At 39.5% G+C, this 1153433-nt stretch overlaps 3 protein-coding genes, 1 long non-coding RNA gene and 2 pseudogenes across 9 annotated transcripts; 4 read left to right on the top strand and 2 right to left on the bottom strand.

Annotated features, from left to right (window-relative positions):
• Positions 1-93509: 93509 nt before the first annotated feature.
• Positions 93510-94031, bottom strand: LOC103222496 (large ribosomal subunit protein eL31-like). The gene has a single exon (XM_038010385.2). The coding sequence runs from the start codon at positions 93987-93989 to the stop codon at positions 93612-93614; it is 378 nt and encodes a 125-aa protein (XP_037866313.2). The 5' UTR covers positions 93990-94031; the 3' UTR covers positions 93510-93611.
• Positions 94032-239373: 145342 nt separating this feature from the next.
• Positions 239374-239922, top strand: LOC103222507 (peptidyl-prolyl cis-trans isomerase A pseudogene; annotated as a pseudogene).
• A 24456-nt stretch (positions 239923-264378) lies between these two features.
• On the top strand, positions 264379-844033 carry MAST4 (microtubule associated serine/threonine kinase family member 4). Of its 6 annotated transcripts, XM_007974205.3 has the most exons (29): positions 264379-265022; positions 432072-432225; positions 460316-460440; positions 571372-571403; positions 727173-727261; positions 762871-762940; positions 768164-768242; positions 772994-773151; positions 775088-775163; positions 776897-777106; positions 782679-782780; positions 786286-786418; positions 791190-791257; positions 793599-793684; positions 802863-803071; positions 804474-804612; positions 806494-806626; positions 807503-807668; positions 809539-809640; positions 815110-815232; positions 815421-815533; positions 817556-817683; positions 818031-818266; positions 822246-822446; positions 825440-825669; positions 826266-826388; positions 834908-835044; positions 837069-837250; positions 837601-844033. In XM_007974205.3, exons 1-29 carry the CDS (start codon positions 264642-264644, stop codon positions 841506-841508), a joined length of 7893 nt encoding a protein of 2630 aa, XP_007972396.3. In that variant the 5' UTR covers positions 264379-264641; the 3' UTR covers positions 841509-844033. The 6 variants fall into 6 exon arrangements, with proteins under 6 accessions (XP_007972396.3, XP_072870819.1, XP_072870820.1 ...); XM_073014718.1 differs by lacking the exon at positions 822246-822446; XM_073014719.1 differs by lacking the exons at positions 264379-265022; positions 432072-432225; positions 460316-460440; positions 571372-571403 and adding exons at positions 629926-630301; positions 634737-634817.
• Positions 297684-297835, top strand: LOC119618360 (U2 spliceosomal RNA; annotated as a pseudogene).
• A 7525-nt stretch (positions 844034-851558) lies between the features above and the next one.
• Positions 851559-874382, bottom strand: CD180 (CD180 molecule). Its single transcript, XM_007974306.3, has 3 exons — positions 871523-874382; positions 859161-859327; positions 851559-857885 (listed from the first exon to the last, which is right to left on the bottom strand). The coding sequence occupies exons 1-3, from the start codon at positions 871610-871612 to the stop codon at positions 856157-856159; spliced, it is 1986 nt and encodes a 661-aa protein (XP_007972497.3). The 5' UTR covers positions 871613-874382; the 3' UTR covers positions 851559-856156.
• A 59907-nt stretch (positions 874383-934289) lies between these two features.
• LOC140711570 (uncharacterized) lies at positions 934290-936518 on the top strand. Its single transcript, XR_012092848.1, has 3 exons — positions 934290-934504; positions 935630-935871; positions 936408-936518. It is a non-coding gene; the product is annotated as an uncharacterized lncRNA (long non-coding RNA).
• Positions 936519-1153433: the final 216915 nt, after the last annotated feature.

Below are 1153433 nucleotides of genomic sequence, written 5' to 3'. Positions count from 1 at the left end.
ATTCTTTGGTGACTTAGACTCCTCATCATCCACCCAGTGTTTTTTCTCTACCAAGAGTCAGTTCATGCTCCCTTAGAATGTCAGCTTCTATGTGGCCCATTTAGCCACTTTGTCTTCTCTCTCTCTCTTTCCTTCCCCTGCTCTCTCTCTATCTCCCTATCAGTTATAGGTTTACCTTTCAGCTTCCCTTAATTAACGCCTCACTCTCTGATATTTCTGAGAAATTTTATTTCGCAGCTTACGCCTTTTATTTATTTATTTTGCATGAGGTTCAAAACATACAAACAAAGCAAAAGACAGAATTCTCCTACGAATTGCTTGTTCATGGGACGGGTGCCTACTTCTACTCTAATCAGTCTGGCTGCAGGTTGTCCATTTACAGAAAGTACTGTGGATGTGACACGGTTTCTACGAAGGTCTTAGGGGTGAAGCAGGCACCAGGACATGTCTAGCATTTACCATTTACTATAAAGTAAATAAAGTTCAAATTGAAAAATAATTAAAAGGATCTAGCTATTCCAGGTGGATTAAAAAATGGCCTCAGATCTTTCCAGATTATCTGAGTTCACCAAGTCATCCAATCCTCAGGGAAATAAAATCAATGAAATCAGATTCTGAAATTCTGAAAAAAAAGAGAAAACGCACAAACTCAAAAAACAAAACAAAACAAAAAACTCTGAAGAGGCAGCTTTGTGCAGTAGAAGGAGTAGTGAATGAGACCCAGAAAACTTGGGTTGGAGTTATCTGTGGCACATTGCATGGGGCATTTTTCTGGGGCTGTAGTAGACACTGTGACCCTGCCCTGATCCCAATCACGGGCCCAGGGACCCATCTCCCAGCTGCTGTGGGCACTGAGATCTAACAGCTCACAGCAGTTCCTTTCTCTGGGAACCATCCACTTCTGATAGCAGCTCCCCACTTTTTGGGGGAAACCCTACAGCCAGAGCCCTTCAGGCCAAGACTGAACTTTCTCGAGGTCATATCCTTAACCAGCACTTGCTTCTTCCTTATGCTGCTTCTCTTACTCCCTCAGATGTTTTTCCTGAAGAACACTCCCTCAATAAATCATGGGCACCCGAATCCCTGTCTCAGGCTCCGCTTTTAGGGAATGTGTGACCTAAGATAGCAACTCAGTTTACTTCTCTGTGGAGTGAAGTGGGAGGCTGGGTTGATTAGCTCTGAGGTCCCTTCCTACTCCGATATTCCTTGGTTCTTTTTTGTGCATTATCTCACTTCTATTTCCAAAATAGACCAAGCTTAGAAGAAAACTGGTGATAGTATTGGAATAGCTGCATTTCCATGTAGATTACTATGTAACTGACATAAGCTAAGGGTGTCTTAGCTAATCAGATCTCAACACTTCCTTCGGTTACCCCTGGCAATGGGATTTGGAAGTGTTGCAGGGGTGACCACTGTGGCATGATTTTTATCAGTGTGCTTTATTATACACACACAAAGTTCCTAGCTTTCTGAACCATGCAGACATTTCAGAGTGCTGAGTTCCTGGAATGTGAACCTATTCAGTCACTTCTATCAGCCTGACTTGGTACTTGTCGACACCTAGGCAGATATTTGGAAGTCTCACATGGTGTTCTTCACATAGAACAATTTGTAAGTCATTTACAGCAATAGGCAGACTGTGTTCCAAGTTATTTGTATCTAAAAAATGTTGGTTGCACATGATTGTATTATTTTCAGTCTTGGCTTGGGTCATGGAAAAACTGAAGATGCATTAGATCATCAAAGTTAATGGCACAAACAACCTTGCAAAAGAAAAGATCTTCTCCCAAATTAAATCTTTTATAATTCCTCTATTGGATGGTTAATTCTAACTGTCCAGTGTCTCCCCTTTTTTTGTCTTTAAAAGTTACCAGCCTGGGCAACATGGTGAAACCCCACTTCAACAAAATATACAAAAAAAATTAGCCGGGGGTGGTGGCACGCGCCTATAGTCCTAGCTACTCAGGAGGCTGAGCCTGGGAGGTCAAGGCTGCAGTGAGCCGTGATCATGCCACTGTACTCCAGCCTGGGCGACAGAATGAGACCCTGTCTCAAAAAAAAAAAAAAAAAAAAGTTAACAGCCTTTGCCAGAACTTTCTCATATGACCATTGCCAAGTAGCCATTAGTGACTTTCATTTAGGAAACCATATTAAATGAACCTACTGAACATGTAGTTCTTGGTGTGGAACTCAAGATCTGACTGCTTTCTCTTCTACTCACTTCACCTTGTTAGCATAACAAGGCACTCAACACTCCTGTGGCTGAATGAGTTTAGCCATCAGTGGGAGACAATTATTCCCAAAGGGTTCTCTGAGTGTTGCTTAGGGAATACTTAGAAATACTTAAGTGCACCCCCAGCAGGGCTCCAAGTCAGCTCACAGTGTTCCTTCCAAACACACAGAGCTAGCTGGGGATCATAGCAACAATGAATTCAGAAGTAAGTGGCTTTCTGCTGTTTGTGTCCCCAGATCTGAACAGTCCCGAGCAGAGACCCCTTAGGGAGCTCCTTCTGCCTTGGGCTTTGCTTTGAGCTCTGAATGGGGTCTATGGTGGGAGAAGAAAGGAGGGTGAAGGATTGGCATCTACTTATGGGCTTTGTACTAAGGGCCCTGCCTTATGCCAAAGGGACTGAAGGAGTGGACTCAGGGCTCCTTTTACTGTATGCTGTGTGTCCTTTTCAGTTCATTTTCCTAAAATCCAGGGCCATCCAGCTTCCAGGGTTCAGGAGAGGAATGGTTCAATGGGGACAGGACTGGGAGACAGAAGACCAGGCTCTAAAGACCATTGTGAGCTTGGCCAAATCAGTTAACCAGCCAGGACTTAGATTTCTTCAACTGAAACAGAAGGGGCCGAGGACAAAATGCCTCTTTCAATCATAGAATCGTGCCATTTTAGACATGGTAAAGTATCAGAAATCATCAAGACCAACCTACCAACCTCCTCAATGATGGATGAAGAAATGGGGTTGGAAGAGTCACTTCTGCACCTGCCAGGTCTGTGCTCAGAGTCACTCAGCACAGGAACTCTAATCACTGTGACTTCTGACTGTGCACCTGCCTGGTTTGGTGCTCACCTCAAGCTTTGATGATGTTGGTGACCCAGAGTCAGTTTCAGGGTTTAGTTTGAAAGTAAACTTTGGGACTCTCTGGACAGTTTCTGGCACCTAATTTGCATGTACTCTTCTATCCAGTGTAGGTAAAGTGGGTGTATAAGGGGAAATTTTAAAAATGTGAGTTATTGTCAATTTCCTTACATATCTGGTGTTGTAATTTGAATGTCTCCTTCAAAATTCGAGTATTGAAATTTAATGGCCAATGTGACAGAATTAAGAGATGAGGCCTTGAAGAAGTGATTAGGTCAGCAGGGCTCCTCCCACATAAATGGGATTAAGGCCGTTTAAAGAGGCCTCACACAGCAGTGTTAGGCTGTCTTGCCCTTCTGCCTTCCACATGGGAGGATGCAGCATTCTTCAGCAACAAGGTACCATCTTGGAAGAAGAGAGATAGGGCCCTCACCAACTGGCACTTTGAACTGGGACTTCCCAGGCTCTAGGACCATGATAAATAAGTTTGTTCTTTATAAGTTATCCAGTTCCAGGTATTTTGTTAAACCAGCACAAAACTGACTAAGACTCCTGAGAAGAAGGTGAGGGGTTCATTGGTACAATACTCGGTTGGGTAGTGGTGGGAGTGGGCACTGGGTGTGTGTCCTACTCAGAGCATAGCACAGTGGAGGTGGAGAGAAGATGAGGAGCATGATGCCTGGTTGGTGATAGAAGGGTATGGGTATTCCTCAGCATACTTCCTGGTGTTACTGATTAAAAGACTATGGACTACTTCCGTATAAGAGCTCAGACCTTGGACAGGTTCACTAATTCAATAAGCAGGGACACTACTGTGAGTTGTTTTCCAGGGCTGAACTGAAAGAACACTTGATTGTCCTACAATGATGGAGTTACAGAGTATGGAGACCCAAGATTAACCTTTCCAAAGCACGCACTGGGAATTACTCTCGGCGTGGCTGTGGAGAAAGGAGAGAAAAACTGAGAAACTCAGAGACAGAGTTTGAAGAGGACTTTGTAAGTGAAGGTTTCTACCATCCCTTGGTAAGTGTGCCACTTTAAGGAAGAAAGGGGCTGGCTCCCATTTGGATCTACACATCCCTGGGGAAGATATCAGAATTTTCTGTTAATAAACTTAGGAGTTTTAAGATCCATAAAGTCTATGTGGGGAATTGAGTTGGTAGCCAAACCCTTGAATTAAAGCTTGATTTCAGAGTCTCAGTAGGTGTGGGTGAGGTGAGGTGAGGATGGCATGGGTGCCTCACCTAAACAAATGAATCATGGAAAATACCTTGAATCACCTAGCCCCACCTTCCTCCCACTGCAGGAATCCCTCACACAACAGCTCAAACATGATCCTGTAGCTTCTGTTTTGGTTCGTCCATTGACAGGAAACTAACAAACCTCTTAACAATGATAGGCTTCAACAACCCACTGTGGGCTGACGTTAATTGTTAGAGGTTGCTTCCTTACATGAAATTAAATATGCCTCCCCTTGGCCATAGTTCTGCTCTCTAGAGCTAAACAATTATACTGACTTTCAACATACTGTCATTCCAAAGAGAGCTATTCATCCCCCACCTTACTCTTCCCACACTGTTTTCTTTTCAGGCTAAATCTCCTCAGTTCATCCCCTCGTTGATCACAGAACACACTTCTAGATGTCTCTGGGCTCCTTTGGATGTCTTCTGATTTGTCAACATGAGCTATGACCTGGCCTCTTTCTTCTCTCTGTAAGCCAAGAGGACCATAGCACTGGGCTTTCCTGCATGTGGCAGTTAGGAGTTTTCTGAGCCTTCTTGAATGATTTTTTTTTTTGGCATTCTAGCCTGCCCTGTGCCTAGTGACCATTTGAGGCTGCCCAAAGGTTGGGGGACTTTGCCCAGGTGGGAATAGTCTGCAAAGCTTCTTTCCCCAAGAAGTATAGGGGAACTAGGTTGGAAAAGCCTTGCCTGTCCTCTTCAGGGATCTGTCTATTCCTTAGAATAGTCTGCTCCTCTCATTTTCTCAAACATCATGGCCCCCCTAAGGTCCAAGGCCACAGCACAGAATTAATTTTAGTCCTAAAGAAGAGTAGATAATGATCTGGCATTTCTGATCTCCATCCATCCATCCATCCATCCATCCATCCATCCATCCATCCTCACATCAATCATTTATCAGCATGCACTGAGCACTGACTTTTTCATAGGCAAGGAACTAGGAGGGGAAACAGGATCTGTGAGATGCAGTTTCCTGCTGAGGAATCTCTCTTCTCTTCTGGAGCCCCACCCCTCTGTAAGTAGTCAGAGACTCAAAGAAGACTTAAGAAGATCCACGAAGATTAAGGCAGAGCCTCAAGAAAGTCACAATCTAAAGTAAGTTTATAATGAAACATTTTAATGAGAGGTGATATGGTTTGGCTGTGTCCTCACTGAAATCTCATCCTGAATTGTAGTTCTCATAATCCCCACATGCCATGGGAGGGACCCAGTGGAAGTTAAGTTAATTGAATCATGGGGGCAGTTACCCCCATGCTGCTGTTCTTGTGATAGTGAGTGAGTTCTCACAAGATCTGATGGTTTTATAAGGGGCTTCCCCCTTCACTGGGCACTCATTCTCTCTCCTGCTGCCCTGTGAAGAAGTGCCTTCACCCATGATTGTAAGTTTCCTGAGGCCTCTCCAGCCATGTGGAACTGTGAATCAATTAAACCTGTTTTCTTTATAAATTACCCAGTCTCAGGTATTTCTTTATAGCAGCATGAGAATGGACTAATACAGTAAATTGGTACTGAGGAAGTGATGCGCTGCTATAAGGACACCCAAAAATGTGGAAATGACTTTGAAACTGGGTAACAGGCAGAGGTTGGAACAGCTTTGAGGGCTCAGAAGAAGACAGGAAGATGTGGGAAAGTTTGGAACTTCCTAGAGACTTGTTGAATGGCTTTGACTAAAATGCTGACAGTGATATGGACAATGAAGTCCAGGTGGAGGTGGTCTCAGATGGAGATGAAGAACTTGTTGGGAACTAGAGCAAAGGTGTCTCTTGCTATGCCTTAGCAACAAGTCTGGTGACATTTTGCCCTGCCCTAGAGATTTGTGAAACTTTGAACTTGAGAGAGATGACATAAGGTAGCGGGGTGGAAGAAATTTCTAAACAGCAAAGCATTCAAGAGGTGACAGAGCATGAGAGTTGGGAAAATTTGCCACCTCATGATGCAATAGAAAAGAAAAACCCATTTTCTGGGGAGAAATTCAAGCCTGCTACAGAAATTTGCATAAGTAACAAGGAGCTAAATATTAATCACCAAGACAATGTGGAAAATATCCCTAGGGAATGTCAGAGACCTTCACGGCAGCCCCTCCCATCACAGGCCCAGAGGCCTAGGAGCTAAAAATGGTTTCCGGTCCCAGGACCCCACTGCTGTGTGCAGCCTAGGGACTTGGTGCCCTCTGTCCCAGCTGCTTCAGCAATGGCTAAAACAGGCCAAGGTACAGCTTGGGCCATGGCTTCAGATGGTTCAAGCCCCAACCATGGCAGCTTCCACATGGTGTTGAGTCTGCAGGTGCACAGAAGTCAAGAATTGAGTTTTAGGAACCTCCATCTAGATTTCAGAGGATGTATGGAAATGCTTGGATGACCAGGCAGCAGTTTGCTGGAGGGGAGAGCCCTCATGGAGAACCTCAGCTATGGCAATGTGGAAGGGAAATGTGGGGTTGAGTCCCCACATGGAGTCCCCACTGGGTCATTGGCTAGTGGATCTGTGAGAAGAAGGCCACTGTCCTCCAGACCCCAGTATGGTAGATCCACCAACTGCTGGCACCATGTTCCTGGAAAAGCTGCAGACACTCAATGCCAGCCTGTGAAAGCAGCCAGGAGGGGGGTGTACCCTGCAAAGCCACGGGGATGGAGCTGCCTAAGGCCATGGGAGCCCACCACGTGGAGCCCACCACGTGGGAGCCCACCATATTTAGAGCATCTACATGACCTGGATGTAAGATATGGAGTCAAAGGAGATTATTTCAGAGCTTTAAGATTTAATTACTGCCTCTTTGGATCTTGGACTTGCATGGGCACTGTAGCCCCTTCATTTTGGCTAATTACTCCCATTTGGAATGGGTGTATTTATCCATGCCTGTACCTCCATTGTATCTAGGAAGTAACTAACTTACTTTTGATTTTACAGGCTCTTAGGTGGAAGGGACTTGCCTCATCTCAGATGAGACTTTGGACTTGGACTTTTAGTTTAATGCTGGAATGAGTTAAGACTTTGAGGGAATGTTGGAAGGGCATAATGATGTTTTGAAATGTGAGGACATGAGATTTGGCAGGGGGATCAGGGGTGGAATGATATGGTTTAGCTGTGTCTCCACCCAAATCTCATCTTGAGTTGTAGTTCCTATAATCCCCATGTGTCATGGGAGGGACCCAGTGGGAGGTGATTAAATCATGGGGTCAGTTACCCCCATGCTGCTGCTCTCATCATAGCGAGTTAGTTCTCATGAGATCTGATGGTTTTATAAGGGGCTTCCCTCTTCACTGGGCACTTATTTTCTCTCCTGTCTTCTTGTGAAGAGGTGTCTTCCACTGTGATTATAAGTTTCCTGAGGCCTCTCCAGTCATGCAGAACTCTGAGTCAATTAAACCTGTTTTCTTTATAAATTAACCAGTCTCAGGTACTTCTTTATAACAGCGTGAGAATGAACTGATACAAGGGGGCGAAAAGGAATATCCCCATTACAGGATATACTAAAGGAGATGTAAGAATCTCAGGCAGTAGTATAGGAAAACTAGGGTGGTAGGAAGAAATAGCAAGCTTAGTTCAAAAAGCATTACTTAGATCACCATTATGCCTTTTGTTTAATTGAAGTCTATATACTTAATTTGCTGAAAATTTATACAACTCTAAAAGAGAGTAGGATGTTTTCATATTTATGACAAAGGGGCATGGATTTTTAAAAACGCCAGGAATCCCTGGCTTGGAGCTTATTGGGAAGGGTTGGGCCCCCTTCCCTCACTGCTTCTGTTCTCCCTTTCTCCTGAGATGGATGTAGCTATTTTTACTCTCACTGCTTATGGCTTACAGTTCACTGATTCTGAAGAATGGGGAATCTTTTCTTGGCACACCCTATAGATCACCTTCTGGGGCATTTTCTACTTCAAGTCTAGCTGCCCATGGTGTGGGGAAGCTGAGGAATAGAAGAGAGGTTAGTCAGCAGGAATTGGCATTTTGTTGCTGTGTCCCCTACCCACTGTCTGGCTTCTCTGCAGGCCTTGCCACTTCTGTGCCTGCAAACACCTTGCTTCCTGGACCACCTCAAACCCTTTCCCTTAGTGAAACTGAGTCCAAGCCAAAGGTGGCAGATAGTCTACCCCCACTGCATACCACTGGGATGGTGCTGACATCCCAGAGGATGGTGCCTGTGGATGCAGAACAGTCAGTAGTAATGAAACTCACAGTTGGCTAGGAACTTATTAATAGCAGGCAGGGTTTGCAGCATCTCATTCAACTGCCTTGCACCAGCTGCTGGAGCCAGAGGTAACACAGCCCTACCTCTACATTCCCATCCCTGCTCCCAGAATTTGCTCTATCTTCCAGGCGAAACTTTCCCAGGTCAAATTGCCCAAAGATTTATCTTATCTAGGTCCTGGGGGACTTTGTTCCTTAAGCGCTATTTGCTCTAGTCAATCACCTATCAGTTCCAGGTGGGGTTTTCCTGTGTATATAGTAGGTGCTCAATAAATGTTTGTTGAATAAAAGATACGTTAGGCTGTTAAAGGAAAGGTGTATTGGGCTGATGGCAGGAATGGTTTTTGCCAGGTAGAATTCTTGAATCTCGGAAATGACTTTCATGGCGGGAAATGTTCCCGTGTGTATTAAGAGTGATGAGCTGGTGTAGTTTTACTACTCAGTTCCCTGCAGAGAAGCTGGCAGATCATGTGCATTAGAAAGTCTGGAGGTTGAGAAGGAGAGCCTAGCGTGCTGAGTGTGTCCACAAAGAGAGATATTAGTGAGGCATCTGGGTCTGACCAGCTCAGGAACCTCGGAGAAGCAGGTGGGCTGCCTCAGGGGAGGTATCTCACCAACAAAGCCCCATCAGTCTCAGTAAGTGGGAGCAGGGCTGGCTCCATAATTTTCAGGGCCCAGTTAAAATGAAAATGCTGAATGCCTTGTTCAAAAATTATAGAATTTCAAGATCATGATGGCAGATTGTTAAACTAATCACAAACTCTTCTAAGTGCAAGGTTTAGTGCAACGGGTCGGGTTACATGGCCCTGGGTGGGAGTCATTGCCTGTCCATATTTCCACTTTAAAGGTAGACCAGTGGTAGCGTTTTGGGAAAGTATTTTCAGTCAGCTCCTCTCTGATGCATTCCCTTTTTACTCTTTCCTTGGCCTATTAGCATGAAGCCCGCTTTGCTCTGGTTGCAAACTCACTGTTTGTTCGGCATTATCTCCTTGCTCTGCTATTAGCAGCTAGCAAGTCTGAGGTCCTCCACGGTGAATAACATTATCTGTAATCCTTTCAGAAATGGTTAGCGGTATTTTTACCTCTATTTTACAAATAAGAAAACATATGGTCAGAGACACAAAGTGATTTGGCAAAGGCCACACAATTTGTAAGTGACAGAACCATGATCAGGATGGCTTCAAAAACCCATAGTCTTTCTATTCCCTACCTGTTCTTTGTGGGTACAATTGTGTCTTAATTTCTGTGTCATCTGCAGGGCCTCACACATAGCAGGCTCTCAATACTTTTTCTTATGGTAAGAGAAGCAGTCAAAGGTGAAACTTGAAAGAGAGATTTAGGGATCTTGACTCCCAGGTAGCACTCTGTTCACCTGACTGGGGTACCATCCTGTCTATTTCTGAGCATCCTAAAATAAAGATAGTTGCTGTATGTTAGGGGTTTCCTGGATTATGGACCTCCATTGATGTTAAGGGTTTCCTTGCTTAGGCTTGATTTGCACATCTTCCTTCCTCTCATAGGCACTGACCTCATTCCAGCCAACCACATTGTCCTGGGTGTGTTCTCTGACTAAATTATCTCCTCTCCTGCCCTGGGGAGCTGGGCTGATCATGCAGAAACTTAAGCAATTTGCTCTACCTTCTTTTCCCAAAGACTCAGCCAGAGCAGGTCCCCACTAGCTAGCTCTTTGCTCCCTTTCCCCCAGGCTTCACCCTGACCCCCTCAGCTTTCCCAAAGCCCTTCCCAAACAGAAAGTAAGTGCAATTGCTATCATCTCTCCAGGAAAGAGAGGAGAGAGCAAGTGAGCACACAAGAAAGGAGACCATTTTTAAAAGATGCCAATGAGTCTACTTCCCATTCTTGCAGGGTAGGAGGAACATGGAGGTGGGCAGTATTCCAGGTAAAGTCATTGTGTGTGGCTATGACTCATTTTATGCCTAATCAGAACCCATTCCAGGTGCCTGCAGGATGTTGGAAGAGCAGGTTTCACCAACATTGTAGATTCATGTAAAATAAAGCTTAATTGCCTTCCTGCTTTCACATGTGCAAGACACACATGTACAAGTGTTTCTTGGCTTATATGTATTAGTCTTTTTCATGCTGCTGGTAAAGACACACCCAAAACTGGGCAATTTACAAAAGAAAGAGATTTAATTGGACTCACAATTCCACGTGGCTGAGGAAGCCTCACAATCATGGCAGAAGGCAAGGAGGAACAAGTCACATCTTACATGGATGGCAGCAGGCAAAGAGACAGAATGAGAGCCAAGCAAAACAGATTTCCCCTTATCAAACCATTAGCTCTTGTAAGACTCATTCACTACCATGAGAACAGTATGGGGGAAACTGCTCCCATGATTCAACCATCTCCCACTGGGTCCCTCCCACAGCACGTGGGAATTCAAGATGAGATTTGGGTGGGGACACAGTCGAACCATATTAGCTTATGAAGGGGTTACATCCTGATAAACCCATCATGAGTTGAAAATATTATAAGTCAAAGTGCAATGAATACACCTAACCTACCAAATATCATAACTTAGCCTTGCCTACTTTATACATTCTGGAAACACTTACATTAGCCTACAGTTGGGCAACATCGTTTAACATAAAACTAATTTTATAATAAAGTGTTGAATATCTCATGTAGTTTATTGAATATCTCCTGAAAGTGAAAAGTAGAATGGTTTTATAGGTACTCAAAGTAGAGTTTCTACTGAACGCATATTGCTTTTGCACCATTGTAAAGTTGAAAAATTGTACATCAAAGCAGCATAAGTCAGACACCTTCTGTACGCTTCACTGTGCTTGACACACCCACTGTGCCATGGACAGGTCATGTGACCCAGAGCCTTTGCCCTGAAAGATTGTCTACCATTCCCTGCAGCCTGGGACCCTTCATTAGAGTGTCTACCATACCCTGCAGCCTGGACCCTTCATTAGAGCCACCTCTCTCTAAATTATTGCTGCCTCGCCTAGATAAAATTCCCCTGAGTCTCTGAGTGTGCCCAATAATTTAAGACTCTCCAATTCAAACTCTTCTCTCATTTTCCTTTGAGTGTGATTAGGTTAGTGCTTTGTGCAGCTTGGGATCTCACTTTGCTGAATTCCTTTTCCACTGGCTTCTGATGAAGAATAAATTGAGAGGGCTGATAGGGATGTTCTGCTGACTCTTGTTGTTTGGGACAAGGGGGTGTGTTGGCAAGTCTCATTTTGAAACTGTCACTTCTTCCAGAATATGCAATAGGACAGATTTTTACATAAATAATGTGGAAAATTGATTGTATGTGCCTGCTGGACCATAGGGAATTTCCCTTTTGGAATCAAAATTTAAGAGATGCAATTCTGAGAACACTGCAGCTAACTGAAACGTCCATTTGGAAGAGCATATTCTCTTGAGTCCTGTGTGAGCCGGTTCAGGTTTCATGCTATTTTGCCCCTCTCTGTTGCTATATTTTGTAACAACAGAGGAAGCGGGGAAAAACCCTGATCTTCTGATGTTTATTTGACTATTGAGGCTAATTGTTCATTTGCTGAAAAAAATAAGAGACCAAGGGTCTCTAAAATACTACATTGTCTGTGTGTGTGTGTGTGCACACATGTGCATATATGAGTATTTTTGCGTGTACATGAGTATATTCTTTGTCCGTGTGTGTTAGAAAGTGAGATGTGAGCATCAAGTTTAAAAATAAAGACAAGAACATTTTATAAAGAATATTCCCCCACCTCTTTTTTTGTCTTTTCTCCCACAAGGCACTGCCTTCCAGCTGTAATTACACCCTGTATTTAACACTTGCGGAGAATCACTTACACATGTCCCTGCATACTCTTGCATCTTCATGTTTATCTTTCAATATATAATTGCGGTAGAAAGACGAAAGGGATGATCAGATTTCAGGAGTAAGAAGCAAGCTGAAATCTGAGATCACAGCTCTTTATAAATGTTTGACTCAGGAAAGAGAATTCTATCTGCCGGACTTGGTGCTCAGACAAAGCCTCAAAACACAGGCAGACCTCCGCAGGCCATTAGAAAAACCACTTCTCTGGAATATGTGTCCGTATAGAGAGGACGAGGAAAAGGTGGTAAAAGCCTGCCTGAGATTGTAGCCACTGGAGACTGCTGATGAAAATTGTGCATAGCTGAAAGAGCAAATCGCTCTAGTTTTTCAGTGATTGCGCTGGATTTTGAAATTAAACCCAGCGGGGCGAACGTACCTGCCCGAGCTTCAAGAGATGTGGCAGGCTGGTGGACTTGTGGGCTTGTGAGCTACGAGCATCTATGTTTCAAGCTGTGGAGCTCTGTGCCTGTCCCGCTGCAGCATCCATGTGACTAGAGTCTCAGGACTGGTGATCTGTTTTTAGCTTACAGTAGTAGGCAGAAAGGAAGCAGATTTTACCTGGAGAGTGTGGTGGGGGAAGCTAAGGGCGGTGGCTTAGGTGGTAAATCACGGTTCCTTCTTTTGTTTTTTTCCACGTCAGGGAGGCTTTAATCCTACTCTTCAGGCTAAGCTTAGGGGTGATTTAAACGGTTCAAAGTAAAGACCAGCGCTCAGAAAGCCTTCAAGATTTCTAATTTGGTTAGAATTTACTTGGTGCTAGGCGGACAGAGGTGCTGGACTGTCTTCTTTTTAGCAAGAGTTAGGTTTTAAAGTCAGCCTGTGGGGTGAAAATTGCAGGTAGTCACAATTAGGCTTGAAAATCCTTTAACAAAGTATCTGTCAAGCTGCTTAGACAGGGGAAGGGTGGGGAAAACTGTGTGGTTGGAGGGGAGTGCCTGTTCTCCCTCTCCTCCAGGCTCACTTGGGGCATTTGCTCTCAGAAAATAGAGTAGGACTGGCAGTATCTAAGTTATTTTTCTCCCAGTCTCATCCAGCCAGCTGGGCATTCTTGAATTTGCTTAAGTTAAATCCATGTAGGATGCAGTTTTAGTGCACCAATGGTGGACCAAAGCGAATGTGCATTTGCCTCATTTGGAAGAGGAGTGGGGTGGGCAGAAAACCTGGGACTTCATATCCTCAGCCTGACCCAGGGACCTCTGGCTTCACTGAGACACATTTTCAGGACCCCTAGCTAACAATTAATAGTTAATATATAATACTGAAAATGTGCCTGACATTGGTGAAAAGCACTTATATATATCAACCCATTTGATACCTATGATAATGCTATAAGACAAAACTTTATTATCCCATTTTACAGATGAGGAAACCACATTTTAGAGCTCATTCACAGTTTTGTGCCTGAAGTAGCCTATGAAGAAGATGAGTGTCAGGAGTGTGTGGGTAGAGGCTGTGGAGAGGAACTGGAAATTTCAGCCTCTTTCTTGGGGTCCAATGGGGATGTTGTAAGTGGGAGGATCTTGCACTGCTCATCCACTGGGGCGTGGTGATGCCAGATTCAGCTGCTTTGCTCTTTGTCTCTGGGCTTTTGCACAGGCTGCTCCCTCTGCCTAGCGTATTTGTTCCCCCAGTTTCACCCCGGTAACTCTTATTCATCTTGTAATTGCGCTGTGGGTTCTTCTGGTCTGCTGACAGACAAAACCAGTTCACCGAAACCATGGTATAGCAGTAAAGAAAGAGTTTCATTGATGTGAGGCCAACCACAGGGGAGACACAGTTATTACTTAAATCAATCTCCCTAAAGGCTCCGAGGCTAGAGGTTTTCAAGGATAGTTTGGTGGGCAAGGGGCTAGGGAATGGGGAATGTTGATTGGTTGGGGATGAAATCATAGGAGTGCGGAAAATGGTCCTTACGCACTGAGCCCCCTCTCGGTGGAGGGGGTCACAAGACCAGTTGAGTCATAAGTTGCTGGTCTAGTTGGAGTCAGCCAGTAGTCAGAAATGCAGAAGTCTAAAAAGACATCTCAAAAAGCCAATCATAGGTTCTACAATAGTTATGTTATCTACAGGAGTGATGGGAAAGTTACAAATCTTGTGACCTCCAGAACAATGGCTAGTGGTCATTTAACTATGCCTACATCTTAGCAGAATTATGGCCTTTCATTAGTTTTACAAAGGCAGTTTAGTTTTGGGAAGGGCTGATATCATTCTTGCTTTAAGGTTAAACTATAAACTAAATTGCTCCCGAAGTTGGTTGGTCAATGCTCTGGAATGACCAAGGAGAGCTTAGAGGTTAGAAGCAAGATGGAGTCAACTATGTCAGATTTCTCCTACTGTCATGATTTTGCAAAGTTAGTTTCAGTCTCTCCTGGGCTCCTGTAGCTGGATTAGTGTCTGCCATGCCCCCTTTCACAACCCTCACTCTGTCTCTTTTACTAGACCAGATCCTTTTAGCCAAGGATAAAGACTTTCCACTGCTGTCTCCTCAGCACTCAGCACAATGCCTGGCTCACTGTAGTACTCGGTGAATGCTTGCTAAATGGATGTTGAGTAAGTAAAGAGAACATAATTTCCTGTCCAATTTCTAAAACACAGACACCTCCCACTTGATATCAGTCATCCCCTCCTAAAATCAGATGTTGGACACAAAAATGCTAACCATAACCTATTTCTTATTATTTGAAATGGGAAAAATTACAAAATGGTACACATCAACCCCCAAATCTTTAGCCAATTTCTGAAAACATAGAAAAATGCCTATATGTAACTAAAAAACTTACATTAGGGTGTAAAATACTTAAAACATTCCTTCATGATCCCAGACCACTAATGTGGTTATTGACAAACAACTGCTTTGAGGGCAGTAAAATCTTCTCTTCCTATGTCATGGCTTTCCTCTCTGGTTTTACTTGCTTCTACAAGTATTTTTTTCCCTATACTTTCTCAAATTTTCGGGACGTTTTACAATACTAAGCAAAAATCAAGGTAAATTATCCAAGTCTGTGGAAATATGTTTGGAGCAAGCATAGCACAGGCAGAGCGTGGCTCGCAGTGAATATGAAATCCTACCAATTGAATATGGAATTTGTCTTGTCTTTTCCATACATTGTTTGGTTAAAAATAATGCCCTAGTATGTATGGGTATGTAAATGTATTTTTTTTTCCTAAAATTCATACATCACCTGAAAAATGTTCTATCATAGCCAGTGCCTTCCTTTCTTCCTTCTGTTTTTCCTTTCTTCTTTCCCTTTTTCCTTCCTTTCTTTTTTCTTTCAAAGTAATTGAGTCCATAAAATTTGGTTATGACCAAGGAAGGGATCAGAATATGCCATATGACATAAAGATTATTTTGAGTAAAAGGCATTTGAGAATCAACAGATGCAGGAAGAGACTTTCTCTGCACTCCCTCATCTGTCTAAAAGCAGAACCTTCCAAAAATTCTGCTATCATAAATCCTGCTTTAAGGAAGTATCGGGGGAAAGCTCCCGTCACCAGAGATGAGAAGTTGACACTGGATGCATAAACACACCTTATTAAAATAAGCCTTATTGTACTATGAGGAATTGATTGATGTGATTGTGGAGGCTGAGAAATCCCATGATCTGCTGTCTGCACGCTGGAGCCTGGGATAACTGGTAGTATAGTTCTAGTCAGAGGCCACGTCATGCCAGACTCCTGTTGACTCCGATAGAAACGGCAACATGTCTGAGAGGCCAAGGAAGAGACCTAGAGACAGAGAACAAGACATAGGGTTTACTGGCATGACTTACATACAGGGATGGTCCAGGGGTGGTGGGCTGGACAGGAGAACCACCATTTGTAAAAAGCATGCAGTTTATATAGCATTTTCACTTAGCACCCTCCACCTAGCCACCTTCACCTAGCAACCTCCATTTAACCCAAAACAAAGGGCCTCAGTTCTTTATACAGCTTGTATTCCAAGGGATAGGCCAGGGGTTCAGATGTCCTTTATACATAAGGAGTGAGTCTTTACATTGAATTCCTTAGCTTGAGACTCTGAACACATATTCTTCTTAGACCGTAGGGTCATTCTTAGGGCATGCTTCCATTGTGGCTATCAGGTCCCTCTGCCGTAAAGCCCAAAGGCCTGAGCACCAGGAGAACTGATGGCTCTAGCCTAAATGTGAAGGCCTGAGAACTAGAGGAGCTGATGGTGTGAGTCCTAGTCTACGGGCAGGAGATGAATATTTAGTTCAAATAGCCAGGTAGAGAGAGTAAATTCTCCTTTCATCTGCCTTTTTGTTTGGTCCAGACCTTCACCAGATTGCAGGGTGCCCACTTCTGTTGGGAAGGACAGTCTGCTTTACTGAGTCCACTGATTCAAATGCTAATCTCATCTGGAAACACCCTCACAGACACACCCAGAAATGACGTGCAACCAATTATCTAGGTACCCTGTGACCCAGTCAAGTTGACACATAAAATTTACCACTTCACTTGCCTTCTGTTGGTTTCTTTATATACTTCTCAGTCATTTCCCACCATTTGTTGTCCCTTGAAACCCTAACCCCTTCTCCTCATTAAAATGGTATATAAGCTCCGAGTTCTAACAGCTTCTTTGAGCCACTTTCTTTGTGATCTCCCAAGTCCATACATGAATAAACACTGTCTTTTGTTTTATTTTCTTTTGCCAGTCTGTCTTTTGTTGGTTTAATTCATAGACCCCCAAATCACTGAACCTAAGAGGACAGAAGAAAAGTTTTTCTTCCCTGATACTTTAAAAAGGTCCACTTATTTCAAAACAGGACAGAGAACTGTCTTTTGTGAAGACTTATGAATGGTGATGCCAACATGGATCACCTGTCAGTTCTTTAAGGGCCAGAGACCTGTCCCTGACTCTGAAGCCCTGGCCCTGAAGTGGGCTTGGATTCCATTTGAGAAATCTGCCTACATGGCTCTTGGCTCCTGTGGCCATTCCTCCATCTCTCTGGTCTATGGAGATGCCCCAAATTCTTGACTCATCAGTGTGATTAAGACACTACATCTTTTGTTATAAAAGCAAATATCTTACAAAAGCAGAGACATTTAATATTGGTTTTTCCCTTCTGTCACATGGTAACAGAACCCCTGAATTTTAGCTGAACATAGAATGAAGACTACATTTTCCAGTCTCCCTGTCAGTTGTTGTGGCCACATGACTGGTTCTCCCCCATGGAATATGAATGGAAGTGATATGTGTCATATCTGGGTTATTGATCTTTTTGGAAGCCTGGGGATCAACAAAGATCCCCAACATTGTCATAAAGTAGTTTTTTTCCATCTAGACCTTGTGCGAATTGCTAGAGCTCAAGATTGCACAGCTCACATTTAGTGAAATCGGGAACATGTTCAGCACAGTCCCTGGCATGAAGGAGAAATTCAACGAATACAAGTGTTGAGTGAATGAATGGGTGAATAAAAGATGTTAGAGATCTAGGTGTTCATGCTGAATGTTGGTCTTCTTTCATTTTTCAGGATGGATGACTTATGAGTCAAAGACAGTCTTAGATCTATTTTCAGTGCCTTCAGGCTGCTGATTGCTGTCACCTGCACCTCTCCATTACCTGTATGAGATCCCTCTAGGTGGTAGCACCCTCCTTATTTTGTGTGCCCACACATGACCCCAATCCTCTCATAGGAGTTTTGCTAATTTGTTGGGGCCTAAAAAGGAACAGACTTGAAACTAAAGCATGTTGTTTTATGGAATTTGCCAATCTGCCTTATATCATAGCTAGTTTCTTTCTTTTAAAAATGTATTCCATGGATTCAAGCATAGATTATCAAATAAAGGAACAGAAACTCACTCCTTGTGTAGCAGGAAGAGGATACAGCGCCTTGGGTATGACAACCTTTTCCCATACAAGGTAAAGTAGAAAGGGCCCATTTGAAGCCTTCCAGAGCTCAGTTACCAAGAAGTGCTGGAGTTCTCAGAGCTTAATTTCCTTGTACCTGGTGTGGCTGCCTTGAACTTTGCTCTCAATTGAATCAGGCCTTAGGGTGCACTAACCCTCCTGCATAATAGATCTAGCCACACAGGGAGGGAGATAAGCCTGATGCTAGCTAACAGAGGCTTTCTAAGCAGCCTATGTCCTTAGCACTGCGCCCTTGGATTTTTATCTTTTTTATTTGGAAAAAACTATCACAAGGACATGGGGCTTAATAGCATTGATTGTCTTGATAGTTTGTTGATTAAGTCCAGGAGATGCTGGCATCTGCAAATACATCTTATTAGGTATGATCAGGCAAGTAAATTGTCCCTGCCATCCAGCATGCTGCAATAATTAACTCTAATACCAACAACTAAAAGTTAATCACAGCAGGTGTAAAGCCAGGCTCTCTTTGTCTGCCTGCAAAACCTGTTTCCCACCATGGCTTCATAAGGTGTTAGCTCTGAGACTTGGAACAGGTTCTTTGTAAAAGAGCCTTACCTTTCTGTAAAGGCATTCCACATAGTATTATTTTAATTTAATTAGGTTTTTAAAAGGTTAACCATGACATTTTAATAGCTTAAGTTTCACATTAATATTCTGAGAACACGGTTTAGGCCAGCCACTTGTGATTCAAAAAGATGTTTTTCCAGAAAATGAATTGACTTTTAGGACAATTACAGAAAAACAGCTTTCATTTGATTAAGATGGGTATCTTGCTATTAAAACATGTTGTTGAAATGAAATGCATATAAGACATTGAAAAACATTAAAACTTTAACTTGATACAATTCATCTTTGAGAGAGGGAGATGGGGCAGTATGTTTATGGAGATTATCTCAAAGGTGGCTAATGTCCTTCAGCAATAGGCAAATTAGTGGACTGTGCTTGTGATGTGCTGTATGTTGTCAACCTAATGTTTTATTTATTTGCCTGAGAGCCACTGTCTTCATTAGGGAGTTTAGAGAGAAAAGCAAGATGCTATTTACTAGCCTGGCAAAGGAATAAGCTCTGTTCATGTTTCTTCTTTTGCTCTCATGGCTAATCATTGTTTTTTAAAAATAGCTATTCAATATGCTAATGGATCCTGTGGAAACAGGAATAAACCATAACTTCCCTATAGAGGGAGGAAGGAGTAATTCAGTCATACATGCACATATGGCTACTATGTGCAAAGCATTGTGCTAGCTTTGGGGGCACAGAGGCGATGAAGCCAGGGGCCTGCCCTCCAGATACTCCTGACGAGCAGGGAGCTGGCATCGATTATACAATTAACCCTCATTATATAGTGTAATAGGTGCTTCTCTTGCCCCAAAGAAACACAGGGGACAAGTAATTAGTTCAGTCTGGTGTGATTGGAGATGGCTGCAAAAAGCAGGGAGGAGCTGGGACTTGAAAGACTACATGATTTTGCCAGAGGTAGACTGTTGCTTAAACCAGTGATTCTCAAAGTCGGTGGAAGGTGTGGTGTGTGTGCTTTTGTGTGTGTGTATGTGTGCGCGCACACAGAGGTGTGTGTTTTAACCAGCTTTCCAGGTGATTCCGATCCTAACTAAAGCTCAGAACATGCTCATTCATGGCTCCTTTGGTCAACTGTGAGACATTTGACTTGACAGAGCTTTGGGATTGATGGGGGTGTGGAGGGATGGGATACCAGGCTATGAAGCTGGAAATGTCAAATGAGGTCAAGTTTGAAGCAAGGGAAGGGAAGATATTAATATTTATATTAGCTATCTGTATGTGGGCCTTTGTAATGATGGTTCTGGTGCCAGGTAACAGGAACCAGCTGGAATGAGCTTAAACAAATAGGGAATTTATGAGAAAGATACCATGATATCTCATTGCTATCCAAGGGAGAACTGAACAACCAGTCCCCAGGAAGATTTTTTTTTTTTCTTTCTCTAGTTCAGTATTACCTTAGGATAGATTTCCAGATATAAGATTACTGTTTCAGAGAGTATGAACAATTCATGGCTCTTGAGGCATGTGGCCAAATAGCTTCTAAAAGTTTGTAGCAGTATACAAGGCCACCAGCATTGAACATAAACACTGGTTTTACCACATCCTTATCAACATTAATTTTATTGTTTCTAATTTGATGGGGGAAATGATACATCATTGTTGCTGTTTCAATTGATTGATGACTAATGAAGTCATTAAAATTGTGATTACTGACCAATTGTGTAGTCTTCCCTTCCTGAAAAGGATTTTTTTTTTTTTTTTTTTTTTTTTTTTTTTTTTTTTTAATGAGGAGAGGACCTACTCTACTCTCCAGGGATTCCGAATAACCATAATTCTAGTGAAATAAAGAGGAAATCATATTGGTTTGGGTGGTTCCAGAGCAATCAGCTTAACGATGGGAGCATCATCATTACTGTCTTCATTAGCAGCTGAAAAAGGCAAGGTGCCAAGAGGACCTGCCCAAATCCCAGCTCTGCTACTTACAGGCCTCGTGATTTGGTGTACGTTTCTGCACTCCTCTGAGCCCCAGTTTCTTCATCTGTAAAATAGGGTTAATCCGTACTACCTACTTATGTGATATTTTGAAGATCAGAATGAGGTCAGATATTTGAAAATGCTTGATAAACTATAAAGAACTATAAAAGTGTAAGCTATTGCTACTGTTATATTGGCTTGTGCAAATGAACAGTCTCCGTGACGTTGCATCAGGTCAGGACTTTTACCTTTGATTGAAAAGTGGAAACTTCAGCCTTTTCACTTCTCACACAAATGGGATTCACTTCATAGATGTAAATTCAGGAAAGATATTTACTGTGTTTGAGATATTTTTACTCCTGCCAGCAGGTGATGGGCTTCACAAATATGTGGAAGGACCTGACATTTCAGACCTTTTGGGTGCACAATTTTCTCCCCCTGTCCCTCCCTCCCTTCCTTCCTTCCATGTGCTGAGCACTGGGAGCAAATAGCAAGCAAGAGGTGAGCCAACCCCCGCTCTCATGGAGCTTATGCACTTATTCAGAAGGACATGCTGCCCAGATATCCCTAGGTTTGGCATAGGTCTTTAGTTGACTGAACAGTGCTTTATAGTTTATGAGGTATGTTTATAGCAATCAATATATTGAGTCTTCCAACTTCATCATGAGGAAGACTAAGAGGCATCATATTTTGGAGTCAGAAAGGTCAAGTGTCTTCCCTAAAATCCCATGGCAGAGTCAGTTGTGGGGCCGGGAACTGTGTCCAGTTCCCTGATGACTAATTTGGTGCCTTTTCCATGACAATACACTCCTCTGTCCTTTTCATTCTCGTACTCGCAAGGGGTTAAACTTAGCCCTGCTTTGATGAGGGAATCAAAATGATGGGATTCCCCTGCAGAATCCTAACTCACCTTAAAACTGGCATGGCTTTTGTGATGTGTGAAATGCTGCTCCAAACATAATTAAGAAAAGAAAGCCTGGCAGCCAGAAATTAAAAAGCTAAAATAAAAGAGATACCGTCTGAAAAGTCCCCACTGACCTAAAAAGCCAGGTAGCGGGTCCGCTGGGGTTGGAGGGGCTGTTGCTGGGAGGTGGCCGTGGCACTGCAGCAACTCAGCTCTGCTCTCTGCTGGAAACATGTCCTACCAGTCAATGGAATTACTGGAGATGCTTCTGAGGGATAAAGGGAGATACGTGAGCCAGATAGAAAGCTTGCAGAAAATTGAACGAAACCAGGAGAAGATGAGATGGGCTAAAAAAAGCAGTTCAGGGAACGTGGGTAAGAGAAGCCTGCATTCCTTAGCCTGTATTCACTGAGGAGGGAGAGAAGAGGTGCAGTCTACGCTACTGGCTGGAGGGGAAGGGTTGGTCTGAGACATGGGCCTGGGAATGGCAGTTTCACTCACTCCTCTGAGTCCTCTGCACATCGTGGCTGTAGAATGATTTTACTCACCTGACAATCTCCTCCACTGGGCTGTGAACCCTTGCAGGGAAGAACTACCGTGTTCAGCTTTTGTGTCCAGCATCTGGTAGGGTGCCCTGGGCATATCCATGCTAGCAAGCTGGCATCACGGGATTGTGCAAAGCAATGTCTGCTAAATTTCTGTTTAATACGTTACAGTTTTCAAGCCTTTGAGATATTTTGAACATGAAATAATAAATGCTACTACCTACCAAGTATTCCCTGACTTAAGTCAGGGCAGGAGCATAGAGCTAGACTTGGGAAATAATTCTGTCCCATGAATCTGCAGGTGAAACATAGATATGAGACAATTACCCTGTAACCCAGGCCGGGGTGATTTTTTAAAGACCCAGATTTCTGGGAAATGGCTTCATTCTCTGCTCTGGTCTCAGAGAAGAATGGTTTGACTGTTGACTTCTGAATCAGATACGAGCTGTACCATCCTGCTTTCCCATGGACAGGAACAGCCTGCTCTCTGGCTTCACCTTCTGAAGGCTGCAATAGAGGAAGGTAATAACGAGCCTCTTTTCTGTACCTGCCTCCCTACTCTCTTGTTGCATCATTTACCTTCTCCAGCCTCATCCATACACGAATGCCTGTAACCAAGACAGCAGCTGCCTGAGTGCCTCCAATTTCTCCAGCTTTTTGGGACCACCTTCCAGTTGACAGTGCAATAGAATGGCTCGAATCTTTTTCTTGGGAAGCCTGATACTCCCTCGATATCTCCAAGAATTATAGATAGTCTTTTGTTGCTTCTCTAGCTCCAAGTCCTTGCTTTTAGTGAATTCTTCATCTTTTCTCCTTGTCTTTCCTCCTGTGTATACTGTCCATTTCTGCATATCATCTCCCCTACAGGGGCACAGCCCCTTCCTTCTCCTTTAATTCTCGGACAACCATACACACAAAGCCATGACCCCTGGCCGAATTTTGAGGTACTGGCTTTAGTGAGTACCATTGATTACATTGTCGTATCACATAACAAATGGTTTTCACAAAGTCAGATTAAAAAAAACAGATATTATTGGAGCTTCCTCATTTTCATTAGCTCTACTAACCACCATGTTGTTTTGGGTCTTCCACTTTCTTTCCTTCTTCACATCTCTTTTTTCCCTCCCCCAGTTGCTTTTCCCTCCCTTGCAGATTACCTTTGGAAACAGACTCAGGAGAAGGAAGGGGAGGAATTGAACTGAGCCAACCCCAGTTATTCTTCTGAAATTCACCAATCATGGGGTACATTTGGGAAAAATAACTTCCAAGAAGAGGGATAAAAACCAACATGGCACGTGTATACATATGTATCAAACCTGCACATTATGCACATGTACCCTAGAACTTAAAGTATTAAAAAAAAAAACAAAAAAAAAACAGGGTGGAGAGAGGCCAGGACAATTCTTCACTGGGAAACTATTCTAAACCTGTTGAAATGTGTTAGTTTGTCATTGTCTATTCTCAGCCCAGCCTGACAAGCTTTCATGTCTAAATGTAAAACAGTAGCCAAAAGGAGACTGTGATTTCCAGTGCTTCACTGCTCAGATAGTTTCATAAAGTGGATTCCTTCTGCACTTTAGCTGCCACTATCACTCTTTAGATGTTAAGTGTCACATGCCAGCCAGCAGGCAGCGCAAACCTTCACTGTTGGCTTTTGTTTTCATTCATTTCATGACAGCTGTCATTTAAAATCAACATTTATTGACCACCTAATAATAGGCCTGGGGTAGGAATGGTGGAATACACACATTTGATTAAGACATGCTCCCAGCCCTCAAGGGAGTCATGCTATAGCAGAAAATAAATGTAAGATTGTGTTATGTCCTCTAAATGGCTTTTGAAAAGATTACCCTACACTACCTGTGAAGTAGGGAAGGCAGATGATGACCTGACTTGAAGAACGACAAAACAGAAACTCAGAGCTAGGAAGTCACTGGTCTAGACTCTCACAGCTAAGAAATGATAGAACCAGAACTAGGACCTGTGGTTTTTGACTTCTGATCTACTCTCCTTCCTTGTATCATAGGTCCACATTGGGTATATCACATTACCAGAAAGAGAAAAAAATGTTCCAAACGTTATTGGATTGGTTCCACATATGGAAGAAGCTTACCAGATCTTGGGAAAAAGAATATGTTGTGGTAGGCAGTAGCTTTCCTCTTCATCTTTTTTCTTAAAAGCCAGTGTCCAAATGCATCAGCCTCCATAAACCACATTGGGATGATTTCCAGGGGAATTGTACTCCAAGGGGTGTTTAGCTTTTTCAGATTAGGTAGGGATAAATTCTTGTTTTATTAAAGTTGTTATCCTATTCATGGGTAGATTTCTAAGCAAATATTACTTATGAGACCTGAATAATTGTTGACACCCCAGAGTTTAATAAACACTTACTGAAGGTACATAATTAGGCAAATTACATGATGAAGTCTATTTCGATATAATTTACTATTTCTTAAAGCTTATTTATCTTCTCCTGGTTAAAGAAAGCACAGTAAGGAAGATGTGAACCATGAGTGTACAAAGTCTGTGAGGTGGTGAAATCCTAGAAAACAGAGAGGCAGAGCAGACAGTAAATCTATTTTCGACATCATCTGAATCAGATTTTCATAGTGAACTGTCATTTTCTTTATGCAAGGCTTTATACATTCCAGAACTGCTGTCAGCCATATTGAAATGTATGTGGACTCTGTCTCCAGAGCCACAAAGCAGAGAAAAGAAGCAAACCTTCATGGCATTACTGAGCTGCTGAACAAACAGCTCTGGAAGACTGCCTGCTTCTGACTTGCTGCCTTATTATTGGGTCAGGTTGATTTGAGGTTTTTGAGTACTTGTAAAACAAAACAACAAAACGAAACAAAACACATTTACCATTTTAATTGTCTCTTTTACTTTACTCTTTCATTAGCACAAACAATTGAGCGTTGGACTATTCTGAGATTTCTGTCTCTGATAGTGTCAAAGTTCTTCTGTAGGACTGTACATAGATTATCCAAACATGTGTAGGTCTTTGCTATGATCACAGAAAAATATATGACGGTTGTGTGTGAGTTGGTGGGAAAAAATTCACGGTGATTTATGTAAATTAATCAACCCCTAGCATGGTTCCTGGCTTGGATGCTTGATAGTACTTATTGACTATAGATAAATACTTATTGACTATTGGGCTATAGACCTCTGATAAATGTAGAATAAATTCTTATCTCTCTCTTGAAACATCACTATGATATTAAACACTTGTCTGCATATGGCTTGTGTGTCTTAAATATGTCTTGTCATATTACTCAGTATTGTTTGATAAATAATTAGGATTGTTTGAGAATAATAATAATCATTACCATCTATTGTTTTGTAGGTATTAGGATCTGTGCTAAGTATTTTGTATATGTTGCTTCATTTCATCTTATTAGAATTCTATAAGGTAGGCATTATTATCCTCAGCTTAAAAAAGAGGAAATCGAGGCTTTTGGTGGAAAAGTTCTTAAGAGAATATATTCAAATGTACCAGTCTTATTGTTTGTAACAAATCCTGTAAGTGTCTTCTTTAAGAAATATTTCTCTACCTTAAGTTCTAAAATATATTCACCTCAATTTTCTTCTAAAAGTTTCAAATTTTTTGGACATATAAGACTTTAATTCATCTGGGGTTGACTTGAACATGTGGGACCTTTGATCTTATTCCATACGGACAATTATTTTATTTCCAGCTCTATTTAGCTAAAAGCTTCTCCTTTCTCTTCTGACATATCTTGCCAGCTCTGACATACAGCAGTGATCCACATGTGCATCCACACAATGAGATATGCTACAGAAGGTCAAAGCAGCCTACATGCAGAGATATGAATGAATCGGTGCAATATGTGATGGACTAATGAGGAGAGGGTATCAAGAACCAAGAAATGTGATGAATCAAATTCTGTCCATCTGAGGTCCTAGGGGAAAAAACACAACCCCAGATTAAAACAAATTAAATGATTTGCCCAGGCTCACTCGACTGGGAAAACAGTAGAGCTTCAAAACTGTAAAACCAGTTCATCTGAGTCCAAACGCCAAGGTTTTCCACCCGACAGTGCAGCACAGTCCATTTTATAACCTTCCTTGAAGAGATAACATCTATACTTCCTACTGGTAAACAGAACACCATGCAGAGTTAGAAGGCTCTAGAAGGTGCCTCCCTCTTGGATCCCTGAGGTCCTTGATCCATTAGCTATCTCCTCTCTCCCCTGCGTCTCCCACCCCCATCTCTTCTAGGCTCCTTTCCACTAACTGATATGCTTGAATTCTTGATTATGCTTGCATATACTTGCATCTTTGCATATACTTGCATCTTGAAGAGAGAAGAACAAACCTTCCTTTGACTGCTTCCCCCTCCCCTCTCAGCACTTGGTATATCTTGTTACATTTCTCACTTGCTTATCCCCCTCTTACACAGAATCCCTGAAGGGCAGAGTCAGCTTTCTTATTCACTGTTGTACATACTACCTAACACAGGACTGGCTTGTAGTAGGCTCTTAATAAATATTTCTCTAATTAATGAATAAAGGTGGTATACTTACATGTTTCGAATCCCCTATTTCTAGTTTTGCCTCATCCTAGACTCTCGAAAGAGTCCTGTTCTGGGACAAGGGAATGTGAAATTGTTCTAGATGGGGAACTGATGATTTAGTAGGCCAGCATTGTGGTCCAGCACACTGCTACCACGTGTTCCAGTTCTAGTAACCACATTATTGCTTCATTCCTGGTCAATAAGCTTCTTAGCTCAGTGCCAGTAAATAGATCCCTGCTCAATACCTCTGGCAGCCCAAAGACATGGTCCTGCAGTGAGTCTTAGTCTTCTTGACTGAGTCCCCTCACCACATGCCCCAACACCGTTTTTCCTCCAGCCTGCAGCCCGTGTACTTCTCCCCAACACACCAACTTCATTCTGCTTTGTGCCTCTTGCAGGGGCCTTCCAGAGAGCTGCCATATCTTATACACCTCCAGAATCCATCTGCTCACTTTTCTTCATGCAAGTGCCCATTCTAACATGTTGCTGAGCCCCAGAAGAATCCAGCCACTGTCCAGGAGGTCCTTAGGATCATTTCAGGCAGAACCACTAAGCCCCAGATTCTTGCTATCCATGAAGGATGGGAAGGTTGTGGGGTGAGTGGTAGGAGTAGGACAGGAAGGCAGAAGGGTAGAAGAAAGGAGAGCCCCAGGAAACTAGTAGTGGTCACAGTCTTGCTGTAGGTCCCACACCCTGTCCGAAGAAGAGACTCTATCACAGGGGGAGTGGGTGGCCCAAGCTGAGGAGGAAGCATATGTTATTTGTCTTCTATTTCCAGTACCTACCTGGTATAAAAAGCCTGACATAAACAGGTAGTCAGCAGATGTTAGTGGAATGGCAGGAACATATTCTATGTGCAGGCCATATCCCTAACACCCTATGTGACTTTGGACTAATCAATTCACCCTGAGCCTCAAATTTCCCATCTGTTAACTATGGATCATCGTGACTCTCATGTCATTTCAAGGGTGAAATTATTTAATGCACTTGGGAATGTGACATCAATAGCCTCCAATATTTGTTCAGCATGTTGCCCTATCAGTAGGAGGTTTTAAATATACGTATTCCAATGTAAGTATATTTATATATTTTAAAATTACATATTCATTCCACTATATATTTACATAATACATATTTTTAAAGGATTATGCAAAAATAAATAGAAGTTCTAATGTATTCTTCTCATAACCTAATGAATGATCTTGTGCACCTCTGGGTTGCATTTATCTTACTTTGGAGATCATGACTTTAAGGTCTGATATACACAAAAGGGGGAAGACAAAATATTAAACTGTTTTTACTCACAACACTTCTGACTCTGAATGCATGGTCTTTTCCAATGCCACTTTAACTCTCAGACAAAAGCTGGGTGTCCTACAACTCAATTCAGTTTTGACATTATCTACCTTGGGTCATCATCGGATTCCACAAATTAAGGATTTAGTCCCACAAGACTGTCCCCACATTCAGATGCCAGTCACAAGTCCCAGGTTGTCACTGGCACTTCTGACCAATTGGCTGTAAATTCAGAGGGTTCACACAATACACTCTGCAGGTTCAATAATTTGCTAGAATGACTCACAGAATTCAGGAAAGCACTTTACTTAGTATTAATGGTTTATTATAAAGGACACGATGCATGAACAGCCAAATGGAAGAGAGGCATCGGCCAAAGTATGGGGGAGGGCATGGGCTTTCCATGCCTCCTCCAGGTATGCCACCCTCCCAGCACCCCCTTGTGTTCACCAAATCCAAAGATCTCCAAACCTATTTGTTTAGAGGGTTTTTTTTTTTTTTAATGGAGGCATGATTGATTAAATCATTGGCCATTGATGATTGAATCCAACTGTATTAGTCCATTCTCATGCTGCTATAAAGGACTGTCCCAGACTGGATAATTTATAAAGGAAAGAGGTTTGTTTAATTGACTCACAGTTCTGCATAACTGGGGAGGCCTCAGGAAACATACAATCATGGTGGAAGGGGAAGCAAACACATCCTTCTTCACATGATGGTAGGAAGAAGTGCAGAACAAAAGGGGGAGAAGCCCCTTATAAAACCATCAGATCTCATGAGAACTCATTCATTATCACGAAAAGAGCAGAGCAGCATGGGGGTAATTGCCCTCATGATTCAATTACTTCCCACTGGGTCACTCCTGTGAGGTATGGCGATTATGGGAATTACAATTCAAGATGAGATTGGGTGGGGAGAGAGCCAAACCATATCACCAATCTCCAGCCCTATCCCCTCTCCTAAGGTCCCCAGGTAGGACTGATAGTTTCAACTGTCTAATCCCATGGTTGATTCCTCTGGCAATCAGCCTTCATCCTGAAGCTATTTAGGGGCCCACCAAGAGTCACTTTATTAGCACAAACTCAGGTACAGTTGAAAGGGGCTTGTTATGACTAACAAAAGATGTTCCTATTACCCCTATCACTAGGAAATTCAGGGTTTTAGAAGCTCTGTGTCAGGAACCTGGGACAAAGACCAAATATTTATTTCTTATTGTATCACAGATGTCTACGGATTGCTGCTCATATTAGCATTTTAGTGACAAAAATGTAATGCCACTAAGGTATTGCTCACTGATATTTTTCTGATCAATAAAGTACATTGTATCAATGGTAAAAATATACACCACTCCCTCCACCCCATAGGATTCAGTAAAGTTACTTTCACATTAAATTTTAAAATGCTGATCATAAACATTTATGTTTTTCCTGAGTTGGCTCTCAGCCAGAAAGGGTTGCTCACTACCAGTTTAATGTCACTGGTAGCCACATGTGTTTCCTGGAAATGTAAATTCTTGCACTTATTAAAGCAAAATTCTCCTTAGGGTACTATAAACAGATGTTGTGGAGGCATTACCCACATCAGCAGAGAAAACTTCCCATTTCTTGCTCCATCAAAGAAGTTACATTGGCGATAAGCTGGGGTTCATTTATTCCTTCACTTAACAAATACTTATGAGTACACAGCACTGGGATAGTCCTTGGAAATAAGAGATTAAACAGGCATGATATGGTCTTTACCCTTGTTAAAAGAAAAACCTTCAGATAAATGTAACAGAGTTTAATTGAGCAAAGATGATTTATGAATTGGGCATTGCCAAACCAGAACAGGTTCAGAGACATTCTGGCATTGCCACGTGGTTGAAGAAGATTATAAACAGAAAAAGGAAAGTGACATATAGAAAACGGAAATGAGGTACATAAACAGCTAAATTGGTTACAGCTTGGTGTTTGCTTATTTGAACATGATTTAAACAGTTGGCCATCTTTGATTGGCCAAAACTAGGTGATTGGTATAAGAGTAGGTTACAGCCTGTTTAAACATCCAGTTGGGTTACAGTTCACTATGTAGGGAGAGACCTTTAGTCTGAAATTAAAATATGTAAGGAGGAAGCTTTAGGTTAAACTTAATTTAACACCTTCAGGGACTTTACACACTGAGGTGAAAGACAACAACATACAAATGAAACAATTACAGATAGAGTTAGTCTATGAAGGAAACACTCTCAGTGCTGAGATAGTGAACTGTGGGGGTAGGCATGGAACCACCTGATGGTCAAGGAAATCTTCCCTGAAGAGGTGACATTTTCAGCCTGATCTGAAGGATGGGAAGCCTTATGAGGAGTATGTAATCAGGCCCTGGGACAGAGTGTTGGAAAGCATGAGGTGGGAGAGGGAAAGGTTGGAGAGTGGTAAGCTAAAGGGAGAGAGGCATAATGCACACTTGAAGAGGAAGATAGAGACCATCCTTGCAGGAAGGCAGGGGCCATATGATGCAGGAAGGCAGAGATCATCCAGACAGGAAGGTAGAGCCATCCATGCAGGAAGTTGGAGATCATCTATGCAGGAAGGTAGAGACCACAGGCAGGAGGGTAGAGACCATCCATGTAGGAAGCCAAAGACCATATGATGCAGGAAGGCAGAGACCATCGAGGCAGGAAGACAGAGACCGTATGATGCAGGAAGGCAGACAATCCACACAGGAAGGCAGAGGCCATCCATTCAGGAAGGTAGAGACCATCCAGGCACAAAAGCAGAGACCATCCATGCAGGAAGCCAAAGACCATATGATGCAGGAAGGCAGAGACCATCCAGGCAGGAAGACTTTACCTTGTTAAGTCATGGTAAGGAATCGTGATTTTTAAGTACAATAAGAGATCATTAAAATGCGGGGAAGGACACTGTTCAGGGAATATGCTGTGAATAATGGGCTGCAAGCCTGGAATTGGGATGGGTGGTTTAGTGGTATAATGGATGTGAATCACACCTCAAGTATGCAGCAGAAATGTAACTCAGAATCTTTTCTCTAAAAATTTAGCTTCCACATTCTTCTGGGTAGTAGAAACTTTATCTAGAGTTTAGCTTGTATAGATTCTAGACAGTTGAAGACAAATGCAGTTACTTCAGTGTTTACTTTATCATTTTAGGGCTTCACTGTTCCTCCTTCTCCTCTTTCCCTGAGGGCTAGTCGGGGTTTTGCGGTTTATTTACACACCCTCAGGGCCCTGGGGAGCTGGATTCTGCTCCAAGGACAGCATCAGGAAGCCCAGCAGCTTCCCTGAGATGAAGTCTCTGTTGGATTTTTATCATATTTTCTTCCTCTTGCCAGGTTCTTGCAAATCATTAGGCCCTAGATTATTGAGACTACCAACTCTATTATGAATTTAAAACTGTCTGCTAAGAAACTCAGTTGAATTTTATCTTTTCTCTGCATTGAGGTAGGTACAAATGCAGGTCACTATGCGACAAACTGCAACAAGGAAAAAACATTGCAAATGATTCCAAATGTTATCTCTGTACACTTTTTTTTTTTTTTTTTCCTGGTGAAGCGTTGAATATTTTCTTATGCTGTCTCCCAGTCAACTGCTCACCTCCCACCTCACTGTCTGGCAGCAGGGAGCTGGGGCAGAAAAATAGCAAATCTATTCTTTTTGTGGATACGTTCTTTTCATGGACATGTTCATGAGGCATCCATTGCATCAGGGAAGATTAGGACATCATAGCAGGGAATGCAAAGAGGAAGAAGCTTCTTTGTTCTGCTTTGAAGCATTAAAATAAGATCTTAAATATCAAAACAATAGCAATGTCTTGAGAGAAAAAGATGCTCTGAACCTCTATGAGCTATGGCCCTGGACTAAACAGTAGGCAAAGATGATGGGTCAGCAGAAGCTTTCTCCACCACTAGAGAGCGGGTAAGGATTTCCCAGGCTACAAGGGCAGAGGCAAAGGGAGGAATGGCACCCAGGCCCCCATCGCAGAAGGTGGAGAGTTGTTGCTTCCAGAAGAGAGTGAGGGAAGGAGCAAAGAGTGAGGCCTGGTTTTCTGTCAGGGGAACTAGTATTCCCCCGTGTGCACCCCTCACACCTTGAAGTACCCGGGGGTGGGGAAAGACAGAATCCAGATGCAGAAAGGAGATCCTCAGGTCAGAGTTAGGCTTCAGTTACAGCTGGGAGGCAGGGCAGGCATTTAGTTAAAAGGGTGAGGGCTGGGGACTTTGTTTTTCCTGGAATGTGAGTTTCAGGAAAGCCTGGGTGTCAGTGTTGTATGAGAAGATCAGGTCAGGAGAAATGAAGTGCATGGTTGGTAGAGAAGACAGATAATCAGAGGGACTTAGGTCTTGGGCAGGAACCAGGGAACAGGACCGGGAGGCTTCATGGGCTTATGTGACCCCAAGGGTTCCACTTCCAGTCACCTGGGAAGGACCTGGGTCTCCAGAGGAGCCTGGTGACTCCTAGCAGCAGCCTCCTGTGACTGAGGGGGCTCACAAACGAGCTTATGGGCTCTAAGATGAGAATAACAGTCATGGGCAATGAGTAGTTCCACATCCTCAGAGTGCCTTGTGCTTTGCCTGGTGCCTACAAGGTACATGGGAAATGGATAATGAGTGAACAAAAATGTGGCTTCCCATTGAATTAGTTTGCTAGGGCTGCCATAACAAAGTACCCCAAACTGGGTGGCCTGAACAACAGAAAGTTATTGTCTCACATTTCTGGAGGCTGGACATCTGAGGTCAAGGTGTTGGTGGGTTGGTTCCTTCTGAGGGCTGTAAGGGAGACACTGTTCCCTGCCTCGCTGCTTAGCTTCTGGTAGGTGGCTGTCACTTTGCGTTTGTTAGCTTGTAGGCACATCACCCCGCTCTCTGCCTTTGTGTTTAGTGCATTCTCTCTGTGTCTCCATCTTCATAAGGTCTCCCACCATATTGGATTGGGAGCCCATCCTGCTCCTGTGAGACCACGTCTTAACAAATTACATCTGCCATGACCCTGTCTGATGGGTCATATTCGGAGGAAGTGAGGGTGAAGACTTCAGCATCTGAGTTTTTGCAGGGACACGATTTAACCTGTGACACTTGTCTTCAGCTCGTTTTCTGCTGTATGGTCTGAACATCATCATTTGAACTACTGCTATCATGTATGGAGTTAGTTTCACACTTCTCATGTGTAAAAATGTAGCTTTTTAAGTTTCCCTTTAGCTTTACTAGATTTCTACCACTAGTCACTATGGTAACTGGTACAGGAAGCCCAGTCTAGTCATGCCCAGGTCAACTCAGTCCAATTCAGTAATTTCTCAATCTGTTTGGGTTTAAGCTCAGTCACATTCAGGTATTTCTCACTCCCCGCCCCCCTCCACTCCTTGGTGGGGCAAGACTGTTCTTCCCTTTGTGGGGACATTACAATGCAGTGGCACTGAGGACATGCTTGGATTGATGGTCCTTTGAGCTGACTTTCATGTTCTGTGTGCTGTCTGGTCTTGATCATCGGCTTCTGGTGAAGACCCCCCACCAGCATTTGCTGAAGCAGGTTGGGCCCACATGTTGGGACCACGCTGCCAGCCATAGCTGCATCTCACACTGACCTCCGCAAGACTCCATCAAGCTCTTTCCCTGGAGCATGGCCAGGATTTGCTCTCCCCACAACTGCTGGGATGTATGGGATCCTGGAAAGGTGCTCTGTAGCCCAGTGTTCTCGACTCTTCAAATGGTAATTGATCCTCTGTGGGTTTATCTGCAGGGCTTTCCAATGTGCCAGAGCTCCAAGTAGAAAGTCACCACCTGCCTCTTTTATTCCTGGATTTCCTGAAACATACTTGAGGGTTCAGCTGTGTGTTTTCACAGGATTCATTGTTTACAGACTGTTATTTCTTAGTCTACCTTTAGTGAGCTGTAAGCCTCCTGTTCACCTTTGCGTCCCCTGTACCCAGCACAGTGTCTGACACGTTGAAAATGTTTATTAAAAATCTGTTGAATGAATGATGCTGGAAAGCTACCTTCTGGAGAGAATATGTGACACCTGCGGTGGATGCTATGTCTTAGAAGTTACAATGGAGTGGATAAATCATGGGCCCTGGAAGCAGAGTGGATCCTCATTCAGATGCCAGCCCTGCCCTCTGCTAGCTGCACCACCTCGGGGAAGTGACTTGAGCTCTCTAAGCCTTAGCTTTCTTATAGATGGGAAACAACTTCATAGGTTGGGATTGGGTGTAAATTATATAATGTATATAAAGTACTTAGCATGCCTCCTGCTGCTTAAATAAGCACACTGTAAAAGGATGCTTTTATTATTACATGACAGTGCTTTCTTTAGCTTCTGGTAACTCCTCAGAGCTTACAGATAAAATGGTTACCATGAACTCCAATGAGAGACCAATGTTGCTTTGCCTTAAGTCCATGCTTGGCTAGTAGTTGAGTTGGGTGGATCAAGCTGAACTCTTGCAGACTCTGGAAAGGAGGAGTGAGAGTAGCCATGGCTGACACCTCCATGTCGGGTCCCTTGAGAGCCATGGCCATCTTGGGTTTGACACTTGCAGGTCAGCCTAAAGGATGCATGATCCTGGCAGCTGCTCATGTGTTCAGAGAGAGGGAGAACAAAGTTGCTATGGTTGAAAAACAAAACCACCTTTTTTTTTTTTTTCTTAGAAGGTATCAGAAGGTGGATCTGGACTTCAAGTTCCAGAAGCATCAGAGATAGACTGGAAGATTCTAGGCTGTTGGGGAGGAAAAAGATGTATTTTCCTGGCAGGAGTTCCTTTTGGGATGTAGGGTATAAACTACTCTATGGTCACATGCTCTTATCACGTAATGAAACAGTGGAATCTCGTTCTCTTCTGTCCATTTTTCTTTTCTTTGCCAACTATGTACAGAAAGGCCTGGGTGGGGTGGGGAGCGATGACATCACTATATTCTGTCTCTAGGTTGAGCAGAAGCCAAGTTGAAGGCTGGCTCCTATTTTCCGCAATTAGGTCTCCCTTCATTGGGGAAATTTTCCAATGTCATTCTATTCTGTGCGCCATGCTTTTATTTTTATGGAGGAAACTGAAAGGAGTCTATCAAGTCTGAAGTGGTAGGTGAGTTGTCATAGAATACTGACCTCCTTGTTTCTGAAATGCACCAGGGGAAAATAAAGCTATTCACAACTGGTACCCACACACCAAAAATCAATCTTATGTTCAGAGTGGAGTTTAATGGAATAAGCAGCTAAACAGAAGGCTGCTTCTGCAGCCAACTCCTGCAACAACTTGCTGCCTCGGTTTCCTTGATTGTAAAATGGGGATGAGAATAACAATCCCAATTAAATTACCGTTAGTTATTTCAACTTCTAATAGCAGTAACTGACAGCATTTTTTCAAGTGTGATGTGCCAGGTGCTGTCCTTCATAGCCATCCTCAGAGGTAGGTTTTATCATTTCCATTTTACAGGTAGAAGAAACTGAAACAAAGGGAAGTTAACGAACCTAAGTTTGCATAGCCAGGAAGTGCAGGACCCGGACTTGGACTCAGGCAGTCTGACCCAGGTCAGCCTGTCCCTAATCATACTTTCATCTGGGCTCAATAATGAAGACCTGCAAAGACTGCTTGCTGGTGAGTAGTATGAGGTCATCTTCTGTAGAAGTGAAATGATACAGGAAAAATGAATTTTCCTAATAAGGGAAGCTTTATTCTAATATTAGCCAGTTGACAAAATATTTTCATGAACATCTCTTTTCATCTTTTTTTTTTTTTTAAGACAGTCTCGCTATGTCGCCTAGGCTGGAGTGCAGTGGCCCAATCTCGACTCACTGCAAGCTCCGCCTCCTGGGTTCATGCCATTTTCCTGCCTCAGCTCCCGAGTAGCTGGGACTACAGGCCCACCACCACCACACCTGGCTAATTTTTTTGTATTTTTAGTAGAGATGGGGTTTCACTGTGTTAGCCAGGATGGTCTCGATCTCCTGACCTTATGATCCTTGGCCTCCCAAAGTGCTGGGATTACAGGTGTCAGCCACTGCACCCGGCCTTTTCCTCTATTCCTAAACAGGGTGTGCAAAAAGTGACATAGCCATTTATACCCTGACGTATGTAACCTATCCTGTGAACCATATATGCCAAACCTGTTCCTATGTCTTGCCGGCACCCCCAGGCACTTCCATTTCCTACTAACCAATGTTAAAAGGGGGGCGGGAAACCCTCAGCGAGTTAAGTTTAGCAGAGTTTAATTGAGAAAAAACCAATTTGCAAATTGGGAAGCTCTCAAAACCAGAACAGGTTCTAAGAACTCTGGCCAGCAACACGGTCAGGCAGTATTTATGGATGGAAAACGGAAGTGAGGTGTACAGCTTAATTGGTTACAGCTTGTGCTTGCCTTATTTGAATCCATTGGTTGCCTGTGAATGACTGAAACTCAGCTGCTGTAATGGGCTGAGACTCAGCTGTTTGTTACAAAAGTATATTCCTAAATTAGGCTTTCAGTTAGTTTCCACACTAAGCCAGGCTGCAGTTCCTTGCTCTTTATGAAGGACCCAATTGCAGAGGCAAGCTCAGGCTAAATTTAGATCAATTTAACATGAAGGAGACAGGTATTGATATTGACCCATTTTTCTGTTTATATAACTGTGGCCCAGAGAGGTTAAACAACTGGCTCTGGGTCACAGAGCCTGGATCGAGCCTAGACTTTCACTTAAGCATTTTGGCTCCAGGGCCCTGTGCTCTTCCTGACCGACATTCTGAATTATGACACTGTGGCGTCTCCATGGCGTTGTAGTGGCAATGACCACCTTTGCTCTTTATTGATCCTTGATCGTTGGCTCTGTGCCAAATACTGTGCTAGAAATGCTAGAATGAGCTTGTCCAACCCATAGCCTGTGGGCCACACGCAGCCTAGGATGGCTTTGAATGTGGCCCAACACAAATTCATAAACTTTCTTAAAACATTATGAGATTTTTTTTTTCTTTTTAGGTCATCAGCTATCATTAGTGTTAGTGTATTTTACGTGTGGTCCAAGACAACTCTTCTTCTTCCAATGTGGCCCAGAGAAGCCAAAAGATTGGACATCCCTGTGCTAGAAGCTCGATGTGCTGCATCTCACTCAACCCATTCCACAATTCCTCTGAATTAGGTACTGCTGTAATCCTGTTTTAGAGCTCAGGGAACAAAGACTTAGAGAAGTTAACTAACTTGCCCAACGGCACATAGCTAATGAGTGGCAGAGTTAAGGTTCAAGTTAATAGACACAGCACCAAAACTTGTGCTCTTTCAACTACGCAACCCTGCTTCTCCATACTGGCCTAAATAAAACAGATGTTCATGATTGCTGGTGATTCACATGAGGTTTGCCCTCCTGGGGGGCTGGGCATAAGCTCCTTTGCTACCTTCTTTCTGCTCAGCTGCGTCTACCTTCTCCAGAGTTCCAAGTCTTGGTCTCTCTCGCTCAGCAGTTCCCTGGCCTGGTGGGATGCATAGAGACTGAGCTGTGCTGGTCAGTGCTGGTTATATCCAGTTCACCCTCAGGCTGAGTCTGTCATTCAGTAATTTTGCAAGATGACCTAAGACCTGGTCCCTATCCCCACCTCTGTTCTTTCATTGGGGCAGCAATTTAGTATTTTTAAAAAATCTGTTGGGAACCATCATTAGATAGTGCAATTCACAGATACACAGGGACCCAGAGTGTAGTCACGTGCTCCTTTGTGCAGTAGCACTAGGGTTATTGTTTCTATGAGGAACGGGGTCAAATTCATGCTAATGGGGGATATGCCTTCTTCATATGGAATCAGACAATGTTGTCTTCATAGAAAAATTAGTCCTCATGCAGCAGGCATAAACCTTTAAGTTTGAATTAGGGTGTTGAAGAATGCAGGCTCATTTGGTCCTGGGAGCCCACCCAGGTCGGGTTCATTGTGAACATGGTCATCCTGGTTCCCATGGTTCTTAGGTGTGGTGATTCTCTGCTGCCTCTGGGCTGTGCTTGACACATAGACAACTTTGGCTTTGATTCTAGTCCAACTTGCCATGATGCACTATGCAGTCATTTTTCTCCGGAGTCTTTTTGCTTTTCCATTGTGGCTGCCAGGACTTGGCTCATTTTTGCTTTTATAACCCACAGAACAATTGATCTCTGTTCCTTCCTTTTCTTCCTTCTTTCTTTGTCCCTCCTTCTCTCCCTCCCTTTCACCCTTTTCTTCCTTCTCTCTTTCCCTTCCACTCTTCAACACAAACCTGAAGGAAAATATCTAAAAATAAGGAAATTCTGATCCCTTTACATTTTTTGTAGAGACCGTATTTATATTTACCAAATATGACTTCTCTATGGGCTTAGGCTTTTAAGACAAAAGGCAGACATATTTGCAGGCCACTTCTGTTCTCTACTCTGCCACATGTTTCCTACTGACTGTGGATGTACTTTGGAGATATTGCAGATTTGGTTCCAGACCGCTGCAATAAGGCAAATATCTCAATACAGGGAGTCACATGATTTATTTTTGCTTTTCCAGTGCATGTAAGTTATGTTTATACTATGCTGTCGTCTATTAAATGTGTAAGAGCATTATGTTTAAAAAACGATGTACATACCTGGATTAAAAAATATTTTGTTGCTAAAAAATACTAACAATCATCTGAACATTCAGCAAGTCACAATCATTTTGCTGGTGGAGGGTTTTGCCTGCTTGTTGATGGCTGCTAACTGATTGGGGTGGTGGTTGCTGAAGGTTGGGTGGCTATGGAAAGTCCTCAAAATAAGACAGTAATGAGATCTGTCATGCTGACTGACTCTCTTTCACAAAAGATTTCTCTGTAGCTTGTGATGTATTTAATAGCATTTTAACCACATAGTAGAACTTCTTTCAAAATTGCAGTCAGTTCTCTCAAATCCTGCCACTGCTTTATCAATTACCTTTAAGTAATATTTGAAAATTTTTGTTGTCATTTCAGCAACATTCACAGCATCTTCAGGAATAGATTTCATCTCAAGAAGCTACTTTCTTTGTTCATCCATAAAAAGCAACTCCTCATCCTTTCAAGTTTGATCATAAGATTGCAATTCATTTTATGGGTCTAATTCTAGTTCTTTTGCTATTTCTACCACATCTTCAGTTATTTCCTCCACTGAGGTTCTGAACCCTTCCAAGTAATCCGTGAGGGTTAGAATCAACTTCTTCCAAACTCCTGTTAATGTTGATATTTTGACTTGTTTTTGTGAATCACAAATGTTCTTTATGGCATGTAGGATGGTGAATCCTTTTCAGAAGGTTTTCAATATACTTTACCCAGATCCACAAGAGGAATCACTATGGCAGCTATGGCCTTACAAAATGTATTTCTTAAATAATAAAACTTGAAAGTCAAAATTACTCCTTGATCCATGGGCTACAGAATGTTATGTTGGCAGGCAAGAAAGCAACATTAATCTCCTTGTACATCTCCATCAGAGCTCTTGCATGACCAGGCGCATTGTCAATGAGAAGCAATATTTTGAAAGGAATCTTTCCATTCTGAGAAATAGGTCTCAACCAGGGGCTTAAAATAGTAAACCATGCTGTAAAGAGAAGTGCTGTCATCCAGGCCTTGTTTTTCTATTTATAGGGCACAGGCAAATTAGATTCAGCATAATTCTTAAGGGCCTTAGGATTTTTAGAATGGTAAATGAGTCTTGGCTTCAACTTGAAGTCACCAGTTGCATAGCCCCTAACAAGAGAGTCAGTTTGTTCTTTGAAGCTCTGAAACCAAGCATTGACTTCACCTCTCTAACTAGGCAAGTCCTAGATGGCATCTTCTTCCAATATAAGGCTGTTTCATCTATATGAAAGATCTGTTGTTTAGGTTAACTACTGTCATCAATAATCTTAGCTAGACCTTCTGGTTAACTCTCTGCAGTTTCTGCATCGGCACTTACTGCCTCACCTTGCACTTTTATGTTGTGGAGACAGCTTCTTTTCTTAAACCTTGTGAATCAATCTCTGCTAGCGTCACACTTTTCTTTTGTAGCTTTCTCACTTTTCTCAGCCTTCATAGAATTGAAGAGTGTTAGGGCCTTGCTCTGGGCGAGGCTTTGGTTTAAGGCAGTGTTGTGGCTGACTTGATCTTCTTTCTAGACCACCTAAACTTTCCCATCTCATCAGTAAGGCTGTTTTGCCTTGTTATCATTTATGTTTTCACTGGAGTCACACTTTTAATTTCCTTCCAGAACTTTTCCTTTGCATTCAAAACTTGGCTGTTTGGCCCAAGATGCCTAGCTTTTTGCTCATCTTAGCTTTCAACATGCCTCCCTCAAGAAGCTTAATCATTTCTAACTTTTGATTTTGATGCCTGTAATCCCAGCACTTTGGGAGGCCAAGGAGAATGGATCACTTGAGGTCAGGAGTTCAAGACCAGCCTGTCCAACATGGTGAATCCCGTCTCTACCAAAAATACAAAAATTAGTCAGGTGTGGTGGTACACGCCTATGGTTCAATTACTTGAACCCAGGAGGTGAAGGTTGCAGTGAGCTGAGATCACACCACTGCACTCCAGCCTGGGCGAGAGACTGAGAATCTCTTTCAAAAAATAAATACATAAGAAAAATAAATAAAGTGAGATATGTGCAACTCTTCCTTTTACTTGAACAATTAGAAGCCATTATAGGATTATTCACTGGCTTAATTTCAGTATTGTTGTGTCTCAGGGAATAGGGAGAGCAGAGGAGAGGGGAGAGAGGGGGGAATTGCCAGTTGGTGGAACAGTCAGAACACAGACAACTACTGAGTAAGTTCACCATCTTCTATCATAGGTACAGTTTGTGGTGCCCCAAAATAATGACAATAGTAACATCAAAGATCGCTGGGCACGGATTACCATTGTGGGAGGGGAAGAAGGTGACAGCGTCCCAGTCACTTCATGAGATTCAGCCAAGACAGTTAGAAGGACCTTGGTTATCTTGGGATGCCAGCAGATGTGGAGGGAATCTACAGACCAGCTGTGGCCAAGAGGATTTCTCATCCCTTCAGACCTCATCAGCACTGAGGTCTGAAAGTACATAGCACCTACCTCCCTCCCATAGGTGGGCAAATAGCCTAAAGGACAGGAGAGAGGGTGTTCCACATTTATTTGTCCAGCCAGATCTGTCAAATAAGCCTATGTGTCAGCCAGGACATTTTTTTTTACATTTTCCTTTTATACAAAAATGAATGAGATAGTTATTGCTCTTGAAAACCTCAAAGTCCAGCATAAGAAACAGAATTTTATGCAGAAAATTATAGTCCTTAGGGCTATGTGCGTGTGTCCATGTGTATGTGTGTGTTGACTATTGTCTTACATTTCTAATGTCTCTGCCCCAGCCTTCTTGAGGATACTGGAAATATTCTGCCCTGCTTGCCACCTCTCACCTCCTCTTTCCTGGAGCACGAGTAGTGATTTTCCTGTTTGCTGGGAAGGGGAGAAATTAACATCCACTGCTCCACATGGGAAAGAAGGACGTGTTAAGTTCAAGGTCCCCATTCTCAAATGGCCCTTTTTCTTTCTCTTTGAAAACAGCTTCCTCTTAGCAGGTACGCACACATGCATTCTCTGTGTGACAAGAGATTTACTCTGTCACGGGAGGCCTGAAGTGCTCCAGCAGCTCTGGGTGGCCAGGTGAATAAGTGAGGACAAAGACAGGATGAGTGTACTGGGGGTGTGTGGCATATTAGGAAGCTTGTTTGGCTGCAGGTGCATCGCTTTTCCACATCCAGCATCATCTGTTATGTAATGAAGCTGATATTGTGAGCTCCATCTCTCAGACTCATGCGCATTTCTCAATTGATTCCAAAAGCACAGGGGAAGGGTGTCATTTGTAGTTTCCCTTAAATCCTATCACAGGATGAGCACGATAACAGAAATATGAACAGAGGGCTATGGGGTCAAAGAGGAGGGAGTACTAGTCAAGAAAGCCTTCACAGAAAAGGTGACAATTGAACTGGGACTTGAATGGAAGGCATTAGCCTGATGTGACCCAGGAGCCTCACAGCCCATCTGATTGTTTTTTGTCCCCACCTCAGCCTTAGTGCAGAGCAGGGGACCCAGCAGGGGCTTCATAGCTGTCTGTGGAATAGAGAGATGTCAACCCCTGGAGAACATTCTCTGAGAGGGATGGAGGAGTCCTGGGAAACATGGGAAGTCCACCCTTCTGTCACACATAACCTACCACCTCCGATGGCCTGAGGGCCATATGAATGGTGCATAGCAAGAAGCACAGGGCCCTGCCCCATGACTGACCTCACAGGAGGATAGCATGCAAAGCTCTGGGTGGACGAAACTCAGAAGGCAGAGACAGCGGGGTGGAGTGTGAGGAAAGTCTAGGACTGAAAGTTCCGAAGTCAAGAAAATGCAGGAGTTTAACATGAAGGGCTTTGAAAGAAGTTGTGTGCTTGGAAGAGAGACCAAGGAGAGCAATTCAGGTGACACGGAGTCAAGATTTTTCTTGATACAGAATGCCAACTTTGTTAGAGGATTTCTCCTGGGAATTGGCGGCGGGTAAAACATTAAAGGACTCAAGGAAAACCCAGTGCACAGACAGACAACTAACTTTCGTGGAAAACCAAGGACTAGAAAATTATTATCGAAAATTTGTTTTCTTGTGGTTAATCATTCCACATTTGAGAGTTGGTGGTTTTGCATGGATGTAATTAGGGATTACATTTTCTAGAGGCCATTTTCCATGTCAAGCTGACAGTGATTTCAAAGACTAGGGAGGATGGAACTTCATGGAGAGAAAAAGAAGTGCCATGCTGACACAGCAAAGGGGATTTGACAAAAGCACCCTCTTGCATCATCAGCTTAAAAGTATCAGTAAACATGAGCTAATTTTTGAAATATAGTTGCAACTCTGTGATAACACACTCTTTGGGATCTCCAAGTGACTTGGCTGTGTGGAACTTTGCTGGTTCAGTCCAAGTTCACCTAATCTCTCTCTCTCCTCCAGTACATACTGGTATTAAAAATAGTCTCTATCCTAACAGGGGAAGAGGACGATAACAATACAGTGTGGCAAGTGTTGCGGAAGGAGTAAGAATAGGATGCTAGAGAAAGGGGGCCTAACCAAGCCCGGAGGAAGGTCACTGAAGGCTTTCAAAGAGGCCACAATGTCTGAGACGAGCTACAAGAGGAGTTACTGAGATTTATTACTTGGTGGTGGCTGTTAAAGTCTTCCTTGGAGCTAATGCTTTGAATCTGCCCTTCTGTTTATGTCACTCCTAGCTCTTGACTTTTGACCACCTGCCTTACACATCTGTTTGGGACTATTAATATCATCAGTATCAGCAGTGTCCCGGCTCCTCTGTACCCACTTCCTCACCCTTGATTGTCTCAGCTGGCCCTCGTGATGCCTGTGTGACAACTGACCATGGGTACCTGGTATGACCCACAGCCTTGTTCCTTTTAGGCCCCTTGTGTATTAATTAGGCTCTCCCAGACTTGAGGACCAAAGCCATGCTCCAGGATCGGAAGGCTATGTGAAAGTCACTGGAATTAAGGGGACAGCAGATGTCTCAGCAGCTGTGCAGTCAAGACTCCTGGAGATCTGGGACATGGTTCTGCAGTGATCAGCTTGGCATTTCCTTATAATAGAGGCTCTGGCTCCTGGCTCCAGTGACTCTCTTGTGCTTGACGCTTAGCCTGTCAGTCTTGGAGCTGTCACTGCCTCTGCTGCTGCTGTTTTCCTCTGCTGTGGCTGTTTTCCCCTGCTCCTTCTTCCCCCCGTCTCTTGCATTTGAGCATCCTCAAGGAATTGCTTCCCCAAATTCTGGGTCTAGTTGGCATCGCTTGAGTAGCAGCTTTTCTTTTCTTTTCTTTTCTTTTTTTGTTATATTATTTTACCAGCGTCTATATTAAAGACACAGAGTAGCAGCTTTTCTTGATACAAATATGACAGTGTATGTGCCAGGAGCCACCCCATGTCCGTTTTCCCTAGAAGGGGACCCGGGGCATGGCAGCATCCTAGGTCTCCACCTAGGACTGTCTGGTCCTGGGGAGGAGTTTCCATTCCTGACAACACCCTTGGTGCCAGAATGTCCAAGTATTCTGATCACAGCTCACAGAGTTTAGCCTGTACTAGGATTTCGACAAGATTCTCTACCTTGCATCCCCAGTCTTGATTTCATCCTCATTGTGACATCATAGCTCACTGCCATGAACATTTTATTAGGTTGGTGCAAAAGTAATTACGGTTTTTGCCATTAAAGGTAAAACCTAATACCTTCTCAAGCTATTATTCTTCTAAAACAACACAATCATGCCTTAGGATGGACCATGAGGGCTACTTTTTTCTAGGCTTGGTGATTGACCAGCCCTGCCTCAAACACTCTCAGACTGCCCATCCATGGCTCAGCTTTGACTCCTCACATGCTCTGGACACTTACTTACTCGCTGGATTTTCACTTCAGCAGACTTCATCTAACTCCTATCACTCTATTTGTTACAGTTCTAGGTTATATTTCTTTTAAAAAATTTGCATCATATCACCAATTTTCATCTTTTTCTTTTTAATTTTTATGAATATTTTACTTTATTTATAGAGACAGAGTCTCACTATGTTGCCCAGGCTGATCTCAAACTCCTGTATGCACATGATCCTCCTGCTTTGGCCTCCCAAAGTGTTGGGATTATAGGCATGAACCACTCTACCCAGATAGTTTTTATATTTTAAAATGGGAAATAGAAAGCCCCAAGCTAAGGGTGTAGCCCCGGGTCTATCCCAGGCATAGGCAAGGTAGGCCAACTCCAAAGAGCCCAGATCCCCCATACAATCCATACGATCTTCCATCCTGTTCCTGGAAAGCCGCCTTCTAGGTTGCAAAGCCAGCCATCTCGGACAGCCACACCACCTGACACTCTTTTGGAAACTCTGCACAGATGAAGAATAAAGATTCCATCCCGAGGGCAATAAGTCCAGCCTCAAAAGTAACTCAGTAGAGCTACTGGATGTGACTGAGTCTTTAAAGGCCATTCAGGGTCTATGCTGAGGTGATTTTTGACCATCATAGGAGGTCTCCAACTTTCTGCTATTGGCCAGGTCTGCAAGCAGCATACACTATGAACTGAAGGGGATATGGCAGTGTTTTTCTAATTTCAGTCTTTCATAGGCTCATCTTCATTATTTTGACTTTACATCACCTAGACTATGATTTATATTTATTATTATGCTATTATTATTAACTTGTTTAAATCTACTGAAACAACTATAAGATAATATTCACTTTAATCTTGTTATAGTAAGTAGTATCTGTGAAATCATATTTTTGATATATTACTTATATTTTTTCTAATTAATATTAAATAAATTCAGAACAATTATAATAAAATATTTGCTTGTGTACACGTTAAGCATTAAATCCTCTTGTATACCTACATGGGGACACATACCACACTTTGTAAAACACAGCCATAGAGGGTCTTTAAGTGACTGGAATGGAACACTTTTTATGTCAGCAGACTCCATTCTATGCAACTGATTCACCTCCACTCGAGAGGACTTCCAGGGGATTCTCCTTGATGCAGCTATTCCTGATGCTTTGTCATTGTGGAAACCAAGGTCACTTTCACCAGGAACTTTAGTTCTTTACATGTGACAGACTTCAAACTCTCTTAGCTCAACAAGTGTTCGCTTGCTCACTATATGCAAGGTGCTATGGATGGAGCATTCACTCATGGCCCTACCTCTAAGCAGCTCCCTTCCTTTGTGACGTTACAAGGAAAGCATATTTCCAGAGGACGATGGCAAAGGAATTCAAGTTCCAGTTACTATGATATGATGCTGTGCCAGAGACCCCACTGAGGAAGTCTGTGACTTAGGCTGGAGGTCTAAAGGGAACCTCTCCCTCCCCTAAAACCCAAACCTTCTGACCACTCTTCAGCCCATCAAAGGATAGAAAATGAAACAGAGCAGAGGAGAGAAGAGGAGAGAGAGATAGATGGCTAGACCTCCTCAGGTCCATTTACATCTGCCACAAGGTCTAGTCATGTCCTAGAATTTCTAGTTCAGAGTCTCCCACCACCATCCCTGCATGGGGAGCAAGAAGAAGGGATGACGGAGAAGCCTATCTGGAGAAAGTGGCATTGAAACAGATCCCTCAAGGGGGGTAATGTTTCCAAATTCATAAGTGGATTTAAAGCCCCCTTTAAGGACAGAAATGTTAGTTCTTTCTGCCATTACCTCTCTGGTCAGCCTCCATTCATCTGGTATCTAAGTAGAAATTAAGTCCATAAATATCCACAACAGATAATTATTATGGTAGGGATCCCTGGAACAATCTCCCCTATGGCCTGGGTAGCTCTATGAAAATGCCACTGTGCAATGAGACTTCCTGTCTTTGGTTACCAGTCTGTCTTGTAGAGTAGGAAAAGTATGTAGCCTTAGATATGACCCTGGTTAATGCAGAATTGGAATACTGCCGTTTGATTTTGTGCCAATGCCATGATAAGCATATTACTGCATGACTGTCTCCTAGCTGTATATGTATGTTTTGTAAGCCTGTATTTGAAAGTGTCTCTCAGCAACAGTCAGGACCGTACTCAGGTGGTCTCATTTGAGGAGAAGCCCAATGCCCATCTCTTGGGGTCAGCTTAAACCAACAGAATCTGTGTTGGGTCCGAGTCACTGCTGTTCCACCTGCTGGGACTCCATGAAATGTTAAGATGGCATCACCTGTTCCTTTCTGCCATCAGAGTGAGCATGACTCTGCCTAGGTGGTAAGAAACCCTGAACTCCTAACATCATCTGGGGACACTTCCTTTTCCTCCCCTCTGGGTCTGGGGAGAATAGGAAGTAGAATGAAAGCTTAATTGGTTTTTTGCCTGCACTGTGAGTCTGGCTCTTTTTGTAAACTTCCATTAGATAGAAGAAAAAGAACCCACTTTATTTCTGCCACAGGAATGAGCAAATTAGTCCTTAAGCAGATGAATGCAACATCGACTCTGTCACCAGCTCACCAGCTGTCTAAAGAGAATGGATGATTCTTTAGACAACAACAACAAACACAGCACTTCATACACTTGTGAGAGACTCAACTGGAAGTTGTCTGCAACCTAGCAATTGCTAAAGGCTACTCCAGACATCTGTCACTTGAAAGAGATAGTCTAAGGGACACACTCCACATCACTTTCACTGAATCCTCTAAGTACCATTTGTATATTAATTCAGGAAGCAGCAAGTGAATGCTTTTGAGGTCCTTAAAGAAAAGCCTAGCAGGAGTTAAGACTGAATATTATGCTTTTGAAAATCTTGAGAGTTGATGGAACAAGGGTCATTTTGCAAGTGCCTTTGTATTTTTTGTATGTTTATTTTTGAAAGTGTTACTGGTTATACGAGTTGTTACATTTCCTAAAATTCATTGATAGGAAAAAAAATCTTTGACCAGATTAATGTATTAATTCTTCCAACAAACCTTCATGGAATGTTTTTTTGTGCACCAGGCTCTGGGCTAGGTATTGGAAAATGGATGAAAAAGTATGTTTTCTTTTATCTGAAATAAGCTCTGGGTAGCCCAAGCTGCATTCGTTTTTGCTATATCTGGCAGGAACACCAAACTAAATTTAGTGTTCAAGTACATTAACTACTACTTCCCATGCACAACTATTTTATTTTTGTCATTAATAAAATGAACTCTTATTTTTCTTATTGAAAAAACTATAATGTAAAGAGTTATTTCCCAATGTAAAGTTTTTATATAGTACAGAAAAGTTTGTCAGCTCTCTCTTCTTTATACATCCTCTAATTGTGCTCCTTAGTGACACCATTAACTGGGTGTCATGCATGAGTCCAGCTGTGAAATACACATACACATTCACTCTCACACACACTTGTGTTTTATGCCAGACGTTTTACACACACACACACACACACACACACACACACACACACACATCCTCCAAGAGAAAGGAGGTTGAAATGGAGTATCCCAGGTGCAGGCAATAAGGAAGTGCATTATTATAAGAGAATTGTAAAAAATAACACAGCCTTCTAAAAGTAAATATGCTTTTTTTTTTTTTTCAGATGGCATCTCGCTCTGTTGCCCAGTCTGGAGTGCAGTGGTGCAAACTCGACTCACTGCAACCTCCACCTCCCTGTTCAAGTGATTCTCCTCCCTCAGCTTCCAGAGTAGCAGGATTACAGGTATCTGCCACCATGCCCAGCTAATTTTTGTATTTTTAGTAGAGATGGGGTTTCACCATGTTGGTCAGGCTGGTCTTGAACTCCTGACCTTGTGATCTGCCCACCTCAGCCTCCCAAAGTGCTGGGATTACAGTGTGAGCCACCACACCCAGCCGTAAATATGCTTTTTATTAGCACCATGTACCAGTAATTCTAAACAATGTCAGGGATAAAATACTCCTCCTTATGAGGTAAACTTCTGTCCCAGTCCCCCTCCCCTGCTGCTAAACCTCTGAACATACACACATTTATACATAGGCAAACACATTTATATAGGCAAATGTATAAAAATATATGTGTGCAACATATCTTTTGTAAAACACAATTGGAATAATATGTATTATTCTTGGAATATTTTTCTATTAATTTATATTGGACTTTTTTCTACATCATTTCTTATATATCAAATTCTTTCTTAATGACTGTCATATGTTCTATCATATGAATGTACCATAAATTTTCTGTCCAAGTCCCCTATGTATATATATATATACTATTACCATGAAAGATAGATGAGTTTTGTTAATCCAGACTGATAGTCTTTTTCTTTTAGTAGGTAAGTTTACCTCATTTACATATTTTTAAATAACAGATGTATCTGTTACATCTAATTTTGTCACACTATTTATTTGGTTACAGTATATTTATATTTTCTGTTTATATTTTTTCCTTACTTTTTTTTTTTTTTTGCTATTTGTTCTGTGCTTTCTATTTCCTTGTCTTCTAATAATATTTGAAATTTTGATATAAACTTCTAATTTTTGTTTTATCAATCTTGGACAGTCTTTATACCACATCATAAAGGAAGAGGAAAATTTATATTTCATATTTTCTTCCAGCTCCTTCCCCTCATCTTACTTTTTATTACTTTTTTATACTACTGAGATTTACAAAGTATACCAAGCTGAGCTCTGGGAGCATTATTATACACTCGGTGGTCACCAACAGTTCTTTCATCCATGACTTTCCCATTCATGACATGACTTTAAACAGTCTTTACTTATCCTTGGGTTGGGTTGGCTAGATTTTGTCATAAAGTGTCTTTTTTTTTTTTTTAAGGACTTGTATATGTGCTATGTTATTAGAATTTTGCATTATTAAAATTATTTTTCTGCTACTTTTAAACGTAAAACGTATGTTTCTTGGGCCACACATTTTTTTCCCCATCAGAATTCTGTAGAAATTGTTTCACCCACTTTTTGCACTGAATGTGGCCATCGAGAAGACTGAGGTCAGGGATTTTCTCTTTTTGGGGAACATGTTTTTAATTTTTGAATGTCTGTAGGACTCTTTCTTTTTTCTTAACTTCAGGGTCCCCACTAAGATAGGGTTCAAACTTGAGACTATATTTTTCCTTGAACAACATTTCTATGTTCTAAAGATTTTAATCAGTAGATTTTTATATTTTTCTGTATTTCAGGTTTTCTTTCTTTTTTTTTTTTTTTGAGACTGAGTCTCACTCTGTCGCCCAGGCTGGAGCGCAGTGGTGCTATCTTGGCTCACTGCAAGCTCTGCCTCCCAGGTTCACGCCATTCTCCTGCTTCAGCCTCCCAAGCAGCTGGGACTACAGGCACCTGCCATCACGCCCGGCTAATTTTTTATTATTTTTTATTATTTTTTTTTAATTTTTAGTAGAGATGGGGTTTCCCTGTGTTAGCCAGGATGGTCTTGATCTCCTGACCTCGTGATCCGCCTGCCTCGGCCTCCCAAAGTGCTGGGATTAGAGGCGTGAGCCACCATGCCCAGCCAATATCTTTGAATATTTGTTCGTTTCTCCACATTAGGAAGATCGTAGACAGGAAGCACATCCTTACACTGACTATATTTTCAGTATCATCTATTCTTCTGGTTACTTCTAATGCAGTATCTTCTCTATAATCTCTTTTCTTATCTGTTCTTTTCCATTTAATTTTGTATGAATTTCTTGAGCTATACCTCCATATTCCTGTTTTCAGTATTATATTTTCTTCTCGCTACCTCTAATGTGATTGATTTTTATTCCTATGTTTGTATTATTTTAAGTTTCTTCCAATACTTCTTCAGTTCATTGTAAAATTTCTTTTTATTCTTTCATCCTGTAATCTTTGATTCTATGGTTTTTCTTCTTTACTTTCCCCAAAGAACCTAAGTTCTGTTTCTTTATAAATAGAGTAAAAGAATATAAAATGTCCTTTTCTGAAATGATTCTTTTTTGGAATAGGGTTTTTTTTTTTTTTTAATCTGCTTTCTTTTTGGTAGGTTTGTTTCTTACTTTTTAGGTACTCTTTTTACATTTTGCATCCTTTGTGCTAATATGTTAAGAGGACAAGTCTTTATGGGAGGATGTGACCAGGGAAAGTCATGGACGTTAATCTGGGAAATGTCTTATCAGAACTCTTTTTAGATGTCTCTTTCTCTACCCTGAGGTCACATATCTCCCCAGTTTTCTGATCTTCCGCAGTTGGGGAGAGCAGATTATCCAGATAGGAGGTCATCACTGCTCTCAATGCAGACTCCAACTTACAACTGATTGCTTAAACCTTCTTTATAATAAAAATTCAAAACTACCAAATGATATAGGTTGAAAAACAAGTCTGTCCCTACACTTAACCCCTTCCCCTGAGGTAACCACTCTTTTAGTTTGTGTGTATTCTTCTGGACAAAGAGTCTATGGATGTACAACTCTATTGTTCAAAGAGTAGCACTGTATATATATGGTTGAGTTTTCTCACTTAACAGTATGTGCTAGCAATTGTTCCATATTAGCATATATGCTATCTGTCCAGTCTTGTTAATGCCACAGGGTATTCTTTTGGACTCACACTCAGGGCTTACTGTGCAAGTTCAGGCGTTCTCGGCCAGCACAAGGTTTCCAAATGATGAGGAGGAAAATCTTCATTTGTTTTAACTTTTTCCATGTATTTTCCCACCTCATGAGAGGCTGGAGTTGCCAGGACCCCCTGGAGGCCTAGTGAGGGCCAAGGGACAGAGCCAGCAGTCCTCTTGTTTGCAGAAGATAAAAGGACAATCAGTAATCCCTGCTCATAACTATGCTTGTCCAAGCTTAAAATGCTAGACTAGGAGAAACTTGATTGTAATAGCTTGATGTAACAGGTATTAAGTGGGAAAGAAGATTATGTAAGTAAATATGTTACTCTAGAGAGTTTTGTTTTCTCTCTAGTTCCCTTTCCTACAAGAGGGGATAAAAACCTCTGGATACCAAAATGTGTTTTGTTTTAGCATGTCAGAAGCTTGGCTTATACAGCTGGCTTCACTCTGTACCTAAAATATTTTTCATGAAAACAATATAGTTATATCTGAAACTGGGACAAAAAACAAGTTAACAATATCAGATTGATTAAACAAATAGATTTAAGAAGGGCTGAGATAAACCATCTGAAGTTTTAACCTCTACAGGAGAGGTTTTTTTTTGTTTGTTTTTTTTTTAGACGGAGTCCTGCTCTGTCACCCAGGCTATAGTGTAGTGGCGTGAACTCGGCTTACTGCAACTTCTGACTCCCAGGTTCAAGCGATCCTCTTGCCTCAGCCTCCCAAATAGCTGGGATTGTGGGTGCGTATCACCATGCCCGGCTAATTTTTTTGTATTTTTTGTAGAGATGGGGTTTCACCATGTTGGCCAGGCTGGTCTTGAACTTCTGACCTCAGGTGATCTGCCCATCTCTGCCATCCAAAGTGCTGGGATTACAAGCATGAGCCACTGTGCCCAACCGGGAGATTTTTAAAGTAAATCTTGGGTCTGATTTCCCAACTTCCATCCATTCATGAGGATAGATAGAAATTTCTCCAGGGGGCAATTTGGAATGCATTTCCTGGTGAGGTGGAACTCTTCTTGTGGTGCTTTCAGCTGCAGGAGAATTCAGTATATTGTCTCCACACAAACCTTCTACATAGCCATTGGTAACTCTTGTTGATCTGTTGGTTGTTGTGAAAATGGAAATATGGTTGGACATTCTTATATAAAAGGATCTTTTGGCTAGGCACAGTGACTCACGCCTGTAATCCCAGCAGTTTGGGAGGCTGAGGCTGGTGGATCACTTGAGATCAGAAGTTCGAGACCAGCCTGGCCAACATGGTGAAACGTCTCTACTAAAATACAAAAATTAGCTGGACACGGTGGCAGGTGCCTGTAATCCTAGCTACTTGGGAGGCTGAGGCAGGAGAATTGCTTGAACCCAGGAGGGAGAGGTTGCAGTGAGCCGAGATTGTGCCACTGCACTCCAGCCTGGGTGACAAAGCGAGACTGTCTCAAAAAATAAAAATAAGAAAAAAAAAACAAAATAAAAAAGGATCTTTTATTTCATGTATAATATGTGCTTTTTAGATTCCTGGCATTGTGCTAAGCATTTTATATGAATTATCTCATTTAACTTTCACAAACAACATGATTAGATAGAGTCAGACACCTGGGATCAAGTTTTGACTCTGCCAGCCCTAATTCTTGGCAAGATTGTTTGACTTCTCTGACTTTCTTTTCACCTGTATAAGGTGGGGCTAGTGATAGCAGTCACCTGGATGGTTGAGAAAATTAAATGAGGTAATGCGTGAAAAGCTGCCAGCAGAGTGAGTGCCTGGCGCCCAGTCAGCACTCATAAAATGTCTTTTTATATTTGTATTATTACTCTTATTACTCCCATTTCATAAATGAAGAAACTGGGGCCCATACAAAGGGTGTCTTTTGCCATGTCACCGAGCCAGTAAAGTGGATCTAGGACCCAGACGCTGGTCTGGTAGAGACTGACCTTTTACAGATGATACTGCCTGTCCTCTTCCACATATCCAACATCACCTCTCTGGGGCTCAAAGCTTTTTGGGGATACCCTGTGCCCTAACAAGACAACATGCATTTGAATCTCCTCATACAATAGATGCATTCTCAAAGACTGTATTCACGTTGAGTCCTGTTTTTCCTTGGCCTTCATTATATGAATACTTTCATGATTGTGCCTTTCTTTCTTGCTCAATATTTTCATTCAAAGACTCATGAACACATTCGAGCCCTAGTTTACTCTCTGGAATCTTAATTATTCTTTCAGAGTTTTTATCTATTTACTGCAGAATTGCCCCTTAGCTAGAGGTATTCATAGGAGGAGCTCAGGAGCCATTTATTCAATGTGACTAAGAGTCTTACATGTGTCCCTCCACCAATTAGTTATTGCATTCCTAAAATGTTTTGCTTAGAACAAAAGATTGTTTTATGTAAGACCAAGTGGGTATTTATGTGAGAGAGTTGTTTTTGTTTTGACTTTTTTGAAGTATGCAACTAATTATATCTGGAGACAAGAAGACAGCTTTTGTTCTTTTAATGTCCTTTTTAGAAGATAACTCTCAAAATAAATGAAAGTATAGCTGATACTCATTATCTATGGGAATTATGTCCTATAAAGTCACTATGAACACAAAATTAGTGAGTACTAAACAAGGGGAAATGCAGGGTTAAATTCCTGAGCGTCTCTGGTCATAACATTTTTTGTCAATCAATCAGTACATAACTCTATTTTAGGGGTGTGTCTGTTTAAAGATATCTTATTTAATATATAGTTGATTCATTAACATTGAACTCATGGCCAATAGCACTAACTCATGCCTGAAGGAAGCTTATCTAACACTGTATTTTCTCCTTAAGGCACATCACAGGCTTGCTGCACTCAGCAACAATAGCACTACATTTGAGGACCATTTTAAACAGAGAAATCACCAACACAAAGCACAAAAATGCAAAAAGTGTTTTTTTCCATGAAGACAAATAGAAAGCAGTGCCAGCATGCCTCTCCCACTATGAAGGGCAGAACAGTGTGAGGAGACTCTCATTGCGAACTTTTGTTCCAAGAATCACCATAGGAACTTACCAGGGAAACCAAAAAAATAAATAGATCCTTTGAAAGAAGTGGCAAACTCCATGAGACAGGCAAAAAACTTCAAGTTCCCAGAGTGGGAGAGGGGAACAGCCTACCTATGATCAAACATCCCCACTGGGGAAATCAAAAAATCTAGATCATGGGAGGAGGTTTTAACCCTACTTAGAGCCAGAACAGATTTGGGGAGCAGCATGATACATAAAAGCAGAAGGAGCAGCAGGAAGATCCTGGTAGGCACTCCCAGTCTCCAGCTTGAGCCCAGGGAAGCCATCCCTGACTGTATCTGACAAGAGTCCATGGGGAAGGCAGCCTTGAACTCAGGGAGGGGTTGCAGGTGAAAGAAACTTCCAAATAAATTTTGTGACATAATTTTGAGTAGGCACAAACTCCCTTGAACAGAGTCTGGGGGACAAGTGGGAAGTGCTGCAGATATGCCTGCAGGAGCTGACAGCCCAGCATTGCAGGCAGAAGGAGAGGGGCATGGCCTAAAAGCCATGAGCTTGCTTTCTCAGTGGGGTAGCTTATGGCGTGGGGTAAGGTGTGAGTTCCATGTGCACAGTCTGCCTGGACCTAAACTTGGTGCCATTAGCAAGGCACTGCAAGAGCAAGACCGGACTCACTGTCTGCATGGCAGCTGGGTGAGGCCTAGAGCTACTGGCTATTCCCCACTCTCCTTGCAAACTCTACTGCACAGCAGAGGCAGTACTCCCCTCTGGGACATAATTCTATTGGCCTGAGAACCACCCCTTCATCCCCCACAGTGGCTGTGGCAGGCCCCACCCAAGGAGAGTCTGAGATCAGACCCACCTAACCCTGCCCCCATCTGATGGTATTTCTCTACCTGCCCTGGTAGGTGAACACAAAAGACATAAACTCATGGGAGCTTTATGGCTCCACTCACTCCCTGAGAAACCAGAAGACCTCCCCTGGCCAACTTAGGGAAAGCTCAAATTCCATTACTACTACTGCAGCTGGTGCTCTCTTGCAAGCGCCACTTCCCTGGCTGGAGGCAAACCAACTCAGGCCATTACAGCAACTCATGATAGAGTAGCCCTGCTCCCAGAAAGGAGAAAACAACAGCTAACACCACTGCCTGGTTAGCCAGCTAACACCCTGGTTAACCAGAGGTCCTGAGTCTGTCCATGTGACAACTTTACTGCCAGCATAACCAGCATTCAAGAAAGCCAGCACACTAAGCCAATCCACAACCGAGGACTCTCACAGAGTCTACATCACTCTCCTGGCACCTCCATCAGAACAGGTGATGGTATCCATGGCTAGGAGACCTGAAGATGGATCACATCACTGGACTCTTTGCACACATTCCCTAGCAACAGCTTGGAGCCTATTAGCCCTTCCCGGGTGGCTCAACCCAGAAGAGCAATAATAATCATTGCAGTCAAGCTGTCAGGAAGCCCCATTCCTAGGAGAAGGAACAGAGCACCACATCAAGGGATCACCCCATGGGACAAAAGACTCTGAACAGCAGGCCTTGAGTCCAGATCTTTCCACTGGTGAGAAGTTTCTCATAACAGAGACACAATGGGAGTGCTGGGCGCACCAGGGGAAAGTCTGCACCTCTCCCCCAACAGGCAGGCAGCCTCTGTGATCATGAAGGGACTTGGAAAAGGAGTCTTTGTTCCCCACTGGCACTCCACTGCAGACACAGCTGGGGTTCCCCCGACAGGAATGCAGCATGGATGCACCTGTAGACAGCCCTCCTGGAAAAATCCAAGGTGAGCACAGTCCCACAGGAGGAGAACCCCACAGATTCAGGCCTGCATGAGCAGCAGAATTATAATTCCTCCCTACTTGGAACATCAACATTCCTATAGATTGAAAAACTCCCTGTCCGATCTGAATAGCCAAAACACTGGAACAGGAGTAAGGTTGTGAGGTGAATAGCTTAACTGTTTGCCTGGCAGGAGAACTGAGGTAGCCCCCACTCTTCACCCTGATAAAACCTCAGCACATCTAATTGAGAGCTCCTCCAGCCACCCTTATCAAGGCTGGGACCTCAGCCCACCATTGGGCGTTATATCTATTTACCTACCTTAGCAATAACTGGTGCCTCCCCAGGTTTACTTCTCCTACTGGCCTGAAGTCTGAATCATCAACTCAGTAAATAAAGTACTGGAGGAAAATTAAATAAACAAAGTGTACACCATGAGAAAAAGATAAGTTTCAAGACATCCCTGCCATTCCAACTCTTCCAAGGAGACAATGAACTTGCCCACACACCAAGAACACAAATACAACAACCAGCACTGGGGAAAGCCAGTGCACCAATACACTCTATAACTAAGGAACTCATACAAAGTCTTTACCCCTACAATCATCAAGAAACAAATTAGGCTAAAATAAACACTAAAGTCTGATCCTCAAGAGGGAAACACAAGAAATAAAAAAACCACACATTCCAATCAAAAATAAATTCAAAAACAACTTGAAGAAATAGTCTACCCAAATGAGAAGGAACCAGAAAAGTAATTCTGGTAATTTGGCAGAAAAGGGCTCTATAACACCCCTAAAATATCACACTAGCTCCCCAGCAATGGATTCAAACCAAGAAGAAATCTCTGACTTGTCAAATAAAAAATTCACAAGGTTGATGATTAAGCTAATCAAGGAGATACCAGAGAAAGGTGAAAACCAGCTTAAAGAAATTAAAAAACAATACAGGATATGGTTGAAAGATTTTCCAGAGAAATAAATATCACAAAGAAAAAACAATCACTATTTCTGGAAATAAGAGACACACTTAGGGAAATACAAACTGCAGTGGAAAGTTTCAACAATAGACTAGAACAAGCGGAAGAAAGAAATTCAGGGTTTGAAGACCAGGCTTTTGAATTAACACAAACAGACAAAGACCGAGAAAAAGAATTTAAGAAATGAGCAGTCTCCAAGAAATATGGGATTATGGTAAATGGCCAAACCTAAGAATAATTTGTGTTCCTGAGGAAGAAGAGAAATCTAAAAGTTTGGAAAACCTATTGAGGGGATAATTGAGGAAAACTTTCCTGGCCTTGCTAGAGATCTAGACATCCAAATACAAGAAGCTCAAAGAATTCCCAGGAAATTCATCACAAAAAGATCATCACCAAACACATAGTTACCTCGGGTTATCTAAAGTCAAGATGAAGCAAAGAATCTTAAGAGGTCTGAGGCAAAAGCATTGGGTAACCTATAAAGAAAAACCTATCAGATCAACAGAAGATTTTGACTGGGGTCCTATCTTTAAACAAAATAATTGTCAGCCAAGAATTTTGTATCCAGCAAAATGAAGCTTCATAAATGAAGAGGAGACAATGTCTTTTTCAGACAAACAAATGCTGAGCGAATATGCCACTACCAAATCAACACTGTAAGAAACGCACTGTAAGAAAGGAGTTCTAAATCTTGAAATAAAACCTTGGAATACACCAAAATAGAACTTTCTTAAAGCATAAATCTCACACGGCCTCTAAAACAGTAGCACAATAAAAAACCAAGGTGTTTAGGCAACAAGTAACATGATGAATAGAACAGTACCTCACATCTCATTACTGACGTTGAATGTAAATGGTGTAAATGCTCCACTTAAAAGATACAGAATGGCAAAAGGAATAAAAATCTACCAAACAAATATCTGCAATCTTCAAGAGATTCACTTAACACGTCAGGACTCACATAAACTTAAGGTAAAGGGGTAGAAAAAGATATTCCATGCAAACAGAAACCAAAAGTGAGCAGAAGTAGCTATACTTATATCAGACAAAACAGACTTTAAAGCAACAACGGTAAAAAAAAAAAAAAAAAAAAGGACATTATATAATGATAAAATGATTAGTCCAACAAGAAGATATTACAAAACTAAATATATATGCACCCAACACTGGAGGTTCCAAATTTATAAAATGATGACTACTAGACCTAAGACAGGAGACAGCAACACAATAATAGTGGAACACTTCAATACTCCACTGACAGCACTTGACAGATCAAGACAGAAAGTCAACAAAGATACAATGGACTTAAACTACACCCTAGAATAAACTTAATGGATATTTACAGAAAATTCTACACAACAACTGTGGAATATACATTCTTTTCACCAGTACATGGAACATCCTCCAAGACAGACCATATGATAGGTCACAAAACAAGTCTCAATAAATTTATGAAAATCAAAATCATATTAAGTATCTTCTCAAACCACAGTGGAATAAAACTGGAAATTAACTCTAAATGGATCCCTTAAAATTACACAAGTACATGGAAATTAAATAATCTGCTCTTGAATGATCTTTGGGTTAACAATGAAATCAAGGTAGAAATTAAAAAATTCTTGAACTGAAGGATAATAGTGACACAACTTATCAAAACCTGTAGGATACCGCAAAAGCAGTGCTAAGAGGAAACTTCATAGCATTAAATGCCTACATTAAAAAGTCTGAAAAAGCACAAATAGACAACCTAATGTCACACCTCAAGGGACTAGAGAAACAAGAACAAACTAAACCCAATCCCAACAGAAGAAAAAATATAACAAAGATTGGAGCAGAACTAAATAAAATTGAAACAAAAAAGTGCAAAAGATAAATGAAACAAAAAACTGATTCTTTGAAAAGATAAATAAAATTGACAGACCATTAGTGAGATTAACCAAGAAGAGAAGAGAGAAGATCCAAATAAGCTCAATTAAAAGGGAAACAGGAGCTATTACAATCAATACTACAGAAATACCAAAGATCAGTCAAGGCTACTATGAATACCTTTATACACACAAGCTAGAAAATCTAGAGGAGATGGATAAATTCCTGGAAATATACTCTGAACAGAACAGTAACAAGTAGTAAGATTGAATCAGTAATAAAAAAAAAATTTGCCAGCAAAAAAAGTTGAAGACCCGATAGATCTACAGCTGAATTCTATCAGACATTCAAAGAAGAATTGGTACCAGTCCTACTGAAACTATTCCAGATGATAGAGAAAGAGGGAATCCTCCCAAAATCATTTTACGAAACCAGCATCATCCTAATACCAAAACCAGAAAAGGACATAACAAAAAAAGAAAACTGTAGACCAATATCCCCGAGGAACATAGATGCAAAAATCTTCCATAAAATACTAGTTAACTGAATCCAACAGCATATCAAAAAGATAACACATCATGATCAACGGGGTTTCATACCAGGGATGCAGGGCTGGTTTAACATACATAAATCAATAAATGTGATACATTGCATAAACAAAGTTAAAAACAAAAATCATATGGTCATTTCAATAGAAGCAGAAAAATCACTTGACAAAATCCAGTATCCCTTTATTATAAAAACTCTCAGCAAAATTGGCATACAAGACATACCTCAAAGTAATAAAAGCCATCTATGACAAACCCACAGCTAACATTATATTGAATGGAGAAAAGTTGAAAGCATTCCCCCTGAGACCTGAAACAAGACAAGGATGCCCACTTTCACCATTCTATTCAATATAATTCTGAAAGTTCTAGCCAGAGCAATCAGACAAAACAAATAAATAAAGGGCATCCAAATTGGAAAAGAAGAAGTCAAACTATTGCTGTTTGCTGATGTGATTGTATACCTAGAAAACCCTAAAGACTCATCCAAAAGGCTCCTAGATATGACAAATGAATTCAGTAAAATCTAAGGATACAAAATCAATATACATAATAAATGAGTAGCACTGCTATACACCGAACAATGCCCAAGCCGAGAATCAAATCAAGAACTCAATCTTTTTTACAACAGCTGCAAACAAACAAACAAACAAAACCAACTTAGGAATGTACTCAACCAAGGAGATGAAAGATGTCTGCAAGGAAAGCTACAAAACACTGCTGAAAGAAATCATAGATGACACAAATGGAAACACATCCCATGTTCATAAGTGGGTAGAATCAATATTGTGAAAATGACGATACTGCCAAAAGCAATCTACAGATTCAATGACACTCCCATTAAAACACCATCATCATTCTTCACAGAACTAGAAAAAAAAATCCTCAAATGTGTATGGAGCAAAAGACAGCCCACATAGCCAATACTAAGTAAAAAGAACAAATCTGGAGGCATCACATTACCCGACTTCAAGTTATACTACAAGCCTATAGTTACCAAAACAACATGGTACTGGTATAAAAATAGGCATGTAGACCAATGGAACAGAATAGGGAACCCAGAAATAAAGCCAAATACTTAACAGCCAACTGATCTTCGACAAAGCAAACAAAAATATAAACTGGGGAAAGGACACTCTATTCAATAAATGGTGCTAGTATAACAGGCAATCCATATGTAGAAGAATGAAACTGGATCCTCATCTCTCACCTTATACAAAAATCAACTCAAGATAGATCAAAGACTTAAATCTAAGACCTGAAAAAATTCTAGAAGATAATTGAAAAATTCTTCTAGACATTGGCTCAGGCAAAGAATTCATGACTAAGAACCCAAAAGCAAATGCAACAATATGAAAATAAATACACGGGACCTAATTAAACTAAAACACTTCTGTGCAGCAAAAAGAACAGTCAGCAGAATAAACAGCAACCCACAGAGTGAGAGAAAATACTCATAAACTATGTGTCCGACGAAGGACTAATATTCAGAATCTTTCAGGAACTCAAACAAATCAGCACGGAAAAAAAAAATCCCATTAAAAAGTGGGCTAAGGACATGAATAGGCAAATTCTCAAAAGAAGATATAAAAACAGCCAACAAACATGAAAAAATGCTCAACATCACTAATTATCAGGGAAATGCAAATTAACATCACAATGAGATACCACCTTACTTCTGCAAGAATGGCCATAATTTTAAAAATCAAAAAATTATAGAATTGATGTGGATGTGGTGAAAAGGGAACTCTTCTACACTGCTGGTGAGAATGCAAACTAGTACAACCACAATGGAAAACAGTATGGAGATTCCTTAAAGAACTAAAAATAGAACTACCATTTGATTCAGCAATCCCACTACTGAGTATCTACCCAGAGGAAAAGAAGTCTTTATATGAAAAAGACACATGCACATGCATGTTTATAGCAGCACAATTCACAGTTGCAAAAATATGGAACCAACTTTAATGCTCATTAACCAAGTGGATAAAGAAAATGTGAGATATACATACACATACACACGTGCGCACGCACACACACACACACACACACACACACACACCATGGAATACTACGCAGCCATAAAACAGAATGAAATAATGGCTGTTGCAGCATATTGGATGGAGTTGGAAGCCATTATTCTGAAGTAACTCAGAAATGGAAAACCAAATATTTTATGTTCTCACTTATAAGTGGGAGTTAAGGTATAAGGATGCAAAGGCATCAGAATTATGTAATAAACTTTGGGGACTTTGGGGAAGGGTAGGAGTGGGGTGAGGGTAGGAGCAGGGTACAATGTACACTGCTTGAGTGATGGGTGCACCAGAATCTCAGTATCACCACTAAAGAACTTATTCATGTAATTGAAAACCACCTGTTCCCCCAAAAGCTATTTAAATAATATTTAAAAACTGTAAAAAAAATGCAAAAAAATGTGGTACCAAACATACTGCAAAAAGAACACTTGTCTACAGTGTGAAAGGAAAATAAGAACTTGAGACCCCAAACTCATGTTGCCAAAGGGAAAAGTTAAGCTCAGAAACTGAGTCATGCAAAAAGACTGCCTTTTTTTGTTGTTCCTAAACAGATGGCTGTAAGATAGACGGCCACACATTTCCCCAGGCAGCCTCCCTCACTCTGACAATGTAAATGAACAGCACATCTTCACAGGTACAGGACAAAGACAAGGCTAGAAATTGTCCCTCTACCTACCCAGGAGACAAGTGCATATTTGACTTCTTCCACTACCCTATGTTTATCTTATCTTATGTAAAATGCACATTCACGAGAATGTGACCACTCACCTCACTACCTTTCTCTTTTTTTTCTTTTCTCTTTCCCCTCCTGCCCATTTTCCCCCCTTTAAATACTGAAACCTTCAAAACCCTCTTTGGAAAAAGTAGGGGCCACAGATCCTACTGTGACTTGTGTCTCTTTTTGCTGGGTGCATCCTTAACCTTGGCAAAATCAACCTCTACATTGATTGAGACCTATCTCAGACGCTTTTTTGGTTTACAACATTATGAGAGTTGAGACAGGAAGGCCTTGTGGATCTCAGCTTGGGACCTGTGCATTGGGTAGCTCAAATTTTTCACTGTTCTGCACATGCCCATGAATGACTGTGAAAGCCCCCAATCTTGATTCTGAGGTCACAAGCAGATTTTAGTAAGTAGGCAAACTGGCAAATTTGGAATCCATCAATGATGTGGATCAACTGTATTTTGCTTTTGAAATATCCCTTTTTGCCCAGCTTTAACTTGTGGACTTTGGTAGATTGATCTCACCAATGGCCTTCATATTGGTCTCCCAGTGTCAGACCCCACCCTGCAACTCTTGGTTCCCTCCCACTTTGATTTCAGGCTTGGATAATAAACCTGGTATGAACAGAAGCTTGAAAAGCACATGTGCATTTTCTCTTTCTCTCATGGACCTCAGCCATCACCACAAGAACATGCTGGGTTCACCTGAAACAAGGGTAAGAGAGACAAATGGAGAGCAGAGTTGTCCCATCCGAGACCTTGTCTTCTAGACAAGACAACAATGAGCAGCCCACTGGCTGCCCATAGAAGAATGAGAGAGCCCAACTGAGATCACTCCAGCCCTGTACTGGATCCAGAGACCACGAGAAATAATCAGTCATTTTTGATTTAAGCTACTACGTATTGGATGGTTTGTTGTACATCAGTAACGAACTGATAGGAGACTTGAGCATGTCTAGTTTCAGTTTAGGGATGTTAGCCTTCAAGATCTTCCAGAAGAGCACCAGGCAGCTATTGATACTACTGCTACAGGTCAATGTCTCTGTCTTTCCATCATGTGGAAGGTGGAAAAGGAGCTCAATCATTTCAACATAGACCAGGGCTGGGGTAGAACTGAGAGTATGGTGTTTCACATCTAGTTTCCCAGGCCTTGATGGGGAGGTGCTTCCTTCCTTCCTTCCTTCCTTCCTTCCTTCCTTCCTTCCTTCCTTCCTTCCTTCCTTCCTTCCTCCCTCCCTCCCTCCCTCCCTCCCTCCCTCCCTCCCTCCTTCTCTCCCTCTCTCCCTCTCTCTCTCTCTCTCTCTCTCTCTCTTTCTCTTTTTTTGATGTAGTCTCACTCTGTCACCCAGGCTGAAGTGCAGTGCTGTGACCTTGGCTCACTGCAACCTCCGCCTCCCCTGTTAAAGCAATTCTCCTGCCTCAGCCCCCTGAGCAGCTGGGACTACAGGTGAACACCACCACGCCCAGCTTGTTTTTGTATTTTTGGTAGAGATGGGGTCAGGCTGGTCTTGAACTCCTGGCTTCAAGTGATCCACTTGCCTTGGCGCCTCCCAAAGTCCTGGGATTACAGGTGTGAACCACCACGCCCTGCTGGTGCTCATTCTTTTAATTGACCTTTATCTTAATTAGAACACAACAAGTTATTTTTTAAAATTCCACTGATAATGGTAGTTATTTTATTTATTTTGCACTGAAAGAAAAATCTCAGGCAGGAAAAAGGAGGGGTGGAGGTGGAAAAAAGGGATGGAAATAGTTTCTCATGTTCCAGCCTCAGAACATGAAGGGAAATTCACAAGGGGTACAATACATCAATAACTACAGTATATTTCTCTAGAAAAGCTGCCGGCCCCAAGGCATAATAAAAGTTACACTTCAGAAGACCATAAACCTTTTAAAAGTCGCATTTTGAATCAAAATAATTTTCTTATAAAATATTCTCAAAATGAGTTGTGAAATATGAACACAAAATGGCTTAGGCTATTTTTATTTCTGGCAATAAAGCTAAAAATTCTTAGAGAAAATGACAGCTACTAGAATGTAATTCTCAGAGTCAATGAGTGAAAATGTGAGTCTGAAATTCACTGAGATTTGATTGAATCGTGGAGTGCACAGTTAGTGAGCAGCAGCAGGCTCTGTGCTAGGCACTGTAGGGCTCACCCATCCAGGCTGTCAGAGAAACCTCAAAATACAGCTGGAGCTCAAAATGAAATTTCAAGGAAACTCATTACTGTTTGATTGCTCTGAATTTATTTTCTGGCAACTGAATTTTAAAAATGAAAAGGTAGATATGAACTAAAGACACAAACTAGAGGTAATTATTTAAAAACAGAAAAAAACCAAACTCACTTAATAAAGAACAGCTTTCAGTGGAACTGAAAATTCTTTAATTAACTGAAAATTACCTTATGAAAATTTATGCAAATATGATACTTTTCAGTTAATGCCAAAAGGATCAGTTCCCTGGCTTATGAATTTTACTATTGAGGTTTTGGGTACAACAAATATTCATATTTTGATGCAGTCCTGTAACAGTATAGGTCCCTGAAGTCAGACTCTCTGGGCTCAAATCTTAACTTTACCATTTATAAAATCTAGATTTTAAGTAAGTTTCTTAACTGCTCTGGGCATCAATTTCCCAATATGTTAAATGGAGATATTAATATCACCTGCTTCATATCTTTGCAATGTGCATTAAATGAGATGATATATGTAAGTGTTCATTCTATGTCAACTATTAATAAGTATACATTAACCGCAACCAAGAACAAGGCCTTTGTCTGACATTTTCCAAATCCATTCTCTGACCCATCCCTAGTGTTGATTCCAGTTCCATCCATGTTAATGCCTTCCTCTTCTTTTCCCCAGTAGTAAATCAATTTCAGGTATTACTATCAGAATCCCACCAGGTACACTTCCCTCCCTAGAATACGTGAAATTGAACACTAGTCCTTCCAGGTTTCGCTGACTACAGCTAAATCAGCTTCTTGGAGTGGGAGACTAGAGGAAAGGGGGACCAATGGTCTCAAGACCGTTCAGAGAACCTGTTCCCAGGCTGCTGCTGAACCCCATAATGCCACTATCCTGTCCTCCCAAACCTTGACCATCTTTTCCTGCCTCAACTTCCCTGCTTATCTGTCTCAACCTAGAAATCCCCCTGGTTGTTGGATCTGCGAATTCCCTGCCCAGGGATGGGCCCTATTGATGACAGTCTCTAAAGCTATTTAAAGTATTTGGTTACATCTTTGTTGGATTTCCATGTGCTGTATTTGAAAGTAACCGAACTTTAATTCTTTACAAATTCGTTCATTCATATTTTTTCTACATTGAAATAATCTACTTGCTTATGGCCCCAAATTTCTGGGGATTTTTCACCCAACCTTAGGAAATCCTGTGCACCTGGTAGACTCTGAGGCCAAAATGTGCCTGAGTAAACTGAATGTACATCCTTGTTCTCCTCCTAACACCTTTTCAAATCTATTTAAGTGCAATTTCAGTCCAGAGCCGCTGGCAACTCCCTGTCGGACTTGCTGAGCCGACCTCCTGATTGACTGTCAATAGATCAATCCTCATCTTGCCTTATTTAATGTATATGCTCTCTTGAGCTCCTGTTACACAAGCAACATAAAGTGTGGGGGGTCACAAGGGGTAAGAAGTAATTTAGAGTTGTAGGATGAGGTACAATTTGGAAAGGCCTGACTTCAGCTGACCCAGCCTCCGGCAATAATTCCACATCGCCATTCACACTGACTGTCATCAATCTTTCCTCTTCCAATTAGCCCCCTTCCCTAAAGAACAGTGACTCACCCACAGTTACACGGCATCCAGTACCAAAGCTAATTAGAAGTTAGGTCTCCAAGCAGTTCCTTCCTTTCCTTACCAAAAATTCCTCGTGTTTTCAGAAACTGGAGTTTAAAACAAAGCAAAACAAAAAATGCTGTGATAGAGGATAATGACGCCCCTTTGTGAAATGGAATCTGTATTTGCATGCCAGCATGTTTGTTTGGGATTAATAAAAGAACAAAGGAAGACTGAGGCAGGCTGTAATATTATTTAAATCATCCTAATAACAATAATGGCTAACATTTATTCAGCATGTACAATAAGCCACACATTGTGGCAAGAGCTTTCCATATTTTATTTCATTTTGACCCCCACCACCCTCACAACAACCCTATTATTCACTTAAAAGACCTATAGTAGTGCTGACCATGCACTTGATAAATAAAGAAGAATACAGATGTGACAGGGATAATATTTTCCAAATATTAAGCCAGTGCATTGAAATTTTTCTCCTCTATAGTCCCTGGTAGCCATTTTCTCCCTTATTTTGTCACTGAGAAAGGGGCAGGATTGTTTGATGTGACATAGGAAAGTCAAGGATAGAAAGAAAGAGGAAGAGGAAATTCTTTTCTCTCCATCCCCGGAGGCTGTGGGAAGAAGAAGGGGATCATATGGGAGAACAAAGTGATAGAAACATGAGGCCTCTGACTGTGCTTCCTCTGGCTGGAGTCCAGGGGGGATGTGTGAATGTGTGTTTGTGGTGGGACGAAGGAACACTGTTAGTTGCGGTAAAACCTGAAATCAGAGGAGAACCTGGTGAGACATCCTGTTTGGGACTCAGGGTGAAAACTGCCTTGCTGAATGAATGACAACCTGAGCAGCCAGGCTGTAAGGCAGAGAGAATGACTGGACCCTGAATGGCATGAAACAGGTCAGCAGCGATGACTGAATAGCTCCCTACTGTTCATGCCTTTGTCTTCTTAAGTAACAGAATCCCAATTTGGGGGTAATCACTGACTCAGTTAAAAGACTACATTTGCCAGTCACCATTGCAGCTGGAGTGGCCATAGAAGTAAGTTACGGACAATGGAATGTAAGCAAAATTTGAGTGGAATTTCTGGGAAGGCCTTTTAAAGGAAGCCAGCCTGGTAGGGAGATCCTTCCCATCCTTATTTCTATTATGTCCTATAAATTTCTATTGCATTATGCCCAGAAAACTGGACATAATGTCTGGAGTGACACCTGCCATCTTGTCCCACCAGTTGATCTTGAGGACAGAAACATGTGCAACAAAGCAAACAAAGAGAAAGCCTGGCTCCATGATGGCTTCATGGACCCACCACACAAACCCTGGATTATCACCCTCTAGATTTTTTAAAGTAAGAGACTTAAGCCTCATGCTTTAACCCGTCACTATTTTATTTTCTTGTTAGGTAGAGCTGAATGTGATCCTAAGAGACAGAGTCTCCTTCGTGTTAGGCTGAAGAGATTGTGGAGCAGGTGGGCACACGGAGGTAAGTTCACAGTGATTGAGCTGAAGTGAAACTGCAGCTAAGGGCTGAGAGGCTGGTTGCTTAATCTGGGGATTGAATGGGAGCCACAGCAGATTCCAGGAATTCACAGTTCCAGCAAGGGCCCGACTGAGGCCAAGTCTGCAGAGAAGGTTCACCAGGCTCTGATTTAGCCAAAGGAATGGACAACATGAGAGACAGACACCACCATTGAATAGCAGTGGCCACCCTGCACCCAGGTGAAGAAGGGGGATCAGACGAGTCAGTAGACAGCACAAGGGTAAACCCGGGTGGATCATATTTCCGCAGAAAGCTCCCCAAAGGCCAGCTGTTACCACGAGAAGGAGAAACAGGAGGGAGAGAAATGGTGAAAGATTTGGTGTTAATCTGAGAGAAACTGAATTAACTAAAGAAACTGCTATAAATGTTGGACTGGGCTTATTCTCACTGGATTGGATTAAATTGGTTTTCTTCCCCTACTATCCAGTTGGCAGTGAAGGGTATGAAAAGGATCAGTTCAGACACAGAAAAAACAAATACTAGATACATTTGTTTTGCAGATCTGAGCATGGTGCCTAAATTGGCTTCACCATGACAAAGGTATTTTTGCCTCCATTTCACAGACGAGGAAACGGAAACCTGGAGTTCGGTAAATTTAAAGTCACACAGCTATTAATCATGCCCATACTTAATATTTCTATGTCTAACAACTTTTAGGTATAGGGGCCCAACCTGCTTCAGTCCAAGAGAAGAAGGATTGGGTAGTTTGCACAGCCAGAGTTTACTTGCTTTGTGTGTTCAGTGTTGGGTAGTGGATTGAATTAGAATTCATTTTCAGTGCCTGTCCAAATTCTAAACTCCTTTCTGCTAGATTATGCAGTATTTAGGAACTCAGTGATCTTGATCTTACTCCAAAATATATCAGCATATGGATATAAACCTATCATTCTTGTCCACTGAGATTGTCAACATATACCTGATTTTTTAAATGAAAGTCAAAAGCCTATAGATCGGCTCTATACATAAAGCAACAAAACTGAGTCTAATAGATTTAAGGGGTACTGATTTATCAGGGTATAGCTAAAAGGAAGTGAGAATGGCAAATCCTAAAACATTGGCCTTGGGTCCTTGAGCAAGTCCCCAGAGCTATGTTTTTCATTTTTCATGCATTTATTCATTCATCAAAATTTTTTTGCCTCCAATAAGCCAGGCACAGATTGAGTGGGGAAGAAAATAACTAGGAATAGCTGGGTAGAGGCTGATGTCTCCATGCTCTATTATCTTTTTATCATTTCTGCAACTTTTCCTACCTCAAATATTCCAATTATTCCAGAAAATTATATTCAAGCCCTCAAAATAGAGAATATCTAAAACACAAAGATCTTGTAAATTAAATGCCTAAGGTAAGAGAAAAGGAGTGAGAAATGAATAAGTAACACCACCCAAAGGGAGGATTGCTCTCACTTAAATTCTAGACTTCAGTTTTACAAGTTATCAGTAATACCTGTATTTATGATTTATATACTTGATTTGTGTATTTATAATTATGATTTATGTATATTTATCTATAAAATGTTAAATTATTAATAGTATGCCCTTTGACCTAACAATCCCAATCCTAGGAATTCTTTTTTTTTTTTTTTTTTTTTTTTTTGGCGATAGAGTCTTGCTCTGTTTCCCAGGCTGGAATGCAGTGGCATGACCTTGGCTCACTGCAACCTCTGCCTCCCAGGTTCAAGTGATTGTCCTGCCTCGGCACCCCGAGTAGCTGTGATTACAGGATTGTGCCACCACATCCGGCTAACTTTTGTACTTTTAGTGGAGATGGGGTTTCATGATTGGTCAGGCTATTGCTGGTCTCAAACTCCTGACCTTGTGATCCATCTGCCTCAGCCTCCCAAAGTGTGGGGATTACAGGAGGAATTCATATTTTATTACTATTATTATTATTATACTTTAAGTTCTGGGGTACATGTGCAGAACGTGCGGTTTGTTACATAGCTATACATGTGCCATGGTGGTTTGCTGCACCCATCAACCTGTCATTTACATTAGGTATTTCTCCTAATGCTATCCCTCCCCTAGCCCCCAACCCCTGACAGGCCCTGATGTGTGATGTTCCCCTCCCTGTGTTCATGTGTTCTCATTGTTCAACTCCCACTTATAAGTGAGAACATGCGGTGTTTGGTTTTCTTTTCCTGTGTTAGTTTGCTGAGAATGATGGTTTACAGCTTCATCCATGTCCCTGCAAAGGACATGAACTCATCCTTTTTATGGCTACATAGTATTCCATGGTGTATATGTGCCACATTTTCTTTATCCAGTCTATCATTGATGGGAATTTGGGTTGGTTCCAAGTCTTTGCTATGGTGAACAGTGCCACAATAAACATACGTGTGCATGTGTCTTTGTAGTAGAATGATCTATAATCCTTTGGGTATACACCCAGTAATGGGACTGCTGAGTCAAATGTTATTTCTAGTTCTAGATGCTTGAGGAATCGCCATACTATCTTCCACAATGGTTGAACTAATTTGCACTCCCACCAACAGTGTAAAAGCATCCCTATTTCTCCACATCCTCTCCAACACCTGTTGTTTCCTGACTTTTTAATGATTGCCATTCTAACTGGTGTGAGATAGTATCTCATTGTGGTTTTGATTTGCATTTCTCTGATGACCAGTGATGATGAGCATTTTTTCATGTGTCTGTTGGCTGCATAAATGTCTTCTTTTGAGAAGTGTCTGTTCATATCCTTCATCCACTTTTTGGTGGGGTTGTTTTTTCTTGTAAATTTGTTTAAGTTCTTTGTAGAATCTGGATATTAGCCATATGTCAGATGGATAGATTGCAAAAATTTTCTCCCATTCTGTAGGTTGCCTGTTCACTCTTGTCGATAGTTTCTTTTGCTGTGCAGAAGCTCTTTAGTTTAATTAGATCCCATTTGTCAATTTTGGCTTTTGTTGCCATTGCTTTTGGTGTATTAGTCATGAAGTCTTTGCCCATGTCTATTTCCTGAATGGTATTGTCTATGTTTTCTTCTAGGATTTTTATGGTTTTAGGTCTAACATTTAAGTCTTTAATCCATCTTGAGTTGATTTTTGTATAAGGTGTAAGGAAGGGATCCAGTTTCAGCTTTCTGCATATGGCTAGCCAATTTTACCAACACCATTTATTAAATAACGGAATCCTTTCCCCATTTCTTGTTTTTGTCAGGTTTGTCAAAGATCAGATGGTTGTAGATGTGTGGTATTATTTCTGAGGCCTCTGTTCTGTTCCATTGGTCTATATATATGTTTCAGTACCAGTACCATGCTATTTTTGTTACTGTAGCCTTGTCGTATAGTTTGAAGTTAGGTAGTGTGATGCCTCTAGCTTTGTTCTTTTTGCTTAGGATTGTCTTACCCATACAGGCTCTTTTTTGGTTCCACATGAAATTTAGAGTAATTTTTTTCCAATTCTGTGAAGAAAGTCAATGTTTGCTTGATAGGGATAGCATTGAATCTATAAATTACTTTGGGCAATCATGATATTGATTCTTCCTATCCATGAGCATGGAGTGTTTTTCCATTTGTTTGTGTCCTCTCTTATTTCCTTGAGCAGTGGTTTGTAGTTCTCTTTAAAGAGGTCCTTCACATTGTTGTATTCCTAGGTATTTTATTCTCTTTGTAGCAATTGTGAATAGGAGTTCACTCATGATTTGGCTGTCTGTCTGCTTTGGTGTATAGGAATTCTTGTGATTTTTGCACATTGATTTTGTATCCTGACAGTTTGCTGAAGTTGCTTATCAGTTTAAGGTGATTTTGGGCTGAGATGATGGGCTTTTCTAAATATACAATTATGTCATCTGCAAACAGAGACAATTTGACTTCCTCTTTTCCTAATTAAATACCTTTTACTTCTTTCTCTTGCTTGATTGCCCTGGCCAGAACTTCCAATACTATGTGGAATAGGAATGGTGAAAGAGGGCATCCTTGTCTTGTGCTAGTTTTCAAAGGGAACACTTCCAGTTTTTGCCTATTCAGTATGATATTGGTTGTGGGTTTGTCATAAATAGCTCTTATTATTTTGAGATATGTTCCATCAACACCTAGTTTATTGAGAGGTTTTAGCATGAAGGGCTGTTGAATTTGTTGAAGGCCTTTTCTGCATCTATTGAGATAATCGTGGTTTTTGTCATTGGTTTTGTTTATGTGATGGGTTACATTTATTGATTTGCATATGTTGAACCAACCTTGTATCTCGGGGATGAAGCCGACTTGATCCTGGTGCATAAGCTTTCTGATGTGCTGCTGGATTTGGTTTGCCAGTATTTTATTGAGGATTTTCACATCAGTGTTCATCAGGGATATTGGTCTGAAATTTTCTTTTATTGTTGTGTATCTGCCAGGTTTTGGTATTAGAATGATGCTGGCCTCATAAAATGAGTTAGGGAGGATTCCCTCTTTTTCCATTGTTTGGAATAATTTCAGAAGGAATGGGACCAGCTCCTCTTTGTACCTCTGGTAGAGTTCAGCTGTAAATTCATCTGGTCCTGGACTTTTTTTTTTGGTTGGTAGGCTATTAATTACTGCCTCAATTTCAGATCTTGTTATTGGTCTATTCAGGGATTTGATTTCTTCCTAGTTTGGTCTTGGGAGGACATATGTGTCCAGGAGTATATCCATTTCTTCTAGATTTTCTAGTTTATTTGCATAGAGGTGTTTATAGTATTCTCTGATGGTAGTTTGTATTTCTGTAGGATTGGTGGTGATATCTGCTTTATCATTTTTTATTGCATCTGTTTGATTCTTCTCTCTTTTCTTCTTTATTAGTCTTGCTAGTGGTCTCTTTTGTTGATCTTTTCAAGAAAACAACTCCTGGAATCATTGAGTTTTTGGAGGGTTTTTCATGTCCCTGTCTCCTTCAGTTCTGCTCTGATCTCAGTTATTTCTTTTCTTCTACTAGCTTTTGAATTTGTTTGCTCTTGCTTCTCTAGTTCTTTTAATTGTGATGTTAGGATGTTGATTTTCAATCTTTCCTGCTTTCTCTTGTGGGCATTTAGTGCTGTAAATTTCCCTTTACACACTGCTTTAAATGTGTCCCAGAGATTCTGGTACATGTGTCTTTGTTTCTCATTGTTTCCAAAGAACATCTTTATTTCTGCCTTAATTTTGTTATTTACCCAGTAGTCATTCAGGAGCAGGTTGTTCAGTTTTCATGTAGTTGTGAGGTTTTGGGTGAGTTTCTTAATCCTGAGTTCTAATTTGATTGCACTGTGATCTGAGAGACTGTTTGTTGTGATTTCCATTCTTTTGCATTTACTGAGGAGTGTTTTACTTCCAATTATGGGGTCAATTTCAGAATAAGTGTGATGTAGTGCTGAGAAGAATGTATATTCTGTTGATTTGGGGTGGAGAGTTCTGTGGATGTCTGTTAGGTCCACTTGGTCTAGAGCTGAGTTCAAGTCCTAGATATCCTTGTTAATTATGTCTCTCGTTGATGTGTCTAATATGGACAGTGGGGTGTTAAATTCTCCCACTATTATTGCATGGGAGTCTAAGTCTCTTTGTAGGTCTCTAAGAACTTGCTTTATGAATCTGGGCACTCCTGTATTGGGTGCATATATATTTAAGATACTTAGATACCTAGCCCTTCTTGTTGCATTGATCCCTTTACCATTATGTAATGGCCTTCTTTGTCTCTTTTGATCTTTGTTGGTCTAAAGTCTGTTTTATCAAAGACTAGGATTGCAGCCCCTGCTTTTTTTTTTTTTCTTTCCATTTGCTTGGTAAATCTTCCTTCATCCTTTTATTTTGAGCCTATGTGTGTCTTTGCACGTGAGATGGGTCCCCTGAATACAGCACACCCATGGGTCTTGACTCTTTATCCAATTTGCCAGTCTGTGTCCTTTAACTGGGGTATTTAGCCCATTTACATTTAAGGTTAATATTGTTATGTGTGAATCTGATCCTGTCATTATGATACTAGCTGGTTATTTTGCCCATTATTTGATGCAGTTTCTTATAGTATCAAGGGTCTTTACAATTTGGTATGTTTTTGCAGTGGCTGGTACCAGTTGTTCCTTCCCCTGTTTAGTGCTTCCTTCAGGAGCTCTTGTAAGTCTGGCCTGGTGGTGACAAAATCTCTCAGCATTTGCTTGTCTGTAAAGGATTTTATTTCTCCTTTGTTTATGAAGTTTAGTTTGGCTGGATATGAAATTCTGGGTTGAAAATTCTTTTCCTTAAGAATGTTGAATATTGGCCCCCACTCTCTTTTGGCTTCTAGGGTTTCTGCTGAGAGATCCACTGTTTGTCTGATGGGCTTCCCTTTGTGGGTAACCCGACCTTTCTCTCTGGCTGCCCTTAACATTTTTTCCTTCATTTCAACCTTGATGAATCTGACAATTACGTGTCTTGGGGTTGTTCTTCTTGAGGAATATGTTTGTGGTGTTCCCTGTATTTCCTGAATTTGAATGTTGGCCTGCCTTGCTAGGGTGGGGAAGTTCTCCTGGATAATATAGTGAACAGGGCCGGGCGCGGTGGCTCAAGCCTGTAATCCCAGCACTTTGGGAGGCCGAGACGGGCGGATCACGAGGTCAGGAGATCGAGACCATCCTGGTTCACACGGTGAAACCCCGTCTCTACTAAAAAATACAAAAAACCAGCCGGGCGAGGTGGCAGGCGCCTGTAGTCCCAGCTACTCGGGAGGCTGAGGCCGGAGAATGGCGTGAACCCGGGAGGCGGAGCTTGCAGTGAGCTGAGATCCGGCCACTGCACTCCAGCCTGGGCGACAGAGCTACACTCCGCCTCAAAAAAAAAAAAAAAAAAAAAAAAATATATATATATATATATAGTGAACAGTGTTTTCCAGCTTGGTTCCATTCTCCCCATCACTTTCAGGTACACCAATCAAACGTAGATTTGGTCTTTTCACATAGACCTATATTTCCTGGAGGCTTTGTTCATTTCTTTTCACTCTTTGTTCTCTAATCTTGTCTTCTCACTTTATTTCATTGAATTGATCTTTAATCTCTGATACCTTTTCTTCTGCTTGGTCGATTTGGCTACTGATACTTGTGTATGCTTCACGAAGTTCTTGTGCTGTGTTTTTCAGCTCTATCAGTTCATTTATGTTCTTCTCTAACCTGGTTATTCTGGTTAGCAATTCCTCTAACCTTTTTTCAGGTTCTCAGCTTCCTTGCATTGGGTTAGAACATGCTCCTTTAGCTGGGAGGAGTTCGTTATTACCCACCTTGTGAAGCCAACTTCTGTCAATTTGTCAAACTCATTCTCCATCCAGTTTTGTTCCCTTGCTGGCAAGGAGTTGTGATCCTTTGGAGGAGGAGAGGCATTCTAGTTTTTGGAATTTTCAGCCTTTTTGTGCTGGTTTCTCCCCATCTTCTTGGATTTATCTGCCTTGGTCTTTGATGTTGGTGACCTTCAGATGGTGTCTCTGAGTGGATGTTCTTTTTGATGATGTTGATACTATTCCTTTCTGTTTATTAGTTTTTCTTGTAACAGGCCCCTCTGCCACAGGTCTGCTGGAGTTTGCTGGAGATACACTCCAGACCCTGTTTGCCTGGGTATCACCAGTGGTGGCTGCGGAACAGCAAAGATTGCTGCCTTTTCCTTCCTCTGGAAGCTTTGTCCCAGAAGGGTACCTGCCAGATGCCAGCGAGAGCTCTCCTGTATGAGGTGTCTGTTGGCCCCTATTGGGAGGCGTCTCCCAGTCAGGATATACGGGAGTCAGGGACCTACTTGAGGAGGCAGCCTGTACCTTATCAGAGCTCAAATGCTGTGCTGGAAGGTCCACTGCTCTCTTTAGAGCTGCCAGGCAGGGTCGTTTAAGTCTGCTGAAGCTGTGCCCACAGCTGCCCCTTCCCCCAGGTGCTCCGTCCCAGGGAGATGGGAGTTTTATCTATAAGTCCCTTACTGCAACTGCTGCCTTTTTTTCAGAGATGCCCTGCCCAGAGAGGAGGAATTTAGAGAGAAAGTCTGCCTTGCTGAGCTGCGGTGGGCTCCGCCCAGTTTGAACTTCCCTGTGGCTTTGTTTACACTGTGAGGGTAAAACCACCTACTCAAGCCTCAGCAATGGCGGACGCCCCTCCTCCGACCAAGCTGGAGCATCCCAGGTCAACCTCAGACCGCTGTGCTAGCAGTGAGAATTTCAAGCCAGTGGATCTGAGCTTGGTGGGCTCTGTGGGGTGGGACCCACTGAGCCAGACACCAGAGGGAATCTCCTGGTCTGCTGGGAATACTGTGGGAAAAGCACAGTATCAATAAGACTGAAGTGGAACTAGAGATCGACTTTTACAGATCTTACATGGAACTATTTTCTCACTTTAAGTGAGAAAATTCAAGGGTCTTCCGTATGTCAATATAATGCTATTATTTGATAATAGCCCATGAGGAGAGAAAATTTATAAAGGAAACAAAAAAAAAAAAAAAAGAAAGAAATGTTTATTTCTTGTTATTAAAAAGCACTTGCCAGATGAAAAACCCTGAATTTGTGCTGTATGCCCTGAATGTGAGTCTAAAAGGCAAATTGGTTCCTTATATTAATATAGATCTCTACAGTCAGCTAAATGTTTTAATGCTTATGATGTGACTGAGATAAGCAGGGGCATAAATCAGGAGTCAGACTGCCTGTGGGTTCCCGCCAGGTACTGTCCTTACTTTTTCTCTGGGTGAAGCAGGAAGGAGTGTTAGGAAAGCAGAAGACAGTTCAGAAGAATCTGGTGGAAACGAAGCAGGGAAGGGCAGTAGAAAGCATGAGACAAGGGCGCTACACACCTTTGTCTCTCCATCTGATCTCTGTCTGGTCTCTCTATCTGATCTTCTCTCAACAGGAACACCTCCCAGTCTGGAGATGCTGCCCCATGGCCCATATTTGGAGCTGATGTGCTGAAGGACAGAGAGGAAGAGAAAGCTGTAGTTCCTCACCAGAGCCAAGCAGCCCGTCTGAGAGGGCGAGTCAATCAGGCATCCCCACAGCCTGTCCCACCAACTTTATGTGCCTGGCATTTAGGATTCATTAATCATTCAGTGGGACAGATTCATCGTAGCCAAACAGCTCTGTGTCACCATTTCCCTTGTGAATAGAATGTGAACATAATTAAATATTTGCAAAAGGTGGGCGACAGATGGGCTGTTTAGAATAGCCTCATTTATGGTCATTAATTCGGACTTTTTGAGACAGAGCACCTGGAATGGTGACGGTCTCCTTCCGGGAAGGAATTGTAAACCCCACACTATCTGGTGTCTGGTTCCACGAGCTTTCCCAGAATCCCAAGCAACTTTCCTACAGTCCTCCGCCCAGGTCCCCAGGTCTCCCCTCCCTAACCCAGATGCCACTATGGATCCTGCTTTCTTTCTCTCCCTGTCTCAGTACACGGGAACTCATCCAATACTGCTCAGGTCCTTCACTGCAGAGGAGCGGTTTTCAGCTCTTGGAGAGCAGACAGTGGGGGAATATGGGCCCTTACCTCTGGTGGCAAGATGCATAGTCACCTCTGCTTTAGCTTCGCCTGTTCCTGAATCTTCTTGCTTTCCTAAGTGTGCTTGGGAGTGAGGTACTACACTACAAATATTGGTATACAGCTCATTTGTGGAAGTAATAAACAGCTCTCATGAGAAGGCTGATATGCATTAGGCTCTGCAGGCATGGAGATGTCCCAGAGTCCTGGAATCTGCATGTCTGAACTGCAAGGGCTGATAGAGGCCTAACTCCACCTTTGGCATGTTTGGGTCCCAAGCTCAAGGGTTGTGAAGTGCTGTCTAAGGATGCACAGCTGGTCCTCAACACAGCTGCTCTGGAAGCCAGTTTGTTCAATTTCAGAGGTGTGCTTAGACACAGTGATTTGATATGTGGGTGGAGTGGGAGGAGGTGAGTTTTCCAAGGAAAAGGGGAGAGTCTACTTTGTGGTTTCTTTTATTCTATGGTAACATTAGAGCCCTGCAGGAGTCAGGCCCAAGGACATTAAATTCCTGCGTTAAACTCTGAAGGCTCATGCATTCCCTCACACTCTCATCCTAAGGCGCCCAGTCTCCTCTAGAACTTCAGCCACAGATGCTCCCATGCCACCCTCCCTGCTTCCCTCATGCATCCAGTCATCCCTCCTGAAGGCCCAGGGCCTCTTTCTCTTCGAAGTCCTCCCAGCAGCACCCCCAGCCTCCACCACTCCTGAGGAGCTTTTTTTTTTTTTTTTTTTCATGGAGTCCTGCTCTGTTGCCCAGGCTAGAGTGCAGTGGGGCAATCTTGGCTCACCGCAACCTCCGCCTCCTGGGATCAAGCGATTCTCCTGCCTCAGCCTCCCAGGTAGCTGGGATTACAGGCGTGTGCCACCACACTGAGCTAATTTTTGTATTTTTAGTCGAGACAGCGTTTCGCCATGTTGGCCAGGCTGGTTTCGAACTCCTGACCTCAGGTGATCCATTCACCTCGGCCTCCCAAAGTGCTGGGATTACAGGCATGAGCCACTGAGGAGCTTTTTATACTCTGATGGAAGTGTTGGTAGATTCCGCGTGTCTGTCCTCTCCTCAACCTGCTTTGAGGAACTTGCGAACCATATTTGAAAAGGACAATGAAGGCTGGTGAAGCACAAGTGCCACGAGCTTCATAGGGTCCTCATGGGGCCTAGAATCCCTGCAAATTTGACCTCCTGCTCCATGGCACATGCTTTTCCTCAGGCTCCAGCAGAGGAAAAGTCATGTGGGTCAGACCCTGCAGCAGGTGGCTCAGGGGAAAGCTTGAGTGGAAACAGGCCAGCTCATGCTCCTGTTCTCTTCTTGATTTGCTGCTTTTCTTCATTGTCCATCTCTGACTTGCAGCCTTTAGCTCCAAGCTGCTTTCTGCTGCACCATCCAGGAGTGTGGCATTAGAGGAGATGGGCTACTGGGAGGTCTAAAGTTCCTACTTCTGCCACTATCAAGTATAGGCCAAAATATTGAGGAAAAACCTAGAATAAGATGAGAGATTTTGGTGAGATGTGGGAAAGAACCTCTTAATCATTCTGGTACCTACAGCCATCAGCACACTCAGAATTTTTGAAACTCTACCCAGAAAGCCTTAAGGATGGCACAGGAGGAATCTGTATCATTTAGTTTAGGTGTGATTCTGTTCTGAGGAGGAAGGATATATTAGAGCTGTGTTTTCCAAACATGGTATTGTATGCATCCAGTGAATCATATATGTATTAGTCTGTTCTCACACTGCTGATAAATACATGCCTGCGACTGGATAATTTACAAAGAAAAAGAGGTTTAATGGACTTACAGTTCCACGTGGCTGGAGAGGCCTCACAATCATGGTGGAAGGCAAAAGGCATGGCTTACATGGTGGCAGGTGAGAGCCAGTGAGAACCAAGTGAAAGGGGAAATCCCTTCTAAAACCATCAGATCTCGTGAGACTTATTCACTACCATGAGAACAGTATGGGGGGAGTTGCCACCATGATGCAATTATCTCTCACCTCGCCCCTCCCATAACACATGGGAATTATGCGAGCTACAATTTAAGATGAGATATGGGTGGGGACACAGCCAAACCATATCAATATACAAAATGTTAGATGGTATGTGGATCAACATTGCTTATTTTAATACTAAATATCCTAATTTTAATTAATTAAATAAATGTCCTAATTTTAATATGTATTAGAAAAAAATATAACTAGCACAACTAAATTCTAATTTTATGGTTATTATAGCCTAGGATGAGGCTAAAGAAAGGTGATTCAATATATAGTTGATTTAGAAAAAAATATTAAATGAATAGAATTATAGGCATGATGCAGAAAAGGCAAAAACCACAGAGGTGGCACACAGAGGGCAGAAGCCAGGGAAATGGTGGACTCCGTGACAGAGCTCCCACCCTGGTTTCTCACTCCCACAACTTTTGTAAGAGTCTCAGCATCGTTTAGATACTGAAGGTCTCCTTCTTTCACCCACTGTCAGTGTTCAAGGCATCGTTGCAGGAGAGATTTCACCTGGCTAATGTGAATTTCAGGTGTTTGGTGAGGAGGCCCCTCAGCCCGACCTGGGTAATGAAGAGCTCTTCTCCCTAGCAGCGGAGGCTGCTCATCATCCGCCATGCAGTGTTGGGTGCATGCCGCCCACTGATGAAGATAGAATGACCAGGCCTGCAGCATTATTAATGCCAGCATTGAATCTTTGAGCATCTGTAAGTGAAACAGTGACATGCCCTTCACTTAAGCCCAGGAGGACAATGAAAGCTAGTGTGCAGCTTGGATGGGAGCCAGAATCAGGCCTGTTGTCAGAGTAAAGAAATTCATTAAAGAAGATCTCATAGCAAGGGCTGAAGAAAGGAAAAAAAGAGGGGGTGGGTGCTGATGGAGAAGCAGCACATTAAAACTTTGTCCCTTGCGACAGGATGCACAAATGTCCCTGCCGCTTGAGGAGATTTATGACACAGAGGCCTGGGAGGGATTTGTGAATGCTGCTGATTACCTAGCCACACATCTGTCAGCCCTCCTACTCCCAAGTCATAGGCCCATTTGCCTTCTAGAATCAGAAGAAAGGGCTATCATGACATCTCTGTACAGACAGTAAGATGGTAGAATTCCCATCAGGAGCGTGTGCACCCAACAAAGAATGAAGGCATCTCAAGTCCAGTACAGATAGTAAAATGGTAGTTTGGGATCCAGACGTTAGTATGCCTGGTACAAGTTTGCAAACTTAAAGGGACAAGGCAAGTCACATAACTTGAAGTGTGCTAGGAGTACAGGTGATAGGAAGTGCCAGAGATCATGCCACTCACCTGGAGGGCTCCGTGCCCCATTTAAAGGGGGCAGCCACTGCTTAGCACCAGCCAATTGTTTCAATAAGGGAATTCAGGTCCTTGTTCCTAGACCTCCTGAGGTTTCAGGAAATCTAGACATAGGTGTTTTTAAAATATATAAAATCTTCCAATTTGAAAACATTTAATTTACAGTTTATTTATTTATTTATTTATTTATTTATTTTGAAATCTTAAAAAAAAGAGAAAATACTAGGTGGATCAAACAAAACACATCCATGGACTGAATTTGGCCTGTGGCCCTCTGTGGTAGGCAGAATAATGGTCACCCGAAGATGGCCACGTCCTAATCCTCAGGATCTGTGGATATGTTATGTTACACGGCAAAGGAAAATTAAGGTTATAGATGGAATTCAGTTGCTAGCCAGCTGACCTTGAGATGGAGAGTTCCCTGGATCACACAGGTGGGCCCCATGTAATCACAAGGATCCTTCAAGTGGATGAGAGAGACAGAAGAATCAGAGACAAAGTGAGTTGATGTGAAGAAGATGCAGTGCAACATTGCTGGCCTTGAAGATGGAAGGGGGCCGTGAGCCAAGGAATGCAGGAAGCACTGGAAGCTGGCAAGGGCAGGGAAACAGATTCTCCCTTCCAGCCTCCAGAGAAGAACACAGCCCTGCCAGCCTCCAGAGAAGAACACAGCCATGTTGACACGTTGATTTTAGCCCAGGAAAACCTGTTTTGGGCTTTTCCACTACAGAACTATAAGGTGATGAGTTTGTGTTGTTTAAGTCACCAAATTTGCATGAATTTGTTATGGCAGCAATAGGAAACTAGTACAGCCTCTATTTTCAAACTCTGATCTAGAGATTGAGGGGGGAATGCTAAATACAGTGAAAACAGAGGAATACTGTAAAACTCTTTTCTATTAATGAGGGATAAATGGAGAGGATAAATGCTAGGCTTGGCAGCTTAAGTTCCTTAGTGGCCATTTTGATTAAAAAATATCTGCCCAGTTAAGCAGATGCATCTGAACTTTTAACTATGAGATACCAAGGCCAATACCAGGGGCAGTTTTTGGATCAATGGCTCAGAGGATCTCTAAGTCAATAGTACCCAGTTTACATTGGCAGAGATCCTTAGTGTTTACCACTATCTGTGAGATGTGCTGCATTTCTCTGCCTCTTCTGTGGTTGGGTTGGGGCCATATGGCCAAAGGGGTGTGGGCAAAAGTGACATAGGCTACTTTGAGGCCTGGTCCTTCAATTATCCCATATGATTTTCTCACTCTTTCCCCTCCATGGTCACCCTAGAGGCCTTGTATTCCAGATGATTAAGCTACAAGATAGAGGAGGGCTGTCCCACCTGTGCCATGAGGAAGAAATATACTTCTGTTTTGTTGAACCACTAAGATTCTGGGACTGTCTGTGGCAACATTATTTACTCATTAGTTACTGAGTGTACAAAAGGAACAAAACAAGATGGCAGAGTGGATGTGGAGAGACAAGGGAGTTGAAAACCCAGGAGAGATGTGTAAAATGGTTCAGAGTAGGACTATGTTTTGCCAAGTGTGATCCGTAAACCTCTAATGAAGACTGAACACAGGTAGGTGGCAAACAGAGCATTAAAAAAAGTGCATAGGCATGCATTTATTTGACTATGTGTTCGAAAATATTTTATCCAGTCTATCCACCCTGTAATTTCATAGATATTTTTTGCCTAGGAGTCAACTAGGAGTTTTATATTTTAGATAAAAAAATTATTAAATAAAAATATACAAGTGGTATATAGGTACGGGAGAAAAATGTGAAGGTGGCATTTGAATAACTGAAATTTGGGGACGATGGGAGTAGGCATAGGAAAATAAAGGTGGGTTGCAGTATATCACTGGACAGAAAAGACAGCCACCATGGCTTTTCTATAGGTCAAACACATTTTTTAGCTCTAAAATTCTAGGACTTAAAGGAGACCTAAAACTACCAGCTCCTTGTTGCCTTTAAAATCATGTCCAACTTCTTACGCCTGGCATTCAAGACATTCTAGATATCTGAAATCTAACAATAGCTTAATTTGCCAGTTTAATTTCTACTGATCTGTGTACATGATTTTACCACCGAATTCCACCCAACTTGTAAGGCACAGCTCAAATCCCATGTCTTCCATGAAGCTTTATGGTATTGCCCCCAAATAAAAGTGATTTCACCCTCTTTAAAAGTCTTAGGGCACCTATTCCTGGTACCACTCAGATATTTGGTCTTTAAGTAGAGTTACTTGGGTAAGCGTCTTGCCTTCCCATTTAAATTTTAAGCTCCTGAACAAGATTAATTTCATTAAATTTTTCATACTTTCTGATAATTTTTAGGAACATCAACATATTCGTTGTTACTTTTTGTTGTTAAAACATCTGTTTCTCATGCTTCAGAGCTTTTCAAAACACAAGCCAAGAATTGCTAGATACAGCAGAATTGAGCTCTCCTATGACATAAAGGTAATTTATTAAGCTTTATGTTTGAAGAAATTTCTAGGCTTTAATGAAGATGGCTGTTGGGAATGTCACGAGTTTTGCTGTTCTGTAGTTTATTAAAATGGTCAGACTGTTGGTGAAATGTTTTCAGGCAAGGTGTTCAAAATAATAGCAACTGCTCGAACAAATAGACCTCAAGTTTAAATAACAGAATTTTATTTCTCACTTATCTAATAGTCAAAGCAAGTCAACTTTCCTTGACTGACTGGAATGTGGTCGTCCAGGAACCAAGGTTCCTTCTGTCTCATGGAAGATAATGGCTTAGCCATTCTCTAAGACTTTGTCATGTGTATCCAGCTGGCAAAGATAAAACAGAATGTCAGGAGATGACAACAGGATTGCAACTCACAGCCCATGGGTGAAAACTAGTTACATGGCCACAGCTAGATGCTATAGGGATAGGAAATGTAATCCCTGGGTGCTTTTTTTTTTTTATCACAATTTTAAATTTTGCACGCTCTCTAGTTCATAGTTAAGAATGAGAACAGCCCACCAGCTGTCTTCCAGGTTTACCCACCACTTAATTTGACTTACAAAGAAATGTGGAGGGGTTTGGGAAATAATTGGAGCAACAGAGGAAAACACGGTAGAATAAGATGACCTGAGAACCAGGTGAAACATAAACAAAGCCCACCTGGAGCCTTAAATTGCTCTATTAATATTTTTAGGAGATGAAGAAAGCTCAGGTACTGGAGCGCAGGTATGCTGAGTTCTGGAATGGGAGAAGCACGGAGGGAGTGTGGCTTCTTTAATCTGTGTGTTTCTAAGAAGATTTATTTTGGGATTCCCATCAAGTGGAGGAGTAGAGTTGCCAGGCACTTCCATCTGGACAGCTTGCCAGCATATGCTGCTTCTGTGATTGTAACTACTGGATACGGGAGAGAAGAGCAAATAGCACTGGCACTCAGGTAGAACACTATTTTCTTTCATTGCATTTTCACCTGTTCTTTTATTTGAACTTTAAAATAATTTGGTGTAATAGGGAATGTTACCATTTAACAGATTAGAAAAGTGAGGCATGGAAATGACCCAAGACCTCTCAATGTCTGAGTCAGGACTAGACCCTAAATTTCCCAACTCTATGTTCAAGGCCAATTCTATTACAACACAGTCTACTCTCTGGGAAATAGTTGGTTTAGGCAAACATGAGAAATAAGTCAATTCTGTTCTCCAATCTTCCAGATTTTCTCTTCTATATGCTTTTGCTGTCTCAAAGATCAGTTCCCTAGTTTTAGTCAACACTTGCTCTTATTCCTTTGGTTGTGCTAACTTGTCCCTCTCCTATGGCCATTGGCTTTTTTTCCTAGGCTAAATTTAAAGAGATGTGCCTCTATGAGTGGGCCTCCTGTGGGAGGATCTTGGGAGCATGAGGGCCTGTTCCAGCACCTGTGAAATGTAATTAGACAATCACATGCTCCATAAAGCCAGTTCTGCCTTCAGCCAGCATTGTCAGAACCATTACTTCTTGCCAAAGTATAAATCGCACAAGTCAAATTTTATAGCTGTGAAGAATTTTAGAAATCAGCCAGTCTAGTCATTTATGTTTTGGCAATAAATATATGAGTACTTGAAAAGACATTCAATTCCACTAGTGATCAGAACAATGCAATTAAAATGAGAAGATAGTTTTTCCCTGTCAGATTGGCAAAACCAAAAATTTATCCAGTGTTAGAAGGGGTTTGGGAAAATTGGCTTTCTTTTTATGTTGTTTTATGTGTAGATTAGTACATTGTTTTGGGGGGGTGGTACTTTGACACATTTCAAAGCAAAAATTTAAATATCGGTGGACATAGCAATTTTACAGCCAAGAATCCCTATACCTACGGAGGTGCATAAAGTTATTTATGTTCATAAATAATTGTGGTTAATTATAATGAAAAAATGGAGAAAACCTAAATGTATTTCAATAGAGGAAGGGTTAAATTAATTATGGAATGTTCATATTGCCATACTGTGAAATTTTGTGAAATTATTGAAAAGAATGAGTTAAAAATGTAAAATGGTACAATTGCTTTGGAAAACACTTGGCAGTTCCTCAAAAAGTTAAAGAGTTACCATATGACTCAGCAGAATATACCCAAGAGTACTGAAACCATATGCCCACATAAAAACTTGTGCATGAATATTCACACAGCATTATTCATAATAGCCAACAAATAGAAACAACCCAAATGTCCATCAATTGATGAATGAATAAGGAAATGTGGTATATTCATAAAAAGACATATTATTTAGCCATAAGAATAAGTATTGATGTATGCTACAATGTAGATCAACCTTGAAAATAGTAAAGAAACCAGGAACAAAAGGCCACATATTGTATGATTCTATTTATTTGAAATGTCTAGAAGAGGCAAATCCATAGAGACAAAACATAGATTGATAGGTTCAAGGGACTGGGGAGAGGAAGAGAATGAGGAGTGACTGCTAATTGGTATAGGGTTTCTTTTGATGATGATTAAAATATTCTGGAATTAGATAGTGGTAATGTTTGTACAACTTTGTGAACAATATACTAAAAACTAATGAACTATATACTTTAAAAGGGCAAATTTTATGGTATTTGAATTATATGAATCTCAATAAAAAAGAATGAATTAGATTTAGTTGTCTCAAATTGAGAGATGTCTCTGGTCCATTGTAGGGTTAAGGAACAAGTTGTGGAACGGTATATAGCCTATTCTTATAACATAACAAAACAAACTATATCAGTCATGATCCAACCAGAAAAATAGAAAACCCTCTAAATACTTAAAACAGAGGAAATTTAATTCAGGGAATTGATTGAAAAGGTAAAATGTATCCTACAAACTTAGGAGATAATATTATCAGAGCCCAGATGCTGAGGTCGCTTATCGTAAGCAGGAACCACGGAGTGTCTTTCCGATGGGAGCTGAAGCCACAGAAAAATTGCAGCTACTGCCAGAGATGCCACAACAACCAGTGCGATGGGGAGAAAGACGTTTGGCTTCTCTATTCTTCCCACCCTCCAGTCTTACCCTACACCCCACCTCTGCCTCCCTGCCACACACGCATACACACACACACATTGGTCATATCTACTTGGAAGCCAGAGGGAAAGAGAACTTGAGAAAGCAGTTCCCAGAATAGAGAAAATGTGGACCAGAGCATGGATATAAAAACAAACAGGCAGTTGCCCTACATGATCAACCCCTTTTGCAACCTGGCATTCATTCTTATTGGCCGAACAAGAGGCATTTGTCCTACAAATCAAAATGTTCTCACTCTCTCCCAACAAGGGGAGACCCAAGGTCCCACTAGTTTTCATATCCATTTCAAGCGCATGATTTCCAAGTGAAATTATCCTTCCCAAAGGTCTGGATGCTGTTTCTCTTAGTCTAGATGCCTGTTGACATAGCTGTAAAGTTAAATATCACCAACAATCATCATTAAAAAAGGGAAAAGGAAAGTAAAAGGAAATAATTGAATAATATAAACCTAACAAAAATATTTATAGCTGCTAGAGTCCTCATTTCTGTAATTGGTCATGAGACAACAGTTAATTTTTATAACTTCCTCTTTCTGTCACCCATTCTCTGTCACCTTGCCCTTACTCAGCACTCTACCTGGTTGGGGTCCTTGACATGGTGGGGCAACTGAAAACACAATTCCTAGAGGCTCCGAGTCTTTAGTGGCCATACCTTTGTTGGATTGTTGTAGTCTTCTATTGATCTTTACTTGGAAGTAATAAGAGGCATCTCAGCGTATCTTCTGGCTCCAGTGATGGCCTCTTTACCTCCATTGTGTAGTAGCAACCCAATTTCCCCCCTGTTAATTTAAATCGACTCCATTTTCTGTGTTTTGGTGCAGTGACATGAGGAAATCCAAATAGCTAGATGGCAGTTTCCCCTTCCACTTCCTGTTGAAGCAGTCCTCACCTGGAGACAACTCCAAGATTGCAGGAACAGGAAGCAAATCTCTAAGAGTAGGTATAATAGTTAATGGGGTCAGTTCTCCTTCCTTGGTTCCCAGACTCATGTGTTCTAGCTACAGAAGAAAGATTACCAACGATTTGTTGCAATTAAAAGCATGTATTGCATTCTATAGCATGGTACCAAACCTCACAGGGTGTTGTCTTTCATCTCGCACTGTAACTGAGTCTGCCATGAGCCATTTCATCAGGCCAGCTGCTTCTGGGCAATTGAGGAATATGGTAAGGCTGGTAAATTCCATGAGTATGAAGCCATTGCTGTACTTCCTTCACTATAAAGTGTATTACTTGCTCAGAATGTTACATGAGATACCATGATGATAAATGAAGAACTCCCTAAGACAGTTCCCTAAGAACTCCATGGACAGTGGAGCTGACAGAGGAATGCAGAGCTCGTTATCCCAGGGAAGTTTTGGCATCCTGATGTAATTGAATGTAGGCAGTTGAATCCAAGTTTCAGTCAACCAATCAAGAAAACTGTGGAAACTGTTTCCAGCTGCATGAGCTAGAACATTGTTTGGAATCTTGAGTAAGTGAATCCTTATTGATAAATTCAGCCTCATCTCATGTTATTTTCTATTCTTGGACTCTCATCCTTCCAATTTACTTGCACAGCTGTTCTCCAGGTTCCTGCTCATATGAATTAGCATGGTCCTACATTTCCTTTGGTGCATCAAATATTTTTTCCCAGAACGGATCTTGCTATTCTTCCCTGAGAGTACAGTGGTATCTAATTCTATTTGTGCATCCAGAGCAATGAGAACTCATAGGAGTAGGTCTGGAGGAGAATAATATCCCATTGTAGGAAGCTACCTGAGATATGATCATTACATTAGAGACTTTAAACAAGGGAAGGCTAGCTTCCACAGACAGGAGAAGTCAGTCTGGCTCCACAAAAAGGGGGCCAAGAGGGATTTGTCAGTTCAAGCTTCTAAACATTGGCAAACTACCCAAATGTCCTCTCAAGACTCGAGATCCCATGTCTTCTCAACTAATGTCCTAATATTAGCCTATGAGACATAGCTAGGTTTTGTGTTAGTTCACATTGTAATTTGCAACATACACAATTAGATTTTGGGCCAAATCTTCAGCTTTCCACTCAGTGGTTACTAGAAACAAGAGATTATTTTAAGGATGCTAAAGAAGCCCATTGGTTCTGTACCTGTGCCTGAGTTGATAGTTTCTTTTCTGTAAGTGTTTGGCACCTTTAGAAGCAGGAGCCCACCCAACAGCTTATACCCATTGAATGAACAAGTTACAGTTGTTGTTTAATGAAAAGGACATGCTCTGAGAAATGTGTCCTTAGGTGTACTTTCACAAACTTAGATCTTATGGCCAACTGCTCCAACCACCATGGTATATGAGGTCTGTTGTTGACACAAACATTGTTATGTAGCACATGACTATATTTGCTCTTCCAAAGCCCTGTCTTAACTGGCACATTATCCTAATCAACCTTTAGGTGACAATTTAAGTAAATGTGTTGCCACTGCCTGCCACATTTTACTTCCATTTGCAAGGAGGTAATCATTATATTTATGCTCTACCAGGTGAGCAACCCAAACCAGAATTTGTCTCTTCCTCTATCTTCCCCTTCTCTCCTCATCCCTCCTTCTTTTCCTCCTCCCCCTCCTCCCCCTCCTTCTTTTTCCTCTTCCTCCTCTTTCTTCTCTTCCTCTTCTCTTGTTTCCTCTTCCTCTTCCTCCTCTTCTTTCAATAGTTTTTGGGGGAACAGGTGGTGTTTGCTTAATGGATAAGTTCTTTAGGTGTGATTTCTGAGACTTTGATGCACCCGTCACTCAAGCAGTGTACACTGCACCCTGTGTATTACTTTATGCCCCACCCCCTTCCACCCTTCCTCCCAAGTCTCCAGAGTCCATAATATTATTCTTATGCCTTTGCATCCTTATAGCTTATGAGAATATACGATGTTTGGTTTTCCATTCCTGAGTTACTGCACTTAGAATAATGGTCTCCAGCTCCATCCAGATTGATGTGAAGGCCATTATATCATTTCTTTTTATGGCTGAGTAGTATCCCATGATATGTGTGTGTGTGTGTGTGTGTGTATATGTGTGTATGTGTATATATATATATCACATTTTCTTTAACCACTTATTGGTTGATGGGCATTTGGGCTGGTTCCATATTTTTGCAATTGTGAATTGTGCTGCTATAAGTATGCATGTACAAGTGTTTTTTCATATAATGACTTATTTTCCTCTGGATAGATACCCAGTGGTGTGATTGCTGGATCAAATGGTATAAATAGTTCTACTTTTAGTTCTTTAAGGAATCTCCATACTATTTTCCATTGTGGTTGTATTAGTTTACATTCCCACCAGCAGTGTAAGAATGTTCCCTTTTCACCACATCCATGCCAATATCTATTATTTTTTATTTTTAAATTATGGCCATTCTTGCAGGAGTAAGGTAGTGTCACGTTGTAGTTTTGATTTGCACTTCCCTGATAATTAGTGATGTTGACTATGTTTTCATATGTTTGTTGGCCATTTATATATCTTCTTTTGAAAGTTGTTTATTCATGTCCTTAGCCCACTTTTTGATGGGATTATTTGTTTTTTCTTGCTGATTTCTTTGAGTTCATTGTAGATTCTGGATATTAGTCCTTTGTTGGATGTATAGATTGCAAAGATTTTCTCTCACTTCCTGGGTAGCCTGTTTACTCTGCTGATTATTTCTTTTGCTGTGTAGAAACCTTTTGGTTAAATTAAGTCCCATCTATTTATTTTTGTTTTTGTTGCATTTGCTTTTGGGTTCTCAGTCATGAACTCTTTGCCTAGGCCAATGTCTATGAGAGATTTTCTAATACTATCTTCTATAATACAATTTTTATGGTTTCAGGTCTTAGATGTAAGTCTTTGATCCATCTTGAGTTGATTTTTGTATAAGGTGAGAGATGAGGATCCAGTTTCATTCTTCTACATGTGGTGTGCCAATTATCCCAGCACCATTTGTTGAATAGGGTATCCTTTCCCCACTTTATGCTTTTGTTTGCTTTGGTCAGAGATCAGTTGGCTGTATTTGGCTTTATTTCTGGGTTCTCTGTTCTGTTCCATTGGTCTATGTGCATGTTTTTATACCAGTTCCATGCTGTTTTGCTAACTATAGACTTGTAATATAGTTGGAGGTTAGGTAATGTGATGTCTCCAGATTTGCTCTTTTTGCTTAGTCTTGGTTTGGCTATATAGGCTCTTTTTTTGTTCCATATAAATTTTAGAATTTTTTTTTTTTAGTTCTGTGAAAAATGATGATGGTATTTTGATGAGAATTGCATTAAGTTTATAGATTGCTTTTGACAGTATGGTCATTTTCACAATGTTGATTCTACCCATCCATGAGCATAGGATGTGTTTCCATTTGTTTGTGTCATCTATGATTTCTTTTAGCAGTTTTTTGTAGATTTGCTTGTAGGGATCTTTCACCTCTTTGGTTAGGTATGTTCCTAACTATTTTATTTTATTTTTTGCAGCTGTTGTAAAAGAGGTTGAATTCTTGATTTGATTCTCAGCCTGATTGCTGTTGGTGTATAGCTGTGCTACTGATTTGTGTATATTGATTTTGTATCCTGAAACTTTACTGAAGAATTTGTTTCTTAATTGAGAATCTGTTTCTTAAAACTTGTGCAAGAACTATATCATCCAGCAAAGTAGAAACTTTTCTGGTGTTTAAAACAGAGTGAATCTGCAATAAGGTGAATACACTTAACATTACTGTACACTTAGAAATGGAGAAGATGGTAAATTTTATGTTATGTGTCTTTTAATCACAATTTTAAAAACTAGTGTGAGTCTAGTATACAGAATTGGTTTCATTCATGAGTAGGAAGTGAAAGAAGCAAAAAGGAGAGAAACCGTCTAGCGATTAGCGGGAAACCACTCCTGTCCCTCTACTGGAGGGACGGAGGGAGGGGATCATGTTTCTGGACCTTCAAATCAAGGTCATCCTCTGGGAGGTGGAACCTGGTGGGCCTGTCATATGGGTTCTGAAGCTGAGGAAGAGGTGCCAGAGAAAGCAGAGAGAAGCTCTTCCTCCCTCCTACCCTCCAATCTTGTGTCAGTGCCTTCCATTGGCAGAGCTGGCCAAGAGCCCATACAAAAGCAGAGCGGGAGAAGAGCAATGAGTCACTTGACCTGTATGTTAATCTCTTTGTAGATAGATATAAATGCATAGAAGTAGTCTCCAACAACAAACTTGTGAAAAATAATACATATAATATTCACTAACAATAGTGTATTACTAGCCACTGCAGAGACAACCTATAGTCCCTGCCCACAAGAAAATTATCATTTGGGTTAGGGGTTGAGGGAAGAAACAGAGTTATGAAAAAATATAACACAAATAGGTTTTTGAGGTATATACAGCATTGAAAGAGCACAGTGAAGAGAACTGTGCTCTCTTGGGGGTTAGGGGTCATCAATGAACACATCATAGAGTGAGTAAATTCTGACTGGGCTTCAAGGCCTGAATAAGAAGTTTCCAGGCAGAAAAGGGGAGAAGATATATTCCAGGCAAAGGAATCATCATGATCGTGTGCAACTAAACAGTTGTATAAAGATTGAACTGAGTTATTATTGACTAGCTATTCTAAGTATGAGGCTCTATCTTTGATTAAATATATTGTATTAATTTCATCAGATTTCTTTTTTGATTTTGGAATTATCTTTTGTTCTCCAGTCTCAGACATTTTCAAAGGTCCTTAAAAATCCAATGGACTATAGCACTACGCCTGTGGTGTCTAATGGTTAAAACAGCCCTATCTGGCCCCAAAGAGAAGAAGCTATAACCATGTCAACAGGCTGTTCCATTCTTCTGTGCCAGGACATGTGGCAGCCCAGTACCTAAGAGGGCATGCAAAAGGCCATCTTCCTGCCTCTGCTGATCTTCCACAGACTCCTCTGTAGCCCATCTCAGGCCCTTTTCAGGCTGCACACATAAAGCAGAGGCCCCAGGAACTATGCCTTGTATTTTGGAAGACAGGATGGTCAGTAACCAAAAATGACTGCTAAGCAGTCAACTGATCCCATGCATGACCCACTTCACTTCTCCACCTGCACATTGGAAAGCTCCAGGCAACTGCTGGTGATATCAGGGGTAAAGCAGGGAGCAAAGGGTCCTAGCCCTTCCATTTACAAGTTGACACATGCACACACTCCCAAAGAATGTTTTATCCAATCTGTGTGTTATAGACTGAATCATGTCACCTACAAATGTGTATGTTGAAGTCTTAACCTATAATGTGACTATATTTGAAGACAGGGCCTATAAGGAAGTAATAAAGGTTAAGTCATAATGGTGGGGCTTTAATGTGATAAACTGGTTTCCTTATAAGAAGAGGAAGAGACACCAGATCTCTAAACCTCTTCCCTGTACCGGCATAAAGAAGATGCCATATAAGGGCACAGTGAGAAGGTGGCCAACTACAAGCCAAGAAACAAAGCCTTGCCAGAAGTCAACCCTGACAGCAGCACTGCCCAGTCAGTGTTGGTTGTTATGGCAGCCTGAGCTGACTAATACACTGTTCTTTAGATGTAAGTGATGTATTCCAAATGACATATAAAGTCCAAAGGGTGTTAGGGAATTGGAAGTCGGATCTGTAAACCTTGCAACCTATTATAGTCTTTCTAGTTTCTAGGGGTGATCATGAGACAGAAAATAGGAAAAATAAAACAAAAAAGACAAATTACTGTAAATGAAAATCACAAAACTCATAGGAATCAAATGCTAAAAAAAGAGTACCATGAACAATTAGGAAAAAATTCACCTAAAAATTAATTTTATAAAACAATCTTACAAGCTATTTATAATAATGCTTAAAATATTCAAAGAGCTAAATTTAAAAAGAATCCATAATACAACATAAAACTGTGAAACAGCAACAACAAAGGAGAAATGAAACAATAAGTGAAGATGAGAAAAGATTAAATTAGAATATTGGAAATAAAAAAATGTGATAATTGAACATTTAAAACCCAATAGATAAGATAAACTTTAGGCTGGTCACAATCAAAGATGGAATTAATGGATGAGAATGTAGTATTGATATGAGGATGCAACATAGAGATTGAAGACAATTTTTTTTAAAACCTGAAAGCACATTTAGGAGACAAAATAGATACATTAAGAAACTGTAACAGATATCTAAATAGGGTTTCCAGAAGAAGAAAGGAATAACAAAGAACCATCTTTGAAAATAAAATAGCTGAGGATATTCCTGAATTGAAGAAAGACATGGTTTTGATTGAAGGTGCACCCTGAGATACAAATAGGATAAATAAAAGTAAGCCAACACTGAGACACATTATGGTGAAACTAAAAAGTACCAAGAATAAAGCCAAAAATGCTCTTACAAGTGACCAGAAAGAAAAGACACTTTATCTACAAGGAGAAACCAGTAAGACTGACAGCAGACTTCTCATCAGCAACAATATATGCCAGAAGACAGCAGATTAGTTTCCTGAAAGCACAGGGAGGAATTAACAGTCAACTTAATATTTTACAGTCATTTAAACTATTATTCAAGAGTGAGAGAAAAATAATAAAATTGTTAGAAACTCTGCATCTAAAAGAGTTTTACCATTCTCAGAAATAAATCATTACTTTTTTTTTTGTGAGACAGGATCTCACTGTCATTCAGGCTAGATTGCAGTGGCATGATCTATAGTTCACTGCAGCCTTGATCTCCCAGGCTCAAGTGATCCTCCCACCTCAGCCTCCCCAGTAGCTGGGACTACAAGCACGTACCACCAGGCCTAGCTAACTTTTCTGATTTTTTAGTAGATATGAGGTCTTGCTATATTGCCCAGGCTGGTCTCGAACTCCTGAGCTCAAGCAATCCTACCTCCTCAGCTTCCCAAAGTGCTGAGATTACAGGCATGAACCAAAGTACCCTGCTAAAAAAAAAAACAAAAAACAAACAAACAAACAAACAAACTTCTTTAAGATGAAAGCAAGCCCAGAGAAAAGGCTGAATTACAGTAAACAATTGTGTACATACAAATAAATGTCTATTTTAGAATTTTTTAAAAAAATTTATTTTCTTATTTCAATAAGTTTTTGGGGGAACAAGTGGTATTTGGTTTCAATAATAAGTTATTTAGTGGTGGTTTCTGAGATGTTGGTGCACCCATCACCCAAGCAGTGCACACAGTATCCAACGTGTAGTCTTTTCTTTTTTCAATTTTATAACTTTATTTGATGTATTTGACGATCAGCGATTAGTTCTCATCCACGTTGACTCTCTGTAGATTTTTGAAAGTGGTAACAGGTACATAGGTAACAAAAGTATAGAGCTTATTTGGTGAATCTTCATCCTCATTACGTTTTCTGGACAGTCGCACATGGATTTGATGTGGGACGTTCCTTATTCCTTTGGCCCAGACAGGTTTGTTGAGTCTGGTATCAATGCACACACCTGGAGTTCCCATCTCCTTCATGGCAAATTTCCAAATCTCTTTGAATGCCCCAGGGGCACGCTTCTTGAAGCCCGCTCCATGGATGCACTTGTGAATGCTGATGGTGTATTCTTGGGTCACCACCTCGTTGATGGCAGAATGGCCCTTTTTCTTTTTGCCACCCTTCTTTGCGGGAGCCATTCTGCCAGGTCCAAGTTGGAAAAGCCCAGTGTGTAGTCTTTTTATCCCTTGCCATCCCCCACCCTTTCCCCCGAGTCTCCGAAGTCCAAAGTATATGTACCATTCTTTGCCTTTGTGTCTCATAGCTTAGCTCCCACATATGAGTGAGAACATACGATGTTTGGTTTTCCATTCCTGAGTTATTTCACCTAGAATAATAGTCTCCAGTTCCATCCAGGTTGCTGTGAATGTCATTATTTCATTCCTTTTTATGGCTGAGTAGTATTCCATGTTACATATATACCACATTGTCTTTATCCACTCATTGATTGATGGGCATTTGGGCTGGTTCCATATTTTTGCAATTGCAAATTTGTATGTCCACAATTGTTTCTTGTAGCTCTTTATTTCTTTTTATGCACACAATTTATTACCACTGAGACGATTCTTTCATAACAAGATGGTTCTTTCTTTTAAAAAGTTGGTAAATTTAACAATTTGTTTAAAAATAATTAAAATTTTTGGGTGTGTTGAAAATTTGAGGGTTAAAAAAGGATAAATAACCAGATGGGGAAAGGGGGTAGTCATTGTTTAGTTAAAATGCACTGAGTCCTTCTCATGTTCTAGAGGAGGATAGAAATAATGAACAAATTTAGACTTTGTGAGAAAATTCATGGCTAAACGTTTATGTTAAAAATTTAAAGATAACTGCCAAAGAACATAAACACAATTTATAGATTGCAAGCCAGCTGAGGCAGGCAAAGCAGAAATATAGACAAATGTTATCAATCCAACAGAAGGCAGTAAAGGGGATAGGAAATAAAGATAAAGGATGGTAAGCAGAAACACAAAATGTAGTGGCAAAAATAACTCCAACTCTGTCAGTGACCAGAATAAATGTAAGGAGATTAAATTCACCTATTAAAAGATAGATTATCTGATTGGATTTTAGAAAGAGAAAGACACGTTATATGCTGCACACAAGAACTACACTTGAACAAAGGCTGAAAAGAAAGCATGGGAAAAGATATGGCAGGCAGAAACTACGCAGAAGAAAGCTGGGATTTCAGACTAACATGAATTTAAGGTAGAAAGCAGATGATTCTAAAATCTCAGATTTTCTCTTTGATTTTTCTTGAGGATTCCACCATGACCTACTGCATATCTATTCAGGGTCTCACAGTTATCTCCAACTCAGTTTTGCAAAACTGACATCATTTTCATTTCTAGACTGTCTCTGAAGCAATTATGGGCCCTACTCTCCACATAGTTGCCCAGGTACCTTTGGTCCTCAGGCCTGCCACTTTTTTCATGGTCTTGCATTGATTATTAGGGCAACAGAAATATAGACTGTATTTCTCACCAGGGCCCAGAGGCTTCCTGGAAAAGGCATGAACTCATGTCTTTGAGGAGAGTGCCCCACTGGAGTGCCCAGAGCAGAAGCAGTTGGCCCCTTGCAGGCAGATGCAGTCAGCAGCAAGAAATTGGGACTGAACTTTCCTGTCAAAATTGGGTCCTGTCACCCCTGTCTTCTTCATCTGATCCAGCTCTCTCCAAGAGGGAGCAGAGTGAAGCAGTAATGCTGACAAAGCCAACAGTAGAAAAGAAAGCTCTGCTGAGTGATGAGAAGTAGCTTAAGGGGGACAGAGGCTGGGAGAACAGCGAGTACTGTAAGGGTAGTGGGTGGGTGGTAGGGAAGGAAACTGCCGGATACAGACCCACCACTGTCAGTGTGTCAAATCCTAGCCCATCTGCACGCCTGCCTCAGAGAAGACAGGAAGGGGGAAGCGGGGGCAGGAAGTGTGGAAGCCTCAGAATATTTTGGCCCTGCTTGTATTTGACTATGTCAGTTCCAAGATGTTCACCTCAATCTGGCAGTCGACAGTGTCTTTTACAGCAACACAAATCAAATATTCTATTGGGTCAATGCAGAGCAGTCATTAAGTGACCCACCTCGGGGAACTGGATGCATCATTGTCGTCAAACTGGTACTTTGCTGTCAAGCAGGCACACGTCCGACCGCTAAGGCATGGTTATTTCATGACCCAGACTCGACCACGGGGACAGTAGCTGCAGCACCCTTGTAAACCCCAGGCTTCATTCGGCATATATCAGCATTCTGCCTTAATTGAATTACGTAAATATTCATTTTTTAAAATGCAACAATGAGGCAATTCCTTAAACAGAATACATGCATTTTTGGTGGCTGTTTCTCTTCTGTACTTAAGGGGTCAAAGGCAAGCCAACCCTCAAATAGTTTGCAATGCTGGGAGTGGCCAGAACATAGAAAAGTGTCTGAAGAGCAGGGAGGAAGCCCCTCACTTTGACAGGCCTGTAGGATTCCCCCAAGGGCTTAATTACTCTGCTGTCATGATCCTCTATTGCTGGCCAGAGACTGAGGCGTGAACAGACACTTGCACAGTCCGAACACAAGCCTTCCCATCCTGGCCCCCGTTTGAAGGGGAAGCAGTCAGGGCCCTGGGCTCCAGGAAGACCAGAGGAGGTAGGGCCCTGCCTCCTCCAAGCCCCCAGTGATGGGCCACTGAGGCCTGCCCATCTGCCACACTGACTTGGTTTTAATGAAAACTGTCCATGTGCTGCTACTCACTCCTAATTATCTGTGCTCTGGCCTGGCTGGCTGACGTGTTTATTTTGTGGCTGCCAGACTGGTGGAGATGATTCTTTCATAAAGAATCACACCGCTTTCAAGTTGAGTTTTCTTTTTGCCCATCATTTGTTTTTGCAAACATTTCAGGATTAATTGAACACTGTTCCCCCTTCCAACCAAAACACATGCTCGCCTTCCCTGCACAATATGGCCATCTTGGCATTTGATCATCTCTGCACACTTTCATTTCTGAGTCCCCAGTGCTGACAAAAGACCAGTCTCAAGTAACCCCAGGCCGCTGCGTGGGAGAAAATTGAGTTTCATTTCAGATTAGCCTCTTCAGTTTCTGTCTCTGAAAAGCTCATTTTCTATAAATCTAGGTTTGGATATCTTCAGGCTCACCTTGAGCATGCAGCTGCATATCTTTTGCTCGTCTTTTTAATTATCACTATGGGTTTGGAAGCTTCTACAATATGTCATGTTTTGAGTAAGGGAAAAAGGAAGAAGAGTTAGCTCGGGGCAGACATTAGAAAGTGTCAAATAAAAAGTGTTCTTCTCTAACATAATTTCACTATTAAGACATCACTGAAAAAAAGTAGCTAGAGATTAAAATGACTGTCTCCTTTATTTCTACTATTGCACACCTCATTTTGTAAAACAAAACCAAAAAACTTTATCAACCTCATTATCACCCCTTCTCTCTTTCTAGTGTTGCTTAATCCCACTCGCACAGAAGAATCATCCGGGTGTTTTAAAATGTACCAATGTGTGGTAGACAGAATAATGGCCTTCCAAAGATGTTCCCATTCTGACCTCCAGGACCCACTACCTTCCATGTGATTAAATTAAGCATCTTAGGTGGGAATATTATCCTGAATTATCCAGGTGGGCTCCAAAAGTAATCACAAATGTTCTTAAAAATAGAAAAAGGAAGTAGAAGAAGAGAGTCAGAGTGAGATGTCACCATGGAAAAAAGGCACAAAGAGATGCAACTTTGTTGGCTTTGAAGATGGAAGAAGGAGGTCTTTGGAGGTTTGAAAGGGCAAAGAGATCAGGCACAGTGGCTCACGCCTATAATCCCAGCACTTTGGGAGGCAGAGGTGGGAGGGTCACTTGAGGCCAGGAGTTTGAGACCAGCCTGGGCCACATATGGAGACCCCTTCTCTACAAAAATTAAAAACATTACTTGGGTGTGGTGGCATGCACCTGTAGTCCCAGCTACTCGGGCGGGGGTGCAGGGCTGAGGTGGGAGGATGGGAGGATTGCTTGAGGGTAGGAGATTGAGGCTGCAGTGAGCCATGATCATGTCACTCCAGCAGCTTGGGTGATGAAGTGAGACCATGTACAAAAAACAAAAAAGGCAAGGAAACAGATTCTTAGAGTCTCTGGAAAGGTCTGTAGCCCTTCTGACTTACTGAATTTAGCCCAGTGAGACCTGTGTTGAACTTGTGACTTAGAGAATTGGAAGATAATAAAATTGCATTGTGCTAAGCCACTAAGTTTGTGGTAATTCATTTCAGCAACTATAGGAAACTAATACATTATATACATTTTCTCTAGACTACCTAAGCAGCAGGACTGGGTGCCACTGGGTTGCACTGTTTCCTCCCTGCTCCTCAGCCCCTTATAATCTGCTGCTGGGACCCCAAACACCTCCGAAGCTCTTCTCACACACTAGTTGCCTCCTTGCTGACAAATCCCCTGGAAACTTCTCCCTTCTTACTTTACTTAACACTGGACACTTGACCATTTCCCCATCCTGAAGCAGTCCCCTGCTTCAGCTTCCCAGACACCGTGCATCTACCGTTTCCTTGGCCGCTCTTGTCATCCTTGTGATTCTCTGGCTGCTGCTTTTCCTTGGACCAATACTTAAGTGTCGATGCTGGGAAGGCTGCACGTTAGGGTCTGTTCTCTTCTCACTCTGTATACTCTTCCCAGGATGTTTCATCTATCCCTTTGGCTTCTATGTAGTGATGGAGACCTACCCTAAATATTTTGCTCTGATCTCTTTCCTGCCTTTCACAGCCATATATTCAACCATCTATCTCAAGCCCAGTATGTCTAATGCTGAACCCATTTTCTCTACCATAATTTCCTTCCTCTGTCTATGATGTTGTTATCCATGTGGCAACTCAAGCCAGAAACCTGGAAAGCATCCTGTCTCCTTCCACTCCCTTGCCTGTTCCTCACTCAAATCTGATGAATCCCTTCTCTCCATCCACTCACTACCATCTTGGTTCAGGCTACCTTCATCTCTACCTGAATTATTGCAAGAGCCAAAGCCATCACTCAAAGACAGAAATGCCATGACTCTATATAAAACACTTTAACATCTCTCTCATTCCTTAGATGATGAGCTTTTCACTTGTCTTCAAGTCATAGTGGCACTTTGCTCCTATTTTCCTGTCCTGTGGCACCTCCTCCCATGCTGGCCTCTATCCTCACCCCACCCTCTCTCCAAACTCTATGCCCAGGCCATTATGAACCACCGTACTTTAGTCATCTGAATTCACTATGCTTCCTCTTACCTCAGGCTTTGTACATGCCAGTCTCTCTTCCTAAACATATTCTTGTCCCACTCTGGGACTAGTTAAGTCATCCCAGGCATTGATCATAACCTAACTGCTGCATGGACTTTTGTCATTTTTTTTTAGCTGCTTAGCATCCATTCATCCTTCCTTCAATATCGTGATTTCCTCCTGGAGAACTAACCATTTTTTCCTTTGCGTCCCCTTGGTTGAATGGTAAATCCATGTGTCAGGCCCCTGTTGCAGAAGCTAAAGGGTGTAAACTCATTTCTCTTGTGGCCCTGGTACAAGGAGGTGGATGAGCTGTGACCTAAATTGGTCAATTAGATGCTTTCCTCCAGGACTTTGAATCTTATACAAATAGCATAAGGATGAATGAAATTGAAATCCCTCCACATTAGTGGCAGGGCTCTGACCAGATTGTTCTGGCTCAGAGATACTCCCTGGGTTCCTGCTTCCTAACCCTTCAAGGCTGCTTTTCTTTCTGCCCTTTATAAGCCTGTTTCTCCAGATTTTCTGTTTGTACTCAGTATCCTTCCATTAAATTCTTTTATATTTAAGTTAGGAAAACTTGGTTTCTGTTAGCTCTTTAATTGTATTTTCTCTGGCTTCGTAGCCTGGATTAAAAACCTCTCCTGTGGGCTTATCCTTCTCAAGGTAGTTATTTTTATTTATTTATTTATTTTTATGGCGACAGAGTCTCACTCTGTCACCCAGGCTGGAGTGCAATGGTGCGGTCTCAGCTCACTGCAACCTCTGCCTCCTGGGTTCAAGCAATTCTCCTACCTCAGCCTCCCCAGTAGCTGGGACTATAGGCACATGCCACCACGCCTAGCTAATTTTTTGTATTTTAGTAGAGATAGGGTTTCACCATGTTGCCCAGGTTGGTCTCAACCTCCTAAGCTCAGGCAATCCTCCTGCCTCAGCCTCCCAAAGTGCTAGGATTACAGGCATGAGCCACTGCACCCAACCCTCATGGTAGACATTACAGTGCATTAAAATGGCACTTACTTCTCTTTCTCTCCCACTAGACATAAACTTTTTGAGAGCAGGGACAATACCCTGTTTGTTATTGTATGTCCGGTGCCAAGGACTGTGACTAAGATATAGTAAGCATTCAACAAGCCTTTGAGAACAGTGTGAATGCAGTTTCATCCTTTGATGTGCACAGAATAAATGCAGAAAAGGCTCATAGCTATTGGTTCCAATGTTTCCAAACAAGCTATTGCCAGCTTATTTACATTATTGCCAAAAGTTTTCATTAAGGCTTCCTCTGCCCATGGGCAAACTGTGTAGACAATTGTGCAAAGTGTAAAGCAAACCAAATCAAACCCAAACTGAAAATATCAAAATAGAAACTTCCACTTCAAGGAAAGTGAGTAGACATACTTTTCCCTATTCCAACCCCTAAATGCAGCAAAACTTCCTGGATGTATATAAAACAAACATAAGAAGATTCTGAAAGATGGAGAGAAGGCAGACCAATGAGGGACTTCAGAACTCAGGCAGTGATGTGGTGGTGAGTTCCCTGAGTTTTCTTTTTGCTTCATATGTCTCAGACTCAGAGTGGAAGAAGCTAGCAACCTAGAAACACTAATGTACACTAATGTATAGACAGAAAGAACTCCAGCAAAAACCTGTTCTGTATAAGTAAAGGACTAAAAAAGGGATAGCCTAGCAATAGCTGCCCTATTCCAGTCAAACACCATAGAAAACTATGGCCCCATCCCAACCAACACTAGAGAAAGTTGAAGGGGGAGCCTAGGATGTCAAGAGGTACCCAACTTCACTCCTGCTAGGGTGGTGTCAGAGAAGGCTGAGTGGGGAGCCAGGACTTTCATCCCCGATGGGTGGTAACAAGCACCTTCTTTTCTCCACGTGGTATTAATGGGAACTACCCAGGGAATCCGGACTTTCATCTCCACATGACTGTAACAAGGTGTGTATTTCCCCTTCCAGCTGGGGAGGATTTGTGGAGGCCTACTGGGGATGCGGAATTCCCATCCCACCTAACAATAATGAGTGGCTCCCTTCTCCAACCAAATGGAGCCTGTATGGAGAACACAGACTTAAACGCCCACTTGGAATTAATAGAGTGATGCCCTTTTGTACCCTGCCAGAGTGGTGTTAGAGCAAGCCAACTAAAACAAGGCTTAAATAAGATCCCAAACCACAGTACATATTGTCTAAACTCTCTAGGTTTTTTTGTTTATTTGTTTGTTTGAGATGGAATTTTGGTCTTGTTGCCCAGGCTAAAGTGCAATGGTGTGATCTCAGCTCACTGCAACCTCCACTCCCAGGAGCCTGCCTCAGCCTCCCAGGTAGCTGGGATTACAGGCATGCACCACCACATGCGGCTAATTTTGTATTTTTAGTAGAGATGGGCTTTCTCCATGTTGGTCAGCCTGGTCTTGAACTCCCGACCTCAGGTGATCCGCCCACCTCGGCCTCCCAAAATGCTGGGATTACAGGCGTAAGCCACCACACCCAGCCAAAATATCTAGGTTTTAATAGAGAAAAAATAGATTTTTAAGTAGAAATTTTATTAAATTTATTAAAAATAGATTTTTAATAGATTATCACAAGAACCAGTGAGATCTGAAATAAAGTAAGAAACACAATCATCAAGATGACACAGTTGTTAGAATTATATGACAAAGATTTTAAAGGAGATATCATAAAAATGCCTCAACTATCAATTACAAATGCACATGAAACAGATGAAAAAACAAAACATCTCATTAAAGAAAAATAAAACCTCAGCAAAGAAAGAGAATCTATAAAGAAGAACTAAATGGAAATTTTAGAAGTCAAAAGTATAATAACCAAAATGAAAAGCTCAGTTGATGGACTAAACAGCAGAATAAAGAGGAGAGAGGAAAGAGTCAGTAAATTGACATTAATAGGAATATCCACTTTTTAAGAATTGATGCAAAATAGATGTACGTACGTAGTTTCAGGGTACAAGTGATGATATGCTACACTCATATAATTTGTAAGGATCAATTCAGTGCACTTAGGATATCCATCTCCTTAAGTATTTGTCTTTTCTTTATACTGGAACCATTTAAATTTTTCTCTTATAGCTATTTTGAAATATACAATAGATTAGTGTAAACTATAGTCATCCTCTTTAGGACAGACCTTAAGAAGCAAAGTAAATCTTTGCCTTAGAAGCTGAACTAATAATTACCATCCAAAGAAGGTGTATTAGTCCATTCTCACACTGCTATAAAGAACCACCTGAGACTGGGTAACTTATGAAGAAAAGAAGTTTAATTGACTCACAGTTCTGCAGGCTGCATAGGAAGCATGGCTGGGAGGCCTCAGGAAACTTACAATCATGGTGGAAGATGAAGGGGAAGCAAGCACATCTTACTGTGGAGGAGCAGGAGAGACAGAGCTAAGGGAGAAGTACCACACCCTTATAAATCATCAGATTTTGTGAGAACTTACTCACTATCATGAGAGCAGCAAGGGGGAAATCTGCCCCCATAATCCAATCACCTCTCACAAGATCCCTCCCCCAACATTGGGAATTACAATTCAACATGAGACTGGGGGGGACACAGAGCCACACCATATCAGAAGGTGAGACAGTATTTGCAGTCTGAACCTAACCAGATTGATGACCTGCTAAAATAACAACAGCAGCAGCAAAATCAACACGCTACAAAGGATTTTAACTGGAATGAAAGTCTACACTAGAAAACATCACATTGTCAGGATGCAATCCCGAATTACTCAATAAACAAAGAACCCAGAAACGTGACCAATTCTCAAGGGAAAAAACAATCAATAAATGCCAACCCATGTAAAACAGACATTCGATTTATCAGACATTGAAGTATGAGTATGCTGTAATGAGGGAACATAAACATGCCTGAAATGAGAGGAAAGACAGACATCCTCAGCAGAGAAAGAGAAACTATTAAAAGAGCAAAATTGGATATTTTCAAACTGAAATTAAAAATGCACTGGATTGGCTCAGTAATAAAATGGAGAGTATAGAAAAGTCAGTTAGTGGGAAGCTAAATCTACAGAAATTATCCAATCTAAATGACAGAGGAAAAAATTGTTCTCTTCAGTTCATTAAAATGTGTATGACTACTGAAAGGAAAAACTATAATGTTGTCCGGTGGGATTTTCAACATATGCATATATAATACATATGTATATAATACATATGACAACTATGATATAAAGGTCAGCGCTGGAGGCTAAAAGGATCTGTGTGGTTTTAAGACACCTACATTTTACTTGATGTAAAATATTAATTTAAAATAGAGTGTGACAAGTCAGGCAGGTATGTTGTAATTCCCAGAGGAACCACTAAAAAATAATAATTTAGAGATATATGCAAAATGCCAATAAATGAATTAAAGTGAAATTTAAACTAAAACATTTAAATTAAACTAAACTCAAATAACCCCATAGAAGGCAGGAATGAAGAAAAAGAGGAATAAAAACAGATGACCTACACAGAAAACAAATAATAAAATGAAGACCTAAATCCAACCATATCAAAAGTTAAATGAAGTATAAATGTAAGCACACCAAGAAATTCACTTTAAGTATAAAGGCATAAACTAAGAAGATAGTAAAAGATGCATCAAACAATAATAGAAGGCTCAAGTGGCTATATTAATATTAGACAAAGCAGACTTGGAAATGGAATATTACCACCAGTAAAGGGGGGGCATTAAATAATGAAAAAGGTATATAAGGAGATATAACACTTCCAAATATATATTCAGGAGTTGTATTAATAGTTTGATTTAAAAAAACTAGTTGATTTTATATATATATATGTGTGTGTGTGTGTGTGTGTGTGTGTGTGTGTGTATATATATATATTTTCTTTTTCTTTTTTTGAGATGGAGTCTCACTCTGTTGCCCAGGCTGGAGTGCAATGGCATGAACTTGGCTCACTGCAACCTCCGCCTCCTGGATCCAAGACACTCTCCTGCCTCAGTCTCCCAAGTAGCTGGGACTACAGGTGCATGCCACTACACCCAGCTCATTTTTGTATTTTTAGTAGAGAATACAAAATACAGGTTTCAACTTGTTGACCAGGCTGGTCTTGAACTCTTGACCTCAAGTGATCTGCCTGCCTAGACCTCCCAAAGTGTGGGATTACAGGCGTGAGTCACTGAGTCTGGCCTGATTAGAACTTTTAACAGCTTATCTTGGCATTGTAGGCAGAGTCTAAAAAGAATGAGCGTAGTCTTTACTGGAAATTTAAAAATAGTAATTATGGTATGCCATCAGTTGTTTCCCAGTCTGTGAAACATCCTGTGGAAGAGCTTGTTCTGCCATCATACAGGGTAGGAATCTTGAGCCAATGTAGCAAATGGTTTCTGATAGGCTGACTCCTCATTTCTTACCCTAACAGGTGTGAGTGTTTGACACTATAACTTTGACCTGGCATGAGTAATCGTAAATGATCCCACATGCTAACAATATTCTACTTATTGCCCTCAGTCCTAGTTTGCAGAATGCTTTCTACCTACCAATTTACTGAAGGAGATACTGCTGGAAACCAAAGCCATGGCCTTGGAGATTCTCTCATCTCCCAGCTTGCCTGGCCCCCTCCTTCTTGATGGCAGGAGACCGTGATGGGTGTGTCTGGCCTGACCTGTCACTAGCACGTGTTTCTTGAGTGTTCTTCTTTCCTGGGGTGGAGAGTCATGATCTGATTCTGATTCTTTCTATATTTTCTCACAAGGTAAGGGAGAGATTATGGGCCAGCCTATCTACTGGCTTTTGACCCCTTTGCCAATTGTTCTTCAAGTCACAGTATAGAATCTACCAAGGGAAGTCAGGAATCAAAAAGATGTTGGTGGATTGCTGCAATTAAATAAAACCATGAGGGAATTATAAGAAATAAATATCAAGTCCAGGTTTATGTTTATTCTTTTCTTATCTTTTTTTCTTCCACCCCAAAGATATTATAGGTTTATGTTTAGAAGATCAATTTCATTATAATCAGCATATAGGAGGCCACTGTAAGAAACCTTGAGAAAATTGGTAGCAAGGTCACCAAGAGTGAAGCTAGCAAAAATCAACTTTAAATGGATGAGGACAAAGAACACACACATACCAACACACACACATAAACCTATGGACTATTCTCAGTCATGACGATCATTGCCACAACCCTCAATAAAATGTGTGCAAACAGATAGCATATTAAAAGATTAATATTACATGACCAAAGGAATTTATTCCATGAATGTAAGGGTGTTTCAATATTTGTATGTTTATTAATATATTTCACATTAATGGATTCAAATATTATAGAAAGATTTCCATCAATTTTTAAAGAAAAATTCAACATCTATTCTTGATTTTTTAAAAAAGTGTGAATAAAATGGGATTTAATAGATATTACTCTGTTATGCAAAACCCAGTATTATGCCTGTCAGGAAAAGGTAGAAGCATTCCCATTAAAATTCGGAACAAGGAAAGAACACATCATCACTAGTGTAATTTATCACGGCCTGGTGGAGTTTTTCAGCACAATTAGAGAAGAGAAAGAAATGGATGGTTCAAAAGTGGGGATATAGGACATAAGTTATAATTATTAGCAGATTTATTTGCCTCAAAAAATCCAAGAGACAATATTGAAATACTGTTATAGTCCGGGAATGTAGCAAGGTAACTGAATAAAGGTAGTGTATGGAAATCAATAGCCTTCATATATGCAAATTATAATCAATAAGAACAAGAGGCCCCCAAGGGCAAATGCCAAATACGTGAAATACTTAAGAATAAACAAGAAATGTACAAGGTTTATAGAATGAAAACTTTAAATACTAATGAGGATCACAAAAGGACACTTGAACAAATAACATACTAAACTGATAGAAAATTATATCATTATAAAGATATTAATTCTCTTTAAGTTAAACTAAATTTATAACATACTGTCAATAAAATACAAACTGCAGTTTTTTTTTGGAACTAGACAAGCTAATTCTAAAACTTATATGGCCCTGATTGCTTAACCGATAAGGCTTTAGCCTCCTAAAATTTATATGGAAAAAATAAACAATCCAGGAAAACTAGGAAAGTTATGAAAAAAAAATGAGGGAACTGTTTCTACTAGATATGAAAACATAATATTCAAAACAATGCAACACTGAATGTTAAGTAGATAAGTATACTAATGGAAAAAGATTAGAAAGTCTAGGAATAGATCCTCAAGCATTGAGGAATTTATTTTGTGATTTTCAAAGCAGTGGGTGAGCTGATTATATGTTGGCATTTACCCCCATTCCCAACCTTCCATGCTGCCCTCTGTCACAAATATGCTGGCTGGAAGCCACATTTCTGGATTTTCTTGTCAGCTGCCTATGGTAAGGTTCTGCAACTGAGGGGCACTCACTGGTTGGGATTGAGGAACAAGAGGTGAGACGGAGCCATTTTTCTGCTTCTGGTGCCTCTTCTGGCCACAGGAGTAGCATCCACAGCAGGTAGCTGGGGCTCCACCAGCATTAGTAAGAATGGTGGTAGTTTGAGCAGCATCCTTAGAAAGTAAGTTCCTGGACTGGGTTCCTGGTCAATGTCTACGGGAATGTTCCAAAAAAGCAATGACCCTGCAGCCAGCAGCTCAGCAGTGAAAATAAACTGCTGGTTTCCAGCCTGGGGTCACTAGCAGCATCATGATCACAGACTGATATCCCTTTCACCTGTTGCTTCTTTAGCCCTTCCAATTCTTTGTCACAAATGGTTTGCATTAATTTATTCTCTGCTGGGAATATCTAGAGTACTTCCACATTTCCTAATAGGGCACTAGCTGATCAAAGGAGAACATAGCAATTATTCAACAAATGATATTGGTGAAACTAGGTAGAGTAACTCCTCACTTAACATTTTCTGTAGCAGGGGTCCCCAACCCCTGCTATCAGTCTGTGGTCTGTTAGGAACCAGGCCACATAGCAGGAGATGAGTGGCGGGTGAGCATTACGGCCTAAGCTCCACCTCCTGTCAGATCAGCTGCAGCATTAGATTCTCACAGGACCGTGAACCCTGTTGTGAACTGCATATGCGAGGGATCTAGGTTGCATACTCCTTATGAGAATCTAATGCCTGATAATCTGAGGCGGACGAGTTTCATGTTTAAACCATCCCCCGCCACCCTGGTCCATGGAAAAATTGTCTTTCATGAAACTGGTCCCTGGTGCCAATAAAATTGGGGGACTGCTGGTCTATAGGTAATTGGAAACTGGACACATAAGGAAACTAACTTTACCATAGGCTAATTAGGAGAAACAAGAACTGAGTTCCTATGGCATATTTCTGGCACAAAAAAATCACCAAACTTCTAAATAAATATCCCCAACAGTTCTAATCTTAAACACTGAAATAAGTATGAGCTATACAAACATTTAAGAAAGATTAATAAAAGCCGGTAAATGACTAGCCAATTTGTGGTGAGTCAGTGAGTAATGGCAGGTGTAGTGGTGGTGGGTTAAATGAAGGAATAAATGTTTGCAAAGTGAAAATTGTGAGGAGCACCTCTTACCACTAGGCAATTCAAAAGTGTGGTAGGCTTGCTGAGCAGTCGTAAGTGTGGTAGGCTTGCTGAGTGCTTTTGTACCTCATCGTTTATTGTTGTGCATTTGCGTGATTATTGAATATTTTATGAATTTTTTACTTTACAATAATCTGTATTCATTCATTCCTTCTCCAGCCTGCTTATTTCAGTTCAAGGTCAGGGTGTCCAGAGCCTATCTTGGCATCTCAGGGCATAAGAGGGGAACCAACTTTGGATAGGACGTCATCCCATCACAAGGCACACTCCCACGCACTCAGTCTTGCTCACACTGGGACAATTTAGACACGCCAATAAACCTAAGGTGTATATCTTTGGGATGTGGGTAGAAACTAAAGTACCTGGAGAAAGCCATGCAGATGTGGGGAGAATGTGTGAAATCCACATAGAGAGTGGCTCTGGCTGGAAAGCAATTTATTTTTCTCAGCAATGTTATGAAGAAATCGTGAACTAAACAATGTTATTCAAGGATCTGCAGTCAACTTCTGGAACTAAAAAAAAATTTGATTCTTTACCCCACAGCTTATACCAAAATGTATTTTAGGTGAATCAAAGATTTGAGTATAAAAAAATACACCACAAAAATATAGAAGAAAACAGACCAGGCGCAGCAGTTCAGGCCTGTAATCCCAGCACTTTGGGAGGCCAACAAGGTAGGATCACTTGAGCCCAAGAGTTTGAGACCACTCTGGGCAACACAGTGAGACCTGTCTCCACAAAAATTACAAAATTGGCTGAACGTGGTGGTAAGCAACTGTAGTCCCAGCTACTCAGGAGGCTGAAGTGGGAGGATTCCTTCAGTCTCAGCTACTCAGGAGGCTGAAGTGGGAGGATTGCCGTGAGCCATGATTATGCCACTACACTGCAGTCTGGGTGATAAAGCAAGACCTTGTTCCCCCAACAAAAAAGAAAACTTGCACACACACACACACACACGCATGGATGTGTATATATATGAACACATGGCAGATTGTTAACCATATGCTCAGGGAGCTGAAGGTATTTCTTTTTTTTGAGATGGAGTTTTTCTCTTGTTGCCAAGGCTGGAGTGCAATGACACAATCTTGGCTCACTGCAACCTCTGCCTCCCGGGATCAAGTGATTCTCCTGCCTCTGCCTCCCCAGTAGCTGGGATTGCAGGCATGCACCACCACATCCAGCTAATTTTGCATTTTCAGTAGAGATGGGGTTTCACCATGTTGGTCAGGCTGCTTTTGAACTCCTGACCTCAGGTGATCCGCCCGCCTCGGCCTCCCAAAATGCTGGGACTACAGGTGTGAGCCACCGCACCTGGCCCTAAAGGTCTTTCTAAGATGCTCCAAATAATATAAACATCTGAAAATTTAATTTCATAAGAAAGTTGGCATGAAAAAAATTCCACCACAGAGGAAGTTAACAGACAAACAGGGAAAATATTTGCAATGCATATCCACAGACAAACCTCAAAATCCCAATAGAAAAATCAACAAAGGTAATGGACAGCCAGTTTACAAAAAGGAAATATGAATGGTTTTCTTTTTCTTAAAAAAATATTAGAATTAATGAATGAAGTCATCCACTCCTGAGCTTTTCTTTGTTGGGAATTTTTAAATTAATGATTCGATCTCCTTACTCATTATTGATCTGTTCAGATTTTCTGTTTATTCATGATTCAGTGTTGGTAGGTTGTATGTATCTAGAAATTTATCTGCTGCTTCCAGGTTATCCAATTTGTTGTGATATCATTTTCCGTACTACTCTCTTATGATCCTTTTCATTTCTGTGACATCAGTTGTAAGGTCTCCTCTTTCGTTTCTGGTTTTATTAACTTGAGTTGTCTCCCTCTTTTTCTTAATCTAGCTAAAGATTAGTCAATTTTGTTTGACTCATCTTGGAAGGTGTTGGATGTCTATTACCTTGATCGTGGTGATGAGATCATGGGTTTTTGCATATGTTCTAACTCATCAAATTGTACACATTAAATATGTGCAGTTTTTATATATCAATTATACCTCAATAAAGCTGTTTAAAAAACTCACAATAAGGAAACTGCACATTAAAATCACAATAGATACCATTTCCACCTGTCATAGTGGCAAAGATAAAAACAAGTTTGATAACTCACTGTGGCAGTTTTAAAATATATCTACACATTCTTTGGTACCCCTTTCCTTTAAGAGGTAGAGCTTAATTTGCCTCCCTGTGAATGTGGTTGGACTCAGCGACTCACATCTAATGAATAAAACATAGCAGACATGGTGGTTTGTGGCTTCTGAGACTGTCATGAAAAGCACAGCTATATCCTACTTGCTCTCAGTTTTGGATCACTCTCTCTGGGAAAGGCCAATCGCTGTCAGGAGGACACTCAGGAAGTCCTGCAGAGAAGTCCACATTGCAAGGAACTGAGGCTTTCTGCCAGTAGTCATTTGAGTGAGACGTGTTGGAACTGGATCCTCCCACTCTGGATGACTGCAGCGCTGTCCAACCTCATAAGAGTCAGCGAGGCAGAACCACCCAACTAAGTTCCTTTAAATTCCTGACTCACAGAAACAGAGATGAGATACTACATGCTATTTTAAGCTATTAAGCATTGTGGTAATTTTTTTTTCTCTGTGGCCCAGGATGGAGTACAGTGATCTCGGCTCGCTGCAACCTCCACCTCCTGGGTTCAAGCAATCCTCCCCTTTCAGCCTCCCAAGTAGCTGGGAGCACAGGCACAAGCCACTACATCCAGCTGATTTTTTGTGTTTTTGTAGAGATGGGGGTTTCACCATGTTGCCCAAGCTGGTCTCAAACTCTGGGCTCAAGCGATCGCCCACCTTGGCCTCCCAGAGTACTGGGATTATAGGCAGAGCCAGTGTGCATAGCCTATTGTTACTTTTTACACAGCAGTAGATACCTAATGAACTCTTTCTGTAGTGGGGTGTGTGGGAATAGGCACCCTCATAAATTGCTAGTAAAAATGTAAATCAGATCAATGCTATAGAGACATATTAGACAATACCTGTTACACTAAAAATATAATTCCACATTTAGGAATTGCTTCATTAATATTTCACACCTGTGCAAGTATATCATCCAAAAATACACTTGCACAGGTGTGAAATATTAATTAAACATTGTTATTTATTGTAGCAGTCTTTGTAATGACCAAAGACTGAAAACAATCTAAATGTGTATCATTACTAGGACTAGTTAAATAAATATGGTACATCTATATGATGAAATTCTACGCAGCTATTACAGATAATAATGTAATTCTATAAACAAAGATTCAAAAACAAAGAATAATGTAATTCTATAAACCATGTGCCCAGTATACTACCATTATATTATACAAAAGAAAAGACTGTGTATAGATTATCTTTGGATAGATACACAAGAGACTGATAGTGGAAAATATGGGACTCAGGAGTGGGAGAGAACTTTTCACTGTATATCTTTTTTTGATACTTTTTGGAAGACAATTATTTTATTATGTGTGTATATTAACTATTCCAAAAATGAAAGAATTAGAAAACTAAAATAGATGAAAAGTCACTCATATTAAAGAGTGTTTATAATGTGTTGCCTGGAAAGCATTCTACTACAATCACGATAGCTAGGAGAATATCTTCACGCATGGAATATAACTTAAGAAAGTTATGACCTAAGCCATTGTATTTTCTTCTGTCTAGAGGAAGAATAGATTTATAGGTGGTAGATGGTCTGCTTAGAGTCTAAATAAAGAGAAATCCAATAGGAAGGATTTGTTGGTGTTTACACAGACCATGGGAGAAAGGCAGTATTTAGCAGATGTAAGTACTTTAATACTAGGGCAGTATACTTTATGTGATTCAAGAACATTCTGGTTTTTGTTTAGGTTCTGTGCTCAGTAAACTTTTAATTACTAATTGTTTCCCTAGGTTTGTTTTTTTTTTTTTTTTTTTTTTTTTTTTTAATACAAGCGATCTGCTTAATATTAGACACAAGTATCAGTCACTGCAAAAATACAGATCTCATTACAAATTTTTAAAAGGCATTTTCCTTTATACATCAATCTTTTGGAGTTGGATTTGTGTGAATCAGGCCAAAGAGCCAGAACAGCAATGACTGGTGTAATATGATGGAGTTTCTAGACACATAAAACTTAGGAGGAGAATCCACTCAGATTCCATCTCCCTCTGAGGCCTAGTGGAGTAGCCAGCCAATCTCTCTTGGAGAGTTTACTCTCAACTTCTAAAATGCAATAAGCATAATAGAGCACAAAGGAGAGCATGCTGAATGCAGTTCATCTGAAAAATCCCCATGTGGTTTGATGATGTGATCCAGCAAAGAAGGCTGATGAAAGCTCAAGACTCATCATTACATAGGGACCACATAATTGAAAATCATCATTTCACCGGGTTCTTTGTCTATTTGGAAAATCTTTGACCTTTATAATTTGAGAGGGGTGTAACCTAAGATCCTTACTAATTTCCAGAGTTTCTGATACCATTATAGGACATCATTGGCACTATGAAACACATGCATAATAGTAGTCAAATTAAGATTTGGATATGGGGAAGTCAGCTAGGCTCACTCACTAGCTGGATGATTTAAATGACTTAACTGTTACACTAACCTGGTAGCATCAGGTTTTGTTTTGTTTGTTTGTTCCATAACCATAAATGACTACATTGGATAGGCCTTTAGAATCACTCACAAATAAGTGAAACTACAAATGTTAACTTGGTGATTGTCAAAAGCCAACTCTACTGAACCTAGCTCTGGGCACCTCACTGAAAGGAATCATTGACTAGCTTGAGAGGTTGAGCAGGGGAATATTTGTGTTTCCCTATACATTATCCATTCACTTACTCATTTGTTTAACTTATATTTATTGAACATCTCTTTGCCAAGAGCTATAGTATGTTTTTGGTAATCTGCTACTAGAAACAGCAGAGGGAACTTCAGATGCATGGCCAAAAAGAAGATTTAAAGGGGACATGACAGCTGTTTTCAATCATGTGAAGAGGGAGAAGGCTTATCTATGTTTTTCCAGAGGACACAATTAGGGAAAGTGAGTAGCAGCGATAAGAGGAGTCAGACTTGGGCATAAATTGCAGAAGAATATTTGCCTTTGTGAGCTGACCAACAATGGAATCCACTGCGTTGCAAAACCATCTTTAGGCAGGTCAAGAAAACTGCCAAAGCACAGATAAGGAAGATGGGGCCCAGAAAGATTTAGTGACCTGGACAAGGGCACATGGCCAGTGAATGGAGGGCCTGGCTTGGAACCCAGAATGCAAGGCAGTCCAGGTCATTCAACCCTTGGCAGGTAATGATTTTAACTTTTGCTTTTTCAACCACAAAGCTTCATGATGGATTGTAATTTTGATGAAGTACATGCTCCAAGGCGAATGTGTGGGAGTGAGTCCCTGAGCTAGCAAGTAAATACCCACATCTCAAACAGACTTTGAATTTCCATACATGTGGAATACACAATAATTCTTGTGATGTATAATAATTTCCTTTTGCTTCATTATGAAAAACAGTTAATGCTTATGGTAATGAACAAAAAGTAAAGGAAACTAAGAAAGTGAAGGTTCTTACCAGAAATATGAAGGTTTGCATTAATTAGAGTGGCATGTTAAATTCAATGATGATATGCCTCTGTGAGGTGCAATTGTTTCATTGAATGTTCCATAGTCTTGGCTATCTGCCACAGGAGTACTTGAAGTGTTCAAGGCAATGATCAAGAAGAAAAACAGTATTCTGTACTCATTCCATTGTTTTCCACAAGTTCACTTGTTCTTCTGCTCTAAATAATCTGAACACTAGTTGTAGGGAAAGAGAAAAGATCCCTAATCAATTCTTACGGAGTGTGGGGAGGTATTGTACACAGGTGTCTCGTGACATGTGGCTTCCCTGCAGGTCCACGCAACCCATGAAAGTCCCTGGCTCCTCTGACTTGTCAGATGTTCCAGGTTGGTGTGACTCCAAATACAGTCTCAAGGACAGACACCAAGTCCAAGATGTTTCTGCCTTTCCCTTTAAGGAATAGGCCTATTCTTGTCAGCTCTAGGCCTGAAGGCATTGTTTCAGAGTCAATCACTTTAAACATTTCCCCCAGGACAGCAGAGGCAATTCAAGCTTAAACACTGAAGCCATAGCAGGACTTTTTCTGGAACTTCCCAGCCCTCCATGTTTCCCTAACATAGTAGTTCTCAGAGAGTAGGCTACAGATCACCACCACCAGCAGCAGCATTAGGGAACTTGTTAGAAATGCAAATTTTCAATCCCCACCCCTGAGGCACTGCATCATAAACTCTAGGGGAGGCCTCAGCGAGCTGTGTTTTAATAAGCCCTCCTAGTGATACTGATGCAAGCTGGAATTGGAGAGCTGCTAGAAGACCTTCAGGAGTAGAAAGAGTGACTTGGGTTTAATGGTTGGTTTGATGTCCAATTTTGGTCAGCCAGCTTTTTCTCCCCCAAAGGAGTACACATGGAAGCCAAAAATGATCTGAACATCTCTGTGTGCATCAAGAATCTATAGGGTTTGTCTGGGATTTCCCAGAACACAGGGCAGTAAGTAGATAATGCTGTTAGATGCCTTCTCTTTGGCTCCCTGTGGTCCTGCCAAGGTTTACGTGGCACCCATAATTTTCATCAATGGAAATAGAGATGTCAGCACACACATGATGAACCACGAAGAGTGATCCAGCTTGTATAAGCTGTGCCGAGACCCCCAAACCAGCTGCTTTTTGTATATTTCTACCTACAAAGCTGTCAATGCAGCAATTTTGCCAGCTCCAATTTTACATGAGAAAGCCAAAACTCAACCATTTATATGATTCATATCTTTTATTACCAGAACCTTACCAAATTAAATGCTCAATAACTAAAATAATAAATTCTCTGCCTCTCTGTACATTGTTCACCTAGCAAATACTTCAATCTCCACCATTTCCCTCCTCCCTTCCTCACTTGGTCCTTGTTTTTCTTCTTTATGGCAGGCTGTGTTTATGTGACAGCTGGTTTACATTGATATAAACATGGACCCCACTCCAACTGAATAAATGTCAAGAGAACAGTGGGAAGCCTATTTCTTCCTGTTACATTCTATCCCTGCTATCAATGTGTGTGCCCGCTAATGACAAGCAACATTTGCAGAGGCCACACCTGGAAGGTTGTCCACATTCCAAGAAGATACCAGGGATAAGAGAGGTCTGAGTTATAAACCCAGAGTGGACTTTCCTCAGCAATACTTGGTCACACCTGCTCCCTGTGTGTATTGTCAGTGTGTTTACCAAGGCCAAGGTAAAAAGCCAGAGACTGCTGAGAGGGGAGGAGACGTGGAGGAATAGGGTGGTGGAAGGGAAAGACCTGAACTCGCATCAGCAACCCTGAAGCAATGTCTCCATAATTCAGTGGTTTGTGATTTGGAGAGAGATCACTAACACTTCTGGATTTTTTAAACAAAAAACATGACACTGGTCTGAAGTGTCATATTTCCAGGTGGTGCTCTGGTGAGCAGAGGGTTAACTGTTTAATAAAGTCTTTCTCTTTTCATTGAAGGCAGTTGATTTCAGACTTTAACCCTGAAATATCTGCTTTTTTCCCTGTGATCTGGAGGAAAGAAAGAGGGAAGGAAGGGGGAAAATACTATGATTAAGATATTCATATTCATATTCAGTTTTATATTCTCTCTCAAAGAGAGTCCTGAACACATATTCTCACTGAAAAATTAACACTAAAACCTTGAGGTGTGGTTGCCTCCAGCTGGCAAGGGCTCGGGAGGCTCTCCTGTGGATTTCCTCTCAATTCCTGGCTGGAGGGCCTGGGGCCAAATAAGGAACCAGTCCTTGTTCCACGGCTTAAGTGATGCCTGTTGACAGCCTGTGTGACATAAATTTTGGGTTTGTGGATGAAAACGGGCCTCTTCCTATAAACCTCTCCCTGGTATTTAAAGAAATGGCGATCTGTTATGAATAGACCAATCTGGGTTGGCCTTTACCTGGGTGGCAGAATTCATTTTCTAGTGTACTTGCTTTTTTTTTTTAACCAAACTCCATGTGCTAAATAAAGGTCAGTGGAACAGTAGGCAGCCTGTTTCATCCTATTATGTCTCTGTCTTGCTACAAACCAGTTTAGCCTCCAAACCTTCCTGACAATACGAGGCTTTAAGGGTGGTGCTGCCACAGAACTCTGCATGGCAGGGCTGTCCTGCTGTTCTATTAAGAGTCAAGTTCCTGAACAGCATCAGGATCCTGTGGAAGCTGGGGTGGGTGAGATTGCAGCTAAACTGTGGGGCAGGGTCTGACTCAAGCTCTTGGAGGGTCTTGTGCCCCCACAGGCATCCCCAACATGGAAACCTCCCCCCTAAACAAAATTCTGGGGCTGGGGGTTGTGGGTTGGCAGGGGGTTGTTTGGGAGAAAAGATCCAGTACATGGTTAATGTAAAGATGGTACATAGGTTATGAAATGGAGGGCATTCCTAAAGAAATCGGGGCCCCAGAGCAAATCAGTTTGCTATTTCCCCAAACAGTTTACCACATACAATTAATTACATTACAGTGAATTATAGGAGCCCTGAAGGTAGCATACATAGAGCACATGCTATGTGCCTAGGCATTGTTCATAATACACATGCGAATTGTCTCTCCTGTCCTTAATACCATGGATTCTCTCATCTGATCCTCTTAATAATCCTCTCATGCAGACACTCTTATTGTCCCCAAATTCACAGATGAGTGAATGAAGTTTAAGTAATGTGCCTGGGTCACACGAGTAATTTAAGTGGAAAACCAGGGGATTCTAAATCAGGTGCTGTAAACCTAGCCTTTATGCTTAACCACTGTTAAGAATGAGTCTCAAACTTTAATGGGCAACGAATCATCCAGATATCTTGTTAATAGCAGAAATGGATTCCTAAGGTCTGAGGTAGGACCTGGGATTGTGCATTTCTATCAGGCTCTCAGGAGCTGCTGGTGCTGCTAAGCTGCTCTAGGCTTCTGGCCACCTCTGGGTAGGAGGAAAACAATTGGCCCAAGGGCCCGGGGCCTGGTCTCCTCTCTCAGAGCAGTGTGTTTCCCATTGCATCGCTTGTCCTCCCCTTCCTGAAACCCAGGAAGGAGACAGGGAAAGGAACATCTGGAGTTTTCACTGTGACACTTACTCCTAGGCTTGGGAGAAGGCTCTGCATCCACGGCCATGCATCCCACCCTCTTCCTGTCTTCATGACCCTAGAAGCCAGAGTGTCCAGCAGCAAGAGCATCAAAGCTGTACCACATAAGGCTGTTGATTTCCCAGCCCCAACCCCTACCCTTGTCTCTGTTCTGATCATTTAAACTACATCTTACAGCCACAAGAAAACATTTTTGTGCATTTCCCTTTTGTACTACTAGTCTAATGAAAACCACCCTGGATTAGAAGGCAGGAGCTTGAGTTCCATCCCTAGTTCACATCATTTTTTGCTCAGAGGCTAGAAGCTTAACCTTTCCAGGCCTTTGTTTTCTCTATTTTTAAATGGAGCTAGTAAAACTCATATGGCTTGGGTCTGTGACCCCACCCAAATCTCATGTCAAATTGTAATCCTCAATGTTGGAGATAGGGCCTGGTGGGAAGTGATTGAATCATGAGAGTGGATTATCCTTTTGGTGCTGTTCTCATAATAGAGAGTGAGTTATCGCGAGATCTGATTGTTTAAAAGTGTGTAGCACCTCCCTGCTCTCTTTCTTCTGCTCTGGCCATGTGAAGACATTCTGCTTCCTCTTTACCTTCTGCCATGATTGTAAGTTTCTTGAGGCCTCCCCAGCCATGCTTCCTGTACAGCCTGCAGAAGCATGAGCCAATTAAATCTCTTTTCTTTATAAATTACCCAGTTTCAGGTAGTTCTTTACAGCAGTGTGAGAATGGACTAATACAAAAACTAATCCCCAATGTGTGGCCTAGGGATACTCTAAGGACTAAGAAACCTGCATTTATGAAACAATTTGAACTTCCTTGGAAATAAGTACTCATTATGGAAATGCGTAAATAATAATACAGGTATCGCCAAAGTCTATGAATGCCTTCTGTGGCATTCAGCAACTTATTAGTCTTGATGAACAGTTCTCCTTCTGTTTGGTGTTAAAAACCTCTACTCATCACAGCGTTTCCCTGAAGTATTCAAAGGAAGTGGCTTGCTTGAAATTCACATTTGATTTCATCATCAGTCAAATCCCACTGAAGTGCCAGGATACTACATTTCTAGAGACTGAATTCCCTATCGTCAACTCAAGCTGTAGTATCAGTGAGTGGCCGGGCTTCTGTACACAAACAGGCAAAAACAGGACAATTCCGTCAGCTGTACTAGAAGCAGACACCCTGCAATGGAACCCAAACTGCTTCTTTGTTTCCCTAAAAATAGCCAGTCATTTGGTGAGTTCCAGACAGGTTCATATTCCCATCGCCAGTTTGGGGGAGGTGGGGCTGGATTCGTTGGAACAGCAAGAAAAAATTTTCCCAGCATTCTGGGAAGGAATGTAGGCTGAAGAATGTGTGTGACAGGCACTTTCAATCCCTATCCAAAGTTCCAGTTCTCACTTTCTCTACAATGTGCGGGAAAATTGTTTTTGTCTTAGGGAACGATTGCTTTATTCAGAAAAGGAGACATTCACCTGGAGCATTGTCTGCCTGGGAGTTGGGCAATCACATTGTTGAGACGGTGATTTCTCTTGTACATGGAATGTCTTAACAGTCTTTCTATGACTTCATTACAAAGTCATGTTTTTATTTCCCCTGTCTCTTGGCATACAGCATAGAGTTCTCCTCTCTTTCCCATTTGATTTTCATTTGTTCTCCTGCCGAATGCATTGCAAAGTGAAGGGTTCACATTGCTGGTGACAAGGCTGTGGAATCAGAAATCATTGATAAGCATGGGGCAGGGCTGCACAAATCTAAATACACTAAGAGACCTGAAGGGTTGGTTGGTTTGTTTCCTGCCACACAGATTATCTTTCAATTTCATGTGAAGAGATGAAATGGTATGTGTTTACAATTCACCAAAGGCCCCTCAATCCAATCAGTCACCCCTCACAGACCATCCCCTAAAGGCTGCTCTGGTCTGCTTCTCTCATTTGTTGTTTTAGTTCTGCCCACCTTTTCTAGGTTTCCTCTATTTCTTCTTCACTCCACTTCCCCTCTTTTTCTCCTTTTAAGTCTTTACTTTGTGTCTGGGGCAGTCTCCTACTTTCCTCCCCACCTCACTTAAGACTGAAGTCAAGATGTTCTCCTCTAGTAAATCTGACCACTAGTCAGATTTATATCTAGATGTAATCCACTATGCAATCCCAGCATGCCCATCTTAATTTTCCTTTCCCCTCTAGTTTCTGATTATCTTTAAAAAAAAAAGTCAGAATTGACTATTACCTCTCTTGATAGGTGTGAATCCAATATAGTGTTCCAAATATGAAAATATGCCTCTTTTCTATAATGCCAGCACTCTGAGAGACTAAGGCAGGTGGATTCCTTGAGCCTAGAATTTCAAGACCAGCCTGGGCAACATAGTGAGACCCTGTTTCTACAAAAATACTAGAATTAGCTGGGCATGATAGTGTGTGTCTGTGGTGCCAACTACTTGGGAGGCTAAGGTGGAATGAGCTGTGATTGCGCCCGTGCACTCCAGCCTGGGTGACCTGTCTTAAAAAACAGGGGTGAGGGGATGGAGAAAGAAAATACGCTTCCAGTTGTTGTGAAAACAAAACCAATTCCTTATAATGTACACAAGTATCCCCTGCACCCAGGTTGTGTTTTGGTTCTGTCTAAATTGACCAGTGCTGTCTTCTACCAAGTTCCCTTTTTGCCCTCTCCAGAGAGCAACACACTTAAGGGCCCAGGATTTATTTCAAAGTTCAAGTTGCCCCATCCTTTATGGGCAGCCAGAATCGGACTCTTTCTGGTGTAGCTTTCTCAAGTTGCTGGCTACTGCAGGGGAGCATGGGTTTCACCACCCGCTTCTTTTTTTTTTTTTTTTTTTTTTTGAGACGGAGTCTCGCTCTGTCGCCCAGGCTGGAGTGCAGTGGCCGGATCTCAGCTCACTGCAAGCTCCGCCTTCCGGGTTCCGGCCATTCTCCTGCCTCAGCCTCCCGAGTAGCTGGGACTACAGGCGCCCGCCACCTCGCCCGGCTAGATTTTTGTATTTTTTAGTAGAGACGGGGTTTCACCGTGTTAGCCAGGATGGTCTTGATCTCCTGACCTCGTGATCCGCCCGTCTCGGCCTCCCAAAGTGCTGGGATTACAGGCTTGAGCCACCGCGCCCGGCCCACCACCCGCTTCTTGATGACTGTTTGACCTTGAGCTGAATATCCCCATCTGCAAAATAGGAATGATAGTATATACCATGTGGGATTGTTGTTAAGGCTAAGATAAAATAATTTATGTAAAATATTTAGCATGGAGTCTGGCATATCTTAATGGAAACAAAAATTTGTTCTTTCGTTTGTCAAATACCTACAAAGCATGGAAAGAAGTTCCATCCATGACATGAAAATGCCTTTGCCCACTCTTCCCCACCACGCAGAGACCCTCCTCACTCTATAGGGAATGATTTCGATTCACAAATCAATTCTCCCTTCTCCACTCTTAACTTTCATTTTTGGCCCTGGAGGCCAATATGTTCCAGTATCCCAGCTAGAGCTGGCTATGACTCTATACCAGGGAAGAACCATAATAATCATTGTTGTTATGAGATGGACAAAAGTCCCCTCCTGACTTTTGGGGAAGACTTTGTCTATATGGCTTTGGAATGCTCTGTTTCTACGTTTCCACCCACAAAGAGTTAGCTGACATAAAGCATACAAAATAGTTTTCATTTCCTTCACATTAAAAGATCTTCTCTCACTTATCCAACTCAGGGCATTTGGTAAAGTATATTTTTAAGAAAACTTTTCCAACAGTGGAGACAGCTGCTGGAAAGTTTTCTTTTTTTTTCCCCCATCCTAACAAAAACACTGAGGACGCTGCCCTGGTCTCTCATGTATGTGTTCTTGCTGGTAATATACTTTGGAGGCACTGTTTTACTTTCATTTTAAGTGCTTTGGACTTTAGGGAATTGAGTTCTGTTTTGTTTTGATTTGTTTTAGTTTAGATGTGTGTGTGTATTTGGCGGGGGGTGGGGAGGGGGTATTTCATTGCCTGCCAGCCAACCTGTCCTCTTCCCACTTTCTCACCTTTACTCTTTTGTATCTATCTTTTCTTAAGGCTTCTTTTCCCAAAATGAATGATATCTATATGCTTCTCAAACACTCAGTAAGACTCAGCCCCTATCAAACTCTAGAACATCCTTCTTGGTAATTTAATATAAGAATGCAGAGAGTATGGTCTCACATCGTGAGCCCTGTCCAAGTTCTAAATCAGTTAATTCAATGGTCAATATACTGACCACATGCAGGTCAATTGCTCCATGATCACTAGCCCTTGATGTGATTTGATTTACCTAGATTGACCATTTTGGCTCAACAACTTAATTGTTCTACAATTTAATATATTGTTTTTCTGTTATTAATTATAACTGTGGAAATAGCCAATTAGAGAAGAAAACTATTGAATAGGGATACCAGAAGGACACTTCTAAATCTCTCTGTCAAAATCACTTTCAGCTGGAACAAGTATACACTAAGGCTCTGAACAAAATTCCTGGGCCGATCACTTTTGATTGATTTGACTGCTTAATTTAGTCAAAATACCTACCAATTTGATCAGGTGGCCAATTTGACTGATAATGTATATCTGACACTGCATGTACCCAACAGTGCATTCAAAATGGTCTCTATAGCAACTGTTTTCATTTATTCATTTACTCATTAATCCAATATGTATTTATCAAGCATCCTACTATATTCTAGGGGTTCTGAAAACTGGGGCTACAATAAGAAACAAAATAGTCCTTGCCCTCATGGAGTTATGTTCTAGTGGGGAAATAGACCATAATCAGGAGAGCAAATAATCCTTATAGTAATTTTATTAATTTTTAACTAATTCATTATTTATTTTTGAGTCAGGGTATTGCTTTGTTGCCCAGGGTTGAGTGCAGTGGCACCATCACAGCTCAATGCAGCCTCAACTTCCTGGGCTCCAGAAATTCTTCCACCTCAGCCTCCCAAGTAGCTGGGACTGGAAGTACAGGCCACCACGCCTGGCTAATTTTTACATTTTCTGTAGAGACAGGGTCTTACTATGTTGCCAGGCTGGTCTCAAACTCCTGGGCTCAAGCAAGCGATTCTCCTGCCTTAACCTCCCGAAGTGCTAGGATTGCAGGTGTGAGTCACCACACTCAGCCCATATAGTGATTTTAACAGAGAGAGGTGCTCTAAAGAAAAAGAAGGCAAAGGGTTGGAGAACAATAAAGAAGATCATTTTATATTAAGTGATGACAGTGAGCCAGTCTGCAAAATTGACATTTGAGTCAGTATGGCAAACCCACTATGTTGATCTCTTCCTGTCTGTCTACCCATTCTCTTCTGGGAGAAAACCTGGAAAATTTTAGTTTTAAATCAATTTCCCTAATATCTACAAAAATTACTTCTCAACTGGCACATCATGGCTCTTTCTAGAGCTTTCATTTCTGCAGGTTTTACAAATTGTAGAAGATAGTGTAGATGAGCAGATTTTTCTGAAAGCCACAGTTTATGATCTCTTCTTTGTCCATTCAAACATTTCTTCTCTAATTTTTGCTTTCATTTGTGATTTAAGAGCCTTTATCTTTCCACAAAATAACAGATATTTAAACAGAACTTAAGCAAGTGCTCAGACAAAAGTCCATTTCAGTATGTAGGGATGAAACAATTATACCACAAATAAAGCGTCTCTTCCTTAACAATCCTACTTCTTAAATAACATTTTAGTCAAATCTCAAAAACCTTATTCCAAAAAAGAAAATGTCTTTGAAATTCCTGTAGTTCCAACCATGAAATGTGTCTGTTGTGAGTTTTTGGTTTCCTGTCAAAGGTGTTTTCTTCCTTACTGAAATCATCTAAATAAAGTATCTGAAGCAACTAGGATTTGTCCAGAGTTTGTTTAGTTGAACTGAGAGGCTAATTGGATTTAGGAGTTTTTCCAAGGGGAGACCATGGTTTCATGAATGAATCATTGCCTACCCATGTGGATTCAATATGTATAAAGGAGAAAGATGCAGTTCTGTGCATTTGTGGAAGCAGATACTCCCAGGGCCATTCTTCAGAAATAATAATAACTAGCATTTATTAGTGCTCTCTAAGTGCCAGGTATTGTTCTAAAACTTTTAAAAACTTATTTTTCCAACTCTTTGATTATCTTCATTTTATAGATAAGGAAACTGAGACACAGAGAAGTTTAGGAACCATTCCAAGATCACACAGCTAGAATGGGCAGAACCAGGAATAAAACGTTAAGTTGACCGTATCTGGAACTCACCCTCTTTACCTCTCCTTATGCAACCTCTCAGTGGCAATCAGTGGGAGTTGCATATGCAACCAGTGTATACAAGTGTGACATCATGAGTTGCTAATGTCCTGGCATCCTTCCTGGTTAGTTGGTGGCCCATTCTGATTGGTAGGTACCCATGCCATACTGATTGCTAAAAATTTTGATTCATGGCAGCTTTAATCCACTTCCCACATCTCCAAGCTCTGGCTCTATGTCCTATATCTCATTTGCTGCAGAAGCCAACAGGGTATCAATTTTGCTGCTCAATTGTAGCAGAAATACAGTACAGAAACTGAAAGTGTTCTTTGTATTCTTTAAAGATCTGCTGTTTCAACTTATTCATTTGATACATGAGGAAACTGGGGCTCAAAGGTGAGAAGTCCCCAGATGCACTCAGGTCTGTCTTTGGTCTAGAACCCAGGTTTCCTAATCACTAGACATCCTACTGTATACACCTTCTCTTTCCCCTCAACTCCTTCCATGAATTGTGGCCTCAGAAAAGCTCAAAGCATAGACAGAGATTAGGCAGGGAGTTCAAGAAGGATAAAGAAAGGTGGAGAAGGAAAGTAACATACTTGTGACATAATATCCCATTAAAGCGTTTTGAGATATTGCCAAAATGATTGATTGCCATGCAACTTCTCTACCTGGTCCTGCTGATCACTCCTCTCTGGTCTCCTGTGTGGCTTCATTACTCCTCCCCCAATATATAATATTGGTGCTCTCCAGGGGTCTCTTTCAAAGAATGCATTCAAGCCTATTCTCCTGGCCAACTTTTAACTGATATCACTTTATTTACCAATGACACATCAATGATTTATATATATATTTCTAGGCTCCTCTCAAGATATTTCAAGCTTTCTATGGCCTCAATGGCTCCAGCTCAACACATCAAAAAATAAAACCTATTATTTCCTCCCCAATCTAATCTTCCTCCAATATATCTCCTCCATGACCCCTGTCTTGGTTACCACTAACACCATGAACCTGGCATTTGAAACACTATTGCTCCCTAACTCACCTTCTATTAATTGTCAAGACCTATTGATTATACTGATGAAATCTCTCAAATCTATCTTCTTTCACCCATACATTAATACAGACCTCCTTATCTTTCTCCTGTATTGAAAAACAATGTTAAATTAAGTCTAATATACATATACATTTAGTATACAAATAATTGTACACCTGAACATACCCATATGACCAACACGCAGAATCAAGAAGCATAGTATTACCTGAACTACATCAAAGTCCTACCTTCTCAAAGACTGGTGGCTGAAATTCTCCTGCTGATGTTTGTTCATTTTCAGGTTCTAATTGTTACCAAAATTCAGATATCCAAGGTGGAGTAGTATTTCCAGCTATCATCGGTTAATGTATAGCTAAGGGTGTGAACGATTTAAGAGCACAGTTAATAAATACAAGGAGAAAGAGCATGGGCCACTGGGGAACTGAGAGACAGAAATTTACCCAAGGGTTACAGAATTTTGCAAGAAGTGGTTGGAGATGCTGATCTACACTACCAAAGACAAAACACCTGCCTGACTGTTTCACTGAGCACAGGCTCCTGTGGTAATGAAATAGGGTAATGATATCCCCTTGCCCCCAAATGTTCTGTTCATTATTTGGATTCAGCGATTTGTTGTAGAACTTGAAGGAGTCACAAATAATAACAGCAGAAATAAAAGTGAGGGTGAAACTCCTGAGGCCTTTGAAGTTACAGTAGGTGAGACCTGAGGCCTTCGAAGTCAGAGTAGGTAAGACCAAATAATTGAAAATCCATTTATGAGAGTTTACCTAACTCATGTTATATCAGTTTCATTCTCTGCCTCACGATAGATCAAAGTAAAATTCTCTGTGTTGAACTGCATTTCAGGGAAGATCTTAAACAGTACATTACTTATCTGTAATTTGGTCCACAGGAAGGAGCACCTTGCAGTAAGGCTTGTATAGATAGCTTTCTTGTTCCTTTTCTGCAGGGCCTCTTTCTCTAACCTTAAGATTGCAATTTTACCCTCAACTATATGCTTTTGGCGACTACTGCTACAATCCTACCTATTTAAATAGCTATTTGTGTAGAAAAACTCTTTAGTTTTCTTTATAGTCATTAAAAGAACACTCAGATTTATTTTTGATGACTTGAATATCGATTAATATTACTGGTTAAAGATTTTGAAAAAAGGGTCTTCTTTAGGCTGGCTCTCATGCCAGGAAGAATTGATACATGCCATGGAGTTATGTCAGAATAATTTTTAAGCCCAATTGAATAGTGAGAAAAAATTTTCAAATGCAATTGAGTTTCTCCCAACTCTATCAGACACTATTCAATTGCCCCCGAAGATATAAACAGGCAACTCAATTCCTTTTGATTTCTTCAGAAATGACGGGATGGCTGCTGAGTAATTCAACTGATTCTCACCTTCTCAAGCAGAACTCAGTTATATTTAAAAAAAAAATGAAGGACATGTGGTTAAAGGGATACTTAGTGGATGCCAGTTAACGATTAATCAGATGCCTCTTTGCCCTGCAAAAGTTGGGCTATAGTGATGAAAAGAAATACTTAGGATATAGTAGCACTCATATACCACACATTTTTTCCTTCATTAAGCAGTCTATGCAGTGCCAGGCACTGTGCTAGGTGCTAAGGCTCTAGAGGCCAGGTAGAAAGACTACAGTCATTTATATCTCCAGCTCTGTTCTCCTTTTTCTGGTGACAGTCTCTGATTTGGGGATGGGGAATCCACCCTCCATGCTGAACCTGTGCAATCTAAAGACTTTTATCCCAAAATTTAGGGGTAGAACGTGTGATCTTGGCTTAAGCCAATTACTGCATTACATTCCTCTGGCCACAATAATTGATTTAAGAGATGCCACATAGCTTAAACTGGTCTAATCAGAGTGAACCTCAGACTTTTAGGAGAGCTTTTCACAACAAATCTTGCTCTTTCTGCTACCTGAAAGAATGCTTGCTCTTTTTTCCACCTGAAAGTTGTTGGCCAATAAGTTCATTTCACCAGCAGAAAGAGAGAGCTCAAAGAAGTCAGGGCCCATCATGGAACTTAAGCATTAAGCCACCGCAGCAGAAGGCTCAGCTAAGAGATGGTGAAAAGTGGTTACAGTGAATTATTTGAGCTCAGAATTTAATTGTAGTGGAAGCTAATCCTAAACCCCTATACTTTGTAGCCCCATATCCAACTTTTTGGGTAAGAGATCAGCATGAATTGCTCAGTGGATCTAGACAGAAAAAAAAAGCCTGAGCTGAGTCTATCTTCAATCTGTATTAACTTAGGATCAAGAAAACTGAGGTTGGTAGAAAGGGAGCAATAGAAATATAATAATGTTTATGGGGGGCAAAGGAGTGGTTGGATTCTTTCCTTCCCTTTATATGCTATTCATCTTCTGGATGATACTGACTCAACTGAATGAAAAGTGAAAAAAACAGTTAAGATTTCTAAATGTGTGACTGTAAGTAACCAGTACAGTACCCGGCTTTTTAGTGAATTGATTTGCTGTCTGAGTGACCTGGGCAAATCAAGGACAAACAGCCTTAATATAAGCCTTTAGAGTATAAAATACATTGAAAGTAACCAACAACTCTGAAAGATCTTAATGTGACACTATGGAATGAAGTGGAGATCCCCCTAGTTTACTCAAAATGCATAGTCTTCTGTGAAATACAAACTGAAGCAGAAGAATGGAGGGCTTGATTACTGAGAACAGCCTGGAGAGGCAGTGGGTAGTGGCTGACTCTTAGATGCAATTTGAGGGACACAAAGAAAGTCACTTCTCTGACCTCATGATTTTGTTAGGAATTTGGGTTCATTTAATATAACAGGAGAAATGTACTGCCTAATAACAATCTAAGAGGAGGCATGAAATCACGTAGCCACATCATATGGCTTCAAATGCTGCTAGATCATGTATGTGGCAATGACAGCTGCTATCCCTTGTATATAAATTTTAACATTGTCATCATCACTTTCATCATGATGGCAAATATGAGAAAAATGGGGCATGGGCACTCAACTTCTAGCTTCCTATCTGGTATGCCTTCCTATTCGTCAGAGACTGGAGAGCTAAAAGAAGCATTTGCTAAACACCCTTGCAGCTAGAGTTCTTGATGACATTAGGTTTCTTTAACTAGATTCACCCAAAGGAGATTTGAAAGGCAGAAGTGAGGCATTGGACATCTTTCTACTGTTTTTGCAATATTTTTCTGGCAAGCACACTTGCGAAGGTGCTTCATAGCACCTTCTGTGGAGGATTTTCTGCAGCAGGATTTCAGTGTCCAGTCACTGATTTCATGGGCATCAAGAGGTGAGGTGTGGAGCACACTTTTTTTTTTTTTTTTTTTTTTTTTTTTTTTTTTTTTTTGCCAGTGCACATCTAGCAGGCAAGGGTGTAATCTTGGAGCTTCCAGTTGCAGCATCAGTAACGTCCTGATCCCTGGATCACAGCAAGGATACCATTGGGAAGTTAGCAATTCTAGTGGGAACCTAATGAGTAGCTACTTTCCTGCTTGAGGCCAAGGTAGCAGTTCCCCCTGATGACCAGTTATGTAGGGTTGTTCTTCGAGGCCCAATCTAGCTCCCTATTCTAGCCTTTCTCATGAATTTGCAAGTACCCATGACTCTCTACTAAATCTGCTTTAGTAGATTTAAGGTAACTATAGTTACCTTAAGTGAATGCTGATCGACACAATCACCATGATTCAAAAGATACACATTGAAAAGGTAGAAAATAGTGGGCAGGTGGTGAGAGGAAGAGAATACACAAAGTGACTGAGTTTTGTGCTCAAACTTAGTACAGTGAGGAGAAATAATTAAAATCAGGAAATCTTCAAGCAAAAAAGAAAAATGAAGTTAGATCCCAACCTCACAGCATACACAGAAATTTATTTATTTATTTATTTATTTTTATTTTTTGAGGTGGAGTCTTGCTGTGTTGCCCAGGCTGGAGTGCAGTGGCACAATCTCGGTTCACTGCAACCTCCACCCCTCCAGGTTCAAGCAATTCTCTACCTCAGCCTCTGGAGTAGCTGGGATCACAGGAGCGTGCCACCATTCCCAGCTAATTTTTTAGCATACACAGAAATTAACTCAAAATCTATCAAGACATTAATGTAAGACTAAAATTGTAAAACTCTTAGAGGAAAACAGAGGGGTAAAGTGTCACAGTATTGGATTTGGCAATGATTTTTTCTTGGATATGACACCAAAGAAAGGCAACAATAGAAAAACTAAGTAAGTTGGACTTCATCAAAATTTAAAACTTGTGCATCAAAGGACAATGCCAACAGACTGAAAAGGCAACTCACAGGCTGGCAGAAAATATCTTCAAGTCATATATGTGATAGGGTTTAATATCTATAATATGTATTTTTAAAACTCCTACAATTCAACAACAAAAATAAACAACCTGATTCAAAAATGGGTAAGGAACTTGAACAGAGATTTCTTCAAAGAAGATATACAAATGTCCAATAAGCACATGAAAAGATGCTCCATGTCACTAGTTCATTGAGGAAATGCAATGTGAACCATAAGGAAATATCACTTCACACACATTATGATGACTATTATAAAAAGCCATCATAATCAGAATAAATCTGATTATTTGAAACCAAATAATCAGAAAATAACAAGTGTTGGTGAGGTTATGGAGAAATTGGAACACTTGTGTACTATTGGTGAGAATGTGAAGTGGTTCAGCCCCTGTGGAAAATGATATGTTGGTTCCTCAAAAAATTAAAAATAGAAATCACAATATGATCCAGCAATTCCACTTCTGGGTATATATCCAAAAGAAACGAAAGCAGGGTCTTGAACACATATTTGTATGCCCATGTTCATTGCAACATTATTCAAAATAGCTAAACGGTGGAAGCAATTCAAGGATTCTTCAGGGGATAAATGTATAAACAAACTGTGATGTATACATGCTATGGAATATTACTCAGCCTTAAAAAGAAAGGAAATTCTGGCCGGGTGCAGTGGTTCATGCCTGTAATCCCAGCACTTTGGGAGGCCAAGGTGGGCAGATCATGAGGTCAGAAGATTGAGACCATCCTGGCCAACATGGTGAAACCCCATCTCTACTAAAAATACAAAAATTAACTGGGCGTGGTGGCACACACCTGTAGTCCCAGCTACTTGGGAGACTGAGGCAGTCTGAGAATCACTTGAACCCATGAGGCAGAGGTTTCAGTGAGCCGAGATCACACTACTGCAATCCAGCCTGGGGACAGAGTGAGACGCCATCTCAAAAAAAAAAAAAAAAAAAAAAGGAAATTCTAACTTGTGCTACAACATGGAAGAATCTTGAAGACATTGTACTAGGTGAAATAAGCCAGGATAAATTACATGCTTCCACTTTTATGAGGTATCTGGAGAAGTCAAATTCATAGAGGCAGAAAGTAGAATGGAGTGTGAACCCCAAATATCTGAGACAGGTCTCAGTTAATTTAGAAAGTTTATTTTGCCAAGGTTGAGGATGCACTCCCAGGACACAGCCTTAGGAGGAGGTCCTGATGACACATGCCCAAGGTAGTCAGAGCACAGTGGTTTTATACATTTTAAAGAGACATGAGACATCAATCAACATATGTAAGATGAACATTGGTTTGATCCAGAAAGGCGGGACCACTGGAAGCAAAGGTGGGAAAACTTGAAGCAGGGAGGAGGCTTCTAGGTCATAAGTAGATAAGAGATGAATGCTTGCATTCATTTGAATTTCTGATTAGCCTCTCCAAAGGAGGCAATCAGATATGCATTTATCTTAGTGAGCAAGGGGTGACTGAATAGAATGCGAGGTAGGTTTGCCTTAAGCAGTTCCCAGCTTGACTTTTCCCTTTAGCTTAATGATTTTGGGGCCCCAATATTTATTTTCCTTGCACATTTCCCCCTTTTTCTTTTTAAAGATCTTTTGAAGAAAGCATTTTAGAATAAAATGAGTCTCTGGTCCCAGGTTTAGTCTGATCTGTCTTGGCTAGAATGGTTTATTCCTAAACAGTAGGTCCTGAGTTATAAGGAAACTTCATTTTTAGCAGGTTGTGAAGTCTCATGTCCTGTGAAGAGAAAATAGGGGGAGGAAGGGAGAAGAACAATAACAGACAAAAGAACAATCCTGGAAAATCAATAGGCCACATTACTCTGAAATCCACACATCAGCAGGAAAGTATGAAAATTGCAGTTCTGTTCTTTTCTTTTTTTTCTTTCTTTTCTTTCTTTTGTTTTTGTTTTTGTTTTGTTTTGTTTTGTTTTGTTTGTTTTGAGACAGAGTCTCACTCTGTCACCTAGGCTGGAGTGCAGTAGCACAATCTGGGCTCACTGCAACCTCCGCTTCCCAGGTTCAAGCGATTCTTCTGTCTCAGCCTGCTGAGTAGCTAGATTACAGGCACACACCACCACACCCGGCTAATTTTTGTATTTTTAGTAGAGACGGAGTTTCACCATGTTGGTCAGACGGTCTCAAACTCCTGATCTTGTGATCCACCCACTTCAGCCTTCCAAAGTGCTGGGATTACAGGCATGAGCCACTGCACCCAGACAGGTTCCTGTTATTTTTTTCTTAAGTTTGAGTTGTCTAGTTTCAGTTCCCAGAGCTTTACAAAAGCACAGCTTAGTTTTCAGTGACTCCAAATTAGGAAAAATGGAGGAAAAGGAAGGAAAAAAATTGAAAACATTATTTTGAAGCCTTGTAGCAAAAAAAAATTAGAATTTGGTCCAAACTGTAGAAAATAATAAAAATGGAAAAACATTAGGCAAGACTAGTATCTAATTTTTCTCTTTCCAGTTTACCATTTTTATTAAAAACAAATCATGGTAAGACTGATTTGCTTTATTATACTTGGCCTGATTATATATGGTGTAGAAAGAATAATTATTTTTTACATGGGCTTTTAAATTGTCTTTGATGGAACTTTGTTCCACAGAAGGAATCTCAGATAAGACATTTTTAAAGCTGAGCCCAGCCATGGATTTTTACCATCAAATACCTGTGAGTTGGGTGAATTCTTCTCCTCTTGAGGCTCCAGGATAAACATGGGGGCTCCTGGGCCTGTCAGAAAGTGGCATTCTTTACTTACCACAGGTCAGGAACCCTGCATAGGAGCTGTATAGACAAGATATGAGGCCAGTTTTCCCAAGGGACTTTTATTGGCTCCATAAATCAAGTTTGATTCTTTAAAGGAAAGCACACCATTCCAGTCAAAGCCTTGGTAAAATAACCAGTCTCTCCAGTTGTGCCCTGTTATAAGGAAAACAGATTCTTATTGCACTTACGCAAATAACTATATTGCCATAAGTTAAGAATATTCACAAATAGTTTCCAAATTCTAGAGAAATCAGGTACAAAGGAACAAATATGTTCTAATTTTTGTTCATAGCATTTGTTCATTCTGAATCATAGCATACTGAATAGCTCAAAAGAAACGTTTCCTTGACTCTGAATAAACAAAACAAAGGATCAGCAACGTTTTAAGCAAAAAGTCAAAAAGATTACTTCAGTCTTCTACTAGTTCAGTCCCTGTAGTTAGTTCCTGTTCTGCTTGATAATCATGAATATTTAGTTCTCCATGAACCCTCAAAGTTTTTCTTTTATTCTGATGTCATAATCTACAAAGTTTTCAAAAACTTATATTCAAGAGCACCTGTTAGAGTTTTATAGCAGATTATAAAACAACCTTCTAAAGAGGACCAAAACAAGATAACAATTGTCTGTGAATGGCAAAAACTTTTAGGGCAGCCATAATCAAAGACATGATTGAAAACTAAATTTGTTACCTCAGTGGCACACAATAATTTAACATAACAATTATAATTATTACTGATAATGTACACTAAGTCATACCAGAATTATAGGAGTCTGCCATAATTTCAGAATGCATACAAATAACATATTTATATAAATATAGCTCAAAGAAAACAAACACCACTTCATATCTGACAATGTTTCCTGTGTAATTTTTATACCAAATAAGCCAAATTATATCATTTTTGGACTCTAGGAAACCTAAAATCTTAAAGGATTAAGTCCATCAGAAAAAGACAATTTATAATTTAATTTTGGAAAGTTTGTCAAATATCAAAGGTTTAAAACACTTGATATTACAGGTCATTGTAAAATAAGTCATTCATTTGAACAAAGTAATAATGCAAGGATTTCAAAAAACGGATGAAAACCTTAATTCTTTGAGAGAGGAGACTTAATTTTCCAAACAATAAGCCCTAATAAAACAGCATGAATCCAAATTAAATTTGTTTTTCAAAAATTTATAAATAATGTATAAAATTTTAATCTTGATCATAAGATATAACTTCCATAAGCCTTTTATAACCATTATACACTTGATTAAGGAGTCAGCTAATGCTTCAAGAAAACCTTGTTAATCTGACACAGAGATCCATATGCTGGTCTTGCATCAGTGTGCCTTTGATATTAATGATTAATTTATAGAGAAACTGAACTTATTTTATCTCTCAAAATTGGTCCTTACAACTGCACATGCCCACCTCTTCTGTGATAGTCCCTGGGCCTTGAGGAGTTGAATAGCTTTAATTTCTGGCCCTATGTCTTAGGAATGCAGTTTATTTTGACTGGCATTCTTCTACCAGGCCTGAAGATGAGACTTTAGTTGCTGTCAGTGTTTAAAATTTAGCAGGACTTGGTGTCCTTTTTAGACCTAGGAGTCAAAACCCTGTAACTCAATGTCACAAGTACTTTAAAAGCACATACAGAAAGATACACAGATGTAATAATCTTAACTTAAAAAAAAATTTTAATACCAGTTTTTTCCCTAAGCAAACCAAAACTTAATAATAATGGCATAGGAATTGTTACAATAAACTGTAAAATCTGTTAGTTATCAAAAGGCAAAAGGAAAGATCTGGACTGCACAGAATATTATGTTGGAAGAAAACAATTCCTTTAGACCTTTAAGAAAACATTATTAGCATTAGGTCACTACAAACAGAACTCGAGGACAGAACTTATACGAGCTGAAAGTGAGTTGAAGGAGAATGTCACTATTTCACACCCTTTAAAAGGAGAGAAAAGCCAGATATGGTGACTCATGAGTGTAATCCAAGCACTTTGGGAGGCTAAGGCAGGTGTATCACTTGAGGTCAGGAGTTTGAGACCAGCCTGGCCAATGTGGTGAAACACCATCTCTACTAAAAATACAAAAATTAGCCTGGCATGGTAGTGCACACCTGTAGTCCCAGCTACTTGGGAGGCTGAGGCAGGAGAATTGCTTGAACCTGGGAGGCAGAGATTGCAGTGAACCAAGTTCATGCTACTGCACTCCAGCCTGGGTGAAAGAACTAGAGATGGTCTCAAAAAAAAAAAAAAAAGGAGAGAGAAAACCAAAATAGTTGAACTTTAGGTTTAAAAAAATTAAAATCTCACATAATTTATTAAGAATAAATCAAGCCCTTAAGAAAATTTCATTGTTCTAACCAAATATTTAGTGTTTAAGTGTTTTTTTACATCATGCCCAGTCTCTAGAAAGACCATTATAATTTCCCTTTAATTATAGACAACATGACCTTATAAAAGTTTTTAAAATAAATCTTACTGTTCTTCTTATTGTGACTTATACAGACCATGCACGATATGCTTGGACTTTCTAGTTTGTCCTCAATATTTCTCTTCCTTAAACAACCAGTCATTTTATTCTAAGACTAAATTTACCATACAAAATTCTTTCTCTATAAAGTTATTTCTCTTAAGCTTCTTACAAAAAAAAAATCTTTATTTTTATAACTTTCTTTACATCTGTCATATTTCCTGGTTCCTTTTACCTCATTTTATACATAACCTTTAAATAAGCTTTGAATTAGATAAAAATTGTTCACCTTTTTAAAAAGGAAGCACATTTTTTGAAAGAATGGTTTCCTACAAATACATTTGTATTGGAAAATACCCAAATAATGAAATATCTATTATTTATTTATTTATTTTTGAGATGGAGTCTTGCTCTGTCACCCAGGTTAGAGTGCAGTGGCACAATCTCAGCTCACTTCAACCTCCATCTCCTGGGTTCAAGTGATTCTCCTGCCTCAGCCTTCAGAGTAACTGGGATTACAGGCATGTACCACCATGCTCCACTAATTTTTGTATTTTTAGTAGAGGAGGGTTTTTGCAATGTTGGCCAGGCTGGTCTCGAATGCCTGACCTCATTCGATCACCTTGGCCACCCACCTTGGCCTCCCACAGTGTTGGGATTACAAGTGTGAGCCACTGCACCCAACCTGAAATATCTATTATTTAATTTAATATAACTTTAGATTCTAAATTATGAGTTTGTCTACAAATATTTATCCAATTACATTTACCCAATTATTTTATTTTGATCATTTACCTAGATTATTTATGAAAACTGTGATTGTCATTATATAAAGTTATGGAACCACTATTGCAAAATTATAACTGAGACAATGAAAAAGATCTGATCTAACTGATTCCATCTTGCTTTTAACCTCCGAACTCTCCTTGTTCATTCCTGGGTGTAGGCCAGACTAACTTTGGGAGGAACTTAGTTTGTACTTTAGCTTTTTTATGGTTTTTTAAACCATATACCAAATTTTGACACCTTATACTGTTTGGCAGGGATAAGTATGAAACTACTTAAGTAATAAATGCAAACAAAAATATATACTGGCAATTCTTAAGACATTTCTAATATTATTATACTTTACCAATGATTTTTAAAATAGCTTGTTTATTAAAAATTGTACTTAAGTTACATAAACTTGAAAAAGCATTTGGCTACTTTTTCTATTTTCCTGATAATAATTAGAGCTCTTTTATATATTTTCAGTAGTGAAATATTGTGTACACAACACATAAACACATAGACGTATTAGGCATGCCAATAGAAGTACATGTTATAGATTCATAAAAACCTTTTTGCCCAACTTATACTTTCAAATTCTTGTTAACCTGTTTCAATAGGTAACCTGTATCCATTCTTGATAACCCTAGGCAGTTGTCAGCTAAATAGTTTTAAATTTGCATATTAAAGGAAACAACTCAGGTGAAAATAAAATAGTAAGATTTACATCACAAGGTATGGAGAGAAAATGTCTGGTGTGCTAGAGAGAAATGAAAATGGATTTAATTGCCAATAAAACATAAAATTACATGCATTATAAAGGCCTTTTAAATACACACACACACACACACACACACACACACACACACACACCCTATAGCTTTTACTTCAGAACTTTAGCCATGAGATAAATACAAATTCACTGGCTTGCAAACCCAAAAAACTATTGGATCCAAACTGGTTTTTTATCATAATAGAAAAATAACAGCAGATTTAAAGCAGGCAGAAAAGAAAATAGAGAAAAAGGAGAACTTAGGAACTCTATAGTTTGCAGGTTGACCTTAGGGTTCTTTTTCTTTAATGTAAATGTGCACAAAGACAATATTACTTCCATTTTACATAAACTCTGGCAAGTAGAGGTGCCATAAAACCTACAGAGTGTTCACAAGAGGGTCATTCTTCTTGTTTTCTCCTCATTCTTAGATTATTTGTTTCACACTGTTTTTTTTCTTAAGAGAAAAAACTGAGCTGTAGCCTAGGGTTTTTGTGTGGTGGATTGATGTGTACTACTTGTAAACAGACCTCCACAGTGTGTCACCAGTGAGTTGTTTCTGCCTTCTTATGTATCTCAGTTTCTCTCTCCAGAGGCAGGTGATCAGCCCTTATATGCATTTCCTAGATGAGGTTTTTTTTTTTTTTAAATTATTTTTTGTTGGGGATTACCCTTCAGGGCTGCTGCATGTTGCAGGGAGTCAAACCCACAGACACTCCCATGAGGACCCTGATCACCCAGGGTGCCTTTCAGCTGGGAGGAGGAAAATGCCCTTTCTCTTCAGAGCTGAGAAAATTCAGTCTCTCATTTACCTACGGAAAGAACAGTTCAGTTCCTCACACAAATGTGCACAGACAAGCTGAATTGAGATTATTTTTGGGACAAAAAGCAAATAGAGAAGACCCTTTAGGATGCATCATCAAACTAGAATAAGGATCTTTAAAAAATAACTTCCTAGGAGGAAGAAAAACAACAGCCAAGACTACTTCCTGTAAACTATGCTCAGCCACCCCTACTTTGTAGCTCTTGTTCACCATTACACATGCCAAGGTCAAATCCTCTCACAGTACGAGGTAATCTCTGGTATCCCCAAAGCCAAAGAGGTCAGGTCATGCAACACAGGAAAACAGAGCTTTAGACCTAAGAAGAATCTGTCCATGACTCTTGAAACTCCACAAAGGAAATAGAACACCCCAAAAGGGGTGAGTGGCACCTTTGTTTGGAATTCTTTAAAGAAGTTCAAGTCATTAGAAGCCTTCTCTAGATTTTTGGTACTATAGATGGCAAAAGAGGGGAAGGACATACAGGGTGGAAGAAAACAAATGAAAGAACATTTTTTTTTTGAAGACAGGAAGGCAAACACAGAAACCAAGTGCATGTTTTTTGGGGTTTTTTGAGTATCCCCCCTTTGCAACTGGGAGGAATTTTAGCTAAATTAGAGAGGCTTTGTTAAACTGTAATTTGGAATTCTCACTTGGATTTGACCAAGTCAGGTAGAGTTGGTCAAATCTGATGGGAGAAAGACCAGAACAAACAACAACAACAAAAACCCCCAACAATATGATCACTGAGCGCTCTAATGGTAAGGAGAAATTAAGACCAGCTGGTTGTTAAACTTTAGCCAAGACAAAACCCCAATTCTGCTACTTACCTAAGGATGGGTCTCAGGCTGAAGACTGCCCTCTACCATCCTAGAAGCAGGAAAAAACACAAACTTGTCCTCTCTGCTGGGAGCGAGCTCAAACTTGATAAAGAAGTTACCTGCCTTCCATCATCATGGAAACCAGAAATGTTGCCTTCCTTGTTGGAAGCAAGTAAAACTCAAAAAAAGATGGGGTTGGGGGAGTTATACAGCAAAATAAACTTTAGATCTTGACCAAATTTTGGGAGATCAGGGATTCTCTGGAGGGTGTGCTCCCAGATCTCAGCAAATTGTCCTATTGGCTTGAGCCATAAAGTTAGCTCAGGCTAGTGCCAAGCACCAATAGGAGATTTGTCAGAATCCCTTCATAGTTACCAAAAATGTGAACCCCGAGTATCTGAGACAGGTCTCAGTTAATTTAGAAAGTTTATTTTGCCAAGGTTGAGGACACATGCCTGTGACAGAGCCTCAGGAAGTCCTGATGACATGTGCCCAAAATGGTCAGAGCATAGTTTGGTTTTATACATTTTGGGGAGCCATGAGACATCAATCAACATATGTAAAATGAACATTGATTAGGTCCTGAAAGGTGGGACCACTCAAAGCTAAGGCGGGATGATTTGAAGCAGGGAGAGGACTTCCAGGTCATAGATAGATATGATAAGATGGTTGCATTCTTTTGAGTTTCTGATTAGCCTCTCCAAAGGAGGCAATCAGATATGCATTTTTTTTCTTTTGAGATGGAGTCTTGCTCTGCCATCCAGGCTGTAGTGCAGTGGCGCAATCTTGGCTCACTGCAACCTCTGCCTTCCAGGTTCAAGCAATTCTCCTGCCTCAGCCTCCCGAGTAGCTGGGATTACAGGCAACCACCACCATGCCTGGCTAATTTTTGTTTTTGTTTTTGTTTTTGAGTAGAGATGGGGTTTCATCATGTTGGTCAGGCTGGTGTTGAACTCCTGACCTCGTGATCTGCCTGCCTCAGCCTCCCAAAGTGCTGGGATTACAGGCGTGAGTATCTCAGTTGAGAAAGGGGTGAGTTTGAATAGAATGAGAGGCAGGTTTGCCCTGAACAGTTCCCTGCTTGACTTTTCCCTTTAGCTTAGTGATTTTGGGGCCCCAAGATTGATTTTCCTTTCATAGGTGGTTGCTGAGTGGGAAGCAGATGGGAAGTAATTGTTTAATAGGTACAAAGTTTTAGTTGGAGAAGATGAAAAAATTTTGGAGATGAATGGTGGTGATGGTTTCATGACAATGTGAATATACTGAATGTCACAGAACTGTACCCTTAAATTGTTAAAATGGTAAATTATAGTTATGCATCTTTTACCACCATTTCAAGAAAACAAGAGGAAAAATCTAGGCATTAGGTTTTCATTACGAAATACTAAAAAAGGCCTTGGTAGGAAGTGGAGAAAGAAAGAATTAAGAGACAAAATACAAAATAATGGGAGAGAAGTTCTTGGGTAGCTTGGACAACAGATTTCATTATTTGAGAGTCACCTATCTCTAAACTTTTACAAGAGCGATACATAAATATATTTCAGTTAGTATTATTATTTTTTAAATGAGAAGTAATATACATTTGTATAATGTTGATGTATGTTACACTAAAGACAGAATTTCATGGATCCCATATGTCCCTGTTTAGATCTCAGACAATTCTCCAGTAGGACATTTTAATCTATTTACAATGTAAAATAATACTGATAATAATATAATTTGAGAATTGGCATGGAGTAATTGTCCAGGTTAACTTGTAATAGTACACCATGTATTTGCTCTAACTCTTCTGTGTGACATCATAGTGAAGACTTGATTCAATTATGGAAGATAATCTGTTGGGAAGAAGTGCCAATGACGTTTTTAAAAGAAGCTCTAGTCCTGGAATACTTCGATTTCAAAGTAATTAATTCCAGGGGGGACCTTTCTGAGATGAAGTAGTGAGGTTAGTTGGCTATGAGAGCTTTCGTAGTCATGAAGAAAAAAGGAAGCACAATTCTTTTGTTAAATTAGCATTGCATCACGAAAAAGATCTAAAAAATGATTGATTGCAAATATAATGTAGGGAATAGAAGCATCTGGTTCAGGCATAAATAATGAGGCTCTTCAACATATGGCACTAATTTGCGTTTAAGCCTCTGTAATCTCACCTTTTCAAATTGCTATGCCTTTCTCAAGATAGGCTGCTCTGGGTATCAATGTGGAGCAGATAGCACAGGGGAGAGCAAGTGTTTTCCTGGCCTGTCTCTGTGAGGAAGAGGTGTTCAGTATTAATAAAGGGCTTGGAGCAAATGTGTGTCTCTGCCTTCAATTCAGCCACAATCACAGCTGAGACCCAAGAATGAAATGGCATTAAGTCCAGTCAGAAGGCTTTAAAGGTTTCAATTCTCCCTGTTTCTAATGCAAAACTGAGAACCCAGCTTTGGCAAAGCACAAAAAGATAACTTGTTTTTTTTGTTTTTTAAGTCCTGCATCTCCATACCAAAGAGAGGTAGACTACATTTAGAGTCTAACTTTAACAAAACCAGAGAGGACTAAACAGCCCCTTCAAAGTTGGTGGCACCAAATGGATCTTCCTTTTCTTGTCCCTTGAAGAAGAGTTGCAGCAACTTTCCTTCCAACTGTAGTGTGTCTGCCTTTAGGCTTTCTTAACCTCCAGGCAGTCACACAAACGCTGGACACTGGGCGTCTGCAGTCTGCTTCTAACAACTCACAGAATAAGAAACTGGGAAAAAATACATTTGCAGAGAGGACTGTAGATGCCCAGTGTTTCTGAGGTCATATAGGGTAATGTTTCCTTTGAATTTAACTATTGAGAAAAATGTCTCTTTGGGAGACATTTCTCCTCGGGTAATGCCACATTTAGGCCTAGCGTCCCTTGATTTTCTGAGGAAAGGGTTCTAACCCATGACAGGGTCCTGCCTGCTTCACTCTGAACCTGACCCTGACTCAAGGCAGCTCGGTTACTCAACCAGCTGCAGTTATGATCTTTGGCATCATAATGCAGGTTACGTCCTTTTTCTAATCTTTGGGAACAAGTCCTGTTCTTATAAACAACCATCCTGTCTTCTCATAGGAGAAACTGTGCAACTTTTCATGACACTTTCTCATAAATCTAATTTTTAAATTGATTTTTTTAAAAAATAATTTTAAAAAGTTGTTCTCTGAGCTGACTGGCTGTCTGTCTCCCTCTGGTCCGCCCCCTACCACTCCTGAGAAGGAGTCTCACACAAAGTCCCAAGTGCCCAGGGCTAAAAATGAAGATTTACTAACTCTAAACCTTTTCGTATAGATTATCTCTAATGGTTAAGATAAATATTTGTCTTTTCATTTTTTACTTCATTGCTGACACACTTGAATTTTCCTGACAGTAGAACGCCAAGTCTTATCTCTTATCTCTTTGTTGGGGCAGTAGCTTTTGTTTTATGTTCTGTTCCAGGGAAACACAAGCAACTGATTTTGTAGAATTTTTCTCCCTCAGAAATGATTCATGTAATTGAGGGTTTTGAGGCCATGTAGACATAGCATATGCTTTCTCCACTTTTCTAATACTTGAAAAACCTCATATTGGTGTCCGATAAATTTTTAATTACTGATTTTAGCTTAGATTTTCAAACTGGAAAGCTCTTCTCATATTCTAAAGTTATCTCTCAAAAATTTATAATCTTTGCTGGGTGTGGTGGCTCATGCCTGTAATCCCAGCACTTTGGGGGGCCGAGGTGGGCAGATCACCTGAGGTCAGGAGTTCAAGACCAGCCTGGCGAACATAATGAAATCCCATCTCTACTAAAAATGCAAAAAATTTAGCTGGCTGTGGTGGTGGGCCCCTGTAATCCCAGCTACTCCAGACCTCAGGCATGAGAATTGCTTGAACCTGGGAGGTGGAGGTTACAGTGAGCCAAGATCACACCACTGTACTCCAGCCTGGGTGACAGAGCAAGACTCCATCTCAAAAAAAAAAAAGGTTTATTATCTCCATGAAAATCTATCAACTGAATTCAACTGAATAGTAGATGAAAATAAAAGTTTTGGATCCATAATAATTCCCTGCTACAGTAAATACAAATGACCAACTGAAATATAAACAAACAACACCCTCTTGTCCAATTTATTTTTTCCTGTATATGTGATGGCTGCTAAACATGTTCATTTCCCCAGTAAACTGCTCTTCTTAAAGAGCATATCCCAATAGACTGGGGGAGGGGATAATTTAGAGGACACAAGATGAATGAAGGTGTATCTGTGTTAAACTCCATGTGATTACTCCTATTCTGGAAACTGAATTATATTTACCCAAATTACAAAAATTGATTATTTGCACACATTTCTGGCAAAACTTTGGAAATGTCAAATTATACCAGTTAGGACTTTCAGATTATAGGTTGAAAGCATGGTCAAATGTATTTGGTAAACATAACAGCTACTTGTTGTCTCTGTGACAGCAAAAGCTCTGGAAAAATCTGCAACTGGTAAGGCGATGAAAGGCTCTGGGCACTTGGTGCTTTCTCGAATGGAGCTGTGGCTCTGTACAGCAGCACTTCAGAAAGCCAGAAGCAGCTGTCAGCTTGGGCAGGCTGGAAAAGTACATGATATCAGATCAGTCTGAGCTTCTCTCATTATTATGCTTGAAAACTAAGCTCTGATTTTTTCTTATCTTGCCCAAATTCCTATCTAAGGGGTCTGGGGAGTCACGCACTACAAACCATAAATTCTCATCAGATGGGTTTTATGAATCCTACACATTGTGACTTACTTTCCAATCTGACTCTGGCATAATATTATGTGACAAAGAAGAAAATCAAAATATTTTACCCCAAAACATGTTTCTTTGCCATACTTTGAAATGACCCTGCAAAACCGTCCTTTGTGGAGAAAAATTTGCATCTGTAAAAACTTCTATTAAGATAGTTAGATCTTTTTCTTCCAGGTCCTCCCAGTCCTGAAGAGATTAACTGAGAGTCTATCACCTTTTAAAGATCTGAATAGGACACATGTGTCATCTGTTGTCTCTAAAGGCAGCCACTACGAGACTTCAAAAGAACCTGGGTCTCCACAATCTCACAATCTTTTATTTCAACCAGAACATTTCCTTTCTATTGATCCCAAGTCTTTTTTTTTTTTTTTTTTTTTTTTTTGAGATAGAGTCTCACTCTTGCCCAGGCTGGAGTGCAGTGGGGTGATCTTGGCTCACTGCAACCTCTGCCTCCCAGGCTCAAGCAATTCTCCTGCCTCAGCCTCCTGAGTAGCTGGGATTACAGGTGTGCACCATCACACCCGGCTAATTTTTTTTTTTTTTTTTTTTTTTTGTATTTTTAGTAGAGATGGGGGTCTCACCATGTTGGCTAGCCTGGTCTTGAACTCCTGACCTCAGGTGATCCACTTGCCTCAGCCTCTCAAAGTGCTGGGATTACAGGCGTGAGCCACCCTGCCCAGCCCATCCCTGGTCTTTAGAAAATTCAACCAATTGTCAATCAGTCAACCAGAAAATGTTTACATTTACCTATAGCCTGGAAGCCCCACCTCTATTGACCAAACTAATGTATATCTTAAATGTATTTGATTGATGTCCCATGCCACTCTAAAATGTATAAAATCAAGCTGCACCCCAGCCACCTTGGGAACATGTTCTCAGGATCTCCTAAGGGCTATGTCATGGGCCATAGTCTTCATATCTGGCTCAGAATAAATCTCTTCAAATATTTCACAGCATTTGACTCTTCATCGACATGCTTCATCTAGGTGCTAAATCTGATTAAATCTAATGAAACTTAAAAAAAAAATCCACCTCTATGTTTTAACAGGAGTTATTAGCCATAGCAAAAGTAGTTACTCATGTAAAATTTTGGGAGACTTTGCATGTTTACTATAAGATTGAGAAAGTGAGTCTGCTTTTGCAAGCTTTTTAATTCTTTTTCTATTTATTTTCTTCTTCACTTTATTATAGAAAGAAGAGGCACTATGCCAGAAGTTTGCTAATGTGAGCAATATCTAGGCATAGTTTGTATATGGGAAATATAGGTAATTAAATGAAAACATTACTTTTATAAATACTCAGTAACAAATGAATCCCATGGGAAACTTCTGCTTTGTTTGTTCCCTTCTAAATTCACTTTTTGCTTTCCTGCCCCTTTTCCATTTGTCCCAGCTTGTACTTTCTCCCTGTCTTTACCTGTTAATATTACACAATATTATTACAGCACAAAACACCATCCTTTATGAGGCAAGATATGATCTCCACTTTTGACCTTCGTGCAACTTAATTTCTGTGCCACGCACTTGACACTTAACCTGAGAAATGGCTTGCATTAGCGTTAACACAACAAAGGTCTTGATTTGACTGGGGCAGTCCAGATTTACCTCAGTTCCTGGCATCCCTTCTTATTTACCATTTGCCCTCAATTTTTTTTTTAAGAAAGATTTACTAATAATGTCATTAAAATGTGCCAGGTTGGGTTTCATAGATCTCTACTTTGCACTACCACTTTATGCCACAATGTCATCTAGCAGTTTGGGGGATTCACACACTGAACAGAGGTCTCGCTTGAACATGTAGTTAATTAAAAAGATGACTAGGGGTAGTCTCTCTCTTTCCCCAACATTTAAAAAGAATTTTTTAAATTATACTTTAAGTTCTAGGGTACATGTGCACAATGTGCAGGTTTATTGCATATGTATACATGTGCCATGTTGGTTTGCTGCACCCATTAACTTGTCATTTACATTAGGTATTTCTCCTAATGCTATCCCTTCCCCATCCCCCCACCCCACAATAAGCCCCAGTGTGTGATGTTCCTCACCCTATGTCCAAGTGTTCTCATTGTTCAATTCTCACCTATGAGCAAGAACATGTGATGTTTGGTCTTCTATCCTTGCAATAGTTTGCTCAGAATGATGGTTTCCAGCTTCATCCATGTCCTTACAAAGGGCATGAACTCATCCTTTTTTATGGCTGCATAGTATTCCATAGTGTGTATGTGCCACATTTTCTTAATCCAGTGTATCACTGATGGACATTTGGGTTTGTTCCAAGTCTTTGGTATTGTGAAGAGTGCTGCAGTAAACATTATGTGTTTATTACATGTGTCTTTATAGTAGAATGATTTATAATCCTTTGAGTATATACTCAGTAATGGGATCACTAGGTCAAATGGTGTTTCTTTTTTTGTTGTTTTGTTTTGTTTTTTGAGACGGAGGCTCGCTCTGTTGCCCAGGCTGGAGTGCAGTGGTGTGATCTCCACTCACTGCAAGCTCCGTCTCCCAGGTTCACGCCATTCTCCTGCCTCAGCCTCCCATGTAGCTGGGATTACAGGCACCCGCCACCGCACCTGGCTAATTTTTGTATTTTTAGTAGAGATGGGGTTTCACCATGTTAGCCAGGGTGGTCTTGATCTCCTGACCTCGTGATCCACCCGTCTCGGCCTCCCAAAGTGCTGGGATTACAGGCGTGAGCCATCATGCCCGGCCAAATGGTATTTCTAGTTCTAAATCCTTGAGGAATCACCACACTGTCTTCCACAATGGTTGAACTAGTTTACACTCCCACCAACAGTGTAAAAGCGTTCCTATTTCTCCACATCCTCTCCAGCACCTGTTGTTTCCTGACTTTTTAATGATTGACATTCTAACTGGTGTGAGATGGTATCTTATTGTGGTTTTGATTTGCATTTCTCTGATGACCAGTGATGATGAGCATTTTTTCATGTGTCTGTTGGCTGCATAAGTGTCTTCTTTTGAGAAGTGTCTGTTCATATCCTTTGCCCACTTTTTGATGGGGTTGTTTGATTTTTTTTCTTGTAAATTTGTTTAAGATCTTTGTAGATTCTGGATATCAACCCTTTGTCAGATGGGTAGATTGCAAATATTTTCTCCCATTCTGTAGGTTTCCTGTTCACTCTGATGGTAGTTTCTTTTGCTGTGCAGAGGTTCTTTAGTTTAATTAGATCCCATTTGTCAATTTTGGCTTTTGTTGCCATTGCTCTTGGTGTTTTAGTCATGAAGTCCTTGCCCATGTCTGTGTCCTGAATGGTATTGCCTAGGTTTTCTTCTAGAGTTTTTATGGTTTTAGATCTAACATTTAAGTCTTTAATCTATCTTGAATTAATTTTTGTATAAGGTATAAGGAAGGGATCCCGTTTTAGCTTTCTACGTATGACTAGCCAGTTTTCCCAGCACCATTTATTAAATAGGGAATCTTTCCCCATTTCTTGTTTTTGTCAGGTTCGTCAAAGATCAGATGGTTGTAGATGTGTGGTGTAATTTTCTGAGGCCTCTATTCTGTTCCATTGGTCTATATCTCTGTTTTGGTACCAGTACCATGCTGTTTTGGTTACTGTAGCCTTGTAGTATAGTTTGAAATCAGGTAGCATGATGCCTCCAGCTTTGTTCTTTTGGCTTAGGATTGTCTTGGCAATGTGGGCTCTTTTTTGGTTCCATATGAACTTTAAAGTAGTTTTTCCAATTTTGTGAAGAAAGTCATTGGTAGTCTGATGGGGATGGCATTGAATCTATAAATTACCTTGGGCAGTATGGCCATTTTCACAATATTGATTCTTCCTACCCATGAGCGTGGAATGTTCTTCCATTTGTTTGTGTCCTCTTTTATTTCATTGAGCAGTGGTTTGTAGTTCTCCTTGAAGAGATCCTTCACTTCCCTTGTAAGTTGGATTCCTAGGTATTTTATTCTCTTTCTAGCAATAGTGAATGTGAGTTCACTCATGATTTGGCTTTCTGTTTGTCTGTTATTGGTGTATAGGAATGCTCGTGATTTTCGCACATTGATTTTGTATCCTGAGACCAAGATGGCTGAATAGGAACAGCTCTGGTCTGCAACTCCCAGTGTGATCAACGCAGAAGACGGGTGATTTCTGCATTTTCAACTGAGGTACCTGGTTCATCTCATTGGGACTGGTTGGACAGTGGGTGCAGCTCACGGAGGGCAAGCTGAAGCAGGGCGGGGCATTGCCTCACCCAGGAAGCACAAGTGGTCCTGGGATTTCCCTTTCCTAGCCAAGGGAAGCCATGACAGACTGTACCAGGAAAATTGGGACGCTGCCCCCTAAATACTGTGGTTTTCCAGCACTCTTAGCAAACGGCACACCAGGAGATTATTTCCCCAACATTTTTAAGATGTAGTGTCAACTAACATTTTCCTTTCAAGGACAGCTGGCAGGACACTCACTGATAATAGCAAGTGCTTGAAATGCAGGCAATGGAGGACAGCCTGCTCCTGCCAGCCTCAGGTGGTGGTGGGAGGAACTGACATTGTCACTCCAGCTGGACACTTGGGTGCTCCAGCTGCACAGTCTTAACGCCCATCGTGCACAGAGAGAAGGTTGTTGAAATGCTCTTGCTGGAGCGGATGTCTCCTTTACCATATGGTGCACACAAGTATTGATTTATTTTATTGTTTGGTAATACTTTTTTATTTCACAAAAAGCCCTATCATCAGCATGAGCTTTATTATTATTATTAAGATAAAACCCATAAACAAAAAACACCCACTATTTTAACCAATTTGAAATGTAAAACTCAGTAGTTTTATAGTGTAGCTGCAACTTTATGTAACCACCACCACTGTCTAATTTCACATTTCCATCATGCCAAAAAAAAGAAAAAAAGAAGCCTTGTACCTGTTAACAGTCACTCCCCACCTCCCTCTTCACCTGTTCTCTAACAATCACCAGTCTCTTTTCTGTCTCTAGGGACTTGATTATTCTGGATATTCCATAGAAATAGAATAACAAAATATGCAGCCTTTTGTGTCTGGCTTCTTTCACTTAGCATAATGTTTTCCAGGTTCATCCATGTTGTAGCATATACTAATACTTCGTCCCTTATTATGGTTGAATAATATTCCCCCATATGGTTATATCACATTTTGTTTATCCGCTCATCAATGAGTGAACATTTATGTTATTTCTACTTTTTTACTATTATGAATAATGCATCTATGAACATTTGTGTATCCAACATGTTTTCCATTCTGTTGAGTAGATACCTAGGAATGGAATTATTGAATCATAGGGTAACCATGTCTAACTTTTTGAGAAACTACAGAAGTGTTTTCCAAAGGGGATATACCATTTTATATTCCTACCAGGAATGGAATGTATGAGGATTCCAATGTCTGTACATCCATGTCAATACTTGTTAATGTCTGCCTATTTGATTATAGCCATCCTAGTGGGTGTGAAGTGATATCTCATTTGGCTTTGATTTAAATTTACTTAATGACAAATGATGCTAAAAATCTTTTCATGTGCATGTTGAACATTTGTGTATCTTCTTTGGAGAAATGTTCATTCAAATCCCTTGCCCATTTTTTAACTTAGGTGGCTTGTCTTTTTATTATTTAATTGTAAGATGTCATTATATGTTTGGATCATAGATGCTTATCAGATATATGATTTGCAAATAATTTCTCCCACCAGTGGGCTGTCTTTTCATTCTCTTGATAGTTTTTTTTTTTTTTTTTGAAGTACAAATGCTCTTGATTTTGATGAAGTCCAATTTGCCTATTTTCTCTTTTGTTGTTTGTGATTTTGGTGTCATATTTCAGAAATACTTGCTTAATTCAAGGTCATTAAGACTCATACCCATGTTTTCTTCTAAGGGTCTTACAGTTTTATCTTTTACATTTAGGTTTTTTTTTTTTTTTTGTCCTTTTTGAGTTAATGTTTCTATGTGTGTCAAGTAAGTGTCCAAATGTATTCTTTTCTTATGGATATTCAGTTGTTCCAGCATCATTTGTTGAAAAGACTATTCTTCCTCCAATGAATGGTCTTGGCATCCACAGTTATAGGATATTGCTGAACTCTCAATTCTATTCCATTAATCTACGTATCTGTCTATCTTTATGCCAGTAGTACACTGTTTTGAATACTGTAACTTTGTAGTAAGTTTTGAAATCAGGAAGTATGAATCCTCTGATTTTGCTCCTCTTTTTCATAACTGTTTTTGGGTATTCAAGGTCCCTACTTTGCCTTAGCTTAATGTTCAGTTAGTGATTAAATAAAGATTGCTTTCAATGCCTGGAACCAAAAAATAATTCCCAATCTTTTCAGAGGGGCTCTGTTTGTGTGTCAGGTTTGCCTTCAATACAGCCAGGATGTTTACTCCCCTGCTTTAGTCTGTACTTCCCACTTCTACAGAGGTCTTTCCTGGGCACGGATGTAACTCTGGGCATACATGTAATCTGCTAGATTCCTAGGATTATGTCAGAGCTTTTCAAAGACCTTATTCCCTAAAGCATCTCACTCCCAACACTTTTCTCTCAAGTATTTTGGTTCATCTATTATTTGCTCCGGCTGTTATTAATATGTATTGCATCAGCAGGGACTGAAACATTTGCCCATGAATGTTTTTGATAAAAGCTTTCTGCTCTTGTATCAGCTTTATCACAAGGGGAGTATCAGTCAGATGAGATCAAGGTAAGCCATTTGAGCAGGTCTTCCAGGGAGCCAAGAGACAGATTAACTAAGGACAATTTGCAGATGGTGTGTGTTCTGCATGCTCCTTTCCTGGTAAGGTACAGGGAATGTAAGCTATTACTATTAAGGCTACCGTTGAGATGGGGAATGGAGGATTGGACTAGGGTAGGGGAACATACCACAAAACTTACTGAGATCCAGCTCATTTTTCTTGAATAAGTCCTCTCTGTGTTGCTGCAAGCTTTTAGTTAGTTTTCAAAGTTCCAAAAAATTTGTGATAGTTTTTCCCAGTTTTTTTCCATTGCTTTTATGGGGGAATGGGTTTTGCGAGTTCCTTATCCGTCATTAATTTTCTCTCAGCAACGAGCTTTTCAAGAACACATGTTGAATAAAAAAATTAAGAACTGAATTTTAACTTCTCAAGAAAATAAATGGTAGATGTATAATCCCAGCAAAAAACAATTCATTTTTACCAGTCACCATAGAGGTAGTAATGACATTCCTGACCACTTGAATGCAGGAGATACAAATTTGCTGAAGAATTATCAAGATCTACTTTAAAAGTAGGTATTCTATGAAAACTGTATCTGAGACAATTTCACATGTATAGCTGCAGAAGTTTATTTACATATCACAATCTGAAATACAACTTTTTAAAAATAAAATGATTGCTATTCTAAATTAACTTCTCTCATTTTGACTGCTAAGTTCTCTTGTGTATGTACAAAAAATAGAATGATAACTGTCAATGTGTTGGGTCCATTAGCAAAAGAAGAAACTTACAAACAGACAACTGAGGTGTGTTTTATATTTGTGACATCAGACGCATCAGAGAGAAAAATCAGTCAAATTGATACAAATGGTGGTTCTTTTTTTCATTAAATTCATGGAGTCAAAGTAAATCTTTTGAAAGTTCATTGCATTGAATTTGAAATGTTTGACATCAATGTAGATTTTTTTTGTAAATACAGTTCAAAAGTTTAACACTGAAAATAAAATAATTTGTTTTTATAGTGTTAATGTCAATACAAATTTTGGTAGAATACAGACAGCACTGCAGCAATAGCAATGTTCTTACTAAATTAGGAAACAGAGCAGAAATGTATTCAAAATTGGTTGTGTGCAAACACAATTGATAATTTTGTGTTCAAACAAGCTGCAGTTTTCTACCAATCAAAATAGAAGTTTTAGTTATCAAGATTTACAAATATTTTTATACATGCACAGAGTAACAGAACTGTGAAATTTTCTGACAAAGCTGATGCTGAATACAGAAAAATAGTTCAATTTGGTTGTAAAATATTTTCTCTCTTCATTGTCCTTCATCAGTTGGAATTTAGAAAATGTTGTGCCTTTGGAGAACTACTTTGTAAATTTACCTAAGTGACCTAACATGGTAGTATGTTATTTTGTAAATAAGTCCTTCAAATTTTGACTGCATTTTGTTCAAAAGCTAGCATCTACTAATACACAGAAGCAACATCCTTGACAAATTTTATCCTATAAAATTAATTGCCAAAGAAAATTAGTCTGAATAGAGACAGAAAGGCAGTGCTTATGAAAATACTGAACTCAAATATTTATACATTTTAATTTTTAAAGGTAGAATTGAGGCTATCCTCCATTTAGTAGAATTTAATCTGAGCTTCCTGTGTACCTCAGCTCCTGTAAGAGTGTATTTTCCAATCTAAAATATTGTAGCTGGGCCAGGTGTGGTGGCTCACACCTACAATCCCAGCACTTTGGGAGACCAAGGCTGGTAGATGACTTGAGCCCAGGAGTTCAAGACCAGCCTGGGCAACATGGCAAAACCGTGTCTTTACTAAAAATACAAAAATTAGCCAGGCATGGTGGCACATGCCTGTAGTCCCAGCTACTTGGGAGGCTGAAGTGGGAGGATCACTTAAGACTGGGAGGTTGAGGCTACAGTGAATTGTGATCATGCCACTGCACTCCAGACTGGGTGACAGAGAGTGATCCTGTCTAAAAAAAAGAAACAGAAAAAATATATATATAGTCTACCTAGAGACTTCAGTTTAAGATATCAACAATATCAAATTTAGTAATTATAAATGCAACTTTGAAAATATTAGAATAAATTTTATGAAAAATAAGGAAAAATCATACAAAATATACTTCAAAAAGTATATGGGTCAGAAAAATAACAATTATATACCATTAGAAAACAGATAGAAATTTGAAAATTAATTAAAATACATGAATATGTTCCAGGAATCATTATTCTGTTGTTTAATGTTCAAATAATCAATATAAGAAACTTTTGAAAATTTCACTTTAATATACATGGACATGTAACTTTGTGAATATATTCATTTAAATTTTCTAGAAAGTTTTTATATTTGAAAATAGTTTGAAAGAATAGTTTTGTTGATCCAGTTATATCATGATACCAATTTGTTAGTTAATAAGAAAAAGTCGGTAAAAATTATGTAACTGTAGATATTCTTAGTGCCTTTTTACTCTCAATGATATCCTGATTTGGATGATAAATTACCCTAGTTATAATTATTTGTCATGTACTCAGAATGTCTGGACTTCTGGGTAATAGCAATAAATTGATATTAAGTTCTCTCTCTTATAAAGCCCACCAAAATGACTTAAGGGAATAAATGCTTTAAGTCCATAAAGCCAAAGAGTAGAGGCATGGAAACAAAGAATGCAAAATGGCAAAAACTGCTGTCAGATTTAAGGCAGATGGATGGGGGTAACTTATTAAACAGAGCCTCTGGCTTCAACCCACCTTTGTGCCTACAGAGGGGAAAGCCCATCACTCGAAAAACCCCAACAACTTCAGGATATGTAGAAAAGCATGGGTGAGGCATGAGGGTGAAAACCAGGGGTGTTACTGAGATAGCCTGGGTGATGTAGATTACCAGCCTTTCTCAACTGGGGATTCTGCAGAGGATTAAACCTTGCAGAAAATGCTTTGGGTTACTAATCTCTCAATTCTCCCAAGGATGGCACAAACTTACTGCCACTCTCCATGTATAGGAGAGAAGTTTATTCATTCCCTATAATGGATGCCTTAACACATCAGAGCTGAATCCTCTTGCAGCACCCCAGCTTAGAAGGACCAGTTGGAACCTTCAGGGCCACCTGCCACTCTGAGTAGATACTGTTGAAAACACTGAATTCTGAAGGCCTTGGGCCCCTTCCTCCACCTTGCTTCCTGAATGCCAGCAACAGGATTTATACTCTGCTGCAGCAGATTAAAAGATTCTTCCCTGAGAAGATTGAAGAACTACAGAGAAAAGACCTACAAATGCTGATAGTGAAACCCTCCGGTTGACAAGCCCTGCCCAGATTCCAAGTTTTCAATAAACATTTTAGAGTCTCCCCCTTACATATGAGCATCAACAGATTGCCAGAGGTTTGAAGGAGCCATGGGTGTGAAAGACAAAGGCCATTATCAGCAAATAGAAGAAAATAAATTCCGAGGCAGCAGAGACAATGAGAAATTGCAAGTTTTAAAGTAATTGTTAACTAAAAGCCTCAGAGATACACTGCATCCATGAAACAAAAAGAGTCAGAAATGTGTTGGATATAAACATTTCTGAAGAACCCTTTGAAGATAAAGTTGAGGAAATCTGCTAGAAAACAATAGGAAAAAAAGGAAAATAGGAGAAAAAAAGAAGAAAATTAGAGAATGAATTGAGGATCTAAAAAGAATTTTAGAACTAAGACATAAAATGGAGAGGAAAGTATAAGATCCCCTAGACTGAAGGACTCACATCTCCAGACATAGAAGGTTCTATCAAGTTCCCTGCACAAATAATAATTTCAAAAAGATCCATATTAATGCATGTTAAAGAGGGAATAACACAGGTCACATACAAAGGATGAGGAATCAGCCAGGCATGTGGCTAATACCTGTACTCCCAGCACTTTGGGAGGCCACGGCAGAAGGATTGCTTGAGCCCAGGAGTTTGAGACCACCCTGTGCAACATGGCAAGACCCCATCTCTATACAAAATTTCAAAATTAGTTGGGCATGGTAACATGTGCCTGTAGTACCAGCTACTTGAGAGGATGAGGTGTGAGGATCACTTGAGCCTGAGAGGTTGAAGTCGCAGTGAGCTATGATTTCCCCACTGCCCTTCAGCCTGAGCAACAGAGAGGCTATCTCAAAAAAAAAAAGGAGGGGGGAAGGGGAATCAAAGTGACAACAGGCATCTCATTGGCACCACAGAAAGCTTGAAGGCAAGGGAGCAAGGCCTTCAACGTCTGAGAAAAAGATTTTATGTTTAGTTTCTATAGGGGAGCCAAACATAGTATTATTCTAATCTCCTTGGCTATTGTTTTAAGCCACTATTAACCTCTTGCTCATCAAGTTGCTTATTTACTTCTCAGGGCTAGCAGGTATCTGGAGTTTCCCTTGAAAGAACCCAAGATTTTCCCTTATTTCCATGCTTGGGTGGCCTGCAGGCCCCTAAGAGGCATCCCTGCTCCATCTTAACTCCCAACCTAAAATTCTTAACCCAGATAAATTATCAATAAAATATGAGGGAAGAATAAAAACATTTTCAGACACTTACCTCCCATGCATCCTTAAAGAGTAGCTAGAAGATGTTATTTAGCAAAACAAAATGAGACGAAATAGTTCCCTTGACCCCTTTGCAGGACTCATGAAGGGATGGCTCACTTGCTCAGCCCACAGTGCTCAAGCCCCTTGCAGGAAGAGAAGCATGCAGGTGAGCAGGTGCAGGAGCTGGGGTGAGTGCCTTTGGGAACTAGCAAGGACAAACACTGTACTGGTCTGTGGCAGTGTCTAGGGATTGCCCGAGACCTCTAAAGTCCCAGAGGGCATGTGTTACAGTGTGTTCTCTTGGCTTTGCTGTCCAAGGATGGCTTACATGTTAAACAGCTCAGTGGAGAGTCAGTGTGACAGCCTCTTGCACCCGCACCTGGGTCCTTATCCCGTGCCCAAGAAGAAGGAGGTCATATGGACTTGAAGGATGATGAATGTGGCGATTTTATTGAGCAGGGGAAGTGACTTTCAGCAGGTGGGGAGCTGGAAAGGGGATGGAGTGGGAAGGCGGTCTTCTCCTGACCATAGTCTTTGACCATACTACTTCCCCAATCATAGTTTCTGATATCCAGCTGCTTCTTCTCCTCTCAATGGTCAGATGCTTCCCTCTTCTGTGTGTATGTCCTTCTCTGCCACGCTGCTCTTCTCCTCTGCCAGCGGAGCTTAGGGTTTTTATGGGCAGACCAAAAGGCAACATTTGGGTGGGAAAACAGAAATGTGAAGTTCTCATTTAGGGCCATGAGTTCAGGCTTGAGGGCAGAGCCCTTGCCAGGGACCCTGCCCTCTTCTAATCCTTCTACTCAGTATTTCCCTGCCTCCTGTCTGTATCAAAGGGACTAAATCAAGAAAAGAAGAGTCAAGATATCCAGAAATGAAAATCCAAAATCACTGAAGTCCCAGGATACTTGTGTACAGCAGCCTGGGTGTCAGTCAGCTCCCAATGGGACAGAAGGATCAGGGATGCCAGGAGGGAGGTCTCCAGGAATGAATTACGACCAATAGATGATGTAATAAGTCTGACTAATGAAAAGTAGCGTCAAGGGCAGTTTTATAGAGCTGTTGGAACTGTAGGAAGAATCAGCAAAAGGCACACAGAAAATTAAGCAAATGAGAAAACAATAAGATTAAAGAAAGAAAATCATAAACATTACTTGGCTTAGCAATACACAACATTTATTCAACCATAATTGTATACACCTTAGTATTAAGTAAACTAAAAATTGCGATTTAATAACTTTGGGAGATTGACAGTAGAGGAACCAAAGTTATAAATGAATCTGTTTGTAAAAAACACTTTCAACAAAACTTTACCAGGCTCCTGTTGTGTGTCCAGCTTTGTGCTAGGCTGAGAGAGCAAGGTGATGAAGATGCGTCTGTAAGGATTGCACAGATGATGGAGATTGCAAATTAATTTGTGTTAATAAGTTGTTTCCAGCAAATTCCCTGAGGCCTTGGTTACAGGTGTGCCCATTCCTTTCTGAAAGCTCGAATCCTTTGAATGGATGGCAATTTACAGTTGAAAAAGGATTCTTAAGTTATCAATATTTTCACTGCAGGGACCTTTTCATTGTGAGCTTTCGGTACATTTAGTATTTATTTACACACAGTTAAGTGTTGTATAAAGTTAGAGACAGGCTGCAATCCTAAATTTCCCTTCCCAACCAGGTAGAGTGTTACATCCTTGGATCTCAAATATACTCAAGAAATTGCATAACTTTCTCCTCACTACTCAATTTATCTCTTGGCAGGGGACTAAGCTCCGCTAGGCTTGCCCATTTCCTTGGGCCTCTATGAGTAGTATAGTTCCCTGAGGATTCATTGTATTATGGAACACTTATATGATTCACTTGATTCAGAAACAGGATGATTATCCTGCTTTAACATATCATTGGGAGGAGGTCTGGCAAGGTCTGGCAAGGTCTGAAGGTGAACAACCTCTTTGACAAGAAAGGAGGGCATTTCCTGATAGAAAAATGTGATTTAAAAAAAATTAAGCCATTGGACCTCTCCATCAGAAAATGAAATCTTGAATCTTTGAAATCTCTATCCAATAGAATGTTCTGTGATATGGGAATATTCTGTGCTGTCTAATACCTTAGCCCCTATGGAACTGGATTTGTGTGACTATATAGCACATTGGACCATGAGGATATTTAGTTTTTAAAATGTGGTTAGTGAGAACAAGAAACAGAAGTTTTAATTTCATTTAACTTTAATTAATTTTATAATTATATGGCCACATGTGGCCAGTAGCTACCATGTGGGACAATGCAGGTCTAGAGAGAAGCTGTGTTAGCTGGTTCAATAAGTCACTAGAAAATTTTTTAGGATTTTCTGAACCTCTTATTTTCTCTTATTTAGGAACTAATAATAAGAACCTAGAACTATAAGGGCCTGATTGATTATTTTAGAGAGAATGTAAAAAGGGAGAAGTAGAGATATGTTTAGGGAATAAAATAATGCAAGGTGGAGGCTGAGGTAGCAGCTAGACATAAGAAAGACAAAAGTACTGTCTTTGAAAGATGAGAGTGATGGGGTAGGTGAGGGAAGGAAAGGGAGGGAGGTTGAGGGGAGAGAGGAAAGAGAAAGGAAAGAAGAAAAGAAGAAAAGAAGGAATGGAAGGAAGGAAGGAGGGAAGAAAGGAAGGAAGGAAGGACCCAATGGTCTTTCCTTGCCTGCTGCCTAGACAGAGACAATTTATCAAGACAAGGAAATTGCAGTAGAGAAAGAGTTTAATTTATGCAGAGCTGACTGTAGGGGAGACCATGGTTTTATTGTTACCCACTCAAATCAGTCTCTCCAATAATTCAGGGATCAGGGTTTTTAAGGACAATTTGGTGAGTAGGGGCCAGTGAGTCAGGAGTACTGATTGGTTGAGTTGGAGATGAAGTCATGGGAGCTGAAGCTGTCTCCTTGCACTGAGTCAGTTCCTGAGTGAGGGCCCACAAGACCAGATGAGCCAGTTCATCCATCTGGGTGGTGTCAACTGATCCACTGGGCCTGCAAAATATCTAAGCACTCATCTTAGATTTTTCAATAGTGATGTTATCCCCAGGAGCCTCCAGCTACATGACTCCTAAACTATAACTTCTAATCTTGTAGCTAATTTGTTAGACCTACAAAGGCAGTCTAATCCTCAGGCAGGAAGGGGGTTTGTGTTGGGAAAGGGCTGTTACCATCTTTGTTTCAAAGTTAAAGTATAAACTAAATTTCTCCCCAAGTTAGTTTGGCCTGTGCACATGAATGAACAAGGACATCATGGAGGTTAGAAGCAAGATGGAGTTGGTTAGGTCAGATCTCTTTCACTGTAATAATTTTCTCAGTTATAATTTTTGCAAACACAGTTTCAGAATGAAGGAAGGAACCAAGGAAGAAAGCTTAGAAAACACATCATTGATGAATAACTGAGCCTGGGGGCTACTGGCAGCTAGGAGAACCCAGCCTACTGACAGATCACACTACAAATAGTGTGAACTCAATTTTTTTATTCATCTTATCAAATTAGCCACTCATTTATCTAAGTAATGTCTTCCAGTTTAAACATTTACATTGCCATGAATAAATGAAAATGTATTTCACCTTGGTTAGCATAATCAAAGCTCTAATTTTCTTTAAAATTAATAGATGAAGTCCAATATATACATTTACTAATTAGCTATTTGAACACCATGTGCACAATGGTACATGTACACAAGCACACACTGATAATCTTACCTTACCTTATTTCCGTAAATTACCTAAATCCTTCCTTAATTTATTGACTGAAGAAATATGAGCAAAGAGCCCAAGGAATTTCCTGTCATTTCTCTAGAATGCATTATGTCTTCTCCTCAGCTTGGCAATAAGGGGCCCTAACCTGAAATGTACAACTTGAAAATTTTTCACACACACATACACACGCATGCACGCATGTGTGCTGCTTAGTTTTTAAATAAGTCTTTGGGTAAATGAATAGATGACCAGAATCATCTGGGAGCTTACATTCTATCAGAAGAAATAGCAAGTTTCTTTGGTCCAGATTTGGTCCAATGCCTTTTGTCTTCAGAAAAGTATTAAAATTTATCCTAAATTATCATAGATCTGTAAATCTAGGCTCCAAAAGATACTCCCTTTGGAAAGTTAAATGTAATAAAATTTTAAATAATTCAAGTTTGGCTCACAACATTATTACCAGGGCTCACTGCCTCAGAGAAACAATTACTCCATCAAAGGAGGTTGTGGGAAGAATTAGTTAAAACTCTGTAGGTTGATGAAAAAGAATTGATTCAATGGTGTTTATTTATAAAGAACACAAATATCTGTATCAATACTGGAAGTAATATGCTTAATTATATTTAGAACTATATACTGGGTTCTAAAACACTTTTTGACTTCTTTCAAAAGTCAAGACTTGCTCAACAAGTCTTTATTTAAAGAGCTTAAGAGATTGGCAGGGCAGCCAATTTCAGCAGATTAGTGGGGAAAGAAACAGAGCACTGTTCAGGAAAAGAAAAAACAGACATTTTGGATAAAATACTCTTCAGAGAGGCTGAAATGTTAGCACCTTTTCTTTCTCAGCTTCTTCAGTTCTTACACTAGAAAAGTATAAGGGTACAGATACATTTACAGTGACATGCATTTGTCAATCAGTGACATTTATTGGGTCTGCCCTCTGTAGAAACATGAACTGACATAGAGTGAGGGATTTAAAAGAACTGCAAGACCAGATCTTCCTCTCAAGAAATTGCACCTGAAAATAAATGAAAAGCATATTCATAGAATAACACAGCAAGAGCATATGAATAGAGTAAAATCTCTAGGTACATAATTAATGAAGGCTCATTGAGTAGAGGAATTAAGAGAATTGAGTCAAGTTAATCAGGAAAAGTTCTCAAGGAGTGATTTTAAAGCCAGATTTGAAAGGTGAGAAAGAGTTTAATGGAATGGGATGAGAGGATACATCCCTCATTGCTTGCCTATCCCCACTTACCGATGAGTGTAATTTGGGGCTTGTGCAGTCAGTGTCATTCTTCATGTTGGCTAATGGTGTGACTGAAGCAAGGCAGCGTTGCACTGAAAATGCTGCTCAAATGCCATGTTACAAGGCAGGCAGGGGACAGGTTGGTATTCTATGATCCTCCTCTCTGAATGGCAACTTCCAAGCTAACCTCAGATCAAAAGAAATATCAAGAGTACAGAGGCTTCTTAAGAAGAGGTAACTGAGGTCAGGAAAGCATGCTGCCCATTTTGAAACAAAAGAGTTGCTAAGCAGAGCTGACTGGAGGCACCATGAAGGAAGGAGGGCCCATAAGGAAGTGCGCCCCCTGTGGACCACGGGGGTGGCAATAGAGCGAAAGGAAGCCCAGGTGTTCCCTACAAGTAGGGAGGAAGTGTGTTGCTAACTACCAGGTGCCAAATACCTGCTTCTGCTCAGGTAAGGTGATTGCCCTCTCAAGGAGCAGGAATGGGCTTGGGGCGGTGGGCGGCAGGAAAGGTTTTGAGTTTAGGCGCTTATGATACAGTGTAGCAAATGTTATCCTAGAGGGGAGTGAGAACACAGTTAGGACCCAGAGACATGTGTTGCCTGGGAGATGTCTGAAGACCACCGAGCTTGTGAGTGACATTTGATTTTTGAATCAGGCTGTGAAGACTCAGTAGTCATTTTCTAGGTAAAGAAGGTGGGGAGGTCATTTCAGGCAGGGGAACAAGCTGGTAAGAAAACATAGAAGCATGAAAGGGATGTTTCATGTTTAAGCTATACATTTATTTTGTGAGATTTTTCTGCGTCTAAAAAGGCACAGTCTGTACCTTGGAGGAAAGACCCCTACCTTCTGGGCAAGGGAGAGATAAGGAAGAAATGTTGGTCAGCACACTTGTGGAAAGCCAAGCAGTCTCATGAATCCGGCTGCTCATTTGTAGGAAATCCCAAAGTCAGAAGAACACGTTGGACGGCACCATCAGGGAGCTGTCAGCAAAATCCAGACTGTGGCAACTCAACCGACCCCACTTGTGCTGTAAGGCAAAGAAAAGGACTGTAGAGGTGTCTGTAGGTCAGAAGAGATTTAAAACACATTAGTGAAAAACTGGGCCAGACAGAACTATAGTTTGTGTCACTTGGTGAAAAGGAAAAACATAAAGGAACACAAGAAAGACTTCTATAGGGGAATTTGGGACCAGGGCACGTGATGGGATTTTTCCAGTGACTGGAAAGTTCTTTTCTTGGTCTGAATGGTGGAATTGTTCATTAAGTTTAACATTTATTTTGTGAGGTTTTCTGTAGAAAAAAATTTTAAATAAAGTTGTAAGTAAAGTTTTTCCAAGGGTGAACTGAGTTCCATGCAGAGATGAGTCTTATTTGTAGTCTTACTTGATGGAGCCAAATCCAGCACCATCTTAATTGAGCCAGAGAAAGCCTGACAGGAAAGATTGAACCTGCTGAAGGCAGCAGAGATCAGCTCTGCCTTACTTTGGCTGTGACAGCACCGATGCTGGAGGCACACTGACCCGCCTGGTAAGCCATCCGCTTCCACACCTGCTTTTCCCAAGGCAGAAGTTTGTATCAAAAAACAGCCAGATAACAAACTATATACATTACCCTAGGTTCTCTTTGCTAGAATGCCGCAGATATTTGATTCCTCCATTTACTGGGTAACTTTTAATTTTAGGTAAGTTGGCTGAAAGCGTATTCATTAACTCTTCAGTTTGCCTTTTAAGATGGAGACCAATGTGGGTCTAAGGCCAAAAAATAAAAATAAAAAATAAAAGCATGTGCATGAAAACCCCCATGCCTTTCTCCCTTACCAATAATCTATGCATTGTGCAGGCCTGGTGTTGACTTTCAGATCACATCTCCCAGTCCCTGAGACAGTCGCACATGTTTGTTTTGTACTAAGGAGCTAAGCATCTCAAACGGTGGGTGTCAGCATTCAGTGTAGACGAGTGCAGCCAGACATTGAGCAGGATAATAATAAAGCAATAAGTAATATGGTTAAACAAATACATTCCCAATTGCCCTTGTCTTCTTCAAACATCTAATGCAGATGTTTCCGTTCTTATTAGCTCAGTGCTTTGGTCTCTCTCTGTTTTTCCCCTGGCATGGTGGAAGTAGTGTGTCTCGAAGAGAGCTTTCATAGAGAGAAGGCTGTTAGCCTCTCTTAAATATAAGCAAGTAAAAGTAACTAAGGACTGTTTGTGTGTATGTGATGCTTTTGATACTGGTCCCTGTAGTCATTCTGACTTGCTCATTTTAATGAGTAAGGTTTGGTCCTTGCTGTCTTCGTATGTATTATTAACTCCACACACAGAGGCAGGGAGGATATGGTGGGAATAACAAATCAAGGATCAGATGCTTCAGGTCAACAGGACATTCACAAACATACACTTTTCAATGTCATGACCAAGGTCAGTTGAAACTGTAACACCACTTGGCAGAGGGAGAAGAGACATAGGAAGAGCCTTCAAAGTTTAGAGGGAATGAACCAGCAAAAGTTAGCCAGCATGTGGTAGTTATTCATATAAGAGAGAGCTCACTTTAAATACTAGTTCTCATGCTTATCTTTTGTACAGAATTTGTGGGAGGCTAAAGCCTCAGCTTCCTGGTATCCTTTTGAAATTAGTTATTCCGGATAGCTGAGCATAATGAATAGCCAGAAATTCATCTAATTAAGCACAAAATATTTTTAAAAGCTTACTGGGTGGAACTTTCTGGAAAATGTTTTATGTACTCTTCTGAATGGCCAATAGAAAGAGTGCACACTTTAAAAAACCAAGAAAGCTGGAATACTTACAGCCCTATTTACTAATTGAATGTCCTTTGGTAAATTAATTATCTTACTGAGCTTCTGTTTCTTAACCCTGTAAAATGGGCATAATTGCATTATATAGTTAAGTATCAAGTAAATATTGGTTAATTGTGAGAACTCTTCGTTACTGACCTCTCTTAGGTTACCAGCCTGGCTCCAGTCTTTCACATTTTAGAAAGACATTGTCAACAGGGCACAGTGGCTCACGCCTCTAACCCCAACACTTTGAGAGGCCAAGGCAGGCGGATTACCTGAGGTCAGGTGTTCGAGAGTAGCCTAGCAACATGGCAAAACCCTGTCTCTTCTAAAAATACAAAAATTAGCCGGACGTAGTGGCAGGCACCTGTAATCCCAACTACTCGGGAGGCTGAGGCAGGAGAATCGCTTGAAGTCGGGAGGCAGAGGCTGCAGTGAGCTGAGATTGCACCACTGGACTCCAGCCTGGGTGACAGATGGAGACCCTGTCTCAAAAACAAAACAAAACAACAACAACAACAACAACAAAAAAGAAAGATATTGTCTGGAAAAACGCTAATGTCTCACCTGGAAGGTCACAGAAAGGGTGGAAGGATACACTTGACGAAGTTGGAAGATTCACGGTTTGAGGGGTTCTGGAAGGAAGTGGGATGTTTGCGTAGAGCTGGTTCTTAGGGCTGAGTACGCAGCGTCTGTGTGATATGGTTGAGAACTGAAAGTTCTCCTGCCATCTAGCTATCATCATAGGATGCCACTTTGGGTGAGACATTAGTCCTCTAGAACATTTTTATTACACAGGGTCTTAGAAGGTGGCAAGACAACACACAGATCCCTCTTCAAGGAAGGTCAGGCTGCCCAACTGCAAGGTGTGTGCTTAGCCACAGCTTCCACTGTTACTTCAGGCTCAGCCTCAGCTTACTGGCCAAGGTCACACTCTTTTTGGAACATCTGCCAGCCAGTGTCTGAGCAAGGGGATGACAGCTGAGGGCACTGAGAACATACTTTTTTCTTCGTGGTTTTCAGCCAGTGATTTTGGAAGACAGTGGTGCTAGGGCCTGGCCATTTTGTCCCAACTTTGGAGCCCTCTACTGGGCAGTAGTTCCCATTGGAATGGCAGAGACTGTCAAGTCTGTATCACCGTCTGGGGTTCTTCCTGCCTGATCTTGTTTTCTCCTCTTTCCTTTCATAGTGTTACTCGTCTCAGCATCTGTCTGCTTCCCAGCACAGAATGGGTCTCACATCAGCTAGGGCGGGGAGGAAGCATTAGCACAGCTTAGACCAGTGAGTCAGGGACCAAGAATGGGGCAGACCTCTGCACAGTTTAAAGAGGACGAAGAAAGTTGTGAGGGCACATTAGGCGAGACTCCAGGCAGCCAGGGGACAGCTACAAGAGTTGGGGTTAGGGAAGAGGGCAGTGCTGTCTTCTTCACGAGATGAGGACCGGACATGGAGGCGGATCCACTCAGGGTCACGGCGATCACCCAGGAACGGGGACAGACACAAGGCAGGCAGGGAAGTTGCTGAACTATGCTTTACACAGGTGATCTTCAGCCTCACAATAACTCTGCCAAGTTCGATACCATAAGAAAAAACGAGACCCAGACAAGTTTGATATTCGTTTAAGCTGGTAAAAGGTGAGAGTCAGCCTGTAGCTCCCTTGAGCTGAGATGCCTCTGGAAAGGAGATGAATATTGCACACTTTTTTGGGTCCACTCAGCATCTTTTGCCTTTGGGAATGGGTGGTATTCATGCCTTTCTCATGGTGAAGGGTGGGAGGGCAGGGAGTGGCAGAACGCACGCTGACCAATCAGATTACTCAAAATCCTTGGACTTAAGTAATGATCTGGGGAGAGTATGTGATCCAAAGGGGCCAATGAATGTATTACCCTGCCTAGGAAATGATTTGCTAGTGCAGGACTGCTAGGTCTAGGGTGTTCTGAAATGTTCTGAAGGGATTTGGGGTGACTTCCTTCAAGGAAGATGTCAACTTAAGTGTAATTACTATGGGTCGGCAGGTACTCTAGAATCTTAGAAAGGGGAGATATAAGGACAAGTTTTAATTGTTCAGTATGTAATATTTAAAAAGGAAGGGCCGGGAGCAGTGGCTCAGGTCTATAATCCCAGCTACTCTGGAGGCTGAGGTGAGAGGATCACTTGAGCCTGTAGGAATTTGAGGCCAGCCTGGGCAACATAGCAAGACCTCCATCTTAAGTAAACAAAATAACTTAAAGGGAGGGTTGTTGAGTATTATTCCAGACTTGTATGTGGAAAATAGATACTGTCTAGGCCTGAAATCCCAGACTCCAATGGCTGGTTTAACACCTGTCCCATCGTCAGGCTCCACTGAGCTGCTGTTTCCTGCCTCACTGGTTTTATGAAACACTTGCATTAGCTGGTGGTTGTGGTTGTTCTATCCTCAGGGAAAGTGCTGTTGCCTCTTCTCTGGTTCTAAGATGATATGTCTGACAGGGTCCTTGAAAGTACCTCTAGCGCTCCTTGTTTCAAAGATTGTGAGTCATATTGTACACAGTTACTCCTCCGCCAACTCTGCCCCCAGGGTTTGGTTTGAGAGACGCATTCAGTGTTCAGCCCATCACCCTCAACCGCTGACTTGCTGGCTTCCCCAGCTCTCTATTTCACTGTCTCTCACCCTCCACCACATCATAGTATTCAACAGCTCATTAATATACATAGTAATTAATTATACATTAATTATTATATGTAATAATAAACAGAGCCAATGGACTTGGCCCTGTTTTAGGTATTGAGGGTACAATGGTGCACAAGACAAAAAAGTATTTGCTGCATTTTATCCTTTATTGTGTGTCATTAATCAGATTTCCAGAACCCTTTTTGAATGAAAAAAATTAAACTCTTGACAAATAGTGGTCTCACAAAGATGCTACCAACTGGTAAAGTCTTTCTGAAATAATTAGCTCTTCCCATTTTCTGATAATTCTGTCTAAATGTGCTTTATATATATTGAGACTATTTGGTTAGATACATACAAATCCAAAATTTTTTACAAAAAATTTTTGGTTAATGTCTTCCAATTATCAGAGCATAATGGCCTGTTTTATGCCTAGTTATTGCCTTAAAGTTTATTTTTTCTGGCAATATTATCACAAATCTCTTTTATTATTCCCTTATAATATCACTGCTATCTCCTTATGTTGAAACATTCTGTGTTGCAAGTTGGAAAAAACTACTTTAAAGTTCATATGGAACCAAAAAAGAGCCCACATTGCCAAGACAATCCTAAGCCAAAAGAACAAAGCTGGAGGCATCATGCTACCTGACTTCAAACTATACTACAAGGCTAAAGTAACCAAAACAGCATGGTACTGGTACCAAAACAGAGATATAGACCAATGGAACAGAACACAGCCCTCAGAAATACTATCACACATCTACAAGCATCTGATCTTTGACAAACCTCACAAAAACAAGAAATGGGGAAAGGATTCCCTATTTAATAAATGGTGCTGGGAAAACTGGCTAGCCATAAGTAGAAAGCTGAAATGGGATCCCTTCCTTACACCTTATACCTTATAAAATTAATTCAAGATGGATTAGAGACTTAAATGTTAGACCTGAAACCATAAAAACTCTAGAAGAAAACCTAGGCAATACCATTCAGGACATAGGCATGGGTAAGGACTTCATGTCTAAAACACCAAAAGCAATGTCAACAAAAGCCAATATTGACAAATGGGATCTAATTAAACTAAAGAACTTCTGCACAGCAAAAGAAACTACCATCAGAGTGAACAGGCAACCTATATAATGGGAGAAAATTTTTGCAATCTACTCATCTGACAAAGGGCTAATATCAAGAACCTACAAAGAACTCAAACAAATTTACAAGAAAAAAAAAAACAACCCCATCAAAAAGTGGGCAAAAGATATGAACAGACACTTCTCAAAAGAAGACATTTATGCAGCCAACAGACACATGAAAAAATGCTCATCATCACTGGCCATCAGAGAAATGCAAATCAAAACCACAATGAGATACCATCTCACACCAGTTAGAATGTCAATCATTAAAAAGTCAGGAAACAACAGGTGCTGGAGAGGATGTGGAGAAATAGGAACACTTTTACACTGTTGGTGGGACTGTAAACCAGTTCAACCATTGTGGAAGACAGTGTGGCGATTCCTCAAGGATCTAGAACTAGAAATACCATTTGACCCAGCCATCCCATTCCTGGGTATATACCCAAAGGGTTATAAATCATGCTGCTATAAAGACACATGCACACGTATGTTTATTGCGGCACTATTCACAATAGCAAAGACTTGGAACCAACCCAAATGTCCATCAATGACAGACTGGATTAAGAAAATGTGGCACATATACACCATGGAATACTATGCAGCCATAAAAAAGGATGAGTTCATTTCCTCTGTAGGGATGTGGATGCAGCTGGAAACCATCATTCTCAGCAGACTATCACAAGAACAGAAAACCAAACACCACATGTTCTCACTCATAGGTGAGAATTCAACAATGAGAACACTTGGACACAGGAAGGGGAGCATCACACACCAGGGCCTGTTGTGGGGTGGGGGAAGGGGTGAGGGATAGCATTAGGAGATATACCTAATGTAAATGACGAGTTAATGGGTGCAGCACACCAACATGGCTCATGTATACTTATGTAACAAACCTGCAGGTTGTGCACATGTACCCTAGAACGTAAGTATAATAAAAAAAAAAAAAATTCTGTGTTTCAGATGTGACTCTTTTAAATAGCTTATAATTTGATTTAGTTTAGTTTAAAAAAAAAAAAAAAACTACACTAAACACGAGAGCCCCGTCTTTTGAAGATGTTGAATTCATCTACATTTGATGCAATTTCTGAGGTATTTGAATTTATTCTGCCTTTTATGTTGTGTTTTCCATGTATCATTGTTTGTATTTCTCTTTTGTTTCCTTTTCTGACTTCTATTAGGTCTAAACGTTTTAAAAAATCAACTTTTAATCCTTTTACTAGTTAGGAAGTTACACCTTTCATTTCTATTTTTGTGAGCTTTTTCTTTAAAAATTTTAACATATACAGCTAACAACAAAATCTAAATTATTGTTACCTAGTGTTTTAGTTCCATCTTATTTTCAAAACCTTCAACATCAGAAATTATTATTAAAGCATATTGAATTTACCCACAGAAAAGAGGTATCTTTACTCAACATTGCACCCAACTTCTTCCTTCTTGGTTAAATTTCCTTTTTTTTCTGAATTACACTTTATACTAGTTCTTTCAGTTGAGGGTATGTGGTTTGTAAACTCTTTCAGTATTTGTCTCAAAATGTCTTTATTTTGGCCTTACTCTTGAATAATAACTTTGCAGTGCATAAAATTGTAAGTTGCCTTTTATTTTCTGTGAAGATTTGATTCCTTTTTTTTTTTTTTTTTTTTCCATCCCTCTATAGATACTCTGTCTTCTCTGGTTGTTTATAAAATTTTTCTCTTGATCTTGGCATGCCGAAGTTTTGCTACAATATGACTCAGTGTGGATTTATTTACATTTACCTTGCTTGGGGCTTGGTATGCTTCTTTAACCTAAAGATCAAGCATGTAAAATTCAGGAAAATTCTCTACCATTTTCTTAAATATTGCTTGTCACTCATTTTCTCTGGACCAGGGGTCAGTAAACTATGACCCACTGGCCAAACCTGTCCACTACTTGTTTTTGCAAATAAAATTTTTCTGGAACGTAGCCACACACATTTATTCATATAATGTTTATGGCTGCTTTTGCCTTACAACTGCAGACTTGAATAGTTTGACAGATTATATGGCCCATGAAGCCTAAAATATTTACTGCTTATTTCTTTACAGAAAAAGTTTGACAACCTCTGCTCTAGACCCTCATTCTGAAACTTCTATCAGACATAAGTGAACTTCATTCTATACTTTGTATCTTCAATCCCTAGTTTTCATTTTTTAATAATTTTATCTCTCTGCGCTGCATTCTCGGTAATTTTCTCTGGAGCATGTTTTAGTTAATCCATTCCTTTAAAATTATGTGTAATCTAATATTTAGTCCATCAAGGGAATTATTTATTCAGTTCTATTTTTTATTTCTGGAAACATTTAAATTAAATTTTAAAATCTGTTTGTTCTTTGCTCATTATGGCATCCATTTTCCACCTCCATTGCCCATTTTGAATGTTTTTAAATTGATTCATCACCTTGAGTTTTTATGGTAGTTAACCTTTTTGTGTCTGCTGGCTCTTGTTATGGTGTGTCATTTCCTTTAGTGGCACATTATTTTTGTTTGTGAGCTCATCTGCAGTGAAGGTTTGATTTTTCTTCCTATAGTATTTTAGTGTGTCCCTGGGTTTTGGACATATCTCACTAGAGAAGGCTTAATTCTGCTTTTTTTCAGATACCTCAGGGAATCAATGTTTACATTAATTTCTTGGCTTAATAACTCCTGCACCTGTGAGCAATGAAAATTTGCCCTGCATGTCGGTACATGGCATAGGCTTGGGATTTGGATTTTTTTTTTAACTGTAGACTTTTATCTCTCTATTCAGACCCCATAATAGAGATAAGCGTCCTGTGCCTTACCATTTACTTTTCTGAGCCTGTGGCAAGAAGTTTGAAGTTTGTTGGGACACCTTTTCATCAAGGAGGCAACTCTTCCAGGATTCCATTTTTGGCTGAAATCTCATTTTCATGATTTTACTTTGAGGAGCACAAGGACACATTTCCTGTTCTCTATTATGACCCCTAGGAATAGTGCCCTATCCAGGTTTGATTCCTGGATTCTATCTTCCACCATGTCCACTCACAAGTATAGCACTCTGGCTTCTGCTCCTCATGATTTCCTTAAAAAACACAAATAAACTCCTAACATATAGTAAAGTTGGCATGTTTGAGGTTAGAGTTCTATGAATTTTAATACATACAAATTTGTGTAATTAGGATACAGAACATTTTCATCATGGCAAATTTCCTCATTGTTTCTTGCAGCTAGAGATTTATTTTAAGTTCAGCATTGTATTCACTTTTTATGTTGTAATTTATGTATTATTTCTATGTATGTGTTTTAGGAATGGGGGCCGGTTAACTCAGTTTGCCATGTTTTCAGGACCACAAGTCGGCCTGTGCCCATTCTAACCAAAACGCTCATGGTAGTCATCAACAAATAATCCAACCATCTCATGTATTATTCAGGGTTCTCCAGAGAAACAGGCCTATAGGATGTGCAAATGAATATATACAAAGACATTTTCTTTAAGAAATTGGCTTATACAATTACAGAGTCTGGTAAGTCCAAAATCTTTAAAGTAGGCTGTCAGATTGGAGACCCAGGAAGGAGCTGATGTTGCAGTTCAAGTCTGAAGGCCATCTGTTTCAGAAGTCTCTTTCCTCAGGGAGGTCGGGCTTTTGTTCTCTTCAGGTCTAAAACTGATGGGATGAGGCCCATTCACGTAAGGCAGGGCAATCTGATTTACTCAAAGTTATCCAATTTAAATGTTAATCTCATCCCAAAACACTGTCGCCCAAACATCCAGAATAATGTTTGATCACATATTAGGCACCAAGGCACAGTCAAGTTGACAGATGAAATTAAGCATCACAACTCTGTCCCTTGTCAACTTGGCACCCATATGCATCTTCTTAAACCATACTTAATCATAAAAATAAAGACAATAACAGGGTCAGATTTCCACCTAACATGATACAACTATCTCTTTTTTTGTTTGTTTTTTGAGATGGAGTCTCACTGTGTTGCCCAGGCTGGAGTGCACTGACACGATCTCGGCTCACTGCAACCTCCACCTAACAGTTGAAGTGATTCTCCTGCCTCAGCCTCCCAGGCAGCTGGAATTACAGGTGCCCACCACCACGCCTGGCTAATTTTTTTTTTGGTATTTTTAGTAGAGGTAGGGTTTCACCATGTTGGCCAGGCTAGTCTTAAACTCCAGACCTCAGGTGATCCTCCTGCCTTGACTTCCCATAGTGCTGGGATTATAGGCGTGAGATACAACTATCTTACATATAAGTGAAAATGTACTACTCCTTTCCCCAGAAGAGGATTCAAAGTCCCTGGGTGTTGCCTACTCCTCTTCTTGATATCTCAGAACTTAAAAACTTTGATAAAGACAAGCTAAATACTATGATATATAACTTATGTTAGGTGATAAAGGGATAAGAGTAGGAAGAAAACAAAGATGTTTGATACACACATACACATATAACAAAATAAGGAAGAAATGCTCATGAGAATGACAGTCCTTATTTCTGTAACGGGTCATGTGGTTGCAGCTGGTATTTATAACTGCCTACTTCCACTACCTATTCCATGTTCCCTTTCTTCTCATCAAGCACCTTAGCCTGTTATAGTTCTTTACCTGAAAACAGGGGGTTGGGGATGACATCCAAATCCTTCATTCCTGAAGAGTCTGGGCCATTCGTAGCCCAGCCCAGATTGGATTATAGTAGTTTTTCTGTTGACTTTAATCACAGCACATTGTAATACCAAGCGATGCCTTAAGGGAATTCCTATATTCTCGATGTACTCTTCATTACCTCCATCATGGGATAGCAGTCTTATTTCTCCCTGGTAGTCCGAATCAACCACCCTAGCCAGTGCAGCAACACCCTTCATTGTCTGTTGATTTAGAGGCATGAGGAGCCCAAAATGGCTGCATGGCAGAATCATTACTGTGATCCTGGTTGAACTAAAACCTCTAGGCTAGCAGAGCATAAGGTCACAGGGACAGAAAACATTTTGCTAGTGAGTCACTAGGAGTAATAATGATGCCACTGCGTTACCATCCCTTGATTCCTGGACTCACGAATCTTGGCTGTGAGTACTATGTATCCAGTAGTACTATATATTGGAAACTGATTCAAAGTGTATACAGCCTTACAGAGAACCTTGCCCCAGTGCTGTAAGGTATTTCCACCTAGATGGCATGAAGCTGTAAGGCCTACCTGTAACAGAGTCTTCAAAAGGCCATACCACTGTTCCAGCAAGCCAGCTTCTTAAGAATGATGGGGGACATGGTAAGACCAGTGAATTCCATGAGCATGGGCCCACTGCCACATTTGATTTGCTGTGAAGTAATTTCCTGGATCAGAAGCAATGCTGTGTGGAATACCATGATGGTGGATAAGGCATTCTCTAAGTTCACAGATGGTAGTTTTGGCAGAAGCATTACATACAGGGAAAGCAAATCTGTATTCATAGTAGTGTCTTTTTATTTTTCCTAGCACATAATGTTCTGGGTCAATCCTCCTTTCTAAAACAGTATACAAACATAAACACAGCTGATTACTTGTTGCAGGTACCATTAAAAAAAAAAAAAAAAACTGGCAGTATGGAAAGCCTATGAAAGAATTAACAGTATTTAAAAACCAGAACAAATTTAATAATGCTTTATATAAATTTGCTGCATCCACAAAAGTATGGAAACATTCACATTCCAGGAATCAACCTGAGTTACAGAAATTAAAACCTCTCCAAATACATCCTCAATTTTCCCTGGTATTAAACACAGCCATCTTCTAGAAAGAAACACTAGTGACCCATATTTTAAACTAAAGCACACACTGCTTTTTGTAAAAAAGCAAAGTCATTTAAAGCAGCTAATTAAAATACCATTTAAGCAATTGCAATGGGTAACAGGATCATAAAATTATTAGCGAAGTAGGAGTTTGTCACTGAAGCTTCCACATGATCTTATAGACTAGAAGTAGACTGGTCAGGCTTCATAGACATCAGCTAAGTGAAGGCACCAAACTCCATTAAGTCCTCAAATTTCAGTGTCTTGTTTTTCTGAGCATCACTAGAACAAGAAAAGAAAAAGCAATGGTAAGAGAAATATACCAAGACCTATGATAGGGATTAGTTTGAAATTTTAGCCATAAAAGCTTAGTGTTGGTTTTTATATATATAAGCCATCTAGGTCAAGTACTTACTGAATACTTATATATGCTTGTGCTTTGCTGGCCATTCTGGGGAAGGATAAAAGAGGTATTAAATGCTATGAGATGCTTCAGCCTAATTGAAAAGACTTGGACAGTTAAAGCTCAGGGCAGTGAGTATGACAGAGTACCAATTAGATGTGAGAAGTAGTGACTGCAGCAGATCTCAGGGAACTGTGAGATGGTGACCAATAGCACCCTAACCTTAGCAGCTATTCACAGCAAGGATGAATTCACGACCACATATAAATTATGTATTGTTTGGTTCTAATTTGGATAAAATACTTTTATAACTTAAACTCCCAGTCATCTGTGTTGCCTGGAACAAGAACTTCCTAGGAGGCCTAGCGATTCTTCCCTGCTTCAATTATAAATTCCATGCCCCATGGAATTCTTATTCTTAAACCTGCAAGGCCTGGCCTAGACACTCCCAGGCAGGTGGTGAACAGTGTGAAAGGACAGGCTAGCAAAGAGCCTCTGCCCTGGGAGCAGCACATATCTTGCTGCAGCCTTCTTGCCAGTGCTATACTCCCTAACTTTGAACTTTCAAAGTCTCTCTGCCTAGATGTTCCAGCTATACCCAATCCTTTTACATTTCCTGTTCTCTGGATGGTACTTGCCTGACTGCTGGGGTTGGCCTCCTGCTTCCAGTTCCATCTATTTCCCTCCATGTCCTTCATGGCTTCTCTGATCTGTCATGCCAGCAGATTGCTCATATTGGTAGAACTCTGATCCCAAACAGCCACTTGGAAACCTGAATTCACTCTACTTTGGATGATTTCACTCTTTTGACTTGGAAGAGGAAGAAAAGCCTTTAAGTGACTGTCCTCAGAGATACTATGTTGGTGTTCTGCTTCCCTTATGCTTTCCATGTGGCTGTGCCTCAGGCTCCCAGCCGCAACCCATTTCTTTTCTCACTTCCACTCTCTCTCCCTGGAAAATCTCATTCCCCTATGCCTGTAAGCTTCATCTTTCCTCTGACGAATTCCCTGTCCCTCCTCCAGGTTTTAGAGTATCTGAGCTGGCCAGGGACCTAAGCCCACAGAGGCTAACTCAAGCACTAAAGTAAATTATCAAAGAGATGTTGTGTAGCTCCCAGAGTTGTTAGAAAAACTGGAGAACAAGACATGGAAAATAGGCTGGAAGAAAGGGGGTAAAGCTAAGCCACAGCATTTGTCCAGGGGGGGGGTCCCAGCTGCCCCAGACACTGGACGCTGCAGTTTGTTCTGCCAGTGTTGCTCCTTGGGAAATGGGTGTTTTTGCCACCTCCAGAATGAATTCTCCACTGAACTTGCTTCTTTGAGCAACTTGCTCCTAATTCAGACTCTCAGATGGGTGCATCTGATTGGCCAAACCTAGATCATGTGTACATATCCTAACTGCAAAGGGGCTAGGAAAACAAAAATCTAACCTTTTAAGACTTTATATTGGGATATGGGCTGTCCCTCATCCGGATGCATTCAGTGGGGAATTTTCCACCTATCCAAAGCAGATGACATTGGGCAATAGAAATAAGTGAGAGAGAAAGGGAAAGCAAAGAATGGAAAGAAAAGGAAAAAAAACAAATGTCCACCACAGAGACATGTTTTCAATTGCCCACTGTACAGCTTTACTAGATCTCCTACAAACACCTCAAACTGTGTGTCCAAAAGCAAACCCTCCATCATTTACCCCCAATGTATTCCTCCTCCTCTCTTTTCTTTCTTGGTATCTGATTGTTTCCTCATTCATCCAGTCACTCAAGCCCCTAAACTCAGTTATTCTGTCTCCCTTCTAATGCCTCTGCTCATCAAATGCTTTGGATTACATATACTTTATGTTTCTAAAATACATTTCTTTTTCTGAAAGGTCACTGCCATTCCTTCAGGTCCGACGCTCATCAATTTTCACCTAGATGAGCACAGGAGCTTCCTACTATTCTCCCAGTCTCTGACATTTCTCCATGGCACTTGTCACAGTTGCCATTGCATTTGTTATGGGATTGTTTAATTGTCTATTACCCATCATCCTCTTGTTCTACTTGATTCTGCCCTCTTAATGCCAACTCTGTGGTTATCTAACAGTAGAACAGTGAGAGAACCATCTCTAAATAAATGGAATCAGGCTTTTTTATTAGAATCTCAGATGACTACCTTCTGCCTTTTCTCACCCTGAGAATTGCGACTATGGAGTCACAATATTCCCCTGTAAACCTGACTCCTAGAAAAAAAGTAAACTGAAAGGAAACAAATGAGAGGCTAAGTACATCAGATTTCTTCTCAGGTCATCCTGAGTTCACTAGACCTGGAATGGAGCATGGTGCTTATTCTCATTGTTGAGTTAGAAGTGTAGTAACTAGTCTGCTAGATGGTGCTCAGTGGGCCACATGTCTTAGTATGTATCCTTTTCTCTTCTCTCCTGCGTTGAACCTGGACTGGACCTGTGACTCTCTTTAACCAACAGAACTTGGCAGAATCTAGTGCTGGTCCTGGAACTAAGTCTTGAGAAGACCTGGAAGCTTCCACTTCTGTGCTTTTGGAAATTCTGAGCTTCCATGTTAGAAGAGTAACTACCCTTCTGGAGATAACACATGGAAAGACCTCATGAAGAGGCCATATGGAAAGGGAGAGGCCTTGTCCAACCATCTCCAACAAGGCCCCAGGCATATGAGAAAGCCAACTGGGACAATGTGGTCCTGTTGAGCCCCCAGATGCCCATAGTCTCAGCTGACAACATGTGGAACAGAAGAACTGCCCAGATGAGCTCAGGCAACCCAGTGAATCATGAGAATAAGGAAATGGTTTTTGTTTAAAGCTTTTGTTTTGAAGTGGTTTCTTATGCAGCAGTAGATATCTGAAACAGGGGGCATTGATTAGGTGTGTGGTCTTCTTTAATTATTCATTTAACTGAACTCCACTTCCAGGCATTTAGTATGTTCTTCTGTGGGTTGATATTAGCTATTGAATGCAAAACCCCTCTAGTTCACAATCAGCACAAGTCTTTGATTTTTTTTAAAAAAAGATGAACTCATTTGATGGCCCTTATCAATATTCGAAGCCCAGAAAAGCACACACATAACAAAACCAGAGCTTCAGGCTATAAATGGAATTGGCTCGATTATTCTTGCTCCTTTCTCCATCAGCCTCAGCATGGCACCATTACCGTGGTCCATGAGATAGCTGTTTAGGGCCCTGAAATAGATTGATCTGAAGTTCCTTTGGCAAGGAATAAAGACAATAATAGGTAGAAGGATGAAGAAGTTTTAATTTAGATAAATTTTACGAAGAAGGAAAATAAAAGAAAGCCACCAAATTGAATAATGTCCATCATGTTTAAAGATGCTAATTCGACCCACTGTCACCAGGGAATGAACCTTATCTTGTGTTGACATTTCCCCTTACATAAAGTAGATTTGTCACTGGGAAGCAGCTGTCTGGCCAGGAACTGTGTCTCCCAGCACCTTCTGCATCTAGGTGTGGCCATATGACTAGTACTTACCAATGGAATGTCAGTGGAAGTGACAGTGTCACAATAAGCCACGGCTTTTAAGAAGTCATTATTTCTTTTCCATGTTCCCTTTCCCATTATGCTGGCTGGATGTAAGTGACATCAAGGCCCTAGGGGATAGCAGAACTCCCAGATGGAAGAAAGCTGGATGTCTGAGTCATGGCAAGGAGAGCCATTCACCAACTAGGAAACCACCTAGAAATATTCCATGGGAGAAATAAACTTTTGTTGTATTTGAGCATTTCAAAATTTGAGGTTTATTTGTTGTAGCAGCTAGCATTTCCCTAATAAATATAGTTGTTCACTTATTTGAAAGTTCACATAGATTTTTTCATAGATGAGATCATTACTAGTTCTGAAATTAGGGGGGAAGTTCATTCATTTTCCTTAGCCTCTATTCTTATGTCTATAAAATGGGGCTAATGCTCTGGATCTCCAAGGATTGTTCTCATACCAAATCAGATACTATAGTATTCGCAATAAATGAGATACTATAGTATACTATAGTATATGCAGTATAGTTTATACTATAATTTATATATAGTATATATAGTCATATATAGTATAGTTTATACTATAATTTATATATACTATAGTATACTATACTATAGTATCTCTTTTATTGAACGTTACCATAAACCAGGCCCTTTATAAAGCACTTTACTTACCTTATCTCATTGAATCATCCCAATAACCCTATGAAGTAATTTCAGTTAGCCTCCATATTTCACACATGAGAAAACAGAAGCTTAGAGAGGTGAAGTACTTGTCCCATGTTACACAGCTAGTCATGGCAAAGCTAGTATTTGAACACAGGCAGCCTGACTTCAGAGGCCACATGCCCAGCACCAGGCCTCTCTGACTAGGACAATATAGAGCACCCAGCATGGAGCCTAATACATAATAAATGAACAATAAACATGAATTTTATTTTCCCTCCACTTTGAAGAAAGAGACAATACAAAACCTAAGTATAAACATACACATTTTTGGTTAAGTGCACAAAATACACACATATGCAAATTTACACAACCTTTGCTTTATTCACACTCATATTCAGCTTTGTATGTTTAAACTAGAGCTAAAACTAGAATTTCCTGGAGTTCATGGACAGTACTGCTGTATAACATATACAGGTCATCCCAACCAAGAAGGTTATTTCGTGCTCATAGCCCAGCTGCAGCTGCATGCTTCAAAGAAGCAGCAAGAACACTGAAGAAATGAATCCCAACATGACGAATGCATTTTAAAGTTGCTTGTGAAACATTCATGTTATTGATCTGCTGGAGGAAAACCGGCAGAAAACCTAGCTCAGGATGGACATTACTGCAGGAAGTGCAATAACGCTGAGTCCCTAAAGTCCTTCTCATTTCATTTAATATACCACATATTTTTTGACGCAAACTAGTTTAAACACCTAGTCTGAAGTATATCTTAGAAATAGACTGAACTTTATAGTTTTGGTCATGCAGCACTTTGTATACCTGAAGTACTTTTTAAAAAATTACAAAACCATAATGGGAATGCTAGTGCTTTCTCTAAAGTCCTATCAACTATTATTAGATTGTTATAGAACCCAAGCTTGGAGTGCTTTTTCAAAGAAGGTGCAGCAATTTTCCCCATTCTAATTGCCATACCAAGAGTAATCTGTCTTCTGGGCTTTGGAGCTGCTGAACCACTTTATTCTTTTGCCTAAAGTTTCATCAAGGCAATATGCTTAATCAATGTTTGCTGATGTTTATGGTCTAATGCCTACTGACAGCAGGTGCAAAAAGAAAAAAAACGCGAAGTGTATCCCCATTTGCATAAAAACCTTCCTTAAATTCACCAGCATGCTGTTTTGCTGTAATTTTAGTAGACAGGTGATTTTTCATGGCACCTTCATGAGTTGCTTTCTCCCCTGTCGCTGGCTCCATTTCTCTACCTGCTGTTCCCAGAAGCTGTGGTCTTATTTACGCCACATGTAGTAGCCCCTTTCACACTATCTACTTGGCTCGTTGATCAACTCTCCTTAGTGCTTGATTTTCATATTCTGGTCCAGGAAATAGACTCTGTCCCTGAGTAACTTAGAAGCTGTTGCTAACTTATGTGTTAAGCCATGCCAAAGGTGGGCTATGGGATTGTACAGGCATATCCCAGAGATAGGCATGTTTGGTTCCAGACCACCACAATAAAGTGAGTCACATGAATATTTTTGTTTCCCAGTGCATAAAAAAATTATGTTTACATTATATTGTAGTTTATTAAGTGTGCAATAGCATTATGTCCAAAAATATATATTTACACCTTAATTTAAAATACTTCATTGATTAAAAAATGCTAACAATCTGAGCCTTCAGGGAATCATAATCTTTTTGCTAGTGCAGGGTCTTGTCTCTATGTTGATGGCTGCTGACTGATCAGGGTGGTGGTTGCTGAAGATTGGCATAGCTGTGCCAATTTCTTAAAATAAGAAGACAATAAAGTTTGCCACACCAGTTGGCTCTTCTTTCCATGAAATATTTCTCAGTAGTATGTGATGCTGTTTGATAACATTTTACCCACAACAGAATTTTTTCAAAACTGGAGTCAATCTCTTCAAACCCTGCCACTGCTTTTTCAACTAAGTTTAGATAATATTCTGAATCCTTTGTTGTCATCTCAACAATGTGCACAGCATCTTCACCAGGAGTAGATTCCATCTCAAGACACCATTTTCTTTGCTCATCCATAAGAAGCAACTCCTCATCTATTGAAGTTTGGTCATGAGATTGCAGCAATTCAGTCACATCTTCAGGATCCTCTTCTCATTCTAGTTCTCTTGCTATTTCCACTGCATCTGCAGTTACTTCCTCCACTGGTCTTGGGCTCCTCACAGTCGTCCACAAGGACAGAAAACAACTTCCAAACTCTTATTAGTGTTGATATTTTGACCTCCTCCCATGAATCATGCATGTTCTTCATGACATCTAGAACTGTGAATCCTTTCCAAAAGGTTTTCAATGTACTTTGCCAAGATTTATCAGTGGGATCACTACCTGTGGAAGCTATAACCTTACAGAATGTATTTCTTAAGTAATAAGACTTGAAAGTTGAAATTTCTCCTTTCAACTGGGCTACAGAACGGTTGCTATGTTGGCAGGCTTGAAAAAAACATTAGTCGCTTTGTACATCTCCATCAGGGCTCTTGGGTGACCAGGTGCATCGTCAATGAGAAGTAATATTTTGAAAGAAATCTTTTTTTCTGAGTACTAGGCTCAACATGGACTTAAAATAGTCAGTAAACCATGCTGTAAACAGATGTGCTGTCATCCAGGCCCTGTTGTTCCATTTATAGGGCACAGGCAGAGTAGATTCAGCATAATTCTTAAGGGCCCTACAATTTTCAGAATGGATTTTCAGAATGGTAAATTGGCTTCAACTTAATGTCACCAGCTGCATTACTCTCTTAACAGGAGAGTAAGCCTGTCCTTTGAAGCCAAGCATTTACTTCTCTCTAGCAATGAAAATTTTCGATGGCATCTTCTTCCATTAAAAGGTTATTTCATTTACACTGAAAATGTGTTTAGCGGTAGCCACCTTCATCAATGATCTCAGCTAGATCTTCTGGATAACTTGCTGCACTTTCTACATCAGCCCTTGTTGCTTTACCTTGCACTTTTATGTTGTGGCCACAGCTTCTTTCCTTAAATCCCTTGAACCAAGCTCAGCTAGCTTCCAACTTTTCCTCTGCAGTTTCCTCACCTCTCTCAGCCTTCATTGAACTGAAGAGTGTTAGGACCTTGCTTGGGTTAGGCTTTGGCTTAATAGAATGTTGTGGTTGGTTTGATCAGGTTTCCAGAGTACTCAAACTTTCTCCATCTCAGCAATAAGCCTGTTTCACTTTCTTATATCGCATGTGTTCACTTTTGACTTCCTTCACGAACTTTTCCTTTGCACTCACAACTTAGCTAACTGGCACGGAGGCCTAGTTTTTGGCCTAGCCCAGCTTGCCACATGCCTTCCTCATCAAGCTTCATTGTTTCTAGCTTTTGATTTAAAGTGACAGATATATGACTCTTCCTTTCACTTGAACACTTAGAGGCCACTTGTAGGGTTGTTACCACTTGTAGGGTTATTAACTGTCCTAATTTTAATATTGCATCTCAGAGAATAGGGAGACTTGAAGAAAGGGGGAGAGATGAGGAAACAGGAGAGAGACAGGGAAGCATACACAGAATTTATCAATTAAATTAGTTCACTCTCTTTGGCGCTTGGTTCAAGGCACTCCAAAAATATTACGACAGTAAAATCAAATGTCCATGATCATAGATCACCATAACACATATAATAACAATGTAAAAATGTGAAATATGCCAAGAACTACCAAAATGTGACACAGACATGAAGTGAGCACATGCTGTTGGAAAAATAGTGCCAACAGCTAGATGCAAGGTTGCCACAAACCTTCAATTTGTTAAAAAAAAAAAAAGCGATATCTGCAAAGTACAATAAAATGAAAATGAAGCACAATAAAACAAGATATGCCTGTATCTTTTCAGAGACCTCAGAATAGCTTCACTGACCCAAACAATCTATTTCCAATGGTATAAGGTGAGAGGGAACTTAGCCTAGGGAAGTCCATTAACCTTAATGATAATCACTTAGTTAATTACCCTTCAATGTGCATCTAACTATAGCCTTTTCCTCATTATTATTATTATTTTTATTTTTGCTGCAGCAAGGGAGATAAGTGGCTCACCTTTCTGCTCTCCATTAGGGAAGGGTACCTGATAAACTGAAGGCAGTGTTCAGCGCTCCAGGCTAAGGTGACAGTTTATTATCCATTTCTGTTAAAGGGGGGAAAAGGAGAAAAGCTTGGCCTCTTAGAAAAACTCTTACTGATTCTCTAGGTTATTAGTGTTTCCATGTCTACTCCTGTCCTGCCAATATGCAGGGTTGCATTGAAGATCATGTAAACTCGAACATCGGTTTTAAACATTAAAGTAGTATTCAAAGTTAAGGCATTACTTTATCATGCTGAACTCTTAAAATTTTGGTAGCACCATGCATTGATAGCAGACTGCTTTGAATCTCAGGGAGCTACAATTAAGGCAGCAAAATAGAACCACAACATTAAATGACTGTTTAGTTCGCTCTTTCTTGAGGAGGGGAAAACACACCAACTTCCTTAAACAGAAGCACTTCACAGACTCCTGAAGACATGATACACATTTGAAAACAACTAAGCTGTGAATGCACCACTGCTTCTCCACCTGTGTGGCTTCTCCATCTATCACACATTATTTCTAAAACACTATAGGAAGATCTTGCTAAATCAGCTTTAAAAAATAATTTATAAAAGAGAAAAAGAGATGGGGGTGGAAACCAAGTCCTTCAGGGGGTTCAAAGACTAGGCGCAGAATGACAAGGAAGAGAGAATTAAACAAAGCCATGCTAGAGAAATCTCAAAACAAGATGCATCAGAACCAATAGAAATTCAAGATCAATTGTGTCAGCAGATCAAAGACAAGACCCAGCGTAGTGAAGAGTATTAACTATCACCAGGGGAGACTCATCCTACTTACTAGAGTGAAACAGACACTTTGTTCCTCTAAGGTGATAAGGCTGGCTTTTGAGTAAAGATCAACCAAACTGAGCAAAGCAGTTACATTTTCCCAGAAGACTGTGGTTAGGAACTGAAGAAAAGGTAAATTCGCTTTATAAAAAGCATTCTAGACAGCTTAGTTACCAGAAAATTTAGAGGCAAGAGTTCAGCCTCCCTGTTAGAGGAGCTATTGTACCTAAACAGGTTCTACATCCCCTTGGCAGGTATTTTGTAGGAAGATTTCCTCTGACTGTGCTTTAGTGAGTAACCCTTGCTGTTTATCTGGCAGGTACGCAAAAAACCTGTTCCTCGATTTTAATTTAGCAGACTTAAATAAATGTATTGTTGGCTAAGAATCAGGAGCATGGCGCGATGGTAGCAGTCAAGGTAGAAAGACTTGGCAGGAGCTACAGGACAGATTTGTCCAGACTCTATTTAGAGACCTGCAGGAGATGGAGAGTGATAGCCTGCCAGTGCTCTGTCTAGCTACCAGGAGTCTGTATTCATCCCAGTACTGGAATACTTAAAACAATGCTTGAAATGAACCATACTGTTCATGCATACCTAGAAAAATAAAAAGGGAACCAAGTATAACTAAAATTGAAGTCTTCTGAATGCCTATCTTTTTGGTTAAGATAAGAAAGAGTGCTCTCTTACCAAGATATGATAAGTACCCATATTCCTGATGGTCCATAGTCAATAGTAAAATAATTCTCAATTCTAAGGAGCAGATGGTGTAAACAGAGATAAAGTATCATGAACGGCAAGTGTGATTAAGCAAATGATTCAAAATGCAACGGAACTGTCATATAGTGGTTATCAATGTTGATATTCACTACATAGCAGTTCCATTAGACGAAGATAGAATAATGGGACAATTTGGCTATTAATTGAATATTTGTGTGGGCTGGGAAATGTTGGGTATTGTGAAGTAAATTATCATTGCCATGTGGTACATGAGAAAATGGAACCACAGAGCAATCAGTTCAGCCGATTTGTTCTAAGGAATGGGTGTCTGGAATGATAATCCAGCTCGGATTTTTTGATTACCTCATTGTAACATAGTGCCTACCACTGCTAAGTCCATGTCAGGAATATTTTTCACAGACACAGCCTCCTAAGTTCATGAGTTCAGGTTGATTTGGAAAATTATCTCTATGAGATTCCAGACAGCTTGTCCTTCCTGATCCTCTCCCCAAATCTCTCAGTTGATAGAGTTTAGGCAGAGGTTGGATGAAAAACCTTAAGATTTCTGATTAAACTTGGCGTTCACCTTAATTTCTTTGGCTTGAATGATCACTTGGAACAATTTCTTTCATAGATTTTGTATTCTACTCAGAGCAAAGCATTTAGCATACCTCTTACCTGTTGAATGAAGATGCCAAAGAGATTAAATGAACTGATAAGCTAATTTACTTACTCTCAAAGTATTAAATCTCCCAGTTGGATTGTGGATGCATCCACTGCTTCTTGAAGTGCTTTATATTTTTGCTCTATATTCTAAGACTATATTATTATAAGTGAACAAACTGAGTGAGCCAGCACCTCTAGACTGTGAACTTCACAAGTGCTTCTCAGTGCCAACTGTGGGACAAGACAGCTAAAGCAGGCTGGAGTTAGGCACTTCCCTTCCCCCAGGTTAACTTCTGATAAAACCCCAGCAGGTTAGAGTCTGGTTAGAGTTTCTCCTCAGAGTAGGCCTTGTTAAGAACAGAGTGCCGGGCGTGGTGGCTCACACCTGTAATCCCAGCACTTTGGGAGGCCGAGGCGGGCAGATCACGAGGTCAGGAGATGGAGACCATCCTGGCTAACACGGTGAAACCCCATCTCTACTAAAAATACAGAAAATTAGCCAGGCGTGGTGGCGGGTGCCTGTAGTCCCAGCTACTTGGGAGGCTGAGGCAGAATGGTGTGAACCCAGGAGGTTGCAATGAGCTGAGATCGCGCCACTGCACTCCAGCCTGGGCGACAGAGCGAGACTCCGTCTCAAAAAAGAAAAAAAAAAAGAAAGAAAGAACAAAAAGAACAGAGTGCTTCTGGCATATTTCCAAAGCGTTCCTTTTCTCCTCCCATCACCAGAAGCGTGAGGGGGATTTTCCTTTGATACTTACTATGAGAACCCGGTCAAGCTCCGGGAGATAAAACGCACAAAAGTATGAGAACTTCTCTAGGACTGGGTCTCTCTGGAATTGTTTTTAACTCTCAGACTTGTCCACACACAGCCTCCAGCTATTTGACAATTACAGTTCAGGATTTCCTAACCCAGGACTGGTTTCTGAGGCAGTTGCCACCAAGTCTTTGCTCTGGTAAGTCTTGAGTACGAACGCACATTTAAAATAATTTTTTCTCTCTGGTGAATGGAATATTTTATCATTATAAAGTATCCCTCTTTATCTCTAATAATGCTTTTGCCTTAAATTTTACCTTTTCTAATGTAGTCACAGTATTTTCATTTTGGTTAGTGTTTGGATGTTATATTTTTGTCCATTGTTTTGCTTTCAATCTTTCTATATGCTGATTTTTTTGTATCTCTTGTAATCATTTTTTTTTTTTTGTAAATTCTAGCTGCTGACCTTTGTCTTTTAATTGAAACATTTGGTTCATTTAATGTAATTGTTGCTGTGTTAGGAATTAAATCTACCATATTATTATATTCTTGTTATTTCCATCTTTCTTGCCATCTTTTAGATTGATTAGAGTAGTTTTTATTATTCCATTTCTCACCCTGCTCCTGGCTTGGTGGTTGTTCTGATTATCTGTTGTTACATAACAAACCACCCCAAAACTTAATAACTTATAGCAACCAGTTTAGTTTGGTCATAATTTTGTAAGTCGGGAACTCAAGGAAGGATTTGGTTGGGCAGGTGATTTCTGATCCACATGGCATGGCTATGGAATGAACTTCTAAGGTGGCTTCTTTATATATATATATATATCATATATTTATCTTTATATATATATACTCATATATCCAGGCCATGGTGCTCTTTGGCCAGTCTCTCACTCCCTACCTTCCACTCACTCCACATTGTGACTCATCTTGTAGAGTCTCCCCATGTGGCTTGTTCTTCTCACTGCACAGTTATTCAAAATACAGTCATCCCTTGGTAGCTATTGGGGATTGTTTCTAGGACCCTCTGCAGATAGCAAAATCCAAGGATGCCTAAGTCCCTTTTATAAAATGACACAGTAGTATATGGATATATCCTAAGCACAACCTATCATATACTTTAAATCATCTCTAGATTATTTATAATACCTAATACCATGTAAATGCTGTGTAAATAGTTGTTATACTGTATTGGGAATAATGAACAAAAAAAGTTTTTACATGTTCAGTACAGGTGCAACAATTTATATTTTTTTCAAATATTTCTGATTTTCAGTTTGTTGAATCCATGGATGTGGACCCCACAGATACAGAGGGCTGACTGTAGCCACATTTACATGAAGGCTGGCTTCCATGAGGCAGAAGCAGAAGCTGTCAGACTAGTTTATGGATTTCTTGGAATTGACACAGCATCACTTTTGTCATACTCTTTGTCATACACTTTGTCACAAAGAAGTGACAGAGCCCACCCAAATTCAGGAGAGTAGAGAAATAGAGTCCATCTCTTTTTAGAAGAGAGGCAAAATCACATTGCCAAAAAACATGTGGGAAGATAGATGTTGCTGTGGCCATACATCTGCCACTGATTATACATATAAAAAATTATACATTTCTAAAATGTTTTTGTTTTGTTTTGTTTTGCTGCTTGCCTAGAGGTGGAAACATATGTATTGATTTATTATGGTTTAGCATACATTAATACTTTACCTCTTACTGGCCAATGAAAAGATCTTAGAACACTTTAATCTCTCCATTCCCACGTTTATGCCATTGTTTTTATGTATTTTAATTCTGCATTTAATTACAATCACACCAGAAATTATTACTGCTGTTTCATACATCAATATTCATTTAGATTTTTCCACATATTTGCCCTTTGGTTGCTTTTCATTCTTTCCTATATTTTTGAGCTTCCAACAGGAATCATTTTCATTGTATGTCCTTTAGTGTTTCTTATAATGTGTGTCTGTCAGTAACAATTTAAGTTTGTATCTTCTTTTTTGTATATTTCACTTTCATTTTTGAAATTCTTTTTACTGATTACAGATTTATATTTTGCAGGTATTTTGAGGATATCATTCTATCATTCTATTGTCTGTTGACAGACTGTTGACTGTCTCTGTAGAGAAGTGTGATGTTAATCTAATTGTTGCTTTGAAGCTCCTTTGGCTGCTTTTAAGATTTTTCTTTCTTTCTCTTCCTTCCTTCCTGATTGTTTGTTTGCTTGCTTGCTTTTAGTAATTTTGCCATTATATGTCTTGTGATTTTATATTGAATTATTCTGCTTGACATTTTTGGAGCTTCTTGAAAAGGCGGCTTCATTATTTTCACTATTTTTTGGAAAAATAACAGCAATTATCTCTTTAAATATGGTTTGTGTCCTTTTCCCCTTATCTTGTCCTCTGGTACTTCCATTACATGTATTTCAGATATTTTTCACTGAACTCCTGTTTATTACACTCTTTCTTATATTTTCTATCCTTATTTGTTTCTGTGTTTCATTCTGGATATATTCTTCTTCCAGTTCATTAATTCCCTTTTCAACTCTATCTAGTGTAAAATTAAGCATGTAATGAGTTTTTAGTTTTAATTATTATATTTTCCCAGTTCTATATTTTACATTTTATTCTTTTAAAATATAGTATCCAGATCCAACATGGGACTATTTATAATGTCTATTATTTCTATTGGTTTTAAATTGCATGTTCTTGTGGTTCATGTGCCTGATTATTTTTTGCCATCTACTAGTGATTATATATTTTAAGATACAGAAATAACTTGAAGTGTAAGAAGATTTACCTTTATTCTTGGAAGGCAACAAGGAACATGGCTATTCCTTAAACTTAATATAGGGATTGATATTATTTAAAGCTAATCTTCAGTCCCAGTAAGGGCCAGATTATTCTAATTTACCTCTGTTTCTAAGTTATAGCTTCTAGGGGTTCCAACAAAAATCATGGAAGTTTATTTGGGACCTTCCTCTTTCATGGGTCCTGGATTCCAATTTTTATTTACTTGATGAGGCTGACAAAAATCTCTGCTTGACTGGGCATGGTGGCTCACACCTGTAATCCCAGCACTTTGAGAGGCCGAGGCTGGTAGATCACCTGAGGTCAGGAGTTCAGGACTAGCCTGGCAAATGTGGTGAAAACCTGTCTCTACTAAAAATACAAAAATTAGCCAGGCTTAGTGGTACACACCTGTAATCCCAGCTACTTGGAAGACTGGGGCAGGAGAACCACTTGAACCTAGGAGGTGGAAGTTGCAGTGAGCCAAGATTGTGCCACTGTACTCCAGCCTGGGCAACAGAGTGAGAAAATATATATATATATGCTTAACTTCTCAGTTTCTCAGATGACTTATTAAATTGTCAGTGCTCCCAGAAGATAAGCAGATTTAAGTGCTGAGCTTACCTCTCTGGTCTTTCTTTCTTCTGTATCTTTGCCTCATAATTTTTCATTGTTTTACTAGTTTCCCTGTATTTTCAATTTTCCTCATTAGAGGAATGTTCCACATTACCCAGTCCAACACTGACAGAAACAGGAAGCCTAGTCTCAAATAATTTAATTATAAAACAAGTTTTAAATTTTACCTAATCCTCATTAGAACTGGGATTGATTCAGAAAAGACTGCCAATATTGAAATACATGCTAGTTTCCAGTTATTTTTTAAACATAATAGAATGTGTGAGGCTTAACTTTTCACAAAATTCAAAGCAATCAAAAAGTGTTAAATAATAAATTGCCCCATTTTAAGTTCTTATACCATTCTCACCTACCCATGTTAAACCTTCCAATTTACATGAAGAAATCACCCTCTATTTCAAAATGAACACTGATGCTTGCAGAGAGAAGCGGAAAATCACTTTCATAATCCAGAAAAGGTCAATTTGGCACCACAAGTGGAAAGGACAATAATTGATAACTGCTTATAATGCTCACAGCCCCAGTGAAAAGAATATCTAAAGAAAAATATTTTATGTAGTTTTAAATACCTATTGAGCAATTCCTGGCTGTAAGAGAGTATGCTAAGTTCTACAGTTGATTCACAAAGGTGAATGAGTCATAGTCTTTCCTGTAGACAAAAGTTTTTCAGAAATTTATAATTATTTATTATTCAAAACAGAGTCCTACTTGATATTAAGATATATAATAAAGGGATAGTACAATACAGAAGTGTGCTGCTTGTCAGGAACAGGCAGATCACCCAATGAAACAAAAGAGAAAGCCCATTGAAAGACTCATAAGTACCTGAAAACTTAGTATATAATGAGGTGACATCCCAAATCAATCTAGAAAGAAGGGTTTAGTCAATAAATTATCCTGGGACAAATGGCTTTCCACCTGAAAAGCTGAAATTGATCTTGGACATCAAATAGAATATATAAACCAAATGTAAAAAGTAAAATCACAAAGTTAATGAAAAAAAAAATGAGAGAGAATGCCTTTGTGACTTAAATTAAGAATCTCTTAAATAAGACTTAAGAAGGCATAAACCCCCCCCCAAAAAATTAATGGGCTTGTATCAATATTAAAGATTTCTGAATAACAATAGAAACCATCAATATAGTTAACAGATGAGTAACCTTCTGCGAAAAGATATTTATGGCATCTAAAATGGACAAAAGGTTAATAAACAGCATATATGAGTAATCCCTTATTCAGGTCTCTACCCAAATATTACCACCTCAGAGAAGACTTCCTTGAGTTTCTGAATACTGCTGCCTCCTTACTGTCTATTCCTTTACCTTACTTTATTTTTCTACATAATACCAGTCAAACCCAACATTATATTATATAATTATTTGTTCATTGTTCTTTCCCTTCCCTAATAAATTCTAAGTTCTATGAGGTCAAGGTTTTTTATCTGTTTTGCTGAATTTATTGTCTTAGCACCTAGAACAATGCCTGACACACAGTATATGCTCAATAAAAATTTGTTAAAAATGAGTGAACAAACTTCTGAAAATGGACAATCCCCCAGAAAAGCATCAAAGGACAAGTATAGACAATTCCAGGAAGGGGAAATCTCAATGGCAAATATATGAGGAGATGGTTAGTCTGACATAAAAAAATGTAAATAAAAAGAAGCTTGAGAAAGCATTCTATGTCCACCAGATGGGCAAAAATTCAAAAGTTAGAAAATAAAAAGGGAAGTGGGCAAGTGGAACCTCCTAAACACTGCTAGTGGGAATGTAAATTGGCACAACCATTCTGGAGAGTCATCTGAAAGCATTCAGTAAAACTAAGTGTTTCCTTATTGCCCCACTCCTGGATGTATAACCAGAATAATTCTCACACTGATCCAAGAGGGGTAATGTATGAAGATGTCTATGGAAACATTGTTTGAGGTAGCAAAACACAGGAAACACTATATGTCCTTTAGTAAAAGACTGAAACAATATAATATGGCAAGTGTATTCAGTGGAATATTATGCATCAGTCAGATGTAACAAATTAAATTTACACATAACACCATGGAAAGAGATTTTCGTTCCTCTTTTCTAATTAAAATAAAGTAATAGAATATTTTAAATACAATGTATTATCTAAAAGCAGGTAGACAAAATACATGGCTCTCTGATGATTACATAATTTTTCTGAGTCTGTGGCTCTTGGTAGGAAAAAGATTCCTTATTTCTCATAAATACTTTTTTTTTTTAAGCAATTTTGGGAGCCTAATATCCACTCATTCTTATCAGTTTGTTTATATTCAGGAGAGTCATTTTCATCTGCAATTTCTGGTCAGTTTTAGAATCTGTTTAATATCTACCTTGGGGAATGAAGGGCTATCCAGTGCTGTTTCTGGATCTTAATTCACATCATAGCTTTGAAATTGAACAAAATTTACTACTTCAAGGTCTCTCCAACTGGGAATGTTAAAATGCAAATTTAGATTCATTAGATCTGGGAGGACCTGAGTTTCCACATTTCTGAAAAGCTCTAAAGTATGGTTAATGCCATGGATTCTCGGACCACACTTTATGGAAGGGGTTGTTCTTAGGGAATCTGAGATCTCACCCAGGGTCCAGGACAATTGCTAGATTTATGTACATTTAGCAGAAGATTGCTGAAGGGGCATCTGGGGAACTGTAATGTATAGCTTGCTCCCCAAAGTCAGACTGGAGGAAGATGAACATGTTACTCTAAAGAGCTCCTGTGTAGGAAGTACTGATGCTGGCTCACACCTGAGCCAACTGTATGCATCTCATCCCAACTCCATGTTTAGTGACATTCTATTGGTATTAATAGCTTGAATTAATATTATTAATATTAATAGCTTGAAATCAGTCTTGGGGTCAGTATTTACACTATGAAGATTGGCAAATGCTACAATTTAGGGCTCTCTCCCCGACCCTGCAGAGAGCCCGTCTGCCAGTCCACCACTCTGACCAGTATTCAATAGGAAGACTACTACAGGTGACCTTGGGGTGGACCCTGAACAGCACAGGTGGGAACTATAATTTCCCACCATGGTTTCTGGTTGGGATAAGAGTCCAATTTTAGAAGAATCAAATAATAACCACCCCGAACGGTGTGATGGAGAAACATACAGAGTTACATGGAAAAATAGAAAATAGGGCTTTAAAAAGAAAGTTCATGCCCTTACATCCATGTTCCTCACTCCAAGCATGTGTAGGCCAACAGTAAAGGAACATTACACTTGCATCAAGGGGTCTGCAGCAGGAGCTGATGAACTCTTAAAAACAAATTTATCATTTCAAGTATTCATACATATTAAAGTCAGGGAGGGAAAATAGAGAAAATATATTATTTAGAACACGAACACTTTCATTAAAGAATTAGTAAGTCTTTAGTGTTAGCGAAGAGCACGGAGGAATCAGTGCAGTAACTGGGGAGTTGAGTTCCTATTAAGAAACTCCTGCTAAGAATTGCTTCAACTTATATTTAATGGCTTTAGACAAATTCTGTGCATTTTGGAGGGCCATATTTTCCTAGTTTGTAAAGTAAGACTAAAAATAGCTTTCACCCATCTCGCCTCCTCACAAGCTCCATAGCATGTTGGGATAATCAATTAGGTTGAAATGAAAGTTAGGAAATATCTGAAAATGACTTTGATTTAGAAAGAAATGCCTATGTACGAGTTATTATTACCTGCAGTCAGAGACTCATGTCTTCCTTGGGTAGATTCAGTCCTAATAAAGCCCAATTGGAAAGTATAGTAAGTACGTAAAAGAAGTAAAAGCTATGGAAAATCTCAGTGAGCCACCGCAGGAATGAGCAAAGAGACTGACTAACATCCCTTATCCCAACAATGTGTTGTCATCATTGTTACACTCCTGTATTACACAAAAAAGTCCTGTATTATAACCACTAGCTGTGTAATTAATGTCTGTTCAGTGGCCAACTCAGGGCTTTCATTGCTTCTTCTAGGCATTTATTAAATTAATATTCGCAAACATTTTTAAGAGGTTGAACTTTGAAATGCCTTTTCAAGGAACCAGTCTTGTCACATGTAATTTATATTCAGATTCAAAATCATACAAAAACAGCAGTTACAAGAGGTATAAAATATAATCTTAAGTTTGCTAAAAAGTAAAATAAATGGTAATCATATGTACCTTCAACAATATGGAAGACTATTTACCAAATTATTTCTATGGCTATATCAGGATGCTAGGATTATGGATGATACTGATTTTCCTTTCTATATTTTGCTTCTTTCTCTAAATTTTTAAAAATAAAGATTTATTATCAGAACAAATACCCACACTCTTTTTGGGGGGAGGGGGGTCAGTTTTCCACGTTTAAGTCTGATACTTTCAACAACATTTTGTAAGACCTCGGATTTATAAGGCAACACCTTCAGAAAGAGTTAGGGTGTGTAATTTGATTGTTCTTCAGTATTACCAGATAATTTTATATCTGGGATATATTTTGAAGCATCAACTAAAGCTTGTAAAGCCCCATAGCTCTACAAGAAGCTTTTGCTTAGCTGATGAATTGACATTTTACAAAAAGCTGATTTGTCGAGTCACAGTTGAAAGTGAAGATTTCCTATGTCACTCTCCAGCACATCTTCTGGTTCGTTCTGCTTCTTTCTGTTCCTAAAATCCTTTAACTTGCACAGGCACGGCTTGCCAGCTGGAACTAGAGTTATGGCAAACTAAGCATTGACATCATCTGGTCAAACACAGAGCCAAGGAAACGAACATGCCTGATATATGTGTATCCTGATTTACTTTGGAACACTATTCTATGGCTCAGAGAAAGTCAGTTGTACTTTTCCGCATTACATCCCAAAACCCACATACCACTGGCCAAAGATGAGAGTGTTACAAATGGTAAGGAAAGACAGGAAAATCCACCGTATCATATGTACTCTGAACTGTCTGATTAGGGAAAGATTATGTCTTTGGTGTTATGTTTAGAATATTTTAACTCCAGAATTTCCATTCTAGACTATGTGACTTCACTTGCTTGTAATTTGTATTTTACAAAAAGAATCTGTAGCCACTTAGGAGACATTATCTCATCAATCCTCCCTATGGTCCTCCGGGAGAGATGGGGTCAGGCATGTTAGGGAAGAGAAAGCAGAAATTAGGCTTTCTCTTAGGAACTCTATTTAGAGGCTTAGACCCCAGTTCAGAAGGGAACGTGAGCTCCTGAGTCCATTGCTGGGGTTCCTGCACCCGGGAACCCCTCAGGGAAGTAGCTGTTTACTTCAGCACACTCCGTCTCTGATCCATACAGTGGATTTAAGGGACCTTCTGGTAAAAGCTCCACTCTTCATCAGTCTCTTTCCCCACAATTTCTTTACCTCCTCAATGTATTCTCAAATCCCTTTTGAATTGAGCTCAAACATATAAACTATTTTGTTTGATCCCCTAGTGTTGACTTGTGATTTTCAGGCTCTTCATTCAAATTGCAAAAAAATAAAAAATGAAGAATAAAAAATATAAATAAATAAATAAATAAATAAATAAATAAATAAATAAAATTGTTTAACACAGGGATGGTATTTTATGATTTCTGCCACTATTCACAGCACCCGCCCAGCACAGCATAACATACACCCTGTCCTCCACCTATCTCATCCTCCACCTTCTCATATCTCCACCTATCTAATCCTTCCCCTTCTCATACCTGTCTCATCCTTCTCTTGTCCTTCACCCAGCATTATTTTCTGATTTGCACTTATTGCTTATTGAGTGTCTTCCCCCACTAAAATGTAACTTCCTTGAGGCAGGGGCTTTCTCTGTTTGGTTCATTGCTGAATCCCCAATGCCTAGCCTAGAATAGGGCCTGGTACCGTGGAGGTCTTCAATAAATATTCACTAAAGGAAAGAACTAATGCTCAAAGGAGGTGTTCAGTAAATGCAGTATGTAGGATGTATATTTTTGTTATAACTGATTGTTGGGAGCTGGTTCTCCAGTTACTCGGCTCTGATGTCTTTATTTTTTTTAATCTTGTTCACAGATTAACAAAGCAAAAGATCACAATTGACAGCTTTGGGGTTTACAGAGATGATGAGCCCATTTTTAATGGAGACTAGATGAAGGAGGGCAGAGGAAAGTCAGCTGAAATTCGTATTTAGAGGAGACACGTTTCCTGGCATTGAAGAAAGCTGTCAGCCCAAACAATTCAGAAAAATGTACCACCTAATAGAGGGGTCAGAGGGAGGTGCTACTGAGATGCAAATAGAGAATCAAGCACTTTGCATTTCCTCACGTTTAAAGAACCTCAGCACAGGCTGCACCTGCAGGATACTTGAGGTGAAGAAACTGGAGTGCAGAGAGATGAATTTACTCATTGTTGCACAGTGACATAACATCGGAGCTGACTTCCAGTCAATGCAGTATACAAAATACTTTCTAGGAAGTATTAATTTAAAAATAAATCTATTGGTATCCCACACCTAAGAAAGCTTCTGTGGTTTCTCTTAATCCAAAAAGTATCTTAGCTAGTTTTACAGAGTCATTGATCATGTAGAATTGAGTGCAGCATTTTGTATAAGCTTCTGGTTGCATCAGCTCAAACTAGGTTATACCTTGGTTTAGGTAAGTGAAGCAAACCTCCTAGGAAGACAAAAGTTCCTAATCTCACAGAACACTTAAGTAGAAGTCAATCTGTTCCAGCAGATACTTCAATTGCCTACAGCCTGTGAGTACACGAATAATCACCACGCAGGAGTGCTCTTCAGGGTCCCAGCTTTGAGCCTCTTCTCAAAAAGCTGAGCAGGGTTGAATCTGTCACTTCCTACCAGGCTGACAGCTTGAGGGCTGCTTACTGACAAGGAGCAGGACGGTAATGCTGTGCAGGTGACCTGCACAAGCCTTGAACTAAGGGTGAATTCTCTATTGAGAGCTCATGGTAATCCTTGTCCTTAGAATGGCTCTCCGACCACCTCTCCTCTTAGGCTGTGCATGTGATCAGAAACCACCGTGAATCCAAGTGGCTTAGAAACAAATTAAAACTTCCTTTCCTACAACTTGAATCAAATTAATACTCTTTGTGGGTAACTGTATTATGGAAATATAGACTTTGACATTATCAGTTCCTTCAGGATAAGACTGCCTAGAAATGTGTCTACCTTGAAATTTGGAACAACAGTTAGCAGCTGGGTACTGCTCACTGTCACCTAAATGTTCTTTGTCTCCTCCACGTATACTCTTGTTATCCATCCTTTTATCTTTATTTCATTTCCCTTCTGCCCTTCCTTTCTCCCTCCCATCCTTACTTTCTCCCTTCCTGCCTCCCTTCTTACCTTTCTTCCTCCCTCCCTCTCTCCCTCATCCTCTTTTTTCTCCTCTCCTCCCCGGATCCTAGGCCTGCCAATGACACTTGCAATCATTGCTTAGTTCTCTCCTGGGCAGGCATGGCTGAAAGAAGTTCCTGAGCCCTTCCCTAGCACAGTTCTCAAGATGTTCTTCAACAGGTAATTTCTTTATTCAAATAAAGAGAATATTTAAGGCTATTGTATCAGTCCCCTATTGCTGCTCTAACCAATTACCATAAACTTGATGGCTTAAAACAATACAAATTGATGATTTTATTTCTGAAAGAAGTCCTAGAAGTCAAGATATCAGCAGGGCTGAGCTCTTTCTGGAGACTCTGTTTCCTTGCTATATTAATCTGTTCTCACATTGCTATAAAGAAATAGCTGAGACTGGGCAATTTATAAAGAAATGAGGTTTAATTGGCTCATGATCCTGCAGGCTGTACAGAAATCATGATGCTGGCATCTGCTCAGTTTCTGGGGGCACCTCAGGAAACTTACAGTCATGACAGAAGGTGAAGGTGGGGCCAGCATTTCACATGGCCAGAGTGGAGGAAAAGAAGATGGGGGAGGTGCTACGGACTTTTAAACAACAAGATCTCCTGAGAACTCACTATCCCGAGAACAGCACTAAGGGGATGATGCTAAATCATTCATGAAGGATCCACCCGCCATGATCCAATCAACTCCTGCCAGTCCCCACCTCCAATGCTGGTGATTACAATTCAACAAGAGATTTGGGTGGTGACAACATCTGAATCATATCACTTACCTTTTTCATCTTCTGGTGGCCATCAGCATTCCTGGCTCATAGTCCCTTCATTCATGTTAAAAGTCAGTGAGGCAGCATCTTCAAACCTCTTCTCTCTCTGGCCTCTGCTTCCATCGTCACATCTCCTCTGACTCTGACCCTCCTGCCTCCTCCTTATAGAGACCACTGTGATTACATTGGGGCCACCCAGATAATCCAGGAAATCTCCTCATCTCAATGCCTTACCTGAATTACACAGGAAAAATCCCTTTTGCCATGCCACGTGGACATTTTTAGGAGCCATTATTCTTGGGTTTGGTTTTTTGGTTTATTTTTCTGAGACAGAGTCTCGCTCTGTCACCCGGGCTGGAATGCAGTGGCACGATCTCGGCTCGCTGCAACTTCCGCCTCCTGAGTTCAAGGGATTCTACTACCTCAGCCTCCTGAGTAGCTATGATTACAGGCACCTGACACCATGCCCAGCTAATTTTTTTTTTTTTTTTTTTTTTTTTTTTTTTTTTTTTTTTGAGACGGAGTCTTTGCTCTGTCGCCCAGGCTGGAGTGCAGTGGCATGAACTCGGCTCACTGCAAGCTCCGCCTCCCGGGTTTACGCCATTCTCCTGCCTCAGCCTCCCGAGTATCTGGGACTACAGGCGCCCGCCACCTCGCCCGGCTAGTTTTTTGTATTTTTTTTTTTAGTAGAGACGGGGTTTCACCAGGTTAGCCAGGATGGTCTCGATCTCCTGACCTCGTGATCCGCCCGTCTCGGCCTCCCAAAGTGCTGGGATTACAGGCTTGAGCCACCGCGCCCGGCCAATTTTTGTGTTTTTAGTAGAAATGGGGTTTCACCACGTTGGCCAAGCTGGTCTCCAACTCCTGACCTCAAGCGATCCTCCCACCTTGGCCTCCCAAAGTGCTGGGATTACAGGCATGAACCACTGCACCCAGCCCATTATTCTTTGTACCACAGCTGTGAAGCCAGTGATCCCAGAAGCAAGTTACTGGCTTGAACATTCTTATTCAAAGAACAATCAGCTTTAGGTCCTCTTGTGGGAATGAGCTCAGTTTCCCAAAACAAAACTAATCAATATACTGGCACGGTCTTGCTTCTGGGTGAATTGTAGTCTAAAAATGATTTGGTTTGGAGAAAGTTGGAGCAGTGGCATGGTCAAGCAGAGCTTCAGCATACACCAGACTCAGGTTTAAAGCCCAGCTGTCACACTTGCTATAGGACCTTGGGTATGTTTGTTTAATTATAAGCAAATGTTTGTTTTCTTAGTTATAAGATGGGATTAATAACTCTTCCCTCATAGGGTTATAGGATTAAATAAAATTATATATATAATAATACTTAATATGATGCCTGGTCCATAGATAATGCTTCATTAGAGTTATTTCTTTTAACTCCTTCCTTAGTGATTAGACTGAAGGTCAAGAATGTCATTACAGTATGGCCAAAAGTAACTAGGTTGAGAGTAGTAAAATAGACATTGAGCAATGATATTTTAAAGTAAACTCAGAGGACACACCCACACAATCCAATGGGGATGGACAAAATCTATTTCTTCTCATCTGGCTTTAGTCTAATTACATTTTATGTGTCTAAATTGAATGAGGCTGTGTAAAGGAAAACCTGACCTGTCTCATGCTTAAGCTTGAAGAATTGTAGAAACCAATTGGAATTTCTGCCATTCCCAAATTTGATTGCAACATATGATCTCAGGATTCAATCAGTCTTTAGGCATCATCCAGAACAATCTTCCAACAACGTCAGCATTCTTTGCTTGTCTTTGCTCAAACATTTTCTACAATGAGAATTTCTCTGCCTTTTGAATCATTGCATTGTTGGCCAGTTCTCACTAGAAAGTTTCTCCTTACTTTTAGCCAAAAAACTAATTTCCTAAAGTTTCTATATTTTGATTCTAATTCTGCCCTCTAAATTTATAAAAACTTAATACAATTTTCATATAACAATTTTTCAGATGTATCCACTCTGACTCTTTTCGTCTCTAAGTTAAAATTCCAAACTTTCTTCAACCATTTGTTATTTACTATTGTTTTCAGGTCTTTCTAAATCTCCTAGCTGCCCTTCTCTTATTGTTCTCTGATTTATCAATGTCCCTCCCAAACTGGGTCACCCAGAGCTAAACAGAGTGTTTAAGATGTGATTATATTCATGCACAGTATGTGAAACATTTGTTTTTTTTGGATCTGGATTATATGTAGATTGATGAATTCTGATTTCATCAGTATCATTCAACTGTCATTTGGCTAATTACAAGCTGATAGTCAATCAAATCCCCAGGTTCTTTGCAAATAAGCATTTGTTTCCCCCATTCTTATCTGTTCAATTGATCTATTATAATGTTTGTTGTACAAAACAGTATTCCAAAATGATAGATAACAAGGAAATAAGTGACCCAGAATCTTACGAACATGACATCAGCAATTTTCAGTTGTCCATGTTCTCACACATATGCTTATATAAATTTTATATAATTTTCATCATAACCTAGATAACATTTCATACCCTCACTTTAAAGTGTAATATATTAACATTTTCCCAAACTACTACACTATTTTTTATAATTATATCTACCCAGGCTGGAGTGCAGTGGCATGCCCATAGCTCATTGCAGCCTTGAACTCTGGGTTCAGGCAATCCTCCCACCTTAGCCTCCTGAGTAGCTAGGACTATAGGTGCATGCCACCATGCCCAGCTAATTTTTTGATGTTTTGAGGAGACAGGGTTTTTTTACTATGTTGCTCAAGCTGGTCTCAAACTCCTGGCCTCAGGCAATCCTCCTGCCTTGGCCTCCCAAAGCACTGAGATTACAGATGTGAGCCATTGCATCTGGCCCTGTAATTATATATTAAAATAGCTGCATTAAATTCCATAGTAAGATGTATCATATTTATCCAACCATTCCCTGTCTCAGAGAGGGAATTGAGGTTGTTCTATCAATTTACATAAAATTTTTTCCTTTGGGGGATTTTAATATGTTCCTTTGAAATTAAATGACTCCTTGGGCCAAAATCATGATTTTGTATTACTCTGTTTTAAATTTCCTCCATTTTAGTTTTATTCCTGGTCCAGATTTCTATGAGATGGCTTCTCGAATCCCCTTCCTCCTTTTCACCTAACATCATCTTTCAATTCAGAACAAATCTAATAGAGAGTAAGTAAAACAAGACCCTGAGACTTTAGGCTTTAATACCCACTTTAATTCCTTCAGGGAGCTCATGACTATCTCATACTCATGTAACAACCTCTATCAGTGTCAGCCTAAGAGCTCCTATTTCAGGGGTAGTTAGGAAAGCCATCCCTATCGCAAACATTCCTTTCAGACTCGCTAGCTGATGCCTGCAATTAGCGGAGGCCAAATTTTGTAAGTTAGTTGGAGGCAGGCTGTGTGTGGCTTTCATGTACTGTATTCTCAATTAGTCATTGGAGGATCTCAGTGAATATTTATTAGTAGAAGGAATGAAAGAATACAGTATAATTAAAGATAAGACTTAACAATTTAAATCAGTCTGGAGAAGATACCACTTCATTCACACTGTTGAGTAAATTGTTGGTATTAGTTTTTTCCCTGGGAACAGGTTTTACTATAAGGAAGAAAGTATAGGAAGCACTCCAGTTCTGCTTGAGAGAAGAAAATGATGGGCTTGGGACACCTAAAAAAAAGTACATTATAATTTTGCCTAGGGCCAGCCTTGTACTTTATAAACCTATCTATTAGTGCTATTACTAACCATAGAGACTTGTAACTTGTAGGACCTGCAGATTCTGCATTATAAAATGTATGAGATGCTTTTGTAGCCTTCTATGTATGATTTCTGACTGGCCTGTTTAACTGGGCTAATGCTATTAACTGAACCTGCCTTTGATGTTACTACAGAAATGTCTGGGGGTGGAGGTAAGACAATGGGTAAAAGTAAAGACTTGACAGTGTGTATGTGTATAGAGCTCTACTACTTCTTGCTAAAGATCCAGCAGGGTGTAGATGGTAGATTGGTATCCTTTCCTGACATTCTTCACTCAAGTCAGGATCTGACCTAGGTAGGAAGAATATTAGGGTGACCAATTGTCTGAATTTGCCCAGGATTCTCCAAGTTTTAATACTGAAAGTTCCACATCCAGGAGCCCCTCAGTCCTGGGATAACGGAGATAATTACCCAGTCCAGGAGCTGTCGGCAGTTTGATTCTCTGAGAATTAAATTGAAAAGGGGCAAAATATCCCCAGATTTTTAGATTGTATGGCCATGCCCCTTGGCATGGTCTATGGAGGGACCATGCTACTGCACATTCACTCATTTTTACTTCCATTCATATTTGCAGGAGTATGTTCACCAAACCATCACTTAGAACTGTGTTCTGAAATTAGAGGACAGCTGATAGGAATATTCTGATGGGTCCAGGGAAGTAAGTATATGTCTGGGAGTGATGCTCTAGTGGGTACCTCAGTGGCACTTTCTGGCCAACCAGAGCAGTAAGAGATAATAGGCCCCTTGAAAAAGAATGGAAAGGCACCAGTTATTTATAATTCGACTTATGATTTGTGTTGATTCATCTTTAGGTTCCAGAATAGAGACACTCTCCAAGTTACTAACTTAGACTTTCAACATTCATATAATTAGTGGGACACTGCTTTTCCTCTTGCCTCAGAACAGCCACACTGCCCCAACATTGGGTCTCATTTATTAGAGCATCACAAGCTGTGCTGGGTTGGAAACATCTCCTGGTGGTGGATTCATTGTCTTTATCCTCTTTTTCTGTTGTCTTTTGTTTTTTGATATCCACAGATTAACTCATTACCTCTTCTATACACACATGTTGTTTTTAACTTTCCCTTCTTCCCCTAATTTTCTAGTCATCTCAGGAAAAATTTTCTTTTGCCATATTATCCTCTTTTTCCTATCCTGTTTGCCTTTTACAAGTATCTACATTCATATGTGTGTGTTTATATGTATGAATATGTGTGTATACACACACAGATATCTATATCCTCGTAGCCTGCTTAGATACACCTGTTTCAAGGAAAAAGGAGGGGCAGAGATTTGAGTTAAATGTATTATAGTAAAAAGCCAGATGTGGTGGCTCACACCTGTAATCTCAGTACTTTGGGAGGCCAAGGCAGGCAGATCACCTGAGGTTAGGAGTTCGAGACCAGCCTAGCCAACATGGTGAAACTCCATCTCTAGTAAAAATACAAAAAATTAGCTGGGCGTGGTGGTGCTCACGTGTAATCCCAGATACTCAGGAGGCTGAGGCAGGAGAATTGCTTGAGGCCAGGAAGTGGAGGTTGCAGTGAGCTGAAATAATGCCACTGTACTCCAGTGTGGGTGACAGAACAAGACTCTGTCTCAAAAAACAAAAAACAAACAAACAAAAAACTGTATTCTATTAAAAGCTCAGGATCTTCAATTTCTAGAGCACTTGGAAGTGCTTGAAAGATTTCTTTCATAATTTTTACAAAAATTTTACAAAAAAAATTATTCGTCGGCTCCTTTGCTTTCTACTAATTTAAGCATCCCTTTCTCATACATGGTATTCAAAATAATAGAAGAAAATAATTTCCTACTTATATTTTCTTGTTTTCTTTTTAGAAAATGATAGCATTGTAGTAGCACCATTTTCTTATTTTTTGTTCTAAATCTAAGGCATATGCATCAATATTAGGTGTTAATTGAGGCTTTATGCAGTATATGAAAATGTAAGCACTATTTTATTAGGAATCATTAGAAACAGAGGGAAAACAGGTGTTGAGGTGGTCTATAGAATGCTTCTAGATGTTTGGGGAAATAACAGGGACAAGCACGTCAGGATTTTGTGCTATGGGCCTTTATTTGTTATGAGACAGGCCTCAGAAGTCTTTACAAAAGAGACCTGCAACCTCAGATGTGCTTGAAAATACAGCAGAGAGTCCCAGTATGTTCCAGCAAGTTTTATTATACTCCAGTGGGTTCCGGCCTGAGACCGTCACTGAGGGTGCTACTAAGAGGGTATCAGTCCTGCGTGAGCAAGAAGTGATCAGAATTGTGGATCTGTCCTGCAAGTGCAACATCTCCTGGCCCATAAGGAAGGAAGGGGCATTTGTCTTGCGCCTCCAGCTGAATCTGCTTTTCTGGGATCCTGACTGATGGAATGAGGAGGGCAGTTCTAGGCCATCTGAGTTCCAAAGACTTAAATTACATTTGTATGCCAGAGACTTCTTGTGTTTTATGAAGGTCTTTTCATTAAATCACATAGCAAACCTGTAAAACACAGCTATTATCACTATTTTATAGATGCTGAGTAATTTGCCCAAGTTAATAGTGTATTTGACTTCTCTCTCTCCCTCAGCTCCAAAGAATCAAAGTCCTGTTGATTTTTCCTTCAATATGCTACGCACACTCATTGCTCCCCTGTCATTGTCACACCATCAAACCTGTTCTCAGCCAGTGTCACTTCATGCCTCCTCCCTGTAATCACCTCCTAACGACTCTCCTCTCTCCAGCCTGCCTTGGCATCAGGACATCCGAATAGCCAAACATTGCTGCGAGGGTTCAATGCTAGAGTCAATGTCATGAAACCGCTTTAGCTATGTCACTTCCCCATTCAAATTGTTCAATGACACCTCCACCCCCATCCCTCTACAGGATAAGGAACAAACTCTTCACCTTGACATCCACCGTCTTCCAGGATATTTCCTCAGCCTACTTTTTCAGCTTTAGTTCCTCTCACCCTGCATGACAGTCAAGCTCTTTGTACCTCAAACAAGTCTTACCCTCTATATCCACACTTCTGCTTATCATGTTTCCCCAGCGGAAATCCCACCTCTCCTTGCAGATATCCTCATGTTTCCCTGAAAAGCCACACTTAGGGTCTATACCACCCCACTGCTATTAATCTGTAGAGCCAGGTGACATCTCTTTCGTTTCTGTTTAATGTTGTTACTTTATCCTTTATGGTTATTAACTTTTCATGAATGTCCTTATTTTTCATGTTTTCTCAGTTATATAGGCAGCTTGGAGGCAAAAACCATGTTTTCAACTATTTTGATGTAGAAAGATAATATCTTGAAATATTAATCTTCGTGCTTTTGTTTTCTTCTTGTCCTTGTGAGTGACTTTCCTCCTTTCAGGCAGAGATGTCCACACTGCCTCAAGCAGAAAGATGCGAGCAAAAGAAAAGCAAGAGATCGTCAATGTTCTTGGTGTGTTTTTTGCTTTTTAAACTTTTTAAAAATTTGTTTAAATTAAACAGATTAAGTGTTTAATCTAACAATTAATTATTAAAAACAGATTAATTGTTTAATCTGTTTATACGGATTGTTTTTTAAGAATTAATGGGGAAAGTATGAGGGTTTACACCATACCCAGAGTACGTACCATAAAAATGGAATGAGAAAGAGGATGTGGCTTTCTAGAGGCCTGCGTATTACTCATGGTGCACTCAGCCAAGGAGACCTCTGTCTGTCTCAAGATTATACTGACACCTATTCAAAATGATCCACAAAGACACCTACTGCTAGTACTATGGTCCAAGACACTCATGACAGCACCAACAACCCTCAAAGACAATGAAGGCTTTGATGCCCTGGGGGTGATGGAAACAGGAAGAAAAAGTCCAGCACTACGACCTGGGTAGGACCTTGTATTCTACTCTCCTTGTATCTGTGGTGTCCCAACCAGTGGTCACTAGCAACATGTGGCTATTGAGTACTTGAAAGGGGACAAGTGTGACTAAGGAACTGAATTAAATAGCCGCGTGTGGCTAATGGCTACTGTATTGGATAGAGAGGCTTTAGAGAGCCTGACCCAGTCTATCTGATTCCAATGACTATCAGCGTCCAGCATAATTCCTGACACATAGTAGTCACTCAGTAAATATGTCTGAAATGAATTGATGATTCACACTACAAATACCAAATACATGTTGACCACTGTTCAAGATGGACGTGAAGCCTGTCAGCTTCAATGTTCTCTATCTACTGCTCTTAGTGTCCCAGATGTCTGTGGATAGAGACAAGGTCACATTAATATTGAAATCACAGCGCTGCGGTAGTTCAGCGTCTCTTCTTGTCTCTGGTATTCTTACATTATTTCTGCTACTACTGCTTTGTAATAGAACACTCTCCAACTGGACATAGCCTCCTTGTCCTGGGAGTCACCCCAAGCCCTCAGATGGCCCAGACTTCAAGAACACCTTCAGCCCAAGGCTGAGCTCCATTTCACTTCCTAGGCCCTGAAGCAGCTGTCTATGTTCCAAGTCTCATTACAGGTTTTACATTTCTTTGTTTCATTTCATTTTGCTTTGCCTTAATGAAGAAATAAACCTTTGAGCTTCTGGCTCACCCCAGTCTTTTGAAGCTCAAAAGCAGTTCATCAAGCCAAAAGACTAGGCTGAATCAAGTAATCAACAAATACTTGTGGGCTCTACCATGCGTAAAACTTCTATTTTTTCAACTGGTAGATACTGAATCCACACCATAACACTTAATATCTAGACATCTTGCCATACTCCTACCTTCCATGTCCCGTTCCTTCATCTTGAAAGCCTGAAACTCCTGTGCATCTCAGTCCTTGGAGATACAGACCCATCCGGGATCACCAGTTACACAAGCAAACAGATGCCAAACCAGATTGGGTTTGGTACTCAGATGAGTACCAGGTGGAAAGAAAAGAAAAGAAAAGAAAAGAAAAGAAAAACACTTGGAAAACCGTTGCCTTAATTATTTGGTGGCTAGCTTTCTGGGAGGGGAAAAAAAAGAAGCATATTTGGATTGGATGTATGATAGCCCTCCAACTTCATCTTAGCTTTCATATGCCCTAAAATATTCCTCAGTAAAGATCTTCCTTGCCTTAATCCAAGAAGACAACAAGTTTGAAATATGAGAATTCTTAATACCTTCATTCTCAGCTCTAAAAAAAAAAATCAGCTCATTTAGGGTTTCTGTAAGCTCTTGGGCAACTTGGTTTGTAGGTGGTAGAAAGCAGTGATTCACTGCTTTCTGTCAAGACATTGTCACTGTCAAGACATTGAATCATTTAAGTAAATCCCACTGTAAAGACTTGACTAATTAGGTGGAGCTCTATCTACCACGTGAGCGCGTAAGAGTCCACTCTCAGATGGAGAGTGTTATTCCAATGATATATCATAAATTACTGCAAAACAATGTAAAACAGAAAACAACTCATTTTCTTTTCATCATTTGGATAAAATTTCCCAGAAGCCATGAAACATTTACTTAGTTCAGTTAATCCATTAACAAATCCAGTTATAATACAGATGTTTTATCCACAGGACAGTCAGCTGGATGAAATGTTCACTATCACCAGATGTTTTGCTGTCAGGAAGATACAGTGTCACTTGAAATGTTTTAAGAACCTGGATTTTTATCTGTATTTAATCACTCTTCTGGTCAATAAATTCTACTTTCAGTGCAACAAAACTTCACTATGGCAATTTAAACTCCTTTCTCCTCATTTCTATCTTGTGTATCAGTAATAAGCAATAGTGTTAATTATCTATCAGTAATTATTCTTAATTTATTTGAAGACAGTCACTCTTTATCTTTTTCATGCAAAATTACCTCCAACCCCTTTTTAAATTTCCCTCATAGATCCTAATTTCAACCCTTAATTTGTTCATAACTGTTCTCTAGGCTCTATTTCTCCCAGGCCCTTCCTTGAAATCTCAGATGCAAATTAGGAATCCCTTGCTCCTAACTGATGTGCCCTCATCACATGGGTCCTGATGTGAGGGCTGCTACTCCAGGCTCTTCAAGGAGCCTCTGGAATTCCTGGATGCCCCAGCCTTGTTCTGCTAAACCTCCCACCCATGATTTGGCAAAACACTGCATCCGCATCTCCTCAGGTTTGAGGAACATGGTGATGTTGCAGGGTTTTGTTTTTAATAGTTAATTTAAAAAATATCAATGAAGTCAAAGAGGCTACTAGTTTTATACAAATTGATTCAGTTCAGAGTTAAGTAAAACTGACGTTGGGTCCAATTAATGAATGCAGCTCTGCTTGGTTCATTTTCATTTGGGGTACACTTTATTTTAAGGTGAGTTTTACATAAATGAAATTTAAGACAGCTCTCATGGCTATGTGATGAAAATAATAATTATCTTTTTAACTATGAGAAACCTAAGCTTTAGGCTACCCCTAGGGAAGAATCAAGCTGTAGATAACAACGGCAGTGTCCTTCATTCTAATCCTCACCTACCCACTTAGTTACTGAAGCCTGAGGCCCTCCAGTCTCCTTTCTTCCAGCAGATTCTCAAATCTCTGGACAGCAGTTACCATTTTTTAAAAAATGATTCTGCTAGTTATGATAGAAGAGGATGAAGTTCTGTCCTCACAAATCACACTTAGATCAGCAATTATCAGCCTTGACTGCTGCGTCAGTTATTGCTGAATAGCAAATTCCCCCACAACTCGGTGGCTTCAATCACCCTTTGTTACCTCACAGGTTTTGTGGGTCAAGAATCTAAGCACAGCTTAGATTGTGGATCCTCTAGCTGTGGGTCTCTCACAAGGCTACAATCACTGAAGACTCTCCACTTCCCAGTTCACTCACATGATTGTTGGCAGAATTTAGTTTCTTGTGGGTTGTTGGTCTGAGGTCTCAGTTCCTACTGATGTTTTGGCTGGAGAGCCCCACTTAGTTCCTTACCGTATGGCCTCTCCATAGAGTACCTTACATCATGGGGGCCAGCTTCAAGGACCAGAAGCAACAGGGCAGGAAACAGTGTCAGCAGGACACAACAGTACCAGTCACATGACCGCTGCAGTCTTTAGAAATGTAATTACAGAAGTGGTATCCCATCGCTGATGCTGATTTCTGTTTGTCAGAAGCAAGTCACTAGGTCCAGCCCACACTCAAAGAGGGGATTACACAAGAGCAAGAAAAACCAGAGTCAGGGACTACCGGGGTTCTGCCTACCACTACTGCACATTAGAATCACGTGGGAGAGGAGCACTTAAACACCCATGCCCATGCTGTACCCTAGACCATTTAAATTAGTTTTTATCCATGAATGAGGTATAACTTAGATATAGTAACAAAAGTATGCAGTTAATTACCACCACAATCATAAAACAGATCATTTCAATAACCCAGATATTTCCCTTGTACGTTTTTTTAGTCAATCCACTTCCCTACTCCAGCCCCTGGTAACCACTGATCTACTTTCAGTCACCACAGTTTTGCCTTTTCTAGAACTTCATAGAAGTAGAATCATATAGTACATAGTCTTTTGTGGTTTTTACTTAAAAGAATGCTTTTGAGATTCATCGATGTGGTTGCCAGTATCAGCACTTTGTTCCTTTTTTGTTGTTGAGTAGTATTTCATTGCATGCATCTATGATCATTTCTTCATCCATAAAATCAGTTGATGGACTTTGGATTGGTGTTTGGCTGTCATAAATAATGCTGCTAGAACATATGAATACAAGTCTTTGTGCGAACATACATTTTTGTTTCTCTTGAATAAATACCTAAGGGTAATTGTGGGTCACATGGTAAGTGTATGTTTAACTTTACACAAAAGTACCGAACTGTTTTCCGAAGTGGCTACTGCATTTTGCATTCTGACCAGTAATGTATGTGAGTTCCAGTTAATCCACACCCTCACCAATACTTGGCAGGCTTTTAAACTTTAGCCATTCTGATGAGTGTGAAATGATATTTCACTGTTGTTTTAATTTGCATTTCCCTAATGACTAATGATATTGAGCATCTTTTCATGTCCTGTTTTTTTTTTTTTTTTTTTTTTTGCAAATATTTTACCCACTCTTAAAAAATTTGGGGTGTTTGTCTTCTTATTATTGAATTGTAAGTGTTCTCTCTATATTATCTGGATACAAGGCATTTAACAGATTTATGTTTAACAAACATGTTTTCCAAGTCTGTGTCTTGCCTTTTCATTTGCAGGACAGTGTCTTTTAAAGCATGGGTCCCCAATCCCCAAGGCCATGCTCCTATCAGGAACCAGGCCACACAGCAGGAGGTGAGCAGCGGGCAGACAAGGGAAGCTTCGTCTATGTTTATACCCGTTCCCCATCACTTGTGTTACCACATTACCGCCTGAGCTCCATCTCCTGTCAGATCAGTGTTGGCGTTAGATTCTCACAGGAGCACAAACCCTATGGTGAACTGTGCATGCGAGGGATCTAGGTTGCATGCTCCTTATGAGAATCTAATGCCTGATGATCTGTTACTGTGTCCCATTGTCCCTAGATGGGACCATCTAGTTTCAGGGAAACAAACTCGGTGGCTCCCACTGATTCTACATTATGGTGAGTTGTATAATTATTTCATTATATATTACAACATAATAATAGAAATGAAGTGCACAATAAATGTACTGCACTTGAATCATCCCAAAATCATCTCCACCATCCCCTCAACCCCCAGTCTGTTTGTCTTCCATGAAACTGGTTCCTGGTGACAAAAAGGTTGGGGATCACTGTTTTAAAGAGCAGTTTTTTATTTTAATGGAGTCAAATTTACTTTTTTTTTTCCCTTATAGTTTGTGCTTTTTGTGTCCTAAGAAATCTTTACCTAATGTGAAGTCACAAATATTTTTCCTATGTTTTCTTTGAGAAGTTTTATAGTTTTAGCTCTTACATTAAGGTTTATGATCCATTCTGAGTTATTTTTTATGGGTGACGTAAGGTAAGGGCCAAGTTACTTTTCTTTCCTTATGAATGTCCAATTGTCCTACATGATTATTTCACTACTGAATTCCTTTTGGTACTTTTACTGAAAACCAGTTGACCGTAACATTAGTGAGTGTATTTATGGACTCTGCTATTATCCATTGATTTAAATGCCTATTCTTATATAAATATCATACTTTCTTATTGTAGCTTTGTAGTAAGTCTTAAAATCAGTTAGTGTAAAGTGTCCAACTTTGATCTTTCTTTACAAAATGTTTCGTCTGGTACAGCCACTTGCATTGCCTTATAAATTTTAGAAAGAGCTTGTGTATTTCTACAAAAAGACTGCTGAGAGTTTGATTGGGAACGCATTGAATCTATAGAGCAATTTGGAAAGAATTGGCATCTTTACAAAATTAAATGTTCTAATGCATAAGCATGGTATACTTCTCCATTTTACATCTTTTTAAATTTCTTGCTGCAATGTTTTACAGTTTTCATTGTACAAATATTATACATATTTTGTTAAATTAATCTGTAAGTCTTTCATCTGTTAGTGCTATTATAAATGCTGTTGGATTTTTTAAGTTTAATTTCCAAATGTTCCTTAATAGTGCTTAGAATTGGCCGGGCGCAGTGGCTCACACCTGTAATCCCAGCACTTCGGGAGGTGGGCAGATCACGAGGTCAAGAGATCGAGACCATCCTGGTTAACATGTTGAAACCCCATTTCCACTAAAAATACGAAAAATTAGCCAGGCATGGTGGCGGATGACTGTAGTCCCAGCTACTGGGGAGGCTGAGGCAGGAGAATGGCATGAACCCGGGAGGCAGAGCTTGCAGTGAGCCAAGATTGTGCCACTGCACTCCAGCCTGGGTGAAAGTGCAAGACTTTGTCTCAAAAAAAAAAAGAAAAAAAATAGTGTTTAGAATTACAATTGATTTTGTATATTAGCTTTATATTCTATAACCTGGTAAAAATCACTTATATTACTAGCTATCCTTTTACATTTTTTAGGACTTTTTACATAGCCCGTTTCACTGCTTCCTTCCTAATGCAAATTTTATTTCTGTCTACTGTCTATTGTAATTTTACTGCTTTCTTTCCAATCTATATGCCCTTTATTTCTTTTCTTGCCTTTCTGCATGATTTTAAGCATGATTTTAGCTGTAGATTTTTTTGTACATGCCCTTTATCAGGCTAAGGAAATTCCTTTCTGTTTCTAGTTGACTGTGAGTTATCATTCTTAGATGCTGGATTATGTCAGATCTTTTCCTGACATCTGTTGAGATCATCATGTGTTTGTTTTTCATTTTGTTTTTAGTTTTGCTAATATTGTGGGTTACGTTAATTGATTTTCAAAGTTAAACTAACCTTGCATTCTTGGAATGATACCCACATGGTCATGATATATTACACATTGTATATATAGCTGGGTTTAATTCACTAAAATCTTATTAAAAATTTATTATTGTTGGACCTTTATTTAAAAGGGATATTAGTTCTGTTTTTTTCCTTTCTTTGAATTTTTTTCTTTTGGTATTAAAATTAAAACAATGCTGACCTCTTAAAATGGAAGTACTTGAATAGAATCAGTATTATTTCTTTCTTAAGTGTTTGGTAGAGTTCATCAATGAAACAGTCTAGGTTTGACATTTTCTTTGTGAGAAGGTCAAATTACAAATTCAGTTACTTTTCTAGATATGAGACTGTTCAAGTGGTCTACCTCTTGGGTGAGCTTTGATTATTTTTATCTTTCAAGGAATTGATCCTACTAATCTAAGTTGTCAAAATTACTGGTAAAAAGTTATTCATAACATTTTCTTATTATCCCTTTAACTTTCACAAGATCACTCTTGATATTGGTAATTTGTGTTATATATTTTTAAAGTAATCAGTCTGGCTAGAGTCTTATCAATTTTATTGATCTTTTTTTTTATTATTATACTTTAAGTTCTAGGGTACATGTGCATAACGTGCAGGTTTGTTACATATGTATACTTGTGCCATGTTGCTGTGCTGCACCCATCAACTCGTCAGCACCCATCAACTCGTCATTTACATCAGGTATAACTCCCAGTGCAATCCCTCCCCCCTCCCCCCTCCCCATGATAGACCCCGGTGTGTGATGTTCCCCTTCCCGAGTCCAAGTGATCTCACTGTTCAATTCCCACCTATGAGTGAGAACATGCGGTGTTTGGTTTTCTGTTCTTGTGATAGTTTGCTGAGAATGATGGTTTCCAGCTGCATCCATGTCCCTACAAAGGACACAAACTCATCCTTTTTTATGGCTGCATAGTATTCCATGGTGTATATATGCCACATTTTCTTAATCCAGTCTGTCACTGATGGACATTTGGGTTGATTCCAAGTCTTTGCTATTGTGAATAGTGCCGCAATAAACATACGTGTGCATGTGTCTTTATAGCAGCATGATTTATAATCCTTTGGGTATATACCCAGTAATGGGATGGCTGGGTCAATTTTATTGATCTTTTCAATAATCACATTTTTGTTTCACTGATTTTTCTCCAGTCTTTTTTCTTTTTGTTTCATTTATTTCTGCTCTTGTCTTTTTATTTCTTTTATTCTACTCATGTTAGTTGCAATTTGCTCTTATTTTTCTTGTTTATTAAGATGACAAGCTTAGATAATTAAACTGAGATCTTTTATCTTTTCTAACATAAGCATTTAATGCTATAAATTCCCTCCAAGGACATTTTAAACTGCATCCCACACATTTTGATATTTTTGTTTTCATTTTTATTCCATTTATTTCTCATTTCTCTTGTAGTTTCTTCTTTGTCCTTATTTGTTATTTAGAACTATTGTATAATTTCCAAATATTTGACCACTTCCCAGACATCTTTTTGATATTCATCTCTAGTTTCATTCTTTTGTGGTCAGAAAACACATGTCATGCGACTTCAGTTTATTAAAGACTTGTTTGGGCTCAGAATATTATCTATTTTGGTGAATTTCAATGTGTGCTTTAAAAATATGTATTCTGCTATTATTGGATGAACTATTAAACATAGTTTCAAACAGAATCAATTATATTAATTGGTTGATGGTGTTGATTAAGTCTTCTATATCTTTGTTATTTCCTGTTTACTTGTTTTACCAATGACTAAGATTAGAATTTTTAAATCTCCAATATAATTTTGGTTGTATCTATTTCTTCTTTTGGTTTTATCAGTTTTATTATACTTCATGTATTTTCAAGGTCTATTATTATATGCATATACCTTTAGGATTTTTATGTCTTTCTGTGAAATACCCTCTCATTACTACGAAACGTATTATTTCTTGCTCTAAAGTAGGACTGTACAATCTTTTGTCTTCCCTAGGCCACAATGGAAGAAGAATTGTCTTGGGCCACATATAAAATACACTAACAGTAACAATAAGTGATGAACTGAAAAAAGAAATAGCAAAAAAAAAAAAAAAATCTCATAATGTTTTAAGAAAGTTTACAAATTTGTGTTGGGTTGCATTCAAAGCCATCCTAGGCTGCATGTGGCCCATAGGCCATGATTTTGACAAGCTTGCTCTAAAGTCTATTTTGCTGATACTAACACAGCTATTCTGGTTTTTTGTACTTAGTGTTTGCATCATAAATATTTTTAATTCTTTTACTCTTAACCTATCTTTGTCTATACATTTAAAGTTAGTTTCTTTTTTTTTTGTAAAGGCATCATACAGTTGGGTCTTGCTCTTACTTTTTCTTAAAATCTCTGCCTTTTAATTAAGGTACTTAGTCTATTTACATTTAATGTAATTATTTCTATGGCTGGGCTTAAATATAATATTTGACTATTTGTTTTATGTTTGTTCTGTCTACTCATTTCTTTTCTATTTCCAGTCTTCTTTTAGAGTAATACTTTTTAAATGATTTCATCTTATTTCTACTCTTGGCTTATTAGTGATACCTGTTTGTTTTATTTATTTTTAATGGTTACTCTAATGTTTACAATATACATTTTTATTTTATCAAAGACCAATGTCAAATAATATTAATATTATACCATTTTACATACAGTTTATGCACCTTGTACCTGTTACTTGCACTTCTGTACTTTCACTGTGTGTAATTGTTGCTATAAATTTTATTTCTTCATATGGTTTGTTTTACATGTTTAGAATATATACTTTTTTACTTTAAGCCATCAATATTTTTTGTATATGATTTTTAAATAGAGATAGAAGCAATATTTTATATTTACTCAAATATTTACCATTTCTGGCTCTCTTTAGTACTTTATGCATTTCCATCTGGTATCATTGAACTTCCTTTAATTTTGCTTATAATTCATGTTGGTTGGTAATGAATTTTGGTTGTTTAAAATATCTGTAGTATGCTTTCAAATTTGAAGATATTTTTATGGCGAAAGATTTTTTTATTTTTATTTAAATTATTTTATTTTTAATTTTTGTGGCTACATAGTAAGTGTATATATTTATGGGGTACATGAGATGTTTCAATATAGGCATACAATGCGTAACAATCACATCATGGAGAATGGGGTATCCATCCCCTCAAGGGTTTGTTCTTTGTGTTACAAACAATCCAATTACATTCTTTTTAGTTATTTTTAAATGTACAATTAAATTATTATCAACTATAGTCACCCTGTTGTGGTATTAAATAGTAGGTCTTATTCATTCATTCTAACTATTTTTTTATACTCATTAACCATCCCCACCTCCCCAGTAAAGATTTTTAGATTGGTATTTTTTTCTTTTCATATGTTAAAGATGGTTTACCATTGTCTTCTGACTTGCATAGTTTCTTGTAAGAAGCTTGATATCATTCTTGTCATTATCCCTTTTTTCATATAATATCTTTCTTCTCCAGCTACTTTTATCAATTGATTTTAGTAATTTAATTTTAATGTGGCAAAGTACAGTTTCTTTATTTCATTCTGCCTGAATTCGTTGAACTTCTTGAATCTGAAAGTTTATAGGTTTTATTAAATTTGGAAAATTTTGACCCCTGTTTAAATGTTTTTTGTTCCCTCCCCTCTTTTTTTCTGAGGCTCTAATTACACATATATTGGCCCACTTGATAGTGTCCCACAGGTCACTATTACCCTCTTCTTAGTTTTTCAGTTGTTTTTCTGTTTCATTTTGGTTATTTCCATTATTATGCTTTCATATTTATTGCTCTTTCCTTTTCAGTGTCTATTTACTATTAATTCTACACAGTGTATTTTTTATTTAAGATGTTAGATTTTTTTCTTCAGTAGTTTATTTGGATCTGTTTTATATAATTATTTTTTTCTCCATGCCATGGTCATGTTTTCCTTTATCTTCTTAAACATATAGAGCATCTTTATAATAGCTACTCTAACTTTTTTTTCAGATTCTTGTCTGCTAGTTCCACCATCTCTGTCATTTCAGACTGCTTCAGTTAACTGAGTTTTCTCATGCATTTAGTTCTTATTTTCCTACTTTATTGTAAGCCTGTTAATTGGTTATTGATTGCTAGATGTTGTGAATTTTACATTGTTGATTACTGGATTTTGTGGTATTCTTTTTAATAGTGTTGGATTTTTGTCCTGGTGTACAACTAATTTACTTGGAATCAGTTGAATCTTTTAAAGACTTCCTTTCAAGTTTTGTTAAATTAAAAGAGTGGCCTTTAGTAGTATGGGGCTAAAGAATATCTGATTCCATCCTACACCTTATAGATTATGATTACTTTCCACTCTTGCTCTGTATAAACTCTGGAAATTGTTCTGCCTAAATATCCTGATGGTTATTTTCCTGACCTCAGGTAGTTTCTGCTCAGACACACACAGATCAGTATGCAGACAAAGACTCAAGAGGACCCCTCTATAGATCTCAAAGCTTTTTCTCTGGGCAACTAGTAATTTGACCAACAATATTTTACTGCCTCAGCCTCCCTGAACTCCTCTTCCTGTATTTTTACCTCAAAGAGACTACTGAACTTTGATTTCCTCATCTCTGAACTTTGCAATCTAAACTGCCTCCTAAGCAATACACTGGTACAATTATTTAGCTGACCTTATTTGTTTACCCTCTGTCAGGAATCACAGTCTCTTGATATCTGCTGTTCAACATCTGTGTAGTAGGCACCTTCTAAGATGGACCCTAATGATCCCAGCTGTTATGGTTTGGCTGTGTGTCCCTACCCAAAACTCATCTCAAATTATGATCCCCACAGATCAAGGGAGGGACCTGTAATCTCCATGTGTTGAGGAATGTTAGTGATTGGATTATGGGGGTAGTTTCCTGCATGCTGTTCTCATGATAGTGAGTGAATTCTCACAAGAACTGATGGTTTTATAAATAGTAGTTTTTCTTGCACACTCACATTCTCTCCTGCCACCATGGGAGAAGTCCCAGCTTGCCTCCCCTTCGCCTTCCACCATTACTGTAAGTTTCCTGAGGCCTCCCCAGCCATGAGGAACTGTGAGTCAACTAAACCTCTTTTCTTTATAAATCACCCAGTCTTGGGTATTTCCTTAGAGCAGTGTGAGAACAGACTAATACACCAGCCTACTGGCATTTGTACTTATATAACCCCCTCCTCTTGAGATCTAGCAACTAACAAATAGAATAAAGCAAGTGTGATAGGATGTTACTTCTATGATTAGGTTACAGAAGGCTATGACTTCTAACTTGCAGCAGACTCATGCTGGCTTTTGATGAGGCAAGCTGCCATGTTGTAGAGATCCAGACGGCAAGGAACTGAGGGTAGCCTTTGGCAAATAGCCAGTGAGTAACAGAGGACCTCAGTCCAATGGCCCACAAGGAACTGAATCCTGCCAACGACCACCTGAGTGAGCTTAGAAATGGATCCTTTTCCAGTTGAGCATTCAGATGAGACCACAGCACTGAATGCCCTGATTGCAGCCTTATGAGAGATCCTGAGCCCAAGGACCCAGTTAAAACATGTCTGGATTCCTGAACCACAAGAATGGTGAGACAAAAAATTGTGTGTTGTTTTAAGCTGCTAAGTTTTGGAGTAACTTTTTACTCAGCAGTGGATAACTAATTCCATCTGAAAATCATTATTTTATATATTCTGTCTGTTTTTGTTCTGTCATTTAAGATATAAGGATAAATGAGGTCTTTCTTACTCTATCTAGGTCGGAAAGAAGTCCCAAACCATTCAAATTAATATATCTAAAGACAGGACCAACATATTAATAGTTTGTAGAGCTTTTCAGATGATTTCAATATACAGTCAACTACAAACGCCACTGTCTTAATTAAATCAGTGACTCATAACCTTTAATGTTTATGTGAATCACCTGGGAATCTTGTTAAACTAAAAATCCTGTAATCCCAGCACTTTGGGAGGCCGAGGTGGACGGATCACCTGAGGTCAGGAGTTTGAGACCAGCCTGACCAACATGGTGAAACCCCGTCTCTACTAAAAGTACAAAATTAGCCAGGTATGGTGACAGGCACCTGTAATCCCAACTACTTATGAGGCTGAGGCAGGAGAATTGCTTGAACCCAGGAGACAGAGGTTGCAGTGAGCCAAGGTTGTGCCATTGCACTCTAGCCTGGGCAACAGGAGTGAAACTCCTTCTCAAAAATAAATAAATAAACAAATAAAAATTAAAAAATCCTGATTCATTAGGTCTGTAATAGGACCTGGGATTTTGCATTTGCAACAAACTCCCAGATCATGCTGATGCTGCTGGTTTGTGGACCACATCTTGAAGAGCAAGGATTTAGAGTATTGAGTGCCTTCTGTTTATTTCATCTGTTGAGAAACTTTAAGTTTCTTAACATCTATACCAAAGGATATTTGAGTAGCTTTACTCTCTAATTCAAAAACACAACTCTCCATTACTGAGTGCCTCATTTATTAAGTTATTAATTCAGAAAATATGTTTTTTTATTTCTTGTTTCACAACCTCTTTGCTAGATGAATGAGACACAGCCCCCTTTCCCTTGTAATCTGCAGCCATTCTTAGCTTAATGGATAAAGCAGACATGTAAGGAAGTACTTTATATAGCAGGCAGATAAGTGCAAAACTAGAAGCACAAACTAATTATGAACTCTGTTAGGATGCAATGATCAGGGAGTCTTCTGAAGAGGTGATGTATAAGTTAGGTTTGGAGATATGAATGGCCTTCCCAATGTGTGAGTTGGAGAGCAATGTTTGAAGAGAGTAAATACTAGGACTTCCAGCTCTGCTTCCTCTCACTGCTGGAGAGCCTTAATCTTGGTGTCTCAGGCCTGGATTTTCAGGCCTCAGGCCCAGATAACTGTTTGCTGTCATGCAAATTGGATTCTTGGTAGTCTTCACTGAGGTCTTAGAACCTGGAGATAGGTATGCAGATTACACCTCACTGTCTTCGCCCTCTGTGTTTAAGCAAACACATTTAAGAGATACTATCTTACTTTTAGTCTCAAGTTGGTTTTGTTATCAAAAAGTTTCAACTGTCAAAAATTAACATTTTTATCTCTACTCTTTTTATCAGAGTGGAGTGTAGGGGCGGGGAGTGGAACAGAGAGACAACGCATGCTTCACATTTATTTTATACTTATCAGTGTTCCTGACTGTTCCTATCAGGAGAAATATATGTTGTGAAACTTCTTTCAATGCCCTTCCAAAATATTTCAGATCAACAAATGCCAGTAATAGATGACCCTAACTATGCAGAAAGCAAAGCAGAAAAGTTTAAGCTTTTCTCTACTGGGACCATAGGTAACTGTTAGCTTCCTTTGTGCAATGTAGGCTTATGAACTGACAATAACCTAGAGTTTTTCCCCTTGAGGTGGAAAAATCAGTCCCTCTGTATCTCTCCACAATTTCTTAATAAAGATTGGAGAGAAGGACAATACTAGATCCTCCCCACAGTTAGAACCTGAGGCCTCTTTGCTGTTACTACACTGAGCCTAAACTAACTCAGTGTAGCTAAGGTAATAAAATGTATAATTTCTAACTATTCTGTGAGGTTTGTGGGCACCTCCCATCTAGACTAGCTTAGCTGAGTCCAGATTATTTGCATTGGCATCACTCATACACGTCTGTATTATTTAGGAATGGCTGGGACAGGGCTTCTGTCTGATAGGTCTTTCATCCTCCAAAAGGCTAGCCCAGGCTTATTCACACAGTGGTGGAAGAATTCCCAGAGAGCAGCAGGAGATGGCAAACGCCAATGTGCAAGCAGTTTTCAAGCTTCTGCTTGCATCGCATTTGCTAATGACCCACTTGCTAAAGCTAGTTACGTGATTACAGATCCAAGTGATGAAATCTACTCCACCTCTTGACGAGAAGGCAGCAAAGTCAAGTCGAAAAGGATATGCATATAAGGAATTGCAGTCCACCATAGGCAGCCACATCTTGCTTCTATTGTCAACATTCAGGTTAAATCATCCCACACATCAGTTATTCCTAGCCAGTCAAGTAAGTACGGGCTGGTCACTAATTGTAACTTTCAGAATTACTTGTTTATTCATCTGCAAGCTTGCCCCACTTCTTATTCATCTCCCACCACACAGCCACTTAAGTGGCTGCTCCTTTGAAATCTCGTCTTGTCTCTTGTCTTGTTCACTCTCACTTGTCTTTTACCCCAAACACCTAGCAACTCTGGCCTCTGCACATGTAGTTTCTTCAGGCTGGAATGTCCTTCTACAGTTTATTCCTCTAGTGAATGCCAATGTGTACGCTAATCCATAACTCAAGTATTACTGCCGTTCAATCCTTTCATGGCCTCCTCAGTTGGATCTAGATAAGCTCTTACACCTGTGCTCTCAGGTCACCTCATGTATAACACTAGGGTTGTACTGTAATATCACATCAAAATCCATTATCACTCCCACTGGTCTATAAATCTCCTAGGTCAAAGAAAGCTTTTGGTCCTTTTCATCTTTCTGTTCCTGGTGCCTAGCCCAGGGTCTGGCTTGCAGTAGATGCCCAGTAATTATTGATTGAGAACATATGGTACATAGTAACTAAGACATAAGTAATGCCATACTCAGGTAGGTTATATGGTCTGGTTGGAAAGACAGTATATTTGCCTGTGAAACATCTGGAGAACAATATAAATTATTTGCTGCAAGAAACAAGAGAGGGAAAAAATATTTCCTGATTCAGTTTCTGGCATCTTATCTACCTTAAGTTCTTCCCTTTCCATCCTATCTTTTTGTTTCTCTCCGCCACGAAATCTAGCCTGTCATCATTTTTCTGCAGCTCCTGTAACAGGCCCTTTGGGTTCCAATCCTGGTCACTTTTGACCTCATACAAGTTACAGGTTATCCTCTGAAAATCTCCTTTTCTTCATCTGTTTTCTGAGGATCTGTGAGGATTAAATAAATCAAGACACCTAAAAGCACTTGGCCCAGTTCTTGATTCACAGGAGTGCTCAGTAAATATTAGTGTTTCTTAAGGTGCACAACATCATTATTGTTGTTACATTTCCAGGTCACTTCTACTGCTTTTGTTCTGTCCCTAGTCATTCCTTTCCTGAGTTATTACAATCACATTCTGGAGACTCTTCCCCCTAACCCATACTGCAACTTTTACCTGTTTGCCTTGTCTAAAAGAAATCTGACGACATCTTTTGCATGCTTCAAAACCTTCCTTGTTTCCCATTGCCTGCAGAATTCAGTTGGAATTCTGGCTAAGGAGGCCAGAACTAGGCTAAGGAGGCCAGAACCTGAAGGGGATGGGTTCCTAGAGCCAGAGCCCCAGGGAGGAGATACTCACCCAACTATCACATCCCTGCTCCAGTGAAAGAGGACTGCCACTCAAGAGGGCTCATTTCTGGAGTGTTTACTGTGTGCCAGGACTGTACTGAACACTGTACCTGCCTGTACCTCCTTTAATCCCCTCAGTACCCCATGATGGCAATGCTATTGCTATCCTCATGTTATAAATGAGGAAACAGGCTCACAGGGCTTAAGTAATTTGCCCAAAGTTGCAGGTAGGGAAAAAAAAAAGGTGCTAGGGTATTTTAAACCCTTGAACTCAACTAGTACTTCTCTTCAATCATCTAAAACCATGTTAGGGTCTATTTATTTTAAGACATTATTAACAAAAAATTGCCTAAAGTAATATTTAGTGCTTAAAAACATCACAAATTCTACCAAAGTGGCAGAGAGGCTTCATTCACTCTTGTTAGCTCATTTAGCACCAAGATTTGCTTAGTTTTATCTTTTGTTCCCATGCCAAACCACAGTTAAATCTTGGTGTTTGGTGGAGGCTTTTCCTGAGCACCACGTTGCTTATAATTTAAATCTCTGTAGAACTGTTTGTGTTCCTGTAGGGAGATCACTTTACCTGGAGATTTCTGTAGTTGGCTCTGGGAATGCTGAGAGTGCGTGCTTCATCCTAAGTATGCGCATACACTGCTTCTCTCTGGCCAAATTGTGCTTACCCATAGCTATGTTGTACCCGGTTTCGTTTCCCCAAGTATGTGGTTTTCTGTCCTCGTCAAAGCCAAGGATGAGTGGAGCAGTGAGTCACATGTGTGATCGTCACTGTTTTCTCTACATTTTATAAGAGAACCCACAGAGACTTACATGTTTCCATTCTTTTACCTGCTCCTTCTTAGATGTAATAAGAGATCAGAGAAAAGTGTTGTGAATCACTTGGCAATGATGAACAATGGCCTACAGCAGAGAAATGAATATGTCAGGTGTGTGGTTTTTCCAAACCTAAAATATTTGCTTTCGATGCACTTAGCAGAGTTTTAATTACAGGGTGTTAAGCCCTTGGAAGTGTCATGGTTACTCAGCACTCAATTCGATGATCCTCTGTAAAATAATAATAGCTTTATTGAGATGCAATTTACATATATTCACAAAGTTGTGTGACCATCACCACTATCTAATTTCGGAACATTCTCGTACTCCAGTAACAAGCTCTGTATTCATCAGCTATCATTTTTATTATTCCCCTCCTCCAACTCCTGGCAACTGTCTACTTTTTGTCTCTATGAATTTGCCCATTCTGGACATTTTATAGAAATAAAATCATACAGCATGTGGTCTTTTGTGATTGGATTCTTTCACTTAGCATAATGAGTTCAAGGTCCATTCATGTTGTAGCACGTATCTGTACTGCATTCCTTTTTATTACCAAATAACATTCCATTGTATGGATATACCACATTTAGTTTATCCTCTCATCAATTAATGGATATCTGGGTTCTTTTCACTTTGGGGATATCATGAGTAATGCTACAGTTAACAATAATGTACAGTTTTCTGTGTGAACATATGCTTTCTGCTGTCTTAGATATAGACCTAGGAATGGAATTGCTGGGTCATATGGCAACTCTGCTTAGCTGTTTGAGAAACTGCCAGACTACTTTCGTAAGTGGCTGCATCATTTTACATTCCCACCAACTGTGTATGAGGGTTCCAATTTCTCCACATTCTTGCTGACATTTATAATTTATTATTTTGATTATAACCACCTAGTGGCTATGAAGTAGCATATCTTTCTGGTTTTAAATTTTTATTTTTTGCAGTGGACTGAATGTTTGTCTCTCCCCTGTCTTTCTCCTCCACCTGCCATGTGAGGAAATCAGGAAGAGGGCTCTCACCAGAACCTCACCATGTTGGCCCCAATCTCAGACTTCCCAGCCTCCAGAACTATGAGAAATAAATGGCTGTTACTTAAACCACTCAGTCTATGTTATTCTTGTTATAGGAGCCCAAACTGACTAAGACATCATGGTAAAATAGACATAAGATAAAATTTATAATTTAACCATTTATAGTGTACAATTCAATGGTATTAAGGGCATTCAAAATGTTGTGCAACCATCACCACTATCCATTTCCAGAACTGTTTCTGTTTCCCAAACAGAAACTGTATACTCAATGAACAATAAATTCCCCGTGTCCTTCTTTCCCCATCGAGGTTTTGACTTGCGTTTTGCTAATGGCTAACGCTATTAAACATCTTTTCATGTGCTTATTGACCATTTATATATATCTTCTTTGGAAATACGTCTGTTCAAATCTTGGCTCACTGCAACCTCCGCCTCCCAGGTTAAAGTGATTCTCCTGCTTCAGCCTCCCAAGTAGCCAGTTTCACAGGCACCCACCAGCACACCCAGCTAATTTTTGTATTTTTAATAAAGACAGGGTTCCACCATTTTGGCCAGGCTGGTCTTGAACTCCTGACCTCAAGTGATCTGCCCACCTCAGCCTCCCAAAGTGCTGGGATTACAGGTGTGAGCCACTTAGCCTGGCCCCTTTGACATTTTTAAATTGGGTCATTTCTCCTTTAATTGTTGAGTTATATATTCTGACTACAAGCCTACTATCAGGTATATTATTTACAAATATTTTCCCTGATTCCACGGTTTCACTTTCTTGGTAAAGAAAGCACAAGTTATTAATTTTGATAAAGTTTCATTTAGCTATTTTTGTTGTTGTTTGCTTGTGCTTTTGGTATCATATCTGACAAGCGATTGTGTAATCCAAGGTCACAAAAATTTACCCCCATATTGTCTCTAAGAGTTTTGTAATTTTACTTCTTATATTTAGCTCTATGACCCATTTTGAGTAATTTTTGTATATGGTGTGATGTAGGGATCCAGCTTTATTTTTGCATGTGAATGTTTAGTTGTCATAGCACCATTTGTTGGAAAGACTATTCTTTCCCCCATTGAATTGTCTGGCACCATGACTACAAATTAATTAACTGCAAATGGACTTTCACGTGTATTCCATTGATCTATATGTCTGTCTTTATGCCAGAACAACACTGGCTTGATTACTGCAGTTTGTAGTAAGTTTTAAAACTGGAAAGTGTGAGTCCTCCGACTTTATTCTTATCTTTCAAGATTGACTTGGCTCTTTTGGGTCTCTTACATTTCCATACGAATTTCATGATCAGCTTGTCAATTTCTGCAAAAAAGCCAGTTGGGATTTTTTGGAGATTGTATTGAATTTATAGATCAGTGTTAGTGGTTTTCACATCTTAATAATGCTATGTCTTCACACCCATGAAGATACTTTTCCATGTATTTAGGTCTTCTTTAGTTTATTTAAACGTTGTTTTATAGTTTTCAGCATATAAGTCTTGCGCTACTTTTGTTAAATTTATTCCTATTTTATTCTTTTGATGCTATTATAACTGTAATTATTTTCTTAATTTCATATTTGGGTTGTTTACTGCTAGAAATACAATTGATTTTTGAATATTGGCGTTCTATCCTGAAATCTTGCCCAAAGTGTTTATTTGTTCTAATAGTGGTTTTTTGTGGAATCTTCAAGATTTTCTAAATATAAGATCATGTAATCTGCCATAGAGATAATTTTACTTCTTCCTGTCCAATTGAAATGCATTTATTTCTTTTATTTTCTTTCTTTCCTTTTCCTTGACTAATTTATTTTGTTTCAGTTTTTTTAGATATGGGGGTCTTATTCTGTTGCTCAGGCTATAGTGCGGTGGAGCCATCGTAGCTCACTGCAGCTTCAAACCTGGGCTCAAGTGATCTTCCCATCTCAGCCTTCTGAGTAGCTGATAGTAGAGGCATGCACCACCATGCCTGGCTAATTTTTTCTCATCTTTATATTTTGTAGAGACAGGGTCTCACTTATGGCTCAGGCTGGTCTTGAACTCTGAGTGTCAAGTGATTCTCCCACCTCAGCTTCCCAAAGTGCTGAGATTACAGGCATGAGCCACTGCAACTGGTCTAGAATTTCTTTTGTCGGAAGAGAAAAAGTCACTTCAGAAGGGCAAGGTCAAGAATGTCTAGGAGCCCAGTATCTTGCAAACAAATCTATTTGTTGATATTTTATTTTCTCATTCCCTGATTAAGAGATCTCTCTTCTCTGATTACCCCATTTAGGAAGGAATGTGTAACTTAAGGCAGAGTACTTCTTTTAAAACATGTTCTTGGACATTACCCAGTGATCCATCAACCAGCATTCAACCAGTTGTCTTTTACCTCCAATCTCCTGTCTTATCCTAAACCACCATGCTGAGCACAAAGGGTAGAAAATATAAAATTTAAACAATAGAAACCAATGAACTTAGGTCGCTATTCATTTGTGTACCCCAACCACCAGATTATGCTTATCAGTTTTTTCTTTTTGGCATCCTCACCCTAGCTTGCGATATCTGATATAGTTTTTTTTCTGTATACTCATCTATGTCGGTGTTGGGAAATAAATGTCCCAACTTTGGAGGCTATGTTTATCATCTGGCCTCTGCTGCACATGTGTTACTTAGTCTCCTTATTACCTGACCAATGTAGAGAATGTAAAGTGTCTTCATAAATCTAAATTTAATTTTCTCTCAGTAAGAACTGAAAAATATGTCTAATTATAAGGATGCTATAGACTACAATAGAAGAATATTCAATTCCTACTAATAACCCTGAGAAGTCTGAAATAATGTGTTATTTTTGGAATTACTATGTTACATTTTAGGCTGGCACAGCTATTTCTCAGGGAAGCGGCTGGAAAATAATAGAAAGAACAGTATGTTATGAGTGCAGTCCTGGGTTCTGGTTCTTCTGCATTTAGCTTGGTGTGTAGCTTTGGCTAAGTTGTCACTTGAGCTCTCTGGGCCTGAAATGAAAAGTTTGAACTACAGAATCCCTCAAGCACTGATATTCCATGATCCTGTGATGTGTATGAGAGGTGCTGTCTGTAAGCCTGGTAAAGCGGGTCTGTATGCAAACCAGTGCAAGAAGGCCATAACTTTCAGGAAGCACACTGCAGAAATGATGTCACCATAGCTACCAGGGCAGCAGGGTCTCTTGAAGAAGGACTGGCATGAGTTTCAATTTCACATCCCAACAAACTAGCTTGCATTGTCTTTCCCTCCAAAGACCACAAAGCAGGAGGAGAAGCATATGACAACATATGGTACTGGAGCATGTATTCTGGATGAGATAATTCTTAAGAACAGAGTTCATCTAAGCAGAAGGCAATGCAAATTCACAATCTCTGAAGATTGTGAGTGTACAGCCTAGGGAGTTTCCTCTTTGATGTTCCTCCCACTCTAGCCTAATGGCCATCCTGAAGTACGGTCAGAGGAAGGTCCGGAAAAGGTCCCCTAGTTATATGCTTGGAACCATTGCTCACCAATATATCACATGTCCTAAATGCCCAAGGTAGAGTCTGTTTACACTTGTTATATTAGTCTATTCTTGCACTGCCATAAATATCTGAGACTGGATAATTTATAAAGAAAAGAGGTTTAATTGGCTCACCGTTCTGCAGGCTCTACAGGAAGCATAGTGGCTTCTGCTTCTGGGGAGGCCTCAGGAAGCTTCCAATCACAGCAGAAGGCAAAGCAGGAATAAGGTGTTTCACATAATGGGAGCAGTGCAAGGGGGCATGGGAGGTGCCACACACTTTTTTTTTTTTTTGAAACAGAGTCTTGCTCTGTCGCCCAGGCTGGAGTGAGTGCAGTGGTGTGATCTTGGCTCACTGCAACCTCCACCTCCCATGTTCAAGTGATTCTCCTGCCTCAGCTTCCTGAGTAGCTGGGATAACAGGCGCATGCCACCATGCCCGGCTAATTTTTGTATTTTCAGTAAAGGCGGGGTTTCACCATGTTGGCCAGGCTGGTCTTGAAATCCTGACCTCAGGTGATCCACCTGCCTCAGCCTCCCAAAGTGCTGGGATTACAGGCGTGAGCCACAGTGCCTGGCTCTTGTGCCACACACTTTTAAACAACCAGAACTCACTCGCTATCACAAGGACGGCACCAACTGGGGGATGCCACTAAACCGTTCATGAGAACTCCACCCCCATGATCCAGTCACCTCCCACCAGGCCCCACCTCTAACACTGGGAACTATAACTCGACATGCAATTTGGTGGGGACACAGATCCGAACCATATCACCTAGTATCCCAGATTATTATTATTATTATTATTATTATTATTATTATTATTTTGAGATGGTGTCTCATGCTGTTGCCCAGGCTGGAGTGCAGTGGCATGATCTCGGCTCACTGCAACCTCTGCCTCCTGGGTTCAAGCCATTCTCCTGCCTCAGCCTCCCAAGTAGCTGGGATTACAGGTACCTACCACCACACCTGGCTAAGTTTTGTATTTTTAGTAACACGGGATTTCACCATGTTGGCCAGGCTAGCCTCAAACTCCTGATCTCAGGTGATCCGCCCATCTTGGCCTCCCAAAATGCTGGGATTACAGGCATGAGCCACTGTGCCCAGCCTCAGATAATTATTAATAGGACCCTTCTCCTCTTTAAAGTCTCCTGTCTTAGACAATAGATTAAATAATCACCATAAGAGCATGCTTATTCCTAGGTCCACCCATTTGTTTTTTTAAGAAATAAAATAAAATATTGTTCAATTAAATCCCTTCACTTGTTTCGTTTTCTAACACTATCAGCTTCCATCTATTGTGTACCTACTTGTAGCATGCTCTGGGCCAAGGTTTTAGACAGGAAATCTTATTCACAGCACCTTAGAGGGTGTCATTAGTCCCCTTTAGATATGAGGAAACTGAGGCTCTGAGAGGAGAAAAATAGCAGATCCAGAATTTGAACCTAGGTCTGTTGGCATCAGAAGCCTTTTGTCATTATGCTGCTCTGTGTTAAAAAAATAAAAGAAAAAAGAAAGAAGAAAAGAAAAGAAAGAAAAGAGAAAAAAGGAAAAAAAAGAGCAAAGTATTTTTAACCTTCAAGAAAGGTATATTGTCTCATTTGTATTTTTAGATTTAGAATGCTGATGAGTGAAGCACTTCAGATCCTGGCATCGACACCCATTGTGTCTTCTCTCTGTTCCTCAGTTTCCTCTTCAAGAATATGGGACTAATAGTAGTTTCTATCTCATGGCAATGTTGTAAGGAGTAAGAGCTAATATACATAGAGTGCTTAGAACAGTGCCTGGTGCACTGCACTCTTCTTAACTGTTAGTGTTATTGTCATCATCACCTCCACCATCATCACGTGATCGTTTATACTTGAACGAGGTGCCCTCACTACGCATGCTTCACTAATCAGCTCCTGCTCTCCGGCACCCTCAGCTCTTCCCAACTGCTGCACCTCAGCACGCCTGCCAGTTTCCACTTACCTCGCCATCTGTCTCTGGTTGTATTGATTCCTCATTAACATCCTTTTTCTGTTATAATTTCAGTAAGTACAAAATATGTAAGAATTTTATGTTTTTACTGCAGAAACATAGTTTTTCTCCTTCTATCTACCACCTGATTCAACCAGCTTTGAAAAACTGCAGGGCTCTGCGGCAATACTTGAAACATTATAACTCGAAGAAGTGAGAAAACGGGGTCTCTGTGACCGCTTCTCAATTTTACGATAATTCACAGTATCACTTCTCCCCCAGTCTCTTTAGCTCTGAAATGGAAAGAACAACATTTAGTTTTGAGATTCTTATGTGGAAGTTATAGTCTTAAGGTAAAGAATTGGTAGGTAACTACTGACTTAGGCATCATAATGGTTGAAAAACATAAAATGTTGAGGATGTCATAGAAAACATATTTTTAAAGTTAAATAAAATCTTTTTCTTATTACTCAAAAGAATAAAATGTTCATTGTTACATCTAATTTTCATGTATGTGTATTTCTAAATCATGTGTATATAAATAAACAAAAATGAGATCAAACTGAAGTACTGTTTTACAGTCTGCTTTTTTCCTGTTACAAAGTACTGTAAAAATCTTTCTATTCTAATAATATTCAGTACTTTTTCAACTATTTTTGGTAGCAGAACTAATTTTCTGAAAGGAACCATTCTGCCTAAGACATAAAATTGAAGCTTTTGAGGTTGAAAAAGGAACGTGAGAGCCAGGGCATCATCCGCTGTGTCTCCCACTGGTTTATTTTTCTTCCCTACCCTTCAGTTGTTGCCCCTGCTATGGTTTGGATATGGGTTGTTTGTCCTCACCAAAGCTCATGTTGAAATTTGATCCCCAGTGTGATGGTGTCAGGAGCCTAGTAGGAGACTCCTGGGGCCTAGTAGGACATGTTTAAGTCGCGAAGGCAGAGCCCTCGTTAATGGGGCTCTTTTGGTAGTGAATGTGTTCTCATTCTAGAGAGACTGGTTTAGTTCAGGGGAATGGATGCCTTGTTATAAAACCAGGAGGCCCTTATGTTTCTCTCTTAACATGTGTCTGCTTCCCCTTGAGCTTCTCCACCATGTTGTAACACAGCATGAAATGCCTGCCAGAAGCCAGGGCCATGACGTTGAACTTCTCAGACTGCAGAACTCTGAGCCAAAAAAACCTCTTTACCTTAGAAATTACCCAGTTTCAGGTGTTCTTTCATTGCAACACAGAATGAACTATGACATCTGAGACACCACCAAAGAACCCTGTGGATCCAAGGATCATTATAGCATGCCCTTATATATGTAATCAGTATCTCTTCATTTAGGTTATTTCCAATTATTTCTGTCATAAACAACACTGCAGTGAACATCCTTTTAGCTAATCTTGGCATGTGTTATTTATTTTTATTTATTTCCTCAGAACACCTTTTTAGAAGCAGAATTTCTGAGTCACAGTACATGTATAAATGTTTAAAAATCAATATTGCAAGAAAAGGTCTTTTTAGAAAGTCTGTACAAATTAACCTACTAACCTCGGGTATTTTCATCACAAAAAAAATCTTGGCCAAATGTTTTGGTTAATGGCAAAACCAGAAAATTCAGAGGAAACACCAGATACCATTAAACAGAGGAAGAGAGACAAGAATCCGTCATTTCACCCTCTCCTTCCCCCCGTACTCCCTCTTTCCCTCAGTCTCCACTTCCCTCCCAAAGGAATTTTGTTCTTTAATGTTTGCAGAGATCTCAAAAGCAAAGGCCCTACCCTCTAAGAGCTTGCATTTTAAGGTTAAAAGATGATAAAATGTGGAGAAAAGCTTGCCCATTCCTATCAACTGGGCTTAGGACAAGTTCTAACATAGAAAACACTCTTGAAGTAGGAATTCAACATGTGCCATGTTGGTGTGCTGCACCCATTAACTCGTCATTTACATTAGGTATATCTCCAGTGCTATCCCTCCCCACTCCACCCTCCCCACAATAGGTCCTGGTGTGTGATGTTCCCCTTCCTGTGTCCAAGTGATCTCATTGTTCAGTTCCCACCTATGAGTGAGAACATGCGGTGTTTGGTTTTCTGTTCCTGCAATAATTTGCTGAGAATGAGCAGCTACATCCACGTCCTTACAAAGGACATGAACTCATCCTTTTTTATGGCTGCATAGTATTCCATGGTGTATATGTGCCACATTTTCTTAATCCAGTCTGTCACTGATGGATATTTGGGTTGATTCCAAGTCTTTGCTATTGTGAATAGTGCCACAATAAACATACGTGTGCATGTGTCTTTACAGCAGCATGATTTATAATCCTTTGGGTATATACCCAGTAATGGGATGGCTGGGTCAACTGGTATTTCTAGTTCTAGATCCTTGAGGAATCGCCACACTGTTTTCCACAATGGTTGAACTAGTTTACAGTCCCACCAACAGTGTAAAAGTGTTCCTATTTCTCCACATCCTCTCCAGCACCTGTTGTTTCCTGATTTTTTAATGATTGCCATTCTAACTGGTGTGAGATGGTATCTCATTGTGGTTTTGATTTGCATTTCTCTGATGGTCAGTGATGAGCATTTTTTCATGTGTCTGTTGGCTGTATGAATGTCTTCTTTTGCGAAATGTCTGTTCATACCCTTTGCCCACTTTTTGATGGAGTTGTTTGTTTTTTTCTTGTAAATTTGCTTGAGTTCTTTGTAGGTTCTGGATATTAGCCCTTTGTCAGATGAGTAGATTGCAAAAATTTTCTCCCATTCTGTAGGTTACCTGTTCACTCTGATGGTAGTTTCTTTTGCTGTGCAGAAGCTCTTTAGTTTAATTAGATCCCATTTGTCAATTTTGGCTTTTGCCATTGCTTTTGGTGTTTTAGACATGAAGTCCTTGCCCATACCTATCTCTTGAATAGTATTACCTAGGTTTTCTTCTACGATTTTTATGGTTTTAGGTCTAACATTTAAGTCTCTAATCCAGCTTGAATTAATTTTCATATAAGGAGTAAGGAAAGCATCCAGTTTCAGCTTTCAACTTATTGCTAGCCAATTTTCCCCACACCATTTATTAAATAGGGAATCCTTTCCCCATTTCTTGTTTTTGTCAGATTTGTCAAAGATCATATGGCTGTAGATGTGTGGTATTATTTCTGAGGACTCTGTTCTGTTCCATTGGTCTATATCTCGGTTTTGGTACGGGTACCGTGCTGTTGTGGTTACCGTAGCCTTGTAGTATAGTTTGAAGTCAGGTAGCATGATGCCTCCAGCTTTGTTCTTTTGGCTTAGGATTGTCTTGGCAATGCGGGGTCTTTGTTGGTTCCATATGAACTTTAAAGCAGTTTTTTCCAATTCTGTGAAGAAAGTCATTGGTAGCTTAATGGGGATGGCATTGAATCTATAATTACCTTGGGCAGTATGGCCATTTTCACAATATTGATTCTTCCTATCCATGAGCATGGTATGTTCTTCCATTTGTTTGTGTCCTCTTTTATTTCACTGAGCAGTGGTTTGTAGTTCTCTTTGAAGAGGTCCTTTACATCCCTTGTAAGTTGGATTCCTAGGTATTTTATTCTCTTTGAAGCAATTGTGAATGGGAGTTCATTCATTATTTGGCTCTCTGTTTGTCTGTTACTGGTGTTTAAGAATGCTTGTGATTTTTGCACATTGATTTTGTATCCTGAGACTTTGCTGAAGTTGCTTATCAGCTTAAGGAGATTTTGGGCTGAGACAATGGGGTTTTCTAAATATACAATCATGTCATCTGCAAACAGGGACAATTTGACTTCTTCTTATCCTAACTGAATACCCTTTATTTCTTTCTCTTGCTTGATTGCCCTAGTCAGAACTTCCAAAACTATGTTGAATAGGAGTGGTGAGAGAGGGCATCCCTGTCTTGTGCCAGTTTCAAAGGGACCGCTTCCAGTTTTTGCCCATTCAGTATGATATTGGCTGTGGGTTTATCATAAATAGCTCTTATTATTTTGAGATACATTCCATCAATACCGAATTTATTGAGCGTTTTTAGCATGAAGGGCTGTTGAATTTTGTCAAAGGCCTTTTCTGCATCTATTGAGATAATCATGTGGTTTTTGTCTTTGGTTCTGTTTATATGCTGGATTACATTTATTGATTTGCATATGTTGAACCAGCCTTGCATCCCAAGGATGAAGCCCACTTGATCATACTGGATAAGCTTTTTGATGTGCTGCTGGATTCGGTTTGCCAGTATTTTATTGAGGATTTTTGCATCGATATCCATCAGGGATATTGGCCTAAAATTCTCTTTTTTTGTTGTGTCTCTGCCAGGCTTTGGTATCAGGATGATGTTGGCCTCATAAAATGAGTTAGGGAGGATTCCCTCTTTTTCTATTGATTGGAATAGTTTCAGAAGGAATGGTACCAGTTCCTCCTTGTACCTCTGGTAGAATTCGGCTGTGAATCCTTCTGGTCCTGGACTTTTTTTGGTTGGTAGGCTATTAAGTATTGCCTCAATTTCACAGCCTGCTATTGGTCTGTTCAGGGATTCAGCTTCTTCCTGATTTAGTCTTGGGAGAGTGTAAGTGTCCAGGAAATTATCCACTTCTTCTGGGTTTTCTAGGTTATTTGCGTAGAGGTGTTTATAGTATTCTCTGATGGTAGTTTGTATTTCTGTGGGGTCGGTGGTGATATCCCCTTTATCATTTTTTATTGCATCTATTTGATTCTTCTCTCTTTTCTTCTTTATTAGTCTTGCTAGCAGTCTATCAATTTTGTTGGTCTTTTCCAAAAACCAGCTCCTAGATTCATTGATTTTTTGGAGGGTTTTTTGTGTCTCTATCTCCTTCAGTTCTGCTCTGATCTTAGTTATTTCTTGCCTTCTGCTAGCTTTTGAATATGTTTTGCTTCTCTAGTTCTTTTAATTGTGATGTTAGGGTGTCAATTTTAGATCTTTCCTGCTTTCTCTTGTGGGCATTTAGTGCTATAAATTTCCCTCTACACACTGCTTCAAATGTGTCCTAGAGATTCTGGTACATTGTGTCTTTGTTCTCATTGGTTTCAAATAACATCTTTATTTCTGCCTTCATTTCATTATGTACCCAGTAGTCATTCAGGAGCAGGTTGTTCAGTTTCCATGTAGTTGAGCGGTTTTGATTGAGTTTCTTAGTCCTGAGTTCTAGTTTGATTGCACTGTGGTCTGAGAGACAGTTTGCTATAAATTCTGTTGTTTTACATTTGCTGAGGAGTGCTTTACTTCCAACTCTGTGGTCAATTTTGAAATAAGTGCAACGTGGTGCTGAGAAGAATGTATATTCTGTTGATTTGGGGTGGAGAGTTCTGTAGATGTCTATTAGGTCCGCTTGATGCAGAGTTGAGTTCAATTCCTGGATATCCTTGTTAACTTCCTGTCTCATTGATCTGTCTGATGTTGACAGCGGGGTGTTAAAGTCTCCCATTATTATTGTATGGGAGTCTAAGTCTCTTTGTAAGTCTCTAAGGACTTGCTTTATGAATCTGGGTGCTCCTGTATTGGGTGCATATATATTTAGGATAGTTAGCTCTTCCTGATGAATTGATGCCTTTACCATATGTAATGGCCTTCTTTGTCTCTTTTGATCTTTGATGGTTTAAAGTCTGTTTTATCAGAGACTAGGATTGCAACCCCTGCTTTTTTTTGTTTTCCATTTGCTTGGTAGATCTTCCTCTATCCTTTTATTTTGAGCCTATGTGTGTCTCTGCATGTGAGATGGGTCTCCTGAATACAGGAAACTGATGGGTCTTGACTCTTCATCCAATTTGCCAGTCTGTGCAGTCTGTGTCTTTTAATTGGACCATTTAGTCCCTTTACATTTAAGGTTAATATTGTTATGTGTGAAGTTGATCCTGTCATTATGATATTAGCTGGTTATTTTGCTCACTAGTTGATGCAGTTTCTTCCTAGCATCAATAGACTTTACATTTTGGCATGTTTTTGCAATGGCTGGTACCGGTTGTTCCTTTCCATGTTTAGGGCTTCCTTTAGGATCTCTTGTAGGGCAGGCCTGGTGGTGACAAAATCTCTAAGTATTTGCTTGTCTGTAAAGGATTTTATTTCTCCTTCACTTATGAAACTTAGTTTGCTGGATATGAAATTCTGGGTTGAAAATTCTTTTCTTTAAGAATGTTGAATATTTGCCCCCACTCTCTTCTGGCTTGTAGAGTTTCTGCCGAGAGATCTGCTGTTAGTCTGATGGGCATCCCTTTGTGGGTAACCCGACCTTTCTCTCTGGCTGACCTTAACATTTTTTCCTTCATTTCAACTTTGGTGAATCTGACAATTATGTGTCTTGGAGTTGCTCTTCTCGAGGAGTATCTTTGTGGTATTCTCTGCATTTCCTGAATTTAAATGTTGGCCTGCCTTACTAGGTTGGGGATATTCTCCTCGATAATATCCTGCAGAGTGTTTTCCAACTGGATTCCATTTTCCCCGTCACTTTCAGGCACCCCAATCAGACGTAGATTTAGTCTTTTCACATAATCCCGTATTTTTTGGAGGCTTTGTTCATTTTGTTTTACTCTTTTTTCTCTACACTTCTCTTCTAGCTTCATTTCTTCATTTCATTCATTTGATCTTTAATCACTGATACTCTTTCTTCCAGTTGATCGAGTTGGTTACCGAAGCTTGTGCATTTGTCACGTAGTTCTCGTGTCATGGTTTTCATCTCTATCAGTCCTTTTAAGGTCTTCTCTGCATTGATTATTCTAGTTATCTGTTCATCCATTCTTTTTTCAAGGTTTTTAGTTTCTTTGCACTGGTTACGTAGTTCCTCCTTTAGCTCTGAGAAGTTTCATCGACTGAAGCCTTCTTCTCTCAACTCGTTAAAGTTATTCTCTGTCCAGCTTTGTTCCGTTGCTGGCGATGAGCTGCATTCCTTTGGAGGGGGAGATGTGCTCTGATTTTTTGAATTTCCAGCTTTTCTGCCCTGCTTTTTCCCAATCTTTGTGGTTTTATCTGCCTTTGGTCTTTGATGATGGTGATGTACTGATGGGGTTTTGGTGTGGGTGTCCTTTCTGTTTGTTAGTTTTCCATCTAACCATCGGGACCCTCATCTATAAGTCTGTTGGAGTTTGCTTGAGGTCCACTCCAGACCCTGTTTGCCTGGGTATCCAGCAGAGGCAGCAGAAGATAGAATATTGCTGAATAGTGAGTGTTGCTGTCTGATTCTTGCTCTGGAAGCTTCATCTCAGGGGTATACCCAGTCGTGTGAGGTGTGAGGTGTGGGTCTGCACCTAGTGGGGGATGTCTCCCAGTTAGGCTACTCAGGGGTCAGGGACCTACTTGAGCAGGCAATCTGTCTGTTCTTAGATCTCAACCTCCGTGCTGGGAGAACCACTGCTCTCTTCAAAGCTCAGTTGAAAATGCAGAAATCACCCATCTTCTGTGTCGCTCATGCTGGAAGCTGGAGGCTGGACCTGTTCCTATGTGGCCATCTTGGGCGCCCCCCCCCCCCTTTTATTTCTTTACTTCCCTAATAAACTTGCTTTCACTTTACTCTATGGACTCGCCCTGAATTCTTTCTTGCATGAGATCCAAGAACCCTCTCTTGGGGTCTGGATGGGGATCCCTTTCCTGTAGTAATTTCTGTTAGGAATCTTGAACGTTACCAAGTACTTCTCTAATTTCATCTTTATGTCTAAGAATTGGGTTGAATTTAAAGTAGTCACTTTAAGGAAGTTAGGAAAAATAAAGAGAAAGATTAGAAGAGAAAAATTTCTCCATTTTAACAATGCGTTTCACTCTCCTAAAATAAAGCATAAATATTAGGGCAAGGTCATTAACCTGGAGGAAGGCCAAGCACTGGGGCAAGGACATGGAAAGTGTGGGAGGAGACAATATGAAATTAAGATTGGTTTAACATATGAAACACCTTCTTATAGTGTCACTGCTAAGTAGCTGGAATGGTTAAGAGCAATCACTCCAAGCCAAGTTCTTGGTTCTTCAGAAGGCTGCCACACTTTTTCCTCTGGATCAAGTCCTTAATTACTTCATTTGTCTGAGATCTCATCGTGGAACTCATTTCTAAATCCATCAGGACCTAGACAGTGTCAGGATGATGTAGCAGTCTTATAAATTTCTTTATATTATCTAGTAATTCTTATTGTACATTAAATGCTTCAGAATGACAGGAAGATGTAACTTATCATTGTGACTGGGAATGACTTTGAAAACATCTTTTTCTCCTTTTAAGAGGAGAAAAGAGCAATAGAAAGAGTCTTTCAAATCTCCAAATTAGTATTTAACTAAGTTAGCATGAAACCTGTTCTCTTTCAAGCCCTTGATTGCTTTATTAGAAGTAATTGCTTATCTCGGTTTAAGAAAATTGATTGAGACAGGTTACTTGCTTTCATGTCTCATTTATATCCACTTTATATTAAGTATTTTGAATGCATATTTAACCCTTAATGTTTTGCAGACTAGACAGTAACCTACAGAAAGAAGAGATATGTTCTTTTAACATCAATATATTACTCTTATTAAAAATATCATTCTCACTAATGTCAAATGGTCTTTTGGTACCTAATGATCTTGACAAGAACAACCATGTGGATTTGGAATCAGGAGAGAATAGGGTCATTTATCTGTCGTGCTGTGGGAGAGACATTTTCTTTTTCAATTTTCTTTCTCCGTTTTCTTATTACAATTACTGTTTGGGTTCATTATGACAACTCCCATCATTATGACTGTTCCAGCTCACAAGCTGGAGAAAGATTAATGGTAGAAGAAAATACAGTCTTTGGCATCAGAGCTACATCTAGCTGTTAATATAACAGAGTAGAAATACATGAAATCCATTTATAAGATTTATGCTTGTGATGGAGAAAGTAGTACAAAGTATAAAATGTTAAGATGTAGAACCTGAAGTGTTGGCAGGTAGCATGTGAATTTCAATCATTTATTCATTCACTCATTCTTTCAACAAATCTTGAGCATTAATTATGTGTGCATCTTGTACACTGAGCTTGAAATAAACTCTAATAAGACCCAGTCTCATAAGGGATGTGGGATGGGAAGTATGAGCACAGTGGCAGTTGGAGATAGAGGGCTTACATCTCTGGTTTTGACCATTCTGAAGACTCGAGTTTTGATTCTGATTATCTGGTGGGAAGCCCTGGCTCTAGGTGTCTATTATAATGACAACTAGTTTGTTTGTTTGTTTGTTTTTTAACACAAAGCTTTGTTGTGAATAACCAAATCTACAAATGAAAACTGTATATTTACTAATTCATTCTATAGTACAGAAACAATAAAAGCTCCACAGTGAGTCAATACAAGCCTGTAATTTCTCCTCACCTAAGAAATTGGTAATTCTTCCTTAACTGTTGTAACAATGAGAAAAGTTTGGTGCAGGCTGGGTTACTTTCTTCCAACATAGTAGTGTATCCATGTTGCTGCCTCCTTTGATGTTTTTAGAGATGCTTTCCTTGTTGCAGGTCCCTTGTAACTAACTTCAGAGAGTTAGACTTTGTTTTTTTAACCTTGGGAAGGTCTGCTGTAGGTCTTGTTTATGGGAGCACTCCAAATGTTCCCTCTGTGGGGTTTTCTTTCTCAGCTCTATAGCTTTGGGTGGGGTGTTCTAAAAACCTTTGAAGCAGAAGAGTCATTTCCTGTTTGGAGGCCTAAGTGTAAAGAAAGCCCTTTGTCATTGCTCAGAAATGGGGAGTCCATGACAATTGTGCAAGAGCATTCAGCACTCTCCCAGGTAGAAATGGGTAGATCGGGTGTTGCCCTTTAATCACTTCTTGCTCAACATCATGTAGGTTACAATCAGCACTGTTCTAGGCACTGGAGATGCAACAAAAGGCAGTGTTCCTATCCCCGAGGAGCTGATGGTCTGGTGAGGCAGTCAGACAGTTATGGAACCATGTGACTAGTGCTATGATAGAGGTATGCAGGCAGGGGGTGGGTGCTATGGGATCGTAGAGAAAGGTTACTTAATCCAGAGAAGTTCAAAGCATTTAAAGTTTTGTTAAGTAGCACAATTTTTTGAAAGTTGATTACTCCAAAATAATCTGGGAACTTTCTCTAAGATATTTCGTAGGTCTATATTAAAATATATACATATATATGTAAATATATTTATAAAATAACGAATAAATTTTGTACTATGTTTGTTATGGTAGCATTTTGTTATTATTCAATTTCATTAACCTTTAAAATGTGAGATATATCAGGAGGCAGTCAGGGAAGTTTTCCTACGAAGGTCTTACCAAAGCTGAGACCGACAGAACAAGTGTCAGTAAGCCAGAGAAAGCCAAGAAGGGGAGAGGGTGTGTTCCGTAAAGGGAAACAGCACATACAAAGACCGGAGAGGTAGGGCGTGGTAATCCCAGCACTTTGGGAGGCCAAGCGGGGTGGATCACCTGAGGTCAGGAGTTTGAGACCAGCTTGGCCAACGTCGTGAAACCCCATCTCTACTAAAAATACAAAAATCAGCTGGCGTGGTGGTGCATGCCTGTAATTCCAGCTACTCAGGAGGCAGAGGCAGGAGAATTACTTGAACCCAGGAGGCGGAGGTTGCAGTGAGCCGAGATGGCGCCACTGCACTCTAGCCTGGGTGACAGAGCAAGACTGCATCTCAAAACAAAACCAAGAAGGCTGAGAGACAAGAAGCAATGGGTTGGGAAAGTTGGGTTAGTTTTTCCCATCCTGCATTGAAGAGGGAAGCCTAGAAGTAGGATGGAAGGGGGTGGAAGAGTAAGCAGGGGTATGACAGTGGAGAACCTTACATGTTCAATAAGGAGTCCAGGCTTTATCCTGAAGTCAATGGAAGAAGAGGGGATAATAAAGGACTTTGAACAGGACTGAGACAAGATTAGATTTTTGGAGGATGAATTGGAAGAAAAAGACTGGAGGCAGGAAGACCAAGGGGATGCTAATGTAATAAACCAGGGAAGAGAAGATGGCAGTGTGAACTTAGGCAAGGGTCATGGAGAACTGAAAGAGATGATGGACTAGATGGTTACTTGGATTGGATTTGGTGACTGGCCAGTGAGGGGATGAGAAAGAGGGGAGAATACTATTCCACCTTGGCCACAGCCTGTGGGTCCAGAATGTTTTGTAGGTAGAAATGAGTTTTAGATATATCAGTCTAATTATACATATTTTTGGTAAATTTGCTGTAGAGACCAAGATAGCTTTTCCTTTCAAATCTCTACTGCATGAAATCACCTTCTAGCTTAGACATCTTAAAATGCAAATCTCAGAAGTCTTACTTCCTCAGGGAGGTACATCTGTTCTTTCTACCAATTGGCGTGGGTTTTGGACCTTGTTATTTTTGAATCAGTTACAGTCTCCCTGCCAGCTGAGGGCACACAACATTTCATTACTGGCAATACTGGAGTCAAGGAGCCCTGCCTATCCTAACTCTAGGTCTGGAGTTAGAACCCATTGAGTCTATGGTAGTTCCTTTTGCTTTTGATATTTAGTTAGTAGGAAAACTGAGAGGATATTGAATTTCATTAACACTTCCTTAGAAACACATTTCCTTAGAAGCATGAATATTGCTTGGATTCTGAACACTTTGAATCTTTACCAGGAGTAGAAACAAAATGCCATGGCAAAAGGGTAGGAGTTGTCTTTGGTTCTCCTTTAGCTCCAGTCCATTTCTTGACATAAGCTACCTCTATCCTTGCAGACCTGCCTCCCATTTGGTATCTATTAACCTTCACTATGCCCTAAACTGCCTTCCCCTCCTCTTTTACTTGACAATTTTACATATTTTGCCTTTCCACATTGAACTATGTGTATCCCCTTCCTCCCTGGCCCTCCCCACCATAATTGTGCTGTTGTATTTCATCCGTAAGACAGGCACTCTGCCCTCTTCCAGCTCTTAAACCTTAGTGTGCTTCAGAATCACTGGAGATGCTTGTTCAACTCCTGGGCCACTCGTCGTGTGTTTCTGAGTCAGGAGAGCTGGGCCAGGGCCTAGGAATCTGCGTTTTAACAGAAGGTACCCTCCCCTGCTCCAGGTAATTCTGACTTGGTAAGGAGACCACTCTTTGAGGAACCCCACACTCTGCTGTAGCAGAACAGCCCTGCTTTTTGGTCAGGAGACCTGGGATTAGTTCCAGTGATGACTCCACCAGTCCTATGGCTTTGGGGAAGTCACTTCAACTCCCTGGGCTTCTATTTCCTCATCTAAATCCTGGAGAAGCAGGGAGATACATTACGCTAGAGACCTCAACTTCCTTCCCTTCTTTCCTGGCTGGCAAACCCCAAATCTGGATGGCTCTACTCTCTGCCTTCTCTTCCCTGCACCCAGGCTACTGAATGTGCTGAGAGAAAGTCACGGGTCAGTGGTGCTGCCCAGATGAGCTTTCAACACCATGCAAAGGATCATGGCCCTCCTCCTGTCAGCAGCCTCTCCCCTGCCTTTCCAAATGCTCTTCTTTCTCCCCAAATGCCAGGCCCAGCCATTCCTCCTGCATCTTAACATGTGAACTTACCTTTCAACCTATACAGAAAGTAGAAGCCACGACAGGAAATCCCTTAACTTCCTACCACCACACCTGCAAATGCAGCGGCTTCCATACCTGTCCTTTCCTGCTTCCTTCTATTGCATTGTCTCTCCTCTGGGATATACCATTTTTATTTCGGATGCTCTGGATCTTGCTCTTTCAGGTTCCTCTGTCTGTCCTGTATCTTCCACCTCTTCCTCTCTTCAGTTATATTCCTACCACCCAGAGATTTGTGCTGTTAACATATTGGTATAATCCTTTCAGGTTTTGTTTTGTTTTTTTTTTAATGTATAAGAGTACATTTTATTATCCCTCATTGGAATTTTTATCAATTAAAGTTCAAAATGAGGCAGGGGGAGCTGAGTTACTATGTTATGGGACTTACAGGAATTGGGCCTCACAATTGTGGGAAGAGAGAAGTGAAGACCCAAGATGAGAAAATTAGAGGAAGACAGCAGTCATTTGTCAGTCATCTGAGAAGCCAGGCGCTCCCTCCTGGATTATCCAGGTGGGCCCAATGTGACAACAAGCATCCTTATAAGAGGGAGGCAGAAGGATGTGACTACAGTAGTAGGAAATGTGATGACGACTGGAGCCACACGAGGGTGGGGGCCTGAGCCAACACATGCAGGTGGCCTCCAGAACTTAGAAAAAGCAAGGGAATGAATTCTCCCCTAGAGCCTCCAGAAGATACCAGCCCTGCTGACACCTTGCCGTTAGCCCAGAGAAACTGATTTCAGACATCCAGACTCCAGAACTGTAAGAAAATAAGTGTGCATTGTTTTAGGCCACCAAGTTTGTGGTCATTTGTTGTAAGAACCCTAGGAAACAAATGCACATATCCAGCCACAAAGGGAGACCACCACGGGAGCATCTCTGGAGACGTCTGTTGAAAGCTGCTGCCTCTGTAGTTATGTGCTCTAAGGATCTGCAGGCATCTGGTGCTGGGCCTGGGACCACTGTTTGTTGGTCAGCAGGGCTAGAAACAAGAAGACCTGGACACAGAGTGGAGGAGAGCTGGACCCCACTAGACACTCCTTTGTCTGTCCTTACTACATCAGACGGAAAATAACTGCAGAAAGCAATGGCCACTTGGTCATCTCTAAATTTCAACAAGCTCCTCTTGAGCCAGCCTTAGCCCATATAGGGAACAGAAGAACTCTGGGACCCACAGCTTCCACCTTAACCAAGTTGACACAGCACATTCCAGCATAGGATCATATGGTTTTATTGGTTTCCCGCCATACTGAACATCATGGCAAGAGCAGTTTACTATGTTGTGGGAGATTCTTCCCAAGTAATTTGGAAGAAATTCTGATGAACCATTATTTATTTAACTTTCCTTCTATTATTAACAACTTAGGATGTTTTCCGTTTGTCTCTGTCACAAACAGTGCTGCAGCAACTCTCTGTTCATACAAACGTTTGTCAGTATCTCTGACATTTCCTGGGAATGGATTCCTAGAAAGGAGATTACTAAATTAAAGGAAGTGAATTTCTACGGCGCTTGACGCTTCCTGCCAAACTGCTTTCCAGAAGTGATGTATCAGGTTTCATTCCTATTAACATTGGGCTCAGGCCAGCATTGAATATTATATTTTAAATCTTTTCAAAGAGGCATTTCTTGACGATCTCTGATACCGGTGATCATTACTGGCTCAGGAATTGGATGTAAAGTAAGCCAGCTGGACTGGTGACACCTTCCCTTTACCTCCGTGGGTTCCTACACCTTCAAAAGCTGCACCCTTGATGAAAGGGGACAACCTGTTCTGGTGAGGAATCTAGCATCTTTCAGTCAAGAACCTGGGGGGAGTATGTTGCTTAAAAATTAAATACATTCTCAGTAAACATGTTATGCACAAGAAAAACTGCTGTTCCTATATCAGAAATATAGAAACAGAAATAGAAAGCAAGTGATTTTCCCAGGTATAGCTAGCAAATCCCTAGCAGGGTCACACTTAGGATTTACTTTCCTGAAATTTTCCATCATGATTTAAAACATTTCAAAGCATCTATATTGTGTCAAAAATTAGATTCTGCATCACACATAGGAAAGCACAATTTTCGGCTTATTGCTTAAATACGAAATCACATTAATTGGCTGTTTCCCATTGCAAATATTTGAATTAATAAGGATCTTTTTATCACACATAATTTTAAATGATCTTTTTGATTTTCAGCTTTGCTGCAACACAGATGGAACTAAAACAAAATTGTATAATGCTGAAGTGACCCAAGGAGAAAACTTCTCACGTAGATAATTTTGTGCAGAGAGTGAGTAAGCAGTCTATGCCACATCTTTCTCCAAATTTATATTTTCCCTGAAATGTAATGGGTAGACAGATAGTCAGTAATTGGTACAGTGAGAAATTAGTTCTGACTTATCTTCTCTCCAAACTGCAAAGTGTATTTTTATATACAATTTCAGAATGATAATAAAATGATCTGGTTTCCATTTATCAAAATGAGCGATGCTGAATGTCTGATGACTGGCTTGCTTTTTGAAATCTTATTTTAGAGTTCTCAGACTGTCTGAGATCTTTGGGAAACTTCTGCATTAAGTGAGCCAATTGGCAAATAAACGTCTACTTACCATGTACAAACTATGCAAGGCTGAGCTACAGGAGATGTGGCAGAGATTATCACTGGTTATCTCAAAATGGTCTCTGAACCAGCAGCATCAGCAGCATCTTGGAACTCATCAGAAATGCCTACCTTACACGTAATGGATCGGAAACTCTGAGGAGAGGCTGGGCAGTTGTGTTTTAACAAGCCCCATGGTGTATGCTAAAGTTTATTTAAGAACTCTGATCCCAAGAAACAACTTAAAACACACACACACACTCACAGGAGTCAGCTCTGGAAAAGAAATATTGTGCCATTAGCATATCAGAAAATTTGAGGAAACCTTGAAAGAGCAAAGTTGATGTGATCACATTGGCAGAGGAAACCATAGCCCAAATAATGCAGAAAAAAATACGTTAGTAAGGGAATGAGAATGTTTTAGGAGGAACTCCAGAATAGGAGAATACTAAAAATGGCAGGCGCAAAAAAAAAAAAAAATTCAAGAAAAATTCCTGGCGGAAGCCGCAGCTGTGAGGAGCCTTGTACTCTCAGCCATGGTGAACCCCACCATGTTCCTCCACATTCCAGTGGACGGCGAGCCCTTGGGCTGTGTCTCCTTCGAGCTGTTCGCAGACAAGTTTCCAAAGACAGCAGAAAACTTTCATGCTTTGAGCACTGGAGAGAAATGATTTGGTTATAAGGGTTCTTGTTTTCACAGAATTATCAAGGTTTATGTGTCAGGGTGGTGACTTCACATGCCATAATGGCACTGGTGGCAAGTCCGTCTACAGGGAGAAATTTGATGATAAGAACTTCATCCTAAAGCATACAGGTCTTGGCATCTTGTCTGTGGCAAATGCTGGACCCAACACAAATGGTTCCCAGTTTTTCATCTGCAATGCCAAGACTGACTGGTTGGTTGGCATGCATGTGGTCTTTGGCAAGGTGAAAGAAGGCATGAATATTTTGGAGGCCATAGAGCTCTTTGGGTCCAGGAATGGCAAGACCAGCAAGAAGATCACCATTGCTGACTGTGGACAACTCTAATAAATTTGATGTGTGTTTTATCTTCACCACCAGACCATTCCTTCTGTAGTTCAGGAGAGCACCCCTCCACCCCATTTGCTCACAGTATCCTAGAATCTTTGGGCTCTCGCTGCAATTCCCTTTGGGTTCCATGTTTTCCTTGTTCCCTTCCATGACTAGTTAGATTGCAGAGTTGAATTAAGTTTATGATTATGAAATAAAAACTAAATAGCAGAAAGAAAAATTCCCAGAGCTGAACAATGACATGTTTTCAGATTAAAAGTACCCACAAAATGCTAAGCAGGTTGGAATAGACACATCTAGATGAAATTTTAGACACTAAGGATGAAGAGAAAGTTTCTAGAGAGAGAGGGGGAAAAAAGATTACTTAAACAGGAGAATCAGTTTGGCATCAGACTTCTCATCAAAAACACTGAAGACTGACAGGCACTAAGGAATCAAAGTTTTAAGAAAAAATTATTTTGAACAAAGTATTGGGTTCCTGGAAAAACTAACATTCAAGTTAGAGGGCAAAAAGAAAATGACAATTTTAAGCACAAGAAAGTCTTGTTGCATTAAAAAATTTACAAAGGGATTAAAGTTAAAAATATTGAGCCAGTTGGGAAACTGTATTTTAGTTTGAAAGAAAGAAATATTTGGATTACTGTCAGAATAATTCTCAAGAGGACATTTAGCAAAATCACACATTTTAAAAAACAAAAGCAAAAATAAAAGAGAAAAAGAGAAAGAGGAAGAGGAAGGAAAGATGGAAAGGGAGGGAGGGAGGAAAAGGAAGGAAGGAAGGAAGGAAGGAAGGAAGGAAGGAAGGAAGGAAGGAAGGAAGGAAGGAAGGAAGGAAGGGGAAGGAAAGAAGGAAGGGAAGGAGGGAGGGAGGAAGGAGGGAGGGAGGAAAGAGAAAAGGAAGGGAGGAGAAAAGGGAGGGAGGGAGGGAGGAGAAAAGGGAGGGAGGGAGGAGAAAAAGGAGGGAGGGAGAGAGGAAGGAAGGAAGGAAGGAAGGAAGGAAGGAAGGAAGGAAGGAAGGAAGGAAGGGAAGGAAAATTTAGGAACAAGTTCAGATTCAGCAGCTTAGTTAAGTGACAGAGAAAAGCTATTACTCTCTGATATCCATTTAGTGGCTTATATGAAATGAACCAGTTTTGAAGTTCAGTTTCTTCCACTTGGAATTTTGGCTTTTACATGGACATCAAGTGTGGCTAGTACTGCATCCTTGTCCTCCCTTCCATGGCAAGGGCAAAGGACAAAAAACAGATGGACTTCCCTAAAGATTCATCATTGTCACCAGAAGAATAGCTGGGTTTCCTATGAGAGACTATATATGGTCTTCCTTCATCTATGCAATTGGGGGACAGGAAAGGTATTATTTGTCCTATGCATCAGTAGAGCACTGGTTTCCTCGCATACCCATGTAGAACAGCTGGTTGTGCTCGCTTTGTCTCCCTTATTCTGGCATACAGAGAGTGTACAACTCAGCCATTCATTGACAGTTTTTTGACCCTGAAATATGTAAACAGAAGGACGGTCCAAAGGAATCACAATGTAATCCTCTCATAAAAGTAGTAACAGCTAGCTTTGTGTACAGACAGATTTCACATAATTCTGATGCAAGCTTCACAAACAGTCCCATGAGGTGAGAAAGAGATATAATTATTATATATTTTTTTTTACAGAAGAATAATTTGAGGCTCAGAGGATTAAAGAAAACATCCAAGAACATGTAGCAAGTTAGTCAGTCTGTCTCACTTAGTGAGGACTTTCTGTGTGTCAGAACTTCGCTGTTCTGAACACGTCTTTTAAAAAGGGAGGTAAGTCCCTCAATGGGGAATTTATGGGCTAGCAGAGGGAGATGGGTGGTGGTAAACATGTAAGGACATAGCCATAAAGATAATTTTAGGTATGGGAGATTGCCATGAAGAGGATAAAATAAGTCAAGTCGCAGGGGATGACTTGAGTTGCAGTGGGAGACGGGCTGCTGCTTTCGTGTGGGTGGAGTTGGGGAAATTCTCTGGATTGAGACCTGAATGTTGAGAAGAAGACAAAAGAGGATTGGGAAAGGATAACCCTCGCAGAGGAATAAGCCCCTTGAGACAGCAATGAACTTGGCATGTACAAGGGGCACAAAAACAGACCAGTGTAGCTGGAACGCAGTGAACAAAGACAAGGCTGGTAGGAGACAGGGTCCGAGAGGTAGGAAGAAGCCAATCATGTAGAACTTTGTGGGCCATGGTAAGGAGTTTCAGTTTGGGTTTTATGCTAAGTGTAATGAGAAGTTTTATATATTTGTTTTCTTAAACATCTTTACTAAGGTGTATTTTATATATCACAAAATGCAACTGTTTTGAGAGTGCAATTCAATGATTTTTATAATTGAATTAAGTTACAATTATAAAATATAATTATAATTATATATTAATTAATTATAATTCAGGAGAGCAACCATCAACATAAATCAGTTTTAGGACATTCTTATTCTTCCAATAAGATCCCTCAGCCCACTGACAGTCATTCCTTTTTCCATGCAACTGCTAATCTACATTCTGCCTCTCTAAATTTGTCTTTTCTGGGCATTGCTGTAAATAGAATCATACAATATATGGACTCTGGTGCCTGGCTTCTTTCACCAGGCATAATGGTTTTGAGGTTAGGTAGGATGCATTAGTAGTCTGCTATTTTTTATTGCTAAACAGTGTTCCATTGTATGGATATGCCACAATTTGTTTATCCATTTTTCTGTTGATGAACAGGAAGGTTGTTTCCAGTTTCTGACTATTGTGAATAATGAATGCTGCTATGAACAGTTGTGTACAAGTCTTTATGTGGACATGTTTTCTTTCATTCCTCTTGAATACATACCTACAAATGGAATTGCTGGGCTATATAGGAATTTCAGACATTGCCAAACAGTTTTCAAAAGTGACTGCACCATTTTATATTCTCACCAGGAATGTATGAAGCTTCTCATTTCTCAACTCACCAACATTTTTTGTCGTCTGTGTTATTTATGGTAACCATTCTACTGGGTATGCAACTATATCTCATTGTGGACTGAATTTGCATTTCCTTAATAGTCGACTGATGAGGTTGATCGTCTTTTCATGTCCTACATTACCAATGGAAGAGTTGTAAGCAAGGGAAAAGATATGATATGATTTGTGCTTTGAAGACCAATCTGGTTACTAAATGGCAAGTAGACTATGGGCAGTTGTCCAGTTAGGAGATGGTTGCTATAATCCAGAGGGAGATAATAGGGTCTTAGACTTGGGTTATAATAATGTAGGTGAAGAGAAGGAGTTTGAATACATTATGAAGGTAGAGCCAATGGAAGTGGCTGATGGATTGGATATGGGATGTGGGAAAGAGAGGTATTTAGGTAAACAACTGGGTAGGTAGTGGTGCCATTTTTTTTTGCCAAGGGGAAGCCTGATGGAGGAGTAAATATGGTGGTGATACTGGGGGGTTGGTCACAAACAATAACTATTTTGACCACACTACATTTTTGGCATCTATTAGACATCCAAGAGGAAATGTTGAATATGGAATCAGGAGCTCAGGGGAGAGTTCTGGGCGAGAGATAGAAATTTGAGTCATCAGCATATAGAGGGAATTTAAAGCTTTAGGACCCAGGGAGAGAGTGTGGATAAAAGAGAATGGAGTGGAGAATGAAACCCCAGAGCATTTTGCAAAAGTTCCTTATGGAGATCAGTGGGTAAGGACGAAAATTTGAAAATTAGGATTGAGGTAAGGTTAGGCTAAGGGGAGCATCAAGAAATATGTTCATTGACTGTAGTGTCCATGACATAGCCACTAACCCATGTGAGCACTTGAAATGTGGCTTGTTGAATTGAGATGTAAGTACAAAATACATATTGAATTTTGAATACTTAGACAAAAACAGAAGAGTCAAGTCTCAGTAGTAATTGTTGAAATGATATTTTAGATATACTGGGTTTGATAAACTGTTATTAAAATTAATTTCACCTATTTGTGCTTTTAAAAATGTGGGTACTAGAACATTTAAAATCGCATATGTGGCTCCCATTATATATACATTTTTTGAGGCAGTGCTAGTCTATAATGTTCTACCCACAGTCTCATCCTGGTTTTCCAGAAATGTCACTGTGGCACTTTAAAGACTGCGTAGGAACTTGAATTTATATAAGAATTCTGTATTTCCTCCCTTCTCACTACTGCACTTGACTATTAAAAAAATGTTTTTAAAATAATTCTATAGATATTTCCTACAAAGCTTTCTTAAGGTGCTGCTAGGCATAGATGACATCCACAGACTAAAAGAAGAGTGTTAATGTCTTGGGTATTTTGAGTATGTGTTTACATTGTGCAGATAGACCAATATTTTAGCAAAGACAAAGCCACACGGATCATTTGATCTTTGTTGAGCTGGGAAACTACAGTTAAAATGGACATACTGGCTGGATGTGGTGGCTCACGCCTGTAATCCCAGCACTTTGGGATGGTGAGGTGGGCGGATCACCTGAGGTCAGGAGTTCGAGACCAGCCTGGACAACATGGTGAATCCCCATCTCTACTAAAAATACAAAAATTAGCCAGGCGTGGTGGTACGCACCTGTAATCCCAGCTACTCAGGGGGCTGAGGCATGAGAATCACTTGAACCCGGGAGGTGGAGGCTGCAGTTAGCCAAGACTGCACCGTTGCATTCCAGCCTGGGCAAAAAGAGTGAAACTCCGTCTCAAAAAAAAAAAAAAAAGAAAAGAAAAGAAAAGAAAAGAAAAAAAAAAGGAGATACCATATCCTTGATATTTGTAAGACTAACGTGTCCTCGATGGCTACAAAAAAGTTCAATAAAATAAATTCTTTCTTCCATCTGGTTAAATACAACTTGATTAAACGAAGAGAAACTTGTTTAATAAGGTCACTATATGAGTTAGAAATGACTTGATTTTTTTTCTTTTCATTATCATCTTTGAAATTCTTTACATACAATAAAAATCAGTTTTTCATCAAGTTCTTGTCCTATTGCTATTACGGCAAGAGTTTCCCTTTAGAAATAAGAAGAATTCCCTTTGGCTGGAAATCATAGAGGCAAACTGTGCAGATACAAGGTGGTGAGACTTCTTCACTCTTTTCCCTTGCCCCAGTGAATGAGGTCATTTGAACAAAGTAATTCCCTCAAAGGGATAGAGTTACACAGTTTTTATGTTTTACATGACAGATGACTGCGCAGATTTCATACATAACCCCGTGGCAGCTTTTGCAGTCTCAATATAGAAATTTCTCTAGTGCTTCTGATTAAAATACAGAATCAAGAGCTATAGTAACAGCTCATCCATTCAGTTCAGTGAAGGATTGGAGGCCGAGTTTTGTATAGGTTGTTAGAAAATGGGAGCTAGGGCCGGGTACAGTGGCTCACAACTGTAAACTCAGCACTTTGGGAGGCCAAGGCAGGAGGATTGCTTGAGCCCAGGAGTTCAAGACCCGACTGGGCAACATAGTGAGATGCTGTTTCTAAAAAAAATATTTTAAAATTAGCTGGATATGGTGGCACACACCTGTAGTCCCAGCTACATAGGAGGCCGAAGCAGGAAGCTCACCTGAGCCCAGGAGGTCAAGGCTGCAGTAATCTATGATTGCACCATTGCACTCCAGCCTCGGTGACAGAGCAAGACCCTGTCTCAAAAAAAAAAAAAAAAAAAAAAAAGAAAAAAATGGGAGTTAGAAAATATTGTTAATCTGCCATATTGATCCAGGTTTCCAGGTGGTCATTTCTATAAGGCTATATCCTGCCTGTCCTACATGTGGAAGTTCTCTGAGATTTCACAGTACCTTCCTCAGACAAACTTTTGGAAGAAGTAATGACTTTTCTGGATGTAAAATACAAAAATTGTTCATTTACTGCTTTGGTTCCATGTATGATGATCTTTTCCATTTTAGTTTGCTGTAGCCCTTTTAGAGTTCTATTTTCTGTTAATATTTGTAACTGCTCTTAATATTCTATTATTTTGTATGTTATATAAACACAGTTAACATAAGGAGGAGAGGGTTCAAATTTCTATCACTTAATTTTTGAAGATCTTGAAAAGAGATGGTTCTTTTATTTAGTTCAGGACTGAAGGTAGGGGGTTTTAAAAACATGCTGCTGGACTCCTGAGAGTAAACCTTTTGTCAGCAACACCTTTATATGTTCGATACATTTTAAGAGGAAGAGAGATCATTAAAGAAAGAAAGTGGTCATGCACGCTCTTCAACTCTATAGTTCGGGGAACCAGTCATAGGAATAATAGTGTTCCAGCCAGGGTAATCAGAGCAGATATGGCTAATAGATTTCAACCTGAGTTGAAATAATAAATGATTGATAGGAGCTGCCTGCAGCGCAGCTGTGTTAGAAAGGATTTTGAGGCCACATCTGGGTTCATAGGACAAAGTGTGATTAATGATGTCTGCCATGGTTGTGAGAGGAGGTAGTGGTGGTAGCCATGCCATGTATTTTTAATCCCTGAATGACAATCTTCTGATGAATTGAACTATTCATCCATGAGGTTTCCAGATTGCAGTTGGAATATTATGGGCATATTCGGACAGCATGGAGATAAGATGCTAATTCTATTTGGGCTGATTTTATTCAACTTGTAGTCAGAATGATTTCCTGACTTGCCAGAGCCAGTAAATTGGAGAATAAAGTATGTGATATCTGTATTCCCACTGCTTGGCTTAAACTTAAACACAGGACCATAATGCATCCCAATACAGGCACAAATAGGATGTTACACAGAAAATGGGATATCAGGCTGTTTGAATTATCATTTTAATAAAAATCTTGTGTTCTAGAAGGTAGGGATGGATTCCTGTTTACTTGCCTTATTTTATGCTTTGTTTAGTCAACACAGAAAAATGTAAAGAAGAGAGTAATATTTACCCATAATGCCTCTGCCAGAGATAAATATTGCTAATATTTTGGTGTGGAACCTTCTAGAGTCTTTGCTATGTATACGTTTAAATCTGTTGAGATTATATCATAGATCCTGTTTATAGCCTAAAGTTTTCATGTAACAGCATTTAGACTTCCTTCTAAGTTAAAAAATACGACTGCATTATAGTATCTAATGGATCAATAATACTGTCACTTTGATGAATACCCTTGTATATAAATATTTGTGCACTAATTATTTCCTTAGCATAATTTTCTAGAAAAGCATTTGCTAGGTCAAATTTATAAATTTTTGTTTTTATTTTAAGGGCCTTGATACTGTCTTCCAAGAAAGTATTAGCAATATACTCGATGATTCTTGAAGAGTATGACATAAAAAGCCCAATGCATTTTCTAAGATTGCTACTCTGAGAGGACAAGACAGCCCGAACTGCCCCATCCACACAGCCACACAGTTTCTTTCTCTACTCGATGATACTATATATCTCGATTGTAGAGACCATAATAATTCAAAACTGCAGCAGCCAATTCAGAAGCAGGTATGTGCACTTGGAGCCTATGGAGTGGAATCAGGTAAGATCACAGCGGGTTGCTTGGTTCTACAGACTAAGCATAGTTCCGGCTGTCCCAAGACTGCTGCGCTCTCCCAAGGAACCAAGCAATTCTGCCTTGTACTTCCTAGGACTTGCTGGGCTCATGTAGACAGATTATGCAGATCCCCTGCTTCCTTCTATTGATTAATCTTTGAGGTTACCTGCAAGCCTGTGGAGTTGGAGAGGCTGGGGAATGGAGAGCTGAAGTCTAGAGGAAGACTGGGCTTCAATTTCCTGGGAGTGCTTCCCCTCAGAATGAACACTCTAAGGAGGGTGGAGTTAGTGACCTCCTTCAAGGAAGGCTCCCACTGTCGGTAGGTCAGTTTTATTTTGTCTAAATGTCTTTTCTTTTCTTTCTTTTTTATTTGTATAAATTTAAAGGGTACAAGTACAGTTTATTCCTGCTGAGACATATCTAACTTTATCCCATTCCATCATTTTATTTTTCCTTACAGGACTTTTTGACCTTCAAAAAGTCCCCTTTGTCATTTGTGGCATCTGAACAAGTGTTCAGTGTTGTGTATAAATATCAAAATAAATGACTCATACATCATAGTTAACAGTATCTATAAAAAGTAGGAAATTAAACCTTAAATAGTCTATGCTCACACAATTTAGGGGAAAAAGTTATCACTGTTTCACTTTCAAATAATAGAATCAGTATTTAGTGATTCTAATTTCAGATGTTTCATTCTCCCTATAAATGGTTGTGTTGGTACCTTTTTAAAACTAGTAACCAGAGCAACTAGAGCTACCTCTGCACATTGGAATGAAGAGTGAGCTAGAAGGCATGATAGAAGACTGTGAGCTCATGATTTGCAGGGCGAGTTTCCAAACACACCCAGCCTGGAATGAACAGTCATTATCAGTGATAACGGAGTTTATTTTCTGACCTAGAAAATTTATTGTGGAAACACACACACACACACCCTTCCCAAGAGACTAGAAAAAGAGTGCAATTTTTCAAATTCCATTTGTTTTCTTTTTTCTTTCTTTTCTTTCTTTTATTTATTTATTTAATTTTTTTTTTTTTTTTTGAGACGGAGTCTTTCTCTATTGCCCAGGCTGGAGTGCAGTGGTGCTATCTTGGCTCACTGAAAACGTCGCCTCCTGGGTTCAAGCAATTCTCATGCCGCAGCTTCCCAAGTGCTGGGATTACAGGTGCCTGCCATCATGCCTGGCTAATTTTTGTATTTTTAGTAGAGATGGGGTTTCACCATGTTGACCAGACTGTTCTTGAATTCCCGACCTCAAGTGATCTACCTGCCTCAGTCTCCCAAAGTGGTGGGATTACAGGCGTGAGTCACCGTGCCTGGCCCCATTTGTTTTCTTAAAACAAATTTAAAAACTTTTAATTCCTTATTATCAGGCTATAAATAATTTGGTTCCTTATTATGTGTGGACTATGCTATATTGTTTGGAATTGTGCCATTTAACTTGATGTCTTTTTACAAACATTTTTTAGTTTCATTAAATATTTTTCAAAAACATGACTTTTAATGACTGTATAATTTTCCACAAAATAGATATCAGATTAATTTGACCAATTTCCAAATTATTTCTTTTTTATTATAATAAATTATATAATAAACATCTGTATACATAAATCTTTCTATGCATTTCTGATTCTTTTCTTAGGATAAAAATTAGAATTGAGCCAGTCTGAAGAATTTTATCCCATTTATATTTTAACTTATTTTTAAAAATGGAGATTATATTGTATATATAGACTGCCACTCAGATTTTTTGCTTGGCAAGTGGTGGGCATTGTTCCACGTCATTAAATATTTATTGAAAACATGACAGTCTGTTTTAGGGGCCACATGATAATGTACCTTTTGAATATACCATTATTGATCCTTTTTTAAAGCCATTTTCCTATTATTGAATAATCCAATTGTTTCTACTTTTTTGATGTTATAAATATTACCATTGTGGACATCCTTGTACTTTATTTCATTAAGAAAACGTTCTATCACTGAGATTCAACAATTATTGGCACATGGCTAATAATTGTTTTGCCTATAACTTCCAAATCTCCATTTCCCAGTGGATTATTTTGAAGAAAATAGCCCAGGACATTTTTGTTTCATAAAGTACAATAGGAAAGTGATCATTTGGCAGCAAATAACAGCATTACAGGGTCTTTTCGTTGGACATATCTAAGTTTTTAAGTTGGTAATTTCTTAGAAAAGTCTTAGAAGATTCACAAGAAGTAGAAAACCACATTGTTAAAAAATGTGGTTTTCAAGTAAACACACTGTTCTTAATTTTATATTAGTAAATTTTAGGTTTTGCCAGATTGTCTGAAAACAAAGGAGTCATCATTAGGATATTCTGTCCAAAGACAGAGATAGAGAAAGTAATTGCTGCCCTTCCTAAATAAGCAAATGTTACCTTCTGAATATCCATAAATGGTAAAAAGAGAAAATTGTTAAATATAACTAGAAGACATATTTACTTTATAAATTTTATAAAATGTTCTGTAATTTCACTTAATGCTTTTAGTGCTGCATGTAGGAAGAAAGAGCGAATGTGTGGTTCATAGGAGGAGAAAAACTGTTCATTTTGATTCTCTAGAAATGCAGTAGCAGGCTTTTTCGAGTGTGATGTATCATGTACCCACCCACTCTGAGCTGTGTGAGGGAGACTAAAACTATAAACACATCCCTAAAATATTTAAGTACGTCAGAGATCAGGTATCAGTAACAGACACTCCCCGTCCTTAGAATCCAGCCATATTATCGCTGCACAGAAAATTGTCAGCCCCTTTTTCACCCACACTCCCCAGCTTCCTCACAGAAGCTCCTTCCCCAGTTAGTCAACAAATATGTATTCATTACTCACAGAGGATCCAACAAGATGCTAGGTCTTGCTTTTAAATCTTTCCATTCACAATACTATTAGATCAAAATTATTTTTTCCAGATATAGGACCAATATTTCCTTAGTTCTGTTTTTGAAACCATCTGTCTGCTTCCTCTCTTCTTCCCTCACTAACTTTAAGCCCTTTAGTCTCTCTTTGAAGCAGTCATATTCAGTCTTCTTTTCTTCTCTTGTTTTCTTTGGTAGCTTTTTGTGTTTTCTTATTTATCCTACCATTTTTTTTTTTTTTTAATTTCAACATTATTTTCCCAACTTTGCTCTATTTTCAGGCTGCTACCTAAGATTTGATTGACTCTTACCTTATCAACTGCTCTCCCTGTATATCCTGGTTAAAAAGAAAAAAGCAAAGTGAAAACAATAAAAACTACTGTCAAGGCCAAGCATTCACCCCCTAAAATGACTGCCTTGTTTTTCTGCTAGTGGAAAGTTAGCCCTACTCAGGTAAACTTACTTTATATATCTTTATTAAAAATCATAAGTTCTAATTAGAAAAGGTAACTTTGGAAAAGCTTTGCTTTGTAACCCCAGACCATTTGGAAAGCAATTTTACATACAAAATCGTGATTCAGGATTGATTGCTCAAAAGAGAATGAGAGACTTAAAGAGACAGTAAGAACTTCTAGTTTGGGAAAGAGAATGTCCTAGAATACTCATGCTGTAATTGCAGAGGAAATAGCAATTTCCACTAAGATTTGTGGAAATTTGGAAAGTGGGTGGGGAGGGAGAGGAACAAGGATGTGTTCTAAAAGGAAGAGAGCTAGAACTTGTGGAGAATTGCTTTATCAATAGCCTAGAAAAATAAGTGGTTACAGGAATGTTCCATAATCAGAAATAGACAAAGATGTATCAATAAGGGAAAGTGATCCAGAAATTTAAGATTTGATTCTTAGGAGGATAAAGGATAAGTTAATCCTATTTAAACTCAGGATAAACTCAGGATTAAATTAAACAGTGATTAATTATAAGGATTATGAGAAAGGAAGATGCAATTGTATCAAGTATCTGACATTTCTTTAAATCATATCCTAATTATATGTCCTATTTAAACAGAGCAATTAGTAATACTAATAAATATTTGTGGGTTTTTTTTTGTTGTTTTTTTTTTTTTTTTTTGAGACGGAGTCTCGCTTGTGCTTGTCTGTTTTAGTAAAGAATTTTACTTTCATGGACAGAAGCATAATTACAGGGGAAAACATACTGATCTCTCTCACTTAATAATGCTTATGGGACATCATTTCTGGGAGCAACAAAATCATAACCACCACTAACACGATGACAGCTAACACTATTTATAGTTTAAATGTTTATAGTCCAAGTCCTAGTGATGGAATAGAGTTCTTTAAGGATTGACCTTAGAAACCCAAATTTACAAAATGATAGCAAATGCGAGGCCAACTAAGAAATAAATAAGTTGCCTTTTTCCTAACAAATAATCATCAGCAAACATTTTAAATTATATAATTTGATCACTTACTATGTGCATAACCAATGTACTTGTATAATACCTTTGAAATATTATCGAATGTATTTTTTTGGTTCCCGTAAAGTCTTAGTTGCCCTGTTTCCTCCCTATTATATCAAAGGTATTTATTGTCGAAGAAATGTTGTATACTGTCTAGAATAAAGCAATTTTTACATTCAAGAAAGTTTTCGAAGTCCAAAGCAAAGTAAATATGACTGGGAGTACACGAAGAGAATGTGTGGAGTGTTCTAATTACAATTATTGCATAACAAATCACCCCCAGACTTAGTAACTTAAAACAACCATTCAGTTTGCTCATGATTTGGGAGTCAGGAGTTTGGGAAGGGCTTGGTGGAGGGATCCTGAGATATTGATGAGGGCTCTTGTCATCAGAAGGCCTGACTGGGCTGAATGTCCAAGGCATCTTCCTCCTTGAAAAGCAATTATACTAGAGCTCACCTGGGCTCACCAGTATGTCTACATGTGGTCTCTCCAGCACAGTAGTCTCAGGGTGTTTAGACTTCTTCTATAGTGCCTCGCTTCCCCTAGAGCAACATTACAAGAAAAACAGGTGGAAGCTACATGGCCGCTTCTGACAGGAACTTCCAACTTATGCAGCAATCCTTCTTTTGGTTAAGAGCATTCCATTAACTAATAGAGCATTCTGTTGGTTAAGAGCAAATCCCTAAGGTCAATCCAGATTTAAGCAGAGAGGACCTAAATCCCACCTTTCAGTGGGAGGAGTATCAAAGAATTGAAGGACATGTTTAAACTGCCCCCCCAGGGGACTGGATCTTAGTTCAGTTTTGTCAGATCTATAGACTTCGAGTAGTTGTCAAATTGTCACAGTGGAGAGAAAGGCTAAACAGGATTCTAAGTATATAGACACTTGTGGGAGACAGACTGGAATAGAGTCCAGTGAATAATCTAGTTCACAAGAGTGCAAGCTTTGTGGAGAGAGGTCGAGAAAGTGAACCTGAAAAGATTATGGGGACTTGCATGCTGGGCTAAGAATTTTGGTATTTACCTTATTATCAGTGGGTAGCCCTTGACACACAGGAGAGTGGCATGATCAAGACAGTGTTTCCAAAAGATTGATCTGGCATGGAGGTACAAGATCATTGGAAGGGTCAGACTGTAAGAAGGGAAGTCATTTATAAGGCTGTTGGAGTAATCTTAGAGGCAATGGGGTTTACTTGAGAAAGAAGGGATGATTGGAGAGTTATGGGAAGGAAAAGTCAACAGACTTGATGACCGATTGGTTATGGAAAATATCTTGTCCACTGGAAAGTTAGTTGCATCCTATGGAGGCAACATGATGTAGCTCAGGTTTCCTGTGCGGACAGCAATGTGAAGAATTCTTCAACTCTTGAGGAAGTAACTCCTGTTCTTACACTTGACATCTGATTAAATAAGTATAATTAATCTTCATCCAAGCAATATAATCTGTAAGATCATGGTTTTAAATTAGGAACTGCAATAGGTCACCATAATTGTGAATTTCTTCATATTTTTGTCTATAAAAAGCACTCAAAAAAACTTAATAATAACATTGAGAACAATAGCAACCAACAATTGAACTTCATACTATCTGGAATTTTACCCTATTCAAGAAGAGCTCTTGGCTTCCCCTGTTGGTAATCCATATTTCCATTGGTATGAACAGTCTAAGAATGGATATCACTCACTGTTTTTATTTATGGTCCATTCTACAGCTTTGAAATTAAGTTTGCATTGGGTGTTAGCAGATATTCATTACCTTTCTAAAATGCTACTTAAAAAACTGATTGTTTGGGGAGTAGGTGGCAAAGGAGAAATCTCATATTCAGCTGGTTGATCCCATTCATAAAAGGCTACATTTAGAAATTCTCCTGTATTTATGGTGTATGCTGTTACTTCTACTAGTGGGCCAGGCTGACTCTCCTGGGCTTCTTTGTATCTTTCTGTTTTAAAATAATCTTTATCTTGTTTCTGGAGTAAAGTTTTTGTGTTCTGTAAAATATTATGCAAGTCGACAGCAAGATATAAATAATGAACCATCTAAAGCAACATTCCAGCTAGCTAACACAATTTGAGAGGCTGATTTATACTGGAATTTTCAAAAAAAAGCACAACAAATGAAAAGGAGGGAAGAGACAACCCACTAGAAATGAAAAAATAAGATATAAACAAATCTTTCTTCACAAAGAACATCCCACGTATGGATGCCTGTGAGACTCAGAAATTATGCAGTCCTAGAAGTTGTGAGCCAAGTCTTCTCTGAGGTGCTTTTCTTTCCCCCCAAAGAAGTCATAACAGGTATATATAGAGAGATCTATAATGCCTTTCTGTTGGGGAAATGAAAGTACTTTCAAAACAATCTCATAACATTGTGATGGAGGAAATGATGGCAGGTTTTGTATTACCCCATCATACAGGTGATGGAGGCCCTGATAAATGGAGTCAGTGGCAAAGTCACAAATAGCAGCCAGGCCTTCTGAGGTACAGCTAAGACTTCAGTAGTTAAATGAAAAATATGTTCCTGGTTTGTTCAGCCCTTTCTCATCTTTCAGACAGAATCTTTCTCATTGGTTTTAACCCATGTTCATTCCAGCACAGAAATGCATTCCCCCCACTTCCAAGAGACAGGGCTCCTGACTCTAATTTTAAATTTGAATCTTATATTACAAAATGATATCACAAACAATAAATGCTAAGATCAAACATCAAAAATATAGTTGGAGAGTCAAACTCATAAAAGCAGAAAGTAAAATGTTGGTTGCCTGGGTCTAAGGGGAGGGGAGATGGGAAGTTGCTGTTCAATGTGTATTGTTTCAGTTACATGAAAGAGTTCTAGAGAGTTGCTGCTGTAAAACATTGTGCCTATAGTTAATGATAATGTTCTGTAAACAAAAATTTGTTAAGAGGCTGATTTCATGTCATCTGGGTTTTTTAACCCCAATTAAAAAATATAATTGGAATGTACCCCTGCCCCAACAATAATAGCTTTATGACCATATGACCATATGGCCATAAACTGATCTACTACAACTTTGGGGAGTGCAGTGATACTTTACCGTTTGGGGAGTTATACACCCCTTTTGAATCTGACAAAAGCTGTGCATGATCTCCCCAGAAAGATACACATCCACAATCACACGGGCTCCTGAAGCCACTTCCACGGTTCCATGAAAATCTTGGTTAAGAACCCAATACAGAAGGGAGAGCATGGACTTGAGAGAGACCTTGGATTAAATCTTTGCCCCATCTTACTGTGTGACTTTGAGAAAAACTATTCAATTTCTCAGCACTTATTTTTCTACTTGTAAAATGGGAATTATGCCCTTGAAGTGGGGTCATTGAGGAGATTAAATACATAATGCACATAAAGCATTTAGTACAGTGTCTAGCATATAGAATGTGTCTAGTACGTGACAATTCTTTTCCCTGATGAGATATTTAGTGGAGAAATGACTAATGTTTGGAGCAGGCATGCTGAAGCTGATGCTCAGGCCCACATCTACCTGATGGCTGAAAACATTATGCTAAGGGCAGACTGGTACAATTAATCAAGGGTTGGAGCCTTTTAAAGTCAAATCATTTTAGTTTACCCTGTTCGCCAAATCTTTTAATACTCCTTCTACATTATGATGGTTCCCTGTGGTGTGAATCCCATCTTCCCAAGATAGCAAGCAAAGCTCCCACATTTCTCAGTTTCTTTGCCGCCAGGGTGCAGTCATGTGACTTGGGTTCTGCTAATCAGATGCACACACAGAGATGCAGATACAGAAGTGATGCATATGAAGAAGCAGGTGGGGTGCAGGACATCAATTCTGCAGGCACAGATGGTGGGAAAGCCAACATGGTCTTGGAATTGTGATGAACAGCCATTTCCTTCCCTGCCAGTTCTGCATTGAGGTTCTGCGGACTGTGGAAGCTCACTCCAGAGCCTGTTTCTTCACTTCTTCCAAAGACTCAGTGAGCGTTCTAATGTCTTTTAATAATCCACTTCCTATTTAAACCAAATAGAATAGATTCCATGACTGGCAATGAAGAACCCTGACTTTCATAATGCTGATATCCGACCATTTCATTTGATCTTCCTCCTGCCACAATTCCCTTGTTAATTCTGCAACAAGAATAAGTGTAATAAGGGATCCCAATATTCTTACATGAGTGAAATTTACATAAGAATGGGGCTTTCTATAAACAAGGGGCATAGACTTTTCCCACCTTGATCAATGTCCTGAGTGATGCCTTTGGGATGCCTGCAAGAAGAATTCTGCAGCTTTAGTCTTGAGAGCTCCTTAAGTGTTTCTTCTACCCTATTCACCATATTCATGCAAGCAGTGCTTACTAATTTGGATGTTTTAGGAAGGCAAATAGTTGCAAAGAAACTACTATGAGCATGACAGAATAATAGTAGTTTGAAGGGAAGCGTTCGATGCAATTATTATTTTTATTAAAATGAAGGACTATTCAGGAATGAGGCCACTTTACTAAACAGGTGCTTTTTTCCTCCTAAAATATTTTGGGTTCATTTGATCAGCCTATACAATGCTTAAACTTTTTATTTTTTGATAAACACAGACTTTCAATAAAGCTGGTTTAAAGTCGCATGGTAGCGATTGTCTCAATTCTTTCAATAAGTATTTATCATGAACTACCATATGCCATATGTAGCGCAAATAAGATGCTGAATCAGTAAGATGCAATATACTCTCTTACCCTCAAGACTCTTATAACCTAGTAGGAAGACAGACAGACAACTCCAACATAGCATGGTGCTCGGATCTGTTTCTTCCAGAAGAAATGGTCTTTTTTTCTGCCAGGGCACTCTTTTTCTTTGTTTTTTTTTTTTTTTTTTAAGTAGTTTAACCTCCAGTAAGAGGGATTTCTTCTTATACCTGAAACGTTAATAAGATTGCTAAAATTTGGTGGAAACAGCACTCTTATCAAGGTCAGGAATACATCATTAAGTTTAATATTATTAACAGCTTTTGGATTGCATTCAGATGTCTTATTTCCACCTGGACTGGGTGGAAATACAGGTGAGCACAGCTGTATTTCTTAGGGTTCCTTGGTGGCAAGCAACTGCTGACTTTAGCTAATTCAATCAGAAGGAAGTTTAATGGTAGTTCAGAAAATGAAAGGAAAAGCTGGAGAACAAGACTTGGAAAAGTACTGGAGCCACAGCTGCTCTGGATCTGGTTAATGGGAGCTAATTGATTGTCTTGTCTGGATACCACTGATCTTGTGTTATTTTTCTCAAGATTCAAAGTCCAAAGATAGCCCAATCCTGGGTTGAAAGGTTGAAGACTGCTCAAAAGGAAATATGTAATTCCTTAAAAATAAACTGGAAAGTTCTCACCAAAAGAAAACAGAATGGATATAGGCAGCCAGATTCCAAATATGTCTACCATTATGTTTATGCTTTGAGTATGAGGTTCCCATGGTGCTATCCATGGACATTTCCCTGGGTGGATATTGGCTTTGAACAGTGCTGTTGCTACTTACAATGTTGTTCTCGACCCAAGCTTGGCCACCTGGTGAAGGCAAGATAGGAAAAAAAATTATTTTCCTTGTAAAAGGAGAAAGGAGGAAGGGAGGAATGGGGTCACTGAGGGCTGAAGTGGTAGTTCTCAATCTTGGCTACCATCAGCATTACCGAGGGACTTTTGCATTTTAATTTATTTTAAACTAAATTAGACTTCAGAAAAGTTGTTTAAAAAAAAAGAGTTCCCTAGTACCCTTTACCCTGCTTCTCCTAGTAACATAATTATAATAACAATATAATTATCAAGAACAGGCAATTAGCATTGGTACAATATTATTTAGTAAACTACAGATTTTTCGCTGTTTTTTTCCTCATGTACTTTTTTTTTTTTAATTCCAGGATCTTATCCAAGATCCCAAATTGTATTTAGGTGTTACTTTTTAGTTCTTGAAATGGTTCATCACACTTTAATTATCTTTCACAACCCTGATACTTCTGAAGACTAGGAACAGTTATTCTGTACGATGCCCCTCAATTTGGGTTTGCTGTGTTTTCTCATGACTGAAGTTATGTATTTTGTCAAGAATACCACAAAGGTGAGGTTGTGCATCATAGTAAGGGGCTCAGGATGTTGATATGTATTAATAGTGATGTTTCTATGGTTAAGTTGCTGTTTCCTAAGGTTTTCATTGTAAAGTGACTATCTTTGTATTGGTATGTTAGGGAAGGATTTTAAGTCTATGCAAATCCTTTTCTTCTCAGACTTTTGCCCTCAAATTTTGATGTACATTTTTGGGTTCCGTCAACCCAAAACAATGATGGCTGTGGTGTTCTCCTAACAGTGGTTCTCTATTTCCCTCTTTTCTATGTTTATTAATTGGAACTCTATTGTGAGGAAGAGCTGTCTCTGATCCCTCTGCTTACTTTAAAATTTATTTATTTATTTATATGAGTGTGGACTCATGGATATTTATTTTAGTCTATGACTTAAAACCCAATGCTATCATTATTTGTTATTATAATTTGAATTTATTATTTAAATTGCTCCAGCTTTGGCCATTGAGCGCTCCCTTAGACTGGTGCTGCTTTCTTTCAGTAAGATCCCATCTTTTGTTGAGCATTCCCTTAATTTGTGCACCATGAGTTATTCGAGGCTTATCTTGTATTTTACCTGCTTCAGCCCTAAAAGCAACCACTTCCCACCTGGGGAAGTCATTAAATCCTAGTATCCATACCCCAAGCCAAGCCAATCAAATCAGAAGAGCTTTGAGGTGGGACCCAGGTGGAGGTAGTTTTAAAAGTTCCACAGGTGATTCTAATGTGCAGCTGAGTTTAAAAATCACTAGACTAGAGTGGTACTCTGCTAACATTAATGTGTCTATGAAGCCCCTGGGAATCTTATTAAGACTGATTGAGTAGGTCTGGGGCAGGGACCAAGTTTCTGCACTTCTAACAAGCTCCCACGTCTGCTCATTGTCAGATCGCACACTGAGGAAAAAGGGGCTAGAAGATGGTATTTCTTCAAGTACCAAAAGCCTTAAAAAGTATTCCTAGTGTTGCAAAGTGGCTTGTGGCTGCAGAGAAACTCACTATTTGCTAGCTAACTATTCAGCATCATTTTATTTTCTAATTAGTTGGCATTAGTGGTAGAAAGAACTACTTGCCATATAGCATAGATAGTCAAGGAGATTGCTCTAAGAATTGAAAATAGAAAATGATTCAGAAAGCAAACGTCCTTAATGAATAAAAGCTAGTAAATGTATTTGCCTGTCTTCCATTTCCTCAACAGGCAAAGAGTACTGAATATATCTTTTGGAAAAATGAAAAGTGATAAAAGAACATTTCATGCTGAAAGCATAGTAAGAAAATCCCAGATGTGAGTATCCATTTTGGAAAGACAAATGCAAAAGATTGGAGTCTTCTGTGGGAAATAGGTCACCATTTTGTATTTTGTTTAAACAGAATCCCAAGGGAACATGATCCTCAGTTCTTTTTGTGTATTAGCTCAGTTTTTCCAGCTGTTTTTACAGCATGCATATTTCTGTCCAGCTGCTAAGCTGTCTTTGTCTCCTCAAGGTGGTTGGTCTCTAGGAGAATAAGAAACAGGTCTGAAGAGACACAAGGTGCAGTCAAGATCATTCCAACCACCTTCTTTCTATAGAGCCAGGCATATTTGTCCCATAAAATGTCTCTTTGATCTCCAAATTAGGCTCATCTTCAGTAATACTCAAGGCTCAGAATACTTGATACTTCTTTGGGGTAGTCTTTTAAAAACACAGATTCCCAGATCTTTGGGTGGGGCCAGGAAACCAGCATCTCCCACTCCCCTGGCCATCTGATGCAAGTGTTCCACATACAACACATTCAGAAACTTTGATCAGAGAGGTCAGATCAGCAGCATATTCCTCTTTGGTTCATTACAGGCTTGTTTTAATTTGCTAACTTAGCTTAGTTTCCCATCCTTCTCAATGCCTAGGTCAGAGAATCCAACAGCGGCAATTCACATTATTCCTCTTCCTCCCCTATTCTTTTTGACCATCATTTAAAAATTCTTCGACTTATCTTCCGGAGTTTTGTACTGTAACCCTTCCTTTCCTTAGATACAAACAAAAGCTTGAGAGGCTCGGGGGCTTTTCCTCCTGGCTGGATGATCAGAAACTTCCTGGTCTGTATCATGCTACACCCTCGGCTATAAATCAGAAACCCCAATCTAGCGCACCTCAACAGCCACCTTTTGGTAGATGTTTACTTTGTCTTGAAATTGTACTTTATTAGTCATAGGGGAGTAGGCAAATCCATCATTAATAATGATAATAAAAATAGCCTACCAAAGTTGGATAATATAATCATCTTCATAATTCAAAGATAATCTGATATTCAGGATTTTTAGTGCATTAAATAGAAACATATTTACTTGTGATTTTGCAAAAATGTTCATTCTGAGTTCATGATGTTCCAATTTCATCTATGTAAGAAAGAAGGACAACTGATCTTCCTCCCAACCTAATGTTTGGGAGAAAGGTCATGACACTGGGAGTAGACTTAAGGGTATGATGACTTGTGCTGGAACATCCTCCATCTGGCAGAGACAGCTTGACATTCACAACAGGCCTCACCCACACGGCAGAGACTGGCAGAGACAACAGAGACTCCCAGAGGAAATGTCTCCCATCACTTCTGAGAACAACATAGAAACCAGAGGGGGGCATTCAATCACAAAACACAATGAATACTTACCAGATTCCCAGGGGTGCTGTCCTTGAATCAAACCCGTTGGGAGCATGTCTCACAGAACACATGGAAACTGATTGCCTTGGAGTGCACTGACCTTGTCTCTCCTCGCCTTAGGCTAGTCTGGTTCTGTCATGTGAAGCTACACGATTGGCTTTTCAGGAGTTGTGATGATGTTGTTTTTATTTTTCTGGCTCCTGCCTATAGTGATGCTGCAGAGAAAAAGCTGCGCTTTCACACTCACCTCTGGTCTCACAGTCTTCAACACTAGACACGTGTATAAAAAGGTCTCTTGGAGGAGGCACATTTCTGACCACCGAGGAAAATATTTATTATTTAATTAACAAGATAGGAAAGTTGAACTTCAGGATTTAGATAAATCAAAACTGACTTTGGTCCAGTGGTTTGGCCACACCCCAGGAAATGTATCCACGGGTCTAACTAGGATACTTTTGGAGAACTATCCTGACTCTCTGGTCATCTTCTATTTATAGTTATCCTTTGAGTTGGCCCAGTTCTGGTCTGGATACTCTTAGCCTGAACTACAGTTTATTTCCCTCACAGGAGGGTGTGGAGATGAACAAGTACACTTTTAAACTGCAAGTTTTGAAGTAGAGTTTGAAATCTATTTAGTGGGCTACAACTAGTATCTTTATTTTCAATAAAATATAAATTTCAGGGTACATGGCTTAAAGGATGGGTAATGTCTCATGACATTTTATTTATATTTGTATGTTTGCATGTGTCATGAGTTCCAGTGTGAAATATATTTATTTGAGGTTCAGATTTAAAAAGTTCAAGAAATACTGATCTAGTACTTGACTTTGATCTGTAGAGGTTAAGAGCATAAATGCTGGGACCAAATGTTCAAATCTGAATCCTGGGTCCATCGCTTCTAGCTGTGTGACTTCAGCTGAATTAGTTAACTTCTCTGTCACAGTTTTCAAACATTTCACAAATATGATATGAGAACAGTAATAGTAGCTACCTCATTGGGCTGATATGAGAAATGAGTACATTAACATTTTAAAGTGCTTAAAATTCTGCCTGGTACATAGTGAGTGCCTTAAAAATGCTTGTGGGACACCGCATGTTCTCACTCATAGGTGGGGATTGAACAATGAGAACACTTGGACACAGGAAGGGGAACATCACACACAGGGGCCTGTCGTGGGGTGGGGGGAAGGGGGAGGGATAGCATTAGGAGATATACCTAAAGTAAATGACGAGTTAATGGGTGCAGCACACCAACATGGCACATGAATACATATGTAACAAACCTGCACATTGTGCACATGTACCCTAGAACTTAAAGTATAATAAAAAAAAATGTGGGAAAAGCAAATATGTTCCTCAAGTATTTTCTTTTACATATTGAATCAATACAGCAAAGTTTCTTTCCCATGGATATTTATAATATAGTATATAAATATATATTTGAAAAAACTGTCTGTTTTGAGTGGCATTGTATTAATACTAGAATGCCTAGGAAAGAGAGCCTTGGAACCAGACTGCTGGGTTCCAAACCACAGCTCCACTGCTTACTTGCTGTGTGACCTTTGCAGATCCTCAGTTTCTTAATCAATAAAGTGGGACTAATAAAATCTGTTTCATAAGGTTGTTGCCAGGATTAAATGAGACCATCCAGAGAAGATGTAGAGGACTCAGGCGATAATAACTATTGTCATTCTTGCTGTCGATTATTCAGATCATGACCTTGCTTCTTATTTCCCTATATACTGAAAAGCAACTCCTCCTCTTCTTTTATGTGCATGGCTGAAATTCTCATTTCAGTTCAGCTCTGGTGAATCAACCATGTAAGGGCTCAGATAAAGACCAGAACTCCTAAATAGGAAAGTAATTGTGAGGCCCGGGTTAAATTTGGACTGCCCCACTGTGCTCTCTCTTCAGCCTTGCTCTCACAACTTAGCTGCCACTAGACTTGACCTTTTGCCTCAGTAGGTCTTCATATCCCTGTGGACAATTCAGAAGCATCACACTTGACAGCAGGGTTCCATTTTGCAGTATGGCTGTCTGAAGCAAGATAGACATATTTCCTTCCCCTTCATCTTGAGGGGAGGAAACTGATCAGGACAAACGTTGCTGTCCAATATGACGAAGCCCTCTGTGTGATATATCACTTGTAAATACCATGATAGCATGAAAGGCTCACCAGTTGAAGGGGCTTTCAATTAGGGTCCTCCAGTTCTTAAGGACCTTTGGCGAGGCTGCGCTGACAAAGAGCAATCTAAGATGCTCAAGGACCTGCTACTGTTTTTCTGTAACTCTTTCCTCTTCTCCCACACACATTTTTCCTGTATCACTTATCACAGGTTCTAAAATGGATAATGGAGCTATATAACGCAGTTATCAATCTCTCGCTTGACTATAAGCTGCTCAAGGGCAGGGGACCTGACTTACTAATCTTTGTATCCCCTGCACCTGGCACACAACTCAATCAACGTACATGGAACTAAGGCGGTTGAATTTATATCCCAGGTCACTGTGCCAGAGCTCAGAATGGGACTACAGCTGAGGGCAAGAGGGGAATCATTTATTTCCCACTGCTGAGCTGAGTGCTGGCTTCCAAGGAAATTCCAGTCACCGGACAGGCAGCATCCTCCAGCCTCAGGGAAGGCCTTAAGGGTATTCTATTGGTACCTTTAGTAAAGTTCTTTCTCCTAGTTCTTAGAAGTAAGGAAAATGAAGCAACCTGCCCTATATCCTGTTTACAACCCAGGGCTAGGAGAACGTACATTGGAAGGTGAATCCTTTTCATCCTCTGCTTAGCTGATCAGACAGACAGTGAGTAGGACCACAGAGCTTGGTCCTAATTAAATACAAGAACATACTTGTTATCTTCCTCCCTATCAAAAGGTTCAAGTCTCAGACTTAACTTTTTTAGTTTACAAACAGAAATAAAGACAGGAAATAGTCTCTCTCTCTTTTTTTTTTTTTTTTTTTTGAGACAGAGTCTCCCGCTGTCGCCCAGGCTGGAGTGCAGTGACACCGGGTCACGGCTCACTGCAAGCTCCGCCTCCCGGGTTCACGCCATTCTCCTGCCTCAGCCTCCCGAGTAGCTGGGACTACAGGCGCCTGCCACCTCGCCCGGCTAGTTTTTTTTCTTGTATTTTTCAGTAGAGACGGGGTTTCACCGTGTTAGCCAGGATGGTCTCGATTTCCTGACCTCGTGATCCGCCCGTCTCGGCCTCCCAAAGTGCTGGGATTACAGACTTGAGCCACCGCGCCCGGCCTAGGAAATAGTCTTTTAAAAACTCTCCGTGTATCCAAGCCAGGCAGTCTGCTGATGCATCATATATATTTGCTCTAAGCCTCCCCATAGCCAGACAAGAATAGCAGTAATGTAGCCATTTACAGTTGAGGAAATTGAGGTCTAAAGAGCTTAAACGGAAAAGCAGAGATTAGAGGTCACCCCTCTTTGGGTCCGCTCACTATACCAAGAAGTTTCTGCCCTTTTCCTCCAACACGCTGGTGAGTCCGTGTGCGTGCGTGACTGTGTGTGTGTGCTTCCCTTTTTCCCTATACAGCCCCCCTTCTTCTGGTCCGTTATCTTGATTGCGCTTTTTGGAGACAAAGTCTAGTTCTTCTCCAAGGTCTCACTATCCGCTCGCCGTCTCCCTCTGACGTCCCAAGGACGGTCAGTCACTCCTCAGCTAAGTTCGGAGTCTCAGCCCTTGGCTCCGATTCTGGGCTCCGCCCCCACCCTCCGGGTACCCCTGCCTGGTCCCTGCCCCCGCGCCCAGGCGTTCCAGCCAGATCACGGCCCGCTCCCCGGTCCCGCCTGCCCTACCTGAGGCTCGCATAGCCGGGGGCGTCGCAGCCTCCGCCCATCGGCGCGCCTGCCCTGCCATTGGCTCCGCGTGCTGCCAGTCTCCTCACTCCGTCCCGGAGGCAGGTTTTGCAGAAGCCGCAGTCCCGGCGGCTCGGGCGCAGCGCTGGAGTACCGTGGAGCGCAGATCGCGGACCCGAGCGGGCATGTCCCCGTGCGCGGGAGCCCTCGTTTGCCGCCAGGCCCAGGCGGCTGTGAACTTAGCAGCGGGCTCGTGCGGCCCCGTCGCTGCCATGTAGTCGCCGGCGGGGCTCCCTGAAGTCCGGGAGCGGCAGTGCCAGTGAGCCTGAGCCCAGGAACCCGCGTCTTCCCCGGGAGGCGCTGAGTGCGCGCCGCGCCCCCGCCGCTCGGGAGGCACTTTGGGCCAGACGGGGAAATGGGGGAGAAAGTTTCGGAGGCGCCGGAGCCAGTGCCCCGCGGCTGCAGTGGCCACGGCAGCCGGACTCCAGCCTCTGCGCTGGGCGCCGCGTCCTCTCCGGGTGCTTCCTCGGCCGAGTCCTCCTCGGGCTCAGAAACTCTGTCGGAGGAAGGGGAGCCCGGCGGCTTCTCCCGAAAGCAGCAGCCGCCGCCGCCGCCGCCGCCGCAGCCGCCGCCGCCGTCTGGAGGCGCCCTGGGCGCCCGGCCGCCAGCCGCGTGGGCTCCGGCACGCGTGCTGCTCGAGCGCGGAGTCCCTGCGCTGCCGCCGCCGCCCCCCGGAGGAGCTGTGCCGCCCGCGCCCCGGGGCAGCAGCGCGTCCCAGGAGGAGCAGGACGAGGAGGTGGGCCCTGCCTTTCCCAAGCTCGCCCACTCTGGGTCCCGGCAGCCGGGCGACCCCAGCTTCCCATCCCGCGCGCAGGCGGTGGTCGGGAGAGCGCTGTGGCCGGAAGATAGGGAGGGACCCCAAGCGCTCTGCCCCGAGCCCGGGGCAACGACAGTTAAGGAGCCCCGCTGTGGGTTATTGACTTCCCTGTGGTTGTTACCCCCGTGTGTGTGTCTCCATGTGCTGCCGATGGTGTGTTTTTAAAATGTCAGAGAAGCAAACTCTTTCGTGTCTGTCATCTGCCTTGGTCGATCTGTGAGTGGATGCGATCTGGACACCTGGCGTGTTCCCACAACTCAGCTCCGATTCTCCAAAGTGGGCGTTGTTTTCCACCAAAGCACTTGGGCCGAGGGGCAGGGAGTTGAGGGGGAGAAATGGTGCCTTGGGGACAGGAGGGGGTGGTGGTGGGGAGCAGTGGTAGCCGCGGAGTTGCACGCGGGGGTTTCAGTGGCGCCAGCCCCCTGGTATCGCCCGCGGGTGATTTTGGCGCGTCCCCGCGGCGTCGTGCGCGCCTGCAGCTCCCGTTCAGACTTGTTTCCAGCATGTCCAGATGAAGGCTTGTCACCAAACCGAGTACGGATCGTCTTACCTTTTGCAGGGCGGAGCGGGGTGGGGGATCTGTATCTGCCCAGTTTCCTGGAAGGATGTTCCTCCAGAACTTGTGGGTCGCTTCCTGACACACTAAGCATAGGACTCTGGCTTATTTTCTGCTTTTTAAAGGACAGTTAAAGAAGCGTACAATTCATGTCTCAGAGCCAGACTCAGTCCCCCCCCCCCCCCCCAAAAAAAAGTTTGCTTTGGACATTTCTTGTGGGCAAGTCATCTTGATCAAGCAGGGCCACAGATAAAACATCACCCTAACATAGACTTATTGTGAAATTAATTCCTGAGTGCCAGTGTTGTATTTTCCTCATCTTGGATGGGGTTAGCTTTAGTAAATATTTGCCTTTGTCCCTTAGAGTAAGCAATCAGAGGCCAATGCCCTGGCAGTAGTCCCCAGGGCCCCCAGCCTGGAAGCAAAAACTGGATCTGGCACAAGGTTGAGAGGAGACGAGTCCTAGCCTGGCAGAGATGGAACAAGCCTTGGCTGCTTAGCTGGTTCTTGGCCAAGCCACTTGCAGTAACCATGTCCCATTCCCTAATTCCTCTAAGCCCCCATTGCAAGGATCCTGGATAAGTGTCTGCAGGCCTGCTGTCTAGAACTGTCTCTGCTACTGAACTGTGAGACCTTGGGTATATTGTTTCACTCCTCTGAGGTTCAGTTCTATAATCTGTAAAAGGAGGAACTTCAAGGTAAAGTTCATTTTTACACTCATACTCCTGTTTCGAATCAGGAATTTCAGATGAATCGTTGGTTCCAAATCCATCCTAGCGGCGGGATGTCAGGAGTTCGCTGCCTGCCTCACCCACCACAGAGCTACATCCTAGCAGAGATGATCAAACCCTGTACTGTCCCAGCGTTCCTCCCTGATTACATCTCCGTTTCAAGATGCGAGGCATGTGCCACGTGTTTGCCCCTTAACTTCTGCCTCCACTTCTAGAGATGAGCACACTGGCACTGGGAAGCTGGGGGTGTACCCTAACTTAATGATTCACCGGTAGATCCGGATTCAGTATTGCTGCTGGTAGAGAAGAGAGTAGTTAGTTGCTTTATGTTTTCTATTTAGCTAGGAGGGTGCTCCATGGTAAATGACATGGTCTTGCGGGTGGAGGGGAGGGATGTTGGGGAACTTCTGATCCCCATTCTGTCGCTGATTGCCTGACCTCAGGGTGACAGTACTTTGCTTTGTTGGAAGTGGATATGATAACTTATTTCACAGGCAGTGCAGTGAGAATTGCTTGATTGAAACACATTTTGGAAAGTGGAATGATTAAATAACAAGGGTCACTATTTGTGAAATCTCAGAATTGCATGTAAACTGATACAGTATTGCAATTTATTATGTAACTTAACCTGTGGCATGGGATGCTGGAAATTGCCTAGGAGCAAAATCTTGACTTGCTCTGATAATTTTGAAGTGCAATGAAAACCAAACCATGTAGTTTTTTCCCCTCTTGTGTAGTAGAGGAGTGATAGTCTTAGCGAAAGGGGTTGAGGTCCAGTGTGCATTTTCTGGTTCTTACACTGGCGATGGTATGGGGTAGGGGGTCTTCACTGTTCGTGGGCTTGTGGGTCTCTTTAAGGAGCAAACAAAAACTCTTTTGCCCCTCTCCTCAAAAAGCACCAGAGGATTCGGGAATGCCAGGTGATAAGCACTCAGTTTAGTGGAAAGACGTGGGTTTGATTTCTAGCTCTACCACCTTGACCAGTTGTGGGATTGTGGACCATTCAACTTCTGCAAATCTCAGCTTTCCTACCTTCAATGGGAATAATAGCAATACAGTTAGGCATTTTACACATGCTATCTAATTTAATCCTAGCACAGTAACTGACATATAGCATCAAATGCCAAGTAACTGTTAGTCAGTATTTTTAAAGTTCACTTTCGATGACATTTTGCAAAATAGGAATACAAAGTTGGGTTATCCTGTTATTTTACTGATGCATAACTTATGTGCTACCTACTTTCAGAGAATCGGAGGCTATGTCTACTTAGCTTATACTCATAAAATGGGAATAAACCGGGAAACAGTTTTTATTTGTCTCCAGTTGTTTTGTGACAAGGCAATGTGAGTGTAATGTTATACTGTAGAAAGGCACTGAGTATAAAGCATTAAAAGACTTGTGCGCAACTCAAAAAATGGAATGAGGTTCATTTAAAATTGTTATACCTAGCTTGGGGAATTGATTATTTCCAAAGGTTTTTTTTTTTTTTTTTTTTTTTACCATAACTTATTGTATCACATTTTGAAGAACAGCAAAATTCAAGTTTCTAGTATATTATGGCAGTGCTAATTTCTTTGGCAAACTTGTTAAAACTGTTTTGAATGCATTTAGTAATGTCAACAGAGTTTGACCTATTTTTTACTTTATCTTACTGTCAACAATTGTATAAACTTACAAGTCTCACATACTTAAGTCTGCCCTTTAAGCTTTTGGTGTCTTAAAAACAGTAGTTTAATGTGACAGTAATGGTAGCTTTTATGTCAAACACATGACAGCTAGACATACAGCATGACTTTGGTTTAAGAAAACTGTATCTGACTTCTTCTCTTTCCCCAAGCCTTTGAATTTGGGGTCCGTGTGTGTTGAGGAGGTAGCACACTCATTTCTGAGAGTTAACACTGTCTAGATTGAAGGACTGTTCCCCTGACAACATCTCTGAGATTTGCCTTTAGACATTCTGCCTTGTCCTTTCCCAAAACACCCTGTGATGACTTTAGGAAAGTACTTGGGTGCTGTTTGGTAACTGTCTCCACAAACTGGCCAAGGGCAGGAATTTTGTCTTTGCATGCCTAGCACGGTACGGTTAATATATTAGTAGGGGCTCAGTAAATATTTGTCGAATGAATGAGAAAAAATGGCATCTATGAAAATAGTTGCACATTTGACTGAAGGGTGTGTATGTGTATTCATTTATTTTGTCTGTTGTGCATTACAATATACAAACCTCGAGATCTCTAATCAAGAGAAACCTTGTGGATCACAGTGAGAAACAAATGGTTTTTCCGGGTAAATTTTGAACAAAGTCAAATCACTGAGGTTCCACTCAGAATGCTTTTGAAGAGACTTGTATATTAACTGTTACTGACTCTCCTTTTCACTGTGTTTATTAGAACTTGAAACGTGCGGGGATCCTTAGAATGGCAGAAAAGGGCTTAGTAATTGAAAGGATTTCCAAGTCAACGAGAGACAACCTATTTATACTCTGCTACACTAAGGGACTTATTTTGTTGGTATAAGTTGGGAAACGGTTTCTCTTATTAACACAGGCTTACAGTGATAGGATGACTTTAAATTGTTCTATTAAGTGGTATATGAGCATGAGGACTGCTTTTAATATTTTGGATGTGTGTATGGGGTGGGGGGTTTCCCATGTGGTACTAATGCAGTAGATGAGTTTCTGGTGTTTGTTGGTTAAGACATTAAATAGCAAAAAGCAAGCAGGAATTCAGCAAAGCTTTGCATTGAATTTATATTTTATTAATCACAGAAGCTACATAATTCTAAAAGAGAAGTAGTGCATAAATCTTGGCATATTTATTATTTAGTCTACTTTTGGACTCTACCAAATTCAGTAAGAGCCACAGGATCAGAAAATCAGTCAACCAAAATGTATTGAGTCTGACTCAGACATTGTCCTGGGCACAGAGATGGTTTTGACCCCAGGAAGCTTCAACTCTAATAAGGGCGATAGTCACTAAATACATGACTATGAATTAATTGGCTTCAAAAAGTGGCAAATAGGGAACAGGCTGTGAGGCAGCATGTGGCCGCACTTGTAACTCACTGAGTCTGGTGTTCAGGACTGAGTCACTGAGGAAGTGATCTGTGAGCTGAGACCCCCAGGATGAGCAGGAGTTAGGTGGGGGAGGGCAAGGGAAGGGATAGGTGTGATCTAGGTAGCAGGAGGCCCTGAAGCGGGAGAGAGCATGGGTCCATAGCTCTGAGAGGATTCTGAGTTGTTAGGTGTGGAAGAGAGAAGAGCATGACATCTCATGACATTTGATAGAGAAGCAGCAGCCGGGTCATACAGAGCTGTCTGGACTTTATTCTAAAGGCAGTGGGAACCATTGAAGGATTTTAAGCAAGGAAGTGACATGATCAGATTTGTATTTTGGGAGGGTCAGGAAGTATGAAGCCCACCTGCTGGTAACTGTTGGTATAGCCTAATTGTTCCAGAGTTGGAATTGATAACCTGAGAAGATGTCCCTTTAGTAAATTGTGTGGGGGTGAGATGGGGTCATCCCTAGTAGCTTAGGTACTCCAAGTATATACATATACCTATGAAATATATACATATGAATACATATGAAATACTTTTGATCTGTTGAAGAGAACATCTTAGTGTTAATATTAATGTTACTTTTCACTGCCATGCCATTGTGACTCTGGTATTGAAGGAAAAACTTCATTGCCATGATGGGAGAGTGAGGAGAGGGCCTTGCAAATGCTCATGTCCAGAGTAAACTTCAGGGACAGATTTACCTGGGGTGAGCATGAGGGGAGGAGGTCTGAGGTTGTACCTCTCTGTTGACAGGAAGTGTGGGGTTTGTGTACTAACACGCATTACCAGAGTCTTTCTTGGATTTTCCTAAAGAGGAAAGGGTCACTACCAAAGAACGAAGGCTTTTACCCTTTCTACCTCTGGTCTGAGGTACTCCAGGGAATGTCACATACTTACATTTTGCCAGTGTTTTAGAGCCTGTGACAAAGGCTATCCACTCAGACCTAGTGGATATAGTGCAGGAATCCAGGTGGATTTTTTTTTTTTTCTAGTTTGGCTCTGTAAGGAAGGGCATGGAAGTGGGGCATAAAGATGATAAACTGGAAAAAGAATCCTCATAGGATGTGGCCCACATTGAGAAGGATCCGTGACCTGGTGGCTTGGCCTTAGAGAAAGCTGAGTGAGGGCCAAGGGGTGTGCATCTTAGAAGAGATGATTGTATGTTTTAGATGAAAACCACCCTGTGTGTTTTCTGATTATGTTCTTACATTCTATAGTGTTGCCAGAAAGGGCTTGTGTTCTTTTCTTTCATCCCTTTAGAGCTAGCAGCCAGCGTTTCCCTGCTCGGAGGTCAGGGTCTGTAGTGACTAAGGGCATAGACTTTTGATCCTGGTTCAGCCACTTAGAGGCTGGATGACTTTGGCTAGGTTCTTATTGCTGAGGCTGTTTCCTCATCTGTAAAATGGGCATGCAGTTTTTATTCCTGAGGGTCATCATGAGGATTAATGAGATGTTTTATGTAGAGTACCCAGCATGATGCCTGGTGCATAGTAAGCACTCCATAATGGTATCTGCTACTATTACTGAGTGTGGAAAACCTGCTTTATGTAGAGTATTGGCACCATCGGCACCATAGGCAGGTACATAATAAGCAGGAAACCTACAAGTCCCTTCCCTGATGGATTATGCTTCTAGCATATTTTGTTGGTAGTCCTGACAGGCTCTTTCATTCATGAGTAGGTAGATATGTAACAGTTATCCCTTTTAATTTCATGGGCAGAGCATTTCTTATGAGATACTAACAGCAAAGCTTTATGGTATATGATTCATTAACCCTTCTATTAAGACACCATTTCTCTTTTGCTCATGGAACCTGTTCTTAGTGATCAGTTATTAAATAATATTCTGCAAGACTTTATGAACATGTAAATTACTAGCTGCACCCAGAGATTTAGTCAGAAGGCAGTGTGTCAACCATGTGCTGGGGCTGGTGACATGACCATGTACTTCATGTCAGCTTCCTAGAATAATGACTTCGGGGATGAGAAAGGAGTAGGAAGGAAATCAGGGGATTGTCTGGAAGTCAACCTTGGTTCATATAAGTGTGAAAGATGGGGCAAGGCAGATGGTGTGCAGCCATCCCAGCTTCTCAGAAGGGAAATCTGTTAGGAATGCAATAGAACTTTCAAAAATGCAAGGACTCCTCTATGCAGATTACCCAACACAAATTCTGTTTTGTCCCCTTCGAACAGTATAAACATTTTGGTTTTTAAGACAAAAATGCAAATAACCTAGTAGCCCTTTTGATATAACTCAAGCTGCTGCAGTGATTGCAGTTCACTTCTCTTCCAGACAACTGGTGTTCTGCTCTGTGCACTTGTTCAGGCTGACGTTTACACAACTTTGAATCATTTCGTTCAAAGGATCTTGTTCTCTTTCATGTGTCCAGTATTTTGTCTGGCTTCTTATTTGGCGATGCTATTTTAGGTTAAAGCATACCAAAATACAAAATTAAGCAGAAGTCTGTTTCACCAACAGCTTCTGTGCCTTTGTGTTTCTCCCTTTCTCCACCCTTCTCTCATCGCCCTCTCACCTGGTTCAGAATTCCTTGGAGGGATTGGATATAGTCACCTGTGCTTCCAGGGTTAGGAGAGAAAGCCAGGCCCTAAATGTGAAATGCTGGTTCAGGACTGTGGTCCTTGGTACAGACACATACTCTGAAGTCACATTTAAGTTTATGGAACTTGTGTGAAATTCCTGGTGGCGGTTCCAGCCTCCCTTAATGAAAAGCGGTCACTGCTTATTTAATGATTTGAATTCATAACTAGACACGTGTCTGCGAGACAGCTTATAAATTTGTATCCTAGGCCTGTACTCTTGCCAGCCCATCAATTCCCCTCTCAGACACAGTCGATATAATTTTGATTATGGTGCTTACTTCCACTGAACCTTTCAGTCCAAATGCTTTGTAATGATACTGGGGAAGGGGGAATGATGGCGGGTGGGAGGGAAGATGGAATACTGACAAATTGAACTTCTTTTCTTAACTAATTTTCTAGGCTATCATGTGGAAAATGAAGATTTAATTTTAATGTTCTTGGTTTGTGCTTTTGCGGTGTTTTCAGTGGTCAGCAAGATCGCAAGTGCACCCAATTTAGTGTGGGTGGATGACTGTCTGTTAAACTCACATCAGATGTTGGTCTTTTGGCCTCTTCCTTAGAACTTGGCTAGCTCCTTTTTTTTTTTTTTTTTTTTTTTTAAATAAGCTGAGAAGTTAGCTGTGTTCCTTTCTGGCTGGTGATTTTGTGCCTTTTTGTGTTTGTCTAACAAAAATAATCTCAGATTTCTTTCTTAACATTTTTCTTTTCAGGCATTTCTTCATACAGAGATAGATGTACCTGCTGTAATGCAGGAAGGGCCCCAGGGCCACATCGGTGGTAGGGAAACTCAGTTAAATTGGGTTAAAATTGGAAGCTAAACTATTATGTCGGTGTACACAGTAACCGAGACTGACATTCACAAAATCCTCACATTTGAAATTACTTCTTAGGGCAGTCATAGGCAGCGAAATTGCACTGTGGTATTGAAATGGAATGAAGTTGTGATGAAATCTGTTTTGTGTATAAAAGTTCAATGACTAATTCCACAAATTAGTTTATGAAATAAATTAGTTCCCTGTAAGTATATCTAGCTCCCACACAAGACCAACCCACAAAATTTGCTTTTTACTCACATACTTTTAGCTGGAGTGGCTTTATTGAAATAACCTGAGCCCTCACCTAGGCTTCATCTTAAGAGTGGCTCTGAGGATACTTAGACGCAGCCAAGAAGAGGAGGGGAGGATTGCTCTAGAGGAAAACTCAGCCCCAGAGAAAGAAATACAGAAAGGTTTTACTTCAGGAGAAGGGTTTCAGACATCCTAAATGAGTAGAATATATACCTGGAAAACCCAAGAAAATGTTGACTTTTCTGTCCTCGTGGCTCTTAGCAGACCGGTAAGTAGAAGCGTCCTGTTAAGTCTGTGCAACCTGAGCTTGAAAACTGAGGGTGCCTGAGCAGGAGAGCGAATGAGAGGAAAATTACTTGTCAAGTAAGACTCCCTTTGCCTTAATTTTGGTACTTTACTGTTCAAAATACTACATTGGTAAATTTTAATTCACGTACTTTTTTCTTTCCTTGGAATTACTTGGTTATTTGTTCTACAGTCATTGATCAAGTTTCCCTAAATGGCTGCCCTGGGTTATTGTTGCTTGGGGAGTGAGATAGTCCCCAAAGAGCCTGTAAGACCTCTGAGGGTCAGCTTTAATCCACGGTGATGGGTGGGTTCTCGCCACGGTGCAGGTTCCCTTTTCAGAGGACAAGGGATTAAAGGGAAATTACAGCTTTGAACTCTCTTGATTTTTCTCCTTAGAAACTTCAATTTCATTTTTGTTTTCAAGATTTCCACTTTTGACATTAAAACATTTCTACCTAGAGAAAGCTTAGCCTAAGTCTGTGAGCAGCCTGAGGGCAACAGTTTTAGAATTATCAGGTACGACTGGTTGGGAAGAGTTATGCTAGTAGAGTAACAACAATGACAATTTTGTAACCTGCTAAAATCATACCGTTTTATATTCTTTTAAAGTTATTTCTGAATCACCAGTTTCTGTGTATCAGGTTACCTGTCATTCCTTGTTCTTATTCTTGCTTTTTTTTTTCTTCTTTTGTATCTATAGCTTTGTCATCAGAACTTTAAAAAGAACACAACAAATGCTTTAGCTAGAAGATTGCAGAAAAACTTCTTGTTAAACAGAATGTTTGGGGGCAAAGTCTTTTTTGGTTACTGAATTTTATGATTCATAAAAGATTAATTTGAAAGTTCTTTTTGTTCTCACCTTGTTGCTTACCTCTTTTTCTAGAATGTCGTGGTATATTTTCCTGCCTTATTCTGTGCTGAACAAGCTTTTTTTTTTTTTTTTTTTTTTAAATAATTGGACATCTTGTAGTGCTTTAGGGCTCTCTGGCCATCAGTCATCTTTGAAAACTATTGAAGATGTGAAGGTAGAAAGTGAGCATAAAATTGTGCTGTTAACAAAAGTAGTTATCTTGATTTCTCTTTTCTCACTTTAAAAGCTGAAGTTAGCAAAATAAGTTCTGTTTTTGGAGGGTTATGATGCATTATCTTTGTTCCTGCATTGTGCCAGGTTTTGTATATATGTTGTTAATATTTGTAGTGCTTAAAGTTTGCACAGCCTTTTTTCATACTGCCTATTTTCTATAGATTTCTCTTTGTAAATCTCTCCCACTGGTTTGCGAATCCTTCAGGTAGAAACCATGTCATATCAACTCAAATCTTGCAACAGGGAGGGTGCATGGCATATAGTGTGTAATGACAATACATTACACAAAATTGCAGTTGAGACATCATGTGTGGCAAAGCAACGTTCTGAACGTGAATTTACTCATTTAAATTAAATAGTAAATGAGTATATGAATTTACTCATTTAGTTTTTACACAAGCCTTTTTGAAATTCAATTGATAATTAAATTGGTCTACACTACCATGTTACAGCTAAGTGACCCGTTCAACCTCATACAAGTGAAGAGGAGAATGTAGGGAGATACTGGGACAAGGGCAGGTTTGAGGAGATCATCAAGCCTCTTGGTCATCTCTGCATCCCAGAGCCTAGCACAGAACCTTGCATGATGTGGCACACAGTGATCAATTGCTAAATAAATGAGGATGCCATTTAGGGGATAGGTCCCTCTACACTTAGCATAAAGGTTTAGATTAAGTGTCTGTAGGACTTTTGTTAAGGTTAGTGCTAAGACATAAGGCTGCTATAATCTTGGGTTTTAGGACATCAGTTAATGGGATGAATGAGTTTCTACAAATGAAAGAGTTTGCCTGTAAACCAATTCTTATTTTCCTGTTGGCTTTGGGGAGTTGTATTCTGCCAGTATAATTCTTGGTTATTCATTAAAATCATACTTGTAGCTGTTAAGGCATTTTTGGCCACATGTTAAAAGGAATTATTTTGATTTCTGATGAAGTATTGATAGCAGGCTTTAATGTGTTAATAGTAATTATTAACACTTTAATAATTACTGTACTCAGTTCTCAGGGTAATGCTGCTGTGAGTGGAAATGGATTGCAGGAATTTCATTAGTAGTGAAAGTGTTGACCTGGAAATTGGGAAATCTGAACTCCTGCCTTGGCTTCTTGCTAGGCAAGTTATTAGCATCTCTGATCCTTATCTGTGATGAAATAAGAGGTCCTTCATAGCCCAGTTTTTTTGTTTGCCTCTTACTATAAAATATAACCTTTAAAACTTAGTTTTCATCACTCTACACTTTTTTAGAAACTGTTGATTGCCATTTTTCTTTTGACAGACTTGATAATTGGTGGTTTTCTGATTTGTCAATAGGCACCTATTCTTCCTGTCCCCCCAGCTTTATTAAAGTATAATTGACAAAAATGTATATATTTATGGTGTACAACACGATATTCTGATATGTATACATTGTGAAATGAAATGATTAAGTCAAGCAAATTATATCCATCACCTCACATGTTTACCATTTTTTTTTTTTTCGAGACAGAGTCTCTGTCACCCAGGCTGGAGTGCAGTGGCGCGATCTCGGCTCACTGCAACCTCTGCCTCCCTGGTTCAAGTGATTCTCATGCCTCAGCCTCCTGAGTAGCTGGGATTACAGGCGTGTGCCACCATGCCTGGCTAATTTTTGTATTTTTAGTAGAGACGGGGTTTCACCATGTTGATCAGGCTGGTCTCGAGCTCCTGACCTCAGGTGATCTGCCTGCCTTGGTCTCCCAAAGTGCTGGGATTACAGGCGTGAACCACTGCGCCTGCCTCCCTCCCTACTTTTTTTTATTTTTTATTTTTTGGTGGAGAGAACATTAAGGTCTATATATATATTCTTGACAGGAATTCTCACAAGGACCCTTACTCATGAATTCTACCTTTCAGATAATGCTTATATAGGAAAATATGGATTACTTATATGTTCTGCTTTAATTCCTTCACAATTATTTGGTATGTCTCTGTCAGTATCCCTAGCAAGTGTTGAGGGTACTGTCTCATCTCCCAATCCCTGCGGAGGAGTTGGACTCCAGAGAACGCCGTCAGTTCTGTGTTTGTCTTGATGCTGGAGCACTCTGCTGTGTCATCTCACCCATTCAAATGCTCAGGCCTCTGTGTGGCTTTTGAAATACTTAGATTCTTTGGATAGTCATTTTGAGCATGGCATGTCAGTTTTAGAATAAGTCTTTTAATAGAAGACTAATAGAAGCAGCAGGGGAAAGCAGGGGGAGAATGTGAGTCTTCTTTTCAGTACAGGATAACTTTAGAACCTATGAGTTAGGATCTTAATTGTCTGACCTCGGACTGTCCTTTAGAAAATGCTGTGGTGTGGCTATCTGTTGAGTTGTTTTTGAAGTAATCTTAACACTAGAAGATGTTGTTCTAGATGGAATCACGAAGGATGGTTTTTGGTGCTAGCCCCTGGAGACTGAGTGCAGAATTGGATCTTTCTCCCTTAGAGATTTTTTTTTTTTTTTTTTCCTGCAAATCCTTGGATCAGTGGCAGAGTCTGCAGGCTCCAAACAGAAAGACTTGGGTTTGGATTTTGCCTGCTGCCAGGGATGATTTTCTTTGGGCTACATGTCACAAGTCTATCACTCCTGTGTCCTAGACCAACTACTTCTGATTTTTAAGAATTAATCTTTTCATTAAAAAGGTTTGTAGGATCTTCACTGCCCTAGGCAGCCAGGGCTTTCCTGTATGTTCTGGACATTAGCTTCCCAGCCGTTGAAGTGGACTGAAAGTCTATTTACACAGCTAAATTGAAATCTATCAAAACTTGTTTTTGACCAATGCACTGATTTTTTTTTGTTTTTTAGACAGGTTCTGGCTCTGTTTCCTGGGTTGAAGTGCAGTGGCACCATCTCAGCAAACTGCAGCCTCTGCCTCCCAGGCTCAAGCCATCCTCCCACCTTAGCCTCCCAAGTAACTGGGGCTACAGGTGTGTACTACCATGCCCAGCCTTTTTTTTTTTTTTTTTGTAATACTGGGTTTTGCCATGCTGCCCAGGCTGGTTTTGAATTCCTCGGCGCCCACCCTAGCCTCCCAAAGTACAAGGATTACAGGAGTAAGCCACTGTGCCCGGCCTGATTTTTTTTTTTTTTTTTAACAAAGGCAGACAGTTCTCAGTTCTGGACTAAGCTATTGGTGAGTTGTTTCATAAGTTTGTTTGAAAGTCAGTTGTTTGGAACTTAGAGTGTGTAGTACCATAGAAACTAATGGATGTGAAGCCAACCAAAAGAAACCACCATCTTGGCAAGCATCTGTGCTTTAGTTGCCTTTAGTGCCACTACAAAGTACCACAAATTTGGTGGCTGAAACAACATAAATTTATTGTCTCACAGTTCTGGTGGTTAGAAGTCCAAAATCAAGGTGTTGGCAGGGTTTTGTTGGGTTGGTGCAAAAGTAATTGCGGGTTTTGCCCTTTTGATGGTAAAAATCACCATTAAAATGAATGGTTTTAAATCACCATTTAAATGAATGATGATCTGTTCCATGCCTCTTTGTCAGCTTCCAGTAGCCTCGGGTGCTCCTTGGTTTGCTGATAGCCACCTTCTTCCAGTGTCCTCACATTTTCTGTCTGTACATGTCTATCTCTGTCCACATTTCCCTTTTTTATAAGGACACCAGTCATTTTGGATTAGGGCTTACTCTAGAGACCCAGCTTGATTACTTCTGTAATCTTTGTCTACCTCCACATAGTTTTAAATGGTGATTCGCCTTCTAGATCAGCCTACAAAAGCTTAATTAGTTCCCAGGATGATAAATTCCTAGGAATGGGATAATAGTGCTAGAAATGGTGAAGACAGTAGAATTTTGAACCTGAAAAGCCAAAGGCTGTTTTACGCCCTGTTTTGCCCAGAGAGGTTGAGTGAATACCTGGCCTGAGCATCGCCAGGGCCCTCTGCCTCTGTGAGTCCCTCCTGCCCCTTGGTGCAGTGCTGCCTCTAGCTTTTTGTTAGAACATGATTTCCACTGGGGCTGCTGAAGGTAGGTCTCTCTTCTCTGTAGTGTTGGGCAATAGAGCAGCTTCTGGGATGGATGACTGTGCACAGGTAATTCTCAACATCTGTACTCCTGGAGGAGCAGGGCCCTACCCTCCTAGGTGTTCTGAATGAGGGAACAGGTAAGCTGGAAGAAGGAACTCACACATTCCGCCTTCACTCCCAGCCGCGTTGTGGCTCTGGGGAGCCTCTTGGAGACATGGCCATGACCTTTCTTTGTCTTTAGGACATCTTCATTGGATGCCCAAGACTCCTTCACTAATGGGAACAAGTAATTTTAACACAAAACTAAATGTCTCCTACTGCTTTTCAGCTCACTTCTAAGAGGAGATGCCAGTGAAGGCTCAGAATTTAAGAGACAAAGTAGTCACTTCAGAAAATCCATCAGAATGCCTTTAAAAATAAACCAAGTACTATCACTAGAAATAGTTACAGCCAAGGGCCCTGTGTCCATAACATTTTTTACTTTGTGTAACAGAATTTCTTTATGCAACACGTTCTAATTTGCGTGTTCTGTCTCCTGCTCACCAGCAGACTTTAAGACTTTAAATTATCTCATGGTTTTTCTTTTAGTTTAAATTCAGATAGTAGGATAGCTCCTGTAGATGAGGCTTTAAATAATTGCTACATGCCCTTGTTCCAATGAGGACCTTACACGCAAATGTGTGTTTTTAGGGGCCTCTTTGTTTTTGGAACCTAAACCCACAGAGTTTGTGGAAGGACGTCTGCATCATTTCAATGTTTTCATTTATTATGCTGCAAGCTGCTTGTTTATTCTCCTCTTTTCCCTTCCTCCTTCTGTCCTCCTCTCATGAGAGGGTTAATGCTGCATTGTGGAATTAGTGCAATTTGTTCTTCTAAGACATGGCAAAGGCCCCATCAAAGTAGTTGATAGTCAAGTTCTAGCAATGAGAGTGATTCCTTCAGAGCCTCTCTTGATTCTCTTTAGGGATTTTCTGTGGCATTTGAAAGGAAAGTGAAATATGGGTTTTAAAAAATGATAAATACAGTCTTACCAGTTGATTTCATAATGAGAGGTATAAGCCATTGCTGGGATACACTGGAAGGTGCTCGCTTTGTACTCCTGAAAAACCTGTAATCAGATGGTCACTGTCTTGAATTGTTAAAATACTGTTACCTGCAGTTTTTAGAAATTTATTTTGATATTTAAGGATATCTAAGGATGTATATTTAATTACTGCTGCTTTCTTTTCATTTGAATGAAAAGTGGTGGATTATATAACAATTGCCACTAAGGTATAGTTTTCTTAAACGTGAGTTTCATAGGTGTTCAAAATTTTGTTTCTAAATGTGTAATACAGATTAAACTTAAGTCATTACTCTTAGATCTTGGGCAGTCAGAATAATTTGAATTTTGAGAGGCAGCTTTAACAGCTTCCCACTTAGGATGTCCTAGAAAATGAGGGCTTGATTACAGCAAGGTTTTGTGTGTATGGCTTGTTTTAACCCAAATTCGCAGGCTGGAGCTATATCTCTGGCAGTGTTTAAAGTACTGTGAGGGTGAGTGGGTTGAGCCAAATCAACTTCTGAGGTTTAGGCTTCTTTTTTGCAGTGTTTCTTTTTCTTTCCCTTGCCTGCTCACTTGACCTTCTAAAGGGCAGAAAAGGAGAAAATACTGTTAGACTACTGAGTGGGTAAAATGTAGGGTCCTGGAGAGCAAGGGTGTTATCTTTGCACCGTTTCACGTAACGAGTGCTGGTGAAGACTCCCTTATTGGTGGTGAGGTTTGGGACTCCCCCGAGTACCCTGGCTGCTGCTAACTCGGCTTGCTATGGGGGTAGAGCTGGTGTGAAACGGCCAGTTCTTTTTCTTTGTCAAGTCTACAGGTATTGAACCTTGCTACTTGCAAAGGGCTGTAGGAGTTGATGGGTGGGGAGGGAAGGAAGATGCAAAAGCAATAATCGATCTGGTCAGTGCCTAAAGCAACCTGTAGTTGGGTTAGGAGACAGAGCACACATAGTGACTTGACCTGAATGTGCACGGTGCACTATCAAGTGAACAATGTGAGTTAAGCTGAAAGTGCCTATGGGGAGGGAACCAACCTGATGGATTTATCTGTAAGTGGATTTTCCATGGTGCCTTGACGATTTTAAGCATTGGAAAGAAGAAAAGGAGGAGGTCGTGTCAGATTTAAATTATTTGGCCTATCAGGTATCTTTGCTATAAATAGTTACAGTCTTAAGAAAGCCTTCTGCTTTTCTCTTTAAAAGTCATATTTAGGAGGAATATAATTGACAGGTTGTGTTTTACATATTTTTAGGTAATTTTGTATCTAATTAAAAATTACTGAAACAACATACTATGAGGATTGTAGTGTTTTCTCTATTACCAGTTTATTTATGGCTTTATATCTTATCAAGAGTACTATTTTATTTTAAAAAAGATTTGTATCTTGCTAGGTAATTAAACAATGTTTACAATTAATATATGTATATTTAAATAGAGACAGGGTCTCGCTGTGTAGCCCAGGCATTCTTGAACTCCTGGCCTCAAGCAGTCTTCCTGCCTCGGCCTCCCAAAGTGCTAAGATTACCGGTGTGAGCCACTGTGCCCAGCCCAATTAATACCATCTAAGGCATTGTCTGAGGAACTTTCATTTTTGTTTGTTGTGGGGCCAGACTTTGGGAAGAAAGTATGTTTGATAAGAATTTATCAGATAACGCATTTATTTATTTTTGTGGGATAGCATTTTCTTCCCCTGCTTTGGGATGTCTTTCGGTTACTCATGACTTGAAATTTGCCAAATTTAGGGTGGTGATGATTTTGGCCTAGTTAGAATTTCAAACACTGCTTCTGTCTCGCCTAAAGTACAGTTGGAAAAACTTCTTCAAGGAGAAATTCTCAGCCCCTGAGTTCTTGGCAGGAATCGTGGCCCCCGTCACAGTGTAGCCGCCACATGGGTGAGGTCTTGATGTCCTGTGGCCAGGCTGCCCCAGGCCCCAGGAGCTTTCTGATTCCTCTGAGCTGTGTGAATTGGCTGACGTTCTCAGCAGCTGCAAAGTAACTGGTCTTATAAAGCAGAACCTGTCAAGGTGGCTAATTCTTGATGTTTGCAGGTGGAGAGGGAAGTGAACCTACTGAGGAAAAACCTAATCTGTTAAAAAAAAAAAACAAAAAAACCCCCCAAAACCCGAAAGTCTGGATTGTATCTGTCTCTGTCAGTATTCTATAAGCATAGGGGAAAAATTCCTTCCTCACAGGGTTCATGGATGCCAGTCATGGTTTACTGGTATGGGGTCATCTGTGGCAGCATGGCTGCTCCCAAAAGCCGTGCAAATTTATAAAGCAAGGCAGCCAAGGGGACTGGTGAAAATGAGTTTATAGCATGAATGGGGAACACTTAAAGGAGAAGGTGCTAGGTATAAATGTCTAAGCCAGGATGGAACAATTAGGGCAGTTCAGCTTTTATAATTAACATTAAACTCCCAACGGAACTTCTCTTTCACCCTACTTACCTTCCCTGGCCTGGCCTACCTTCCCTTATCCTTTACCTTTCCCTCAGGAAAACTAACTATGAAAGCAGTCTGTGAGGCCCTGTGTGGGTGTCTGGCCAGTTCCACTACTTCAAAGATTCTCTGTCTCAGTTATTTCTATTATAACCACAGTGTGTACTCTGGACTTTTGAAATTTGTAGCTACAACCATGCGATTAATCTTAACTTTAAAAACTAAATATTCACCCTCTCTACCTGGAGCTCACAGACAACCTAGTCCATGCAGGAAATGATAGAATAGAAGCTACTCCTGAAGGCTTTAGTCTTGGGGCATGTGAAGCCAAGAAGTTTATTGGCCCTTATTGAATTGATATTTGGAATCTCTAGAATTCTTTGAGTCTTGATAAGGGCCATGAGATCCCAATCTTGGATTAAGTTTTGAGAAGAATTCTATTGGAGATTTTCTGTGTTGCAGAAGAGAAGACCATTCAAGGGACTCCCAATGTTCTCATTCCCTGGAGAGTAAGTTCCCTCTTGTCATTTGAACTGGCAGATTTCTTTTGTGCCAAAAAGAGACAAAAAGACGTGGTATTTCCTACACCTCCCAACGTGATGGGGCTGCCAGGATGTAGGTTTGGGGACAGCAGGGACCTCATGGGACACATGCAGGGAGAGATCTGTAGTCCCCTTGTGTTGGGAGGTGGTGGGGTTCTCCTGCTGGAGATGTTTTTGTCTGCAGCGAAAAACAAGGCATCCTTTCTGATGCTTTGTTTGGGGGTGGGGCACCTGTGGCAAAATAATATTTTTTGAGCTGTTAAATCTGGGTCTTTTACTTTGTGTCTTCTTTTTCTGGTATTTCACACAGGAACCGGGATGCTTGTAAAGGCCTTGCCTTGGGGATATTTGCCTGGCAGGAAACTGAAGCTGTTTGAAGTTGAGGCTCCTCTCAGTTGCTTTGTAAAAAGTTGAAACCTACAGAAGAGAGAATGCTGTGTGTCCTGGTGTGGAGAGTAGTTTGTTTGTTTTGAGGGAAGAGGGAGAAAGTGAGCAGATTTCCCTGGGCCAGGAAGGGAGTCAAGATTAGTGGGTCCTGGGTTACAGGGGTTGGGGCCCAGTAAACGTTTTGGTGGCAGCATGGGGCAACAGAGGACACTGGCTACTTGGTGGGCCTGGGGAGGCTGGACTTTAGACACCGAGTTTCCTGCCTGGCAGAGGTTCAGGTGCCATAGAAGTACAGATATGCTGATTTTACAGGCCTGTGGGTGACCATGAGGATTTTGGCAGCAAGCACAAAAGGCTAGAGGCCCTTTGCTTTCTGTGACATCCCAGGAATAGCTCTGAGGGATCAGTTTCTACCATAGCCCTTGGAATCAGAATGAGTTTGATCTCAAGAGAAAAGTGGGCAGGCATGGTGGCTCATGCTTGTAATCTAAGCACTTTTGGAGGCTGAGGCGGGAGGATCGTTTGAGGCCAGGAGTTCAAGACCAGCTGGGCAACATAGTATGACCCAGTCTCCCTAAAAAAAAAAAAAGAAAAAGAAATTGGCTGAGTATAGTGGTGCTTGCTTGTAGTCCCAGCTACTTGGAAGGTTGAGATGGAAGATTGAGCCCAGGAATTTGAGGCTACAGTGGGCTGTGATAGCACCACTGCATTGCAATCTGGGCAACAGAGCGAGATCCTTGACTCAGAGAAAGAAAGTATTGAGATCCAGACAGATTGAAAAGGATCTCTTATCTCAAAGGTCCCATTTTTCCTTCTGTCTCTCCCATTTGTCTGCCCTCAGCAAGGTAGCTGCTTCTTGCATTTGGCATTACCAAAGGTCTGTTAATGAACTTACCCTTGCCATGTTGTGATGTTTTCTCCCCACTCCAGACTGCAAGCTACATGAGAGCAGAGCCCTTGCTTGCCTTATTCATCTTCATAGTCACAGCAGTTGCTTCCCAGTATGCAGTAAATCTTTGTTGAACAAATAAATGCACAGAGGAAAACTTTTATTCTGCAGCTTAAGGGAAGTTGAAGCTCTGAAACGAATGCCAGCCACTCAAGAGACTGATTGAAGAAGAACTCTAGGAAAGAGATCCCTCACTTTCCCCCACGGATCACAGGCAGGTGTGGTGCATACATTTTTCACATTCAGTCCATGTGATCCCCCCTACCTACCGACCAGCCCCTATCAAGGTGAGCAGTTCAGAGTTGGATTCAAAGAAGAGATGTTTTAAATTTTTTCCCTTAAATTTTAAGTATTATATGTTCAAATAATACATAGGAATTATTTTCTAGACGTCTGGCTTTCTAGCTGGTCAGTTGTCACCCATTAGGCAGAACTGTCTGGAATAAGACCAGCTCAGGCTGGCTGGACATCTGGGGCAGGTGTCTCAGGGCTCCTGGTTCTCTTCCCCAGGGCCTTCTCAGAGTGCTGGTTGAGGAGGGTGAAGCCCAGAGCAGGCCTCTTTGGAGGTGAAGGGCTTCTCTTTTGGATTGACAAGTTCTGTAAAACCCCCAAGAAGCCAGGGTGTTGCTTTCTCAGGCTCCTGAATGGCAGCTGGCAGGGACCTCTGTGTGAAGGGACAGCTTAAGAGAGTGCCTGGACACTGCACACTCTATCTTCTGAATAGGCACACATTTCAAAATGTTTGCAAAAGCAAATTCTGGACAAGAAGAGTAAGACTTCCTTGCGTAAATAGTAAGTGCTGCCCCTTTCTCTCCTTTTACTAATAAGTTTCCCTGACAGCACTGCTTGCTGGCAGCTCTTCTCTACAATTGGTTGCTGAATTGCAGTGCTCAATTATCTGTGTAATAACATGCTATAAAAACATAGAAAGCCAGGAAAAAATTGTTTTAACTAAAGTGGTTGAGCCTTGAAAAGAGACACCTTGCACATTCACATCTGGACTGAAAGGAGAACATTAAATCTGTCATTAATGATTTAATTGGCTGGATTTTTTTCTAAAAGGTAAAGGAAAGCATTAAAATGGAGTATGAGGCACTCAAATTACCTTCCAATACAACCAGGAGCAGTATCTCATTAAAATGTTTGGGTTTTCTGATGCCATTAATGAGAAGTGATTCTCTGTGGCTGTTGAGCTTTTGAAAATGTGGCTAGTGCATCACAGCATGCAGTAGGCCTCCAAGAAGGCCAATGCTGGGCACTGCACAGGTGCTTTTTGTACATTATGGCATTTAATTCCATCCTCAATCTTGCCAGTAAGGTGGGGGATATCGCCATTTCCTGGTTAAGGAAAGTGAAACTTACAGAGATTAAATTTACTCATGATTCACATGATTTCAAAACCAGTGCTCTTTCACATTTCGGGTCAGTAAAAGCAGAGAGGGGTTATTATTATTTTTTTCTGTTTAAAAGTTTCTCATGAATGGACATACCGATTTATTGACAGTTACTTTTAAAAATGTAAACGATTATGTAGAGCGTAATTGCTGAGCTGTGCCTGAATTCCTGGCTCACAAAATTGTGAGTTAAAATGAAACAGTAGCGGTTTTAAGCCTCTAAACTTTGGGACAGTGTGTAGCACCCAGTAGATGACCATACCCTTTGTTCTTTCTGTTCCTCTTGTCCACATGCATGCTCACCCTTTCTCTACAGTCCACCCCTCCCCATGGTACACCCTTGCGGAGCTTACCATAGAAGCACGGATTTGGAAAGGCCAGTGACCATGAACAAAGTAAAACATGAACACATACTAATAAAGGGAGAAAGACAGTGCTCAGGAAGGCCAGGAATGCAATAAGCAGAGTATTTAGCCTATGTTCCTGGCAGCTGGGCTTGGATAGGGAACTAGGTGCTAGGGCAGTATTTTTGGTCCCTGCTTTGACTCCATTTGAATCCCCTATGGAGCTTTGACATTGTCTACACTGGGAGACCTGATTCTGGGAGGAATCGGGGAGACCCCTGACTCTGCGTGTCTATGTGTGTTAAAGGCCTGCCAGGTGGTTCTGTGAGTTACCAGGGTTGTAGGAGCACTGGCCTCCTGCCCGTTGGCTTGTGGAGAAAGAGAGTCTTTACTGCCGAGTGCTCTTTCCTGCCCCCGGCCTTTTCTGTGCAGGAACTATGCTAGATGCTTGCACGCATCAGCCCTTTGATCCTCACAACAAGTCTGTGAGGGTGCAGGGTAGTAGCCCTGTTTTATAGGTGAGGAAACAGGGATTTCAGAGAACTCAAGTCACTGGGTCTTCAGTAAGTGAGAGGGACAGGATTTGAACCTGTCTGTTTGTCTTTCAAGTGTCTGACTTTGTTACTGTCTGATTTTCCCTGACCTTCTCCCTCAGTGTAACAAAGGATTTTGGACACTTGGTTCTACTTGCATTGTTCATGACTATTTTTGTTAACATGTAGAAGACTCTAGATTTTAGTGTGCATGTTTTCGCTTAAAAGCATACTTACAAATTTATGTCACCACCCCAGCCTAACCTGTTGGATGAACATTAATGTCTCATTACAGAACTAAACACTTCCCTCTGTATTGAGGGGAGACAGACACGCTGGTTTAAAAGGCTTCAGATTAACTAGATGTGACTTTTGATGTTTACCCTGATCATTTTTGAGTGGCTCCTCAAATAGCAAGGCAGCTATTAAAAGTGTTATTCCCATTAGGAATATTGTGCTTTTCATTTCTTTTAGTAGTCTGAGAATTGCTAGTGCACGTTTTATAAAAAGAAAAGGATTTTTTTTTTTCTGACTTAATTTTGCTGAACGGATGGATATTTGAGTATGGGAAGAGAGAGGAGACAGAGAAGGAAGCCTGCCTGTCTCCCTTTCCAGGGCATGAGTGTCCTTCTGTGGTCTGTAAGCCTGGAAAAGGATGTTTTCCAACAAAAGCACCATTTTATAAATATAGTATTCTTTTCTTGGCAATGCACTGAATGCTGGCCTGTCACCCCAAGTCTTGTGGAAGGCAGTAGGGACAGTGGAAATAAAAGAAATTAGCAGGTGAAGAGAACACTTGTCTATCTAACACTTTTTTGTCATTTGTTAGTACTTGGTTCCTCAAATAGAAGTATGGCCATTGTGAGAGAGTAACTTTTCGCAGGAGTAACTGTAGTAGACAGTTTTGCATTTGGGGATTTACCGGGGGTTCTGCTCCTGAACCTTTGAGCTCTAAACACATCAGGGGCTTGCTGGGTACCGAATTATGCCTGTGCCACCCTCAGAATAGGGACTTGGTGAATGAGAGCCCCAGGGTATATGTATTTCATTCACTCGGAGCTGTCAGGTCTTATCAACCTTCGTTAGGAATATTTTTCTCCCTGAAAACTCATAAAAATTCATGTTGTAATGTCAATGCCTGCAGGATCCTGTGGAATTTTATTGAGCTGCTTATACCCTTTTCTCCTAATAGAGATATAGAGAATGATACATTCTCCTCATATACACCGGTGCAGATGTGTGCTTGTGAATCTATACAGGAAGCTCATGTATGTGACAAAGTAAGTTTGTTGAGGGGAATGAAATAAACTAATTTTCCCCCCACTGAGTCAATATGACTAAGATATTTCTGTGCATAGTCTCAGAATACTCCATTCTGGGGAATATTTTAAATTTTATTAACCTTGTACATATTTTGCCAGATTCCTATTCGGCGTACTTCTTTATTTTATTACCATAGTGATGCTCTGTTTACTCATATATCTGGAAAGAAAATAATTTAGTAGATTTAATTAAAAAAATTTATATCAAGGTCACCTTTTTGTTGTTTGAAACAATAGATTTGTAAATTTTTACCAACACTGTATATGTACTTAGCCCTATAAAGAAAAAAGTATTTTATATATATGTAAATATATATATATAATATCTGAAAGTAGGATATATACAAGATATATAGATACAAGGTATATAGACTTTATAGGATATATATTATACCAGAATTTTAGTATTTTAAATATAGGTCTTGAATGAAAGACTTAGCTTGCTTTCTTTTTTTTCATGGAGTAAGGAAAAGGGTAGTACTTAAAAATAGTTGTTACCTGATGATTATAGTTCATTGTTAGCAAAATATTCTACAGGACACATCATATCCCATTATGCTGAAGGTGAAACCCTGGTATAGTAGAAGGTGGATGCTTGTGTTTTCTTTAGCACTTTCACAACAAAGCAATTATATTGTATTACATGTAAATATTTGTGAGTGGGGAAAATATATAGAAGTCCACAATACTACTTTCCCTTCACATTAAAACCATATGAAGTTATGCCTACAAATTAAAAATATTGTAAAAGCTCAGTACAGTTTTAAATTTTCAACAAAGTTCTGTAGTACTTCTTTATTCGTAATAATAAAAAGTATCATTGTGTGAAATTGGTATGGGCACATTATCTCTAATACTTGCCGTTAATAATGGCATTCAACCCTAACTGATGGCTTTTAAAAAACCAACAAAGTATGGCCTTTAGTAAAACAAAACAATATGTCACATGTCTGTAGAAATGCTGTAGTAGAGAAAAATTTAGCTCTGTGAGCAGTAGTCTCATTTATGGGAATGGTAATTATCTGTAAGTTGAGACTTAACATTTTTGTAGATTTTATGAGAAAATATTTGCTAGTCCTTGTTTTTTACATCTTTTTTTCTCCTACCTCTGAGTCTGTCTATCTTTTCTCCACCTCATATGGGGACAATTCTGTTTTTACAGGTCCTGATTTCTTTTTTTTAATGTCTCACCGGAAGTGATAACTCATTTTGTTAGAATGGTAGGGAGCTCAAAAGTGGAAGATTGTGACTTTAGTTGTGGCTTAATCAGCCCAAGCAGGTGCATTCTAAGTAAAAGAGATACTGTTTTAATGCAAATGTCCCCCCTAATTCAGAGAAAGGGAGACATGTATAGGAAATGACACAGCTGTTAAGTCAGAATTGTTTCTCAATAGATTGTTTTTTTTTTCCCCTGAATTCTCTGTGCACCAGCAGCAGTGTCCTGTTAAAGTGAAGAGAGAGATAAATGAAGAGGAGTTGAGGATGACTGTGTTAATTTTTTGTTCTGAGGGATCAGAAATACTTAAGAAAAATGAAGTCAGAGATTTACATAAATAGGTGGTAGCCTCAGTAGTGTCATGTTCATTTTAGAGTAGAATTTGATTCTGGGGACCTCAAATAACAGAAGATGATTATATTCAAAATGTCCAAAGCCCTACTGTAAAGCAACTTTAACTTAAATGGCATGTGCCTTAACAGAGTGGCTTTATAATAAGTGAGGTTCTGGAATTTTTCTCATTCTTTTGTCTCGCGGTGTGCTATTGTATGAGTAGCAGCGAGAAAATGTTTGGATAGCATGTCTAAGAACCAGAGCATGCAGAGAAAACAGGGCTCTTATTCTACTTTGCATCTTAGTTAATTTGGTTTTTAGAGAAGCATAATATTTTGGCTTGAAAGGCATTAGCCATATCTTCTTATTTACTTGCGTGGTGGTTACAAGAGTATTCTATATTTATTTATTACACTTTGCTTTTATGTTTTAGGTACTTTCTGCATATTTCACAATAAAAATGGTTTAAAAAGATCACTAGTGTGTTCTAGACCTTTCAAGTCAACCATACCAATTTATTCATTCTTCCATCTACCCAACAAATACTAATTGAGTACCTACTGTGCATCGGGTACTGTTACTGGCACTGGGAATACAGTGATGAACAAAGCAAGCAAAAGTCCCTGGTCTCATGGGGTTTATATTGTATAGAGAAGAGACAGATAATACGTTAGGCAACGGGTTAAAGCAGGAGTTGACAATTGTTTTCTATAGAGGGCCAAATAGTAAATACTTCAGGCTTTGTGGGCCAGATGGTTTCTGTTGCAACTACTCAACCCTGCCACTGTAGTGTGAGAGCAGCTATAGCCAATGTGTCTGTGAAAGGGTATAGCTGTGTTCCAACAACACTATTTACAGAATCATGCTGCAGGCCAGATTTGGCCCACAGTCTCCATAGTTTGCAGACCCCTGTGTTAGATGGTAGTGCACCCTAAGAAGAAAAATAAAATGGAATATGGAGTGCTGGGGTGTGGGGTGAGAGATATTTATAGTTTTTGACAGCATGGTCAAGGAAGATGTTTCCGTGAAAGTGACTTGTGTGAAGATTTGAACAAGATGATGTGTCTGGACATGTGTCTGTCTGGAGAGAAGGGGAAACAGCAAGTGCAAAGGGCCTGAGGTGGAACATATCTCAAGAATTTAAGGAATGGTAAGAAGGCCAGAGTGGAGCAGAATGAGTGTGGGAAAGAGTTGTAGGAGATGAGATCAAAGGCTAGGAATGAAGTGTAGGGCCATGTCATGTCACCTTGTAGGTCCTTGTAAGGCCCCCCCCCCCTTTTTTTTAAAGCTTGGAAGTCAATTGCATAGTCACTGGAAGGTTTTTAGTAGAAGGGTCACATGACCTAATTTTTAACAGGCTCACTGGCTTCTGTATAGATAATAGAATAAAGAGGTTGGAGTGAAAACAGAGAATCAATTAAGAGGTTACTGCAGTCATCAGGTGAGAGGTGATGGTGCTTGGAGCAGGTTGACAGTAGAGGTGGTAAGAAGCAAACAGTCTCCGGATGTGTACTGAACATAAACTTGACAGAGTTTGCTCACAGAGTGAAAATGGGAGATAAGAACTGGAAAAATCAAAGAAGACTTCTAAGTTTTTGGCCAGGTGAACTCAAAAGGGTAATGTGCCATTTATGGAGTGGGGAAGATGTAGGGCAACCAGCCTAACGACAACCTTGCTGCACAGAATCCCAGACCCAATAAAGCACCCTAGTGAGATGTCAAGCTAACCAAAGTTATGCCATCTTCCGAGTTTGTGTGTGCGCTGGTGGCCATAGGTGTCCTGTTCCTAAGGCTGCAGCTTGTGCTGTCCGTGGTGGGGTTTGCTCATAGCCTTCAGTCTGGTGCTAAGTTATGAACTTTGTGCTACTATGGGTCCCTGAGAGTACTGAATTCCTATGGGACAGGTGAAGATGACACAGATCCTTTGGGTGAATCCCTTTTGATCCATAAAGTTATCAAAAGAAACCCTGATATCCAGTGGGTCACCAGGGAAGCCCTCAAACACAGAGAGATGTGTGGGCTGACATCTGGTGGCTACAAGGGTGATGGCCTTATAAGAACCATGGTTCAAAAAACTAATACCAAGCCCTCTTAAATGCTTTTCAAAAAGTAGAAGAGGGAACATTCCCAGACTCATTTTATGAGGCCAGTGTCGCCCTGATTCTAAAGCCAGACAAAGACACCAAAAGAAAAGAAAACTACAGGCTGTAATCCCTGATAAACATAGATGCAGAAATCCTCAATAAAGTACTAGCAGACAACATTCAGTAGTACATTTTAAGGATCATACATCGTGACCAAGTGGGATTTATCCCTGGGATGCAAGGATGGTTCAATGTACATACAATGTGATATGCCACATTCACAGCATGGAACCATAAAAACATTTCAGCAGATGCAGAAAAAATATTTGACAAAATTTCACATTATTTTATGATTAAAAACTCTGAACCAAATAGCCATAGGAGGAACTTAGTAAAAGCCGTATATGAAGAACCCACAGCTAATGCTATAATCAATGGGTGAAAACTTAGTTTTTCCTCTAAGATTTAGAGAAAGGCAAGGATGCCATATGTAATCACTTCTCTTCAACATTGTACTGGAAGTCCTAGGCAGGGAAAACGGACAAGAAAAAGAAAAGGCATTCAAATTGGAAGGGAAGAGGCAAAATTGTCTGTTTGTAGATATCATGATCATATATACATAGAAAATCCTAAAGACTCCACAAAAACTGTTAGAACTGATCAGTGAATTCGGTAAAGTAAGATTAAAAACCAACATACAAAAACAGTGGCATATCTATACATCAACGATAAAGTCTCTGAAAGGAAAATTAAGAAAATCTCATAAGAAAAAGAATAAAATACTTAGGAATCAAGGAGGTGAGAGACTTGTACATTTAATTATAAAATATTGATGAAGGAAATTTAAAACATAAATGGAAAGGTCTCATGTTCACAGATTGGAAGAATTAATATAAATTTTTTTTATTTTTTTTTTTTTTGAGACAGAGTCTTGCTCTGTCACCCAGGCTGGAGTGTAGTCGCACGATCTCGGCTCACTGCAAGCTCTGCCTCCCAGTTTCATGCCATTCTCCTGCCTCAGCCTGCCCAGTAACTGGGACTACAGGCGCCTACCACCAGGCCTGGCTAATTCTTATGTATTTTTAGTAGAGACGGGGTTTCACCATGTTAGTCAGGATGGTCTCCATCTCCTGACCTTGTGATCCGTCTGCCTCGGCCTCCCAAAGTGCTGGGATTATAGGCGTGAGCCACCACGCCCAGCCTGTTAAAATGTTTATACTACCCCAAACTACAGATTAAAAGTAATTCCTATCAAACTCTCAATGGTACCTTTTACAGAAAAAGAAAAACTACCCCTAAATTTATATGGGACCACAAAAGACCCTGAATAGCAAAAACAATCTTGAGCAAGAAGAACAAAGCTGGAGGCATCAAACTTCCTGACTTCAAATTATATTACAATGCTGTAGTAATCACAACAGCATGGTACTGCTATAAAAGCAGAGATATTGGCCAATGGAACAGAATAGAGAGCCCAGAAATAAACCTACATATTTATGGTCAACAATTTCTATAAGTGCGCCAAGTGTGCAATGTGGGAAGGATAACCTTTTTAGCAAAAGAATAAAATTGGACCCCTGTCTCACACCGGTCACAAAAATCAACTCAAAATGGATCAAAGACTTTAACATAAGACTTGCAATTGTAAAACTCCTAGAAGAAAACAGGGAAAACCTTCTTGACCTTGCTGTTGGCAGTAATTTTTCGGATATGGCAACAAAAGCGAAAATGATATTACATAAAACTAAAAAGCTTCAGCATAGCAAAGGAAATAATCAAAATGAAGTCATTTTTTTTGTACATGCAAAGCTCTAGAGCACTACCTAGCATACAAAAAACATTAATTCTCCTAATTCTGGTGGTCTCCCTCAGCTCACTGTGACACTTGGCCATATTGTTCCTTTCCTTCGTGTGTGTGTATGTGTGTGTGTATCTGTCTTCTCCAGCAAGATTGTATTGAATATGGGATTTAGGTTGAGATAAATGAAAAGACAACCTACAGAATGGGAGAAGACCAACCTCTCTTGCATTCAGTTTCCTTCTGTGGTCTTTAGGCCTGCAGAAGGATGTTTTCCAACAAAAGCACTATTTATAAATACAGTATTCCTCAAGGCAACACTATAAATGCTGGCCTGTCACCCCCATGACAAGGATATAACCCTTGTTGAGTAAAATATTAGCAAACTGTATATCTGATAAGGGATTAACATACAAAATATATAAAGAGCGAATACAACTCAATACCAAAAATACAAATAATTCAATTAAATGGGCAAAGTACCTAAATAGTTACTTGTCAAAAGAAAAAATTTAAATGGCTAACAGGTATATTTAAAGGTGCTCAACATCTTTCTTCATCAGGAAAAAGAGTCAAAACCATAAAAAGACAACAGATAAATGTTGGTGAGGATATGGAGAAAAGGGAATCCTAGTACACAATTGGGAATGTAAATTAGTATAGCCATTATGGAAAACAGTATGGAAATTCATGAGAAAATTAAAAAAGGAAGCACCATAGGGCCCAGCAATCCTACTTCTGGTTATATATCCAAACGAACTGAAATAAGGATCATAAAGAGATACTTGCACCCATGTTCTTAGCATTATTCACAGAAACAAAGATGTAGAAACAATCTAAATGTCACTCAAGAGATGAGTAAAGAAAATGTGCTATATATGTATACAATGGAATATTATTCTGCCTTTAAAAAGAAGGAAATCCTATTTGCAACAACATGGATGGAGCCAGAGGATATTATGCTAAGCAAAATGAGACACAGAAAAATACTGCATGATATAATGTAACGTAGAATCTAAAATATAAATAATATAAAATCTGAAACTTATAGAAGCAGAGAGGAGAGTGGTTATGGGATGATATTAGTCAAAGGGTACAAAGTTTCAGTTATGGTAGATGAAGTTCTGAAGATCTGATGTACAGCATGGTGAAGCTAATATTGTATTATATACTAAGAATTTGCTAAAAGGGTAGATCTTAAATCTTCTCACATACACACGTGCACAAATGGTAACTAGAGGTAATAGAGATGCGTTTCACAATATATATGTATTCCAAAGCATCAAGTTGTACCTCTTAGATACATACAGTTTTCATGTTCACAATATCTAAATAGAGCTGTTAAAGAAAAATCATGGGTTCCATGCACTACTGATGGTTCTCACTGTATATCTTGAAGAAGGTGCAATACTCTTCCGCTGCACTGTTAGTATATTTAAGTAACATGTAAAATACAGCACCAGTAAGCAATTTATGACAGTAATGTCTGCTTAAAATGTTCTGTAAATTCTCAGCTAGAACATTTGCAAATTGTTTCCCAAATGCATTGCAAATTTGTGACAGTTAAAGTGCAGTAATGATTTAAAGACTGTAAGCAGTGTTTCCTGTTTCTCATAAGACAAATGCTGTGGTCTTACCTTTGTCTTATTAGAGAGTTTTGTGTCAGTGCTGAAAATGCCATGCTGTAAGGTATAAAAGGTATAAAATCCTTTCAAGGGGTGAGGGTTGAGATTTCTGTTAAACGCCTAAGTGGAGATGTGAGAAAAAAAAGTTGGATAAAAGCATGGAAGTCAGGAAGGGATACCCAAGTGAGGGATGTTTGGGGAGTCTGCTGGTAGAGAAAGCTGTGGGACCAATGGGATCATTGGGATAGTTAGCAATGCCCAAGGCACTTCATGGCTTACAGGTCAGGGAGATATGAAGTAACTAGCAAAGGATACTAGGTCAAATGGCCAAAGATAGGAGGTTTGTTTTAGTCTGTTCTCATGCTGCTAATAAAGACAGGTGACACTGGATAATTTATAAAGGAAAGTGGCTTAATTGACTCAGTTCAGCAGGGCCGGGGAGGCCTTAAGAAACTTACAATTAGGGCGGAAGGGAAAGCAAACACGTCCTTCTTCACATGCGGCAGCAAGGAGAAGTGCCAAGCAAAAGGGGGAAAAGACCCTTATAAAGCCATCAGATCTTGTGAGAACTCACTATCATGAGAAAAGCAGCATGGGGATACCTGCCCCCATTCTTCAATTACCTCTCACCAGGTCCTTCCCATGACACGTAGAGATTATGGGAACTAAAAGATGAGATTTGGGTGGGTTCACAGCCAAACCATATGAAGGTTTAAAAGGAAAATGGTGGTGTCCTGGAAGGCAAGTAAAATGGTGTTTTGAGGAAGAGAATGTGATCAACCATATTCAATGCTACTGAAAGGAAGGCAAGACTGAGAAGTAAGACTTCGCCAGGGTAGCAGTCATGGATGACTTGGATTAGAACATTGTAGATAGAGGAGTGGTGTGTTCACATGAGAATTTTTAGATGCTGCAATGGCTGCAAATAATTAAACTCAGCATATACAATTTGGGCATCCGTGACCTGCATTAATGACTGCCATCTTTCTTCTAACCATTTATCACAGTCATTATCATTTTAGTATTATTAAAGAAAAAACTTCTTATAGCAAAAACTAGAGTTTATCTGTTTTTAAAAAAAAAGCTGAAATAGGGAGCTGTAAAGCTGCTTTTACAACATTTTCATTGGTTTAATCCCAGTTAAGTCATATGACTGTGAGGTCTTGCATATTGTCACCCCAGTTTCACTGGGTTCACACCATGCTCTTTCAGACTTACTGGAAGTTCGAACAGAATAAGTACCTTTCAGCTCCTCTGGACAAAACGCTGTCTGTGCTCTGTCCCCCACCCTGTCCCCACCAATTGCTGTTTTATGTTGCTAAAAACAAAACTTTCTTTGATTTTTAAAATTTTTTAAAATTGATTTTTAAGTGTTTTTTTTGTTTGTTTTTGTTTTTTTGTTTTTTAGAGGCAGAGTTTTGCTCTGTTGCCCAGACTATATAGTGCAGTGGTATAATCATAGCTCACTGCAACCTTGAATCTCCTGAGCTCAGGTGATCCTCCTACTCTAGCCTCCCAAGTAGCTAGGAGTACAGGCACACACCACCACACTGGCTAAATATTTTTTATTTTTTGTAGAGGTGGAGTTTCACTGTGTTGCCTAGGCTGGTCTTAAACTCCTAGGTTCAAGCGTTCCTCCTGCCTTGACCTTCCAAAGTGCTGGGGTGGCAAGCATGAGCCACGGTGCCTGGCTTTTTTTTTTTCTTTTTCAAGTAGGCTCCAGAACTACTTAAAAATAAGGTCATTGTGAGTAGACCAAAGATGTAGGGGGAAATTGCTGCTTATCTATTTAGCTAACATGACACGTTGATTATTTACAGTGATTTCATCTAACGCAGTCACGTTGAATTCCTTCCTATTGATTATAGAGGGAATTCTACTTGTGCTCAGAGGATAAAATTAATTGATTGGGAAATTGGAGCAAAGGAAAAATTATTATTATGATTATTATTTTTTACCTTCAATCAACTTGCCCCAGCAAAGGGAAAATTAAAGATAGAGGGGCAGGGGGAAAGCCATGGTGAAGTTAGCATACAAGAATGTATGATAGCAGATCCTATGTATTTGCTGGAAGAGGAGGGCCAAACTTGCTTCTGGATTTCGTAGCATTATAACAGCCTTGGCAAAGAAGGAAACATGATTATGTGATTCAGTATTCTGAAAGCAAAAGCAAAGCAGTTACTCAGGAGAAGCAGAGCTTTTCTTGGTATTGAGGTCTGATAAAATTTTCCGTAACATAGGAAATGTTGAATAGTGAATGTACAGTGTCCTTAGCAATGTCCCTCCCATAGATAGTCCAGAGTTACCTAGAATTGTATAATATCTGACACTGAGAGATCGTGCTAAAAACATGATTACATTAGGGATGCAAACAATATTATCATTTTCTGGAGAAAAACCTTCTCAGCAGATACTGGTGTTGTCCTCTTAAGGTCATCTTCATGTGCTTTGAAAGCAGAGAGAGAGAGTGCAGGCTGAGATCTTTTGGAAATTGAGCTTGCGTTGATAATCACCAATATCCAGGGACAGGGTGCCAAGGAAGGCTGGGATTCTTACTAGAATCCCTTTAGATAAAAAAAAACATACTTGGCATATAAAATATGTTCTCCTTGCACCCAGATTCCTGAAGAAGGCTTGTTGCAAATTCTGGTTTTGACACTGGTAGTGTTACTGCAAACTAGAAGAGGTAAGCATATTTTCAGGGAGATCTGCATTTGATACCTGTGCAGTTAGCTCTGTGATGAGCCTGGCAGACTTGTGCCTTGGCCTCTCCCTTTGGAAGCCTTTTTCTTTCCCATCCCAGCTGTCCTGCTCTGCTCAAGGTTTAGAAAATTACTGAGAGCATTTCGTATTTAAGATTTTGAACCATTTCCACCTGGGCCCACACATATCTCCATTTATCTCAGTGAAGGAATTTCAAGTGGAGCTTCAGTGTGTTTTTACCACATTTATAGCAGCTGCTGTCTGCCTGTCTCCCGTTCCATTGGTATAAATTGAAATGTGATGGAATACTCTTGAGATATTATCAGACCACAAGGAATTGTCTGCCCATGGCCTCTGGCTGCTGGGAGCTGATGAAAGAATGGGAACTTGTGGACTAATATGAAAACAACTTATTAACAAGTTATTATTAGTGCTCAATAATTTTAACCAACTGGAAAGATGTCTATGAGTAGCTAATATTAACATTTGAATAGGAATATAGTTTTATTATCGCTTCTTGGCCTTTTGGCTAAGATCAAGTGTAGGAATATAGTTTTATTTTGAAACTTTGAAATATTTGCCTTAACTATTAACTTGTAAGTAACAAGGATAGAGTGATGGGCTTTTTCAGAATGGGGTAAAATGTTTAATAACAATTTTTAACTTTGTTAGGTCGGATCTTTATAGATAAGAAAGGACCATACTAGGGAGTGGTTCTCAACACTGGGTGCATATTAGAATCATTAGAGGAACCTGGGAAAAAAAATCCTTGGTCCCACTGTCTAGACCAATCAAATCAGACTCCTGGGAATGGGGCCTAGGTATTGCTGAAGTTCCCCAGGTGCTTCTGATGTGCAACCAGGGTGAAAGCCACTGCTCTAGGATGTTACAGACTCTGGCCGTCAGAATGCGGTGATGTCAAACTGTCACTTTTTGGTTATGAAGAGTTAGTAAAGTCTTTAAAACTTGATCACTTTTGTTCTGCAGCATTATCATGTCAACTCCGCATCCTGTTTTCATCATTTTGGGAAAATTATGACTCTTTAAATACAGTGGGGAATAGTTATAATTTTGGATTTTGTGATTTGCGGGGAGGTGACTTGGGTAACATCTAGACTGAGGTTTATCCTTGTTCTGTCTTGAAAAGGAGACTTCGTTATAGACAGCATAAACAAAGTTGTAAGGGGAGTTTAATATAGGTGAGAAAACAAATTTACAAACACTTTAGAGTTATTATTGAAATTTAAAGTATTCACATATTATATTTATTATTTTCTCTAAAGGTTCTATAAGGTTCCACCTGGCAAATCTCATTAACTGGTTTTTATCACAGTATGTATAGTTAAACACAGACTATTTAGAGCTCTTTGAGAAAACATTATTTCATTATCTCAGTTTTCTCAGATAGCTTATCCCAGCAGAGAACATTAGTACTTAAAAATAAAGAAGTGGTTCCATAGAGCAATCTGTCTGAATCTCTGGTGCCTTATAGATTTCTAGATAATTAAACTGTTTAACATTGGCTCAGGAGTAACATTACAGACACATGTGCTAGGCCGTAAAGGTGTTGCATTCAGGAGCAATTGGCAAGGCTGCTGTTTGTCCTTTTTCTGAGTGCCTTCAGACTACTGAGGTTTGGGTTCTACCTTATTTTTACTTTTTAAAATTTGAGCCTTGGTCTGGCTCCTGCCTTATTTTTATCGTTTTTTTTCCTATAGTAGCCTCCATGTTTTTTTTCTCTCAATTTGTTGATTCTAATCTGCCATGGATCTGGAAACCAGGTGATCAGATTAGTTAGTATTGTGGATTAGTTAGAATTGTGGATCAAATAAGAATGAATAGTTTGTCAGTAAAGGCCTAAGGACTTCAACAAATAAAATCTGTGAGTTGCCATAAATGGACTGAACGGACTTTTTGTTTGCTGTCTTCTGGTCCTTGTGTCCTAGAAAGCTGTGCTTAATGGTAATTTCTAAGTAGGGGGTAAGGAGTTGCTATACATAAAGCAGTGAATGAGGCGTTAAATGAAAAACATTCTGGAATTTGGAGTTTCTTGTTTTGTGCATGCTTTTATTTCAAAATCTGAATCTCTTATTTCAGTACTGGGTCTTGCTGAGGAGGTAAGACACATACACACATGAAGGAAAGGAGCCACAGTAGGGCTGAGTGTCACAGTGAGCTGTGGGAAAACAGAGTTGGGAGAGTGAATCATTACGTAATGCCTTTTGTGTGCTAGGTAATACTTTGTATGTACAATAAGCTCCCCAGCAACACCGCCAAATAATGTAACTTTGGTCATAAAGCTGTTGGTGATTGCTGGGTGCTTTGGAGCCAGGCTAACAGCACAAGCTTGCCCTAGATATAACCTCACAAGAAGAAGATTTTACATTTTGCGTGATTTAACATCTTGGACCCTTTATATAGTGTTGTGATGAGATTTTATTGTATTCATTTAATTCTTGAAAAAAACCTATGAAGTAGATATTGCCATCCCCATTTTACCAAAGGGGAAATTGAACCAAAGAGAATTTAAATAATTTGCCAAGAGTTGTTCATTAATAATTGGCAGAGCTGGGATTTGAACTGAACCTAGGCAGTCTGACTTGAGACCCCCATGCTCCTGCAAGCTATATGCTCTGTTGTGTTGGGAGATGCTTGAGAGTGTTCTATTCATCAGTTGATTTTGGGTTTTTATTACAATGATATGCTTGACATCGTAAAATTTTTCTCCTTTGGGTTATTTTCCTGGGAAAAATCCTTAAAATCTAGGTGTCATGGGTTAGATTGTAATTGCCTAAAATTTATATGTTGGAGTCCTAAGTCCCACCACTTCAGAATATGGTGCTATTGATAGTTCTACTGTTGTCAGCTTCTGAAGAAAGCTGTTAGAAGTAATGTAGAGTTATTTCCTTAGTGTTTTTCATTTGTTCTTTTGCAAAGTAACTACTGGAGTGGTAGAAATGTGGGGAGTGTTTTTTAAATGCCAGCCCTAATGATGGGATTCATGTTATTAATACAAATTGAGTAGGGCCTTTAGAGAAGTCATCTGGGCTAAAATCCCAACTGTGAAATGGGAATGGCAGTGTTTGTCTCATGTGGTGCTTATTTTGTAGGTGAAGGATATTAGCCATTATTTACCCCTACATTTGTGTACAGTGCACCCCTCTGCACACTGTCTGCAACCTAGAGATCTCGTTTCTAGTTTATCAGGTAGTTCATTACAAAGTTCTACTGCTTAAGTTATTTTGGTACAGTGAGTTCTGTCTGTGTATATGTGTATAGGTGTGTTTTGTGACTGATATAGATACTTGGTAATAGTATAAAATATTTTCAAGACTAAAAATTATTTTGGCTTCGATATATAGAAGAATTTCTTATGTAATTCAGGAATTATTGATAAGTATGAAAGGAAACGTTTTATAGATAGACAGGCAAAATACACATATACATGTGTATATAGATAAAACACATATAAATAGAATGATAAATCTAAAATAACAGGTAAAATACACAAATACACATAATATACACACCCATGTAAATGTAGTGCAAATGAGTTTGAATTTTTTTCTTTTCATTCATTAACCAGTAATTTTTGTTAATTTTCTGGTAGTCTATTCAAATATCCTGAATTTAAATGACTACTTACCACTGTAAAAGGGATGCTTTAGAAAATTGTACCACCTTTCTTACATATGGCTTACATATTCACATCACCAGCCATATATTCCTTGAGGCTCAAATACCCTAGTTTGAGAGTCTGATTCTGGGGCCTTCATTGCCCCTTTAGCCTGTGTCTGAAAAGACCTTCAAGTTAATTTTTGAAGACAATCTGGTCATGCCTGTAGCAGTTTCATTGAATGACTTTTCTACAAAGGTGAGAATGCCATCTTTTCAGGAAAAGGTTCCTCAGCACTACCACCTCCAGGTTGTATGAGCTGTAAAACATTTGAATTTGTACCTGACTGGCACTTGAAAGATAAGCATTAGATACGTTACAGGGTGTACAACTGGGAATTCATAGACATGCAGTGATATAACCAGATTGGGAGGGGAATAGTTATGGAGACTTGTCTGCAGGTTATACAGTCAATCCAATGTTTTTTAATTAAAAATATTTTATCACCATGCCCTCTTTGCCTGTCATTTGGTCCGTTTGTATAGCAGTATCAGGGCCTTCCAAAAGTCCCTCTGGCATCCTATTGGATTCTGTTGCTGGGAATGTTAGATTTTTAGTAATTAAAAACTTTTTTTTTTTGAGACGGAGTCTCGCTCTGTCACCCAGGCTGGAGTGCAGTGGCGCGATCATGGCTCATTGCAAGCTCCACCTCTCGGATTCACGCCATTCTCCTGCCTCAGCCTCCCGAGCAGCTGGGACTACAGGCGTCTGCCACCAAGCCCGGCTAATTTTTTGTATTTTTAGTAGAGACGGGGTTTCCCCATGTTGGCCAGGATGGTCTTGATCTCCTGACCTCGTAATCCACCCACCTTGGCCTCTCAAAGTGCTGAGATTACAGGCGTGAGCCACCGTGCCCGGCCATTAAAAACTTTTAAAGATAGTTTCAAGAATTCAAATATTTTGTCAAAGCATTCACTGGGGGCTGGGTTGGTTGGTTTTCCAACTAGGTTACCCGCCTTTGTGGCTCAGTTTATTTTTTTAAATATCTGCCTATAGTCTTCATTTTTTCCTATATGCTAAAATTTGTTGCTGGATCAGTTCAGCCTACCAGACAACTGATTCCTGAAAACTAGTTTTAGACTTGGTTCTTCTGAATGGTGTTTTGGTGCAAGACCGTCAGCTTGCACTGTGACATGCTCCTGAGAAAAATCCCTGTGGAAACCCTTATTTACCATGAGGCTCATATTACACAGCTGCCTCATTATAAGGACACAGGGGAGACCTTCCCCCTGCTCTCAGTACTGAAAAGAGTTGTGTTGTTCTAGAGTAACTGCTTTGTTTTTTTCTTTTTTTTTCCATTCATTCATTCATTTATTCATTCAAGACAGAGTTTCGCTCTTGTTGCCCAGGCTACAGTCTAGTGATGCAATCTTGGCTTACTGCAACCTCTGCCTCCTGGGTTCAAGCGATTCTCCTGCCTCAGCTTCCTGAGTAGCTGGGATTACAGGCATGCACCACCATGCCTGGCTAATTTTGTATTTTTAGTAGAGATGGGGTTTCCTCATTTTGGTGAGGCTGGTCTTGAACTCCTGACCTCAGGTGATCTGCCTGCCTCGACCTCCCATAGTGCTGGGATTACAGGTGTGAGCCACTGCACCTGGCTATGGTTTTTTTTTTTTTTTTCTTAGGAATATTGTTTTTCATGCAACTCATCCTGTTTCTTCTTCACATTGCCCATGACCACACAGCCACAAGGCCTCGCTGTAGTGCCTAGAACTTCACATCATGGATTTTTGTTGTTGTTTTGATTCTTTAAAAAAAAATAAATTTAGTCTTGTGCTCATCTTTTTTAAATTTTAAAAGATTTCTTTTTCCTGCTGATTTCTTCCCTTATAGAAAAAAATGCCCCCCTTTTTGGGGACTGCTGTAGGTGCTTTTTGGGACATGTTAGGGAGCAAATAATCATAATAGGCGCTCCGTGAATGTTGAAGCCAATTTCATGTGGTCTTGGCAATGAGCAATGGAAGTTGTTTATACTTTGTTGCAGCTACCTGAACCTTGGGGTTGTTGTGAGGACGTTGGGCTGGGCCCAGAGTCAGCTCTACCTCAGTTACTCTGTGTGGCCCAACCGGACCAAATATTCTGAAGCCCAGTGTGAGCCTTCTGCAACCTTCTCTTAGGACAGTTTTCTTCAGGGCTCCCTGGTGGTCCTGCCCCATCAGTGCTCCAGATGTGGCCAGATGTGCAGAAAACTCAATCCTGCCTCTGGGATGCAGGTCCTGCCGTCCTAATATTGTCTTTGAAAAACTTTGGGCCTTTATTCACAAGTGACAGAAGTCTATAGCTTCTCATTGTTGTACATAATTCCTCTTAGGCTAGGTTATACTGCCCACCTAAAGAGCACCAAATCTTCCTGGCTTAAAAGAGCATTATGTTGCCTATCGCAGGTCTATAGGGGACGCAGGCTCCCTGAGCAGCTGCCATTTCCAACCTTGCTGGGAACCGTGAAGAGTGAAAGAGCTCTGAGAAGTTTCTATCAGCAGTTAAATGTCCTGGTCTGGAAATGACATGTTAGTTTTGTTTGCAGCTTATTTTCTAGAACTTGATCCAGGCAATTCTGTTATGTTCCTGGAAAAGGAGAGAACCAGAAATACTTGGTTCGTCACACTAATGACTAGATTTTGTAATTAGCATTATGTTTTGTTTTATTGTTGATACTTACCTTCCTACTTTTGTTCTAGAAAAATGTTTTCTAGGATATTTGAACTTCAGAAAAACAAGAAAGTTTGGGGCAGAAATTAGTACAGGAATATGAACTGGAATCAGGTGTGCAGCTGTTGCAATGTGTGCATCAAAACCAACTGTGTTTGTTGAAGGTGGACATTGAAAGCTAAACTTTCCAGCAACCCATGTGAAAAGGAAACTTGTGAGATACAAACTTCACCCATAGGATTGTGGATTTTTTCTTTTTCTTTTCTTTTTGTTTTTTTTTTGAGACAGAGTTGCCCGGGCTGAAGTGCAGTAGTGTGATCTTGGCTCACTGCAGCCTCTGCCAAGACTGGGGATTCTTAACATGGAGATAGGAGATGTCTCTGAGTTCCCTGAAATTGTATGTAAAGTCTGGCATGTGTACATGGAGAGAGAGGAGTCATAGCTTTTTCTCAGGGTTATGTATGACCACACTCCCCACCCAATGTTAAAAATCAATGCATAAGATAAATATAGACTTTTTTTTTTTTTTTTTTTTTTTTTTTTTTGAGACAGAGTCTCCCTCTGTTGCCAGGCTAGAGTGCAGTGGCGTGATCTCAGCTCATTGCAACCTCCACCTCCCGGGTTCAAGTGATTCTTCTACTTCAGCCTCCCGAGTAGCTGAGACTATAGGCACACACCACCACGCCCAACTAATTTTTGTATTTTTAGTAGAGACAGGGTTTCACCATGTTGGCCAGGATGGTCTTGATCTCTTGACCTCGTGATCTGCCTGCCTTGGCCTCCCAAAGTGCTAGGATTACAGGCCTGAGCCACCGTGCCTGGCCAAATATAGTCCTTTGAATCAGAAGATGCACCCTTGACTTGTGATGCTTAGCCCAAGCAGGAATTCCTCCCCTGGGTAAGTTTTGGAGATGGCCATGTAACAAGTATCTCCCGCACTTACAGTAGACATGAGGAATTTAACAGGCACGCTTACGACAGTGCTTCGCAATATAAGCTGATGGGATTCCACAGAAGCTAGTTCAATAAAAGCAAATATGTGAGGGAGGGGAAGGGTCGATATTCATTGGTGGTGGTGGTTAGAACAGTGAGAGATGAGGCCAAACTGCTTTTCTGCTCATCTGCCTAATCTAGATGCAGATTTAGAGAAGAAAAGGCAGATTCCATAATCCCGTGGGCTATGATTCCTAAACCCAGTGTTTGGTAAGTCTCTGGTGGTAATGACATCGAGATTGTAGTTACCAATAGTACCTAGGGTGTAGCTTTCCTGTGTTGCATGTTTTGTATGCCACAAATGGCCAGGATATACAGTATACTAAAGAGAATGTTGTGCTGCCTCTACTTGGAGATGAGCTGAAAGTGTGTCTGGAGAAGTGCTGAGATTGTCCTTAGAAATCTTTCTCTTGCTTAAGAGGATGGTTAGCTTCCATCTTTTTCTATGTCCCAGAACATTTTAAACATGCATATTATATTTTTTGAAAGGATTATATTTTATTATTGTATTAAAGTAATGTGTCATTATTGTTAAAATCTCAGAAACTTAAAATATAAAAAAAAAATCTTTTGTATATACCAGTGATCTAGTGATAACCCCACTGTGGAAATGTTGGTAGCCTTCTAAACTTTCCGTACATGCATACACTTTTTATAAAATTAAAATGTGAATCATAAAACACATATGATTTAGCAATCTAGTTTTTTTCCCCCACTTAAGCATTCTTCCATATTAGAAAAGCTAGACTTGTAAAAAGTGATTTAGTATTGTATAGATATACTAAAATGTAACTAATTTTCTATTGGGCATAGGATTATTTCCATTCATTTTTAGTTGCAAACCATATTTTGATCACACTTTCACATAAGTGTTCCTGTTTGATCCTCTCTTTAGGATAAATTCCTGCAAGTCAAATTGGTGGGACAAAGAGTAGATACGTTTTTAAAATGTTGGATATATATTGTCACATCATCCTGTTAAAAAAGAATACAATGTAATACACGGTGGCTCACTCCTGTGATCCCAGCACTTTAGGAGGCCAAGGCGGGTGAATCACGAGGTCAGGAGATCGAGACCATCCTGGCTAACACGGTGAAACTCTGTCTCTACTAAAAAATAAAAAAAAATAGCCGGGCGTGGCGGCGGGCGCCTGTAGTCCCAGCTACTTGGGAGGTTGAGGCAGGAGAATGGTGTGAACCTGGGAGACGGAGCTTGCAGTGAGCCGAGATCGCTCCACTGCACTCCAGCCTGGGCAACAGAGTGAGTCTCTGTCTCAAAAAAAAAAAAAGTAATATAATGTATATTAGTATTTTTCTCATACTTTTACCTGTATCAAGTGGTATTATCCTTTTAGAAAAGTATTGCTCTGATTAAATGATTAAAATGAAAATATTTAAACATTTATGATTAATAATGAAAATATTATCTTGTTTTAATTTGTACTTCTTTGATAACTAGTGAAGTTGAAAATTGTTGTTTGTAGGTAGCTTGCTTTTCTTTCTCCAACTTGCTTGTGTCCTTGGACATTTTTCTATTAGGCAATCAATCTTTCTCTTACTGATGTAAGAGCTGCAAATATTTTTAGAGTAGCAATGTATTGATCCCTTCCTATCAAAGTTAGAAATTGTTATATTGGGGAAATTTTCCAGTTTTTTTGTAGCTTGAAAATTTTATTTATTTTTTTATTTTAAAACTTTCTTCTGTTACAGATAGAAAGTTTTGATATATCTTATTTTTCTTTCTTTTTTTTCTTTTGAGACAGGGTCTCTGCCTCCCAGGCTGGAGTGCAGTGGCGCGCTCACAGCTGACTGTAGCCTTGACTTCCTAGGCTCGAGCTATCTGATCCTCCCACCTCAGACTCCCTAGTAGCTGGTACCACAGGCACATGCCACCACACCCAGCTAACTTTTGTATTTTTTGTAGAGGCAGGGTCTCACTGTGTTACCCAGGCTGGTCTCAAGTTCAAGTGATCTGCCTGTCTTGGCCTCCCAAAGTGCTGGGATTACAGACGTGAGCCACCATGCTCAGTCTTTTGATGTATCTTTTTTAGTTGTAATTTATTCCTCAGTTTTCTTAATTAAATTTTTATGTTTTTTGTTTCTGTACCAAATACTTCAAATTAAATTAGCTCCCTGATCACTGTTAGGAAGTGTCAAGAGTTCCTTACTCTTACACTTGTGGCAGCTCCCACTCAGGGGTTCCTACCCTTCTTTGTGTCCTGAATTCCTTTGGCAGTCTGGGCAGGTCTTTGGCAGTGGTGTTCCCAAACAGGAGTGGTGGGAGTGATCCCTGCTGTGTGTACGCAAAATGCGGATTCATGGCCTGGAGAGAATTTAAAGACAATATTAAAACTGACAAACAGCTGGATTCCTTTTCTGTGCTGGCAATCCTAAGTAAGTCAACGATAGAGTGCCTCTCTCATCCTGGGTCACTCCTGCCTTTCTCCCCTCATTACACCTCTGTAGGTAAGTATCCCTTATCTGAAATGCTTGGGACCAGCAGTGTTTTGGATTTTTAAAAAAGATTTTCTTTCCATATACATAACGAGATATCTTGGGGATAGGACCCAAGTCTAAGCAGAAAATTCATTTTTATTTCTTATATACCTTATACACATAGCCTGAAGGTAATTTATACCATACTTTAAATAATTTTGTGTAGCAAACAAAATCTGTGGACTTGGAACTATTGGAAAGCAAAGGTATCACTCTCCCACCCATCTCTGTGGACAGTCTGTGGTGGTTTGGCATCACCATCATTCCTGATTCTGAATCTATGTGCCTACTGATAAGCAGTTATTTTCTTACACTTGTACTGTGACCTGTCTTGTGAGGTTGGGTGTAGGATTTTCTACTTGTGATGTCCTGTCGGTGCTCAAAAGTTTCAAGGATGATGCTTGGGTTTTTGGTGTAATTGGGTGCCATTTACTGAGATGGGGGAAACAAAGAACACTTTTGTGGGGAAAGCAGTAGTTAAGGGTTCTGTTTTGTACATGTTAAGTTTGGGATAGTTATTAGATCACTAAGTACCAAAGTTTAGTGGATGATTGGGGACTTGAGTTGGATGCTCAGATAGCATGTAGATGATGTTTAATGGCATAGGAATTGATGAATTGTATAGAGAGAAGAGAATGGGTCTTGGCTTAATCCCAAGGAGCTCTAATATCTAATAGGTAGGGGTTTGGAGGAAGGGAACAATTAGGAGACTAAGAAGGAAAAGCCAGGGAACTGAAGAAAAACCTGGATGGAATGATGTCATGGGAACCAAGAGAGGGGAGTATTTCAAGGAGGAAGTGGTCAGTGTGTTGATTACTGCTGAGAGGCAGCTTGTGTGTGTGTGTGTTTTAAGAAGAAACAGAAAAGTGGACAACAACAAAAAATTAGTTGGAGAAGGAAACGTGGAAGAGGAAACACACACCGTGTTTTGTACTTTTGATTTTTGAAATTAAGTAAGTGTTTTATATAATCGTAAAGCAAAATTAAGATTTAATCCTTCAAAAGCAACATGTAACAAATGCACATAATTATGTTGAGAAAGTGGTGTAACTATGTTTGGTGAAACTCTATCAAATGACTTTAAGCATGGTGTTTTAGTATATGCCTAAGGACAAAAAACAGCCCAAAAATGTTTCAAGTGCTTTTAATAATCATATTGTTGATAATAGTGTTAGTTTCACTATTCTGAGACTGTTATGTGTGTATGTGGGATAAAACAAATGAACTATTTTGGTGTTGTTCAGAACTGGGATTTTTGATGTGTTTATGAAAGGAGATAAAAATGTAAGATTAAAGCTAAGTAAGAACCTTGTAATTTTGAATTTAAATCAGTATTATTAGTATGAATTCATGATTTATTTTTTAAAATTTTTGTATATACTTAAAGCACATGACATGTTTTTATATTCATAGTGAAGTGATTACTACAGTGAAGCCAATTGATATATCTATCATGTCACGTGGTTACCTTTTTTGTGTGTGGTAAGAGCATCTAAATACTATTCTCAATAAATTTCCAATACATAATACAATTATGATTATAGTCCCCATGCTGTACATTTGATCTCTAGACTAATTCATCCTACAAAACTGCAACTTTGTATCCTTTGACCTACATCTCCCCATTCCCCCTACCTCTGTTCTGCTTCCTTTTTCTATGTATACAACAGCTATTTTTAGATTCCACATATGAGATAATGCAGTATTTTTCATCCTGTGCCTGGCTTTCTTCATTTAGCATAATGTCCTCCTGGTTTATCCATATTGTCACAAACGGCAGGATCTCTTTCTTGAGGGCTAATATTCCACTATTTGTGTAGATAGATGGATATCCCACAATTTTTTTTTTTTTTTTTGAGACGGAGTCTCTCTCAGTCGCCCAGGCTAGAGTGCAGTGGTGTGATCTCGGCTCACTGCAAGCTCCGCCTCCCGGGTTCACACCATTCTCCTGCCTCAGCCTCTCAAGTAGCTGGGACTACAGACGCCCGCCACCACGCCCGGCTAATTTTTTTGTATTTTTAGTAGAGATGGGGTTTCACCATGTTAGCCAGGATGGTCTCCATCTCCTGACCTCGTGATCTGCCAGCCTTGGCCTCCCAAAGTGCTGGGATTACAGGCATGAGCCACCGCGCCCGGCCCACAATTTCTTTATCCAGTTGTCTGTTGATGAACACTCAGGTTATTTCCGTATCTTGGCTGTTGTGAATAATGCTACCATGAACGTGGAAGTGACAATATCTCTATGAGGTGCTGATATCATTTCCTTTGGGTGTGTACCTAGAGAGGAGATTACTGGACCATATGGTGGTTCTATGTTTAATTTTTTGAGGAACTCCCATACTGTTTTTCATAATGGCTGTACTTTATGGTCCATTAGCAATGTACCAGGGTTCCCTTTTCTCGACACCCTCTCCAGCACTGTAGTTTCTTGGTGTTTTTGATAATAACCATCCTGACGTGTAAGATAATATCTTGTGGTTTTGATTTACATTTTCCTTGACTCTCCCCTTTTGAGAAATGTCTCTTTAGGTCCTTCGCCCATTTTTAAACTGGATTATTCAGTTTTTTTGGCATTGACTTGTGTGAGTTTTTTATGTATTTTGGATGTTCACCTCTTACCAGATATATGGTGCGCTCATTATTTATTTTTTATTTGTTGAGACAGGGTCTTACTCTGTCACCCAGGCTGAAGTGTGGTGGTGTGATCTCGGCTCATTGCAACTTTTGCAACACAATTCTTGTGCCTCAGCCTCTTGAGTAGCTGGGACTATGGGCATGTGCTACCATGCACGGCTAATTTTTTTTTTTTTTTTTTTTTTTTTTAAGTAGAGATAGGATTTCCCTATGTTGGCTAGCTGGTCTTGAACTCCTGGCCTCAAATGATCTGCCTGCCTCAGCCTCCCAAAGTGCTGGGATTACAGGCGTGAGCCACCACGCCTGGCCTCATGATATATTTTAAAAATGTGTTTGCTTGTTCCTCCACTAAAAAGGCTTAGAAGTAATGTTCAGTCCAGTGGCAATGAGCATCCCTAGTGCTCAGATTGTGGTCTCTAAATATTACTTCCCAGCAAGAGGAACTAGGCTTTCTGGGATAAATGGCTGACTCCAGGTCTCGTCTGGAAAATAGAAATGATGAATCAGAAATAGCTTGTCAAACCAGAAAATAAGGAAGCTGTCAAAGACTAGTGAGTTTGTATTAAAAAGGATTCAGGAATCTCTCATTAGCTATAAATGTGACAGTTTGGAGATCAATAAATATAATAACTATAGAGGGTTGAAACATTCAATATATTAAAATCTGTGACTTCAAAATTATACAAAAAAACCTAATTAGTCACCCTTGAAGGATTGGCTTGTTACTTTGAAAATGATAAATAGAAAAAAATAACCAGTCTGCCTTTCCAATTGGAATTGCACCTCAGGATGATGAATAATTGATACATTTCTCTTTATAGAAGTATTTTAGCTAATAAATGAAGAATTGATAGATTTAGAGTATTACCGTTTTGCACACCCTGATAAAATAATGGATTCAGGCAACGATCATTAATAGCTCCTAATATCACACAGAGCTAGACATTATGTATTTCCTGATGCAAGTAGACAGCACCACCTAGGATATACTCTTTAAAAAAATTGAATCTAATTCCGTTCAAGTCTCTGGATCTAACTGCCAATTTATAAGAAATATAGTGGAAAGGGGAACATGTTTAATGATACCATGTGGATGCAGTCAGAAAAAGCTGAACCAGGGGAAACTGTGCATAGGACAAATTACAGAGTTTCTTCAAATAAATCACAAATGATGAGAACATGGAAGGAGGAACCTCAACGTTATAAAAGGCTTAAGTGTATCAGTTGTATGAACATTATTTTCATCTTGGTTCATACAGACCAACAACATCTTCAGACAATTAGGGAAATTGGACAGTGACTGGATATTTGATATTAAGGAATTACTGTTCCTTTTTTTAGGTGTGATAATGATATTATGTTTAAAAAGAGTTATCTTTTAGAGAGATGTACAGAAAATTGATGATATGATGTCTGGGGGAGTGGGCAAGGACAGAGGAAACAAGAATGACTGCAGATTTATAATGGAAGCTGGATTTCTCTACTTGAAATTGTTTCTTTTAAAAATGACTCTTATTCTCACCCCCATCAAGAATAGCTAAATATAATTATGATGATATTACTCATGATTATACACACTGAGAATACTCAGTTCCGAGACTATTCAAACAAAATTGGTGGCTGAGCATTTTGTCAAATATTGGTTCTGAATTGTGTATTGTACTCTCTTACAACACCTGGTGTTTTTCCTCTGGGAGTTTAGGATGGGTGTGGCATTAATAATACCTTGGAGTATTATTTGCTGTGGTTTCTATATTGTTATTTCTTATATAGCTGGAAAGCTGGGAAGAAGGGGGGCCATGCCATTGGTCTAAATTGAACCATACCTTTTGCACGTGAACCATCATGTAAATGTGAATTTCAGAACATGGGCCATTTAATTTCTCTTTCAATGGACTGAATGATTGTTTAAAAAATATATATGGCTGACATGCTCAGATCTGTATTCTAGGGCATAAATGTTTCTTGCTTGAGTCGGTTATCTGACATTATAGAATTAAACATAAAAACTACTTGCAGGATAGACTTAGAAAAAATCCACTTGACATGTTTGTGTTTGCTTCCCATAAAATGTTGGGAACCATATTTTCTCAGAAGAAGGGACTCTTTGGACTTCCAGGAGTGCTGACTTCAGGAAATCTGTGTGGAACTTCCCTTATTATTGAGTTGAAGCTCAGTAATAATATCTGTTGAAGCTATTGCTGTGTCCCTGTGATATGAAAGAGACTATATATTATAATGCCCACATTTGCCTTCTATTTAAAAAATTTTGTTTTTCAGCATTACAGTCACATGTAAAGTTCAAGGTAGCAAAAAGAATTAAAAAGAGCCACAATTTAAAACTGAAAGTAAACAAAATGGATATTTGAGAGGATTTTAGTGAGAGTGGTTTTCAGTAATTTATTGTTGTGCAGAGGACAGCTACCCTATATTGCATCACCTGCAGACTAGGCCTCAGGCTATATGTTTAAATTTCTCTTTGGTTTTAGCTGTTTTTTTCTATGCCAGATTTTCCCTTTTGACATACTTTTTGTTTTGCTAGTCAAAATGAGTTTCTTTTCTTTTAAACATGATACTCCTTTTGGTTCAATCTACCTCTGAAAAATTAAACTGTATTCATCCTGTTTAAGTCATGATTAAGTTTAAATGCAAATGGAAAATCCATTTACATTCCTAAATTGTTGCTGATGTTTCTGATTCTAAGGGATTTATTGAACAGGAAAGAAGAGCCATAGCTTATTTTTTTTTTTTTTCTTTAAATTACATTTGGGTGACCCAAATAGCCTTCAGAAATGTAAAATGAATTTTGATAAAGAGCTGTATTCATCATTATTGGCTATATGGCTTAATAATATGTCCTATATTCTAGAGTCTTCTTACAAATAAAAGTGTTCATCTGTAAGCTTTTTTTTTTTTGTTTTAAAAACTGTGTTCTTAGATTGTTAGTACCTACTGTATTTTAGTAGTAGTCAATAAACTGTTGGAGAAGAGTCCAGTTTGACTTGATTTTTTTTTTTTCAGATTTAGAAGGAAAATTAAGATTCTACTAGATGTATTTATGAACAATATCCATAGCTTGTCAAATCTTAAATTCTTGGAATAGTAGCAAACAGCTTTATGTAATAGGGATTTACTTACCAGACCTTCATTTCTCTGGGGATTATATTCAAGGGACGTTTAGGAGATTTTTGGCTTTGTGGCCAGTTTGCCTTTAGGCAGAGGAAAGGATGAAAATACTAATTATTGTGCCAATCAAAGTCTATGCTTTAGGTAACTTGTTCATACATTCCCACCATTTTTCTCTAGTTGCTTTGTTTCTTCATTCAACTCAGAGAGAAATCTCATTGGCTCAGCTTAGAGATTGAATTTCCCTGAGAGAGAGGTACCTACACCTTGTGGAATTATTATTGTTCCAGAACAGTAGTATTCCATCTGGTATGGTTGGCCTCCAAAGGATACAAGTAGGAATGGTCAAGCCTATAGAAACTGGAATCCAAACTGACACTATACAGTCTCCCAAATAGGGATCTGGAAGAAATGATCATGAGGGCACAGTTCTGATGCGTTATGATTCTTTGTTTTGGACAGCTACATTTGAAGTAGTTTTTTTTTTTTTTGTAAATGAAAATTGGATAAGATGTCATGTATAGGATATTCTTAGGTCTTTGAAATGTACTTGTCCATTGTCATAGCCAGACTCTGACTGTGGTGGGTATGGCCCAGTCTTTTAATTTTGGGAGGTAATTTATCAAGGAGTAATACCCTGATGACAGTGTCAGAGTATCAGAACTAAGTGGAACCTTATGAATATTCCAGTAGAAGGATTAGAGGTGGGGTCAATGGATGAGCTTCTTGGGGGCGGGGGCTTGGAGGTTGGGGGAACTGGTCTGTGTGCCTGGAGTCAAATAGAAAGTGTTGAGGTGTGTCTGTTTTTTTGGAAGTGGGATGGGGAGGGGAGACACTGGGTCTTTAATCCGAATGATGGCACCTGTGCCCACGAAAGATTAGAACCACTAAACCAAACTCTTTCATTTTGCAGATGATAAAACTAAGGCCTAGAGGGATGAAGAGCTGTACTTCAAGTCATTTTTCTGAGTCATTGGACAAATCTAGATGATGATCTAAGTTTCTGTTGCTCTGTCTGTTGTTTGTATAGGCACACTGATTCTTATAGACAGTTATCTAAAATGTGGCATTATAAATTTCATTCTTGCAGACTGTAAAGTGGATGGGGAAAAAGTTATTCCAGTTATTTCTCAGAATTAAGTGCAAAGATGACGCCTAGGCCAATGTTATTTTAATAATATAATTAAAAACTCAGCTGGGGCTTTGGGGAAGTGGTAGTGGTGTTAGAAAGTTGAAAGTTGTGGAACATTTCTTTCACTTTTATTTTCAAGCACATATGTTGACCATTCTTAACCAGTGGAACATAGAGAAGGTATTTTACGCTTTAATTAATTTAGCGAATGTCTACATATAGAGGGACTTTTAACACACTTTTTTCTCCCAACCACTTAAATATCTTGAAATCACACATAGTATTTGTTTAGCAGCCCTTTTATTATTAAAAGAGTAAAGGTAAATTAGGTTTAAAGTTATGTGCTTTTATTAAAAAAACAGTTTGAACTGCAGCATTTACAATTTTAGTTTTCACTTTTCAAATGCTGAAAAGTTTTTGTCCTTCAAATTCTAGTCCATTCCACCTTTCTTTCCTTTTCCCCCTTTTCTCATATATGGAACATTCTTCCCAGATTTGAAATTTTTTCCATCTTTGGTTTTAAAACATTTTAGACAGAAATATTTTCTTCACATAAGACTTAAAATAGTTGTCTTTTGTCCTATATTGCTAATGTTCTGATTTCACTATAACAGGTTAAAATGTTCTGGAATTGAGATTGAGAGGACAGGAAATTATAGGACATTTGCCAATAATTGAAACGAGATTTTTTTGTAGTTGAATTCCCCCTTCGCCATTTCATAGTCATCCACGCTACAACATGCAGTAGGTAAATGTTATAAACACTTTTTGTTGTTCAATCAAACATCAGGATTAGAGAATATTTTGGTTATTAATCATTATTAATGGATATATTTTAAAAAATGTTTTATGATAAATCATTTTTATTGTTTTTAGAGCCCAACATTTATAAGAGATGCCACTGATTATTGGCAGACGTCAGAAATTGAACTGTGACAGCAACATAGCAACATATCTCTTAAATCCCAATTATAGGCTCTGATTTTAACCCTTCTTACAGAAGCCTTGAGCTTCTCTTAAGTGCTAAAAATTCTCTTCAATTGCTAGGCTTAAAAAAGTGACATTCTGTCCCAACTTGTCATTTTGGTTTATGTAGGAATAACGAAAACACGGTGATAAAGTATAAACCTAATATAATTTTTCCAGGAAGCTAGTATTGTAAGGAGGAATATAGCATTTATTACCAATATTCATAGATTAATTTTTTAATTCTGCTTTAACACCATGTATAAGAAAATCATTGTACCCTCTACTTCCTACTTAACTCTCATTCATGTTTAACTTATTCCTTAGCTTCAGTGGATGATGTCAGATGTGTCAAGAGCACTTTATGAAACCATTTATCATGACTGTGTAAGAATAGGCCAAATAACTCCAGAGTGCTGTAGCCCCAAGCAGCTCCGCTCTGGCTGACAGAGCAAATGTCAGATTCAAGATAGACATCAGGTTTCTTTGTAGTGCTGGGCTATATAACTTTAAAAGCTTATTGTTATCAATGTGATTGAAAATTTAAATGACTTAAAATAACCTTTAAATAAGGTGTCTTTCTTAGCTGTTTGTCTAAGTCATTCCTGTTGATTTCCTTTTTGGAGATATGCCCTCTGCTTCCAAATATAATATAACATCCATTGATTTTTTCCTGGCACACTTAACTGGCCATAATATTATAGGATTACGATTTGGGGTTACGAATGTTAGTGCTTTGTATACTGAATTTCTGGCCAAGTCAACTGCCTCTTCGTAGCCTGTGTCCCCATTCTCTCCTAAACACTTGGGATGTTTTTCTAAAGTTTGGCTCCAGGATCACTGATTGGGCCATCATTTAAATATTTTATACTTCTAAAACAAATCTTCAAATGTTTTAAGAAATGATGAAGTAAGAGAGCCCTCTCTAACACTAGTCATTCTGACCTCTGATTCACCTCTCCTCCCACTCCCCAGTGATTACCCCGTATCCTTGAGTACAACATCAAAACATTTTTTTTTTTTGTTGTTTTCATTGCAAAATATCTAAGAAGTTGTTTTTACCAAGTGACACTGGGTATTGAATAAAAAATCAATAATGTATACTGGAGGTTCAAAGTTATTACCCAATGTTTTATATAAATGAATCAAATCTAAAAAATTTTTATCTAGAATTATCTGCATTATTTCAAATAAGGAAAAAAAAGGAAGTTAAAATGTCCTACATAATCTAACTGTGGCGTAAGTGGTTTGTAGTTTGATGGAAGCCTTAGTATTGGTATAACCAAACAAAATTCCTGTGGTATGGGAGTGATGTGGGGTTCCCGGCTCCTGAACATAGCTCAGGAAGTAAATGCCCAATTATATACTTACACCTGGCCAGCTCCTACCTCTTTTGCCACTGGCGGGCCATAAATGCTTCTTGAGGATTTACTACACCATTCACTTTTCATGCCTCTACTCTTATTGCCTTAAACGTAAAGGAAAATATCTGGTTTTTTTAGTTGAGCTTTAGAAATGTAGAGGGAAAGGTGGGAATTGAACCTAATTCTAACTATCTGTACTTTAATTACATCTGATAAGTCATTTACACTATTGATGCTGTACAACTTGAGAGAAATTCCTGACTTCATTTGAGTGGTTAATGTAGGCCTGTGTGTGTGTGTGTGTGTGTGTGTGTGTGTGTGTGTGTGAGAGAGAGAGAGAGAGAGAGAGAGAGGAGAGAGAGAGAGATTTTGTATTTCCTCTTTATTTTCAGGCTTTGTGGCAATGTGGTAATTTGGGCCATAATATATTAAAAAAATCACAGTTCTGAAGCTGCTTTTTGCTATAGATACCAGTCATTTTAGGGAAGCTTTACTCAGTTATTTTTACTGGAGTTTTCTGTGCTATGATTAGAACAAGAAGATTTGGGAAAGTTTAACTTGGCATGGCAAAGAAGGAGCTGAGCAGAAAAATATTTGGTGAAAAAGAATCAAATGAACAGGATGCTCAAGAGTGAAGTTCAGCAGAAGCAGGAAAATAAAACAGGGCACCTGTGTTACGTCTCTTCCATAATTTATATTTTGGTTTTTTATACTGAAAATGCCTTAGGTGTATATTTAATAGTAGCAGAGAAAGACAGTAGTGGCTTGGTGACTTTTTTTTTTCCTTAAATGAAATTATTCTGTTTTGTCTTTGGCATTCCTATTGAGTTTTTTACCCAAGACTCCAAAGAAAATGGCCTTATTAATTTTAATATTTCATTGCAGAGTAACAGTCTCAAAAGAATAGATTGGTACTCGGTTGAACTGTATCCTGAGATGTTTCTAAATGAAAGCCTTGTCAAATATTCTATTTTTCTTTTGTGTTTCAATATTTGAATTGTCATCTCATAGAATGACTTTAGTATGCTTGATTTACCAGTGCTGCCAAAATGAAGTCGGTTTTTACATTATTTGCAGGCTAGTCATACTTGTAGAATTAGTTCTTGAAGTAAAAATCTTATAGTAAGACTTGATGTTTTATGTTTATGACCATTCAATATGAATTGGGGCTGTTTAAATTAAAAATATTTACATTTTAAAAACCTTTAGATTTCATTTTTCTACTTAGAATTGCTTAACTGGGTGTCTGGACATAACTTCAGAAGTATAAGTAATAGGTGTATGCTTTAGATTTCAAAAAGTATGTAAAGAATGTGGTGGTCTCCAGATGCCTGTGTTCTCTCCCTTGGTTGGGAGTTCAGACTCTTTCAGCTTTTGTGATTCAGTGTTTCATGGAAGCCATTTCCCTAACACTGAATCAATCAACTTGGTTGTCTTGTCACTTGTAGAGAGTACTTGTGTATAGATGCTCTTATTTAATATGGGCCAGGTTTGAGCTGTTGAGTTTTGTTCCTCAGACATACTCAGGGTTGTCTGTCAGGTAAATGGATAAAGCATCAAATGAGAGGTGAGAACAATTGCTGTAATCAGTGCCTGAACACGTGTGTTGGGCCAGGTTCTGTGCATGTCTCTCTGGTAAGTAGATGCACAGGAGTCTTCTATGAGTGGCCTCCACCTGATGTAGAGGGGCAGAAGTGGGCTATACCCTCACCCTTTTGATGTTCACAGCCATCTGTGATGCCTTTGATCGAATCATCTGTCAAGTCCAGCCCATGTCTTATCTCTTCTTTTCATTGTGGCAGCTCTTCATGTTTTAGCCTTTAGTTATTTTGATTTAACTCTTGGAGCATTCTCTGCTCAGAGATCATTTCCACTGGGAGGACTTCCCTGGTCCCATGAACTGGGTCACATCCTCTCCTGTGTGCTTCTGTAACACCCTGCCTTTGTTCTTTCTGCTGCCTCTTAGCACGCTGGACCATACTGGCCTCTGTAATGACTGTTTCTCCCTTCTCTGTAAGGACCTTGACTATAAGCACTCCCTCTTTCAACCTGAATCCACAGTGTCCACTATAATCTCAGCACTTTGGGAGTCTCAGGTGGGTGGATTGCAGGAGCCCAGGAATTAGAGATCAGTTAGTCAATACTGCCGTCTCATACACTGTGCTATTTGGGGCATGACATTTTATGAATTTCTCAGTGATTGCCCATTGGCTTCTCACTTTCAGGGCCTATACCAATTCACCTTTTTTTTTTTTTTCTCCCCCAAATGTCAGTCTTACCACTTCTTATAGGCTAATTGACCACGCTCCAACTTGTACCATGTATTTCAGTCAACCATTGCCACGGTAATGTTGAATAACACTGTCCCTAAGTCAGCCTATTCAATAAACATTTATTCTCAGACTCATGGTCCTGCTAGTTGGATATGGACTGACAGATCTAGTCTCAGCTTGGCTGGTGGCTCTGCTTCAAGCTGTGGTCTGGCCAAACTTGTCTCCTTGCTCTGGCTTGGGCTCATCTGCTTCATATATGATCCTTCTCAGGTGCCCCAGGATGAAAGAGCAAGACTACTAGGAATCATTTCTCATGGTGATAGAAGCCTACCTGGCTCTATGGAAGAAAAGATAAGGCCGAATTTGTAGCATTTACCCATTTCTGTGAGGTAAATACTCCCACCACAGCCTATTTCAAGCTACCGATATTACATCACTGGAAAGAACAGCACAGTAGCATATCATTGGGTAATATTTTCATCATACAGCTAAAATACACAACCTCAAAAGCATAAGTAATAGTAAAATGTAGTAAAATAATGAAGTTATGAATTTTGAGTATCATTGTTTTTCTATAATTTAATTCTAAGCGAATGTAATTTTTATTAGTATGTTTAGCCACCTGCCCTGTAAGTTCCTGAAAATTTAATCAGCATCATGAGCTGGTGCAAACTGGCTCCAGTACATCAGTGGGTTAGCCCAAATACACACATGGAATACTCTAATACAGCAGTACTCCAGAACATCACTGGGTTAACCCAACTACATAACATGGAATACCCCACTTTAATACATCAGAATTCTAATACATCACTAGGTTAACCCAAATACATGCAGTAAAACCTAGGCTCCAAACTGGCACATTGTCACTTCTGTTCATATCCCATTGGTCAAAACAAGTCTCATGGTAGAGCTCAAAGTAATTGCACGGGCAAGCACACTCTGACTTTAGGAGGAGGAGCTGCAGTCACATGGCAAAGGGTGTGGCTACATGGAGGGTGAAGAATTGGGGCCAGTGATTCAGTGAATCACTCCTGCTACATACTGGCCGTGTCACATAGTAGAGCAAAATCTATGTTATGTTAACTGCACTTAACCCCATCTTTGAAGTGCTTAAATCATACTTCTGTGGGAGTACCCATGGCTATAAGTTCTGTTAGCAGATATGATTGAGAATCTTTTTTTGAAAAAAGTATGTCTCATGCAGTGTAATAGCTGCTATTCAGGAAAGATTTAGCGTAAAAAATTAAGTCTGAATTTTTACTCCATGTTGTGAGGCTTTCTCAGGAATAATAGATGCAGATTGTCATTTCCTAGTGGATTGCTACTTTATCATTTGATCTTTTTATACTTTTTCCCCTGAGGACCTTTGTCTGATATTACATACTCAGTCTTTTTCTCCCATGTTTTAACTTTGTGTGTCTTAAGTAGCATTGATATCTTCAAAAAAAATTGTCAAAATTCCTTTTTTGATAGTTTTTAATTCATTTCTAATTTGGGACAGCAACCAATAGTGATTGCTACCAGTGGCAACTTAATTAGATAAATTTCAGATATATTAGATGACAGTGGATAAAAGATAGATTACTTTATTTCTGTGTGACAAATTCCTCCAAAATGTAGCAGCTTAAAACAGCATTGTCTGCTGATTTCTGGTGATCAGGAATCTGGATGTGGCTTAGCTGGGTGCCTTGGCCTTAACTCTTTCACAGCACTACACTCTAGGTATCAAGCCAGGCCAGAAGTCTCATCTGAAAGCTCAGCTGGGGGAAGACCTACTTCCTAACTCACTCATGCACTTATTGCTAAGATTCACTTCCTCACTGCTGTGGGACTGATGGCCTCAGTTCCTCACTGGCTGTTGGCCAGAGAACTCCCTCAGTTCTGTGCTATGTGGACCTCTCCATGGAGTGAGCAAAACAAGTCACAGTTTCTTTGTATGTTTCTAATGTTGGAAGTGATAGACTATAATTTTGCCATGTTCTGGTAATCTGAAGCAAGTCACTAGGTCCAGCCCACATTTAAGGGGAGGGGATTGCCTAGGGACATCAGTCTGAGGATGTGGTTATTATTGGGGGCCATTTTAGTTGTTGCCTACCATAATTATATTGTTGTATACTGGGTAAAATTGTTTCGCTTTTACAGATTAGGAAGTGAAGAAGCAAAGAAGTTAAATTATTTGTTTCAAGGCCTGGGTGCTAGCATACAATGTAACTAGTTTTTCAGCTTGGATCTTCTTCATCCAAGAAGACTATTTGAAACTTTGAGGTCAAAGCAAATGCTAGAATGTAAGCTGCATAAAGGAGATGTTCATTGTAATCATATCACCCTGCATAGTGACAGGAATGTAATAAGTATTTCATAAGTGCTTGTAGTGAGTGAAGGATTAAATGTCAATGAGAGTATGACTTTCTTAGCTGTTCCTATTCTCGTTTTCTTTGTGTTTATTTCCCTGACAACAGAAAAAGAGATGGTACAAAGTAACAAACACATTTAAATTTTAGAAGTTCATTAGCTTGGCTTATTTATATTACTGCAACTTGTTTAAAAATGGTTGTTTTGTTTTCCTAAGACTCAAGTAATGTAACACATTTGACAAAGTAGTTATAATTAAAATTTGTTCTTTATTTCTGAAAAAGATGTTAAAAAAACAATGTATCTAGCTAAATATCCATGTTGCCTAAGAAATAGAATTCAATTTTTAATGCAAGCTGAGAGAGAATAACATCATTTTCCTAATTTATTTTTGTTACCAGTTCTTAGCTTATAGTAGGTCTTAAGAATTCAGTTGCCTAAATGTTGTATGTCTGTTTATTTCCTTTTAGCAATATGCCTGGCTTTGAGAATTGTCTTTGGAGTTTGGGCATAAACTAATATTATGTTTAGCTTTCTTTAGGTTCCTCTTTTTATTTGAGGGAAAAAAAATTGTTTGCTGTCTTTGAGACAAGCGCTGCCATTGCTTCTCCCCACTAAGTACCAACCTTGAGTGTTTGAATCAGTGTGATCTTGATCTTTGCCTTGTTAGTGTGGTTGTTGATACCTTTTGTCAGGCCACGCGGCTCTGTCTGTAGGGAGTAGTTCATATCATAGCTTGTGATGTCATAACTTTTCAAAAGGGCAGAACTCTGCTAGATCCATAGTAGATTTTCTATAGTTCATTCTTGCCATCAACCTCATTTAGCTAGTCTTAAGTGTTACCAGTTGGTATAAAGACTTAAATATTCGTTAATAGCACTATGCTGTCTCATTTCCCAGGGCGTGGTAGTGTACATTCCTCTGATGCAAATGATGCATGTTAATTCTTACTCCCACTAAAATCACATCATTTCTCCCTTTCTGCTTTTATCCCCTTTTACCGACCAAGAGGTGGCAGTTGTGGGAACTTGCACAGTCTTCAGTGTTTGTTACTTCTCTCTTTACCTTGTCAATACCTGAGCGACCATTCCACCTTTGTTGGTCTGCTTGCCTCCAGTCTTTTCTTACTTGGTGGATCCTGCAACTGCTGGGCCAGCCCCCTTCCAGTGCCAGCATGACATTTCCTACTCAACCTGTGGAGGTTTCCCTTTGATGATGTCACATGTAAATACTTCAGTGTTGCATTCAAGGCTGTTTCTAATCTGGCCCTTCATAATCTGTTGCCCTGCTTCCCAGCTTGCTCTCTGTTCAGCAGCATGAGTCTCATGTGTCATTTCCAGATGGGCCAGGGTGATTCACATCTCCTTCCTTGGCATCTGCTTTGCCGGCCTCCTCTCACTGTGCAAGGCCATCTGAACTCTTCTCTAGCCCTAATTTAATTCCTCCACCAAACTCCAGCATAAGTCTGGCTTTCTCCATGTGTCCTCTGATGACTACGGTCATTCATTTGTCTCTTTCTTCCTAGGTGCTCGGAATCTATACCATACCTTTTGACAGTGTGCATTTTTATCTAGCTAGTGTGTCTTGTTTCTTCAATAAAGTTGTAAGTTCTGTAAAGGAGGAGCATGCCTATTACTTTTTTCCTTAGAGCCTGGCATAGTGCGGAACCACATACGTGTCCCAGAATTCATTGTTCAACGATTATATATCGAATAGTTGTGTTTTAAGAAACAGTGTACCAGACATTCAGCCTTCATTGTTAAATGGATCAGATAAAGTCCTTGCCCTCATGGGGCTTACAGATTAGGGAAGGAAGCAGACATTAAATAAACACATACTGTGAAAAGTGCTGTCAAGGAATTGGTGTGCTGCGATAAAGAATAGGGTCTACAGAGGGGATGGCCAGGGGAGACTCCTCTGAGGAGTAATGTTTAATAATGTCCTGATGCTAAAGTTTAGTGTCTGGGACATAGAAGTGATACAGAATAATCCTCTCTTAAGCAGTCAGAAGGGAGAGTGATATCCATGAAACATCCTTCACCCCAATCGTTTTTATAAGGCAACCAAAAGTGGTTTGGTTCTCAAGGACTGTGGTTGCTGTGGAGTAAGTAGATCTCTCCAGGAGCTTCATAAAAGGACTGGGAGCCCAGAGGTAGAGATGGAGTGGTCAGAGAAGAGACTGGAAGGGAGCTTGAAGATGAGGACAGAGCTACAGAAGGTGCTGTCTTGCAATTCTTGATTCGGAGGAGAAATGAGATAAGGGAAAGGTTCAGGTGCTCAGAGGAGATAGGAGAAAATTAAAGATTTAACTGTTAAAGTTTCTTTTGAATACAAATTAAGTATCATACAAATTAAGAAATGAAGTTTAGAGGAAAGAATAATTTACTGCATCAATAAAACCATTTTAATAGAACAAATAATTTTTCATTTTATTGGTAGGTGGCTTTATTCAGAATTATGTTAAGATTATTTTTAAGCAGGAAACAAACAAGATTCAGCTCAAAGATGAGAGAATCACACAAAATTAAATATGGAAATTCTAGGTTGCTGGGATATGCTTTCTGTGATTATGTTTGGTTAGTGGCCAACAAGTGAATGCATCATTTCTTTTTTTTAGGGAATTTATGAATAGACTGAGTTCTGTTAACTTATTTACATTGAAATTGTAGGTTTTAATGAAAATCTAGAGACCTAGGTTCAATTATATTTGTTTCAATATTATAAATAATAATATTAACTAATATTTATTGAGTGCTTTACTAAATTCCCAACATTGAACTAAATGTTTTGCATTCATTCCTTGGTTATACCTTCACCACAGCAGCAACATTGTGAAGTAGGCACTGATTTTAGCTCCTGTGATCAGCTCAGACATGTTGCATTGTGATGGGAGTCTTAGAACTTTGGTGTTAAATGCTTCATAACTGTCGTTAGGGTATTGATGCTTGCATGTTAGAAGATTGCTACACATTAAGAAAAATTGAGGTTCATGGGATTTTCATAGATGAATAGGTTTAAGCATATTGTAGTTGAAGGAGTCAAAAGAAATGGAAGTGATTTACCCAAGTTAATGTAGCTGGATAGTAGCAGAGCTGGAACTAGAACCCAGATATTTGGTTCCTGGTCAGTAAAAAAAGAAGACAAAGAGCCAATTTTAGAAACTGAGAGTTACTAGGAAGAACAGTACTCTCGATGTTAAGAGATTTCAGTTCTAGGAGTGAATTTGCCAGAGACCAATGATCTCGATGCAGCGCAACCTTTTGTCCCAAGTTTCTTTGGCAGGAAACCAATCTCAGGGTGGGTCCAGCCTGATTTGCCAGCAAATACGTAAACCTAGGGCTCCCTGAGGAGAGGAGAAAATACAAAGACAGCTCTTTGTTACAAAGAAAGCACCTAGAGTAGTTTCTCTCTCAAGTTTACACCTCAATTTGGGAAACAAGATGCATCACTTTGTAATTATTCTACACTTACTCATGCATCATGATGTGTGAAGTGCATGTGTTGTTAACATTCATACTGTGGAAATTGCCTCATTAGTAAACAGGCCAACTTAGCCGAAGCATGGTAGGTAGTATCTATTGTGAGGACAAAAAATGGCCTGCTGCAGAACTTTTAATATGTTTAAAAAATTGCAATCCACAAACTATTAGCAGTGTCTCCCCCCCATATTTATTTTTTTAACTTGAAAAATATTTATTGAAAATGTAAGCCCTTAGAAATTTAATGGCTTTGAAAGTTCAATAGTAGTGTATAAAAGCTGGGAATGGCATCTTGAAGGAGATGAACCAAGAATCTGGGAATGAAGAAAGCAGGGCATGTGACTTCCCAGAGGATTTGAGAAAGGCAGGCTTGGTGGAGGCAACCACAGGTGGGCCAGAGGCGTGAGTGGGGGCTGGTGCAGCAGATGGGGGATGGAAGACCTTTCTGCTTTGTACTTGTCTTAATAATGGACTGACCACTGCATGTCAAATATTGCTCAGGGTTAGAGTTTGCTTAACTTTTTACAACCCTGAAATAATATAAATGTTGTCTCCACATTATCTTTCATAAGATTTGCCTTCTCTAGCATGTTTTCCTCAGAAATTGCCTGTTGGCTTGCTGATGAGGTTGGGAATGTTGTTAAATCCTGTTTCATTAAATTCTACATTTAACCCTTTTCCATTTAGACAGTAATTGCAATAGCTTCCCTGGGTACGTTAACTCCATTTAACAGGGAAAAATAGGCTTGTGTGTCTCAGCCATCAGTCACAGGGTTATCCGGTCTTTTGTAATTGGGCAAGAGGAAGCATTGAGGAATATTGATGAGAAGACTGTGGGGGTAGGACTCTAGATTCGATTAAGAAAATTCTGATGTCCTCTCTTGATTAGGTTCACTGGTTTTTCCATGCAATGCAGGGACAATTCTGAGGTAGCTCACTTTATTGACTAAAAGAATGCTTTTTGCATTGCAAGCGCACCTGCTTTCTGCTGTGTCTTGACTTTATGAAGTAAGAATACCTCCCAGTTTTAAAGTACTCTAAAGTGTTAGGCCTACATATATTTTATAAATTACTAAGTGAAATGTTTTTCTTCTCTAGTGCCTTGGAAAGGAAAAATGCCTTTGTTTATATCTGTGAGATATAATTCTTGGGTATGTAATGTATGTAAGTTCAGATATTGCGTGTATTGGTTTCATTTTTCCCAAGCAGAATTGTATTTTGAGAGCTCATATGTCTTACTTTGCCCGGTAATATCAAATCTGTTTCTCCTTTATCTATTTATTTTTGCAGTTACCGAGTAAATATTATTCACTCTGTTTCTGAGAAGATTCAGTAAAGGTAGGAAACTTAAAAATGATCATTCCAGAGGTTTTATGAATTATTTCTACTTCATGGATTGATTGCTGATCAGCTGAATAAATCATCTGTCTTTGCCTTCTTTTAATGACTGAATCTAGTCACCATTCATTGTTGTTTGGGTATTTGGATGTCCAGCCTAAATCAATAGCCTATCTAGTTTACTGAGAGACAAGTATAGATAAAAATTATCATTGTTTTAACAGAGGACACTGTCTTATCACCAAGGAGAATATCTTCAGAGTCTCTAATAGTTTAGCAATCTGCAAACTGATTACAATTGGACAATACCCAGAGACCCCTTAACATTCTAATTGTATCCTCATGGAATAAATTTATTTCTATCCTAATATTGCTTAGAAAAGAAATTGCATATTCTGTGTTAATGTGCTGATATTCCATCCACCTCCCCCATTCAGTAGTAATATTTTTCTTCAGCATTTTACAAATGAAGGTAAAATCGGTATTTGTAGCATAATTTCCTGTATACATTTCCAGTTAATTGAATTTTGCTTCGGTAATGTATGGCTCTGAAGGAAAGACACATGTGTGAGTAATATCAGCAAGGGAAGTTTAATTTCCATTCAGCTTGAATTCTGCTTATTTCTATGTGTTCTTTCTTCCTACTTTGCTGCCTGTCATTTCCCTTATCCTTGAAGATGACTGGAAAATGTGCCATGGTTACTGATGGTTGTACAGGTTCCTTCATTCCAATGGAATGTGACAAAACATAGAAACGGTTAGATGGACCCCACCCATACAGGTTGGGAGATGGCAAAGCAGAAAATAAATGAGGAAAGTAAAAAGTTGAAACATACTTCTTAAAATCTTCCATAGTGCTTTTATGTGGGGGAATATGTTTGTGTTAAACTATATGAAGAATATGTCCAAGTTTAGTGTATGCATGTATATGTTTATGTTATGGATACTAGTGAACTTTGGATGATTGGTTTGCATTTTCCAGTCCAAGGTAACCTGGTACTGCCACTTCAGGACCTGCTGGTCATGCTGAAGAGAAGCATTAATTGGAATATATTCAGCATATAAAGAGAGCTGAGGAATAGGAGTAATTGAATACAGGCTATGTTTTCCTGCTGTTAAAAATTTGTATCATGAAAATATATAGGTTACACAGTTGGCTTTTAGGCATAATTGTGGACATACCTTTGATTCTTCAGCTAAACATTTTAGGTTGGCCTGTCCAGACTAAAAAGGAATGCAGTTCCATTCTCGAGAAAAACAAAGTGTTACAAAGACTGGCCTATTTCCAACCAAGTTTGATGTGAGCTTAAATGTGTTAATTGTAGAACTGTTAAGGGTTTTTTTCCCCTCTTTCCTTTTAAATCAATATCAAATTAAACCTAAGTAAGTGGAATTGTCAAGGCAACAACTAGCATATAGTTTTTCAAGGAAAACACTTTACTGAGGAAAGAATAACCAGTATTGTTAAAATGAATTTGCAGAAAAGCAGCATTTTGTAAAATAAGCATTATGAACTTGCAGGGTGTGGTGGGAAAAAAGCCTAGTCTTTGAGTTCGAGCACTGCCTAATGGTTCCTTCATTAGCGACATTTGCATGCGTCCTGGGTGCCAGACATTGTACTCTGGTTTAGGAATGCAGTAACAAATACATTTAGCTGGCGGAATGGCTCACACTTGTAATCCCAGCAGATTAGGAGGCCAAGGTGGGAGGATCACTTTAGCCTAGGAGTTCTAGACTAGGCTGGGCAACATAGTGAGATCTAGTCTCTACAAGAAATTAAAGAATTAGCTGGGCATGGTGTTGCACACCTGTAGTCCCAGCTACTTGAGAGGCAGAGGCAGGAGGATTGCTTGAGCCCAGGAGTTCAAGGCTGCAGTGAGCTATGATTGTACCACTGCACTCCAGCCTGAGCGACAGAGCAAGACTCTGTTAAAAAAATAAATAATTAAAAATTCTCACAACAGCTTGCAAGGTAGGTGGGGAAACTACCTTGCAAGTAGCCTGGATGCCATGGATGGCATGTTGATGGTGGCGGGAAGCAGACAAGTTCCTGGGTGGGAAGGGGTGGGTCCCTGGTAAAACCCTTCCTTCAAGCCAGGAGCAGCTTGAAGCCTGGGGACTGGGCTGCTAGTTCTGGGGGAAGTCCACAGCCTGGAGTGAGAACTTCCCAGATGGCTATTCGGCCAGTCAGATGGTGGGAAGTATGGCTTCCTTGTTTGATAGATGGGAAGCAGCAGGACTGGGACTTGAATGTGGTTCATCTGATTTCGAATCTGTTTTTTTTTTTTTTTTTTTTTTTTTGAGACGGAGTCTCGCTCTGTCGCCCAGGCTGGAGTGCAGTGGCGCAATCTCGGCTCACTGCAAGCTCCGCCTCCCGGGTTCACGCCATTCTCCTACCTCAGCCTCCCGAGTAGCTGGGACTACAGGCGCCCGCCACTGCGCCCGGCTAATTTTTTTCTATTTTTTAGTAGAGACGGGGTTTCACCATGGTCTCGATCTCCTGACCTTGTGATCCGCCCGCCTCGGCCTCCCAAAGTGCTGGGATTACAGGCGTGAGCCACCGCGCCCGGCCTGGAATCTGTTTTCACTGATGTATCGCATGGCCGTATGTATCCATCTCAACTGGATGCTGTAGCCAATGAAACAATGGATTTGTAAACACATGTTAAAGTGTTTTTAATCTAAAAGCTGGCCTTAATATCCAGAGTTTTAAAAGATTTGTAGGCCAAATGGTGAGCTAAGCAACCCTGCATTTTCCTTTAAAGATTCTGTTAAAAGTCAGTTTAGCTTTATGTAGACCCTATAAGTCATAACTTAAATTCTGATGCATTTTTTGTCATCACGTATTCATTGAATCGTTCCTTTTGTCATTTGGCCAACATTGATCGATATTGTTCCATGTCTTTCATAGACTCTAGAGATGCAAAGATGAAGAAAGCATAGTCTTCACAAGCAGCTTACAGCCAAACAAGAGATCCATGAATAAATAATGATAATGCTGTGTAGCACATGTGGCAGCAGAGGTGTGAATAACATACTGAGGGGATGACCACACAAAGAGAACGAGACATTTGTTCTGGGTGTCTTAGGATGAGTAGGAGTTTGCTGGGTGGGAAAGCGAAAGAGTGGCACATGAAAGTGCTACATGTGTGGCCGGGCGCGGTGGCTCATGCCTGTAATCCCAGCACTTTGGGAGGCCGAAGCAGGGGGATCACCTGAGGTCAGGAGTTTGAGACCAGCCTGACCAACATGGAGAAACCCCATCTCTACTAAAAATACAAAATTAGCTGGGCACGGTGCGTGCCTGTAATCCCAGCTACTCAGGAGGCTGAGGCACGAGAATCGCTTGAACCTGGGTGGCGGAGGTTGCAGTCAGCCCAGATCGCGCCATAGCACTCCAGCCTGGGCAACAAGAGTGAAACTCCGTCTCAAAAAAAAAGAAAGTGGCATATGCTTGTGAAGACATTGAGATGAGGCTCACTGCTATACATTATCCACAGATGGGTATTCAGCCTCTTTCTTCTTCAAAACCAGAGGATACGGGATTATAAAAGTCAAGTCTCACATCATCTCCAACCTGACCATAACCAGGACTTACTTAGAGAACATCTGTAAATATTTAGTGAAACTTCACTCCATGTTGTCTGCAGTATCTTGAAATTTGTGGTAAATACAATAAAGCTGGTATGAGTAGCCTGACCACGGTCTAGGAAACATTGTCTTCGTTTGCAAGTCAGTAGTTTTTGTAAGCCTCGGGAAGGATATTAATTTGGGGGATTAAACTATTTTTTTGATGGTAGCAAATATTTTAGAAACATTATATACAAATAATTATCTTGCTAATTACTAAAATAAAAGTAATATAATTAAATTCTGTAATTCAGACTTGTCAGTAATGGTGATTGGATTTCCCAACTCCTGTGTGAATTTCTAAAGTTAATTTCATTTAATAAAAGAATGTGTCTTCTTGAAAGCTTAATTTCTCTTAGCACCAGACTATTGCAGTCAGGCTTTCAATATTACTGCTTTGCTAAAATGTGAAAAATCACATGTTAGCATGTAGCATTTTTTTTTTTTATTGCAGTAAATATGCTGAGTTAATAAGCTTTGGGAGAGTAGTATTTCTCTGATCCTCTAGTCATCCCTAATGTATATCAGCTAGGATTAGATTCAGTGGCAAGAAATGCAACGTGAACATAGTGACTTTACCCTAATAGAGGTTCTCTATATTCTCATTGAAGGAAACATGAGGTGGGCAGTCCGCAGCTGGTACAGTGATTCCGATGTTCCTTTGGGAAGTCCAGACCCTTCTCTCCTGACATTCAGTCATCCTTGGCATGTGCATGTTCTCTCTTTGTCTTCAGATGATTGCTCCAGTTCTAGTAATTGCATCTGCCTTCCATGCGGGGTGAAGGGGGAAGGGAAAAGACATGCTCCCGCTGTCTGCTTGGCTAGAAGCCCCTCTGGCCACTGTTTAAATTCCTGTCACTGGCCACGACTGTTTTGTGGCTACTCATAGTTACAAAGGAGTCCAGGGAATGTAGATTTATGTTTTTTCCTTTAGTTTTTTGCCAGGCAAGTTGCTCTTCTGAAATAACTCTGAACTCGGCTAATGAGAAAGAAAAGGAGGATATTTGGTGACTGCCTATAGTATTTGTTGCACTACCCGCCCCATCTAAGGGTTTTCAGATCTGCCTGTTCAGCACCTGGGTCTTTCATGCATTTACCACATCACCTTTGGAGATGGAATTAATATTGCATCTGGCAAGAGAAAGACCAAAAAAGAAAACTCAAAGCCAAAGTGGACACCTGTATTTGCCCTTCATAAGTTAGGAAATGAAATGTGCTACAAAAAAGAATTTAATATTTTTAACCAAAGGCTACACTCTGAAATATTTAGCAGTGATTGAATTCCAAGAATTGTGGTCAATAATAGGTCCACCTAAGTTTTTGTTTTGAAAGAAACAGTGTGATGTCATAATATTCTCTGTTATAAGCTAATATACTTTTTGGATGCTAACCAAACCAAAAGAGAGTCATGCATTATAGGTGATACTTCTTCGGTGGTGATAATCAAAATAAGTGGGTTTGCCCTATACTGTGCCCAGTATTCAGTGTACTAGTTAATCCTTTTTTTTTTTTTTTTTTTTAATGAGCACTTAGCCACTATTCTAGGCTCTGGGGATATAGCAGTGAAGAAAACAGACATTTCTGCCTTCATAGACCTTGAAATGTAGACTGTTGAGTGAATTCTATATTATCTGATCATTGGGGCTATTTAAAAAAAACACACAACACTCTTTGGACTATTCTTATTGCCCTTCCATTTTGCTTTCCTGTCTTTCAGAGTTTTGTTGGCTATATGTGAGACATACTGGTTAATTAAGTTATAGTCTTCCCTTTCAGAGAGGCAATCAAAAGTTGCGAGAGAAAGCCTTGTCTTTAGAGTCTGTCAAATCATTTCATTTTAAGCTCTTCATTTCACATTTCCGTCATGTAAAGTATCTTAATTACAGAATCTTTTTTATTTTCTAATTCAATATTGTAATACAGTTAAGGAGTTTAGTTCTGTAGACACTTCATAATATGCTTAAGAACACTTAGTATTCTGGACTTTGAGCAATCCACAAACACAGTTTGTTTTAAAGATAAAGGGGTAATAGTATTTTAAAAGCTATAGTTTAGTAATTAGAGTGGGAAGCATGCCGGGTGCCTGTTTTTGTTTCCATCTGTTTAAAGATAATGAAAATAAGAAATTGAAAAAAAAAATCTTCCAGGAGACTATAGATTATTAGCCACAGAATATTCCCTTCTTTTTTGTTTTGTTTTGTTTTTGAGACAGAGTCTCTGTTGCCCAGGCTGGAGTGCAGTGGCTCAGTCTTGGCTCACTGCAACCTCAGCCTCCCAGGTTCAAGTGATTCTCCTGCCTCAACCTCCCAAGTAGCTAGGATTACAGGTGCCCACCATCACACCCAGCTAATTTTTGTATTTCTAGTACAGACAGGGTTTCACCATGTTGGTGAGGCTAGTCTCGAACTCCTGACCTCAGGTGATCCACCCGCCTTGGCTTCCCACAGTGCTGGGAGCCACCGTGCCTGACCTCTTTGGTAATTGTGGTCTTTGCTTGCTGGGCCCTCAGGATTGTATATTTGTGCTTATGCTGTATGCCACCCACCTCAGTGCATGTATGTATACATGGATTGTTTTAGTATCCTAATCACAAACTCCTTTTTAGGAATGGTCTTCTTTGTGACACATTTATTTTTTAGGAGTGGTCTTCATCTATTACTGATTTCTTAGCAGTGAATAAAACAGACAAAATTCCTGCCTTCATGGAGTTTCAAATGTAAAAAGGAGACAATTAAACTTAATTTAAAAAATTGATGCGAAATGGAGAAAAACAAAGCAGGTTAAGGGAGGTAGGGAGTGATGAGAAGAGTTGCTGCCTTTTACTGGTCAGTCATGGGAAGTATCCTTGAGATGATAGCATTTGAATAAAGAGCTGGAGGAAGTGAGGGGTGATTCACATGGATGTCAGGGGAAAGGTTGTTCAAGGCAGAGGCAGCAGAAGGTGCATAGCCCTGAAAGGGGCATGTCTGACTTCTGACTTGTTCAAGGAACAGCAGTGGAAGCCACTGTGGCTGGAATAGAGTGGGCAAGGGACATTATCAGAGCAATAATGGGACAGATTCTATAGGACCTGTGGGCCATTGTAAGAACTTTGCTTTTTATACTGGTTAAGAAGAAAAGTCAGTGGAAGGTTTTGAGTAAAGGAATGAAAGACATTTCTTGAGTCTTAAAACCAAGATCACTCTGGCTACCATGTTGAGGATCGACTGTGGGAGGCCAAGGTGGAAGGAGGAGACCAGCTGGAGTTACTGCAGTGATACCCAGGAGTGGGGATGGTGTTTGAGCCAGGGTGGTGGTGGTGGAGGTGGTGAGAAGTAACCAGAGTGGCATCCCATATGCATTTTGAAGATGAATTCAAAGATTCACTGGTGGACTGGATGTGTAGGGTGTAAGAGAGAGGAGGTAACAAGAGTTTCTGGTATGAGAATAGAATTGGCATTTACTGAGCTGTGGAAGATTGCTAGAAGAGAAGGTGCTGAAAATCAGGAGTTTGAGGCTGGGAGCGGTGGCTCATGCCTGTAATCCCAGCCCTTTGGGAGGCCAAGGCAGGTGAATCATCTGAGGTCAGGAGTTCAAGACCAGACTGGCCAACATGGTGAAACCCCATCTCTAATAAAAATACAAAATTAGCCGGACGTGGTGATGGGTGATCCCAACTATTTGTGAGGCTGAGGTAGGACAATCGCTTGAACCCGGGAGAGAGAGGTTGCAGTGAGCTGAGATGGCATCACTGCATTCCAGCCCAGGCAACAATAGCGAAACTCCATTTCAAAAAAGAAAAGAAAGAAAGAAAATAGAAAATCAGGAGTTTGATTTTGGCGATATTAACTTTGATGATGGGCTTACAAGACAGCCAAGTGTAGATATCTAGTAGGCAGAGGGATCTAAGAATCTGAAGTTAAGGGAAAAGGGCTGGAAATAGTACTTTGGGAATTATTAGCATAAAGAAGTTATTTAAAGCTACAAGACTGGATGAGGCCATGAACTTGTAGTATAAATAGAGAAGAACAAGGAGAGGATAAGACTTGCTCAAAAACCAAGAGAAGAAAAAACCCAGAATAGAAACATACAATGCAGAAAATGGACACAGATTTTAAAATAAACCATCAGTATGTTCAAGGAATTAAAAGATGAGACTGTGAATTTTGATAGGAGAACTAGAAATTTAAAAACAAATGGAAACATTACAACCAGAAAGTAAAATAATCAAAATAAAGAACTTAATGGAAGATTAGACTCACCTGAAAAGAGAGTTAACTGGAATGCAAGTCAGATGGACAACTTCAGACTGAAGCACAGATAAGAGCTGAAGAGGTATGTGCAATGTGGGTGGAAGTTCTGACATACATGTCAGTGGAGTCTGGAAGAAGAGGAAAGGTGGAATAGAACAGAGCACTATTAGAAGAGGTAGTGGGTGAGAATTCCTCAAAGCCACTTAAAGAGGAATGGGAGGAGAACTTGATATAGTGCATATAGAGAATATTTTTGAAGAGTTTTGTGTGAAAGGGAGAAATGAGGTAATAGCTGTTGGGACATGGGGACAAGCAAGTCTTTGATTGATTGTTTCTTTTTAGGTATTAGAGCATGCTTATATGCTGATAGGAACGATCCAGGAGGGAGACGAGTGGAACGGGAGAGAGTGGGGACAGTTGCCTGTCATCTGCTATGTCTTTTAACGGGTAACAATGGCTGGGATCCAATGGCAAGAACAAGACGAACATTTCTTCATGACCATCTCCAAATCCCTATTTGCCTTTAAATTAAATAATTAATGAAGAAAGTAGATCTGCTGTAAGAATACTGTTTCTTAGAAAGCAGAGAAGTATTTTAAATGGTGTAATTCTTACTGTCTTTTATTTGCTCTAGTTTTAATAACATATTTAATAGCAACATTTCTCTCATGCCCTCACTCTGGTGATCACCTAACCCCCAACCCCTACAGATTTCTTCACTATGGAGGCACCTACGACATCTCGGGATGTCTTTAGTGGTAGTATTTGAAATACAGAGTCATTGTTAAGACCGGCAACTGGGGAGACTGATTGCTGAGGTTTGAATCACATTTTCTTACTTATTAGGTGTGGAATTTTGGGCAGTTTATGTCATCCTTCTGAACCTCAGTTTCTTCAATGGTAAAATGTGGTGGGATGGTATATTAGTATCTATTCTATGAGGTTATTGTGAGTATTAAATAAGATAATAAATATATGTTCCTATAGCAGTGCCTAGCACATAGAAAATAGTCCATACATGCTTCTTGCAGCAATCTCTGGTTCTGGAAAAACCTATTGGAAGTAGAAGGGTAGTTCTCACATTGGGTGTACATTAGAGCCCCACTGGGGCTTTTCAAAAATACCAGTACATGGGTACTCCCCTTTGAAATTCTAGTTTAATTGGTTTAGGTCAGATCCGAACACTTCAGTTTTTCTAATTTGCAACCAGGGTTGCAGTGGTCCAGGAAGGTTATTCATTTAGTTATTCAGTATATTCCTGCCCCCAAGAATATTTGTATTAGTCTTATATTTGCCAAGACCACGTTTACAAAGGTACTTTTGATTGAGCCTTTAAACCTTGGCTCATATTTTTATTCTGGATGACTTGGAAATGTCTGTGATGGTAATGATGTTTTCAGACCCCTCTCTGATGGTAATGGTGTTTATACCTCCAGACTTCCAGTCAGCTAGAAGTGTACCGTTCTTGCTTCCCATGTCATATCTGGTCATCTGTATTCTGCTGTATGATTCTCTTTCATGGAACTTGTAGTCTAATAAAAATTGCACAAATCACACCAAATGAATTGTGTGGTATGCCCCAAATAAAATGAAGTATTCATTGTTGCACATTTGCTTTTTTCATTTGACTTAAAATATACAGCCTTTGGGACAGTTGTTATCACATTAACTCTACTATGGCAAGGAAAGCTAATTTAGTAGAGAAATTGACTAGAGTGTCTCATCTAATAGAAATAAGCATGAAACCACTTTGGTGACTCTTCTTTTCAAGGACTGCTGTTTTTCCATAAAATTTATAAGCCCACAGTTTGATTCTGAAGCCCCTATAATTCATGTGGCTGTGACTTTATCATTTTAAATATTAATTTCCTATAAATTAATAGTCCTGAGAAATGTGAGACCATTTAAAAATCACAGCTTGCAAATGAAATTTTGGAATAAACTTTTGGCATGGCTAGCAAAGGGGCCAGGTGAGTAAACAGATGCTTATAATGAAGTGTCGCCAATGCTAGGGTAAGAATAAGGGTTGGTTTGTGTGCAACCAGGTAGCAGGGCAGTCACCGGGGCTTGACTGGCAGTCTGCCAGAAAGAGGCAGTGTCTATAGTGAGAGCTGCAGGATGAGGAGGCGTAGCCAGATGCAAGGGGAAGGAAAGAGGTGAACATCATGCTTTGGGCTACGGGGAAGAGCATATGGGGGTCAGAAAACTGTGTGGTCAAAGGAAAGTTTGACCATAGCCATGTGTGCCTGTCTTGCATAATTATTAATAGCCCCTTTTTACTCGGGAAAATGAACTGCTTTAGACCATGAGTTATGTGTCTAGTCTCTCTACCCATGGTTGAAATGGAAACTTGTACAAAGGAATGCTACAAGAAAACATACGGGCATTTGATTCGTGAGTTGCTCTTTCAGATGGCCCCTCATTCACACCCAGCTAATTACTCCATTGAGAAATAGTAGGTTGTACTTAATACACTACGGTACTATAACTGCCAGGATCTTCTTCCTCTGGGAGAAACCTTCTTTATCTTGTGTTTCTTTTTCATGAGATTCAGTCGCATTTTAGGATATGTGATGATGTTTTCTGCTTATTATTTTTCTCTCATCTTTTTGTGTGGCCAGAACTAGGTCCCCAAATGCTGCTGGCAGAATTATTGAACGCAGCGATATCCAGTTAACAACCCCAGAGTCGCAGTTCATCGCCAATTCTCACCTAGTTAATTCTCTGTCCTTGTTGATGCTGAGTTCCTACTCCACCACTTATGGTCACTGAATTTTAATCTGTTCTTCATTTTACTGCAGACAGACTGATATCTTAGGAACACTACCTGTTTGCTTAATACGTTAGTCTGTGGAATGGGGCTGCCGCTACTAATAGCATCTCTAACAAATTATCATTGATTTCTTTTTGTTCTTCAGCAAGTGGTGAAGAAATCTGGTATTCAACTTGTCAAAATGCAATCCATTTTCATGTATTCATCGTAAATTACAAATGTTAAGGGCCAGGTCCAGTATTTATCAATAGTGAGCCTAGCTTTTAAAAGAATTGCATTTTGAAGTTTGCCTTATTTATTGAATCATTTCCTATTCACTATATGGTAAGGGAAATCTTCCATTTGAATTTAAATGAGGAAGTAATTCCATGGGATCAGTGAGCTGGTTCACAGCTTTGTACCAAATGCCAGATCACTCAGAGTACAATCAAAGCTGTGCTAATTTGGAACAGTTTTATTTTATGATAACAACTGGAAATGTAAAGAAAGAATTAGAGTTATACTTTCTATCTTTGGCTTAATATGCTGTAGTTAGATGTCAGTACCTATGGTCAGGAGGCCTAATATAGGGAACTCTAATTTCGGAGTGGATTTTATACAGAATTTTTTATCTTGAGAGTCTTGTTTACAGGCTTTCTGAGTGTTAGTATCTCCTCTGCTTAATTACTTGCTTTGACTTTTCGTCTCCTTGCTTGTAGCAGAGACGTAAGATGTTTGAAACTTAATCTCCAGGCTTTTTACTGACTTTATAGAAAGGGTTTGAAAAATCACTTTTCTGCCTCGGTTGGTAATTTGTATCCATTTAAGAAGGGAGTCTGGAGTGGGTTGTGGAGAGATGCTGAATCGGGGGTATGTTAGAGGGAACTAAGCAGATTTGCCACCTGTCCTAGTTAGATTTCCCCAAGAGGAAGACGACTCTTCTCTGTAAAATGGGGACAACAATAGTACCAACCCCACAAGGTGATTGTGACGTCTAAGTGTTAATTCATGTAAAGTGCTTAGAATAGTACCTGGGACACAGTAAGTGCTGGAATGTTAATTGTTGGTTTGGTATAATTTTGTTTACGAGAATTAAGAGAATCTTCAGGACATCAGACTTTCTCAAGAGAACTGTCCATGTTTGTGAAATATGATTTGCTTAGTATTCAGAAGTAGTAGGAGGAAGCCGGAGGTGGGAGGAAACCTGGCTTTGACCGAACTTGATCGACAGCTCGTGGTTGCTGAGAGGCTAGCAACAGTGGGACGTAGCAGATCTGCTTTGGCACAGTGGAAGGATCCAGCGCGGGAGGATCTGAAAACTACCCTAGACTCGCAGAGGCAAAAAAGTACCCAGGAAGTATCCAGAGCTCTAAAAATAAGGAGCTTACTGGATATCGCGAGACTGCAGCATCATTAGTACATGTTCCTTTTTCTAAATCTCAGTCTAGTGCCTGTATAAGAATTCAGTTAGAGGAAAACTGTAGAATCAGCATGAGAATTTCCTTCTCCTCCAGCATCTACCACATCTCAGGCTTAGCTTTCAGGGAAGCTGGTCTTAAAGAGATAGAAGGGTGATCTTCTCAACCTCTAGGTGGATGTGCTCTGGGGCGGGGATGCTGCTTGAAAACTCACAATCTCGAAATGTGCCATGGCTTCTACAGAGTGGGCGCTCCTGGTAGAGAAGGGGGTGTACCCTATGCGTATTTATTTAAAATGAGAAGAGATCAGTGGGTGTAGTGAAAAGTACCAGTTTCCACACAGCTCCTTTTCTTTGCAACACTGCATGGGTAAAACACATCTGAGGCTATTTGAGGATGGTTGCTGTGGGAGGAAGCAGGTGAGGATCACATACAAAGGACTGTAGAGTGTTGCAACCCAGTGGAGATTCTCCCTCCTGGGCTCAGCAGCAGTGGGAGAGGCAGGGAGCAGATACCAGGAAAGCAGGGTAGAGCTAAGGCTGCCTGGCGTTGGGCTGGGAAGTTGGACAGGTGAGGAGGGTCCGAACTTGAAGCTGCTGGCTAAAGAAGGTGTTTGAAGTGCTGCTCTCAGTGCCTGCACTGGAGAAAAGGAAATTGTTGAGGGCCTGGAGAGCTTGCAAGAGCCAAGGGGCACTGTTTCTGGAATGAGAGTGCGAGAAGTACAGTGGGGGTGGGGGTGTGGAAGGAGTTTTGCTTTTGGGCTGGGTCACTACTGGGTGTCGGCATTTGAAAGGTGACATTTGAGGTAAGCCTTGAATGAAGAATAGGTTTGCCAGGAAAAAAGGGGGCAAAGGCCAAGTCTGAGGACAAAGCTTATCTCCTTAGTGTGAAGCTGAATGTCTGTCTGGCATTCAGGTAGTAGGAAGAAATGACAAGAGGTGAGCTTGGGAAGCCAGATGACTGCTGGGATGTGCAGGGTTTTCTAATGCCTTGCTCAAATTTGTTTGTTTACACTGCAGAATTAGGGTGAGTTCCAGCGAAGGTGTGGCAATTAACCTTTTGCACTGCCTGGTTATAATTTTTGTGAGGCTGTTATGGAAAGTGACAGTGCTGTGCATCTTCATCTTATTCAAAGGAAGCATAGGAGCAAATACGCCAAGGTCAAATATAAATGGCTCTTGGAGTTACTGTGATTTTTGGATTAGTCGTAGCTCTTGCAGACTCTTCTCCAGTGGTACAAATAACCACTCTTTAGTTGTGTATGTATCTCAGTTTTAAGAAACATATAATTGAAATATTTTAATTTTTAATACAATCATACTAATTTGCAATAATTTACCAACTTCTAACCATTGATTTACTTTTCTCTTAGGTGAATTGATTCCAGAGTTTATTGTAAATCAGGATTGTGGAAGCCATTTAATTATGTTACTTGGTGAACACAAACTGTATTATATTTTGGATAAAATATACCACTTGACATGAAAGTTTTGGCTGGGGAATTTCTCAGAAAAACATTTTAATTGAAGGCATAAAGAAAAATATTAAGCAAGAAATTTTCTTTTCCTTGAGGATGCCTGGCAGTGTATCTCAGTAGAACTATTTTGCACTGACCTCCCTATAAGAACAAACACAGAATAGGTTCCCAAGAAGATGAAGGGCTATGATTAGGCAGTCATCTAGAAAAAGTAAGCATGATTTTTTTTTTTTTTTCCCTTTTGTAACTCAAAAGGTGAGATAAGGACATTACTTGAAAGTTTTCGAACAAACTAAAAATGTTACTCACATATTATAGCTTGCTTGGGACAATCTCTATTTACACTTACCTCAGCATAATTATTAATAGCACCCTTTCGCTCTGAAGTGTCCCGATGTGGAAAGATAAATCATTTTGTCACTTTACCCATCCATAGGCCTACCTCCTTGACACATCCATTTTTGCACTGATGTTGTATTTTAATCTTTTACCATTGCATTAGTTTTTTCTTATATAGTTTCTGTGATAGTGTGTGTGCCGTTTCATAGTCTTTTTCATTTAATCTGTTATAAGCATTTTCTACTTTGCTGCACAGTTTTTGTATTTTTTTAAATTGCTGCTGTGTCAGTTAAAAATGCATTTAGGTAAAACCCAACTGATAGTATCTTAACCAGTAAGAAGTTTGTCTATTTCTATTTCACTTGGCAAGAGCTGGTGCAGTTGCTCTGGGACGTTACCAAGGAAGGGGACCTCGTCTTCCCATTCTTTCATTCTTTGGGGCCTGTCTTTTATCCTCCTGCTGTGTTTCCAGCATCACATTTGTGTTCCAGTGTGAAGAGGGTACAAGAGTGAAGGGTAAAAGGGAACTGCCAGCTAAGTCTGTCCCTTGGCAGAAATCTTTCCCTAAGACCTATCTAGCAACTTCTCTGAATGTTTTCTTGGTTGGAACTGACTCCTGTGTTTACCTTAAGCTGCAATGGTATCTGGGAAAATTTCCAATTCTGCACTGGAGGATGACCAGGAAGAAGGGACTGTTAATAGCTTTTTGATAGCCAGTCCACAGAGTCTGCCACAGCCATAAAATATGATTTTGCCTTAATGTGGGAATATGGTTTTGGAGAGAGTAATTTTCCTTCAAGAGTTAACAGCTGCCTTACCACTACAAAACTCTATAACAGCCATGACTGAGCAAGAGTGATGAGAGGTTAATTTAAGCTCTTTCAGGTGAGGTGCAGTGATCTTACACAAAGTCCAAGTTAATTTTTTTTCCTAATATAATTCCGAAAATAAAACCAACTAATTCACCCACTCTTTAAAGAGTGTGTGTTTCATTATCCTGGATTGTGGTGAGCCCGACCAACTTTAGAAGATCATTAAAAATGTGAAAAAAAAAGCTGTTTAATTTTTAAAAGCATCTTGTAATATCAGTGTCTTACATTGGCAAACTATAACTTCTCCCATTTTTAGCTCAGTTAGAAACTCACCAATGATGAGCATGAATATTTTAACTTGTTCAAATCCTTCTAAGTGTCTTAATTTTGTTTGATTTAAACATGCGGTGTATTTTATTTAATATCTGTTGCTGCTGTGAATCCAAACCATGTTCAGTAAATTTTGGATACAAATAATGAAATACAATTGATTTAGACAGAGACATATGTGGGTTTTAGCTTGCCATGTTTACCCAGATCCTGTGGGCATATGTGCATACCTCCTTGCCCCAAAGAAAAACTGCCCCTATCTATTGACATTTGGGAAACATCATCTTTTCGTCAGTTAAAAGCTTTATTAAGTGAAATGTCCTTCCCTTTTCCCTGCCTCTCCTTTTATCCCATAGTCAATTTTTATTCTCTCCCATCCCCCACAGGCAATCATTTTAATGTACATCTTTTTATTTCAATGAGTGACTGCACAACCAGTATTGTTTCATTTGAATGTATTTTTGTCTTCTATCTTATATTGCTTATATTATTTGCATTTCAAAAAAGTATATATCCCCAAGGATTTTGGAAGAAATCAGGAGAGAGAAAGGATACGTAGTGTCTTAAATTACACATTACGTAAATCACCGTGTTTCTCAGGCCCCTTTTTTATTGGCCTGTGTGCATACAGTTCCTGTCTCTTTCTGCCACCTGTGATGCATCCACCGCAGTTTACTAACCACTTTCTCATTGATGGGTTGCTTTTAACTTCTGGCCACCACGAAGAGTGCTCCAGTGAACATTTCTGTCCTTGTTGGCTTCTGGACCCGAGTGAGGAATTCCGTGGGATTTATACCCAGGGGCAGGGCTGTTGAGTCATAGAATAATTACATACAGTACATCATTTTATAATACTTAATGCCTGATCTCTCTAGTGGCCTATCAGGTACGTGTCCCCCAGTCCTTACATGAGGGGTCCTCTGTCCCCCACATCCCTTGGTATCTTTAGCTTCCAGATATCTGCTGATCTGATTGGTGTAAAGTAGTAACTTTTTGTTTTAATTAGCTTTTCTCTAATTACCACTGTTTGAGCATGTCATCAAGTGCATTTTATTTTGTGTGTGTGTGAGTGTTTTTCTCTTCAGTACATTGCCTTTCATATCCTTTGGCCATTTTTTTTTTAACTGGAGTTATTTTTTGTTGATCTGTAGGGGTTTCTTGGGTATTGTAGAATTTAATCTTTTGTCAGTTTTATACATTTAAATTATCCGCTTACACTTTCTCAGCTGTTTATTAATTAACTTTGTCCATAGTAGTCTTCTTTAGATAGAAATTCTAAATTTTACTGTTATTATGGTCATCATTTGTGTGTGTGTGTGTTTTTTTGCAGATTCCTAGCCAATTACCTGTCTCCTTTCTTCTTTTGTTGTTAGATGTTCTAAAAATATTTATCATATCTTAATTTTGAAGAAACATGATTTTTACTTAGCATCTTATGAAGTTACCATCCCTTTCTGAAACTTAAATTGCTATATATTTATCTATTGGGACTACAATAGGCTAGATTTTTTTGTTTTTGTTTTGAGACAGAGTCTTGCTCTGTCACCCAGGCTGGAGTGCAGTGGCACCATCTCAGCTCACTGCAACTTCCACCTCCTGAGTAGCTGAGATTACAGGCATGCACCACCACACCCCTCTAATTTTTTGTATTTTTAATAGAGACAGGGTTCCACTATGTTGATCAGGCTGGTCTCAAACCTGACCTCCGCCTGCCTCAGCCTCCCAGAGTGCTGGAATTATAGGCATGAGCCGCTGCACCCTGCCTAGGCTAGATTTTTTTTTTTTTTTTTTTGAAAGATCTCTAGATGGAGTAGCTAAAACTTAATAGAAATGGAAAGCTTTAATTTCCTTCATGGCTTTTGAGCCTTCATCTTTCTTTAGCATAACAAACTGGTCATCTATATGAAACTATACCTTGTATTTTTATGTTAGTTAAAAATTTAAAAACAGCATTATATAACGTAAGGCTCTCAGGATTACGTAAAGTCTGAAAAAGTGATGAGTTGGAAAAGTCTATTCAACTTTGTTTCTCCAGAAGAGAACTTAGATACATAATGCGAAAGTTAAAATTTGACAAGAATATGGCTAATCATTGGGTCATACAACCTGATATTCCCTTAAAAATAGGAATGGTTATACTGCCTCGGAATTTTGAGAATATAAACTTAGGAAGGATGACTTGGGAATTAAATGCTTTATTGACCTATGCTGGAATGAAGTGTGATGACTAAGTTTTTTGGGGAGGAAAAAGGTAGTAAGGCATGAGAGAGTAACTGTCTTTCTTTTAAATATATCCAGAGGCCAACCACCTGCTGTTTGCTGTAAGAAAGTTTCTGGACCGTTGTGGGCAAAGACCACTTAGCTCTTCAAAGAAAAAAGCACAGGGATACAAGACTACTACTTGGAGTTCTGGATCCATTACGAAGGAAAAATACTAAATTTCTTGTTTGTTTTGTATTCTTGTTAAAGAGACTGATAAGATGGTTGGAAACAGTGGAAACAAGCCTTGGTAAGAGGAATTAGAAACAAAAGACAAGTGAAAAGATTAGACAGATAGCACCTTTCAGTCTACATAAGTTCAGAGTCTCTCTTTTGGATGAATTGCATCCCAGTGTCCTGAGAAAACCTGTAGATGGAATTGCTGAGCTTAGAGCTGAAAGAATTCTGAATTCTTTCAGAATTCCTGGGGAGTGAGAACAGTGCCAGAAGCGGAGATAGTCACTTCTCGTTTTCAAAAGGGGTAAGGGTGGATTCTGCTGTGTTGCTATGGACCCTGGGCAGAATTCTAGATTGATTAATCAATAGATCTGTGGCTGTTGGTCAGAGTCCTTGGTTGCAAATGACAGAAACCAAATCTGAATAACTTAAGTACAAATGAATATTTTTAGAAGGATATTGGATATCTTGATGGAAAAACTAGAGAGCCAGTCTCAGAAAATGGCAGGCACCAGGAGAGGCCGGGCAGCCAAGAACACAGCCAGCCTGTGCTGAGGGAATGGAGGCATTAGAAGGCTGCCACAGTGCCCCTGCTATAGGACGGTCACTGCTGCCTGCTGGACTCTTGACTCTGCCTGCCGTATGCATTCTGAACTGCCTTCGCCTTCTGTGCCGTGCACTTCAAATGCGGTCCTACGTAGGCACACCTATTTGCTGAGCCTGAGTAAATTGTCTGTGCTCTAGCTGCCTGTGTTCTGTGAGACTATACGTGTATTTAGCTTCCTTTTTACCTTACTTAGTAGAAGGTGGAGTTCCCTCATCCCCATTAAGTCTCTCTCATTGGCAGAACCCTCAAACATAGGAAGGGTGTTCAGAAACTACATCCAAAAGGAATGGCAAACCTTCACTGCAGTAGTCCAGAAGAAGGGAAAGAGATTGCCACTGGAAACCAACGTGGTTAATGACGAGCCATTCATATCAGATGAAATTCATCCTTTTGGATAGGATTTCTCAGGAAATGGTTGTGCTGAATTTTAGAAAGGCCTTTCCTGAACTCCCCCACAAGTCTCATGTCTCAAGTCTCATGTACAAGTCATAACTGATTGAGCATCTGAATCCAAAGACTGTTGGGTAATGTGAGTGATGCCTGGAGGCATCTCCAGGGAGTGATCCTGGGCTCCTTGATGATTTGGCCAAGAACATCAGGGGGAGGCTCATCAAATCCGCTTTTGAAGTTAAGCTGGAAGGGCTAGGGAGTGCATTGACGAAGAGAATTAGGATCCAAAAAGATCCCTGTGAGCTGGAACAAAGAGCCGAATCTAACGGAATGAAATTTAATGGGGAATAAATATTACAGCTTGTTCTGATGTTCAGGAAACCAGCTGCGTCTACGTGATGAATAAAGAAGGAGCCACTTTACAGCATCACATGTGAAAATGCCTTTAACATTTTAGTTGAATGGAAGTATATGAGTCAAAAGTTTGACGTCTTTTTAAAAACCAAAATCTCTAGTAGGAATCATGTGCATCCATCACAAGGTAGAGATTTGCCTTATTTATGTGGCTTAGGTGACACATGAAATCTTCATTGATTTTTGGACACACTCAAGAATGCTTGTTTGGGCAGAGAGTGACCAAATGCAAGTGGATATAAAAGTTTGGCATGTGCAGGGCCATTATAACAGTGAGTTGTTACCCTTGAGACCTGGGAGACTGGTTAGCTATCTACAAATACAGGCAAGTGTCTGGAAGGAATCACATGTGGTATGACCATGGAGGGGAAGAGTTAAACCAGCACATGTCAGTTGCAAAGAGGGAGGTTTACAATACTATGCCCTGACTGTGCCTTGATGGAAAGTAGTAACTTGCACGTCACTTGTGACCGCTACTTGTGGCCAACTGTGCTCTTGGGGGATATTCATTTATTTCATGAGCATATTTGCCCATGTTACTTTCACAGGTCTTAAGTCTCCCTGAGTGTTGAACTTCCCCAAGACTCTTTTCCTCACGAGGCTGTTGAAAGTTTTAATATCTGCATGGGGTTAGTGAAAGACTCAGAATAACTTTCAGACCTGGGAATACGAATTCATCATAAAGCTGGAAGAGAAAGTCTTAATAGAGAGCAACATGAGACAGTAAATATTTGATTTGAAAAGATGGGATCATAAACCAATCAGCGGAGCACTTGCTGAGAATGAAGTTTTTTCTTAATTGGCGCCGGGCTGCCATAACACAAGTGGCCGCTCTTTAGGAGCTTGTAGTTTTCACATTAAAGGCGTTTTATTTTAAACGTATTTTCATCCTAAGATGTCAGTATGTAGAATTGCCTGGCTGATCAAGGAAATTCTAAAGGTAATTGCTATGGGAGTTTAACTTGCTAGAGACCTAGAGAAGTCTCTTTTATGCTTTAAAAGATGTAAACAAGTTGCAAAATAATGGTTCTGTCAAGAAAATCACACATTGATTCATCATCCAGTATTGGGAGTTGGGCTAAAGGGTTTATAAAACATCTCCTTTTTGAAGGTCATCTGGTGGAGGGGTGGCTTTAGGACTTTGTAGATTTGTAGCCTGCGTGATCACCTTTCTCAATGGACATTTATTGAGTGCATCCTGCAACCATTATTGCAACAGAGGAAAATCTTGGCACAAATACCCAGAATGGAAGTTAAAAGTTTTAAAAGTGGTATTTTCAAGGTTTTTGGCCTTTACAGTGCAAACAAGTACATGTATCTTCTCTAGCAATAGTATTTATTGACAGAGATTAGCATAAAAGTAGTTAGCATGCAGCAGATTTGGAAATTATAGCCTTGTAAAGGATCCCCAAGTTACAACGGCAATCACCAGAAACTGCATTGTAAAAGTCTGTGCTGGTGTCTGGACTAATTTTATTCCTTTGGCATTTCTCCTCCCCGTTCTCTAACCTCTCTTTTAGTTTATTGTTCTGGAATAATGAAAAACTGTCTGAGGGCAAACACTGCCAGATATCCATTTTGCATTTGCTCAAAGTTTATGTGTTTGTTCATTTATTCAAAATTTGGTCAGTAACATTTATTGGGTGCCTACTGAGTGTCAGGGTACTAGTGGTGATTTTAAAAAATCGCTCTCTCCTGCAGCTCTGAGACTAGTAAGAGAGATAGAAAAGGAGATCTCCTGTGTTGTGTCTGCTATGCAAAGGGAGCTTGGGATGCCCAGAGCAGAGGTGTGTGTCTGAGGAAGTGTTCCCAAAGAAGTGATGTTTAAACCATGTCTGGAAAACTGGGTAGAAATGAGCCAGGCACACTTACAGCAGGGTGACTCCAGTAGCGAGACTAGAATAGCATCTGCAGAGGTTTGGAGGAGGAGGAGGTGGTGGGCCTGGAGATGGATTTGGAAAGTGTGAACTTTAGGGCAGGTTCTTGCGATATAGCTCTCTACCAGAATCAGCCGATGAACTTGTTGAAAATGCAGATTCCTGTATCCAATCCCTCCTCCTCCCCTTGAGATCGGTTTTTCTGGAAGTGGGACCAGGCATATCTGATTGTGAAGTCAGGCAGAGTTTGAGAACCTTCTGTGGGAATTGGAAGCATTGAAGAATCTAAAGCTTTAAGTGCCGTGGTCAGGTGAGATTTTTAGGAAGATTTTTCTAATCTAATTTGCTGCAACATGGATGAACCTGGAGGACGTTATGTTAACTGAAATAAGCCAGGCACAGAAAGACACATACTGCATGATTTCACTTACTTGTGGAATCTACAATAGTTGAACTCATAGAAGCAGAGAGTGGAATGGTGGCTGTCTGGGACTGGTGGGGGTGTGTACAGGGGGAATGGGAGAAGTTGGTCAAGGGGTACAAAGTTAGGATGGATAAGTTCCGAAGATCTATTGTACCACAGTGACTATAGTTAACAATTATACTTTAAAATTGCTAAGTAGATCCTAAATGTTCTTATCACAAAAAAATGACAAGTGCGTGAGGCAAGTATGTTCATTAGCTTGAGTTAAGCATTTCACAAGGTGTATACATATCAACAATAATTTTTTTTTTTTTTTTTTTTTTTGAGATGGAGTCTTGTTCTGTTGCCAGGCTGGACTGCAGTGACATGATCTCGGCTCCCTGCAACCTCTGCCTCCCGGGTCAAGTGATTCTCCTGCCTCAACCTGCCGAGTAGCTGGGACTACAGGTGTGCGCCACCACACCCAGCTAATTTTTGTATTTTCAGTAGAGATAGGGTTTCACCGTGTTGGCCAGGATGGTCTCAATCTCTTGACCTTGTGATCTGCCCGCCTTGGCCTCCCAAAGTGCTGGATTACAGGTGTGAACCACTGTGCCCAGCCCCCAATTTTTTTTTTTTTTGAGACGGAGGCTCACTCTGTCGCCCAGGCTGGAGTGCAATAATGGCATGATCTCTGCCCACTGCAACCTCTGCCTCCTGGGTTTAAGCAATTCTGCCTCAGCCTCCCAAGTAACTGGGATTACAGGCGTGCACCACCATATCCTGGTCATTTTTGTATTTTTAGTAGAGACAGGGTTTTGCCATGTTGGCCAGGCTGGTCTCAAACTCCTGACCTCAGGTGATCCGCCTGCCTCGGCCTCCTGAAGTGCCGGGATTACAGGTGTGAGCTACTGCACGTAGTCTCAACTACAATTTTTATTTGTCAATTATACCTTGATAAAGCTGGGGAGGGGGATGGTAAGAAAAGATTGCTCTGACATGAAGTCAGGTGAAAATGATGTGAGCCCGGAGGCAGAGGGGATATTGAGATAGTTCACGGGAGAGGTAAGGGCAGAGATTAATGCTCTAGTAGGGGTTGGTGAGGAAAGCAACAAATCTAAATCATGTGGAAGATAGAATTGGCCAGATTTAGTGGTCAATTGCATGTGGTTAAGTGGGGACAACTCAGTTTCTGGTAGAAATCAAAGACACCTTATGCTCAGAGAGACCTCGGGAGCACTGTTGTGGGAGCTGCCCTGGTGGCAGGTGTAGGCTCAGAGCCACTTTGGTGTCAACATATTTTGCCCTCTTTCATTTCCTAACTGGGAAAAAAAGATGGTATGTATATAAACTCCTCTGAAGAGGAGACCTGGTGAGATTTTTCTCTTCTTTATTTGCTTACTCTTACTTCTCTTGCTTCCCCACTAAATATCAGTGTATTTGGCAATTCTGAAGTGAACGTGTTGCATGGAAATCACCCATAGTTACACCATTCCAATGATTCTAAAGAGGTGGAAGCTGTAGGCTTCTCGGTGGGGGTGTGGGGTTGCAGGCTGTCCAGTTGGGGAGGCACTTACCTCTGTATTCTGAGCATATACACTTTGCGTATGTCCTTCACAGCAGGCACTTAGCCTGCCACGTGCACAACTATTATTTGGCTGTAACCTTGACCACTGCCACTGGGCTGATGGTGGAATTCATCGTCCTTCAAAACCCATATTCTGAATTACTGAGCTCAGTGTACAGTTTTTTCTTTATGTTACAGTCAATATTACTTGTATTATTTTTCTATTACACATAGACTTACAAACTCTCTGCATGTAAATTGGCTCCTTCCATCCCCTTTGGGTAAAGACTGATCATGAGCACCTTGAAGAAAAAAGGAGAGCCTTCTATCCTTAGCAGAGAACCCAGTTTTATTTGTTTGAATTGGGCCTCTGGCCTAAGTTTGAAAAGATACACTTAAATTGGAGGTGAGCTGGGGAAAGGCTGAGAATACACTTTGTTCTGAACTGGGGTCCCTCTTAATTTACTAGTTCCTGGCTCCTTTCATACTGGAAGGATGTGCTAAATTGAGGCAGAGTTCTGTTGACTTTCTCTTTTAGAGGATTCACTGGTTTGTAATCTAATTTATTTGGTTTCTTAGAAGAAAATAAGGGAAGAGCCACGCAGCAGTTGCTAACCCTGTATCTGTGCTGTCATTCATTGTCTTTCCTGACTCCCTTTGTCCTCCAGGGTACTTCCTAACCTCATTGACAGTCCCCTCCGCGTCTGCCGCCACTGCCCCTCCTCCCTTAGTAATTAAAGAGGGAATGAGAATGTCAATTCAACTTCTCACTGAGGGCTGGCGCTAACCACAGATCTTATTTTAGGGCAAGGCCTTTCCCCTCTAGCTTCTTTAAATCCCCTATTAATTCAGATGCTTTATTTACTGAACAAACAAGCTGTGATTTCACAGAGAACAGTGAACAGGGGCTATACTTCTGGGGGAGAGAAAAATAAAGCTGTTTGTGCTGTTCTGCTCATGCTGAAGCATGGGAGAGGTTTTCCCCGTTCTTTGTGGTGTCACCCCCCGAAAAAGGCAAACCCGAGGGAGAAAGAGTAAAGAGTGCAGCAACGTCCTGGTGGTTTTGATAAAAGTTCTTTTTATGGGCAAGATCTTTCAGGAGCCTCTTCCAGAGGAGGAGTCACCTTGACCTGGAGCAAGCGCACCTGAAGACATGCCACTTGGTCTGAATGCCCAAGAGCTTGGGCCTCCCTGCCACCTGGGCTGGTTGTTGACACTCTTCTGGGCACAGTCCTCTGACCTCCCAGTCATGGTGGCGCATGCCTTTGGCCACAAGGGGGACAAAGGCAGAGTATGATTCCACTCCAGAAGGTATTAACAATGTGATGCCACTCCCAAATCCAGAAGGTGTTAACAATGTGATGCCACTCCCAAATCCAGAAGGTGTTAACAATGTGATGCCACTCCCAAATCCAGAAGGTGTTAACAATGTGATGCCACTCCCAAATCCAGAGGGTATTAACCAGTGTGATACCACTCCCAAATCCAGAAAGTATTAACAATGTGATGCCACTCCCAAATCCAGAAGGTATTAACAATGTGATGCCACTCCCAAATCCAGAAGGTATTAACAATGTGATGCCACTCCCAAATCCAGAAGGTATTAACAATGTGATGCCACTCCCAAATCCAGAAGGTGTTAACAATGTGTTACCACTCCCAAATCTAGAAAGTGTTAACAATGTGATGCCACTCCCAAATCCAGAAAGTGTTAACAATGTGTTACCACTCCCAAATCCAGAAAGTGTTAACAATGTGATGCCACTCCCAAATCCAGAAGGTATTAACAATGTGATGCCACTCCCAAATCCAGAAGGTATTAACAATGTGATGCCACTCCCAAATCCAGAAGGTATTAACAATGTGATGCCACTCCCAAATCCAACTTTACATTACCTCTCATACCTGGGCTGTGCATGTGCATACCAAAGGCATTAACTTTGCAAGTTTGTGAAGTAAAAATATATCGGGCTATCAAATTTAGTCTCAAAAGCACTTTTCACAGTGACAGTGTTTCAGAGCTAGAAGAGACCCTTAGAGAGCATTTCCATTCTCTTTATTTAACAGAAAAAGACCCAGAAATACTACATAATTTGCCTCAGGCCCTGTAACTTCTAAGTACTTACAAGTAACTGAGTCACAGTGTGAATCCAGGTCTCCCAGTACTACTTCTAGATTTGCTTCCCCAGCTGCTGGGCAGGGATGACTTGAGTCAGAGTTTGAGCCGGTGTGGTCCAGGCCACCTGCATCAGATCACCGGGGTCCATTGAGAATGCAGGTTCCTGGGCCCTACTCCAGAGGGACTGAGTCAGCATCCTGGTGGGGGTGACTCGGCAACCTGCATTTGAAACAAACTTCCCAGGTGCCTATCACCACACTGGTGTTGAAAATTGTTGATGGAAGTCCTCAGACTGAACTTGGGCTCTGCCCTTGTTCAGCTGCAGGCTTCTCCCTGAATGTGCTTCTTTGGCCCTAATGCTTTATATTGGTGCTTCTCATACAAAAAGGCACCGCTTGACTGATGAGAGGGCATTGCAGGAGGATCTGGGTGTTTTGGAAATGAACTGTGGTGGGGATGGTGCAGTTAGTGCTTACGCACCTGTATCTCTGCTTTCTTCTCTGTCCTCCCAAGCTGCCTCTTCATTAAACAACAAACTTATTTTTCATTGTCATTGTTTTTCTGCACATCTTTCCTCTAAGGGGCACTGGGCTCCCCTAGGTAGTTTTAGCATCATAAACTCAAGTTGGGCTCATTTAAGGGGATGGGTGATGATGCCTGGAGCATCAGTTAAGGTGACTGGTTACTCCAGAGAAGGCAGGAGGACTGGACAGCCAGACAGTCTATCGTGTGTGTGTGCTAACTGCTCAAATGTGTACACAAGTGTCCAGGCTTTATTTCACATCATAAACACATGTGCTCCCTGACCTACATGAAGGCATCTAGCTTGGACAGGCCTGCCGCCACTCTCTGGTATGAAGCTTCACATAGAAGTTATAAGGCTGCCCCGTAGGTCAAGACCAAGAGCTGTCGTGAGTGGCCCCACACCCTAGAAATGGATTAGAGTCCACACCTGGCTTTGAGTGCTTGGTGCCTGAACTGCAGAGGCACTGAGGTTAATATCATCAGCATTTTCATGAATACAAATTGCAGTTTACGTGCCTTCTTGTTCTTAGGAATTCTCAAAGAACAATGTGAGGAATCGCCTAGACATTAAATGTTTTCACACATGAAAGATGCTGTGTCAGTGCTGCTAACAGTGAATTGCGTTCAGAGCAGAGCTGAAATTAAAGGTGGGGTCAGTTGAATTAGGGCTGTGGAGTCAGATCTGCTTTGAATTCTGGGTCTGCTGTGTGCCTAGCATTATAACTGGGAAAAGAGGACAGTAGTAGGGACTATCCTTAGAACTGTTATGTTAGATAATGCATAATAGCATCTACTATAGTGCCTGGCAAAGAGTAAGGAGAGAAGTGAGCATTACGTATTGTTGCCTTAGAGAGTGCCATTGGTAGCCATCTACTTATCTGAAGAGTTCTGAAGGGGTAGGGAACAAGTAACTGCATAAGTAAGCGAAGCAGACCATTTTTTTTCCCCTATGAGAAAGAGGTCTTGCTATGTTGCCCAGGCTGACCTCAAACTCCTGGGCTGATATGATCCTCAGCCTCCTGAGTAGCTGAGACTACAGGCCTATGCCACTGTACCCTGCTTCATCTGGATTTTAATTCCTCAAAGGCCCATCTTTGAGAAGGCTTTTTGTTGTATTGTAGGTGATTCTTTGGCTGTCCTCTTGGCTGGTGGTAATGGGGAACCCTGGATAGAATAAAGGGCAGGCAAAGGGGTGGTGGGGCCTTTGGAGGAAAGGAAGACTCACTGGAGCAGTCCTACTCCCAGGGCCTCCCTCCATCAGGGACAACACCCTGAAATTTAGTGTTGGTATGCAGTCCCTTCTGATTCATCAGCATCTACCTCACTGTCCCAAAACATAAGCTCCTCTTACTTTGAGGTCTCATCAGCATCATTTTGGCTGCTACATAAAAATTCCTTAATTAAACTTCCAATTCTAAACATGGAGGTTAGCCCTCTGACATCACTTTGTTTGAAGCAAGAATGCCCTTAAGAGCTAACTCTTGGATGCCCCTTTGCAGTTTACTTACTTTGATTTTTATTTTGGTCCATTGGACTGTTGAATGCTTTCTGCAGGCTGGTGACCCTTTGTATTTAAAAGGTACATGTATTTAAAACATGTAGTGATGTTTCCCAGATTAACCTAGCATTTAGCACCTGACCTGAGGTAGTAAACATCTGTCTCCATAGTGCTGTTCTTACACGTACTGTCCTGTCTTCTCTTAGATGTCTTGCCTTCAAGGCCTTTTCAAGCTAGGATCAAGGTTGATAGTTTACCAAAAGTAATGTAAGATGAAGGTCTCAAAGGTAACTTTGTTGTCATGCTGGCATTCCTGGGGCAGATGTCCCTGAGCAGCCGTGCCTACCTAAAAACCACTCCGGATACATGCAGATGACCTGCCTTGGGGTTGTTAAAATTTGTGTGCCCCCAGAGGATGACCTGAGACTGGGATTTGGTTTGCCCCAGGATAGGTAAGCTAGACCCCTGGGATCCATCCTCCAGCCTGCTTTTCTAGCTTGGAAATAACCAGTAGGCCAAAAATTAAACATCAGTGTTCCCCTTGGTACTATGGGGCAGGCTGAAAGATGCTGCAGAGACTGGTATTCCCATCTACCTGGCAGCCAAGCATGTTCTTCAGGATGAAAGAAAAGTTGGAGTGGAGGGCGGGGGATTGTGCTGTGAAAGTAGGTATGACGCCTTAGAAATGACAGTGTCAGATCACACGAGTCGTGTGTTTTTCACCGTAATCTCTTAGATGTTGGAGAACAAGCTTTGCGACATTAACTACTAATGTGGCCATCTATTTTAAAAGACATAGTAGAGTGAGAGGATGTTTAAGGAAGTCAGTGGGTTGTGTTCCTCACTTCTGATGAAAGCTGGGGCAGTGCTTGCTCTGCAGAACTTTTTAAAACATCTTTCCATCCAAATAGGGCACAGATCTAAGTGGCCCTCTCCCTGCATGGCCATCCCGGCTAGCCTGCCACAGCACTTAAAGACTGACAGTGAAATTGGAGGAAAGGGAGGGAATCTATTGTACAGTTGTCGGAGGGAAAATGTAGTTGCTTCTTTTCTTCCAGCTATACCAGGAGCTTTTTTTCTCTTTTCTTTTTTATGTTCTGTTCTCAAAGAGTACTAGTTAATAATTCACATGCAGTTACCAATTAAGTAGAAATTTCATTTGAAGCTACAGTAGGTTCAATTAAATGTGTTTGGAAATCAGGTGCCTAAATTGCTCTGGAAGGAATCTGAATATTTATGTATATATGCATTGTGAATGTGGGTGTATTTAGGTGCATGTATGTTTTATACATACACATTTGGCTAAAAGTCAGGGTTGAAAACCTGCCTAAAGGGCTAATTGCCAGTTACATGTCTAATTAATCACAGATGGAAGATGTAACCCTTGCTTTGTGGGTTATAAGCAGAGAGATTTTCATTTTCATCCCAGTGTTCCTGGAAAGAGTAATGCTAGTAATTTTGGGGGGCTTACAATATGAAAGTTGGGGAAAGAGGACGAGGGGTCACTGTCTCAGTTTAGAAATGCTGCAGAGAGCCAGCAGTTGCTGGTTATTGAGTCAGCACCTGCTGCTCAGTGCTTGTGGGAGGTAAAAGGGCGTGATGCTGACTGCTACAATTCTAGTAAGTTCTTCTGGTATAAGAACAAAAACAAATAGATATCCGGTTGGGCATGAGTATTTAAGAAAAGAATAGCTGGCCAGGTGGGGTGGCTCATGCCTGTAACCCCAGCACTGTGGGAGGCAGAGGCAGGCAGATTGCTTGAGCTCAGGAGTTCAAGACCAGCCTGGGCAACATGACGAAACCTTGTCTCTACAAAAAATACAAAAATTAGATTAGCTGGGTGCGGTGGTGCACAGTTGTAGTCCCAACTACTTGGGGAGGCTGAGATGGGAGGATTGCTTGAGACTGGGAGGCAGTGGTTGCAGTGAGCTGAGATCACACCACTGCACTCCAGCCTGGGTGACAGAGTAAGACCTTGTCTCAAAAAAAAAAAAAAAAGAAAAACAAAACAAAAAACAAAAAACAAAAAAATCCAAAAAGAATAGCTAAACACACAGTCAAATTAGTTCTTCACAGATGATTTGGTTTATTTTAAAGGATCAGAATATAAAAGAGCTGGAAGAAATTCATAGGGATTAACAAAACATTTGCAGAATTGTTTTAATAGAGACACAGTTGATAATTTTACTTTCTTCCTAGAGAATTTTTTCCTAAAAGACATCATTGATAAAATAAGGAAAGAAAAACAAATAATTGATCAAACTAGGGAACAAAATTCCCCCACAGAATGGTAGTGGTTAAGTAGGTGTTTCATAGAAACAATTAGGTTGACTGTCAGTTTGTCCTTTGAGTCGCCTTGGGGTACCATGTTTAGGAGAGAGCTTATTACCACATCCATTGCTATACAAAGAGATGTGCTTTCTATTAAAGTTTGCTTCAGAAGAAAGGGTAATGCTTGATCCTGTCACTTAACATAGAGTTAAAAATGTGCACTTTAGAGCCGTGGTCCCCAATATTTTTGGCACCAGGAACCAGTTTTGTGGAAGACAGTTTTTCCATGGACTGGGAGGAGGGGTTGTGGGGGATGGTTTCAGGATGAAACTGTTCCACCTCAAATCATTAGGCATTAGATTCTCAAAAGGAGCACACAACCTATGAGAATTTATTGCCACCACTATCTGACAGGAGGTGGAGTTCAGACGGTAATGCTTGCTCACCTGTCGCTCACCTCCTGCCGTGGGGCTCACTTCCTAACAGGCCATGGACGGGTCTGTGGCCTGGGTGTTGCGGACCTCTGCTCTAGAGTCACACCACCCACATTAAAATCTTGGGCCTGACAATATCTTTGTGACCTTAGGGTAGTATTAACCTCTCTCAGCCTCGGTTTCTTTATCGGTAATTGAGGGTAACATTATTCACCTCATAGGTGGCTGTAACATTAACTGCATTATGTAGAACAGTACCCAACACAATAATCTGTTTAACAAATGTTAGCCATTAGTAGTTATTACTATTATTATTATTGTATCATTATGGCTGTGTACACTTCCAAAAGTAGATGAAAAGTTTACAGAAAGGCCTTTCTGAGTAAGCAAACTAAAGAGTCTTAACAAATTTGCTAATTTTGAGATTTCAAAATGGGATCAAAAAACTGCCATGAAACTAAAGCTATTTTAATAAGACTTAAAGAATTGTTCCTTAACATTACTCAGCCATTCCTCATGAGGACAGGATTTTTCTTCATTAACTCTGCTGCCAGGTTGGCATTTAGAAGTAGCACATTTTCTGGTATCAGGATTCCAATTGGATGCTTCGGATTGGATTGCTTCCTCATTAGCCCATAACCAGCTCTTCGCCTGTGATTCTTCCCTGCCCTCCAACCTACATCATACGCTCTTTTAAAAAATTACTTTGTACATCTCAGTGTCTCCCTGGAGTTGCCCCGCCCCACTGTCTTGTAAGAGTTTGTGAGCTCAGAGGGTAGGGACTACAGCTTATACATCTTCGGTATCACCAAATACCTAAGTTGGTACCATGTACATAGAAGGCATTTATACAAAATTTAAAAATTAAGAGTATAGCCATTGTATGTCAGTATTTAGCTAATTTAAAAAATTTATTTCTAGGGTTTTTCAACTATTGTCATTTGTAAGACTGAAAGTCAAGTGTGCAAAGAATGTTCTTTTTAAATTTTTTTTCAGTGGATTAGTGGAAATCCTAATTTCAACTAGTTGTTTGATTTTGTAGCTTGCTTATTTCTAGCAGCTTTTTTTGTTGTTATTTTAGATTCAGCGGGTATGTGCATAGGTTTGCTACATGGATATATTTTTTAATGGTGAAGTTTGGATTTCTAGTGAACCCATCACCCAAATAGTGAACATTGTACCCAACAAGTAGTTTTCAAACCTTCATCCCCTTCTTTTCCCTCCTCCTTATGGGGTCCACAGTGTCTGTCATTGCCATCTTTGTGCACACCCGTTGTTTAGCTCCCACTTATAAATGAGAACATGCAGTATTTGATTTTCTGTTTCTGAGTTATTTCACTTAGGATAAAGGTCTTTGACTCCATCCATGTTGCTGTAAAGGACATGATTTCATTCGTTTTTATGGTTGCATAGTATTCCACGGTATGTATATGTGTGTGTATGTATACATATATATACACATATGTGTGTATACATATATATACACATATGTGTGTATGTATGCATATATATACATGTGTGTATGTATACATATACATATATGTGCATGTATATATATATGTATGTATATGCATGTGTGTGTGTATGTGTGTGTGTGTATGTGCCACATTTTCATTATCCAGTCAACTGTTGATGGACACTTTGGTTGAATCCATGACTTCGCTATTGTGAATAATGCTATGATAAACATAACAGTGCAGGGATCTTTTTGATAAAACAATTTCTTTTCCTTTGAGTAAGTACTCAATAGTGGGATTTCTAGCAGCAATTTTATCTTTAAGGATGAAGTTTACCTTAAAAAAATGACTTGATGTTAAGTTCAACTGATGTTTTTGTTTGAAGATGATGTGGCAGTTTTTCAGGTGCAGAGGTGTGGCACACAATGTTAGCTCATGGTCAAGTCATTGCATAAGTAGTTGGACTCCCCTTATGTCCAAATCTTATATCCATGAAAATTGTTGCGCATGTTCTCTGTTGGGTAAACCTTTAGCTTGGTTTGGACATTCATATGGAATGGCCCACTCTCCATCTATGGTCATGATAGCTTTTAGATTTGGCTGGTTAGCACAATTCCCAGTAGGTTCACAAGTCTCTGCCTTGGAGCGTGTTGATGTCAAGTCTACCAAAACGAATGGCCTGTTTTCCAAGACTGCTGTGCCACACTGGTGTCAACTGGGCATATCAGTAAGGATGCCTGCAGTGATTTGACACGTGCACTCAAATGGATATGAAGTAACCTTAGGAATGTCCTGGCAGTCGTATCTCCTGAAGTGCTGTCTGCATCTGATTCAGTCATATCTCCTGAAGTGCTATATGGAAGTGCTATAATGGTTTCAGACCAAGTTTGGATGAACTGAGCCTTACTGGGCAGGCTAATTTCCACAGTTGCCGTTTTGGAGGGCTGAATTCTGCAGAAGTTGAACCAGACGGGGTGACTGGGGCCCTGACCTATGTTGAGAAGAGGGTGCTCTCTCTTTATATCTCTTATTCTGTTTCCTTGGACAAGAAAAGTGCCAGTCTTTCCAGAGACTCTCTTGGGTCATTGGTGAGTAGAGTGCTATCTTTTTTAGTACTTCTGGAATAAGACAGAGGGAAGTATGATTTCTGTATGGTACCAAATTTACTTAGGGAAAAATGATTTCCATTCTAGTTTCAGTGAGTTCAGGAGCTGAGAGCTAGGGTGACTTTGTGGACTCTTAGGCTATGGGATGGATGGGGAAGAACTTTGCTTATACCAAGACTGGCTGCTAAAGCCAGTAGGACAGAGCCTGTGAGGACCTTCCCATGGCAGCCCTAATTGTATGTTGGGACCAGGGATGTAGTTAATTGAAGAGGAAAATTATGTGAAATTTAGCTGAAAAGCCCTACATTTACAAATATGTCTCCACCTCTTCTCATCAGAATAGAACCTCAAAGGGGCTTTTTTCCAAGCTTTTCAATGTTTTTTCTATCCTTAGGAAAAAGTTTTAAAAGGAGGATCTGAGGGTCTCTTAGTAACAATGTCTTCAGTGTCAGTAAATGTCTTGCTTAAACAGTTCCTTTTTTTGCAATTTAAGCTTTAGTGAAAATTAAAACAGTGGGTTACTTTGATCTTTAGACAATTTCTTCATATTTGTGAAGACCATTAATTGGCACTTAATATTCTTGTCCTCAGGCTATCTGACTTCATGTTGCTTTATCATTCTATCTTCTGAAACATCTTATGAGCTCTTAGAAGAGAGACCAGGGTCAGGTGCAATCTCTACTGTCCCCTAATCAGAGTTTCTTCAAATCCAGGAAGAGGAGAAGATTTATTTCCTTGGAGTACTCACTTAAACTGAGCCCTCATCCACAATTTAGTGCTTTTGCCTACTCTTGTCATTCCTGTCTATTGGCTTTTATCGTTTTTACGTGAGCGTTTCCCTTCCCAGGTGTTTCTCTTTCTCTTACTTTGCTTTCCTTCCTAAACCTACCAGCACTCTGTCTTCCCTGTTAAACTTCAGCCCACTGCCTTATTGCTTATTTGACCTACCTAGATCTGAAATATCCAGTGACTTTGAAAGTCATTTGGAGTTCTAAGCCTGCCCTTGTCCAGTGTACGCTGGTTACCTTTTGGAGTTTGTCTGTCCCCAGAGTTGATAAATAACATCTCCAGTGACTATGTAACTTTAACTCAGCATTTCTGAATAAACCATTTACTGTTTACCCCAACAGTCATTAAAATGTACAGTGCCTGGTAGTGTGTTGCACAGTGCTGACCATATGGAAAGCGTAAGGAGTGTGAGAAGGTGATGCCAACTGCAGTTATATTTTTTGAGCATCCTGCTAAACCTACTGAGTAGTAGTAACCATAGGTCTTTTGGGCTTTTTTCCCACATGAATTGGGCACACCTAGACTTGGCCTCCTCTATTGGAAAGCTGTAAGTGTATCATAGGCCGTGCTGTGGAAATTTTGAACAACTAGAATCCTTTCAGTTGCATTAATCACCATAAGTAATGATTAATCTGTGTGAGACGATGGAAAAGCTCTGACTTAGGGAAACTCCACTCCCATTCCCTCACTCACTGGGCATGTGACCTTGGACAAGTCATTAGCTTTTTATATCTCAGTTTTGTCATTCAGCAAATAAGAACCACCATACTTGCCTTGTTTGCCGCAGAGAATTGTTAATTTGAGGGTCAAATAATGACTGTAGAAGCACTTGAAGAACTTTGGAGACTTTTGTCAGGGTAAGATATTATGTGTTGCTATTTAATAAGTATTATAGGATTTTGAAATCTGGGAAGGGGATTAATTTATATGCTTCTCTTATTTTAGAAACTCCACAACCCTTATTGAGGAATTGCCGAAGTTTGTTTTCATTGTCCAGGATTAGAAAGGGCTTGTTGTATTTTCCTTCTAGTTATTGCTTCCCAGCCATAGGCTAAAATTTCAAATGCCACTGGCTAGCAGTTTTTGGAAGATTTTCAACTCCCTTTTCTTCAAATACAAGAATGTTCTCAATGACCCTTATGTTCCTTTCTCTTCCCTTGATTACAGTCACTTCATCCAAGCAGTTCTAGCCTTTCTTCAGATACTTGTTTTTAGTTCTGAGAGAAAAAAAAAAGAACAGTCATTTAAAGAACTTCTTATCTAGCACTGTTGAAAAATTGAGGAGGTGATTTTTAAGAGAGCCAGAGCAATGGAAGTTTTGGTAAAGGTGTCGTCTGTACTTTGATAACCTCATTCCTGTTTTCCTGGACTATGAATGTGTTCACGGGCGATTCTGCTGACCACGCCTTTACAGGGGTGGCTACTCTTTTCTCCAGCAATAGGTGTCCTGTGGGTCATCTTGAAGTAGAATGTTGATAGTTGCTTTCAATTTTAGACTGGTAAATAAGAATTGGGCATTTGAATTTCAATATACTCACTGTGTAACTGTTATTGAGTATGCTTTAAGTGACCTATAATACTGCTTCATTTAACTTTGTTTTATCATCCTAATAACTCTTAGAATGACAACAACTTAGGTTAGCCACTTGCCTAGGGTTCTAAAACCAAGTAAATGGTGGAGCTGGAATTGCTGTTGTTGTCAGTCATTAGACTAGATAGGTTTTCTTCTTCCTACAAATTTTATCTACTAAAAAATTTTGAAAAAAGATGTTTTTCTGTGGGAAAAATCGGGAATGTCAGATCCCTTTGGAGATGGTTTATTAAGAATTCAGTACCTTTTCAGTACCTATTGGTTGTGATAGCTTAATTTTAAATTACTACTTTTTCAAGTGTCTTAACTCCCCTAGGATTTTTGCCAACTCCAAAGGAATATCTCATATGATATTAATGCCATTTTTTGATGTGCAAAGACTAAATTGAGTAAAAAACTTTTCAGAGTAGATGGATTACAGTAAATAAAATGGCTACATAAAAAATGAACTTGGTATCCGTTCAGGTTCCTATAACAGAATGCTATAGACTGGGTGACTTATAAACAACAGAAAATTTATTTTGCACAATTGTGGAGGTTGGGAAGTTCAAGGTTAAGGTGCCAGCAGATTCAACGTCTTGTTAGAGCCCACGTTCTGGTTCATGGATGGCTGACTTCTTGCTGTGTCACCTGGTGGAAGGGGCAAGGGACCTCTCTGAGATATCTTTTATAAGGGCATTAATCCTATTGTGAGGGGATCTGCTTTCGTGACCCAATCACCCCCTCCACAAAGCCCTGCCTCCTAATACTATCACATTGGAGGTTAGGATTTCAATATGAATTTTGGCAGAACACAGACATTCAGTCTATTGTTCTTAGTAATGGCCATCTCTTCATTCTCTATGGTAATGATTTTGAGCGTCCTAGGCTGAGAGTTTATTAAGAATTTATAGTGAATGCTGCACAATTTTATTTTGATTCTCCCCAGGGCAAGAATTTTACGTGTGTATGTGTAAAAATTATGGGAACCCAAGGATATATATATAAAGTCTCCAGTGAAAGTCATCTTTTGTTTTTGTGTAGCCGTGAAAGATGCTAAAGGTTACACTGCACTCTCAGGTATGTTATATGAGTATGCTTCTTGCATTTTTGCACTCTCTCTCGCACTCACGCTCATGTGCTCTGTGTCTCTTAGGTGTTCAATCGCATGGTAAGAGAAACATCCCAAGAGTTGCAAGAACATTTAACTTCAGTTCTAACTTCACTGGGCCTGAGGCTTGAGCACACTTACTCTTTTTGTTGCTTTTTTGTATCCCCTGTCTTCCTATATAAGCTCTTTTGTGCTCATATTTTGTTCTTTGTTCAAATCCACGTCTCTTTTGATGAGTCTCTCCTCTCTCTCTCTCTCTCTCTCTCTCTCTCTTTTTTTTTTAACCTTATTGTAGGGCTTTCCTGATTCACATAGGCTAGACCCAGCTTGGGGAATAGCCCTGGTTCATCTCCCAGTGATGGAAGATGAACATGGGCTATTCTGCAAGCTGGGCTTCCATCCTTTGAATATTTGAGGCAATAGGTGTTCCACCATCAGAACACTTAAGCTAGTCTTTTACTTCTGCAGTGGACTCATTAAATCATTTTGCTAGGGATCCTAATATATAAAACAACCAACTTGTTTGGATATCATTTATCACCTTTTGATTCCCTTACCGTTCTGCAGTCATCCCATTGTGAGGGCTCTGGTCAGAGCTCTGGTCTAGCTCATTGCTGACTTTCTTTCTATGTCCTCACTTGGTGGAAGGGGCAAGGGAGTATGTATTCCAGTGTGCTTTGAAGTAGTAGGTCGGTGGTAACTGTCAGCCATCTAAGAAGAAAAGAGAAGGAGTGTGCCTACACAGTCGTCTATCAGTTGAATAATGAAATCTATTGCTCATGTAAATATATGTCTCTGATTTTAAAATTTGTTTGTTTTTTCTTTTGCTTCACTAACATGCTTCCAGGTGAACTGTAACAATAAATATCCACAATAGTACAAAGGTTACAAAATTTTACAAGGTATTTTCTAGGGATCAGCAGGTCTCTTGCTCTATTTAATATGTTACTGGGACTGAAAATTTGAAAGTCTGAATTTAGCAGCCAATCAATCCCCTGGGAACACATTACTAATGTTTCTTGTCATGCTTTGCGTTGCTTTCAACAAGTCATTACAGATCAGTGTTGTAATCACGTGAATTATAAATGTTTTACAAACGTTGACTGCGTTTCCTACAGTTCACAATTGTAAGGCATCTAAAAAAAAATCTAAGAATAAAATATTCCAAAACGTGTGGAGGTTTTATAGGTATAACAAAAGCTGCAAAGTAAAGACTTTATTATTTATCTTTGTATTCTTTTAATAAGTTAAGCTCTTTTGGAAAACCATGATTTGGAAATGAAATTGTTGAACTACCAAGTGTGTGTTTTATTTTCACTTCACCACAAGAAAATGAAAGAAATGCATTTGCCACAATTCACTAACAAGATGAGCAAGATGTGATTTTAGGAAGATTTATTAAATGCCTACTATTATGAAACACAGTGCTAGATGCTATCAAATGTCTTAAGATTATAAAACAAAGTGCTAGATGCTACCGAATCTCTTAAGATTGTTAAACAGTGCTAGAGGCTATCAAATGTCTTAAGATTACAAAACAAAGTGCTAGATGCTATCAAATCTCTTAAGATGTGGTCCTCACTCTCCTAGAATTTTTAATCTAGATGGGGTGGCTTTAGAGAGCAAGAAAACTATAAGTGTACAAATGTGGAAAGAGAAACAAGTTAGCAAGTACTTTGGGAGGAGTAGGAAGTTCTTATCCAAAGTTGTGGTGATCACACAAAAAAAGCTTTATACAAGGGGAGGGATTTGTTCCAACACTGAAGTATGGAAAAGGCTTAGGTAGCTAAGGATAGAATATTTTAGGCAAAGGGAATGGTACATGAACATACTTAACGGGAAAACTCAAGCTAGATTTAAGTTGGCTAGACTGGAGGCTTACAGAGAAGATTAAGTTCAAATTCACGGTGGCTGAGACTGGTTTTCAAGATGGACTAAGCTTCAGAATCATCAGGGAGCACATTGAAAGAATAAGATACACAGGACCCACCCTGGACATCTTGAATTTGAATTTCTTGGAATAGAGCCTGGAGCTTGGGTGTTTTTTCAAAAGTTCCCCAGCTGAGTCTGAGGTGTGGGCCTGTCTGAGAACCATGCCATTGGCATGAGAAGCCGGTAAAAGTGTGCTGAAGGTCCACCCCTTTCAGTGGTTTCTGGCAGCCAAGAGTCCCTCTCCCTTAGCTCGTATAAGTCAGTTTGGAAGTAGGGGAGGTATTCTCCCTGCTGCTGTTGCCATTTCCAAGCTACTGTTCTTTCTCATTTTAAAATTTGTATTCCTCTAATGATCAGTGATGTTGAGCTTTTTTTTTTTTTTTTTCCTTTTCTTTTCTTTTTTTGAGATGGGAGTCTCGCTCTGTTGACCAGGCCAGAGTGCAGTGGCACGATTTCGGCTTACTGCAACCTCCGCCTCCTGGGTTGAAGTGATTCTCTTGCCTCAACCTCCTGAGTAGCTGGGACTACAGGTGTGTGCCACCACGCCCAGCTATTTTTGTATTTTTAGTAGAGATGGGGTTTCACCATGTTGGCCAGACTGGTCTTGAACTCCTGATCTCGGGTGATCCGCCTGCCTTGACCTTCCAAAGTGATGGGATTACAGGCGTGAGCCACTGTGCCGAGCCGATCTTGAGCTTTTTCTCGTGTTTGTTGGCTCATAAATGTCTTATTTTGAGAAATGTCCATGTCCTTTGCTCATTTTTAATGGCTTTTTTTTCTTGTAAATTTGTTGAAGTTCCTTGTAGATTCTGAATATTAGACCTTTGTTAGATAGATTGCAAACATTTTCTCCCATTCTGTAGCTTGTCTGTTCACTCTGATGGTAGTTTCTTTTGCTGTGCAGAAGCTCTTTAGTTTAATTAGGTCCCTTTTGTCAATTTTTGCTTTTGTTGCAATTGCTTTTGATGCTTTTGTCATGAAATCTTTGCCTGTGCCTATGTTCTGAATGGCATTGTCTAGATTTTCTTCTAGTGTTTTTATAGTTTTGCGTTTTATATTTAAGTCTTTAATCCATCTTGAGTTAATTGTCTAAGATGTAAGGAAGGGGTTCAGTTTTAATTTTCTGCATATGGTTAGCCGGTTTTCCCAGCACCATTTTTAAATAGGGAATCCTTTCCCCATTGCTTGTTTTTGTCAGGTTTGCCAAAGATCAGATGGTTGTAGATGTGCGGTCTTGTTTCTGAGACCTCTATTCTGTTCCATTGGTCTGTGTGTCTGTTTTTGTACCAGTACTATGCTGTTTTGGTTACTGTCACCTTGTAGTATAGTTTGAAGTCAGGTAGCATGATGCCTCTGTCTTTGTTCTTTTTGCTTAGGATTGTCTTGGCTATATGGGCTCTGTTTTGGTTCCATATGAATTTTAAAGTAGTTTTTTTCTAATTATGTGAAGAATGTCAATGGTAGTTTAATGTGAATAGCATTAAATCTGTAAATTACTTTGGGCAGTATGGCCATTTTCATGATATTGATTCTCCCAAACCACAATGAGATACCATCTCATGCTAGTCAGAATGGTGATTATTAAAAAGTCAGGAAACAACAGATGCTGGCAAGGCTGTGGAGAAATAGGAATGCTTTTACACTATTGGTGGGGATGTAAATTAGTTCAACCATTGTGGAAGACAGTGTGGCAATTCTTCGAAGACCTAGAACCAGAAATATCATTTGACCTAGCAATCCCATTATCAGTTATATACCCAAAGGAATATAAATCATTCTGTTATAAAGATACATGCACACATATGTTTATTGCAGTACTATTCACAATAGCAAAGACATGGAATCAACCCAAATGCCCATCAATGATAGAATGGATAAAGAAAATGTGGTACATATACACCATGGAATACTATGCAGCCATAAAAAGGAATGAGATCATGTTCTTTGCATGCATGGAGGTGGAAGCCATTATCCTCAGCAACTAACATAGGAACAGAAAACCAAACACTGCATGTTCTCACTTATAAGTGAGAGCTGAACAATGAGAACACATGGGGATAACGAGGGGAAAAACACACACTGGGGCCTGTCACAGTGGGGAGTGGGAGAAGGGAGAGCACCAGGATAAATAGCTAAAGCATGCAGGGCTTAATACTTAGGTGATGGATTGATAGATGCAGCAAACCACCATGGCACACTTTTGCCTATGTAACAAACCTACATGTCCTCCACGTGTATCCCAGAACTTAAAAAACAAACAAACAAAAACTGTATTCATTGAGGTACTTGTCTTTAGGCTTTAGCACCTCCTACAGGCTTTAGTATCAACCTCCTAGTCACACCCACTCATTCACTGATGGCATTCCTTCCTCCTCCACCTTCTACCCCTTTTCCTGAATACTTCTGTCATTCTCATAACTTGAGCATCAACATGATGGTCAAGTCAACATTCTGACCTCTCTGATGCTTGGCTTCCTCAGTCCAACTATGTTTTCTTCCCCCAACTTCAGCTGCACCCATGCATTCATGGCCATACTCTATGCTAGCAATTGATTCTCAAAGTGTGGTGGGTCATCCACTGGATCCTTTCAAGAATCTGCAAGGTTAAAATTGTTTTTATTATAATACCAAGACATCATCTTCATTTTTTTTTTACTACATTTACATTTGCACTGATGGGCAAAAGTAATGGTGAGTAAAATTGCTAGCACTCTAGTGTCCAACAACAGTACTAGTAGTTATTGTATCCTTTTATCACTCACTTGCAGTAAATAATGGCACTTTCACTTAATATCCTGATGAAGCAGTAAAAAAAAATCTTACTTTTATTGTATCTCAACCCTTGAGAGTACTTTTAAAAAATATTCTGTGTGATGAAATTGGAAGTATGCAGACAGCATTTCTGCACAATGAAATATGGTTGTCTCAAGGAAAAGCTCTTGTGCGATTGGTGGACAGACTATGGTTATCAGATGTAGACATTTGACAGACATTTTCTTGAATGGAAAGAAGTCAGCTTCTCACTTCAAGGAAAACAACTGTATTTGTTGCCAGTGATTTTAAGTCTTCAAGTGAAAATTAGGATTTTGGAAAACTTATATCCGCTACCCTGAACTTGAGAGCTTCCCAGTATTCAAAGATTTTTTTCATGTGTCTGTTTTTGGAACATCTGTATAACTTAGGGAACCAGTATTTTCCAAATGACTGATGTACGATGTTTCAGAATTATGCATGGATAAAAGATCCATTCAAAATGCAAGTAGACTAATACGTTCATGATATGGAAAACAGAAAGTTCATTGATATGATTGCAAATTTTAATTACAAATAACCTGTAAGAAACTAGCACTTGTTGAATTTTAGTGTAGTGTTGAAGAATATCCACAATTATCTGAAAGTCTGTTACAATAGTCCTTACTTCTTGCAACCACATGTACCTGTGCAAGGGCAAATTTTCTTCAGGCAGTTGAACCAAAATAAGATACCACAATAGATTGAGTGCAGAAGCAGATATGAGATTGCAGCTGTCTTTTAAGCTGGACATACAAGAGATTTACAAAAAGGTAAAAACAATGGCACTCTTTCACCACTTTTTGAATATAGTTATTTGTTCATAAGGATATTACTTTTGCTGACATGTAATAGATTTATTTTTTAAATATTATTATTCTCTGGTGCTTGAATCAGGGTGAACTAATATTTTTTAAATGTCTGCTTTAATTTCTAATATGGTAAGTATCAACAGATATAATCACAAGAATTTATCATAGATATGACACCTAATAACATTTATGAGTACGATGGGGGCCCGAAACCAAAGTCTTCAGGAACAGCTGCTGTCCTAAGCTAAGTGAACACCCATAAACTACAGCACCTCCCAACTCGATTCCCAACATTCCATGACCCAACCATTGCTTTCTATCGTTCCACTTGTGTGTACTTCATTTCTCCTTGGGAACCTCTGCTTCAGTGGTTCTACTTGTTTCGCTATCCACCACCCATCTCGTGGCCTGGCTTCCCTCCTAACCCAGTTTAGAGTATGTAGTCTGGACTCCTGCAAAATCCCTTGCCTCTCCCTTGCCTGATGGACTGGGCTTAACACACTCCTGACTTTGTAAATCCATGCACCCCCACTTTCAGTTGCCACAGCTGAGTATCCTGGAGATAGCTGAGTAATCAGTCTCACTGGTGTAACCTCAGCTCTGCTGTCCCGTCTTACTCATTCTCATTCCCTCTTCTCTCCTTGTCTCAACCCTACTCTCAGCTGCCTTACCTACCCCTTTCTATCAATCCCCACTCCTGCCCCCTCCCTTCTTAGACTACTGTGTCCCTATCTGTTCCTGACTCTCCTCTCCCCTCGATGGCAGCTTTTTCTCTATCTCTTTTACAGGTACCTCTTTCTCTGCCAAGTCTACATAGGTTGGAGTAGTTTGAGGTTTTATCCTTGGCTCTCTCCTCCATCTAGACATTTGCTTTAAGTGATGCAGCTATCCAGCCCTCAACTCTAAATACCGCCTGTAAGGAGTGTCTTCTGTACCTCTGGCTCCAGCACTGTTCTCTCACAGGATCTCCAGATTCCTGGTCCATCTGTCTGCCTGGCGTCTCCATTTGGATATCTGCTGGGCATCTTAGTAAGCATGACAGAGCTTTTTCTCCCCATCTGATAAATGGCACCACCACATACCCTTAGACTCCCAAGATGTGAATTGTTCTTCATTCCCCTAGTGTTCTTCACATCCTCCACACAAGTTCTGTGAGTTCTGTGGCCACTGCCTTTAAGCTCTCCCTCCATAGCCATAACCCTCTTGTGGGACACCCCTGTTCTCACTTGAACTCTTGGACTTCCTTGGTCTCTCCGCTTCCACTTTTACCTCCCTATAGTCCAATCTCTGTCAGCTTTTATCTCGTTTAAAGTATAAACCAGTTTACATCATTTCTCTGCTTAAAATCTACTGATGGCATCTTAGTACAACTAGGATACTAGTTTACCACCTCCAGGCCCTATGTGATCCAGTCCCCATCTTCCACTCTGACCCTCCCTCTAGCACAGTCTTCCCCAGCCACATTGGCCCTCCGTCTTCCTTGCTGGTATCCTGTACTCATCTCAGAGTCTTTGGGTTTGCTGTTATTTCTTCCTCAAATGTTCCCTTCCTTAGATCTTACAGTCACACCATTTTATCATTTCATTCTCAGTCAAATGTGACCTTTCTCAGAAGTTTCCTGACTGCCCCAGCAGCACACCCTCCCTCAAGCCCTGGAATTCTTTAGCACATTGCCCTATTTTATTTTTTCTTCAGAGAACTGCAGGCCCTAAGGGGTGGAACTGTTTTTGTTGATGTTCATCCATTTCACTTTGACCAGGAGTTCCAGAGGGATTTTTTCTTAGTCACCAATCCATTAATACTGTTTTTCTCATGGAACCAACCCAAATGCCCATCAATGATAGACTGGTTAAAGAAAATGTGGTACATATATATCATGGAATACTATGCAGCAACGAAAAGGAATGAGATCATGTCCTTTGTAGAGTCATGGATGAAGCTGGAAACCATCATTCTTGGCAAACTAACACAGAAACAGAAAACCAAACACCACATGTTCTCACTCATAAGTGGGAGCTGAACAATGAGAACACATAGACACAGGGAGGGGAACGACACACACCAGGGCCTGTTGGTGAGGTGGGGGTGGGGCAAAGGGAGGGAGAACATCAGGATAAATAGCTAATGCATGCGGGACTTAATACCTAGGTGATGGGTTGATGGGTGCAGCAAACCACCATGGCACACGTTTGCTTATGTAACAAACCTGCACGGTCTGCACATATATCCTGGAACTTAAAAAAAACCAAAACTCTTTGTCTCATAGTAGGTGTACAACACATTTTTCTTGCATGAATGAATCAATTATTAACAGTGCAGCTGTGATTGTGAAACTAGATGTATGATAGAAACTGCATGGTTGCTGTACAGACATTTGTGGTGTTGACGGCAGCCCAGTGTCTTCTGCTCTGTGGCTTTGCCTCTATCTCCCTCCTCTCCTCCCTTGAGACATAATAAGGGTTTTATGGCCAAAATGGAAACTGATAATTTTGTTTCCTCTGTTGGCATCAAAGAGAATAATTAACTGTAGTTCAAAAAGCAGAATTACATTACCTTTGCATTTCTTAGCAAGGTATTTTATAGAAGTGATTCTATTATTTTATGATGGAAAATTGTGATGATTTATCACTCCATTGTAACCCCATACAAATTTTTGTTCTCTCTCTTTTTTTTTGTATTCAAAATATCTTTAATCTTGGTAAAATCCTTTAAGCCTTAAATTTTGATATGATAGGCTTTAATGTTTTGAATTTTATGTTAGCCGTGTGTGTGTGTGTGTGTGTGTGTGTGTGTGTGTGTGTGTGTTTTGAGATGGAGTCTCACTCTGTCACCCAGGCTGGAGTGCAGTGGCGCAATCTTGGCTCACTGCAAGCTCTGCCTCCCAAGTTCACGCCATTCTCCTGCCTCAGCCTCCCAAGTAGTTGGGACTACAGGTGCCCACCACCACGCCCGGCTAATTTTTTGTATTTTTAGAAGAGATGGGGTTTCACCGTGTTAGCCAGGATGGTCTTGATCTCCTGACCTCGTGATCCACCTGCCTCGGCCTCCCAAAGTGCTGGAATTACAGGCGTGAGCCACTGGGCCCGGCTGACTATGCTATCCTTGTTAGAACTTGTTAAAATTAGGTAGACTATCAGAATTTTATAAGCTACAAAGTCACACAGAAACAGAAAAACATTGCCCATTGGAAGCCTTTATTAATAGTTAAAACATTTGCTACTTTTAAAAAACTTCCCAGTGCAATGCTCCTGTGGACCATTTAACAGTTTAAACCATTTAAAAGTATGGCTTTTAGTCAGTTTTTCCCAAAGACTCTCCTGCTTGGATGTGTATCTTCTCCAAGTGACCTTTTGACTGCATATTCACCTGTTATGATGTGATGCAAAACTGACTGGGCCGGGTGTAGTGGCTCATGCCTGCAATCCCAGCACTTTGGGAGGCCAAGGTGGGTGGATCACCTGAGGTCAGGAGTTCGAGACCAGCCTGGCCAACATGGCAAAACCCCACCTCTACTAAAAATATGAAAACTAGCCAGGCTGGTGGTAGTGGGCACCTGTAATTCCAGCTAACTGGGAGGCTGAGGCACAAGAATTGCTTGAACCCAGGAGGCAGAGGTTGCAGTGAGCCGAGATCATGCCATTGCACTCCAGCCTGGCAGCAGAGTGAGACTCCGTCTCTCAAACAAAACAAAACAAAACAAAAACAAAAAGCAACAGCTGACTCTGAGCGAGTCCTTTCTCTGTGTGGAAATGAGGCTGTGAGATTAAAAAAAATGTAGATACATCACTGTATTAGAACTTCTGGATAACACATTCAAGTGTCCTTTTATTTGTATAAAATGATTGCTTATGGCTTTTGGATCTTTTAATATTAATATACTGAGATCATCTTGGGAATTATTTAAGACTGATTTGCAAATACGTTTTTAATCTTTTGTGTTGCTTTATAAGTTCTATTTACATTTCCTAATAAAGCACATTTATTAATCATGAATATAATCATTAATATAATTAATTACAAAAATAATTATTGTTGTCATTACTATTTTATTGAAGTCATTACTAGTGCATTTTTGAACCTGTTTCAACAAATCATGATTAACTTAAGGTTTGCATTCTGGGAAGTGACCAAAACTTGAGTGTTTCTCTTTATAGGTTGTATGGCATGCAGTGATTCCCAAGACCTTTGAGATAAATCATACAACTTGCTTTTTAATGAATTTACTATAAATACATTTTCAGAGATTATGGAACTGCTACTCAATGTCTTATAGTATCCCGCTGTGTTTTCTTTGTTGTTCTGCCTGGTTCTTTATAATTAGTAAGGTGCGTCCCCGTGTCTGTCCTCACAGAGAGGGATCTGTAGCTCTTATGTCTAATTTTCTGTTTCACTTCCTTGCTTATCTGTATTTCAAGCCTAGATGTGTTTACCTGTCTAGTTTTTGTGGTACATTAGGCCTTAGTTTTCTGATGTAGCACATGGAGTTTCTCAAGAGTTCAAAGCCATTACTATTTGAATTTGGATGCTTCTTTAGTTAAGTCTTCATTTCAAAGATTACTTTTTCTGTTTTCTGAACTTGGTTTTCTGTAAACACAACATAAATCATGGAAAAAGAAGTACATTTGAAATAAAAAATAAGGTCAGGTCCTGATGCTAGAATTTCACTGCCTTGAGCGAATTGCTTAAGCTTTTTTAACCTTCATCTGTTCTTTTATCAAATGGAAGTGGTGATCATATCAACCTTACAGGTTATAGGGTTTTTTTCTTTTTAAATGAAAATTCCCTATGAGAATTAGTTTTCACCTTTTAGAGAACTCTACTTTACCTAAAAACCTGAACTTTGCAAGTTAAAAACTTTAGAAAATTAAATTCATATACAGTTCAAAATGTACTAGACTTTTACATTCACTTTTGTCTCTATTCTTGTTACTGAAAAAATATTTTTCCCTGTGGAAGTGTTTAGGGATATGATTGCTTTTGCTCAGATAACTGTGAGTCCTCAATGAGTGCTACTCCCAGGAGCAGACTTCGAAGTTTCATGATAGAAAAAGTCTCTAATGTTGATTGGCTCCTTGGCCTTTCCTCTTTTTCCCATCAGGGACGGGAGCATTGGCTGCTGGGTCTCCTGGCCCAGGAGTGGGTAACTGCCTTATGGCAGAGCAGAGGATCCTCATCCCAGTGGTCCCTTGACTTCCATGGAGTTCACTCTTGTTTTTATTCACTTATTACCACCAATTATTTATTTAGAACTTTCTATGGGCAGGCTCCATTCCACGCTCTGAAGATAGTCTTTCCTCTCGTGGAGCTGACATTAGGGGTAGAGGGAATGTGGAGATGGACAACACAGAAATAGTTACGTTATGTCAGTGGTCCAGTGGTGTGCTAAGATAAAAAAAAAAAAAAAAGCAGGGTAGGAGGGCCATGGATGGATGCTGTGCGTGTATGTGGGGAGTGATATTTTAGATAAGTTGGTCAGAGAAGGCCTTTTGGTTAGGGTAACATTTGGGTAGAGGCCAGAATGAAATGAGACAGCCAACTTTTAAGGGAATCTGCAGCAGGAGCCTTCCAGGCAGCGAAGCAGCAAGTGCAAAGACCCTGAGGCAGGACTGTGTTTGAAGATAAAGAGGCGAGTGTGGCTGGAGCAGAACAGGCAAGAAAGGAAGGACAGGTTGACAGAGGAAATCAGAAAGTTACCAGAGACCTAATCAGGTAGGACCTTGAGGCCATTGTTAAGTCTTGGCCTTTTGTAATGAGTGAATGCAAAACCACTGGACGGTTTCAGTGTGAGGAGTAACATAATTCAACTTAAGATTCTGAGAGGATCACTCTGGCTGCTGTGTTGAGAATAGACCATAGGAAAGTAGGTGGAAGCGGGGAGATCAGTGAAGATGCCCTTGTAGGAGTTCAGAAGGGGAATGACAATGGCTTTACCAAGAAGTGGCCAGATGTGACCAGAACCTGGACCTATTTGAAGGGTGGGCCTATCAGGATTCGTTATGGATTAAATGCACATCCTTGTGGCTCCCTGACAAGGTGGCTGGCATAGCACTGCTAGTGCATTCTCCGTCCTTCATGACTGTGTTCCTCATGTGGGGAGGGGAGTGGGGGGAAGAAGGCTCTCAGCTTCTCAAGAATTCCTTTGGCACTTTGAGAAAGAAAGGCTTGATTCCCAGCAAACGGATTCAGGAAGAAAATGATGCTGACATGATAAGAGTTCTTAAGTTTTAAGCTTACTTTGTGCAGCATTTATGGCATAAGCAGTCTGAAAAATGATGCCTTTACTGAGTCATTTAAAAACAATAATATTAACCATCTTATATGTATGCATGGATGATCATTGTCATAAAAATCACTTTACATTTTGAGTAATATCTAGGTTTATTAGTTGAATCGGTGGGAGTGTGGGGGTGTAGGGATACAGAATGGGAGTAGCAAGATCAGCACTTTCTCTCCAGAGCCAGTGACCCAACTTCTGCAGGGTGAACTCTACAGGGGTGCAGCAATGAATGAAGCAATGGAGTGTTGTTTTTTAACAGCTTTATTGGGCTATACTTTATACACATAAGATGTGCTCATCTTGCCGGGTGCAGTGGCTCACACCTGTAATCCCAGCACTTTGGGAGGCCGAGATGGGTGGATCAGGAGGTCAGGAGATCGAGACCATCCTGTCTAACATGGTGAAACCCCGTCTCTACTAAAAATACAAAAATACAAAAAATTAACCGGGCGTGGTGGCGGGCACCTGTAATCCCAGCTACACGGGAGGCTGAGGCAGGAGAATGGCGTGAACCCGGGAGGCGGAGCTTGTAGTGAGTGGAGATCATGCCACTGCACTCCAGCCTGGGCGACAGAGCAAGACTCTGTCTCAAAAAAAAAAAAAAAAAAAAACAAAACAAAACAAAAAAAAAAACGATGTGCTCATCCTGTGTGTACCATTCCATGATTTTTAGTAAACATACAGAGTTGTTGCCCTCATGCTCATTGACTGTCACTCCCTGTTCCCTCCAGAAGAGTGGTTTTGTTATTCTTAGGCATGTCCAAGGTTTGGAAATAGTCATTAAGCTAGTATACAGGAGATCAAATCAGGAGGAAAGAAGTATGTTTATCTGTGCTCCAGTTTGATCTCTTTAGGCAATCAGAAAATGTGAGCAGTCTTGGAAACACAAAGATCATAACATTTTGAGTCACAAACTTTTATAGGAATCTGAAGCATTAACACGTGCAGACACCACTACCTTGTCCATATTTTACATAAAATACAAGAGTGTTGTACGTGGATGATGTTGGTCAGTGTGTTTTTAGTGATTGCCAGGGTAGAGGAAGGCCAAATAGACCAGTTTTCATCAACATTATAGTGTTCCTAGGTTAGTGTGTTCCAGAGTTTTATGATTAAGAAACACACTTCTTAAGTATCTGAGGTTTTTTTTCCCTGTAACCATTTACATCTCATTTTATTATACCACATCTATTTGGAGTGCTCAAATCACGCTTGCAGAAGTACGCACGGTTGGGTTGACTCATTTGTTCCTCAGAAAAATAACTGTAGTGTATCAAATACGTACTAAGTGCCAAGTGTTCAACATCAGTTTCCTTATCTGTGAAATGGGGATCCTGAGAACTACCTCATGGGTTGCATGTAAATCAGTGAATAAGTTACTCCTATCTATGTAACGTGCCTCAGTTTTGAGCTATAGGCTAGACTTTGTTGACCATAGAGCTGCCGTTCCATCCTTCATCTCTGTTGAAAGCTCCTTTCTTCTGCATCCTCCCTATTGCTTGTTGCTCTGCTCTTCCACTCCTAAAAGCTTGCTGCTAATCACTGTTGTTCTTGCTCCTTCACTTTCCTCTTTCTTGTCTTTTGTGTATTCTTTCATACGTAAGAATCTTGAGCTCGCTTCCCAGGAAGCAGTCAAGGAGAAGTTTCAGCTGTTTTAGAGGGTTAAGCAGTCCTAGAGGTGGAGTCACTCAACCCAGCATGAGAGTTTTGGTGCTTCCTGGCCTGGGATCAAGCTGTGAATGTTTGGTGCCCACCAAGTCACAGAAATTGTTGCTCCACAGTCATCCATAGTTCCTCTGCTGACCTAGTTCTTGCACGGAAATTCATTCCAGAAATGTCCCGTAAGCCATCTCTAGAGAGCGGAAATTGGAGGATCAGGTTTCCTGCTTTTTATTTACATGTGGTAGTTTGGAATTCTGCTTGCACAAATTCACTTGAGATTATCTAAAGATTAAACTTACTGTGGTGCTGTCTGCATTTCCCTGTAGCTTTCTTTTTCTGTTTTTAATGGGTATAGCGTGAGCATGTTCAGAATGATAACACCAGAAACCTCACTGTAATTAAATACATGTGCTGCTTCAGTTCTAGAAAACTCTCAGGTGTGTTTCTAATCTCTGCTGTATATAGGGATTTTTTAAAAAAGATAAAAACAAAAGATATAAATGATAAAAGGAAATCTGAGCCAAATATGTAATTATACAGATGAATGTTGTGGTGTTATATTGGACAGCAGAGTCAAATCATGTTTCACAGGAACGGTTTCAGGTTCCCCTGAGTCTACTTTGACACCTCCATTTAAAATGCTGTGAAATGAAAACCTAGTTGACTGCAAAACTGCATTTTCAGAATGTATTTTTGTAGCCATACGCCTGACACTTACCATTAACTATTATTTAAAAACGGAGCACTCAAAGCTTCATGATTTTTTAATCAGAAGATATGTTTCCCCGATTCCCTTACCATATATTCATTTTGCTGTAATAAAGGGTTAATCAGTCATGCAACCAAAATTAATAAATTCAAAATTCTTTTGCATATCATATGAATAGCTAGCATTTTTGAATACTTGCTATATGTTGGGCAGTGTTTGAAGGTTTTGTGTATGTTATTTTGTGTCATTCTTTAATACCTCTTGGAGGTAGGTACTGTTATTATCCCCAATATTTAGGTAGGGAATCAAGGTTTAGTAAGGCGAAGTAACTTTCCCATGGTTACACATGATGTAAATAACAATGTTGTATTCTAAGCCAGTGGCCTTAGCAGGTTCTCTATGCTGCTTTGCATCTTAAAATATACTCGGAAAAAGAATTGATTGTGGAGTTTTATTACTGTGAAGATTCCTAGGCTCTACTTTAAGTCACAAAATCTAGCCCCCCGGATGATGCTAGTTAAGTTGATCCAGGGATATATCTTTGAGAAATATTGCCATACTGTCCCCAAAATATTTTTTATCCATCAACAGGACAAAGGGCGTTAGGGAAATGCAGAGACCTTAGATGAGCGAATCCATGCATTTCATGATGGCTGTAATCCACACCAGGGGCAGAGAGGATTCAGTAATGTCACAAAATGAGTTGTAAGACAGAGCCAAGCCCCAAACCCACCGTTATTCATAATGCCATATGAAATGGGAGGGCAACTTAAAATTTAAAATTAAATTCATGAGAAGAAGAGGCAGTATTTGAGCTTCATAAGACACATTATCCTATATGTTCTTTTAAGGAACATTTAGTACTTGTTATAATGAGTACTGTTCATAACTTCCTTTTGCTGAATGATATTCCACAAAAATGTAGAATTTTCCAAGAAAGTGTGTATTCTGAGTAATGATGAAAGAAATAGTAACATTTTTGTTAAAGTGATCAGGTAAAACCCTCAAACTAATGATTCATAAACATTCTTCATCTTCAGTTAGTCCATTTTATTCTCCATACCTGGCTGTTTTGAGTAGTTGCCATTATATGAAAAAGAGACTTAGCTCCCTGGCATTGATCCAAAGGTTTTGGCTTTGATTGACACATAGCTGTTGGAGAATTACTCATTGTTTATATTAAATATTTTGATTATAAGAAACTTTGTTTTTAGGCCTCATTAGAATGTTTAATAGCAAAATTTCTTCATACTCTGATGTATGTTAGAGTTCATAGTCAAGATGTACGTCAGATATGTAGTCAAGAAACTACAGATGCCATGCTAGCCTTTCAGAGTTGCTGTAATTTCAACCTGGAGTTATACTCACAGGAACTTTGAAAACTTTGTGGTGGTCTTGGAAATTCAGAGTGTGGGGTACTGTCTTCTGTCCATTAACCTGCTTTCCTGCAGAGAGGCCCTCCCTGTGAAGAGAGCGCATCGTCTTAATAAGATTCCAGTAAGAGGCTCCTGAATGCCAGTCCCTCCTTGGGGAGTCCTGTCAACTAGCCAGTGATGTTGAAAGTGCTGGAAGATGTTGCCCTTTTGTGGACTGAAAATATGTCACAAATGGGCTTCCGGCTCACCATTCATTTGTTTCCAGCCAGGATTCTGGCATCTAGGTGCTGTGATAGTAGAGCCACAGCTGTGTGTTCCTCCTCCCTGGGTTGGGCTGCCATTCAGAGAAGAGGTCACTTGGTGGGTATACCAGTTTGCTAAATCTGCTGTAACAAAATCCCACCAACAGGGGCCTTAAAAACAGAAATGAATTTTCTCACAGTTCTGGAGGCTGGAAGTTCAAGATCAAGGTGCCAGCAGGATTGGTTTCATTATGAGTCCTTGCTTCTTGCTTGTAGTTGGCTCTCTTCTCTCTTTATCTTAACATATCCCTCTTTATCTTCCATGCCTGGCTGTCCTAATTTCCTCTTCTTATAAGAACACCTGTCATATTGGATTAGGTACTTAACCTAAATACCTCTCTAAAGATCCTATCTCCAAATACAGTGAATTCTGAAGTTCTGGGGGTTAGGACATCAACATGATTTTGGGGTATGGTGGTGGGGGAGAGCAGAATGTATTTCAGCTAATAACAGTGGGAAAATGTAAGCTCATAGACTGATGGAAACCAAGGGCAGAGGTGTGTGCTGTGGTGATGAACAATGGCTTCTACACTCTGGAACCCCGGTTGATTTCTTTTGGTAGCATATGCTCAGGAGTGCTTTACGAAAGACTTACCAGGAAGACGGAGCCTATATTACCATTGACGACAGTTACGGCTACCGTTTGAGTGCCTGTTTGTACCAGTCTCTTTACACGTCAACTCTGGTCCCCACAAGGACAAGGATGTTGCTGGTAGGTCCGTTTTAGAGAAGACTGAAATTCAAAATAATTAAATGACTTTTCTGAGTGTTCAACACCAACCTAGATTCAAACCCAAGTCTGCAAAGCTAGTCCTAGTTTCACTACACTGTGTGGCCTCTGTGTCTCGCTTACTTTTATTTGTGGAAAGAGTGCAGGACTTGGAGTTGGAAGATGAACTTCGTGCCTTAGCTTAACCATCGAAGTCTGACTACCTTGGGGCAAATTTAACTGTCTGAACTTTACTTTCTTGACTTGTCACATGGTATTAGTGAAAATATCTCTATCACTGGAAGTAAAAGCATCACACGAGAGTGTGAACAAACCTCTCGTAAGCTCTAGGTCATGTTGAATTTTGTTGTTAAAGGAGCAGTCCATAATTACACAGAGAATCTGGTAGTGGAACCCATCATACCTAACAGACTCTGGGTGAGCCACTCTGAGCTTTAGTTACCTTTTCTTTAAAAAGGAAAGTAGTACCTGGCATGTGGTAGCCCACGTAGACTGTTCTGACCTCCTTATCTGAATTGAGTTTGCTGTTGGTTTCTGTTTTGTCTAAACTTAGCCTTCCATGTTCTGTTATTATGAGCATCAAGCATTCATTTTCCCCTGGTAATAGTGAGCTGCATGCTTGGCTATTAAGGTTTTAGATGGGCAGGCCGTTGCAAACCCGTTTAGTAGCCATTAATCATTTAAAACAACAAAAGTACTGTCCGGAAAGTGGAGTTTCAGTTTTCCATGCATTACCTTTGACCATAAGTGAATTTATTTCCTGGGTGGTAGCAGTGTTTCTAAAAATACAAATGATCAGGGGGAAAAAGCATTAAATGCTAAAATTTCTTAATAATGGGCAAATGGGATAGAAAATGGGTTGGTAATAAGAAGTTTATCTTGAGAGATAATTATATCCTGTGCAGGCATAATGCATGTAACTTTCTTTACTAGGACGACAACTAGTTTTCCAACTTGGTGTTCTCTTTCCTCCATGTCTGTCACTTCTTTATTCCAAAGGCGTTTGAAGTATTTTTTTTTTTGCAGGTGGCTGTATTATAGAAATATTCAGTGACATTAATTTTTTTCTTCTTCTGTTGAAATTGTGAAATACTACCCATTTTCAGGAAAGCACCAAGAATATTGCAGATACCATCTAGCTTTTGCTATTGCTGATATTTTGCTTTGTTTGAAATTAAAAAAAAAAATTCTGAAGCTTAAAATTTACTGCCCTACTTTATAGGCACCAGGGAATTTGTTATGTTCAGGAATACTGAAGCATCAAAATGATTTTTTTTTTGAGATAGGATCTTGCTCTGTTCCCCAGGCTGGAGTATAGAGGTGCAATCATAGCTTACCGTAACCTCAAACTTCAGGGCTCAAGCAATCCTCCTGACTCAGCCTGCCAACTAGCTGAGACTACAGGCATGTACCACTGTGCCTGGCAAATTTTTTACATTTTTTGTAGAGATGGGATCTTGCTATGTTGTCCTGGGTGGTCTTGAACTCTGGGCCTCAAGCAGTCCTCCCATTTCAGCCTCCCAAAGTGTTGGGGTTATAAGCATGAGCCACCATGTAGAGCCCCCAAAATGAATGTTTAAGACCAAATTGGTATTCTGGCTGTTTGTCTCTGTTTCTTTTTATAATTATTATAAAACTTAATTATATAAATTCAGTTAAGTTATATGTAATACTTACTTTGGTCAAATATTGTAAAAAATAATCACAAGACTGTTGGAATCCCCACTTTATAACTTACTAGCTTTGTGATTCCTAACCTCTCGGAGCCTCCTATGGCACCTGTGGGTATTAAGGAGATTTGAAGCTTTAGAAAATGAATCATTCAACTCAAATTTGGTGCCATACAGGCAAGTGGGCTGTGAGCCATTTTAATGTTAGGACTGGCTATCTCCTTTTCCAGCCAGTGTTTTCTAGTGGCCCACCATATAGCTTGATACCCTTGACTGTCACAGTAAAAGGGGAGAAAAGTTCTGGTCCCCACTGCCTCTCTGCTTACTTTCCTGAAGTCGGCCCTTGCCATCTGTGGAGTTGGTGTGATCCATTTCTGCTTTGATCCTACTGATAGTGCTGCAAGTTTAGCTGCTTCCATTTCTCTCCTGGATTTAGTAATTTTTAGTTATAGAAGTGATGTGACTGCATTGAGATTCATCCTGATCTGATTTGCCAGAGGAAGCAAGCAATATTTGGTTTTTCAGATGGAGAAATATTGTATGTTTTTTTAAACTCTCCCTGCAATAGGCAGTGTCTGTTTTATAATATATGTTATACCATGTCAAGGCCAGACTATTTAGACTTTTATGCTTCTATTACTTGATAAATGGACAAAAGAGAAGGGTACTTTAGTAACATCTTGACCTTGTTAGGTGGCTGGGGTTTTTCTCACTGATCATTTTCCTTTCCCTTCATCTTTTTTCCTTAGATGTGGGTCTACAGACACACATTACATCTTCCGTAGCCCAGGGAATTCCCTGGACTTGCCTACTAAATTCTTATTCTACTTTTGTTATGTAAAATAATAGGCTGATTTTTTTGGGGGAAAAATCTAGGTTATGGAGTCTTTTTTATTCACAAATAGGTATCTTCCTTCTGTGAAAAGCATTGGTCAGTTGGTTTGCCAGGAATGTAATTCCTTCTCTTATGGACTCACCGTCTGGGTTGTCAGTGGTCTTGTCTTTCCCTTACTGTGTGAGAATGGCCAAGCTCCAGCATTGCTCCCACGAGGTGCTTCCCCAAAAAGGATTTATTCTATGAGTCATTTGAATCTAATAATTAAAACAAAACAAAATAACATGTAGCTTTTAAAAAACATTGTTATTTATGTATAATATATAGAGAGAACAGTAGGTACGTTATGTGCATAGTTTTATGAATTTTCTCACAGTGAATATGCCCATGTAACCAGCACCCATATTAAGAAAGCGGTTATTCCAAAAGCACCCTCACCTCCTTCAAGTCAATACTTCTTCCCTGAGATGAGCACTAACCTCTAACACTGTGGATTGGTTTCGCTAGTCTTTGAACTCTATATAAATGTCATCATACAGGATGTTCCATTGTGTCTTGCTTCATCTACCAAATGCCACGTCCATGAGGATCATCCTTGTTGTGTGTAGCAATAGTTTAATTGTTTCTCATTTCTGCATGGTTATGCCATTCTATTATTATTTACTTGTTTTGATTGTGACAGATTATCACAAACTTAATGGCTTAAGGCAATACAAGTTATTTCTTTTATGGTTCTAGAGGTCAGAAGTCCAAAATCAGTTTCACTGTACAAAAATCAAGGTATTGGCAGGGCTTATTCCTCTTGCAGGCTCTGGGGGAAGAATCAATTTCCTTGACTTTTCCAGCTTCTGATGGCTGCCAAGATTCTTTGGCATGTGGCCCCTTTATCCTCAAAGCATATAATTCCAATATCTGTTGCCTTTTCATATCACCTTCTCCTCTTCTATCATCACATCTTCCTGCCTCCTCCTTATAAAGATGCTTTTGAGGCCGGGAGCAGTGGCTCATGCTTGTAATCCCAGCAATTTGGGAGGCCGAGGCAACTGGATTACTTGAGGTCAGGAGTTTGAGACCAGCCTGGCCAACATGGTGAAACCCCATCTCCACTGAAAATACAAGAATTAGCTGGGCATGGTGGTGGGCACCTGTAATCCCAGCTACTCAGGAGGTTGAGGCAGAATTTCTTGAACCCGGGAGGCAGAGGTTGCAGTGTGCCAAGATCACGCCATTGCACTTTAGCCTGGGTTACAGAGTGAGACTGCCTCAAAAAAAAAAAAAAAAAAAAAAAAAAAAAAAAAAGACACTTTGGATTATATTTGAGGCCTACCTGGATGATCTTGGATAATCTCCCCATCGCAAGACCCTTAATTTAATCACATCTGTGAAGTCCCTTAGCATGTAGAATAATGTTCACCAGTTCAGGAGATTAGGATGTAGATATTTTGGGGGACCAGTTTTCATATTGCCATGCCCATTGTGTGAAAGTACTATCATTTATTTACCCATTCTACTGTTGATGGACTTTTTGTGTTGTTTTCATTTTGGAGCTATTATGAATCATGCTGCATGAGTATTCTCAGTATTCTTGTGCATGTTGTTCTGTGACTGTTATACACAAGTGCTAGTGTGTACGTGCACATACACAGTGCACACTTATGTGGTATGTATATATTTAGGAACCAGTCACATGGTAAATGTAAGTTTAACCTTAAAACATAATGTCAAACAGTTTTCCAAAGTGGTTGTACCAACTTCAGACCCTGCTAGTAGTATATGAGATTGCCAGATGTCTTTTATAAAGAATAGAGCATAGTTTGGACCTGGCAGTTTTGTTCCAGAATTACACCCATTTTTAGCCCCCATTTTAGACCCTTTGTATATATTCCAGGGTTTTCCAAAGTGTGTTTAGATGAATAGGAATCTGCACAGACTGTCGGAGAAAAGACTTATTTGTCTTATTTTATCAAATGAATTCCTGGACCTTGCTGGGAGCCTCACACTGTAGAAGAACACATTAAAGGTCTTAATCTTGTTTAACTGTTTATTTGTTTGCTTTATGTCTGCCAAAGTGGATGGAACTTTGACTCAGTTTCCCTTTTGATATCTCAAAGAAATAGAGTTCCAAGAAATACCCTTTGAAAATTCTGGAATGAATCATAACTCAGAATGTTCTTTGCTGAAAAGGTAATGAGAAATTTCCTTTTAGAAGGAAAAAAATAAACCCACTAGTATGTCTTTGAGTATTCACTCCACAAAGACCTAAAACTATCAGAAAATGGGTTGAATTTGCCCCTATTTGGTTTTGTTTTAGTGAAACCTATACATTAGGGAAAGTTGATTTGCAATACTGCAATCTTAAATTTCACATCAAGGAACCCAATATAAAAAATAGTTTCTGGTAACTGAGAACAGTGTCAGTGGGATTCATTCAAAAATGTTTGTCCCTGATGTACTTATTTTCCATCTGGTTCTCTCCACCTATTCCCCCACACCTACCCCTGCTCTTACCTTTTTTTACTTCTCTAAATCAGCATGTAACAAGAACAATCTGCTTCTTGTTTCTTCTTTCTTTTGGTCTTTGTTTTCTTGTTGCTGTTGTTATTGTTGTTTATTTAAATTCTAATCTTGTTTGTATGGGTGATGGTTCTCCTTGTACCATATAAAGGTCAAGATCCTTGCTCTGGGACACACAGCCCACCTGGAAGATATCCAACTCTCCTTCCTCAAACAGCCCTGTACCTTTCCTGGGTCACACAGTAATCTGCTAATGGTGATCTGGGGAGGACAGGCTGAGACTGATGGGACCATAGAATATGAGTAGAAGCAGCACTGAGAGTGGCTGAAATTTAGTTTTGAGGTTAAAATAACCAGTGTATGGATACCACTGAGCATAAGCTCTATAATTACTTCACCTTTCTTCCTTGGTTTATGTTAAGTGTCAAGCTAGACATGAATATATTACTCAAATATTAGGAAATACATTACTCAAATAATATGTTACACTGTGAAGTTTGGGCTTGTTTACCTTCCTCCATTTCCTTTGCATTTCTTCTTCAATTGAATCATCATCTTTACTAGAACTTTTAAAAAAGGTTTTAGTTTGTGCATTACTTATTGTAAACGTTTCCTAATATGCCCTTTTGTGGGGTATGTTGTGATGCTTTCATTAGTAGATTAGTTGTCAGTATTTATCTCTTTCTACAGTGGCTGGTGAGACAAGTGGAGAATCTAGTTTGGTGATTTCAGCTTTAGATCTGAAGACTTAGAAATGAGGCTTGGACCAGATGGCTTCTTTTTTTTTTTCATGATGGTCTAGTTCTCTCTCAGCAATGACAATCACAATAGCTGAAACGTATTTCCATGTGCCTGATACTCATAAATACCTTATATATATCTCAACTCATTTAATCCTGATGATAATTCCATGAGGAAAGTCCTTTTGTATTCCCATTTTACAGATAGAAAAGTTGAGACACAGCTTTGTTTAAGATCACCCAGATGGTAAGTGGGGGAGCCACCATTCACCCACAGGTGTCTGACACCAAGTCCCTCTTCTTAGTCTTTCTGCTAGGCTGCCTCTCTCTGGCTACACAGATGAGTCACCCAAGCTGCTCTTTAGTCTCCAGTCTTTTTCAACTGCTTAATATACAAGGGGAGGACATGAGTCACCTGAGGGTGTGCAAATCAGGCCCTTTGCTAGTTGCGGATGGATATATTCTTGGTGGTCTTGGAGACTACACTAGCCACCAGTCTCTGTGCCTGTGCCTGTATCATCGAAACTGTCCACTAGGTTTTGGTGTTTTCTCCTTAGAGAACACAAGAATGATGCTCTCTGACTTTAAAAATCCAGGAACTGAGAAGAACAGACCTCCCATTTATGAAGATAACATTGAGCACCTCTCTCTTGATGTACCAGTGTCTGGACAGGCCTGGATGAATCCTGCAGCACAGTGATTCGAGTCATTGTCTTCCTTCCTTCATCTGCATCTTACTTGGGTCTTGTGCTCCTACTTGGCAAATCCTGTTTCTCCACTGAAAGTGAATTCCTTGAATTTTCTTAAATCCATATCTGAATATAATGCCTACAACTTTGTTCCATAGCTTTTTCTGCTGTTACTGCTTTTTGTCTTTTTTAAACAATACCACTTTTTGGATAATGAATTGTTGCTTTGCCGCACACTGAATGGGAGCCCCTGCTCATGTCTGGTCACTGGAGAGACAGTCTCTTCTGTCTGTTGTACTTTGTGGTCCCCACAGGTCCTACCTGTGGTTTTGCTCGGCTTGTTTGGTCTTCTGCCCTGCTAAAGCATTGGCTTCTCTCACGTACATTCTTTCCTTCCATTGTATTTGAATCTGTTTCCCCCACCTAAGGACAGACCTCTGGCAGACTGGTCTTTGAAGTTAACAGATACGGGTTTATGTTACCCCTGGGGTCCATGATGACTTTCCAAGAGGCACTGGGCCCATGGAGAGTAACAAGGAAATTATGTTAGATGTTCAACTTCCCTATATACTCTTTCCCAAAACAGACCCACCTGGGGCACAACTGGACTAATGGGTTGTCTGGCTTTACCTCTCCCAAATCTCATCACGTCATATAGTCACATGAAGTAACCCCCACTCCTCAGGGTGCCAGAAAAAGAGACAATGAGAAGATTGTTGTATAGAAGGCATGAATCTAATGTCTTAGAAGTTAGTCCTTTTGCAAATCAAATGTCTTCTAATTTTTTTGAAGAAAACTGAACATGACCCTGAACAGTTTGTCAAAAAATGATGATTATCATGTAAGTTTGTGTTTATGATTTTTTTTGGGCATAAATCTCAGGGATTTAAAGAATTAAGGGCCACAGCTATCACAACACTTCTTTCATTCCCATCAACTTATTTACAGGAGCAAGGCTTTTACTTTAACACCAAAAAATGGAGTGGAATCACTGTTGAAATACTGCTTCTTCTGACAATGAAATATTTACTTATGGATACAGATATCAAATTGTCCTATCCATCTCATTGAGGAATGCATTTCCAATAAAAATTTACTTTAATGCTTTAATTTTTAATCATTATAAAATTATACATTTGTTCTGTCAAATTGCATTCTACTAATGGTTTTAATGATAATCAAGATTAAATTTTTAACATTTAGAACCATTTGGTCACAGGAAGTAAAAAATACATTCTAATTTTCATAACTATTTTTGTTGCAGAAGGAGTAGGATAGTATGATAAATAAAAAACCCTAAAACATGAAAGTGTTTTATTAAGATAAAATTCTGTGGGAGAAGTGGAATGGAAATACAAATTTAAGGAAAAAAAAGGAACTATAAAAATTTTAGTGTAAAAGGAAAGGTTGTTCATGTATTTTAAATAACAATGGATACATTGAAAAACTTGGATAAAAGCAGTTTCATTTTAAAATTTCAGTATTTACAGTGTGCAAGAAATTATATACCATGCCAGAATTTAAACCTAGGATGAACAATTTTAGATTTGATCTGTGTGTGTGTGTGTGTGTGTGTGTGTGTGTGTGTGTGTGTATTTAGAGAGGGGGTCTTACTCTGTTGCTCAGCCTAGAGTGCAATGGTGTAATCACACTTACTTTGAACTTATCAGCTCAAACAATCCTCCTATGTCAGCTTCCCAAGTAGCTGGGACTACAGGTGCACATCACTGTGCCCAGCTAATTAAAAAAAAAAATTTTTTTTTCCTGTAGAAACAAGGTCTCCCTATGTTACCCAGGCTGGTCTTGAACTCCTGGCCTCGAGCAGTCCTCCCATCTTGACCTCCCAAAGTGCTGGGATTACAGGCATGAGCCATTGTGCCCAGCCTAGATTTTGACTTTAAATTGTGTTAGAACATATATGTATTTTAATATTCTTTGTAGACCCCTTTTCCAGGGCATCTGACCTGGACAGGTAGGGCTCATGATACAAGCATACATCCCTTGTTTGTTGTATTTTTTGGCTATCACCTTGACCACATAAACCATTGGAGTAGACTCCCATGACTAGAACTGATGTCACCTTTATCAGTTATATCTTTCTCTTCTGTTTTGACTTAATTCCCAATAAGCCAAGCGATACCCATTCAACAAACACATGTCTCCTAGTGCATTATGCGTGGGTCTCACAGGTGAAGAGGACAAAATTCTCCCTCAAGGAGCTCATTCTGTACGGGGAGACCAGCCCTTCTGATCCCAGATAATGAGTATTAAGCTGGAGGGAAGCAAGGCTTTCCATGGCACACTGGACCATGAAGAGGAGGGTTTCCTAGAGGAGCCTGGACTTCAGGCTAAGCAGAGCCCTGGAGGATGGAGACCCAGGATGGGCCCAGGACTATCCAGCCAGGTGAGGGAGGAGGCTACCCTATACTCTGTGGCTTGGAAGTGGAGAGGAGGGATTCATTCCTGGCAAAAGTGCTGCTATTAAGATAGAAAGATAGCCATGATTCTTGAATTAGGAGTCAAGGGGGCAGGGAGATGCCTACTTCTATGGTTTTTAAAACATTTCTTCTCTAATTTTCTATGTAGGCAAAGGTCAAAGTGGATACTTTTACTATTTTAAATTAGTAGCTATGCCTATATTCATAAAGAAAAGCCTCCTTTGGCACTTTTAGTTTGGCTGTTTTCTAGCAAATTGTGGGTGAGTACCATATCCAGTATATTAATTTTGACATATGGTCACTCCCAGTGCAGCCTCAGCCAAGCAGTCCCATGGGGTTACAAAGGCATAGAGTTAAATTTCCCAAGTTGGAAAAAGGCTTTCAGAAATGAGTTTCGCACTCCACTTGAAGTGGCTTTGCTACCGTTTCCCTGGGGAGGTTGCTAGGCATTTAATAGATCTCCATGTTAGGAAAATAAAAATTCTTTCTAGCATTGCAGCCTAAGGTGTTTTTCCCCCACCCCTTGGCCTCAGATTTGTGTGGTGGAGGCTGCAGCTAATCTCCTTTATGTTTATATTTATAAAACGTTTCCAGATGATTATCTTTTTCCTGGTGTCATTTGGCTAGTCCCAGGTATTCATTGTCTCAGTCATTCCCAGTTAGGCATAGCCCTGCTTACTGCCTGAGGGAAGGAAGGAGGCCGTGGGACCGCTGGGTCTAAGCCTGGTTCCCACCACCTCCCCACAGCTGTTAACCTTCCTCCATCCCTGAGCTCTCACTGGGACATGAGGGACTGCATTTCAGCTGTGACAGTGTTTTGTTGCTCTTGGCCATCGCACAGTGGCTTACATCCTGTGTGTTTTAAGAAAATGTCTCTTTCAAAGGCTCTTTTCAGCATCCATGGGATGAGATGCACAGAGACAGACTATATATATTTAAAACCAGTGGTTGTTTTTTTTTTTTTTTTTTTTTTTTTTTTTTTTTTTTTGCTTCGCTAAGGGACTGTATTTGAAAGTTTTTTTTTTTTTGAAAGCACCTTTTAACAGCTTGTCTTTCTGTATAAATGATATAAATGATTAAGTTATGATGTCGTCTTGCTCGTTAAGACATACAGCTTCTTCTACATGCTGGCATTTTGGTATGGTGAAGGCTATTTTGGTGTCTCCTGAACCTGAGGACCCCATGAGGGCCTGGGCCAGTTCAGGTGCCCAGGAGAGACTGATAAGAGAGTGAGTGTGCTTGGCCCCGTGTGTGGCGGTGTCTGTCTCAGGGCCCCTGGCTCTGGCAAGATCATGTGGTACATAGCCTTTTCAGAGAAAGGGCCGGAGGGTTTTGTGGACAGCCTTAAAGATATCTGGTCACTGCACTCCAGCCCGGGCGACAGAGCAAGACTCCGTCTCAAAAAAAAAAAAAAAAAAAAAAAAAAAAAAAGATATCTATTACAGTGTTGTTTTGTCTCTTTGAAAATAAGAAAACTGAGCCGTTTTGAGAAATATCACTGAGTTTTTTACTAATGCCTAATCTCCCCAAGTTTATCTGGATGTTCTCTGTTCCGGTAAAGCCAAGTTCCTGTAAAACTTCGTTATCCTCCTTGAGTCTTCTTCCTCATTTGTATCGTGCATTCGAGGTCTTGTTCCCTCTCGAGCTATTCCATTTCTCTTCTATGCTTCTTGCTTGACTTCAAGTATAGTTTGTGAGTGCAGCTCTGCATTTTGAAAGCATGACCTGGCGTCATCCTTAGTAATAGCTTTGTAAATTCACATGCTTAACCATGTAGACTGTAACTTCCCTCTCCTTTGGTCTTTAACACCAAGCAGAGTTATACACTAGCATTACCTAAGCAACATCCAATTTCCGGAAGTATCTAGAGGAGAAGTGGCAGGTATTTCAAATGCAGAATCATTGGGGTGAGTTATGGAAGTGAACTCCATATGTTTGGGAATTATTTTCCTTTTGGGGACTAAGAATCCAACGACAGTGGACCAGCATGAGGTTGCATTGCTGTAGGGCTCACCACCACCAAAGGCACCGCCTTGGGTGCTTCATCTTGCTTGGTTATTTTAAAAGCTTTCTCAAACCTAATGAGTTGTAAGAAAAGATGTAACTATTGCTTTTTGGAGGAAATATAAACTAGGTTTTTTCCTTATGAGTCTTCTTCCCAATGGGAAATCACAGAGAAACAGGGTGGGGAAGGAGGAATAAGAGTTTTAAAAGTTTTCTTCCCTAGGCTGAAGAATTTCCTATTTGTGAACTATCAGCTGAGTAAACACTAAGAGCAAGTGTTTATTTAATGGGTTATACATTATTGTAAATTGTTTACAAAATGAGATGAAATCTTGTCCCATTGTTCAGTGTTTTACAGACTTGCTTTTCTTTTTCTTTTTTTCTATTTATTTTACTTTAAGTTCTGGGATACATGTGCTGAATGTGCAGGTTTGTTACATAGGTATACAAGTGCCATGGTGGTTTGCTGCACCCATCAACCTGTCATCTAGATTTTAAGCCCCACATGCATTAGGTATTTATCCTAATGCTGTCCCTCCCCTTGTTCCCCACCCCTGCATTTCTTAATTCATTGAAATTTGGGCAAACACTAAGATCTACTACATTGTTGAAACAAAATGCAATTAAACCAGACTTTATTTTTCTTAAAGTATTTGTGTTTTGTGTTTTGTTTCAGAAAGATTTGTAATTACTTTTCCTGAATTTATGCTTGAGAATTTTCAAGCAGTTGTCATAGTCATTGTACCATTACCTCCTTTGAGGAGAGGGAAGAGTTATCCTTATAGATAGTTATGTATCAGTGGTAGGAACAGATATTCTTGTTCAAATGTAATAATAGTAATACCATTAATATTGCAGCTAATGCTTATTAAGCACTTACATATTTCTGAGGTTAATGCAAAGGCCTTTGGTAGTTCATTGTGAAATAGGGTCTCAGATGTTAGTTAGTGATAAATATTGTTTAATATGAGTTTATTAAAATTTTTTATCAGAAATGATAATTTTTTTTCAAATGGAATGTTGGTATTTAACAATATGGTCACATATTTCTTGTGCAATTTTTTGAAGTTTTGATATCAAGGTTATGCTGACTTCTGTAAAATGAAATGGGAAAACTTTCCTTGATTTTTCTGTACCATGTAACATTTTCAATGCATAAAAATTCCATTAAAAAAAGATTTAATAGTGTTCCCCTTTAAATCATTGTCAGCATTGTCTATTTCCATATAGTTATTGAATTTTTTAGAGTCTACTTTGTGAATCAATTTTTGATAATTTATATTTTCTTAGGAATCGTCTCTTTCAATGTATTTTAATTTTCAGCATAAAATTGTATATATTCTGTATACTTGTATTACATTTCCTTTATCTCTTTGGCTCTATCCATTTTCTTACTTCCTATGTTGTATAACAGTATTTTCTCTCTTCCTTGATGAGCCTTGCAAGAGGTTTGTGTATTTTATTGATCTTTTCAAAGAACCAGCTGTTCCACTGTTTATATTCTAATCCTTTAATTTCTGCTTTTATCTTTTTAATAATTCTTTCTTTTGTTTCCCTGACGTTTATTTGGCAGGAGGTTTTTCAGCTTGTTGAGTGGAATAATTTTTTATTTTCTTGTTAAATAATTTGTAAGGTGACTTTTTCTCGTTTTTCTCTCCTCAAACTTTAAACATCTGTCCTTTCAGCTTTGCTTTTAGCCGATGACCTTGAAGCCTGCATTGGTGAGAAAATGGAAACAGAAGAGAGCGTCCAGAGACTCCCCCATCCCATTTCCCCACTGTCAGCATCGCCACTCCCACTCTCTCTTCCTGCTTGTTTTCTTAGGTAACTATTCACGCTTCTGCCTAGAGCCAGTCCTTTCCTGTGTTCCCCATCCTGTCTCCTCTCGCCTAGTTGAAAGAAACCTCCCAGCCTTTCTCCCCACCTCTTATGTCATCAGACTTTCCTTCTCTTCTGCATTGTGCATGTCCACACACAAGTATGCTGTCATTGTTTCATCTTCCATTAAGCTTCTCTTGTCCCCACTTTCACCAGATGGCTGCAATTTTATTGCTCTGCTGTGCAGTCAGATTCCTCTGGAGTTATACTTGTCTCAAATTCACCTCCCCCTACTCTCTCTTGAACCCCATCTATAAGGCCTTCATCCCTTGTTCCATAAAGACTACTCTTGTTAATGTCATAATCACTGATCTCCACTGGTCATTGAAACATAATGGTCAGTTCTCAGGCCTCAGCTGGCATGACACAGTAAGTTCTCACTCTTTTGTAATGTGTGGTCCTCACTTGGCCTCTGGGACACCTCCAACTAACTCTTAGTTGTCTTCCTAACCCACTAGTTGCTCCTTCTCACTCTCCTTTGCTGGTTCTTCCTTTTCTCCTTGACCTCTTAATGTTAGAGTCCCAGAGTGTAGTTGTAGTACTTCTCTCTGATCTGTTTTTTTTTTTTCTTTTTATTATTATTATTATTATTATTATTATTATTATACTTTAAGTTCTAGGGTACATGTGCATAACGTGCAGATTTGTTACATATGTATACTTGTGCCATGTTGGTGTGCTGCACCCATCAACTCGTCATTTACATCAGGTATAACTCCCAATGCCATCCCTCCCCCCTCCCCCATCCCCGTGATAGGCCCCGGTATGTGATGTTCCCCTTCCCGAGTCCAAGTGATCTCATTGTTCAGTTCCCACCTATGAGTGAGAACATGCGGTGTTTGGTTTTCTGTTCTTGTGATAGTTTGCTAAGAATGATGGTTTCCAGCTGCATCCATGTCCCTACAAAGGACACAAACTCATCCTTTTTTATGGCTGCATAGTATTCCATGGTGTATATGTGCCACATTTTCTTAATCCAATCTGTCACTGATGGACATTTGGGTTGATTCCAAGTCTTTGCTATTGTGAATAGTGCCGCAATAAACATACGTGTGCATGTGTCTTTATAGCAGCATTATTTATAATCCTTTGGGTATATACCCAGTAATGGGATGGCTGGATCATATGGTACATCTAGTTCTAGATCCTTGAGGAATCGCCATACTGTTTTCCATAATGGTTGAACTAGTTTACAGTCCCACCAACAGTGTAAAAGTGTTCCTATTTCTCCACATCCTCTCCAGCACCTGTTGTTTCCTGACTTTTTAATGATCGCCATTCTAACTGGTGTGAGATGGTATCTCATTGTGGTTTTGATTTGCATTTCTCTGATGGCCAGTGATGATGAGCATTTTTTCATTTGTCTGTTGGCCGTATGAATGTCTTCTTTTGAGAAATGTGTGTTCATATCCTTTGCCCACTTTTTGATGGGGTTGTTTGTTTTTTTCTTGTAAATTTGTTTGAGTTCTTTGTAGGTTCTGGATATTAGCCCTTTGTCAGATGAGTAGATTGCAAAAATTTTCTCCCATTCTGTAGGTTGCCTTTTCACTCCAATGGTAGTTTCTTTTGCTGTGCAGAAGCTCTTTAGTTTAATGAGATCCCATTTGTCAATTTTGGCTTTTGTTGCCATTGCTTTTGGTGTTTTAGACATGAAGTCTTTGCCCATGCCTATGTCCTGAATGGTACTACCTAGGTTTTCCTCTAGGATTTTTATGGTATTAGGTCTAACATTTAAGTCTCTAATCCATCTTGAATTAATTTTCGTATAAGGAGTAAGGAAAGGATCCAGTTTCAGCTTTCTACTTATGGCTAGCCAATTTTCCCAGCACCATTTATTAAATAGGGAATCCTTTCTCCATTTCTTGTTTCTCTCAGGTTTGTCAAAGATCAGATGGCTGTAGATGTGTGGTATTATTTCTGAGGCCTCTGTTCTGTTCCATTGGTCTATATGTCTGTTTTGGTACCAGTACCATGCTGTTGTGGTTACTGTAGCCTTGTAGTATAGTTTGAAGTCAGGTAGCATGATGTCTCCAACTTTGTTCTTTTGACTTAGGATTGTCTTGGAGATGCGGGCTCTTTTTTGGTTCCATATGAACTTTAAAGCAGTTTTTTCCAATTCTGTGAAGAAACTCATTGGTAGCTTGATGGGGATGGCACTGAATCTATAAATTACCTTGGGCAGTATGGCCATTCTCACAATATTGATTCTTCCTATCCATGAGCATGGTATGTTCTTCCATTTGTTTGTGTCCTCTTTTATTTCACTGAGCAGTGGTTTGTAGTTCTCCTTGAAGAGGTCCTTTACATCCCTTGTAAGTTGGATTCCTAGGTATTTTATTCTCTTTGAAGCAATTGTGAATGGAAGTTCATTCATGATTTGGCTCTCTGTTTGTCTGTTACTGGTGTATAAGAATGCTTGTGGCCGGGCGCGGTGGCTCAAGCCTGTAATCCCAGCACTTTGGGAGGCCGAGACGGGCGGATCACGAGGTCAGGAGATCGAGACCATCCTGGCTAACACGGTGAAACCCCGTCTCTACTAAAAATACAAAAAAAAAAAAAACTAGCCGGGCGAGGTGGCGGGCGCCTGTAGTCCCAGCTACTCGGGAGTCTTGAGGCAGGAGAATGGCGTAAACCCGGGAGGCGGAGCTTGCAGTGAGCTGAGATCCGGCCACTGCAGTCCAGCCCGGGCTACAAGGCAAGACTCCGTCTCAAAAAAAAAAAAAAAAAAAATGCTTGTGATTTTTGCACATTAATTTTGTATCCTGAGATTTGCTGAAGTTGCTTATCAGCTTAAGGAGATTTTGGGCTGAGACAATGGGGTTTTCTAAATATACAATCATGTCATCTGCAAAGAGGGACAATTTGACTTCTTCTTTTGCTCACTGAATACCCTTGATTTCTTTCTCTTGCCTGATTGCCCTAGCCAGAACTTCCAACACTATGTTGAATAGGAGTGGTGCGAGAGGGCATCCTTGTCTTGTGCCAGTTTTCAAAGGGAATTTTTCCAGTTTTTGCCCATTCAGTATGATATTGGCTGTGGGTTTGTCATAAATAGCTCTTATTATTTTGAGGTACGTTCCGTCAATACCGAATTTATTGAGCGTTTTTAGCATGAAGGGCTGTTGAATTTTGTCAAAAGCCTTATCTGCATCTATTGAGATAATGATGTGGTTCTTGTCTTTGGTTCTGTTTATATGCTGGATTATGTTTATTGATTTGCGAATGTTGAACCAGCCTTGCATCCCAGGGATGAAGCCCACTTGATCATGGTGGATAAGCTTTTTGATGTGCTGCTGAATCCGGTTTGCCAGTATTTTATTGAGGATTTTTGCATCGATGTTCATCAGGGATATTGGTCTAAAATTCTCTTTTTTTGTTGTATCTCTGCCAGGCTTTGGTATCAGGATGATATTGGCCTCATAAAATGAGTTAGGGAGGATTCCCTCTTTTTCTATTGATTGGAATAGTTTCAGAAGGAATGGTACCAGTTCCTCCTTGTACCTCTCGTAGAATTCAGCTGTGAATCCATCTGGTCCTGGACTTTTTTTGGTTGGTAGGCTATTAATTATTGCCTCAATTTCAGAGCCTGCTATTGGTCTATTCAGGGATTCAACTTCTTCCTGGTTTAGTCTTGGAAGAGTGTAAGTGTCCAGGAAATTATCCATTTCTTCTAGATTTTCCAGTTTATTTGCGTAGAGGTGTTTATAGTATTCTCTGACAGTAGTTTATATTTCTGTGGGGTCGGTGGTGATATCCCCTTTATCATTTTTTATTGCATCTATTTGATTCTTCTCTCTTTTCTTCTTTATTAGTCTTGCTAGCGGTCTGTCAATTTTGTTGATCTTTTCAAAAAACCAACTCCTGGATTCATTGATTTTTTGGAGGGTTTTTTGTGTCTCTATCTCCTTCAGTTCTGCTCTGATCTTAGTTATTTCTTGCCTTCTGCTAGCTTTCGAATGTGTTTTCTCTTGCTTCTCTAGTTCTTTTAATTGTGATGTTAGAGTATCAATTTTAGATCTTTCCTGCTTTCTCTTGTGGGCATTTAGTGCTATAAATTTCCCTCTACACACTGCTTTAAATGTGTCCCAGAGATTCTGGTATGTTGTATCTTTGTTCTCATTGGTTTCAAAGAACATCTTTATTTCTGCCTTCATTTCGTTATGGACCCAGTAGTCATTCAGGAGCAGGTTGTTCAGTTTCCATGTAGTTGAGCGGTTTTGATTGAGTTTCTTAGTCCTGAGTTCTAGTTTGATTGCACTGTGGTCTGAGAGACAGTTTGTTATAATTTCTGTTCTTGTACATTTGCTGAGGAGTGCTTTACTTCCAATTATGTGGTCAATTTTGGAGTAAGTGCGATGTGGTGCTGAGAAGAATGTATATTGTGTTGATTTGGGGTGGAGAGTTCTATAGATGTCTATTAGGTCTGCTTGCTGCAGAGATGAGTTCAATTCCTGGATATCCTTGTTAACTTTCTGTCTCGTTGATCTGTCTAATGTTGACAGTGGAGTGTTGAAGTCTCCCATTATTATTGTATGGGAGTCTAAGTCTCTTCGTAGGTCTCTAAGGACTTGCTTTATGAATCTTGGTGCTCCTGTTTTGGGTGCACATATATTTAAGAGAGTTAACTCTTCTTGTTGAATTGATCTCTTTACCATTATGTAATGGCCTTGTCTCTTTTGATCTTTGATGGTTTAAAGTCTGTTTTATCAGAGACTAGGATTGCAACCCCTGCCTTTTTTTGTTCTTCATTTGCTTGGTAAATCTTCCTCCATCCCTTTATTTTGAGCCTATGTATGTCTCTGCATGTGAGATGGGTCTCCTGAATACAGCAGACTGATGGATCTTGACTCTTTATCCAGTTTGCCAGTCTGTGTCTTTTAATTGGAGCATTTAGTCCCTTTACATTTAAGGTTAATATTGTTATGTGTGAACTTGATCCTGCCATTATGATATTAACTGGTTATTTTGCTCATTAGTTGATGCAGTTTCTTCCTAGCCTTGATGGTCTTTACATTTTGGCATGTTTTTGCAATGGCTGGTACCAGTTGTTCCTTTCCATGTTTAGTGCTTCCTTCAGGGTCTCTTGTAAGGCAGGCCTAGGGGTGACAAAATCTCTAAGCATTTGCTTATCTGTAAAGGATTTTATTTCTCCTTCACTTATGAAACTTAGTTTGCTGGATATGAAATTCTGGGTTTAAAATTCTTTTCTTTAAGAATGTTGAATATTGGCCCCCACTCTCTTCTGGCTTGAAGAGTTTCTGCTGGAGATCTGCTGTTAGTCTGATGGGCTTCCCTTTGTGGGTAACCCGACCTTTCTCTCTGTCTGCCCTTAACATTTTTTCCTTCATTTCAACTTTGGTGAATCTGGCAATTATGTGTCTTGGAGTTGCTCTTCTCGAGGAGTATCTTTGTGGCGTTCTCTGTATTTCCTGGATTTGAATGTTGGCCTGCCCTACTAGGTTGGGGAAGTTCTCCTGGATGATATCCTGAAGAATGTTTTCCAACTTGGTTCCATTTTCCCCCTCACTTTCAGGCACCCCAATCAGACGTAGATTTGGTCTTTTTACATAATCCCATACTTCTTGCAGGCTTTGTTCATTTCTTTTTCTTCTTTTTTCTTTTGGTTTCTCTTCTTGCTTCATTTCATTCATTTGATCCTCAATCGCTGATACTCTTTCTTCCAGTTGATCGAGTCGGTTACTGAAGCTTGTGCATTTGTCACGTATTTCTCATGTCATGGTTTTCATTTCTTTCATTTCGTTTATGACCTTCTCTGCATTAATTACTCTAGCTATCAATTCTTCCACTTTTTTTTCAAGATTTTTAGTTTCTTTGTGCTGGGTACGTAATTCCTCCTTTAGCTCTGAGAAGTTTGATGTACTGAAGCCTTCTTCTCTCATCTCGTCAAAGTCATTCTCCATCCAACTTTGATCCGTTGCTGGCAATGAGCTGCGCTCCTTTGCCGGGGGAGATGCGCTCTTATTTTTTGAATTTCCAGCTTTTCTGCCCTGCTTTTTCCCCATCTTTGTGGTTTTATCTGCCTCTGGTCTTTGACGATGGTGACGTACTGATGGGGTTTTGGTGTAGGTGTCCTTCCTGTTTGATAGTTTTCCTTCTAACAGTCAGGACCCTCAGCTGTAGGTCTGTTGGAGATTGCTTGAGGTCCACTCCAGACCCTGTTTGCCTGGGTGTCAGCAGCAGAGGCTGCAGAAGATAGAATATTGCTGGACAGTGAGTGTACCTGTCTGATTCTTGCTTTGGAAGCTTCCTCTCAGGGATGTACTCCACCCTGTGAGGTGTGGGGTGTCAGACTGCCCCTAGTGGGGGATGTCTCCCAGTTAGGCTACTCAGGGGTCAGGGACCCACTTGAGCAGGCAGTCTGTCCATTCTCAGATCTCAACTTCCGTGTTGGGAGATCCACTGCTCTCTTCAAAGCTGTCAGACAGAGTCGTTTGCGTCTGCAGAGGTTTCTGCTGCTTTTGTTATTGTTTACTGTGCCCTGTCCCCAGAGGTGGAGTCTACAGAGACAGGCAGGTTTCCTTGAGCTGCTGTGAGCTCCACCCAGTTCAAGCTTCTCAGCGGCTTTGTTTACCTACTTAAGCCTCAGCAATGGCAGGCGCCCCTTCCCCAGCCTCGCTGCTGCCTTGCCGGTAGATCGCAGACTGCTGTGCTAGCAATGAGGGAGGCTCCGTGGGCGTCGGACCCTCCTGGCCAGGTGTGGGATATAATCTCCTGGTGCACCTGTTTGCTTAAAGCGCAGTATTGGGGTGGGAGTTACCCGATTTTCCAGGTGTTGTGTGTCTCAGTTCCCCTGGCTAGGAAAAGGGATTCCCTTCCCCCTTGGGCTTCCCAGGTGAGGCGATGCCTCACCCTGCTTCAGCTCTCGCTGGTCGGGCTGCAACAGCTGACCAGCACCGATTGTCCGGCACTCCCTAGTGAGATGAACCCAGTACCTCAGTTGAAAATGCAGAAATCACCGGTCTTCTGTGTCGCTCGCGCTGGGAGTTGGAGACTGGAGCTGTTCCTATTCGGACATCTTGCTCCGTCCCCTCCTCTCTGATCTGTTTTTACCCTTCCTTTGTGATCTCATCTAGTATAATGGCTACCACCTATAAACTTATAGCCCCCAAATTAATATCTCTAGCTCTGAGATCTCTCACAAACTCCAGATGTGCACATCTAACTGCCTACTCAATATCTCTACTCGAATGCCTGGTAGGTACCTCCAACTTAACCTGTGTCCTGAACTGAACTTCTCGTCTACCCACCAGTCCTGTTCTGCTGGACTCCTCCATCCCAGGAAATGCCTGCTTCATCTTGCTAGTTGCAGAGGCTACAATGAAATCATTCTTTACTATTTATACTCCATATCTAGGCTATTGGGCAACTCTTTTTACTTCACCTTCAAATATATCCAGAATCTCATCACTTCTCACCTTCCGCACTGCTGCTACCCTGGTCTAAAAGCAACCATTTCTCATTGCAAGTACTGCTGTAGTCTCCTAAGTGGTCTCTTTGCTTCCATCCCTGCCTTCTGCCCCCTGCCCCACCCCCATGGTGTGTGCTCAACAGAGTAGCCAGAGTGATCCTTTTGAGATGTCAACCAGACCACTCTTGTGCTCAAACCTCTGAAGTTGTGAGTAAAAACCAAATTCTTACATGTGACTTGGCCCCTGTTACTCCTCAGACCTTACCAACTCCTACTTTTTTATCCCTCATTCTGCTCCAGCCATGTGCTTGCCTTGTTTTTGAGATGTGCCATGCTCTTGCCTCCTGTCTATTTTGGGCCTCTGTGTAGAAATGTTTCCCCTATCTAGGGGTTAATTCCCTTAGCTCCTTTAAGTCTTCACCAAATGTTATCTTGTCTGTAGGGCTTAGAGTGACCACTCTCAATTTAAACTGTAGTCCTTCCCCTTACTCATTTACCTGGTCCTTTTTTTTTTTTTTTTTTACATAGTATTTTAAATGATCTATCAAATTATATAATTTATATTTATTTATTGTCCACCTCCCTCATCAAAATGTGAATTCCAGCAGGGTTGGGATCTGTGTCTCTGTTTTTCACTAATGTGACCCAAGCACAAAGAACAGTGCCTGGAACATTGCGGGAACTCAATGAATATTTGTCAAATAAATGAGTGAATTAAGGCTGTGATTTTGCTGCGAGAAATATTGGCTGCAGCTCATAAAATTTTATATCCAGCATCTTCATTGTACTTAGTTTCTAACTAGTTTTCTGGGGTTTGTAATCTGATTCTGAGCGAAGAGAGATGACTGGTTAGGGAGGCAATCATAGCTGCATAGCGAGGGAGAGGTGTCTGGGGAGCGATACCCTCCTTACTTCCGAGTCGGAGTCTAAGGCAGAGAACGGGACACCTGCCACATCGTTGAAAAGGGATGTGTCTGAGTCAAGGAAGTGGTGGAATTATGAAGCAACTTCCCACCATTTTAAATAAAGTCAATTAATGGAGTGAAATGCGGGTGTTATCAGCAGAAGTGTGGGTATATTTCCGCCTTTTCATCACAGTGAGTACTTTTCAGATTCTGACAGTAATCTGTGTTTTCAGCAGCCTTGGTTTTTGGAGGTAATATGAATATTCACTCCTAAGTCTTCAGTGGCACTTCAGTGAGAAATTGGGAGAAGTAGCACCAGGAACTTAGATACCATTTTAAATCAGGAATCTGTTAAGGTATCAGTTATTGGAAGCCCTTGTCCAGAATGTTAGTTGATCATTTCTCAGTCCTAAAGGGTTCTTCTTTCTATTGGTAATTGAAATGATTCTTCCTAAACACAATGGGATCTATTTCAGATTCTAGACTCTTGTTCTCTCATATTAAGCCCTATTTGTTAAATGTCATGAGAAATAGCCTAGAACTAAGTTTGTTCCAGTGCTATGGAAGTGGCAGTGCTGGAGACTACAATTGCTGAAAGTAGGGTTAGCTTTGGAACTGCTGACTTTGCCCTTTCAGAAGGTTTCCTTCTGGAATTTTTAAACAATGGCATCAAACTTTATTGATAAGAAAGATGCTAATTATTTTTTATTTTTGATCACATACTGAGATGTGAATAATTTATTAATGGAAAGTGCCTGTTCCCTTATGAAAAATTTGAGCTTTCATTATGGCTTTATGAATCCATGAAAATGGGAATCTTTGGAGATGCTACTTGTGTGCTTCTTCAAGGAATGATCTTAAGTGAATTCTTCCTTTTTACTTTTTAATCATAGATTCTTATATAAAATTTTTCTCACCCAGATCGTTTAAGAGGAAAGACCAAATTACTTAAAACAAAATTACATTTTTGTTAAAACATTACAGATTATGACTTCCTAGTTTGTTTCAGTCTCATTTGTAGGAAGAACATTTGGTGATGGTGAAATTTACGTCAGGCAGATTCTCCCCTAAGCAGTTGCTGGACTACCTCCCTATACCCCCACCCGTCTTTGCCAAATACATGGCCAGGATATTTCTGGGGATGGTGAGTTGAAGGGAAACAAGGGGGATATTTTAAAAGTTTGACTCAAGAATATAAAATATAAAATTGTCACTCTTAGTGGAATTATTCTCATTTTATTTCTAAGCAAACATACTGATTGCATGTTGGCCCACTTTACCAAGCAAGGTATTAATTTTCTTCCTAGCAGAGGAAAGACCTCAGTTCACTGTGTTCTCTTTCCTTTTACAACAGTTATAACAACATTTGATTTGTGATATTTTAGTTGTAAGTTGTTGATTTAAACATACACTTAGAAGGTGTGGAGCACAGGGGAATACAGGGCATGGTTTTGTGTGTTGACCTGTCAACCCTGGTTAACTAGGATGTCACAGAGCAAGTTTAAAACTCAAACACAGTAAATTATCCAGGTGGGATTCTGGCCACTTGTGATGAGTTATGGATTTGGATTTGGATCATTCTTGCCCTAGCTTGGTAACAGGGGAGTGTATTTATGTATCATGAAACGTAAGACCTTTTTGAATTATGGTCATGTGTCACTCATGGATGGGGATACGTTCTGAGAAGGATGTCATTAAGCAATTTTGTCATTTCGCAAACATTATAGGGTGTACTTCTACCAACTTAGATGGTGTAGCCTACTACACACCTAGGCTATATGGTATGGCCTATGGCTACTGGGCTACAAACCTGTATAGCTTGTTACTGTACTGAATACTATAAGCAGTTGTAACACAATCATAAATATTTTTATATCTAAATGTATCTAAACCTAGAAAAGGTACAGCAAAATTATGGTATTATAATCTTTTATAATATATAATATATGTGGTCTGTGGTTGGTTGAAACATTGTATAGCACTGACTGTATCTTAAATGGTCAATAATTTTTGCTTAAAGAATCTTACTAGTTGATGGCTTCAAAGATTAGGCTCCCTCTATAGGCCACAACCAACCCTTTGTTTCTCTTTGAATGCTCTTTTCTTTTTGAGAATGCTTAAAATTATTATTTCCTTGTTTTTCAGCTAATTCTGCTTTGTTCTTAATGAAATATTATTTCGTTTTAAAGAAATAGTGGTTTTTCTGGTCATATGATTTTTCTGTTTTTTTTTAATTTTTAAATTTCTGCCAATTTTGTTCCATTGATATCTTAAGGACAAAGTGATACTGTGTACTTTTTTAAAAAAATCAAAACACATATTAATTTTTTTCTCAGAAAGTTTAAAAGATGGCTTTATGCTTTTTTTTTCTAATTGTAAGTATTGTTTACAAATTTGTGTTTTACTAAAAATTACTTAATACATATGAGATTTGAACTTAAAGAACATATGCATATTTTATCCTTCTCCTTACATTTTTGATTTTTAAAATGATCATAAATATTGGATGTGCCTGTGACTTATTGTCAAATAAAAGCCTCCTGCCCCCAAAGAGTCACTTGCTTCAGCTACTGTCTGAGCTTTAATGGTTCTATTATTAACAAATATGAATGCTCAAAATATGGATACTAAAAGCCCTGTCCTTTGTACCTTCATGCCAAAAAGGAGAATGTCTTTTCAAAATAGTGTTCACTTCTTTGATTTCTAAAACTTCTTAGATGGCCTGCCTGTACTACAGGTGTGTGATCTTATAACATTTCTGCTTTCTTTTGGTCAGATAGCTGGTCTGTCTAGCCTTATATTTCTTTCCATTCTGTGTCTATTGAATGAGAAAGAATATGAGGCAAAAAGAATGCATCCTGTGTGAGTTTCCATTTTCACTTTTAAAAATGCAAATATTTATTTATTGTGTAGCAACTCTGCAGGAGGCACTATGATATGTGCCAGGGATTCAAAGTTGAAATAGGTGTAATCTCTGATGTTGATGATATTCACTCATTTATTCATTGAGCAAGTAGTTTTTGAGTGCCTCTTATGTAACAATAATAAAACAGACAAATAATTGAGCTGGCATTCCTAGTTGTGGAGATGCATATAAACTAGATAATGTTAAAATCTGTATACATATACGAACATTGTGTGTGTGTGTGTGTGTAGATGTACACATAAGTTAGATTATAGTAATAAGGGGAAAAAAGAAACCAGTGGAGGGAACTAGGAAGGGGGTGGGGAGGCAATGATAGATTGAAAATTTAGATAAGATGGTCAGGAAAGGGAGGGAGGGTCTCACTGAAGTGATGTTTAAGACTTGGAGGAAGTAGATAAAATCCTTCTTGCCTAGTGGAAGTGGCAGGCGTATAGGTAATCTAATTTTCATGGGGACATGAGAGCAGACAGATATAGAAATAGAGTATGCTGGAGTCCAGAGTAGATTCACTTAACCACATTCCAAGGTTCCAGCAAGCCTCTCTAGAAGAAAAGACTCCTGAGTGGAATCTCAAAGGACGAGCAAGAGCACAGAGGCAAGGAAATGATAAGGTAGCTGCTTGAGTGTTCCCACTGAGCAGTTACTGAGGTTGGAGTTGCAGTTGAATTTGGAAGGTGCTTGGGGTCAGTTTGTGAAGTGCCTGGTACACCATGCTAAGGGAACTTTGATTTGATTCTATAGACACTGAAGGCCTTTAAGTTGGGGACTGACAGAGTCAGGTCTGCATTTCAAGTACATCAGGGGCCCCTAATCCCTGATCTAAGGTTCTTACTGGTCCATGGCCTCTTCGGACCTAGGTCGTACAGCAGGAGGTAAATGACGGGCAAATGAGCATTACCGCCTGAGCTCTGCCTCCTGTCAGATCAGTGGCATTAGATTATCATAGGAGTGTGAACCCTATTATGAACTGCATATACGAGGGATCTAGGTTGTGTGCTCCTTATGAGAATCTAATCCTGCCCCCACCCCCAGTCCATGGAAAAATTGTCTTCCATGAAACTGGTCCCTGGTGCCAAAAAGGTTGGGGACTGTTGAAATAGATCATTTGGCAGAGAGGTGGAGGCTGATTTAAGGGGACCATACAATATAGTGGAGAAGGGTTTAGAGACTGTTCCAATGGTTCTGGTGAGAGATACTGACCTTAGTTAGGAAGTAGTGTGCACAGGGAGGGGAACATAGTGGCCAGGATAGATTTAGGAAGAAAAGTCAGCAGAACTTGGTTGCATGTAAGGGATGAAGATGAAGAAGACTGAAGTATTGTTTAAACTTATAGTGAAAAATACATTTATATCACAACCTGGTACACATGCTACCAATACACATATAACTAACTGCTCATAGAATATGTTGCTGAAACAAAGTTTCATGAAACAATATTTTACCTGACTGTAGCATACTCTGATATTTTCTCTTCCATTCTATTTCAATTTCTGCAAAATGCTAGCTTTCACTCTGCATCGATTCCACTAATGGGTCAAGACCCCTGGTCTGAAATTCACCTGCACAGCTATCTTATCCTGCAATGGACAGCATGTTTCTTCCTCCTTGGGTTTCTTTGTGGTCCAGTGTACCCAGACACCTTTCACTCAGGGGAGAGAGGAGGAGGGCAGTAAAAAGTATTGTTTCCAAGTTCAGTGCATTATAGAAACATTTGAGGCAAAATTGTGCTGACCACTTGGTGAGCCAACTGATGGCCACATGGTGAGACAGTTAAAGAGCTGCACACAAGGATGCGTCACAGCACGTCTGCCAAGAGGATGGTTATTTGTGTTGCAGATGTCATTTATGTGGATTTTTTGGAGGGAGGGGAGAGGATTATCATTTTTTCCTACTCCCTTTGCTACCAGAATGCCTGTTCTTAGAATACAGAGTTGGTAGAGTTTTGGGTGCCAGAAGGGCCTCCAGAGGTCATGAGTCCACAGGTCCCTTGTCCAAAACTAGTGACTACTTGGTGTTGCCTGTGGTCATGGGTCACTGCCAACTCCTTGTGACTCACTTCGATCACTCTCTATAATGTTGCAGTGGAAAGCCCCCTGCAGCTGTGGTTTTTGCTTCTGGGACTCTGGATTGGGTTCATGTTGAAAACCACTGTTGGTTTTCTCTGATTAAATAACTCAGGTTTTTAAGCTCTAAAATGGGGGATAATACCATATACTCGGTTTGATTGTTTCATGAGGATTAAATGAGACAACTTGCAGAAAGTATAGTGTCTGAGGCACAGGAAACATTTAAAATAAATGGCTACTGTTATTTTCTTCCTGTAACTAAAATATTATGGACATTGGCCTACTTTGCTCATTTTAATTTGCACTAGGAAAGATGTGGAGCCTTTCTCACTTTCATATATAGAATGAGCTAAAATTAAAGTTCTTCTGTTGGTGTATGCTGAAATTTTTAACAGTATAGAAATTTCCATGGAAAATAAAAATGCATTTGAATTCAGGAAGAAGGATACTAAAATACATCCAAGTTGAGATGGTTCCGTAGGTAGCTTCTTAAGGACCTCAGTTTTGAATTTGCTTAGGGTGAACAAAGCTGTTCAACAGTGCTGGCTTTATGTCTGTGAATGACATATACATACCTATAATATGGAATATTTTAATTTATTTTTGCTATAGTCCTTTGCATCCTAGGTCTACAGTGCATGTCAAATGACTAAACTTAAAATTTTAAACGTGAGATTTATTTGAATGATGGAAATGTCATGACTAAGAGATGGATTTCTTCTGACTAGTGCAAGTTAGAGTTTAGCTCAAATCATTAGTACAAGTCTATGGAAAAAGATAACAAAAGACACCTTCATTGGAAGAATTTTATTGGGACCAGTTTTTATGTTCCCTTTAAGTCAGATGTGGAAGACAAGATGAAGGAATATTATTTTCCTTTGGAAGAACATGGCAAAAAGCTCCTTAATAGAAATAGTGATGGCTTTCTTTATACCAGTAGGTGATATGTATAAGTTTCTAAGAAAATAACACCAAAAGTCTGTCCCTTCTGTTTGGGTCCTGTGGAGGGGATAGAGGCTTACATTGAGAGGAGGAGGGAGAGAAGATTGTTGAATGCTATTTGGTGCCTGGGTTCCTTGGCTACCATCAGCTTTTTGATAATTTTTCTCTGTTTTGTAAACAAAATACTATATTCTCAGGGAAGCTAATCGAAGCAAAACCACATAATATTGAGCTCTTAAATTTGCATTTTAGAAAAGGGAAAGAAGTGGAACAGCACTTAATTGACCCGTTTGAATGGAAGGATAAGATAAGTGTGTGTTTTATGTCAGTGAGTGCAATGATTATGCAATTAGGAATATTTAGGTATGAATTTTGTACTGTGATTTGAGTAAGAATGGTATAGCTTTTATTAATGCTAGGCTTTGAAAGGGGATATCTGTTAAATGATGGAGCACATTAGAAATCAGGTATTGGGGGGTATATGTGTTAATATGAACATTTACATTACAAATGAAATATCTGAATGGGCTTTGTTAGATAAATGATACTGTTGATTAGCTTTACGCCTTGAAATTCTATATATTTAAACAGCTTGGTACTTGTTTTGCTTCTGTTCAGCAGTGTGCCCACACATTTGATCTGACTACAGCATTCTTTTTTCATAATGAAATGTATATTAACTGTGCAGGCCCTTCATAGAGCAGTGTTTTAATCATTCTCTATTGATTTATACATCACATCAATGCTGCATATTGAGGGCCTCTTATTCTAAGTCTGCTTTACTGGGATTCTCATTCTGTCTACCTGACTTGCATACTGTTCTGGGACCCTCTTAATTTCTCCCCCCCACTGTGGGAAGCCGTCGTGATTAGGAAGGCACAAAAAGATTAGACGTATCGTTGCTTTCTCTCAGCTTTCTGAGGTGCATAGGAGAAATAATGGGCTTAGAGAAATATTGTCATTGTCCATAACTGATAATAGGTATTAGAACTTATTTAAAATTAATACATGCTAAGTTTCGAGCTTTGGCATGAGCCTGAATGATTTATTGCAAGCCGCAGATGCCAAGAGAATGTTTTGCATTTACCAAAGCAGTGAGGTAATGACAAGAGGACTGTCAGGGAGCAGCCTCATGAACAGTGGTTGTTCTTTGAACCCAGGGTTGTTGCTACAAGCTGGCCAATACGAATGGGAATATTTTAGTTTTTTTTCTTTTGTCTTAATGTTAATTTTAGAGAGAGGGAGTATAGATCTGGTGGATGTGGATGAAGGATGCCTACATGGGCTTGAATAAATAAATCAAATCCACTGACCTCAGCCTGCAACTTAAAATCTCATTTGGATTGAAAGACTAGAGCTAGATTTTACACATGAAGAAAACTCTGCCCACTTCATTATTATTCACGGTGAAATCCCCAAATCTCCTCCCTGAAGAGATGTATTCTTCCCAGCAAATTAAAACATCCTCTTTTTTTGAGAGGCCAAATGATGATGGTGTCAACTATTGATGAAGATGAATAGGTAATTCTTTTCTCAATTTATACATTCCCCCCAACCCCCTCTACTGTTCAGGATGGGATTTACTCATTTAAACCAAGATCCAATATTTCATTTACTGTACTCTCAGTAGGTTGTTCGCATTGTGTAAATCTCCTGGTCAGGTAATGGAGGAAAATGTTTGAAAATGTGATAGCTCATTATAAGGGCATTTGACATAAGCATACTTGCTGATGATGGATTGCCAATCAGTGGTAATTTAAAGGGATTCTGAGCAGTAGTTAAGGCAGAACATTTTCCTCAAATTAATCAGTTAAGATCAGGATAGCTTAAATTACAAACAGCTTTCAAAGTCTGTAAGGAAAATGTGGATTTTGGAAGCGGATCATCCTGTGAATATACATACCCCTTATGCCTACCTACTGTGTGTGTGTGTGTGTGTGTGTGTTTCCTGTACTTAATTCAATTATGAAAGAAAACTTTGGTTGACAACATGCCATTTTGCTTTATGGATCCACATATACCATCCCCACCCCTCCACCAAAAAAGAAAAAAAAAAAATAGGGAAAAGAGTACTTTACACAAATGTTGGAAAATGAGAAACTGAGACTAGAGTGGGAGAGTTGGCTTTTAAAGTTGTCTAGATATTGGCAATAGAAATAGATATCAAGTCCTACCTAAGTAGGTATTGGAACTTTAATCAAGTATATCTTTTCCAGTTTAACCTAGTTATACATACTGTATAAAATAAGCATTAGCCCACCTCTGAAAATTATTTCAGTTTTTGTTTATGAAAAAACTTAGATGGGCCACAGGTGAGTCATTGTTGTTTAGAGGCATTTTGGAGCTCCCATAGGGGTACACAATTGAATAATAACATTTCAGTTTAATCATGACATGCTTTATGATAAAGTAGCATTGGGTGAAGCTTAGCAATATCCAAAGATCAGAACATCTGTTATCTGCGGAGACACTGGGGTATATCTGTCAGACGTTTGCATATAGAACAAGGTGTTTCAGTTAATGTGTCATGATAGTTTAATTACATCACCTTTCTTGGGAGTTTGCTTGATTCCAGGTTCAAGAGCATCCAATGAGATGGCAACCTATCAATTTTTCTTTCTTCACCAGCCTTCACTTATGCTCTTGCTTAGTTAGGTTATATCTGCTTATTTCTAAAACATACATATAGGAAAAGAAAAAATAGGTGCCCATCATTCTGTTCGGCTTTTCTGTGGCATTTAATCTTGGTTTTGAAAACCACTTTGTCCTTTTTCTCTTCCAACTTTTTTGTTTGTTTGTTTGTTAACAAAAGGCAATCTTTTCCTCTAGTTTATAGTCTTCTAGCTATCCTCCCTCCTTAAAGAGTGGTGGTCTCGCCTTTGTCTCCGCTCTCATTTCTCTTGTGGTTTCTATATTGCAACTCCCAAACTGATTGCTTCTGCTTGCTGTCTCTCCTGCTCCTCTTAGCTGGATTTCCACCTGCTTTCTTGATAAATCCATTAGGGTGTCTCAGAGGCAACCTGAATTCAACATGTGCAAGAACAAATTTCCTATCTTTCCTCCTCAAGGCCAGCCACCCTTGCTCCCCACAAGTAAGAACCCCATGGAGATCTGTGACTCTGTCCTCCTTCACCTTCCCTTCAGGTAGACAGAAAGACTGCTCACTTTACTTTCCAAGTGTCTGCCCAAGTGTTCTCCCTTCCTGTGATGCCAGTCTCACACAGGCCTTTATGTCTCAACAGCTTCCTCACTGGCCTCTTTTCCTAGCTCATCTCCTCTATCCAGTTCACTTCCTAGACTACTGCTTGTGTGGTCTTTCTGAAGCATGTGCCTGATTTGTACTATTTCTTAGCTTTACAATGTCCGGTTTCCTATTGCCTTTCAGATACTGCTGGTCATTCTCAGCACTGGTTAGAGGACTAGTTCATAAACTCGTCCCAACTTCCTCTCTGGCAGACTCTCCTTCCTACTGCCCTTTCTCCCACCTTCTCCATCTCTCTCCCAAGCCTCATTTTCTGGCCTCATTCATCATTTCTTCCACATACCACCCACTTTTCAGGCTTCCCTGGTTTGCCTACGCTGTTGCCTCTGATAGAAAAGCTTTTCTTAACATTGCCTCTTCTTCCTGGAAGCCTTTGCTGACCCAGGCAGAACCACTCGCTGCATCTTCTGTGTTCTTCTAGCACTTTGGACACACCTCTCTCCTAGCACTGATCACTTTGTGCTGTAGCTATTTGCTTAGGAAGCTGGCTTCTGACTGTGGTTTCTTAAGGGCAAGGACAATGCTTTGTGAACTTTATACATCTGGTGCCTGTGATGTGTCGGCAGTCAACATTTGTTCTTTGAATGAAAAACTGAACAGATGCATACTCCATCTGCAGATGCTCAGCATCTGGATGTGCTGGGGACTGGGGACAGAGATTGCCCCTTTTTCCGCTTGAGCCTTGGTCTATTCTAGCTGGTGAGGAAAATACGTAGATTGGGTGGGACCCATGTGGTTGTGGAGTGGGTTGATCCACTTGCTTCTGTCTCTTGCTCAGCTGCACATTTTCTTTAGCTTTCTTAGTATTTCACCATTCGATCTCTAAAGCCCTGCTTGTTTTGGAAGGTATGAGAATTATTTTTTCTGGTCCAATTTGAAAGTCCTGCTGTTCTCTGACTGCACCACACTCACCCTTTTTTCTCAGCATGATAATCCAGGTCTTCCCTTCATTGTGTCTGTTTTTTATGCTTCAACCTCCATGGCTGGACTTCCAACTCCAAGTCTCGTTCCAAGGCCACATTCTCCGGAGCTACCAGGCAAATGTGTCCCAACCTTTGCTTTAAACAAAAATGGGTTCCTTTTGCCTGTCAAATACAGGCATTACATATAAGACCTTCCCTAAACACCCCCCTCCAATTGTCTTCCCTCTGTCTCCCTCCAACTCTTCTCACTCTTCCTCTGACTATTCCTCTCCCGCTCCCTCTAACTTTTTCCCCGTTTCCCCTCCCTCCTCCCCCCACCACACACATGCACACACAGTTTTCTAATCCTATTTTTACAGATACGGTTTCCTTTCTTCAGATAGATAATTTACTAATTCCTACCACAGAAATTCATCTTATAGATATCTTTCATTCTGTGGGTTGGAACCCATGAATGGAAAATTGGCTTAATGGGTCATTAAGAGATGGGGTCGCCCAGGCTGGAGTGCAGTGGCACGATCTCAGCTCACTGCAACCTCCGCCTCCTGGGTTCAAGCGATTCTCCTGCCTCAGCCTCCCAAGTAGTGGGGATTACAGACGCCTGCCACCACACCCAGCTAATTTTTTGTATTTTTAGTAGAGAGGGGGTTTTACCAGTTGGGCAGGCTGGTCTTGAACTCCTGACCTCAGGTGATCCACCCACCTTGGCCTCCCAAAGTGCTGGGATTACAGGCATGAGCCACTGTGCCCGGCCAACTTGTGTTTTTTTTTTTTTTTTTTTTCCTAAAGTGAAATTATAATAGAATATATCATAAAATGTACATTGTAGTATGGCTAAATTATTGCTTTGTGAAATGTTTACTTAGTGGTATATGCCTACTGGGTAATAATATAAAATGTCTTAGTATGGTTTGTAGTTAAATAATCTTGAAAGTTACTGACATACAGTAATACAAAACCATTAGTTTCTTCAATATTTAACTAAAAGCTTACTTTCTTCATGAGCCCTTTTGTGACAAGATAATAGGCTGTATGTATCCCTGTCATCTAAGCTTTTCTGTCACCTTCCTTTTTACCAAATTTTAATTTTATGGCTCAAACTTTGCCTTTCTCCTCCGGTACTATGTCACCTCTGCATTTTCAATGAAAAATTGTGGTTCTGTGACCTTGTATGTATCTACGTATTTTGTAAGTCTCCCATAGTTACTGTGTGAGGCTTCTAAAACTCTCCAGTTAGATCGCAGACTTTTGGGGAGCCTTTAGAGACTTCTGGGCACCAAGTTGGATAATAGATATTAGGAACTTGGTACATACTGTTATTGGCTGGCAAGGAAGAATAATCCATAGAACTTCCACTGGTTTGGAAGCTCCTCAACTTGAATCTCAGATGGGTTCTAGGGTATCATAGACTATATTGTGTAATGTGGGTCATTTATCCATTGCACTCAAAATTCTTAATCTTAACTGTTTTCTACCTCATTTGCATCAATTTACCTTCCTTTATAAATAGAAGAACTTAGCTGAAAATGATGTACCTGTGAATCTGTGTACTTTCTGTTCAAGACTAAGTAACTTCTTAATGTTTTCTGGGCTCTCACTTTATATAGAGTATTGCTGTCCAATAGAGCTTTCTAAGAGGACAGAAATGTTCTATATTCTGCAGTGTCCAGTATGGAAGCCGTTAGCTGCATGTGGCTTTTGAGCTCTGAAAACAGGTAGTACAACTGAGGAAATGAATTCTTAGTTTAAATTAAATCTAAATAACCACATGTGGTTAGTGGCCACTGTATTGGACGGCACAGTGTTGGAAGCTTGAAAACACATCAATTTGTATTTCTTTTTCTCTATTTTCTAGCTGTCGGACTCTCCCCACCCCTTGCAGTGTCATTCTTTCTCTTTGTTCTGTTATTCCTTAATTCTTCCACTGGACAGTTGTTAGTGTTCCATGCTCCACCCTTAAAAATATCCTCTGCCCTGTATCCAAGAGCCTGTCTTGGAAGACACACAGAAACTATGAGAGGAGATTTTATTTTTATATTTTTTAAATCCTTGGTGCCTAATTCACTTGTCATTCCTGTTTTCTTTCTGACAGCATAAATGCAGTTTATGTAGAGAAACTAGCTTTTTTAAAAAGGGAAACATTCAGGTGAATCTTTTTTTCTGCCAGTATTATAGCCCCAAATTATTTAAACCATTGAAACTAATGAGAAATGCTCAGCTTGCTATCTTGAAACTACAGAAAATGTTTTATATTCAGAATTAATCTTACAAAATAATTATACTTAGTATAAGGATGAGGTTAAAAATGTAGATCTCACAAATTTAGGTTTCATGCACATTTCATTTTAGTTCAATTACTATTGCTTATAAAAAGTGATGCCAGAAATATTAGTAAATGTGAATTTTATATGTTACTTTTACATGAACATATATATTTTGTCCTCTGTGATATTTGGTATACAATAAGATGGAAGGTGGTGTTTTCAGCTACTTGGAAGAGAGGCTAGGCTAATATCTAATGTTACATATTATATGATACTTGCTTATTAAATAAAATCTTGTATTTTTTTCTCCTGATAGAGCAAGATGTACTTATCCTAGGATCCATGCACTTTGACAATCTATGGATAACCTGAATTTGTTAGCAAAATTTTGTTTTTATCTGTATATATGTTTATTTGGAGAGAAGTATAGGATTTACAAAGGGATCTGCGACTCTTAAAGGTTAAAAGTTACTTGTTAGGTTGAGAGATTCTTGACTGTAGGAGCTATGTTTATCACTGTACCCCCACCCCCATTCATAGTGTAATGTCATAACACAGAGCAATTACTCAAGAAATGCTTTTGAAATGGAATTGGAAACCATTTCTTTCACAGGTGACACACTGCCTTTCTTTTTAAGCAGAAGGAATCTATGAAGACCTTTATTGTTTCATGCTTCTGATGTTAGGTTTCCATTATTGCTATAAGATACGGTGATATGGAACATTTAATCTTAGAGCAAATAGCTGTGGGATTTGGGGGATCTGGAGAAGTTATCTTTCCCATTTCTATCACTTGTTTTCAGATATCCTGTTTCAAAGCGGCCTCCATGGCAGACCCTAGCACCATCTTGTTTGTTAACCTTACCCGCATACCATTACCCGCATACCACTGATCCTTCCTTTCCATCCTTATTCATAAACATTGTTACAGAAGTTAAACCAAACCTTGGGCTGCTTAATGATCACCTCCCTGCTACCACTTACACTCCAACTAAGAAAGAGGCAAAAGATGCAGAATGCTAGGAGATGGAGAATACTTTGGCAACCATGTAGTGAGGGAATTTTTTTTTTTTTTTGGTGCGTGTATGTGTATGCCTTGCCTTATATATGCCTCTTAGCCTGCTGACACACACACACAACTGGAGCTGTAGGTTGGCTCTGGGTCAGTCACTGAATTACTATTTAATAAAATAGCAAATTACTTAGAGAATGAAATGCAAGTTCTTGGGCAGGGAAGAAAGGTAGCAACAATGATTCAGCTGCTGAAGATGGCAATGGGTCAGTGTCACGGAAAGTGATTCCTACTAGGGCTATTTTACTAAGTTCTTTAAGTCTTTTTTTTTAGACAAAGGTAGAGTATGAGGACATAAGGATTAAAATAGTTTTTCTGCAGTCCTGCATTCAGGTACTGTTAACAGTGGTCTATTCTGTTCTTTGCTCTTTTGCAGTTCTTCAAGAGTTTGAGTCATGAAATGTGAAGCCTAGAGATGGTGTGATGCACAGAGATGAAACTGTTTTTCACAGGTGATAGATGGAAGGCTGTTTTCAAAAGATCAAGGCAGCAATGAAGGGTACTACTCTTGTACACTTACATATGATGAATAGGAAAACCTAGGGTTAGGAACTAGAGAATGCTATACTTGGTCGAACATGTTTGCATTCCCTCAGTTATATCTGAGTCATGTGGGCTGGTGCATAGTACATTCTGTAAAGTCACTACAAACACATCATTTGTATAACACATGCATGTATTCCGGCTAGAGGACACTTGATATAGCAGTTACCTTTTCCTGTGTAAGAAATTATCCCCCACATTGAGTAGCTTAAAAAAAGTTTTATCCCAGTTTTTTGAGTTAGGAAGTCAGGAGTAGCTTAGCTGGTTGGGTGGCTCTGGGTAATTCAAGAAGGTGCAGCCAGGACTGCAGTCCTCTGATGGTTTGACTGGGGCTGGAGGATCCACTTCCAAGAGAGTTCCTTTATGTTGCTGGCACATTGGTGCGGGCTGTTGTCAGGAAGCCTCTGTTCCTCACCATGTGGACCTATCCATTGGGCTGCTGAGTGTCCTTGTGTTGTCCTTATCAATAGAAGAAAATGCAAAGAGGAAGCCACAATACCTCTTACAGTCGAGCCTCAGAAATTATACAGCAGTATTTATGGTGTGTTTTGTTTTTCAAAAGTAAGCCACTAAGTAGAGCCTGCACTCAAGGGGAGGGTACTACCTCTTGAAAAGAGGAGTACAAAGGAATTTGTCTGCCTATTATAAGATTATCGTGCCTGGGCAGCTGAGAGTCCATCTTTGACCTCATATCTCTCTGTGTACTTTGATCCCTTCTGTCTTCTACTTCTGGATTCTTTCTGTGTCTAAGGTACATACTGAAGAGGCTGTTTCATCCTTTGAGGTCCTGTGCTTTTATGGAAGGAGCTTTAGGCTCATTAGAGGTTTCTGAGTGATACCTCTACAAGACAAGCCTTTCTTTTGCTAATATTGATCACTCCTTATAGCATAATTTCCAAGTCACTCTCTTGACTTGGATCAATCAGAGAATTCCTTAGGACTGCTTGAGGAAGATATGAAAAGAAGAGAGTGAGGCTGATTAGGAAAGAAAAAAACCAAAAAGTCCCGCCTGTACCCTGACCTACCATTTGTATTCTTCAAGAACACAGTTTTTGACTTAGTACCAGGAAGGACATGTGAGTTGTTCTAAATTAGAATGGGGTGCATTGTGAGCAAATAGGTCCCCTCAGAACTCATTATGCTCTATGAGCTCTGCAAGGAGAGCTGACAAATTCAACCACAGATTTTTACTGAATGCCTACCCTATCAGTTGGGAAGGGTGATGACAACCCTTGACCCTCAGTGACATAAAGCACAAAGGGGTATACTGATGCTTTATATCCATTGTGTGTTGACTGAGGCTCTACCTGGCAGGGTCCTCACTCTGGGATAGACTGACAGAGCAGCCCCCATTTGGAGCAAGCAGTCACTGAAGCAGAGCTAGGCAAGAGTGTTCTGGAGAATCTCATACCCACAATTTAGTGCTTTAGCATGGACAGGACACACCCTGCCTTTTCTTATACTCACTGGTCAGATTTTGTCACCCGGCCCTGTCCAACCACAAGGGCCCAGATAGTACAATATTATTGTATGCCCAGAAGGTGGAGAGCACAAAAGAGTCTACTTGGCCTTGGCCCTATTGGCTTTCATACCTGCGATGTGCCAGGCCCCTCTTCTAGCCTCTGGGGATTCATCAGGGAGCAAAACAGACCCTGCCTTCATGAAGCTTATGTTCTAATGGCGGAGGGAGACAATAAGCCAGCAAGTACAACGTGCAGTGTGTTAGATGCTAGGTACGGCGGAGGAGAACATAGCAGGAGCAGGTACAGAATGGGTTCTGTGTTCCAAACATGTTTAATGGAGGCCAACCGTAGATGGTCACGATGCCCTCCTCCCGGTTGAAAATGCTCCGAGGCAGGTCTGCTTTCTCAGATCTTGATTGTGCTGAATACTCAGCTACTGCCAGACCTTTTGCACTGTGAACCACACCATACTTTTAGTCTGTTCATAAATCCCTTTCTTCTTCTTTGACATTTTATTTCTAACTTAAGTACCATTGTTGTTTAAATTTTTGTTATGAGATATTGTGACTACGTAAGACTGAATTGTAAGAAACCTTAGAAGGTTTTTGGTCAATTACTTCCCTCTTTTAGAGCAGTTATTGAAGTCTTAAATTATTGATACTTGCATTGCCATTGCCATTTTCCTATAGATCTTTTTTTTTTTTCGCTTAATTAGCTACCGTGATGAAGACTGCTTTATTATCAAGCAAAAAGGGCCGTCACTTAAATGCATTTGTGTGATTTATGTAACAATCATTCCTAAGTTTTCAAAAGTAATTTTTTATAGTTGAATTTCCTGCATTTTCCTATATTCTCATTCACTGTGAAAATGGGGAAATGGCACATAGTTCTCATTTTTAGTGAAATATCATTTCTGTTACATAAAATGTAAAATTATGTTATGCTTCCTTCCTCAGAGGACATCCAGTTGTTTAGTCTCATCTTTCTTGGGCTGTGGGGGCAGCAGTCCTTCTTGCTTAGTTTCCTTGACCTTTGTATTTCCTGGGGCAGGAATTCTCGGGAGAAAAAAAGGAGATGAGTAGCACTGGTTTGCCTTAATCACAAAGGGGTAGAAATAGATGGTAGAGAATGACTGGGGCCCTTCTTGACCCTGCTCCAAGGAATATTTAGAAATAGCCAGCCCTCCTCTCTTTTCACATATATAGAGGCATTTCGACTTTATTTCAGTCATCGCTTCACTCCCCCTCAACAGCACATCTCTTAACGCCCTGGGGTAGTTGTCATCTAATAACGTCAAGTATAAGTAGATGTTTATTCCTATGACACGTATGCCAGGTGTTAAGTATGTCAAGCCTTTTGCTCAGTGTTGGGGGCCGCACATGAGACATCGGGATTCAGAGCAGGCAGCGACCTATTAAGGAAAAATGGGATTATGTTTTCCCATGGCAAATGCTAAAACGGAAGAATCAGCTAAGCATTTTTTGTACATTTTTTTTCCCTGCCAAGCAGGATGTTATTTTCCATCGCTCTTGTTTTTTTTTTTTTCATCCTGCTTTTTGTAGGTGACATTTATTGAGGAATACTTCCTCTCCAAGACATGCTGCTGTTGAAGTTTGTCGTGAATGATTTTTAGGTTTCTTAGTAGTATTATGTTTAGGGCTGTACTGGGGAATTAATCCATATCCTTGTCTGGGGAATGTTGGGAGGTAGTGAGAAGTCACCAAGAGGCATAACTGCCTGAGGGCTGCTAGGCCTGTGGGAGGAACTGAGTGTGGATGTGGGTGGGTGGCTGCTGGAGGACTCCTCAGGTGTGCCCTGCATAAAGTTGAAACCCTAAATAAAGTCGAAAGGCCATCTCTTCACTTGAGGAAAGCATTAGAGGCTGATATAAACTCTTAAAAGAGACAGAGGAGGCTGGTGGAAGGCAGCAGAGAACATGTTGTGAGGCAGGAAAGATTAGGAAGTTGCTGTATGTCTTGGCTCAGAACACTGGCTGATGATTGATCTTGAGGAACACAGTGAAAACGTGCTGTCTCTTCAATTTAAATTATGTTTGCTGTGGAGGCTCCTCAAGCAATTCCTGCTTGTGGAATGCACAGTTCCACATGGAAAATTCTCTACCTTAATATTCTCATTAACTGTCATCTCCCAGAAAGAAGGTCCACGGAGTGCTTGTTACATCTGTGCTTGGCTCACAGAAGGCCTGCAAATGTTTGTTCTGTTTCTCCTTTCTTCTCTCCCATCCATCCATCTTCCATAGCTGGGCTGTTTGTTTTGGAGGTGATCTTAGGAGGCTTACATAAATGTGGAGTTGGAGGAAGTAGAGAAATTCAGTGAGAACATGATTCAAAAAAGCAGAGTGGAAAAGGAAGCAGGCCCAGTGGAGCCTCTTCCACCTGTGCAACTTGGATCAGGCACAGTCGTTGCTCAAGCTGTTGGTCTGTGGCTGGATGACAGTGTTGGTGCTGCCTGCGGGAATATGGAATGGGAAACAGTTTGGGAACGGCTTGTGTTTGACAGCTAACTGTGGGTCTCTGATACCTTGGGCAAGTCAAAGTAAGCTTCGAAAACCTCAGTTTCCTTATCTTTGAAATGGGGGTGATAATAATACCACATCAGAGAGTTGTTTTAAAGATCAAATGCGATAATATTCTGAAAACACTTAAGATGGTGCCTGGCCTGTGTGGGAGAGGGCTGCTAGATTGTGACCATGGAGAAAGGCGACATTGCTCACCCACCTTGCTTGCTTTTTCTCAAACACACTGAATGCACACTCTGACTTCAGGGCCTTGATACTTGCCATTTCCTTGGCCTGGAAGCTTCCACTCCCTGTGCAGCTCACGCCTTCCTTCCTTTGGGTCTTTGTTCAAATACCCCTCTCTTCAGAGTGGTCTTCTCTGGTCACTAATATGATAGACTAACCCTCGTTCTCTGTCGCATCTCCTGCTTGCTTCTTCACAGTCCTTATTACCATCTGAAGAAAGGAACTTCGTTCTGGTCACTGCTATCTGCACAGTGGCCAAACCACACTTGGCACATAGTAGATGCTCAGTGAATTTATATAAATCAAGCACCCACAAACCTGTTCTATAAAGGGACAGATAGTAAATATTTTAGGCTTTGTGGGCTATATGGTCTCTGCGGCAGCTGCTCGACTCTGCTATAGTAGGCAGCATGTAGACACGACATAAATGAATGAGTGTGGCTGTCGTCCAATAAAATTTTATTTGGCACACAGGCTGTGTTTGCCAATCCCTGGAATGTCAATAACAGTGAAGGTCAGGAATGTACCTTTAGTGGATATATTGGCTTGAGCTTGGTGGGAATAGGACCTCTCAACACTGGACTGTAAAGGTGACTGTAACCTTTACAGAAATATGTGGGATTGGAGGAAAAAGAACCCCATAGCCCTGGTGGCAAGGTGGCCTGGCTTCTGGCAGCTGTGATGATACTCATGGTCAGGAGATCGGTGTGCTTCACCAGCCAGGCCAGTCAGACAGGTACATCCTCCTAAATCACAGCTATTCTTTCATTTCTTTTAAAATGATTTTTGTTAATTTTTAAACACTTACATGGCAGGGGAATTCACTGCTTAAAATCCCTGTATAAGGAGAGGAAATCGAGTTGATCTACTGTAAGTTCAGGTTGTTATATACTAGAGCCCTGGATTTATTGAAAGGATGAGCATCAGTACCCCCAGAGCGGAGTGCTGTGTTGTCAAGCAAATTTCAAGTTCACACTTAGAAGCTTCCCCTTAGCTTGTCTCTCGTTTCCAGTCTTTCGATCCACACGCCTTCATTGCAGTGCTGGTCTACCAGCGAGGTGCAGGCAGGAATGGGAAAATAGACACTTGGAGCGTGGGAGAAGGAGCTGGGTCAGATGCTGACCATACAGTTGCTCTCGCGGTTCATGTGCCCGAGTCTATTTTCAGAGTTCTTCAGATGCCAGTGTGTTCACGCTTCCCGAGGCAGCGGCTGGTTGGCACTCCAGCTCGTTAAGTTGTTCCCTGGGGTTCTTGTGTATTCGTGTATTTTGTTTTTGCCCTTTAGGGGGAAAGGAAACAGAATTGCTACTCTTATTGGCTAAGATTGGTTGTAATTTTATTAATAATTTTAGAATACATTTGTTTATAGATATGGTTAAAAAAACAAAAAGGAATGTGATACAACTCTCAAAGCGCCTGAGTGCTCCTCCAGCCGCTGCCGTGGCCTTGTTTAGGCAACCCCACCCAATCCTCGGGGGCTGCCTGGAAGACTCAAGGGACTCTTGACAATAAATTATTTTCTGTTTTTACTACACTGTGGCTTCTGTTGAATATTTCTTGGTTTTTATTTTTTATTCATTTTGGGTTTTTTTGAGATGGAGACTCAACCTGTCGCCCGTGCTGGAGTGCAGGGGCGCGATCTTAGCTCACTGCAAGCTCCGCCCTCTAGGTTCACGCCATTCTTCTGCTTCCGCCTCCTGAGTAGCTGGGACTACAGGCGCCCGCTACCGCGCCCCATTAATGTTTTGTATTTTTTAGACGGGGTTTCACGGTGGTCTTGATCTGACCTCGTGATCCGCCTGCCTCGGCCTCCTAAAGTGCTAGGATTACAGGCGTGAGCACCGCACCCGACCGAATACTTCTTTTAGTGGAGTTGTGAATCTGTACCCAAAGGTGAAATCTTTTCCTTTCCTGATTGCATGTGAACGTGGGAACGTCTTGAGTAACTTTGTGCTCTTGTAACCTACAGGAGAGCTTTCTTCTGGCAGGCAGAGAGTTCAGGCCTGTTTGGAGCCAGATTATCATCAAGAACAAATACATGGAGGAGGTTTGAGGAATGGTTGGTCAGCTAATCATAATTCAGAGTACAGTGTAATCAAGTGGCTCACATGCTCATAACCGGGGTGAATAGTAGAATAGGAAGAAAAGTTCAAGTAGATTTGTTTTCTGGGGAATCTGTCAAGCTATTAATTGTGAATAGTAGCTTGCACTTGGAATTCTCTCTAACTTTAGGGCCTTGACATTTGCCGATTTCCTGGCCTGGAAGCTTCCACTCCCTGCGCGGCTCACCCGCTTCCTTCCTCTGGGACTTTGTTCGAATGCCGCCTCTTCAGAGCAGCCTTCTCTAATCACTCATGTAATAGGGTAGCCCTCGTTCTCTGTCCCATCTCCTGCTTTCTTCTTGTTCATAGCCCTTTCTTCTTTTTCTTCTGTTTTTCTCATTGCATTTCCCACGTCCCCTCTTCCTCCTCATGTATGTGTTTCTGTCATTTTATCCTTCCCCCTTTTCTCTAGTTCGTGTTCCCTTGGGAGGTTGGCAGGTTAGACCCGGCCTGTCTCTTGGGGACTGGGAATCCAGATGGGGAAGGTTGCCTTGGGATTCAGCCCTGGGATGGCGTGACCTGGGAAGAGAGAAGCTGGGGTGTCAGTGCCATTACCCAAAGTTTTAAAGCAAGCCCTAAGTTCCTGTGTGCCTCCCACAGAGGTGGGGCGGGCATTTGGAAGTGTTTTGGGCAGACTGGCAGCACAGGTCTGACACTGGGTCAGAGTCCAGGCCTCCACAGTCTACGTTTCAGAGGCAGGAGTCAGTCAATGCAGGACACTGGGCACAAGGTGGCTCCCAGACCTGGAGTTCTGGGGACACAGGGCAGGGAGACTAGTAATGGAGAGGCAGAGACTCAGCCCAGGAAAACAAGGAGGATAGCAGGGTAGAAACCCAGTCAGATAGAATTCAGGGGTAAGACGGATCTGTGCTGAGCCAGGGGGGCTGCTGTTTTAAGGTCTTGGAATTTTAAAATTTGTTCTTGTGGATTATACTTATAATTATTTATTAATAAATATTTATTAAAATTGCATATTATGTATCATTTTGGCTAAGAGAGAGATGATTGGTCTTTGGTTCTACAGTGGGACACATCTTTAAGTAGAAGGGGGAGAGGACACGGCTCTGGGGAACTCGGGAGCTAAGCAGGGCATTGAGTGTTTTGAGTATCTCTTATTTGGCCACTTTCTTCTCTTTTCCTCTTCCTCTGTCTCTTCTTTATCCCTTAGTCATTTCCTTTTCTTCACAATTCCCCTCACGTTTTTTGGTTATTTTTTCGCTTTAAGAAGAAATAAAGCTGACAAGATAGTTCAGATGGCCCAGTGCCCCTCCATCCCCCAGAGCCATTTCACCCTCTTACCATTTGCCAGTTGCTCAGTGGTTGTCTTTCTGAATGATTTCCATTTTAACCACGTGGGGCCCCTCAGCTGCTGAGAATTGGCAACTCATGTTTCTTAAGAATGCTTTTCTTAAGAACGTTTATTTTGCCTCTTGGGTCAGAGCTATCCACTGTAGAGTTCCTCAAACAGCTCATTTTTCCTCTTAATATGAAGTCATGAAATGAATATTAATATTTAGCATTTGTCCAATTAAAGAACTTAAACATTATTTTATAAGAAGTATGTATTAGTTCTTACACTGCTATAAAGAAATACCTGAGTGAGTACTTTATAAGGAAAAGAGGTTTCATTGGCTCATGGTTCTGCAGACTGTACAGGAAACATGGCAGCTTCTGCTTCTGGTGAGGCCTCAGGAAACTTACAATCTTGATGGAAGGTGAAGGGAAAGCAATGCACGTCTTACATGGCAGGAACAGGACCAAGGGGGTGCTATATACTTTCAAACAACCAGATCTCAGGGTAACTCACTCACTATCACCAGAACAGCACCTAGAGAATGGCGCTAACCCATTCATGAAGGGTCCACCCCCATGATCCAATCACCTCCCACTAGGCTCCTCCTCCAACATTGGGGATTAGAATTCGACATGAGATTTGGGTGGGGATACAGACTCAAGCAATATCAAAGAGTTTATTGTAAAGCTTCTTCCAGAAACTTGTATAAAGTTTATTTTTGGCTTCAATACATGTTATTGAACAGAAGGTCAACAATTGATTGTTTTCCTTTATAGTTCTGAAAAAATGTACTAGGCTAAGAAACGGTAGGGAAGGGGAAGAGAATAAACAGTTGAGAGCCTTTTTGGTGTCAGGTATGATCCCAGCTGCATATTGATCATTAATTGACTGAGATCCTGTGAGGAGGATATAGTTATCCTTATTTTATAGATGAAATTAAAACTTGTTCACCTTAAATTTATATGGCTAATAAGTGGCTGGATGAAGTTCCAACTGTGGGCTTGCCTCAAACCACTGCCTTCCTTTTCACCATTGTTTTCTGATCCTTTCGGGTGGTGGAATGTAATGAGTTGCAGGACGCCTTCAGCATCTGGTCCATAGAAAGCAGTTGCTGCCTAAAGAAGGATGGATGTTTAGGATCTTAAAGGCCCATATTATGATCTGTTTTGACCATGGGGTGGGAGAGACTGCTCTTTCTCTCTTACCTCTTAGAACATGGTGGATGGATTTGAAAAGCCCCCAATCAGAAAGAAAATTATTATAGCGTGTGTTTAGATGCTGCTAATTATCAATTAATCGATCATTGATTAATGATCAATATACAGCTCCATACTGCTCTGTGCTCCTTCCTGGACTGGCTTCTGGGTACCTGAGGAGACCGTAACCTATATGAGTAGATGCAATTGAAGGCATTAAGCAATACCAGCATTGCCAAGCAAACAAGGTAAGGAAAATAATTTATTAGGTGCTGGACCATAGCTCTGCTCAAAGCTGTAGAATTACTTGTACCTGACTCTGTCCTGACATTTGCCATGTCGTAATGGTTGTGATTTTGTGTCTGTGGACTTACATGGAAGTGTCCCAAGGAAGATGACTGTGTCTTTTCTGTTTTCTAGCTTTAACCCTTAGCACAGTGTCTAGTCCATAGTAGACATTTGGGTAAACAATTTTTTTAAAAAACAATTCTGGGTTGATAGAGTATGTAGGAATAGAAAACCAGAGGAAATCATATACTTCATTGTAACAGAGTGATGAATACTGTGGGACTGCAGGAAGCACAGCGCATAGACAGTAGATCGTGAGTGTAGAAATTTGGGTTCTGGTCTGTGTTCGTGCACCAGTCATCTTTCTAAATCTGGGCAGTTCATTTGACTTGTCTGGGCCTCCATCTTCCAGTAAAACCAGGAAATTCGACTACAGATGATTTTTAGGTCCTTTCCACTGCTTAATGTTTTATGATTCTGTAATTCTCACTTAAAAATTGCCGCGATAGAAACCCTAGAAACTACTTGTGTAGCCAGCCAATTAGGATTGAACTGGATCTTTTGGATTGGTTGACATCAGGTTCTAAGAATCCTGTCTTTGTGGAGTCTTCTCAGACTGGGGATGTAAGAGGAGGTTAAGGTTGACTTTCCAAGGCTTTGGGCACCTTGCCACAGTGAGCTTTTCTGTGGAACACTGTCTGGAACAGAGGAAGAAATGTGGGCTTTGTAGTTGGGCATCTTGGGCTTGATTTCTCATAGTACCTCTTAATAAGCTGAGAGCTGTGAAGGATTCATCTTTCTGAATCCATTTACTCTTTGGTAAAATGGGAATAATACTGCCTAGGAGGGAGTCTACTTTCTCTGCCAAAGCTTTGGAAGCAGGCACATAACGTCAGGTTTTGTGGCATCATGTGGGAATATTCCCCACTGACTTTAAATGGAAGGAAGATGACTGGTGAGCAGTGTATTCTGTTTCTGCTTGTTAAGCATGGTCAGACTCTTTAGTTATGTTGCTGATGGGGACATGATGGTATCAGGGCAATTTAATGACTTCAGATAGGTAAACAACTTCAGGCATAGATCAAACACCTAAATAAAGGTCAAGGGAACATCTAGAATATTAAAGTGACAGGAAAACAGGTGATGTATATGCAAAGTCAAATTAGTATTTTCCATGTTCTCCCAGTGTCATTGTTCCTAAAGTAAACTTTGAGAAATGATTCATAATTTGAAAACTATACACAAAGTGTGCCATGTTTTAAAAAACTATAAAATGATACTAGTTTATTTATTTATTTTTTTACATCTTTAGACTGTTGAATTTATTGCTTAATCACAGTCAGTTGCAATTAAATGCCTACAGTGTGGTGCTCTGTCTTTGGGGCTCTGATGAAATTGTCTTGCTGTTGGTGGATGTGTGCATGCTCATTGTGTGTGTGTGTGTGTGTGTGTGTGTGTGTGTGTGTGTGTGTAGAGAAAAGACATCGACTTTCTTGAAGTTGAGTTGACAGACAGTCGTGAGATAGCAATATCAAAGTGCTAATTTACATATTTCTCTTGGAAGGGAACAAAGAAAATCAATTCTTTTAAGAAATGAAACTAGTGATACAGCTCTGTTTATGTGAATGCCACTGTAGTTTGATCTAATACTGTATTTGGGGATGCTTCTGAAACACTTTTTATATTTCTATTGAAGTTTGTATTCAGAGAATTAATTATAAAACCAAAGATGGAAAATTATATTGGTATCTAGTACATCTTCCAGTTTAAACACATTCTATTGATGCATTCTTTAAAAATATGGACATTCTTTGAGAAAGTGAATTGCAGTGAACAGTTAAATAGTTTGGTAAATTGATGTTGCTCAGCAAATTATTTGCTTACCAAATCTTTGGTGACATGAACAATTTTTGCTGAGATTCTATCTGTGCTCTTCCTCTGTCCGCCTTCCTGTTCTCAGAAGGCTTTAGGATGACCTACAACTACACATAACTGAGCAAGGTGACGCACTCAGAAATAGGTGAAGAGAGACAAAAAGGAAAGCGAGTGTAAGGCAAGGGTTCTCAACAATGGCATTGCTGATGCTTTGAGCTGGATAATTCTTTGTTGTGGGAAGCTGCCCTGTGCATTGCAGGAAATTTGGTTAACCTCCCTGGCCTGTAGCCACCCCAAGTTGTGACCACCAAAAATGGGTTCAGATACTGCCCCATGTACTCTGAAGGGTGAGGGGGTGGATGGAAAATCACTATGAGTTCAGAACTGCTGGTTTAGAGGATAAGGTGAAATCTGGACCAAGGTTAGCACAGCACATGGACCTGTGAAGTCTCAATTGGACATAGGACACGCTATGCTTGTTGGCAATGGGGTGTGGGCTTTGCCAGGGGATTTCTAGGGACTGAAGTAGAGAAACATAGAAGGTATGTGGGTCACGGGGTTCCCAGGATAAAAACAGTCTTAATGCAAAGAACTGAAAGGATTTTCTCCAGATGTTCCTCTCCCCAACTCCAATGAAGCTCCCAGTGGGTAGGGATTTTTGTCTGTTTCATTCTTTGCCCTTTTGCCAACTGCTGTGCCCAGAGCAATACCTGACATACAGCCACTTAATAAATGTCTATAAAAAGAGATGAGTCTTCACAAGGAAGGATACTATGCAATATAGGCCCTTCTTTACTTGTTTATAAGAACAGAGCAGCAGGATTTATAGGACCCCTCCCTCCCTCCCTCCTTTCCTTCTCTTCCTGTTCTTCCTTTTCTTCTTCTTAGACGACATCTCACTGTGTCGCCAGGCTGGAGTGCAGTGGTGCGACCTCGGCTCACTGCAACCTCTGCCTCTCGGTTTCAAGCAGTTCTCCTGCCTCAGCCTCCCAAGTAGCTGGGACTACAGGCATGTGCCACCACATCCAGCTAATTTTTGTTGTTTTTAGTAGAGATGGGGATTTCACCATGTTGGCCAAGATGGTCTCGATCTCTTGACCTCATGATCCACCTGCCTCAGCCTCCCAAAGTTCTGGGATTACAGGTGTAAGCCACCATGCCTGGCTGGGACCATTTCTTATAGTATCATTAAATGAAAGAATGCATTCTGGGTGGCATAATCCAATATGAATGTCAGCAAAATCAATTAATAGGTCCCAGGATGATGTAGTCTAGGACTGTGGGGTCTTGTTGGTCTAACTCAATCTATAGTTTTTAAGATGCTAGGGAAGGGGCCTTGCATATTCTTCAGGCACTGCAGAGAATAATAAATGTTTTTCTATTCTTTGAGTGGTATAGAACAGAGATAAAAGTGCCTGAGAGGTGTCACTCAGGAGGGCCCGTTAAATAGAGCTGCAGGTTGTAGCAGACATCAGGCCAAGGGAAGGGGAGGGAGACTTGAGCTGAGCCTAGTGTGATAGTGACATTTATCAGTATCACTTGTTACTGAGTGTGTCTGTGTGCCAGCTCTTTTCATGCCTCATCTCTCTGCATCCTCACTGCATCTCTGAGGTCCGGTCTCAGAGAGAGGTAGCTTGTCCAGGACATGGCATTGGGATTCTGTTCCTGGCAGTTCCCACTGGGGCTAGGTCCCTCACCACTGTACTGCTCCACTTCATGCCAAAAACATAGCTGCAGATGCCCATAGCACAGGCAATCATGCCCTAGAATTCTGTGCTCTGGAATACAGGTATGAGCTTTACAGCCTGAAATAATGTAAATGCAGTTTAAATCAAATTCTCACGTGAGCCATAAAAACAAAACACAAACCAAAACCTTGGTACAATTGTAAAGAGTTTAATTTCCTTGTGAACCATTGATGATGATGTACACTCACAGAGATGTTTGCCTAGACAACCAAGTGACTTAGTACAGGACAATGATATTAATAACCATAGCTGACATTCATGGTGCACTTCCTTTGTGCCAAGGACTGTCTTAGGTGCTTTATATATATGTACTGTCTTCATCCTTACCGCCACCCCAGGAGATTGATATTTATTGTTACTAACATCTTGTGGTTGAGGAAACAGGTGCAGAAATAGTTAAATATCTTAATTAGGATAGTAAGTGTTGGCTCTCATCTGGGCTCCTAACCACTGTGGAATTAGTATGAAACCAATAATGGGTGTTTTAACTGTAGAAGCCTGTTCTATCAAATTTTAAAATATTGATTATAGGCTTTGGTTTGAAAGTAAATAAAATCCAATTTTGAAATAAAGTCATTTCAGGTTGCCAATTTGATTCTTTATTGGGTGGCAGGGATGAGAGAGAGCAGTTAATTAGGATTACAAGCATAGTCTCTGCAGTTTTATAATCATCTATTTCCATATCTTTGGTTTCTTAAGATATTTAATATCAAGAAACAGAATAACTGAACAATGTCTTCATAATCTATGTTACTAATCAGTCTCATTCTCTTTGTCTAAGCATAAAAAGGACTTTACTGGTGAGCCTCTCATTATGTATGCAGATGACATTGGTGATCCCTTTGAACGAATGAACTTTGGCCCTAGGGCACATGCATTCTGGATGAGTCTTTAAAATGCATGTGCTACATCTTGGGGATGAATGCAGGCTTACAGAAAAGAGGAGTGGAGTAGGAAAAGGTTGGAATGATTTGGACAAATATATATGCTAGCAGGGATACAGTTAAAGAATTGAGTAGTTATTTAGGAATTACATTTGGAGTTAGCCCTGTTCAAAAATTAGCACATTAATTTGGTATATGGAACAGATTCTTTCAAATGATGTGGTTTGCCATAACCTAAGAGTCTTTTCCATACATGAAGTGTTCAGTTTGTCAAAATACTAGACTCACTTTAGTTTCCAGTATGTCACCTTGAATAACATTTAATATAATTTTATTCTATTTGTTCAATAATTAAAGCCCTTTATATTAAAAATATTTCTATTTTTTTCCTGTTATATTTTAAAGTAAGAATCAGAGATTTGCAATTCATTTGCTTTTTCCACAAATATTCACAGGTGCTTTTTATGTAGTTTGCAGTGTTCTAGGGATCCAGCAGTGGACAAAACAACATAGTGCATAATTTCGTGTAACTTTAATTTTAGCAGGGGCAGAACAGCAAGAAACAAGTACCAAAGATCTCATATGTTATGTGGTGATAGATGCTCTGAAGAAAAATAAGAACAAGGAATAAAGGTTGAGCGTGCTGTTTTACGTAGGCATTTACAGAGGGCATCCCAGGAAGAGTGACATTTGAATAGAGACCCAGAGGACAGAAGGGGCACAATAGCTAATATCTGGAATGTGTCGCAGGTAGAGGAGATGATAAATGTAAGGTCCTGGGTGGGAAGATGCTTGGGGTATCCAAGGTCTGGCAAGAGACCAAGGTGGATCAAGTGGAGTGGCAGGAAGTGGGACTAGAGAGGAGGACTCCAGCAGTGGAATTGGAGCATCTGGCTTCCTGTTTTAGAAGGGTCACTGCTGTGGTGCCAAGAGGATGGAAGCACAGAGACCTCTTGAGATGCTATTGCAAGAGAGAAGGGGGTGGCAGGGACAAGGGTGGTAGGCATAGAAATGGTGAAGTATCTTGGATATATTTTGGAAGTTGAGCCTGGAGGATTTACTGGTTGGATATGGAGTGTGAAAGAGGAGTTAAGAACAACTGAAAGGTTTTGTGACATGAGTAGCTAGAGAAAACAGAATTGCCATTTACTGAAATTGGAAAAAGTTTTCTCTTTCTGCTTATATGACCACTGTTAATATTTAAAAACTATGAATTACAGAACCCATGTGCTTGGGAGTAGACGTGTCTGAAAATGAGGTCGGAGAAAATTGTCATTTAAGAGGCTGAAAGTTCTGTGTTTGTGGACAGTTCTAAAATGCCTTTTATAGACAGATGGATAGTATTACTAGGGCATATAGCCGTAGATAAAGAAATCTGTGGTGATGGTGATGGCGGAGATACTAAGCAAAATTAGATCGAGGCTTGTAAATGATGTGCCTTCATTTTTACTTTTTAAAATTGATTCTTTTAATTGAAAAATAAAAATTCTACATATGTATATGCATTGTAATGTCTTAAAATATGTACGTATTGTGGAATGGCCAAATCAAGCTAATGAACATATGTATTACCTCACATGCTTAGCATTTTTGCGGAGTGAGAACACTTAAACCTACTCTGTGAGTTTCAAGAATACAATACATTGCTATTAAATATCAACTGTGTGCTTTTAATTCATCTTCATTGATATTGGCAAGCCACAGTGTCATCGTGGAGGATCTGTTTTTTCCTCAGTCTGATAATTTGTAAAACAACATATAATGGGTGAGGACAGTAAATATAGAAAATATAGGTATGGAATTCTGGTAATCAGCATTTCTATAGAACTGACAGTTTTGGAAACTTTCTTTCAATTCTGCATCACACTTACCTTGGTTATACACCTTTTGTCCCTTAAGATGCTAAATGTTTCCTGTGATAAGTTGCTAGCAAGAGCGGGTATACATCCCTCACTTGAAGGTGGTATGCTGTCCCCCTGTCTGACTTCTGCATTCAGTAATATTAAAGGAACCTCTTCCAGCTTTTCTTTGGCACTTGTTGGAGGTTGTAAGAACTAACGTAGGAAATTTTAAGCAAATCCAGTCACTACAAATCAGTATTTACTATTGGTGCATGAGGTAAGGACATGTTGCTGTTTCAATCCAGGATACTTTGTGGCCAGCAGTATGTAGGTGACCACGGAGTAGGACCTGGCCCTCCAGGAGTACACAGCCTGCTTAGGGAGAGGAACCACAAGTATTTGAAGCAAGGGTATCATGCCCATGCTTAGATACCCTTGAACATCAGTGAAAGTTTCAAGTCAGCCTCTGTCTTTTAGTTCAACTCCTTGTAGTATGAAGACTTTGGGAGTCTGGTTGGAAAACATTAAAATGGAATCATTTAAAGGACAAAGTCCAAACTGGCATGTTTGATGTCTACCATAAGCTCTAGGGTGTGATGAAGTGTAAAAGGGATAATGAGTATTTGATTCAGTACAAAAAATGAAAAATAAATTGCAGGGCTGCAGTGGACCATTTTTGAGAAGCTTTGACGAATTGTAGAAAGAATAGTAAAGCCACTGACAACAGAGCAAATTTGGAAAAATGATCTATTAGGGAGAGCCCTGTTGGTGTGATTGGATGTGAAGAGGAAATGGGATCTTGGAGCATTGCATTGTGCTTATAGGTTTTCTGCTCATACTGTGCCTGAAACATTTGCAGCCCTCACAGTTCACTGCCTCAATTTTCCCAGATTTAAAATAATACTCCCTTCTCGGGGTTGTGATTTTGATTAAAAACCTTGGCTTGTGGACTAATAGCTCATGTCTATATATGTGTGATATGTGATGAATTAGGTTTTTTTTTCTGTTTTCTCCTTGATTTCCTTCTCTTTCTTCCACATTTGTTCACGTCTTTTATGGCTTTGTTGGAATATGTACGAAAATTACCTAATTCCTATGTAGGAATTATCTTCTTTCCTCTGCTTGCTTTTCTACCCTCTGTGAATTTGTGATACAACAGTCTTCCCCAGAGTAATTAACTGTGATTTTACAAGCTGAAAAAATTTAACTTCAGGTGAAAAATAAGTAGCAGATGCTGATGAACCTTAAATGAGAAATATTTGTATTTTATGCAGCTGTCACTCATAATTAAGAGAAAATAACTAAGTAGAATGGACCCTAACTTGCTTGATTGCTTCAAAGGGTGGGCATCCATTCTTAGTGCCATTTACTGGGACTATTAAATAGTAGCTATTATGGGACATTTTGTTCAATGTCTATGGCACATTGCCACCTTGTGGCTGCAAATTTGTCTTGTAATGTAAAAGTAAATTTTTTAATGTTAAGTCTACCTGATATAATCTTAATATTACATTTTTCCTAGTATTTATACTTCACTTTGCTCACAAAAGCTTTGAGACACCTTATAAGACTACCTGGAGTATAGGATAGGAGAACTTAAGAGAATATTCTTGTTCTTAGAAGAGGCATGTTGAAGTATTTGTTGCGGGGGCAGTGAAGAATCGTACTGCCTGCAACCAACAGTCACCATGCATGTGTGAAGAGAGGGAGAGAGAGCAAAAGCGGTGTGGCAAGAGGTTAACAACTCGCCATTGAGAATATAGGTGTTTACTGTTCCTGTAACTTTTCTGTAGTTGCAAATGCTTTTCTGAAAAGTTTGAAATTTAAAAATTGGCAGAAAAAATAATTGGGGTATTGAGCACAAAATTGAGCCAAAAAGGAGGCAAAAATAACCTCTACATTCTTTAATGATCTGACTCTAGATGAACTCAGTGATTTGGTTCTGCATTTTCTAGAGGCTATATGGAAACTTCTCCTTGGAGGCCCTCCTAAATAGGACACTGATGTAATGAACAGCAGCCCTTGGCAAATACCTTGTGATAAGTTCAGCTCTGCATTTGAAAGGGTGTGGGTTTTTTTTTTTTTTTCCCCCTTTTTCCCAAGTACACTCTGGAGTCCCTTTTTCCTACCGATCTGGCTTTGATCTTGGAGTGGATGGGCTGCCAGTTCTTCAAGGGCCTCTCACTAAAATACTGACCGGCAATGAGTGTGAGATGGTACTTACAGAGAAGTGCTTGAAATCCAGATGTTAGGTCTTACTAATTAATACAGTCATGCTTAGGGGAATCTCTTAGTAGCTGAGCAGATGAGGTCTGTTCTATCTCAACTAACTTGGGAAGGGTTGCTCATAAACAGGATCAAATTTCCTTTTGTGCAATAGTTTTTATTTTATTTCTATTTAATTATTTTTTATTATTTATTTTTTGAGGCAGGGTCTTGCTCAGTTGCTCAGGCTGGAGTGTAGTGCTTCAATCATGGCTCACTGTATGTAGCCTTGACCTCCTGGGCTCAAGAGAGTCTCCTGCCTCAGCTTCCCAAAATGCTAGGGTTATTGATATGAGCCACTGTGCTCAGCCTGTGCAATGACTTTGAATATGATGCAGTGCATAGACAGACAAAATGGATGACCTAGTCTCCAGATTTCTATTTCTTATAAATAACATCCATGATAATCTTAACCTGAAAAAATTGAACAGCTATAACCAGGTGATCACCTCTTTTCCCCACGAAAACAAAACAAATCTCAGTGAAACGGCTCTTAAAATGCCCAGCTTTGAATGTGACTTGGCTTTTCTGTTTTCAAATTTCTGCAAAGTTAACCTTTTTATGTACTTTTTTGAGGGATCTTTACTAACTAACTGGACTTACGTAGGTGTATATGAAAATTTTTGTCCTTTGCAACTATCTTAGACACATATTCATATGTACTTACTTGAAGGTGAACATTTTAGATGGTATGGCTCTATTAAGTATGAGAGGCTTTCTTATAAAAACAGGCAGATCTTGAAATAAGTGTTGTGACACAAGGGATTCTTTTGTAGAATGCTGTCTCTTGAAGTGACTTTGGTTTCTCTGATTCTTGTGACAGGTTTTATTTTAAAAAGCTATAAAGTGATGTAGGGATGTATTGATTTCCATTAAGGGCTAGGGTGCTTAGAAATTTCTCTCCTGCACAACATATATTTGTGAGCAATATGTGAATTTTCTTTTGTAACCAACTAAAGAGAGTGATCTATTGCTTCTCTATAGAGCAACAATCTTCAGTTTTGGGGGAGACCATGTACAGAAAGACATGTTTTATATAGTGACCTAGGATACACACACACACACACACACACAGCTGAATAAAAGATTTCATGAAACAATACTTTCCCGTTGTTCATTGGACGCTGATAATTTCTATTCTATTGCATTAAAAAACACCAGTCACAATCTACCAAACTTGATTTCATGACCCACTAATGTGCTGTAACCCACAGTTTGAAAATCACTCCTGTTGAGATTTTGCAGCAAGCCAGACTCTCTTTCGGATGGAAATGTGACAATGAAATTCTGAATTCTCTAAGGTAGCGAAATTGAACACGGAATTGGGAGAATGGGGTTTGAGACGGAAAAGAAAGGAAGAAAAAGTGTAAATGATTGGTCTTTCATTCTAGGCTGTGTTGATGCCCTAGCCAGTGATGCCATTCTTCCTCTTTCTGCAGCTTGACCACATATTATCCCCTCCACCCATGCCGTTTCGGAAATGCAGCAACCCAGATGTGGCTTCTGGCCCTGGAAAATCACTGAAGTATAAAAGACAGCTGAGTGAGGATGGAAGACAGCTAAGGCGAGGGAGTCTGGGAGGAGCCCTGACTGGTGAGTTGTGGTGGCTTGGATGAGAGAAGGAATTGCGTTTCTTTACAGGTTCCTGCGTGGCCCCAGAGTTCCACGTGTAATCAGCCTGCTTAAGAATGGGCCTGCCTCTGCAGACCATTTCATAAAAATGTTATCCAATCCAGAAAGCAGTTAAATTGAAAAATTTATTAATAAACTTTGCTGAAATATAATTTACATGCAATGACAATATCCCCAATTTTTTTTTTTTTTTTTTTTTTTTTTTTTGAGACAGAATCTCGCTCCATTGCTAGGCTGGAGTGCGGTGGTATGGCGTGATCTCAGCTCACTGCAACCTCTGCCTCCCAGGTTCAAGCGATTCTCCTGCCTCAGCCTCCTGAGTAGCTGGGACTACAGGACACGCCACCACACCCAGCTAATTTTTGTATTTTTAGTAGAGACGAGGTTTCACCATGTTGGCCAAGATGGTCTTGATCTCTTGACCTGGTGATCTGCCTGCCTTGGCCTCCCAAAGTGCGGGGATTACAGGTGTGAGCCACCGTGCCGGGCCAGTATCCCCAATTTTAAGTTTCCATTTGGATGGATTTTTGCAAATATATACCTCAGTTTACTGCCGTGATCAGGATATAAAATGTTTCCCATGCTCTTCCTCGTCAAACTAACCCTCTACTGCCACCCTCAATGCCAAATCCTTGGCCCTAGGCAGCCATCGATCTTCTCTGTCATTATAGATTAGATGTACTTTCTCAAGGGGTTTATATTAAAGGAAGCAGAGTGTCTACTCCTTTGTGTCTGACTTCTTTTGCTCAGTGTGATGTTTCTAAGATTCACCTAAACTGCTGCATGTATTAGTAGCGTATGTTTAACTTTGTCAGAATAGGTTCTAGTGTTCTATACTACTGTAGGATAACTGTAGTTAACAATTATATATAATTTCAAATAGCTAGAGGGAGGATATTGAATGTTCCCAACACAAAGAAATGATAAATGTTTGAGATGATGGATATGCTAATTACCCTGATCTGATCACTATACATTATATGATTGAAACATCACTAGTACCTCATGAATATGTATAAATTATTCTTTGTTAATAAAAGTACAATTAGAAAAGAAATTGCCGAATGGTTTTCTAAAATTGTACCATTTTACATTCCTGATATGGATGAACGATCCAATTGCTGTGCATTCTTGCTAACCTGTGGTATTGCCAGTTTTTAAAATTTTAGCCATTTTCAGTGTTATATGGATGTATGACATTGTGGTTTTTATTTATGTTTCCTTCGTGACTGGATAATGTAGAACACCTTTTCATGTGCTTATTGGACAATTATTTGTATTTTGTGAAGTATTGGTTCAATTCTTTCACCCCTTTTTAAATTTCATTGTTAAAACTGAGAAATTTTCAAATCCAGAAAACTCACAAATTATTTTTTACTGCAAAATAGCCAAATTAAATTAAAACTGAGCTTTTAAAAAGTAACTCACCACTTAAAAATTGTACGTTATTAACTATATCACTGAAAGGTAGATTTCTGTTATTTCATCAGAGTGCTTTTTCCTCTAGATATAAATATTTTCAGGGAACTTTGTTTCTTAAAATCCCCAGAGTTTTCTTTCCATGTGATGGTCTTGTCTGCCAGTTTAAAAATGGCCTGGAAAATAAGTTGAATTACTAATTTTTTTTCTTGGAGAACTATGGATTTTGGCTTTTTGAAGATGAAATTTCTGAGAACAGAAGTGCTACTGCTACATGATTAGTGGAGTCTGGGACATCTGATGCAGTGTGCCACTCTGCTGGAACAAAGGGCCAAACTACCTCAGGGCAAGGGGGAGAAATTCATCAAAAAAATTGCTGCAGTTTAAGGCAAATCTTTTCCCTTGAGTTTACTGATGCTCTTCTAATGCTTGTTAGGATATTTTTCTTTGCTTTCATTTGGTAAATGCAGACTATTTGCTTTTTAAAGTAGGAGATCCCAAAGATTATTGTAACTCTTATAGGTAAGAAAATTAAATCTTAAAGGTTAAAAGACTCATCCTCTTATTTATTAATTGCACTTAGGAAATGGACTTACCTTGATTCAACTATTTCTGACAGAAAGGAGGGGCAGTAATTGTTCTATCCACTTTTGCTAAAGCAGTTTACATAAAGCTTTAAAATAATGCATGGGTGTGGCTGTTGATGCAGGTATATGATCTCAAACATGAAATTTGGCCTTTAGCTTTGAAAATAAATAGACGGACTTGATTCTTTTGTCATAATTTTAACAGCTCTAGCAAGTCTATCCTTAGACAATTAGTTTGCTGCACAATTATTTTTAGTAACTAAATCTTTGGTCAGATAATTTTTTAAAATATTTAATACTACTTAGAAGAGCTTAAAAAAATCCACTGAACGTCAACCTGTTTTTGAAGACAGTTCCTTGAAAATTATATTAGAATATTAAAAAAAAATTTTTAAATTGTTCCTCTATATAATTAAGCTGAAGATTTAATGAAATAATACATACAAAGCAGCTAGCCCAGGCAGCTGTTGGTATTATGTGCATAACTAATTGAATTTGGGGGGATTTGGAGTTGACGGGTGGCATGGACTCATGGAAATGAGTTTGGTACCCTTATCGACTGGCTTGCTACTTTGTGTTAGGCACTGTGTTCATGTCGGGCTAGTGTCAGGTGTTGGAGCACAGAAAAGACAGCATTTTCCCTGATCTTTAAAAAATGTGTTTTCCACTAGTTTTAAGTAACTAAATAATCACCTGTGTTCTCATCTTGGGACATACCCTGTTGCTAAACTTAAAATAAGCCATACTGGTTTTTCCATCACAGGCCCATGCCCGATCTAATCTGTTACTTAACGACTGACTACCTTCTCATGGTTTTAGTTTGTTTTAATCCACGGATCTTTTCTTTGGCAGTATTCTACTTTCCTTAAAACAAAGATTTTTAGTTTATAATTGGACAGTTTTGCCAACCAGTTATCCTTGATAAGGTTCACTAAAGTTTTAGCTTTTTGAAAGGAAGATCTGTGATCAATTTATATATTTATCCCTAATAATGATAGCTAATATTAAAAGCTTACTGTGTAGCAGGCATTATGTTTAGGGAATTATATTTACTAACTTATTTAATCCTTACAGCATCTCTATGTGTCTATGAGGGAGACACTGTTAGCCCATTTTACACATGAGAACGCTGAGTCACAGGCAGGTTGAGTAACTTCCTTGAGGTCACAGTTCTCACAACAGCAAAGCCAGGATTTGAACCCAGGCGTCGTGGCTCCAGAGTTCATGCTCACAACTGCTACACTGTTCCTAGCATATTCAGTACCTAGGTTTTAAATAAATTCTTAATTCCAGCAGTATTAATTGGAGTGAATCTTAGATGGGAAAATTATTCACTCAGTTGGAATTTGTGGCTAACTCAATCTGTAGGGCTCCCAGTCATTTAATTGTAAAAATAAAGTAAAACTAGGCAATTAGTACATATTTAACACCTTAAAATTCACACATTGGTTAACGCAGAAATTTGACTTCTCAGAATTCATCACAAGGAAATAGTCATATGTCAAGAGAATTAACCTTAGCTATATTTAAAGCAGCACCATTTATAATAATTAAAATTTCATATTATCTAAATAGCTGGCAAATGAATACTGATTAAACATTATGGTATGCATATAAAATGGGAAACAACTGTAAACATTAAAAGTCATATTATAAAGAATATGTTTTAATATTGAAAGAGATGCACAATATATTAATGTGAAATCCCATTGTTAAATGGTCTCATAGTGTCTCATACTTCCTAAGACTTACTATATTTGTAATTAAATAATTATATACAGATGGTCCCCCACTTACTATGGTTTGGCTTTTGACTTTTCAACTTTATGCTGAGTTTAGTGGGGTATGAAATACATTATTGACTTAGGATAGTTTTTACTTCTGATGGTTTTATCAGGATGTAACCTCACTGTAAGATGAGGAGCATCTGTCTTTGAGGAGGAGGAGGAAAACAATTACTTTCTGCTAAGGAATTTTCTCAAACTGGAGTGATGGTTGAGTAGGCTGTCTTTAAAAATGGGCAAGTGAAGGATGCTATGGCCTTTTTTATACCCTGCAGCTTAATCCATGGGACAGTTTTTGAGCCCGAGTTTTTCTGTGGCATTTGGTGGTGTATCAGTCAACAACAGTAATGTTGTATAACTGCAAATATCTCAATGGTAGACAGCAATAAGTATTTTTTTCTTGTTCAGATGGCTATAGGTCAGTTGGGGGTTGGCTGTAGGTCACTCTGGGCCCTGCTGGGCTTGGTTCCAGGATGCAGTTTGGGGCCAGATTTGCTCTATGTGTCTATCTTCTTCTTCAGACCAGCAGTTACCAAAGGCATCATCTCCTTCTGAAAGACAGGAGCAGGAGAGGGCAAGTTCTCCTGTACAGGCACATTTCAAGGTTCTGCTGGTGTTATGTCTGCTAATTTCATATTGGCCAAAGCAAATGGTATGGTCAAGCCCAGAGTCAAGGGGTAGAAGCATACTTCCTTTTGATACCTTGGCCAGGATGCAGGTACAGTCATGTGCCACATAAAGTCATTCTGGTCAGTGATGGGCCGTATATGTGACAGTGGTCCCATAAGATTATAACGGAACTGAAAAACTCCCATTATATGGTAATGTCTAGATGATCCTGATTCTGTGTAGGCCTAGGCTAAGGTGTTTGTATCTTAGTTTTTAAACTAAAGAGTTTAAAAAGGAAAAGAAAAAATAGAAAAAAAAAAGCTTATAGAATAAGGATATAAAGAAGAAAATGTTTTTGTACAGCTCTATGATGCGTTTGTATTTTAAGCTAAGTGTTATTACAAAAGTCAAAGTTTAAAATTAAGAAGTTTATAAAGTAAAAGTTACAGTTGGGTAAGGTTAATTTATTATTAAAGAAAAATATTTTTTTAAAATCAGCATAGCTTAAGTATACAGTGCTTCTAAAACCTACAGTGATGTCCTAGGCCTTCATATTCACTCACCACTCACTGACTCACCCATAGCAACTTCTATTCCTGCAAGCTATTCATGGCAAGTACCCTATACAGGCATACCACTTTTTATCTTTGATTCTGTGTTTTTAAGGTAGCTTTCCATGTTTAGATATGCACATACTGATCACTGTGTTGCAGCTGCATACAGTATTAGGTGCAGTTGCATGCTCTACACATTTGTAACATTTGTAGCCTAGGAGTAATAGGCTATATGCCCTGTAGTTTGGTTGCATAGTAGGTTACACCATCTGAGTTTGTGAAAGTACACCCTATGATGTTTGCACAATGACGGAACTGCCTAAGGAAGCATTTCTCAGAACGTGTCCTTTTTGCTCAGCAATGCCTGATTGTATGTACAGTTGTCCCTCAGTATCCACAGATTCCAGGTTCCAGGATACCGAAGTTCATAGTTGCTCAAGTCACTTATATAAAATGGTGTAGTATTTGCATGTAACCTATGCATATCCTTCTGTAAGCTTTAAATCATCTCTAGATGATTTATTTCACCTAATACAATGTAAATATTAATATTCTGTAAATAGTTGCTGTACCGTATTTTAACATTTGTAGTATTTTTATCATATCACTATTTATATTTTTCCCGATATTTTTGATCCACAGTTAGTTGAATCTGGATGTGAGAGCTGACTTTAATGTTACTCCAGAGGAGTAAAGAATTGGAACTGATAATTCAGTCTATCCTAGTTAGCTTCTTTTTAAAAAATCTTTTACAGTAAAATATCTTATTTAACTATTTTTAAGTTTCAACATAATATGTATTCAATGTAGACAGTTTAGAAAATACAAAACACTATAATGAAAAAGCCCAAAACCCCATAATTTCACTATGCATAGACACTCAAGATTGAAATGTTCACATTTTCCTCCCTAACTAAACTTTTGAATCACTAAGGGCATTAGATTAAAGACGAGAAAATAACCAGTGCGTTTTTTGCAGAACTGGCATTTAAACAATAGACCCGGAGCTTCCTATGCACATTACTGCCTGGATTTTTATTTTGGAGGCTGATGTGTTTCCTGTCTTGAAGGTCCACACTTTGCTAAATAGGCACCTAGAAGCCTCATGTAAACATTGACTGAGCTTTGGAGCCCCCTGAGGAGGAAGTGGAGCATTATTCTAATTATTATACAGACCCTTAAGTCTGGGCATGGATATTGTTGGTAATATGCCTGACAGCTCACAGTGAGGAAGCTGCAGAATGAAGGACAGAAGCTCGGGATCTTGAATCCTGGCTTCTTGATATGCAAATACATGCCCCAAATCTTTGTCCTGCATTCTACAGCTGTGATGTATGTTGCAGCCTTAATAGCCAGAAAATGAGTGCTGCTTCTCCCCATGAAGAGAGGTTTTTTTTTTTTTCCCCCCAAATGTTTGGGTTGGTTGGAATGTAAAAGAAAGACAAAAATCTATATATGTGTATAACATGCACATAATAATAAGAAATCAGCTTTGCAGACAATATAAACTAGAATTTTAAAGCTGTTAGAATCATGACGTTCTATCTTGGGAAGAAAGTTAAGAGAGTTTTCTTTTTTGGACTATGGAAATCAATTTGGAATAACGTCTGAAAATTTTTAAAAAGGCATTTTTTAGTGTTACTTTTTTACTTGAAGAGAGAAAGGAACAACACAATCCCAGAAAACATTCTTTCCTTTAAAATTAACCTGGAAGCTATTGCTTTTAATTACTGTGTAGTACAAAATGGGTTTCTCATCCTAAAGGCCTCTTTAGCTTAGTAGGCAAATCTGAAATAATTCAGATTCAAGATAATTTATATAAAGTATGGCTTTTTTATGGGTAGCTTTGGTATTTACTAAATGTCACACTTAAATACAACTTAAACTTTCCTATACACTCTAGATTTCTTCAGTTTTGTAACACCATCAAAAGAATGCCTGTATAAAAATGGTGTGTGTTAAGATAATGCTACATGCTATGATAAGCAAACCAGAAAATATCAGTGGCTTAACACAATAGTTGTTTATTTCTTGCTCCATGTAGAGTTCAAAGTAAATGTTTGGGTTCATAGGCAACTCTCCTCCCATGGTGACTCAGGGACCCACATTCCATCTTCTGGTTTTGCTCTTCTTAATAGCCTTGAGGTACCCCGTTTCCAGTTGGTAGAAGTGGAAAGAGAGAGGAGAAACGCTTCTGACTTCTTAAAAGTCCCAGCCTGGAAGACACATGCTAATTTCCGTTCCTATTCTTTTAGAAAGATCTAATTACCTGGTCACAGATGAATGTAAAGTGCACGTGTGTGTGTGTGTGCGTGTGCGTGTGTGTGTGTTGGGGGGGTGCTAGGGAAATATGGCCTCTGCTGGCCTTGCGTCAGCATTCAGCTAGATAAGAGATAGGGGAGCAGGGCACTTACTAAGTCAGGAAGGACTAGGAGAGAAACAGATTTTAACAAAGACACAGGATGTCATGAATTCCGTTTTGAGTATGTTTGAAATGCCCGATGAGACATACTAAATAGGCATGTCAAGTAGGACTGTGGAACCACAGAAGGAGAGAAGCATCTTCAGAGGAGGAAATGATAAAATTATAGCACTGGAGGACTGATTTGTGGTTGCCAGGGATTAAGGAGGGGATGAGGTAGGAGGGAAGTAGGTATGGCTATAAAAGGGCAACACGAGGGATCCTTGTGATGATGGAAATGTTCTTTGACAGTGTCAATATCCTTTCTTGGGTTGTGATACTGTACTAAGGTTTTTCAAGATGTTACCATTGGGGAAACTGGGTAAAGAGAAGTACTTGGGATCTTTCTGTATTATTTCTTGTAACTGCATGTATATCTATAATTGTATCAAAATGAGATAATTAAAAAAGTTATATCAGTAATCTTAATACATTTGCTTAAAAAAAAAGCAGAGAGTTGCTGGATTTAGGGGCTTCATTTTTCTCAGTGCATTATGAGAGACCATGGGGGAAGGGTTGCAGTTGGGAGGGTTATATGGGAATTGAGAAGAGAAGGAGGTATGACATAGTGTTGAAGAATAAGAAGGTAAACTATAAATGTAGTAGGATTTCTTGAAAGCATTGACAGCCCATTAAAAGTCTGAGATCATGAATTGAAAGTGAAGCCGGTCTACGTGTTTGTGTAAAAGGTTAAAGCACCAGGGATATTCATGTACTGGGTATACTGGTACCAGAAAACAGAGAGAGGCCTGGTCAAGGGTCATTCATAAGAGTGGTGAGGAGGGTGGACCTGAGCTATACAGGAATGAGAGGCAGTTTTAGTGCCCATGGTGGGATATTTCTGGGGCTCGAGCCAAAGCCAGTGGGAATTTGGAAAGAGGACTAGAAGCTGGGACTTGGGTGCCTGGTGGGGCTGGGGAGCGAGCAGTGGGTGAGCTGAGTTTGACTTAACCAGCCCCTGAAGGGTGACTGAAATGTTAATATAGTCGCGCATCGCTTAATGACGGGGATACATTTTGAGAATGTGATTTTCTAATGCAAACATCATAGAGTATACTTACACAAACCTACCTGATTTAGCCGGCTGTAACCTATTGCTCTTGGGCTACACATCTTTACAGCATGTTACTGTACTGCATACCATAGGTAACTAACACAATGGTAAGTATTTATGTATCAGACATACCTAACATAGCAAAGGTCCAGTAAAAATACAATATTATACTGTTACAGGACCACCCTCCTATGTGTAGTCCATTGTTGACCAAAACATTACGCGGTACATGACGATGTTTTGAAATTTGGCACCATTTGACATTTTTAAAGGGCAAAAAATCTTTATAATTCTCATGATGTGCTCTCTTGTGATACTCCCAATTTGGGTTCTTGCCTCTTGGCCAACCAGAAAAAGCCCAGATCCACAAAGAATTGACACTTAAGGTTTTACTGACTTAAAAACATCCTGCTGGTATTTGTTTTACTAGTTCTTCATATTTATAAAATCACTGTGCTGAAGGCACATAACTAAGGACAAGAATTCTCTTGAGTTGGTCTAGTGTTGTTTTAGAACTTAAAAAATTGTGTAGTTCATCAGTAATAGCTTTTTAAGCTGAGGAATGTCTCTATGTAATTTTTTTGAGTCACCAGGCAATGAACAGGCAATTCTGTTAGCATCTTCTTCCCAGTGACAATGCATGATTTTAAGAAGCTTTAAAACCATTTATTGTCTTTACTCCTCCTATGACAGTTTATATCCTGGATATTTTGTTTGCTATCTAGGTGTTCTAGATAGAAGGTGTGACTATTTTGATGTATTTTTGTAAGTGCTGCAATTCCTCCTTGTCAGGAGTAGGAAGGTCTCATGAGACCTAGACTTAATGGGACGCACAGCTGCCAGCGAGTTCCTTTGGCAGATGCTGCCTCCCAGTGGCTCTCTGTCAGGGAGCCTTCTGCTGGAGCTCATCTCCCATGCAGATGGTCTATCGATGAGTCATTGCCCCTCTAACGGGCTCACGTGGTGGTTCCCAGACCCAGGTCACCTGCCACTTAGAAACTGCCAAGTGGCCACCACCTTGTTCAGAGTCAGGCTGCAGCCTCTTGGGAGCCCAAGTCTCTCCTTCAGGCATTTTGCACCAGGGAAGCCTTCCCAGGAGGTGACAAGACAGGCATGAGGGGAAAATTAAGGAAAGAACCTGAATGAGGACTTTAAGAATCAAAAGCATTTCTCTTATACCCAGGGGCAGATGAGAGACTGGGCTGTTTGCTTTGATGTGTACCTGAGCTCTGGATAGTGTTGGCAGCCGTGCTTTGTCAGCAAATCAGGCACTTCAGAAATCACTTTTATAGTTCTGTACCTGATAGTTTGAAAAACTTAACACTTGGTCCTGAGTGTTAGTTAATGTTTTCCATAGGAGGCCCAGTTTCTCTTAAGATGCTTGAAGCCCCCTTTGCAGAGCAAAAGGTAACGTGGGCTTTCAATCACTGTTGACATAGAATTTCAAGATTACTCGGGCAGGAAAATACTCAGATACAGCTAAACCATTATCAGCTGCAAAATATGTTGGCTATCTGGACCTTTGGCTGGGTGTGTTAAATGTGGCAAACCAAACCCAGTAACTGGAATTCTTCAACATACACCAGAGAGGAGGATGTCTGGTAGTCCTTTAAAGTTTTTGCTGGCATGATTTTAAAACTTGTATGTGTGTAAATTTTCTTTTTTTGAGATGGAGTCTGTCTGTCGCCCAGGCTGGAGTGCAGTGGCGGGATCTTGGCTCACTCCAAGCTCCACCTCCCAGGTTCACGCCCATTCTCCTGCCTCAGCCTCCCAAGTAGCTGGGATTACAGGCACCTGCCACCACGCTCAGCTAATTATTTTATATTTTTAGTAGAGACGGAGTTTCACCGTGTTAGCCAGAATGGTCTTGATATCCTGACCTCATGATCCACCTGCCCTCAGCCTCCCAAAGTGCTGGGATTACAGGCATAAGCCACTGTGCCAGGCCTGTGTGTAAATATATTTCTGTCAGGAGGCTCTGTATGCCAGTTAGGCTAATGAAGAAACTTAAACCAAAAATGTACAGAATAACAGGATCCGTGAACAGAAGGCTTCCTCCCCCCACTCCCGTGCTCATTTCTTAGGTTCTAGTGTGATTCTACAAATAATGGGCTTTGATCCTTCCCTAGGAAACAAGATTAATTTATTGAATCCATATCTTAAAAATTCAAGTTGCTTTCTTCTTAGAATTGCCTTTAGAATAAGAAACTGATTTCAGGGCTTTTTTTTTAAGCCTGTTATCAAGGTGTTGAGCTTTTTGGATGAGGCATAATCATATTCCTTTTTCTTTCCACTGCTTTTTAGTTTTGTCTTTTAGTACTTCCCGGAACTCTCTTTCTTTCTGACAGGATGGACTGTGGCCCAGGCACGTCTGGGTGTGGCTTTCCTATCCTTCATGCACTGTGCTCTTTCAGGGTCTGAAAAGCACACTGATCCAAGCTCATCTTCTCGGTTCCTTATATTTGTAGACCCTCAGAGATGAAGTGGCTTTAGCTCCTCTGTGAGTCTTTAGTAGAGATGAGGAAGCCACAAACGATGACTTGATTATATTACAGTTGACAGTGTGAAAGATTTATTGAAATACTGGAAAATTAGTATGAACTAGTAAATCTCACACTTCGTGTCCTTGAGTTGCTGGGGGAGGAGGAAGTAAGATTGGGAAAGGTAAGAAGATGGTGGGTGGTGCCATTTCACACCACACTGGAACCCATTTACAGAGTTGGACATAGGTAACTGGCTCTTCTGGTGATGTTTCAGTTTCTATTTTATACTTTTTCCCTTCATGTTTCAATTTTTTTTTTTTTTTTTTTTAAGATTTTACCCTCTTATAGGAAACGTGGGGAAAGGCTATGTGGCTTGACATACACTACTGGTTTCCAAAGTAAAAGGCCAGTGACATCTTATTTCATACAAACTGCAGTACTAATGAGGTGCTAACTGCTCATGTACTGGAATTAGTAAACTGCACTATACATGAATCCCCTGGACAACAGAGGCAGAGAGTAGTAGGGTGCGATGCAGTAGGGAGTGGGGAGATGTAGATCAGAGAGAGAATGGGATCACTGAATTAAATGAAACAGAATTTAAAGAAAGCAAGTGATTTGCCTGGGTAAAGACAGCATCTTGCCATCTTATACTACTGTTTCAGGGTGTAAATGGAAGAACGTGAACTGGAGATCTAAGGTCCAGATTCTGGTCCCAAGTCAACTTCTAAGTAGCCTTTATTGCTGGCTCTTAGTTTCTTCATCTGTCAAGTGGGCGGGTTGGATCCTATACTCTCAAGGTCCCTTTGAGTTAAGCAGTAAATAATTTTAGCTACAGTGGTGAGGGAGGGAAAGTCTTTGTAGAAAATGGGTTTTCTTCATTTTCCAGCCCCTGCACCCTCCCTTGAACCCCTGTGCACACACACAGGCTTTATTTGTTGCTGCACGAGGAAGCCCACCTTTGCCTCTATTAGAGGTGCTAGTAGGTGTCCTGTCACTTGAGCACACCCAGGCCATTCCTCTCTTGCTTATAGCTCATTTTTTGGTGGCCAATCAAAGCCACTGGGAATGTAGAAGTTTTTTTTAACTTCCCAGATAGAAACTGAAAATGATGCTGACTTTATGTCAGTTCCACAGGAAAAAGAGTAGGTAAAGAAATGCAAATGCCACCAACCGGGAAGTTGAAAGATTTATAAAAATTAGTGTTTCTGATATATTAATGACTTTGGTGGTGGTAGCCCGCATTTGTCATTGTCATGTTCCATTGTCATTCAAGTACTTAATCACCACACATTGTGAGGGCTAAATTTATTTTCTTGTGTCTGCCTAGACAGATAATTTCTCTATTCTTTGACAGTATTGTCTCAGGCATCTGAATCAGACCTAAGCCTGAAGGGAGAGCAGAGGTTAAGTCCCCTCCTTGCATTTAACTCATTGCTGACTTGTAAAAGAGAGAATGATATTACTTAAATGTCTGTTTCCTTCTTTGAGTAAGAACACAGGGGCAATCGTGTAGTGGTTTGTGTCCTCTCTAAAATTCGAGTGTTGCCAGTTTGATAGTATTTAGAAGTAGGGCTTTTAAGAGATGATTAGGCTATCCTAGGGCTGCTCCCTCATGAATGGGACTAAGACCCTTTTAAAAGAGGCTTCTTTTACACAGCAGCATTTGGTGAGCTTGCCATTCATTCTCCTTCTGCCATGCGAGGATGCAGCAAGAAGGCCCTCACCAGACCACATGCCAGCACCTTGATCTTGAACTTCCAGCCTCCAGAGCTGTGAGAAATAAATTTCTGTTCTTTATAAATTACCAGTCTCTGTTATTTTGTTGTAGAGGCACAAACTAAGACAAATTGTGACTGCTGTAAATTATTAATGCTGTACCCAGTTCAGCTTTAAGAAGGATTTTGCATAAGGTTGTGCAGCTCCCAGTTTCCCAGTCTGTGTAAAGAAGAGGCATGTATATATGTAAGTAACATACATGGGCATTTGTGTGTTTACATGTATGCATGCACACACTGCATTGCACCCTTGGTTTTTAGTTTCAATAATGTAGGATGGCCTGTATTTTTGCCCTAAGTTACTCTGAAGGAGAGTTAATAATTATGTATGTCATTGACCTTTTATTAAAACTTCTGAAACAAGTTTATCTGTGCTCAGATCAAGAAAAAAGGGTTTAGATTGGTCTCATAATTTGAATTCTTTCTTTTGTTAAATAATGACAGCTAGTAAACCCACTGTTTCTCTTTTTGTCTTGGTTGCCAGGAATCTCAGTGCAAAGTGTTTTATTTTGGTTTTGCTCCATTTTGCTAGCTTTTGGCTGCAGTGGTGTATATGTAAATAACACTAAACAAAGTGGGAAATAATACATCATGCACATACCTGTGGCTATGAGTGTTGTTGTACCCCTGCCCTCTTAGGTGTATAAACTGATAATGAAGGATGTAATCTTTAAGGCTTTTTTCTACATTCAGATTCCATTCCAAATACAATCATGTTACTTTTGCTGACTCTTCCACCTCTCTCTCCTTTGATACCATCTTATGTTGTTCTTTTCTTAAAAGAGAGATTACTTTTAATTTTTTTATTTGTGTACCTATCATTCTGTTTGCTAGTTTATAAATTTATTGAGGACTTTTTCCTTGTATCCTCAAAGCAAAGCCTTGTGCATTTCTAATTCTCATATTGCCAGATAAAATATGGGGTATCCAATTAAATTTTAATTCAGATAAGCAACTAATAATTTTTTTTATTATACTTTAAGTTCTAGGGTACATGTGCACAACGTGCAGGTTTGTTACATATGTATACATGTGCCATATTGGTGTGCTGCACCCATTAACTTGTCATTTGCATTAGGTATATCTCCTAATGCTGTCCCTCCCCCCTCCCCCCACCCCATGACAGGCACCAGTGTGTGATGTTCCCCTTCCTGTGTCCAAGTGTTCTCATTGTTCAATTCCCACCTATGAGTGAGAACATGTGGTGTTTGATTTTCTGTTCTTGCGATAGTTTGTTGAGAATGATGGTTTCCAGCTGCATCCATGTCTCTACAAAGGACATGAACTCATCCTGTTTTATGGCTGCATAGTATTCCATGGTGTATGTGTACCACGTTTTCTTAATCCAGTCTGTCACTGATGGACATTTGGTTTGATTCCAAGTCTTTGCTATTGTGAATAGTGCTGTAATAAACATATGTGTGCATGTGTCTTTATAGCAGCATGATTTATAATCCTTTGGGTATATACCCAGTAGCAACTAATAATATTTTTAGTATCCAGTGCTATATTAGGAGCATACATATTCAAATTTACTTGAATTTAAATATAGGTATGCATCCTGTATTCTTATTTGCTAAATCTGGCCATCTTATCAATAAATACTGGAATGGTTCTGTGCCTAGGCGTTATCAGACATAGTCTCATAGGTACAGGCATGGTATGAATGGCAAGTGTTTAGAGGCATTATACATAGACATTCATTCAATATCCTTTTTGTGCACGTGTATTGTGTGTGTCTGTGTGTGTGTGTGTTTTCCCCCTGTAGCTGCTTAGTCACATGGGAGTCAGGACCATCTTTGCAGACAACCCCAAGCAGCTCTGATATATGATATACTGTACTCTTTGATGTCTAAAAGTTTTTGCATTTGCCCTATTACAATGCCTTCAATAGTCACAGTGCTTTCTTTGTGGATCAAATAATGGGAGATGTAATGCATTTAATGAAATGGCTAGAAGAAAATGATCTGGCTTTCAAGCTTGAGAGATGACCATTTGGAGCGTGACTGGAGCAACCAAAAGACTACCTTCCCCCAACTCAGCCCACTGATTCCCCATAAGCATGGCTGAATTCTCTGAGAAGGAATGCTAAGTAGCTGGCAAAACTATTACCGTAAAACATGAAGCATTGACCCTGGAGTTCAGGGCTACTTCATGTCATCTGAGCTTTCATAAGTTGTCAGTGGCAACTGACAACTGATAGACCAGAAATGGAAAGGATGAATTCCAACCCTACACCTACCATTAATTTTCAAGCAGTGCAGAGGCAGTCATGATGCTAATCTTGGCTTTGACTTTTCTCATCTTAAAAACAAGGGCATTGTTTTGTGAAGCAATTGGTGTTTTGTTAGGATTTAATTCAGCATGCAGGGTTGGATAACAATGGTTCTTAGATCCTTTTGCTTTGAAACCAGGCAGAGTGGGCATTAACTTTCCTCATAAGGGAGAAGAGCAGGTTACCCAGTTCCTAACTGAGATCTCTCACTTCAGAAGTAGGAACCTTTAACAAATGGCCATTTGAAGGCACTGGGGGAGATGCACTCTGTGGTATTTTTGAGGAAATATTTTATGGTTATGCTCTAGATTTCTTATTCATTGATCGATATTGACAAGCATTTCTTAAGACAAAAATATTACATTCTTCAGGTAACATACATAGATATTGTTCTTGAGAAAGAATTTGAAATCTATTGGAATAGACCTAGCATGGAACTAGCAAGTGTTCCAAAGAAATAGATGTGATTACATGATTATGAAATACATGATTATGTGAATTAGACCATATGTAAGAGTTTCCTTGTAAAAATAGAGAACCTGTTAGGAAATTTAGACTTGTCTGGAAGTTTCTGCATAGGTTGTGATATGGAGTTTATTTTGTCACCTCTATGGTGGCTTTTGTTGTTTTTGTTTCTCTTGTAAAACTACTGGTCCCCAACTCCTTAGCCTCTGTCATAACTGTTTAGATGTAGGGTGGTTGTGAGAAATGTTCTGTGTCTCAGGGTTGCCAGTGACATTTGAGGGCATCTATCAAAGCATCTTGGTGAGCAAAAGAGTGTCACTGAGTAGGATTCATAATTTCTCCAAGAAGTAAGATATCAAATATAAGTTGTCCTCTGGGGTATTGAGGTTAATTAGCTTACCTTGAAAATATACATTATATTGTGGAGATGGTAGACTCTTTTTGAGATGGTTTTTAGAAGAGAAAATCACAGCTGTAAAAAGTGACACGGTCTCCTCCATATCAAGTTTAAGGCCTCTGAGTTTTCTTCATTATTGTTGTCATTATAAAACAAACACTTGAGCCAAACTTAAACATTCTTCTAGGCAATGTGTAACTAAATAATCATGAAAAATATGATCCTTGGGAGAAATATAAATGAGAGACAGATGGAAAGTCAGTACACACAGACTTATGCATCTGGTTCTGTAAAGTCTAGTGTGTTTCACATGCAGGATATCAAGCTAGGTGTGACGTGGGGCTACAAAAACAGATGAGATGCAGAAGTTACAGTGTAGTAGAACATACTGCATACATAAATAAATGGCACTCTGTACATGTGCACCCACACATAGCAGTGAGTGGTGTGAAGGGGGAAGGTAAGGGTAGTAGCCTTCTTGGTTGGCACCATTGGCATTGAATCCTACTTGTGGATTCCATTCCAGTGGTGCCAGAATGGGTAAAAGCATCCTGGAGGGGGACCTGAACTATCACTGAGCACAAATTGTGTGTTCAATTTTGTGCTGGGCACTTTAACATGTGTTACCTACTATCATCATCACTAGAGGGAAGGAAATCGAAGCTCAGAGAGGTCAAGTTGTTTATCCGGGGCCCTCTAGCTACTAAATGGTGAAAGGAGGATGCAAACTGATATCTGACTGCTTTTCCATTCTGTACTCCTGAGTCCACCTGGTGGATGGAACAAGAACCAGGTATGCTCCAAGTTCCCAGTGCTGGAGAGAATTTGATCTGATCTGAAGATGACAAGGAGGAGGACCGTTGCCAGGAGGAGCTGTTTAACAGTGAAAAGTAGAGTGGATAAAAAGTAATAATTTAGTTTGGACCTTTTGTCAGATGGTATGAGAGGTTCTTTGTTTACATTCTAAATGAGTTCTCACCACCTCATAAGATTGGTATCATCATCATTGTACAGCATGTTTATGGTAACTGAGACTTAGAAGGTTAAGCCTATCCAAAGTCACATGGTGGATATATGATAGTAGTCAGGGTTTGATTTTAGGATTTAAACCTCATGCCTGGGACCTTTGGTGATAGACTTGAAATCAACAGTTTGATTTTACAAGTTTACAAATTAAGGGTCTTTCAAGGATCTGGAGGGGCAGTGAACACATTTAGATGGAGTGAAATCTTAGGGTTGCACTGACTGGATTGAGAAGTCACAGTGTGATGGGGAGGAGGAAGAGATGACTCTTATTCATTTGATTATTATTTTAAAGAGGGCCAGGTACTGGTCCTCAGGGAGGTTTTAGGAAGGTGTAGATAAGGCAGCTGGGGAGAGGGAGGACGGAGAGGAAGACAGAAGAGGGAGCTGACAAGTAGTTTAACAGCTGTTCCACATATCCACAAAATGACTCTGAGAAAAAATGGTTCTATTTATTTGCCGTTTCCTTCCATATATCTTGCCAGCAGCATTCATCAATATCTGTCATTTCCCAGGGGGGTTAGACATGTCTAGCAATTCATTCTACTGAATTATATTTCAATACGTGAATTGAGGGAGACCAGATTGCAGATGTTAACACTGACCTCTGCCCAGCATTGCGCAGACACCGCCACCACCCACCTCTTTGGGTGCCCTCACTCAGGCAGACATTCATTCTAACCAACGCTGCTTGATGTCAGAATCTTGTTACCATGTTCTCATTAGTGTAGGCTCTATTTAATACTTCTTTAAAAATCAATTTTAGTTGTCACATTAGTCTTTGGTCTCTGCAACTGGAGTTTGGGGCCAAACCATTATTTATTTTTTGATAAGAATTTTAAATCCAGAAAAATGCCACCCGAAGGACAACTGCCTTGGTGGTCTGGGTAAAACAGGCAGTTGGTGGCCAGGGCTGGGCCTCATTGCAGAATGGGAGAATTTGCTGGGTGTTGGTAAGCCCAAAGGCAGTAATATGCTTGTAATAATAGAAACATTATAGCTTACCAAGCTTTATCACATGTATTAATTTGGTTCTAATATCTGCCCTTATTGGAATTTGACTGAGAGTGATAATCTTGGTAGATAAGAAGAAATATTGTTGTTTTTTAGGAACAAGTTAAGGGAAAGTAAAAGAAAGGTCAAATATATTTCTCTTTAAGTCTGACTTTAATGTGTTTCCATTTAAAAATAAACTATGTGTTAGCATTTTTGCTCTTTTATCATATCATGGCAAGAGTAACAGGGTGACTATCTATGATTGAGGGTGAAAAGATGACTTTATCTTTGAATCACCTTGCCATATTACCCACACCAAAAATTGTTCTGAACACTGCAGCTCTGGTTCACAGTGGCAGTGGCAGCTTGAGTTTCTGCTCCATAGCCTCATGGTTTGTTCAAAGACTTTGATTTCTGTATTGTAGACATGTATGTTCTATCGTTTTTCACCCGTCCCTAGTTCTCTCACAGCATGGAATTGGGCTTTTTAGTGACTCCTTAAAACATTTGTCAGGTACTTAGTCTGTCTGGGCTTGCCTGAAAGAAAAACTGATACCCGTACCCCTTGCTAGGAGCTTCCTTTCACAGTGATGCTCTGACTTGCTCACCAGGCAAATTTTGTAGTTAGCAATGTGGCGTTGGCATTCTATGTTAAGTATGGAATGCTGGTGATAATATTCTAAAAAGTGAAATTGGGCATCTCTGGTGGATTTGAGTCTTGTGGAAAAACAGTTTAGCAAAAAAATTTGAGTCTTACAATCTTGATTAAGACCTTGATGCCCTCTTGGCATCACCCTACTCCCAGTACCAGCCTTCCAAAAGACTTGCAGGTGCTCTTGGTCCAGCTTTCAGTTACCTTGTCAGTTGGAGATCATTGGTCAGTAGTCAGTGATGTCTTTAAGCACTTAGAGTCAAGGCTCTGCTTTGGACTTCCCTTGTGTGAGTAAACACACAGCACCTTTTTTTTTTTTTTTTTTTTTTTTTTTTTTTTTTTTTTAAAGGCTAGAATAGCAGTTCAATATAGGAGTCAGTGAACTTCTGCACTTTCTGGTCACAGATCTATTGGTTTCTCAAATTGTATTCATTTATGCCATTAAGAAGAGTGATTTAGCAGCATCGTTGATGCTGTCTAGGTACGGTCATTCTTTTGCAGTGAGGACAAGAAATTGGAAGTCAGTCACCCATGTGAGTGGAAGATGAAGGGAACCATGTCTCTGTTGTGGGAGCACAGCTGAAGATGAATAAGGGAAGCTGTAATTGCCTGTGAGGATGACAGTCATGACGATGAGGGAACAAATGTTTAGGAGTGAGCAATGGGGCAGAGAAGAAGAATCTTTTGATGGCAATGGAATTAGGGTGATGGCTGCTGAGTCATGAATTCTGCCCAGATTTAGACAGTGACTCTTTTCGGTCTTTGCCCCTTCTTCATTTCTTAAGTTTGACAGGTTCTTTAAAAGCTCATTTCCTCTAACTTATAAATGATTGAGAGGGCTTAGGTTATAAAGTATAATTTGCAAAAGCAGGTGGTGATATAGTTAATGTGGATACATCCTTTTGGACAACAAAAAGGATCTCCTTATTTTTTCCTCTATAAGGTACAGTGGTATTGGCCAAGCAAGGGATTAGGGGGCAGGTTAAACACTGTGGTAAAAAATATATATATCAAAATTTACCATTTAACTATTTTTACATGTATAATTTAATGGCATTAAGTACAACCATCAGCACTCTCCATCTCCAGAATATTTTCATCATCCCAAACTGAAACTTTGTACCCATTAAACAGGAACTCCCCATTCCTCACTCCTACCAGCCCCTGTAAACCACTGTTATGCTTTCAATGAAAGAATGCATTTGACTATTCTGGATACTTCACATAAATGGAATCATACTGTGTTCAGAATTGGTTCCTTCTGGTAGTTTTTTGGTCTCGCTGACTTCAAGAAGGAAGCTGCAGACCTTTGCAGTGAGTGTTACAGCTCTTAAAGATGGTGTGTCCGGAGTTTGTTCCTTCAGATGTGTCCAGAGTTTCTTCCTTCCGATGGGTTCGTGGTCTCGCTGACTTCAAGAATGAAGCTGTGGACCTTCATGGCGAGTGTTACAGCTCTTAAAGGGGGTGTGGACCCAAAGAGTGAGCAGCAGCAAGATTTATGGTGAAGAGCAAAAGAACAAAGCTTCCAGTGTGGAAGGGGACCCCAGTCGGTTGCTGCTGCTGGCTTGGGTGGCCAGCTTTTATTCCCTTATTTGGCCCCGCTTGTGTTCTGCTGATTGGTCCATTTTACAGAGTGCTGATTGGTGCATTTACAATCCTTTAACTAGACACAGAGTGCTGATTTGGTGCATTTTTACAGAGTGCTGATTGGTGCATTTACAATCCTTTAACTAGACACAGAGCACTGATTGATGCGTTTACAATCCTCTAGCTAGACAGAAAAGTTCTCCAAGTCCCCACTAAACCCAGGAAGTCCTGCTGGCTTCACCTCTCAATACAATGTCTGACCTTTTGTGACTGGTTTATTTCTTTCAGCATGTCTCCAAAGTTCATCCATGTTGTAACACAAGTCAGAGTTACCTTCCTTTTTGAGGCTGAGTAATACTCCATTGATATATATATATATATATATATATATATATATAAACATTTTGTTTATCCATTCATCCCTCAATGAATACTTGAGTTGTTTCCTCCTTTTGGCTATTGTGACTAATGCTGCTATGGACATGGGAGTACAGATATTTATTTGAGCCCCTACTTTTACTTCCTGTGTGTATTTACCCAGAAGTGAGATTAAGCAAGAGAGATGTTACTAGATACAGGGGAAGGTAAAATGGTGAGAATGTCCCTCCTTCCAGGTTAGTGGTGGGTGTGAACTTTCCGGGAGCTGCTTTGAGAGCTTCAGTAGAGATGTCTAGGCAGAGAGGCTGTTAGCCAAAAACCTATTAACCTATATACCTGTAAAGATATAGGACGAGAGAACAAGGTTTGGCAACGGAGCCTGTGCCCTGTCTGCCTGCTCATGGCACCAGTTCAGTGCCAGCTTGCCATTGTTCTTTTTGTTTCTATTCCCTTAACTTCTGCAGTGCTACCCCTGTTCTTCCTGCCTTCCTTTTATAGCTGTCCTTAAAATCTCCCCAAAACCCTTGATAGCAATATCTGGGCCACTTCAGCTTCCCCTTTTCCTGGTTGGTACCTTAGAGGGATGTACACATTTTTTTTCAGAGTTCTCCTGTATGATTGAGAACCAGAGATCATATCAAGAGAGAGCTTTGTTATGTAGTTACTAGGTCTTATTTTCTCTTTGATGTCCTACTTGTAGTCTAAGAAAAATAACCTAAAATGTAAGACTATGGACTGGCTAATAAATATATGTTGCACTTCAGGTGATACGGAACTTTTTTAATGGAAGCTTTCAAATCTAGTCAGGTACCATTATTCCCCAGTGATAAAGTATGGCCATTCTGCTAAAATTATTGCAGACTTGGTATTTTTCTACTTCAGAGGGATACTTCCAGCTTTGGGGTGCTTTGAAAGCATGTATCGTGGCTGGGCACAGTGGCTAACACCTGTAACACTCCCAGCATTTTGGGAGACCGAGGTGGGTGGATCACTTGAGGTCAGGAGTTCGAGGCCAACCTGGCCAACATGGTGAAACCCTGTCTCTACTAAAAATACAAAAATTAGGCAGGCCTGGTGGTGGGCACCTGTAGTCCTAGCTACTCGGGAGGCTGAGGTAGGAAAATTGCTTGAACTGGGGAAGTGGAGGTTGCAGTGAGCCGATATCGTGCCACTGTACTCCAGCCTGGGGACAAGAGCGAGACTTTGCCTCAAAAAAAAAAAAAAAAAAAAAAAAAAAAAAACAAAAGAAAACACATTCCAGGAGAGGTAATATGTAGGCTTGATAGAACCAAGGCATGATCTGGGTCTAGATTCAGTAATGTATTTATTTTAATATACATATAACCATACAAGGCTACAGAACTTTCCACTCTGTTAACTAGAGACCCTTTGGCTCAAACAGCAAAAATAACCAGTACAAAAAGTCCATTCAAACAACCCACACCTCTGTGGTTGAGATTTGACAAGCTCTTGTATCAATCCGTCCAACTGAATCCAGCTTTAATACAGACTTTTATTTATTGCCTCTAAATTTCTAGTCGTGCCAGTAGAAAACATTTGATACATGTTTCAATAAGCATAGTAGAATTTTAGAAACATTTTTCCAAAGAACACAGAGCTAATCCAGTTCCAGTTGTAACAACAAGTTCAATTCGGTATTAAAATAGAGCAGCCAGATTGCTAGGCAAGCTCACCTCTCATACGACAAATTAGAAATGGTATTATCCATTAATTTCCACCCTGTGCAGCTGAATAATGCCATTGACAGATGCTAATTTTCTTAAATTGTAGGCAGCAAATGATGCATGAATACGACAGCAACACACTTTTTAGAGGCTCTTGATAGTCATCAAAAAGTGAATTTATGTAAAGTTCGATGTAATCACTATCAACTATGGTATCATGTTAGTGCCTTCTAATGACTGTCTTAAATCCATCTGTTGTCCTCTTTTCTCTATCAACACTAATGGGGGTCTAGGCAGGAATAAAATATCCCATGTGTTGTATTAACAGACCCTCCAATTTATAACATTCATATGATTCCTTAGGACAAGACCTGTGCAAATAAGGACATCTAAAATCTAACCCATCAATGCATTATAAGCATTTCATTGTATATGTATGTAAGTGCTTCCTAATTTTTTCCAGTGGTTTAATAAAATTTTATTTCTGCTCACTTTAATGTGTGTTGGGTAGCTCTTGGTGTTTCTTATTTTTTAAGCTTATATTTATTGAGTGTTCATTCTATATTTTCTATTTTTAGATTTTACAACAGCCCTAAAGTTTGGCCCTGTTCTACGCAGGAACCTGAGGTTTAGAGAAATTCATGTTTTAAGTGATGGGAATTTAGAACAAGAACTCAGCAGTCTGACATTAAAGTCAACCACGACTAGAGCAATTAATTTTTTACCATTACTGGCAAGGATCTTTCTGTCCTGTTGGGCTTGAAGAAGGTGTTATATAAAAATATGGGCTAAGGACAGATCAGTTATTGGATGTCAAAGTCTTGTCTTTTGGGTTAGGCTGTTGAGGTAACAAAGGAATTGAAGGCACACCTTTGGTCTTGTTACCAAGATTGGACTTAAACAAGATAGCCATAAATGTACATGATGTTAAATTGAGTGATTTCAGAGAAGGACGAGATGGCATGCATGCTTGTTCTCAGTGGTCTCTGCTTGCTTTACAGTATCCTGTGAGATGTAACAAAACTGCAGTGTTGAAAGCGTGGCTCAGAGTGTGGGGAGAGAAAGGGCATGGCTCAGGTGTTCCTTTCTTTGTGTTCCCCAGCACTGGGTGCTGGTTCTGGATTCTGTTCAGAGTCCAACTTCTCATTGAACCATGCTTAGTCTCATTGAGCCAGGGTCCTAGCTTATGAATTTCCTGTACTAAGGCCTTACCTGGGAGTTATGCCTGCTCTTGTTTCGCCCTCTCACTGGCAGAGAGAGAGAGCCTTTCCCAGTCCCTGTTGCTGTGACTTTGATGTTGAGATTCCTCGTGGTACCTCTCTGCTACCATTCCCCATCAAATCTCTCCCCTGGCTCCTTGCTTTTCAACCTAGGGCCTAGGAGTCCTCCACGATCACCCAGACCTCTGGCGTCCCTGACCTGGGCCATAGGAACTACCATCTTGAGGAGTTGAGGGAAGATGCTCCTGGCTAGTTTGCCATGCAAGAATACAAAATGCATTTTTTTTGCTATGAATTATTAAAAGTAATATTATAAAATATGTACAGAAATTAATAGAGAATAATTCTATACAACTCTGTATACCTTTCGGCCAGCTTTATCAAAGCTTAATATTTGCTACATTCTCCAGAGACATTAAAAAATTTCATATTAAATTTATTAAAACCACAAGTCAAAAACTTAATTCCTCATTTACACCTTTAAGTTGAAGTAGCAAACCCTATTATTCCCTGCTGGTAAGTTTTAAAACAATAAAATATTACAGATCCAAAATACTCCTCCCTGCACCCACCCCTCATTTTCTCTGCCAGAGATGGCTACAATTCTGAATTTGCTGTTTATCACTTACAAGAAGAAATATTATTTGTTTCAATATCTTTCAATATGATTCTTTTGTGTGTGTGTGACCTGGCCTAAGTACCCAGTTACCGTGTTTGATTCTGTTGCTATGGTGGTGGTGGAGGATGCAGGTCTTATGATAATATGAAGTGTGATAGTATATTGACTGCTTTTCCATGTCCTAAGTCGAGTGACTAAGTGTATTATCTCCTTTAATCTTATCTACCACTTTGTAAGTTATTATCCCCCTTTTAGAGATGGGAATATTGGGGGCTTAGAATTAAATAAGTTGCTCAACTGCATGTGATTGTAAAAACTGGGTTGCAGACTGAGCATGGGGGCTCATGCCTGTAATCCCAGCACTTTGGGAGGCTGAGGCGGGCGGATCGCTTGAGGCCAGGAGGCGGAGGTTGCAGTGAGCCAAGATTGTGCCATTGTACAACATGGTAAAACCCCGTCTCTGCTAGAAACAAAAATTACCTGGGCATGGTGGTGCGTGCCTGTAATCCTATCTACTCGGGAGGCTGAGGCAGGAGAACTGCTTGAAGCTGGGAGGTGGAGGTTGCAGTGAGCTGAGACTGCACCATTGTACTCCAGCCTGAGTGAAATAGTCAGACCCTGTCTCAAAAAACAAAACAAAACAAAAAACCCTAGGTTGCAGACCCATTTGTGCCTGATTCCAAGCCTGTGGTTTGAATCACTCTGCTCCCATCTTTCCAGGTGCTTTTCTCTCTTAATATATGTTATTTTTGTATAAATATAGAATCATTCTATCTTAATTTATAACTTGTTCTTCACCTAAGCATATGTGATGAATATTTTCATGGAGTAGATTGGGCTTTGGAGTCAGAATCCTGATTTTTGCCCATTTGTGTAGCTGTATCCCCTTGCCTAGTTATGTACCTCTCTGGGTTTAAACTGGAGATAATAATACCTATCCCATATGATTGTTAGGATGTGGCAGTGCCTGGTATATAATAAGGCCTCAATGTATTTTAGCTATTATGTTATACTTGTAAAGGAAATTTAAGAAAATTATCTGTTCAGTGGTTTTCTTCCTGTTCAGACTTCACTAATTATTGTTCTAATAGTATGGTTTCCTTGCCTTTCAGTCAACAAACATTTATTGAACATTTACTAAGTGCCAGGCCCTATAACAGGTACTGGGGATACAGAAAAGAATAAACTTATTTCCTCACATCAGAGGAATTATATAGAGGCAGTCTAATAATTATTTTCTGTTTTGTATTATTATTATTATTATTTTATTTGTTGAGATGGGGTCTCACTCTGTCTCCCAGGCTGGAGTGCAGTGGTGCGATCTTGGCTCACTGCAACCTCCACCTCCCAGGCTCAAGCTGTCCTCCCATCGCAGCTTCTTGAATAGCTGGGACCACAGATTTGGCTACCACACCTGGCTAACTTTTTAATTTTTTGTAGAGATGGCGCCTCACTATGTTGCCCAGGTTGGTCTTGAACCCTTAGGCTCAAGGGAAGTGCTCACCTCAGCCTTCCAAAGTGTTGGTATTACAGGTGTGAGCCACTGCACCCAGCCTAATAATTATTTTCTACTAAAGGAAAAAAAGATTCGTTGAATTCTTCACTGAATAAAAATACTTTGCCTTTAATTTTTTCTATTTTACATTAAATTCTCCCAAGTTTTTTTTTTTTTTTTTAAATCTACCCTCAGTTTTCTTTAGCATGAAGCATATGGAGGCAGAACAACAGTGAGGCTATAGTGGGTTCTCTCCATCATGTAAACCTTGGCATCATATAGCTTCTGTACCTATCATTCCCTTTCCAAAACATGAACAAAGAAAATGCAAATAAACTACAAATAAATAAATACAAATAAAATATAGAAAATGACATAGGAGGGAGAAAAAAATGGATTCAGATTATTAGAGGTTTATATATTTTTAACAAGTGAGCCCTTCAAATACTGAGTGATTTCTGTATTAAAGAAACCATTTATCCCTGTAATATTAATGCAACATTCCTAAATGCAATCTATAGTTTTCCTGCTCTTCCTCATTAATTACCTGCTTTTGGGCCTACAGGGGACCTGTTTCTCAAAGCCATTCTTAGTTCAGCTTTTAGTTCACATTTTGAAATAAGGCAAGGAAAAAATTAAAATTCTAGACATCAAATGCAGCATACCTTGTCCAAAAATATGTCTGAATGTTTTCGAGATGGTGATCAGAACCACAGAGGTTCACTATCACGGAATCTTCAATGATAGTGTTTAAATTAATTGACATTTGCTGCATTTATTTGCTTGGAAAAGGTCAATCTATTATGTGGAGTTGGCAGGAAGCAGGTGACAAAAATCAGTATCACATTTTGTTTTTGTAAGAATATATAGGTTGTAGAAAGAAAGTCTAGAGGAAAATCACTAAAGTGTTGATCGTGGTTTTCTTTGGTGTGATGATAGGTAATTTTTGTTCCTTTGTATATATTTGCATTTTCTTCTTGTGAATGAAAAGCCCATCCCAAATAAAGAGGATACTTTTCATTTTTACTGCTGTTATGGCTAAATAGTTAACATTTACTGAGTACCGTACTTACAAATTTCTCTAATGCCCTCAATAACTACATAGTCAAGTCTATCGCCCCCATTTTAGAGATGGAAAAAACCAAGTCCAAGAGAGACTAAGTTTCCCAGTGTCATTCGGCTACAGAGCAGGATTTCAAAAGAAGATCTAATTTATCTCCAGAGTCTGTGCTTTCACTCTATAATAAAAGAGTGGAAAAGCAATTTTGGCAAAAGAAGCCATTTTTTCCTCTGCAACTAAAATACAAATTTTTGAAGGCACTTGGCTTAAATAAAGCAATGGACTTCTTCACATGGACAATGGATGGGAGATGCCTCTAGCTCCTGTGCTTTGACGGTGCTGGTAGTTAGCATGTGCAGTAATGGTAAACTAGTTAATAGACTGCAATCGTTATTAACCAGTGCAATATGCTTGTGGGATGCATGCCTGAGGGAAGAATGAGGAACAGATGTTACCTGTGCTACAGGGCCACCAGCTATGCATGCTGTAATCCCTCATGATTCTGGAGAGGAATGAGGCTGGAGTCCCCAACACATGGCCCTCAAATGAGATTCTCTGTGTGGTCTGCCATCTTGTCATTGTCTGTTTTTATGGAAGAAAATGTCTACAAGCCCTTTCATCGTTTAGTAAATATTTATTGAGCAGCTGTTATGGCCAGTAATTATGCTAATATTGGGGCAAAACAGATGAAAATTAAACACAGTCTCGACTTTTACTGACTTTTATTGCTTTGTGAATATTCATGTCCATCCTAACTTTCCTGAAGTCAAAAACCATTTCTTGTGTGTTAATATTAGTCAAGTCCATGCACCAAGGAAGTAACATAGTGTGAATTGGTTCAGCTGTTTGATTTTTAAAAACATATATGTATATATTAGAGTTCAAGGTTGATGGAAATTGCTCAGTGTACCTAGACTAACAATGATGTCCTGATTTATGCAAATGGATATGATTATGTATCCCACAGACAAGGTTGGATGGCCACCTGCACTTCAGAGAAAAAGGGCTGGGGGAGAGGCACCAGCCCCATTTCATCTTGAAAGAATTCTGCTTCCTTTTGTTGGTCATGATCTCCACTTTGTAGATTATTTTATAATTGAGTCCTAGATCACTTTCCATATTAGATTTTTTCAAAAAACACAAATGCACACGCTTGCTTCTGTGATGCTAAGAATGCTTTGTGTACTTATATATATTCTCAACGCATTCCCTTGGTATAGGCAGATGGAAAAAAAACACCTCATCCTACCTTGATGAGGCTACACTCATGCAGGAGATGATGTTGGAGGTCAGGACCAGACCCTGCCACTGGATCTCCTGACTTAATTAGAACACATTTTCCCAGGTTGCTATTAATGTTATTACTGGGTATGGCAGAAGTAATACAGAACAAGGTTGGCCAGGAATAGACACCCAACCCTCACCCCCATCTGCCTGTCACTTACATTTTCTTCTCTTTAACTCCAACAGGGAGATACCTCCTTCCAAACCCGGTGGCGGGACAGGCCTGGCCGGCCTCTGCGGAGACGTCCAACCTCGTGCGCATGCGCAGCCAGGCCCTGGGCCAGTCGGCGCCCTCACTCACCGCCAGCCTGGTGAGTGTCCGCGGGCGCCGGTGGAGGCTGCTCCAGCTCACCACCTCACTGGGGACAATTTAAGTTAATTGAGTTTAACTATATTTAAACGTACCCACATGTGACGTTAAGCACAGATTTGGCAATGTGAAATTCCTTGCTTTCAATGTGCTAATTTCTACGCCTGTACCCAGTTTGGAGGATTTCTCTCAATTTTGGCCTCATCTCTACCCATCTCCCAAAAGAAATGAAAGTATTTCTACGCCTTTTTGTAGCTTTTTATTTGGAAATAATATAAAACTTATGGAAAAGTTGCAAGAATAAGAAAAACTCTTAGAATACCAGTTTATCCTTTATCTAGATTTGACTAATGAACGCCTTGCCCAATTAGCTTCTTAATTTCCTTTCTCTGTGTGTGTATGTGTATGTATGTGTGTATATGTACATACACACATGAGTTTTTGAGCTATTTTAGAGTGTATCATCTATATATCATAGACCTTTGTTATCACGATTATCAACTGGAGTAAATTTATGACTGATACAATCCAGTTATCTACTCTGTCACCTGTATTTCAGTTTTATCAATTGGCTCATATTAATGTCCTTTATAGCATTTTCCTTCTTCCAGTGTAGGATCCAGTCTAGGGTCATGTGTTGCATGAAATTGCCCCTCTCTTTAGTCCCCTCTCATCTGGGATGTTTCCACAGCCTTTGTCTTTTATGACATTTGACATTTTTGAAGAATTGTTTAATGGCTTATTTTTAAGGGAATATTTCTCGTATTTGTTTGCTCTCTCCTCATGGTGAGATTCAGGGTTTTGCATTCCAGGCAAGAATACGACACTGGTGATGTCATGTCCTCTTAAGGAATGAGCTCTGGAGGCCCATCACATCCATCTGCCCCTCTCTGTGATGTTAATTGTGATCATCCAGTCAAAGTGTTGCCTGATTTCTCTCTGTAGTTACCACTTTCTCTCTCGCAATCTATGAGCAACATGGGAGGTACTTTTAAGCAATGCAGATATGCTTTTCATCAAATTTCCCCAAGAATCTATTGGTGATTCTTGCCTGGATCACTCTTTTCTGTGTTTGAAAATGGTGGTTTTTCCAACTTCAGCACTTTCCATAAATACATGTGTATTTGTTAGCAGCATGGACTCACACATTTCTATTTTTTCCCCAGTGTAGACCTTTATATTTAACATGCTTATTAGTTTTTTTTTTGTTTTGTTTTTTTTGTTTTTTTGTACTGGTGGCCCTTTCCTAGTTTTGGCCTTTGACTCAACTTAGAAGTCTGTACAAGTTACTTTTGCATGGCTGGTAGGGTTGATGATATTGAAATAGATTTTTAAACACTTTTTTATTGATGAAGATGCAAATGATATATAAATCAACGTATTGTGTCTTCTAATTTTATGCATTGGTAATAAATTATGTTGGATATTTGGAAATAATGCAGTAATAGATAGAGATTTTGTTCAGGTCTAGCCTCTAGTCCTGCTTTTGCCATTAGATAGCTGTATAAACTTGGACAAGTCCATCTGTCAAATTCTCTCACCTCATTTGTACCTGTAAGGTGAAAAGAGGTATTAAACAGTCTATAAAGTCCCTTTCTTCTCTGGAATTCCCTGATTCTTCTTTCAGAATAATTTTGAATGTGTGAAATAATTTTTTTAAAGAAATTTCTTTCAGGATAGTTTATGACTTCAAAATTAACTAAAACAAAATTCATCTTTTTTCTCATGAAAATACTGGGATTTTCAATTCATTTTTATTTTCATTTTTAGGGACAAAATCTTGCTTTTTTGCCCAGGCTGGAATACAGTGGCGCCATCATAGCTCACTGCCACCTCAAACTCCTGGGCACAAGGGATCCTCCTGCCTCAGCCTCCTGATTAGCTGGGACTATAGGCACATGCTACTGTGCCTGACTGGGGCTTATTTTTAAAAGATACAATTAACGTGATGGTAGAGAGCATTTTCCTCCATCCTACCCCCAAGTCCAAAGGGACTTTTTCTCCTTGGGGAATTTTATTAAAAGTTTATTTTACTCTGATTATTTACTTTTTAAGGAAAGAGGAAAATACTTCACAATTCATGATTTTTTTTTTTTTGGACAGAAGTGCTTTTTTAGCCACTGCAACTTTATTCTTCACACCTAAATAGTAATCCTGTATGTTTATTGTCAAGTCAATCATTGTGATTCAAACAACACTGTCACAAATATGTGACAGTGATAATATGTCTTCTTAAGTAATATATCTTCTTTTTGTTTGTTTGTTTGTTTTTTGAGACGGAGTTCTCTCTTGGTGCCCAGGCTGGAGTGCAGTGGTGCAATCTTGGCTCATGTTCAGGCAGTTCTCCTGCCTCAGCCCCCGAGTAGCTGGGATTACAGAAGTGCACCACCATGCCTGACTAATTTTTGCATTTTTAGTAGAGACGGCGTTTTGCCATGTTGGCCAGGCTGGTCATGAACTCCTGATCTCAGGTAATACTCCTGCCATGGCCTCCCAAGGTGCTGGGATTACAGGCATTAGCCACCATGTCCAGCCATTCTTAAGTAATATATCTTTTTACTAATACTAATGGTCACATACCAAGAAACAGAAAATGACTTATTCATTGATGAAATGCATGTCACGTGACCTAAGATATTTGGGAAGAGGGTGCAATAAGAACTATCAGTAGAAAACATGAGAAGAGTACCTCCCAAAATCTATCAGATGATATTGTTATCAAGGAATCACTTAAATTATTAGCTTGTTTACCTGCAAGTTTTTGTGTTTATAGTGTTTGCTTAATATAACACTGGGGAAAATGCTGAAATACCATGTAGAAAAAACTTATAATAGTATCTGGCATATAACAAGTCACAAATGTTAGCAATATTATTATTTCCGTTGTTGTTACTATATTGTAGGTAAGCTTGGGCACAGAAGCCAGAATGTGATTAGTCATTTACTAATAGATAGTGAAGATGTAAAATTTAACCCTTATCTTTCCCTTCAGAGAGTTCATTAGTTCCTAATTGTAGTCTATGGAAAACTACTTGCCCCTCACCTTCTGTTGTATTAACAGCAGCAGCCAGAGAAGAGCTGCCAGACGGACGACCATCTTGATTTCCTTATTACTCTGCTGCCATGTGCCCAGATTTCGATGCCCTATCACTTATGTTGACATGTCAATCGAGTACATGTTAGTGACCTTTTCTGCTTTTGGTACCCCTTGTCAAACCACACAGTTAAAGGGGCATTAAAGTTGATCTGTTTTGTTTCTGCCTCATTTAGATTGGATTATATCAAAATTATCTCTGCCAATTACAGCTAATAGATCTGAGAGAGAATTGTGCTGAAGAGGTGGGAATGTACACCTTGTAGAATTTTGTTCTTTGTGTTTATGCCAAATCTCTCTGTGCTAGACTGCAAGCCCCTTGAGAGCAGAATTCTTGTCTGATTTTTACTTTTTACTTTTCACTGCTCTCAGCACAAGGCCTTGCACATAGAAGGTGTTCAATAAATAATGTTGAAGGAACAAATAATTATTTATAGAAAAGCGACATTTTTTTTTAGTTGCAAAGTGAGCATGATGGTGTGATTCTTCATGCTGTAATGGGTGGCCTAATAAGATCATCTATCTAAAATCTCTATGGCTTTGCTATTCAGTGTGCATCTTACAATTGTGATTGGCCTTAAAGCCCATGTTACAGGCTAAATCCCATTTAGTGTCACATCAGCCGCTCAAAAAATATGGTGACAAAATTCGTGAAGAGATTATTAGTGTCTACATTCAAGGAAATTTCATTAGTCTGCTTTTAAGCAATCATGTAGTCACATTTGTTTATATATTTTGTTGATTCATTGACTAAATTGAAGTGATATGTGTGTTCAAGTATGGTGGGGACTGGAAAAACAAGGAACCAAATTGGCTTATGTCCAGATGATAGCATCACACTCGATATAACAGTTCCTTGCCCAATTGCAACAACATACATTTCAGAAAAGTATAGGCCCTCAACGTGAGAGGTATTAATATGTTAGTAAGATATAAATGAAGGCCCTGAGGTTTGGTAGGTATGAATTTTAGTAAATGCATGACCTTTAGTGATTTAAATGCCATAGGCAAGCTTGAAGGTATTGCTAACTACCTTCTCCAGGAAGAGATTAATTCCTAGCCTGAAGTATCTAGTTTTCCTTGGCAATGCTAAATATAGTTGTGTTCCCTTTCCCAGACACATTGGGCATTTCAGATAAATGGCATGTTGCCAATTCATCCTAAGTAGCCTGGTAGCTGGCAGAATACATGCTCAGCCAGTGTCCGCCTGCTGGGACACCAGCCGGGAGTGCTGATGAAGTGTCAGATGTATACTTCATATACATTAATCTGAAGAGGGGAAAACTCATTTTCCCATTTGCTTCCTCCATCTTTCTGTCCCTCCCCACACACATGGGTAGTTTATCACAGAAGTCATAGTCGTCAAAAGCTGGGGGATTTATACAGATGCTGCTTTCTGGCAAGAAAGATGGAAATTTGAGGAGGCAAAAGCAGGACCAGTGGCAACTTATTTCTTTGTAGGAAAATAAGGTTGTAAGCCTTGATGATGGAAGTTTAAAATGGCTTCTGTGGCCATCACCAGAAATATTCACTCCATTTGTACTTGGACGTAATAGATAGATGGCAGAAGCATCATGAACAGTTTCTGGTATTTTTCTCCAGTTTTCTGTTTGGTTGGAATCCTGTGCCTCATCTTTTTTGTGTGAAGGTTTCATTCACATTCTTCCCATTGAGGTCTTCCTTGGCCATCCTGTTTCAAACTGTTCCCTATATTGCTTGCCACGTATTTCATTTCCTTCATTCATTTTTCTCCATAGCTTATCACTGTCCAGTATACCATATCGTTTACTTATTTTATTATATATCTCTTACTACCCTAATGTAAATTTCATGAAGGCAGAGATAATTCTGTTTTCCCAGCTGTCTCCTCAGTGCCTAGAATAGTGCCTGGCACATAGTAGGGTGCTCAGTGAACTTGTTGAATGCATAAACATATGTTTCTTTTCTGTACATTTTCAGTGCTCTAGAACAGACTCTTGTATATTTATGGTTTTGTTTTTAATCTGTGATCAGTTTCTTGCTTACATTATGTAGCCTTTCCAAGAAGCTGTTCTTCAAGCCAGAGAGAAATTAGTTATGGAAACCTTATTTAGGAATTAAGCTGTAATCATTTAGTTAGAAAATGAGAATGAAAGGGAAAAGCAGAGTGGTTGAGAGCATGGGCTGCCTGAGCTCAACTCCAGCTTCTACCATTTATTAGCCTCAGTTAGGGCTAACTGTGTGGACTTCAGCTTCTTCCTTTGTGAAGTGGGACTAATGGTTGTAATAACCTCATAAGGTTATTGTGACAATTAAATGAATTAACTCTTGTGCGGTACTTTGCATAGTGCCTGTTACTTAAGAAATGCTGTCATCGATGTTCTTGGGGTTGGTAGAAAAAGTGTTTCTTGGAGGTTGTGAGGTAGCTTTAGGTGGGATGGTATTATCCAAACGGGAAGAAAACAAGCACTTTTCCCTTAGATCATTTGAATTGAGGTAGGAATTTAACCTTTTTGTCCTTACTTGCATGGGAGTAGCTTGTTTCTTTTTTTCTTATCTTTACTCAAAATGTGCCAAGCAAACTGAAAAATATCTTTCTAGAATCCTTAACATTTTTGAAGGGACAAGGTGCTTTCAAATGCTATATTTTAACTTTTAAATATTAGGTTAAGTGGCATAATTTTGTTTCTTCAGTGGCTGTCTTTTGACATCGTATACATTTATTTTAATGGAGAAATTATATTTCATGATGTTCTATAAATATTAAAACCAAACTATTTAAACTGTAATATATTCAGAGAGCCCTGATGAATATTCATCTTTTCCATTTGCAAAAAAAAAATGCATTATAAGAAGTCAGGGAAAATTTACTAAATGTATGCAAAAGTGTATTTTTCCTTTTTAATTCATTCAGAATGTAGAGACATAATGTCAGCATTTATTTAGGGTACAGACTTTATTTGCAGTCGTTTAATATTATATCAATACTTCATTAGCCTTATAGCTCAAAAACAAAAACCTGATCTGAAGTCCAATTAGTTAACTCTGAGAGAGTATCTGTTAAATATTGATGTAGGAACAATTTGAATGCCCTTGAATAAATTGCTTAACCAAAGTTGTAGAATTCATCTATGAATTAACATTTCTCTATTGCTGTTATGACTCAATTTAAAGGCTGCATAATATTCCAATATATGGATTTATCATAATTCACTAAACTGTTCCCTTTAGGTTATTTCCAAGTTTTTCCTACTGCAAATAATGGTGATGAGTAGATTTAAAATAAGTCCTTATTCACCTCTAATGATTTCTTCAGGTAGATTCTTGGGGTGGGATTATTGGGGCAAAGAATATAAGCATTGTTGACGTTCTCCATAGCCCTTGCTAAGCTGTTTTCTAGGAATGCCGTACAAATTTATACTTTTAGATTGGTAAAGTGCATCTCACTATACCCTGGTCAGCAGTCAATACTGTTATCTTTAAAACTTTGTTGGTTTGGTTATAAAATTATTCTTTTAAATTTATGCTTTAGCGAAATCGATATGGTTATTGGACCTGTTGAACTCTTATGCTAAAGCCAGGAGATAAAGCGAATGTGAAATTAGGGTTATCTGTGCTGCCTCCTGTAACATCTTTCTTTTATTCCCTAAATCAGCTTACCAAACCAACTGTTGGTAACCTGTATTGCTCTTGGGATACAGGAACTGCTGAGTGTGATTACAGTGTGTGTAGCTGAAGGCATTGTTCCACAGCTCAGAATTTTTTTCATCTGGAAAGTAGTAATCTCAATTGTGAAATAGTGCCTTCAGCTGTGGACATTATAATCAGAGTCTCTGGAGTGCTTGTATTCCAGGAGTAATACATCTCATAGTTATTACCCTCTGAGCTAGGTTCTGTTTATAGTGAAGGGATGAATTTTCATAACTCAGTGCTGAAATAGCGGTGGGGAGCCCTGAGCAGATTATTATAGGACAGGCCTAATCCATGAAGATCCATCTCATTATAGGCTCACCTGGGCCCATCCACAGAGTAGCTGCTTTAACATGAGTCCGTAAATCAAAGATCAGCTTACAATGAAGTCTAAAATCCTCTCTGTAATCCAACTACTGTCTCTGTGAAAAGATACTGTAAATGTGTGTTCTTATTGTAAACATGGCTGGGTGCCCAATGGGTAATTAGCAGGCATGTGAAGGGCATTGCGATTTGGTCTATGAAATATGTAGTGAAGACCTACATATTTGGGGGAGAAGTTTGTTTTTCCTAAAATGAAATTCCACTCAGAGCAGTCACTTAAAATGTCCACATGTCTTAGTTTTTTTTTTCTTTTCATTTTGCAGAGATTAAAAAATGTTCATTACCTTCTTTAGGTGTTGTCCTTCCTGGAAAGGATTGGGCACCAGCTGGAGCAGCTCTCTGCATGGGTCTCTACGTGGGTTTGCCTGGACAGACCAGTCAAGTGTGACTTCTTGTTATCAAAGGCCCATTTGACAGCCAGTGAGGCGAACGGTGCCCATATACATTATGTGGGTTTTAAAGAATAGAAACACATGCCCTCTTTTAATTATTTACCATCACAGAGGGGAGCAAAACAAATTTGGAACAGCAGTACTACACATATATGTACATAGATCTCTACGTGTTACAGCTTATTTATTAGCTGTTTACCCAACTGGTATGCCCACGTAGGAGGTGGTCAGCTTGTCCACCAAGCATAAAGAGATGATCCATAGGGTGGTAAATGCCTGCACCTAGCTGTCCTATTCCTTACTGTATCTGTAGCACCAAGGGCAGTGCCTGATCTGTACTTAGTACTTAGAAAATAGTTGTTTATGAAAGGAGCACTGAAGAGATGTTAATTCTGTTTCTGTCATTTTTGGAGGCTCCTGGTGCCCAGACTAGCTGAATGGTCAGGCTGTTCAGGGTTTTACTGGTTTCCATGTTTGAAGAAATGATTAAAATAATGTGGCAAAGCAGTGACGGCCACTGTTATGGAAATGCCCACTGGTGTGGACAGGTACCCCTCTGGTGGACTGCTGGGGTGGCACAGCTTGTCCTTTCTGGCATCCTATTTCCTCCCATGGCAAAATACCAGCATTGACCTGTTTGCTGTCTTATTCTCAAAAGAAACCAAGAAACCCATAATAATTAGCTGTGCCGGGCGCCGTGGCTCACGCCTATAATCCCAGCACTTTGGGAGGCCGAGGCGGGCGGATCACAAGGTCAGGAGATCGAGACCACGGTGAAACCCCGTCTCTACTAAAAATACAAAAAAAAAAAAAAAAAAAAAAAAAAAAAATTAGCCGGGCGCGGTAGCGGGCGCCTGTAGTCCCAGCTACTTGGGAGGCTGAGGCAGGAGAATGGCGTGAACCCGGGAGGCGGAGCTTACGGTGAGCCGAGATCGCGCCACTGCACTCCAGCCTGGGCGACAGAGCGAGACTCCGTCTCAAAATAATAATAATAATAATAATTAGCTGTTTTTGGGGGGAAAGGTATTGGGATGTAGCATTTCCTGTCTTGGGAAAAAATGGAAAATTATCCTTTTACTTCAGAGGCTTCTTAGGAAATTCCTGGTTATTGTGACTCTGGGAAAACATGCCTCAATATGTTTCCTACTTTGCTTTTTCTAGATATAGTTTTGTGGTTAGTATAATGAGTAGTAGCGGTAATTATACTTATTCCTGGTTCATTGGCACCTGAAGCTTCAATCTACTCTGGGATTCTGAATCAGTGTATTCCCCAGGATGCTTATTGATCATTTAATTGGCTATTAATGGATTCCCTCTTCTGACTAGTATGAAAAGCTGCATGACACGTGGTCTTGCTTTTAAGGAGCCTATAAACTAGTTGGAAGAAGACTTCTGGGAAATCCGAGATCAAGGTAGAAGATAACAACATGCTGGAGAGTTCAGCCATGAGAATTCACAGAAGCAGAAGAATGACTTGACCTGCAGGTGTCTGGGAAAACTTTGCAACTTGAACTGAGTGTTAAACATTGAGTAGGTTTTGGTTAGGCAAGCTTCAAGGCCAAGTGGAAATTGTATACAGTGTGATGGGGTGGGGAGTGGTAGGTAAAGGTAGACAGTGCAGTGGACAATAATGTTTCTTCCTAATGTGATATTTCTAGGATAGTTGAGAAGGCAGAGGAACCACCTGAAAACTCAGAGGCTCATGGATATCAGTGATGAAATGAGTTCCGACTTAATCTGCACCCTAGAACACCACCACCACCACTCATGGTGGTGCCATATAAGGTGGATGGTGAGCCTTCACTTCATTTTCCTAAGTTAAGCGAGTGTCTTTAATTTAGGAATTCTCCAAAGTGGAAAGCATGGTATTTTCTGGTACTTTAGCCAAAAGGAAGTAAGTCTGTGCATTTGTTAGATTCAGTGGCTACATATTCATCATGGCCTACTGGATTGTGAGATCTTTGTGATCTGACACTGGTAATTTGTTTTTAAGTGTAATGTGGAGCAGTGTGGTGATGTCCAACTTAGCTACTTGGGATCTACTAAATCTTTTATTGTTCAGGGTACATCAGCTTCCATTAAAAAAAAAAAAAGTCTTCAACAATGAGTGCTAAGTAGTGGCAAGCATTTTTACAAATAATATGTAGAGGCATAAAGCTCTTGCTCAAGTTTTGATAATTCTGACCCCATACCTAGGACTGGTTGTCATTCTAAGCCCTAGTGCTGCTTCAGGTTTGTTTCCTCAGATCCCAGACTTCTGTTCCTTCTGTCTGTCATTTACTTATTTGTCTCTGTATCTTTCTTTCCAAGATGATCCACCAACAAAACTTGAATTCTTCTCTGGATGGTATATATTCTAGATAGTCTATGAATTGAAGGTACATTATTGTTTTCACAGTAGAATTCTGTATTTACTGAGTAATAATTGGGTTCTAGTATGTCATGGATGAATATGTAACCCCAAGAAAACAGGGGCATACATTTATCATTCTTTTCACAAGAATTAATGCCTTTTCTAGTACTCTTAAATAGGAAGTATCTCTTCATTGCCTGTAACCAACTTGTTTTTCTTTAATTAGAGATGCCTTCTGCCTTGTTTATAAGGGTGCTTCGTTAGGTTTGTATGGGTATTTCTTTCCTTGTTTGTCTGTATAAGTGTCAGATGGCATTTTTTCCCCCTTTGGTTCTTAAATACAGTGATGAAGTTTAGCTTTATAATAAATATGTTGAACAAGTGATACTTTGTACCCCCTTTTTATAAAGCTGTGATTTAAAAGTCATTAATTAAACTTTAAAAAAACTCTGAGTGTTGTTCCTGTTTTCTGGATACATTCATCTCCTTGACAGATTCACACGATGGAGGGTTGAGGTTTCTCATCTTTAAGGGCTTCTGGAGTTTGTCAGAATAATAGGGGGTAGTGAACCACCTGCCATTCGTTCCTCTGACCTCGGACTCCTCTTCCCAACCTCTTGCTTATTCCAGAAAGAAAACTCTTCTCTACACAACTCTCTTCTCTGCCTAGACAATACCTGTCTGTACTTTAGTGTATGCACTGCCTCTTCCTTGCCCTCTTTACCCACCCTCACCCCAACCCAGGGTACATGACCCTCCTTGGAATAGTGCATATCGGAACCAAAGCAATTATTATATAAATAGGTAGGACTGGAAGCATCTCTTCCTGCCTTCTCCCCCTTTTCTCATCATCCCCAAAATGGCCTGAATGCCTAAAGAGCCCAGGAAAATGAGCTGCAGCTGTTGAAGATGTGAATCTAGGGTATTTCCTTGGGTGGGCTCTTTTAAATGACACCAGATGAAATATCATGGACTTATATTTGGTTGTGCCCATAGCACCTCTGTGTTTTAATTGAACTTTGAGAGCTCTGCTTTTGAATATGAACCCTGTTATTGGAGAATTTCGTGGATGGAACAGATAGACCTTGGCTCACCCCTTTCCCATTTTCCAGAGAGATCATGCTTTGCTGCGGCTCTAACCTCAACTGTGATCAGTTGTGTAAGTACTTGATTTATAATTTAATTGTTATAGGCAGTTTAGAGTAATGTTTAAGAGCATGGGCTCCAGTGCCTGGCTGCCTGGGTTGGAGTCTTGACCTTACTACTTACTGGATATGTGACCTTGACCAGAGAATGTAACCTTCCTGTGCATCTGGAAAATGGGAATATTAATAGTACCTATCTCATGTCATTGTTACTGGAGTCAAGTGAGATCATACAACTGAGGATATCCACTTGGAACACATAAGAACACAAAAAATATTAACTATTATTGTCATCTCAGACAAGAGGAGCTGATGTATTATTAGATTATGGAATTTAAGTTTCATTAAATGTACATCCAAAGTTTATGATTTATAGAACTGATTAAGCTAGCCTTGTGACGATAAGCTTTTCTATGATTCTTTTCAGATAACTGCAGATCTGCCATGTTTTCTGTGGGATGACTTGTCAGACATGAGGCTTGTTTGAAATTAGAAGTTATGGGGGAAGGATAATATAACATTTTTGACATGAGTAGACTTTAAGAGATGATGCCTTTAAAAGAAGGCATTCTTTCAGTTACATTTTGGTAGATGGGATAAAGAAAATGGGTGCAGATACACCATGGAATATTATGCAGCCGTAGCAATGAACAAGATCATGTCCTTTGCAGGAATATGGATGGAGCTGGAGACCATTATCCTCAGCAAATTATCGCAGGAACAGAAAACCAAATACCACATGGTCTAACTTATAAGTGGGAGCTAAATGATGAGAACACGTGGGCACAAAGTGGGGAACACCAGACACTGGGGTCTGTTTGAGGGTGGAGGGTGGGAGAAGGGAGAGGATCAGGAAAAAGAACTAATGGGTGTACTAGGCTTAATACCTGGATGATGAAATAATCTGTACAACAAACCCCCATGACACAGGTTTACCTATGTAACCTGCGTTTGTACCTCTGAACTTAAAAGTTAAAAAACACTAAATAAATACATTTTTAAAAAGGCAACTAGAAAAAAGAAACCCAACTCATTTCTTTTCATTCTTGTCATTGGATTACACAGAAGATTACAGAAAAGATCAGGATCCTGCTCTTCATGAATTTTCTTTTGGTATAAAAAATATGACTTGTGGGTGTTCACCATATACAACAAAAATGTGACTTGAACAGATGTCTTGCTTTCTTTTGAATTAACATTTTGTATACTATTACCATACTACCTGTATATTTGGACCTTTAGAATATTAACAGTTTTTTACTGAAAGTATTATTAATATTCCCATCTTTTTTTGCCTTTGCCAAATTTGGCTATCATTTGCCCAGGTGTAACAAAGTTAGAAGATGCCTGTTGGGCCTCTAACATTTTTTCTGGCTCAGCCCATCAGTAAAAACATTTTTTAGTAAGCATCCCTAATATGTAAATGTATTTTAAAGTGATTGTTATGTGCTTAGAGGAGGTACTGAAAGTATTTTTACAGGCCTGTGTATCTCCACTAGGAAACTGTTAGAGAGGACATTTACTGTAGAATTTCAGAAGGGACCTGGGGGCAAATTCGGTTGCCACTATCATCGAGAGGATTGGAGAATCCTGGGGTAGGTGATAGGGAGGTTAGGGTGTACTTGGAGTGTTTGCAGCTGTGACTGTCCGCCAACCTGTAAGGAAATGTGTTAGCCATCAGCACTGGTACATACCAGCTATCAGCTTGAATATCAACATATGAAATGTTCTAAAACCAATAAAAAGAGATGTTAAAAAATGAAAATGATGTTCTAATATTTGTTTTCTAAACCCCAGTTGATTATATTGTGCACCACTGGGGTGCGCATACCCTGATGTTTAGACCCCTGGAATAAACCACAAGATCTGCTTTTTAAATCATCTGGAATAGAGCTTTACTGATTAAAAAGAGTTTTAAATATTCAGTGAGGCTGCCTGTCTTTTCTTTTTGGAAAGGTTTATTTTATTTTTAAGTGGAAAAAATAGCAGCTCTTTGTTACAGATGTCATTAACTGCCACTAAATTGACACAAGTGTTGACAGCTATTGTGAGAACTATTTCAAAGCTAATTATGTTAATTAGAATGTAACATACCAGTAATTGCATGTATTCAAACATCATACCATCACTTTTTGTGTTTTCTTTTCCAGATGTAAGACATTCATTTGTTGCTTGAAAAGCTGCAGAATTATAACTAAGATAACAAATAATTGTCAGCAAATAAAATTGGTTCCGTAGAAATATACTCTAATTGGTTAGCTATGTAAAAGACAGAAACAAATGTTAGCATGTTAAGAATATAAATTAGGAACATTGCTTATGAAATCCTTAGTTTTGGGCTTTTCATTTAAATAAGCCCTCTTATTGCAATTAATATTATCGTTTGGTTTATGACCCTTAAAAATATAGTCCCTTTCAGCATTTCTTGGGGTTCTAATTTAGCTTTCTTATACATGTTAGACGATTTGCAATTTAGATTTTAATTTGATTTCTATTCTTTCAAATACCATTTTTCTTGTATTTCATTTTTATTTAAAGCATGATTCTCTCTGTATTCATGGAAGCTGGGCATAAACAAATTGCTAGAAAAATCAAGCTATTAAGTGAGCTGAGAACATAAAACATTTTAATAGGAATTTCATGTAACTAAACTAAGTATTTGAGAGCCCAACCAGAGAATTATGGCTCTTTGAAAACAAACTTTAGGGGACTTAGTGTTCCTAGTCTACCCTCTGTTACACTTCTTTTTAAAAAAAAAATGCATTTCTCTTGTTGACTTTAAATCTTTGTCACTTCTTGCATATGTAAAGGGTTAAATGTGTCTCTGCTTAATGACTTGGGGGCCATATCTGTCAGAAGACTGAGTTTTGGTCTCTTAGGTCTTTAGAGTTTTGAGTCTGTTTTTATCTATCGAGAGTCTTAGCATGAGTATCTCTCTTCTAATTTGGGAGTATGGGGGATTGTTTTGTTTTTCCAGTTGTGATCCTCATAAATCACCCCAACACTTTCAGTGTCATGACCTTAATTCTCTAGGACATGCAATATACCTTTCCCAATTAAGCGGACTCATGGTTTGGCTCAAGAGTGATATTCTCAGAATGGAAGAGCACTTCTTCTTGACCCCTCTGAGAATGACCACTGTGTAATTCTGCTTACCTATTCTGGGTTCTGCCTACTTTTCTGCTAAGATTTGTATTCAGTGTTTTGGAGGCTGCTATCATCCTTAGCATATAGGCTCTTTGCTTTGCTTTATTAACTGTTCTTCAAAACATAGCAGATGATGAAAAAGACTGGTACGTTTCAGGCTGAGAAACTTAGTACTGAATTCTAGTACTGACATTTCTTGGCTCTGTAATTTTGGATATCTGTCCCTTAACCTCGTGAGGCCTGGGGGTGTCCATTAGTGAAACAGGAATGGTTAACCTGGAAACATTGTTGTAACAATTGAAGGACATAATTCATATCAGAGCAGATTGCTAAGTATTAGGTGTATTTCTCTATATACATGAGTCTTTCTGGGCTCCATTTTATAGTTGGTCAATCCATCTGTCCCTGTGCCAGTGTCACACTTTCTTAATTATTGTAACTTTTAACAAGCTTAAATAACCGGTCAAGAAAGTTCCCTCATGCCACGGTTGTTCTTCAAGAGCGTTGGCTGTTTTTGGCAGGTTTATCTTCTGTTTAAATTTGCTCATGAAATTCTGTAAGCTGATTGAGATTTTGATTAAAATTACATTAAATGTGTAGATCAATTTGGGGAAATTGACATTTTTATTATGCTGACTTTTACTATTCTAGAGCATGGTATATTGCTCTGTTTACTTAGGACTTTAATGTTTTTCAATAAGGTTTTATTTTTTACAGAAAGAAGTTGTACATCCTTTGTTAGATTTATTCTTTGTAACCTTAATATCCTTTAAAAATAAACATTCTAGTTGTTTGCTAATGTATGGGAATTCAGTTGGCTTTATTAAATGAAGATTACTAATTTATAATGATTCTTATCTGTAGATTTGAAGGGGGGGTAATTTTGCATATAATAATCTGCAAGTAATAAAAGCTGTGCTTTTTCCTTTTCCAATCTTTGTAGCTTTTCTTTCTTTTTTCTTATTTTCACTAATTAGGACTTCCAGGATTAAGTTGAATAGACGTGGTGATACTACACATCCTTGTCTTAATCATAAAGAGAATGCTTTCCACATTGCATACTAAGTATGATAAATGCTATGGGCTTTTTTTTTTTTTGAAAAGCTCTGTATCAGGTGAAGAATACCCCTTTTCTTGTTTCTTAAATTTTTCTTTTGTTATTAAGTGCTTTTGTTACATTTGTTGATGGCCATTAATCTTACATTTTCAGAAAAAATACGACATTGTCATGACAAATACGTTTATACAATATTTTCGTGCATTTGGTTTATTAATAATTTGCTTAGGATTTTTCTATGTTTATAAGTGGCATTAACCTGTAGTTTTCATTTTTTTGGACTATCTTTGTCTAGTTTTAATATCAACGTTATGGTAGCTGAACAAAGTAGGAATGTATATCAGCCAGCTATTACTGTAATAGGGCTGCATAATAAATCACAATTCCCCAGTGGCTTGCATTAATAAGGATTTCTTGCTGTGGGTCTGTGTGTTGGCTGGGTTAACTCTGCTTTGGCCACGGATCTGTGGTTGGCGTAGCTTCCATCCAGACTGCACGTCCGATGTCTGTCTGGTCTACATGTCTTCCCGTGGGACCCAGGTGGAAGGGCAGCACTTATCTGTGGTATGTTCTTCACATGCTGAAGGTTGGAAACTCCTAGAGTGGTGAGCAGAAACAAGGACTAGACTTGGAACTGCCACAGTGTCACTTCTGCCCACTGACCAAAGCAAGCCACATGATTAAATCTGGCATCAGTGGAGTGGGGAAGTCTGTCCTTCCAATGGAAGCAGAGAGTGGGAAGGGTGTATTTGCTAAAGAGTGATTTGATCTACCACAAGGAAACTTCCATCTTTTTCTAATCTCTGGAAGGGTTTAAGAATGGACTCTTCTGTATGTTGCCTATAAAGGCATCTGGACTTGATATTTCCTTTGTGGGGGGACTTTTAATTGATCCAAATGGTTAATGGTTATAGGACTATTCTGATTTTTAAATTTTTTCTTAATTTGGTGTTTTGTGATTTTATGGAAATTTGATTATTTAACTTTGAAGATTATCTGTTTATGCATTCTATGTGGCATCTTCAGTTTTAAGTCTTTCTTCATTCTTCATATTGTTTAGTTTTGCCTTCTCTCTCTCACTTTGTTAGTTTTTCCAGAGTTTTGTCTACTTCATTAATTTGAAGTGGCTTCTGAATTTCATGTCATGCTTAGAAAGATACTTGGTCATCTTCAATTCTAACAATACTGTCTCATATTTTCTCTTCATATCTTTATGGGTTAATATTTAGTGTTTAACCTGTTTGGAACTCATTTTTTAAAGGAGTAAAGGAGCGGTTCATCTTCTTCCTCTTTTTCCGGAGATAGCCAGTTATTCCAGCATTATTACTGGGCACCTTACTAATCTATAATACCACTTTTCGCATATACTACATTCCTAAGTACATTATAGATCTGTTTCTTGACTCTGTTCTATTCCTTTGATTTGTCCTCCTGTATTTGTATCACTCATCAAATTCTTCTCATTTCATAGTATATTTAGCATCTAGGTAGGACTGGTAGAGGAGCCTTATCATGCTTGCAGTTAAATTTATTTTCACTTACATTTAAAAGACTTCTCCTCATTTTAATATTTTTCTATCCCTGGCAATATCTGTATCATCTTCTTTGAAAACCAGTGAGACAAAAATCATCCCTTGTGAAAATATTGAACTGCAGCTGCTTTTATATAGTCATAGTCCTTTTGGGTTGTCACTGGGGAGAGAAACTGTAGTTTTGTCAGTTCTCCTTGTTCAGCTCCTAGCCTGGGCACAGCACAGTGTTGAAAGGCCATCCCTGAGGCTGATGTGACTAGTTCTCTTGGAGTTCTATGACACATAACCCCGGACCTTGTTGCTTCCTGGAGCAGGACTCGATGATGACGGCCACCATCAGCCTGCGAAGCTGGACCTAGGTGGTGGTAGGTGTCCAAAGGCTGGGGATATTTTCAGAGACAGGCATTGAGATTGTGAGGTCCAGGTCTTCTTTTCGACTTGGACATTTGCTTCCATTGCCAATCTCAGGGGCTACTGCTTTGATTTTTTGAAGGGAGAGACCAAGCTTCCTTTTAATTTGCAGTTGTGAAATTATAAATATCTCCAACTGCCATGCTAGCTGTAGAGGTGTTCTCTGCTATGGAAACTTTTTCTTGCTGGCCATGTCCCAGGAGCCAACAAAAGGAGAAGCGAAATGTTAATGACTGTACCACTTTGCTGGGCATGAGCTTTTTCCCTAAACTGTCTGTACCCTGAGAACATCCTCTGCCTCTTGTGCTGATGAGAAGGATGTGCTCAAAGGGGGATGGGTGCTGACAGCACATCAGGAATAATTCCCCTCATCCATCAAGCCTGACAACCCTTGGATTCCTTACCCTGTCAAAGCAGGGAGAGGCTTGGGCAGGACTGAATGGTCCCCACTTGTCTGGCATTTTAAACAAATCTGCATCTGATATGAAATTAACTAGATGCAGCTGAAGTTGCTGATGGCAACAGTTTTCACTAAAGTCGGAAGCTTCTAACCTGTCCCACAGGCTGTGGAGTGTCACACACTTGCATCTAAATTATGAGCATCATCTGTGCCCCGTCTGTGCTGAAAGTTCTTCATTAAGAGGGAAAGACTGGGAGTCCTACACTAGGGCAAATAAAATCCTGTTGTTGATCAGGTAGAACTCAATTTAGCTTCCTCTCTCAGGATCATAGATCCACTTGATCAGTTGGGAAATGCAGGATTAGATTACTTCTGCGTCCTTTATTGAATATTTTCTATCATAAGTTGAAAAATTCCCATAGACAGTTTAAAAAAATGTTCTTAAACTGGAGAAAAATCATGCATAATATACAACCATTCTTAACATCTTTAAACATACATTTTCCTTTTGTGCATCCTAGTAACGTGATAGAAAATGTGCACTTTTTAAAAAAAATTACATCTCCTGTTTTCCCCAAGATGCCAGTCTTGGGCTGAATTTCATATCTCCTTGGTTTTCTTGCCTGTGTGATTCTAATTTTTGCCTTTGGCTTTCTCTCTAACCCCATTTTCCTTTCCTGTGGTTCATAATCTGGCAGTGGAACTCTGAGAGCTTCCATGTGGTAGCAGGTACTAACCCTTTGTCGTGGGTACCATGTCTCACATAATTCTTCATTAAATGTTTAAAAAGCTTTTAATTTTTGTGGGTACATAGTAGGTACATATAGTCATGGGATACATGAGATGTTTTGATAGAGACATGCAATGCGTAATAATCACATCATGGAGAAAGAGTATCCATCCCCTCAAGCGTTTATCCTTCATGTTAAAACTCCAGTTATACTCTTTTAGTTATTTAAAAATGTACAATTAAATTATTACGGACTGTAGTCACCCTGTTGTGCTTTCATATAGTAGGTCTTATTCATTCTTTCTATTTTTATGTGTATCCATTAACCGTTCCCACATTTGATCTCTTCCTACTCATTCCTCTAATTCCCCGTGCCCCACTTTCCCTGCATAGAGGAGTTTGCATTCTCATGCTCATGGGAACCGTGGGGCTGAAGGTGCCCTGTCTGTTGGGCATTTCCTCCTCTCCCTCTCCCTAAACCTGGCGAGGACCTGGTTCCGGAAAGAATGTGTCCCTCAGGCAGCCGCTTCCCTAAGACTGTGCCGTCTTCCACTTCCACCCCTATCAGTGCTTTTGTGTTGGCTGCATTGATATCAAAGCTGATATTCCTGGATATCTCTAGATGGCAGCATCCACCTCCCTCTGCCTTGAGGCTATGATGGAAAAGAACAGTTGACTCGCTCCAAGGATAATGTTTACTATGCCGCCCTGGTCTCCACTGCACATGTTTTTCCTTGCCCTTTCTTCTACTTCCACGTGTGTTTGAAACTCTGCAGACAGTCTTGAGGTGGAATATCCAGTACACTCTTTCCCCGGCTTCCCTGTCACAATCTTCAACTCGCCAAGTCAGAGACATGAATCTAATCATTCTGTCGTGTTCAGTCCAGCGGAATTTTTTTTTTTTTTTTTAAGACGGAGTCTTGCTCTGTCGCCCAGGCTGGAGTGCAGTGGCCGAATCTCAGCTCACTGCAAGCTCTGCCTCCTGGGTTCACGCCATTCTCCTGCCTCAGCCTCCTGAGTAGCTGGGACTACAGGCGGCCGCCACCTCGCCCGGCTAGTTTTTTGAATTTTTTAGTAGAGACGGGGTTTCACCGTGTTAGCCAGGTGGTCTCGATCTCCTGACCTCGTGATCCACCCATCTCGGCCTCCCAAAGTGCTGGGATTACAGGCTTGAGCCACCGCGCCCGGCAGTCCAGCAGAATTTTGTTGGGAAGAGCATTGCTTGACACCGCAGCCTGAGTTTGTTAGGTAGTTTCTTACAGGACTGCTCAGGGGGACTCGTGGGTAGCGCTGCTGTCTCATGAAGGAGGTGAGGTGTTAAATGGCAGGTCCTGTTCTCGTAGGCATGCCCTGTGCAGGCTGGGCAGCCCCTCTGGCTTGTGAAGCTCTGTTTTGGTTTTCTAAGCAATTCAGTTTAACATTCATGTCAAATAGCCCCTATTAACTAAATTAAGTTGTTTTTTTGGTTCAGAATACTTTACATTTAAAGATAACGCAGAGGTCAAATCAAGCACAGAAGAATGTTCTGTTTTTAAAAGTAGTATTGTGTTGGAATTTTAGGCTAATTATACTTTTTGTTAACCTACCTGTTCCCCCGTGAAACTTTGGACTCCTTGAAGCCCAGCCAAGGTTGTGTTTCTGTGTCCTCTGCCATTCCAGATCAGGGCCGGGACACAGAGAGTGCTTCAGAAACATCACTGCATTCACAGCATCCTTTTGCCCTGCATTTGGTAGTGCCTGATCCTATAGCACAGACATTTATCCCAGAATATTTAAACACATATTTTCTCTGCCTTACCTTCTGTGTTCTGGTGGAATCGTGTTCAGGTGATTTAAACAAAATCTGGAGCAGCTCAGGAGGCACCTGTGTTCTACTGGAGGCGGTGCCTGTGTCCCAGGCCAGCCTTTTCCCTGCCTTCGTGGAAATTAAGCCCACGCAATAGAGATGAGCCAGACTCCGAATTGTAAGAAGCATTTTTGTATAGCACTTCTTTGGGAGCTGTACAGGTAGAAGAGGTATTTATTTTCTGAGGGTACTTTAAAAATGAGACCTAGAATTTCTCCTTGGATCGGAGGGATCATTCCTAACTGTTGACTACACTGTGGCTGCTTGTCAGCAGGTATACATCCCCCTCGTTCTACGTTTTTCTTTCTTGATGCCTTTCTCTACATAGTTTGAAGCAGAACTTCCCCCCAGCCCCCAAAATGTGGTGTTCAGACAGTTGGCTTTGGACTCAGAGGGAAAGACGTATGAATTCATCTGGGAGAAAACTTACATGGAGCTGGCCCTTAAGGCATTTCTACAGTGCACTAATTAGAAATGTTCTTGCTACATGTCACTTTTCTAATCAACTAGAGGAGCCTTAATCGTCACCCATGTCACCATTACAAATTCAGAACTGTATAGTTGTGATTGGCAGTCGATCAACAACAACTTGTAGCATCCTCATTTGGGGGATAATCTTCCTGGGAGGAAGAGGTTCAGTCATCCTGTTGTCATGTTCCTTCCTTCGTCACTGCTGATTTGCATTTTCACAGTACCTTTTTAAATACAGGGATGTATGAGAAAGAAAAAAGTAGCCCACAGTGTTGCTACTCCATTGACATTTTTATAAGAAGTAAATATATACAATATTAGAAAATCCCAAGATTACAGAAAGGTATAAAATAAAAAATGATTCCTTTCTCTCTTTCTTCTCCCTGTGAGTAATTATCACTATTTGTTTCTTGTTTCAGAAAAAAATTATGTACAGTTAAAATATATGACTTTTTGTTTGTTTTCTGAGACAGAGTCTCGCTCTGTCGCCAGGCTGGAGTGCAGTGGTGCAATATCAGCTTACTGCAACCTCCAACTCCCTGGTTCAAGTGATTCTCCTGCCTCAGCCTCCCGAGTAGCTGGGATTACAGGCACACACCACCACACCCAGGTAATTTTTGTATTTTTAGTAGAGATGGGGTATACACAGTTTGAGACTTGCTTTTGAACTTAATCTGAAGATCTCTTATAGTAGTACATACAACTTTCCAGTGTCCTTTTTAATAGTGGAAGAGTCATTGCATAGATGCACCATTGTATAAATTGCCTGACCACTCCCTGGAGGGTGGACTCTCAACAGTTTTAAAGCCTCTGAGTTCTGTGACGCCCAGTGTGAGTATGCTTGGCACACCATTACTTTTAGTTGTAAAGGGATTTGTAGTTGGTGAGGTAAGTCTTCTCCTGGTGTTTAATCAGGATGCCTTAGAGTGTATTGTGTTGTATTAAATGATGGGTGGTGTAACAAATACACTTGAAGTTCTCACTGGCTTAATATAAAGAATTTGTTTCTTACTTACCTACAGGCCATTTTTGCAGGCCCATGCTCCATTCCCTATGGTCACTCAGGGACTCAGGCTGACAGACATTCTGCCATCTTTATGTCACTTCCAAGGTCCCTCTGGGTGTTGACACCCTGATTGGGATATGGGAGAAGGAGTGCATGGGAAGTGTTAATGGGCCAGATCATATTCCATTGTCTGGAACTCAGTCTCGTGACCACACCTACTGCAAGGGAGGCTGGGAAATTTATTCTAGCTGTGTCCTCAGATGAACAAGTAAGTAGCCAGTTAATATGGCCAAAAGCATGAATAGGAGTGCTACCAAAGCATCTGTTGCCCTGAGAAGTGGTGTGTCTGGGCTGTCTGCCGCCTTCTCCAGTGTGGCCAGCATTGGGCCTACTGGCAACAGTTCTGGAAGGGCTGCTACCCACTCCTCTCTGCAATTCTTTCTGCCTTCCCTGCACCATCATAGGCTTTACTGACTGTCATAGGGTATTGGCCATATGTAGAGATTTCGATCCATATGTGTGGCTGAACTTGAGCAGAGAAGGGAGGTAGCAAAGTGGGATGGGAAAGTGTCTGCTGAGTCCCCCAGAGGACTTCCTTGTGAAAGCAGAAGTTCTGATAATGCTGCTATCACTTTGCAAAATGACTACATCCTTTCCCTCTATTCTTTTAAGTGGGGACTGTTTGCAGGAAAAACATCACTGGGGGCTTTTCGGGCAATGGCATTCTGGAATAGAGCAGAGCCAGGCATGCACAGGAGCCGGACAGAGGCTTGGAGGATCTGCCAGGCAGAAGTGGCTCATGTTGGCCTCTCCTGTGCGGCCACCTGGGCTCCCTCACAGTTGGCCTCTGAGCACTGCAGAGAGAGATGTCAGTAACGCTCTGCTGCCTCTCAGCTCTGCTGCTGAGGAATCCTAGCCTGGCTGTGGCCGGGAATAAACAGCTTATGGCCACATGCAGCTTGATTGTTTGCATATTAGTGAAGGTAATACATTACTCTGCGACAGCACTCTGCTTTTTGTTTTTAATGACATCATTTTTGGGTAGGAGGGAAAAATAAAAAGCAGCCTATATTCATGAAAAAAATACCTAAAGGACAGACTCATGTAAACACATGAGAACTTTAACTGAGAAAATGATCCAGGAAAGACTGGTAAATAGGTTCTTGGTCCCTCTACCCAGTGCCTTCTTTGCCACTTTTCTTTGTTTTTATTCAAATAAATTGGTTGAATTTCCTAGCTGGGGAAAGCCTAGGAATATTTCTGATGTCTTGATAGAACATCTAATACATTCTGGGTAGGCTAACATCTGTTATCTTAAGCTTTTTAGTAGTCAGTCATGTCAAGAAAGTCTAATCTGGTAAACATCTTGATTTAGCCATCTGTTGGGTCCTAGCGCACTCGCATTTAAAGGGAGCAAACGGGCAATGAAAATGAGTTTGACCTGTTACTCTCAAACGATGAAGGCAACGCACACTAAATAATGGTACCTGTCAGGTTTTTGGATGCTTTCCTCAGAAAGGAGAAAAGATATTTAAAGGATAGCTACAAATGCAGCAGGGGTGGGTAGAGAACCTGGTGACTTTAGGAATCAATACTGGAATTGTGTACCTTGGCTATAATTTATCAAAACATCTCCAAGTATTTTACAGAGGAGTACATGAGTGCCCTAATTTTACAAATGAAGCAATTGATGGCTGTAAACTGCTTCTTAGCCATGGTCTAGGGCCGTGTTTGGGTCAGGAGGGAGAGAACCGCAAACAACATGATACAAGGCTGGCACGGGCAAGTTGGATAATGGTGAAATCGTATGCATTAGAAGGCCATCGATAAGTCTCATTACCACACAGCCATTGGGTACAGAGCTGACCGCTGAGCCACACCAGACCAGGAAGTATGCCAAGGAAATAATCAATAGAAGATATATTACTGAAAATTAATATTCTGCTGCTGAATTATTTTTATCGATTTAAGGATTGTGAAAATGGCCTTAGATAGTTTTATGAACAAAAAGCCTTTGTATTTCTTGAGTAGAAGACCAAAATAACAGAGGAAATCCCATCGCTAACACAAAACCTTGAAACATGGCCCAGGAAACAGAACACTTAACTGTCTGTCCTCAGGAGAGCCCCTGCCTGTGTTTACTTAGAAAGGTGGGTAACCTTGCAGAACCACACGGGTACAGCTTCATTGCTGTGGTCAAATCTTGGCTCCGATAGAACCTGTGTTAGGAAATAATCAGAAGAAACATTAATAGCGTAATCTACAAAGTGGAAAAAGAGCAATGCTTGCATTGTGTGAAGTGGGTCAGACTGTTGAATTAGGGAGATGTAGGACTGAGGGGGAATGTGTGAATTTTGAACATTTGGGAGTGGAGTAGAAGGCTGTGGTTTGCTGAGACGGACAGCTCTTCTGCATTGCCCTTGGTACGTAGTAATGCTGTGTACTGTGGGGCGCTGTCCGTGGGTTTTGGGAGCTGCTGCTCTTGACCACGTGTGGTCACCTCTTCCTGCTCCCTTCCGTTCCCATCTTCCCTATTCTCTCCTTTTCATTCTGAAGTCCCCACCTCTCTTGTAGTTTAGAAGTGTATTATTTATGGGAAATAAAAAGTTAGCTGATAAGAAGCAGCATCACTGGGGCTCAGTTTACACATCACTAAAATGGAGCATTTGAAACCCATGGTTTCCAGCTCCGAAGTGGAATGTTTCTAGGATTCAGCTAAGACTGACCTTTCTTATGGAAGCATTTCCTGGAAAGTATTAATGAGAATGCTGTTGCATTCCAAGAGCTTTTAAGGAAATCTAATTCCTGACAAAAATATTCTTAGGAAATCTTGCTCAATATATAGTTATTAATCTTTTATCACCTTCTTTTGGGGAGCTTTTCATCTCAAGACTTTTCTATTAAATTGAAAAAATGTGTTTGGGGTGTATTTTCACAAATATGTATCGCAATTTTAGAGGAATATTCACATTTGCTGAATCTAGGTATAAGCATGTTTATTCTTCCAACTTTACTAGAGGTTTGAAAATTTTTAAACTAAAATATTGGAGAGTAAAACCAGACAAGTATATTTTTCCCTCCTTCAAGGAAACTAAGACAAATGAAAGGAAACAGTTTATTAACTGAGTTTTCCATGGTCATACAAGAGTGTAGTGGAAGAACCAGAAAGAGATTCCAGCTGTTCAGTTGCCTTTCTTGTACTTTTTGGCCTTCTCTGCTCCCTTAGGAAAGGCAGATGCAGGAGAGTTTCCTCCAGATGCAGCTTCTGAACAAAATATCTCTTAGTCTTGCAACATTGCCGTGTATTTTTACTTATAAATTATCCAAATGGGAGAAGCAGGAGATTGGTACTTAAGTGTCAGTTTTATAAAACTGCTAATTACATGGCATTGAGTAGATATTTCACCTACTGAGAAGAAATAGGTGGTTTTAGCTCTGAACCTGGAATTTTTATTTCTGACAGCTTGAAACAGAAAAATGAGACCATAGGAAGTAGTATTTAGTTGTGAGAGAAGAAATGTTAGATGCAAATCTAGTAGTTTGATGGGGAGACAAAATAAGAAATGTATGCTGCACTCTTACATTGCTTTCAGAATTGTTTTGTTGGAAGGTTACTGGGAACACGAGATAGTGTGATAAGGTCTTTAATTATCCTGCTTGTCTGTTCATCTCTGGAAAGTTAGGAGAGAGGAGTTGAACACTTTCTGCTTCACCCAATCCCAGGGACCTGTGTGGGTTAAGAAGAGGAATGGGCCTCCAGGAGCCACTTCTCAGGAGCAGACTATGCTGTTTGGCTCCTTCTCTGTCCCCTGGGACCTTAGGGAAGGCGATATTTTTCAGTTTTGTGATATTACCTGTCCTAGTAATAAATTATGAAATCAGAATAACCTGTTTATGGTCAACATGTATTTCAAACTTACAGCACTTGGAAAAAGTAAAGAATTGCTTACTGTGCCTCCTTAGTGCTAGGGAGCTCTTCCGTGCTTGGTCATCAACATGAGAGGGAGGTGATCACTTTCATCCTGGCCTCAGGCAAGCATTGTCCTGTTGTGGGGCTTTTTTCACCTTTGGCTACCTCCCTTGCACCTAATCAAGCATGAGGAGCAGTCACAGGTGTGCAAAAGAGGCCAGCACTCCCTTCTGGCTCATTCAGAGCATCACCTTCTAGAGCACCTTTGATGGGACAGGCTCCGCATTTCTCATTCTATGATCCTCTGAAATATATTTCTTCTGATCTTCACCTCCAGAGACAAGGTGAAGTGCACTGATGGAGGTGGTATTTTGTCCACTAGGTGGCACATCAGCAAATCTCCTTTGCAAGGGATGGAGGTAAAAATGTTGGGGATTTTTAAAAAGATGGATCCGTCAAGCGTGTGAGATAAAGGTATGCCCTATGTGCAAGGTGATTCACTAATTCAACTGGAGGAAGAAAACATTCTAATTCTCTCATTGTAACAAAATTGCCAGGAAGAACTTTTTAAATGCTAATAGACTGGTTAAAATTAAAAAGCTTTATGATGTATCCCGGAGATTTTTTTTTTTTCTCACAAAAGTTGGGCTGTAGATCACTGCCACAAGTAAGAGAATGCTGTTAATCTTGCTAGCATTCTGAGTATATAGAATAATGCATGGAAGACGTTCGGACATCCTAGGTTTATATATTTGAATTATGTTCTGAAAATGGTGCATACTTGAGCTAGAGGGATTCCTACCAGTAACTTTTAAAAAAATTAGTGGAACAGGTTAGGTATAACTTACATTTGAAGGAATAGACTTCATGTTGCTAGAATGCATTATCAGTAATTCTTATTGCATGCACAACTAAACATAGCTAAATGAATGACTCCATGCTGAGCACGTATTAGTTATGATTTTTATACCAAAATGTTTAAAGATACTTCTTTAGAAGCATATAAAGGAAGCAACATTTCTACTTCTTAAACCAAGTATCCCTTCTGAAAACTGAGTAGTAAAATTTGGAACACAGTCCCCCCTTATCTGAGGCTTGACTTTCTGTGGTTTAAATAGGTGAATACAGTACAATATTTTGAGAGATTACATTCACATGACTTTTATTACAGCATATTGTTATAATTGTTCTATTTTATTGTTGTTAATCTCTTACTGTACCTAATTTATAAATTAAATTTTATCATACATATATATATTTTAATAGAAAAAAGCAGTATATATGGGGTTTGGTACTATCTGTGGTTTTAGGCATTCACTGGGCATCCTGGAACTTACCCCTAGAGTGGAAGGGGGGACTGCTTTACTTGTATTTCAGAAGACAAATAACGTTTTTAAAAAATTCTGCTTTCTGGTGAAGTATTCAGATTTTATTATATTTTTCCCCCTAAAGAAATTGGTATTATTTCTGATGACTTAGGGTATCGCTTTACCAATAAGAATCAGATTTAATTTATTAGGTTTGTCTGTAGGTAAAACAGAATACATACATCCTTTTGAATCCAGTTTTCTTTAGAGGACAGTTGAAATGCACAATTAACAGGCTCCTCACAAACGTCCTTACCTGCTATCCCAGAGGAGAGTGGTGACAGATTTTCAGGGTTGTCAGGTAACGTCTGGAATCATCACCAGTGTTCAGGTGGCATTAGAGAAACCTCAAGGAGGAAAAGAAGGAGGAACCTGTTTGCTTTTAATAATTGAGTCATGTAATGTGTTTAGTAAAGCCAATATAGATAGGACTTATGCAGTTTATCGAACTTCAGTTTTAGAGGAAGATTGAGGAAAAGTGCCTTGCCTTTCCATGCAAATGCTAGTCTTTGGTGAAGAGAGATTAAAGTCATTTTATGGCATGCTCGTCTAACTCGCAGCCCAGGACAGCTTTGAATGCAGCCTAACACAAATTTGTAAACTTTCTTAAAACATTATGAGATTTTTTTGTGTGATTTTTTTTTTTTCTTAAGCTCATCAGTTATTGTTAGTGTTAGTGTATTTTATGTGTGGTCCAAGACAATTCTTCTTCTTCTGGTGTGGCTTAGGGAAGCCAAAAGATTAGACACCCCTGTTCACGGCCACAGGAATCAGTGCTTCCTTTCCCTTCTGTTTCTCATCAGTCACCTCTCTCATCCCCTCACCTTTCCTCAAGTTTTATAATCATTTATGATAAATATTACAGGAACATAGTAGGAAAGTCTTTTAGGTATTTGAGCTGTTTTATGTAAGAGTGTGGTAAGCAGAAGGAAATTACACTCTGTGAACCTGGAAAGAGGGAAATGGACAGAATTTGTGGGGTCTGGTTTTGTAGACCTGTACGGGTATCAAAGTCCAGGATGGTTTGAGGTTGGAGAGAATGGCTGCCTTAAGGAACCAGGTCCACTGTACCCTGGCTGCCATCACACTGCATTTTCAGCTCCATTACCTGTGTTTGCCTTTGCACATGCTGCTCTCCGGGCTTGGCATGCTTCCCCTAGCTCCCCATCGTCTTCTACCCCACTTAGAATTTCTGCTTCCATTAGACTTGGGATTTCTAAACTTGTCTCCACTTGGGGATCACCTGGCGTGACTTCAGAAACCACTTACTTCCAGAGATTGTGATTTAATTGGCCTGTTTGTGGCCTTAGTTTTTTTTTTTTTGAAATTTATAAAAGACCCTCCAGTGATTCTAATGTGCAGATAAATTTGAGAACTGCTGTTTTGGACTCTGTTCCCCTCCTCTCTCAAACGTGCCCTTACTCTTTACCCACCCTTCTGAGTTATTCCCTTCCTCAGTGCTTCTGCCCCACCAGCACCTGGAATATCTTGTCCCCGTGTCTCCACTTATCTCCTTGTATTTTGTTTGTTTATCTGTGTGTCTTGCGACCCCATGACTGCATTCTGGTCGGACTGAGCCGTTTTCTTCTTTCTATTCTCAACATCCATCGTAATGCCTGATTCATAGTAGATATTTAATGATTGGTTTTTGAATCAAGGGGATAAAACAAAATAGTGATACAGTGATTTAAACAAATCGATTCATGTACTTCTGACTTAAGGCATTTTTATTGCCCAGGTAGATATTTCTCCCTTACTTGAAAAACATTGACTCCCTAATCTCCTGTCATTGCTTAAAGCAATGATAAGTATATAAAATTAAAGAGGAATATGTTCTGTTGTGTGGTATTAGCTTGAGTCACAAAAGCCAGCTTTAGATAAGGGGACAAAGAGGGCTAAGCCTATATTCAATAAAGCCGAAGGAAGTGAGAGTAAAGTGCTGTCAATTTCTTACAAAATAATTCCCCATCACCTTACTTAAAGAATAGTATTTATCTAATTGATGATAATCTGCTCAATTTATTATAGCATTAAAAATGCAAATCAGTTAATATACCAAAATATTCATTGACGTGCCTGAGAGTTTTTAAATTTTATTTTATTAGGTGATAATGGGAGGCATAATTGTGAATGTTTGATTCTGGCAAAATACAATTAGTTTCTGTGAAACACATTGTGCATTAATGGTATCATTAAGATTAATGAATATAAATGAATGAGCTGGGGATTTCTAACAGAACAGAGGGACTTTATATCAGTGTATAAAACTTGAGATAGATTGCCTTGATTTTTAAGGATAATGTGCTAGAGCCCCTATTAAATTCTTGTATAAGCTAGAGAAACAGTAAATCCAAGAAGTTAAATCAACTTCCAGAAGGATCAAACTTCTTAAAACATCTACTGTCATTTTTTGGAAGTCTGTTGTAAATGGATTTCGGTTAAAGAAAGCCACCGTTAAATTTTACTTTAAGAGCTATTTTAAAGATAACTTTTAATAGAAGTTTCCAGGTCCTGTATACGTAAGAGTGCATGTACATTTTGGTTATAAATCATTGCTCATTTAAATTAGATATGACTTTAGGGTGTTCTTGTATCTTCCAGATGTTCTGCCGTAGACATCTATTACTTTCATAATTTTAAAATGTTATTAAGAAAACTAGACATATGTTTGTTTTTCTTGAACTAAGAGATGGAGAAAGGCAAAGGAGAGAGCAGCTGCTCATCGGGGTCTTGGGGAAGAGCCATGGGCTCAATGTATACCCTGACCCCAAGAATCATATGGTATTTTGAGTATTGATGCTCGACTCTGTGGTTTTGTAGTGTAAAGAGAAACTTTGCCACTAAAAATAAAAAAAAAAAAGAACAGATTTCACTATGGTCTGTGCCCTTGTAGTTTAAGCATTGTAATTTCCACATCCTTTTGCTCAACTAGATAAATACAAATACTGTGTCCTCAGGTGGTGCTTAATGTGACTTCTTCCTATGTATATATCTCCTTGGTCTGATCTTTGCTTAATGCTTCTGTTTCTCCCACTATATGCATATGTATGCGTGGGTATGGGCACATTTGGTTTTTTATTCGTTTGTGTGTCTATCTGAAAGTTCTACAGGGCAGCGCTTGCCCTTGGATTGCTGCTGCAGTGGTGATGAGGAGGACGACGAAAGTGCAGGAAGAAGGGGAGGTGTTCAGGAACATGGCGGCCGCCTCGGCCCTGCGTTCTGGCCTACGAAGCCTGAATTCTCTTGTCAGCTCTGCCTTTGTTACTGTTTTCATGACCTTGGGCTCTTCTTGGAACCTCATTGTCTCATTTTCCTCATTGGTAAATTGGACTGGTCTCTTCCCTTTCTACTTCTCAAGAAGCTGATGAGGATTAATGAGATAGAATCTGGAGCCCATTTTGTGTTACAAAGAGTCCACTTCAGGGATGCTAGAAGACAGAGAAGGGAACACTGTCGTAGAGAAGGGAACACACATTGCTTACCGTGTTCTGTGAAGACTCTCAGGGAGCACTTCTCTTTCAACTGTTAACTAGTTGGCAGGTGGCAGCCTCACTTCTGTTTGTGTCTGAAATGAATGGCATGTTAACACAGGATGATAGGAAGTCAAACCAAATATAGAGAGTAGTGGAATGGCGAGCAAGATACATGGGGGAACATCTAGCCTTCTACATTGCTACCTGAAAGAAACTTAGCTATTAAGAAAAAATTTATATATGCCTCTCAAACCTATTTGGCCTCTCAGTATTTGTGAAAGTCACCAGAAGTGCTTGGCTATGTGTGTGTAATGCAAACAAGATCAGAGTGAAGCTTGTGGTCAAAATCTTAGAATTAGTTTAAGGTGATGCCTCTAGGTAGACTAAGGCTGAAAACATGATCTTAAACTTAGGGTTTAAAATAGTCAGCTTGCACAGTCACTTCAGATCTATGTTGTAATGCCTGTCTAATATAAAAACACAGATGTAAGAAAGAATGCTTGATTCACACGAGGGATCCCATACTAATTTTAGTTAACATGTATATCTTTGGTCAATCATATTTTAAATTCCAGGGTGACAAGCTTGGTTTTTCGCCTTAGAAAATTTTCCAGAGTCTTTTCCATTTCACGTTTACTTTTTTTTTTGAGAAGTTTGGCTAGGCAACGGTGCATTTAATCTAGAACTTAGCTTCTCCTCACTGTGGGATTTTCTTTTTTTCTTTTTTTTTCCTAACAGGGTCTCACTCTGTCCCCCAAGCTGGAGTGCACTGGTGCAATCTCAGCTCATTGCTGCTTAGATCTCCCAGGCTCAATTGATCCTCCCACCTCAGCCTCCCAAGTAGCTGGGACTACAGGCACCCAGCACCATACCCAGATAATTTTTGTGGGATTTTTTTTTTCTTTTTAGAGATGGGGTGTCACACTTCTTAAACATTACAAACTATGTTGCCCAGGCCTGTCTTGAACTCCTGGGCTAAAGCAATCCACCTGCCTTGGTCCCTCAAAGTGCTGGGATTATAGGTATGCGTCACTGTGCTCAGCCACTGTGGGATTTTTAAATACATATATAGCCTGAACGTGCTTTTTCTAATCTCTGATATAGTAGCTATACTTGGAATATAGAGTCCAAAGTTTAAAAAATAATAATTTTCCTTGATCTTTTATCTCTAGGTACATCTTTTCACTTTAGGGATAATTGTAGGAATCTCTGTTTCAGAAGCTCATAAAATACTTAGATGATGCTGGTAGTATTATCTTCAGTAAATATACATGTTAACATATGAGCTTCTAAAGCTTGTGCAATGGATAGGTATCATACAATGGCAATACTGCCAACATCACTTCACTCATCTAGTTCCTTCTTAATCTGTATATTAATATGACATATGGGACTTTGCTAAATATTAGTTCATGGTCCCAGTGTTAGCTGTGTATCATTTAGACAGGAAGGGACATAATTGAAAAAATATATATTGGAGCTATTTCCAATCATCAGATCTTCATAAACACTCTCGTATGAAAAAAAATGAAGTTCTATTACCCAGTTTTATTAGAAATGCTATATTTTGTTGGATTCGTGTGTTTGCAAAGTAGAGAATATTTTCCTGCTGTGATTGATGTTAGGGCATTTATGAGGATAGTCTGCTATATTTCATATGTATATGAGGGTGTCATTGTTAAAATGTTCAAAAGAAAATTATGTATGTGATTTATATTTTATTATTTCCTCCTAGGATGTAATTTTTTCAATACCATGATTCCTGTCATATTGTCAGTAGTGATTTGATGGCTAATATGCCAGAAATAATTAGATAAAAAAAGATGATGCAAACGTCAAGGCAATATAGCTTTCTTGTGAAAAGACTTAAGCAAAATCATGCATGTTACCTTGTAGAAATCACCAACTGCATACATTTAAGAAGCCTTCAGGATTGCAGGTGGGAAGGAAAACAGAGCTGAACGCAGGCAACATGAGATGTGGCTTATTTCATAGGCATGTGCTCGCTACTGACCCCACCTGCAATTTTTGCTAAATGAAACGTGTTTTAGAAAATGCTCCTCTTTGGATAAATTCAGACTTTGTTGTATTATCAGTGGGAAGGTGTGAGACACTCTCTTTTCTTTGCAGTGGAAAAAATTCCTTCTTTCCCTGGAAGGCAGACTGCCCTTTGTTTTAGTCTTTCTGACAGGTTTAAAGTCTGTTTTATTTGGTGAGAAAAAGACATATACAGTACGTGTCTGCTGTGTCTTTACCTTTGTTAACTTTAGAGGTTAGAGCTTTATTTAAAATTTCAAATGACTATTTTAAAATATAGGGAGAGAAAATTTGTGGCTTTGGTGTTTGTTCCTGGGTGTAATATCACCTGGCACTTTAAATAGTGTGGAACCTGTTTCCAGGTGTCGTTTTACTTTTGAGTTTTGATGACATGGTAATTAATATCTGGTTCATTTGTATGTTACTTTAATGAATAGTAAATATTCCTAAAGATTAGCCGTTAATAACAGCAGGCAGTAATATTGTAATGTTATGGCATTAATTTTATATGGTAATAAAGATTCATGTCAACCTTAGCTGAGGATTTAACCTGTTCTCAGAGTGAACATTAATGCTGTAGTGTGTGTTTTAGGCATGTGAGGCTCAGCTCATCACTGGTTTCTGAACTCTGCTGTCTGACTTGGGAGACTGGTGTTGAGGAGGGGCTGATGGGAAACCTCGGTGCCCTCCTCAGCCTTGAGCATGTTCAGGGCAGGATCCTTGAAGCCAGGAAGGTAGCTGAGCAGCTGTGTGAAGCAGACGCTTGGTGAGACAGTAATGGCCTGGAGGAGGATAGAGGGTTAGGAGACAGGACTGTGGGTTCAGTAAGGAGGGACCAGGTATCCACAGTGAGGGGCATGGGCTGCCTTTTTACCTTGAGGGCGGTGAAACCAGTTTCTCAATTTCCCAGAAGGTTGCCTCTTCTTCACTTCCCCAGCTTCCTGATGATAAGCCCATAATATTTTCATTTTACAAATGAGAAACCAAAGCTCAAGGAAGTTCAGGGACTTGCCCAGCCTACCAGGTTTCTCTTTGGCAAAGCCTGCACAGGGACTGGCTCTCAGCACCTGGTACTTATAAGTATACTGGGGAGGCATGGCTTCTGGGAAATCAAGGCAGATGTCAGAGTTGGGGTTTTTCCTCCTTTCTTCCCAGCACTGCTCAGAACAGAGTGAGCGGCCTTGCCCTGAGTCATTTCACCTAAAAGGAAAGAGAATTAAGGAGTTGCCTTCCATGGTAAATTCCAGAAAAAGCATCAGACGAGGAAATGAAGAGCTGCCAGAACCCTTGCAAGTTAGCAGGGATGTGTGTTATGCCTGGCATGGCAATGGGAAGGGTGCTCTTGGTTTTGTGGAATACACTTGATTGTAAATAAATGTGTTATATTTAGGACTGTATAATTTTGAAGTCAGAAGGATGAAGAGTTGTTCAAGCTCAGAGTGGGGGCCCAGAGACATTTAGGAGGAAAGTAGAAAGAAGCCTGTTTCTGACCAGCCCTCTTCCTCCACCCCTCCTGCCCAGGGGGATATCTCTAATTTCCCCTCTAAAGTAGCTGGGGGCCCTGCTGCTTGTCTCTTTTATAGGCACATGGCTCAGAGAATTGGGGATTGGAATGCTCTTTCTGGTGTGCTCTGACCATTGACAACTTATGATGTGCTCATTTTTTCTCAGGAGCTAAAGGATCTGACACCTTTCAGATTATTAATTCACTTTGAAATCACTGTTTCCCTCTTTGTTTAAACTCCAAGAGGCAGTAGAGCATGGTGTTAGGAGCTCAAACTCTGGAGTCAACCTGATCAAGGTTGGTATCCTATCCCAGCTGATATGGTTTGGCTTTGTGTCCCCACCCAAATCTCATCTTGAATTACAATCTTCATAATCCCCATGTGTCAAGGGAGAGACCAGATAGAGGTAACTGGATCATGGAGTCCGTTTCCCCCCTGCTGTTCTCATGAGATCTGATGGTTTTATAAGGGACTCTCCCCCTCTTCACTTGACACTTCTCCTTCCTGCCATGTCGTGAAGAAGGTGGCTTGCTTCCCCTTCACCTTCTGCTGTGATTGTAAGTTTCCTGAGGCCCCCCCAGCCATGCTGAACTGTGAGTCAGTTAAACCTCTTTCCTTTATAAATTTCCCAGTCTCATGCAGTTTTTTTAGGTAGTATGAAAATGGACTAATACACCACCCCTACCTTGGCTTGGCTGTGGAATCGAAGGAAATTATTTAACTTCTCTGAGTGTTGATTTCTCATCTGTGAAATGGGAATTATAATGGCTCCTCACTCATGTTGTGAGGATTTGATGAGATTGATACATATAAAGTGCTTATAGCAATGACTGGCACGTAATGTGATCAACAAATGTTGGCCTTTTTTTTTTTTTTTTTTTTTTTTTTTTTTAGATGGAGTCTTGCTCTGTTGCCCAGGCAGCAGTGCAGTGGTGCAATCTCGGCTCACTGCAACCTCCACCCCCTGGGTTCAAGAGATTCTCATGCTTCAGCCCCCTGAGTAACTGGGATTACAGGTGTGTGCCACTACACCCTGCTAATTTTTATAGTTTTAGTAGAGATGGGGTTTCACCATGTTGGCTAGGCTGGTCTCGAACTCCTGACCTCAGGTGATCCACCTGCCTCGGCCTCTCAAAGTGTTGGGATTACAGGCATGAACCATGGCACCCGGCTGGCCATTGTTATTAATATTTAGAAGTGAGACATTAGGGAAAGTAAGGTACAAAAATTAAGAAGGAATTTAAATGTAGACACTAATCTCACAGCTGTGTTGCTCTTTGGCATTCAAGATATTATAATCACAATAATGGATGTATGTATTTTCATGAATCATCTGTTTCTCCTTTGTAATCTTTTATGATCTAATACAACATATTCATTGGCCACTGGCAGTTATCTATGAATGGAAAGAAGTAATCAGTGAATGAATGGAGATATTCATCCACTTGGCCATATTGACTTACCTCTGAATGAACATGTAGAAAAACATATGAACCCTTGGTCTGTTGTCTACAGGTAACCAATGGGATATCTATTTTATGGCTGTCTGCCTTGCTGAGAAGTAGTGATCATGGTCACACTTAACGCAAGATGGTGTTCAGGAGAGATCCCACCCCAAACTGTAGTGATGGTATTGGAAATCACATTCCTAGCACACCCAGAACTCTGACTGGTGGGATGAGGGACAGGGCAACACAATGGTACTCCTCTCTATCACTCCTCTGTCACTCTTCCTTCTGGCTAGTGTGGTGGGAGAAACAACGTCTTTACCAGAGGACGATCCTCTCCACTGCCCTCCAACTTCAGCTCCCATGACTTTTGGGTAGGCAGTTCAGTGAGAGCTGCCAGATGGGGCTGGATTAGGCCAGTGGAGTGGAGTGGAGTGGGAACTCCTCCAGTGTTCCCCACAGTACTTCCTCGATGAACATTTCAGTTGCTGAAGAATGGGTAACATCAGAAGATTTGTTTACTTTGGGGTAACCAACACAGAACTAGTGAGGAGAGGTAACTTATTTTTAAGTACAGACATGTGTCGCTTAACAGGGACATGTTCTGAGAAATGTGTTGCTAGGTGATTTCATTGTTGTGTGAACATCACTGAGTGTACTTACACAAACCTAGATGGTATAGCCTATTGCTCCTAGTCTACAAACCTATACAGCATGTTATTGTACTGAATACGTAGTCAGTTGCAACACAATGGCAGGTATTTGTATATCTAAACATAGAAAATGTACCTTAAAAATACAATATAAAAGATATTTCATATCTGTATAGGAGACTTATGAATGGAGCTTGCAGGATTGGAAGTTGCTGTGGGTGAGTTAATGAGTGAGTGGTGAGTGAATGTGAAGGCGTCGTACATTACAGTGTACTACTGTAGACTTTACAAATGATGTATACACTTAGGCTACACTGAATTTATAAATAATATTTTTCTTTATTCAGTAATAAATTATCCTTAGCTTACTGTAACCTTTTTACTTTATAAACTTTTTAATTTTAAAAACTTTGGAATTATTTTGCAATATCACTTAGCTTAAAACACACATTATGTGGCTGTACCAAAATATTTTTCTGTCTTTATATTCTTATTCTTGAAGCTTTTTTCTATTTAAAAATGTATTTTTTAACTTTGTAAACTTTTTTGTTAAAAATTAAGACACACACACACACACACACACACACACACACACACTGGCCTAGTCCTACACAGGGTCAGGATCATCAAGATGTCATTAGGCAATAGGATTTTTTCAGCCCTATTATAATCTTATGGGACCACCGTCATGTATGTGGCCCATCATTGGCTGAAATGTCAGTATGTAGCACATGACTGCATGTGAAAAATATCTGGCCATGTCAATCAGAGGACAAACCCATATCCTTGTACCAAACATCACTGTGAACAACATTACAAAATCTCAATGTACGCTTTTTTGAAATATGTTCAACCAGATGTTTTCTTTCCCGCTGGTTTTTCTCAGTTGGTATTTGGAGTTGTTATTGTTTCTGTAAACCATTTAATTGCAATAATTCTTAAAATTTAAATTTGACCTTTATGACAGTGACCATGGATTTTGAGTATTTCCGGAAGTAAATTATGCCTATAATAGAGTGGGCATGTGGTGTATCCATACAAATAATTTTATTTTAATGAAATACTACAAAGCCCCTGGCTTTAGATTACAATTAATGACAAAGCCTACCAGATTTCATGATTTGGATACACATGTAAAAGCAATACATATTGAGGCTGGTACTTTGTGAATTGACTTACAATATTATGAACATATTCCATGAAGGTATAAAATTGCAGGAAAAATGAGTTTATTAATGGAAATTAGGCTAGATCCTAATTATTACCTGTGAATAGTGTCATCATTTGAAGTTTTTATTGCATTTTAACACATGGCTTATCTTGATGAGAAAATATATAGCAAAGGGTAAATGTAGCAATTTTCCTTTTACTATTCCCTCCGCTAAGCCATTATTGCTTGATGTTATTTTTCAGCAGCCTTTCATTTTTGTCCCAAATGTTTTTGCCTCTGGCTGGTTTTATTTCTTTAAAATGTATGTGTATCACTTCTCAAAATGATACATTTTGACAGGTAATCGATATTTTTTCATACTAGATTTGATGGTATGATGGTCATAATCCTCATTTTAGACTTAGTTAATGGTGGAACACTCACTTAGATTTTATCTCAAAATATTCCTTTGTTAAGAAACATACTTTTCGTCCTTAGCCAGATTCCCGTTTATCACTCCCACCACCTCCCAAACACCTCGAGCTGCAGAGTGCCTAAGATGCACGCACTCAGCTGACATTTTGACAGTGTGTCCTCGAAATGTCTTCTGATAGTGCTTCCAACAAGCTTACACGATTGGTCACAGAAAAGATACTTCTGGGCTCTCTACCTGTTTTGTTTTGTTCTCCGATGACCCAATTTGTGTTTCAAGGGGGAAATTGGTTTGTCCCCCCATGACCCCTCCATCCCCCATCTCTTTCTCTGTAGTGGGAACTTGGTGTCCTTCTCTAGACCCTGGTTTTTCTAGAAGGACCAGCACAATGAAGTTGGTGGTCCTCAGAGTAGAAGTGTATGTGTGTACACCATGCTTGACTTTTGCTTTTAAAAACTGAGCTTCTTGGGTCAAGATATTTTCCAAAATCAGTCAGGACTTCCTTTTGCGTCTGTGGGTAGATAGCAATGACACTGTAAGTTGGTAAATATATTTGGAGCTGCTGCCAAGGCTTTGTCTAAAACAACTCTTGACATTCAGGGAACTTTTTGTGCTCCTCTCTCAGGAGGGTGACTTGAGGGAGAAAGCAGGCAACAACTATCATTCCCTTTGTTTTCACTGAAGAGCCAGATTTTTTCTTTGCAGGAACAGATTCAAGTGCAGGTGAGCCTGTGAAGGTTGGGGTCTGTTCTCCACCAGCATTACAGATTGCCAAAAGATATAACAAGGCTGGCCCTTTCTCCCTCTCTTAGGTGGTTTTTGTTTATTTTGTCCTTTGATTTAAACAAAAAACATAGTTTTAAAAATCTTTTTAAAAAATTCATTTGTGCTAGAATTTGTTGATACACTTTGACTTGAAGAACGACTAGTTTTTGTGCTGTTTTTTGCATTAGAGATGATATTACTCCTCCACATATAAGCAAGAGCTAAAATCTCTCTGGGGCTTTCTTCCTTAAGTGGTATCAAATGAACATGCCTAAGTGGAAAAATACCCTGACACCTTTCTCTGCTAGGTGTGGCATTTCTTGACAGGCTTCTCTTTGTATGTCTGGAGATGTACACAAAGACCTTTTGGGAACATAAAATGCAATTAATTTTCCTCAGTGGTTAGATTCATAAATCCCTGAGCTATTTTTAATGACATAATCTAATCAATTGATAGCAAGCCTAATAGTGTGTTGACAGACAGAAAGAGATGGAAAACGAGTGGAATAGCAGGTGAATGGGTAGGGAACCGCTAGACACTTCCTTCCCCTCTCGCACATTTAAACATCGCTAGATAACTGGGTTAAGTAAAATCCAGGAGTTAGTGATTTAAAAAAATGTTTATACCTGTCTTCCTAACTTTCAAGAAAAATAATTATTCTGATGGATAGAGTGAAAGAGGTAGTTCTTAGACAAAGTACAGTTAGTCCTTGTATCTCTCTCAGGATCAAACTATTCTCTCAATTTACATATCTTTAGAATAGACACCAAGGAGGAATAATTTATTGTAAATTGGTAGTGTCGTATGTTGTTGCTCCTGTGCCATGCCAGTAATGAAAACTTAATATTCATCTCTTGGTTGCTTTCAATTGAAATAAGATGAGGATGCGCGGAGTAAACAAGCTGAAACAGACTGTGAAATTGCACATGATGGGAATTTTTTTTTTTTTAGCTGCTTATAGACTATACATAGGTTAAATATTCCAACTAATGATGGCTCTTAGAATCCTCCCCCACCCCCCATTTTTACATTTTGATCAGGTATCAGCAGAACTAAGTTATTATCATGAGGGAAATTAAAATCTAAACTGTTTCTGTCTTTGGGCTAGGAATTGACTGGCAGGTATTTATGTAAATGAATGGGCTTTCACGCTGGGAGGTGTAAAGGGTTCGGTGGCTGGAGAGCAGCTGCCCTGAGCCCTCCGTTTTCGGGTTTGCAGGCGGCATGTGTGTTCTGCTACATTTTTGTTTTCTTTGATGCCTTCAGAAGAGATGAGCGCCAGGCATAGTGGTGCTGCTTGACTGACCAGCTGTGCCCTAGTTTTTCACCATCCCAATCAGCGGCTGTCTTTTACAGAGGTGTCTGTCACCGCTGATTTACTTAGCCACTGTGACCTTATAGTTGCTTCAGATGGGGCTTGACCCAAAGCAACTGCCAAAAGCCATTTAGTGGTCTCCTGGAATACTACAGCCAGCATTTTGAAGAAGAGAAAACAAGGATCTCACAATTTCCTGTCTAATAGCAAGAGCCTCCTCTGCCTGGATAAATGCATTAGGTGTCTGAGCCCACTTGCTGCTCTCTCCCACCGGACTGCAAGCATCCGTGATCTCCGAAGTTGCTGGAGTGAATAACTAAGCTGGACCAGCTGACTCTGGGCTCCAATCAGCTAGAGCGTGATGTAAGTGTTTAGCAGCTGCTGGGCTCTGAATTAGCGTGCCGAAGTAGAGGTAGTACAGCATGGCTAGACTGTTGTGAGAGGCTCAGAGAAAGCAGAGGGTGAGATGGATGAGTCCAGCATTCTAAGACGAAGAGGGCTCCAGGTAGGAGACTGCTCCATTCTTGACATGTAGCATTGTCAGTGGCCAGCCATTGAGGATTTCAAAGTTCCCTTGTCATTCCTTTACTGGGCACGAATATGTGCATAGTTCTTAGTATCTACATGGCAACGCTATATGGAGTTTCTAGTTACAGGTATGACACATCACAGGGTTCAGTGAGGAAGCTGCTTTTGTCAGAGACAATAGATACGACTTTTAGTTTGACACTTTGGTGGTTTGTTTTTCTACTGGTTATTCAAGAATAGTTAAATCGTGGCTGGCAGTGACAGCTGATGCACTGATCTGGCATGCTGTCAAGCGTCTGGGAAGTCTGTCGAGGGGTAGCAACTCCTTTCAATTCTGGGAACACAGGACTCAGTTTTGTGTCGGGATCAACCTCCGCTCGGCGGCATCTGTCTGATCGCCTTGCAGTTGTGTGCAGCTGCTGGGAATTTTCCCCGTCAGTGAAATGAAAGTTTTTGCTGGCAGTTCAGTCAAAGTTTGCTGTAATTTGTTTATGTTGAGAGGAGAAAAGATATGTATCTTACTGCCTTGCTTTTTTTGTGCCCAAGTTTCTCTAATGAAATTACTCTGACTTTATTGTACAAATACATTCTGAGTTAAAACTTGGCAAATGAGAAAACTTGGGGAAAAAAAGAAACAACAAAACATCTGCTTGGCAGTTTATAAGTTTAAGGAAGCCAGAACATCAGTATGCAACCATCAGTATGGTTAACTCCTGCATAACTCTTTGTCCTGTGTATAAGTGATATTTTTTCTTTGTGAAAGAATCTAATCATTAGCCATTGTTAAACTCATATATTATTTTCATATTAAAAAAATGCTTGAGAATACAGAATATACAGCACATTTAGAAATGTTTCCTTAATATTAAGTCTTTGAATCTCAGCTGGTCTACTTCTCTGCTTTTTGTTCTAAGTATCAATTTTTAATACTAGTAGTCACATTACTATAATATTAATATTATAATATAGGCAACTAAAGGATTATTTGAAGCTAAACAAAAGAGGGATTAGAGAAGTTGGGGTTACATACCATCTATTGTTCAAACCTAAGTAAACAGACTACCTCCTTAATGAATTTCAGTGTGGTCATTGTTTTTGAATGCACAGTGTGGTTAGTCACTGCTGTGGATTTCCTTTTCTTTGTTTTCATCACCTCTATAAAGTTCTGGTAATGCACAGCTGTTTGTGTCCACGTCCTCCTCGGGGTCACTTGTTAAATATGGAAAGGCTCTTTGTTAAAAAGATGATTAACTCTATTAAACTCTGAGTAGTTCAGATTATTAGTGACTGGATAGTAATTCTTCTGTGAGTTTTCTCTTTCCTTTAATTCATTTTAAATGATCTGAAAATGTGTTTTTCAGAAGAAATTCCTTTTTGAGTTTTTGTCATTTCTGTAATATGTCTATTATCACAACCTCAGAGGAGATGGTTGAAGCATATGGTGCTTGTGAGGGGCGTGAATTTCATGGGCCTTTAATTTTAGAAATAAAGGAATCATTATTTTTCATTAATTAAAATAATGGAACTGTTTTCTATTTAAAAGATTTGCTACAAAACAAAGGAATACTTATATATTATTAGAGTGCTAAGTTTTTATTGTACTTAATATACTTTTACTACACCTGCTGTCCTCTGTATAATGGATAAAGAATATTTCTCTTCTGGATGAGATAAGTCTTCATGCTGTGAAAAATAACAACATAAAAGTGCTTAAAAGTTCTGCCACTTCATGGTTACAACTTTACCCTGGCTTAATACAAAACTTAATTTGCTTTTACTCCTATTGCATCTAACATTTAAAGAAAGGCATTACATAGAGTAGCTGTTTTTAGAAATTCCAATGTAAGGAGACTACTTACAGAATACACATTTTATGTATTTATATTACCACAGATGTCACTGTAGAGTTCATAAGAGTAACGCCACCTAGTGAATTTAAGAATTAACTTAATTTACAAATATAGATACTATGTGGAACATTTGAACCTGCCAATGAGGTATATTTGTGTCAGTAAATCTAGGCTGAAACCTGCATATCTCCATTCCTGGCTCCAACCCTCTGTTGCAAGGTAATCCTGAGCAGGTCACACACCCTCTTGGTGTCTGCGTATTCTTCTGTAAAATGCACACTGTAATATGTGACTTTTGAGTGTACTAAATAAATAGATGGGTATAGTTGAGTTATTTAAAATTAAGGGTCATATAACAAATGTACTAACATCTAGGAGGAACTCAATAAATATTGTTGAAAACCAAGGGATGATTTCTATTCTTTATAATATTCCATATCATTGCTCATGAAATGAACTTGTTGTATTCATACACCATGTTTGTTGTCTGAATTTGTCCTTAAGTTAGAACAGTTATCAGTAAAGCTAGTAAACACTTATTTACAGAGATCATTATGACAGGCTAATATAGGGGAGTTTATATTATTTTAAAAAGCATCTGTGCATTGAATAGATAATAGTATGTGAGACAAACCAGCTCTTTAACTTAAAGCCCAGTGTAAAAAATCTGGAGTATACACTTTTCTAACTATTAAATCTAATTGTACAATAATGTATTGTGTGTTTAGTATAAAATGATGCAGTATGTATTTAGGACCAATTTTAAAAAGTTCAGTACCTCTAGCTTTTAAAACATAAGACTATTAGTGGTGTTTTTAAAATTTGGACTTTGAAAAATTATTTTTAGTCAGAACATATAATTTCTCAAAGCATGACAACCTCATAAAATGGCAGCACAACTGAGTTGTTCATCTTAAGTGACTGCACTTTTCCATCTTTTCTATGGACTGTATTAATATTTCCATACTACTGATAGCACTTCAATCACTGCCTTTGAAATGAGAATGAGAGAAAGCGGCCCCAGTGATTCCCAGTGTTCGAATCTAGGAAACTTTTCAGATTGTATCTCAAAACATAGGGAATTCTGATGGATGAATGGGCTTGGGCAGACCTTGTACTTGGGGCAATTTGAATTTCTAGACAGGTCTAATTCATCAAGGGATAACTGGCTCCTTTTGGGCCTAATATTCCTCATACATGGATCATATTTTTTAAATGTCAGGGAAATTAATTGTTTCAGTGATTTCTGTTATACGTTTCTCTTTATTTGTTTTAATGAAAGTGTCCCTACCCCTAATGTGATAGATTCTAAGGCTGGAAAACAATGAACAACGGGCATCATAAGGCAGGCATGACTTACTAAAAGAGAGGGGCATCCCAGAGTGGCTGACGATGGCTTTCCTGCCTTCCTCTGGTGCTTTGCTCTGCCCGGCGTAATCTCCTGATCACACCCCTCTCACACCTCCTCCCCCCAATTAAATATTACCATTTCCATCCACTTCCAGACTCTCACATGCAACTAGAATGTGAAAAAATGTTTTCCCCAAATTTCCTATATGATGCAGTTAAACATCAACGAAAAGCAATGAAATGTTTATTATTTAGACTTCCAGATCTGTGAGTGTGTTTTTGTTTGTTTGTTTTGTTTGCTTCTCTTTCTTCTAAACCAGACCTCACAACCCCTACCCCTGTCCCCTGCCCTTCCCACCTTATTTGAAACAACAACAAAAAGATAACATTCTTACCCTGGCCTAGGCTCTGATTTTCCACTGGCCTTGGTCTAGAATTCAATTTTAGAAAACAAAAAAGCAGATAGATTCTTATGTTCTAACTGAGCATCAAACTGCCTCTGTCTCATGGTGCCTGAATGTATATTCAAGTCACAACATCTTAATGTTTCTTCTGTGTCAACTTTGATGTAATTATGGGTATGTTTAAACTTTACCTGAAATTCAATAGTAGGATCATTACATGGGAGTATTACTCTGTCTATATTCATTTGAAGAATCTGGGTGGCTATAGGGAAGAAGTCTAGTTGGAGGATTATAATAGAAACATTTATGATAATATTAATTCATCTTTGGGATAAAGCACTTTTGTTCTTCAGCAATTCCAGAAAGACACAGACTTCTTTGGGACAGGAAATATCCAGATGGCAAATGAACTTTTTGCAGTCGTGGGTCCTTAGTTTATTAGACAAATCAGTGCCATATCCGAGTGGTGTTTCTTATCCATTGGAGTAGTTCAATTTCTGCCTCTGAAATAGATATAGTACTATAGTTTCTATTTCCTGATCCTTAGGGGGATAAAAATGGTATGTCCTCAAAATCTTGTGTTCAGAAAAAATTCCATTTTATACTCTAAGAATTGATTTTAACTGTAAAATAAACAAATTTATTTACTAGCTCCTCTTTTGCACCTTCTGGCTGTCTGGTATAATTGTTAATAAACTACAACTTTGTCATCTCTGTATTTTGGTCAATGAAACAGCAATTCTCCAAGTCATTCTAGTTCCCACTTTTGATTTCTCCATCTCTTGACTCCTGTCATCAAACCCTGTCAATTCTACCATCAAAGTATGTCTAGAGGCTAGGCCTAACTTCTCCCACACCTGGATTGTGGAAATGTCTGGTACCCCACTGAACCCAGACCCATCTCCAATCCATCCTGCTTTTTAGCCCACAGCCCACATCACTGCCCTGGTGTAAGATCCTCCTATGACTTTCCCTAATCTACTCCAGGATAGGCCCAAAATGCATACTGTGAGTTTAGCCACAGTCTTCCTTTCAGGTCTTATCTCTAAGTCTTTGCCTTCCAGATGCCTGTTTCATAACCTGTTCTCCCAGTGTTTGGAATCTCCAAACTACATGCATCCCCTTTACCTACAATGTCCTTGCTTTATTTTGTACAAATTCTTCCTGCTTATTAGCCATTAATGTGAATTTTAATTTTCATGAAATGTTCTGTATTTACTGCATTCCGTTCTGAACTTGATAATAGTCATGATTTTATTTGCAATCTAATCCTATAACATGCATTATTTTAAATAATTTAAAATTATTTAATGTAGGAGCATCTTACACTGAAACTGTAAAACCATTGAGAATTACTGGTTTTAGAGTCAGATATGTGTTCAGTGACATTGCATAGCTCTGTAACTTGTGTTAAGTTTCTTGACCACTCTGAATCTCCACATCTACATCTGTAAAATGGAGATAACTAAATGAGGCATTTAAAGATTAAAGGAGATTGTAAATCTTTTAGCACAGTGCCTGGCACGTTGTACTTAGTTAATCTTAGCTCTCTTCCCTCTATCACCACGAAGACTTGCATAGCAATTTTAAGTAATTAAATATAGGTGTCAGGCAGGGTCCAGGCAATGAAAAGATGGCATACATGTCTTACATAATTTGAGAAGAACTTAATAGAGGGATTGTTGTAAGAAGGATAGGCAGGAATTGGGAAAATTTAAGGGATGGTGCAGTACCAGGAGCTAGAAGTGACAGGGAGCCATTACCACCTCTAGGCCTAAAGGGGTGAAAGAGGGAACAGTTACAGAACCCGGAGACAGCGAAGACGTGAGACAGGACCTGTGACCTTAGATAAAAGGACACAGCCAGTCATATCTGCAGGGAGGTACCAGGGGATATCTCAGCCTTATTTTCTGAACTCTTGTTGTGCTTCCCATTAGCAGAAGCCAGCTTAGACACCAGAGGGCAAGGGAGCCCATGGATGTTGTCCATGCAGGCCAGACTCTGGGGCCCAGTATGGGGTGGGGAGTAGATTCAGATGGGCAAATGAAGTACACCTAACATTGTTTTATAAGGAACACATGCTGAGCTGCCCCTTGCTCTTAGCATTTTGCAAGCCAAAGTCAGTGTTCAGGTGTTCATGGCCTACATCACTGGGGCCTGAACAGTTCAGGAATTCGAACAGATTCAAAGCTGCTTTTCATGAAAAGCCATGGCCCCCAGCCATTGCCCACTGTCGTGTAAGATAACATAGACTCTCCAGTCAGGCTCCTAATCCTCATGGGAAAATGTTAGTTCATCCCCTTCCATTTCAGTATCTGAAGCACATGGCACTCCTTGGAATCAATAATGCAGGATACCTGTGCTGCAGGTCCTGCAAGCAGTCTCAATTTGAAATTGCTCTGCTCTACAGATCCTGTGATAGCTTGGCTCAGAGAAGTGATGTGTGAGAGGAATAGCCCAGGAGACCTCTTACCATTTATCTCCTGGATTCCCAGAGGTCTGCCCTACAGCAGGTCCTATCGCCAGAATGCAATGCACCTACACCACCCAACTCTGCTCCCCTTGAAATCCCTTTACAGAATTACAACTTCACGTTATGTCCTTGGCTTTTATTGAGTGTTGCTAAAAGGAATGACTGTGAGAAAACATCTTTGCGCTTTTTGTAAATCTCCCTTTGAAGTCTCATCCATTACATTGTGCCCTGTCTCTTATATTAGGCCCACATGATAAATTAGCTTAGAGTTCAGCACTAAAAAAGTTTCTCCCTCTCTAGGTGAACCAGTTTACTTCTTCTAATCACATAATGAGAGCTGTGATCTATCCTGTGTCTTTCCATTCTTGCCTTGGCTATCCAGACCTGTTTCATGCTCAGTTGCAATAGCTTTCTAGATAAAATTAGCCACCACTTCATTATTAATATTATGTTTCCTTTTTAAGAGTTGTGTGATTTTACTTATTATATAAAAAATTAAGTTGCCTCAAAAGATTTCTTATGATGACCAAAAATTTTTGATATTGCGTTTAAAACAATAAAATCATTTGAAAGAATGATAAAAGACAAAGGGGACTGAAAGCCCAGCTAATCAATAAACGAGATAAACTATAAAAATTGAGAATTACATGAACTTAGGAAGATCAATATGCATGCAACCACCAGTCATTTTGTTGTTAGCACTAGAGCATAACCAAATAAGATGTTTGAATTTACTTGAAACTTATATTTCAAATAAATTATCCGTAACCACAGAGCTTTTTAAAGTGTCCTAGAAATCACTTTTTTATTTTTGGAAGCAATCAAAATCCTGGAGATTGGCAGGTAACATGAGATACACATGTTGGAGAACCACATTGCCATTAAAATCATGCTTTTGGACTGGGTGCAGTGGCTCACGCCTGTAATCCCAACATTTTGGGAAGCTGAGGTGGGCGAATTGCTTGAGCCCAGGAGTTTGAGATCAGCCTGGGCAACATAGTGAAAACTTATCTCTACAAAAAAATACAAAAAATTAGCCAGATGTGGTGGTGTGTGCCTGTAGTCCCAATTACCTGGGAGACTGAGGCCAGAGGATCGCTTGAGCCTGGGAGGTTGAAGCTGCAGTGAACTGTGTTCGTGCCACTATACTCCAGCCTTGCTGACAAAGTGAGACCCTGTCTGGAAAAAAAAAAAAAAAAATCATGCTTTTGACAAATATTTGATGATATGGGGAAAAGCTGAAAATAGCGTCAAGTGAAAAAGCAGGCTAACTGTCTATGTATGTATGTACAGATCATTTAAAATGTGCATTATATGTTGGTGAGGTGCAGAGAAAAGGCAATGCTTATACACTGCGGGTGGGAACATAAATTAGTTCGGCCACTGTGGAAAGCAGTTTGGCAGTTTCTCTAAGAATTTAAAATAGAACTACCATTTGACCCAGCAATCCCATTATTCAGGATGTATCAAAAGGAATGAATTGTTCTGTCGTAAAGACACATGCACGCATGTGTTCATTGTAGTGCTATTTACAATAGCAACGACATGGAATCAACCTAAATGCCTATCAATGGCAGACTGGATAAAGAAACTGTGGTACATATACAATTTGGAATACTGTGCAGCTGTAAAAATGAATGAGATCATGTCCTTTGCAGCAACATGGATGGACCTGGAGGCTGTTATCCTAAGCATACTAACAAAGGAACAGAAAACCAAATACTGCATGTTCTCACTTTCAAATGGGAGCTAAAAACTGAGTACCTGTGGACAAAAACAAGGGAACTTAAGACACCAGAACCTACTTGATGGTGGGAGGAGGATGAGGACAAAAAAATGACATATGGGGTGCTATGCTTATTACCTGGGTTATGGAATAATCTGTACACTAAACCCTCATAACACACAATTTACCTGTAAAACAAGCCACATGTACCCCAGAACCTAAAATAAAAGTTAAGAAAGCAAGTGAAGTGTGCATCCTACACAGATACATAGACACACATACATGTGTCTGGGTAAAAGATCATGCAGGAACACGTGTGTGTGTGTGTGTGTGTGTGTGTGTGTGTGTGTGTGTATGTGTATACTGTAGCCTAGTGGGGTAGAAGGAAAGAGCATTCATAAGCTTTTGAGTGTTAACATTGTCTCTAACTCTTACTGCGTGATGTTGGCTAGGCTATTTAATTCCTCACCAATAAAATACTAGCACTTAATTTTAGCAGAGTTGCTGAGTATGAATTCAAATGAGGTATAGAAAGCTTAAAAGTATTTATTGTAGCTAACATTGAGAACCTGTTTTCTTTTTCTTCATTATCTAAAATAACATGAAAATGTACTAAAATGTTAATATTCATTATATCTTAGTGGGATATAAGAATTTTTCTTTGAACCATCCAATAGTAAGCATGTTTTACTTTATAATCAGTTAAATAAGTGGGTTTTGGGTGCCTGTTTTTAACTTTGCTTTCCTTCATTGTCTAAGAAAAGCCTTTATGTAGTATTTAGCACCATCAATGAAAGGTCCTTAAAGGCTCTTTTCTATTTTGTGCAGTCTTTTGGAATTGAGCAAGATAAATCAACTTTAATTTGGTGCATGTCTCTAAACCTTAGGACGTGGTTCACCTGTAGCTGGCTGCCCTATTGAACCACCTGGAAAGCTTTCTAAAGCCTATAGTCTAGATACAATCACAGCAATTCAATTAGCATCTCTCAGTGGTGTGCAGACAGAGTTGAAAACTCCTGCTCTTAGGGGATCAGGAGTCCAGGTAACTCCCAAGTCATCAAACCTACAACTTCTCAGTATCCAGATGTAAGGTTTGACAGCCTTTAAAATGTATGTCAGTGCTTTGGTCTCCTTTCTTCAAGTGAGACTTCATAATATATATATTTTTTAATGTGGAGGTGTATGGAAGGTGGATATACTCACCATATTTGTTTTTTGAGCTTCCAAATAACAACAATGATAGTAACATGAGAGCTCAAACCATTAACCAACCTGCCTTGGGGGGGCAATTATCATAGTGGGGTAGCTGGAGGCAGCTCTAGACCATTACCTCGAAGGGACCCATGGCACTGGCAGTGTCCAGGTGCAGTTTTATGTTTTTAAAATCGCTGGCACGTGCTCAATGGTTTCCATTAGAAAACCACCTCCAGGGCATGATAAGACAGTTGCTTTGTCCCTTGATATGTTTTCGTAATGCTAGATACAATAATGCCTGTGCTTTGGAAACCTTTATCATAGATACTCTTCAATAATGTACATGTTTGCATTCTCAAAACATTGGCTGTTTTACTTAGATTGTGAATGTATGTGCTTTTTTGATGAGGCAGTCAAGGACAGAACCCCATTCTTTACTTTTCTCTCAATAAATGTTTAATATTAATAATAGCATATATTGAACTGTTCGTGTCAGAGAACTGTGTGCTGTATCTTAAACTTACACTATTGTACTTTTATCTTAGACTCTAGCAGTACAAAAATGGGTGGAATATGACATTGACCTGTGAGGGGTTTCTATTATGGCAGGTAAGACAGACAACAGTTTCTGAAATAGCAAGTGCTACAACTGTCATCAGGCAAGATACAGGGGCCCTGAGCATGGCACCCTGCTCTGCTGAAGGAGGCGGGGAAGGCTTCATGGAGGTGGAGATATTTCTGCCAGATGGCAAAGGATGAACAGGCACTGATTAGGCAAGATAAGGATTCTAGGTGGAGGAAGCAACAGTATGTGCAAGGTGTGGTGGCTGAACAGGGTGCACCTTTTTCAAGGAATTGCAAATAGTGCATGTGGGAAGCAGGAAGTAATGAGCAGAGTCCCAAGAATGATGCTGTCCGTGTTCAGGGATTTGGGCTTCATAGTCTAGCAACAGGAAGCCACTGAAAGACTGTAAGCAGGGCATAGAAATATTTTATCAACTGTGAACTATTCTGTCAACTATTAATGAAGAATGCTTGGGAAGAGGCCAAGAATAGAAGCAAGATAAACAGCTAGGAATTTAGAAATGAGGAGGTGGTAGATGATGCTGCTGGACCGCGTTGGTGACAGTGGAATGGAGAAAAGGCAACTAAAGGTAGAATTAACAGGACATGGTGGCCTGTTGATGGTTGGCAAAAGAGAGGTGGAAGAAGCTTGAGGTGCCTATGGTTTCAGGAGTTAGGGATTAGAAACAAGAGCAACAGATAAATGTGACTTGGATACTGAGAAGAGAATTAGTTCGTTCTGTGAATCTTGGGTTTGAAGCACCTGTGGAAGCCACCGAGGTGCAGATGTTCAGTAAGCAGTTGGATATGTAGTTTTAGACTTCTAAAGAGAGGTCAAGCCTGGAGAGAGACTCTAAAATTATCAACTTTAATAATTAATTGAACTAGACCATGAATAAGGAGAGAATGCAATTTTACCCAGACTCATAGATTTCTGTTAGAAGAGTTTTCAAGAATTGTACCATAATGTGTATCTTAACACTTATTTTTCAGGAATGGTTAAAATTACATGGTGCACAAAGTAGTTCTGTGGTTTAGTATCAGGTCTTGAAAATAATATGTCCAGTTTTGAAGATGTGTAGTTTTTTTTTTCCCCCCCAAATTGCTTCCAACTTTGACAACTTGCCTACAAGTCTCATTCCAATACAGTTTTTAAAAGGCAGAATGAAACATCTCAAACTAGGGGCTGTAATGGAAAAAGCAATTTATTTTTAAATGAAGATGATGAGGTTGGTGTACTGTATTTGCTTGAACACTGAATGAATTTAAAAGAGTGAGATTACATCAAATTCAGCCAAGACTTTTGTTCCATTTGAATGGAGTATCTGTAATTGAAGATGGGGGTTCAACTAAGAAAAACACATGACATGTACATTTTTATCAGTTTTCTTGCACTCTGTTTCCAGTTTCTTTGTGCACATGTGTGTGTGTTCACAAAGCCATTACATCATATTGATAATTTAAAAAAAAAAAAAAAAACGGATGCGTTCTTGTGCAACAAATGAGAATACAAGCTTAATTTTACTAGCATCACTTTCTTTTTGAGCTTCAACCTAGTAGTTTAACATGTTGAGAACATGCAATCCTCAGGAAAGTGGTAGGAATTCAGAGGTAGAATCTGTAACAATGAGCTCAAAATGATTAGAGAAAACATTAAATATTTTCTAATTGGAAATTTTAAAATGAAAAATTTTTAGCTTTGTGCTAAAATTTAAAACCTAGGTCTAGAAATATTTCATTTTATATTTTTATCTTAACATTTTTCATGATGAGATAGTGATTATTTAATGTTTTTTAATTACCTGTTTTCTCAATTTTAGCATCGTTGTGAATGAAGGTAAACATTGAATTATATTGATTCAAGATTGATTTGACTATATTTTTTCATTAATAATATATTTCAAATATAGATTGTTAAGCTCACAGATTCATTTTCCATTTCTGTTTAGCAATCAAGCTAAGAGACAATATGGTTACTATGAATCAAATTTGGATAGTGTGGTAGATTCAATCCTCTTAATTTTTTACTTCCTGTAATAAATGTGTATATGCATTCTCTTGCTTGGCCTCATGATAGGCAGAGATACTCCCGCCCTCCACCTCTTGACTTTGGGCTCAGCCATGTGACTGTTCATTGGCCAATGAGCTATTAGTGGATGTGCCATGAGCAAAGGCTTAAAATACACTTCTGCAGGTTCAAAATCTTGTACTTTGGTCATCTACCTTGAGAAGAACATGCCCAGGGTAGCTACTGCCTGTTTACTCTGGGTCCCAGAGCAAACCCCTGCGGAGCTGACATATGTAAACCTGCAACTTGGAGTCAAGACCAACAGACCCACATTCTCCCTCTAGACCTACAAATTTGAGAATAAGCCACCAAGTTTTGTAATGAGTTGTTACTCAGCTTTATGATGATAAAGATGACTAATATGGGGAACAAGCATATGTTGTGGTTAAGAGCACTGAAGCATACTACTAGGAGCGCTGAAGTCTATTACATTTCTGTTTGCATGTCGGCCCACCACTTACTGGCTTTATTTTCTTGGGCATGCTATTTTCTTCTAAACTTTATTTTGCCATCAATAAGATATATTACTTAGCTCCCAGGAACATGGTAAAACTAAATAAGATGTGTGCATGTAAATTACTTAAAGCAGTGTGAGGCAGAAAGTAAAATCACTACAAGTTCATAATAAGTTGTGGCTGCTGTTACTGTTGTATCTGTAGACAGCTGAGCCTCCTCTTCTCCTTCCCTTGCATCATATGGCTTTCCCGAATTCTACATTTATGACTCTGGAGCAGGTTAAAACTTTTCTGAGGCTTAGTTTCCTTTTCTATGATATGAAGATATTAAAAATTAGTTGACAGGATTATTACGATGACCATACCAGTGGTAAGCAAATATCTAACTGTCTTAGTCAGTTCTGCCTGCCCTAACAGAATGTCATAGACTGTGTGGTGTGAACAGCTGACATTTGTTGCCCACAGCTCTGGAGACTCAGAAGTCCAAAATCAAGGTGCCAGCAGATTTGGATTCTGGGGAGGGCCCTCTTCCTCGTTTGCAGACAGTTGCTTTCTTGCTGTATGGTGAGAAGAGATACCGTGTCTTTTCTGTTTTTAATAAGGGCATTAATCCCATCATGAGGGCCCCACCTTCATAACCTAATTTAACCCGAATTACCTCCCAAAGCCCCCATCTCTAAATGTTCATACCATCACTTTGTGGATTAGGACATCAACATGTGAACTTTGGGGAGGGGGATTCAAACATTTCAGACCACAGAGTTAGCTCTGGCTAGGCGAATGGATACTAATAAAAATAGCTTTATTATGTTCACTATCCATATATTCCTTCATTCCCTTATTTATTCATTTCTTTAAGCTCGGTTTTTAATTCCTAGTTTTTGAGTTTCTATTATGAGCAGTACGTAAGGCCTTGTACTTTTGACTTAATTCTTGGTTTCTAGCAATCCCTGTTCTCATTACAATGAAGTAAGAAAGACTGTGGAAGGCAGAAATTGAAGGAACAAAAGTGCTGCAATTAGGAAGGCATGATATATTAATAAGGTCATTCAAATAGTACTTGTGTATTTGTTATACTATCCTTTCGCTCCTGTGGGCTTTAAAACAGTAACTCTTCGGAATAAGGGCATTTATAAATGGCAAGGAGTTGCTAATGTGAAACCAGTAAAGGTTTTTGATTGTAGAATTACAAAATGCAAATTAGTAGAGATTCAGCATTAGAGGGCATGGTGAATGGGGTGGGGTGTGGAATCACGGGGGACCTCATATGTATAGCATGTCTCTATTAATCAGTGTAGCAGAGATGGCATCTAAAATGCTTTTGTTTTAAATGGACAAAATTTGCCAAACACCTTTTTGCCTTTCTACCTGGAAAAATGTTTTGATGTGTTGGCTTTCCATCTCCTGATTCTTCCTCCCACCCCCACCCCTGCCGCACCGCGGCACCGCCCCACCGCCCTGCCAAATGTACACTGCCTTGTCTGTTTCATTTCCACGTGTGGAAATGACCACATTAGCTAGTAGCTCCTGGTATTGTATGCTTCCTGTCCAGAATTTGTTGCCTGGAAAACCTGTGTCTTCAACATACTTGCTTTGAAATTATTTTGATCTGTATCAGCGGGATTAAGTTTTGAGATCCTGGGTATTAACTTCTGTATGCCACTCTCTCTAGAAGCTAATTGACTGATTTGAGTTGGAGGCGAGATGAGAGTCTATACATTTGACCAATTTCACAGAGCTTACCTTGCAAGCTATTGAAATGCAAATACAGACTAGCCTAGAGATTCTAAGAATTCACACATTCAGTTGTTTTCTTCTGAAAAATAAGCATTCAAAATTCATGCACATTCTATTATTCATGTGCCTTATATTTAGGTTCCGCTTGTATGTCTAGATAAATCTTATCACCATTATTTAAAATTTCATGAATGAAACTTTGCATCTCTAATACCAACACTAGCCTAGACCAATCAAGCTAATTTGAAATGCAGCCCTTAAATGAACTCCTCCATGTGTCTAGATATATACATTTACATATACACCTTTGCCATTGCCTTATCTACAACTGTCTTTTAAAACTACCCCTTGTAAAATGGGTAACAATTCAAAACCTCTTTTGTATTGTTTTGCCTCAGAAAAAAACGGAATCTTTGGAATGTGCTGCTTAAAAGACTTCTATGAGATAGAGCATTAATGTCAAAGCACATTTTCTTTGTTTGATAGTGGTCACATTAGTGGCCCTGAAATAGAATACTCTTTTCTGTGCTGTCCATTCATTTGTATTTTTAAATCATCCACCACTTTTCATTTGTCAAGCACATTAAAAAGAATATTGTGTGTCAGCAAGACAGTTCCTCTGTCATTTGATCTGCAAGTTAGCCTTCCTGAACAGTTAATGCCTTCAGAATCCTTTTTTTTCCCAAAGCCATGGTCACTTAACAGAGGGAAGAATGATTTTCTTAGCCAGATCCAAGACTCCCCCAGCTGAGTCTCCTGCCTAATGCCTGTTGGTGCTAGCACTAACATTTTCTGATCCAGTCTTCGATATGTGATGAGGCTGAGTATACGGCATTAAGTTTGGAAGAAGGAGCATAGACTTAAGTGAAGTTCTTTGTTAAGCTTTATGTCCCTGTAGAGTGTTGATGGTGGTTTGAACTGAGTCACTTCCCGTCACTTTCTGGGAGCTATATCAGAAAAGACTTTATCAGTTCTCTTTGCTGCCTTTGAAGTTCTGTAATGTCTAGGTAGGGTCAGGTTTCTGGGAAAATAACAAAAATTCATGGGAATTTTGATACATAGCCAGGGTGTATTAGTGGCTCATACTTGGAGCACAAAGGGGTTGCACAAAGTAATGGAATTGGACCCTCTTTCCTAGTTTCATCAATTACCTCAGGTTTTAGCTCCCCTCACCCCCAGGCTTTCAGATTTGCGCAGATGGATGTGCTGGCGGGGATAGTGGTGGTGGTGCCCGGTGGCTGCATCATTTCCTGCCTCCTCATGCAAGGAGGGTGTCTTTCATTATACTAGCCCTTCCCGTCATTGTCAGACACTTTCCTTAAGTTGTTCTAAACTGAAAGCTGGTGTGAAGTCTGGCATTCATCTTTAACAGCTGGTTCCAGTCAGTCGTGTGTGTGTGTGTGTGTGTGTATGTGTGTGTATGTGTGTGTGTGTGTGTGTTGGGGCAGGGGTGGTTATGGGTTCTTGGTTTCTGGTATCCACAATTCCCCCTACCTCCTGAGTTTTCTTAGTTATGGACTCCTATGACCTTTTCAGCTTTCAAATGCAGGCACACATTTATGTTCTTTTCAGTATTAATGGAATCACTTCGGACATAGTATAAGAATGTTGATTTGTTGGAGCATCTTTGGATTTTTTCTGTATGCTGAAAACAGTAATCAGCTACATTCTTCCTAATACTGTCATCTCTTGGTATTAACTTGTGATCTACGGGAAGGTTTTAGCTCTATGGGGTCATCATTGGACCAGTCTCATGAGAACATTCATTCACTCACCCAATGGATATTTGTTGTGCATTTTTGCTTTGTGCAAGGCTGGTTAAACAAGGACAAATAAGACCCAATTCTGGTTGTCTTCTGGGAGCTTATGGCCAGATATGGAGATGGCAGACTGGTAACTAGACAATGCAGAGTGAGTACTATGATGGTTAGCCTGACGTGACGCATAGCAGGTGCTCAAGAAAGGGATAAGTAGATGAGTATAAAGAGTGCTGTAAGAGTACCTAAAAGGATGCTCGTCCAGCTATGGAGTTATGAGAAGCCTGGCATCAGTGGTTGAGTTTGGCAATGATTACTGTTCCGTTTACCTTACATTTTGGGTCCTATTGAGAAATTCAAAGGGAGAGATCCAATAGACAAGAAGGATATATATGAGCTTGGAGAGATAAGGATGCAAATGGCCTAGAGATAACAATCTAGGTGTCATTATCTTATGGGTGCTAAATGAAGCCATAGGAGTGGAGAAGATTACCCAGGGAAAGCCTGAGGCACAAGAAGAAAGGAGGACCTAGAAAGTAACACTGACCCATTAAGGTCACTCATCTTTTTTTTTTTTTTAATTATACTTCAAGTTCTAGGGTACATGTGTACAACGTGCAGGTTTGTTGCATATGTATACATGTGCCATGTTGGTTTGCTGCACCCATTAACATGTCGTTTACGTTAGGTATTTCTCCTAATGCTATCCCTCACCCCTCCCCCTACCCCACAACAGGCCCCGGTGTGTGATATTCCCTGCCCTGTGTCCAAGTGTTCTCATTCTTCAATTTCCACCTGTAAGTGACAAAATGTGGTGTTTGGTTTTCTGTCCTTGCTATAGTTTGCTCAGAATGATGGTTTCCAGCTTCCTCCATGTTGCTACAAAGGACATGAACTCATCCTTTTTTATGGCTGCATAGTATTCCATGGTGTATATGTGCCACATTTTCTTAATCCAGTCTATCATTGATGGACATTTGGGTTGGTTCCAAGTCTTTGCTATTGTGAATAGTGCCACAGTAAACATACGTGTGCATGTGTCTTTATAGTAGCATGATTTATAATCCTTTGGGTATATTCCCAGTAATGGGATGGCTGGGTCAAGTGGTATTTCTAGTTCTAGATCCTTGAGGAATTGCCACACTGTCTTCCACAATGGTTGAACTAGTTTACACTCCTACAAACAGTGTAAAAGCGTTCCTATTTCTCCACATCCTCTCCAGAACCTGTTGTTTCCTGATAAGGTTGCTAATCTTTAGGAACACTTTAAGATTAGTGGACCAAATGAATAAATAAATAGACATTTATTTATTGGATGGTATATATTTGGCCCTCTTCTGTGCTGGGACTTCAAGGATACTCTTGAAAATTGTACCCTATGAAAGAATCATAACATTTATTGAACTTCTAAGTGCCACGTGCCATTCTGAGTGCTTTACATGTGTCAGTTCATTTCATTTCTATGACATACCCTTGGAGGAGGTGCTGCTATCCTCAGTTTTTAGAGAAGAAAACTAGAGAGTTACCTGACCTTTAGTGAATTCATAGAATTAATAAGTGATAGAGTCTGACTTCAAACCTAGATACCTGGATTCAAATCCAGGGAGTTTGGCCACATTCTTAATGGTCTTATGCTTTTTTGCCTCTCTGAAGTAGGCCAGACTGATGGCCCCACTTACAGTTATCATCCACTGTGACAAGTTCAGTAGAAGTTGTATCCAGGATAACATGGAAACTCAGAGATAGGTGTGGTTAGGGTATCTATGTGGAGGTGGTTAGTTGGGTAGAGGAAATTGTGATGAGTTCCACACATCTATACTTCTCCAATAGCCTTGAGGAGCTAAAACTATGATGTATTTTTTTCAATTGTAGGCTTAGAGGGGGATATTAGTTCTTGATATTTTATCCGTGAGAGGCAGGATGAGATAATGTCCATTATACTAAGAGGCAGGCTTTCCTGGTCTACGGAGGTACAGCTAGTTTGTTGCTAGAGATTAATGACGAGTCCTGGAGAAAATAGAGTTAATCTATGACTGTAAATTATAAAGTATGTAATTGTATCAGAAAAAGTATGTTATGGTATAAAATTTCTGGAACATTCTCTTGAAGGCTGAATTCCATAAACTAGTTGGTATGTAGAGAGTCAGGCTGGTCAACAGAGAAATGAATAAGGCCAGAAAATGGAGATTTAAAATTTTAGTTGCTGTTTAGGTTAATTTTAGTTCTTATAAGATAGGATGAAAGACATCTAAGGGGCTCATGGAGATAAAATGGTGTCTGGAACATTTATTAATTTTATTATGGAAAATAATTTTGAGTTGTATATAATTTGCCTATAACTTTGTATGACTTAACTAAATTCAGATATTCCTGCATTAGAACGTGTGGTTCCCTGGTGGTGTCTACCTCCCTGGCACTCATTTCCCCAGTGTCTTCTTTATCAGCCCGTATTTTTCCATTTGGGAAAGATTTTCTGTCTTACTGGACATTAATTAGGAAATACATAGCCTCAACAATAACTCAGAGCTATTTTGAGTGTTTAAAGAAAGCTTGTTTAGGAAGATGGCATGCCATGAAAAGTAGGGCCAAAAGATGGTTCTGGAAAAGTTGACACTGATCCAGATCTAGGGGAGCATGTGATGTAGATCTGTCTTAGTTCTGTCCCACGGACCGCAAGGATGGCATGTGACCTACACTGAGTCTAGCAGTGAGTTTCTGTCCCGTTACTGGGACTGCTGAGGCAAAGATGCTTTTTCTTGTTGGACATTAATTGGGAGATACAAAACTGTAACACAGCCAGGCATAGTGGCTCACACCTGTAATCCCAGCACTTTGGGAAGCCGAGGTGGGAGGATCTCTTGAGCCCAGGAGTTTGAGACAAGACTGGCCAACATGGCGAAATATTGTCTCTAATAAAAATACAAAAATTAGACTGGGCACCGTGGCTCACGCCTGTAATCCCAGCATTTTGGGAGGCCACGGCAGGCGAATCACCTGAGATCAGGAGTTCAAGACCAGCCTTGCCAACATGGCAAAACCCCATCTCTTCTAAATAATACAAAAATTAGCCAGGCGTGGTGGTGGATGCCTATAATCCCAGATACTTGGGAAGCTGAGGCAGGGAGAATTGCTTGAACCTAGGAGTCAGAGGTTGCAGTGAGCTGAGGTCATGCCACTTCATTACAGCCTGGGTGACAGAGATGCCATCTCAAAAAATAAAATAAAATGAAACAAAACAACAACAACAATAACAACAAAAACACAAAAATTAGCCGGGTGTGGTGGTGGGAGCCTGTAATCCCAGCTACTTGGGAGGCTGAGGCACTAGAATCACTTGAACCCGGGAGGTGGAAGTTGCAGTGAGCTGAGATTGTGCCACTACTCTCCAGCCTGGGCGCTGGAACAAGACTCCTTCTCAAAAAAAAAAAAAGAAAAAGAAAAACCTTAACAGTTGCTCAAAGCTACTCTGGGCGTATGAAGAAAGATTGTTTTAGGAAAATGGCAATGCCGTGAAAGGTGAGACCAAGACTTGGAAAGAAACCAAGTTCTTACAGCCACTGTAAGGCCACTGGATCAAATGTCCTAAGCAAAACCTCTTGCTGGACTTTTGTGTTGCACCAGTGGATAAATCCTTTATATTGTTTAAGTTACTGTGATTTGGGTATTTTGTTACTTGGAACAAAAAGTATCCTACTGTTTTGGGGTTTTAATTTGCTTACTGCTTGCTTAAGATACAGATTTTTTTCTTTTGAATATTCAGAAATGTTTGTTTTGGTGTCAAAGTAAATTTAGTGTATCCCCTTTTTTAAATGCCTTGCTTTTTCCTTCTACAAAGTTTTCTTATCCTTTGTTATTTTACAATTAACACCTGTTTTATATATAAATAATTTGTTTATGACAAGATTAGAAGAGGCAGAAAAAAGGTGATAACTTAAGGAATGCAAATTTATTTCAGTAACATTTGTCATCAAATATTAATTTTTTTTCTTCTTTGAAGGATTAGTATGTTTGTGCTTTTACTCTGCTAACCTCTTAAAAGCAGGCAGGTGGTTTTTTTTGTTTGTTTACTAGAATTACTAGGCATGACTTCACCAATGATCAGTTAGCCTCCGTTACTACAATTTTTAACCTAAAAGATTTGACAGTGATAAACAGCTGATGTGGCAAGTCTGCGAAAAGCTTTATATTGTTATTGCCTTTTATCACTTGTGCTCTAAATAATTGTTCTCATCTGTTGACTGTTAGATGCAGTTTTGTGAGGATTAGGATGTATGGAACAGAAAATCCTGCGTAGTGATTTTTAAAAATTCTCTATTTCTTTTTCTTCTTTTCTCCCTAGTTTTCTTCCTCTTCTCTCCAGTGTGTTTACTTATGAAAGTTGTACTCATGATTGAAGATCCAGTTCCATAGACCCTCTTGCCAGACCACATGTATGTCTGTAGCTGCAGCATTTATACACACGGCACGAGCAGCTGGGATGTCTGGTGTGCTCATATCAGAAAACTCTGTCAAACATGTGGAGATGATTGCCTTTTATGCTGCCTTCCCCAGCATTATGCTCTTCCTGCATCATGAGTTGAAGCGATGGAATTTTGTTGAGGGTCAGAGCCTTTGCAAAACAGGAAACCTGTTGCACTCAGTGAAATAATGACTCTCAATATTCCCATTATGGATAATTGTGGGTATCCTTGCTCTAGGTTTCCTTGGCTCCTTTATGCATCTTTGTATTGTGATGAGGGGGTCATAAACCAAACTGGGGTTCCATATCTAGAGACTGACCCTGCAGCATTGTTGCAGAGCTGATGGAAATTTTGGGGGGTTCTGTCTAGTTTTGTCTGGTTTGCTCTCTTCTGGTTCATACCCCAATTCGAAGTTGAGGAAGCAGCCGGAAACTAGAGTCTGTCAAGTCTTCGCTAAGGAAACGTCTGTGCCCTCCTCCTGAGGAGCATCTTTCCCTTTGTTGGCTGGCTCCCCCTCCTTCTGCATCCAATTCCCTCCTCCTGTCTATTCTCCCCTCCACCTCCCCTTTCCCCTCTCTCTTTCCCCTACTCCTCTTCTGCTTTGCTCCCCGCTTTTCTCTTCTCCTGTCCTTTTTCATGTACTCCATCTGCTCCTTTCCTGGAGTTCACTTGGGCAGTTTTTTGCCCAGAGAAGTAAGCCAGGGTAAGGCATTCCTTTTGCAGACGCACTCACCTAGCCGAGCTCTGGTGAGAGTCTGTGGAACTGCCTCTTGCCTGTCTCTTTCCACCCCTTGAGTCTGTAAACTTCTTAAGATCAAGAAAATTGTCTTGCCCCCGTTATACTCCCAGCACATGGTCAATAAATATTTGTTATTTTCAAGGGCTGCAGTTAGCAGTTGATTTTAATTCTCTTTGTGTTTTTGAGCTATTCCATTAAGAATTTATGTTATGTATTATTTTTATAATCAGGGCAGAAAGTTTGAAAAGAAATATAATTTGATAAAAGCTGTGTGCACAATAGAGGAGTCTCTCTCAAGGTCTGCTCAGATGTTAATGGGGTCCTTGGCAAAAGCATATTACCTCACAGGCATGAGGCAATTATTTATAGTGGTTACATCAGCCAGAATAAAGATGATGAATTCTGGATTCTTGTCCCTTCACGTCCTCTGACTCACTGCAGAATTCCAGGTAAAGAATTTGCCTGATTTGCCTTTTATTGCCTCTGTAACTCCTCCAGGGTTCAAGTTTAGAGCTTTTCTGTTAAAAAATAAAAAATAAAGCATTCTTTTGCCTCAACAGCTGAAGCTTGAGGTGCTTTAGAATTAGAGAATTGTAGAATTTTAAGTCTAGGAGAGAAACCTTTGATTTAATCTAGCTTCATGACTTCATCTTTCAGCTAAGAACACTGAATTTCAGAGAAATAAAATGAACTGAAGTTATCAAAATAGTGAATGTCAAAATCAAGGTGGTGGTGTTCACAGTCGTCAAACATTCCTTTGTTTGTTCACTTTGTACACGTAGCCGATGCTTGAGTTCTTCTGTGTGGCCACATTGAACTACAGGTGGAGCATCTCTTATTTGAAAATCCAAAATTTGAAATGCTGCGAAACTGGAAACTTTTTGAATGCCAACATGATGCTACAAGTGGAAAATTCCACACATGAGGTCAGGAATTTGTGGGATTTTCATGTGTGGATGGGTCACAGTCAAATCACAGTCAACCTTGTTTCATGCACAAGATGATGATGATGATGATGATGATGATGAGATGGAGTTTTGCTCTTGTCGCCGAGTCTGGAATGCGATGTCGCGATAAAGGCTCACTGCAACCTCCGCCTCCCAGGTTCAAGCAATTCTCCTGCCTCAGCCTCCCAAGTAGCTGGGATTACAGGCATGTGCCACCATGCCCAGCTAATTTTTTCTATTTTTAGTAGAGACGGTGTTTCTCCATGTTGGTCAGGCTGGTCTCGAACTCCCGACATCAGGTGATCCACTCACCTCAGCCTCCCAAAATGCTGGGATTACAGGCGTGAGCCACCGCGACCGGCTCATGCACAAGATTATTAAAATTACCTTCAGGATATGCGTATAAGGTGTGTAAGAAACACAAATGAATTTCATGTATAGACTTGGGTCTTATCCCCAAGATGTCTCCTTATATGCAGATATTCCCAAATCTCCCCAAATTTGAAACACTTCCGGTTCTAAGCATTTTAGAGGATTACTTAACCCGTATGCCTTTTTTTTTTTTTTTAAAGAAACTAGTTCTTGCCTAACAGAAATTACTCCATTTCAGAGTGTTCATTAGTATTCTTCAGTGTGTCTTCTGATTCAATTTAAATTGCAAAACCCTGTCCCAAGATGTTGCCACCATTTTAAGCCTTTTTTTTGAAGAAAAAAAGTACATACATGTGAGAAATGTGTTCTCTTATAATGGAGAGAGGGTTTCTCCTGCAAGTACAGGCTGCTTAGGCAGTACTTATACTCGGTGCATGCCCAGCAACATTTCCCCATGGATGATAATGTCTTCTGTAATTTCGAATGGTTTCAAATCATTCTCAAATCCAATGGGATTTTAGCACAATATTTCATCTTGTCCCTGTTTATTGTAAGAGCCATAATCTAATCTTATCTGTCTGTCTGTCTATTATGTCCAAACATTCTGTAATATTTCCCAAATTGACTACTTTGAAGTCTACATTCTCAATTTCCTGCCTGTCTTTGTACCTATGTATTCCACGCCTCAGCAAAAAGGCTCAGAGAAGAGAAAAAGAATTGGGTAGAGAATCTCCTTAACCGGGGTTTAATAGGAGGGTGGGCAGGAGCAGCAGTCTAATTGATTAGGCTGCTAGGCAATTTGAGGCAACCTCTTAGTAACAAATTTTTGTTACACAAAATTTAACACCTATGGCGAGAGCTATGAGGATGCTTTGAGTAGCCTCAGATGCATTCTTTTTGTGTTGGCCGTTGCTCTTAAAGGACAGTTTAATTTGTGTGAGCTACTGTTGTGGCTTGCTGTTGCTTTTATTCCTTGGGAAATGACTCTTCAGAGTCACCATTTTCTTAATGTTTTAAAAACCTGTGCTACATATCTAAATCCCTTTTTATTTTTATTAACACCACATATCACTGGATTACTGTAGTGCCTGCACTTCTCTTAGTGGAGCCCCTGTTTGTATCAGCGTTTCCTTGGTGTAGACTTCCTTCTGAAAACGAGCAGTAGCTAATTGTAGAATAATTCTTTTGGGAACATTTTTGTCTATACCCTTTCTTTTGACTGTTTTCAGACTTCCTAAGTGTGCCTAATTTCATCGTGTTATTTATTTTAGAGCTAGATAGGTTTTGGAGGTTCCTTTAGTTTGATCCCCTTATTGTATCATCCAGTGAGGTTATCTGACATTAGTAAACTCCCAGTATATTTAATGAATAGTCATTTCCATGAACAGTTTTAGTACTGGGCTCAATGTGGTGGACTATTTTGAAAATATATTATAACATACCATGTTATAATGAAAGTTTACTAAATAGTAAATGTGCTAGACACTGTGTGTGTGTATTTATATATATATATATTATATATATATATATACACACACACACACACACACACAAATCCTCAAAATGGCTAGGCATTATTAACTCCTTTTTTTTTTTTTTTTTTTTTTTTTTTTTTTTTTTTTTTTTTGAGATGAGGTCTCATTCTGTCGCCCAGGCTGGAGTGCAGTGGTGTGATCATGGCTTACTGCAGCCTCGACCTCCCAGGCTCAGGTGATCCACCACAGCCTCCTGAGTAGCTGGGACTACACGTGTGCACCACCATGCCCAGCTAATTTTTGTACTTTTTGTTGAGATGGGGTTTCGCCGTGTTGCCCAGGGTGGTCTCAAACTCCTGTGCTCAAGCAGATCTGCCTGCCTTGGCTTCCCAAAAGGCTGATATTACAGGCATGAGCCACCATGCCTGGCCTATTAACTCCATTTTACAGAAGAGGAAACTGAGGCTCAGAGATGTTTGACAAATTGCCTGGACACCACAACACTTGTCTATGTGGATACAAATCTGTATCTCTTCGGTTTCCAATTTGTGCCATGGTCTGGCCCTTTCTTACTGCAAAATAATTTTGAGGGAGAAGTTGGGCTGAATTTTTGCACAACTGAAATTCATTTAGACTATACTTTTGGCTACATTTCTTCCCCCAAATTAGAAACACAGATAAATCTTTTGTATAGAAAATACCATTGCAGTGCAAGTTCTCAGAGCTCCATTGTGTCAGTGGGTTGAAGTAAGTTACAGAGATAGTTGTCAGTAATCTTCAAAGGATATCCTAATGAAATGTAAACTATCTTCCTTCCCTAAATAGAATTCTCATTATATTCCCTTTGGTGAGTGAAGAAAGAGATATGCAGAAAATATGATGAGCTGAAGAGGAAGACTGTAGGATCCTGTTTGAAAGTGGAAAACAGAGATGACATACTCTTCTCAACAGTGTCATAGTGGATGGTACACCCTGGTCAAAGCCCAGAGTGAATCTTAAGAGGAGGGTGGTTAATAAATCTCAAGTCCCTTTGTGATTTTCCTCCCATATATTCTCATGTCTATTCCTTAGTTCATGACCTCATGCCATGATTGGTAGAGAGTCAAGTTACTGCTTGTAATGAAAGTGAACTTTTGTTCAAGTCATGTTGGTTAAAGTGAGTTCTATTAATGGGAGGAAAATAGAGGCATGTTCGAGAAGCCTGCATAAGCAGGGTGGTAATTTAATCTACCTGGAGTAAGTGTAACTGTTCTAGTCATAGGTTTAATAGATCCCAAGTGTGTGTGTGTGTGTGTGTGTAGGTCACTGAAAAATCATTTCCCCATATCTTTGTTTTCTATTTATTCTAAATGATCATATTTATTTAAGTAGGATGGTTAGGTTAGGATTCTGTGGAAAAGCTGATGGTATTTTTAAAAATAAATAGTATTAAACAAGTGTTTTATGAATAAGTGAGAAAGAACCTTCCTGTTTTTATGAGTCTGTCCCTTCTTGTTAGTATATGGTGAGAGGGAAAAGTTATATCACAGAAGATGAAAGTCTCACATAAGTAATCTTGTTCAGTAATGATTACATGTGTTTATTCTGAGTTTGTGAAGAAGTTACTAAGTCTCATCAGAAAGAGGAGAATGTAGACTTCAAAATAGTTGATTTGGAAAATATTACAGAATGTTTGGACATAAAGTTTTTTAATTCACTGCTTCATGGGTTTTCTGCCTGTGGGAATAGTTTTTTTGAATGAATGGAAGGAAAAGACCTAATTCCTGCAAGGATTTTTTGTGGAAAAGGAAATCAGAATTCTTTTCTAAATATGTAACTTATGTTTCAAACAGATTGAATAAACCTTTAAGTATCTTGCATCAAACATAAAGTGCATTTAATTTAGCAAAGCTATTTTAATTATATATTTAATAAATTACTTAAAGTGTCAGTAGAAATTAAACATTTATAACAAATCATAGTTTAAAATAAGTTAGGGAAGTTGCATAAATAGATTTGCTACAATTTTGCAAATTTGCCTTTTCCACAAAGTCAGGGACTGACTGACTTATTTATTTATTTATTTATTTATTTATATAAAAGATGGTGTCTCCCCATGTTGCCAGGCTGGTCTTAACCTCCCCAGTAGCTGGATTGCAGGTGTGCACCACTGCCCCTGGCTAGTGTCATTTTTAGAAGTTAAGCTTTGTGCCTATACTGCCTAGCACATAGTAGATGCTTATTGAATGAGTATGTGAAAGAACAAGAATCAGACATCAGACACTCTCTGCCTAGAATATTTATCCATATTCTTGTTGATTTAAAATCATGATTAGTGTGTATACTGGTTATCTATGGAGTCGGGACAAATGACTCCAAAACATATCTGCTTCAAACAGCAAATATTTACCATGTCATAGTTTTTGTGAATCAGGAATCCAGATGCAACTTAGCCGGGTGATCTGGTGCCAGGTCTGTTACAAGGCTAATATCAAGGTATCGGCTGGGGCTGTAGCCACTTCAAGGCTGGACTGGGGCACCACCTGCTTTCCAAGCCCACTCAGATCCTTGTCATGTTGTCCTCCTCATAGGACAGCTCATGGCGTGACAACTCACTTCCATCAGACAGAGGGAGCATGGGAGAGAGCGAGAGAGGGCAGGCAGGTGACCCCTTCTTGGAAGGAGAAGTTACAGTCTTGTAACCTAATCTGGGAAGTGACACCTCCTCACTTTTGTTGTATTCTGGTCCTTAGAAGTGAACCACTAAATCCCATACTCAAGGACAGACTAAAAAAAGGTATGAAGACCGGGAGCCAAGGATGTTTAGAAACCATTGTAAAAGCTGCCCCATCAGTTAGAAGAGGAAAAAGACGTGAGCTGTGAGCATCTCCACGAGCAGAAACAGTCACCCTTTCCTCAGTGCTTTGGTATATTTTGTACCCGCCTTGACATTAGCCATTGTCACATTGTATGACATGTGTGTGTAAATTCTGCCTTGCTAGATTTGTGAGTTCCTTGACGACAGAGACTTCATCCTGTTTATTTTTGCGTCTGTGTTCACATGCTGTTTGACCCTCAAGTATTTAGAAAACAGTAGTGCTGTGGTTTGGGTCTGTGGCCCTGATCTCATGTTGAGATGTAATCTGCAGAGTTGGAGGTGGGCCCTGGTGGGAGATGTTGGATTGCAGGGTGGGATCCCTCATGAATGGCTTACAGCCATTCCCTTGAATGAGCTTTTGTGGGATCTGATGGTTAAAAGTGTGTGGCACCTTCCACACCTGCCTCTCTCTTGCTCCCGCTCTTGCCATGTGAGACTGTTGCTCCTCCTTCATATTCTGCCATGATTAAAAGCTCCCTGAGGCTTCCCCAGAAGCTGAGCAGATGCCAGCACCAACCTCTTTTCTTTATAAATTACCCAGTCTCAGATACTTCTTTATAGCAATGCAAGAATGGCCTAATGCAAGTAGAATCCACAATTAAGAAAAATACATTTACAGCTGGACTGGGTGATGTTTGCTCGCTTCATTTGCGTTCTCTTGAGAACAGAGCTGGAGATGAGGATTTGAGGGCAAGTAGCTTCGGGATGTTGTCAAGAAGCAGGGATGAGGGAGGTGAGATAAGGAAGCAATGCCATATAAGGGTGCTGTGATGGGCAACGGGAATGTCATTTGACTGACACCTCCTGAGACACACTGAAAGAAACACTCTGGAATTGGCTACCTGAAGGACTCTTATTGGAAACCAGAGCATTTGTCCACCACCAACTCCTGTGCTCTTTGGTTAATGGTTGTTCTCCCAGGGGAATGGACTTTGTTTCACTTCTGGGCCTTAGTGGGCTTACATGGTTTTGGAGAATGCCTGGGGCAGAAGAAGAAAAGTGTCTATTTGAGATGGGATACTTGGCCAGGCCTGGTGGCTCATGCCTATAATCCCAGCACTTTGGGAGGCTGAGTTGGGAGGATCACTTGATCCCAGGAGTTTGAGACCAGTCTGGGCAACATAGCAAGACCCTATCTGTAGAAAAAAATATTTAAAATTATCTAGGCATGGTGGTATGTACCTGTGGTCCCACTTGGGAGGCTCAGGTGGGAGGATTGCTTGAGCTTAGGAGTCTGAGGCTGCAGTGAGCCATGATTGCACCACTGCACTCCAGCCTGGGTGACAGAGCAAGACCCTGTTTCAAAAACCAAAACAAAAGAGAGAGAGAGAGAGAGAGAGAGAAGACACTCTGCATGAGGTTAGTCCGAGCTTGCACTGAGTCCCCACTGTGGCTAAGGCTGATGTCAGAGGATGCAGGGAGAACCTGTGGGGTGCGATGCAGGCCTCCCCAACCCCCGATTGTGTGGTGTAGGTGTCAGCTGCACTTGCAGACAGAGCACTAAGGCCTGATCCCAGGTAGGACCCTCATGGTTTGGATGGGAAAATGTGGGAGATCAGAGACATGGTTAGCCTTCACCTGGAACTTAAATGGCGAAATCCTTTTGTATAGTAGTTATTGGAAGATTTAAGCCAGTTTATTTACTGTTTCCACTTGAACAGAAAGAAAAGTGAGATGTTGGTCTCAGTTTTGAAGAGTTATTAATTGCCCTCACATGTGCCAGTCAATGTCAGTGCTGTCTGGAGGAAAAGATTAGAAGTTCCTGTGTGTTGCCTTTATCAGGAAGATACATACTGACTGATTGCCTTCCTGATTTTGAGTCTGATTTTGCTTATATCTGATTTTGAGTCAAATACTGTGCATTTGCACAAAGACAGCCCTTATGCCCGTATTACTGTAGGAAGATCTTTTGATTGTGCTTTTTATTAAATTAGACTGTCCTCTTGTTTTAAATATTGACCTAGACAAGAATTATGGTGATGTGGCTACATGTCCAGCTGTTAAATGTGGTCTTTAAAATAATTGGAAAAGGTTGTGAAATGCTGAATAACATAGAGAATGATATAACAAACAGCTCTCTATCTGACATCTAAAATTAAAGTTTATATTTTTTCATTTGTCTTCAGAGAGTATTCTTCATAAAAGCAACTGGACATTATAAAAAGAAGAAAACTTAAAACATAAAGGAAATGTAACAGGACCAAAAACCCCTCCTCAGTCTTCTGTTCCCTTCTCTGTTCTCCCTCCCAGAAGCAAACACTGTTGTAGATTTGATATGCACATTTCTAGTTTGTGTTTTTATTCGCTCATGTACATTTTAGAACTTTTTTTTCCCCACTTAGAATAGGTTTTTAGATATCCACATTGATTCATACAGATTTAGTTCATTCATTTTAAGTGCCAGTTACTATTTCATCTCATGAATATACCAGAGTTTATCCTTTCCCCTAACAATAAACATGTTAGGTGTGTCTAGTTTGGATTTTTGTTTTCACTATTACAAACGATGCTTCAGTGGACATCCATGTGTGGATTGCTTGCTGTCTGTAGGTGAGTATGATTGTAGGATCTATGCCAAGAAGCAGAATTGCTGAGTTCTGTAGTATACACATTTTTAAACTTAATGGATATTGCAATAAACTTGTCAAAGTTCTGAATCATTGTGTATTTCTACCAGCAGATCTGTTTTCTTTTACACCAACATTTTGAGACTTTTGGATTTTCACTATTCTGATGGGTGTGAAGTGACAACTTTGTTGTTTTACTTTAGTTTTTACTAAATTACACCAAAGAGTTTATGTATCTTTTTATACGTTTAGTGGTCATTTTGGGTTTCATCTATTCTAAGTTGTTGGGTCATATATTTTGCCCACTAATTTTATTATTTCCCTTTTTCTATTAACATATATATTTTAGATATTAGAAATATCTTATTTCAGTCTGCTATTTTCTTTAAAATTTACTTATGGTGTCATTTGTCTTGTAGAGGATCGAATTTTAATGCAGTTCAATTTGTCAGTCCTTTTTTATGAGTTTTACTTTCTCTACCTATTTAAGAAATATTTTCCTATTTACAGGTCATAAAATATCTTTTTTTCTAAATTTATTTTTTCATTTTTTTATTTTTTTGAGATAGAGTCTCACTCTCTCACCCAGGCTGGAGTGCAATGGTGCAGTCTCAGCTCACTGCAACCTCCGCCTCCTGGGTTCAACTGATTCTTCTGCTTCAGCCTCGTCAGTAGCTGGGACTGCAGGTGCATGCCACCATGCCTGGCTAATTTTTATATTTTTTACATATTGTAAATACTTTTGTATTTTGTATTTTTAGTAGAGACAGATTTTACCATCTCAGCTAAAGATAGTTGGGCAGGCTGGTCTCAAACTCCTGGGGCTCAAGTGATCCTCCCACCTCAGCCTCCCAGTGTGCTGGGATTACAGATGTGAGCCACCATGCCCAGCCTTTTTTTTCTAAAATTTTAAAGTTGTGTTTTGACATTGTTTTTAATTCATCTGATTTTTGTTTTGAGTATGGTATGAGGTATGGATCAAATTTATTTTTCCAGGCAGAGAGTGAATCTTTGGCGTATCATTTACTTAGTGTGTCCTTTTTCTTGTTTGTTTCACCACCTACAGTTTATACTACATTCACATTGGTGTTAGGGTCTGTTTTTCTGTTCTCTACTTGCCCCAATCTATTTATTTATGAGTGAATCCCACATGATTTAACAACTGCCGTTTTGTAATCAATCTTGACTTTTGTAGGGCACGTCTCTTATTTTTGTTCTTCTTTTATTTAGACTTGATTTAGATATTTTTGGCTATTTATGCTTTTAAGTAAATTTTAAAAATTGTTTCATTTCACCAAAACAAATCTACTTATAATTTTGGTTAGAATTATGGTGGCTCTTGAAATTAGTTTGGGGAGTGTTTGAGCCTTTCCTTCTATGTATATGGTATATGTTTCTGTTAATTCTGTATTCATTTGTGCCTATTAAGCTGTTTTACACTTTTCACTATATAGATGTTCTTCATCCTTTTTGATAGATATATCTCTAGATGCCTTATGATTTTTATTGCTATTGTGAATTATATCATTTTTTCTTTAATGTTTTCTAATTGGTTATTACTAGTATATGTAAATACTATTTATTTTTGTTTGTTGATCTCGTATCTACAATCTCTAAGCTCTTTTAATCAAAAAATAATATATATATTAATAGAATCTCATATTTTAGTAGAGATATTCTATCAACTGCAAATAGAATAGCTTTCTAATTGTTTGCTTCTTAATTTTTCTTCTATTATTGCATTAGTGAGGACTTTTAGTATCTTGATAAATCACAGCAATATTATAACGCTTCTTATTTTGTTGTGCAGCATGAGAATTAAATACTGCCTCTTTTTCTTGACTCTAGTCTTCCTTCCTGTAATCTGTTAGGCATACATTAAGATTTCTTATTCTGTCCTCTCTGTTGGTAATTACCATTCTACCTTTTTGGTATTTTGACATTCCTTAATATTATACTATATTTAAGTATTAAAACACTGGAGTTTTTGTTCGTGTTAGTACTTTTATTTAAGACACAGGTCAGTGTCTTCATTGGTTCTCTCTCCAATCTCATCACCCCTGTCCTTCCTTGCCTCCCCGTTGCCTTAAACCTGTTACCTTTCCCATAAACCCTCCTTGTTCCACCACCAACAGGACTGGATTGGAGAGTTTTCTTTTGACTAACTCTTCAATTCATTGACATCTTTAGACTATGTAACAGTTTAAGGGGCATCTATATCTTACCACCTATTTTTATCAAATTCAAAGATAGTTAGAAAGCAGTGACACTGAGGAATGAATTAAATGTAGCCCCTGGTTTTGAGGAAGCTGGGTGAAGGCTTGTCACTGAGTGCAATATCACATGAGATAAGTGATTTAAATACAAGAGGAAGAATAACTTAATGAAGACAGTACAGTCCGTGAGCATCTCACATCCTCAGAGTGTGAGTGACAGCAGTGATGGCAGATGATGGCAGAAGAGAGTGCTGTGCTGCCTAAGGGCCCATCATCCTAAAAGTTAGGGAGGCATGCCTGAGACTGTAGGTCATATTGTTTATGGCTCTTTTAGAATTGGGCTTTTAATAGAGCAATAGATTGTGGTTGAAGTAGGTATTTGGAAGTCCCCAAAACATCTCAGCATAGTTAAGGTCACTGAACTTAAACTGATAACTCAGTACCACCTTAAGGAAATGATTTGATGTATTTTATTAATCAGTTAGGACTAAGGAGAGGCTCTTTGGGGTGGTGGTTAAGAGCACAGACCCTGGCCAAATTAGATTTGAATTCCAGCTCCACTTATCAGCTCTGTGACCTCAGACACATTTTTAAACCTTTTACACATTTATTTTCTCATCTGTAAAATGGGCCTAAAAAAAGCATTTCCTAGGGCTGTTATAAAGAATACAGTAGTTGATACGTGTAATACACAACAGAGTGTAACACATAGGAACTGCTATATGTAACTGCTAACTATCTGAAAAATCATAGATCCACAGGATATTTGCTCTTTTAGAGAGCAAATTATTGCCTTGCCATTTTATTGAGGCAATAAAAAATGCTATCCTGGCATTTTATTTTTGCCCATAACAGAGGTTCACAATTATGAGAAGTGGTGCTCACAGCTGTAGGTCATGGACTACTCCTTATTCCTTTGGGAGTGCTTCAGGATTAAGAATTAAGGAGTTAAAGACAGAAATCTTACAATGTTTCTTTAAATATCTTTCAGCTGCATAAGATTAGCACATTTTTCTTGGCAAAGATCACCTTTTTGGTTTTTTTTTCTGGAGTATTTTTCGTCAGCAGCCTTTCTTGTTTTTCCTTCCAAACACTTCCTGTGCTTCTATCTTTCTGTCATCTGCCCTTATTCTATTCCCCATGCCTCAGCACTTCCCTCCCACCTCTTCCCAGCCTCGAACTTTAAAAAAAAAAAAAAAAAAAAAAAAGGAAAAAAAAACCCCAAAAAACAAGTTTGTTCATTGATTGTTTAGCATGCTTCCTTCCTACTTGGCATGCCACTAGGCGTCTGGGACAATCAGGGTGGAAGTGTGCTGACAGCATGGGAAAGGCGCTGTGGATAGCGGCGGCACTTTCATGATGGAGTGGGGATCCCTGGCTGGTGGGCAACAAAATGCAGTGCCTGAGTCTGGTGCTAGGAAGGTCAGCTATGGGGCCATCTGCTCCTAGTCTGGAGTCACTGCTCAGTTATTGTCTAAGAGTTTTGCTCAGGATTTGCCTTATAATTGGGTCAGATTTATTTAGGTGAAGACAGGGGATCTGAGATATCAACGGTCCCACAAAGTCTGGAGCTCATGGGGACCTGAAGCCCCTATCTAGGCTCTAGTGCTTTCATTCAAAAATGTAAAAAATGCTCAAAATCCCCATGAAATCTATTATGTGGAGTTTATAACTGGAAGTGAATCGGGTCAGTGTTAGAGGTGATAGAAATCAGCAGGTGCTGAGAGCCTTCTCTGTGCCACTAATAACCAATATTTATTAAGTGTTTACTCATGCCAGGGACGTGCTGAATATGGCATAGGCATAATGTATCTCATGGCCCTGTGGAGGTAGCTGTTATCCCCATTTTACAGATGGGGAAGCTGAAGCTCTGCTAGGCATGTAGAGCCAGAATATAAACATCTGTGGATCATTTAGACCTTTTTCACTATGATAGAGTGCCTTCCACACATGCTGTGTGAACCCAACAGGGCAAAGCCTAGCAGTAAACCACTGTGGGGAGCCAAAATGCTGTGTTTTACATTCTCCTGTTAAAAATAGGTGTTAAAGAGTACAGGATGACATTATGGCAATGTGACCTAAACGTGAATGAGGATGATTTCATTTTCATTTGTTTGAAATATGCAGAGTTCGTGTCTTCTGAGCCTCGGGGCTTTTATTAATAAGAGGGAGGGATAAGATGACCTTTCATCCATATACCCCACCCTAGAATTTATAGTGATTACACCCCTGGTAGAAGATGTGATTATTGTTGTGTTATAGATTAACACTGTTCTATTAGGTGTTCAGTATTGTAATGATGATTAGTGTGTATGTGAGCTCTTCATCTGGTTCACATAGGAATCTGTGTGGTAAGAAACTGCCAGAAGAGAGAGAGTTGTGATAAATGCTATCCTACCCCAATCTGCAAAGCCAGGCTGCTTCTCCTTTCCTGGGACCCTGGCCATTCTCTTCGTGCCTGCTAGGACAAATGAAACAAGTCAAAACAGCTTTGAGGAGTACAGCACATCCCCTGCTTAATTTAAACACCAATGAAGTCTAATTTTCAGAGCCATATTACTTCCTGGCAATAATTTGCTTTGGGTACAACTTAAAGCTATGTTGAAAATTTTATTTTGCCTTCAGAAAACTGGTTTACCTTTAGATTTCCACCCCCCCACCCCACCCCACATTTCCTTGTGGAAAATTGGTTCTCTTAATTTAGGTATCTTGTAATTTCACTCATTAAAAAATGTGTGCCATGTGATATCATTAGATATTTTCCTAAACTGAAGGGACATAGTGGGCTGACATATGTGCTGCAGTATAATTGTGCTGTGTTTTTGGAGTTCCAGTCAGTAATTACATCCATAAACTTATTGTCTATGGTAACTGGTCTATGTTAATTGGTCTTTGACATAAAATTCATTAATTTGAATCAATATGTAATGTTTCAAAATGCTCTAACAAAAGATCGTTGACCGACGGATGTAATATAGTCTAAGACCCACACATTTCTCTGTGAACAACAGTCAAGGTAAACATTTTCTAAATAGTTTGTCAATGCCATGATTTCCAAAACACACATATTGTCAAGGCTACAAGAAATGTGAACTATGACATGAGCCCAATAATTGAATTTACTCATCTATAAAACAGAGTATCTTAGATATTTTTGATCTTTGTAAAATTGAACTAGCTTTCAGGCAGGGTCTTGGAATTTCAGACTTCAGATCCCCGTGCCTAATTACCGATATGGATGCTGAGGTCCAGGAAGGCTAAGTGCCTTGGCCCTGTATATACCACCAGTTTGTGGCCAGGGGGAGAATTGCATCAGTTTCTCTTCCCACTATCCCTCAGAGAACTTCCTTCTCCGTGGAATCTGAGTGGATTCTGTACAGAATGGCTTTTCTACTTTCCTAATGTTGAATAACTTTAAAAGGTAAATTGAAGTATAACAGGGTTGGGAAGTAAATTTGAATTCAAAGTAAGAATTGCATCAGGAATCCAATCCCAGGGTTTTCTTTTGACTTGAGACTGCAGACCTACAAAAATTACAGTAATGTGAAACCTTGACAAAGAAAAATCCCGGTGATTAGATATGTGGGCTTCACAGATAATATCTAGTTCACCTCTTCAGCATTTCTGGGAAGTGAGAGCCAGAGGAAAAAAACTACTGTGCAGCTTCCCTGCTCAAAGTGTTTGCCTCTCCTCCCATCAGACACATGGGCATGTCCACAGTGTTTGTTTCTAAAACAGCACATTTTTGAAGGTGGAAAACACTTGCTCTTTAAGAAACTGGGACTGGGCAGACAAGGAACAAGGGAAGGAGTCACTGTGGTTGCAGCTGCCTTTGACCCAGTGGTTGTGCAGGTGCCTTCTGGCTTCGGTCTGACCTCCAGATCGCTTTGTACCTTTCCCCATATCTCCCTCCTCCTTGTTTCTCTCTTTCTCCTCCCACCCGTACCTCTTTCCCTTTTCCTTTTCCTCTCCCCATTTTTCATGCTTTCTTTTCTTCCCTCTGTACCCTTCCCTCTTCCTTTTTCTTTCTCCCACCTCCTCAGCTGCCACACGTCAGCCCTCTGGTGTCTGGTTGGGTTCAGCCCCACGGGGAGTCCTGGCAGGAGACAGGAGACGAGAAGGAGGTAGAATAAGAGAATGTGATCGAAATCATTGCTCCCTGGCTCCCTGCTGGTGACTTTAGCATTGGATGGCTGAATGCTTTACTGAAAAAGGAGGGACACCTGTCAGGTGACCTCTTCTCTTTTAGGTTCTGGAAGCAGCTTCCTCTCTTTTCCTCTTCAGGCCTAGGGGTGGAAAAAGAGCCCCACTCCTTTGTAAGTAATCCCTTCATCAAATTCTTCTCAAGCCACCCAATGTGAGAGTTCAATCTGTGTTTTGCAGGAATCCTGACTGAAACACTGAGTACGGTTGAGCTGATGATAAGTAACTATGCATCCCACACACACATACACTCTTGCTTCACTGATTGGTTTAATAAATATTTATTGAACACCTACTAAGTGCCAGGTAGAGAACAGATGAGACAAAGTTCCTGGCTTTGTGGAGCTTACAGAAAGACAAACACATACATATACAGTATTACGTCAGGTGATAATAAATGTTATGGTGTAAAAGAAGATGGAGAAAAGGAGCGATGGGTTCATCCCTCTTTTAGAGAAGGGGACATCTGAGCGTTCCTGAATGAAGCATGGGCATTCTTTGCAAAATACTTAAGGGAATGTTTTCCAGTGAAGGGAATCCCAGAGATCCTGAGTTGAGAACGTGCTGGAAGGGCTCTGGGAACAGCACAAAGACGAGTGTGGCTGCAAGAGCTAGGAGCCGGTGAGCCATAGGAATCCAGACAGGCCGCCAGGCTGGACCCAGAGAGTAGGGGGAAGGGCAGGGGAGGTTTGGGAGGAAAGTGACATGGGTTGTCTTATGAGGGCATCTTTGCATATTACGGCATCTGCCCTTGGTGGAATACAGAAAGCAAAAGTAACAGAAGAGAGAGATGAGGCTATTGCTGGACTCTGCATGACTCAGATGGCGTTGTGGGTTGAATTATGTCCCCCCGAAAATACATGGAATTCCTAACCCCCAATACTGCTGATGGGATGAAGACACAAGGAGAAGACAGCCATCTAGAGGCCAAAATGAGGCTTGGAGCAGTTTCTTCCCTCAGCCAGCAGAAGAACCCACCCTGCCAACATCTTCATGTTAGACTTCTAGCCTCCAGAGCTGTAAGACAGTTTCTGTTGTTGAAGTTACCCAGTTTATGGTACTGTGTTACAGCAGCCCTAGCAAACTGACACAGATGGCTTAGATGAGGTTGAGGACAGTAGAAGTAAGAAAGGGCTGAATCAGTAATATATTATGAAGTTAAAACCAGTAGGATTTGCTGAGGCATTAGACATAGGAGCAGTGCTAGTTGTTTGGCTCATGAGAGAGAACAGGAGAGAGAAACTGAGATCAAGGGTGAGACAGTAATGTTGACCGCTGAGTCATTAGAGCCACTGGGTAGATGGTAGTTCTCTTTGCTGGAGATGACAAACACTGAGGAAGGTGGATTTGGTGGGCAAAGGTCAAGAATTGGCAAGGGACATGTAAAATTTGCAATCCCTGTTTGACATCTCAGATAGTTGGAGACGTGAAGGAGATGTGACGGAGTGATACATGCCAGCTATGGTGACCATCACACTCTACCATTGCTGCCTCTGAAACTATAAAGCTTGGACCACTCATTGCCACTGAGGGCCATGCTTTAGAACTGGTTTTTCAGAGGTAGGGTGGGCACCACTGGTTGCACACAGGATTATACTAGTCAATACACAAATAGTTTTAATTTAGCATTTAATATTTTTAAATATGTATAAGGAAAAATGCATATTACAAAGACACATTTTCAAGATGTCATTACATAGGCCATCATTAAAATGGAAGTATTTAAGTTTTTTTTTAAAGTCATCTATTTAAATAAAACTATTAAGAAAATAGCACATGAACTATATGTAATAGTACTTGTAGTGCTGCATGGATATGGGAAAAATTAATAAATGATTGAAGGTTTGAGACACAACTTAAAGCATTTATAATGATGAGTTTTCTAGCCCTGTCTCATCACAGTCTAAAAACCACTTTCTTAGGGCTGTTTTAAACTACAAGTCACATCATCAATTTTCAGTAAGTAAAGACCAGCATTTGTTTGAAAAATCTGGAAATAGGCCGGGCACAGTGGCTCACGCTTGTAATCCCAGCACTTTGAGAGGCCGAGGCGGGCGGATCACTTGAGGTCAGGAGTTCAAGACCGGCCTGGCCAACGTGGTGAAACCCCATCTTTACTAAAAATAAGAAAATTAACCAGGCGTGGTGGTGCATGCCTGTAATCCCGGCTACTTGGGAGACTGAGGCAGGAGAATCGCATGAACCCTGGGGGTGGAGGTTGCAGTGAGCCTAGATCGCACCACTGCACCCCCGCCTAGGTGACAGAGTGAAACTCCATCTCAAAAAAAAAAAAAAAAAAAAAAAAAAGAAATCAGGAAATAGAGTACATTGCTGGTAATTGCTGCCAAAAGTTTTGTCAAGTATTGTTTCATGATGTAAAATATGAACGTTATGGTGAAAAAAAAGTAGCTGCTGTCTTAGGGTCTGCATTTCAGTGATGGTGGTATCCCATTTTGGTGACTCACTTCTCAAGCTAATTTGAAAAGTCTGGGTTTAACTGGACTTTTCTGGAGATGAGGGAAAATGATCTCTTCTCCTTACAAGGTTATTAATAATAGAAGTTTCATAAATTGTGATTAGTTTTATGGGTTTTTAGAAACCTATGATGTCATAATTAAAAATGTGCTCTACTTCTAAATGGTACATTTCTTTGATGTTCATTTGGGTTTCTGATCCCTATTTTGATATGTTTGATAATGGTTAAATCTCCCTGTCTTACAGATTGTATCAATTGATTTATTTTCATGGAATATTTTTGACTTTGCATAATCCTATATGGCTTTACTTATGTTCAGGGATCCCTTTAATAGTGCCTATTTGTAATAGCTTTGTTACATTTAAGTATAGTGTTTAGTAAGAGCTTTGGTTGGGGGTGAGATACAAACTATCTCAGAGGTGAGTAGATAAATTTATTCTTCTCCGAAAATGCATGTGATTCTTTTCAGAGTTAAAACTCTTTTTTTGGTTTGTTTTTGTTTTTTCTTTTGAGCCAGGGTCTCACCCCCATCATCTAGGCTGGAGTGCAGTGCGTGATCATGGCTCACTGCAGTCTTGAATTCCTGGGCCCAAGTGATTCTCCTGTCTCAGCCTCTCGAGTAGCCAGTACTATAGGCGTGGGTTACCACAACAGGCTAGCTTTTTTTTTTTTAAGTAGGTCTTCTCATGTTGCCCAGGCTGGTCTCAAACTCCTGAGTTGAAGAGATCCCCCCACTTCAGCCTTCCAAAGTGCTAGGGTTACAGGCGTGAGCTACTATGCCCAGCTAATTTGAATGAATCTTTTGAATGGACTTTTAAGAAGCAGGCTGGTGGGCCTTCAAATACTTGTATGCTCCGATATATGATTTTCTGGTTTTCTAGGCTAGAAATGCCTAATGACAGATTTTTTTTTTTAATGGAACTAGTGCTAAAATTATAGATATACTTAGTTTTAAATTTTCTTTATGCTTCTCATTTTGATATAGAATAACTTATACCTGATTTAAAGAATTAGGCTTTTATAAATTGTCTGATGTTAGCAACTAAATTCACTGGGCACCCATTATTTCATGCCTGATATATTGTTTTCCATAGAACATTCTTGTAAATATGTTTACACGATGCAAATTAAGCTAAAGTACTAAGATATCAGATCTGTAATATTAGGGGAACAATAATTTATGTAAAAAGTATGATGTGTAGTATTAAGGAATATTTATAATTTCTAAAATGACTTAATAGGAGAAGGCTTGGTGAAAGCATTTAGCATAGAGATGAAATATGTCTCATTAAGTTTCTTCATTATGCACATGTCAATTCTTCTTTTATTAGTCTCTAAGAGTTTATTTACATAACTGAGGGTTGCTTCTTTTATTAATGATAGTTATCCCAGCAAAATGATTTTGGTTGGGTTTACCTAAGCAATAGATTCCCTTTCCACAAAACTAATGGTGAGGAATCCACCCCTTCCTCAGCCAGCTCCCCTTGCAGTGAAGAGCCCTATTGGCATATGCAAATAAGCCATTCAGTTTAGAGTCCTGTGGGGCTTGCCCAGGTCTATTTGTTATTTTGCTGATGTTGATGGCATTAACCAGGAGGTAAGTGATAGTAGGAGACTGATGTCTCAGTCTGGAATGACAGTACCAGAGTCTGAAGGCTGTCATTTAGAAAGAGAAACGGATTCTTAAAATTTGGGAAAATGAAGTCACAGATTTTACCTTTAGTGTTGAGTGACATAATTTAATGTTCTCCTGAACACGGAAAGCTGTGTGAACAAATCTGTTATACAAGATCGTCAGTTCCCTGTGATATCACTTATGAGAGCCCTGTTTGCTTTTTGAAAAATGTATAAAGTATTACATAATCGAACTGATACAGCTGTACTTAAATGACTAAGCTCAAAGGTTTAGAATTTGCACCTTTCTTGGATGTGTCATAGGATCTGGTAGGTAGCAAGACTGGGAATAGGGAAAGAAAAGTATTTTCAGGTAGGATCTCCCTAAAGTGAAGAAGCAGGCATGTTAAGCTTCTAGGGAATTAAATTCTTCTCAAAGGTTACCATTTTGGATCTAACTATGTGCACCTTTCCACAAAGTCTCAGTGTCACGAAACTAACTAACTAACTCTCTCTCTATATATATATATGCATACAAATAACCATCACAAACTTTTTTTTTCTTTTTTTATCAATAGGATACCAAGTGACTAGTTCCTTGAAAATTAAGGTTAGTTTAAAGTATGAGTCACATAGAGAAAAACTTGTGGTGAGCTGTTTACAGTTCCTTTATTTTCACTCCATATGTAATTTATTAAATGACTTTAATCCTCCAGGCTCTTCCTTGTTTCTATGAAGATGTATTACTGGAATCTCTGTGTAAATACATTGATTATTTCATAGCCCTATTTGTTCATTGCGAGCAGACTATTGTTACAGATTTATTGTACTTGAAAATAAGTTAGATAAAATGGACACTGGGTTTCAAAAGCCTAACCCTTGAAGGATGTGCTTGCTCTCTTTAAACCAGTCTCCCACCTACTGGGAGTTTAAGATTCAGATCCTGGGTTTAATATCAACATCTGTCCCCTGCCGAGTTCATAGCACAATTAGCTAATAAAAAATAAAATAACATTTTCACCTTGGAGTCAGAAGAAGAGCAATAAACCACGGGCCCAGGATTTAGTTAATTTGCATATTGACTGTAATTGTGTATTTAATGCTGAGGTTAATTTTTTCCCAATGAGTGGGAGCCTGGCACTGTGCTTTGGAACTCTTAAATCAGTTGTAACCATTCCATAGGGAAGGTTAATAAGGGTGGTTAGTTATTCAGATAGATTAATGAGGATAATTATGTATTTATATTTGATAACTTTTAGGGGAAAAAAAAGCTTTAAAACCACCTTCTGATAAACCATTAAGTTGAAAGGAGCACTTTCACATCAAACTAAATAAATAATCCACAATGATTTTTTTCAAACACTGTATTTCTCATGTGAAAACTCCTGATTCTATGGACATGGGAAGACATACTCGGGTTTTTGCTTGGTTTTGTTTTGTCCAATAGTCAGTAAGTCAATGGAAAAGATTCTCTGTTCTTAAAGCTTTGGTACATTTTCTAGGTCAGCAGAGTTTCAAGACTGTTTCCTTGCATTTTTTTCCCAGAGAGGGTAGAGAAAGAATGCAAGTTGGCAGGGCGGTTACTAGGAAAAACATAATCCTGACTGGCAATCTACTACTTAAAACATTTCCTTTTTGAAAGGTAAGCATTATACTGTGAATGCCGAAGCAGTGATTGTTGGCAACTCAAGTGGGTGTGATTGATACGCGTCTTAAAAGTAATAGAGCTGTTATTCCTAGAAGAAGAAGAAAAAGAATACTTAAGTATTGTAATATAGAAATTGCATTTTTATCTAAGGAGGTCTTTTCACCCTCCTCTGTTAAGAGAGCTGAGCAAATGCTAGCCCTCATATGAGGGTCATTTCGCGGCTGGTGTTGGCTCTCACTTGCATGGGGCCTTTAAACCCAGGGATTTTGTGAGACCATCTCCTAGTTGCTTTCATCTCCCTTTCCCTGGAGTTGATGCTCACAGTGGGTGGTACTTGCTTCTTACGTTCTTGTTCACTGTTGTCCAGCTCTGAGAGATGGAGAAGTAAAACTCTATACCATTAATGAGGCCCCATTCCAGATTTCCCTTTTAAATATAGTACCTTGGGTTGTATGTTTGTGTGTTTGGCATAGAATGAATAATAGGAAGGTGTTACGCCTTTCCTTGTGATCCTTATGTCCAATATGTATACGAGGGCGTTAACAGGTTTGGTCTTAGGAGAGACTACTCTTTTACATAGGTTTAAATTACAAACTTAATGCTAAATCTCTGTTTTGGCCAATAAAATATAATATGCATTTAGGGGCAGAGTTTATGGTGGCTATCAGACACCATGAATTCTGCCGGGATGATGGAGAGAGAAGCTTCTCAGACAGGACACTTGTCATGGTTTGGAGGAAGATTGTGATTTCCACATCATTTTGTTCATATCTAAATGGGTGGCAATTCTAACCCTAAGAAGGCTCTGCAGTACTTTCTGTTATTTCAGGAAGATGGACTTCATATTCAGAGAAATCATGTTTCAGTTTCCCTTAGTATTTTTGAAATAGAGACAACTATCAAATAATAGAAAAATGAAGATCTGGTGGGAAATATCTTAATACTGGGTTGTGTTTGTGACTTTATTACACACATGCACATAGAAGTTTGTTTATAACAAAATAACTTGCACATCACATGTGCTTTTGTGGGATAGAATGTGTCTTGTGTTTTTGTTGTTGTTGTTTAGCTAAAACAAAATACAGTGCCGTTAAACACTGTCCCTCTCCCTTTTCTGACCATTTCTCCATCATCCCACACCCCACCTTCTCCCTTCCCACCTCTCGTTCACTCCCCATCTTCCATTCACTGTCAGGAAGGGCAGCCTCCGAAGAGCCATTTCAACTCAGCCCGACATCGCCAGAGACTAGTGGACCCAGCTGCTTCAAAAGTGAGTGTGTCCCGTTGCCCTGGGCAGCGGGTGTGCATGGCGGCACGGTCCCGCTGCGGTAAACAGGGTGTGGGGTTTTATTTATGCTGGTATATTCCAGGGTTTTAGAATATGGATATTCAGAGGAGTCAAAGTCTTCTCTATTAAATCAAGACCATGCACATCAGTGGTATTCTGGTAAGTGTTTAACAACCAGTCCTGAAAACAAAGTAAATCCCTGATGGTAGCATTTGCTGGTTTCCCTGGTGTAGATACTCCCACCCTGGCCAGTTTCCAGTACCAGTGTGACATCACTGAACTCAGAGCTGGAAAGAGAGGCCCAGTGGAACACTATTGTGTAGTTGTATTATGTAGTTTCCCCACCGTATAAATACAATTGACGTAAACCCTTGTAAAACATAGCAAACTACATAGGAAGTGTATCAGTTTTAAGTATCTATTACCCTTGTTTTCAATATAAGATATTTACTTTAACTTAGACATTTTTAATTCACAATAATGGCAATTTTTAACAAGTGGCTTGGAAAGCTCCTGAAAATTTACCAAGTTGGGATGGGTTGTCTTCAGGGCAGCAGTTATATATTTTACGTACGTGTTGAGAATAGTCTTAAGCCAATTGGTCATACCCAATTCTTTTTAATAGATAGCAGTAGCCACAGAAAAGTGGCTGAAGTTTTGTGTGAGGATTTGCTCATCCCACGCAACTCAACTAAGTCTCAGGCCAGTTCTGTGTGACAGACTTTTATTAAACAGTTATTAGCAAATAGGTTGGAAGCATTCATGAAGCCTGTCCCGTAAACCCAATGAAGTTCCAGCTTTCTGGCTTTTTTAAGTGCTCCAGTCAAATTTTTCTGGACAGTTCCACTCCAGGTCAACGTGTCAACTTTCCAGAGGCAGGATTCTCTCACCTTTTTAGTGGGCACCAGGGAGTGGGCATCCTGTGACCCAGCTGCTGGACATAAGGCCATTTAGCAACTGAACATCAGATGTCCTAAGGGTACAAACTGTAGACATCCCTAGATTCTCATGCTCTGTTCGTACAAGGGTGGAAAATTTTGCCAATTCACTTATCTTAAACACCACTAGTTTCATTGATGAAAACCTGTTGTTAAACATCTGCCACGTGAGCAGCAAGCCACTGATTTTGATTTCACCAATGAAAATCCATTTGAGTATGCCAATTAGCAAAATCTCTGGTGTTGACTAAGACACAGATGCCTCTGATACAATGCTAGTTTACTACCCTGGGGAAGTCAATTCTGATTAGGACCACTGACTGTGTATAGGATATAATTTTTTTTTTTTTTTTGAGTCAGAGTCTCACTCTGTCACCCAGGCTGGAGTGCAGTGGCGTGATTTCGGCTCACTGCAACCTCTACCTCCTGGGTTCAAGTGATTCTCCTGCCTCAGTCTCCCAAGTAGCTGGAACTACAGGCGCCTGCCACCATGCCCGGCTAATTTTTGTATTTTTAGTAGAGATGGGGTTTCACCATATTGGCCAGGCTGGTCTAGAACTCCTGACTTCAAGTGATCCACCTGCCTCAGCCTCCCAAAGTACTGGGATTACAGGTGTGAGCCACCACACCTGGCCAGGATGTAATTTTAATCCATAAATATATTACATTGCCTATGCTGAAGTGTTTGAAACTAGACTGCAGATGTCATAGCTCTTTGTCACATTTATTAAGTGTCTAGGGCTTCCCTTCCCGCCGAGCCCCAGACAACTCGCTGTAGCTCAGTAGCGTCGAGATGAAGTCATGGGAGTTCTGTTGATACATGAAGGAAAAAACAGACTAGCTTTGAATAAGTCATATGGTTTCATCATGTAACATGTGAATTTTGCTAACGTAGAGCACAACTCAGAGTACGGCGGGGCCTTCTGGGACCCTGCCTAAGATTTTTCACTAATGAGGCACTAAAATACTGGGTGTATTAAGTACATCTACTGTTATACACAGCGTGCACCTCTTGATCGGTGGTATTTTAAGGACTCAGCTCAGCATGTGCTTTTGTTCCCCCTCTTTCTTTTGTCCTGTATTCATTTCATTCTGTCTTGGCATTTGCAGAAATTCTGTGCCTCACCGTGCAGTGTGTTCTATAGTACACTGTAAATTAGCTAACTTTCTTCTACTGGTGGTGAGAGTCTTTTTGTTGTTCCATTTTGTTTTGAGCAAGAATCATGGCTTCTTTTTCTAGGCAGATTTGAAGAGGAACTCATTAAACTGCCATAGAGAAGATGTCTGTTGCCTTAATGTGCTTTGTGCATTGGTTCAGCCACATTACCAAATAGGTTTAAAAGGTCACATTCTTTCCTCCTCAAAACACTGCAGTGGTAGAAATTTGAGGAGGGCCTAAAAATGTTTTCTAACATTAGGAAGCCATAGGAGAAGCCACAGTTTGCTGTGTGGATGCATTACTTGGACAGTAAATGGCAAATGGAAATGTGCATGTATGTAGCCAGTGACCTTTCTTTATAAGCACACTTTGCTTAGATTCTGCACTATGTCATTTTCAACTCAATAACCTGAGCCGTAGTAAAGAATTCTTACAAATTACAGGTTCCTATATTCTGGAGGTCAGTAACAAATTACGGTAAACCAGCTGCCAAATCTTTTGAGAACATTGATTTTATCATGAGTCTACGTCGAAGTGTGTTCAGATAGAAATGTTTAGCTTTACAATGGCAATATGATATGGTGCAAATAATATACTGGACTGGATTGTATGTTAGGCTTTGTCATTAACCAGCTCTGTGGACTTGGGCGATCAGTTAACACTGAGCCCCATTGCTCTAGATTTTCTCATCTGTGAGGAGAGTATAAGAAATCTTCCGTTAATCAAATACGGAATTGTTGCGTTTTTCCACTAAGGCTACTTATAACTAGATGTATTACCATTTAGTCTGAGGTTTTCGCCTGGTGTTTCTCAATCCTAAAATCTCTCTACAAATGTCATTTCTTATTCCTTGCACAATATTATTATTAGGCAGTCTTCTCTCAGTATCTTCAGAGGAAGTTAATTTTTAAAAGAGAAATCACTTTAAAGCTATAGGGGAAATATGGAGCAGAAATAAGGGACTCATTGTTTTACTCAAGGAGTTGGCTGTTTTTTAGCCTGATTTTTTTCTTTGTCTTAGAAAGCCTTTTGTGCTTTGAGTATAGAAAAACAAGCTTTTAAATCTGTTTTATTTGAATAAGAGTAAAGGGTTAAGGGAAAACAAAGATAAGTATTGTGCCTCTGATTGGCTAAGCTTGTCTGCTGGGAATTTCTAAAGTGCCTTTCACTTTGAGAATATGCTCACCTGTCTGTCCCTCAGTATGAGCGCTGTAATACAGCAAATGAACAAAGAATGAAGCAAAACGGGCAATAGGAATAGTAGTTCAAAGACCATGGAGCAGTTATTTGTGGAGCTGGCAAAGGCCTCTGTTAAATAAAAATCTATTTGATATGGGAGCATCAGGGACATGATCTGGTGGACAGACGAGAACACAAGAGTGTACAGAGGATTAGTTTTCAAATCTCCTGGCATTTCAGCACAAAAGAATGATGAAGATTTATTCTACATGGGCTGTCATTTTACATTGGAAGCTCTGCTGATCCAGAATAAACAGGTTCATAAAGATGGTATGAGATTTTGAGTATGTGAGAGCAAATAGTGGTAGGCATAGCATCTGATCTATTTCAGAACCCGGAAGTGTTGTAACAGTCTACCCTTCTTTAAAAAACAAACCAAACTACCCAAATTCACAGATAATCCAACTACCAAAAACCTTCATATAATTCTAAAATACATTATTTCTGTCTGCTGTAGGGCTTGAAAATCTTTTATCCTAATTCTCAGCGATTTCTTTACTTTTCTCTAATGATAACAAGGTTTCTAAAACCTGGGCTTTCCTGCTGGGAAAATCCGCCCAGAGCTGTCTCAGAGCAGATGGTCTTCTTTTCTCACTACTGTAAACCTTTTAGGATTGATCCTTTTTTTCATTTTTACCTATCTGAAGAATAAGTGTCTTTGAGACCTTAGAAACCCACTGTTCACAGGGAACAAGAAGCTGTCTTGGCCGGAGTTCATAGTTGCATAGATGATATAATATAAAGGTAATGGAAAATCAAGGAATTGTGTTTCTGTCTGTAGCATCAAAAAAATAGGTTGATTTTTATGCACTAAGGGGATAGGCTTTAAAATATCTACATTTTTGAGCCTTATTATGCATTGAGTTTCTGGATGGTAATTAACACCTTCCTAGTCTTAGGAATTTCAAGTGTTAAAGAATAATTTCTTCTTTTTCAGAGGGTGCAATACTTGTTACTATATTTAAGGACATAGAAAGATGAGGAAGGGATTGGAAGACTGGTTGCCATAATTATTCTGGGAGTATTTTAGTCACATAAAATGTACTTTGTAAACTTTTTATAAAGGCCTTTAGGGATGATAAATTTCTAATAGAAAATTCTGAGGCAGCTGATAGTTTTTTTGTGTTTTTACATCAGTCATTTATAAATTATCTTTGGTCCCAACTAAAATGAGCATGAATCTCATTTCTGAAACTTATTAACCATGACTTTGAGTCAATTACTTAATCACCCTGAGAAAATCACAGCTTCCTCATCTGAAAAATAGGGAACAAAATAATCTCAATCTCATCAGGTTATTTTGAGGATTAAATGAGATAATGCATAAACAGTTTTTACCACATGGTCAGGCACTTAATGAGTACCAAACTATAACAATCTTTTAAGTTATGATTACTGTTACCATAGTTATTTGGTAATCATTTTTTCCCCTCATTTGTAAATAAGTGGTTAGGACCACATGATTGTTGAGGTAAAATGTCTGCATTATTAAAAGTCTATACAGTTCTACGTATTTTTATTTTTTTAATAAAAATAATTGTAGAGACAGGGTCTCACTTTGTCACTCAGGCTGGAGTGCGGTAGCACAGTCATAGCTCAGTGTGATCTCTTAAGTCTTGGGTTCAGGTGATCCTCATGCCTCAGACTCCCAAGTAGCTAGGACTACAGGTACACACCGTCACACCCAGCTCACATTTTTATTTTTATTTTGGTAAAAACAGGGTCTTGCTATGTTGCCCAGGCTGGTCTCAAACTCTGGGGCTCAAGCGATCCTCCTGCCTTGGCCACCCAAAGTTCTGGGATCAGAGGTGTGAGCCACTGTGCCTAGCCCCAGTTCTACTATACGTTTCTAAAAATTGCTTATCGTACACTCAGCAGTGTGTTAGCCATGGAGGAATATAAATTGCAGTATTTAATTCTTACCCCCTCAAGTGTCATTTAACTGGTAAAAATAAATAAATGAAGCAGAGACAGTAATGAATTGCCTGGTAAACCCTCTCAGTGCAATGTTGATTTTGAGTGGAAGGAGATCTGAGTGGCAGCCAGAGAAGGTGTCCTTGAGGTGGTGGTTTTCCACGTGGGCCTGGAAGGTGGGATGGGACTTTTTAAACAGCATGAGCTTAGGCATGTCCATTATGGGAATGCATGCAGTAGTGATTGGTTGGGCCAGGAGATAGGGGATGTGACACAGGCCGAGATGAGATGGAAGGTATGCTCCTGTCATGGCCCTCTGTGGTGGGAGATGCTGCAGCTCTGAGGTCATGTGCCCTATTTTCAAATTCTGTATAGCAGCTATGAAGCAAAGGGGAAATCTTGTATCTTATCAGTACAATGGGGGAAGTCACACCATGTACCTCATTAGGAATGTTATAATTAGATGATCTGGTGAAGCCATTCCATAGAGTGATCAGGCTGTTTTGGCCTAAGGACAGCCAGTACTGAGTTAAATGAGAAATAGTCTGCCCTATGGCCCAGCAGCCTCAATCCTAAAGAGGGCGTGTTTGTGTGAGGACATGTACCCAGGTGTCTTTTGGAGCATTGTTGTGACAGAAAGTCAGAGGTTTTGTGGGCGTTGACAGTTGAGGGTGGTTGGGTAAATGGGGGAATGTCATAGAGTACCATTTAGCCATTGGAAGCAACAGCCCGAAGGAACACGCAGCAATGCGGATAGAGCCTAAAACATATCACTGTGTGGAACCAAGCTTAAAACATCAATTCTTCAGTATCATACTTTTAATGTCAGTCAATTAAAAGTACACACCACACAATGTACATTTTATAGGAGCATGTGCAAATAGCTGAATGTCCATCAGATATAGAGAAAGATTGCTTGGAGGCAGGAGGGAAGGGCTTAGGACTGGAAAGTAGCCTTGCAGGTAAGTAAACGGATGAGTGATTGGGGAGTAGGAGTCAGCCTACTCTCTCCTCTACACTTGGACCTCCACAAGGAGAAATTGGTAGGCAAAGAAATATGACATAAGGGAGGCTTAAATGCTTGAGAAGTGGATGCAGCCACCTGTAAGGTAAGTACTGCTATGGGGAGCACTGGGATAGCTAATACCGACATAGTACTCACATGGGCCCAGCATACTCCCAGCTGCTTTACACACATGTGAACCACTTTCATCTGCACAGCAACCTGAGGATTTTGGGTACTGTTAACACCATGTTGCAGATGAGGAAACTGAAGCATAGTGAAGTTCAGTAACTTGCACAGGGTCACACAGCTGGTAAAAGTGAAGCCGGGATTCAAGCCCAGTTAGCCTGGCTTTAAGCCCCTGTTCTTAACCACTAAGCCTTGCTGACTCCTGATGGATGTAACTAAAGTGGAGATGAGAGGTAAAAATGCCTTCTACAGGTGGTACCACTGGCACGGGCCTGGCATTCGCAACTGCTTCCTCTCTGTGGAGGCTGACCATTTTCTTTCAGTGTGTGCACATATATATAAAACTTCTTAGTGAAATATAATATAGACTCATTAGTGTACAGTTTGATGAATTTCCACACACTGAACAAGATCAAGCAACGCAGAACAAGATGGACAGCCCTGAAAAACTAAGGAAAACAAAAACGTCTGTCATTTCTACTAGGCACTAAATTATGATGCTGGAAAACAACGTCATGAAAAACATAAGCCTTTAAAAGTAAAAACAATAGAAATGTAAAACTTTCTGAAATTGCTAGAGATATCAGGTGTTCCTAAGGCATAGAAAAAGCCCCTCTACCTTTTCATTGATTTTTTTTTTTTACTACAGTTAGTTGCTTCTGTTATGACTGGCCGGGAGGCATGGATGACTCGTGAAGGAAAGCAGAAAAATCTCTCAATGAATTTAAAGGCAGCCTCCTGTTATCAAACGATAAAGCAGTTTGAGCTGCAAGCGTTAGTTAGACATAAATAAATAGATAAATACCTATCATGATTGGATCATAGGGAAGACCTTGCAGTGGCCAGATAAATGAATTTTCTTCTCTCCTGGTCATTGTTTAACTCTGTGGGACAACTGTCTTAGATGTTCAATGTCGATTCCTGTGGGCCACATTTGCCAGTTTGCAGGACAAAGCTATGACAATGTGTATCACACTAAAAGGATAATGTTTTCCCATATTTCAAATGGTCAATTCTATGTCCAGAAAAAGTGTCATGTTGTGTTTTGGGGCTACTCTTAACACATCTTCTGCCTACCTGGCAAATTCGTACACAACAATTTCAGAACCTTTGGGCAGTGAGGTTAAATAACTCACACAAGATCCCAGAGCTAGTAAAAGGTGAAGCTAGGATTCAGACCAGTTAATCTCTGTACTTTGCCATCATAGCCTAGTCGTTGCCACCAACACCTAGGAAGGACTGGGCCTCTTTCCTGGGGAACAGACTGTGCTAGGCAATGCAAGATTTCTCAGGGTTCAAGAGGAAGGCAACCACTATACCATCTTTTTTTCTCTTTTAGCCTGAAGTAATCGTGATGTTCTTTATACCTAAATGCCAGAGAAATCTTTTGTCCTAGATACCGCTCTTCTGGCCCCTGGCTCCTATGGACCTAGGTAAAGCTGCAAAGCGGGTGGAACAGTGTGCATTCTCCTTATGGTTCCTAGCCCAGTTTACAAGGATTTTTTTTGTCTCCGTTGGCTTTAACAAGAACTGCAGACCCCTAACAATTCTATTGAAAAATGGGCGAAGCAAACAAATGAACAGTTCACAGAAAATCAAATACGAATAAATGGCTCATATGCATAGGAAATGATTCTCAACTGCCCTTATAAGAAAAGTACAAATTAAAAATTGTACTGATATATATATATATATAAAATGTTTAAAATAAATGTAAGTTTAAAATAAATATATATACACATGCACACATATATATACACACACATATATATATACACACACACATATATACACACACACATATATATTAATTACCTGTTGGTTTGGCAAAAATCTAAAACTGGAAATCTAAAACTAAAAGTATTTTGCAGCTATACTTTCTGGGAAAATAGCTTGCTTTCTTTGTTTTGTTTTGTTTTTTGAGACAGTCTCACTCTGTCACCAAGGCTAGAGTGCAATGGTGCCATCACTCATGACTCACTGTAGCCTCGACCTCCCTAGGCTCAGGTGATCCTCCCACCTCAGCCTCCTGAGTAGCTAGGAAAACAGGCGCACATCACCACACCCAGATAATTTTTGTATTTTTTGTAGAGATGGGATTTCGCCATGATGCCCAGGCTAGTCTCAAACTCCTGGGCTGAATTGATTCACCAGCCTTGGCCTCCCAAAGTTCTGGGATTACAGGCATGAGCCACTGGTCTGGGAAATAGCTTTCTTATAATTCTGGTAGGAATGTAGGTTAGAACAACTTCTGCAGATGGCAAATTGTCAGTGTTAATCAAAATACATGTACCCTTTGACCCACCAGTTCCTCTTTGGGGAGTAAAGCCATCCGATAGACCAGTGTACATGCTGAATGAGTCCTGGAAAAGATTTTTTATTATATCATCCTTTTTAATACCAAAAGATTGGAAACAACCCAAATATCTTTTAGTAGTTAAGTGGATAAACAAATTATGTTTCCTTTGTGCTATGGAATACCATACAGCTATATAAAAGATGGAGGGCTTTGCACCGATATAAAAGGATCTCCTGATCAGATGAAGAAGTCAAAGGGCTGAATAGTAGGCTTAATATGTTTCATTTGCTGTAAAAGTAGGAGGGGAATAAGACTATGTACTCATTGGCTCATGTAGTCAGATGTTACATATTTGCACATAAATTCTGGACAAGTTCATACAAAACTTAGAATAGTGGTTCTCTCTGGGAGAGTAATATGGGAATTGGGTGAATGGGGGACTAGGATGGAAAGGAGTTTTTTAAAAACTAAATGCTTCTCTATACTTTATAGACTGTGGTAATCTATTAACCTTTCCAAAAAAAGTGGGTTTTTTTAAACATAAAGAAATCCAGAGCTCTTGACCCAGAGTTTCTTCCTTTCATTCTGTGCCAGCTGCTAAACCTCCCTGGTCCCTTTTAACTTCTACTGGATTCCTCCTGAATTGCCTAGCTTCCCCTTAACAATGGACCATTTGAGGAAATTCACAATCCTCTAAAGTTTATTGCAACAAAAGGTAGAGAAGGAGAAGTAGAAGATGAGAAGGAGAAGTAGAAGAGGTTAGAGCTCATCTCGTTTGTTTTCAGCCTAACATCTCTCTACTCAGACCCATACAAGTAATTCTAAGGAGAGTGGTTTCCACTTACTTCCCATGATGCTATGTATAAGGTATGATAGAAACACAGTATTAAAGCACCCAAAAATACCAAAGATAAAAAATATCTTTGAAACTCAGTTCCACTAATGCAATATATACTGACATTCACTTTGTGGCCAAGCACTGTGCTAAGTGCTGGAGATTTAGTACTTAGACTGGAAGGTGAGCATAGCCAGCTGCCTTTTGAAGAATCACTCCTTCCCATCAATCTTGAACACCGTTTTATTTCTGTTGTAAGAGTAACACATATCCAGAAAAATGCAAGTATTAATGAACTTTCACAAATTGACTGTACTCATGTAATCAGCACCAAGATTGAAAACAAAACAGCATCACCAGCCCCCAGGAAATCCCCTTGTACTATCTTTGTAGCAAATTTTATATTCTATTTTGAATTTTCTATTGTTTTGAAGTTTTGTTTTTGTTTTCAAAATCTTGTATTTTTCCTGATACTGCTTCCCAACATTATAATTTATTATCCAGCAAAATGACAGCTGTTTTGGTTTTTCTATGTTTTTAAGGAAAGGATGGGATTGAATTTCAGAACATGGGTAAAATAATATGTGTAAAGATCATACTCGCTATGGCTATTAAGATTTCAATTGCTGGAATTTCTATGTTAAGTCCACTTGAATATTGTGACCAAAAACATCTGGGAGGAAAATTATATTTAGTCCATTTCTCTTTCCTAACACAGGAATGCAGTTATTTTTCTCCTGTTTTGCAGCTGGCAAAAGTTGAGTAGGCATAGGCGAATTGTTGCAGTCCCACTTCTCCTATCCTTATGGGGACTTTTATTTTTAAAGACTTTAAAAAATTGGTGAATTATAATTTGTTGACTTTTCCCAGTCATCAGAGTTGTGCTTGCCAAAGACTGTGTAACAGGAAATTTGCCAAGATGGGATTAGCAATTTGTTTGGAGAAAGGGTGTAGGAAATGTTTTAAATTTAAAGGTGAAAAGATCACAGATGAGGTTAAGTACAAGTTACTCAATTTGGCTTCTATTTACGAAGAACTACTGAAATTATCCCTTTACCTTTAGGGACTTCTGTATTTCATTTGCCCCCAAGTCCCCTTACCCATCAGGCAACAAAAACAAGTCAAAACATAACCAGCAACCCTTTAAAAAAAAATTAAGCATTTAACCGGGCAAGTTTTATCAAGTTTTGTCCTGCTTCTGTGGCTTCTGGAAGGAGTCTGTTTCCTAGTAGTGCTTGAGAAGAGAAACCTGGCATAGGTTTTGCTGGCCAGTGCTCAGAGGCCGGTGATAACTTTTTGTAACTGGTTTCAGTGTCTTGATAACTCTGTTGCCTGTTTTAACATTTTTCAGGTTAATGTGTTTTGAGTTTTTAAAATTATATTTTATAGATACTCCCTTTCCATTACCTCGCACACCTTTGTCTATTTCCTGCCTGAAAAAAGAGATTTGACTCTGATGTGCCCAAGTATGGTTTTCCTTGAATTTATTCTGCCTAGGATTTGCTGAGCCTCTAGGGTATGTGGATTAATGATTTTCATCAAATTTGGGGACGTCCTTGGACATCATCTACTTAAATATATCTTTTAAACCACTTTCTCTTCTCTCCTGGGACTCCGTTTATATCTATATTAGGAAGTTTAATATTGTCCCACAGATCTTAGGCATTCTTTTTATTTTTGTTTGATTTGTGCTTTGTTTTTTTCTTGGCAATTCATTTGGGATAATTTCTATTATTTTGACTTAACTTTGCTGATCATTTATTGTGCTTTACTCTGCCAGTTAGTAAGCCCATTTCATTGTGAGTAAGCCCATTTCATTCTAATAAATTCTTCAGGTTAGGTTTTTCTTTTTTGTTTTTATAATTCAATCTCTATGCTAAAAATTCCCACATCATCTTTATGTTGCCATACATTTGCCACCGTATCCTTTAGCATACTTTTTAGTCTGTCTGACAGCACCAGCATCTTGACTATCTCTGTATCTGTGTGTCTTCTCTTGACCATGGGTCATAACCTTATCCAAACCTAGCTCAAGCAGGGAGCAGAATGACTCAGCACCCTACTACAGTGTATGACGCAGAAGAGGCATACCTTTTTCTGAAACTAAGTAGTATTTACCTCAGCGTCGGTTTCTACCGAGATTTAAAATGTTTGGCACCTACTTGAAAAATTACCGATACGAGAAGAAGCAAAAACTCCTATTTCTGAGATGTCCTTTACCACTTAGGAGGTAGACTATAACCAGGGACCATTGCTCTCACTTCTACAGTCAAAATAAGCTGAGTAAGTAATAAAAATCATAGTTTAAAAAAATCATAAAAAATGCTAAGAACATAAATCTTGAAAAAGTAAATTCCAGAAATTGGCAAACTCTTCAAAGGAAAGAAGAGACCCATGGTTTCTCTCACCCCTGGTGGATTGGCAGGAAGAGGAGGAATCTGCCATGAATGGGGTAAGAAGGAATCAGCCAAATTGAAAACCTACTTTTCACTTCTAGCTTTTCTTTCTGTCTTCACTCATGTCGTGAGCAGTGGTCTCTTGTGATTATTTACGTCCTATGTGGAAGTCTCAGAAATAGGAAATTTGTTCAAGAAGACTAGGAAATTTGCCAGTAGGGAAAAAAGAACAGAGATAAGCCTTGGCCATTGATAAATAGGGCACAATTATGTTGTCCTGTCACTGTTATAAACGCATGGACATGGTAACACTCCTTATTTTCTGGGTTTATCTTTCATGTGAGCTGCAGGCCTACCTATGGTATGGTAGTCTTGTATTTTTATGCCTTGTGTTTATTTCTTTAGAGATTTGATCACTGTAGTACGCAAGGGATTTGTTTCTGTAGCTCTTGCTTTTAGTCTTTTTTTTTTTTTTTTGGATTTGTTGCTGCAATCTTGCAATTGTCCAAAGGGACACTATTGAATTATAGCGTAGGCCACCACCTCTTTCATCGTAGCACAATTCAAGACTGAAATTCTAAGTTACTAAGTACAATAACTGGTACATGGTGTGGCAATAACAGTCTCCGTTTTCCTTGTGGTCATTCTATGATTGCACTAAAATTAGGGCTCATTTAAACCCCCATTTTTCAAAGTATATTCTTTCAGAAGCACATCCTATGTTTTCCCAAAAAGTGTTTCATATTAAATTTGGGTAGCACCAGAGATTATGTTCCTTGCTCTTAGAAAATAAAATGCTAATGATTGTAAAAAGTCTCGGGGAAATCTTAAAATAAGTAAATCCTTTAAGCTATGTTTAATTAGGTGTTTCTCAAACTTACTTGAATACAGAACCTTTTAGCAAAGGAACTTTAAGTTTTTCTTGTCAAATAAAGCCATTCACAAAGTGCAGAACATTCTTTGGGGAAACGTTGAGTTAAATGGACTCTGTTGCTCTATATTTTGGGGAGTATGAATAATTCATATTGGCCTGTCATTGACCTGGAAACATCGTCTCCACTGTTTCCTGAGAAGAACCCGGGAAGCTTGCATTTGGAGGAAGGAAGAGCTCTACCCCAGAAGCCTGTTTGGTTGCAGCATTGTGGCTTAGGTCTCCTTATTGTAAGTGTTAATGTAGTAATGCTCTGCTACTGTAGGAGTATCCTGGTCTCGGCTGCCTGACTTCTCCAAGGACTGTCCTAGTTTGCTAGTCCAGGAAAATAAGCTAGGTCAGCTGTCATATCCCCCCAAATGAAAAAAGACAGTTAGCTGCCTAGACTGCAATTGGAAGGAAAGGTCAATCAATATATTACCTTTCTTTCCATGTGTTCCTTGGCCGCCGGCAGAGTTGTGCCTTCTCACTAGTGGTGGTAATCTCTTCTGCTAAATTTTATTTTAACCTTGCAAATAGGTGAAAGGAAGGGCGCAGTTAATAACGTCTTCCCCCATATACCTCTGAGCATATTATTTGGGCTGAATCTTGCCCCTCCTTCCCCTAGCAGTAAGGCCTGCACAGTCCTGCTTCGACAGAGTGTTATGCAAGTAGCTGGTTTTATTTATCGTGGGAATTTCTCCTAGAGCTCTGTCATGCTCTTGCATAGACAGAATGCAAACATTTTTGTGATTCTTGACAGTAGCTGGGATCTATGTGGAATGGGGGTTTTCAAAACATTTCTCAGTCAATATGTTTACTCTACTTCACCAGCCATGCAGTGTGATACGGTGCATCACCAATACTTGAAATAGACTGCAACAGGAGGTCAGAATGGAGCATAGATTTTCTAACACAGTGTGTTAGATGAAATGATTTTGTGTACTTTGAAGTGGAAAATTCAATCAGAATTTTCCACACTTTTTAGTTAAAGCAACACTGTTATTTATTGATGAAAGGTAGACTGAGAAAAATACAAAATGCAGAGTCTAGCATATTATTTCTGGTCATAGCAAGAAATACTTTTCTCTTGCAATTTAATGAAAGCTATGCAAGATAAAAAGGATCTGCTTAAAATATACAGCTATGGAATGCTTGGAACATATGCCAATATGTTTAGCATGTGGGTGGATAAAAATGGAATCCAGCTTTGTAAGAAGTTTGTTTTTCATTAAGAAATGGACTTCATGCTTGATAAATGACAATTACAATTGCCCAGGTAATCCATTTTGGCTTAGTTTTAAAGTAACCAAGTTCATTTAAAAGCACCTGGGAGTATCAATAATAAATTCAAGGATAGATTCTCTAAGTTTTCATCAAAGTAGGCTTAGATAATATTTAAATTTATTACTAGTTTTCGTTTGTCCTTTGGTGCACTGAAGATACATCAGCATAACTACCTATTATGTAGATGAATAATTTATACTTCCAAATTGCAAAACCTTAGGGTTGCAATGTCAGATTTGTGCATGAATATTTAAGATAGAATAATAATCTAATATTAGAGTGCTCAGTGTGTGCCGGTTACTCTAGGTGCTTTACATATATTATTTCATTTAGTCTTCACAACAACTCTGACTTCTCAAATCTACAATATCCAGCGACACAAGAAAGCCACAGAAAGGGTAGGTAGTTTACCCAAGGCCATATGGAAAGATGGGGCTGGCACTCACTTTGGCATGCAGACCCCCAAGCCAGACTTCTGAGACACTCTGCCAGGCCATGTACCTGAAGCTCTGCCACCTCAACATTTTCATCCTGGTGGTCCTAAGTAGGGGTGAGTAAGCCACTTAATTCAATTAGCATATATGGCTTGTTTTTAGATTCTTTCTTTAAAGGAGACGTAATTCTTCAAGGGTTTCTTTTACTCTAGATACTGTTATTTTTTTTCTGGTTGATATACAGTTCAACTCAGTGTAATTCAGTTTTCTTTTTTAAACTAGCATTTAAAGTGACAGAACCGTTTAAAAGTATCAGTGCAAAGTCATCAACTTGTCCAAATAGTGTAGCTTCAAATGATAGTTTAGGCTGCCTAAAACTTTGTGTTGTTCAAAGTTCCTTTGTTGTAATGTGGATTCTCCCCACCTCCTTTGTTGGAACTATTTTATATCATCAGTTTTTGTTGTTGCTGTGTGTGTGTGTGTGTGTGTGTTTAAACTTTTATTCTGAAGAAAGTGAGTCCAGAATCAACTATCAGTTTCATGTTTCCAAGGCAATCCAGTGTAATTCTGTGTAAAAACACATACCTTCTGTGTAATTCAGTAGGCATGCCAATCCAATACGATCTAATATGCTTTTTATTTTTCAAAAGAAGACCCTAGTTAGTATAATAGAAACTAAAGTGAAAACTACCTAAACTCATTCATACATTGCAGATGGCTGCATTCACGTGTAATTAGGGTAGGGTCTTGTTGCTTGGAAATGACTTGATTTTTTGGTTAACAAAAATAAGAGGCCACCTATGAACATTTTCTTAAGTCTCAAAAATAAGTGTCCACTCAGTTGTATAGTCTTTGTGATCCCAAAAAACCACAGGGGATCATTTTGACTTTGAGGGAAGGATTCTGTCTTTGTAGCGAGAACAAAATTCAGTCTTTAGGAAGAAGCAATTAAAACCCCAGAGCCTTTTATTGCTTTAAAAAAAAAATCTCACTGCACTGAAATATTTTCTGCTAATTAGCTGTCACAAATATGATGCCATTAAACTTGGACTCTCTTTGGTTAACTTCAAAGTCACTAACACGCACTGTACAGCCCTCCCAAATATATTTTGGAAAAGGGAAACAACTTGACAGATCTGTAATCAATGTTTTCAAGGCTTTTGTTTCTCATAGAACCTAATCCTGATTTAAGAACATTTGTTCATTTTCTTTAGGTAACATACACCAGCCTTTATGATGCCAGGGCTGTGTTGATGTCTGGTGTGTATTTGGAAACACTATGCCAGAGCTAATTTGCAAAGTTTATTTAGTACTAGTATTAGCCAGGAATGTACTTAGCTACAGGTAACAGAAAACCCAACTAATAGTAGCTTCAATAAATAGGGATTTATTTTTCTCATATAAGAATATTTGTTGGTAGAATGTCCAGGGCTGGTGCCATATGGAAACAGTATCATTGAGGACCCTGGCTATTTTTGTCTTTGCTCTTCTTTTTTTAATGTGAGGACCCTGACCTTGGGCAAATCATGACATAACTTTCCTAATACTCAATTTCCGCATCTGAAAAAATACTGAAAATTCTTCCTATAGTTGCAGGATAGGGTAAGGCTTGCATGAAATCCTATATGAGAAAATGTCCCTTTCAGGAATAAAGTTGATGTTTAATGCTGCAATGGCAACCAAAGCTGTACTAGTTTTCATAGTGGTGATGGGGAGGGAAGATATGAAGTGGGGAATAGGGGATCTTACCTTAACCCATGGTCTTCATTCTCGAAGTTCTCGATTCCTGCATACTTTCAGATGATGTTATTTAAAATAGTACGTTGGAGAAAATACTTTAAAAAATGGCAGGTACTGTACCCTGTAACAAATAGAATCTATTACTGATTAAGTGATATATATCTTCTATAAACTAATTGTTTATTCTGTGACCTCTTTACAATAAATTTCAGTACCATTAAAGGCTTAAGTTTACATTATTGATTATTTGAATGTGTGTCATTAATCTTCCATTGTGCTCATACATTTTGTATGTACATTTTAAGTGTTGTTTTTGCATTTAGATGGAGAGGAATGGCCAGAAGAAAGTAGACTTGTGGATATTAGCTTCATATAGCACTTCAAGAGGTCCCTTGAGCTGATTTGCCAGTAAATTTCTACACTGAAATAGGCTTTCAGAATAGGGACTGCTAGATAAACCACAAGGTGTCCGTAGTAAATAAAAATGATTAATCTCAGCAGAGTAAATTCACTATCACTGGTCAAATAGTCTCATCCAATTCTGTTTCCTGGTTCTATAAAAAGCCTTTTTCTTTTTGTATTAAGGTTGTCTATAATTTTAATAGAACACTTGAATTATTACCTGATTTAAAAAAATTGGTTCATAAAAGGATATTGATTCTTCAAATTAGGGGCAGTTGAAATGTACGTTTATTAGCAAACTGGTCCCTTGATGGGTCCTGGAAAGTCCTGTCAAGAAAACTCATCTTAAATCTATGTGAGAGACACCTTCTTAGAAATGATCACAATTCTTAATGATTGGCTGTGGATTGGACAGTGAGGTTGGTGTGGAAATGCAAGTGAACTGAAAAGTGAAAGTGGAAATCTGTTAAGCAGGGTTCTTTCTAGTTGCTGAGTTTTTATTCCACATCATTGATATTCACTTCTTTCCCAGGGCATTTTCCTGGGTAATGAGAAGACTCTAAAATCAAATAAAGCTTTTGAACATTGAAGATGTTTGCCGCTGTTCTGTTGAAGAATCCTATAGATTTATAGTGATTCTAAAAGATGTCTCATATCCACTATATTAACTAGCTTTTTAGAAGCTTATGAACATTGTAGCTTTTATTGATTCTAGGGAATTGGACCCAACAATAAGCAATAAAAGTCGATGGTAACTTTCTTCCCATATAGGGTTGTGCAGATCAATACCCTGAATTTACTGTAATTTGCTGGTAATGGATAGAAGAACGGAAAACATTGCAGAGCCTTGTGGGGCACAGCTGTGCACTGTTGCCTTTTTATCTAAGCTCACTGGAGGTCACAGGCTTTCCCAAGTAACAAGAAACATAGTTAAGTGGCAGAGCTGGTACACATATTTATCAAGAGCCTTCATAAGTCATTCTAAGGAAATCACAAAAGTTGTCCACAGTGACTTTAATTTTATAGAGATCCTGAAGGACCTTGAAATCTGCACTATCTTAAAGACAATTAAAATTATAAATATGTAACTAGCATTGGTGTTTGGTCTCCTTCTGCTAAAGTAATTTTCCTACTGATTAATAGCAGGGTGTGTGATTTCACTGAAGTCTAATTTGCTTCGAATCTTCAAATGTATTCACAGCCCTGTGCCCAGGTGATTTAGAAATGGAGAAGATGTGCGGGTCACACACCCTTGCTCTTTTATTGAGTCCTTGCTCTCTCTTTACCATAGCTCTGTAGTTGTGCCCTAGGTTCCTTCTTCTAATTCAAGTAGTGCACTTAAATAGTCATAGCTGACACTAAGGGTGCTCTTAGGTTTAGGAGCTGTGCCACATGCAGGACATGTGTTAGCATTAATCTTCTCAACACCCTATAAAATAAGCTGTATTATCTTCATTTTGTAATTTTGGAAATTGAATCTTAGGGAAGTTAAAGTTTCTGAAGGATGCTCCCTGGCATTGACTTGGATTAGAATATGGGTATATCTGAATCCAGATCCTATTTGTTTAATTACTAGGAAACATACAATTGACTTAAATAAGGATTGTTTTAAGCTTTGAGTTCAATTGATATAATACGTGTTTTATATTTTAGCTTCTTTTGTTAAGAAGGACTGTGCCTTCTCTAATTTGATCAAAAGTAGTTTCTTTAATTTTAAAAATGATGCAGAAACTTTTGCTTGAAAGAGACAGTTCTTTTGTTCTTTGAAAACAAAGTGAGCACACAAAGTACAATATGACTGTGGGCTGGAAGCTATTAACCTTGATATAATAATGCACTTCACTTAGTATATAATAAACAATAATCTAGAGCTGTTAATTATGTAAGTGTTGGCTACTACTCAGCAAAACCCTGCAGAGGAGCATGTAAACTTTGACTTAGGAGACAGATTCCCCCTAGGTCATACTGACTTGGAAGACCGTATGTGTACAGATGTCTGATTCTCAAGCTTGATTTTGACATCAAGGGTATAACGTGTTAGGAAGCATCAAAACCCATAGTAATTGGCTAGAAAGGAAGCTTGTTTCATTTGTCCATTTACTTGAGGTTAGCTGATTATTTGACTTGTTACGCTTCTTCTGCTTTAAAAGGTCTGTGTTAAAAGTAACATTCACAGGGCTTTGCTTCAAATAAAATCAGAGTCTATAAAAGTAAGTGTGAAATTTGCTTAGAAAGAGTTGCCAAGATCTGTGTTTTGTCTCTCCTAAGAGTAATTGACAGTGTGTTACCAACTATGAATGCAGCTTGATAGCCTATACGAGGAGTCTGTGGTGCAAATGTATCAAATCATTACTTGGTGATGAAAAATAATTAACAAACTCTGGACTTGGGCAGATGTGGATTCAAAGACAAGCTAAGTCTTTTACCGGCTCTATGACCTTGTGTGAGTTACTTAGCCTGTCTGTACCTCAGTTCTCTCATCTGTAAAATGAGAATAATAGTGAAGTTTAAGATAATGTATGTCACTGAGCAGTAAATGTGAGATGCCATTATTAAGGTAGTGAAGTTAGATGAGCTTAGTAAAGAAAGACAGTTCCCACTATTTGTGTAAAAAATTTAAAGTGGAAAAGGTGGTTGTCATGAATGATGTTTAACTTTTCATCTAAGCAAAATCTGGGATTTTATCTTACAATTTGTCTCATATTCCTACTCATCAGGGACACGCTGGTGTAACTTAAATGGTTTTACCATCTTTTCATCCACTTTCAGATTTTCATTATGTTTAACTTCTGAAGGGCCCTCAGTGCTTTTAGACAGTCTTTTTTCCTCATCTCTGGATGGTACCCTGTCCTGAGCTCCACCACGACTGTTGTGAACCGGCCCAGGAGTTGAGCATTTTCTCTCAACTCCTGTGGATCCTGTACACACAATTTTCTCTTGACTCTGCCCCTCCTCCTCCTCTGCCTCCTCCTCCTCACTGCCTCTTCCTTGTTCCTGGTCCTCAGCCATGCATCCTGGATAATTAAAGAAGTGTCCTAACTTCTTTCCCATGTTGCCCTCCCAGAGCAATGTGACACCTTAATGCCAGAGTAATCTTTTTTAACATGTTGATTAGGTCAGCTTATTTTCTTCTTCAAAATGTTCCATGAGCTCCCCATTGCCTATAAGATAAAGGCAGCCACTTCCAAAACCCTTCCCTGCCTCTATACTCCTGTCCTGCTGATTTTTCCTTCCTGCTCCCTGTTCCAGCCATGTTGTTTCATGAGTGTGTTCTGTTTCACTCCACCCTACCTGACTACGTCTGTTCTCTTTTCTAGAATTCCCCTTCCTCACCTACTCCCAAGGCTGCCTGGCTAATTCCCAGACATTGCAAAAGAAAGACCAGGCTCCAGTATTGTGTCACTTAAGAATTTTTGAATTACAAAGACTAGAAAATGCAAGTTAAACTGGTTTAAACAATAAAGAGACTCGATTGGCTCATATACCAGAGAAGTCCAAACACACGCAAGGGTAGATGTGTTGTTTCAGAGATTTCACCCAAGTCCCAGTTTCTACCAGGCTTTCTTGTCTGCCGCCTGTGATGCCTATTCTTGTGGCTGTCATTAGCTTCATGGGTTTAATGCTACTTCTTTCCCATTAGATCTCTCGGACAAGGGAGGAAGTTCTTTCCCAGAAACCCTGAGCAAACATCATTTTGCATCTTACTTGCTCAGGTTGAGTCACATGTCATCTTTAAACCAATTACTTTGACCAAAAGAGTGAGTTTTGTCATTAGTTTAATTGGAGCTTATCCTTGACATTGAAGGTAGTATCATTTCCACTGTATTTTGTTAGCATGAATAACAAGAAATGTTGAGGAAGAAACAGTCCTGACCCTTCTCAAAGAAACTGATCACCCCCCTCCCTTTTGTATTACTGCATACTTTGAAAAGACCTCCATTCCAGGCCTTTTCACACTGTATTTTACAGTGAGTAAAGTCCTTTATCCCCAGGGTCTGGCACAGCACCAGCCATATCCACCTTTACTAAAAAGTGTGTGATTGAATAAAGGAAACTCATTTTGTTTGCTTTAATCCCCAAATGTGCCCTTGCCTTTGCCCTTGGTAGAAGAGTTTTGCCTTCTGTATTACTGCAGTTACAGAACTTCAAGTGAATTGCTCCAGTTTTACTTTGCCCTATCTTTGAAAACTACCTGTTTTCACCTGTTCCTTTCTACCTCGTTAGGGGAAAGAGTGCCCTCTTTATTATCAGTACCAGCCCTCCCTGCTTGTGTATTTATTCAAACCTCTCCTTTCAGTACCTCACATCACCGCTGTCTCCCACTCTCTGGCATTTCTGTGGTGGAGTATAGGGGAAAAAATTGGAACTGGATGATATAGGTTCATTTGATTCCACTATCTCATGGCTTTGCAACTCTGGTCAATTGCTGATCTCCTCTGGACTTTCCATGGGAAGACTTGTGTGTCCTATCCAGGCAGCCAGCTGATTTTGTGATGAAGCTTATAGACTCAGTTTATGATAAAATCTTAATAAGCCACACTAGACAATGACTTTGTCTGTATAAAGAGCTTACGAGAACTGATATCACAGTCTTGTTCATTTAGGTTCATGGCAGAAAAAGCCAACTTGGAAAGAAAGGAATAAGGTAGCAAATTTCTTTATTTTTCAAAGAAAGTGACTGTTGTGGTTTTGATCAAATAAAATTTACATATAAATCCAGCAAGCATTTTGTTTTAGCCTTTTGTGGTTTATTTTGTTTTTTTTGATGATGTTGTTTTTTTAAGTCGGAGTCTTGCTCTTTAGCCCAGGCTGAAGTGCTGTGGCGCCATCTCGGCTCACTGCAACCCCCACCTTCTGGGTTCCAGTGATTCTCCTGCCTCAACCTCCTGAGTAACTGGGACTATAGGCACATGCCACCATGCCCAGCTAATTTTTTGTTTGTTTGTTTGTTTGTTTGTCTGTTTGTTTTAGTAGAGATGGGTTTTGCCATGTTGGCCAGGCTGGGCTCGAACTCCTGACCTCAAGTGATCCACCCGTCTCGGCCTCCCAAAATCCTGAGAGATTATAGGCATGAGCCACTGTGCCTGGCCGATTTATTTTGCTTAACTTTACTAGCACAAATAAATATATGAAAGTGCATTATGATTATAGATACAAAAAGAAAATGAAATAAAATCTGTGAAAAGAGAAAGATAATTTAGGATTCTCCATCCATGTCACATTTCCCACAAGGATTTTACTGTTATTTTACAGGTTGGGTGGTTTGACTGTTCAGACATTTCTATGGGGATCTCCCTACTGGTTTTCTAGCTTGACTACTGTCTTCATTTAGGAAAACATGTATTTATGAGCAACTTACTGGATTTTTCAAGTGTTGTTAGAATGTGGACCATTTTTGCCTTCTGATGATTTACAGCTAAGTCCTGTGTAAGATCTGGTTCTATGGTATGAACTTTTTTGTCCTCTGCTTCTGCCTTCACAAGTGACTCTCAGAAATGCAGACCAGAAAAATGGCACCCAAAGCATTTCTTTAGGAGATCCTATCCCTGGATGAGCCTGTACACCCAGCTAATTTTATGCTTTGTCAAGTATTGAGAGTTCCATTTTGAGTACCTTTCCTTGCCTCACACTGCTTCCCACTTGCAAAGGAAATAAGTAAAAACCTGAAGCTTTACCTTTGTAATGACAGCTAGAAAATTAATATTCCCTAAAGAGAAAAACAATCCAAAGGCAAATGGTTTATGCAAACCAATAGTCCTTAGGGGGACTTAACTACCAACCTCTAATAAACAACATACGCAAACCACTCTCTCTAGATCTCTAGGGGTGGGGCTCAGGCGTTAGTATTTTTAAAAACTCCCTGGGTGACATTAATGTGTTGCCAGGCTTCAGAATCACTGCTTGAGCTGAATTATCTCATTCCTTTTTATTTTGTCTCCTCTGTTAGCATTTACACATTCAAGTAATACTGCATAATCTTGCACCTGGTGATAACTCTTTTGTTTTATATGTGTGTGTGTATGTTGCCCCAACTAGCTTTTAAATGTGTTTTGTTTTTCCTCATGTGTCCCTAAAAGCACCTGATATACTGCCTTACACATCTCGGCTTCTTTGAACTCTTTTCGTAAATTAATTGTTAGTGCAGAGTACTTGCAGTAACTCAGTCATAGGATGAGGCCACCAATGACTAATGAAAGAAAGATGATGATGGGGAAGTGCATGCGCTTGAAATTCATTGGTGTCAGGAAAGGGGTGAGGGAATGGTGTGTGCTGGACATTGCCACTCTGTTTCTATGTGGGGTTTGGGAGTCATGGTGCAGAAGGCAAGTTGCTCAACTTCCAAATTCCCTTTGTTTTTTGGAGGAACTCCCAAAGTGTGGATCTTGGTAGACTTGGCCCCACCTCCCACTATACTAGTGAGAGAGCCAATATTCCTTTTTCCTGCCCACTTGGAAGCTGGGGCAGAGACCCAGGTGTGATCATGTAACCCTCACAGGACACCTGCGAGGAGAGATGAAGTGAAGGTGTGTGGGGGCAGTTAGGGATTCTTCCTGGAGGCTGAGCTCCCACTCAAGGTTCAGCTGCACAGGTGTCCTAACTGGGCTTTTCCCTGGGTGTGGTCATACTTTCTGGGTTTAATTTTTTGGTTCCTGCCCACTTTCTGACCTTGTCTACCCAATCATCCTGTTGCCTTCAGGGGTGCCAGTAGTCGTCCATACATTGATTGTTTACTTGCCAATCTCATTCAATTTCTGTTGCTTTCAAGAACCCCAGCTGCTGGATAGAGCAATAGGTTAGTTAACAGTGTATAGCACAATCCTCCCTTCTTCTTTATTTTAAATGGCAAAGCCCCCATGGCTTTGTAATCAGGTGTGTCTGTTTTCCTTTTTCTATCAATTCTCTCCATTTCATCCAGTCCCATGGCTTACATACAATCTTAGTGTTAATGACTCCAAAATCTACCTCCAGCCTTAACCTTTTTCTTGCACCCAGATTTATTTGTCTAGTTGCCTGTTTGGAATCTTCTACTTGGAATTCTTACAGACAGACATCCTGAATGTAGCATGTCAAAGCTGAACCGGTTTTCTGTCTAACTATTTGCTCAGGCCAAAAACTTATGACTTCTCCTTGCTTTGTCTTTCATGCTTCACATCCAGTTTCTGTGTAAATCTTATGAAAATGTATCTCAAATCTGACTACTCCTTTCCATCTTCATTGCTGGTCCTAGCCAGAATCCCTCTCACCTACAGTATTTCTATAGCTTCCTAAAAAATCGGTATAAATATTACCTTAAAGTAAGCTTTGAATATTTAGATATTTATGTGTTCATTTCTTCTGTTCTCCTGCCCTACACCAGCCTTCCCTTCTCCCCGTCTCCCCGTTTTGATACGCTTTCTTTAATATTTTGGAATAATTTTAAAATTTATAGAACATTTACAAGATAGCTCAGAAAATTATTGTATTCCCTTCTTCCAGTCCCTCAAAATGTTGACCTCATATGTAACCTTAATACATTTATCAAAATCATGACTTTAACATTGAGACATTGTTATCTAAACTACAAACTTTATTTAGCTATCACCAAGTTTTCCACTAATGTCCTTTTTCTGATTGAGAATCCAATTCAAGATTCTTCGTTTATTTGAGATTCTTCATTGCCTTTAGCCACCCTTAGTCCTCTCTCATCTGTGACAGTTGGTCAATTTATTCTTGTTTTTCACAGCCTTGACAGCTTTCAGGGGCACTGGTCACATGTTTTTAGAAGGTTCCTCCATTTGGGTTCGCCTGAGGCTTTTTCATGATTAGAATGGGGTTCTGGATTTTGGAGAGAATACCACAGTCATGAAGTGTTCTTCTCATCATATCATATCAGAGGATGGCAGCGTGATGTCAGCGTGGCTTACCACTGATGACGTTAACCTTGATCACTCAGTTGTGGTATCTGCAGGTCTCCCCACTAAAATGTTGCTATTGTTCCCTTTCTCTATTCTGTTATTTGGAAGTGAGTCACTAGGTCTCAGCCTACTCTCAAAGAGAGGAGATTTAAGCTCTACCACTTGAAGAAGGGAGTATCTACATATATTATTTGGGCTTCTGTAAATGTCCTCTTTCAAATCATAAATTTACCCTTAGTTAGAAAAGAAGAGTTCAGAGATTCTCTAAACACGTGCAGCATATATAGCAATATTGTTTTGTTTGTCTGTGAGTAGCTGTTAAATACTAAAAATTATAAGTAGTTTTAAAATTACCACTGTGGCGATTGCTCATACCTGTAAAACATTGCAGTTTTCTCCCCTGTCTTCATGAATGAAACAGTTGCCTTCTCTTTTTGAAACTAAGGATGGCTGGGAGAAAGGAGCAGAATCATTTACCCTTCTTTCTTGTCAGACTCTCCATGAGTTTTCTTCCTGGATTGGAGGGATCTTTTGGTATCCTCGGGTACGTTGAGAGATCTCAAAAATAACAGGATTCTCAGACAAGATTAATTTTATTTAATCTTTATCTTTAATGCAAATATTTGCTAGTTAACCCTTAAAAGTCCAGGGGGAGGATAAAATATCAAACAAGTAATGATAAACAGGAACTCTAGAAAATGTTAAACGTCATTGAATCATCAATATCAATGAAAATCTAGAAATTTTTAATCTTAAGAATTTCTTTAATCCAGTGTCAACAATTAGCAAATTGTTTAGTTCAGATGGATACTTCTTGCTGTTTTTTCTTTTTTCCCTTTTTCTTTCCTCCTCCAATTCTTACCTGAGAGTAAATTAACACACACTCCACATATGTCAAGCACAAGCTTAGGTTTATGACTCAGACCAATTCCACGTCTTATCTAATTATCTGAGTAGGTGTTAGTGACCTTATCCTGACATTAAGAAAATAAAATGAGGACACATACACAAAGTACCGCAGGGACTTTGGTGATAAAATGCCTTGATGCCGTTCATTTACGTCTGACGGGTGCAGATTTATCAGCATGTGGCCCTCATCCATTAGGGCAGGAGCTGCTTCCTGCTCAGGCTGTGATTGCTTAGCCCTCCTGGTATTTGCAGACTTTTGCAGCTCCTGTTCACAAGGTCTTGGCCACAGCACATTCATTTCTCTCACTTTATTACCATCACATGTGATTCCAATTTGCTACCAAATTGAGTTTCCAGTCCTGAGCCTGACATTCAAGCCGTCAGGTGGATTAGCTCCTTCAGCTTGGTTAGCGTGGTAGCTTCAGGTCAGTTGACAGTGGCCTATTAAATGTCCTTTGCTCCTCATCTTGGAATCTCGGCTGCCATCCTGTGGAGCAGCAGTGCTGGGTCACCCACTGTAACCTTTCTCCTTGTTTAGAACTCATAATTCTAGACCTACTGGAAAGACTTCTGATTAAAAGCAGAGTTGGTTTTTATCCCTTATCTTGCTGTTTCAGCAGCTTTTTCTCAGAGCAAAGCAGCCAGTTTATGCTCGGGTCATTTGGTGGAATATGATTGATGGAACTGTTCGGGTCATTCATTTGGTCCCTTTCCTCTTATGTCTTCTGAATGATCTATTTGCATATATAGTTGAAATAACATCTGATTTATTATTTTGTTGTTATTAATGATAATACCTCAGGTACCTTTTATGCGGCTGTCAGATCAACTTACTGGACAGAGCAGTATTATTCATTTGGCCTCTAGACCTTTTGCTCTGCAGTAGTATCAATTTCTTTCTAGGAGAAATGGCCTGGGTCTGGTACAGTGTGGTGTACTTTGTAATCTCGGCTACTCAGGAGGCTGAGGCAGGTGGATGCTTGAACCCAGGAGTTTGAGATCAGCTTGGGCAATGTAGTGAAACCTCATCCTAAAAATAAATAAAAATTAAAAAATAAAAAATATGGTGTGTTGAGCTATTACATCTAGGAAGTTCTTTTTCTTTTCTTTAACCTGAATACAACACAGATTTCTCTATGCTTGTCGTAACCAAAGATCCATGTGTAGAAAATTACTCATTGGTTTTCTATTTATGTTTCGGTTCCCAAGGAAAACGGTCTTGGTCAGAGACTTTTCTCTTGTCATTAGAGGTTTTAGTAAATGAAGGTATATTTATGTTTCAGAATCAGGGAGCCAAGTTCAGCAAACACTATAATTTCTTGGAGCTAATCAAAGATTAAAGAAAAAAGCAAAGCAAAACAAAACAAAAAAGGCACTTTACCACTGAACCCTATAGCCCTTGAAAAGAAAACATTTGCTATTGGGAGAAAGAAGATGACAATTCATTCCTAAAGTTGCTGATTGTTTTTCTTGCTTTTGAACAGTTATATGATTACTATATCTGTATGGAAATATATTTGCCAGTTAATAAGTAAGGCCTGCTGTGTTTAAAGCAGCAGCCACAGAGCTCTCCTCTGCTCTGGTCTGACACTCTCGTGGCCACTTTCTGTAAGCTGTGGTGGAGTAAGTTGTGCTGTGGAAAAGTGATAGCTGAGCCTGCTGTCCATGACAAACATTGAAATAGTCAATAAAAATAACAGACAGGAAAGGTGAGTTTGAAGCTGATGGGGAAATACCTTTCAAAGGATAATGCTCAAACACCTGAAAGGCAGAAAAATAAATGAGAATTATGGGCATGAATAACCAAATTTAGTCATAGTGTACTTCATTTTGAGTTTAAATAGCCAAATGACTCATCGCTTCCTATTCTTCAATAATTGACAGCAAGTAATTATTCTTGAGCTTTGAAAACTTCATTAGTGGATAGAGGTATTTCTGAATCTATTTTTGTTTATTTCTTTGGTTGGCTTGTTGTCTTGCGTGTTTTTTTTTTTTTTTTTTTTTTTTTTTTTTTTTGGTTTTCCACAGCCTCTTGATGATTAGGTAGATAAGAATCTCAAATTGAGAGAAGTGTGAAGGCACCCTTTTAAAACTATGAAGCACACTAATAATTGTCATGGCTGTCTGATTACCTTTCAGAAGTTGATTAAGCTGCTTTTAAATATCCCAATGAATAAATGGATGTTTTGAGAAATAACACCAAAAGGAAATCTTTTCCATTATCATTTAAAAAATAGAAAGTGCAATCTTTGGTATGCATAATGTTTTGCATGAATATATTTCTGTTGAGGGCAAATAGTTTGATTTAATTGTCCCTTTCATTGCACCTTTCGTTTAATTATAATCCTGCAAAATGTCTCCTACTTCTTATAGCTAAATCCTGTTTGGATAAATTCTTTGCTTGCTCAGATTTTCCATATGCTCAATTGTAGGGCCATGTAACTCAACTCAGTATTTTACTGTAGTTGCTTTGGGAAGATTGATAGTTTTTCTGCTCTGGAATTCAGATAAGCTGTGTTTGTACCTTAAACACAGTGTGTAAAGAGAACCGTGTAAGAAGGGATCCAGCATAAAATTATGACTTTAAAATGTTTTCAGTATAGGAAATGCCAAATCAAGCATAATGAGGGATGATACGTTCTTTGTTATCCATTTGGTATCCTAGTAATCTTAAGGTTAATGCAGCATCACTTATATATGTTTTTTTTTTTTCTTTTGCAGAAGGAGCTGAGTCTCCCCAGAAGAGGAAGTTTGTAAGTAGTAGGATTTTGTTTCCTTGTTTTCTTTTTATTAATATATAGTTTATAGTATGATTCTTCTCTGATTCATTAGTGGCAATTGTAAAATGAATGATAATCAACTGAAGAAAACAAAAAACTGAATTTACTTATAAAAGTCAAACAGTAATAATTTCATAATTTCCAGGGTTTGTTCCATATGGGCATTGTAAACCTAAATGCATATTTATTCCTTGGAGAATCTTAAATTTTTTTAATGCTGTTATATAATCAAGCAAAAACATTATTTGGTCAGGAGATAGTATAAATTGACCTGAATCAAGAATTAGTGTTCTTTATGATCTGAAATCCATGATTTTTTTATACTATGGATTTTATGTGGAGTAAATTATGTACTTTTGAATCCTGAATTGGAGACTTTGAATCAGTTAAACTTTCCATTATTAGATCTAGATCTTACTGAACTGATTCATGTCATGCTTTTGTGTTAAAATAATGGATTTACGAACTTTGACTTGATTTCTTTATACTGTGTTTTAATCTTTTATTTTTAAGACCATTAATATATTTGCACAAATCATAGTTTTTTTTTCCATTAGAAAGTTGCAGAATGAAATTGAGGATAGAATTAACTACCCTCAATATTTGACTACATTTAAAGTCAGATTTGTTATCCAATAGCACTGTGTAAGGGCTGGTCTGGAAACATTTACATTTGATGTCTAATTTAAGTTGAAGAAGTTAGTAGATGGAGCACCTCCTTTAAAAAAATAGTATTTAAGATAAGTTTTTACAACTCTCCTCTTGGAGGATTAGAAAAAAATTTGTTGACTGTTGAAATATAGGGTTTATTCTAGGCTAAATTTTGGAAAATTTCAGCCTTTGCATCTAAGAACCAAAAATTCATCAGCTGTGAACATTTTATTACTATCCATTTTGCTTCCTGTCTTTTGTACAAGTTTAGGCTGCCAGGCAGACACTGGATTATTATTTTTGGAGAATGTGCCGAGATAAATTGTCACTAGCTTTTAGCTTCCATCTCTCTGTGCTAGAGTTTAACAGAAAATAGTTTGCTATAGGAAATGGACTTAGAATTAAACTCTTTCCTCTTCTGCATCATGATTAGGACTCTGTTGCCTAAACTTGTAAAAGTCCAAACTTTTTGTTATTTCCCATCATGATGAGACAAAAGAAAAATAGAGAACTACATGAAATACTTTTATAGAAAAAAATCTCACTTGCTTTTTTGCACTTTTCTTTAAGGCTTAAACACCCTTTCTTTTTTATTTGAAAACTTCAGAACTTCAGTCAAATCTTGCTTTTAGCCTTTTTAATAGATTGCACATGGGTTTTCTTTTTGGTTTCTTGTTTTATCACATTAGTGTTTCCAATAATATTATAAAGATCATGTTAATTACAGAATTAGATTTCATGTTTCCATTTAAGGGTAATTTCCTCTTCTGCACTTGAGTAAGTCTCAATTCTGTTAATGTTAGCTGATAGCCATGAGTTGATGTGAAAATATGTGATAAGGAAAGTATTTTAAGTTTCTTTATTTGAGAAAATGGGATCTTTAATGAAAAAAGAATAATGACATAAGTTGTTTGGAGCCCATCCTTTGGAAACATAGTAAGAGAAAGTTTGATTTACATCAGAGCCATTTAAACTCCTCTCCCCGTTAAAAGTCAATTGAGCATTCAGATGATGAGCATGAAGCACACTGTATATGTATATGTGAACACAAATCTACTTTTTTAGTGAATTCTGGGAAAATTAGTACTTTCAAGTGAGGTAAACTAAAAATAAACATGATATTTTGTATTTTCTGTTAAACACGAATATTCCCCAGAGAATTAACGATGCCTGATATAGCTGTGCTAGAACCCACTGTCACTCAGCATTTTTAGTGAATACTGTACAGAATGCCAGTAATTACTCTCCTCGTGCAAGTTTCTTTTATGACTTTGAGAAAGGGAAAATGCTTTTTAAAATAAATGCTAGAGTGATTTTATACAAATCTAATGAAGAAAGGCACAAATGTATCTTTATTAGTATCAGCTAGCCAACATAATAGTACCTGATAATTAAGCCTGTTAACAGTTTCTTAGTTTATTTACTGCGTACATGACTCCTCCATAAATTTCAAACTCCTCCTTTGAAGTCTTTTTATATCTTCTCCCAGAAAGATTGGAGATTTGCTCCTGCTGTTCTTTTCAGTCTCTTTTTTGTTGTTGTTGTTCCATATTAACATAAGCAACTGCACATAGTGTCATGTATTTCTTATTGTCTTTGGTTATATAGCAATGTGATCCAACTTATTAGAGAGTGTGTACCTTGATAAAGACTGAAAAGGCCTCTTTTGATATATCTACTGCTTCAAATCTGTATGTCTTGAAAGACAGCAGTTTTAAAATTGCATTTTCAGCATTCTGAAACTTACGGGGTTTTCCACATTTTTCGAAAATTTTGAATATTGCTTTAAATAAGCTTAAAGATAACTTTTATATCCAGAATCATGGTAAAAACATATATTACATTGAAAGCTTTCAGAAATGAAAGACCTCAGGAAAATTTTTTTTTGTTATTAATTGAAAGTATAAAAAAGCAAACTATTCTGTCTAGAAAAAGAAATTTAGATCCTCACTAATTTATTATTTATGATCATTTTAATGAGAACTAACTTGAAGACTCTCTTGCTTTATAAACATTTTTAAAAAGTGTAGAAGCAATGATTGTGACTGGGTAATAGACAAGAGAAGTGAGGGAAACAGCTTTCCAGGCAAGATGCTGTTATGAGATAATCAAGTAACTCCAGATCACTTTTCCAGAGGCATTACAGCTTCCTAGACAGCTGGATTTTAGCTATTTCTCTTCTTTTTCCATTCAATGAATAGCCATTTGCCAAGGCTGCTTCTGATCCCAGATACTTCCTGTACTTTCCCCCTCATTCTCCTTGTAACTAAAGTTATCACATTGTCTTATCCCCCTCCTTCCAGCTACCTGTCAAAATCATAATATAGTCAGATAGTGAAATATTATACAGCAGGTAAAGTAACCGGACCAGAGTATATGTATCAGCAGGTATAATTATCAGGAATAGAATGACAAGTGCTAAAAGCAAATTCCAGGTACAAGATGGCATTTATATTATAAAACTTAAAAGTATGGAAAACAGTATGTTGTTTCTGAATACAGGCATTTACAGTAAAGGTATAAAAGATGCATGGAAAGCAAGTTTATGATAAAGGTCACTTACTAGTGGAGAAAATGAAATACATTGGATTTGAGAGGCCTCTGCAAGGAGTTTCACGTATATCATTAATGTGGTAGTGTGTATATGGCTGTTTATATTATACCCTCTGTATTTTTGGTATTCTTGAAATATTTTATGTAAAATACTCAGTGATTGTATGGAAGTAGGATTAAAATTGCTTTAACCAAGTATTTATGTAGATTTTTAAGTAATTTGAATAACAATTATGTAAACATTCTATTTTGAATAAGAAAATATATCACACCTGTATTTGTGTGTGTGTGTCTGTGCGTGTGTGTGTATTTGGTTAATTTTGGCTCATAATAAAGATTGCTCCAAATAAATACGATTTGACAGTAACTCAGATATCTACAGTGGCAGATACCAATTGGTTAATGCCAGAACATCATAGAAAAAATTATGATGATAAATTGTGATAATCTTGAAATGCTTTAGTATATACTACCTGAAGCCAGGGATGAAGCAAATGAGATAATAGCATTTACGATGGCATATTATTACACTTAGCTTCAGAACTAGATTTGTTGCTTTAGATTTTTATCCCATCAAAGAGATGTGACTGTGAATGCCTGTTCTTTGTGTTCAGCAAGGTGCCCGGTATAATAACTACATAGTGCAGACATTTGTGGAGTCTGTACAAATCTGTCTCCCCCTGCTAGATTGGGAGCCTCCAAGCAGTGGACCTGCCCTGTTCTCTTAGGTTCTGTCACTGTGCCTGCGCCATGAGGACAAGTGGTGATGCCACGGCTGGATGGCTGATGCCAGATCCTTCATGGTTTCAATTCAGTATGGAACACATCAACCTTCTGCATGTTGTTTGATTTAGATTTTTCTAGTAACTAATTTGTACTGTCTGTATTTATGAAAGTGCCATTATTGTTGTGGTACTTTTTTTCTAAAATTCACCCATATTTTGCATGTAAGTTTTGAAATCACATTTCTAAGTGGAAAAATTCACAGGGAAATGTTTGTTTTCAGGCAAGGAAAGTGCAAAAAGTGGAAAAGCCCAAGATGTGAGCCCAAGATGGTTAGGAGCCAAACCAAGGTGTCCCTGGCAGCCATTATTTATTTTTAAAGGACTCCTTTGTGTTTTGTTAATTGCCTAAATAAACAGCTCTCCAGGACAGAGAGGCTTCTTTTTTCATGGAATTCCCTAGAGTGCCTTGATGGTGTTTATACCCTGGAGAGAGGAGCAGGAAATCTGCTCAGGCCAGCTCCTGTGCCGCCTCCTGCTTTTAAGTGGTCTTTCAGATGTCTTCGTACAGAGAAGAAGGAAACTGTATTATCTATTCTTAGCAAATAGGTTCTCCCGGCTACTTAAAATGACCTTTCCTCCACCTTGTTTAATTATAAGCCTTGGTGCATTGTTTCATGGCTTTGTAGGTCTGGGATCTATAAAATTATCTGCAATTACCACTTCATTTTAGTAGAAGCAGTGACTGACACTTGGCAGTTTGTTAGCTTTAAGTTCTCTGGCCACACATGCTTGCTTGCTTGATTGATGGATTGGTTATGATATTTGATTGCAACAGCTGTTTTAAATGTATTTTTATTTATAACATTTTTCCAACTCTTTCGAAAAATAATTTCAACTTTTAGGTTCAGGAAGTACATGTGTAGATTTGCTACAGGAGTATATTGCATGGCACTAAGGTTTGGGGTAAAAATGATCCTGACACCCAGGTAGTGAGTGAATATAGTACCCAAACTGTAGTTTTCCAGCCCTTTCCCCCTTGTCTCCCTGCACTAGTAGACCCAGTAGACCCCAGTGTCTATTATTCCCATCTTTATGTCCACACTCATACTTTAAGGATGCTTTTAAAGGAATATCCAAGGCCAGGTGCAGTGGCTCATGCCTGTAATCCTAGCACTTTGGGAGGCCGAGGCAGGTGGATCCCCTGAGGTCAGGAGTTCAAGACCAGCCTAGCCAACATGGCAAAAATCCCATGTCTACTGAAAAATACAAAAATTAACCAGGCTTGGAGGTGCATGCCTGTAATCCCAGCTACTCCAGAGGCTGAGGCAGGAGAATCATTTGAACCTAGGAGGTGGAGGTTGCAGTGAGTCGAGATCGTGCCCATGCCAACCTGGGCAACAGAGTGAGACTCTGTCTCAAAAAAAACAAAAAAAAACAAAAAAAAAAAAACAAAAAAAAAACGCTGGGGGCAGTGGCTCACATCTGTAATCCCAGTACTTTGGGAGGCCAAGGCAGGCAGATCACAAGGTCAGGAGATCGAGACCATCCTGGCTAACATGGTGAAACCCCATCTCTACTAAAAAATATAAAAAATTAGCTGGGCATGGTGGCAGGTGCCTGTAGTCCCAGCTACTTGGGAAACTGAGGCAGGAGAATGGCGTGAACCTGGGAGGCAGAGCTTGCAGTGAGCTGAGATCGCACCACTGCACTCCAGCCTGGGCGACAGAGCGAGACTTTGTCTCCAAAAAATATCCAGCAACAGGAACCCAAAGCAGAAGCAGCTCCTAATATGTATAATAGTCCTGGAAAAGTATGTCTGCATGCTGAGGAGTTGCTGAGAGTATTCAAATTATCCCAGAGGCAATTTAAAAGGTTTTACTTATTTTAATTAACTGATCTAGCAACAATACTAGTAGCTGGTAACAATATTCCTCTTTATAGGGTTTGTCAATGAAAAATAGTCAAACTCTGTAAAATATTTGAAGGGATTTATTCTGAGCTCAATATGAGTGACCAAGGCCTGACGCATCATCCCAAGAGGTCCTGAGAACATGTGCCCAAGATGGTCAGGAAACATAAGACACCTATCAATACATGTAAATTATGCATTGGTTTGGTGTGGAAAGGTGGGATAGCTGGGTGGGTGGTGCTTACAGATCATAGGTGGATTCAAAGATTTTCTGATATTGGCAGTTGGTTGAAACAGTTATTATCTAAGACCTGGAATCAGTAAAAAGGAGTGTCTGGGTTAAGATAAGTGATTGTGGAAACCAGGGTTCTTATTATGTAGAACAGATGGTAAATGTCTCTTGTCAGGCCTTAAAAGGTATCAGACTCTTAATCTCTCCTGGATCAGGAAAAGTTCTGGAAAGGGAAGAGAGTCTCTACAGAGTGTAGATTTTCTCCACAAGAGACAGATTTGCAGAGCCTTTAAAAAATCTATCAAAAAATGTATTTTGGGGCAAAGTACTTTAATTTCTTTCAGGGCCTGCTGTCATGTGATGCTATACTAGAGTCACATTGGAATTTGGTCTCTTACTACAAAGAGCCTGCTTTGTCAGTCTTAAGATCTCTGTTTTAATGTCAGCTGGTCAGTTGTGCTGAATTCCAGAGGGAAGGAGGGTATCATGAGGCATGTCCAACCCTCTCTTCTTGTCATGGCCTGAACTAGTTTTTCAGGTTTGCTTTGGAATGCCATTGGCTGAGAGGGGGGATTCATTCAGTCCGATGGGGGACTTAGAATTTTCTATTTGGTTTATATGTTTTTATGATTTTTCTCCATTCACCCTTTTGTTATTCCTCTGAGAGTGGTTGGAGTCTATTAGGACTGGCCTTGGAATAAGTGGGCTAGGTATCTACTGGCATTTGATAGTTTCAGGTCTGCTAGGAGGTCCACCCCCTCTGACCGCAAAGGGGATTTCCATCTTAAACACATCTGCCACATGTCGAACATTCCAGTACTAGAAATTCATCTGCCAGATCTTGGAGATGTCTTTGGTACCTCACTGAAATGTATGTACCTTTGGTCAGGACAGGTTGTCACCCAAACTGAATTTAGCACAGCAGAAGACAATTCATTAATGGGATGCTTCTGGTGAACTGGCAAGAAACAAGGCTAGCAGAAAGTTGAGCAGGTATTGAGAACCATTTTACTATATGAATGCATTAATAAATGTATGAAAAGAATAATGAACTTATTTTACCGCTTTCAAATTTTGTCTTTGTTGGTTAGGGACAGTAGAGGGCATCCAGAGATGAAATGAAAGATGAGAGTGACCAACAGAGGGAGAGAATATTGTCAAAAAGTAGTTAGGACTACAAAGCAGGGGAACTTGATGGTAGTTTCTGGGTGGAGCTGGGCCTGCTAGACTTCTGAGATAGTTTGTCTTACAGTAGATATATTTGTTGGAGAACTTTCTCCTTAGTTCAGCTAAAACTGGGCTCTTTTCACACGACCAGGAAAGATTAGGCTCGTGGACGTACAGAAGGGTGGGGAAAATGGAATCTACGGGGTGAAAAGGAAAAATAACTCTCAGCAAAGTGAGAGAGAGAGTCCTGCTAGGAGGTTTCCCACCTCACAGATAGAATCCCAGGTCACCACACTGGAACAGAAGAGGCCAGGCTCCTCTCCTTTGCAAAGGGTGCAAACTTCCCGAGGCTCTACCTCATCCTCCCAGGGTGCAGGTGGGCATTACTCTGAAAGAATCAGCTGAAAAAGGGAGGACTTCATCCAGGACCTGCAGTCTGGTATTTCAGCCTTCAGGCTGTTTTAGGCTTGAAAGTGGGATTTTGTCAGGGACCCTTGGCTGTCTCCTGTCTCAATCATATTGAATTGTATATATTGGATTAGGGTATTTCTAAAATTGGAATTCCTAATTTTGACACAAGATATGAAGTGAGCTTCTGTATAATTGAATGGGCATAGGTCATGTGTGTGTGTGTGTGTGTGTGTGTGTGTGTGTGTGTGTATTTTTAAAAAAGACTTACATTCAGGCCTGTTATATATCAGAAAATACTGCCTTGACTGCCTGTTTAGAAAAGTAGTTTGAGTAAAATGAGATTATTTCTAGCAGGCAAGGAAAGGGAATCACCTTGGTTTTCAACTTACTTGAATTACATTTGTGAGATTTTCAGCAAAGTAAGGGCAATATTTCCTGAAAGAGAGGGAAAGAGTTTAATTCAAACAAAATAAAGGACATGTAAACCATATTTGAATAAGTTTTAAAATAAATTTAGGTTTCTTAGCACTTTCTGTCCTCCCACTCCCACAAATATTGAAGCAAGAATTCAAAATATCCATTGTCAAAGCCACATGGAAGTCCAGTGTCATTTTGAATGTTAGAAACCCAAAAACAAAACGAAGAAAAAAATCGAGTGTCGCATCTGAATTAGCATTTAAAGTGGCATGTTTATATAAAAAGAAAACAGTGTAATCTATCCTGAGAGTAAAGAGAGAATTTCAGACTGTGGAAGAATGTCAATTGCATTTATATATTCATCGAATAGCCGGTTTGGTATTTGGCACGTATTTGCAGCTTTCCTTATCACACATGCATTTGTCTCCTGTGAAGTGGGTAGGGAAGAGATTTGGGAGATAGAAACAATGTAGGATTGATCTTCTTGCCTTTGAAAATTATACGAAGACCTTAGTTTTGTCCCAGGGGAGAGGGTTAGGTTACCTGTGGGAGGTTTGTCAAAAATCTGTGTGTATTGCCAAACACCCTCGGGAATGCAAATCAGAGTCTAGTGTGTATTGAGGGCAGGGTGAGGTAGAGGCTTGGATAGCCAAAGGCAGGAGCAGAAGTTCCCTATTTCATATTTACTGGAATAACTTTTTAGCAAATCAGAATCAAGTAGGATTGGGGGAAAGTTTTTTAGTGAGCAGTCCTTTTCAGCAACGCTTGTTTAGAGGGACCCATTGAGAGAGGCGGATATCTGTGCTGTCTCACTAAAAGCCACTTTCTCACATCTGTTAATCAATAGGTAATCACTGAGTAGCATTTCGGAGCATGGACTCAGAAGTCACACTGCCTAGGTTTGAATCCTGTCTCTGCCATTTAGCCGACTGTGTGACCTTAACCTCTGTGTGCCTTAGTTTCCTAAAGTAGAATGATAATGTCATTGTGTCCTCAAATTATTTAGAGGATTAAATTAATATTTGTAAAGTGTTTATAACAGTACCTGGCATACAATAAGTACTGTATGTTTTCTTAAATAAATAAATAAAATATATTGGGAATTATGCCCTTCTTTCTCTCTCCCCAAATCATTTATTTTTGTCCTGTTGAGTTAGGCAAAAGACCACAAAGTAGGCTGGGAAAATCCCCTTAAAGCTAGCTCATTGGAGTAGCATTTTCTCAGGGGCTGTTCTGTTTCCATGAAGAGGTGTGAAAGGGGCAGTTGACCCCATGTCCTTGGATAGCTCTTTCACTTGTACCCTGTGTTGGTCAACCCTAAGGACACGAGCTCTCTGCACAGATGTGGGGACAGATCCCACAGGTGTTCCGGCTCAGTATCATTAGGCCTTGAGGGAACTCACTCCCTGTCCTCAGTGGCCCCTCTATCAGATTTAAGCCATCTCTTCTCAGCAGGGTAATCAGGGTACTCCTTGAAATTGTGTTTTGGGACTGACAGGTGTTGAGAGAATAATATGGTATATTATAGCAGTCTATATGGAAAATTTTAATCATAGAATTTCAGAGCTGGTAGAAGCCTTAAGAGAAGTCTGACTGAAAATATCTTTATTTAGTAAACAAGGAACTAATGACTCAGAAGATTTGAGGCTTGCTTGTGCTTAGGGAGTATATATGTTGATTGCAAACCATGACCAGAATTTAGGGTTCCTAACTCCCAGGGACTGGCAAGCAGCCTTTCCTTTTTGAGGTCAACATGCTTGGGTTAGAAACACAGATATCAGCAAGGGAGTGGGTAATGATATGGTTTGGTTGTGTCCCCACCCAAATCTCACCTTGAATGGTAAAAATCCCCACGTGTCAAGGGTAGTGCCAGGTGGAGATAATTGAATGATGGAGATAGCTTCCCCCACACTGTTCTTATGGTGGTGAATAAGTCTCACAAGATCTAATGGTTTTATAAATGGGAGTTCCTCTGCACAAACTCTCTTGCCTGCCACCATGTAAGACATGACTTGCTCCTCCTTCACCTTCCGCCATGATTGTTGGGACCCTCCAGCCTTGTGGACCTATGAGTCTATTGAACCTCTTTCCTCTATAAATTAGTCAGTCTCGGGTGTGTCTTTATTAGCAGCATGAGAGCAGACTAATACAGGTATGTTTTGTTTTATAAAGAAATGTGAGCATCAACACCCACAGTATGGACCCAATAAGGGTAGACCTCACAGAGTTTGCTTGACTTCACCATGTTTGTCATAGTTTCTTTGAACATTTTGGAAAGTAAAGCCTCAAACTTGCCTTAAGAGTGTCCCCTTAACACTGTTGCTGAAGGGGAAACCTGCAGCCACACACCCGGCACTACCAGGATGCTGAGTTTATCTCAGACTGTAAAGAGAATAGTAACAGCCACACTGGTGTGGTGTAATGGTCCCAGCTGCAGTAACTGGCAGTCCCCAGATATATTCATTATCCAATTAGCCATGTGAGCAGAGCAGCTGAATTCTGTATTGTTCTCTCTTTACCCCTGTTGTGTGGTAGCAAGTTGGGCCCTGGTAGCTCTAACAGGGAACTATGGAAAGGTAGGACTTCTCTTGTGTCCTGGTGTTTCTTGGAATCTGTGCCATCTCCTCTGCCATTTTGACTCTTAAGATTTAAATTCTTCTTTTACTCCTTGTGGCAGTAGACTATCAGACCTAAGTAACTAGAGGGAAAAACCACACCAAAAGGTTTTCAGGGTTTCTTTCTCTACTTTTCTGAGTTAGGGACCTCACCCTCTGAGGATTTTGGTGGTCCATTTATTTTCATCTGAGTACACATGTGTTTTCTTTTCTTTCTCTTTTTTGTTTTGGAGACAGTCTCACTCTGTCACCAGGCTGTAGTGCAGTGGTGCAATCTTGGCTCACTGCAACCTCCGCCTCCCTTCAGGCGATTCTCCTGCCTCAGCCTCCCAAGTAGCTGGGACTACAGGTACACGCCACCATGACCGGCTAATTTTTGTATTTTTAGTAGAGACAGGGTTTCACCATGTTGGCCAGGATGGTCTCAATCTCTTGACCTCGTGATCTGCCCACCTCGGCCTCCCAAAGTGTTAGGATTACAGGCGTGAGCCACTGCACCAGGCCCATGTTTTCTTTTAATAGGTTGTTTTATGACATCACCTCTTTTGGGATGATGTTGAGGGCTTTCCCATGCTTAAGTACAGGAACATGAGACAAACCCATGGAAATACCAGTAACTGCACACTTCCTCCCAGTGACCGTGTGAGCTTTGCTTCATCCCGCACATCACTCACTTAACTTTTGACCAGCACCATAAGGAAATTCTCTGCAGATAGTTCTGTGAACACATTTGCATGAGAGGAAAAAGTTTTACTGATTACAATCTATGTGTTTGATTTGCATGTGGAAATGGGTGGCAGGAATCTGACCTAGCATAGACAGACACATTTAAAACTTTTTTTAGATTGCAAATTCTAATAATAAATTCAGGCCGGGTGCAGTGGCTCATTCCTATAATGCCAGCACTTGTAGAGACCAAGACAGGGGGATTGCTTGAAGTCTGGAGTTGGAAACCAGCCTGGGCAAAATAATGAGACCCTGTCTCTACAAAAAAAGACAAAACAAAACAAAACAAAACCCAAAACAAACAACAACAGCAACTACAAAAACAAAAAACAAAAAAAGTTAGCTAGGCATGTATCTATAGTGCTAGCTACTAGGGAGGCTGATGTGGGAGGATTGCTTGAACCCAGGAGTTTGAGGTGCTGTGATCATGCGCCTGCGCTTTAGCCTAGGTAACAGAGTGAGACCCTGTCTCTAAAAAATAAATAAATGAATGAATTTAAACATGTATATTGTAGAAATATAAAGTAATCTTTCAAGAAATATTTACATATTTTGTAGATGTTTATGTGAAGATGTTCTTTGTCAGAAAATACTAATTTACCTTATGCTTTGTGCTCTTTATTGTGCAGAAAAAACAATTTTTAACTTTTGGTGTGTCATAGAGATCAATGGGATTGATGTAACCTTTTGGTAACATTAGCATCGAGTGCCTAACTCTTCCTAAACCCTGATTTTCCAGTGCAGTCTTTTATTGTTTTTGGGGGTGATGGTATATGCTTTTACTTAGAGGGGTCAGCTTTGAGGCAGAGATTATCTTCTAGATTTATTTTATTTTTAGGAAATTGAGGAGGGCATTTGATTTGAGAAATTGGTACTGTGTGCCTTCCATGTGCGGCTGCTGTGGAACAAGTGGTAATGTTAATTGCAGGGAGAGTAGGACCTTCCCACTGTACTAGCAGCAGGACAAAGTAAGGAAGAGTTCTGCTCCTTTCTCAGCTCCTTTTGACCTCTCTCCCTAGGCAATAAACATTCAAGTTTGCTTTGTGTGGGGCACATGAGTGGGTTTACCAGGGGTTTTGTATTTCAGCACATAAACCATAGTGTTTAGTACCTTAACAAATCAAGAATCAATTATCTGCAAGAATAAGCGGAAGGTTTTTTTATGTCTAGAATAAATTAGCTTAAATGCTAAAACCAGTCCTTGTGGATTAAAGAAGCACTTGGAAGCAATGAAGTATATTTTTAAAATGCACTTGACATCATACACTGGAATGAAATTAATAGGTCACTACACAGGTTTCATGTCTTAGAGGAACAGTGGTGGCTTTTTAAGGTGGATTTCTAAGGCACTACCAATATGTATGTAGAGGTAGTTGAATTTGATAGAATCATGGGGAGAAATGCCATCAAATACCTGGTTAAAAGCATATTATTTGATTATTATCTTTGAGAATTCAGGCCACTTAGCTTTATTCTCTTTTTTCTTTCTTTCTTTCTTTCTTTTTTTTTTTTTTGCTGAAAGATGTTGGTCAGACATACCCTTAAGATGATGGTGGTGACTGTCTTGGGAGTCTCTTAAAAGGAGAATTAAAGCAAAGACACTTTAAATTGGTTTTCATAAGGGTCTAAGTCTTTCCCTCCGAACACACACCACATCTACTATTTAATATCATCTAGGCTGTATTATGTTCATGTACCCAAGAATTGTGAATTCTGTTTGTGTTAACCCACAGAGGAATTTAAAACCACAAAACAAAACCTCTAAAACTGCTTCCTTTCATGGATTCCCAAGTAGCATGAACCAATTTCAGCTGTCCCTACATGGTATGGTAGTGAGGTTTTCCCCAATAGCTAGCATTGCATTTCTCTCTTAAAAAAGCATTATTGAGACATAATTGGCATATAATAAACTGTACATAATTTAAAGTGCACAGTTTCATAAATTGATATGTGTATACACTCGTGAAACCACCAGCACAGTCAAGATAATAAAATACCCATCTCCCCCAGAAGTTTTCTCCTGCCCCTTTGTCATTGCTCCCCCACAGCCACATCCCCAACCGGACAGCTACTAATGCTTTCCATCCCTAGAAACTAGTTTGCATTTTTTTTTAATTTTACATAACTAGAGTGATATTGTATGCACCCTTGTTTTAGGCCTGGCTTCTCACTCAGCGTAATTATTTTGAGATTCATCCATGTCATAGCATATGTCGATCATTTATTTGGGTTTTTTTGCTAAGTAATATCCTATTGAATGACTGTGTCAGTTTCATTAGTCTCTTGCCGCTGGACATTTGGCTTATTTATAGCTTTTGGCCATTATAAATAAACCTTATATATGTGATCTTTAAATGTTTTCTCCCAGCCTGTGGCTTGTGTTTTTATTCTGTTTATAGCATCTATTGAAGAGCAAAAGCTTTATTCGTTCTTTAAATGCTTTTAGTGTTGGATCTAAGCCATCTTTGCCTAATCCAAGGTCACAAAGGTTTTTCCTATGTTTTCTTCCAAAAGTGTTATAGTTTTAGATTGTACATTAGGTCTATGATTAATGTGTTGATTTTTATACATGGGGGTGAGATATGGATTGAAGTTGATTTCTGCATACACGTCTCTAATTGTTCCCGCACCATTTATTGAACAGGCTGTTTTTTCTCCACCGAAATGCCTTGAACTTTTGTCAAAAATGAGCTGTCTGTGTATTTGTATTCCCGTTTGCAGACTTTATATTTCATTGATTTGTCTTCATATCAATCTACTGTCTTGATTATTGTAGCTTTATAATAAGTCTTGATCTCAGAAGCATTAGTATTCCAGCTTTGTTCATCTTTTTTCAAAGTTGTTTTGGCTATTCTAGTTGTTTTAATTGTAGAATCAGTTTGTTAGCTTCTACAAAAAAAAGCCTGTTGATATTTTTATTGAAATCATATTGAATCCATAGATCAACCTGAGGAGCTTTGAAAAGTTGAGTATTTATACTGAAATTCTAGTCTTAGGGATGGATTAAAGAGGACAGTGTGTAAGCTGATACAGTGTGGAAAGATGGGATGGAATGGTCCCCAGGTGTGTTGATGGAGGAGAAGGACCAGGCTGGGGAGTTTGAGTTGAGGAATGAGTGATCATAAATTAGCAAATACTTTGTCCAAAAAGCCTCTCAGAGAAGTGCAAGGGATGTAGTTGGGTAGGTGGTTCAGGGAGTAGCTCAAGTAATGATTTGAAGCTGAGGTCAGAAGAACTAGCCACATTTCTTCTAGAAAGAACTATAATGGAGAGCTCACGCTTAGCACAGAGAGGAGGTTGAAGAGGAAGAGTGTGACCAGAGGAGGTTCCGTGGCTGGGAAGAGGACCATAGGTCCAAAATGTTGTGATGCAGGGGACACTGAGGGTGACATCATGCTTTAATGATTGCTACAATGCCTGAGTCTGATACAACAATGAAGGTCAGTTATACACTTGAACTGATTGCTTGTCTAGGACAGTGGGTCTCAACTGGGGGTGATTTTACCCCCAAAGATGACATTTGACAATATCTAGAGACCTTTTTGGTTGTCACAACTGTTTGGGGACCAGGGTTTGGAGAGAGGTCAGGGATACTTCTAAACACCTACAGTGAACAAGACAACCCCAAAGAATTATCTGCTCAAAATGTCAGTAGTGCTGAGGATGAGAAACTCTGGTCTGGAGAGTGAGAATCAGAAAAGAAGGCGGAGGCCCGGCGAGGTGGCCCACACCTGTAATCCCAGCACTTTGGGAGGCAGAGGTGGGTGGATCACTTGAGGTCAGGAGTTGGAAACCAGCCTGTCTCACCTAAAAATACAAAAATTAGCCAGGCATGGGGTGGTGCACACTTGTAATCCCAGCGATTCAGGAGGCTGATGCAGGAGAATCACTTGAACCCGGGAGGCAGAGGTAGCAGTGAGCTGAGATCGCGCCACTGCATTCCAGCCTGGGCTTCAGAGTGAGACTCCATCTCAAAAAAAAGAAAAAAAAAGGAAGGTGGAATGAGAGCTGATTGGTTGCTCTGAGATTTCATGTTTTCTTCTGAGGAGAAATATTTGTTCTCTCGTATAGTGACTGGGATGTTTCCCTGGATGATAAGAAATTAGTCTGTGGGACTCTTCTTTGGGGATATTTTCAGAAGATTTCTAAAAAGGTTATCAAATAAAGCCAGTTTAACAAAAGAATAGCTTGACTAAAAGTAATTGGAAGAAAATTTTAGCATTTGAACTAGTGTACTTAAGAAAATTATTCTCTTTGGATGTGACGTTGTCCATAGATGAGTTTGTCAATGAGTGTACTTTTCGATACAAGTAATAGAAAACGTAACTCAAAGTGATTGGAGGAAGAAAATTGCTAGCTGTGTAACTAAACAGTGCAGGCTGCACGCGGACGCTGGTCCCGAGGCTCAGTGCTGTCTCAGGGACACAGGTCCTCCTGCACTGGGGGGCTGGTCCCGAGGCTCACTGCTGTCTCAGGGACACGGGTCCTTCTGCACTGGCTGCAGGCTTCCTTCCTGACTCATCCCTCAGTGTCTGCCCACAGTTTCCAGAATTAATGGAAGAAGAAGAAGAAGAAATTTTCGTCTCCTACCATAATGGGTTTTTCTTCAATTGGACCATTTTAAATTATGTGTTTAATCCTGAACATGGGAGTGTTTCTAGCATTGCCATCATTAGCTTAGACCTGCGCTGTCCAGTGCAGTAGCCGCTAGCCACATGTGGCTCTCAAGCTCTTACAATGCGGATAGTCAAAACTGAGATCCAGAAAAAGAATGCGAAATATCTCATTAGTAACTCTTATGTTAATAGCATGCTGAAATGATAGTATTTGTGGATATATTGGGTTAAATGTTAGTAAAATTATGTTAACCTGTTAATGTGACTACTAGAAAATTTTAAATTGTATAAGTGGCTCTGAATTGTATTTCTGGTGTAGAACAGTAGCTTAGCGCGTTCAGGAGTCCTTGGAAATGGAGTGTAGTCAGTTCCACCCAAACTACATGGCTGATACACAGAGGGGAGAGAGAGAGAGAGATGGAATGGATTTTAAGCAAGTAGCCCCAACTGAACACAATTGGTGAGACTGGCATAGGCAAAAAATGTTTGTTCATTTACTACTGTTTTACTAAAGATGAATGTATAGAAATACTACTGTACTACCATTTATAAAAGTTAATAACATAGTTTTGAAAATTATGAAATTACTATTGTGATCATGGTAACTAGTGAAACAGCACAAAGATATACAAAGAGAAAGTAAATAATCCCTATCCCTTCCAATCCCTGTATTTATCCACAACCTTAGGTAGTCATTGTTAGACTGGTGTGTATTCTTCCATTCTTCACTTCATGTGCATACAGGTGCAGGTACATTTGCATACATTGATTCGTTGCAGTTGTTGCTACTACGTGTCTTAAACAAGAATGTTAGGCCGGGCGCGGTGGCTCAAGCCTGTAATCCCAGCACTTTGGGAGGCCGAGACGGGCGGATCACAAGGTCAGGAGATCGAGACCATCCTGGCTAATACGGTGAAACCCCGTCTCTACTAAAAAATACAAAAAAAAACTAGCTGGGCGAGGTGGCGGGCGCCTGTAGTCCCAGCTACTCGGGAGGCTGAGGCAGGAGAATGGCGTGAACCCGGGAGGCGGAGCTTGCAGTGAGCTGAGATCTGGCCACTGCACTCCAGCCTGGGCGGCAGAGCGAGACTCCGTCTCAAAAAAAAAAAAAAAAAAAAAAAAAAAGAATGTTAAACACTCACTTTTCGATTTTCTTTTGTCACCTTATCAGTCTGCCAAGTCTGTAGATACAAATTTATCAGATTTATTTTAATAATTATATTATGTTCTACATTATAGATATGCCACATTTTATTTAACCTTTTTCCTATTAACTGACATTCTTGTTGTTTTCAGTACTCCCTTTCTCCCCTCCCCACAACAAACAATGCTGCAATAAACATTTTTGTACCTGTATCCTTACGTACTGGTCCTTTTTTTCCTATAGGATAGATTCCCAGAAGTGGAATTGCTTGGTCAAACGGTAGGTGTATTTCTAATTTTAATAGCTATCACTTTACCCAAAAGAATAGCAAATCACCTTCACACATAAGAATGCCCATTTCCTACATTCTCACCAGCACTGGATGTCACTGCCCTTAATTCTTTCCAACCTTATTACACCTGGTCATTACTTTAAATTGCATTTCCTTCACTATCACTGATGTTGAGTATATTTTCATATGTCTACTGTTCATTTACATTTCTCTTCTCTTCATTTCATGCTCATTTTCACTGCCCATTTTTCCATTTAGTAGTGTTTTTCAGTTTCTACAAACTCTTACATGAAAGTATTAATCTGTTGTTGTATGCGTGCAAATGTCTTTGCAGTTTTTATCTGTTTATGATGTCTTTTGCCAAATGAAATTGTTAATTATTATTTAATCAAATATGTCTTTTTCTTTATTGCTTCTGAATTATTTGTTTTGCTCAGAGTGGTATTGTCCATCCCAAGGTCATGCAGATATTCTCTTATATTTTCTCACCATTTTAAAAAAGCATTCAACTTAAAATTTTGTACACGAGATGAGGCAGGATTCTCTTTCTTTTTTTTTTCCGTAGATGGATGACCAGTTACTTAAGTCCTAGTTAATACAAGAAACTTTATTTTTCATGGGATTGAATTGTTGTCCTTGTCACATATAAAGATGCCATATATATTTGGAACTATTTCTGGACTCTCTATTCTGCTCCTATCTGTCTGTTTCTGTGCCAACACCATTCTGTTTTGAATACACTGGCTTTTCTAGTGACTTATAATTTCTGGTAAGTTCTCCTTCACTCTCCTTTCATACTTTCATGACTTTTTTTAGTCAGTTATTTTTCCACATTGTTCTGGTTCAACTAAAAATTTTAAATTGAAGGAGTTTTATCCTAAATGCTTTTAAAATGAAAGGTAATACAACACTACTCAATAAATAGAACCAAATATTTAATATTTCTCAGTGTGGGGATCTCTTTACCTGATGCCACTAATTGGAAGAATATTTACTGAGAAACTAAAGATTACTTCTGTCAGTTTTAATTCTTTAAATGTGATTTACTTTATCTCTGTGATAATTGCACAGTTATGCCAAGATACAAATATTGGGATACAGCCATAACTTTTTAATTATCCAATAATTAAATTATTGCATTAAAGCTTAAGGGGTTCAAGTTTTCAATGAATGTAAGTTTCTAGTTTTGTATATCTGTTTATATACCAAATTATGAAGTATACTCATATCTGGACTGGTTGAGAGATTTGCAAATATGATATGAACAAAGAACTATAACTGAAGTGTACAATAAACCATGTACTTTGGAATCTTTTGTGATTTAATTATTTTTAAGCTTAATGTTGAATATTACATGGACTTCAGAAATTGTCACACTTGAAACTGTGGATAAAGTTTTTTAGTATTTGATAGCTTTTGACCATTCTTTTTAATTTACACTGTATTAATATAATATTAACTTAATTGTTTTTACTGACATTCTTAATTTCTTTTTGGAATTCATTAGCTGGTATAATACTAAAGTAATAAATACTTTGTGTTTTTCTAAAGGCATCTGAAATATTGGAGCTAAATACTAAAACTGGGATTAAAAATAATGGTAATTTTAGCTTACGAATGAAGACAAACAAATATGAGGTCTCTAATTTACTTATAGAAGTAGAAGGACATCCCCATGTAGGTTCTACCTATGTTTACTTGATGAAGTAGAAAAAATTATTAGTTTGTTCTGTAGCCAAAAATAAAATGGTGAAATGGTTGGTATATATTAATGAATGGTATATATATAATGAATGGTATATATTAATGACATACTTAGATAAAATAAAATTGTCTTAAAAATTGAGATTTTGTTCGTGACCAGCCTGGCCAACATGGTGAAACCACGTCTCTATTAAAAACACAAAAATTAGCCAGGCATGGTGATACATGCCTGTAATCCCAGCTACTTGGGAGGCTGAGATGGGAGAGTTGCTTAAATCTGGGCGGTGGAGGTTGCAGTGAGCCAAGATCATGCCACTGCACTCCAGCCTGGGTGACAGAGCAAGGAGCTGTCTCAAAAAGAGAAAAAAAAATGGATATTGCTTCTAATTTTAATAGTAGTATAATTCACAGAAATAGATTGATATAGCACTTTCTTGCACGTATATGAATATTAAAGATGATAATTAGAAAAGAAGGGGAAATTAAGTTATTTGCATTAAGACCAAAAAAGGACAGTCAACATAGAGTTAAACTGAAATCTTCCATATGAACTTATCATCTTTACTAAATCAAAACAATTTTTCTGTCTCATTCAAAAGAAGGTAATAAACAGGCTGGGCATGGTGGCTCACACCTGTAATCCCAGAACTTTGGGAGGCCAAGGTGGGCAGATCACTTAAGGTCGGGAATTCGTGACCAGCCTGCCCAACATGTTGAACCCTGTCTCTACTAAAAATACAAAAAACTAGCTAGGCATGGTGGCACGTGCCTGTAATCTCAGCTACTTGGGAAGCTGAGGCAGGAGAATTGCTTGAACCCAGGAAGCAGAGGTTGCAGTGCACCGAGATCAAGCCCCTGCACTCCAGCCTGGGCAACAGAGCAAAACTCCATCACAGAAAAACAAACAAACAAAAAGGTGATAACAGTTACCTTCTCTAGTAGTGATATAAAAAACTAATAATCACTTTATTTACCCTGATTTCGGTCTCTAATATTATTCTCCACTAAAGGTCATCAGGACTATTTTTGGAACATAATTGGATGTCATGATTGAAATAGGCAGAATTTTGTTGGAACATTTTCTTTTTTTGGAACTCTTTCTCTCTCTCTCTCTCTCTCTCTCTCTCTCTCTGTGTGTGTGTGTGTGTGTGTGTGTGTGTTTCTCTCTCTCTCTGTTTCTCTCTCTGTCTGTCTCTCTCTTTGTTTCTCTCTCTCTCTAACAAGGGTGCTTTCAAGGATGTGTGGAGGTTGAGCAGATGAACCAAACTGAGGTAACTTCTGCTGGCCAGTAGTGAAAATTTAAGTAGCAAAGAGGAAATGGTAATTATAAGCCATTTTAACAAGTTGAACCTCTCAAAAGCCAAGAGTCAATCATGATATATTCAGAGGTGACAAATGATACAAACTATTGCTAAATAAAAGTCATATTGTGCTTCCAGTGTTTTCAAATAAGCTGCATTTTGAGCAACTCAAATTGTGTTTCCCACACTCATTTTAATCATTATCAAAATTGACAGTTGATAAATATAAAAAAAGAGTATATTTTAAATATAACTCTGTGTATCTGTGTAAATTCCACATTGTTAATTTTAAAGTAAAATTGTTTTAAAATAAAAGTAGAACCAGATTTAAAAACAGTAAAAATCACTATATAACAGGTATCATAAGATTAACACCTGTTTCTTTTATAATACTTGCATTTAAGTGTTATAAATGTGTTTCTCTTATAATACCTACATTGAAACATTGAATGTTTCTTTTCTTTTCTTTTCTTTTCTTTTTTTTTTTTGAGATGGAGTTTCGCTCTTGTTGCCCAGGCTGGAGTGCAATGGCGTGATCTTGGCTCACCGCAACCTCTGCCTTCCGAGTTCAAGCAATTCTCCTGCCTCAGCCTCCCGAGTAGCTGGGATTACAGGCATGCACCGCCACACCCGGCTAGATTTTGTGTTTTTAGTGGAGACGGGGTTTCTCTGTATTGGTCAGGCTGGCCTCGAACTCCCTACCTGAGGTGATCCGCCTGCCTCAGCCTCCCAAAGTGCTGGGATTACAGGCGTGAAAATCTTTCTTTTATAATACTTATATTTAACCCTTGAATTTGTTCCAGGGCTGCTTAATTTCTAATGACTCTGGAAGATAGAGTTATTTACATTAGAATAGAGAACTTTTCTGTTTTTGTGAAACCAGTGAACATAAACAACCAGAAAGCCTGGGGGTTGGAGTGAGGATTGGAGTGCGCAGACAGTGCTGTGACTGTGGAGTTTATTATTACCAAAGCCAGAAAAATCACAGCAGCTGCAGTGGACCAAGATGCCCAAAAAGCTACTTATGATTAGAGGGTACAAAGTGATAAGCTGGGATGCACTAGAATAATACAATAATGTTCACATGACTTAAAGAATAAGGTGGGGTGGCAGGGGGGTTGCCCTAAAACTACAGCATTGGGTTAAAAAAAAATCATGTATGTTGATTTAAATGAATCAACTAAGGTTAGGTTAGAGCCCCTAAGTCTGACATAAGGATACTAAGCAAATGAGTATTCTGTGCTGACTAGAAAACAATAATATACCTCCAAAAATTTTCAGGTCTCATGTTCAAAGCAGCACTCCGTAAAGGCCAGGGACATCACTCCTGGACCTAATGAGGTGAGGTAAACTGCAGCCCACCTTCGTCAGAGGCATTCTTAATTTATATCAAACTGAAATAAAACCCTTATGTGACATTGTAAAAGATGAAAAAATAGTACAACTAAAAATTAAAAGTGCGGCCGGGCACGGTGGCTCACACCTGAAATCCCAGCACTTTGGAAGGCTGAGTTGGGCAAATCACTTGAGCTCAGGAATTCAAGACCAGCCTGGCCAACATGGTGAAACCTCATCTCTACTAAAAGATACAAAACATTAGCTGGTATGGTGGTGCACGCCTGTAATCCCAGCTACTCAGGAGGCTGAGGTGGGAGGATGGCTTGAGTCTGGGAGGCAAAGGTTGCAGTGATCCTAGATCATTCCACTGCACTTCAGCCTGAGTGACAGAGTGAGACCCCATCTCAAAAGAAAACAATGAATCAAGATTAGTGTTTTGCATACATTAATTATCAATTTAAGACCTGTAAAGTTTGTGTACAAATGACCAAGATAAAATGTAACTTCATGTAATGTTCTAATTAAATAATAATATCTTCTCGTGAAAATGCTGCCTTTATTCAATACTACCTTCATGTATTTGGTACCATCTTAAATTGTCTTAGAATGAAATGCCACCAGTCTTTCATCTTTATTTTACCTTAGTCCACTGGTAGAGTATGTTAAGCCTCCTACACACAAGAGGTAGCAAACTACTGACACAGCAGATTCAGTGCCTGTGCGGGACTTCCATATTGCTGAAATTTTAAACGGCTCTGTCAGTGGGAAAGTGTAGCATCCCAAGAGAGGATGCAGTTCTTTTGGAGTACGGACCCACTCTGTTTCTGGGCTCGCTGTGGAAATTGTAAATTAGCTGTAATTGTGACCTGAGTGCTCGTCTTCCCTGCTATCATGTCTTCTTGCTATTAAGAGATGAGTTGAGACTGCTCCATTTATTGAGATGAAGCCAATGGGTCAGTAGTCAGTGACCCTTATTCTCTGTGCCTTAAAGAGAAATAGCAACTTCTTTCCTTTGGGAACCTATTGTGAGCTGGTGACATGTACTGCCAGCTGCATGTAACTTCCAGGTTAGGTCATGTCAAAGGACTATCTTTTAAAGCGACACACTGAATTTTGTCCCTAGTTATGAATCCCCCAATACTTGTATACATCTAAATGTTTAAATGTCATCCTCTTCTCCGTTTTCTGCTGTCATTTCTGCTAAAAATGACACAAATTCTAATGAATGAAATAACTACTTGCAAAAAATATATACTGTCTCTTCTAGTATTGCCTTTGTTAAAGGCCAGCTTACTATTGCTTCGAAAGGGATAGGACTATTGAGATGTATGAATAGAAAACTTCAAAAGTGAAGCCGTCAAAGTAATGGAAAATAAAGATATTTTAAATATAATTGCAGTTGAATTCAGTAGTGAAAAAAACGTCAAAGGATTTCTTCTTAATGCCATCCTGAGGTGTGGAACATTTTGTAAGAATGAGTAGGATATTCACAGGAAGGGGAGCACCTCAGCATTCTCCAATTTAGGGCGGCACATGTTCCCCAACCTCCAATTTATCTGACCAGGTCTCCACCGTATCTGTTAAGGCCCCTTCATTTTCATCTTCTCAGACGTCCAGCCGTGGAGCAGAAGATCACATTTGTTGGGGGCACTGCGACTGAACAAATATTTTCTTTTACATGGTGCTTTCAGAAGAATTCTTTTATCTCCTAGATGGCCAGGCTCCTTGGAAGCCTGAACAATGAAAAATCTGAGCGATCTATTTCAGCACCAGAATCTTGTGAGCTCAACAGACTTTGAAGTGGATTGCTCCCCATTGTGGGGCCACAATAAAAAGTGGGGTTTTTCATAGTCCTTGTATTAATGTCTGCAAAGCCAGATGGCTTTGTAAAATGAGCGCAAAAGCAGTATAACTGATTAAAAGAAATGCTGGCTAGTGAAAGGCTTTCATACCCAATGTGAGTCTGGCAGAAAGCATTGTCCTCTGGGGATACGTTAATATTGGGGAATCTCACTCTCCCGTCTTCAAGGGTCAGCCGAAGACAATCCAGACAGGTGTTGGTCACAGGAGCCTTCAACATGAAGGCTGAAAAAATACGTCTAGCCGGCCATTGAGGGAATTGCCACAAAACAAAATAATGCAACTGACTGGTGAGGGAAGTGCTTTCTGTAGGTAGAACTTTCTGAGGTTGTGGCTATCATATTCTCTTTTTCCTGGCTTTTTGTGGTCATAAATCTGCATCTTCCTGTAACCCCCAGATTCCATTGTCTCATACCTAAGGGTAGCCAAACTCATGCTTCTTCTCAGTATAGTCTAAATGACTCTTGAGGTTGCAAAGATCTTGCCTGTTGGTTGCTGCTCTAGAAATCATCCTGCCTGTGTTTGTAACCCAGCCTGCTGACCTTAACCTCACAACACAGTCATATATTTCAAGTTGTTTGGGGAGAAGGGGGTTGATGAAACTTGGCCTTGTACATAAAGGGATTCAGAGATGTGGCAAATTGTTCTCTGGCTTCATAAGCTGTCATTCAATTATTGGGAAGTGGCGTTCAGGACCGAAGGAGCAAAAAGCTCATCTTAAGATGCGTTTTAAAAACCTGTCATAAAAGAGTTAGGTGGCCCCTGGTTTAGTTGTTTTTCCATCATCAGGAAACCCTTTAATCCTTCAATGAATGACATATGATAGGATTTTAAAAACCAAGCCACCTTGCTGTTCCATTTTCTCCTTGCTGCCATCTCATCTCCCTGACTCATCAGATTTGGTACTGATCTGCTTACAAAGTAGGAAAGGCAGAGGGCCTGGCACCTGTCTATTCAGTTGAAATAGCCAATTTCAGAAGAGTTTGTACATTTTGACCTTTTTGAACTTCTATGGATCCTTTTGAAGATGGAAGTAATTCTAACCCGGAGGCATGCCCAAGAATTATTTTGGAGAATAAACTGATACATGTATCCCTATTATTGTGGTCTATCTTTTGAGTAAAAATATAGAAATTATAATATTTTAATAGGACTAGTTGGTCTTTGTAGAAAATAAATATTTCAATTGATCATGTAGGTGGTCATTTTAGAAAACCTAGAAAATACAGAGAAGAAAAAATGCATTTAAAATTACCCCATATTTTATCACTTAGGGAAAAGATAGTTTACAAAGCAGAGAACTGAGTTTTACTTCCATCTTTTGATGCATTAAATAATTTTTCTTTAAGTACTTTCAGTGTTACAGTCTCAGCATTTAAGAAACAGGATAACATTTTATTTTACTGTGAAAATTCTTAGATCATAAAGCATGGATCATTTTTTCTGAGTATTTATATTATAGACAAATACAGAAATGTGAAGAATAAGATAGTTTTTACCCATAATCTGACCATGTAGGATAGTCGGCACAAATGTTTTTCTATGTGCTTTTAGACTTTTTTTCTAAATTCTTATTTGATAATTATTGATTCTTGGCATGCGTTTTCTTTCTAGCTGGGAAGTACTTTCTGTAACTGACCCGTTGTGTATTAGTTGAGTGCTCTGCTTGCCCACAAAATTTGCTGCATCTTTAAACAGAAACAGCCGGGAGAGCAAAGTGTTAGACAGTTTTTAGTGGTCATGTATAGTTGTTTAGGGTACTGAGGCAGTTTCAGTAATTCATTTTATGAAATTCCAAAAGGTAACATTTTTCCTTCAGCTGTTGGTGATATTTGTTTAGGTTCAAGAAAGCTTTTACATTTCATGTGCAGGAAATCACTCTAAGCAACACATTTAATAAGTTCCAGTAGTCAACAGAGATGCTATATTCATTTAGGGAATATAACAGATTTTCTTTGTTTTGCCTTAACACTTGGGGCTTTATAAGATTTCCCCAGAAACTAGCACTGTAGCCATTCTTAGCCAAGTTATCATTTATAGAGTGATTTATTGATCATGGAGGATTTCCCAGAGTTCCTCAGGATATATCATTAATGTAACTTTGTATATACTGTCCTGCTGGAGGGGAGGCTCCCTGGGGTAAGGAGTTTTGTTCCCTGCACTGTGCCTAGCATGTAACAGGTGTTCCATAAATATTTGTAGAATATTGTTTTGTGTGATTTTTAAATCGTGTGTCTCCCTTACTGCCTAGCACTCTCATTGACTAACCCTTTAATTGGTCAAGTAATTATTGAATTCCCACATTAAATTGCTCCAACTTTTAATAAGAACATGCTATGCTTCAAATATAATGGTGACTGTTGAGTCCTCCATTTAATGAGCTTCCAGCCTAGTACATTTTTTTTTTTTATTTAAGTCTTTTATGAGAACAGATGAGTGATGGATTCACTACTGATTGATGTTTTACCAGTCTTCTATATAAAGGAATGCAATTTAATTCCCATCCATTTGGGATTTTTGTCAAGGAGAGATTTTGGCATAGGTGATGTAGGCTCCCATTTACTGGTATGAATTAAGGAGTTCCAGAAATAGATAACTATGCAAATTATTTCCCATTAGTCTGGCTTGAATTCCTTATATCACAGCCTTATTGGTGGTGGTGATGGTGAGATAATACAGGTGAAAAATAGATATCAGCTGATAAGAATAAAATTAAATTATGTTCCGGCTGGGTGCGGTGGCTCATGCCTGTAATCCCAGCACTTTGGGAAGCCGAGATGGGTCAATCACCTGAGGTCAGGAGTTCAAATATGGTGAAACACCATCTCTACTAAAAATACAAAAATTAGCCGGCATGGTGGCGTGCACCTGTAGGTAGTCTCAGCTACGTGGGAGCCTGAGCCAGGAGAATTGCTTGAACCTGGGAGGCAGAGGCTGCAGTTAGCTGAGAATGCACCACTGGACAGAGCAAGACACCATCTCTCCCTCTCTCTCTCTTTCTCTCTCTCTATATATATATATATGTGTGTGTGTGTGTGTGTGTGTGTGTGTGTGTGTGTGTGTATGTGTATAGCATTGTTACTATGGCTTGAATACATTGATAGATTTTTTTGTTGTTTTTTTATTTTTGGGTTTTTTTTTTTTTTTTGCTATATGAAGGGGAAAAAGGAAAGAGTTAAAACAAATGAAAGTAGTAGGACTGTGGCCAAGGAGCACCATCATTTTGGGTGGGTTTTCTTTGTACTAAAAGTATAAAGACATGCTAGAGAATAATCACCAAATTTACATCAGTGATTACATCTGAGGGGAGAGAGGGGAACTGAGATGAGAGAGAGTTCTAGAGCCTTCAACTGTGTTTATGTATGATTTATCAAGTTGGGTAGTTAATATGTAGGTAAGTATTCATTATGTGATTCCCTTCCTATGTTTTTTAATTAAAAAAAATAAAATCTGGAGAATGGATATTCATGGAAGTGGGATTTCCTCCTGTTCTCTTTTATCATTAAAGGGTTTGGCTTTCTTCTCCAGCTCTTATAGCCTCTTCTATTTCCTATGTCTTCCAGACAGATCCTGTGGCAAGATGGCCAGGAGAAGGAAAGAAAGAGAGATGTTACGGAAGCAGAGAATTACACTTAAGAGACAGTGACCCATAGAATACACTGAGATATTTGGCCTTGTTGAATCCTCAGAAGTGGGCAGTTGTAATACCTCCAGATGTGGAATTATTTACTTGTACTGTTCTTTCACTCAGTTGGTTTCTATTTCTACATAAGCCTTTGACAGCTACATATCCAGGTGTTAATATCACATGTGCAGGCTTTGAAATTTAGGTACCCAATTTAGCAGCATCTGACTTCTCATTTTCTTGCTCATAGTAGTATATGATCCCTGTCAGGATGGAGGGGCCCTGTACCTGCCGCTTACTCTCAACCAGTGAATATTCCTGGAAATACCCCTGAAGTCTGCATGGCTGGAGCCCCATGTGTATAAATGATGGTGGCTGAAGGGGCTTGAGAAGTAACTTGGTGGAGACAGAGAGTGGGCAATGATGTGGACGGACACTTGAGAGGAAAGGAAGCAATGTGCTAGACCCAGAAAGGTGCTCGAAGATGCTCCATCTGCCTTGTGTATCAGTTTGCCAGGGCTGCCATGACAAAGTATCACAAATCACGTGGCTTGAACAATAGAAATTTATTATCTCACCTTCCAGAAGCTAGAAATCCGAGATCATAGTGTTTGCAGGTTTGATTCCTACTGAGGACTATGAGGGAGAACCTGTTCCATGCCTCTCTCCTAGCTTCTGGTGGTTGGTGGGCAATCTTTGGCTTTCTTTGGCTTGCAGAAGCATCATCTCCATCTCTGCTTTTATCTTTACATGACATTTCTCTGGTCTGTATGTCTATCCCTGTGTCAAAATTCCACTTTTTTTATAAGGACACAGTTATATTGATTTAGTGTCCACCCTAAGGACGCCATCTGACCTTGATCATCAGCAAAGACCCTATCTCCAAATAAGGTCAAATTCAAAGGTACCAGGTGTTAGGACTTCAACAACTTTCCAGGGGCACAATTCAATGCATAATACCCCTCCATTCCCATCCCTACTGCTCAATCCTAGAAGGCAGATTCCACCTGCCAGGTGACATGGCCCAATTGAGCATGTTGTGGTTTGTGGGATGTCTCCTCTTTTCTTACTGAGTTCTTCAGAATGGGGTCCATAGTCCCATTGATAGACAGTGAAAGGACTTGGAAAAACACAGGGATAAGACAAATTACTTGTTGGGGAGAGGACAGTTGAAGAGTGCATTTGCCAGATTGCAAAGTCAGGAAGAGGGTTAAGTTGCTCTTTGCTATTGTTTCTTTCATGCTCGATCCGGGCTTTTCTCCACAGCTCATTAAGGCAAAATCTAGTTTATCAAAATCCAAACAATCCCACTTTCAATACAATGGCAAATAAATACCATTTCTACTACATTATCTGTTAAATTGGCCTTTGTGGGTAAACCTAGAAACCTCCCGGATGTTTTATAACATTGTTTCTCTAAGAATGTGGTCTGGTTTCTCAAACTTATAGATGCACCTTCAGAGCACAGCTTTGTATGTTGTGGAGATTAGCTGGGGAAATAGGAGTTGGTGAGGACTAGGGGTCATGCCAGCCTGAATTCTTTTTCCATATTGAGTGCTTCTGGAAAGATGCAGAGGGATGCTTTGGGCAAGGGTGCTCTTCCGTGGTAGAAGGCCATTGCCCGCTCAGTAGTCGTGTCTCCTTGGTGAATGGTGATTCCCCTGAGGTGGAGGAGATCATGCTCAGGCCCAGAATTAAAACTGACTGGGTGACTGGGAGAAGCATCAGCTAACCCAGAGTCTGTGTGTATTAGCTGTGTTCTCCAGAGAGAACCAGTAGGGGATGGATGAATGGATAAGAGGGGATTGATTAAGGAAATCTGTTTACATGATTATGGAGCTTGAGAAGTCCCACAACAAGCTGTCTACAATCTAGAAACCCTGGAATGACAGTATCATGGTTCAGCACAATACAAGTCTGAAAGCTTCAGATGCAGGGAAACTAATGGTGTAAATACCAGTCTGAGGCAGAAGGCCTGAGAACCTTGGGGGCCATTAGGGTAAGTCCTGGATTCCAAAGGCTGGAGAGTCTGGAGCTCTGATGTTCAAGGGCAGGAGAAGATACATGTCCCACCTCTAGGAAATGGAGAGGAGACAATCACCTTTCCTCTGTCTTTTTTGTTCTATCTGGGCCACCATCTGATTGGGTAGTGCCTGCCCATATTGAGAGAAAATCTTCTTCACTTAGTTCATGGACTCATATGTCAATCAGTCTCCTCTGGAAACACCCGCAAAGACACACTTAGAAATAATGTTTTACCAGTTCTCCAGATGTTTCTTAATCTAGTCAAGTTGACAACTAAAATTAACCATCGCACTGTACTTCCCCTTTGCCTTAATGATAAAACTCTGCTTTTTGTCAGGCTGGTGATGTTTTCAGCTAAAAGGATATACCTATCAGCCTCCCTCTCCCACAGCTAGATACATTATGTTACTACATTCTGGCTGATGAGATGTAAGCAGAGGGAATTAAATTCAAGGGATAGACTTTTAAAGGTGGGGACCTTTTTCCTTTTCTCCTTTATCTGGAATGAATTTGTATTGGCCAGAGCTCCAGCAGGCCATATTGGTCCATGAAATAAACATGAAGGTAGACTCTACATGCTAAGGATGATGGAACTGCAAGGTAGAAGTAGCTTGAGTCTGATGATTTGGTAGCTACCAAACCACCTCTGCTTCTGAAATTCTTTTACCTAATGAAGCAATAAACTATTTTGCTTAATCACTTATTTGACTTTCCAGTTATCTGCAGCCACAGCTAATTCTAACCCATAGAGAGACCCTTTCCATAGGAACCCCAGTCACTATCCTCTAGAGGATATAGTATGTTCAAAAAGAAAGGTCAACCAAGTGGAATGAAGAAAAGAGAATTACTTTCCAAGACCTTAAGAACAACAGGTCTGCTGTGTGCCATGGTATCTTTTCACTAAAGCATCTTGAATGTGAGCAGGAAGAGAAGACTGAAACTGTACCCCCTTTAGCTACTTCCTTATTTCATCAAATTTTGCTTTTATCTAATACCATAGATGGTGTTGGCCATTACCATTTTCTGCTAGCTCACATTGAGTTACAGCAGCAACAACATTTTGGCAGTAAAACACTGTTTTGAGTACTTCATTGCTTTTTAGTGTTGTTTCAGAAAGGTGAGTAGAAAACAGAAGTATGTGCTGATTATCTGGTAAAAAGTGTAGTTCCCATAAACTAAATGGAGCTGACACCACAGGGAAATTATCTGGCTTTCCAAAAAGGTCTAATCTTTAGCTTCAATAAGACATTCATTGTATTTGGGCCAGTGGTGTGTGTATATGATTGTGAATGAGAAGAACAAAGGTAAAGGATGTGGACAGATCAGGGCTGTATCACTGAGTGTATGAGGAAGAATTAGGAAGTTTGAAATGTTTTGTGTCTCAAGGAATAAAAACTTCCCTGACAATACGTATTTGACCCTTTGTCATGCTTTCAGGAATGTATGAAGCAGGAAAGTAGAGAGCTGCCTTTGTACCATTCTGTCTGGGTTCACTGTCTTGCAGCAACTGAACCATTCTCTGAAAGAACATCGTGGGTTGAGAGGAAATAAGGATGGGTGTGCCTGCTTTAGATCACACAGTGCTGGACCTTTTAGGAAGGAGAAGCAGAGATGGATAGAATTGTTGTGGCAGAACTGAGCTTGTATACTTGGTCCTGTGGAGGGTATCCACTCTCCTTCCAGCTGTGGAGGGTAAATAAAGGTTCCTGTAAAGCTTCTTTGTCCGTCTTGAATGATTCATGTTTCTCTACATCTTTGGATTTACAACCAACCCTCAGAGATGAAGATTTTCATGGAGGACCAGACTTAGGGGAAATATAGCTTCTGAGAACTTATTTATCTGTAACAAGGCCAAGTCAGTTTCTAAGTGTCTCATTCTAAAGTCACAATGATATGAGACCCTAAGTAGTATCTACTGCTTGGGGAACTGAGAAGGCAATTCATGCTATCCATTTATACTTACCTGAGTATATAAAATGACATATTTTCTCACTGAATGTGTTTATACTTATTTTTATGGAGTTTCAGACATTTACAAGGGTTTTCTAAAGGTTTATTTCTAATCGCAGGTCCTAGTACCCTGTTTTTCCCTCAAGCTATTAATTTTTCCAATTGTGAGTTTCCTTTTCTTGGTGCTTATCAGGAACCTAATTCTTTGTTGTGAGGGTGGAATTTCTGTACTGGGTTTGTGGAAATCTCTTCTTTCTGTATCTTTTTTTGGGAGGGAGAGATGTTGCAATGAGGTTGGTGAAAGGAGCCGAGCCAACTCTGATCCTAACAGTTTTCTTAATATATTTCTATGAAATATTATAGTTGTCACTTGCTGATGAAACAAGATTGAGCTAGACATTATGTTGGATTTCATTTATTGATGTCTAGTTTTTCCATGGCAATTCAGAAAGTTTGGAAATGGTGTTTTCTTTGTTCATGCAATACCTGGCCTCCATCACAAAAAATATTTAGTTCATATGGAAGATAGCGTTGCTGCCTGAAAGGCACATATTAGTACACTGTGTTAAAAAAAAAAAAAAAAAAAAAGGAAATAGCATCCAATTCCCCAATACAGGACGATAATAGTTTCCCACTGAAATTACAACCAGAATAATACTGACACCTGGTGATCCCGTAGCGTGGTCTCACCAAAGCTTTAAAAGTACATGGAAGGAGCCCTGAAACCATGTTATCTTCAGGAAATTATAGTTCGTATCCAGTTTTGTTTTTTCAGGGGTGAGGAGGAGTGGTATGGAGTATATCTTCAATAGCCTAGCTGGTAAGAAACATCACATTGACTTCCTCCTTCAGTGAACTATCCCTTCTGAATTGCTCCACATAAAATCTTAATGAGGGCTTTTTATGCATAATCTGTTTGTCAAACTGCGATTCGAATTATTTGAGAGGTTTCTGGAGATGAGGAGGTAAAAAGTCTTCATCAGGTCTGTCACCATTATCAGAAACATGCCAAAACCTTATCAGTTTATATGAGATTGGCCTTTTCATTGGGAATTATTGGGCATGGAGAGGGGGGTTCAGTCCTATAAATGAATGCCTTGTTTTATCTTCTAGTTTACTTACTCAAACAGTAAATTCATAAGATGGCTTTTCCAAAGAAGACTCCAGTTTCTTTAGTTTATTTTAGCTGGATAACATGTGATTTTGGAAGTGGAGGTGACTGAGATCTCAAGGCTACCCCACAGGTTGTATATTTCAAGAAATAACACAGTTTGTTTTCTCATGAAAATAAAAAGGGACAAGTAGAGAAAAAACGATATGAGATAAATGCGTGTTGAAATTGTGCTTATGCTTTGAATTAAATTCCTTGCATGGCTGATTCTTATTTAAGACCAGAAATGATGAAACCTTGATCTGAAAGCTGCATTACAGACTAAAGAGGTGATGAAAGTTTTCTCCATATTGGGGTTGGTAATTAGCTATGCGTGGGTCATGGGGTGATGATTAGTTCTGTTCCTCAGAGCATGTCTGCAATCTTTGATATCTACTTAAGCTATGTAAATAATTTACACAGTTTTTGTTATGATTTTTCTATTAGTCTTTGATAGAATGAAACCTGGTATTTTCTCTGACAAACCATGAAATTTCACAATTAAATCCTTTTATTCATCTAAAGTCGGTACTTGGTGAAAATAAGTCTCAACAAAACATTGTGTTGGGGCTTTCAAAATATTAGTTAGTGGTTCTTTGGCATCTAGTAAACATAGCTTTTCATAATTATTTGTAATCTCCTCATAGTTATAGCCTTTAATTCTGACCTAAATAAGAATCATATTTTGAAACCCATAGCCATTGGGAAACCAGAGAATTTTTGCTCTTCAAGACCTGACTTTTGCATATCTCAAGTTTATTATTTTTTACTACATTTAGTCCACCGTAGATTCTGTTCATCTCTCTTTAACTGAAGTAAACTAAGTACTTATAGTTGTGATAAACTCCATATGCCTTCATTGCACTTGTATGCCCCTTTTATATGGAAAAATCTCTAGTAAATATTTCAGTGGTGATGAGCTATTTTCATAATTTGACTCACTGGAAGTGAGAAGGGAGATTTGGAATTGCGGATACATGTGTTTAAGCTTCCATCAGCAAAACCTGTTAATAATTGTTCCACATTCTTTTATTGCTGCAGAAAAAAAATATTTTTGGTCCCAACTTATTTTTCTCTTGATTGCATGCCATCATCTTCGTCTTATTAATTAAATAATGCACCTCTTACAGACTATTCTTGTTCTATCTTGTTTGGGTATTCTTATCCTGGAATCAGTGGATAGCTTTCTGGAGCCTGTGAATTCCCTGAAATTGTATATAAACATGTATGCATGTTGCTCTCTCATGGACCTTCTCCCTCTCCCTAAATCTTAGGCTTCTTGTGGTACCGTGATCTGCCTGACACTTGTTCATTATGGAGTACCTAATGGCAAAGTGGCTGCATGTGGAGACTGCTGAGTTCAGTGCTTCCCAAGCCAAGTGGTAGTAGTTTGTCTTTATATTTAGAGGTATTCTTCTAATTTAAATAATGTATGAATGTCTTTAAAAGAAAAAAATCCATACCCACAATATTGACTTAAATAGTTGTTATTTTAATGATACTTTTTTTTGCTTTAATTTATTTTTTTGAGATGAGGTCTTACTGTGTTGCCCTGGATGGTCTCGAACTCCTGGTTTCAAGTCATCCTCCAACCTCAGCCTCCTGAGTATCTGGGATTGCAGGTGTGAACCACCACACCTGACATTAATGCTACTTTGTTTATAAAGAAAAAAGTCAGAGATAAACTTCTGTGTTTAACAGTTTTTCTGCTAAAACAATTTAAAATAAATACAACATAATTGCAGAAAAGTAGCATGTAAAGTAACAATATGAATTTAATATTGCATATTAATGTGATACTCTGCTGAGACTAAATCACCCTTTACAATATGAATATACTATTGACTACTCTGGCAGAGGCTTCCTTTATTTTATTTTATTTTTTTGAGTTGATATATTTATCACAGGCAATCTCAATTCTCCTATAACTTTTCTGATACAAAGCCTTTAGTGACGATTCCATGATATTCCATAATATCATTTGGTCTTCACTTCATTTGTGTATTAGACCTCTGATCTTTTCTCATTAGCTCAGGAAAATTGAAGCAGCAGTATTTAGCCAACTTGATTATTAGTACATATGAAATATGGCACTGAAATCATGGGGCAGTCTGAAATTAAAGGATAGTAATCATACATTTCCTGTTTTATAAGACTGCTAATGACATGGCAACAAAAATTTTAAAAATGTATTAAGTATTAATATATCCCTGAAAATTTTTTTTCAGATTGCAGTTTGAGGAAGACTGGCATAACATATATTAAGAGTAAGAATTGGTGCAAATTACTTTTAGTGGATTAACTGCATAAACCTAAGCTTTGCATTTTTTGGTATTTGACTTTGGCTGTCTCTGTCTAAACCCAGCCTTGCTCTTAGCTATCTCATTTGCTACAGGTAAGCTAACCTGGCAGCAAAGGAGGAATTCAAAGGGTGAGATGGCAGAGAATGTTGTCCAACCACGAGCTCTGATGAGTAAAAAGGTCTCTGCCATCAGTGGTAACATGGAACTCTTTACTGGGTGATTCTATAATTTCTGTAACTATGTTTCCCAAAGACATATGCATTTGAAAGCGATAATTACTATAGTTAGGATCATGTCCACAGTGTTTTTTCAGGAGGTAAGGCTGTCTTCCAATCTAGTTCTGCCACTTAGCTGCTGTATGACTTTGCCTCTGCTAAAATGGGAATGGTGGAAATAGGACCAATCACAGGCTTTCGTGAGAGAGTGTATCAAAAATGCTTTTCACAGTCCTTGGCTTACGCTTGGCACCAGTGGATGTTTGCTGACTCCTAATGCCACTACCAGTACTGCAAGAAAAATATTCCCAGTAACGACTCTTTGAATTCATTTCACATACAGAGAATACAAGTAAAGGTCTGAGACAGGCATCCCCATTTCTCAACTTGCGGTTAGTCATTAGATTTTGATACTATGTGGTATGATGTTTTTAGCGTAGAAGGTGGTGTATTATCATTAGCTTTTTTATGAAAGTAATTACCATCTAGGGTACTAATGGAGGCCAATTATATTGGAACCTTGCAACCTCATTACTACCCTCTGAATCTGCCCTTTTGCCCTTTTCCAGCCTGGTTATCCCTCCTTTAAATTCCCTCAGCTGTCATTCTAGTGTGTCCTTTTTTCCCTTTCTGTCCAGGGAAGCCTAAGGGAAGCTTTGTCAGCTCCGTACTCAGTGTGCCACTTACTGCCAAAGAAGTTGTAGCTGCATTTGCCACCATTGCTCTAACTTTGTGCTCCTCAGTTGTCAGATGCTTCTCCATAGACACTTTTCTCCCTGAGTCTTTCTTTCTTCTTCTTCCTTTTCCCCCTTTCCTTTCCCTTCCCTTCCCTTCCCTTCCCTTCCCTTCCCTTCCCTCCCCTCCCCTCCCCTCCCCTCCCCTACTCCCCCCTTTTTTTTTGACAGTCTCGACCTGTCGCCCAGGCTGGAGTGCGGTGGCATGATCTCAGCTCACTGCAACCTTCGCCTCCCGGGTTCAAGCAATTCTTCTGCCTCAGCCTCCCAAGTAGCTGGGATTACAGGTGCCTGCCACCACTCCTAGCTAATTGTTGTATTTTTAGTAGAGACAGGGTTTCATCATGTTAGCCAGGCTGGTCTCGAACTCTTGACCTCAAATGATCCACCTACCTGTGCTTCCCAAAGTGCTGGGATTACAGGCATGAGCCACCGCGCCCGGCCCCAAGTCTTTAATTCTAAAGTCAGATTGCTTTGTCTCCACTTAACTGATGTGAACACCAAGGCCCAGAATGATTATTTAGCCTGCCCGGGATCTGAAAGCTATTAACAGACAGGATCCAAGCTCCAGTCTTTATCACTTGTTTGACAGTTCCTCTGTTTTCTTGTCTTTGTGTTATTCTGGTTTCAAAACGAGAAAGTGTGAATTTGCTTTGGGCAGGGTCATGTGTTTCAAATGGACTCTATCAATGGAAACATATTTATAACAGTCTGAGTTTAATTCCTGGCTTTTGCCATGTAATAGTCGCATGATCTTGGACAAGTTACTTAACATCTCTGGTCCTTCCTGTCTTCACCTGTGCGATGGAGATAGTCATAATGGCATGCTTATCATGGGTTGTTACAATGATTAAATGAAGTGATATTTGTAAATGCACCTGAAACAGTTCCTGACGAATGTTAACCTTTATGTGGGTATGTTAAATAACAATGAAAATGACTTCAAATTACAAATCAATGAAAAAGTCTTTTTAAAATTTCTTTTCCCAGCGTCATCTTTTTCTTAGATAACCTTCAGTGCTGAACTCCTTATGCGGCCCAAATCCTTGATTTTAGAAAGTCCTGAGACTGATGTGTCTGGGACCTCGCTTATATGCTCTTTATCTTTAGCAATATCTTCTCTGCTACTCAGAAGCTCTTGTACCCATTTCTTAATTACTCAACGCTTTCTCCTGGATGCCCTCCCTCCTCCTCACTACAGGGCAGCTTTAATTACATCTCCCACTGCTTGCTTTCTCTTTAATCACTCTGCAACGGACAAATTCCAGTAAGCTTTCACTCATTGGAGGTGGAAGGACAAGAATCCAGGCTTTACCATGTGAATCACAGAGAGGCACTCATGTTATTTTTAAAGCACTTATGGTACTTTACTATTTAATAAATATTTGAACCCCTACCGTATGTCAAGCACTGTACGTTTAGGTGTGAAAAATATTGGGGAGGCACAGTGAACAGAACGGACATGGCCCCTTCTAAACTTCATAAGTACTCATTCAAATTAGGAGAACAAAATCTCTCTCACTAGAAAGGCTAAGGGGTACCTCAGTGCACACTCATATGTACTGCTTCATTTATTGCACTACCAGACTGTCTTCCCATCTTTGAATCTCCAAGACCTAAAAGTATATGGCACCTAGTAGGCCTGGAACAAATGTAAATGGTCTAATGGATCGGGCATTTCTTTTGGTGCATAGTAGGATAACATTTTCTTCCCCTTTTGCTAACCACTTTCTCCTCCAATTACTTAGTAATCCTCCTCTCCTCACAGAAATTCTTTCAGGTTTTGTGATCTGTATTTTCTTTAGCCATTACTACACTATTTTTAACAAGGGTTGGCATATGTTTCTATGTTTGCTCTTCTTTTACAGGTTTTTATGAGTACGTTCATCTACTCATGTTTTTCAGCTATTCATTTTTTTCTAGATAAGTTAGAATCATGGTTGAGGTTCTCCTTCTATGCTGTATTTCCCTAAGGCACATATTAAAAGTATACATTTTATTTAGGAGAAAGTGTCATCCTGTGGCATCTAATTTTTTCTTCTAGAAACATTTTTTATATTCAGTCTAATGACACTGGTATTGGTTTCTCTTTCTAAAGTGTTTTGTTCCCCCTTGTAGTTAACCCATATTCTTTTTTATGATTATACCTTTTATTTTAGTTTTGTTTTTATGTTAATAGTTTCTTCTTTTATACCACCTTTTCTTGTTGTCATTGGTAGCAAAATTGGAATTTTATGTTTCTATGGGATCCATTCAGGGCACTTAATTTTTATATTTAGATTAATTCCAATAGTTTTTCAGTTGAGTCTGTTTAGTTTTTTAGATATAAAATTATGTACAAATAATGATTTTTTAAAATATTTATATTAATTCCAATAGTTTTTCAGTTGAGTCTCTTTGGTTTTTTAGATATAAAATTATGTACAAATAATGATCATTTTTCTTCTTCAATATGTTTTCTTCTTTCAATATGTTTACCTCTTTTAGAATTGTCGTATTGCATTGAATCTTATTCCAAATCAGCATTACATAATGATTATGGTAGATGGTTTTTTCTTATAATACTTTTAGTGCCTTATTCAGATAACTCGAGACTGTTAGTGTAAAATATGCTCTCTAGTATAAGAAATATTAAAATTTTAAATGCCGTATAACTGAAAATTTGTTTTTAGTTACATGGTAATTTTGTCACATGGTGCCTTATTCATATTTCAGTGAAAGCTTCTTGCTATCCAGAAAGGAAAATGGTTTCAAGATAAGAAAAAATTGCCTGAATTTAATGGACCTATGTCTTTTAATCAGAAGAACACTATCTTATTGGCTTTATAATGATAATGATTGTGTTCTATTCATGAGGTTAAAGAAGAGTTGGGCAAAGGCCCCCAGGCTGTCCGTTGAAAACTCAGGGGGACCTTCACCCTGGGAACAGGGCTGAATCTGAGATACACCAAATTATACCTAAACCATAAACAGCCGTGACTCAGCTCAGCCATGATTGCACTAAGTTGATTAATTCTCTATCTGCCTATATGAGGAAGAGTAACACCCTCTTGTAGAAAATAACATCCTTTAGTTCGTGTGTTCTCAGTAGGTACAAGATTGGTTCCTCCAATGTGAAACAAATATTAAATGTTACAGTGATTTGTGCACCTTCAAAAACCCACAACATATAAAGAGATAAAACTGGCAGGTTGCGGAAATTAGTAACAAAAAGTCTAATAGAGTTCTTTATGGAGATAATAGTGAAAAAATAGAGGTTGGGGAACACTGATCTAGAGCCTTTTCAGTTTTTTAGTACACTACCTGATAATTAAAAGTTATAGATATTCTAAAAGACAAAAATATCTGACCAAAAGACAGTAGACAGACAATATAATGTGCATTTGCAATTTCGCTTCAGAGATTGGAGTTAGAACATATGGACTTAAAAATACATAATTAATGTTAACATATTAATCAGTTAACAAAATATGTAAAAGAAAAACAGATGGAAATTTGGAAAATTTCATCAGAGAATTGAAATTTGTGAAGAGAGAAACAGAAAACTGAAAAGCATAATATCTGAAATTAAGAACTCCCTGGATGTGTTTAACAGTTGATTAAACACAGTGGAAGACAGGATTAGTAAACTGGAAAACAGGTAAATAGAAAATAATCAAACTAAACCAGAGAGGAAATAATATATAAATGTATTCCACTTGCAAACTGTTTGCAAAGTACCATCTTTTTCCATATCCTTGCCAAAAATATGTATTTTAACAGTATTTATATTTTGCCAGTTTCTGTGTAAAGTGATATCTCATTGTTAATTTGAATTTCATTCAGTAACAACATTTTACCTTTTTGTTGTATTTTGCTAGTTAGGTGTTCTTTTCTGAGAAATATCAATTCATATTTTGCCATTATGTATCTGGGGTCATTTGTAACAATTTGTAATTTTTTTCTGAGGTAATAATCTTTTGTCATTTCTGTTACAGATAAATTTTCTAGATCAATATAATATTTGTGGTGAATATACTGTTTTATTTTACAACAAAAAGCTGGATTTATTTGTATACAAGATACCTCAGAGATATGGCTGGTTTTTTTTTTTTTTTTTTTCCAGACCACTGCAGTAAAGTGACTGCAATAAAATAAATATCACAATAAAGCAGCACACAACTGTTTTGATTTCCTAGTGCATATAAAAGTTATGTATACACTATACTGTAGTCTATTAAGTGTGCACTAGCATTCTGTCTACAAAAACAATATACATTAGCCAGGTTGTGGTGGCTCATACCTGCAATCCCAGCTACACAGTAGTCTAGGGCAGGAGGATACCTTGAGCCTAGGACTACAAGGCTGCAATGAGCTATGATCACGCTCCTACACTTCAGTCTGAGCAACAGAGCAAGACCCTGTCTCATAAATACATATTTAGCCTTCAGCGAGTCATAATCTTTTTGCTGATGGAGGCTCTTGCCTTGGTGTTGATGGCTGTTGATTCATCAGGGTGGTGGTTACTGAAGGTTGGGGTGACTGTGCCAATTTCTTGAAATAATTCAACAATGAGGTTGCCACAGCAATGGACTCTTTCTTTCACAAAAGATTATCTGTAGCAGTCAATGCTATTTGGTAGCATTTTATCCATAGTAGAACTTCTTTCAAAATTGGAGTCAACCTTCTCAAACCCTGCTATTGCTTTATCAACTAAGTTTATGTAATATTCTAAATCCTTTGGTTTCATTTCAACAACGTTTACAGCGTCTTCATTAGGAGTAAATTCTACCTCAAGAAATAACTTTCTTTCTCATCCATAAGAAGCAACTCTTCATCCGTTCAAGTTTTATCATTAAAATTTAACAATTCAGTCCCATCTTCGGGCTCCATTTCTAATTCTAATTTTCTTTCTATTTCTACTACATCTACAGTTCCTTTTTTCACTGAAGTCTTGAAACTCTCCCAGTCATCTGTGAGACTTCGAATCAACTTCTTCCACACTTCTGTTTAGGCTGCTATTTTGACCTCTTTTTATGACCTTTTTCGAAGGTTTTCAATGTATTTTGCCCAGATTCATTAGAGGAATCATTATAGCTGCCATAGACTTAGGGAAAATATTTCTTAAATAACCCTACTTGGAAGTCAGAATTACTCCTTAATCCATGGGTTGCAGAGTGGATGTTTTGTTAGAAGGCATGAAAACAACATCAATTTCTTTGTACATCTTCAACAGAGCTCTTGGGTTACAAGGTGCATTGCCAAAGAGCAGTAATACCTCGAAAGGAATCTTTTTTTCTGAGCACTAGGTCTCAACAGTGAGCCTAAAATATTTCATAAACTGTGCTGTGAACAGATATGCTGTCATCTAGGCTTTGTTGCTGTATGTATACAGCACAGGCAGAGCAGATTTATCATAATTTTGAAGGGCCTTGGGATTTTCAGAATGGTAAATGAGCATTGGCATTAACTTAAAGTTACTAGATGCATTAGTTCCTAAAGAGGGAGTCAGGCTGTCCTTTGAAGCTTTCAAGTCAGGCATTGACTTCTCCTCTCTAGCTATGAAAGTCCCAGAAGGCTGTATTGTCTATATTGTAATCTGTAGTTAGATCTGGATAACTTGCTGCAGCTTCTACATCAACACTTGCTGCTTCTCCTTGCACTTTTATGGTATGGAGATGGCTTCTTTCCTTAAACCTCTGCTAGCTTCCATCTTCTGCAACTTCCTCACCCCTCTTGGCTCTCATAGAATTGAAGAGAGTTAAGACTTTGCTCTAGGTTAGGCTTTGGCTTAAGGAAATGTTGTGGCCGGTATAATCCTCTATTCAGACCACCAAAACTTTCTTCATATCAGCAAGAAGGCTGTTTTACTTTCTTATCATTTGTGTGTTCATTGGAGTAGCACTTTTAATTTCCTTCAAGAACTTTTCCTTTGCATTTACAACTTGGCTACTGTTTGGTGCAGAAGGTCTAGCTTTCCAAGGCTTTTGACATGCCTTCCTCATGAAACATAATCGTTTTTAGCTTTTGATTGAAAATTAGAGATGTGTGTCCCTTCCATTTTCACTTGAACACTTAGAAGCCATTGTAGGGTTACTAAGTGGCCAAATTTAATATTGTGGTGTCTCAGGAAACAGAGAGGCCCATGGAGAAGGATTTGGTTTGCCAGTATTTTAATGAGGATTTTTGCATCAATGTTCATCAGGGATATTGGTCTAAAATTCTCTTTTTTTGTTGTATCTCTGTCAGGCTTTGGTATCAGGATGACGCTGGCCTTGTAAAATGAGTTAGGGAGGATTCCCTCTTTTTCTATTGATTGGAATAGTTTCAGAAGGAATGGTACCAACTCCTCCTTGTACCCTTGGAATAGTTTCAGAAGGAATGGTACCAACTCCTCCTTGTACCTCTGGTAGAATTCGGCAGTGAATCTGTCTGGTCCTGGACTTTTTTTGGTTGGTAGGCTATTAATTATTACCTCAATTTCAGAACCTACTATTGGTCTATTCAGAGTTTCAACTTTTTCTGGTTTAGTCTTGGGCGAGTGTAAGTGTCCAGGAAATTATCCATTTCTTCTAGGTTTTCTAGTTTATTTGTGTAGAGGTGTTTATAGTATTCTCTGATGGTAGTTTGTATTTCTGTGGGGTCGGTGGTGATATCCCCTTTATCATTTTTTATTGTGTCTATTTGATTCTTCTCTCTTTTCTTCTTTATTAGTCTTGCTAGTGGTCTATCAATTTTGTTGATCTTTTCAAAAAACCAGCTCCTGGAATCATTGATTTTTTGGAGGGTTTTTTTGTGTCTCTATCTCCTTCAGTTCTGCTCTGATCTTAGTTATTTCTTGCCTTCTGCTGGCTTTTGAATGTGTTTGCTCTTGCTTCTCTAGTTCTTTTAATTGTGATGTTAGAGTGTCAATTTTAGATCTTTCCAGCTTTCTCTGTGGGCATTTAGTGCTATAAATTTCCCTCTACACACTGCTTTAAATGTGTCCCAGAGATTCTGGTACATTGTGTCTTTGTTCTCATTGGTTTCAAAGAACATCTTTATTTCTGCCTTCATTTCCTTATGTACCCAGTAGTCCTTCAGGAGCAGGTTGTTCAGTTTCCATGTAGTTGAGTGGTTTTGATTGGATTTCTTAGTCCTGAGTTCTAGTTTGGTTGCACTGTGGTCTGAGAGACAGTTTGTTATAATTTCTGTTCTTTTACATTTGCTGAGGAGTGCTTTAGTTGCAACTACATGGTCAATTTTGGAATAAGTGCGATGTGGTGCTAAAAAGAATGTATATTGTGTTGATTTGGGGTGGAGAGTTCTGTAGATGTCTATTAGGTCTGCTTGGTGCAGAGCTGAGTTCAATTCCTGGATATCCTTGTTGACTTTCTGTCTCGTAGATCTGTCTAATGCTCTTGTTTTCATTATACCATGTACTCTATAGCATACAGTTGAAATATATTTATATAAAATTAAGATAGTAGCAAATTTCAAGAGGCTCATTTGTTTAATGGAACTGCTTGGTGAATGCATTTCTCCAAGTTTTGTGTTTAAGCAAGAATTATTACTAATAGTACTTAAAACTTTTTAGTATTTATTTGAATAATTTTATTGTCTCCCCTGGAACACTAGGATATCAATTACAGTGCTGGGAAATGTGTGCTTAGAGAAAAAAAGTGCTGCCTTTTCCCTGTGCTAGCATTCTGAAAGGTTTTGAGGCTACACTTGATGAGCATGCCTTTTTTTCCCCAAAGAATCAAAGTTAGAGCACGACAAATGAAAGAAATTTCCAAATCATTATGCAAAGTGTGTTTTGTATTCACTGATGTTCTCTGATATGTCTATTTCCGTTTTTAAGGAATCTCAAGCATTCTTATAACATTAATCTTGTGTTTGACATAGAGGCTGAGACTTCTTAAAGTACGGGTAACCATCTCCCCATTCTTTGCTCTGTTGGTTTGTTAGAGTTGATGTGTAAAATTCCTAGTTTTAAAACATTTTGAAGGTAATTTCTGATCTTGCTATTTTTAAAAAATAGTTTACAATTCCTGTTTCCTTCTGAATATCTTTGGTGCAGCTCTTTGCTTTCTGCATGGCCACATGAGTTGCATTGCATCTGTTTCTAAAATAATGTGTTTAATATTCCACCAGTACTGAGAGTTGGTCCTGAATTGCCTTATATGATAAACAAATGGTTTGGTAAAGTTGCTTCAAAGGTCATCATCTTCTACCCTTTGGTTGTTTTTCTGAGTACTTTTTAAATGAAAATCTTCAAAGCCATCTTTAGATGGTACCCTTGCTTTCAATCATGATAATAAAATTAAAAATGTTATTAAATTGGTAGTAACTTGGCTTTAAATTGAAACTCTATATTAGCATAACAGAAGGCTTTAGAACTTCTTTCTAAATAAGACTTTCTTTGCAGGTGATAACATTTGTAAAGCATCTACCAGAGTGGCATAATAAATCTCAAATATCTTGCCTTGTTTTTCTTTTTCTCTTTCTAATATGTGTTTTGTATTACTTCTGATGTCTCATCTCCCTGTAGTTATAGAAACACATAGACTTATGCCTAGGTTCTGTTATTAGTTTCTTATTGCTGTGTAACAATTTATCATAAACTTAATGGCTTAAAACACCCATGTATTATCTCACAGTTCTGTCAATCAGAAGCCTAGACAGGGCTCAGCGAGTCCTCTTCCAAGCTCTCCTGGCTGTTGGCAGAATTCATTTCCTTGCAAGAGTAGAACTCATGGCTCTTCCGTGTTCTTTGAGGTTGGCAGTTCTCTGATGCTTCCCCTTCTTTTAAAGGATTTACCTGATTAGGTTAGACCCACCTACTATAACCTCCTTTTTGATTTAGTCAAAGATGATTGACTGATGGCCTCATGATGGGAGTCATATCCCATCCTTTCCACAGGCTCTGCCCACAGTCCACAGGACCATGGGGATTATACAGAGTGTCAGTCGTTGGGGAGGTCTTAGAATTCTGCCTGTCATATCCTGCGTTTTAAAACTTTTATATGGGGAAAGTCATTTAAGGAAGAAAGTAAATGAACGTCTGTTGACTAGGTTGCTAGGTACAATGGTATGACTTCCATTTTATAAATGAGTAAAACTTAAATTTGCGGAGACTGATTGACTCAAGATATCACTGACTTAAAAGGGCCAAACAGACATTCTTAGAGGCAAAAGCTCCAGTTGAGTGAGAGCCTGGTTTTTAGTTGCTTTTTCCTAAGCAGTTCAAGTTTCAAATGAACTCTTTCTAAACAGTTCACATTCAGGGGTTGTTTAAAACCTATGAACATATTTCCCCAAGGAAATCATGCTATAAATGATAAGTTCCCAATTGGCTCCGCAAAATCCAACGTTAGTCTCAGGAAAATTGTCTTCAGAGTCATCCAGAACCTCTTGGGGCCTAATCCCTGTGCCCCATGAAGGTAGTTGAGGCCTTATGGCTGCCTTGTGTGGGGAATGCTCCTCAGAGATGAAAGTTAACTGTGGCTCATCCAGCAACAAGGAGAAGCCCATACCGTGCCCTTAGCTGTCTCTGTGTCTGCTGGAAGTAGGTGAAGGCACTGGCTGCATCCACTCTGTTTTGGTAGGGAAAGCTTCCAACACTGAGTATTGGGATCATATTTAATTTGTCAGTTAGGTAATTATGGTATACCCTATATACGGAATCTTACTGGCTGAATGATCTTTTATAGAGAATCATTATGTAGTGATAGTAGGTTTGTTAATGGTGCCCATTAAACTTGCACATAACTTGCACAGCAGGTTATGTGTTAAACTACTTAACAAGCATTTTCATCCTTCAGCTAGTTTCTTCAACTATGTTTCTTTGAATCCGTATAAAGAGATGGCTTATCAGGTTTATTTCAAACAGATATTTACGTGTTAGGTAGAAGCATTTCAAAATAATGCAGCCTGTCTTTTTCTCTTCTTCCCATCTTGAGTTCTCTCACGTTCTTCCTGTCTTTAAAATGTGCTTGAGAAAAGAGGGAGAAACATGAACAATTCCCAGGGAATCCCCACAGGAAGGAGGAACCACTCTCAAACTGAAATTACTGAAGAGAACCAACGTGCTGCTCATGACTGGAATACAGAGGAGCTGTGTGTATGGAAGGTCAGGCAGAAGGTGACTGAGAAGGAAAAAAATCAGAGGAAGGAATATCTGGTTTATTTTTCTTTAACTCTTTTTGTTGCTTTGGTCTCTATTTTTATACCTCAGTGTCATGCTTTGTGACTTAGATGAAATTATTGAACTTCTTTATAGCTCTTATAAGCAAGATATTGATGTTTGCCTAAATTTAGACCTTTCGTAATTCTAAATTTTACTTTCTTTTCATTCACCGCCTCAGGTAAAATAAATAAATAAATGAATTCTATTCCCTTTTGATCTTCATTTCAGGTTATTCAAAATGTATGGCTGACAGCCTTCAAAGGAATGATACAGGCATTGGATGTTTTATTCAGTATATTGCTGCTCTGCCCTTTTGTGCAGCTATTCCAATTGCTATAGAAGTACCTGAAAGGTTGTCATGGATTTTGCCAACAGTAAACGACAAGTGGTAATATATATGGTGAATGTTCCAGGTGTATTGGAAATTACCGTTGCAGCTTCTATTTCATGGAAGTTTGTTTTTCACGTAATGCTAAAAGTTCAGTCTAAATTCTTTAGTCAGATAGATTCAGGTCTTACCTCACATGTAATATGTGGAGTAAAAATAATTCAGAATGCAATTACGAGTCGGGAATGCATAAAAGCACATGGTAACTTTTAAAACAGATTGTTTTTAATAATTCTGTGCCTTTGGGACAAATGACATTCTTTTTTTATGCCCTCCCCACTTTAGACATCCACTTTCTTTTTCATTGGCCGCAGTGAAACTTTGGAAGATCATTACCTTACTGCCCCCTAATGAGATGTAAATAAAATGAATGATTACAGCTTGATTATGGTCCAGTATTTATGAGGCTCCTGGTAACTTGCTGCATAAATTTAAGTATGTGAGTAAATTCTCTTAGGGACAGTCAATGTGAGAGTATTTTATTTTTCTTTCTTATTTTTTATGATGTACTAATTCTTTTCACCTCTGGATTCTTTATTGTTGTTTCTGCCCTAGAAGAAGTAGGACCGTGGAAAATGAGTATATTTTTTCTGCATGACTTTTATGGTCCCTGTAGGGTTTGGACCAGACCTGAGTTGCTGCCTGATCCTGATCTGTCAAGGAACATTGAAATAAAGGAATATGGTTTGTTTTTTTTTCTTCCTATGCCCTATCCATCTCCCTACAAAGAAAAATGTATGAACATTTCTCTCTTCTGCTTTTTCTTATAAAGCACATCAAGTTTCAAGTCTGAGCTTTTGTGGAAATCACAGTATAATGGGTTAACAGTCTTCTCTGATTCTTCGAGGTTTTAAGTATTTTAAGCTTTTTACTTTGCCATCTAGATATTGGAAGCTAACCTCCCACTCACTTTACTACTCAACGCTGCTTCTCTGTGCAGCCTCTTCTTTCTAGAATTGTTATTATAGTGAAATGTCCATAGGAGTATCTTCCTTGCCTTATATAATCCTCCTCCAACCTGCAAAGCGTTTCCCCATGGCAGAAGACAACTTTTTTCCTAAAGCTTGCACATATTGGCAAAGCCTGGTTGGGTAGTGTATCCTGGACCCCATGGGAAAAGTAAGTTGATTTTTTATTTAGATTTGAGATCATGGGTATATTTTAATTCTTAATGTTGGGTCTCAAGAATTTCCCCTCTTTAGAGTCAGTAGCTGATGACGTGAGGAGGCAGCATGAGTCTGAAATTAGTAAAGATACATTAATACTTATTTAATAATCTCCTGTCACCTGGAGACTGTAAAAAATCTAATCTCTTTCCCTTGCAAAATACAAAGGAAAATAGAGTGTCTAGATGACAGAGTTCTCATGTAAAGTGGACTGTCTCTCTTATGCACAAGCCAAGTGTCACAGGTTCCATTCCATCCTGCATACCCTGCGTATAAAGAAGGAGTGGGTGACGAAGGAGGCCGGCAGCTTAAAGACTTAAACAGGCTGAGGGACTAAGTTCCCAAGTTGGCTGGGCAGACAGAAAAGGAAAGGCAAGACGAGAACCCGTGCCATATTCCAAATTAGATTACCTGTTACAGAGCCAAGGACTGAGTTCCAAAGAGCCAAAGTTGGAGTGTGAGGAGGATAAGATACGTGTGCAATCGGATTCCAGGTTTTAGATTATCTAGAGAGGGGGAAGGCATTACTGACGTTCATATGTAGTCTCTGTGTAATGTTACCAGAGATTGCTCTTCAGTAGCTCTCTGCTTGTTTGGTTACAGAATTATCCAAACATATGCTTTTATACTTCTTTTCCACCTCCTGATACCCAGAGCCTTTTGTTGTCCCCCTGCTCCCCAAGCTTAGGTAGGGCACAGCAAAATCCCTCAGCCTGTCCTTTTCAGGGCAGCTTGCACCATTCCTCCACAGCACTTTCCAAGCTATGTAACTACTCTTGGTACTCACAAGCCATGTCGCTGGGCTTTAAAATGCCATCAGTGTCCACTGGTGTGGCTGGAACTGAGTAAAACATGGCAAGCTGAACTTCTTAAGATGGCCCAGAGTAATTTGAATTTCTCTAGTCAAGAATGGGTAAATAAGCCATCTGGAAATAGTCTCCCAGTTGAATTTAACACCCCTTATGACTCTACTTTTCATAATCTTTGTTAGCTAATTAGCTCTTTGCTTTGTCAGGTGCCCACTGTGTTTGCGAGCATGGTGTTAAACACTTAATATAAAACAGTGACTATAAAGGCATGTGACTCCTGCCTTCATGGGGCTTTTAATTCACACCCCCCAACAATTTTTTAATAGCACTTTTGAAAGCATTGCATAAAGTCAGATATATGTATATATGTGTATATATACACACACACACACACATATATATGATATATATGCCAAAAAGTAAGCTGGAGGTACTTGTCAAAGAACTATGAATGCAAACAATAGCAAAGAGACAAAAATATTACATTAATGAATACATTACCTGGGAAAATACAATTGGAATCATTTTGTCAAACAACTCATCCATACTATGATATGGAAAAGTGTAGCTTACTACAGTAGAAAGAATGCAGTAGTTGGAGTCAGAACTGATTTCAAGTCCCAGCTCAATCACTTATTAACTATTGATGTTGGGCAATGATATGGTTTTGCCCTGTGTCCCCACCCAGATCTCACCTTGAATTGTAATGATCGCTCCATGTCAAGGGCAGGACCAGGTGGAGATAATTGAATCATAGTGGTAGTTTACCTCATGCTGTTCTCATGGTAGTGAGTGAGTTCTCATGAGATCTGATGGTTTTATTATGTAAGAGGCTTCTGCCTTCGCTCAGCACTTCTTTTTCCTGCTGCCATGTGAAGCAGAATGTGTTTGCTTCCCCTTCCACCATGATTGTAAGTTTCCTGAGGCCTCCCAAGCCATGCTGAACTGTGAGTCACTTAAACCTCTTGTCTTTATAAATTACCCAGTCTCAGGTATGTCTATTAGCAGAGTGAGAACAGACTAATACAGGCAAGTAATTAATTATTTTGGTCACAGATAGCTCTGTAAAATTTATCCCTTTAAGATTCTGTGTTTTCTGTTATACTTAGGGTTCTATGTTTTCCCATGGATTTGTCTTTTAATCCTATTTTTCGTGGTTCTGATTTAATTTACTTTTAATTTTCTACTTTGCTTCATTTGTTGGTTTAACAAAAAGTTACTGAGTAGTCTGTGTATGTGTGTATTCTTATGTATTGCCTCAAATCCTAGATGGAATGACGCTGAGTATAAATAACTTTTTTAAAGAGGGAGTGTATTTGAGAAGTGTATGAAAGCTGTAAAACCTCTAAAATAGATTCTTTGCTTTACGAGAGCTGCAGCTTGAGACTTTGAGGAATCCCCAAATTCACAAGCTTGGAGAATTTTCACAAACTGCAACCAGCACATAGGAAAAAGAACATGATTCTTGCCTTAGAACTCCCCTTTGAAAATCCTGCCACTACCTTGCCCCACCCTACGCCGTATTCCACCACCTCAACCACTATCCTGACTCTGATAGCATAGGTTGCCTATGCCAGAAATTTGAAGTTACATATATAAGTAGAGTCATAGGGTAAGTATAGCAGTATACTGTGTTTTTCTTAGTTGTGGAGAATATACCTAACATAAAATTTTTGTTTTAGCCATTTCTAAGCATTCAATTCTACGCCATTAAGTACATTCACAGAGTTGTGCAGGTATCACTGCCATGCATCTCGAGAACTTCTTCATCTTTCCCAACTGAAACTTTTTCCATTAAACACTAACTTCCCATTTCTCCTTCCCCTAGTCTCTGACAATAGCCATTCCACTTTCTGTCTCTATGAATTTAACTACAGGATGTGCCAAAATAGAGTAGTAGCTACCTAGAGCAGCCTCATAACAATATTTGTCCTTTTGTGTCTGACTTATTTCACTTAGTGTAATGTCTTTATAGTTCATCCATGTTGTAATGTGTGTCAGAACTTCTCTTCTTTTTAAGGCTGAATAATATTTATTGTCTGGATGCTACCACATTTTGCTCATCTATTCATCTGTCAATCAATGCCTGGCTGGCTTCCACTTTTGGCTATTGTGAATCATGCTGCTGTGAAAATGGGTATATACATATCTTAGTTCTTGCCTTCATTTCTTTGGGTATATACCCAGAAGTGGAATTGCCAGATCACATGCTAATTCTGTGTTTAAGTTTCTGAGAAGCTGCCATACCATTTTCTGCATCGGCTGCACCGTTTTACATTTCCACAGTTATACTTCTTTTTGCTCAACATTATGCTTAACTTGATGTTTGCAAGGTTCATCCACATTACTGCTTGCAGTTGTGGGCCATTCAGTCTCATTGCTGTGTGGTGTTTCATCATGTGAATGTGCCATAATGTACTTAGCCATTTTGCTATTGATAAGCACTTGGGTAATTTTCAGTTTTGGGTTATTACAAGCAGTGCTACTATTAGAGGGCATTTAAAAATTAGGCCTTAAGGTTCCATAGCCTTGTTATTTTCTTATGAAAAGGAAAGCATTAAATCGAAGACATTATTTGAACAACAACTCATAAAACTTTCCGGTTGTATCACTTGGTAATTTTTGTAGCACAAGTGATGGAATAGCCAACCCATGTTATCCTAAGAAAAGGGGACATGGCTTATCCATGACTGGAAAGTTTAGGTGTCCAGCTTCCAGCAACACTGACCTATTCCTTGCCTCCTGGCCACATCAGTCCAACCTCTGCTTTTGTCACATCTCCTTCTCTAACTGTATCTCTTGTATCCCTCTTTTATCTTATAGGAAATCATGATTACATTATATTACAGATAATACAGAATAATCTCTTCATCTCAAGACTCTTAATCACATCAGCAAAGCCCCTTTTGTCATGTAAAATAATATATTCACAGGTTCTGAGGATTGCTATATCTTTAGAGAGGCCATTATTTTGCCTCCCATGATATGTGTGTGTGTGTGTGTGTGTGTATGTGTGTGTGTGTGTATGTGTATTTTTTCCCACTGATGAACCAATGATAATGTTCCTCTCCTTTATAACTTTGTGCTTTTCTTTGGAGTTAGTAATTGGGGTGTTTTTCTTCTGTTTAGGTTTTATGTAGCTGTCATGAATCCTTTCCATATTGTTCAGTAGAACTATAAAACTCTTGTTTGCACTTTCCATGTTATCAAACACATCAGATAACCTGTAAGTTTTTTTTCTCAAAGCCTCCTTCCTGGACGCTCCATTTTTTCTGTTCCAAGCTGGATGGTGTGCTATCTACGTCTACTGCATGGTGGCAGTTTTTGGTGATTTCCCTCACCCTTATTAACATCATGGTAATTCCTTTTGCTTCTTTCCATGTACCACCCTTTCTTTGATCTCATCCATTTCTCCTCAATGGTTTCTTTCATTGTTCATGTGGAGCACATCCTGCAGGAGCTTCTTGAGAAGAGGTGTACAGGTGGCAAACTTGACACCTTAGGTAACAATGATGAACCCTCTCTGATTGGGGAGAAAGGGGCCCATGTTGTCTGGGGAAGGAAGAGAAGCAGGAGAGAAGGATGAGAGAGAGACGGATGAGGAAGAGAGGAAGATGTTTCCACCCTGGTCTTTTCTCATAATGCCTCTGTAGACCAGAGTCATGTCTTAGTCATTTTGCTTCTTTAATGCCTTGCCCACAGTGAACACTTAAGATATGTTCTTCAGTGAATGAACACATACAGATAGACTCATATTTCCTGCTCTTTGAAGTGGTAGAGAGTCCTGAGAAGCCATTAGCCAGCTTCTTATAAAGACCTGCTCGAAAAATGAACTCCCGTTATTAAACGATGCCACCAAAATCAAACCTGTTTCTTACCTCCTCCTCATATAGAACATAAATCTGATCCCCTCTGTTAACTTTTATTCTACTCTCCCTGCTTCACCAGATGATACAATCCTTGAGACCCAAACTTACATATGGATCATCTTTGCATCCCTGATAATGCCATGCATTGTATAATGCTCACTAAAGGTTTGTTCAATGACTCGTCATCACAAACATGGCCTTTCTGATGTGCATTGAATGAGCCTGCCTTGTTCCAGTGTCAGAGACTTTGCAATTGCTGCTCCCTCTGCCCACAGCACTCTCCGCGACTCTCATGACCTGGCAATTTTAATCCTGCAGATGAAGCTTGCCCATCATCTCATCTTCCCAGCCTGATCTAAGGATACTCTCTGTTCCCTGACTCACTGCCCATCATCATGTGATGGGAGTACCTGTCATTATCAGAAATGACCTTATGTGTGTCTTTATTTATTTTCCCTGATAAATGGAGACTTTATAGATGTACCTTTCTGTCTCATCCACTGCTGTATCTCCACACCTAGAACAGGGGCTGCAGAATAAAAGTGTATTAAATGAATGATATGAGCTGTTGAGAGAATGACAATGTTATTAACTTCGTGTAACCTTTACTGGATTACGTGAGTGGTTAGAGAGCACATACACATTCACCTTCTTTGAAAGTTTTCCTCAACTGTGCACATCTTTTAAGAATATAGAAATAATTGAACATTCGGGGAACACGATTACCCTAAGATTTTGTGTATTCCTTATGGCTGCCTTGGATCTAGAAAGGAAAAAGGTGAGAAAATATTGCATTGGGGAGATCTGTCCCTTGAATTTCATCTGAGAAGTCAAAACTCTTAGTTTAAATCCTGTCTGCCCAGGTGCCTCAGACACATGCAACTGGCTTTACTCTTGAGTCAGCCTATTTAACTATGGCCTCAAAATAAGCAGTGGTGAAGCTTATTTTGTATGTAGTTTGGGTCATATTGCTTTTAAGAATTCCATATCTAGGTTGCTGTTCCTGTATGACATGGAGACCCTGATAATTAGGTTTCTGTGACTTAGAGACAGTCTGAGGCTCTGTCTATAAAAAGCCATTCCTCCTGAAAAAGGGGCAGAAGTATATACATACACTGAAGTAATATTCCCAGAGGAGAAATGTGACATGAGAAGCCAGACAGTTCGAGTGCTCCTCCCTCACCCCATTTGAGTGCAATGAAATCAGAACCGACATGTTAAAACTAGTCAGTGATGCCGAGGGTCCTGCAGAAATTGACCCTTGTCTCTAGAGCAAGGTTTCTAGAATAGCACTTTTGATTTGAGTCTGGATAATTCTTTGTTGTGGGGCAATATCTGTGTGCTATAGGATGTTTAGCGGCATCCCTGGCCTCTACTCACTAGATGCCAATAGCAGTAACCCCCTCATTCCCTGCTGTAAAGGGTAATACCAAAAATGTCTTCAGACATTGCAAAACCTGGTTGAGAACCACCGCTCTAGAGAATGCATAGAAGTATCTAGCTTTAAACCATGCCTCTGGGTTTGTTTAAACCCCATATTTCCACCATTAATGCAGCAGTGGTAGGGAAGACTCCTTAACTTCCACCTTGTCATATATATATGTCTTCTTAGTCATATCAAAGTACTGTGGTTTAAACCAATGTCCCCCCCACCCAACCCACCTCTACACATGACTCTAGTGTAGCCTTAGGCTCTTCTTCTGCACGCACGTGTGTACAGCTAGTCCATAATGTATGCCTCCGAGCCAGCAAAGGTCTTTTCTGGGTCTTCATGTGGTATCTGAACATGTCCCAATTCTCGTTTCTTAAGACTACTATTTGAGGTCATTACTCTGACACTGTTTAGTTATGTAGTACTGTGGTGAGCTACAATTATTTAAAAAATGAAAAATCTCCTGAATTGGTGGTTTCTGCAATATAGGGAGGGTCATTCATTCATTTTCATCACATATTTATTGAATATGTACGTGGCTGCTGTTGGCACTGGGAATAAACAGCTATAAACAACACACAACACACTTGCCTTCTTGGAGCCTACACTCTGATAGGGGAAGACAGACAATAAATAAATATAACGTATGTTAGGTGAAAAATACATCAAGATGAGAAGAAAAGCTGGGCATGGCATCTCACGCATGTAATCCCAGCACTGTGGGAGGCTGAGGAGGGAGGATCACGTAAGCCCAGGAGTTCAAGACAACCCTGACCAACATGGTGAAACCCTATCTCTACTGAAAATACAAAAATTAGCTGGGTGTGATGGCATGTGCTTGTAGTTCCAGCTACTCGGGAGGCTGAGGCAGAAGAATCACTTGAACCCCGGAGATGGAGGTTGCAGAGAGCCGAGATCACACCACTGCACTCCAGCCTGGGCCACAGAGAAAGACTCTGTCTCAAAAAAAAAAAAAAAAAAAAAAAAAAGGGAGAAAGGGCAGATATGGTTGCTTATGCCTGTAATCCCAGCACTTTGGGAGGCTGAGGTGGCTGGATCACTTGAGTCCAGGAGTTTGAGACCAGCCTGGGCAACATAGTGAAACCCGTCTCTACAAAAAATACACACACAAGAATTAGCCGGGCCTGGTGGAATGTGTCTGTGGTCCCAGTTGCTCAGGAGGCTGAGGTGAGAGGATTGTTTGAATCCAGGAGGTGGAGGCAGAGGTTGCAGTGAGTCATAATTGTGCCATTGGACTCCAGCCCTCCAGCCTGGGAAACAGAGTGAAACCTTGTCTCAAAAAAAAAAAAAAAAAAAAAAAAGAGAGAGAGAGAGAGAGAAGGAGAAGGAACACTAGATGAGGGAGTCTTGTGTTTTCAAATAGGGTCAAGCAAGATGTAAAGGAAGTTCAGGAGCAGGATGTTTGGACATCTCAGGGGAGAAGAGTTCTAGGCAGTGGGAATGGTGAGTGCAAAGGATGAGGCAGAAGTGTGCTTGGTGTATGTGAACGGTAGTGAGGAGTGTCAGGGAGGGAGCTGTAGAAGAGCGGGTGTGGAGGTGTGGTATGGACATACCATATGGAGCTTTAGACTCCTGGTGAGACTCTTCTTCAATTTTTTATAAGACAAAATTTCAAACATACACTGAAGTGCAGAGAATAGTATAATGAACCCCTTAGTTGCCTATTACCCAAGTTTAATAAATAGTAACCAAAGCCACTTTAATTTTATATACTCTTACCTCCCCTCCCCAGATCATCTGGAAGCAAACTCTACATGTATTATTTCATCTGTAAATATTTTTGTATGTATCTATAAAAGATAGGGAATTAAAGGTGATTATGATCCAATATTATACTTTAAAATGATTGGCTAGTTTTCTCAGATATCCAAACCATGTGTGTATATATAGGCACACACGTATATACATATACTGAATATATATTTCAGGCTTAAGTGTGTACATATATAATATGCTGATTATTTCCTAAATGCCTGATTATGTGTGTGTTTGTTTAGAGTTTGATTAGTTTGATATCAGGACCCATTAAAAAGTTCATATATTACAATTAGTTGATATATCTCTTAAGGTTTCTTTTGTTTGTTTGTTTGTTTTTTGTGAAAACAGGGTCTTGCTATGTTGCCCAAGCTGGTCTCGAGCACCTGGCCTCAAGTAATCTTCCCACCTCAGCCTCCCAAAGTGCTGGAATTATAGGCAAGAGCCACTGTGCCTGGCCTTCTTTTAAACTTTAGGTTCCCCTTCCATCTCTTTTTCCCCCCATTAAAATTTTAAGAAACCAGGTCATTTGTTCTGACTTTCATATCTCGCTTTTGCTGATCACGTCTCTAAGATATTGTTTACATATCCCCTTGTCTCTAACCTGTAACTTGATACTTTGATTATAGACTTGGTTGTATCCGGGGTGCTGGAGTCTTTTTGATAAGACTACTTCGTGTGTGTTGTCTTGAGAGGCTCCCGATGTCCAGGGTTTCTCTTTTTGTGATGTCAGCAGTCATTGGTGATCATGGCTTAGATTCCCTGGTTCTTTAGAGTCTGAAAAATTGTGATATTTTAGAACCGCAATTCCCCTTTTATTTACCAATTGGAATGCATCTATAAAGTAAATGATTTCCCCATCTGTGAGGTATAACTCATAGGGAATGCAGGGGATGTGCTTGCTTCTTCCCCTTTATCAGTTTTCAAGATGACTGCAGTAGTTCTCTAGCATCCTCTCAAGGTGACGTAACTTTCTCTTCTTGAACTCATGACTTTAAACATTTGATATGTTGTAATACATTACCATTGTTGTTCCTATTGATGCTTGATTATCCCATTTGGGGCCAAATGTGCTAAATTTATGGCTTTTACTCACAGGGAAACTGTTGGAGGATTTTTGAACAGAAGAGCAACATATTCTGAAAGAGATCACTCTGGAGTTTGTGTGTGGCCACCAAAGTGAGGGTGCCAGGGAGGAAGTAGACCAGTTAGGAGGAATAATCTAGCCAAGGTACAATGTATTTTGGGTCAATGTATTTTGACATTAGGTGGAAATAATGGTGGCATTCTGGATCTTTTACATTGAAAGGAGGCTTATTTTGGGGTTTTGGAGGGCAGGATGGTGAGTTTTCTTTTGGGTATGTTAAATTAGGGGTAGTAGAAGGAAACTGAAGTGAAAATGTATTGTAGTCAATTGGCTATATGGAACTGAAGTTTACTTCAGAAGATCTGTGTGTAGAAGGCTATGGAATAATATTCTAATGTGTTTCCTGAGATGAATGTCTACCTTAAAAGTTAAAGAATTTGGGGATGTTGCTTTATTTTTTGGTATAGGGTGGTAACTGATTTTTTTCTTTTCTTTGTTTATCATAATCTGGCTGTGACACCCATGCTTTCGAACTTTCCCCAAACAACTTTCCTAAGGAACGTTGAGTCCTCTTTTTTGTGTTCTATTATATCTTGTTTGTTTGTTTGAGATGGAGTCTTGCTCTGTTGCTCAGGCTGGTCTCAAAACTGCTGGACTCAAGCAGTCTTCCCACCTCAACCTTCTGAGTAGCTGGGATCCATTATGTCTTTAGTATTTCCTTTTGTGATCCTTTTTTTTCCTACTAAATTACAATTACTTTTTACATCTCTATCTGCCTGTCTATGGAGTTGGTGACTATATTTCAGGTATGGATTTGTTACCTCCAAAGGGTAGGAGGATTGGTTGGTTCTGTGAGCTCACACTGAGAGATAAGTTGGTACCTAGTTAACATTAACAAATGCCCCAGAGCAAGTTGATAGCTAAGGATGTAGAAAAGAGTTCTGAGAGTATCTTATAAACCTCCACTGGCCCATATGCACCTTTGTGGAGTTAGAAACAGGTAGCCCTCCAGAAGGGCACAGAGCTGAGGGAGACTTGGTGAAAATGAGAAAGATAGGGTGGAAGCAGCCCAGAGCCAGGTGCAGGCATAAAATCATGGAAAGCAGACTAGATGTTGGTTCCACCTCCCTCCTTGCCCAGGGCACAACCCGAACAGCTGTCTATGGCATCCCTGCTTAGACAGGCCTCTGGGATAAGAGTAAATTTACAGACCAGGATCTAATCCTAGTATAGCCGCCAACTGTGTGCCCTCAGTTTCTTCATCTGTAAAAAGACGGAGTTTGAATTCATAGCCTTTGAAATATAACTGCTTGAATATACTTGCTATTTCTCCACAGTTTGGCGCGCTCTCTCTCTCTCTTTGAGTGTGTGTGTATGGGTGTGTGTGTGTGAGAGAGAGAGAGAGAAAGAGATGCCTTGTAGTACTTGAAAATTAGAGTTCTTGACAAAATAAAGCTCTAATTTGCTCTAGTGTTTCTTCTCAACAAACCAGAGGTTGCCAAGTTTTAAAACATTTTAAAATGCATTAGAGGAAGTGAGTCAGTTACGTTCTTCATACACTACAATGGAAGTACACTTAGTTCCAAGTTATGAATGCTGTCAAAAATTAGGTTCTTTGAATAAATACAAGATGAAACTTTCAGGCTTTCAAAATTCGTGTTCTCTCTTTCCCTCCTTATTCATATTAGATTGCTTTTGTAAAGTATACAGCACTGCGATCTTAAAAATGAGCTTTTCGAAAATAAAAATCCAAGTGCCAAGAAAAATCTCTTGCATTTCCAGTTGGTAGTTTCCTATCATCGAGTTTGCCTGTTCACACAAGTCTTTGCCGCACAACAGAGTCAGACTTCCCCCAAATTAATGCAGTTAGTTTATTCCTCGTTCTGATGATTGCCATATATAGAGAAAGATCTAATTATTTTTATGTGGCACTATTCCTCATTTCTTTCTCAGGGACTATGAGTGATTTAGTTAACTCCACCAAGGGAAGTGTAAGACGAGCCTCCTCAGGGTGGCTGAATTCTATTCGAGAGCATCACAGGGAGGTGGGGAATAGTTGACGTGTGCTGAGATAAACTCTTTTATAAGTGTGACACTGTTGCTTTATTTTTTTTTTGCCCCAGTCTGCAGGGTGAAAAGGACTTTTCATTTCACTGAGGTGAAAAGTGGGTCTGTGAGTAAAGCGACTTTCTTAAAAAAAAAAAAAAAAAATCAGAAACCAATTACTTGATATGCAGAGCTGCAAGCCTCGTTCCTTTAACAAAATCAGTGCAGTGTGCACTGCCGTTAACCTGAGGAAAGCAGCTGGCATCTCTTGATTACGGCTAGAGGTGGAAGGACCCAAACTTGCAGCTTCCCCCTCCCCCTCGAGAGAGTGTTAGTCCAGTCCTTTAGAGAGGTTCGGTTTGGCTCTCTGTCATCACCGGGACGCTGGCAGGGAGTGTGTGTCATGGTTACAATAGAGTGTGCTAACATATCACAACCATGAAAGCCCAGCGGGAAAGGCTACAGATTCCGGGGCTGACCTTGGAGTAAGTATTGTCTGTCTTTAATATTTTAATGCTTTCTGCATGGCACTCGCTTTCCGGCGACCAATAGCTATTTAGCATTTGTTTGTACTGACAGCCTCAGAGCACTGCAGTGTGAGGTAGAGGAACATGTCTTAAATGCATGGTATTTGGTTTCAGCTAATGTGGACACCCAGACCAGCATTTTGCATTGCAGTCAGGGGAAAAGCATTGCTGCATATTTAAAGTTACTAAACCCCAGTTCTGGAAACATCTTAACAGCTCATTGTGAAAGAATGTATCAGTAGGCCATGGTGTATCTGTCTTTTTCTTCTTCTCTCTTACTGTTTGTTTATCCCCATGTTGCCTTTTTCTAAAGAAAGGCCTCTGTCTGCATTGAATAATAGAAGACATTACAATGGATTAGAGTGCAAGAGAAGGGTTATTTGTGACGTTCATTAGATGTGATCCATGTTTTATCTGTGCAACAGAATATTAATGAACTGTGGTACATTTAGAATCATCTCTGCAGAATCTCCAGCCACTGCATGCAATGTGTTTACCTAGTTGAGCTGTGTGTTTGCTTAGCTGTTTTGTTTTTTTTTTTTAACCCATTAACTCATCTGACTACTGCCTTCTGATGTAATGTAGCTATATGAACATGTCCACATCTAATTTGTGGCGCAGAAGTTAGACATCTGTGATGCAGGAAGTGTCAGCAAATTTTTATTTTAAATCTGTTAGTCAAAGATGCAGAAGCTGTGAGTTAGTCTGTGCTGGCACACTTAAAATAATAAACAGTAAAATATAAATCCGGTAGAAAAAATATAAATATCCCTCTTTCTAACTTACAACACAGATATAAAATTACATTTTAGTGAAATCTGTACAGTCCCAATAATCTCATACTGGACTGTCTCCAGAAAGAGACTACAGGATGAGAACTGTGCTTGGTTCTGGGGATGATTTATTCATCTTGAATTTTGTAGATGCATCATACAAGAGAAATAATTTCCTTAATTGATAAAAGCATGACATTCTGAAGTGAATACTTTTCTAATCAGTCCTTGCTCTAAAACTGTGCCCTGATTTTATACTAACGAGCAGCTCACTTACAAAAAGTTAGAGGGCTCTTACAACCTTCTTGCTAGCTGTGACATTCTTCATATTAGAGGTTTGAATAGTATTTACCCATTGCCCTAATATTTCTCCCATCTCCACCCCCATCCTAACATTCAACTCTCACCATCTGTGTGGAATATTTTAGTGGCATGCACTCATTCTTCTACTTAACCCTCCGCTCTCTAGCGTTCTGGAAATGCATAACTGAGCCATAGCTCTATGTTTAAAACCCAGGGGCATTAACCTCCAGCTTTGCTTTTGCCTCTGTTTTCTGTTGTGCTGTTTCCTGGTTGTTTTCTTTGAACTTAGTAGATATCATTTCACATTAGGCTTTTTCTTTCTTTCCTCTTCTTCCTTTACTTTATTTTCGTTTCTTTCTTTTTTCAATTTTGTCTACATTAAGAGGAGACACTTCAAAGTAACTTTTTAAAAACATGAACTCAGTTGTATCAAACATTCCATTTTATGATTAGAAAGACTGAACTATGCCACGAGTTTTATGACCTTGCCAACGTTGACACAGGACATAACAGTCAGCTAAACACAGGGCATCTTTGGATGTTGTTTTGGTATCAGGCCACGCCCCCTCCTTCTATCCTCTTATCTTGGTAAATATTACCGTGAATTTAAAATAGATAATTCTGTTTGCCTAGGGAGTGTGAGAGTGAAATAGAGAATCACTCTTAAATATCATCGTAGTATTAGTATGTGATTTACTTTGAACATTTCGTTTACCTTGAAATGCAAAATTACTGTAAAATAGACATAGCTAACTTTACATTCATTCATGGAGAAAGCTAATTCTGCAGTCTTTGAGTAAATTCAACTTCTAGCCACTGCAGAGGAATGTTATAATGGAAAATCTTATCACTGATTCTATTAAAAACAGATTTAATGTATATAAATTTAATTATTTGGCAATCTTATAGTCTTAACTCACACAGCAAATGTGTAGAACAGCTCTCGAACTTTTGTTCATGAGACATTACTGTTTTTCTTTCAGAAGAATTTATTCCATAAGCACTGCAGCTGTGGAGTATTACATGAGCCTATTTTATGCTCTGTAGATGCAATCTAGAATTTTCCATCGGATTTATCAATACACATGGGGCAGTTTCTGATTCCTGTTTCAGGTATTGAAATCTTAGGTGTTAGACATCAAATATATATTTCAGAAATTAGTAAGTTGTTAATTTATAAGAAATTTATGATGCCTAAATAGCCTATGCATGGCTTTCCAGTTTCTGAGAAAGGCAGATTTTTTTGTTTTTTCTTTTTTCATTGTAAGTATAGAATCGAGTACATAGACACTTCATAGCAGTCATCATGTGTATTTCCGCATGGAGACAGGGAGCAGCTTTAGTGCCTATGCATGCTGATTTTAGGACCAGAAGGAATAGATAAGACTGTTCTTAGACAAAATGATGGACATATCAGGGGACATTCCCGAGAGCTTTCCAATGAGCTGCTAAGTTAGAGTACAGCATGTTTAAGAGCAGCAGCTTTTGAATATGCTCTGAGTGTATAAGGAAAATAATTCCGTACTAATTCCAAGTACTGGTACCAAATCAGAGAATGGTCTTAGAAGATATAAAACTTTACTCTGTTGAAACATTATATTTTTTAAATTAGAGCATTTTGAGCAATAATTTTATATTTTAGTTTAAGACCAACACAGCCAAGTCTCAATTATCCATATAATGGGAGACAAGGATGGTATTTAGAATTTGCAAACCATGGTAAGCCCGTATCTGACTTTAGCCATCGTTGCCAACTCTCTGTGCCAATGAAGAGCACAACCAGCTTGAATCAACTGCAATACAGCTTTGTTTCAAGACCTCATTCTCTAAGATAGGAAAACATGATACAGTGTAGAGCCATCGTCCAGCGGAGAGGCAAAATAACATTCTTTAAGAAACTCTCTGCACTAGCCAGGCACGGTGGTATGTGCCTATAGTTCTTGCTACTCAGGAGGCTGAGATGGAAAGCTCTCTTGAGCCCAGCAGTTCAAGTTCGGCCCAGCAAGACCCCATCTCTAAAAAAGGAAAAAGGCAGCCACGGTGGTTTACACCTATTATCCCAGCACTTTGAGAGGCTGAAGCAGGAGAATCACTTGAGCCCAGGTGTTTGAGAACAGGCTGAGCAACATGGGGAAACCCCATCTCTACAAAAAAATACGAAAATTACCCTGGTGTGGTGGTGTGTGCTTATAGTCCCGGCTAGTTGGGAGGCCGAGGTGGGAGGATCACGTTGAGCTCAGGAGGTGGAGGCTGCAGTAAGCCACTACACTCCAGCCTGGGTGACTAGAGTGAGACTCTGTCTCAAAAAGAACAAAAAAAAAAAAAAAAAAAGAAGAAGAAGAAAGGAAAGGAAAGAAACTCATTGCACTTTGGCAGGAGTTTCTGTTGCTCACTTCAGTCTGAGAGTTGGGGCCAGAATACCTACAGAATACTTAGCTAATTTTTACTTTGATTTTGCCATGTAAAAATACTTGGTAACTGACTAGCATCAACTTCATGCTTTAATATATATTGGTTAAATTGTTGTACTATATCTAATTTCAGTTTTATCTCTCTAAAAATAGAGACATTAGGCCAAAAAGAAAAAAAGATAAATGAACTCTATTCCAACCACACTGTGATGAATATTTGAGAACTGGCTGGAATAATCGTGGTGGTTTAGATGGTTGGGTGGGGAGTCGGGGGGCAGGGATTATAATGGTTCATTGACAGTTGGATTTGAGAAGACCTTTCTGGAAGGTAAAATAATGTATAACTACCTGTAATAATTTTTGAAATTGTTTATTTTGAATATACGCATAGGAACACTTTTTCTCATTGCCCCTGAGGATTAGATAAAATACTGGGTCTTTGTTATAAGGAAGACTTGTTTTTCCTTGCAAAAGTGCTTAAAAACATATCTTCCTATATGGAAATGTGAATTGCTTTGCTTTTTAAAAACTATGGTATTTCACCTAAATTTTTATTTGCATTGTCTTCTTAATCTGGAATAAAATATACTCAATATAAAATGGCACTGGATTTTCTTTGATGCAAAAATCACATGTCAAAGATATCTGCCAAGTTGCTTTGTGACAAAGAAAAGGCTCAAATAAAAATGGCAGCTGTAGTTTTTAAAATGTAAATTTCAGCAGGAAGCATTTTACTTGTTCTGTATTTTAGAGCTGAAAAGGGCAAGTGATTAGATGATTACCTAGTGGTGTTGATAAGCTTGCCGTAGTGATTCTGGCCTAAGGGAACACAGTCCCTTAACTGAGCTATGCTATTTTTACTGCAATCAATTCTCCCACTTGGAATGACATTATTTTAACTTTCAGTCTCACTCCCAGGAGCCTGAGTCCAACCCCATCCAGCCCAGGCAGTCCTTGTAGTCCTCTCTTGGCCTTTCACTTTTGGAGGTAAGCATGCTCCAGGGCCTGCCCAGGGCTGCTTTGTCTTTCTATTGCCCCATTTCCCACCACCAGCATTTGATGACTTCAGACTCTGCAATCCACAATAAACCATTTCTTCTTAATTGTTGCCCTAGCGTTAACATACAGGGCGAGGAAACTGGTCGAATTGTTTACTTGGTGACTTACTTGATCACTGACTCCATGTAGCATATTTACTCATATTTCACTTGGTGTCTCTTGACTCATTGTTCAATGTGTGTGTATATATGACAGTTTTTCATTTTGCTTTCTTAGGAAATGATCTGCACTGAATTCTGTAAGTTTTGATCAATATAAAGATATAATGTATTAGTTTCTAGAAAACATTTCATAATTCCTATGAGAGTATCACAATACCTGTTGCCTGAAACTATTTTATACCCTATTATTTACAGGATAATGTATTTAAATTGTCTAAAGGGTTAATATTTTTTAAATAATTTTTTAGAACTCCAAGATATATACTCCTTCCCCCTCACTCATAGGCTGATTATATTCACTTTTCTCTGTTAGAGAAATATCCCCAAGGAACTCTTACATTTTAGCATAGTTTGTTATAAGAATACATGATAGAAAATACTGCTACTATAGTATCTATAGTATGTATATTCTAATAGACTTTTCATGAATTCACTACTTACGGATATAGTGAATCTAACCGTATCTAATCAGAAGACATACATAGAGTACCCAGCATCCCTTTCCCCTTTTTAAAAATCCTACGGGGCCGGGCGCGGTGGCTCACGCCTGTAATCCCAGCACTTTGGGAGGCCGAGACGGGCGGATCATGAGGTCAGGAGATCGAGACCATCCTGGCTAACACGGTGAAACCCCGTCTCTACTAAACATACAAAAACTAGCTGGACATGGTGGTGGGTGCCTTAGTCCCAGCTACCCCTTGGCAGGCTGAGGCAGGAGAATGCTGTAAACCCGGGAGGCGGAGCTTGCAGTGAGCCCAGATCCGGCCACTGCACTCCAGCCTGGATGAAAGAGGGAGACTCCGTCTCAATAAAATAAAATAAAATAAAAAATAAAAAATCCTATGGAAGAAAGTAGAATCAAATTATCCGTTGATGCAAAGGACAACTTAAAATTTTTAAGAATACTTTTTATTTCATAGATGGAAATGAATGATGAATCTGCCACTTATGACCACTTCCTGAAAAATATTAACTTACAAGCCTTAGATGATGTGAGTGGGACAATTTAACACATTTGTTTCTTTCATATTTCTAAAGTAAGGCTGAACTGAAATCTGCAAAGAATAATTGACTAGGGAAACAAATTAATGACTTGGAACTTTAGTTCTACTCTTCTGCTGATGGGATTATATTTATTATTGTAAAAGTGACTTTCAACGTGAGAGTTTCTTGTAATAGCTTTTATAAAGCATCCTCTAAATTTAATAGATCCTAAAACATAAGAGTAGTTTTTTTGTTTTGTTTTGTTTTTTCCTATCTGGAGAATTCCTTTGCTCTTCTAATGTGTCCATTTTGGTTATCCAACTGCACGAAATTGAACTGTGTCCTGAACTTTTTTTCTTCAGTGTAATATGTTTTCATTTAATACAATACACGTATTTCCTTTTCTTTATTCTTCCTAAAGGCAATAGGCTATTCAATATGAAGATGCCATCATTAGTAGAAGAGAAAAGAGAATTAGATTCAATGCTAAGGTACTGCAGCGGAGGATGAGGTTCTGAAGAGTGTTTTGGGGGAAAAGTTTTAGGGAACTGGTTGCGTTTGAGCTTGACCTTGAAAAATCTTGGAGGTTCAGTGGGGAGGGATTGGTGGGGGCAGGGCGGGGGGGTGAAGGATAAAACCAGACAGAGAAAAAAAAATCTAGGATGTAAGAAAGCATAGTATATGGTAGAAATAATGTGTGTCACTAGGACATAGGATAGGTGAAATGGAAGAAAAGTCTGGAACTGTATAGAGATTGATATAAACTTGAAAATTAATTTGGAGTCATGCATGCTATGTAAGGCCTTGAATACTAAAGCTAAAAAGTTCGACTTTCATTTTGTAAGTGTTCAGGAGTCAGAAGATGTTTTGAATCAGGAAATGAGCAATCTGAGTTCAAACTGAGGAAACGTACCTTACCAATATTAAGAATAGATTGTATTTTAGGCAGAAACTCCAATGAGGATTCTAGTACAATATATCATGAGTAATAGGTCTGGGATTAGGACAATTGCAATAAACTAAATTAAAATTTGCAAAGTACTTTATAGTTGGCCAACTGGTTTTATATACATGGCTTCATTCCATTTAATCCACCCAACACTACATGAGACAGAAATGAATATTGCCTTTGTTTACGGATGAAAATGCTAACACATACAGAGTTTAAATAGTAGCCTAGGACTCAAAATGAAGTCTCAGATCTTTCCACTGTGACTAACTTAAGACATACACATGCTGCTCTGAGATCATTTATATTGAGTTTTAATTATCTGGTTTAGGTAGACCTTGTGACCTTCTTTAGTCATTTTTATTTCCCCAGTGCCTCACTCTATATGTGGAATGTACTAAGTGTTTGAAAAATGCTTATTAAATAATGAATAAATGAGTGAATAAGAAATAGAAGATATATTGGTTACAGTGCTGCTAATATATCAACCACCAAATAAACATACAATGGCTCAAATACAATGGAATTGGATTGTTCACTCATAGATGAAGGGTTTGAGGGAGGATCTGCTCCATAGAGTCATTAAGGGATCCAGAGGGATCTTGAACCGATGGCCTTCAAGGATGCCTTGGGCATCGACATTTAGCTGGTGGAAAGGGAAAGAGCATGAAGGATGATGCACTGACAGACCTGAAGGTGGCACACATCACTTCCATTCACATTTCATGGCCTGGAATGTGGTATTCTGACTGTATCTGACCACAGGGAAGCCTGGGAAATATGGCTTGCTGGTGTCCAGGAAAAGGAGGAAATACATTTTGTTAAATAGTTAGCAATCTTTGTTGTAGAAGTTGATGAAGTAAAGGTCCCCCATAGCAGGTGTTCAGTAGATAATTTTCAATGAATGACTGACTTACACTGCGATTTCTAGCATTAATGACTTAAACCCAAAAAAACAGAGTTGGGGAGGGAGGAAAATGTTGTAATAATGAGTCTGGTCATAAACACGGTGAGAAAGTTCTAGGTAGAGATATCTAGTTGGCAGCTTGGAATTGGGTATCTCTGATAGTGTGCCCCAAAATGATGGTCTGATATTATAAATTGCAAGACTCCATGTTCATGCTATTACCACAAAAAAAAGCATGTATTATATCCCTGCACAGATTTTGTTTTCCTACCATTGATTGTGAAGGGTCAGATTTGTTCTTTATTCCTTTCTCATGAGTGGGGCTTGAAGGTCTAGGAGAGAGTGGTGGTGGTGAGTATCACAGTGTCTGTGCCCTTTTGAGGTGCTGACACACAGAGTTTCTAAATATGGCAATAGAAGATTCTATTCTTTTCATAGTAAAACCCTGGAGGCAGGCTGTGCAGAGACATGAGTCGGCTCTCCATCTCCAGCGAAACTCCAGGGGCTTCTCCAGGCCAGGCTTCCTGAAGGTTGGCCAGAAGTAAGACATCTGCAGCTTCCAGGACAGCTCAGTTGCTAAATAGGACTTACGTTTTGTTTGGTATGTCTGGGTAATAAGACCTTGCACTGCCGTATGGAGGTTATGGTAAGACAAATTTGGGCTCAGTATGAAATAAAGAATTTTCTAAGGAAGCTTTCTAAACTTTTAATGGGCTGCCTCATCAGACCATCAGGAAAGCCAGGCACCCAGTGAGCTGGAAAGATGCAGACTCTATTCCTGCACTGAGCAGAGGGTTAGACTACCTTATTCTCAAAAGCCCTTCCATCTTGAAAATCTCACACTTCTTAAAAAAAAAATCTTCCATCAGGGCTGGAGAAATAGGCAAAATACACACTTTGTCTACAAACTAAATATATATACTTATGGCCCTAAATATCAGTTTATTAGTTACCAGTGTGACAGAGAGCATCTTTAAGACCTTAAGTGGAATTTATGTACAACCTTCCTTTCCTCCTTCTGAGGCAACCGTAACTACTCAGAATTTCTCATGACCTCCAGTACTTAATAAATTGGCTACCACTTAGGGGCTGTTTGTATAATGGTGACATCAATGCCTCCTGAGTAATATAGATGTGACTTGTGCCAGCTCCTAGTCTGGACTGTGATTAGATAGCAAGATTCCAGAAGAAACTATCTCATTTCACATTCTCAGTGTCTTTCTTGGCACCGAGCATGCCTTGCCGTCAATAGGGACCCAGTAAGTAGCTGTAGGCTGGGACACCATTACTCAGTGGCCAAGTTTTTATTATGCCATAGTGATGTTCTTTTGTACTTCTGTTTCATCCTCCAACATCTTCCTGGATGATAACCACTCGAGAACCTGCTGGCTGCATGTCCTGTGTTCCTTGTATTTTACTTCTTCCATCCTTTTCTTTGCATCTCCATTTAGTTTCTGGAGTCTCAGGGTGGTAAACACACAGTCAGCTATGCCAGAGTTGGCAGTAGAGGAGGTACGCTGTTTCTTCTCCTTCCATCTCCCAAATCTCTCTCCCTGTTTCAGCTGTGACTGAAAACACACATGCCATGTTGCTGGTAGGATATAGTACTACTTCCAGCGAAGAATATTATCACTGTGCTATCAGCTCCACAAGGACAACCATTTTTGTCTACTTTTTCACACGTGTATCCACAAAACCTAAAATAGTTCCTGACATACATAGGAGAGTCTCCGTAAATATGTACTGATTTAATGAATGAATGTGTTATTCCCTGGGATTCAAGCCTGTTCTGATGTTTTCACCTGTGCTTAAACATGAGATCAAGTTATATAGTAGGTATGTTTTGAAAGCAGTGCTGGCACCCTGAGAGAAAGGGCTTATTTTTTATTCTTCTATAAATAGTAAGTTATAGCCATCAAAATGTAAAAACTGAGTAGATATCAATTATCTAGGACAAAGTAGAAAGGCATTGTTAATTAAAGTTAAACCCCAGCGTATATTAACAGATATGCCTGACTATGGTGAGGGACAGAGAAAATGATACAGAAGTCATGGCAGATGACACACGGAAGAGGATAAGTCACTCTAAGGAACAGTAGTAGAATAGAAGCGCTGGAGGGCAAGGCCTGTCTATCTTACATACTGCCGTCTCCCTAGCCCATGTAGCATAATGTGGTACTAAATAACTAGGTACTAAATAAATTATTTAGTTGTTGTCATTAAATGTGCTTTGAAGCAGTAAGAGAATTGTGAATTGGGGACTGCTTTTAAAAACCCGAAGCCCTTTAGCGAGTCTGTGTTCCTTTGCAGCCATGTTCTGTCTGTGGCTGGGACCCTGCGGCACCTTTTATAGCTGCCATTCTCCATTTCAGCACAGACCCCACCTAGCTGGCTTCATTCATTCACAGTACCTGACTGGCCCTGGAGACACTTGAGTTTGAGACTCCACAGACTAGGAGTCATAGTGCCTGAGTCTTGCTCACAGACCTCACCACATACAAGCTTTGTGACCTTGGGCAGGTGTTAAACTTCTTGGACGCTTGTTGTCTTTATGAATCCCCTACCTCGTTGGCAATGTAAGAACAGTAGCTTATAGATTTTTAGTGCAATAACTTTTTGTGAGCAAGAATGGAGCATATGGTGGTCCTAAGAGTGATGGGCAGGAAAGGTAGACAGCACCTTAACAGGGAGGGCATCCAGCATAATTCTCACCTAGTCCCATTTGCCAAGAGCTGGCCCATTTGTCCTGTTGCTGCTTGGAAAGGTTACTAGGTATCCATGGCTGCCTGAATCCCCCTCACTTCACTTGTTGCCATGGTGAGGGGCAGGCATCATAGCCGTTTACCAAACACATGGCAATATGTTGTGATTTTGTGTCTCCTTTTCACAGGGAACCTGTAAGACTGGGAAAGTCACCTGATGGCTACACCGCTAAACCCTTTTAGTTTATTTTGCCTTTTCGGATGAGAGGGCCCATTTGTCTTTTTTACTCTGTTTTTCCCACTTTCACTTTGTGGAGAACATTGGAAAAATCTGAAGATACTCGTACCAGGTGGTAATTTCTTTGTACTCTACAGACACCAGTTCCTGTGCTTTTGTGAATGTGATGGTTTAATGAATTCCCGGAATTTTGTTTCTGAATTGTCATGTAGGATCGAATCTGTGTCATGCAGGCACTCTTAGGAATGGCTCAGCCAAGCAGAGATGAGCTTGATTATGAACGCGGTGCCAGCCCTGTGGGTGTGGGGCTGGGCAGCGATGAGGAAGGTTGGCAGTCTCAGCTTCACTGGGGTGGTGTGGACAGGCCGCTTAGCACTTCCCTCCACCCCACCCTTGCTGGTTTCTGCCAGTGCCACCACCTGGAGACTTCTCTTGCTTAGTAAGAAAGAGGATGTGTGTGCGGTGCTCCAGAGGAGGAGAGGGTAAGGATTAGGAGACTTCACGTGGGTAGCAGTAATGGGGAAGGGCAAGCATAATAAACTTACTGCAGAAAGGTTGTTTCCTTTGATTTTTCTGAAATAGAGTGTTTTTAAAATGGATGTGAGCTCATCTGCTGTAAACTTGCAGAACGTAGGGGATGAAGTCTTGTGAGGTCAGATGGCAAGCAGAACTTTCAGGTCCATGGGGTCCTGGCACAGCTGAGTCCTTGCAGCGTCTTCACTCATCCATGTGTAGACACCTATATGTTCCAGGTCCAGACAGCCATTCCAGGGCCATGGTTTTTGTCATGATTATTTGTGTTTTTTTCTCTATGCACTCACCTTTTCACATTAACTTTTCTGTTTTGTCTACTGTCTTGAGTTAAAGGCCCAAATTGCTAAGCTAGATATTTGCATATGCAACAGGTTAGTGTCCAGCATTGATGGGAGCTTGCGACATGCCTGGCACTGTTCTTAGTGCTGCACGTATGTTAACTCACACAGTTTTCACCCTGTGGCTGGGAGGCAGGTACTGTCTTCATTTTACAGATGTGAAAACTGAGGCACAGAGACAGACTTATCTACGGAGCCCACACATCTCAGTTTGCCCAGATACAAATTGGTGTATGCCTGTTTTTTCCAGTGGGATGCTCAAAGGCACCCCCCTTTCACTTTCAAAACCTCCAGGTTTGACCAACAGATTATGCCCCATTCCAGGTTTGACCAACAGATTATGCCCTAGAAAGGTACCTGGTCTGGTTCAAGCTCAAGTCTCCGGCTGGAGAGCCTGTGCCCCTGTTTCTTCGGGACTTCAATTTGTGGTCATTTTCATTTGCATTCACAGTGTAAGATTCCATTTACTGGCAGGTGGATTTGTTACTGTGTCTGGAGTTTTCTTGCTTGGTTGCCTAGATGTTTTAGTCCTCCGTTGAGAGTGCACTCGTGGGTATGAGGAGCATGTTTTGACTTATGAAGCCCAATATGACTTCTTTAAAATTTTATTTTGGACAGAGCCTAGGTGATGGAAAGAAGGTAAAATTGAATTTGCTTTGGAAATCAGGCCATGGGCCCCAGCAACTCCAGTCTGAGCAGCCTGTGCCTTGTTCCCTCAGCCCAGGCCAGCCTGCTACGGCCCTGGAGGTGACAAGTGTTCTCACCATTGCTGTGTTATTCAGAGGGCTCCGGGAGCCCTTTTAGGAGACCAGCCACTTCAGGCCTGAGTAAGAATTCCTCACCCCATTTGCAAGGAGCCCGGACACTTTCTTGATACCATCTACTCTTAAACATTTCTTTGGACCTCGTAGCTCAAGATGATTCATTACTATGAAGTCTTTTCTGGGCCAAATATTGTGACGACTTAAGTAACTTTTTAAATTTTGGTTTTTTAATATATTGAAATTATTCTATGGAGGCTTAACAGTTATCTTTTTTAGTAGATCTTCTTGGGGTGAATAAAAATTTACTTTGCTCTGTGTGTGTGTGTGTGTACACGTGCATGTGTATGTTGGGGGGAAGTTAAGTCCTATGTTCCATTTTGTTAAGGCATTTCTTTGTCACAGGAGAAAAAGACATTTCACATCATTTTTAAAAACCTATTTCCAACATTTAAAATATGGATACAGCCATTAACACCCACCCTGTTGATATGAGAATTAAGTTGTGATGTTCTTTGAAAGCGTAAGATGGTGATGATAATATGAAACTCAGAGATGCCTCAGTAAAAGGAGTAATACAAATGCAAAAACTTTAAAAAATTGTCAAGTTTCTCCAGCAGTAACATAGATAATAATGCCTCTTGGAGGTGGTGTAAGAATTAATTAGGTCATGTATGTGAAATGTTCCAAGAAGAGTATTCTGTTTTGTTATTATTAGTGTCATATTGTTCTTGGAACCCAGCATTCAAAATGAACTACAAAACCCAACCTTTGTATCAAGAATGTTGCATATTCTAATTGAAATGATAGTGAATGATGAGGCATTATAAAACTGGGAGAGCTGTACTAATGGTCTGGGGTGAAAAGAAGATGAGCTAAATTTCATGGATTCTTAGGCTTTTCTACTTACTTATCTGATAATTTGTTTAGCTGAATCATTACTGACTCTAGTTAATAAAACATTATGGAGATACCCCATATTGAGAAGAACATGTATTTTCTTGCAGTGGTGTTGTTTTTTTCTCTCCTCTTTATATAAAATACAAATTGGGCTCAACTTTAATCAAGCTCTGAGTCAAAAGCCATCTGTAATTCTTCCCTTTTAAAAATCTTTGCAGTATGCACGTGTGGATTTGGGGGCATGTGCGCATCATCCACTAGGAAGTCCTGTTGATTATGCCTTCGCAATATGCGATGCTGACCACCTCTCCTATCCCACCTTAGTGTGAGCCACTGCCATTTATCCCTAGATTTGTGTAGTAGTAGCCTCCTAGCATGTCTTCCTGCTTTAATTCAACCTTTGCCCTCCTATGATCCGTCTCCATCCAGCTCTCAGAGTGATCTTTGTGAAGTGAGAGCTGCTCCTGCTCAGAACCTTCCAGTGGGTGCCCACTGTCTTCCATGATCTGGCTTCCTGCCATGTCTCACCCATTCCCTCTGGCCTCATTGGACTCTGCCTTTTCTTGAGCACTTCAAGCATGTTCCTGTGTCAGGGCTGATTATTCCCTGTTTCTAAATACTCTCTTCCTACCCCTTCAACTTTCTTTTTAAAATCCCAAATCTGTTTTTAAAAAGTTGAAAAAATTGTACGACCACGTTCATCTTGATTCACCGGTTAACACTTGCCACATTAGATCTTTCTCCCTGTCTTCCTCTCTTAGCCCCTAGATGTATTTAAACATTTTTTTTTCTGCTGGACCATTTGAGAGTAATTTGCAGACATTCAGACACTTCACCCCTAAATACTTAAGCATGTATCTCCTAAGAATAAGTACATTCTCCTATATAACTATATTATTATAATAGCCTTAAAATTGAACATTATTATATGGGCTATGTCAGCTTTCTCCTGTTGTTTCAAAAAATGTGTCTGTAAAAGTTTTTTTTAATTTCACGATCCAGTTAAAGATCAGATGTTCCACTGAATTGTCATATCTCTTTCTTTACTCTCCTTTAATTTAGAAAGTTATACTATCTTTCATCATCCCTCAGTACTAGACAACTTTTCTGTTGAACATCCCACAATTTCAGTTTGTCTGGTGACTTTGTCATCTTTAGGTTCAGGTTAAATCTATTTGCCAAGAAAAGGCAATGATGTCCTCCTCATAGCATCACACCAGGAAGTCCAAAAGCTGGTGTCTGCCACATTTTCCCTTTATGGTGATTATGCCTTTACCTTATTAAGTAATCTCTGGGGTGAAATTTTTAGTCCATATAAATATACTCTTCCCAACAAGATTTCACCCAGTGGTTTTTGCATTCATTGATGACCTTGCTTTAATCATTTATTACATTGCTGTTTGTCACAATTTTTTATTTCTATTATTAGTTGGTGTTCCTCAGTTGAAGAATATTCCCTCTTTTCTCTCCCTTCATTTTAAGGAATATTGACTCATACAGTTTTCTATAGAAGAAAATGGAAGACAAATATATATTTGATGTGTAATAATCTATAACCAGCATTCCTCTTTTTGTTGGTCAAGTTGTCCTAAAATTCATCAGTGGGAAGCCGAAGCTGTTTAAGCTGGCTCCTGGGTCCTTTTAACATGATGCTATTAATCTTTGAGCACCTCCTCACTTTCTGGCACAAGATGTTCTAGCTGTCCAGAACAGCTGAAGGAACACTGAAATGATACCTGAATGGTGCTCTCCTTCACTTCCTTAGCGTCTGTACTAAATGTTATTGTATCAAAGGCCTTCCCTGGCCTCTCTATGACAGCATCACCACCACCTTTTGGACTGCTTCATGATATTTCTTATAGTGAATATCTCACCTAATATAACATTTATTTATTTGTTTCTTATTTATCTTACCCAACTAGCATGAAACCTACAAATTACAAGGGATTTGCCTATTTTGGCTATCATTGAGTCCCTAGTATCTGGCACATAATATGTCCTCAACAACCACTTGTTATAGAAATGAATGAATGAATGAATTTATCCCCACCTTGAGCCTACATCAAGCTTTTCCAGATGAGCTACTGCTGCTTTTCTATTTCATGACACTGAGATGAATCAGACTGACTGCAAGGGGTTTATAGATGTTTGTCTGGAGTTCATTGCAATTTTGCTTCTAGTAGCTTTCCTGCCTTTGGGTTCTGATAGTATTTAGAAGTATTACTAACAATGCATTACAAATGACACTTCACTGCAAGGCACTTGCCATGGACCGTGGAAACATGTTACGATGCATTTCTTTCTTCTCCAGCTTCTCTGAACAGAAAGTTTGACCATTTTAGAAATAAAAAATGAAACACTTGACTATGTTAGAACTTTTTACCATGGAATATAATGCTGGCAACTAAAAATTGAGTAGAGTAAGGGTTTTGTTTTCTAAATGGAAAAAAATAACTATTTTTTCTGTACATAATACCTTGAAAGCTTTCATGGGACTTTCAAAGTGTAAGAGTTGCTTCTTATCTTCAAAGAATTTCTATTCTAGCTGAGATTGTAAGAATTAAGAATATGGGGTGGGAATTGTGCATTAACACTTAATATAGCTGATGCATGTCATGGGCTGAATGGTGGCCCCAAAGATATCAGGTTCTAACCTCTGAAACCTGTAAACATTACCTTAGGAAAAAAGGAGTCTTTGCAGATGTGATTAATTTAAGGATTTCGAGATGGGGGGATTATCCCGGATTATCTCAATAGTCCCTAAATTCAATCATAAGTGTCCTTGTAAGAGAGGCCGAGGGGGATTTGGCCCACAGAGAAGCCAGAAGATGCAAGGAGCAGATTCTCCCTGAGAGCCTCACAGGGAGCCTGGCCTACTGACACCTTGCTTTTGGCCCTTTGACACTGATTTCAGATTTCTGGCCTCCAGACTGGGAGAAAATCTCTCTATTGTTTTAACCCACCAAGTTTGTTGTCATTTGTTAAACAGCTGCTGCAGGAAACAAATGCAGTGGTAAACTGCATTCTGTTGTTTTTCCCGGGACCCCGAAGTGATGAAGTGAGGGCAATGTGGTGGGCACTTTCACATTCATGTTACAGAAGAAGGAGCCCCGGGATAAGGGAGCCCGGTGACTTAAACCAGCTGTTCCAACTCTGAGCCCAGTGCCCCTTTCACTGTGGCCCCCAGCCTCCTCCTAGTGACTGGAACCAGTGCTCACAGAGTGCTCATCATGATAGTTTAAAAAAGACAGACCACTGTGGCTGGAAAGATTAAGGACAAATGTGTGTAAGGTGGAAACACAAGGGTATCCTTAAAGGAGAAAAATATTGAGAGAGTCAGAAAGTGACCAGTCCTGCTTCCCACAGTCCAGGGATATAATCCCTGCTTAAATGCTGTTTAGGCCGGGCACGGTGGCTCACGCCTGTAATCCCAGTGCTTTGGGAAGCCGAAGTGGGTGGATCACCTAAGGTCAGGAGTTCAAGACCAACCTGGCCAACATGATGAAACCCCTTCTCTACTAAAAATACAAAAATTAGCTGGGCTTGGTGGCGCATACCTATAATTCCAGCTACTCGGGAGACGGAGGCACAAGAATTGTTTGAGCCCAGGAGGCAGATGAGGTTGCAGTGAGCTGAGATCGCACCACTGCACTCCAGTCTGGGTGACAGAGCTAGACTGTCTAAAAAAAAAAAAAATGCTGTTTAACTTTCCAGGTGTTGGATGCCTCTGAGCATTATATCCATGTGTCTGTCTGTGTGTGGAGAAGAGAATCCCTTGCTGTGTAGTTGACAGCACATTTTAGCTTTACCTCATGGGATCTTTGCCTGTGCTGTTGCCATGTGCATGTACCATGTACATGTGGGTAACACCAACATGAGACTCCAAGGAAAAGCCACAGGATGAACTGGATGGTTCCAGCCCTCCAAGGCATTACCCATTTCTGGAAGGCACTCAGATGGGCTCACTCCTTCTTCCTGGCAACCATCAGAGTTCTCCTGCTACAGGCCCTGCTGTGAACTGCTCCAGGCCTCTTGATCCACACTGCTGCCACTGCTGCATATATGATGGGTCCTTTCTGTTCTCTTGTTTACTAAACAGTCATTTTGCTTCTGTAAGCCAAGCACAAGACTGGGGAGATGAAGATGAAAAAGGATTCCATCCCTCCCCTCAGGGAGCTCTCAGACTTGTATGGGGAACAGAAAGGGAACTAGCTTGACTGAAATGTGATAGCAGAAGTATGGAGACAGTAATCTTATGCTGTCCCTCTGCCCACAAGTGTGGAGAAAAGAACAATGCGTTTAATGCACAGGTCTCTGCAGGCTCATCCTGGAACCAGGAGATAGAAGGGATTCCATAGGCTGTGGCATTCAGGAGAGCGATCTGGACAATTAACATCCCCACAGTGTCGATCTGGAGATTTTGGTGTGATGATTATAATGTGTTGTAATTCTTTACCCATTACCTTTATGAAACTTGTAAACTACCTGGGAACATTGATCCTGTGGGCTTCCTATTTAGCTCAGTTTGAGATTAAATAGAATATGGATAACTGAGTACCCTTTTTAACACTTTTAATAACCACTGACCCCTATCCTCAACTTCTTTGCATCTATAGTTTTCTATTCATAATGATTGGAAATATAAAAGGAACTAAATTGTATAGACATCATGTAGAGAGTGGCAGGCCAAGAGCTTTAAACCAAGCTACAGATCTCTGTGGCATTGGGGTGTAGGGTCAGCATCAGGGCTGATATAGATAGTCTCAGCTTCATGAATATGAGGATCCTTTCTATTATCAGTTTTTTGTGTTTTTTTTGAGACAGAGTTTCACTCTTTTTGCTCAGACTGGAGTGCAATGGTGCGATGTCCACTCACTGTAACCTCCGCCTCCTGGGTTCAAGTGATTCTCCTGCCCCAGCCTCCCTAGTAGCTGGGGTTACAGGCATGTGCCACCATGCCTGGCTAATTTTGTATTTTTAGTAGATACGGTGTTTCTCCATGTTTGTCAGGCTGGTCTCAAACTCCCAACCTCAGGTGATCTGCCCGCCTCAGCCTCCCGAAGTGCTGGGATTACAGGAGTGAGCCACCACGCCTGGCTATCAGACATTTTTAGAACACCCCACATGATCTCTTGATTGAGAAAGTAGAAAAAGCAGAAAGTGACTGCAACCTCAGAGCATTTACTGTTTTAAATTTTATTTTATTGATCACAACAGCAGCTGTACACATTTGCAGGGGGCGAGGCCAGGAACCTCCTGCCCCTATGCATGATCTTGTTTATTCAATCTATTGTCAGTGTTTAGACCCATAAATCCCTCATAATAGCTTCTCAGGCATGAGTCGCTGTTCCTCACCTTGATGTCCGCATCAAGTTCTGCTCTTTGGTTTACATTGGCTGTTGTTTCCTTCCAAAAGGAAAAAAGATTACATATGACTACAGTAAGAGAAATAAATGAAATGTCATTTGATTCTGTATTCTTTTGTGAAAACAGAATTGAAACGCTTTGGCATAAAATGTAGGTTTTTTTGTTTGTTTGTTTGTTTTTTGGTCAGTTCTGTGTCTAGGTTTGTGCATTCCAGTGACATCTTAGAAAATACTGTCAACTACAGAGGATTCGAACTCAGAACCTAGAACCCAGTGATCATCCTGTCTCCAAAAGCATTTTTATTTCCATTCTCTGCTTCTTTGAAGTTTCAAAGTAGATTTTCTTTTTCAGTGTAAAATCAGCTGCCTAAAGTACTGTTGCTGTAAAATCACATGCATACATTTTTATATTGGTTGCTTATTTTGAGGCACTGTTTTGTTATATGCACAAGTTTATGAATTTGACTATGAATGAACATGAAAGAGGATATACTTTGAAGTCCTTGTGGTCATTTTAACACAGAACTAAAAACTAAAATCAGAGATCTTTCTAGTAGAGTAAAATGCACTCCTCTATTCTTCCCTTCACTTTATGAGTTTTACAGTTTTTTAAGTACATCCAAGGTTGGGTGAGTTGTAGTAATGAGAGGAGGGTTTACTAAACGAAGTAAAGACCTAAGATGTTCCTATTCTAGTTATTCTGTGTTTTAAAATCAGTCTTTAGGAAGTCTTCTTAAGACTCTTTATAAGCTATGGCATGTCAGCAAATATAACCCACTTTTGTTAGGTTGCTGTACTAATGCTGTGGGAAGGATACCAAGATGAGAAGACTTCTTATTTTAGTTTTAAGTGACAATTTAGTTAAGCTAGACACCTGAAAAAATGTGCAGAGCTATGAATGCCACATGAGTGGTACCCACCAGAGGCCATGAGAATTTAGGACCAGGATTTAAACTGGACTACGAAGGTGGATTCAGGGCTAAGTACGTGGAAAGGAGGAGAGAAGATCACTGGGAATGAGCAGAAGGATAGGAGTGAAAGGGATGATGTAGACATGTTCAAGGATGCTGGGTAAGTCGACTTGCCTGAGAGCTTACATACAGTGAGCATGAGGACAGAAGGGATTTTTGTGGAAGAGGAACACTGGGAATAGACTGTCATGTTTCACATGCTAGTCTTGAGTTTTCTTTTTCCAGTGTAGGACGTGTCTGGAGGTTTTTTAATTAGGAAAATAGAATCACATGGTAGCTTAGTTTTGAGGCACTGTTTTGTTATATGCACAAGTTTATGAATTTGACTATGAATGATTTCTGCATGGGAGAAACTTGATCTGAATAGAGTAGAAGGAAAGTGCAGAAAAGGAATGATGAAGAGCTGAAGAAAGGCAGGCTTGAGTAGGGGAAGGAAGAACGGAAGGCATCGTGAAAGAAGAGTTGACAGGACCTGCTGAAGGGTGGGAGGCTTTTTACGCAGATTGGGAGAATTGTGATATCTCAGATAGAAGCAAGGTTAACAGTCCATTTTGAAGATAACAGTTTCATTTTTAGCTATGTTTAGTAATATTGAACCTGAAAATGATGGCACAGCAGCCAAGTAGAAAGGTCCAGCCTGCTGTTGGAGATGCACCCCAGGGAGAATGTTCAGAACTTCATATAGAATGTAGATGAAGGTGTAGGAGGTGTTAATGGAGACACTGAGGCCTCTTTAAAATTGCGAGTAGTGGGGGCAGATGCTCTGCAAAATCCACCTTTGCTCCTTGTTCCTGTGGTTTCGGTGTGGACTCAGAAAAAAATATAGTGATTAGTTTGGGGAAGCATGTTCAGCTGCAACCTACGACTGAGATTTCTTGAGTTCAGTTAACTAGGGAGTAAGCCTGGTGTTCCGCTTTGGAGAAACACCTGAATGGCCTTAAGGTCCAATTTGGGTTCACCCTCTAGATCCACTAGAGATGCCCCAGAAGCTAGAGAGTGATCCTTGGTTGTGGGGGCAGGGACACATTTGTTTGTTCTTTCTACTACTAGGATTGGGCTGCTGGAATTGAATGTCATTAATACATCAAACTAGCTGTCGAGAGACCAAATGAGCTTGCTTTTGAGGTCCTTTTCACACTCCAGATACTGAAATTTCAGGCCATAATTTGTCCAGCTTGCAGGTGTTCTATATGTATTATTAGAAAATGTCATTGAACTTTGTGAGAAACAATGGTTATTGGAGCTCTTTTAGCCCCATGGCTCACAGTCATTAAGTGTGTAGTTCACATATGTATAGAATACATTTCACTCAGAACTGTCTGCCTATTATGAGTATAGACAGTTGTTATGGATCTGACCAGGTTTTGCAGAACAATTCTGAATGATGTCATCTTTAATTTATCAGGGGAAAATCATTGTCAGGCACCACTATTATTGCAAGATTTTTGGTGTGCAGAAGTTATCTGAGGAAGAATAGATGCCTTCCTAACTTCAAGCTACTTGCTGGATGCAAAATTCTGTTTGGATATAAAGAAATGTTTTATCAGTTCTGAATAGCTGGGTTGTGGGGAGTAGGTGAAATTTACTGTCTCTTGCAGTGGCTGAAATGTACATATCTGGCCAGAGATAAGTCCCCCAAGGGTCAAGGATGGCCTGGTAAGTAGAGCCAGCTGCAGCCACAATGCTAGATGCATGACAACGCCTCACACTTGGCTGTGTGCTCGTCACTTATACCTACCTCCTTTGAAAAGGATTTAAGGTAGTTTACAACAAAAACATACATGTGAAATTAATTAAAAAGGATAAGCAAGTACTCAAACTCTAAGATACTTTTATGTGGTACTTGAGTAAGATAACTAATCTAATTGAGGTCTGAATTTAACTTAGTTTCCTAGTAGTCAAAGCTAAAAGGGAAACAGACTAAAGAAACCATGTGTGGTTTTGGAGCTCTATGACTTGTCCTCATGTGGAATTTTACAAGAAGTCCTTCACGAAATGGCTAATGACCTCAATTCATCAGAAAGGGTGAAAATATATTTTAAACGAGTCCTTTTTAGTATGGTTCAACAAAGAATGTTGTAAGTTCTGTATTTGTTGCAAGAATATTGCTTCCCAGCAGTGATCTAATTCATCTAGGGCCAGAACTGAGAGATACATTTACATAGCATGTCTCTCTTTGCCTTTCAGTTGTCACTCTTCTCCACCTAATTTCGATCATTTCCAAGGAGTCTTTAGTTTTAGAATAAATGCTCCGTCTGGGCCTAGAAAGTGTAGGTATTCTGGGGCAGTCAAGAAGAGAGCCTTCTGCTTTTGATGCTGGTGAAGAGCCTGAGGCCTGACAGTAACACGCTTTCCCCTCTTACCCAAGGAAGCAAACTGCAGGGATGTTTGCTGATCAGGATGTTTTCTTTCTCATGAAAGAGTAAAGACTATGCTAAAGAAATACTAGTGCTGAACTGAGACTCCAAAGCTCTGCACAGGGGAGTATGGGAGAGATCGTTTGGACCTAGAAATTTTAAAGTCAAAAGTTTGTAATCCTGTACCTTTTCCATTTACCTCATAATATGGTAAAACATGTGACTTTGAGTGGCATCACTTATTTTTAAGCCTACAAGTGGGAATTTTTTTGCAAAATGTTACCTAGAATAGCTGAATATATTGATTTGATGAATACAGCTATTTAATAATGTTTTTATTTGTTAGAAATTATCAGCTCAAAATAGCAATTTTATTTTGGAAAGGCTTTGGACTATGCAGTCAATTGTTCATTTCTCTACTTTAGGAATGGCTAATAATAGATATTTTCTGACGACATCCACTCAGAAGTTTGTGCTGAGAAAGATTCTGAGGCTCCGTCTGGGACTTAGTGGCTGAAAACTGCATAATCAATCGGCAGTATTTACTGTGGTGATGGAGGGATGGGGGTGGGGATGGCAGCACCTGCGCCAGGGATTTGCCAATGGAAATTGTGTTCAGAAACTGGCAGAGTTGCATTGAATTTATTTTGTCAGAAATTGGCCAGAAGCTTCAGATGCTTCTAAAAACATCCTTAGTTTGTTGTTCTTGGAGAACATGGATTTCATAGCCCTATAAACAGATTTGGGTTTTTGAGAGAGAATGCAGACTAGGGCCAAGCTTATTTTTGCCCCATTTAAATTTGAGATTTCATTTTTCAAGAGAGGCTCTGACCCACTTTGATTCTGAGGGCTGTAGAGTAGTATTGCTTCTGGAGGAGCATTAAAAACTCAGTGTCTCTGCCAAGATCAATTGGCTCAGTAATTGTTAAGTGCTCTCTAATTTGAGGACACTTCTCACACACAAACTCTTGCTTGATTCTCATAAAAACCCAATGAGATCATTCTTACTCTTTGTTTATTTGAACTTTATCCCATGATTTTTTATTGTGTTTGAGGCAGCCATAAAATGATTTGAGGCCTCAATTTTGTGGGACTAGGTAGAATAGGTGGAGTTGTTTGATGATGTTATTCTTATTTTAAAGATGAGGAAGTCAGGATTTACAGAGAGAGGTGAACTTGTCTTGAGTCTTACAAACTAGGAGGTGGCAAGGCCAGGATCTGGTCTGCTCCTGTATAATGGCCTTGCACATCTCAGCTTTCTGCAGGTGACATGTTCTTTTATCTTTTAACATTGTTGGCCTTATCCCATTCTGAACCATGAGCATCCTGTGTTTGAGAGTGTGTGCTTTCTTTTAACTTCTCCATTTTTCCTTACTTCAGGAGACTAAAGTCGATTCTAATAACAATTTGGTAAAGCGTCTCACTTGGCATGGAGGGTCACTTAGAGATGTAATATCGAGTGATCTGAATGTGTCTGGACACCATGACCTGCCTAACTAGGAAAATGATGTCATAAAAGAGTGTTTATTTATTAAAGTGTGTATTTCTGAAGCCACCATGACAATCTATTTGAATCTCCTATTGGTAGTCAGGGAGAACTAGCACATCCTAATAAAATGACATCAATAAAAAGCACTTAAAGAGCTGACATTAGAAACAAAACTCATGTTCCCCTTGAGAATGTTATATTGCACCTTAAGCCCATACCCTGGGCTGTCTGGCTTAGTAACAGCATCTTGCTTTGACAGCCTTTTGTTCTCCCTAGCTGATATTTTGGCGGTGGATATCAGCACATCAGTTAATGTGCTTTCCCTCCTGTAGGAACTGATTTGACTACAGTTATGTTAGCTCATATTTTCTCCCTCATTAAAGTGCCTATTTGCAATTTGTTCGAAGGAGGTTGCCAGCCTGCAACCACTGTTGGAGTGTAGTGCCCTTTTACTGGTGATTAATTTGCACAACTATACAGGGTTCATTGTCTAGCTGGATTTAGTTTTCATATCAATCTGAATTCCACTAAAATAGATATCAAGGAATGCTGCACCATTCATCAGAGAGTTATAGCTTTTATTGAACACATAGCATTTATATCACATTTTTATTTAGGAAGCTAAGGGGTGAGTATTGCCTTCACTATGTAGCTGGCTTCATTTCGTGGAGGTAGATACACGGTTTAAATTTCCAATCTTTTGCTGCCACGGAGCTTTTCTTGTGCTCTTCATACCTGTGTGTACCTTCTTCATTAAGAGGATATGAAATGTCAGAAGTAGTCAGTTTCTCCTCCAGGCAGCATTTGTGGGTGAGATCCCTGGTCAAACCAATGCATTGATTTAGTTTTGGAGACAATAGTTAATGCCACTTATCTCTGAGGAGCTACTTTTCCATGATCACAGATGGCCATACCTTAGCTTTGTTCCAGAATCTGTCTGTGTGACTTTGGAGCTGATCATTTTCATGATTTTGGTAGAAGCTAGACTTTGGGATTCTGCTTTAATGGTGAAGAGAAGGTTATTTCCATATACCTGGTTCTCCCTCTGAGATATTTTAACCTACCATTTGCATGATACTTGCTTTAAGGGACTTGGGGCTATTTGCGTAGTGTCTCTTAAGTGCCAGTTTCCTCATCTATATATTGGGGAAGTTAACATTAATCTTCCCATGTTTGAGGATCATTAAGTACCAGGCACAGGGGAAATGATTAGTAAATAGTTGCTACAAAACTGAGGAGGAGGGGAAGGAGGAGGGATTAGAGGTATTTTCTTATGTCATGTTGTGATTTGGTTATTTCATTATGTAACGTTGTGGTTTGTCAACAGAGGGTTTATGCCAGTGTTATGACTTTATACAAAGCCTTAGTAGAGGTGGAGCTCCTGAAGGAATACAAAGATGTAACCTATGACATCAGATCGTGGAGCTTACAGAGTGAAATACTGTTCAATTCAAACAGAGGAGGACGGAGAAAGAAGTCCTGGACCATGCATCTCAAAATATTTTGGCCGACAGTGTTTAGCGGTAACACAGAGGAGGCACTGTGTTCATTCACACAATCTTCGTGTCAGCAGGTGTTTTTGAGAAGCTACCACCAGCCAGGCTGTGTTCTAGGCTTTAGGGATACAGTAACTGACAGGATAGAGAAAGTCGCTGCTCTCGTGGAGCTTGTATCCTAGTGGGGTGCAGGGATTAGGAGAAGAGGATGTAACATAAACCAGAAAAACACTGCAGAGTGACAAGTGAGCTTCAGAGAAATAAAACTGGGGAGCCGTGGCTTCTTTCTTCCTGAAGGAGTGGTATGCAAGCTGGAACTAAATGACCAAAAGGCAACAGCCATGAGAAAACCAAAGCAAAAGCCTCACAAGTAAAGAGACCGTCCAGGGCAGGAGCAACCTAAAGAAGAGTGGTGTGGGCACAGGGCACACATGTGGATGAGTGGGCAGAGAGGCAGGGCCAGGTCCACAGGACTTCATAAGTTGGAGTAAGGAGATCGGGCTTTCCTTTAAGCAGGATGGAAAGAAAGCACTTGATATTTTTATTTTAAGTTCCGGGCTATAAGTGCAGAATGTGTGGGTTTGTTACATACGTACGTAGAAAACACTTGATATTTTAAAGTAGGGCAATAACATAATCTCATTTGCCTCTTTAAAGTTACCCTGGTTTCTGTGTAGAGGGTGGATTGAGCCCAAAAAGTAGTTCAGAATGAGAGAGAATGTTGCTTTGGACTACAGGGGTAAATAGTGAAATTGGAGAGAAGTAGATGGATTCAGGCTGTATTCTGAAGGGGAAATGTGTAGGGCTTGCCAAGGGATGAGTTGGAGGATGGGGGCGGGACGGGGGACATTGAGGGAAACAGCAAAAACAAGGATGGGTCCTAGATTGTCCACTGGACTAACAGAAGATCACGGTTCTGTTTACACAGGTGGGGAAGACTTGAGAGGGTGGGGAGCAGGATCGTGGAAGAAAATTCGAAGTTTTGTTTTGTTTGTGTTGAATCTGAGATCCTTATATGATACCCTTGTGAAGTCTGGAATTCCAAGGAGAAGTTAGGTCTGGAGAAGTAAATTTGGGACTTTTAGGTAAGTAGGTGGTGTACAGGGTCAGGGGACCGGATGAAGTCAATTAGTGAGAAGTAGCTTCAGGACAGATTCCTGAGACACTGCAGATTGAAATGTCATGCTGAGGATCTGGAGAAGGCATGGCCAGAGATTAGGAGGAAGACCAGGCAGGTGATTTCAAAGAAGCAGAATGAAGGAGGAGTTTCACACAGGAGAGTGGTCTCCTGTATGGAGTGATGCTGATCCTTCATTAGGAGGATATGAAATGCCAGATGCCGAAAGGTCTGTGCCCATCTGTGCACAGGCCATGGAATTAAAGGACCATTTTGGGGAGGGTTCAGGAGAGGTAGGTGAGTCGAAGGTAGAATGCAGGTGCTAGAAGAAATGTTCGACCAAAGACAAAAGCCTTTAACATGTCAGCAGCTTGAGGGACCCTAGATTTTCCTGCTGGGCAAATTGGAGTTCTGGATCTTTGAAAGGTACCGAAGAACGATCCTTTTTGATGTCTTTCCCTTCTTTGTTACCAAATCAGGTTTATTTTTAGTGCCAGCCTTATCTGGGTAGTAGGCCTGGAATGATTTTATAACCTACCTATTTATTTTCCTTTAACCTGTAGCCTGCTTGTGTGTGTCTGTGTAGCTGAAAGAGACTTTGGAGTAGGTAAGATACAAGGTTGGGCTTAGAGGAAGGATTAGGTTTTGGGGTAAGTGGAGCAAGGGTGTATGGGATGGGAAGGGGAATCAAAACAAAGGCAAAGAAGGTAAAAATAACTTTAATATGTGGGGCTGCTTCCTATGTCATTGAATTAGAAAAATAAAATGGCAATATATTTAGCATAGTAGCGAAAACTTTAGCAGGTGGTACAGCAACCAGGGAAACCTAGCTTCATTGATTCCTTGTATCTCACCTACTTCTAAAAAAGATTAAAGTCACCTACATGTAGACAGCACAGTGTAGAACCACCCATTCATCCTCTAAACATATATTGATTGCCGATAATGATCCCACAATAGAGGCTGTGCTACCAAGATGGGTGACCCATGACCTTCCCTCAAGGAAAACAGACAAAAACAACTGTAATATAGTAACAGACCAGAGGAAAGGGATTAATTCTGTCTAATTCTGTTTCAGCAGGATGTAGAAGGATGAAAAGTTGTCTATGAGGAAGAGGGGAGGAGCTAGCGAGGCATCCTGTGCTGGGCAGGGCAGGGTCACAGCGGGAGCAGAGTGCAGGGCAGGTTCCCTGGGGAGCACAGTGCTGGGAAGGGCAAGGAAGAAGCATTAAGTGCAGAGTGTGGAAAGGGAAACTGAGCCCAAGAGGGACTTGACTTTTGTAGAGAGTATGGATCCGTATGTTTTTACACAGAGAAATACTTGCTCTTCATTTTAGAAAGAAAATCCGTAAATGTGCATCATATCACTCTGTCTTTTTCTCTGTTTATTTTTAGCCCTGTGCGTCCAAATGCTGAGACAACATCACCCCTTGGATGAATTGCCACCACATTAAATAAAACATATCCAAAGCTCATATTCTTCCTTTCTAGTACTTTCTCTCTCTCTCTCCAAATAGACATATATTAAAAATATATATGTATAAATTTAAATACATATATATATTTATTTTGAGTCAGGGTCTCACTCTGTTGCTCAGACTGGAGGGCAGTGGCATGATCATAGCTCACTGCAGCCTCAAACTCCTGGGTTCAGTTGATCCTCCCACCTCCTGAGTAGCTGGGACTACAGGTGCATATCACCATGCCTGGCTAATTTTTTATTTTTTAGAGATAGGGTCTTGCTATGTTGGTCAGACTGATCTTGACCTCCTGGCCGCAAGCAATGCTCCCACCTCAGCCACCTGAGAAACTAGGATTATAGGCATAAACCACCACGTCCAGCTAAACCTGTCTATATTTTGTTTCAAACAAATGTGCATGTAACACATGTATGCTCTTACCTCTCAAAATCTTAAAGAAGTGTGAGATTATATAAACTTACTAGGTTCTTCATGGTGTTGCATGTGTTAGAGTGAATCTTCCTCAATGCTTGTGTATTTAATAGCCTGAAAGAATAAATTTTTTTCTAATGGGCATATTTTCGCTGTGGTTTTTTAAAGTTAAATATGTATATAAGTGTGTATAAAGTTTATGTGAAAGAAACGAGAGCCTTGTTTTCGGAAGCTTTTCTGTGTCTTGAAGGTGACAGGTTTTTGCTTTCTTAAGTGACTTTACAGACGAGAAAGGAGTCACACTTTTACAGTTGATTTGGTGTAACCCTCCTTCATCAGTGTCTAGCATATAGAGTATGCTGATGAGTCATGTGCAATGTGTTTTGAAAATCAGAACTTTTCAGATGAGCTGGAGGCCTAGATGCCTGAAATGGCTTAGGACATAAACTGCTCAAAAAGAATTTTAATACTCTTTTTTTTGTGATTTTTTTTTTTCTACTTTGTTTTTAGGTGCTCTGTAGGTTCAGAGAAACTTCTCTAGTAGCAGACTGTAGAAATGGTCCCTAAAGTATGGTGTTTAATTTCAATACTCTTACAGAAAATCCAGTTTCCTTTGTAAAATGTTCCTTATGTAACAAAACTGTACTGAAAACATGTGGTGTTTTTCTATCTCTTTATTTTGTCTGCCTATACCACTGAGAAGTTAATGGTTTAAGGAAAATATTTCAAGCCCTACAGATCATGTCAAATATTTGGCTTGGTAGGATTAATATTTTACTGCGGAGTGACAGTGCTAGTGCTGTCCTAGTTTTAGGGATGATTATGTAAACTAATGAGCCATCCATTAAAAAACTTAGGGAGACAAAAAGCTATTTATTATGTGGATTACACTGACTATAGTTAGGATTACACTGACTATAGTTAGGACATGGAACTATAAAACAGTTACAACGTGGTTGCATTTAATTAAAGTTGCTCTTTTTGTGATGCTAAGGTTAATAATTATGACACTGTGCAAAGGTTTAATATTGCTTTATTAAAAAAGTAAAAACAACAACTCAATGGTTTGTTGTTTTGTGCCTAGTTCTCCACTGGCCTAAAGCTGACTTTTCACTTAAGTTTACCATCCTCTGAATTATTTCCATTACAACAGACCCTAAGAATGCAGTCGGCTGGGGGCGTTGTAATTGTATACTTCAGCCACTAGAGGGAAGAGACTCTAGTATTTATTCTGGGGAAAGAAAAGGTGCTTAGTCTCTCTGATTCCGTCACTGACCTTTAACCTGAAGGGGGTTATCCTTAGCATTGGGATTACCCTTCTTCCTCTTTTAGAGAAGAAACTTTGGGAAGGAAAAGGTAAAATTAAGGATATTGGACCAGGGCTTGGTATATGGATATATCTGCCTGAAATTTGGGGTTCATTCCATTCCTTCAAGACAGCTTCCAATGGGTGAGCCGCTTTGTTAGGGGAAGTGAGTGATTCTTCCGGAACTATTTTATCTGTTAGGTGTAAAATAACAGTAACATGACTAACATTTCTGGAATATCAGACACTGTTTTAAATACTTTAAAAATACTAACTATCCTAGCAACAGTCCCATGAGATAAGTACTATTATTCCCATTGTACAGAATAGGAAACAAAGGTACTTAGAGGTTAAGTAACTTATCCAAGACCACAGAACTAGAAACTACTGATATTGTAGTTAAAAACATGGGCAGTGGCTCCAGGATTTCTGTTCTCAAGCACTATACAATACTGCCTTTCCACTTACACCCAGTTTCTCAAGCACGAAGAGACATTCACAGAATTTTGACAAGTTTGGGTCTACAAAGAAGAGAGAGATTTTGGTTGAAAACCACAACAAGAAAACTGTAGAATCAAAATTTATACCATAATTTACCTAGGAACACATACATTGTTCCCATTTTAACGTTTCTAGAATCAGGTTGTGGCTTATAGCTTTATTCAGGAAAATAAGACATATTTGTAAACATAATATGTCAACTTCAATAATTGTCAAATTTAATGCTCACAAAAACGTTGTATTTGAAAACAATTTCTATTTTAGATCTTTGTACTTCATGAGAATTCCCAAGTGTGTGTGAGGATTACTGAGATATGAAGCAAAAATATAAAATAGTTATATTTTACAGGAAAAAAAAGGTCATGTGGGGTGTTGGTGTGTTTTAATTTGTTTGACAATAATGTCATATGGGGCTTCCAAAGGTAAGAGTTTCTAGGACCTTGACGTTGTTAAATGGCCTTGGATCCCGCCTCTTCTCTAGGATCCACGGAAGCATTTTCAAACTGCACCTGCCTCTCCTTGTACCTCCTTGCTCGTAATCGGGTTTAGGCTCTTTACGTTCCCTTCAGGAAGCCAGTCATTCTCATCAAGGCTTCAGAAATAGTCCTAGTGTTGAGCACCTGGGAGAGCTGCTTGTCTTCAGAGTGGTTTGACCCAGTCATTGATGAGTTGAAGTTTTCACTATCTCACTGAGGCATGTGGCAGCTCAGAATTCATTCAAGCAAACTGGGCAGAGTCTGTGGTATTCAGGAATGGAGGCACAGCAGGAATGCAGGTCTGTGGCTTTGATCAAAACCCCTATCTGCAAACAAGCAGAACTCTGTGAATGTGGTGAAGCATAATTTTTTCCCCACTGACATTTTGAAATCAGCTCCCTTACAGAAAGAAATACAGTTTTGGACAAACTTTAGGGAGTTTCCAAGAATTTTCAATAAACAACACAATCACACTAAGCAAAAATTCTTTACAACCCAAGAAGAATAAAACATTTTTCTAGAATATATAAAATATGGTAGTTTTATTTAGTAAAAATATAAAGGAATTTTAGACTATCTTAAATCTCTGTTTTAAAGGATTTTTATTTCATCCTCATATTCTTTAAATTTTTTAAATTTGTAATCAATGGCAGAATATTCGGAGACCAGACACATAAATAAATGAGCTGAGAAATGTGCTTTTGTAGCTTTATTCTTGATCTCCACCTTAGGGTATTTCTGTGCTCTCCAGCAAGCCTTCACAGGTTTCATAGGGAGACACAGAGGATTGAGACTTAGAATTTGCCAGCTGTTGACAGATCTATGGAAGAGTCAGTGTGGTAAGAAGTTAATTTCATAAAATAAAATTTATGAATTATCAATGGATTTCTATTATTCATGCTTGTTTTCTTTTAAAGACCTCTTTAAAAATGTATATGGCCTTAGAAACTATTGATTTTGTTTGGAAATCAGTAATAAACCTCAGAAATATAGTCTAGGTTGGGTATGGTGGCTCACATCTGTAATCCCAACACTTTGAGAGACTGAGGCAGGAGGATCACTTGAGCCCAGGAGTTCAAGACCACCCTGGGAAAACATAGGGAGACCTCGTCTCTACATAGAATTTTTAAAAATTAATCAGATGTGGTGGCATATGCCTGTGGTCCCAGCTACTAGGGAGGCTGAGGTGGGAAGATTGCTTAAGCCAGGGAGATCGAGGCTGCAGTGAGCTACGATTATGCCACTGAACTCCAGCCTGGGAGACAGAGGCCTTGTCTCTCCATCACAAAAAAACCTATTAGTTTATATTGAAATTTAAAGAGTCATATGAGCATTCTGTATTACTTGTCTCAATTGTTAATAAACTTACCTGGTCATGTTTCTCTGAGACTTTTTCTTAAGTTACTTGACTTGTAAGCTTCTAGGTATAAATCTCTAGAGTTTCCTGGAATCTGACAGATTAGAGTACATGTGATTTCTTTGGGGAAACATATTATTTTTCTTTTGTTTCTCTATTACCACTATTAATAGACGCAAAGACTAAATATCAATAAAGGCCAAAACAAGCAAAGAAAGTGGCAACCCTTTTATTTGCAAATATGCACGCACTCTCTGGCGAGGTTCACTGGTCTGCGGAAAAGGGCCAGGGAAGTCGCACCAGCTCTCGGGTGAGGTTCTCCAGTCCACCAATGTGGGACCGAAGAAGTCACACCGGCGCTTACCAGCGGCGGACTTTTATGCCTGGGAGCTGGAAGGGGAGGAGTTTGGGGCGTGTGTGTAGGCGTGGCTTCTTGAATTTCGGTGTCCCCGGCTTGACGTCACTCTGCGCATGCTCAGTTGATTTGGTTCTTTTCCTGGGCGCGGGAAAATCTGTGATGAAGAACCCAGAAACAACAGGGGCTGCTCCATCTTGTTCACCTTCCTCCATCTTGTCCCTTCTCCCTCACCCAAACAATTTTATTTATTGGACTATTTCTTACAGAAATAGTTATGAATTTAGTTATTCCCTATTGAAATGCTGATTCTTTGGATAAAAAAAAATAGGTTCAGAATTATTTGAGTGAAAGCTTCTCAAAAATAGTGACTCTGAAATTTAGGACCTTAAATTGCTACCTCACTCAAAGAAGAAATTGTGTCCTAAACTGCTCTGAAGTATCAGTGGGTTGAGAGAAGGGATGTTACAGAGACTACAGGCATGAAACAGTCTTCTGCTACTTTGCGACTATAAAAACTGGCTGGCTGGTTTGCAGATTCTGGTCTATTCATTTCTTCACTGTTTCCCACTTGTTCTTTCATTTGCTTCCCTTGGAGAGTAGCAAGTTGAAAAAAATTCAGTAGTTTTGGCATGGCTCATATTTAGGAAATGCCACCAAGAGTTCTTTTTCGTTTCTCCTCGAAAATTGCCCTGGTTTGGATATTTACATGTTATATCATGGGCATAACCCCTGGGTCCCGTGTTGACAGACGAGTATTAGACTCACCCAGAATATTACCTGTCTTCTATCTTTAAAGCACATATGAAATAGCCTTTGTGATTTGAGTGACTGGGCCAGTGTTCTCCATTATGTGCAGCAGGCTTCACTCCCCAATAAAGCTGAAAGTAACAGACAATACCTCAAGTTTTAGGTACTTTACAGATACCTGGCAGCTCTCTGAAGTATATCCAATCCTGTTTCTGGGACAAAATCACTGGATAGATCTTTCTGAGCCATGATTTTTGCAGTAATGTTTCTGAAGCTATAGCACTAGATACAAAGGATAAATAGAAAAATGATGATTTTGAAAAGGGAGAGAAAGGACTCTGGCAGTATCTGATGCCACTCTAGATGTTAAATGTGGTTATGTTTGTCTTTTAGCCCCAGGCAGTTTATAGTTTAGGATTTTTGAATGATTGAAGGATGTGCCTCTATGAGCCCTCACCAGAGACAGCCTGGGCCTTACTGCTTTTTTCTGTGTGTTTTGCATCAAGCAGTGTTATTTGAAGGTAGCTGTGGTTCCTTCAGGGAAGATGAGTTGGCAGCAAGGCAGACGGATATAGTCATGGAGCAAGTCACTAAAGATTTGTAAATCATTCTCAAAATATATGATGTGTTTTAATATATATTAAAACAATGATAGCAGAAATAAATAATAAATCACGTAGGATGAATGTTTTCAGTTTTCCGTGATGCCTATAAATCTTTTTCTGTATGCATACATGACTTTATGATTGCAATCATGACACAGGTGTACTTTTTTCTGTGTTTTTTTTCATGTAACATATTACCATGCTGCTATATAATCTTCATAATGATCATTTTTGGTGTCTGCATAATTAGTAAATAAGTCATCTACTCTTGATAACTATGAGGAAAATAAAAGAGATAGTGTCTATATCAAGGACTGATGTCCTTTTCAGTGTTTCGCATCTTCACTTCTGGTTTTCTCTAATGAAAATAAATAGGGAGATGGAGTGATGGCTACCACTCGTTGGGAAGCCTGTCTCTAAATTCTGATGGGCAGCATCACCTACTAAACTCAGAAAACTCAGACTTCCAAAGTCATGGGCGGACTCTCCCCATCACCTTTATCTTGTATTTTCATCTAAAAGTTTCTAAACTGTAAAGCCAGCTAGATGGTCACATCTTCTACGTTATCAACTAAACATTACTTCTTAGTTATCAATCTCATCTAAAGCCTTAGGTGAGATTGTCTGTGCAATACAGGCAAGAACAAGATGTAGGAAAGGGCAGTTGTGAAAGAGGAAGAAGTGTGCTAGGAGAGGAGATGAACAGAGGGAGCCGATTGTGAAACATTACTCAGATGAGCTGATCTGAAGTCTGTTCAACTTTGTAACTCCTCCTAAGTGCGACGGAAGGTTTCACTGTGTAAGCTGACATTTCTGAGCCAGGAGCCCCATACTGTGAGGTGGTGGCCAGCAGATTGCAAACCTTGAGCACTGTTGATGTAGCACTCTTGATCCTCATCTGTTCTCTGCTATGGCTGTATGTGTTGATCATGTTTCCCGCAGGATTGAGTTTCTACCTTGGAAAAAGGTCACCCTGCTCAAGTTCCTGTTTTTATTCATCTTTTTAGAGGAGACAAAATAACACTTTACTTCAGCCGTAGTTATTGGGAAGGAAAGTAAAAACCCAATAGTGGTGCTTGGATCATTTATTAATAAACCTTTTAAATATGCCTGAATATCATGGACTTTTTATTGATCATTCTATTACTCATTACAAAGATTGTCAATAATGGCAGTGCTTTAAAAGAAAAATCATCCAGCCAATTGACAACAGTAACCTGATTCTGGAAGCATCCCTTAGGGCTTATCTGTAGAAGTTGGAAAAATAGAAAAATAACTGTTTTTGTTTTTAATTAACCTTAGAAAAAATGTGTGTGCAACCATTCATTCAGCTGAGTGTCTGGTGTGTACTCTGAGACATACACAGATGAATAGAAACTGTCCTTATACTTGGAGAGCTTTAAGCATAGTAGGAAATTAGACCTGTAAAGACATAATTGTGCTGCAGTGGAATGACTGATATAAAAGAGACACGCATATGAATAAAATTCATTGGGGAGCCAGGAGAAAAACCATTTATGTCTGCAGGAAAAAGTCAGGACCACTTTACTGGAGAGGTGACCCTACAGCTCATGCTTGAAAGATGTCCTGGTTTCCAGGCAGAGGAGCTGGAAATTCTAGGAAGAGGGAACAGGATGTGCAAAGGCAGTGGGGTGTGGCAGAGCTTACAGTGTCTGAGGAGCTTAAAGTAATTCGGTATTTCTGACAGGTACATAAACAACAGAGGGCACATGTTAAGGGATGAGGCAGGAGAAATAACAAGGGATTATAGCATAAAATATTCCATTAAAAAAGGTTTGATATTTTGGTGGAGTACCTCTCAAACTTTAAGAATCACCTGGACATTTTAGTAGAATGCAGATTTCTGGGCTGTACTTCCAGAATTATAGAATCAATGGGTGTGCAAAAGACGCCCCCCACCCCTCCAAAATCTGCATTTCTAACAAGCATTCCAGATGATTCAATGATGGTAAGACAGAAACCATGTGTGGAGAAACATTGCTGTAGAACAATGGGGACCCATTCAACTTTGTTTCATGGGAGAGTGATACGACTGTGTGCACCTGTTTGAGCTGAGCAGTTTCGGAAGAATGGTTTCACATTGACAGTGACGCGCACCAAGCGGAAGGAACGGTAGTGCATTAATCTACACAAGAGATCGCGGAAGCCATGACCAGGGTCATGGGAAGTGAGGAGAAGACATGAAAATCTATTGTTCCTTTATCATTTTATATGGAGCGAAAACTCGTACCCAATTTTCTTTTATTTTCCAATTTTCCAATCTAGTGTATTTTTCAGCCACTTTTAAATGGGATTTGCTTTTCTTTTCAGTTTTCTATTACTGCTGTGTACATGTCATCTGGCCTTGTTTTTCTTTCTCCTTCGTATATGAGCATTCTTAATTCTGTATGTACTTCATTTCCTAAAAGCTACTTATAAAGACAATTCTTGTTTCACATTCATTCATTCATCACTCATCTGTCACTATATTGGGTGACTTGACTGGCTGTTGTTCTCATTCCTATTAACTGGAGTAACTTCTCTTTGAAAGTTTTTGATCACCAGGAACTTTTAATACAGTTGTCTTCTATAACATGTATGACAGTACATTGAATACAAGAATATTTCTGTGGTTAGCAGCAGAAACATCGTCTTTACCTTTCAGTACTCTCAGTCTAACTATATAAAGACAGTTAAAGCTGAATTATCTAGTCTCATGGGAAATAACAAGTTTGTGTGTTTTGGAGAAAGGAGGAAGTAATCCCAAATTATAGTTATTTAATTCTTTGAAATGAAGAGCATCATTTTTTATTATATACATGTCTTGATAATGTTAAAAGTAAGTTTGCTTCTCAAGAGTTCATTTTTTTTTTTTTTTTTTTTTTTTTGAACAGTGAAAGAAAGCTTTCACTGTATAACACGACAGAGGGAAGCAGGTCTGGAATTCAAAACTGTTCACATAAATGAACAGCCTCACCAATCTGCAAATAATGACACATATATTCAAACAAAAGCAAAGCCCTGCATGGATTTAAAGCCCAGTCGGCTTTGAAAATACCTGTTTGCCCAGTTGCCATAGATAAGGTAGTAAGGATTTATATCTAGAAAACAGAGATATTTTTTCATTTTCATATTATAAAATTCCTGGGAGTAGGAAAGACTTATTTTTAAAAGCAATTTTAGTATTTATTTCCAAGACTTATAGATCTTTTATTAATACATATGCATTATTTGGTGTGTGAAAATATATCAATCAAATTTTATGAAAATACCAGAGTAAAAGTGTGTATTGTTTCTTAATTTGTAAACTCTTCAAAGTATTCTAAAATTCTCAGAAACTTGAACTTTCAGGTCATGATAATAGGACTGTCAAATGTGTGGCTCCTGGAAATCAGAAATTTTTTTTGTTTGTTTGTTTTTGAGATGGAATCTCTCTCTCTGTCTCCCAGGCTGGAGTGCAGTGGTGTGATCTTGACTCACTGCAAACTCCACCTCCGGGTTCAAGTGATTCTCCTGCCTCAGCCTCCCAAGTAGCTGGGACTACAGGCGCCCGCCACCATGCCCGGCTAATTTTGGTATTTTTAGCAGAGACGGGGTTTCACCATGTTGGCCAGGATGGTCTCAAACTCCTGACCTCGAGTAATCCAGCTGCCTTGGCCTCCCAAAGTGCTGCGATCACAGGCGTGAGCCACTGTGCCCAGCCAAAAATTTTTTAAATTTAAAACAACCTAGGCACAGCACAGTGGCTCACATGTGTGATCCCAACACTTTGGGAGGCTGAGACTGGAGGATTGCATGAGCCCTGGAGTTGGAGCTTGCAGTGAGCCATGATTTCACCACTGCACTCCAGCCTGAGAAACACAGCAAGATGCTCTCTCAACACACACACACACACACACTTACACACACACACACGTACACAAACTTGTAAAAAAAAAAGTATAAAAAAGGAATAAATCATAATTCTGTACTTGTAGATGTTCATTAAAAATACTTTGTTGGCTGGGAATGGTGGCTCAAGCCTATAATCCCAGCACTTTGGGAGGCAGAGATAGGTGGATCGCCTGAGGTCAGGAGTTTGAGACCAGCCTGGCCAGCATAGTCAAACCCCGTCTCTACTAAAAGTACAAAAAATTAGCTGGGCATGGTGGCAGGCACCTGTAACCCCAGCTACTTGGGCGGATCACCTGAGGTTGGGAGTTTGAGACCAGCCTGACCAACATAGAGAAACCCTGTCTCTACTAAAAATACAAAATTAGCTGGGTGTGGTGGCACGTACGTGTAATCCCAGCTACTCAGGAGGCTGAGGCAGGAGAATCACTTGAACCTGGGAAGTGGAGGTTGCAGTGAGCCAGAGATCGCGCCATTGCACTCCAGCTTGGGCAACAAGAGCAAAACCCCATCTCAAAAAAAAAAAAAAATCATTGTTTTAATTTCCTCTGGTTACTATAACAAATTATAACAAACTAGCTTAAAACTAGCTTATATTTATTTATTCTCTTAGAATTTTAAAGGTCAGAAGTCTGAAATCAATTTCCCTGTGCTGAAATCGAGATGTCAAGTGGGCTGAGCTCCCTCTAGAAGCACTGAGGTGGAATCTGTTTCCCTGCCTTCTCCAGCTCCTAGAGCTGCATTCCTTGCATTTTTTGGCTCTTGGCCCCTTCCTCCATCTTCAGGCCCAGCAGCCTACCATCCCGTTTCAGTGCCACATTGCTGCCTTCTTCAAATATCCCTCTGCCTCACTTTCATAGAGACACTTGTGATTATAATAAGGCCCACCTGGATAGCCTAGGATGATCTCCGCAAGATTCTTAATTCCATCTGCAAAACTCTTCATGCTATGTAAGGTAACATATTCACAGGTTCCAGAGATTAGAACCTGGGTATCTTTGGAATCTATTATTCAGCCTACTGTAATTCTAATTCTTTACTGGTTTTCTAAAATTCTATTTTGTGACTGCTTTAGGATTTATTAACAATTGCCCTTGTCTTGTACCTTTGGCTTTTTCCCCAATATTATGCTATTATAAGCAATTCTGAGATTAATTTCCATATTCACAAATCTTTGTGTGCATACTTGATTGTATCTTTTGTATAAATTTTGCATATGAAATTATAATTCAAATATATGTGTAATTCAAATATTATATGTACATGTATATATGGACACATACATTTATATATGTGTTTGGACACATATATATGTGTGCCTACTACATGTATGTATGTATGTGACCATATATGGGTCTATGTGTATATATGTTTTCATTCTCCAAATTGCTTTCCAGAAAGTTAGTAGAGAGTACTTATCTTCCCCATGCCCTCACCAACATTGAGTATTATCTTTTTTTAATCTTTACCGATGAAACAGGTAAAATTGATACCTAATTGATGTGTTTCTTTTTCTTTTTCTTTTCTTTTCTTTTTTTTTTTTTTTTTTTCTTCTTTTTTCTTTTTTTTTTTTTTTTGAGATAGAGTTTCGCTCTGTTGCCCAGGCTGGAGTGCAGTGGCATGATCTTGGCTCACTGCAACCTCCGTCTCCTGTGTTCAAGCAATTCTCCTGTCTCAACCTCCCAGCTAGCTGGGATTATAGGCACCTGCCACCATGCTAATTTTTTGTATTTTTAGTAGAGACGGGTTTCGCCATGTTGGCCAGGCTGGTTTTGAACTCCTGACCTCAGATGCGCCACGTGCCTCTGCCTCCGAAAGTGTTGAGATTATAGATGTGAGCCACTGTGCCCAGCCTGATTGACGTTTTAATTACATTTTATGATAACTAGTAAGAGTTACCTCTTGTCAAGCCTGACATTATATTTATGCCCCTGTGAATTAACATTTCTTTTAACCTTTTTGTTGGTATAGAAGTGATATAACTTAATAGAACTCCTTGACTAAATAACTTCATGTCCTCCCTGACATACTAGCTTCTGATGTGTGGAATAATTGGAATTGATCTTAGCAATGGAGGGAAATTCCTGTTGTTACAGAAGCATGTGATTTCTACCTCTCTATATGCTCCCTGTATGGTACTTTGATGAAAACTCATACTTCTCATTTTAATGGCATAATTTTCCATAACTTTAGATGTATGACCTGGAAAAAATATTCAAGAAAAGAAGAACAGATAAATTAACCTTAATCTTAAATTACCGAAAGGTCTTAGTGTCAGCTACTAAAGGGCTAAATATAACCATGCTGACCCACTTAAACCAAATTGACACTTCTTATAATTGCACTATAATTCATGCTCAAGAGCTGTATAAGAAATGATGCACCTTAGACCCAAGCTTCTGGATCAAGAAGCACCTTGTCCTTGAAGTTAATTCCAGATTGAGCATCTAATGCAATTATCAGTAACTGGGGTTCACTGTTACCATCAGAAAGCATTTAGCACTTCATACACAACTAGTTGTATATTTATGCTTAAACACAATTCGTTACATATCATGGTCTCTGTTGAGATTTTGAAATTTGAAACAATAGACCTGCCTAATAGTTACAGCTTATATAGAAAATGGAATGGACTCATGAACCCATGAAACTGAAATTGAAATAGACAGGAAAAGGTTTTTAAAACATGTATAGGGTCAGTCTAAAATATTAGGCAGGTGGCCCTAACTTTGTTATCACACATCTTTCTAACCTGTAGCAAATCCATCCTCACTCTCTTCTTTCCCCTGCCCACCCCTTCACCCCCAATCCTTTCTCTATCTTTTCTTCCCTTTCTCCCTTTATTTAATATTCATCCCAATGGTGGTAGTGATGGTTTAAAGATGAGGGGATAAAGCCCCTGCCCTCAAGGAGCTCTTACTCTAATAGGGATTGATAATGTACACAAACTGATTTGGATTTTGATACAGTGGAAGAACCCTGTCATGCAGGAGCTCTCAAGAGCAGAGCCCAGTAGAGGGATATCTAATTCACTAGAGATGGGGGACTCCCATAAAGGCTGCCTAAAGTGGCAACAAGGTTGGTCTTAAAACAAGATAGGAGTTAGGTTTTCTGTTTGTTGGGTGATGCATTGATCTCCAAGTGTTGCCGTCTACTTCATAATTGGATTGCTGGCTTGGCTGCAGGCCAGTGCTCCATGTGGTTTATTGATATATCTTCCAGACAGCTGTTTTAGAATGGAGAGAGACACTCATCTCTGGATCTCACCCAGTAGTCTTCTTTTGCATGACCCCTTCATCCCTGTAAGGATGCCATGTGTTTTCTGGCAGTGTGTTCAGCTCTTCTCCCATGGGGTGGAACTCTGTTGGGACTAAGCTATGGAACTTCCCCTGCTTGAAAGTCAGAAGGTAGAGTACTGGAATGTGCTTGCAAGACGTGATTCTGCACCTTCCCCAGTCCTATGGGCTGTGCGCCATATGTGTATTCTACTCTACTTATCAATCATACATATCAAGGAGTCACTCACTGCCTTGGGAGGTAAGTGCCTCATTTCCCATATCTATGCACTGTCTTCTCTTCTATTTTGTTAGCTTAGAGGTTATCTGCTAACCTTTTCTGTGTCTGATTTTCCTGGGATCCAGAGAATGCCTGAGAAAGACCTTGCATTCTCTTCCCATTCTGGCCCGTCTTCAGAGTGTACTTTACTTGCTTTGGACTGTATACTTTACACCACCTTTGGAGATTGCGTAGTTCTTTGCTCAGCCTATCAGGAAATAGAATTCTTATGTTGTTTCCTTTGTTTCGGGGTTTTTTTCTTTTCTTTTCCTTTTTTGCTTCCAGGTTAATGTTTCTTTCATTTGACTCATTCGCTTTAAAAATCTGAACCTCTCTTACCTTGTGGTATTATTTTAAAGTATTTTTTGATATTTTCCAGGATGATACAACCTTGCCTATTATCTGTCTTAGTTTTCAGCATTCAGACGTATCCCTACAAGTTAATTTTTGTCTATCTTTTTATCTTCCTCCATATTTTAGCACTGTAGTGCAAATTTGTTTAATAATACTAGAAGCGCTTTCTTTCAACCTGTTCCTCATTGATGTAACTTTCTTCCCATTTCTATCCTGGTATTAAGCTTTATTTCTTGGGATGTACAAAATGATTACAAGGATTGTCATTCAGGACAGCCAGTTTGCTCTTCACACTTCTAGCCTCAAACTCTCGAGACTACATTTAGAAGGTATCCAAAGTGGACTTGAAGTTGAAGGTGTGGACAGCCCTGGGGAACTAGTCACTTCTAGGTGCTCTGAAAATGGGCGTGGGAAAAGGTCAAAGTTAGTTTAGGACACAATCCTTAGAATAGGCTAGGATCAGGTAGAGTGCTTATGAAATCTTGACTTAGTGTCATATTGGGCATGGCGTCATGTCTCGAATGTCCTGCACAGGTAGCTGACAGCTTTGCAGACTTCACACCTCCACATTAGAAAACTGAGTCTTTTCATAGAGTCTAAGTTCAAGACAAGACTCTGGGCATATTCTCTCTTAATATTGTTCTATGTGGACTGGAGAAAACCCCTTCTTAAAGGGCATATGTTGCTGGGCGTGGTGACTCATGACTGTAAGCAGTTTGGGAGGCTGAGGCGGGTGGATTGCCTGCAGTCAGGAGTTCGAGACCAGCCTGCCCAACATGGTGAAACCCCATCTCTAGTAAAAACACAAAAAATTAGCCAGGCATGGTGGCGGGCGCCTGTAATCCCCCAGCTACTCAGGAGGCTGAGGGAGGAGAATCGCTTGAACCCGAGAGGCGGAGGTTTCAGTGAGCCAAGATCACACCACTATACTCCAGCCTGGGTGACAAGAGGGAAACTCCATCTTAAAAAAAAAAAGGTGGGGGGCTTGTGTCAACAGGTGGGCAGTAAACAGAATTCAAGTCAGTAAAAAGGACCTGGCATTTTTTGTATGTAGGAGAGGAGGTAATAGTGAAGGATTTGACCCTTTCTTAACTACTTATTTCTTCCTAAGCTTGCATTTTAGTAGGATGAGAAACTTATTTTTCAGTTTCATTTACCTTATAAAACCAAGGGCTGACAATATCATTCTGATTAAATGAATGAAAGTTCTGAATCACAAAGTTTGTCCATTGTTGTATAGGCTTAGTTGTTACACAATAGAAAATCTTGCTGAATATCTGTATATTGACCTAGACCAGCTATAGTCTTAAGAATTTCGAATAATCTCAGTTCCCTCTTTGTTCTGCAGTTGAGTTTTACTGCAGTCGCAACGATAGTTTCTGCCCATATAATTATTTTGTAGGAAAATGTCAGTAGTTTTGACAATTTTAATTCTTGTGTTTACCGACTGCTCTACCTTCTGAATCATATGTAACCAAATCAAGTCAAACAGGTTAGAAGACAAGTCATACTTCAGTGTCACATCTACTCTTTTCTTCATGAGTGTGGGAATGTACCATCCACTTTCACTCACTATATTAATTCACTCTGGCTCCTCATGTACTTAACCTATTTTTATTTTTTCAGTTTGGATACAACCCAAATCCTCCTAAGCCTTTTAAATCCAAAAAAAAAAAAAAAAAATTTAAAGTGTATGTAGTTAAAAATACTCATGTCTTTACCCATCTTTACCCATTCCTTTGAGAATTTCTGTAGAGGCTTTCTCAAAATGCAGAGAGTGGAAGTAGTAATAACATCTGATGCCTGGAGATTGGGGTATCTGTCATTTAATCAAGAGAAGAAATAAACATTTTATGTCATTGATATATCCGTTTTAGTTGCTATCATCTTTATAGGTTATGCCCCATCTTTATAGGTTATAGGTTATGGGCTTTTCTAGAAAAACTATTGAGAATATGAGGGTTGGGAGGTACTGAGGTCCTCAGGTCTTCAGACCACCTAGAGGTTGTGTTCTACTCACTGTATCTCCTTCAAGTTTTCTCTGCTCCAACAGCTCTCAAAAAATCTACTCTTGTGTCAGCTCTTTTCATCTTTGGATCCAAACCCTCTTTCACATAGTTCTTTCATATAGCTGTATTCAACTACTACTTGTTCCCTAAATTTTTTCTTCTTTACTTTCCACACAGAGTTCTTCAACCCAAAACGTGTATAGCACAAGTTCATGTCCACCTTGATTACTCTTCTCTGTGCAGCTTATAATATGTAATTATCCCTCTTGATCTTGGATACCTACAAGTGAGCACAAAAAGTTATTCTCTGGGCTTGCCTTTGAGGAGGGGACATGGGACTCAAAAGGAGTTCCCCTGGAGTTTGATTGTGACATTTCTTAGAGCCATGTAAAGACCTGAGGAATGTTAGCACTGATATTTTTCCAGCTACATTATATAGATAAAAATAAGAGAAAGTCTTTAGAATTTAACAGCATCTTCAAGGGATTCTTAAAAATTCAGTATTCTTTGAGAAAATCAATGGATCTACTAGTACTAATAGTTTCAGTGCATCTTAAGAGAAATAAGAGATACTCGGGCTTCTGAAGTATCCATTCAAAAAGGATTTACTAATATTAAATGCCTATATAAACCCAGGAGCTGTCAGGTTCTGAAAATATGAAGATCAGTAAAATGTGGCTTTAGCCTTGAGGAACTCAGACTAATAGGAAAGACAGCAGTAAACAGTCAATTATACACAGTGTGATCAGCAGCCCAGTAGAGACATGTTGAAGACCCTAGAGAGTAGAAAGAAGCACATTGTGGGTGTCCTCTGCTCCAGCCTTATGTCTGTCCGCATAGTATTCTTTCAGCTTCTGTATACTGCCTACATTTATGTGCAGTGTGTGTGTAGACACTGCATGAAAGGCCTTATGTATGCCATCTTCTCTTCATTTATATATGTCAGCCTCTTAGACGTTGGTCCTATTATGGACCCCATATTGCAGTTGGGGAAAATGGGAAGAGATTTAAGGTCATAGTAAGTGTCTATCCAGAATTCAGACCCAAAATTTTGCTCTTAACCAGTGCTCTGTATCACCCCTCCCAGAGAAACCTATATCTGGAAAAATGGTTCCCAACCAGGGGTGATTTTACCTCCAAAGGGACATTTGGCAATGTCCTCAGACATTTTTAATTGTTAGCACTGGCATCTAGTAGGTCAGGGTCAGCAATGCTGCTAAACACCCTCCAATGCACAAGAAAGCTCCTCAGACAAAGAATTATCCAGCCTATGTCAACAGTGCGGAGGTCTAGAAACTGCTCCGGAGCTCAGGGACTATCTTTTGTGTCAGCCTTCAAAACGTATTTTGCAATACTTAGAAATACTTTTTAAAATAAGAGCATGGGGCAAAAATGCTGGACCAAGCTCATTAATATCTGTTGAAGTGTGTTTTGTCATTTAATGTCCCTGAATGTTTGGGATAAAGTCCCAAATGTAAAATTGAGAAAATAATACCTTCTTTGTCTACCTCTGGGTTGCAAGGATCTGTGGAGGCTCTGTAAGAATGTGAGGCGATAATGCATACAAAAGCCTTGGACACGAAATATCATCTAAAACTCTTGGAGCCCTTGGTGTGAAAATATTAATGTGGCCACAAGAATTAGATAAAGAAGATCCCACTGTAGGCTTCTTTTTGTTTACCCCGCCTACCTTGTCAGCTTACACCCCCTCTACCTTCTCTTTATCCTCCCATCTTTGTAAGCGAGTTTGTTCCTAGTATTTACTGCATGGATTAAGCCATTTTTAGAGGTAATTTTTGCTGAATATATACTTTTTTGATTTAGTATTTCTTCCCATATTACACCAGACTTAAGGCAGCTAATTTAAATTATATTTTTTCTTTATGTACTTTATACAAACATTCATGGATTGGGGGAGATACTTAAATACCACGCCTTTCTTCAAAATGAGTAACAAGAACATTCAGCCCCCTTCATTCCGTCCTTTCAAGGTCTAACGTTCTTGAAGGGGCAATACTTGTAGCATTTGCCACATAAATGCCAGATTGTGTCTTTCCACGTCGGGGCTGATCATTACCTAGATCTGTAGTTGCCAGCCATGAAGAAAAACAGGTGTGCACCGTGGTCATTGATAGAACAGATGTAAACTCATCAATTTAGTATACTGAGGTTTTCGGTGAGTGTGGCTTCCCGTCCGCGTGCTTTTCCTATACAACCAGCGGCGTCCCGGCAGAGGAGTCACTGTGGACTTCCCTAGAGCGTTGTCAACTGTCATCCCTCCCGCGGTGAATCACAGGTCGGCCTCAGGTGCGCGCAGCACACACCCGGAGCAGCCGCGGGTTTATTTATTTATTTATTTCCGGGACGGATCCATTCCGGGCTCCCGGGAGGGGGAGCAGTGGCCGTGGCTGCGGGGCTGTCCCGGCACTGGCTGGGGTCACGTAGTGGCCGCCTGCTCCTTCTCCCGTGAGCCCCCGCTCCCCAGGCACGGCCGGGGCTGGTAGGGGGAGCGGGGACGCTGGGGGTGGGGGGCCGGGAGAAGCTGGGGGCGCGGCCACCAGGCTGTCCAAGGACAGGGCCCTGCCGCCGCCTCCTTCCAGCCGGACCCTGGAAGGGTCCACAAAGGTGTCAGGTTCAAGTCCTCCAATAGGCCCATTTTTAAAAAGTGCTTTCAAGTTTCCGTTTTTTTCAGGAGGGGAGTGCAAGAGCCGCTTTTTCTATTCAAATTCTTTTCCTTGTATGTAGATACCAAAAGGAAACTCGGCACTGGGCATGTTCGGATGTGAATGGTTTTGCTGATAAGCAACAGCCTCCGGAACCAAAGCCTCAAAATAGTCGTCTCCCCCGCCCCCCGCAGAAGCTGCGAATGGTATCTGCCAAACAGATGACAAAGTACCTCGGACTGAATCCCACAGACAGCGTTTTGAGCAGAACGCACGGCTCAACTCTTGTAATTACTGTTTATAGCTGGCCGAGCCTGACTAGGAGAGGGCAGACCCGAGAGGAAATCAGTTTCCCGGACCTTTGAGAGGAGGCTGTGTGTTAATTAAAGACTAGGACTAGGACGGGACGGGTACTTCTCAGACATGCTCCAAGTTGTTCTTGAGATCACAGTTCCCACCACGTTTTCTCTGGAGGGAGTGAGTAGATAATTGGGATTTTTTTTTTTTTTTTTTTTTTGGTCTTGTCTTTCTTCCTTTTTTTTTTTCTTCTTTTTCTTTTTCCTCTCCCCATTTTAGTCATATGGCCTTGAACCCACAGTGAATTGAAGAGAGAAAGAAATGGATATGTCTGACCCCAATTTTTGGACTGTGCTCTCAAACTTTACTTTGCCTCATTTGAGGAGTGGGAACAGGCTTCGGCGAACACAAAGGTAAAAACGCGGGGATCTCTGCCTGGAGAGGGAATGCTTTCACCTCCCAGAGGCCCACAGGCCCAGCTGCCTGTGGGTTTTGTGTATTGGGTGACACTTTGAAAAGTTTCTGCCCTGTTAGGGGAGGGGGCACTGTTTCAGGTATTTCATCGTCCTTGTGGTTTCCTGGGTAACCCTGATAAATGTGCTTCTGGTAGTTTTTCTCCTTTTGAAATGTGGATAATAAGACATTTCCTTGTGAGAGGTGGGGAGAGAAAAAGGGAAGGAGGAGGAGGTACTTTGTCTAAGTCTGTCCTTTGATCTGATCATGTTTATCCATTTCATTCACCCAGTCATTGAGACTTCTGGTACTTCTCGTTGAGCCCTTCAGATGTTCTTATTAAATATTTGACCTTTATAAGATGCAGATGTACAATGCAAGGATAGCCCAGGTTAGCTATTTCATACTATCTGTGGAGAGGCAGATCTACATAACTTTGTCATTTTGATTTTTCAATGGTTTGCTGACATTTATTACTAATACAGGACTGGCCTTTTCATTTTGTAACATATATTTGACAGAAAAGATGGGGAAAGAAAAAGAATTTTAAAGTCAAGAAGAAACTCATGCCACAAGTGACAGGCAGTTCCAAGAGTTTGCTGACACTTGTTTTGAGAGACTATGATTTTAAAGGAGGCATTTCTCGCCACATTTGTGTCCAGCACAGAAAAGTAGGATTGTTGTGCTTTTAGAGGGGCACACCCTCTGAGTTGTGTTAATGCTGATTCTTTGTTTTCCTTCAAAACTTGACTTGCATGTACATGTGAACATGCATGAGAGCAACTTTGCAGTCAAATAAACAGGATGCAGGCTATCAGATTTGGAACTTCACAATCTCTATGCTTCGGTGTTTGAAGAACCCAAGTAAATGGTTTGTTCTTTTTGATTATACCTGTAACTTTTTGTAGTATAAATGTGGATGTGTGATACTTTAGAAAACTTAGTTTTTCCTTTTGAAGTTTTTCATGGTGTTTCTTACATTTCAGAAAGATCCTGGAATACTCACATACACTGTTTATATACACAGGTGCACACACAAATCACATGTGCACCTGTGTGTGTGAGAGAGACATCCGGCAAGTTTCAAAGTCATATTTGCTTTCTGATGCAGTTTGAAGTATTGAAACTATGTTGGATTCTGAAGTTGTGCCTTTTAAATAACGTGACTGTGTTTTTCTCGTTCTGCCATATATGGTCAGAGACCCTCTCTTGCAGTATTGCTCATTTTTGTTCAAGTTGTGTCAACCATGCATCAAACCTCCAAGAAACTGATAGAATTCAAGGAGATACATGCTACACATGAACTAGGCCATTGCTGATTATGCAGATAATTCGTATAATTTCTTACCATTTCAACTTGACAGAATCCCTTAAATATTTCTGAGTTGTATAGTCCTGGCTGCGGTACAGCTTCTACTCTTCCCTGGAACCAGTTCTTAGAGAGAGAAGTCTGTTCGGGCATCGTATGTGTGTGTCTGAACCTTGTAGAGCAGTTGGAGCCTTTCTTCTTCCTACCTTCCTATTGACAGTATTATTGGAGAGAGTCAGATGCAGGAGAATTCTCAGGCTGCTCTGAGCCTGGCTTTAGGGCAGTACCTATCCCACCTGAACACTCCAATTCAGACAGCTCACACTGACAGAGAGCCTAGGTTCTAAGGTAACCTGAATTCTTCCCAGTAAAATGGGAGAGCATTGGGTGAGCTGTTTCCACCCCAAGTCATGAACCCGTATCTTCAGTTCGGCAAAATAGAGATGGAAGTGGATTTTCTCCTCCCCGTTTTAAGAGTAGAGGTTATGATAGCCTGTTTGTTGCTGGAGATTTTCAGGTTTTGCAGTTTGGAAATAAACATCCCAAAGATCATCTCTACATCCATCGAGTCATTATCTGTCTCAAAGGACTAGCATTGCTTTATATTTATTATGTAGATTCGGAAGGCCAGGTGTCCTCATCTCCAGGGCAGCGTGTGTGGCTGTTGCATCCTGTTATTATACAGTGATCAATTCTGGCTCCATGTCCTTCCCTAAGGACATGAAACATGTGCTTACATTGTGACTTCCACTTTTGGGATGCCCCTTAACTGTTCTAAATCCTGTTTCCTTTTCCAAGTCTAACCCCATACCTTACCTGGCTGAGTAGTTTGTCTCCTTTCCAAAGGAACTTTCTGTTCCCAAGTTGTCGTGTTTTGCCATCCTTGATAAGGGTGTCCCTAGTGTCCAGGTGAGGACGCCTTGCTCTCACCATCAGTCAGATATGCCTTAACCCTTGAGATATCTCTCATTCCCAAAGTTAGTTCCTTTCCTGCACACTTGCTGATTTATGTGACAGATTGTTCATTTTGAATATTTTATACCAGCTATTTGTTCAGACTCACATTGTATTCTGGAGGACTTCATCTTAGCTTTTTTTAAATATCAGCTTCTTGCTTCTATCAAAGGGTGAAATTCAGCCTTGAGCCTGTGAATGAGCATCTTAGAACTCATAAGGATAGAATGTTTGTAACACTTAAATGAGAGCTTGAATAGTTTCAGACTCTTACCTTAAACCTTCATTGTGGTAGAAATTGTCATCATGGAGACTTCTGGTTTGCTACATTACAGTTGCCTTATAGTTCAATGTGATGCTGGTTTGTTAGTTAATTTACTCTCAGAGAAAAATATTGAAGGTTTTTCTTATAACCCACAGCCCTACTTTTGCCTGTAACTCTTGGGGTTCCTGGGGAAAGAAGCCTACAGATGTACTCTCAGGCCTAGATTCTCAAAGATGGCACGGTACTGATGAACTGAAAGACTCTGTCTCTTGTGCTACGTCCCAAGGACGGTATCTTATGCCCTTCATTCTTTTTTGTCTTGACCATGGCATACATGAGATTGTTGGGATGCACACTGGCTTTTGTCTACTGTTTTGCTGTACAGCTTACATGTTCCATTGGAAATAGTTCCTTCTATATAACTGGCTTTGTCCTTCTCTCCCTTCCCCTCATTTCCTCAAGGTGGTCTCAGTACAGCCATTTACCTGCTGCTTTGAGGGACAGAAACCTAGGCTTAAATGAAGAGACTTTTTATACCAAAATGTGTTGGTTTAGACTGAAGTAATGATTGCATGTTTTAGAGATTTTCAGTTTCATAGGTCTGTGGCTATTCCATTCATTGAGGATCCTCTCACAACTCAGAATGGAAATGAGTTGGCCTGTATTCACGTCACTGCTTATATTTATAGCATCTTTTCTTTGCCCATTATATTAAAAACTGTTGGGGGGAAACAAATCAAACTTCTCTTTTAATTATATCTGCTCTCTGTCACACCTTAAGGAAAGGGCTACAATTGATTTCTAAATGTTGCTGCTAAGTTTTGAGTTGGACCTTTAGTTTTGCTGAAGTGCACTCTTGAGACTCCAGAAGATGCTTGTGTTTTAACCTTAATGTTCAGAAATCTGTCGTGTTTTCATTTTGCTTAAGTGATAATCTCTCAACCTTGATGACACCTAAATCAATAAAACCATTATCCATGCCAATGGGTAGTTTGTGACTCAGTTCATCACTTTCAGCAAGTTTCCAAATTATTTTTCTGAGAACCAAAAAATAAGTTTTTGGGGTTTTTATTTTGATAGGTTTTGTTTTGTTTTGTTTTTGTTTTTGTTTTTGTTTTTTGCAGAATTCACATTACTCAGCAATTGCTATGAACAGCAGGTACCTTCAGGGATCTTAAACTAAATCCTGTAGTTGTCAGGATGTATTGAATTTTTTATGCATTCGGCATCTTCCCTTCAGAAACATCTGTAGTGTTTGATGAGATTTTCCTTTGTTTTGCTCATGAATGTATGTCATGACTATGAGAACTATGAAGAATCCTCTTCCCTCTTGCCCTGGTATTGCAGGTGTTAGTAAACCTGTACTCACCCCTTTTACCCAAATCTCAATTAACTCCACACTTATTAAGCACCTATTTGTGTACCTGGGCACTGTGACCCAATTCTGAAAGCCATAGGCTTGCTGTCAATGAAGACAAGTAAATGAATCATTGCAAGCCAAGATAATCCAGAAGTATTTACAAGGTACATATAAGCCATAGGAGTGGTCAGTGGGTAAGAGAGAATTTGGTCTCAGGGAGCCAGAAGAGACACCACATAGAAAAGGTTTTGAAAGATATTTTGGTGTTGACGAAAGTGAAGAACAGGGCGTTTCCAAGGGGCAGGAGAAATGGTGTGTACGAAGGCTTGGTGACCTTGGCAACACAGAGTCCCAGGAACTAGACATGGCTTAGTATGGCTGAAGCAGAGAGTTGGAAGGGGCAGTACTACACAGTGGTTAAGAGGGTCGTTCTGAAGCCCATTCACCTGGGTTTACATCTTGACTATATGAGATTGGTTATGTTAACTTTGGACTTCAGTCGCTCCGTCTATAAAATAGGGATAAGTATTTATCTTATAGGATTGTTGTGAAGATTAAAATGCATTCATATGTGTAAAATGTTTAATGAAATGACTGGCATATAAAAATTCTCAATAAATTTTAGCTGTTAATATTATTGCTGTCATTACAAATGAAGATGAGTAGTGGGTGATGAAGCTGGGGAGGAGAGCTGAGGCGCTTGGCATTTGAAGGAGTTTGGTTTTGATCCTGGGCTGGGGAGACATGTCTAGGCATACTAGGGTTTAGGTCTGGGACTGGGGGTGAGACTTGGAAGCCAGTTAATACGTTCTTGGGGTAGTCTATTTAAAAGATTTTGCAGGGCTAGATAAAGAATGAAGTGAGATTGTGCCTTTGAGAGATATGAAGGATATGACTTTGAGAGAAGTCGGTGAGCCATTGGCTCTGAGGGAAGAAGAAATATTCCATGATGGCCCTGGGGTTTTTGACACTGGGAATCAAGGAGAGGGAGGAACCACCTGTACTTCTGAGAGTGAGGCAGGGGAAAACACAAGAACCTGTATTATACTTGTCCCTTTTGTCCCCTGAAGCTCAGTTGTTCACATTTATTGAAGATCTTTTGTCCACTGAACACCATGGGATATTTATTCCTTCATTCAGCCAATCTCCCAACCCTGTATCCCATGCTGGTCAAGGGACACAGTGATAAATGAGATAGACAGAGTGCTTAGGCCTCACCAAGAAACAAGTATCTAACTAAGTCAATTGCCAAATTGTGGTCAGTGTTCCAATGGCTGTAAGCAAGAACTGAGATGAGAACATAACCCTGTGGGGTGGTGATGGGAGTTACTTCAGATAACATGGTCAGGGAAGGTCTTTAGAGAAGGTGATATTTAAGGGAGCCCTAAAGGATGAGAAAGAGCCATCGTGGGAGGAGTTTGGGGACAGGCATCTGGGAACATCAAAGGCACTGAGACTGGGAAGAAAGAGCCCCCTAGGCAGGCAGCTGAGTACATAAATCCAGAGCACTCAGACAGGCTGTGCCAAAATAATAGACATGGGACTCACCATTAAGACTATCTGAGAAATATATCAGATTAATACATGGGAGAATTAAAGATACCCCACTTAAGGTGTGGGCAGAAATTCAGCGAGGTACGGGAAAAGAGACTTAGTCGGAAAAAGTCCCCTAAGAAGGGAGGGGACCAGGAGGGCGCTGTCCTGGAAATCCCAGGAGGAAAATGGTCAACACCCCCAGCACTCCACAGAGAGGTGAAGTGAAGGTGTGTGTTGTATCTGGCAAATGGAAACTCATGGATGACTTGAGCATGAACAGGCGCCCCAGGGAAGGGGTGTCATAACCCAGAAAAGAGTGAAGCAAGGACTTGGAGAACATGGGTGGTGGCCACTCTCTGTGGGCAGCTAAATACAGCAGCAGCCCAGCTATGATGGCCTTGCCTCTGCACATTCGTGACTGGCCCGTCAGCCCTCCTGCCTGAATCATATCCCCTTACTCACTGTTGCTCACTTTGTTGTCAGCTTCATTGCCCAAATTGGCAACGACAGTTTCCTTTTCACCTCACTCTGGAAGCTCAAATTTCTTCCACAGCCTTATGACTGTTCCCTTCTGACATGCTTATGTTTGGAGTTTCTGTTACTGTAAAGCCCTGACCGAGTGTCTCTGGCTCCCACACACCACCTTTTGCTCTCCTCCTGAGGCCCTGGTACTCCAGCCCCTCCCCTGCAGCCTAGTCCACAGGAGACTGAAGTCTGGCCCCACTTGTTGCTCCTCTCCTCCTCTCCACGCCTGACCTGCAGGCTCTGCCCCTCCCTGAGTCCCTGCGCCCATTTCCTCCTACTCCTTGCTTTGCCCAGGCCTGTTTCATAGTTGCTTCCTTTCATCCTTGTACTTTCTTTATGCTCTTGACTGTGTCTTCGGCAGGCAGGACAGGCTTACAAATCATTCAGGGCTCGCCCCTTCAGTCCTTCTCTCATTTCTAGTTAGCTCTCACGTTGCTAATATTCCATGACGCCGTCCAGCAACCTGGGCTGCCCTTGCTCTTGACCCTCCCCTGCCCCAGCCTGGTCAGGGATACCCCTAGAGCAGAGGAGAAAACTGAGCTCCAAGCCCAGAGCTTCCAGCAGCTGAGTGGCTCCTGTTGAGAACCTGGCTGTCCCAACTGTGGCAGCATTCTGCAGATTCTGGGCATCTAAGGCTTACCAGATACAAAGGATGGAAGCAGAAATATGCACAGTTCAAAAATGTTGCTTTTAGCTTCTAGTGTGAAACTTACAATAGGAAATCACAGACTGTTTTGCCTCTGTAATATGTAGGTCTATTGTGAGACAAGGGGGAGGGAGGAAGCGAAGAAAAGAGTGAGAGAGAAGGGGAGAGAGAAATGTGTGAGAGTGTAAAAACTAGATTTCAAAAGAAATTCATTAAAAATAAAACATGAGAATTATGGAGCATATGCTGCATGGGGAGACATGGACTATTCACTGCTATTGTGTGTGTGAGAGAGAGTGTTTGTGTGTGTTCTTCACTCAAGGCAGTGGTGCGAGTAGTATATTGATAAGTGCACAGTGATGGGTAGAACATTATATTCCTTAATGGTTTTGCTTGCTTCTCTTTACATATCTCTCCTGTTATCAGAAGGCCAAGTGATGATACCTTTAACAGGAATCGTAAGCTTCAAGATAGAGACCATTTGCCTTCTGGGTTAAAGATTGACAGGTGTTAGGGTCAAGGAATCATTTGAGTTCCTGTATGGAGATGGCCCATAGAAGAGGAAGCTTGGAATAGAATTCAGTCTGAATAATTTGGGAAAGTCCTCCTTCTGTTGGTTGAAATGGAAATAGCTGGTCTCTCACAGAGATGGAAACTGGAGGCCCTGGACCCCAGCCTCACCCTCCATACACACCCATCTCTAGTGTGAGTAAGCATGCACAAAGCTATGTTAATCTGAGCTGTCTTCACTACCTGTAACTAGTCATTTGGGAGTGACATCATGGTAACTGAGTAATCCTTTTGAAACTTAAATAGTAGAGCCAAGAGATTAAAATGGTCCTGGGGCTACCCTGATGAAAGTAGGTACAAAGTGTGCATTAAATTGTCTACTAAAAGTGAGAGTGAGTCTCTATCCGTCGGAACTTGTTTTTCGTGATAATGTGGTTCATTTTGTAACTAGATAGATCTCAAAAGTTCATACATTTGTTAATACTTGTAGTTCTGGTACTCTTCTTATTTCCCGGCAGATAGAAGAAAAGAAAAGGAAAAATTCCACCAGGAACTTGGTTGTAATTTCTGAAAATGTTGACCTTAAACCTTATTAATAGAATAAAAGGACCTATGGGAACGTTAGCTACATGAATGTCTATTGGACATGCCTATTTGAGAAGGTAATTATACTAATATCACAAGTGACGTATCATATAGTTTTATTTTAAAGAAAAAAGACCATAGCAGAGAATTTAGGCTTTGATCAGTACTTAAAGGTAAAATAGATTGGTAAGAAGAATAGGCAGTCATTAATGTATGTCTCTTATCTGAAGCACCCCATTGCTTACTTTATTATAGAATCCTGGAAATTTTTACATTCTGCTTTGTGGTCCTACATTTATCAGTGACTGATTTTGTCAGAGTTTGGGAGCTCTTAGCAAATTGTAATTGCAGGCACTAGTATAAGCAAAATGCAGATCTTGACATCTGGTAGGCCAACCACCATTTTTATTCTGAAGTTGAATAAACTTTTAGCTGTTCAAAGTAAGTACCAGCACCCTGTGCCCCTGGAAAATTTCTAACCTGACATGGAAGTTCAAGTGGCAGTATCTTTTAGAGGTAGTATATTAGGTTCCAAGTGAATCACCTAGGTGGAGGGAATGAGAAACTGAAAATTGGTGAAATTTGCTGAGGTCTCCTAGGGTCATAGAATTCGAAGGGGAAGAAAGCTGATAGATTTACCAGGTCCATTTTGCCATATGAGTGTTTATTGAAGCTGTCAAACAAAACAAAAGCTGTAAAGAAGTATGCTTTATTCTATCTAATTTTAAATGTTACAGTGTATGTTTATGTCTCACACTTTACTGGGTTTCTTAAGAGTCATTATTGGAATATTATCTAGTCATTGACAAATTTCTCAGCTATGAAATCTGTAGAAAGTCACTGAATCCATAGCTTATGTAAAAATCACTTATGCCCCTGTCACATTAATGTCTTCTAAAATGCAATATGATTAATATATTTAAATTGGGAATTATAATAATTAAATATTTTACTTTTATAGATTTATGGAGGGGTTGAGGGAAAAAAATTATATTTGGCATGGGAAAAACTGCCAGCTGAATAAAGTACTCGAGGAAATATGGTAAATGAAGCCTTTGTTACTGTAAAACAATAGCCACTAAGTGGCTATTATGTAATGTTATTTCTTATGTCTGATTTGAGTGGCTTGTTGATCTTGGAACTTGAGATATAATTCCTGTAAAAATATTACTTTCACTTGGCTAATCTCAAGACTTTTGATACAAAAATCAAAGACTTTTCCAAATAGATTACCTAGATCAGGAACTAAGCACTGGAGCTACTGAAGCTATGTCAGATTTTTTTTTTTTTTTTTTTTTTTTTTTTTTTTGTCCATGTAAGGACTGATTTTATCTACTTACTATTCCCTATCCTAGTACCCATCCAGATAAACACAAGTAATTTGCTAACCCCAAAACTGGTGTATTGTAAAATTAACCTAGGCTTGTTCAACCACTGCAAAGGGCAGGCATGTGGCAAAACAATTGATAGGCACATCAGCTGCCTTGGCAAGTTGAATGGATGATTGTAAGTTCGCATTTCCATAGTGGGTCCCTAAGCAGAAGGATTTCTCATCTTTGATCTCAAATGGCCTCAGTGACCAGTGGAGCTAAATAGATGTGGGATAATTTGGGTGCTTTAGGTAATAGTTATTGTTATGGATTCTGCAAAATAAGCCTCTAAGCTTATAATCATAATTTCCTATATGTTTTAGGATTTGATGTCTGGGGTTATGTATTTGAACCATGGAATAAAAGTTGCCATGTTTTGACTGTGTGGCCTGTAAAGCTTATATGTAGCGTTCTTTCTCAGTAGATGCCTTCTCTCCTGTGAAGTTCAGGCAAGTTAGCCTTTGAAATCAAGGATTTTTAAAGTGAAAAATCAATAGTGGTTTTGTTAATATTGGATCCCAGGCTTGAGATCGGAGACCTGCCCTCTTCAGTCCAGTTATTGGATCTTAGTGCTTTTAATGCTATTTTACCAGCATAGCCATGGCCAAAATGCCATTTTAGCAGGTAGACTTCATTTTTCTATAACACTGTGATTGATTATGTATTATTTGATGGCTTCTTGTAGAGGAAGCTCTTTAATCAAGAGCAATCGTGGCTTTTCTTACCTTTTGAGATTTAGCCTTCCAATTAGTCTACCTTCTCACATCAGATCTAGGGTGATTTGGGGGCCAAAAGGTACAGATACTGAACTGATTAGATATTAATATGATACAACATTTTTATGCCATTTCTAGGATATAGAAACATTCCATGGAATGGGTCCCAGGTTGGAAATCCATGAGGGAAAAACGTTCTGACTCTTGGCGCTGATAAACATATTCAGAAATGTTGTATTCCAGCCAGAGTAAATATATATGCCCTTTATACTTTTTTTCAGTTAGCAGAGGTTACTTCTAAACACTTATTTTGGCATTAAGGAAGCTCGTCATGACCTATTGTTCCAGAAAGACTATAGTCCTCGTTTTAAGCCAGTTCTTTAGTTCCCATGTAAGTGGCTTGCCTGGCCTGGAGCTGAAGAAACAACCCCTGCTTTTCAAACCTTCCATTCTTATATGTGTGCCCAGCAGGCAGTGGCTTGTAGCTGTTCCTTCAGCCACTTAACAGGTTTGATTTCAAAGCTTTTAATAGAGAAACTAACATGTTTGGAGGGGATTCATGGCCCAACATTTATGGATTTTGTTGGGAAGTCTCAGGTGTGTATTTATCTTAAAGTATATGTTAAGGCCTATTAGATGAAAGTAATTGTTTGTGCTTTGTTCTGTTTTGGTTTTGCCTTCTAGTCCTAGACTGAATTTCTTAAGATTATTTTAGGGATTGGATTGGGAGGGAGTAGTTCTGAGTCCCGAAGGCTATATACCCTCTCTTGCAGTTCCTTTTCTTTGGCTTCCTGGAAGCGCTAAAGAGGAGTCAAGTGATTGTAAATTCGGCCAAAAGACAGAGAAACCAAGAGCTGGACGATTAACCTCTGAAACATGGGAAGTTAATTACATTTACAAACATTTGGAGGGGTTATTTATGAGTCATGCATCTCTCTGTGACCCTTTTACTGCTTTGGGAGCTTGTGGATGAGGCTGAATCACTCACTGAAACCTGATAACCTGATAACCTAGTTTGGCTAAGTTTGGCTTCTGAGAACAGGGTCTGAGGATTTATCACATCACCTCATTTTTTCATTTGTATGACAAATATTTATTGAGTTCCTTTTATGTGACCAGGGCTACGATTATCACCTGGGAAACGAAGATATGTATAGCATGATCCTTTTCTTCAAGTAGCTCAATCTAGTGGGCTTTAGACAGTAATACAGACAAAGAATTAGAGTGATGTGCAGTAACTGGTAGATCTACCAACATCAGCCCAGGAGGAGGGAGGGGGAGAATATCTGTGGAGACGGTTTGATATAGTCTCATTTAATCCTCACAACAACTCCATGAAGGATATGTTATTATATTTATTATACAGATGAAAAAACTGAGCATTAGAGAAATTACCTAACTGTCCCCAAATCTCACCAGTAGTAAGTAGTGAATTTGGATAAAAACTTTACTCTCTTATGGCCAAAAGAAATATAGCTCCAACAGCATTCTAATTACTGAAAATAATATTTGTAAAGCAAGATTTTAGTACCTTTTTAATTTTATAGGACAGTACCCTCTTGGCAATTCAGAAGATATTTGTGGAATATAGAGCTCTGATAATTTTGATCTTTCGTTTAGAAAATGCTGCCCGCTGTCTGAGGGAAGAGAGTGAAAAACAGAAGTAGGTTTTACTTTGTTTTAAGATTGCCACCAGCTGATTCTCTTTCCTGTTAATGGAAATTGTAAATGTATTCTGCTGTAATTTCATCATCCTAAAGTATCACAGTTTATGATGGTGTTTAAATGGGTTTGTGCTTTTAAATTGAAGCTTTACTTGCGGTGTAGCTCTGCACAGCTGCTGTCTTCTAGGCCTTTGAATGAGTAACACCCCACGCACTCAGGCTTATTTTCCTGAGCTTTCCCTCTATGCATTGTAAAATCCTGCACATTCACATAAGTGTATATGTTATCCACACATTTCAAAATCCATGCCGATCTTCTAATAATGCATTTAGTTCATCCCTTAGAAAGGACAAAAATTCTTTCTGCTTATATGGATGGCAATACAATGAGTATGCCAGAATATATCTGTTGGGAGATTTTAGAGATGAATTACTCATAGTCTTCTTTCCTTTTAAAAAATGTAATAATTTGTCTTGAAGGTGCTATTGCTAACTGTTATTAAGAAGGAGATGACTCGATGGTACTCAAATACACCTTTTCCTTTGAGAAAATTACTGTGTTTAGAGAACGGAAAAGTAACTGCTTTGTAATACATAAAACAATTGCATAAGAATAGACTATAAATAATCTACAACACACAAAGGACACAAATATTGTGTCCAGAATTCTCTAAACCACACACACACACACACACACACACACACTTTACTGGCCATCTCTTAGCTTTTGATAATACAATATGTGAGCTGTTTTTGGGCAATAGCTGCCCCTACCTAAAGACGGAATGAAAGAAGTCTTCCCTCTAGGGACTTCGTTAAAGGTTAAAGAAAGTGTGTTTTATTACTACTAACCTAGACCCAAGACTTACTGAGATTTGTACTGACACAGGGTTTACCACTTGTATTTACTCCAGGCAACTAGGTGTTAGTTTTGTTGAGATAGATTTATTGAGATAACATTTATACACGGTAAAATCATCCTTTTTCAGGTATGTAGTTCAATAAATTTTAACAAATAAATTTATGTAGCTAACATGCAAGTAAAGGTATAGAGTGTTTCTTTTTTTATTTTTTTTATTTTTATTTTTTTGAGACAGAGTCTCACCCTGTCACCCAGGCTGGAGTGCGGTGGTGTGATCTCAGCTCAGTGCAACCTCTGCTTCCTGGGTTCAAGCAATTCTCCTGCCTCAGCCTCCCATGTAGCTGGGATTACAAGTGTGCACCACTATGCCCAGTTAATTTTTGTGTTTTTAGTAGAGATGGGGTTTCTCCATGTTGGTCAGGCTGGTCTGGAACTGCTGCCCTCGTGATCCGCCCGTCTCAGCCTCCCAAAGTGCAGGGATTGCAGGTGTGAGCCACTGCACCTGGCCGAGTATTTCTGTTACCTCAAAAAATTTTATGTAGATTTAGCAGTTTGGTGATGCTAATATACGATTAGAATAAGACATTTGTTTTGCTCTCCTTTCCTATTTTATAATTATGTTTTACATTTTATTAATATTTCACAATTTTTTCTTAATATCCTTTTTCTATTCCATCCAGGATACTATGGTACACTGTGTCATCCTCTTTAAAAATCATTTTTATTAGGAAATGATTAACACATAGTTAGATTACATGGTGATATTGTCAAGTGAAGTACCGGAAAAATGCATCAGAATGAAATACCTGAAAGATAAGCAAACTAAATTGTGTGGTCCACTATTAATATGTATTAGCTCATTTGGACAGACAACAGTTGCTTATGCCTGTAATCCCAGCACTTTGAGAGGCAGAAGGGTCACTTGAGCGCTGGAGTTCAAGACCAGCCTGGGCAATGTAGGGGGAGCATTATCTCCATAAAAATTTTTTAAACGGCCAGGCGCGGTGGCTCACGCCTGTAATCCCAGCAATTTGGGAGGCCGAGGCGGGCAGATCATGAGGTCAGGAGATTGAGACCATCCTGGCTAACACGGTAAAACCCCATCTCTACTAAAAATACAAAAAAAAAGAAACAAAATTAGCCGGGCATGGTGGCAGGCGCCTGTAGTCCCAGCTACTCAGGAGGCTGAGGCAGGCGAATGGCTTGAAACCGGGAGGTGGAGCTTTCAGTGAGCCGAGATCGTGCCACTGCACTCCAGCCTGGGTGGCACAGGGAGACTCCATCTCAAAAAAAAAAAAAAAAATTTAAACTTGAATACCTGTGGTCCCAGCTACTCCGGAGACTGAGGTTGGAGGATTGCTTGAGCCCGGGAGGTCGCAGCTGCAGTGAGCAATGATCGTGCCACTGCACTTCAGCCTGGGTGACAGAGCAAGACTTTGTCTCAAAAAAAAAAAAGTCCCTTTGATACTACATAGATGAAAAAACTTATAAGAAACCAGATAAACAGATATGACTAGCAGGAAATTGTTAACAATAATTTGGGGATGTTTATTGGGGACGGAAACAGGGCCTTGACAGTGGAGGACTTGGCAGGTGTATAACTTAAGATATAGATTATGATTGTTGGAAAGTAAGCATGGAGATCCAGAAGGAATCGTAGAGTTTTTCTATGCAGGTGAAGATGGAAGAAAATATGTATTTTACAAAAGATAAATTACAAGGACGTTATTTGCTTTGTAAAATAACTTATCAGTCCTTCCACTATTTTTATTATATTTTAATTTTAATGAACCTTATATAACCTTTAAACTAAATTTTAAACTAACACATGCTCAAGACAAAAAATGTGGAAAATATTTTTTTAAAAATCACCCCAAATTCTAGTACTCAGCTATAACCACTATTACAAACTTGGCAGAGTAATATTTTTCCTCTCTGCGTATGTGCACACATGTTGCATGCATACCACAACGCCGATATTTTATTGTACCTCCTGGTTTATTATCTGCTGTTTTCCCTTAATGAGATTCTTTTAAATGCCCAGCTTTGCAATGGTAAGATTTCTAGAAATTTTAAAAAATACCTATAGTATACAAGAAGACTGGGGCGTGTTGATGGTAAGTCCCGGGGCACACTGGAAAGGAGTCCAGAGGCTGCTGTGCTAGTTAATGCGCAGCTGCACCCATTGTGGGCGTGTCCACAGCCAGCTTCCTGGTATGCAGTGGAGATGGGCCCATTGACACTAGTGAAGGCACCCTGGATGGGCTCACATTTCAGGTCCTGTTTTTCTCCTACTGTATTCGGATCTCTCTTGAAATGCTTCCTTTAAAAATACTAATCCTAGCTCAGAAAGACTCCAATTACCATCTCCCCACAGGCTTAAATGTTAAACCTCAAGATCTAAACTTTATCCGTTATGTATGTGAGCAGGCTTGCCAGATGGCAGGCCAATTAATATATTTTTGCAAGGTGTAGAAATGTTTTTTCTCCATAGGGGAACAATGAATCCATCTGCTCCTCATCTTCCTTTCCCCTCTGTCTTTTGGGGAAAATCATATTTAATTTTCAGACGTAAGTTATGCAGCTTTGTAAGTGGTAGTTTCTGCTTTTTAAGGGAAATAGTTTTAATAATTGAAACTTTTTTTTAACTATAAAGATGTGAAGAACCCTGTCATGGACTAAAATATATGGACATCTAAGTTCTATCCAGGGAATTACTGTTTTTGAAAGTTGGGTATATAGAGTCGTGTGTTGAAAATCTGATTCATGGAGATATAATCTGGAATAGACTTTCAGAAACGTCTAGTTGAACCCCCTCATTGTAAGGTAGGAAACTAATATTTAGGTAACAAAATTTCAAGCTGGTAAACAACAGAGATGGTCTGGAAATCTTGTCTTCAGGTTCCAAAGTAGGACAACCATGGTGAAAATAGAATCTTTAATCTCTTGAGGCGAAAACCTAGTTAAGATTCAGCTAGAAGTATGCTCATATTTATGCCTGTTCTCCCTTGAGTTTCAGGCACTGAACTGTACATGTCACCTCTACAGTGTCTTTTTGCCCTCAAGTGGCAATTCAGATCAGCAGGTAATTAACTGTTTAGTGACTATGCCTTGCCTCCCAGTTCTGTTGAAAGTTCCTGAAGGACAATTGCCACATCCTCTTTTAAAGTACTTATGGATGGTGTACTACCTGGTCATGGAATAAATGAATTACTGAATATATAGATATCAATGAGGTTGTTTTACAAAATTCTCTCAGAGAGTGTTGGAATTCTAGGAGCATGACCACATTATAGCCTTCCCACAATCTGCCACATTATCATACAGAATTTGGTTTCTTTTCCCTTTGGTATGAAGGAATTTACCACTGACTATTCCAGAAGCTTCTCTTAGAAGGATTGCTTCACCTACTTACCATCATGTTTGATGTCCTCCATATTTTGGTATAGATGGGCTTACATCAGTTACTGTTAAACAGGAAGGAAGGATTTAGACTTGGCATTATTTATTTTATTCAAGTTGACACCTCTTCCTCTGTATTCTTGCTAAGAGGCCCTTCTCATACAGTAGAAAGGGTTTAGACTTTGGATTTGGACAGACGGTTGGAATCCTGAGTTAGACTGTGACCTTGGCAGGCCATCTCATGTATGATACTTGGTTTCCTCATCTTTCAGTATGGAAAATAATCAGCAAGCCTTTTTTGTACCATAAGTAAAATGGATTGTGAAGCACTTAGAGCAGGTGTAGACAGACTACAGCCTACAGGCCCAATCTAGCCACTGCCTGGTTTTGTGTGCTGACCTTTGTTAGAACACAGCTACACTGATTCCCATGGGAGGGTCTGTGGCTCTTTGTGCTACAATGACAGAATCGAGTAGTTGCCACAGAAACTCTGGCCTGCAATTATCTGGCCCTTGACAGAAAGACTTTGCTAGCCTCTTACCTAGGACAATCCCTGGCAAATATAGAGACTCAATAAATTGTAATTTTACTCTTTCCATTGGTTGTTTCAAGTTCAATCTTTCCTTTAGGCACTTTTTCAAGAAAGTGAGTTCAGGCATGGCCTTCTCTGGTAACCCTTCTACAACCCCACCCCACTTCTGGAGTATAGCCAAGGCCTTGAGCCGTGGTATAGGACAGAACATGTTGAAAGAGGTATCTTCATGGCCCCCACACCCTGATATGTATCATGTCTTGACTTGAATTGAATGTTGTGCATGTTACAGAAATAGAATTTTCTCTTATCTAAGTGTAAATACAGGCATGCTGTATAGATTGCAACATATCCCAATTTAGCTTAGATTATTTCTTACTATATATTGCAAGGTGAGTCCAGTCTATGCTCCTTCAAAAACTTTTAAACACATTTGAAAATACACTAAAAAAATTATTACAAATTACAAATACCATATTTAGCAAGGACCTTCTGAAATCTTAAACTAGGAATTTTTGAAGCAACTCTGAGCCATTTGAACAAAAAAGTTCTCAAAGGAGCAATAAGATTTTTTTAGTGTGTTTATTTTGCTTTGTTTTTTAAGCAAAGTGAATTCACAGTTTCTTAGCAGTTTTCATTAGGGACACCCTGGTGTCTGGTAGAAGACTAAGACTGAGAATAGACTGTGGTAGAATGTGCCAGGTGAGGACTTACTGCTTGATTACCACACTCTAACTCCCACACACAGTGGAGAGAAAGATGAGAACTTTTGAGAGCTGCTAAAGGCAGTTATGTTTGCTTGGTATTTTTTATTTTAAAAAATGTATTGAGGAGTCATTTTTCAGGATACTAAAAGGATTTATTTGTTCAGTATTTTAACATTTCCTTGTGTCTTAAAAAATACTGAAGAAATTATAAGAGCATTATCCCAAATTTTGTAAAGTTCTCCTTGATTCTCTCTGTCCCCTACTTCCTGCATATTTTAATATTTCCTTTGCCTTCACACAGTCCTCAGTTAGCATTCATTCCAACATGTTGTAATTCTGTATATACTTATCTGAATTCCAAGCTGACTGCGAGTGTCTTGAGGCACAGACTTTATGCCAGCATAGTGCCTGGCACATAATAGACACTTAATAAAGGTTTATTGAATGAAAGCACCACACAGTGAGCATATTTGTGCGTATAGCGTTTTCTATCTTTTGGACTATGTCCTTAGGATAATTTCCCAGAATAGAGGTTGTTATGCCAAAGTGACGTGAACATGTTTATGAATTTTAATACATCGTGCCAAGTAGCTTTTTGTCTACTTGAGGTGCCTTCCAAGTTTGTGACTCTCATATTGCATGGTACATTATTGCTAGAATGTCAGTCTGGTGTTCCATATTTTCTCTACCAAAAAAAAAAAAATGACAGTAGGGTACATTATTGCCAAATTCAAGTTTGGAATGAACATTGCATATACTTTAGGACGAAGAGCTTCTAAGGAATAAAATTCCCTCATGTGGAACTTGGGAAACAGGGAGGCAGGCAGCAGTGGCAAGGTACTGGATAAAATATACTGTTATGGGGCAAAGAACTTCTGGAGTTTCATTACTACTATGAACCTTTACTGAATTGTCATCAGTATTTCAAGGAAACAATTGAATATTTTTGTTTACTTTTCCCCTTTAACACATTTAATGTTCAAATATGAAACATCACTAAATGCAAATTGCTGTTAATGCATATTCTAAGTTCTGCTTTTAACAAAGTCTGAAACTGTTTGTGTAATGTATAATGCATTTCCATCTTCAATAGATCTGATCTGTGTGTGTGTGAAATAAGATGGAGCCTCCATGCTGTGACCTTGAGCAACAGTAGCTTTTTTTTTTAGTTTGATATTTCCCCTCCCATATGCCTAGAATATGGCAGGCCCATAAATTACCAATGATAAATAGCCATACCTACCTTTTGGTGCAAGCATGTAATTGATGAATACATAGAATCACCCAAGTGATACTTTATAAGATGGCATGTAAAGTTTGTGGGGTCTAAGCTAAATAGAGCAAGAACAATGTTCTATTAGAAATATCCTGTGGAGATTGATGATTCTAATGAATAGGAAGGTTCAACAAATATTCCAAATAGCTATGATTTATGATTACTCTAAGTTACATATTCCATTGTATATATATTATCGTCCAGCTTAGCCTTAACCCACATTAAGCCATGACTTCAATTTCTGGGGAGACAGTGACATAAAGGAATGAGAAAAAGTTCTTACGTTGTAGGTCTGGCTTTCAGATAATATCCCTCATCTTTTCTAGCAATCTAGAGTCTGTGGGCCTTGACCTACTTAGACATTTTTAGGAGAATCTTTGAGGAACCAATAATTACATGGTAGCACATGATCATGCATTGGTCATTTCCAAGCCATAGCAGCTGAAAAGTACTCTATGAACAATGATGTCACTGCTTCCAGAGCCCATTGCTTTAAGACCTTAAAGATACATCTAGGTGGCTTGCGGAGAATCAAAGTTAGAAAGTCTTTCTGTGGACCCTGTGTCCTATTATTTAGACAGTGCCAAATGAATCTTCATTATGTGGATCGGAGTGAACATGCTGGAGGACTAAGAACAGATCCTCCTAACCCAATGGCTTTAACTCTGTTAAGATGGGTACTTTTATTCTGAGTTATTTGCAAACTTATGGGTGGAGGGCAGGATGGTGGGGTAATTATGACATGATATTTTGAGTGTTTGAAAGACTGGCAAATGTAGGATAAATATGCCTCCTTAGCTTATTCATATTCTGCACTCAGTTTTGTTTAAAAATTTTTGTCCAATTATTGCTCCATCTCTTCTCCATTCTGTTCATGTCTTTTATTTTTTAGAATAGAAAAAAATGTTTAATTGCGTGCACATACAATTTACCATCTTGGCCATTTTTAAGTGTACACTTTAGTAGTGTTAAGTACATTTACAGTGCTGTGCAACCACAGAACTCCTTTCATCCTGCAAACCAAACTCTACTCATTAAAGAGCAACTCCCCATTCCCCCTCCCCCAACCCCTGACAGCCCCCATTCTAACTTTCTGTCTCTGTGAATTTGACTACTCTAGGTACCTCATTTAACTGGACTTATGCAGTATTTGTCTTTTTGTGGCTTGCTTATTTCACTTGGCACAATGTCCTCAAGGTTCACCCATGTTGCAGAATGTGTTGGAATTTTCTTCCTTGTTTCAGGCTGAACAGTATTTCATTGTGTATATACATATCTATATATATACATGCACATACAGATAGCTATATATGTACACACGATATATATCTATATATACACATACATAATCGTACAAGCATATATATGGAGGGTACACTGTTGTGCTCAAAATGTGGGGTGTGTATATATATCTCTATATACACACATTCAAAAGACTTTTGAATCTTTTTTCTAGAAAGGATTGTGTTATCTTTATCTGAAATAATGTTTAAGTACTATTTGCAGTCATTGAGGATAATCTTTGGTGGTAGATAGGTAAACTGATTTTCTGTTTCTTAGATGTTTGAGCTTTAACACTTAATATCTCAGCTTGCTTTTGAATACCTTGAACGAAGAAACTGATAGGTCCACACGTACTGATGATGATGAAAGATTGTAAGAAGGAAAGGGATGATGCTTGTGAGAACCCAGTGCCTCATTCAGTGCCTAGAACATGCTTCCATTTTATGTTCGTTCTTTTGGGGATCCCGTGTGTTTTTTTATTTTTAGCTAAGGTCATCTGGAATGAAGCAGTGTAATGAGATGAGCCCTGAAGTGTGACTCCAGAGATCTTGTTTTATATAATTGTGTACTCCACGAATATGTACAATTATTATTTGTCTATTGAAAATAAGAATTTAAAAAAGGATCTTATTTCTATTCACATTTCTGCCACTAACTAGTTGTGTGACATTGGCAAGTCATTGTAGATTCACTATTCTTACCGGTTTTTTTTTTTTTTTTTTTTTTTTAATTACAGATTCCATTGGCAGTATAGTAAAGCCTATGGATGTAATTTCAGAATAATATTTTTAAATGTATTACATAAAATACCTAATATTGTAAAGGAAACCAATTATAATGAAATAGTCACGAACACATTAAAATATTTGTGATATATGTGGTTCTTTATTAGCACATAAGATACCAAGATCTAGAGGCATGTCTAGTAACTACCGTAACTTTGAAGTGATAATGAATACAAATAAATTTTTTTTTTTTTTTTTGAGACAGAGTCTTGCTCTGTCACCCAGGCTGGAGTGCAGTGGCACGATCTCGGCTCACTGCAACCTCTGCTTCCTGGGTTCCAGCGATTCTCCTGCTTCAGCCTCCCGAGTAGCTGGGACTATAGGCGCCCGCCACCATGCCCAGTTAATTTTTGCATTTTTAATAGAGACGGGGTTTCGCCATGCTGGCCAGGGTGGTTTCGATCTCCTGACCTCAAGTGATCCACCTGCCTCTGCTTCGCAAAGTGCTGGGATTACAGGTGTGAGCCACCGCGCCCGGCCATAATTTTTTAATATATCTGCAACAACTGTTAATGTGATATGGAAAAGTATGTGGCTAATACTGTGATGACAGATGCATAAATGAAGGCAATGTTACATTTCAGTTTCTGGTTAGTGAAAATCATAATTTTTTTAAACAACCCAAGTTCATGGACACAGTGAGTTCTATTCATAGGCATCTTAGAAGTCCACAGACTCCAGGTCAGAAGTTCTCTGGTGTCTCCGGTGGCTTAAACACTAGTAGTGGAGTGGAAAGCTGACCCAGGTGGCCTCTGGAGTAATTGAGGGGACATTATACCAAAAAAGTAACCTTTGATTTACCTGGTCAGCACTCCAGTCAGAAAAGTGCTGGCTTTGATCAGTTACATTTACCTAGCATGTAGCTAGGAAAGCCCAGGAGTATATTAAAACAAAGAAGAACTATATGAAAGGAGTAGAGTAATTACCACCAGGATCATTTGCCTTGGAGGGCCCCAAGGCCAGGACTTGCGGAAATGTGACTGTGTCCCCTGCACTTGTGTAGTACTTTAAAGGAGCCTGTATCTCTCAGCATCTCACCATTCCTTTGTCATAACTGCGTGCTTTTCCCTAATTAAATGTGGCCACGAATGTATAAAGATTGTGTACTGCACCTACCTACTTGTCAGGCTTGAATTGGTATTGCTCAGCTGGAAGTAAAATCTTTGAAATACAAAAAAGCTAAGGAATAATAATGATAAAGCTCTTCTCATCTGTTAGTCTTAAAGCAGTTTTGTTTTCTAGAGTTTGTAAGTGTTTTAATGATCAAGGTCTAAGTATGTAATGAATAAGAGAAGTGGTGAGCAAAATTTATCCTAACCTTTTCAGAGGAGTGAAGACATTTCTTCTCATTACCTACATACCTACTACCTTCGATGCTATATTTTAGAGGGGAAAGAAATATTTTAAGAGGCAAAGCCTCAAATGCTTTTAAATGCCGTGCCACTTGCCTACTACAACAGCATCTCGCAATAGTTTCTAATGGAGAAGAGCATTCTTTTTGGCTTTTCAGTTGCTGCATTAATGCCTCTGTGTTAATCCGGGTACAGACTCACAGCCTGATAGAATGGGGAGTAGAGCAAAGTACAGAGATTGATTTCTCTATCTGCTTGTGAAATATAATTCATGCAACCATCAGCAGAATGCTTTGTAAACATGGAATTATTTTCAGGTTATGAGATCCTCTACTAAATTAGATCGGAAGCTTGAAGCATAGACTGTAAGCAATTTTTCCTCCTTTAGTTGCTGCTATGGATCAATACATTTTATTGACTCTTCTAGGGTTTGCATACAATTTTCTATCATGGTCATTTATGCTAATCAGCATGAGACAGAATAATTGTAAATCATAGCCCCTTAGGCATACTTCTGGAATATTTGAGACCACAGAATTCTGTTTTAAAGAGATGGAAAAAACAATTCATCATTTTTTAATGACACATGGAGGCTGACACAGATGTGGAGGGCAAAGACTCCCTCCCTCCTTATCTTTGGGCCTCACCTTATATTAATGTTTTAATTCTTAATGCAGATGAAAAAGTAACTCTTTGAAAATAAATCAGGTTTAAATTAGCCACTTAGGCCGGGCACAGTGGCTCACGCCTGTAATCCCAGTGCTTTGGGAGGTCAAGGTGGGTGGATCACGAGGTTGGGCTATCGAGACCATCCTGGCTAACACAGTGAAACCCCGTCTCTACTAAAAATACAAAAAAAAAAATTAGCTGGGTATAGTGGTGGGCGCCTGTTGTCCCAGCTACTTGGGAGGCTGAGGCAGGAGAATGGCGTGAACCCGGGAGGCAGAGCTTGCAGTGAGCGGAGGTCATGCCACTACACTCCAGCCTGGGCAATAGAGTGAGACTCCATCTCAAAAAAAAAAAAAAAAAAAAAGCTGGTTACCTTTATTTGTTTTATTTGTGAACATCCAAATATACCATGTTAAATATGGAAGGTAGAATATAATATATCCTATTTTTAATGATTTTACATAAGATTATTAAGTTATCTTCAAGAACGCTTGTTTATATAATGATTGTAAAATATCAGAGTTATTGCTAGAAAATATGTAAGGATATTTATCTACATTTTTAATGATATAATTCAGAGAATTAGCGTAGAAGACAGCAGTTTTATACTTTAATGTTGTACTAAGAAAGGTGATTTGAGTACTGTTCACATTTATTGGCAGTACTGAACTCATTGAAATGTGTAATCATTACAAAAAGAAAATAAAATATATGTCTTGACTAGTAGTTCATACAGATGTTCTTTATTCTCATCAGATTCCCTACTATGCTGTGGAAGCAAAGTTGAATCTAGCCACATACCATATCTCTGTATGCACTCACAGATGAATGTAAATATATGTTGTGCACATAAGGATCTGGAGGGGCTAATGATACCTCCTGGTACAACTGCAAAAAGAAACACAGTTTAGTGATGGAGTCTTAGACATGGTTCCTGGATGCACAGTTGTTTCTAACCATAGAACTGCATCAAAGATGGCAGAACTTCCTTCTAGTTTTCTTTTGATCATTCCAAATAAAAACTTTACCTGTCAGAATAAAAAGTAGAAGCTGTGCATTTTATAAGAATAAGCCTTTTCACCATAAGGGTTTTCAGTCTAAAAATATGTTTGTAGATTGTTAATGAATAGAGTTGGATGAATAAGGAATATTTTGACTTTTAGTCTGTATTAAGCAATTCAGATATGAAATATCCTTCTCTGGAAGCTACTCTTTAGGGTAGGATCTGTTGTTATAACCACCTCTAAGTTTAAGATATGTAGAGGAGATTTCACTTGGAGATGAAGCTTGGAATTTGGAGCTGAGTGTAGTTGACTCTCCATCCTCTGCATTTATTTGTTCATTAATTCAGTAATATTAGTTGAGCACCTTCCATGTGTTAGGGATTGTGCTGGAGAGGCAGTGGTGAAGGAGACAGATGAGTCTCTACCTTCTTGAGAGCTTGCAACTTTATAGGAAATGCTGTGTAGTTGGGTGTAGAGACAGGAAAACACAAAGAAGTAACAGAATTTACAGTATCGTGTGTGAGTACATGTCTGTCTTACCCGTCTCAGCCATGCCATGGTGGGGAATATTGTAGACTTTGAGGGCATCCAGGAGACACAAAACAAGTGGTCTGTAAAAAAAGTAAACAACCCTGATGGGTAAGAGATCATTGAAATGTGGAAGACTATAATCCAGGCAAAGCAATAACAACAACAACAACAACACAAAACAAATAGCTGTAGTAGAAAGAGACTCTGGAGTGAGAGTTGAGGAGAAATTCCATTAGAGTGACAAACAGGAAATGTACTCTGAGGGTAGGACGTGCCATTGAAGGGTTTTGTACAGGACAATAAGATCACATTTGCCCATAGGAAAGATTCCTAGTAATGAGGGATTGAACTGGAGTTGTGCAAGGAGTCCAGGATCTGAGTTAGAGCAAGCATCATGGGCTTCTGGGGCAGATGGTGATGATGCCACAAGCAGGTTGGTGGCTGTGAGAATGAAGGGAGATGCTCAGGAAGTGGATTCTGCAAGACTGGATGACTAACTGAATGATTAGAGTGAAGAAGAGCTAAAGTGGAGGTTGTGCTCATAGTTCTGCTTTAGCCTGTTAGATAATGGTGCCAATTGCTGAAATAGGGAACACAGAAGCAAGACATGTTGGATGAAGATGATAACTTCAGTTTGGGATTCATTGGACTGGAGCTTCTATAGACACACTCAAGTGGAGATGCTGGATATGTGGATCTGGATGGAAGGCAAGAGAGTTGCAGATTGGGGATTAAGAGTCATCCACCACCGGGCATGGTAACTTATGCCTGTAATCTCAGCACATTAGAAGGCCAAAGTGAGTGAATCGCTTGAGCCAAGGAGTTTAAGACCAGCCTAGGCAACATGGCAAAACCCCATCTCTACAAAAATAAAAGATAAATTAGCTAGGCATGGTGTCATGTGCCTGTAGTGCCCGCTACCTGGGATGCTGAAGTGGGACGATCACTTGAGCCTGGGAGGTTGAGGCAACAGGCAGCCATGATCACGTAACTGCACCCAGCCTGGGCGACAGAACAAGACCCTGTCTCAAAAAATTAAAAAGAAAAAAAAAAAAAAAGTCATATAAATAAAGATTAATGAAGAGCGCCGAAGTTATTTAGTGTTGAATATTTCTTTTCCAGGAGCTTCAAGTATTTATGGTTTGCTTAGACCCAGGTCAGAGTCTAATGTTTCTGGCCCTCTGCATTCCCAAGAGAAATGGAGGTGGGGATGGGGAGACAATTTGTTCGTTATTTAAAAAGTGTTTTCTAGGAAGGACAAGCCATAGAGCCTTCCATATACTTATCTTTCCCATAGGCATGTATGTTTTGTTTTACTTTGGAGTAATATTTGGGATGTAAACATCTTTGCTTGTAGGAGGATCAGATATCTACTGAAATTTCATCAAACTGCTAGCATGTTTCTTTTAGTTAAGTATATTGAGGGACCTCACCATTCTGTGTATTTCATCTCTAAGAAAAAGGAAATAAGGCTGGAGAGGTTTGAAAGATATTGAGCAGGAAATTGGGGTTGCAGAATTCCGTGGCAAAGTGATGGTGTTTTTTGATTGTTGGGTTTTGTTTATTTCTTTCTCTCTCTCTTTTTTTTTTTTTTTTGGAGGCGGAGTCTCGCTCTGTCGCCTAGGCTGGAGTGGAGTGGTGCGATCTGGGCTCACTGCAAGCTCCACCTCCCGGGTTCCCGCCATTCTCCTGCCTCAGCCTACCGAGTAGCTGGGACTACAGGCGCCGCCGCCACGCCGGCAAAGAGAAGGGGTTTCACTGTGTTAGCCAGGATGGTCTCGATCTCCTGACCTCGTGATCCACCCGTCTCGGCCTCCCAAAGTGCTGGGATTACAGGCTTGAGCCACCGCGCCCGGCCCATTTCTTTCTTTTTTGATAAGAACAAAAAGTGTTTGCTACTTAGAAAACCTTTATTGGCAACATTTCTGTGTCCGTGAAGAAGAAAAGTGAGGTGGACAGAATAGTAGGAGTTTTAGAAGGAAAGTACATTTCCTCATGGGGAAAAGGTAGGAGAAAGGAAAATACAAACTCATTACTATTGACTTTATAATTTAATATTAACAACATCATTGAAATGGCTGTGGACCTGAAAAATTTGTCCTGTTTACGAGTTTGTACAAAGTTAATCCTAATTAGTCTGAAACTAAGACTCATTTTTTTCTACATTTGGACTACTCTAAATTATATACTTAAATTTTGTTTAATGAAATTTTTTCAATTAAATAAAAATGTATTATATGTTTAAGGTTGGAATATACTAATATTTTACATGATTCCTTGTTGAGTGTTATATATATTTAGGAGCATCTAGGAAATTGTAAAACCAAATTTCAAACTAAATGTATATTTTTCTTATCTAAATATTTTGTATACATATGGGTCATTCACATCCTTATAGGTTTTTATTTAACAAATCATTTCTCAGGGCAATACAACATAAAGGCTCTATAGTTAATTTAGTAATAGCATAGTATGATACCTCTATTCTGTATCTCTTTTGTTTTATAGTCTTAGAAGCAATATTTGATGGCTTAGGGTTGTTTTCTTTTTAAACTTTGGCTTGAATCAGGTTAGCACTGAATGAGAGCTCTGAGATGACCATCTGATGTTTATTAGATAGCTGTGGTAAAATGGCATAATCATCATTTTGGTTTTGAAGAGGTAACCATAGCACTGGTGGCAAAAATGGGTCATCTGAGTGACATTTTAACTCAGAAAATAAATACGTTTTCATTTCTGTACATCACCATTCCAGAGCAGGCCTGGGACAAATTGGTCAGAGTCCCAAGGGGTGATATTTAGAATAAGATCTGTTTTTTATTAGTAATGAGGTTGTGGTTTTAAGCCCTTCCATTCTGTTTTGTAGTTTCAAGGGAGTTTAGTTTAAAACATTAAAACCATACAAACATTGTATATTTGGAACACCTCACGTCTTCTAAGTGTTCTGTACCTCAGCAGTTTTTTATCTTGGGTGTTTGTGTCACTCTCTTACAATGTCTCCTTTTATAAAGCCTTGGGTATCTCAATTGCTATGTTTTTATTTAGTATTTTAGTTCAATAGAACATTGTGCTAAAGAGGCCAAGGTCATGGATGTTGATTCTATGCCAGTTAACTGTTATGGTGAAAGTTTTTTCCTATAGCTTTAGCTGGTATTTTAGAACTTGCTGGAATTTGACTATTTTTGTTCAAAGTGTGGATAATGCTGCCTAACTCATTCACTGTCCTGTAAAAAGTAAAATTGATGTCTATTGGGTATAACACTTCCACATAGAATTTTTTTTTTCTGTGTGAAAGAAAGCATTTACTTTCATCTGTGGATGATCTCTGACTAGAGTAAAATGTATGCATTTATTAAATAGATTAATATCAGTTCTTGGTGGGTGGAGATTATCAGTCTTTAAATTACTACCCTTTGCTGCTGTCCTCTGCATAGATACAGAGAATCTGTCAGCTCCCTGGCTAATCCAGCAGAAAGCACTGAACATTTCCCAGAGTTGATGGCAGAGGAGGGTCGTCTCTTGTCACATTTTTAGCCTGATTTATTGCTCTTGAATTTTTTAATAAGGACATATTTTAAGTTCTGTCTGGGGACTAAGGGCTTGGATCATTCATGCAGTGAACTTTGAATAAGTTGGAAAGATTGGCTGGGCCCTATTATCATAATGGATGGCGAGTATTTGACATTTACAGTGGTATGCTGCATTTGCACTAAAATAAATGAATTTGTATTTAGAAATGATTTGCAAAATTTTTTCCTATCACACTTAAAGTAGAGATTATTTGCATTCAAAGTTAAACACTGAAAAACTGCATGCAAACTTAGTGAAGATTTGTAAAATACATGTTCATTGGTATGTAACACCATTAAACCTGATTGTGCTGATCTGTTAGCTGGAGAACGAGCAGGAATCATCTTGTTCCCATATCCCTACAGTCTAAATTGTTAGAGTTTCTAAAGACAGGGGACTTCTCTGAAGTGAATATTCCTGTCAGGCCTGTTGACCTTACTGCCTAGTGACCTATTTATAGGTCAGGATAGCAGTTCTCCCTGCTGGGTCAGTTTTTATTCTACCTTCTTTCGTTAGAGAACTAATTTGTACAGCTCTTACAGGTGGAGAACTAGATCACTGGCGTCCTTTACTGCCTCTGATATATGTGGAAATGAGTCAGTGGAAAATTCAGTTACTCATCATGACCTACTTCTGTCACTTGCGTTGAAGGGGTGCTTATTTGTCAGAAGCAATCTGCCCACCTTCCAAAAACTCTTGCTCCATGGCTGCTTTAACTCATTTAACCCATAGATTCTTTCAGAATGTTTGCAGTTGCCTGAATCTTTCTGTGAATTATCCTGCTGTACCTGTAATGCATTTTAGATTGAGCCTCTGGAGGCCAGTGAAAAACTCTGACTTTGTATAGCTCTCAGCGCAGCCTGACCCACAGTCTCTGCTTTCTAATGAAGATTCTAGGATCTTTAGGAGAAACTGTAAAATGGAAACTTCCACTAATTTAAGAAGGGGGAGATTTAAGAAAGATTAGGGTTTATTATGACTAAACTTCCCCACCCACGGTTTCAGCAAAATTGATCTTTTCTCATTTTTATTAGCTTATTCTTTCAAAATATTCATTTATTCAGCAAAGTTTAATTAAGCGTGCCTCTGTGCCAGGTATTGCATTAGGGTCACAGAAAGAACAAGATATATGCTTGTCTGCAGTGCCTAGTAGGAGAGCTATAAGGTGTGTTAGAATAAGTAAGACCAGTTTTAAACACCATTTTTATTTTGGGGGAGTGCAGAATTATTTTACATCAAGGCCAAAATAAGGGTTACTTCTTACCTGACTTGATGATTTTCAGCAGCATAGTCTGGTCTGTCTGGAACAGTGGGTTTACCTATTTCATATGGTCACATGTGTCGGTATGTACAATGGTTATTTACCATAGACTTTTAGGTAAATGATGAGAGGATTATTGAGAACAACAGAATTCAAAACTCTTGAAAAAGAAAATGATGTGTATCATATATTTTAAGCAGAAATACACAGACACACTTATAGTAACTACAAATAACATCTAGTAGCTCAGACCTATTGCCATTTATTTCATGTCCAGTGTTGTACTAAGTGTGAAAAGTGATATACCGTATTTATACACATACAAGGTGAATTTCAATCCAACATTAAGATAATTACTTTATGTTGTAGAATAATATATAAATACTTTTTGCCCTGTTCTAACCATGCTCACAAATACTTTCAGATTAAGAATGAATGGTCATACTTAAAATAAATAGAAACTAGTATTTGATGAGGAGAATGGTATTCCTTTGGAAAACCATCTCATTCTTGGCAGTTAATTAGTTCTTACTGTGAACATCTAACCCTTTAAAAAAAAGAAAAAGAAAAACACTCTTGCTGACTTGATAACACTTTTTAAAAAGTGGCAGCTAGTAACATTAAAGTAACAGTGAAATTTTTCTCTCAGCTAACTGATCGAGTTGTAAGGATTACTTTTTTGGGTTTTCATTTCTTTGTGGGTGTGTGTGTGGATGCGTGTTTTGTTTTGTTTTTTCAGATTGTTGCAGATACTTCTCCTTTTTGAAGAAACTACACAAAAGAAAAAAAAAGCAGTCAAGCTGAGCTAGTTTGGCATAGTATATTGCAACATAGGCATAGTCAGGATTTATATTCTAAAAAATATTCTGTGTTTTTTGGCCAAGGAACAGAAACGCCTGGTCAATGTCATAAATGAAGCAGCCGATTCAAAAGTAACTGAGTGTTAGTTTGCATTAGTGAAACAGTCACAATGCTAAAGCAGTGATGTGTGGTGCCCTGTGAATTTTGTTACATTATAGTGATCTAGATTCCCTAATATGATAAGTTGATTAACTTTGACTCTCCTGTGGAAAGACAGTCTGCCTGTGGGTTTTGTTTGTTTGTTTCTCATTACTATTGCCACCTTGACCCTGGCTTTTGTAACCACATTCAGTGATAAGCAAAATAAGTTTAGATTTCAAAGGAAAGTATCGGTTTATTGTCAAATAATATGGCGTTGTGAATCCGCATCTACATATGCCATCCATCTGCAGATGGATGTAAACAATGAAGTATGAGAATAAATTTTTTAACTCTTATTTTATTTCACTTTAGATGTGTAACCCTGTTTATCTATTTGATCTTGAATGAAAGAAGCACTTCACAGCAGCTTACTCTTTACAGCAGACCACATTTCAAATAAGAGATTAGAGCATAAACCAGTTGGCTGGTGACTTAAGTACAAAATGTCTTATCTAGCTTTGTACAGTCTATCCATTTAACAACTTGCCTAAAAGGCTTATATCTTTTGTTGTGGTGTCATCACAAGCCACACCTAGAGAGTTTGTAATTGTTCGTTAGAGCTTATTCAGATGTTTTCTGCTAAGTTGCCTTTATGTAAGATGCTGAAAGCCACCTGGACCCTGAACTCCTGACATAATTGAAATGCTCTTTGTCACCACAGAAGCATGGCATTTCTGCAACCTATATGGAAAGGGCTCAGGAAGGAAATGGACGGGATCCATGTCAAGTGATACTTGTGGGCCTGTTTAGGCTGGGTAGAGATAGGGGTAGGGGTTACGTAACAATGCTTTCAAACCCACAACATCCCTTCATTCTCTCTGGTGCTAGATTCCTAACTTATGTGTTTGCTCCATCAGTTCTCTAGCCAGAAGTTCAATAGCGAAAGTCAGGTGACCTTCCTGAAATGTCAGACACTGCAGTAACAGATAATTCAGTCAATCTCACTAACCCCAGGACTGCGAGCTTTATGCTTTAACAAGTGACTGTGTGATTCTAGTTAGATTTGGCATTGCAGCTTTGACTCTGTAAGTTTTCTGCAAATTGGATGTGAGACACTTTATATTCCAATGCAATATGATAATCACTGCCCAAATATAAATTCAGTAATTAAAGCTCCAAAAGGAGTGAATATATTTAACAATAAAAGCTGGGAAAAGATGACGTCTGTGGAGTTCTTTATTATTTTAGAGTAGCTGGTTATGTCTAGCACTATAAAAATTGTGTGCTCTATAGGATTTTCTAAAATGATAGTATCTTCATTGATGAGTGCACCCCGTAACTCAGAGGGTTAATTTATAAACCAAAAAGAAAGTTCCCCTATAGGACTGCTGGTTTAGAGTGAACCATAGAGACAGAGATAACCTGCATTCACTTTCAAACCTCTGCAACTCAAGTTGTGTTTTTTTCAAATCTCTGCAACTCAAGTTCTTTTTGTGCTTTTTGCATTTTAAGTAAAGGAGTCCTTTTTCTTTTGGCTTTGCTATTTCTGAAATTCACCAAACCTGCCAAAGTCTGGCTGGGTCTCTCCCACATCATCAATAACTATTAGAATGGGCCTGGCCTGGCTTGGCTTTGATTAGCATTGCTGTGACTACTTAAGGAACAGCCATTGGATTGTAATTTAAGGGGTGCAAACAATTCCTTTCATTAGCAAACTGTACGGTCAGCATTCTGTGCTTTGTTTTTGTTTTCACATTTTAAGTCAGGTTCTGAGGAGGGACAGACTTTGGCTAAAAAAAAAAAAAGGCATACTGAATGTTGATAATTTCCTGAAAAAGACAGTTTGCTGGTATTGTGGGTTGCCGTTGAGTAAGTTAGGACTGGCTGGTACTTCTCAAGAAAGCTGGATCTACTATGTCAAGTTTTCTACTGTAAATGCTTGCTGTAGCCTTTCTGATGTGGCCAAGTGACACAGAAACCAGGAATCATCAGATTCTTCCTACTCATCAGAGTTACTTATTGTCCAAGCCCACATGGAGGGATGTGGCCTGTTTTAAGCTGGGATGTGGTCCTCCTTGATGCCCGTGGTGGACAGGAACATCTGTAACTGGCACTTACAAAGTAAGCTTGGCTTCCTTTCTTCACGGTGTGTTGCTTACCTCTATCCCCAAGCCACACAATACCCACCATGGGGCCTGTCATCTTCCACCCCTTGTAGTCCTTCAGTGGAAAGGAATAACAGGTCTTTGTTACTCACATGGTTAGCTACACAATCAGACACTACTGTGTTTAAATCAGGGTACTTGTAACACCTAATACAATGTAAACGCTATGAGGAGGCCAGACACCACTGCCTCCCTCATTCCCCACCCCAGTCTCAGGAAAGCAGACCCCTCTAGGCTTGAGAAGCTTACCCATTGCCCTCCCTGTGGGAGTGTTTCAGGAAAGAGCCTGGGTTGGGGCTTGCTTTTAGCATGCCTCCCAACATCCACTCCCTTTTCTGGGACTAAAACGCATGAAATACCCTTCAAGGCCCAGGAGGCCAGACTCTGAATACAAAGACTTGGTACAGAGGAAGGAAAAAATACTTTTCATTCTCTTCCTGCAGAAAGAATACCACAAATTAATATCTCAATAAAGTATCCTGTGGCGGGACCCATTGCCCGCCCTCTCTAGCTTCTGCCTCTCTGCTTAGAAATTGTGGCTAGCAATATTTAAAAGGACATCAACTTTTCTTTATAAAACTCACATTTTCCAGGTTAAAAGGTTAAAATATTCATGATTAAAAATTTTTGAAAACCAGAGCACAAGCATATATACATTCATCCTCCCATATTCCTGCCACTGAGAAGTAATCACTATTATGATTCATGTACATTTTCTTCATATTCATTTTCTTTGCATTCTCTATGCAGTAGTCCCTCAGTGTCCCGAGGAGTTTTTTCCAGAACCTCTCTTGGAAACCAAAATCTGAGGATGTTCAAAATTTGAGGATGTTCAAAATCTGACATAAGATGGCATAGTATTTGCATATAACCTACCCATATCCTCCTATATACTTTAAATCATCTGAGGGTTCCTATAACACCTAATGCAATGTAAATGCTGTGTAAATAGATCTTATACTGTATTGTGTAGGGAATAATGACAAGAAAAAATCTGTATGTGTTCAGTACTGATGCAATTTTTTTCACCAAGTGTTTTCTGTCTGAATTCGGTTGAGTCTGTGAATGCATGGCTCACGGATACAGAGACTGGTGTTTAATATCAGCCTTTGGATGCTATATATTTTCTCCTATGTCTTTGTAAGCATTTTTGGAGTAATCCCATCTTGTGGTTGTAGTATAGCTTAACTACATTTTATTCAGGATTTTTAGGAGAAAGAGACTAATCATTTGTCCTACACTGTCTTTTGTTCATTGTCATCCCAGAAAAAGGCCAAAAAAGGATGTATGTATAGGGGAGATTGGTTGTTAATTGGCTTGATTAGAAACAAAACCCTGCCACATAAAAGAGGCAGTTAATTCTAGGGTGGTTGTTGAGTGGTCTCCAGTAAAAAGGAAAGGTTGGGTGCAGTGACTCAAGCTTGTAATCCCAGCACTTTGGGAGGCGGAGGTAGGAGAATCACTTGAGCCCAGGTGTTCAAGACCAGCCAGGCAACATAGCAACACCCCATCTCTATAAAATAAAAAGAAGAAATGAGAAAGTTAGTGGCTAAGCAGAGAGGTGATTGTTGAGGGTTCCAGCTTCCCAGTTCTTGGAGGGCAAGCCTGTTCTGTGTCAGGCTCAGTCCTTGTTCTCTTTTGAAATGCCCTCTCTTCCCTCAGCTCTAGACTTTGTCATCATTTGATTTTAGGCTAGCGTGACTCAGACAGAACTAGATCTGTATTGTGGGGTAGGGTATTAAAAATACATAGCTCATTTAGTACATAAAAAGCATTTGGAGGACAGGAGAACCAAAAAATGAGCTATCCTGAGAAGCGTTGTCAACCCTATTTCTATTCCTGGATCTTATCAATTTTTAATAAAACATTTAAAAAAGATCAGGGAAGCAGTTTTCTTCATTTCTGTACAAACTGATTAACTCTTTCTCCTGGATGAGCTAGAGATTAATCTTTTTGAGGTAAAATCATCTCTTAGAAGAGAGAGTAGAAAACTAATCAGTGTTCTTTTTCTAAGAGGAAGTTTTAACAATTGAAAAATGACCCATCTCTGAAGCAAGGCTTTGACAACAAGAGCCAGGAGAATTTGGGAGATAGAGTTATCATCTATAATTAATATATCATTAATTCTTTCTAACTATGGTGCTACACTCATTGCCCAGGGGTTTTTTTTTTTTTCTTTTTTGAAACTAGAACACAAACATTAATTGTTGGTTCTTCTGGTGTTTGCTGTGATACAATAATCCAAAAAAATTATTTCATAGGTGGAATTTTGTTTTGTTTAACAATATATTATGGACATATTAATCTTCCCAGAGACCTCTTCCATCAACCTTTTTCATATTTCTTAATGATAAAAAAAAAATTGCTTCTTTGTTAAATATCTTCTCTTTGTACAGCACTTATTTCAGAAAATGCCTTAACCTAAGATGGGGTACACTTTGTCTACCTGGCTATTAAAATCTTTCTCTAACAGTTGCATTTCTAGTTTAGATGACTTTATATGCTGCTTTATCTTTATTTTTGCCTTTAGTTTCTCTTTTTTTTTTTCTTTTTTTAACATAGCTTTTGTCAAATCTTAGGTAGACTGATTTTTATTATTTATTTTTGTCCTCCCAGTTATACAAAGTCACTCAACTGAACAATGGATCTATTTAATAATGCAAGGAAAAGTCACCCTCCCTAGATTTCCTGATTACAAACTCCTTATAAGCACTTGTCTTGGGCCCTGGTACCAGTCCTCTGCCTGGGGCAAGATACTCTAAAAAATGTTGGAGGATTTTTGGTGGAGTAACATGGCTACTTACACATCAGAAAAACAAGTTGACTTAGAAGAAGTAAACCAAATTGATGATGGTGTTGATGGAGTGGAGTGGGAGTTAACTTTGTCCTATGAAACTATTTATCTCCAAATGCTAGTCTTCAATTTGTAGAAAGACAGCATAACCTCATGCTTACCACTTATCTGCCTTCTTATACATTATTTTAAAATATTGACACATTTAGATACAAAAATAGGTGCTCATGTGATTTTTTTTAAAAAATTTAAGATGAAAATGATTTCTTCTTATTTGAAATACATAGCATCAATTTTTTGGTGTACTGCCTGGGAGGCAAGCTAATAGTACAAAGTGTTTTCACTCCTTACCATATACTTTTGTGAGTTCGGAAAACACTGCAGCCTACTGTAATAAGCAGTCGCTGAAGCTAGTATCTGAAGACCCAGGCCTCTGGAGAGAGATCTTTAATTTAAGGATGTAGAGAACACTGTTTATTTTATATAAGCGAGCTCCACAATTTTATGATTATACTTGAATGAAAATATGTTATGACCACAAAGCCAAAGGAATGACTCACTTGGTAGCTATTGACAGGTTTTATTTTCAAGATGGATCTAACTGCATTGTTGTTTTCAGACATATTTTACCCTTTCAATAGGATTTAGGGTCTATTTAGAGAAATCGTAAGTGGAAGTAAGCAATAGAAGAGTTCATGTTTATTTCTTTCATAGTACCATTGATTTCTTTTCAGTAAGTTGAGACATCCTAATTCTGGTCTTGATATGCAGTTTAATTTCATGCGGGTAAATTATTCGAGATCCCTTTCAATATGGAAAGTTGACACACTGGGGTCCCATCTGTCTATACTATTGAATTTCTGCTTAGAAATACTTCCATGTGAAGGTCAGGGATTCCATAGCGTTCATAAACAGGAATCCAGGGACACAATGAACAGGAACTCTCTGAGTCACTGCAGGGAATGCAGAATGAGTTTAGGTTGGGTGTCTGGTGAATATGGTGAGGAGGAATTGATGTGTTATCCTGGAGCTTGGAGTACTTACTAATAAGGACCAAATCTCCAACTAGGGACAAATGAGTTCATCTCATTAAACAGAAGGCTGGACCTGTGAGAAACAAGTGGTCATACCCAGAAGAAGCAGGCCAGAGATCTGAAAGTGACTGAAACCATGGTTAAACTTTTCCTTATTAACTGAAGCACTCTGTCTCATCCCATCTCCTGCCATAGTTTTAATCTAATCCACACAATTTAGTGAGGCCTCTTTCTACACACAGATCCATCTCCTATCTGCTTTCTTAGAGTCTAGGGAGTTCTTGGAGGACGGTAATGGTGGAAGGTACCCGACGAAAGGAATGACATCTTGAAAGAATTAAGTACAACAGAAGAATCTAAAATTTGAGGTTACAAGGCTATAAGATTTGCAAATATAAGATTTTTACTGTTGAGTTTGCTTTATTTTGAGATATATATATATCTCATATATATATATCAGATATATATATATGCAGTCAGTATATCTTATTCTGATTTGCTGGCCAGATTTGCTTTCTGATGCATGTTATAATGTGGACATTAGTTCTTTTCCCCAAAACCAGTGCTGTACAAGGATGCTTCATATCATAAATCTGATTTCTGGGTTCTCTTGAACACTGAGAGTTAGTTATCTAGAAATAAAAAACCAAAAAAGGTCATATAAAAGGAGGCATGATCCAGAAATGTGGATTTGATTTTGAAATCCACGAGAAAACAATAGGACAAAAAAAATCTGCTACATGTGTAAACACAGTTCTCTCCAGAGAGTTGTGTCTGGCTGGATCTGTTGGTTTGGGCAGGGATAAGGAAGGAAGTGCCTGCTTGACATGGGTAATTCGTGTGTTGGATCATCTACCTATGGATCTTTGAGAATACACTGTGTGGGAAGGAGTGTCCACATTGTGTCCACATCTCACCTGTCTACCATGAGCCCGAAAAATCTGTACACGAGTGTATCCTGGGATAAAAATCATGCTCCACTTGGTAATATTGGACTGTCTGTCCACCAGGGTCAGACTTACTGCCTCCAGAAAAACCTCACAATCTGATGTAAAGCTCCATAACTTGAGCCATCTCTTGTACCTGACCCTCATGCTACAGACTCAAAAGTCTGGTTTGATTGGTATCCCAAGTACCAGCTCCATCTTTTAGTTGTGGATTCCTAGTTACCAAGCTCATGTGATTTCTATGTATGACCAGAATGCTGAGATATTAATTTTTAAGTATACATATAATCATTATTGGGCCTAGGCCCTTCAAAGGTCTTATTCTCTGCTTTGTAGACTGTCTAGCAAGGTTGTTAAAAGCGCAGGTTCTGAAGGCAGACTGCCTGGGTTTAGATCCCGGTTCTCCCACTTACTAGTTCTATGATCTTGGACAAGTTACTGAACTTCTCAGTTCTTCACTTTTTCACATCTATAAAGATGTGGATAAAAATAAGTCCTACCTTATAGGATTGTCATGAAAATTAAACCATTGCTCGGAGTATGTTAAATGCTTTGTCAATGTTAGCAGTTATTATTATTTTGGTTCTTTTTAATCACTTTTGGGCAGACCTCTCCATGAAGCTAATCAGAAGGTTGTCTGGGGACTATGGTAGCAGAGGAAGATTGGGCTGATGTGCGTGGTTTTGACAGTGTTCCAAATCACTGAAGTCTGTTGAGTACAGTCCTTTGAATGTTGCTCCAGCTTGATGTTGACAATTAGAAGCCCTTGGCCAGTGTTTGAGTGAATCCTTTGAACTTGTGGTTCTGAAGTTTTTGTTTTTCTATGTTTCTAAAGCCCACCAATTATACTTCTTACTGCTACATTCTTTCTATAACTAGGACAATGTTTACATTTACCATCAAGCCTTGCTGCTATAGAACTAACCTCTTTTATAAAAACAAATATGCCTGAGAGAATATATACCAGGGAGAAAGACCAAATGTTTTATTTTGTTCTTTTTTCTTTCACAACATCAAGTACTCTAGAATTATTTTGATGGCCAAGATTTATAAAGCACTTGTGACTTTATAAATTAAAAAATTATAAAAAAAAGTGTGTGACAGGCACTATGATAATTTCTTTACTTACATTATCTCAGTTAATCAAAAGAATATCATTGCCCTCTGTGGTCATTGATATTCTTTTGGTTTTTGTGACAGAGTCTTGCTCTGTCACCCAGACTGGAGTGCAGTGGTGCGATCTCAGCTCACTGCAACCTCCGTCTCCCAGGTTCAAGTGATCCTTCTGCCTCAGCCTCCTGAGTAGCTGGAATTACAGGCATGTGCCACCATACCCAGCTAATTTTTGTATTTTTAATATAGACAAGATTTTGCCATGTTGGTCAGGCTGGTCTCGAACTCCTGACCTCAAGTGATCCGCCTGCCTCGGCCTCCCAAAGTACTGGAATTACAGGCATGAGCCACTATGCCTAGCCATGGTTATTGATATTATTATCCCTGTTCTACAGATCAGTAAATTGAGGCTTATCGGGTTTGGAATTTGACACTAGGTCTACTAATGTCAAGTCCTTGTATTTGATGGTTGCATTCTCCTAAGAAACTGAGTCCATTTAATTTAAAACAGAACTATCTCTTCCTTTGTAGAACAGAGTTACTGTATGTTCACATAAGAAGTAGTCGAGTATATCCATATGTCTCATGCAGATTTCTACCTTCCAATGTACCCTGGTTGTGGGAGCCACTTATCCTCCCTTCTTAGGCTCTGTTTGCCACTAATTGGTGGTGCTACGTTGGCAAGTCACTTCATTGTCTTCCAGACCTAAAATTCTGTTACTTACCCCACAAATAACAACAGCAAGGAACACTCATTACCCAGACTGAATACTGAGCATCTTAAAGGCCAGCATCTTCTGGTAATTCCCCAGCCCTCCTGTCTTTAGCAACAGAATTGGTTCCTTGTGGCCAATTTCATCTTTGCAAAATGAGAGAACGACTAAGAAAACATTAGTGGATGCAAATGAGGAAAAGAAAAGACATCTGTCAAGTTAATTAAGGGAAAACATTCCTTTGACCTCTTTTTTTTTTTCCCTGCGCTTTTCACCAAGGTGGGCTATTCTTCCTTCCTTAGAGAGTACTTCCCTTCTCGTGTTAGAAACAAATAGTAAGGATCAAGCATGAAACTATGGGATAAACACACAACTAATTTTAATATCCATTTGGCAGTTTTCCTGTTGCTTCTCCATTTAGGAAACATTTTCTTCTACTTCTGCCCATTATCACAGCTTTGACATTCATGTCATTAACAGAATGTCATTTTGCAAGATACTGAATTAGGAGCAGCTAGCAACAAAACATGCTGAACAGAAAGACACTGGCTTTTTGCCACATGACTTCTCACAAAAAAGAACAAAGTGGCGCTCTGGTGTCGGTTTCTTATATTTGTATGTTTGTGTTCTGATTGTGGAGGCACATGAAATCAGGGACAGTTCACTTGTGGGCAGAACATTATGCCAAACTGCTATCTAAAAGCCAAATGCTGTAGAGCTGGGAGGTGTTAAATAGTCATGCTGTTCATTCTGGGCTTGAAATAAATTTCTGTTGAGTGTCATAAAAGGAGATTTGGTGGTCATGGAAGTAAGCCCCCTTCCGTTTTGTGGGTCAAAAATAAGCAGTCTTTGGGTCCTCTGAAGCAGAAGGAAGGATATTTTTATGGTTAGTGATTAGCTATGTAGCTAAATTATAGACTAAAATATATTCACCAAATTAAATAGTTCTAGTGGTAGCAAGTTAAACTGAGATTTAATTTCTGTATAGAGAAAGCTGAAATGGGTAAAACTGTATTATAATAATTCAGTTGCTATGTATATATTCAAATAAGTTTTGGATATAAGGACATCTCCCAATCAAGCTTTCTAAAGCCAATGACCATTTCATAAAAGCAGTGCAAGTGGGACATGAGGTACAGGAGAAAAAAGTTAATAGTAGAATTTTACTGTGTTATTTCCCAAAAGGAAGACTGGAACATTAGATTTAAGTTATTGTATTAACTCTGGCTTGGGACTGCCCCCACTGTCTAAGGTCTTTTTAAGAGTTACTTCCTTATCCCTGGCCAATTGAGAATAATCTAATGACATTAAATTAATTGAGTAAAGTAATTTTAACAGTAGGACTTTGAACTTAGTTTTTTTGCTACTTGGAAAAAGATATATCAAATTGTGACATTAATATACTTATATTGAGTACAAAACACGGAAGTTAAAAACAAAAAACAACTTGTTTATGTCACACACATCTTCCCTACCCCCAGCACACACTTGTAAAATAGATGTTTAGAAAACCATTAATTTGTGTTTTGTGTATCTTTTCTTATTTGCCCAGTATGCCTGTTGACTTCTCTTTGGTCCCTAATAATAACTGAAGTATGGACAGCCAACCATTTGGATGTCTGTCTCATAGGTATTTGATCTGACCTTTCCGCTTGTTATAAAACTGGCTCTACCACCTCCACTTTCCCCCAACTTTGCTACTTTGATAACCCAACTCTAGGTAGGGCCAGCCTGGTCATAGCCGCTCTTTGTCCTTGGCAGGCTAGATTAGACCATGTGAGTTTTAAATGACTTTATACTACGTTTTAGGTAGCATCAGCCCCTGGAGAAGTTTCCCAAGTTACAGCACATGTCCTTTAGCTCTTAGAGATAATTACCTGGCCTTTCCAGTACTCTCTTCCCATCTTCATCTCAAATGGTAACATTCTTTATTGTGTGTCTTTGATCTTTGGGCTGTTGTACTAATCTTAAATCCAAAAGCCGGCTCCATCATTGACTCTCCCAGCCCTTGAGGTCCTTCCTGTAAATAGATGACCTGCCCCGATGACCTAGAATCCCTGGGGTGGGCATGCAGACCAGGTATCTTTTATGACTCATGTTGCAGATAAATTGCACTGAAAAATTAATAGACAATGAGATATAGGCCCTTCTCACATTAATTACTTTTTACTTCTAACATTTAAAAAAGTTGGATTTATTCTGCTACTATAAATCCTTCCTTCTTCCCCACCTTTTTTTTTTTTAAAAATTAGAGAGGGTCTTGCTCTGTTGTCCAGGCTGGAATGCAGTGGAGTGATCATGGCTCACTGCAATCTTAAACTCCTAGGCTCAAGTTACCCTCCAGCCTCAACCACCTGAGTAGCTGGGACTAAGGCACACACTACCATGCCTAGCTATTTGTTTAAATATTTTATAGAGTTGGGGTTTCCCTATGTTAACCAATCTGGTTTCAGACTCCCGGCCTCAATGAGCCCTCCTGCCTTGGCCACCCAAAGTGTTGGGATTACTGGCGTGAGCCATACAAATCCCGTGATATCCAGCTTCTACTTGACTTTGATCATTGTGTCTTGCTCCCTCTTTTAATCAGATTGATGATCCCATTGCGGTTTTATTCAGAATGATATGTAAGTCGATTGTTCCAGTAGGATATTTGATACCATGCATGCAGTACCACAGACTTCATCAGCTCTTTGTGTTTTCTTAGCTATGTACATTGCCTTGATCAATCCAGTAGTATTGGACTATAGTATGACATTTTAGATCAGTTTAGTCTTATAAATTGGACTATGTGTTTGTCCTCCAAGTTAAATTATAAACTTCTGGAAGGCAGGGACCACATTTAGCCAGTCATTCAAAAGTATTTAATGTATTATCTATTCAAGTAATTTTTTTCTGTGTTCTTCTGGGTATCCAAAGGGATTCAGTGTTACATAAAATATAATCCTTGTTCTCAAAAAATTTATAGCCCACTCCTAGGTTGTAAGCTTCATGTACAATCCCAGGTTATGTGTTACGTTATTGAGTAAATGACCACCAAGTGATACTGTGTTTGCCAGGTTTACTGCAATACGACGAGGTGAATGTCAGCCACCAATGACACATGCTAATACTGTGACGTCAGAGCCCTCCATGTTAGCCCTGTAGAAATAACTATGCTGATATGTCCAACTTTGAAATAGAGCCACAAAATGGAGAATAACTCAGGAGAAATGAGTTGTTAAAAATGTACATTCATGCACAGTGTAACATTTCAGTCAACAACAGACCACATATATGAAGGACTGCATATACACAGGTAGTCCCACATGATTGCAATGCCGTATTTTCACTGTACCTCTATGTTTAGATCCTGTCAACCTGAAAGGAGAAGTTCAAGGCAAAATTAAGATACGTAGAGCGTTTCATTGGGGCTAAGTTTGAGGATTGCAACCCTGAGCAGAGATTCAAGTTGCTCTGCATGTGCATTCCAATCAGCACCAGTTACAGGTAGATTTTTAAAGGGAAAGAAGAGGTAAAGAAGAGGTAGTCGGTTGTTTGCCAAGAATTTATGTTAAAATAACACAAACTATTAATTGTGTATCCATTGTCATTTCTGTCATAAATTCCAGGAACATGAAGATAATGAGTGAAGCAACTAGTCAGAAACAAAATGCCTTTAAACGATTTTCCCCCAGGCAAGGTGAGGACGTGACTGAAGTCCCTACTCCTGCCTCTCTGGGCCTGATAGATTTTGCATACTTCACGTAGCTCTGACTGCTCTGAGCTATTTTTCTTTTCTCAATACACAAATACCATTGTGTTGCAGTTGCCTCCAGTGTTCAGTACAGTAACATGCTACACAGGTTTGTAGCCTGGGGTCCATAGACTATCCCGTATAGCCTCAGTGTGCAGTAGGCTCTACCATCTAGGTTTGTGTCAGTGCACTCTGTGATGTTTGCACAAGGACAAAATAACCTAATGAGGCATTTCTCTAAATGTATCTCTGCTAAGCAACAGGTGACTGTATTTTCGTCAGGCAGATCACTGAAATTACGAGATTATTTAGGGAAGTCATATGAAATGGATAGATAATCTGCAATGCATAGTATGTTCTGTAAAATTCTAGTGTATATTGTTTATGAAAATGTGTTTAAAAGCTGAATGGGAATTTATCTCACACTTCAGCAAATTTTTGTTATCTCTTTTCCAGATTCTGCCTTAGAGTCTAGTTATCTGTGAATCAGTCTTGTCTCCCCTTTTATACTTTAAACACTTTGAAACAGCTTCGTTTTCTTATCTCACACAGTACTTTGTACATGGGAATAGACATTCCAGAAATACTTGTTATATTGGATAGTGCCTTTTCTAATATCTACATGTTCAGCTGTTTCTCTTTTCTTCTATGAAGACAGAGAATTGGGCCAGAACTCACTGTGGATTTATCGTAATGGATTAGATATATTTCCAGGAAGTACTATATAAGGTAATATCTATTTTCCTATTGACTTTCTTCAGAATTTTTGAAAGCTTATCCCTTTCTCTAGCTATTGAAATTAGCCTAATTGTTTGTTCATAGGTGAAAGCAGTGTAGGCAACCATTCATTCCCATTGTAATTAATGCCTTTAGAAGAGGTTTTCTGCTAATAGAAAAGTTAAGTTCAAGTATCAAGCCAGTAATGTCAATAATTACATCCCCCGATCACTATGACCTGGATCATTACATTGGTACAAATATGGAAAGGCCTGAGGCACTCGGGCTTGAGTCGCCTCAGCATCATCACTTGCTATTTCTCCAAGTTTTTTTAGGCTGTACAAAAGAGCGTAGACTGATGTAACACTTACATTGAATTTTGGAGCTGTGTTTGTACAAACTAATTTTTAAAGTAAAATACTGTATTTGAAAGCAGAATCACAGGCGATAAGAGTGCATTCAATATGCACATCAATTCGACATCCTAACTGGTCCTCCTGCTTCCTCCTTTTAATCTAGCAGCCAGAATGATTCTCTAAAAACAAAAGTCAGGTTATGTTCAGAACCTTCCAACAGCTTCCCTTGTCACTCAGGCTAAAAACCTGACTCTGCACTGTGGGCTGCAGGCTGCTGCAGACCTGCCTCCTGCCATGGCTCTACCATCCTCTGCTGGCACTCTTCCCTGGCTCTCTGCACACCTGCCGTGCTCACCTGCCTGCTGCTTCTAGAACACTCTGGCCTCAGGGCCTCTGCTTTTGCTGAATGCTCACTTCCTTGCTTTCTGGTCTTATCCTCTCTTACCTCCCCAGTGAGGCCTTTCCTGACCACCTGTTTGAAATTGTGAACTCCCACCCCTGCACTCTCTGTCTACTTTGTGCATTATTTTTCCTCCATCGCTATCTCATGTACCACAAATTTTACAAATTCGTTATGTTCATTTTCTGCTTTTCCCTCCAAAATGTAAGCTTCCTTGAGAACAAAGACTTTTGTTTGTTTAGAATAGTGCCTAGCATCTTAGGCACTCAGAAAGTAATTTATTGAAGGAATTAATGAAAGCTTCGGAGGAGCCCTGATTTCATGGGCCATAAGGAAGATGATCCCAGCGAGTTTCTTAACTTCACATTAGTAGCAAAGGGTGTGTGACAAAGGCAGACAACAGCTTTGTTCTCTGCTGCCTTCTAAGGAGTAATAGTGCTTATCCAGCCAGCTACTAGGTGTGGCCTTGTGCTATTCAGAAAAGGTGGTGGAGATGTAGACTTGAGGATGCCTAGAAAGAAAGGGTCAACTGATTTACATGAGAAAGACAGTTATTTCTGGGAGAAGACAACAGAATGTAGGCAAAAGTAGAGATATCCAGGTGAAGCAGCAATAAGCAGGATTTGGGGAAGAAGTGTCCAAAGAAGATTTTAAGAAATGGTTGCTTTGTGTTGCATGATATAACATGATATAATTTTTCTTTCAAATATAGCCTCTTGTCAAAGACATTTTTCAAAGCTTTTTCAATCAAATGCACAGAGTTCTAGATCTTTAATGTTGCAGAGAGGAAACAGAAATGTCCATGATATATAATTTTAGTGCATTTAGGAATCCTAAAATTTGCTTCAAAGGAATAATCTAAAAAAGGAATGAATTAGACCCATATTTATGTTGCCATGGTTAAACCTCAAAAACATAATATTGAGTGAAAAAAAAGTAAGTTACAGAATATCTAATTCTGTATAGATATTCATCCAAAAGTATAGTTCATCCAAAAGTCAAAAACATGACCGTCATACAAATATGAAATGAACATGTATCAAATATTTTGTTTAACGTATCAGTGAGGGCAACAGTAACATATTAAAACAGGTTCAAAGAGATTTTTTAAAATCAGACATATATGAATATATATACATATATAGTCAGGAATTATGAAACAAATTTGCTCATAGATGCAAAATTAGTATCTTATAGGACATTGATAGTAAATATTTGAGTTCATCTTTCCTTGGGGTGGACATTAATTGTATCTTCACCAGATAAAATTCATTCACATTATTATGGATGAGAATCATTTGCATTACTCCCAGTTTTCTACTTAACTTAAGCATCTACAGAGTTTTAAAATCACTTAGTCAATAGAAAAACAATGTGTATACCTTTACAGAATCAAATAATTCCCAGGGATCGTCTACTATACAAAGCCCAACAAGCCACTAAAAGGTAACTCTTAATTTCTTTTGTACAATTTCAAGTCTGTTTTTCCTGTTATGTGATACTACTAGTGAAAAGTGGAACCACACACATGTAGTGTGGTTATACATATAGTATGTGTATGTAGTATCATACAAATAGGACAAATGATACAGTTGCTTGTTCCAGTGTGGTAGGAATTGTTGGATTATTTTTCTATTTTTTTAAATTTTTGAGACCAAAAAAAAATAAGTTTATGACTATTTCCCTCATCTGTTTCAACTTCTTCATTGTGAAGAGATGGAGATAGAAACCTGCTTAGTTTATAACATTTATTCTGCAGTACCACATTAGCTAGACAATTTCTGCCTTCTGGTCGTGCCCTATTTCTTCCATTTCAGACTTCTTCTTTGTTTAAGAAATATTCATATGATCGTCTTCTATTAAGGTGTGAGGAAACAGCAGATGTTCATGGACAGTAAAGCTCTGGTCTATAATTGGTCTCCTGTGCAAATTTATCACATTTTCATCAGGACGAAGTAATAATTCTAGCTTTCCAGAATTACCGGGGCCCCTCTTACTCAATTCACTATATTATTACTGCCCCTCAATGGTGGTTAGTCTTATGTTTTACTGAATGTTGACCTTTCAAGTCAGCTGTGAATGTAAAAATCATGGCCTGTTGGGGTTTCCTCTCTTCATTGTTCTTGCCATGGTCAGAAATGATCAGAATTTATGTCTCAAAGTGAATGTAATTTAAAATTAAGTTAGATTTCAGCTACTCAGAGTAATTGGAAAAGGCCACAACCTGGTGGGCCTCGCAGTTTTTAGAGACCTGGTGGGGGATGGCTAACAGGTTCTTCTGCCAGGAAACAAGTGGCAGACCCAGATGTGAAACTTTTACAGGCCCACCAAGCCTTTCTTATGGAGCACGGAGCATAAGGACAACTTCTGCAGAAATGGAATGGGGTACTTGGAACCAAAAATACATACACCTCCTTCCCCACCCGCTTCCATCTTAGTAGCCCATAGTCCTCTTTGTCCCTCACACTGAGCCAGGCCTGACTTAGATGATGAAATGCATGGCCTGTCTCTTTATCTTCCTAGCAAATGGGAGGTGCTTTTGGCAGCAATTAGGAAATTGAGAAGCTCCTTGTGAAACTGTTTTGGCGATGGTAACAGTGAACTCAGGGAGCAGGTGTGGTGCCTTGTTCAATCCTCATTTCGCCTGCCTGAGCAAAAACCATGCAGACAAATAAAACACTTCCTGGTGGTGACCTCATGTCGCTCCAAAGCATCTCCACCCAAGCACCCATTCAGCTGTGACATTCTTACACACAGTGTTCTGTCCATGCCTGCTCACCTTCTACCCCTCAGGGGCAGCCAGTCCTCCTCCCTCAGGGTCCTATCATCAGAACATCTTTCCCCCTTCCCATTCTTCTCAGATTCTATAGTCAGTAAGGTGCGTTTCCTGTGCTCTAAGTTAACTTTCTGTGCCTCAAAGTTGCCACTAGGAGGAGCTTCCCAAGGAGGTTCCAGATAAATGAAGAAAGTAAAAATAGATGCTTACTTGTGATCATCAGCTCCTGTCCTAATCCATTGTTTATGCCATTGTCTCAAGTTGTTATATGACTGTTTTCTCAGCCTGAATTCTGAATTTACAAGTAGTGACTCTGTGCCATTATGTTAATACAACAATAGTTGTCACTTTTTCTAAATTCAGAGAACAAACTGTGCATCTTATCCACAGGAAAGTAAGTTTTTCCATGTGCTGCTTCAACTGGAGAACTGAGAGAGGAGGTACTTTGTGGGAAATGGTTAGTCTCATATTGAGCTTTCAGATTGCAGTATGGGCATGGTGGATGGCTTCTAGCTGTTGAAGAATGAAGTCAAAAGAAGGCATTTAGGGGTGGAATAGTTGCAACTTGAGTTCATAACTTTTGTTTAGTTTCATTTTTGCGGGCGTGTCCCTGTGTCCCTAAGGAAGAAAACTGGAGATAACTCTTTACAAGCTCAAATGCTTGGATAAGGGTGAATAATAAAGAAGAGATTCCTGCTACAGGAGAAGTAGTATTCATGTTTAATCTGGTCAGACATCACCTGTTTTTGCCTTGGGTGACTTTGCTTAAAAAAAAAAAGCAAGGCAGAATTGACTTAGTTATGCTGGTGAAAAGGAAGGAGGCTTTAATTTGCCTGAGTGGAGATGTTTCCACTATTTTATCACTTAATGGATTAAATGAGTAGGCGTGGCCGTGAACACCTGGAGAGGCTGCCTGACATGCAGGTGCCATAAACCTCTGCTTTCATGGGCAGAAAAGTATGTGATACCTGGAGAACAGGGGTCAGCTCAGCGTTTTGCACCAATGTTATTATTAATGTGGGCATTGCCAGGTGCTGTGGCAACCTAGGTGGCAGATACAGTTCCAACTCAATTGGAGTTTTCTTACTGTTGGGGTTAAGTGCAGATTTTAATTCATTTATTGGGAATCAGATACTTAGAGTAATAAGATTGGGTGACTGTCAGATATACCAGAAGCAGGTACTATTGAGATTGTATGACTCTTCCCTCCTGTACCCTGGAAAGGTTTTCTACAGAATATCTCAGTAGGGTCCTAGGATTTTAAAAGTATTTAGATATATATATATATATATATAAAGGCCTAGGTATTTGGGAATGAAATGCAATGTAAAGTGTCCCTCTACCCTTGAAAATTTTAGCAACAAATTCATTCATAAGGCTAAGACCCCATTTCATAAGTATAGAGATTTATCTCCTATACATACGGAAATATATCTTAGCCTATACTATATAAACACTGGCTTTGCTACTTTGGGAACATTTGATGTTTAAAAGCTTTCTATTTCATTGTCGAGAGAGATTCCGGAAAGTTCCAAGTCTGTTGTAATTTTAATATCATCTCTAGCTTCATTTTGAAAGGAAAAAAAGTTAGAGGAGACACTTTTAGTGATGAGTTATGCTTTGATTATTCATGGCATTTATCAATAAGCTATACCTTTGATAATTTGTTTTGTGTAACATATACCCATGCCTTAAATATGGTAAACTGTTCAAATTCTGAGGTAATTTGTTTTTAACTTCTCTTCTTTTAACTTGCTCCTGTATTCATAGATGAAGTAGCCTGTTTTCTTTCACTCTACATTGCATTCATAATGAATCATCTATTTAAAAAGATTAGAAATCTGTATAGAGAAGTAGACGCACCCAGGATGACTGTAATGTAAATCTGTTAGTATATTGACCAAACAAGTATATTTTATTTGCGGGTTTTATTTAGACATTTCTTTTTGAGATTTTTTTGAATCACATTTTTGAAATCACTTTTCTACCCCTTTTTGATAGACTTTAAATAACTAATACAAATGTAAGGGTTTGTTGTTTGTGTTTTCATTTTTTTTTTAATCTAAATTGTTCACTATTTTGCCTGTTGTGGTAGTATATGTACATTAGTGTGTATGGTAATATACATTTCTTAGAAAATTTTTAAGTTTTTCTTTAAGAAAAAACATTTTCTAAATTTAGTTTTAAGTATATCAGTATATTTTATACCTAGTTAAGATATTCATTAGATTACTATTTGCACTGATACACATTTCTTTTTTATACATATAAACAATAAATATGTTGAAAAGATTTTTATACATGATGTAGATCAAGTGCTAAACATGAAAAAATATAGCCATTTTTATAACAACCTGAATTTCAGTTAATTTGCTGAAAGAAGTTTGCTGACATTTCCAGGACATAAATCTGTCATTTATAATTTCTTCTATTAGCAACAGCAAGTTAATATATTTAATATTTCTGTATTGGAATGAAAGGAGACATTAATTTGAATTAACACTAAATATACAGTATCTTTTAAAAACAATCAGACTGTCTGATTTAATGATTGTGAATTTAATAGGTTGAATACATACATTTCTTGATAGATGAGTTGATAATATCCAACCCACCTTCATAATTAAATATCAAAAGTCTATTCTTATTAACAACTGCTTTAAGGCTGAGTAAACATGATGTTAATTAAACTCACAGATAATACTAGGGAATGCTGATTGCTGCACTAAGGAAAACAAAGTGATGCAGCCTGACCTTAAGAAATTATAAATATGGGACTGTTGACAAATGATAATAAGCAGCAAACATCTAAGAGAAGATAACTCCGAAGTTCGTATTGGTGAAAGAAATTGGGTTTGGTTTTGAAATGCATTATTTGAATATTTAGAAATGTTATCTCACTGTACCTAAATTAGAAGTCCGGTGAAAATTCCTGTTTCAGGAATCTGGTATAACAGAGGTCTGTCCTGCATTAAGAAGGCATTGCAATAAACTCTTAATGGTGGTTGAGGGCAGCATAGTGTAGGAGGATAGAGGCACAGAGCCCTGAACCTTGTTATAGGTGAATTAAATGAGGTAACTTGGTGAGTTTTATCACCCTCCTCTGACTACTGTATTGCTAATAGAGAATGAAGTGCCAATCTATTTTGAAGAAAAGCAAATGAAAATAAGATAATATCCACTTCACCATCCGCCAGTTTTGTCTTTGTCTTATTCTTTAAGGCTTGTGAAAGTTACTTTGAAATCAAGTTAGCCATTTTATAACTTCCTACTAGCAGAAACAGGAACAAATTGTTGCCCTGTGCTCATGTGTAGTAATTTATTTCTAAGCTCTGGGTATTCACGATCAAACCAGTAGCTAGCATGCTTGTGAAAGAGGACCATCACTATTGTTTTTATACACTGGGATCTGATTTTATGATTCCAGAACATTTACCTTAATAAAGAATTTGTGAATGCCATATACAAGATGAAAAATAAAAATACAAAAAACTAGCTGGGCGAGGTGGCGAGCGCCTGTAGTCCCAGCTACTCGGGAGGCTGAGGCAGGAGAATGGCGTGAACCCGGGAGGCGGAGCTTGCAGTGAGCTGAGATCCGGCCACTACACTCCAGCCTGGGCGACAGAGCGAGACTCCGTCTCAAAAAAAAAAAAAAAAAAAAAAAAAAAAAGAAAAATGAATGAGTGGTGAGATACATTTATCTTAGGCATCAGCTATTCTGTTGACAAAAGGCACAAATAAGAAATTTTGTCTAAATAATTAGATTTTTAATTAGTGCATCATTATAAGATTAACGTCATTGCACTTCATTGCATGTAATTTTGTATTAGAAATTTTGTGTCAACAAAGATGCTACCTGTGGTTTGCTGATTTGGATCCTTAATTTATCACTTGTGTGTATGGCATGTTGCATATTTGCAGTCAAGCGCTGGAAGAAGGTATTTGATTATTGCACCACTGGTGGTGAGGAATATTGATGGTGTTGTGCTTTATGAATACATCATATTTTCTGATATTCAAGAGGCAGCCACCCCTCAAATATTAGTGAATGCATAATTGTAATAATTTTAACAATAACACGAGCAGATAGGTTGTTCAACCTGGTCCATGTCTACCTGGAACATGCTTGAACATTATCGATGCTGTATTCTTTTTAAACGTTGTTTTTTCTTTCCTTTTGATAGTTGCCGAACAAGCAACCGGAAAAGCTTAATAGGCAATGGGCAGTCACCAGCATTGCCTCGACCACACTCACCTCTCTCTGCTCATGCAGGTAATTGGTTACCTTTTCTTGAATTTTGTTTTATTTCTTTATTTGTTGGTTTTTAAAATAATTAATGCATTTTGAGATTTGGTGTGTCTTCACATGTTATCTTTGTTTTCCTGTTGTTTTATCCCTAAGTTGTTCTTTGCGACATGTTAGCCCAAATCTTATCCTTTCTGTTTAACTGTTTGGACTCTAAAATATAGAATTCGTTTTTATATGGGGTCCCTTTTTAATTATTTCTTTCTCCATTTCTAAATGCCTGGATGATACAAGACATGGTTTTCATGTTAGGAATATCCTTGGGAAATGTAAACATGATAACTCATATGAAAAGTACTAACGTTAAGAACTGTTCAGCTTATTTCTCCCTAAAATTGAACTTGTCTAATATATTGTGATGGTCATTTTAGGGACAATGAAGATTTAAGAGACAAAGCCTTTGGCCTCAAGTATGTTATAGAATTATAAGGAAGGTTAGAGCAGTACTGTAAAAACTAGACGATGATAACTGCTTTATATGCTGGTTTGTTTGTTTTTTTTTCAAAGTTCTATCCATGGTGATGCAAAGAAGAGAAGGGTTAATTCCAATAAAGAAAGTCTGGAAGCCTTTAAAGGAGCCATTTGCCCAAGATGTTGAAAGATGAGCAAGACTTTGTTGGCTGGTAGAGATGGAGTGAGAGGAAGGGAATTCTCAGTGTATGGCTAGAGTGTGGGATGTGTGTACTTCATTAAGAGAACATAAGGATGGAAAGGCAGAGGAAGGTCAGGAAGTGGGAGGAAGTTTGACTTTGAAGCCCTTTTAAGGGTTTTAAGGAGGATCTGTGTTATAGGAAGGTATCTTCAGGATTGTGAAGGATGAAGGTTAGAAGAATGAGCTCTTAGCCCTACTTCACTGTACTCTTGTGAAAACTCTCAATTTGACACTCATGTGTTCTCAGATGATCTTGACTTCATATTTAAATGCAGGGCTATCACTCTCACCCAGAAAGCAGTTCTTAAGCTCAAGGGGCGTTTCAAGTTCAGATTGGGAGTTGTCTGTTATATCACTGGGGAGAAGAAGGAGAGAAAAGTAGTTGCTCCTTTGGAGTGAAATTTTATTTTCTCTGTAGAAATAATTAAAGGAATTAAAGGTGGTAAAGTAAAAAGGTAAAAGATAAATAGATAAAATTATGACACTGTAAAATGACCACTAACATCTAGAAAGGCCTCTGCCAGGTAAAACCTTAGAGTTGGAGAAGCTCTTACACAGATGAAGACAAGTTCTAGACCACTCATTGCAGCATCATCTGTAATAGCTAAACATTTGAAGTAACCTAAGGATCTATGACTTGGAAAATGGATAAATGAATTGTGGCATAGTTATATCCAAAACACACTGTGCACATAGAAAACAAATGAACACTACTCAGATTTGCTTGTATGAAGCTCAAATATATTGTTGAACAACAAACGCAAGTCACAAAAGAATATTATATAAGCCTTTCATATGAAGTTAATATGCTACATACAATATTTTGTTCAGGGATATATACACACACATATGTATACATGATATATATTTATCCTATAATATTATAATCTATACATTCATTGTATTATATTTTATGTATTTTTATGATATAAGAGCCTAAAGGAAAACATGATAATGTTAAAGACCAATTTCATGATAGTAGTTACCTCTGAGAGGGCATGAGAGGGATATAATTAGGGAGTGGGTGTAAACGGTGGTAACATTGTATTTCCAAGGCTACATGATGAGGATACATTACTTCTGTTACTACCATTTCTGTTTTTGAGATTGATATTACACCACTGTCATTAAAATCCTGCAGAGGGTCAAACAATGCCAAATACCTTACTTGGACATCACTCTGGCAGCCAGCACAGTAGTGTATGCTAGATGCTAAGTGAATGATGGATTCTGTTTTTTAGTATATAATTCTGTGATTTAAAGATTTTAATTTCACTCCTCTTTATAGTATTTATAGCAATTTCACCATCCTTTATGTGCCTGTTGATTAGTCTTTTATAGCTGTGATTTTCTTCACTTCTAATATTGAGAAGACAGAACATGTGGCTAAGACTTTAATGATCCTTTTAATTATTTTTCTTTTCTCTCATAGACTTAGCTTAAGTTCTTTCTCCTTAAATATTAATTTAGAATTTAATCAGAGGAGTGGGCAGAGGGAAGCCTGTCATTCAGGTTCTAAGAGTGTTTTGTTTTTGTTGTTTTTGAGACAAAATCTCCCTCTGTTGCCCAGGCTGGAGTGCAGTGGCACAATCTCAGCTAATTGCAACTTCTGCCTCCCAGGTTCAAGAGATTCTCGTGCCTCAGCCTCCCGAGTAGCTGGCATTATAGGCCATGCCACCATGCCTGGCTAATTCTTTTTTTTTTTTTTTTTTTTTTTTTGTATTTTTAGTAGAGATAAGGTTTCGCCCTATTGGCCAGGCTGGTCTCAAACTCCTGGGCTCAAGCAGTCCTCCTGCCTCAGCCACCCAAAGTACTGGGATTATAGGCATGAGCCACCGCACCTCACTCAGCATTGTTTTTCTTTATGTTATGGAGCCAACAAGTTATTGTTCTCTCAGAGGCAGTAGAAGCCTGTCAGACTTTCTGTGAGAAGTGGCATTTATCACTGTCTGATAGATTCCTATTTCTGTATAAAAGGAAGAACATGTGAATACGATACAGGACTAGGCCTCACATCTTGATAACATGCAGCGTCTCTTGAGTGGCCACTCCTTTTGCCTCACCCTTTCTATTGCTACGTTCTCTATCCTGTGTTGGACACAGAGTGCCAGCGAGGTTTTCTAGGCATCTCCATCAAAATGAGATGGAAGAACCTCCATCTTTCAGCACTTATTAACCTAAAAGATGAAGCTGCACTTTCTACTTTTCTTAGGTGAGGATTACATGAACCAGGCCAGTCATCACGGACACATCGTTTGTACCTATCAAATGTATCAGTAGAGAGTGCTCTGGGGAGAAAGAGAGACTGGCATACACAGTGCTCCGGAGCGTGTCTTCACAAAATAGTGTTTGTGGGGAGCCGGAGATTCCTAAAAGAACAGTGAATAGGACAGTCTCATTGAAATTAAAAAAAAATAAAAAGAAAGAAAAGGCATAGAAAATCACAGCCTCCTACGTCCAGGAAGATTGTAAGCATGAAAAGTAATCCAGAAGTCCCAAAGGGAAAAGACTAGTGTATCTCTCTTACAATGAAAATTTCTATATCAAAAACAAACTCAGAAGAAATCAAAGTACAAAAAATGTTTATGCCCATAACTGATTGCCAGTTTACATGAAGAAATTGTATAAATTGATATGAAATATTGAATGTATCAATAGAAAAATGGGCAAAAGATGCAAATAGCATGACATAAGGAAAAAATGGCCGACAAAACATGAAATGATATGTCATTGCAATTATTTAAAAAAGTGGCCAGGCACAGTGGTCACACTTGTTATTGCAGCTGTGGGAGACTAAGGCAGGTGGATTGCTTGAGCCCAGGAGTTTGAGCCTAGATGACATAGTGAGACCTCATCTCTACAAAGTTTCTCAAAATTACCCAGGCATGGTGGCACATGCCTGTGGTCCCAGCTACTCAGGAGGCTGAGGTGGGAGGATCGCCTGACCTGGGTAGATCAAGGCTGCTGTGAGCTATAATGGTGCCACTGAACTCCACCCTAGGTGAAAGAGAGAGTGTCATTCACCTAGCATGGGGTCAAAAACCTTTTTTAATTGATAAAATTCAGTGATAGCAAAGATGTGAGAAAGCAGTCCCTTTCCCATGATCTAAGGGTTGATGTGAATTAGTGTAACCATTTTGGCTAGTGGTTTTCAGTATTGGTGAATATTTCAAATGTGTTACCCTTCTGCCCAGCAAATTCATGTAAAGGAATTTATCTTACTGATATTCTCATAAAATAACAGAAAATTTTAAGTATAACATGGCTTTTGTACCTAGCAAATGGAAAGGTACCAGTTTTCTTATTTAAATTTTTCTTCAGTAATGGACTAGTTAAGTAAATAATGATTCAGGGGTATAACCCAGCACTAAATAGTTGTTACAAAGAACAAGGTGGGCTTTTGTGTGCTGGTACTGGAAGGATACATAAGATACATTATTAGGTGAAAACATTGCATGTTGTCATTTCATGTGCATCTGTGTTTTAGAGTGTGTACATACAGATGAAAGCACACTTGTATATTCATGCATAGTCATAGAGATTTGTGGAAAAGGAAAGGATAAACTGTTAAGTGTTTAGGGAATAAGAAAGTAGGGAAATTAGCACATAGTGCCTTTCTGATAAAAATAAGGCTTTAAAAATAAAACCCATAAGAAAACAATATAATATCTGCAGTAGTTTTCTATTGCTGAGTAACAAATTACTCATAATTTACTGGTTTAAACAACATGCATTTATTAATCTTACAGTTCTTCAGGGCAGAAGTCTGGGCAGGCTCACTTGGGTTCTCAATGCTCAGGGTATTATAAGGCCAAAATCAAGGTGTTGGTTGAGCTGGGCTCTTATCTGGAGACTGGGAAAGAACTCACTTCCAAGTCCATGCAGTTGTGGACAGATTTAGATCATTGCCTTTGTAGAACTGAGTTCCCTGCTTCACCCTGGCTATCAGCAAGAGGCTGCTTTTCAGCTCCTAGAGGCTGGCTGCCCTCTGCAATCTCGTAGCCAGCAGGGGCACATCCGGTCATTCTCACACTTCAAATCTGACTGCTCCTCCTTCCATCAACCAGAGAAAACTCTTGCTTTTAAAAGGCTCACTTGATTGGGTGAGGCCCCACTCAGATAATCTCTATACTTGAAGGTCAACTGACTTCGGACAATTAAGACAGCTTAAAAATTTCTTCATGGTAGTATTCATTTTTGATTGAATAACTAGGGGACTGGAATTTTGAGGAGATCATGGTTAGAATTCTGCCCACCACAGTGACACTTCATATTGTATTTTGATTTAGATAGGTAGAAGTGGGAGCTCTAAGAGTGATACTTAAGAGGATGAGCCACAGAGGAAAAGGAGACAAATAACTGAGACACAGTGACTCCAGGCCTTTAAAGTGCTTAGGTAGCAAATGTAGCCCTGATGGCCAAAATACCTATTTTCTGTGTCTTCAAAAGTTGTTTTACTGTGAATTTGCAGGTGGCTACTTTGATGTATTTTTAAAAGTGTTTCCATAAGGAAGGATGGAAAGGAGTTTCACTTTTCTGTTGGGCAACTTTAGGAGTTATTGAAGATAGGAAATATCCCTAACTCTCTGTCTATGTGTATATATAGATTTAGGTTACAAAGAGACTTCATTTCTTAAGGGTTAGTCACCGCTGTACTTATGCAGCTGTGTTCTGCTTGTTTGTTTAGGGTAGGCACATGGGGTTTAGGCAACAAAACACAACATTCCGAATCCCACTCTTCAAAATGAATCACATGAACATTTTCATGCACATCCCTTCATTATCTTCTCTGCCTCCCATCCCACAATCACCCATGGGGCTTTGACTTAACAAATAAAACTCAGCTTGTAACTTAGAGGGTTTCCAAGGAGAAACTATATGACATCATGTACATTTTTAAACATAGTATCTTCATTATCTCGGAAACCTCTTAAGGACCTTTCTCTTTTTGATTTAGAGTCTCTCTTTTTGAGCCACACATGAGAATTGTTTGCAACTTGCTCACCTTGCACTTCAGCTATATCAGTTCCACTCCCCTCAATCTTGCAACTCGTTCATTAGATGAGATACTGAATTGGATGGTGATAAAGGCAATGGTTTTATAAACAGGCATGTTAATGCAAAGAATTGAAAGTTAATAGTCTGGCAATAAGGTAGATAGGGAAAAATAAACAAGGCGGACTAGTGAATTCAGAGAAGCCAGTCTGGGGTAGAACGGGGTGAGTAGATATTCCAGTGTGCCGGAGATACTCCTAGGGGTATCACTGATATAACCCAGTGCCATCCTTGATATCAGCATGAAAGTTTGTAACATTCTACTGCCCCAGGACTTTAACCTTGGAAGATGTGTAGTTGGGCCGTAAGGGATTTAGTAAAACCTGAAATTTTGGCACACAATGCCAACCAAGCACTTACCTGTTTACTAATATGCTTATGACTGTTTCATTTTAAAATTTCTAGAGATTTTATAGGCTATGTTGCCATGACTCTAATCTTCAAGGCTTGGTTTGCTTTAAAAGCATGAGTTTCTGATTATAACAGTAAAGCTAATAATTTGTAAGAAATATGAGAAATCATCTGGGAAATATAAATCCTCTATCAACCTATTACTCAGAGATAACCCTTGTTACCAGTTTATTGTATCTCTTCAGTCTTTTTTCCTGTATGTACTCCCTGTGTGTGTGTGTGTCTGTCCATCTGAACATGTGACTGAAATGCCTATGCTGAAACTTTTATTCTCCCCTTATCATCACCAAATAGTACAGTGTTTAAGAGTCCATCAATACAAGCCAAATATATTATCTTAGTATTTGTAATGTACATGTTTTATTTCTATGGGATTTAGATGTTTTCCGTACTCATTAACTGTTAGTATCTCCTTTTATTATTTACCTTTATTTTTATCCTCAGTCCCTCTCTTTTGTTTAATTTTTATTTTATTGGTTTATAAGACGTGAGAATTGATATTAATCTTTTATAATCTCACCAGTATCCTTTTTCAGTTTGCCGTTTCCCTTTTTTTTTTTTTTTAACTAATAGAAGTTATTATTTTTCTTATTTTTCATATTGTACCTGTGTGTGGTCCAATCTGTCAATCTTTTTTTTTTTTCTGATTTCTTCCATGTTTGTTGTTATGTATAGTTGTATAGAGTTTTGCTTTTTTAACAAGACTGGTCTTGCTGTCAGCATCACCTGCTCTGATCTCATTGCTTCCCCTCCCTCTTTCTGCTTGACAAGTTTATCAGTGACGCGTTTCTTTACCTTTTCATACTCAGTCTGTCAGTATAGGGCAAAAAAAAAAATCTGAATTCTTTCTAAACTGTATTGGTGAGCCTACAATGAAAGGATGTCTGTAAGCCAAATGGGCATTACAACCGTTTTTCACCTCCCCAGACTCCTGGAGTTGACTTACACACACACCTTTCCGCTCAGGTATTTGTGGTACCATCAGATTTTCATGCAGTGCTCAAAGGAGAGGCTATTACTTGTGAATTTTAGGTTGCTGGTGAGAACAGTTTAGTCATTAGAGATGAATGATCTTTAGGTGCCAGTGAAAAAATTCTCTTTATAAGATGAGGCTGGGCTGGGCACAGTGGCTCACGCCTGTGATCCCAGCACTTTGGGAGGCTGAGGCGAGTGGATCATGGGGTCGGGAGATCCAGATCATCCTGGCCAACATGGTGAAACCCTGTCTCTACTAAAAATACAAAAATTAGCTGGCGTGGTGGTGCACGCCTGTAGTCCTAACTACTCAGGAGGCTGAGGCAGGAGAATTGCTTGAACCCAGGAGGTGGAGGCTGCAGTGGGTCAAGATCATGCCACTGCACTCCAGCCTGGGTGACAGAGCGAGACTGTCTCAAAAAAAAAAAGAAAAAAGAAAAAAAAAAGTGAGACTGGAGACATGGCCCTGAGTGAAATATTGCCTTTGTTGTGCTTATTTTGTGACTTTCATTCAGAAGCCTTCAGCGGATTTTCCATGCTTGAAATATTATTTCCCAAATGGTTGAACCTGCTTTATAGATCTTTAATAAAAATGTTCATTCAGCAAAGCAATGACCTCCTTTGGCTGCATAGACATGATAGCACAAGACAAATAGTTCCCTTGCCTCTTTAAATTTGGGCAATAGGACAAAGGAAAATTATGTGCTCACAGAGACATAGCAAATTAATTGTTAGCCTTAATAGGAATTAAGTTTCCTGGTGCCCCACATAACTACTGTTTCTTTAAAATAATATTAACTTTCTTTTTTGTTTTTTGTTTTTTCAAAGGGATTTCTGACATCATACATTTCCTTTTTTAAAAAAATTTATGTCAGTCTCAACAAAATCAACTTGTAAAACCTTATCTTCGATTTAGAGCACCTTGGTGTCCTCCTTGTAGAGTGTCATTTTATGTTGGTAAAATAGGCAAATCATGTGGCTAAACTTTATCCAGGTGATTCCTTTAGTCAGCCATGGGTAGAGCATCACCTTGGAATCATCTAATTTTATTAAAACCTTTTTCACTGAGTCCCAAGATCAGATTTCTTATAGTGTGTATGTCCAAGCTATATCATTTCACAGTGCGTCTATTCTGTGATTTCAAGTCATTTCATTAATAAGTTTCTCTGCATTAGGGAGAATACCATCTTTATGTTCCATGCTGCTCTCACTTTTTTTTTTTCTTTTTGTCCTTAGCCTTTGTGTAATTGCCAATTGTTACTTAAGTAATGACACATCTTGCCCTTCCTGCTTAGGGAAAAGAATGATAAAATCAGATGGACTGACGTCAGTCAATGTGTTTTCCTAGTCTGGGGTACTGCTTTGTGTTGAGTCAATAATCGGGTGTATATACCAACATCATTAGTCTTTGTTAATTCCTTTATGCAGATCCATCTGCCCTGTGCCCTTCATTTATCATTTTGGCCCTTAAGAAGTCGGTAATGTTGATGTATAATCTATTCCTAATAATAATTCAATGACATTGTTCATATTTCCCTAATCTCTGGGTATAAGAGAATTTAATCTGAATGGTCTTTGATTTAGATTTTTATTCTCTCCTTTATTATAAATCAAAGCTGTCGGAAACTGATGCCTACATTTAATTTTAAAGCTCCTCCATGTTAACAAAAGTGGTAGCAACTTTTTTTTTTTTCTGTAAGAACATGAGTCATCCTGGGCAGCCACCCATAGGGCAGGTTTTTCATTCTGTTTAATTTTGCTTTTTAATCAAAATTTCACAGCATTTTTGTTGTATTTATGTATCTACTGGGGACTTTGTTTAGCTAGGGTTGGCTGCTGAAGTCCCAGCTGGATCTTAATTACATATTTTCCATGTTAGAATTGACAATCCTTAAAGAAATATTGGGTGTGGGGTGAGAGAGAGTTGATCAAAGGTGACTTCCAGCTTGCTGAGAATATGGAAGACTGGATGGGGCATTTCTCAAGATGGAAGAAATAAGAAAAATGAATCAGAGGTCATACTTAAGAGTTCACTTTGCTGCATATTGGGCCAACTTGCTCATGACATCCAAGTGATGTAAATAGGCAGTTGTTGTTACATAGGTCTGAAACTCAGAAGTTGTCTCTGTATTGGTGATGTCAATTGGAAGCCATTAATTCATTGATGGTGTTTAAAACCATGAAAGGGGAGGAAATCATTGAAGGGAGAATTGGAGTGAGAAGAAGCCAAAGCCTGGCTCTACAATGCTAACATTTTAAGGTCCTGAGAGGACACATGGCCAGCAGGTGACTGAGAAGCAGAAACCTGAGAGGCAGGAGGGAAGGTGGAGAATGCAGTCCATAGAATCCAAAAGCAGACAGGTGCCCAGAATGAGGGAGGCATCCATCTTAACATCAAGTCAGCCAGCCCTATCAGGCGCTTCACAGATGTTCACTGAAATAATAAACAATTGTTTATAGATAAATGGCCAAAGTCTCATTTGACTCTTAGGACCAAAATTCAGCATGTGCCCTAATGCAAGTCAAGCATTACTTCCCCCAAAAGAGGGAGTCTTCCTTAACACTGAAGTGCCTACAAAGCCCCATACATCATACATGATCTTAATTACTTTATTTTGAAAGGAGTTTTAGCAAATCCTTTATTTGCCTTGTCCATAATATAATCCGTTTCAACCATTGCTAAGCTGAATGGAGGCTGTTGCCTTTCCAACTCTTCCATAATTTAGTTACCAAGGTGAGACTGATATACAACCTCCCAAGTCCACAAAGCAGCCAGCAGCCAAACAGGGCAGTGCTTCACCTAAAGCAAGGATATCTAAAACTTTCTCTTTTTTTTTCTTTTTTTTTTTTTTTTTGGAGACGGTGTCTCGCTCTGTCACCCAGGCTGGAGTGCAGTGGTGCACTCTCAGCTCACTGCAAGCTCCACCTCCTGGGTTCACACCATTCTCCTGCCTCAGCCTCCCAAATAGCTGGGACTACAAGCGCCCGCCACCATGTCTGGCTAATTTTTTGTATTTTTAGTAGAGACAGAGTTTCACCATTCACAGGATGGTCTCGATCTCCTGACCTTGTGATCTGCCTGCCTCGGCCTCCCAAAGTGCTGGGATTACAGGCATGAGCCACCGCGCCCGGCCTAAAACTTTCTATTTTTGACAGAAAATTGACATTGGGAATTCTTGAGGTTACTTTTTCTGTGAGAAGAGATTCTTATAAATTTTAGAGAGGGGAGGAACCTTGAAAAACTAGAGTCTCAAAATGGTCAACTTCTTGAAAGTTACTGAGATAAGATAATCTTTTTAATAACAAATTTTTTAAAACAAAAAAATACAATTGGAAATTAAAATAATTGGTTTATCTGCTTTGTCCATTTTTGTATTTGATGTTTTCAGATTTAAATCTGGTGCAGCATATAATTACATATTTTATTGCTTAAAATGTCTAAATAAATAGTATAAATGACAATGTATTAGTATATATATTCTAAGTCCCTAAAAGTTTATATATTCAAACTGGGAAAAATAATTTTCTTATCTGCTAGTTGAAAATGAGAAATTGCCTTGTCTCTAGGATTGCTTTTGTCCTAAGGTATGATCACTGACCACCTAGAAAGTAAAAGGTACATTTAAAATTCTTACTAAGTCACCTCTTACTCTTGTGGTTTTGCGAACATAGTCGTCTCTGACGGGACAGTTTCAGTGACCGTCACAGTGATTTCTGTGGCTTTGACTTTTCTGCTCCTAGCTCACTCGTCAGAAGTTTACTCTCAGGTTTATCTCTGAATTCGAGTTAGAAATCCTCAGCTGTGTGTAAATAGAGACTGTCTTCCTCCCGTCATTAGCTGGTGAGAGAGTGTGGATTTGTATCACAGGCAAACTAACTGTTCCACAGAGACAAAAGGACTTGAGGCAGGGGCCCTGTTAGCGTGGGGATCAGCCAGCTGTCTTCATTAAGTGCTCACTGCCATAGACAGAAGGCTGAATGCCCAACACAGCCACAGTGGCCTGTACCCATCAGGCAACCAGTAAGGGCAGTTTAAAAGTCTGTATCTTAAAATCAAGTATATATGCTAAAAAGCATTTTCTTTTTTTGGCACATTTAAATATCATATACAGGAATGATGTCTCTATCTTTGAACTTATTCATTCTGGCATAATTGCAGCTTCAACTTTATGATGCTTTAATGCAGATTTTTGAAATTGACTGCAGCAATGTGTGAGTACTTCTCTACAAAAGCCATGTAAACTGCAGACTTTCAAGTTCTAAGCTCTCATGTTTGGAGTAACAGTGGGTAATTGCAGAGCTTGTCATGAAGTGTTTAGGTGTGCACACACTGTGGTAACCCAGAAGTTTAGAGGATTCAACCCTGGGGAGGAGGAGCCCATCAACAGTCTGTACTGGAGTTGGTAGCATATTTTGGTTTCCCCAGTCAAGGGAGGAGAGAGGTGGATAAAATTTAGAAGTGTGTAAATACAAGAACAGTCATACAGTTTTAGGGGGGAGAGATGAATTTTGATGGAAAAAAATCAGCTATTTTAGATGTTTTTAAAAATATTTTTAAAAACTTCTATTTACAAAAGCTGTATATATTCAGTATAGAAAACTTGGAAAATACAAGAACAAAGAAGAATTGAAAAATCATCTATATTGTTCCCCTTAAAAGAAACATACAGATAAAAGAAAATAGGAATAAGTAAATATAAATCTATATTCTTATCCATTACTCAGAATTAACTACTTACCATTTGAATGTATGTCTAGGTATTTTATATATCTATATTATAATAGTTATAACATGTTTACATGAATTTCTATATATAAACATGATTTATATATATACATTTGTAGATACATGTATAAATGTATGATCGTAAATATAACTTTATGTCTTTATCATTTTCTTTCAGTGTTATGTTTTGACTGTTTTTATATGTCATTAAATATCTTTTTTCCCCTAATCGTTAGTTTCAAAAGATACAAAATACTATATTTTATGAAAGTGCCATAATTGCCTCCTGCTAATGGACATTCTGGCTGTTCCCAGTATTTTTGTTCTTATAGGTAATGTTGTGGTGGATAGCATTATTCATGAATCTTTGCGATCAACTCTGATTAGTTACTCAGCTTAATCCAAGAAAAATGTTCTTTCAAGTGTTGGCCTTTTATTGTCTTGTGTTTGTGTTGTTGGGCTTTCCATTATTTCCTTACTTAGATTTTTGAGGCCTTAGAAGCCAGAGATTGTATCCACAGGAAATGCTCTTTAATGCTTGCTGCAAATGACATTTAATAAGCATCAAGAATGTGTTGTATAGGCACCAAAATAACTTTACACATATCTAAGTACCTCTCAAGTATGTTCTCCCTAGCTGAAACAATAGCTAGTTGTGTTAAACTTCCAGGAACTTTGTACCCAGCGACATCATGATGACCTGATGATGTCAGTGAGATGAACGAGGAAGGAACTATTGCAGGAGGCTACAGAACCTGTCACACTTTTGTTCCTCCCAGATATTGAGGACTAGACTTTAGTGTAGAAACCCCCATCTACTATGTAACTCAGAAATTCTGCTACCCGAACCCCTTTGATTTTGAGATGGCTGACAATTAATGATACACTAAATGGTGTACATAATAAATACTGGACCTCAGGGTAGAAGATCTGGTCTTTACCTAGCCCTCCCAGTTAGTAGCAGTGCTACTTTGGGCAGTTCACTCTCTGGGTCTCAACCTCCTCATCTGTCAAATGGAAGTAGTCAAACTTGCTCTTGGAATCTCATATGATTGTTTAAATGGGAAAGTATTCTCAGTATTATAAAGTACAGCAACAGTGTCAAGTTTTTAGAAACTACCAAAGGATTGTTACAACCAATCTGAATTTATAGCTAGAAATTTATAGCTAGAAATGATAGGACATCGTAGTGTGTAAATACAAAACAAATTAGGACACAGACTTATTGGCATCTCCAAGTGGATTATTGACAAAGGCCTGTGTCATCCATGTAACAGTGTCTGCTGGGACACACTTTCAGTAGTCTGTGATATTTTCATTTTGTATACCAACCTTTGGAGGTCCCTTTGCTAGTACAGTTACTCTCGTTGAGAGCTGATTTGGGAAATTAATGGCATTAAAAAAAAAATCAACTCCAGTGGATCAGAACCACGGCAGTTCCAGAGAGGCTGCCTCAGTGATAGGGAGTGGCAAGGGTGATCTGGTAGTGGGATTCACAGCCTCTACCCCACCTTTGCCTCATTCAACCAGAGAAGCTCAACCATTTGGACTAAGGAGTAATCTTTTGTTTGAGCTATAGAATCGGTATACATACACATACACGTGGGCTTGAAACCATTCTAGGAAACAAGAGACCCAGTGCACCTAGTGTCCAGGATCCTGTGACTTGCTGGTGTCTGAGCCAGCTCTGGAGCCCTGCTCCCCAGATCTCTGCATCTTGCACTCCTCCCAGTGAGGCCCTGGAATCTGTCCCTGAAGATGCCTTCTAGAAGAATCAGGAAAGACCTGGGACATCTCCAGAGTGAGCGGAGCCTTGATTCACTCTTCTCTCTGGGTCCTGAACACAGTGTTTGGATGACTGGTTTTCTTCATTTATGTTTCATCTGTCCTATTCTGTTACATTAGTCTGCTCTCATGCTGCCATGAAGAAATACTCAAGACTGGGTAGTTTATAAAGGAAAGAAGTTTAATTGACTCACAGTTCTACATGATTGGGAAGGCCTCAGGAAACTTACAATCATGGCGGAAGGTGAAGGGGAAGAAAGGCACCTTATTCCCAGGGCGGCAGGAAAGACTGAGAGCAAGCAGGGGAAAGGCCAGATGATTATAAGGCCATCAGATCTTGTGAGACTCACTTCTATCCTGAGAGTAGCACGGGATCCAATCACTTTCCCCTGGGTCCCTCCCACAACACGTGGAGATTATAGGAAATACAATTCGAAATGAGATTTTGGGTGGGGACATAGCCAAACCATACTATCTGTCAAAGAACTTGGGTCTCCCATTTAAATAGATAGTGGTGGTGGGGTGGGAAGAAACCTCACTTTTCCAAAAAGAAATATAGGCATTTTTGTTGTTGTTGTTTACAGGCATTTTGTTGTGATAGTTATCATTTATGGATGTTTTAAGTATAGAAAAAAATTCTAGTATTATTTTAGAAATGAATTATATTGCTGTGGTACATTAAAATAGTAGTCAAGAGATAAGCAAGATAATAGTAAGCTAACAGGTCCCATGCAACTAAATCAAGTCAAGAATAGTCAGCAGGAGATGGCACCTACCTGAGAAACACGTGGGCTGAGAGAGGAAAACTTAGTAACCATTATAATAAAAACCGTGCATTTCCTAAGTATTCTGCTGACCCTCCTGCTGACACCCTTCTCATTGGTGGAGAGTCGCTGATACACATACACCTAAGGACGTCCCCAAAGCATGAGCATTCTAAAGTGGTCTGTGTATTAAAGTATCAGATGCTGATGAACAGAGAGACTGGCATTCAATTACTTGGACTCTGCTCATCTTTTATCCTTGGATGTAAAGAAGTTATATTTCACGTTAATTTTCTTAAAGTTTTATCATGATCTGCCAACAATCAAATATGACTTTGAACAATTCTCTTAACTTGGCTTTAATTTCCTTTTCTGTTAAAGGAAGAGATTGGAGATATATATACATATACATATATATATAATTTTTTAATATTCCTTCTAAGGCTGTACCTTCATATTTCTAGTTTTTTGCCTTTAAAGAAGATTTTCTTTCACCCTGTGTTCTCAGGATTAATTTGTATCTGCCTTGTGTTCTCCATTGGAGGCATGCTTTTAATATTCCGGTCTGACGACAAATGATACTCTCAGCGTCTAAAATATTAAAGAGAAGAGAATGGGTTAGCAGGTTGGGCCCAACAGACATAAGATGTGACGGCATGTCCGAGTGACCCCCAGCATGTTCTGGATATGTACTCCACATTTCATTAGCATCTGAGGATGGATGTGCCCTTTGGAAGGAACTTTGAGAGGAAAACAGGTTATCCTGTGGACCGTGCCTCCCAGGAACTTTGAAGGCCAGGCATCCCCTTGTTTATCTGGAGAAGCAACACATCCCAGTTTGTGGTAATTATATCTATCTGCTGGAACAATTAGGCCTGAAGCCTATTTTTGCACATGTGGGAATGTACTGGAAGTTCTGCAGTAGTTACCAGAGTGACCGGCCAGTGTCTGAAGGAATGAACGTAGTTTTGAAGGCTTTGAGAGAGAGAAAATGTGTGTGTGTGTGTGTGTGTGTGTGTGTGTGTTCCTCAGCAAGAGAATATGCCCTGCTTCAGTGTTTAGAGATGCAAATCATCTTAAATAGGCCAAATGTAGGAAATGAAACAAGTTCCTTAATTGGTAAAAAAAAATAAAAAAAGCCCACTTCCTTGTGGGATCAGTAATGTGGCTTGGGAATGAACACATTCTAGCATCCTTGAAATTGAAAGAAAAAAAAATAGGTGAATTGGTTCACATTTGGTGCTCTTATGCCATTATTTCAGTAGGAAATGTGAGTTTTAAGCTTATCATTTCATTTGACAGTTTTGATTTCCAAAAGAGAGGGACCAAATGCAAATTTTTCTCCCTTCTCTGGAGACATAGGCAGACTTTTAACATCAAGAGATGTACATACCTCCCCTGACAACACATTTCACATAAGCAGTATCGGTCTGCTCTGTCAGTGGTCCTGTGAAGCTGTTTCATTTCATCCTACTGTTCTTATTGTTGACAAAAATGAGGGATGTTCATTTCTTCTAGTGATGTGGGCTTTAACTGTTTCTGTCATGAGTGCAGTGTGCCTGTCTAACCTGAATCCTACTTACCATTCGTTTCCTGAAATTGTCTTTACTAGCAGGGTGGAAGTTACAATATCTAAATTTAAGTTGCTGACCTTTATATACTTCAGAATGAGCAGTTGACTTGTGAGTTTATGTTTGATAGCTAATCATGCATTCTGCTTTTTATTAAAATACCCATAACATCTGCCACCACCCCTTATTTATAAAACTACTATAATACTGGAAACTAAGAACGTACCAATGATCATTCACATCTTGAGTAGGAATGAATCCTGTCACCTGTGTCAATATAAAATCTCGTGTCAGTAATCAGCTCATGGCTAGACCACAGAAACAGTATGATAGTGAGATAGGCAGGAGACAGAAGGTAGATTTAACCTTCCTGGACTACATACCCTAACATCAGAGACTATATACCTGTCCCCACAATCAGAATAGTTGGCAGTCACCACCCAACCCCACACCACAAAGAAGCCGCATTTTGTGCTGATCAGAGCCATCCATTGCCCTCCCAACAGTATTATCTTTCTGCAGGAGATTTAAGAAACTATACTTTCCAGTTTTAAACATCCCACATCAGATAAATTGGAGATTCATTTATTAATCTGTAATAATATGCCTTTTTGGTGGGGGAGCCAGATTAATGAAACAAAATCAATGATCAAAAATAGTATCAATGAAGACTTTTATAAGTCAGAAAACAGTAAAATGGGTACAAATAGTGAAAACAAACAAAACTCTGCTCTAGAGATAGTCTTGGGACTTTCAAATTTTTAAGCAAAGAAGGCAAGAGACCTACAAACAACTGAAATTATCTGAACAGGATAAAAAATAAAATAATTGCTAACAAAGAAATAAAATGCATGCTGACCTCAGTCATACCTTTCACTGCTAGATAATGATGTAATGGCCAGAGAACTCTATTTGCTAAGAAGATGTAGGTAAGTAGGGAGGGAGGTAGGTAGATAGATAAAATCATATATTTAAGAACACACAAAATAATAGTCCATGGATCTTTCCTGGAAAAGTCACTTAAAGATATACAGAAGATGGCTGGGCGCAGTGACTCATGCCTGTAATCCCAGCACTTTGAAAGACCAAGGTGGGTGGACCACCTGAGGTCAGGAGTTCAAGACCAGCCTGACCAATATGGCAAAACGCCGTCTCTACTAAAAATACAAAAATTAGCCTGGCGTGGTGGCATGTACCTGTAGCCCCAGCTACCCAGGAGACTGAGGCAGGAGAATTGCTTGAACCCAGGAGGCGGAGGTTGCAGTGAGCCGAGATCATGCTGCTATACTCCAGCCTGGGCAACAGAGCGAGACTCCATCTCAAAAAAAAAAAAAAAGAAAAAAAAAAAAAAGGATATACAGAAGATGACCGAAAAATCAAAATGAACTTAAATTGGAAAGATGAGTTATAAAAGTACTATAATATTGATAGGAAAATGAAAGTTTAAAAAGATAATTTAAAATGTGGTATAAATGATAATCCACTAATAGCAATATAGATCTAGAACTCATATTAACTAAGATCAGAGACAAGGGTCACAAAAGCACACGTGTGCGAAGTTCCTTAACTTACTTTGAGGCATGGGGGAGGAAATAAGAATAAATATTGTATTTCTTTTCAACTCATTAATTAAAATATGCATGCAGGTGTGTTTTTAAAACATTTTGGAATAAAACTTACTAGCATGAAAAGCCATTATTTCCTTTTATGTTACTGAAGAAAAAAATAACCAGCAAGGAATAAGAAAATTATCAACTTTACTTTGAAATATAAATGTTATAATTTGGTAGAACAGTGTAAGAATTATTTACTGTGAATTTTTAGGATTATAAGAGTGCTGATTAGTTTAATATTATAAACACTGTTAATACATCATAGCAGCGTGTCAAATGTTCATCTGAATAGACATTGAAAAAGCCCTTGATAAAATTAAACATCCATTTCTGCTAAAAATTATTTAGAAAATGAGAATGAATTGAGAAATCCATAATGTAGAAAGACGTCTAATTTAGACTAATGGCCAATGTCTGTCTTTAGTGAAATACCAGAAGCATTCTGTTAAAATCTTTCTCCATTAATATAACACTTTATTCTACACATTCTTTGCAGTCAGATAATACATAAAATGGAAACAAAATGTATAATTCAAAGATGGTAAAATTTGTTATGTTCATATGACATGAAGAACCTAGAAAATCCAAGAGAATACAGTGAATAAGTTTTAAAATTAATAATGAAGTAGGTTGTATACAAGATGGATATATAGAAGTTAATGCTGTTGTATATTACCAACTGTGACAAGTTAGAAATGATAGTAGGAGAAAGGGATGATATTCTGTGACAGCATTCCATGCCCTTTTCCCATAACCCCACCCCCACTGCCCACCCTCCCAAAGGGCAGAAAATACCATGCTTTGAAATGACCAGAAGACTTGAAAGGGATTGCTGTGAAAACACAACAAACTTTATTTGAAAACTAAACTGTTATGAATAATGGAAAGATATGTCCTGTTCATTGGAGAAAAGGCTAAATATTGTTATTTTCCCCAAATTATAGTTCTGATGTACTTTCAATTAGACTTTTCATGAGTATGTATATGTGTGGTTAACTGTTTTCTTTATTGCAAATACTGAATGCACTCTGTCTAGTTTAAGCAGGGGAGGAATTTATTAAATTGTATTAGGTAGCTCACAGAATTAGTAGTAGTATCAGAGAGTGAGCATTGAAGGCCAAATACCCTAAAAGAACACCCAGTCCACACCATGGCACTGTGCCAGAGCAGGTCCAGCTCCTGCTGCTTCTGATCTCTGGGGTGCAGAAACTCTTGACACTGATGCTCCCCAAAAGGAATGACTCTGCTGCCACTTTTGTCACCAAAATTTATTTCTTTGGCAGGTCTTCTTCTTATTGCGTTGTTTCAAGCCAAAGTTGAGTTTAGCTTAAAAACTCAAAAAAACCCTAGCCTGTATTCTAACTGCAAGCAAAGTTGGAAAAGTGGGTGGTGGCATCAGCCCTGCAGAGGCAGGACTCAGCTCATGATATGGGAAACTCCTCTTACATAGGGAGGTTGCTTAGAAGATAACTGGGGTACCATAAAGATGACAAATGTTTACAGTGGTAACTTGATGTAATGACTCCAGGGTACGTCTAGAAAACTCAGTAGATAAAATTAGCCAAATAAATCAGTGAGTTGGACCTGACCTACCTGAGATTAACACATATCAGAAAGTGACAATACAAGCATTCATATATGAATAAGAACTGGAAGGAATGGATGAAGATATGTTGAAGAAAACATCACAAACCACTGCAAAGGAAATAGTTTAATCAACAAATGGTACTGGGAAAAGTATATGAAAAATACTTAAGGTGAGCTTCATTCATACTGTATACTAAAATGATTCTCATATGGCTTTTAAATTACCTGTAAAAATTAAATGCTAAAAAGTAAAATTAATATATAGTTGAACATTTACTGTATTTAGGATGGAGAAATAATTTCTGAGTATGAAAAAGTAGAAGAAATCACTGAAAGGAAAAGATTTATAATAGAAGTTTAAAATTCTGTAAGTTAAAAAATACTGTGAACAAAATTAATATACTAACAAATAACTTAGGACATATCTACGAGAAGTATAATGGGCAGAAGATCAATATTGTTAAGTCATAAAGAGCTTTTTTTAATGAACGTATGAAAATATTACCCCACTAAATAAATAGGCAAATGACATGAACGGACATCTCACAAAAGAAATAGAAATGACAGATAAACAGATGAAAAGTTCAAACCTCTCATTAATCAAATAAACGTACATCAAAATGATGAGACATCAGTTTTCACCTGTTTGCAAATATTAAACAGCAAACATGGTAATATTCATTTCTGATGATGGTATACTGAAATGGATATTTTCACTACATTAATGTAAATTTACAATAGTTTTAAGAGAGCAGCTTGATATTTTATGTCAAGAACCCTAAAAATAGTTCACATCACTTGAACTATTATTTGCATTTTAGGAAATATAATTTAAGGAAATAATCAGAAAAGTACTCAAATGTACATTTTAGGATGTTAATTGCAGCAATAATATGTAATAGTACAAAATTGGAAACACCCTAAACATTAAATACTAAGAAGAGTGATGGTTAAATTGTAGTCCATCTGTATAATGGAATAATTTGTAGCTATTTAAAAATCACTTTTTAGAAAAATATTTAATAGCATAGGAAGATTGTAATTATAATCTAATTATAAAGAGCAGGACACAAAACTGAGTATGGTTTGTGATCTAATTTGAAAGTATATTTGTGTATACATGTGTACACTGTAAAAAAAGACACTACAATATTACATTAGTAGGGTTACCAATTTCATTTTTATACTTTAATGTATTTTGCAGATCCTCTGCCTTGATCATGTGTTAGAGTCAGATTTTTAAAAGTTATTTTAAAGGTGAGCAGTTCTTTTCCTATAGATTTTAAACATTTCACTAGAAAAATTCATGTGCATATTGCTTTCACCCTCACCATCTGCCTCAGTCTAAAACAGTTAAACAGTTTTATGTGTAGCGTTTTCCAATATTAGTAGCAGTACTAAAGTTATCCCCTCAGTCTAATTTGTCCTTAGTCAGCCCCATGGTAGTGATGGGCATATGTTACTATCTTCTACCTAACATCCACCTAGAAAGGTATACGTCTGCTGGAGGTTAGTGTAGGATCTGAATGAAGATTGGAATGGGTTTGTTGTTGTTGTTGTTGTTCCTTTTTAGAGAGGGTTTTGCTCTGTCACCTAAGCTGGAGTACAATGGCATGATCATGGCTCCCTGCAGACTTGAACTCCCCAGGCTCAGGTGATCCTCCCGTCTCAGCCTCCTAAGTAACTGAGAACTACAGGCATGCACCACCGTGCCTCGCTAAGTTTTTGTATTTTTTGTAGAGACAGAGTTTCTCCATGTTACCCAGGCTGGTTTTGAACCTCCTGGGCTCAAGTGATCCACCGGCCTCAGCCTTCCAAAGTGCTGGGATTACAGGCGTGAGCCACCACACCTGGCGTTGGAGTGTTTTTTTATGACATGCGTTGCTGAATAAAAATGTCATTGGTGGGGAGTTGAGTTCATTGATGTTGTAAAATATTACAAAACTATTTAGCAGAAGTTTGTCATCTTTATCTTTTAGTTAAAAAAAGTAAATAATAGCCTAAGAAATATTGTTCTTCATTAGGATTCCAAAATGATAAATCTGCTAGCCTATAGGGGAAAGGTCAAAATTTTGTTTTGCTGTAACTGTAGGTCGTAATATATAAAAGCTAAGCACTCCCTTGGGCATTATCTCACACATTTTTCCACCTGATAGCACATTTTTAAGTTGTAAAATCATGCTATGAAATGATTAGCTATTATAACATTGGAGGTTTTTTATTTTTGAAATTATAATTTAATTAATTTAATAACCAAATATAGATCTTGTTATTTATTATCTTTATTACATGTCTTGGTAAAACAGAGCCAGGAATTCCTACTGTAGTAGCCCTGGGAAACTAGTCCAGGTATAACATTGCCCATGATTAATTGGTGATGAACTCAGCCTGACAGCATTCCACTCTACTGCTCCACTGTGGGAGATGCACCTTGATTGCCCAGTGGCCTAATCTGATCCAATGACCTCTTTCTGGGAAAGAAAAAAAAATTGAACCTCAGCACCCTGCAGTATTTAATACCAGGAACCATCTCCAATTTCTTGAGTAGTTGTCTTCTCTTGCTTCCTATGGTGCTTGCTTCTGTATTTCTGTTCTTGTTGGCTCCTTTTGCTGCTTCTGCTATTTTAACTATTGGAATCCCTTGTATCACATTCTCTGTCACACTTACTTGTGGCATAAACTCTTTTACCAAGGTCCTCTCTTTCATGCATGTGCTGATTTTTCCCACCGCTTTATCTTGGGTCTGGACATTTCTCCTGAACACAGATGCATGTGTCTGTTTACCAACACTCTGTCCATCTGATTGTGTCCCACCAGCACCTCAAATCTAGCTGTTACCCAATATCAAATTGATTTTCTCCAATTTGTTTATTCTCTCTGTTATTAGCAACATCATCTACCTTGTCACTCAAACTAGAAATGTCAGCATCATCCTTTGTTACACCCTCCTCCTGCTTTCCCTCTGAAAAGTGTTTTACACCTGACCCCCCTCCCCAGTGCCACAGCCACTGGGATGTTGCAGTGACAGAGAACTGGGAGCCTGCTTTGGCACTTCCTGGGCTCCACCTCCATCAAATCTCTCTCAGACACTGAAGCCCATTTTTTTGAAAGACAAGAACTTAGTTATGTCTTTTACCTAATGTAAAACATTTCATGGTTCATCATGACATACTGGAGTATGGTGGTTATTAAAGTGATTCCCAGAACAGCAGCAGCATCCACTGCCACCGCCAGACTAGTTAGCAATACAAACTCTGAGGCTCCAACCCAGATCTACTAAGTAAGTAGCTGTGGGGGGTGGTGCCCAGCACTCTGTGGTCTAACACATTTTCAAGGTGATTCTGATACACTCTATAGTTGAAAAATTACTGCCCTGTAGGTTCTATAGCCTGGCAGTACATTTGAATCACATGTGGAACTTAAAGACATACCCAGACCCAAGGCCAATTAAGTCAGAAACTTAAGGTGTCTGGCCTGGCCTGGCCTATATCTTTTTAAAAGCTCCCCAGAGATTTTGATACAGAGTAATGGTAGAGAACAACTTAAACTGTAAAATTCACTTTTTTTTTTTTTTTCCAGCAGAATCTAAAGTAGTGTTTCTGAAACCTGAATGCACACTGGAGTCACCTGGGAAGCTTTAAAAATGACTGATGATTGCCCTCCACCTCCCTCCCTGTTCTGATTTAATTGGTTTGCAGTGTGACTTGGGCTTTGGGGTTTTTTAAGTTCCCTAGGCTATTTTAATGTGAAGCCAAGGTTAAGATCACTGTTCTAAAGCTGGGATTCAGAAACACTATTGTGCCTAAGAAGCACCTGGAGTACTTGATAAAAATAAGGGCCCCACTCAGGTGATGAATCACCTGTAGTACTGCCGTAAAGAATATTTCCTACTGGCCCCCGACTGTTGTAGTTATGCTTTCATCCATCCACTTTGCTCCTCGCCATTCACTCTCTGCCTTAATTTCCTACAACTCCCCATCCATGGCATCAGATTACTTCACTTTACTTAAATGTGTCTTGCTTAAATCATTGAAAGAAAGTGTAGGTTATTCAAGCCAATAAATTGTCCTAAATCAATTGATTAGCCATTTGGAAAAGAGGTAAGCTGGACTGCTATCTCATTCCTTCCAAGAAATAAGCCCCATATAGATTTTAAAAAATGAATTAAACAATAGAAGTACTAGAAAAAGGCCAGGTGCAGTGGCTTACGCCTGTAATCCCAACAGTTTGGGAGACTGTGGCAGGTGGATCACCTGAGGTCGGGAGTTCGAGACAAGCCTGACCAACATGGTGAAACCCCATCTCTACTAAATACAACAAAATAGCTGGGCGTGGAGGTGGGTGCCTATATTCTCAGCTGCTGGGGAGGCTGAGGCAGGAGAATCGCTTGAACCTGGGAAGCAGAGGTTGCAGTGAGCCGAGATTACGCCATTGCACTCCAGCCTGGGCAACGAGGGCAAAACTCTCTCTCAAAACTAATAAATACATAAATAAATAGAAAAAAAGTATGGATACATTTGGAAAATAATTTGGGATTGGAGAAGGCCTTTCCAAACAAGATAAAACACTAAAAGCCATAAAGGAAAGTGGTTGACAAATTTGATTAGATAAAAACTTTTCCACAGAAAAGTTACCATAAGCAACATTAAAAGGTAAACATAGATGAGAAAACCAGTCTTCAATATATTGACAGTGTTGCCTTGATGTGAAAAACAAGAAAACAAAAACAAACAATAAAAGACTAACAGAAGAACTCAGTGGAATAAAGTATGAACTCTGCGTAGTTTGTACAAAAAGAAACACAAATCATCAGTTAACATTAAAAAGATGCTCAGCTTCACTCATAATCATCTGAAGAAACATGATAATTAGCTTGTTAATTGGCTTGATTGTGGTAATTATTTTATAATGTATTTGTATAGCAAAACATTACATTGTACACCTTAAATATGTACAATTTTTGTCAATTATACTTCAGTAAAACTGGAAATATAGATAGATAGATAGATAGATAGATAGATAGATAGATAGATAGATATCTCAAGCAATCTGATGTTATCTATCAAATTGCCAAAATCTGAAAAAATTTAGTATTGGCAAGGTGTAAGGTAGACAGCATCCTGTATGTCACTAGTGAAAATACCAGTGCGATGTCTTTGGAGAGCAATTTAGCGAGAAGGACCGAAGTCCAGAGTGCACTGTACTCAACTGTACCCACCAGTTTTGCTCATAGGAATTTAGCTCTTGGAAGTAAGTTTGTAAATATTTAGAAGATGTTCACTGAATCTTCAAAACACTAAAATCAGTATAAATATTCATTCATAAAATACTAAGTAAATGATACTAACTGAAATATTGGAATATTATTTGGTGCTGAAACATAATAGAGATTTAGATGGGCTAACTCAAAAGGTTATAGATAATTAAAAAATAGCAAATATAGAACTTTAAGGTATATAAATATAGATCATTATATTTGATGTATTATTTTGGGAGGAATTTTTTATACACATAATATATGCTTGTGAATACACACATATTCACATATTTCTAGATAGGTACATACCCTATCAAAAGAGGTCACTTCTGAATTGTAGGACTGGGGATGGGGAGGTGGAGGTGGAGACGCAAAGTTTGGTACAGAGCCTGACACAAAAGTGTTTGAATGAACCAGTGAATAACAGAGGTTGAGAGAGGTTTTTTGATTTTATCGTATGTCTACTTGAATCATTTGAATTTTTTTCCATGTATATATAATTGCTTTTGTAATAAAAATTAAAACATGTAAAAACATACAGTTCATTTTTGGGACTCTGTCCCTTCATTTTCCTCTGCCTCAAAGCCTCCTTTCCTTTCACTTTTTCCTCTAGATGCAGATCGAAGGTTGTCCCTGCAAAGCTGTCCATTATTCTCTCTTCCGAATTCACATCTTCCCTATTTTATTGTTACCTCCGTGAACACAGTTCCACATGCTGGGTCTCTCTTCCTTGCCTCGTGGGTTAGAGGCTTGTGGTCAGGGATGGTCTGATTCAGCCTTCTTTCTCCAAAGGCTACCAGGGGTCTGCAAAAAGGGAGGGAAAAGTGGCAGTGCTTTACTGTCCAGCTTCTTAGCACTAGTCTGCCTTATAGTCACACCTGACCTGACACGCAAAATAATTCACCATTTCTGACCCCTTGAGTATTCTCAGAATACAAAGCTTTGGCTTCGTTAAACGCAGCCTTCAGAATGGTCAGCGTTCCATCGCATCCATTGTCACTGCCAACATAACTTGAAGGAAGCCCCGAGTATCATTTGTCTTTGACTCTCTGGCCCCAGCAAAGTGTCCTGCATATATTAACTCTGCATAAGTGCTTGCCAAATGATTTAAAATTTTTAAATATGTGCCTTTTATGTACTTACTTTTTCATTCAAAGAGGGACTTAAAGACCCTGCCATGTCATTTAAGAGAATAATCCCCACTTTTTTTCTCCCATCTCAGTGCACCCCAGAATACCTGAAGGATTCAACACCTTGCAATAGTAACTGTGGCTGTGTAAGATAGTGATTCTCTGAAGGTTGACATTTGTGCATACAGAATCTCAAGAGTCACGTGTGGCTTGAAACAAGCTCCACTAATCACACTTATCAATTATTTTCAGGTTATCTACTAAAGATATCATGGATGCATGTACAGAACGTAATGAAAGGATCCGAACGGCCATGTTCCTATTATGGATAAAGGCAAATTATGTTTTTATGCAAGAGGGAATGATAAGAAGAATTAGAGTGAATACTCTTAGTTTTGCTTCTGATAATCAGTTGTTGAATCTAGATCCCGTGCCTTGATTTTAACTGTCCTAATAATTTTAAATAGTCTAATATTACATGGACCGTATAATAGGCATTCTGCCTCTTATAAAAATGAAAGCAAGCATGAGATGCATAGATTTTAAGTCAAATATTCATGTTTGTTAGGTACTGATTAAAATGAAAACTGGTATGAACAAACATGAGTAAAGTTGATAGTGAAAATGTAAATATTATGGTTAATTAATGTTTTCTTTATATATTATATATAAATGTATAATAAATATTTAACATATATAAATATATAATAAATAAATATATATATTTTACAGAGGTTTTTAGATCTTAGCCTAGGAACACAGGAGCAGTAGAAGCTTAGCATGTGGGGAGGGGTTCCTATTTTAGAGGGAAGGGAAAACTGTTCATATAATTGGGTAAGAGTAACAATAGGATTTGGGGTGGGGGAGGTTATGTACCTGCTTAACCCAGGAGGATATCTGTGGGCATTTGGGATTTCTGGATTATTAACATGGTACGATATACTATTTGTTTGGTTTGATAGGGAAGGAATTTCAGGTCTTAATGCTGTTTTGACAATACTTAGAGGTCGAAGTGAGGTGAATGTATAAAACAGACATCGAACTAGTATGATTGAGACAAGGAAGAAGAGATGCTGAATTATGGGAGAAAATAGGGAAGTAAGAAAAAATTTTAAGACTTCCTGGTTAAGAACTCTCAGGGACAAGTGGAAGCTTAGAACATGATCTACAGTATACAAGGAATTCTAAGACTGTGGTTCTCAACCCTGGCTGCACATTAGAATTATCTCATTTAAAAGGGGTTGGCCAACTTCACCACTATGTAATATATCTCTGTAACACAACTGCACTTGCACCTTTAAAACTATAAAAATAATTTTTTTCAAATGTTGACATATATGGCATTTGATTTTTAAAATATTCTAGTGTGATAAAGAATACTTTTTGTGAAAATAAAATTTCTATGCTTCAGATATATAGAAAGCTAATGTTGTATGAATAAGATGTCAGTTTTTCTATTATTTGTAATGACATTTTAAATGTGTTTCAGAAAGTGCCTGGGATTAATCACAAAGGGAAAAATAATAACTTTACAATGAAGAACTGGTGGACACCACCTTAGCCACGTGACCAAAGTTATCAATAACAGGATAAATCAATCTCATGTACCTCTGGATATATTACACTGAGAAAGATACTTCATTACTTACATGATATTGCTCCCCTGCAAATTTCATAACCTAAATCTAGTTATAAGGAAATACTACACGACCCAAATTGAGGGACATTCTGCAAAACAACCACCTGCAATCTTTTTTTTTTTGTGACGGAGTCTCACTCTGTTGTCAGGCTGGAGTACAGTGGTGGGATCTCAGCTCACTGCAGCCTCTGCCTCCACGGTGCAAGTGATTCTCCTGCCTCAGCTTCCCGAGTAGCTGGGACTACAGGCACGTGCCACCATGCCCAGCTGATTTTTGATGGGTTTCACCATGTTGGCCAGGATGGTCTCCATCTCTTGACCTCGTGATCCTCCCAAAGTGCTGGGATTACAGGTGTGAGCCACCGTGCCCAGCCTACCTGCAATCTTTAAAAGTGTCAGGGTCTTTAAGGCAGAGGTACAATTGAGGAACTGTTTCAGACTGAATGAAACCAGAGAGACATAGCAACTAAATGCAATGCGAAATGCTGGATCAGATACTAAAGTAAGAGAAGAGAATAGCCCTAAAGGACATTATTTGGACAATTGGTGAGGTTAAATTTAAATATGGAGTACAGATTACATAATAACATTGTATCAACATTGTGTTTCCTAATTTTGAAAATCGAACTGTGGGCGTGTAAGAGAATGTCCTTGGTCATAGGACATATATACAAAAATTTAGAGTTATAAGACTATGTTTCTGACTTATTTAAATAATGTTAAAATCCAAATTTAAAAATATGGAGAGAAATAGTAATAAAGTAATTGTAAATGTTAAACAGGTGAATCTGAGTAAAGAGAGCAGAAGCTCTCTCTACTATTGTTACAACTTTCCTCTAAATTTGAAATATAAAAAGTGTCACCAAAAAGGGAAGTTGGGATAGGGGCTGGATGTCATTTTTAAAGCTTCAAAGGTGATTCTCATATGCCGTTCACATTGACACCTGTTTATTGATCTAAGGAAATGGAGGAAATGAGTGTGAGAAAAATATTAGAGGAATAAATATCTACAGGCCAAGAGTTTCCAACATTTCCTGTATGGTTTATGGGAACTTAAAAGTCAGAATTCTGATTTGATAGATTCTTGGCACATCACATACTGTTTTATTATGAAGCAACAGGGTTAAATGCCTTTGATCCTTTAAGTCTGAACACACTTCTGAAGTTAGAAATTGAAAAATGATTAACGTAAAAGGAAAAAGAAAACATCTTTTCACATATTTTGCTTCTTCCAGATAAAATTCCTGTGTACCAGAGGCAAACAAAACGTTTAGCATTTCTTAAATGGGGCCTCATTAAAGTTAGTGTTTATTTTTTAACTAAGAGCCAAAAGAAAGAGATTTATAATAGAGAATACCTTTAGATGGAATTTAGAAAGTTATATGGATATGTGTTTCATTTAAATACTTTCTGTTTGACTAGAAATTACTCAGCAATTGAAACAAACAGTCTGAGAAAAACCCATTTCCTGATAACATCCACCCTTCTTCTAGGAAAAAGGGGAAATTCTTTGTATCTAATTATGTTAAGGAATTAAATCCCTTCATGTAAGATAGAAAAAAAAATACGTACGCATTAGGTTACATTCTTTAACTCAGAGTCTTATCCAGGTTCAGTCTATAATTAATTATGTAAGATTAATAGAATGAATCAAGTTTCATGAAATTGCACGAAGCTTAGGAATATCTGTTACAGTGGCTATGTTCTTACCTCCCTTCCTTGACCTTACAAATGCTACTCGGTAACTTTAAACAAGGGGTAAAAGTCATCTCTTCTCTGTTGCTAGGAAGATGAATTACTGTAGATGGGAGGAAAACATACAACTAAAAATCAACTTTCTTCATCACTCGTGACATTCAGCAGTCTTTACTCGGGATCACCTTGAGATGTGACATCAATTCAGAGTAATAAGGAAGGGTCAATGAAAAGCTAAAACATTCTCAAGAACCCATTATAACACATCTCCAAGGGATTCCTGTCAATGCCACGGCATTTCAAATACAGTACACAAGTTCCAGAGAAACAGCTTCATGAAATGGAGACAATGGGTATCTGTGTGAGTCTTATGACAAGAAATTGACCTCTTATTGGGTCTCTCTTCCACTCCCTACATGTTTGTCTCTCTATAACCTCTTCAGTCATTCCTTAGAAAACATTACATGTCCATTTATCAACAGTCTATTGTGAAACAGTTTTCTTAAAAAGTAAATATATTTAAGGGCTTTGATTTAAGAAAGTTTCTTTGTCGCATGGATAAGGATCCAGAATTGATTTCACAAAGTAAGTCTGGAGTTGGATATACACATCTGTATCTATCAGTAGACGTTTAGCTCTTTACATTGTGTTCACCTATAATCTGTTCTAGCAGATAGCTCAAAGCCCTGTGCATAAAAAGAACTTATAAATAATTATTAAAGTAGAAAAAAACTGTTTTCAGCTTGCTATATAACAGGGACGAGATTAGACACTGAGAACTCAAAGTACACTTTTTGTGTATCTAGATGTATAACTGGAGTTTATCCCTTACCATCACTTACAATTATAAATTATTTAGAGAAAGAAGTGGAATATTATCTACCTATTGTTATATTCCATTTAGTTTTACTTATGGGGACAGGAGACGGAATGATTAAAATGGTCATTATCCAAACTTTAATATTTAGCCTGTAGAATTTTTCTTCTCTACAAATATTTTACTTAGCATTGTTGACTGGTTTGAATGTCTGAAATAGATTAGGACCATTAAGTTCATTATGCACTGAATAATGAGATTAAAAAATGTTATTTACTCTAATATACAATAAGAAAATTGTGGTCGGGCGTGGTGGCTCAAGCCTGTAATCCCAGCACTTTGGGAGGCCGAGACGGGTGGATCACGAGGTCAGGAAATCGAGACCATCCTGGCTAACACGGTGAAACCCCATCTCTACTAAAAAATACAAAAAACTAGCCGGGCGAAGTGGCGGGCGCCTGTAGTCCCAGCTACTGGGGAGGCTGAGGCAGGAGAATGGCGTGAACCCGGGAGGCGGAGCTTGCAGTGAGCTGAGATCCGGCCACTGCACTCCAGCCCGGGCGACAGAGCAAGACTCCCGTCTCAAAAAAAAAAAAAAAAGAAAATTGTAACGGGATTCTTCAGTGTTTAGGTACTCTAAATGTTACATTTGAGAACTGCAATTAAATGTAACATCGTTATATATGATTGCAGAATTGTGGACTATGAACACATTTAATATATTTGAAATTATTTTATGTGGAGCCTCCATAAGTAAAAAAAAGACTAAAGCTTGCCCAGGTGTTCAAGTTTTGCCCTTAATTCTCTCTCACACTGATAAACCATATTCTCCCTCAGTCTTCTCCATCTCAATTAATGCCACCATATACTCACTTGCTTCTAAAATCTTGAAGTCTTCTTTGCATTCTTTTCCCCTTTATTCCACGCAATCCCATTTTCCAGCAAATCCCATTGGCTCTGCTGCCAAAACATAACAGCTCTTCAATCACCCTATCTAAATCAACATCTCTCTTACCTTGTCTGTGCTGGTAGCCTCCTAACTCATCCCCCTGCTTCCACTCTTGCCTGCTTAAAGCCCACTGGCCACACAACAGCTGGAAGGGTCTTTCTAAAATGTAAATCAAATCATGTTATCCCTCTCTATAGAGTAGATGTTTAGTAAATATTGTTGGCTCAATCAGTCAAGCGGTGAGTAATGGTGCTATAGCTATGGAAGGGTCAATAAGACAGGGACAGGAAAAACCAAAGATTCAGAGAGCCCAGATTATAAGAAAGCCTTGATTCATTGTGTATAATTCTGTCTTTTACTTGAAACTTAAGCATATGACTCTACTTCTATTCATTGCCCTGCCTGTGAACACTTGACAACTTACCCAGAGAATTCCACTGACGGCCAATCAAGGTTTTTTCTTGGCCACTTAGAATCAAAACAGCTGCCCAGGTTTAGTTAATATTCTACAATTATATCTGGAGAGGAGCCAGTTGGAGACAGGTGTCTAAATGAAAGGGAGATTCCTAGCTCTTTTCATGAGTCACCTGTCTGGGTCTGGTGAGATGGACTCAAAGTTCTCAGGGGAACGGAACTGTTATTTTACAGAGTTCACTCTGCTTGAGGTTCCTGCATCGTGTTCCAGTGCCCACTTTATCTGCTGGTGTTCATCATACAAGGAGATCGTAGATTTGATTCTGTGAAGTTTGGTTTTAGGATTTTTAAGCAGTGTCCATTTGCCAGGAATCTCGAACACAGCAATAAGAAACACAGCACTGATTGTTATGGTGCAAATGTCACAACTCATTTAAGGGGATCATCAAGTAATGGCAACAGGGATTCAAATGGGGGCTTACTCTTTGATCCACCGGGAGTTTAAATGGCAATTATCATTCATTCTTGGATTCCCTCAGTCCTGATAGAAATTCAAGTCATCAGAAACTATCATTTCGCAAACAGACAGCTATTAAAAGCACGTTAATAATCTATAGAGGGCATAGCATATGCCTTTTAAAAAGATTTGCAGCTTGCTTCTCGTAGCGAAGACACAGGACTTCTCCAGTCTAATTACAAAGCAATCAAACAATTTAATTAATCTGGAAATCACTTTCTTGACAATAGCTGCCGCTAAAATGAGGCACCCTGTGTAGTGCTGTTAGGTAAAGTATGTTTTTCCTACACTGCTTATGTATTAGCCATGCTGGTTCCCCATGGGGATCATGGAGTTAATTACCTGCCTAATGCCTGACCACTACTAAGGTTTACTTTACCAGGTCAGAAACAGCAGCAGTGATACCAGCAGTCTATAAAGTATCCTAGCCCTCGAACATCCAAGAGCCAGCAAATCCCTGGGAGCAGCAGGATTTTAGTTATAAGCAAGTGCTGCACATATGGGCAGAGAATTAACTGGCACCAGTTTTCATTTGGGAGTCTCTCAGGTATTGCTTTGCAGATGGGTGGATGAATTCAGAGAGCAGTGCTATGAGGAGTGAAGGTCATGTATAGGACTCAGGTTTCACTCCTTCTTGCTCTCATCCTGGGAAAGCACTGTGCATATGCACAGCAGCCAAGTCCTCATTGCTGAGTTTGGAATGTATAGTATGTGCTTTATAATTTGGCCTGTTCTAAATTAGCAGTATTTTGATCACTGCATAACAAAATAGTATTGCTAAGTCTTCAGAGACTGAGTAGGAATTAATTTTTATTTCAAATAAGAACAAAGACTTCAAAGATTGACTTCTACCTGCCAAATCTGCTAGTCTTATAATTCCTCCCTAAGGCAAATGGAGGAATTTCTGTAATACGTAACACAGAAATCTATAGAATGCTCATTTACCCTTTTCTTCTGTTACCACCACCACTCCATTTCTCTCCGAAAATTTCCTATTAGGGGATCAGTCATTTTCCCAATCTACGCACATTGGAAACATCAGTCACTTTTTTAGCCTGTATTCTTTTTCACTTGTTTCTAATCCGCTAACGACTATACTTGGTTTGCCCACCAGAATATCCTTTCTATTGGCCTTCCATGTGCTAGTCTAGGTCCCTCCTCCTCTTCTACTCCCCTGGCCACCCACACCAAGTACACTCAGGCCAGCTTAGAACCTCTGGCATCTCTCTCTTGCCTCCAAGTATTTCTTAAAGCCTCTAACTAATCAGTACCAATAAACACAGCTCGTTGGCTTTCCCAGTCCCCATTCCCTTCAGCCAGAGAAACTGTCTCGGTTGCTTTGCCCTACTGTGTTTGGATTGTTTCTGACTCCTTCCTGAAGTCGCCTTCTGTTTCTCCTCTTACCTAAAACCTGCTAAACTGCCTTCAAATTGAGCTAGAGTCCCTTGTCCTTAAGGAATTATCAGTTTCTCTAGCCCACATCATTCTCACTCATTTTCTCTAATATCCTCTGACAGTTAAGAGCCTTATGATAATTCATGTGTGTATGTATATGTGTGTGTTTATGTATGTGTGTATATGTGTGTGTGTGTGTTTAAAGATACGTATGTATATATATTTGCATTTTAATTTAGCTTTTTGGCCTGACATGAAACAGAAACATCTGTGATTAGTAAGCTAGAACCAACACCTCTATAGTCTTGAAGTTGAAGATGTGGGAATTTAAGTTAGATTTTACAGCAGTGTAGTAGATGAGAAGAAAATGAGGAAAATGTTCAAGCGAAGGACCTAGAAATGCAGCCTAAGATGCGAGGGCAAAATCTGAATATGGAAAATGGTTAATGGCATCCTTGTGTGTGTGTGTGTGTGTGTGTGTTTTAAAGAGCAGAGTTAAATTCACCTCTTTATCTATGTCTCTGCCTGTTCATCCTGAAGATGATGGGTCAGCATGGGAACCATTCACTAATATCCCAAAAAGTGAAAAGGGTTTTAAGTCAATTCCTTGTTTCTTCCTTCTTCAGATTAAAAAATACATGTTAATAAGCTCTCTATTGTTCTGGTTGATCACATTAGAATCTCCAGATATAGTGTTTTCTTTACAAAGCACACAGGGCTAAGAATTTGGTGCCAGGTTTCATTAGCCTTATGATTTCATTTTAAGTGAATAGGTGTAGCAGGGATTGTTCTTAGAATGTCTTGGCTTCAGATAATCAGTTGTTGTGTTACGCCTAATTATTTACTGGTGGTTTGCTCTATATGGTGTGTGAGCAAATTGAACACTTTTCCCAAATGAAAAAAAAAATTTATGTGAATATTTCTGGCATTAGATTATTTCCTTTAGGAAACAAAATTTTTAGCCATCTTGAAATTTGAGATTTTTAAAGGAATATGAAGAGAAATATACAAGCTAAATTAGGGGTGTCAGGAGAGGGGATGAAGGCTATTGAGAGAAGTTGAAAGAACTTAATTTAGCTGTGTAGATAAATGGACAAAATGAATCCTGGGTTACTGGATGGCAAAAGCAGAATTCATTTCTCCAGGGGCCCAAGGAATAACAGATGCAAAGCCATGATAAATTTCATTGCAGCAGGGGGAAAAATGCTTCATGATTCTCTATCCATAAAGAAATGGGCTTCTCAGCGCTTCCCAGTTAAATGGCTGTGATTGTGCTGTCTGTCATAAAGTTAATGGCATTTGTTGAAGACATCACTATAAAATTTGCAACCTTAAGTTAATTGAAGAATTTCAGTTGAGATACAGTCAGTCCAAACGTCCTCAAGGTAACACTAAATGTATCCTCCTTAATGTGTCAGTCTATTCTTTCTGCACACTGGTAATAAATTGTTTACCTTTTACAGCCAGGTACTGACTTTGACATAAAATCTTGTATTCCTTATACCCAATTACAGTAGTCACTTTCATTAAGAAACCAGTAATGTGGCAATTGACTTGCTGTTAGGGATTAAACGTAGCTTCCTGATTTATTTTTCCTTTTTCCTTTTTCTAGAAGGTACAGGATTGCTTTGCAGCCTTTCCTTACCCACTTATTTAAACCAGCTACAGTTCCATGTGGTCCTCAGACAATTCTGCCAATCTAATTAAACATGCAGAGGGAAGCAGGGTGGTCTGGAGCATCCTGAACTTGCCCTCGCCAGCTGCTGGCCAAGCTTTCTCAATGAGCAGCAGCAGGTTGAGTGGGCTAATGGAGAAAGTAACAAGCCCCAGGGGAGCTGCCCTCCTTCCAACGAGCAATCACTGCTCCACACCACCCCTGAAGGCCTGGGGAAGATGAGCTCTGCCAGCCTTTGTGTGGCTGTGGCTTTTGGAGGCTGCCTGGTCAGTCACAGTCCAGCTGCTTAGGAGCAGAGGGATTGTTGAGGAAAATATTGACAAGGGGTAATCCTGCTGAGCCACTTGGCAATGCTGAGATAGATCTGGGTCATTGAGAACTAGGTCCAAACTGCTGTGGTCTTCCCAGTGTTTTACAACTAGTTCTGACACATCCACCTTTAAAATATGTGCTTCAGAATATGAGGATTTATCTTCAGGAACTCAGACTCTTATTCAGTCTACTATAAACAAAAAGTACTAAGGCTGCCTGCTAAAATGGAAAACACCTCCAATTGAAGCATATGCTTACCCTTGCATCCTGCTCATTGAAATGTTCGCATCTGGAGGGTCACAACGAAGACTTGTATATATTCATTACTCTATCAGATTGAAATATTTGTATTGTTATATCCATGCAGGACTCCTGGTTGGTGATATAGCTGAATGTGTTTATTCATGTGTCTCGCACACTTAAGAAAGCTGTGCTGGAACTCATGCTCCCCCATCCCCATCTCCTCCCCTGGCCCACCCCACCATCCCTGGTCCAGGTAAAACTAAAGCATTATTGGAGGAAAGGACGTTCTACAGAAATGTAAATAAACTTATTTCTAAGGAGAGGATTCTTGAGGTGGAAATGATACAAAAACAAAATCATGTAGTAAAATTTTCTCTTTTCTCTCTCTCTCTAGGAAATAGCCCTCAAGATAGTCCAAGAAATTTCTCCCCCAGTGCCTCAGCCCATTTTTCATTTGCACGGAGGTAAGGACTTTATGTGAGTGGAGGCATAAAGTCTTATAGAGAGAATCCCATTTTCCTCTCCCGCTCCCCACTTTTCCCCCTCCCGACTTCTCCCCCTCCCCGCATCCTCCCGTCCCCGCTTCTCCCCCTCCGCTGCTCCGTGCCCTGCGAGGTCCTGCTCATTATTCTGTAAGGCCTTCTCCAAAGCCCCACTGGCCAGAGGAGCTTAGGCTGCCACAAAGCTTTGTTTTAACACACCTGCTTTAGCAGTTTCAAGCCAGCAATTTAGTAATCCCATTGAGAAAAAGCCATGCATGGACTATGTTTTCTGCTTTCTCTTCCTATCATGTTTGCAATTGTGCACTAGACGTCAACGATAGATGTCTTATAACTGGACCACTGAGTCAAGAGGAAGTGTTTTTGTTGTTCAGAGGATAGCAGGCGCACAATGTCATGTCACACCATGTTCATTGTGGATTTTCTACTATGACGTAGCCAAGTCAGAGGAGTGTGCACAGTCATGTCTTCTGTGTTCTGCATGTGGAATTCATCTGCTTCGCCCTGTCAGATGCAGTCCTTCACCTTCCTGGGCTCCTTCATCCCTCTCACGTGCATAGCTTGTCCTCTTCTGCCCAGGAAAAACACCAAGAAAACAAAATGGCACCTTTAGTCAAGTTTCTGAATATTCAGGAGAAACTCGGTTTATGATCTGAATGTCCTAGATATTTGCTCAGTTTTCGTCAGAGACCTAACTATATCCTGAAGTGGATTAAGGTAGCACTTAATAAAGACACATAGGTAGGTTAAAAAAAAAATACTTGTTCTTACACATATGACTAACCAGCAAAACTTGGAGTGCCCTCACGACCGTTTGTCAGCGTGTCATGCATTTTACATTACTAAGTCTAAAAAAAATAGTTGCCGCATTTTCAGAATTCTGTGTAATTAAGATTTCATTATAAATCTGATGTGAAAAGGTTTGTTTTTTCATAGTTAAGTTGTTTCCCATCATGTGTTAAATGCCTTTATATATCTCACCATGGGGACAATACAAGAGTGATAAAAACATCATCTCCAGGGAACTTATTGAGACCCATACGCTGTTTTTACCCCCAGCTCCAACTTCTCTTTTTTTAGCTTCTTAAGTACTGTAAGAAAATGTACTGGTCCCAGAAAGCCTGTTTGCCCAATGAATATTAATTCATAATAGTGCTACTATTCCAAGTGGAAAAAAATCCTATAAAAATTAATAAGTAAGTGTTTACTATAGTCTTTAAAACCTATCTCTATAAAGGGGAGAATACATTTATTATAAATAATAAGAAATATGGAAATCTCATGGAGTGCATTTAAACATGACAGAAATCACAGTATCTTAATCCTGGCAGATTTAGAAAATTGAAGAGAATCTAATAAATAGGTGACTGAAGGACACGTGAATCTGGTTTCCATGCTATTAAAAAAATACATAAACTCCCCAGGCATGTTAATTTTTGACGAATAAACCATAAACCGTGACAGGAGATTATCACAGGAGACCTCTAGTTCATTTGCATGAATTTCCGAATGGAACTCCCTCCACACTCTTCAAAAAGTATTAATTTAGATTAAGACATGAGTGATCATCATTTTAAACTGTTATTCAAGTAAACAGAACCCTGTGTCATGAAAACTCAAATTGGTGTATTTTTATGTAACATCTGGGATATTTCTCTCCATTTTAGAGTTGATTTTTCCTCAGGCAACGTGGAGATTCCACTCCTAGGTCTCTGTTGCCTTCCATTTGGTGCACATTGCTGAGCCTTTAAGAAGTAATGTCATTTTGAGACTCCCACATTTTATTGTTTTGTAAAATTTAGTCCAATTAAGGAAATATTGCTCTGTTTTTAAAAGTAGTCTTGGGTAAAGGGATAAAAGTCTGGCTTATTAATCTTTTCTGATCTTTCTTACCTTATGTGGTAATACTTCCCTAGTAACCATCCCCTGTAACAAAATAGTCCAAGTATAGAGTACAAAGTATGATGACACAGACTTGCTTTCTATATTTTCAAATGCAGATTTGAGAGTGAAATAATCGAATTAATTTTTTACTACTAAGTAAAATAAAAGATGAAAGTGAGAACCATAGTATAGATGTTGTCTGGAGCAAGGAAACATTTTCACATTGCTAATTGTGGTATTAATTTACAATCCACCTGATTGTGGACCTACTTAATCCTTTTTTCCCTGGTGGTAAAATGGAGGTAAAAATACTCTCCTGCCATTCCCAGAAGTTGTGGAAGTTTATGTATTGCAGATTGCTTTCACTTTTGTGGGAAACATAGAGCCTTCCAAGAAATGCTGTGGGTCTCTCCTAGTTGCCTAGTTATTATGCACTAGGTTGAATCTCCAAGTGTATTTCTACAAGCCAATTACTACTACAAACTTCCCTGCTGAGTTCAGGTCATCAGACAATTGTTGAGTACTGGGCTGGAAGTCAGACCTACTAAAGATCATTGGCTCTTGTTATCAGTTTCCAGATGAGAGTGTTTTTCCCGCTCCGTTTCTGTTTTTATGCATTTGAATCTGCTGAGTCTGATCATTGTAACCTCTCAGTTACACCTTCAGAATTCTGGAGTAGATTTGAGTTAACTATATTGGCATAGTTCAACTTTTTCCAACATCAACTGGAATATTCGGTGTATCACTCCAGGTAACTATAACAATAAATCTGCTTCCTCTTCATACAGTTAGAATAGCCAGGTTGATATTGGAACTGTTTATTCTTTCTTTGTTGTGTACCATATTAATCTAAATTTTTGTGAGTGGTATTGAAATAAAGGTTGTTATTTTTTTGCTGATCTTTTTTATGTCCCATGTTCCCATCAGATGTTTTTCTCTTCTTACTTTTTCATGTAATGTAACACCAAGATTCCCACCCACAAGGGAAAAGACTCTTTTCAAAAAAGGCTTGTTGCATTGGCAAGAATGTAGTCTTGTCTTCCTATAACGTTTCAATGGTAGCTACTGCAAAGAAAAGACAACATTGTTAGCAGGATCCAAATTGCACTTGTGTGATAGCTTTCTTGAAAAAAGGGCATGTTCTCTCAAGTACTGTATATAGCATGTATAGTAACTTCTGATGTGCAGTTGTCATGGTAATGAAAATGCAGTGGTCCTTTGTGCTCCATTTGAGTAAACAGACACAGACAACTTAGGGAACTTTATGAGTTGTAAATTATTTCTGGTCCATGGCTGTACAGAGTGCTGAGCACATTCATGTTTAAACATCTTTCTAGTTGTGTGTTTTCCGGAGCAAGCAAATGTAATTTATGCTTCAGAACTAATAAGAACATGTCTTCTCTTGGCATTGCTCATTCATCTGAAATATGTTCATTGATACCTGAGGGGAAGGAGAGTTAATGAATCACAAAACAAAATCATAGTGGGGGGAAATTGTGTCCCTCACTCTTTCCAGAGACTAGTTTCTGATAATTGCTATTAAATGGACTAAATAATTCTTTTAAAATCATATCCTTTTCTTACTTTATCAAATTGGAGGTGCTTAAAATATATAGTGCAGGTATGGATTCTTAACTCTTTAATAAGTGTCCATTTAACAATCAAGTATCTTTATAAACATGTTATATAATTACTTTCTTCTTAAATCATTAACATTTTCAGTTGTTTAAAAGTATTTCAAAAGAACATATAACTTATCTCAATTTATTTTATCTGGTGTATTTACATACATCTTATTTTGCTTCTTTTTTTTTTTTTAACATACTTGATTCAATTGTACTCCAATCATGGTACAGAAATGACAGGTAAATTTTACTAAAATCTTAACATTGTCGTAGTTCTGTGATTTGTCCACTTGACTTTTTCCATTTTGTCTTTGTGGACCATTTGCATTTATTGGAGGTTATATCCATGGCAACCTATAATTTTATTTTCCCATGAATATAAATTTAGGCTAAAATGTCAGTTTTTTACATTAACATCTAATGGTGACATTTCTCAAATTCAAGCCTGATGCTGTTGAATTCCCTAACTTCAACTTATTGTGAATGTGTCTCTGGTAAATTTTGTCCACTCTTGTCACTTGGCAAGTTAACATAATTACAAACGTAATAACACAAATTACGAAATGTCCATATGTGACACTGCAGTCTTATTGATCTAAGAATGCAATGTTGCTGTTTTTAAAGTGTGTGTTTCCTTTTTTGCCCCTTGGCAGATTTGCATAGAACATTCAAAATGCTCTATGGCTTTTAAGGCACAATCTTATTCAAAATTGCATTTAAAGTAATAGCTCTGGAATGCCAGAGATTTCAGAAAATTTGCTTTCTGGTGTCCCCTTCCCTTTGCAGCGGTATTGTTTCTACTGCTGCATTCACTCATCTGAGACCCTTGTAATGACCCTTATTCACAGCCAAACTCCAACTGAGAAACCACCCATTCTGTCATCACTTGAAGATAAAAACCACCCTCTTCATGGCTCCTCCCAGCTTTGCCTCTAAGACTGAGGCAAACAACTTAGTCTTCGCATTAAGTTCTATCACTGATGGAGAAGGTTTCTTTCTGCCCCGACTGTTAACCAGCCAGAGCTGGGCTGCATGCTCAGACTCGGCAGGAGGCTTTGCTGTAACAAGCCAGGTCATGTCCGAAGGCAGTAACTCTTAAGAGATTCTAAGCATAAGGTCAGTTACTTACTTAATGCTAAAGTTATTTGACACTTCAGGCCTGAGCCAGCCGTGAGCCCAATGATCCCTTCTTCCCTAAGCATGATGAGTAGAACTGTTCCCTTGAAAATCATAAGCAGAAAGTGTTTCAGATGCAAAGAAAGTCCCCACAGGCTCTTGTGCCATGCTGGAAGTCAGCCCCTTCCAAAGATCATTTGCTCTGGTTATCAGTTTCCAGATGAGAGTGTTTTCCTCCTCCCTTTCTGTTCTTATTCATTTGAATCTGCTGAGTCTGACCATTGTAATTATCCCTGGTATTCATTTTGTCAGAGTATATTAGTGAGACATCAATAATATGGATCAGCCCATTCACTTTCTACTTATTTGGTTGTATTGATTCAGTTTAAATAAAAGTCAACCTACTGTATAATGTTTGTTTACCCTGACCCTTGCTGAGCATTTCCACATCCTCACAGACTATGTTTGTGTCATTTGTTTGACTAAAAATACTTAGTTTCCTTGGAGTTCCCATGTGACAGTATGCCAGCGCTGGCCTAAGCTAAACTCACTTTCTCAATAGGACTGATGGACGCCGCTGGTCGTTGGCTTCTCTCCCTTCCTCTGGCTATGGGACAAACACACCCAGCTCTACAGTCTCTGTAAGTGCCTGACTTTTCTTTTTTTTTCTCTTCCTCACAACAACAGAGCTATTACACAGGCAGTGTTTTCTCTGGGTGTTTCCTGGTAGGGAGGAGAAGATAAATTCTGCATGTCTGCCACTCTGAGTAAGCAACGCATCAAATGATGGCCTGACAGACATAAAAAGGACATACTTTCACTGCAAGCTTTTAAACTGTAGTGCATAAATTGAGTAAGTTCCAGGATCACACGTTTGGAGGAGACTGGAAGCTTTCATTTTAATAGCATTTGGTGTAGTTTGGGGGGAAAAACACAGTCTAGTTTTATTGCTTTGGTTCCATGCCAGTGACATTAGTGCTAAAAATGCCATTGAACTTTCACAGACTGGGTCTTTCTTCCTATGTGGCTTAGATAGAGGTTTGTTTTGTTCTGTTTTTTTTCTCTCCTTCAAAGAAAGAAAAGGCAAGTCTTAATTTATGCCTTCTAGGTAAGAACTTTCTTTTAAGAAGAAATTAAAACAACTTGGAAGAAGGTTAAGATAAATAGAGACATGGTGGAATTATGAAAATAGGATAGAGGAAAATGGATACTCTTGCCCCAAACTTAACATTTCAACAAGAGACCTAACAATTACTGGAAACAACTCAGTAGGTTAGAGCTATGTTTTTTTAGTTTACATTAGTAATCATATGGGATAACTGTATCTGCAGGGCTGTAGAAACAAGGTGGTCATTTAGAAAGGCCTAGTAGGTTGCAGGTGTTCAATATATGAAGTGATCTAGCTCTATTTGTACCAGCGAGGAATGTGGACCTAGAGCCTCATTTTGTCAAAATCTCTGGTTTATTGTTTAGGGATATCCATCTATTGTGTTTTTTATAGCCCCCAGCACTCCATTAAGCACATAGATTTAGCCACTTAATAACACTTGAATGACAAGAAACTACAGTTAAATAGATAAATTCTAACTGGTATCACCTCTGCCTTCTACTGATGTATTTCCAGAATTCCAAGTATAATAATATAGTGTAGATTTTCTGGTGTGCCTTTAAAACCAATTTGTTAAAAACTGTTGCATTATTTTTACCATCTCTTTTTGATATTTCATTGAGCAAAGGTAATTTATTTTTCTATCCATTATTCCATTTTGTTGTGATATATGAGTCTATTGTCCATTTAGATCATATTTTTAGAAACATGCTAACACCCTTGAGTGATTTCAGAGGCACATCAGCATCAGTAAAGGATGCTTAAAAATCCTGAATAGCATGAATGAGTAAAATTGTCAGTAAATAATAGTGAAGTCATCCTTGATTCTTATGGCAGTCACTATCAGTGGTTATTGGCCAGTATTTTAGACGTGTCTTTTAACTCTAAATTTTTTTTTTTAATTTCGACTCTAACACCTTGCATTGCCTTCAGTCAAGTTTTATTATAACTTGGACATAGAAATCTCTCTTTTGCAAGAAAAATAGGGGAGAGTTCAGGATTTGTATTCTTTCCATCTTTAGTAAGTCATTCATTTTTAAAAGTGAATCCATAATAAAAGGTGAGCTACATAAAATTGGACCCTGTTTGGTAAAAAATAATTTTTAAAATAATTTTGTTTTATAAATACTTGTTATATGCCAGGCCCTGGTCTAAATTCTTAAAATGCATTGGCTCATTTAATCTTAGCAACATCCCCTATCAGGCAATTGCTGTTGTTTTGTTCATTGTATGGGCCAGAAATCTGAGGCACAGAGAGACTGTTTAACTGAGTGACTGTTTACTGTCCCCTTGTTTTCTCAGTAAGAATATGGTGAGCAGTTTTAGAACCCAGTCTCTTGGCTCTTTTAAAGGAATTTACATGGCATTTCTTCAGATAAACCTTGTAATTAATAAAGCTGACCTGGTCATCAGTCAAAATGGAATCGTTGCTGTCTCTAAATTCTGTATATGCCTACAGAAGACACCCCCAAGACCGTTTTTAGTCTACACACATACTTTGTGTTTCTAACAGCTCTTCTCTGAAGTGTTTATTTGATTGAAGACATTAGTATCATATAATTATTGGGCTCAATATTCCTATTTTTTCCTCCCAAATGAAATTTGAGCTTCCAGAATTACTCCTTTTGCCAACAGACAGAAGGGACTGTTTAGATTATGAACTGCAGGTGCTGTAGTGTGAAAGTTCAATTATTTTTTCTCTTTATTGGTTATTGATAAAAGTGATGAGTGAAAAACTAGAAAAGCTACTTCTCTATTTTTCTCAGTTTCTTTGTGGTCCTACTCTTTAAATATTAGGGCAGAAAGTGTGTAAAACTTCTTAGTAGTTGGCAGGTTTTTCTTTTCTAAAGCTAATCTGAATCACTCTTAAATTCTCATTTCCCTGGGTTAACTGTTAGTCATTTAGCCAATCAGAAATGTACTTTAACTATTTAAAAAATCAAATGTAGAATATATACAAATAAAATTGCAAGCACTTTGAAAATATAGTTTAAACTTTACAGATAATTTCAGCTGTTGTCTGAATGCCAGACTGAAATGTAAACATTATAATATCTGTATCCTTTGGTTATTATGGAAACTGCAAAATTGCTAAATGTTAAAAATGCTATATTCTGAAATTGGAAAGATTTAGCCAGATGAAGTATATCAGTCCTTCCAGAGAATATTCAGTGTTGCAATTTCTTCTAACATCACAGTTTGCAGTTAAAATTAATTTGTGGAGCTTTTCCAATATATTCAGATAATTCTTAATTTTGAAATAAGTACTATAGAATTGTAGCAGTCAGAAGACATTCTCCCATGTGTTTCTTACCAGATAAATTATTTTCTGCTCAGTGAAAGTACAGAAATAAGAATATAAGTACTAATAAAAATATGAGGTATGTCTATAAAATGATATGATTTAATAAAAAGTAGAAACTTGTATGTGCATATGAATACTCTCCTTTGCAAAATGGTTACCTGCAGAGACTAAATGCTTATTGAATGATATCATGACTCAGAACATGGTTTTGGAACTCTAATTGCCTTAAGAACTAGCAGCATAATTTTTTTGGTATATCTTCATTCTTTGGACCCTTCTCTGAAGTCAATAGATACTGTTCCTGTGCAAGTACAGTTGCATAATATCTTGAGCCTGGTGTGTTTTGGAATTTTCACTTTGAGAAAGGTAATATCCCTGTTCTGTACATAACAGACCAGCAACGGTGGGGCCAGCTGCTTATAATCAAATGTATTAGTATTTCTGCAGCAGCTTGAATCAACATTCACACTAAGTAGATTAAATAAATATTTTAAACAGCTTCACATCAGTTCAATTGGTGCTTTGCCACCAAAAGAGATTACTGTAAACTTAGGAATAAACTTCTGAGTTTGTGGGTTTTGAAATCTTGGATACAGGATTGTGGACATTGATTTACCTTTGAGACATATCTATAGATTCTTAATTCTGTTTTTCTATTTGCTAATTTCCTTATCTTTCCTCTGATCACCACTGCTTATCTCCTGCTTGCATTGATTTTATTTTTTTTCTTGATTTCTTGACTTGATTTAGTTCATGTGTTTTATTTCTTTTTTCTTAGTGAAAAGTGTTTAAGGCCATGACTGTACTTACTGAATAGAGCTTTGATTTATCTCATAAGTCTTTCTAGTAGTGTTCTCATTTTTTTTATTGCTTGTAAAATAATCTCATTACATTATAAAAATTCCTTTGTCTCAATATGTACTAAGATGTTTTATAATTTCAAGTTATAGGAATAATTTTTAAGCTTTAGGCGTTAATTTCTAGTTTTGCTACATTACAGTGTTTTAGTATTTATGGAGGGTACTCTTAATATAATGATTTTTTAAAAAATGCTAATGAGAACTGACATTTTAAAATAAGTAGTATCTTTCAAAATGTGCTTATTCTAACTATGTTTCCATTTACTAAAAAATTTCTCAGTCTCTTTAATTAGAATTACTTAGAGACTTTACGTCCAACTAAAAATGAAAACAATAGTTTCTTTGCTTTTTAGTTAAATGTTTCAGATTGATTAAAAGCAGGGTTATTTAGCTGTTCACCTTTCCTGTCTTTCCTTGTTCCAAATGTTGAATGACGATTTCTAAAAAGCAAATCTACAGGCGTGTAACAAAAAACTCAACACGACTTGAAAGGTTTTTTTTTTTTTTATTTTAAGTTATAGTCTCAACCCTTCACTCTCCCCGAGAAAAAGGAATAAAGACAATTCAATTCCAGATTTTAAAACAGTGGCTTTATTGAGAAAAGTATCTTCTTTAATCCTTCCCCTGTTTTACTCATGGCACACTCTGATGCATTATAAAGAGAGGTTTCGTTGCCTTATTGACCATCTCATATCATATCATTTATTTTATGTTATTTACCTAAAAGTCAGTATTTGATTTTGAGCAGCAGTAAACTTGGGGGTGCCATGTTCAGCTGAAAGCTAATCTGCGATACAGTGCTCCCTAATGTCACTCCAGTGATCACTTTCTTGCTTTGGCTTTGACTGGTTCTGATCCATTTTCAGAGCCTGGGTTTTCTCCAGAGAGAAAACTACCTTTTGGGAAATTATAAACAAATGAGGCAAAATATGGAAAGCATTTTGAACTCTGAGAGAGAACATCAAGTTATACATTTAGGCAGTAGGTCTTACAACTTTAACCTGAAAAAGAAACAATAAAAATGGTAGTATTACCCAAGTTTAACTCATCTATCTCTCCTATTCTTTTGAAGAGTTTCTTTCTGAGGTAGTTATGTGACCTCACTTTGGTTTGTTTCAGTCATCCTGTTCCTCCCAGGAGAAGTTGCATCAGTTACCATACCAACCAACACCGGACGAGTTACACTTCTTGTCGAAACATTTCTGTACCACCGAAAGCATCGCCACTGAGAACAGATGCAGGAACACGCCGATGCGCCCCCGTTCCCGAAGTCTGAGGTGTGTGGGCCTGGCTGAAAACCATTACTTAATTGAATTCTCTATTTTCAAATATTTTGAGTGAAGACTTTGGTCCTTTAGTTCATATGTGTGTGAACTGACTTGCAAACTATTACAAATATAGCGTGATGTTTCCATGTACACATAATATTGTTAATGACCACTGAAAGGCATCTTATAATTTTCCTTTTCAGTTCTCACAATTTGCTGATTGCAGCAGTGGTAGTAATCATGATGGTCTCAGGACTACCTATGAAAACGTCTAGCCACTGGAAATTTCAAGGCATTGCAAAAGCAGTTAATGTTGTTATGTTAAGAGGTAACAGCTTGGTGGGAATAGAACGACAACAAGAATAGGAGGATTTTTTTAAATTCCAGATTCCATATTACAAAATATCTTTTTATTCTTTCTTCCCGTCATAAGTCTTACTTTCTCTAAGACTGTGAACACATTTTTAGGAGTTTGTGTCACCTGAAGTTTGTGGATGCCAAATGTAGTCCACCTGACACTGAATAGGGCCAGTTTTACTGTGAGTTTGTTTCTTCAGGAAGCAGAATCTAAAACAGAGCTTCGTGTTCAGGATGTTTCTCTGGGAGTGGTTTTGAAATTAGCACCTGTGGGAGGGAAGGGGGAGGCAGGATTGGGCAGAGGAAGAAGTCCAGCAGCTTTAGCCAACTCCACAGAGAGCTCGGGAACGACAGGACTCAGCAGAGTTGCTCCCTTGGCCCAATTGTGCCTTCGTTTATATCCCTACCTCAGTCATTGTGTCCCTCACTGGATGTGGCACCCTGGGAAAGACTCAGCCTCAGGCGAGATGACTTCTTGCAGCTGATGCCATCCCTGCAGGGACTGACAGCTGAAGGTTTCTGTGGACAGCATTCCCAGCAGCCGGGCAACAGGTCCTTCTTTGAAGGAGGGATCAGGACAGGGCATCACCTTGTCCACTGCAGTATGAGATCTTGATGCTATAGAATTAGTGAACTTTGATATCTTAAGGTTTTATTATATTAAAAAATAGCTTGTTTATTAGGTGGTCAGTTGAATATCAAAGTTTAATGAGAAGCAATTTGCCTTTGTTCTTTTTGTCTTCACTTAGTCTCATAAGCTAATAGTAAATATAGCCACACTGGATAATTGTGAGACATGTTAGATTATTCTGAGATATGGAATTAACAACTGGTTTTACTATTTCATCTACAGGCACCGTGTTTTACCACATGGGTGCCATTTTTTTAATTAAAGGAATTCCTAAGATGCGTAGTATAAGCTGTATCCCTTTAGGAATATAAATACACTGAAGTTGCACAACTATATGCCACTAGGAAGGAAGATGAACCTACTATTGAAAGAGTAAAGAAGAATGCACAACAGTTGTATGCCTCTGTTTCATATTATACATAATGCCTGCCTCAGCATCCCAGATAAATATTTGCTAGGCTAGAAAATGAATTTCAGTCATGACACCTGTGCCATGGAAGACTCAGACCTTTTCAGTGGTGTGTGGCAGACCGCAGGTGTATGATAAAAGTGTGAAATTACACTGTTAAACGTGTCCTAGATGTTGCTGTTTGTAGCTACCCTATTTTGTTTTATTTTGCAGTTTGTTAATTGTTTTCCAGATCTTACGCAAGCTCACACTACGTGCAGAATATAATTTCAATTTACAAACACTTTCTGAACTAGTATTGTAACTATGATGATTTTGTGACATTCCACTTCTTGAGCTTTCTTTTTCAGTCCTATTCAGTGTCTCTGTGTTTGTGGGAATATATGTGTGCATGTGTACTAATGACTGATTTTGTAGTTTATTATCTAATATACTTTTCTTACAAAGGTTGCATAGTACTTTTGATGCAGCTGACTGTTTATAAATAAAAAGCTTATTTTCATTTCATGCTGTGGCAAGTTTAAAAGGGTAATTTGCTTTGCTTGCAGCCCTGGACGTTCTCCCGCCTGCTGTGACCATGAAATAATTATGATGAACCATGTCTACAAAGAAAGGTTCCCAAAGGTAATGAATTGAATTGAAGATGCCTAGCATCTAAACGAACAGGCAACATAGGTTTTTAGTCTGTAAGGTCGTTTTGTTATGGGAAGTAAGGGTCCAATCTGTGATGATTTGCATAAAACAGCTCCATAGTCTTAGAAAGAGAAAATAACTTTAAAAAAAAATGTTAAGCTAACAACTGCTGAGAACTAGCTGTGCTCTCTGTATGCTGAGCTGGCTCTAAAGTGGACCTGCCACTTATGCACCACACATGGGGGAGGCCTGGTGAGGTGCCGTAGGGAGGGTCTACTTTGAAAGGCCTCTAGACTGTGCACTTTGTACCCATGTTCTGGGCCTGCGCCATATTGTTAAGTAGAGACTGTTTTTCTCCATTAGAAGCCTGTAGATTGGTGTGTCATGAGAGGTTTTTTCCTCCACATTACTTTTCTGTGATTTCCCATCTCTTTAGACATTGTATTTCTAACCCTATTAATTTAGAAGAGAAGGCACAGTTGTCGTGTTCTCCAGTTAGACTGGTAAAAGAACGTCAATTGAGAGAGCAACTGTGAAGAGTTGCTGCCAAGCCCTTGGCTGCAAGGACCTGGTCCCATTAACTCACCTTGTTTCCACATCTTTCCCGCCAAAGCATTTCTGCACATTTGAGAAAAGGCCACTCTCCATGTTTTTCGTGATCCGCCCCCACAGCCTGTGTTGCCCTAAGCTGGAGAACAAATGAAAATCTTTGGCTTCATAAATCAAGAGTAGAGTACTTATTATTTGCAACTAACCCAGCATTGATGTCATTGATTAAAGCTGTTTTAGCTATTTATCACATGTCACTTGCTCACCAGGGAAACAGATACTGACTGTTACCTAGTTAATGCAGGTTAGGATATTAGAGGGGAGGAGGAGAGAGGAAGGAGAGGGAGTCTCCCTGCATATATAATTAATGTAAGTAAGGAATATAGATTAGGCAGTGGGTGACCACAGAGAATGAAATGAAAGTTGGAAAGGAAATTTTAGATTTATTTTACCAAGGGAGTCCCCCGGGACTTTTGCATAGGATGTAGCTTTTTGGGAAAAGAAGATGATACAAGATGTGTGCTCCTGGCACATTAAAACCTAGCCAAAAAAGATACATTTTTAGCTTAGGTCATGGAACTCTAGCAACATGCTGATGTTTAAGTACAAAAACATAAAGAAATATTTGATATTTTGGACAATCCATCTGAAAGAGCCCAAGATCTTAAATGAAAGCATAACAATTCACAGATACAATTTGAGTTACTTGAAGAAGCTTACAGGGACCATTTTACATTTGATAGAACACGGAAAAGGGAGATTATCATTCTGAAATATTGATTTCACTTATGTATCCTCATATCTTTATTTCACATGCTGAGGCTGCTGCTTTTTTGAAGCAACTTTTTAAGAACAGTTTTAGCTTCACAACAAAATTGAGCAGAAGGTACAAAGATTTCCCATGTACCTGGAAAGGCTATGTATGAACACCCCCCACATGCATTAGGGTTCATTCACCCTTTGTGTTGTACAATCAGTGGGTTCGGACAAATGTCTGATGACGTGTATGTACCATTATTTTATCAGAAGTGAGGCTTCTTTTAAATTTGATTTCTAGAATCCCATTTAATGACTTGTGGAGGTCTCTGAAAATGCTATAAAAAATGTGATGGTCGAATTGTTTACATGTGTGTTTCCTCGTATTACATCTGTGTATGTGTGTCTTCTCTATATAGGCTACAGCTCAGATGGAAGAACGTCTAAAGGAAATTATCACCAGCTACTCTCCTGACAACGTTCTACCCCTAGCAGATGGAGTGCTTAGTTTCACTCACCACCAGATTATTGAACTGGCTCGAGATTGCTTGGATAAATCCCACCAGGGCCTCATCACCTCACGATACTTCCTTGAATTACAGCACAAATTAGATAAGTTGCTACAGGAGGTAAGAACCATGCACCGTATAGTTTTCTGATTTATTTTGCTTTTCCCTGAAAAAAAATTCTTTTTTTTTTTTTTTTTTTGCTTATAAGTTATAACCATGAAATGGAGTTCACATTCCAGAGAAGCAAAGAAGAAGGAAAAAAAAAAAAAAAAGAAACTTACCTGATTGCTACTTGCTCTAAATTGATTCTGGTCATCATTTATAGTAATAGAAAATTAATGTAATAACCTTTACAGGAACCTTGGTACCCAACAATCTATGACTCTAGGATAAGTGGATTGTGAAGGATTTTGAAGCAGTGATTTCTTCCCCCTTTAACCATAAAGTTATAAATTGCCTGAGCGTATGTGTGTTATTTGATGATGCTATCTAGTTCTAATATCTGAAAAAGCTAAATGGAAAATTGCTGGCTTCTTCCAGGCTGTGTGTTCTATTAATTAACCTGCACGTGGTGCTGGGTAGTAAATGGCAACTTATATTTTCATTAGTGTCAGTTCTTTTTCTAACAAAATATCCAATTTCCAAAATGACAGATAAACACAGGTCCTGTCTAGGCCTAACACTTGCATGCCTAGCACCTGATAACACCCAGGACAGGAAGACAGTCTGTATGGGGGAATGGAATACATGTATAATATTGCTCTTCTGACTGAAATTGACCAGCCACAGCCTACAATGAAACCTATTTAGCCTATGTGTTTGTATATATTGTGTTTCTGTATCTCACAAGGCACAAATTATGCCTGTGTAAACATAATTATAGACACTTTTCTCTAAAACATCAATATGTAAATAATTGCAGAAAACTGAAGGAAAATATTAGCATCATAATTTTTGAGAACTCTAACTGTCCTTGCCCCTGCAGAATTTAGCTGGCCAGATAAGATCCTTCTCTGGCTGGCAACTGCTACTTTTCTCCCCTTTGCCATCTAGGCCTTCTATACTCTTTCCCAATTTCTCACATTGCAACTGACTGCAGTTCACTGAAGCAGTCCCTTTCAGACTATCCTTAGGGGTGAACACATTGTTTTGGGGGTTTTTCTGTTAATTTCTTACTTGGTATGGACCTGTTCTCTCCCGTAAACTAAAAGGAAAATGAATTTTACAGGAAAATGATCATATACTTGAGTTTCCTGGCAATGTAAAATTGCTAAATGAGTTACATTACAATATAAAATTGCTGTAAGAGTTGCACATGCTTACGCTTAAAATTGTACTTAGATATCTCATCACGCACAGATAACAGTCGTGGACTGGTCCCATTCCACAGGCTGCCCTTTGACTGCTCTACACTAGAGTATAAAGTCTCTGTGGGCACGGATATTATTTGCTTTGTTCACCTAGAATGGTGTGTGACACATAGAAGGACTTTAATATTTTTTGAGTGAATGGCTTCTGATACCCCTCAACTCACTGACATCCTCCTTATTGTCATATCCACTGAACATTTTACTGGAATATTACTGCATTCAGCAGTGTTAAAACCCTCCTTTTCTCTGTCTTCCTTTTAATTTATTATTTTTGGGACACCTCTGACCGTTTCTTCTCTGCCTCTTCCAGGGGTTTCTCTTCCAACACCTGTTTTCTATAAGTTTTCCCACAATCACATCCTTAGTCTACTCCTCCTCCTTCTCTCCTAGTCATCTTGTTGGCTGTCTTGGATTAAAGACCTATAGACTCTAATGGTTTCAAATCCTTATCTCAGACCAGTAGTCATCTTTCACATTTCAGAATCATGGATCCACCTGTCTGCTGAATCTCTTTCTACCTGGACAGCCCACTGAAGCAGCAGTCCCAACCTATGTAAAACTAGACAGCATTTCTTCAATCACACATGCTTCTCCCACATTCTTTTCATCTATCATTGGCACCGCCATCTACCCAGTCAACTGCTGGAACTCTGAGAATACTAGACTCCCTCTCTCCCTTCTTCAAGCAACCCATTAGACCTCATAGTTTACTTCCTCAATATTTCTACAACCCTTCTTTCCTGTTCTATAATCACTTCCTGGCTCAGACCCTCATCCAGCTCAAACCCTCATCCTCACCAATCTGCCTCCCTCCAGTCTTAACTCTTCAAATTCATACTTTTATGCAGCTGCAAGAGTATCTATCTAAAACTCTTTATTGGCTCTATTTTGCCCATAGGTATAAACCATAACATGGCCTGTTGCTGTGCCCTTCGTCTCAATGCATTTAGCCGTAATGAGTTGTACTGACTTCTGCAGTCTCACTTTACCAACAGACAGGGGACTCTTTGAGGAACAGGAGTCATCTCTAATGCTCTGGTGCTGAATTCAGTGCCTGGTGTTTATCAGTTCCTCAGAAACCGTGGAAGTGGGGAAGGAAGAAAATAGATACGACTGCATACCAAAATATTCAGCCTATTAGGATGTATCAAGTAATCTAATTCTGCTGTTGCTTTAATCAAATCAGAGTCCAGAAAATGCTGGAAACACTATGCATATTACTATTTATGAGAATATTTTGAAAGTATGTTTGCTAAATAGTACACTTTCGAACAGAAGAGGCAGACACAGGAATTCTGTAGTCAGCCTCTGTGAGATACTCCTAATTCTGCAATTCTGTCCCAGGATATTACCATAGTTACCAGCTTAATCCTGTGTTTTTCATTCCTTTATAGGCATGCCCTGAAAAGGGTAGGATTGCTATCCAAAGCTGTTTACACTGAAATCCCCTACTTAATTTTGTTTCTGTGACAGACGCAGCAGATTACTTCATGACAATTAAAATAAAATCTTAGGGTTTCACAGATCACATGATGGGTCCTATTATTATTTTTAAAATGCTGATTTTTAAAGAAATTTCTTTTTTGGCCAGAGAAGCATGTATACTTGTGGCATAAAGGTCTTGTTGGGTATAAATAAGAATGGTTTCTTGTTTAGCTTTATAGATAAAGAGCTTCCTTCAGTCCTTTTGTAAAAATTTAAACTGTTTGCCTAATCACATTTACAGTATTTTTCCAGAACATGGAGCTAATCCACTGCAGGGGGGCCTGCCCTTTTTAGATAGAGCCAAATTGTGGAACTTGCCTTGGTTTCCCCAGGATGCAGTTGTCAGTTCCCAACTGTGACATTCTGTGCTCTGTAGGCCTATCTCCCAGCCATTTTTCTCATTGTCTGTCTTTTCCATAACCCAAGTAAAATCCACGTAAGATTTCAGCAGCTTAATGCCTTTTTAAAGTCCTGAGGCCTAAGACAATTCCAGATGAATGCTTTTATGTCTCCATTCTTTTTTGCACTTACAGAAGTTTAGCCAAAGACAATAACATACATAGGAAGCTCTAACCTACTCTCAAATCTGGGTCATGGTTATGTTTTATAGTGGCCAACCCTTAAAATACAGACACAGGGTATCCGTTAGTGTTTCCCCTTTGGAGCTTGGTGGTTAACAGCCAGGAACCAATTTCTCTTCACGGGCTAATTGTGTCTTTATTTTGTGGTGTTTTAACAGGGCTCCTTCTCCCCACTTAAGTTAGTAGATAAAATACTGTTTGAGTTAATGTAAATTATATGTTTTATCCTTGGCTATGACTGATAATTCTTAGAACTAAGAAGTTAGAATGAACTGATTATGATTTTTGAAATTGAATTTATTTAATCTAAACTGACTTTTTTTAAGTTTATTAAGATAAAAAATTCTCATTTCTCTTTGAAGAGACAACCCAAAATGTATTTAGGCTTTTCAGATTTTCTTTATATTCCTGAATTTATAAAGCAAAAATTATTATAGTAAGAAGAAAGCTCTGTATCCTGCCCAAAGTGTTAACTAAGAAGTTAAGTGTTTTGTTTTTTTGTTTTTTGGTTTTTTTGCTTCATCTTTAAAGTTTTCTGTTTAGTTTGGTTGAGGATAAACCATAAGGAAGATGTAACCATATTTTTTGTCATTCACTGGATCTTCCAAAAATCTGTTTTTGTTGCAAAGCAAAAATTGGGAAGAAAATGTAAAGGCAGTTTCAATATTTGAGATGCATATATATGTGCATCGTTATATATGTCCTAGCATCCTTCCTGGGTACTAGGACCTGTCGTTATAGTTACTAGTTGGTTTTCTTTGAACACATTCTATTCTACGATTATTCACCGATGGTCATTTTTCCTTTTATTTTAATGTCAAAAGCTAACTGTTTTACTTTTGCTGGTATATGGTTTCTGTGCCTGTGTTTTGGAAAATGACTTTGGATTTGATGGTTTAAATTCAGCAGACATATTACTTCTGAGTACAATCATTTTTTATAAATTTGATCTCTGCCAGTTCTTTTCACGTGGGTAGGGGATTGGTCCTTGTCATGGTAAAGCACCTTCAAGAATGACTGTAAATGTTTATTACCGTGTCTGTGAAATTATATTGCACCAGCATCACAATGAAATGGTATTTTTTAATCCTTAGAGGAAAGTAAATCATAAAAACAAAGATTAAGAAAGTCTAAAAGTGAACGTAACAGAGAAGTTTACATTAAAACCTCTAAACTTGTTTTGTGCCTGTCTTGATATAGATTTATCTGATTTTTTTCAAGAAAATATTATTGAAAATTTAAGTGACTATTAACAAACAGCTTTGCTCTCAGAATATTTATTGTGCTTGGGCAATATACAAAATAAAAATTTTAAAGATTTTAAGTTAAATTTTACTAAGTTAAGTGCCTAGGTATTATTTATTCAATGTGTGAAACTGAATTCACATTTATATACCCAGGTATAGGTTGAGCATTCAAATTCCAAAATGCTCCAGAATATGAAACTTTTTAAGCACCAACATGATAACACAAGTGGAAATTCTCTTACTTGACCTCATGTGATGAGTGCACAAAATTCTTTAAAAATATTGTATAAATTTACCTTCAGGTTATATGTATTAGGTGTACATGAAACATAAGTGAATTTTTGTGTTGAGACTTAGATCCCCTCCTCAAGATATCTCATTATGTATATGCAAATATTCCACAATTTGAAAAAAATCCAAAAACTTGTGGTCCCAAGCATTTTGGATAAAGGATACTCAACTGGTATATACTTTATCCAGCTAACACTTGAAAAATGCATTGTACACTTTTTATGTGTGATAATATAATTAATTTATAGGCGAATCATATTGTATATGTGAAATATACTTCAAGAATGTGTTAAGTGTCCAGGATAAAAGCAGTCCTTCACTATATTAGTCATTTTTTATGTCTAAGATGTTCTTAACTGGAAAATCAAGGTTCTTGATCAGCTTCCCACTCTACTTGTACCGTGTGCTTAATGTGTCATAAACTTTTAATGTCTCCTTCATTCATGGTTCACATTAAGCGCCCTTTGATTTTTAGCACAGATAATATATCAGAGTTTTGCAATTAAGATTTAGCTAATAGAAAGATTTTGTAGATATAGGAGTTTAATAGTGTCCATTTATATACAGATAATGTCTGTTTATCAATCTTTTAACAGCATTTTCTAAATCACTTGATTTTTGAACATTTGCAGTGATCTAATTAGCCTGCTTTGCTGATTTTCTTTTCCATTTAATGAAACAACTCTGCATCATCACTCTCTTTATTGCTTTTTCCTAGGCTCATGATCGTTCAGAAAGTGGAGAACTGGCATTTATTAAACAACTAGTTCGAAAGATTCTAATTGTTATTGCCCGCCCTGCTCGGTTATTAGAGTGCCTGGTAAGTTGCCCCTCGATGTGACTACATTATTTATTGTTAACTGGGAAAGCAGTTACCATCAGAAAGCTCCAGCTTCATTTGGTTTCCAACACCAGAGCTAAATGGAAAAAGTCAAAGGAAATTACAAGTTGTGAATGTTTATGACGTCGATATGTGACTTGTCCTTTCTTATTTTAAAGAGACTTCTAGACTTTTGCTCTACTAAGTGATAGTCATACGATATTCTAGGCAAACTTGAAGTAGAATCATAAAATAATGTGCTTGACCTTTTCTCAGCATAATTACTTTATGTCACAGCTAATTTAAAACGCTTGCTGTACCTCACATTTTTGGAGTTGCCAAGATGCAGAGAAGGAATAGAGATAAATGCAGGGATAAATAGTAACCTGTGATTTATAATTATTCTTTGTTTTAAAATGTGGCAAGTTAGAAAATAAGATGCTAACCATCCCATTTGGGAAAATACAGTAGAGCCTCATGCAGACCTGAAGGAATGAGACTTCTAGAGATGATTAGTTCATTTTAACAATTATATGTTTTTGGCTGGGTGTGGTGGCTCATGCCTGTAATCCCAGCACTTTGGGAGGCTGAGGCAGGCAGATCACCTGAGGTCAGGAGTTCCGGACCAGCCTGGCCAACATGGTGACACTCCATCTCTACTAAAAATACAAAAATTAGCCAGGTGTGGTGGCGCACGCCTGTAATCCTAGCTACTTGGGAGGCTGAGGCAGAGAATTACTTGAACCCAGGAGATGGAGGTTGCAGTGAGCTGAGATCACGCCACTGCACTCCAGCATGAGCGACAGAACGAGACTCTGTCTCAAAAAGTAAAAATAAATAAAATTAAAAATAAATACAATTACATATTTTTGGCCAGTGATCATTTTCCTGTTGAGAAGTTTTTGTTTTATGGAATTTTGATTTGAGGTTTCAGTTAAAACTCTGAACAAATATTAAGCTGTGAACATAAGAATTATTTTAAGGATCTACTAATATAGCATCAAAACTCACTTTTAAATTCCACTGGCTATTAAAGTAATTATAACACCACATACAATACAGCTTTTCAGAAATACACACATACATACCTACATAATGCACATATGGTTGCAGTGCTTTGGTCTTGCCCTTATTTTAACTGTCATCCATAATAATTTATAATAGTGAAATATTCACAGCACCAAAAATATATACTATTGCCTTGTCAGACACAGAGGGAAAATCTTGAGGAGAAAGGTAAGGAGTTGGGAGGTGTAGGGAAGGGCTTTCTGTCAATGGTGAGGACCCTTAGAATCATAGAATCAAACACACCATTTGGCATTGAGTGTCTCTGGAAGGCTAAAAGGAAAAAAACTTGGATACTTCAGGGAGAACTGGGTGACTGGTAAATCCAGGTAGAAGGGTTAGTTAACTTTTTACTGCCTCTCCTGTTGTAACTTTTGAATTACAGACCACATGTTTGTACTTCCCACAATTGTTTAATTTAGGGTAAAGTTTCATTTAGCATTAAAACTTGTTTTTCTGGACAACAGATATGCTAAGAGCAGATCTTGCTTTAAAGGAGGAAATCAACTTTTTACAGTAATCACTCATAATCAGAAGAGAAAAAGTATAGCTTCTCAAAGATAGAAACAAGTGAACTTAGAAGTAGCTTGGAAATATTGCTGCTTTCAAAGTACTCTTTAAAGCTTAGATGAAACTGGAGTTTCATAGTATTAGGGGATGCTTCCCCCAGGCTATCATCTTATCCCTATAGTACCCAGGCTTGCTCTGTCAGTCATTGTAGTAGGTGTGTATGTAAAAGACTCTGAGTATTTACATTGGTTTAACTTTACTCCATTTACAGCAAGTTTTTTTTTTTTTTTTTTTTTAATGACCTTTAGAAACTCCAGAAAAAATCCAGGAAATATAACTGAAATTAATAACTGGGCTTAGGCAATAAGCATAATTGTTTACAACACATAAATCCATGGCATCCCTTTGGGCATAGAGGAAAAACCAAACTTGGTTTCTCCTGCTGTGCTCTTACAACATGATTCTGACACCAGTTATGTGGGAGCCCCACACAACAAGCAAGCAAGCAGTTCTGCAGCAGACGCCAGCTGGGTGTCCTCCAATTCCATTCCAACACTGTCTACCCAGAGATAGCATCAGATCCCACTGGTTGAGGGGTCAATTCCACAAGAGTGCCCCTACTTCCAATGTCAGTCGCGAGCTCCAGATGGTTTGCCTGTGCCTCTCACCGTCTTGCTATAAACCGAGGTTCCTATGACCCCCATCTCTGAGTTTCATTAGTTTGCTAGAGTGGTTCACAGGACTCAGGGAAACACTGAAGTTGACCAATTTATTATGAAATACATTAAAAACTCTACAGATGATAAGATGCATAGGGTAAAGCATGAGGAAAGGAGTGCAAAGCTCCCTGGCTGCACTGCCTTCCAGGAAACTCCACACGTTCAGCTATCCGGAAGCTCCCCAAATGCGGTCCTTTTGGGTTTTTATGGAAGCTTCATTACATAGGCATGTTTGATGACATCATTGGCCATTCATGATCCACTTAACCTTCAGCTCCTCTCTGAAGTGGAGGTGAGGATGGGGCTGCAACTCCCAACCTCTCATCATATGATGGGCTCCCCTGACAACCAGCCCTCTTCCAGAGGCTGCCCAGAAGTGCCCAGCCACCCGTCAACTCACTAGAATACAGAAAGCCACTTATTACTTTGGAGATTCCAAGGGTTTCAGGAGTGGTATTTCAGAAAACAGGGATGAAGACGAAACATACATTTGATAGTATCACAGCATCCATCTAGAGTATGGTGATCCTGAAGATATTTATTACACACTAGAAGCAACAGGCAGCCACATATACACAACAAATTAAATAGATAGGAAAATATATTCTCAAAATTTTATAAGAGACAGAGGCTTTAATTTCCCATTTTTCTTTCTTGGTCTTTATGTGAATAGTGGTAACTTAATGTTATAGTTAACTAATAAAAAATGGTAACTTTGAAGTTTTTCTTTCTAATGTTTTTGGATACTTCTATATTAAGAGAGTTTCCTGCAGCATTTTTGAGTAAGTGCATTCTAACATTCCTTTTGTTGCTGGTTGAGTGGAGAGAGAAATTGAATCTCAAATCTTCTGGATGGAAATTCCCAGATTTTACAACTTTGCCAGAAAGGCACAATTAAAAATCAGACCTGTTCATTTCCGATGAGCGAGATCTTAAGTGGAGCGTAGTACCTTCGTATTTACATTACAAGCAAATTGGAAATGATCATTATCTTTGGGTTACCATGTACATAAATGTGTTGGCTTAGAATATGAATAGGCTTCAAATACGAAGTGAGAATTACATACTTTTAAAATCCATTTGCCTCCTTTCTGCATAAGTAACTTACAGCCATGTATATCCAGCAGTTTTATTGTGAATGGGATTTATGTAATAAAACCTCAGACAATTTTGGCTCAAAGAAGTATCCATCTGTGTTTGTCTTCTGCTAGGAATTTGATCCGGAAGAATTTTACTACCTGTTGGAAGCAGCAGAAGGCCATGCCAAAGAAGGACAGGGTATTAAAACTGACATTCCCAGGTACATCATTAGCCAACTAGGACTCAATAAGGATCCCTTGGAAGGTGAGTCCCTGGGTTGTTCCTACCTTTGACTTTGTTTATGCACCGTCACCTCATAGAGGAAATCTTAAGTGGCAAATCTTTATTTTTTCCTCATGTTTTGGCTCTACCTTTTGAAAAGTCCATATCTGGGGACTGGTTGCTATTTGAAGGAAATAGCCATAAATTGGGTCCTGAGATGCGACTGAGCATGACCCATTTTGTGTCTACCTAGAGTGTAGGTCAAGGCCTTGACATCCTTAGAAGCCTGTCAGCCTGAGAATGCCAGAGTGTCCCAGAGGGTTTTGATTTCAGTCTTCACTGAGTAGTTTTTCTCCTGCAGAGCTCAGTTGGGCTCTTTTTGAGAGTACTTCTAATTTTTAAAATGTTGCTAAAGACATTATCATTAATTAAACTGACATTTAAATTTGCTTTGGAAGTAATGCAGTTGATGGTAGATTACTTTAAATTGAGTATAGTATTCATAGGGTATATTCTTGTTTACTTAAAGTATAAAACATAGTAATATACAGGAGAACCAATAAAAATGTTTTTTTAAGCTTATAAAAGGATTTATGGGCTGGGCGCAGTGGCTCACGCCTGTAATCCCAGCACTTTGGGAGGCTGAGGTGAGTGGATCACGAGGTCAGGAGTTCCAGACCAGCCTGGCCAATATGGTGAAACCTTGTCTCTATTAAAAATGCAAAAATTAGCTGGGCATAGTGGCATGTGCCTCTAGTCCTAGCTACTCGGGAGGCTAAGGCAGAAGAATCGCTTGAACCCAGGAGGCGGAGGTTGCAGTTAACCTAGATCGCGTCACTGCACTCCAGCCTGGGTGACAGAGTGAGACTCTGTCTCAAAAAAAAAAAAAAAAAAAAAAAAAAAAAAGTTGATTCACATTTTAAAATAATATTATTAAATTAAATACAGAAAATAGGAAGCATCCTGCAAGTGAACTTTTAAAAATCTGATATTAGTAAACCACTCCCCTGACAACCTGTTCCTGTTCATGAGTGTTTAGGATTGTTATTTATAACATTTACTTATACACTCCCCCAAAAGACTCAAAAACTGTCATTGACTCCTTCATTCAAAATTGTCTTCCCGGTTCATTAAATTGAATTTGCAAACAGCGTTTATCTTGTTAAATTGTTTGTAATGGTAAATGTTGGCACAGAGATTTTCCCATCTGAAGCCAGGGAACCTGCTGCTCTCTGCCCTGCTCTCCTGTTTCCCTGCTTTGTTTGCTCCTATGGCCATCGTATCTTTGCTTCCAGTGAAATGATGCATGCATTACTGTGAGATAATGCCAGATAAATTTATACTGTACTGAAAGCAATTCCACAACAGATTCATCACTTATCAGAGACTGGTGGCTGCTTTTCTGAAAAGTTCCCTGGGGAGAGATTTTTCCCCATGGCTTTTAAATTACCATCTTTACCTTTTTGAATCATGAGTCTTCAGAAATGGTTTAAATCAATGAAATAAAAAGGGCAGATGTTTAATGGTATTTAGATGAGTTTTAAAAATCACTTCAGGCATTACAAACTGATGCCTTAGCTTCCTGCTTCAAAAGCTGACTCTTGGTTCCATTCCATTACTACCCACTGCTTACAAATAATATGTATTTCTCAGATAATAGTTATTTAGCAGAAATTCTATTTAAAACAGAACCATCTTTTAATTTTTTTTTTATGAAAATAGTTGGAGTTGGGGAGGCTGTCAAAGTAGATTATAGTGACTCTTCACGCTGGTGTAGTTAAGATTGCGTCAGCTCTTGAATTGTGGACCAAGTGAGTTCTTTAGTTTTCTTACCTGGCAATCACTGTAGGCTGAACTTTGGTAGGTGAATAATCTGAGGCCCATGTAGAAACTAGCTTTCTAGAGGCTCTAAAGAAAACATGAATAGTGATCTTTAACAAGTTTGGAGTTTAATCACTGGGAGTTGTGTTTTTAACTCTTGACACCTAATTTAAGATCTGAGGCTAGTTTGTGTTTGTTTTTTGGGGTGTTTTTTTTTTTTGTTTTGTTTTGTTTTTGGTTTTTTTTTTTTGGAGACGAAGTCTTGCTTCGTTGCCCAGGCTGGAGTGCAGTGGTATGATCTCAGCTCAGTGCAACCTCTGCCTCCTCAGTTCAAGTGATTCTCCTGCCTCAGCCTCCCGAGTATCTGGGACTACAGACGTGTGTCACCATGCCCAGCTAATTTTTGTATTTTTAGTAGAGACAAGGTTTTACCATGTTGGCCAGGCTGGTCTCGAACTCCTAACCTCAGGTGATCTGCCTGCCTCGGCCTCCCAAAGTGCTGGGATTACAGGCATGAGCCAGGGTACCTGGCCTTGAGGCTAGTTTTTAATCTATTTGTTAACATTTGAAATATGACTTCTCCAGGTAATTTAATAAACAATTGCACCACGGTGAGTGGATCAACTGAGGTCAGGAGTTTGAGAGTAGCCTGGCCAACATGGTGAAACCCGTCTCTACTAAAAATACAAAAATTAGCTGGGCGTGGTGGCGGGCGCCTGTAGTCCCAGCTACTCGGGAGGCTGAGGCAGGAGAATCGCATGAACCCAGGAGGCGGAGGTTGCAATGAGCCGAGATGGCGCCATTGCACCGTAGTCTGAGTGACAGAACAAGACTCCCTCTCAAGAAATAAAAAATAAACGATTACAAACCCTGATTGTTCTACATTTGTTTCCTTTTCCTGTCAGCGTCTAAATTAACATACCTTAGACCTGTCCTTTGAAGGTTAGGAATTGGGAGTTCTGGAGCTGGGCTGCCAGGTCGGCACCCTAAGCCAGCACTGCACACTGTGTGAACCTTGACTATCCAAAGTGATGCACCTCTTTGTGCCTCAGTTACTTCCATAAAAATGAGATAATAGGCCGGGCGCGGTGGCTCACGCCTCTAATCCCAGCACTTTGGGAGGCTGAGGCGGGCGGATCACGAGGTCAGGAGATAGAGACCATCCTGGCTAATCTGGTGAAACCCCGTCTCTACTAAAAATACAAAAAATTAGCCGGGCGTGGTGTTGGGCGCCTGTAGTCCCAGCTACAACGGAGGCTGAGGCAGAAGAATGGCGTGAACCCGGGAGGCGGAGCTTGCAGTGAGCCGAGATCGCGCCACTGCACTCCAGCCACGCTGACTCCGTCTCAAAAAAAAAAAAAGAGATAATAATAGCATCTACTTATAGGATTGTTTTGAGGATTATATGTTTATATTTGTAATTGCTTAACATAGTAAGTGTTTAATAGATGTTAGCTGCTGTTGCTATTTTATTTAAACACTATTAATATTTGTCCCTTTCCTTGAGAGCCCTTCCAACTAGATGCATTTTAGTTCACCTCCAAGTCCACAAATCTAAGGTGCTAGTCATATTGGACATTGACATCATTTGAATGAGACCAAGAAAGTACATAGTTTGCGCTGAACTCATTTTTATTCTGGAATTTCCCCTATAGGTAAACTGAGAAGGTTGTTGTCAATGTCCACTTATTCCAGAATCTAGAATTTATAAGTTTTTATCTAAAGGTAATACTCCAATGTTGTTTTGCTTCATATCTCTTATGCATAATATCTGCCCAGAAGGGATGATCATATTTATGAGAATGTGAATACATAAAATAAGAACCTAAGAAATTTTTAATTATTTAATTTTAAACAAAATTAAGTTTATTTAAATTGAAAATTTTAAATATGTTTAGATGCACACAAAAATATGTAACTAAAAACTGACTTTTATTATGCATGTTCAATTTTGAAAAATTGGAAAGTACAAGTAAAAGAAGAAAATATTATCTCTGATCCTGTCACTGAGCTAAGACCTATCATAGTTTTAGAGAAAATTATTTCATGTTTTTTAAATAAAAATGATTTTTTAAAAGTTTAAAAAAATGAACAGTAAAAGAATTTGATTTTCTCATCTACTTCTATAAATTTAAGGATGTATTCCAATGCGAATTGATCAATTTAGACACTTTTGTCTCTTAACTAAATCATCAGGGTAGTACTTAAAGCTGGTGTCAAGCATGTGATACCCAATCCAAGGCTGATTACACAATATAAATAATAATAAACAGTCAACATTTAGTAAGCATTTAATTTTTGTTAGTATGCTAAGAGCTTTACATGCATTATCACATACAGTACTCACAAAAAGCTCTAAGAAGTAGTATTGTTTACGTTTTACAGCAGAAGAGCTTGAAGTTAAAAGGTCAGTCAGTCAGTAAATGCAGATAGTAGTGGTAACCTAAGTCTTTTAATATCCAAATCCCTCTTAACCACCATTATTACTTCCTCTCTGACAAATTTCAAACTCTTAGTGTCTTTGGCAGGGTATTTCTCAGTGGATATGAAGGAATGGAACAAGAGATATGCACCACAACTTAAGAATCGTTCCCTAGCTGTAGTCAGTGCTGCTTTGATGCCCGCCAGAGCCTGGAAAGACTTGCCTCTCTCGGATACCTGATTCTAAGCAGAGTTGTTGACCCACCAAAGCCTTTCCAAGCTATGGTGATTGCATCAGCCAATGAGTTCCTATGCCCAGCCTCTTACGTTCCTATGTCTAGGTGTTTGCAAGAAACGGGGTTCTGGGGAGGTGTGTGTAGTGAACAATTTCAAAATACCAGTTGCTGCCTTTTTTTAGATTTAAGATTTTCCCATAGGCACATTGGAATCTAGAGCAATTTTTTAAATATTGGAGAAACTATTTTTCTTTTGTTTCAACTTAGTATTCTTATCCAATTGCAATATTTTTATTAAGCTTACCTTTTTTTTGTTTTTTTTTTTTTTAACTTAGAAATGGCTCAATTGGGAAACTACGACAGTGGGACAGCAGAAACTCCAGAAACAGATGAATCAGTGAGTGTAAGTATATTTCTTGATAAAATATGATGTTGGTTTTTCTGTTTAGCATCTGGAGACTTTGGCTGTGTTCGTTTATTTATTCAACAAATGTTTATTGTGCTTCTGTGTGCAAGGCATTGTGCCAGGCACTAAGCATACAATTTTAGCCCCTTCTTTCAAAAAGAAACGAAACTTAATAAAAAATCACATGCAAAAAATAGAAATGATAAATATGAATGAGATCTATGAAGAAAAAAGACCATGTGCTACCATAACGTAAAGATATTTGCCATAGTCTGTCCAGTCCCAAAAGATTTCCCAAGGAAATGGCACTTGAGCTAAACGTAACAAATTACTAGGGTAAGAAGGGGCAAAAGGAACATTCCAGACACAGGCTACATCAGAGGACTAAGCAAGGGAGACGGCAGAAACTAGAGCACTTGAGTAAAAACTGGATACTTAGGTCCCTGTTGTTCATGTTTGTCAGGTTTTTTGTTTTTGTTTTTTAAGAGCAATGGGACTGAACTTTGGAGGAGGTGTATGGGTATATGAGGGTGGGAGGAGTGGACAGGGAGATAACCCAATCAGAGTTATGACTTGAAAAAAATCACACTGACTGCAGTGCAGAAAGCAGTGGGGTAGGAGGAGGAGGGAGGGGTGACCATGTGGAAGCCAGTTCAGAGGCTGCTGCCGTGGCACAGGTGAGAGGCCCTGGATGCTGGTGCCGTTCTCCTCAATTGTGAACACCAAAAGAGGAACCAGGATGCATCAGATTAGGGATTAGGAAAGCAGGAGCAGGCTGTGTAGCCTAGGTGATAAGAACCCAGGCTCTGGAGTTAGGTTGCCTAGAGTTGAAAACACTGCTTTCTACCAGCTGGGGTTTGGGGGAAATTTCTATGTGCCTCAGTTTCCCTGTTTGTAAAAGATTAAATGAGATTTTTATGTAAAACGGTTGGGACAGTATCACATAGTAAGTGCTGAATAAATGATAGCTGTTTTATTAATTTTATTATCTGACTCATAATTTTGAATGTATCGAGACTAAAGTTCCTTTGAAACATTCAAGAAGATCCATCAAACTGGCAGCTGTATATAAGGTCTCGTATATTCTGGCACTCAGAGGGAGAGTTTCTGGTGGAGGTGGAAGTGACTTAGGAGTCATCCATGAACATAAATGAGATCACTCATGTAGGGAAGAGTTAATGAGATTAGAGAGCCTTGGACAGAGCCTTGCAGCCCAAAGCCATGAAAGAGCAGTAATAGTGAGTGAATTACCTTCTGAGCCAGTGCAAAGTAGATAAGAAAACAAAAAAAAGAATAAAAAAATTAAAAGAGTAATAGTGAGTGACTAAACAAGTAAGTGGTCCCAGTCTTGAAGTCTGTTTTCTGTGATAGAGCATTGGCAGATGATGACTAGATAGATCCAGATCTTGGCCAGAGGCCAAGGGGGAGAAGAGGAGACAGATGGTTCCAGTTGAAGAGGTCAAGTAGTCTGGAGGCCAGAGTGTTGGGTGGGTTATATGTGTAGACACTGAAGTCACCCTGGATGGTGAGACAGCTCTTGGGCGGAGAGGAAGGTGGGTAGCCAAGTCTTCCAAAGATGAGTGGGGATGACAGGGTCAGCGATGACAGCGCTGAGTTGAGGATGCTGGCGCCCACACAGGGTTTCTTCCAAAACAATAGGAAGGGAACTCTGGACTCTTGCAGAGGGCAGCAAAGAGCTGGTAACTCCCTCTCCATGCTAAGATAAATGGGGCATGAGAGAATTTCTTTTAAGCATTTTTTTCTATTCCCATTGTTTGAGTTAAACTTTTTAAAGAGCTGTCCTTTTGAAACTTGTTTTGTAAGCCGTGTTAGATTTCTAGCATGGAAGTGAAGAAAGGCAGGCATTCTGTACTTGGGTGTTCCACGTGTTGCCTACTACCTTTCTGAGCAATGAAGATTGCCGCAGGAATGAAAGAGACATGCTCTGTCAGGGATACAGCCCCATGTAGAGCCACTCCGGCCCATTTGTTTTTGGCCGACAGAAACCAAAGGAAAAGCTTGGCATTATGGAGTTAAATCCCAAAATGTTAAAAGACTAGGACAAGGCCAACCTGAGTAGTTTACAAAAAGAAATTAATATCAGGAATTGTCCTTGGTTGCCTGGAAATGTGGATTCGCTTAAGTGACAGTGTCACAAGGAGTTTGTCAGCATTGCTGTGGATGATGGCTCTGTAAAGCTATCCCTGAGGTTCCTGTGGCTGGAATACTGTACTTCAACATATTATATAACAGCATGTAATTCAAATATAATCTATTTGCTGATAAAATAATTTTCTTAATTCTGAACTGCTTTTAACTTCCATATTTTGTTTCCAAGAGCTCTAATGCCTCCCTGAAACTTCGAAGAAAACCTCGGGAAAGTGATTTTGAAACGATTAAATTGATTAGCAACGGAGCCTATGGGTGAGTAATTCAAGAAAAGCTCTCTATTGTATTTCTGCACACTCAAGTAATACATTTATTCTTCACATTTATCTAAGGCCAAATAGATGCTGTATAAGGACTTGACTTTTCAGATCACTGCTCCCTCCCTGAGACTTGTACTGTACAGCCAAAATCACTTCTTACTGGACACCTCATCAGAAAACATGCCAAGTGACCAAGTAGTTACTTTAGAGGGTTGGAGAGAAAGACTTTCAAGGAAAAATTTTATTTACTCTTGTTTCTGCCTCCTTCATTTTTGCCCTTCTGGGTTAAAAGAAGCACCTGACTCTTGATTGAGATATATATGTATATATTAAATACTATATTATATATAATCATATATTTATAATTTTCTGTATAGTATTACTACATGACAAATAGCCTGTATTTCATGTCTGACCAGCAGACAACCTTAAGATAAATGTCTTTAAATAAGTCTGGTTGAAGGTTTAAAGCAGGAGTGTCTAATCTTTTGGCTTCCCCAGGCCACATTGGAAGAACTGTCTTGGGCCACACATAAAATACATTAACATGAACAACAGCTGATAACCAGAAAAAAAATCACAAAAAACTCATAATGTTTTAAACAAGTTTACGAGTTTGTGTTGGTCTGCATTCAAAGCCATCCTGGGCTGCATGCGGCCCACGGGCTGTGGGTTGGATAAGTTTGATTTAGAGTAATATGTTTGTTTTAGTCTTTATTACACCAGGATTTTTTTTATTTCGTTTTGTTTTAAATTTATTTATTTATTTATTTATTTATTTATTTATTTATTTTTGAGACAAGATGTTGCTCTGTCTCTCAGGTTGGAGTACAGTGGTGCAATCATAGCTCACTCACTGCAGTCTCAAACTCCTACACCAGGATTTTCAAAATTGAGCTGTATGCTATAATCTAATGATATTAATGGTGTTCCTTCCTTGATCCCTTTTTATAGACACACAATTTTCTCCTTGTGGCGGTAAACAGTGACAGGATTCTTCTGAGTTACTAATAGTTTAGAAGGGTAATTAATGCACAGACTATAACCTGATCCAGTTTAGACAGCCCAAGAATTCTAGTTTAATTAAATATTAATTCCAATTCTATCTGTATATAAAGAGCAATAAACAATCTCATAGACATTTATTGCTGTTTATCACACAGATGAGCAGATCAAATAAAAGAGGTTTTTGTTGTGCCACAAGGGATGTTTCTGTTACCATTTTTTCACCTCGAATATTTTCCACACCATTAACTTAAGAACTTAAATATTTGTGAGTCCCTTCTATGCTTCACTGATTTGTTTTCAGGATATGTCAAATGCCATATTTCCTGTTGTGGCTTATAAATGCTTTCTGATGTATTTTTGGAATATTTAATTTTTCAAGGACCTCATTGAAACTTTTCTACCTAGGAAGATGGTTCTAGCATGCATTTGTTTGTGGTTTCTACTTGCTTATCATTTGTTTTTTAGTTCTTTACACTTTTGGAAATGACCTGAAGATTTCTTTCTTCATTAGGGAGAAGATTAAACTTTGATTTAATGGGTATATGGGTTTGAGCACTGCTAGATTTTATTAGCAGTGGAATTCTGGAATAAGATTATCTGTGAAGCACCACTTTTAAAAATGCAGGCATATATCTTAGCAGTATTTGGAGTTCTAACTGGTTGAGTAAACTCATTTGTAGTGCGATTAAACCACTGTATAGTAGATGAGGTATATCACACTTTGGGGAATAGTTGGGAATATACAAGAAGTTAAACAAGCTGTGAATCAGTAAACACCCAGGATGCAGGCCAAGTCATTAATGCACTCACAAGCTGCCTATGGGAGTCTCTGCTGATCAGCCAAAACTCTTTTTTTATTTTTCTCATCTCAGATTTAATCTCTCATTTTATTTCTGATAGATTTTCTCCACATTTTAATAATCTTTAATTTGAAATCTGAATGGAACCATCCCTATTGGTTCACCCAGTCAGTGAGGCTGATTGCAGGCTTATGGGAACTGGCTGAACAAATGTATCCCCCTATGGGTGGCTGAACTGGCCCTTCTAGAGGCTTCCTTAGGTATCCACGCACAGGATCTACCACTCACATCAGTGACTCAGAAAGGCACCGATTCCATGACTCCTCAAAAACTGGTGGAGCTGGGAACTAACCCTGTCATTAGGAAGGGCTTCTATCTGCAGTGCTGAAACACACATGGCTTTCTCAGCATTATGCTTGGTGAAAATTCATGTTATAAAGCCAAGTTGATAAACATCTGATTTCCTTCTCTGTTTAACACACTTCTGATCCCTGACTGGAAGTGAAACGTGTCTTTTTGCCAACTTAGTGCTTTATAGAAAGCTGGGGCTATGTGCCTGGCACTGTGCTGGTTTCTTTATATATGTTCTCTTCTCACAAGAGCCCTTGTGTGGTAGTTGATATTATTTCCACTCACATGTAGGCAAGGAGAGGTGCAGAGACAGTCACGGATATCCTGATTTCTAAGTGGAACTCGCTTCTCTCTATAAGGTATCCATTTGTTAAAATGTTTAGCCATCCTAATTGGAGTTGTAGAGGTACTGCTTCTTCCAGTGAACACTTCCACCAGGATCTTTAAGTCATAACTTCAGATGTTTTCAAAGTAAAAGAATAAAATTGACTTAAAATTTTTAAAAGTAAAAAACTAATTTTGAAAGGCGCACTATTTCTCCCCCAGTTTGCCTTTCCTTCTAATCTTGATGCACATGATTCTCTTTTACCTGTGAAGGGGCCTGGGACATGTCTCAAAGAGGCACATGTGCACAAGCGGTATACGCCCTGTCTCCCACATGCTCTCCCTATAGTCTTTCCTTTCAACTTTCCTCTGGCACACGCACCCTCATTCCCACATGGAGATTTGCTAGCACGGAGTCACGTATTGGGCTCTCAGAGTCGTGCATAATTTTGTACACGCTAGACATTCATGCTCGCAATAAGGGCTGATTCATTCTGCTCTAGATCCTGTCAGCTTCTAGTTCCACTTCTCCCCACCCTCCCACACCTCAGTTCTGCATGGGTGGGGAGAAGCTTGGCTCAGAGAGAACTAAGGTCTTTGGTTACGTCTTCCCCGCCCCCCACCTTCTACCCTTGGGTTTTCCTATTTCACAGGGAGGTCAGTGTAGGAAGAGAGACCGAAGCAGCCTCTTCAAAGAAAGCACAATCTCTGGGACCAGAAAGCAGAGAAGAAATGTGGAGCCATATCAATCAGTTCAGTACAACTTTTAACACTGGGAGGTTTACAGTCCACTCAACAGTGTTATATATCTGGCTGTCGGTGGCTGTGGTATCTCTCCTTGTTTCTCCTGTCTCTCTCTTTCTCTCTCTCTTTGCTAACTTTAAGCACATTTGGAACATCAACTTAAAAGAGAAAAGGTATACATACATATATATACACACACACACAACAATTATTACTAAATAAACAAATTTCAACATGACGAGTAACATTCCCAAAGCAATATAGAAATGTAAAAACCCAAGAACAGAAAACAAACAAAAAATCCACCCACAACTAATTCTAATAAGGAAGTCTGTTTGACCCTTGTGACTTCATCAAGATATGCATGTCCTCAGGCGGCGATATCTCAAGCTACTTATAGGATTCTTTTAAATTGGTTTAGGTCAGTTTTCCCAAGGATTAACTGATTATTGTAAGTACATCATAGCAAGGGAAAGCAGAAAGTCAAACAAAGTTTTATGAACTGAAAATCTGAGAATAAAGACTAAAGCCATTTTTAATACAGTGCCACAGAGAGACCCAGTAAGGATGCTAGTCATACTGGGCCGGAGGCATATTTGTCTTTTATTTTTTCATAAAATCATGGATAAGTCCATTCTTCCTTCACTCCTATTCTCAAACATATTGCAGAGTAGTTATTTATGTAAGAAATGGTGATTCTTGATTGAAAATCAGAATGGCCACCTTGTGATCATCCGTGAAACTCATAATATACGTCTAAGGCTCCTCAGCACTAAACCTACTCAAAACCAAATATTGAAGGAAGAGATAATAAGCTGTATGCCACTTTACTCTCCAAAATAGGCAAACTATAATACAAAGATACTGGTTTCTCCCTGTCAGTATTTAAAATTCTAACTTTCATTTTGAAATATATATTTCCTGTTTGAAAACCCCCTGTTTTGGTTCTTTTTTTTTTTTTTTTTTTTTCATTATTATACTTTAAGTTCTGGGGTACATGTGCAGAACGTGCAGGTTTGTTACATAGGTATACACGTGCCATGGTGGTTTGCTGCATCCATCAACCCGTCATCTACATTAGGTATTTCTCCTAATGCTATCCCTACCCCTAGCCCCCAACCCTTCTTCAGGCCCTGGTGTGTGATGATCCCCTCCCTGTGTCCATGCGTTCTCATTGTTCAACTTCCACTTATGAGTGAGAACGTGTGGTGTTTGATTTTCTGTTTCTGTGTTAGTTTGCTGAGAATGATGGTTTCCAGCTTCATCCATGTCCCTGTAAAGGACATGAACTCATCCTTTTTTATAGCTGCATAGTATTCCATGGTGTATATATGCCACATTTTCTTTATCCAGTCTATCATTGATGGGCATTTGGGTTAGTTCCAAGTCTTTGCTATTGTGAACAGTGCCGCAGTAAACATACGTGTGCATGAGTCTTCATAGTAGAATGATCTATAATCCTTTGAGTATATACCCAGTAATGGGATTGCTGGGCCAAATGGTGTTTCTAGTTCTAGCTCCTTGAGGAACCGCCACACTGTCTTCCACAATGGTTGAACTAATTTACACTCCCACCAACAGTGTAAAAGTGTTCCTGTTTCTCCATATCTTCTCCAGCATGTGTTGTTTCCTGACTTTTTAAGGATCGCCATTCTAACTGGTGTGAGATGGTATCTCATTGTGGTTTTGATTTGCATTTCTCTAATGACCAGTGATGATGAGCTTGTTTTCGTATGTGTTGGCTGCATAAATGTCTTCTTTTGAGAAGGGTCTGTTCATATCCTTTGCCTACTTTTTGATGCAGTTGTTTGTTTTTTTCTTGTAAATTTGTTTAGTTTCTTTATAGATTCTGGATATTAGCCCTTTATCAGATTGATACATTGCAAAATTTTCTCCCATTCTGTAGGTTGCCTGTTCACTCTGATGATCGTTTCTTTTGCAGTGCAGAAGCTCTTTAGTTTAATTAGATCCCAATTGTCTATTTTGGCTTTTGTTGCCATTGCTTTTAGTGTTTAATCATGAAGTCTTTGCCCATGCCTATGTCCTGAATGGTATTGCCTAGGTTTTCCTCTAGGGCTTTTATGGTTTTAGGTCTTGCATTTAAGTCTTTAATCCATCTTAATTTTTGTATAAGGTGTAAGGAAGGGATCCAGTTTCAGCTTTCTGCATATGGCTAGCCAGTTTTCCCAACATCATTTTAAACAGGGAATCCTTTCCCCATTGCTTGTTTTTGTCAGGTTTGTCAAAGATCAGATGGTTGTAGATGTATGGCATTGTTTCTGAGGCCTCTATTCTGTTCCATTGGTCTACATATCTGTTTTGGTAGCAGTACCATGCTGTTTTGGTTACTGTAGCCTTGTAGTATAGTTTGAAGTCAGGTAGCATGATGCCTCCAGCTTCGTTCTTTTTGCTTAGGATTGTCTTGGCAATGCAGGCTCTTTTTTGGTTCCATATGAAATTTAAAGAAGTTTTCCAATTCTGTGAAGAAAGTCAATGGTAGCTTGATGGGGATAACATTGAATCTATAAATTACTTTGGGCAGTATGGCCATTTTCATGATATTGATTATTCCTATCCATGAGCATGGAATGTTTTTCCATTAGTTTGTGTCTTCTCTTATTTCCTTGAGCAGTGGTTTGTAGTTCTCTTTGAAGAGTTCCTTTACATCCCTTGTGAGTTGTATTCCTAGGTATTTTATTCTCTTTGTAGCAGTTGTGAATGGGAGTTCATTCATGATTTGGCTCTCTGTTTGTCTATTAATTGTGTATAGGAATACTTGTGATTTTTGCACATTGATTTTGTATCCTGAAACTGCTGAAGTTGCTTATCAGCTTAAGGAGATTTTGGGCTGAGATGATGGGGTTTTCTAAATATACAATCATGTAATCTGCAAACAGAGACAATTTGACTTCTTCTTTTCCTAATTGAATACAGTTTATTTCTTTCTCTTGTCTGATTGCCCTGGCCAGAGCTTCCAATGCTGTGTTGAATAGGAGTGGTGAGGGTGGGCATCCTTGTCTGGTGCAGGTTTGCAAAGGGAATGCTTCCAGTTTTTGCTCATTCGGTATGATATTGGCTGTGGGTTTGTCATACATAACTCTTATGATTTTGAGATAAGTTCTATCAATGCCTAGTTTATTGAGAGTTTTCAGCATGAAGTGCTGTTGAATTTTGTTGAAGGCCTTTTCTGCATCTGAGATAATCATGTGTTTTTTGTGGTTGGTTCTGTTTATGTGATGCATTACATTTATTGATTTGCGTATGTTGAACTAGCCTTGCATCCCAGGGATGAAGCTGATTTGACCATGGTGGATCAAATGACAACATTTGTATATCAATACTAATCTTCTATTTGAGGGATGGCCAAGTTATTTTCTGTGCTCCTTTGTATTTCTGTCCTGCTACCATCATCTGATTAGGAGCAACTCAAGTTATCTGTGGATTCTTAATAGTAGCTGATCAGTAGTTGAAGAAAGAAAAATATACTAAAAGCCTTTAATCTGATACAAACAGAACTAGTAGTTGGTTGTTTAATTTAAAAGTTAGTCAAAGTAGAAAATAATTTTAAAAGATACATGTTTTAAACATTTTAATTTAGCCTAAATATACATAAATTTCCTAGTCTGTTGATGGAAGGCCTTTTCAAGAAAGTCAGTGTAAACCAGACTTACAATACATTGTTTCTGTTTTCCAATTTTACCTTCACTAATGGTGAAACAAGAACTCGAAGCAATATGAATGTAGGAATCTAGATCTTTGTTATTTTTTCAACTTTTGCCAATCTTGTCACCCACATTAAATCAACAGGAATTTAATTTAGTAACTCACATTTATTAAGATTTTCTAAAACATTTGTTTAGTTTTCTGATAAACAATAGTGCTTTCCCTTTTTACACTCATGTTTCATCAGTTTAAATATTTGTTTAAATTAGTTATCCTTAATATCAAATCTAGCCAGCAAAACAGGTGTGGGAATCACTCAGAATGGTGGGAGCCCAAGGCTTTGATCATACTGAAGAGTACCACCAGTTGGTGTGGAAAGCGCTGGGCACCCAGCTGGCTGGTTTACAGTGAGAGTGACAGCACTAGATCATTCGGTGCATTGTTTATGGGAGGTATGGTGAAGAAGCTTTTTACTATTCAGTGAAGGAAGAACTAGAAAAACAAAGAAATGAGAAGAGAAGAAAAATATGAGCAAAGCAAAAATAATAATAATAATGTTTAGACCAAGACAAAAATATAGATGTGTGATTTGCTGAATAAAGGAAAAATATGAGCAGGATGAGAAGACAGAGATAAAGATACACATACATGAAAGAAAAAGTAATTCCTAGCTGAACACTTAAGGGAAAAATGTTAACGTTGATTAAACTGGGATTGAATATAGTGGAAATTTATGTCAGTAAATCACCCTGATATATTGATTGAGCGGGAGCATAGGGTGTCCTAGGCCCCCTTGCAGTCATTGTTCAGGGACGGTTAAGTAACTAGTGGAAAATCTATTTCAGATCACATACCACCTGTTTTATAAGGTGGGCACTGGACATGCTTTACTGTGATTGATGGCTCTTCAGGTAAATGATTTCTTGTTTGATTATTGGAGATTTCAAACTTGTTCTCCCATGATATTGACAAGTGAGGAGGACTTGTGACAAAGGAGCCCATCCAAGACATGTTCCTTGTTGCTCATCATTTCCAGATGAACTGTTAAGACTCCTCCTTCTAATTCTCTTCTTTCCTTTATCCCAAGCCTCAGTGGGTCCCTTGTCTTTACCTAGACATAATTGGCTCTATAAAGTATTTGGGGGAGGCTTTAGGCAGAAATTGAGTGCAGCCTCGTCTGGTTGTAAAGTTCCCTGACACCTTGACCATGAATTGGAGAGAACAGAATTATAGCTCCATCGTTGGCCCGCTCTTATGCTGAGAAATGCATTTCCTGTTGAAACGGCCATGGGGTAGCACATGCTGAGGATTGCAGTAAGGAAATATGCTACCTTTTGTTGCAAGACAGCCCCATATAATGTGTTAAACACATACTTCTCATTTATCTGGACATTTCTTCGGAAGTAAATGTCTCTGAATTGGAAGCCAGATACTCTAAGAAGCTATGGAGTTTTTTGCAGATCCCAAGGGTATCATTTAGAAAATTATTGCTTTAGGGTCCGGGAACAGCGGTACACGCCTGTAATCCTAGTACTTTGGGAGGCCAAGGAGGTCAGGAGTTTGAGACCAGCCTGGCCAACATGGTGAAACTCTGTCTCTACCAAAAAACACACACTAAATTAACTGGGCATGGTGGCGTGCAACTGTAATCGCATCTACTCAGGAGGCTGAGGCACAAGAATCATATGAACCCAGGAGTCGGAGGTTGCACTGAGCCAAGAGCGTGCCACTGCACTCCGGCCTGGGCGACAGAGCAAGACTCTGTCGCAAAAAAAAAAAAAAAAAAAAAAAAAAAAAAAAAAAAAAAAAAGAAGAAAAAGGGAAAAAAAGAAAATCATTGCTTTAGATGGTTGAGAAAAAGTGTGTAATATATATGTAATGCTAGAAAGGATCTAGTTTGTTATATGTGTGTAATTTTGTTAATTCTTTACTGTTCTGACATATATCAGATTTTGATGTGTTTGTGGAAAAACTGAAAATGTCAGCTAGCTATTAGGAAATTGCTCACTTTGGGAACTGCTCATTTCCTTCCTTCAGCAGTGAAGATGAATCCGATGCCTGAATATGACCCTTGACCTTTAACTGAAAGAATTAAAAAAAAATCAATCTAGCCAAAGGAGTTTAGCCTGGGATGGGATGTTTGTAGCTGCCACCTTGTGGGAGCTACATTCCACCTGCCGTGTGAACTTTTAAAAAGTTGATGATTTATATGGTTTACTGTATCCCCAAAACATCCTTACTTTCTCTCTTCCTGTCAACCCCAATACTTCTGCTCCCTTTCAGGGCAGTCTACTTTGTTCGGCATAAAGAATCCCGGCAGAGGTTTGCCATGAAGAAGATTAATAAACAGAACCTCATCCTTCGAAACCAGATCCAGCAGGCCTTTGTGGAGCGGGATATCCTGACTTTTGCAGAAAACCCCTTTGTTGTCAGCATGTATTGCTCCTTTGAAACAAGGCGCCACTTGTGCATGGTCATGGAATATGTGGAAGGTATATCAGTATCTGACACGGAGAACATGACACCTGTACCCAGAAATTCCTTGCTTATTTGTGTTGTTGAAGCTTTCTGTATTTGTGCCACATAATGGCTGTATCCACCTAGGAACTAAAGCCCAGGCAAATGAGATGGCTGTATTCCCAGTCATTATCTTCTGATAATTGCTTGTAAAGTGCCTGCTCTACTATAACAAAGGGAAAATTAGTGCTATCTGGAAAAAGGTTGTTTATCTTTTTTAATAGTTTTTAATCCTAACTACCTCCTCTCAGTTGGTCATTAAAGTTGGAATATAGGTGATGGGATTTTTTTCTACTTATTTTTATTACGTATCATAAAAGTACTCATCACAATTAGTCTTACAGAAAGAAATATATATTCTTTTCAGTCTATGGTATGAAATAAAATGGAAAAGGAGGTACATTCAAGAAAATGAAGCCAGTCTTCCTGATTTTTGCTTTTTTTCTTTCTTTCTTTAGAGGTTAGTGGACTACCTTTTCAATGCTCCAAGTAATCTTATTTCCATCAATTTTACATTAAGTTTCTGAGTTCAAGTGACCATGACTTGTTGACATAAAGTTAATAAGATGAATAGATCAGTAACAATTTCAAAGCATCTAATTTAAGCTGTTGTCATTGAACAGAATCCCAAAACTATAAAACTCAAACATTAGATATCCTTTTAGTTTAACCTTTCCATTTCATAGATGAGCGAAATAAAGTCCAAGAAAGGAAGACTTACTAGATAGAGTGGTAGATAAAAGACAAAAACGTAGTTTGCCTTATTTTCATCTAATGTTCTTTCTACCACACCAATATTTTGCTTTTTTAACCTCTGTTGTAGTTATCTTAACAAAAACAATAACTAACATTTATCACACATTTAGTATGTGATATGTGTAGGGCAATATCCTAAGTTCTTTATATAGATTATCTCATTTAATTCTCATAAGAATTCTAACAAAGATGACATTGTTACCATCCTCGTATTACGGATGAAGGAACCAAGAGTAGTTTGCCTAGGATGTCTCAGCTTGTAAGAGGCAGAGCTAGAATTTGGACTCAGGTAGCCTGATTCTAGAATCCATGTTTTATGCTGGTATATTTTAAATTGTTACCATGATCCTAAAATTATGCTAGCAGTTCTTTAAAGTACAGTTTCACTTCAGAGCCAAACCTTCTCTCTTATGAATACTACTTCTTAAATAAAAATCTGTATTTTCTGCATACCATGTCTTAGTTAGAAACATGACAGGTTCACACACAGACTCCAGTTGTGACTATGATATGCTGTGTCTATGGGTAGAAATTATTTCACCTTGAAATTCTGCAGTCTAAACTGATTTTCTCCATTAAGCCTTGATCCTATAGCTACTAACTCTTTTTCCTGTGTTATAGGGGGAGACTGTGCTACTTTAATGAAAAACATGGGTCCTCTCCCTGTTGATATGGCCAGAATGTACTTTGCCGAGACGGTCTTGGCCTTGGAATATTTACATAATTACGGAATTGTACACAGGGATTTGAAACCAGACAAGTATGTACACAAATGAAATATATATCTTCTTTTGCCCAGTACAAAGTTCTTGTATATTTATAAAGATGTTTCCTTTTAATGCAATGTTCATTTTTAAATTCTTCCATAATGTCCAAAATAAGTTGTTTTAACAGTATATATGGTAATTTGTATGTAAATCTTTAAAGGATATTCTTATGTGAAGTTCAGGAAACTCATAGAAAAGAGGATACAATGCATATGTGTGTGTGTGTATATATATATATAAATACATATATATAAATACTTTAAGTTCTGGGATACATATGCAGAATGTGCAGGTTTGTTACATAGGTATACACATGCCATGGTGGTTTGCTGCACCCATCAACCCATCATCTACATTAGGTGTTTCTCCTAATGTTATCCCTTCCCTAGTTCCCCACGCCCCACAATGCTTATATTAATAATTTATCAGTCGGGCGCGGTGGCTCACATCTGTAATCCTAGCACTGTGGAAGGCTGAAGCGGGCAGATCACGAGGTTAGGAGATCGAGATCATCCTGGCTAACGTGGTGAAACCCCATCTCTACTAAAAATATAAAATAATTAGCTGGATGTGATGGCGGGCCCGTAGTCCCAGCTACTCGGGAGGCTGAGGCAGGAGAATGGCGTGAACCCGGGAGGCAGAGGTTGCAGTGAGCCAAGATCGCGCCACTGCACTCCAGCCTTGGTGACAGAATGAGACCCCGTCTCAAAAAAAAAAAAAAAACAAACTTACCAGCAACAAGAGAAAAAGATAATCATAAAGCCAGAGTTAATTTTTTTAAGTTTTTTTTTTTTAATGATGTAAATGTGATAATGGCTTCATAGAACGCTACTAGTTGTTTTCTGGATAGTTTCTTTATTTGGTGCCATACTTAGATTACCTTTTCCTACTCCAAGATGAAGTGCTTGATATTACATTCTGTTTTACTCACAATTTAATTTTTTAGTAATTTTTAATTTACGTGGAATTGATTTTGCTGTCTGATTTGAGATACAGATAAATGACTAGCTATTCATCTTGACACCATTTATTAAATATTTCATGCTTTATCTACTAATTTGAGATGCCTCTAAAAACATTACATATTAATATGTAAAGACTTTAAGTGTGCTGAAAAGTTTATGATAAAGTTGACTCATGCTTATTCTACAAAATTTGAAAAATTCAGCAACAAAAAAGAGAAAAAAATTCATCCTCATTATTACCAAAGACAACTATAACATTTTGGGATATTTCCATCCAGTAACTTTTTAAAAAAATCCCTCTATTCTTTTAATTTTTAAATTACTATAATACTGTATATACTATTTAAACTTTTTATTTTCCCACTTAAAATGAAAAGTTTTAAATATATTTAATTGCAGATTCTTTGCATGTGTAAGAAATACAGGTTTTGTGCTTAATGAGTAGAAATTTAAATTAGAGATGGAAGTTGAAATCTGAAACAATATTTTTCTTTTTCTTTTTTTTTTTTTTTTATCTTGTGTCTCATTTGTATCACAAATGGGTTGCTTAGTTCCTGGTATATGCCCTTTCTTTTTCATTTTCTTAATGTGAAAATGGAAAGGGATCAGAGTTTCATACTTGAATTTTTCCAGAAGTTTCAAAGTGTTATAAATGATGCTGTATGTGGCTGCTCCAACGAAGATTAGCTACGCCTTGTCTCTAGCCCTCCCTTGTGAATTACGCTCAGCTGCTAGATGGAAGTATTTGACATCTTTGTGTGACTTCATCTCTTTCCAGGCTGGGTTTTGTAATAAGCTTGATGCCCATATATTAAATAGTCTTAGAAATTGATGGGGGTAGGGGGGAAATGAAAATAGATAACCAGCTTATAAAGTGAATATTGTGTCATATGTCCTTCTGCCTCATAGCTTGTTGGTTACCTCCATGGGGCACATAAAGCTGACAGATTTTGGATTATCTAAGGTGGGACTAATGAGCATGACTACCAACCTTTATGAGGGTCATATTGAGAAGGATGCTCGAGAGTTCCTGGATAAACAGGTAAGCTTGGGTGCCATTTAGTTTATTGAGAAATACAAAGTATGGTATTGCCAGTGAAGTTCAGAATCAACTTGTGTGGGCTATCTTCACATTAGTGCTGGTGGTTTAGATGTCTGTATAAACCTTACATTTAATAAAGTGCAAATTGCTTCCATTTTTCTCCCTGGGCCTCTTTGAACTGTCTGCTCCCTCTACATTCCTCTCCCAACTTTGTGGTCTATTAGCAAGACGAACGATCTAATTGCACACAAGTGAGACTGTGAGAGAGACAAATGGAAAACTGTTTTTGTAAGGAATTCAGGAGTCTCAGTAGAGTACTTGTGAAACTCATGATGCACTGTACCATCACGGGTGCTAAATCCAAGCCACGGCCCATTTCCCTTTAAGCATGCCTCATTACCATGTGCCCACAATCTGTTCATTGTAAAGTTACTTAAGGTAAACACAGCTCAACTGTCATTGCTTTTATGAAATAACCTGTGTGTGAATGTATTTTGGTCATATAGATACTAAAACTCTCTCTGACAATGACAAACTTAAAAATGCATTATTATTTTAAATTTAAGGATTATAAGTGGTTTTAATATTGTATAATAGGTAAAACTACCAAACAGGGTCAGATTCTCAATTTGAAAGTAAACATTACATATAATTTAACATTAGAGCAGAACTGTAAACTTCCCATCTTTGGTAATAATTCTTTGCCTTGGTATTTTAAATACTTTTTTATACTTGTTGCTCTTAAGTTCTTTGTCCATGTGATTCCATGTGGTTGAGCAGGTGCATTCTGGGCAAAATAATTGGTGACTAGCCATCTTGCTCATTTTAATTCATGTCTAATATTCCAATTATTCAAATATTGCAATTATCTTTTAGGTCTGCGGCACACCTGAATACATTGCACCAGAAGTGATTCTGAGGCAGGGTTATGGAAAGCCGGTGGATTGGTGGGCCATGGGGATTATCCTCTATGAATTTCTGGTTGGATGCGTGCCCTTCTTTGGGGATACTCCAGAAGAGCTATTTGGACAAGTCATCAGTGGTAAATATCATCAGGAGTTATCTTTAAGTCACTGTTGGGAAGCAGCTATTTAATGTAAATCTGTTGAGTGTCACAGTTTTTACTACTAAAATGTTAACCTTTATCAAACAGTTGAGCCAACGAATTAAAAGAACTCACTCATCAAAGCATATAACTGACATTCTTAATCTCAAGAGAGCACTTTTTGTTGAAAACTGATCTGAAGAAATTACGTTAACATAGAATTTGGAAATGTACTAGCAACAAAACCATTTTTTATCGTGTGCTTTTTCTGCAAAGGAAATTGGTGTGGGATTTACAGGCAATTTAATTGCCGTCCAGTCTTCCTTTCCATGATAGGAAAGTTGCACCACGGAAGAAAAGGTTAATGTGGGTAACATTTACATAAATGGGGAAAATGGCTAATGGCATAATGAAGAAATTAACAAAAATGTAATAAACCCTAAAACAAATGTCTACCAAATAATAAATGATGAGAATGGGAAAGCAGCAAATTGAATCCACAGATTGTTAATGATTTCATTGGTAGTTGTTATGGTGTAATGTTATTTCTGTAACAGCTGTTCATCTTTCATTTAAAATTCAATAACTTTCAGATCTTAACCTGGCAAGCTGACCCTAACTATTGTAGGTGGCCTGTGGCAAAACTAAATGATAATTAAATAGGGTGTATCACTACCCTACCTGCCGATTTTATAAATTTCCCTGGAACAGATCAGAAAGGTCTCTCTTCTTGAAAGTTTGTCAGGCGTCACTGACATCTTTATCAGCCATCTTTGGTCTATTTGGACTGTGTTTACAAGGTCCAGCAGTGGAAGTAGGGGAAAAAATCATTTTGCATGTGAGGCTGCTTTATCACAGCAATCTTTTCTATCATTGACTTTGCAAGCCAGGCATATTTGTAAACTTGAACAAAGCAGATTTGTGAATTGCCTGCAGTGTATGACCCCTTTATACAGTATCTGAGCTGTTTATGGATTTATAACTAGGCTGTTTTCTGATATACTAAGGCCTGAATGGCAAAGGGAATCAACTGTTTAATTAACACAAACAGCAAATGCTGGCTTTGTTCTTGATGCCTTACGGCTCAGATGCATATTCATGTTGTATTTTCCAAATCAGATTTAAACTGCAGCAGAGGAAGCTAGAGGCAGGCACACACAGAAATAACTCATGTTTTTATTGCATTTCCGTACACACAAGCACGCACACCTATCTTCAGGTAAACTCCTTCAGAATGAGAATGTATTCTTAATATTTATGACAGATTTTAAATACTTCCATTACTATGATTACTTTGTGTTGTTTTTTTTCTTCTTCTTCAGTCTTAGCACTTTGACCTTTTTTGTTTATTTGTTTCCGGAAATAGTTATTTTTGCAAAATTACTTCTTGTTTCTTAGAGCTGAAGAACTCTATGGCTGTGGCCAAATTCTCAGTTGAGGAAATTAAGAGAGAAAAATCTTACCCTGAGATAATCCCTGGATGGATATATTAGCCACCTGAAATGGGAGTGTTTAGAGTTTCTATTATTTTGAGTCTTTTAATAACTAGACAGGCAACTTTTTGGAAGCCAATTCTTTGAAAGAAAAATGAATTTAAAAAGCAAATGAAAGACCTACTTATTGAAATATTCTCTTCCTACCTTGTAAAAAATCTGTGCTACTTATGTCTTATAAAATAATGCTTCTCAAACATGACTGTGTTTAGGAATCGACTGAAGATCTTGTTGAAATGCAGACTCTGATTTAGTAGGTCTGGAGTGGGCCTGACATTCTGCCTTTCTGACAAATTCCCAGGGGATGACCATGTTGCTGGGACCTGGACCCTCTTGTGAACAATACGGTTATAAACAACTTTTCTTCCTTCTAGATGAGATCAACTGGCCTGAGAAGGATGAGGCACCCCCACCTGATGCCCAGGATCTGATTACCTTACTCCTCAGGCAGAATCCCCTGGAGAGGCTGGGAACAGGTTAGAGCCCATGTGTTTTAATTTTGCTAATATGCAAGAAATAATGTCTACATGGAGCGCTCTGAAGCTTTTGTTGTTGTTTTGCTTTTGCATAGGCAACATCTGTTAGTTGATGTAGAACATGACTGCAACACTTTATAGCAATAATATTTTGGATTTTGTTTCCTGATTCAAAGCAGTGTGTACACTAAGAGGGTTGGTTGGTTGTCTTTGTTTTTTGTTGTTTTTGTGTTTGGCAAAGCAGAAATTATGCTTAATTTGTTTCAATAAATAAAGCTTCTCTGGAAGAAAACCTCAAAGGCACATGTAACTCTTCTGTCCTGAAAAGCATGCATCTTAACTAACTTGAAACACAGGATTCGCTATTTGGAACTCTTTTTGTTTTTGTCTTTAAATATACATCCCCATACGGATTTGACCCAGCATGTTACTATCCATAGACTTTGAAATGGGTTATCAGTACTTGGACTAATTACTAGAAATGAGTGCCTGGGGTTGAACCATGCTGTCCTGTCACAGTGATCAGCACAGTGATGAGCACCATGACCCAAGAAAGCGAATTAAAAACCACTGCCTTTCAGGATTAACAAGATAGTAGATTTGCTTCTTGCTGATAATTTTTTCTGACTGTTCTGCCAGCATTTTATTCCCTTTTCTTCTCTGTATTCTGAATAGACAGACGTAGCGATCCCAGTATAGAGTCCCAGTCTGCCCGAGTATGTGAATTTATGTAGATGAGACTAAATATTAAATATAAATGCACATAGTCTAGCCAGCCTCCATAATTTTCATCAGTGAAAAGTGTTGGCTTGATGGATTATTTACTCTGAGCTGTTTCATTCTACCCCCATTTTAATAGAAATAACAGAAAATACTGAAGAAATCATTTTCTCCCCCATTTTTTTCCAAGACAAAAATTTGAAACAGCTACAAATATTTATTGTATAGTATTCTCCACATTCACCCACCGATTCTCCTATTGGAGGTCTCTGTTCTTACCTAAGTGTAGACGAAGGCAGTGCTACTAGAGTTTATGATAATGCGTTATAGCAAGGGTCAGCAAGCTACAGCCAGATTTGTCCCACAGCCTGGTATTGTAAATAAAGCTTTACTGAAACACCTGCACATCCCACTCATTTAGGTATTGTATGGCTGCTTTCATGCTACAAGGACAGAGTTAGGTAGTCATGACAGACCGTATGCCATGCAAAGACTAAAATGTGTACTGTTTTGCCTTTTACACAAAAGCTTTGCAGACCCTGCATTAGAGAATCCAAAAAGGCTTAAAATTAGGGCTTCACTAGAAAACTTCTTTTAGTTGAGCCTCTCACTAGAGCACCTTGTGCCTTTTTTACTTTTTTCAGTGGGTGAGTGGACTTTTAACCTGAAAACCCAATATAAATTGAGGTTGATGGCATAAACTCCACAGTCAGCTAACCTGAGTTTAAATCTCAGCTGTATGACCCTGGACAGGTTACTTCTTTTTCTAGTGCTCATCTCCTCATTTGTAAAAAGGAAATGTTTGAAGTGCTACCTCATAGGATTATTATAAAGATAAAAACAGATCATTCTAGGGAAGAGGAGGCATTCTGCTGGATGGCTTTTTAAAACATTTCCTCCAGAGTCATCTGCCTCATTAACAACAGTTTTATCTTAAAATTATTTTCTAAGTTCATAAACTGACATGATTTCTTATTCTGTTATGAATGCATACTGCCCTAGTCCTTCAATCAGCCCATAATATGTGTTTTTTGTTTGGTTTTTGGTTGGTGGGTGGGTGGGGTGGTTTGTTTGTTTGTTTATTTATTTAGAGATGGCATCTCACTCTGTCACCCCAGCTGGAGTGCAGTGGTGTGATCTTGGCCCACTGCAACCTCCGCCTCCCAGGTTCAAGTGATTCTCATGCCTAAGCCTCCCGAGTAGCTGGGACCACAAGTGCATGCCACCATGCCCAGCTACTTTTTGTATTTTTAGTAGAGATGGGGTTTTGCCATGTTGGCCAGGCTGGTCTTGAACTCCTGGCCTCAACTGATCCACCCACCTTGGCCTCCCAAAGTGCTGAGATTACAGCCTTATGAGCCATCGTGCCTGGCTCCATCATATATGTTTTAATCCCTGTTACCTGAGGTCAGGTGTAGAATTTTCCACTTGTGGTGTCATATTGGTGCTCAAAAAGTTTCAGATTTTGGAGCATTTCAGATTTAAAATTTTCAGACCAAGGATGTTCAGCCTGTATTCTGCCCCGTATTTACTCCTCCAGGAAAACTTGGATTCTTGTTTGGGCTTCATTTAACTAGACAAGGATGTGATAATGATCAGCATCTCTGTGTTTATAAATCATAGGCTGCAAGTTACTTCTCTGCACATTTTCTCGTTGACTGCTACTTTCAGTCTTTTTAGGGTTTGACAGTTTGAAGAACGAATCTCCTAACAGAAACCCAGAAGAGACATTTAAAAGACCCTACCCAAGCTCTTAGAATTGTCAAGTGCTTGCCAAACAGGCCAGTCCAACATGACAGGTCCCAGTAGGGCCCAGAGCCTGAGGCTGAGAATCCCGCAGGCCTGCCATGCTGCTCCCAATGACAGCATTTTGTATTTAATGCATATTTAGTGGGCAAAATAATGCACCGTGAAAATGTGCGAATGCACATTTGCCCAAGAGATTAGAGAGGCTGAGAAAAAGGGTGTGAAGAACATAATGGATGTTTAAGAAACTTCCATGAAAGGAGAGAAAAGGGAAAGTGTTAGTGTCAAAGCATAACTTGCAATTTGGGAGCTTGTCCTACTGGAACTATACTTTTGAACTTGTAGAATATTGAGTGGCAGCCTGACTCATTGGACTTCAGAGCTGCTCAGATGTCACTGCTACCCATGTCTTGAATAGTTTCTTCATTGCCCTGAGTCTCAGTTTCCTAGTCTATGGAAATGGGCATTGTATATACTTCACAGGATTATTGTGAGGAGTAAATGCAAAAATGTTCATGAAGGTATCTAGTTCATTTACTAAGTACCTAGCAAGAGCTCAAGGAATAATGTTTCCTTTCCCTTCATGATGAATTCTTACAATGAGAACTATCATTTGCATGAGTGATTTGTTTTTAGCTCATGATGCTATCACCCATATTTTACCAAAAATTTAGCCCAGAGTCATTTTCCCCCAATTCCCCCCCACCCCGCTTTCTTTTCTCCCTTATCTCTCCATAAGTGCATGAGAAACTGGACCAACTAATACCAGCTTCTCATAAGTGAGGCACAAAGGCCAAAGGGTGAAGAATGTGAGCAAATCAACCATGGGCTGTGAGTCCTTGAGGAGGACCCATTTTGTCATTGTCTACAGGGATGAAATGAAGGCTCTCACCAGCTTGGGTCCCAGAGGATAGCAGGCGGTGGGGTAAAACCCCCGACACTGGCTGCAGTCTGGTTGAACTCTTGGCCCTAGAGAAACTGCTTTTCTGATAAAGTTGAGCAACCCAAAATGTGAGGGCTGGAGCGTTGATACGGCCCCATGAGCAGCAGCTGAAGTGATAGTCATTGTGGTCTAGTGGAACCATCACTGCACTAGGAGTTCAGAGATGTGTGTTGTGGACCACTAACTAGGGCTTCCCCTATCCAACATCCTCACCGTGCTGACGACCTCCATGTTGGGTAGGGAAACAGTTAAGCCCTCTTAGCTTTAGTATTCTGTTTCTCCAAGTAAAAGAGCGCTAGAAGAAAATGAGATGGGCACTTGTGTATACGGGCATTGGTTAGGGATAGGTGAGAGCAAGGATGCATGGTTGGCTGGAATGAGACTCTGCAGAGGTGCTGTAGAACAGCCACGTGAGTTGGCTGTTAGGCTCAGGTCCCCAGTATTGGCAGTTCTGAATCTGTTTGCAAAGCGATGCAAGAGAGATGGTGGAGTAGGAACAAATTAAAGCATGCCTCCGCCTTATATGTGGCACTGAGGTTGGGCCTGGGTGTTTTTAGGCAGGCCTAGGCTCAGCCTTGAATCTTTACCCTCTGGGGGATCATGGTCCATGGTGTTTTATTGCTTATGCTTCATTTCCACATCCACAAAAGGTGTTGTAATGCCCACTTCGTGTGGTTATCTTTGATTATTTAATTAAAGGAAACAAGATACCTGTTCCATAGCATCTAGTGCAATACTTGTCACAAGTTGACTCTCAGTCGTAGCTGCTCATGCTTATTGTCAGATTTCAGTATTTTGCTAGAAATGTGGAAACCACCTGGATAGAATAGGGTAAAGATTCTAATTAAATGTTTTATAAAGAAGAATCCATTTCCCCCTTTTTTGGGTAATTTCCTTGCTTTGATGTTTTCACTCCATTCCATCATTTTCAGAACACCAATTTGCCCTGGCTGGATTCAGAGCTAGGGCTGACACTATGCCTTATGCTAGAGGGGTCCAATGAGGACAGAGTCCAATCTTTGATCCACAGACAGCAACCCCCAACCAAGATTCACAGCCCATTTTGCATTCAACTTGGTATTTCTCATCCTATTCTTTTTGTACCCCACAGAGGACAGGATGAGAGGCCTGGGTGACAATTACAAGAAAGAGGCATTTACTTGCACCTAGCAGAGATCTTTTGGCAGGGAGGCTGATTAGACCCTTTATTAACGTCTCAGATATCTCTCAGAGTTTTTTCAGGGTTGATTCTTTGTTATCTCTCCAACAATATGTGTGCTGGTGGCAGGGCGGGGGTCTGATTCTTATGCTATGATATTATATCATGTACCTTTTTCTCTTTATATGGGATACGGTATTCATATTTTTGATGGCCTGTCCTTTAAAATCACTCTTTAAAATTATGAACTGAATTGAAAACAATTCACTGAATTATGCTATCATGCTGACTTGGCAAAAAGAAGCCTAAAACTTGGAAATGGTGATTGATATTTTAGAGGCATTAAAAGTCTTTAAAACAGATTTGTCAGTTTCCTACTTACGAATCTGTAGTTCACAGAATCTAATTCTTATCTATGTTAATGAGCAATCCAATAAAATTGAATGGTAACCCCTATAAATAATATTTAGGAAAAATTTATCAATATTCACTTCTCCTCCAGAGGAAATGTTGCTGTGAACACATTTTGCACCTTGTTAGAATTTCTTTGGGTTTTTATTGAGTGAGTCTGCTGTGGGCCAATATTTATCCACATCTCCAGGTTCAGCATAATGTGATTTTAAGTGTCCACAACATTAACCTTTGAAAAATGGAGGAAGTCATGGAAAAAACTAACAAAGAAAAACAGTGCCATAGCAACTGCTGTTAGCAACATCACATTTCCTACTGACAAATTATCAGAAAAATTTGTGGGGCTTTGGTTGTAGAATGAAAAAGTATGATTTTCATGTCTGTATTTCTTTGCTGATATGTTTTCAAAATTGTTAAAAACTGATGTTTGCCTTTGCTTAGTGGGGATAGTTTAACACTTTCCTCTCTGTCTCTACCTGCCCACTTCCAGGTGGTGCATATGAAGTCAAACAGCATCGATTCTTCCGTTCTTTAGACTGGAACAGTTTACTGAGACAGAAGGCAGAATTTATTCCCCAACTGGAATCTGAGGATGACACAAGTTATTTTGATAGTATGTGCTTTATCTGACATAAAATATTGTTTGGCCTTTACTTGATAAATAATTACCTTTGCTTTTGCAACTCTTCATATCTCTGAGTTCTTAAACATAATGCTGATTCGATACAGAAAGTCATAATTAAAATATCTAAACACTGAAAATCTGAGTAATTGGACCTGTTCCCAAACATTTCACTGCAGCTCGGTCTGAGAAGTATCATCATATGGAAACGGAGGAAGAAGACGACACAAATGATGAAGATTTTAATGTGGAAATAAGGCAGTTTTCTTCATGTTCACATAGGTTTTCAAAAGTAAGTGAAATGTGGCATAAACATACAGAGTCTCTCTGGGAGGATCTCTCGCTGGCCAGATAGTATCCCCGAACAGCTGGACACTTACCCTTTTCCAGGGTTTGAGGTCTCCTATGCCCAAACTTCCTTTTTTGTTGAAGAAAAGTGATCCCCTCAACTTATAGTCTGTCCCTATGCTACTGTGAAAATATATTTCTCTCTCCATGAATTAAGATCTTGTTTTCTTAGGGGCATAGCCTTGCACCCAAAGTCTTGTTTTTGGAGTGTGTGACTGCTACTTATATGATGACCTTGCCTTGAATGTCTCACCTGGCTCAATGCCAGGCTGTGGAGGCACCACTCGTTGCTTTTAACTTAGGATGACGAGCGCCAGCTTCACTGTGTGCAGAGTCATCTCCTAGGGATTACACAGAGTACGACAAAAGGAGAAGGCTCAGTCCTTGACATAAGCAAAGATACTTGGGGACAGTTGACTATAAAATTGTAAAGTCTCGTAACTGCCGGACATGGTGGCTCACACCTATAATTCCAGCACTTAGAGAGGCAGAGGCAGGAAGATAGCTTGAACCCAGGAGTTCGAGACCGGCTTGGGCAATATAGCGAGTTCCTGTTCTCCACAAAAAGGAAAAAAAAAAAAAAAGACTCGTAACCAGTAAACAGAAATTATAAGCCATATTGAAAAGGCAGTAGGAAGCCAAGCTAGAATCATGAAAATGGTAGAAAATAATAAAGCTGATGATTGAGAAAGATGCCTTTTTACCAGAAGAGGTAAGATTAAAAAAATAATTAATCAAAACAAAGAAAACTGATAGTTCTGAGACAGAACAGGGCCCTAGGAAAAATGGAAATCAACGTGAGGGTACCCTACCTCCCTTTTGCTATTTTCAGTAGCTACATATTTTCTGTTGCCATGGCATTTTGCATGATTGTCGTTTAGCTTTTCTGTAACATTTAGTGATTTTAAAGTGCTCTGTAGCTTTTTCTAAATGATTACCTAGATGCACCTGCAAATTGGCCAGCACTACCCTTCCTGTTTATGGGAATGGCATTGAGGTAAGGATTTCCCTGGAGAAAGTGGTAGCCAGTCTGTCCTAGAGCCAGGACAGAAGCTTTGCTAAGTATGGACTCAGACCAGGACTGTTCTCTGGGCCATCAAAGACAACAAAGCCAACCCCTAAACACTGCTTCCTTCTTTGCCTTGGTGGGTATTGCATTTTCCCACCGTCTCCTGTTCTTTAGCCACTTTCCTGCTGTTCCTAGTAGATTACAGGAGGCCTCAGGACCATTCCCATGAGAGCAGCAAGTGTCTGAGCAGGGCAGTAGGGAGTGCTTCCTACCCTAGGCTCTTAGACCCCCATTTTACCTTCTCTCTTTCCTATGAGACAACAGAGGTTCAGAGATAGCTGAGACCTTGGGCTTACCTGAATCCAATCCCCTTAAGGAACCCCGGCACCAACATAGGAAACTGCCTGTCTGTAGATGTGATTTGTAAGCGAAACACATACCTCTGGCTCTTACAACAAAATATGTACTGCATCCCTGCCACACCACCACCCAGTCTTGAAACAGATAGTTTATTCTTCTGTTGGCACTCAATTCCAATTCATTTTTCTTCTTCCTACCCCTGACTGGTGGCCATTAAATCTTTTTCTCTGTTATTTTCTTTTTCCAGTTGACTTCATGGTTAAAAAGTAATCAAGATGTGCATTGATCCCGAGGCCTAGAACTCCACTGCATCTGTGGATTTTGTTTGCCAATACAAAGTCCGCAACAAGATATGATGAGAGGATGATGAATTCTTAGCTCCCTATTTGTATATATGTACACACTCACACTCACACTCACTCACTCTGACCCTTCCTCTCAGGATTCTGGTCAACAACACTGGAAAGTACTTTCTGAATACACAATTTCAGTTCAGAATTTAGTTATCCTCTCAGGTTTTCCTCCCAAGACTTGGAGTGTTTTTCTGACAAACTCTTTTTAGTAGATATTAATAAGCACCGATTATTTGCCTTCCAGGTTTTCAGCAGCATAGATCGAATCACTCAGAATTCAGCAGAAGAGAAGGAAGACTCTGGGGACAAAGCCAAAAGCACAACCTTGCCATCCACAGAAACACTGAGCTGGAGTTCAGAATATTCTGAAATGTATGTGAAATGCCTCTTAAGTAATATAAGCAGTAGCTACTAGAGCAGAGTTTCTTAAACTTCAGTGAGCATCAGAATACCTGGGAGACTTGTTAAAACACAGATCTCCCACCTCCAGAGTTTCTGATCCAGTAGATCTCGGGTGGGGCCTGAAAATGTGCATTTCTGACAAGTACCCAGATTATGCAGATGTTGCTGCTCTGGGTACCACACGTTAAGAACCACTGTGCTAGACATCTCTCGGTTAGGCTTATCCAAGTCCAATTTTCACCTGGTTTCTTCCAAAATTCACCTTTAACACAGTTTTCTAGTATGTGTATATGACTTTGTTTTTGCTTTTAATTAAGGCAACAGCTATCAACATCCAACTCTTCAGATACTGAAAGCAACAGACATAAACTCAGTTCTGGCCTACTTCCCAAACTGGCTATTTCAACAGAGGGAGAACAAGATGAAGCTGCCTCCCGCCCTGGAGACCCCCATGAGGAGCCAGGAAAGCCAGCCCTTCCCCCTGAAGAGAGTGCCCAGGAGGAGCCCGAGGTCACCACTCCAGCCAGCACCATCAGCAGCTCCACCCTGTCAGGTAAGCCTCGGGCCATAGTGCCTGCTGTCCTCCTCACCACACTAACTGACTCCTAGCGCTCGGTCCCGGGGATGGCCTCGCCAGGCAGTAAAGATGGGTGTTTTACGCTGCTAGACTTTCTCCATGACCTCAGTCCTTAGGCTTGGGACACGATCTTCTGAGAGCTAAGATGAGATATCTCAGACTGCTCCTCAGTGCTCAGCCATGCAGCAAACTGTTATTGCTTCAGTTTGACCTTGGGGCCAAATTTCACCTTCTCAGCCAGGTTGCAGGGAATCTTTTGAGGGAAATAAGTCAGAATATGCTAAGGGAGTGTGTTCTCAGTTGTTGATGCAAAGGTATGTCTTATGCAGTTGCATCTAACTCAAAGTTCAGTGTGAGAGCCAGTATCCAGTAGTCAGCTTGTCAAAATTACCCTTGAAGATGTCTTGAATCACCCGTAAGGCACAGTATAAACCCAGGTTTCTCTCTAGCATTGAAATAGATGGTTGTTTCTTTGATGGAGTTGGCTTTTGTTAAAGGGTTATGTTGTACCAAATAATTTCTCTCTCCACACTAGACTCAGGCTCAGTGCAGCATAACACTTAATGCTGTCCTGGTCCATCTAGGACTAAGGAGGGGAAAGGGGAGTCAGAAATACCAACATGATTTACATTGGTATGTTACGTGCATATGAAATAACTCCACTGAAGACAAAAGTTACCTTCCCCATCTCTGGGTAATTGGAGTAAGAAACTCCTGAGACATCTTTGCATGTTTGGGAGGCAGTTAAGTGGGCTTGGGCCTTTGAAAGCACTTTTTTAATGTTACCTTTGTGTGATGTAACCTTCCTGACAAGAGGAACAGTGTCTTCACAGATTTTTTAAGGAGCTTAATATATCGTGGATACTTGCTGGTCATTAATAATGGAGGTATCCTCACTAGATAATCAAACTTGGAATTAACTGCCCCAGAACAAGCCTCTTAAGTTCATTTAAAGTATCATTTGGTTTATGAAAATTTTATGCACAGCATGTTCTTCTATAGAGTATGTGCATTTATGCTTTTTCAAAAAGTAAAAGATGTATATGGCTTAGAATTGCTATAATGAATGTTTTCATTAAGCTACATTCAATATGCTGTATTGATAACCATGAATGATTCCAAGATTTTTCATCAACATTTTTTAAACTAAGTGAATATTCATAGTGTAAGCTTTTTTTTTAATCATTTCAAGAAAAACAAATTTTATGGACTGGATTTATTTCAACCTCACTAAGAAATTTGGATCTGTGAAGCTTCACATGTGCTTATAGTTTATTGTGGAGGAAAATAATGCTAGATTTTCTTCTCTCTCTTCACTTCAGTTCTGTTTTCATTTTGCATAATTCCACTTATCCTAACCATAAAGCCAAGAGAACAGCAATGAGGAAGTAGTGTAAAGGCAACCTGTTAGACTAAGATTCCTGACCATCTCTAGCTCATGTTGATGCTCAGATCACATGTAGATATCTTGGTATTTTCTGTTCCTGGTTACAAAAGCCTTTATCTGGTTCTTAGTTACCTTACTCTGAATAGAGTATATTCACCTCGATTTAAAATTTATTCTGAATATAGTGAACTGTTTACTATCTCTTAGTCCCCTCAGCCTACTCACTACTGGAAGAGTGGGGAGGGGAAGGCAGGGGAATCGTGTCTAAGCATTTGATTGATTACTTTCATAATTAAAAAAAAAATCCACCTAGGTCCTGCCATGCATTTTGATTAATAGATTCACACCATCTTTCTCTCTCTCTCTCTCTCCCCCATACACACACTAAAAATAATCAAAGGCCTTGGGGGCTGTGCAGAATAGCGAGATGAGCTGATTTGCTTATAGCCAAGGGTAATTAGGGAGTCTGAAAACCGTGACTGTAGTAAAATTAAATTTGTTGATTTTTATATTGCTCCACCACCAAAAAGAGGGAACCCTTAACATTTAGAGAACATTAAAGTGACATTATCTACCATTGGTAGAAAAGAAGCTCACGCTTATATGCAGTACTGCAAAATGAGATGGCAGAGGCAAGGGGGAGAGGTGACACACGGTTGTATATCCACACTCTGGCATTTAGGGAAGTACAACTTTATACCTGTTTCTCTTTTATCATGACTACATTGTGTTTGAAGCCATGCAAAATAAATGTCTTGAAGTCTTAGATGTAGGGGTCGAATGTATCCAACAATTACTCATTGTAAAGAGATTCAACTTTTCATTTTAGACTTGTCAGTGATCCCATCCAAACCAAATTACAAAGAAGCAAGTGTGTACCTTACTCAAAGGGAAGCTTCAGTTTTGTGAGATGAGATTTATTACTTGCGAAGCAGTTTTTATCAAGACCTTCAGTAGTTGATTTCTGTAACAGAATGGAATATACTGTTAAATGAGAATGATCTTATAGGAGTAAAAAGATTGATATTTGCCTTAACGTTATCTCCCTTTGTTGGTCAGATGGGTGTTATGTGTAAGTCCATGAGTATTTTCCTGTACATACGCACAGTAGATGGCCACAAAGTGTGTCATGCCTAAAGCCGCTGTCCAAATTCCCAGCTTCCCTTAGCTAGACCACAGCTGTAAGGTCTGAACTTTGTCCATGAGCTTGGGCCAAACTACAACCGTACCACTAAGTGGTGTATAGACGGCAATGTAAGAGAAATGCTGGTTAAGTCTAAGTCTAATTCTTTCCTAGGCAAACAGTGTCATATGGTCAGCACTTCAAAATGTGCTGGCTGCTCTTTCAAAAGATCGTTTATAGTGGTGTGAAATACTCTGTATGGATTGTATCTCTAAAGGTGATGAGGCAGTTGAAGATTTTTAAGCACATGGGGCTTATAATGTAGCATTTAGAAGTAAAAATGAGATGAGCATTGTCTCTCCTGGATGGACAAAAATGTGCTATCAATGATGTTTTTAAAGAAAAGCAAGATAGAAGACCAATAACCTGGGAAAGAAAGAGTGAGACAAATCAAAAGGAATAGCTGTTCAGCTTCCTTCTGGGGGACTCAACATGTCACCCTGCTGCAGAGATTTCTTTACTCTCGGCCTCTGCATTCACCAGACCAGCATCAGTGATGTTCCATTTCTGCACCCACCTCCGTATTTATCCTCTCTTATGCTCCATTGTTGAGGGAAGTCCCCATTTTTATAAGTTAAAAATAACTCCAGTTTATATTAAAGATTAACAAAATTAAAAGTAAAGAAGGTGTGGTTTAGAGGGGAGAGGAAATAGCATGAGGGAGGATCAGCATTTGATACGCTGGATTAAAAGCCAGGAGGATGAAGTGAGCTTGAGTAATGAAGAGAGTAATATCCCCTTTGTCTTGCTTGTCGTTTGAAATGTACAGGGAGCTTAGAATGGAGGCATACAGCCTGAGAAGTGAGAAGAGACACGTTAGGCACCTTTCTATCAGTTACTTGCCTCAGTCTAGTATGAGGTGTGTTCTAAGAGCACAGGCATAAGCCTACGGGGAGTGATGAAACAATGTCCACGTGTCAAAATTATGATTAACAGCATTGATAATGATAATCAGTATCATAAGGTAATCACCGTATGAAGTGGGTGGCCATGGTGTTTGGGAGGTGATCTTTGATTCATAGCACAGCCTTTCATGGTATGGGTGGTAGGGGCACCAGAATTGTCTCTGCAAGGTTTCAAAAGTATAGATTGTTGAAAGAAACTAATTCCTTTGGTTAAATGGAGTCATGGATTGAGAATTAGCAGACATGTGTACAGGTAGAATGAAGCCTGAATAGACGCCTCTTCCATCTCTTCCTTCTCCACGTCACCTTTCTCAAACCAATCACATGTTGTTAATGTTCGCCTGACACTGTCGGGACTTACCGGCCACATAGGAGTATGTTCTCCAGCATTTACTCTTCCTGCTGTCTCTCTCTTCCCCTCTTCCCACCTCTCCTATCCTAGATTTTCCTGAACATGTTTATCCCTTCTTCTTTGTACAGTTGGCAGTTTTTCAGAGCACTTGGATCAGATAAATGGACGAAGCGAGTGTGTGGACAGTACAGATAATTCCTCAAAGCCATCCAGTGAACCCGCTTCTCACATGGCTCGGCAGCGATTAGAAAGCACAGAAAAAAAGAAAATCTCTGGGAAAGTCACAAAGTCCCTCTCTGCCAGTGCTCTGTCCCTCATGATCCCAGGAGGTAGAGAGATACTACTTGCATGAAACTGTGTGATTTGTGCATGTGGTCCCATCCCTCCTCTCCCAATTTGGAATGCTGAACGAGAGGCAAGATTGCTTGAAGTAATAACGGGTCATGTCCCAGGACAGCTCTTGAGAGCTTCTGCCTGCAGACTCTGAATTCTTCCTGCAGGATTTGTAGGGCCCCCAAGGAGCATTTTGGCCTATTTCATCTCACTTTCTGCATCAGGGGTACAAGAGAGGCTTCCTTCCCATGAAAACTTGTTTCTGTTTTGTTTCCTTTCCTTTTCTTTTCTCCCTCCAAGTTAAATGATAAATTTTCCTTCCTTGAATAATTTTTTTTTCTCTAGACTGTATAATTTATACACTTTATAGAGCTGTTTACAGCATTTGTGTTGGAAAGCTAAGTATATAGTTTTTCTCATCTAATGAATGAGGAAAATAGTTACAGAATATAAGCTTTTCATTCTGGAGATAGCGTCACAGACAGCATTGAAATTCTAGGTTTTCCCAACCCTGTCGGTTGAGCTATGCTTCCTCCTACTGGTAGCAAACCATCTTCTGTCCTGTTTTGGAAAACTGGGCTTAATTGAAGTTTGATGAACTGTAGTATTTTCCCACAAACTGGTTTTGCCTCTGCTGATCTCTAAGTCTGTAGTAATCCCACTGGTAGAAATGAAATGTACACCCTGATGGTTGTGATATCACTCCAAATGACAGCAAGAGACTTGAGTTATATTGCAGATGGCTTGTTTTTGGAAGAATACAGATCATGTATAAAAGGGATTGTTTTTGTTTTTAAAATTTCATATTTGTGCAAAAAGCAATTTGACATAAACAAATGCTCATTTGGGAGTAGTGCTCAGTCTAGCAGATTCAGTTTCTGGGAGGTGTCCCGTTTAGCTCCATAAAACAAACACCTGTATCCCTAGTCTGTATGACTCTTCATAACCTGAAGATGATGGTCCCGGTGCAGCTGCACAGACAGGAAGGTAAGTGGGATATGGGCCAGTGTAGTTTTGAAAGCTGGTGAGGAAGCCTATACTTTGGTAGAATAAGGAAATCATTCAATTTGGGGAGATAAGGGAGACCATCAGAAGGTAAAGAAGAGGGGGCCTGGCCTTTCAGCAGTTTGGATCTGTGTGTGTCCACAGTGCCCTACTCCCACCTGCATGTCTTGAAGTTCCCTGCCTGCCAGCATGCATCTCTTCACCTGTCCTTTGATTAGACAGAAGGGATCCAGCAGAAAAGAACCAAGATGCTACATGAAGTCAGAGAGGGAAGGAGCGTGGGTTGTGTCATAGTTGGCTTTGCTCTTCTTTGAACAAGCATAAGAATTGAAATAGTGGGTAGTATGGATACTTTGAGCTTATGGTAGCCACAGTGAAACTCACCACACCCTGGTGAGCCTTCAGTAGCACTGGGAACTTTGTAGCCTGGCTCCAACTGAGCTCCTGTGTAAACCTCAGCATGTTTTGTAGATTATTCTGCCTTTTCTCAAGTGCACACACACACACTGACAGTCTCACATAACTGGTTAAGGTCTGTTTAGATTCATGTAGATGAAACAGGGATATGAACTAAAAATAAAAGTGTTCATTTCTGCTGCTATAACAAAATACTTTAGACTGGGCAAGGTAATAACAGAATTTGTTGATCACAGTTCTGGAGCCTGGGAAGTCCAAGATCAAGGTGCCGACAGTTTCAGCATCTGACGAGGGCTTGTTCCTCATGGACAGCACTTTCTCTGTGTCCTCACATGGCAGAAGTAAAGAACGAACTCTCTCCAGTCTGTTGTATAAGGTCACTAATTCACTTATGAGGGGCAGAGCCCTCATGACCTAATCACCTCCCAGAGGTCCCACCTCTTAAAACCATTACTTTGGGGGTTAGGTTTCAACATAGGAATTTTAGGGGGACACAAACATTCAGAGCATAGCAGTTTGCTTCTAAAACAAAGAAAGCAGTAGATTTGGTGTTTTGGAATATGCAGTGAGATTCTCTTCAGGTTTCTCTATCTCACCTGCATTATCCTCTCAGAGACCTTATTAGAATTGCAAGTAATATGTGAAGAGAATCAGTTGTCACCACAGTAATGGTATTCGTTTATAGAGAAGTCACCACTTCATTGTTTTCCTGAGTAAAATTTCTTTCCTTTTTTTTTTTTTTTTTTGAGACAGGGTCTTGCTCTATTGTCCAGGCTGAAGTGCCGTGGCACAATCACGGCTCACTGCAGCCTCAACCTCCCAGACTCAGTTGATCCTCTCACCTCAGTCTCCCAGGTAGCTGGAACTATAGGCACATGCCACCTTTCCTGGCTAATTTTTTTGTGTTGTTTGTAGAGACAGGGTTTAGCCATATCACCTGAGTGGTCTTGAACTCCTGGGCTCAAGCCACCAGCCCACCTTGGCCTCTCAAAAGTGCTGGGATTACAGGTGTGAGCCACTACACCCGGCCAGTTAAAATTCTTTAATCAGTATTCATTCAATAGCATTGTAGAAATCAGCTGGTAAATTGATAAACTGCTTTCCTGGCCATGTGTGTTGAAAAGGACCATGTTAAAATTGTTTAGTGAAGAATTTGGAATCCAGTATCTGTTAATATAATACATATAGTCTTCACATGAAAACACACTTGAAATACATGCATCTATGATTTATTTCTTTACTTAAAATAAAACATTAAAATGTCACAGCCAGAAGGTAATCTTTGTGCTGTCTTTTAATAAGCATAGAAACTAAAAAATTTTTTTCTCTTTCCTAACTGAAAAATTAGTTAAAATAGCAAGACTCTTGAAGTTTGACAGTTTTGGAATTCATCCTCGTTACTGATAGACACATTTTTATATTACTTTGTCTTCATTTGGCTGTTGGAAACAAATGGATTTGTGTTGTGACTGTGCCCCCAGTCCTGGCAGGGCTCATGGGGTGAGGGTTGCCTGCATGGATGCTGTGTGAGCCACATGGGCTTTGATGACTGGCTTCTTCCTTACAGATATGTTTGCTGTTTCCCCTCTGGGAAGTCCAATGTCTCCCCATTCCCTGTCCTCGGACCCTTCCTCTTCACGAGATTCCTCTCCCAGCCGAGATTCCTCAGCAGCTTCTGCCAGTCCACATCAGCCGATTGTGATCCACAGTTCAGGGAAGAACTACGGCTTTACCATCCGAGCCATCCGGGTGTATGTGGGAGACAGTGACATCTATACAGTGCACCATATCGTCTGGGTAAAACCTGCATGTCGCGCACTTGGGATTTTTCATTTCCAGCCAAGCCTGGAGAGTGGATAGGTTGGCTGATAAATAGCAAATGTATATACTTTTAAGTTTGCATTTGGGACCTGTTTCATTTTCCTTTTAGAACTCCATCCCTGAATGTATACGGTGGAATTGAATTTAGCAAAAACGAGTATCTCATAATTCTGTCCAGTTTTCATATTTGATTGTTCTTTCTTACATACCAAGCTGGTAGACATAGTCAAAGGCAATCCTATTTCCATCCTTCTTTTATTTTTTCTTTTTTTTCCTAGTCTTCTTTTTAAAAATTACCTTCTCAAATCACATGAAATGTTTTGGTCATTCATTTTTATTTTTTCTTTGTGACTCTGGTACTTTCAGTCTGAATCACCTGAAAATTTCTGAGTGCCATAGTAAGTTTCCTATTTTAGAATAACGATAGAACAGGAATAGTAACCATATCTGTTAGATTTTCTGTTAGAAGCTTAGGACATTTGCTAATTAGCTCATTATTCTTCCAGAAGACACAGTAGGTGTTAGAGTTGTCATTTGTTTGCCTACAAATATCCTCTCCTCTTGGACTTTAGAACGTAGAAGAAGGAAGTCCAGCGTGCCAGGCAGGACTGAAGGCTGGAGACCTTATCACACACATCAATGGAGAACCGGTGCATGGACTCGTCCACACAGAAGTTATAGAGCTCCTACTGAAGGTATTGTATTTTTTTATGTCAGGGCCATGCTGATGAGACAGCATGATGGTACAGCCCCAAAGGGGCTAGTACCAGGAGATTGATTACCCTGTGGCACACCCTTGTCTGATTACTGAGGAAGTATTCAGTAATCTCAAGTTTAAAGACAAAGATATTATGAACTCTCTGGTTTTATGTAATGAAATGATGTCTTTATTTCTGCATACTCATTCCCTAATTTAATTTTGCTTCTCATTCTAAATTGCAAGTAGTAATAATTCTCTTTGTTTATATACCTTACACGGTGACATCTCTTTGGGAGTCACCTGTCCTAAAGGTGACTTTCTTCAGGAACTTCTAACAGGTTTCATTCTAGTATACTAGAAGACAAAATTGTATTAAACTGTGAGGTTCGATCTGAAGGTTTAGTCTGAGAATTAGAGTTCCTTTGAAAAACAAAATTGTAAATATATACACATGTACTATAAATTATAAAAAATAAGTGGTAGTGAAAGAAGAGTTCTAGCAATTATTAAGCCTCCCTCCCCTCCATACAAATTAACTTAAATAGGGATCAATTTATATTTAAAATGTAAGCTGAATAGAGCCTATGGAGTAAGAAAGTCACAGGAAGCATGACTGTAAATGGAGAGAAAGGACACACACTGATCCTGTCAGACTGTTCTGTTTAGTTATTTGATTTGCTACTTGCTGACTCTAGAATATAAAGTTATGGTTCAAAATATGGATCTGGTTAAAACAAATAAAGATGAATGTATGGGTTTGAGTTAAAATTTTCACAGAAAATGAAGGCTAATTAGTCTATGATGAGAAATGGAGTCCCTACTTAGAGAATTATTTTACAGATCAACAGATTTATGGACGACCTCTTGTTTCTTAAGCACTGTGCTTTGGACTCTGGAAGGGGCAATGAGCCAGAGAAATGTGAGCATAGCTGCAAAGAACCTACAGACTATTTACGGAGACAAAGCATAAATACATATAAACATAAACACTTGCACATCATTTAAATATAATGTTTATTCAGACTGTTTCTAGCACACTTGCTCTGAAGCAGGTGCTGTTGTAGACATTGGTTACATGGGGACTGAGGTGTGGTCTCTGCCCTTGAGAAGTATGGGAGATGTAAGTAAGCAAAAACAACAACAACAACAACAAAAGAAAACACAATTTAATTAAGGCTGTAGGAGAGAGAGGAATGTCATACTTTTGGAGAAAACATTCTATAAGTGGGGAGAGGCCTCACAGGGAAGTGACATTGAACTGGAATTTGGAAGGCACTGTAGAGAAGTGGGTGTGCACATCTTTCAAACATGCAGTTAAATGACTGCATCTTTTCTCCTCTCTTCTCTGCCATTTCCCCAGACCACATAAGTGTATCTTCCAACAATTCAGAGTCTGGCCTAGGTCCCAGGAAGAGTAAATATTGTGTATATCCAAAGGTCCAGTGTGGAGTAGTAGATAGGAACATTATTGCCATTGATTAGTTCACAGTATTAATGAGATTTTGGTCTTGGGCTCAGACCTTGGGCTCAGGGGCTGGGGTCTCAATAATTTTGTGGGATTAAGGTAAACCATGAAGTTTTCCTTTCCTTGCTGTCCAAAAGTTACTATAAAAGGAGCCAAGTTCCCTGTGGCCACTTTTATTATTTCCTGATTCATGTTTTGCTGTACATGTCCTTCAGTTTGGTAGCAAAAGCCTTAAGATGACTGGAGTTAGCCTACCCTTTTGGTACATATGGCCACTGCTTAGAAACAAATGCCACTTCTGGCACCTATGTGGATAAGACCTGAGGTTTTTCGATGAGCATCTGTCTCTGATAATATTTTTTGTCCAACTGGGATGGAACAATGATTTCAGAGTGAGCGTCCAAGAAATGGGAGGCAGAGCAGGATTGCTGACTGAGATCCCTGGACTGTGAAACTCACCTGCAGTGACCATACACTCCTCAAGACAGAAGTCAAGATGAGACACAAAGTTCATGAGTCTCACCAGCTGCTTCTCTCACAATCCTGAATCCTGTGGTCCATGGTGGTCCCTTTCAGCTCAGAACCACCTGTTGTGGACAAGAACCCAGGGAATGGTTTGGTTTTTTTATCCTTTGTTTTCAGTTTGTAAGGATTGCAAAGATAGGCAGACTAAGGTGCTTACTCTTTAAAGTGCTGCCTGAACTTTTCTAGGCGCTCCCCTTGACCCTTTGTATTAGAGAGTAAGTCTGTGTTCTGTGGAGGAGCTTCGCTCAGTGTCACTCATCCCACTACACGTTTTCCAAATCTTCTTATCAGTGATTTAAAAATGGCTAAAGGGATTTCAAATAGTATTATGTGTTTTGTCTTCTACATTCTTTATAGCAGCGTTATATTTTATGCAGAACAGCTCCTGTGACAGCGTATCTTTAGATAGTATCATATGTCTGTTCACAACATCAGAATAAGAAATAATATACTGAAATATATATATTGAGAAATATACATTGGCTTATTTCGCTGAGACATAATTGATCACTTTCGTGATTTACTTTGTAAAGTATTTTAATAGAATTTTGTATTTTAAAACTTATCTTCCTGCTTCTATGAAATTTGGACGTGTATTTCCCCTAGAGGACTCTGGCAAGGTCTTTTAGCAGACTCAGATGATCCCATTTCTATTATCTTGCCCTCGTCTGGTTATGGAGCACCTTGCACAACCCAAAGCCTTCATTTCTGGATGCAGTCAATGTGTGTCACTGAAACCACTTAAACACAGTGGAGTGGAGAGCCATTGGCACCCTTTGAAGCCATGGTGTACTCTGTCACAAATCCAAAGAGCATCCTGCCTGTGTTCATAAAGGAAGCACTCAAGAGGAGTAAGCAATGTCATGAAACCAAGAGGATACAAGGGATTTAATTATCTTCCCAGTGAACTGTGTAATCATGCAGCCTCCTTCCAAATTTAACCAGTGACTCTTGAAATCAGAGTATTAAGTGACTAGTGTCAGTGCTGGGCTCCTGTGTGCCATCATTGGTTTAACAGCAGGGAAGTTGGCTGTATTATGGTACTTTAGAATGCTGTTTACACAGTGTTTTATACTTGCAAAGGACTTTACGGAATGTCATGGCACTCTTAGAGAAAGGGGGAGAAGTCCTGACAGAGGGCTGTAGGTGTATGTTTAGAACTGCATGACTACCTGTACAGTGTTTGTCTTTTGGATTATGAATATAGTAAGCATTTTCCATGTTTCATAGAATCACATTTCGTCTTGTTTACCTTCACAACTTCAAAGTGAACCTGCTATGGGTGCACTATCTTCCATGCATAGACAAACTTGTCTAAAGTCACTCAGCATCCTCGATCCGTGGAATTATAAAATGTCATGGTTATCCGGTTCAGCTCCCCACTGGCTATGTGAATCCCTGACAGTGTCCTCCTTCAGCTTCACCTCAAAGCTTTCCTGCCATGAGGAAAGCTTGTAGACAGCATCAGTCTTTCTAAAAACAACTTTATAAGTAGACCAAGGTCATTCTTCACCCACTAGCATTACAGGTGGAGATGATACTTGGCTCAGTCCTATTACCTGTTCCAATTAGCCAGGCTTAACTTCTGTGATCCAAGAAACTTTCTTCTCAACCAAGCTGCTTTTTAAGTATAGCATTAGTTTAAACCCCCAATGCATAGGAGAAGCCGTAAAACTTTACCAGCCTCTACTTCAGAAATTTCCTTTCCATGGACACTGGGGAGCTTCTGTGTACTAAAATGGGGGCCATCAAATAGCTTGATTACCATCCACCCATATTTGTCAAGCCCCTCATATGAACAGAGCCTTGTGCAAAATGCCGCAAGGGCTACACAAAAATGACATGTAAGGGCTGGGCACAGTGGCTCATGCCTGTAATCCCAGCACTTCGGGAGGCTGAGGTGGGTGGATCACAAGGTCAGGAGTTCAAGACCAGCCTGGCCAAGATGGTGAAACCCTGTCTCTACTAAAAATACAAAAATTAGCTGGGCATGGTGGTGGGCTCTTGTAATCCCAGTGAGACAGAGAATTGCTTGAACCCGGGAGGAGGAGGTTGCAGTGAGCCAAGATAGTGCCACTGCACTCCAGCCTGGGCGACAGAGTGAGATTCCGTCTCAAGAAAAAAAAAGACATATAAGCATAATAGTTAATGAGGCAAGAGCACTTGATGACTGCCACACTCTCGTCAGTGGTTTTACAGGAATAAATGCATGTAATCCAAACAGTTACCCTCTGAGGTAGGTGCTATAAATATAAATGTTCCCATTTCACAAATGAAAAAAGACAAAAGCAGAAGAAGATAACAAAGCAGCCTCAGCTTATCTGCTGGAAAGGAGCATAACGTGATTTGCACCCAGGCGGTGTAGCTCCGGAGCCTGCACTTTCCACCACAGCACACTGCTCTACATGTGAAGTCTCCAGTTGCCAGTAACTTAGGGTCTAATGTTCACAGGGGGAAACAGTGGCAATGCCAGGCTAAAATCAAAATGTTCAACTTAAGTAACAGACTATAAACATGGCAGAAGTTCCAAAAGAGGGATGGCTTTTCTCCAGGGTGGACAGGAATGGCGTCAAAGAATTGAGGGTTATCTATGCAAGGCTTTGATGGATGAGTGGCGATTCAGTATATAGTCAGGGATGCACAATAGTCTAGGCCAAATAATGAGGTGTGTAAACACAAGGACAGGATATATCAAGATTTATGAGGTATACAAGTGAACCATCAGGCCGAAGCCTGGGTTAATGTGAGGATACAGTGTGCAAGATGGCCAAGATTGGGTAGTGAAGGGGTTGAGGATGCAGGGATGCAGGGGGCCCATCCCGCATCTGTACTTTCCAGAGAAGGAAATGCAAAAGTGGTCGTTCGGTGAGTTACCCAGGACCAAACTGATAAGCTAACTTAGAGCCAGACCGAGAGAAGAAATTGGACAGCCTGACTTCTGCTATTGTATTCAATTCCAGCAACTTGAAATAATTTTCTTCACACTGTGCACCAGTCATGAAAATAGTTTAAAGTAAAAGTGAATGAATTGAACATTCAACAATCTGCCAGCTGCATTTTTGTTATTTTTTCAACAAGTGCTACAGAAATTCTCCTATATGAGGTCAGTCATTAATCAGGAGAAGTTGATTGTGGGTAAAGCGACCTAGTAAGCCACCTTGAGCAGTTCAGGTAGCACTCGCTGTTGCTGACTGGATCCACCAGGTGGCAGGCTTCACAAATCTCGCCTATCACTTTTCCATCATTTACCATTTTTGTAACCATTAATACTTCCAACCTAATTATTGTACTCTGCATCCTTTGTATCTGTATTTCCCCTTAGAGAAGTTGTCTTTGACATATGCCTGTAAGTTAAATTAATTTTCCTCTGGAACAGCCGTGTGTGGAGACAAGAAACAGAACCGGGCTTGGTCTTTATAATGGTAGGAGCATTTGTACTGAGTCTAGTGATGTGCTGTCATTTAGCAAGCCCTGGTCTTCACTATTTTCTGATGATAAGTATGTTGAGGATTTATATGTGTCTCATATAATTTTATATGTTGATGGCTCCTTCATTTTATCTTGACAGTCTTATACTTTGACCATGCCACATGTCAATCAAGTGCCTCTTTCCCTCACCACCATTCATTAAGTACCAGCTACGCACTGTGCCAGGCTCAGGAGAGGTGGAGAGGACTGGGGGGCATTCCCTTCCTACAGGGAGCGGGGTTTGGTAGGAGGAGCATTGGGGGTGAGCAGCAAGAGAGCCAGCGTGGGCTCTTCCACTGGACTCTCAGTGACCTTGGGAAACAAGAGCCTCGTTGTCTCAGAACCCGTTTTCTTCATCTGCAAAGGAAGGATGACAAACTATTCCAGGCCATGAGGGTAAAACAAACAACCCTTATGACTTGTTTATGAAAATACATTTAGAGAATATATATGAAAATGGTTTAAAAATAAATATATGCTTTTAAAATGCCAGGCAGCATTGTTAGTCACGTATGGCTAGAGATATAGAAGTCAATCCTGAATTTATTAGAAAAGAGCAGAACTGGATTCCAGCTCAGGTGGCACACATGATAGAACAGCCCCAGCGATCATTGTGGTTCTGCGCGTCCACTCTCTGCATATGGAAGAGGACTGAAGGAACATCAGTGACACAGGAGCTCACCATGCTTGTTGCCCCTTTCCTTCACCATAGGAAATACTAAAATTTCAGCATGGCCTCAATTTGTGAAGAGAAGACCCCACTCCAAAAAACCTTCAATGATAGACCTTACATACTTACAAAATGATTTTTCTCATTAAAGAACAAATAAAATGCAATCTCTACTATCAGATAAAGGTTTATTTTTAATGTTTTGGTGCTTGCATAAAGAATGTTTATTATTTTGCAATAGAAAACAAAATAAACTTTTTTCTCTTGTTGAAGTTAAAGCCCTCTTTCCCTAAAATATTTTCTGCAAATATGGCATTAAGTATGAAAATATATTGTTTTAAACATACACAGAATTCTAAGTCAGCTGTGGTTGTGCGCTCCTATAATCCCAGCTACTCAGAGGGTGAGGCAGGAGGATTGCTTGAGCCCAGGAGTTCGAGGCTGCCGTGAGCTGTGATCACACCACTGCACTCCAACCTGGGCAAAAGAGCAAGATCCCATCTCAAAAAAATTTTTTTAATTAAAAAAAATTAAAGAACTCTAAAACAAATAATAAAATACTAAGACCTTCCAATATTAAACTGGATGTAAGACTGAATAAATCATTTCTTAAAGAAATACAAATAACCAAACTAAATAAGGGACAACATCAAACCGTATAAGAATTTAAACATAAAAAATCATCGGCTGGGCATGGTAGCTCACACCTGTAATCCCAGCACTTTGGGAGGCCAAGGAAGGCAGATTGCCTGAGGTCAGGAGTTTAAGACCAACCTGACCAACATGGAGAAATCCCGTCTTTACTAAAAATACAAAATTAGCCAGGCCTGGTGGCACATGCCTGTAATCCCAGCTACCTGGGAGACTGAGGCAGGAGAATCGCTTGAACCTGGGAGGCAGATGTTGCAGTGAGCCGAGATCGTGCCATTGCACTCCAGCCTGGGCAACAAGAGCGAAACTGTGTCTCAAAAAACAAAAAAAAGAAAACAATAGCAGTAAGGAAATATTACATAATTTTGATTCACCCATCTGATAGGCTATATTGCGCAGCCAGTAAAAATCATGTTTTTAAAGGTTATTTAATGATAAAGGGAAACTTTTTCCAAATTATATAATACACAATGAAAAAGCAACATAAAGATGTAAATAAACTGAGATTTAAATTAGTTATAAAGCATGTGTACATGTGTACCTATTTACACATGCGTGAGAAAAGACGAACAGGAAATATACTGAAATATGACTAGTGGTTGGGTGGTAAGCTTCTCAATGTTTTTTTTATACTTCCCTATTGTCGTCTTACTGTAGCATGGATTACTTCCCAAATCAAGGGGGAAAGTAGATGCTATCTTTAAGACAGTCATTCCCTGTCTTTTCCGTCCTCTGCTGCCACCATACCTAACTCCCCCTAACTCCCCTTCACTTGGTACCACCTTGAGCTGAGCTCTAGGTATCTTCCAAGCATGGGCCTTTAGAAAGATCCTTTTCCTTGTACCTCTTGTACTTTCATGGTAATCGGGGCCATCTGTGACCTTGAAAAGACAGGTTTACCCCCTGGTTATTATGAAATTCAAGAAGGGTAATTAATGCCAGGGACTACTCACCTGCCCTGGGCCCCCCCTTGGCCTGACTGCTGACTCTATACTCAGTTTCCCTAGAGGCTGCCCAGCAAGCCCCTTCCCAGGATTGAGAGAAAGGACACCAAAACTCACTAGAAATTACCTTACCCTGTATGACCTGGTTAAAAAGATGTTTCCCACTGGCTGGCATAAATATTTCAGTTCTGCAAACTGACAGGTTTTATGGTGATAGAAAAGAAGCCTTTTAAAATAATTCAAATTAAAAGTCTCATTCGGTTTTGTTACTCTACAATTTTTAGGCCAAAGGAAAAATACAAAAAGGAGAAAAAAGAAAAATCAACCAAGAGCAGCCAGCCACTGGGCACACTACTACTTAACACTTGTGGAAGAAGTAGTTACCTTGTTTATAGTGTTCTTTCCTTGTGTTGCACTGGGTACAAAAGGCTTTACAGACTTGCTCTCATGTGGTCCTCAAATGAGCTCCAGGAGACAGGTAGGATTATATTGTTAATTGGTACAGGAAGTTGAGGTGTAGGGAGGGTAGCAGCCTGCTAAGGGCACAGAGCCTGGATTTGAACTGAGATCTGTGGACCCCAGAGCTCACCCTCTTAAAGAACCTTCGTATTTTGCCTTCCACCCAGTTTGTATTCTGGCAGGACTTCTTTGATTGAAGGGTTATATAGAAACAGAAGGCCTTTTATATGTATGCTCCTTTCTATTTGTATTTGTCTACAAATCTCTCATCTCTGTTCCGATCTTGCTTCATCACAGCATTTCCCTTTAATACCACCTCATCTTTTCTATAGAGTGGGAATAAGGTGTCAATCACTACTACCCCATTTGAAAACACATCCATCAAAACTGGACCAGCCAGGAGAAACAGCTATAAGAGCCGGATGGTGAGGCGGAGCAAGAAATCCAAGAAGAAAGAAAGTCTCGAAAGGTTAGTAAAATCAGTATTCTTTTTAAGTTTGGTGTATACCTATGTTGGGGAAAAGTTACCCCTTAATTAAATGCTTACATATGAAGATCTATTTTTCTGTGAGAAATTTTATGTTATGGTTCACATATATGTATACATTAAAGTCCATATTCATAATAGCATTAATTTCCATGGTAAAAGGATTTACATATTTACATTGTAGAAGGATTCAGATTGTTTTTTATCATGTGTGAATGTCAGGAAAAGCCCTTTGCTGTTTTTTAAGCCTCTTCACTTGATTTCAGTTGAGTTGGATTGAGGAACTGGATCTTCAGGTGGTTTTTAACATGAAATCTACATTTAAAATGTCCTTTACATTATCAAAAAACAAACAGTTGCTATTTTTAAAATGCCACGTATTCTAAAATAACCATATCTTTAAAGATTCCAAATAAGCCTAGAAATAAAAGGGCTTTGTTTTACTCACTGAAAAACAAACTAGCTTATATACTTCTGTAGCCTGGGAAGCACCGATCAGTATCTTTTTGTGCTGCTTGCAGACACTAGCAAGATGTATGTGTTTCTGGCAGGGCTGTTTCTTTCTAGGCAACTCTCTGGATGTGCCTCCTTTGCAATGCCACAGCATTTCTTCTTTACCCAATTGGACCTGATGAGTCACATCATATTAAAAAGATTTTTGATGATAGAAATGTAGAAAAACAAGCAAACGAAAAACCATGTATTAACTCTGGGGGGAAACAATAATGTTATACAAGAAAGGAACAGAATTATGTTTCATATGGCCCAGCTGTGAACAATATTTATAACTTAAAATGCAATATTGGCTATTTTTCTAACCAAAAATTTTGCTTTCACTATATTGGGAAGAGTAGAAAAGGGGAAATATATTTGGTTGCAAGGTAGAAGGGTGTTGTGTAAGAGCTTACTTATCATCTTTTCATAGTAGGAAATCAACAGATAATTTCTAAAACTGAAAAACTAAAAAATAGCAGTGTACAAACATTTAGCAATATGTAGACAAATGGGAGAAAAAACAGGTAAAAGAATACAAAGCGACTTCTTTGGGGAGTAGAGAAAAACTCCAGTGGAGCAGTTGCTGTTTTTCGTTGTACATTTATAGAACTATTTGACTTTTTCACCCAAGTACATTTATTACTTTGATTAAAATTACACACACACCAGTTCTTCTCTTTATCATTATGCTTTACATTTTGGCTGTGCTTTACATCATTTAGAAAAGATTGTTTCAAAGGCTGGCAACCAGAAACTTTCTGTTTTAAGCTCACGTGGAGTGGGTTAGATCTTACCATATGTAGACTTATATGGTAAAAGAACTCTGCACAGCCCGATGCCCTACTAAGCTGTCAGAAGCTGTGCTTTTTGCCTTAAGATGTGCTCGTTGAGTACCAAGTCTACATTTACTTCTGCTGCAGTACAGTGTCTGCTGCCCTGCTGATACGATACGCTTCAACTTCGCCTTTCTCGGTTTTTCTATGTCATTGTACAGCCTGCATTGTTGTTAGGAATATTCAAGAGCCCACAATGGAATAAGCACAGCAAATAGCCCTTCATTGGCCTCTGCCTAGCCTATCACCATTAAATAATTTGATTTCCAGTACAATGGTTTTGCTTCCAGAGGTTTACTTTGTATTATCTCTTAGTTAAATGGTGTCCATATATTTAGGGGTAGGTACTCAGAAGCTTTCAAGCAAAGAACATCCTCCTCATAAACCTAACAAGTAAATGAATGTATTTTAAATACATTTTATATCTTTCCTATTTTCCCAACTCTTCTTAAGTGTTTGGAATTGAGAGAGCCTCCACTGTCTACTATCAAATGCTCTTCCTTTACATGCTGTAAGAAAGTTTCTAATAGGAAAGTGGTGTTCCGCTCTTTAACAGAATCTACTGTTGTATGCCTGTCCCTCACACGGAGTTATTGAACTAAGCACACTGGTATTTTGGGGAGGCAGGAGTAGTTCTGAAAGAAGACTCTGAACAATTTTTTCCTGTTTTTGCTCTAGGAGGAGATCTCTTTTCAAAAAGCTAGCCAAGCAGCCTTCTCCTTTACTCCACACCAGCCGAAGTTTCTCCTGCTTGAACAGATCCCTGTCGTCGGGCGAGAGCCTCCCAGGTTCCCCCACTCATAGCTTGTCTCCCCGGTCTCCAACACCAAGCTACCGCTCCACCCCTGACTTCCCATCTGGTGAGTGAGTCTCCTGGTCTAAACAGCAGAGGGGAGGAGGTAAAGTCATGTGAGGTCCCAAAAAACATGAAGCTTGTTCCAGCTGAAAGAAAGCAGGTTGAAGGTATAAATTATAAAGACAGATTTAAAGAGAGGTCATAAGATGTGGCTATTCTGACCAATCAAATAAGAAGTTGGGGACTAAACCTTGGTGTGGAGGGGTTTATCTGAAAAGTGTTTATTCCACTAGTTAAATGCTGAGACAATTTGCTGACCTTACCTGGCCTTACCTAATACAGTCTGGGCTACAACCGTGGAAAAAAGGGGAAAATGACCATGGATATTCACAGCCTTCTGTTTTCCACCCACAGGTACTAATTCCTCCCAGAGCAGCTCCCCTAGTTCTAGTGCCCCTAATTCTCCGGCAGGGTCCGGGCACATCCGGCCCAGCACTCTCCACGGTCTGGCACCCAAACTGGGCGGGCAGCGGTACCGGTCCGGAAGGCGAAAGTCGGCCGGCAACATCCCACTGTCCCCGCTGGCCCGGACGCCCTCTCCAACCCCGCAACCCACCTCCCCGCAGCGGTCACCATCCCCTCTTCTGGGACACTCACTGGGCAATTCCAAGATTGCGCAAGCCTTTCCCAGCAAGATGCACTCCCCGCCCACCATCGTCAGACACATCGTGAGGCCCAAGAGTGCGGAGCCGCCCAGGTCCCCGCTGCTCAAGCGCGTGCAGTCCGAGGAGAAGCTGTCGCCCTCTTACGGCAGTGACAAGAAGCACCTGTGCTCCCGCAAGCACAGCCTGGAGGTGACCCAAGAGGAGGTACAGCGGGAGCAGTCCCAGCGGGAGGCGCAGCTGCAGAGCCTGGATGAGAACGTGTGCGACGCGCCACCACTGAGCCGCGCCCGGCCCGTGGAGCAAGGCTGCCTGAAACGCCCGGTCTCCCGGAAGCTGGGCCGCCAGGAGTCTGTGGATGACCTGGACCGCGACAAGCTGAAGGCCAAGGTGGTGGTGAAGAAGCCAGATGGCTTCCCAGAGAAACAGGAATCCCACCAGAAATCCCATGGACCCGGGAGTGATTTGGAAAACCTTGCTCTGTTTAAGCTGGAAGAGAGAGAGAAGAAAATCTATCCGAAGGCTGTGGAAAGGTCAAGTCTCTTTGAAAACAAAGCGGCTATGCAGGAGGCGCCACCGCTGGGCAGTCTGCTGAAGGACGCTCTTCACAAGCAGGCCAGCGTGCGTGCCAGCGAGGGTGCGACCTCGGATGGCCCGGTGCCTGTGGAGCACGGCCAGGGTGGCGGGGACTTCAGACGGGCCCCTGCTCCTGGCACCCTCCAGGATGGTCTTTGCCACTCCCTCGACAGGGGCATCTCCGGGAAGGGGGAAGGCACGGAGAAGGCCCCCCAGGCCAAGGAGCTTCTCCGATGTGAAAAGTTAGACAGCAAGCTGGCCAACATCGATTACCTCCGAAAGAAAATGTCACTTGAGGACAAAGAGGACAACCTCTGCCCTGTGCTGAAGCCCAAGATGACAGCTAGCACCCACGAATGCCTGCCGGGGAACCCCGTCCGACCCATGGGTGGGCAGCAGGAGCCCCCACCAGCTTCTGAGAGCCGAGCTTTTGTTGGCAGCACCCATGCAGCTCAGATGAGCGCCGTCTCTTTCGTTCCCCTCAAGGCCTTAACAGGCCGGGTGGACAGTGGAACGGAGAAGCCTGGCTTGGTTGCTCCTGAGTCCCCTGTTAGGAAGAGCCCCTCCGAGTATAAGCTGGAAGGTAGGTCTGTCTCATGCCTGAAGCCGATTGAGGGCACTCTGGACATTGCTCTCCTGTCGGGACCTCAGGCCTCCAAGACAGAACTGCTTTCCCCGGAGTCTGCACAGAGCCCTAGCCCAAGTGGTGATGTGAGGCCCTCTGTGCCACCAGCTCTCCCCAACAGCAGTGGGAAAAGGAGTGATACCACCAGTGCGAGAGAGCTTTCTCCTTCCAGCCTAAAGATGAATAAATCCTACCTGCTCGAGCCTCGGTTCCTGCCCCCCAGCCGGGGTCTCCAGAATTCACCAGCAGTTTCCCTGCCTGACCCAGAGTTAAAGAGGGACAGGAAAGGTCCCCATCCTACTGCCAGGAGCCCCGCAACAGTCATGGAAAGCAATCCCCAACAGAGAGAGAGCAGCTCCCCCAGATGCCAAGACCACACCACCGACCCCAAGCTTCTGACCTGCCTGGGGCAGAACCTCCACAGCGTTGACTTGGCCAGGCCACGCTGCCCGCTCCCACCTGAAGCTTCCCCCTCAAGGGAGAAGCCAGGCCTTAGGGAATCGTCTGAAAGAGGCCCTTCCACAGTCAGAAGCGAGCGCTCTGCTGCGAGGACTGACATACGCAGAGAGCCCTCCATGGAACTGTGCTCTTCAGAAACTGTGAAAACCAGTGACAACTCCAAAAACCTCCTCTCTCTGGGCAGGACCCACCCAGATTTCTATACACAGACCCAGGCCATGGAGAAAGCATGGGCGCCGGATGGGAAAACGAACCACAAAGATGGCCCAGATGAAGCGAGGCCCCCGCTCAGAGATGACAACTCTGTGCACTCAGCTGGAATTTCCTGTGAGAAGGAGCTAGGCAAGGTGAGGCGTGGCGTGGAACCCAAGCCCGAAGCCCTTCCTGCCAGGCGGTCTCTGCAGCCACCTGGAATTGAGAGTGAGAAGAGTGAAAAGCTCTCCAGTTTCCCATCTTTGCAGAAAGATGGTGCCAAGGAACCTGAAAGGAAGGAGCAGCCTCTACAAAGGCATCCCAGCAGTATCCCTCCGCCCCCTCTGACCTCCAAAGACCTGCCCAGCCCGGCTGCCAGGCAGCATTGCAGTTCCCCAAGCCACGCTTCTGGCAGAGAGCCGGGGGCCAAGCCCAGCACTGCAGAGCCCAGCCCGAGCCCCCAGGACCCTCCCAAGCCTGTTGCTGCGCCCAGTGAAAATAGCAGCCACAAGCCCCGGCCTGGCCCTGACCCGGGCCCTCCAAAGTCTAAGCTCCCCGACCGGTCCCTCTCCTCTCAGAAGCCAAGTGTTGGGGCCACAAAGGGCAAAGAGCCTGCCACTCAGTCCCTCGGCGGCGGTAGCAGAGAAGGGAAGGCCCACAGTAAGAGTGGGCTGGATGTGTTTCCTGTCACCCCAGGCTCCCAGAACAAAGCCAGCGATGGAATTGGCCAGGGACAAAGTGGGCCCTCTGTCCCGCTGCGCACTGACAGGGGTCCTCTAGACACCAAGCCACAGTCCACCAGTGGTGGGCGGCCCCTCGAGGTGCTGGAGAAGCCCGTGCATTTGCCAAGGTCGGGACACCCAGGGCCTAGTGAGACAGGGGACCAGAAACTGTCCACTGTCGGTGAAAAGCAAACCCTGTCCCCAAAGCACCCCAAACCATCCACTGTGAAAGACTGCCCCACCCTGTGCAAACAGACAGACAACAGACAGACAGACAAAAGCCTGAGTCAGCCGGCCGCCACCACCACCGACAGAAGGGCGGAAGGGAAGAAATGCACCGAAGCACTTTATGCTCCCGCAGAGGGCGACAAGGTCAAGGCCGACATTTCCTTTGCGCAAAGCGAGGCCCGGTTGAAAGGCGCGGAGCGGCCAGCCGCGGGGTTGGGGAAGGGTTTCCCTGAGGCCAGAGGGAAAGGGCCCGGTCCCCAGAAGCCACCGACGGAGGCAGACAAGCCCAGCGGCATGAAACGCTCCCCCTCAGCCACCGGGCAGAGTTCTTTCCGATCCACGGCCCTCCCTGAAAAGTCTCTGAGCTGCTCCTCCAGCTTCCCTGAAACCAGGACCGGAGTTAGAGAGGCCTCTACAGCCAGCAGCGACACCTCTTCTGCCAAGGCTGCCGGGGGCGCGCTGGAGCCTCCAGCCCCCAGCAACAGGGACCATAGGAAGGCTCAGCCTGCGGGGGAGGGCCGAACCCACATGACAAAGAGTGACTCCCTGCCCTCCTTCCGGGTCTCCACCCTGGCTCTAGAGTCACACCACCCCGACCCAAACACCGTGGGCGGAGCCAGCCACCGGGACAGGGCGCTCTCGGTGACTGCCACCGTAGGGGAAACCAAAGGGAAGGACCCTGCCCCAGCCCAGCCTCCCCCAACTAGAAAACAGAACGTGGGCAGAGACGTGACCAAGCCATCCCCAGCCCCAAACACTGACCGCCCCATCTCCCTTTCTAATGAGAAGGACTTTGTGGTACGGCAGAGGCGGGGGAAAGAGAGTTTGCGTAGCAGCCCTCACAAAAAGGCCTTGTAACGGGGCAGGCCCCGGGGCAGGACTGTGGAGACCCGTCCTGAACGGGCGACTGTCTTGACTACCTTTCAAAACCAGCACTGTGTGGGAATGTCCGCCAGGCAGAGCTCGGAGCCTCATTGAGAAAGGGGAGAGAGAAAGACAAAGAGAGGACCTTCTTCCAGATGCCTTCCCAGTTGTAACCGGTAAAACTGTTACCAGATAGTGTTTGTACAAAAGCAACAACAAAAAAAATTACCTTTACAGTTGAGGGTTGTTGAGGAAAAAGATTTTCTCTGTAAATATATACACCGTGTTTGGTTTGGGATGTAGAGTCTATACCTGGCTGCTGATTACGTCGTTTACTACAGCATTTTTTAAATAAGATTTTTGATTTACCATTTATCATAATGTAGTAATGAAGCAAAGTGGTCAAAACTGGGTGTGTGTGACCAGAGATACACCCATATTCGTGTATATACACATCCACCTACATGTTTTGGTCTGTGGTTTAAGAGACTATTTCAAGGTTCCATTTTTGTAAGCTAAAACATTCTAAGTAAAGATGGAAGAAAGCCCTAAACACAGTAGATTGTGAGTTTTTACATGTATTTTAACCGGAGTTTCTGATAGTACTGTATCTGGCTACCTATATTTCCAGATCTAAAGCAAGAACTACTCTAAGTACTGCATTTGGAATCCTCCTCCATTAGGAATGGCCAGGACAAGTGGAGCTAGCCATTTTCATTACATGGCCATCCCAATGGACACTGGATCCCTGGTCCAACTGTCTTAACAGGCCGGTTGTGCCTGTCTGTGGATGTGGATGTCTGGCCTTCACCTGAGGTAGAGCGGGGACTATAAACACACATCAACTTTCTTTCTATTTGCTTTCTTTTCCTTCTTTTCAAACTCTTAAACTTAGGCCTTTATGCTGTAAGTGACTAGTCCAAGAAGCACACATTTAGTAGTAGTCCTGCACCAGCTCTGCTCTTGAATAAAAAGGAATATTACTGGCTGCACCCAAATCTTCTAGTACTTAAGTCAAGTAATAAGCATCAGGCATTGGAAGAGGTTTTAAATTTGCTTTTTTGAGGAAAAGAACTGGGGGTAGATTTTGGCATCGTAGCATATCGATTAAGGAATAATCAGGACATCAGATACATTTTAATACATAGCTGGGGCCTTACGTTGTAGATGAAGCTTGCTGTTTTTAGCAAGTTCCTGGGTTTCACATTCATTTCTGATGCATCTAGTAGCTCCATACATTTCATAACCTGATCTCTTTATTTGTATGCAAAAAATACTGTCTTAATACGGAGCAGCATTTTTGTAACAAAGAGACTGGCTGGAGCTATTTGGTGCTTGAATGTGACCATCCTTTTTACTTTTGCTAAGCCTTATTTAAATTTTGTATACCGTGGAATACGTAGAATTTGTCAAATCATTTTAGTGCTGAAGGTTTTTGATTTTTGTTTTTGTTGTTGCAGTTTCTTTGGTGGCTTGTTTTGTATTGTAAGATGGCACTTGCTGATATAAGTACTAAGGCACTAAGAGAAAATACAGATAAGTATTTATAAGATGCTTGGGAACCATAGCAGAATTTTTTGTTTGGTTTTGCAAGAGAAAAAAATTACCAATAAATAACTAATTTACCACCCAAACTCTCTTGGGGATGTCTTAGTATCTTCAGACTATAAAATTGTTCATCTAAGCACAGCATCATCTTACGGCCCTATGGATTGTAAATCTTCTAGTGAGGCTGTAAACTCCACTCTGAAAACAAAGGCATAACTTAACCGACTGCTCAGTTGTCCTTCATTGTAAAATGAATTGGCATTGGGAAAAAGGAAAAAAACAACAAAAGAAAAAAGAAAAAAGCCTCCTCCTTGCCCCTAATTTTTTTTTCCATATGGTTTTAGCCATTCCCCATCACTACATTGTGAAGCTATAAAAAATACATATATATACTTTACAAGAGTTTAAATGAATTTCAAAACTGGTCTCAACGTTTATAATACGTATCTGTGTTTGACAGTTGTCATAACCCAATCCTACACTCAGCCATCGGGACAGGTCTATTGGGGAGATAGTTCATGGTTTACAAGCCTTTACTTTTTAACTGTCCAATTTCCTTTAAAGCACAACTAGCTATTTGTTTACAAATGATATTTTTATGTATATTTTGTATAGCGTATCATCATTTTGCCAAATACGTTTTTCATTATGAATGAGTAAAGAGTACTTAAGGTTGCATTCATGTATTACATGTTTGTTGTTGTAAACCTCTCCAATCAGCTGGTAGAAATTCTCCTCATTGTGTTCTATTTGGTCGGTCTCTGTATGATTGTAGGATGTGCTCCTTGGTAGTACTCCCAGCTGTAGATTTACCAGCTTAAAAGTTTGTTAGGATCTGTGCAATAAAGTGTTTGCAGTCTTATTTTCTCTAAGAAATTCCTTATGGATGTCATAATTGTTGTATATGGAACAAAGTATTTATACTTATGCAGTTGCATAACATTGAAATAAAAATTTAGCATGAAAGATAATGACTCGTAAGTTTTTTTCTAATATATACATTCCACCTCCAAAAAAGATTACTGATTATTACTCTGGTATTATGGAAAGGATGGGCTTTTGCAGATTACTTTTTGCTGAGTGGAACAGTTTGCCTTCTTTTCTTTTTAAATGTACACAAATATTCTTCAGCATTAAGTCCTTTAACTGGGCATAGTGGTGCTTACCTGTAGTCCTAGCTACTTGGGAGTCTTAAGGCAGGAAGATGGCTTCAGCTGAGGAGCTGGAGACCAACTTGGGCAACATAGACCCTATCTCTACAAAAACTTGAAAAATTAGCTGGGTGTGGTGGTATGCACCTATTGTCCCAGCTACTCAGGATGCTGATGTAGGAGGATTACTTGAACCCAGAAGTTCAAGGTTGCAATGAACAAGCTGTAATTGTGCCATTGCACTCCAGCCTAGGCAACAGAGCGAGACCCTATCTCTAAAAAAAAAAAAAAAAAAAAATAGATTAAGTCCTCCTTTAACTTATTCTTATTTTTTTCTACCAACCTTCTTCCTTTCCTGCAGAACTTACCAACTTCTACACCCACACTCGCCATCTTCCCACACTCAGAGGGTCTTAATTCTCCTTTCTCTGTGACACCACCACCACCTCCTCTCATTCTCTCATGAACTTGCTCCATCTATTACCATAGTCTGCCTCAGCTTTCTCGTTTTCCTCCCCACCTGTCTCTTTCCTTTCAGAAAACCCCTTTCTTTGCCTGGCCTTTTCCCTCTGTCCTTTCTCAGGTGACGTTCTACAAGAGGAGTCTGCACTTAGTATTTTTGGGTCTTCACCCCTTTTAAACCTGGCTCTGTCCCCCATGCTATCAACATTGCTGTGGCAGAGGTCACCAGTGACAGCTGACTCTAAAGCCCTCTTGTCAAGACATCACTTCAGTAGACCATCTTGAGAACCAGTCTGTCCCTGACAGCCCTCTCTCCTAGTTGTCTTCAACCTGTTCTTTTTCTCTCTTTACATAATTTCTTCCTTGTCCTCTTGTCCCTTTAAATACTGGTGTTCCCTGGGTTCATCCTTGGTCTCTGAGCATTTCAACTTGGCTCAGGCACCTCACACTCAAAATGTCCAAAAATGTGCTTATTCTGTGCCCCTTCTCTCAAAGCTCACTGTATTCTCCATCTTTTCTCCAAGTCAGATCCTAGATTTCTACCTAAACTCTTTTTTCTTTCCTTACATCTTAAAAAAAAAAAAAAAAAAAAAAAAGTTTCACTGATTTCACAATATACTCTTCCGTGCAATCCATGTCCCATCTCTATTGTGCTACTGGCAGCCTTAGTTTGGTCTCTATCATAGTCTCTCTCCAGATGACCTCAGCAGCCACCTAACTGGTTTTCTTGCCTTCGCTCTTACCCCTTCTAGTCTGTTCTTTACAATGTCCCTAGCACGATGTTGCTCAAGTGTAAGCACACCATGTTACTATCCTGCTTTAAACTTTTAAAATAGCAGCCATATTCTTTGGGTAAAGGCCAATTCCTTAAGTGTATCCTTACTCTACAGAACTCCAGCTTAGCATGTATGCTGGACTCAGACATCTGGAGGAAGCCTTTTGGAAAGGCCTGGACTGACCTGTGGACCCTCTTTGCTTCACTGTGTATCTGCCTCATGGCACTCACTGCATTATTTTGGACTTATCTTTCTACACGTGTATCTTCTTTGCTAGACTTCAAGCTCCCTGGTTCTCTGTCTTGTTTTTTACTTCTAGGACAAAGCACATAGGAGACATCAATAAATATTTGCTGATATGGTTAGGCTTTGTGTCTCCACCCAAATTTCATCTTGAATTGTAACCCCCATAATTCCCACGTGTCAAGGGAGAGACGAGGTAGAGTAACTGAATCATGGGGGTGGTTTCCTTCATGCTGTTCTCATGATAGTAAGTTCTCATGAGCACTGATGGTTTTATAAGGGGCTCTTCCCCACCCTTCGCTCAGCACTTCTCCTTCCTGCCGCCGTGTGAAGAAGGTGCTTGCTTCCCCTTTGCCTTCCACCATAATTGTCAGTTTCCTGAGGCCTCCCCAGCCATGCTGAACTATGAGTCAATTAAACCTCTCTCCTTTATAAATTACCCAGTGTTGAGCAGTTCCTTATAGCAGTGTGGGAATGGACTAATACATTTGCTGAACTGAATTGAACAGGAAAGGAAGTATTAGTAGTTGCTATTGTTTGTAGCACATTTACTAGGAGCCAAGTAACACACTAAATACTTTATTTGCATCTTCTCATTTAATTTCCGTGCCATTTGAACTATACATTGCTTCATTTTATAAATTAGGAAGCCAAAACTCGCAAGTGACTAACCCTCGTGATTGGCAGGACTGAGGCTTGAACTCAAGCAATCTGACTAGACAGCCCATACATTTAACCTCTACCATTAGACAAGACCTGCCTCCTCCCACACACTCTTCTACTACAATATAAATTGCAAGATGAAATGGGACAGAATCATGACACAATGTTTTTCACTGCCTGCATGATGTAGTTTTCCCTGCTTAGAGGAACCCACTCTGCTAAGATTCACAGTTTTTAAAAGTAAGTATGGAAATTGTTATTTTAATCGGACTGTGTATCATGCTATGCAGAAAAGTCAGTCTTCATCATAAAAGAAAAAACCCACAAAGGATATTAGGTACACACATCACAGAGCCAATAATGGCCATAGCAAGAGCTGTTAAATGAGCAACCAGGTTAGAGCGAATACATAAACTAAATGAAAAGCAAGAGAATGAAATTTTAAAGGTATTTACCTTGAGCTAGACCAGGTAAAACTAATGAGGGTCATTAAAGGGCAAACAATTAGACATGCTCTTGCGGGTCTGGCCAGTCTGGGGCACAATTTCTTGTACTGTATTTTCAGCATCCACATAGTGTTATTTTATTTGGGATTTAAAAAATTTGAAATGTAGCTAAATATGTGTTTGGGTGTATAATATTTCCCTAATAAACTGAGGGCTACCTCTTTTAAGCCCAAGGCATTTTTTTTTTAAAGAGACATCGGTTGCTCATGCTGGCCTCAAACCCCTGGGCTCAGGGGATCCTCCCCGCTCAGCCTCTCAAGTACCTGGGACTACAGGGGTGCCCAGCTCTTCAAGGCATTATTTTTCCTTCTTTATAACAATGTAAGCAGAATGTGATGCAGCCTACAAAAATTACAAGTTCTCCCTTTTGGAGGAGGCATGATGTGGGGACATGGCACAAGACTATCAAGAGGACCAGATCATTCATGAACTAGAGATAGGAATTAAGGAGAAATCACTTCAAAAAAATCGTACCAACCCTCCCACAGGGGGCAATGGCAGCTTCCCTTGGCTGTTGAGCACTGAACTGCCAAGCATTTACAAGAGGAAAAGGGGCTGGCTTGAAGACTTCAGGTGAGGTAGCACATCTCAGCTCTAACGTGCATGTGATTCATGTGGGGATCTTGCGAATTCCGCCTCAGAAGGCCCATGGTAGGGTAGAAAATTCTAACAAGCTCTTCTCAAATGACTCAGATGCTGCCTGCCTGTTGACCACATGAATGCCCTGCCTGGCCACACCAGGGAGTTAGAATCTCTGAAGATTGGGCCTAGGCATCTGTAATTTAAAAATAATAAAATAACTTCCACAGGTGGTTCTAATGTGCATTCCAGGTTGAAAAGCAAAAACAAATTTCCCAGCTAGAGGATGACACTTGACTCATTCTACCACAACATGAAATCATCATGATCAGAGCTTGAAGACATTTCCCATATAACTGCTGGTCCAGTTGAGCCCTAAGGACCCTTTCCACTCAAAGTGTGGTCCTCAGACCAGCAACATTGGTGTGATGTGGGAGTGTGTTACGAATGCAGAATCTCAGTCCCCTGACCCCCTGGCCTTCCCCACCCTTGGACCTGCTGATTTTCTGCATTTCCGTGATAGCCATGTAATTTGCTTGCCCTTCAAAATTTGAGGAGCATTGTTATCACTACTCCCCAAACTGCCTAGAAGATGAGAATTACTTGGAATATTTGTTAAAAATACAAGTTTCTAGACCTCATCGCTGATCTACTCACTCAATCTCTAGGGCAAGGCATGAGAAACTGGGTTTATAATCAGTGGACATGAGGGGTAGGTGATTCTTCTCAGGGAGGCATGGGAAATAGTAATATAAGAGTATATTTACCATCTGTGCTCAAATTTGTCTCCAGCTAAAGTCTACTATGATGATTATTAGTGGTTTTTAAGCCTTTGGGCATAGAAAACTCAAAAACCATTGAAACCATCAGGAAGGCAGCAACCTAAACACTTATTGTCCACCTACTGTGTGTGTGTGTGTGTGTGTGTGTGTGTGTGTATACATATATACATACTCAGTACTAAGCATGTGTGTATACACACACACATATATATATGCTTAGTACTGAGCAAGATGCTTTTCATCTGCCGACTTAAACATCAACACAATTCTCAAACCCGGTGGTGCCATTCCCGTTTTATAGATGAGAAATCAGGCCCAGCCAGGATACGCCGTTTGCTTAACATACACCCTGGAAAGAGCTTGGATTAGAATCTGAATTTTTCTGGTTCCGAAGCTCTTAACCTTTCTAAGTATTACCAGATGCCATGTAACTGAATTCAGGTTCAGGCCCCTCTATGAATAATCTAAGCTATCTTATTTCCTCTTTGCATGTAGAAAAATCATATGGTGCTAAATTATGAATTTGATGATTGGTGGGAAACGGTAAGTGAAGGAAGCTAATAATTCTCTGTAATAGGGCTTCTTTATCCGTTCTAATTAATCAGTAGACAATTTCTCATCTAGCATTTTCGGTTCACAATGCAAATGTAACATGAAAAAGTGTAGCTATCGTAACTACAGAAATTTGCTTCCTTCATTGTAGGCCAGGCATTAAGAAAATCTATGGTGGGGCAGTTCTCTAAATTTCATTTCCCTCCTGCCAGGATGCTTTTATTCCTCAAAGCAATCATTTTGTGTTATTCCTTTCTTTCTCTACCCCCTATATGTCTCATATATCTAGAAAATTTGGAAATGACCAAGGCTTTGCCAAACCTTGGTTTGATTACGTTTCGTGATGCTGAAAGCCAATCCCCCGACCCATGTTCAAGTTATCTGGCAGTTGAGACACCTCAGACCCTGAACTGAAGTCATTAGTGCTATTCCTTATAGGAAAACACTCAGCAACATCTCACTGATTTCTGAGACCCAGCATTTCAAAAGACAAGATCACTATCTCTTACAATATCACTGGCTGATGGTGGGGCTGTCAATTCCAATACTTGTATGCAGGCAAGCACTTGAAAAAGGGGATGGGTCCCAAGACTGAAGTTCTCTGTACACTCTGTGAAATGCCAGTTTAGTATGTCCAGACGTGGGAAAAAGATCTGTTGCATATGGTTACAAGTTATCACCCCACACAGCTTGATGAAATGTCTATTGCTCTTGTAAAGCTGAAAGCCTCTAACAAATAGTCATCTGCCATTTCATTAAGCGCTGCCAGGAGATGGCTGTCAGCATCTGGGAAAGGAAGAATGAAAAGTTGTTTGCAAGGCCTGCAGCAAGTATGTTGCAGCTACAAAGTCTGCATATGTCAGGCTGGCATCACCATATCCTCCAGCCTTAACCTGTCTAAATAAAAGTCATTTGCCTAAAAGTTCTGTCTCTTTGGAATATGTATGCTGTGTTAAGCAGTGCTGTACTGAAATAATTTTCCTGAGTTGGAGACATATCTACTTCTGTTGGGGCTGGAGGCAGTTCTGTGGACATTCCCTGTAATGCATGTCCTACTGCCCCATTCAAATGGGGATCCTTAGAACAGCTATGGCTCCCTCTGTTCCCTCAGGAAGAGGTAAGAGCAACACACAAAGCTTGGGCTTTACCATTTGCATTTGAAAACACAAAGGCTTAGAAAAACATTGCCTCCTTTTCAGTATCTGTACATTCTCACAACCAATGGATGATCTCTTTGTTTTTTATCTTTTTAAAAGCAAAAGTCTTCCTTAAAAAAATAATTCCTTTTTCTCCTTATTGCCCAGACCTGGTCATTGAAGGCATGTTGGAAATATAAAGGAGAAGAAAGCATTTGAATCCCTGAAATCCTACCAGTCACTCTGTTTCTTTAACTTATAGGTATTTTTTTGTTTTGCTGAATAATGAAATAACAGTGGGCATGCTCTTTAGCCCACTCTTCTACTCTTCCACTTGTGTCACCAAAACACCAGGGATTTGGTCTAGGTCCTACTGCTCACTGCACAAAAAGCCAACCACTGAGATGACAGGTATCACCAAGGAAGAAGCCATTAATTGGGTGATGCAGCAGAGGAGAGGAAAGCTCAGTCTCAAATCTATCTCCCTGACCAACTAAAACCAACGGTTTATATAGCACGCAAAAAAAAAAAAAAATGTAACAATGTGTAAGAAAACAGGAACTTGGGAGGGGCAAGGAAGCAGTCATAGTGAATGAGGGGTGCAGCATCTGGTGTGGCAATCTAGTTTCAGTTCTTCCATACTTTTTGTGGGAGTCCTGAAGGTCATTTCCTGAGAAAGGAACTCAGATAAAACAGAAGTTTCAAGCTTTAACAGCAGAAGGGTCCATATCTATGTTTATCCAAAAGCAGCTGTCTGTGAAACTCTTGGGCCAGTTTCACTTGAATATTAAAACAAATATATTTCAATGTTTATAAGCAAAGTTCTGCAATGTATATAATGACTGCATGGTGTTTCATTATACGTTTGAGCCACACCACTTTCTTTCCTGTGGTATGGCTTTCTTTCAATAAATGTTTTTCCTTTCTTTCAATAAATGTGTTAGAGAGCCTCAGGTACAGACCATGGAGGCCATCTTACTCTTCTGTTCCTGGCACATCAACCTTGGCCTATTCTAAGGTTCATTTAATTATTCCAACAGTCCCTTCCATTCTCCACCACCACCCCATAAGCAATTATGTTAATGGTTTATCTTTTTGTTTTTGTTCCTGAAAAATGTATGTATCATTGTTTTTATGCATGCTTTTTTTAAGTTATGTGGATGACCATGTTAATATATTATTTTGTTGGCCAGGTACAGTGGCTCATGCTGTAATCCCAACACTTTGGGAGGCTGAGGCAGGTATTACAAGGTCAAGAGATCAAGAACATCCTAGCCAACATGGTGAAACCCCGTCTCTACTAAAAATACAAAAATTAACTGGGCATGGTGGTGTATGCCTATAGTCCCAGCTACTTGGGAGGCTGAGGCAGGAGAATCGCTTGAACCTGGGAGGCAGAGGTTGCAGTGAGCCAAGATGGTGTCACTGAACTCCAGCCTGATGACAGAGTGAGCCTCTGTCTAAAAAAAAAAAAAAAAAAAAAAAGTGTGTATATATATATATATATAAAATTTTGTTTTTTCCCATTAAGTTCTATATGCTTATTACTCAACTACATTGCTATGGCTACATCTAATACACTGCTTCTAACTACTGTCTAGTGCTCCCTGTCTTGAGCATCTTCCCCATTTTACTCACCTACCTCTTAGTGCAGAACACTCAAATTGCTGTGAACTTTCCCCTCCACAAATAATGTTGCAATGAATATCTTTGTGGACATATGATGCTTTCTTGGGAAAAAACCCCAGAGCAGTTGGTGGGTAATACATTTAATTTGATTAATTGTTGCCAGATGGTCCTAGAATGGCTGTACCAGTCTACATCCCCATAATCAGGGCATGTAGTTCCTAAAACCCCACAGCCCCAACTAGACTATCATCTGGCTTTCTCTTTTTGCCAGTCCAATAGATATAAACATTTATCTCATTTTAACTTGTATTTCTCTGGCTGCTAATAGAATCAACATGTTTTTAATGTTAAGATGTTCCAACTAAGAGCATGGAGTATCTCCTCATTTATTCAGATCATCTAATATCCGTAATCATTTATCTATTGTTGCACATTTAGGTTCCCTCCAAGGAAGAGAGAAAGAGAAAAAGGGAGACCCAATTTATTTAGAAAGCCCATTAATCACCATGGAGGGCAGAGGAGGAGATGGAATGGATGCTCTGGTGGCCACTTGTCCTCTGCTTACCTTTGCAGGATCCAGCCAAGTGCTCAGAGAACATTAACAAAAGATGGGGAGGATTGGAGGATGGTGTTCAATGAACTTCACTGCTTAATCGTTCATGAGCAATAACAGCTTTTAAATAGAATATGTAGATTAATTCTTACCTTTATCAAGTTCCAAAGTATTCAACAAATGATTTCAAATTGTCAGTAGCTAGGATAAAGTAGAGTGGGTGGGAGTCGGTGGGAGAGCAGGGTGGCTTTAGGAGCAGGGTCTTGGAGTATGGCAGTGACGGCCCGAAGGGACTAACAAGCTGCCAGACCAGGATGTTTCACCCTTGGATTTGAGGGTTCCTTAGCGCTTTTTCCCCATTTTGTTAAGAAATGTCCTCTTATGGGATAAGGAGCAATTCTCCAGCTCATTTGACTTATGGGGCCTAACATATACTTGTGCTATTGGTTGATAACATTAAGATAAGGGAAGGATTTTACATGGCCAAGAGTCCAAGACCAATCCCAGTCTAACAGAATCCCAATATCTAGGGATGAAGCACAGGAATCTGTTTTGTAAAGAAGTCCCCCGATTATTCTGGTGTTAAACTAGAAAAGCCCACTGGGCTCATCCATTCCTCCACAGCCTTCAAGCTAACTCCCACCATGTTACACCTTCATACTCAGCATGTCACGTAATCAGCTCCAGCCCAACACTTGGGACCCCCCAGTCATGACTTGCTAAGAAACAACCACATCCCCTCTTGCTATAATTCAAGCTTCTATTCAGCATTCAGGGCCAATGTCAGCTACCCGTCTTGCACACTATACTAATATAGGAAAACATACAAGAGCCATTTGTTTCATACTTTTATAAACATCAAAATTGCAAACAACCCTGATTGGAGAGTTGGACAAATAAGAATGGCATGACAGTTTTCTGTCTTGGAATTTTACAGATAATGCCTGTGTTCAAGGACTGTGCTGTACTAAGCAGTGGCTGCTGGCACAGGGAAAGGTGTAATTCTCTCCTGGATTGTAGGAGTTGCAGCTCACACAGAGAGACCTTTATGATGTAGGCCAGTCAGCTTTTATGGACTTCGATGCTATTTGCTTCAGTACCCTTTGAAATGCAGGGTCAGCTCACTGAGCTACATCATGCAATAATAACACATTTTTATAGGAGTAGCTTGTCAGAGCAGCAACAACATGCAATACATAAAACCAATAAACACACCGTGTTACAGATTCTATCCTAGTAAACAGGATAAAGCAATAAAATTGACAGCAGCCATCAAAAAGCTCCCTTTCTGACTTTGTGGGGTGAATTTACTGTTGCTTAAAACAGAGCAGCTGTCACAAAGACTTAGATCAGTTATGGAGCAGCAAGCTGCATCGCATGGAAGGGAGCGGGCCTGAGAAGGGAAAGCAGGATGGGCAATTATGCTTTGCTAAGGCTTGGGCCCCTTTCACTGTTAGTGTGATGCAATTCACATCAGAGATTTTCTACAGAATTATTTCGTTTTTCCAAGTTACATATTAAATATTATGGAGGGCAGTATGTCTACGGGTTGGTAAATCAGCAATTAGTATTTCCCATCTGCAGCTTAAGTCCCTCAGGCAAGAAAGGGCTTACCTGTGACAGAATATGCAGGGACTCAATGGGTTGGTGCTATCTAAGACTGAATTCTTACAGTATGGACCTTCCACATTTTACATGGAATCATTTGACTGGGAACCCAGAGTCAACCTTAGTCCAACAGCATCTCAGAATCTGGGGGTGAGGCCTGGGAATCCATTTTGTAAAAACTTCCCTATGAGATGCCAGTAAAAAACATGTGGGAGGCCCAGGAAACTGTGGAGAGGTCCGGAGCTAAGAGTCAGCGGCATGGGCATCGTGGCAGAACTAGGAGCTAATAAAGTCTCAGGGATCAGCACATATTAAAAACATATTGAGTCTTGGTTGGGCACAATGGCTCACACCTGTAATCCCAGCGCTTTGGGAGGCCAAGGCGGGCAGATCACTTGAGGTCAGGAGTTCAAGACTACCCTGACCAACATGGTGAAACCCCATCTCTACTAAAAATACAAAAATTAGCCAGGTGTGGTGGTGGGTGCCTGTAATCCCAGTTACTCAGGAGGCTGAGGCAGGAGAATCGCTGGAACCTGGGAGGCAGAGGTTAGAGTGAGCCGAGATCTCACCATAGCACTCCAGCCTGGGTGACAGAGCAAGACTCGGTTTCATATATCTATATATCTATATAGATATATATATATATATATATAGAGAGAGAGAGAGAGAGAGTGTGTCATTACTATGTCCCCAGCATGTTCTAGGGTATCCTTGGGCAAAGACCCTCTCATAGAGCTTGTATTTGGGAGAAACAAGACAGGACAGACTAATTAAAACAAATGAAGAAGATAATTCCAAACACGGATAAGCATTATAAAGATAATAAAACCAGGTGAGGCATAGAGGTTACTTTGGATTAGCTAGGTCAGAGAAGAACTCCCTGAGAGGAGAAAATATTAGCACTAAAATCTCAAGGAGATGAAGGAACAAGCCATTTGGAGGCCAATGGCAGCATCTTCCAGGCAAAGGAAAGAGCAAGTGTGAAGGCCTGAAATCCCTGAGCAGGGAAGAGTTTCACCCACTGCTGTTCCCTGCCTGTCCTGCTTTTCCTGGGGGTGAAAAGACAAAAAGGATGACCCCCAAGTTTCCACTCTATTATGATGTCCCACTAGTATGCCCTCAACTTAAGGGCTAATGTATTCTGATTGGTTTGATACATTTTTACTTTGTTAGCCTATCAGAATTTTATAACTACAAGTTACCATCTCTATCTCTACCCTAAAACTGGTTATGGAACAGAATCCAGGCCTTGTTAACGCACCACTTGAGTCCAGGAGCTCCCGCCCAGCTTGTCTGGCAATCAACTTCAGAAGATAGAAGCCTGTGTGACTATGGCCCTTTAGGTCTAAGTCATGACATTGCTCTTTGTCTATCTGCATCCAGTGGTCCAGGCCGCTGTCCATTGCTGGTGTGACCTTTACTGACATCCCCAGCCTCAACAGAAACCACTTCTCACTAATCCAACTTTACTGTGTTCCCAACAGCTAGCATGCAGGGATGTCTTCTTCCTCATTTTCATGTAAATATGCTATTTCAAATGCTCTCCAAAACAAATAGGCTTTTAAGGGCTAGTCTGAGAACCAAACCACTATTTATTTCACAGATCTTCTGGGAAAGAGGCTTCTAAGAACCAGATGAGAAGAGCGTTTTGGATCACAGCCCACCTGCAAGTTAGGATCTGTAACGTAAGAGCCAGAGCACCAGATAGGCAGAGAGAGCCTGCCTGGTTTCTGAACTGAGTGAGACAAACATGGAAGAAATTCTAAAGCTTGGGGATGGGTTCTTTTCTTTATAGCCATTCACACCCTAGGAGCATTACAGAGCCCTTACAGACCTAAGGATTAAGAAGATTAATGGAGTCTATTTGATACCAAGTTTCATTTCTCAGGCTTTTCTGTTAAATTCATTATGCTTTTCTTTTTTCATTTAAAATAAGCATTGAGACTTTGCCCCCAACTAAGTTTCCCAAATGGCTACATGACTGAGAACCCAGACCCAAGCACAATGCTGTGGCTGAGGTGGGTAGCGGGCTGGCTTCAGTTCTGCCAAATTGTGGGGGCTGGTGATCCCCTTTCGGGGTGGGATGTGGGGTGCTGGGAGGGATGTCGGTGAGTAGAAGGGGAACGGCCTCCCTGTGGGTGACTCTGGAGCTGGCAGTCCTTGCCCAGCCCCTCCCGCTGCTTCCTCCCACTCTTCCACATGCGGAAAGGGTTCTGTGCCTCTCACAGCAGCATCTGGCCCTCTGGCCTGAGTCGGTTCGGTGTACTTGCCTAGAAGGTTATTTAGCTCTGGAACTCACAGGAGTAAGAAGCTCGGAAAAGCACAGTGAGTCCCTGCCCAGCTCCAGGACCAATCTGAAAATTCTGGTCTGGTCACCAGTAGATGACAGTTCCTTCACTTACAGCAATTTAGCTAAGCACATTTATTTGCTTTCTCTGGAAACCTTCAGCACTAAATGTGTTGGTATTTCCACCTGAGAAGGGTTTTAACTGCAAAAAAGAGCAGAATGGTGAACAATAATAAAAATACTGTGAGAAAGAAAATGCCTATGGCTGTAATCCCACAGGACAGCTTGACATCAGATAGCTTAACTCCCCTTAGAGACGGCGGGTTTGCACACGTGGTCTCCTCCAAGCCTTCAAGTTTGTGCAGGTTTTCTTTGTACCATGTTAAGAAATGAATATTCGAGCAAGTGCAGTCCAGGGGATTGTGACTGAAATTAATGGTGCTCTGCTGGGACAAGATGGGGAGGAGATGGGGTGGGATGATGTTAATGCTGTTGGCGGCCAGATTGAGGTAAATTCCCTTAAAATGACTAACAGAAGCAATGCTGTCACATGTCAGGCTGTTGTGGCTTAAGTCTACATGGCTCATTTTCCCCAAGCCGTGGAATGCTTGCTGGTCTATAGAGAGGAGACCACAGGAGGATAAAATCAGAATCTCCAAGCTGCCCACGGTCTGAAGTAGGTTGGTCTTCATGATAGTCCCATCTTGAAAGTGATTGCCTTTTAAGTTGAGATGCCGGAGATCTGGTAGGCCTGCTAGAAGATGCTGATTGCTGGTATCAAGGAAGCAGTAAGTGAGATTCAGAACCTGCAGGAAATGGAGGTTTTGGAAGGGACTTTGTGGAGCATTAATGTGTAAGCGGGTAAACGCCAAATCCAGGAGTTCTAGCCGAGGACATTCTTTGAATGCCTGACTCTGGAGACCAAGAAGCTCATTGTGGCTCAGGTTTAAGGTTTGCAAGTGGGACAGGTTTCTGAGTTGCAGATTGCAGCAGTCAGAAGCCTCTATGTCATTATGGCTTAAATCAAGTGTCTGAAGGTTTCCTAGTTTCTCCAAACAGCCAACACCGAGGTGAAGTTTCTTCACGTTGCCTCTGACGTAGAGGTGTGTAAGGGAGGGGAAATTGGCAGCACTGATCTGACACAATTGGTCAAAATGATTTACACTGAGAACTAATTTCTTGAGCAAGTTCAGACCCTTAATCCCAGAGGGTAACCCTTCCAAGTGAGTTGCTGTCAGATCCAATTCCTGGATTTGGGTGAAGCACTGAAATGTGGTGGATGAGAAGTCAGAGAAGTGGTGTTTCTGCAGGTTGAGGCTCTCAACAGACATTTCACAGAGTCCCTTGAGCATGGCTGAACTAATGTCTTCGTCATCAATGTCCTCAAATGTTCCCAGCCAGAGAGACTGAGTAGTAGAGTTCTGCAGACCATTGAATATAACAGACAAATTTAGAGTCCCTCCAAAGTTCAAACTTTGGAAGACTATTGAACCAAAAGCCCCGAGCTCAATACCTTTAACATTATTGCCATTGAAGTTCAGGCTTAAATTGGTGGCCTGCTCCAGAGACCTCATGTCTTCTCTAGAGAGGTAGTGTATAGCATTATTCTGAAAATCCAGTACTTTCAGATTCCGTGCTGGGAAGTCTTTGGGGAACTTAATGGAGGAAATATGGTTGCTTCCAAGATACAAGCTTTCCAAGTTTTCCAGATTGTGCACTGGAATAAACTCGAGATTGGATATTCCCGTTTGGATTAAGAAAAGATGCTTCAGTGACTTGGGCCCATTAAGCGATGTTTCTGCCATGAATATCAAGGGATTTCCAGTTAACACAAGTGTGTTCAATTGATGATGGCTTTGAAAAGTGTCTTCATGTATCCAATTAATCTGGCACCTTGAAAAGATAATTGCATTTAACAGTAATTCATTTGCAAAAAGGAAAAATAAAAACCTATACAGTGACACACATTAACAAAGTCATCTTTTGTATCATTCAAAATCAAACATAAGAACTTTCTTCAGTATCAACAGATGGCCTATTGAAGAAATTAATGAGTAGCCTCACTTCTGAACACTCCAATCTAGATTTTTTTCCGGGTATCTCACCCCTTAGATTGAACCCTCAGAGGTTTGTGCCTATATTCTAATGAACCACGTGTCATTTGATTGTGGGCAAAAATCAAACTATTATTTACTGTTTTAAGTAATACAAAATACGTCATATAGAATGCATAATAGATAATATATACTATAAAATACGTATATATATATATATATATACACAAAAATCTGTGTCATCCCGGGCAAGTTACAACTTTTCTCAACCTCTGTATTTTCATCTGAGAAAACCATCCTGGTATTGCACCTAAAAATACTGGATTACACACACACACACACACACACACAGAGATGGTCTCCTCCTCTAACCATAAGTTGGATGATAATATGCACCATGGAACCTCACAGTGCTGGTTTTAAAGATGAAGCGGTACTATGGATGTGGACATTCTGTCCACAGAAGCTGAAGTTGAAGGACAAAACAGAAGAAGCAAAACTGCCACAAGGGGTGCAGACTGAAGGTACACACAGAGCCTGTCCCCTCTCTCTTACACACACACACACACACACACACACACACACACACTGTACAGTCCTTTCATTTTCTTCCCTTATTTTCTTGTAATACTTCTGTCCACTGGTTCTCAAACACTGGCTCAGCATGTGGAATCCCAATTCCACCACTATAACAAAATAATGGAACTCATTTTCCAATTTGTTGGGGCAGGGGGGAAGTAGATGATGTGCTTTTCTCCTAGAAATTTTTCTTAAATGTCATTACCCAAAAATAAACTATGCCAAAGTTCAGCATAGTTTGGCATCTGATTTAATACAAGATTATTTTCATTGTTGCTATCAGTATTCTTTAGAACTGCTCAAACAGTACTGTTGTTGCAACTAGTTTGAGAGCAATCCACTTTCCTCTCCATTGGTTGATGTTTATTTAAATTATATTTCACCCACACAGAAGTATTTCATAGGGAGGTGTAAACATGTAGTATAAGCAGATTGTCCCTGGGCCCCCAAAAAAGGTCCTGCAAATAAATTGAGCACATACTGTACTTTAACTTAAGTAAAATATCAAGAGCACACATATAACTCAGATACATACCTAGTTAAATCCAAAAAGGTAAGATTCACGAGTCTGTTGAAGGTTCCATTGTGAATTGTAGGCAAAAAATTAAAGCTGAATTCCAAAAATTCTGTTGTGTTTGGTAGAGTGTCAGGGATTTCACTGAGACCTAAATTTTCACAGTTATATGTTTTGTTGACTTCTTTCTGATTGGAGAAACAAGGTAAATTAATATTAGACTTAATTTGATTGGCTAGCAAAATTATATATGTTTTACCTTCCGAGCAGCAATTGTACTTCCAGTAATCTTTACCAAATATACACTTGCCAAAAACAAGATGATGAATGCATATTATTAACTGTAGTAATTTTTTTGTAATAGCAAGATTGACAATAACCAGACTGTTCATCAATATAGGACTACTTGAACAAAACATGGTACATTCACAAAATGGAATCCTTTAAAACTGAAAAAAAAAAACCTCCATATATTGATATGGAGTCATACCCAGGATATATTTCAAGGTGAAAAAAGCAAACTGCAGAACAATATATATAGTGTATATAGTATACAGCATGTAGTGTAATGTACAGAGTATGCCTTTTGTGTAAGAAAGGTATGTGTGAATTTTCTTATATTTGTTAAAACAAACCATGCAAAAAAACCCAACGACTGATTGCCTTTAAGAAGAGGGAAGAGACCAGACAGAAGAGCAGGGATAGATGTGAGACTTCTCTGAATTCACTTTGTTGTACAGTTTTGATTTTGGTTGAATGGAAATGTTTAATTTCAGTTTGAAACAAACAAATCAACCTTAGATAAGTATCACCAAAACGAGACAATCAAACATTACATACTTTCGCATGTGAGACAATGTGAGGTACACAGCATTGTCTATGAAGTATTCTTGCCAAGAAAAAAATTAAACTTGAAACTCATTAAGATTTTAGGTTTAACTTCACATCTCAAAGTGATATGTTGGGTTTAAGTGGGACATTCTATAGAACAACTGACTTTGTTTTCTCTTTCTGTGTCTCTGTGTGTGTGTGTGTGTGTGTGTGTGTGTGAGAGAGAGAGAGAGAGAGAGAGAGAGAGAGAGAGAATGAGAGAGGAGATAGTGCTTGTTAAAAGACACGGAGATATAAAATTTACTTAAGAGACATAACCATCAAATAATAGAGTAGCCCTCATTTAGAACCTGATCCAAATAAAGCAGTTCAAAAAGGCATTTTATAGACTGTTAGGGAACTTTGAATGAGGACAGAATTCGATGATATTAAGGAATTCTGGATTTTGTTAATGACAGTAGACTTGTGGTTATGTAAAATAAATGTTCTTAGTCTTTTGAGATGCATATTTAAATATTTAGGAGTAAAACGGCATGATGTTGGAATTGACTTTACAATACTCTGGCAAAAAAGGATGAGAGGAATGTAGAGATGAAGTGAGTAGGCCAAATGCTTATGATTGTTGCATTTTTAGGTTCTTTGTTACTATTTTTGTATAAGCTTAACATGTTTTCTTAACTCAATGCTTAAAAAAACTAGCAGGGAGGCATAGACCTGAGGCCTTGCAATCTTGAAGTATGAATTAATTTTAGATCTCTGGATTTGTAGGCTGCTGATACCAGACGGTAGGCTTTTGGGCACGACCCTATACATAAGTTCCTACACATGAGGTTGTTCCTCATCCCGTCCCCCAGGGTAGTCATGGATTCTGAAGCCTGCCAATCATGTCCTAACACAAGTTATGTGTTGAACTAAGTAGGTAAAAAATGGGAAGTGGTTGTTTAGAAGCCTGTAGAACTGTGGGGTCATTATTTATCTGGCTAATGCTTTAAGACAAAGGGTAGTAGGGCAAATAGAAAGGTCTGACAGGGCAGGTATGAAAGTCTGATGGAGTATATTTTGCCTGTGGAGTCTCCTTGGAAAGGTATAAATGATCTCTAGGGAAAGTTCCTGCTCTGCTTTGAATATGTCCTTCAAAGTTCATGTGTCGAAAACTCAATTGCCATTGTAATACTAACAGGTGAGGCCTTTGGGAGGTGATTGGATCATGAAGTTTCCACACTCCTGAATGAATTAATGCTATTATTGCCGAGTGGGTTAATTATCACGGGACTGGACTCCTGATAAAGGGAGTAAGTTATTGGGAGGCCAAGGCGGGCAGATCACAAGGTCAGGAGTTCGAGACCATCCTGGCCAACATGGTGAAACCCGTCTCTACCAAAAACACAAAAATTAGCTGGGCATGGTGGCGCATGCCTGTAATCCCAGTTTCTCAGGAGGCTGAGGCAGGAAAATCACTTGAACCAGGGAGTTGAAAGTTGCAGTGAGCCAAGATCGCACCACTGCACTCCAGCCTGGCCGCAAAGTGAGAGCCTCCATTTGCTCTGTCCACATGCCTGCTTTCACCTTCCTCCATGGAATCATGCAGCAAGAAGGCCCTCACCAGATACCAGAGCCAGGCTCTTGGGCTTCCCAGCTCCCAGCTATGAGAAATAAATTACTTTTCTATACAAATTACCCAGGCTGTGGCATTCTGTGATAGCAGCAGGAAACCGACTAAGACAGTGACCTTGGGGGCACAAGAACAAGGACATCCCAGGACCTTGGGCCAGCTCTCAGATCATCTCAGGCTCCAGGTGAGTTAATCCAACCTTCCAGCCCCTGCCTTTCCCTGACACATAATGGCTCACTAGAAGCCCCACTGAGACTTCCTTGGCCTGGAAAAGATCTACTCTGGTACGGACTCCAGATCAGTGGCTTTTCTCATGCTGAGTTACAAACAGATCTGCTTAGCGGGAAACAGAACTGCACACATCCTACTTTGCTCTGAAGCAGGAGGCTCTTGAGATGTCACCATTATAACCTCATTTTCTTTCATTCCAATTTCTGTTTAGTGATGCACTTTTTTGTAGCCACAGAACATGCTCATCACAGAAAGTCACCAGTTGTCTTCGATATTGTGACAACATTATGACTGTCACTGATGAAAATGCTTTATTTATATGTCCTTGTAATTTATTCTTCGTTTTATAGACCGAAAGTCCTCCAGGCACTGCCACAAATCCACATAATGTCCTTGAAATGCACACTTTGCATTTAAAACTTAGATTTAGCTGACTGGTGGGGGAAAAAACCACGTGTTGCCAGACCTATCCTCGGTGCCCATGAATATGGACGACCCAGAGAGAATATGCATGTGCAGCTGCTGCCCCAATAGTTGCAAAGGTGCTGATCAGCTTAGAGGAGACATTTTTCTTTTCTGGTCTCCTTTGGCATAACTGATGTCACATACGGTTGGACAAAAGGGAGTTCCTCAGTTTGTCTCACTCTATTCTGGCCCTACAGCAAAAGGCTCAATGCTGTCATTTCCCTCCTTCTCCTGAATATGTAAGTGCCCATGATACCTAAATTATTCTGTGCCTCAGCCTTTTGTGTGCTTTACTAAGCACTTTACTGCACTAATGTGATGCAGAAGATTGAGAATCCAGGAGGAGTTCTACTAAACCAGTGGCCTGAGTGAGCTCCTTGAAAATAGAAAGCAGGTAAATGAAGCAGCTTAGTTTCAATCCAGTGAAAAACTGATAATGAGTGGATGACGCTACCAAGAGGATCAAGAAGGCCACCATGAGCCTGTGCCATAATATTGAACCATCTCTGGTTAGGTGGAAATGGCAATAGATCCTGTGCCTTTGATTTTTAGGAGAAAGAGGCAAGTGACAAGAAATACAACTGATAAGAGAATTTAGAAACCAAACACATTTTAGAGAATGTCTAGGGCTCAGCATACATGTAGCCCTTCCCTTATAGCTTTTATAATCACAATTGTATCATCAAAATGGCCACGATGATAGAGGCACCAAAGCACCACATGCTCTAGAATTATCTAGGAAGCATTAGATTGTTTTCAGACTATTGTAAGACAGAAAGTACACACACATGCATGCACACACACACACTATTATTCACATTCTTTTTGATTGAGAGTACACTACTGCCATCATGACCCTTAAACCCTAAACACCAAGGTTTATATATCCTAAAATCAAGGATATTATATGACTACAGTGCCATTATGAAATTCAGGATATTTAACATTCATGCAATGTTATTATCCAACGTATTGTCTATATCCAAATTTTGACAATTGTCCCATTATTATTCTTTATAGTAATTTTTGTTTTTCCAATCCAGGATCACACATTGCATTTAGTTGTTGTATCTCCTTAGACTCCTTTAATCTGAGACAGTTCCTCAGCCTTTGTCTTTCATGACATGAATGCCTTTTGAAGAATGCAGGCTCATATTTTACAGAATGTCCCACTTATAGGTTTGTATGTTCCTCATGATTTGACCCTGGTTGTACATTTTTGGTAGAAATATTGCATTAGTAAGGGTGTGTCATTCTCCCTATCAATATTCAAATGAAACTTTTTGAGCATAAGTTCTGATAGCCAGGGTCCCAGAACAGTAGAATGGTAATGCAACAGAGAGTCAAAGGACAAGATGCAGAGAAGGAACACTGGGCCCCAGCAGACAGCATGGCCACCGCCAGGACCATGTGCTTCTGTTACTTTTTCTGGGCAGACACCCACTACCATTGCAGTTGCTCTGCTCTCCACATGACCATTTCCTGTAAATCCAGCCTTTTCTTCCTAGAGAAGTCTAGAAATGTGGTCAATTTCCAAAGTCCCTTTCTCACCTCTCTGCTTCTGCTGGCTCCACTGCAGAGGGGACTTCTTGATGTGAATTCACACAGTGAGCAGAGCTGTGGCAAGGCCACGTGGTATTCATGACAATTGCCTCATGTCCATCACTATTCTAAGTCAAGGGGCATTCGCTTGGGACCCACTGTGCACTGGGACCTGTGTCATCTGCTTTGTCTCCAGCTCTGTCTCAGAGCTGTGCTCCCAGAGCTATATCTGTATTTGCAATCCCTTTTCCCGCTAGGTATTCATTTGCATTTTTTCAATCAGGCTCTTATTTTCCTCCCTTCTGCTGTATATCTAACTCCCTCTCATCCCGCTGTATTTTCTTTCCTTGCAAGTGCTGAAACATTTTCTAGTTTGGAACTCTTTGAATTTCACTCAAGTGTTTATTCTCACCTTTACAAATTTCTCATCTGCACTTGACACACACAGCAGCCAGCCCCCCATGCATGAGAAGTCTGGGACATTGACCTCTAACCCTTCCTCATTAATCATGCCTCCATCCAAGACAGAGCAATTGACTGAGTCAAATCCCAGAGCAACAATTACCTTCTAAAAACAAAACAAACACTCCCTAGAGAGCACATCCCTATAACTTCGTTGTCAATCTCATTCCTCCAGGCAAAGGGCATTCCAGTTGCATGCACTTTATTTCCTGTTTGTAAAGTCAGACTGCTTGGGTTCAAATCCTAGCTCTTAACCACCAAGCTGTGTTATCTGAGCCTCCCTTTTCCTCAACTGTAGATTGAGGTTAGGAACTTCACCTTGCAAGTTTACTGTGAGGATTAATGCGATAATGTGTGCCAGCACTAAATGAGAAGAGTTAGTGTTTAACTGGATCATCACAACCTCGCATCACTATCGAAAGCTATTGGGAACCCCTTGTGTCTATGAACTTGGAGTTCCTTTCAAAAAGGAGCTCTGCAAAACAGTCCCCATCCCACACCCAGGGACTGAAGGGCTCACGTCTATCGCAGTTTTGAGGGAAAAGGATGGCCAAGCTGAGCTCACTTGAAAAGGGGAGGCATGCCCGCATTCTCAAGTAAATATTTCAAGAGTGCATCTAAAATGATACCACAATCCAAATCACAGAACACTGAATTCCAGCTGCTCTTTGCATAGTTATCAGCTTCCAAAGACTTGATATGGGTCCTAATATTTTTGTTTAAGTCACACATATACAGGGACACAAACATTCACAGAGAGAGACAGAGAGAGAAAACATGTAGCATTTGACAATGGAATAATCTATGTAGACTATAGGTGTTCATTGTAATAGTCTTAGAACTTGTAGGTAGGTTTGGATATTTTTCCAAACAAAAAGTTTTCTTTAAAAATTAATCTTGACTCCTACTTGTATGCAAAAAACAAAAACAATTTTGATGGATCTAAATGTGAAACCTAGAAATAGAAAATAAATACAAAACAATAAAGCTTCTAGAAGAAACATGGGATAATATCACAGTCTTGAGGTAGGCAAAGATTTCTTAAACAGGACAGAAATGTACTGAAAATACAGGAAAAAAAATAAGTTGAGGTATATTAAAAATAAGAACTTTGGGGCTGGGTGCGGTGACTCATACCTGTAATCCCAGTTCTTTGGGAGGTCGAGGCAGGCGGATCAGGAGGTCAGGAGATTGAGATCATCCTGGCTAACACAGTGAAACCCGATCTCTACTAAAAATACAAAAAAATTAGCCAGGCATGGTGGACGGTGCCTGTAGTCCCAGCTACTTGGGAGGCTGAGGCAGGAGAATGGCATGACCCTGGGAGGCGGAGCTTGCAGTGAGCTGAGATCGCGCCATTGCACTCCAGCCTGGGCGACAGAGTGAGACTCCATCTCAAAAAAAAAAAAAAAAAAAAAAGCTTTGGTTCAGCAAATGATACCATTAGGAGAGTGGAAAGGCAAGCCACAGAGTGGGAGAAGGTATTTGCAATCTGATGGAGGACTTATATCTACATTACATAAAGAACTCCTACAAATGAATAAAAAAAGGCAACCCATGTGAAAATGGGCAAAATACTTCAACAGGCATTTCACACACATAAAAAAGAATATGCAAATGACTGATTAATTGAACAATTTAATTGTTCACCAGGAAAATAAAAATTAACTCCTAGTGAAGTACCAATACCCACCATCAGCATTGCTAACATTTTAAAAACAAACAATACAAAATGTTAGTGAGGCTGTGGAGCAGTTAGAACTTATGCACATTGCCACAGAGTACAAACTGATAGTAACACTTTGCAAAACTGGCAATATCTATTAAAGTTTGAACATAATGTTTACCCATGATCAAATATATCCACTCCTAGGTATACACCTAATAAACATTTGTACATCTGTTTACTAAAGACATAGACAAGAATGTCCAAAGCAGCATCATTCATAATAGCCAAAAAATTGGAATCAATGCAAATGTCCATTAACAGCAGAATGGATAAATAAATGGTGGCTCACTAATACAACAGAGTAACATTAAGCAATAAAAATGAACAAATGATTGCTGCACACACCAATAAGTCTCACAAATTTAATGTTGAGCAAATAAAAGGCAGACACAAAAGAGTACACACTGTATGGTCCCATGTACATAAAGTTTAAGACCAGGCAAAACCGGTTTCTAGTGATGTAAACTAGAATAATGGATGGTTTCAGGGGTTAGTGCCAGGGAGCAGGCATGAGATGAGGAGGGCTTCTGAGGTGCTGAGAATGTTCTACATCTTGATCTGTGTGCTAGTTACATGGATGTGCTCACGTGGTGAAAACTCGTTTAACTGCACACCTATGACTTGTGAACTTTTCTATATGTATGTTTTACTTCAACAAAAAGTTTATTAAGCTCACAACAAAGCCAGACAAAAACTATTTTTAGGCTAGGGCTTATAAACAAGTGTGAACTGAAAGAGCCAGCCAATCCTTCAGACTGAACCCTTTGTTAGGCCTTTCTTGCATTGTTATAAAAGAAATACCCAGCATTGGCCGGGCGCGGTGGCTCACGCCTGTAATCCCAGCACTTTGGGAGGCCAAGGCAGGCAGATCACGAGGTCAGGAAATCGAGACCACCCTGGCTGACACGGTGAAACCCCGTCCCTACTAAAACTACAAAAAATTAGCCCGGCTGGTGGTGGGTGCCTGCAGTTCCAGCTGCTCGGGAGGCTGAGGCAGGAGAATGGCATGAACCCGGGAGGCGGAGCTTGCGGTGAGCCGAGATCGGGCCACTGCACTCCAGCCTGGGCGACAGAGTAAGACTCCGTCTAAAAAAATTAAAAAAAAAAAAAATTAAAAAATAAATAAAAATTTAAAAAAGACAGGAAGAAAAAATACCTGGTACTGCGTAATTTATAAAGAAAACAGGTCTAAATTGGCTCACTGTTCTGCAGGCTCTACAGGAAGCACGGTGCTGGTATCTGCTTGGCTTCTGGGGAGGATTTGAGATACTTACAATCATAGCAGAAGGCGGAGGTGGAGCAGGCACGCTGCATGGTGAAAGCAGGAGAAAGAGAATGACAGGGGAGGTGTCACTCTTTTCAATGACCATATCTCAGGAGAACTCATTATCACCAAGAAAGCACCAAGCTGTGACGGAGCTGCCCCCACACGCCTCCCACCGGGCCCTACCTCCACCACTGGGGATTACAGTTCAACATGAGATCTGGGCAGGGACACAGATCCAAACTATATCAGATCCCAAGTGGCGAACTGGGCTTAAATTTTAAATAGAGCCAAGAAGCCACTTGCTGACTAGAGGTCACACATGTACTCTGAATTTCTGAAAATTTCCATCTCTGTTTAATTTTGGAACGTTCAGATCTCATCTGAACCAACCAATCAGGGCTCAGCTTTATCAACCAGTCAGGACCCAGCTGCACCATCAGATCAGAACTAAGCAAGTTTGAATCCTTCGGCTGCATAAATGAATCTGACTGGGAACCTGAGTGGCAAATTTCTCTCTATGGAAGCCAAGTTCCTCATTTGTTCTCTGGAATGCACCATGCAAAAGCTACGTGTCAAAGGCCGTGTCTCTCCAGTTTGCGAACTGTTCAATGGAATAAAGTCTCGTTCCTCAGATTCCTCTTCAGAGAACTTTTGTTCGCAGGCTTAATAGGGTAATGGTGGTCACGTGAACATGCAGAGGCTGTGTGGTTAACAATGCATGACCTGAAGGGGGAAGAAGAAAAGAGGAAACAAAAGCAGCTGGGAAGGGTGAGTAAAGTTGGGGTAATTTACGTTTGAAAAATGGCCAAACCCTTAAGTCAAAGGCAAGCGTTTATTCTTTTAGCCAGCCCTCCTTTTATCCCTTGCCAGCAGCCTGGAAAGTTCCAGACTCTCAGGAATAAGTTCCATGTGTCTTTGCATCCCCCAGCTCCCTCCTTGGTATCCACACAGTAGCAAGAGCTTCCTAAACAGCCTTAGAGTCTTGTTCTTGAGAACTCACACATGATAGATGAAACAAAAGAAAATACAGATCTGATCCTAACTGAATAGTTCACAAAGTCATTTAAAATCAGACTTCTTTCAGAGGGAGGGCTGCAGGAAGGTTGTTGTATTGGAAGGTTTCAGTTTCATCTGGCTTATCCAAAAAGGAAAGACTTTGCTGCCACACAGGGCTAGGCTTGCAGGCCCTAGAACCCTGAGCACCACTCCTGAGACATGAATAGCACTGAAGGCCCCAGAACAGGCAGCCAAAGGACTCGGGGGCCTTCCCCTGATGCAAGGATTTCAGAGTTAAACGTATAGGTATGTAAGAGTGGGGCATTTAAAAGAGCCTGCTTCCCAATGAGTTGAAAATAAATGGTGATATTATCCTATCAGAGGCTGTTGCCTGGAAGTGATAACCTGTGTTCCTGATCACTGAGGGGATGGTGTCCTCATTCCTACCCACTTGTCATGCCTCCCAAAGGTCTGTATGACATTGACCTGAAACCACCTTTGCAAAATTATGACAGCAAGAGAAATATGACATAGGTGACTCCATCTTTCTTCTAACCTCCAATTTCTCCTTGGTCATTCCTGGGTATAGACCAAGCTGAATTTGGGACAAATTTAGTTTATAGTTTAACCTTAAAGCAAGGATGATAATAACCCTTCTTAAAACAAAAGCACATTTTTAAAGCTAAAGAAAGGTTAGGATTTTGAGAGGGGTTTGAATTTGCCTAAGGTGTTGGCATAGTTACTCCTTACTGTGCAGGAGTCATGTGGCCAAAGATCACGAGATTTGTGACTTCCCCAATTACTCCTATAGATAACATCACTATTATAGAATCTAAGACTTTTTTTGAGATATCTTTCAGACTAACCCCACCCAGACTTCTGACCCAACCCATCCTGTGGCGTCACCCAGAGGTGGACTCGGAACTGAGGACCGTTTTCCAAAACCTTATGACTTCTTCCCCAACCAGTCAACATTTGCCATTCCCGTGTGCCCTGCCCACCAAACTATCCTTGAAACTCCTAATCTCCAAAACTTTGGAGTGATTGATTTGAGTAATAGCTCTGTCTCCCACCTGGCATGGCCAGTCTGGCATCAATTAAACTTTCTTTACTTCAGTGCCATAGTCTCAGTGGATTGATTTTGTCTGTGCAGTGGGCAGGAAGAACTCGTCGGCAATTACAGACCTTCCAACCTGAAAGATGAGGGGACAGCCTTCTGGGGCTGATAGAAACGTCTTACTCTTCCCCTTCTGTTATGAGCTGAATTTTCTCTCCCCCACCACCAAATTCATGTTGAAATCCTAACCTCCAGGACCTCAGAATGTGACTGTATTTAGAGACATGGCCTTTAAAGAGGTCATTAAGGGAAGCTGAGGTCATGTAGATGGGCCCTGATCCAATCTGACTGGAGACCTTAAAAGATGAGGAAATTTGGACAAACAAAAAGACACCAGGGACGCTCATGCACACAGGAAAGGCCATGAGAGGACAAAGAGAGGAGATGGCCATCTGCATGCCAGGGAGCAAGGGTGCAGAAGAAGCAAACTCTGCCAACACCTTGATCTTGAAATTCCAGCCTCCAGAACTGTGAGATAATCAGTTTCTCCGGTTTAAGTCACTCAGTCTATGGTATTCGGGTTTTTTTGGTTTGTTTTTGTTTTTTGTTGTATTTGTTTGTTTTGAGACAGAGTCTTGCTCTGTGACTCAGGCTGGAGTGCAGTGGCACAATCATGGCTCACTGCAACCTCTGCCTCCCGGGTTTGAGTGATTCTCCTGCCTCAGCCTCCCAAGTTGTTGGGATTACAGGCATCTGCCACCAGGCCCAGCTAATATTTGTATTTTTAGTACAGATGGGGTTTTGCCATGTTGCCCAGGCTGGTCTTGAACTCCCAGTTTCAAGGCATCCACCAACCTTGGCCTCCCAGAGTGCTGGGATTATAGGCGTGAGCCACCACACCCTGCCCAGTCTGTGGCATTTGTTATGACAGCCCGATCTAACCAACACGCACCTTCCCAGCCTTCGTTTCTCGTGGGCATGATGCCTCCTCTTGGCCTGCTGCTAATTCCATCCTAATGCCAGACTAACAATGCTCTGCTCACCCAGCTCTGAGCCTTACCCCAGCGCTGGCTTTGCTCTGCTCTTCTGATCCTCTGACCTCCTTCTAGTCCTGCCCCAGGGCACCTCCACATCTGGCTACTCCTGGCTCTCTTATTCTTCTTTTTTTTTAGACGGAGTCTCGCTTTGTCACCCAAGCTGGAGTGCTGTGGCGCAATCTCAGCTCACTGCGAGCCACAGGCGCCCGCCACCACGCCCGGCTAATTTTTTGTGTTTTTAGTAGAGACGGCGTTTCACCGTGTTAGCCAGGATGGTCTTGATCTCTTGACCTCGTGATCCACCCCACTCAGACTCCCAAAGTGCTGGGATTACAGGGCTGAGCCACCACGCCCGACCATGGCTCTTACTCTTCTTTTAACCTCAACCCAGACCAGCAGCTCACCAAGCCACCAAGACTCACGGTCCCTCGTGTATGTAGCCCTTGTCTGACAGACTATGTGGTATTGGACACTTGTGGGGTCAGAGAAAGCGGGAGGAAGTTTGAAGAATTTCAGAGGATGGCAAGAGACGGAGGTCCTTCTCCTTTCTCTCTCACCACCCCCTCCAAGAACTTCCCACAGGTTGATAAATATTGCTGTGGTCCAAAACAGAAGGTGCAATTTGGCTCTATTCTCAGATTTTCCTCCTGTGGGTTAGTAAAACAGATGGAGGGCTGTCCAAGTCGAGGAGAAAGCCAGACTCATTCAGAGTGATCTTTTCAATGCTCAAAAACCTGGCACAGGCCTGTCTTTACTAATTCTCACCCTGAGAGCCAGGAGACCAAAAGACTCATTGGGATAGTGGCCATGTGAGCGTGGGGATGTTAAACCAACAACTCCCCAAGGCTGAGGCAGGTTTAGGGTCTGCTTTGTGCACAGAGACCCTATTAATATCTTATGACCCACTTGGGATTATTTGGGTGGAATTGTTTGAAGAGGAGAAAAATTCTCATTGCTTCCTATTAAGATGCCACCAGATGATCCCCTGACTGAGTTCTTTGGCACCTTTCTCACAATAATGAAAAAATTATATATATACCTCATTTCCTTTTTAAAGACCCTGGGTATTGGGATGCCAAGGTTCAGATTGAACTGCATGCTAAATCTCAAAATTTTCAGTTTAATCTGCATGAAGACAAACAGTTTGGACTCACCTCAATGCACATCTGATCCAAGGAGGTGATGACTTTACAGCCGGCAGAAAACAGCACCACCCAAAAGAAGCAGCTGACGTCAAATGCCATCACAGGACTGGTGCAATCCTAGCTTGGTGGGTTTACCCAATGCTAGGAGCTGAGAAATGGAATCAAACTATGAAGGCCCTGGCAATTTGGCAGCCAGAGAGGTACTCAGAAGGGTGATCTTAGAACAAGAAATGCTGTTGACTGGTCAGCATTCTGTGGCTCTGTGCTGAAAAAAAAAGGAAGTCCCTTTTGCATACCACCCATCTTTGCCAAAAATAACTGAGGACCCAGCCCCAGAATGGCCCATTGCATTTCCTGGCACTGAACGTGAATCAGTTGTGCAGTCCTTTTGGGCTGATCACACAGACTTTCGTTGTGATGGTTCCAATTGACTTTATGCCAACTTCAAGTATTCGGCCAACTCCAACAGCTTCTGGTCCTTTTCCCTGAGAGAGGCTGTGGAAGCTCTTCTCACCAAGGAGGCCACTTTCTCAGTTGTCCTAGGTGAGTGAATAGAAGAGGTGTCAGAGAACATGGAAAGGCAGAGCACTCTGTGGGGGCAGGTTGAAGAAATGAGCCCTTCAGTGGCACCTGCTGAGCTGGGAACTGGAGCAGGAGGGAGCAGGCTTGAGAGTATATCTGTTCCTTGAGCCTCAGCTGCTGCCTTGGCCACCTTGTCCATCCCCACCTCTGGTCTTTGTATAGGAGGAATATTACTTCATCTCTTGACCTGGCGGTTCAGACTTGTTAAAGCAGTTGGGGTGAACTCCTCTCTTGTTCCCTCCTAACCTGGTCTGGGGAAGTAGGGGACACTGCCATAGATAGAGCAGCCTGGCTAAAGGAGGGCAGAGTTAGGGATGCCAGCCTTGGCCCTATTCTTAGAAATAGCTTTGAAGCAGGATTGCAATTACCCTTATTATGGAGCAAGATGTGGCAATGATTAAAGAAAGCCAAAGTTCAAACATTCCTCAATAGGCTGCATTTAGCTACCTGTTCTGTCTGTTCTTCAGCCCTCTGGTATGCAGGATATATTTGGTGTTGCTGTTCTTCCACTCCATATCCAAGAGCCCAGTTCTTAGTATCAGAGTTCACAATGACTTGACGACGACGACGACGACGACGACGACGACTACTACTACTATTACTACTACTATTACTACTACTATTACTACCACCACCACCACCTCTACTGTATTACTATGATGAAGCAAATGACTATAGTATCTGCCATTTATTGAGCCCTTACTGTGTGTCATATACTGGGTCAGGTTTAATTTTTTTTTTTTTGCTGCATTTTCCTATCCTTGACTGTTTCCACATGTTCTATAAAAGAGATGTTATTATTTCCCTCATTTTATAGATATAGAAACTGATGCTTAAGAGAAATTAAATGATCTCTCCAAGTCACACAATTAGAGAGTGGTGGATTAGGGCTTCAGATCCAGAAAATCTCACTGCAGAGATTGTGCTACCACTCTTCATGGTTTAAGAACGGACTTTGCCTCCTGAAGGAGCTGAAGAGTAGATGAGGGGAAGAATGTTGTTCATCTGGAGATTTCAGAGAAGATGCTAAAAAGCAGAGGGGATTGGAGGAAATATGTACTTGGCACTCTGCTAGGCCTGCTACGCATATTTGGGCTTTCCCTGGTCACCCTTAAAATGCCATCTTCATCAACAAAATCATCTCTGAAGATGCTATCAGCAAGACACAGTCTTAAGCAAACCGAGACCAATGACAGACCACCTTGCTTCAAATAAGACATCCATCAGTGTGCAATGGGAAAAGCTGAGGACTGGGAAGGGTCTAGTGCTAGACCGCAGATCCTTGCTTACCAACTGAGTGACCTTGGGCAAGTCATTTCACTTCTCTGTTTTCCCATCTGAAAAACAAGAATTATAATTCCTGTTCTGCTTACATCACAGGGTAATTATGAGGATCAAATAGGATCATGTATGTGAAAATGCTTTCCTTACCTTAAAGTCCCACATAAACATGCAGAATGTGAGGCAAAGATTGAGTAACGAATTCTGATGTCATGTAAATATCACTCTCAGGAAATTATCTCCTGCCCCAGAGATGTTGAAAGGCATATTACTTTCCTTCTTAAAGAAAGGTCTGATGGCTCAGTTAAGGCCATCAGATTTTGTCATTTTCTGAGGCTATATCATTTGCATATGATTTGCATGTGTTTGCATAATGAATTCAAAAGACTCACTGCAAGTATATAAGAGTAAAATAAAATGAATGAATATGAGTGACCTTCTGCCACAGCATTCAAATCACATATTCAGGGCATACTACCCTGAAATATGAAATAGATTAAAATTTAAACTATTGCAAACAGATGAGAAGATAGGTTTTAGAATTTAGAGGCAAGAATGAAACTCTTATTTGGATATATCCAGAATTTGGATATAAAGAATCACATCCTCTTACAGGTCACCCCATCCAAATGATTTTCATGCCTGAATTCTCTCCTATACACCCCTTAAATCACCCCTTTCTGTAGACAAAAACATACTCTCTGAATTATTTTTCAGTCTATTCTGAAATGCTTCAGGTAACAGAAAACTCATTGTCCCTCACCCCCCAATGGTTTTGACCAATTTTGACTGTTTAAAAGGTTTTATCTTATATTGAACTGGTAAAGTCTCCTTTGGCTAACAGAGTAAGTTCAAGGCCTTTTTTACCTTCAAGTATTTGAAAATAGCTACCATGTCCCTGAATCTTTCCCTTTCTAGGTTAAAAATCTCTAGTTCCTCAAACTATGTAATAAATTCATGTATTACAACCCCTAGCAGGCTGTTTATCTAAATGTTTTCCCAATTGCCCAAGAAAAGCACTGACTTGAATTTTAATCCTAGCTTTGCCACTCACTGGTTGTGTGTCACTGGGACAGTCTCTCAGTCTCAATTTACTTATCTGCAAAATGATGGAGTTGAATTAGCTTATCAACAAGGTACTTCTTTATTTAAAACTCCATTACTCTATTTCAAAACTATGATTTCCAATTTAGTTTTGTAACAGAGTTTTTGGCTTGAGCCAATAATATTGAGTTACACTTAATTTTTGTTAATAATCTGCTCTTTCTTTTTTCCAAGTAGTCTCACATCTTCTTGGCAAACAAAAATTACAGAGAGAAGTTTGGCTGGGTGATGGACACCGTGATTTCTGCAATCCCAGTTGACTCACAATGCCTTTAAGGGATTAAACTGCCATCACCCATGCTGAGAAACAGTTCTTGCAGAGATATGAAGAGGGAGAAGAGAACATGAGAAAAGGCACCAGAAATGTGCCTTTTATTTCTACTGATCAGCATCCATGTCAGTGACGAAACAACAGACTGTGGACCCCAGAAATTTTCAAAAGTTCAAGCATCCTTATATTAGGTATTAACATATATTACATACAAATCCCAAATCATTGTTTTTGTTGTTGTGCTGTCTTTTATTCTACTACATTTGCATGCAGTTCATCCCTTGTGGTCAGCTGTCTCCCTATATGGGTGACCCCATAGAACTACCCAATTTCCTGTCTGGTAAGGCCCATACATTCCCTTCCTTTTTGCCATGTATTGATAATCTGGGAGTGATTTGGGGTTCTAGGATACCTTATTTGGCTCTTCAAGCTCTTTCCTGGTGATAACTCAAAGGCTAATGTACTTTCTTTTTTTTTTTTTTGAGACGGAGTCTCGCTCTGTCACCCAGGCTGGAGTGCAGTGGTGCGATCTTGGCTCACTGCAAGCTCCGCCTCCCGGGTTCATGCCATTCTCCTGCCTCAGCACCCCCGGCAGCTGGGACTACAGGCACACGGTGCCAAGCCTGGCTAATTTTTTGTATTTTTAGTAGAGATGGGGTTTTACCATTCACAGCATGGTCTTGATCTCCTGACCTTGTGATCCACCCGCCTCAGCCTCCCAAAGTGCTGGGATTACAGGCGTGAGCCCTTGCGCCCAGCCAACTAATGTACTTTCTTTCAAGGACGTGCAAACCAGAATATGCTTTTGTGATCTAAGTTTAGCAAAAAGCTAGATGTTTTTAAAATAATTTCATTAGGGAATTAAAACAATAATTTATATTATATCTTATGGGCACCAGTTGGTAGTAAAATGACCTATATTTTTCCCCTCTGTATGTTTAGTTGTAGTTCTGCTTTTTGTTCAAGGCTACTTTAGTACATTCCTGCCTCCAGATGGTTAAGTTTATTTGCATCTAAAATTTAACGTGAATATTTTAAATATTGTATGGTCAATTTTACTCTTTATTGTTATATTTCCCAATGTATGTTTGTTTATTTTATTTTATTATTGTTATTTTTTCAGACGAAGTCTTGCTCTGTCACCCCGGCTGGAGTGCATTTGTTCAATCTCAGCTCACTGCAACCTTGCTTCCCAGGTTCAAGTGATTCTCCTGCCTCAGCCTGCTAAGTAGCTGGGATTACAGGTGTGTGCCACCATGCCCAGCTAATTTTTGTATTTTTAGTACAGATGGGGTTTCACTATGTTGGCCAGGTTGGTCTTGAACTTCTGACCTCAGGTGATCCACCTGCCCGAGCCTCCCAAAATGCTGGGATTACAGGTGTGAGCCACCATGCCTGTCCTGTTTTTTTAAATCAAATTATTATAGCCCAAGGTTCAGAGCCATAAGGGCCCAAAGTCAAGCCCACCTCTCTCTGAGGGTTATTGTTGTGTGCTTCATGAGTGCACAGAACAAAGCCATCTGTTCCTCTACTCTTGCCTTCTTGTCATGCTGCTTATGCTTCTGTCTTTGTGGTTAATGATACTTGTGAGGCCACCAAGCTAGACAGAGCAAGTGATGGTGATGCTCCTCTCACACCTTGAGAGGAAACAGGGCTCTCCTCATGTCTGGCTTGAATTTAGAGGGGAAGAAAGACTCTTCCTCTACCCTCTTTGGTTCTTAGACTGGAGCCTGTGAATTGAACTGACAAAAGACAGATTAACAGGAGAAAAAGCATAATAATTTTATTTGATGTTAATATTTTTATGTGGCACAAAGGCTTCCTAGAAAGACAGGAAGATCCCAAAGAGGCGGTTAGACCCAGAGGATTACATACCATTTTAACAAAGAGCAATCAATTGTGGAGATGTCACAAGAAAAGGAAAAAGGGATTTGAGCTAGGAGCAGTAAATTGTGGGAAAGTGACTGGGAAATATATGGGGAAATTAATGAAAGGTAAGGGTTAAGTAAGGTCTGTTTTGACTCCTTGTCTCCAGTGATAAAAATATTCTCTTATTCCTGGTACAGGAATGGCACCTGTCTCATGGGAAAGTTATGTCCTGTTTTTATGTAAAAATGGGGAGGGCAGGAAGTCTCCCCTGCATCTGCAATTTCTCAGTTATGTTCAGGTCAGAGTAATCAACACATCAAAGTGGTGTATTTTGGGGTGTTATGTTCTGTTCCCCTTCAATTTCGAGCTCAGCTGTGTACTTTTGAAGCTGGACAGGCTTGTGATGCTGACCCTCATCCAGAATTTGACTATTTCTCTGCACTTTTTTGTTTGTTTGTTTGTTTGTTTGTTTGAGATAGAGTTTCGCTCTTGTTGCCTAGGCTGGAGTATGATGGTGCAATCTTGGCTCACTGCAACCTCTGCTGCCTGGGTTCAAGCAATTCTCTTGCCTCAGTCTCACAAGTAGCTGGGATTATAGGTGCCCACCATCATGCCCAACTAATTTTTTGTATGTTTAGTAGATACAAGGTTTCACCATGTTGGCCAGGCTGGTCTTGAACTCCTGACCTCAGGTGATCTGCCCGCCTCGAGCTCCCAAAGTACTGGGTTTACAAGCGTGAGCCACCACTCCCAGTCCTCTCTGCACTATTATTGGCGCTGCTGCCAATGCCACCACCAACAGTGCAAGCATAGTATCTTCACATTGACATAGAGATTTTTTTTTGTGACAGAGGTGAGCTGTCTAAGTCCTTTCATGCCTCTGAGCCCAAATTTTCTTGGCTTTCATACTCAGGGGAAGGGGAGGTCTTTACTTGTCTGATCCAAGGACGTTTGCACTCCCTGCCCCAGGATTTACCTCTTTCCAAGATGAGTGATTTTGGAAATATTCATTCTCTGGGCTTTCATTATAGCAATTTGAAAACTATCTGATGTTGGAACATTCCCCAAATCTGGGTTTCAGTATTTTTTTGTGGTCATCCAGTTACATATATATAGTTCTGAAAATATGTGTAGCATGTTAGAATATTTGTCAGGCTTTAACTTTCAATTAACCATAACATCAGTGCCATTCACTAACTTCTCTTTCATCTGATGCATTTTTTGAAGGCAGAAATGTTAAAGGCATCCTTAGGGTTTTTCTCTCAAACTGTGAATGAATGTAATATTAACAAGAACTGAGATACAGGGACTAGAGTGAGTATAGGGCTGGGAATTGGGATTCTGAGATAAACTCTCAACTCTGAAATAAAGTAGCTTCAATAGTGGTGCATTAAAATCAGAAATTTTAAGCTAAAAATAAGTTTTAAAATAATCTAATCCAACCCTATCATTTTTTCATTAAGAATGTAAATGAACAACCTATCAGTCTTAACAGTCCCAATAGTTGAGATTACTTATATTATTACTCAACTTACTTATATTATTATTTACTTTTAGCCCTTCAGGAACATTTTTCACATCTTGTCTTATGTCAGGCTTTTTACTGTAAGCATTGTATTAGATTAAATTCCCACGGCCCTTTACAGTGAGCGTGGGAGGAAAGGATTGCCCAATCTAGCTAAGAGTAGGCAACAACTTCCGTAAATGGCAATGTGGCATCCTTCCTTCATTCTAGTGAACCTCAGATATGTCCCATCAGTATGACTGGGAGCATTTGTTGCAGGCAGGATGGGGTAAGGGAACCTTTTGTTTGTTCCTCTGCTCGGTGTGCAGCCCTGTCTTCCACTCGTGAGCAGGATTAGCAGCAGACAAGAGTTCAACAGCCTTTATGGGTTTCCATCTTCAGACACAGATACCTACTTGACCTTGGACATGTCATTAGACTCTAAGTGTTTCAGCTTCTTCTACAAAAGAGAAATACTATCTCCTCTGCTTACCTCTGAAGAGTGCTTGTGAAAGAAAGGACTATAGAGAATAACCCGTAAAGGACTATAAAGAATTATTTTTATTTTATTTACTAAAAATTTTTTTTTTTTTGGCTGGGCATAGTAGCTCATGCCTGTAATCCCAGCACTTTGGGAGGCTGAAACAGGCAGATTGCCTGAGTTCAGGAGTCCCAGACCAGCCTGGGCACCATGGCAAAACCCTGTCTCTACAAAAAATTCAAGAATTAGCCAGGCGTGGAGGCGAATGCCTGTGGTCCCAGCTACTTGGGGGGCTGAAGCAATAGGATCGCCTGAGCCCAGGAGGTCGAGGCCGCAGTGAGCTGTGATTGCACCACTGCACTCCAGCCTGAGTGACAGAGTGAGCTCCTGTCTCTAAAAAAAAAAAAAAAAATTGCAAAATTAGTAATTAAAAAAATTTTTTTAGAGGTAGAGTTCTTGCTGTGTTCCAGACTGGTCTTGAACTCCTGGCCTCAGGTGATCCTCCTGCCTCGGCCTCCTGAGTAGCTGGGATTACGGGCATGAGCCACCATGCTTGGCAAGAATTACATGTTATTTCTAGCATAAAGCATGTGTGAGTGACCAGGCTGATTTATTGTCCATATTCAGTTTGTGATTTTAAGGAGCAGCTCCTCAGGAGGCAAAGTAAAAGGAAGAGCAAAAATAAAATGTATGTAGGGAATACATACTATATGCCAGGTACTCTTGTAGACACTTGATTTGCATTACCACAAGTAATTTCAGAACTACTTGTTGATATAGGTCCTATTTTTATCCCATATCTATAGATGAGTACACCAAGGTTAGAGTGGTTCAGAAATACATGCAAGGTCGCAGGTCAGAAAGTGGAAGTTCCAGGGCTCCTAACTCTCTCTGTCTGATCCCAGACTCACTCTTGCTCCCCACCATACTGCTTCTCAAGAAATCCCCTTGCTTGTAGTGGAAAGAATCCCAGAACCCCAGCCATATGGCAGGAAATGTGTTCAGCGCGGACTTCTCAGGCGCTCAGGTTTGCATTCAGGCCCTCCCAGTTTGCGGTCCTCGGTGGGGATTCTTTCTGGCACTTATCTGACAACCACATTTCATAGGATGGAGAGGGTATTTGGAAGAGATGTCAGCCTTAGAAATTTAATCAGCTGGGCCAAAAGCAATCAAGATGCCATCTGGACAGGCTCTGACTTCCTGCCCAGAAGATAAAGACATCTGGACTTAGTAAATGCCAAGGACATGCTGACTTGGTCCCCAGGCCCGTGGGCCACTCCTTGCTTCATGCAGATGTATTTTCTTAATTGCACAGAATCTACAGACTCTGGGCTACTGCCGGTGTCACTGAGTGCCCATTGCTGTTGACCACCAAAGTAAACACTGCAAGCTGTAGTGACTTTCCAGTGCTAAGGAGATGGAGTGACTGCAAAGGCCACAGTAAATAGGACTCTTTAATGACAGGGCAGGAGGAGTCTGCCCCAGGCCCAATTTATTGTTGATATAGAGTCTCTGAATTAGGGCACATGATGACTGCTGATCGTTAAGTAGGGCTGCGAGGAAATGTTTGTACATATGAAGAAGCTAATTAAGGTGGCTTGCCAGGTCTGCATACTCAATCTCTGCTTATTGAGGCTTCTTCCTTCGGTGAGGGAGGCTCTCTCCAATCACGTAAGATCTCCAGCAGTCAGCCTGCATGTGAGTGCCCTGGGCAGAATAGGAAGGGGCTTGGGGACAAGCTTGGGAACTAGAAGTAAATGGTTAAGATTTTGCAGAGGGCTTTTATGGTGGCAATATCTGAACATCTGCACATATTTTCTAAACATCTTTCTAGAGATGACTTGAATCTCACATGCCTGTTTCTGTCTATTTTAAAGCAGAGTTTGGGTCCTTCCAATAAGTGCCCAAAGCCACCAAATTTGGTATAGCTGGGACCAAAATGCTTTGCTTTTCCCCAATAACTTCCCCAGAGAAAAGTGCTACTTGCTCTAAGTAGACTCGTGAGATTTCCGTTTTATAAATAACACTGATCAAAACTATTGTAAATAGTTCTCTTTCAGCTCCTGCATGGCTGGAACATATGTAAGATTTTTAGGTTTTTGAGATTTGCTAGTTTGGGTCAATTTACATTTGGGAGTTTTAATTTCAAAATAATAAAAAATACTGTGTCTCTGAATGTTTCCCAAATTTTCAATTCTAGCCTAAGTTCTGGAAACAACTATCATTTCTGACTTAAGAACAAAACCAAAGCAGCCCCCAATTGCAGAAATGTATCACTTTATTATGTGGAGATTGATGGAGAGTTGGTCAAAACCTTGCTCAATCCCTCTGACATCCGTGCTCAGGAAAACACATCTTCATTATTTTTCTTTGATTTTTATAGGTTGCATTTGTTTCTTTACCTGTCATTCATTTCATTCGATTGCATTTTCTTTCTGAAAGTCTTTTTCCTGTAAGGCCGGTTTGGTCAGCATTCAGTTCTTGCTTTAATTGGGCCTATCTCTTTAAGTTTTCGTCCCTTCAGATTTTTATATTCCTTTTTATTGTTGAATCGCACTTTAAGCTGTGGCTTTACATTGTCGTACCTTCCCATTTGTTCCTCATTCACCAGAACTTTGTTTCTGTGGGATCATCATCTTTCTTGGTCTGTGGAAGGCCCAGGTAGCACCTGTTTGTTTTCTTCCCTCAGTGTCTCATTGGGTCCCACTCATCTGAGTCCTTGGGGTTGCTCAGATGCCTGATCATCTCTGCAGCCAGCACCATCAAAGAGGAAACCTGCCTGAGATCCCGGCTCTGAGCTTATTCCAGTTCAGGGTCTGGGACCTAGTGGCCAGCGGAGGCACCATGGGATGTGTTTGTAGGAGGTAAGTCAGGGAGTGGTGGGCTCCAGCCCCCTGAGATGTGACATGCCCCACAGCCCTGACATTGGCCAAGGCGGTAGGCAGTTCACCTCTGAGGTGGGGCAATTCTAGCTTTTTGACTTTTTTCCCCCCCAAATGAGATGCGAGATATGGGGCCTGTAGAGAAGAAAATAAGAAACTAAGAACTGGTGTGTCTCGGGTTTTCAACCAGAGAAAAATTCCAGTTTATATTGCAGAATAAGCATATACCATGATAAGACCAGCCATAAACAGACATCAAGGTAGAGAAAAAGTCCTTACAGAGAGATACCATCAGCAATGGCCAAGTATGGTGATATTCTAACATTCTAGTTTCAAATTCTAGCATAGTTTTTCTCGTTGGAACATAATTACTGTAGTTCCTGTTGCAGTCTATAATTAAGGAACAAACAAAAAAAGAAGTAAAAAGAGGAAATTCTAAAATTCCTCTTTTTCCTGTTCCCACCTTCTAAGTATGGCTTAATATGCTTTAAACAAATCTACCATAACAATTTTAATTTGTAGAACTGGTAAACATTATTCTATCAAAGGACTCATATTATTTGTGACTGTGCTCACAGAATAGAGTTCCTTGTAGAATTTCTTTAAACTGTAACAAACCTGGTGCAGGTTTTTGATGACTTGATTTTTAAAAATGTAACTACACATATCTTGGTTGTATAAAGCAAGGCTGACTTGTAACTTTGAAACATGCACATTAAATGGCCAAGAGTCAATAAAGAAACTGAACAAATGACAAAAAATGTTTGCTTCAAGTGAGTCAGTCGTGTCAAAACTACTCTCAGAATTGATTTGGAGATAGCCTAGGCTGTGGTTTTCAGAGAAACCTGTACAGCCGGGTGGGGCATTGTGGTTCGGTAGTTTCTGGAGAGGTCAAAATGTGAAGTCAAAATGTTGTGCTGATACGGGAAATGACTGAGCTCCATTGCAATTCAGACCTGTGACAGGGGGTTAAGGCACCTGCTAGCCCCAGGCCTCAAGCTCTGTGTGGATGCAGTGGAACTGGATACTTGAAGAGCTGGTTGTTTTCCAGGGCAGGAGATGGCCTGCTCCCAATCCAGAATTCTACCAAGAAAATAGCCTGGCCATGGCCTACACTTCCCAAATAGGTGCGCCTTTCTTTTTGGATTGTCACCTTTTGGGAAAAAAATACATACTTTCATCAGCAGAATTGAATTTGGAAGGTTGCTGATGTTTTTTAAATTCGTAGAATATGAAGCATTTACCATCTTCATAGGAAAGTTCATTAAAATACTACCTTTTATCCCCATCTCGTCTGAGAAATGAATATCTAGCACATAGTGCTTATTATTGCCAGGTACTGTTCTAAGTATTTCAGAGATGCACACTAATGCAACCCTATGCCTAGACTCTGAATAGTCTTTTCTAGGCAAATAAACACAAGGAAGCTAAGTAAATTGCCCAAGGTCATTCACTATGTGGATGGGCTGGGGCTTGAACCTAGGGAGTCTGGCCCCAGAGATCAAACAAGAGAAAGAAGGCATCAGGGAAGCCTGAAGAAGGGAAAAAAAACCCACGAGAATGACCAGTTTTGCCCAATGCTTTGAAGAAAACTTTGAATTCTGTCTCCTTCCTTGCCCATGAAAAATGTCCATTTATTTATACTCGGGGTCAAGGGCAGAGCGAGGTGGGAGAGTGCCAGCCTGATGCTCTGTGACCCCACCCCAGCCTCGTCCCCTAGGCTTTCTCTTATGCAGTGCTCTCCCAGGCTCTGTCATCTGCTTAAACATGGGTCTCCTTGCCTGGGTGAACCCTGCACATCCTTCTGAGCGGCGCTGCCCAATAGAAATGGGAGCTGCATACGCAACTGTAAGTTTTCTATTAGCCCACCTTAAAAATGTAGAAAGAAAAAAAAAATCACCAAACAAATCTGTCATTGCTTTCTTTTTCCACATTTTGCTTTTTAAACTTGTGTTTTATTTTTAAGTTTTTTACTTTAAAAAAAATTCCCAAAAAGTAGACAGAAAACAGTTCCTGGAAGAATTTACAACCAACTGCATCGGGGTCTGGGAAACTGGACCAGGGTGGGGATGAGTGGACGGGAAGGGGTCCACTTTAGTCACTGCAGCCTCACTGGAAGACCAAGGGAGTGGGGATTCTTCAGTCAAAAGGGAGACAGGGAGGAGAAGTGGGAGGAGGGAGAGGAGGTGGGAGTAGGGTGGTTGGAGGAGACGAACAGAAAATAAAATGTCATTGTTGTCTGCTTGAATCCAGAGAAAAATACCTGACCCTGTATGGAGGGAGGATGCCCCAAGCGGAGGGAGGTGGTCTGGAGGGAAGCAGGGTAGGGAGGCCGCCCTGAGACCCTGGGCAGGCCCTGGTGGAGGAAGCGGGCAGGGGCCTCTGGGATTGTGGGACACAGTAGCTGTCGTGTTCTTGTGCCATCGCCCTGTGTGTTCCCAGAGCAGCTCCTTGCTTCATTTTGCTTTCTCTTAATAGATGACATGGCAGTCCTCCCTGCCCCAAAGTGAAAAATTAATTAATTTCAGGAATATATTTTATTTAACTCAATATATCAAAATATTATTGCAATCATATAAAATCAATGTAACTGATGTGAAATATTAATGAGATGTTTACCTTCTGACTTCATATTATGTCTTCAAAACCCAGGGCTTGTTTTACATTTCCATCACATCTCCATGTTGGCACTATGCTGTCACTGGAATTATTTGATCTGTATTTAGATTTCATAAAATTCATAGCTAAAAAACTAGATTCACATAACCAAGTTGTTCCAGGCACACTTAAAAGTTTTTCAACCACTGAATCGAGTACTAATTTTTAATGTTTAAACAAGTTAATATGAAATAAAATTTAATATTCAGTTTCTCAGTCTCCATTTCAAGTGTTCGAGAGGCACACGTGAGCTGGAGAGAAATGAAACCAAATAAACACGGGTCAGTGAGTTCAGATTAAATAGCCACCTGAAATCATTATTGACTGATGACTCTGCTTGCTGGTTACCTCGGCACGGCAAACTGCAGGCAGGCCTGAAGTTTGGGTTTTCCGCACGGAGTGTTGTCAAGTTCATTCCTCTACGGTAGGCAGTGACAGGAGTTAGTTTGCAAATGTTAACCCTGCCACCTAGTGACCACTTTCTGAATGTCACTTGGAGATTACCACCTGAAAATTCGTGACCTCAGCCTTGCCGCCCTTCCAGACATCTCTTGAGACTTTCTCCTCCTCGGAGGCCCCATGTGGCATGGTGCTGCTGATGTGTCATAACTGTTTTGGGACTGTGTTAGCGATCCCTGGAGAATATGCACTGAGTTATATCTCTCTTTGTTTTCCCACAAGAGTAAGGTGCTTGGAGAAGAAGGGGCATGTCTCAGGAGCATCCTATGTGCCGAGGAGATGGCTTCTGTCCCCACAAGGGTTAGAGTTCCCAATTTCTCTTGTGCCTGATTCAATTGTAGCACTTGAATCTTCTGTTTGTTAATATGTGTCCCTCCTCCATTGAACTGCGAAATCTGTGAGTTCAGGGACAATGTCTTTCTCATGCTTGAGCCCCATCCCATAGCTTGGTGTCTACCTGACAACTGTCAGGGGAATGAATGGCTGGATGGCATGGCTATAAACTCCCAGTCTGCCCAGCATTCTTGCCGTAGTTCTCCAGATGGGGCATCTTCCCTTTTCCACTCTCAAGATGAACTGTGCCATCTTTATGTTTCTTCACCCCTTAGCCTCCCCGTTCTTCCATTACATGCTCAGCACATGCTTAGTAGATGACTGTGCCTTGAATTTTGGAAATAGAAAGCTGAAGTTAGGAACTCCTTAATTTACACCCAGCAAACCTTTGAACCTACCTATCCGTGTGCCTGCACATGCACTTGATCCTCCCTGGATACACTGCCACGCCTTCCAGGTGTGCTCTGAATCCCCGGAACCACTCATCGGGATCACCTGGGGAGCTTTGACAGTGATTGATGCCTGGGTCCCAAATCAAAAAGTCTGATGTCATTCGTCTTGGGTTTAGGCTGGGCATGGGAATTCTAGAAAATGTCCCCAGGGGATCCTAAACCGCAGTCAGGATTGAGACCTGCTCTCTGCATCCTCTGTTTCTGCCTTCTCAGGCTTCAGTAGGTAGCCCCACTCTTACCTGTGTTTGCAACCATTTCCGGTTTTGGATCATTTTCCAAATCATGTGCAATTGCCCTAAACTCTGCCATATGAAAATAAGAATTAAAAAAGCTTTCCTGGATTCATAGCAACTATCTGCTTTCTTTACGCACTTTCCAGGCCAAACTTCAAGAATAAGTCACCCACACAGGCTGTTTCTGCTTCCTCCTCATCCTTATCATAAAATTGTACTCCAGATTGGATTCTGTTCCAGGGATGATCACCCTGTCATTCAAAATGACTCACCTCCCTTGGCCTCCAAGACCCCATGTTCTCCTAGTTTCTTTCTCAGGCTATCTTTCCACCTGATCTCCCAATGTTGAGAGTCAGGACACGTGCTTGGCTGTCTTTCTTTCTCACTTCACTTCCCATGGCTTTTTAGTCCCTGGGACTTTGGAACTTCAAGCCTGTGCTCAGACCATTCTGTCAGTCCCATACCTGCATATCCAAATCCCTATTTGGCCTTCCTTTCCAGAGGCATGTGCTAGACATCTCAGATTTCATGTTCCAAATGGAATTTTTAAAAAATTATTTTAATTTTTATTATTTATTATTATTATTATTATTGAGACAGAGTCTCACTCTGTCACCCAGGCTGGAGTGCAGTGGCACGATCTTGGATTACTGCAACCTCAACCTCCTGGGTTCAAGTGATTCTCCTGCCTGAGCCTCCTGAGTAGCAGGGATTACAGGTGCACACCGTCATACCCAGCTAATTTTTGTATTTTTAGGTAGAGACGGGGTTTTGCCATGTTGGCCAGGCAGGTCTTGAACTCCTCACCTCAGGTAATCCACCTGCCTCGGCCTCCCAAAGTGCTGGGATTACAGGCATGAACCACCACACCTGGCCCCAGATGGAATCTTGATACACCGCCCCCCGTGCCGACACCTAGAACTATTGTATAATAGTTCCTATTGTATTAATTTCCTATGGCTTCTGTAATAAATTACTAAAAATGAACTGACTTAAACCAGCACACGTTTATTTTCTCATAGTCCTGAAGGCCAGAAATCTAAAATCAATTCCTCGGGGTTGAAATCAAGGTGTTGGCAGGGCTGTACTCCCTCTGGAGCCTTAGGGGTGAATGTGTTCCTTGCCTGTTACTGCTCCTGTTAGCTGCTGGTATTCTTTGGTGTATTAGTCAGTATTCTCCTAAGAAACAGAACCAATAGGATCAACCTATCTCTCTAGAGAAGACCAGTGCTCCAGCTCATGCAGTCACATAGGAGAAATTCCCTCTTACTCGGCCTTTTTCTTCAACTCAGATCTTCAGTTGATTGAATGAGGCTGGCCCACTTTGGTGAGAGCAATCTACTTTACTCAGTCTATTCATTTAAATGTTGATCTCAACCAGAAACACCTTCACAGTCACATTAAAAATAATGTTTGGTCAAATGTCTGGGCATTCCATGGCCCAGTCAAGTTGACACATAAAATTGTCACACTTGGCTTGTGGTGGCATCACTCCAATCTTGGAGGCCAGCATGTTCAATTCTCTTTCTGCCTTGTCTTTACATGGCCTTCTCCTCTGTATATGTGTATATGTTTTAATCTCCTTCTGCCTCTTTTTTATAAGGATACAAGTGACTACATTTAGGTTCCACCCAGATAATCCAAGATCATCTCCCCATCTGAAGATCCTCAGTCACATCTACAAAGACTATGTTTTTCCAAATAAGAGAACATTTACAGGTCCCAGGGATTAGGACATGAATTTCTTCGGAGGACTATTATTCAGCCTATTACATCAATTCATACAACAGCAATTTTATCCACCCAATGTCTTAAACCAGAAATTTGGAACTCACATTTGTCATAAAATTCTCCTCAACACCATTTAATCCATCCATAATTCCTGTATTTTCTTTTAAAAAATCTTTTTTTTCTAAGATCACCATGTTCTCGTTAATAAATCTTAAATTTCCTCAGTAATTTCCCTCTCCTCTGCCACCAACCTAACCGAAAACATAAGATCTTGGCTCACTGCAGCCTCTGCCTTCTGAGTTCAAGCGATTCTCTGCCTCAGCCTCCCGAGTAGCTGGGATTACAGGTGCCCGCCACCACGCCTGTCTAATTTTTGTATTTTTAGTAGAGATGGAGTTTCACCATCTTGGCCAGGCTGGTCTTGAACTCTTGACCTCGTGATCCACCGGCCTCGGCCTCCTAAAGTGCTGGGATTACAGGCTTGAGCCACCGCACCTGGTCCTCATTCTTATTTTAATAGTTCATTGATGCCCATTGTAATTTTCTCTTTATTTGTGATGTTATTTGTTAAGTGTCTGTCTCTAGTCACTAGATTATTGGCATTGTGAAGGCAGGACCATACATGTTTTGTTCATCATTATATTTTAGGTCTCAGCATATAGTGCTTAGTACAGAGTAGATGCTCAATAAATATTTAACATATATGTGAATAGATGGATGGCACCTTTTCCACCACGAGGAAGCTCCCAGTCTGGTAAAGGGACCATTAAATATATTTTTTAAACCCCAAATTACTTTGTTGATTTAAACTGTTCCTATAAGAGCCATCTATATGCCAGGCATTGTATTAAGCTCACAGGATCCACTGATTAACACATAATATGAAATTCGTTGTTTTCACAGAGCTTTACCTTCTAGCTTGAGAGAAGACAGATAAAGGCATAATTAATACATAATAAATGCATTTTATGTACGTATATGTGCTTAAATATCACCTTAGAAAGGGATAAGTGATACGAGAAAAATAGAGTAGTTTAGAGAAGGGTTGTATACATTTGCAGTTTTTAGATGGTGCAGAGCTTCTTGAGAAGTTGAAATTTGAGAAAAGGCCTGAAGGAGCTGAGGAGGTGGGTGAGTCATGAATGCATCTCAGAAAGGAGTTCCCCAGGCTAAGGGAGCTGCACCTGAGGAAACCCAGGAGGCAAAGGTGGTCCTGGTCAGGACGGATGAGGAGGCCGGCGTGGCTGGAGCACGTGAGCTAGGTGGAAAGAGGCCATAGATGAAGGCATAGCTGCCCGGGGAGCCAAACGTGTAGGGTCTTTTAGGGCAGTGAAAGGACATTGGTTTCTTGCAGCAGAGAAGGGCCATCATCTGACATATTTTAAAAGTATCTCTCCAGCTCCCTTGTGGACTGTAAGGGACCGAGAGTTGAAACAGGCACCCAGGAGGAGTCCTTCCAGCAACTGAGGTGAGAGATGATGGCGGCTTGGACCAGTGTGACAGCAATGGAGGTTCTGAGAAATAATTAGATTTTGGATACATTTTGAAAACAGGGCCAACAGGAATTTCTGACAAATTGGATACGGAGGGGTGGGGGTTTGGGGGAAGAGAGAGAGAGAGAAGAGAGAGGTCAAGAATATCACCAAGGTTTTTGGTTCATGTAACTGAAAGCTAGCCTAAATTCAAGAGTTTTGTCTGGAACTTCTACCCCAAACATCTTAATTCCCTAAAGTCACTGGAATGGCTCAACAGCGCTGAACTTTCCAGACAGCTGCATGGAGTTGTCATCCATCCTTCTCTAAACTTACGCCCTGCTCCTCTCCCCTATCTGCGCACACAGGACTTGGTCCGATTCCTCCTCCAGAACAATGCTCGGCCCACAGCCCTCATTCCCTCCGTGATGAGCAGTCACTGTGGACCCTTACCTTCCTCTTGAGGTTGGTCTGAGTCTTGGCATTTACACCCACAGCTCCAGGTAAGGACGTGCTTTGGGGTGTCGTTCTGGCCCTTGCCTTTGCGTTTGCGCATAGGGCTCTAGTGGCCCAATTATGTTGCTGCAGCAAAGTTTCTCCTTGTTCCGGTCTGGAGCAGTTGAGGTCATTCAGCCCCTGGATCTCTGTTGGCACAGGTGGCTTGGCTGAGTGCCACTTTAGGTAACTGTGACCTGTTTACTCAACTTCTTCCTGAAGTTTTGATATTCTGGTTGTCAGGGCCTCTGGGAAAGTTTATACGAGGGGCTCAGTGAAGAAGCCGCAGCTGTTCTGAAATTAGGCTCCTTTCCCCGTGAATGTGCAGCTATGCTGGTGTGTGGATCGGGTGCACAGGGCTTTGAGGAATGTGGCAGAGACTCAGTGGCAAGAACAGTTGTCTGTGATTGCTGGGCCTTGTTTTGACGCAGTCCCTCACCCCACATAAGCCTGTCAGCCAGGAACATGGAAGGGTCAGACCTCTCACGTTTCCTCCCCTGTGAGATGGGATCGCCACTGTGATGGCATTTCTCCCCATCTTCAGTTGCCGGGCAGACCCTGTGTGTGCGCGCGCACGTCCTTGAGCCCACAAACCTTGTGTATTGGCAATGAAAGTCTCTGGGGAGAATGAATTTAAATGGACTCTCAACTATTTGTTCTGGAGCAGCATGGCACGTGTTTACTTGTCACCAGCCTCCTTCCTAAATGCAATCACCAGCTCTCCCAAACTCCACAGACACCCAAAAGACCAAATATTCAGAGAACCCGTGCCCTTCCCGTGCTCTAGCCCCACAGGCAGGTCTGGGTTGCTGGTCTGACCAGGAGCCGGCTGGGCAGGGTGGCTGTGAGCTGCCGGTGTGGCCCCAGGCTAGTGAAAGGGTCCTCGGTGTTCAAAACCAGGAAGTGCTGGCAGGCTTCCCTCACTAGGGAACTGAAAGTGGTGAAAACAGAGGATGCGTTCCTCAGGCTATCACATAAAGCCCTCTGCACTGAAAACTGCTTCCGAAGAGAAACAGAGACTTCACTGGTCTCTTCCCCATGACTTGCCCTTGCCCTAATTAACTTCTGAATTTACATCACCTGTGAGTTCTGCCCTAATTCAGGGACTTGGGTGGAGAGGTTTGGGACAGTGGCCAAAACCAAGGGACTGTCCGCATGACCCTTTAGAAACAGCCATGACCTGGTGCAGAGCTGAGCCAGCTTTGGCCACACTCTTTGGGATGCTGACTCAACACAGCTCATTATATCTGATTGAATTTATCTTTCATTACCGCGCAATCAAATTAAAGGACAAGAAGGCATTTTTCTCCGTTTTCTGAAAGTGGTTGCAGCAAAACCCACTACGAAGCGTTTATTCTTTCGTGTGTTCTTTAGGCTTGGCAGAATCAGAGGGAGGTAGGTGTGTGACTTCATTTAGGGGAAGGTGAGCTCTGATGGCAATATTTTCTCCAAATGCCACACATGAAGTGGGAGACGTGACAGCCAAGCCTGCAGGGACCCTATCTCTGAAAATGTGAGTGGAACAAAGCACCTCTGGGCTCTGGATCATTTTCTTGTGTGCTCCTAGGGTCTAGTTGGTTTAAACTCTTGAAGGCTGCAGTGTGTTTTTTGATATGCCCCATGTGAAGGGACATTTATTTAGCATTAATTGTGGACTGGGCACTGTTCTAATGGCTTTGCATGTATTCACTTAGGTTTACAAATTACTGAATATTGTTAACAAAATCTAAGGAGCACAGGAGTGTGCACTGTGTTCTTTTGTTCCTGTAAAAACAGCAATCATTACATTGCAAGTGAGGGAAAAGTGGAAGGGTACCCAAGAAAATGGTAGACTGGTTGTCTTTGAGGAGATGAACTCAGGGACTGTGGTGTGGGAGGGAGACTTTTCATTGAACATACACTCTGCTCTGTTTGAATTATGTTTGACCATGTGGGATGCATTCTTATTTCAATATAAAAATACTGCATTTATTTTTAAAGGGAACAAAATGAAAACTTTGTAGGCCCAGGCAACTTTATGGGTCAGATCCTGGGGGTTGAATCCTGGAGTAGGGCAAGTCCAAGGCAATACTGTATGTAGAATGGCAGAATAGGAGGGGGAACTTTGAGAACTATTTTTCTTCAGACAAAAAGACACAAAAGAGCTTGCTACCCTGGTGACTAAGGAATAGTTCTAATCTCAAATTGGAAGCTAGAAATTTAGGAAGGAGAACTCAAAATAGCAGTAAAATCCACTTGATGTGAACCAGTGTCAAGGTAAAATGAGAAATGTGAGCACCCGTGTAACTCACCCACTATGTATGTGTTGTTCTAATTCCAAGATTTCCTCACTCTGCAAGTCAGGCAGGCCTCGCTTTACCATCCTACCAGACTCAGACCCAGCTGATGAAAACCTACGATGTGCCTATTATACATACAGTCAGAACGCTGGCCCAGTCATCTGGTCCTCAAGTATATGTATTATAGATGGAGGTTACTGTGCTAGGGTTGTGTGAAAGTCAAGACAGCTGGGACTCAAAGCCTGCCATTCCTGGAAACCACTCTACAAGGATAACACATACATCAAAAACTCGGAGAACTGACTGTGATTAGGACCACCAGAGGAATAGGTAGAGGGGCATAGGGTTTCAGAGAAGAGAAGGATTACATTAGTCAAGAGGTAATTGGGACATTCTAAAAGGTCTTTGCTTGCCATTGGAATTTTGGTAGAGGGAAGGAAGGATACTTCATGCAGAGAGAGTGGCTTAAGCAGGGAGGGCCAAGTGTGTTTAGGACACAGGTACAGAAGTGGTTGAAATGCATTGGAAAGGGAGTGGAGGGAGAACAGCCTGGAAAGATAGGGAAGGGTAAGCTTACAGGGAGTCTTGAAGTTATACATTCTATGTAAGCAAGGGGAAGTCATTTCATTTCATTGTTCCAAGCAGAGGAGTGGCAGGACTTGAGTTGCAGTGCAGCAGAGGGGAAGAGGTAAGAATGAGGGTTTGGGAAATGGATTTGGAGGCTTTGGGATTCATGGTCCAGCTGAGAGCCAGTGAGAGTAGAAGCAGAAGGAAGGAAAAGAAGCCATTAATGACAGATTTTTTCAAAAAGCAGAAAAGAGAAATGACAATTGATTGGGTGTCAGAATAGAGGGAGCAAGGGGTGAACTTTTGCACCTGGTTTATCAGGAAGAAAGGGCTGGAATAAGCAAGTTTGGAGGTAGTGGTGCCAAGGAGGATGATGAGTTAGCACAGGGATTTTGGGGGTCTTGCACACAACACAGAAAAGTGAGACTGGAGCTGAGCAGAGGAGCTGGAGATATTTTTGGGAGTGACCTCTGTAGTCGAAACAGTCCAAGCCCAAAGAATAGATGATCTTTGCAATTAAAGATTTTTGAAAGGAGAAAAAAGGACATGATCTGGCAAGGTAAGCCAAAGAAAGAGGAGACAAGACAGAATAAGAAGTGGAAGGTGGAATCATGGAATCATCATAATTCTGGCAGTGCAACACAGGAGTTTGTGATACAACTTGCTACATGCACAGAAGTTTGAGGAGGATGAGATGAGAAAGGCCACTGTTTAAGGCAGCTCAGAGGTCACTGGTGACCTTTAAGAGAACTGATTTTGGAGAGCATTGGGTGAAGGAAACAAAAGGTTTAAAGCATAGTTTGCAAATTTCAGCACCATAGGTTGAATTTGACAAGTAGTATTTTATTTGATCCTCAATACTTAAAACATCAAATAAATGTATAACATTTAAAAATTGGTAGCTTTCACATAAAAATTCATAGTTCCAAACCCACGTGATCTGGTCCCTCAGATCACGTGGGTTTGGAATTCAGGCTCTCATTCCTCTGTAGCTGGGTGTTGGCTGGAGCTCTCCTAGCAGAGGCATGGGTCGGGGAGGTAAGTGGAGTTGCCCCCTCTGTAAATGCAGGACCAGCCAAAACTGGGCCTACTCTATTGATAATGGAAATGTCAAGTTACCTTGTAGGTAGAACAGAGACAAACTGCAAGTCATATAGCCTGGGCTGGCGCAATAGAAAAACACCTAATAACATCTGGAACCAACAATTCCTCCCCATGGAACCAGGAAGACTGTGACATGACTCGAACCTGAATACTGGAACCCTTTCAAAAGTGAAGGGGCCATTGGCCCAGGAGATTTGGGTATAAAATCCACCTCAAACTACTTTACTGTAAATGGTCAAATTTGAATCTGTCCAATAAGACCCTTCCAAGCCAACATTCCAAAATCCTCTCCCTTGCTCTATCACTCCTTAAATCTTGCTCTAGCCCCCAGATTGAGGAGGCAGATTTGAGCATCTCCTGTCTCCTTGCTGGCTAGTCTTGCAATCAAGCCTTTCTTTTCTCAAAAGCTGATGCCACAATATTGGTTTTTTGTGCATCTGGCAGCGAGCCCCTTTGCTCTGTGACATTTCCAGTGTGCCCCATCTGGTCTGGCTCTCTCAACTCCACGGCCTGTCTGTTTGCAATTCTGGTGAAAGCATGTGGAGGTGGTGAGGGAATAAAATACAGGTTATTAACACAGACGATGCCTTTGAAAGTTTGGAGATGATGTGCAGAAAAGAAAGAGGATAGTAAATCAGGGTGCTGAGGAGGAGAAAATGGGTGTGTTTGGGTAAGGCAGACTCAAGCCCTTTCTGGTGGTGCCCAAGGGGAAGGACTTAAGTAAAGAATAGGGGACAGAAGAGGTGAGAGAGAAAATGACTGATAAACTCATAATTCGATGTGGGAACTAAGAAAGAAGCAGCTTTGGAAAGGAAGAGGAACCTCTGCTTTTGAAGTAGGAAAGAGAACAAAGAACAGAAATGACTCAGGTTGGGGCAACTTTAAGAAGGAGAGGAGGGGGGTCAGGCACAGGGGGTTCATGCCTGTGATCCCAGGACTTTGGGAGGCTGAGGCGGGCAAATCACCTGAGGTCAGGAGTTTGACACCAGCCTGGCCAACATGGCAAAACCCAGTCTCTGCTAAAAATAGAAAATTAGCTGGGCGTGGTGGCAGGCACCTGCAATCCCAGCTAATAGGGAGGCTGAGGCAGGATAATTGCTTGAACCCGAGAGGGAGAGGTTGCAGTGGGCAGAGATTGTCCTACTCCACTCCAGCCTGTGGGATAGAGCGAGACTCTGTCTCAAAAAAAAAAAAAAAAAAAAAGAGGAGTGGAGGGAGAGGAGGAAGGAGAAGAGGTGGGATAATGTTCCTTGCTGGGCATGCTAATAAAATGGGGCTTTGGTCAAGGTGAATCAGCACATGTGGGGCGGATTCTGGGGCAGAGCAGTAATTTGGTGGCCCTCAAGTGGATCTTCTTTAAGTATTTGTCCAATAGCCATTTTGTGATGGCAAGGAGATACCAATTTTCTCTTTAAAACATTGCATACCTATGTTTATATTTTGAAATTTAGGCTTATTACATAAACTGAATATAGTATATCACTTAGGTGAAATTGTCTTTCATCTCACTTTTTTCTGTAGTGTTAGGTGCTCCCGTTTACTAAGTATGGAGAAAGTTACATGGACAGTTAGCAACATTTTTTTCAAAGTGTATTTAATGGCTATTTTGTAAAATCTCACATCCATGATAACAAAACATTTTCTTTATTTCTTTGGTCCACTCTGTCTTTTTCCTTTTTTTGAGACTCAGTCTCGCTCTGTCGCCAGGCTGGAATGAAGTGGCATGATCTCATCTCACTGCAACCTCCGCCTCCTGGGTTCAAGCAATTCTTGTGCCTCAGCCTCCTGAGTAGCTGGGATTACAGGCATGTGCCACCACGCCCAGCTAATGTTTTTAGTTTTAGTAGAGATGGGGTTTCACCATGTTTGGTGAAACACCAGGAGGTTTCACCAGGAGATCATCAGGATGGTCTTTATCTCCTGACCTCATAAGGCCACCCAGCTTGGCCTCCCAAAGTGCTGGGATTACAGGTGTGAGCCACTGTGCCTGGCCTTTCTTTTTCTTTTTTTTTTTTTTTCTGAGCCAGAGAACTTCCTAGGAGACTTATGAGAGTAATTGCATTGAGATAATAAAGTGAACAACTGTGACTAGTAAATCAGACTGCAGCCTGCGTTGTGCAGTGTCTGTATTTCCTTAGCTCCTCAAGTGTGCCAGGATCTCCAGATCTAATCCCAAGATCAGTGATTCTGTCTGCACTGAACCATCCAAAGTGCTGGAGTGTGCCACAGAGAAAGATCGTGTCATGCAGAATGCTTTTTAACTTTACACATTGGTGGGAACCAGGAGTGGACTTTCTTTTGGCCGGCAATGTGAAAAGTGTCATGTGGAGAGCTGAAGCCACTGACAACATATTGCAGATTTACTTCCCTGTTGGTTTAGTTCCCCTTTCTGATAAATTGGCAGCTGTAGTAGCTGGCCCACTCCTTCATCTGATTTTGGATGGGGTTTGGGCTCAATATGGAATTGGTTTGCTGTCAGTATTGCTGAGGATACAAAAGGAGGTCTCTTCAAGGTAAACAAAAGGACCACAAAGCCTCAGACAGGAGGCTGCAGGTCTGTGGCAAAGGCAGAGACCAGAATGATTGTCTCAAGAGGCTAGTAGGGTGAGCGTGACTGAAATGACAGGCCTTGCAGGCTCTTCCTGGGGCCAGACTTGCATGTGGACTGAGGGTGGCTGGAGGTGGGGGGTGGCTGGGAAGGGAAAGAGAGAAAACTAGAAGTATAGAAGTACAGGAAGCTGTAATCAGATTTTGGAATTCTAGTCTCTATTATTGTTGTTGTGAAATCTTTTCAAAGTCTCTTTTTTTAAAGTACAGTTTGGAGGCTGGGTGACTCACACTTGTAATCTCAGCACCTTTGGAGGGTAAGGCAAGAGGATTTATTGAGACCAAGAGTTTGAGACTAGCCTGGGCAACATACAGAGAACCCATCTCTAAAAAATAAATCTCTAAAAAAATAAAAAAATTCCCATATTCTAAAAAAATAAAAAATTAGTTGGCTGTGGTGGTTCAGCTCTAGCTACTCAGGAGGCTGAGAGGGGAGGATCACTTTAGCCCAGGAGTTTGAGCTATGACCATGCCACTGCACTCCAGCCTGGGTGAGGAAAGAAGACCCTGTCTCTAAAAAAGCAAAAAAACAAACAGCGAAGTACAGTCCTATAAAATGATAATTTCAAAAACACTTGGTCTATGATATGTGAATTGCTTCGAGGACTGTCACCATAAAAGTTTCATGTCACGAAAACACTTCCTGTTTCCAAATTGCCTTTGTTCTGAACATCCAAATTGTAATACATTTGTGGCAACCTCCAAAATAATGCATTTCTCATGTGATGGAACATGGCACATCACTTTACCTGTCATTTTACTTTTAATCATAACTGAGTAGCATTGGTCAGTTACACCTATTGACGAGAGAGGCAGCCTTCCTGGATATATTTACATCTTATTAAAATCATGTAATTAGCAGTTGAAGAGGGAGGAGACACATCATGGTGATGATGGCCATGGGTTATGCTCCCTGGGTCTTGGTTTCCTTATTGTAAACTCTGGAGGACTGATGGTGGCATGGGCTGGAGAGTTTCTAAAGCACTTTCCCCCCTTTAAATGTCTGAAAACATGACAAAAGCTAAGATGGTGTTTAGGACTGAGTTTGAATGTTTCTGATAAGCAGGCAGCAGCGCAAATGTCTCAGGTTGGGATTTGTATTTGCTTGTTTTTTTTTAGGAAAATAGGCCATTTGTATCATTGCCTCAAAAAACTCTTTTGAACTGCACGAAGGCAATTACTGTCCATTACGTGTTTAAAGCTCCCCATAGCTAGGATGTACATTTGCAGGCTGAACACAATAGAGCTCTTTAGAGAACACAGGGAGGCCTTACATAATCAGTGTGAACAATATATTTACTCTCATTTTGTAGGATTTAGGATATGGCATTGCTACTTTCAGTGATTCTGGAGACTGTGGGTTTTGCTTCCTTGTTTGCTATGGATTGTGTGATGCTACTAATGTCCAAGATCTGGTGCAAGGACCAATGAATAGCATGTGCCTTTCCTGAAATGATTCCACTCTACGGCCCCCGCAAGAATGGAAACTTTCCCAGGGAACTTTTTAAGGAATGTTTCAGGTCCCAATTTCTGTGGTTTTACTTGTTTCCCCTTTTTGAAGCAGTCGACTTTCAAGCATTGCCCTTCTGCTAGTGATCACTGGCATATCGCTGGCCAACATGGATGAACCCTGCGAGTAAGAAAACCTTGCAGCCTCCAACTGGATACCCCCTTTAATGGTCAGAATCCCACACTTTCCAAATCAGCATATTGATCTTATCCACAGAAATGGTGTGGTAGCCCAATTTTTCTTCTGTCTGCTTCCACCTCGGAAACTGCATTGGAAAGTGTCTCCCGCTGGTTGCACCTACTGAAGGTCATAAGGAATAGTTGGTGAATTCTGTTTACCTGACATTTAGTTACCAGGTCCCCTAAAACCTCATTTCTGGTGGACAAGTCATCTGAATCCCATAGCACAATATGCTGTCTTTAAATCAACCAGTTCATTACCACATAGTGTGAACAGCTGGCTTCGCATCCTGGACTAAGGAAGTCTTTAGTGCAGTCCACTTTGAAAATGGGAACGAAGGCCAAGAGTGGTGGCTCATGCCTTTAATCCCAGCACTTTGGAAGGCTTAGATGGGTGCATCACCTGAGGTCAGGTGTTCAAGACCAGCCTGGCCAACATGGTGAAACCCCGATCTCTACTAAAAAACTTAGCTGGGTGTGGTGGTACGTGCCTGTAGTCCCAGCTACTGGGGAGGCTGAGGCAGGAGAATCACTTGAATCTAGGAGGTGGAGGTTGCAGTGAGCCGAGATTGTGCCATCGCACTCCAGCCTGGGCAACACAGCGACTCTGTCTCAAAAAGAAAAAAAAAAAAAAAGAAAAAAGAAAATGGGGACTAGAAATCAAACAGAATTCTCTTTAACTCTGTGGGTCTGGGATTTGATACCCTGAGAATTTTTGGTACCTAGTGATGTCAAAGTTTAAGTTTTGAAGGTATGGGCTTTGAGTGGCAAGTAAACAACAGGATAGGTGTAGGTGTGTATATATATGTGTGTGTGTGTGAGAGAGAGAGAGAGAGAGATTTGAAAAGATAGGGCTATGAAAAGACTTTCTTTTGGCCATTTTGTTGAGTTTCTCTATAGAAGGTATGGTTTAGAAATCATTGCACTGTATTCTCATTGATTGAGTTATTAATCATATATTAGTGGCTATTGTGGAGGTACATGGTCCTGCATTGTTTTTATACAGCTTCCAGGTAGGGTCTAAGCCAGGAGGAGAGTGATATACTTTTCCTCCCAGAGTCTCTCTAACAAATATATGGTGCATGATAGAAGTGCCTCACTATAGTTGGGAAAGCAAGATTATTATCCTTGTCTCCAACACTAGCATAATGGTGGAAATCCTGCTGCAAATTTCTATGGCATGTATTTTTGACTACTTTATTTAAAGACATTTGGAAGTAGTACATCCTTTTTACTTTCTGCTAGAATTGTGAGTGTGTTAATCATTCAATTCAGGTTTGACTTCTGAATCTAAATATAATGGTGTCTTAGACTCTAGGCAGAGTGACTAGGAAGGTGGAAGATCAACATGGCACCAGGAAGACCTGGGTTTGACTTTCTCTCCCCCTGGTCATTGATTGAATGACCTTCAGCAAGGTATTTGGCCTCTTTGGTATCTATACACCTGGGAAAATGGTGCCTACCCTTAAAAAAATTCACAACAAGGTAAGTTCAAATAGGGGTATCTACAGGGAGTTGCTTTTACATGAGTGGAATTGTAGATATAATTACTATTATTCCTCCTTCTCTCCCAAAGCCTGATTTGTCAACTGACTTCAGATGTTTTAGCTGCTTCTCATGAGGATGGACTGACCAACAAGGCAGGGCATGATGCTGTTATTGAGTGCAATGATTTCTAAACTAGAAGTGGTGTGAATGAACATCCCTGTCTTGTTCCTGATTATGGAGGGGAGCACATTCAATATTTTAACATGAAGTATGATGTTAGCTGGAGATTTTTCATAGATGCTCTTTGTCTTAATGAGGAGGCTCCTTTCTATTCTGCTGATAGAGTTTGTGATGAATGCATGTGGAATCTTGTCACAAGTTTCGCTGCATCTGTGGTGATGATTCTATGGTTTTCTCCTTTGTTCTGTTAATGTGGCAAATTGCATTGGATAATTTTTGAATATTGAACTGATCTTGCATTCCTAGGATGATACTCATTTGGTCATGAGGTATTATCTCTTTTATTTGTTGCAGATTTTTATTTACTAATATTTAAAGACCTTTGAATCTATGTTCATAAGTGATATCAATCTGCAAATTTCTTTTTGTAACGTCTGTCAGATTTCCATATCGGGGTTAGTCTGGCTTTAGATTTTCTGAAAGACTGTGTAAGATTGATATATTTTTTTTTTTCTCGAATGTTTGATGAAACTCATTAGTAAAAGTTATCTGGGCCATCGGCTTTCTTGGGTGGTAAGGTTTTTAATCACAAATTTCATTTCCTTAATAGGTAAACTAGATAATAGATTAATAAACTCAAAGTAAATTTAATAAATAGATATATTTAGATTTTGGTATTTATTCTTGTTCTTTCATAAATCGCCTTTTCCAGGAATTTGTTCATTTCCCTTAAATTGTCAAATTGATTAGTGTAATTTTTAAAATAATATGCCAGTGTTATCTTTTAATAACAGCTGTAGTAACTATACTGACAGACCTTTAAGTCTGTTATTGATAATTTGTATTTCCTGGTTTTTTCCTTGATCAATCTCTCTAGGAATTTTTCAATTTAATGAACATTTTAAAACACAGTGTTTTCTGTTTGTTGTTTGTTTGCTAGCTCGTCAGTGTCTGTGGCTGAATGGTTGGCTAGTTTTGTTACGTTAGAGATCCACTTCACAGTGCTGTTAGGGGATTATAATAGCAAATGGTAACTAACAGCTAATAATCAGCTACTTATTAAACTTCCTAGGGGGGTAGGTTACCATGTTATGTACTTTACAGAGATCATCTCTAATATTCCATGCTAAGTTAGGTATTATTTTACCAATTTTGCCAGGATGAAATGGTAGTTTGGAAAGGTCACATGCCTTGCCCAGGGTCACACAACTAGCAGTGGCAGACCAGGAGCTGGGAACCTGCTGCCTGCTAAGCCTGTGAGATTTCCTCTCTACCTTGTTGTTTCTCTGCAGGGCTTGGAGGGATTCTGGTTGAGTTGATGGCTTTGATTTCTCTTGTCTCCAGCTTTTTCCTAGCCTTTCACTCTCACTCATGTGCTCCTCAGACAGAATGTCCTCTCCCCTCTGTCAGGACATATCCCTATTAATTTAAACCCAGGTTAAACACTCAACTCCTCTTCAAAGCAAGCACCGACTCAACCTCACCTGACTGTGACAGAACTGTCCAAGTGCAGGTGTTCTTGTTCCAAGTCTGCAGATGAGGCCTGAGAGCGTGATTTTATCCTTAAAGATTATTCAGTTAAGTAATAAAAATGTGTTAAACAAAAGTTAATTTATCATGGTTTTTAATGATTTATACCTAATTCCCAAAACTATACCAGACAGTTTAAAACAGCATGCGTAACATTGTGCTAGACTTTATTTATATTAGTCCTTGTCCCCACAAAAATCCCATGAGGAAGCGATTATTATTCTTTTCCAAGTTCATGTAATGAGAAAGGAGCAGGTTCAAATTCATGCCTTCTTTCTCCAGTGCCTATGCTTTTTATCACACCCTCCTGCCTATTTACTATTTATACCACAGAGCAAGAAAGATAATTATAATCATGCAAAAGTTGTTTATAATATTGAAACTGTCTTTGCAAAAGTATGACGGAGACAGCGAAAGAGATCTAACTTAACCGACTCCATCTTGCTTTGAACCTCTAAGCTGTCTTTGTTCATTCCTGGGCTTAGGCCAAACTAATTTTGGGAGAAACTTAGTTTATAGTTTAAACAAAGACAGTAACAGCCCTTTCCCGAAGCAGACTTCCTTCTTGCCTGGGGACTAGATTGCCTTTGTATGAGTTAGCTAGAAGATTAGAAATTATGGTTTAGGAGTCATGTAGCTGGAGGCTACAAGATTCTGACCCTCCCTAAACTGCTCCTAAGATCAGTGCTTGAGATATTTTGCAAACTCTCTACTTGATGGACCAGCTGGCTCCACCCAGACTGATAAACTGGCCCATCTGATCTTTTGGTCCCCACTCAGGAACTGACTCAGAGCAAGAGGACAGCTTCAATTCCCTCTGATTTCATCTCTGACCAATCAGCACTCCTGGCCCACTGGCTTCCCTCTACCCACCGAGTTATCCTTAAAAACTCTGCTCCCCAAACGCTCTCGTGGAGACTGATTTGAGTAATAATAAAACTCTGGTCTCTCGCAGAGCCAGCTGTGGTGAGTTTTTCTTTCTCTATTACAGTTCCCCTGTCTTGATGAATCGGCTCTGTCTAGGCAGGGGGCAAGGTGAAACCCTTGGGCGGTTTCAATATTAGTGACCAGATTCTACCTCTGTTACATTAATGTTTGGAGATTAGCACAAAAACTTGCTCTGAGCTTCCTGGTAGGAAGGAAAAAAAAAAAAGAGAAAAAGAGAGAGAGAGAGAGAGAGAGAAACCTATGTGCTTATACATTTAAACATATTTAAACATACATTTATGGTGGTAAATTTGATGAGGAACTTTACACTTAATTAAAAAGTCAGACTGTAGTTCAATTAAAAATATTTGAAGTCACTGTTAGTTTCAAAATGTTTTAAAAGTAGATTGTTTAAATCATAATCCTGAATAACACAGTTTGCTGGAAAGTACAGAGCTCAAATTAATAAGAAGCAGCCAAATTTCTACTCACTTTATGCTCTGTAGACCCTGCTAGTCTCCTGTGCCTAATTCAAGAAGCTGTGGTGGAAATACGGGCATTAGAGAGAAAAGACCTGGGTTTTCCTCCTGGAACCATCACCTACCACCAGATGGCCATGCGGCACGTTAGTTGCTGCCAAATCTCCCTTGCTTCGAGGGTCCTCTACCTCTGTCTCCAACCCCTTGCAAGAGTATCTTCTCTGAGCATCTCCGATTGGAGTTTCCTTCTTCAGTCTGATTCTGTTTTTCCTCTTTCCAGGATTTCTTACAGTTTATGGTCCATGGGAAGATTCCTACTCTCGTCTCTGAATACATATACATATATATGTATATGTATGTACATGTGTGCATATAAGTATACATATGCATGTGCGTGTGTGTTTGTTTCTATCATTTCTAAGGACCTGGAACAGGAGAACATTCTGTGTGCTTAGTCCACCTTCTTGGACCTTTCAAAACCTACTTTCAAATAGTGACATAAAGGAGTTGGGCAAATAGAAAGCAAATAAAAGGCTTATAAAAAAATAGATTGTTTAAAGCACTGAATGAAATCCCATGCCACCCCTGCTCCTTTAATGGACAAGTTCTAGATGCCAATCTGTAGATGATGTCACCTATTTGCAGAAAAACCTGTTGATCACAAGGTCCCTAATATGTGTGTGTAATACAATAATTGTATATCACCATTTTGTTTATTGTTGTACATTTTTTTGTCTTCACCTCTGGATTATAAGCTCCTTATGGGTAGAGACCCCTTTTCTAGGTCTCTCAGATCCTTTTGGGAAACATATCAGAAGTAGACCCAGGAAATTCTCACTAAATACTGGTAGACTCTAGTCTAAAGTACTTTGAGGCCATGACAGGAGACATTTAGTAAACAGGGGGGAAAAAGATGACTTAGACGCCTGGTGGGAGACAAATCGTGCAAGAGGGAAATTGGCTCGGCAGTCTCGCTGTCTGCTTGCAGGGCTTCTTATTTAGGCTTCAGCAACCTCAGATGGGGAGATTACAGTGCTTCATGCTATTCCCCTCCCCTGCTCGGTGGAAGGGACACTTGGTGGGGTCATTAGGCAGCTGTGATCTGCCATGACTCTAGGTTGGGTGGATATGCAGGCAGATATTTGTTTTTCGAACAACCAGACAGGCTGTCTCCTGAGATCTGACCAAAACTGGAACTTGGAGGAGATTCAACTGGCTTTGGTTCAAACCAGAAAAACTGAAACAATGCTAATAGCCCGGGAAGCTATTAGCGAGAAATGCTTACTCACCTTCAGCCCATCGTCTATAAACTCTTAGCATGAGGATTTGAGTAGCCTGGGGTCCCCTGTGGATACCCTCACTATGCAGAATTATGAATTCAGTTTCCCTTATGGGGAAGAATGATAGCTAAAAATTTATAATAATAACATTAAGTGATATTGTAGCTATGTGAACATGTCATGGCCACAGGTAAAAGTGATAGAAGCGCATTCACAATGTGGAAGGTTCTTAGGCTGTAGACAATTAGACTAAACTCCTTCAGGAAATCCTAACGATGCCAGGTATTGAGTGTTGATCATGACCGAAATGTCAGGCACATCTAACCATCTGGACTCAAGTGGGTGAAAAAGAAAATGTCTCCTAAGATGGAAATAAAATGGAGGGGCGAATTGGCAAGAAGGTTGTTTGTCAGTGCTTTGGAAGCAGGTGACCTGTTCAAGCTAGTGTCAGCCTGCTGTGGCCCTGTGAACCTGGTGCCTAATCCTTGTGCATTATACAGTCTTTCGTTTGTGTCAGAAGACTTCTAGCTTGTGCTAGCTTGAAACACAGCAGCCAGGCAAATTCTATGGCTTCTATGTCTTTCTGTGTCTGTCTGTCTCTATCTCTTTCTCTCTCACACACACACACTCACACACATACACCCACACACGTACCCACATATGAGGGAGAGCAAGGTGGAACAGAGAATGTGGTTTAACTTTCACAGCCTTAAATGAGAACTTCTTTGTTAGTAAAAAGCAAACAGAACAAACTGCACACGGGGTCAGCGTGCTCTGGAATGCAGAATTGTTTGTCCCTCGTCAAACAGCCGCCTGATGTTGAGTTTACATGATGTTTCAGCAAACCGAAACAATGAGGACGTTTACCATTAACTCCAGGCCTTAGCCATAAAGTCAGGATGTGGAAGATCAGGGTCACTAACTCTGATCCTTAAGGCTCTCAGCAAACAGCTCTACCCAGGGCAAAACAGCTACTTAGACCACGTCATCCAAGTTTATTAAACACCTAGGCTTTTGCCACAGAGTCTGTGGATGCAAAGCTGGACAGTCCCAAGCTGCTTCATAGGACATGCCTTTAAGGACCCTGTTGAGGTCCAGCTGAAGACAGAAAAGCAAACAATGGTGATGTGATTTTTGTTAAAGTGATATTCATTTTAAACACAATGTCCAGTTTGACTATAGCAGAAGGAAGTTCAGAAAAGTTTCCAAGGGGAGGTAGCATTTGAGTTGAAACTTGAAGGAACAGTAGAAGTTTGCCAGGACGGCACACTGGAGGCGATGGGGTAGGAGCGGAGGTGCATGCTGGACAGAAGGTGAAGTAAGTGCGAGGTGTGAGGAGCACAGTCATCCCAGAAACTACTACACATAATTTAGCATTGTCAGGGTGGAGGTGGGGATGGCAGGGGATGGGGTTGGGAAGGTGGTGGCTGGATCAGGACGAGTCTTCTGCGTAGATCAGCGTGGGTGCTCCCCCTGTGGAAGGAGGGATGCCAGTGAAATATTTTGAGCAGAAGGAAAGGCTTGGCCATCTTTGCTTCTTAGAAATATTGGTGGCCTCAGGAGGACAGGTTGCAGGGTGGATGGCTAGAGGAGGTGATGTGGTTCTATAGCGAAAGGGAGGGCAAGTTTGCAGTGGACATTGGCTGGGAGCCTCTGAGGCCCAGTTGAATGATCAGAGACTGACACAGGTAGCTATGGGGATTGCGAGTAGGAGGGTGGGAGAGTGGGATGGGATGTTGGTCAGCCCTGGCTCTGAGCTGCCCCAGGGCCTTACCTCTGCCTGGCTTCTGACAGCTGTTCTCCCTGCTGGACAGTGGCTTCACCACTGGCCTGGGGCAGCAGGGGCTGGATAACCAGATCATGTCAGCTTCCAGAGGGGCATCTGATATATGCTTCTCTGCAGCGTCTGGAGTTCAATAGTAGGTTTTAATAAATATTTGCTAATTCAATGGAGTCAAGCACTGGTATATGAACCAGGGGTGCAGTCGTGAAGAAATCACAGCAAAACGCTGTCCTTGGAGAACACATATTCCAGGTGATGAGACAGGAAATCAGCAATAGAAATAAAATACATAGAAAGCTAGGTGGTGAAATGTGCCATAAAGAAAAAGTAAGGTTGGGAAGGTGGTTTGCAATTTTAGATGAGGTGGCGAAGGAAGGCTTCTCTGAGCAAAGACCTTTAGGATGGAAGGGGCCATGGTTTTGAGATGTGAGAGAAAAGCATTTCAAGAAAAGGGGAGAATTTGTGCCAAGATCTCGAGCTGGGTTTGCACTTAGCCTATTGGGGAACAGCAAAAAGACCGGTATGGCTGCAGGGGGAGTCTGTGGGGGCTGGGAAGTGGGGTGCTGGGCACATTGTGTAGGGCTGAGTGGACTCAGCCCTCCACTCTGCGTGAGATGTAAAGTCAAATGGATTCTCCTGCTGACCCTTGCTGTGCGCAACTGTCTTCTCCTACCCGTCTAGTTGCAACTCACCCATGCTCGGTGTGGGACATTTTGTAAGACAACTGGCCTGGACACATGTGAAAAGTCACTGTCATTAAAATAAGAGGTAAGAGGACTGGTCTTTATTAAAAGGGCCTAAAGAGCTATAGTAATCAAACACAATGCTTGAGTTATTGTGATAAGGAAAGCCATTGGGATATAAAGCTATTGGAATATGGCTAACAGTAGATGATATGAATTACTCTTAATTTGTTAGGTGTGATAATGGTATTAAAGTCTTGTAGGAGAATGTCCTTATTCTGAGAAAACAAATGCTGTGATATTTAGGGTTGAAATGTCATAATATCGGCAACTTACTTTCAAAGGGTGAGGCCAACACACGGCCACACACACACGTAAGATCAAATGGATACATAGGTAGATAAAGCAAAAAATGCCACAATATGAGCACTTGGTGAGTGTGGGTGATGGGTGTGTATGTATTTGTTGTACTAGTCTATTGCCTTTCATTTTTGAACATTTTCATATTAAAAAGTTGGGGGAAAATCATCTATGCTATGGTCTGTTTCTTTTGGGCCTGTTTTTAGTTGCTGTTATTTATTCTCATGAGCTTCTGGCCAGCCCCCTAGGCCATTTATTTACTCCAGATGGGAAGCGTTTGCTGTAGGAGACTCAAAGGAGACACTGACTGCAAGAATTTGGGTGAGGTGTCAGAGTGGCATTCCAAACCCTTTTGGGCTGGTCCCTAACAGGACAGGACTGGGAGTGAAAGGATGGCAGATGCCTCACAATTTTACAAGACACTTTCAGGACAAGGAGAAGGCAAAGGAGAGATGCAGCCTTGGAGAGCCTAATTCCTCTCTGGAGTGCGTGCTTTTCCCTGATGTCAAGATTCTAAATTATTCCACTGTTTACCTGCTGCGTGACTTGACAAAAGGGTAATGTGATTTAGAAACTCAGCGGTCGTCCAGAAAGTCTATTTTCAGCCAGGCGGTTACCAGGCAATGTCAGGGGATTGGACTCTGTTGTATTAAATCCCAGATTTAATCCAGGAGCTGATGTATCTGTGAATATCAGAAAAGCACAACAGCCTTTTGCATGGGTAGTATCAATTCCATACAGTATTTTCCTTGCAGAAGTAAGAATTAACACATCCAGAAAGCTAGGCTTAGCACCTTTGGATCTCCTGATGAAAATTTCAGCATATTGTTAGGATGTGAGCATTTATATACATACCCTGCTCTGCCTGCTACACAAGATAGAAAAATAAAAAATTACCCTGGAAGAATAACTTAGATCTTGGGGAAAGGAAGAATGCAAGTGGTAATATATAAAGAATTCCCTGAAGATACAGCTTGCAGCCTTTTACTTTGTTTTAAAAAGTCTTTTGTTTTGCTGCAGCAATAGAAATAAAAGATAAAAATAATTTGAAAGTAAAAGAAGCAGAAAGATAGTCTTTGTAGGTTTGTCTGTTCTTGAGATGGTAATCATAATGGCAAACCCAAGGACAGCTAACATTTATTGAGTGCTTACTATGTGCCAGGCATAGTAAGCACTTTATACCCTTAACTAATTTAATCCCTGTGACAAACCTATTAGGAAGCTTTTATTATGATCCTCATGTTAAGGGAGCTGAGAACCAGAGAAATTAAACAACTTGTATGAGGTCACATGGCCAGTAATTAACAGAGATAGTATTCAAACTGTCTCTTGAGCAAGCTAAATAAAACGCTATCCTATTTTTTGTAGAGTCATATATCTTGATTCTCTCCTTTCTCTATGGTAAAGTTTGTTCTGGTCCCTCTGTAGGATTACAATATGTTGCAAATGCAGGTCCCGCGTAATTCTAACAAGTCTGATCACTAAGTAGCATTGTCAGGGGAGTGGTTCCCAATCGGTGACTCTGGACCTTGGGGCATCAATGATTTATTATTATCACTAACAATAGCTCGCTATTTGTCATGTCTTCTGCTACATATTTTATGTTTTATTTCAGCATTTAAAAAGATTTGCATGATTCATGATTGTTGTAAAGCAGGACTGACTATATTTACATATTTGAAACGAAAGTTTCACAAAACATCATTTACCTTCACTATGTGTGACACACTTTGCTATTTTTCATTTAATCTATTTTATTTAAACATGCTGACTGTGGCCACGGGCAGTAGCTCACGCCTGTAATCTCAGCACTTTGGGAGGCTGAGGCAGGTGCATCACCTGAGGTCTGAAGTTCAAGATCAGCCTGGCCAACATGGTGAAACCCTGTCTCTACTAAAAATAAAAAATTAGCCGGGCGTGGTGGCATGCACCTGTAGTCCCAGCTACTTGGGAGGCTGAGGCAGGAGAATCGCTTGAACCCGGGAGGCAGAGTTTGCAGTGAGCTGAGATGGTGCCACTGCACTCCAGCCTGGGCACCAAGAACAAAACTCTGTCTCAAAAAAAAAAAAAAAAAAAAAAAATGCTGGCTGTGACAATCTAATTGACTTCCTGTCCTCCTAAATGGTTTAGGAAAATGCTTCTCCTTTAGTTCATTTTGGTTTCCACAAGCATCTTATAAAGTCAATATGATTTTAATACCCATTTTACGGATCAGAAAACTGAGTTAATTTGCTCAGAGTCATGCAGAGAAACCAAAGTCCATAGCTTATAATTTCCATTGTATTCCTTTTTCAAAACAGATTTAGTTATGTTAAAGAAACAGCTTTCCAGATTCTTACATACTTAGTGCATTGCCAGTGGACTGAATAAATACAAGATCTCGCACATGTGTATGTATGGGTACTGTTCTAGATCTAAAATATGCAGATGGTGTTGTGATTTACAAAAATAAAATATTCCTAAGTACATTTAAATTTACTGTAGGTATAGTTATGCATGTTTTCAATCAAATGATTAAAAATTACAGCTTCTAATACACAACAATCTAAGAAATTATTAGAAATTAGAATTTCTTTTTTTCCCTAGGAAATGGATTGAAAGACAGAGGCCACGCTTCAGCAGAAGTAGGCTTAACCAGGGATTTATGAGTTACATTTTTAGTTTCATCAAACTTAGCATATGCATCAATTATTAGTAGACAACTATAGCAGTATTAGAATATAGGAATTTATCATCAATAGAAATTACTGATATTTTCATATCATCTCACAATGTTGCAAATATTCCAAAATATCCATGCTCGTTATCACATCAAAATTACGCCAGCTATCAGATCCACCATTAGCTATTAATATTTAGTGCATTGGTAAAGAAACCATTTGCATCAGTATATCACAAAATTTGTTTTGTAATATTTTGATTGATAATTAAATTTCAATATAATTTTATGCATTCAAATACATTATAATTTAGAAAATAGGAATGTAAAAAGGATTCCCTGGCCTCTCTAGATGACCAAAGTAGGACATGGCTCCAAAACAGATGAAGGCTTTAGCTAGAGCAGGGGGAGGGGCTTCAATGTAGCTGATGGTCTATGGATTGCCTCTTTAGAACTGGGTCATCTTCCTAGCTACCCAACAGCAACATTGATTATTGTGAACCATCTGGCAAAGGGGCAAATCGGGTGCCATTTCTAGGAGAGGTAGGAATTGATGAGGCACAGTGAGTTGTTTGGTCCTTTAGGCCTTTCTCTGGTCTCTAGTCTGCCCCTCCTGTTTCAGTGTCACATCTTTGTCGTCTTATTCCCCATGATGTGCCTCTGCCTCTTGCATTTACCACACAAACTCATGTAAGGAACTTAGAATTAATTACTGTGTTTTGCTGAATTTCAGTTGAGAAAGTCACCATGGCTTACTGGATGCTTATTGTTCCTGATCTCAACAAGAAACCGACATGACTGATGTTCTTCAGAACAGGGTGGCAAAAGCCTACATTTCTGGACTGAGTCCTGGCATTAGTCTTCCTAAATTATCATATTGCCTCACAGAAATAAAAGGCTGGGGAAGTGACCAGTGGTTTAAATTATTTCTAGGCCAGCATTGTAAAGTGCTATGAACACTAAATAATAAATAACAGACCTGCATGCTCATAAAAGTCTCTGCTTTGATGAAGCCTTGTGCTGGTTTTCATTTGTGGGGTTAAATTTAGCCATAATGTTCTGTACATTTACAGAAAAACAGATTATTATATGATCTATGAATTTAAATGGTTGACAGAGCAGAATTGTTTTTATCTTGGGATCATAAAAATACACTAGCTTTAATTTACCTCTGAAATTCCTTTGAGATGGTATAAACTACATGATTTTATCACAGTTATCTTTCTTAAAAGCAAACTGAATTACTCCCTTCTCCTTTACAGTCTTCATGTTCCTCTACTGTCGATAGGTTGGAGCTCAAGGTTTTTAGGATGGAATCCAGTGTTCATGGATCTGCCTACTTCTTCCACTTCATGGTTGGCCATTTCCCCACATGTATTTCTATTTTAACCTTACCAATGGTATTTTGCATTTTCCTGCACACATTTTGACTTCTCCGACTTGTATGACTCTGCACAGGCTATTCAATCTTGCTTCCTGCTTTACTTCCTAGAAAACACCTATTGGTCCTTTGAAACAACTCTCAGGTTTTACCTTCATTCTGAGGATTTCCTTTATGTTGACCTCCATTCACTGCTACCCATCCATTGTAAGTAGGAGAATCTGTCTGTGTTCTCCTGTTAACTGACAGTGTTGATCTGAATGCATTAAAATGGTCAATTAGCACAAGAACAGTGTCTTCATCTCTTTTCCAGGTGCCCAGCATGTGGCAGAGGCATATATGATGTTGAAGGAATATTGGAGTTACACTTACCTAACTGATGGCATGTTGGGAGGATGGAGTAGTACAATTTAAGGATTTCATGCTGTATGGATTACTTCTTGTACCCTTTCTTACATCCTCTTAGCCTACCTTTTGACTCCAGGCATTGCTGTGATGACTGCGTGGTTGTAACCTATCAGCCTCTCTCTTCAGCTGCACCACCAAACTCTAACTTTCTGACCTGGGGCTTCTCTGAGGCTGTTGCTGACTTTGCAGAAACCAGGTTAGCCATCCTGCCCTATGCACACACTGGAAGTGGGAATGAATGAAAACCCCATGGGACAATGATGGAAGCCGAAGATGGTACTTCCCTCGGCATCCCTTAGAAAGACATACCCGGGACTCATTCTGCAAGGCAACCCAAAGCATCCCAAGAGGGGCGTGCCTCACTTGCCCATACCAGTGGTCAGCTCAGTGAAAGACTTCCGCATTGGTTTTCCCTCCCCCTGTTTCAATCTGCCTTGTTCTTTCCTTCTGCTCTTTGGAATCATTTCCCCAAATAAACTCCCTTGCCTCAGGCTCAGCTTTTGGGGAGAACCCAGACTAAGATAGCTTATTTAAAATCAGTTTTACTCAGCCAGGCATGGTGGCTCACACCTGAAATCCCAGCACTTTGGGAGGCCGAGGCAGGCGGATCATGAGGTGAGGAGATAGAGACCGTCCTGGCTGGCTAACACGGGGAAACCCCGTCTCTACTAAAAATACAAAAAAAAAAAGCCGGGCATGGTGGTGGGCACCTGTAGTCCCAGCTACTCAGGAGGCTGAGGCAGGAGAATGGCGTGAACCTGGGAGGCAGAGCTTGCAGTGAGCCGAGATTGCGCCACTGCACTCCAGCCTGGGTGACAGAGTGACTCTCCATCTCAAAAAAAAAAAAAGAAAAAAGAAAGAAAGGAAAAAAAAAAAGAAAAGAAATTTAACTTTACTCAGTTAACTTTTTCTTCGATTTAGAGATGTTTGGAAACTATTTGCAAGACTCGTAAACACTAAATAAAGATGGTATAGAAAACAAGTAAATAGGGTGGCATCCATTATATTGTATGTAAATGTGCTATAAAGTATGAAGTGTTGTGAATTAGGCATTCTTTCTTCAGTCAAAAGACAGACTCAGACAATTGCTTAGTTTTGTTAAAACATTTCTCCATAATTCTACAGCTGTGTCTTAGATGGTAACTGAATAGTAATGTTTTGATTACAGCTTTGCAGATGTTGAGGCCCTAGACACAGCAGCTTTCTTCAATCAAGTGGTGAGGCCCTACAAGACACATGTCTTTCCCGTAGGTCAGTGCAAGGATCTTGAGCATGAAACCCCATGCTCAGAGCAGCGGGCTGGAAGGCTTGCTCCTGTGTGTGTGTATGTTTGCATGTGTGTGAGTGTGTGTGCGTGTGTCTGTGCCTGCACGTGTGTGTTTCTTTCTGTGTAAGCACAAAGTATGGATTCCAGTGTCATTATTTTGTATACCACAATTTTTGGATTACAAATAGAAAAATGACATTTCTTTTGGGAATGGAGAGTATTGGACAGTAAAATTGATATCTGAAACCCTGTGCATTTCCAATCGCTTAAACCACAGAATTTTTGTATATTTTGCAGCTAGAAGAGACGTTCAAGTGCACTCAGTGCTACAGACCTAGATCATTTTTAACAGAGAGCAGCACTAGAACTCGGGCCGTTGGAGGTCCCTTCTCACATATCACACAGCCTTCTCTTAATGATCCTGCTTTTAAACCAGAGGTCAGCAACCTTTTCCTGTAAAGGGCGAGATAGTAAATTATTTTGACTTTGCAGGCCCATGGTCTCAGTTGCTCAGCTCTGCCGTTGTTGTGTGAAAGCAGTGGTAGAGGATACTTAAATAAATGAGTGTGGCTGTGTTCTAATAAAGGTTTATTTACAAACACAAGTATAGGTCTGACTTGGCCCACAAGCTGTAGTTTCCTGACCCCAGTTTTATACTGTTGAAGTCATGACAATTTCTGTTTGATGGTCACTAAAAGGCTATTGAGTCTTAGAAAGGCAAAGCTACCATCTAGCCTGGTGGTAAGGTGAGATGTTGCATCGCAGTCCTCATGACTTGGCTTCTTTCCAGGCCTGCATGTGCTCAGACCTCCAGCAGCCAGGAGAGTGGGCCTGGCTCCCACAGTGCTCCAGTTTCCAAAAGGAATCACCCATTCCCTTCCTGTGCAGATAAAAGAACAATTGTGCCATGGGAGAACTTACTGGAAAGTAATGCGAGGTCACCAGGAAGGAACAGGAATTCACTCCTCGGTCACAGTCTTCATAGTCTGGTTGGGAGTCAATCAGATCTAAAAAGGTCAGTGAGAATGCATGTCTGACTTTGGAAGGCCTCCAGCGCCTTACAGTCATGGAATAGTGTGTGGGGTTGTTATTTCCAGAGCCTATTCAGAGCTTCCTTTGGCTGCTCTAGCCATGTCATCTTCCTGACAGGCGGGTATATAACTCCCCCCGCCACGCCACCCTTCTTTTCCCCTCACTTATCATCTGTCAATGCAAAGCTATTGTTCATGTTAACTAAAATCACCAATAAACAAAGATTTTTTTTTCTCTTCATTTCACCCTCCATAAAACTTGACTTTCAGTTCCTTTCCTCTGTCCCCTTGTCTCTGGGAGCTGGTCCCAGGTCTCAGGCCCGAGAAAGCAAACATCTTCCATAAAAGGTCAGTGCAGCGAGTTTCGGTGAAACCTTATGCTGATGCAAATGGGCTAGACGATTGCTCTGGTGATTGTGTAGATTCACGTGTGTACACGTGTGTGTGTACATGTGTGTCTGTGTATCTGATTCTGACCTTTAAATTAAGCTTCTTGAGCCCCTGCTGAAGGAAGTTCTTTCAGCAGCGTGGGTGCCCTTGGTTAGCTTCCTGGTGGACATACTCTCTTCATTATTGTCAGGTCTTCATTCTGTCCCTCCCATTTTTCACCATGTGAATCCACCTTATGGTCTGTTTCAAAGTTGAACGAGACAAGGACTTTCAAAGGCTGGATAAAGGTTGGAATTTTCAATGAATTTAATGACCTAATTCTCAAAAAGGTACATACAAAAGAAAAAAAATTAAAAAGTTATCTGCAGTTACCTGTTCTCCTGTCTTTTTTTTCCCCCCGATTGCATCATCTCTAAAGTTGCCTTTCTTGATGATCAACTGGCCAGATCTGTAAAGGGGCATAAGTTGCTAATGGGTCCTTGGAGTTGAAGTGATTTAGGGGAAAAAATCATACATTATTATTATTTTCCCCAAGTAGTACTCTGATGCCTGGGGAGAGGGATGCTGGAGTTGTGTGAGGAGTGGCAGAAATGAGGAGGGAGGGAGGGAGGGAGGAAGGAAGGAAGGAAGGAAGGAAGGAAGGAAGGAAGGAAGGAAGGAAGGAATATTTGATTATTTCTTCATAAACAACCAGTTCCTTTAGCACCTGCTATGGTTCCTGCTGCTGTGAGACGAATCTCAATGGCTTCAATATTCCATTGTTTGTGACTGAGAAGCATTTGCCTGCTGTTCTGGGCTGCTTAGTTTTCAGACTGGCCACAAGGCAGAAAATGTGGCAGATATAAAAGGAAAATGTTGGCCAACATGCCCTACATCAGGTGAGTTTTCTCTCTAAGGCCCATTTCGGAGTTACTGCTTCTGCCCTTTTTGTTTCTTCTCAGCCTTTGGTTGATTTTTAGTTACATTTCTTTTCCCTGACGAGTGGCGCACCCTTAAGTGTGCAGGTTCTACTGTTCTGCTCACATTAACACTTTTGTTAGTTTTTTTGTAATAGCCTACTTTGTTTTGATAAAATCATTACTTTCTTCATCAACACTAATGCAAAAGAATGATTCATGAATACAAATGAAAGGAAGAGATCACAAATCACAGAGGAGAAAAGGTGAGGAAAGAAGTTATGTTGGGTACTTGAAATGGATCATTACCACCAGGTGGCGCTATTAAAACACCTCATTTTAAAATCCTAAAAAAGGGTTGCAAATAAGGATAATGCAAAATTAGAGTCTTTCACACAGAAAATACTTTTTATCAAAGAGAGAGAGAGTGCGTGTGTGTGTGTGTGTGTGTGTGTGTGTTTAGAACGTAATTGTTTTTGGAAGAAGTAAATATTATGGGAAGTGGTGATACTTTGTTTTTAGAAAGATGGCTCACAATTAATATTCTTGTAAGTTAAATACTAAAGCTTTTGAATATAAATATATTTAATCCCAAATAGACCTTTTCTAGAATCTTCTGAAGCATGATATTGTAGACATCAGAAAGATGGTTTACGTTTACCATTCCTCAACCCACTTTGATTCTACATAGAGAGCTTGTACAGTGGGGGCATTTATGTGAAAACAATTAGTATCCCATTAGGGGAAACATGAAGCCTGCCGGTCTCAGATGTTCTTGACTGCTTTGGGAACTTGGCGTGTAGAAAGCCGGTAAATTAATACTCGGTGGAAGAGAATTCTTTACTTTAAAACATGTTGTCTATTATGTGACTCCTTGCTGCTGGTACCATTGTTATTTAAAGTGGACATTTTCATGTTTGTGCATTCTGTATGTGCATAGGGTATCCATTTACTGAGAGACAGATGAAAAGTTGATAATTCACATGTTTGTACATCAAAGATAGGGTGTTGATATAATGGTCCAGATAATCTTACACTTGAAGAGAGGCCAGAAGTAGAAAGTGATCTAACACAAAAAAGCATTAATGCCCCGAATTTTACGTTGATTCTCCCTTATTTCAGCCCCAGAGCAACTCTCTGAATCAGATGATGTTGATAACTCCATTCTTAAGGCGAGGCTCCAGGAAGTTAAATAACTTGTCAGTTATCACAAAGCCACACTATATGACAGAATCAGGAGTTAAGCTCAGAAATTATTCTAGGGAGGAAAAAATGCAAGAAAATCAAAGGGAAAAGGCCTATGTTGTTTTGCAATTTGTATTTAGATAAAATAATGTGGATAGCCTTGAAAGAAAGTAGAAAGACATATATGTGTGTGTGTGTGTGTGTATATATATATATTCTACTTATGTAATTTTTATCAATTCTATCTCAGTATACTATAACATATTCCATCATCCACAAAGCAGGAAGCCTGGGAAAACTGCTGGGTTTTTCTATACCTGGGGAAGACAATACAAGTTGCTCATGAAAGTTGTAGCTGTGATAGCTCCCACATAATTCACACTACAGAGGCATTGACCCAGCTGGAAATGCAATGCATTATATAGAAATCAGCTCATCCCTATCTGGAAAAATATATGTTAATGGGTATATGTGACTCCAATGAGAGTGCCTGGTGTATACTAGACACTCAACATGTTGGCAGGATCTGAGCCTACAGCAATATAAAACCGACAACTTTATATTGTTTGGAAGTATCTGATGAACTCTATATTTCTTGTTAGAGTTTCTAATTGAATTGTATTTAGGGTAGTAGCAGTTCTTAGCCACATTTTGCAGAGAGGCTTCTGTGTCGACCTGGGAAGTTATATGGGGGAAAGATCGTGTATAGGGGGCAGTGGTGTGTGTGGTGGGGGAGTGGGCTTTGGCATCCACCCTAGCTTATGTTAGAGCAGGTGGGCTATTTCTGATACATGTGACATTTCTAATACTGTGCTTGCATATTTTGAATACTTAGCTTTGATGTCAAGTCCTATAATACATCAGGGATTTAAGTGATTTATTTGAAACAATTCATCACTGAAAAGATTATACTGAAAAGATTCAGAACCTTTATGATTTTTATAAAATGATAAAAGATCCCCTGTGTTCTATGGTTATCAGAATTGAAGGTGACACAATATCTGAAAAGAAAAAAAAATCATTATATGTCTCAGAGAGATGCGTCACAAAGGAATTTAATTCCTAATTTGATAAAAATGAAAAGAATCTGATTCTTTGATGATAAATCTTGAATCAGCTGGAGGCTGATTAATATATATAGAAGTAAGAGCAACTCAGAAGTGTTTTGACAGAAGCAGAAGACCTGGGGCTTATGTTAAAGTTTCTGATTATGTCCTCTAATGGTTCTGAAACATGGCCAGGAATGCCATTTATTTATTTGTTTCTTTGTTCACTTATTCATTCATACGTATTCTGAGGGTGACATTTTTTTTTTTTTTTTTTTTTTTTTTTTTTGTGGAGACAGGGTCTTCTTCTGTTGCTGAGGCTGGAGTGTTGTGAAGTAATCACAGCTCACCGCAGCCCCAACCTCCTGGACTCAAGTGATCCTCCCACCTCAGCCTCCCACATAGCTGGGACTACAGGCACACACCATCACGCTTGACTAATTTTTAAATTTTTTTTGTAGAGACCGGGTCTTGCTATGAGGCCCAGGCTGAACTTGAACTCCTGGGCTAAGGGGGTCTTAAAAGGTGTGCTGTTCATATTCTAGCCTAGTAATTGTGTTTTCAGTCATTGGTGTCACAGAAGTGCCACCTGCCTGTTGTTCCAATTGGGCTGTTACCACTTGTCTATTTTGCTAATGGTTTGCTACAGTTGAAACATAGTGTGATTTGGTCTGGCTCCCAGCTCCCAGAGACCACAGGAAACACAGACAGGTACCTGCTTGATCCTCCCAAACTGCAAACATTCTTGGGCGTGTGTTGGGCAGTACATACTGTACTTCCTGTGTCATGCCCACATCCAGCTGTCAGGCCCTCACCCCTGAGGGCCTGGGGGATACATGGGAGAAGTTTGTTGATTTGGGCTCAAGGTCAAGCAGTCTATTTTAGAAACCTTAGGAGACTTAGTTTAAAGAATATTAAAAGGTCTCATAAAAGAGATTTGTAAGGTTGACTAGCAGTTGATTTGTTATGAGATGGAAGAGTCATACGTTATCTTGGTATTTAATCAGTTAATAAATTGTTTCAATATGGTATATCTTTTTTTTTCTTAAAGCAGTTTTTTTTTGTAATAGCAAAGGATGCCAAGATTATTGCAATCTTTGGTAATCTCCTGTGAAATATGCCCTTTACATTTCTTTTCATGAGTTTCCACCCTTCCCAGTATCAAGAAACAACAGAGAAGGGGAAAAAAAACATTTAGGGAAAATCACCAAATGCAGAGTCAGGAATCAAATTGAGATTTTTGGGCTCCAAGTCCAGAATACCATGTTAACATTATAAATAGCCAACTAGGTATTTAATAGCTTATCTCTAAGAGCTTGAGATTGTGGCTTCAATTTTGAGACTCACATAAAAGCCAACTCTTAGGGAGTGACCCCTAATGTGCACATGTATTACTGATTTATTTACACAAAACCTCATTCCATAAAGGAAATAAAGTGGTCTGCAACAATAACACGTACTGTATAATAATGGTAAAATGTCATACTGAGGAACCAAAAGATAAAGATCAGGATAAAATGCTGATACGAGCTTAACCAAAGGACTTCAAGTATGTTATGAGGGCTCAGACAGCTGTTACAATCCAGCCTCATATCTGGAAGCAAGCCAAACTGAATCCAAGTGTGAAGGGGGCCATGAGACAAAAAGTAAGAAGCACAGAGCTTTCTCTGACAAAACATTTCAGCTCTGAGTACTCAGAATTTTCATTGCTCCTTAAATCACTCATTTCACTGCACACTAGACAGCAAAATAATTTAATCCTACTAATTTGTCTCTGTATCAAATCACCACTTATTATTAGAGAGAGGGCCCTATGCAGGTAAGTTTTGTTGGCCAAAGAAGGTCAGGTCAGGAGCTTATCACCTGGAAGCTGAGATCCAGGCAGGCAACCCGAAAGGCTTGGAACCTGGACAGGGAGACAGAAGTATGAAGCCAAAGAGCTCTGACGACAAAATGTGATCTACATCACAGTTTTTGTCCTTGTCTTCTAGCATTGGTCCTGGTGTAATTGATTGCAAAGTAAAAGTAAGGAAAGGATTTATAATTGCTTTGTAGAGAAATAGTTCTAAGAAAAGAAAGAAAGTAGTCAAGAGTTGCTCTCTTTCTACACAGAAAGACATAGAAAAGTTTCGTTTGATGTTAGCTATAACAGAATCATTCTAATAAGGCCAAGTTAAGACCCAGGGAAGCAAAGAATTCAGGTGAGCATGATTTTATTTCCCAGTGATACAGTTTGGTTCTGTGTCCCCACCCAAATCTCATCGGCAATTGTAACCTCCATGCAGGGAGGGAGGACTTTTCATCCCCACGTGTCAAGGGAGGGAGGTGATTAGATCATGAGGGTGGTTTCCCCCATGCCGTTCTCATGATAGTGAGTTCTCACAAGATCTGATGGTTTTATAAGGGGATCTTCCCCCTTCGCTTTCTCCTCTCTCTCCTGCTATCATGTGAGACATGCCTGCTTCCCCTTCTGCCATGATTGTAAGTTTTCTGAGGCCTCCCCAGCCATGCAGAATTGTGAGCTAATTAAACCTCTTTTCTTTATAAATTACCCACTGTGAAAATGGACTAATACACCCTGTCCTTCCCAAACTTTCATGTGTCAAATTGTGATGCAAGGAACAGGTATCTGCAAATGAGCTCAGGTGCCCACTTTGGGGTGCCTTGACAAAGATTCAGTGTACTGAGGGCTTACCCTCTAGTAGCGGGAGGTGCTGTGCCCAAGCCCAGCTTCTCTCATCTGGCATCTATACTCAGCCCACCTAGCATGCAGGAGTCTCTCTGTACTCCCTGCAAGAAGGCCACTTTCTCATGTATACCCTTAACAAAGGTATAGAGACAGGGGCGTGGGTTCCTTTAGTGGAATGTAAGCCATGCTGCTTGTCCAGCAGAGTGCCTTGGCCCACAAGTCCATGGGGACAGTGGGTGACCCCAGCCTCCTCTGCTGTTGTGGAGCCTAGCTGTGCAAGTCTCCATTTTCTGCACTAAAGCCCTTTCCTTAACTCATACTTTGAGACTTCATGGCGTTCTCTCTAAACTCCACACATGATAGGTTGCAGTCCATAAGAGACTCAAATTTAGAACAATTGTTCTGAAGCCAACAGAAATGGGAATCTTTTAGAGCCTAGGTTTACATTGTGACCCAGAGGTCTGTTGAATAACAGCAAAATGGCATTTTCTTTATTATTAAAAGTCATCTTGTGTTCAGGGTTAATTCTCATCATGAAGCTAACTGACTCTTCTTAGGCACCATGATTTAGCCTCACAGGGTAAAATGCTCCCTCTACTTAAATTCTCATCTCATTACTGTTAATTGTGTTTTTCTCTGTAGGTAAGTACTAACTAGGCTATAAAAAGAAGTGCTTCTGGTCAGATTTCATATTGACTCTCAAGTGAATGATGTGGGCACACTGTAGAGGCCTTGTCAACGCAATCACTGTCACTAATGATTATTTCTCTAGCTCAGGGAGGTGCTCTGCTGGAATGGCTGCATGCTGAGTGAATTCTTGTGTTGGTGACAAACACAGGCTCTAATGTCATGAAAACAGTACAGTCTTATGCAAGTGTAAGTCATCACTGGGTTAGTATTCTTTTTATTGTTGTTGGAACATTGGTTAATTCAATTCTGTCTCTGAATTGAACTTTAGGATTTGTTTTTATGACAACTAAGAGCATTGCTCATAAATGAGGGAAAATGAGGATTGAATTGGTTTTCACAAGTCTTTCTTTTAACCTTGTGTCTGAATATAGTAGAAATGTGTAGTCCTTGTTGTTTTAGCATAGTTTACTATGTAGGTTCCAATAGCTCCTGAGTCCATAATGTCCCCGAAAATAGAACATCTGCTTATACGAAGCCTTATATTGCATATTAAGCCCACTTAGGTGTATTCAGTTCTATATATCTACCACTTTCAACATTAACAAAGGAGGCCGAGACGGGCGGATCACGAGGTCAGGAGATCGAGACCATCCTGGCTAACACGGTGAAACCCCGTCTCTACTAAAAAAAAATACAAAAAACTAGCCGGGCGAGGTGGCGGGCGCCTGTAGTCCCAGCTACTCGGGAGGCTGAGGCAGGAGAATGGCGTGAACCCGGGAGGCGGAGCTTGCAGTGAGCTGAGATCCGGCCACTGCACTCCAGCCTGGGCGACAGAGCGAGACTCGTCTCCAAAAAAAAAAAAAAAAAAAAAAAGGATTTTGAGTTTTAGACAAAAATCTAAGTCATTAAGTGGAATAAAAAACAGTGCTATTTAAGTTGAAGTGCTATAAACGTAAATATTATGATAATAGATAGAGGATTATACATTGCAGGAAGATTTTCTTTATTTTTTTGCCCCTAGGTGCACAGAATTTTATTGCTATTCATCATAATCTTTGTTTCAAGCAATATGTGGTTCAATATTTTAAATAATATAATGAACATCCAGGGACCAACTGCCCAACCCCAGAGCAAGAACATCACCAAAAGTAAAATCTACTGTTACTATTACTCTTTATTAACTTGTATTGTCCCCTACTGGTTGTTTTAATTATCATCATTATCATCATTTTATTGAGACTGAGCAACATCAGCACATAGATTTTTAAAATATATCAACTATTAAATTTTACTCCCACAAGCTATGTAAACTGCGTGCTGCAGAAGATTAAGCAAATACAACCAATACTGCACGCTTTTGGTCAATCAAAAAATATCATGCTCCTTTGGGAGTTCTCTATTTGCAATTGCAGCCTAAACTGCAGACCTTGTGAGAGAATTCTACTCCTAGCCGGTATCAATATCCCACATCCCTGAGCCTATGTGACTATGTAGTTGCAATCTTGGTTCTTCCACCTATTCATTTATTCAGAGGAAATTTTCTGAGCATCAGACACTGGGCTTTTTACCAGGGTTTCAAACACAAAATGAGGGAGGCCAAGTTGTGGAGAGATCATTGTAATTTGAAGTAAGAAGTGTGAGAAAAGCTCTGTACTAAGGAGGTGGTTTGAGCAGGAGAAAGGAAGTGTACTTTCTGTTCTGGGAGTGTTAGGGAAGACAACCAGAGAAGGTGATGTTGACATGAGGATTTTCCTGATAAAGAAGAGGGGGAAGTTTAACACAACACCAAACAAAGTTACTTTAATGGAGAATGGGGAGGGAGATTTGAGACAACTCTTCTTCATCCTCTGAAAGCCTGCTAGCTTTGTCCAGTTGTTTTCACCTGCCACTAGTCAGAGAAGGAAAGGCTTCAAACTACTCTGAGACCCCATCCCTTAGTTGGGATTTCTACTGTGCAGATGCTATTGGAGCTCAGGTGTTTTTGAACAAATGGAAAGATATACTTGTACTGTCTCAGAATGTGCCATGTATAAATATAATGAGTAGCAAGCATATAGTTGGGGAAGCCATTGTGGATCCAACATCTTTACTAAACCCAAGGACAAAAGGCTGTCTTCTAATTATCAGTGATATTACAGTGCCATTCTGGAAGTAGCTGCCCTTCTGTCTCTTAAACAGGTACACAGTTTGGTCTTTTCTCCAATAGAAGTACAAAATGCATTTGGAAAACTCCCAAGAACCAAATAGAGCCATGTCCCCGAGGCTCCTACTTCACCAGCTTGCTGGAGATAATGTGGGAAAGACTAGTAACTAAGGATTAGAAAATCACATTTGGGGTGTACAGTCTATATAATGATGCCGTGGCAACAATTCTTTGTTTCTTATAGTAATTGAGTCAAAGGCTTATAGTATTATGATTCTACAGCCAGAGCTGACAGCAGATTTCTGTGGACCTTACTCTCTCAATTAGATTTCTGTGGCTTAGCCACAGGAAGCCATCAGAGGTTAAAGATTTAATTTTTCTCAATGGTGTGTCCTGAAGAAAAATGATCAGTATGCAGTTTTCCTACTGCCTCTATGTCTTGTAACATTTTAGTTTATCTTCACTTTCCTGCCATTGTCATTATGGCTATTTATCATTATGGTTGTGATAAACGGGCTGATGGCGTCCTTATTCTCACTTTCTGGGATGATGCTCTAGTTTGAAGAGTCTGCCCTGTGTGCTGGGAGACACACAGTTCATCCAGACTGACCCCAAATCATCTTCTTTTTTTTTTTTTTTTTTTTTTTTTAATTTCAATACTTTATTGAATTTATAAAAATAAGTTTTAGTTTTACTCTTCAGTATAGTGGTTATTGTTTTAACTGTTTTACATGTTCATAAATGGAGGCGGATTCTTTTGAATTATTTGTACTGATTGTATATCCCAGATTTCTATTTTTTTTTTTTTCACTGTTTGTTTTACTCTTCCAAATCTTCTTTAATGGGCACGGGTTAGATTCACAAAGTTAATTTTCTCTTCCCCTTCATAAACCTTAGTTTTAAAATCATCCTCATCTGGTGGTAAAGAAATTCATTCAGAAGATTCATTTAAATTTCCTCTCAGCAGATGGAAACAATGGACTTTTGTGGACTGTGCTGAAAGCTATTTTCAGTTTTCAAAAATACCAACTAGTACTCGTGGGCAAGGGTAAGATATGACAAGGCAATGAGTGGTAAGGTATAGGGCATGATCTAATTGATACTTGGAAGATGCTTGGAGGGTTCTTTTTCATGCTTTATAATCTTCAGAGCATTAGAATGGTGTTATCTTATTTTCCTTCTTCTGACTCCATGGGGGCCCTCTAAGGTGAAGATTTGGATACTCTGCATTTTGCCAAGCAATGAAAACTTACCATCAGGAGCTGTGTCCTGAGAACAGGTCATGATTTGTAATGACACCTGCAGAAAGTCACAGGGAGGGCTGGAAACCAGAAAACCATGATTCAATTTGTGCATCTCCCTTTGATTCTAAAGGCAAATAGCACTGGATTTTAAAAATTCATTTCACTTATTGTGATGATTAATTTTATGTGTCCACTTGACTACCCAGAGAGCTGGTAAAAACATTATTTCTGGGTGTCTATGAGGGTGTTTCTGGAAGAGATTAGCATTGGAATTCTAGTAAAGAGGATCTGTCCTCATCAATGTGGGTGGACATCATCCAATTCATTGGAGGCCCAAATAGAACAAAAAGGTAGAGGAAGGATGAATTCACTCTCTCTTCTTGAGCAGAGACATCCATCTTCTCCTGCCCTCAGACATCAGAGTTCCTAATTCTTGGGCTTTTGGACTGCAGGACTTAACAGCAATTCTCAGGCCTTTGGCTTGGACAGGGAGTTACACCATGATCTCACCTGGTTTTTGAGCCTTTGGACTTAGACTGAATTACACTCGTGACTTTCTTGGTTTTCTACCTTGCAAATGGCAGGTGGTAGAATTTTCTACCCTCCACGATCTGCTGAGCCAATTCCCATGATAAATCTCCTTTGAGATATCTCCCGCTCTCTTTCTGTCTTTCTTTTCTTTCTCTCTTTCTCTTTTCTTGTTGGTTCTGTTTCTCTAGAAAATCCTTACTAATACACTTATGCCAGGTTTTTGTTTATTTATGGAAGTGAGTGGATGACTCAGGTTTACCTCTTCTACCTTGTGAGACAAGGTACAGAAAGTCCCTGTTCATCACACCCACTAAGGGTGGGGAAAGACGTTTATCGCTATCTCTTCCCTTCCTTCTTAGGACACAAGTTCACAGAAAAAAATAACATGAAAAATCTCCCATGAGTTATCTCTGAGTTACATAAGAGCTTCAATAAACTTTCCTGAGTTCCTCACAAATCCTCACTTATTGTATTCTCTTTGCAACATTATGATGTAGGTGTGATTATCATTCCCAGTTTGTAGACAAGAATACTGAGGCACAGAAGGGTAAAGTAACTTTCTTAAGTGCACACAGCTAGTGAGATGTGGAACAGGGATTCAAACTAAATAGTTTATTCTGGATACCCCACCCTCAGTCTCTACACTTGGCTGGTTCTTCTCTAGTATTTCTTAGATAAATATATGCCACATCTCTGTTTAAAAAGCAAAGAAGCAGACATGCACATGCAACTTCTTTATTATCAGAGGTGACTAGTAATTTTGTGCCCACCATTTTCCAAGTACAGCGATCCCTGATCCTAACTAAGGCTACAGACAATTTGGAGGGTGCCACAAACAGGATTGTTGGCTGTTTTGGTGACCAGCCTACCCTTCCTAAGATTTAGGAAAATTATGTCCATAAGCTCAAACCGCAAAAGTGTTAATGAATCAAAACAAAATGAATGGGCTTCTCAATTGTAAACTCCAAACGAAAGTGTAGAATAAGCCATGGCAGTGTTTTGATAGTCAAGGTCAAAGAATTCATTTCCTTTTTCAGAATGAACCACTTTTACTGTGTCAGACTTTTATAGTCTTGTATAATTTATGTACTCCCCTGATGTTGGAGGTTCATGGAAATTCAATGAAATTGCTCTAGGAAACCATAATCATCGATTTATTGAATTTTGTATCCTCCTCTGGGGATTATGGTTAATGCCCCCTTTTATAATTCCAATGTTCTATGTGACCTCTGAGCAATGAGTGTTTTCCCCTAATGTGGTATTAAGATTACGGACCCAAATTGTGTTGATTTGTAGCCAAATGGCAGTTATTTGTTGACTCGTTTGACTGTCCTTGTCTTGGACTCTATGTTCCAGTATAAGGTAGGGAATAAATTGCTGAAATGTCTATTCTCTCTGAATTTCAGAAAACAAATTGCAACAGAGACCTATCCAAAATTAAGTGTACTTCCTGTTTTCCACTTAATTTGGAAGTTTCATTTAATCTAATAATAATGCTTTCTGGGCATTACATTTCACAGCTCCCTGCTGTAAAAGACAACATAGGTAAAGATGCTAGCTGGTGAGTGAAAATAGCTCAGGAATGGGTAAAAAACTAACATATCGTGAGTATCTACTGTGTGCCAGGAATGATACTAGTGCTTTATAGTATAAAGCCAATTCTGAAACCAATCCTTTAGACGGTTACTAATCACATCATTTTATGACTAAAGAAAGCAATATTCTAAGACTTTGAGTATTTTTCCCATAGGTTCAAGTTAAATAAGGACTGAGGCTGAGATGCAATATGGGTCGACCTGTTGTAACATGTGTGCTTCTTCCATCAAACAGTGCCCACCACGAGTCAGAAGATCTGGATTTGTTCATTCATCCATTTGTTCCACAGATTTTTTCTTGAGCACCTACTGTGTGCTAGTTACTCTTCCAGTCTCAGCAGTTCAACAGTATTCAAGATAGAAATTCTGACTCCTCTAAATCCTTGCCTTCAAGGTGGTGATGAGGGGCAGGTTGAGGGGAGATGATACACAAGACACAAATAAATAAATAAAATGTATAATACACATTTTAATGAAAATAAAACAATGAGATTTCCTCTAGATTGAATGGTCAGGGAGCACCTTGTTGAACAGGTAGCATGACGAATTTGATCAGAAGGAGCAGCTATCAGGGAGAAGAGCCTCCAGGTAGAGGGCATAGCTTGTATAAAAATACCCTAAGGAGGAAATGTGTACATGGGCAACTGAAAGAAGGAAAGGGTGGTGAAGCACGCTGAGCAAGGGGAGAGCAGGCAGGAAATGCGGCTGGAAAGGTATGTGGCGCTCACATCACGTGCAGCCTCACTGGCCAGAGAAAGATGTTTGGACTTTTAATTTGTTACAGGAAGCACCTGGAGAGTGCTAAACAGGGGATTGATATAACTTGTTCATTTCTGAAATCCAAAGAATCGGTGAAAGCAGGAAGTGTGGAATTGAGAGGACCAGTTAGGTAGTTATAATACTAACAAGACAGTCAAAAGTTGCTGGTGCCTCCACCAGGGTGGTGGCAGTGGAGATGGGGAAAAGTGGACTATTTAGAAAGGAATCCTGGAGACAGACTCATCAGGACTAGGTGGTGCCTCTATATGCTAAGTGTTGTTGCACAGGAAATGGGGGACTTTTCAAAGTAGTATCGCTGGGCATCAACCTTGTAAAAATGAAGACTAGTTGGATTCCAGTTGTTTAAGTCTAAGTTTCACAATAAGCAGTTGTAAAATATAACAGGGATGAGGTTCCATTCACATAACAGCAGACCTTGTAATACATATGAAGAAGTGAATGCATTATTGAGAGAAGTCAAAGAAAACTTAAATCTATAGACACACCTTGCTTTTCCTGGAAGGAACAATTTACTCAAATTATATGGCTATCAATTATTTCAAAATTATACCAATAGTGTAACAAAATTCTAACCATACAAACATTTTTTTGGAAACAGAATAATTTTTAAATGCATTTAAATGAATAAACAGTTGGTAATAATGAAGAGAAAACTGCCATCTGAGACATTAATATGGCTTATAAAGCTATAATAATGAATTTAGATAATAGTGGCATAGGAATCAGGACAAAAGTTTGTGAAATGGAGCACTAATTCAAGATATAAACGGAATTACATATAATGTTTTGGTATAAAATACAGATCTAATTTTAAATGAGTTATGGATTGACAGACTGTACAGTAAATATTGTTGTGACATTTGGCTTAGTAAATAAAGTACATCTTACATCAAAAAATGCTGCATAATTTAAACATTTCAATGTAAAAAATAGTTTGGAAGAACAAGAAGAAAATTTAGGTGAGTACTTTTATAACTTTGAAGTAGAGAGAAATTCTCTTTAAAGATATCAACAATTGAAACCAAAGAAGAAAGACAAAAATTTAAGTTCTCTGAAATTAAAATAATTAAAAATTAAAAACAAATGAAATAATTTGGAGAAATATATTGGACACATTATTTTGGCAAGCAATTACTATACAATGAGCCCTGAAAGAAAAATAAGCTATTGACATGAGTAGGGATTTCACAAAAGGTGTGATACTAATCCCAAAGAACATAGGAAAAATGTTTCACTCAGTGATAATTAAGGAAGTCAAATAAAGCATCGGTGAGATCTTATTATTACCCCATTCAAATTGGCAAAGATGATAAAATGCCTATGTCCAATGTTGATAATGATGTGCAGAAAAGGAGGGTTTAATACATTGCTGAGTGAGGGAGCATTCATATACTTTCCCCAGGCAATTTGGCAATATGTGAAAAATGTGCATTTTGTTTCTAGGAAGTTATCCTAAAGAGATAAAAGAGTGTGTAAGAATGTACCTATTAGAATATTTATCACAGTACTCTGTATAAGACCCATGATGTCCAATAATTGCTTACATACATTATGGTATAGGGATAACCATGGAAACCAGTATTAAATATAATGTGGTGGAAATGTATTTATTGATATAAAAAGACCTCCACAAAGTAGTTTGCATGAAAATACAAAGCTTATACAATGGTACATGAAGCATGATCTCCATCCTCCTTTTTCATTAAATTGTGAATATATGTAGAGTGTATGTTTGTAGAATAGGTTTTGTAAAGTTATCCCTGAACGAATATGGATATACAGTTGACCTTGAATAACACAGAGGGTAAAGGAGCCAAGCCCAACCACAGTTGAAAATCCTAGTATAACTTTTGATTCCATCCAAATTTACTAATAGTCTACTGTTGACTGGAAGCCTTACTGATAGCATAAACAATTGATTAACACATATTTTGTATGCTATATATATTATATACTATATTCTTATAATAAAGTAAGCTAAAGAAAAGAAAATGTTAAGAAAATCATAAGGAAGAGAAAATATATTTACCATTCACTAAGTGGAAGTGGGCCATCATAGAGGTCTTTATCCTCATCATCATCTTGTTGAATGGGCTCAGGAGGAGGAGGAAGGGAAGGGTTTGGGCGTGCTGTCTCTGGAGTGGCAGAGCTGAAAGAAAATCCACTTATAAGTGAGCCCATGCAGTTCAAACCATGTTGTTCAAGGGTCAGCTATAGTTGTTTCTGTTCTCCTTTTGAATGTGTCTAATAAAAAAAAAATTCTATTATCAACCTATTTGAAAGTGTGGGCTCTGGTTTCAGGTGGACCTGTGTATATCCTGACACCAGGAGAGTTAACTAACATAACCTCAGGCTTTCACCTATAAAACATATATGCAGTTGTACACCACATAATGACATTTTGATTAATGACAAAATGCTTATATATGGGTGTATCATATGCTTATACATAAGATTATAAAGGAGTTGAAAAATTTCTATCACAAATATTTACCATTGTGTTACTATTTCCTTACACTGTTCAGTACAGTAACATGCTGTGCAGGTTTTCAGTCTAGGAGCAATAGGCTGTACCATATAGCTTAGGTGTGTAGTAGGCTATACCGTCTAGGTTTGTGTAAGTATATTCCACAATGTTTGCACAACAACAAAATTGCCTAACAATGCATTTCTTAGAACATATCCCTGTCATGAACTGACTTGTGACTATATTTTTTATTTCTCACTTGTGTCAAAGAGTGTCACAACGCAGGTTGCCAACAGCCAGGGCAATGCAATGATCACTTTGGGAGGATGATAACAGTTTCAGTTGATCAGCTGTGAAACTAGTTGATTTTGGAGAAAAATAGGCTAGAAATAGCATCTGTAAACACTTTTAAGTAGTTTTAATGTTTTCCTAACTGATGGATAAGCAAGATATAGCATATTAAAGCAACAGTGAGAGAATTTAAAAGTTTGGTTTGCTTCAAAGGGTTTGTGATACAAACACAGTGCATGTGATTCCTTCTGAAATATGCCCGGAGAGGGGCAGGGACCAGTTTGTGGGTTATTTATCCCCAAAGGAGTCTTTGTTCAGACCCGTGGTCATGCCATTCATGTTTCAAGAAATAATATTTTCCAAAGTGGTGCCTCTTAAGATTTTGTTTAGTTATACTTCCAGTTCTCTGGGGCTGAAGGTAAGAAGGGAGGATTAATTATGCCTCAGATGAATGTTCTTTTGTCATTAAACTCTTGACTCCTTACTCTGCTTTTCTTCTCTTGCTCAATTTCTTGTTTCTTCACCTTATCTGTGAAACACGTTAATCTCCTATTCTCAGTTTTTCATCCAGGAATAGATAGACTTAACTGTTATAGAGGAATGCTTTATCCATACTTTTTTCATATTTTTCTTGTGCATAACTGCAGTCTTCCATCTGAAGGTTGTAGGGAACAGGGTGATCATGAGTTATAGAACCTCTTTGTCTAGTCAAGGAATGCCACCAGAAGTTTTAAAGGAGCTTCCCATCTAGTCCTTTAAGCTAAGAAAGTGGATGAGTCTGGGAATGGCCTGTAGATATTTTTTTTTTCCAACAGGCATTCATTTTAGTTGTAAGAGAAGAACTGGAGCCAATGAAATATATACAGGCTGACAAGTGACTTATTTGAGTTAATATGGAAAAAATACAAAATAATGGGAACTAGGTCAAAAATGGCAAAAGGGATTATAGCTTAAATGGAGACAGGCTTCCAGACAATGAAGGGAAGAGGGTCTGGTAGTAATAGTGTCTATAAACCCATACCCATCAGCTTCACATCTGGTGGTAAGTAGGAGGCCAAAGGAATACTGTGATGAATTGACAGATGACAAAAATGAAAATGAGAAAGAGTTGTTAGGCTCTGTGGAGCTGGATGGACGTACAGAGGATGAGGAGGGCTTGAGTTAGGAGAATGCAGGAGAGCTTCTTTTCCAGTCTCTTCATGGGTGACCAGGTGATTGACTCACAGGAGATGAGAGGAAGGCAGAATGGTAGATGGAAGGAATGGTGAGAAGATGGGCATGGGATTTCCTGTTGCAGTGACCTGCTGGGACTTCAGGTGTCACCACCTGTGACTTCTTCAGATACTCCAGTTTTTCCCCCTGTGAGCCTTGTGGCTTTTCTGTCACTGTTAATTTGCAGCAGTCTCCCTGAAACCAGACTCCAGGAAGAAGTCAACTACTAAGTAAGGTCCTTCTTAGCTAGGACCCCTGCATCTTCCCTAACATCCTGTTACTCAGTCTTTTTCCCTCCAACCTCCTGCCTCCCAGGGAGGCCATGCATGCTCAGACATGACAGCCTTTTGGACTTTAGCACTGATTCTCCAAGCTTTGCCAGTCTCTTCCATTACTGAACCAGGACACATATGAGCTGGGTTTAAGAGAGCAGCTGGATGCCTTTCAAGACTCATCTGAACTTCAGCTGCAGTGTATTTTTTGTGTGTTTGTCTACATTAGGGATGTCTGTTCATGCTGGGAAGCTGAGCAGGAATCCTTTCTTTTCTACTTGCTCTGCAGAACGCCATGTGAAGGAGGTGTCCAGTCAATACTCCAAGGTAGTTAGGATTCCTACAGAAACAAGGGAATGGACTGTACAAAAATAACCAATGGCTCAGATAGACATGCTGAGCTCTGGAATATGAATTCAAATGTGGCTCTTTGGCATTTGAAACAAATATGATGTCCTAGGAGGATGGGGAAAACAGTCTGTAGAGTGCTTTCATCAAGTCAGTCCCCAGCAGGGTTGGGTTGATGCTCTGAGGCCTCTTAAGGTGTAAGAGAAATATCAAATAGGTAAGCTTAGCAAGGTCCATCCTAAGGGAGCGGCGTGAACTCTCATGGATCAACTGAAATGCTCATAGTTCCTTTACCAGTAATGACTTAGGCACTAGCCCCCAAATATGAGGATAATCAGATGGCTCACATGGACTGTGTCTCCTGATAAGCCTTCATGACAGTTTGATGCCTGGTTGTATGACAATGGATGTTGTGATTCTGAGATTTCTTTCATTTTTGTCTTTCAGAGTGCTTCCTAGTTACCAAGATATGCAGTCTCAGCCAATCCTTTAAAAACTAAAGTTAATTTATTCAATTGGAAATAAGCACCGTCTAGGGCATTGGGAGATACAGCCAGGAAGAAAAGCCCCATAGATGATTACTTTCAAGGCTCAGATGTTCTTGTAGGTGGTGAGGGGAAATGCATAATTAATAAGTTATTGCCTAGATAGTATAATAAATGGTGATAAATACTAGGAAAAGGAAAGGCAAGAAGGGCTTAGAAAGTGTAGGGAGAGTTGACTTTGTCTTAAAATATTCAGGTGTTTAGCAGTACAAAGATACAATTTTTGATGTCTGGGTGATTATTTTCAAGTTATATTCAGTTTGGGTGAATAATATGAGATTTCTATAACATAATTTTCAGAGAACTTTCATGTTTATCATTTCCACAAACTTTGCCTTCACCAATCTCATGTAGATAACTATCTTGCTCCATTCAGGCTCAGATTTGAACTATATTAAAGGTAGTCTTTACAATGTATTTAGGTGATTACTGAAAAAATGCTGTGTTCCACCTTATGACTGTCTCATAGTGAACTGCATCAAGCATTCCTTCAGGAAGCCTAAGAATGAGACATCTCCCCAGTGGCCTGGTGGACTGCTAAGAAGCTCTGGTTTAGGGGGTTGTTGTTGAACACATCTGCTGCATGCCAGTGTTCTATTACATGGCCTGGGATATTTGTGAGGATAATCTTCCTCCTTCATGGATTTGGATCATGTAAGTGACAGAGAGACCCTGCAGACCATCACAGTCACATATGTGTGGACATTTCACAGTGATTGTCATGCCCAGCCTCTGATATTCCAGCTCAGCTGTGCATTTCTCCTTGGTTGTCCTACTTTTCATATCAAATTCAGCTTGTCTAAATGAAGCTCATTCTCCTCTGCTGGACCCTTCCCATCTGGCTTTTCCTTCTGAATCTTAAATCTTGGAGGATTCTTTATACCCCTACCACACCTCCCCACCAACCCAATTAGAAATCTGCTCATTTTCCTGTCCTTTCTTCTAATTGCCTGTGGGCCAGTTCAGGACTTCCAAACTCTGAACACACATGTGGCAAATGGTGATAGTCTTCCCCTCTCTGGTCACCTCAATGTCAGTTTCGATCTTCTCTTCCTTCTCTTTGAACTCCCATCCTTTGTGGGCATAAACCTCATGCCCTAATTAGACCAATCTGAAAATGCCTGGTAGGTTTCCATTTACTGTTCACTTTGCTTATCACCCCTCCCACTGGTCCCCAGTTTGGAGAACAAGTTTCCCTTCTCTCTGTCCTCTCTAAATTTGACTCATCTTTCAAGATCTTGCTCAAATGCAGCCTTCTCAAAGATAGGGTTGCTAGATAAAGTACAGAACACTCAGTGACATGTGAATTTCAGATAAACAAATACCTTTTTTTTTTTTTTTTTTTACGATAAGTATTTCTTAAACATTGCATGGGGCATGTACTAAGAAAGTATTTGTTGCTTATCTAAAATTGAAATTTAACTAGGCATCTTATATTCTAATTTGCTATATCTGGCAACTCTTCTCCATAAAGTTCTCTTTGACTACCCTGTCCTTCACAGAGCTTGGTTTTGGTCTCGGTGCAGGGCCTGCAGCACTTACAACCTTGAATCTTTTTACAAGAGAGTGTAACTACAACATTAAAAATGAGCACTGGAGCCAGGTGCAGTGGCTTATGCCTATAATCCCAGCACTTTGGGAGGCTGAGGTGGAAGGATCTCTTGACTCTAGGAGTTTGAGACCAGCTTGGGCAACATAGGGAGAACCTGTCTCTACAAAAAATAAAAAATCAGCCAAGCATGGTATGCATGCCTGTGGTTTCAACTACTTGGGAGGTTGAGATGGGAAGATCATTTGAGCCCAGGAGGTCGAGGTTGCAGTGTGACATGATCATGCCACTGCACTCCAGCCTGGACAACAGAGTGAGATCCTGTCTCAAAATAAATAAACAAACAAATAAACAAACAAATAAATAAAAAGCACTGTTTTTATTCTTTAATTCAGATGTTACTGAAAATCTATGTGCCAGGAAGGGCGTAAGGCAGTGTGGACACAAGGATAAAACATGGTCTCTGTTCTCAAGAATCACCGAGTGCAGGAGGTCCCACCAGCACACAATTATGTGGTAGCATATTGGTAGCCACTGGTGTTCACTATGCTTGCATGAACTTGAACTTGAAGGATGACTAGATGTGGGGGAGCCAGGAAGAAGGTCATTTGGGGCAGAGAGAGAAAGATGTGCAAAGGCCCGGATGAGGGAGAAATTATGGAATGACCAGGAATTTGAAAGAAGTTCATTGTCACTTGAGGGGGAGTATGAGTCTTATAAGATAAAGCAGTGGTATGTCTGCAGGTATGCTTGTTAAACATTTACCAGCATATTCCTGAAGATGAGGTTTGGAAGGTGGACAAAAGCCAGATCATGAAGATTTTGCATGTCATGCTCAGGAGGCTGAGTTTTATCCTGAAAGCCATGGAGAGCTATTGGACCATTTAGGGTAGAGGCATGCTCAGATTTAGGTTTTAGAAAGATAACTCAGAGAATGGACAAGATTGGCATCAGGGAGACAAACTGATAGGCAGCTGTGGTGGTCATGCTAGAGCTATGGAGGGTGGTGGTATTGGGGTGAGGCAAAACATTCAAGAGATGCTAAGGGTGTATCATCAACAGGGCCCGGTGGCCAAGTTGGATTTGTATGGTGATAGAGGGGGAGACCTGGTCATTTCTAGCTTGGACAACTGTGGGGATAGCAGACACATACCTCGAGTTAGAGGATATGGAAAGATAAGCAGGCTTTGGGGGTGAGGATTATGAGGAGCTCTGTCTAAACTTGTTTTGTCTCATATTTGGCATTTACTATGTTTTTTGTTGTATTTTGTTACTCATCTTTTTAGGTGGACTCTTATCCTTCTGAGGTCCTGGATCAGATTAACCAACGTAGGTATGCCCCGCACCTTTCACTCATTACCACCCCTCAAAAGGTCACTTTGCCAAACATGAGTACATGAGCCCCCATGCTAAGCCTGTGAGCAGCTGCAAGCCATATCATCTGCACAATTGAGCACGGCAGGAACTTTGAACCAGGACCCAATTTCACCCCAAGGATGTGCTTCTCCTCTGAGGGGAGCAAAGCCCCTGGCTTGACCTGGCTCCCTTCTGGGAGGGAGGACCATGTCTCAATTTGACAGCAGGAGGCTGTAGGTCAGTGGGGTGATGACCTGGCCCTGGGAGACCTGCTCTTTCTCTCAGCAGAACCCCATAAATCCTTCAAAAGGAAGTAAGTAATTCCCTCGGGATCAAGAGAGCCCTCCACATTCTTGAAATAAATGAAGGCAAAATGTACAGGGATTTCTGAGAAAAGTAAATGTGGTGTGAGCATGATCCCTGGGTGTTACTATGCACAGAAAAGGCTTTTTTTTTTTTTTTTTTTTTCTCTCCCTCCCCTGAATGGTGTTCTTTGCTCTCAAGTTAACTCATGCACTGGATTTGGTCCAAGTACATTTTGTTTCTTGATTTCCAGCCAGGCTTCTCTCAGTTGTGATACATTCTCTTCTTTGCTTCCCTCCTTCCCCAGTCCTGTTCTCTCTTTTTATAATGCTTTCAACTTTTCCATGTGACTGAACCAACACAGAGGAAAACCCACCGGCTTAGGTAGGGCTTCCACTAGAGTGGGGCCAAAGGGACTTCTTTGTGAACGGCCAGCCCCTCACTCAGCCCCGGCCTGCACGGTGAGGTTTGTCTGAGGCAGCTGAAGCAGAAAGCATTTGAACTCTGCCCTCTACCAAACGATTTCCAGATGTGTAAACCCAGCCTCCCGCTGCACTCTGACTGTAGCCCTGCCAACGTACATCTGCAGATTCCTAGTGCACAGGAAACTTGAAAGAGTATCTTTTACAACATCTGCTGTCTTTTCCCAGCTCTCCCTCTCTGCCTTCTCGGACTTTGCCCCATATTTTATATCCTCTCTTCAACAAATTCATTAGAGAACTGCTGCACAGCCCTTCTTGGCTCACAGATGCCAGCTGTCTGTTTCACCCCAGAGCCTGTTCTTGGCTTTCTGAAGCACCACTAGAATCATTGACCGAAGCATCACTAGAATCATTAAAGAAGCTTATTGGGCTCATGGAGGGGAAAAAAGGACCAAGTTTTCTCCATTGGATTGGTGCCAGTCCACAAGCTGCAAAGGGAGATTTAGCCATAAGGAGGTCAGAGCAGAGCCCTAAAGATGGAAACACGAGTTCACATGGAGAGTTTGCCTGCTATACTTGAGAGAAGGTGAGGTCTACTTAGAAGGGAAACCTTTTTCCATGGACATTCAGTTTCTTGGAACAAACAAGGCAGGCTTCTGTGAAATGGGAAGTATTGATGTACAGAATGAGTTCCTTGCCTTCCCCTTCCCTAGGGCCTGCTACACATCAAGCTAAGAGGCCAGAAGGGGATCTTTTTATAATGTAACTCAAAGGAGGGAAGAAAAGAGCCAGAGACCCTTTTAGCAAATGGAGCAGATGATTTTTACTGAGGTGTGCACTCTTACTAGGGAAATGGCTTGATTGCTGTGTAAATAGATACTTGACCTTCATCCTGCCCTTCATTCATATGGACCCTAAATGCTCTCCAGCTCCATCCTAGGGACATGGAATGGAGGCAAGTGTCAAAATCTTGGTAAGGAAAAGAGGGTGCACTATAGAAGGGAGCAGAGAATTGAATGGGCCTATGAGCTCAGGAGCCTCAGGGAGGAATAGTTACAAGTGAGAGGTCCCCACCTACATGGCACCTATGCCCTAAGCATGCAGGCTACCTGGGAGGCAGTGAGCTAGCTGGGTTAGGGAAAACTGTTACTGATTGCCACCCATGGTGGGTCTAATGTGGCTTAAGAGGTGACTTTCTGGTTCCTGGCAAGACTATCTCACCCTCTTATCTGCAGGACATAATAGTAAGTGGGTGACATTTATATTTTCTGCTTCAATAGTCCCAAACACTTTAGACAGACTGAGGCTCTCAGATGAAGCTCTATGACTTGGCTGACTTGGTGCACAGTAGCCTCCCTATTTACAAAACAAAAACAAAATCCACCAAAACACATTGGCCTTGTACTTCAAGCAGGAAATACAAGAAAAACAAGGGGAAGAGATAGAGCAGGTTTTGGAATTCCTTTCCTTCACCCATATCTTTCCTTACAGGTTTTCCAAAGACATTGGAACACCCCTGTAGCCATAGTAACTCTTTTTTAAAGAGGAGAGGAATCTGTAGATTCTTTCATATGAGGGTGGGTGAGTAAAAGTTAAGCAAACCATTTCCTTGTGCATGATTATTTAACTTATGGTTAACATATGGTTAACTGTGGAGCTCTGATACTCTGGCAACCTCCTGAAGGTAGAATGCAAACTCCATTTCTAGGCAGCATTGCTGATGATAAAAATGACCCCTGATTGGTAGATTGCAACTGGCCTGGGAGGAGCCATAAATAAATCATAATATCTGCCAGGGATGCGATGCTTTGTGCTTCCCTTAATGTGGTTAGGTTTTTAAGGTGCATCTTGGGGCAATTAAATCAATGTCTAGGGAGTTGTCACAGGAGCTATTGGCTCCTTTGAAGAGTGAGCTTTTTAATCAGGTTAGCCTTCACATCTGCCCAATGTGGAATTCATCCCTCATACCTGAACTGCCTCTGGGTAGAAGAAAATGCTGGATGGCTGTGAGTTCAGAGGATTTGAAATGGAGCACAAAGTGTATTTGATACACCTAAGCCCAGGGTCAGACAGATTCTAAGCTAGTCCTGGGTGATGATCTCTACCTCCTAGTATGTATAATCCTTCCCCTTGAGTAACTTGCTTCTAACAAATAGAATATGCAATATTGAAGGTGTTACGTCTGTTACTAGGTTACAAAAAATTGTGATTTCTGTCTTGTTAGCAAATTCTTTCTCTTATTGACTTTGATGAAGTAAGTTGCTATGTTAGACAGGTCTACATGGCAAAGAACTGAGGACACCATATCGTTCACAGTTAGCAAGCAACCAGAGTTTGCATTCCAGAGCCTTTGAGGAACAAAATCCTGCCAACAACCACATAAGTGAGTTTGGAAGCAAATCTTCCTTTAGTCATACCTTCAGATGAGATCTCAGCCCTATCTGACACCTTGGTCATAGTCTTGTGAGAGTCTTAAAGGAGAAGTCTAGCTAAGCTCTCCCTGCATTCTTGACTCTCAGGAACTGTGAGATAAATATATATATATATTATTTTAAGGTGATAAATTTTAGGGTAGTTTGCTAGTAGGATGACCAACAGTATTGGTTTGCCTAAGACTAACTCAAGACTGTTCCAGTTCTAGCACTGATAATCCTGAGTTCCAGTAAATCCCTCAGCCTTGGACAAACTGGAACAGTTGTTACTCTATTTGTGATAGACAATTAGTACATGTATGCATATGTTATTTCTCACTTAAGCAAGTGTATCTTCAAGATAGACTCCTAGAAATGGGTTTTTGGGGTCTAAACAGTAAAATCACCTGGAATTTTATGTTTCTAAATTCCCCTTCATAAGGTTTGTACCATTTTGTACTCCCATCTGCAAGGTGAAAATGCTTGCTTCTCCATGGTCTCCTGTTTTCATTACCGGTCTATTTGATAATTAAAGCAATTTAATCTTTTATTATCGAAGTATAAGCTGATTCATAGTCTCTTAGAATAAAGAAATACATTCAAACATTAATTAACACTTGTAGAATTGAACTGTATGATTTATACTTTATTTCGATGAACTCATTTCACTGAATATACTGAGAGAAACACACAAATTTAACTAAATGTAGTCAGACTGTCACTGTGTATGTGTGCATGTGCATGTCTCCTCCACCTTCTTCCGCCATAACTTGGTCTCATATAACTGATTGGTCTTTCCATTTCATAATCATTCTGTTGCTCTATCGTGAGTATAATTAGCCCAAATGGCATGTTTACCTTTAGTAGTGGACTGGGCACCAAAAGAACATGTGATGTAGTGGAAGAAAAGGTAGTGATTTGAGTGGACCCCTCTGTGATTGCTAGCAGAGTTGCCATGTTCAAATGTCTATATTGTCAGGCAGATAACTCAAGGAAATGAGCATGGCTGGGCTGGGAAGCCCGTGAGCTGTATAAGCATACGCCCTGTCTAAGCAATCAGTTCCAGCCATCCTGTGGCCAGGGAGGGGTGCAGCTGAGTTTGCTATTGCAGTTTTTCAAGGTAAACTGGAATTAGAGTTTTAGGAAAAAGAAGAACACACGATTTAGCAAGAACCATATTTATAGGCCGGCACTGACCTGCAGGCTGCCAGTCTGGAGATGTGGAAATGTGGAAAAGTGAAAAATAAATCAGCATTTACTGAGCACCTGTGGGCCACTGTTTCTCACCTAATGCTGGGACACATGCATTATTAACCAATTTTCTGATCAGGACACTGAAGCTCATGGAAGTTAAATAACTAGTCTAAGATGATCTAGCAAAACAGTGGCAGATCCGTGGCCAAGTCTTTAGTTCCCTAAATCTATTCTTTTCACTCTCCCAAGTCATGGTTGGCACCCTCTCTGGTGTACATGATCTCTCAGTTTTCTTTAGAAAGCATGTTCCAGAGCTGAAATAAAAAAAGCAATATCCCCCTTCCTCTTAACTCTGTTACCCAGTGGCATAAACCACACAGATACCCTTGCGTTTGCAATTGTTTGGGAAGTGTTCTCGGGTGGTTCCCGGGGCAAGACTCCATGGAGACACTCCATGGAGTGTCATCTTCGGTGTGTGTGTACAGTGGCTTCCTTTCAGCTGGAAGGGCAAGGAACAAAAACCTTTCAGTTTTTATTTCCCCTGTACTGGTTTGAACCCCCTTCTAAGAAGCATTATGGGGATGAAGGAAACGCAAACGCAGGTAAAATTAGATTCTAAGCCCAGCGTAGATGACTGGTTCTGCCTTAGGTCCTGTGCCTGGCAGGGCTTGCGATCTTGTTTATTAGCCTCCTGTTTATAGTCCCTGCATTCCCCACATTGCTTCCCCAGTCAGTTTGGGAGGTGGTGTGAGTGGAGGATTTGTGAAATGGTGTAAATGGGGCTCTTGTAAACAGAAATGATGCTGAGAAGGTTCAGACACAGTGGCAATCAGTTATGCTAGCTGCTGGTCCTCTGCATTTTATAACCTAAAGAGGCTCTTTTATTATTATTTTTATCATTTCTTTTAGTTATTTTTTCATAAATCTGCTTTTGACCTCTTCAATCAGCAATCCTCCCTATTCTTTCCACTCATCTGGGGCCTCATTATTTTTTTTAAGGTTTTGGAACTTGTACCTTTATCCCTGTTTTGTAGATTTAATTATATTTGCAATGATTTGGAGAAAATTGTCTGCAATCTTTATAGTCCAAATAGGTCAGCCTCTATAAAATGCATAGTTTTGTAGTTTACTAGGATATGTTTTGATGTTCTTTGAGTACATTGAGTATTCATATAAGAGGATGGGTGAAGTTAGTAATTTGGCTGCTAAAGTAACTTTTTCCTGGTTTGCAGCAAGTAACAGAGCTGGGTACTCTTTTCATGCAGTTCTGGAGACACGGAGAAGTGTGACTTGTAACTTGTATGATTGTCTTCATTTTCCATTTAACTGAAAAAGAAAAATGAGATCAGCAAAGTAAAATAATAGAAATATCCTATGACATCAGCAAATGTGTTTTCTGAAAGCTAAACCAGGCGAAAAATCATGCTATCAACAACTTTTCATTTTTAACGTTCTCCCTCTAGTTTTCAGTATAATTTGATAAAGTTAATTAGATCCTAGAATAAGTTAGGAATTGCTTTGAATTGCTACTGAGACATTAACAAAATAAGGCCTCGTGTGTTGCCTCTCATGTGAAACAGAAGCACGGAGTCCAGGACTGTGAAAGCAGCTCTGCAGTCATTGGGAGCCCAGGCTCCTTCTGGGTGTTTTGCTCCTCTGTCCTCAGTGCTTGTTTGCTATGTTTGAGGTTACCTCACTGCCTAGAGATGGCTGCTGCTGGAGCTCATTCCATGACTTCTGCCTTGCAGACATCAGGAAAAAGGAAGGGAGATGGAGATAGGCACTGGTGACCCACTGGAATCAACTTCTTTTGAAACATTCAAAATGTTTCCCTGAAGCATTCATTGATAAATTCTGCTTCATTTGCCAGCAACCTGCATCTATAAGAGGGGTTTGGAAATGTCGTTTTCAGCTGGGCACACTGCAAGGCCGAATCATGCAGGTGGCGGTTACTAAGAAGAAGGTGGAACAACTGGTGGGTGGGGAAGTAGCAGCTTCTGCTGCAATCCCTGTGCCTGACTCCTGGCTTTCCTGCCCATTCAGGGATAGGCCTGGCACTCTGGGGGTGATGGTGATGCTACGGAGAACAATACAAGCAACAGGCTACCATGATCAGTACAGTATGAGATGAACTCACACAAGGCCTGCTTCTGTGGCCAAATTAGCCATGTATATCCATATCCTTGTATTACCAAGCTGTTACCATGTGGTGTATTAGTTTCCTATGGCTTATGGCTGCTATCACAAATTAGCACAAATTTGGTGGCTAAAAGCAACAGAAATTTTTTCTTTTGCAATTCTGAAGGCTAGAAGTCCAAAGGCAGTTTCACTGAGCTGAAATCAAGGCATGTACAAGGCTGTGCTCCCTCTGGGGAATAATATAGAGGAGAACTATTTCTTGCCTCTTTCAGCTTCTTGCACCTGCCAGCAGTATTGGGCTTGTGGCTACATCACTCCAACCTCTTTCTCTGTCTTCACATTCTTCTCTGTGTCTCAGAACTCCTTTCCATATAAAGATACATGTGATTATGTACAGGACAGACCCAGATAATTCAGGAGAAGAATGCCTCTCAAGACTACTAACTTAATCACACCTTTTGCCATAAGGTGATATTCACAGGTTCTGAGGATTAGGATTTGAGCATGTCCTTTTGGGGCCACCATTGAGCCCACTACATATGAGGAATAGTTTGTACACTAAAATGTCTTGTCTGGCATCTATGTAAAATTTTTTTTCTCACTGATAACCCTAAGGCTAGTTGGTTTTCTTCCAAGTATATGAAAATATGTTATACATATATGATCAAAATCATACAAAGAACCATATATTTATCTTCTTGTATATGTTATAGACATCAGGTAGTGTTAAATTGACTTGTCAGTTAGTATGACCTTGGATTTTTGGTTCTGATTGTTTTGTTATTTTGTGTATTTTTTATTAGTTTTTTTTTTTTCCATAAGGTTTATCAAAGTATAGTTTACACACAATAAAATCACTCATTTTAGGCATACAGTTTTATGAGTTTTGAGAAATGTATACAGTTAAATAGTCCCACCAAAACCAAGCTATAGAGTATTTCCATCATCCCAAAAAGTTTCCCCATGCTCCTTTATAATTCATCCCTACCCTCCCTGGAAACCATTGGTCTGATTTTACTTCCTACAGCTTTTGCCTTTTCAGTAATGTCATAAAAATGGAATAATAGAGTACATGGCCTTTTGTATCTCATTTCTTTCACTGAAAATGATACTTTTGAAATCCATCCAGGTTGTTGCATGTATCAGTAGTTTGTTTGTCCCTTTTCACTGCTGAGTAGTATTCCAATGTATATATGTACCACAATTTATCTATTTCCTAGTTGATATTCACAAGTGTTGTTTCCAGTTTTTGACAATTATGAATAAGGATGCTATAAACATTTTTATATAGTTTTCTGCATGAAAATATATTTTCATTTCTTTGTGATAAATGCCTAGGAGTGGGATATTGCTAGGTTGTATGGAAAATGTATGTTTGACTTTCTAAGAAACTGCGTAAGAGTTTTCCAAAATGGCTGTACCTTTTTGTGTGTCACTGGTAAAATATGAGAGTTCTAGGGCTTTGCATTCCTGCCAGCCTGTGGTAATGACAGCTTTTCATTGTTTGCTTAAATTCTAAGAAGTGTGTCGTGTTGTCTTGCTATGATTTTAATGTACATGTCCCTAATGACTAACAATTTTGTGCATCTTTTTATTTGCTTATCTGCCCTCTATCTCTGTGATGAAGTGTCTCTTCAAATGTTTTTCTCATTTTTCAATAAGATGGTTTATTTTCTTTTTATTATGTTGTGAGAGATCTTTATGTATTCCGAATAGCAGTCCATTATCAGATACGTGTTTTGTAAGTATTCTTTTACAGTCTTCACTTGTTTCCATTTTCTCAACTATTTTTTATGCAGCAGAAAATTAATTTTGGTGAAGTTCAGTTTATCAGTTTTTTCTTTTATGATTCTTACTTTTCTGTCCTATCAGAGAAACCTTTGCCTAACCCGATTTTACAAAGATTTTCTCCAATGTTTTCTTCTAGAAATTTTGTAGACTTAAGATTTTATTCTGAGGTATATGACCTATTTAGAGTTAATTTTTGTATGTAGTATGAGGTATGAGTTGAGGTTTATTTTTTGCATATGGATGTTCAAATTTTCCAGCATCGCTTGTTGGAAAGACTATCCTTTCTCCTTACCTCTGCACCTTTGTCAAAAAAACAATTGACCATATATCTGTGGGTCTTCTGTTTCTTTGTGTGTGTTTATCCTTTTGCCAGTAACACACTGTCTTGATATTGTCTTGATAAGAAATCTTGAAGTTAGGTAGTGATAGTTTTCCATCTTTCGTTTTCAAAAGTGTTTTGGTATTTCCAAAACACTTTTTTTTTTTTATTTTACTTTTTTTGTTTTCTTTCTTTTCCATAAAACTTTTAGAATCAGCTTGTCAATTTCTTCAAATAAGCCTTCTGGGATTTTCATTGGGTTTGCAATGAAACTATAGATTAATTCAGAGAGAATTGACTTCTTAACTATATATGCATATATACACACATATATACACACACGCATGTGTGTATATATGCATATATGTGTGTATATATGCATATATAGTTAAGATGCCAATTGTGTGTATGTGTGTATGTGTGTGTGTGTGTGTGTGTATATATATATATATATGAGATAGGATCTCATTCTGTTGCCAAGATGGAGTGCTTGATGAGATCACGGTTTATTGCAGCCTAGACCTACTGGGCTCAAGTGATCCTCATACCTCAGCCTCCTGAGTAGCTGGGACCACAGGCGAGCACCACCCACCCAGCTAATTTTAAAATTTTATGTAGTGACAAGATCTCCCTATGTTGGCCAGGCTGGTCTTGAACTCCAGGGCTCAAGGAATCCTCCCACTTCGGCCTCCCAGAGTGGATTAACAGATGTAAGCCACTGTGCCTGGCCATCTTTACAATATTGAGTCTTCCAATTTCTGAACATGTTAGGCTCTCTATTTATTTAGGTCTTTCTGTAAATCTACTTAAAAACATTTCAATTTGTAATTGTTTATTTTTTGTATGTATAATTACAAATAAAAATATTGGCCACTATTCTAAGACCTTGGTAAAGTCACTTATTCTTGCAGGTTTTTGTGTGAATTTCTTAGGATTTTCTATGTAGGAATCACATTTTTCTGGATATAGAGGCATTTTTATTCCTTGTGCTGCGATCTGGATACCTTTTATTTCTTTTGGTGCCTTATTGCACTGGCCAGGACCTCTAGTAATATGTTAAATAGGAGTGGTGGGAGTGGATATTCTTGCTTGTTCCCAACTTTAGGGGAGAATATTCATTCTCATAACATGAAGTATGCTATTAGTTGTAGGCTTTCCATAGATATCCCTTATTAATATGAGGAAGTTCTTTTCTAAGTTTTCTGTAAGTATGTCTCATAAATGTGTGCTACAATTTATCAATTCTATTTCTGCATCTGTTGAGATGATGATATGGTTTTTCTTTTTTAGCCTGTGATATGGTGATTTTTGAATGTTGAGCCAGTTTTTCATTTCTTGGATAAATTCCACATGGTGATAACGTATTATTCTATTCATTTATTGCTAGTTCAGTTTGTTCATGTTTTGTTAAGGATTCATGTTTTGTTACTTTCCCGAGGGATATTGGTCTGTAGTTTTCTTGTAATATCTATGTGAGTTTTGGTATCAGAATACTGCTGTTTTCTCCTCTGCATATTGTTAATTCTACTTGTTTGGGAGGTTTCTCAAACTGGCTTTTGTATTCTGTTTTATTCTCCATCACTTTTAATCTTTAGGTCACCAGGACTCCTTCCCCAAGTTGATCTTTCTATATATGTTTTTTTTCTAATATGAATATTAAACGTATACCATAAATAAACATGTTGAAAATATGTTATCATTTACTCTCCTATTTGTAAACCCTAATATCCCTAAAAATATCAGTAGCAAAGGGAGGAATGATGTAGGGGAGGAAACACTGTTTGTGTAAGAGCATAGGGCTTCTGTCCTGGTTTTGCTTCTACCTTTCTATTTGCCCCACTGATTGTATGAGATCTGTGTTCTAGAAACTGTTTAAATATACTTTATGTACCTTGCTTCATATTGTTCCTTACAATATTCATATAAAGAATTTGTATTTTTCCACTTAACGGATGAGGAAACCAAGGGCTAGATGCGTTAGCTTGTCCAAAATTATCCTCTCAGTAGGGATTTGAAGCAAGTCTGCTCCATCCCTCCCAGCTTTGGCATTTGAAGACAGAGGGGGCCGCCCTCACTGGTGTCCACTGACTTGTGACTGACACTCTTCCCTCCAGCAGGGAGACTGAGGAGGCCTGGCCCAACTTTCCCTACCACATCTTTTTTCTGGCATTCAGTGTCATGTAAAAGTTTTCAAGAAGAGTACATTGTAAAACAGATGGCAGAATATTTCTCTTTTTGTACTCTTCTCCTCTTTTAGACCCAGCAGGTGAAGCTCCGTAACAGGAGAGAGAAAATCCCTGTGGGATGGTAGAGCTCATGAAGAAGAAACCTGTGACCCACAGAGCTGAGGAAACTTCCCCCAACACACACACTTGAGGCCAACAGTAAGGACAGAGAATCAGGGGCAAGGAGTGTGGGAGAGGGAAGGGTGAAGTGATCCAAAAGTACGCAACAGCTCGGTGGGTAGAAAAGGGGCTAGGGAGAGGCATGTCTGAGATACAAGGGCATTTGGTACATTTCCTTCTTCCAGGTCTCCGTTGTGCAGAATGTGTGGCCCAGAGACATAGAAGCCATGGGGCATCTTTCCAGGCACTCAGGGGTGTGTCCAGCATGCTCCCCCTCCACAGGGAAATTAACAGAGCCTTAATGAGTAGAAAGCATTTTTAATGAGAAAAACTTGGAATTATATTAAGAAAACATTCCCCCAACCACAAGGGGTACCAAGAAACCAAAGAATGACTCAGATAAGTCCAGCTTGGCAAGTAGGTGAGATTATTAGGACTTACATATGAGGCGCTCCTGGATGGCAGCGGGGCAGCTATGCATATCCATGCCACCTCCCATTCCTAAGCTGCTTTGAAGCTAATTTTCTGACTCTTTGCCAATTGTGTGTGTATGTGTGAGGTCAGGAGTTCAAGACTACATTGGCTAATATGGTGAAACCCCCGTCTCTACTAAAAATACAAAAATTAGCTGGGTGTGGTAGCGCACACCTGTAATGCCACCTACTCAAGAGGTTGAGGCAGGAGAATCGCTTGAACCCGGGGGACAGAGGTTGCAGTGAGCCGAGATTGTGCCGTTGTCCTCCTGTCTGGATGACAGAGCGAGACTCTGTCAAAAAAAGAAAAAAAAAATTCCTCTTTCTTTAAATATCACTTGAAGATAAATTTTCAATGGCTACAGAATATTCTATTGTATAGATGCAAAATAATTTAGTCTACTATTGTTGGATATTTGTATTGCTTACAGGATAGATACTCAGAGTTGGGATTATTGGGAAAAATAGAATATTTTAAAGATATGTATTGCCAAGTTTCTTTATAGAGAGGTTGTCCCAATGTATACCCAGCATAGAGGTACGTGGGATGCACATCTAGCCACAACAGCCAAGGATTCGGTTCTATGCTTGCCAGTTGTATAGATAATTAACAGCAATCCCTTGAATCAGTCAGTTCATTAGTCAACCTGTGTGCTTATGGCTGAGCTCTCCCAGTTACTGTTTGGATGACCTTTGGCATCTGGCCTTTCTATCTATAACAGCAAAATGGAGAATTTTAAAAACAGGTAGAATCTTTATAGTTTCTTTGCTTTCATTTCAGAGAGTTTGATTAATAAAATAAAAATTGAAAAATATTTTATAAATCATAAAGCATCATCCGAACATAGTAAGCACTGCTGCATGGCCAGTAATCTTTTTGACCTTGGGGGAGAAAGGATGTAAGGAATATATGGAATGTCAGTCTTATAATTCAAGAGCTTTAAAAATTGGTAATATTCTACATGCGGCATCATTACAACAACCTGTGTCCAGGATTTCCTGGAACTGTCCTCCCTCTCCCTGAAAATTCCATGTGCCAGACATTATGTCTCAATTTTTGGTTCCAAAATATATTAATTATAGACATCATGTCTATTTTATAGGAAAGTTTATAAACCTCATTGAAGTTAATAGGTTTAAGGATGATTTCTGTAATAATGTAAATTTCTGTTAGTTTTGAAAGACAAAAAAGGCTAGTTGCATAAATATATTACTTCTTTTGCTTTTGATGAGTCTGAAACATTGTGTGTGTGTGTGTATCTGTGTCTGCATGTAAATATGTACATACACATAGTTTTTTTTAATTGGCAAAAGTTCTCTCCTTTCAGATTTGTAGTACATGATTAGTTTCATTTTCCTTCCTTTAATATAAAGTTGATTTCAAATCAACTAAGCAAAAAGGAGTGTCTTCACTCAAGCGTCCTTCCTTTCCCTTCCCTTTCCCCTCCTCCCTCCCCGTTTCTCCTTTTCACTTCCCTTTTCCTTCCCTTTTTCCTTTCCTTTCCTTTCCTTTTTCCTCTCCTTTCTCCTTTCCTTTAATAACTTGATCCAGCCAAGTGAAAATCATCTATCTTGGCCAAAAGTTTGTTGGCAAACTGATAAGAAAGCATTTTCATAAAGAAAATAAGTCCTGTTTTACTTTGTTCCTGTGGCATTGCTGAGTTGGACAGCAGGTTTAGATCACTGATGTCCACACAAATAGGGTCACCGAGGAACAAATGTTATTCTCATGATGACTCCAGCAGCTGTGATCATGGTGAGCTCTTATGGTCAACAACGCGGTTCAAGATTTTGATAGGAAATGTGCGCATCATGTCTTCTCACAAGCAAAAATTTTAAATGACTGAATCATTAAAAACATCCCACTCATCTGTTTCTTCCTGGTCTTTTCTGAACTAAAACCTAAGCAGAAACCTCCTAAATTAGTTGTGTCTTCGAGGAGTTATTGCTCTAACTGTACCTGACACAAACATACACAAAGTCAAACACATAAGTTCCTAGCCTCAGGGATCTCTACCTGGATTCTGGGGCTTCTTCGGATAAAGATTCTGGAAATTAGATGAGGAGGTTGAAAGAAATTGGGCTCCTCTCATCCCTGCCCACCTACTCCCCTCATTTATCCTACTCCTCTACCATCAAGGGCCCCTTGCATCCTTCCCTAGGGAACCTGAACATCCTGGGAGGAGCTGGTTTTGAAGGCCAGACACTCCCCACACCCCATGTCCTCCAACTCTCCTCCAAGCCCAGATGGGAGTGGTTGGACCTAGATTATCTCAATACAGATAAAAGGCTTTCAACAGATAATTTACTGAGTAGGTAAGTCAAGGAGTATCCCTTGGTTAGGCCTAATCACTCCTGCCAAAGTGCTGGAAGTGGGAACATCAGGGAAACCTTGTGTGGAATCAAGATCTGGTGGCCTGGGACCACTCAATCATTGCCAGATTCTGGCATTCTCCTACCCGAATACACCTTTGGACTAGAACAAGGCCAAGGAAAGAAACGAGATTCAAGTGCCCCAGCCTACTCCACAGAGGCCCTTCATTGCGGGGATTGTCAGCTGTGGTGTGGGAGGACAGCAGAACCTTTATGAACCATACATTACACAGTTTATACATATGTTTAATTGGTAAAAATTAAAAATATATTAAAATTATATATTAAAAGTTAAAAATATATTTTGCTCCAGCCCCAACTAACTCCTTTGTTAAAAATTACGGCCCTGCTGAGCAATGTTTTTGATTAAAAGGTGTCACATCCCTTAGGTGAGTTGGGGATGTAAAAAAGTTGAGAACAACTTTGCTAGTGGACTTCGTAATGCCATAGGCTTGTGACCTTTGCCTATTCCCAAATCACTCTAGGCAGAGCTGCTAAGCCCGGGAGCACGATAGGCAAGGACTTATGTAACAGGAGAACAAAGCACCAAACACTCAGAAGGATGACTTTAATATGGAAACCTCTCCTTTCCACAAATCTGTGCCCATGCAGCCGCCACAACAAACGGGGATATAAACAATGCCAATTGTGCTGACTTCACAGCACCCATAGATTGCAGCCACTTCTCAGATTCATTTTAACAAAGGCATAAATCAAACTTATTGTCGGCTAACAATCCCACATTGTCTTCTCTCTCTCTTGCTACATTCTCAGAGCTCTAAGAAGCACTGAATGCTTGGACACAAAACCCCATGTGACAGTAGATACGTGCCAACTACCCCAAGATCCAGACTTGCTTGACACTTGATCTGAACATGACCATAACAGCAGCATTACAGCCTTTAATCCAAGTAATTTTCATCTACGGAGGGTCTTTTTATCAACAAGCCTAGTCCAAGGGCTGCCGTGGCGGGCATGTGGAACGTCTAACAGATTACTCAGCCCAGTGCCTCAAACTGGGGGACCATTTTCCTCTTTCTTCCTCCTCAGTGTTTAGCAGATATAATTACACGTTTGTGTGATTACAGTGTGTTATTTACCATGAGATAATAGGGTGGCCAAAGCAGCTTGAGTGCAGGAATTGAAAATGCACAGATCATTTACTTTAATGGCTGCACAACCTTGGAAATTGTCAGAGGGTCAGAATTTCATGACAGAGTAACTTATCTCAGGTCTCAACATCCAAGAGGAACATGGCCTCTGGGTTCTCTGCCTTGGTGAAGGAATCTTTAATGGGGAAAACAAACCTCTCCCCTTGTGGTCCCTGGAAAGGCACTGAGAAGTCTCCCTTTTCTTATCTGTCCCTCTCCTGTGATGCTGCAGAGAAATGGACAACTTTTTGTAAAGAGCCAGCTCTTAGGCTTTGTGAGTCATAAGCTCTATGTTCAATTCTTCCAATGTGGCACACAAGTAGTCATAGAAAACACAATACATGAATGAGGGGGGCTGTGTTCCAGTAACATTTTATTTATAGAGACTAAAATCTTTGAATTTCACATAATTTTTCAACGTGACAAAATGTCCTTCTTTTGATTTTTCAGCCACTTAAAGATGTAAAAGCCATTCTTAGCTTACCATTTATACTAAAATAGGTAGCAGACTGGTTTGGCCTGCAGGCTGTGGTTTGCTGACCCTTGTCTTAGAACGTCTCAAGATGCAACATGGAATTTGGAAAGGAAAGCTCCTGTAGGGCTCCTTCCAGCCATGAGGATCTGACATTTGGGTAGAAAAGCTTTATGCTTGGCCCGAGGAGCTTGGCCTTAGCGTTCTCATCTTCTCTCTTGGGCTACCCTTATTTCCCTAGCAGTCTGATTTAGGAATAAACTAATGATAATGAAGTCCTCAAAGGAACATGAATTCATGTTCAAACATCTTTTATGTTGTGACTTCCTTTTTTCTCAGATTCATTGTGGTTTTGAAACATTTTATTCCTCTTTAGCCAACTGTTCTGAGAGTGTTGTTGGCTTTGAAAATTGTAGTAGTTTCAATGAGATAAGCTTGTCAGATTTTTGAAGCAAAGAAAGGTGTGAAAAGTCACTGAACGTCAACACACCAGTGGGGCCACTTTAGGTTCTGCTGAGTGCCCAGTGGAGCCCACTGAAAAGCTTTGTCTCTTGTCCATTTCTCTGTTCTTGTGTCTGCATAGAAAAAAACCTTTCCTCAGATATCTTTTGGTTTTCAGTGATATATTGCTTTTGTGAAGCTTTCAATAAAAGAAATAGTTTTGAACATCTATGTGTCAGGTTCTATACTTGAAAATATAACAGACCCTTTGGATAAGATTCCTTGTGAGAACTTAACGACGACTTATAATTTTCTTTTGTAGAACTGAACAACCTTTAATATGCCTTTAATTTTGTTACCTCTGAGGATTTCAGGCTCCCTGACCTTAGATAAAAGACCAATATATGGGAATAAGAAAAGGTGAGTGGATCACAAAAGGCCTCTCTTGCCTTTGCCTGCACTGAATCTGTCCTTACAAAAGAGCTAAGAGAGATAAGCATACAAGATGCTGTCATCCTTCTGTCAGAGACTAGGGTTGTACCAACACAGGCCCCTCTCTCTGATTTTTTTGGCAAAGAAAGACAGAAGGCAATAGTTCTGTCCTTTCTAATGCACATAGGTTTGAAAAGGATTTTGAAGCACAGTTTAGTACAATTAGACTGAAAGTCTTAATGTCGTTCTTCATAAAAATGTTGCATGGCTTCTGAAAATGCTGAATGGCTTTATCAGCCACATTCAAAACTTCAGCAAGCAAGCAAGGCCTTCTCCCTCAGCCTGCCTGGGTCAGACACACCGAAGGGCCCAGTGCTGAGCTGAGTAGCCCTGGGCCAGGGAGCAGTCAGTGGACCCAGACAGAGTCCAACCCTGGACGATTGTTAATGGATGTTACCTGTTTCAGGGTTATTCTCAGCAAAAGGTGAGCAGCTTTTCTATGCCCCTACCCTCAGGTGGGTGCAGGCAGCCTTGAGTGCAGACAGTTGTTCCCAGCCTAGAGGGAAGGAATGTTCCCGGGACTTGGACATTTTAAGGCAGTGACTAAGAATTTGCTCTTCCTCAGTTTCAATTTTACCTGTAAATGTGACAGGATGATTCCTGCCAACAGTGCCTGGCACAGAGGAACTTGGAAACACAGGAACTTCAGACATCAACACGTACTTCCTGGTTCGTTCTGACAACCTCTTGTCCCAACATGAGAGTTAGTCCTTATGTTTTTTTCTGTGTCCCCATCTCTTTCTCTCCCTACCTCACATGCATGAACACACACACATACACACACATGCACACACAAATTTCCTACTTGAGACCTGTGGCTAGATATAGTGGTCATCCACAAACTACACAATGCATTGACCGCGTGTAGGTGGTGGGAAGGCCAACCTTCAATACTAAACCAAGCAAGTGCACCCTCTAAGCCCTGAGTACTGTTCCTCTCATTGGCTGCCACACAAATACTATTAAAGGTGGCTTGCATTTCTATTCCCTATTCCACTTCCTATCAAGAAATAGAAAGATTGGTTCCGCATAAGATGTGAAAAGCATTCCTATTACATCCAATACTAAGTGATTACTACCTGCCAGGCACTGAATTAGAGATAAGGATTTGAGTGATGAGGCAAAAAAGATTTGCCACTCTCTGGGCCACAGATTATATGCGTAACCTTCTTGAGCAATTCTCTGAACTTCTCCAGACTGAATCTCTAGGATTGGCGCCTGCTCTGATAGTCTGAGAATTCAACAGAAATGGGGAAGCAGGAGGGAAGGATAGCTTTGGTGTCAGGAGCAGAAATGACTCCTGGAAAAATGTTTGTTCAGTGACAATACTATCAAGAGGAAAGAATGAGAAAATAGTAAATGAGGTAACAGTCGCCTGGACACGAGGAGAGAGCAGCCCATTGTCGAGGGAATTAACCAGAATTTGGAGATTTCCTTCAGAAATGGATCATTTGCCTCTTTGAAAACAAGGAGCTCTTTCAACTGCACAGGTTGCTTACAAGGGGAAGGAGAGTTTTCCTCTTCTTTGGCTGGTTGTTGACTTGGTCCTCTGTCCCTTCTTTGAATAGACCAAGGGATCTAAGTAACTTTCAGCAAGTGGATGCTCCTTGAGTATGGAGGGTTTGGAATGGAAATGAAGCATAGGAAGAAAAGCACAAGTCTTGAAGCCACTAAAAGCAGCCTTCAGTCACACACTTTAATGACTTCTTGGACCATCCTAGGCAAACTTTTAAGTCTCTATTTGTCTTTGTTTCCTCCTTTTCACAAAGGGGGCTAATAGGAATTCTTCCTGTTTGGATAAGAATTTACAGTTTTCATATGTGTACTCATTTAACTCCATGTGGGAGGTAGGTGGGAAGGAAGACAGATACTAATTTGCTCAAATCCTTTGATAATAGGCTGTCCTGTGAACAGTTAGCTACAAGAAGCATTTGAGCTAGAGTTCTAGTCTATCTGGAGTAACTTTTAAATTGATCTTTTAGGAGCCTTTCAACCGTGAGGTTCCCTTGAACTTACAGCCATTCTAAGAGTGTTATTATAAGTGTAATTACCCACACATAACACAAGATTCCAACTCTGCACACAACAAGAGCTAGACTTATCTCTAAGAAGTGTGTCACTGTATTTCTTCCAGCTGGCACAATATGCTCTTGGAAGAATTAAACACTACTGAGGCAGGCATGGGGGATTCTAGATGCATTGAGCTTGTACTTCCCAGGTTGTTGGCTTTGTAGATAAAGCACCTAGCACAGCATAAGTGGTTGGTTCTTCCATCTAGTTTGTCTCTAACCCTTCAGGATGAACTTGAGAATGAAACAGCAATTTCTTTATTCTCCATCCCAATAGAATTTTGAAGGATTCTTGCTGTATTGTGCATGGAAAGCCCTCATTAGCAATGCAAGCACTTCAGAAGGCAATGAGTGACTCATACAAGGTCCAGAAATAGCACTGAGGAAAATTGCTTTTATGTAATTTTTTTCCCAGAATGTCATGCTGTGAATACTTATCATCTCAGCAGAAACACGTGGGAAAGATCACATCTTCCTGGGCCTGCAGGGATGTTCTGTCTCTCAGAGTCATGTCACTGCCTTACAGGCCTTCAGGAGCCACCAGAAATTTGAAGGAAGCTGTTTAAGCACAACAGGGGAGTGAATAAATGCAGGGTATATGTAAGCAGTAACTCCTGTCTTCAGTTTTAATAGTAATGCATTCAGCACATTTGATTTGGTTTATGTTTTGTTGGTCTTGCTTTTGCTCCCTGAGGTAGACTTCAAAATTTCAGAAAAAAATTGTGTTAAAACATAAATGATACAAAATTTACCATTTTAATAATTTTTAAGTGCACTTTTCAGTGACATTAAGTACATACACTTTTTTTTTTTTTTTTTTTTTTTTTTTTGATATGGAGTCTTTCTCTGTCACCCAGGCTGGAGTGCAGTGGTGTGATCTTGGCTCACTGCAACATCTGCCTCCTGGGTTTAAACGATTCTCCTGCCTCAGCCTCTCGAGTAGCATGGAATTATAAGCGTGTGCCACCACACCCAGCTAATTTTTGTATTTTTAGTAGAGTTGGGGTTTCACCGTGTTAGCCAGGATGGTATTGATCTCCTGACCTCGTGATCTGCCCCCCTTGACCTCCCAAAGAGCTGGGATTACAGGCATGAGCCACCGCACCTGGCCAAGTACATACACATTTTTGTGACGCCATCACCGACACCCATCTCCAGAGCTTTTTCATCTTCACAAACTGAAAGTCTATACCCACTAAGCAGTAACTTTCCATTTCCCTCCCCTCAGTCCCTGACAACCACCATTTTGCTTTCTGTTTCTGTAAATGTGACTATTTTCAGGTACCTTATATGAGGGGAATCACACAATATTTGTCCTTTTGTGATTTGCTTATTTCACTTAGCATAATGTCTGCACGGTTTAGCCATGTTGTAGCATGTATAGGACTTTCATTTCATTTTAGTCTGAATGATGATCTCTCATATGCATGTAACACATTTTGTTTATCCGTTCACTCATCGAAGGACACTTAAGTTGCTTCCACTTTTTGGCTACTGTGAAGAATGCTGCTATGAACAAGAGCGTAGAAGTATCTGAGCCTCTGCTTTTACTTTGGGGAGTATATACCCTGTGGAATTACCAAAAATAGATTTTTGAAAATGAAATGGGAAGATCCTGAGGGAAGTCGGTGATACAATTTTTACTCCATCAATAAATTAGAAAGAGAAAGGGCAGAAGTATATGATCCAGGACTCTGAACCTAGTGAGATGGATGGAGGTGGTCACCCAGGCAGGGTAGGGAAGGAGAGAGGGGCAGGCTTGATCTAAAAGGAGGTCAAGCTATTGGCAGGTTGAGATTTAGGCCTTAAAACATTCCTTGGAGAGGCTGTAGCCAGGTTAGAAGGAGCTCTTGAAAGTTGAGCCAGGGTCAGCACATCCAGGGGCCATTTGAATGGATACCACCAGGTGCTCATTCAGAAGACTGACACCAGATCTCTCTCCTTCACTGCTGAGTGAGGTCCTGTCATGGACAGCTCTGCCCATAGCCCAGTGATTACCCAGCAGCAGGATGTCTGCTGGTTTTCCCTAAGCAAGAAAAAGGTGTGACCTCAAAGTGTTCTGAGTTGAAAGCTGTCTTGGAGTGGAAGGGATGGACACATTTCCTGCACCTTCCTCGATTCAATTGGCCATTGGGAGCCAAATCAGACTCTGGAGCTTAACACATGGTTTCTAAGGAGTCCCCAAAGGGTGACTCTGCTGTGTGCAGCATTCCCAGCTGTGAAGAGCATGTGGGTTGGAAGGCAGATGAGATGGGGATAAGCATGGAACTTATAGCAAAAGCTGAGGATGGTCACCCTTGGTGGACTGGACTAGTCTGACCTGGCACTAGTACCTGTCCTCCCTGGGACAGGCCCAGCCGGTGGCCCAAGGACTTGCATTTTGTTCCATGCAGCCTCTAGCATTAGGCAATGATCGTAGCACCCTGGATAATGACCACTCTTGGAAAGATTAGCATTCTACATACTTAGTTTTTGAAAAAATTTACGTAACTGGTGTTCTACTTTTTCCTAGAATCTTTGCCTCTCTAAGGACAAGTCTTTGCTCTTGTAAAGGGAGAAAGGGATCCAAGAAAATATTGGTATGCAGTAATTTTTGATTAGCATCCCTAGCCAAGTGATAAAGATATATTACATGCTCCGAAATTCTATAAGAGCCCACCCAAATCCCTGATTCATTGCCTAAAGGGGCCCTTTGCAACACAATAGCTTACACTTCAGGCCCAGATTTCAAGAGGACTCATTAATCAGTGATGTGAGTTGGTGAGTGAGAGGGTTTGGCCCCATGACAACTTGGAAAGTTTGCCATGATTTGGAAGGAACGGCAGCCCACATTCTGAATAGAGAAAGGGAAAAGGGGACAGAATTCTGTGCTGAAAAATAATGAGAATAACATGGAACTGCTTCAAAAAGATGTCCAGCCAGCAGTAGAGGAGTACACCTGTGCATATGGCGAATGTTGGGGTCCAGGCTTGCTCATGGTCACGTCTGGGAACAGACTGACAGGGATCAATGGGATGCTCACTTTAAGAGTATCTAGGCAACTGTCATAAGAATGTGTTTTATTCAGAATTAAAAACAAAATCACTGTGTTTGTAAAAACAAGGATGTTCTTGTTTAATTGTCTAGGTTTCTGACATTTTGACTTGTGGCTCCTTGAGACTTGAGTGGCAGCAGAGATACTAATTTTTATGCATGTTGGGCATGAGATATAAACAAAGTAGATATTTCCTTTATGATTCACAAAGTAGTGGGAAGGATTCTGCTTTAGGAATCAGGGGCAATGGAGCTAATTCTGCTGCTCTGCTGCAACTCTATTTGAAAGTATGATGTATTATTTTACCCATCAGGCCCTCTCCTTCCTCACATCATTATGTGGTGGGAGTGGATGGAAGGTAGCTGGGTTAGATGTCTTTTATTCACGACCCAGAGGGCTTCAGAGATCTTGCCAGTCCTTTGGAATAGTTTATAATATGTTATGTCTTTGTGGATATAAGTATTTTTTCTCAAAAGAAGGCTTATTGCTTTTATCACATTTTCTAAAGTGGTCTGTGGCTCCCCAAATGTTAAGAACTCTTGTACTAGATCGCTAAACATCTCCTCTAACTCTTACAGTCCTTGAATATGCTGTTGCACATCTGTGACTCTAAGGTTTATCCAGTTTATTATGAAAGGTGACTGTGATGGTATCTTCCCTAAATCTGTTTTGTTTCATTGTAACGTGAGAAAAGTTGCAGGTATGTGAACTTTCCTAGTTCATTCTCATTTTCTGGACTCAGCTGGGGTTTCTTGGGAAAAATAATTGAAAAGTAGGAAATGGGCATCTTTAACCCCTTTAATCTTTACAACTCCTGATTGTGTCTGCTCATCCCACCTTGCAGGGTCTCACACAGCCCCACTCTGAAGCCCAAGCAGATTTCTGCTCTCAGCTCCTTTCTCGCTGATCCCTTTCTGCCTTCGCCCCACCCTCACTCCAGTCTTCCACCCAAAGACAGATGCTCCTTGACTTATGACGGAACTGCATCCTGATAAGTTAGTAGTAGATGTTCCTTTACCAGACACAGAGGGGATCCTGGAGGTATTAAAAGGTTGATCCACTGAAGGTTGAAAATACGTTTAATACACCTGACCCATCAAACATGAAAGCTTAGCCTGGTCCACTTTAAATGCACTCAGAACACGAATTTACAGTTGGACAATAATCATCTAGCAACCCCGTACACTGCAGAGTATCAGTGTTTACTCTCGTGACTGGGAGCTGTGGCTCGCTGCCACCGCTCAGCATCATGAGAGAGAATTCTACTGCATGTAGCAAGCCAGAGAAAAGAAGAAAATTCAACACTCAACGATTTCTATGAACGCATATTCCTTTTGCATTGACATAAAGTCAAAAAATTGTTAAGTTGAAGCATTGTAAATCAGGGGCCATCTTAATGCCCATTCTCCATCTGTTTTTTAAACAACTGACTTTAATTGAAAAGCTAAATGGGGAATGATCTTCGAGCAGGTGAATCTTTTAATACCTCCAGGATCCCCTCTGCATCTGGCAAAGGAACATCTACTACTAACTTATTGACCTCCGCACATGCAAAAGCAAGTGGATATGGAGGGATGTGTTCTTTCTGAAGGGGAGAGTTCCTGGTGCAGATTTCTTACTGGCTAAACTTGCTGGAAACACCCACAGAAGTGGCACATCAGACCATTCTGCCCACAAGCATTTTAAAATAAAAATGAAATCAAATGATCCTCTGTTCGACATACACAAAATTCACTGTTTCAAAAACACTTTCAAGATGATTTTTGTTCTTTTAGATTTCTCATTCCAAGGATTTTGCCCCACCCAGCAGGGGAATTACTGAGTATTCTGAGAACTGTGTCTTCTGCCCTGAGAGTGACCTTCTCAGTGTAAAGCCATGCCTCAGGGATGGTCACAGACAGAGTGTGTGTCTTTCTAATGGAAGTGAGAGAGTATGCGTGGTGGGGGGAGGGTGGAGAGAGAGTTTTGCCAATACTACTATCCTGTTCATTAGCAATATTCACAGCTTTGCTTTCTTTGATTTGTGGGAAAACTCTTTTAGTGAAATGACACCTGAGACTGTCCAATTCTAAGGCAAGGGTGAAGTAAACTGATAGAGAAGTTGATAGGGCGCTGCTGTTACAGGTTACTTTGTACCTGTTTTGCAAAACTTGCTGAAGTATGAGCTGGATGGTGCAATAGTGAGATCTTCCTATGTTCTCTCACAGGCACTCTGATTTTGTTTTCAGGGGATAAAAGTTCATTTTAAGCCATTTGAAATTCTGAAAATCATGGAATTTCATTTTTCTTCTTTTTAAAACAAAAGTTATTCTCCATGTAAGATACATTAAATGTACAATTTTTTTTTAAAGGAATTACTTTGTGAAAACAAGTTCATGGATTCAATTTTAGACTTCTTATTCTTAATGTTTCCAGCACCTGTCAACAGGAACACATGTGGCCCCACAATTCCCCATTTATGCAGGCTATATTTCAATGTAGGGGGCAGTTAACCTTTTCCCTTCCATTTGGTGATTCTCTTTACCAGCTATCTTTATTTCCTGTAGAATATTTTAAAAAAGAAAATGTAGGAGACATTTCTATTCACATCACATGTTGTCAAAGCCCTCTTGTGGGATGGGGTTTAACTCTTTAACAGTGGCCCTTTGATAGCTGAAAATTTGATGTTCAGCAATTACTGCTTTTTGAGAACTCCAAGTACATCCAGCATTGCAGTTTTTTTAAACAATTAGCTCTTTTTTTCTGGGTCCATTTCTCATCTCACTTGGCTCCCCATAGAGATATGAGACAGGCCCTCTGTTTCTATTGAAGTAGAACAACTGACATTTATGGCTCAGCTGGAAGTAGAGAGGTGGATTGACTGATTCAGGCTTTCATTTTTTTTTTTCTCCAACTGAAAATGTGATATGGGTTTGTTATGTTTGCTTAATCTTATTTCAGGCTCCCCTATAAAAATCCTGGTGGGAGAAAGAAAGCAGAGCATCAGCATATGTGTTGAACTTGGAATAAGAAACTTTAATCCTTGGAAAAATGGTATTGTGTAAATTACAAGTTGTAACTCGTCCCAATATATTCAGACAGTGGCAGGAACGTTTTATTTTTTGTTTTAATGCTCAGTTCACACAATAGTGCATTAAAGTGGCCTTTTGAATGCTGATTTCCCTTAACTTTTCTTTAGGCCTATATTTATTTTATTTGAGAGAAACCCTATGCCTTATATGAAGTAAAACAGATGTTTTGCATTTACGGATGGTGCACCTGACAGTCAGAGGTTGGGCAGGTTTGCTAGTGGCCAGCTGTTTGCTTGTGCCCTCAGCATCGGTATATATTTTGACTGCAGAGAACAAATAAAAGGCTCCATTGATTGGGCACGTATGTGCTGAGCCCTGTGCTGCATGCTTCAGGTTCATTGGTGAATTTAAGACTTACAAGATCCTATGAGGCAGGTCTTCTTACCAGCCTACCACTTTATTGATGAGGAAACTGTGGATCAGAGAAAAGAAATAGCTTTTCCAAGGTCACATTTGAAGTTAGGAAGAAAAGGGGAGTATCTGAGTACAAATCAGTACGACGTTATATCACTTTGACTCAAATGTCAGATGCAGCCCCTCTTGCCACTTCAAAACAAGATTGCCTTGATATCTACCCCCATCCAAAAATCTGAGAAAAAGTTCAATAGCATTGCGTGTGTTCATGGGATGAATCATCTTCGGGAGAGGTGGTTCAGCTGAGTGATAAAGAGCCTGGGGTCTGGACTATGTTACTCAACCTCCCAAGCTTCATCTCCCCCATCTAGAACATGGAGGTCAGAATAGCTTCTACATCAGGTGGTTGAAATGAGGATGAAACTGGTTCTTTCATGCCACAGATGTTGTGCCTCAGGGCAGTCCTTAGCCCATGGCTGAGCTTGGGCATCAGTCTTGTTGATTATTATGGATGTTACTTCTCGACCGGCTCTCCTGCCTCCGCTTCAGGGTATGAATGGTCTCATCCTTGGTACCTGGGTCTCACCTGTGTCAACCCTGACAAAGAGCTTAGCCCTTTTGATTTCCATAAAACTACCCCTATTTCTCCAGGCCTCTCTCTCTCTCTCTCTCTCTCTCTGTGTGTGTGTGTGTTAGGTGTTACCAAGGGTTTGAGAGAGTCAGAGAAGAATGTTACATTTTCATGTCTCAGTAAAGCACATGACCTCAGTTGGAGTTAGATACACTTTTTGTTAAAGGTCCACGTTGCTCATGCTATATTTTTGATTGCCTTGTCTCCTGCTAACCCTTGTCCTCACATTCTCCTATTCTACCTTCTTAAGTTGTTTTCATAAAGAAACAGTTTTCTAAAGAGAATTCTGGAGCTATCTGTTAAGGTAATTGAAACTCTAACACTGACTTCAGGAAAGGGAAGCCTTTTTGTCGTTGTTGCTGGTTCTTTCCTTCTTTTCTTTTCCCCTCCCCTTCCCTTCCTTTCTTCCTCCCTCCCTTCCTTCTTTCTTTCCATCTTCCAAAACATAAGGAAAGTGCAAAAGGAACTGATTGGGTATTTTCTAATATCAAGAAAAATATGTCTCTTGAAATGTGATTTTATCGTTTTCTAGTGCTATTGAATTTTCAGAGATTTTTTTTTCCTCTTTCTGCTAATTACCTCTTGGAAGAGTGTATTTATCATACTCATAGCTCAACACAGACTGATGGTGGAGCCACTGCAGAGCTGTTGTCTGAGAGCAAGTTGCTCCTCTCAGCGGGACATCCTCAGTGTGCCCCCCATGCACAATTTCATCTCCCCACTGACTCCGTGGTGCTAAAGCAGGACGGCTGGTGAGGGATGGGATGCTCTTTCTAGATGGCCTCCCTCCCCTCAAGATAGGAGCCCACTCCCTTGGGGAAGAGAAGCAGGGAAAAAGTGAAAAGATGCCGTTGGCTTAAAGTGTGGAGGGAAGAGCCTGGGTAAAGAAGAGAGGAACTGACTATAGCTGGACTGACCTAGCAGAAGTGTGGTTAATATACAATGTGTGTATGTGTGTGTGTGTGTGTGCATGCAAGCACATAGTTATGTAACTATTTTTCTGATTGCATAATTAATATATGTAAAATAAATTGGTTAGGAAAACATGAAAAAAAACCCCAAAAGAGATCAATAAAAATATTCATAATTTCACCACCCAGAGAAATCTCTGCTGAAATGTTGCAATATTTTTTTGCGGTTGTCTTTTGGTGACTATACACACACAAATATAACATATATTTTAGATTACAAATGAACGTCTGTTCACTATCGATAACACTATTTAAGATAAAGCAGAATAAATATGTCTTTTGCCTGACAAAGGGAGCTTGCTCCCTGCTCATCACAATGTTGTGGGAGCCTCTGCTTCTTTCGAGTGAGCTCACCATTTTGTAGAATTCACTCAGCTCAATCATGTGTATCTCATCGTTTGCTTCCCTACTCATCCTCTTGCATCCACTTTCTTCACCTTTTAGTTAATTCTAAATATCCTCAACTCTCTGTGCATCATTTGGCCCCATCTGGAGCTTCACAGATTGAAATGCCTATTTGCAAAAGTTTTTACACATGGATGATCTGCAAGAGACACCTACTGTTTTTTCATAGGCGCCTGTGAAATGTATGATTTCAACATTCAAAAGTAAAGCAGGATAATATCCAGTTTGGAGGTACAGTCTCTGAAGGCAGGCAGACGTAGGTTTGGGTTCCTTTTTTTAGCCACAGTTTTATCATCAGCAAAATGGTAAATTAAAAGTGAGAACTTTACTCTGAATTATTATAAAGATTCAATGAGATAACCTGGGACATGTGCTCAGTACAGCATGTGGAGAGTACACAATTTGTGAACATAATGGTTCAGCTGCAAAATCGTAGAACAAAGTAATGGGCAGTATTTGTATGATATTTTCCCAAGGTGAGCCAGACAAGATTGAACTTCCCTGCAAGTAACTGACATCGAGGTGAGCTGAAGTAGTCGTTAACAGTGCAATATGATAGGAGCAATAGCTACTTGAGTACTTCCTACAACCCCAGCACTTCACAGCATTTCATTTCATTTTTGCTGCAATCCTATGAAAAGGTTACCAGCATTTTGTCAGTTAGGATATTTGAACCAGTTAGGAAGCTGGTTTAAGTGATGAGAAACCATGACAAGAAGTCTAGAATTAGATCAGTCTGCAGAGTTGGTTGATTCAATAATCCAAAATGTCAAGTGCAGTCCTCATTCTTTCTCTCTGTTCTGCCATCTCCTCCACTGGCTTCACTCTAAGACTAGAAGCAAGATGGCGGCAGCCGTTTCCGACATCACAGCCAAACATAGCAAAGTCCAGAGTGAGACCATCTGTTCATGTGCCTCTCTCTTAGAAGTGAGAAATATTTCTCCAAATGTCTGCAGCAGATTTTTCTTTCTGTTTTATTGTTTAGAGTTTTGCCCATTTCTGAACCAATCATTGGGAAAGCAAATGGAATTACTCTTAGATCAATCAGATCTACTCCCTTCTGGAGTTAAGGGTGGGATAAGCTCCTCTGGGGCTCATGGCTATATGAAAAGGGGCAGATACCTGGCAAAACTGGAGTTTTGTTATGAAAGCAGAATGAAAGCAGTATTGGCACCCAACTAAAGGATGAACCCTATTTTTTAAATGAGGAAATGGCAGTCAAAAATCTTGAGTGTCCGAAATCCTGTGGCTAGCAAGGGACAGAGACAAAATTCTAATCCATGGTTCATCTGACTCCAATGATTACACATATCTCTAAAACAGGTAAACCTATAGTTTGTCCTGTGTCTTTTGAAAATATTCAAGCCATGAGACTGCATTAAGCAAGATTATATTAAGAGGTTGTAAAAGCTTATGGACCAATTGAAGCTAACACTTTGCAATGTAGGATGCTGAGAAGCCATGTGCAGCCAGGGTGATCTGGCATGGAGCCAGAAAGGGAGTAGCGCCTCTGGAGAAGCTGTTGGGGTGAAAAGGTGGATCCTTCTACAGTGACAGGTCATACAAAGAACATGTGTGGTCTTGTCCCAGAGTCCAAGCTGTGGCAAGGATAGTGAGAGAGGAAGTAGTGTTCCCATTACCCATCAGTGATGTTTCCAATACCAGCTTCCAGGCTCTCTCTTCTTCACAGACGTTTACTGAGCTATTTAACAAGAGAGCCAATAGAGAGAAACAGTCTTCTCATCAATATGCTTGGTGAAAAGGGGAGTCAAATGTTAACATGAGGTCCGAGTTAGAACCAGAATCCCCTGGCGGAGTGCTCTAACTACATTCCTGTCTCTCTCACAGCTCCATCAGCTGCCCTACTTTGAGTTCCCTGGGATTACATCCTTGACCTTTCCTTGACTTTATGTGCCCTCGCCAACTATCTTCAAAGACAACCTGGATGCCAGTGACATTTAGTGACGTGTTGCAGACTCCTGTCTTTTGCGTAACCTCTAAGGCTTGGTCCCACCTATCTTTGTGTGCCTTCATCTGATTACTTCATAGGATTTTCAGACAGTATGTCCAAATACGTCTGTATCTGTCACCACTCCCACCCAAAACACAATAGAAATGTTTGTTTCTATTCCTTCTGGCTGTTGGTCCAAGAATAGAATCCTTGGGCTCATTTTGACTCTGAAGTCCTAACAGACATCTCAGTAGCTGACATGTCCTGGTCCTATTCAGCCATCTCCATCTTTCCACCTGTTGACTCCATCCTAATTCAGGCTTCATCCTTTCATACTTAGGCTATTTCAGTAGTTTTTGCCTTGTCATCCCTCCTTTGATCTTTCTGCCCTATCAAACCCATATTCCACACTGTCACTAAAGGTATCTTTCTGAAACATAGACATGGGTCCACTACCTCACTGAGTAAATTCTGGAAGTGTTCTCCAGTGTCTACAGGGTAAAGTTAATCCTCTTCGGAATATCATATAAGGCCATTCACAGTATTGTCCCACTTTATCCTTAGAGAATTTTCTTATCCTTTAAAGAACTCATACCTATCTTTTAAGATCCAGCACACATATTCCTCCAGATTTCCCAGGTAGAACTAATCATTCCTTTTCTGTGCTCCTCCAGTGCTTTGTGCATACCCTGGGGTCCTGACACTGCGCTTGGAGCATTATATTGTAATGCCTCATTTTTAGACTGCGCCACTCTAAACAGTGAGGCTCGTGTTTCTCTTTATATTTGCATCTCCCATTTTGCTAGTGGTATTTGGAAGACAAGTGTTGATGGAAAGGAATTAACTTCTTTCAGTTATGTGCAGTGAATGTTCATAGTGAAACACTAAACTAACCAATGCCTGTATTTCAGTTTTTCTTTTACTTGTTTTTTAACCTTCACATTGTTCATGTAGGAAACACATAACCTTTGTAACAACTTTAATTTTTTGGTAGTGATCCTCACCCTTAGACAAGAGGGTAGATGGAGGTACTCCTTCCTCCTTCCTCCTTGTTTCTAGAACATTACTGCGCTATGCTACTATAGATATGTTTAAAATCTTAAAAGCTATCAGTTTTAAGTTCACATCACGTGCCAGACTTAGTTCTTCATTGTTGTACATGTATTACTTCATTTATTTTAATTATTTCAGTAACTCAATGACCATAGTACTACTCTTTCCCCAATTTACAAACGAGGAAACTAACACACAGAGAGGTTAAGTAACTTGACCAAGATCACACACTCAATAAGTAATGAAACAGGGATGTGAGTCCAGCCTGTCCTGTGCCAGAACCAATGATCTTGACCACTAATGGCCTCTGGAACCACTAATGACAGCCTTGTTTTTATCTTATAGTCACAGTTAATCATTTGTTTTCACAAAAGATGTGACACCTCAATTAAAATCATTAGTGGTCAGGAGCAAATGTGAATATGTTTGAATTTCTTGCCTTTGGCATCTTCTAGCTGGGACTCTGTTCTAATCAACACATTCTTCTGATACATGGAATCAAGACATTTCATCTCACACTCACTTAAGTTAACAAATGATCACTTCTCATGGATGTGGGCAACAAAAGATCTGAGTCATTAATTTGCTAAAATGTTTTCCCCATTGTGAACTTTAAATCTTTTCTTTTTTATCCTCATAATAACACACATATTTTTACCCCATATACACTGATAAATAGCAGAATCTTGCTACAGACTAGAAATTCACTGACTCGGACCTCAAGGAGGAAAGAAAAGGGAATGCACTCCCAACCAACAACCATTAAAGGTGAAGGGCTCTAATTATTCTGCTGGAACTGGAACCCATGGTTACAGGGGTCTGAGCATTTGAAACCCTCAGGCTGAAAACTCACTTAACTTTCTGCTATGTGTGTGTGCATTGTGGGGCTGGGTTGTGTGGAAGGAAAGGAATAAAATAAAATCCATTTCAAATTTTGAGTTCACCATCATTTTGCTTACCCTCTGGAGAGAAGAACAATGATCCTGTCACTTTAAATATAGCATAGACTGCCATATAGATCTTATGTTTTGTTCTTTCTTATTTTCTTCCTTTTCCTTCCTACCATCCCTCCCTCTCTTTCTTTGCTGCCCTCTCCCTGTCTTTGTATGTCATTAGCCCACAGTTTCTCCTTGTTCTGCTCTTGAAGTCACTTTGCTGTTTCTTTGCATTTGTTTTGGGATCATTCTGCATGTTTGTGTGCTCTCTCCTTATCTAGAAAGTCCACCCTTCATCTTGGTATCTGCTTGTTTCCTCTCCACACTACCCACTTAGAATACAATTTTGGGTATGACAATGTGTGCTAAGCAGTGGCTTGGGAACAAATTCCCTCTGCAGATGGCCAAAGCCCTGCACTCCTGGGTCAGTGGTTGAAGAATTCTCCTTTCATTGTGTATAGCCTTCCTTGTTTTGTGGGTTTGCATTTTTGCCTCTAATTGAGTGTCTCTGTTTAAAATCAGTAAGACTAATTCTGAGAATTAGAAGGCACTGGGATGGAAAAAGTCATAAATGTGTAAGGCTGGGCAGCCCAAGGTCTGATTTGTTCAAATTAAGTGAGATAAACCCCATGGAATACTTAGAAGAGAAATCAGCATATTCAGGCACTGAACAATGTTTTCTTCCCTTCTTTTAATTGCTCCCTCAATTATTTTTCTCCATAAACACTTAATATCTGCTCAAGCTTTCCAGGGGGAAGGGGGCTTTTTGGGGGGCAGATGGGGGTATAAGAATGGGATAGCTTACACAATGCATAGATAGAAACTCATTCAAGTCCACTTGGTGATGTGATATTGTTTGTTGGATTCTACATTGACAAGTTTTCCTTTCTACTCCACATCATGGGCTGATTTTGGGATATTTAAGTCTCATTCTTTCTGTGGTATTTAAGTCTCAGTCGTTCCACCTGGGGAGGTGGAAGGACAGAGAACTTACAAAACATACACAAAAAAGCCCTCTGATGAACACAGGTAGAATGTCATGTAAAAACCAAGGCAGGGATATGGGTGATGCTTGTGTAAGCCAAGAAATGTCAAAGATTGCCAGCAAACCACCGGCATCTGGGAGCGAGGCATGGAACAGATTTCTCCTCACAGTCTTCAGAAGGAACCAACCTTCTGACACCTTGATCTCAGGATCCTAGCCTCTAGAACAGTGAGAAAATATATTTCTGTTAAGTCAAAAAAATAAAAAAATAAAAATAGAAAACAAAAATAATCCTCTCATGATTTACTGGTCTGTGGAGCTTGAAGGGGAAGAGACACCACATGTTAAAATTCCCAGCCCAGTGGTCATGAGTTTCTCACATGCTGGGTTGCACAGGCCTTCCCTATATGGTCGAGGCCTGTTGAGAAATTCTGAGCGTTTGGAGGCCTTTCCAGGGCCGCCCTCAGGAGAGAGAAATCCTGCTGCAGGGTAACTCCCTAAGATTAGAAAAATGTAGCTTTGCTGGCCAACTGAAGCAAGGAATGATTCATTTCCTGTCATTAACAGAGTGAGAAAGATGTCTTCACAAAGTTCTTTAAGCTGGAAAAGCACATTATGTGAAATACTCAATTTCCTGCTGGATGGCATCAGCTCTCCTAACTTGCCTTTCAGCAGCAGCATTGCTTCTGGACAGTTCCAGATTCTGGGGGCTGCTGGGCCACATGCTAAGTGGCTCAGGTGCCTGATGTGCAATTAGCTGGGGGAGAAAGGACATTACGCTAACTCAACCCTGGGTTAAAATAATAACCTTGGCTATCCCCTGGATGATGTATTGATGTTTAATCCTCAAGTTGCTATAGAACATTTCTAAATATTTAGCAACTGGATTGCAAGTTAAAACTTTCATGTTCAGGCTCTTCTGGTTAAAAATCAGCTAAAACAAAACCAAACAATCTGAAAAAACGAAAGACCAAAACTCAACCTCGCATTTAAAATTGTGCTGGTTATTATTTGCAGATAATCCCTTCTTGACGAACTAATCTTTTGCCTCGAAAAACAAGTTTACATCTTATAGTCTATTTAGCTTACTTTCTGATATTGCCAGATTATATAATCATAGGTTTGAATTGATAGAACATTCCTTTTTAAGGAGCTGAGAGAATTTAATCTTCTTTCCTATTTAGTTGCAGAATGCCCACAGGAGAAACAAGATGGCAACTAAATTTCCTTTTTTACAGACGCCAAAGAGCCTATAGTTACAGAGAGGATAAGTAATTTGCCTAGGATCATACAGCTAGAATCGGGATCTGGTATAAAAACCTTGGTGCTGTTTGCAGTCTAATGCTGCCAGCACTTGGCACTGATACCCCATCTTGAATGACTAATAACCTCTGTGTATGAAGTACCAGAAGAATATGGCCTAGGTTGTCTATCCCTGGGGCTTCCAAATGATACCTTACTTCATCACCACAGAGTTTTATGATGCTGGCATTTTTATCCCCATTTCACAGGTGAGAAAATTGAGGCTCAGGGTCATATAGTGGAGAGAAGTAGAGATAGGGTTTGAACTCCGATCTACCTGACCATGTTATCCACTGCCTCTGGAACATATATAAGAAAAGATATGTGAACAGGAAACATACAACAATCAGTGGTTCAATGACATCCAGGAGTCAGTGTTCTGGGAGAAACTGAAAAGTAAATATTTTAAATAAATGTTTATTTTCTGGCTCCTGGTTATAATAAAATTGTTAGTTTGTGTTTCCTTTCAGCCAGAGTTAATACTCTAAAAGAAAGTGAGAGTTACAGCTAACAGAATTTTTATGTAAGAGGGGAAATAAGAGGAGCACAAAAAGGAAAGGAGGGTACTTGAAGACAACTTCTGTGCAGTGTGGCATTGGCCAGTCCTGAATGGCTTTGGAGAGATCTGATTTTGGGCAAGGACACTGGACAGAGAGGGAGAAGGGGCAGGAAAGGCATCACTGGCAAGATATAACTAGACTTCACGAGCCTCAGGGCCCTCCTCACCTCAGTCAGAAGTATTTAGGCAGTATTTAATTAGACAGTATTTAGCAATACTGCCTACATGCCAAAATCCCAGAGGGGAAACAGTAAAAACCCAAGACATTCAAGGAGAGAAGGAATTTGGAAATGCCAACAGGAGAAAAAAAGATTTTCCTGGCTCAGGCCCTCTTTGATGACCTAGGAAAACTGGCTTAGGAATCAAAGTCGGGTGAAGTATGGTCCTGGTATCAGCATCACTTGGGAGCTTCTTAGAAACCAAATGCTCAGGCCTTACCCCAGACCTACCGAATCAGGAATGCTGTGTGGGGCCCTGCTGTTCAGGTTTTAGTCAGCCCTGCAGGTTTTGGATGCGCCTAATCTTTGAGAACCACTGCTCTGGAACATACAGAGGTGAGCCCTGTGCAAAAGGGTGAGAGAGAAGGTTGTCCCAGGTACACCTTTACATTTATTAAAGTGGTTATTTGATTCATAGCCATGTGCCCTTCTAGGCTGTAAGTCAGACTGTGTGGCACACAGGAAGATACATTACTCAGCTTCCTTTGCAGGCAGATTGGAGCCATGTGACTGGGTTCTGGCCAATGGAATGTCATGGAAGTGAGGTCATCCATGTCAAAGCCGGGCTCCTGGTTGCTATACAGCCAGCCTGTGTGGGGACTCTGAGAAATAAACTTATATGAGGCAACTACGATCTGGAGGTTGTTTTTTACAACAGCTTCATTTCCCTGATTAATACAGGCTATGAACAAAAAAGTGGGCAAGGTCTGATCTGTTTTTGCTTGTGATTATATTCAGGGTGATCGTCGAAATGTTAACCGATGCTGTGTCAGTGGGACAGTCACTCTACACAGACACTGACCACAGGGCTCATAGGGGCCTGCAGGCCCTCTGCATTCCCAGAGTTAACCCTTTAGATCAGGAATCTGGGCGCGCTCCAGAGGTTCAGAGGGAGAGGGCATTGGCTGGGACAGTACAGAATAACTTCAGTATTTTAATGGCCCATACAGCTGTACTGGTGCATGCCAATTATATCACTAATATTCAGTACAGTCATGATACAAGTAGGCAGACAACAAATAGTTTTTTTAATCAAAACCACATAATTTGAACATAATATAGTTAGGGTCCTATTGAGCATTGAAGATAACAATTGCAGACATCCGTTAGGAGTCTACCCTGGAATAAATTGTCTATGGAATCTACAGGCATCCCTCTGGGCTCCATTTGAGCCACTTCCTTACTCTAAAAGATGGATGGAGACCTCCCATTAGAATGGAAGTCCTTGACTTTGTTTGGTTTCTGAATCCCTTTGATGTTTAATTTGAGCTCCTTTCCTAAACAAATGCACGTAAATATAAGTATGTGGATACTGTTTTAGGGGGTTCATATGTCCTTTGGGCTCCATCTCCAGGAATGAAAAGTAAAACAAGGAGGAAAAAATTCCTGAAAGTGGCTAAGTGTGAACCAGGACTTATTTGCCTTTTAGCATAGAATATGTGTAAATTGCAAAACCAGGACTTAACGAACTTTCTGGAGCATCTGTAACTTTCATGACATTTTATTTTCTTGGTTCCTGTCTTCTCATCTGTAGTGAATAGCAATATAAACTCTTAAAAAAAAAGCAACAGAAAAGAGTGTTGCAGCTTTGTGTAGAAATGGGTATTAGCATTCATGTCATAATTTGTAAATTGAGTTTATCAAGGCAATGTATTAAAATGCTGCATGGGGTGCTCAGGCACTTCCTTCTCTGTCTCAGCTTCTTAGAACTGCAAGAGGTTCTTCGTGCTTCCAGACCCTGTTTATTTTAACACCCACCAGAGGGGACCTGTCTTCCTGTTTCCCCACTGGATATAAAAACCGTTGGATGGTGAATCCTGCAGATCTGACGGGAGGAATTTCTGGCTAGTGGGAGGTGGAATGATTCACTTACTGATGTTAGTGCAGTGAGAAAAATCTCATTCATAAATGTTCTCTCACTTGCAGCAACTTTAGCTTTACTATGTTTTTATTACTGGATCATTCCAGACCCTGATGAGTCTTCGGCATGATCTAGAAGGATGTGAGGACACTTGCTATTCCACAATGGCCTCTTTAAGGAATAGTGGGCACTCCAGGGGCCAGAGGTAGACAGTCATCCTGAAACAGAGGTCAAGGTTATGCTTGACAAAACAAAGCATCAGTATTTTTTTTTTTGGATGATGTAAGTCAAAAATCAACTCCCATTGAGGTTAAAAATGTTCTGGCTGCCTAGTCCTGTTGCTGTCAAAGGAGCCCCTATTTTCTCGAGCCTGAGAATTGAATATATTAGGGAAAGAACTTTAGAGGCCTTCTGCAATTTGCAGATGAGCTTGAAGTCCTGGGGGATGAAAGAACTTGCTGAAGCCCAGTGGCTGTCCAGGGGATGACAATACTGCCACTTGGCAAGGGCAGGGTTTTTTTGTGGAGATGTGTGATAGGGAAAAGGTGAAGCGTGGCCAAAGGAAGGGGTGCGGGTAGGTTTGGAAAGCCTTTGCAAGGATTTGTGCTTAATCCTGGGAATCATAAAACATTACTCAAGATCTCTGAGAGTGAGGGAACCATTGCCAGGATTTGTCCATGAGATAAGTTGAGAGGGGAACAGAGAGGGCACATGTGGTGAGTGTGTGGAAACAAATCACCTGATTAGTAATTTTTGCCTTGAGCCTACCACGAGTTTGGTGCTTGAACTCGGGGCAGTCCTCACCCACACACCCAAGAGGGCTTCCCTCCACACGTGATGGGCTGGTGGGGCTGAGCCAAGGACAGGAGTGATCAGGGAAGGAGGACATGGTGCCAGGAATAAGGGAAGCAAAGTAGAGGCCAGGGGTGAGGGAATTAAAAAACTGGAACAAGGAAGGATGCCAGAGTTCCTAGAATCGTGATCCCTCAGGAGCTGAGGAGCTTGTGGGATTTGGAGATCCTCACAGTGTAGCTCATCAAAGCCAGGGCACAAAGGCAGACCACCAGTCTCCGGAGAAAAAAGGTGCTGGGCCTGGGGCTCTGGCATGATGTTCTGTGCCCACTGACTCATTTCCTGCTGAGTCTCAGGGAGGTTTGGTTATTTACACTCAATTACACATCTTAACTCTGAAATGTTGGCACTAGGATGTAGGAACCTCTTCCATTGCTTTTAGTTGCAATCAGATAGGAAAAGGAACAGATTAGTGTCTGACATAGAGTTAAGTCCTCAAAAATGTTTAGATGTGAGCACCTTGTTGGTAATGATGTTGGTAGCTCATTGCTATCCATTTTCACATTAGCCAAGAGTCGTTTCTCATGTTAACCTGGGAAGGTGGCACTGAGTAGAGATATCTTGGTGGGGACAGAGCTTACAAAGAGAGAATTTTGATGGGGCTCCCTGGAGGAGTGAGAGTGTACCACGCCTGAAAAATTGCTTCTTAGCTGGTGAAATAAATGATCTTGGATTACTCAGTGCAGGAAGTGAGTTGCACAGTAGATAATGAGGGGGAATTTCCTCCCCAGCTGTGGCCTGGTGAAAATGTAGACCAAGCCTTAGTAGTCAAGGTGGTAAAAGGGCGAAGTGAAGGGAGAAAGACGAAGAGGGGTGGGATGGATGCTCTCAGCTAGAAGCAGAGTGGAACCTCGTCTCAAACAGGAGGTAGAACATGGACTGGCATTAAAAGTCCCTCTTAGAGGCTCTATGTGAAACCCCATGAAAAAGCTTATCACCTAGATGTGACATTTTAATGAGATTAAAATGAACCTTGACGAAGTTGAGTCAGATGGGAGTGAGGGAATGAGGATTATCTGTGCACTCCAGCTTTTTGTGAAGTGAAGAGAGTGTATATAAATTATCTAAAAACCCTCAGCAGACCAGTAACTGCAGATTTTGTGTAGTTCTAATGAGAAAGCATTTTAGTTTGGCAAACACATCAGTGCTGTGTGTCCCCAAAGCCCAGTGGTATTTGCCTGCTTAGCTTTTGAACTCCGAGAAGTGGTATAGCAATCTCCAGTGATCACAGGAGATTTCAGATCACCAATACATTTATACAAGGAACATCTTAGCACATGGCTTAAGAAAACCTCACACTCTAATTACATGCTGAAAAAGGTCATTGCGCAGAATTTCCTAAGAAGAATTCCAGTGTTTCCTACAGAGAGGCTTGCAGGCTGAGGCTATTGTGACATCCTGCTGTAAAGCCAGCTTTTTGTGCAATTTCCATGGAAAAGTGGGGAAGAACTCTATAGCTATGAAGTCTATGTGAATTTGGAAGGCTTCTTCTTCTAGCAGAAGCTCTTTGGTAAAGAGATTCTAAGGGAGTGATGTATATGGAAAAAGTGGGTGGATTCTGAAGATTTAAAAATATCAACACATTCTTGGGGTTCATGTGACTACAACTCTATTGTGTGGTTTCTTTGAAGTGCTGGGTCTTTGGACTGAAATTTTAAACTCATCTCACTGTGGCCTTTGGAAACAGAGTGTTAAACCTCTGTCATGCACGTTAATGCTGGGGCAGAAGAGGACAGAAGATAATTGTATTCCTCAGTATTCACACTATCTTTAGATTAGGGAGGGTGAGCGCTCGTTGGAGAGGGTGTATGTTTGTGTCACTTTTCTGAATCTTATACAGGATGCAGCGCTCATGCGATGATCGCCAGGTTGCACAAGATCACTAAGGCCACAAGAGGCAGTGGATGAAAACTTCAGGTGGGTTTCAGGTATCTAGGGTATCGGCAGGCAGCAAACCTATACATGTCTCTAGGGCAAGGTCTAATTGTATGTGCATGTTAGTGAAAGGGTGAATCTTATTTCAGTACATTTTATCCTGTGGTTATGTAGGGCTGAAGTTACCTGTGTAGACAGACTTATCTGGCAGGGCAATAGCTCTAGAAGGTTTGAAGTAGGCAGATTCTGTGTCAGAGCAAAGACTGTTTTTAGAGGCAGTCACCAGTGAAGGTGTTTTCTAAAATAACATTAAGACTTCTCACTTACTGTGTTGATATCCACTAGGGTTTCTGTTACTACTATAATTGGACTTCTTAGATCTAGGGTCCAAAGCCCTGAGTGCCCTGGGAACTGACTTCCAGCTTTGAGCATGCCATTACTCCTCTTCAGCCAGCCATACCTCTTACCTTCCTCCTACTGTTGACAGAACAATTACTGATCACCCATTGGGTGTTTCTCATCATATTCTCTGGTTGCTTTATTCCTGGTAGTGACTCAGCTTTTCTAGGATGGAAGGTGAAAGGCTTGTTGCTTGGTCCCGTGGAGGGTTTTTCTATTTGCTGGTGCAGCCTGTAGAGTATAGAACATAGCACAGAAACGTAAGTGCTATTTGCCAAATACTTCCAGTTCTTCTCTCTCGTGGGTACTTGTGTGGGCTGCATATCTCAGACCCCTTGTGGTTGGGAGGGGTCATCTAAATAGGTCTGGCCAATGAGTTGTGAGCAAAGCAACATACATCATCTCTGAGTTGGAATATGTCATTGTCAATGTGAGACCCTCCAGAGCTCTCCCTTACTTCTGGGAAATGCTTAAGATAGTGACCTATTATAAACAGCCCTTCTGTTGACCCATGATAAGATATCTGCAATGCTTAAAGTCACTAAAATGTTGGGATGTTATTGCAGCATAACCTGACCATTCTTGACCAATTTAGACAGTTCCCTTTTATGAGATTCAAGATCTTCTTCCCTGTTGGGGAGTAGCCTGTTGTGATTTTAGAGGTTCCAGAAAGGCTATTCTGCTTCAGAATATCACCACCTCTACATATCTCTATACCACTCCCTGAGCTTACCACATCTGCCTGAAGCTATGTGACTTAGGGCAACTCATTCTTTGTCTTTCTGAGCCTTTGTGCTCCAGAATGAAAGATTGCAGGAGATGACCTCCAGGGCCACACACAGCTGACTTTCTCTCAAAGGCAAATTGTTCTCCTAGGTACTTATTCTGGTAAGACTAATAGCCTGAGAGGGGCTTTGCAGAATTTATGGATCCTTCTTTAAGGCCACAAATGTTTCTGCCCTTTGTTCATTCTAACATCAAGGTCTTTGCATGTTTTATTTCTTCTGCCTTAATTACTCAGTCTCAGGGATCTCAATTGTCATCTCCCAAGAGACACCCAATGTGACACAAGTTACTCATTCATATTACCCAATTTCATTTTCTTTCTTTCTTTCTTTTTTTTTTTTTTTGAGACGGAGTCTTGCTCTGTCGCCCAGGCTGGAGTGCTGTGGCCTGATCTCAGCTCACTGCAAGCTCCGCCTCCCGGGTTTATGCCATTCTCCTGCCTCAGCCTCCTGAGTAGCTGGGACTACAGGTGCCCGCCACCTCGCTCGGCTAGTTTTTTGTATTTTTTTAGTAGAGACGGGGTTTCACCGTGTTAACCAGGATGGTCTCAATCTCCTGACCTCATGATCCGCCCGTCTAGGCCTCCCAAAGTGCTGGGATTACAGGCTTGAGCCACCATGCCTGGCCCCCAATTTCATTTTCACCAAGGCCCTTAACAGTGCTTGCAATAGTCATATCTGTAGATTATTTTATTGTGTAGAAAATAAACTGCGCTAGAGCAAGGAACTTGTCTTTCTCATTCATGGCTATATTTTCAGTACTTACAACTGAGCCTGGCACAGGGTGGCCCTCAGTTAATACTGTTTGAATTAATGACTCCCGTGCTAGGGGCTGGATAAACTAAAGGGAACAACAGCCTGCACCATGTGTGAGCAGGCCCAGAAATCACAATAAGCAAGCTGCCATCCATGTGCTTGCTCTTTTGGGCAGAGTCTGCACACAAGAACTGGTTTGTTGGGAGCCTAATAAAAACAAATAGAAGCATTTCTGCTGGTGATTCCTATACCTGGAGAACCAAATTCATAGAAGGTATTCCTGTTAAGATAGAGTTTGGGTATTTGACAGAAAAAAAGGCACAGTCTATCTGCTTGTGAGGAGCAGGGCGGAAAATTGGAGACAAGGAGAGCTGGCCTAGGACCCCAGGAGCACCAGCACCATCTGTGGTTCTCTGCCTCTGGCCGCAGATGAGACCAGGAGTGAATGTTGCTTTATTTATTTGCTTATAATGATTATAACACTTTCAAGGAAGAGTTTTTAAAGAAATTTCTTTATTCCCAAGACTCCTACCGTGTATACTTTGCAGTGAATTTCTAAGTGGGCATTTGAATATTGGTGTCATAAAATCTTGGTCTTCTTTACATTATTCATTATCTCATTTCTCTACATTTGTCTATTTAGTAATAGCCAATGAAATAAAACTGACAACAGAATCTCATTTGATTTTGTTTGGGAGAGCAGACTGGCTCTTTAAGTACTACTGCATCTATATTGCTCCTCAGTGAATTAGCAGGGGTCAGTTTGGAAGCAGGCAGCTCTGTCTTCTTCTGTTGATTTCAGTTGGTATAGGTGTTAGAACACTGAAGAGCCCCTGCCACCTCCACTGCCAGCACGACTGTATGCATGGATGCCCCATGCCTGCTGATGAGCAGGTTCCCCACCATGCCACCACCACTGCCACAAGTGTGTATATAGACATCCCCACCCACCCCCACTGGCACCCCACATAGCTGATGCATGTGTACCCCACTGCACTCCCACAGCTGCAGCTGCTGGCACATACAAGTTAGTATGGATTCTGCTGCTACTGCTCGTATGAAGCACTTTGGCCAGCACCCCCAGTTGGAGCACTGGGGCCAGCAGACCAGGAACACCTCAGTCCCTCCAGTGCATCAGGTTTCTAATCTTGAGGGGCCAGAGAACAAAGCCGGGGGCCTGGTACCAGCTCCTGAGAGTTAGAGCACACACCCAGAAGTGCTGAACTGAGATTTGGTCCCCTGAAATCTTTCATAATTGAAGCCAGTCAGCTGAACCCAACTTATACCACATGCAAACCCCCAAGACCATCAAAGAAGATAAAAGCAAAAAACCCTAAAGTACAACAACTTCAAAAATTAAAAGAACATCAGCCCACACAGATGAGAAAGAACCAGCACAAGAACTCTGGCAACTCACAAAGCCAGAGCATCTTCTTACCTCCAAGCAACTGCACTAGTTCTCCAGCAATGGTTCTTAATCAGGAAGAAATGGCTGAAATGACTGAAATGACAGTCATAGAATTCAGAATATGGATAGGAATAAAGATCACCAAGATTTAGGAGAAAGTTGAAACCTAATCCAATGAATCAAAGGAGTATGATAAAATGATACATGAGCTGAAAGATGAAATGACCATTTGAAGAAAGAACCAAACTGATCTGATAGAGCTTAAAAACACACTAATTTCATAATATAATCACAAGTATTAACAGCAGAATAGACTAAGCTGAGGAAAGAATCTCAGAGTTTGAAGAATGGTTCTCTGAATTAACTCAGTCATAAAAAAGAAGAAACAATAAAAAGAATGAACCAAAACCTCCAGGAAATATGGGAGTATGTAGAGATCAAATCTGTGACTCATTGGCATCCCTAAAAGAGAGGAAGAGAAAGTGAGCAACTTGGAAAACATTTGAGGATATTGTCACTTTAAAAAATTTGCCCAACCTCACTAGAGAGGCCAACATTGAAATTCAGAAAATGCAGAGAACCCCTGCAAGATACTATCAATATACAAGACAACCATCCCCAAGACACATAGTCATCAAATTCTCTAAGGTTGACATGAAGGAAAAAATATTAAAAGCAGCTAGAGAGAAGGGGCAGGTCACCTACAAAGAGAGTTCCATCAGGCTGACAGCGGATGTTTCAGCAGAAACCCTACAGGCCAGAAGAGAATGGGGGCCTATATTCAACATTTGTTTTCCAAGAGGGAGTCTTGCTCTGTCGCCCTGGCTGGAGTGCAGTGGCACGATCTCGGCTCACTGCAAGCTCCGCCTCCCAGGTTCACGCCATTATCCTGCCTCAGCCTCCCGAGTAGCTGGGATTACAGGTGCCCGCCACCACACCGGGCTAATTTTTTGTATTTTTAGTAGAGATGGGGTTTCACTGTGTTAGCCAGGATGGTCTCGATCTCCTGACCTCCTGACCTTGTGATCTGCCCACCTTGGCCTCCCAAAGTGCTGGGATTACGGGCATGAGCCACCAAACCTGGCCTATATTCAACATTCTTAAAGAAAATAAACTCCAACCAAGAATTTCATATCCAGTCAAACTAAACTTTATAAGTGAAAGAGAAATAAGATCCTCTTTCAGACAAGCAAATGCTAGGAGAGTTCATCAGTACTAGACATGCATTATAAGAGGTCTTTAAGATAGTGTTAAATATGTAAACAAAAGACCATTACCAGCCACCACAAAACACACTTAAGTACATAGACCATTGACACTATAAAGCAACTACACAATCAAGTCTTCATAATGATCAGCTAACAACATGATGACAGGATTAAATCCACACATATTAATATTAACCTTGAATGTAAGTGTGCTAAACACCCAAATTAAAAGGCACAGAGTTGTAGGTTGGATAAAGAAGCAAGACCCGGTGGTATGCTGTCTTCAAGAGATCCATCTCACATCTCACATGCAATGACACCCATAGGCTCAAAGTAAAGGGATGGGGAAATATCTTTTAAGAAACTGAAAAATAAAAGCAGCAGTTGCTATTCTAATTTTAGACAAAACAGACTGATTATTTTGTAAAGGGTTCAATTCAACAAGAATATTTAACTATCCTAAATAGATATGCATCCAACACAGGAACACTAAGATTCATGTAACAAATTCTTAGAGACCTATGTAGAGACTTAGATAACCACACAATAATAGTGGGAGACTTCAATAGCCCATTGACAGTATTAGACAAATCATCAAGGTAGAAAAATAACAAAAATATTCAGGACCTAAACTGATTGACTAAATGGACCTAACAGACATGTACAGAACTCTCCAACCAAACCCAGCAGAATATACATTGTTCTCATCTGCACTTGGCACATAGTCTAAAATCAACCACATAATAGGCCACAAAACAATTCTCAGCAAGAAAAAAAAAAAACAAAAAAACAAAAAACACTGAAATCATACCAACCACATTCTCAGACCACAGTGCCTATGGTCCTAATAAAAATAGAACTTATGAACACAAAGAAACAAACAACAGACATTGGGCTGTACTTCATGGGGGAGGGTAGGAGGAGAGGGGAGAGGAGCAGAAAAGATAACTATTGGGTACTGGGCTTAATACCTGAGTGATGAAATAATGTGCACAACAAACTCCCATGACATGTGTTTACCTATATAACACACTTTCATATGTACCCCCACACCTAAAATAAAAGTTAAAAAAATAAAGAAAATCAATACTAAGAAAACCATACAATCCATGGAAATCAAACAACCAGTTCTTGAATGACTTGTGGGTAAAAAATGAAATTAAGGCAGAAATCAAGAAATTATTTGAAGTGAATAAGGATAAAGATACAACATATCAGAATCTCTGGGACACAGCTAAAACAGTGTAAAGAGGAAACCTTATAATGCTAAACACCCACGTTAAAAAGCTAGAAAGATCTCTAATTAACAACTAGCATCACACTTTGAAAAACTAGAAAAAGAAGTGCAAACCAACCCCAAAGTTAGCAGAAGAAAAGAAATAACAAAAATCAGAGCTTAACGGAATAAAATTGAGATGTAAAAAACCAGAGGAAATATCAACAAAACCAGAAGTTGGCTTTTTGAAAGATTAAATAAGATTGATAGATTGTTGTCTAGACCACTAAAGAAAAAAAGAGAAGATTCAAATAAACACAATCAGAAATGACCAAAGGGACATTACCACCCACCTCACAGAAATGCAAATACCACTCAGAGACTATAACATACACCTTTATGCGCACAAACTAGAAAACATATAAGAAATGGATAAATTTTGGAAAACATACAACTTCCCAAGATTGAACCAGGAAGAAATAGAAAGTCTAAACAGACTAATTCTACCAGATGTATAAAGAAAAACTGGCACCATTCCTACTGAAAGTATTCCAAAAAATTGAGGAGGAAGGACTCATTCTCAGCTCTTTCTATGAGATCAGCATCATCCTGATACTAAAGCCTGTCAGAGATGCAACAAAAAGGAAAACTTCAGGCCAATATTCTTGTTGATAGATGCAAATATCTTCAACAAAACACTAGCAAACCGATCCCCAGCATATGAAAAAGCTGATTCATAATGATCAAGTAGGCTTTATTCCTGGGATACAAGGTTGATTTAACATATGTAAATCAGTAAAGGTGATTTGTCACATAAACAGAACTAAAACAAAAATCATGTGATCTCAATGGATGTGGAAAAGACTTTCAATAAAATTCAGGATTCCTTTATGTTAAAAATGCTCAACAAGGCTTAGCGAGGTGGCTCATGCCTATAATCCCAGCACTTTGTGAGGCTGAGGTGGATAGATCTTTTGAGGTAAGGAGTTTGAGACCAGCCTGGCCAACATGTGAAACCCATCTCGACTAAAAATACAAAAATTAGCCAGGTGTGGTGATGCACACCTGTAGTCCCAGCTACTCTATTTGGGAGGCTGAGGCAGGAGAATTGCTTGCACCCAGCAGGTGGAGGTTGCAGTGAGCCGAGATCGTGCCACTGCACTCCAGTCTGGGTGACAGAGCAAGACTCCATCTCGAATGAATGAATGAATGAATGAATGAATGAATGAATAAAACCCTCAACAAACTAGAGATTGAAGGAACATACCTCAAAATAATAACAGCCATCTATGACAAACCCACAGCCAACATCATACTGAATGGGCGGACGCTGGAAGCATTAACCACTGATCACAAGAACGAGACGAAGAGACCACTCTCACCACTCCTATTCAACATAGTAGTGGAAGTCCTAGCCAGAGCAATCAAGCAAAGAAAGAAAGAAAAGGCATCCAAATAAGAGAGGAAGTCAAACTGTCCCTGTTTGCAGACAACATGATTGTATATCTAGAAAACCCATAGTCTTGGCCCAAAAGCTCATTCAACTGATAAACAACTTGAGCAAAGTTTCAGGATACAAAATTAACATACAGAAAATCACTAGCATTCCTATACATGAATGACAGCCAAACCAAGAGTCAAATCAGGAACAGAATCCTATTCACAATTGCCACAAAAAAAATGAAGTACCTAGGAATTCAGTTAACCAGGGAGGTGAATGATGTCAACATTGAAAATTATAAAATACTGCTGAAAGAAATCAGAGATGACACAAATGAAAAAACATTCCATGTTCATGGATAGGAAGAATCGATATTGTTAAAATGGCAATACTGCTCAAAGCAATTTACAGACTCAATGGTATTCTTCTCAGAATTAGAAAAAAATTCTAAAATTCATATGGAAGGAAACAAGAGGCCAAATAGCCAAAGCAATCCTAAGGAAAAAGGATAAAGCTGGAGGCATCATGTTACCTGACTTCAAACTATACTACAAGGCTATGGTAACTGCAACAGCATGGCACTAGTACAAAAACAGACACATAGACCAATGAAATAGAATAGAGAGTCCAGAAATATTGCTATACAACCATATGATCTTTGATACAGTCAACAACAACAAGCAATGGGGAAAGGAATCCCTATTCAATAAGTGTTGCTGGGATGACTGGCTAACCATATACAGAATAATAAAACCTCATCCCTTGCTTATGCCATTTACAAAAATCAACTCAAGATGGATTAAAGACTTAAATGTGAACTTAAACTACAAAAACTCTTGAAGAAAACCTAGAAAATACCATTCTGGACATAGACCCTGGCAAAGATTTCATGATGAAGATTCCAAAAGCAATTGCAACCAAAACATTGACAAATAGGACCTAATTAAACTAAAGAGCTTCTGCACAGCAAAAGAAACTATCAACAGAGCAATCAGATAACCCACAGAATTGGAGAAAATATTTGCAAACTGTGCATCTGACAAAAGTCTAATATCCAGAATCTATAAGGAACTTAAACAAATTACAAGCAAAAACCAAACAACCCCAGTAAAAAGTGGGTAAAGAACATGAACACTTTTCAAAAGAGGACAGACATGTAGCCAACAAGCATATGAACAAATGCTCAATATCACTAATCATTAGAGAAATGCAAATCAAAACCACAATGAGATGTAATCTCACATAAATTAGAATGGTTATTATTAAAATGTAACAGATGCTGGCAAGGCTGTAGAGAAAAGGGAATGCTTATACATTTTCTAGTGGGAATATAAATTAGTTCAGCCACTATGGAAAGCAGTTTGGAGATTTCTGAAAGTACTTAAAAGCAGGCCAACCATTTGACCCAGCAATCCCATTGTTGGGTATATACCCCAAGGAATATAAATCATTGTACTATAAAGACACATGCATGTGGAAGTTCATTGCAGCACTATTCACAATAGCAAAACATGAAATTAACCTAAATGCCCATCAATGGTAGACTGGATAAAGAATGTGTGGTACATACACACCATGGAATACTATACAGCCATAAAGAAGAACAAGATCTTGTTCTTTGCAGCAATACAATGGAGCTGGAGGCCATTATCCTAAGCAAACTAAGGCAGGAATAGAAACCAAATACCACATGTTCTTACCTATAAGTGGGAGATAAACATTGAGTACACATGGACACAAAGAAGAAAACAACAGACACTGGGGCCTACTTGAAGGTGGAGGTTGGGAGGAGAGTGAGGATCAAAAAACTACCTATTGGGTACTATGCTTATTACCTGGGTGATGAAACAATGTGTACACCAATCCCCTATGACATACAATTTATCTGTATAACAAACCTGCATATGTACCCCTAAAACTAATATAAAAGTTGAAAAACATTAAAAAAAACCGGATTTTTAGAGTGTCTAGCTTCTTTAGAAAACATCCATTCATTGTCAAATGTCTATCAGTCTGTTGGGTACTAATAGTATAGTCTTATAAGGACGTCAGGCAAAAAGCTGGCTAAGCAACTAGGGGATCAGCTCGATTGATAGATGTGTTCATACTGCCTATAAGCCTCTGAAAAGTCAATGAATCCAATATGTGATTCAGAAATTAGAATTAATTTTTTTTTTAAATGTGGCTTTTATGCACAATGCATTTTTCATTTTCTTCTTCTGGAACACGGAGGGAATGGACAACCTAATGACTCCCCCTTTCATACCCAAGCCATCTCTAGCTACGTTGGAGGACTTTTCACCTGCCAGGGAATTTGGTTTGCATGTGATATGGCTGGTGAGCCTGTTGAGGCTGCTCTCAGCTTGGTGCAGAGGATTGGGTTCTGTATACTCTCAGCACAAGGGCCAGTTATTCAGTCCTCACTATTGGCAAAGTAGCAAATTGCTCTTTTGTGGGGCTTGGGGAAGTCACAATTGGTTGTCTGTTTCTTGATGGACACAATAAAGAGGCAGAGCAGCTCCATCTCCCTGAGCCCAGCACAAGAATTCAGGCACTTTGCCTCCTGCCTCCAGCTCTCCCACTAACGGGCTCTCCCTGCAGAATCAGTCAGGCAACCCTCTGTGACTCAGCTCCTTCCTTTGCAAAGTGGGGATGGTCAGATTTATTCAGGATTTGTGAGGCATGTTTAAAAAGGCCTTCAAAAATGCCAGCTCCCGCAGATGATTCTGTGATTTGTGAACTGGCAAAGAGGTTGGGGAATTTCCCTTCGTTGGGTGTAGGTCTTGGCTTTCTGTGTGGAAGTTGGGCTGGCAGCATAGAATTCCCTTGATTTCTTCTGCTTCCTCTTGGGACATGGGTCACACGGAAGGCGGCCCTATCCTTGGCTGTCAGAACCACATAAGCCCTACCATATCCTAGGCCTCTCCTTGTCTCCTCCTATTTCTCATAGAAACTCACTTCTAACTCTCAAAGGATTTGAACAGATGGTTTACATGGAAGGAAATGTAGTAAGTGAAGCATCATATGGAAGAAATACGTAGCCTTGAAAATAATTGAGGAAATGAAAATGAAAGCAACTTGAATTACCAATAATGATAACTGATCCAACCCGATAGACTAAAGGGATACATGCCCATTAATTGCTTCGTTAGAGGCTCTCTATTGTTCTAGTCTTCTGAGCAGTCATCTGCCATGGTGTAATAAAAGTTACATACACTTTGAGGAGTATATTCCAAAAATAAAAAAGGGTGATTATTAAAAAATGCCCATAGCAATGAGGTGTACTGATTAATACATTAAAAAGAGGTCAGGCCTAGTGGCTCATTTCCTATAATCCTAGCACTTTGGGAGGCTGAGGAAGGAGGATAGCTTGAACCCAGGAGTTCAAGACCAGCCTGGGAAAGAGAGTGAGATCCCATCTCTACAAAAATTTTAAAAATTAGCCAGGCATGTTGGTGCTTAACTGTAATCCTAGCTTGGAAGACTAAGGCAGGAGGATAGCTTGAACCCAGAAAGTCAAGGCTGCAGTGAACTATGGTTATACCACTGCACTCCAGCCTGGGCAACAGAGTGAGATTCTATCTGAAAACAAAACAAAACAAAACAAAACATACACTAAAAAAAAGGAACAATAACCCAATGTACCATTGTCTCTGGTAGGAGGTTGTCACCTTCATAAGATATATCGAAACACAAAAACAGATAAAATTACTATTACATACAATTACTGAAATGTTAACATATAAGTTCAGGGAATTACATGATATATATGACATAATATTTATTGAAAAATATTTTGTCCACATTAATTATAACTGTGTAAAAAGGCATTTATGTGTTCTTATGACTATCCAAAATGCACTCAGAATGATATACAATGATATAAATTTGTTTCAGTATTTACTCATTAAAAATATAGAATTTTAGAAAAAAAATTAATAACCAAACACAAAACAAGCACAATTTTCCAATGTATTTCTCTCCTGGAAAGAGGCATGAATTTTTGCTTCTCCTTTCCCCAGCACATGGTACAGTGCCTGGCACTTAGTAGATGCTCAGTGTACATTGGCCAAAACTTGTCAAATGACAGTCAATTACTTTAGGACCAGGCTTTCTGCCAATGAATCTATGCAAGTGTATTGACTAGCTAATATATAACCATTTCTGTTGCTGTCTTCCCCACTTAATGGTTTTATTCAGACTAGATTCATGTGTATTCAGAGGATTTTTTTTTTTTTTTTTTGATGAAGTTTCGCTCTTGTTAACCTGGGCTGGACAACTCCAGCAACCTCTGCCTCCCGGGTTCAAGCGATTCTCCTGTCTCAGCCTCCCGAGTAGCTGGGATTATAGGCATGTGCCACCACGCCCAGTTAAGTTTTGTATTTTTAGGTTTCACCATGTTGGCCAGGCTGGTCTTGAATTCTTGACCTCAGGTGATCCTCCCACCTCAGCCTCCCAAAGTGCTGAGATTACAGCCGTGAGCCACCATTTATATATATATATTCATATATAAGAAATGAGCTCAATGCCGGGAAGGGAGAAAGGTCTGAATGGTTTTGGTGAGAAATTCCTTAATTTTCCATTCAAATAACTAAATTTAAGAAGTCCTCCAGTAGGCCTTGTCCTGGCAAAACAATAATGAGGGGAGAATGATATCTCCTTGTCATGATCCGTCTTGTGATGCTCTATGGTGACACACAAGGAAATGGAGAGGAATATAATGAGTTTAATTGTTCAGTTGAAACAGACTTCTGAATACTTATGATTTCCTCATATTCATATAATGCACTGAGGTTTTCCCTGAAAGAAGAATCACTGCTTTTTAAGACAGGAAATAAGGTGGCTCTTGAGATTAGAGGAGGGAGATGCTTTCTTCTCTACTCTCAAAAGTGACACCAATGTCACGGGGTTGGTGGGGAGGGGACATCAGAACACAGTATGGTTAATGATTGAAGCTCCTCTGTCCTAGCTCTTCTGGCCCTGGGGTGGGGATGTGGTATGTTCTTGGTGATAATGTGACTGTGTGTGTGTGTGTGTGTGTGTGTGTGTGTGTGTGTATGTCTGTGTACTGAAAGTCCAGTGTAACTAACTGCAGTAGCATTGGGAGTCCAGGCTACAATGATACAGAATAAATAGAGTTGCAATAGAAATTTTCTCCATTTACTAGAAATCTGGGTTCTTCATCTTAATAACAGAGATGCAGTCTTAGCCTAGGTTCACTAGGAAACAGCCCGAGGCAAAAGCTAATGTGCTTTTCTGTACTTTATGGAGGGAGTACCATTCCAGGGAAGCAAGAGTGAGGAGGAAAAAATGATGTGAGACAGGGAAGGAGGGAGAGAAAACACAGTGAGGCTCATGTTACTGCATGGACTACAGCTTCATACCATGCCCAGCTGACTACTCAGCCACTGGGATGTCTTTGTAGAGGCCACATGAAGAGGCAGCTCAGAACCACCCATACCCGCTGCACTTCTGGGTTGTGTAACTAGTTGCTCTGGGAAACAGTTGGGGAAGTCAAGGCCTCTGTGGGTCCAGCCAGCCAGTGCACAGTTTCTCCTTGTCAGTTGTGGATTGAGGGTCCACTGGTTAATATAGTGGCAATGGTGGCAGTAGCACCAGTGGCAGCAGAAGTCTCAGCTTTCTTCTATGGGAACACCTTGAGCCATTGCTAGGGCTTCTGTGGCCTAGGTATAAAAGACCTGTCTAAGGCTGAGGGGGTCCAAGCAGCACGCACTCTGTCTAGTGCAGGTGAGCATGTGCTGATATGGCCACAGTTCCTCTAGCTCTTTATTCAGTACATAGAACTGAAGCAGGCTGTTAGAATGCCAGTGTCAGTGGAGGGAGGGACATGCCTAGTTCATTGCATGTTTCTCAGCAGTGGGCAATGATTCTGCTGAGCTGCCGGATCACTTATTTTCAAGAACACCACGTAATGGCTCTGGATATGACCACAGCAGAAGCTATGTCCCTATACATGGTGGATGCTAAGATTGGTTTTGTGGTTTTCTGCATGAGACATCATGAGGACTGATTCCCTGCTGGGTCCACTCTGAGGTGTTGGATGAGAAAGTTACTCATCCTTGATAAGGAAGCTTGGAATCATTTAATTAGAATAGTTAAAAAATATGACCTAATTTGTATATTTCAACTTAATAAAAAGGGACGTACCCATGGTCTATAATCATCCACGTATCTCGGTTACATTTTGAGGCATGAGCGAGTTACTTTGTTAGGGTAAAAAGTGAGAAAGCAGAAGGTGGAAGAATAGAAGAGGACTTAGTATTTAAATGTTCCTTGGTAGTGATTTTGTTTAAGTTAGTACAGATGTAATGGCACCAATGGCATTCTAATTATAACTTGGTAGGGCTCGGCACATGGATTGAGACATACACATTCCAAGAATTCAGCTTTTAGCAGCATGTGGAATACACCTTAGTCACTTAAGAGACTGGAATCCATACGCTTTCCCATATGTAATGTGTTAGTTTATATGTGCCGTGCTATTTTGGAGAATAAATAATAATTGACTGTGGGAAACCCGAATGATAAAATATATTATGTGAATAGCAATTTTATTTTTTCAGTAACCAATAAATACTTACTAAGTACTTAATTGAGTTTTAAATGGTCTTTGGTTAGGCCCAAAATAGGGCTTTTTTATCTTGATGTTATGTATTTTTATACATTGAGGTTAGAGTCAATCAATGAACTTTCCGTTTAGAGGGTCTGGCATTTCTCCCATGAGTCCTGTCAGTTAAATAAAAGATAATAAGATTAAAATTCCTATAATGTCAAACACTTACTGTCTTGAGGACTTGGTTTGTCTTCTGGGTATATGATGCCACCAGAACATCTCATTCCCATTCTTACTGTCCTCATGATCTTGGTGAATTTATAGCTGTGGCTACTTAAGAGTGATAGCATTAGACCACACAATGAATTGTTGATTTTAAATGAGTATTGATTAGAGCCCAATCAATGAAGAATAAGAAAAAATATATATATATATTTTCCGTGTAGAAGGAGTTTGGTGTTATTTAGGAATGGAATAATAAGTCTCTGGGTTTTCTTTTATTTCTATGTCTGGACAAGACTGAGACTTCTATTCGCAGTGTCCTGTGGCATCAATCACATTCTGCTTTGTACTGAGGCTGTTTTGCAACACTCACTGAAATAGTTCGGCTCTGTGTCCCCACCTGAATCTCATCTCAAACTGTAACCTCCACGAATTTTAATCCCCACGTGTTAGGGCGGAGACCTTGTGGGACATGATTGGATCATGGGGACGGTTTCCCCTATGCTGTTCTCATGATAGTGAGTGAGTTCTCATGAGAGATGATGGTTTTAAAAGTGTTTGGCAGGTCCCCCTTTGCTCTCTGTCTCTCCTGCTGCCATGTGAGATGTGCCATGCTTCCCCTTTGTTTTCTGCTGTGATTGTAAGTTTCCTGAGGCCTCCTCAGGCACGTGGAACTGTGAGTAATTAAACCTCCTTTTAAAATAAATTACTCTGTCTTAGGTAGTATCTTTAGAGCAGTGTAAAAATGGAGTAACACACCCACTTATTATTTTTTTTTTTTGACATAGAGTCTCTCTCTGTTGCCCAGGCTGGAGTGCAGTGGTGGAATCCCAGCTCACTGCAACCTCTGCCTCTCAGGTTCAAGCAATTCTCCTGCCTTAGACTTCTGAGTAGCTGACACTACAGGCATGCACCACCACATCTGGCTAATTTTTGTATATTTAGTAGAGATGGGGATTCACGATGTTAGCCAGGCTAGTCTTGAACTCTTGGACTGAAGTGATCCACCCACCTCAGCCTTCCAAAATGCTGGGATTATAGGGATAAGCCACTGTGCCTAGCCTACGCTCATTTTTTCACCTAGATTTTAATCTGCTTGAGGTCAGCGATGGTTTGTAGTATCCCTTACAGAGTCTTGAATTTAGTAATTCATGCTCTTGATTGTACAAGAACTGAAATTTCTAGTAAATTATCCAAGGTTAGCTAAGGGTGCATTTTAATTGCCTCAGGACTCTGAAGCTTTGCAGAAGCATTCTGACACCTTGCCTTGAATCACATTTCAATAAAGGTTCTTATAAACTATTTCCAAGCAGGTGAACTTTTTTGAATGTCATATGTAAGGAACCATATGGGCATAACATTGGCACCCCCAGTGACACTAAAGATATGTTCCAAACATGCCTGATTACAAAGCCCATTGATTATGTCTGCAAATGTCCTGGATCTTTGAAGAAAGTATAACCACTTATATACTTGCTTCCTTTGAGCAGAATCCTTTATTTGCTTGGAAAACACTGGTTTATGTGCTACTCTGAAAATAGGGTTAAGACTAGGGAATTGACAGGGCGGATTCAGAATTGCTTCTGGAAGGAAAGACAGGCATCCAAATTCTCTTGGAATGAAGTTTTAGTTAAATCACAACTCTTTATTTGATCCTGCATAGTCGGCACCCAGCTTTCTTTTGAAGTATAGTCCTAGGAGCTGTTAGTACCAGTGACCTTCTACAGTCATGCCACGGCTTAGCAGAGAGACAGTACTGGAGCTCAGACTAAAGATTCTGAGAAGCTTGAACATATTCTGAGGAGCCATCTTTGTCTGGTTCTGTTTTTTATGGTTGCTTTGAGCCATGAGCCCCCAGAGGTTCAGCTGAGCCTTGAAGATAGTGGTGTTTGAATCAAGGACTCCATTGGTCACCCCCAGCCCAAAGGAGTCTTCAGTGTAAACCAGGTGGGGGACTGTATTACCACTAACATACACAACATTTACTTCTTTTTATACCTTTGGAGGTTACATCCTTCCTCTTCATTTCAAAATATTGGATTCAAAGGGCATGTGTCTGTTTTTATGTTTCTTTGGTGATGGGGTAGAAATATGTGTGATCACACATATTGTTTTTCTTCTTCGAATCTTGAACTTTCAAACCCTTTCTAAGGATATCACAATGAGTCCAGGCTGCCTATTACTTCTTCCCTGGACCCTCTCCAGTATTTTGAGCCAAGTGTCCTCAGGGGAACTGTGTACCCATCATGCCTGAATGGAGGAGAGAAAAATGTGCCCTCTAGACATTGCAGTGGATGTCGTGAATGCTCAGAACAGCAGCCTTTGCATCAATCTTGCTTAGTGCTAAAAGAGTGGAATTGGAATCTTCCTAACACAAATAAATGACAAATGCTTGTGGTGATGAATACCCCTATTGCCTTGATTTAATCATTACTCATCCTATGCTTGCATCAAAATATCACGTGTACCCCATAAATATGTACAGCTTTTATGTATCTATAATAATTAAAAATAAAAAATTTAAAAATCTTGTTTAGTGCTTCCACTAGGGGAATCTGCCCATGCAAGTGGTCTAATGCATAGAGGTTCCTCTCCACCCCTCCCTGTCCAAGGCTAGATATGAATATGCATGAATTTGACTATAATTAGGTCACAGAAGAGATGCTATGAATCATATCATTACCAGGGGAAATGATATATGGTACTGCTTTTGACAGAAACAATGTTTCATCCACATTTGGAGCTTCTTGCTTTCATTTACCAGGCGATTGTAAAGGAAAGTCTAGCATAAGGCAGAAATACCTACTTTCTCTTGAAAATAGGTCTCTCTCAGGGACAGACATTATCTGGCATGGGAGGACTTGCTTTCTTGTGCCAATGGTGATTAAACAACAGCAACTAGAAAATAGCCTTGGTATGTAGTGCCTGTTGCCATTTCGCATTATTGTCAGAATGTCTTAAATTGCCAAGGGTGCTTTTTCCTTGTTGTTATTGGTTTAATTATGGCAATGCCATCCTACGGGAGAGAACTAATTAACCTTCTGTCAAGAAACCAACTCTGCTATATTGCATATGACATTAATGGCTCGGAGTGTTTCAGGGCAACTTTTTTAAAGCTACTTTTCTGTTTTGTTATTGTTGACACCTTCAAAAAAAAGGTATTTTTTTTCTTTTTCTTTCTTTCTTTTTTTTTTTTTTTTTTTTAGCAAATACAGTTGTATGCAACCTTTTGAAATTGACATGGATGTTGTATTGCTGCTGATAATTATTATTAAAAAAGATGACACATAAAGGTCAATTTAGTGAATTGCAAGAGTTTCTCACAGGAGTATTTACCACCTGAAATAAATAGAAAGGAGATATCGAAGTGAGGAAAGAGAGGGAAAGGAAGATGACATTCTGCAGATGCCAACCGAACACAAGATACTTCATATCTCCACAACCCTGCAAAGTAGGATTTATTATCTTCTTTGTATCGATGAGAAAAGTCAAAGTTCTGAGAGGTTGTAAAAGTAAACTACAGAACCAGTGGTCACATACAATCAGCATGATTTGTCTCTATGAGATGAAATAAGTTAGCTTCATTCTGAATTCCATTTTATATCCTGTCTTTTTTTTTTTTCTGTCTTTCCTTAGTTCCATTTCTTGTATCATCCTATATTCTTACATATTCATGTCAGCTGTCTTAGCTCCTTTCTGAAAAAATCATAAGGTATGAATCCATAAAAATAATTTTCTCAATGACCCTGTAAGGTAAACATAACCATTACTGTTACTTTATAAAGGGTGAAGAGGTGAGACAGCTCCATCTAGGAAGAAACAGCTTGCCAGCCTTGGAGAAGATGCCTGGGACTAATGTATTTCCCTTTCCAAGAGGAGATTATACTGAAATAGCCTGGTCAGATTTCAGGACACTCATGGGGGCCACATTTTCCAGTGGGAGAAGTCCCACTCGTGAATATGGCTCTCCCTGCTGCTTCCTCCATCTAAACAATGATTAGAATAAGAACTTGGTTCAGACCTGTTTTTTCTTCCTCTTCTTGATGGCTAGGTAGCCAGGTTCTTCTCAAAAACACATTTTTGTATTTGGGAGTTCTCATCACATTTAACTTGGTGATTGAAAGGAAAAGACCACACTGAGGTCTTAAGCTTATGTCAAGGACTCTTGTCCAATTTACCAGAAAACTCTGGTTTGCAGGTGATATGCTTCTGGCAAATGGTAAAGTGCACTCTTATTTCCCAGTTCTCATTGTCCTATGTATATATATACCCCGTAGGAAACCACAAAGTTGGAGGGATGCAGATGGTGGTGAGGATATAGAGCAACGCTTACTGGGCCAAGGCAGAATTTGGACCTTTTGGCATCCTGGCTGTATTGCCACTTTACTATCTCAGCCCAATTTCTTTTTCTTTTTTTTTTTTAGGTGTATAAATGACAGTGACTCTGTGTTTTTTCTTATGTTTTGTTTTCTTTTTAATTGACAAATAGCAATTGTGTATATTTATGGAGTATACTGTGATGTTATAGAGTATAGTGTGGATTTACAGATTTATGGAGTACAGTGTGATTCTACATGTATACTTAGTGGAATGATCAATTAGGCTAATTCACATATCCATCACCTCAAATATTTAACATTTCCTTCTGGTGAGAACATATAAAATTCTCTTTTAGTAGCTTTGAAATCGACATCATTATTTACTATAGTCATCATTCTGTGTAGTAGATCACCAGAACTTATTCTTCTTGCCTACTGAAACTTTGTACCCATTGACCATTGTCTCCCCTTTCTTCCTCTATCCCCTATCCCCCAGCTTCTGGGAATCACCATTTTTCTCTGTACTTCTATGAATTTGACTTTTCCTAGATTCTACAAATAAATGAGATTATATGGTATTTGTCTCTCTGTGCCTGGCTTATTTCACTTAGTATAATGTCTTCTAGGTTCACCCATGTTGTTGCAAATGACAGAATTTCCTGCTCTTTGAAGGCTGAATAGTCTTTCACTGTGTATACACATTACATTTAAAAACTCCATTCATCTGTTCATGTGCACTTTGGTAGTTTACATGTCTTGGCTATTGTGAATAAGGCTACAATGAATATGAGGGTGCAGACATCGCTTTGACATACTGATGTCAATTCCTTTGGTTACATACCCAGAAGTGGGATTACTGTATTATATGGTAATTTTGCTTTTAGTTTTTTTGAGAAACTTTCATACTGTTTTTCAAAGAGGCTGTATTAATTTATAATACCACTAGCTGTAAGTGTTCCTTTTTCTTCTCATCTTCTCCAACACTTATCTTTTATCTTTTGGATAATAGCCAGTCTAACGGGTTTGAGGTGATATCTCATTATTGTTTTAATTTGCATTTCTCTGATGATTAAAGATGTTGAGCATTCTTTATATATCTGTTGGCCATTTGTACATCTTCTTTTGATTAATGTCTATTCTGGACCTTTGCACATTTTTTATAGGATTTTTTGTTTTCCTTTTATTGAGTAGTTTGAGTTCCTTGTTTATTTGGGGTATTAGCCCCTAATTCAATAGATGATTTGCAAATATTTTCCCCCATTTGTGAGTTGTTTCTTCATTCTGTCAATGGTTTCCTTTGTTGTGCTGTGTTGTTTCCATTTTTAGTTTGATCAAATCCAGTTTGTCTGTTTTTGCTTTCATTGCCTGTGTTTTGGGGTCTTACCTAACAAATCACTGCTGAGACCAATGTTATAGAGCTTTCACCTATGTTTTCTTCTAGTAGTTCTACAGTTTCAAGTCTTACATTTAAGTTTTTAATCCATTTTAATTCTTATATAAGAGGTAAGATAAAGGCCTATTTTTACTCTTCTGCCTATGGATATCCAGTTTTCTTGATACTATTAATTAAAGGCTGTCCTTTCCCCACCGTGTGTTCTTGATACGTGTATAAAAAAATCAGTTGATCATAAATGTGCAGGGCTATTTCTGGGCTCTCCATCCTAGTCCATTGGTTAGTATATCTGTTTTTATGCCAGTACCATGCTGTTTTGACTACCATAGCTTTATAATGTATTTTGAAATCTGGTAATGTGGTGCTTCCAGCTTTGTTATTTTGCTTAAAATGGCTTTGGTTATTTGGGGCCTTTTGTGGTTCCATATACATTTTGTAAATGTTTTGATCTATTTTTGTGAATAATGTTATTGAAATTTTGAAGTGATTTCATTGAATTTGTAGCTTGTTTGGGTAGTATGGGCATTTTAGCAATATTAATTCTTCTACTCCATGAACCTGGGATATCTTTCCATTTATTTGTGTCTTCTTCAATTTCTTTTATCAATGTTTTATACTTTTCAGTATACAGATCTTTAACCTCCTTTGTTAAATTTACTTATAAGTATTTAATTTTTTGATACTATTCTAAATGAGATTTTCTTAATTTCTTTTTCAGATAGTTTATTGTTATGTAAAAATGCTACTGATTTTTATAAGTTGATTGTTTATCTTGACACTTTACTGAATTCCTTTATTCAGTAAAGGAATAAAGTAGTAAAAATACAATTTGGCTTTGTAACACATTCCTAAATATATTACAAAGCTATGGTAGTTCCAACTTTGTGTGTGTGTGTGTGCGTGTGAAGTCTTTAGAGTTTTCTAAATATAAGAAGAGGCCATCAACAGAGACAATCACTTCTTTCTTTCCTATTTGAATGTCTTTCATTCCATTTCTCTTCTTTTGCCTAATTGCTCTGGCTGCTAGAGCTTTCAGTACTGTGGTGAATAGAAGAGGTAAAAATAGGCCTCTTTGTCTTATCCCTGATCTTAGAGGCAACACCTTCAACTTTTCACCATTGAGTATGATGTTAGCTGTGGGCTTGTCATGTGTGACCTTTATTGTGTTGAAGAATATTCCTTCTATACATAATTTTTGAGAGTTCTTGATTATGAAAGAATGTTGAATTTTGTCACAATGCATTTTTTTTTTGGCATCTATTGAGATAATCATATGGTTTTTGACCTTTATTCTGTTAATATAGTGAATCACATTTATTGATTTGCTTATGTTGGATCATCCTTGAATCCCAGGGGTAAATACCACTTGATCATGGTGAAGGATCATTTTGAATCTTTTTAAATCATTTTGAAGGGTAGTGGAATACAGTTTTATAGTATTCTGTTAAGGATTTTTGCATCTATGTTCAGGGATATTGGCTTGTAGTTTTCTTGGAGTGTCTTTGTCTGGCTTTGTTATCAAGGTAATACAGTCCTCATAAAATGAGTTTGGAAGTATCCTCTCCTCTTCAATTTTTTGAAAGAATTTGAAAATGGCTGATATTTATTCTTTAAATGATTGGTACAATTTATCCTTGAAGGCATCTGGTCCTGGGATTTTCTTTGATGGGAGATTTTAATTACTAATTTAATCTCCTTACTTGCTTTGATTGGTTCAGATTTTCTATTTCTTTGTAATTCAGCCTTGGTAGGTTTATGATTCTAGGAATTTATCCATTTCTTCCAGGGTGTCCAATTTGTTGGCATGTAGTTGTTCATAGTAGTCTCTTATGATCCTTTATATGTCTGTGTTATCAGTTGTAATGTTTCCTCTTTCATTTCTGATTTTATTTGTTTGAGTCTTCTGTCGTTTTTACTTAGTCCGGCTAAGGATTTGTCAATTTTGTTCAGCTTTTCAAAAAACCAACCCTTAGTTTCATTGATCTTTTCTATTGTTTTCCTAGTCTCTATTTCATTTATTTCTCTGCTGATCTTTGTTTTATCTGTTAATATTGGGCTTTCTATGTTGGGCTTAACATGTCTTCCCCACCCCCAGGTTCCTTGAGGTATAAAGTTAGGTTGCTTATTTGGGACTTTTTATCTTTTTTCATATAGGTCTTTATTACTATAAACTTCCCTCTTGAAGCTGCTTTTGCTGCATCCCATAATTTTCCTTAATTCCTCTTGTTATTGATTTCTAGTTTCATACCACTGTGATCAGAAAAAAAAGTTTGATATTGTTTTGATCTTCCTAAATTTGTTTAGACCTGTTTTGTGACCTAACATATGGTCTATTGTGGAGAATGTTCCCAGTGCACTTGAAAAGAATATGCATTCTATTGTTGTTAAGTGGAATGTTCTATATATGTCTGTATATGTATATGTCTGTTAGGTCCATTTGGTCTAAGTTCAAGTCCAGTGTTTCCTTATTGAATTTATTTATTTATTTTTTTGAAACAGAGTCTCGCTCTGTCACCCAGGCTGGAGTGCAATGCCGTGATCTTGGCTCACTGCAACCTCCGCTTCCCAGGTTCAAGTGATTCTCCTGCTTTAGCCTCTCGAGTAACTGGGATTATAGGTGCACCACCATGCCTGGCTAATTTTGTATGTTTAGTAGAAATGGGGTTTTGTCATGTTGGCCAGGCTGGTCTCAAACTCCTGACCTCAAGTGATCCACCTGCTTCAGCCCCACAAAGTGCTGGGATTACAAGGATGAGCCACCATGCCCAGCCTCCTTATTGAATTTTGCCTAGATGATTCGCCTGTTGTTGAAAGTGGGGTATTTAATCCCTTATAATTATTGTGCTGCAGTCTATGTCTCCCTTCAAATCTCTTCATGTTTGTTTTATATATTTAGATACTCATCCAAACCTCTTCATGTTTGCTTTATATATTTAGATATTCATCCCAATTTCCTTTTTTTTTTTTTTTTGGCAGAGAAATAACTTACTATAAGAGAAGTTTGCTGAGTTCAACACTTTCTCAAAGTGTGGTCTAGAATAAAATTGCTAAATGCCTGGAGAAAGGATAACCCTCCTCCCTTCTGCATTTTACAACAAACACTGAAAACAGTTCCCCTATTTTCTGCTAAGCTTCACGTGGCTTCACAATCCCAGTCTATATCCTTATTCTGTCAGTCATTACCTATTGATGAGAGATGACATACATTAGAAATACAGTCACCAATTTGGATGAATTAACCAGGGCTCTTGTCTTATAAAATACTTAACAAATTCTGGCTCCAGAGTGTAAAAGATTGGGGGAAAGTATCAAAGACCTGTAGATTACCTTGCTAATCTGTGTTCCATCCGTACTACCAATCATCAATCGATTAATATATATACATATATATATATTAAAAACACATGAATATATATCTTATTTTCTCTCCTTACCCTCCTTTATTATTACTCAGTATGTGCCTAAAATTAAGTCTATATTTATTCACTTGATTCTGTCTTTCTTGTAATAATTAAAACTTTACTGTGCAGAGGTCTGCTTGTGTACTACTCCATCTTTAGCCTTTAGAACTGCAGTTGGCTCATAATATATGCTTATAAATATTTGTGGAATAAATGAATAAGTATATGCATGAGCGTAAATGAGGCTCATTCCTTTTTACATTTATTTTTAATGAATCCAGAAAGAAAAAAACCTTGGTTCCACTGAATGCCAATTAGGAAGCATTCATCCGTGGGCGCTGCATTGGGAAAATCCGCTCTGAGAATGGAGGCCCCACTGAGAATATGGGAAAAAAAATTAGGGACAAAACAAGCCTAAGTCCTATTGCTTGAGCCCAAGATAGAGAGACTGGTTCAAAACCTGCCCTACATCTGTACTTTCTATTAATTGATCTTAAAAAAACCTCCTGTATTATCTAAGGTGCTTTGAGCTGGAATTTTTAATTGCAACTGAGGTTGTTATGTATCTGCAGGAATGATGTCTGTGACAAGAAAGTTTGGATTCAGAAAGGAAAGAAGGGCAAAGCAGGAGCTCAGAGTAGGGCCAGCTAAGTAGAAGTTGTAGGTACTTCAAAATTTTGTCTACAGTAGGCTTGATATCTCTTGCCTCCTCCTCCCCAGTGTTTTCTTGAAGGCAGTAGGAGCTCTGATAGGAGATGATGCTGAGCTCAAATCCCTTATCTAGCACTCTCAGGAGTGTGACCTTATCTCAGACCTAAGCTGCTTTGTATGGAAAAGGAGGATAACACCTGATTACAGGGGTTGGAGGAAATTAATAAAATAAGCACATATCATTCCTAGCACATAGACTGTGCTCAGTGATGTAAATGTTCTCTTGCTTTGGTGATCTGACAAAGGAAAGTTGAACAATTATGTCCCAGATGGATGCTGAAATATTTATTCAAAAGTAGTTAATCCTATGTAAATGGTGTTTCTAAATTGCTGCCAGTTTTTGAAGGCCTAGAGTTTCATATAATTAATTAATGACTTTCAAAACAACTTCTCTACAGTAATAATCCCAGGGAGAAGAGCAAAAGCTTCTTTTGGAGGAGAAACTGGAAAATTTCCTGCTTTTTATTTGGAACAGCTATGGGGCAATTCCTTTTATATGCTTTTGCTCCCCTAAAACATAGTGGGGCTGATTGAAGGATACATACATTAATTAGGAAAGACCTCCTATTGTTGCCTGGAGCAAATTTATAACTACAGAAGATACTTGAAGTCATGTGTTTTATTCACTATAATGTTCAACAAGTTTATGTGTATGAGCTCAACATGTTTTTTTTTTTTTTTTTTTCCCTGGACCTTTGAGTGAATGGAACCTGGTATACGGCAAGATCTAGGTGCTGTGCTACTTTCCGATGACAAACCGAATGCTTTCCCTAAAAATAGTTGATCTATTGAGCTTAACGCCAATTTCCAACATTTCCTTTTTAACATTATATTCAGGTGATCGTGCATGTTGCAATTCATTTCATTTTTGATCAGTTTTATGGAATGCCTACTGTGTGCTTGCTAGAAGGAGGTTTTACAGCGGAATGCTCTACTCCAGAGCACTATAGTCTCTGTGGTCTATTTTGGAATTTCTCCTTAAGTTTATTACAGGAGTTTTATTTATGACATTTGTTTTGTATTTTATGTTGTTCCAAGTTGTAAACATGCCACAAGTAATTTCCCTTTCTCTTCTTCTAGGCTTTATTTATGTTCTTTGGAATTCATACAGACACATCTTGATGTTCTGAGGAGCTGTTACTAATGTGCCCCTCTGGGATCAGACTGATTTTGACTGTGAGAACTGGCATCTTTGAGATCTCATGAAAAAGAACCCCACATCAGAACTCCAGGCCTGGGAAGTGCCATCCCATTGTTCCATCGAGCGAATGCAGGCCAGACTGAGACAGAATGATAGATGTACTACAATTCTTTGAGGCTGTGGATGAACTTTTTTAAAATTTACATTTTTATTTTGGAATAGTGCTAGATTCAGAGAAAAGTTTCAAAGAAAATACAGAGTGTTCCCAAATATTCCTCACCTAGTTTTTCCCATTGTTAGTATCTTTCCTTACCATGATATGTTTGTCAAATCTAACAAACCAACATTGTTCTAGTACTATTATTAACTAAACTCAATTTTTTGTTTTTCACAGATTTCCACATTAATATTCCTTTTCTGTGCCGTGATTGAATCCAGGGTACCATGTTGCATTTCGTTCTCATGTCTCCATAATCTCTGGTGTGTGACAGTTTCTCACACAGTTCCTTGACAGTCTTGAAGAGGCCTGGTCAGGTATTTTGTAGATATTCCTCATTTTGGATTTGTTTTATGTTTTTCTCCTAGTTAGACTGGAGTTACAAGTAAGAGAAGAAGTTCCTAACCAATAATCTGTCAATGTGAAATGTTATCAGGGAACATGTTATTGGCATGATTTATCACTGATAGGTTAACCTTGATCATTGGGTTAAGGTAGTGTTTTCCAGGTTTCTCCACTGTGAAGTTATTATTTTTCCCTTTCATAGTCTATTCTTTGGAGGCAAATCACTGAGTCCAGCTCATGTTCAAGGTGGGAAGGGGTCTAAGCTCCACTTTCTGGAGGGAGGATTATCTACGTATAGTAGATGGAATTCTTCTGTAAGAAAGAATTGTCCCCTCTCTTCCAATTTTTTTTTTTTTTTTTTTTTTTTGAGATACTGATGAGATGGATGTCTTCGAAATCAGTAAGAGGCCTTGTGCTATTTTTTTGAGAGATGTGTAAATGTTGATTCTCCCACCTGTTTCTTTGAGAGCATCAGGAGACTTGAGAAAATTCCTGGAGCAAGTATTTCTGCTTCACACAGACAAAAGCAGGCTTGCCCTGGGCCCACGCTTCAGCTCCCCTTCAGCAATTTTTAGACGGAGTCTTGTTCTGTCGCCAGGCTGGAGTGCAGTGGTGGCATATCGGCTCACTGCAACCTCCGTGTCCTGGGTTCAAGCGATTCTCCTGCCTCAGCCTCCTGAGTAGCTGGGGCAACAGGTGTGTGCCACCACACCTGACTGATTTTTGTATTTTGGGTGGAGATGGGGTTTCACTATGTTGGCCAGGATTGTCTCGATCTCTTGATCTTGTGATCCGTCCGCCTCAGCCTCCCAAAGTGCTGGGATTATAGGCATAAGCCACTGTGCCCAGCCCCCATCAGCATCTATCTGGGCCTGCTTTTCCCTAAGTGCTCACCAGGAGCCAGCAGCACCCTTTGAAGACCATCCCCCAGGTACCCAGGACCTTGCAATTGTCTTAGCCCGAATGGCTCTGAGCCTACTTCCAGAATCTCCATGGTCTTCTTCTGTGGGCTTTTTCTTCAAAATGAAGACTGGGCCACTGATGTGCATACTCCTTGGCCTGATGGGTAGTCAGATGGCTGCTGTGGATGGAGTCTGGATATGCAGTCTGGGATGCGTGGAGGAAGAAAAGTCCCCTCCTCAACACGCCACATTATTCAGGAAGATGATATCAACATGATTTATCATGGATGAGGTTAACCTTGATTGTTTGATCAAGGTAGCTTTTCAAATGAAAAGCAAACATCAGAAAATTGACCAGTGCCTCTTTCAAAAGCTTTTTCACTGGGATTCTTACTGCTTAGAAGTTGTTTTGAAAGTGATTAATCAATTACATGAAACTCTAGGCCTTCCAAAATTCTGAAGCAGTTTAGAAACAACAGTTATGTAGGATAGAGGTGTAGAATAGAGCCGAGTTTAGGGGGGAGAAAAGGACAGTGGTCAGGTCAGAGACTGGCATTGGTTCTCCTCTAGATGCCATGTTCTGAGGTCACATTCTGATGCAAATTGTAGTAATTTGGAATTTGGACATCCGGGTTGTTCGAAGGAGCGTATTTGTTAAGGTAGGAGAAAAGATCACATTGTATTTAGCAGTTTGTTTGCTTGATTTATAATTTAGACATATGGTGTATGGGCTTGCCATAGGCCCTGACAATTTGAGGCAGGCCTGTTTCTGTGAGCAAAGTTAAATGAAGAAAATGTCAGGGCTGTTGACCGTAATCTGTTCCCCAACTCCAGCCCTGTGGAATGTAATGCCCTCAAGACAACAGCTGTCACTGGGTCTCTGTGGACTGCCCTTGTGGCACACAATTTTCTTCAGATTCCTTGAGAGGCCTGAGTGGAGGGCTTTGCCACTGACACAATAGAGGGCTTGTCTTTGTATCTGTCTACTGAGAATTTCCTTTATTCACCTAGAATCCCATGCTCACTCTTCTCTACCTACCCAACTGGTAGAATTCCACTATCTGGAATTCTACTTCTTCCATGAAGTTTTCCTTAATTCCACAAATCCCCTTCATAGAAATGTGATAAGGTCACTTAGTAGCAGTTGTGGGTTTCCACAGATGGCTGCCTCTTTCCTCTAGGCACTTGGAATGCAGTGCTGGTAGGAGGCCATAAGGGGAATAACGGCTCCAAGATCAGAGGGCTGTGTGGCCCCAACCTCTCCGTCCTCCTCAGGCACACTCAGCGTGGCTTTATACTCAAGGGGCTGAATATAAATGTGCTATTTTAAAATCTATTTAAAGATGTATATTAGAGCAAGGCTGAGATAAATGCTTAAGAATAGGTACAAATTGATGATTATTCACTAGTTACTATTGATACACTCATCATGATTTTCTCCTAGGTTTATTAAAATGTTTTTTATAAGTCATCTGCAATTAATTACTTGAGTCAAAATCTCTTTCGTGGGAAGATGTGGAACTCTAGGATTTCAGGTTACTCTAGGAGGTGCCAAAACCCTGTGGTCATATCCTAATCAAAATGACTTATTGGCTCTTGAGGATCATTTTTCTTTCCCAGCCATGCGTGGGACTTCAGCTGTCCTCTTTCTCTTCATCTTTATCTCTCTCTCTCTTTTTTTCAATGGGTATATGGGAACACTTTTTGTTTTTAGGGCTGAACAAAAATACACAGAGAATAATATCCAGGTTGGAAGGAACTCTTCCTTTTCTTGTTCCTCCCAACACTGACTTTCTTCAGTCAAGTACTAAAGGTATGTTGTTTTTACTACTTGTTTTCACAGCTTAGTTTCTCTAAAGATAATATGTTCCTCTTTTTCTTTTCTTTTCTTTTTTTTTAAAAGCTTTATTGAGCTATAATTGATAAATATAGATATTTAATATATATAATTTAGTGACTCTGAACATGTAAAAACACCCATGATACTATCAACACAATCCAGGGAAGACATATTCAACATCTCCCTTTATTGGGACACCAAAAACAGAGATCCCTCCTTCCCTGTCTCTTTTTCCCTCCCTCCCTCCTTGTGTCTTCCTTCCTTCCTCTCTCTCTCCTTTCTCCCCTTTCTTTCCTTCCTTCCTTCCTTCCTTCCTTCCTTCCTTCCTTCCTTCCTTCCTTCCTTCCTTTCTTTCTTTCTTTCTCTTTCTTTCTTTCTTTCTTTCTTTCTTTCTTTCTTTCTTTCTTTCTTTCTTTCTTTCTTTCTTTCTTTCTTCTTCTTTCTTTCTCTTTCTTTCTTTCTCTCTCTTTCTTTCTCTTTCTTTCTTTCTTTCTTTCTTTCTTTCTTTCTTTCTTTCTTTCTTTCTTCCTTTCTTCCTTTCTTTCCTTTCTTTCCTTTCTTTCCTTTCTTTCCTTTCTTTCCTTTCTTTCCTTTCTTTCCTTTCTTTCCTTTCTTTCTTTTCTTTCCTCCCTCCCTCCCTCCCTCCCTCCCTTCCTTCCTTCCTTCCTTCCTTCCTTCCTTCCTTCCTTCCTTCCTTCCTTCCTTCCTTCCTTCCCCTCTTTCTGTAGAAGGACTTAATATGAGACCTACCCTCTTAACAAGTTTTGAAGTGCACAATATTATATGGTGAATTATAGGCAGTATGTTTTACAGCAGATTTCTAGAACTTACCCATCTAGCACAACTGAAACTTTAAACCCATTGAACAATGAGTTTTTCAATATATTCCTCTTCTGTGCTTACTAATCTTTGTTTTTGAAAATAAGGTCACTGTGACTATAAGAGAACATACCTAAAAGGTAGCAAAATGTATCAAGGTTTTAAAATAGAGATATAAAATGTACTCATTGTAAAACTCCCATTACATATATTTTTGATTTCATATCATTTAATTATATTCTATCTTTCACTGTCCTTCACTTGTTTTATTCATTCATGTATCAAATATATATTAAGCACCTATTATTCTAGGTCCTAAGGATATAGCAGTGAACATACAGACAAAAATTGTCAGTGCTATGAAGAAAAATAGAATAAGAAACAAGGATAAGAAGTGCTGGAGTGAGAGTGGAAAGTTGTAGTTTAAACAAGATGATCATGGAAGGTCTTACATAAAGGGGATACTTAAGCAAAGGTTGATGGAGATGAGGGTTCAAGGCATTTGAATCTGGGAGAAAAGGCATGGGAAATAGCAAGTGCAAAGTCCCTGAGGGAGCAGGCCTGGTGTGTTTGAATAGGGAGGAAGCTAGGGGAGAGCAGCGTGAGTAAAGAGGGTCGGAGAAGAAGAGCCTGGGTGACAAGTGGGACCACCTGCATAAGATCTTGTTGGATATTTAGCACCATCCCTGGCCCTACACACAAGAGACCAGTAGTATTTCCTCACTAGCTGTAGAAACCAGAACCATCCCCTATGTGGCAAAAGCACTGCCATTAGAAAAATGCTGCCTCAAGAGAACATGTGGCAACTATGACTGTGGTCCCTTCCAGGTCTAAAATGCAATCATTTTGAACCTACTGTATATGCGATCCTTCACTCATGTATATACACAATCTTTTAAATTCCATCTAACACCAGACTCACTAAACTTAGGATCACTTACATTTTTCTTCCTCTCTTCTATTTTTTCTCCCCTTCTTTTTCATCTGTGAGCCATAGAACGATGACACTTGTGGGAAATAAGTGTAAGAATTGAGGCAAAGTTATATCTTTTGTGAGAAAAAGAAAAATCAGAAGTTTTAACTTAAAAACACCATAAAGAATCAATGCTCTCCATTTTAAAGCCCTAGCAAATATATAAAAGCCAGGTTCTGCAATATCTTCTGTTCCTACCAAATAGTCTTTTGATTCAAACTCTCTCTTAGGCACCAACATTCAACCTTAAGCATCAGGTTGAATAAAAATCCACCTGGATTTAATATTTCATGGTCATAGTTAATTAGTAACATTATAAGAATATGACTTCCCACTCCGAAGGTCTACCTTGGGAACAGAGCTACCACTGAAGGAATCATATTAGGATAATACACACTTAGAGTTCCAATAAATGGCTTTGAAATGAACTTTTGAAAATGATTTATAAGCATATGACAGCATCTGCTTTTTATGATTGACTTATAGCATAGACTTAGTGCACGGTTCTGTGGAACTTAGTGTGTCCCAGTGTGGCTTTAAAAAAATTTGGTTTCTGGCTCATGAAATAGAGAATTGAGATGAACAGTGCCAAGAATGGTTCCTGACACCACCCAGTGACATCCTTCACCTTCTCCAGTAAGTGCTTCTTTGCTAGGTATTGTGAGGAGTTAAACAAGCTGTCATGGTCCCTAAGTATGTTTTGTCTATAGAGCAGGCAAGAAAAATAGAAAAATGTATAGAAAATGCAGATATGCATAATGCCATCTATATTTCCATCATCCTGAGAGTTAAATAACTGTGGCTGGTGGGAATAGAATAAATAACAGGGGCCAAGTGGGGTCAGTCAATAACCACCCAGAATAAATTGCTAATCAGAAGCGGAGCTAGCACAGGCTGATAAATAACAAGGTTACTTTATCTGAGGAAAGAACCTGCTTTTCCTCATGTTGGTAATTATATCAATACAGAGAAAGAGACAATTTGGCGTTCACTGGGTTACTGCCAGATGATGTTCTAAATTGATGACATGTTCTCAGGCATCCTCTCCTCCAGTTGCCTGGCTCAAGTATAAGTGGCAGCTAATTCCAGTTTGCATTACCTGAGTAGCTTGATAATCGCCTTTGTGCCTAGTGTGTGTGTGTCCTGAAAACTTGGGCTCAAGTCCATGCAGAGCAGTGCTTTCAGACTTCACCATGTATGCTAATTACATGGGGATCTTGTTAAAATGCAAATTCTAATTCAATAGGTCTGGGTAGAGGCTTGAGATTCTGAGTTTCTAATAAGCTCCCAGGTGAAGCCAATGCTGCTGATTCGTGGAACACAATTTCTCTTTTAAGCAGCCACACTGAGCATGAGCTCCAAGCAGTGGGTGTACGGGGGTGCACCGCCTGTGTAACTTGAAGAGCTGACAGGTGACACCCCCACCACATTTGATCAGAGGAGTACTGGGCTGAAGAGTTCATCAAGGGGAGGGAGAGAGAATTTGAAAGCAGTGGCAATAGAAGTAAGAAGTGTGGATTTAGGGTGATGTCAACAAGACAGCTGACTAGAAGTGCCTAATGCTCATGCCCCCTAACAAAGAAAGAACCAAAACAACAAACACACAAATACATCTTAACTAGAGTGACTGAAAGAGAGTGCTGGAGTACAGCAAGAGAGTGATGGAAACCCTGGGAAGCATAGAAACTCAGGGCAGACACATAGAGAAGGGAAGAAAATGCCTTGCCTCTGGCACCCTATCCCCCAGTCAGGAGCAGCTCCGAAACATAAGGGGCTTCTCTCTGCTGGAAGATAAGCAGGAGGCCCCCAGAGGCCTCTGTCACTGCTGTGTATACCTGCAGTTTTGGATACTGGAGAATCCTGAAATCCTCACAGGCCCTGAACCTAGCTTTGGGAGATGCTTGGAGTTCACATAGCTGTACTACTCCAGAGAAGGCTTCCACTTGTGCCCTGCCCCCATGGCCCAAGCTGCTATTGTGTTGCAACATCTCAAACTAGAGCCACTGCTAGGGTGTGTCCTGCTCCAGGGCCCCGTAGCCACTACATCTCTTCATCCCTGAGGCTCTACCATCATTGCACCATGCTCGCATCCGTGGTAGCATGTTGTACCCCAGCCAAGCCGCTGTAGCTCCCTACTGCCTGGGAACAAGCCACCTAGGAGGCAGTTCATCTCTCTAATCCCAATGGCTGCAACACCCTGACTACTTGGAGACTGGGTCCAGTGGAGCAGCCACATCCCCTGGACACCTGAACCAACCTGGTGCCCCACACTGAGGGAACTGGAACTTCAGCCTAGGGGATCAGCCTCATCCCCAGTGCCTAAGCTCACACAATGCCTTGCCTTTTGGGGACCAAGTGCACTCATCCAATGGAGAAAGGCCACACCAGAAAGGCAGAGCCATACCCTTCACTGCCTGAACCAACCTGGTACCCTGACCTGCTGGGAACCAGCATCTAGGGGTCTCTTGCTTATTTTTTTCCCACAAGGAGAAGCCCCTTCTAGTTTTGAGCTGACCCTAACTGGGGGATAGGGTGGCAGAGAGGCACGGCATTTCCTTCCCTTCTGTATGTGACTGCCCTGAGTTTCCGTGCTTCACAGGGTTGCCACCACACCCTTGCTGTATTCCAGCACTCTCTTAGGCACTCTAGTCAAGACATAGTTGAGTATTTATTTTGATTCTTTTTTTGTTGGGGTTGGGGATGAGCGTCATGCACCTCAGTCAGCTGTCTTGTTGACATCACTCTAAATCCCCACACTTCTTACTTTTATTCCCAGTTATTTCAAATTTCACTTCTTCCTCTCTTTGATAGACTCTTCTTCAGCTCATTCTTCTTCTAAAAACATGTGTTCAATTGGAGCAGCTGTACCCCCCAGTGCTTGAGCCAAAGTGACACCCCACCCTGTGAGGAACTGGGGCCCTGGCCCAGCAGAGTATCTGTCCCTCCAGACACCTGAACTGATGTGGCACCCTGCCTCCCAGGAAGACAAAACCTTGTTTGAACTGTGCCACCACACGCTCTGGATCAAAAAGCCACAGCACCCCTTCTTGCTGGATCTGGATCAGCCCTCTAGAGTCAAATTACTGAGGTGCTATTCCTCCCTGGGGCATGGAGCCATTGTTGCACTGCTTCTTCTTCCCTGTAGCCCAAGCCACTGCTGTGTCCTGTCATTCCTGGGTCCTTGTTGACACCACACCTGGCCTTGCAGAGCCTGGGTTACTTCTGTGTCCCACCACTTCAGGGTTCAGAGGCACCACTACACAGTGCCCCTTCTCCTGGTGCCCAAGTTGCTACTCTTCAGGAACCAAGCATCTTGAACACCCTGTCTTCCTTGGAGCCATGCCAGGGCTACACCCTGATTCCCAAGATCAGAGTTACAGCTACATTCTTGTCCTCCTGGGCCTTAGCTCCTGGGGAGTGTGTCAGAGTCACAGTCCTTAGCTTGGTGGAAGAGCTGCATCACCTGTGTTTCAGAGAGTGAACCCATTCAGAGAGTCTTTCCCTATGAAAGCCACTATAAATTTGGAATAGACGACTATTCCATCAGATGTGCAGATATCAGCACAAGAACACAAAAAACATGAGAAATCAAGAAAACATGATGCCACCAAAGGAACACAATAATTCTCCAGTAACTGACACCAAAGAAATGAAAATTATGAGTTGCCTGGAAAGGAATTCAAAATAATCTCTAGGAAACTCAGTGAGATACATAAGAATACAGATAGACAATTCAATAAAATCAGGAAAACAATCCATGATCTGAATGAGCAATTCAACAGAGATATAATCTTAAAAAAGAAGTAAATATTAATAGCATTCTTGGAGCTGAAGAACTCAGTGAAAAAATTACAACTAAGAACTTCAACAGAAGACTAGCTCGAGTAGAAGAAAGACTCTCTGAACTTGAAAAATAGGTCTTTTGAAATAACCTAGTCAGAGGGGAAAAAAGAAAAATAATAGAACAAAGTGAAGAAAGCCTACAGAACTTATAAGACATCCTTAAGTGAGCAAGTTTTTGCATAAGGGAGTTCCAGATGGAGAAGAGATGAAGAAAGGCACAAAAAAAATTAATAAAATAATGACTGAGAATTTCCCAAACCTTAGGAAAGATATTGACATCCAGATTGATGAAATACAAAGGTTCCAAAATAGGATCAAAGAGGTCCTCACCAAGGCATAGCATAATAAAAATGTCAAAGTCAAAGACAGAATTTTAAAAGTATCAAGAGAAAAGTGTCAAAGGGCATACAAGGGAATCTTCATTAGACTGTAAATGGATCTTTCTTTCTTTCTTTCTTTCTTTCTTTCTTTCTTTCTTTCTTTCTTTCTTTCTTTCTTTCTTTCTTTCTTTCTGTTTCTTTCTTTCTTTCTTTCTTTCTTTCTTTCTTTCTTTCTTTCTTTCTTTCTTTCTTTCTTTTTCTTTCTTTCTCTCTCTCTTTTCCTCTTTCTCTCTCTGTTTGTTTTGTTTTGTTTTCTGAGATGGAGTCTCACTCTGTTGCCCAGGCTGAAGTGCAGTGGCATGATCTTGGTTGACTGCAAACTTTGCCTCCTGGGTTCAAACGATTCTCCTGTCTCAGCCTCCCGAGTAACTGGGATTATAGGCATGCACCATCACACCTGATTAATCTTTATAGTTTTAGTAAAGACTAGGTTTTATAGACATGCACCATCACACCTGACTAATCTTTACAGTTTTAGTAAAGACAGGGTTTTGCCATGTCTTTACCATGCTGGGCTGGTCTTGAACTCTTGATCTTAGGTGATCTGCCTGCCTTGGCCTCCCAAAGTGCTGGGATTACAGGTGTGAGCTACTGTGCTCAGCCCAAAACTATCAGTGGATTTCTAAGCAGAAAACTTGCAGGCCAGGAGACAATGGTGTGACATATTCAAAGTAATCAAAGAAAAAAACAACTTGGCAGCCAACAGTAGTATAACCGCAAGTCTGTTCTTCAGAAATGATGGCAAAATGAAGTGTTTTTCAGAAAAGCAAAAGCTGAGGAAATTTATCACCACTAGACCTACCTTACAAGAAATGTTTAAAGGAGTTCTTCAGCTGTAAACGATGAAAACATATCGTTATCATCATGAAAACATAGGAAAGTATAAAACTCACTAGTAGAGGTAAATACATAGTCAAATTTAGAATGCTCCATTAGTGTAATGGTGGTGTGTAAACCTTTCAGACTTCTAATGTGAAGGTTAAAAGTTGAAATAATTAAAAATATACCTATAATAAATTGTGCAGGAATATACAACATAAGAAGATGTAAATTCTGACAACAAAATTATAAATTATGGATGGAAGGGTAAAAGTCTAGAGTATTTGTAAGTGATCAAAGTTAGGTCATTATCAGTTAAAAGTGTCTATTATAACTGTAAGATGTTTTGCATAAGGCCCATGGTAACCACAAAGCAAAACAACAACAACAACAAAAACAACAACAAAAAAGCAAAACTACAGCAGATACACAAAGGGGAAAGAGAAGGGAATAAAATCTTAGCACTATAGAAAATCACCAATTCACAAAAGAGGACAAATGAGAAGGAAGGGAACAAAGGATCTACAAAGCAATCAGAAAACGGCAAAATGGCAGCAGTTAAGTTCTTACCTATCAATACTAACCTTGAATGTAAATAGATTAAACTTTTAATCAAAATACATACTGGCTTAATGAATAAAAAAAAAGATTCAACTATATGTTGCCAATAAGAGACCCATTTTAGCTTTAAGGACACCCATAGGCTGAAAGTAAATAAATGAAAGAAGATATTCCATGCAACTGGTAAATAAAAGAGAGAAGGAGTGGTTAGACTTTTATAAGACAAAATAGAATTCAAGCAAAAAACCATTACAAAAGAAAAAAGTCATTATTTAATGATAAATGAGTCAACTCATCAAGAGAAACAACAATTATAAACATTCATGTACCTAATATCTGAGCTGCTAAATATATAAATTGAACATTACCAAATATGAAGGGAAAAATAGATAGCAATGCAGTAATAATAGAGGATGCCAATAGCCCCACTTTCAACAATGGATAGACCAACTAGACAGAAAATTAATAAAGAAATATTGGATTTGAACTGCGCTTTATACCAAATGACCTAACAGACATATATAAAACTTTCAGTCCAAGAGCAGTAGAATGTACATTCTTCTCTTATGCAGATGAAACATTCTCCAGGATAGACCATTTATTAGACCACAAAACAAGTCTCAGCAAATTCAAGAGGATTGAAATCATATCTAGTAATGCTTCTGACTACAACAATATGAAACCAGAAATCAATAACAGGAGGAATCTTGGAACATTAAAAAAATAAGTGGAACTTAAACCATATGCTGGTGAACAACCAATGAGTCAAAGAAGAAGTCAAAAAGGAAATAAAGAGTATCTTGAGACAAATAACAATGAAAACAGAACATATCAAAACCTATGAGATGCAACGAAAGTAGTTCAAAGAGGGTAGTTTATAGCCACAAATGCCTACATTAAAAAAGAAAGATTCCTAAATAAATAGCCAAAGATTATACCTCAAGGAGAAAGAAAAATAGCATACTAAATTCAAAGTTAGCAGAAGGAAGGAAATAATAAAGATCAGAACAGAGATAAATAGAGAATAGAAGTACCATAGAAAGAATGAATAAAATCAAGAATTGGTTCTTGACAAAATAAAGAAAATTGACAAAACCCCTAGCTAGGCTAATAGACTAAGAAAAAAGAGAAAAGACTCAAATAAAATCAGAAATGAAAATGGAGATATTACAACATTTGCCTCAGAAATTAAAAGGATCCTAAGGGACTATTCTGAACAATGACATGCCAACAAATTGGATAACTCTGAGGAAATGGATAAATTCCTAGAAAAATATTACCTACCATGATTGAATTAGGAAGAAATAGAAAGCTTAAATAGACCAATAGCAAATAAAGATACTCAAGATGTAATTAAAAACCTTCCAACAAAGAATAGCATAAGACCAGATGGCTTTGCGGCTGAATTCTACCAAACATTCAGAGAAAAATTACCAATACTTCTTAAACTTTTTCTGAAAAAATAGAGCTAAAAAGAATACTTCCAAATACATTTTATGAAGTCAGCATTACCTTAATACCTAAGCCAAACTAAGAAAGACACTGTAAGAAAATAAAAATACAGATGAATTTTTTGTGATGAACATTGATGTAGAAATCTTCAGTAGAATATTAGCAAACTGAATTCAACAGCACATCAAAACAATTATACATAATGACCAACTGTGATTTATCCCTGGCAATTATAGCTGGTTTAACATATGCAAATAAATCAATGTGATACATCACATTAACAGAATGAAAGATAAAAACCACATGATCATCTCAATTGGCATGAAAAAAGCATTTGCCTTTCTTGATAAAAGCTCTTTACGGTTTAGGCATAGAAGGGAAGTTCCTCAACATAATAAAGGCCATTAAAAAAAAGAACCCACAGTTAAAATTTCAATGAACAGGGAACAACTGAAAGCTTTTCCACTAAGATCTGGCACAAAACAGGAATGCCCACTCTTGCCACTTCTATTCAATGTGGTACTGGAAGTACAAGAGCAATCAGACAATAAAAATCAAAGGTATCCAAATCAGAAAGGAAGAAGTGAAATTATCTCTATTTGCAGATGACATAATCCTATATGTAGAAAACCTTGAAGATAACACAGAAAAAATATTAAAACTAATAAGTGAAATCAGTAAAATTGCAGGATACAAGATCAACATACAAATATTTGTAGCTTTTCTATACACAGATAGTGACCTAGCTGAAAAAGAAATCAAGACAATAATCCAATTCAAAATAGCATAAAAAATAGGAAAATTTTAATCACATAGGTGAATAATTTATACACTGAAAACTCTAAAACATTGCTGGAAAAATTGAGAGTCACAAATAAATGGAAAGATGTCTGTGTTCATGGATTGAAAGAATTAATATTGTTAAAATGTCCATACTATCCAAAGCAATATACAAATTCACCACAACCCTTATCAAAACTCCAATCGCAATCTTTACAGAAATAGAAAAGAAATCTTAAAATGTACATGCAATCACAAAAAACCTTGAGTAGCCAAAGTAATACTGATAAAAAAGTTGGAGGCATCACACTTCCTTCCTGATTTAAAATTATAAAACTACAGTAATCAAAACAGTATGGCATGGGCATATAAACAGTAACATAGACCAATAGAATATAATAGTTCAGAAATAAATCCAAGCATATCCAGCCAACAAATTTTGGACAAGGGCACCAAAAGGACACAGTGGGGAAAGAATGGTCTTTTCAATAAATGGTGCTGAGAAAACGGGATTTTCCTACATGTAAAAGAATGAAATTGGACCCTTACCTTACGATATACACAAAAAGCAACTCAAAATGGATAAAGAACCTATATGTAATGCTTGAAACTATAAACTCCTAGATGAGAACATTGGGGAAATGCTCTATGACATTGACCTTAGTTAGACATGAGGTTTTTGATATTATACCAAACTCTGAAGCTACGAAAGCAAAAACAAATGGATGTAACTACCTCAAACTAAAAAACTTCTATACAACAAAGGAAACAATCAACAAAATGAAAAGTCAACCTATGGACTAGGAAAATATACTTACAAGCCACATATCTGATAAGGGATTAATGTCTAAAATGTATAAAGAACCCTTACAACTCAATAGCAGATTTTTGTTTAAATGAGCAAAGAATCTGAATAAACATTTCTCCAAAGAAGACGTAAAAATGGCCAACAGGTATATGAAAAGGTGCTTATCATCACTAATTGGCAACATATAGTTCCTTTATCCATTGCACATTGCACTAATGTGTAAGGTGAAGACTATAGTTAATAAAATTGTACTGTATTAGGAATTTTTGTTAAGCAAATTTTAGCTGCTCTTGTCATGAAAAAGTAACAATGTGAGATGTCAGATAAGTTAATTTGTGTCACTATAGTAACTATTTTATTATCTGTAAGTATCCTATAACATCACGTTGTAAACCTCAAATATACTCAGAAAAACTTACTTAAGAAAGAAGTTGTAGATTTAATTCTTCTCTCCATCTAGTCCCTCTTTTTTTATTTTTCTCTTTCCTCTCTTCAGGACTGCATGCTTCTTCTCTTCCCTCCTGCCCAGCCCCTTACACACACTAGACCAAGAGAACTGATTTAATTGCTCTGGGTTGGGACCCAGGCATTCTCATTGCTAACTCCTCACTAGATGATTATGACATGCATATCTACTTGAGATATACTGATTTATCATCTTTAAAAAATACTTTATTTTTGAAATAGTCTTAATTCAACACCTAGAATTGCTATATGCAATTAAATTCATAATGTTGATTCTTGTTGATGATAACCAAGATCTCACATGTAACAAAGTTGATCCTATTCCACACCGCTGCAGAATGTAGCATCCTTGTCACCTGGACTCCTAGGCGAAAGCCTCCTAGCTGGACTCCTTCTTCACAGCCCTTGCTCACCCCATGGCCGGTTCTCTAGGTTCTAGAGAACCTGTGGCACTGGTATCACTGGCCTTGAGATGCAAAATTCTAGGCCTTGTCCCAGATCTAGTGAACTCAAATCTGCACTTTAACAAGGGTCCTACTTTCACATTTCTGGGTCAATATTTTAAAACACAGTTCTTTCCAGTGACTCTCTGGGTATCCCCTGTGTTGTACTCCTTATTGTGTGAGTCTGGAGTCCAGCTCAGGGCTCCCATGTCTGCTGAGGACAATGGAGGGAGGGACCTGCTTTCCTTCCCAATACTGCCCATTCTGCAGTTTTCAGTCTGCCAGATGGTGGCATGACTTCCTTCCTCGTATGAAACTGTGCACTGGTGGGTGGAAATTTTTCCCTGAAGAAGTGAAATTCTGACTAAATTAATTTGCTTTTGGGTCTGCACTGATTTCTGAATGTCAGGACAGGTAGCGGGGGTCAGCGTGGTCCTGAAATTCTCATTAAAGTTGCCTCGATGGGTATGGCGGCTTGTGATCCCCATGGAGCATCTTGCATTCTAGGTGTCAGCCTTCTGCTCACAGATGGCCTCTTCAGCACAGCACTCGGGCCATGATGGACCTCTGTTGCTCCTTTCTAGAATATCTTCTTGACAGCCCAGGTTTCATAAATGTCCTCATCGATGAATGGAAGTATCTGTATTCAAAAATGAACATGCCAAAGGCAGCTTAGACTATTTTTCCCCCCGTAGCTTCCTGTCATTTGTGGTGTTCTCTTCATAAACCACAGGGCTCGGCAGTAACGAGTGGCTGTTTACAGAGCTCTGGCTGTAATCAAGTCAAATTGGGTCTGCTCTCTGAGGATGGTGAGGAAATACACTGACATCCATTATGCACAAGCTGGATGGGGGAACAACACAATTCTTGACGGTTTTGATTCATGTTCAAGCTGGAGGACATGTGAAGGAAGAAAAACTTTTGTGGATCAAAATAATGTGTTATGTTAGAAGCAGAGCTGCCAAGGAGCTCCTGGCATTGAGGTCAGGAAGAGAAGGGAGGAAGGGCCAGCTTTCTGTGGCTGGGAGGAGAAGAACAAGACAGTAGAAGGGATTCTGGAGTGACATGGTTGGACTGGAGAGAAGGTTAGTAGGTTGTATCAATATTTTCCATGCGAATGTCCCAGAAACATCTCATCCTAAAAGTTGATATTGCCTTGGATTCTACCCTGGTCACTCTTTGTCACATAACTCTGTTTTTCTTTTTCATAGAATTGATCACAATCTGAAGTCATCATCCTGATTTATTTGGTGACTTACTTATTGTTTGTCTTCTCCTCTAGAAAATTTAAGCTACACGAGAATAGAGACCTTACATGTCGTGCTATTGCTATACTCAATGCTGGGTATTGTGACTAGAAAATACTAGGAGCTGTATTCGTTTTCTATGGCTGCCATAACAAATTACTAAAAACTAGGTGGCTGGAAACAACAGACATTTGCTCTCTTGCAGTTCAGGAGGCCAGAAGTCCAAACAACGTGTTGGCAGGGTTGGTTCCTTCTGGAGACTCCGAGGCACAGTCTGTTCCAGGCCTCCCTTCTAGTCTCTGGTGGTTACTGCCAATCCATGGGGTTAACTCCTTGGCCTGTAGCTGTATCACTCTAATCTCTGCCTCCACCATCATGTGGCCTTCTTCCCGGTATGTATCTCTGTGTGTCATCTCCTTTTCTTATAATGACATCAGTCATTGGACTTAGAATTTACCCTACTCCAGTATGACTTCATCTTAACTTAATAATTACATTTGTAAAGACCCTCTATCCAAATCGGGTCACATTCTGAGGTTTGAGGTAAACACTATTCAATGCACTGTAGATGCTCAACAAACATTTGTTGAATAAATGAGCCATATGAAGTTTCCTGTGACCTTCGGGTTTAAACTCAAGGGCAAATAGAGGACAAAAGAAAGGAAGAGGCTACTTTTGGTTCTAAATAATCTAGAGGGCAGCTCAACCTTGTTTGCTGAGTACAAAAATCCCATTGTTCTCAGAAATACTCTAGTAGGAAGACATTGAGGAGTAGACAATGTTCTTTACTATGGGAAGGTCAGTGGATTTCTCAGCAGAGGCAGCTATAATGTTAGCAAGGCTCTTGGACTAATTTACTCATGTATAACTGGAGGCGGTGACACTGGACCCAGAGCTGGAGTTCCCGTCAAGCTGTGGGCTTGGGCCACCAGCAAATAAAGATGTCAAAAAAAAAAAAAAAAAAAAAAAAATGACAGCATCTTGAGAAAGTATTTGAATTAAAAATTTGAGAAAACACCAAAATCATCATGATAAAAATGATAATTAGATTACTTTATACTTACTCTTTAAACCTGTTTAATTTTGAATCCCACATGATTTAGGGACACTGTAATATTCTCAGTGCCCTCCAATGGTTTTAATCCAGGCCTTATTGAACCCCCATACTTCTGAAACCTCCGTCAGAATAAAGCAGGGGCCAGGGAAGATAGCTGCTCTTTGTAAGCTGCTGTCAGTTTCTATTCAGCTGGAGGTTGAAGTTGACTAATCAAGTCTGTAAATCAGTGCATGTGGGATAAAGCCAAAATCAGATTCTGGACCATGGGAAGTCAAGAGGCTGTGCCTGCTAATATGGAAGTCACCCTTCTTGAAGTTAGCATGCTATCTCTGAGAGATGATGACCAGAAGGCCAACCAGTGACCGAGGGCAAAGAGGAAACTGTGTTTTAACAGAGATGCTCAGGGGTCCTGGGTTCCCTGAAGTTCAACCAGAGTAAAGTACGATCTCTCTTCTGTCACCCACAACAGTTGGGTGGCCTGAGAAGATTGAGGCATAAGCTGATCACACCATCTATGGAATGGCCTGGTTTGTGGATCCGTTGTTGTGAAATGCTCTGTTTAAGCCTTTTATTCTACATGGTTATTCCCTTGAGTATCCCCTGAATTATCTATTCTTAGACATCATATACTGGTTTCAGTCATTTTTGAGATTGCTAATGCTTAGGAAGAAGTAATTCAGGGAAAAAGATAACAACCTGGACAGCTGTTGTGGGTTGGCAAGAATTGACCCACTGGAAGGGAAGAGTCACTGAGAACAAGATGGCTCATTGAGGTGGCAAGTGACAGCTAGGACTGATTTGTGTAATATGTAAGTATCTCCAGAGAGATTGAAGGAATTAACTTTTCAAAAGACTGCACTTGATTTCTTGAAGTTCTGCAGAATGGGTTCTTAGACTACTGGGTATTAAAGGCAGAAATGACTTGTGACAACTAAAGTGATGGGAAACCTGGATTGCACACTCTAATTCAAATTCTTCCAAAGTTACTGGGTTTTCATATATCTTGATTCAACTTGTCTGCTGTTGGCATTTTTTTTCTCAACTACCATTATTCGTTGACCACAACGAATTCATTTCTCCAATTGATCTGTGTGTTGCCAATAAATTGCCATATCAACAACCATTGTACCAGCGAAGTGAGGCTTAGCTGTTGAGGTCTGACAGCTAGCTTAAACAACGCTGTGTGTGGGACTCCTGGGGGACTGGGACTTTGCCAAGTCCTGAAAGGCAGTAAATGATGTTTACTCACAGACGTGCTGGCTGTGGTAAGGTATTGCAAGGAAAAATAATTAGCATATGATTTTTAAAGAGTTTCTTAATTCAGAGAAGCTGTATTTGTTTTTATGTAAATAACAGAGAATGTCCTGTTCAGCGGACTCCGGAAATGAATGCTTCAAAGCATGCAACCTCTTAGAAAAGAACTGGAAATTTGCACACATTTGCATTGCATAATTATCATACTTATGAGTAAAATAGGAACATGGACAATTGTAGTGCCTGACCTGTCGCACCCTCCCCTTATGGTGAGGAGAGCTGCTCTGTTCTAGGGTGACTGAGGTTCCTGCACATGCAGAGCCTCTTTGGGCACTTAATCTCAAGGACCCCATTTGCTTTTGAGTCAATAACATCTTTGGTTCCCAGCAGAAGGCTGAGTGTGAACTTTCTATGGGCCCTGACAACAGCTGGGGATTCCTTTCCTTCCCCTTCTGTTTTCCTGCCTCCCACAACCTCCCAGGAGGCAGGATAAAAGAGTACGGCATTGCTTTTCCTTTCTTCTCTAGCTTTGATTTCCTCTTCTTCCTTTGTGTTTCTGAATACTTTAAAACAAGCAAACAAGTAAAGTATAACTCATCCCCTCCTAAGCCTTGCTCTCCTTCCTGGTGTTTTCCCCCTTTATTGTCCTACCTTACTTTCCTGCTGACTTGTTTCTCAGTTCCTCAATTCTCTTCTCTCTCTTCGTATTAGTTAGGATTTGGGTTTGGCTGCTTCAAAGTAGAATAAATAACAGTGGCTCAAACTAGATCAAAGTGGATTTCTCTCTCATATAACAATATGAGCTGGTAGGTGATCAGAGGGGTGGGGCAGTTGGCTCTGCATGGGGGTCTAGGAACCCAGGCTCCTCGTAGCTTGTCCTGCCATCCTGTAGGGGGGTTGCTCTCATGCTCTTGGTCAATGTTGACATTCCATGACCCCCATTTCTGATTTCTAAATGAAAGGTTCTTATTAAATTCTCTTCTGAAGAAAGGAAGAGGGAAGATGTGGAGGTAAAGGGCAACCTGGTAGGTCCTGGAAATTGTATTTAGCACTTCCACTGGCATGCTTTTGGTTATGTTTAGGCACAGGAGAGTTTGGAAGAAGTCTCCAGGTGATGGCCAAGCACTCAGTTAAAACTCATGGGGCTCTATTATTAAAGAGAAGAAGTAGAGAATGATGTGAGGAGACACGAAATAGGAGGTTAGCTTATCAAAATACTAGCTTATGCAGTTGGAAGGAGAAGATAAGTAAATACAAAGTATTTCAGAAGGCTGTCTCAGCAAAACAGCCCCAGTCTTAGCGTGTGGTTGTAGTCGGGCCACATCTTTCATTTATGCTGAGCGTTCTGTGTAGAAGACCAGCCTTTCAATTTACTTTAAAAACATAAATGTATCTGAAAGGTCCCCCTCCTATTGAGTAAAATCAGAGTGCAGATCAATAACGGCTTTCTGGTCAGTCTGCCTGAATCTTGTCAGAGCTGGGTCCACCTAGAAATGTTGCCAAGTAGTTTTAATTTCGTGGCTCTTTTTGCTAAGCTGTCAGTATGAGTCCCAGTGGGGAGAGCAAGTCATAGTACATGGATGTATTTCCAATTGGTTAGCTCAATATTTAAACCCCTTTATACAGACTGGTAAATAGCCCTCCAATTGCAATTGTAGCTGACGAGGAGAAAACAATAATGGAGCCAGTTATTTAGATTACATCTCTTCAATCCCTTGGAGCAATCTGGTCATTTAGAAGAGTCTGCCATCCACGATGCATAATTGCTAAACTAAAGGTTCTTATTAAATTTGCACTGGGCGACTCTGGTGAATGAATGCATTGGTAAAAATCCTTTGATGTTCTGGATGCTTTTTAGCAACTGGTTAGTCCCCGTGGTTTCTCTCCTATAATTGTGCACAGCAGGCTGACATGAAGAGCATAACCTTTTTTTTGAGGTGTGAAAAAGCATTAACTTGTGCTATTATTTTGAAGTCGTGGCTACTGTTGGGGAGAGCAATATGGAATAAATATACACCCCTGAGTCTTCACTGTCAAGAGCTTTTGTAGCCTCTTCTTTTCTCCCTATTCCTGAAAATACTCTTGCAATTACTTCTTTTTAGGCTTTAAAGAAAAGATTTTGGGTGATAATATATATCAGAGTAAAACGTCAACTTTATTTTCAGGATTACATTCATTTATTTATTAAGCATTGATTGAACAGTGACTGCATGCTGAGCCCTGTGCTGAGTATAAGTAAATGAAGACAAATAAGACATAAACCATGCTCTTAGGAAACTCACACATTATGAGTAAGATAAATTAATGTTACCATATTGCATGGTTTCTTGAGTGTAATAAAGAAGGAAAAAGCAATTTGTAATTCATACAAATTATCCATATATAAATGATAACCCCTTCAAAACACCAGTTGCACATAAAATCTTTTACTGTCATGCACGCTTGCTTTGCATGATAAAGATATTAAAGAGAAAATCTGCTTTTACTATAGGCATCAATATTCAAACTCTAAATTATTCTGCTAAAGGCCTGCAACACCAAATTTGATTTATTTGAATTGCATCTGGGGCATTTCAAAAGTCTGAGAACTGTTGCTACTGACACTGTAGGCTTACCTGCATTGCCTTTATTCCTCCCTTTTCACCTTATTTTGCAGTGAGAAAGGTGTCTGTCTTCCTATCCAAGGTTAATTTTTGTCCACTTTTTTCTTAGTCCAGTCTTTTCCTACTGCTTCAAGATGTCTATCTTGAGTCCTTGTCCACCTTTCTGCTTCTATAGGAGGTTCTTTGCCTCCTAGGGTAAATTTTACCAACATGTCAGTGTACCAGAAACTCTCCATAATAAAATATTATCTTCTTCAACCTCGTGTCCCCTCTGGTAATTGCCCTATCTTCATATTCAATCTTCTAGAATGAGCTATTTACACAGATTTTCTCCTTTTTTATTTTTCCTATGTCATTGCTATCATCCACAAACCCAGTCTTATCTCTTTGCTGAAGATTTCTTTTCTTTTCTTTTTTATTTTTTGACACAAGGTCTGGCTCTGTTGCTTAGGTTGGAGTGCAGTGGTGAAATCTTGGTTCACCAGATGCAACCTCTGCCTCCCAGGCTTAAGCCGACCTCCTGTTGCAGTCTCCCATGTAGCTGGAACTACAGGCACATGCCACCACACTCAGCTAAGTTTTGTATTTTTTCTAGGGACTAGTTTCCCCATGTTGCCCAGGCTGGTCTTGAACTCCTGAACTCACGCAATCCACCTGCCTCAGCTTTCCAAAGTGTTGGGATCACAGGCATGAGCCACCACGCCCGCCACTGAAAAGATTTCTATTAATTCACTAATGACCTCCTTGTTGCAAAGCTAGTTAATATTTTTCAGTTTGCTTTTACTTTATTTATCTGCAGTACTAATACAACAATTATCTTTCTTTTTAATTAACTTAGAAACTACACAAGTGCAAGATACACTCAAGGTAAAATACTCTACCAATATTGGAGGTATATTAAGTAGTAATTTGCAGCCCCTTTTTCTCTGTGACTCTCAAGTCTTATTTCTTAAGGACCTATTTTTGGCCATCTCTTCTGTATTTCTCCAGAAATATTCAGATTCAATATTTAAAAATATACAACGAGATCATACCACACATATTGTTCTTCAACCTGCTCTTTTCATGCAATGTATTTCGAACGTCTTCACATTATCTGCACATACAGAATCGATTCTTGATAATTGCAGCATATTGTTGTAAACTACTCCTTCTGAAAAGCTCCTGCTCTCCAGACCACTGCAGTGTCCCTCCTTCCCTCTGCGAGCATTTTCTGTCTCCTCTGCAAGATCCAGTTCCTGTTCCTGTGTGAGTTTGCTGAGGATAATGGCTCACTTATAAGTGGGAGCTGAACAATGAGAACACATGGACACAGGGAGGGGAACGACACACACTAGGGCCTTTTGGGGGTTGGCGGGCAGTAGGAGGGAGAGCATCAGGTTAAACAGCTAATGCATGTGGAGCTTAATACCTAGGTGATGGGTTGATAGGTGCAGCAAACCACCATGGCACACATTTACCTATGTAACAAACCTGTACATCCTGCACATGTATCCTGAAACTTAAAAATTAAAAAGTAAAAAAAAAAAGAAATCCATTTCCTGTTCTAAGTCTCAACTGCTTTCATCTTCTCCATGGTAGATATCATCTACTCCCATTGTCACTATTATGTGCTGTTGACTCTCTGATGTTTATCCTTTGTTCAGATCCCTCTTCTAATCTCCATACTCAACTGTCCATGCATGTTTCCACTTGTGTATACTGCAAAAATCTAGCACTGAAAACATCAGGAACTCAACTCATTATCCTCCTTTGATCCCGTTCCCCAAACCTACTTCTCTCTAGTTTCCTATCACAATGAATGCTATTCCCATCCAACAAACTGCTAATGTCAGACACATGGGGTCCTTCTTAATTTTGCTGTCTCCTCAGTCTTCCTGTTATCACCATTCTTTCTGTTTTTAAAAATTTTTATTTATTTTTAGATTTCAATAGCTTTAGGGGTACAGGTGGTTTTTGGTTACATGGATGAATTATATAGTGGTGAATTCTGAGATTTTAGTGCACCTGTCACCTGAGTAGTGTATATTATACTCAATATGTAGATTTTTTCCCTTTACTCCTTCCCATCCTTCGCCTTCTGAGTCTCCAAAGTTCATTGTATCACTCTGTATGCCTTTGCTTACTCATAGCTTAGCTCCCACTTATAAGCAAGAACATATGGTATTCGGTTTTCCATTCCTGAGTTACTTCACTTAAAATAATGGCCTCCAGCTCCGTCCAAGTTGCTGAAAAGGACATTTCATTCCTTTTTATGGCTGAGTAGTTCCATGGTGTATATACACCATGTTTTCTTTTATCTACTCATTGGTCAGTGGGCACTGAAGTTTGTTCCATGTCTTTGCAACTGTAGATTGGTAATCACCAATTATTATTGAGTTGAATTCCTAAATATTTTTAAACAAAACCACTTATTTACATCCTCATTGTTATTTCCCTAACAAAAGCCAACATAATTCCTCATATGAATTATTGGAATGAACCTGCTAATCAATAACCCTTCCTCTAGTCTTCTCCCTTTTAATCCATTCTTTTCACTATGAGTGACATTTCTAAGACACAAGACATGGCAAAGTCTTAATTTCTCCATGCAGCCAGTAAGAGTCTTCAAGTTCAAATTGTCTGTTTTTCTGGTCTTATATCTCATCACTTTGTGTATCAGTTCTACACAAGCTAGGATAAACTTCTTTTGCAGTCCTAAATGGGCCCGACCATCTCCCATATCTGGGCCTTTGCCCACGCTGTTGCTTTCTCCCAGAACCCATCTCCTCCATGCATATTCTCTTTCGGCAACTTGACCGACTTTCGTTCAACTTCTGGTCTCAGCTTGGATATAATTTCCTGAAGCAATATTTTTTTCACTCCCCCCTAAATCTAGTTGGCTATCCATTTCATATGTCCGCACCTCCCTTCACACACGTTACAAGTCTAATGACATTGCTTTGTAAGTTCTTGTTTCCATGACTTCATCTCTTGCTATACTGTAAGCTTGCCGAGACAACAATCATGGCAATGTTATTTACAGCTCTATCTGCCCTTATTGCTTAGGCCGGGTAAATTATTAAATATTTATAGAGTAATTCAGTTTCATGAAATAATGTCTTAACTTCATGAGAATTGACAGTCCTTTTCTAATTTTCTTTCTGTTGATTGGGTTACTTTATTTAAAAATGGGGACGTGGCCGGGCGCGGTGGCTCAAGCCTGTAATCCCAGCACTTTGGGAGGCTGAGACGGGCGGATCACGAGGTCAAGAGATCGAGACCATCCTGGCTAACACGGTGAAACCCCGTCTCTACTAAAAAATACAAAAAAACTAGCCGGGAGAGGTGGCGGGCGCCTGTAGTCTCAGCTACTCGGGAGGCTGAGGCAGGAGAATGGCGTAAACCCGGGAGGCGGAGCTTGCAGTGAGCTGAGATCCGGCCACTGCACTCCAGCCTGGGCGACAGAGCGAGACTCCGTCTCAAAAAAAAAAAAAAAAAAAAAAAAAATATGGGGATGTACTAGGCTGTATCATTTCTTTCTCCGATTCCCTGCTTATCCCGAAATGGTGCATATTTTTATTTCTTTAGAGAACTCAAGTAGAAACTTGGCTCCCAGATTCTTAATAGAATCAGGAAATGACTGATAACCGCTTCCAGCTTTTCCCAAGTTGATATGCATATCTCTTCTGTGATAGTGTCCTCCCAAGGCACAGAGGGCCCAAGGTCAGGCCTGCTCTTGGCATTGGAAACTTCTGTGGGTACCACTTGTCACAGTCATGAGGCTGCAGGACAGCTCTGACTCTCAGGGTCCCCTTCTCTATAGCAAATACACAATGATGGCATTGGTCTGGCCAAGATATGAATCTTAAGATTCTTGGCCGGGCGCGGTGGCTCAAGCCTGTAATCCCAGCACTTAGGGAGGCCGAGACGGGCGGATCACGAGGTCAGGAGATCGAGACCATCCTGGCTAACACGGTGAAACCCCGTCTCTACTAAAAATACAAAAAACTAGCCGGGCGAGGTGGCGGGCGCCTACTGTAGTCCCAGCTACTCCGGAGGCTGAGGCAGGAGAATGGCGTGAACCCGGGAGGCGGAGCTTGCAGTGAGCTGAGATCCGGCCACTGCACTCCAGCCCGGGCTACAGAGCAAGACTCCGTCTCAAAAAAAAAAAAAAAAAAAAAAAAAAAAAAAAAGATTCTTACGAGTTAATTGCCTGCTAAAAGAAAGCTAGAAGGGTGATAAGAATGTAAAGTTTCAGGAAAAAATTAAAATGTCCAGCACTTTCCTACAAGGTAAAAAATAATTTCTGTAAGAAAAAAATGTGTGGCCAGAAAGGTGATATTTTTATAGAATTCTTTTCATGGAATGCCACCATGGAGTCCTGTGTATTCTGGATTTAATTACTGCTGTTAGCCTGGGGCCATGTTGGAGCTGCTTTTCAAATATTTTGCTGCCTTGACTTAGAGATGGAGAAGTATAATAAATTCATAAAATATCTGGAATGCAAAATTTATGGGACTTGTGATTGAATTTGAGAAATGAGTGGGAGACGTTGGGAATAGGTTTCTAACATGGATAACTAGATAGATGGGGGCTCCACAAAAAGTGTAGGAAATAGAATGAGAAGTAGGTTTGAAGGCAGGAAAGGAATAATATGATTTTAGACATTTTCCGTTTCACTTTTCTGTGGACCGTTCAGGGGAAGATGGCAATTAAGATAAAGAGTTGAGAAGCTCATGAGAAATACCGTGCTACAGATAGAGATTTCGGGATTCCTCAGCATAGAAATGGGAGCTGAAACCACAGCAACAGAAAAAAGTTGGCTCTTAATTTTCTCTAAGTGGTCATTTAGGCAAGGGTCCCCTATTCAACTCTGGTACCCCTTTACTTGAAATTTCGAAACCAGGTCCTCTCCATTCCTGCATCCAGTAATACCTTCTGAAATCCCAGCACATTTGTGATTCACTTTCTGATCTCCTGGTGCTTCTTTCCGCCCAGGGTGGAGAATGTGAGAGCGAGTATGTGTAGCATGAGGAAAGAAGAAGTAGGCAGGGACAGGGGAACTCACCAAGGAAACAGAAAAGAATCCATCATAAAAGCAGGAACAACTCCAGGAAACTGAGTGGAGAGAGCTTCAAGAAGGAGGGAGTGGTTAGAAAATAGCTCCTTTGGATTTTCTTCTGAGCTGGTAAAATCTGAGTTTCCTTCTCCCAGAAGACAGTGACCACAATTGCCCTATTGCTTGCTGCTTGCTATGATGTTTTTCATTTTTAGGAACATTTCTAGAAGGAGCCAGCGTGAGGTAAGATGAAAGGTCTCCCTTGGAAAAGTGTGATACATGGGAGAACTAATTACTTTGGGAAATTACATTTAAAGTGATCCCCATACTAATTTATTCTATGGGTGGGAGGCTTGACTGGTTCCTTCTCAGACATGCATCCCCTAGCAAGTTGCTTCATTGGCTTTCTACCTTGAGCAAGGCTGCTTCACTCGATGTGACTCGGCATCTGAGAGTACCTCACTTGGTTGTCACTGGGTTTCCCTGTCAACCACAAAGGGTGCATGTTACTTTGAGAGGAACCTTCACCCATACGTTTCAACTAGGTTACGAAAGTGAGCATTAAATTTTCAGCTTAGCAAAACTCTCAAGGAATGTGGGAAATAGCTATCCTCAATCTTTCTCTTGGGAAAGGGGTTCAGGGTTGAGGTGAGGATCATGGATAAAGTAGAAGGTTGGCAACGTCTGCCTTGCACATCACTTTGTAATTTTTTCTTTTTTTCTTCTTGAGACAGAGTCTCACTCTGCTGCCCAGGCTGGAGTGCAGTGGTGTAACCTCAACTCACTGCAACCTCTGCCTCCCAGGTTCAAGCAATTCTTGTGCCTCAGCCTCTGGAGTAGCTAGGATTACAGGCATGTACTAGCAGGCCTGGCTAATTTTTTGTATTTTTAGTAGAGACAGGGTTTTGCCATGTTGTCCAGGCTGGTCTTGAACTCCTGAGCTCAGGAAATCTGCATGCCTCGGCCTCCCAAAGTGCTAGGATTACAGGCCTGAGCCATTTTTTAAAGTCATTTTTCACTTTGCTCATAGTAGTTTTGATGAGACTATGTTCTAATATTCTCTTCAAATAAACAGTTTAGTCTAAATGCCCTGCTTTGGTAAAATAGATCCCAAGTACATGCCTTACAAATTGGAGAGGGACTGGGCAGTTGGGATGGGATAGGACAGACAGCAGTGGCAGCAGTTCTTTCAATGTGGAACAGACATTTAAGCTACTTGTGGCTGTGTATGTTTTAAGGGCAATGGGAAAGAAGTTATTGAATATCACTGTGTTGGACGCTTCCCACACACGTGTTATTGTGTAGGTATTACTGTTCCCATTTTACCTGAAAGGGAAATGACAGAGAGATGAACTTGTCCAAGGCCACACTGTAGATTACAAACATTCTGACTCATGAAGTTCCCAATGTAGAAAGATTTCTTATGAAAAAGATGAGGCATACACTTGATTTGGGTAACACAATACCTTGATCAGAGCATTATTTTTGTTTCAGTGCCAATGACCATGTATTTTTCCAGCGAGATACTGATGTTTGTCTTTTATCCTCACTTGCTCAAATGAGTCAGAGTTACAGACTTTTAAAAGCTTAAAAAGGTAATTGAATAAACTGTCCTTGTAAAAGCACTCTGGGCTTAAGGAGGTTTGACTGTTCTGGCTTATGTTAAAGACAGAGAATTATATTTTAAAGATAATTGCATGCTCTTTTTGATAAACCAAAACACTCACAAACACAGGCACAGTGTCAGCCTCATTTGCTGAGCCAGCTGATGGCTGTGATTAGCTTGGTGGTAATGACTCTTCTATTCCCTAGGAGAAGAGAGTCCTGCAGGATCTTAGTGGGTGAAGGGAGAACAGACTGGCTCAGTGGGCCAGCCTTCACATGTAACTCAACACTGCTTTCAGAATCCAATACGTTAATTCAGAAGGCTGTGAGTGAACACTACACTACACACTGACAGTTAAGTTGTACAAGAGGCCCTAGGAAATGACACACTACTAAAGTAACACAGCTACTTGCAGTCTATTATTTAATATCTCTAATTGCTTCCATGATATGTATTGAACTGATACTCACTGATTGCTCCTTCTCTGTGTCCTTTGCTAGTTTGTCCATATCTTCCAGATCTCCATGCTTTCCAGGGCTGAAATCCTCTTCTCTCTATCTGATTCACTTACTTAGCTATCTTATCACAGCTTACCAAATACCGTCTGGAAGCTGGTGACTTCCAAAGGTAAATCTTCAACCCAGCTTCTCCTCCAAACTCCAGGCTCATATCTAATGGCCTCCTTGACATTTCCCATTGATTTCTAATAGACTTTCTAAACCCAGTATGTTCAAAGTGGACTGACTTCCTAATCACCAACCTTCCCAACCTATTTTTTTTCTGTATCTTAGTAAAAATCTGTCCAGTTTCTCAGACTAAATAAATTTTGAATTATCCTTGACTTCTCTCTTTTTCTTACTCTCCACATCGAAACCATCAACACATTGTATTAGTTCTATCTGTAGAATATATCTGGAATCCAACCACTTTTCACCATGTATTTCTGTATCATCGGAGTCCAAGCCACTGTCATCTCTCATCACCCTTACTCAGCAGTCAGAGTGATCCCTTTGAATGAGATTTAAAAGACATTATGTTCTGCTCAGAACCCTCCAGTGGATTCCTTATCACTTGGAACATAAGTCAAAATTCTTACAGTGGCCAGCGATACTCTCTGCTCCTACCACCACCCTATCTTTTCTTTGACCATATCTCTTCCTATTCTTCATCTGACTCTTTTAGCTCCACCCACACTCATCTCCCTGCTAGTCACTGAACATATCAGGCACACTCACTAAGAGGCTTTGTTAAAACACAAATTTCTTCCATGCAGCAGGTCTGGGGTGTGACTGGTTAATTTGCATTTTTAGAAATGCAAATTGTTAGAAATACAAACCTAGAAAGGTTCTAGGTGATATAATTATGTGATGCTATGGTGATGAACCAAATCTCTGGATGAGTGGATGGAAGCTCTGACTTAACAGTGTTTGCTGATTTCTGTGATGTGAATGCTTCCACCACAGCCAGTATCAAAATGATGAACTGGCTCACACAATTCCTGAAGATTTAACAATCAGCTATCACGAGTGTCACCACCACAGCCTCTGGTCCAGAAGAGCTCTCCAGGGCCTACATGGGGGAAAGAGTGAGGAAGAAGGGAGCAATTATGTATTGAGCATTTATGATATGCCAGTCACTGTTCTGGTCCTTGACATAAAGTGTTTCACTTGGTCCTCATAACAAATGTATGAGATTATGTTTTGCAATTTTAGTTTTTTAGAATAGGAAACTGAGAAGTAAAATTACTTGAGTCACACAACTGAGATTTGAAACTGGAAACCCAAAGTCCTTCTCCTTCTAAAACAAAACACAACAAAACAATACCTTGGGCCTCTTTGGGTGGCACCATATCACTGGGGACATCACTCTAGGGCTGGGGGATGAAAGATGTGAGAAGCTGAAGGTAACCTATGGCATACATATAGTCTGACCTTAAAGGTGACAAAATGTTATCCAATTGAGTTTTTGGAAGGGAGCTGTGAAGAGTAAACCTATACTTGAAGTAAGTTAACCACGTGGGGGCTGCAGCCAACAAGCCAAGTGCAGCTAGAGAACATGTGCCCTTCCCTGATTACTGCCTGATAATCCAGGAACTAGTAAGTGCAGATCAAAGGAGACTGCAAAGCTCATATATTGAGAATTCTGATGCCAGGTGCTAAAATAACCTTCCTTTGAGGGCAAGTAAATACCTTCAATTGATGGAACAGAAGTTGCTCCAGGCAAAGGTCTCACTTGTTCCTCTGCTTAATTGCCTTGCTACCCTCCTTCTGGATGGAGCTTCAATCACTGTACTTTCTAAGCTTGGAACCCCTGGGACAGGTTTCCACTGGCATGCTTTGTAAGCAACTGGGGTGATTATCCAGGCATCAAAATTGCTTTCCTCGGGCTTTTTCTAAAAGCCAAGTTTAGTTTCTGCTCTTCTGAATCATCTGGAACATTGCCCTTGGCCTCACCATCCTGTGCCAGTGGAGACCTGGGCTCAGGCTGGGTAGTTGAGCTACCTGGCCCAAACAAAAAGGCTCCAGGCCCTAAAGGTTACAGACCTTATGCTGACCCACGAATCCAAGGCAATGAAAAGCAAAGTCCAGGGTGATGAAAATGAAGTTGCATATTCTGGGCTACCTTGTTCTTCACAGTTTTTATTAGGTTATTTTATGGAGAGCTCTGGACTCTTGCAGCCCCTGAGGCATTTCGATGGAGCTTAAAGTGGCAGAGGAAAAGTAACCCTGAAGAGGAACAGGGAAGGCTCCATCTTTTCTGTAGATGGGCAAGCAAAGGATATTTCATTTCTTTCATCATTACACATTCATTCATTTATTCAATCACTCACTCATTCACTCATTCAAATGCCGTTAGAGCAAGTACGGTGGAAAACTAGAGGAAGGAGACATTACTGTGTAGATGAGAGAACACTTCTTGGAAAGCTTTAAGAATAGCTTTTGGAGACACAGTTATGAGGACATGCTAGGTGGGAGGAAGGGCGAGACCCAAGGCTCAGAACCTGCAAATGTCAGAATGCGTGTGTGTGTGTGTGTGTTTTAACCCACTCTAAAGGACAAGAATCAAGTTAAAGCCACCAAAATGTGGAATTCTTTTAATTTGTTATGTTTCATCTAAGCCCTTCTTATAGTCCTCAGGACGGCCTGAGAAATGTACTGCCCTTTCCTTTTCTCCTGGTAAGGCCTCCTATACCTCAAAGCCAGAAAGCAGAAAGGGATATAAGGTTTTGTCTGATATGAATCTGCTTAGAGAGAGTGAAGGCTAATTTTTGGAGTTCATATGACTACTGCTTACCTGCAGGGGGTACTTTGAGAGGACCTAATAACAGAGAACCGAAATGTCACCTTAGTGACTAGATGACCAAAGGATGTTGGGCTGAGACTGAGCACACTCACCCACCCAAGCCCTGACAGGAGGAGCGGTGGGGGCGTGGCCCCTGGTGTGAAAGAAGCAAGGTGCTGGGAGAAGCAGCCTATGTTTATTCTTCCCATTACCTCCTTACCATTCCACTTCCACCGGGAGAGTGCAAAAAGGCAGGGTTGGGGGCGGGGAGCCAGGCCAGCAGTGGGGTCCCCTCCACCAGGACAATGGGAGTGAGGAAGAAGCATTTAACCCTAGTATCATGCACTGGTTAGAGAAAGGAAACGTGGCTGGAGGTTATGGTTGTCCTCAAAAGAGGCAAGGCGAACTTCTTCCACAAATCAGGGTCATCACAAAACATCTCCAGCAGAGCATTTCTTTTTTCTTCTTCCATGAGATGTAGAGATGGGAAAAGCTTACCTTACAGAAACCAGTCCCAGGCAGGCAGCCGACCCTCAGTGGGTTCTGTTGACAGTGATTCCTGGCAGGCAAAAGAGGAGTGAGAAGAGGAGTAAGAAGAGTCAAGAGAGAAAGGACCTGGTGCAGCAAGAGATGGGCCTTGGGAGCCTTTGAGGCTTTGGGAATAATGCAGATGTACCTTGACTCTATCTCTCCAGGACTTTATAAAAGAAAAAAGGATGATGGCAATTTTGTAAGGCAAGAGTAGAATAAGGCTGAGTTTGTACTTTCTTATGCATTCAAAAGAGAAAGAAGGAAAGAAGGACCAAATATGGAATTGGACTTCATTTCTAAGCGTGAACCTTCATCACTTTCATCAGTAGCCATCTGGCATGCTGTGTTCCATGGCATTTCTCTAAAATGACTGGCAACCTCCAACAGTTTCCTTGGCACCGCCACTGAGAAGCCTCCGTCCTTAGCGATGTGCTGGAAATAGTCAAAGCTCAACACACACAGGTGATGATACTTCGATTATCAGCACCTTATTCAACCCCAATAGAGTAAAACCCTCCCCTCTGTGTGATACTTTCAGATGCAGATTCAGTACTTCTTTGTTTTTGTCTCCTTCTCATGAGGCTTCTAGAAAGAGTGCCAGTAATGGAGAAGAATAGCAACTCACAGATACATATAAAAATCCTCCCCTCCTTTAGGTTTCCATATCACTGTATTCACATATCTTTACAGCACTTATTATATGGTACTATAATTATCTGTTTATATGTCTGTATCTTCCAGTAGATTTTAGCACTTAGAGGAGTGAAAATACATCCATTTCATCTGTGCATCCTCCTCACTGAGCACAGATGCTCAAGGAAGGCTTGGATGGACAAATTTTTCAGCTTTATGCTTTCTACCCTTAGTACAACTGGTTCACAACAGGCAAAGCAGTCACCCATTTTCAGAATATAAATGAAACTCTTAATTTTTCCAAAAATAGATAATTCTGAAGGAGATTTTCTTTTATTTTCTAAGAAGTAAGAACCTTTCTCCAGGTGCTATGAGAGGAATCAAGCCAACACCCAAAGCAGCCCTGACCAAGAAAACCAGGACATTTTCCACAAGCACAAAAGTGCTCTGGTATTCCAGCCAACATTTGGATTTGGCAATTGATTTGACTGACTTGGTCCAAGAATTTATTCAGGCTTTCAAGACACCAAACTGAATCTCTCAGCATTTTGGAAGACAGAAAAAAATATATACACACACAGAAAGATCACACACACAAAGATTTGACAGACCGATAAAAGTTTACAATAATTGTGTCATAAGAAGTTTACTTTATGCTAGAGGGAAGAGAAAACATACAGAACCAAGATTTGGACAGAACTAAGTTCTCTGAATAACGGAGCCCATAGATTGGCAAGTCCCTGTAACATTTTATGAAAAAAATTTTGATGGAGCAAATAGCTTTTATTGATTCAATTTGCACATCCAAATGAAACGCTGCTTGTTTTATGTTACAGTTGGTTTCTAAACCTGCTGCTTTATGCTTGTATCTGTAGGTGCACATGCATACTATCTACTCAGTAATATTCAGTGATGTCAAATGCCTTGCTGAAAAAAAATGGATGTGTCTCTAAACCTCAGGTGATGGCTAAATTATGTGTAACAATGTTTGACACAACAAAAATTCCTGAGCAAGTTAAGAACTTGGGGTATATCTTGAAGATATCACTATGGTTTTTGACTTGTAATCAAATTTTCTTGTAAGAGTTTTCAGACTATTAATTATCTGATGTGAAGTAGCTTCTCTAGTTGACAATACTTTCTTAAACTGTCTAAGCTCTGATGATACTTATTTGTGGTGGCATTTGGATAGCCTCCTCCAGGATCTACTTTGCAGAAATTTCACTAGGGAAATGCACATGTCAATACCCAAAACACTGGAATATCTGTACCGAGCATGCATTTTCCGTTTTATTACCTCCCAAACAACAAGGACTGGTTTGTTAAACCAGCTAGATATCACTTCCTGAAAGCAATATTTCTCAAGTTCTGAAACAAAATAGGCTTCTTTAAAACATTTAAAAACAATAATTTCAACTTTTATTTTAGATTCAGTGAGTACATGTGCAGGTTTTCTACCTGGGTAGAGTGTGTGGTTCTGAGAATTAGGGTAGTGAGCCTAGTACCCAATAGCTAGTTTTTCAACACATGTTCCTCTCCCTCACACCCCCCTCTAGTAGTCCCCAGTATTTATTGTTGCTGTCTTTATGTCCATGAGTACCCAGTGTTTAGCTCCCACTTGTAAGTGAGAATATGTGGTATTTGGTTTTCTGTTGCTGTGTTCATTTGCTTAGAACAATGGCCTCCAGCTGCATCCATGTTGCTGCAAATGACATAATTTAGTTATTTCTTGTGGCTGTGTAGTGTCTATGATATACATGTACCACATTTTCTTTATAAGTCACTATTGACAGGTACTTAGGTTGAGTCTATGTCTTTGCTGTTGTGACTAGTGCTGTAATGGACATACAAGTACTTGTGTCATTTTGGTGCAACAATTTATTTTTATAACAGAAATATCTGTTCATGTCGTTTGCCTGCTTTTTTAATGGGTTTTTTTTTGTTCTGTTGCTTGTTGAATTATTTAAGTTCTTTACAGATTCTGGATATTAGACCTTTGTCAGATGCGTAGTTTGCAATTATTTTCTCCTATTCAGTACGTTGTCTGTTTACTCTGTGGATAGTTTCTTTTTCTGTGCAGCAGCTCTTTAATTAGGTGTTACTTTTTTCATTTTTCATTTTTTTTTTAGAGACAGGATCTCACTTTGTCACCCAGGTTGGAGTGCAGTGGTACAATCATAGTTTACTGTAAACTTGTTCGGGAGATTATCTTGTCTCAGTCTCCTGAGCAGCTGGGACTACGGGTGCACACCACAGAGCCTGGCTAATATTTTAAATTTTTTGTAGAGATGGGGTCTCACTGTGTTGCCCAGGCTTGTCTCAAACTCCTGGCCTCAAGTGATCCTCTTTTCTCGGCCTCCCAAAATACTGGGATTACAGGTGTGAGCCACTGCACCCTGCTTCTTTTAAAAGCAAAAGAAAATTATTGAAGATTCCCTTGGGGGTCTTGAATCCCAGTTGGATTGACACTGATTTAAGAAATTAGAGTTCCAACTCATGAAAATATCTTTTCAAAGAGAATCTCAAAGATATATTTTCCTCTGATATTCAAATAAGGAAACATATAGTAATCATTTGATAGATTTTTACAATCAGAGTTATGAAAAATGCTGAGAACAAAGGGTGCACCTACAAATAAAAGACTCTCTCCAAAAGTCTTCGTATTTTGAATCTCAGCTAAGTAAGTGATGGAAAAGAACTAATGATTTCTTATTTTGAAGATGTAAAGATTAAAGAGAAGTGAATAAGCTTTTGAATTGTATGTAGACAGTTATTTAAACCTTCTTTCAGAGATTTAGAGTCCATTATTTGGCTTCTATTGTTGATAGTTCTAGAGTAGAGTAAGAGTGTGAATTTTGGAGTTAGACACATGCAGGAGTAGATGTATAGCTTGCTGTCTGAGAAATTAGTGGTGAGATCTTAGGCAAGTTATTTAACCACTCTTAGTCTCATTTTTCTCAAGGTAAAATGGGATTAACCACTGTTTATGAATTTTTTGAGGTCTAGAAAAATAATACACGGTATGTTTCTTATCATAAACAGTAAGTGGTTATGATTATTTTTACTGTATATGTGTTTGTTTCTCATTGTACTTTGACCTACTTGAGGTTAGAGACAGTCTTACCCACATTAATGTGCTCAGCATGTCAAAATTCAGACCAGGGTAGTGGTTTAATAAAGGTAACTGAAAGAATGAATGAATGAGTGGAGAAGTATCAGAGAGAAAGTAAAACTGCCTCCTAATTATTCAACTTACAGCCTACACTTGTAAATAATGAGAAGGCTTCATGCCCATTCCCAAAGCCTGTTTTAAGAAAAAAAAAAAAAATCAGGTTATTCAATTAGAGCCTAATGCTAAAAAACTTGGGGCCTTTGATTCCTAAATGAAAAAAAAAAAAAAAAAGTAAATATGTCCCCGACATCACTGGAAATATTGTTAACTACAGATAATTATTTCAAAATGTGCCATTACTCTTCTGGTGATTTGGGTGAGACACACACGCACGCATGCACACACACACACACACACATACACACACACACACAGAGAGAAAGAGAAAGAGAGGGAGACCGAGAGGGTGAGGGGTATGATCAACTCAACAACTTCAAAAAATAGTCAATAGTCAATCAGTTTGTTTGCCTACTAAAGGTAGGAATTTTACTTTAGAAGTTATATCCTAGAGGTGGCACTACAACTAGAGAACTGATGAATCAGATAATCAGAGGGTTATAGGATTATACCCATGACCCTTGAATCTTGGCCTGAATCTTAACTGGGTACTCTGACTGCAATGGTTAATTTTCTATGTCAATTCGGCTGAGTATTAGTGCCCAGATATTCAGTCAAACATTATTATGAATATTTTTGTGAGGACATTTTTGGATAAGATTTACATTTAAATTAGTGGACTTTGAGTAAGGCAGAGAATCCTCCATAATGTGGGTGGGTCTCATCTAGTCAGCTGAAAGCTTGAATAGAATATAAGGATGATCTTCCCTGAGCAGGAGGGAATTCTGTAGCAACAGCCTCTGGACCTTTATGGGCTCTTCCTGGTTCCACAGCAGACTGCCTTGAAACTTGAACTACAACTGTTTTCTGAGCCACCAGCCTGCCAATCTCCCCCATTAGATTTTGGACTCCCCAAGCCTCCAGAATCATCCAATTTCTTAAAATGCATCTCTTTCTATATATCTGCACATCCTATTGGTTCTGTTCCTCTGGAGAGCCCTAATACACTAACCAATGAGATCTATAAGTTTAGTAATTGATGATGATTATGTGACATTTTTCTGGCTGTATCATTAAGAAAACTCAGTCCAACTTTTGTCCAATGCTTTTCAGAGTGCTTCCCAAACGGCCCTAACTCATTGGATTCTACACATGTCCAGTGGACTGCCTACCCCAGATTACCTGGGGGCTTGGGAAAATCCATATTTTTAGGTTCTACTTCAGATATATTGAATTAGAATATCTATGGTGGGACTTGGCAATCTGTGTTTTTGACAAATTCTTCTAATTCTTGTGCATATAAAGTTTGAGAACTACTGGTCCACTGGGTCCTATGATTTATGTTTCTGATTTTGTATGTATAGTGAAATTACTGGGAAAGAGACTATTATAATTAAGACCAAAACTAGTAGCTGAAGAAGGATTCAGCAGTGGGAATAACAAGCATTTAGATAATACATTCTATTTGGATATACATTGCTTTCTACATGTGGGTTATGGTTAGGTTATACATTTAATTTAAATGTGGAATCTAATTGTTATTAGATAGGATTATATGACAGATTCAAATTGAAAACATCACAGAAATAGCCCACAATTCTTTGATTTAAAGGAAAATTGGGAAAACATTAAGGGAATGTACAAAGATACAAAAGAGAGTGACACTGAGGGCCATGAAGAAGATACAGATAGTTATGTAGAATGGCAGGAAAAGACTGTCATCTGGGCCCTGGTTTAGAAATGCACCTGCTGGAACTGATGGAGCACATGTAGTATCCACCTTCTGGCTGTGGCCAATTCTTAATTCTGTAAAGGAAGGTAAGGGAAGGGAGAGAGGGATGGACCTTATCTCCATGGTGTCGATGCAAATTGTGTAATGCACAACACATGGGATATGCTTTTCATCAATACTGTGCCAGAAAGATTGGACTCACCTGATCATTGAAATGAGTAGGTTTGCGAAACAATTAACATATGGAATAGATTACAAAGCTGGTTATCTTAGCGTCTGGCTTACTGGTACTCCACATTTCCTATAACTGTAGAACATAAGAACAGAAATTCCCATAACAGATGCAGGCCAATAACATGAAGAACGACTTATTTTCACCCAGGATGACCCTCGTAATTATTAACATGGCATTGATTTCCTGTTTGCCTTTTCTGAATTGACACAGAAAATGATCTTTAACCCCTAAAAAAGTCATGAAGACTAAATAGTCAGACAAGTGAATGTTGATGAAAGAACCTAATTCTTTATATTCACTTTGACTTTTCTGTGAGCTATTCATATGGACTGATTAATTTTTCAGAGAAAGACTCACTGGTTAAGTTCAAAGTGATGACAAGTAATAAAGTTCAGCTTAAAATGCTCAAAAGTCCCATTTGCTCTCCCTTTTATATCCAGAAATGTTTGGAAATAAGGACACCATGCAAAATCCTTGGAAATTTAGACTACATAAGATATTTTTAAGTTAAAGGAATTAGACTGAATGTTTTCTCTTCATAGAAATACAGTCAAACTATTTAGTTATTTTAGGCAGACCTGTTTGTTTTGGGACTTATAAATTCTAACTTTATTTTTAAAACCTTTGGGAAGAGAATTGACTATGAAGAAAGAATCCAAATTCCTATGGTTACCACTACTGAACAAAGAAACAAACACCACCCACTCCTCATCTCTGTAATCAAAAACAAAAACTAGTTGTAAAACCTGAAGGCATTTTAAATTTTCTTTGGTGTATAGAACAGGGTGAAAAATAAAATGCAAATAATGGATCAGCAAAATTGTTCTAGTTCAGGGGTCGACGAACTCTGGCCTGCAGGCAAATCCAACCCACTGCCTGTTTTTAATATGGCATGTGATCTAAGAATTATTTTTATGTTCTTTAGAGATTGTGAAAAATATAATAAAGAAGAATATGCAACAGAAGCCATATGTGGCCCACAAAGACTAAAATATTTATTACCTTTCCTTTTTTAGAAAACATTTACTGACCCCAATCTAGTCTAAATAAGAAAATATTTAGAACCATTCCGTTATCTCTGTGATCCCTGACAATCTGCAAGTCTCCTCTGAGCCTGCTCCCTTATCTGTGACTTTGGGATGATTAAATCTGATCAAACTTACAAATAATAATAAAAAAAACCTACCTGTTTACCAACCTCTCCTACTCCCCCCATCCTCCTCCCCAACCTCTGCCAACCACGATTCTCTATTTTTGCTTCTGTGAGATTTGGTGGTCTATTGTACAGTAAGGTGACTATCGTTGACGATAATGTATTATATGCCTTAAAACAGCTAGAAGAGAGGATTTTGAATATTTCCACCACAAGGAAATGACAAGTGTTTAAGGTAATGAATAGGCTAATTATCTTGACTTGATCATTACACAGTGTATACATGTATCAAAATATCATGGTCTACATAAATATATACAATTATTATGTCTCAATTAAAGACAAAATAAAACTTAAAAGTGGAAAAAAAGAAAATGGAGGGAATTTGAAAATCATTACTTGCCACTAGGCATTGGTCAGTAACATTACCTAAAACGTGCAGCCTCTGTTCATCGAAAAATAAAGGTTTTGATAGAATTGCTTTTACATTGGGGGGAGGGAATTGGAGAAGATGAATTTTTATTTTTGAGGAGCTTTATTTTAGGGACATTGCTTTTCATCAAATAATTTGCTTTGAGGACACATTGGATATTTATCCCAAACCAAGCTCTGATACTTTGGACCAAGTCAAGCAGTGGTTTATCTGTGTTGGGTAAATGAAGCCATCCTTCATAGACTGTGCCAATCATCACCACAGGAAAAGTGCCTGTGTGAGTGGAGGAAGGGGAGAAGAATATTAAACATACTTGAAAACAAAATCTTTTGGAGCACCCTCACTTTGGAGGTGTGAAGATGATACAGGGTCCTGGATGTTGGGGAATTACTGAGACCCAGACACATGTGAAATGACAATGTCTGGAACAGGGAAAAGGTGGACATTAACTTTCTAGTGAGAACTGAGAAAGTTAAGAGGAGACTCAAAGCCCTGGCAAACAGGGTGAGAATATCTATTGGCATGGAGGAAGCGGAGTGAGGCAATAAATTTATTCACAAATTGAAATAATGAAAATGATCATATACTCAATGCCACACTCCAGAAACTGGGTTAGCTAACCACTTTATTATCTCATTTAATTGTCACAACCACATTGTAGGTAGGCAAAATTATCATCCTTTTATAGGTAAATAGGCTGAGAAAGGCCACAGGGAACTGAAGAAGCTTGTTAAGGTCAAACTAGACAAGAGTACCCAGGAAGTCCCAGGAAGAGAAGAGTAGGAGAAAAGAGATAACTGGCTGACACTCTGAAACCTCAATTTTGATCACGAAATGTCTGGATTTTACTGTGTTGTTTTCATCTGTCATCCTGATGATACCCTATCCTAAATGGTATAAGTGAAGGCCCCTACTGGTGGTGATAATAAACCTGATTAAGTAGTGAATTTGAGGCAGGGAGAAGAGGAAGTAGTTTAGGGTTTTTTTGGTTTTGTTTCAATTTTTAAAAATTCATATGAAAATTAGTGAAGTGAGAAAAACTGTTTTATCTCTTGACTAAGGTAGGTTCTTTACTAGGCAATAATTTGTAAGCCTACAAATTGAGTAACAGTGGTATACTTAAAAGTAACACAACTTCTTTCAAGTCTTTTACAATTTAGATTGTTGTGAATGTATGCCAATTCTCCATAGAACATGGTAATTCAAATAATTCAAGTGAGGGCTTGCTGCACATAGACTCAAGGTTACAGGAATACCACATCCCTATTCACTAATATCCCAGATCTTTGTATAATAGTATTACATGGTGCTGGACACAGAAGAAATTTCAGGGGCATTGAGTCAAACCCTCCTTATTATTCATAAAAGGAAACTAGGGTACATAGAGGTCATGTGATTAGCCCAAGGTCATGCAGTGCATATAGGTAGTGTAGGTGGAGTGGCAGATGTGAACTGTGCATGACTTAGATGTAGCCTCTGCTGTCTCTGAATGGTCTACCTGTCTGAAAGAGAGCTAAATCTGAGCCCTTAATATAGGATATTCTTTGAGGAGTCCAACTGGCCAGTTCGTGGCAAGGTGTCTACATTGGGTCCATCTGGAAGGGGCAAGTGGTTCATTTTCATAGGGATGGATATCTACTCTGGGTATGTGGATGACTTTCCTGTTTGCAGAATCTCAGCCATCATAACTATCTGGGAATCCATAGAGTCTCAGCCAGCACTACTGTCTAGTCTGACCTACCAAGTGTGAATCCAACCAGGGATCTAACTTCACAGCAAAGGAGGAGTAAGAGGAATCACCATAGGATCCACTGATTTTATCACATACTTTGCTACCTACCATCCAGAAGGAGCTAACCTCAAAAAGCCATGGAATGGCCATCTGAAGGTCTGGTTGAAGCATTAGCTCAGAGGCAACTCTCTGAAAGGATGGGGTGCTATCTTTCAAGAGGCAGTATATGCATTAAATCAGAGACCTTGCTATGACACCATGTCCCCAACAGAAATAATGTATTGGTCTGGGAACTAAGAGGTGAAAGCAGAAATGGCTTAACTTAGCATCATTCCCAGTGATCCATTGGAGATTTTGTGCTTCCTGTTCCTGAAACTCTGGGCTCTCTGAATTGGAGGTCCTGGACCCCAGAGAGGATAGCCTCCTTCCAGGGGACATAGTCAGGTCCTATTGAAGTCCAGGGTACCCCTTTTGCCAAAACACCCTGGACAACTTTGTGAGGGACTGGTAGGCAAGAAGAAAAGTCACCATCCTGGCAGGGGCAATGGCTCCTGACCAGCAGGGGCATAGGGCTGCCTTTGCACTATGGGGGCAGGGAAGAATGTATGTGGAACCTTCTGATCCACTTTGGCATCTGCTGACACTCTTTACACTGTTAGACCTGTGAGTGGATATGATAGCACCTCCAAGCCCAGAAGGGTATGCCTGTCAAGAGTTCAGATCATTCAGGAATGAACAATGATAGTGAGGGTGGTGGAATTTAGAATGGATAGTGGAGGTGGGAAAGGATAAGAACCTGTAGTGACTGTCAGGCCAACTAACATCCTTAAGTAAGAGGGGCTTCAAGGAGCCATGGAGCAGCTGCTCCTAAGGCTGTGTGCAGAATAGATCTGTGCAGTACAAGAGGAGTGTGGTGGCCATAAAAAGGAACTCTCAGATATCCTGCTGTGAGTGCATTATTGGCTAATGGCCCCATCTGCCATCAGTTCCCACTGAGTACTGGCCTGTTCCCACTGATGCCACACTTCCCACAGGCTTCTCTCAGCCCATGACTGAGCACTGCAGGGATTAATGCAAGCTCTTCCCTGCAGTATGAGAGCCCCCTCTGATGGATGACTTGGCTTGAGGATTTCCTACTAGCTTGGCCAAGACTTCCCTGGAGGTGAACTGAAATCTGAGACCCCTTCTTCCCATCCCTCTTTCCTTCCCCATCTCCTTCACAAGGCTCAGACCCACATCACAGTCTGAATGGTTGCTGCACATAACCATTCCCAGATCATTTGTCTCCCCTGCCTTATTTGAATTCCCTTCCCTTTTTCCTTCACAAGTGTTTCCTCCATAAATCTCCTGCATATAAAATCCAATCTTGGTTTCTGCTTCTCAGAGGACTTGAACTAACACAGCAGTGCTGTTAACACTTCTCACTGAGTCTTCTGTGACTGATTTTGGTGTGTGAGATACTTTCCAGCCTGCATCTTCTTCCTCCTTCTCCTCCTGACATTTCTCAATTCTCCCAACCCAAAGTTTTTTTTTCCCAACGGAGTGGACAACTCCTGAAGGTTCTTTTATTCCTCCTTATTTCATACCACCACCAGCTCAGATTTTTATATCCAAATTCTTGAGTTAAAGTCTTTCTTCAGTAAACTATATGCTACCATCAGCCTCTTTCCTTGAAGGTCCTACTCTAGGACCTTCTGCTTTGCAGTGAATCCCACATCAATGAGGAACGTTCTCAAAATGTGGTGGCCACTCCTATCCTGCAGACATGTGCAGACCCAGACTTGCCATGGTCTCTTAGTGCTGCTCATCAGTTCAGCATTCTTTATAGGTATTTAGTTAATCCTTGCAAAAATCCATGAGCTATGTGCTATCATTATTCTCTTTTTTTCAGATGGCGAAATAAAGGGCAGAGTATTTAAATAACTTGCCATGAACCTACAGCTAGTAAATTCTATGGATGCCGGATCTGAACCAAAGCACTGTATGGAAGAGAGAAAGGAGATGACAATTAGAGAAGGAGATTGGATCAACGAAAGCCTTTTTTTTTCTTTCTTTCTTTAAATCAGAGATTTGAGTTCCCCTCTTGTCTTCCCAGTTCTGGACCTACTGTAATTAATTAATTATAATTCACTAAATCATTCATTTATTTGTATTTTTATTTAGCAAAATGCATGTGTTCAGCACAACAATTTCTGATTTATTCATGGCTGCTTACTTGCTTGTTTGTTTGATGATCGAAAAAGATCTACTGAGCTGCAGAATTCTCTGAGACTCTTAGTCTTTCTTGCCTTGTCTACTCTTGGCTCTTCTTGCATTGATACTGCAAAGAATATAGTTTCTGGACATTCTCAATTTACAGATGTACCAGCTTCAACCAAAACCTCTTGATACAAAAATCTGGTTGTTTACTCTTTGTTGTTCTTTGTCCTTAAACAAAAATAAAGAGTATCCAAGAACTCTTATAGGATCCTACACAATAGAATGCTGTGACAGATGGATGTCTTTCTCACATGAGTTTCTGGACACCATGCGTGAGCCCTCTGGCAGTGCTGCCTGTGTGCATGGAAGGGGTGGTGATGAGAATTCTCAGGAAAGTCCCTCATGTCACTAGCCTGGGGCCCTCCCAATACCCGGCACATTGGAGCAGGGTTAAATGGAACTTCAAGGATTTGTGCAGGTGGAGTGGAACAAAAGGACAGAAACAGCTGATCAGCTTTAAATGTCTAGGCGGCTAAATCAGGATTAACCTTTTTGGCTTTTGTGCTGATGAGATTTAGAGAGCCCTGCACGTCGCCCAGCTTAGAAGCAGATTTTTCACTCAATAAGATTTGTACTGTTTTATAAATATCAGCCACTAGATAACTCGATTCATACCACTAGTTAAAGAATAATAATGCCCCTGAGTTGAAATCTATATGTTAATTTTATATTCTATTTAAATTAATTGAATTGATATGAGGATAAAAATATTTGTCAATGTATGTTTCAAGCTGTGCATTACTGGGAAAGGTTAAAAAAACCACAGACATTTTATCCAACCTCATTTTTCAATTTGTCTATGGATGATGTTATCTTTCTTTCAGCCAAATAATTAAGTACTTGATGGCACTTGTTCATCCATTGTCTAGCATGCAGCAAGTCTTGAAAATATATGTCAGGACTGTCTCCTTCTTCATCCAAATGAATGAAAATTATGTCAGGGGAAGTAATATTCATAAACTGACTATATGCCAGACGCTTCTTTTCTATGTAACCTGTTTAATTCTTAAAACATCCTATGTTAAAATAAAGACTCAGAGATTCAAAGATGTTAAGTAATTTGCTTGCAGTAGGTGGCAGAGCCAGCTTGAGACTCACATATTGGGATTCCAGACCCAGTGATTTATTCTCCCACTGTGTTCTTATTTTGCTGTGGAGACTCCATAGAAAAGTATAGAAAACCATGGGCTCTGGAGCCAGAAAAACTCATGATCAAAAGGCGCGTCTGCTACTATCATATTTGTAAGACCTTTGGAAGTCATTTAGTCTCTCTAAGACTCTATTTCCATATCTGTAACATGGAGATACTTTTTAACATAGCTGTTTTAGTGATGACATGACATAGTATAGGTAAAACGTTTAGCATGCTGTATGGTACATCATTAGCTATATCATTCAATGGTACTGATATCCAGTTTTTTTTTTTTTTAAGTCCATTGGATATTCTTGGCATTTAACAACCCATAGGAAATAATATTTCATCTTATTTTTAAAAATAACACGCTTTTTTGAAATGTCTTCAAACCTCTCAGATTTTACATTTTACCATATCTCCCCTTGTAATGGAGTTCTATATACACAAGGTGTTATGGGAAAGGGAAATAAAGTTGATATTGAGCTGGTTAGATCTTAACATTATTAATTGTAGGGCACTGGGGTTTGGTTAATGGCCTCAGTTACAGCACCAACTGGATTCACCTAGCCTTTGTACATTTATTGAAGGATGCTTTCTGTTCCAGTTTCTCTGCAGACCAGATCAGAAGGCTTAGGTCAAAGTTGAAATCCTGTAGTATTAGGATTCAGATATTTGGAGAGCTAAGCTAAGGGATGAGATCTCAAAGATAACTTAAAAAGACTGACTCCACTTCCAATGACAAACTGTGACCTGTGCCATCAGAGAGAACCTCATCAGGAAGGACTTTGAGCTCTGAATTAACCTACCCCTTGGAGAGGTTCTACATGGACCCATCAAATTCCAATCTGTAGGAAAAAAGGTACGGCCAATTTTCAGGCTACTTTCAAATACTACATGAGCTAGTTTGGTGTCTAATGTAACAAATGTATATGTTTTAGTGGCTCCACAGTTAGACTTGTTGGACACTGAGGAAGCCATCTATCAGCGAGTTGGTGAGTTCATAATTTAATGAAAACCCTTCCTTTTATCACTGTTAACATTATTGTGCATTTTCTTAAGCTGTATTTATATGGATGATTCTAGCTACCTGTTGTCCTGAGAGGCTACAACTTTTATTTCCTACAAAATAGTTATTCCTTCTTACTTTTATCATCTTCCTTTTAGAGATGCTTAAGCAATGTGTGTTGTTTGTTTAGAGAAAACTTATGAATATTTATGGTTTTCTAACATTACGATCTGACCTTCAGGGCAAATCATGCTTACAATGTCCTTTGTTCTCTGAATCAAGCCATATAATTTCCATCACTGTCAATGCTGCCCAACTGTAAGTGGAGACAGAGACTACTACAATGTGCTGATTTGATTTCATAAACATTTGGTTCTACTCACATCACGTGCATATTATCATATGAAATATATTATATACAAAGGCTTAGGCCCTCATAACCTGAGGATTTATTCTGTCTGTCCCCTTTATTCATCTTTGTCTTGCTGCTTGGAGGTTGGCATTTGTGCACAGATTGCTGTGAAAATGCCCATTGACGCCTAGAGAATATGAAAAATGGCTTGGGCAGATGTAGGCAGCTGGTGCCGATTTGGGTTAACAGCTCCTTTATGTCAGTGCCCACATTCTGGAGCTGATTAAAAATAAGACTTTTCCATCACTCAGAACTTATCAGCTATGTGCATATGTATTTTTGTGTCAGCACCTATGAACCTGGAGAGAGATGTAGAATACAGTTAACTTTTAACATGGGTTATCACAGCTGGCTAGGATGGGGGTGATTATTAACTTTGTATATATACAATTTTTTTGTTTGATGTATTACATCAGACATAGAGTGCTTTAAGAAAAACCCAGTAAAATGAAACAAAACACGAAGTACAATTCTACAAAGAAAAAAAGTTATAAACGAAATCAGTGATTCTCCAAATTGTATGTGCATACCTGTGGATCTTGTTAAAGTGCACATTCTGATTCAGTCAGTGTCATCGAGTGGAGCCTCTGTTACAGTATTTCTGGCAAGCTCCCTGGTGATGGCAATTCCATGGACCAATCTAGGGACCACACTTTCAATAGCACGGAATTAAAATTGGAGGAAGATAACAGAACTTGTTCTCATCAGTAAAAACCAGATGGAAGTAGTGTTGTCATTTTTTCTATTTCTGTTCCTCCTTAAAAATATTCTAGTAACTTCTAAAATCTAGATAAAATTTAAAATACTTCTTCAAACCAGACTAGAGAAATGGTTTAATAGGCAGTTGATTTCTGCAGCACAGTGCTAGCAGAGTAAGCATCCTGTATAAACAATTATGTTTAATTCAGTCAAGCATACATTTACTAGAAAAGCATTTGCTTTAGGAGAATTCAATGCCGTCTGTTTTCCCCCAGAATTTATGTTCTCGTCATAAAAATAAGACTTGAAAATTATTCTTGGCTAGAAGAGAGTAGCATTGTTTGTAGGAAAATGGTAGACATAACAGTTTAAAGTCAAGTATAAGGTTAGTACAAGGAGCATGCACAGAAGGCTGGAATCACCCAGACGAGCAGCTAAACTTGGACTAAGTTTACAGGCCCAGTAGGGCTGGATGGTATAAAGAGCCCAGGTTGCCTCTTTAGATGAAGTCATTGTCTCTAGAAGGTGACTCTTGGATGCTTGAGAGAGAGAAGCTTAAGAGTTTTTCCTAGGTTCAGGTTTCATGCAGCCAACGTGGGATTAGCTGCTGATTAGCCAGGAATTGCTGACTAGGATCAGCTCTGTTCAGCAAAATCTCATTCTCCCCATCACATCCTCATATTCAATTACTCTGACTAAAATAAGTATTTGGGTTATGTCTGCCAGATGGTCAGCTTTCTTTTCCCTAGAAGAGCTGTTCATTAAAGTGGATTAGGGAGAAAAATACTTGGTAGAAAATGTATAAATAAATGAATTACTTATTATATCTTTGTTCTGTAATTTGAAGATCCCATAAGGGAAATAGAAAAGAACAGAAATACTGTTCAGTTCGAATTCCTGCTGCCCCCAAAACAGATTAGACAGACAGTATGCCAGACTGCCTGTATCTTTTGATACCACACTGCAAGCATGGCTTATGGTGCATACAGTTCATGACTTATTGCAGTATGGATTTGTTAGTAATGTTGTGTCTATTGTCATTATTGAAATGGATACCTTTTAAAAAATGTTATCATTCTCATTTGATATTTGAAAGTACATTTTGTTTGTATATGACTTTATTTCATTTAGGGACCTTTTTTTTTCCACAATGAAAGATAAAATGTAATTTGTATGAAATCCAGTGAGAAGAAAGAACTTCTACCACAGAAATTGGAATTTAAATCTGTTTTTCACAATTGTGTTAATGGTATTAAGCTGAGGCTACTGATATTACCATATGCAATTAAAATAAAACGAGTTCTATAGCATAGAAGAGATTTCCAATTAGCAGTGGTGAATTGGTGACAATTTCATTCAGTGACCCAGTCAAGTCTGTGACCAGTGACAGTGAGTATAGCGGGTATGTCAATATGTGAACATTTGCAAATTAATGCTCACCTTACAAAATCAAGTAAATTTGGAATTTCTTGAATTTGCTTTGGGTAAAGAATTTTGATGAACTGTATTTACTGATTCTATTTTCAGACTTAGCCTTTTGTGTCTTATTTATTTTCATTTTGTTTTCTTCATTTTGAAAGTTCTACTAGTAGAATCTGTGTAAAGCTGCTTTTTAATACAGAGTTGTGAGATTCTAAGCATTTTTATCTGTATTAAAAAAAAAAATAAATGAACCTATACTTCATTGCTGAGGGATCTCTTATGTCAAATTAACTTCCATTTGCTACCCATTAAAATAATGTGTTTCCTTAGGTACATCTGGCAGAGTTGTTTGCTCTTTTCTTTCTTCATTTCTGCCCTCACACTCCCTATCCATTTCTGATCTCACACTGCTTATCCATTTCTGATCTCACACTGTCTATCCATTTCTGATCTCACACTGCCTGTCCATTTCTGATCTCACACTGCCTATCCATTTCTGATGTGAACGCCACCTCTGTGTGGGAGACTTACACATCTATCCTCTGAGCATGGTTCTTTCCTAAGCTTCAATTTCACTTCTCTTTCTTCCTGATGACTTGGTAGTCTTCCCACTTAAAATTGAACTCATCTTTTGCTCTTAAAATCATATCCTACTCTAGATTTCCATATTTCTTTTCAATGTGCCACCACTCTTACTGCAACTCAAAACTTTAGTCTTCGTGCCTTCATGTCTTCCTTTCCTTCTCATCGTTAATATACATCCCTGTCATTCAGGCCCTATCCCACTGACCTCATTCTCATTTGTTATTTCCCACCACCACCACCCCCAGACCCTACCCTTCTCATGCCTGGATTATAGCAAAGCTTGCTTGACTGATCTCCCCATTTGTTCCCACTCACCACTCTTTCCTCATTTGCCATCTGGTTAATATGTGCATTAAGGACAGGGCTATCCCTTAGAATTCTTGTATCCTCAGAAGAGAAATTCCCACAACATAGTATTCAAATCTTGTTTTTTCGAAAGGACAAGAGGTCATTTCTGATATTCACCGTATGTCTCTGGTTAGAAATTTGTAACTAAATATGGTACAGACTTCATTTTAAAAACGTTATGCAGAACAGTTAATTTTCTGTGATTATCAGTTGGCTTGGAAGATCTCTACATTTTTTCTCAACTTCTAAATTTCTCAACCCTAAATTTTCATAATAGTAGTATAAGCAGGATCTCTATGTGCAGCCCAGTGTAGAAAAATCTATAATTTAATATATATTTTTATTTGATAAAATATATAAATTTAGCAAGAGCATATTTTTCTCTTATGTTTTTCTAGTTACTTAAAGATTTTTAATTTAAATGCTAGATTCAACTGTAAAAAAAAAATAGACTTATAAAGTATGGATTTTAAACAACTATTTAACCATAAGAAGAAAAAATTCAATCTGCCAAATGGTCTTTTAAAAAAATACCAGAGAGGAAATGCCTGAAATTGACCAATAGTGATTCTTAGTTAGTGTAGGATGCAAAATATTTGCTCTGAGAAAAAATAATCATAATTTGTTTAATCTTTCCTCTTCAGTGAGAAGAACTTGAGAACATAGCACATGTATCTGAAACTGTTTTCCTAGAAACATGACCCCTATGCTTTAGAGAAAAAATAGTACATTTTACTATGCCAGTTATAGACGGACTTAGTTTTAAAAGATCATTTTATTCATTAGCAAAGCAAATGACAATGATAACAAAACAACAAAACCCACCATCACTGCCCTATAGCCAGCAAACAAGAAACTCTGTATCTGTTTTACACTGTTTTAAATCCAGTGCTTTCTCACGCTTCTCTGACTGGTAAAATCAATGTTAGGTGATGATTTATCAGAATTTTCTCCTCCACCCTATCTCCTAATTGCACATATCCATTGTGAAAGGAGCCCTGTGAAGGTTGCTGGATAATATGTCTTCGAAGATCACTCATTATTTATTTATTGTACTCAATGGAAGTTTTAAACTTTTTCTTAGCTGAAGGATATATAAATCGCATGAGAATGCAGCTCATTCCAAGAACATAAATTCCTACATCTTTGTTGCAGATATCACATGTGACCGTTTGTATCAATTAACTGAACAAATCCTCAAGAGATCCAGGCCATCTTGGTGGCCTGAGTTTATATTCAAAAGCAGAGGAATCGTGTGGTAGGATCATTCTCTGTACCTCAGTTCCAACCCAGAAACATTTTTCACTAAAGTTACCAATAACTTTCCAAATTGCTAAATCCAGTGGACATTTTAGTCATTTTCTATGACCTCTCAACGGTTACCTGTTCCCTTTCTTCGAATTTTTTTTTCTCTGTCTTCATAATGCCACTCTTTTTCGAATCCTTCCTTGTCTTCTGACTGCTCTTTCCCAGTCTCCTTTGGTGGTGCCTCCTTTTCTTACCAGTCAATAACTGGAGCTACAGACTGAGTCCTGGGCCCCTTTCTGGTTCAACTCATACTCTTCCTCTAGGCATTTTCCTCTATATCATGGTTTAAATACTAGCTCTATATAGATAAATCCCAAATTTCAATTTCAGGTTCAAACGGAGACCAGACCACATATTCAAAAGTCTATTCTAAAATTCATTTGAAGGTACCATTGGCATCTCAAACATAATCTTTTCTCCAAAGATGCTCCATAGCTTTCCTTCTCTCCATAGATGGCACTTCTATCAACCCAGTTGTATAAGCCAGAAGTTGGAAGTCATCTTTGACATCTCTTTCTCCCTCAATCCCCATATCCTGATGATTTCTTTAAGCATATTTTGAATCTCTCTGTGTCTCTCCATCTTTTTCATCCCTATACTGGCTCAACTCACAGTCACATTTCTCCTGCAAATATTTTCACAGCTTCCTGCCTTGAGCATCCTAATTGTTCCTTATTTTTCTAATAATTCTTCATCGTCCTTACTTTTGTTCTAAATTCTTTTTCCACACTGCAGAAGGGAATTTCTCTTCTGTTTGAAGTTTGCAATGACGTCTTATTGAACTTAGAATCAAATCCAAACTTGTTCATGTCGCTGGTGCACAAGGTTCTGTGGGATCTGACTCTCACCTGCTTCTTTGGCCTCATGTTGTGCTTCTTTCTTTGCTCATGATAGGTTCTTAGTTCTTAATTTTTGAAAAATGCTTTTTGCCCATCTCATGGGCCTAGTATTTCAATTCCTGGGACACCTTTCCCCACCTTTGACTGAAAATACCTGCTCATTCTTTAGTAATCAGCCCAAAAGTCACCTCTTCAAAAATGTCCCTTAACTAGGTTTCCATGTGATAGTCTCTTATTATAATCCCTATTATAAATTCTTATAAATCTCTTATTATTTATTTTTCACTCCTAGAATTTATATTGTCCTGTATTTGAGAGATTGTATCTCTCACATCTCATTTCCTATAAAACTCAAGCCCTGAAGTTTCTCTCTCACTCACTCTAGCTTTTGTTTTCTCCTTTCCTAATGCTAGATAGTGCTCTGAATATGCCCATCTCTTCCTAGCAACCTGCTTAACAAAATTATATTGGGAGTTTGGAATAGTAGGAGAATTTAAACCATGTAAATTAGTAAATGTTATAAATCAGACACCCCTCTCCCCAGCTAGTTATTAAACATTTGCTACCAAGTCAAGGTACATGTATAAATGCATATACAGTTTACTGAGCAATTGTGTTAAGCACCTGACTGGTATGCATATTTTCTCATTTAATAATCATGTGGTAGATATTGTTGAATCTCCATTTTACAGGTAAGGAAATAACTTTGGAATTGCCAGATGTTCATCACCTCATATAGCATATAGTTGGCATTGAATAAATATTTTTATACAGTTGAATGAATAACTTGGGGAAGATATGGGTGCAAAAAATTATGTACCCTTTTTCTATTCTCTTTAATAAGATTCTGTTGCTGCCCACCTGCAAATTTTAGTAATGTTTATCTTCTATGTTAAACATTTTTAAATTGTAGAAGATATTTATATTTTTTTAGTATCCTAATTCCAAATACCTTCTCCATAGCAGTAATAAGTAATATAAGACAGTTTAATATTCTCTAGAAAGTTCAAGGGAAATGAATAAGAAGTAAAATTCATGTATCAGACCAAATTGTCTTTCAGGTCTAAAGGCAACAGACTTACCTCCTTGAAAATAAAATAATTCAGGAAAATAGAGTTCTTCTTGAATAATATTCCATACTATGAAATTCAGCCAACCAGGAGGTGAATCAAACAAAGAACAAATGGAAAGGTTGTTGTAATAGAACTAACATTATGCTTTAAATCTTTTTCACTTTTAAACTGGCAACAACTGTGAGAATTTTGATTGTAGAACTGAATCAAGATGGTAGAAACATTGAGCATATAAAAATAATGTAACTAACGAAAAACAAGATGTGAAGGAAGATAAGGAGGAAGAAATGTGAGATTAAAACTTTTCCTCTTACAGGGTGTCAATGAGTATTGACTAAAGTTAAAATTGTTCTAATTCTTAAAAGTTTTACATATTACATTTTTAACTGGAAGAATCTGTCTAAAGTGTAGCTATTTCTTCAGTCTTTGTTTTCTTCTGTTACATTCAAGTAAAATCAAATTCAAGCTTTTTATTCAAAAGTATACTATATAATATGGATCTAGTTTAATAAAATGTTCTTTGTCTGTAAATCCCATCTGCCCATTTTTTTTTTTTTTTTTTCTGCTTTCATGAAGCTGATTTTTGAGAGAGAGGAGGCAAGCTCCATCCCCAGCCCCTAACATTGGCTTACGGTCATGAGTCCTCAGTAAATAGTAATGGTGGCAATGGAGATAGAACGGTGGTGGAGGTGGTGGTTGACGTGGAAGTAGTGGTGGTAGTGACGCTGTTTTGCATCAAAGTATGTGCATTAAAGATCACTAACCAACGACGATCTCATCATTAATTATTCATGCTACGTAGAGTACTGTAGGGAGGCTATAGAGGAAAATTGTTAACAGCCCATGATTTAAAATTAGATTTGAATCCTGGCTTCTTCACTGAATTGACTGATAACTAGGGACACCTCTAAACTTCTGCTTCATTAACTTTAAAATATTATCTACATCTTGGGACTCTTCTTAGAATTAAATGAGATAACGTGTTTCCCTGGCATCAATATGAAGTGTTCAATGCATGCTGATTGGTGTAGCTGTAATTTCTGCTGCTGCTCTTATTCCCTATTAAAATAAATCACATTTTTCTTGTTAGTAAATTGATATTTATAAGTATAATTTGCTTCTAGCTAGCAAGGCTGTAGAAATTCAAACACATTCTGATTTCCTGGACATTAAAAACTCTAATGACTAATGAAGGGAAAAACTTAGTTTGAAACAAAACAAAAGATTAGATTTGGACTTTCTGACTTCCAGTCCATTTGGCTTCCTAAGTTCACACCTTAACATCCCTCCTCTGCTTCAAACATGTAGCAATGATAGATAGAAAGTTTAAAGAAGAAAACCAACCAGACATAGCTGTCATTCAAAACAAGAGGAATATCTCCTTGGCCCCCACATGTATAGAAATGAATGAGAATCAGTGCATGAGGCTGAAGCCACATCTTTCTGAATTCTACTTTGGAAGCAGGAAGTGGCAACCTGGAGTTCAGCTCCTCTGGCATACTGGGGCCCGAAATTTTCCTGCCAAGAAGAAACACCAAAACCAGACTCATTACTTGAAAACTGATTTTCACCTGGGGATGATTTTACTCCTCAGGGGACATTTGACTATGTCTGGAGACATTTTTGTTTGTCATAACTTGGCAGGGGTGTGAGGGTGCTACTGGTATCTAGTGGGCGGAATCTAGGGATGCTGCTAAACATTCCTGAAAAAGCACAGGACAACCCCCACAACAAAGAATTATCCGGTTCAAAATAGCCTTGGTACCAAGGTGAAAAAGCCCCGACTAAAGGGTGAGCCCTCCTACTCAAAGGTGGGCCCTCCTACTCAAAGGAGACTGATAAAGCTGTCATGGGCCACAGCCCAAAACTACATCTTTTAAAAATTATTTATTTTTGCTAATTGACAAGTAAAAGTATGTGTGTGTGTGTGTGTGTGTATACATATATACGGTGTATGACATGATGTTTATATAATATACACATATACACACAGACACATTGTGGAATAGTTATATTAAGCTATTTAACATAAGGATTACCTCACATATTTGTTTCCTTGTAGTGAGAACACTTAAAATCTACTCTTTTGGCAATTTTCAAATATATAATGTATTATAATTAAATCTAGTTACCATGATGTACAATAGATCTCTTGAACTTATTTCTTCTAACTGAAATTTGGTGTCCTTTTACTTCCATCCCCCAGCCTCTAGTAATCTCCATTTTACTGTTTCTATGAGTTTGACTTTTTTAACACTCCACACATAAGATTCTATGATATTTGTCTTTCTGTGCCTGGTTTATTTCACTTAACATGATATCCTCAAAGTTCATCAGTGTTGTTGCAAATGGCAAGATTTTCTTCTTTTGTAATGGAGAATAGTATTCGTGTGTGTGAGTGTGAGTGTGTGTGTGTGTGTGTGTATCACATTTTCTTTGTTTATTTCTCCACTAGTGAAAACGTAGGTTGATTCCATATCTTGGCTATTGTGAATAATGCAACGAACATGGTAGTGCAGATATCTCTTTGACAACTGGTTTTAATTCCTTTGGATATACACTAAAGTGGGATTGCTGGGTTGTATGGTAGTTCTATTTTTAATTATTTTGAGGATCCTCCATAATGTCTTCCATTATGGCCATACTTGTTTACATTCCTAGCAACAGTGGACAAAGATTCCCTTTTCTTTGCATTCTTGCCAACACTTGTTACTTTTTGTCTTTTTAGTAATAGCCATTCTAATAGGTGTGAGGTGATATCTCATTGTGGTTTTAATTTGCATTTCTCTAATGATTAGTGACGTTGAGCATTTTTTCTTATATTTCGCCATTTGTGTGTCTTCTTTTGAGAAATGTCAGCTCAGGTCTCTTTATAGGGTTATTTGCTTTGTTGCTATTGAGTTGTATGAATTCCTTATGCATTCTGGATATTAACCCTTTATTAGCTGTAGTTGCAAATATATTCTCCCATTTTGTAGGTTGTCTCTTCACTCTGCTGATTACTTCCTTGGTTGAACAGAGGCTTTTTAGTTTGACGTACTCTTATTAGACTATTTTGCTTTTGTTGCCTATGCTTTTGGCATCATATTAAAAAAATCTTTGCCCTGACAAATGTCATGGAGATTTTCTCCTATGTTTTCTTGAAATAGTTTTAATTTTAGGTCTTATATTTAAGTCTTTAATCCGGTTAGAGTTGATTTTTGTATATAGTGTGAGAAGGGTGTCTCATTTCATTCTTCTGTATGTGGATATCCAGTTTTTCCAGCACCATTGATTGATGAAACTATCCTTTCCCCATTTTGTATTCTTCTCATCTTGGTTGAAAATCAGTTGACTAAATGTATTGATTTATTTCTGGCGTTTCTCTTCTGTTTCATTGGTCTATGTGTCTGTTTTTATGTTAGTAACCATGTTATTTTACTTACTATAGCTTTGTAGTAGTTTTTCAAATCAGGTAGTATGGTGCCTCCATTTTGATCTTTTTTTGCTCAAGATAGCTTTGGCTATTAGGTTGTTTTGTGGTTATCCAATACAAATTTTAGGATAGCTTTTATTATTTCTGTAAAAATGCCATTGGCATTTTGACAATGATTGCATTCAATATATAGATTACTTTGGGTAGTATGACATTTGAACAATATTAGTTATTCCAATCTATGAACCTGAGATATCTTTCTATTTATTTGTGTTTTTTTTTTTTTTTTAATTATACTTTAAGTTCTAGGGTACATGTGGATAACGTGCAGGTTTGTTACATATGTATACTTGTGCCATGTTGGTGTGCTGCAGCCATCAACTCGTCAGCACCCATCAACTCGTCATTTACATCAGGTGTAACTCCCAATGCAATCCCTCCCCCCTCCCCACTCCCCGTAATAGGCCCCGGTGTGTGATGTTCCTCTTCCCGAGTCCAAGTGATCTCATTGTTCAGTTCCCGCCTATGAGTGAGAATATGCGGTGTTTGGTTTTCTGTTCTTGCGATAGTTTGCTGAAAATGATGGTTTCCAGCTGCATCCATGTCCCTACAAAGGACACAAACTCAACCTTTTTTATGGCTGCATAGTGTTCCATGGTGTATATGTGCCACATTTTCTTAATCCAGTCTGTCACTGATGGACATTTGGGTTGATTCCAAGTCTTTGCTATTGTGAATAGTGCCGCAATAAACATACGTGTGCATGTGTCTTTATAGCAGCATGATTTATAATCCTTTGGGTATATACCCAGTAATGGGATGGCTGAGTCATATGGTACTTCTAGTTGTAGATCCTTGAGGAATCGCCACACTGTCTTCCACAATGGTTGAACTAGTTTACAATCCCACCAACAGTGTAAATGTATTCCTATTTCTCCACATCCTCTCCAGCACCTGTTGTTTCCTGACTTTTTAATGATTGCCATTCTAACTGGTGTGAGATGGTATATCTCATTGTGGTTTTGATTTGCATTTCTCTGATGGCCAGTGATGATGAGCATTTTTTCATGTGTCTGTTGGCTGTATGAATGTCTTCTTTTGAGAAATGTCTGTTCATATCCTTTGCCCACTTTTTGATGGGGTTGTTTGTTTTTTTCTTGTAAATTTGTTTGAGTTCTTTGTAGGTTCTGGATATTAGTCCTTTGTCAGATGAGTAGATTGCAAAAATGTTCTCCCATTCTGTAGGTTGCCTGTTCACTCTGATGGTAGTTTCTTTTGCTGTGCAGAAGCTCTTTAGTTTAATGAGATCCCATTTGTCAATTTTGGCTTTGTTGCCATTGCTTTTGGTGTTTTAGACATGAAGTCCTTGCCCATGCCTATGTCCTGAATGGTATTACCTAGGTTTTCTTCTAGGGTTTTTATGGTATTAGGTCTAACATTTAAGTCTCTAATCCATCTTGAATTAATTTTCGTATAAGGAGTAAGGAAAGGATCCAATTTCAGCTTTCTACTTATGGCTAGTCAATTTTTCCAGCACCATTTATTAAATAGGGAATCCTTTCCCCATTTCTTGTTTTTCTGAGGTTTGTCAAAGATCAGATGGCTGTAGATGTGTGGTATTATTTCTAAGGACTCTGTTCTGTTCCAATGGTCTATATCTCTGTTTTGGTACCAGTACCATGCTGTTTTGGTTACTGTAGCCTTGTAGAATAGTTTGAAGTCAGGTAGCGTGATGCCTCCAGCTTTGTTCTTTTGACTTAGGATTGTCTTGGCAATGCGGGCTCTTTTTTGGTTCCATATGAACTTTAAAGCAGTTTTTTCCAATTCGGTGAAGAAACTCATTGGTAGCTTGATAGGGATGGCATTGAATCTATAAATTACCTTGGGCAGTATGGCCATTTTCACGATAATGATTCTTCCTATCCATGAGCATGGTATGTTCTTCCATTTGTTTGTGTCCTCTTTTATTTCACTGAGCAGTGGTTTGTAGTTCTCCTTGAAGAGGTCCTTTACATCCCTAGTAAGTTGGATTCCTAGGTATTTCATTCTCTTTGAAGCAATTGTGAATGGAAGTTCATTCATGATTTGACTCTCTGTCTGTTACTGGTGTATAAGAATGCTTGTGATTTTTGCACATTAATTTTGTATCCTGAGACTTTGCTGAAGTTTCTTATCAGCTTAAGGAGATTTTGGGCTGAGACAATGGGGTTTTCTAAATACACAATCATGTCATCTGCAAACAGGGACAATTTGACTTCTTCTTTTCCTAACTGAATACCCTTTATTTCTTTCTCTTGCCTGATTGCCCTAGCCAGAACTTCCAACACTGTGTTGAACAGGAGTGGTGAGAGAGGGCATCCCTGTCTTGTGCCAGTTTTCAAGGGAATTTTTCCAGTTTTTTCCCATTCAGTATGATATTCGCTGTGGGTTTGTCATAAATAGCTCTTATTATTTTGAGATATGTTCCATCAATACCAAATTTATTGAGCGTTTTTAGCATGAAGGGCTGTTGAATTTTGTCAAAGGCCTTTTCTGCATCTATTGAGATAATCATGTGGTTTTTGTCTTTGGTTCTGTTTATATCCTGGATTACGTTTATTGACTTGCATATGTTGAACCAGCCTTGCATCCCAGGGATGAATCCCACTTGATCATGGTGGATAAGCTTTTTGATGTGCTGCTGGATCCGGTTTGCCAGTATTTTATTGAGGATTTTTGCATCGATGTTCATCAGGGATATTGGTCTAAAATTCTCTTTGTGTTTATCTATTTCTTTCATCAGTGTTTAATGGTTTTCAGTGTACATATCTTTCATCTTTTTGGTTAAATATATTCTTAAGTAATTTTTTTAGCTATTATAAATGGGATTATTTTCTTGATTTCTTTTTCAGATAGTATGCTGTTAATGTATAGAAATATTACTAAATATTACTGAATTTTTATGTTGATTTTGTGTCTTGCAACTTTACTGAATTAATTTATTAGTTCTAATAGTTGTTTTGTGGGAGTCTTTAGGGTTTTCTATATATTAAAGAAATGAGAGTTCGTGAAGGCCCATGGCGGGTGTTGACGCGATGTGATTTCTGTCCAGTGCTCTGAATGTCAAAGTGAAGAAATTCAATGACGTGCAGGTAAATGGCGGGAGTAACTATGATTCTCTTAAGGTAGCCAAATGCCTCATCATCTAATTAGTGACGTGCATGAATGGATGAACGAGATTCCCACTGTCCCTACCTACTGTCAAGCAAAACCACAGCCAAGGGAACGGGCTTGACAGAATCAGCAGGGAAAGAAGACTCTGTTGAACTTGATTCTATTCTGGCATGGTGAACAGACATGAAAGGTGTAGAATTCAAGATGGTTTAAGAGTTAAATGTTAGACCTAAAACCATCAAAACCCTATAAGAAAACCTGGGCAATATCATTCAGGACATATGCATGGGCAAGGACTTCATGTTTAAAACACCAAAAGCAACGGAAACAAAAGCCAAAATTGACAAATGGGATCTAATTAAACTAAAGAGCTTCTGCCCAGCAAAAGAAACTACCATCAGAGTGAACAGTCAACTTACAGAATGGGAGAAAGATTTTGCAATCTACTCATCTGACAAAGAGCTAATATCCAGAAGCTACAAAGAACTCAAACAAATTTACAAGAAGAAAACAACCCCATCAAAACCTGGGCAAAGGATATGAACAGACATTTCTCAAAAGAAGACATTTATGCAGCCAACAGACACATGAAAAAATTCTCATCATCACTGGTCATCAGAGAAATGCAAATCAAACCCACAATGAGATATACCATCTCACACCAGTTAGAATGGTGATCATGAAAAAGTCAGGAAACAACAGGTGCTGGAGAGGATGTGGAGAAATAGGAACACTTTTACACTGTTGGTAGGACTGTAAACTAGTTCAACCATTGTGGAAGACAGTGTGGTGATTTCTCAAGGATCTAGAACTAGAAATACCATTTGACCCAGCCATCCCATTACTGGGTATATACCCAAAGGATTATAAATCATGCTGCTATAAAGACACATGCACACGTATGTTTATTGCGGCACTATTCACAATAGCAAAGACTTGGAATCAACCCAAATGTCCATCAATGACAGACTGGATTAAGAAAACGTGGCACATATATACCATGGAATACTATGCAGTCATAAAAGAGGATGAGTTCATGTCCTTTGTAGGGACATGGATGCAGCTGGAAACCATCATTCTCAGCAAACTATTGCAAGGACAAAAAACCAAACACTGCCTGTTCTCACTCATAGGTGGGAATTGAATAATGAGAACACTTGGACACAGGAAGGGGAACATCACACACTGGGGCCTGTAGTGGGGTGGGGGGAGTGGGGAGGGATAGCATTAGGAGATGCCTAATGCAAATGACGTGTTAATGGGTGCAGCACACCAACATGGCACATGTATACCTATGTAACAAACCTGCATGTTGTGCACATGTACCCTAGAACTTAAAGTATAATAAAAAACAAACAAACAAAGAATGGAGAGTTTTCTATACCTAAAAAAAAGAAAATGAATCAAAGTGAAAATATTAATTTATTTGAATTGTATCACTGTTTTTCAGATAAAAACTATTGGTGACTGGTATGGTTTTTTCAGCATATCTTGACATACAAAAAGCCAGACACACAAATGTCATCTGTAAACAGAGACAATTTAACTTCTTCACTATCGAGTATGATGTTAACTATGAGCTTGTTGTATATGGCTTTGACAATCTTTTATTTGTCCATATGCCTACAGAGACACCTAGAAAGTTGTCTATTGAACATTAATGTCAATTTGAGAAGACGTGGTGATTTTCAAAATTACCTGTTATAACTTGATTTGTTTGTGAGCAGGCATCACTTTTACAAAAACAATACATTCTTTATTATTCAATTTGTTTATTGCTTTTAATATGGTGATTGCAAAGAATTTGTGCTTAGACAAAATATCACCTAGACAGTAATTTTGTTTTGTGTGTTTTAATTAGACATATTGGTGAATAAAGAATCAACCCTGAGCTACTTTTAAAGTATAAGTAATTGGAAATGAACTCTCTGCTTTGAATGCAATTGAAGAGCAAGGTTCACCAAATCTCTGCTTTCTCCATTAGTGGGAAGAATGATGAGGCAGCCCAGGGCATGTTCATGAAAAGCAAATTATATGATTTCCCCATTTAGCCACAGTTGGCTAATTATGTTAATTATAAGACTGCAGGAGAGCTGCAGGGAGTAAGCAACTCCCCTTCAGCATGATGATTTTTAAATTTTACTTTAAGAACTAGTTTTGAGTTGGTAATCAGAGGCAAAGAATGAAATATTATAGTTATTTCTTTACCTATAACAGATATATAGCCAAGAGAAGAGAGAACATTGGTTGGGTAGTCATGAGACTTGATCCTAAGATTGAGAAGCCTTTTAACAAAAGACTGTAGAAGCAGGACTTAAAACCAGAGTAAACTCAAATATTTATAGTTGGTATAATTTTGGTGGGTGTGTCAATACTTTGAAAACTGTTGTCCTCACTAATTGATAAATTGATAAATGTTTCTCAGCATGCTCTGTTTTTTCTCTCGACGCTATCTTTTCCTTTCTCCAATGCAACTGATGTGGGCTTTTTCTTGCCAAAGGAGTCACAGTAAAATTAATAATTTATTTGAACTGATTTCACTGTTCTTAAGATGAAAACTGCTAGTGTGCTGGTGTGATTTTTCAGCATATGCTGATATACACACAAACAGATAATATTTGTGATGCTAGTGATTGTGAAAGAGAGTGGCGTTTTGGGCTAGAACATACGTCCTCCTGTTGTGTGGTTTTTTACTGTGGAGGCTCTCCTTGTTATGATGACCACTGAATGCTTTTACTCTTCAAAGGCCCTCTTTATGGTTTTAAATCACGAACTTATAAAGTAGCAATTGCAACCTTTTACGAATATGGCTTTCTGCTGCTTTGTGTTGTAAAGGTAAACAATGTTAGCTACATTATTTGTTAAAGTCTTTCACAGGCTGTGCTAGAGACCTAACTAATACCTCTAACATTGTTTTAGGAGGAAAATGGACTTGAATTTCAAGTTCAAGTTTACAAATAACAGTTTGGAACACAAATCTTTTTAAAACTGTGGATCATTAAAAAAAAAAAAGGTAGAGCTCTGTATTCAGTTTATACTGAACATGTATTATGGGTAGGATACATCAGGAGGAAACAAAATATCTGCACCAGGGGAAAACACAACCTGTTAAGGAACCTGTAATTTAATGAAAATGTTAATAAGATATAACAATGTACTTTTGAGTGCCAAATGGGTTGTATCAAATATACATGTTATTAAAGGTCAGACTCATGAAATTATTCAACTGAGAGAATATACTGCCATCTGTCCAGATTCGCCTTTCTTAAATCACTTGCCATGTACTCTCTTGTATCAGGAAGGAACTACACATGGGAAATGTTTAAAAATGATTTCCCTTATTGAAATTATGAAAAGTCTTCCCATGGATGTAAAAACATGAACTATAGATCTCACTTATGCTATGATAATTTTATATTTTTACATATTGCAGAGTAATGAGTGTTTATTGATTTGTGGTGGGTGGAAAGGATACCTATGAGCTCTTTTCTAACAACAGTTTGCAGAAGTCATTTGGATCTGCATTATACCTTGTATTCAATATAAGTGTCACACAGTTGTGAAGTACAAGAGTTCAGAGAATTACTCTGGTAAATTTTCTCCGGGAGGACGACACCTTGGTTCTTCTCTTTTTCTTCCTCTGTTCTTCCAAGGAGTTTATGACTTTTGTTTTTACAGTAGGTCTATGTGACAATAAGGCATTTGTTATTTTGGATACTGGTGGGGCTGATTGTAGAAAACCTCAAAAAGGTGCATTTATTCCCTCAATAGTTCCTTTTTAGAGTCCTCTTCATGCCTTTCAGTATCTTTCTTGTTAGCATTTTCCATTGTAAATATACAGGGGAAAGATCTAGGCATCCAGGTCAAGCTCAACTCTTTCATCTTTCCTAGAACTCAACCCTTGGGGAGTAATCAACATTCATTCTCCTTGCTTTCCTCTGCTTCAAGAGACTCCTAATTTGGTTTAGGCATTTATCCTTGGCACGTTGGCCATTTGCTTCAGGAGAGGCTGACCAACCCTCGATACCAGAGAGAAGATTCTGATTGGTCTAACCAGTCATGGCAATTTCAGTTGCCTTGCCAATAACTGGTTCATGTACTGCCTTGTGGTATGTTTTGGGCCAAAGCTATGTGAATAAAAGTGTTCTATGGGCTTCTAGGAAAAGCTTCCTTGTTCTTACAAGAATACACAAGAAAAATATGGCTTATATTCTCTCTAGAAATATTGTCATGCTTGCATAGTGACACCTTTGACCTGGAGTGGGTACAAAGACTGGGCACAGAGCCAATACATGAAAAATACTATTTTTCTGCAAAGGTCCAGATAATAAATATTTTAGGCTCTGTGGGCCATATGATCCGTGCCACAACTACTCATCTCTCTTGTTGCAGCACAGAATAATACATAAATGAATGTCCTTGGCTGTGTATTATATAAACAATACATTAATGAATGGTCTTGGCCATGTTCCAATAAAACTTTATTTAGAAAGAAAAGTAGTAGGCCAGATTTGGCCTGTGGGTTGTAGTTTGCAGAGCTGCAAACCAGAACCCAGTTTGGTATGTGTCTAGAAGGCCTCTGAATGTACACTTCTTGATATGTGAAAATTTAAATTTTCTAATTGATTAAGGCAGTTGCATCTGTGTTTTTTCCCACTTGAAGCCAAAACATCCTTAGAATTATTGTCTTTGGTAAGGGAATAAGACTTGTCTTCTCTGCAATACAGGAGTAAGTCTTGTATTACAAAAGAAGCTTTCTGAAAACAATGTCATTGTCTTTGTTGTTTAATTGACTTTTGCTTCTAATGCCTCAAATCTAAGGCTTGATTAGAGGTGAGCAGAACCCTAAATTTGTAGGAGATTAGTTATTCTAGGATGAATTAGGCCTTATGGACAATCCCAAGTGTGATATGGCTTGGCTCTGTGACCCCACCCAAATCTCACCTTGAATTGTCATGATCCCCACGTGTCAAAGGTGGGACCAGGTGGAGATAATTGAACCACAGGGTGGTTTCTCCCATGCTGTTCTCGTGATAGTAAGTGAGTTCTCACAAGATCTGATAGTTTTATAAGGGGCTTCCCTCTTTGCTTTGCACTCATTCTCTCTCCTGCTGCTCTGGGAAGAGGTGCCTTCTGCCATGATTGCTAAGTGTCCTGAGGCTTCCCTAGCCATGTGGAACTTTGAGTCAATTAAACCTCTTTTTTAATAAGTTACCCAGTCTCAGGTGTTTCTTCATAATAGCATGAGAATGGGCTTATACAAAGTGTCGTTGTGTTAAGAGCTGTTCATCTTGCTCATACAACCAGGCACAGTGTGTTTTACTGGATGTATACTCTGACTGATGTTTTGATGACAATTGAGCACTTTAGATATGGATACTCCCATTATCTTCCCTCATTGAAAATCTGAACATGACAGTTTCACCACTCCTCACTGGTGTCTCTTGTGAACTTTATAGGGCATTTGACAAAGTTAATGTAAATACTATTCAGAAATGACGAAAAATGGTTTTGTGAAAGAGGAGAGTATTGATTCCTTGGGAAAGACGTAATTAAGATCCTCTGTGATTAAGTCTTTCCTGGCTTGGTCACTTCTTGCTTCTAGCTTTGGTGTAAATCTTCATAATTTAACTATGAAGTTTGTAGTTGAATTCTTCTGACCACTTTGGAGTACACCAGGAAGGTTTTAATTACTTTTTATGGATTGTGTTCTATATTTCCTCAGGGGCTGCCTCTTTTGAGTAATTCCAGGCTTTTGAATTGCTTATCCTTAAAATAGCAGTTATTCTAGGCTATTGTTATTTAATTGACTCTTCCTCTGTCTCCTCTTTTCATATCGTATTCTTAACTTAGTGTAGAATCTATTTGAGAACCATTGTGTAGGAGGTCCGAGTACTATTAATTATTTTGAAATAGAGGAAAGCTAAAAGTAAGGAAAGGAGATATATAAGAAAGAAAACTTAATGGTAAAGACAATGAAAGAATCTGCTAGAACGTTCAAAACTCAAAAATGCCTAAGAAATCTAATAAATTGAAACCCTGACCAACCAATCTTTAATCTTCTTTCTTGAGGTTACATCACACACCCCTCTGCACTCCGGGTGGGAGCCCCACTCCTTCCCTCTTACTCTACTCCCCAGATCAGCTCCATTTGTCCTCCAGGCATTCAGTTAAATTGTCTTTCTCAGATAACAGTGTATATCAGATGATTAAAAACAGTGAATAATGTTAGTGTCTGCTTGTATTACATCTACTAAGTAACACATCCTTTTATGAGGATGAAGATTTTACCATGCCATATCTTCTCTTCTTGCAAAATTAGTCACAGTTACTATAAGATCAGGAATGACAACCGAAAGAGAAATTCCTTGAGAATCATTAGCTTGTCTTCCTATGGCCTTGTGGGAGTCCTAGCATGTACCTGAGTAGCAAAATTTAGAATTGCTTTTCTTTTTCATGTATCTGAAGCTCAATTTTTGTCTTCTCTACTTGTACCCACTCTGGAAACACTTAGATTTCGGAATTGACTAGGTAGAAGGGATAGGTGCAGTCTAGGCTATGATTTAAGAATACAAAAACAAAAACCAAACATTAAGTGTTATCCAATACTTGAACTCATCTTTAAATTTGCAGGGGAGTCTATTTGATAAATTAGAATTTCGTGAATTTGAATTTGGTCTGCTATGAAAGGTGGAAAAGGAAAGGATAATGTCAAATATCAGACAGCAAGAAACAGCCTTGGCTGACTGCAACATTTTTTCTCTTCCAAAGACTAGATGCTCCCTAGCTTATAGTGACACCAGGAGACAGCACCCCCCCCGCCCCCAGTGTTTTTTTTCTGTAGCTCTTTATTTTGGATTTTACTAGTTTTTGATGCCTCCAAGGCTAAGAGGTTTGAATTAATTGAATTGAACAAAAGGATGAAAAGGGTTTAGTTCACTGGAATTTTTCCTTAGAAATCAAAATATAAGTTTTGCCATTGGAAATAGTGGTTATGTGAACAGTTTTGTTCTCCCTAAGCATATCCAGCCACTGGGTCTAGCGGTGGGAGATGGGGAAGGAAATGGTCATAGTCTAGGGGTTGTTTTTTTTCCCTAAAGTGAGATAATCTCTATTTGGTCCATAAAAAACAAATTTCAATTCACTCTCCCCATTTTATTCTTGATAAGCACAGATAAATTCAGAGTTAAAAAATTACTTGTCTATTTTCTTTGGGAGGATGAAGTAAAATGCTTTTTTCATATTTATTAAAATCTCATTTCAATACACTGTGGTGGGAGCTGAAGAAACATTTGCCAGCATAAGGAAGCTGGTCTTCTAAGACTTATTCCAGTTTTCCTTCCATTCCTGCATATCCCAATTCTCTGCTGTCTCTCTCACTAAACATGCCAAAATTTAGGTGCAGTGTATATCCTGAAAAGGCTTAAGTATGTATTTTGTATCGCACTTGAGAATCTGATGAAACAGTTATGTTTTAATCCAAGACCGAGCTGAAATTGTAAACACACATATTATCAGTTTTTGGAGGGAAATGAATCTCCTGTTGTTGGAGATACTATTTTATTTTCTGATGTTCTTAATGTTCCTGATTGGAACACTCAGATTAGAGTATAACACGATAACAAGAGAATGGGAACTGTAAGAAAACATTTTAAGTGGTCCATTTTCAAGGCATGAAAAATCTAAGCACTGGCAGCTAGCCTGTGGATGTAACAAGCCACACAGCTCATGCTCCTAGAAAGTGATGATAAGCGAACAGAATGTAGAGGAGGTGTCAGCCCATAAAACAGAAGAAAGTTTCATTATTGGGAAATCAAAACTTAAGCAGAGAAGGGGACGGGGTATAAGCTTATAAGGGGGATAATGAAACTTAGGTGACACCCAGGAAGATTGTAACCTCATAGTACTCAACCAGTGAGGAACCGAGAGAGGAACTTGGGTGTTAGGAGATAAATTACCTGCTGTAGCTGCCCTGGGTGTGCCTGCCTACCAGACACCCGATCTTGCAAGATCACGATTAAAAGTCTCACTTTCGCTGTTCTTTGTACCTCTGAGTACACCCTTTGGGTTTGGATGGGTGAACATGTTTCTCATAGGGACCGTCAGAGGACAAAGATAATGAAAAGAGAATTGAGACCCGCCTTAGAGAAGAGAATCCATTGCTCATCCCTTAACATTGATATTCCCAAAGCCCTACTTTCTCAGTTATTTCTTAATCCAAGATCTCTTCCTGGGCATTCTTGCCCACTCCCTTAGCCTCAATTCTCTCCTAAATATGCTTATGATTCCAATATCTTAATCTCCAACCCATATCGCTCTCCTGAAATCAAACACTGTAGATGTATCTACTTCTGAAATGTGCAATTTGCTGCCCCATAAGACATGTTTAGATCTCAAATCATTGTCTTTCTTCTTTAATCAGACCGTTCTCCTATGTTCTTTAATGCTGTTCATAGTTACACTATTTACCCAGTTGCCCAGTTGTCCATTCAATTTCAGAAGGAAATCTTATATTGGTGTATTCTCTTCATTTCCAAAGTTGTCTCTGTAGTTCTGTTCTTAATTTTTTCACTTCTCTGTCATTGTCTCCTAGATGAATGAATTCCTGCCTCAGCATCTCAGCCCTGAAAGTAATTAGTTTTTGCAATATTTTTCAGATTTACTGAAATATAATTGACATATAATAAACTACAAATATTTAGAGTATACAGTTTGAGGAGTTTTGAAACCATCACCACAATAAAAATAATAACCATATCCTTCATCCTCAGATGTTTCCGTGTACCCGTTTGTAATCTCTCCTTCCCCCACCCCCCCATACCTCCATTCCCAAGCAATTATTGATCTGGTTTTTAATAGATGGCTTGTGTTTTTTAGAATTTAATGTAAGTATCCTTTTTTCTAAATTCTTTGACTCAGCATAATTACTTCTTCCTAATTAGGATTCCATTGTTTCTTTATCTTGCTTTATTTTGCTAGAATCTCTAGTACAATGTTAAATAGAAGGGACGAGAGAGAACATTTTTCCCTTGTTCTTGATGCCAGTCTTTCAACATTAAATATAATGTAGCTGTTGGTTTTGTAGCTGTCTTTAATCAGGCTGAAGAATTCTTTCCATTTTTAATTTGGAATTGTTTTCATGTATCTTCTATTATGTCATAAATCCTATAATACCCTGTAATTGTTTTGGCCTTAATTATCTTTTAAAAAACATTTTAAAAAATTTAAAAAATCATTTCCAGTGCTATTCATTACTTTTATATCCAGCTTTCCATCCAGTATCAATTTCCCTCATCCTGAAATAGTTTTTTTAACATTTCTTATAGTACAGGGCTGCTGATTATAAATTCTTTCAGCTTTTCTATGTTATGAAAAAGTCTTTATTTTATCTTGGTTTTGGAAAAATATTTTTCCTGGGTATACAATTCCAGGTTGATAGTTTTTTTCCTTTTCTTCCAGTCTTTTAAAAAAAATGTTGCTCAATGCCTTCTGTCTTCCATTATTTCCAAAGAGAACCCTGCTGTTATTCTGGTCTTTGTTCTTCAACTACTATATCTTCAGTATGTAATGTGTCATTTTCCCCCATGACTGATTTTAAATTTTTCTATTTATCACTGTTTTAAAACAAAGAGGATTATGATGAACGTCAGTGTTTTTTATGCATGTTTCTTATGCTCGGATCCATTAACTCTGATTCTGTGGGTTTATATTTTATATCCATTTTGAAAAATGTTGTGTGGTAGGTTTTACAAATACTTCTTCTGTCCATCCTCCCTTTCTTCAGTGACTCCAATGCATACATATCAGGAAGGCTGAAGTTCTCCCACAGCTCACTATACTCATTTCAATTGTGGATGGTGGTGATTGTGGGTGGTGGTGGGGCGCGATTTTTATACTATGTTTTCAGGTTCACTGATACTTTTTTCAATAGTGTCTAACCTTCTGTTACTCCTATCTAGCTTATTCTTCATCTCCAACATTATTATGTTTTTGTTTTCATGGCTCTAGAAGTTTGGTTTAGGTACTTAAAAAACTTTTATGTCTCTATTTAGCATGCTGAAGCATTTTTCTACTTCAGTATTTGGATATTTGGAATATAGTTACCACTTTTAATGTACTTGTCAAACAATTATATTATAGGTATCATCTCTGGGTCTGTTTCTGTTGATTTTTTTCCCTTCATTGTGGGTTATATCTTTCTTCTCCTGTGCTAAAGCCTGGAACTTCTCTCCATATGGGAATTTGGGCAGTAATAGGGCTTAGTTCATTTTGTTCTCCTCTCGGGAGTCATTGTTTGGCACTGCCTATTTCAATTTCTGAAAACCTTGTTTTATATACTTTATCTAGGGTTTTTTTGTTGTTGTTTCAGGCAGAATGTTAAATCTGGTTCCTGTTATTCAATCTTGACCCAAAGACAAAGTTTCTTTATAATTTATTTTGTGTACTGTGGCTTGAATTATTGTTCTGAATCTGTTTTGATTTTGTCATTGTCCTGCTTAAAAAATTTTGGTGATAACTCTTTACCTTCAAACCAAAGTTCTAATCTTTAGTAGAGCGTCTAAGGCCCTTTATGTTATGGCTCTTTCCACCCTAATTTTTGACCATTAGTTCTCCCCTTTCCCACCCACACTACCTCCTACACACATAGGCATCTATAATCAAGTCATACTCAATTAGCCACAATTCCTAAAATATACCACTATATTGTTTTTATGATTTGCTTTTTCTTTATCTATACTACTTTCTCTCTCATGTTAATGAAATCTGACCTACTTTACAAGTCCACAAATCCCAGTTCAAATATAACCTCTTCTTAAAATCTTACATGACTTCTTTCCTCCCCTCTCCTATTCTCTTCCCCCTGCTGCCCCTGGAAAGATTGTAGCCTTCTTCTGGTTACTTCACCAGGACATTTCTGTTCCCTACAGAGCCAGAACTTGGAAAATGTATTCTGTAAAGTACCAAATGGCAAATATTTTAGACTTTGAGGGCCACTACATGTATTTGTTGCATATTCTTCTTCTCCATTTTTTTTTAAACCTTTTAAAATATAAAATTCCTTCTTAGCTTAGGGACCAAGCAAAAACATGCTGCAGTTGGCTGCAGTTTTCTGATCTCACACTTAGAGGATAGAGATTATATTTCATTCTTCCACCCCATAGAGTGACTGTCCCTAGAGTGTGCTCAATAAGGATATGCAGTTATTTAATAATGAACATAAAATAGTCCATATTATGTGAGTGCTTAAAGTGTGACAGTGACTCTTCTAAGAATGTAAAGTAGGTTATATCATTTGGTCTGCACAAATCAGGTTATATTGTTAGCACAGTTTCATAGATGAGGTAGTTGAGGCATGGAGAAGTTGAGGGATTTACCAAAGGTCATGCAGCTAAATCTCTTTAAGAAGTTGGAAAAGGAATGGGACTGGGACAGGAGGCAATTTTATATGTTTATCCTCTGTTGGGGTAGACTCCCCAAAGAGGATAGAATGTCTCTGAGATCAACATACTCAACATCCCTGTCTTTGATGAAAAACAAATGTAGATAGACATGTAGCTACAGAGTCTTCCACATAAAAATTGGATGAGCTTCAAGAATAAGTAACACATCTGTTCCCTTTTACGTTTATCACACAGTTTAGGGAACATAGCAAAACTGAGTTTCTAAGAGGTTATGTATTACTACTTTTTAAAACATGAAAAGTCTTGAATATATTACCATCTTCATATTTTTTTCTTTAAAATCTAGAGAAATCCTGTTCTTCTTTAAATATAATATATCCTTCAAACAAAACACTTTGTCTAAACTAGTTTACTCCAAAAGCATATCTGGTTTTGAGTAAGAAGCTAAGGAAACATATCATTTGAAGCCACATACAAATATTTTGTTGATTTTTTAAATTTTTTGACAAAAAAGGAAAAGATAATCATCTTTGCGTTTTATAAACAACGTTACCTCATGGCTGAAAGTTTTGTGACAGAGTGAACTAATGTGAGTTTATATTAAAGATTTTGATGCTGCTTTTTGGAAATCCCAACAGACTAGACTCCTCAGCACAGTGGGATTGGAACTTCAATAATCAATCAAACCATCATCATGAACCAAAATACCCTCAAAGCAGCTGCAATTTACAATTAAGGGATAATGATCTTTATAGGAAAAATTACAAGGACATAACAGGCACCTGCTGTCAAAATTAGGTTTTTCAAAAAGCAGAAGCTGTTTCACTGCTGCAACTTTAAGCAATGATTATTATTAGGGCAATTTAAAGCAAATTAGTAGGTGTTTGAAATTCAAAAAAGCAATATATTTACATCAAGAACAGTATTGTGAAGACAGTTAATTTTTCCTGCTGGGAATTCAATGTGTTTTATCAAATGGCAACTGTGCCCTTTCCTGCATTGAATTCCACCAGCTGGAATGCAGATGCGAGAGAGCAACTCAGAACAGGAGCATTGAATCTGAGGTGCCCAACAAGGGCCTATTCTTTGAAATTAGAGAAGTAACTGGCATCTAGATATTAATATCTTTGACTTTTAGTCACTGACATTTCTCTTTTCCCCAGAATTTCCTGTTGCTTACGTTATTGTGTTCCTAGGCATTGTTACTGACAGCCAAGTAAACACAAAGCAGTGAAATAAACGAAAGAGAAAATGATGTGGTAGCAGCATAAATATGGACGGCAGATAGGTTGTCACTTGGGGGGCATTGCCTATTCTCACAACTATCATGGTTACCTCTGAGAATTAAGGAAAATTGGAATTGTAGATGTAGAGCTTCATTCCTTCAAAATAGGCACTTTGAATGTGTTCTTCGCTGAGGACACATTGTTCCTAATCACTGGTTCAACACAAATTGGGTCTTGTGGTTGAAAACTGGAGAGGACTGTGTCTCTGTCGCTGACATAGTCAATGGACTGGTTGAGAGAAACATAGGAGGGGTTTGCTACTGAGTCCACGTCCTCGGCTTACCTGGCATAAAGCCACACAGAGGATAAAATTAGCCATCACATAATGGGGATGAGGTAGAAACTCTTTTCCCTTAATAAATTAAAAAAAAAGAATTTCTCACATGTTTCACCTGGGGAGCAACAGCACATTCAATGGCAGGTGGGGCTGAGAGGAATAACTATTTGATTGGTGGACTTGTTCATTTGGTAACGCATTTCTTTTTTTCTTTTTCTTTTTTTTTTTTTTTTTTGAGACGGAGTCTGGCTCTGTCGCCCAGGCTGGGGTGCAGTGGCCGGATCTCAGCTCACTGCAAGCTCCGCCTCCTGGGTTTACGCCATTCTCCTGCCTCAGCCTCCGTAGTAACTGGAACTACAGGCGCCCGCCACCTCGCCCGGCTAGTTTTTTTTGTATTTTTTAGTAGAGACGGGGTTTCACCGTGTTAGTCAGGATGGTCTCGATCTCCTGACCTAGTGATCCGCCCGTCTCGGCCTCCCAAAGTGCTGGGATTACAGGCTTGAGCCACCGCGCCCGGCCTTGGTAACGCATTTCTAAAGAGTTGAGCAAATGTTATAGGTAAGCTGGGCATATTTATTTCACTTGTTACGTATTTTATTTACTAACTTGGTATTTTTTATTGCGTATACAATCAGTGACTCCCTGAGAGGATTATTAACCAGTAGCCAAGTTATGTCAATCTTATTTCTGCAGGAGAGCAGTATTATAGAATGATTAAGCAACAAGACTCTAGACCCAGAGATGAGTCTCTAAATGGGTAACGTCAGGCGATTTTTAATCTTTCTGTTTCTCAGATTTTGCAACTGTAAAACTGGAATGATAAAACTAGCTTTATAGGAATGTTGTGAAGATTAAATAAGTTAATGACTTAGGCTCAGAACAGTACAGGGTGCATAGTAAACACCAATAGATGTTAGCTCTTATTGTTATTAGTTTTTGGATCTGCCCCTTTTTCTCCATTCTCACTGTAATGATGCTTCGGCTACTTGTTAGTTCTTGGCTACACTTTGAAGTCATTCCTCACTGACCTCTCCATACTTAGGATCTTCTCAACTGCATTCATCTTACATGCATCTTACATCCTACTGCCAGATTAATCTGGTAGATGGCTAAGGTTTTTACTCTGCTGCTCAAAAAGACTAAACTTAGAAAATAAAGTCTTAATTCCTGTGCTTGGCACTGATGACTATACTAGTTTCCACTGTCATTTACCATTGCTGCCCTCTGGGACTTTTCAACCCAGCCAAAATGGACAATTTTTCTCTTTTCCATTTATGTACTGCATTCTTCCACCTCCTCGCTTTGCTCATGGCGAACCATCTGCCTGTATCACCTTCCTCTTCACACTCTTCCCTATTTGGCTAAGACATATTTTTGAAACCCACTCACAAGGCTCTATCTATGGAGACTTCTTGACCCCTCCCATAGTTCCATAAGAGGTAATATACCCTTTCTCCTACCTTTCATACCAATTTATCTGTATAACTTTTATGTTTCTTCTTATTTTCTGCTATATGTTTTAGTTACTTAAGTACATTTATTAGTCATTAGAGCAAATTTATGCTTGATACAACTTCAGATTTCCTTCACATTTGCACAGCACCTTATTCATAACCAGTGCTCGGTGCACACACAATGAGGGAATGAATGACTCTCCTTGGCTCTTTAGGCCCAGCAAGGGGCTTGCAGCTAATAGATGTTCTGTGTCTTAAAATGTCTTACATGATTTGAAAAAAGAAGCAAAGAAAAAAATTATTATTCATTTTCAACCAGCATATTAATTATTCATAGTAAAGCCTCTCTGACTTTTCAAAGTAAGAATTGCATTTTGAACTTACAGAAATCACAGGCTTTGGGAGTCCACACAGACCTTAGAGGGAATGGTCCAATCCCCTGTGGGGAAAACTAAGGCCTAGAGTGACTAATCCAAGATAAGGTAAGTTATTGATAAAGCTGAAACTGTTAATGAGGTCTGTACTCTCAGGCTAGCACGTTTTCTTTTCTATTGTCATGAAATCTCTTTGTGGTCTTAGAGTAGTAATCAGAGAGTTTGAATAAAGTCCTTTTCAAACTCTAAAATAATTTTCAAAGGGAAACGTTATTTATCAGTTATAAAGAAGTTATAATTAGTATAATGGCAAATCTTGAAGGATGAGACAATTTAGACTGCGAAATATTTGTGAAACTTAAATACAAGAAATGTTGAAAACTGGGATAGCAAGACATATGTGTACACTGGCTCTTCCTGAATGGCAGTAGCTGACTCACACTTTTCATGCGTATGAGTGTGTAGAGTCATCTACACACTCACTGCCTTCCCTTCCCTCCATTGCTAAGTCATTGTTTGTTTTTCTCTTTCTCCAAATAGCAACCAGTTATTTTCTCAGAGAAGGATTTTCCTCATCTGTAAAATGTAGATGGTAATTTTTACCTCATTGGATTTATGAGGATTTAAGTGGTTGTGTCTGAAGCACCTGATGCAAAGCAAGTGCTGGGGATTGTTAGTCCAATTTCCTCTGTCTGCCTGACCAAGAGATAGCAAATGCATCGCATATATGTTCTATTCTCTATTTGAAGACCAGGTTAGACAATAAGAATCTTCATAATACTTTCTGAATCCAAAAAGAGCCTTAGCATCCCTTTCAGCACAACATTTTAGGCAACTACCATCAATCAGATGGAGTTTACACATGAGAGAATGTATTCATCATCTCGTCCTAGATTATAAACTCTTTGAAGGGATAAGTGAGAGATGATATTTTCCTCTTATTTCTAAATATGGTTCTGCTACATCTGTCTGCTTAGTTTCCACCGCATCTCAGTCTAGCACTTTGCCTTCTGACTTTTGTTTTGTTCTGGCTCTAACCATGCTCTTGATTCCTATTTCTCTTCCCATGTTCTAATGTGATTCCAAGAAACCAAAATTGTCATTTACTAGGCTATAGATATATAAAGTTATATTCTGCTGACTGTAGAGACTTTGTTAATTTGTTAGTTTTCCATTTTCTCGAAAGAAAACAAGCATTTCCCTCCCTTTTGTTTTTAACAAAGAAAATAAAGAAAATATTTTAATCCAAAACACAACTTTGAAAGTATAAAGATCTGACTAAAAAACAAAAAAACAAAAATTAAAAGCTGAATGTGATATTTTGCAGACACTTCCTTATATATCGGAAAAACATTGGTCTGAACATATTCTCTTTTGAGTTTTGGAAATTCCTTGTGAGTAATATCTACTCCTTAGTAGTGATTCTAAACATGTTAGTTAATATTGTTTAAAATGATGCAAAGGTGGCTAATATCCAACATCAGATAGCTGTGCTGAGATTTGAACCCTATTTTGACTGGACCCAAAGTCCCATCCTGTTGACTACCGCATAGTACTATACTGCCTCCCCAGACTAAACTGTCTCTCCGTGCTGGTTCTGCCACTTACTGTGTACCTCAGGTAAGTGTTTCACTTTTCCAGTCCTCAGTTGTCTCATCTGTAAAACCAGGAACGTGTCATGAGGGCTTATAGGAAATATTTGTAATGAGTTCTTACTGAGCGCAAGGCATGTGCAAACCAGCACAGAAATCATCATTAATTTCTCCAAGTGTATTTTCCATGTTAAAAAACAAGGAAAATATTTATGCAAATTTTCCACTGGGAAGATAGCATTTTATTTCCTTCTTCTGGAAGAATGCATGACCTTTGACAAAAATCTCAAACTTAAGCAAAAAATTGCTTAATAAGCTAGAGTTTGTCAGACTTAGTGAGAGATGTAATGATAGATCATTTGCGTTTGAATTCCTTTTTCTTCCTTTTTAATAAAATAATCATCTTCAAATATTTTATAGAAAGCTAGGATTAAAAAAAAAAACAGCCTTAGCCTGAGTAAATGATGAAAAGGAATTGATTGTAAGTTTTAATTCATTTAGTATTAAATGAATATATAATTAAAAGCTTACTTTTAATTTAAAAGTCTGTCAGTGGAATGATGTACATTAAACTGTTAAAATAATGTATCTTGATGGTGATAGAAATATAGTTGGAGATGAAAATAAGAATTATTTTTTCTTTATGTATTTTTGTATTAATTGATTTGCTACAATAAGCATGTACTAATATTTTCAAGAGTGAATATTTTGAAAAGCATTAAATTTTTAATTTTAATTATTTTTAGTTTTGGCCCTTTGTAAAATTATGATGCAACTGAAGTTTGTACTGTGTGTGTTCTGCCTCTTTATTCAATAAGATTTTATCACATTTTCCTCTCTCCTTACTGCAACATCTATATTATTTTTCTATCAAAGTTTACTGCCAAAAAATGTATGAGAAATTAATATACCCTAAATATAGAAAATTTCTAACAATAAACATTTTTGCCTCTCTAAAGGATATTTGCTATTCAACAAAGGTTAAAGTGATAAGGTCAGACATAAAGAGCCTCTTGCTTGAATTTCTATTATTCATCGGCAAGAGGGGCACAAGTGTTTGAATGTGAGGAAGACTTTCTGGCTTCTTAAAGTCATATACTCTAGATGCTGGAAGTGTCCTGTTTTGCTATATGCATAAATATGGACCTGGTTACTGGACCATGTGGTAGGATTATTGAATGACTGATGGTGGTGGTTTTGCCCATGTATACATAGACCATATACACCATTATAAAAACTTTTTTTTTTTTTGAGACAGTCTTTCTCTATCACTTAGGCTGGAGTGCAGTGACATGACCTCAGCTCACTGCAGCCATGACCTCCCAGGCTCAGGTGATCCTCCCACTTCAGCCTCCTGAGCAGCTGGGACTATAGGTGCATACCATCACGCCTGGCTAATTTTTGTATTTTTTTTTTTTTTTTTTTTTGGAGAGATGGGGTTTCACCATATTGCCCAGGCAAACCCTTGGAGTCAAGCGATCCTCCTGCCTTGGCCTCCCAAAGTTCTGGGATTACCAGCATGAGCCAGTGTGCTGGCCGTAGCTTCTCCTCTCCTGTCCCCTCCCCTCCTCTCCTCTCCCCTCCCCTCCTCTCCTCTCTCTCTCTCTCTCTCTTTTTTTCTTTTTAAGTGAAACTAGGAGCCATTGCAAGATTGTGAGCAGATGAGAAATAAACTAACTGCTTTAAGTTTTAAAATGATTATTCTGTCTGTTGGGTTGATACTAGGCGCAGAGACTAAGGATTGGAAATAGATCACTAAGAGGCTGTTGCAGTAATGTAGTTGAGAACTTGCACTGAGTGAAGGCAGTGGTGGTAATAAGGATTGCTCAGATTCTGGATATATTTAATGGTGGAGCCAACTGGTATTTGACACCAATTCTTGACAAGGTTCTGGTGAAAAGTTTAGCTAGAAGGGGCTAAAAGAAGTATTGGTTCTAGTCTACATTGTCTTCTCTTTCTTCTCCTGGTTCTGAGAAATCCTCCAGTTCCTTCCAATTTGTATTTGATTTAGGTCAAACGAATAACGTTCTCTTATCAGTATTAATAGACTAAAGAAAGTTTATCACTCTTTTACATTGCTGAAAATTTGAATTTTAAGTATAGAATCTTCATAAACTAATTGAATAAAAGCTATGATGACTTATGTTCTCTTTAGTATTTATAGGTACGTATGGTACTAGAATTTAAGGAAATGCAGTTCTCTAATATCTATACCGCAAACAAATGTCTGCTGCAGAGCTCTGGAAATTTTAAGAATGTCTGTGTTTTATCACTGCAGTGCATTAGTATTGCATTATTAAATGTTATTCCCTGGCCCAAACTGCATCAGTGGTTTTTTTTCCATTTAGATTTCTCCTGTCTACTTATGTATGAATGACGTCAAACCAATCAAGCCGCTGTGAGAAATCTGCCACTGATACATAATTATTTACTTATATTACCCATAAGGAGAACATTATCTATTTCTTATCTATTTAATTAAGAAGAAAGACTAGAGAAGATATTTGTTTATTTCTCCTTTAAAAAATGTTTTCTGTCTGGCCATGGCTATAAGACAAAGAAAGGTTTTAAAAAAAATTTCAAGAACATTATTGTACTTTCTCTTTAATACCCCAATGGCATGAGAACATTTTGTGATATTTTCTCAGTGCAGTCAAAGAAATCAATGGAAACCAAGCTGAATGACTGTAAAATGTTCTGGAACAACTATTAAATAGAAGCCAGGGACCAAGAGAAGAGCTCTGGGGATGCTTTATGTTACAAACCTCTTTAAAACAGAATATGGATAAAATCTTTTTCAAGGACTAGTATAAAGCTGTTCCCTTTAACAAACTATTTGAGTCCTCAAATGATCTTTCCTTCCTTTTCTTCTTTGGCTGATTAGTATTCACACTAATCACAATGAAGTAAACAACCTTAAATAAAGTAAGATTTTTACTTTGCTGCATCAGACAAGAGCCCTTAATGAATGAATACAATATAACAAATAATGTAATTGGTTGAATAGGACCTGAACACCATTTCTCCAACTTTCTGGAGAAAAGATGAAGTCAACTTAATATTCCTATCCAGAAAAATGGCAAAGCATATTTTTTCTTTCTCGCTCTATCTTCTCTTTCCCTGTTTCTCTCCTTATCCCCTCATTCACATGTGCAGAATATACACAATGATAATACCTGCATTTAGTGTGAAGTGGTCTTTCAAAACATGGCACAATACTCTAAACAAGTATAACCTGACAGAGAATATACCAAAGAGAAGTGACAACTGGCCACTTGAAACTGGTAGATCTATAAACATCCTCAGACCTTTGTTTCTTTTAAAAAAAAAACAGTAACTGACTTTCCTATAACATGCTGAGTACAAGTATTTTAAAGAAGTATTAGAATCACTTTCCTTTCCTTCCTCCACAGCTCCAAGCAGGAAACCATCTTATGACTATTTCCTTACCAGCACGACATAAGTAGGGTGGCCATATGTCACATTGCATGACTCTTGTGCTTACGTAATTATTAAAACTGTCAACGTGTCCCAGTTTAGATAATAAGTTATATGATGGCCTTTGTCATAAGAGATTCTGATCTTTAAAGGAATTGTGCTTTGACTCAAGGAATGGGCTAAATGTCACTGTAGAGGTTATCAGAGAGGCACATATGTAGAATGGTAGTCATGTACGGGAACACGTTTAGACTAGTTCAACAATCCAGGTGGTCAAATTTCTGTAGTTCCATGCCATAGAAAGTTAATGTAAATTGCCTTTTTTCCTCATTTCTTAACTTCCTTAAAAGATAACTGATGAAAGTAAAAATATCAACAATTAATTTGAGATTTATAATGTGTAGTGCTAAAAATATATGACAATAATAGCACAAAGAACACAAAACATATATGTGAGTTTGTATAATTGGAACAAAACTACCGACTCTCTTAACCAAATTGACATTTATAGAACAATTCATCTGACAACTTCACGATAAGAATTCTTTGCAAGAGGACACAGAACGTTTACCAAGATGGATCAGATATGTTGAGACATAAAATAATTAAATTCAAAAGATTGAAATCTTACTGACTACAACAGAATTACATTAGAAATCAATAACTACATGACATTTAGAAAATTTTGAAGTATCTGAAAATTAAACAGCATACTTATATATTGGTAAAAAACAAGAGAAATTTTAAGATTATTTCTAATTAAATAATGGTAAAAACCAAACTAAAAAAATTGTGGGATGCAGGTAAACCAGAAATTAGAGTGAAACTGATTGATTTAAATTCATAGTTTAGAAAATAAAAATAGACTATATAAGTATATAAATATATAAAAACGTATGTGTGCATGTGTATCGGCCAGGGTTCTCCAGAGACACAGAACAACTAGGATGTCTATGTATGTATGTATACATGTATCTAGCTAGCTAGCTAGCAAAGAGGGGATTGATTAGGAGAATTGGCTCATGGAATTATGTAGGTGAAGAAGTCCCATGATATACCATCTACAAACCGGAGAAGCAGGGAAGCCAGTAGTGTGGCTCAGTCCAAGTCCTAAAGCTCTTGAATCAGGAAAATGGATGTTGGAACTGTCATTCTGAGACTGAAGGCCTGAGAATCTGAAGGGCTGCCGGTGCAAGTCTTGGAGTCTGAAGTGTGGAGAACCTGAAGTTCTGATGTTCAAGGGCAGGAGAAGAAAAGTGTGCCAGCTCCTGGAAAGAGAGTGAGTTCACCTTTTCTCTGCCTTTTTGCTCTGTTTGAGCCCTCAGACAATGGAATAGCCTGCCCACATTGTCCTCTGAGTCAAATGCAAATTTCTTCTGGAAACATCCTCACAGAAATGTCCAGAAATAATGCTTTATCAGCCATAATAATATCCCTTAATCTAGCGAAGGTGACACCTAAACTTAATCATCACGGTATGTCTGTGTGTGTGTGTGTATAAAATGCATACACATATATAAAAATACATAAGCATATATAAATTAGGCCGGGCACAGTGGCTCATGCCTGTAATCCCAGCACTTTGGGAGGCGGAGGTGGTTGGATCACCTGAGGTCAGGAGTTTGAGACCAGCCTGGCCAACATGATGAAACCCTGTCTCTACCAAAAATACAAAAATTAGCAGGGCGTGGTGGCAGGCACCTGTAGTCCCAGCTACTTGGGAGGCTGGGGCAGGAGAATCACTTGAATCCGGGAGGCGGAGGTTGCAGTGAGCTGACATTGCACTCCAGCCTGGGTGACAAGCGAAACTCCGTCTCAAGAAAATATTTTTTAAAACAGATATATATATGTATATAAAATAGATATGTATACATATATAAATAGAAATATATATGCAAAAATATATAAAAATAGACAAAAATTAATGATCATAAAAGAATGTTCTGCCTTTTCAGCAAGGATAGTGGAAGGAAAGGGCACTTCCTACATCCTGAGGGATGGGAAGAGATGGGAGGCGAATTCTCCGCAGTTCCAAGCAGAAAGTCACTGGTTCAACATGAAATACACTAAATTAATGAGATTTCTTGGCCTTTGGTCATTCTGCATTGGAAGGAATGGTGGCACTGAGTTGAGGTGTTTGGCATGCGTTGTGAGATAATGCAGAGTTCATTTCCTCTCTGATTTATAGCTCACTGTGGAAGTGTTGTGAAGAACTAATTTGGAAGTCAAATGGTAGATTGAGCATTGGTCTTAAACCCAGCACCATCTCAGCTTTCCTAAGTTGAGGTATTTGTGTCAAATCATTAGCATCCCTAGACAGAATAAAATACATTCCATCCTATGATACTTGTCAAGAATATTGATATGTAGGAATGAAAAATGTTGACGACAACATTGGTCATTATTTTATGACTATGAAAGCACACATTCTCTCTCTTTCTCTTACAGAAACTGGGCTCTTAAAGTAACTGATTCATATTGTTTACCCACATAAAATTGTCTGTCTTGTTGTTAATTCTGGGTGTGCTTGGTAAGTAACTGTAACTATTAAAACACTTAACTATACCTTGGCTCTTCTCCATGTTTTTTTTTTTTTTTTAAATAGAATTAAGAGTTTGCCTTCCCTTATAGAGAAGACCTGATTTTATAAACAGTGCTTTAATCAGTCCTGAAGCTCAGAATGAAGATGAGACCTCTAGGAGGGTTTTATTTAAAGAGAACACTTAAAGCCCAGAGTCAATGTTGTTTCTATTTTTACCCTCTTTCTAGTAAAAAACGACCAAGACTCTCTCAGGATAAAAAGTCTTGTTAAATTAATATATAATTTAATCAAACCCTAAACATGAAAGTATCTTAATTGCTCTTCCCATAGAGCAAGTTATGGATTCTCTTCCTTTAGCTTGGCCTGGCATGCTCATGGCCAACTTTAGGGTCCAGTAATGACTGTTGTCTCCCTTTAAAACCTGCCTCTGTTGGAGTCCCTTGGTTAAGCTTTGTGAGTTGATTTCTTTCTCTCCTGGGATTTTATAGCTTCTACTGGAGGGCAAAAGCTGTTTTTTTCATCTTTGCAACTACAAGGGTAGTGTCTAGCACACCATGCTAAATAATTGCTGGATTAATAGGCAAACAAAAATCAGTGAATATATAAAGTAAGCACATGAAGTTTTTGAAGTAAATTGAAGCTTTCAGGAAAAAAGGGGGTTTTTCTTTTTTAAGAAAGTGTTCCACAAGCATTTTATAAAGGAGCCTCCATTTAAAAAACAATGTATTTAAAATGATCTACAGATATTCTTGGACTTATGATGGGATTACATCTCAATAAACCCATTGTAAGTCGAAAATATAAGTCAAATGCATTTAATACACCTAACCTACTGAACATCATAGTTTGCCTAGCCTACTCCTAGATATTTAAGGTATAAATGTGCTCAGAATACTATATTAGCTTACAGTTGGGCACCATCATCTAACACAAAGCCTCTTTTATATAAAGTGTTGAATAGCTCATGTAGTTTATTGAGTATTTTACTGAAAGTGAAAAATAGAATGGTTGTATAGTTACTTAAAGTATGGTTTCTACTGAAGGCATATGGCTTTTATAGCAACTTAAAGTTGAAAAATCTTAAGTTGAACAATTGTAAGTTGAGGACTGTCTATATTAATGATGTTTGTTGCTTTCTTGTTTGTTTTCTGAGACAGAGTGTTACTCTGTCACCCAGGCTAGAGTACAGTGGTTCACTGCAGCCTCTGCCTTCTGGGCTCAAGTGATCCTCCTGCCTCTGTCTCCCAAGTAGCTGAGACCACAGGTGCATGCCACCACACCCAGCTGTTTTTATTTTTTGTAGAGATAGGTTTCACCATGTTGCCCTGGCTGGCCTCAAACTCCTGGGCTCAAGTGATCCTCTTGCCTTGACATCCCAAATTGCTGAGATTATAGGCATGAGCCACCAAGCCTGACAAGTTTGTTTTTCTATCTAGAATGAATGAATATGAGTACTTTAGCTTACATGGCATAAAAGGAGCCACCTTCTCTCATTACCTGCAATCATGAGGCTGTGTCCTAGATGAGTTGTCTCAGCTACCCAACATAAGGCCACTTTTACCAACAATCTAAGGCGTTTAATAAAAACACATAATATGTTTTACTGACTTTTGTGTTGAGTAGTATTATGTCTAATTGAGAATTATTACCTAGTATTTATTTATTTAGGCTACACTTATGGTCAGCTGAGTGACTAATGTCTGTTTGACTGCCCTGTTTTCTTTTCTCAGTGGAGCTGGGGTTCTTGGTAGATAAAACACCAATGTTGTCTGTTATTTACAAATGAGTCTTTTGTATTGTTGGTTGACATTTTCAATCCTGCAACCAGATTCCATAGCTTCCTAGCTAGGGAAAAGGAAGCACAAGAATGTATTGTGGGGCACTGGGAAAATGCAAGACTGCTTGAATATTGCCAGGTTACAATACCCACCACATTATTTTGGTGATTCTCAGTGTTCTTGCAATCACTTATATGATACGTGCTTTCCTGATGAGACTCAGAGCTACATAGGAACTAGGTCATTGTGTACTTTATTACTATTGTATTCCCCACATCCTTACACTTTGTGAGCAAGTAATAAGTAATTCTCAAATGAATGAATGAATTGGGATAGGAAATGCACATCGAATGTTATTTCCTTCTTTAGTCTCTCTCTTCCTCCATAACTTTCTACTTCCTGGCACTAAAAGTAATCTCTGTATACTGATATTTAAAAAATCTTAGCACGTAGTATTTTCTCTGGGCAGTTCTTACGTAATTTACTTTCCACTTATATTGTGGTTATTTAAGAGGATATCTAATCGTAGTACTAGATTGTCAGTTTCTTGTCCAGAGGATATATTTCTAATTTACTTTTAGATTTCCTGTAGTGCCTATGCATTTTCACAGTCAATTAAGTAGCTTGTTGAATGAATGAATCATAAGGAGCCTGGTAAAACTTAAAGTGACATTTACTGAGTTCTACTTATTAATATTCAATGAATATTTATTGAGAAAGCAAGGAATCTTACTTTCATTTGTATTAAATCAACACAGCATCTAGTCAATGACCACTGCTTTTCTTTCTGGCTTCGTGACATGCAGAGACTGTGGGGGTACCTTGTTTAAGTAGGACACACTATATGTAAGCACACCCGTCTGTGATTTTCTAATTTCATTATTCAAAACTTCTTTAATTACATTGGCCTTCTATTAGACAAATGTGCTGATTATCATGGCGTGCTGACAGGCAAAAGATGCTTTTAATTACATATCAATTTAGCTTTTGACTGATCAGCAGCAACAAGGTTCTGGTTACTGGAGAATAAAATTAAGCATGTGGCCCTCTGAACCTTGAGTCCTTGTCATGTAGCTTATAATGACAGAGGCAGAAAGTTTCCCTATTTGTTCCCACTTTGGGGAATATCTTGGCAGTGAATTCTGTGAGTCTTCTTTGATTCCTTGGGCAACCTCATTCAGCCTGAGATTATGCATGCCTCAACTCAAGGAAAATGCATGGCATTTTGAAATGCATCTGCATGCCTTCCCTCAGAGTCTTTTCTGAGCTCAACCCTTAAAACATCTTGTATTTGCAAATAGGAGCAAATGACTTTTCTCTCAGATGGGATTTGGAGTGGCTCATGGGCTTTTAAATCTTTTTTTGTTGTTGCTGTAACAAGACTGGGAAAAACAGCAAAACAGAATGAGGGATGGAATGAGCAGAATGACCTTTAAGTAGAACCAAGGGAAAAAAAGTAGCAAGTGGAGAAATAAGGAGAAACCAAAACCCTGGAATGTCCCAAAGTCCAAAGGCATGGAGAGTTTCAAGAAGGGAAACTCTTGAAGCCCGTCAGTGGAGTGAAGGGCTACTATGTTAGTCTGCTTTAACTGCTATAGCAAAATATCATAAATTAAGTATCTTATAAACAACAAATGTTTATTTCTTGCAGTTCTAGAGGCTGGAAAGTCCAAGATCAAGTCCTGGTTGATTTGGTGTATGGTGAGGGCTAGGATTTTGATTCATAAATGGTGCCTTCTTCTTCTTTTTTTTTTTTTTTTGTCTCACCCATGCTAGAGTGCAATGGTACAATAACGGCTCACTGTAGCCTTGACCTCCTGGGCTCTATAGATCCTCCCACCTCAGCCTCCCGAGACAGGCACACATCACCATGCCCAACTAGTTTTTTGTATTTTTAGTAGAGATGGAGTTTCACCATGTTGCTGGGGCTGGTCTTGAACTGCTGAGCTGAAGCAACACATCTGACTTGGCCTCCCAAAATGCTGGGATTACAGGTGTGAGCCACCGTGCCCAGCAATGGTGCTTTCTTGCTCTGTCCTCACATGGTGGAAGAAGCAAGGCAGCCCTCTGGGGTCTCTTTTATAAGGGCACTAGTTCCATGTATGAGGGCTGCAATGTCATAAACAACTCTCCCAAAGATCCCACCTTCTGATACCAACATTCTGGGGGTGAGGATTTCAACATCTGAATTTTGAGGAGACAGAAACATTTAGACCATAGCAACCATGCAGAGAAAGCAGAGAACAAGGACTGAGAAAATAAGCAACTTGGTTTGTCAGAAGGGCTATTGGAGACCCCCAAGTTTGCCTTTTCAGTAGAACAGTGAGAGGGAAGCTGACTATAAAGAGGTAATGAAGAAACAAATGGTGAAGATACATAAGCAATGATTATATCCTGCTCATTCTAGGAATGTGGCCATGTTCTCTGGAACTCTTTTTTTTTTTTTTGTGTGTCTGGTCACCTTTACTTTTCCGTTCTGTTGGCCCAGTTTGAGTTATTAAAAAAAGCCTTCTCCTTTGAGTCAGGGAGGGGAAATAACTTTGGGTAGTTGGGGAATTTGAGCAAGTTGGCAAGGTGACCTCGTTGACCACCTTCACATTCAACTTTTCCTCTATTTTAAGAAACTGAATGATGATGAGTGGTTCTGTTTTGACATTAGAACTACTTTTATGGTTTTCACATGTGAGGAGATTATACCTGAGCCTCTAAATGGGCTTAAAAAAAAAGATCACAATGACTATAGGAAGGTGGTAAGAGGAGAAAGCTTGTGGAAGCCAGTTGAAAAGACTAAGATTTTGAAGATGTGGTGGTGGAGCCAGAGGGCATGCATTTATTTCAAAGGCAGAGATTTAGAGTTTCAGTGCCTGGCACTGGCCTTGGGTTAGATCCATGGGCTTGCTTGTTGATATTCTCATAAGGAAAGTCAAGATAAAAGATTACCATGTCAATGGTTTTGTTTTCTTTGATCTCCTGTGGCTGTGTGCCACACTGATTTTGCCTGGGAAGCCCCAAGGCAGTTTTTGTAATAACCCAGTGTTAATGTTGTTGAAGGAAGGTCTGTTTACCCTTTGCCTCTCACACCTTCAAGGGATGGAGCAGGGGGAAGGTCACTAAGTGAGAGGTCATAAAGGTTGGGTTCTGGTGATCATGCTGTGTTATGTGTCTTATGAGTTTTATCCAGCCACCTGGCATTTCTAAAACTTAGTGTTTTTTGTTTGTTTGTTTTTTTTTTTTTTTTTTTTTTTTTTTTGTCGTAAAACGGCTTTAAGAATACCTCCCTATCTTCTAAGATGATGGTAGAATCAGATGAAATATGTTAAAAAGCACATTAAAACCAAGGAAGAATGCATTATAAATAAAATGCAATGTTATCAAGCAACCCAAGAAGGGAAGTGGAAGACAATGAGGAATTGAAGCAGGGCTAAACATTCCTTCTCTTTCTCATTATCCTCATCCCTATGGGGGTAGCTGTGAACCAGCCTCCCTTGTAGGCCCCATAATTCAATTGAACTGACTTCACACTGAGCCAGGAAGTGAGGGGGCAGGGTCCAAAGCTGGAAATGGAAGGTCTGGGATTCTGTGTGGTTTGTACGAAATGCCTTTCATTGGGCCTCACACATATTTAGCACTCAGTAAATGTTTATGTTATTACCTCTTCTTGTCTGCTCTCTTTCCAGCCATATATTTAGTGCTACTCCCAGATAGGTTCAGGCTTCTGGGGTCCAAAGCATATACAATATTGGAGAATCTCTTCAAGTAGAAAAATACAAAAATATCTTCTTTTACAAATTTAATCAAGATATATGGTCAGGTGGGCACATTCCTAGGAACCACCCAAGGCCTTGGAAGTGGTCTACACCAGTGAGGAATCTTGAGGCTTCTGCTTTGGATGGTAATGAAATGCTCAGTATATATACATATATCCTGTCTACTGCAATGTTCAGCAACTTCTGTTTGTGTGTATGTGTGTGTGTGTGCATACACATGTGAATTGGCACATAGTCTGTTCACATAATATGTATATGCACACACAAACTCCTAAATGAACTGCATTGTATGTATATTATTTAACATTAAAAAAATTAAAGTGAGTTAACATGTTTGGTTTGAGAGTTTTATAACATCTATTGAAATCATTCAAGAGCCTTTGAATCTCTAGAATATCAAATGTGAGAATCTTTGCTCCAGGTTACTTTTTACTTCAAAGTATCGAAAATCCAACCTATAAATGTGTTGTTTAGGTTACAAAACTTTAGGCTATGTTTTCCTCTCTATAGTGATGGAGCAGAAAATAATTTGAATGACTTAGTCCAGTCTGCTGCCTTCAGCAAACCTCACAGATGTCTTGCTTGACACATAAGACACTGTCCTATTTTTAAAGTCTTTAGAAAGGAGCTCTCCTTACCTTGCTTTGAAAACTAGCACCCGTGTTAGGAATTTCCTCCTGTGGTGAGCCTAAAATCTCCAGCGTGTAACAATGCTATGTGAGTTGCCATTCAGAATGCACCTGTATATTAAGGTCAGGAAGACATCTAGTAAGTGCTTGCTAATTTTATTGTTAAGAAAATTCACTTCTTTGAATCTCTAGTCTGCTTTCCCATTTTTTGTTTGTTCTGCTTTTAGTAAAACTGACAGAACGTTCCAGCCGGTGTTATACCATTGTGAATGTCTAGTTAGTGGAATCATGGTGCATCATCTACTGTACACAATCTCTATGATGAACGTGCACAACAGAAAGGATATTTTCCTGGGAATTGATGGAAACACATTGTGCAGTAGATGTCAGAACTCAGTTTATCATTTGGCTTAAAAATATTTTTACCTTTATTGTAAAAGATATAGAAAACTTGAAAAGTAAATAAATAGAAAACAGAAATCATTGATATTTCACAGCCTGCAAATAACAACTATTAATATTTTGATGTGCTTTATTCTGTTTTATTATTTATGGACACACACAGATGTTTATAGCAGACAGAATATTTTATCCTTCCCTTTACTCCACTTAGTAATATATAATGAACATTTTCTCATATCACTAAAATTTATCCAGAAACATTAATCTTGATAGCTGTATGATATTTCATCTTATGGATGTGCTTTTTTCATTGCTATTTTCTTTGATCTGGTTCTTTATTTACATAGGGTTTGCAGAACATTAATAATATTTTTATATGTGTTTTAAAGTTTAAGTCAAGCAAAACACCATTGCATTCTCATTTAAAAAGTCTCAGATAATTAAAGTCATCCAGTATTTCTCATCCTCAGAAGTTACTGTTTTTATTAGTTTGGTGTCTGTGTAGTTTTCTTATGCATTAACACTTACATATGTGAGCATTCAGAAAATACAGTTTTTTTTGGTCATTTATGTTTCTTCATAATTTGAGAAACCATTTATTATCAATAATTCAGATTCTAATTTTGATTTTCATAAATAATAACAAATGATTCTGCAGATAGATGTTTAGTGCATCTCTGATCATTTCTTCTGGATTAAATTTATAGAATTATTGGGTCAAAGAATATGGCTCAATGGAGACTATCTTTAATAAGAAAGTATATACTAACATACATGTTTCATTATTATAAACCTGGAAGTCTTCAGTGCTGAATTGATGTATTTATCTGTCTAATAAATGAGACTAAAAAAGCAAAACAGATGAAAATTTGGGAAAAATTTATAGTAGCAAACCATGGGGTAAGCTAAAATATAGCATTATTCTGAGTGATTAATGGAGTGTAAGAAACAGAACCTGATGAAACCACAAAGCCAGATCTTCAATGGACAGCAAATCCAAGAAGCAGAGACTGATAATCTTAGCACATGAGTAATGTTTCTGTATTTAATGTTGCCATAATCACTGCTAGCCTTAGGCATCCCCATGTAATTTGTATATTTTATGTTATTTTGCTTGGAGCTTAGCATTCCATTATTACTATTTTCTTGAAAACTCATCCTATCAGTAAGTTTATGTTTTCAAGGATTTTGTGTGTTTTAAAAAAATAGGATGATATATTTATGGTTGGTTATGAGTTTGTTTAGACTCTTGTTTTTCTTTTTTTTTTTTTTTTTTTTTTTTTGAGACAGAGTCTTGCTCTGTCTGTCACCCAGACTGGAGTACAGTGGCGTGCTCTTGGCTCACTGTAACCTCCTCCTCCCAGGTTCAAGCAATTCTCCTGGCTCAGCCTCCTGAGTAGCTGGGATTACAGGCACGCATCACCACACATGGCTAATTTTTTGTATTTTTAGTAAAGATGGGATTTTACTCTGTTAACCAGGATGGTCTGTATCTCCTGACCTCATGATCTGCCTGTCTCGGCCTCCAAAAGTGCTGGGATCACAGTAGTGAGCCACCAGGCCTGGTCTAGACTCTTGCTTTTTATCAGATAGTTGACTGAGTTTTACTACTTGAAAATTGACCTAGATGCTTATTAAGAATCACATATTAAAAATACACATGGAGACACATCATAATTCCAGTTCACAATGTTTCTTTCACTTAGTTCTGATATTCACCATTTACTGGACATCAAGCAATTCCTTCTGTTTCAAGATAGTTCTTTTCTTTTTACTAATTCCAGGAAAGCTGAATTAAATAGTTTCATCTTAAAGTCATGTATAATGTGGTTCATTTTAAAAATTATTTTTTTTTGGTGTAGCTGACTATATTCATAGAAAATACTCTAAATTGTTTGCCCAATATTAAGGGTTATTTCTGGCTTTAGGGTTATTTCTGGCTTTAGGCGACTTTTTTTCACTCTCCTTTTCCTGTTCTTTATTTCCTGAAGTTTTCATACCAAGCAAATATCATTATTACAAAACTCTAAGTTATTTTTGAAGATATTGTGTCTCTTCATGCTCCTAGTATTGTTGTATAACAGCATATAGCATACTATCATGGGCATTGTCACATCTTTTTACATTTTAATATTAGCTCTTGATGGGTAAAAATAGTTTACTGCCTTAATTTATATTTCCCTAACTATTTGCTAGTTTGAACATTTTCATTATTTGTATTAAGCATTGCTCTCTGGTAAATAAACACTCTTTCAGTGTTTCTGCATTTGTCATGTCAGCATCTGTAGCATGCAGGCAATTTTAGAGACTCAATGTCTTCCCAGTAATCACTTTTTTTAAATTGAAATTTTTATTAAGATAATTTTAAATTCACATGCAGTTGGAATAAATGATACAGAGAAATTCTGTCCTTGTACATTTTGCCCTGTTTCCCCCAATAGTAACATTTTGTAAAACCGTAGTATAATATTATAACCAGGATATTAGCATTGATATATTCAGAAATCTTAAGCCAGATTTCCTCAGTTTCACTTGACCAATTTGTGTGTGTGTGTATGTGTGCATATAAAGTTTTATACAGTTTTATTATCTGTGTAATTGGCATATTCACCAGCTCAACCCAGATACTAAACAATTCCAATACCACAGGGAGCCCTCATACTGCCCTGTTATCACCACATCACCTGCCTCCTGCTGTCCCTTTCAAAAACCTCTGCAACCACTGATCTGGCCTTCATTTCTAAAATTTATCTTTTCAAATACGTTATATAAATAGAATCCTACAGTATGTAAGCCACACATTTTATGAAGTTGAAGAAAACTTGAATGTCGTGTGCTAGCACTGCTTTCTTCTTTTTCTTCCTCTCATACCCGAGAGCAGTTACCCGGCATCCCTTGCTTTCAGTTTTCTATCCTGAAGCTTTTGGCTTCTCGAAACTCCCTGCTTTTCAAAGAATTTCGTTCTCACATCAAGTACTTCTATAGATTTTGAAGAGTACTAAGAGCATGGAACTACCGTGGCCAATATTGACAGGGAAATGAAATAAAACCTTAAGTTGTAAGAGTGAGAAAATCCCTAGAGCCATGGGTAAAGTGACTATTTCAAGACTGTCATAATTTCTCTCCATAGTGTGTGCCACAGCGATGCTGTAGCTGAAGTTCAGAATTCTACCAGGGGCTTTCATGATCAACACAACATGGCAAAGTTGTCAGAAACTTGAGGGAAAAGATTCTTTTTGCTTCACTATCTTTTTTTTTTTTTTTTTTCTTGGACAGAGTCTCACTCTGTTCCCAGACTGGAGTGCTGTGGTGTGGTCTCAGCTCACTGCAGCCTCAACTTCCCAGGCTCAAGTGATCCTCCCACCACAGTTTCCTGAGTAGCTGGGACAACAGATGTGCACCACCACATCTGGTTTATTTTTGTACTTCGTAGAGACAGTTTTGCCATGTTGCCCAGGCTGTTCTTGAACTTCTAGGCTCAAGCAATCTGCCTGCCTCAGCTTTCCGAAGTGCTGGGATTATAGGTGTGAGCCACTTCACAAGTCTTTCTTCACTATCTTTCACTAATTTCACTAAAATAATTTCATTAAAAGAAATTATGTTTTCAAGGGTTTTGTGTATTTAAAAAAAAAAAAAAATAGGGTGAGATATTTATGGTTGGTTATGAGTTTGTTTAGACTCTTGCTTTTTTTTTTTTTTTTTTTTTTTTGAGACCTAGTCTTGCTTTGTTGCCCAGGCTGGAGTGCAGTGGAGTGATCTCAGCTTACTGCAACCTCCACCTCCTGGGTTCTAAGTGATTCTCCTGGCTCAGCCTCCTAAGTAGCTGGGACTACTTAGAGCCCTTATCCCAGTTTTCCTATTTTGCTGCTCATGTCCAGATGCCTGTTATCCCTTGAGCTCTGTGAAATAACCCAAGGAAATGGCTGGGCACCCATGTTTTTTAGGGCTCTAGATAGTTTACTTCAGTATGATTGTCATATGTTGATAAATCAAGTTATTTTACCTTGCTAGAGCCAGAAATTTCAAAATATAATAAAGCCTAAATAAGTCTTAGGAAATATTTGCAAAATATAACTCAAATATATCTTTATAGGAGAAAAATAAATGGATGACTTTTAAACAACTAGAGTAAATATTAAGATTTCGGTGCTGTTATTGTAGTGGGTAGCACTGGATTACATAAAATTGAGCTGTAAATGAAATACAACATTAAAAATTTTTGCTTCTAATTTGAGTCCTAATTTGTCAGGGAAGTGAAAACAAATCCCAGTTAGTTCTGATTCTCTCACTCCTCCATTTTCACCTGAGTTGCATCTATATTCCAGGTTTTATCTAGTGCCATAGATGTGTTAGTACATGTATTTAGAAGAGGAGGAGAATTAAGCATTGGTGAGACTCAGTTAAGACCTTACAACATGATCACAATTAAAAATGTTTTTTTCCCTTGGGAGGCCGAGGCAGGCGGATTGCTTGAGCTCAGGAGTTTGAGACTAGCCTGGGCAACATGGTGAAACCCTCTCACTACAAAAAATAAAAATAAAAATAGCTTGGCATGGTGGCATGCATCTGTAGTCTTAGCTACTCAGGAGGCTGAGGTGGGAGGATCACTTGAGCCTAGGAGGTTGAGGCCACAGTGAGCCATGAGCATGTCATTGCAAGACCCTGTCTCAAAAAAGAAAATACTTTCCCCCTCCTCTTGCAGGTTGCCAAGACTGATTTTAAGTCAAAGAATAAAGTCAGTAAAGCCTCTCTTGGAAGGCTTTCTCACATGACCCCTTCTCCACCTTCACCCTCTCAGAACAGTAGGGGTGAGGAGGCCTTCTTACTGAGCAGCATTCAAAGACCTTATGCTTGGGCCAAGACTGTCCCAGTTTCCTGCTGCATCAAGCACAGGACATTTACACCAGTAACTCCTGGAAAGAGACTAAGATGCAGCAAAGTTAGTTCTAAGATGGAAATTCACAATAATAAATGCCTAAATTAAGAAAGAAAGATGTCAAATAAAAAACCTAACTGTATATCTCAATGAACTAGAAAAAGAAAACAATCCCAAAGTCAGCAGAAGGAAGGAAATAATAAAGATTAAAACAGAAATGAATGAAACAGAGACTAGAAAAACAATAGAAAAGATCAATAAAACAGGTGGTTTTTTGAAAAGATAAACAAAATTGAGAAGCCTTTAGCTAGACCAACTTAAGAAAAAAAAGAAGAGGTAAATAAAATTATAAATAAAAGAGGAAATATTACAACTGATATCACAGAAATACAAAGGATTATAAGAGACTACTGTGAACAATTATATGGCAAAAAGTGGATAATCTAGACATGATTGACAAATTTCTATAAGTACAAAACCTACCTACCAGCAGTGAATCATGAAGAAATAAAGAGAAAATCTGAACAGACCAATAATGAGTAAGGAGATTGAATCAGAAATAAAAAACTCCCAAAAAAGAAATGTGTAGGACTGATGGCTTCACTGGTGAGTTCTACCAACATTTAGGAAGAATTAACATGACTTACCCTCAAACTCTTTCAAAAAATTGAAGAGGAGGAAACACTTTCAAACTAATTTGATGAGATCATTGTTACCCTGATCCCAAAGCTAGACAGACACTATAAGAAAACAAAATTATGGCCGATATACTTCATGAACAGAGATGCAAAAATTCTCAACAAAACACTAGGAAAACAAATTCAACAGCACATTAAAAGAACCATAAACATGATTACACAGGACTTATTTCTAGGATACAAGAATGATTCAACATACACAATCTATAAATGTGATTAGCCACTGTATTAGCTTGTTCTTGCATTGCTATAAAGAAGTAGCTGAGACAACAATTTATAAAGAAAAGAGGTTTAATTGGTTCATGGTTCTGCAGTCTGCATAGGAAGCATGGTAGTGTCATCCGCTCAGCTTTTGGGAAGGCCTCAGGAAGCTTACAATCATGGGGGAAGGTGAAGGGAGAGCAGGCACATTACATGGTCAGAGCAGGAGGAAGAAAGAGAAAGAGAGGAGGTGCTACCACTTTTAACCAGATTTCACATGAATTTACTCACTATCACAAGCACAGCACCAAAAAGATGGTGCTAAACCATTCATGAGCAATCCATCCCCATGATCCAATCACCTGCCACCAGGCCCCACCTCCAACACTGGGGATTACAATTTGACATGAGATTTGGGTGAGGACACAGATCCAAATCATATCAACCACATTAACAGAATGAAGGATAAAAATCATATGATCATCTCAATAGATACAGCAAAGCATTTGGCAAACTTCAACATCCTTTCATGATAGAACCTTTCAACAAATTATGTATAGGAGAAACATACCTCAACATAATAAAAGCTATATATGACAAACATACAGCTAACATCAGACTCAATGGTGAAAAGCTGAAAGTCTTACCTCTAAGATGATGAATAAGACAAGAATGCCCACTATAATCACTTGTATTTAGTATAGTACCAGACGTCCTAGCCAGAGAACTTAGGCAAGAGCAATAAATGACATCCAAGATAGAAAGAAAGTAAGTTAAATTGCTTCTATTAGCAGATGATTTGATCTTATATATAGAAAACCCTGAAGTCTCCAAAACTGTTAGAACCAATAAATGTAGTAAAGGTACAAAATCAACATTAAAAATCAGTAATGTTCTTGTACACTAACAAGGAAGTATCTAAAAAATAAATCAAGAATACAACCCTATTTACAATAGCCTCAAAACCCTAAAGTTCTTAGGAATAAATTTAACCAGGGAGGGGAAAGACTGGTACATTGAAAACTGAAGGAGGTGATTAAGTCCTGAGGGCTCTGTCCTCTGAATGAGATTAATGACCTTAAAGAAGAGGCTTGTGGTAACCCTTTTCTCCTTCCCTCACGTGGGAACACAATGAGAAAATGCCATCTTTGAAGTGAAGAGCAAGCCCTCACTGGACACTGAACCTTCTGGTGTCTTGATCTTAGATGTCCCAGCCTTTAGAACTGTGAAAAGTAAATTTTTGTGGCTTATAAATTACTTAGTCTAAAATATTTTGTTATAGCAGAATGAATGAACTAAGTACTCAAAGCAAGGTATAGATTTCTGTTGCAATCTCTATTAAAATTCAACTGACATTGTTCACAGAAATAGAAAAAAAATTCTAACATTTTTATTGAATCACTAAAGGCTCTGAATAACCAAATTAATCTTGAGCAAGAACAAAGCTGGAGGTATCGTACAACTTGATTTCAAAATATTTTTAAAACTATAGTAATGAAAACAGCATGGTACTGGCATTAAAAACAGACATATTGAACATAATAGAGAGCCCAGAAATAAATCCATGCCCTTATGGTTGCTGCAGTTTGAGTGTGTCCCCTCCACAATTTACACTGAAATTTAATTTCTATTGTAGTGGTATTAAGAGGTGGTATAATTACTTCCTTTTGAGAAGTGATTAAGTCATGAGGGCTCCAGCCCCCTGAATGGATTAGTGCTTTATGAAAGGGCTGGAGGAAACTAGGCCTTGATTTGCTTCTTCTATGTAAGAAAACAGCAATCTTCCCTTTGCCCTTTTGCCTTCTGCCACATGAGGACACAGCAAGAGGGCCTTACTAGACACCAAATGCTGGTGCCTTGATCTTGGACTTTCCAGCCTCCAGAACTATAAGAAAGAAATTTCTGATTTTTAAGATAAATTGCTCAGTCTCAGATATTTAGTTATAGTAGCACACATGGACTAAGACAATAGTCACTTGGTCTTTGACAAAGGGGCAAAGAACACACAATGGAAAAAGGGTAGTCTCTTTAATAAATAGTGTTGGGAAAACTGGATATCCACTTGCAAAGTAATGAAATTGAACCCCTATCTTATACCATACACAAAAATTAACTCAAAATAGATGAAAAACTTACAAGTAAGACCTGAAATTCTAAAACTACTAGAAGAAAACAGAAAAATAACACCTTTCTTGACATTTTTCTGGGTAATGGTTTTTTAAATATGATCCCCAAAGCACAGGCAATAAATGCAAAAATAAATAGGATTGGATCAAGCTAAAAAACTTCTACACACAAGGGAAACAGTCAACCCAATGAAGTGATAATCTATGGAATGGGAGAGTATATTTGCAAATGACATATCTGATAAAGCATTAATATATAAGTATGTAAGAAATGCAAACAAGTCAATAGCAAGAAAACAACCCTATTGACAAATGAGCACAGCCAGGTGTGGTGGCTCACACTCGTAATTCCAACACTTTGGGAGGACAAGGCGGGTGGATTGTTTTAGGTCAGGAGTTTGAGACCAGCCTGGCTAACATAGTGAAACCTCGTCTCTACTTAAAAAAAAAAAAAAAAATGCTGGATGTGGTGGTGTGCCCATAGCCCAGCTTCCCAGGTAGCTGAGGCAGGAGAATCACTTGAACCTGTGAGGAGGGTGTTGCAGTGAGTGGAGATCATGCTACCACACTCCAGCCTGGTCAATAGAGTGACTCTCTCTCAAAAAGTAATAATAATAAAAAGAAAAATAAATTAAAAATGGGTACGAGACCTGAATAGACATTTCTCAAGAGAAAACATACAAATGACCGCCAGGAAGATGAAAAAATGCTCAATATCACTGATAATCAGGGAAATACAAATCAAAACCACAATGAGATACCACCTCACATCTGTTAGAATGGCTATGATGAAAAAGATAAAGATAAACAATTACTAGCATAGATGTGGAGAACAGGGAATCCTTACACACTATTGGTGGAAATGTAAATTATTGCAACCAGTATGGAGATTCCCCAAAAAATTAAAAATAGAACTACCATAAGATCTAGCAAATCAACCTCTGGGTATATATCCAAAGGAAATGAACTTAATATGTCAAAGATATATTTGCACTCCATGTATATTGCAGCACCATTCACAACAGCCAAGATATGGAATCAACCTAAGTGTCCATCAATGAGTGAATGGATAAAGAAACTGTGGAACACACCTCAGCCTGGAACACCGTTCAGCCTTTCAAAAGAAGGAAATCCTGTCATGTGCAATAATATGGATAAATCTGAAGGAAATTCTGTTAAATGAGTAAGCCAGGCACAGAAAAACAAATACCACACGATCCCACTTATGCGGAATTTAAACTCACAGAAGCAGAGAGTAGAATGGTGGTTTCCAGGGGCTGGGTGAGATTAGGGAGGATGGAGCAGTATTGGTCCAAAGGTATAAACTTTCAGTTACATGGGATGAATAAGTTGTGGAAATCTTTGCACAGCATGGCTACTATAGTTAAACACAATTTATTGTATACTTGAATATACCTAAGGGAGTAGATCTTAAATTTTTAATTTTTCCCAGCTTTATTGTGGTATAACTGACAAATAAAGATTGAATATATTTACTGTGTACAGAGTGATGCTTTGATATATATATATACATTGTGAAATAATTAACACAAACCAGCTAATTAACCTATTACCTCACGGTTACTCTTTTTTTTTTTTTTTTTTTTGGTAGGTGGTGAGAATATTTAAGACCTACTGTCTTACAAATTTCAAGTATGTGATACAGTATTATGAACTATAGTTACCACGCTGTACATTAGATCCTCAGAACTTATTCATCTTCTAAGTGGAAGTTTGTACCCTTTGACCCAATTTCTCCCTCCACAGCCCCTGGCAACCAGCGTTCTAATTCTGATAGTAGACTTCAATGTTCTGACAACATACACACAGAAAATAACTATGTGAGGTGATGTATGTGTTAATTAGCTTGATTGGGGGAATCTTTTCACAATGAATACATACATGAAGACACCACATTGTACACTGAAAATATATACCTCAATAAAGAAAAAAGTAACAAGAAATGAAAAAAATAATAAAACAACGAAAAAACCCTCAAAGACCTCATGCTGTTGGAAAGAGACAAGGAACTAGGCAGGCCTTTGTGTGCAAGCCCAGGCTCTGCTCTTTTCCCTGTTAGTTTTCACCCCTTCCTTCCTTTAAATCCTTCCTTTCCCCAATGCGTTGGACTCAAATAACTATTAGGAGGAAAGAAGTGAAAACAAACTAACATGAGTAAAGCATGTACTATATACCAGACGTTAGACTTTGTTCTCCCTTGTTTATGTTCTCCAACCCATCATCAAATCCTGTCCCTTTAACCTTCACAGTGTCTCCAGAATCCAGACACTGCTCCCTATCTTCCTGCTACCACCCTGGAACAAGCCACTAGCACCTTCCTCTCAGATTACTGCCTTGGACTTCTAAGTAGACCCTGCTTCTGGTCTTGCCTTTAGTTTCATCATAGCATGAGAGCCAGTGATCCCTTCAAAAAGTCATATAATATCCTGCTCAGAACTTCCAGAGCTCCAGTCTTTTGCAGAGTAAAACCCAAAGCCCTTACATTAGCCTTCAAGGCCCTACAAGATCTGCAACCCACTTATTTATCTGACCTCATCCCCCACCTCTCCATTCCTGTCCCGCTCTGATCTAGCCACCCGGGTATCTTTATTGTTGTGTCAAAATGTGAACACGTTCCTGACACAGAGCCTTTGTACCTGAGGTTCCAGCTGCCAGAAAGACTGTCCCATCAAATATATGCATGAACAGATAGAGGTCCTTGCCAATCACCTTCTATAAAAAATGGAATGCTCTCCTGCACTTACCATCAGGCAACCATTTATTTATTTCTTTATTGTCTGTCTCCTTGACCCCTATCTCACCTCCATTGTATTTTCTAAGAGGGCAGGGATGTTTTGTACACTGCTGTGGCCCCAGCTTCTGGAAAAGTTGGCATAAAGTCGGTCTGAATACATGTTTATGGAATGAATGAGTGAATTGGCACAACAATTGGTGGAGTTAAATACTTTCTCCTATTTCTACAAATGAGGTCAGTGCTGCTCAGAATGAAAAAGTAATTTATGAATACTCAGACAGCTTCTAACAGGTGGAAACAGAAGCAGACCCCAGGAAGGTTTTCTAGTCGAGATAAAAAGAAACCAGGAGAATAGTTATAAAGTGGTCTTGCAGATAAATAATTTATTATTAAACTATCTTTCCTAACATTGAGATTAGTTCAAAGAGGTTACTTAAAAATAGGCAGTGTCTTATCTCAGGGTAATTGCTAACTGTTTCTGGAAACATTCTCCAAGACAGACCAGAAATAATGTTTAACCAGATATCTGGGCACCCTGTGGCCCAGTCAAATTGATATATAAAATTAATCACCACATCACTCTAGGTTACAGAAAGACAGGTAGAAAAGAAGGGAATAGTAGGTGTTTTGTCTTGTCTTTTCCTTCCTTCCTTTCTTCCTTCCTTCCTTCCTTCCTTCCTTCCTTCCTTCCTTCCTTCCTTCCTTCCTTCCTTCCTTCCTTCCTTCTTTCTTTCCTTCCTTCCACTCTCTCTGTTCACTTCCCTTCCCTTTTTCCTTTCCTTTTTCCTTTTCTTTTTCTCAATCCCCTCCCCTCCTTTCCCCACTTATTTCTTAGTTTTCTTTCCTCTCTTCACCATTATGCTTAATTCCATTCTCCCACCTTGGGTTTAACCTGCTAGGCCCTGACTTCCTTGAAAGACTTTCTCTTTGAAACTTATCTTACCACTTGTGATTAGAGCTTCACTTTTAACTCTGTTTCCCCTTGTCTAAATCATTCTTCTCTCACCCCCCTACTCTATCCGCTTGGAGATTCCTTCTCCAACTGAACACATGATAAGTTATACAACTGTAAATGAAATAGATAGAATGGGAAGAGAATTTAGGTCTGGGTGAAACTTGAACAGGAGGCAAGGGAGGAGTAATGGGGTTGATCTGTCTTGCTAATTCTTTCTCTCTGCTTTGTTCACTCCATCTACTCTGAGGCATAAACGTCAACCCCTGGAATTTACACAGGGTAAACCAGATGCCTGCGCAGAGTAAATGAAGGCAGTAGAAAAATGTTGAATGATGATGGGAAAGATCATGTACCCATGGTGCAACATTTTGAGTGATTATAATTTTAACGTTTTAACTAATATTGATTTTCATTTATTTATTTTTAAATTATTTTAAATTTTTATTTATAGAGACAGGGCCTTTCTCTGTCACCCAGGCTAGAGTGTAGTGATGCAACCATAGCTCACTGTAACCTCGAACACCCAGGCTCAAGCGATCCTCCACTTCAGCCTACCAAGTAGCAGGGAGTATAGGTCGGTGCCACCATGCCTAGCCAATTTTGTACATTTTTTGGTAGATGGGGTCTTGCTGTATTGCTCAGGGTGGTCTTGAACTCCTAAGCCCAAGTGACCCTTTTGTCTTGGCCTCTCAAAATGCTGGGATTACAGGCATGAGCACTGTGCCCAGACAGTTTTAATTAAGTTAAATTTAGTTAAAATAAATTTTATTTTTCTGTTTTCTGGTTCTTTCTCAGATTATGTATTTTTAAAACAGAAAAGAAATGCTTATGTTATAATGCTAAGCAAAAATAAAAATTTGGCATTAAGTCTAGCTACAAATATATAAAAATTACAGCAGAAAAATAAAAACGAAAGGAAACATACCAGTTTGTTAAGGGTGATTGTGTTTGAATGGTGGTTCTAAGACTTATGTGCATATTGGGGAATGTTGTTGCTAGTGTTGTATTGTCCAGTTTTGTTCCAATGTGCATGTTTTATTTTTATAATAGAAAATATAAAGCATACTTCACTAAAATGATGTCTTTTCTCTCCATTTTTATTAATGTCTTGGGTCCCCAAAAAGCCAATATAAATTATAAAGAGGGCTTATAAGCATCATTCCTTGCTTCTTAGTTACTTTCATTTGAAAAAGATGTACATTTAATTAAAATGCTATGTGAAATATAATTTTACTAGTCTTTCTCTTCCATAAAACAGTACCATGTAGCACTATAAAAATAATATTAGACAAGAGTTAGGCAATTTAAATCTCAGTTCTGTATCTATCCCCAGTGACCTTAAACAAAACAGCTTCCTCCCCACTTCAGTTTCCCAATATATGATCCTGAGTAGGTTGGGCCAGCTGGTGCCTTCTAGTTCTTCCTGCCTCTAAAATACCCTTGCAGTACGCTCTCTACTTCTGGGGCATTGTAACTAATTTCCCTACTATCTCTCCTGCCTCTCTTCTCTCTAAGAGGACATAATGACAATGGTCTAAGATATCGCAGCCTCGGGGATTTTAGCAAAATGTGAGAAATATTTTTTAATTTTTATTTTTCATGAGTACATATTAGGTATATATATAGGGAATACATAAAATATTTTGACACAGGAATGCAATATATAATAATCGCATCAGGGTAAATGGGGTATCCATTACCTCAAGCATTTATCCTTTGTGTTACAAACAATACCCTTACACCTTTTATTTCAAATGTACAATTAATTTATTATTGACTACAGTTACCCAATTGTGCTATCAAATACTATATTCATTCTATTTTTTGTACCCATTAAAAAATTTTTAAATAAGCAAGATTACACATGTGGTGAGTTTTGTGACAGATCTAAACCTGTGATACAACTATATTTTTGCCCATGCATTTAGCACCATTGCCCTAGTGCTGCTTTTCCAACTTTGAGAACCAAAGATATCATAAAGTTCAGCAATATATCTCTAAAGAAATCATTTCCTAGCCCATCTACAAAATGATTGGCCATGAATGGAAACAGTAGTAGTATACATTTACTGTTACTTCCAGGGTACATTTGATGGAATTCTACAGGAAGAGTCTTGGTGCTGGGGGATGTTCTAAGAGCATAATGCAAGCAGATAGTGACTCTTCTAACCTAACATGGTTGAAAGAAAACCCTGGTACACTCCTGATGAGGCCCTTTGGCCTTTTGAGGCTTTTTCTTATGAAAGTTTACTCTATTAGGTTGGTGCAAAAGTAATTGAGGTTTTTGCAATTAAAAATAATATAGCAATTAAATTAATAGAGTAATTAAATTCATATGAATTGGGTCATTCTTGTTATACTCAACCAAATCAGAGTCAAGAGGCCAGGGGTAAAAAGTACCTGGGGGCACACAGCATCTGCTCCAATAGTTAAATTATCCACAAGCCCAGCTGCTGAAATGGCCTGCTGTACCCTGTAAGACCAGTTCTAACTAGTAGCTGCTGACATGGCCTGCTGTGATTCTAAACTAGTTTTACCTACTGCTGTCACGCACCAATCAGAACTTGCCAGCTCCAAGAGCTTCTCTAGTGCCAATGAGCTTTCTTTCAAAACAACAAGTAACATTTTTCCTTCTAGTAAAACCCTCAACCTTTCCTTTGTTCTTCAGACATACTGAAGACCACCTGGTCTGTGTGCATGCCCTAATTTGCAATTCTTGCTTCCCAAATAAAATGTTAAATTTGAAGACTATCTCAATATTTTATTTTGATTTTGACACTCAATTTGCCTTGTTTGTCTAGTCAGTTTGACTACTGCTACTAGACATGGATGTATACCTATTAAAAGCACAGAAATACAAACCATGGAGCAGAAGGAAGACTGGAACTTCGGGACTATGTAGCTGGTTTGCATATCTGTAAGAAAAGAGTTTGTTGCTGCTGAGACAGTCCAGGGAATAAAAGAGCATGGCAAATTATAATATTATTGATGACGCTGATAATAGTGGCTCTTAGCACTTCCTGTGTTCTAAGCATTGCTCTAAAAATGTGGAAGGTTTTGTGTTATTTAATCCTCATAATGGATGGCCTTATGAGTAAGGTGTCATTGTTATCTCTATGTGTCTGAGGAGAAGACATAGGGAGGATAAATAACTTGCTCGAGGTCATATGAGAGGTAAATGGAAAAACTGGGGTTTGAACTCAGACGAGTATGACTCTAGAACATGGGCTCTTAGCCACATGACTATTCCCTTTCTGCTAGTCAGTATTTGGCAATTGGTGTGGAATTTACACATGAGTCAGGAGCCACCTAGGCATTCTGGATTTTGTCTGTTGCTCACTTTCTGTTCCCGATACCTGAGGCTTCAGCCTGCTGCCTCCATACCTTTCTGCCACATGAGATCAGGGTTAGGGTCAGGAAGAATATATTGCTACCTATATACCACCCTCTCCTCACACTGCCCCACCCTAATCTGGCCTCTTTCTATCCACATCCAATCCCCTCAAGTGAAAGCATACAACTAGAAACTAAAATAGGAATTTTCACAGACACACTGGTGTATGTTTATTCTTCTTACTCTGTGTTATTTTTTGCTCATTCTAGATTGTATTTGCATTTTTTAGTTGTTAATTTAATTATCAGATATTTGAAATATAAAGAGAATTTAGAAAATAAAATATATTTCTACCTTCTATTTTTAACAAATAGGGGTTTGAACTCAGACGAGAATGACTCTAGAACATGTGCTCTTAGTCACATGACTATTCCCTTTATATTTCCCCCTACTTGCTCAGATTGTTTTCTTTGGTGAAGAAGTAAATGTTACAGAGGTTGCCAGTGCCTATCCCCATCCTGCCTCCAGCATCTTGATATTTGTTAAGGAAGATACTTCAGGAATATTGGCGTTTGCCTTGCCAAAAAAGGCATTACTTAAGCACTGTATGAGACCTTAGGGATCATATACTCCAACTTCTTTTGACAACTAAGTGCTGGAGATTCTAGGAAGTAGGAAGTAGGTTTCTGGGAATATAGCAGCATTGGTCACCTAACAATGTTGGTTTTCCTATTACTGATTGACCTGCTGCTATGTCAGGAGTGTTTGCATGAGTGTTGGGCCGAGGGTACCATTCCCATTTGGATCTTTAGAGTTTGTCCTATCTCTTGGCCCTGTTTACTCATTTTCCTTCCCACTGCAGCTGGGTTAATTCAAGCCCTCGTTAACTCCAGATGATAGTAGTAGCTGCTCTGCAGGCCTTCCTGCCTCTCAGCTTAACACAGCTTTTACACATCACATACATCCCACATCTGGGTGTCAGCAAGTCTCTTTTGAGCTCCCTGGTGTACCCACCTGCATGTGAACTTCCGTAAGGGGTATACAAAAGGGGAAGAGATTCTGGTGTCTAATGTAATAATATAATAATAATAATAATAATAATAATAATAAAGATCTCTAACATTTATTAGTGGCTTACCATCTGACGGGAATTGTTCTGTAAACTTACATGAATTAATTCATTAAATTCTCATAGCGTCTGTATGGCACAGGTACTATAATTATCCCTATTTTAGAGATGAAGACATTTAGGGTCTAAAACAGTGACTTGCTCAAGTTTTCCCAACTAGTATGTGGCAGAGCTAAGATTTGGATGTGGGCCATCTGACTTCAAAGCCTGTGTTATTCACCACCATTGTGGTCCTGCCTTTCAGTGAAGCTGTTGATGACAATGAATGGGAGAGCAAGCCCATTTCGGGGATCCAATTTTTGTTAGTTCTTAATGCATAGTACACTCTGTCAGATTCGTCAGTAGTCAGTGTTTAACATCTTTTGAATGAGTTCTCTTGGAAATCATTTTGAAATTGAATTATCTGTGACACTGACGTATTTCTCCATAGGAAAAATGTCATTGGTACTACTCTTTAGTAGTTAAATTTCAAGAAAAATCCATAGTTTGTTTAAGCCATGATTCAACTGACTACCCCCATTTGCAATGAAATACAAGAAAAAGAGGAATGCTATCACATTATCAGCAAAATGAGAAAGCTAAATGTTATTATATTTTAATCTGCAATGATTGTGCTTGAAGGAGAGAAGGATAAGGAAGTAGACAGAAATGTTGGAGAAGATTTTAGATTTGTGAATATTTTCAAGGACTTTGAAGGCAGATGTTTATTTGATCTAACTTTACTTCAAATTTAAAAGATTTCCTTTTATTTGACACAATTGTACATGTAATAGTTTTTGATACTTCTAGAGTTCCAAAACAACAAGAACTTTTAGTTGTTGTCGTTTACAAATTAACCAGGAGAGGCTGGGTACGGTGGCTCACACTTGTAATTCCAGCACTTTAAGAGGCTGAGGTGTGGATCACTTGAGCCTAGGAGTTTGAGACCAGTCTGGGTAACATGGAGAAACTCGTTGCTACAAAAAAATACAAAAATTAACCTGGTATGGTGGTGTGTGCCTGTAGTCTCAGCTACCTGGGAGGCTAAGGTGGGAGGATCACCTGAGTCCAGGAAGTCGAGGCTGCAGTGAGTCATGGTTGCACTACTGTACTCCAGCCTGGGTGACAGAGTAAGACCCTGTCTCAAAATAAAATAAAATAATAAATAAATAATATAACCAAGAGAAGATGAGAGATTTTGCTGGAGTAATTAGAGAAGAGGTAGAAATAAAAAGAGAAGGGGGAAGGGAATTATAGAGAATACAGACACTTGTTTTGTAAACAGATCTTTCAAGCTGTAATTAGCTTCAAAAATAGGCAAGGTAGAGTAGGTGGTGAGTGTACATGCCTTCCAAGTAGAAAAATGATTGTGAGGAAAAGATTTTCAGTGACACATTTCCTTCTGCCAGTTGATAGTAGCACCATTGACTAAATCAACATGGTGGATGGAAGGAGGAAAAAAGTGTGCAACCAGCTAGAAGAAACTGATATTCCCAGAGAGGCATTTGTAATTTTACAAGTACTTTGCATTTTTCTGATGTAAAGTATATTCTTTCAGGTTGGAAATGGATTAGGCATGCTTTTGAGAAAATGACATTAAAATTCTTTCACAGAATACAAAAGAGAATGTGTTAGATAATTATCATTATTTTTTTCATTAGTAGAAATTTCCCTTCTCTTTTCTTTATTTTTCATGCCTTTGCAGAGGTGCCTCTGCAGGGCCTCTTCTTTTAAGTCTAGTTATTCCTGAGCTCTTATTATGAGGGATGTAAGGAGAATTGCAAGAGTGGTTTCAAATAATCTGCTGTTTATTGTGGCTGGGGAAAGCTTGCCCAGTTATTTCGGCTCTGCTCTGTTCCTATTCCACCTTCCTTATCTTTTGTTTCTTTGTTTCCTGACACAGTTAGTCACTGGGGTGGAAATACATCTTTTAGCTACCGTAACAGAAAACTTTCCTCCTTATTATCCATGGAGCTGGAGTTAAAACTCAACCTTGGCTGCAGAGAAGAGGAAGTCCTGGATTTGACATTGCTAAGGGAGTTAGAAATATTGCTATTTTCAAAACATGTCACCAGGTCGTTAATTAAACACTAAAACAAGTAACTTGAATCAGTTCAAGGAAACTCTTTCCCCCACGGCTCTCATTTTGACCCATATAAAATACACTTGATTTAAATCTTATTGAAAACTTCTAAGGCTTCCAATCGTCAGCACTACAGATACTAACATAATTTTTTTCCAGTTTGTGAAAGGAGGAAAATGGACCTAAAAATATTTGATTATTTCTACTTTCATTGTCTAGCTAATGATAGCAGCATAATTATTGATTTAAGATACCTACTGATTTGAAGTGCTTGTGGTGTAAAGCTTTGTAAGTTCTGGTTATGTGATTCGCTTTTAGGTTAGTCCTGGAAGCACTTTATTCTTAGGAGATGCTGGGATGGGCTCCTAAATGGGGACATCCATTCTGCAGAGAGTATAAAATCTGACTTGCCTAAAATTCTTGGAGGAGTGATAAATACCATGGCATCTTATTTATTTTTTACTTTCTACTTAGAACTGCAACTCTGAAATGTTCCAATGAAATTGTTCAATTGCATCATGCATCTCAAGTCAGGGGATGCAAAGCGTTTTCTCTTGATTTCTGGATTTATAGGTCCCAAGTGAACTGAAACTGGTGATTTCTTTCTGCTGAACAGCAGTTTGGAGATGGTGCTTTTGAAATTTTGTAAAGTAACATTTCAGAGAAGTTCCTTTGGTCCTTTTTCCTGGGATACGGTAAGCAGGAGGGAAAAACATGGCTACCCTTTACAGTTCTTTTACTGGATAAATATTAAAACACCCTAACTTCACACTGATGTTTCTAAAAGTTTTTGTGCGAGAACCTTGAAAAGCACTATATATTCATACACTTCACACCACTTCTTTTTTTCGGTTTGAGATAGGATTAAACATGACCTTTAAATGCTTATTAGTAAAGTATATTTTACTAGTAAAAATAAAATTAGTAAAGGTGATTTTTTCCATTTCCATTTGTATATGCAACCCCTTTAGTTGTAGAAATGCAACTTTTAGCTATCCATAAAAGAAAGTTTTTTTTTCTTTTTTAAAATCCCTTCAATAATATGTATTTAGTTGTAATTTACTATTTTCTACTAAATGTTCCATAAATTCTCACTGGAGAAGCCACTGGAAGAATGAGCCATGCCCTGCGGAGAGCCTTCATTATGGAGTTTTGGGGATTGGGTGGGTATGCATCCTGTTTAGATGGGGTTTATCCGGTGGCAGGGACAATAAGATAAATTTTGGTGAAAGGCTTAGCAGGGTCACATCTGGTTAGTGGCATCACATTACTTTTCCCAAGGCAAACTAGAAAAAACATATAAGTCAAGTATAAATTAGCAGATATGAAAGTGTTCAGAGGAAAGAGCTGTACATTCAGATTCAGAATGATTCCTTCACCATGTGGCCTGGAAATACCAGAATGATCTAACATCACTGAACCCATTGTTCCAACTATAAAATGCAGACAGTGGCCATTTGCTGTGGAAATTCAATGAGATACTCTCTACATAAATATTTTCTAGTCTCAAAGATCATGTACCATTGTAACATGCCTTATAACTTTGTCATGTCTTATGCTTTAGTCAAACTGATACCCATTTCTTTAATGGACTTCATTTAAAAAAATTAACTTGTAAAGGAACAATGGTAGGTTTGTAGAATTGAGGTCTGAGATACGAGATGTATTTGCAAGGACAAAACACAACAGCTATCTTGGCTTGTACTCCACTGCCCTCTCTCTAGAAGGAAGTGTCAAGAAAAATTAGACCCTGAAGGATAAGACTGAAGCTTGACTGTGCCATTTATTAGCTGTATGATGTGAGGCTAATTACTGGCCTCCTCTGAAACCTTTTCCTCTTTTAGGTGTTGTAATAATCCTATCTCTTAAAGTTATATTGAGGATTGCCTAAGACACCAGCACACCTAATATATAATGCTCTGCAGATGAAAATAATCATAACTTAGAAATAGGGCTTACTGTGTATCAGGTATGGTTTTAAACACCTTAAAGGTATGAACTCTGAATTTTCACAGTATCCCAAGGGATTGACGAAATTTTAATCACCATTTTATAGGTGGAAAAACTGATGAAAATAAGATTAATTAATTTGCTCAGTATCAGACAACAAATAAGTGGCAGAAGCAGGCTTTAAGTGCAGGGCAGACTGGTATTGGGGTATGTGTGCCTAACCATTACACCAACCTACCTCTCTAACCAGGAAGGATCTGTTCTGTAAAGGAATCCAAGGCCTTGATTTTGATTAATGGGACATGTATGCCTTAGTTATATGCATCATGCTTTGAATTCTACGGAAACTTCTTGTAGAAACTTTCCTAAAATAATGACCTAGAATAACATAATTATTGTGTAGTAATAAACAAGATACAATGGATTCACAGCATATACAGATTTTCAAATACTTAGATTCTTACACCACTGAGAGAAGCAGTGTATTATTTGATTAGATTAACTGCCAGTGCTATCCTTGTAACTGTATTAGCACATTCTTAATGGTGTCTTTTCTTGGAGATTTCTTTAGTACCATATAATTTAATAGTTTGCATCAAAAGTTACTGCCCAAGACCATGGGAACCCACCTCTTGCATCAGCATGACCTGGATGTGAGACATGGAGTCAAAGGAGATCATTTTGGAGCTTTAATATTTGACTGCCCCGCTGGATTTTGGACTTGCATTGGGCCTGTAGCCTCTTTGTTTTGGACAACTTCTCCCATTTGGAATGGCTGTATTTACCCAGTGCCTGTACCCACATTGTATCTAGAAAGTAACTAACTTGCTTTTGATTTTACAGGCTCATAGGTAGAAGGAAGTTGGCTTTTCTCAGATAAGACTTTGGACTGTGGTCATTTGAGTTAATGCTGAAATGAGCTAAGACTTTGCGGGACTGTTAGAAAGACATGATTGGTTTTGAAATGTGGGGACATGAGATTTGGGAGGGGCCAGGGGCCGAATAATATGGTTTGGCTGTATCCTCACCCAAGTCTCATCTTGAATTCCCACATGCTGTGGGGGGACCCAGTAGGAGGTAACTGAATCATAGATGCAGGTCTGTCCTGTGCTGTTCTTGTGATAGTGAATAAGACTCATGAGATCCGATAGTTTTAAATAGGAGAGTTTTCCTGCACAAGCTCTTTTTTTCTCTCTGCCACCATGTGAGCATGCCTTTCAGCTTCTGCCATGATTGTGAGGCCTTCCCAGCCACATGAAACTATAAGTCCATTAAACCTCTTTCTTGTGTAAATTGCCCAGTCTTGGGTATATCTTTATCAGCAGCATGAAAACGAACTACTACAGTTACTTCAGTAAGTGTTTTTATACATCTGCAGAAGTAGGCTGGAGTTAGAAGACTTTATTCGTTTGTGACGTTGGACAAATCCCATAAATTCTCTGAGTCCTATTAGTATTCTAAACTGCAAAGTAGGAATATAATCCTTCCTGTGTCTATAGTGAGAATCAGATGAGAGCATTGATGTAAACATCTTCTGCAAACTCTCAAGTGCTATCTAAATATTAAGGATCCTTATTTAGTGTCAAGGGAGTTCCAGGATTTCATGTGATTGCTAATTTAAGTGCCTAGAGAGCTGGGATGTGAAATCTACTTTTCTCAATTTAAAATCATGGCCAGTCATCCAAGATATCACCCCCTTGGGAATCTATGGGGCTTAGACCACATTGCTTAACTGATTCCCATGGCAGGTATTGGCTCATCAAGAGAGATGATTTCTATGAATCAGATAAGGGCTGGCACAGTTGATCTCCATGATCCCAACTCTGAGAATTTAATTTGAAAATTAAAACAGAGGAAGCTTTTCTGCAACTTTACTGAACCTGCAAATTAAAACTTCAAAGCTATTTAGTAATAGCAATTTATAGCAGAACAGTTGCAAAGAAAACTAAACACAATCACCATCAGTGTTTTGAGTGAGCTCCAATTTTCCACAGGAAATGGAGAACTCTTTTTCATTTTAGCCATAGGAGCTGGTGTTGTTTGTTTCCTCACCCATATGTTTTGTGTCTGGAAATGTTTCAAGATCCTCCAGCCCAGCAGGTCATCTTCTCTCCTCCTTCTTGAAGTTCACTCATCTCCTCCTCTTCTCCTTACAGTTCTTACAGGTTCTCAACTGTTCTCTTCCTCTTACTCAGTGTTCTTCACATTTTTCCTGCCCCCATCTTTCAGTCTTCCCTCCTTTACCTCATGTGCTGAGTTTTAATTATGCACACCTAAAAGCATTGTGAATTAAAGTCAGGAGCTCTAGTTCTACTATCTTTTCCTCCAGCATCAAATGAGATTCACCTGGAGAATTGAAGGCATGGGAGGAACAAATGAGCCTGTAATCAGAGACAAACCATTTTGGAGAGAGTAGACAACATTGTCTTTCAAACAAGGGCAGGCTGCCTACTTTTGGCCTCCTTGGAGGAGCTCTATCCTACCAAGCCTCGTGCTTTTCCCGATAGCAGCCCTGGCTTCCCTGTGCCCAGACTTTCCTGGCTGTCCCCTGGCTGCCCTTCAGCCCCTCTCTATGCCTTTCTGAACTCTTCACAATTCTGCCAGTTTCAGAATGATTCGTGATTTCTGTATCTCAAATAGTAGTTCTAGAAAAGGATCTCCCTGGTGTCCTGGTCTCATTTTGCTGGGATATTCACTATCCTAAGCCAGAAAATGGAACAGGAGAAAAGTTGAGATTCGTGCTAGCTCTTGTCCTGTTTCACTGACAGGTTGTCACTTTTTCTGAAGTTTCCAGGCCTGATGTGAACGTCATGGTCTGAAGCATAAATGTTCCCTCTTAGTGACTCTGTTCATTTCACATTCAAAATAAGACAAATGTGTGCTATTATATATTTTATAATGCTCTTGCTTTCAGCTAAAAATTGCATTAATGATATTTGAAGAATTAAGATTCTTCATTTGGCCTCATCAAATTATTTTGTGTCATTGATGTCTTTGACTTTCCTTTGGATAATATCATATTCGATTTTGTCGTAGTTAGAAAAGTTGTTTTTTGTTCTTAGATTTAAGTCTGCCTGTCCCCCTGTTTGCTATGTCATTCCTGATTATATCCACTTTCCCGCTACCGAGATCACGCAGTATAATTTCTTCCTCTCTGGAGTGTTTAGAGCTTTTAAAATCTTGCACATCATAAATGAAAAGCGGCTGGGTATTTGAACTTTGCAAGTACAAATACTCAATGGAGAGTCAATACAGTATAAGGATATGACAAATGAAACTGTGTTTTTGACATGACTGTTTATTCTTATAAATTCGAGTGATTCTTGACCCACTAGTGCTGCAGCCTAAGCTATAAGAAATCCCTTAAATATTTTAATACTGCCACATGTTGATTTCTATCACATTCTCTGTAGGGCTTTGGTAATACTCATGTCAGTCACAATGTGTTGCCTCTTTTACTTAAGCTCAAGAATTTATTCTCTGCCCACGTTTTAGAAATGTAAAAGCACTTTTACTGTAAATATTTAGGTTAAATTGTAGTATTTGATTTTTTTAAAGCAAAGATCTTGGTGTGTATATTTTTCAGATTATAATTTGTTCAGATGTAGTAGGATGGGTATATAACTTTACTAAAGAAGAAAGTTAATAAAAGCAAATTGGCAGAACCAGAGAAGATACAGCAGGTAGACAATACTAAAACCCCATGTTTACATAAAATGTAAATACATCTGTTTGAGTACCTCAGTGTGGCCTTACCATTAGTTCTGTCAGTAAACATTCCAAACTTACTGGGTTTCACAAACATTTGTTAGCCCTACAGCTTCATCTGAATAATAATAATAAATTATACTTTCTAAAATGCTCACTGCATACCCGACACTATATTAAACACCTACACATGTTGCCACATTTTATCCTTAGGACAACTTGGTGCCATAGATATTATTATTGTCATCTTAAAAAAATATATCTCTAGGGCTGTGGTTAGAGAAATTAGGTAACTTGCTAAGTTATACGGCAGTTTAAGCCAGAGTTTGAGTGCATTTCTTTCGGCTAGAGACCTTGTCCTCAAGTATGTTGTTAACTGGGAGGAAAACTCATCTTTGAAGAAGCTGAGAGCCTCTCACAAAGGGTACCATGTTAACCTGTGGAAAGTGGACTTCTTTTCCTTGTTTCCTTCCTTGTCAGAGCCCATTGACCTGACAAGAGAGAGATGGAAGATCCTTTCCAAATGTATCTTAAATACATATCTTTTTATTGAGCACACTGGAGTTTACCACTCCTCTCTCTCTTTTGTAAAAATAGAGTCTTAAATGATTAAACTGTAATATATTTCCCAATCAAATTTCCCTTCTAGTTGAGGAGGAAAGTAAAAGACCGGCATTAGTCTCCAGTTTTGGAGCAGTTAGTATGAGATACATGAGAGTGGTAAGAGTGATCATATAGATGGAAAGTGATGAAACAATAGCAATATTTCAACATTGTTTATTTCAACACTTGAGGCTTAAGGAAAGCCCAAGATTTTGGCCAAGTGCTCTACTTTTGTTGTTAGTGGAGGAACTGCAGTCTGGAATAATTCTAAATGGCCAGATGTTTGTTCTACAAAAATTTGAACATTATGTTTGATTCTCATATGGAATGTTACAGGAATACTAGGATAAAGTCTGGTGGCACTGAAGAATAGCAGAATCTTTATGTGGGAAAGAAACCAAGAGAATTATTGAGGTCAGATTGACTAACAATTTCAGATTGATTCAGGTTAGGGCCAGAGTTATCCATGTGGTTGACTATAGCATAAAGATCCACATTAGGAAACTTTTTCTGGTTAATTATCTAATGTTGTTTCATTCTGTCCTTGGTAAATACAGTGTGAGGGTACTTATAGGCTGGCAAAGAAATATGTTTTACTTGCAAAAATTATGATGATTTACATATTTCAAAAATGGGCCTGGGAAATGATTTGCAAAACCATAGGAGAATAGACTGATGCCTTGTTATGTTATTTGCCATACACAGAAAAATAATTGTATTGCTTTGCCTTCTTTTAATGTAAGATACAATCATTTTCTAATGTAGAAACAGTTGAGCCTTATTTTATTTCTTTGAAAAGTACTTTCGAATTGAGAGCATTAACAAACCATGAACTCAAAATGTGGAAAAATATTCTTACTGGTAAAAATCGTGTCAAAACCTTTGGGCTCTTAAAATCAACCACGTATTGATTACAGCATCTTTGGAAAGGTAGAAAGAAGTTGAAAAAATGTTCAGTTAGCACCTCTGTATTCCTAATCTATTCTATACCTTTTGTAAGATTGAAACTCTCTGCAGTGACTTTCTCTTGGGAGTTTCATTAATGAATTTAGAAGGTTTAAGGTTTTGGAATCAAAAGAATCTGTTCAAATTGTAGCTTTGTCATTTACTAGTCATACGTCTTTAATGCTTACCTTAATTATTTTTTCACTTATTTATTTTCAGTTTTTCTCATCTGTACAATGAAAATAAGCAGTATTTCCCTTATAGGATGGTTGCGAAGAGTAACAACCAATGCATACAAGTTGCTTAACAATTTAATGATATGTAGGAACTGATAATTTTGTAAATATATTTTATTATCATCAACATTAATAAAGGTCAATTATTATTTAACTTTTATTAAATAAATACTGAACTAAGTTATGTACAGAGAACTAAGATGTATACAGAGAATTACACTACTCTCTGTGGTCTTTACATTTTATCTCAAGGTATATGAATAATGGCAACACCAAATTAACGTAATCTGAGCCACATGGGGTATCATTTCCTATCCAAATGGTTCTCAGGTTTGGAATGGATGTGAAAGCGAACTTTTGTCCAACAAGGAGAAGGGCTGGGAGTGGATGAAAGTCTGTGAGTATGGGCCAACCTCTCAGGAATTGAGCCAGGCTGGCTCCCACCTACTTAGCTCTGCTGTGGTACCTCTTCTCGGTGCCCCTTTACCTCAGTTTGATACTTGGGGTTTTTATGTCTCCTTGCATATTCACCACCTGACCCACCCTCAGAGATTCTCTGAGACCAAATACCCTCCAGTGTATAAGGTTGCAGTTCCACCCCTGCAGTGCTGCCCCGCTGGGGTGCAGTCCTTAGCAGGAGAAGGGATGTCAGAGTTATGGTCAGAAGCAGGTGAAGTATTCCCAGTCTCTAGGGCCATCTCCTCCTAAACAATGTGTTGCTTAATAATGACCTGGAGAAACACATCCATCAGAGTAGTAGGCTTAAAAAACTCAGCCCCCCAAATGCTAATTTTAGATGCTCAATAAAATGCTCTGTTTCAAGATATGTTCTTCTTTCATAGTTGGAAAAGCCATCTCTTGTGGGTTGTCTTGGAGGTTCCATTTCAGGATGGAAAACTTGTCCATCTATATTTCTACCAGAAATTTCTTTTGTTCTTCACTCTCATCTGGTTAGAACTGTGCCCTGCATATTTTTTTTCCTCTCTGACATTTCAGTGGGTAGCCAGGCACAAGGACCAAAGGGCTACCCAAAATATGAACATGGGTTTACTGTAGTGTTTTTTTAAAAAATAAAGCTCCTTTTAAGAACTTTCTTAAATTTGTCTATCAAAATGGCCACGAATACAATTTTCTGAGAGTTTGCATGAAGCCATAATACAACACAAATGATTTCAATTAATATTTGGTCCAAAGGTTGCATGTGATATTTTAAGTACTGTGCATTTCAAATGCATGAGATTTGCTTTCATATTGAATAGATGTAATCAAATGAAGCAAATTTCAGTGGTCCAGGGAAAGTAACAGAACAGCTATCTAAATTCGATCACTCTCCTCCATTTCCATCCTTTTGGGTGGTTTCACCATGAGCATGATGAGCTAACCAGTTACTTGATTGACTAGCAGAAGTCCTACCCATCACAACTGGTAAGGTTTATAATCTTTTTTTGAAAGTTAACAGAGCCCTGTGGACATTCCAAACAACTTTGGCACTAAAAGAACTCTCATAGCTATTTCCTGCAGAAAACGGCAAGAGTATTATAACAGAGTTGAGGATTTTCCTCAGAGAATAAGGGTAATTTGGAACTTCAGCTCACATTTTAAAATCGATCTTTATGTAAGGTGAGCATGTCTTAGCACATACCTGTTGTCCTGGCATAATTATTAGTAGTGCCCCTTCCAACTCTCAAAGTGCCTGGTTTGGGACAGTTAATTTTATGGTCACACTAGTAACGAGGTACATATATGGGAATTTGGAGCCTGAGCAATGCCCCTGCCATTTTAATGTGAATATTAGAGTATATATAAAAGATGTAAACCTGGCAGAAAATATGACTTATAGAATTATTCATGTTCTTAAAAGTTCTATTGTAATAAATGCTCTTTGTCAAGTGTCTAGTATCTGAGTTTTTAATTATGTTCTTTGTGCAAACCTTGAATTAACCACAGACTAAAATGTTTATTACTTCCACCTCATCTCATTTTAAACAGAGTAGAGATGTCCTATAAAAACAAAGAAAACAGGAAAAAATAAGGGAAGAAAATTGGTGAAAGAAGGGAGTGAAGTTAGTAAAAGTAAGATGAATCCTGGAACATATTTCTTACTCCAAAGATATGCTTTAAAGTCTTGTAGCAACAGGCTGAAATTCTGTTTTTTAGGTTCCTGGAAGCCAGTAAAATAAATGTGATCAGTACACGATTCACAGTGTCTACATGGAAGAAAAAAAATGGTAGGGGTATGAGAGACATTCATATTGTTCAAGATCAATAATAAGTACAATGGAAACATCAAGGTGCTCCCGACATTTCCCCTTCCTCTGGCAGCCCTGCCATAGCAATTCCCCTCAACTTGTTTCCCAAAGTCCAACTCTCATACTATTTCGATATTTCCTTGCACCATTTTTTCACCTGGCTGTCAATGGGGCCAGAGTGTGATAGACTACTTCCTTATGTAAGCCACAGCAGTCAGTGAAATAACTTATCAATCAGAGTGTTTTTGTATTCGAGTTAACCTGACTCTGCATCTGTCATCCTAGGCCACTTCCTTAAACACCAGCTTCCCTAGGAATCCATTCTATTACTCTTTCCCCTTATTGCCTGCCCTCCTTGCCTGGTGCATTCCCCTCCCAATCTTTTCTTCTACTGCCTTTCATCTCAACCCTTCCCACACATTTTGCCGTCACCAATATCCCCAACATCTTCTTCCCTTCTATTTTATCCTATGATGTCACTCTCTCTTTTATTTGCCTCATACCATTGGGCCTGGATTGGATTGTGTCTCCCTTATTTTTCTACTTCCAGGTTAATACCTCCTCATTTCTGTGTGCAAGTCTTTATTCTTTGAGGTCAATTTCACTGTTAAGTGATCATCCCTTCTTGCCCCAATTTCTGCATATGAGGTCTTATATTTAGGTCTTATATCTTATATTAGGTCTTATATCTGGTCTTATATCTTATATTTAGGTCTTATATGAGTTTTGTTTTTGTGTATGACATAAGATAAAGGTCCAATTTCATTCTTTTGCATGTGGAAATTTAGTTTTCTCAGCACCATTTATTGAAGACACCATCCTTTCCCTGTTGTATCGTCTTGGTGCCCTTGGCACCAAAGATTAGTTGACCACATATGTTTGGATTTATTTCTGAAACACTCTATTCTGCTCCACTGGTCTATAAGTCTGTTTTCTATGCCAGTATCATATTGTTTTGATTACTATAGCTTTATAATATAATTTTAAATCAGGAAGTGTGATGCCTCCAACTTATTTTTTCTTTCTTAGAATTGTTTTGATTCTTCGGGATCTTTTATAGTTCTTTACAAGTTTTAATATTGTTTTCCTATTTCTAAGAATGCCATTAAGATTTTGATAGAGATTGTGTTAAATCTGTATATTGTTTTGAGTAACATGGACATTCTAACAATATTAATTTTTATGATTCACGAGCATGGGATCTCTTTCATTCATTTGTGTCTTCTTCAGTTTCTCTCATCAATGTTTTGTAGTTCTCAGTGTACAGATTTTTCACCTCCTTGCTTAAATTTATTCTTAGGTATTTTGTTTTATTTTTTGGATGCTATTGAAAATGAGATTGTTTCTTGATTTGTTTTTTCAATTAGTTGTTTTCTGTGTATACAAATGCTACTGATTTTGGTGTGTCAATTTTATATTCTGAAAGTTTATTAAATTCATTTATTAGTTTTAACAGTTTTGGGGTGGAATCTTCGGGTTTTTCTACATATAGGATAATGTTATCTGCAAAGAGAGATAATTTTATTTCTTTATTTGGATGCCTTTTCTTTGCTTTTCTTGTCTGATTGCTTTTGCTATTATCTCCAGTACAATGTTGAATGTAAGTGATGAGAGTGAGCATCCTTCTGTTGTACTGGATCTTAGTAGATAAGGTTTCAGTTTTTCTCCATTGATTATAATGTTAGTTTTTCATAAATGGCCTTTACTATGTTGAGGACCTCTTCTTCTGTACCCAAACTGTTGAGAGTTCTTTATCCAGAAAGGGTGTTGGACATTGTCAAATGCTTTTTCTCCATCAATTGAGATTATCCTGTAGTTTTTATCTTTTTATTTTGTTAATATGATGTATCACACTGATGGATGTATTTTAAGCCAGCCTTGCCATGCCAGGGATAAATCCCATTCAGTCATGATATATAATCTTTTTGATATGTTGTTGGATTTGGTTAGCTAATATTTTACCTAGGATTTTTCCATCAGCGTTCATCAGATAAACTAATCAGTAGTTTTATTTTCTTGTGCTATCTTTCTCTGGCATAGGTATTAAGGTGATGCTGACCTCGTAAAATGTGTTTAAAAGCATTTTCTCAAGGTCTATTTTTCTCAGTAGAGTTTAAGAGGTATAGATATTGATTCTTATTTGAATGTTTACTAGAATTCAATTGCAAAGACATCTGGTCTTAAGTTTTCTTTGTTGGGAGGTTTTTGATTCTTTAATTGATTTATTTGTTATTGGTCTGCTCAGGCTTTCCATTTCTTCTTAATTCAATCTTGGTAGGTTGTATCTTTCTAGGAATTTACTCGTTTCCTCTAGATTATTCAATTTGTTGGCATATAATTATTCATAATAATTCCTTATTTTTGTATTTGAGGCATGTGTTTTACTTTCTTCACTTTCATTTCTGATTTTATTTGAGTCTTCTTTCTTTTTTCTTAGATTAGCAAAGGCTTGTCAATTTTGTTTATTTTTTAAAAAACCAAACTCTTAGTTTTAGTTTTGTTGATTTGTTTTATGGTTTTTCTCTATTTGATTTATTTCTATTCTGACTTTTATTATTTTGCTTCTGCTCACTTTAGGTTTATTTTGTTCTTTTTCTAGTTTCTTGAAGTGTAATATTAGACTGTTTATTTGGAATCTTTCTTCTTTTTTAACGTAAGTGTTTATTGCCATAAAATTCTCTCTTAGAATTGTTTTTGGTACATTCCATAGATATTGGTATGTTGTGTTTATATTTTCATTTGTCTCAAGATATGTTTTAATTTCCATTTCGATTTCTTCTTTTACTCATTGGTTTTTCAGGAGCATGTTGTTTCATTTCCACAAAATTTTCAATTTTCCAGCATTCCTCCAGCCATTAATTTCTAGTTTCATATTATTGTGGTCTGAAATGATATGAGAGACAATTTTAATGTTCTTAAATTTGTTAAGACTTGTTTTGTGGCCTAACATACGGCTTATATTGGAAAACGTTCCATGTGCACTGGAGAAAATATGTGTTCTGCAGTTGTTGGATGGAAAGTCCTCTGTAGGTTTGGTAGGTCTATTTGGTCAAAACTGCAATTTAAATCCAATATTTATCAATTTCCTGTGTATTTGAGCTATGAATTGTTGAAATTGGGATATTGAAATTATCTACTGCTGGGCACGGTGGCTTGTGCCTGTAATCATAGCACTTTGGGAGGCCAAGGTGGGAGGATGACTTGAACTTAGGAGATTGAGACCAGCCTTGGTAGCATAGTGAGACCCTGACTCTACAAAAAAAAAAGTGCATGCTTGTAGTCCCAGCTACTTGGCAATCTGAGAGGATCACTTAAGCCCAGGAAGTCAAGGTTGCAGTAAGCCATGATTGTGCCACTGCACTCCAGTCTGGGCAACAGAGTGAGAACCTTTCAAAGGAAGGAAAGAAAGAAAGTAAGCAAGTAAGCAAGAGAGAGAGAGAGAGAGAGAAATGAAAGAAAGGAAGGAAAGAAAGGAAAAAGAAAAGAAGGAAAAAAGGAAGAAACAAAGGAAGAAAGAAGGGAAAAAAGAAGAAAAGAAGAGAGAAAAGAAAGGAAAAAAGGAAGAAAAGAAAGAGAAGGGAACAAAGAAAGGGAGAAAAAAGGAAAGAAGAAAGGAAGGAAGGGAAAAGGAAAGAAGAAAAGAAGGAAGGAAGAAAAAGAAATTTTCTTCTATTGTCATCTATTTCACTCTTCATGTTTATTAATTTTGCTTTATGTATTTATATGTTCTGATGTTAGGTCCATATATATTTACAATTAATATGTACTCTTAATGACTTGACCCCTTTGTCATTAAATAATGATCTTTGTCTCTTGCAACAGTTCTTTTTTTTTTTTTTTTTTTTTTTTTTGAGACGGAGTCTTGCTCTGCCGCCCAGGCTGGAGTGCAGTGGCGCGATCTCAGCTCACTGCAAGCTCCGCCTCCGGGGTTCATGCCATTTCTCCTGCCTCAGCCTCCTGAGTAGCTGGGACTACAGGCGCCCGCCACCTCGCCCGGCTATTTTTTTTTTTTGTATTTTTAGTAGAGACGGAATTTCACCGTGTTAGCCAGGATGGTCTCGATCTCCTGACCTCATGATTCACCCGTTTCGGCCTCCCAAAGTGCTGGGATTACAGGCTTGAGCCACCACGCCTGGCCTCTTGCAACAGTTTTTGACTTGAAGTCTAGTTTATCAGATAAAAGTGTAGCCACCCCTACTCTCTTTAGGTTTTCATTTGCATGGAATATCTTTTCATCCTTTCATTTTCAGCCTTTGTGTGTCCTTAAAGCCTAATTAGGTCTCTTCTAGGCAGCATATAGCTGGATCCTGGGTGTGTGTGTTTTTTTTTAATCCATTAAGCTATGCTATGTCTTTTGATTGAATAATTTAATTCATTTATATTTATGGTTATTATTGACAGGTCAGGAGTTATCACTGTCACTTTGTTCTTGTTTTCTTGCTGTTTAGTAGTTCCTTTGTTCTTTTCTTTCTCTCTTGTTGTCTTCCTCTTTGACTTGACAGTTTTTCTAGAGTGCTAAGCTTTGATTCCTTTCTTTTTATCATTTGTGTATCTGCTGTAGTTCTTTTGTCTTGTGGCTACCATGAGGCTTACATAGAACATTACAGTTATAATCTATTCCAAGCTGTTAACAACTTAACTTCTGTTGCATATAAAAACTCTAGACTTTGACCCTCCCATTCCATAATTTGTTTTCATGTTGCAATTTACATATTTCTATATTGTGTATTTCTAAGCAACTCACTGCAGTTTTAGCTATTTTTGACCATGTTTACTTTTAACCTATATGCTGGAAATAGATATGATTTACACACCACCTTTATGGAACTGGTGTATTCTGGATTTGATGCATTTCCCCCTACCAGTGAGTTTTATACTTTCATGTTTGTTCATGATGGCATTATTGTCCTTTAATTTCTGCTTGAAGAAGTCCTTTAAGCATTTCTTGTAAGGCAAGTCTCATAATAATAAATTCTCTCAGCTTTTGCTTGTCTAGGAAGACTATTTCTATTCATTTCTGAAGGGCAGATTTTCTGTGCATAGTATTCTTGGCTACCAGGTTTTTTTTTTTTCTTTCTTTCAGCACTTTAAATATATCATCCCATTCTCTCCTGGCCTGCAAGGTTTTTGCTTGGAAATCTTCTGGTAGTTTAATGGGCATTCCTTTATATGTAACTTGGTGCTTTTCCTTTGCTGCTTTTAAAGTTCTCTTTTTGTCTTTGAATTTTGGCAGTTCTGGTTTCAAGATTCCAGTTTCCTTAGGGACAAAGCATTACCTCAGCTTGACTCTAAATGGTGGGTGCACTAATGACTGGTAGAAGTCATGAAGTGGCTCTGTGGTAGCTTGTCCTTAGTAGATAAGATGTAATAGCACCTCTGCTTGGGTATGGCATGATATGAGGCGGGCATGGTGCAGTGGCAGCTGAGCCTCAGGAATAGAGAGATACGATACCTATTTGGCACCAGAGTATGATGCACTTTGGCAGTGACTCAAGTTATAAGATGTTGCAGAGCAGTAGCAGCTTGAGCCATGAGGTGCAATGCACAATGTCATCTCCTTCTTTGGGAGTATCTCAGTTGTGTGGGCTCTGTGAGCTTCCTTAACTGGGTTCAGAGCCTTTGAGGGCTGCAGGAGTCTCCGATAGCAAAGATCCCAGTTGTCCGTGGTGGTAATAGGATCTTCTGGGGTCCTCTTGCTTACCTTTCCCTGCAGGGAGAAGACATTCCTGGTTCTAAACTGGTCAAAACTTGGGGAGTGAAATGGCAGAGGTGAATTGCCTCCTTCCTTTTTCTGTGTGCCCATCCTGGGTTTCTATGCTCTATAGGATTTCTACTGCTTCTCTGCTGTTCTCTGGTGCTCTCCTTTAGTTACTTTAGTAGTTATTTGTTGTTTTAGGGTTTTTTTGAGGGACAAAGGAGTGCTAGGAGCTTCTAATTTGCCGTCTTGCTGATGTCACTCCCAATTTTTAAATTACACATTATATATAAGATAAAATTTAACTCTCTCTCTATATATATATACTATATACATGAAGCTCTTCTCTATAAAAGCTTAGACTCAACTTTCCATGTCATTACTGTACAACCACTAGTGGTATCACACTTTATCGTATCATTAAATCCTGTTTAATTTCTCACTCTCTAAATGCTTTTTGTCTCATTCCAGACAATACTTCTATTTTCACAGCACTTTAGTATTTAAAGGGCCTATATATCATGAGAGGACATGACCCAGGTATGCTGAAATCTTATTTCTAGTGTCTACAACAGGTTACGCCTACCTCATTTAACTTTGGACTTACGCACTTTCAATCTGAGGCTCTGGGGCACTTGATTTGCATTCACTCTATACAGTTTCCAGCTTTCTGGAAGTCCAGCATTGCATAATCTTGAGGGAAGGAAATTTAGCATATGCTATTTGTGTGTGTGTGTGTGTGTGTGTGTGTGTGTGTGTGAATTATACCTATAGTGATTGGCTTGCTCCAGCTTTCTCTTTTTTACTTGGGATTGTGTTTCCTGTTTATATGAACTGGGGTGATCCAGAGGCCTCCACAGGCAATAAATCCTGCAAGGGCAGAAAAGATAGGAAAACATTCTTTCCCCTAACACAATTCACAAGATGGCTTTGGAGCCTACAGTACAGTTTTTATGGTTTTAAAAATGTTCTAATGTGGATGTGCCCAAGGAAGAATTAAGAGCAGCAGAGCATTTCTCCATTCCAATTCTCATTCAGAAAAAGCTCTAGGAAGCAGATAAGAGATTATGGACAGGAATAGAATCATATTTGATGTGAAGACTGAAGTTTAATTATGAATAGAATCAGGGAGAAAGTTATTTCTGAAATCTCTCTTTCCTCCCTGTAGTTGAATTTTCCAAGATAAAGTAGAAGAAAATGTGTATTCTTTATCTACAAATGAGCTGCATCTGGAGAAATGATTTTCTCTCCTTTATGGATTATTTGTTTAATTTACTAGAGTGTACCAAATAACAGACATTTGGCTTGTTTTCTTCTTAATACTCTTGTTTTATAGATGAAGAAACTGAAGCCCCAAAAGACAGTAGATTCTCTTTTCTTAATATATGGTCTTCTCTCTTTTCCCATTCATCTCTAAATCTTTTTAACATACATTCACATTTGTTACCTACCCCACCCCCTCCACAATTTCATGTTATTGATCTTGGTTTTGTTCAGGTCTCACTGGCAACAGCAGGTTGAATATAAAGGTGAGATTCCTGAAGTGTCAACAAATAGTGATCGAGCAGTTAAAACTCAAATCACATTCACTGCAATTACAAGAGATTGAACAGAGCAGCCATGTGTTCCTCAAGCTCTCCTGAGTCTAGAAGGAGAAATTTATAAGGAAGCACATCTCAAATCCCTGAGACAACTCATGATGCTCAATGAAAGTAATCAAAGATCCAATATCTGGAGAAAAAAAAAAATCTGGCTGGGCACAGTGGCTCAGGCCTGTAATCCAAGGACTTTTGGAGGCTGAGGTGGGCGGATCATAAGGTCAGGAGATTGAGACCTTCCTGGCCAATATGGTGAAACCCCATCTCTACTAAAATATAAAAAATTAGCTGGGCATGGTGGCAGGTGCCTGTATTCCCAGCTACTTGGGAGGCTGAGGCAGTAGAATGGCATTAACCTGGGAGGTGGAGCTTGCAGCGAGCCGAGATTGTGCCACTGCACTCCAGCCTGGGCGACGGGATGGAGACTCCGTCTCAAAAAAAAAAAAAAAAAAAAAAAAAAAAAAAAAAAAAAAAAAATCCAAGAACTTCCAACAATGGTTTGTTTTTAGTAAGTAAAACTGTTAGAGGAGATGTGAAGTTGTAGAGAAGAAAAAGCAAGTGTGTACAGAGAAGAGTTAAAAAAGAGACAACTCCCTCAAGTGACCAAATGGCCCAGGGCTGGGCAATAAATCTCCTGACAGTTTCACAAAGTCTAAGAAATCTGTGTTTATAAGTTAGCTAAAACACCTGCTCAAGTTTCACTTTTGGGTGACTTATGTTCTGTAGAATTTAGCTTGAGTTTTAAAAGGTGATGAGTGATTACTGAAGCTGACCCTGATCCCTATTGAGTTTTTCAAATTAAATGGATTGCATTTTGCACAGATAACTTGTGTTGTAGTTAAAGTATCAGGCATCAGCTTCTCTGAAAAGGGATAAACAATGGAATGAACTCTCAACATTTCCATTAACTTTTTTATTTTGAACTGGTTGTAGACTCACAAGAAGTTGCAAAAATAGTGTGGAGAGATCTGGTGTACTCTTCAAACAGCTACCTTCCTCTCACTTCCCATGGTAATATTTTATATAACTAGAGTTCATTACTAAAACCAGGAAATTGACATTGATATAATACAAGTAACTAGTCTACAGATCTTACTCAAATCTCATCAGTTTTTACAGGTACTCATTTTTTATGTGTGTAGTCATAAGAAAATTTATCCCATTTACAGATTAATGTGCCACTACAGCTCAGATACAGAACTGTTGCCTTACCTTAAAGGAAGAAACGAACCTTTCACACTACTCATCTGTAGTCACCTTACCTTAACTTTTCGTATGAATGAATGCACCATGTAGTCCATTGTCCTTATTTGTTGTTCACGAGACAGGAAACAGTCTTCTTATCCATAAATATATGGATAAAACTTTATATATATATATCGGATAAACTAGAGAGTGTTTTAAAGGTTCATCTTTTTGTGGGAGAGAAAGAAAATACATATTTGGAAATTCTTTAAAGGTTAAAAAAGGCTAAAAATCAGATGGTGTTAAAGCAGACATTTCATATGCATATGCTTGATAAGCAGACAAGTCATGTACAAGTGTGAAAATGCAGAATACAAATAATGGAAACCTATGACATATTAATGGAACTTCAACTCAAGTAATGTGCAGTTGGCCAAAGAAAGCTCATAAGACAGCCTAGTTCAACCTGCAAACCACGAATTTACAGTTACTGTCTTTAAGAAAGAGATGAATAAACTTCAAAACTTTGAAAAAATCAGAATTTGTCTCAGGAAAATAATGACATTCCATAAGGAAAACTTCCTACAAATAAGTTAAATCTTCCTCTTGCCTTCCATTGCTGAGCTGGGTTCATGTGATGTAATCATAGAATGAAGAGGAATAAACCAAGCCAAAAGAGGCCAGAAAGGGGACAGGCTCAGGACAAAAGGAAAGAGAAAAGATATATTTAAAACACCAGTCAGACCCTTTCTGGACGTCATACTTCCTCAGTTTCAGCACCAGAGTTACTGTAGATGTTATTTTGTGGTTTTCATTCTTCTCTCTGCAAAAACATTCTTCCTGATAAAGTTGGCCATGATATTCCAGCAGGACTGCCCACCACTTTGAGAGGGTTGCTCATGATGGGCAAATCTTCAGCTGTGAGTGATGACCCTTTTACTCAGCCTGGGTCTTGGTGGGAATGGGGAGTTCCAAGGCAGGTAGTCAGGCAAATAGCAGCCATGATAAAGGTCTATGTCCAAGCCAGGACCAGAAAATCTAACTCAGTTATCTATATGCAAGCTCATTGTTTTGTTCCTCATCTGCTTTAATGCATGGGAGAGATCTTATTAGATGAAAAGGTACAAAACACTGGGTCCAATTTGAGTTTTTAGTTTATTTTTTGAGTAGTTCTATTTATTTGTAAAGGTTGGTATATCATGATTTTTATTTTTGTCTTTGATGTTTTCCAAGGAACAAAGAAAAATATTTACTTGCTCTTTTAAAAGATATAATAAAACTGATTTTATATTACAATTATTATATGGCTCCATCTGATGTCAATCAGTATTTTCTCAGTCTAACACAGGTTATTGAATTTCAGTGATCTTACTTTCCTGTATATTATCAATTATTCCTAACTACAATGAAAAAGAATGATGAAATAGCCCAGAGGAATAATGAAATAGTCAAATCATTACTATTATACCATCCTTCAGTTTTTTTCATTGTTTTGCTTAAAGTTTTATATCATCTTTTAAGAAGGTATAAAAGAAGTCTGGAACCATCATCTTTATAGTTTATTTCTTAGCTTTTATTAAGTACAGTTGAGAATCCAGGAATTTTTTTAATGTTTTTCCATAATGACAAAAAGAAGAAGTTGACAGAGAAACAGTTTACAAATTGGCTAGATGAAGATAAATGCAAGGAGACAAGAGTGGTCTTTGACATTCTAATAATGGTGTGAAATTGATTGTATAATAAAAATTTTAATGAGGCTTCAGATAACAGTATCTTAGGTAAATTTTCCCAAATTCAGTAATAGATGAATGAATTACACATTTCTAAGGGCAAAATGAAAATGTAATATTTTCATGGTCATGCAACAGAACAGACTTTATTATGCAAATATTTTGTGACCAGAATCTAGACTATTCTATTGTGCCAAAAGGCATATTACACATTCTTTCATCGTTCATAAAGCTTGTGCACTGAAATTTACTTGATATCATTAATAAATGGATAAACAGTTGTATATACAAAGTTGAGTAGTAAAAAATAGATGCTGTAGCAATGAAAAAATTGATTGCATTCGTCATTCTAATTGGTATTTATAAATCTAAAAATTAAAATGTGTTATAATTAAGGATCAAATAAGATGACCATTTTCTTTTCAATAAAATTATGTACCATTGAAGTTTATCAAGGATCATATTTTTAAGATACAACTGCACGAAGCAGAATTAGAAGTAATGACAAGACAGAGCCTAGCAGAGAGATATTTGAAATCTGAGATCAGAATTTATAAGTTGGATATGTCTCTCTAGTTGAATTCAAAGTACATTGACTTTTCTATCTATCCCTCCCTCCCTTCTTTCTTTCCTTCCTTCCTTCCTTCCTTCCTTCCTTCCTTCCTTCCTTCCTTCCTTCCTTCCTTCCTTCCTCCTTTTTCTTTCTGTGTCTACCTATTTATCTGCCTCTCTTTAAAATCAGGAACATATGGAATAAAAATTTGGGTGTGCTATATTTAATTCTTATTAAAATGTCTAATAAGGTTTTTTCCCACTCTACCTTTATGCTTACTTTTGTAATTATTCATGAGATGACAAACATATACAAAATAAAAAGGAACTATTGTGCCCAGATGGTAGTTATATCTACTTTCCTGGTATGTTGTGGGTTAAATAGGGTAGAAAAAACAATACTTACTCAGTGAACATTAAGAGCTCCTGGACGTTATTGTCTACTTTTCTTATTTAAACATGTATTTGATAAAAATTTTGTGAAACAACATGACATACATTATGAGGAATATTAGCCTGAAGCTGATACAATATGAGTCTAGCCCTCATTTTGCCACACTGCTATGTGATCTTAAGTAAATGATTTTGTTTTTCTGCACCTTAATTTTCTAATTTTGTAAAATGAGTGGGTAAGAAAGTTTTTCTGTCTCATGCACGATGAAAGATGTAGTCATGTTGAAATGAATAAAATCTGCTGTTTTCTTCTGTAGGCCATCAACACATATGTGGGCCAATTCTATTTGTTTTTTTTTTTTTTTTTTTTTATACTTTGAGTTCTAGGGTACATGTGCATAATGTGCAGGTTTGTTACATATGTATACTTGTGCCATGTTGGTGTGCTGCAGCCATCAACTCGTCAGCACCCATCAACTCGTCATTTACTTCAGGTATAACTCCCAGTGCAATCCCTCCCCCCTCCCCCCTCCCCATGATAGGCCCCGGTGCGTGATGTTCCCCTTCCCAAGTCCAAGTGATCTCATTGTTCAGTTCCCACCTATGAGTGAGAACATGCGGTGTTTGGTTTTCTGTTCTTGTGATAGTTTGCTAAGAATGATGGTTTCCAGCTGCATCCATGTCCCTACAAAGGACACAAACTCATCCTTTTTTATGGCTGCATAGTCTTCCATGGTGTCTATGTGCCACATTTTCTTAATCCAGTCTGTCACTGATGGACATTTGGGTTGATTCCAAGTCTTTGCTATTGTGAATAGTGCCGCAATAAACATACGTGTGCATGTTTCTTTATAGCAGCATGATTTATAATCCTTTGGGTATATACCCAGTAATGGGATGGCTGGGTCATATGGTACATCTAGTTCTAGATCCTTGAGGAATTGCCATACTGTTTTCCACAATGGTTGAACTAGTTTACAATCCCACCAACAGTGTAAAAGTGTTCCTATTTCTCCACATCCTCTCCAGCACCTGTTGTTTTCTGACTTTTTAATGATCGCCATTCTAACTGGTGTGAGATGGTATCTCATTGTGGTTTTGATTTGCATTTCTCTGATGGCCAGTGATGATGAGCATTTCTTCATGTGTCTGTTGGCTGTATGAATGTCTTCTTTTGAGAAATGTCTGTTCATATCCTTTGCCCACTTTTGGATGGGGTTGTTTGTTTTTTTCTTGTAAATTTGTTTGAGTTCTTTGTAGGTTCTGGATATTAGTCCTTTGTCAGATGAGTAGATTGCAAAAATTTTCTCCCATTCTGTAGGTTGCCTGTTCACTCTGATGGTAGTTTTTTTTGCTGTGCAGAAGCTCTTTAGTTTAATGAGATCCCATGTCAATTTTGGCTTTTGCTGCTGTTGCTTTTGGTGTTTTAGACATGAAGTCTTTGCCCATGCCTATGTCCTGAATGGTACTACCTAGGTTTTCCTCTAGGATTTTTATGGTATTAGGTCTAACATTTAAGTCTCTAATCCATCTTGAATCAATTTTTGTATAAGGAGTAAGGAAAGGATCCAGTTTCAGCTTTCTACTTATGGCTAGCCAATTTTCCCAGCACCATTTATTAACTAGGGAATCCTTTCCCCATTTCTTGTTTCTCTCAGGTTTGTCAAAGATCAGATGGCTGTAGATGTGTGGTATTATTTCTGAGGACTCTGTTCTGTTCCATTGGTCTATATCTCTGTTTTGGTACCAGTACCATGCTGTTTTGGTTACTGTAGCCTTGTAGAATAGTTTGAAGTCAGGTAGCGTGATGCCTCCAGCTTTGTTCTTTTGACTTAGGATTGTCTTGGAGATGCGGGCTCTTTTTTGGTTCCATATGAACTTTAAAGCAGTTTTTTCCAATTCTGTGAAGAAACTCATTGGTAGCTTGATAGGGATGGCATTGAATCTATAAATAACCTTGGGCAGTATGGCCATTTTCACGATATTGATTCTTCCTATCCATGAGCATGGTATGTTCTTCCATTTGTTTGTGTCCTCTTTGATTTCACTGAGCAGTGGTTTGTAGTTCTCCTTGAAGAGGTCCTTTACATCCCTTGTCAGTTGGATTCCTAGGTATTTTATTCTCTTTGAAGCAATTGTGAATGGAAGTTCATTCATGATTTGGCTCTCTGTTTGTCTGTTACTGGTGTATAAGAATGCTTGTGATTTTTGCACATTAATTTTGTATCCTGAGACTTTGCTGAAGTTGCTTATCAGCTTAAGGAGATTTTGGGCTGAGACAATGGGGTTTTCTAAATATACAATCATGTCATCTGCAAACAGGGACAATTTGACTTCTTCTTTTCCTAACTGAATACCCTTGATTTCTTTCTCTTGCCTGATTGCCCTAGCCAGAACTTCCAACGCTATGTTGAATAGGAGTGGTGAGAGAGGGCATCCCTGTCTTGTGCCAGTTATACCAATTCTATTTCTTAAATTGTTTTGTTGGAGGCTGAAGCAGATATTATCCCATCATCTTTCTCATAAGCTGATCTTTCATTTAACTATTCAGTCCTTCAGCCACTAAATACTTAAGTACCTGTTCCATGTCAGCTGCTGTGGAAAAAAATCAGACCTTGTCCTTAAAAGTCAGATGTGTCAGAAGTAAACTCAGCAAAATATGTAAGTGTTTTGTTATGAATCTAAGATACAGAAGAAATTCAAAGAAGGAAGTCATGTAGTCTCTGGGTGCATTGATGGTGAGAGTAGTTATGCTAAGAAAAGGAGTAAGGGAAAAGGTGATCCTTGAACTCATATTCGTACCAGCTAGTATAGTAATTCTTTTATTTTTACTATTTGTTCCATGGCAGAAGAATCTGTTACTGAGAAAAGGGGCTCACTGCTCAATGTGCTAGAAGCCAATACTATGACACGGGGGTTTTGAGTAAACTAATTATTTTTATTGCAGGTTGACCAATAAGGTGATAGGAGTGTATCTCAAAACTGTCTCCCTGTGCTGGCTCTAAGGCCATATTCTTATTAGAAACAGTTTGGGAGATGGATTCTGAGATTAGCAGGTGACTGATGCAAGGAAAGGGGATATCTGGAAAGTCCTCAGGCATGCAGAGTTATCTCTTCATTTCTCTTCATGGGTCACATGTGCAATTTCAATGGGAGTTTGTATGAAACATGCTGTGGAAATGTGGTCCCTGACACCAGCAAGTTCATTCTGTGCAGACTCCAATCGGCCATATTGGTTTTAACAGATTCAGCCAGCATTTTAATCTCATTGGCAGAGAGTTTCAGCATTTCAGCAAGTTGTATCTTTTCTTATCTGTCATCCTGTGAGGTCAAGAGTTTCTATCAGTCACTGGTTTCTTTAACTCTTTGGGGTATGGTTTCAAATCCACAATGGCCAGGTAGCAGTCTCAACTTCCATCTTAATGGAATCATTGTCAATTCACCTGAAATAATCATCCTTCCTTGGGAACTAGAACCCCTAAGCCAACAGAACTCCACACTGTAGGAATGAAAAGTATTAGATTTAGTAGTGAAAGGAGACACTCCTACTTCCATTCCTTGATTCTCAAACTGTATTTCCTAATTTTAGGGGAACTAAGTTTCAGGAAGCCATTACATTGTTCTATGCCAAAGTGAACACCATTGCACTTCTTTTGCTGTGAAATGTTACTTGGTTAAAAGCATTTTTTTGTGTGTGAAATATCACAAAAGTGAACACAGCATCCCAACCTCACAGTTGGTTGTGATGACAGAAGCATTGTAGGTTGGCAATGAATATCCATATTCAGAACATATATCCATATTCAGAATACAAACACCATTTTGGAAGGGGTTCAATGAAATCAATCCTTCATGATGTGGCTGGCTGGTCTTCCTACGGAATAGTGTTACATCAGGCCTTTGCTTTTAGCCTCTGCTATTGGATGATGATGCATTTAGAAGTAGCAGTCACCAGATCAGACTTGGTGAGGAAAAGTCCATTTGGTGGTTTTAAATTTTGTTCACAAATTCTTTCACATACTTCCCTTCAAAAGGTGGGGCCGAATTCCCTCCTTCAATGTGTGATGAACGAAATGATTTGAATCTAATGAATAGAGTGGCAGGAATGATGCATTTGGCTTTGAAGCCTAGATCATAGAAGGATGGATTCTGCTGGTTCTCTGGGGATGTAGGGGTGTGCGGAGAAGAAGGCAAGTTTTGAGGACAGTCAAGCAATCTCTGGAGAGGCCCACATGAGAAGGAACTGAAACCTCCTACTAAAAACCAGCACTAATTTGCCAGTCATGTGAGTAACCCACAGTGAAAGAGAGACTGTAGTGTCGGTCAAATCTTTAGATGACTGCAGTCACATCTGACAATTTAAATGTGACTTCGTGAGAGATCCTGTACCAGAACCACCCAGTTAAACCATTCCCAAATTCCAACAGGAAGAGGTACCCTTAGAATAAATTCTATATTTTTTAATCCAAATTCCCTCCTTATATATCATCCCAGATATTAACGACAACAAAACATAGGCCCTTATTCTTTCTTGCTGCCTTATTTTACACTCATAGTAAGGTTGAATGAACTGTGTTTTTTGCTCTCTTTCTCAGATCACATACTGTGTTTTTTGCTCACTTTCTCATCCGCAAACATATCACATAAATATTTACATTAAATAAACACTTTTTTTGTACATAATCTTTTGCAGATAATATAGGGACCATATTAGAGATTCCCTGCCCTACTTTTCTCATCTCTACTAGGAATCTTAATGAGAGAGAAGACATAGAAGTAAAATACATTAATACAATTTTAAATATCAGAGTATGGATTACTATATCAAAAGTTGGATTATGAAATAATATATTTAAAATTTTAACAATTCAGATTAAAAAATTAACTTCTTTTATTGCATATGTTAATTGGAAGAATATATAAGTACAAAAAAATTAGGAATCCTAAATAAATTAGAAAACATTCATAATTCCATTACCCACAGTAAACGGTATTAATATGTTATGTCCTATGCCTCTCTCTATATATTTTATTTTTAAACATGGATCATGTAGCAATTACTCTTTTATAATCTCTGTTTTACATAGTGTTCATGAACATAATTCTGTCAGTAAATACTCTTACGCTTCATATTTAATAGATATATATTATATACATAAAATTATTTATTGAGTCAATCTATTAGATAACTGTTTAGAGTGTTTCCAATATTTTTACTATTCACAGTGACGCAAATAAATATTACATATATGGATAATTATTTTCTTAGGGCAATAGAGTGAAAGAATTTAGAGTAGGTTTACTAGCAATTGCCCTCAAGAAAGGTTTCAATAAAATCCTTTGTTGTGAGTTGATGTCATGAAGGCTGCTATAAATTCTTAAGAGGTAAAAGTTCAAGACCCTTTATCCTGACAATTAACTAGATTAACTTTTTGTTGGTAGGGTTTGGATTTACCTGAGACCATGCAGGTTCATTATGTTTCTTATAGTTAAAAACCTAAGAAAGCTGTTACATGTATAAACACATCAGACCAATCTGGTTCAACTTTTATGTAACAAAATTGTGAGTTGTTTTTCAGTTGCCATGGCCTCCCAGGTTGAAGGTCATATAACATTAGCACTGGTGGAACCTAAGTGCTCAGACTAAGGAATGGCGATTTAATTAAGAAGCGGACACCATCTGGTAGGATCCAAGGTCTAATCAGATTGAGCTCTGGCGTCAGTCACTTCATCGAAGGATCCAGTCTGAGCAGGTCTCCTGGCATCACACCATCACAAGATCCAATCAGAGCACACTTCATTACTGTCTGACTATAAAACCTGCCCCAACTCTAAGCTTGGGGAAGTAGATTCAAGCTTTTCCTTCTGTCTTCTTGCCGGTTGACTTACAATAAAGCTTTTCTTTTCTCAAAGCTGATGCCATAGCAATACCTTCTATGCACATGGTGCAGTGAGCTCATTGATTGCTCAGTAATACATAAATAGACTAGGAAAAAAATCCTAGGCCTTGCTGTTTGCAAGATGAAGTTTTGGCAGATGAGACTCTATTTACCATTGTGTATGCCTCTCTACCCTGTGCTGTACTGCACTGCAGAGAGCAGCTCACCAGGATTCTGCCTAACATATTCTCAGGGAAGGTGTTGTATAAAGCAAAGTTGGTCCCAGTAACAATGTCTTAGTGGCAAAGCTGTTAGTTAAAAAGAATGGCAAATCTTGAATGTTTACTCAGAAGCTCCTTAAACCAAGGGGTCACTGATGGCTGAAACCAAGACGTCATTGATTGCTAATTTTGGAGCAGTGGCTCCTAAACTTTATCATGGATAATTATGACTGAGGTACTGATTACAATGTCTCAAACAAACTCTGTTTATTAAGGCCTGAGATGATACCTACTCTTCTTATCAAACCCTCTAAGTGTTTTTCATGCAGGTGATCTTGCCTATAGCCCACATTTTAAAAAATGGGCTCTAAGATTGTATAGTCTACCACCCTCATTTTGATAGTGATGAAAACTGAACCCAGAGCAATGATTAAATGCCATTCCATGAAACTCACACAAGAGTCTGGCTAGAACTTGACTCTCCTCACTTCCAAATTAATAGTATTAAAATGATACCCAAGGATCTCACTTTTTTAAAAGAGAAAAAAATGCATGATTATTGGCTTAAGAGATTTTTCTCTTAAAAACAACAATAAAAGTTGTTTGGCTAGAAATCCTGAAAACTTGAGCTAGCATGTCCCAAACATCAAACAGAAAAAGGCTGCTCCTGTGGAAAGAATGCACAGGCAACATGGCACTAAGAGGCTGATGATCCCTGCAAGGACAAAGTCTCAGAATACAAATGACAAACTATGTTCGCACAGTTTCCTAGGAACTTAAAGCACTCGGTAGACAATTTTTTCTTACCACGAATAATTCTTACACTGGACTTGTTATTACTGATTCCATCTTACTGCCATAGAGACAAAAACTGAAAGAGAAGTGCCCAGTTTGTGGTAATGAAGGCTGTAGTGCATACGGCTTAGGGGCTGAGGAGCTGACTTAACTTCTGTTAAGATGGCTGACCCATAATCAGATGATTCCTCAGGTCTCCACTTGGCATAGGAGAATCATTTTTAAATATGATCTGAGCATACGCCTTGTCCTGTAGATTTCAGATTCCTTTTAAGGCCTATTGTTTTAAGGTCCTATAGCCTAATGTCTATGTACAGATAGATACATGTAGATAAAGATAGTTGTGACCACCTGTATCCCAAGCAGATTAGATATAACTTAGAATAACCACTGTCAGTGCTGGAAGTAATGAAAGTAGAATAGAGAAGGAGAAGCAGGTTTACATACTGATTTGTCCCAATGCCACCTGTTCGGGAAGTAAGGATGACGTACAAAAAAACCACCTGTAAGACCATAAAAAAAATGGTCTTGGAACTCTTGGTCCCGGTATATAGGTTATCAGGTTTAATTTGAGCACCAGAGTATAAGCCTTACTTTTCTTTTTTACTTTTTAATATTTGGGGAAAAAGAAAATTGCCATATATTTAAAAAAATATATTGTTCACTGTTTTCAGTACCTGAGAATAATTTAATTTTAAAAATAGATTGCACTCTTGAAACTTATGAGTTGCCATTGTGAGTTATAAAGTTCTGAGGTTTGTTTACTTTTTGTAACTTACAAGAAGTTGCCACTAGTTTGCATTTATTTATTCTATTGCTATGTATTGCACACCTCAATGGAAACAATGGTCCATGGAAACAATGGGGTCAGTGGAAACAATGGTAATACTACTACTCGAAGTGAATAACCTGTTTCTATTTATTAATTAAAAGTTTTGTATAATATGTTTACCTTTTCTATTTATGTGCAATTAAAAACCGTTTTAGGCAAATAGTGTCATTAGAAGGACTGGATTAATGACTATGAAGAATGGAAGCCCAAAATTAATTGTTTAGTGAACTAAAAAGGTGAATAACATTTGTCTAAATCTTTTCTGGGCCTAATGAACAGATATTTTCTACTTTGCAATAAATGTCTGCCTTTAGACATATATTTTTGTAATCCTGATCTTTAATATAGACTCAATTATCTGGCTAAGTGGAGCTTCTCTGCATAATTTTATTGCCATCTTATAAACCATAGAATTTTTATTTTGCCCGAGGAAAGGATAAAAATGAGAATGATTGATGATTCCTATTTATCTTGCACACTGAAAAAATTTAATGCCATATTTGCTTCTGTCGTCAGTATTAATTTTTCATTTTAGTGTCATGGGGGAAAATTGTGCAGCAGTATTTGCATATCATATTATAAAATTCTTTTTTTCTTAAATGTACATAGAATATTTGCTTTCCCAGACAACCTTCTGTTCTTCTTCCTTTCCACCAAGTTGTTCATAATTTAGATAATAAAGTCAACTTGGCAATGGAGAAACTCAGACATAGAAAGATATTAAATAACGTTCTTAAGCTAGCACAAGCAATTTGTGACTCCGATGTGAACAGAATAGGTGGTAGTTTTTTCACCAAGTCACATATCCATTTGATATATGAAATACAGAATATTCTTAATGTTGAAATGTTCTCTCAACTGTATAATAATGTTTGAGACATTAACGTCTTTGCAAGTCATGCCATATGGAGATGCTATTCCCAGTACACCATGAATATGTGTATGCATCTGTAATTAGTGATAAAATCTTACTTGTTGTGATCACATTGGAAAGAATGAAGAACATTCTTTTCATGCTATCCTGAATGTCTCTGCAGATTTATTGCTTAGAACATGTTTACTTGTTTGTTGCAACATCTGCTAAACCTGTCTGTGTCTTATTAAAATAGCAGACCTAAGTATCAAGTGGTGTCATTGGACATCACTCTTGGGTTGGTTATGCAAGTTTAATCGGCTAAAGGTCATGTTTGAAACATGTGACACTCACTGTTTTCATAAGTTAGATTCTGCTCATTTCAATAACAAAGCTATTCTGACAACCGGTGTTGAGAATTGGATAGAATTCTACATAACCACCACCCCGCAAACATGGGTTAACAGTGATGTTGATAACGATTTGCACAGGACATAATTGTTTCCAAATGAATTCAATATGTACTATCTCATAGACAGAGTCGATATATATAAAGGAGGCAAAGGATACCAGGCATCCATATGGAGCTTTACTCAACTTGAACAGATTCAAGCAGCTTTTTAATTAAACCTTGGTAATTTTCCCCTATTGGAGGCAGCTGGAAGTCTTGGACGACCCCTCCAAAAGCTTATCACATTTTTCAGCTTATCTCAATCCTATCACTTTTTCAGAGTTTACCTCTCTAAGTAAATATCCCTGATTTTTCTAGTCCATTTCTTTCTCTCTGATTTCTGATCTCTTAAAGCATTTATTGTCAGCATCCCATTATTTAATACTTGAATACATACTGCCATTATTATATAATATTTAAAAAGTTATGTTCCACATTGTTGGTTCCTGAGCGGTGTCCCAGGCTAATGTACAGTGTAGTAAAGTTCTTTATTTGAAGGGAACATAAGCCAACCCAATCATCTCCAAATTCTGTTTTCTTGCACCCACTGCCCTCATAAACCACTACTGCTCCAATGTTTGTCTTTTCAATGACCCAGCAAACACCTGTATAGTATCTTGTTATATGTATATACCACATTTTAATTATACATTCAATTGTTGATGGATATTTGAGTTGTTTCCACATTTTGGTTAGTATGAATAGTGCTGCAATGAATATAGAAGTGCTAATGTCTCCTTGAGGTCTTGTTTTTATTCCATTAGAAGTGGGATTGCCGGATCATATAGTAGTTCAGTTCTTACGTTTTTGAAGAACTTCCATACTATTTTCCATAGCAGCTGTGCCATTTTGGATTCCCATCAACAACATTCAAAAATTCAAAATTTCTTTTTCTCCACATTTTTGCCAATACTTCTTGTCTTTTAAAATAATTACAGCCAGGCCAGGTGCGGTGACTTACGTCTGTAATCCCAGCACTTTGGGAGGCCGAGGCGGGTGGACCACGAGGCCAGGAGATCGAGACCACCCTGACTAACATTGTGAAACCTTGTCTCTAATAAAATTACAAAAAAATTAGCTGGGCATGGTGGTAGGCGCCTGTAGTCCCAGCTACTCAGGAGGCTGAGGAGGCTGAGGCAGGAGAATGGCGTGAACCCGGGAGGCAGAGCTTGCAGTGAGCTGAGATCATGCTACTGCACTCCAGCCTGGGTGACAGAGCAAGACTCTATCTAAAAAAAAAAAAAAAAAAAAAAAAAAATTAAAGCCATTCCACCAGGTGTCAGGTGATATCTTATTGTGGTTTTGATTTCCTTTCCCTGATGATTAGTGACATTGATCATTTCTTCATCTACCTATTGACCATGTGTATGTCTTCTTTAGACAATATCTATGTGAGTCTTTAGCGCATTTGAAAACTGAGTTATTACGTTTTTTAAACCACTGAGTTGTAGTAGTTCCTTAGATATTTTGGAAATTAACCATTATACATTGAGTTGTAGGAGTTCCTTTGATATTTTGGAAATTAATCAACATAAGATACATAGTTTGCAAATATTTTTCTCCCTTTCTGTAGGTTACTTTTTTACTGTGTTGCAATAAACTATTACTCTTCAATAAAAATGAATGAACTTTGAAGGATGAGGTCTACTTGGCTTGGTTGGGATAAAAAGAAAGACTAATCTTAGGGACCTGCCTTCTGCCAGATGCAGTGCCGTTACCCCACTATTTAAAAAAAATAGTTTTTTTTTTATAGTAAAGGTTCTTTGTCTTACAAAAAATAAATGAACTACTGAAACACTATAAAACCTGAATTAATCTCAAAAATATCATGTTGAGTGAAAGAATACAGACACATATGAGGATATCTTTTATGATTCCACTAATATGAAATTTCAGAATAGGCAAAACAAACCTACAGTAGCAGGAAACACATCAATGATTTCTTGAGGCTAGAACTTCAACGTGCTTGAGAGTCCATAGTGGGTTGATTGAAGTGTTTTATATTACATTTGGGCTGATGATAGCTTAGGCACATACATTTGTCAACACTCATTTTGTTATACACTTAAAATGGGTGCATTTAATTATATTTAAATTATGTACTCTAATGATTTAAACCTTTGAAAAAAGGTGCTAAACATTAAGAATAAAATAGTCTTCTAGGTTTTGCCACCGTGTGTCCCTTGCCTTATAGAATAGTCCCTTGAACTGTTAGGTTGGTGCAAACAAGTTGCGATTTTTGCTATCAAAGGTAATGGCAAAAGCAATTACCTTTGCACCAACCTAATACTGTTCTCCTACTTCATCCTGATTCTCTGTTGCAAGAGTCCAAGCACTTAAGTGGTTAAGAAGGAGTTTCTTGAATGTTAGGAAAGGAAATAGGCAAGACACAATTGACCAAGCTGGAATTATCTCTTGCTGTAAGAGGTAAGCAGAATGGCAGGAAAACTCACATATCATTTTCATTGTGTCGTAGCTGTAATGCTTTTACTGATTACTCGATGTATGAATTAGATCCAGCTTCTTTTTCAAGAACCTTACGGTACTATTGGCACATATACACCATGGAATACTATGCAGCCATAAAAAAGGATGAGTTCACATCCTTTGTAGGGACATGGATAAAGCTGGAAACCATCATTCTCAGCAAACTATCGCAAGGACACAAAACCAAACACTGCATGTTCTCACTCATAGGTGGCAATTGAACAATGAGAACACTTGGACACAGGAAGGGGACCATCACACACTGGGGCCTGTCATGGGTTGGGGGGAGAGGGAAGGAGAGGGATAGCATTAGGAGATATAGCTAATGTAAATGACGAGTTAATGGGTACAGCACACCAACATGGCACATGTATACATATGTAACAGACCTGCATGTTGTGCACATGTACCCTAGAACTTAAAGTATAATAAAAAAAAAAAAGAAGGAAAAATCATGTGGAAAGTGTCACTACAAAAGAAGTATGGAGTGTTATATAAGTTCATGTGTATTTCTGACAGAGTTTTTACACAGCATTGTGCTCAAGGTCAGCCTTATTTCTTAAAATAAATTTTCAAAAAAGAACAAGGATAATTGCTTATATTTCTACTATTTAATGAAAGGGCAAATCCCAAATTTTAAGAATAGAAAGTGCTCAATAAATTTATAATTGCTTGATAAGCTTTTAAATTAGTGTTAGGTTTGGCAGAATCCTCTGAACAAAAAACCCAAATAATCATGACATTATGAAGACACAGGTTTCCTTTTTCTCTCTCCTATAAAAGGTCTGGAGATGGGGAGTCCAGGACTCCACGTTCACTTTCTCATCCTTGGTGTCACTCATTCATCTTCAAAATACAGGATGGCTGCTAGGGTGTTACTGTCTATCATGCACTTGTTTCAGTGAGAAAGAAAAATGTGGTTAGTGGTGGAGAGGGCCACAAATGAACACCCTCCCCGGGAAACTGGCTGCCTTTAAAGAACAATCCCAGAAGCCCCCCTCAATTATTTCCATCCACTTAAGTCTCAGTTGCAGAAACTTGCAGAAAGACTAGTGCTATGGTTTAAATGTGCCCCCCCAAAAGTGTATATTAAAAACTCAATCACCAATGCAACAGCATTGGAGGCAGGGCCTAATGGGAGGTGTTTTCATGAAGGCTTCACCCTCATGAATGGGTTAATGACAATTATGAAAGGGCTTGAGGCTGCAAGTTTGATCTCCTGCTCTCTCTTGTGCATGCTTTCCTGCTCTTCCTCCTTTATCCACAGGATGATGCCAAGAAGGCCCTCTCCAGATGCTAAGCAGATGCCGGCACCATTCCCACTGACTTCCCAGGCTCAAGAACCATGAGTCAAATAAATTTATTTTCTTTATTAATTACCTAGTCTGTGGTATTCTGTTATAGCAACACAAAACAGACTAAGACAACTAGGAAATATAATCTCTTAGCTGGGCATGTTGCCTCCTTGGATAAAATGAGATTCCGTCAATAAGAAAGAGGAGAGGATATGCAAACTAAATGGCCAACTAGCAATTCTCACCACAATCTGTTTTTTCAGTAATCTCAGATGGTGAGGGCTAATGTGGCTGTTGTCAACCACAATAGGTAATTTATGTGTATCCTTTCCTCTACTCTGTGTACTGTGTGGGGGAAATTGTTAATTCATTTGTTAGGCCCCCAAAACTGGCCATATCAAAGAAGAACTCTGTTCAAATAAAGCTGCCAAATAAATACTTATGTCTCCCAACTGTTTGTCTTTTTATAAAGTCCTTATAAATTTGATAATCCCCTGCTCAGGTTATGGGTTATACCAATGGATTCCTTTTTTTTTTTGGAGACAAGGTTTCACTTCATTGCCCAGACTGGACTGCAGTGGCACAGTGGCATCACCTGGGCTCACTGCAACTTCCGCCTCCCAGGTTCAAGTGATTCTACTGCCTCAGCCTCCCAAGTAGCTGGGATTACAGGTACCCACCACCACGCCCGGCTAATTTTTGTATTTTTAGTAGAGACGGAGTTTCACTATGTTGACCAGGCTGGTCTTGAACTCCTGACCTCAGGTGACGTGCCTGCCTCAGTCTCCTTAAGTGCTGGGATTACAAGTGTGAGCCAGTGCATCCAGCAGATTTCCTTCTTACAGGATAAAATAACCCTATTAATTGTGGCAAATGCTGAAGTTTTTTAGGTTCCATACGTACTTCTCTTCTGTAATGTTGAGATTTTTCTTGGCACATAGGAGAAACAACTTTCATGAAGTGCCAAAACAAACAAACCAACAAAAAAACAGAGACTGAGAAGTATCTCTACTAAAGCAATGTCATGGGATATTATGGATAATGCAAAGGTAAACTGATTAGAAATCGGCATCCATAATTTTAAACGAAATGGTCAGTGTCAAAGTAGAAAGTTGGTCATGCTAGGAGTTACCTGAGAAAAGTGTGTATGCATCAGACTGGTCCTCTTCCCAAAGTTCAAAATGGGCTAATTATCCTACAAAACAAAATAGAAAAATGCAGTTTACTGTAATTTACAAGCACTAGCTAGTGCCAAATGGCTAGAGATAATAATTAATATTAGCTGCCAAGGTCTCAGCAATACTAAGAAAATTGAATTATTACTTTATTGGTCTCTCAAATAGGATGATAGGATATTTTTCTAAATCTTTTTGATCCATGGCAGGAAGCATGTTGTTCCATTCGAAAGCACTGCTATTATCAACAATAATGGAAAGGACAGTAAATGGCACCCAGACCTAGGGCATCTCATCATGACACAATTTTTCACTACATCAGCTCTGTGGCAGGTGCTATGCTGAATGAAGTTTAAGTATGGTTTCTGCCCTGTGGCCCAGATCCATTTTGCAGTCATTACTCTGTTTTTCGGGACTAAATGGCTGATTGTGTAGTTAGGTTCTTGCCAGTGCATTTATCTACAGCAGCAGCATCCATTTTCGTGATGAGTGGTATGTACAAAATTGAACAGGAAGAGGAAAAATAAATGAATCACAAAGCCTGTTAGAGGCCCTTGAACATTTGGCCCAAGTGCTAGTAAATGCTAAAGGGGAACATATTTACTGTAGTAGAGATAGATTAAATGGATTAAATTGGTAGATAATTGGGAAAGGTATGTGGGAAAATTGAATGAGTATAATGGGTAAATAGCATAGTACAAATGGAACAAGTTTCTGATATCTAAATTGGGCACAGCCAAGGCCAGTGCTTACATCACCCAGATGAAGAGACTGCAATTTGCTGAGGCTATAGTGTTTTAGCCCGCCACAAACATTTGATTTGACACATTTTAAACTCAGCAGTGCGTTTCAGAAGAAATACTTTAATTAGGCAGAGAAAAGGGATACAGTGCAAGATAATGGGTCTATGAGAAGTCCCACAGACCATAGACTCATCTATTCATCTCAGGGGAGAGATACAGAAGAAGGTGGAGTCTGTGGACATACCATTAGCATTGTGGAATGCTATGATTAGCATCTTGCATAAGTAGGCAGAATTTTTTTTAGCTTTTTTTCACAGCTGTTTGTTTTTGCATTCATTCCTTCATTAATTCATTCATTTCTTCATTAATTAATTCATTCAACAATTATTTCCTAAGTGCTTCCCACATATAAAATGCTGAAAAATAAACAAAAAACATTTTTTATTAAAGTTATGGTCAGTGTTTGAAGGGTCAAGACATTTATACTTGGAAATATAAAATATAAAGAGCATGCATTTTGCAGGAAATGGGGTGACAAATGGCAGCTAGGTCATTGGTAATGGTCATTTCTTGAGTCTTTCTTCCTAGGAAGTGTTTTCAAATATCCTCTGAGGAATGAAACAAAGCATAGGATCTTAAGATTAAGAATTACAGCCATCAGCTTTCCTTCTTTGTGGTTCATAAACACCTGCTGAACAGTTTTTTTCCGATTATGTGGCTGACAAAGTAATGATGACTTCATTGTATATTCCTTATGTTTTAGCACTAGTGGACTTTTCTTATTTTCAAAAGGTTATCTCCAGTGGAACTGGCTTTTACTTGAGTGAATATTCTGATTATTGGAGCATTTTGATATATAAATTTGAATTTACTATAATACATTTAGCAATAAAACTATCCCAGAAATGATATAATCTGATTTGAATTATTAGATACTTCAGGAATTTCCAAAATAATACAAGAAACACAAAACCACTAGATCAACCTGGCAATTATGATGCAGGACTATGTATGTGGAAGCTGTGAAAAGTGGAGCTAAGCCTATACGAAACCTAGAAGATACCCCTAGATATTATTTTAAAATGAATCTCTGATATTAGCTTATGTGTTGACTCTTTTTCATAGAAACAGAACGCAAAAAATACAGAAAAGAAAAGAATATAAGAAGCAAAAGCCAGGTAAATGAGGAAGAGTGATACTGATGCATTAGATACATCAAGAAAAACTGTGCTGGGATGTTGTAGATATAAGCTTTATCAAAACTTAAAAGCAAAGGAAGGTCTTGTTTTTTTCTTGTCTCTAAACACTACTTTGAACTGTGTCAGCTCTTGCCCTAAGCAATATTATCATTGCCCACAAAGTGGCATCTCCTTTTTTTCCAGCCTTTTTCATAACAGCAGAATAACAGTCCTCCCTTCCTCTATTCTTGGTGTAGTCAGTATAGGGGTTGATCCAAGGGCTGATCAAAAAGAGAATGAAGCCATACCAGAAAAACTATTCTCCTTGCCTAGTAGCCTAAGCTGTGGTGGCTGCTCAGAGAACTCACTTCTTTGTGCAAAGTATGGATGAAGTTGCTACCATCCTAAATTATAGATTTTAAAGTTTGAGTTTTAGTATTAGGGGCATATTGTAAATTCTAGGAGTGGCTGAAACATTTCGTAAATTTGCAATGTCAAATAGTGTTTAAAAATTTTGTATTTTTAAAATTATCATATGGTAAAATGTACTTTTTTGGTGTACAATATTACAATTTTAACACATATAGATTTGTATAATCACTACTGTAATCAGGATATAGAACAGTTTAAACAACCCTACAGAAGTGTCCCCATGTTATCCCTTTATCATTACACTCTCTCCCAATCCATGACCAATGGCAACCACTGATTTCCATCACTATAGTTTTATCTTTTTGATAATTTTCTTTTTTTGAGACGGAGTCTCACTCTGTCTCCCAGGCTGGAGTGCAGTGGTACGATCTTGGCTCACTGCAACCTCCACCTCCTGGGTTCAAGCGATTCTCCTACCTTAGCCTCCCAAGTAGCTGGGATTACAGGTGTGCACCGCCACACTCAACTAATTTTTGAATTTTTAGTAGAGACAGGTTTTCACTGTGTTACCCAGGCTGACTTCTAACTCCTGGGCTCAAGTGGTCCTCCTGCCTTGGCCTCCTAGAGTACTGGGATTACAGACATTGGCCACTGCAAATGTAACATAAAATTAGTGAGAATGTAGTACAAATAAAATCAAAGAGTATATACACTTTTGAGACTAGCTTCTTTCACTTAACACTATGTCTTCAAGATTCATTCATTTTGTTGCATGTATCAGCAGTTGATCCATTTTAATTGTGAATAGTATTCCATTATAAGGATGCACCCCTTCATAATATCCATTCACTTGTTGAAGATTTGGGTTGCTTTCAGTTTTTGGCTATTACATATAAAGCTGCTACAATTATGTACAAATTTTTGTGTGAACATAATTTCTATTTGTCCAGGAATATGATTGCTGTGTTAGATAGTAAGTGCATGCTTAACTGCCAAACTCTTTTTTCCAGAGTGAGTATGCCAGTATGTATCAGCAATGTATGAGAGTTTTGGTTTTCTTGCACTTTGCTAGCACTTGGTATTATCAGTATCTTTTATTTTAGCCATTTTAATAAATGTGTAGTGTCATCTCATTGTGATTGTAATTTGCATTTCCCTAATGGTCAGTAATGTATGTTTTTTCAAGTGCTTAACTGCCATCCTTACATTCTCTTCGGTCCTTTACCTACTTTTAAATTGGGTTGTTATTTATTTATTTTTAAATTGACAATAATTGTATTTAATTATTAGGTGCAATGTGATGTAATTATACATGTATACATTATAGAATGTTTAAATCAGGCTAATTAACATACCTATCACCTCACATACTTATCCTTTTTTTTGGTGAAAATATTTAAAATGGAGCAATTTTGAAATATATATGTAATTATTAACTATAGTTACCGTCCTGTGCCATAGAACACCAAAATTTAATCATCCTAACTGAAATTTTGTACCCTTTGACTGATATCTCCCCTTTCCTGACCATCTCCCACCCTCAGCCTCTTGTAACCACCATCCTACTCTCTACTTCTATGAGTTTGAATGTTTAGGTCCCACATATAAGTGAGATAATGCGGTATTTGCTGAATTTTGAGTTCCTTATATTCTTAATATGAGTCCTTTGTAGTTTTTGTGATTTGAAAATATTTTATCGCAGTCTGTAGTTTTATTCTCTTGACAGTGATTTTTGGCAGAGTAACAGTTTTAAATTTTGATGAAGTCCAATTTATCAATTTATATTTTTATGGACTGTGTTTTTTGTTTCATTTCTAAGAACTTTTTGCCTAACTGCAAGCCGTGAATATTTACTCCTATTTTTTTAGAAGTTTTATAATTTTACATTTAGATATTTGTTCATTTTGAGTTAATCTGTGTATAAAGCATAAAATTTAGGTGTAGGTTCAATTTTTGCATATGGTACAATTTTTCTAACAACATATCTAAATTATCCTGTCTCATTGAATTGCTTTTATACCTTTGTCAAAATCAAATTGTCATATTTGTGTAGGTCTATTCCTGAACTCTCTATTATTCTGTGCATTAATCCACATGTCTATCCCTTCATCAAGACCACATTCTGTTGATTACTATAGCTTTATAGTAAGTCTTAATATTGGATAGTGTGATTTGTACAATCTTGTTTCCTTTTTCAATTTTTTTCTAGTTTTTTTCTAGTTTATCTGCCTTTCAATATACATTTGAGAATCAGTCTTTCTATACCTATATAAAATTCTCCTGGGATTTTGGTAGGAATTGCATTAAATCTATAAGTCACTTTGGGAATAACTGACTATGTTAGGCTTCCTAATCCATAAACATGGTATACCTTGAAGTCAAAGGTCTTCTTTGATTTCTTTAATCAACATTTTCTGTTTAACATGCAAGCCCTGACCATATTTTTAAGAACCCGTATCTAAGATTTTAATATTTTGATCTGATTACAAATGGTAACATATTTAATTTTTGTTTTTTAATTGTTTACTGATTGTATATAAAAATAGAATTGATTTTTGTGTGTTGACCCCATAACACATAACCTTGCTAAATGCACTTAATGGTAGATGGAAAATTTTTAAAGATACTGTTATGAATTAGCATAAGATGCGTTGAGAAAAAGAACAAGAGGGGGAATTTGTTCAGAGTAGTCCACGCCCTCAATAGAGGAATCTCACTGAGTGTTCTTTATACACAAAAAATTGCAAATCTCAAAAGGGATGGGCTTTTCTAAGCAATAAATGTCTTTTCCCCTCTTTCCAAGTTTTCCTTCTGTTTCCTATCCAATAAATTTTATTATATAATTGTCAGTCATTTTTACATGTAAATATTGGAATTGTGTAAGATTTTTTTTCTTTACCCAAGAATGTATCATATGGGTTTATACTTGATTCATTCCATCAACAAAAAGAGTATGGTTCAAGGATAATTTGGGATGGTCCTACCCCTCTGTTTAAGTTATTCATAGCTTCTTTTTCACAGGTTGTTGTATGTTAATTGTCCTATTCTGTCTTTCATCTAGAAAAAGATTTAGTTTAATAATATCACATCTGTTTTATTATTTAAGAGTACATCACTTAGTTTGATGAGACAGGAGTTTATAGTTTGTAAAGGTATAACCTTATGATGCCATTTAGTTTCTTGCCCCAATTTCTAGCAGCTTGGGATAATGTATCTATTACATTAAAATAGCTACACACCTTTCTCCCTCCCTCCCTACGTCCCTCCCTCGGTCCCTCCCTCCCTTCCTTCCTTTCTTCCTTCCTTCCACCATCTTTCCCTCCCTCCCTCCCTCTTTTCTTTCTTTTTTTTTTTTTTGCTGAAAAATCTCCAGAAAAAAACTCTCATTCTTGAGTGATGCATTCTATTGTCTGAAGACTCAGTAAAAGAAGAAAACAGATGGTTATTTTTCTCCAACATTAGCTTTACAAAAAGAATGCCAGTGGTGTTTGCACCAGCAGCAAAGTCAACTAACCCTCAGTTATCTATTGTGGCCTTTTATTGGGCTCAGCAAAGCACACTGCACATTAAGGTGGCCATTTAATAAAACTTAAACTACACAGATATTTCTAAAACAAAACGAAACAAAATAAACAAATCAGCAGAGCACTGCTAGATGTAATTGGTAAATTCAAATAAAATAAACATGTGCAATCAAAGTGAAATTAACATTTTAATTTTATCAAATTTTGTAGAAGCACTCAATTCTGGAAAAAATATATATTTTTCTCTCAGAATATAAAGAATACTAACTTACCTTTGCATAAATGGATTTTTTAACATACCACTACATTATGTGTATTGTATGCCCTTCACAATTTTTCCTTTTTTGTTATGGGTCTTATCTGAGTGAATATTCTCTATCACCACTATATATTTGAAATTAGAAAACCAAACCAGTCCCCAACCCCAACCTCACCCAATAATAATGCCCTATTATTGGACAGATTTTTATATTTAATGAATATTTGAAAATGTCAGACACGATGAAACAAAACTGATTTGAGTCTATTTCAAGCGTCAAGTCAATATTCAATGAGAAGTGATAATCAGATATCGGACTTAAGCGTAACTATTAGTCACTAGCAACCTATCCATATTTCTTTTTTTCTTTTGCTAGTTAGATAATTTTAACATCTAACACCACCAGCAGCATGGATATGCTTAATTAAATTCCATTAATGCAAAAATATTATTTAGCACCAACTGTGTACTTGGCACTATTTTGTGATCATCATTCCTCAAAGATGAAGAATTATTTCTCTCTTCAAGGAGCATACATGAGTGTACAAGTGATAAAACACATAATCAAATAAATATTGTGTATGTAAAATAAATTCTAGTTTACAGTTATTGAACCTATTATTTGTTGGGCACTATACTATGTTTCATGTATTTCAAGTTATTCAATGTCATAAAGAGTTTACATGGTAGAAATTATTAATATATAAAATTTTTCACATGAGGAACTTGAAGCTCAGGAAAATAAATAACTTGCCCACAGTCATACAACTAGAAGAACAGAAATTCTACCCCATGATGTCTGACATCTTTGTTCTTGACCTGACACTTTAAGCATGAACCTTTTACCTATCAACCCTTTTATGGTTTGTAAAGGCATAACCCAGTAATGCTTAATGAAACACCACAAATGTAATTATGTGTGATAGGGTATCAGTCATTGTGTAGGAGTTTAAAAGTTGTCATTATTAATCTCCTTGAATCTATGGATTTTTGTAGTTCTTTCTAAAATTCTACCTCATGACAACTTTGTCCTCAGAAAGAAGTTAGTAGTTTCTTCCAACCTGCCACTACAACTGCAGTTTTGAATAAATGTTTATTGCCATTTTCTTCTATTTCAATTTCACCATTAACCAAAGAGTTATATAGAAGTGCATTTTGGGTTTGTAAATATATTAATAAATTACCTTTTATTGTTCATCTTAATTACACTGTCAAGTATAGTCTTTATTATACAGATGATTTGACATTTGAGAGATTTATTTTGTGGCTTAATTTGTCATCAATTTTTATAAGATTTCCTCATGAATGGGAAAAATTATTGTGATAATGGGGTGCAATACTCTAAAGATAAAGATGTATATGTCTTACTAATTTTTAATTTAAATCTTCTACAGTACAAGCGTTTTTTGTCTGATAGAGGACTTAAAATATCCTACCCTAATATTGTAAATTTGTTAATTGTTCCTTATTATTCTGTCAGTTTCTATCCAATTAATATTGAGACTTTATCATTTGTAGCAAATAAGCTCATATGTGTTAGAACTCCTTGGTGACATAGTTATTTTATTATTGTAAAGTATTCCTCTTGATCTTTACTAATTTTGCCTTAAATTCTACCTTATCTCCCATTATTTTGCCACAATAGCTATTTTCCATACCTTTGTTTTCAGCATTTCTGAAATATAAGCAGAATTTAGCTGCATTTTAATCTGCCTATATTTTTGGGGGGCATTTTATTTGTATATTTCCCCTATCGTTGCTATTTGTTGGGAGCAGAAGATCTGCATCAGAGGGCTAACTTTCAGCTCTACTTGGCTAGAAGTCTTCTGTTGGGCTTTTGATGGTAGCTGGAAGTCAAGTATTCTATGTTACGCATCCCCAAAGAGTTGGTATTCTATGTTACTGGCCCCCAGTGTGCTGATATTCCATGTTACTTACCCCCAGAAAACTAGTGTTCAGTGTTATTGACCCCTAGAATCCAGGTATGCCATTATTGCCCTTTAGTCTGTTGATATTCCATGTTATACATCCATAGAGCACTGGCCATTCATGTTACCCAACCCTGGAGCACTGGCCTTCCACGTTACCAGTCCCAATGACATTGGCAACCACAAGGTCTCATGGTACAGTTGAACAAAAGGTTATCCTACCACTTCATGGCACTGGATTTGTAGATGTCCCTGTAGGGAGAACCAGGGCTTTCCTGAAAATGTAGGGAGTTTGATTTGTAAAGTATGGCTGACAGAATGTAGCCAGTACTTTTTTTTTTCTAATAAATAGGAGAAAAACCAGTAACCTAGAATGAGGGGAAAATCATAACTGTACATGTCACCAAATGTAATTTTTTCAAAAGTCAAGGATAATGCAACCTGGAAACAAACACAGAATTAGCTTATTTAGAGAAAGCAAATGTATCAACAGAGAAAACAAATGAATTGTAACCAGGAATGACTTACCTTACAAGACAATTTAAGATCACTTAAGGAACCTATGCCTGGGTGCTTTTCTCAGGAAGAACTGAAAATAAATGTTAGTGGTCTCCATAAAAGTTCTGCTTCATGGTTTGGCATCTTGAGAATTTACCCTGATGCCTGTGTGAGAAAAACTGTCCAACCCTATTAATCACTTCTCCTCGACCTAGTTTGCAATGATTACATTTTTAATGTTTAAGGAAGTCTTCTTTCTAATTATAGCCTCCTGGCTTGATTGATGCAGAAGCATGGAAGTAAATCAAGTCAGCATGGTAACTCCATCCCAGGACATGCTTAACCAAAAGTATCCTGTGAAGAACTCAATGTTCTCTTCTGTCTAACGTGCAACAGAATATGTGAAGTGGAACAACTGTTAATGAGCAGAAAAGTTTATTAAATACGAGTACTGTTTTAAATACGAAAGTGGATCTAGGAGTATTAGGTTTCCAATGTTAATATCCATGTAAGTACTGGTATGAAAGTATTTCTAGGTCAAATTAGTCCATGAAGCATACTTTGTGATGTTTTAAAGATCAGTGTACATGCCAGTAAACAAAACAGCAGAAAAGACAAGGCACAGTTCTGTAATGATTCTAAATTGTCCAAACTGGATGATGTTTGTTACTCATTCTAGTATCTTTTAAATCGAAATATCGAGGGCAATGTAATGACATCCTCACATCAATGACTTCCTAGCTATGTGGTCTTTTTGTATATCAGCAAGGGAAATCTCATTTTATCTAAACCAGTGAGTCTCGATGTGCCTCAAATTTACTTACATTACAAATCAGGTAAAATTAGGAAAATGTAGTAAGTTTTTGATTTCTAAATCACTTCCTTGTTTATATATTCAGGTTATATATATTTCTTACTTTTGGGGTGTTCAAAATAATTTTGAAACATAGTAAAATGAAGACAGTACTTGGAAATTTTTATTGTGCTTTATTAGTGTAAACAATAACTTATGAAACTCTGCATAATTTTTTTTTTCTAATTTTTGGGTATTGTGAAATTTAAAGCCCTGGAATCATTGACTCCAGTCATTCTTTGGCAACAAAACTAGTTATTTCAGAGAGTAAGCAGATTAAGTGGTATTTTTAAGACTGGAAATAGTATTTCCAACATTCTTACAGAATAAAAAGTGGCATTTGATTAAAGTACACTTTATTTGAGTACACTGAAAGTGTTTTGTAGCTCTCCCCTCATCTACCCACTAGTTGTGCTCAAACAAAAAAAGGGCAGATAAACGGGCCTAAAAGGAATTGAAGCCAAAGCAAGACACTTATGTCTTCAGAAAAAAATCAGTATTACATCATTTCCAAGGCAGTAAAAATGGAAGACTTTGAAGTGGCTGTGCCCTCAAGCATTTCTTCGGCTTGCTTACACCATGAGTAGTCTCTCTGAGATGATTCAGTTTGCCTTATGGGAAAAATACGTATGAAAAATTTGAGACACTTGTCCAAGTTGACAATTCACTCTCTTTGGAGGAATCAAGAAGTAAAACTCTTTAGCCAATATGAGGAGACACACACACACACACACACACACACACTTCACATTTTTAATTTTAAATGCAAATATACTATAAATGAATGAGCACATACATAGGCACATCACACACATTGATTCTTTTTTAAATTTGGATTTCTTTCCACATGTTGGCAAAATCTTTCACCTACCGGGACTGAGAAACAACATCTTAGCTTTGGTGCTGGTCCTGATTTGGGCCATCCTCTGCATCCTGCTGGTCCTCACTGGGCTGGTTTTTCTATAATAGTAATGTCTCTTCTATGAGGATGCTGATGACTGGAGCTTTTCAAGTCAATGTTTTTAGCCTTGCTACCATGGCTGCTCTAGTTATGACTACTTTTTATCATTCATCTTCTTTGTGCATGTCATATGTTTGTATATTTGGAGAGTTTGAAAAAGATGTATAATCATCTTTTTGTCAGATAGCTTTTACACGTGGTGATCAATGCTGTGCTTTGCTAAACAGTTTTCTCTTCTCCAGCTGTACTGGGAATCTGTTTCCCTATACTACACTTTCTCTTGGGCATCTTGGATTCCAAGTCAAGAAGAGTCAGATCTCCTTGTCCTTTAAAACATGGTGCCCTCACTGGTTTTTTTTTTTTTTTTTTTTTTTTGGAGACAGAGTCTCACTTTGTTGCCTGGGCTGGAGTGCAGTGGTGCAATCTTGGCTCACTGCAACCTCTGTCTCCCAGGTTCAAGTGATGCTCATGCCTCACCCTCCTGAGTAGCCGGGATTACAGGTGTGTGCCATCATCACCAGGATAATTTTTTTTTTTGGTAGAGACAGGTTTTCACCATGTTGGCCAGGCTAGTCTCAAATTCCTGACCTCAAGTTATCTGCTTGCCTTGGCTTCCCAAAGTGCTGGGATTACAGGCATGAACCACTGTGCCCGGCCTCCATTACCTTTTAAGAGACCTCCCTGACCACTCATGATTCCTCTGTTAACACCAGCTACATATATTGGTAACTGCAAAGACTATACTGTATGTTATCTCATGGATTGTTTTCTAGATTCTAAGGTCTTTATGATTCCTCTAGGAACTGATAGTTATTTGCTGCTGTGATTTGAGAAGAGGTAGATTGTGGTAAACCTCTTCCAAATGAATTGTTTTCTAGGAAAGAACAGATTTCCCCAGCATCATGTTTGTACTATTTCCTCTTTAACTATATCAGTCCTTCATCCCATGGAGCTTCTGTGCAAGAGCTGTGACTTATCTTCTAATTCTCTATCCTAGGATAAAAGCCTTTCTCTGCACTTTTAACTCTTTACTATTGTACTTGCCACTGACAAAATCTTCAGAATTTTTTTCATGTTTGAAGACGCTTGCTTAGATTTGCCTTTTTTCTTTTTTATTTGTCCAATTTATGGGATACAAATCTAGGCATTGTATTACATGCATAGATTGTACAGTGATCAAGTCAGGGCTTTTACAGTGTACATCATACCCATTAACCAATTTCTCATCATCCTCCCCTCTCCCACTCTCTTACCCTTCTGAGTTTCCATTATCTATCATTCCACTGTTTACATACATATGAACACATTTTACACCATGCTCTTATGAGTGAGAACATGTGATATTTGTCTTTCTGTGCCTGGCTTGTTTCACTTAAGATAATGACCTTCACTTCCACCCATGTTTTGAAGGGGTCCTAAGAGCTTGTAAGTGTATTTCCTACAGCTGACAATAAAAAAGATTAAACAATTATCACATGAAAGAACTTTTAAGGACTCATGTATGTAAATTTAAGGAACAGGAACATTAGGATGACCTTAAGATATGTTTACACATGAAAGTGTCCAAGCCTATAATACTTTATTAATTTTAGCATTTACAGAGTACTTTTGCTAGGTACTTTGCTAACTTCTTGAGATTTAATGGTGAAATAGACATGGCTTTTGTCTGAAAGGAGGCTCAAAGGTTTGCTGAAGCTCCAAACCTCTGGAAAATAGACACTTTAAAACACAGGACCTAGATATAGTTAAACGCAGGCAGTTAATATCTCATGGATGAGAAACAAATAGGTCATTCAATATGATCTCATTTACTTTCTCCATACGTACACTACAGGTAGTTGTCTTAGATAATTATAGCTGTTCTACAGTTAGAAATTATGAAGCCAATAAAAATTCTTTAATTGCTGTTCTTTTGCATTTCATCTCAAAGCAACTTTAACTTGAACTCTTCAAGTGAGATTTCTTGTGGAGATACACCTGAGAAGAACTTGTGCACTGTGAACTTCCTCACGTTCACGCCCATTACTTGGTTGGCACCCCACGCTGAACTAGAAGGAGCCAATACAGGAAGCTCAGCATCCCTGGCACCCTACTGTTAAGTCCACAGGCCAGTCTGCAGGGGATGGAGAGTTTAGATTTAAATCAACCCAGCACAGGGCGTGGGGCCAGGGTAACAGAAGCAGTCCACATCAGCCATAGCAGTCTTCTGGCCGCCTGTGGCCCAGCCCTGAAAGCTTTTACCCAGTAAATTTTTTAAGCTTTCATTTTAGCTGCCTAGACAGATGTTCCAAATTTGTATCTGCTTCGTTTAGTGCAAGAACCAGGTAATGAGGAAGAGGCCAGTTCCAGTAAATGATCCCCAAGGCTACAGTTCTTTCTATTTGGGCAAATAGATGATAAAACCTGTACAGCATTCCACGAATGCTCAAAGTCAGTTTCTTCAGTGGAAATACACTTCAAATAACAAATGTTACAGCAATTGGCAGGGGTCTGCCTCACAGGAGGGTGGCACCTTTTATTTAAAAAGGCTTGTTTTTGTGAAAAATTTATGAATGCAAGTGATGCCTTGCTTTTGTTTTACAAAATATTGAGAGATGGTATTAGATAGTATGATTGAATATCTGGCACACAACATGCACTTGCGCATGCACACACACACGCACACACACACGCACACACACACAAACCCACGGCCACCCAATGTATTTGTAAGCAAGTCAGAGACATACATTTTATACACTAGGATATTCAGTGCTTTAAGTTTATGGAGATTGATGAAAAATATAAGTCATCCCCAAGTGAGGGAGTTTTCATAATTGATGGTTTTGGACTTCAGAGACCAAAATTGATCTTCTGATCCTTTGGTTGCTCAGGGTGGATGGGTAAATCATGCTCTGCTTTTATCTGACATTTGATACTGCCTTTACATATGACCTATCCCTGAGTGCTGGGACCTTGTGTCTTCCTACAAGTACAAAATATGTACTCCTTGCAGGTTAAAATCAAGACCTTGGCTTCATTTTGAAAACAGCATGCACAAACCAATTATTTTAATGTTTCATATTTTCCACTTATGGCGATTATAACCTGTTTGGAACTTTGTTTTTAGACCAAGATAATTTTTAATAAATGGTCTGAAAGCTTCAAATCTGTTGACTTAATTATCAAAATCCATGTTCCTGTTAAAAAACTCAGGAGAACATTTTGATTATGGGGATGACTTAATAGATAATTAGGTAAAGTGATTTGGCAGAAGCAGCATAGTCAAGGCTCTTTTGCAAGGAAACTTGGCTCCACAGAAGACAAAAATCTTCAACCAACAGGAACTTGTGCATAGACTTTTTCTTCTCACAGCTCTTTTCCTTTCTGAAATAAAGGGTGCATGAAATCCTGAGCAGGCAAATTAACTACACAAAGCACTTAGAAGCTGAATTTAAAGTGCCAATGGAGACCATTGGAAAACTGTATCGAGTGCTTTTAGTGAAAATTCTACTGATTAATGATGTAGTCATGAAAATGTGGTATGTATATACCATGGAACACTGTGCAGCCATAAAAAATAAGGTAATCATGTGAGTGAATTGACACAGGAACAGAAAACTAACTTACAAGTGGGAGCTAAACATTGAGTACAGATGGACGTAAAGATGGCAACTATAGACACTGGGGGGACTACCAGAGTGTGTAGCGGGGGAGAAGGGTATAAGGGTTGAGAAACTACCTGTTGGGTACTACGCTTACTACCTGGGTGACAGGATGATTGTACACCAAACCTCAACATTATGCAATCTACCCATGTAACAAACCTGAACATGTAATCCCTGGACCTAAAATAAAAGTTGAAAAAAAAGTTTACTTGCCCAGTTGCAGGCCAACAGATGTAGTCTTATAACTGGCAAGGACTGTGAAGAAGGGCATGACATGAAGAATAAAGAGGCAGGATGAATACAGGGTGAACATAATTCCCATGTCTTGATTTCAGATTAGACCTATCCATTGGTATGGGAAGTACATTATCCAGATCCATTCCCTTTGAAATTGTTCCAGAGATTTGCCCAGAGATAGTGGAAAATATCCCACAAACCCGCGGGTTGTTTTCTGAACACCTTACTTATTGACACAATGATCACATAAGTTATTCAAAATTTTGTCTGGGAAGAAGATAAAATTAGATGCAATGCTGAGATTCCACTGGACATGATGATAAGCATGGCCATAGTATTTGTGAAGAACTTGCTCAATGGACGAGGTGCCATATGATAGAGGAGTGACTGATGGCTCTTCCACCATGTCTCTGTGTGAAGAGAAAAAAAATATTATAATGTTGCAGTTTCCCATTCTTTTGACTCATGCTCCTGTCTAGCCAGCAGCAAGCTACCACAGGCAAACCTTGAAAGAAGAAAACAACCAAACTCAGGTTTTGGCATTTATGTTGCAGTCGTTTGTTAAACTTTTTTGAAGCAATTTTTACTATTGAGGGTATCTACAGCAGTGACTTTCAACATACATCTCATTGTAACATCCCAGTGTGCAATAATTTGTGAGGTATGTCACAAGAAATATGCATGGTACTTAAATGTGTAATACATCATTTTGCATAAATTCACTTGGATTCAAGGTTATTGGTATAATGATATAAGTCACACTTACTAGTATTGTAAAATGCTTTCTGGAAAAACAAAATGGGTTGGACCTTGGGAATCAGCTAATTTTACTTTTAAAATCTGGTTGAGTTGGACAGAGTGTCTTCCGTGCCATTGTGTCTCTTACCAGTGTTCCACCAGGGGAAAAAAATTGAGAATCTGTGTTCCACTTATCTATTGCTGCATAACAAACCACTCCAAAATGTAATGTCCTAAAACAAAAAAACATTCATTTTGCTTGTGAATCTGCAGCTTGAGCAGGGCTCAGTGGGCATAGCTGTTTTTCTGCTCCCCTCGGAATCAACAGGGTCAGCTCTAAGGCTCAGGGCAGGAATCATCTGAATGCTTACTCATTCTCACATCTAGGGAAGGTATGTGAGTTGTTGTGGCCAGGGGATGGACTGTGGCACATTGTATTTTCCAAAAGTGGCCATAGCTAAATTTCTAGTCCCACAGGTTCTTCCAGAACTTTGGCACTCACCTATCAAAATGTGGGGTGAATGTTCCTTCCCTTTGATCCTGGGAAGGACGGTGAATACTCTGACCAATAATGGATGGCAGAAATCTTGCCAGCCTTGACTTTAGAGGCTGGGCTGCAAAGGGTAACGCGACTTCCATTTGAAATTTCTCTCATGATGCTCAGTCCCCAAAGCCCAGGCCACATGAAGAGGACATTGGTAAGTGGCTGACAATCCAAGCTAAGTTACCAACTAACAACTAGGATCAACTATCTGACATGAGTAAAGAGTCTTCCCCTCACTCCAGCCTTGAGATTTGAACCTTCCTAAGCTGACGCCCTGTGGAGCTGAGATGAGCTACCCGCACCCTGCCCCAGAATCTTGTCCAAATTGCAGATGTCTGAGTAAAATAAGTAGATAA

Source organism: Chlorocebus sabaeus, chromosome 4, assembly GCF_047675955.1.
Source record: "Chlorocebus sabaeus isolate Y175 chromosome 4, mChlSab1.0.hap1, whole genome shotgun sequence".
NCBI lineage: Eukaryota > Metazoa > Chordata > Mammalia > Primates > Cercopithecidae > Chlorocebus > Chlorocebus sabaeus.
The sequence above is the reverse complement of the archived record's forward strand: the minus strand, read 5'-3'. Positions and strand labels throughout refer to the sequence as shown.

Bases quoted from the DNA above. Each gene is read 5' to 3' on its own strand.
- LOC103222496 (XM_038010385.2), bottom strand. From the start codon at position 93,989: ATGGCTCCCGCAAAGAAGGGTGGCAAAAAGAAAAAGGGCCATTCTGCC.
- MAST4 (XM_007974205.3), top strand. From the start codon at position 264,642: ATGGGGGAGAAAGTTTCGGAGGCGCCGGAGCCAGTGCCCCGCGGCTGC. The intron at 762,941-768,163 runs GTAAGGACTTTA...CTTTCTCAATAG, and splicing joins CATTTTTCATTTGCACGGAG to GACTGATGGACGCCGCTGGT. The intron at 773,152-775,087 runs GTGTGTGGGCCT...CTTTGCTTGCAG, and splicing joins CCCCGTTCCCGAAGTCTGAG to CCCTGGACGTTCTCCCGCCT.
- CD180 (XM_007974306.3), bottom strand. From the start codon at position 871,612: ATGGCATTTGACGTCAGCTGCTTCTTTTGGGTGGTGCTGTTTTCTGCC. The intron at 859,328-871,522 runs GTGAGTCCAAAC...TTCTCCAATCAG, and splicing joins TGGATCAGATGTGCATTGAG to AAAGAAGTCAACAAAACATA. The intron at 857,886-859,160 runs GTATGTATCTGA...TATCTTTTCAAG, and splicing joins ACCTTTTTGGATTTAACTAG to GTGCCAGATTAATTGGATAC.